We start from the raw sequence: 1,153,433 nt of genomic DNA on the forward strand, positions 1-1,153,433 counted from the left end.
AATCTCCCCGTGCCTAACAAAAATGAATGTGTCCCTCTGTAACGAAACTGGTGCTCATGTAAAGCGCTCCGATACCTGATATCTTTGGGTCTTCTTTGTGCTATGTAAAACTATAAAACTCTTTTTTTTTTAAAAAACTAATGGTCTATGTCTTTAGGATGTTTCCTATGTCTTTCTTTTTCTCAGTTTTGGTGAGAATTAACCCAGAAAGTTGAGCTCTTCACACAGCTTCACTCTCCTCTTTTATAGTTTGAAGTCTATATTTAGTTTGGTTTTTAGCAGAAACCGTCCTTAAGATGACATTTGACTGCTCAGTGCAGACAGTTTTAATCTGTCCGATGCTTTTCCTGTGCTGCCATTAAATCTAAACATGGTATTAATAAAATAGTTTCCTAAATCATGGCTATCCATTACTTGCTGGCTTCTCCATGCCAGAGAGATATTTCCGCTTTACTCTAGGTCTGATACGTAACCTGTCTCATTATTGTGACCTGGTAGTATTGGTGTAATTCTGAATGACGCAAACCCAAACACATGGAATTCACCTATTTTATCCATTCGGAAGAAACTATGGGAACATTAAGGATTTGAGGACTGTGGCGGGTGTAGGATTGTTTTCCTGAAGATGAATGTGGAAATCCTAGATCTTGTGGTGACTACAAAGTTAGAGTTGCGTCCATATTAAGACGTCACATGTTTCCTTTACAGGACCCAATAAGTTGCGACTGTGCACTGAGATATAGTGATCTGTCTGCAGAGATTCACACTTTTGTTGAATATGCATGGTGTTCTTCTACCTGTGCCCATACAGGTCATAAGCTATGCTGAACCCAGTAAATTGTGTTTAGTGATTCAAGAAGTGGGTGTGCCTACATCTTTCTTTGTGATTGGCTTGGGTGTGAATTCATAAGGAGCTCAGTATACTAGAGACTTAAAGAGCAAGGGCCATAGTTAGAGTTGAGTGGTAACAGAGAATCTTTTGGAGTTGAGGAGGAAGAGTCGAATCATATTTCTGTACTCGGACACCAAGAGGATTGGGCTCCCATTTTGATACTGTAATGAAGCTCAGTCAAGCCAGATGACTACTGTATGTGTAACTGATACCTGGTCATGGAAAGCGCAAGGCAGGAGAGAGACACATGTGATTCCTGACAGCATGAGTGGATCACAGGGTCTGCAGGGCTCTGGCAGTTTAATAAGAGTACTTAAGTGAAATGGTGTCAATGAAGTGATAGTGAATAGTGGTACAAAACGTGGTACAGCAGGATGCTTGTCTGGGTTAGGCGGCTGTTGTTTGAAAATATGAAGATGTGAAGAAAACCATGCCATAAAGGATACAATGATTAGGGGGTGATGTTGATGACTACAAATTTAAGAATCTGAATGAGATAAACAGAAAACTGCAGAGACAACTGTGCAACTTTGAAGATGATGTGACATCTGAATGAGACGCATTTGCTTTGCTGTCTCTCCTATCGCCTTTATTCCTGACTTGATGTTTCTCCTAAGATATGTTCGATACATTCATGTTCATAAAGGGCAGATACCAAGTTATTGGGTTGAGAACGCCTTTGGCTTGGTGGAGTTAGCTCTTTCTGTACGCGGAGTGCATGAAAAGACACATTTCCATGCTCAGACAGGACATCCTGCCTATCTAAAGCTGAAATAAGAGTAAAAACAAAGTCTGGTCTCATCAGTTCATGGAGCCAGTACAGTAATGTAATATGTCAGTCGTACCCGAAGTAATACAAAATATCAAACCACATTTTGAATCTGATTCATCCAAAATGAATCCTGTTACTTAACAAAAAAAAAACCCAGCATGAAATTGAAGAACTAAACAAGATGGCCCTCCATCATGAATTCAAGAGACAGAAAAGTCAATATTTTCCTTCATCACTTTATTTATAGCTAAGGTAATGTTTATTTAGTTGTAGTGCATATGCAGGTCTAGTCACTGATAAATTCCGAGCTAGTGTAGACACAGATTTAGATTATAAGAGCTTGAATACTTGGAACAATACTTATACGATATCTAGATGTGCTTCGTATGTGCCTCCTCCAGGCTTGACGCTGTGTTTCAGATTTAGATTTCAATAGCATTGCCTTTGCGCATGGCCATTGAATATTTTCGCTCACCATATATGAACTTTTCATTGGTTGTTGTTAATGTTGGCCTTGTGAAACTTTCTGATAATTTTTGACTCCTTGCTTGAGACAAAGAGGGTAAACCAGCTTCTGCAAGATCTGAGTGGAGCATTGTGTTGAGCTATCTAGTCCTTACAATACAGATCATGGATGTTCCTGGATAATAAGTGACACTATTCTTATGCCCCAGGGTGTACAGGATCGTGTGTGTACTAGCATATTAAAGAACACTAGCCTCCGGCAATAGGGCTTATGAGGTCTTGTGTGTACCTGCCTATTAAATAACACTGTCATCAAGCCACAGGTGTTTTAGATCACTTGTGTTATCTGATATTTAGTGACCTTGTTGTCTTCATGTCACAGAGTGTATAAGATCATGCTGGGGACTTAAATCTAACCATACTGACTGGATCACAGGATTCGCACACTTGTCCTGCCCTAACATAGGAAGAGCTGTTTACTGAATGGAATGTGTTGGAATTGTGTGAGTGTATATTAGCGTGGTGACAAAAGTCAAGCCTTTGGCCTACGCTGTACATAGCTGCAGCACAGGGAGCAGGACACTCTATAACCAGCATCTCCCTGTGCTGCAACGAGACTAGCTTCAACTTCTAACATATTCAAGGTAACCTCTTATGTAATCCATGGTCTTCACAATCATATGCGCAACAAAGTCCCGACTTAACAGAAAAGGCTGGGGTAATAAGAGAATAAACTTTTTTTTACTAAGAAAATTCTCAAACTAAGACTGATGAATATCCAAGATTAGTAAAAATCATCTAACTTTAGAATTCCAATCACACTGAACATAATGTTAAAACTAGTTAGCTGTATCACCCTACATAGTCTCTCCCTGCATGGATAGTGTCTAGCTGAAATATCAAAACTGGCACAAGGAATCGTTGGCCCCGTAATCCATGACCTTATTAATATATTTGCCTCAAAACAGGGTTGTTAGCATTGCCATTAAAAACCCAGTGTCCTGTACATCTTGAAGAAAATTCTCACTGGACGTATTGAGCAAACTGGTATCAAACGCACCCCTTGTAGCAACATGCTTGTAAATAAAGGACAACCAAGAAATTTTCTTGAAATCCAGTCATACTACATGATATGTAGTCCATCTTAGCATATACCGTATGGAATTAGTTCAAGCCTGCAACAGAGAATACAAGGCATCCAAGGAATAAGGCGAGAGACAAACACTAAACCTCTTCAATCTTTCAGCAGTCTTCCGATCAGTGGCTGCAGCACAATTTTAAGATGCATTAAAAAGTGGTGGAGTTAGAAGTGACTCCCCCCAACGCCAATGTTTTCTTTATTTCTTCTCCAAATAATCACTTAAGCTACGTACCATGATCGCACTTTACTCGGTAACCACTTAATTTCCTGCTATGTTCAAGCTCTGTCTCAGACCTGTAGCCTCGTTCAACGATAAATTTACAACTATCACAGAAAATGTGCAAATCTGTTATGCAGTAAAACAGCAAATTTCCCAAAAGCATGCAGGATGTTTGCAAGAATCATCAGATCGGATCTACATTAAATGTTTGTTCAGTAATATGAAGTAAACCAGACTGTCAGTGAATAGGTACTATAACTTTACCAGCATTGACCACATTTGCTGTCAAGAAATCAACCCAAATCCAAACCTAGTCAACAAAGTTCTGAATTTCGGCATCATCCTTGATCATCTATGAACAGGTGTAAGCTGTGGGAAGCTGTGTCAGACTGTTTTGGTTGGTACTCTGGCAGAGACAGATGGAGCCGGGGTGGACACATACGTGGTGGCAGTATGGGGAGTAACTGCAGTGTGTGGTGGGACAGGACCTTTGCTTCGTGGATCTGCACCACTGTGCACATGCATGTGGAGGGCACAAGGAGAGTTGCAAACTGGTTCTGGTTACCTGAAGTCAAATTAAAACCACTCATTTTCAGATTGTGTCAAGGCCTTTGGGTGGAAAAAACATAAATCTAATGACCGGTAGTAAACAGAAGCATGCAATTGCGGCTAATATAGTTGATCAGAAGCACAGTAGCGTTCTTGATTTTCTGATCTCCAACTATTTGCAAAGTGTCGTGTTACTGAATCTGCTAAGAATGCCACTCAGAGGGAAAACCTTCAATGCCTGTAACTAGTAATTTCTCACAAACTTGTGTTACATGTTTTTCTGAGGTTGCTAACTTTAACATTTAACACCTTAGTGCTTTTATAACCGTATTTGTAATTATTGATTGGAAATAGTGTCGTTCTTTCGTTGTTGAGGTCTGTAATATGAGCTGCAGTGATTTTTTAAATTTTTTTTTATCGGTTTGCACTCACTCGTTTTGCAGTTTTACAAGGGGTAAGGGTGTGAAGAAAAGAACTCCCTACGCAAGCTCTAAAATATTAACTGACAGATTACAAATTAAATTGAAGTAAGGCAGTGTCTAACAGGACTGTTAATGTAAATGTATAATTGCCTTCACCTTCATTGTTCCCTTTGGTTAAACTCACATGCAAGATTTTATTTAGATATCAGACTCGGTGACCACGAGAGCTTTCATTGCCAAAATACGAACGTTGCAGCAGTAAGACTGTTTCAAACAGGCTCTGGCTCCCAATATTATGATTTCAACACTGGACGTGCCTAAACATATTCGGAATCAAAGCTGCGTTTCCGTGATCAAAAACCACCGCCTCCGTGGCCTGCCGGTGAAGGCCTGCTGGTGCCGAATGCTGAGCAGCGGCTGCCTGTGTCTGCACGCAGCGCGAGCCCCTGAGACCCGGGCATGCCGGCGCGCGTGGATCCCGTTGCCATGGAGCTCCGACACGAACTGGCAGAAGCCACGGACACCGAGGCAAAGGCCCACGCACCCGCGCGCCCGCTGGAAGCCAAGCGCCGAGACCGGTTTCTGCCAGGATGTATGTCTCAATTATCAAGCATTGGCCGTGCGCGGCCGCGAGACGCAATATGTGGTGGGGGAGGGGGAGAACCGGGAGTTGTGTCACGAAAGTCATCGCGATCACGATCGCTGTGAAAGCGAAAGTGATCGCGATGACGCGCTAAAGGCGTTCCTATGTGCTGCTGGCTGGCCTAGCGCATGGTGGCTGCGCGCATGCATGCTCATGTGCACGCAAGCGCTAGGCCAGCCAGCAGCACTTTGAAAATTCACATACAAAATGTCTCTCCGAGCAGCGCATGCGCGCTGACTCAGCGAGACCTAAAAAGAGGTTTAGGAATGTCGACTTGCAAGGGGACAAGGCCTAGGGCCTGTAGAATCGCTGGGGCTTCACTAATTCACCCAAGGTTGGTAAGTAAAAGACCCACGGGAGACGCGTGCAGTGTGAGAACACAGCCGCTGGTTCCCTATTGATTTCAATGGAGCAAGTCGCGGTTGGATTTTTAACGTTTAAGGGTACTTCTAGGAAGTCTACAAGCAAGTCACTTACAAGGTAAGTAGTTCGAGGATCCAACACCCACAGGAGCACCGGAGTGCACAAGTTACCTCACCCAGGGAAGCCGGGTGCCTAGGTGTCTTTTGGTGTCGGGTCGCGTTGTTGTTTTCTATGGAAGCCGAAGAAGTTTTGCTGCTTGTGAAGACTGAAGAAGTGTCCGGTGGAATCCAAGGCTGGATTCAAGATGAAGAAGACCTGAAAGCAGAAGGGACAGTGTTCACAGTCACTTGCCAGTGACCCGCGGCCAGGAAGATGGCTGCCCACGGATGTCGGGTGATTTCAGGTGATCAAGGGTGTTTTGACTCTTCAGCCACGAGGTCCAGGAGGTGTCGAGGACAACCAGGAGCTGGATTTGGAGTGTCCCATGAAGTCTGCAGCTTATTGAGGTGTCGGCAACTGGATTGGAGCCAACAAGCCTTGGCAACAGCAAGTCTGTTGAAATTGAAGAAAGTCAGCGATGCAGACCAGCAAGGTCTGAGGGATTCTCCCAGCAATGGTAAGTGAGGGCAGGCCTGGAGTAGCCCTTTGGTTTGATGAGAAAGTCTTCAGGGGACCCACAAGCCAACGGGCAAGGGATCGCGCAGACGCCTCGTGAGGATTCACTTCACAGGAGCCCACAGTCACTCGAGATGAGGTAGGCCTCTGATTTTCGAGGGAAATCCTGCTGGAGGCTTGGACCACACGTGGTCTAATGCACAAGTTCATAGAACATCGTGAAGGGGTTGCACTTGACAATAGTGCACGGTACCTGGGTATTGCTGTTCCTCGTCACTCGTGGGGTCCACTCACCTCAGCTCTGCTGGGGACTCACAATGGCTGTCGAGAAGTCAGGAAATCTACTTCCTGGGCTGCAGGGACTTCGAACTCCAGCGGTAGCGGGAAAGTTTGCGACCGTTGATTCAAGTTTTTGGTGCCTGCCAAGCAGGGCAGTCAGTCCTTGACTCCAAGGGAGATTCTTCTGTCTTCCAAAGGTAGTGGAACGTCGAAGGGCTAGGATTCTTCTTGTAAAGCATCGTCCAGGGATATCTAACTTGCAATGGCAAGGGTTCCCTATCTTATTCTAAAAGAAAGGGAGGGACTAGCTCTATGACCACTCCTCTGGGAGGGTCAGGGTAGGGGGTGGTTACACCCACTTCCCTTTGTCCAGTTTCGCGCCAGAGCAGGGACAGGTATCCCCTGAACCGGTTTGAGCTGGCATATGCACAGAGGAGCCTACTGCTCCCCCAGTGCAGGACTTCAAAGCACTCTAGGAGTGCACCCACCCAGCCCTAATACACTAAATCCTGTCTGGAAGGTGGTGACACCTCCCGGTGACAGGATGCCTATTGTTGGGCCTCCTCCACTGCGAGTTTCAGTCAGCAGCAGGAGGGCAGCCCAGTGTCTGTGCTGGTGGCATCTATTTTGTGATGCCAGGGCTCTTTCAGATTTCTACTGTGTTTCCACAGTGGGTACATGTCGTCCCCTCTAGAAGGGTGGGATCATACTCCCACACCAGTTACTGGTGTGGGGGTATGATTCCAAGATGTTAGACACCAAACATGACATGTTTTGATGCAGTCATTCCAAAGTTAGCATTTACCAGTAGGTTATAATGCACTTAAGAGTATATGGTTTAACCGCATTCACAAACAGCCACAGAGAATAGACTCTGCCAGCTGCAGAGGGGCCCTGCTCATGCAGAGGCACTCCCTCACATTGTAAACCAAGCACCCTGCCCTCAGGATTGATAGGGCCTGCCTTAGGGGGGACTGATAGGTTTATATGTGTGTGTATGGTGAGATATAGGAACCTTTAACTCAGTGAGGAGTGCTAACACTACCTCACCCAGGCTGCAGTAGCAGGCCTGTGGTGTCAGATTTAGTCTGCTTCCCAGGGGTGGCATAATACTTGCTTCAGCCCCTGGTAGGCCTGTGAAGTACCTATGCCCTTGGTACCTAAGGTACCACATACAAGGGGCTCATAAGGTACCACAGTATCCAATCACTAGTGCATCTAATATGCACTCCAAGTTGCTTAGAGAGAACAGAGAGACGGGGGCCCTGATTAGCAGGGACCCAGCCAGACTATAGCCAGAAACCAGTATTAACATCAGAAAAAAAGTGGGGGCAACATAAGTGCAAATCCTACTCTCCCACACAACCCCCCCGAAACGCAGGGACACTAAACTAACCTTGACCAGTTGAGTCTTCGTGTTCTAAGTGGAAATACCTTGAGAGTCCATCTGCATTGGCATGTTGGGTCCCAGGACTATGTTCCACTGTATAGTCCATCCCCTGTAGGGAAATGGACCACCTTAGCAGTTTAGGATTTTCACCTTTCATCTGTTTGAGCCATAGGAGGGGCTTGTGGTCAGTCTGAACTATGAAGTGAGGTTCAAGCAAGTATGGCCTCAGCTTCTTCAGGGCCCACACCACAGCAAAGGCCTCCCTCTCTATAGCTGACCAACGTTCCTCTCTAGGGGTCAGCCTTCTGCTTATAAAAGCTACTGGCTGATCTTGACCTTCATCATTCAGTTGAGACAGTACAGCTCCCACACCCTGCTCAGAAGCATCTGTTTGGACAGTGAACTTTTTTTGTAGTCTGGACTCTGTAAGATGGGGGCAGTGCACATGGCCTGCTTTAGGTCATCAAATGCCTTTTGACAGCTAGCTGTCCACTGAACCTTCTTTGGCATTTCTGTGATGGTAAGATCATTTAAGGGGGTCACTATAGATCCATATCCCTTACCAAACCTCCTATAGAACCCAGTCAGGCCTAAAAAGGCTCTCACCTGTGTCTGGGTGGTTGGAGCTACCCATTCCATTATGGTCTGGATTTTGCTCTGCAATGGTTGAACCTGGCCTCCACCTACAAGGTGGCCCAGGTTCACAACCTGACTCTGCCCTATCTGGCACTTAGTGGCCTTGATAGTGAGGCCTGCTTTTTGCAGGGCCTCCAAAACATTTCTGAGGTGGACCAAGTGATCCTGCCAGGTGGAACTAAAGACAACAATATCATCTAGATAAGCTGAGCAATAAGTTTCCATACCTGTCAGAACTTTATTCACCAACCTCTGAAAAGTGGCAGGTGCATTTTTCAAACCAAAGGGCATTACCACAAAGTAGTAGTGCCCACCAGGGGTTGAGCATGCTGTTTTGGCCTTGGCATCCTCAACTAACTTGATTTGCCAGTAGCCAGCTGTTAGGTCAAATGTACTCAGATATTTGGCTGAGGCCAAAGTATCAATGAGCTCATCTGCCCTGGGAATTGGATAGGCATCAGTCCTGGTGACTGCATTAATGCCTCTGTCGTCTACACAAAACCTCATTTCTTTCTTACCACCCTGGGTATGAGGTTTTGGCATAAGGACTACTGGACTAGCCCAAGGGCTATCTGGAGGCTCAATCACACCTAGTTCCAACATTTTCTGGACTTCAGTCCTGATACAGTCCCTGACATGGCCAGGCTGCCTGTAGATGTTACTCTTGACAGGCAGACTGTCTCCAGTGTCCACCTCATGTGTGCACCAGGAAGTCTGACTAGGGGTCAGGCTAAACATATGTCTGAACTGCTGCAGAACTTGTCTACACTCAGTTTGCTGATGGTCAGTGAGGCTGCTTGCCAAAGCAACACCATCGACTGACCCATCATCAGGGTTCTGTGAGAGCAGGTCAGGGAGAGGGTCACTCTCCTCCTCCTGTTCCTCATCAGTTGCCATGAGCAAGCCCATGTCAGCCCTGTCAACATATGGATTTAATCTGTTGACATGGAGCACCCTAAGGGGGCTCATGGGAGTTCCAAGATCCACCAAGTAGGTGACTTATCCCTTTTTCTCAACAATTGTATGGGGGCCACTCCACTTGTCTTGGAAAGCTGCTGGGTCCACAGGCTCCAACACCCACACTTTCTGTCCTGGCTGATAGACAGTCCGTACAGCCTTTTGGTCATGCCAAGCTTTTTGTAGTTCTTGGCTTGCCTCCGGGTTTTTGGTTGCCTTCTTCATGTGTTCAGCCATCCGGGAGCGGAGACCAAGTACATAGTCCATCACATCCTGTTTGGGAGGTTTGAGAGGTAACTCCCAGCCCTCCTTCACCAAACATAATGGACCTCTTACAGGGTGCCCAAACAGAAGTTCAAAAGGGCTGTAGCCAACCCCCTTCTGTGGAACCTCCCTGTATGCAAACAAAAAGGCAGGGAAGTAAAAGGTCCCATTTTCGCCCAAGGTTTTCTGGGAGGCCTCTAATCATTCCCTTTAGGGTTTTGTTGAACCTTTCAACTAACCCATTGCATTGTGGGTGATAGGGAGTAATGAACTTGTAGTTTACACCACACTCCTTCCACATTGCTTTTAGATACCCTGACATAAGGTTGGTACCTCTGTCAGATATAACCTCCTTAGGGAAACCCACTCTGGAGAAAACTCCAATGAGGGCTCTTGCCACCACAGGTGCTGTGGTGGTCCTGAGGGGAATTGCTTCTGGGTACCTGGTGGCATGATCCACTACCACCAGGATAAACCTGTGCCCAGATGCTGTTGGAGGGTCAAGGGGACCAACAATGTCAATCCCTACCCTTTCAAAGTGTACCCCCACCACATGTAGTGGTATCAGGGGGGCCTTTGTTGTGCCACCTGACTTGCCACTGGCTTGGCAAGTGACACAGGAGCGACAAAACTCCTTGGTGTCCTCTGACATGTGTGGCCAATGAAAATGTGGAACAAGCCTATCCCAGGTCTTGTTTTGGCCCAAGTGTCCTGCCAATGGGATATCATGTGCTAGGGTCAAGAGGAACCCCCTAAACTTCTGAGGTATTACCAACCTTCTGGTGGCTCCAGGGGTAGGATCTCTAGCCTCAGAATATAGGAGTCCCTCATCCCAATAAACTTTATGGGACCCACTTGCACTCCCAGCAGCCTCAGCAGCAGCCTGCTGTCTGAGGGGTTCAAGAGAGGGGCAGCACTGTTGCTCCTTACTCAGATCTTCCCCGGAAGGTCCCCCTGCCCCCGAGAACTCAACCTGTTCAGGCTCAAGTCCCTCTGGGGCAGTTCCTTCTTCAGGATCTGCTTCTCCTCCCTCAGGAGGGGAATCTGGGATCTGAGACAGAGGGGAAGGCACTGCCTTAACCCTACTGCTCCTCTTGGGTAGCATCTGGTCCATAGTTTCAGGATCCAGAGCTGGTTCACCTTTATGCATTTTGGCCTGTGACCTGGTCACAGCAAATACCTCTGCAGGTATGCCCAACATCTCAGCATGAGTCCATAACTCTACTTCAGACCAGGCTGAAGTCTCTAGATCATTGCCCAATAGACATTAGACAGGGAGGTCTGCACTGACTGCTACCTTCTTGAGGCCAGTTACCCTTCCCCAGGAGAAATTCACAACTGCAAGACTATGGTTGGTCCTGACATTGCTTGCATTGGTAACCTGGTACATTTCACCCAGGATGATCTGCTCAGGGTCCACTAGATCCTCTGCCACCATGGTGACACTAGCACCTGTGTCCCTGAATGCCAAAGCCTGTTTGCCATTTATTACAGGCTGATGTTTGTATTTGCCCAGATTACTGGGGCTTACTAGGAAGGACATATCAATGTCTCCCTCACAAACCAGCAAAGCCTGAGTGGGTACTCTGACTAGGCCAGAGTCCACTTCAGAACCCAGGGTCAACCCTACTACACCCTTATTTTGATTACCACATCCACCAGTAGCTGCACTAGGGGGAACAGTTGCCTTAGGGGCCGGAGTGGTGGTGGTTTGGTCTTTGGACTTGGTACAATCAAAAGTCCAGTGCCCTTTCTGTTTACAGAATTTGCACCAGGGCTTCTTTTGGTCTTTTCCCTTTGTAGACTGTGAATCCCCAACAGATGCAGATTTTTGGGGCCCATGTGAAGACTGCTGGTCTTTTGACTTATCCCCACCTTTCTCAGAGCCTTTAGGATCCTGCTTCTTAGTGTCACCCCCTTGGTTCTGGGTTTTCTGCCTCACCCTGGTTCTGACCCATTTGTCTGCCTTCTTTACCAATTCTTGGGGAGAGGTCAGATCAGAGTCTACCAAGTATTGATGCAACAACTGTTTTTGGCAATTATTAAGGATCTGTTCTCTCATCATAAATCAGTAACTCTACTACCAACCAGCCAACCCTCCAGAGCCTTGGTTGCACAATCAACAAAGTCAGTCCAGTCCCGATTCTGTGCTTTTTGGGTGTCTCTGAACTTCAACCTGTACTGTTCAGTGGTTAAGCCAAACCCATCTATTAATACACTTTTCAGGACATCATAATCATCAGCATTCTCTTCTCTAACAGTGAGGAGCTTGTCTCTACCTTTATCTGAAAAGGAGAGCCACCCACAAGATTGCTGCCCACTGTTTCTGGGGGACCTGTTGTACTTTACAGGCCCTCTCCATAGCAGTAATCCACGTGTGGATATCATCCCCACTCTGGTAGGGAGGAACAACCTTGGACAGGTTCCTATGGTCTGGGATATAATCTCTGATTCTAGGGACACTGTTGCTGCCACCAGGGGGTTATAACCCCTCTTTCCTAGAAGCTCTCTGGAGCTCCAAGGCTTCTTTATCTAATGCCAACTGCTTGGCCTTAAGGGCAAATCTTGCTTCCTCATACTGTAGCAGTTTGTACGTTCTTTCAGTGGAGGTCTCTCTTCTATTAAAAGTATGAGCTCCTCTGATGAACAGATTATCTTCCAGAGTGATATGAGTGGTCAGATTCCCTTGAACGGGACCTAACCCTCTCTTCTACTCTGTCAGTTCTCTTAGGGAGAATTCCTCTGTTCTGTTCAGACCCTTCTGGATCTGGCCCTTCAATCACAGAGTCCTGGTCATCATGATTTTCATCATCTGACCCAAACACTGTAATTGACCCACACCCTGATTCAGATCTGTTAGCTCCTAGAGCCAACCTCAGATCATCTGTTGTTAGCAGATCTATCAGGCCTAGTGTGGAGGGACTCTGTCCTAGCTTCAGGGGTCTTGCAACACACATGGCCTTCAGGTCAAAGAAGGTCATGTCCTTATACTGAGGCTGAGTGGACCCACTGGCTCCACCCTTTGAGGACATGCTAGTGTTGTGCAGTGTTGTACTACCCACACTAGTTTGTGGCCTACTGATCCTAGCTTGAGCTGTAGCAAGGGTGTGCTATCCCTACACAAACAGCTCTAAGTTCAGTAGAACTTATTGATACTAAGCTTGACTTTTATATGTACCTTGAGTACCTTTAGTGGTTTTCAGTTAGTAATTCAAATAGAGATTTTCTGGTAAAACAATGGCAAGCTGGAATCCCACACGCTGCCCACCAATGTGAGAAGTTAGCCTAGCATATGCTGGTCACTAGTTATAGTGGCCACCTTGCACCTGTCCAATTCGACTCTTATGGTAGATAGGGTTAAGACAACCTTTTAAAGAAAGCTATCCTAGTGGTAGCTGTGGAGAGCAGCCTTCAGGCTAAGTCTCAGAGGAATGTAAAGCAGCTTGTTTTACCTTATTATCTCTTGAATTACCAAATGAAAGGACCCCACACAGGTATATATATCAAATATATATGTATTTATTACTAGACACACTCTACTAATCTCTTTATGAGATTAGAAGTCAGGAACATATGCAAATATCAACGTTTCACAATAAGTTAAGCACACATATGGCTGGGGCCCTAGGGGCGTACCAGACCATATACTAAACAGGCATTTACAATGCAATGGTCTAAACAATTAAAGAAACGGCATTGTCACTTACAATGTCCCGTTACCTGTGTGTTCTTCATTGCTGGACAGGTGCTGTTCATGCTCCTTTATGTGTGTGTCTGTTGGGCTGTGGAGATTGTCTGTTTTTCAGGGGGTGTCTACGCGTATGCCAGAGAGAGGGAATTTTTCTTCTTTTTTGGTTGCAATTTTATACAGTGCAAACTCAACCTGAAGGGTATCCGAGCGCTTTACGTGAGCGTCAGTTTCATTACACACGGACACAGTCATTTTTTAGGCACGGGGAGATTAAGTGCTTTGCCCAGAATCACAGGATGTTTGAGCCTCCCACTAGCCTCGATCCTGGTTCCCCAGCTTCAATGTCGGCCGCTCTAGCCGTCAATCCACATCCTCAGTGTGTAGAGAAGAAGAGACTGGTTTTCTGTGAAGTCACATTCGCGATTAGACTTAGAAAGTCTTTCTGTAACAAGTCAAAAGGTTTGTGTTCAGGAAAACTCTGAGGTTTGTATTCAGGAAAACTCAGAGACAGGATATGGGAGTGAAGTGCCTACGCTCTGCCAAATGAAGAGCCAGCTGATGAACCAACAAGAAAGCAAGAAAGAAAGAAAGGACTCTAAATGCGTGAATTTTGCCGTCACTTAATCCAGTGTCAAGTTATGGGAACAAGCGCAAGCAGTTGCAAAGCAAGGATTTACAGGAGGAAGTTTTTACACTGGCTACCGCTGCAATGGAACTGCCACTGAGGAGCTTCTATATGGTTTGCTTTAAAACTGGCATCCGAAAGCGGCCACAAGTTCTTCTCAAGTTGCTGTCCCGTATATTGACTCCGGTGATCACAGGCACCTTCCACCTCCAACAGCCTCCAGCGCGGCCTACCGGGGCCCTTACCTTCCAGTAGAAGACACCTAGCCGCTCCAGTTCAGCGATGCTCACAGACCGGTTGGGCTGCAACTTATGTGGCTGCCTCTGGTCCTCCGAGGACTCGTCCATGTACCACGCTTCCACCATGTTTGCAGCTCTGTGTATGCAAATAAAACCTTGAGTCACAAGGCAAAGGAGGAGTAGAGCTGCTTTCAGCCCGCCCCAAATGAGGACGAGCCTCGCTCTCCGTATGCAAATAAAAGCCGGAGTCACAAGGCAAAAGAGGAGTAGATCTGCTTTCAGCCCGCCCCGAATGGGAGGAGCCTCGCTCTGTGTATGCAGGTAAAAGCTAGCGTCACAAGGCAAAGGAGGAGTAGAACTTCTTTCAGCCCGCCCCAAATGGGGAGGAGCCTTCAACACACCACCCCCTCCCAGCTGGTGTCGTCATTCCAAGTGTGACAAAGTTGAGCAAACACCAAATTTGCCGGGAGAGGTGGATTTGTCATTAAAATAATTATCAAGTAAATCACGCATTAGAAATGTAAAACAAGAATGACATGGACCCCGAGCCTCAGGAGTAGAACTTCTTTCAGCCCGCCCCAAATGGGGAGGAGCCTTCAACACACCACCCCCTCCCAGCTGGTGTCGTCATTCCAAGGGTGACAAAGTTGAGCAAACACCAAATTTGCCGGGAGAGGTGGATTTGTCATTAAAATAATTATCAAGTAAATCACGCATTAGAAATGTAAAACAAGAATGACATGGACCCCGAGCGCCATGGGGAGGAGAGCGAACAGCGCCAGCCGGACGCAGGAGCACCGAGGGAGCTGAGAGCAGGGGGAGGGGACAAGCACCAGCCGGGCCGCTTCTGCTCGGTATTGCTCGGCCTGACACCCACGCCGAGTAGCTTTCTTTTTTAACCCTAACCAGCAAGAATGACATATGGACCCCGAGCGCCAGGGGGAGGAGAGCGATCAGCGCCAGCCGGACGCAGGAGCACCGAGGGAGCCGAGAGCAGGTGGAGGGGACGAATACCAGCCGGGCCATGTGGACTGGGAAGACGCCACGAACACCACCGTCTTTCTCCGAGTTCAAGCAGAAATGCCTCGGAGAAACGCAGCGTCATTTTCGGATTCGGGGACGTGTTTTTCTTTCTGTCCTCTTCCCATTGGCTGGAATGTTTACATTCCAGAGGAGAGAAAGAAAGTAAAAAACACGCCCCTGAATCCGAAAAAGACGGGGCTTAAATGGGCAGACGCCCCTCTCCTCCAATGGCTGGCCTCCGTTTAGGAAGCCAGCCAATGGAGAAGAGGGGCGGGTTCAAGCCCCATACTAGAAAACATTAAATCTCGCCAAGCGAGACTGCGCAAGCGCAGCCTTCGCTAGCCTAGACCTAAAAAGAGGTTTAGGAATGTCGACTTGCAAGGGAAGAAGGCCTAGGGCCTGTAGAATCGCTGGGGCTTCACTAATCCACACAAGGTAGGTAAGTAAAAGACCCACAGGAGACGCGTGCAGTGTGAGAACACAGCCGCGGGTTCCCTATTGATTTCAATGGAGCAAGTCACGGGTGGATTTTTAACGTTTAAGGTTACTTCTAGGAAGTCTACAAGCAACTCACTTACAAGCTAAGTAGTTCGAGGGCCAACATCCACAGGAGCACCGGAGTGCACTAGTTACCTCACCCAGGGAAGCCGGAAGCATAGGTGTCTTTTGGTGTCGGGTCGCGTCGTCGTTTTCTATGGAAGCCGAAGAAGTCTTGCTGCTTGTGAAGACTGAAGAAGTGTCCGGTGGAATCCAAGGCTGGATTCAAGATGAAGAAGACCTGAAAGCAGAAGGGACAGTGTTCACAGTCACTTGATAGTGACCCGGGGCCAGGAAGATGGATGCTGAGGTGTCGGCAACCAGATTGGAGCCAACAAGCCTTGGCAACAGCAAGTCTCTTGGAAATTGAAGAAAGTCAGCGGTGCAGACCAGCAAGGTCTGAGGGACTCACCCAGAAAGGGTAAGTGAGGGCAGGCCTGGAGCAACCAGGGGAGCTCTTTGGTTTGATGAGAAAGTCTTCAGGGGACCCACAAGCCAACGGGCAAGGGATTGCAAAGATGCCTCGTGAGGATTCACTTCACAGGAGCCCACGGTCACTCGGGATGAGGTAGACCTCTGATTTTTGAAGGAAATCCTGCCGGAGGCTTGGACCACACGTGTTCCAATGCACAAGTTCGTAGAACATCGTGAAGGGGTTGCACTCGACAATAGTGCAAGGTACCTGGGTATTGCTGTTCCTTGTCACTCGTGGGGTCCACTCACCTCAGCTCTGCTGGGGACTCACAATGGCCATCGAGAAGTTGGGAAATCCACTTCTGGGGCTGCAGGGACTTCGGACTCCAGCGGGAGCGGGAACGTTTGCGACCGTTGATTCAAGTTTTTGGTGCCTGCCAAGCAGGGGAGTCACTCCTTGACTCCAAGGGAGATTCTTCTGTCTTCCAAAGGTAGTGGAATGTCGAAGGGCCAGGGTTCTTCCTGTAAAGCGTCGTCCAGGGATATCTAACTTGCAATAGCAAGGGTTCCCTATCTTATTCTGAAAGAAAGGGAGGGACTAGCTCTATGACCACTCCTCTGGGAGGGTCAGGGTATGGGGTGGTTACACCCACTTCCCTTTGTCCAGTTTTGCGCCAGAGCAGGGACAGGTAGCCCCTCAACCAGTTTGAGCTGGCATATGCACAGAGGAGCCTTCTGCTCCCCCAGTGCAGAACTTCAAAGCACTCTAGGAGTGCACCCACCCAGCCCCAATACACAAAATCCTGTCTGGAAGGTGGTGACACCTCCCTGTGACAGGATGCCTATTGTTGGGCCTCCTCCACTGCGAGTTTCAGTCAGCAGCAGGAGGACAGCCCAGTGTCAGTGCTGGTGGCATCCATTTTGTGATGCCAGGGCTCTTTCAGATTTCTACCGTGTTTCCACAGTGGGTACATGTTGTCCCCTCTAGAAGGGTGGGATCATATTTCCACACCAGTTACTGGTGTGGGGGTATGATTCCAAGATGTTTGACACCAAACATGACATGTTTTGATGCAGTCATTCCAAAGTTAGCATTTACCGGTAGGTTATAATACACTTAAGAGTATATGGTTTAACCGCATCCACAAACAGCCACAGAGAATAGACTCTGCCAGCTGCAGAGGGGCCCTGCTCATGCAGAGGCACTCCCTCACATTGTAAACCAAGCACCCTGCCCTCAGGATTGATAGGGCCTGCCTTAGGGGGGACTGATAGGTTTATATGTGTGTGTATGGTGAGATATAGGAACCTATAACTCAGTGAGGAGTGCTAACACTACCTCACCCAGGCTGCAGTAGCAGGCCTGTGGTGTCAGATTTAGTCTACTTCCCAGGGGTGGCATAATAAATGCTTCAGCCCCTGGTAGGTGTGAAGTACCTATGCCCTTGGTACCTAAGGTACCACATACTAGGGGCTCATAAGGGACCACAGAATCCAATCACTAGTGCATCTAATATGCACTCCAAGTTGCTTAGAGAGAACAGAGATACTGGGGCCCTGATTAGCAGGGACCCAGCCAGACTATAGCCAGAAACCATTGTTAACATCAGAAAAAAAGTGGGGGCAACATAAGTGCAGATCCTACTCTCCTACATTGTAAATAATGATCTTGGAGTAGGGTGATGTGCTGCAGAGAGGATGTGGATAGGAGGAGATAATTTGTTTAAAGGCTCCATAGGCGGCAAAACTGATGACCCATTCCATTGACTGTTCCTGTCACGTGACCACTGATGTCACAATGCAACATGTGGTAGCCACATTTTGGATTGGGCCCCATCTGAATAGAAAGGTATTTTAAATAATTTTCTTCAAGGAATTTAACAACGTTTTGACAAATGTAAAAATCCCAGGGAGCCATTTACTCAGTTCCCCTTAACAGCACACATTCCCTGGACATCAACTCAGTTCTGTGAGTGGCATGTCCTATTATTTTACTTTGTACTGCATTTGATTTATTCTTTGGATTGGGATTTTAAACAATGGCAAAATACATAACAGTTAGTATATTTAATGCCATTCTACGTACTTCCTGGAATACCTTAATTACCATGGAAGTATGGTTTCTTCATTCGAAAACGTTCTTATTGCAGTTGATGCAGAGAAATGTGCACCCAAAAGAAAGGTTGCTCTACTTTTCAGTTATCTTGGCAATGAGGGGCAGGAGCATTTTGACAATTTCCACTATTGAATCCTCTCTCTGGTGATGCTGAAGACTGGGATGTTTATACTGAAGCTGTCCAACAATTGAATAAAGAATTTATGGAGCAGTCTCGTATTTTATTGGAACGCTATCATTTCTTCAAGAGGAAACAGAACTTAGACGAGAGTGTCGAGGAGAACATTTCAGCTATTAGGAAATTAGCATCTAATTGCAATTTTGGAACATAATTGGATACGTATAGAAGGGATCACTTTGTTTATAGTTGTTCATCTAAGAAAATCCAGGAGAGCCTCCTAAGCTGTAAATACCCATGCTCACTTAAGAGATAGATATGGCCAAAGGCATTGGAAATGCTATTGTTTCAAGCAAATGTATTACTAATGATTTACCCAGTTGTGCAACAGTTAATTTGGCACATGGTACTGAATCTGTTAATGTAATTTCTGTTAAAGGCAGGTCAGACAAATCATTAAAAAGAAATCTAGGCACTGCATGTTTCAGGTGTGGCTCATGTTCACATTTAGGCAATAGCCTCACATGCCCAGCGCTGGGGAAGAACGTCTGAAGTGTTGCAAAATGGGACATTTATAGGCTGTAAGCAGGGGAAAGAATGCAGTGCAAGTGAGTAATATACAACGAAACGAAGAGTGTGTGCCAGATTGCACGTATGACGTTCACAAAATGGTATTAACTGTTGATGTAGATTCCCAAATAAGTCAAGGGGTTAAGGGCCCATTTGGTGAGGTTATGATTGGTGATTTATCACTGCACATGATGGCAGATTCTGGTGCTCATGTTACCATTAACTCAGATGTCCTTTATACACAACATTGGTCTACCAAGGTTCCCCTGCTACCAACAGATATTTTGCCAAAAGCGTATGGGGATAAAGACAGTGACATGTTGGGCTCTTTCTTTGATAATGTGTCATGTTTGGTTAGACATGTCTAGACTAAGGTATATACATATCTGTAAAGGGCAAAAATATAGTTGGTAGGCAGGATTTAGCACAGATGTTTCTAAGACTTGTTACCAGGGCCAGACTGGCTACCGGGCCTTTCTAAGTAAAGAATGGGAAACTAAATGATTTTAAAGTATAATTTAAAACCATTTGTTTTGCTTTCTTTGCAAATGCAGATCCCCATCAACAGAAATCAGCCCCCACGGCAGTAAAAACGGGCCCCAGCTTGTCAGCCGACCAAAATGCCCGGTAGCCAGTCCGTCCCTGCTTGTTACTGGGTTAGAGAATCCTGTACAGCTAAATGGCACACATTGTGCTGTCATAAATGATGTGCATGATGATGATCATGACGTAGACAAGCTTTTAGGAAGTTATCCGTGGGTATTTGATTCACAAGGTTTAAGCATTTAATTAAGCTTAAACAGACTGCTCTTCCTGTAGTATATGAAGTCAGATCAATCTCTCTCAGCATAAGAGATGATCTCAAGCAATTATTGGACAAATTAGTGTAAGAAGGTGTAATAACATCCACAGATTCTTCGAAGTGGGTCAGTCCCAATGTGGTAGTCCACAAAAAGACTTGAGATATTTGTTTACGCACTGACTTTCACACCCTTAACAATAGTATTGTGGTGGACTGCCACCCACTCCCCAAAATTCAAGAGCTCCTTGCCAATATTGGGATGCCAAAGTTTTCCATGTCCTGGATTTGTCAGCATCCATCAGACCCCATTAGCTCCAGAGTCACGTGATTTTACCACCTTTGTGACTCCATTTGGGGCATGCGCGTTTATGAGATTACCCTTTAGCTTGGCCTCGGCGGCAAGCATATTTCAGAAACTTATGGATCAAATCTTCGCTGGGATTGTTGGTGTCCAGGCGCATCTAGACAAAATCTTTTGTCATGGTTGATGCCAGTCAGTACGGCCTAGGTACTGTCTTGTCCCAATGGGTATCTGTTAAAGAACACACCATTGGCTTTGCATCAAGGAGTCCGAAACAACCTGAGGTTTATTATAGCACAAAAGAAGCCTTGCCTGTTCATGGGCCATGGAAAAATGTAAAACATTTTTACGGGTAACTGTTAGAAATTGGGTTTCTGGTTGGCTAAGCTATGCACCCCAGCCAGGCAGAACCCACCACTCTAGTCAAGGTAAGCTGGATACACAACGAAGATAACCTGTGCTCACCCTTTGGTAGCTTGGTGCAGAGCAGGTAGGCTTATCATCAGTGGAAATGTGTGATTTATTTGTGCAGCACACAGTAACACAATGAATACACCACAATGAGACTTCAAACAGGGTTATATAAAATAGTTTGTTATATTATAAGCAATTCTAGACCAAAGTGATGATTATACAATATATACTTTTCCAGATATGTATATATGAGGATAACCCTCGTTATTCTGAACAAACCACAGTTAAAATGATAAACGTTGCATACGTACTTTTCAAGCAAAGCAGTTGGGAAACTTTAGAATAAACACACTACTTAACCAGTGCTCGAGCAATTGCCAGACAGAAATAGCTGAGTGACTTCTTGGGGCTTTACAGTCATCTCTTACACTGACAACGACCGCCATCAGGACTTGACAACTGGCATGACTGTGATCGAAGCAGGAGCGCAGGGCTCCACCAGTCCTGGGGGGTAAGTTCACTGGGCAGCAAAGGGGGCCAAACTGAGGGTACTAGAATTGCAGGTGCAAGCACCCTCCTGTGGACCTTGGTGATTACACACTGGCATCTGCAGCCTCTTGAAGGTGTTCAGTGTAGCTATGGGGACCACGCAGGCCCACGCTGCCTTTCTACCTTGGGTGGCAAAGGCAGAGCGTAGCTGACAGCGCTTGTGTTGCGGTCTCCTTTTGGGAGGCCACAGCGGGTCGTATCCTTACAACGTCGGAGTTTGACAAGTCGCGTGTGGCAACCTCCTGAAGTTGTCGTTGGAGGTGGGAGCCGATGTTCCCTCAGCAACCCTTGACCCTGGAAGGACGGTGATTAGGTTTTCATGATGCCACGAACCTGGGGTCCTCCTGCAGATCGGCAAGAGTGTCGGATTCTTTAGGGGTGCACGGAGCGCTTCAGTGCTGACAATAGAAGTGTGCTCCTCACCACACGGATTGCCATTTTTTGGGTCGAGCGGAGCGCTGGTGGCACATTGGTCCCCATGGGACAGTTCTGACAATAGTAGAATCTCCATAAACGGGACAATGAAGTCTGTGATGGCCCTGAGACTTCGGGGGAACAGGCGGCAAGCCAACAAGCCCTTGGAGAACACTTGAACACAGCAGTAGGTAGCAGGCAGCAGGCCAGCAACACAAGGTAGGTAGCTAAGTGTCAATCTCTCCTGCAGCCCAGAAATCAATAGTCCACCACAGCAGAGCATTTAGTAAAAGAGGTAGTCCCTCCTCCCTCCTGGCAGCACAAACGATCCTTCCATCAATGTGCAAATGTAGAGCCAGAGATGTCTGGTTACAGGTCCAAAAAGTGTCTAAAGACATGGGGTCAGAGCCCCAATACTTATCCTCAAAAATACCTTTGATGTAGGGAATGACTTTAAAAGAACCCACAGAAGTGCACAAAGGTCCCTTTTAGCACAGCCTTTACCCCAACTAATCATTAGGGGGTAAATCAGCCCTTTGTGTGCGGGCAGGACACAACCTAAGTGTGAACCACCTCTCCCTCTTCCTGCCCAGGAAGACTATCAATATGCAGATTAATATAAATGTATCAGCTGTCACACCCAACCCTTCCTGTGTTGTGGATGTCTGGAGAGCTTGTACAAAGTGTCATTGTCACCCAACCCAGACATGTATTGGAGACAGACTGTGAGCCACAAAGAGCTATAAACACAGAGAAATGTCCACTTTCTAAAAGTGGTATTTCTAAAATTGTAATGTGAAATACAACTTCACAGGTGAGGAAGATTTATCATTCCCCTTCTAAACATTCTAAACAGACGACAAAGCTACTCCTCATTAGGAATTACCACTTAAAAGTATATAAGAAAATTCTCAATGCTAGCTTATGAGAGGAGTAGGCCTAACAGTAGTGAAAAACAAAATAGGTTGTTTGTCACTACCAGGACATGCAAAACATACAGGTACATGTCCTACTTTTTACTTACATAGCACCATGCTCTTAGGGCATACTTTAGGGGTGGCTTATATGTACTAGAAGGGTGAGTTTATGGCTTGGCAAGTAGTTTTAAATGCAAGTGGAAACAGAGTGCACACACAGGCCCTGCAGTGGCAGGCCTGAGACAGGTTTCAAAGGCTACTTTTGTGGTTGGCACAATCAGTGCTGCAGGCTCACTAGTACAATATAATTTACAGGCCTTGGGTGAATGGCATAACACTTTACAAGTGACGTATTAGTAAATCAAATATGCCAAATAGGTGCAAACCAATTATACCATGTTTAGAGGAGAGAGCACATGCACTTTAGCACTGGTCAGTAGCTGTAAACTGCCCACATAAAGGTCAGAAAAATAGGAGAAGGAAGGCCAAAAGATTGAGGTAACCCTGAAAAAGGGCCATTTCCAACAGGAACTAACTTTGAGATCTTCAAAGATCACAAACCACTTTTATATCTACTCAATGGCAATGGAACTGGCAAGGTTTCTGCAAGGTTGGTGAGGCTGTTGTCTCATTTACAAGAATTTGACTACTGTCTTTCAAAACTGCCATTACAAATTAGCGCACAAGATGAGATTCAAGATGATGTATACTGCGTAGTAGCCACCATAGAAGACATGTTGCAGTCTGTGAGTGTTGTGCAATATAAAAATTGGTTGGATGTCACACAGAAGGATTACGTTTTTCTCACAACTATGGATTTCGTAAGAAAAGGATGGTCCAATGAGCGATCGCTACCTTCAGCACTTAAACCTTTCTTTCAGGTGGCCACAGAATTTTCTAAAGTAAAGGGTATTCTTATGCATACTGATGTTAGTATTACACCAATATCTCTTCGTGTTATGCACATTGAAGCTGCACATGAAGGACATTTTGGGGTAGGCAGCACCTGCAGAAATTGAAAACAATATTTTTGGTGGCCTTCAATAGATAGCCAGGTTTCGAGATGGATAGACAAATGTCATACATACCTGACAAACTCTGGAAAACTAGTTACACACCTTTGCATGTTGTACCTGTACCAAATGAAGCTTGGTGTAAAGAGTCCCTAGATTTTGCAGGCCCGTTGATCTTTTCCATGCAGTCAAAAATATATTTGACTGCATGGAAGACTACTCGTGTGGATACCCCTGAGGCGGAAAGCCGGGGGCTGTGTGAGTGCAACGCTGTGTCTCTGATTGTATTTTAAACATTTGTGTGTTACTGTTCGCTATTGGGATCTTGTACACGCTCGCTCTGATCCTTCAATCCTCGCTCTTTCACTCCCCACACAGACTACTTGTGTGAATACCCCTGAGGCGGAAAGCCGGGGGCGGTGTGAGTGCAACGCTGTGTATTGTATTTTTAAATTACTCGTGTGTTGTGCACTGTCTGACGTGTCACTGTTCGCCTCCGGTGACCTTGCACACGCTCGTTTTTCTGTTTGCTTTAATCCTTACCTTGCGCACGGTGCTCCTGGCACTATCGACTTCCCTGCCATTCCGCTTCACTCCCATTTCAGCTTCCCGCCTGGCCGGACTCCATCTTGGCTTGGGACACCTGCTCAGGGTGGCCGCCATCTTGGGAGAAGGCAGGGGTAGCGCTCTAGTTGCGGCTGCCTCCTACCCTCCTCTCTCCCTATAAAATGACTATGTTCCCTAGACGGAGCAGCGGGCAGGCGCAGCGGGCACACCTTCAGCACGCCGAAGACACGCCAAAGACTAGCCCGTCTGTGCCCGTCCGGGCCCAGACGGGCTTAGGGCATACCACTCTGCCTAACTCTTCTAGCCCTCGGACCCCCTTTCACAGGTACTCGCGGGACACACTGCTTGCTCTACGCACGGCCAGACACCCCAGCTGTTGCTATTATTGGATTGAGGGTTCCGCATTTAAACATTGTCTTGCCTGTCGCCCGCATAACATTTGCAAGGACCCTGACTCACTGACTATGGCTCTGCTTAATTGCAGATCACTGCCTTGTCATGCCACGGAGGTTCACTCCATCCTTTTGGACCATAGTCTGGATGTCTTATTCCTGACGGAAACGTGGCTGACTACAGGTTCCGACCCCGACATTGTCAACGCTCTCCCCCCGGGATACCTCATGTTCCATCTTGATAGGCCGGATGGGAGAGGGGGTGGAGTGGCCATTGTCTACAGAGACACATTCTTATGCAAAGCAGTAGACTGCGGCATCAACAACGCCGAAAGTTGTCAGTTTACCCTCCGCGTCTCATCTACTGTCTCTATTGCTGGCCTCCTTGTGTATCGGCCTCCCGCTACGCTAGGGAACTTTGTGGATTCTTTCATGGAGGCTGTTATCCCACTGGCTGCTGCCTCGTCCAACTTTGTCATTCTTGGGGACTTCAACTTTCATTTTGACGACCCCAATGACGTAGTAGCAAGGGATTTTCTCAGTTCGCTCGGGGCACTGGACCTACATCTCGTTAATATGGGAGCTACTCATATTAGAGGTCATCAGCTTGATGCGGTTTTTGCTAATTCTGTGAACCTACAGGCTCTCCAGATGTTGGCCCTCCCCTGGACCGATCACCATCTCATTCCGTTTAGCTGGTTGCTGGGGAACCGGAGAGACCCCGCACCAAGACAACATATTGTGGAACGACTCTGGTCGAAGCTCCCGGTGGACAGTTGGGCGGAAGAACTAGCTAGAACCTGTCCTCACCCCGTAGATGACCCCAACACCGCTGATCAGCTCTTGGGCGAATGGCTGACTAACTCACTGGACTTACTAATCCCGAATAAAAGGAGGCTTGTCAGGGAGAGAAGAATTGGCTCTGCCCCCTGGTATACCCCCGAACTTAGGTGCATCAGAACCTCTTGTAAAAGGCTTGAACGTGCTTGGAGGAGAGAGCAGACGGAAGAAAGCCGGGCCAATTACAAAAGGGAGTTGAGGAAATATAAAAGCGCACTGAAGGACGCAAAAAAGATTTTCTTTAGTGACAGGATTGAGAGAGCAAGCAATTCTTCTGGAGAATCGTTTAAAATCTTCAAGGAACTTCTGAAAGCCCCGGTTCCTCCAGTGTTGCATGATAATCCCAAAGAAAAATGTGAGGAACTGGCCAGCTTCTTCCATTCAAAAATAGAGAAAATCTTATCCTCCTTACCCATTATTCCTCAAAGACATGAACCGGTTACTAGCCTCACAAGTCGCTCGATTGAGCTAGCATCTTTAGGCCCCTTCTCGGAAGAGGAGGTGATAAAAGTCCTGTTGGAGATGAAGAGTGGCTCCCCGAGTGACCCAGTTCCCATAAAACATCTTAAGCTCGTGGCTAACACCTTGTCAACTCCTCTGACTGATCTCTTGAACCTTTCACTCACTCAGGGCACAGTGCCCCGGAGATGGAAAAAGGCTGTGGTGAAAGCCCTATTGAAAAAACCAGGATTGGATTCATCCAATTTGACCAACTTCAGGCCAATTTCACTTCTGCCTGGTTTTTCTAAAATTGCAGAGAAGTTGGTCAACCGCCAGCTCTCTCACCATCTTGAGTCTAACCACCTGCTAGGAGATTCCCAGACTGGTTTCCGCCCCGGCCATGGAACAGACACTGCCTTGCTGGCAGTAGTGGAGGAGGCAAGGAGCACTCTAGATACAGGAGGGTCAGTGGCAGTGATCCTCCTGGACTTGAGTGCTGCCTTTGACACCGTGAGTCATCAGGTGCTCCTCCAACGTCTGTCAGAGGTAGGTGTCTCAGGGACGGCCCTGAAATGGTTGGGATCTTTTCTTTCTGACCGTTTCTACCAAGTCTGGGAAGGGTCAGAGCAATCTGCCCTAATCCCTCTTCAATGTGGAGTCCCGCAGGGCTCATCGCTGAGCCCTACCCTATTTAATATATATATGACTCCACTTGAAAGAGTGGTCGCCCCTTCAGGGGTGAAGATCGTCAGTTACGCTGATGATACTCAGCTGGTGGTGGGCCTCACTCAGCGGGCGGAACAACCTGAGGTGTTACACGACTGCCTTGCCAATGTTTATCGTTGGATGTCTATCTCCGCCCTAAAGCTAAATGGAGGTAAAACCGAGCTGATGCTCCTGGGCAATTCCAGCCCCTCCATTATTGCGAGCTGTTGGCCCCGGTCTCTTGGTGACCCACCATCCCCCAAGAAGGAGATCAAGTCCTTGGGAGTATGGTTGGAAGAAGACCTGTCCTTCAGGACTCATGCCAGGAAGACCGCGGGGGTTTGCTTTGGTTTACTGAGATCAGCCCGAAAGGTGCTACCTCTGCTTCCTGATCCAGCAAGGAAGCTGTTGATACGTGGCCTGATTCTATCGAGGCTCGATTATGGGAATGCGTTGTTTCTCGGTGCTCCTGAAGCGACCTTCAAAACCCTCCAACAGGTGCAAAACGCAGCTGCGAGAGTCCTTATGGATGTTCCCAGAAGGCAGTCTGCTGCTCCGGCCCTCAAAGCGCTTCACTGGCTCCCCGTGAAGGAGCGGGTGAAATTTAAAGCGCTATGTACAGCCCACAAAATTTTACATGGCAAAGGCCCCCCCATCCTTGCTAACATGGCCCGTTCTTACAAACCCCCACGTCTGCTGCGCTCGGACCAAAAACACCTTTTGCAGTTAGCGAGAGTAAGAAGAGCTCGTTCTGGGGGCAGGCGTTTCTCTGTGCAAGTGGCCTCTCTTTGGAACTCTCTGCCCCTCAAGATTCGCTCAGAGCCCAAGATCCTACCATTCAGGAAACTTCTTAAGACCCACCTGTTTCCATAGTAGTGATTAGCTGAGTCTCCACTTCTGGTCGGTTGCGCCGGGATGCCCCCGGGTAAGCTGAGCGCATTATAAATTTCATATTATTATTATTATTATTATTATTACTCCAAATGGGTTTACTTTGAAATCACTTCAGCACCAAATACCATGGCAGTCATAATGTTTTTGAGCAGGGTCTTTAATATTGAAGGCACACCCATTGTACACACTTCACATCAGCACAAATGAACAACATTATGTTGTCTCATTTGCCATTGCTCCATTCTTTTTTTTTTTTTTAATTCTTTTTATTGAACATAAAAACAAGCTTCAGATCGTCATCAATTACATGTTAGCAGTACAGGATAAACATTGCTACAGGCCTCCCCGAACATGGCGAATATCTTTTACACTTACTAGCTGGTATTATCCGTACAATCTATGGATATAGGAACATCTCACCCCTTGGCAATAGCTAGTGCACCCCCTGGGGCATTGCCCACTGGCTTCTATATTGCACCCATGCCCCCCACATCTTTTCACCTTTACGTGGGCAGCCCCGACTCTGGTATATCACCCATTCCGCACCCTGACACCAATCCAAATCTTTTTTCCAGGCTTCCAGTGTGGGGATCGTCGCTGCCCTCATGCATGAGTGATGTTTCTCTTGGCCACCCCCCCTGCCAAGGCCAACCAGGTTTTAGCCCAATGCTGTCAGGTCGTATCTCCCGTGACTCCCAGGATATGCCACCTCGGCTCTAGTGGGACACTCTCTACCACCACCTCTGCCATCACACGGTTGATACCCTCCCAGTATCTTTGGATTTTGGGGCAGGACCACAAGATGTGAAAGAAGGACCCGACTCGCCACATCCCCGAACACACTCATCCATCGTACTTTTACCCATGCGTATGTGAACCATGCGCAAGGCATATTATCTGTGGAGAATGCGGAGCTGGACAAGCCTAAAGCTTGCCCAAATGGCTATTTCTCTAGGGCTCTGTGAAGCTTCAGCCCAGTCATCGTTGCTTTGTGTCATCTTCATAACGCAGTAGAGACGTCATGAGTTAAGCCTGGTACTCCTATGCGGCATAAAGCTGGATTGGTCTGGGTGAATGAGGGATTGGATAACCAAGATCAATTGAGTTGCAATAACCTTGCCCAGTACTTTGGCTTCAAAGTTTAAAAGGGAGATAGGTCTGTAGAAGCTACAGAGGGCATAAGGTTTACCTTTTTTCAGGATGATTACAATGGTTGTCATCCTCAGATCCTCTCGGAGTAGTCCTTCGTCCCTTGCACCAAGAAACATATTAAGCATATGCGGAGCTAATTTACTTGCCACGCACTTGTACATTTCAGTGGGGAGTCCATTTGGGCCTGCCGCTTTCCCAGACTGCAAGTCACGTATGGCATTTTCTACTTCCTCTACAGTAAAGTCCGAGTCCAGCTCCACTCTGTCCTGGTTCTCGAGCGTCTGCAAAGCCATATCTTTGAGTAACTCATAGGACTCTGCCTCCCCCGCGTGGTCTGTGATTGATATATGTTCTCATAATAGTCAGCAAAGACATCCGCTAATTCTGTACCCGTACCACCCTTTGAGCCGTGCTCAGTTCTGACTGCGGAGACCCACTTACGACTCCTGTCCTTCTTTTCGAGCCAGGCGATTAGTTTGTTAGCCTTGTCTCCCAGGTCATTGATCTTTCTCTGTGTGGCTAGCGCATGTGTACGAGCAGCGTTTTCCTCTAGATCTTTAAGCTCTTTTTGTTTGACCTTGAGTAAGTGTTTGCACCCGGTCTCCCCTCCTAGTTTGGAGCCCATTGCCAGCTCAGGAGCCAATATCTCACACTCCAAAGCTTCACACTGAGCGTGTTTTTCTTTAGGCTTGGTGCCACTCGTCTCCTGCACAAAGTCCCTGGCCACCACCTCATACGCCTCCCAGAGGATACAATCGGAACGTACCAAGCCCACATTCTCGGCAAAGTACTGATCGGTACGCTCCTCAAACATGACCCTAAATTCCTAGTCTGTAAACAGGAAGGGGTCTAGCCTCGGTGGAAGAGACCAATCTCACCTAGATCCACACAGCTGAACCTCTACTGGTGAATGATCCGATATTCCCAGTGCCTTATGGCACCCCCCCAATATAAAGTCCCCCCGATACTGTGTGTGTGAAAATATAGTCAAGACGGGATCCGCTGCAATGGACTGTGGAGATGTGCGTGAAGTGTCCCAGGGTGGGGTTGTGGCACCTCCAAAGATCCATCAATACCATAGCTCCTGCGAATGCATGCAGATGCCGGGGTTCTCAGGTTCCTGGAGAACCTGCATCTCTATCCACGTCAGGGTACATGGTATCGTTCATGTCCCCCCAACATCAGGGTCCCCTGCGGTAGATCGAGTAAGAGCTTACTAAGGTCAGGGAGTGTAATTCCATGTAGGCGTGGGGGGATGTAGACCGAGCAGATATTCACCACTTGACGCTCCCATTTCCCAGACAGGGTCATGAATCGACCCAAGTGATCACACCAGGTATGGTGCACAACAAAAGGTACCAAGATTTTTAATGAGTATGGCTGTACCCCTAGAGGATGTGGTAAAGCCGGCGTGTGCCCGAAGTTTGTAACCAAAACGATTAACTGCCAAGTAATTTGTGCCTGGAGATGCGTCTCTTGCAGGAGTACTATGTCTGGGGAGTGCCTACGGAGATATTGTAAAACCATAGTGCGTTTTATCCTGTCCCTCAGACCGTTCACATTCCAAGAGAGGATTGTCAATTTACCAGTTAGATGTGCCACCATTTGTGAACCGTATGCGTTTCCTTCCTCCTCCCGCCCCGATAACGTGGGTTACTGCCCTCTAATGTCGGAGCAATGTGTCTGTAGCATAAACAATCAAACACACATTGAAAACCCCCCTAACAGAGCCCCCCCTCCCTGCCACCCTGCTTTGTAGGCTTGAAACTACCCACATCACCAATAGCAGAGCGCCTGTCGCACTAAAGAACAAGGAAGTGTCAAAAGGCTGCCTGGCACCATCACCCTAGAGCGTCCACTCCAGAACAGTTAGGACAGCTGGGATATATACAGCCCTGGCCCTACCAGCCGTGTCCCGGACATCAATGCAGTTGAATATAAACAGTAGCATTCCCCCGTGACTGTAAAGGAGCAGTCTATACCTGGAGTCCAGTTCTACCCATATAACAAACCATTGAGATGAGTTCAGTCTTTCATTTTCCTGGGTATCTCGCTTCGCTCATGGGACTCCCGGACCGGGAACTCCTGGATATAGAGTTTGACCTCGTCTCTTCTTTGCGGCGGTCTGGGGATTCAAAACTGTGGTAGCGGCTCCCACACCAGTTCGTCTCCTCCCTCCATCGGTAGGTCAGAGGAGGACCCCCGTCCAGCCACTGTTGGACCTCTGCAGGCGATGTGAAAAGCCAGGATTTGTCGCCCTCTATGACCTTGAGCTTTGCTGGGAAGAACATCATATATTTGATCCCCTTCTCCCTGAGGGCCCGTTTGACCCCATCGGATGTGCGCTTCTCCTGTTGCACTTTTAGAGTGAAGTCCGGAAAGAACCGCACTGGTGTGTTTTCGTATGGGAGATCGCCTCGCACTCTGCGTCCTGATCACGGAAGTTCAGTATACGAACAATGATTTGTACATGGGGGGCCCCCGGTTTCGCCTTTGGGATCAGAGCTCTGTGATCCCTTTCAACGGAAAACAGAGGGGACAAACTCTTTGGCTTGAGATGGTTTACAATAAAATCTTCAATGAAGAGGTCCATGCTGGGCCCCTCCGCTCCCTCGGACACTCCCACCACATGGATGTTGTTGCGGCAGGCCCTCCCTTCCTGATCACCCAGCTGCAAAGCCATCAATTTATGTTGGTGTGTCAGTTTCTGCACGCATTCCTCCAGCTTGAGCGCTGCAGAATGCAGCTCTCCTATACTCTCATTGGTCGCAGTTTTCCGCATGTCCGCCCTCATGAGGTTCATTTCTATTGTGACCTTATCGATTTTAGTTTCCAGGTTTGTGCCCACAGATTGGATCGCCGCAATAATTGAGCTAAGGGAGGGTTCATCTCCAGCTGGCTTGTCGTCATGTGCCCCCTCCTTGGAGTGTTGGTGTCGCGGGACAGTGTAGTTGTCCAGTTTGTTTGCTTGTGATGCGACCGGGGCCCCTTTCAATTGTGTCATTGCGTCATCCGGTCCAGATGGGGACACAGACCTTGGCGCTATTTTCCAGGGACCCCAGGCCCTAAGACTGAGGATGTGGTCCTTCTCCCGTTGTAAGTCACCCCGCAATTTATCTGCAGCGCTCCTAATCTGGATGGTACAGCGGGCGCACCAACAGAGTCCAGCCCCTCTGGACTATCGCTCTGGTGGGCAGTCGCAACTGTCCGACCCCAACAGGATCTAAAGCACACCAACCAGAGTGTACCCCGGCTAGGCTCCGTCAGGGCCGCAGCTGGTTAGGGGAACCACAGGGATGCCGGTATCTCTCAACTGGCCAGTCATGGAGGGATTGCTCCGGCTACTGCGCGATGGCCCACCTTGGAGACAATGTGTTGTGAGGATCACGGTACACACACTGTGCATCGCCAGACAGCAGGGTTGCAGGCACGGGGCCCTCCGCTAATTCCAGGCCACACTCAACAGCTCATGGGCCCCCGCAGGTCCGGGTCAGAATCGCATGCACGGGCCAGGAGGAATGGGCCTAGAACCCCTGACCCATCAGCAATGTTAAGAATAGAGGGGTGTCTACAGTCTGCACTCCCCGGTACCTTATTGAACTGGCACCATCCATCCGGCGGCGCCGACACTGGTCCACCGGCACTGCCCAACAATAATGTGCAGGAAGGAAATCAGCTGCTTTCGGGACGCGGAGACGTGTCGATGTCGGGGTTCGGGCAGCGCCACACCCGGGGTCCCACAGCTCCGGCGTCTTAATGGATTTGCAGGCATAGGCCGCAGATGCCAGAGCTTGAGTTACGAGGCTCCCGGGCACCGCGTCTTGCGTGCTGGCTGGCAAGTGACGCAATTCCTCCCCATTTCCTGCTGGGGCACGTCACAGGGCTCGCGAAAGACCCGTCTTCCCCACGGTCAGGACGCATCACCAACACCGGTCCAAGACACCTCCCCGGATTCAGGATTACACCGGGAAGGCAGCGCTGGTCGAATCCATTCCACAACTGCAGGAGATTTGCCGGATATCGTGGGCTTTATCGCAGGCCCAGGCGGAGCAGCAAAGTTATACCGCCATCATGGCCGATGCCAAGCCATGCCCAGCCTTTGCTCCATTCTTGATCCCCTTAAGATTACTCACGCTCTGAAGTGTCTAGGCAGTAATATCACCTGAACCAATCTTACAATTGGCACAGACAATTTGTTAAAACCATTAAATGCCAACATACCTGTATCTCAACGAATAATATGCTGCACTTTAATTAATGCCAGATTCTTCGTGAAAAACGAACTCGAGTATTTTCAGTTTCTTCAGTCCCAAAAACTAGGCTTAGCATTCATCACAGAAACCAGGATGGATGCCACCTTGGGTCCTAACTGGCTTTGCAATTCCGATGGGTATACCAACTTTAGGCTCGACTGAACAGCGAATTGATGTGGTGGACTCACTATAATTTATCACAACCATTTAATAGCCACTTTCTCAGCTGTTCCACCTTCATTTGAGTGCGAGGCACTTTAATTTAAATTCAAACTTAGAAATAACAATATCACCTTCAATGGTCTGTTGATCTTTCGTCCACCTGGCCCTAGATCATCATTCACTCAAGCTTTTAGCCACCTACTACATTATAAAATCAACTTCACTGACTGTACAGGCCTCTTAAACATTACGTTTGATTTAGAGAATTCTAAGGACATGGAATTACTGATTAACATGATGAGCTGTTTAGGCCTAGTTCAACTGGCCAATGCCTGTGCTCATGTGGCTGGCCATTGGTTAGATGGAATCTTTTCAGATAACTTCTCTCTTTCTCACACTGACCTACTGCCTCTTGCCAGGTCCAACCACATGGCAGTAATGCTTGTGTTAAAAATTCCTGCCAAAACCATGACGGCCATTACCTCTCTTTCAGCCAGGAAAAGCCCTCCTTGGCACAATATGTACTCCACCCTACTAGGCGCAGCTCTAGCCTCTTGCATGCCTACAGTCTCCAAATATCATGAAACAGCTACAGCTGAATACCACTTTTGGGCTAGATTCAGCACCTTAAAAAGTTATCACCAATCTGAGAACCCCTCCATCACAACCCTGGTTCTCGAAGAATCTTAGATGCCTTAAACAACTCAGTTGCAGACAGAGGCTACAATCCAATTGAAAAAAATATTTACAAACAAAAATTAATGAGTACAAATTCATGATTCACTAAGAAAAATCCTCCTACTTTATCCAGAAGATAGAAACTTCAACAAATTCCACCAAAGAGTTGTTTACGACAGTAAAAAAAACTTGCCAATATTCCAGAAAAAAACAACACCAATAGCAATCAGTCCTTGTGTAACACTCTAGTCTCTTTTTTCAGGCAAAGGTAGAGGATGTCTATAATATCTTTATCACAAATGGTCATCAGGCCACATCCTTTCAACAGAAGTTATCTCCTGAGCTAGATGCCGTGGCTACAACTCAGGACTATTGTGGAAACTCTTCCTCTCCCACGGACACATCAATACTTTCTTCATTTTGATTGTTCACGGCCAATCAGGTGCTGAGCTTATTTAAATCCACAAAATCTGGATCCCTCTAAAACCCTGTCACTTTAAGATAATTCAACTAGCCCCTGAGACAACATCAAGACATCTGATTAACAGTTTCAACAAAATGCTTAGCCTTGGATACTACACTAAATCTTGGAAAAAAGCCTCCATTGTGCCTTTACTGGAGAAATGGAATCTCAGCCCATTGGATTCCAGCATTTACCGGCCATATCACGCCTCCCCTTTCCAGTCCAAACTGTAGAAAAGACTATAAATAAAGAACTGTCTTTGTGTATCAGTTCTAATAATCTCCTTGACTCGCCTCAATTTGGGTTTAGAAGTAAATTCAGCACCGATACAGCCCTGATTGTTGCATCCGAAGATTTAAGAGCTATTTTGAACAAAGAAGGTAATGCAGCACTAATCTTGCTAGATCTCTCAGCTGCATGTGAGACCGCCAATCTTAATTTGTTGATTTACCATCTCCACTCCATTGGAATCAGGGGGGCAGCAGGGGATTTCTGACAGAAATTCTTTCTGTCATAGAGAGAACAATTTGTTGCTGTGGGTGTTTTCAAATCCAATCCCTTTTCTCTACCATGCGGGGTGCCTCAGGGCTCATCCCTGAGTCCCACCCTTTTGAATCTTTATGGCACTCCCCTGGCTAGGCTCATTGAAATCTTTGGCTTCTCTGTAGTGTCCTATGCAGACGATACCCAGATTGTGGTCTCATTGTCTGGTAACCAGGAGGAAACTACAGTCAGATGAATTAAACATAAAGGCAAATGGATATTCAGCAACTGCCTTAAACTGAACTCTGGAAAAAACGAGGTTCTTCTATTGGGTAACAACACCTCCTTTTGGTCCCCAAGTAGGTGGCCAGAGGAACTGGGTACCCTGCTAATCCCTGTCACAAAACTGAGAGACTTAGGGATTCTATTCGATGACGAATTGTCGTTTGAAAAGCAAATTAATGCTGTAATTTCATCCTCCTTTTTCACCTTGAAAATTCTAAGAAAAGTGCTTCTTTTTATGCCGCAGGATTTGCAGAAGACAGCTGTTTCATCTCTTGTGCTTTATAACTGGAGTATTGTAATGCCCTCTATACCAACATGCAGCAAATCCTTTTAAACAAACTGCAAGTTTTGTTTTTGCAGAATGCGGCAGCTCACCTGCTGCTCGGGATTCCTAAGCATCAATCTGCGTCTCAGGTCCTTGTCCAGCTACACTGGCTAACAGTTAGGAAACGCACACACTTGAAGGCTCTGTGTATTGACTTTAAGGCTCTCCATAATATAGGCCCAAACGTCTGAAACAGAATTTCTCATGGTACACCCAATCCAGGTCTCTGCGCTCTTCATCAGCCAATTAATGGGTCATTCCCAAATTCAGAAGGTCACATTGGGGCGGTAGAAGTTTTATAGTCTGCGCCACTAAATTGTGGAACTCTCTTCTGCTTCACTTAAAGAAAAGCACAGGCCTTCTTTCCGTTAGGAAATTGTTAAAAACCTGGCTTTTAAATCAATAGGTTTGTGTCTTGATTTTCTAGATTCCAATGCTTCTGTAAAATCTAGCTCTATTACTTCTTAGGTCTCGCCTGGCGAACGAAGCGCATGCGCTGCTTTCGCCTTGGTAAGCCTCTATTGCTGTCGGTTTTGTTCGGAAGGGAGACAAACTATGTGTGCGCACGGACAGTCGATGTGCACACGCATGGCGTCTCCTCTCTAGGGATGTTAGCTTTCACACACTCCCACCGCGCGCTTCATTTAGCTTCTTTGCTGTGCCAATAACGTGGACTCGTTTCTTGTTTGTCAGTTGAGGTAACTTCTTCGCACTTCATAAACTTGGCGCAATTACGTTTATTTACGTTTTCAAGGAAGCTGGTATATTTGAATTATTTCGACTAAAGTAATGGACAAACAGTAGTTGCTGCTTTAGTTTGTTTTCGAAGTGCAGGGACTTATACTACATGTCCCATAATACCTTGGCCACCTACGAGTTTTAATTTGTGCCGTGACCCCTCCTTCAAAGGTCATTCACCATTTTCTAGTTCCATGGGCGTCTTATGGCGTTCCACGGGATTATGAGGCGGGAAAACAAGATTTACAGCCAGTTCTGTATGTTTATTTTGCCGTTCAAAGTTAATTCAATTTTGACGTTCTATTTTATTTCAAAGTGTTTTCGTGGCATATATTTAAAATTGGTTTAGTTGTCGAGGCCACCCTGTGCCCTTTTTTAAATGTCACGGACAAATGTTGTTTGCAGTCTGGCTAAAATTGAGCCTTTATTTTTATATGACCCCCGGGTCACCGTTATGCATGGTTTTCACTTGTAGATTGGCATTGCTCTAACAATGACGGCCTCGCTTGCGACATGATTTCAGTTGCTAATACACGTGAGTTCTTCATAGCTGCCAAGTTTCAGATTGCTTATTAGTGACATTTAAGAAATTATGTGTACTCATTAGAAACATTCAGGGACAAAATGTGTGAGGAGTGAAACCAAGCAATGATATGCATGGAAACGGATAAATATCAGAAATTATATCCGTTTGAGCAATGAGAAGCTATACAAAGAGCTCAAAACAGCTGCAAGACCATGAAATGGAAGGTCGCTAACCTATTAGTCTCAAAAGCAGGCCCGGCTCGAATGTGACAGATTTTGTCAGAGGAACGCTGCAGCAGCTCAGCACTACAAGCCGAAAATGCACTGGGGACTTTTGTAAATTGTAGCCAGGCTGCCTTTAGCACCTCGTGGTCAGAGAGGGGGCCTTAAATGTGTGAATAGTGGATTTAAGACCAGTTATGCCGACATCAGTACTAAAATGAATTCGTCTAACCCATGATGCGTGGTACTTTGCAGGCCTGTGGGGACATGCGCTGTGGAATAAAAGGCATGTATTTTTACCTTTTCATTATCGTCCTCTGCGAATAGTCCTTAACACAGACAGTTTTTGAACATTATAAAAATACAAAACGGTCTCTCACGCAAAAAAAGGTAATCAATTAAAATACTGGTGAAACTAAAAGGGCAACACAGCTATATAACAGTGTAAATGGTAGCAGTTGTGCTCAATATTAAATAAGTGTCTCTTTCGCCTACTTTCTAATAACAGGACATACTGACAGACATGACCCCCTCCATTTTCTAGATTTGACCCCAAATTATGATATAAGATAGGAATGACAGAAGCAGGGCTGCAGATTACTGTGTCTGCCTGCCGTCACTTCTCGAAATATACTATGGTGTTAGAATAATTTCAATCATTTTGAGAAATTAAATGTTTCATTTAATAATGTATTTTCACATTGGTTTACAATAGAGTGCCCCTAGCACACTGGCGCTTCATTAGGTCTTGTCTACGCAGCGCATGTGAGATCTATTGTTGTGGGTTTTGCACACAGCCTTATTTGGAGGTAGTACGGGGTTGTGCATCCAATCTAAGTATAGGCCCTAAACTTTGTTAATTAGAAATTTGATTCTGTAGTGGATGCTTCAACCACAATGTTTTCTGATTAATGGAGTAACAAAGTCCAACTTATTGATTTTCTTGAGTAAATTTCATCAGTATTAAATATTGACTTCAAGGAATACTTTAACTGGTTTGTGAGTCATTAAGTGGCACTCATTGCAGATCCTTAAGTTAGTGGGCGTGTCTCGACATTAACACCATAGGTAAGATGTGGTGCTCAAAGTCTTTTAAGAGCTTGTGTGTCAGAGGTGGCCTCATCATGACCTTGTCTGTGGCAATAAGAGCCTTGCTGTAAAGATAGGGTGGTAATGGTCACTAATGGACCTCTCCCAGGGCACAAGACCAGTGTATCTCTGCAGTCATGAACTGCCCAATCAGAGGTCATCACTCCCACAGAGAAGGGTAAGGGGTGCATGGACTAAGGTCTGCAGATAACAACTTTCCAATTCAGTTTTTCCTTCTACAAAACATTGTTATGTGGGACTTTAGACCAATGAGTTCTATTATGGTGACACGGTCCATACCACTCGGAATGCATGGGGTTCCTTACACTTATGCAAAAGTCCAGAACTGGAGTATTGAGTCCCCGATGACTTGTAATATTTAGTAGGGGGGTGGGCTGTTAAGTGGACTTATCTCCTGACTCCAAAGGCACCGCTTCACACATATCCTCTTCACAAATATCCCTTAGTCACCTTCATCTCGGTGTCTTCTATTCCCCCTTCCCCTCCTCTGTTAGAGAGCACCACAGACTCCGGAAGCATAGAAGGGGAGGTCTAGCATTGCCAAAGGTGGTTCTGTATTCCTATTCCCGCAGCGCTGGAGGCTGGGTACCAAGGCTACAACACTGATACCAGGACCCCATACCTCCCTTGCCTCACACAACACAGCTCACAACCTCACCATCTCCCTCTCTAAGATCATATGTCAGCTCCCAGGAGGCAAGTCCTCCAGTCCTCCCTGTAAGAGCACAGCCCAGCTCACAGGGCACGAGTCCTCCATCTCCCCCTGAAATAACATTCCACACAACTCACAGGAGACAAGAGCGCCATCTCTGTATCGAAAACTACTCCCAGCTCACAGGAGAGGAGCGCCTGATACCGGATTGAACAAGCGTTTGCAATGCAATAAGTCTCGCCTTTACGCGACTTTAAGCTATTGGCATTGTAAATGACAATGCCTTTCTATTTATTTTTAACAAACAAATCATAAATAAAAGGCATTGTCATTTACAATGCCAATAACTCAAACTCAAGTAAATGCGAGACCTATTGCATTGCAAATGTTGGTTCCCTTCTGTTTCTGGCCTCAGGGCAAACGTGCGCTTTATAAAATACTTTTGCATTTCACCATATAAAACATCTGAGAGTAGCTCTTTATTCGCCATCATCCACTGGTCTTGTGGAACGGATGAACACGTATTTGAGGAGGGGATACACACAGCCCTGGGTACCAACATTCCTGTAGAAGAGTTTTTGAAAAGAAAACTATGGTCTTATTTAATCACCCTGTGCACGACTACAGGAGTGTCTCCTTTTCGTTTATTGCGTTAAAGAAATCTTAGATCCAAAGTGTGTCCTGATTGGCTTAAAGATTTGAATGCCAGGTCCGATTGTTGCTAGTGTGCAGACGAACAGAAAATGGAATATACCACGTCGCAACAACAGTATTTATAAAAACGTTATTTTGATACTAAACACAGAGTGAAAGATCAGGAGTTTAAAATAGGAGCATAGGTTTTGATTAAAAGCCCAGTCAGTGTTAAAATATTAGCCTATATATTCTCCCACCTGCTCCAGTCTCAAAAGGTTCTTTGATTTTGGATAAAAAAGGGTGGTGGAGAAGAAAATGTTAAGCCAAACTCTCATATGAACAGGCAAAGGGGATTGATTATGCAATGCAAAAACTCGCAGTGTGAATTTACAACCTGCTGTCCAGATGAATCACAAGAACGTCTTTTAATTCCATGTCAAAATACTGGAGGAACATTGCAAGACACAATGAAAGCTGTAATCAGATTGTCACACAATGTTGCAATGCCAGTAAAATATAAAGATTTTTTTCTTCTTTGGGTATACTATATAAAGTATTTTGGGCCACATGTATGACCTTTTTTTGCGTCCGCAAACGAGATAACCTCCAGTTTGCAGCCGCAAAAAAGGGTACTAGCATGCACAAATGCTATTTTGCAAGTCACTGACTCACAAAATAGCATTTGCGACTCTCGCTATTAGGAAGGGACGTCCCTTCCTATTAGTGAGTCAACATGCTATATACTAGTGTTTTGCAACCACATTTGCGGCCGAAAAACACTTGCAGTTTACCACCTACTTCAAGTAGGTGGAAACCACTCACAAAGGGGCAGTGGACCCCAGGGGACCCCTTCCCCTTTGTGAGTATGTTGGAAAGTATTTTTTAAGAGCAGGCAGTGGTCCCAGAGACCACTGCCTGCCCTTAAAAAAATGAAACTGAAAAGTTTAATTTTTCTTTTTTAAATGCATCCCGTTTTCCTTTAAGGAAAACGGGCTTCATTTAAAAAAAAATAGAAAAGCTGCTTTATTAAAAAGCCGTCCCAGACATGGTGGTCTGCTGAGCCCAGCAGGCCACCATCCCTGGGAGGGCTGGCATTCCCAATGGGCTCGCAAATTGCGAGAAGGTCATTAATATTAATGAGCCTCGCAATTTGTGACCCCAGTGGGAATCGCAAAACAGTGTAATAACACTGTTGTACATTTCATTTATCTCCTCGCAATTTGCGACTCGCAATGAATTGCAAATTGCAAGGCGCTAAACAAAAGGGTCGCACATCTGGCCCCAAGTTCTTTCATTAGGGGAAAGAAGATGTAGTGATGTGTACTTAATATTAGTCCTTCCTTTATTCCACTTCACCCTTACTGTAGTAAACCTTATGGAATTGTTATGTTTAAACTTCCTCATGATGCATGCTATGAAATTGTTCTGTTTTAAATTACTTGCCCATGGTTGCTCGCCCACTTTGTGAATTCTATATGCTACTGCTGGGCAGTTGCAGATGGAAATCAAAGGACGTAGATGCACCTCTGTGAACTTCTGCTTTTGAACATTAAACTTCAAGGAAAGGAACTTTCTGGTGTAGTTGACCTCTATATTTCCTCATCACAGTCATATATTTCATACTCATCTTGATTAAAACAGGCTTTAGCAGAGAGACATGAAAGGCGCGATGCACTTGGTAATGCCAATAATATAACAACATGGTTATCTATCTTTTCAATGAGGTATTGTCTATCAAAGCGCGGTTGCAATTTTAAACACCCATTCAAATAGAGGTATTTGGTGGAAAGCCTAGCTCTGTCCGCTATTTTTACCCTGGAGTGGGAGTTCTTTTTATATCAATACAAAAAGATAATGGGCAGAATGCTGAACATTGTCAAACATTCGCCCCAGTATAGAGATCTGGGCCTAAATCCATCTTTTTTTTTGCTCACCATGCCATTCTACTTTGGATCCAGCCATATGAAAATGAGTCTTGACCCTGCTCTCCTTCGAACAACCCAGCCTGAACTGATTGATTACGGGGCCAGACAGAGAGCACCATGTCATGGGGATATCTTTTACAAATTCTTCGATCTAATTTCTTGGCACGCCATAGGTCTATAAAATTGTTTGTAGCACTGAAATCTATTAAGAGAGTCGGAGGCCCAAATGGGTGTGAAAGTAGTACTCTGTGTGTCTGTATAGTAGTCCCTAAAGTGTTTGGATGTTTCTTGGCTGTCTGGCTTGATTGACAGTCCTCATTGTCTACTGAGTATGATCATTTCCCTTAGGTGTTTTATTTTCGTCATATTTTGGTGGTCCGAATACAGCTCGGTAGTCATTGGATATTTTTCAGCATCTCTTATGCTTCTTTTATTTAGTTAATGAGTGACACACTCCCAATTTGCAATGGTTCTGCTGAGGATTTTGGTGGATATAAGAGAATGGTGCCTTTATTCCGTCTGTTCAAAGGAGGCCTTGTTGTCACATCTTTTCTTTTCCCCTCTTTACTAAGTTATATGTAATTTAGTTGTGCGACTAAATCAATTAATTCAGTACAGGACATCGGCTGTGCTTTAACCTGTGACAGTTATTTAAGAAAAAACCCTACTCACATGGAACGAGGTTATATAATGTATCAAAAAAACAATGGTTCTTGTGGACAATGTATGAATAAATGATAATAAACGACACAATAGCAAATTTTGACCAGAGATTAGGATGTCAAAAGGAGAAAATGTTATACACAAGCAAAAAGGAGTACATTGTTTTGTTTTATACAAGTAATATTTTGTTTTATACAGATATTATTTGTTTAGAAAAATAGGTAGTGCTGGGTGTCCCATGTGAAAAAAAAACAAAGAAAAGAAATTGTGACACATTACAATTTCCAGTGGGGTTTCTTAATAAATAAAGACAACCATTCACGAATAAGCAATATCCTAAAAGGGCCACTTTTGGATATCAAAGACGCCGGAAATGGTTCGTTATGACATTACTCAATGACGTTTCGAACTCGTGACACATTACGAATCCCTGGCTCTGATTACATCGGGCACTTATGAAGGCAAAGGCCGAGCAGTGAATTCAAGGGACCATGGCAATAACTGACAGTGTTTGTTTTATGAAGTTAAAAGCTCAAGCAGTTCAAAAATGGAAGAAACTAAGTAGGTGAGTGCTGTTGTGTAACACTGTAAATTGTGAAAGTTAAAGAATGTTTTCATCACTGCTTTATTAAAAAAATGAAGTGTGTGACAACGAGTATTTACCTGTATTTACCTGTATGTTGATAATAATGAAAGGCTGACAGCACCTTATTGTAGTTATGTGAAGAGAGCAGCGAGGTTACTGATGGTTTCACACGGAAAGCACAGCGCACACGTTGCCGGCAATTAAATTGGAAAACATGACATTTATGTTTTAGAAATGTTATATTGCAAGAACTGTTGCGTAAAATGTGGATGGTTTTAATTATGCTTTACTATGGGTGACTGCTAAAAAATAAGTTTCTGATATTTAACATTTGGAAGGATCATGAAAACGGGAGTAGTAACTTTTCTATGTTAACGAAACAAGCAACACCTGTGGGGAGTATTTGAATGTGGGAAGAAAAGTGCACTTCAAGGTTGACAAAGGCTGTGGGTACAGCCGAAACGTGTCCCTGCTAACGAGTGAAGCAAGTAAACAAAATGGAAATTCCCAAAGAATCTGAGTGCAGGTCTTCTCTAGATGAGGGGAAACGTGTTTATATAAATATATATATATTCACTGAAAAAAACCATAGGTTTCAGGGACGTTATAGTTAGGCTGACATTTCACTCGTACAAAACCAGAGAAATTCATCTGTTATAGTTAGATGAGCTAACTATAACTCGCGCACCCGCAATGCACTCCTGATGAGGTCACATACTACTTCACTCATGACATGGTCATTGACATCACTGAAGACATCTCAAATGACATCACTAATGACATCATCCAGTGAGTGAGTGTTTCTAAAACGTTTAAGAATTTCATATATATATATATATATATGTATGTATATATATATATATATATACACACACACACACACACACATATACACGCCATGTATGGATGATTTGTTGGGTGCGTGACTGACTGTGTAAGTGAGTGATTAAACGTGTCTTAGTGAATGCATGGGTGAATGACTAATCTGTGTGAATGTCTGTATCAGTCTGTCAGTTGGTGTGTGAGTGGCTGCATGGGTTGGTGAGTACCTACATGAGTGTCTATATGGGTTACTGATTGGTTGTCTGAGTACCTGTATGGGTGCCTGAGTGTCTGTGTGGGTGGGTGGGGGTGTGTGTGACTCCCTGCATGGATGTGTGAGTGGGTGATTCACTGGGTGTATGGGTTCATGAGTGCATCTGCGAGGGGTGAGTGCATGTGCGTATGGCTGTGTTGGTGAGTGAATGGATGCCTCAGTGGTATATGTGTGAGTAACTACATATGTAATAGGCAGTATATGTGAGTGTTGGAGTATATAAGTGACTATATGTGAGAGTGAGTGATTGTGAGAGTGGCTGTATGGATGAGTGTGTGCTTGTGTCAGTAATTGTAGAACAGAGTAAGTATGTGTTAGTATCTGTATGAATAAGTGAGGTGGCATGTGTATAACTGTATAGGTGAGTAAATGGCAGTGTGATTGAGTCTTTGGGTGGCTGACTAGGTGTGTGAGTAACTCTATGGGTGAGTGGTGGTGTGTGAGTGTCTGTATGGGTGTATGAGTGCATATATCAGTGGCTGTATTGAAGAGTGACTGCGTGTATGAATGACCGTATAGGTGAGTGAGTGGATGTGTGAGTAGACCGAAGAATCAGTGAGTGGGTATGTACTAACTGGTATTGGTGTATCTATGGTTTCGAGAATGGTAGTCTGTATTTTAGAGTGGGTGTATGAAAGGTTATATCAGGGTGTGAGGAGGTGCATCAGATATTAAGTGGATGATGTCATCAGTGATGTCATTTGAGATGTCATCAGTGATGTCATGAGTGATGTCACTGACCATGTCATGAGTGATGTATTATGTGACGTCATCAGCAGTGCATACAGGGGTGGGGGTGGGAGTAATAGTTATCTAAGCTAACTATAACGGCTATATTTTTCTGGTTTTGTATGATGTAAGCCTAACTATAACGTCCCTGAAACCTGTGTTTTTTTCAGTGAATATCTAAGGTTTTTAAATGCTAATTCCTAACTGTGACGTCCCTGAAACCTGTGTTTTTTTCAGTGAATTTATAAGGTTTTTTGAATGGTAATTTCCACCTATGCTTACAAAGCTAGAACATGTACAGAAAGAGGAAGAAAGGCGCAGAAAGAAGCAAGAGAAGTGCAGAAAGAGGGACGAGAGGTGCAGAAAGAGGAAGAAAGAAGCAAGCAAAATGCAGAAAGAGGCAACAGAAGTCAAGAAAGAGGACGAAAGGTGGAGAAAGAAGCAAGAGAAGTGCAGAAAGAAGCAACAAAAGTGCAGCAAGAGGCCTACTTTGGCAGTACTTTTCCACATATTCAAACAAAGTAGCCTAATCACTAATCCTTCTCCCAAGATGTCTTAACGCTCACTTTTCTCTTGCAGGTTCACTATTCATCGACTGCTCATAATGTTAGGGGTACCAAATGTAAAACAGCAATCCTAACCATATCACTGTTGTAAGTCTCACCAAGTTTGTGAATGTATGAATGCATGTGTGTGCTTTTACCTAGTGACATGTTACAAAAAACATAAACATACAAATACTTGAATACCTGTGTTTGAAACAGCATACTCTGTAAATGTATGTACAAAAAGGTGTATGTATTTCTTTCTGCTCATAATACAGGACACATGGGTATTCAATAGTATATTGGAGGGGCTCTATAACACCTATGTACATAAGACATATCTGCCTGTGCAACTGAACAACACAGCAGAACTGAGAACATTTGACCACCTATATGAGAAGCTACCTGCTTTTTAAGCTACCATCTTCAGATGCATAACACATGTGAGATTACATGTACAAGTAGACATATACCTCAGTCACGAGAGCACACACACCTTTAAACTTGACACAGTGCACTTTAAATTTGAATGCAGAAAGAGGCGAGAGAAGTACAAAAAGAATCAAGAGAAGTACAGAAAAAAACAAGAGAAGTACAGAAAAAAACAAGAGAGGTGCAGAAAGAAGCAGGAGTAGTGCAGAAAGAAGCAAGCGAAGCGTAGAAAGAAGCAAAAGAGGTAGAGAAAAAGGCAAGAGGGTTGCAGAAAGAAGCAAGAGAGCTGCAGCAAAAAGCAAGTGAAGTGCAGAAAGAAGCAACAGATGCGCAGAAAGATGCAAGAGAACTGCAGAAAGAGGCAAGTGAGGTGCATCAAGACGGCAGAGGGTTGCAGAAAGAGGCAAGAGAGGTGCAGAAAGAGGCAAGAGGTGCAGAAAGAGGCAAGAGAGGTGCAGAAAGGCAAAAGGCATGCAAAAAGAAGCAAAAAAGGTGCAGAAAGAAGCAAGATAAGTACAGAAAGAAGCAACAGAGGTGCAGAAAGAGGCAAGAGGAATGCAGAAAGAAGCAAGAGAGGTACAGAAAGAGGCAAGAGAAGTGCTGAAAGAGGCAAGAGAATTGCAGAAAGAGGCGAAAGAGGTGCGGAAAGAAAGAAGAGGGCTGCAGAAAGAGCCAAGCGGGTGCAGAAAGAAGCAAGAAAGGTGCAGAAAGAAGCAAGTGAACTGCAGAATGAATGCACAGAGGTGCAGAAAGAGGCAAGAGAGGTGCAGAAAGAGGGAAGAGGTGTGCAGTAAGAGGCAAGAGTGATACAGAAAGAAGCAAGAGAGATGCAGAAAGAAGCAAGATAAGTACAGAAAGAACCAACAGAGGTGCAGAAAGAGGCAAGAGGAATGCAGAAAGAAGCAAGTGGAGTGCAGAAAGAAGATAGAGATGTGCAGAAAGAGGCAAGAGAGTTGCAGAAAAAGGGGAGAATGGTGCAGAAAGAAGCAAGAGAGGTGCAGAAAGAAGCAAGAGAAGTAAAGAGAAGCAAGAGAGGTGACAGAAAGAGGCAAGAGAGGTACAGAAAGAGGGAAAACGAGTGCAGAAAGTGGCGAGAGGGGTGCAGAATACAGCAAGAGGGGTGCAGAAAGAAGCAAGAGAAGTGCAGAAAGAAGCAATAGGTTCAGAACGAGGCAAGAGAAGTGCAGAAAGAGGCAAGAGAAGTGCAGAAAGAGGCAAGAGAGGTGCACAAAGAGGCAGGAGAGGTGCAGAAAGAAGGTAGAGGGGAGCAGGAAGAGGCAAGAGGGGTACAAAAAGAAGCAAGAGAGGTAAAAGGTAAAAAAAGAAGCAAGAGAAGTGCAGAAAAGCAACAGAGGTGCTGAAAGGCAAGAGAAGTGTAGAAAGAAGCAACAGATATGCAGAAGGAGATGAGAGAACTGCAGAAAGAGGCAAAGGAGGTGCAGAAAGAGGGAACAGGAGTGCAGACAGAGGCAAGAGAGGTACAGAAAGAGGAAAGAGGGGTGTAGAAACAGGCAAGAGGGGTGCAGGCATTTGCACGAGAGCTGCAGAAAGAAGCAAGAGCAATGCAGAAAGAGGTAAGAGGGGTACAAAAAGAGGTAAAGGGGGTGCAGAAAGAGGGAACAGGAGTGCACACCGAGGCAAGAGAGATGCAGAAAGAGGAAAGAGGGGCGTAGAAACAGGCAAAAGGGGTGCAGACATTTACAAGAGAGGTGCAGAAAGAAGCAAGAGCAATGCAGAGAGAGGTAAGAGGGGTGCAGAAAGATGCAACAGAAGTGCAGAAAGAGGCAGGAGAACTGCAGAAAAAAGCAGGAGAGGTGCACCAAGAGGGAAGATGGATGCAGAAAGAGGGAAGAGGGGTGAAGAAAGAAGCAAGAGAAGTGCAGAAAGGAGCAACACAGGTGCAGAAAGAGGCAGGAGAGGTGCATAAACAGGCAGAAGAGATGCAGAATGAAGAAGAGGGGTGCAGAAAGAGGGAAGAGGGGTGCAGAAAGAAGAAAGAGAGGTACAGACAGAAGCAAGAGAAGTGTAGAAAGAAGCAACAAGGGTGCAGAAAGAGGCAAAAGGGGTGCAGAAAGAGGGAACAGGAGTGCAGACAGAGGCAAGAGAGGTGAAGTAAGAGGAAAGAGGGGTGTAGAAACAGGCAAAATGGGTGCAGACATTTGCAAGAGAGGTGCAGAAAGAAGCAACATGGGTGCTGAAAGAGGCTAGAGAAGTGCAGAAAGAAGCAAAAGATGTGCAGAAAGATGCAAGAGAACTGCAAAAAGGCAAGAGAGGTGCAGAAAGATGGCAGAGAGTTGTAGAAAGAGGCAAGAGAGGTGCAGAAAGAGGCAAGAGAGGTGCAGAAAGAGGGAAGGGGTGCAGGAAGAGGTAAGATAGGTGCAAAAAGAAGCAAGAGAGGTACGGAAAGAAACAAGAGAAGTGCAGAAAGAAGGAACATGGGTGCTGAAAGAGGCTATAGAAGTGCAGAAAGAAGCAACAGATGTGCAGAAGGAGACGAGAGAACTGCAAAAAGAGGCAAGAGAATTGCAGAAAAGGAAAAAGGGGTGCAGAAAGAGGGAACAGGAGTGCAGACAGAGGCAAGAGAGGTGCAGTAAGAGGAAAGAAGGGTGTAGAAACAGGCAGGATGGGTGCCGACATTTGCAAGAGAGGTGCAGAAAGAAGCAAGAGCAATGCAGAAAGAGGTAAGAGAGGTACAGAAAGAGGCAAGAGGGTTGCAGAAAGAAGCAAGAGAGGTGCAGCAAAATGCATGTGAAGTGGAGAAAGAAGCAACAGCTGTGCAGAAAGATGCAAGAGAACTGCAGAAAGAGGCAAGAGAGGTACAGAAAGACGGCAGAGGGTTGCAGAAAGAGGCAAAAGAGGTGCAGAAAGAGGCAAGAGAGGTACAGAAAGATGGCAGAGGGTAGCAGAAAGAAGCAAGAGAGGTGCAGAAAGAGGCAAAAGGGGTGCAGAAAGAAGCGAGAAAGGTACAGAAAGAAGCAAGAGAAGTTCAGAAAGAAGCAACAGAGGTGCAGACTAAGGCAAGAGAATTGCAGAAAGAGGCAAGAGAAGTGCAGAAAGACGCAAGAGAGGTGCAGAAAGAAGCAAGAGAAGTAAATAAAGAAGCACGAGAGGTGCAGAAAGAGGCAAGAGAGGTGCAGAAAGAAGGAAGACAAATGCAGAGAGAGGCAACAGAAGTGCAGAATACATCAAGAGGGGTGCAGAAAGAATCAAGAGAAGTGCAGAAAGAAGCAACAGGTGCAGAAGGAGGCAAGAGAAGTGCAGAAAGAGGCAGGAGAGGTGCAAAAAGAGGGAAGAGGGGTGCAGGAAGAGGTAATAGGGGTGCAGAAAGAAGCAAGAGAGGTACAAAAAGAAGCAAAAAAAGTGCAGAAAGAAGCAACATGGGTGCTGAAAGAGGCTAGACGAGTGCAGAAAGAAGCAACAGATGTGCAGAAGGAGACAAGAGAACTGTAGAAATGCAGAAAAAGGCAAGAGAGGTGCAGAAAGAAGGAACAGGAGTGCAGACAGAGGCAAGAGAAGTGCAGAAAGAGGAAAGGGGTATAGAAACAGGCAGGATGGGTGCAGACATTTGCAAGAGAGGTGCAGAAAGAAGTAAGAGCAATGCAGAAAGAGGTAAGAGAGGTACAAAAAGAGGAAAGAGGGGTGCAGAAAGAAGGAGCAGGAGTGCAGACAGAGGCAAGAGAGATGCAGAAAGAGGAAAGAGGGGTGTAGAAACAGGCAAAAGAGGTGCATATATTTGCAAGAGAGGTGCAGAAAGAAGCAAGAGCAATGTAGAAAGAGGTAAGAGGGGTGCAGAAAGGTGCTAGAGAAGTGCAGAAAGAAGCAAAATAGGTGCAGAAAGAGGCAGGAGAACTGCAGTAAAAGCAGGAGAGGTGCACAAAGAGGCAGGAAGGGTGCAGAAAGAGGCAAGAGGGATGAAGAAAGAAGCAAGAGAAGTGCAGAAAAAAGCAAAAGAGGTGCATAAAGAGGCAAGGGGGTTGTGGAAAGAAGCGAGAGGTGCAGCAAAAAGCAAATGTAGTGCAGAAAGAAGCAACAGATGTGCGGTAAGAAGCAAGAGAACTGAAGAAAGAGGCACGAGAGGTGCAGAAGGACGGCAGAGGCTTGCAGAAAGAGGCAAGAGAGGTGCAGAAAGAGGGAAGAGGGCTGCAGAAAGAGGCAAAAGGGGTGCGGAAAGAAGCAAGAAAGGTGCAGAAAGAAGCAAGAGAAGTACAGAAAGAAGCCACAGAGGTACAGAAAGAGGCAAGAGAAGAGCAGAAAGTGGCAAGAGAATTGCAGAAAGAGGCAAGAGAGGTGCAGAAAGAAACAAGAGGGCTGCAGAAAGAGGGAAGCGGGCGCAGAAAGAAGCAAGAGAGGTACAAAAAGAAGCAAGAGAAGTGCAGAAAAGCAACAGAGGTGCTGAAAGGCAAGAGAAGTGCAGAAAGAAGCAACAGATATGCAGAAGCAGATGAGAGAACTGCAGAAAGAGGCAAAGGAGGTGCAGAAAGAGGGAACAGGAGTGTAGACAGAGGCAAGAGAGGTACAGAAAGAGGAAAGAGGGGTGTAGAAACAGGCAAGAGGGGTGCAGGCATTTGCATGAGAGCTGCAGAAAGAAGCAAGAGCAATGCAGAAAGAGGTAAGAGGGGTACAAAAAGAGGTAAAGGGGGTGCGGAAAGAGGGAACAGGAGTGCAGACCGAGGCAAGAGAGATGCAGAAAGAGGAAAGAGGGGCGTAGAAACAGGTAAAAGGGGTGCAGACATTTACAAGAGAGGTGCAGAAAGAAGCAAGAGCAATGCAGAAAGAGGTAAGAGGGGTGCAGAAAGATGCAACAGAAGTGCAGAAAGAGGCAAGAGAACTGCAGAAAAAAGCAGGAGAGGTGCACCAAGAGGGAAGATGGATGCAGAAAGAGGGAAGAGGGGTGAAGAAAGAAGCAAGAGAAGTGCAGAAAGGAGCAACACAGGTGCAGAAAGAGGCAGGAGAGGTGCAGAAACAGGCAGAAGAGATGCAGAATGAAGAAGAGGGGTGCAGAAAGAGGGAAGAGGGGTGCAGAAAGAAGAAAGAGAGGTACAGACAGAAGCAAGAGAAGTGTAGAAAGAAGCAACAAGGGTGCAGAAAGAGGCAAAAGGGGTGCAGAAAGAGGGAACAGGAGTGCAGACATAGGCAAGAGAGGTGAAGTAAGAGGAAAGAGGGGTGTACAAACAGGCAGAATGGGTGCAGACATTTGCAAGAGAGGTGCAGAAAGAAGCAACATGGGTGCTGAAAGAGGCTAGAGAAGTGCAGAAAGAAGCAAAAGATGTGCAGAAAGATGCAAGAGAACTGCAAAAAGGCAAGAGAGGTGCAGAAAGACGGCAGAGAGTTGTAGAAAGAGGCAAGAGAGGTGCAGAAAGAGGCAAGAGAGGTGCAGAAAGAGGGAAGGCGGTGCAGGAAGAGGTAAGATGGGTGCAAAAAGAAGCAAGAGAGGTACAGAAAGAAACAAGAGAAGTGCAGAAAGAAGGAACATGGGTGCTGAAAGAGGCTATAGAAGTGCAGAAAGAAGCAACAGATGTGCAGAAGGAGACGAGAGAACTGCAAAAAGAGGCAAGAGAATTGCAGAAAAGGAAAAAGGGGTGCAGAAGGAGGGAACAGGAGTGCAGACAGAGGCAAGAGAGGTGCAGTAAGAGGAAAGAAGGGTATAGAAACAGGCAGGATGGGTGCCGACATTTGCAAGAGAGGTGCAGAAAGAAGCAAGAGCAATGCAGAAAGAGGTAAGAGAGGTACAGAAAGAGGCAAGAGGGTTGCAGAAAGAAGCAAGAGAGGTGCAGCAAAAAGCATGTGAAGTGGAGAAAGAAGCAACAGCTGTGCAGAAAGATGCAAGAGAACTGCAGAAAGAGGCAAGAGAGGTACAGAAAGACGGCAGAGGGTTGCAGAAAGAGGCAAAAGAGGTGAGGAAAGAGGCAAGAGAGGTACAGAAAGATGGCAGAGGGTAGCAGAAAGAAGCAAGAGAGGTGCAGAAAGAGGCAAAAGGGGTGCAGAAAGAAGCGAGAAAGGTACAGAAAGAAGCAAGAGAAGTTCAGAAAGAAGCAACAGAGGTGCAGAATAAGGCAAGAGAATTGCAGAAAGAGGCAAGAGAAGTGCAGAAAGACGCAAGAGAGGTGCAGAAAGAAGCAAGAGAAATAAATAAAGAAGCACGAGAGGTGCAGAAAGAGGCAAGAGAGGTGCAGAAAGAAGGAAGACAAATGCAGAAAGAGGCAAGAGAAGTGCAGAATACATCAAGAGGGGTGCAGAAAGAATCAAGAGAAGTGCAGAAAGAAGCAACAGGTGCAGAAAGAGGCAAGAGAAGTGCAGAAAGAGGCAGGAGAGGTGCAAAAAGAGGGAAGAGGGGTGCAGGAAGAGGTAATAGGGGTGCAGAAAGAAGCAAGAGAGGTACAAAAAGAAGCAAAAGAAGTGCAGAAAGAAGCAACATGGGTGCTGAAAGAGGCTAGAGAAGTGCAGAAAGAAGCAACAGATGTGCAGAAGGAGACAAGAGAACTGTAGAAATGCAGAAAAAAGCAAGAGAGGTGCAGAAAGAGGGAACAGGAGTGCAGACAGAGGCAAGAGAAGTGCAGAAAGAGGAAAGGGGTATAGAAACAGGCAGGATGGGTGCAGACATTTGCAAGAGAGGTGCAGAAAGAAGTAAGAGCAATGCAGAAAGAGGTAAGAGAGGTACAAAAAGAGGAAAGAGGGGTGCAGAAAGAAGGAGCAGGAGTGCAGACAGAGGCAAGAGAGATGCAGAAAGAGGAAAGAGGGGTATAGAAACAGGCAAAAGAGGTGCATACATTTGCAAGAGCGGTGCAGAAAGAAGCAAGAGCAATGTAGAAAGAGGTAAGAGGGGTGCAGAAAGGTGCTAGAGAAGTGCAGAAAGAAGCAAAAGAGGTGCAGAAAGAGGCAGGAGAACTGCAGTAAAAGCAGGAGAGGTGCACAAAGAGGGAGGAAGGGTGCAGAAAGAGGCAAGAGGGATGAAGAAAGAAGCAAGAAAAGTGCAGAAAGAAGCAAAAGAGGTGCATAAAGAGGCAAGGGGATTGTGGAAAGAAGCGAGAGGTGCAGCAAAAAGTAAATGTAGTGCAGAAAGAAGCAACAGATGTGCGGTAAGAAGCAAGAGAACTGAAGAAAGAGGCACGAGAGGTGCAGAAGGACGGCAGAGGCTTGCAGAAAGAGGCAAGAGAGGTGCAGAAAGAGGGAAGAGGGCTGCAGAAAGAGGCAAAAGGGGTGAGGAAAGAAGCAAGAAAGGTGCAGAAAGAAGCAAGAGAAGTACAGAAAGAAGCCACAGAGGTGCAGAAAGAGGCAAGAGAAGTGAAGAAAGTGGCAAGAGAATTGCAGAAAGAGGCAAGAGAGGTGCAGAAAGAAACAAGAGGGCTGCAGAAAGAGGGAAGCGGGCACAGAAAGAAGCAAGAAAGGTGAAGAAAGAAGCAAGAGAAGTGCAGAATGAAGGCACAGAGGTGCAGAGAGGCAAGAAGGTGCAGAAAGAGGTAAGAGTCATGCAGTAACAGCCAAGAGGGATACAGAAAGAAGCAAGAAAGTTGCAAAAAGAAGCAAGAGAAGTGCAGAAAGAACCAACAGAGGTGCAGATAGAGGCAAGAGGGATGCAGAAAGAGGCAAGAGAGGTGCAGAAAGAGGCAACAGGGGTGCAGAATAAAGCAAGAGGGGTGCAGAAAGAATCAAGAGAAGTGCAGAAACAAGCAACAGGTGCAGAAAGAGGCAAGAGGAGTGCCGAAAGAAGCAAGAGAGGTACAAAAAGATGCAAGAGAAGTGCAGAAAGAAGCAACAGGGGATCTGAAAGAGGCTATAGGGGTGCAGAAAGAGGCAAGACAAGTGCAGAAAAAAAGCAACAGATATGCAGAAGGAGACGAGAGAACTGCAGAAAGAGGCAAAAGAGGTGCAGAAAGAGGAAAGAGGGGTGTAGAAACAGGCAAAAGGGGTGCAGACATTTGCAAGAGAGGTGCAGAAAGAAGCAAGAGCAGTGCAGAAAGAGGTAAGAGGGGTGCAGAAAGAGATAAGAGGGGTACAGAAAGATGTGAGAGAAGTGCAGAAAGAAGCAAAAGAGGTACAGAAAAAGGCAGGAGAACTGCAGAAAAAGCTGGAGAGGTGCACAAAGAGGGAAGAAGGGTGCACAAAGAGGCAAGAAGTGTGCAGAAAGAAGCAAGAGGAGAGCGGAAAGGAGCAACACAGGTGCAGAAAGAGGCAGGAGAGGTGCAGAAACAGTCAACTGAGATGCAGAAAGAGGGAAGGGGTGCAGAAAGAAGCAAGAGAGGTACAGAAAGAAGCAAGAGAAGTGCAGAAAGAAGCCACAGGGGTGCAGAAAGAAGCAAAAGGGGTGCAGAAAGAAGCAAGAGAGGTGCAGAAAGAAGCAAGGGAAGTGTAGAGAGAAGCAAGCAAGGTGCAGAAAGAGGCAAAAGAAGTGCAAAAAGAGGCAAGAGAAGTGCAAAAAGAGGCACGAGAGGTGCAGAAAGAGGCAAGAGAAGTGCAGAAAGATGCAACACTGGTGCAGAAAGAGGCAAGAGAGGTGCAGAAAGAAACAAGAGGGCTGCAGAAAGAGGGAAGCGGGCACAGAAAGAAGCAAGAGAGGTACAAAAAGAAGCAAGAGAAGTGCAGAAAAGCAACAGAGGTGCTGAAAGGCAAGAGAAGTGCAGAAAGAAGCAACAGATATGCAGAAGCAGATGAGAGAACTGCAGAAAGAGGCAAAGGAGGTGCAGAAAGAGGGAACAGGAGTGCAGACAGAGGCAAGAGAGGTACAGAAAGAGGAAAGAGGGGTGTAGAAACAGGCAAGAGGGGTGCAGGCATTTGCACGAGAGCTACAGAAAGAAGCAAGAGCAATGCAGAAAGAGGTAAGAGGGGTACAAAAAGAGGTAAAGGGGGTGCGGAAAGAGGGAACAGGAGTGCAGACCGAGGCAAGAGAGATGCAGAAAGAGGAAAGAGGGGCGTAGAAACAGGCAAAAGGGGTGCAGACATTTACAAGAGAGGTGCAGAAAGAAGCAAGAGCAATGCAGAAAGAGGTAAGAGGGGTGCAGAAAGATGCAACAGAAGTGCAGAAAGAGGCAGTAGAACTGCAGAAAAAAGCAGGAGAGGTGCACCAAGAGGGAAGATGGATGCAGAAAGAGGGAAGAGGGGTGAAGAAAGAAGCAAGAGAAGTGCAGAAAGGAGCAACACAGGTGCAGAAAGAGGCAGGAGAGGTGCAGAAACAGGCAGAAGAGATGCAGAATGAAGAAGAGGGGTGCAGAAAGAGGGAAGAGGGGTGCAGAAAGAAGAAAGAGAGGTACAGACAGAAGCAAGAGAAGTGTAGAAAGAAGCAACAAGGGTGCAGAAAGAGGCAAAAGGGGTGCAGAAAGAGGGAACAGGAGTGCAGACAGAGGCAAGAGAGGTGAAGTAAGAGGAAAGAGGGGTGTAGAAACAGGCAGAATGGGTGCAGACAATTGCAAGAGAGGTGCAGAAAGAAGCAACATGGGTGCTGAAAGAGGCTAGAGAAGTGCAGAAAGAAGCAAAAGATGTGCAGAAAGATGCAAGAGAACTGCAAAAAGGCAAGAGAGGTGCAGAAAGACGGCAGAGAGTTGTAGAAAGAGGCAAGAGAGGTGCAGAAAGAGGCAAGAGAGGTGCAGAAAGAGGGAAGGCGGTGCAGGAAGAGGTAAGATGGGTGCAAAAAGAAGCAAGAGAGGTACAGAAAGAAACAAGAGAAGTGCAGAAAGAAGGAACATGGGTGCTGAAAGAGGTTATAGAAGTGCAGAAAGAAGCAACAGATGTGCAGAAGGAGACGAGAGAACTGCAAAAAGAGGCAAGAGAATTGCAGAAAAGGAAAAAGGGGTGCAGAAAGAGGGAACAGGAGTGCAGACAGAGGCAAGAGAGGTGCAGTAAGAGGAAAAAAGGGTGTAGAAACAGGCAGGATGGGTGCCGACATTTGCAAGAGAGGTGCAGAAAGAAGCAAGAGCAATGCAGAAAGAGGTAAGAGAGGTACAGAAAGAGTCAAGAGGGTTGCAGAAAGAAGCAAGAGAGGTGCAGCAAAAAGCATGTGAAGTGGAGAAAGAAGCAACAGCTGTGCAGAAAGATGCAAGAGAACTGCAGAAAGAGGCAAGAGAGGTACAGAAAGACGGCAGAGGGTTGCAGAAAGAGGCAAAAGAGGTGAGGAAAGAGGCAAGAGAGGTACAGAAAGATGGCAGAGGGTAGCAGAAAGAAGCAAGAGAGGTGCAGAAAGAGGCAAAAGGGGTGCAGAAAGAAGCGAGAAAGGTACAGAAAGAAGCAAGAGAAGTTCAGAAAGAAGCAACAGAGGTGCAGAATAAGGCAAGAGAATTGCAGAAAGAGGCAAGAGAAGTGCAGAAAGACGCAAGAGAGGTGCAGAAAGAAGCAAGAGAAGTAAATAAAGAAGCACGAGAGGTGCAGAAAGAGGCACGAGAGGTGCAGAAAGAGGCAAGAGAAGTGCAGAAAGATGCAACACTGGTGCAGAAAGAGGCAAGAGAGGTGCAGAAGAAAGAAGCAAGAGAGGTGCAGAAAAAAGCAAGAGGGGTACAGAAAGGAGGAAGGTGCAGAAAACGGAAGAAAGGTGCAGAGAGAAGCAAGAGAAAGGCAGAGGTGTTTACCATCAGAGAGGAACACCGTTTAGTATGTGTTTGATGCTCTACCATTAAAATTTATATTCACTGTCAAAAACATGAAACTATTTTTAGGAATGGAGGCAATTGTTGGTAGATGATTCTAGTTTATAAATATCCTTTTTATGTTCTCCATTCATACTGTCTGCTACTTTCATTGGTGAAGGTATGCATGGAGCTGCCATATCATATTACAATTGCTGAGCAGGCTGAAGTCATGTTTACTGTCATGGTGGATGTTCAGAGTAAGGATCACCATCTGCTGAGAATGGCAGTTGGCAGTAGTTTGAGATCCGAAAGGAGTAAGCAACGCTTTGCTGATCTGAATGGTTTTCCTGGAGTATCCACCACCTGTGTCACATCTGCCTATACCCAGGAGCCTCCTTCTGCTAGTCTTGAGGCTACCAGTAGGTGATGGGGATCATGGATCTAAGTGAGTTACCCAGTCCATTCTCACAGCGGAAAGACCGACTGAGAGACAAACTTGTGATTAAATAATCTCTGGTGACCAGTCAGACATCACTTAAGTAAAGCTGATGTGATTTACATTAATAAGACGACATACAGGTAAGATGCTCAGAATGCACACAGAGAATAAGTCATGGGTCTGATCTCAGAGGGAGGAGGAATTCAGCTGAGGACCTAAAAGGCAGTGTAATGTCTAAATAGGCCTTTGAGGGACATCATTTATTTGGGAACTTGAAGTGCTACTCTCATTCAGAGAGCTTTTTCATGAATAGAAGTCAGGGGCAGCAACAGAATCATATCACAGCATTCATGAAGAAAAGGCTTGCTGTGTTTATTCTTTTTTTGTAAACATTTCTTTATTGACATATTCATGGCACATAAGGAGATCTACATCTTTTGTGTTTATTCTGAAGACACAAGTCAAAATCTATCTAACAAATGCAGAGGTAGATGATCTAAAGGAATTAAATGAAGTAATGGTCACAATAATTATTCTCCAAGGCATGTCTACAAATCCCTAAAGCAGTGTGTACATTTTCTCTATTCTTCATGTGCTCATTGTAGGAGAGTAGGATCTGCTTCACATGTTTACCCCCACTTTTTGCTGGTGTTTCACTGTTTTTCGACTTTAGTCTGGCTGGGACCCTGCTATTCAGGGCCCCAGCCTAGCTGCTTCCTCTCTAAAATGATTCCATGTACTTTAGGTACATTACAGATTGGGTCTGAGGTGCCCTTATAAGTCCCTAGTATATGGTATACTATGTACCCAGGGCATAGGTACCCCAGAGGCCAACCAGGGGCTGAAGCATGTATTATGCCACCCCTGGAAAGCCACCCAAAATAACACCACAGCCTGCATGCACCCCTTACTGAGATATAGGTTTACTGTATCTCACCATATACTGCACACACAAACCTATCAGTCACCCCTATGGCAGGCCTTATCAATCCTGAAGGCAGGGTGCTTGGTTATATGTGAGGGGGTGCCCAGGAATGAGCTAAGCCCCTCTGCAGCCTTCGGAATCTCTTCTCCGGGGTTGTCAGTAGTGCAGCCTGACCATATACTCTTAAGTGCATTATAACCAAACGGTAAATGCTAACTTTGAACTGGCTGCAAGGAAACATGTTGTGTTTGGTGTCAGACACCTTGGAATCACACCCCCACACCAGGAACTGATGTGGGAGTATGATCCCACCCTTCTAGAGGGAGAGACATGACAGCACTGGTATACCCGGTAGAAACTTATTAGAGCCCTGGCATCACAAAATGAATGCTGCAGCCACAGACACGGGTCTGGCCTCCTGCTGCTGAACAAAACTCTGGCAGGGGAGGCCTGGACAATAGGTTACCTGTCACAGGGAGGTGTAACCACCTCCCAGACAGGCTTATGTGTATTGGGGCTGGGTGGGAGAATTTCTCTGAGTGCTTTGAAGTCCTGCACTTGGGGCACATTTGGTATCCCTGTGCATAGTCCAGCTCAAACCGGTTCAGGGGCTTCCAGCCCCTGCTCTGGTGTGAAACTGGACAAAGGAAATGGGTGTAGCTACCCCTCTTTCCAAACCCTCCCATAGGTGGGTCCCCAGAGTATGTCCAACCCCCTACCTTAGTATAAGTATAAAGTCCTTAGGACTTTAGATTACCCTGGACGAAACTCTGAAGCTGAATCCTGGACCTTCGATGCTCTGCTCAAGACCAGAGGACTGAAGAAATCTCCCTTGGGGTCAAGGAGTGACTCCCCTGCTTGGCAGGCACCAACGAAGCAATTTGGACTTAACACTACGCGCTAAGGAGTAGGCGGCCTCGGAGGCTTCTGCTGGTCCGCTGGGCTCTGTAATTTGCTGAAAACTATTGCAAACAACTGTCGCTCTTCAATAATTACTGCTGCTATATTTTGTTGCTAATTTTGCTGCTGCTACTATTATCGACCGGATCGCGGTCTTTTAATGTTGGTTATTTTTTAAAAACTGTTGCTTTCATTCCGCATACCCTCACTATAAAACAAAGCTCACCAACCTGCTGGTTAGAGCGGGGCCTCATCCTTCACCACATCGTTCGGCGCCATCTTGGATTGGGCTGGATCCAGTCGATGTGGGCGCCATTTTGGGGTGCGCGCGCTGATGCTCGCTGAGGGGGGGCATAAAAACAGGCCAATGCAAGCGCGCATTTGACTTAACACTACGCGCTAAGGAGTAGGCGGCCTCGGAGGCTTCTGCTGGTCCGCTGGGCTCTGTAATTTGCTGAAAACTATTGCAAACAACTGTCGCTCTTCAATAATTACTGCTGCTATATTTTGTTGCTAATTTTGCTGCTGCTACTATTATCGACCGGATCGCGGTCTTTTAATGTTGGTTATTTTTTAAAAACTGTTGCTTTCATTCCGCATACCCTCACTATAAAACAAAGCTCACCAACCTGCTGCTTAGAGCGGGGCCTCATCCTTCACCACATCGTTCGGCGCCATCTTGGATTGGGCTGGATCCAGTCGATGTGGGCGCCATTTTGGGGTGCGCGCGCTGATGCTCGCTGAGGGGGGGCATAAAAACAGGCCAATGCAAGCGCGCATTTGACTTAACACTACGCGCTAAGGAGTAGGCGGCCTCGGAGGCTTCTGCTGGTCCGCTGGGCTCTGTAATTTGCTGAAAACTATTGCAAACAACTGTCGCTCTTCAATAATTACTGCTGCTATATTTTGTTGCTAATTTTGCTGCTGCTACTATTATCGACCGGATCGCGGTCTTTTAATGTTGGTTATTTTTTAAAAACTGTTGCTTTCATTCCGCATACCCTCACTATAAAACAAAGCTCACCAACCTGCTGCTTAGAGCGGGGCCTCATCCTTCACCACATCGTTCGGCGCCATCTTGGATTGGGCTGGATCCAGTCGATGTGGGCGCCATTTTGGGGTGCGCGCGCTGATGCTCGCTGAGGGGGGGCATAAAAACAGGCCAATGCAAGCGCGCAGCGCGCGCGCGCAGCGGGCGCGCCGATGGCGCGCCGGAGGCGCGCCAGAGGCAAGCCCGTCTGCGCCCGTCCGCGCCCCGGACGAGTACCGGACAACGGATGTATACTATGCCCCCAATAAGGTACGCCAGGTCTACTCTAGGAAACAGCTTCTACAGATCGGTGGGAAAGCATACAGCGGGACTGAGGCTGACACCATCCGGGACTATGCTATTGCCCCGGGATGTAAAGCAACGAGTCCGCGCCCTAATATGTGTGGATACCTGAATTGTGGGTTAATAAATAGTAGGTCGTTAGTAAAACACCACTTTGAAATAGCGCTCCTAATCGAAGATATGAAGCTGGATGCATTATTTCTCACAGAGACCTGGATCAGAGCAGATTCAGTCGTGGAGATAGGTCTCGCCTGCCCAGACGGTTTTAAAATCATACATTTACCTAGGGAGGAGGGCATAGGGGGTGGGGTGGGGCTGATTTTTAGGGAAAACCTCCACTTTACTCAGTTACATGTAGACAAAATAGAGGGAATTGAAATGATGGGATTCGCGCTTCAGGAAGCTAAAGGTCATCTCCTTTCAGGCTTGCTGTGTTATCGCCCTCCGGGGAGTAACACTGCACTACAGCCCCTTTTAAATACCATCACTAACCTATCCCTATCTCACTCCAATATGGTCATCTTGGGAGATTTTAATTGGTGGGAGAATGCGAGCTCAAAAAATCAACTCAGAGATTTGACAGACACCTGCCAATCTCTCGGTCTACAACAACTAGTTACCTCCCCGACTCACCAGGGAGGACATATCCTCGACCTTTTATTCGCAAATGATTCAAGGGTGGAACTCCTAAATATTTCTCCCCAAATGTGGACGGACCACTATCTAATATTCTTTACAGTACGGTCAGCTATTCCCACCGCTCAATCCAACACCGTGGTGCAGTATCGGAAAGGGAGAAAATGGTCCAATTTAACAAGGACAGGCGCTCTCCTGCCGACGCCCTCGGTGAGCCTTTTTCAGAGCTTAGGTACAGTGGAGGACAATTACAACATCTACCGGCAGTACGTTACAGCTGCATTAGACGAAGTGCTCCCTATAAAAAGACTCCAAATTAGAAACAAAATTTCAGCGCCTTGGTACACAGAAGATCTGAGGCAGCTCAGACTTCAATGCAAGAAGGCAGAAAGAACATGGAGAAAGAGCTATCTCGATAAGGATAGGGCAACTTTTAAGTTAACCTTGAGGAGGTACAAGTTGCGCATCTTGGAAAGCAAGGCCAATTTCTATGCTCAATCCATCTTGCAAGCCCCAAATAGAATTATGGAGCTCTTCAGAATTGCTAGAACCATCTCTGCCCCATCCTGTCTGGAGAACAGAGTCGAAGCCTCACAAAATCTGTGCGACGAGATTGCCACTTATTTTAAAGACAAAGTGGCCAAGATTGTCGTCCGCTTTAAGGACAACGAGGCGACAACCCAGAACCCGGGTAACAAGACATCTGAGGGGACCATGGACCACCAACACTCCTTGGCTTCCTTTCCTGCTATGTCGGCCTCCATTTTCGACTCCCTGGTCAGTGGCATCTCCTCCGGTTCACCCCTCGACCCTCTTCCCCAGAAAGTGTGGAAAACATATGGTCATCTCACATTTCCCTGGTTGCGCCAGATCTGCAACCAATCATTGGAAACAGGATTGGTTCCAGAAAGCTGGAAGCAGGCTGTGGTGGCCCCTCTTATTAAGAAGCCCTCTTTAGACCCAACTAACCCGGCTAACTTTCGGCCCATCTCCCTCCTTCCCTTCCCAATTAAGATCTTGGAAAGGGTCGTGAGTAGATCTCTTTCGGAATTTCTGGAAGAGTATCAGCTACTGGATAGGGACCAGTTTGGTTTTCGCCCTGGTCATGGGACGGAGTCGGCCCTGGTCACAATGCTGGACAACATACGAATGCGGGCTGACGCCGGGAGCACTGCGGTTTTAGTGCTCCTGGATATGTCAGCCGCATTCGACACAGTGAGTCACACTATCCTGCTGGCAAGACTGAGGGATCTGGGTGTAAAGGGCCGAGCACTGCAGTGGCTCCGCTCTTATTTGACAGGGAGGCAGCAGGTGGTGACACTGGGGTCGTTTACCTCTGAAAAATCCCACGTGGCCTATGGAGTACCACAGGGTTCCAGCATCAGCCCCATTCTCTTTAATATTTACCTGCAACCACTGTTTGCAATTATCAAAGCGTTTGGGGTTGAGCTGGTAAACTACGCAGACGACACACAATTGGTATTTTCGATGGAGGGAAAACAGGAGGTATCTCTGGAGCAATTTCAAAACTGCATGAGCCTGACAACAGACTGGCTGCGAAGTAACTCCCTGCAGTTTAACGGTGATAAGACCGAGGTGTTGTTCTACTCACCACGAAACCAGATCCATCATCTGCAGTCGGAGTTTAGGCTTGCTCCAGATGAGGCTCCACTGGTTCCATCAAATACCATTCGTAATCTAGGCGTCTTGTTTGATAACGATCTGCAATTGAACTCGCAGGCGAACAAGACTGCCAGTGTGTGCTTCGGACTAATACGGGTACTTCGTAGGATTCTTCCATTCTTGCCAGGGGATATGCGCGCACTGATTGTAAGGAGCACAGTACTCAGCAGAATGGATTACTGTAACTCTCTGTATCTGGGCGCCCCCCAGTATATTCTGCTGGGATTGCAGAGAGTACAGTCGGCTGCAGCAAAGTTGGCGCTAAATCGTAGACGCGACGCCTCTTCCACTCAGGCGCTGCGCGAGCTCCACTGGCTGCCAGTCAAAGAAAGGATCCTTTTTAAATCTCTCTGTCTGATTTATAAAGCAGCACATGGGATGGGTCCAATTCCCCTGCAGGAGAGATTCTCACGCTATCTCCCCCCGAGACAGCTGCGTTCCTCCAACGCTAACCTGCTGTCACAACCCAGATTTAAACGTGTCAGGCTGGGGGGGAGGGCATTTAGCGTGGCTGGTGCTCGGATATGGAACGAGCTTCCTTCGAGGATCAGGCAGCTAGACTCCTTAATGGAATTCAGAAAGAGTCTTAAGACCTGGCTCTTTCCAGTTGCCTGATTGCCTACGTCGCTGCCTATTCCTCTCAGCTTAATTTCATCAACTGTTCTGTCAAGCGCCGGGATACCCGTAGGGTGATTGTGCGCTATATAAGAGCATATACAATACAATACAATACATCATCGAAGCTCCCGCCGGACTCCAAAGAATTTGCAGCCCAGGAAGAGGATTTCCAGACATCTCAGAGGCCGACCCGAGTCCCCAGCAAAGCTGAGACCCGCTGCCCTCGTGAGTAGCGTGGAACCGGAACTCCTGGTCACAGTGCATTTCTGCAAGTACATTGACTTCCTGACGTCTCTTGAAGTCATGCTTGGGCTAACTTGTAGCCCCCACCTCGAGAACTGAATCCACCGAAGATTGTCGGCCTGGTCATTCCGAGTGACCCGTGGGCCACCATTTTGTTTTTCGTCTCGAGGTCCCTTCGCGATCCCTGGTCTGTTGACTGGTGGGTCCGTGAGGGGGTAACTTTGTATTTCCTTGGGCTTTCCTGGTTGCTCCAGACGTGTCCCGACTCCCTACCAAGTGGTGAGTCCCACAGACCTTGCTGGTCTGCACCGAAGCATCTTTCTCGTTTCTGCATGGGTTACTATTGCCAAGGCTTGTTGTGTCCAATCCGGGCATCAACACTGCAGCGCTCTACATCCTTCGTGGGACAGCTCAAATCCAGCTCCTGGTCATCCTCGACACCGCCTGGTCCTCGTGGCTGAAGAGTCAAGCTTCACCTCTTTCACCAGAAATCACCCGACATCGGTGGGCATCTGCTCATCGCCTTCCTGGTCACTGGCTAGTGACCCAGACTCTGTCCCCTCTGCTTTCAGGTTCTTCTCCTCTTCGATCCAGCCTTGGATCTCTTCGGACACTTCGCATCTTCACGGCAGCAGCACTTCTTCGCCAGCTCCCATTGAAATCGACGACGCGACCCGACACCAAAAGACACCTATGCACCCGGCTTCCCTGGGTGAGGTAACACAAGTACTCCAGTGCTCCCGTGGGTGCTAGTCTTAGAACTTGCTAAGTCCAGTAGGGTTTGGTCCTGACTCATTTCTAAGTGTCCCTCATCTTTAAAAATCTAACCGCGACTTTCCCCATAGTATCTAACGGGAGCTCGCGGCTATCTTCACACACTGCACACGGCCCCCGAGGGTCTCCTGTGTCACTACCTTGGGTGGTTCCTTGGTGTCCCAACGATTCTACAGGTTCTAGGCCTTGTGTCTAGTTACGTCGTGGTTCTTATACCACTATTTTAGTATATGGTTTGGATTGCCCCTAGGGCCTGACGTGTATTTGTGCTATTTTACTGTGATTATTGAAGTATAACTTATGTGTTTTGACCTCTAGTCTGATAAAGAGACTAGGAGGGTGTGTTTAGTAATAAATACATATATTTTGTATATATACCTGGTGTGGATATCTTTCATTTAGTGACTCAAGAGATTATAGACTGGTAAAACAAGCTGCTTTACATTCCTTCAAGACTTAGCCTGAAGGCTGCTCTCCATAGCTACCACTAGGATAGCTTTCAATAAAGGTTGTCTTTAACCTATAGCCAATAAGGGGTTGTTTGGACTGATACAAGGTGCCCACTATAACTAGTGGACAGCATATATCAGGCCAACTTCTCACACTCATCTAAAAACCTATTTAATCAAGAAGCCAAAATGGATCTGTATAGTGCATGTTTAGTAAAAAGTATATTGTGCTTTAGGTGAAAAGAACAGAATGTTTGAGTTGTCAGCTATAAAGTGCCTTAGAAAAGAATGGATGGTTAAACTGGTTCTTAATGTTATTGTAATTCTACGGAATATTGGGAGCCCACATTAAGAGTAGGAGCGCTCAATTTCTGTATTTTCCCATTGTGTTAGAAATGTTTAACTGTGGCTAAGCATGTAGCAGGTATGTACAAGGTTGAAACGAGTAAGAACTATGGTTTTAAATGTTGCTCACTCTGGTAGCAAATGTTCACTTTTGGGAATCCAGACAAGAGAGCTATACCCACTCTGCTGTTATAGTACCTTTCTACTCATAGTATCAACCAACTGGTCATGTAGCAACAGAAGGAGGTATAACGAGCAAAGGAGCCCTCAAGGGCTGGGCCTCGCCAGATTCCGCCGTGATGCCGCCTCTGGGAGTCGGGGTCCCTCAGGGCTCTATTTTGAGCCCGACCCTCTTTAATATCTTCATGACCCCTTTGGCGGCGTTGGCGGAGTCGTTTGGGGCCCGGATCGTATCTTATGCAGACGACACCCAGCTCCTCTTCTCGTGTAAGAGAGGAGGAGACTTTGATGGGGAGAGTATCCGGGATTGCTTTGGGGCTGTGTTTCAATGGTTTCAACTGAACAGCCTCAAGTGCAATTCCGATAAGTCCGAGGTACTTTTCTTTGGGTGTGACACGGAGCCAGACTGGCAGGCTTGGTGGCCTACCAATATGTTCCCCCCAACTTGTTCATCCCAAATGGCTAAGAACTTGGGGGTCAAGATGGACAAGGGGTTGACTATGAAGTCCCAGATCCTGGGGGTGTCGGGCACTTGCTTCGGCCTCCTTAGGATGTTACGGAGGTTTCTTCCCCTCTTATCGGAGGAGCACAGGAAGCTGACTGTGCAGGCCCTGATAGGCTCTAGGCTAGATTATTCAAACGTTCTGTACCTGGGCCTGCCAGAGTACCTGCTACAGCGGCTCCAATTTGTGCAGAATGCTGCGGCGAGAGCGATTTTTGGATTGAATAGACGCGTTAGTGCTGCGGGCTTGCTCCAGACCCAGCACTGGCTCCCAATCCGCAAGCGGATCGCCTTTAAGGCTTTGACCCTGACATACAAGGCCCTCCATGCGACGGGAGCTAAGTACCTCCAAAGGAGACTTGCCTTCTACCGACCGGCTCGCTCTCTGAGATCAGAATCCCTGTTTTTGGCGATCGTCCCGCGAGTGAAGAGAGTGCGCTTGGGAGGTCGCTCCTTTGGACTACTGGCGCCACAGCTGTGGAACTCTCTGCCTCTTACACTTCGTGGAGCCACCAGCTTACTAGCTTTTAGAAAGGACCTCAAAACCTGGTTGTTCACCCAGTAGGTCTTTTTTTGCTCGTTGTTTTCTTTCTGTCTGTGACACTTTCTCTTTTAATGTGTTGTGTTAGTATACTGCAGCCTACCCTAAATAAAAGCGCCGGGACACTCTTTTTGAGTAGCCGTGCGCTCTATAAAAGCCATTTTAACATAACATAACATAACATAACAAGGTGTTGCAGGGGAGTTGGATGTGTTTGCATTGGACTAGGGGTGTGAAAGGAAAGCAGAGGAATAATTAGTGCCATCAGCATACAGATAACAAAAATAATGCAGTAAAATATAATATCGATTCATATAAATGGAGAACAGTAATTGTCCCAGCTCAGCCATTGAGGACATTGGCTGGAGAAGTGGTGGGGTTAGTAGAGCTCAGATGACAACAGAGCAGAGATGTTGAAAGAGCGATAAGAAAGGTTGTATCAGAACCTTTCATATATTTTATCTGCGATATCCAGAAAGGTGAGGGCAAAAGCAGAGTAGAATGGTGATGAAAGCAACAGAAAGATTAAGGAGATTGAGTAGAGGTTTTTACTGGGAACAAAGGTAAGAAACTGGAGGTGTGTAAGAGGGCTTAAACCGAGCAATTAAATTTACGGATGTGGACTGGAGTGGAGTTAATAGAGTGGGTGAGCCTGTTGAACACAACTCATTCTAAAATGTTAGCAAAGCAGGAGGGTTGAAATCAGGCGCGCAATGCCCACAGGCCTGAAAGGGCTTCAGCCACTGCTGTTGTGTGTCTTAGCCCGGGCTGCAGCAGCTCGAGCTGCTGTGAGCTTGGCTGGGCAGTGTCTGGAGTCTTATCTCCGGCACGCCCGATTTTTTCACAAGTCTTTAAAGACCATTTGCATATTTACATATCTTTGTAAACTGGTTACTGAGGCTTAGTTTTTTTTCTTCTTCCAGTACCCCCGGGGCCCCCACTCTGTCTATTCCTTACATTTGTATTTTACATTTACAGACGTATGTGTGAGAAAGCATTTTGTGAAAAGGAATATAAAGTAGGGTTACCAAAATAAAAATGCCATCCATGTGTTGTTTAAAGAGAATATGACTCATTACATCGCATACCAATACCACGTGTGCCATTACAATGCGGGTATTACTACGCGATGTCAATAACAACGACATACCATTACATCGCAAACTTTTACCACAACTATACTGTTACGACGGATGCCATTACAACGCAAAGGCATCTGTGGTAAAGGTATACTCATAGTAAAAGTTTCAAAGGTAAGTGACTCATCTCTGCCCTACCCTAAACCCTAATTTAGTAACCCTGCATGATGCCGAGTCCTCTTCCTACATTTACACAACCCTGCACGACCCCACCAACACTACCCTAACCCTAAAACACTACCCTACACTTTAGAAACACCACAACACTACCCTAAACCACTACCCCCAGCATGCCCCTCCCCCGACCCCCAGTCCGGACCCTACACTCAAATACTACCCCGCACGACCCCCCAACACTACCCTAAAACACTACCCTACAGTACACAAACACCACAACACTACCCTAAGCCCTAAAACACTACCCCCAGCATGACCCTCCCCCGTCCCCCAGTCCGGTCCCTACACTGAAACACTACCCTTAACCCTAAAACACTACCCTACACTACATAAACACCACAATACTGCCCTAAACCTTAAAACACTACCCCCAGCACGTCCCTCCCTGACCCCCAGTTTGGTCCCTACACTCAAACACTACCCTGCACGACCCCCGACACTACCCTAAACCCTAAACCACTATCCTACACTACACGAACACCACAACACTACCCTAAACCCTAAAACACTACCCACAGCATGACCATTCCCCGCCCCCCAAGTCCAGTCCCTACACTGAAACACTACCCTGCACTACCCCCACTACCCTAAACCCTGAAACACTACCCTACACTACACAAACACCACAACACTACCCTAAACCCAAAAACACTACCCCCAGCACGTCTCTCCCCCAACCCCCAGTCTAGTCCCTAGACTGAAACACTACCCCCAGCACAACCCTTCCCCTACCACCAACCCCCTTACCTCTCTTTTTCCTATGGAGTTTTTTTTTAAATTGTGTAAATTGTGTAATTGTTTTAGTAACTTTTTATATTGTCTATCTTATCATTGCCGTACATTCTGGTCAATGTTGTGCTGTATACTTTTCAGTATCCTTGAGATCGTAATAAAGTTACTGACTGACTGACTTACCTCTCTTTCCTCGTGGTTCCTCTATCCTGGTTTCAGCATCGTCTGAGGGGCGGTGCCCCTCGTTGTGAGGAAACGGGAGAGCCTCAGTTTCCTCACAACGACGTGGATAGCCATTACATTGCATGCGTTGTAAATGCGCATGCGATGTAATGGTATGCGTAGTAATGGTTTGCGTTGTTACATCGCATGTGTTGTAACGCATGCGATGTAATGACTTGTGGTGAAACAGCTGTGTTGTAATGGCTGTTCACCGTTTAAAAAGCCTGCAAAAACCTCATTTTGACACTAAGGGACCGATTCCAATCCTGGAAAAAGGCTGTACAAATCGTTGTATGGAGCGTTTTTCCCGTACAACTCGTATCCGGTAAACTTTTCTTACAACCTAGGAAGTACGATTCGTACAGAAAGCCTCTTTCCATATAAATCGTACAAAAGACCATACAGCTAAAATAAACCAATGATTCTGATCCAGAACAGCTTGCACGCGACGTCTGTATGTATTTAAGCAGCGGTTTCCAGCCCAGAAAGTACGATTGATCCCTACGGCACTCCGTACGGCTCTTTTCTTACGAGAGCCAAAACCAGCTGTAACAGCAGAGTCCCCAGGGGTACGAGTCGTACAGGCATACACCCCGTGAGTTGTGTATGTACGGTGCGTACCCCCAACATCACGTATGTACTGTGCGTACCCCTAACATCACGTACCCCAACATCGCGTACCCCAACACTGCATACCCCAACATCGCATACCCCAACATCGCGTATGTACTGTGCGTACCCCAACATCGCGTATGTACTGTGCGTACCCCCAACATCGCATACCCCAACATCGCGTATGTACGCACCGTACATACACGATGTTGGGGTACGCGATGTTGGGGTATGCGATGTTGGGGTACGCGATGTTGGGGTATGCGATGTTGGGGGTACGCACAGTACATATGCGATGTTGGGGGTACACACAGTACATACGCGATGTTGGGGTACGCACCGTACATACACAACGCACGGGGGTGTATGCCTGTACGACTCGTACCCCTGTACGACTCGCACCCCGGGAACAACTTTTCCCGGGATACGAGTCGTACAAAGTTCGCTTCTAGCGGGTAATGGAAAACGTCCCGTGTACGGGACGTTTTCCGTACAAATCGTAATTCGGAGAGCCGGTCCGGATCGTACTAGTACGGTTGGAATGCATTTTTACAGTTTGTACGGAAAAGTGTCCGGGTCCATCTGGTACAACTTTTCTCGATCCGATTTGTAAGGATCGGGCCGATCCGTACAAATCGGATCGGGAAAAGTTTTATTTTTCCCGTACGAATCGTACTTCACGGGTCAGACAGGACTTGTACGATTTGTATGGAAAAATTTACCGATACGAGTCGGACAGGAAAAAAAAATACAGGATCGGAATCGGCCCCTAAATAGGGTTATAAATAAATAAAAGAATGTATTCATTTGTAATGTGACTTTTCTGTCTTTGTTCAATTTAATTATCAGTCATGGATCATTAAGACAGCCCTAGAACACAATTAAAAGTGCTTTGTATTTATATTTGCTGTTTGAAGTATGCACAGATAAGTGCTGAAAATATGGCTTTAGATGACTGCTTATTTTTGTATCGTCTTAGACATCAAAATAATAAGCTGGCAACCCTAATCATAAGACTGGAAATTTGTTGCAGAATCAGCACATTATTTATTTCCTCACCCTTGATCTCTGATTATTGCCATAAAAGCAGGGCTTTAAGTAGGCGGGTCCTGCCTGTGCTCAGCAATGACAGTTAGTAAAACAGGCGCTGAAATGGGTCCCTATCGGGCTCTCCATTTTCACCCTCACACTCAGACTGGAAAAAAATTCTTAACTCTACAGCAATTCACCGTTTTAATGTAACTTTAATTTTTTTGCAGTTCTGTATTGCTAAACTTAAAGTGCTTTACATGCGCACCAACAAGGACATCTTCATTTATTTTTTGGTAGGCACAGAAGATTAAGCGATTTGCCCAGAAACACAGGATGTTGAGCCGACGCTGTCTCAAACCTGCTTCTTCAGCGCCAAAGTTGGCAGCTCTAGGCATTACGCACCTCTTGCACAAGAACTAAAGCATTTTCAATATTATATACAATGAAGCCATAGTTGTATGTATGCATGCAGTATATTTATCTTATGCAACTAACAACCTTTGACAAAGCCAATAGTCCCGGCTTGTTGTAAGTGTAATGTTACTTATGTGGAGGCAATAACAGAAGGAGCGAAATACCAGTTGGGCGGCACCTTATGCGGAGCACAGATTTTTTGCATAAATGTTTGAAGCATGCCCTTAATTATATTGCCCCTTTGAGAGACTCCCCCCAATTTTTTCTTCCCACTTAAAGATCTGCATAATAGCAATAGTTTAACTTATATCTGAAACCCTATGCTGCCGTCAATGGCATGCTGAGTTACTTCAAGTGTTTGGGAATGCACCATGCCTTCAGACAACTCACTCCTCATTCTCGCCCATGCACTCACAGCAATCACAATGCACTCACACTGATCACCATGCGCTCACACCATTCACCCGCTCACCCTTCACTCACAGCGACCACTCAGCACTCACAATGCGCTTGTGCTGTTCACCCTGTATCTCACCCTGCAATCACACGTACACACTACTCACCCGAACTCATGTGACACTTCACCCACCTGTCCCCCTCACTGCTAAATCTGCAATCTCCACTTGCATCCTCACCATATGGTCACCTAACTCACCCTGCAGTCACTTCTCCTACCCTGTTCTCACACTGTTGCATCACTCACCGTGCACTCACATGGGCACTCCTGCCACCCACACAGTGCAGAGGATTAATGTACCTGCTCCAAAGAATGTGCACCATGCAGATCACAGAACTGAGTGTAGTGAACTATGAGTAGCGCTATAAAAAAAATGAAATGCTTGTCAGAAAGGTGCTATAGAGAGATGAGGTGCAAAAATTGATGGACAGAATGCAGAACAACGTCATATATTCACCCCAGTACAGAGATCTGGGCCTTCATTCTAGGACCAGTTTCGGGCGTTCAGCCCTCATCAGCCAGGATAGCTTGACTCCAGTGGCATGGAGAGCACGGGACCCACGTCTGGGCATACCCGTCCCGCTCGGGGGTGACAAATGCAAAAAGAACAATTGATGGACAGAATGCAGAACAATGTCATACATTCACCCCAGTACAGAGATCTGGGCCTAAATCCATCGTTTTTTTGCTCACCATGCCATTCCAGTTTGGACCCAGCCATATGCAAATTAGTCTTGACTCTGCGCCCAATGGGAACAGTACAGCTCGAACTGCCAGGCCAGGTCCTCCTTGGACCGGAAACAAGCATCCGAGGACAGGTTTCGGTCTTTCAGCCCTCATCAGCCAGGATAGCTTGACTCCAGTGGCATGGAGAGCACAGGACCCACGTCTAGAGAGATGAGGTGCATTGTTTTTTTTTAAACATCTTTTTCTTAGTTTTATACAAACAGTATCATCAACAATTGTGTCGCATATTATTCAGACAATATCAATAGTATAGTTATGCATACAGTATAGGCAGTAAAACACCAAAGCATCACATTGCATCTAGTCCTTGTCGTAACTCAGTGGTAAACATCGAAGATCAGGTAGGGTCTTTTCTGCTTCTAGCCTCCCCCCCCCCCATGTATTCACCTTCCGCTAGCATAGTCTAGTACCGGCTTCCAATAGTCCCTTGATTAAACCCCTGCCATATCTGACAACTTGTGGCGTACTAGCAAGTCACTACTTAGTTATATTCTTTCCAGCTTTATTGCGACTAATTTAGTCATAAAAGCACAAACATGAGTAAAAACAATACAGTTATCATAAAAGGAAAAAAGCAGATATGAGACAATCATTCCAAAAGTCCAACCTGTGCAATACTAGCAGTAATATTAAAATTTAAGTTAAATTAGATTATACGGCAGACAATCATCAATTTTGGGACAAAAAGCAAGTTGACAAAATCAAACTAGGACAGTTGTAATCTTCTTGTCCTCCACATTGCTGCAAGGAATGAAGAAATTGCAAATACTATTTGCCTAGAGGAGTCTGATTTAAAAACTCTATAGGCTTCCATGCAATGTGCAAACCCTAAATTCCTACAAATAGGTAAAATCCAATATTTCCTACTCTTTCTGTAGGCGGGGCAAAAGAATAACATATTTAAATCTGACTCTAATTCTGCATCGCAACTTGGACAGTTTTGCATCGTGGGATGCGACCATTTGGCTGTGAATGCTCTTAGTGGCAGTGTGCCGTATCTCCACTGTAAGAACAATTTCCTAGTAAAGTAAGGTCTAATCTCACTTAAAGCCAACTCTAAATGTTAATTGTCTTTAACATTTTTTAAAAAGATTGGGTTAAAATAAAAGGTTGGGATTTAGAAATAGTCTCTGCTAATTTGTACTCGTGATATATTTTAATAAGTTTTTTCCGAGAAATAGTAGTACAAGACAACTCTGGGTCTGACCAAAGATCCGATAGTCTAAGAGCAGTCAATTGTTTCTTTACATATGATAGCCAAGGAAATTTGGCTGCACTTGGAAGACTCAGTATTTCCGCTAACTCATTTTTATAGACCTCCAGCTCAGGTGTTGACCATAACCTCCTCCAAAAAATCAATGGCTTTAAGCCAATGACTTCTTCTATTGGTCGTAAACCCAAATCCAATCTTACGGGATACAAAGGGGTACTTTGGGGTAAAGCTGTTAGATGTCTTATAAACTTGGATTCCACAAGTGGGATCTCATTACAGCATTTAGAACCCCAGAGTTCTGCACCATATAGAATCCGTCCTCGGGCCTGAAGCTTATAAATTTCGAGAGGTGGAGCTAAGGGCTTTTCAGATGAAGAATTGTAAAACTTTAAAATTGCACCAGTCGACTGGGCTAGTTTTAGGTGGGCTTTTGTTTGATGGGAGGACCAAGATAATCCTTCGTTTAGGGTAAGGCCTAAATAATCGAAGGTGTGAACTCTTTCCAGGATAATGCCGCCTATAGAGGGGTTTGGGCGTGTTCTAAGTGGAGGGTTGAAAATCATGAATTTAGTTTTCAACGTGTTGATTTCCAATCCCTGTTCATAACAAAAAAGCTCAAACCCATCTAACACCCTCTGCAAACCCAGGGGAGATTTGGAGAGCAGCAGGGTATCGTCGGCGAACATTATCGCCGGAATCCTGTTACGGTCCAACTTAGGAGCATCACTATTTACAACCCTGTTCAAGTACGTGAAGGCTTCGTTTACATAAAGACAGAAAAGGGTGGGTGCAAGGACGCAGCCTTGCCTAACTCCCTTCTCTACAGCAAATCTTGGGGTGAGTGTACCAGACTTCCCATACCTTACTTGAGCGAAGTTCCCCTTGTGTAAACGGATTATAATATTCAACAGGGGGGCAGGCACTCCAAGGTTTGCTAAGACGGTCCAGGGTTTGACCCTGGGAACCAGGTCAAAGGCCGCGCGAAGATCGACAAACACAGTATAAAGGGATCCCGCCTCAACATGGACAGTCTTCCAATATATAAGCATGAGCCGAAAGATTTGATCTACCGTGGATACCTTTTTCCTAAAACCAGCCTGGTAGGGGCTAAGTATAGCGGTATCCTCCATCCAATCTAGCAATCGATTTAAAATTAATCGAGCAAAGATCTTCTGGGAGACGTCTATAAGGCTAATTGGCCTATAGTTAGCGGGAAGTAAAGGAGAGCCTTTTTTATAAATTGGAACTATCTCAGCTCCGAGCCAGGTAGTGGGGATTGCCATCCCCTTTAAAATTGCATTATATAATGTGGTTAGATAAGGGGCCCATATTGACGGCTCACTTTTAAAAAGATCGCCGGGGAGCTTATCTAAGCCCAGGGCTTTCGCAGTAGGAAGACTAATCAAAATGTCTGCTACTTCAGAAATCTGAAACTCATCCACGAATTGATAAAAACCAGAGTCCTCCGGGTTAACATCCCGGTTATCCTCCTCAATCAAGGTATCATGGGATGGGGGATTATTACAAGCATAAAGAGCTGAAAAATAAGACTCCCAGACACTAGCAGCTACATTGGGAATTACTGCCGGGAGAGGGGCCGTCGATCCTGTATTGACAATTTGCCAAAATAGTCGAGGATCATTATTTTTTAATGCCTGAGTTAGATTATCCCAATTGCTTGCATCCCACTCCGCTTTTGCATAAGCAATTAATGTTTTATATTCTCTACGTTTCTGTTTTATTAATATTTTATTTGTAGATTTAAGTGCGGCAAAAAGCTGGGTTTTCGCTTTCCTGCAAGATGCATTGTACCATTTAGGTATTGCAGGAGATTTTCTTCGATTGGAAGTTATGGGATTGAGGACACTAGCCAGTACAATGGTGAGCTCAAGGTTTAATTCTTCAAATCTTTTATAAATGGCCTTAGTAGGAGCTCGGAGAGGTAAATGTCGGACTGCTTCCAATGATGGAATAACCTTGGCATAAAGATCATCGATTGCTCCAGGCTTCATAACCAGATTTTCCCACCTCACCCTTCTTCTATTGGTGGAGAGTACAAGTCCAGTTTCAGTACTCAACGTGTCAATGTCATTAACCGAAGTTGTACAAACCCCCTGTAGAGAGAACCATAGCTGTAGTGGGTTATAGTCACTTTCAAGCCTTGAGTGGACCATAAAATCATGAACCTTGTCCCACGCTCTTGTCTCCACAAATATATAATCGAGCAGGGACTCATGGCCAAGTTTGTTAAATGTACTTTTGGCAGGAACATCAGATTTTGTACGACCATTACAGGCCCTGAAAGAATACTGCAAGGTCAAGGCCGTGATCTGGACTAACAATGGACCAGGCCTTAGGGGGATTTCCAACCGATGGTGGGATTTTCGAGTAATCGTCCTCCACCTGTATATCACCGTCTATCAAACCAGGGAGGGGCTCAAAATGACAATTAAAGTCACCACCTATTATCACTCTTAGAAAGGCTACTCAAAAACTGCGAAAGCTGAGCAATAGTTACTGACTCCGCAGTCGGATTAACTGGCCTAGAATATACATTGACCAGAGTGAGGTGAACATCATTCGGCCAAGTCAGAGTCACACACTGAATATCTGGGGAATCTGAACTCACCTCGGTCGCAGTGCAACCTAAGTGTGTACGGACCCAGATAGTTAAACCACCTGATGGTCTGCCGCGGCCCTGCCACCGAGCTGGAATTGAAAAGCAAGCAAAGGCATTGCGGAACTGTGGGGACCTTGCCCAAGTTTCTTGGAAAAGGCAGATGTCCATAGTATCTATAAATTGACCCCAGTCAGGACACCCTAGTTTATTAGTCAAACCAGCTACATTCCACGATAAAAATTTTAAATGGGGGAATAAAGATGGTTTATCTACAGTTACAAATAAATTATCTACTTCAGTTGTAAAATTTCCAAGGGATGAACCGATCTGGTTAACCCCACTGTAAGGGAATGACGGTGGTGAATCTGCATTTACAGTTAAGCTATCTACTTCGGTTATACGATTCACGGGACATAAGCCAGTCTTATTTACCCCACTATGAAGGAGTAAAGATGGTGAATCTACGATTACAATTGGAATTTCTACTTCAGTTGTGCAGTTTCTACAAGAAGGGCCGATCTTATTAGGCCCCCTATAAGAAACTGTGGGGGAGTTCACGTGGGAAAGGTTCTTTAATGATGTATTTGGAGCCCGGGCTTCTCGTATGTCAACAACTTCCAATCCTATAGCACCCAAGGTAAGTGGACTAGTAGAATTTGAATTTATAACTGTAATTCCATCACGGAGCCCTGAGAGATATAACTGAGGTTCCAGGGTAGAATGATTGGCTAGTCAATCAATCTCACTTAGGCACCTAAATCGATTGTAATCTCTGAAATACAGTGTAGGGGCCTGAGGATCCTGTCCGATTCTATGCCCAGCAGAAAAACCTCTCCGACCCACCCGTGTCCACCCTGATTCAGGATCTTGCCTCTGGTTACTACTCAATGGGGGATAAAAAAAGGCTAATGGGAGAGTCTTGATAGAAGACTGTATCCCTAGGTGGGAAGAACTCAGGATAAAAGAGACTGCACCCTTATCCCTCATATTAATAATCACACAATCCCCATCGAGATCCTTCTTAGTGGGGCCCACCCATTGAACCCTTCGAACCATTAGGATTTCACCTGAGAATTTTAGCGGGAGTGGTCTATGTTTTGAAAGCCAGCTCATCACTTTGTTCTTAAGTGATGCGAAGGATTCGATAGTTCCCTCAGTAAGCTTAGGGACTCCCGCTAAAACAACAACAAGCGGTGCTGCTTCCGGGGGGAGATTTAGATTTTGATAATCTCCCGTGGTGGACAGATTTATAGCAGTAACCTCCTGCCGCATGTTTCCCACTATCCCAGGTGCAGAAGTAAGGTTATCTCGAGGGGGAAAGGAAGGGACAGAGCTATTAGGAGCGGTGGCATCCTTCGGGTGCAAATGGGGGTTTTCCACTGATTGTAAGGTTTGCTGAAGTATGGGTGCACTTTGACTCTCCTTAGCTACAGTGTTAACCCGCCCCCTAGCTACAGATTGGAGAGTAAGACCAGGGTCAAGATGCAACCCGAGCGCTCTTTCCATGTTTACTAACCTATCCTCAATTTGAACCAGTTTAGTACACAAAGGGTCGAGTATGGTTTTTAATAGGACCTCCAGATCTTGGGTTTGAGGTTCAGTCATTGTGGCTCTATTAACAGTATTAGCCACAGAAGGAGAATGTGGGGCAGGGGTTATCTGAGGAGTAAGAGTGGACAGGGGGAATGTAGACTTTTGTACTATGGCAGAATTCATGCTCAGATTTGTAATGTTCCCAAGTACGGGAAGCAGGCGTGAAGAAGTCGGAGCCTTACGAAGCTTGTTTCTCTTTGAAGGCGGACCCATTTTCCTCTTAGGAATAGCCCCCTGCCTGGCAGCTCTGGGACGCTTTCGAAGTTGTGGTAGGGCAGGGATGAAATTAGGCCCTTTGGTAAGAGGTAGTGAAGCACTCGAATTACCAGGGAGACAATCAATAACTACAGACAAAGAAGACTCAGAAGTAGGGGTAGGAGAGAGGTGCATTGGGAGGGTAAGTTCTTTATCGGGCGTTATCGCATTTGCAATATGGCCGAGGGAGGATCTTTTAGCATTTTCAATGCCTATCGACAGGCGCTTCTCCAAAACAGTTATCTCATTACTGAGTACTGAATTGGCTCTAAGTAGAAAGGAATCAAGGGTACCTACGATGGAAGTGCTCGTCGGGAGGCATTTGCTGCGGGTTCCCCTAGCAGCCATTCTAGTACATTAGATGTTAATTGAGTACAATTACCAACACAACCCCAAGAACATAAGACAAATGAAAGAGATGTAGCTCGGTCCGGTCTTACTCGGTCTGTAACGGGCTAGAACGGGCCCGCCCTTGGCCCGGGCTTCGCCCGGGACGACGCCCCGAACGCGTCCCGCGTACGCGTAAATGGGGACACAATTATAAGAATGAAAGGGGGAGGAGCCACCAGCTGCGTCCAGTTTTCACAGAGGCAGAAGGGCCGCTGGTACTCGCAGTCCCGGGTGCTTTCCGAGGAAAGGAACAGTCAACACTCCCACACTGTGTCTGCCAGCAAAGTCCTCCGGTGAGTTAAAAATCCAAGGTTCAGCCCAACAAGCAAATTCAGCCTCCGAGCGGCTCCCGCGAAGCGGGGGCCGCGAGGCGCTTTGTAGTGTAGGGGGGAGGGACCGGGAAGAGCCACCAGCTGCATCCAGTTTTCACAGCGGCAGAAGGGCCGCTGGTACTCGCAGTCCCGGGTGCTTTCCGAGGAAAGGAACAGTCAACACTCCCACACTGTGTCCGCCAGCAGAGTCCTCCGGTGAGTTAAAAATCCAAGGTTCGGCCCAACAATCAAATTCAGCCTCCGAGCGGCAATATCGTTGAGAGTATTGTCAATGCTCCACACCCTATTGATAAAGACCAGTTGCGCTCTTTCCTTGGTCTGTGTGAATTCTATTCCAAGTTCATTAAGAATTTTTCAAGTCTTACTGAGTGTTTTAGGAATCTGTTAAAAAAAGGTTCAGACTTCATTTGGACAGCCACATGTCAGGAACGTTTTGTTCTAATCAAAGAATGTGTTTTGTCTGCTCCAGCTCTCCAAGCTTACGTGTAGGGCCGTGACACGTTTATCACTGTTGTCTCTAATGCCTATGGTATGGGTGCGGTGTTATCCCAGATGAATGATGGAAGGGAGGTCACTGCAGGGTTTGCATCCAGAAGAATGAGAGATGTTGAGTTGAGGTATTCCAGGTATTCCTGGTTCTGTCGAGAAGAAAGAGCATCACCTTTTTACCCCTAAATGCACTCTGTTTTCTCTTCACCGGAGCATCTGCTTTCTGGCTGGAGTTTTCTTTCAGGATTTCCGAAGCCTTTACGCTGACCGCATTATTCCATAAGCCACCGGGAGACTGGAACAGACGCGGCAAATGGAGCAATATTCTAATTGTACAATATGAGCAACCTGCTGTCCCAACTTTCATATTTCCTTCCCCCTAATGCGCATTTCTTTCGTGCTCCGGATTGATATCTTCTAGTGGATGTTCAAGCAGAGAGCACGTCAATGGGGCCCATATATTCCGTGGTCTGGAGGCCCTAGGCAAGAGTTCCGAATACAGCGCAAGTTGCTCCTGGCATGTCACAAGATCAGCAATCCACTCCTTGAATTTTAGGGCTCTACCTCTACCCCACCGACAGGCCACCCTCCTCTTTGCCATTAAGAGCACCAGTGCAACATACTTCCGATGCACCATCTGTATCGGTTTGACATACCCAAGTAGTGCCGTCAGTGGCGTGGGGTCGATGGGTGTATGTGTCATATGGGTCAATGCTTCAAAGACTTGGAACCAGTATTCATTCACCCCAGGGCACTCCCACGCTAGATGTAAAAAATCTGCTTCAGGCGCTCTACATCTGGCACAACGGTCTGTCTCTCGTAGGTGGAATCGATACATCTTAGCCGGCGTATAGTATAGTCTATGTAAGTATTTATAATGTATCATACGGAGTCTACTGCTGGCTGCCACTCTTTCAGTTTGTAGGCAACAATAGTCCCACTGTTCATCCGATAGCGTCATGCCCAGTTCTTGATCCCAACGTGCCCTTGAGATTGGATCAGCCTGTTCCCTCTGTGTGTGCACTGTTCTATAGATTAAGGAGACAAGTCGAGTGGCTGTTTTGCATTTAAGCATTACTTGCAGTGGGGCTAGTGTCTGTGGTTCCTCTGGGAAATTCGGAGTGAGTTTACGTATTCCTTGTCGCAGTCTGACATATAAAAACCTATCCATTGGGGTCTGCTGTAGGCCTTGTAACATCTGTTCTGCTGAGCGGAACTTCCCCTCATGATATAAATCCCCCCATGTCGCTATATGTACTCGGTCTTTGAACTGATGAAACAGCTTCTCTTGTAACAGAGGCATATTTGGATGGTACGTAAGAGGCAAAGAGGTCGCATATTGCATGGGAGCTCCCATGAGGCGCTCAATCCCACGCCAAGCGCTGGGATTGAGCCACCCTCCCCGCGAGTATGGTCTTGTGAGTACGTTCCAGTGTAGCCGAGGTTGTCGGCCCCCCCCAAGTCAGTCGTGTCAACTCTGCCCTGAGCGTTGTAAAGAAGTGTTTCCCCGGATAAAAAGGAATGTTAAGGAATAGGTAATGTAGTTGAGGCAGTATCACCATTTTAGTCAGAGACACCCGTCCCGCCATCGACAGTGGCAGGGCGATCCATCGGGTTACGCAGTCCGCTATTCGCATTATTGCGGTGCCATATTTAGTCGCATTAGTTCGTCTCTGTCTCTTGTCACTCGAACCCCCAGATAGCGCAGGTCCTCATCACAATACTCCAGGGGATAATCGAGTGAAAATCTGTGAGTTGCCAGCGTCAATGGAAATATACACGATTTACCCCACTTGATGCTAATTCCGGACATTTTCCCAAACACTATAAATTCTCTCAGAATTGGGTTCAAGTTCTCCTGCGGATTCCGGATATACAGTGTAATATCATCCGCGTACAGTGAGATCAGGATCTGCAGCAGATTGCACAGCAGCGCCCTATCTTTGTGATGTTGCCTCAACTTCGCCGCTAGCGGTTCCATAGCTATGGCAAAGAGCAGCGGAGAGAGTGGGCATCTCTGCCGAGTTCCCCTCGTAATGGACAACGGTGTTGATGTATGCCCATTTATTAATATCTTGGCCACAGGCAGGTTATATAACAACCGGATCCATGATAAGAATAGGGGCGGGAATCCCATTCGCCTCATTACGCCGAAGATGTAATCCCACTCTACCGAGTCGAACGCCTTGGTGGCGTCCCAAAAAACTGCTGCCAGCTGTAAATCAGGCGAGACATTGTTAAGGACCGCGAATAGCGTCCGTAAGTTATGGGATGTGGCTCTGCCAGGCATCAAGCCCGATTGGTCCGGGAGTATCAACTTGTCGAGCAACAGACTTAGGCGATTAGCGATCAACTTGGCTAGTATTTTAGCATCACAATTCAGAAGGGAGAGTGGCCTATAGGAGTCGCATGATCGCGGTGGTTTTCCTGGCTTCAACAATGAGATCATAAGCGCCTCCCTCATTGACGCAGGGAGGCAGCCAACCTCTAGCGATTCCTCGAATACTTCTCGTAGAACAGGGGCCATAATGTCTATATATGTTTTATAGAATTCTATTGGGATGCCGTCCATCCCCATGGCTTTACATGATTGCATACTCATAATTGCTTCTCTCACTTCATCTAATTCAAAGGGAGCGCACAAAAACTCTTGCTGCGCATCACTGAGCCATCCTAGCGTTACATCTCCCAAAAAGCCCTCTAGGTCCAGCTCATCTTTTCTATGGGTGGTGTACAACTGCCCATAGTGTTTTGTGAACACTCTGAGTATATTAGCCGTGTCCTGATAAACTTCTCCCTCCAGGTCCTCCACTTCCAAAGGATAGTTTGTATATCAAGACTTTCTAATTAAATTCGCCAGCATCCTCTCAGGTATCTCTCCCTCGCCATAACAACGGGCTTTCCAGTATTTACCCCGGAAGTGTGTTTCCCGTTCCGCTGTGGCCATATACTCCGTAAGCATATCCCGAAACCGCACCTGCGCTTCAGCGGACGGAGTTAGCGCCATCTCCGCTTCTATCAATTTCAGCTCCCCTTCCAGTTTATGCAGTGACTTGACTATGTCTCTAAGCACCCCAAACCCCTTGGATATGCAGAACCCACGAATTGTTACTTTAAAGGCCTCCCAAATGGTTTCCACACTGTCTACAGAGCCTTTATTGCCGGATGAAGAAGTCTCGCACCTCCTCACTCAGTTCCTCTTGGAACACCGTATCTAGCAACATGGTAGCCTGCATCCGCCAGCCACTACACGGCACTTTAAGGTCCGGTGACGACAACGCAAGCTTCACCGGGGCATGATCCGAATACGTTCTTGCCAGATGCTGTACTTGGGCTATCGCAGGCCCCAGACCTCTTGACACTAGCCAATAATCGAGTCTCGCCAGGAAACTTGCCCGCGCCGTGTAGTGCGTACCTTCTTGTGAGGATGAGTGCATGTGTCTCCAGGCATCTATAAAATGATATGTCTCAAGGGTGTCCCTGATTATTCCAGCTGCCTTAGTGTAGTGATGCGGGCAGGGTGAGATCTATCACGGCACGGATTATATGTAACATTAAAGTCTCCCCCCCAAATTATGTGCTGGGAGCCCACTTCAAAAATCTTGGCCCATAATGAGGAGAAAAAATCGGGATCATCAACATTAGGCCCATAACAACATGCCAGTGTAATCGATATCGAACCCAGCCGTCCCCACATTAGACAAAAACGACCTTGTAAGTCCTCCATCTTCCCTCAAAGTTGAAAAGGCACCTGTTTCTTTATAAGTATTGCCGTACCACGCGCATAGGAGGAATAGGAGGAGAATACCCTGTGGTCTGACCAATTGCCCGCAAACCTGCTATTCCCCTGGGGAGAAAAGTGCGTTTCCTGTAGCATTGCGATGTGTGTGTGGTGCCTGTCCAAATAAGCTAATACTTGGCGCCTTTTCCGCGCGTCCCCTAGTCCTCTAACATTCCACGTAAGTATATTCAAGTTGCTAGCTTCCCCCTCAGCCATACCCCTGAGTGCTACGTATGACCTGGTGCATCACTCAAACCCTGTAGACTAGTTTATACGTTACTATACAGCCTAGTACAATAGATAATTTAAACTGCTTCATGTCTGATTGGTCTCTTCGTACTTCCACTCCACTCCCCTTCCTAGCTAGTTGGGAGTAAAACAGATATAAATCAACAACCACCCCAAAAGCCCCCACCCCCTCCCACTGAAGCATCCCTAACTTGCCAGCGATGTAATCCCTCCCCATCCCACCCAATTCCAACAAATTAACTAAAGGGACCACAACACCCCTTCTAGGCGCGCGGTTGCTTGCTCTGGGGTAATACCCGCTGGAGGCTTTGTTTAGGTGGCTACACCAACACCTCTCACCCCACTAGGTTCTCCCGTCAAGTAGTCAAAGCCTAGTGGGGCCAGAGGGCACCCGGTGGGTCATATTATTTGTTCAACATTTTGCTTTCAACCCATAACAATACTGAACCTCAGCCGCATGACATGTCGTGGCCGGGAGTAGTATAGTCTCGAATCCAAGTAAACCCTGCTGGGCCTTTTGGGGGCAGTTCACGGTGTTTCTTCGCCGATTCCTTCTGTCTCTGCATGTTGTGTCGGCGATCGTCCTCCACCATTACGCGCTGCTTTTTTCACTTGTTTAAGGAAGTCTTCCACCTGATTCAGGCGGTGAAGAAATGTTGTTTAGCTTGGTGTGTTACTCTTAGCCGAGCCGGGTATAGTAGTGCATATTCTATTTGCGCCTTACACAGTTTAGCCTTGACGTCCATAAACTTACGCCTCTCCTCTTGTACTATGGGCGTAAAGTCAGGATATATCGTAAAGGTATTACCTTCATATGCCATGGACTGTTTCCCTCTGGCGGCCCGTAGAGCCACATCGCGGTCCCTGTAGTTCAGCAGTCTCGCAATGATTGGACGCGGACTAGCTCCCGGCTTCGGCCTGGGCCCCAATGATCGGTGGGCACGCTCCACTATGAACTGGCTAGAGAACGCCTCCTCACCTACGGTGGACAACAATAGCTTCTCTACATATATCTCCATCTTCCCAACATTGGTGGATTCCGGAATACCCAGTATGCGGACATTATTGAGCCGACTGCGCTTTTCCAAATCCTCATTCTTTGCAGCAATAACCCGCAATAGATTATCTATTCAAGCAAGTTGCGTGTTGCGTCTGGTGGCGGCATCCTCCGTTTCAGATATGCGCTTTTCGGATTCCTGGATCCGTTCCTCATGCCCCTCGAGTTTGTGTACTATAGCGTCCATTCTGGTCGACATGTGATCCACCTTCTCGACCACGGTGGCAAAACCTTGCCGGATCTCCTGAAGAATGTTCTGAGTGTCCGCAGCCGGCATTATGGCACCCTCACTTCCCTCCTTCTGCCCCAATTGAGGTTGACTTGCCTGTAGAGCCTGACCTCCACGTCTCCTTGTTTCGAAATTTAATTTCGGCTGCTTAGTGTCAGGTTTGCCCATAGTGCCGCTGTAGTGGTCTGGCAGGCCGAATGTGAGATATAGTCCTCCTCGCCACTTGCTTGTGTGTCCTGTCTTCTCACAAAGCTCAGCCGCTCTATGCTGCACGCGATTTTCCTCCCTTCCGGCCTCTTGTTACCTCCTCCGTTGCCACCACTCAGCGCCCGCACCACTCCGTGAGGCACACCCTCTTACTGTGCCAATCTCAGGATGTCTTCACTCGTACATCCGGTTAGTTACGTTCACTGCAGCCTGGGAGCAGGGCAGGCCAGCAGCCTCTGCAATGTCGATTCTGCCTGGCGGTCTAGCCGGGCCACCCGTTCGATGTCCTCGCCAGAGATGTTGGGGGGGAGCGCTGAACTTATAGTGCCCGCCCAGCCTGGCGCTCCACCCGTGGAACTATCAGCCACCTCCTCCGTTTATAATAGCCTGTCGGCCTTATGGCGCAGCAGTCTATTCTCCTTTGATGCCAGAATTTCCGGTACCCTACAGTTCGTTAGGCGCTTTGGGTTATAGGCCAGGCCTCTGAGGGCTTTCAGTTCAGTCTCCGCAGTTGTCCGAGGCGATCTGCTTATTATGTGATTTCGCTAGGGGGGGGCAAACGCATCCACTATTCCTTCCCTCTGCCCTCAGCTATCACTGTCCGCCAGTAGCTATTCAGTTGGAGCCTCTAGCTGAGCCCTCCGCTAGCCGGCACTTACTGACAGGCCTCCACTATCTCCAACGCCACACTCGCTCCCAGTTAGCGGTTGCCTTTGCCTTGTCGGGGTATGCGCTGGTAGTTCCCGACCTTCCCGCTTTGTTATTCGAAACTCTCCGCCGCCTGAGTCACAGCCGTGTCTCCCGGCCTACCTCCATGTGTGAAGCCGCGGGCTAAAGTACTTCCAGCAGTCGCCTCAGCCCGACTCCGAATTCCACCATCGCGTCTCGGTCAAACTTTCCTTCTGCATAACTTCGGATCCCTCCGCGCGATTTCGTCCAAAGTTGCAGCGAGTCTGTGCTAAGGCCATGCGAGCATTTTACCGCTGGGGCAGTCTTAGTATGCAATGTTGAGAAGGATAATTATAGGAGAATATCTCCGGGATGCGGGAGCCTCACTACAGTGCGGCCATTCTGTGTGCGCGCCACCTAGCGCCCCGATGAGGTGCATTGTTGGTAAGTGGTCTGAGGGAATTCATGGAGAAGGAGTAAATGGGGGAGGGGGTGCCAAAATAAATGTTGCACCATGCGCGACCAGTGCTAGGGCCAGTCCTGGCCGGGAGTGTTAGCGCCGCCACCTCTCCCCCCCACCGAAGTTCAGGTCTAGTTGCCCCCTTGGTTGAAATACTTGGCGAGTTAGATGGGGATGGCGTCAGTTTTTTAGCTATAATAACACACATCCAGACGTGAAGGAGTTAGGGTATTTTGCAGACAGGAAGGAGAAGGTGGAGAGTAAGGTAAAATAAGAAAGAACACCAGCTATAGACCACATTGTTCCACTAAAAGGGAAAGAATGGGTTAGAGAGTGTGCATGACAAGGCTGTTAGGCCAGTATGGAAATACGTTTGAATAAAGTAGTTAAGAAAAGCGTTGTGAGCAAGTAAGTCATTGCCCAGGATGTGAAAAAAAGGGGCTCTGAATAAGGGGCCCAAGTCTTTTTCTGGTAATTAGATCTTGGTGGTGAAATAGAAAGCAAATCTTTCCTAAATTAGGTTAGAAAAAAACAGTGATGGTGGGAAGAGGTGTAAAGGAGTGTATAACTTGGAACAGATTTTGATGGTGGGATCTGGGTGATGAGATGTGTGCGGTACAGTGATTTGGCGCCATCAAGGGCTTGTGCTTTTTATGGCTCTTTGTCAAAGAGGAGATTCTCTTGGTTGCACAAGTCATATAAACCATCATAATTGCAGAGAAAAGTATGCATAGACTTGGTCTCTCTTAACATAAAGACAGCACACCTAGGAGTCTAATAGCGCTGGCTACATTCAGTATAAATGGACCGGAGTGGCTTGGTTGGTGATTTTTAAGCCCTCCACAGCCGAGTCCAGTCAGCAAAAAGCTAATCGGAGCTGCTATTAAAATCAACGAGTTCCGGTGCGTTCCTGCATGTTGCTGCTAATTCTGTGTTATTTATTGGCTGCCAGTCACTGTCACCCCGCCTCGTTGGCCCTAGACATCTCTTCTTTCTTTTAAATGCACTTACAGGCTTTCTCTGTTCGTGCACAGAAATATCTGTAACTTACAAAAAGCAGAAAATCTTCGAAATACTTGAGCGAAAACAAAAATCTACAAAAATTTTAAAAAACTGTTTTTTCGAATCAAGGAATACAGTTGGACTGTCCTTGGCTGTCAACAAAACTCAACAATGTATGCATTTAATGCAGTTTGATATAGCGCAGACTTTACCCAAAGGTGTCAGAGCGCTTTACACTAGAACCATAGTACGTTACATAAGGAGATTTAAACAATGGTTCAAAAACAATGGTATTTGTAGTCGGAGTGTCAATAGACCCTGGGGGTCAATGAGTTGAATGCCCCCAGCCTCACGGGGAGAAAATAAGGTTTAGTAATCAGTGCAAACAGCCGCTCCACGTGCATTTCGAAGCGTTTCAAACACGCAGCCATGCTTTCCAAGACAAGCATTTTTGTTCCTGAATCCCTGTTTTAGCAGACCGCACGTGATCGTCCGTTTACACCTGGTGTCCTGTTTGGAGAAAAACACACAAGGGGGCGACTTCGCAGGTCTCCTGCCTACAGCAGGCACTTCAGCTGAGCTCCCGTTTCCCCTCCCCCCAAATTGAGCGCAGTCTGCGCAGAGCGCCCCTCCCCTGCCTGCTGCCGTTGTAAGAGGCGGAGTGCGGGGCCAGTGAGTCTGGGCCGCCTGGGAAAGCGCACGCATAGCTCGGTCCGGCCGCCATTCCTCTGTCCCCGGCGACACCTGTTACTGCAGCACCGGAGCGGACGGAAGGTAAGAGTCCGGAGCCCGCGCGCCCACCCGCCCGCTGCACCGAGGAGCACTGCGGAAAGGGAAAGTGCTGGGAGCCGAGGCATGCGGGAGACCCATGTCCGTTTAAAGGTACAGGCAAGCGGCTGAGCTCGCCCTCCCCCGCGCTGAAATGTGAAACTGGGCTGACCCGGTGGAAAGGGGACTTGTGTACATTCGGGGTGCTGCACGCTTCCCTGTTCCCGTTAAGTGTCCGAGTAGAGTCCAGTGCAGGTTGCTCCGCGGTGATGCCGTTCGTGCCTTCTGCCTTGGTAGCTGGTTGTTGTCCCTGCTTTGCGCTTTTGAAATCCTCCCGCGTGCAGTTTTGCTTTTGCTTCCGCGGCTGGGATGCCTCCGTGCATTCCTGCCTGCTTGGGAAGCCTCTGTGTTGTGGTCTGTGATATCCATGCGTTGCTGCTTGTTTACCCCCGGAGTCTGATCCCTACATGTGATTCTTGTGTGCTCTCCCCGCAGGGTGTGTGCACTAATGCCCGTGGCTCTGTGCTACGTTCTCAGGGCTGTCTGTACACCGTTGCTCCTGCTTTTGATGTCAGTGTATGGGGGCAGCCTCTTTGATGCTTCTTTGCAACTGCCTGAAATATCTTGAATGTTTTGTTTCAGTACTAGTGATGGTTGTGTTCGTGCTTGTGTCGCACTGCCTTTTCACTGCAATTCCTGAATTTGGATGCCCCTGTCTGTATGCAGCTCCTGCACGTATCTACGGCATTTTTCATGACGGAAGTCCATATCTAGGCAACCAATTGCCCTGTACTGACGAGAGAAACACACGGTGTGCACAGGGCGCAGGTTCTACTTTTTGCCTCACCTGCCATGGACCCAGCCCCACACACCCTTTACTGTCAGACTATGCTTCTTTGCACAGTGGTATATCCATTCCCAGCAGCAGGCGTCCAAATGAATCTGGTGGGTCAGTTAAGCGCTGCTCTCGAATTTAATTGTGGCTTTGTAAATGGAAACCCAAACATTCCACAGTTTTGTTTGTGCTGTGCTTTTTTTCATGCATAACAATCCTTATCACTGGTGTTCTACCATACATCTAGAACAAGTCTGCTCGACAAGCCGTGTAAACCTGACAATTTACACCCGCGTGATGTCACTAAGAGGACGTTTATTTGCTACTTGTTGATTCAAAAATCACAATTTGATACAGTTATGTTAATCAGTAATTTTGTCAAATTCGCTCATTTTTTTGCACTTTTTTTAAACGACTTTGCAACACTGGAGCTGTTAAACAAATCGAGTGATGGCAAGAATTACAGATTACAAATCTGCCCACTACTGCTGTTCACCTAGGCCTAATTTTAGGGAAGAAACGCCATCTTTGGTGTGGGGAATGTAAGGTGAAAGTCTTGTCTAGTCATTACAAGCAAGCCCCTTTCCGACTCTCAGGCGCCTCTTGAACAAATGGGTTATTACCCGTGGTTATGTTACACTTATCGAACATAGTGTAGGCTTTACTTTAAGCTGTTTCTTAATTATTCCGTGCGTTATCGTGTTAGTGATGCACTTTTTTACGAAAGGATGAAAGTTCATGTGGGAATACGAACCTTAAACCTGCTGGCTGCTCTTAGATTTCTTAAGCAAGCTCGCAGCCCATTGGCCAGCCTTGGCTCCTGTAAGGAGAAGGGTGGTGTTGGTGACAGTGCTATTTTTGTCGCTTCCAGCCGGAGCATCTTCCGTAACCTTGTTCAGAGGAATGGCCAGTCTTAATAAAGCAGTGACTTGGCGATTCATTGAGTTTTGATTTCGTTTTAAAGGGACGGGCTGCCAGCTAAGGGCGGCACCTGTTGGAGGCCAAGTTGCCTTGTCGCCTCTGGTCTTTAGCCAGTGTATACACGGACGAGAGAGTTTGTTCTCTCCACAGGCGCTGTTATTAGTCAACCAGGAGTTTACGTCAGATACAGCGCTATAAAATATATATCGTACAGTTTTTGTGGCGCTTCCTTGTTCGGGTTAATGGCCCACACATGTCGAGGAGTGGAACTGTACACAAGCGCTTCAGCATGGCTTGCCTCTCTCTTGAGGGTTGACATCAACTGTATTTCATACAGAAGTGCTTCTGGCTTTGCAGAAAAGCCTGTCAGTTCGGATATCCCCCTAAGCTGATGACAAATGGAAAGTCTGCTTTTGCTCCCTTCTTTCGAGTAAGTGGCATACGCTCCGTGATGAGTGTTTAGCAAGCCAGTCACGGTGGGAAACCATATGGGGGGTGGGGAGAGTGGGTTTTGGCTTTGGTATTCCCCCCCCCCCCCCCGCCCCGCCATTCCTGTACCACTGCCGCAGAAGTAGTTGCAGTTCATGTAGATATGTTATACGATTCATACTTGAACAGCAAGATCTCAAGATTCTTTTAAAGAGATTTTCATGAGTCTCCATGTTTTGAAGCACTTCCAATCTATGCGGACATTGTCAGTGACTGGGAGAAAAAGTGATTTGCCTAGGCGCACACAATTCAATCAAATGGAATTGCTGGGATCTGATCCAGGAAGCATGTGGTTTAACAGTTGAAAACGTCAGCACACTCCCTGGGGCTGGATCCTTATTTATTTTATTGTTCAGGGCCCGAGTTTGCATAAGACAGGTTACATGTTCCCCTTTCTTTGCCATTTTAAAGTCCCAGCAGGCATGTTCAGTCTCATGCCACGATGTACCCACATGGGCAAAGCACCGCTGTTGTCTTACATCAGTTACCAGAAGGATTTTTGTTCAGATTTCTTTTTGATAGCAAAGACCTTTAATTAGCTTGGAACTGCTGTTGTGACACTTTTTTAACACCTCCAAAGATTTGCACTTCTATTAATTTCCGATATTCGACGTTCATACATCACCGTTTTTCCAGTTGCAAACAAATTCACCTCTCGCTGCTGTTTTATAAGACGTATATGGGCCATCCATCCATCCAAGGGTGCTGGCAAGAGGGGGCGAAGAGAAGTCTGTTCATGTTGTGGATTCCCATACCTTGTGGCATCGTTTCGTACAAATGGTACTGTAGGTGTGATTTTGTGTGTGTGATTTTGTGTGTGTATGTTGAACTTTTTAAGGCAGTAGCTTATCCGACCATTTGGTGATAGTGCTGGAGGGTGTGTTAAATCGAATGGGGCAAATGTGACTTTCTTTTGTGTGTTTTTGTGTCATGCTTTATTTTCACTGCGAAAGTTCTAGGTCATGCTTCTTATTATTTCTTGATTGTTATAGAACCCCCAAATTAAAGAGTCTGCAGTGGTTTACTTTGTCTCCCAGAGTGAATTGCTGTTACTGCCAGTGAGCCAGTAACTGTCCAGGGTTGCAGTGAGGCCTAATACCACGTCTACCTTATCACAGAGGGTCATTCAGCACCAACCTGGTGCCAAGTGACCTAAATCTCCACCTGTGAGATCATTCTTCGATTGTCAGATGTTCTGGGGTGGGGATTCTGTCCTCCACTTGATGGTCTTGACAGCCCCTTTGTTTTGCTGAACTGAACTCTATAATTGTCTTTGTGTGAATGACAGATGTATAGCGTGCTGCAGATCAAGCTAATGCTAGGCTTTTTGATCCGTCTGATTTTGTTGTTCACTGCTGGCAGAGCCTAGGATTTAATTCATGGATGAATGACTGAAATACATAGCCCGGCCTCGCAAACGGAATCGCCTTGGGTTGTATGACTGAATGTGTGATTTAAAGAAATGAGGTTTTCAATAATGGATTCTCGGGCACATGAGTAAGTCTGCATTCCATCACCTGGGAATTTCATGCCTGGACCCAGCAATTCTACAAAGGCCAAGTTACAAACATGCACACTTTAGTTCATAGACACAGCGGCAATATACTGTCCAGTCATCTTTGTATATTTTGTTGACTCGTTTATAGACCAAAGGGTGAAAGGTTTGTGAACGCCCAACATTGACGTGTGTTCCGACAAATAATACGGAGACCAGTCCTTTTTAGTGGGTTCACTGGCTCTGTTAGTGGCCTGTGGCAGTGGTGCTTGTGTGGTTGAATGGTAATCCGAACTATTGTCTGCTACCTGAGATCCAAGGTCTATACCCCAGGACCTCAAGGCAGTCAATGGCGAAGAAACATTTGCTTTGGAGTATCCTCTACTTGGACTTGTATTGTATTTGTTTGGCTGATTGCTACATGCCATCTTGACCTTGCGGTTCCAGTTCTGAGGTGCAGACAAGCTTACCAGAGTAAGAATTCTGTGCATGGTGCTGACCCTCTTTAATTCAGTAGTTCAGGGTGGAGTATCGTCTCCACTCTTGAACAGTAGCATACAATATTTTGTTCCAAGCAGCTTTGCCTTTGGTTTTGCTTGGCTGAAATTTGGTTTTTTTGGGAAGCCTTGCTTAATGCCTGTCCAGTAGTCTAGGCAGGCCTGGGAGAGGTATTGCTTTAGGTCCACAGTCTGAGAGGGTGGTGGTGTATCCCTCACCGTAGCATTTACACTTCGTTATGTGCTCCCTTGCTTAAAGGACCTAACTATAAGCTACATATTGCTCATTTTCAATACATTTTCATGTGCTACCTAGTGATGTTGACCAGCAAATTATGTAGTCATTTGCGTAGAGATGCCTTCTGTATATAACTGGATTCAGAGAAGCAGTAGTGTGAATCAAATAAGAGATAAGTTGGGAGTGCAAGAGATGATGGGCATCAATGACATGCCTCGATCACTATCCAGGATGCTATAACAGCGGGTCTAAAAAAAAAAAAATATTGGCAGTTTTGTATATTGCGAAACTGGCCGAAGAACATTGGTGTATTTTCCAACGGGCCCAGACTACGTTCCACATATTCATTTTTTCCTCCTTTTTAGGCACAGGGAGATTAAGTGATCCAGAATCACATGATAAGCTGAAGTTGGGATTCAAACCCCTTTCTTCCCCACCCAAAAAAAGATGTCCGCTCTATACACTTTGCCACTTACTTCACCCCATCTAGAAGTCAAGAATTCTATGAAAATCAGTGACTGGGCTATCTAATCAAAGAAAACAGAACAAACAGTTCAAGCTGAGAAATACTCAACACAATACTTTAATAGCTCCTAAAAAGAAATGAAACTGAAAAGGAGGGTTTTATGAATTACCTTATTATTTGACGGAAATGATTTGAATTTATTTCATATTTCAAAAATGATTTTGCGCAGAGACATTTCTTTTTTTGCGCTAAGGTCTTAAATACAAAATTTAACAAGACATATATTACAATGACACATAACTGATGATCCCCTGAAAACAAATAGAAAATATATGCAAACATTCATCAAACACTCATGGCCATTATACTCATGCATACACGGCAAACATACAAAAACTGTCAAAAACTGGGTCCTTGTGGCGACCTTTCTTCCCTTGTACAATTAATTACATCTCAATTAAATGTCCAAACACATTTCATTATTGCATTGCCCAAATGAATATAACAAATTGTTTTAAACTTCACATGGAAATAGAATTTTTTGAAAGCGGTGCGACACAAGGAAATGAGAACTGGTCGACGCGTTTCGAACCCCAGAATTATGGGTTCTCCTCAGGACCAACCAATTTCTTAGAACGTGGAAATCTATCTGCCTGAAATGGATGCGAGTAGTTTCCAATGCAGAGGGACTGGAACAAGAGAACGTGTCCTCTTTTCCGGCTGCCAATGATTGAAAATGTACTCCCGGATTCCGGCGCGGGATGAGCATCTTGTTGTTGACTGAGAAACTTATCTAAATACAGAAGTATTCAATCATTGGCAGCCGGAAAAGAGGACACGTTCTCTTGTTCCAGTCCCTCTGCATTGGAAACTACTCGCATCCATTTCAGGCAGATAGATTTCCACGTTCTAAGAAATTGGTTGGTCCTGAGGAGAACCCATAATTCTGGGGTTCGAAACGCGTCGACCAGTTCTCATTTCCTTGTGTCGCACCGCTTTCAAAAAATTCTATTTCCATGTGAAGTTTAAAACAATTTGTTATATTCATTTGGGCAATGCAATAATGAAATGTGTTTGGACATTTAATTGAGATGTAATTAATTGTACAAGGGAAGAAAGGTCGCCACAAGGACCCAGTTTTTGACAGTTTTTGTATGTTTGCCGTGTATGCATGAGTATAATGGCCATGAGTGTTTGATGAATGTTTGCATATATTTTCTATTTGTTTTCAGGGGATCATCAGTTATGTGTCATTGTAATATATGTCTTGTTAAATTTTGTATTTAAGACCTTAGCGCAACAAAAGAAATGTCTCTGCGCAAAATCATTTTTGAAATATGAAATAAATTCAAATCATTTCCGTCAAATAATAAGGTAATTCATAAAACCCTCCTTTTCAGTTTCATTTCTTTTTAGGAGCTATTAAAGTATTGTGTTGAGTATTTCTCAGCTTGAACTGTTTGTTCTGTTTTCTTGTATTTTCGGCTCAGTTCAGCTGAGTTTTTTGAGCCATAACCCGGTGTTGTTTTCTGGGCTATCTAATCAAGCATGGACCTGGGAACCTTGACAGCTATGTATTGAGGTATTTCCTAGAGCCGCAAATTCAGAAATCACTAGATGGGTTACCTCACAGGTGCGGTTTTTACCAATTTCTGAGTTTTTCCACTTAAAAAGGCAAAGTAAATACAGAATTGATGCATGCAGCACCAATTTTCACTTGCTTTAGTATTTATTGACCATTATTTTCTATGGTAAACTTTGGCAGGCTTGGACCACTGAAACTTACCTGGGGTAAGACTGTAGGACGACGGGGGATGCAATGTTTGCTGCATAATTTATCATTCCAGACTGTGACTGTGCGCTAACAGGTATTTGCCCATAGTTTGAAATGTGTAGGCCTGCTTGTAACTGGGACTCAGAGTAATTTTGTACTGTAGAATATTTACCACACCTTTAACCCTTTCGCCGCGGCAGGAATTCCGCCGGGGGGTGCGGGGGGGCAGCGCGGTGGCCCGGTGCTCATGACGGAGCCGCTCCGTCATGAGCCACAGTTGAGCTGTGCTCATGACGGAACGGTTCCGTCATGACTCCGCCCAGTTGCGTTGTCCCCCCGCACAGGCGGGGAAACAGCGCCGCGTGGGCGGAGCGGCCGCCAACGGTCGTGTCATGACGGAACCGTTCCGTCATGAGCACACGGCAACCGTGGCTCATGACGGAGCGGTTCCGTCATGAGCGGGGAAGGGGTTAAAAAGTTAAAAAACCCTCCCTCTTTAACCACAAGGCAGATGACTGTTGCGTGTGCATTAATCACAATGCTGCATCATATTCCACACTCGAGCCCTGCGTGATCACCTTCCAAATGTTTTGTACGCCATGTTCACTAACAAAGTTAATCATTGCACAGTATAGAGAAGGTTGGGGACTTATTAACTTGCATAAGCCACGCGAAGCGGCCGTAATGTGTTGATACAGCTCCAGCTGATGCTGCTTTTCTGTCTCCGAGAGCTTGCGGGGTGGGTGGGATTAAGGGGTTGCAAGGTTTCATTGCCACATGTCTTCATGTACATGCTGACGAATTGGGCGTCGAGCTTTGACTTTATGAGAGATTGTTACATTTTCCAAATTCCTTTAGTGTTTTGAGAATTGTGACAGACCCCTAGATTGAGGCTTCTGGGTCCCAGGCCTTCACACTAACTGAATAAAGGGCAGGGTGCATTGGATAGTTGTTTTACCACCTTCAGTACCCCCAGGTTGTCTTTCCCGGCATATGTTGTACCTCAAGATTTTGTTTTAGTGAACACCTCGGCCGTCTCTGCATGTAGGCTGCACTATTGTTGTTTGCACTATGCACCCTTAAATGGGTGCACAATGTGCAGGCTTGGACTTTGGCCATATTACAGTTAATGCAGTAAGCCACAGCAAATCTGTGAATTTACATCTGCCAAAGGAGCAGCACATTAGTTAAGATGGGATGGTGGTTTCATGCCAACGATCTGTCTTTTGCTGTGCAGGTTGCAATGTGACTTTCGTTTGAAAGGGATGCAGAAATCATGCTGCATGTGCATGCAGTGAATGACTGCACCTGCCTTCAGAGGATGTTCTGGGAGGTCCGTGTGCCCCTTTCCCTTCTTTCAAGGGGCGTCCTCTAACAGTTGATGAGCCCCTTAACAGCTCCTATGGTTCTTGCAACTGCATATGTCACGCACACCTCCATGCAAATCGGGGAAACAACCTCTTGAGGCAGCTCCAGCACACGTGTAGTGCCAGCACAAGCATCTGTAATAGAGTGCCCCGGGTGCCCTGAAAGGTGTCAATTATGCTTGTTGTGCCTCCGGGGGACTTAGTGTTTTGGAACAACATGGAGCTGTCGTGACCACAGACGTGTCTGTAGTGTATAAAAGACCATTTTAATGATGGTTCTTGACAGGCACAATACTTTAGTGGAAAAACAAGGAGAGAACGAGGGAAAGAAGAGGGGGTACGTCATGCTCCCCAATGTAATGCTAGACTTAAACAATGTGGATAAACCCACTATACGTATGTGTTACAATCACTGTGTGGTAAGTACATGGACCCATTAGGTGTACTTGAAAGACCCCTCACACACCAACCTAGTTGGTGTCATGCTTCATCATTGGGGTCCCAACCGGGTGGCCGAGTGGCCCCGGTTGTGCTACGCCTGGTTACAGCAGAGATGGTGTGGTGCAGATATGTGATGTGACGTGAATTGATTATGTTAAAAATATATCTGAGAATCCTTGCCTTTAGACTTTAATATTGGCGGCTCAGGATATGGTTAAAAGAAATATATGTGATGCAACTATCAGGAGATTATTACCGTTAGTTGACTGTGTTGAGGTCTACATGTTTCAGACCATTAAAAACGTGTGATACGGCTTTCTTCAGGACCAGGTGAGTGAGAATAGTGAGTGGCAAAGGTGAAAAATGCCACGTGAAACCAGTGAGGTACCGACACACGCACTAAGGTGTGTGGTGTAAGTGTCGGCCTACTTACTGACACTTGTTAAAAAAAACTGTTGGGGGAGAAAGAGGACAAGACTCATAGATTATAGCAACATAAAATGCAATCTTAAAAGGTGCTGTAGTCATTGTCTTGGTGACTACCTCAGTGATTTTTATGCTAAAATGTGGCGCATGCTGTCAGCGGTCAATGACTCGTGGCATGCTGCACCTGCAAAAGAGTGGTTGATGGCTTCCTGTGCAGCCTTGGTGAGTTTAAGCGCACATACGCCTAGGCAGATTAGGCCACATTGAAGTTTGCGGTCAAGTGGCTTTATGCTTAAACGTGCTAGGTTATTGGGGCCTGGGCCATTTGGCCTTTATAGGTAAAGGTGGCGCCCTGTGCAGCCAGTGATGGCTACACCTATAGTTATGACTGGGACGCAGAGCGGTGGCCACATGAGTATAACGTGGTCCGGGGCGCGCTATGCAATCAGGACATGGCCACACGTAAAGTTCATACATGCAGTCACGTGACATAGTGCGCTGTTAAAAACAATATATGTAGATTGATAAATGCGTGATGTTAGAGGTCATAATTACACTATACTTGGATATTTGGCAGCTAATTGGGGGGGGGGGGTGCTTTTCAGATGTCCCGCTCTGAAAATAAAGGATGTGAATTGCGGCATTATGAGCATGGAAATCCGTGTGTGCTCGTATGTCTATATGGGCAGGGGTGCGTGCGCTACCTTACTTGGTCTCGGTGAGTGTCCCGATTCAAACCTGCATGAATCCCCCATAGTCCCAGCTGGTACGGGATGCTGCGGGGGATTGAGCTTTTAAATGAAATGACCTGGTCTGGTAGGTGCCGTGTAGCAGGATTGCTGGGTCTGTCAGAGTGGCAGGGACTCCACGCCTGTTAAGCACGCATGCCCGAGCATTACGTGCCGATTAAGTTCTATGTGAGCCCAACTGTGGGCTTGAGCTCGGTGGCCATATTGGACTGGTGTAGTTGACATAAGCTGTGGTTACAGCGGGGATACGAAAATGCCCATTGGCCCAGCTTGGGCTTTGTGGAATACAGGCAAGATTCCAAACTAATAAAGATTACTGTTTACAGCTGATTGCGATGTATGGTACGTGTCAGACACTGCGCCTGTTCAGAGCGCGAATGCGCTCTACGTGCCGATGAAGTTCTCTGTGAGCCCTACTGTGGGCTTCAGCTTGGCGGCCATATTGGAGTGGTATGGTTGAAGTAAGCTGGGGTTACAGCGGGGATACGAAAAACGCCCATTGGCCCAGGTGACCTCTGTGGTCAGATGTAACCTGGGGTAGTGCCTGTGTCAACGTGTGTTGGCATTATGGCCTTCTGAGACTGTTCCATGGTATATTGTCATTGAGGCCTGTCTTATGGCTGGATGAGCGATAACTCATCTTTGTTCTTTTTTTTTTTTCTAGTAGATGGTGTTGTATGTTCGTCGGATTCCGGTCCAGTGCCTCAATGACGACCCTGCACATGTCATTTGACGTGTGGCCTGCTTCCAGGAAGTGGTTGGTCATTTTTTGTGGTGGTCTTTTTGCATCTTGTGTTGCTGCGGTGTTCGCAGATTCCGGTCTTGACCTTTCTGTTTGTCAATGTAGGTGAGGTTGCAGGGGCACAGGATGCGATACACAACATGTGCTGTGTTGCAGTTGGTGTGTTGTCGTAGTTGCCTGGTTCCAGATTGAGATTCTTGGTGGTTTCAGTGATGTGGCACACACTGCAATTGCCACAGGAGAAGTGGCCGACTACTTTGGGAAGCCCCCACGCATTTAGGACTGTAGTCACAGGCTTCAGCTGTGGTGCCGGTCGTGTAGATACTAAGGCATCTTTGATGGACCTTGCTGCTTTTGCTTGTAGTTTCTAACCCGGTCTCCTCACCTTGAGTACCGGTCCTGTTGGCCTTAACCCCCTACCTCTTAAATATAATTTATTGGTCTTAGTCCCTCCCGCTAGAAATACGGTTTACCTACCAAAGAAATGCACCTCCTTGCCCCTCTTGCTTGAAATGACCTGTGCTTCCACCCCTTAGTCCTACCAGTCCATGTTCCTGTAAAGAGACTTATCAGTGCTCCTTTCATTTTGTGGACTAACGGTCCTCCCACGACCTCTGTGACCTCCGGTTAGGACCTAGTTTGCATAGGAAAAGCATTTTTTGACTCGTCGATAACTTTGGTGTAATTTGACCAATCTTCTTGAAATTTTCCCCAAAAGTATCATGGTAGGTTCTGTGTGTCTTGGAAAATTTGGGGGTGATCCGTGCCATGGGGACTGAGAAATAAGGGCCCAAAATAAGGGTGCATTTGTAATGTTCCCATAGGAACGCGTTTTTGAACCTACAGCCCAAACTGCTTGACGGATTTACACCAAAGGTAGATGTTGTTACTTAGATTGTGCTTTGTTGTGTTTGATGCAAATCCGAGTAGTTCTTGAGAAATGCAAAATAATACAGGTATCTCTGGCTGTGGATATTTCATGCCGATTTTCTGAGTAATCGCGAATGCCTACGTCAACGGAAATGCTGTCATAGGCTGGGTTCAACCTGAACAGAAAGTTGCGTCTGCCGTTTTATTGATCGGGAACGGTTCCTGGGCTGAGAATTTCTGTGAAAGCTAACCTAAGGGGTCAGGGTGGAGGTAATCTAACCCCATGTTTGAGAGTGGGGTGGTGTTCGAGACACAAGTGTGTCCAAAATTGTTTTTTTTTTTTTTTCCCCATCATTCGCGATATTCGCGCCGCCAGCACCTCGCCGTGTACTGTAGCGGGGACGTCGTGAATATCGCGGCAACGTCGCGTGAGCATATTGGAAATATAAAATGAAAAGTATCTATATACACCCTCGCTGGTCAAGTCAGACTCCTGTACTTATTCACATATCCACTCAGTTATACACCCACTCGCAGACTAACTCAGAGGCCTATATGTGTGTGTCCTCTCAAAAGCATTTAGAGGCTCATGCACCCACTTAAAGATGCACTGAGAGACTTATACACACACACTCAGAAATGCATGCACTCAGTCACAGACTCACTCAGACACTCGCACACTCTCACTCACAGACCCACTGAGAGGCTTATACTGCCACTCAAACACTCACTGATGGACATACCCACTCGGACAGTTATGCATCCACTCATAGAGGCTGGCTGGCTGGATATGTTTTACACTTTCTCAAAGACATGCGGTATTCGTGGTGTGTGCTCAGCGATCGCAACATTGCGAAAACCAATAATATCTTGAAATAAAATGATGTGCTTTTTAAATCAATAGATGACCAATACAACCATAGTGGTGCACCATGCAGATGTAATGTTCAATATCTAATTCTAGAAATAAAATACAGAGACGTTATAGCTAAGAAATGGAGTTTAAAAAACTTAGAATAAAAAAAAACCTTAGAAATTCACTGAAAAAAAAACAAGGTTTCAGGGAAGTTGTAGGTAGTCTGACATTTCACTGGTGCAAAACCAGAGAAATTCAGCTGTTCTAGTTTCCTGAGCTAACTATAACTCACGCCCCTGCAATGCACTGCTTATGACCTCACATGTTGCATCACTCATGACATGGTCAGTGACATCACTGATGACATCTGAAAGGACATCCAGAAAAACACTGACGCACCCACTTACAACCCCATAAAACGTCATAAACCTACTCCCTACTCCCATACTATCACTAACAAACTCATTCATAGAACCCTTAAACACTCATCTCGCCACTCATCCATACAGCCAGTAACACATCAACACACCCATAGAGCCACTAACGGAACCACTCATGCACCTACTCACTTGCCAGTACAGCCAGCCACAGATTCAGTTCTAGAGACATAGGCATACTTCCACACCCACTCATACACCCATAGAGCTACTGACACAGTAAATTAGTTAACCATACATTTACTCATTCATTCAGTTACTCACACAGCCACTAACTCACCCATACAATTACTCATACAGCCCCTTAGTTTCTTATTCCTATACTAATACACCTATACAGGGACTGAGGGAACCTTTTTATTCAAACTATAACATTCATTTAACCTTTGCTTTTTTCAGTGGGGGGAAAAAATAAAATGTCTATCTCCAGGTAACGAGCATTTTCTGGTAATTCTATTGTCACAGTAGCTTTTGTTGCATCTGCTTGTGGCAGATAATAGCCAACTGGAGAAAAAATTGCCCCTGAAATGAGAAACCTAGTTGAGAGAAAGATCAGTGCAGGCGTTGTGTGGCTTCACCACCTTGCTAATGCAATGACTTTCAGAAAAACCAAGGGGGTGACCATTTGGTGACATGGACTATCTGGGGACTGATTCTATTTGTGCGCTTCTGTAATGTAGACTGGAATGGACAGGGGCTTAGACTAATTTTTGGAAGCGTGTAAGATAGTGAGGGAGGAGTGGTGTCTTTACTTTCTGAAATGCCAAATAGATAATGGACATATATGGTTCAATCAGGGAAATTTAAAGCGCACTACTCACCCGTGAGGGTCTCAATGCACTGTGGGGGGGGGGGGGGAGGAGGGTGTTGGCAGATCCTTTTCATGCGAAAAGCCGAGCCTTCAGAGCCTTCTAGAAGGTGTTCAGGGAGGGGGCACGCCTGATGATGGGTATGCTGATGATGTTGCAGTGGAGACAGGTTCGTAATAGTACATGCTGTGAGATTAGGTGATTTAAAAGATTTAGTTCCGGAATGGGAATTTATTTGGGAGCAAATCAAAATTAACTTTCTTTGAAGTGATTAAGCCTAATGAAGCGTTAGGAGTTAACTTGATGTTTGTTGGCATTTGGAAACCTTGACACTGAGTAGGGCTTCTCCTTTTAATTTCTTTATTGTGCCTTTTAGTAATTTTAGTCTGTAGTAAATAGTCACGTGTGGCCAGTAGTCTAATGTAAGTATCAGGAGTCTTGGTTACTGCAAAGTATTTTAAGGACATTGCCTACTACTTGTAGAATTTATATTCATGTGCTAAACCTTGTTTATGCTGTGAAAGGATTTTTAATAGGGGTATGCCCTTACTCCCTATTTGTTACTCTTTGACCTAACCGACAGTTGTAGGTATTTGATGCTTGTGAATTATTTAATTTTAGTTGTTATGCTCATAACCTTTATTTTAGGCACCAGGCAAAAGTTCTGTATCTCCCAGAGACACTTATCTTGATGGTACAGCTAGGGCAATAACACAAACAAGAACATCAACAGCTGGGATCGACCCATGAATGTCATTGGTGGGTTTCATGAAACTAACTGTGCATTTGGTGAGTGTTGGGTTGGGCATGGGTATGGGGTAGGAGGGTGCCATGCCATTGACATTACTGCAAAACTACCCGAACTGTCTGTTTTAAAAATTCAACTCCAATGTAATTTCAAGTTGATTTAGGGTTGCTTGCATTCCGAACACTGTCGCTTGTGTTTGGATTTGTAGTTTTACCATCCCAAATTACCAGAACTTTCCACTTGGATAAAAACATTTTACCTTAAATGTTTTTTGAAAGCCCAACTGTCACTCGCATTCAAAACCCTTGACATTCGCTTTCAGATTTGTAGTTTTGTGTTAAAAAATTACTTGAATGGTCTGCTTGGGTAAAAAAAATGTTTTTCGTAAAATGCCACTTGTGTTCAGAAATTGCCCAAAGGGTATATCTTGTGTTAAAATCTCCTCAAAATTGTGCAATATCGCTCAGTGATGTAATCTCTGTAATTTTGCATGAAGTTTATTGCTCAAAATTATGCTGGTGTAATTAAGTTTTTGGCCAGGCCCACTGTGGGGTAATGCAATATTTTGAAATTTACATTCAAGATTACGGTGTGTGGTGAGGTTTGGAATATTTGTAGTTGCCAATTGTTAGTAATCATTAAACGGGAAAGATTGATTTAAATCATATTAAAGAGCTTCCTCTACCGTGTACCCACCCACCTCTGCACCGCTAAAGTCGTCAATGACTTTGTATTTTTGTTTCCTTATAAAACCGCAAGTTCAAAATTGTGACATGAAGCGGTTTGCTATAGCATTTGAAGGCAAATACATCCTCTACAGTACATAAACGTCTTTTAATTAGAAGCGGGTCCTGGTTTTGGGGGGTATTTTTTTGGGACTTGAGTGTGAGCCATCTTATGTTTTTAGTCAAGGCTGTTTGGGGTGAGACTAGTGTATGCCTTTTTCAGATGTTAAGCCTTTGACTGACGGTCACGTTAATTTGATGCTACCTTCATATCAGCCAAAATGTCTACCTTTTTTTTATTTATTTTTTATTTAAAAGAATATCCTGAAATAAGTGTCTTCCTAGTGAAAGCTCAACCACCATCTGCATACCTGTGTCGTGCAATGTGGTGATTTTTGTTAGTTGAGTTTTCTCTTTATCTGATTACTAAGGTGTATGGCTTCCATCAAGTAGAGCAACCAACATCTGCTCAGTATTTCAGAAGCATGATTTTTCCTCCATTTCGGATAACGAGGAAAACTAACACTGTAACATTTATCTTCAGTAAAAACAACTCATGAATGTTGGCAGAAGCTGCTAATGTCCATCACCACTGCCTCGCTCGGCAATAATGTTAAACACCCATCAGTTAACCAGTCCTGGATGAATTGTTCATGTTTACTGCTATTCAGTGTGACGCTGAAGGGTCCTTGGTTTGTTAGTCCAGCTTAGAAGGCCATATATTTCAGTGTGCTTCACTTAAAGTTCAGTGGTCTAAATTAATTTTTAAGGACCTGTTTGGATTGCCTGTTTAGAAAGAAAAAAAAATACAGATGGGCGGTAATGCAAACATTATAATTAAGGCTCCCTGTTTTCCGTTTTTATGGATTTTTACAGATAAATACAGACCGAAAACAATGTGTGTTCTGGCTACATTTTTTTTTTTTTAAATGGATAAATACAGATAATGTGCTTTTCAGCGACACTTTGTGCTGTCTTACATGAATTTAGCCCAGCAGATGGACAGCAAGGGAAGTTTAAAAACAGGATGAAATTTCTTTGAATAACTGCATTTGTCAACATACATTTGTGGTGTAATGCTAATATTTGCCAGTGGATGTACTGTTATGTAATATTTGGCAACTTAAATAGCTAAACACGACAAACGTCAAAGTTTGAGTGCGCGTTTATCATTTAAATAAGTATGGAAATGTACAGTTTTACATACATTTCTACACAGAACACAAAATAAATATGGATAAATACAGACGGAAATGTTAAAAAAAAAATACATACCATAAAACTGGGAGCCCTAATTATAATGCATATTAAAATGCGTTAAATGTATCTGCCTTTCTTTTGGCTTGCAGTCGTATGACGCCGACTTTCCTGTCTTCTGTCAGCGGCTGTGCCTTCACTTGTCACATCTACGCCTCTGCTGTTCAGAGGCCGTGTCCCTCCTTCCACGAAAACATAATTTCTATCCAAAGCCATCAAAGGAGCAGCGGAACCCTCCAGACTAGCAGAGCACCCAGGTGCCGCATTCATACTTCAAAGCAATAGCTTTAAGAGGGGTAAAAGCCGACTGCAGACAGCACATCTGCAGGACAGCTGCCAGCCTTGTTTTTACACTATTGTTTTTGTAAGAGGCTTTTCTTTCCCCCCCCCCCCCCCCTTTTTTTTTTTTTTTTTTTTTTTGTTACTTTGTAATCTAGAATTATAGCTGCTGGATTGGTCTCTTCCAGCATTGCCTAGCAGATGAGTCAAGCAACTGGAGTAATGTTGGGAATAAAAAAACATACGACGATGCTGCAGGGCAGTTGAGGCGTGCATCTCTGAAGACAAAACCGCTGCAGGCGAAGTTCAGGCAGACACCGGAAATAGCTGTTCTGTTGTAGTGGTAAAAAAACACAGCAGAGGACGGGCACCTCCCAGGTACTCTCTTTGAAGTTATGCAATTAATAGTGTGCTGCTGTACCTTTTTTTTGTTCAGAAGACAGGAGAAATATTGGTAATAATAAAAAATAAGTCCTGGAAGCCCTACGATTTCCTGCACACATTCCCTATCCGTTACCGTCGTTCACTGGTATTTAAATCGCTGCGCTTGTGATTTCACATAATCTCCCCGTGCCTGAATGTGTAATGTAAACACGGTGCTCATGTAAAGCGCTACAATACCTTCAGGTCGAGTTCACGCTATATAAATATGCGCAAAAAAAAAATTCGAGGGAGTTGCTGCAAGTGTATCGAGTCGGAGTTCGAGACGGCTATCAGACACCTTATTTTTCAAAACTGCCTAGTGTGAACGTTTCCCGAGGCGCCAGTGATGAAAAACGTAGTTATTTTTCTGCAGAAACGTTTAAAGATGACCACGTATTATGTTCCGTTGAGGACTGCGAACAATGATCCCTGCGCTCCGCGTGCCACTTCCTAATATTTGAATGTTTGCCCATTGCACGTGACTTCCACATACTTCCGGGTCAGGAAGCACGGCACGCACAGGTGTGCGACATTCCGATGCACGTGAGGAAGACGTGCCGGGAGCGAGAAAGGGGCAGAGGTCGAACTTTCCTTCCTTTCTAGTTAAGAAACCTGGAGAGCACAGGTACTTGCAAACCACCTGGGCTTCTCAGACTCGGATTGAAATTGAAACCGTTGACGAGACTAAACTGGAACAGTGAACCAGTTGGCGCACTGGCCAGGTTAGTTTTCTCCCCTCTCCTGTGTGTTCCCGCTGTGCGTTCTCAAAGGGCAACTACCACCACGGAGATCCCATGTGTTTCTTTTTGTTGTGTCGTGCTTGACCTTTCCCCTTCCAATTCTAAATCGTAATTCTCCGAGAATTTCGTCGAGATGATGACTTCGAGATACGACTTGTTGTGAAAGCCTCTGGTGTCTCTAGGAGATGTTGTTTTTAATATTTTCAATATATAAAATTATATCTAAAATTGGTATGGCCCACCTACAATGGGCAATCGTGGAGATGCTCCTGTGTGGGGGTGTGTGTGTGTGTGTATATATATATATATATATATATATATATTTATTTTATAATTCATGCATACCCAGAAAACCATATATAAAAATGTAAACTTTGAAAGCAAGCATTTCTGTGTGGATTCATTCCCTTGCTGACACAGGGTCCCTCCGGTGCACCCCGCTGACTACCTCTACGCGACTTAAATTAAAGAACCGCGCACGTTAGTCCAAAGCGTCCTCGCCCGATCTACTATGGGTCCAAAGGTCCTCGATGGCCCCTTGCGGCTCCCACAACTGCCGGCTGCAATATAGGTACTCTGCCTAAACCAGACGTCCTATTCAAGCGCTGTCCAAATCACTACGGGGCCCTCCTCTTCCCTGACGACCCATCTGCACGATGGGCCCGCTTGCCATTTACAGACTAACCCGCCTATGGGCTCAAGTTACACCCATTGCCTGGGCCTCCGGTGCGTGCCTAGCTCTACCTACCAAATTCTATCCGCTCACACTTTCTCGTCCTGATGAAGATCTCACACTTATGAGATCGAAACGCCGTCGATCTCCCCAACAAACTCCATTATTGCGTTCGATTTATTGAGGAGTTTTGATGACACTGTTTTTCAATGCAATGTAAATTTTTAAATATCAGCACTCCCCCCCCCCCCCCCCCCCCTAACTTCACGCACTTTCACTTTCTGTGTGAACACTAGAACGATTACCTAAGTATATGATATTCCATTTATGCATATAATATGTTGTCATTCCAAAAAACTTGTGTCCCAACATATATTGAGTATCCAAGTCCCACCTGGACTTCTTTGTATTACTCGATCTGACTAAGTACTGCTCTTGAATCATTAGTAGCCCAGGCTACCGGAGGACATTGTGGCCTCCACTAGACCTTTTGTTCTACACACCGCCTATGTTTTGCATCAAACATCGATGGGCACAATGCACTGAGATATATTGTAATGTGTGGTGTCTTTTATTTGTTGTCACCCCACACAGGCTACAGGTCACAGCTGTGGTTTTGGGGTGCAAGGGGGTGGTTGAGGGCAGGAAAAGTGGAGCTAGCCCCCCCCGCTCCCTCCTAGAGGCCACTCCAGAGCTGTAAGCTCACAAATAGCCAAGGGCATCCTTTTTTCAGGCATTGACTTTCAGTGAGCAACAGTGGTGAGTGAACTCTGGAAGGGTGTGTAATATGTTGGGTAAAGTACCCCTGCTGTATATTATAAGGATATTGAAAGTCACCAAGGAGTTCTATATAGAGGAATGAGGCTGAAGGCCAGGTTTCTTTATAAGGTTATTAAACTCGGAGATACAGAAAAGCTAGATATTTTCTGCATGTTTTTGAACGTTCGGAACTACTGCAGCTTTTTTCTATAAGTGGAGTGCAAAACATTCTTTCTGCTTGACATTGTATGCTATTGAAATAGCAGAAGAACGAAAAGCAACGTTCCGTTTATTGCTTTAAACCGCTCCATGACCTGACCTGCCTTTCACCTCGGCTGCTGGCAGCAGATGCAAAAACACAGTGCGCCAGGTATACTTAGATGTGGGTCCTGAGCCCACTATGCCACTGGAACCAGGCTATATCAGGCTGAAGAGCACGTAACTAGGGCGAAACCGGTCCTGGGTTGCTTGTGTTCCGGGAGGACCTGGCCTGACAGTTGGGGGATGGACTGTTCCATGAGGAAATAGGGTCAAGACTGATTTGCATATGGCTGGGTCCAAACAGAGGTGGCATGGTGGGTGAAAAACAATGGATTGGGATGTGGCCCGACTGATTTGACTAACTGAAATTAATTCAAGCATTCCATCCATCACCTTGTTGTTTTGGCTCTGGCAGAAGGCATTGTGACAGAACGTGACTGTAATACCCTTATAATAGTCAAGTTCTGAACTAGTTTCTTTATAATTGGTGTTTTGGTGCGTCACAAATTGCCGATTTATAAAGAAATTAGTGACTGTCATTTATACAGGGATTACAGAATTCTATGTATTAATGCACCCTATGGGAGGGGGGTTTACTAGCACCTGATCTATGCAGTGGAACTGGAAGGGGTGACTGCAAATCAAGAGCTATTAAATAACTACAGTCCATCTACTTGAGTAGGCATCTTCTTCCAAATGGAGTTTAGTTAGATAAGCTTCTACCCCCACACCCCCAAGCTTCATCACCAGCTACCACTAACAAACTTGTTGTCATTCCTCGGCTTGGGCACTGTGGTTACCCATGCTAAATGAGGCCAATTTTGCATGGGTCCTATCGCCAGCACAGTTGAGTACATTACTGGTAATGTCTCATGTGCTGAATCATCTATATATGTACAATTTCTAAAGTGCAATCCTATTGAAAGGTAGGGGAGCGCTGTCATCTCTCAAAAGCTGAGATAAAGTCAACAAGTTAAACAAAAGTGAAATACATTTCCATCACCAAGACGTTTGAAAATGTGGAAATATGTTATAAATAACCAATGTGTAAGATAATCATACGAAGTGTAATACGAACCATAAGCAATTAGTTGAATGATTATGTCAAATGATGCCTTCACATGTATGCATTCCTAAATGTCAAAATCAGTAAAATGTGTTGGTAAAAGATAGTCAACTAATGATTGAGGAGTCAGGTGGGTTTTGGGAGTTTCCCCTCAAGATTTTAATGTCCAGAAAAGAGGCGAGTTTGTAGAATCGTGTAGACACCTACCATTGGAATCTATATCCAAGTCTTCTGTGATGGAATTCTGGTTCATCAGAAAATAAAATGACATGCAGAGCAAGAACTCTGCCATTTACTTTCAACCATAAATAATACAGCCAACTGATACCACAATCTTAAAAGGCATAGGATCGAGATTATAATGCAATGTCTCTTTCTCTCTTCGTGATGTAGCCAAACACCCATGCATATCCTGTTTGCATATTTTTCCCTCACTATGTGCACTGCAGATGCTACTTTTTAATATCTTCTGTTGATCTTTGTGTGTTGCGCCCAAGGTGGTGGTTTATGCTTCTGTGGTGCAAGTCTAGAGGGTACTTTTTAGGTCTCGCCTGAGCCAGCGCTTTAGTGCTGCTCTGGCGAGAGCTTTAGTAAGTGGGGGATTTGGAAGTGCAAACTAGTGCTTTTCAGGCCTCCAAATACAGTGCATGTGCGCTGGGCGCATGCACCATTTGTCAGCCTGCCGATTCACTTTCGCGGCCGCATTGATGTTCTCAGTGAGCCGCGCGGCCACTGAACATCAAAGCGGCCGCAAAAGTGCTCACCATTTGCCACCCCCTCCCTTGGCCTTTTAGTAACAAACCAAACTCTCCTGGCCAGCTTCCTCAGAGCGTGACAGGCAAAAATCTTCATACTAGAAGTTAGAGACAGTAATGGGATAAAGCGCTCACGAGAGGTAGCAAAAACTGTTGCTTTCAGGATTTCTATATGGACCTCTACAAGAGAAATCCTAGAAGCCCAACTCATCGCAAACAATATTTATTCAATTTTATTTTCGGATAGACAATCCCAAGGAGAGGCAGACCGGCTTAACACATGGAACTAAAGAACCACACAGCTATGCCCTTAAACCTGCTTGCAGGACCCACTCCAGGCACGTGCCCTCCCCACTGAAGGCTGACTATAAACTTCCAACATCTTGACTTTTCTTTCCTACGCAGGTTCTTTAACTCTGACTTTCAAAGCTCTTTGCTGTTTTTCACATTATGCATTTCTGCTCGTAGCCGGGTTCACCTTCTATCACATTGTTCAGCTTTAACGTCCGCTGTCACGTCATAACCCCGGGGGGTCACCACACTGGTGGCCCTTCAGCAGTGAACTACAAATCTGGTTTCACGTTCCTAACGCGCTGTGTGATCTTGAGTCCTCTCACCAGCTGTGCAAGATTCGGGAAGAATTGCGTTCACCACGGGGGACAAACCTATCATATGACTGACGCACAGTGTGCTCTTGTCACGTTCTGTGCAATCTGAAGCAAGCCACTATTCCGGGACACAGGTGTTGAACCACAGCCTCACATCCACCGTGTCTGAAATACACCTACTATATTTGAAAGAAATCGTAATAAATAATGGTTGAAGATTGATTTTGCACTTTACTTTTCAGTAACACCTGCATTGGACAGTACTTGCATCAGGTGGGCGGTGTCTCACAATTACCAGAAGGTTTTTTCACAAGTAGCTGAACGGCTGGTACATATGTACAGCTGAAGTTACACTGTACAGCGGTGTGATCCGTGCAACAGGTGTGCGATCACAAGTCCCTGCGTGACACTGCACCACACCCACCCCGAACACCACAGCAAAGAGCAGGACACAGGAACACAAAATTAAGCCTCGTCTTATTAATGAGAACGCATCCGTGTATCACTGAAGCAAGTGAGAGGCTTCGAGGTACATTCAAGGCAGAGGATTAGGGTTCGTGTCTCACATGAGGATCCTCGAACGGATTGTGTACCCCACACCTCCATCACTAATCTCCAAAATTAGAAGATGCCACAGGAGCACCCCGCAGACCCCAATGGACGGGGGTACTAACATCAATAATGTGCATGAGGGAATGAATATAGAAAAACGGAATATTTATAAAATACCTTCAGTACATTATAAACGCCACAAATGTAAACCGAGGAAAACACAAAGTATGACCATTTATTCAAGAATTGGGTTCGTATAAACAAATATTCGAAACCACCGTGTAAACATTTCATCAGTAATAAATAATGGGAAAAGATATGCGCTCGGTGTGGGCACACAGTGAGGATAGTGAAGGTGGCCATACAAAAACAAGCATTGGCATAGCCAATAGGTCTCGCTTTTGGGACCTTATAAGTATTTAGTTATTCTGCACAATATCCTTGGTGCAATAACATCAACTATTGCATAGCTAAGAACTTATAAGGTCCCAAATGGGAGACCTATTGGCTATGCCAATGCTGGTTTGTGGGGGCATTTGAGCAGTTGCTGTTTTATCAGTGCTGCAGATTGATTGTAGCCTAGATGTCAGTGGGGTTTGGCAGGGTGAGTGGGGAAGGTACCGGTGTTGCCCTTATTATTGAGTAGTTGGATCAAATCCTTGGGATTCCTCACCATATTTTGCAGTGGAGGAATGATTTCTTGTGTTAGTCTGCACATTACACTTGAATTTTCTTAGCCCTTCTTCCTCTTTGTGAGTGGTCTGTGATTCCCCATATGCTTCTTCTGACATAACATTTATCTTTGTGTATTACAGCCGCATCCAGAAATCAAGATTACCCACCTTAATTGATGTCTTTGTCTTTAGCCTCGTAATGAGTTGTATGGAGTTAAGCGGGGGAGATACCTGGGATGAAATTGCATACCTGGGATGTTTCAGCAGATATCTACACCCTTGAGTTCTGGTATTCTAAGTTTTAGTTCTTGGAATGGGCAGTAGTCCCACAGCTCCCCCCGATCCCAAGCTGGGGACATTTTCGGTCACATGTATTGCCTTTAGCAGATGGTCTGTGAGTGTGGTTACAGCAGGTTGCAGTTTAGGGGCGAGGGTGTTGCGGGCAGGGCAGGCTCTGCCGTTGCTTGGGAAGAGGAGGCCTTGTATGCTCCCACATGCCTTGGGAGGCTATTGAGTGTTGGCTGGACTGCCAACCCCCTCCCCAAGCCCAGAGCGCCCATTGTGCTTTTACGAAGCAGGTTTCAGCATCTGGTAATCCCGTGTGTGGGCACAACTTAGTACTCCAAATTAACTGGAGTGATATACCACCTTGGTGTACCACTATGGGCATCTCGTAAAGGGCCATAACGGGCCTCTTTGGAGCGGTGCAGCAGCCTAAATATTTTAGCCTTCCAGAAGCTGTATTTGGCCTGTAAGCATAACCTACATTACAAGTGCAAGAACCAAAAATACAACACTGGCGTAATTGCAATACATATCCATCCTGTGTTTTGTATTGGACCCCTGCGTTTAAAGGTTATTAGTTTGCGCACTTTTGCTCTCAGGTTTGCTTTCGCTCTCGGGTTTGCTTTCGCTCAACTTTTTTTTCTTGATGAAGGTTGGGCTGACAAAGGTACACAGGGTGATCAGGTTACTATAGAGAGATTGTTGACATCATTGCCCTTTGTGTTTTGTGCAGTTCAGTGTGGTTAGGGGTTTAACCTAGGACGGGCAGGATCAGTCTTGTTATGTTCGGGATTCAACCTATCAAGCTCTTAGTTTATCACAATTTCAAGTGCAGGGTGACAGTCTTTCTAAGCTTTGAATCGTGGCCATCTTACATTGCCTGCTTTTGGGGAGCAAGGGGGGAACTTTGAGACCAACCCTCTGCTAATAATTTGGTCTCTTTCAGCCTAGGTGTCAGTGAAATTTGGGCCATAAAATATTGTTGGCTCTTCTCAAGTTTCCAACTATATTTGCTCTTCCAGCTGTTTTAATTGTACCCACTTGGCAATATTTCTGCGTTAAAGTTGCTTAGCATGTGCCATTCAGGTTACCTTCTTTTCAGCGTAAACGCAGCTGAAGACAGTCCAGTGAAGAGGTTGTTTGTCACAAAAACACTTCAAAGATATTGAGACGGATCAAACTCCCTTTACTTTCCCATTAATCAACATTAACCATTACTAAACTAGACACAAATATCTGTCCCTCTACAGCCATACTCGTTGATGCATAAAAATCCCAGAGCCATTCAAAAAAGGTACCCAGTTTAAGAAAGCACTTCAGTGTCACAGTAATGGGCGAAGTTTCTCTGTAAATGTTCTTAACATAATTATTTATAACCGTTGTTTCTCCTTGCAGTTAATATGTGGTTTGTTTTGGACGTCTCATTTTCTGACATTTATCTGTTAAAATATGGTAAAGATAGTGAGAAAGAACTTGTTAAAGATTTTAGTCCTGCCTTAATCGAGGGTCATCTGTAGAAGGTGTTGGCATTTTTTTGGAATGCAATAAAGTGCCCAGCCCAATCAACTCTCTCCATCCCCAGTTCCACATGGAATTACATTAGGAAAAGTTAGTAACTTTTCCTATATGCTGCCCAAGTATGTTGGCATATTTATTTTTTGACTCCACATGTTTGCAAGATTGTTCTCGTACTGGACTCAATTAACCTGAAGGGTTTTGCTTATGAACCCACCTTGGACAGACAAATTGGTTTTGTTTTTAATTTCACACTGTTATTTACTGTTTTTATTCTCCTAGTAAGACATGCTGTAAGGGAAGCCTTGTAGCCAAAGCAGGAGCGGCTGGGCTTCAGTTAGTGTTTAGGTTTCGCCTGCACAGCACTTGTGCTGTGCTTGTGACATCTATTGTAGTCAATGCATATCTTAAAAGGGGCTGACATCCTGCCTGTCGCTTTTCTGCCTTTTTCATTTGATTCCTGTGCTTGCCGCTTATATTTTTAGGTCTCGCCTGACCCAGCGCATGCACTGGTCTGGCGCGACTTATTGAGAGGGCTCCAAAAAGTGCTACCAGACCAGCCTAGAGGTACAGTGCGCGGGTGCGCGCGCCGCGCTTTACCGCGATTACTTTCACTTTCGCGGCCGTTTTGATGTTTGATCACGGTTGCGATCACTTTCACGGCTGCTTGTTTCCTCTGGTCACCGAGCTTTGTCTTCATACCTAAGAGGTTTTGCTCCCCTGCGCCTGGAGTCTGCACCATTACAATACCTTCCTGCTCCAGCCCTTGTTTTTAGACTCTGACATGGTAACACCCCACACTGCAGCCGCGAACTTGCCTTCCTAGTTGCTATTGCCCACCACTTTCTGTATTTTTCTTCTTCCTATATTTTTCTTCTGTCAGTAATCCAAGAGATTCCACCTCTGGATATTGCAGGCTCGAACTCCTGCCGCAGGAGTTATTTAGACACCTTCACGGCTCCCCGTTCTAATACTTTTTTACTTAAACCTCGGACCCCTTGTTCAGAGTTTAATCCTCACCAAACTGATTTCCTGTATTCTCTTTTATCAGCCTTACCGTTAGATCAATTGGTGTTTTCGCTAACTGCAGACTGCAGCCTCGAACCTCATTATTGGGATTTGTAATTTGTCACTTTTACGACTTTCCGTTGTCATTTTCCCCCTACCTTACGGCATTTGCTTTACAACATATGGAACCAGCACCCACCGCGCTTTTTAGCATCTGGACCGCAGTTGAAACCCAGCGATTACCACAGACTTGTGTGCACCGTTCTCTCGTGAGTATTTCAAACACCTCCCCAGTGCCTCCCACCATGCCCCTCCTGGGGATCCCTCATACCGTCCTCTCGCTTTCTTACTGATGTGCCTCCTGCTATATCATTTTCAAAACCCTCCCTGATCACTGGCATCTTTTCAGCACCGCTCTCTCGCACTTTAGCCTACGCGCCACCTTGCTATCTCGTTTTCAAACCCTCCCTTGTCACTTGCGTATTATCAGAACACCGGCGCTGGGCACCCTGATGCCGCGGGTGATTCTACCATGGCATCGCCACCTCCAACACAGCGATGCAATACCGATCTCGTTTCTCCCCACCACCTGTTTTCAATCTACACTCTCCGCTCAGACTTTCTCTATAAACTTTACAGATACTTCACAACAACCGCATAAGAATTCCTGGTAAATTGAACGTGACAGTGATTACACAAGTAATCCCAGATTCTCATTAGTCTACGTACATGCACATGCACCATGCCAACCCATTCCCAGTTGTTCGACTGAACAAAGGTTCAAAATGATTTCACTCTCGTGTTTCACTATACACAAGCCACAGAGGCCTTTTAAAACTGCGTGCATTTCCTCCTCTTCGGCGCATGAACCAAATCTGATACATGTATGCAACCGGATCCACAGAATGGGTCTAGCCTCCATTACGGCTCTGTCCCCCCTTTTAGATATTAGCATGATATTTTTGTTGCCTATTAGTTTCTTTAAACCCTGCCTTTGGTGCAGGGCACCCTGTAAGATATTAGCATGACTCTTTTGTTACCTATTTATTTGTTGCTTATTTGTTTCTTTAAACCTTGTACGCCTATGCATAATGTTGAAATATTTTACTATATGAGCTGCATGTTAGCCTAACGTACCGGTATAGACTTGGTTAAGACCAATATGTTGGCCCATTGCCTCTGTATAGCAAATAGCATGACATATATTGTTTGCCCATTCCCCCCTCTAAATCTTTCATGGGAGGGACTCTGACCCGGGGACCATCAGAGTGCTTTAAAGACATAACAAGCATTGGCATAGCCGATAGGTCTCGCCTTTGGGACCTTATAAGTGTTTTGCCATGCAACAGTTATTGTTGCACCAAGGATATTGTGCTGCATAACTAAATACTTATAAGGTCCCAAAAGCGAGACCTATTGGCTATGCCAATGCTTGTTTTCTATTGGCGGTAGCGCATTTTCCTGCCTTTATCAACGCTTGTTCCTCGTCTGCTACTATTATCCGTTTCCCATGGCCGAAATACTGTTAATAACCGCTTTGGTGGAACCATCTTTTTCATGAAGTTTTAACTCTTTCTGCTTTTTCAGCTTGCGTGATACTTTAAATGAGCAGATTTATATAGCCCAATTTATCACCCGAAGAGATTGTGATTTGCCCAGGATCCTAGGATGTTGCGTCACCGCAGCTCCAACTGGGATCCTCAGCTGTCGCATCAGCCGCTGTGGCACCTCCTTCCCATCCGTGTTGGTGGTTAGAGCTCTTTTCCTATTGGTTAAACTGCTGCATGCCATTTACTTTCCCTGTCTGCATGCATTTAGAGCACATTTCTGTTCGGGGTATTAATTACACAAAGTGCTAAATTATGATTTCCTCACAGTATGAGTGCTTACATCACTATAATTGGTTTTAGCTTATAAACCTGTTATCTTATTTAATAGTAAAACAAAGAAAAGAATTTCTTTAGTAAGAACAATTTGTATATTTTTGTTGAAGTGACCTTTTAATAAAATCATTTCTGGTTTTAATAGTTAAGAATCTTTATGTGTTGCTATATTGCCATCTGTTGCTTTGAAAATGGCTGCTCTGTTTCCATCAATAGCCTGTTCATTTGCGACTCTGCCCGCACTCCCAGGAGCAATAGTGAGGGGGCGGGGTAGCTGAGTGTTTTGGAAGTTGTGAACTGGTTGCCGGGCAGTGTTTCCAGCCCTGTGGTGCACTCTTACGATCGGGGAAAATGACGTCTCACAGAAATGCATTCTGTGGCACTGTGATAAGTGCACAACAACCGGCACCGCCCGTCAGCCAACTCTTCCCATTACCTACACCCCCTTGAACTGCCAGCATGGCTGCAGCTCCGCAGACTGATTTGGTGGATGACAGGCAAATGCACAAGTCTCAGCGAGACTACTTGGATTTTCTGGATGATGAGGGGAGTCCAGGCTTGAGCCAGGAATGAGAACAAAGAGATCTGGCCTAGGATGTATGTTACTCTTGACAGGGATGATGGATTACAAAATCCTTGTTGCAGTCCCGCCAAGTCCCCAGCCCAGTTACTTAGTATTTCAACTCTATGCACCCATCACAGCCCCTACCATCTCAGCACACCCGTTACGACCCCTACCGTCTCAGCACCCTATCTAGACTTACCAAAGGCTTCACACCCTTCCGTGATACCCTCTTGCCCAGAGCAGCCCTCCCCATCCAAGCCAGCCTCTTTACCAGCGGTTCCCCCTCTTGCCCATTTAATCACACAAGTCCTAGCCTCTCCACTAAAGTACCAACCCACCTAAAAAAAAAAAAAGGTTCGGTAGATCTCACGGGTTCAACCCTACCAGACTTCCAGGCTCAACACGCTTTATATTGCACAACGGCTTACTAAGCTAAAGCTTTAAAAAAAAGTATATAAATTTTATTTTAGGCGAAACCTATTGCATTAACCAATGCTTGCCTACATTGCCACTCTTGTTGTATGCTTTTTGTGTTTTTTAACACTGCAGACGCAGTTCTCACTATGTAGCCATGCACCCCTGGTATATCCAACGATACCACTGGCTGCTAGCCTGTCCGCACCGTAGGTGTGCTGTTAGCATGCAGAAGGCAAACGCATCTGCAGCTGTCCACACCTGGACCTCACCTAGTGTCATAAACCCTGGCCCTGAGAGGAACCAAATGTTAGGAAAACAGCTGTTGTTCGAGCAAGCAGGTCTGCTTCCTACAATACAAAGGTATGCCCAAACCTGACTGCTACAAAGTTGACTGTTATCGTGAAAACTTGACAGAATGTGCATCCTGTGGGTTCAAATGTTCTCTTCTTACTAGTTTCTGTCCTTCCAGACCTAAAGTTACAACACCATCCATCAATGACTTATCTGGTTTTCTTATTCATGGCCAATCGTTAGCTAAAATAAGTTACGAAATCTTTCATTCTATACAATTCTAAAGGCCTGATATTCTGTTTATAACTGAAATCGTCGGGCCAGATGCTGCTGCTATTCCACCTAATTACTCCATTTGGAGAAGAGATCCTCTAATAAACATTGGTGGCAGTATCGGTCATTTAAATATGACTATTTATTTTGCTCCATATTTGTGATGAGCTGTGGGCATCACCCCCCCCCCCCCATCCAATTAATAGCAAGCTTTTTACTTACTCTTTGGGATCCTTAGTATCGACAGCCCAAGTCCCACGTTAATTTCATTAACACGATCTGCTCGATTCTAGAACCTTGTACTATCCAGTATGCAAAGTTCATGATACTTGATGAATTTAACCTCCACATTGCGAACCCTCAAGACCCAGATACCACTAGGTTTTTAGACTGGCCGCTCTAAGTTTTCAGCAATTTGTTTTGCTGCTTCTCATTGAGTCAGACATGCTTCGGACTCCATTTTTTCTCATCATGATTCTATGAGAGTAGGAAACCCTTTACCTCTGACTTGCTTTGTTCATGCAGCGGTTTCAATTTCCTTAGCAGTCTTGCTGCTCAAAAAAAGTGATAAATCGTGCTCCATCCTCAACTACACACACTTGGGCCAAGAAAAAAGGCAGATAATCTTAAATTAATTTTGATCTCTGTGTCAATCAGCCTGGCAGGGCGGAGGAATTCAGCAGCTGAATAACCAATGCCTTCGACACCACTGCACCAAAACATTATGCACAGCCCAGAAGACTATTGCCTATAACCTCTTGGTATACAGACAGATGTCTGGGAGTTTCAATTGCCTGTTAGAAGCTAGAACATAAATGGAGATATTAGGACATTATTCCTATACTGAGACTAGTCGCATGGAAATTACACCACTCACGGAACAGCTAGTTATTTTCAATCTGCAGGTAGAAAAGTGTCTCCCCTGAGGTCCTGTGTGCGTCTTGCGGCTTTTGGCTAACTAAGCAGGACCTACTCTTACAGCCCTCTTCAGTCTTCCTGGAATCTCTCTCTCTCTCGTCCCCCCCCCCCCCCCACCACAATCTGGAAAAAAATCATGTAGTTTTTTTATTTTTAAAGAAAACCGCTCACCCTGCCCTTCTTTTCAGCTATAGACCTATTTCTTAATAACCCCTCCTGCTAAAACCCTCAAAGGCCATCAATATATAACTTTCTTCTCAAGCAAACCACCGTGCACTCTTAGATACTATGCTGTCAGGCTTCAACCCACTCCACAGCACGGAATCTGCCCATCTTGGCACAACTGATGATCTGAGAGCCATCCTAGAGCAGCGTGGTTCGGTGCACTGGTCATCTTGCACCTCTCAGCAGCCTTTGACATGGTCTCACACCCAGTCTTTCCCTCTAGGCTTACTGATTTTGGCATACGTAAAAAGGTTCAGACTTGGTTTGAATCCTTTTCAGCTGAAAGATTTCAAGTTGTAACCTGCTCTCCTTTATCCTTCAGTTGCGGCGTTCCACAGGGCTCCTCCCTCAGCCCAATGCTATTCAAAATATACATGTCTCTTTTGGCTGTCATGCTAAGATCTTTTGGCCTTACCATGGTCTGCTACTCTGATACACAAATAATGGCGCCCATCTCGGAACATAAAGATATTGCTAGCACCATCTTTCAACAGTACTTGTTGGCAATAGTTGACCAGATGTACATGAACTATATGAATCTAAATGGCGAAAAAAATGTAAGTTCTTTTCTTCGGGATGCATTTCCCTCCTCTGCCCCCTCCTGGTGGCATACTTCCTCTTTTGTTATGCTCAACCAAGAATCTGGGAGTTTTCTTTGATTGCCAACTTGAGTTTGCCAAATCTATTACCTAGAAGAAGCAATCTGCTTCCTTCTACTTTGGAACTATTTACAATTAGTTTTTTTGTTTTTTTCTTCTGCTACCGGAAGAAGAAAAATCGTAGAATAGATTATTGTAGTGTGCTGTATTTTGGGGCTTCTCAAAATCGTACCCACCGTTTATAGTTGGTGCAAAACGTCACAGCTCGCCTGATCCTCAATCTTCCTAAGCATTCATCAGTCAGAGCACATCCCATGTATATGCATTGATTGCTGGAGCATATGTGCATTCTGTTAAGCCTTGTGCTCTGCGCACAGAACGTTTCACAACTTTGGTCCCATTTACATATGGAACCAGCTGGTACCCCATAAACTGGCCTTGAAAATCATAAAAAACTAAATAGAACTGCAGGTGTCGAACAGAATAATCTATTCAACCTAACTGTGATGTACTTGACCTGTAATCTGGTCTCCAACTGTGTGAACCTAGCAAATATTTTATGTTTTACAGAGCAGCCTTTTTCTCCATTATCACATATAAGAGCACCTTCAAATAAGCAAGTTCAGCTTTTCGGCTATACAAACAAGCATTTGCAATGCACTAGGTCTCGCATTTATAAGAGTTTGAGCTATTGGCATTGTAAAATTACAATGCCTTTTTATTTATGTTTTGGTTTTAAAACAAAAGGCATTGTCATTTACAATGTCAGTAGCATAAACTTGCATAAAAGCGGCGCCCATCAGTGTGCGGTGTGCATCAGTGTGCGGCGTGGTTTGTAAACAGCAAGAAAAGCGGACATCAAAGGAAGGGTGGGAGGGAACAAGCATATGGGGTGTGAGTTATAACGAAAGTTAATTGTTGTAAGAGGGGATGCAGGAAGTGAGGCAGAGCGCGCGCTGGCGAAAGTAGTCTGCTGCTTTCAAGTCCGATGCCAGCTTCGCGCTTGAATGCCTCACATGCACTGGCCATAAACCGCATTCCTAAGGTCTTGTGCCCCTTACTAAATCTCTCAATGCGTGAGGCGGCGTGCGCGCAGGAAGTAGCTGGTGGCAAATGGAATGCGCGTGGTTGTGCGTGTAACTGCCACCCGATCAGGCTGGGGAGCCTTTGGGAGCATTTTCTGAAGCCCCTACAGAAGTCTCGCTGTGCGATCGCTTACGCGATAGCCAGGCGAGACCTAAAAAACTATTTGGTTTGATTTAATTGACTACATTTTTGCTTCATGTAGAATAAGAATCTAGCCTACATATAGGATGCACATAATCCCTAACCTGCCTCTTCACCAATAGCATTGTCATCGAGGGTGGGGGCAGGAATGTTTCTTCAAGATTAACAACTCACTTTTAATACTAGAGCTTTATTTAGTAGCACACTGGCATTTACAAACACCATATTTTCAATTGAAATGGCCACAAACATTCCCACTAAAATGCAGTTTTACTGATAAAACTATATAGAGTATAAACAATGATTTGTTGGTGCCATGTTGATGTATATTTACAACTTCGTTAAAGGTTGTATCCGGAAAGCCCTTATTACTTGTTCATATGGGGTTGAATGCACCTGGGGCCGTATTACCTAAAGTGACCTGGGGTACAACGGCACGTGCTCCTGTTTTCTGTTCCACTTGGGCCATTTTGTATTACAGAAAGGGACCCAGGCTCTTGTGCAGCCCCTTCTGTAATAGAGGTGGCACCAGTGTGATCCTAATGGAGCGTTCCCTCATTTGAATGGAGTGTCCTCTGCTCCACTGTTTTATGGGTACAGAAGCAAAGAGGCCATCAGACTGAATTGAATGTACACCACAAATAAGTGACCCATGAACCCTGCCCATTTCCTTCCAGACATCCCTAGCGGGCGGGTGCCTTCACTCACTGCACCCACCTGTAGGGGGATCGCTGTCCCCCATGTAAAGCAGGCAGATCGCCACCTGCACTATGATCGAGCGGCTGCTTCAGACTGCTGTTCTCCCTTTCATTAATATGCAGCCACAAATTTGCTTATTCTCTGGAGACAACACATTTGTAATGGGCTGTTTTTCTCTCTCCCCTCCCCACCCCCCCTGTTTAAACCTGGTATGCTTAAAGGTGTAATCGCATGGCAAGTGTATACATTCACTTGGTACCTGACCTCACAGCTTAAGTGTGCCACAGTGCGAACAGATACTGTGCACCCTTTTACATAATGCGTCACCTGGTGACTTCCGCTCCCTCGCTCTCCAATTGGAGGACCAACTCCTTTCTCTTGTTGGGAATGGGTTTGCTATTTGAAAACTCTTATTGGGAACAGGGAAACTCCAGAGTGAGGGAGTTTGATACTTTGTTCTAATCTCAGCCTGGTGCTAGCTAATCCCAGTTAAAAAAAAAAAAAAAAAAAAAAAAAAAAAAAACTGGCCCGGGCAGTCTGAACTAGTCCTACTTTTCCTCTCAATCGTCGAACTTACTATCTGTGAATCCTAAGCTTTTAAAGACCATCTTGGGCTGTGATGTCACTAGAGGGGGCCCAAGATTGAGCCTGTTCCACAACACTGTCCTAAAGCCAACACAGACCTACTACCTCAGTTCTTCAGACCGCACACCTTGTTGCACACTTTAATGTGTTTTCTTAAAATGCTTATATCTGACTTTATATATGCAGGGTATATATTTAAATATAGGTGTCCCACCCTGCTTCAAATATCTTAAGCAAATAGGTACGCAAATGTACTTAAAACTATTGTACCTGACCCCACCAGTTTTATCTGTGGCCAATGTGTGCTCTCCCTAAAATTCACTTCTAGAGACACCACTGGTCTGGGCTACTAAATATAATGCCCAAGGCTTCAATTGTTCCATTTTTACAGATAAAGACAAACATTTTTCTGCCTGTATTTATTATTAAAAGTAGAAAAATACAGTGTTATTTCTTGTGAGTGACTTCTTCTAGTTTCCCTTCATGAATTCCATACCAACTGCTAAGCAGATGGGCATCGGGGGGATTTTAAAAACAAGAGGAGATTCCCTTAAATACAGGTTTATGGTAACATATGTTTGTATAGAATGCTAATATTTACTTTCCGGTGTAGTCTTTTGTTTATATTTAGCTGCTTATTTAGCTAAAATGTGACAGGCATCAAAGTATGAGGGCATGTTTATCAGTTAAATGTGGGAATATACCATTTAGGACCCTATTTATTCTCGAAGCATAAAATGAATATTGATAAATACCAATAATATGGCCCAAAAATAAATATGGATAAATACAGACGGAAATGTTAATAAAATAAATGCCATAAAACCCGGATCCCTAGTCGTGCCCCATCATTTGCATAGTTAAAAGCCTTCTTTCTTCAAGGTGCAGCTAAATCTGGGAGAAAATTGAAGGAGTAGTTTTTTACATGGTAAGAGGAGTGATCTTCTACAATTGCCTTCTTGTAATGGAAACCTGCCCCCATCTAGAATTTGATTATAGACTACGCTTTTTTCCATTAAACAAACAAAACCGTAAATTGTTTTGTTATATGGTGAGTCTCTTATCACAAGATATAAATTGATATCTTTAATTTATATGGCTTGAGTGTAATTTGAGGTCTAAATTGCTTTTATGGAGGTGGTTGTGTATTTCAATATTCTTTTTATAACCTGTTATAAACATTACAATAATAAAACAAGAAAGTCTTCTCTCTCCTCCCCCCACCCCCCCCACCCCCAAAAGAATAGATAAAGAACCATAGCATAATGATACAGTACTTAGTCTTCGCTCTGTGGGAGGAACAGAAGAGGAAAAAGGAGGGACAAAGGCAGGATTGACCAATGGCAAACAAAGATTTTTAAAGGACACTGACCTAGATAAAGGAAAAGCAATGGATGGAATTGAACTCCACAATGCCTGTGCGACAGCGCAAGTGCTGTCTAGGCTCGACCTAAAAGCAACGTTTAAATGGGCAGTGTTTCCCCTTTATACCCTTTAGCTTAACACTTGGTTTTCTGTGAAATTGTGCACTGAGTGAAACCTAAATTGTGAGGAAACACTGAAATGTATTTTCAAAGGTGTGTGGATGAATAATCTGCTCCCGAACAAGTTCATTTCAAATGGCATCCCTTGGTTGAAATCTCAAAATATTGGTCTGTCATACTAACTCTTCATCCTGAGACAGCTCGTCACTCCATCGACCAGCTCTGTTTATCAGCCAGAGTGTGTTGACCAACATCTTTATTTAATGCATTTCTCCAGGAAAGGTATTTCATTTATGGCTGCACCCTGTGGTGAAATGCTTTACGCATTATGAACCACGGTATCCATTTCTGCTGATTGGAGGAGTCCATACAAATACATGCTTCTTTAACCTGCCCTGTAAGAGCACTAATCCAGAGTACTGTGCTTGTTGTCCTTCCGTAACGCCAGTGTTTTACAAGCCTGCTGCAGTGTTTAATATTTGCCATTTTGCAAGGATCACTGCCGGTGACATTTTGGACTCATTGAACAACCTTATGTCTAGTGTATGTTTTATTATTTTATTTTTAATGTTTGCAACCCAGTTGTGAGCCATCGGACTTGAGTGTATTGGATATGTATAACTATAAGTGGGCGAACTGCTGCGCTAAGTTTGAGGCTAATTTGAATGAATCTGTCCATTAATAATTTTTGTTCACCGTGTTTTTAATAGTATGCTATAGTCAAGTATGTGAAGATGATGATTTTATGAGCGTAAAGCAGGAAATACATGAAACCGTTTTTTTTGGTTCTCTCAAGCTTGTGTTGTCTAAAGTTCAAGGACTTTGCTGCTTTCCTACCACAGCGAAGTTAGTGTTTTTTTTAGTTATACTATTTTGGTAGCCTGGCAGCTGCCATTTGCTGCTCAACTGATCCCACAATGCATAGTGACCACTTTTGTGTGCCTTCCTTGCTCCTCTATGTACTTCCCATTGCTTCCTCCTTAACACCGCTATTATTTGCGTATCTACTTTCACAATGCAAAAAGCACTTTCGTGAAAATAGAATTTTCATTTAAAAAATATTTTTTTTCCAAATCTACTGATGTCCACCATTTGAGAGAATAAAGAAAATGGAACTCACATTGTTCTATTGGCGTGCGCATACATGGTGCCTACAGAATGATGTGGCCAGCAGCAGTGGTCACCTCTTTGTGCCTTTTTTTTATGTTAGCAGATGTGGCACAGCATTGGCAAAAAGAGGCCCTCGTTTCCTCCAGACTTGATTATGAGGACACTTTTTTTTAGCATCACCTAGAAGCTTGGTTGGTCACCTGTAGGTATGCAAAACATAGCTGGACACCCAGTCACAGGTGCCTTAGCACTCCCCTCAAGGTGGGAGGGTATGGACTCCCTGTTCTTGCAAGCCCTTTAAAATGATCTGTGTGATATCAGGCTTCCCCATTTTGTGGGCTTGCATACCAGACAACGAAAGGTATCCGGGGGGGGGGGGGGTGCTAAGTCCTAGTGCTTGCTTACTGTGGGCTTGGAGCCAACCCAATCTTATTATTGATTGGCTGTATTGTCACTCATATGCTTGCATTTTTATCCATAGACTTGTGTGGGCTTTACTTCCTGAGTTTGTCCTACCCATGGAGCATGAATTCATTGCTCGTGTCTTCCATTGCTCACTTTTGCAGTACTATTTTAATTTTCTTTAAGCACTGTATGTTTTCCAGCTATATCCCTCAGTGTTGTACCCCCCCCCATGTGCTTTACTCCTGCCACGTTGCTTTCCTGCCTCTGTGCTTCCCCCCCCCCAACTGCGCCATCTACCATCTAGTCTGTGTGCTTTTCTGTGATTTTTTTTTTTTTTTTCTTCTTCTTCCCATTCAGTCTGTTCCTCTCCCTAGTGTTGCTTCTCCACCCTTCGTGGGGCATATCCTTCCACCATGTTGCATGGTTCCCCCCCTTCCCACTCCCTCCCTCGCAGACTCTGTGCTGCTTACCCCCCCCCCCCCCCCCCCCCGGGAAAAAATAGCATTTGCACTACTTTTTATACTTTATTTACGTATCCAAGTCGGACTGGTAAGTAAAAAGAAACAAAGCGCCCGCATCATTTTGAAGGTGAGAAAGCACATTAGTTGCTAAGTTCCAAAAAGCAAGACTTCTAGGATTTGGAAATGCTGATTGAAAAAGGCACCTTGTTGTACTCCTGGTCCTTGCGTTCTCTGAGCCAGGCTCTTCTAAAGATCCCACAGTCCTTGACAGCATGCAAGGGCAGCAGACCTTTCTGTTTTAGCTAGCTCTATGCCGGACAATCGCACATCACTTAACATTTCACTTCCACTTCAGGACACTGTTGAAGCCTTTTTAGGCCTCGCCTAGGCAGCACTTGCGCGGTCTCTTCGAGACGAGCTGTCTTCAGGATATGGACATAGAGCTCCGCCCTTCTTTTTAATTGGCTCCTGTCCTTTCTAAATGGTGGCTTTTCATTGGTCAATAGGCTTAGTAGTCCCTCCTTAGTACAGCCTGGTCTCTTCTTGTAACCTCCCATGAGGACAGCCCCTGTTACATGTGTTACTCCCTAGGTTTTAATTACAGCCTCAAGGCACTATTTTCTTAAAAGGCTTCAGGCAAGACACACACTTGGTCCTAAGCTGGGTTGGCAGTGGTTACTTTGCTCACTAGAACATCTCACATTTATGAGAGTCTATACATTTCTCCTCATCAGCTCCACACACAGTACAACCTAATCCGAGATTTATGTAATAATTATTTTGTCACATTTCAAAGCTACTAATTGTATATATGGACATAGCTATTTGAATGTACTCGTAGTACTGTCTTGCATGTAATGCATTATGGGTAGGGTGGATTTACCATAGCTTCTGCAGGGTGCAGTACCATATGTGACCAAAAGAGGTCAACGGCGTTGGTGCCTTGCTCACTAGGGACCTGTAGGAGCCGCTTGTCGTACTGCACCAAGACCTGCAGTGCTGGTGCCTTGGTCACTAGGGACCTCTAGGAGTAGCTTGTGGTACTGCACAGACATGTACAATGCTGGTGCCTTGCTCACTAGGGACCTCTAAGAGCAGCTTGCGGTACGGCACCGAGACACACAATGCTGGTTCCTGGCTCACTATGCAAGCATTTGCAATGCAGTAGGTCTTGAATTACTGAAAGTATGAGCTATTGGTGTTGCATTATTATTTGCAACGCCAATAACTCAAACTAGCAGTGATGCGAGACCTATTGCATTGCAAATGCTTGTTGCTACGGTTACTGGTTACTGTCTGATGCTTTTGTTGCCGACTACATCCATGAATCCCCTCTGGTGTGCGAGAGCTTTCTAAATCACAGTATATTACATACAATAAATAGGTTTAAATTATCTCCTTTCGGGAGTAAGATTGAAGAATAAAAAGCGTATGTTTAATCCGTGGTTCGCCTAGGGCTAAATTCAGTAGACTCAAACAAAAGTCCTCTACCCACTGACAGCCAAGTGATGTCAATGAATGGCACCACGTGTAGATGGCCTCGTATTGACCCAAGTCTGATTGTAGGTTTGGCATCCTAAATAAATTAAAATAGCATATGGTAATTCTGCTGCAAAAATACCACGAGGCAGAACCCTCCGGATTCGATCTTAGCAAAACAAAGGCACTCTGTGCTCTGGCCTTTCTTGGTATCACTCCCAGAGTGCGCCACAAACTGAACAAAGCTGCTGTTTAGCTGGTCTTAAAAATCCATCCAAACCACAAATAAACTTTTCTTTAATGGGACAGGCAAGAATGTTTTTTGTAATTTCGTGTTTTATAGGGGTAACAATATGCATCTATGTTCAAAACTAACAAAGCATATATGACCTCTGTAATTTTGTGAGAGGGCATCAATTCTAACATCTGGCATCAGGAACTGTAGGGCGATTGTACAACTAGCAAAATAACATGATTGCATTCTTCTTGGCAGTTGCCTTGCTGTTGCTGGTGCACTGGGAATACTGTGGCACTGCAGTACAGATCCAGACCAGAGTGATGTGTTGTAAAGCCACGGATAAGTGCTGCGCATGCTCAGTTACTGTGGGCAAACTGACACCCAACATATGAAGGGTAGCTACATCACACCACATTCACTACATAAATGGATCCAAACTTTAGCTGTGAGATCAACTTAATTATTGGACGGCGCCAATTCAGATAGTTCCTTCAACCAATCTTTTTCCGAACTACTGACCAAGTTTAAGTTGTCCAGTGGCAGCCAACAACAAGAGGACCTCAATGTTTCCTCCTCTGGACCCAACAGAGTAGGACAAAGCCAGGTCGCAGTAACAGATAAGTGCTCCCGTGGGAGAAAGTGGGGAGGTCTCGGAAGAACTACATGGGGTAAACCAGAACACTTGACAGCAAGCCAGGTAGAGTGCCAATTCACAGTGCCTGAAAGAGCTCTTCCCGGCATCGGTCCATTGCTTCTGAAGCCATTCAGCGAGCTGGATTAAACCCGCGGAGGCCGCTAGGCAGTCGACATTTCAGAGCCCCCCCTTGCAAATTATCTCCCAATACGTTTTTAAATTTACCAACCAACAATTTTAATAAACAAATTTTATTACACCAAACTAAAACAATTATTAATGTTATTAAACAATAACACTTTGTAAAATTTTAATAAGCCAACAAAACTTTAAATATTCCCTTTCTTCAATTTGTTTGTGGTGAAATCTTTCAGGATATCTTGAAATTCTACCTTTTTGGAAGGAGTCCTATTCAGTGGAGTCTTTAATGTAAAGTTATAATTTTTGGAGTCGATTCTTTTTTTTCTTTTTTTTTTTTTCTCTTTTGGAAACCATTTAAGAAAGCTTGATTTTTATTTTCTTTCAAGATCAGATAAATATTATTTGTATCCGTTGTCGCATACCCCTAAAAGTAGGGGGACTATGGGCCGGTGACTAATTTGCTTATTTGGTAATCCGGAACTGTCCGTGAGTACCTGGAAGTGTGGCGGAAGAAACCGCACCATACGCCAGAGAGCACAGCCCCTCTGATAAGGGCCTGCTTCCACTCTCCTGCAGACCTCCCTCCAGTTCTCCTGTGCCTTTTCCCAGGTCCTGTCATCTGGGAATACTTGAGTGAACACATGCATGCGTTAATGGATATGCTTGTTTTCAGCGTGCCACCACAGACTGCACCGCCACTGTGCTTCTTTGCTGATGAGGCAGTGGTGGTTGTGTACGAAGAGCTATGTAAAATTCTACAATACTATACACTACAGTGGCTACAGGAAGTATGGTTTTGTGACTTTGACCAAGACTTCACAACTTTGACTATCATGCTTTGGTCTTTGAGTAATTGTCCTGTTGATGGCACATTGTCGGTTGCTCGATTGCGCAACCTGCCAGGTTTGATTTGGTATTGCAAGAAGAGCAGGAGACTGTATCTTTTCGAGTTTCTGAAAGTCTGCACATATTGTGTCACTTTATAGTTCAGGCCCAGCCAACTCAGCCTTTCATCCTTGTGAGGTCGATGAAAGGAAGGCTATTTATGAATGTGCAAGATTGGAACATCAAAGTATAAGGTGTTATGACCGCATAGTTTTTGAGCACTAGTTTAGGAGTGGGGAGGGGATTGTGTGTCTCTCGATCTTTGTAAGAGCTTCAAGCTGCAATTTCCAATCCAAGCTGAGCATCCCCGTCTTGGATCCTTTCAGTTTGGTAAAATAAGTACCGCTATTAATCTTAGCCTCTATTAATGGTGATGGTAGGCCTCGAGGTAGAGCAGGTCATGGAACATACTAGTTCGAAGGAGGGTTAGATTAAAGACTGGAAGAAAATGGCGCTCGGGCAGGTACGCAATTGATATTACACATGTGACAAATGCATACGATGCTGACAGGTCAGGGGAAAACAAACCCAAAACAACCCCTGCAAGTGTGTGGGTGAGGACCCACACTGTAACGATAAGAACAAAGTCCTGCGCACACGTTTCAGGGTTATGTGGTTCCAGTGTAGGAACAGTTACTTGCGTTTTCTTTGTGTAACAAGAATCTTGGAGCAAGTGTCGCAGTCCCGGTGAAAGTAACTCAACCAGGTGCGGTCAAGGGTACATCTGAGAGTAAGGATCAGAAAGGAAGGGAAGGGTCGTCCTCCCTACGTGTTCCAGAGGTAGTCTGGAAACACCAAAACCGGACGTGCAAGTCCGTGTGAGCAGGAGACCTCGGCTCCTGCACCAACGCGAATGGTCGTTGCGTTAGAATTCCAAAGTATCGGGAAGCTGATACTTTGGAATTCTAATGCAACGTTACACTCAGATGTACCCTTGTCCGCACCTGGTTGAGTTACTTTCACCGGGACTGCGACACTTGCTCCAAGATTCCCTTTTACAGCCCTGAAGAGTCACAATTGTATCACGTAACTAAACACGTGTCGGCTGGTTTTCATTTTCTGTATTGGATTTGGTTTGATACATAAATATCTTCAGAAAGATTCGCTTGATGTCAACGCTCATATTTCTTGTTACACAAAGAACACGCAAGTAACGGTTCCTACACTGGAAACACATAACCCTGAAACGTGTGCACAGGACTTTGTTCTTTAGGTCATTGAACATAATGGGGTAGAACTGCCCCTGCAACAGGAAGTGTTTGCCTGTGGATGATCACAAGCTTAACGGTCCGTGCTGACCGAAAGAAAGCTAGTCTATCTTGGAAATGTGAAAGTGGTTCAGGAAAGTACACCATTGTTTGTTGTAGCATGGCTTAATCCATTCTCCTAAAACTCGGCCACAGACTTTCCTTCTAGATGACGTGTAAATGCAGCATTTGCCTACATTCCTTTGGCTTAAAGGTGGACACCAGTACTACGGTGGGAAGGAATGGGTACAGGTCTCCCCTAGGAAATTCAATGAGGCCTTCATTAGGGAAGGGCTACTAATTACTTGTTCCCCTGAGCACTTAGTTTGGCAAATGGGAAGTGTGAAGAGCGGCACTACAATTTCTGTTGCACAGGTGAGGAAGTTTCTAGGCTGGGCCTTTCTTTTTGTGTCTGATTACCGCTACATGAACGCTGAATGACAACTAGATTCAGGATCTCACACTTCATTTGGCCTACGTTGCAGGTGCTCCATGTTCGACACAGCCCCAGTGATACCTGCCCTAAGAAGCATTACTTTACACTAATTCACTAAAAAGACTGTCCGAGGGAAAGGGACCCACATCTCTAGCACAGACATTGAAAGAACAACTTTCCTGTTTTGTGTTTTCCCCACCACCTTACTTTATGGGGACAATAAAACCATATTTATTTTAATACTATTTACGCATGGGTGATGGTGGTGCGTGTCTGCACAGTGGTGTTCTTGTGGCTTACAATGATATTGCAACACATGCAAATGTTGTTTTTTATCTTCCGGTTTGCATGCAGTCTCAAAAACCCTCCATAAGAATTCTAAAAATCCCCTATATGAAAACTGACTTCCAACTCTTGATTCTCCTTTTTTCTTTCAAATGACTTTCCTTTCCATCCTCTGCATACCTTCACTACCTATTCTAAACCACTTGCGTGTTTGCCTTAATCCTTAGTATGTATCTATGCCACATCCTTCTCTCGAAGGTAACAACCTCTTTATTTAAAAGTAGTACCCTGCACCCTAACAAAACAATCTTCTGTTGCTCATTTATTAATTTTGCTAACCAAAGCATGAATTCACAGATCACCCCTTTCACACTGGAGATCACACGTAATTCCTACTAATGTAATGTGTCACATAGAAACTGGAGTAAAAGGCCTGGAATGGTTCCTGTAGAGAACGCTAATCCCAATGACTACCCCAAAAAACAACCCACTAACCCTGGGACGAGGAGCATCGTGCTGCCGGGTGTAAAATCACAACACTGTCTCGTCAGGAATAGCAAGTACTATGCAACCCAATTAAAATGGATAACCAATTGTACTTCATACAGGCTGTGTAATAATGGACTTTTACTGCTTGATAATCTTACACACACAAGACGAAACTGCTAGAGGTCATATCCGTTACCCAGTACTATACCAGTGCAGGTTAAAAGGTATACTGCACCACCTGCTTTCTCACTCTCTCACTCAACTCCCCTGCCAACAGGGCCCTTAACCCCCTATCAACTATACACGTGTATGTACTATTTCTCTCCTTCCACCTTACAGCAAACCCCTTCTTCCACTGCAATGTGCTGCGTCCTATCTACTCATCTTTCTGTCGTATCTCATCACTAATATCGCAAGAATATTCTGAATTACCGCCCACTTTTCAGCCCATCCTTATCGAAGTCCGTCAAATTCCGTAGGTTTTCTCCTTGCTCCCTCACCTGGTTGCTTGTAAGCTCCTGTCTGTGTAATTCCACATTAGCCTACAATAAAATCTTTATTTAAAACTTTCACTACCGTCCCGCCGCTCCCCACAAGCTCGCACCACTCCATATCCACTGTCACTCCCCTCCTAATATTTGAGCACTTAAACAGTAGCAATCGCCAATAGAAATTTCACTACCATTTACTCTGACCATGTCCTTATTTTACCCCACTCCAGGCAATGCCACCTCCAGAGAGAACTCTAGATCACGTCCAAATCATGAACTCCTCCTCTCACTCCGTATTGACCCTTGCCCCGCTTTCCCCGACTACACCCACACTGAAAGTTTAGACTTGTGCATCAAACAGCATCCTATATTAAGGAAATACTACTGCAACCAGGCAAGACTTTACTGTACTTTTTGTGGCTATCTGTTTTGTGATCTTAAACATTGTTGATGTCCACCTTGACTGTAATTGCAAATGGTCATTTGTATGTCCTTTTGGTGATCTTTGTGTTCTGAAATAAGTAATAACTTCTATCATCTTGTGACGCTAACTTTTTTAATGATTCTAGGTGTAGACATAAACATTTACAAGGACTTCTGAAATCTGTTCTATGTTGATTTCAACTGTATCCTTATTTTACTATATGTGGAATAGATTTTAAGCGTTATTGTTTGCATTTGCAAACTCTATACAGCCAGTAATGCTTTATTCTATGGCGGTGTGGGGGATGCTTCACTACACTCCTCACTTGGCTCACTGAGTTTATTTTATAAAAGTGAGCAGCGTTTCTCAAGTCTTTGTCCTGGTAAAGACAGTTCAGGATGTAATTGCTCCAGAGTGCCTCAATTGTTTTTCCAGCGTACGAACAAGTCATTTGGATAGGATATCTTATGCTTTTTAAGCTGGCAGTCTTTCATTATTAATCCAGAAATTGATATTTTGTAGGTCCTGGTGACTGGCACGTGCCATTTAAAGTCATCAGTTATCATGTATTACGAATTCTACAAAAAACTATTAAACACGTTGGTGTGAATTATTGTCAAAGATATCATCAATAGGACGTGTTTCTTACACCCCCTTGCTTAATCTTTGTACAGCGTAATACCAGGCTTTATCCTTTACAGCAGTGTATACACCGCAAATTTAAACTCCTGTGAATAATTACATTTTTGCTGTTTGAAACCTTTAATCGGTCTTTCAGGAATCATTATCTAGGGTGGAGGTACACTGCTGTCCTTGCTTCTTGCCAAGGTCTGAATTTACACCATACCTGGCTATATTGTACTTCCTGCAGTCAGTTTAATAAAAGACTGAGGAGTTTTTGTAATGTTTCTCTAGTCGGCAGGGAGCTTTGAACTATAGGTGGGTCTCTTTGGAAGCAAATGTATTTAAGAAACTCCTGCCTGCGTTTAACTGCAATGAATCTCAAAATGTCCGGCAGAAAGAATTGGTTTTCTAGAGGCTGTACTACTTTGTGGGTGAAAACTACAGTGCTTCTTGAGCTAGAAGAATGTAACAAATCAAAGACCTAAAAATGCATTCCCTGTTATGTTTCAGTGTAATTTTAAAACTTGCTTACATACATCGTGCGTGTAATTTTCCAGCAGAATGTGTGTTGTATTTTGAGACCTGCTTGTTTATACTTTGAATATATTTTAAAATCAATTTTACAGCCCTCTTACTGTAGGGTTGCGTTTTCACGAAATAAAACCATATTAAGAAAAAATAGTGGCCGCAGCCATTGTTTGGCTTGCACTTGCAGTCCTGAATAAAACATTTAAAAAGCCTGATGCATTGGAAAAAATGAAATTGTTAGCTTACGTATACAGTGCTTAAAAATTAAATGATTCATTGTACTTTTGATACAAAAAAAGAATCCCTCTTTTAATGCAGTGCAACATTTCACAGGAATGGGAACGATTCACCAAACAGCCAGAATAGAATGAGGTGACCGATAAATGCAAACAATAGCCTGAGAATTTCTAACAATAGTCGTTGCAGGCAGCTGTGCTGTCAAGCCAAACCTAAGGTGGCTCAAACTAATGTCTTTTTCTTGAGGTCACTGCAGAGCAATGTTTTTTACTTTTCTGCTATCTGTCCCACTTGCCCCTTTTGCCATTCATTCACTTCTGTATTCCTAGTACCCACATCTGTAGACTATTTTGTGATTGGGGGGGGGGGGAAGGACTACTCAAGGATATTTGATTAGGCAATTCTTTTGCAGGTCACTCAACTAGCCCATGATGTTCTTGGGACTCAAGTCCATTTTATTGAGATGCACATTAATCTGAAAGAACTGTTGAGTACAGCAAGCAGAGTTTAGCTTTTTCTTGTTTTGACACCATACCGTTTGTCACAATGAATGTTAACTTCATCAGCAGAGAGTGGTCAAAGTATTTGTTTTGCCGAAGTTCTGAAAAGGCAGTATACATAAAATATTCTAGTGATTGCGATGAACCATAAGATTGGTCTTTCCCTTGAGAAAAAGAAAAACATTAGTGTGCTCTGTGCCTAGTAGTTGTAACAATTCCTTACTTTGGTGGTGAGTCACTAGTTATAGTCCTCTGAGGGGCTGTCTCTGCCTTCTATACTTAGCCTGGGCACCACAGAGGGCATCTAAAGGCCACAATGTGAGGATATCTCCAACTTTGTCTGTTGCAGTTTCTTGTTCTTGCCTATCCATGCTGTTTAGGTCGAGCCTAGCGCAGCTCTGCTCTAGGAGATGACCTTTAGAAATCGGTCTGCCCTTTTCAAGTGCTTGTGGTGGCATCCACCTTGCGGGATCAAGTAGCGGCTCACAGGGGCCATCTGTTTTCAATTAGCATGGCCGCGTGTGCTTGTTGACATTGCTCTACTCTTGCTACCCTGCCTGTCTCACCCTTGCCCTCCCTTGTTTGAGCTATGCAAATTGAACATCTTTCCAACTGTGGATGATTTTAGGATGGCCATTTGGCGCCAGTGGAAGGGCCTCATTTAGATCACTGATAGCTGGAATTCTTTTTGCCACTGTGTTTCCCACGCTGCCCGCCAGTAGGACACACATAATGTTTGAATGGCGAAAGTGTGCAGAAACAATTCTCATAAAATCCTGTACCTTTTCTGCGCTCTGCCAAAGTTGTGTCGTTTTGCAAAGGAAGTTATGTGGGAAATGGAGTGCGTAGCCAATAAAAGATAATGTTGTATGTAAAAAGAAAATTCCTGCTACAGTGGAGGTTTTGGTGGTGAGCGAGCAATTTGCCAGTGAGGAAGGAATTCCATTATGCTGACTGCACTGTACCAGACACTGATGAGCACAGTGCAATTGCCACTTCGAAAACCGTTTAGAAGAAAGTTTTGAGTCCAGTTGGTTTTTTATGTGACCTGTTTGCAATATCATTTGAAATACAAAAAAATTTAAGAAAGTTAGACACAATGGTGAATGTTTTTTCAGAAGGGAGATAAGGCAGAGACTGCATCCACAAAATGAGGACAGGTGCCATTCTTTGGGCATGATGTCTGAATAGTTCTTACGGGGTGGTACTGTTAAAAATCGCCATTAAATTTGTTTTATTCAAGTTAAATAGTGCATTTGTGAACAAGCCCCGTTCCAAACAGCAATACTAAAGAAATGCCGTCTGTGTTCCCATCTGGCTGTGGAATCTCTGGCACTTACTGAACAGAGGCCTGCACCCTTGGGATTATGCCCACTGTGCCCCTGTACCTGTTGAGTGTGGAAGCCGATGCGTTGATGGTGAGAAGTGCCTACATCCCTTTCAAGCTGTGCACAGTGTCCTACACTCGTCTGATAGTGGAAAGTCGTACGTTTTAGTGAACTGTGCCCTGCGCCAAGGTGAATTTAGGCACTATGCCCTTGCACCCTTTCTACTGTGAACCCCCCCAGTGAACAGTTACCTGCAACAATCTTAAACTGTGCAGTGTGCCCCCACTTGCTTATTGATGTTTGCCCTCCTGAATTTTAGTGAATTGTGATCCTCTCAATATCTGCACAGCTTCCTCACACCCTTCTGTCTGTGGAACTCATAAGTGCCAGGGCATGGTGCCCTGCGCCCTTACAATGCAAACAAGCATTGGCATAACCAATAGGTCTCTCCTTTGGGACCTTATAAGTGTTTAGCCATGCAACAGTTGATGTTGTTGCACCAAGGATATTGTGCTGCATAACTAAATACTTGTAAGGTCCCAAAGGTGAGACCTATTTGATATGCCAAGGCTTGTTTTGTTTCTGAAAGTCATACTAGTAAGATGTCATTGATGGATGTGTGACCGGTGCTCACCCAAGGTTCAGATGAACAACTTGTAAGGAACACATTTGCAGTCCACAAATGACATTGGATAGTATTTAAAATAAAGGAGATCCATTGTGGCCATAACACTCATGGGACTGAACGCAGTATTACTGTTTAGTGTTCATATCCTAACAGAATATTGATTGATACATGGGTGTCCTGAATCTGCATCTCAATGCGGGGTCCCTTGAGGGACTGAGCTAAGTAAACTCTCGAAGTCCTATGGTCCCTTCCAGCTCCAGCCTGAAGTGTAATAAAGTATACAAAGACTTTGACCATAAATGTGGGGGGGTGGTGGGGCAGATAGTGGGAAGTAGAGCAGTTAGTCAAAAAAGACACACTGATGCTGGGCCGGGATAGACTTCTTCCTGCTCCACCTCAGAGGCGCTGGCTCCTAAGAAAACCAACCTGGAAATAAAGAGCGATTTGGCAGTGAGAGGTGTTGTGCAGTCAGTTGGATAGCGCAGTATTACTGAAGGTGGAGATTGTTATGATACAACACTCCTTCATCCAGATAGACTCTACCTGAATGGTGAAATCACGGTGGGGGTTATGTTAGTACCTGTTCTGTTTGGGGGGGGGGGGGGGGGGGAGTGTTTTTTTTATTTTTATTTTTTAGCCTCCTCATGTTTTCCTTTGAGGCTTAGTTGTGCCAATTGAGTTAAGCCTTTCCTTTTAGCTGTGTATTGCTTAACATATGCTTATGACAGAGTGGCTAAGGTTGCTTTATCTATTGTGGCCATTATGATTTATTAACATTCATTGGCAAAGCCAAGCTGCATTGGCTTTACCAATGTTTTAGCAATGTTGTACACTACACCAGAGTGGCAGCTGTTCAGCATGGCTAAACTTTTGTGGGGTAAAGGAGAGTGTGGTGGAGTACTCTGCACCACTCTACTCTATGACAGTGCAGATTAGAGAGGCGTGGAGTACAGTGTCACAGTTGATTAGTGTCGTGGAATGACAAGGTGTGCAGTTGTGTAGTGCAGAAAGTGTTGCGTAGAGTGGAGTAGATTCTCATGGAGTGGAGTAGTGTTGTGGAATGGCATAAAGTGTCAGAGTGGTGTGGTATAGAGTGAAGTAGTGTGTATTAGAGTGGAGTGGCTCAGAGGGAGTTGCATGGAGTAGTGCCCTACAATGGCATAGGGTGGAGTAGAGGGCTGTGGAGTGATATAGGGTGGAGCAGGGTATAATAGAGTAGAGCATCATACAGTGGAGTATTATGGAGTGTAGTGTCATAGAATGGATTATAGTCAATTTGTGGCCTAGAGTGCATTGGTTTTAAGTGAAGTGGTGTACAGTACACTGGCATGGAGTGAAGTTGCATAGAGTGGAGTGGTGCAGGCTAGAGTAGTGCAGCATAGAGTAGTGGTGGAGGGCCGTAGATTGCAGGGGCATAGTGGTGTGGAGAGCAGTGACGTAGAGTACAGTGGTGTAGAGTAGAATAGAGTGCAGTCACGCAGAGTTCAATTGTGTTGCGTGCAGTGGCAGAGTAGAATGCTGTAGTGTGGTGATGCAAAGTACAGTGGTTCAAAGTTTGTTAGCATAGGTGCAGTGGCATAAGGTGCATTGGTTTTCAGTAAAGTGGTATAGAGTGCTTTGGCGCAGAGTACAGTTGCATAGCATAGACTGCAGATGAGTCGAGTTCCGAAGAATATAGTGTAGTGACAGAGTAGATTGGTTCAGAGTGAAGTGGTGCAGAGTAGAATGCCATGGCATAGAATAGTGGAGTAGAGTAGAGTGGCGCAGCATTGATTGCAACAGCATAGAGTATATTATTTCGGAGTAGACCAGTGGTGCAGGGTAGAGTGCAGTGGTACAGAGTGCAGTGTTGCAGAGTGGCATAAGGTGCAGTGCCTTAGAGTATATTGTTTCAGTGTAGAGCGAAGTAGCGTGGAGTGGTAGAGTTATCGCGTAGAGTGCAGTGACGCAAAGTGGACTGGCCTAGATTTGCAATGGTGTAGAATTTAGTGGTGTAAAGTAGAGTGGGGTAGAGTGCACTGGCTTAAAGTGGTGCAGAGTAGATTGGAGAGGCGTAGAGTGAAGTGGCTTAGAGTACAGTGTCAGTGCTTTGGTGCACACTAGACTACAGTGGCGTAGAGTGGAGTGCATTGGTACAGAGTACATTGCAGTGACAAAGTGGAGTGGGATAATGTGGAGTATGTGTGGCATGGCATCGTATTGCCATTAGACCACATCTTCATTTGAAATGACTATTATATATGCACTCGCATACAGTTTTACTGAAAAATTATACAACGCACAAATGAAAATGTGTGGAAATGTCATCACCCAATGTATTCATTTGATCATCAGCACAGTTCGTTTACAGACCTTTACATTTTGCTGTGTGCGTTTCAGAGCGAGTGCTGCTCGTTTGGTGAGTCCAGTAAACTGAGGAGTGTGCCAGATTTTTGCCTGCACATACTCCGGTGCCTCTGATTTGAGTCCGGGGCTCTCGCATCGCCTCGTGTTCACAGCAAACAGCAGTGCATATACAGCATGATTGTCCTATTAATGGCCATTGGATATGTATTCTATGTAAATTGATCACCAATAGCTCTATAATCGAAAGTTAAGATATCCTCATGGTCCGGGTCTGCCCTGAGGCGGTACTGCTCTTCTCATGGGTAAGCGCTGGAGATGGTTCAGCTTCCACAAAATCATGACACAAGCGTTTGATCAGTAATGAAGCCAACGTGGATTCATTTGTTAAAGACTGTTCAGTTCCTAAATGTATCCATAAACTGCCTATTATGGGTGGCGGGCCATATTCGGTGACCGGAGGACCAGGGTAGGTTGGATCAGAGTTGGGACCATTTGTCCTGTGTGCTGCTGCGGACCCCGCTGAGAGGTGTATTACTGCTGCTGGATTTGCGCACGGTGGCCAGTGTTGGGCACGACTGGCCAGGAGGGCTCACGCTAAGATTCTGTATGCGCCCGAAATCCCACTGAAGATGTGCATGGCATTGCCCCTCGGGGGAGATTGGAGCCAATTGCTGGTCTGGGAAGAGGCAGGAGTTATGGTAATAGGTGACCTTTATGAGGATGGTAACCTTCTCCCTTTTAATGACCTCCGGAGCGGCATTATCTCCCGCGGGGGGACTTTCTCTTGACTGCGGCCTTGACAGCAGCTATTAGAAAGCCCTGGCGAAAGGGGACTGCTGGAGCCAGAAACGCTTGTCAATATGTAGTGATGGCGTCGGGCACTTTTTAATGCGGTGACCTGCCTCTACCGAAGGATCCCCCGGGATCTGTGTCGGCGCTGCGCCTCAAGTGTGAGACGGATCTGGGGGAGCCCATTGCAGAAAAACCTTGGGAGGCGATTGTAGAGCGGCCGTGGAAATGCTCATGGAATGCTTGTTTCCAACTCATTCAATTTTGTCTTTCATAGGGCTTACCTCACGCCTGGTAAAATTACTGAATACTTTGGGGTGTCAGCCACTTGTCCTCGTTGTGACCAGGGTGGGGCGAGTTTTCTCCACATTCTTGGATTGTCCGAAGGTGGGAGACTTCTGGAGGGAGGTGACTATTGCTCTGAGGTCTATGACGGAGAGGGAGATGGCTGTGACACCGGGGATCTGCTTGTTACATTGGTTTCCACACAGCGCCAGGACCAAGGTTACCAGGAAGTTTATTGACCTAGGGTTTTTTTTCGTTAAGAGAGCTTACTTCCCACTGGAAAGCGAGGCAGCAGCCTAGTTTGGTGCATTGGAATAAGGAGCTGGTGAAATGGGCAGAAAGTTAAGTGAACTATAGGTTCTGTATGGCTCAACATAGTGGGAGTGAGAAATTGCTGGAAATGGCCCGGGTGTGGGTGGCACTCCTAGAACTGGTCAAGCATCCGGCCATAGAAGATGAGGATGTACTGGGTGAGGGGGATGTGGGGCAGACCCTTTGAGCGACCTTTCCCACATGCGGGGGCGCAACGTGAGATGAGATCACTGCGGTCATAAGAGGCTTCCCCCTGTGTCCTTGCTTTAATAACTACCTAGGCTTGTGTGGCAGGGAGACGGATAGGTGGTATGAGATGTGTCCCTGCTTTAATAACTGCCTAGGCTTGTGGGGCAGGGAGACGGATAGGTGGTATGGGAGTCTTGTCTGTACTCCTGAATGTCTTCATAATTAGCGACATGGGTGGGTGGGTGCCTTGTTGGGTGGGGTGTCGGGGGGGGGGGGGGGGGGGGGGTTTGGAAATGGGAGGGTTGGGGGTTCGTTTTGGTGCTTCACACCATTGGTCTGGACATGCGGGTGGACTGATATGTATCACGGATGCTTCACAGGGAGGTGGATGATACTTCATGTGCAGTCTGTTATGATATCTATAGTACTGCATGTTGTTTTGCTCCCTGGAGCATTCCGAGGACCGCATGATTGAATGTATGTTTTCTGAAACTCAATAAAACTGTTCAAAAAAATTTGCCTATTCTTTAACATGCTATGCCTTTTATGCAGTTTAAAGACGGTCGGTGTGTGTGTATAGTTAGATCGTCTCTTATTGGCATGTGCACCTGAGTGCTCCTCCCGCGTGGTCACAGAAAGCTGTCCCAGCTATTCATTTCACAAATTCTCTCCCCTAATGGCTCCTATTTGATTTTGGTAACAATGGCCATGAAATTAGCACATTTACAGTGTGAATTATTGCAAAATCGGCTCCTCGGGTTAGCCCCATAACACGGATGTTAATATTGCATGCTAATGGCCCTAGAACTTTCACCATTGGCGATGCAGGATTGGAGAACGGCACAGATTAAAAAACATAGGCTGCATAGTAAGGGCGGGTTTATTTCCAGTACGTAAAGTTATATTTACGTGACTCAAGCACTTTGAAAGGCCAGAATTGCTATAGTGGCGAACACTCGTGCTCGGCCATGCTTATTGGATAAAGCGGCAGACAAAATGTATTATCTTTTGCTAAAGTAGGCCCGGCCTGTCAAATGGCTACAGCCATCTTAACATCAGGCCGATTGGGAACACAAGCTGCCATTTGGCTGTACTGTTTTTGAGCATTCAAACTTCTAACAAAACAATGTACGAGGGTTTAGCGAATGCAACATGGCTTGTGTTCACCACATCTACCTCTCTTATTCATGATAACCCAAACTAGGATATAAAGGCACGCACATCCACAGGCGACGTAGGTCAGACAAGCTAGCCTTTGCCAGGAGAGATTTTAGTAATACTGCGTATATCCGGATTATGAATCTTTCCCTAGTTCGTCTTTTAGGTTTCTAGTTGTTAAGCTGGCCTGTTGACGGAGTGATGTGAAAGGGCTTCCGCTCATTGATCTGCCTAGCGGTTTCTTTGCTGTTACAAAGCTTGCATGGCTGATTGGAAATCGATTTTAGGTTTTGTGTTTTTAAGACGTAAGCTATTTCCAGAGGTAATTAAAAAAAAAAAAAAGGTGCAATGCAGGTAAAAGGGTATGGGCCTTAAAGCACTCGGAGGGTTGCCAAGAAATTCACCCACTTTAGAGAATCGAATATTCTGGAGCACGATTTTCGTTGATGACAGGTAAGCATAGTAAATAAAACTCTGCAGCTTGTTATGAGTTGCCATTGAAAATCAAACGCTGCCTGTCTTTTGCGTTGCGTGATCTTTGTTAGTAGCTTTTTTTCATCATACAGGAAAGGCACTGTGAAACCTAATCCAATTATTTAGCTTGGCAGTTGAGACAGCCTAAAGTCCAGACTACTCTTGACTGTTGCTCTACTTCGAACTTCGGTTTCCACCACGTGACTCATGAGTGCTTCCCCCCCCCCCCCCCCACCCCCCAAAAATTCCCCAATATGTTTTCGATACCGGCAATATCCTTTCCCAATCCAGCTGGACACCTCCTGTATGACGTAGTTGTAGGTGATGCCTTAGACATCGCTCAAGTATACACACATGCAGTAATTTGTTGGAAGAATGCTTGAGCCTGAATCCTCCTGTGTAACATTTGCAGGTGGCCTGGCCTACAGGCACTGATTACGTATGGGCGCTTGAAGGTCTCTCAGTTGCCATGAGGATTCTCTGTTTTTGGAAGTTTGTCTATCTCCCTAGTGTGAATATTCATACTGTACACCTAAATTCATGGGTAGGGAAAGTTCGTGTAATAAGCAAGATACCCATTCCTGGAATCTTCAGGATGGGTATTTTTCAGAAATGCGCAGTATTAGTGTTTCCTTGGAAACGGGGCTCCCCGACTAGGAGTTAAGATTTTTTTTGTTTTTTGATTGCATCGCATTTTATTTTTCTTAGAACACTCTTTAGTGTAGGTACAGTGATGTTCTTCACCTAATCAGTTACCCTCTGCCACTGGTGTAACAAAACCCCCTGTGGTGCGTAGGGGGTGGGGGCGAAGAGGCGATCTCCAGGGTACCCCCTCTGGCAATGTGCTGGGCGTGAGAGCTCCCGACAGGATCCGAAGTGTGGGAGGGGGCCTCTTATGTACTTTACAGGGGGTGGTCTAGACTAGATCTAATAATACTCAACACATGCTTGACTCCTCATGTTCGGATTCGGACTTCCCATAAATGAGAATGTCCTCTTGGAAAAACACGACTCCAGCAATGCCCTTGAACAAATTGTTCATTAATCTCTGAAACACTGCTGAAGCCGACGCAAGACCAAAAGGCATGCAAATATAGCGATAAGCACCCTCAGGAGTGACAAAAGTTGTTAAGTGTCTAGATTCTTTACACAGTTCAATTTGGTGATAGCTGAAGAAATATCAAGCGAGGAGAAAAACTTGGCGCCCTGAAGAGTGGTCAGCATTTCGTTGATTTTTTTGGTAGAGGTTGACTATCAACCCAGATGTTGGCGTTGAGATGTCTCGAGTCAACTCTCATCCGGAGAGATTTGTCAGATTTCCGCTCTAAAAAAAATGGGGACCAACCATTCGGAACCTTCGATAGGTTCAATAACCCCTGCGCCACATAATCGTTCTAATTCACATTTGAGGTAATTGCGTAAACTCCAAGGTACCTTGCGAACCTTATGAGCTATGGCTTTTGCAGCTTCTTTGAGTACGATGTGATGCTGAAACCCCTTGAGTTTACCAAGTTCACCTTTAAATACTTCAGGAAAAAATTTAGCCCACTTGTCATTGGATATTTGAGTAACAATGTGAGTAGGGGAAGGGTCGGGAGGTGTGAGATTGTAACAATAACTAGGGGTATTACGGGACCCCACCATATCAGGATGATTCGGGTCTAGGATGATAAGAGCGCCCTGCTCGTCCCACCCCAGCAAGTTCGCACCAACCGTGACAAAGATTTTGATGTTGGACTGTTCCAATTGAACGCCAACTACTTTGCCAAAATCTTTGGCGTTGAGAGTGAAAGGCGAACCTGAATCAGCAACAAAGCGAAGACAAATACCATTGACATTAACGTTGCACGAAGGAGATTTACTTTTGGGAGACCCCCTCCCCCCGAGAAGATAGTTCAACAACGCCTTCAGCATGAGACGATTGAGACCACATCAACAGTTCATAACTCTCCTCATCGGAATCCATTACATTTTCTACAATGGCCTTTTACTACTTGAGTTGAATTCTTTTTAACCATAACCGCTTTGCACATTCTGGAGTAATTACTTTTTTTCCACATTTGTAACGGGTTTGATTAAGAGCGAAACAAAACCTGCCATTCCCCAAATGTTACTTGCTCCAAATGCGCTTCAAAAGTATCTTTCCATTGTTCCCACTGAACAAGCGGGGAACCTGCAGACAAAGAGTGGAGGCGCCAAAACTCGATCCATGACTTGGCGTGGGTGAGTTGCTGCCCAACGTCGACACAACCGTACTGAAATAAGACAAGGCAAAACAAAAAACTCAGACAAAAATGTGAACTGACATGAGAATTATAAAAAGGTTTTAAACTGAACAAGTGGTGTGTGCATCACCGAGAGCGTAAACAGTAGAATAATGATGCTTGAGCATGACACAATAGAATGACTTGGTGTATGGCTTAACTGTAAGACCAATATGTGGCTTTTGCACATAATTAAACCTGTGCCTATCAGCGAAGGCACGACTGAAAACTCCAGGCAGTGACCTGCGTAAAGGTTTAACTAAAACTGTGCCCATCAGCGAAAGCACATAAACAGATGAAACCTGTGGTTAACAAGGAAGTGAGACCCACAGCTGTGCCTATTCACGAAGGCACAACAGGAGACTTCATGCTGACGATCTCACGGAAGGCACACACGCGTTGCGAAGACAACGTACTGTGACGAGAAGCAGAAATCCCAAAATGGCCTCACACAACGCGAAGACGTTGCGTGGCCAAGCAAGTCAGGCAGGGAACTCCACTGAATGCACGTCACGCGCAATACATCACGAGCATAGACTACGTCACAGGGGAGGCGCGAGGAGCAACGGAAAGCTCTTCAATCGCGCGCTCCCAGCGTTCAGGCAAGTCGCTCTCCACGCCGCACAGCTAGCACCACCTGTTCGTGCCAGTGTCCTTCCTGCCACGAGTTTGAGACTTCTGTGCCCGCTCTCGCTTCTTTTTTCATTTTTCAGCACTTATTTTTCACTGCTTGACTCATCTCAGTGCCCCCCTCCCACCGAAGATCCCTGGTTCCTTTTACCCCCTGTTGCCCGCTGAGTGTTGCCCGCTGAGTGTTGCCCCTGCTGCTGCGTCCCTGCCCCCCTCACTCGCCCTCACTGCTGATCACCTGCAGGGACCGCACCAACAGACCGGGAGGAGGAGTTGCCATTGTCCACAGAAATACCCTCAATCTCAACCAACACCGAAGACACCCTCAGCACTGTCGAACACTTGCACTTCCAGATCCACTTCGATCCCAACACCACCCTCATAGGAACCCTCGTCTACAGACCCCCTGGATCCCGGCCACAGTTCAGCGACTCAATCACAGACGTAGTCGGCTCGCACGCCTTGGCCTCCACAGACTACATCCTCCTCGGAGACCTGAACTTCCACTCGAACGCCAACGACAGCAACTCAACCATGCTGATCGACAACCTCGCCAACCTTGGTCTCAAACAGCTCGTCACGACACCCACCCACTCTGCCGGACACACGCTCGACCCCCATCTTCTCTGCCAGCAGCCACATCACCTTTAGCCACACCACCGAACTCCACTGGACTGACCACCGCTGCATCCACTACTCCAAGAAAAACACCACACACAACCACCCGCAACGAATACCCCACCGCAGCTGGAACAAGGTAACAGATGACCAGCTAATCACCACCCTCGCCCGAGACCCGACGACACAGACACAGCAGCCCACAACCTCTGGCAGTGGATCAACGACTGCGCCAACACTCTCGCCCCGATCAAGAAACCCTCAAACAGACGCACCGACAGAAGGGCCATCTGGTTCACCGCCGACCTCCAGACATCCAAGCGGACCTGCCGAAGACTCGCAGAAATGGCGCCTCGAGCAAACACCAGACAACCACGGGGCCCTCGAACACCAGCCGCAGACACCACCGACTCATTTGAACCGCCAAAAGGACCTACTTCAAGGAACGCATTGACGACAACGCGCACAACAGCAAAGAGCTCTTCAACATCGTGAAGGAACTCGCCAACTACGGCAACGCCCTCTACGCGGGAACCACGGCCAAACTCCAGAAGAGACTCCAACACATACAGAACGCCTCCACATGCCTCATCCTCGACATCCACAGCCACATCACTGACCATCTTGGGGACCTGCACTGGCTGCCCATCAACAAGAGTATCCCCTTCAAGCTCCTCACCCACGCCGGTCCAGCATACCTCAAATCTACTCACCTTCTACACTCCCAGCTGCCTGCTTCGCTCGCCACACCGTTCCACGCATCCACCGAACGACCTCCGGCGGCAGATCCATGTCATGGCGGCGAGGTGGGAGAAGGAACACCCTCCCCATCCACCTGCGACAGACCCAGGATCCCCCCCCCGCAACTTGAGACCCTCACGGGTGAGTAGTGCACTCTACAAATGTTTGATTTCCAAATCAACAAAAAGTACCTTGAAATTGGCAAGATTTGTCATCCTAAGGAGAATCAAAGCTGGATTTCCACAGGAATCTCCAACGATGACAGATAACCAGGGGCATGACAGCCAGGCATGGGACGCAACAGTGGAAAAGGAGCCACGCAGGATCGGCTATCAGGCAGCAGGTTCACGGCAGGATCGGGATGCCCTAGACGGGACAACTCGTCGCCAGTGAAAAGAAGTACAAGGCAACCGCAAGTAGGTACTTAATTTATTGCGTCTTGTCAAGGCAAATCCCAGGCAGCAACTGCCACTAGTGGAACACACCATTCCAGAGTGGAATCCCACATAGCACGAGCTCACACATGAGCTCCCAGCACATTCCACAGATCCCAACACACTGACGGACAGACAACCAGAATCCGCATCACCAACTGCATGACCACTGTAGCTGACTGGATGCCAACCAATTCGCTGATGCTCAACTCATACAAGACTGGAGTATGTTCCTTGGCAACAAGACCTCCCCTGGGTTTTAACCTGGTGGCCATCGGAGCTAGGACCAACACCGACAGACCAGGCAAGAAATCTAGGTATCATCCTAGATGACCAGCTCAACATGACGAGTTAAGTCAATGCAGTGTGAGCCTCCTGCTGCCACACCCTACCGAAAGATCTTCAAACGGTTGTCTCAGACAACCAGACAGCTCGAGCAACAATCACCAGAAGGCTGAACAACTTGCAAAACTCTCTACATTGGAATCTCAAAGCAACTCCTACACAGATGCCAGACCATCCAGGATGCAGCTGCAAGACTTGTACTCTACCTCCCATGCTACTCCCACATCACACCGCACCTCAGGAACCTTCACTGTCTCTCCATTCACAAGCGCAGCCAATTCAAACTTCTCGTGCACACTTACAAAGCCTATACAACACAGGACCAGAATATCTAAACAGCCACATACTTTCATCAACCCACCAGACCCCTACACTGCATCACTCTCACTTGTACACACCACCCTTTCCGCAACCCAAGACATGGAGTGGCCTCCCTCAACATATTAGAGCCTCCTCGTCCCTTTTTGACTTCCGCAAGAAGCTGAAGGCCTGGCTCTTCATATAAGCATGTTGGGGTCACACACATTGCGCAAGTACCTGGATACTGGCTCAGGCGATTAGTGTGCTATACAAATCATCATAACATAACGTGCAGTTCAGGTCAGACCTATCACATGACCTGCATGATCTTGAACATTGGTAACTGCAAGAGCGCAGAATGTTAATTTCAAGACTTTCTTAGAAGTACTGTTGTACTTTCTTGTGGACAGATTTTTTCTTTACCCAGAAATCCTGGTACCTCAGAGTTGCCAGTTGTTCGGTGGATTCATAGTTCTGCCTTTTTTCAGGAATAGAGTTTGCTCCTTAGCTATCTGAAATATTTTCACATTCCTAACAAGCATGGTAATACTAATTTTGGAGTGAAACATTTAGCTGTGTGGTCGGCACGAAGTGCCAGGTGCATCTCCTTCATGCAATTCATGTATTTTGCTAATCACCATTAAGTCTCAGTAATCGATGTATCTTGCATAACTCATCATCCATGGGATAAAGGTGCAGTCGTCAAGATTTTAAGCAGTGCTCCTTGTGAAATATATTTTACGTTTACTATATGTGAATGATGGGTATAAGTTTTTGCAAGAAATGGCAACGTTTCTTAATTCGGACTTGTGTTAAGGTGTTAGTTTTAAATTTCTGTCTCATTTCCTTTTGTTCCATTTACTTTTAAAGCAATTAAGTGCAGGCACATCCTAACCTCAAAACATAAAGTTACGCCTCTTAAGGAAGTGTTAAACAGTTGTCAATGTGTTTTGCACCTGTACTTGTGTGATTACAACTCGTGAAATGCCAGTTTTAGAAAGGTGTAACATTTTGTTCTTTCTTTTCTCTCGGCGTATATTGGAGAACACACCATTGCCTATTTTTGCGAAGTGGGAAATTAAACCCCAGGCACCACTATAATTGCCATCGTGCGGCGTAGAAGTGGTTTGTTATTTGCACCTGTGGAAAGTCTGAAGAAAGGGCTTAGTGGCGCAGAGTGATGCCCTTTGCTGTGTGCCTTTCGGCTGTTCCTCCTGCAGGCCTCTTTCAAAGCCCACTAATTAGCCTCCCCTCAACAATCGCACTTTTTTTTTTTTTTTTTTGTTTTTTTTTCCCTGCCAAATACGTTACAGCGAAGGGGCACATTGAAGAGCTTCAAGGCAAGCCTCGGCCCACTTGGCTGCAGCTTTCCTGTTGTCAAGTGGGTGCTGTAGATTTTTTGGGGGAAAGGCGGTGTTTTATGCCGAACTCCTCCTTAGTGCTTGTGATGGGGCCTTGCAGTTAGTTGTCTGCAGTGCTTTAAATAGAAAAAAATAAGTGCAGGTACTCATTAAATTGAGTTAGGGGCGTGGCTAGTGGGCGGGTTTAGAGGCGGGTAGGACATGATGATAGAAAATACTTGTATTGAGTATTCATTTTGCCCTTGCATTGCCCTTGACAGTTGTCTCAAAGTTTCCATATGTGCAGATAAACGGGTGCATAGGCTAATTATGGGTGGTGTGAAGTACTTCTGGGAGCAATGCAAGGAGCTTCTAAAGCATTAATGCAGCCGAGCCATCAACAGCATTATTAGCACTTTCAGGCAAAGAATCAATGTGCACCAGGATGAGAGACTGGCATAGTATGATTAAGAACAAGCATTAGGTGCATTTCTTTTCAAATACCTCCCGGCTTTCCTGATCCTCTTCCTCTGTTTTAGTTTCTCTCACACACAACCCGGCGAAACGCACACATACAAATACTGTCAAGCTTCACATCTCTAATTTCTCGATCCCTCCCCCACTCACTTCTCTCCCAATTGTATCCATTTCTCTTGCTGCCCCCCTTTCTTTACCCCAAAGGTATCCTATAATCCTCTACTATCACTCTTTCTATTTCTAATCTGCCATCTCCGTGCCTCTTACTCTTTTCATAGCTGTCTGAATGTCTTCCCCCATCTCGGTCTGTGCTTATCCCTTCTGTCTCTATCCCCCCCCCCCCCCCCCCTTTAAACTCTCCTCTGCTCATTCTATCTCTGCCCCTCACTTTTCACCTTCTTTCACCCCGCTCTCCTTCCTCTTCCCTTGGCAGAAGGCCACACGGCTGCAGAGCTTGCAGTGGCAGACAGTGAGCAATGCAGGGTCGTGAGCATGCGCACAGTGCGGCAGGGTAGAGGTCAGGGGAAGAACAATACTGGCCTCTGATGGGCAGGTCAGTAGACCTCCTCCCACCTCACCTGGGCACCAGGCAGGCTGCGTAGACCATCCCCACCACCTTGTCCCAGCAGGTGGAGTGGGGGTGGGTGGATTTGCAGGAGCAAATGAGTCCGGCGTCAGTGGGAGGCCAAGCGGTTAAATGGCACGGTCACTTATGCAGTCTCTCTTCCCTCCCACCCATTCAGGCTGCACCCATCACTGTGCCCCTGGCAGCCGATGTGCAATACACTAACAAGACCCAGCATGGAGGCCCGGCAGGGGGCGGGTGAGGACAATGAGCGCTTTGGCAGCAGAGGCCCACTTGCCCCTGTGACAGGACTCCAGCAGGCCGTTCAGCTGAATGAGACAGACAGATGCCAAAACGACAAACATGCTGCCAAATAAACAGGCCACAGCTGGCCCTCCGGCATTGGCCCAGTGCCCACCTAATCAGAGTACCGGTACTCTCCTTGGCACTGGAAAGGGTCGGTACTCAGCTTGGTAAAAACAAGAAGTGCCGGTACTCAGTACCCGTGAGTCCCGGCCCATTTAAAGCACTGGGTGTCTGGGATTATCTGTGAAGTGACGGTGTGTTTTTTTTCTTCTCGTACACGGGAGGCCCGAATAGCAGCCTGTCAGTTTAGTGATCACCTGATGGTGGCTGGACACACTGAGGATCTGTAGGTAGTCGCTGGAAAAATGGGGCAGGAAAGGACCAAATTATGTGGCAGGGTTGATTACATTATATGGCAAAAGTCAAATAATGCCGCATATGCCTATCACAGGCCAGTATGCGTGCCAGCATGAACTAGCACGAGGTGCTTCTAGTCAAGAAGATATCACTTGTGAGCCCTTGTCAAACAGTAAGCTGAATTGCATATTGCTGCACACACGATCAGCAGTCAAAGATAGAATGACCTTTTTGAGTATTTGGATTGCATACTCCTGATATCTTTTTATTTAACGGAAATCTGGACGGATACGTTTTCTGGCTCTGATCTAGCCACTGCACTTACGGCTGGGTATGTCCTCAACATACTAGACCCAGAGGGAAAACTAGGAGGTGGTCTAGCGATTATTTTATTTATATCTAAAAAAAACCATAGGTTTCACACATGTTATAGTTTGGTGGACATTTCACTCGTAAAAAACCAACGAAATTCCCCCGTTATAGTTAGTTCAGATAACTAACTCACGCGCCCGCAATCCACTGCTGATGACTTCACATATTACATCACTCATAACATGGTCAGTGGCATCACTCATGACATCACTGATGACATCATCCTTGTTATAGAGTGGCGGTTGCGCGAGTTAGTTATCTGAGCTAACTATAACAGGGGAATTTCATTGGTTTTTTACGAGTGAAATGTCCACCCAACTAGAACATGTGTGAAACCTATGGTTTTTTAAGTGAATTTGCAAGGTTTTTTTTTTTAAAACCTTTATTCGTGCGTATTGAAAGAACAAATACGGGCCTACAACCTTCAGGCCGGCCACGATACGATTAAGCACTGATACAAACATTACGGCCCCTGTGCTTCAACGGTCAAGATTAGCAACGATTTATGAATTATACACTGGAGAGATCCTTGACCCCAGGGAAAGGAGAAGTGAAGGTTAATTTTAAAGTTTTTCAAAATAATTTTATCAGGGAAAGAGTCAGTGAAGAATAAGAACCAAGGAGATTCGAGTCCGCACGATATCTTCACCACACGGGAGAGCAGCAGCATCATTAAAACAGCAATGGAAGTAAAATCTCAGGCAGTGAGGCAATGCAGTTATATAGCAGGATGGTCACATGAGCAATTACGCACCCCTCCAGTGCCGCCCCCACTCAGTCAACCCCACACCCAGACCCAGAATCGAAACAAGTATAGCGCAGAAACATAAGAAAAAAAGGCCCATAGAACTAATTAGAAACAGTAAATTACCCCCCCACCCTACACCAATGCGGAGGCTACGGCCTGCCCCCCCCCCCCCCAGCATAGTGCCTGTCGCCCAATAAACCCGAAATATAGACAAGAAAGAGAGTAAGAATAGAGATAAGAAAACAGTACACCTATGATAAAGGGGGCGAGAAAAGAATAGGACTATTCTAATCTAAACTCCCAAAAAGAAGAAAGTGGGGAGGAGCCTGCGTATCATCAGAGCGCCCTAAACCATCGGCCATCTATTGCTTCCACACCCTGAGAACCCACTACACCAAAAGCGGTCATATGAAAATGAATTGTCACAACAATTTAAATGAAGGAAGACAGAGCGCGACGAGTGCGCACAAAGTATACATACAGTTCCAGTCCCAGTCCAGCCCATCCGTGAAACCATGGCGATATAAATCAGTCTAGCCCTGGCCCGATCGCGGGCTTGAGATTAAGCCAGCCCCTACATGAAGGCCCCGCACCCCGTGCAGACAAAGACAATATGGCCGCTTAGGAGAAGATGGTGAAGTAGAATCACAAAATGGCCGCCGACCATCTGTAGAGGTCCCTTTGTGCACCACATAGTCCAGACATGGCATGTAGAGTACAGGAGTTCCACAGAAAAGAAGCAGTAGGCCACCGTGAACGATTCCTCGAGGATGTTAGGTGTTGCTCAGCTGGATACTCTTGCAGACGCGGTGAGGCAGGCAACAATGAAGCAGGCAGCAATGAACGGGGAAACAAAGTATACGCCGTTGAGCTGGAGAGCAATTGATCCTGGGTGCCGGGAAAGCCAGATGCAGGCACCAGTGTAGCACGATCACACACAGCCGTTGCGTCCCCGCAAGAGGACAAAAGCACTGGCAGACCCACGCCGTGTTGATGACAAACGGAACGCTCACGGCCCGCAGCCGACAGCATGGAGTCAAACTGCTCACTCAGCGCCTGAAAGCGAGCACACATTTGTAGACGAAGGTCCTGCAGGACGGCCAGAACGGAGCCGCATGTCAGCGGAAGCTGCACCCCCACATCGGCAGCAATCTGGGACGGCACTGTGGAGCTGGTGTCTGGTGGAGGGAGGGCGAAGCGGGCAGCGGGCAAGACCGGAGTATCACCCCCCAGCCGCGAGCAGGCAAACAACGCCATGTTTTACCGCCGGACGGTACAATGGCCAGGGGGGGGGGGGTCGTAGCAAGGAGTCAGTTCCCCTCAGGTCTGCGCCGCAACCGGGAAAGCCAACAGTCGCCTCCCTTCCCTCGGGTTCTCTTTGCAGCCGACTAGGCAATAGAAGAAGGGGGTCGGCAGCCTCCCACAGCGCGGTCCACAGATCGGGGCAGGAGACCCGCCGCACCGGGGCTTACCTTACAGCCCCAGCCCTTCAGGTGCAGGGTGCAGGAGGTGTCTGGTCGTCCCTCCCCAGGCTCATCTGGCGACAGTCCGTGGTGTTAGGTGAGGTCGGGACCGCGGGGCTCGGGTTTGCGCTAGCAGGTCCGTTGACTGCGGGGCTTCCAGGGGGCCGGCAAAGGCCACAATGGAGCAGGGGTCCAGGGCGGAGAACAAAAGCACCAAGAACTCCGGCATCCGGGCGGGCTGAGACTTCGGGGAAGCGGCGGCTTGGACAGCGCGTCGTCGCACACGTTTCACCTCGAGAATCGGCAAGGATAGGAATCAGGATGATAGTCCGGGGCCAAGGGCCGACGGAGCCGGGCGCTCAAGCGTCTGCTCCGGTCGCCATCTTGGCTCCTCCCCCTGCAAGGTTTTTTAAATGCTAATTCCTAACTATAACTTGTGTGAGACCTATTGTTTTTTAAGTGAATTTGTAGGTTTTTTTAAATGCTAAGTTATGTATGTATTATATATTTTTTTTTTAAAGGTTTTTTTTTCACCGTGCGCGCACCCCGCGATAAAAAAAAAAAAAAAATGTTTTCACCCTTCGGGGTCCTTCAGGGACCCCCTGACAAAGGCTAGGGGGGTCAGGAACTCTCTACCCTGCCCCCTTTTCATGTTCGCCACCTCTCTTTTTCAGTGTCGCACCCAAAACAAACAAAATGGCGGCCGACACTTCCTGATTTCGACCGATTCGAACGTTGACTGACATGTAACCACCAATCAGAATTACGCTCGCGCACGTAAGGGTGCGCGCACGGTGCGCGGCTATAGATAAAACTGCAATTTTCTCAGGAACTACTGAACAGATTGCTCCATATATGCAAAAGGCACATGCCTGACCTGAGGACTACCTCTTTGCCAAATTTCAAGTAATTCTGTTCAGCCGTTCGGGCTGTACCTTCGACTAAAGGTCCTATGGGAAAATGCATGGAGAAAATGCGTTTTGGGACCCCCTTTTTTCTCGGCCCCCGCTTGACGAATCGCCCCGAGACTTTTAGGGTAGGAGCTGAGCGGAGCGCCCCATTAGTTTTGAAAATTTCGCGAGGATTCATCAACCGGCGCCAAAGTTATTCAAAATAGAATTTTGGCCTCCGTCCACCACGCAAGACGGCTCAGGAGATATGTAAGATTCCTAACGCCCTTGTGGTTCCAGGTGCTTTAGAGTGGCGCACTATAGTTGCATCACCGGCACATAGGTGGACTTACTGTGCACAACGTGGTGACCTTGTTTAGCTAGTTTGGAGGGGGGGGGGGGAGGCTGTTCGATTGAGGTTCACTTGCGCTATTCTTGAAACATGTTCTTGTTTATGGCTGTAATAAGAGAAAAATGAGTCCTTCATTATCCTCCTTAAAACTGTGAGACACTTGCACCTTATAACGCCGCCGTACCCCCGGGTTGACTGCACCGGGCTGTGTACTATACAAAGCAATGCCTGTGTTGCATGTTGAGCGGCCGGCCCGAGGGGTTGTAGGCGAGAAGCTGTGTATCGTGGAATACTACAATAAAGGTCTTTCCAAAAAAAAATCTAATTTTGAGATTTCCTATGGATGCGCGCACGGTGAAGAACCGGGAAAAAAAAAATATTAATAAATACATATCTTGGCATTTAAAAAACCGTACAAATTCACTTAAAAAAACCATAGGTTTCACACATGTTATAGTTAGGAATTAGCATTTAAAAAAACCTTGCAAATTCACTTAAACCATAGGTTTCACACATGTTATAGTTAGCTGGACATTTCCCTCGTAAAAAACCAATGAAATTCCCCCGTTAGTTAGTGCAGGCAACTATAACTCACGCGACCGCAATCCTCTGCTGATGACGTCAGATATTACATCACTGATTAAATATGTGTCTTTCAGAAAAATAAATATTTGTAATATATGTATAGCTAAAGATTAATGGAAGAAGACCTGGGTAAATAGGTGTCTAAATACAGTGATGTAATATCTGACGTCATCAGCAGAGGAATGCGGTCGCGTGAGTTATAGTTGCCTGCACTAACTATAACGGGGGAATTTCATTGGTTTTTTACAAGAGAAATGTCCATTTAACTATAACATGTGTGAAACCTATGGTTTTTTTAAGTGAATGTGTGTGTGTGTATATGTGTGTATATATATATATATATATATATATGTATATATGTGTATATATATATATATATATAATATATATATATATATATTCGAAAATGTTGATTCCAGTCAAAGAATCCACACGAGCCCACTCGATCAGTATAGCAGTTTTATTCTTCAACAGACGATAGATATATATATATATATATATATATATATATATATATATATATATATATATATATATATATATACACACACACTGTTTATGAGGTTATCTGTGAACCAGTTAAAATAAGACTGAAGCTTTTATTTGATCAAGATAGATTTTTGGCTGGTATACACACCTCACCCCCCCCCCCCCCCCCCCCTCCCCTCCCAAAGTACAATTTTGGGAATCCCTCAGTAACTTCCTTTATGCACGCATGCATACATTATCCTAATTCTACAATATTAGTGGACTTTTTGGGGGAAGACTTCTCTAACCAGGACTATAAATCGCTTCTTGGTAATCTGAATGAATTTGATTTGAAATTGTTAAGAAATACACCTACCGCAGATCACACTCAAGACAGAGTTTACAAATCACACTGACCTTCCTTGGGAGGAGACTCTACCTGTTATCTGGTCTGATCACAGGATGGTGTGATTTAGTATCAATCTTACACTTGTGATGAATAAAAACGCTTGACAGGTAAAAGCCATCAGGGTCTGGAGAAAGAATTAGCTGAGGTCTTAGAGGCCTACACCATCCTTATGTGGTGACCCTAATAAAGCCGCAGATGGCTGTTTTAACTGGATTAATGAAGCAGTACACCAGTTGTCCCCTATTAAGATGGTGAAAAATCCTAGAACTCTCCCAACGACTCCCTGGTACTCTCACTCACGGAGCTGAAAGACTTGCCGGTGATAAGAAAAAGTCCAGAGGAGCAATTACTCCTTAGAAGAGAGAGAGAGAGAGAAATACAAACTGATCATTTAGGATTTTAAGTCAGTGATGAAGGTGGAAAAGGCCAAGTTTTTCATGGGAAAGATAAAACTACCCACCAGTTTCTCCTAGGGAGTTATTCCAATGGTACAGCTACTCTCTCGTTCCCCCATTGCTACTACTACCGGCTTGTGGAGGATTTCCCCCCCCCCCAGCTACTAATAGTTCCGGCTTTTGTAATTTTCCAATCCTAACAATAGTGAGTAGTGGACCTAATGGGGACTACTATATCTGGTGCCCCATCAGACCCGTGTCCCCCTAAATTGCTGCAAGAGATTTCGGGATGGATTGCCAGACTTCTTACCACGCTACTGAATAACACCATTTTGGCAAGACTTTTTCCCAAAAAGTGGAAAGAGGTTTCTATTCTCACTCTACTTATAAAACAACTTTAAATCCAAATGAAGAGAAGAGCTACTGTCCGATTTCCCTACTCCCTAATACAGCAAAAATCTTAGACATTTAAACATCTCGATCTCTGAATTTATGGACCAAAATCACTCTAGATGAGGCTCAGTTCGGGTTTAGGAAAGCTCATAGCACGGATATGGCTCTGATAGTACCCATCGAGGAAATTCGGGATGTCCTGGATAAAGGTGGGAAGGCTGCTGTGGCCCTTTTGGAGGTAGCCTTTGACACTGTTAGCCACCCAGTCATGAAACATCGCATGGCAGAAGTTGGTATCATGATGCTGCTTTTAACCTCCTTTGCTCCTTTCTTGATGACCAGGAACAATAAGTGCCCCAGGAGATTTCATCTCAAAACCATTGATTCTGCCATGTGGCATACCGCAGAGGGTCATCAAGTCCCACATTATTTAGTCTATACGTGACTGCATTAGTGAACTGATAAAGAACATTTGGCTTATCAACCATCTCCTATGCTGACGATACTCTAATAGTAGTATCCATTACTAATAACATTGAGGAGGTGGCTGATCGATTTAAAAACTGCATTCGAGCCATAGTGAATTGGATGAGCAGCCACTGCCTAAAGCTAAACTCTGAGAAGACAGAGGCGCTTTTTTTTATTTTTTTTATATCCATCTTTTTGGGATAACCCTTGGTGACCACAGACTCTGGGCCCTCTGCCCTCTCCTGTATCGAAGGTGAGAAACTTGGGAATCATGTTTGATTCCAAACTCATGTTCTCAGATCCGAAGCTTGCCGCCACCTATTATTTTTGTTCGCCTGCTAAACGCCAAAGAAACTTTTGCCCTTCATTCCTTATGATCTCGGCAAAACAGCCATAATTCCCCAGGTTTTTTTAGACTGGATAATTGCAATGCTCTCTATTTGGGGTTGCAGCAGGGGATGTTAAAGTTGCAGAGGATACAGAATGCAGCAGCGCTTCTGCTTAAAAATATTAAAAAGTTTGACTCTTGTCTTGAAAGCTTTGCAGGAACTACTTTGGTTCCCCGTTAAAGAGGGTTGCTTTTAAAACGTTGTGTACAGTTCACAAAGATGTTCCTGGTATTTACCAGATGTGTATCTACGATCTGCAGTCTCAAATAGCGGTGCTGCCTAGAACTCAGACCCTCTAGAGGTTTTGTTTACCACACTTCCAAGCTCTGAAATTATGTTCCAGAACCTTTTGGAGACCAATCCAACTTGCAGATGTTTTGGAAACCGGGGACAACCTGGTTTTTTGCTCTTCCACTTAAGGTCTGATCACAGTGTAGTGGACTTGTCTGTAGACTCCTAACACCAGGACCCCTAAGAACATACGTTGTGCTTTTCAAAATGAAACAAAATCAAATAATGCAGCATATTTTATGATCTTATTACTTCAATATTTTATCATTTTTAAACTTAACATTGTCTGAATTAGTGCCAGTTTAACACCAAATATAGGAATGAGCAGCAGAAAGGTGACTAGTCTACTTTTGAAAATGGGCATACCACTGCACAGGTGTTACTACATTTTTAGTAACTTTGAACCATTTGAGCTAGGAACAATTTTTCTTTTGCTAAAATCTGCATGTTATAGTCGAGCTTAGACCAGATAATTTGTTAGTATCCTGGACATGTAACGGAGACAATTCCTCAATGTTTTGTCATGCCGCAGTTTTTTTTATTATATAGAATTCCGTTTTGCTTTTTCTTTTATAGTTTTTTCCTTTTATACAACATACATGATGTAGCTCATGATGGTCAATATCATTTCATATATTGTATATTTACATCATTGTCGGTGATTATCATGTGGACAAAGAAAATATCAGTAGTTCTAAAAAAAAAAAAAAAAAAAGAAATGTATCTGCATGTTATTTGACAGATGATGGATTATGTGGCAAGTCTATAAATATGCGAAAATCGCAGCGGCCACACATTCGCATAATTGCAGTGGCCCGGTCTATAGGGAACAGAGCGAGCACGAGTGGTCGCCATGCATCAAGGAAGAGGTTGATCGTAGACTACTCGAAGTTGCTCTGCTGCTGCTGTGGGTCTTACCAGATGGCTGGTAAGATCTTGGTGGTAATGTGTTCATTTCTGGGGCACTGTGTCCTGAAGGATGGAGGCTATTGGCAGACTCCTGAAATAGAATATCTTAAACCGCAAGCCCTGTGAAGAGACCCAAGAATTTAAAATGTGTATTCACTGGAGGCTAGAGTGATTTGATACTGATGTTTACATTTCTGCGCCACAAGTTCTTTGAGCTTTGACAATATATAAGCCATATGTGATAGAAGTTGGCACCTGACTCACCGCCCCGTCACATAATTGTGTCCTCCCCTGGATTTTGATGGCTGGATACAAACCGGAAGGCAGTCTTATGCCAGTTTGTTATTATTGGCGCCGCATCGTGGAAAGTGGTAATATAGGCTTACCACCTTCACTGGGCCTTTCTCGATTGTTTGGGCATCTGCTGGACTCATTTGTAAACAGTGGATGAAATCTTTCAGATCTTCAATGTTGAAATTCTGCGTTATTTGATATTGCAGTTCCAGGAGTTAAGTAGTTGTACAGACTGCAAACATTGATGTACTGCCAAATTGCAATGCAATCTGAGAAACGTTGATGTCTGGTCGAGTCCATGAACCACCCACACAGCCCCTGCGAGGGTACTCTGAAAGTTGATCATCTTCTGTAAAATGTATTTATTCGTGTTGCTTGCTGGTTTTTGTTTGAGCTCCATATTGTAGTTATTGAAAGAGCCTATTTAAGTCTGTCCTTTCCACACCCCCACTTTACACCTTTGTTTAATTATAGGATGTCCCTTCTTCCTCTTCCTTTCCGTCATTCAAGTAACTTAAACTTCATGGGTAAATTACTGGTCTGTGTCTTGCAATCAACACTCTACTTTGCATCTTTCTAATGTAAGTAGCAGCAGGAACTGCCGCTTGTACCTGGAGTGTGATATTCTCCATACTTTATGCCTGAACATCGTTTTGTTGCTTTGTAGCTCTTGGGTGCATTTACGTGCCAGGGTTGTCATTTATTGCTGCTTTTCCTCCAAGTCTGCTATTGATAGTACATAGCAAATTTCCCCAATACATTGGTGGCTGCATTGGCGGATCGGCTTCTGATGGATTATGAATGTGTTTTTGCTGCTGTAATCCTGATCATTAGTGAAGATTTTTTCTGCACACGACTTTGACGAACACTCTCTCTTCTTGTTTGAGCCAATAGCGGACCCAGACTGTGACGCCTGTGGGTCGTAAAGTTGGTCTAATATGTGCCAGAGATTCTTTTTGCTGATTAGTAGCAGAAATGAAAATGCAGGTTCCTATAACGTTTGTACCCATTTGTACTGCGGTTTCAATGTTTTTGCATTCAATTTGGCAAAAGGTCACCTTTGACGTTTGGTGGTGGATAATAGTGTATGCTTTTCCTGCCTTTAAAACTCGAAGTCCTTCTTGAAGTGTGAATTTGTATTAGAACATTATGGAAGAGTCAGGTGAGTTTTTGCTATTTCATATTTGTGCTAATTTGAGCAATTCCCCTGCTACTAAAGTGTAAGGTTTTTCCTGATTTTACGAGAGATCAGTAGTTAAGGATCCTTTTTAAATTGTTACTTAATCATGAGCACCAGGTTTTAATGCTTTGGCCGAGGAGCAGTACATAAAGTAATCCCTGGACCGGCAGGAAATGTGTCCGGGCAGAGAGGGGTAGTGTGGTATCTTGCTACTGCATCCCCAGACATTGCCTCTGTGGCTCTTCCTGTAGGTGAAGGGTGTCACCTGGAAATTCCCTACTATACATACTTGAGTGTCTTCAGAGAAACTACACTCTTGCTAAAACTCCCTAAATGTAGACCAGTTGATCCAGGTCATACATTTTGATGTTTCCACTCTGCATCCACCAACACTATAATCATTATTAACAGTTAAGCAAGCAGACTTAGGGGACAAGATTGCATTAGCATGTTAAAGACACCTGTAGTAATGTAGAACTGCCTTTCGGCCAGTTGTAACCGACAAAAGCTCTCCCTTTAAAGACATTTCTATCTGATAGGAAACTTTGCGTGTCATAACCATCTGTTGAGCAATGTGGGTTTGGTGGTGTATATCGGGAGAGTGGGATACCGGTGTGTGTGTGGTGTAGACTATTCTCTAAGCTATCTGCAGTTGAAGACCTCCAACTCTGTGCTGGGCCCCTTTTTTGATGGGGTTTAATATGTGGATATAGGACCAGGGTTTTCTCTTTGACCGGTAGTTGAATAGAATAGCGCCTCAGGCGCTCGTAGATCTGTGCTCAGTTGAAGAATCCTGATATTTAGCACATGAAGTTAAGCATGTACTTTGCACATCAATTGTAGACCTGTTCCCTCTTACGGTTAGAGCAGATCACTGAAGATTGCACCCATCAAGGACATAAGGGACTTCACAGGAGTTAGTGTGGGAACACGCAGTTCTTAAGTTGGTTTTCCATTTTATTTGGGTCAAGAAAGTCTGCCCTTGAGTGAGGATTAAACACTGTCCACAATCAACTTCCAGCTTCACTAGCAAATTTCAGACTGTCTACCATCGCATTCTATTCTCTGAATTCCAGTAGTTGAATCTGTCAGATTGCTCTCCATTTAGGCTACTTTGCCATAGAGACAATTAACCTTAATTACTGCCTTCCTCACAACAGTTTCCACATTGGATTTCATCTGTCAGCTCATTCTGCATGGAGATGTTCTCCCCTGCTTCGCTTTGACTTGCCAGAGGAATCTTGAGTTGACTCTAGGCTAAAGTTGAAAGAATTCCCCCCTTTTGTTTTTTTTCTTTTCATCAATTGTATGAAGGATCATTTGATAAACAGACTTAGTTTATACAGGCACCACAACGTGTCAACGAATATAATAAGGAACTGTAAAGAGAAAAATTAAAAGGTAAGACTTATCAGAACACTGAATTATGAATACATGAGTGTGATTGTTCCTCTACAGCCTATGATTTTGACGCCTGTTCTAAGACACAAGTATATTATAGTATTCCCACCATCCCCCCCCCCCCATATCCTACTGTGCTCGTGGGGGGGCATCCCCGTGCTGTGTATATGGGTTCCTCCAATTTGACGCACCAGTCCATCGCAGCTCTCCATTCGGCTTACGAGGGAGAATGGGCCTATTTCTACTGACGTGCAATCTCCCTTTTGGCAATGGTACCACACACACTCACACTCACACTCCTAGAGCCACCCATATCCTCAAGGATCCCTCATGGGTTGACTCTGGGTGAGGAGTCACCGGGACGTTCTATGATACGGGAGAGTGTAGAGAGCACCATAGACCCGTACCAGGCAATAACTGGGCACCCCCAAATCATGTGGCGGAACCTGCAGTCATTAATGGTGCACTTGGGGCATACAGCGCTGGAATGTGTTCTCATGCGTTTCAGTCGCTTAGGGATGAGAGAGGCCAGGTGAAGGTACTTTAAAGCAACGAGACAGAGCCTGGACAATATGGCCTGCTCTCTCGTGCCATTTTTACATCTCTCCAGTGGCTCTCAACCAGGCCATCCTCCCCTTCCATCCCATCACCTCCCCCATCATTCCCTCAAGATCGTATGGTGGGGGTTGGCAACTAGTAATTTTTATCGCGTCAAGACTGTGCTATTTCCCAGGGGGCCCATGGTGACCTTGGGCTTCAAGGTATTGTAGCTCAGACAGCATGTGGTTGTAAGTCGCCAGAGCATGGCGCAACTGCAAATATTTGTAGAATTGTGACTTATGCAGGGTGAAATCAGTTTCTAACTCCCCAAAGGAGAGCATGTGAGAGCCATGCCAGATGTTGCCCATTATCAAGATGCTAATGGTGTTCCAGTGCTCTCAACTTCAGGCATGCCGTCTGGAGAAGCAATGTCGTGCCGAGGGGGTGGTGTCTCTTCCTGTGATGGTCTTCGGTCCCAGTGCATCCAGAAGAGGGACACACCAGCCGAGAATAGGTATGCATGTCAGGTCAGGCAGTGATTTCGATCTGGTGTCGCTGTATATTAGGCTTTCAATCCAGTGCCTACCTATAAGGGACACCTTGAGTCTGAATTCAGGGTCCTCATACCCCTTGAAGAGCCACATTGAGTATCCAAATCTGAAATGCCCATTAATACAATGTTGGACTGGCCATTGCCATTCCCCCTTCATATGTAGATCGAATGCATTCTTGGAAAGTAACCTTAGGAGTTTTGGTTTGCCATTGAAGGATCAAATGTGTTTTAAGTTTCTTAAACCAGGTCGGGGGTCTGAACTGTGGGTAATTCTGTAAGACCTACAACATCCAAGACAGAATCATCATTTTGAAGATGGCCACGGTCCCCAGAATGTTGAGGGTACATCGGCCAATTTATCTTTATCTTGTTGGGTGCACAGCTCTAGGAGGCGGAGGTTGACTCTTCAGGTCAGGCCTGGATTGAGGGCAACGTGGATCCCTAAATGTTTGAAGCTGAGACTGCTAATTGACGGTAAAGGCATCCCCTTTTAGAGGGACCAGGTGTGATTTGGTCCAGTTGACCTGGAGGTCAGAGGCCTCGCCATATATGTGTATGATTTGAAGGATATGGGCCTCAGATGTTTGCGGCTGGCCTAGAAAAAGGAGGTTGTCATCTGCTTCGAGGGCCTTGCGATCTTCAAATCCATTCGACCAGCGAAAGCCCTATAGTTTAGCATCATAACGTTTCCATGTTGCCAAGGACTCCATCTAATTAGAAAAGGCGCCCCCTGAATACAAAACTGTGTAGGTCTGGGAGTAAGGGGGAGATAAACCATAATTATTGAAAGGCCTCCCACATGACCTATATTTCTTTAATACTCGCTAACATATAGCATAGAAACTTGTCATTTGCTATTACTCAACATTTCTCCACACATAGGTCAATATTTTATTTCATTTATTCTATTTTTCAGATCATTAAACAAGTTATTCAAGACCATGATTCTCATGACATTTCCTCTGCATTGCTTCTCATCAACAATTATGTATACAAATCTGGTTTTTTTTGGGTTTTTTTTTTTGTAATCATGATCAGTGATATATATATTTTCACTGAAAAAAACCATAGGTTTCACGGGCGTTCTAGTTAGCTGGACTTTTCACTCTTACAAAACCATTGAAATACCCCCGTTATAGTTAGTTCAGCTAACTATAACTTGTGCGCCCGCAATGCACTGCTGATGACGTCACATATTACATGGTCAGTGACATCTCTGATGACATCCAGTGAATGTGTGTTTTTCTGAAAATTACATATGTTTATTGTATGTATATCTCAAGGTCGATGGAAGAATAAATGGGTATGTGTCTAAATGGATCTGTTTTTGAAAAATTTATTGTATAACTGACTAAGTGTATCTTAGTGAATACATGGCTTAGTGAGTAATGTTTAAATATGTAAATATCTATCAGTCTCTCACTTTGTGTAGAAGTGGCTGCATGTGTTGGTTGGGTTGGTGAGTAGCTACATGAGTGTCTATATAGGTTATTAGTTGGTTTTTGAGTATCGGTATGAGTGACTGAGTGTCTGTGGTTCGGTGGGGGTATTGCGTAGTGCATAGGTGCATGAATGAGTGACTCACTGTATGTGTTGAAGACAGCATGTGTGCAGGACTGTATGGGTGGATGAATGTGTTCATGGGTGTGTTAGTAAGTGAATGACTGTCTCAATAGTGTATTTATGAGTAACTCCATAGGTTTTAAACTAGTATATGTGACTATTGGTGTATATAAGTGAGTATATGTGAGAGTGAGAGATTGGAAGAGTTCCTGTATGAATAAGTATGTGTTTCTATAAGTGATTGTTTAAAAGACTAAGTATGTGTAAGTTTCTGTAGAAGTAAGTGCGGTGGTGTGTAGAACTGTATATGCAAGTAAATGGATGTTTGATTCTTTTAGCATGAGTGACTGTGTGAGTTACTCTATGGATGAGTGGCTTTGTGTAACAGGATGTATAGGTGTACGAGTACATAGAGTGAGTACATGTATGAGTGACTGTATAGGACTGTTGGTGAATGAGTGGATGTGTATGTGGATCTTAGAATTACTGAGTAGGTTGTTGTAACTGGTATTGGTATGTCCATTGTTTTGAAAATGTTAGTTTCTATTTTTGAGTGTGTATCAAAGGTTATATTAGGGGGAGAGGAGGTCTGCCACTCTATCACAAGGATGATGTCATCAGTTATGCACACGTCACCTCAGGCCCCGTCCCCTCCCCACTGTGTAAACACGCCCTGTGGCCATTTTAAGTTGGGAGATTAAGTCCCCTTGAATCCTGAGGCATCCCTAGGGTCCAACTAGACCACTAGGTACCTCCAGTAAGCACCATTGCAGAGAGGTGTAAAAAGGGGCACGGCCTGCACCACCTCTGCAACACAGAGCAGTGGCGCTTACTGGAAGCACCAGGTGGGCTAGTTGGCCCCCAGGGTCCCTCCGGATTGAAAGGGAATTATTTCCCCAACTTAAAACACGCCACAGGGCGTGTTTACACACGTCACCTCAGGCCCCGTCCCCTCCCTTCACCTCTGTGTAAACACGCCCTGTGGCCATTCTAAATTGAGAGATTAGGTCCCCTTGAATCCAAAGGGTCCCTAGGGTCAAACTAGCCCACTAGGTACCTCCAGTAAGCGCCACAGAGCTGCGTTGCATAGAGGTGTAAAAAGGGGTGTGGCCTCAGAACACCTGTCTACAACGCAGCTCCCTGGCGCATACTGGAAATACCTGTTGGGCTAGTTGGCCCTCGGGACCCTCAGTATTGAAGGGGAATTAATTCCCCAACTTACAACTGGCCAGAGGGCGCGTTTGCAGAGTGCTGCAAGGAGGGGGTGTGGCCTCCGGCGCAAGGCCGGTGTTTTATTGCTTTTATTTTTTTGAAGGAGGGCTGTGTGGCCCCCCCTTTTTCTAATTTATTGGCCCTGGGGACCCCATCCCCCAGGGCCTGCACCCTAATTTTTTTTGTTAAAAAAAATTAATTTGGAAGCGGGCCGCGTGGCCCCCCTCCCAAGGCCTTAATTGGCCCCTGAGATCCAAACCCCCGGGTCATTATTTTTTTTTAATTTCTTTTTTTAAATTCTTTAGGAGGGGGGCTTTGTTGCCCCCCCCCCCCCCCCCCCCCCCCCCTCAGGCCACTTATGGCCCCGGGGACCCCATCCCCCGGGGCCAGCCTTTGTTTTTTATTATTTTAAAAAAATATATATTTATAGAAACACCTAGGACATGCTGGACAAACCGTATGTACCTATCACCATGACTCTTTGCGTGATATTCATTAAAAAGCGATTATGCATACAATGAATCCACGTGGAATGTATTTACACCGCTAGTGAAGCTCTGACGTGTCTGACTTCCTACCGTGCCTAATCCGGGCGCCCCCTCTCCCCTCTGGTGGGTACTCTCCAAGTAGACACCCTTGTCGTTTATTTATACAAACATGGGTAGCTATTGACGGGGACATTTAATACACACGCACACCAAGCCATTCAAAGGGGATTCGACAAATTCGACCAACTATGCAAGAAACCCCCCTCACGGTTAATAAAACACACATCCACCGCCGGATGTGTAATCCTTTTTTATTTGTCTCTCTTGAAAGGAGACAAACCTCACTTGAGAGTCACAGCGTGCTCCTGGCTGAGCCCGATGCTGTGTTCCTCCCTCCTGCCATGCATGGTCTGATGTGCTGCCACTGCCCTCCCTTTAACATTATGTACCAGTCCACTCCTCCTGCCCTCCATTGCCCAATTCTATGGCCCATCATTGACCTTCTGCTTAGCTTGCTGCCCCTATTCTCCTTCCCCCCTGCCCTCCGATGTCTTTGTGCATGCCCCTACTCCATCCTTTTTGCCCACCATGTTCCATGGACCTGCCACTTCTATCTACTCTGAGTGTTCTGTTGAGCTGCCACTCCCCTCCCACCTGCCTAGCATTGTCAGATGACTGTAACCTGTCCCTGCCACCTCCACCCTGCCTGTCCACATGCCATGCCCCTATCCCCTTCCTTCTGTCCTCCATGGTCCATTTTACTGCCACACCCTTCTACCCTCCCTGGTCTGTTATGCAACTGCTCCTCCTACCTGCCCCGCGAGGTCTGTTGTGAGGCCCCTTCCCCTGAACTCTCTTGTCTGTGCCCAGGTCCTGACCCTCCCTTCTATCCTCCATAGTCCTTTGTGCATGCCCCTGCACCCTCCTCCTTGCCCATCATAGCCATTGTGCTGCCACTAACCCTCCTGCTTGCCATGCATGGTCTTCTGTGCTGCCATTGCCCCTCCCACCTTCCCTGTGTGGTCGGGTAGCTGCCCCTGACCCCCTCCTACCTTCCCTCCATGGTCTGTGTGTATGCCATCCAAGTCTCCCTGTTGCTCTCCATGGTGTCTTGTTTCTAGTGCCCATCCTGCCTGACCTCCATGGTCATCTTGCTGCTCCTGCCCTGCCGCCTTGCCCCCTGTTTCTATGTGCAGACCCCTATTCCCTCCCTACTGGCTTGTCTGTTCCATTGTAATGCCCCTGATCCGTCCCTCCTGCCCTTTATGGTCTGTTATGCTGCAGCTTTCTCTAATGTCTGTCCATTATGGTCAGCTAGCTACCATTGCCTCTTCCCCTCTGTTCTCTGTCCATGTGCATAGTCCTGTCCCCTCCCTATTGCTTTCTATGGATTGTTGTGCTGCACTCCTGTCCCGCATGCCCTGTGTGGTGTATTGAGCTGCTGCAAACCCTGATGCCTGCCCTCTAGGGTCAGTGTGGTGCACCTCTCCATGTCCCTCCTGCCCTCTGTTATCGGAGTCCATGTCCCTACCCCAATTCCTCCTGCCTACCATAATCCAATGTACCATACTTGCGAACATTTTGAACTTGGTATGCGGGAGATTTTGAAAAAAACTGGGGTATTGATTTTCCCCTTTGAGTTACATTGAAAAAGAGGAGATTGTAGACGGACAGATCAAGTAAAGCCCATTTGAGCTTAAAAACATTGGACATTTCCTGGCTGAAACGGGTCTGTTGGCATGTATGGTTGTAATACCACTGCCTCTTCCTTCTGCCCACAATGGTCTATTATATTGCCACAGCCTCTCTTGCCAGTCCTGTATTGTTGGTTCGTTGCCCCTGCCCCCCTTTCCACTGCCCTCCATAGTCCGTTGTGCTGCCACTGCCCTTCCTGCCTGCCCAGTGTGGTCAAATTGTTTCCTCTGCAGTCTCCTACTTGCCTTCAATTTTCAGAGTCCGTTCCCTTGGCCTCTGCCTCTCAACAGTATCCTAATGAACAACTAGATTGCTAACATTCTATATTTATTACAAAAGTGTGGAACGCCTGACGTCATCTTGATGTAATCAAAACTAATACCTAGAGCATTTCCTTTAGAAATTACATATATGAGAGGGTCTTATTTGCATCAAAATTATGGTTAGTGCTCTAAACTAAAATAAGGACATATTTTCTGAGTTTTCAAATAGCGACAAAGAACTTTTAAATTATTTGTAATCTTTGTTTTTTTATCCAGTTGACCACTTGATTAAATGTTGCACCTAGGGGAGAGGATGTGGAGTTACTTCCAGAGCTGCAGACTTTGCAACTGGGGAACCAGGTTGGAGTTTCTACTTCAGCTCAACATTCTGTGATTCTGGTCAAATCACTTAGTCTCCCCATGTCTACAACCCAAATGAATTTGTTCTTGTGTGATGTAACCAATGCTCATGTAAAGCTCTCCAATACCTGACTAGTCTGCACTATATAAAACTGCAAATACACAAATAAGTGTTTTGCACACTTTTGTCATTGGGCTGCGTGTGGGCTACATCTGGGTGATATTTGGGCTGCATTTGGGCTCTTTTGTCTCTGGTGGCCATCTTTGGAGATTTATTTGTTATGAAGTTTCCTAATTTCCTCATTTACTGCAGTCTCCTCAGTAGGAAATGTTTTCAGTTTTTTACTTTGGTTCCATCAAGAAGGCATTCAGATGTGTCTCACATTTGCCATGAATTCTGGATGTTAGCACTCTAGTTGCTCATTAGATCACTGTAGTAAAGCTACTGCTCACCGGGGAAGTCTGCTGCTGGTATTCAAAGTGCATGTTTCAGTCTGCATGTCGAATTTTTTTTATGAAATAGGGCACATTTTGACTTCTCAAATACTCTTCTAAGTTTTCTTTCTGCAGCACTAATCATACTTTCTATGGAAAATGAACCCCCTCATTTTGTTCCTTTTTAAATTAAATGTTTTAAGAGTTACCACTTTATTCCAATCAAGATGGCTTCAGGTGTGCAATAAGTTTGTCATAAGTAGGACTGTTGGCGCTCTAGTTGTTCTTTAGAACACTCTGGCAAGCTGCAGTAGAACACAAAGGAATCAACTGACAGTCTCTGCCCTTGTTGGATGTACATGTTTTACTGAGAATGTCAGACTTCATTCTCACATGACTGAGGAAGATAATGTGAATTTACAGAAAATATGCCCTCAGTTTAACTTATAGATCACCTTCCAAACCTCTGTGGGAAAAGCATGAGAAAATAGTTTTCTCTCAAACATGATTCATGATACCACAGCAGAAGGCTTTTTCACATGGTAAAATCACCTTAGAGCACACCAATTCCTAAAATGAGTATGGTACCATCAACAAATGATTTATAATGTAACTAAAGTCTTAAAACCTTCTATTAACTGCAATGCTTTTTAATGAGGTGCTTGTATATTGGTCCCAAGATGGCTGCCAACACTTCTTGGATGAAGTACTGACAGCCAATCAGATCTCACGATGATGTGTGGTTAGGCTCCGCCCAGATATATCTATCTTTTTAACTCTAATTTTCTCAGGAACTACTGAACGGATTTACACCATTTAAGCAAAAGGCACGAGCCTGAACTGAGGACTACCTCTTTGCCAAATTTGGTGTAATTCCTTTCAGCAGTTAGGGCTGTAGCTGCGCCAACAGGTCCTATGGGAAAATGCATGGGGAAAACGTGTTTTGGGACCCCCCTTTTTTCTTGGCCCCCGCTTGACGAATCACCGTGAAATTTTCAGGATAGGAGCGGAGCTGGCCAAAAGTTTGAAAAATTTCGTGAAGATTCGTCAATCGGCGCCAACGTTATTCCAAATAGCCGGTTGTGGATTTCCTATGGAAATAGGTCCTAACTATAACGACCCACTGGTGACTGCCAGTAGAGTGTGTGTGTGTGTGTATATATATATATATATATTCACTGAAAAAACCATAGGTTTCACACATGTTATAGTTAGCTGGACATTTTACTGATAAAAAACCAATGAAATTCCCCCGTTATAGTTACTGTAGGCAACTATAACTCACGCGACCGCAATCCTCTGCTGATGCTAATACTGTATTTAGACACTTATTTGCCCATGTCTTCTTCCATTAAATTTTAGCTATACATATATTACAAATATTTTTTTTTCATAAAGACACATATGTCATCAGCAGAGGATTACGGTCGCGTGAGTTATAGTTGCCTACAGTAACTATAACGGGGGAATTTCATTGGTTTTTTATCAGTAAAATGTCCAGCTAACTATAACATGTGTGAAACCTATGTTTTTTTCAGTGAATTTGTACGGTTTTTTAAATGCTAAGTTACTTTACGCCATTTGTGGCGTGCGCGCCCACTTAACGCAGTTCGTTCCATGCGCGCGCGCACAGTGAGCACGCGGTGCGCTTCGCGCACCGCGTGCCCACATTACGCTAGATGGGCCATGAACGCACGATGCGCTTCGCGCACCGTGCGCACATGGAGGACATATGATGAGCATCGTTGTGACAGGTAAAATATATGTTTTGATTAGCTTTGATAAGCTATGCACAAAAGGTACCCTGCGGGCACCTTTTGCACACGGGGTGGGGAGAATGTGGATTTTTTTTTTTTTTTTTTAATTTCTTACGGTACGCGTACGGTAAGCGTAATCGGCGAAATATTCGAAAAAAATTAAAATTGCCTTTTTTCACTTGGGGGGTCGTTGGGGACTCCCTCGACATGGCAAGGTGCTTGGGAGCTGTGTAAACAGCCCCCTTACGTGTTTTTGCACTTGGTTGATCAAACCCCCTGTCAGAGTGCGAGAGAGAAAATGGCGGCCGCCGCTTCCTGGTTTAGACCGATTCGAATGTTTACTAAGATCTAAGGGCCAATCAGAATCGCGCTCGCGCACGCCACCGTACGCGTACGGTAAGCGTACGGTAAGCGCACCGTAAGCTGGCTCAGATATATATATATTGATTTAAAGGCTATTTTCTCAGAATGTACTGAACAGATTTACACCAAACCTACAAAAGGCACTTCCTTGACCTGAGGACTACCTCTCTGCCAAATTTCAAGTAATTCTGTTCAGCCGTTCGGGCTGTAGCTGTGTCTAAAGGTCCTATGGAAAAATGCATGGGAAAAACGCGTTTTGGGACCCCCCTTTTATCTCCGCCCCCGCTTGACGAATCCCCCCGAGACTTTCAGGGTAGGAGCGGAGCGTAGCGCCCCACCTATTTTGAAAAATTCGCGAGGATTCGTCAACCGGCGTCAAAGTTATTCAAAATAGAATGTTGCGGATTTCCTATGGAAACGTGGTCCTAACTATAACTACCTACTGGCAACCGCCAGTAGGTAATTTAAAAAAAAAAAAAATATATATATAATATATATATATATATATATATATATATATATATATATATATATATATATATATATATATATATATATATATATATATATATATATAAAAAATTTTTTCTTTTCTCTATCCTCTTCAAGGACTAAAACCACTTTCCACAAAGAGACAATTTCCCCAAATTCACATAGCCCACAATCATATCACTGACGCATACTACACACATTCATACCCACCCCAGTACAACACTGCATGCACATGATTGAAAATACACGGTGTAAAAACATCAACCCGCAATTGCTGTGCTGGTAGCTGGGGTGTCGCTCTATCTGGTCGACGTACGTGTCAATGGACATAACTAGTTATCTCCATCTTCATCAGGACCTTTATAGTTCTTAATTTTCCTATGGCTGGAAAGTAGGGGGATCTAAAAACACAATATTTGTGGAGGAAGAAAAAGGAAAATATTCAATAATTTAATTGACCCAGGAGCGCTTGCATTGCTCCATGTATAAACTCTTAAAACATGAATACTTTTCACCCATTTGTGTCAGCGAGGCCATCACCAGTGTTTTTAGAAACTTATGAACGTGCCCACATGTGAAATGGTCCTCCCTGGACTGGAAACGAGCATCCTAGGACTGGCGTGGGGCTTTTAGCCCTCATCAGCCAGGATAGCTTGACTCCAGTGGCATGAAGAGCACGGGACCCACGTCTGGATAGAATGCAAAATGTCATACAGTCACCCCAGTACAGAGATCTGGGCCTAAATCCATCATGTTTTTGCTCAGCAGGCCATTCCAGTTTGGACCCAGCCATATGCAAATAAGTCTTGACCCTGCGCCCAATGGGTACAGTCCAGCCCAAACTGCTAGGCCAGGTCCTCCCTGGACTGGAAACAAACATCATAGGACCGGTTCGGGCTTTCAGCCCTCATCGGCTAGGATAGCTTGACTCCAGTGCATGGAGAGCACGGGACCCACGTCTGGGCATACCCGTTCCACTTGGGGTGACAAATGCTCACTTTGCCACTGGATTCAAGCTAGCTTGGCTGATGAAGGGTGTTACCCAGAAACTGGTCCCATGAGGCTTGTTTCCGGTTCAGGGAAGACCTGGCTTGGCAGTTCGGGCTGGACTGTTACCATGAGGCACAGGGTGAAGACTGATCTGCATATAGCTGGGTCTGAACTGAGGTGGCGAAGTGAGCTAAAGAATGATGATGGATTCAACCCAGATCTATGACTGGGGGTGAGTGTCTGAAAAGTTTCAGTGCCCTGTCCATCTCCTTGTGTTTGCTTTAAAGAAATTTAAACCAAAACTAAAATTTCAGACATAACTTTAGTTCAGCCAACTTCTTTGACGTATTCCAACTTGCTGCATAGCTTACCTATAAGACTTTTTCAAGAGTCTTAAGGGCCCACCTTCTCAATGTTTACTTATAGGCATCAATTTATTTTTCTCTACGGCCTTCCGCTCTACCTCTTAAATGCCCAGACTCCTCCCCCTCTGCAGACATTATGCTCTCTAATACTAATGTTTCTTCTCATCTCCATTGTATCTTCCCTGATTAATTCTGAAGCGCTCTATGGTCCATGTAGCAAAATTCTTGGTATATAAATACCTTTAGTAAAAATACATTTTGACAATCTTTTATCCTACTCTGCTTAGGATTGTACGGTCTTTTTGTGTTTACGTCATAGTTGATCTATTTCAGAGAGGAATCTTTATCTCCTAGCAGCATCTAGATCCTACTCTCTTCAGCCTGAATAAACCATTGTACCATTCATTAATCCTTCTGTTGGTTTGAAAGACTGAGCGGTCAAAGGATTTTGAAAAATTTACCCACGCTGCCTCTTAGGTAGCCATAGTACTTCAGGACCCGGCCAAAGACCCTGCAGCCTCACCGATATGCTATGCAGCTTTTCTGTTTTAAAGGTTGAAAGAACGGAGCACAGTTTGACCACTCTGCAGATAGGAGGTTACTTTCTGGGTAGGTCTCTGTATTTTGTCATCTCCTACTTAGAGCATTTTATTCACCTTAAAATGCCTGTGCCACAAGCGAGCAGCTGTGCTGATCAGAGGCTGTGGAAGTACTTCTAGACATTGCCTATAGTCTGCTATATCTTTGACGGAGCCATCACTGGATTCTCATTGCTTTGTATCTTACTCTGGCCTCTCAATACACGGTCTCCCATCTGGATCATTTTCCATCCTCGCATGGGCGCACACTAGTCCTTATGTGAGGGGCTAGCTTCAGACCTTGCCTATGACCAACGCCAGATTAAGTGAGCCCATCTCTTGATATTCTTCAGAGTCAGCATTTTACCACTGGAGTGAATGTTCCTATGTAGACAAGCCAAGTCCTCTAGAGCCTAGCATACTCCTTATTTTCATTACTCCTTTTAAGACCTACAGATATGCTTGAAAGATTTGCTGACCACTTCTTTCCGGATTCTTTAATTGCTGCTGTTTAGAAGTCCATTGGCAGGACACGTGTACTGATCTAAAAAATAAAGTAGAGCTTTTTCTGTTGCTCGACAAACCTAAAAGGCTGCATTATAATTAACTTGGGTTTTTAGGTCTCGGCTGCGAAAGGCTGCGCTTGCGCAGTCTCGCTCCGAGATTTAATGAGTTGGAGTGACTTTGAGAAGAGGGGCTTGCACCCGCCCCTCTTCTATCCTGTTCTCCATTGGCTGGCCTCTTAAATGCTGGCCAGCCACTGGAGAAGAGGTCCAGTCACTCCGTTGAAGCCCCGTCTTTTTCGGATCGGGGGGCGTGTTTTTTCGTTGCTTTTCGCAGGGCGTGTTTTTCTCTCCTCCAGCCAATGGCAAGAGGAGAGAAAAAGAAACACGCCCCCGAATCCAAAACCGAGGCTGCGTTTCTCCGAGGCATTTCTGCTTGGCCTCGGAGAAAGGCGGTGGTGTCCCGGCGTCCGTCTAGAACCCTCCCTCGGCCCCCACCTTCCGTCTTTCTCGCCTTGCCTTCCATGTCTGCATCTTCTCACCCTCCCACCACCTCCGGGTGCCTCTCCACTCGGGTTCACTCTGCAGCCTCTCTCCCGGAAGAGCCCTTCCTTTCCTTCAGCGGCGCTGTGCAAGATGGCGGTCCAAATTTCCAAGAAGAGGAAGGTGAGCCGTGTTTAATGTTGAAACGGTAACTTCTGGTTGAAGAATGCCCTCTAATAACACTGGGACAGTGTTCCCCTGATTTGGCAGATCGCTGTGGCCCTGCAGTTGTTCTTTTATCATGTTTTGATAGCTAAGGATGGCGTCGGATTGCGGCTGGTGGCGGTGTTTTGCTCCCCGCCTTAGACTTCGCCTGTGTCAGTACAACCTGCTGAGCGTGGTTTGCATGACTGTCTGCGGGAGGGTGTGGATGCCTCGCTACTATAATTCACGGTAACCACATGGCGTTGACTAGACGCTGCCCTACAACGTATTCCTTTTTTCGTGGAAAGTGCAATGGTGTCTTAAGTTGGAAAGTTTGTACTAATAGCGTATTAGACCGTCATTTTATGTTTTTTCTGATTACCGTTTTCACTATAAACTACACCCTTTCAGAGTTGGTTGCCTGTTATTACTATATTCAGGTAAAGTTGCCGTATTAAGCGCGGTTTCGTAAAATAACTTTGTTCTCGCAAAGCAGCCTTATTGTATAGTACAATCATAACTACCCCCAACTCACTTGCTATTACGTGCAAGAACAGGAGATCAAAAATGCTGTGCTAATTTTGAAATAGCAAACTCCCCGATTTCCTTTCAGCTACAGATTTCGGGCAGTTGCACAGGTATGAGTTGCCATATGTAGTAACTGTTCCTTAACCACAAGCAACATCTTTTCAGTAGGCCAATATGTTCACTGTTATGCTGTAGCTGTATGAATCTTGTGATGAGCTCACTCCACTGCAAAGTAACTTGCCTGGAGCCTAAAGTAGCTGAGAAGAAACGCATTTATAGGGGCCTCCAAAGAGTCCGTCTGAAGGCCATTGTAAGTTACCTATGCACGTTTTAAACGCTTCCTGTCTTCTACCGGTTCTTTCCGAACGTTAAAAATGGAAAATCACTTCTATTCCGATAAGTGTAGTAGATGCTTGTTTGATGTCCCTTGATTGAGGCTCCCTGTGTAAAACACAATAGTGGGCACTTGTGTAAGTGCGGGTTTTTTTTTTTCGCAGTACTTTCATGATCCCTGTATAGTTTGATCTGGTGCTTAGCCAACACAGAAATTGCAGTGGGGGGAAAAAAGGTTGTTGCGGGGAGATTAGTGATTTGCGTATGTTTAGTGCTACGGGTCTCAGTCTTTAACAGAAAGTACTGTGACTAAGGTATTTGAAACTTGCATTGCATACAGTATATTAGGCTGGTACAAAATGCGGAAAATTTTAGATAACACGTGCTTACAAAATGTAGATTTTAGTGATACTCATTCTGTAAGGAGTGCCATTATTTTTAAACAGATTAGGAAGCTTCAAGCGATTCCCTCAACTAATTCTAATACCTGCTTCCAAGCACCCTTTTCGAGATTGACCAGTTGCGCGCACTTTTTTTTTCTCACGCATGTCGGCTCAATGGCATGAAGGCATGTTGTCACTTCAACTTCTGGTCCCTTGCAGCATGTTTGACTCGTCCCTGTAGTGGGGATTGCAGAGGTTTGGCTCCGTCAGTTATTTTTTTGCCATCAATGGGGCTATCCATAGTTGGTCCAATGTATCTAATTTTGTTGCAGAAAATCAGAAGTTTGAAGGATGTTTAGAGAAGCTATATTGTGGTGGATCCCTTTTATTCTATTTTGACTGGATTGTTTTGAAATCTGTGTGTAGGAAATGTTAGAATTGTGTGATTCAAGCTAGTGCAGAATGCAAACGGTCTCGGCATTGTTAAAGTTAGAGCTATTGGCATTGCTCATGACAATGCCGTTTCTTTAAATGTTTTAAAAACAAAAACATAAACAAAAATAATGTCATGAGCAATGCCAATAGCTCTAACTTTACCAATGCCGAGACCATTGCATTGTAAATGCTTGTTGATTGCAGGGATCCATTAGCATGTTGATTTACAATGAAGTTCTGTTGTGAACAGGCAGCAAGGACTTATTCATCTCCTTAATATCCTAAGTACCTCTGTGCATTAGCTGAAGCTTTCCTTTGTCAGTTATTCGCTAGGTGGGGCTGTGTTTTTGTTTGCAAGTTTAAGCCAGTCTTATTGTTTGCTTATGATTGATACAGGAGGATATGGGTGGCCTGCCTCGGTGACAAAAGGAAGCGGATTAAGTTTGGATGCTGTATAGTTAGCTCTTACTTTGTAAATAGTTTTTTTAAATGCCTCGGTCTTCTCCGATCACTTGTCCTGCATATAGTAACACCCCAGCCGAAATCTGAAAGCTGCTGGTGGCTAAGAATTGCTCTTTGGAGGGAGCACACTCCCTATTCCTGGCCCTGCAGCACCCTGATAGATTTCAGTCTGCCTCTATATTTACCTTTCCTTGCTCACCATGCCAAGTTCCTCTAGTACACTGCACCTTACCCCCTCCTAGCAGACGAGTCGGGTAGATGCAGAGCCACAAGCCGACCCCACCCGGCTTCACACCTCCCGTCTGACAAACGCGCCGTTCCCTCGGATCCTTCCATGGCAACATGTGTGCATGGTGTTGAGGAAGAGTGAGCCTGAGAAACCATTTGCAGGGCGCCCGTCCGCCCCACACTCCTTGTAGCTGTTCGTCCTGTGCCTGTAGTTAGTCTATATAAATGGTGTCTTGACTGCGCCCTGCCGAGACCAGAGTTTTTTAATTGCGGCCTTCTTACTGGGGTTGGCACATTATCACTTGCTCGTGTGCTAAAAGATTATGACGAAGTGAAACGTGCCAGCGGCCATGTGGGGACTTTGAAATTCTGTTTGGTTTTACACTATCTTCACACACTCTTTCCCTTTGTTTGACAATTAACTACTGTAAAACGTGCTCCAGTGAAGACACTCCGCAATTTCTGCAGTTGGTGTAGTACATCGAATTACAATTGGCATGGTTATCTTCCTGGAATATATTTGACGTCCTGCCCACCTGGGTCTGCTGTGTGTTGCAGTGTGGGAATGCATCATAGGCAGGTCCACTGGAATTGTGTTGCAGCAAAGGGCCAAATTATGCGGAAGGTTTGAGTAAATTATGTGGCATGAATATGCAAATTATGCAGCATTTTGTGGAAGATTTTGTGATTGTATTAATTATTTTGTCATTTTTAGGTCGAGCCTAGAGTCGGTGCACTTGCGCTGTTCTGCGAAGCACGCTGTAATACCTCTCGGCGATTTTGAATATGCCTACCACTTTTTCATTGGTTGCTTGGTCTGCCTTTACAAATTCCATCCCTTTCCTTGGTGAATAGGGTACATTTGTCCTGCCTTGTGGCTATTTTGTTACCGCCCTAGCGACAGCCCCTGCTATATGGCCACTTTCAGTGGTGGCCTTATGTTTTTTTTCAGTGTACAACTTTCTGCCCTCTCCCCGCAGCTCACTTGTATTTGTTTCCTGCTGTCGGCGCTTGTAAAGCTTCGGTGCCCATCGCTGCTCATTTTCATTCCAGCTATCTTATTGATGGTGCTAGTTGATAACCGTCAGTGCTGGAGGCTATGTGCATTTATTTTTTAATCGCACACCTTGGCTCAGGGACCAGTCCTCTAATTCAACCAACGTGGGCTCTAGAGCTTCGCTCTAGTGTTCAGCAGTACTTCTGAAATAGTCTTCTGTTGATTTCATTAGGGTGGCTTCGCAACAGGTGCACTGTCAAGCTGGACATAATAAGAACAGCATTTTTCTCAAGTAATTTAGTTTCATACATATCGGGGTACCTTTTTGGAAACGAGTTTAAGCTGTCTAGTTTTAGGATGTCTGTACTATTTTACCCGTTTACATCTTTATGTGGGAATAGGGTTGTTTCGAATTTTATTTGTACAGGATGTTCCCTTGTTTTCCAGCATGACCAGCTAAGATGGCAGAGGTCATGCAGTGGAGCAGGACCACGAGCCAATTGATCAATTTGTGGTTCTTCCTCACCGGTCTTGCGACCTCTGTCACACAAACCAATCCATGACAGGCAAGTCATTCTCTCCAAAGCCTTTAGGGTTCAATCCAACACCGCCATTAAAGGCTCATACTGGTGAGTTCAGGAGTGCGCTCTGGGGATTGATTAGTGATTTTTTTTTTTTTTTTTTTTTCTTCAGTATACACAGCTTGTAAGGAGAGTGATTGGAGCTCAATACTTCATCCAAAAAACGAATGTTCTGATCGTTAATGTCAAAGATATCCTGATAACGTATGCTTAGTATCAAAATGTGAACATCTGATTCTTCAAATTTGCATCAGCGTAACATTTTTTTAGTGGCGTTTCTAAGAAGTTTAAAGTATTTGTTTTCAGGGAGTTATGCAGTTGTTTATTCATGGAATACTAGCGTCTTTTCTACCTGTTACTGGAATATAGTGGCCTATCATGATATTTTTTTAGGTCTGGTAGCCAAGATCTTTTGACTTTTTTCAAAAAATATGTGTGATATACTTATTTAAAGGGGCTTTCAGCCATCTGTCTTCATCCAGTGGTCTGTTCGTGTGTCATTCACATTTTGCTTCCGTCCAATACTGCTCATTTCAGCCACTAGATAACATCACTTTCAGTGACTGCATTTTGTACTTTAAAGAGCACATCCGCACACAATCTACTTCTCTTCGCTGGCAGTGTTTATTTTCACTTTATTACTTTAGTGCCTTCTTTGTATCTAGAGTCTGAGATAGCAGGGTGCTTGCTACAAGCTCTCCATGATAAGCAGAGGGCACACTCCAGCTTTACCATATCGGCAGGAACTGAAATTCTTGTTGGAGTAACCCTTTTGTATTAATTATCTTACTCCTGCTATTTCACAATATACCAAAACAATGTCCATTTGAAACTATTCTTCAAAAGTTGTACTTATTTTTTGTTTTTTTAAGTATGCCCCTAATGCGATCTCCAATGGTTTATAGGCAGGTTAACCAGTCAGGAAAGCCCCTTACTAAACTGCTTCGCTTTCAAATTCTAGGGGTTGTCACAGTTTGCTGATATAGCACAGTAACAAACGGGCCTAACATGTCCTACCCTGTACCTACATTCAACAATGAGATCCACATCTCAATAGGTGTATTCTGGCCTGGTCAAAACTAGTTTCTTGCCCACACTAGTATTTTAGGAACATAGGTACACGTGATGAGATTAACAGACTGTACATCAAGTCAAACTGAACTGTGGGTAAACATATCGGCCATCTTGGAATGGAGTACCAGCTCTCCATGCAAAGTTAGCGACGAAAACTTGGGCTCTTATTGCTGTGTTTTTCATTACTCAGTAGGAATAGTTCTAGTGCTTAACAGATGATTTAAAATTATTTCTGTCTTAAAGTACTATTCATTACTTTGTTAAGAATATGCATTTGTATCATTTGACTACGTTTTATTTAAAAATTGTATACTCTTAGTGAATTTGTTCACAGTTTTCGTTGACCAGTGGAGAGTACCAGAATTGTATGGTTGCTTAAGGAAAAGCATGGGCTTTCTAGTCGGTTTTCTACCACCATGGCAGGACGTAACTGGGGTTCCTCGAGCGAGCTGAGCAGTGAGCGTGTAATTGTACAATGCAGTGCATTTAGAACTGCCTGCTGTATTTTCGCTGCTCCCCGTGCCTTATCTTTGCTCCAAACATAGCCCTGGGCTGCCGCTGCTCCTAGCCTTTGTGGCCCAGGAGATCACGGTGCAGCAGGACGGCAATATACCATTACTTCGTGGGTACTTCTTCGAACTACCGTTTACTATGCATTTTTTACATTGCATAAACTATTACTTGGCATGCTTTTAGTACGCATGCTAGTACTACGCAAATACGTTTATTTCGCATGTTTCTACTTAGCAAACGACGGAAACTCACCAAGTAGTGTCAAGAGCCACGCGACATGTTAACACGTAGAACGTGGTTGGCAAAGTAACGTGGTTGGCAGGAAATTTAAAAGGACTAAAAAAATGCGGCACGTAATACCTGTAAATAAAAATATGAAATTAATAAATTCCATTATTCTATTATATATTGTTTAATGAATTAAAGTGCAGAATTTGGCGCATGTTGAAATTGGATCAAAATATTTTAAGGAGATATCAACTAGTGTAAAGAGTACGCAGACATACACCATGTTCACGCATAGAACGTGGTTGGCAAAGTAACGTGATTGGAAAAATAAACACGATATGTAAATGGAATATAAAATGGCGGCAAGTAAAACTGGTAAACAGCATTAAAATTAATTTAACTACAATAAGTATTATGAATAAAAGAGCAGAATATTGCCCATGTTTGAAATGGGGGAAAATATTTTTTGAAAATATAAATAAAATTATAGATAATAGGATTTTTTTTTGTCAGATTATTTAATAAAGGGTGCTAAAAAAAAAAAATACTAGGGCATTAAAAATAATACCGGACTAATTTTGAAAAAATAAGTGTGTTTTAAAATAAAATGTTTTAGCAGTGCTTTGAATTGAATGAAGTTGTCCTTTTTTTAAAAAAAATTGTAAGAATTTTGAAGAAAGTAGAAGTATTAATGTAAAAACGTCATTTTAAGGAACGCACATTGGAAGCGAAGTATGATTAAACGCTGTACAGGTAAGACCAATCAAAAGCCTTAATTTGCTAAATAAAGTACTTATAAATAGAAGGAAAGTATAGCGTGTATAGTTAGATTTTTGTAGATTAGATACTTCCCCACCCAAAACCTTGTTTTCCTGGTATCCCGCTCCAGGGGTTAGGTTACTATATGGAAAGAAGTTATATTAAAAACTTAAATCGCGATGTAGTGGTATGCACAGTAATTTCCTACGAAGCAAAAGCATTTTTAATCAATTTCAAAGCAGTTGCAAAGTAAAACCATGCGAAGTAAAAACATGCGTAGAAATGCCAAATGCGAAGTAAAAGCAGCGCACTAATGGTATGCAAAGTAACAACACACATTCAACAGGACGCTCTGATATGCATTGTGCACTGGGAGTTGGTGTCGCTGGGCTATGGATGTTTGGGCACAGGGTGAGTGACCCATTCACCCCCAGCAGTGTTAGTGTTTTCACTTTTGGGAGTTTGCAACCCCTTATGAATTATGTGACCCTTGCCTTGGTGTAAAATATAATTGATAGACTCCCCATAGGTTAATGTCCCCTCGCAAACCTTGGGAGTGAGTCCAGCGTACATTTATGCCTTTTTCACAAGCATAACTGCCAAGCTTTCATATTGTGTGTTCTATGGTGTAGTACCTGACCTTGCAGCAAGTTCTTAAAGGCGAGACCTATTCGTTTTGCCCATGCTTGTTTGCACTTGTTAACACTGGTTCTGATTTTTTTTTATTTTTTATTTTTTTTTAAATGACAATTGTCTTGTTATATTGATAAGATTATTTATTGGTTACATCCTTGTTTTTCCAAAGTTATATTATTTTGTGCTGTGAGGGTGCAACTGCCGACACATGTTTCGCCCAGGTGGTCAATGAAACCAGGACTTTCTCAAGGCTAATAAATTATTCGGTCCTCACGCAGAATATAATAAAATCTGAAATTTGGCATTTAAAGCAGAGCAGCTTTCCCGGGTCAGTCCCTCGTGCCAAACGCCGTGGTGAGATCTGCTTGAGAACCGATGCATTGTATGAAAAGGAAACTGTCGTTTGATTCCCTGGTTAATTAATAAGCCTTGAGAAAGCCCTGGTCTCATTGACCACCCAGGGCAAAACATGTGTCCGCTGTTGCACCCTCACAGTACGAAATAATGTAACTTTGGAAAAACAAGGCTGGGGGTGCCAGCTGACAGTTCTGTGCTGGTTCTGCTGTGGTAATATTATACTTGAGAAAACAATTCCTTAGGTATCTGCGACTTATTAGTTGCAACGTCGGGCAAGCAAATAGAACATGATTTAAGTCTTGTATACAGGAGCTACATAGGTGACAAGGTCTTTCCTGTCTAGCAATGCGCTCCCAGGCTCCTGTTACGGTTCTTAAAGGGAGAAAATTCAGTCTAAGCAACAGGATAATTCTACGAACTCCATGTTTTTTATTCCATAAAACATATGATTGGGGTTTTTTGTAAGTACTGCTCCCCTTTCTGTTCTCTGGGCACAATTTAGTATTTCTTTCGCGAGAAACCCCATAGATTGTTTTTTTTAACTCTGATTTTCAAAGCACGTTTACAGAGTACCGCCGCACTATCCCCATCTAAGCCGAACATTGTGATGGCTTTTAAATGATTCCTAAAAAGAGCACTCTTTATCTTTCATGCTGACAAAGATTTCCTCGCATAGAGCAACCCGTAACCTATTTTCAAAGCTGTTTACTAGTGCGTTGCCCCATCTTAAGCACGCAGCCATAGTTGACACATAAGTGGAGAGTAGCCCGAATTCAAGCCTAATCGCTGCAATAGGCGCAGCGCAATTCAGATGACATATTTGGCGCCAGATCCATCCCTCTACTTTCTCAAATTTACCCCACTATTGTGCATCTATTGTTTCACAGGCATAGCTCAATGCTGGTGGTATCTTTATTTTATAGACTGATGTGTGAAGTCTTTTCCCACAGTGTGTATACAGTCGATTGATTGTAAAGGCTTGTGAGATTGCCTTGCCTTTACAATGATCCATATGATTGCTACCGGAACACCTGTTAGTAAAGATTTTTCCTAAATACGGATAAGACTTTACTACTTCCAGTTTCTCCTTTTCTCAAAGACCAATGCAAGTTTTTTTGAATTTACAACCCCGATAACTAAAAATCATAACTTTACTATTCTTCATATACCCAATCAACTCAGCCAGGCGTCTTTGAAGTCCACTTGGGGTCCATTATTATGGCATCATCTGCATATAGCAGACAGCTCAGAATTTAATTTAGGGAAATCCGCTTTGCTGTGCCCCACTCTTCTTGGTAAATCATTAATATAAATTGAAAAAAGAGGGGCCAAAAGGCACCCTTGCTTGAGCCCATTATTAGTTTCTATTTTCCTCGAAAGACCCTGTGTTCCCCCTAGTAAAACCGGTGTCCAAGTAGAGGAATGAAGTGCAATAACCAATCGTAATAAATTCCCTGGTATCCCCATTGCGACGAGTTTTCTCCACCGTCCCCCGATTTACCAGGTCGAACTCCGTAGAGAAATCTATTCAAAGCGCATACAATGGCATGATTCGGCTCACTAGATATTTTTCAGTTAAAGTTTTCAGGACGGTTAGATTATCCAAGGTACCACTGTTTTTGCAAAATCCTGTTTGTTCTACGGAAATTCAATCATTTCCAAATGCCCAATCTTGCAGATGGGTGAGGCTGCTCTTTGCAAATAATTTGACAGTCTCATCCAGGAGAGAGATCTGTGTAAAACTGGCAGAATTGTTTGGACCATTTTTATATAGTGGAACAATTGTACTTCCCTTCCAGGATTGTGAGATGACACCATGGGTATAACAATGGACAAACAGTGGATGTAAAAATTTCGCCCACACTTCGCCATCCTGCTTTATTATGGCTATTGGAACATCATCTGTGCCCATCGCACTAGAGTATCTTGCCCCTTTAATATAACCATCTATTTCAAGGCATGTAGGTGCTCCATATTCGCTCCCCAAGAACAGTGCAGAGCCAACATCTTGATTCCATCTAACTGTAGAATTTAAAGCATACAGCTGTGAAATATACGCCGACCATTCTGCTTCTGGAATCAAAATGGGCTTTGACTTCTCTCCCATTGCAAAATGTTGCTATCGGCGCCCAATATTTCCTAGTGTCACTAGACTGAGCAAACTCTCTAAGTTTGACCCAATTATAATTGAGGCGACATATACAGGGATAAAAAAAAGAATGGATGATTGTAAAGTTTGTGTTGAATACCTGGGGTGACTGATTGCCTGACAGTTTTATGTGAAAGGAGCATAATTAATACCACTGTCCTGTAAAACCTTGTTTATGTATGAATACCTAATTTAAACCTTATGCGACCTTTTGATCAAAATATAAATAATTCCTGGCCTAAAAAAAAGTTTAGGGCAGCTATGAATATTGTACAGTAAGAGTAAACCGCAAAATACTTGCCACATTTTGCAAATACTGGTCACATTTTAAAGGCAAATAACCTAGAAACTGAGAGCAGCAAAACGAACTGCCAGAGGGCTTTAGTGTACTTTTCGCAGTGTCTGAGAATTGAATGAACCGTTGTGGTTACCTTTTTGTAAGCAATTTGAGAGAAGACGCTTTGAACTAAAATGACTTGGATTGTGCTGGGAAACGATGTAACGTTTTAATGTAAATCTGCAGATTTTCTGCCAGCGGTAATTAAAACGCCAAGTTCGTGTTAACATTATGATTTTTGTTTTATTCTGCTTGTGGGCAGGTGTTTGAAAAGATTAAAGGTTCATAGTCTACGGGTTCCGTGCAGTGCTCCAGACTTTTTAGGCTAATGCACTGAAAGAGGGTGATATTTTGTAGCTCCTGGAAAAGGTACGTTTATTGACTGGAGTTGTCTGTCCTTCACTGCACCCTGTGACTGGCTGAGCAGCTGAAGTGGAACCGTCTGTGATTGACTAGGCAATTTGCCGATCCCTGTTTTGTTTGTGTATATTCTCTTGGTGAGATAAATGAAATGAGACGAGTCTGGATTTGCTTTTGATTTGATTTTCCTGATGGCAGTTTATTTGTCAGTTTGTTTGTTCTTTTAAATGCCTGTGTCGATTGGCATTTGCAGGAACCGTAAAAGGCCTGTTCAGCCAGCACTCGAGGATGTTGAGGTTCTTCTGGACTTTGTTTTTAGGTTTTACCCTTAGACTGCTTTATTTCCTCGGCAGCTTCATGTTATAAAGAACATTCATAAATGATGAAAAGAGAAACCTGGGTCATTGCAGCTGTCAGTCCTATTTCACTTCTGTCTACCACAGTATGGAGCAATGGCTCAGCCCTCCACCGCCATTTTCGCCCTTCCCATGTGACTGACACCATTTGTCCTGATGGCTTTTGCAGTTCGGGCAAACAATGTGTTCTTGGGGCCAAGCAGTTGGGCCAATACTATATTTGTCCAGTCCTTTATTTCCATGTCTTTCCCTCATTTCATTGTTTCTATTTGTTAGTCTTTGTTTGGCTGTAAACTGACAACAGTTTAAACACTTCAAAGCAAATTGTACATTTTTTTTTTTTTTGCTCTGATAAGAATGCTATTGTCTTGTGATGTATTTTAAAAATGGTGACCAAACCAGTTCTGAATACACCTGCCTGCTGGGAAGCACCCATACTGGTACAGTAAAATTACACGCAGGTGTTTTTTGTTTTGTTACAACCCATGGCCGGCTCAATTAGTAGGCGTCATTTTTTTCCCCATACTTTACCACTCCACTAGCTCGCCAAGGCCAGACCTTGACGCTTTGCCAGTGGTGGTTGTATGCATTTCCAGAGAATCTTGTCTGTTTCTCCTCTGTAACCTGAAATGAGGTTCCCCTACGTCTGGAGGAAATGGGCAGCCTGGTTAATTCTGCGAATAGATGTACAGTTTATTTTCTCCTTTTCACACTCCATTCCCATCTTTGCTTGTTGCAGCCCAAGTAAGGTATGGCGCCATCTCCTTTCCACAGGTTGTAGGGAGATCCCTAATTTCTTCCCCTGTTTACCGGTATCCAAGTCCTGCACAGTGGGCAAGGGGGACCAACATTGTTATTCTCAAGATAAAAAGACTTAATAATAAAATTGTGATCCATGTGAACCAACCAGTGGTGTTTCCTTGTGTGTGCGGTGTATTAAAGGCTCTTGTTCAAGTAGGCTACAAAACAGGCAGCTAATTGCTTTAGTTTAGGTTTTATTAAGCTTGCAAATACCCAAAGGTTTCCTGGCCGTGACACTGAGATCTGGATACTTCTGAGCCGGAACGGTCAATATGAAAACGTGTTGGAAACTTTTCAGAAAGGCATTAGGTGGGATTCCGTCCTGAATGAGAAGGGTGAAGCGTTGTATGCTTTCACTGTCACAACTACAAACGCTACCTTCATCATAGCCTTCCTGAATTTAAGCACTTTCACTAGCAAAGCAGAGGACGGAGTGTATTGCTCTAATTGGACATATCTCTGAAAGCCAGTCAGTGTAATGCTTGGCCTGCTTCTCCGAGTACACAGCTTTGTGAGCTTTGAAAGTGCATCTTTTCTCAATTGAGACCAATAAAGTGATCTCGGATGTTGAGATGAGCTTTCTTTTTCTGATTTGGAGGATTTGCCTAGCTGCTGCATTCTGAATAATCTGCGTCTTTCTTTGAGCATATTTTGGAAGCTCCTGGTGCGTTGGACTAGTCGAGCCGGTTATTAACCAGGGTTTGAACGAGTTGTTTATGCTCCTCTGGAGTGCGGGGCAGAGTCTTTCTCCACATTTTCATGGGGTAAAAGCAGGTGGCAAAGAGTTTGGATACTCGCGACTTGATTATATTAATTTTGCTTTCAAAGATAAAACCCAGATTGTATGTCTTTATGACTGGTGTTCCTAGAGATTGTGGCCACCATGAGTCTGCTCAAGCTGAGGGGTTGCCAAAAACTACCACCTCTGTTTTATCAGAGTTCACTTACAAAGAGTTGGCGTTCATCCAGGAGGCCACACTCGTGAGCCGTGACTTAAAACTTCCTTTTGAGTTCCCTGTCTCATCCAGTCTTATTAGTTCAGTGTTGTCTACATAGGTGTAAAAATTCAGTACAAACAACGCAATTTCTCAAGAGGTGCCACCTAGAGGCTGAAACAAGTAGGGTTTAAGGCTGGTCCTTGGGGAACTCCATGTGGTTGGGGCACTGCTTCCAACTGGAATTGACATGGGGCAACTACTTTTTTCACAATATTGCAATGCGCTAAATAGGTCTTGTTCATTAAGCACAAAGCTTTGTTGCAAATACCAGAAAGGGGGACCATTGTGTAGAGTAAACTTGAAAAATGGCGTGCTTGTTGGCGTATAAAAAGATTAAATGTTTGTATTTCTGTTAGTGTTCCCAGACTTCGCAATGTTTTAAAAAAATTTTTATATATATATATATATATATATTTTTTTTTTTTGAAAAACCTTTATTACAGTTTCAGAGACATACAAGTATGGGCCTACAACCAACAGGCCGGCCGCTAATGCACACTATAAGCATAGACACATCTTAACAGCCACATCGGTGAAGCAACAAGAGAGCTACTGGAATGCTAATCAACTCAGCCAGCCGCAGTCCATAGACAAGCAAAGAAAGGTTTCATATTTTTAAAGAAAACGAAAAACATCTCACACACAAGGCAGAGGAGGTCAATAGTAGTAACGTGCTCCCTGTATCGAAGGGGTAAACAAACCCAGGGAGAAAGAGGGGGGGGGGGCAGGCAGAAGAAACCAAATGCACATGTCGCAGGAGCATAGAGGAATGCGCGGGCTAGGTAGACAGAGCAGCATCCATCTCTCGCGTCTGGGGCGGGGCGCAAATACCTCCACGATAGGAGTTCCAGGGACCCCACACCTTAATCCACTTCCCAGGCTTGCCTCTCGCCACATACACCGTTTTCTCTCTGAACATACACCAGTCCATGTGTTCCTTCCACGCTGAGACCGTTGGTGGCCTCTGGGAGCCCCACAGTTGTGCAATGTCACGCTTCGCTACCATATAGCCCAGAGTCACCCACTGCGTCTGCATCACATTGTAATCAGTCGGCTCCCAGACATTCTGTAATCAGTCGGCTCCCAGACATTCAGCAAACATCTCCGTGCCTCCGGCAACAAGGCAACATGTGTGACTTCTTCTAACACCGCATGCACTCTACACCAAAACCGAGTCACCTCCGGACACTCCCACAGGATATGGAGGAAAGTCCCCAAAAGCGTGGCAGCGACATCATTTTGAACAACGCCGCCCGGCCAAGCGGCGAGAGCAGCAGCCGCCGCCAACCCGCCACATCCGCCCTTAGGCGCTGAAGGGGGGGAGAGAAGATTCCGCTCATACCGGGTCTAGGGTTATAAAGATTCCCAAATACTTAAACCCCGACTGCGCAACCTGGATAGGGCACCCCCGCGGAAGGGGGGGGCCTCCCCGGAGAGAACGTACACACAAGACTTAGCCCAGTTAATGACCAATCCGGAGTTGCGACCAAAGGAGCTCAACACATCCACCAATACAATGAGCGATTTGCGCGGAGATGCAAGATACAAGAGGATATCGTCCGCATATAGGGAGACACGATCCTCGTACTCCGGCGTCCATCTAAGGCCACGCATCGAAGGGTGCCACCGCAGCCACTCCGCAAGGGGCTCCAAACAAAGCGCAAAGAGAAGAGGCGACAACGGACATCCCTGTCGCGTGCCCCTACCCAGAGCAAAAGGAGCCGACACCTGCCCGTTGACCACCACCTGTGCCAGTGGGTTATCATAAAGCAATTTCACCCAACCGATGAACCCCGGGCCGAACCCAAACTTCGCCAATGCTGCCCAAATATACGGCCATTCCAAGGTGTCAAACGCCATGGTAGCGTCCAGGGACGCCAAAATGGCCGGCTCACGCATGAATGGCGCTCTAGCGAGGACGCCATGCAGTCGCTGCAGGTTCAAAGCGGTATTGCGGTGGGGTATAAAACCGGATTGATCCTGATGGATCAGGTCGCCCACGACCCGGATCAGGCGATTGGCCAGTACCTTGGCAAGGATTTTGGGCTCCGCGTTCAACAAAGAGGCCTGTAAGAAGTACACTGATCCCGCGGCTTCCCTTCCTTATGGATAACAACAATAGTAGCAAGACGTTGGTCAGGGGGGAGGGAGCCCGCCGCCTGTGCCTCGAGGAACATGTCCCGGAGATACGGCGCAATCCTATCTGGGCGCAACTTATATAATTCGATGGGAAGGCCATTAGGACCCATGGCCTTGCCAGAAGCAATAGAGCGAATGGCCAAAGCAATCTCATCCGGCGACTGGGCCGCGTCCATCAATAATTTATCCTCATCAGATAGAGATGGCAAAGCAATGTCTTTAAGCAGCAGGCGAGAGTCTTCCTCCGATCGCTCAGAGACCGGAGAGTAAACCCCGTGAAAATATTCCGCAAAGCAATCAACAATATCACCAGGGTCCGTCACACACACACCATCCACCGTCTCAACAACCGGCACCACTCGACTCGCTCTCTCCTTCTTATCCAACCAGGCAATCAACTTCCCCGCCTTATCACCCATATCGTACAAACGCCCCTGTTGCTCCCTGCTCATACTCTTAGCAGATTCAGTAACCAGCGCCTTGTAGTCGGCCTGTTTAAGCCCCAGCACATGCAGGCTGTCATCCGTAACACCTAGCTCCAAATCGATCTCTAACTCGGTTATCTCATTTTCTAGTCGAACCACCTTTCGCCTCGCATTTTTTGGTATGGGAGATGAGACCGGGCCTGGCCCCGGAGCACCGTCTTAAAGGCCTCCCAAAGGGAGACGGCGGAAGACACCGACCCCACGTTGTCGTTAAAATAGTTTTCCAGGGACCTAACCAGGTCTGCACGGATCGTGGGGTTTCGTAGGTACCAGGGGTTGATCGGCGCCACCCTCCCCACCGCCCCATGGCGATATCTAAGTGTAGCAAAAGAGGGGAGTGATCAGAAATACCGCGGGCCAAGTGTCGCACCTCCCCAATCATCCCAGCTTGGGCCGCAGGCACTAGCATATAGTCAAGACTCAAAGACTACCGTGGGCCCCGGAGTGGAAGGTATATTGTGCTTGTCCAGGGTGTTTCAACCGCCAACAATCTATCAGTCCCAGGGTATCCAGAAAGCCCCCCAGCCAGTTCTGGGCCCGAGGGAGGTCCCTAGTGGGGTGTCTATCTTCAACTCCGGAAACCACTGCGTTAAAATCCCCCCCCCCCCCCTTCCCCCGGAAGCCCAAGTAGCAGGCGCCCCAAATCAGCAAAGGTGGCCGTCTGCAGGCCCGGCGGCACGTAGACAGTAACCAGCGAAATAAACTTACCCTCCCATCGCCCCACCAGCGCAGTGTAGCGCAGTGTAGCGCCCTCTGTCGTCGTGGAGCACCTCATCCACCTCCAACGGGAGAGAGGTCCTAACTAAAATGCCCACTCCCCTCGAGCCAGAGGTGAAACCAGAATGGGCCAGAAGGCGATATCCTCGCCTGTTCATGGCCTGGAAAGAGTTCCCTATGAGGTGCGTCTCCTGCAGAAACACAATGTCGGGCGAAATAAGTTTCAAGAACTGCAGGACCACCCCCCCCGCTTTATCCTGTCCCCCAGCCCATTCACATTCCATGAAAGAAGTCTCAACCCCTTACCCCCCCCCCCCCCATCCCCCCCAGCACAAAATATCCCCCTCCCGGAGAGCACAATCCTAATAACACAACAGAAAACAATACCCCGCCTTGTGATGCAAACAAACCCCAACCCCACCCCACCAACCCCAACAAAACTCCCCCCTCCCTGCACCCCTGCGTGAGCCCAAACAGCCCCCCCAACGTGCAGTGTGCCTGTCGCCCCCAATATGAAACTCACTAAAAGGAAGACAAAAAAAAACCCCAGAAGGAGGAAAGGGCCCCAGCAAGCCCCCCGCAACCTCCAAATACCAAAGGGCAAAGTGTTACAAACTGGAGTCCAGTGCAGCCACAGGTGCAAAACGTTACCAGTCCGGTCCATAGCCAGGATCCCAGTTCTATTCCTACTCCGTCGAGCACTCTCCGTTTTCCGCCATCTGACCTTCCCGACCTCAACCCCTAGGTAGGGCATCCAGCCATTCTCCAACCGTCGCCGGCCGGTCAAAGAAATGCGAGCGACCCTCTAACTCAACCCGCAGCCTAGCCAGGAATAGCATCGCATATTTCAGCTCCATGTCCCTCAAGCGCCGTTTGATGGCCAAAAATCCCAACCGTTGCTTTTGAACCGCTTGCGTGAAGTCTGGGTAAAAGCTAACATTAGAGTTCTCAAACTTTAATGGCCCAGCCACCCTCTATGCCTGAAGGATAGCATCTCTATCCCGAAAATTAAAAAGTCGGGCAATGATAGGCCGCGGGGGAGCACCCACCTTGGGCGCACCACCCGGAATCCTGTGGGCCCGTTCCACAGCGAAGAACTTGCACAGTCCCTTGGGTGCTAGATGAGTCACCACTAGATCCTCCACAAAAAGATCCGCAGCAGACTCCTCCGATCGTTCGGGCACCCCAATAATACGGACATTATTCCGCCTGGCCCTGCTTTCGGAATCCTCAAGGCGACGATCAGTCAGGTCACTGGCGAGCCGCAACCTTCGCACCTCCGTCTGCAAAGCGGCCACATCCACAGTTAGGCTCTACGCCGCTTGAGTCAATGAGTCGACCCGGTCATTTGTTTTGGACAGGTCCTCTCTGACCAAATTCACATCAATCAACACCGAGTCCAATTTATTAGCCAGGGTATCAAATTGCTGGTTCACAGTCGCCTTCATCTCCTCAATGGCCCCCATGACATCCAGCAGAGTCAATTCGGACGATGTGCCCGAGGCCTCCTTGGGCCGCTCAGGCGATTTATGTGATCCACTAGGGGATCCCTTTGGCTGCGCATAGCGGTCCATGTTGTTGGCCTGGGTATAAGCTCCCCTCCGGGTAGACTTGGGTTTCAGCTTGTCGCCGTCCACTCTCGCCGCCATCATCAGCGACCACCAAGGTCAGCCCCCTCCAGCACCCGGAGGAAGGCCAGGCGACCAATGCAGGAGATCCGGGCCACCAACTGAAATAGGCCCGTTTACAGTTCGAGAATCAGGCCATGCACTCCGTCCTCGGCGCTGCTTACCCGAAGTCCCGACGTCAGTTTCCACAGATCAACTCGAAAGTGAAAGCACGGGGTCCGGGGCAGGCGCAGACTGGCATGCCGCTGTTGTTCACTTCGCACCAGGGCACCTCACCAACTCTAGTACGGGACCAAGGCCGGAGAAGGCCGCAAACTTCAGATCGCCACCAGTCCGGTTCCCGGAGTCCGATTTAGATTTGGAAAACGAGTGGCACCCTAGTGCAAGATCATAGACAAAAGCCTGTCTAGAAAACCAGGATTATGACAGGATAGACGTGGGAGGTTGCGGAGGCCCCCGGGAGCCACAAGCCTACGCGGCCATCTTGGTTGCACGCTAGGCTCATATATATATATATATATATATATATATATATATATATATATATATATATATATATATATATATATATATATATATATATATATATATATATATATATATATATATATATATATTGGATACTTAACATTTGTGACTTCATATAGTGTACGACTTTATGCTATGTATGGTTGTTGCCTGCAGAATGGTGTTTAGGGAACTTATAAACGGTTATGCTGTTTTGTAAGCAGTGCAGTTGAACCGTTCATTACTGCATACTTCTCAGATGCTCTTCTATGTGCTGGTGCTTTCTCAGCTTCATGGCACACCTTGTTGTTTGGTCTCCCCCCTGCAGTATTTCCTTTCAGAATTACTGCGTTACCAGCGTTTGTTGTTGTGAACTTTAATTGTTCCTTTGCTAATGCTCGTAGACTAAGTGTTCTGACTAACCATCTATTCACCCACACGTTTCCGCAGCTTGGCACTCTAGTACACTTCTTAACAAATGTTTATGAATCGAAATGGACAGCTGGTCGTGCAGACTACTAGTGTATCGGCATGCACCATAACAAATGTGTGAATCTGCGTTTGTTAGTAAAGTTGCTCTAAATACCTTGTTGTATGGTGTCCCGTGGATCTCAATTATTTTCACTGCTATTGCATATGTAAATGTTATATATTCCCTAACCTCATGTAAAAAGGTCTTCAAGGGGTGGGGCTGGAAAAGTGCAAGAATACACCTTTAATCTGCTGTTGGGTGCTTTTGTGGAAGAGGTGTGGCACAGCTGCCAGGGTGCCTGACTCCGGTCTACGGGGTTCACGGTTTGATCACCGGCAGCATGTTAGCCCAGCACCATGTGACTCTGGGCAATAGCTCGCTTAATCTTCCCGGTGGTCCCCAGTGCCGGGACACCACTTCGGAGGTAGCTGTGCGCTTTACAGATACTGGCATTTCATTTTGTTAGCATGAGAGCGGAGTTGGTGATGTTGCCAATGTTTCAGAGTAAGAGCGGCTCCTCCATTTGGGCAGAGGGGCATCACCCCATTAATAAAAACTCCCCCAGAGTTGAAAAATAAAATGATAATAAAGTTAATTTAGTGCCATTTAAATTTTTGCTGTCCCAAGCAGAGTGTCGGAGCTGGGCAGGGCCATTACTGCGGAGTGGCAGCAGGATGGAGGAGTGGTGGGCTGGGAACTTCACTTTAAAGTACTCGTGTCACTTTGGCCAGCTGTCTTGCGACAGTCAGACATGCACACTTTAATCCTCTTAGACAGCTGGGTCGAGAGTAAGCACAGGCCCCTTGTGCCTTCAAGAGTGCTGAGATCCCGCTCCATCCAGTCCTAGTACTTCTCCCATGCTGGTTAAAAGAATGGGAGCAGTACCATTGGCTAGGGGAGTTGGATGGGGCCTGCGCTGGATGTGAGAAGAACACCAGGACCGGTGCAAGAACATGCAGCCAGGTTAGTAAAAAAAAAGTAAATAAAACATTTGATATATTTAATGTACTACTGTGCAATAAATCGCCAGCATGCATTAAATTAAGGTTTTAAAGTTAAAATGTTAATGTAATGCATGTCGACAATGTAATGGTTTTGCGTGCATGCTGTTAACCATTTGCCCGCTCACCACTCTCCGTAGTTGGCAGCCGCCTCTGTTTCAGGGACTCTAAAGGAGGCCCACAAGTGCACGCCAGGTTTGGGAGACTAAGCCATGGTAGTAGGGAGTCACTTGTGTAACCAAAATGGGAAAGCGCAAGAGTTTTCCCCTACGGAATTGTACTCCTTCTCTGAAAAAATAGAAAGCTCTCAAACCTCTCACTTACAAAATTGCGTGCATCACTGCTGATCGGACTGTCACATAATCATGCATTTTAGGTGCCTTTGAAATACTTGCATCTGTAAAAGGGATTCGAATTTTGACGTGAGTACCCAAACCTAAAATAGGAATGTGGGTGGCAATTTTGCAGACCTTTGTGGGGCCCACCATGGAGCCTAACAGGACCATGAATTGAACAATATCCGCTTGTTGTTCCATAGCCCATTGACCTGAAAGACTTCCCCAGTCAGAGGTTACAAATGGCAGTATTCTTTCGGAATTGGATTCCGTCATAATTACTTCCTTCTTCTGAGAAACGCATCCTCGCACCCGGGTCATTCTGCCACTGAGAATTTTCTGACATGCCATACCATACCCACCGCATAGTAAGAGGTTAGCTGTTTGCACAACACCGCTGCAGCATACGGGATGCAACGAAAAACCTGAACACCTAGGTCCTCTCTAGTCTGAACTATGTAAATGGTTTCAAATCTCCGCACCAACAACTAAAGGGCCTTGTACATGAAGTAACCTCAGCAAGTCTCGCCGCCCCCACTTCCTGCGAGTCTGCGGCAGTGGCACACCGTTCTGCATGACGCAGTGCACCGCTTTCTCATTGATTTAGTGGAGGGAGGTAGGAGGGGGCTAGGCGAGCCGAGCCTCCCTGCATCTGTAGCCTGGTGCTTCTGGCCTTTTTTGCTTTTCACGATTAAAATGTTTAAACTTTTGGTAAATGTTTCCGTGTAATATTTACAACTTGTGGTCCGTTTTTGAACCCCTGGCACAGGAGTGGGCCATTATAGGGCTAGTGAGTCGAAGAAAACAGAAGGGGCAAGGCGTGAAGGTGTCCGAAGGTTGCTGCTATAGAGGGTCTGTGTTTTTCTGATAATGCTGGTGTGGGCCTCGAAGAATACTAAGGGGGGAAGAGTAAAGGAGGTTACTGGAGATGTGCGAGTGCCCACAACACCGCTTTAGGGTTGGTAAACCAGAAGCTTGGAGCAGAGTAGGTCTGCGAGAGACGGGTCCGGAATTATAATTGGGATTAAAACCTTCCAATAAATTATAAAAGTGGCTTAAAGTGAGCGGGGAGTTAAGGGGTTACAAATGTGACAGTCAGAAGAGGTGAAATGGCACTGGCCTTTCTAGGGGGCTCACGGGATTTGAACTGAAGTCGAATCCGGATTCTGCTACATACGGGTATCTAAATCAGAGCAAGTGGGGCAAGGCGTGGGGTCGTCGTCATGAAATGCCCGTATCAGTAGATGTAGGGTGGATATCGTGCGTCTTAGAGGGTTTAACCCCAGAGCCTTTGCGTGAGCGAAGGCCACTGTGGTTCCATAGCTCAGTTGGGGAAGGCGCAGAGCGTTTCTCCTCACCCCCTCACATATACATGCAATGTGTCATTATTAGTACTGGTGCACTTTCTTATTCGTACTGGAGAACTTCGCCTGTCACCAACCCTGTTTTAAGTATGGTAGCACGCCCAAGGCATTCCAAATATTTATGTAACCCCACAACATTGAGGGGGTTTGCCTCATATACATTGCATTTCCTAGTTTCCTTTACCCCTCCCAGTACGCCCACAGCTGCTATTCAAGATGACTATTGAGAATACTACACAATCGGGAGATTTTTTTACATCCGGAATAGTGGCTTCTACGTGCAGAAGCAGCTCGGTGAATCACCCGCCAGGATGGCCACGCACTGCGGTTTTTCCCCCCTCCATATATAAGCCTTACTTTCAAGTGGGGGATGTTAGTGTCTCCAATCGAGTCCCAAGCTACTTTTTAAGGAATGGTGTATAACCATAGTGTACAAGCAAAAACAGTGACTACCTTCAGGGGAGCGATTAGAATGATTTAACAGTTTGGAACAAAGAAAAGGTACTGCCCTTGTGGTGTAGGGCACCGGGGCATTAGATTATCTTGTCATTTACCACTGCCTTTTAAAAGACGCATTGTTTACATCTGTCAGGATAAGAGGGAACGGGGGCATTAGTGATTCGTCACATTTGTTATAATGCACGGCGTGGAAGCAGCGAGAAGTAAATATTCATGACTTGTGGCCATTTAAAGCAGTTACATCAGCATAATGGTTCGGCTGTTTTGCTTCGGTCCTAGTAATGTGCTCAGCGGCTGCTCTTCAACCTGTCAAGTGTGAGGCTGTCGGTCCTCCCCACACCGCTCACCCTGCCTGGTGTCCGGGGGTGTGCAGAGCTGGTGTGGGTTTGCGCGGTGTGTAATTATGCCCCCTCTGCTGATGCGAGCGAAGAATGCTATGATTCATGCAGATTATACCCACCGATTACACATTGCTCCCTTTGTCTAGACACCTGCAGCACGGGGCGCAACAATACACCCGTGTGCGGGTGAGGGGAGTACGCTGGGGGGGGGGGGGGTGGTTGGTTGGTTGGTTGCTTGGTTGGGTGGGCGGGGGCTGTCAGTTACAGTTGTTGCTGATGTCATGGGCCCCCACCATCCAGTGTGTGGCAGGAATCTTCACTGTCCTCCTGAAACCTCCTCTGCTGTGGAGGCATGGGCGGCGGGATGGAATGCCAGGCCAGATGCGCACAGCAAACCGGGTACACCTTCCAGATCATGCCACATTCTTAATCAGGAAAACAGATGCACAATTTACATCTATTGTAAGTATGTCCCCCCCTCCCTGAAATCGCCATGAAACGGACTCAATAACTGCCTTTGACTTCCATCCTTTATCTATCTGCTAACCCCAGTCCTAGGGCCGTGAGGTGGTAGATGGCAGCGTTTCTGGGTGGCGGTGGTGCTCTGAAGCCGTTGAGTCCTTTTAACAGCCACGAAACCAAAGGGGAAGAGACTGCAATATACTCTGTGTTCTATCGTAATATACTCCTCACAGCCAGTGTGCATCCCCTGCCCTTCACCAGCGTTGATAATCCACTTTTCCTTCATGCATGGCTGTGCATGAACCACTGCTATGCGTTTCCCCCTCCCCCAAACCTTGATTGAAAACCAGCAATGGTGTATGTCGCTAATGAAGAATCTTGATGTCTAAAATTAAAAATGGATTCTGTAAACAAACACACTTAAAGATCATTATAGTTTGATATTTCCAGAAAAAATAATTCCCCCAGAAACAAATCTTACCCAGTATCCTCCTTCGAACCTGTGTACATATCTACATCTCGTTACCCCAAAATTATTCTAAAGACGCTGAAATGAATAACTTGCCAACTTTCACATCTCGCCCCTTTGCTGCTTTCACAAGCACCAAAATTAGACCCAGACTATGTCAACTGTGCCCTCAGTCCCAGAATTTTCGACTGATCCCTTGCACCCTATAGTCATTGTGATCGATGTGTTCAGCAGCCCTCCCCATACTTCTTCAAACTGAGGGAGTCTATCGTTCAATTTGTATATGGAGCTTTTGTAAGTGGCCGGGGCAGCTCGCCCAGCCCCCTTTCATACGTGGTATAAGATGTATATTTCCACATATGAAGGATGCCTTTCTTGGCCACCCCTAGGCCTATTTTCAGCCACCTACTACTGTAAACCAGCATGATCGGCAAGTCTGATGTATGCAGAAACGCTTTATGGTGATGTAATGGTGTATGTGCTTCCGCTATAGTCTTCACTGCCAACCACACCTTATCCCAACAATGTGTGTTCCTTGGGCAGTCCCATAGTACATGCACGGTCACTGTCCTGATTTCCAGAGCCCCAGTGTTCCGCGTTTGCACACACTTTCTATTTAATTGGCATCCAGGGCCACTCATGTAGAATTGTATAGTATGATAATTTCAGTTTCGCAGAGATTTGCCATGATTTTCCATTCGCTTGACCCAATCTTTGTCACTAAACTGAGTGCTTGCCTCTACTCCCACCAGGATTTAAGGGGTATTGAAACTGGTAGAGAGAAGAGGCTACTGATTATTGTGAATTGCAGGCCTTGCACTGTTTCGGGTATCCTTTCCATGTATTTAGAAATTTGATCAGGGATGTTGGGAGCGGCCTCGCACTGTACTTTAATAACGGTCTCAACCAGTGGGTGAGTTGTAAATATTGCCAATATTGCGATCTCGGCAATGAGAACTCTGGGCTGAGCTCTTAAAGATTTTAAGAATCCTTCTGTGAGTATGGTGTCCAAGACCCTAATCTTCATGTCAACCCACAATAACCAGAAGATATCCGTGTGACCTATGCATATAGCACTATTACACCAGATGGGTGCTGTAGCATGGAGATACGCTGGTACTTTGAGTAACGGAGACCCTCTTTTCTACACGTGTGGACAATGGGGATTTCCTCCTGGTCAGGTTGGCAGTGGCTCATGTAGTAACCACCCACCGCCCTATGTTTGTGTCTGTGAGGTATTGTTCCAATTTGACCCAACAGGGATTTCCCTTTGTGTTGATAGGAAATGGGTAGCGGGGCCAGTTGGTGTGCGAACCAGTATGATTTCATGAGAGGTTATTTCAGTCTTCCACTTTGGTAAAGGCATATAATTTTGCTCCCTTAAGCCTAGGTCTCTGGCCATTCCTGACCAAGGATATCACAGTAGAATCAAGTGCGTAACAAGGCCTTCGGTATGGTTAGAGGAAGCATATTGAAAATGTAATTAAAATGAGGTGCTACATACATTTCCATAACCTGGTATCGTCCCCAGAGAAAAAGATGCAAGAAGGACCAGCATTTAGGGTCTAACGTTACTTTGTCTATCAATGAGTTGACCTTGTCGTGCACCATGTTTACCAGCCCTGTGTTGAGATAAATAGGCAGGTATTTTATCTTTGAGGATTTCCACTAGAAAAATTTGCCTTCCACCACTTGGGTTGTATTGTTATTATTCATGGGTATTACCTTGCATTTGGTCCAATTTTCTTTATATTCAGAGAACTATAAAAGAATCCAAGGGCCGTGAGTGCTGGAATGGAGATGTCACGGTGGGGCATGGTCACCAGGATTTTGTCTGCACTGTAGATTGCCTTGTTTTTTGCTACTTCTGAATGTATGTCTTTGATCTGAATGTCCCCTCGGATGACTGCCACTAACTGTTCCAATGCTATTAGGAACAGTATCTGCGAAAGTGGGCAATCCTGTTGAATGTTGACCTAAGCAGAGAGAGATCCATAGTGGTTGATTACTGCAGAGGGGTTCATGTAAATCCATTGCACCTTTCGGATATAGGTCTCACCAGTCCATTTTCCCCATAAAATGGAATAAGTATGGCTGTTCAACGCAGTGACATTTTTTTTTCAGCATTCAACAGTATCACTAACTCTTTGTCAGTGTAATTTCTGGTCTGCCAAACTAAGTGCATAAGCGTCCTAAGATGGTTAGATATTCCTGGGACAAAACCCACTTGCTCAGGATGTATGAGCTGTGGTATGAGGACTTCAACCTTTTCGCAAGTATCTTTGCATATATTGTCTTATCGCATTTCAACGAAAAATATCGGCTATAGTTGGCACATCATTAGAGAGAATCCTTACTCCCATTGGATATAAGGGAGATTTTGGCCATATTGAAATTGACCAATGGGACACAGACTATTCCATGTCTTTATACAGATCACACAGTAGCTGAGTCTCCTAGTCTTTTTTGAGCTTTTAGAATTCTAAGGGTAGACCTTCCTCACTAGGTGCTTTACTAGTCGCCTATTCATCAATGGCCTGAGTGATTTCATCTTCTGTTATCTCGGCTCCTTAATATTCCCTATAGGTGTCCTCCAGTCTAGGTAGGGAATCTGTCTAAGGAATTCATCGGTATGGCTTGTCTGTGAGACAGGGTGGAATTATAAAGAGATTTATAGAATGATGCAAGTTCACTGGTAATGTCTGTGGGATTAGTTAAGTACTTGGCCTTTTCCATTAGGAAGGACTGGAATCATAGTATTGGCATAGTTGAATAGGCAGCAAGCGTATAGCTTTTTCCCCTCGTTTATAATGAACCTGTTTTATTAGGGAAAGCTGGGATTCTGCTTGAGAGTTATATGGCCTTTTAAACTTGAGTTTAGTTTGAAGAACACTGGCAAGGGTCACTGGCTTTGGCTAGATTTTATATAGTGCCATCAGTCTCTGTACTACCTTCTCAGTCTGTCCCCCCTCTGTTTGAGCCATTCGTCAATGTGTGCTGCCTTCCTCATCGTTTCACCACAGATGTAGGATTCACCCGATGCCTAAGGGATTTGGGGAGGCAACCGAACCCTCATTCAGAGAAATATAATTTCATAAGAAGGTGCACCGTATTTCTTTCTCCTCTGTATTTTTGCATCTGGTGATATTGGTCCACCACGTGGTTGGTGGTGGGACGAACATGCGCAGTTTAGGGATCAGCCCTGTTAGTTGTGATCAGACACTGTTTGGAGTTTTGTACGTTTTTACTAGTTGCCTTGTGAGTGAGGAGGATTGTGGGAATTTATCAATTCTAGAGATGATCAGGCATTATGTCTTGCAGTAATTTCCTAGCCCGAGAATGGCGCAAGTCAGTATGGCCTGAGCTATCTAAGAGGGAATCATGAACAGTATTAAACATCACAGCACACTTTGTTTTGCTACAGGATACCAAGAGCTTTGAAGATCGGTTAAAAAAAAAAAGTTTTGGGTCCCATTGAGACCTAAATGGAACCCACTATCTGTGTCTTTAGGTTTCAGTTTTAGATGAATATATCTGTCCATATCATTCCAAGTTTAGATTAACAATAGTGGCGTTTACGAATCAAGATGGCAGCTCCACCCTTCCTGGGTGTCAGTGGGGAAGGTGGTGTCTGTGACAAATTTTGTTAACTTGAAGGCATAGAGCACCTTACCCACACAATCTCTTTTCAGTTTGTTGGTTTCTACTGGACTTAAGTGAATCCTGGACCAGAACCAGGTCCAGGTTTTCCGATTACAAAAAGGTTAGTACTTTTTTTATTCTCTTGATGTACTGTGTAAGGCCCTACTGTGATGGGTGTACTGGTGCTAGGCACTCGTGTGGAATTCACACCGAATTATCAGTTTTCCTTCACAATTCTTTTAGCGGTGCTCTCGAAGTGGGGCGATACACCCTGCTTCCCCAAGTATCAGTCAAAGATTGAAACAAAACAATTTACACAGTTCGAAGCATGCTTTTACAATCAAAAAATTTAATTTATACAATTTTAAACATGAAAAAGCACTCCAAGGACAAATGTATTCTTTCTCCTTTGTGTTCTTTTATTCACTCTTTTTCTCTTTAGCCATACACCAACGTGTTTCGTCACAGTAGGGAAATACCCTTACGACTTCAACAGGGCTAAAACGTAAGACACCAGTGTTGTAATGTAAAAATAGAACAATATTGTACATAATTGTAAAATGTAAGGATCCTACAAAAAAGTGTAACATAATGTCCCATGACATTAAGAGCCAACCAAAACCATTTGTTGAGAAGAATCCAACAATATTGATAAGTGCTAGTTTGGTCTAATGAAGGCATTTATAGTAAAAAGGTTTACATGGAATGGCTGTATATGAGTCACTGGTTGGAGGGGCTCCTTATTTTTAAACCTCAACTACTTTACTTAAAGTTGGGTGTTTTATGTCATATCACTTGGTTTGTTATTTTTAGTAATCACATTTTGCAGCAGTCACTTGCAGAGCATGATGAAATGCATTAATTTTATGGCTGGCACTTCTCAATATTATTTGATTCTTCTCAACAAATGGTTTTGGTTGGCTCTTAATGTCATGGGACATTGTTACACTTTTTTTGTAGGATCCTTTGCACAGGACCATACTTCTTATAATTCTGTAGAATATTGTACTAGGTTTACGCTACATCATTGGTGTCTGTTACTTTTTAGCCCTGTTGAAGTTGTAAGAGTTTTTCCCTACTGTGACGAAACTCGTTGGTGTATGGCTAAAGAGGAAAAGAGTGAATCAAACACAAAGGAGAAAGAATAAATTTGTCCTTGGAGTGCTTTTTCATGTTTAAAATTGTATGAATTAATTTTTTTGATTGTAAAAGTGTGTGCTTAGAACCATGTAATTTATTAATGTGTAAGGCCATTTGCATTGAGGAATACAATGGAGAGGGGACAATTAAGCATCCTTAAAGACTGTACAAATTGGAGGGGTTTCAAGAACTAGTGTAGTCTATGTATTCTGGAAGACGTGACACATTGTGCAAGTGGACCTATGTTCCCCCCCCCCCCCCCCCCCCTCCTCCTAGGGCCTCTGAGAGGGAGGTTGGCTAGGCCTAGGGTCTGTCTGGCGGTGATGTGTTGCCGTTTTTACCTGTAGCTAGACGTTTACTTTGGCTAACCAGGTAGATCACACATCTTTCTTGAATAAGGCAGTGTGTCACAGCTGGGATCCGAACACAGTGATTCCACGATATATTGCGATAAAGGGAATTGCACAGTGTGGCACATACCAAGAGCGTCTGTCAAGCACTGGACACGGAGGTGGCACTTAGCGTGTTAAGACAAAAACAACAAACATCACTCACCCCCTCTCGACAACACTACTTCCACATTGTGTACTCCCTCAATGGAGTAAATCATGCCTAAAACACACCCAAGATTACCCCAGTATTGGAACTTTCATAGATTCTCATGCTTTGTATCATTCCCCGTCGTCGGAATGGGAGCCTCGGTAACAAATATATATATATATATATATATATATATATATATATATATATATATATATATATATATATATATATATATATATATATATATGTATATATATATGTATATATATATATATATATGTATAACCATAGAAACAAAAGAGAAAAAATAGGCCTAGGCCTCATCTCATTTTGTAGTATATCACCCTCTTTGTGTAAAAGAGCCCAAACTTTTGCCAGGGCCAATCAGCACAGCCTCACCCTCTGGAACCTTCCTGAGAGAGCTCAGAGCCTCAGATTTTTCTACCGCACGTTGTGCTAGGGAGTCTCCACTGAGCTCTGCTCAGTTTTTTTTCACAGAGTTAGTTTTGGATATCTTTATTACCATCTTTTGAGACAGAATGTCAGAGAAGGAGAAGAAAGCTTTATTTAGGGCTTGTGCCTCTTGTGGGAAGAAGAGACTGTTTGTGGGAGACAGGCATGAGAACTGCATATACTGCCTGTACCCGGAACACAAGGCCACCGACTGTAAAATCTGTCGGACCTTCTCGACCAAGACCTTGAGAGACAGAGAGGGGCGCTTGCTGACGTGGCTGCAGAAGATAAAGACCAGGGAGGTCATTTCTTCGGATGAGGAAGGATCTATCTCTGGCACCTCCTCCAGGAGATCGAAGAAGAGGGGTAGGTCATCGCCCTCCACTTCTGCGGAACCCCCTCTCAAGGTTCCTCTCAAAGCCCCTCACGGGATCTCTGACAGGTCTGAGGAGGCTGGTCCCAAAAAATCTCCTCACGACAGTGTAAAGGAGAGGCAGGGACGGGCTACTGTGGACATAGCCCCTAAGGACAATAAGGGGGTTGCTACATCTACCCCTCCGTCCCAGAAGGAGAAACCTGTAAAGAAACAGTCTGCAGAAACTCCTCGGTTGGTGCCACTGAAGAAACCGCGTCTGTCGACGCAGGCGGCAGCAGGTACGTCGACGACGATCTCCTCGATTAAGCCTATTTCCATGGGTTCGTTCACGAGACCGTCGACAATATCTACTTCGTCGACGGCGGTGTCGACGACTAGGACCACGTCGACGATGACGACGAAGACGACGACGAGTTCGTCGATGTTGATGACTACAAGTTCGTTGACGAGACTGTCGACGGGTGCTCCGCCGACGATGAAACATACGTTGACGAAAAAGAAAGCTCCGTCGACGACTGCTCCGTCGACGACTGCTCCGTCGACGGCTGCTCCGTCGACGGCTGCTCCGTCGACGGCTGCCCCGTCGACGGCTGCCCCGTCGACGGCTGCCCCGTCGACGGCTGCCCCGTCGACGGCTGCCCCGTCGACGGCTGCCCCGTCGTCGGCTGCCCCGTCGACGAGGATTACAGGACTGTCGGCGGCCTCATCGTCGACGACTATTTCAGCTCCGTCGACGACAGTTGCCTTTCAGTCGTCGTCGAGTGCGTCGACATTGGAAATCCCGTTGCCATCGACTCCGTCGACGAGACCGCCGACGGGACCGTCGACGACGAAAAATTTGGATTTTTCAACCCAAAGATTAGTGATTACACCGGACATGACTTCCCCTAGGCGGGTCACGCCTTTGCCACCATCCATGCTTCTCGAGGACTCTGAGGAGGATGAGGAGGATGGGCAGTTTGGGGACGCATACAGCCTTTCAGACCTGAATGTCAAACAGCAGGACACAGATACGGAGGAGTTTTATGGCCCAGAGGGGCAGGAGGGGCACCAACAGGGATTACGCCCCCGCCCTCTAAGGCAGGACCTAATTGCCTTGCCAGTGGCTTTGGTGTCGGATTTGCGACAGATGCTGCAAGACTACAGATCTCGTTTTCCGACGTTGCCGGATCGCACTCCAGTGCGTCCTTCTCCTTTGGAAGTGCCACGTGACATACCAATGGACTTGCCACCTATACCAAGAGAGGTACCTCGGTCCATTTCACCAGTGCTGCCCTTAGTGGTTCCCCAACCTTCAGGTACGGAACCTGCTGATGATGACGCGGACGATGGAGATACGGACGAAGACGACTAGGGACAGGTGATCCCTCTTACAGATCCAGGGGATCCAGATGGGGACCCTGATGATACACAGGATCCAGATGCTGTAGGCCGAGAGACAAATATATCGCCTCCGGTGGACATTGGTGGGTTCCATAATTTGATGGAACGGGCATCCAAGAGGTTTGGTTTGCCTTTTACGGTGGAGCAGTCCGACTGCTTCCTATATGACTTTAAAGCCCAATATAAGAAGTCTGTAAGATCAATTCCCATTATAGAACATGTCTGGGATGAGGGACTGAAAACAATGCAGAATCCAGCAACCGTCATTCCGGTTCTTCCCCGGCTGGAGAAGAAATACAAGGCACCAGAGGGCAGTCCTGCGTGTCTTCTAGGACAACCTAAGCCGGATTCTGTTATTTCACAGGCTGCTCAAAGTAAATCTAAGAATCCGTCCACCCCTTTAACCACGCCTCCAGATAAAGAAGGCAGAAGACTGGACAATGTGGGTAAAACATTCTCCACCATGGCCAGCTTGTTGGTGCGGGCAGCTAATTCTCTGGCTATTCTGGGCAGATACGACCGCCAGATGTGGTGTGATATGGAACCATTCCTGGACCAGCTACCAGAAACTAGTCAAGACGAAGCCAGACAGGTGCTGATGGAGGGAGAACGATGCTCTTCGGAAGTCATCGACTGTGCGATGGACATTGCCTCAACTGCTTTCAGGGCTTTGGCGGGCTCAGCCGTCTTGCGCCGCCAAGGCTGGTTGAAGGCGACTTGGTTTCGCCAGGAGGTCCAGAATAAGATCTTGGATCTCCCCTTTGACGGAGAGATGCTTTTTGGAAAGCATGTGGATGACTCCCTCCAAGGCATTAAAAAGGACACCGATACAGCTAAGTCCTTAGGCTCTTTGACCTACCGCAAGGTGCCATTTAAGGGGGCACGTGGTCGGGGGTTTTCTAACTACAGAGGAAACCAACGACAGTATTCCTCTCAATCTGGACAGTCCTATAAAGGACAATATTCCAGCCAGCGCCAAGGACAGTCGGCGTCTTTCTCTCGGCAGTCCCAGAGAGGACGTCAGAATCGTCAGGGACGAGACAACGCCAAGAGGCAATAGCGGCCTCCTGGCTCTGGCTACTGTTCCTCCCCTGCCACAAACACCGGTCGGGGGCAGGATATCTTTTTGTCTGGACAGCTGGGTGCGTTTAACATCAGACCGGTGGGTCTTGAACATAGTTCAGAGTGGCCATACGTTGGAGTTCCAAGATCTTCCTCCAACAAGAGCTCCAGACACCCGTGCAGCGAAACATCTCCGACTATTACATCTCGAAGCCCACCAGCTTTTCATCAAGGGGGCGATAGAGCCCGTGCCACTTTCACAAAGGGGCAAGGGGTTTTATTCCAGGTTCTTCCTGGTTCGGAAGACGGAGGAGGCATGGCGTCCTATACTAGACCTCAGGGAGCTCAACACCTATCTCATCAAGCTCTTTCAGGATGGTCACACTCCAGGATATTCTAAGGCTGCTCAATCCGGGAGATTTTTTGGCATCCCTGGATTTAGAGGATGCTTACTTTCATGTTCCGATCCACCCAGCTCACAGGCAATATCTATGCTTCACAGTAGGCAAGTGCCATTTCCAGTTCAAGGTGCTCCCGTTTGGCCTTCGGTCGGCACCCCGCATTTTCACGAAGATGCTGGCACCAGTCGCTGCTTTCCTGAGGAAGCAGTCCTTGGAAGTGTTCCCGTACTTGGACGACTGGCTCATCAAGGCTCCGTCGTTCAGGGCAACGTCTCAGGCTGTGTCAACTTGCATAAGATTGTTCGCCCATTTGGGTCTTCAGCTCAATGTGTCCAAGTCGGAACTGATACCTTCCAGGTCACGGAAGTTCCTTGGGGCAATTCTGGACACGAGACGATGCACGGCTCGTCCGTCAGAGGAGCGTCAGGGCAAACTGGCCGCTTCCGCTCGTCTACTACTGCACAAGAGACATGTATCGGTTCGTCAGTACAAGTCCTTGCTCGGATCAATCTCATCCTGCATACCTTTGATACCGCATTGCAGGCTACATATGCGTCCTCTACAGGAGGAGCTGGACAAACAGTGGCGTCGGGCAGAAGGATCGTTCAGCGACAAAGTATGGATAACATCTGCCATGCGCACGGCTTGCGAATGGTGGCTGGTGAAGGAAAACATCGCAGGAGGATTAACGTTCCGAGTCCCTCCTTCTCCTATGGTGGTGACCACGGATGCTTCCCTAGAAGGGTGGGGAGCTGTCCTCCAGGAGCTTCAGGTCAGCGGTCACTGGAGTCCAGCAGACAGACTGCGCCACATCAATCTTTTGGAGCTGAGGGCCATTCACTTAGCCTTGCTGGCGTTCCTCCCCAGACTTCAGAACCGTGCAGTGCTGGTCCGGACAGACAACACTACGGCCATGCACTATATAAACAAGCAAGGGGGAACGAGATCACGGACGCTGTCCAAAGAAGCTCAGGTGATCTGGGAATTTGCCATCTCTCACAGGATCACTCTGCGAGCCGAGCACCTGGCGGGGTGTCTCAACATCACAGCGGATGCTCTAAGTCGGCAGACGAAGGTGACACACGAGTGGGAGCTGGATCAGGCCACTCTGGAGGCAGTGTTCAAGAAATGGGGTACTCCGACCATAGACCTCTTTGCGACCCCGGAGAACGCCAAGTGCCGGTTTTACGCAAGCAAGGTTCCCCAGCGAGGGTCTCTGGGGAATGCCCTTTCGATTGCTTGGTTCGGCGCATTTTGCTACGCCTTTCCTCCGATTCCCCTCATTCCTCGAGTTCTCAGGAAGGTCAGGGCAGAACCATGCAAAATGATCCTCATTGCTCCAGCATGGGCGCGGCAGTTCTGGTACTCGGAACTCCTACTTCTCTCCCAAGATCGCCAGATTCGCTTGCCACCGATTCCATCTCTGTTATCGAGGAATCAGGGGCAAGTCCTCCATCCGGATCCGGAGTCACTTCACTTGTCAGCGTGGCTCCTGAGCACAGAGAATTCCGCCATCTGAATCTGTCTAAGGAATGCAGGGATGTTCTATCTCAGGCGCGGGCACCAAGCACTAATAAGACCTACAGGGCAAAGTGGAAGAGATTTTGCCTTTGGTGCCAGAGGAATAAACTCCATCCTTACAAATCCCGGCCACATCAGATTCTGCCCTACATCCTGTCTCTGGCGAAATCAGGTCTGGCGCACTCTTCGATCAAGGTGCATCTGGCTGCCTTATCCCGCTTTCGACGGCAGACATCGCGACCATCTCTATGGTCTGCAAGAATTGTTAAGCAGTTCCTTAAGGGGTTATTTCGGATGTATCCTCCGGTCCGGCCACCTCCGCCTATCTGGCAGCTTAACCTGGTACTGGCTCAACTGATGAAAGCGCCCTTTGAGCCGATTCACAAAGCGGACTTGAAGTTCCTATCTTGGAAACTGGCCCTTCTCCTAGCATTGACTTCGGCTAGGAGAGTTAGTGAACTCCAGGCTCTCTCTATAGTGGAGCCTTTTCTACAGTTCAAGAGGGATGTCATGATTTTGAGAACCAACCCAAAATTCATCCCGAAGGTGCCTTCGGAGTTTCATTTGAATGAACCCTTAATTTTGAACTCCTTTTTTCCGCGTCCTTCCACTCAAGCGGAACGAACATTGCATTCTTTGGATGTCCAAAGATGCCTGAAATTCTATCTGGAGCGCACACGCTCTTTCAGAAAGTCTACTCAACTATTTATCGCCTACAGTGCACCACGGAAGGGGTTACCGCTCGCCAAGAGTGGCATTTCCCGCTGGATCTCCAGTGCAATTCAGTACTGCCATCAGGCTGCGGGCAAACCTTTGGATAGAAGGGCCCGGGTGCATTCTACGAGAGCGATGGCATCTTCAGTGGCTCTCTTTGCTGGAGTGGCGATTAAGGACATCTGCAGGGCAGCAACGTGGAGCAGTGTACACACCTTCACGAAGCACTACTGCCTGGAATCGGTGGGACGAGCTGACGCTGCGGTTGGTCAAGCAGTCCTCCGGAATCTTTTTCAATGAGAGGTGAGCTTTCCCTACAATCCCTCCATCCTGGTAAGCACATTTGGTTTCAGTAATGGTTGTTTTATCATGTGCACTGAGATGATTTTGTAAAGCCATGTAATTACCGAAATGTGCTTGTCGTGATCTACTGCTTGCTATTCTGATACAAAGCATGAGAATCTATGAAAGTTCCAATACTGGGGTAAGAAAACAAGTTACTTACCTGTAACTTTGGTTCCCCAGTATTGGTAACTTTCATAGATTCTCATGCGCCCACCCACCTCCCCTGGGAAAGCTCTGCCGGTTTACTAAGGTAGTGGCTGTTGGCACAACGGCTACGAAAATCTGAGGCTCTGAGCTCTCTCAGGAAGGTTCCAGAGGGTGAGGCTGTGCTGATTGGCCCTGGCAAAAGTTTGGGCTCTTTTACACAAAGAGGGTGATATACTACAAAATGAGATGAGGCCTAGGCCTATTTTTTCTCTTTTGTTTCTATGGTTATACATATGTGTGTATATATATATATATATATATATATATATTTTTTGTTACCGAGGCTCCCATTCCGACGACGGGGAATGATACAAAGCATGAGAATCTATGAAAGTTACCAATACTGGGGAACCAAAGTTACAGGTAAGTAACTTGTTTTCTTACCTGTCCTCTTTGTAGGGGGTGGGGGCAGAGGGGAGATGTGACTGTTTTATGATATGCACACCTTCTTTCCAAACGGCACCAGAGACTTCCAAAGAACTTGGTACACTAAGTGTGGGGGAGGAGTTTATCCTATATCTTCCCCTTCCCCCCCCCCCCCCCCCCCCCCTTCCTGCCTAGACCTCCTAATCCACACCGTGTCGCATACCAGGAGAAGGTTTCAGACTCATCGGTGGCGGAACACTTCTGGGTGGTGGTTATCAATAACATCTTGGCAGTGCTTTAATGAAGAATGGGATTTATCTGTGTCAAATGCCTCGCAGACCCGTGCTTGCTATTTTCTGCCCAATGCAGGGATAATCCGTCCAGCTGTTCTTGCTCATCCTGCTCTGACTTATTTTGATGAACCTTTTCAGCTGTGTTAACTTGGGGATCAGATGAGGGTCCAGGTTCCGTATCCATACCTGTCTGGAATTTTCAAAAAATGATCCTTTTCTTCTGGTTCCTAGTATGCCATAGTGATTACTTCCATAGTAATCGGCATTGTGACCGGCGCCAAGAGGCCATTTCTAATTTCCCATTTCCTCAGTTGTGGTCTGATTCCCAAGAACCTCTTACACTTACGGTTGGTTTCTTGTGAAAAGTTTACTGAAAAGTATACCTGTTATTTTGATGTAGGTAGGGTCTATGCTTTTTGGCAGCAATAATCACCTGACGAGCTTTTTGGTATCGCAAGCAGAATACCAAGATAGTTCTTGGGGCGATTACATTCTCTGGTGGACGTCTGCTTCGATCTCTGTATTCCCTTTGAAATTCAAAAAGTGGTTTGAACTTTGACTCCTAATTTGGGTAGAAAATGTGCCAGGAAGCCGCCATATCCTCTGTTTTTTTTTTTTTTTTTTTTCTCCTTGATGTTCTGGTCCTCCCGAGATGCATACATTATCTCTCCTTCTGCGGTTTCCCAGATCTGTCACTTTATTGTGCAGTTTCAATATGCCTAGGTCCCACTCGGAGTGTCCAGGCGCAATTCCACGTCTGTAATTTTTTCCGTTATCAGTGAGTATTGAAGCCTGCGATATCCGTTCGTAAGTATTCTACTTCCATCGCAGTTATTGTAATTGCTGTATCAACTGAACCTTTAGAAAGTTTAATCTCGGTTAGCTTCTTGAACAACATATCCAATGTTTGTGCAGGCCCCTGTGATACCGACATTGTTTGGGTCTGAATGGGCAGTTTGAGAGCCGCTGCCTTTGAGAACTGCAATTACTTTTGCTTTGACATGGATGGCTACGATTAGTGAGAAGAACGAGGGGTAGTAGGTTAGAGGTATGACTGCTTAATATTACATATGTCGTATAACTGTGACCCTCAACCTGGTTGTCTGAGTTTTTCCCCAAATTAGCATACATCTATCGCCAGCTGTGGTTGGGATCAGGCGTTGGAAAAGACCTATATCAGACAGGTCCCTCCATGTCTATCTGCAAGTATGTCAACCTGTAAAGCAAAAAGACATCAACAAAAGTCATGCCTTAATGGTGGTAGGGTAAGCATTAGAAAGGCCACACCATTTCTTATCTTTAAGATCGTAGTCTGAGGCCCACAGTCAAGATGGCCACTGCTGCCGCCGCCCACAGTGAAGCCTTTGTTGATTTCTCGCCATCATCAAACTCCAGTGTCCCAGCCGGTTTATAGCAGTCGCGCTACCCTGTTATCACCCTTACCTGATGGTCCACGCAGTAGGTGTTACCAACTTATCAGCATTCTCATGTGGTTGGGTTTGGGAGAGCACGGGAGTAGCACAAGCAGACCATGGTGATAACTGCATGGGCGTTCAGTTCGTCACACCTCCATCGTTGTTGAAGGCTATCAAGTTAGGGGTGGTAAAGTGAGAGCTGCTCACTGAAATTGTGTGGAAGGGGAAGCGGGCAAAGCCTGGGGACGTGTCTCCAGTGCCTCTAGCACAGCCCAGCAGTATTAGGCCTCACTCCTGGCTAACCAGTCTGTGTTGCTCCAGTAGTTGGACGGTGGTGCGGAAAGGCAGTGTGCCCTCTGACATGTGCTACTAGGTATGCCACAGCACCCCTCAGTGGTAGTTCGCAGAGGAGACAGGGACCCCAGTTTCACTGCATCAGGAAGATGCTGACCCAGTGCTTAAGCAAAGCGCAGCTATCTCGTTTTAGTCCGCTGCTATTACATGGTGGCTCCAAGTAACGTATCACTGAAGCCCAGTGGCTCTGAGGGGGAAGGAAATTAACAATTCTTCAACTCAGCACAATTTGTTGTCTACATTTTTTTTTATCCTTTTAAATTCTGGATCTGCCTTGTAACCTACATCTATTTTATTTACATTTTTCATTGCCACCTGCAAGAATTGTAAACTTCAAAACAGTTTTTAACATAAAATCATTTCATCTCATTTGTTGCTTTGTGTAGATGTCCAGAGCCCCACTTGCAATATCGCTCCCTTGATCTGTACAATCCAGTAGGTTTACCAGATGAGGATACACAGAACCCCTCACTAAATGGCTTGAATATTTAACAGCATTCATAGTGATTTGCTATTTACTGCTTTAAATTACTTCGAGCAACAGCATATTTCCAATGGATCTTCTTACTGTTACAGCCAACTAATACTCTTTAGCTGGTTGGACGTGTGTTAGGAGTTACTTCCTTTACCGGTTTAAAAGTTGACACCCCAATTCCGTCAACCTGCCCCGATGGCAGCGCCACTGCAGAATGAATGCATTCCTAATTAGATAGCCTAGCCTCATCCCAATTTCTTTAAGCACTAGACTTGAAATGCAAAACATAAGTATCCTTTTCCTCTGTGGTCCATTTTAAATCTAGTTGTGGTGAACGTCCGCCACTTTAGCCTTACTTGATAGCTGGAAACCCACTCTAACCCCTCCAGCACTATTCTGTTGGTTGCTGACCGTATTCCTTTGTCTATTCTTCAGAAACCTAAAAGTGGGAAAAGTAGGTTTTAGTTGCTGCCTAACACCCATGTCATGTCACAGCATGGAAATGGTCATGTTTCACAACCTAGTTTAAATGTTTCCTGAGACCATTTAGTGCGTGGGCCATGTAGTTAATCTATTACGATGAGCTGCTAACCAGTAGTAAAGGACTCTCTGCCACTCCTGCATAGTATTGATTCTAGGGGGCAATTGGCTTTGCACTGTCATTCAATGAATTGTGCCAAGTGTTGTCTGGACTGCACAGAATAGTTGTCCTCCTCTTTTGATGATGTTCACCTCCCAAAGCAAACAACTCTATACTTGAGGACCATATTACCAGTTATGTTGTGTTATAAAATTGGTAGAGCGCATGGCTGCCCCAGCAACAAGGTGTCCCAGTGCTAGTATCAGAAAGAACATGCTGCACAGAACGACATGACAAAAAAGTGCAGCAAGGAACATTTAAGGGGAAAACTTCCAGGTTTTCAACATTTTTCTAAAGGACCAATGGTTCGTAATACTCCTAATTGATAAAGGGAATGCATTCCAAAGGGAAGGAGCTTTAGCGCAATAAGTGCGACCTCGAGACCAAGTTTAGATCAGCAGAGCGCAATGGCTGAGGAGGAAGATATTGAAATAGCAGATTGTACAAAATGCAAGTGGAGGGGGGAGGGGCTGGGAGAAGATCTTATGAGCTGTGCTCAAGGTCTTAAATTTCCACAAAGAGCCAATGTAATCTGGGAATAAGGCCAGAGACCGGGCAATAATTCGGGAGAGAAGACAGCATAGCCGCAGCATTTATGGCCAGCAGGAGTCTTCTAATCACAGCCTTGTTAGTTCACAGGTATAAGATGTTAAAATAATCCAAGCTGAAAAGGATTGCTGCGTGAATGAAGACTTGTCGAATGTGGGATCAAAAAAAACGAGAATGGGTTTGAGCCCATTTAAAAGTCTGAAACACATGCCTACCATAGATTTCACCTGTGCTTCAAAAGTTAATGCTCTGTCCACCCAGTCACCTAGGTTTTTAACCGACTTGGGATGAGGAGGGAGCCCATGGGAAGGATGTCGCCAGTGGTTGCCCCACAAGTGGGTGTCTTTGCCTAGAAGAATTTAAGTTTTACTTGTGTTCAGTTGCAGGCAGTTGGCAGTCTCCTTTGTATCATCAGAGATAAGAAAGCTTAAAAGGTGTGTTGTTGTTAGTATACCTTTTCAGCTATTAGTCTTCTTATTTCACAAGTGATCTGGTAGGCAACTGGGTGACTTCCAGCATGACTCAAAGCTTTAAGAATGGAGCAGAATAGCCTGGTTGGTTGTCTCTTGCTTCCAGTAACAGCATAATAAGCACAAGTGACTGAACACCTGCCAGCCTAAGTATGGCTATCTTGAAGAGTAAATATCTGAGGGGTTGCCCAAAACGTGCACCCCAATGCCCCAATCACCCCTCCACCATTACAGCCTTTCTGCCCCGCCCCCAATCTGCCCCCCCCCGGGGGGGGGGGGGGGGGCAGTAAGACCACTAAACGCCAGGGATTTTTTTTTTTGGCGCATTTGTTTCTAGGGTGGGGGCTTCCCGAAACAGGCATGCAAATGCCCCCACTCCCGCCACCAGCCTTTCTGGGGGACAGTAGCCCCCAATCCCCAGAAAGCCCACAACACCAGGATTTGTTTTTTAAATTCATGTAGGGTTGGAGCTGCCAAGATGGGCATGACAATACCACCACATCCCCAGAGAAATTCCAGTATTTCTGCCTCCCTATGGGGGCAGTGACCCCTGATCTGCCCCCCCCCCCCCCCCTCCCCCCCCCCCCCGGAGGGGCAGAAAGCCCACTAGGCGCCAGCGATTACGCTGGCTTTTTTTATGCGTGAGGTGGGGCCTGCCCAGACTGGGCATACCAATGACCCCATCCCCGCAAGAAATAGCCACAGTCTTTCTGCCCCCCTGGGGGCATATTGGGGCAATACCCCCCATTCCACCCCAGGGTGGCAGAAAGACCACTAGGCACAGACATTTTTTTAGCAATGTGCCTACTAGTGGATTTTTGGGCCCTAGCACAGCTGGCACATAGGGAAATCTAGCAAACCTGTACATTTTTAAAAACTAGACACCAAGGGGAATCCAGGATGGGGTGACTTGGCTGGCTCTCACCATGTTCTGTTACACAGAATCCCTTGCAACCCTTAAACGTTGTCCAAAAAACCCCCATATCTTCCTCACATTTCTGTGTGAGAAAGTTGGATCACCGGGCTGAGACAAATTTCCTACCACTCGCCGTTCCCCCCCCCCCCCCCGGTCTCCCAATAAAAATGGTACCTCACTTGTGTGGGGTAGGTGTAGTGGCTGCAACAGGAAATGGCCCAAATGGTACCGTGGAGACTTCAAAATTACCTAGAACAACTACCTGGTTGGGGAGGGGGGGGGGGGCTGTTTTTTTTTTTTTTTTTTGGGCCCCGGGCTTGGCTGCAATCTAGGGAAACCTACCAAAGCCACACATTTCTGAAAACTAAACACCCTGTGGAGTCCAATGAGGTATGGCTTGCGTGGATCCCCCAACGTTTCCCTACCCAGAATCACCTGCGAACCTCAAATTTAGCTGAAAACATTTTCCACATATTTGCGTGGAATCACCGTGCCGTCACAAATGTCGTACCCCACAGCGTTCGCCTTAGTGTCCCGAGTAAAATGATACCTCACTTGTGTGGGTGTCCAATGCAGAATTGGCTAGAAACTTATTTCTAAAAAAATGTAGCGCTTAGAATTCTCTGTGCTATCCCTTATTCCCTAAATTTGAGGTTTGCAGGGCATTCTGGGTAGGAAAACGTTGGGGGATCCACGCAAGCCATACCTTGCTGAACTCCCCCTGGTGTCTAGTTTTCAGAAATGTGTGGGTTTGATAGTTTCCCAGGGTGGCCGCGGAGCCCGGGGCCAAAAACCCAGGTTACCCCCCTTGCAAATCCAGGTTGTTTTGTGATGGGTAAATTTGATGTCTCCTCAATACGTTTTGGGCCCTTGCTTGTCGCGAGTACTTGACCCACCCACGCAAGTGAGATCCTTTTTATCGGGAGACCTGAGGGGAACGCTGGGCGGTAGGAAGTTTGTGGATCCACATAGATTTCAGAACTTTCCCAGATAGAAATTTGATAAGTGTATTTTTTCAGGTAAATTTGAGGTTTGCAGGGCATTCTGGGTAGGAAAACGTTGGGGGATCCACGTAAGCCATACTTCGCTGGACTCCCCCGGTTGTCTAGTGTTCAGAAATGTATGTGTTTGGTAGGTTATCCTAGATGGTTGCGACCCCGGGACCAAAAACGCAGATGCCCCCTATGTGTCCGAAAATGACCTGGTTTTGCAAGTGGGAGGGGAAGGGGGTTCACGTGAGTTTTTGGTCCCTGGCTTGGCTGCCATCTAGGGAAACCTACCAAACCTACACATTTCTAAAAACTAGAGACCCGGGGGAGTCCAATGAGGTATGGCTTGGGTGGGGTCCCCCAACGTTTTCCTACCCAGAATCCCCTGCAAACCTCAATTAGCTCAAATCACTTTTTTCTTAAATTTTTGTCTGGGGAAGTTCTGGAATCTACGTGGATCCACAAATTTGATACCACCCAGTGTTCCCCCAGGTCTCCCGATTAAAATTATACTGCACTTGCATGGGTGGGTCAAGTACCCGTGACAGGAAAGCGCCCAAAGCGTATTGAGGAGACCTCAGTGGGGTCAAGTATCCGTGACGGGCAGAGACATCAAAAGGACAAATCAAGTCTCCCAAGTAAAATACCTCATTTGTGTGGGTGGGGCAAGGGCCTGTGACTGGGAAGAGCCCAAAACATAGGGATAAGGGTATAGCACCGAGGATTCTAAGCGCTACATTTTTTTAAAAATACGTTTTTAGCCAATTTTGCATTGGACACCCACACAAGTGAGGTATCCTTTTACTCTGTACAACATAAAGAACAGCATTCTCCTTAGTGTCCAGAGTATAATCTTATGTAAAAAGGTAGGGATGTGGTGAAGTAGGGTACAGGCCCACTAGGGGAGGAGTACAGAGCTGACCACCGGGACTGCGCTATGGAGGCTTACTAAAATGCCTTAGTCCACCAGTGTTAGGATTCAATCAACACTGCTTTCCTGAAAACTGTACATTGTATTTCAATACTTATTCTAATTCACCGCTACAATTATGCGGACCGCCGCCTGAGGGGCCACTCTGTTTTGCTCAGCTGCACTCAATGCCTTTGCACTCTACTCTGCACCGCTCCACACAGTCCACTGTACGCCACTCTAATCTACGCTGCACTACTGCACTCTATGCCACTTTACGCCATTGCACCACTCTACGCCACTTTACTATACACCTTTATACTCTGCACCACTCCATGCCACTTCATTCTACCCTGCACTGTTCCACAGCTCTCCACTCTACTTTGAATCAATGCACTCTAATGCATATGCACTCTAGGCCTTGGAAAATCCAACCAATTTTACTAGACCTGCAGGTCTATTGACGTGAATAATCAACGTAACTTCACTGTAATGTACTTGACCCATAATGTGGTCTCAAACTGTGATTCTAGCAAATATTTTATTTTACAGTCTCCTTTTTCTTCATTATCATATGAGCACCTTCAAATATGCAAAAAAAAGGCATGATTTGATAGCTCACTGTCATTTACAAACCGCATATTTTCCATTGAAGTTGCCAAAAACGTTCCTGTTAGCATGCAGTTTTATTGGTAAAACTATATATCCTATATAAAACAATATGTGGAAATTGGGTTTCAGCAAAAATCTTTCACTGCCCATTGTGAAGTAAGGTGTTCGGATATGTTTTCATCCTATCAAACTTTTTTTATCACACAAACTTAAAAAAAAAAAAAAGTTTTTTCATAAACTACTAAAATATTTTTTGAAGGGTTTGAACAGTTCATTCACAAGGTATAAAAATGTGTGTTGGAAAAAACCTGACATCCTACACCCTTTCATTTTAACATTGTCAGACAGTTCACTTTACAAAACCCTGTAACTTTGTAAGACAGAAGCGGACTTTGACCTCTGTGCCTGAACCAGAGTGAATGTGACAAGATAAAACAAGATTTAAAGACCTTTACTGCTCATTCACTGTCTGAGAGAACATAACACCTGTTCTTTATCAGCTTGCCTGAACAGTGGGCTCTAAAAATAGATGACCCTGATAAAATCTGGTGAGTGGGCAAGTTGACCTGCACTCTACTCTGAACGACTGCCACTGTACTCTACCCTAATGCACTCTACGGCACTCTACTCTCTGCGCCACTGCACTCTATGCCACTCTACAACACTGCACTCTGCAGCTCTCCACTCTTTGCCACTGCAGCACTCCACTGTACGGCACTCCATGCCACTGCACTCTACCAACATTATACTCTACTCTGCACCACTGCCACTCTACTCTGCACCACTGCCACTCTACTCTGCACCACTGCCACTCTACTCTGCACCACTGCCACTCTACTCTGCACCACTGCCACTCTGCACAATTGCATTCTACACCACTTCATTGTACATCACTGAATTCTATGCCACTGCACTCTACAACGCTCTGCTAATGCACTCTAGACTAAACTAGACCAGTTCACTCTACTCGATTGTATGCAACTCCACTCTATGCCACTCCAATACACGACACTCCATGCCAATTCACTCAACAACACTCCACATAAACGCATCCCTCTCCTTTACGACACTTTTAGCCATGCTGCTGTACAACATGGCTAAAACACATTTGCAAAGCCAATAGCTCTTGCATAGGCAAGACCTATTGTATTTGACAGTCTGTTTTTTTTTTTTAAGCATCCTTGGAAGATTTACTATAGAGCTGAGTGCAGTATTATGGTTGTGTCCAAAGCTACCCATGACTAAAAAGCCAACAGGAACATTGAATTAGAAACCACTTTTTTAAAATGTTGATGAGGGGGAGGGGGGGAGGGGGTGGTGTGGGTTTGTTTTGTGTTTTTTGAGGGAGGTTTGAAATTAACAATGAAAAGGAAATACAGCTAATAAATGTCTTCCACTTGGCCAGTTTATTAATAAACGGGTAATTCTAGGAAACCACGGAACATGGCATAATATAACTTCAGCGTACATAGGTTATATTTAAAAAAAAAAAAAAAAAAGGGGGATTAAAATCCAGAGGTTGGATTTTCTCAACATGAGGCCGAAGTAGAATGAATGTCGTACTTTGAGGTGCAGGAGCCAGGATTTCCTAATGACAAAATATCGAGCCAGTAGTCTGGGTTGTATTCATGCAGCTCTGTCAAGGAAATTGTTGGCAGAGGCCCTCCACCCCAGGCTATCACCTGGGATGTCTTGCCACTAGCTACGGAGATTCTTTTCGACACATGCCCAGGTTGGGAAATGGCCAAAAGTTTTTGTATGCATAGCTTGCACTGCAAGATTTAATTTCCTCTTAGACAGGACAACAGGTTCTATTTGTGTAAGGAATGGATTGTGGTTAATGTAATATTCCTTGGCATGCAACAAAAAGTTAGATCAAGATTAGCAGATGTCTTGACCACTTGATGTACCTCAGGATGTTCCCCCAGTAAATGTAAAACTGCGAACAGACCATGCCCCCTTTGAGTTCCTGCTACAGATTTCTGTGTTGTTGACAAATTACTTTTTGACTGTTTTGTTTACACACTCACCCCCACTAGTCAAAAGGCAGTGGTGGAAGAAGTCAGATCAGACATTGTGGAATCGGGACAGGACTATATACCCAAGCTGCATGCGACAAGGGCTCGCCTGACCAGCTGGTGTGAGGGTTGGCTGCCTTACATTATCTCACTAAATACCTACCTTGAATATAGTCCCTTGCCATAGGATTATAACGATGGACTGCCTCAAGCTTGCCGTCTGCCAAGAAGTGATCCCACATTTGGAGATGATCATCAAATAGTAGGAGTCTGAATTACTTCCACTTACCTGCAGTAAAAACGCACTCCAGCATGCTTTGGTGCAGTCGTCGAGGACTGTCTGCTGTCGGTGACGTCACCTGCCATGAACTATATCTACTCAAAGGTTACTACAGGAGTGGTTGAGCTACTAGCAGGCGACTTCTGAGGGTTACTCAAGCTCTCCCTTGTCTGTTGACTGAGATGTTTCATATTTGCAAAAGAATGGGAGTAAAACAGTGGATACACACACAGCAACTGCTCTATTCTGGATATCCACTACATTGCGAGTGGCAGAGGGGTCAGTGGCAGGACCAGGGAGAGAAACCTGAATGCAGAATAATTCATTACTGACCCCCCCCCCCCCCTCCCCCCCGACGCCGAAGAATATTACCATACAAGCTGCAGGTGGGGATAGTGCTTCCTTACACCAGAACTGTCTGTCCACCCAATCAGGATCATCCGTTTTAGTGCCTTGTATAACTCTGCCCGCCCCCCGTGGGAAACCAGACTACAGGGGCTACTTATAGAGGAGTCTTGGGCTCATCCTCAACCCACCCTCATTGGACATACTTACCGATGACATTCCTAATAGACTATAAACTGGTTAGTTCTGTCTTCACCGAACCCCAAGTACACATAGAATTGTGTGGGTTCTGCTTCTATTCTCTGCAGAGACGGAAACCTGTAGTGCGAGAAACAGCGAGTGAGATGCACACTAGACAGCACTAAAGGTGGCTGAGAATTATTCCCTTGTGAAAGTTGCAATGTTTTGTAAGCTTCATAAACCTGGTGGCGATATTTCTGGCAAAACATTTTTGGGATAAAATGTTGCAAGCAGCGTGAAGTTCAAAGTATTAGGAAAGTTTGCAGAGGAACAACTTTGCATCTTCTAAATGCTTGGGAGATAAAGTGTAAGTTTCGTATCCTGCACGGGAATGCTGAACATCTGGTGACATGCCGAATCTTAGTCGAAAATATGGAGCCTCGTAAAGGAATGACTATTGCCATTTCCCATGAATTCTTTTATAGGGCATGTATGCAGTCCGGATTATTTCGTTCTTTGCCAGTAAAAATACGCGTGCTCAAAAATGAACGAAGCGATAGATTCAATGCTCAGTTTCTCTTTTTCTTTTAAGTAACATTGTCTTCAAATCTTCTGTGACCAGTTGATATTGTAGTACTGCACATTTTGCAGCTCTTATTCATGCTGTCGTTGTTTTGAATCTGTGGAAAATGTCTTCAGTGCAGAAAAATGTGCGTTATTTATTGAAGGCTCTGAAACATTAGTGGCCTGGAAAATGCTGATTCGGTGCACGGGAAAGCTTATGGGCTCCAACAACAATGGCTATCAGTTCGGCTGTGCAGCCCGCAGCCCAGCATAGGCTTGAAGCGCGCTTTGTTTACTCCGTTTGTCGTGGTTGCATTTTCCACTGACTTTGCTTTAAGGAAGAAAAACAACTCCATGTAACCGTTACTTACCTTCAATACGTGACGGGCAAGCACGGTCTGTGCGGGGTGCTATGCGAGGTGTCTATCACAGTTCACCGCCCCTGGTAAGAGTACACTGAGAACAATTACTGTCATCCGCTGTCACCCGCCTCCAGGCCGCTTAGAGAAGCTCATTATACGGCGGCATAGCCCCCGCCCCCATCCGGCCTTTTATACCACAGTCTGGCCTTTCTGCGTGTTTGTGTGTGTGTATATGCGTTGCGTATCATAGATTCACTGGGATACTCGCAATTTGTATTTTTTAAAGTTAATGGTTATTGAGCAGAGGTGTAATATGGTGTTCGTCGACATTGCGTGTACAAGGACTGTTTCTTGGGACATTTTTCTGCATCCCTCCAAATACTATGGTTTGGTCCAGTGCCAGCAACAGGCAAGTTCTGGCTGAACCATTGTTGCTGTTTCGCTACACTCAGCTTCAGCTGTCTGGGCAGACTGCATTAGGAACAATTTTAGACAGTGTGGGCTTTGGGACAGCCCCTTGCTTATGATTGGATGGCCTCCTTGTCCAATCTAGCACCTGCTTCTTTTGATTTGATGCCTTTTCCTCCCTATTCTTGTCGTTTCCGTACATGGAACATTTCTACGTGCTCTGGTTTTATATGGAATGAAATGTATTCTTCTATTGCTGACTCCAGGAAAGAACTTTTACTTTGTTTTATTCTATTTGTGATTTAACCCATCATGGACGTGGATGCCCTGCTCCTTTCTTTCGCTCCTATTTTGGAGCTTGCATGCTCTTCCTCACGGACACCTCGCCCTTCGCCCCCACCCTTTAGTAGTCGCCTATGGTCTCGCCACTAATCCCCAAAACACAAAGCTCTATCTACTGTGGCTCTTTGTATCTCAATACATGGTGATCGGTTAAGAGCGACTAAGGTGTTGAATGTCTGATGGCTTTCGTCGCATTAATAATTAGGGTGAAGTGGAGTAGTACCTGGAAGATTGAAAATTACTGGTTAGTAACTCGGTCATAACAAACACTGACAAAGCAAATATGTATTTTATTTTGTGTATGGTATTCTTTGTGTGACAGCTGAAGTAAAATGCTGTAATTACACAGGACATTACCGAGAATGTCTGATTGTACCTTTGTAAAGGCTGCTATGTAGTCTTGTGTTGTGTGAATCCTTTGGTCTGCTCTCTATTGTGTCCATGGATACTTCCTCGTTAAAACATTGCTGTGGAAGCATTTCCAAGGTAGTATTAGCTTGCCTGAATTTAATATACCACTGCATGCCCATGAGGAGGAAATATGTCATAGGATGAAGGAAAGTTTAAACAAAAAAAAGTGGTCTCCTCAGTAAGTGAATGTTAACCAATGACTAAATAAAGCTTATCCTGCTGTGCATCAGTTGTATGTGTTTTGAGACCAGTAAAGATGCCTAAGGCACCATCTAAATAGCAAAGGCATTGAGCTAGTGATTTAGACACTGTCAGTTACCTAGGGAATTGAATACCCTTGTTTCAGTGCAACAACTGTGTTCATAGACTGTGATCCTATACAGTGCATACCACAATGGGCCGAGTAACTGCACAGACATCGGTGGGATTAGTTATGATCTTTGGTGGCCCCATACAATGCATGAATTAGTGGGTCTAGTGAGGAGCATGAATGGCCATACGCAGTGCATATATCTGTGGGCTTTGTAACAAGTGTCAGTGGGCCCACATAGTATATGTGAGTGTCCTGGCAGCAAGCGTCTGAGGCCTCACACAGTAGCTGCAACACTGGCCCTAGTAATGAGTATCAGTGACCCTACACAGTACTGCCATCAGTGGCCTCGTAAACAGTGCCAGTAGCCACACTCAGTACAGCCTTGACTGAGCCTGGAAACAAGCTTCGATGACCTTGTATCTCTCTGGGCCTAGTGGTGAGTATCAGTTCTCCATCACAGTATATCAGCCGGCCTACTAAAGAGTTTGTTACGCCACCTCCCAGTACATCAAATGGGGCTAGTAATTGGCGTCAGTGGCCCTACACAGTATCTACATCGATGAGTTGAGAAACAAGTGTCTTTGACCCCCCACAAAATATAGAAGAATGGAAAAAAAATGCACCCCACCAGTGTCTTCCGAATCAGATGGCCTTCAAAGATAAATTGGTCACCTCCACAGAGGATGAGTGGGACTGCTAGAGGAATACCGCACATCCAGAGAGTGAGCCTCCTGGCCCACATGTCGCCACACCTATAGGATTAGTGATTGAAACAAGAAAACTATGCTTCTTTATGGTGGACGGAAATGCCTAGTAGGCAAGAGTGATTGTGGTATTTGCAGGTGCTCGTAATTACTTGAGGTTGCAGCCCAATTATGTGAAAACCTTTTTCTTTTCATAATCTCGTTTAGAAGGTGAAGGAGGTGTCTCTATGAAAATCTTAACTGAAGAGCGGTCTGGGAATGATATTCTGGGACAATCTGAAAATTTAGGAGTGGCAGTGCTGAAGGAGTAATATCTGTGAAGGATAAAAGCTGTAGAATTCAGAGCGGGAGTCTACAGCATTGTTACATTTATGTATCTAGTCCTATGGGTAACAAGCCAAGTTTCCGTGCAGGGTTGAGGGAAAGTACGTGCCAAAATTCGTTTAAGTTCTTTTTGGAAGTGAACAGTCTATTTTGATATACTACGTGCTGTGGATCAGTCAGTTCATCCGGCGGATGCAGGGAGTTTATAAATGGGCCATCCAGTGTAAAGACAACACATTTCTTTTTACCCAGTCCTCCACTGCTAACCATCACCAACAATAAATATTCCATAATGTTCCTGTGTTTGATATCCGATTGGATTTTGTTATATTTTGACATAATTTGATGGATGGCCCCTTTAAAGGATGCTTGCTGGGTCAAGGCCCACCAGCGTACAGTGAACATTTGTGTGCTGTAGTGTGTGCATAGCAGCGGTGATGTTCCCTAGTCTGGAGAGAAGAATGACTCGCATCGAAGGTGAGTGTCTGGCTGTTTTATGGTGATTTCTTTTATTTTTTATTTTTTATTAGTAGTATGCATGTCTCTTGGATAAACCATTTGACCATTTTCTGGGCAGCGTCTGTCATGGGGGCTCAGCAAATCTTCCCTGATGGACGAGTGAGTCTGAAAGGTTTTATCTGTATCCCAAGTGCAGAGAATACAAACCTGTGGAGGGCAGATATGGGTTCACAATTGACTCTTCTGGGTGCTCGCTGCACGGAACGGTCTCTACACCCAATTTCAATAACACTAGAGAGCAAAACAATAGGCTAGAAGGACCGCAAGAGCTCGGGAACCTCAGACGGGCTTTTGTCTGGTTAAAATCATACCTGGAGAATAGAACACAGGCGGTCCACCTCCTTCCTTTTTATTTGCTGCCAAACCTCTCTGCCATGGGGTCCCATAGGCCGCTGCCTTTAGCCCAACATTACTCAACATCATCTCGAACCATGGCTAAACTGGTTAAGGGCTGGGGTCTAAAGGTTATTTACTATGCGGATGACATCCAACTGCCTCTGTAATCTCAGGAAGATAGTTGTGATGCTCTGTCAATTCTTTTAAACAGTGCCTGAGAGGGGTATCTGATTGTCCTAAAAAAATGAATCCGTATTTTCTGATTTTAATGTAAAAAAATTTTTGTCCATCCAAAGGGCTCCCAAGAGGCTATTATAGGGTGGGCTGAAGAATTGGGGTCTGCACATACACCTTACTACCCAACAAGAAATCTGGGCATCAAATGGGACACCAGTTTATCAGTTGCACCTCCAATCCAAAATATCTCACCTGTCTGTTACATAAAACTCAATTCCGTTAAAAAAAAAATGCTTCACCTGGTTCCGGATAATACCCAGGAGGCCCTTGTCCATTCAGTAGTCACATCGAAGCTGGACTATACTAACATCCTGTACCTGGGACTTCTGGCATACTTGATTTACAGACTCCAAATTATTCAGAATGCAGCAGCTAGACTGATTCTTATAATTCCTTTGTCAGTCACTTCAGATGTTAAACATTTGCACTGGCTACCAGTGCCCAAACACTTCAGATTTCAGGCATAGTCCTTGCCTGCAGACATTTCTATCAGAAAGGCCCGGTTTCTATTAGGAACAGATTTAATCCTTACGATCAATTTGGGTCTCTCAGATCCAACAATCTGCTGCTATAGATCCTAAAATACGCAAAGCCGAAGAGGGTAGCAGATCCTTTGCCTACCTTGCCTCCAAACATTGGAATTAATAAGGGTCATACAATATCTGGTTATAGAAATAAATTAAAGACCTTTTCTTTTCCTCCAGCTTCCCAATCAGTTCTTAGTTTCTAAGGTTACAAACTCTGCTTAGCACCATGCTGCTTCTTTGAGACCGCTGTGTGCTATACAAATGCTGGTTATGATTATTATGATTATTACAATTGCTGCTACTACTACACCCCTGATTTGGTTTCCCTGGTAGAGCATGTTTTATGGTCATGCTCTCGGACACTGTCCATAGCCAAAAAGTCAGTGCATTCTGCATTATAAAAACGGTTAAGTAGTAAGCTCAACAAGGTGGATGACCAGAGTCCTGAAGAACGGGTGGGTTGTGGTGTACACAACTCTTCAACAATTTGAGCCCGCTAAAGTAATATTTCCTGCCACTTCATTCATTCAAAGACTGGTAATGTGGTGTCATGAGTTAAAACGGAGCAGCCAGGGTTTTTGGTGATCCTGTGGTGCTTTTCCTTTGACTCTCTAGTTTGTCATTCTCAAAAGGTTTGAAGCACCAATGCCCATAAAAAGCAATGTAAAGTTTCCTAGCTTTCGGGAAGGAGTATTACAGTTCTGTTAAGGATACAGTGGTACAATGTTTGCCAAAACTGCTGCCAATGCACTGACCAGCACCTGTCCCTTTAACCCGGCGACCACTTTTTCTCGGGTGCTGTTGGAGCACGAAATCCTGTGTCACTGGTCTTCCCGCGGACTGGAGGTCCCTGACACGAGTCATGCATTGGGTAAGAATTAACTGGGATCAACCCAAAGTCTCTTGCTCTAGGATGCACTAAATTGATGAGCGATGCACGTTACAGCCTGAGGCACGGGCGCAAATATCTTAGAAAAAGCTAACACGCTCCATATGTGCATTGACTGGCAGGAGCAGATGCTCTTGTGAACTGCTAGTGTGAAACACAATCAGTGACCCATCCGATATAACGGGAAAAGCTGTTAATACTTATTCACCACAAAAAAAGGAAAGCACAACGAACTTTGCTCAGTACCTGAGTGGGGAAAACGCGGTACTGAACTGGTTGCCGAGCAACAAAGAGAGACCAAAGTAGATATGGACTTTGGAGAGTTTGATGGCTCTTGATTGGGGATCCGTTCACAAGTTCTGCCTTTCCCCCTTGGGTACGAAGGAAAAAGTGAGTTTTATTTACAACATTATTTGTTATGGGCTAATGTCAAGAAGTAAAGAAAATGGAAGTGTAATTCGTCCCTCGGGTCCTGAAATGTGATAGGAGGGTGGCTTCTGATGTATCTGTTGACCTCCGTGCAGCCAAGCATTGTAAATGCAGTATATGAAATAGGATGTTGGAGAGCATAGAAAACCAAGTCCAACAGGACATGTGCTGCAGGCGTATCAAGCTTAGTATGTCTCTTTACTCTGTAATGCATACCTTGCTCATCATGGTTTGCGATTCACTCAATCATTCTTTCATCATTCATTTAATTCCTCTGACTGCATAGGTTTACCTGGGGCTTTGTTTAATTATGTCGTATTATAAGTTGTATGATGTTTATTGCTATTTTTGAAACCACTGCTCCGTGGAGCGAGCGTTGCCTGGCGTTTGTTTTTTTGGTGGATTAGCAGGTCATTTATTCAACTTCAGGGCCTCAGGGCCTGTGTTCAAGTAGTTTTTGCTTTTCTAAAAGGCATTATTTTCCTTTACTGTGCAAATTCTGAAATAACTTAACATTTTGGTGCGACTCTAGTTTACATTTATATGAATGCGTAACTGGCCAACATTTTTTTGTTTAGATGAGGACCTCGCTCATTGGTTGACATTTTCTTTTGTGGCAGTTGAAGAAAAGTAAAGGTCCCCGGAACTTTGTAATTTTTCGTTCTTGTTTTGTTTCAATAATATATTGAGTTTGGTTTTACACATCTCCTTTCAGGCTACCTCAGTTATGGTGTGCTAATGAAATGTGATGTATGATGTGTGTACCTTTCCTCAAGCTCTCCTACTGCGTTTACAATGAGACGTTAAAACAAGCCAGAAACACTTATGAAAAAATAAGTAGATGACTGAAACCGTATCACTGCAACCTCATTGCAAAATGTGCAGTAAAGGGAGGAGAACTTATTGCCGGGAGAACCGTACTTTCAGTTTGAAACAGTGGGATTCTTGAGGTTAAATACATCCCAAACCCACAACAAAACATTGACCGTGATGTGTTATTATTTAAAAGGTCTTTAAAATGATATCCTCTCGCCTCAGTCTTCCAACACAATTCACAAGTTGTCCACTCATATAAGAAATGGTGATCTTCTTGAACATAAAGGTAGAATCCAAGACTTATGTAACCACTGTTGGTTATAATGCTGCCGCATTACCATTGGTGAGAGTCTTTAGACTCTACCAACAACTCCCTCTTTTGCTTGCGCCCACTGGTCATGTTAGAAAAAGACCTAGGCACAATTTGAACGCCTTGGGAGTGCAGATCGGATGCACTAACCAAGTGCAAAGTCAAAAAATTGACCTGATGACTTTAGTCCTTTAAGTCCCAATCCACCACAGGAGTACACTTCTAAAGCCCACAGGACTTCAGGGGAGGTCTCTTGTTGGGCTCTGTCTGGTAACAGACAGAGGCCAACAGGAGAGTCCTTTCCAGGTTCAGGTGCCACTGGTCAGCTGTTAAGTTGCAGGAAAAGGCCACTTTCAGCTACTTGTGTCCCTTTAGCTTTAACTGGTCCGCTTTATGACCCTTGGAGTCCACTTTTTCGTCCTGGGTACAAGAGAGGGTATAGGGGGCAGGTCCAGGGCTCATCTAAGGTTGCAGATGGCAGGTTCAGTCCTCTTCTGATCTTCCTCAGGTCCAGGAGTGCTCTGAAGTGAGTGCCTGAAGGTGCCACATTTATGCCTGGCATGAGCTAGTGGGTGGCAGTGACCCGTTGGGATGCCCTAACCAATGGAGTAAAAGGTTCCCGGGGGGGAACCCTACTCACTTTGAGCATTTTCCAAATGGCTGAAGTATTTGGCTACACTAAACTTGGGCTTTAAAGGTTGTTTGTGTGGGGGTAGTGTACTATGGTAATGCTGGTGTCCTCCTACATCTAACATCAAAATCCAGTTTTAGCCAGTTCCCGTACCCCAACAATCTCAGACAAACGAGTATGGTTAAATCAAAGCAGAGCTTTCAGCAACCAAACTGTGGATACAGTGTTTCAGCATTGTTTTCCTCCTTTGGATGTGCGTCCCAAATGTTATGTAAACCCAGCAAACTTGTCACAGGCTGTGGCACTGTAATGTCGGAGTCCCACTGTGATTGGGGGCTGACTGGCTGGCAGGACAAAAGAATGGCCCATCCCAAGTGTTGGGTAACATTTGCATGCGACAGGAGAGGTCTTTGGTGTGCAAGCCAAGTGTCACAAGAAAAACCATAGGTGACCAATCAAGCAGGATGTGACATTCAAGCAGGCCTTGACAACTTAATGTTAAAGATAATCCTCCCAGCTTCCTCTTTATATTGTCAGATCATTTCTGCCCCTTCAGGTCAGCTGTTTACTCCGTTTACTCCTGGGAGCAGTTCACACCTCCCCACAACCTGTTAGGTGAACTTTGGAAGGCACAGAAAGGCCTTAGAAGCCTTAGGCAGGCAAAACGTAACTTTCCTAAAGTACTTTTTGTTTAATTGACAAAATCCGGTTTTACAGTTAAATTGGATTTTGTTTAACCATTAAAAAGAGCCATTGAAATATTTCTCTTGTCATAGCGCAGAAAGGGGGCGAAAGATTCAAACTACAACAAGTGAAGAGAGGCCTACCAATCATGGCTGGAAACTAAGGCAAAATCACGCAGCAGTCAAAGAACAGGACCGACACTAATCAATGTTGACTGCAAAGTATATGCCAAAATCCTGGCAACAAGACTTAACTGTTCTACCACAGCTGATCAGCAATGCACAGGTAGGATTCCTAAAGACACGCATGTCACATGATAACTCCAGACTCCTGTGCCATATACTCGAAAGGGCTGCCAAGATTGGCGAACCAGCGGTGACCATTACACTAGACGCCGAGAAAGTGTTTGATAGGGTATCATGGCACTTCCTGGAGCAGTGCATGCGGACATACAACTTGGGGGAATCGTATACATGGAAAGTTATGGCATTATACGAAAAACCTAGAGCTCGAATTGTAGTCAATGGGGCGGTCTCAGAACCGTTCACCCTACAGCGAGGGACAAGGCAGGGCTGCCCCTTGTCCCTGCTGGCCCTGGAACCGCTGATCAGATATCAGGGCCAATGAGGAGATGAAAGGGGTCACCATCAATGAGGTCACAGTCAAACTAGCCACGTACGCGGATGACATTCTCATTGTCACAGAGTCCAAAATCCTCCATCACGGTCCTCATGGAGACCATAGAGAAGTATTCAACCCTCTCTGGATACAAGCTAAATAAAGACAAGTCAGAATGTAAGCTACTTAACATCTACACCGCTAGAGAGATACAGGGGGAATCTGGCCTAGCCTGGCAAACCGGTTTCATTAAATACCTAGGTATACACTTCGTCAATGACCCCAAAAGCACGCTCGAACAAAATGAAAAACTAATGCTAGACAAGACAGACGCTGTTGGAGGACTGGTCGCCCAAATTCATAACATGGTGGGGGAGGATAGAGACAGTTAAGATGATCACCCTAATGGTCAACTACCTGCCGAATATGCTCCCTTTCATTCTCGCTGACGACTTCCATCGCAAAATAGACAAGATGATAAACAAATTCCTTTGGCGAGACAATAAAGCAAGAACAAGCCTTAAAAAAATTAAGGCTAGACAAAAAACTGGGGGGACTAAATGTGGCTGACTTCAAAACATTCCAAACCACCTTTTTAGCAACGGGGGGCCTACTGGGTCCTGCCCAGCCAGGACTACACGCCGGTCTGGCTTATAATTGAGAGATCATGTGAAACAAACTTTAACCAATAGCTCTCCTAGCAGCTAATAAACTGACACTGGCCGCAAATCCAATACTCCAACACGAGAAATGCCCTACTAAAAGTAGATCAAAAGATGGAACACAGCGTAAAAAAACTCAAGGTGGGAGTCACTGTGGGCAAACTCAAGGATAAAATAGAGGTAAACCGCTATCTATAGACTCATGGAAAATACTAGGTATCTCCTGCTCAGCTATAAGAGGGGGGGGAAGCCCCTCCACCTTCGGCATGCAAAAAAACGAGCACAATTTACCAGACCTAGAACTGTACAACTTCCTTAAAATCAAAATCGCCCTGGCCAAAGCGAAACTCTCTAAACACAAGCCCTCAATCATTCAATACATGGCTAATCTTAACAGAATAGGCCACCAGGTATCGCACCTTTTACAGACTACTACGACCCAGCTCAACCAAACTTAATGAAAAGACACTCACTCACTGGGAGTCTCAACTCTGTTCTACACTCAGCGAGAAAGATCCATATGCTATGGACCTCCCCCACGCAAAACAAAATATCCCCAGTTTTAGCTCAGACCAAATTCCGGCTTTTACACAACTTACGGGATCCCGGCTCGCCTGGTGACCCTGGGCCTGAGGGACAATGATCAGTGCTGGAATTGCGACAAGGAAAAGGGGGACCTGGCACACCTTATTTATCACTGTCCCAGAGTCAAAAACTTCTGGGAGAAGATTTTCACATTCTTAAACAAAATGTTGGGTTGAACACTAAAAACAGAATTTGCTACCCTGGCCACTGAATTTATTACAACAGAGGTAGACTCACAACAAGACAGACCTACTGGATCGCCTTCTAACAGCGGGACTCAAAATGATACTCACCAAATGGAAAGACATTTCCAAGGCAACTTTCAAGGGATGGCTCAATTGGGTGACGTATCTTGGAGGCGCTGACACATCTGCCCTACGAGACTCACCATAGAGACAGCCCTGCAAGGGAATGTGGGCTTCCCTGGACAAGTACCTAGACCCATATGAGCCTCCCTGAGTAGGACTAGAATGGCTTGAAAAGCACACCCCCACAGGATGAAGACACTAGCGAGGAAAATAGAAAACTTCTGGCATGCTAGCTCTTTCTTTCTCTACCCGAATTCCTATCTTTGCCTTTTTCAACCTCTTTCCCATACGGTGACAGTGGATGGGGGCAGTCAAGCATAAAACTACCGAAAAATGGACTACATCTAACACAGCCAGATTTGGCTGCCATGTAACAGCAAAGCGTTGACAATAACATGCTATATGTTATACGTTGTAAAAAAACCCAATAATAAATGTATTGAAATAAAGAAATTTCTCTTGCGGTTTCCTAAGCGGGTATCAAATTTATTAAGCTTAATATTGTATCCCAATTCTTTCCTCTGAAACGGCGAACCCTGCTACATTGAAGATAGCATTTTGTGCCTTTTCACTGAAAGGACATGTTTAACATACTTTTACATGTCCAACCCTTAAATACCGCGCACCCTGCCTTAATGTGCAGTAAGATCTACTTAGGGATTGATTTATTCATATTTAAAAAGGGTTATTTTGACAGGTCAAATCTGCAGTTCAGTACTGCACAGCCAGGCTACTACAGTCATGATTGCACAGCGACTTCAGGGGGTGGCTGACTTCTGAAGCCCAGTGTTGCCATTTAACTTAATCCCCTGGGTACTGTGTTGTCACCATATGTTAGGGACTTAAAGGTACTTTAAATATACCAATAAGGGGTATGCCCATTTAATCATGTTGAAAGCAGAAGCACAAGCACTTTACTACTGGTTAGCATGGAGAAAATGCAGTGTTCAATAGTCTTCAAAAATCCAGTTCAGCAAAAAAGGCGAAACATCCAGGGTAACCCTGCAGAAAGGGCAATCTTCCAACACCCCCTCTTAGGCTGTGAGGGTTCTTTGACTGCTATCATCCCCAGGCATATGCCTGGAGCGCTTAATGGGAAGATCAGAATTTATAATGCTATATAACATAGCGACTTGACAGCCCATTCTGTCAATCTCTTGTACTTCATTTATAATTTAGGTCATATACGCCCTATACATTTGAGATGCTTTGTCTCTAAGGATGTTTGAGCAAGATAACTGGAAGCTTCTGCAGTTGTCACAAATTAAGGCAATTTGAAAAGTATGGTCTAGTTCAAGATGGACAGTATTTGTCTCACTATGCACAGACTCCAGTTGATTCACTTAACATGAAACGCCCATTGGTGTTTTTAAATTTTGCAGAAATGAACAGTCCTGAATCAGTCAAGAGGAAGGAGAATTAATTTTCCTTACGCATCACTGTAGAAGATAATCACTGTGGAAAATGGCTTCTAACAAACAGAACTGGTTAATGCTGCCCTATTACATTTGTCAGGTGTGCATATTACCCTCTTTATTCCTCCAAATTGGTTGATAAATGTCAATGCTGCTCCTGATTTGCTGATCAAAGTGCTCAAAAGTATAGATCTTCTGATCTTTTAGCATGTCTATTACAATGGCAGCATTTCTGCTAAAAAGTGTTCATGATTACAATGGGAATCCCCACATTTTGAGAAGAACTCCGAATTGATTGAATCAAAATGCACCAAATATGGAAGGCACACTGGACATGTCACATTCCGTGCAATTTCCAAGTTTAATAAGTGTTGGTCCAGTAATTTGTGAGAGAATTACACATATGTGACTGCCGGTAAGCATTTATGTCAGACTAGGTTAATATGAATTTATAAAGCATGCTTCCACAGATTAAGTCTCTTGGTGCTGCAGAGATTGAGATCGCTACCTAACCCAACAACATTGGTTAAAAGGATTGAGCAAGTAAAAGTTCCAGTTCCTTTCTAAATGTGAATATATTACCTTCCTTGGCTCTTTCTCAACAGAGAGAATATATTGCAAAATGAGGGCATCAAACGCCGGCGCAGTTGACGCACCTCACCTTGTGAGTACTAAGAAATATAAAGCCACATTTGGTAGGTAGACTGAAGAGTTCTAGCAAGGATGTAAGGAGGAAAGTGATGACTGGATAATAACTTGGGTGAGGTTCTAGATAGGGAGTGGTGAACTATGCATTGTGTTTTTTAATTAAATTCTTGCTTGGATGGGTAACAATTGAGTCATCTCAAGATGCGGGATGCCCCACAGCAGAGGAGTAGCAGTGGTAAATTGAGTAGCCTGATTTAGAATAGATGAAAAACTTATTTTCCAAGCTGCTCTCTATTGAGTTTTTAAAGTATTTCAATACAAACCATTTTGGAATAAGGCACTAATTGGGAGTGTTGTTTGACAGGATATTCACAGTAAAAATCCTAATAAACTCAATCCACATCTTTTAATGATACAGATCACGGACTGTACTTCAATATTAACAAATTATCATTTGAACCCCACCCACAGTCTCTGCATTCACTGCACATTACAGCATCTTACAGATCCACAAGTACTAGTCTAAATACTCCTAAAGTTAGACAAAAGAAATACTTAGTTACCAGGTGCCACTAAAATATTTATCATCCCAAATGCTTTTAAAATAAGCAGTCCTAGTACCCTTTTACCCGCTCCCCACCCACCAGTGCACTACTTCCAATCCCTCCAACCCCTCTACATAGATCCAATGTGGTCGGGAGTCTTTTAAGGTGCCGGTTATCCTTGTTGCAAAATCAGATGCTAGACTTCTATGTCCCACTCTGTAGTGGTTCCAGATTTTCCTAGTCTGCATTGTTAGGTTTTCAAACCTGCAGTCTCCACTTTGCTTCATTTTTTCTCATCTCTTAGCAGATTTTTAATATGTGGTGCTCCTTTAGCCATTCACCCTATGGCAATATTCTGCTTGGCCAACACCCAGGCCGATCTTAGAATCTACACATTTGTTCCGACCCTTGGTCTTGCGTAGGCATTCCAGCAGACGCATTTCAGGCACAAACCCCAACCTCCTTTTTGGTCACCTATCTTAGCAGTGTTATTATATTCTCCCTGACACTGTGAATCACTTTGCATCTCAATACCATGTGGAAAATTCTGCTAGTGGGGATCCACATCGAGGGCACAAATGACACGCGCTTGATACATGTGCGCTATTCTAGCAGGGGACAGATACGTCTGATGCAGATAATTAAATTGGGTACATTAAAACCTGGGACTTGCTGGAATACACTATTTCCATTTATGATCCGTGAATTCCCTACCACTTTTACCTTCACCGCTCTTCTTCAAAATCAGCACGTTGAGTTTGCCCCTTTGGCCTATACAGAGTATAGCACTGTTGTAGTGAGATGAACCTGCTCGACAGTCCGTAACTTGATTAGTTGCTTGGACTGAGATGGCTCAGTGGCTTCTTCTCCCCATGTCGCTTGCATTAGAGCAGTGGCTCTTAACCTGGGGGGAGGGGCGGGGGAGGGGCGCGCCTTTGAAAATTAAATAACATTACCAGATAAAGTGTATATAGCTAAAGACGCAAAATGTTATCTTGCATTTTTTTAACGTTATATTAATGTGATAATTTGAATTTGGGGGTTAAAAATTAAGTTGGTGTCCTCAGATTCATTTGTGGGAGCAATGCAAATCGGTCTAGCCAAATACAGTATGGACCATGGGTCATGGGTGCCCTCAGTTGAATTTAGAAAAGCCCCAACTTTCCTGGTTAAAATGAAAATTTGCATTTTTATATTTGTGAATTTTATTTATTTTATTTTTTATCTACTGGCGGTCGCCAGTAGATAGTTCGAGTTAGGACCGAGTTCTCACAGGAAATCTGAAAATTCTATTTTGAATAACTTTGGCGCCGGTTGACGAATCCTCGCAAATTTTTCAAAACTAATGGGGCGCTCCGCTCCTACCCTGAAAGTCTCGGGTGATTCGTCAAACGGGGGCTGAGAAAAAAGGGGGTCCCAAAACGCGTTTTCCCCATGCATTTTCCCATAGGACCTTTAGTTGAAGGTACAGCCCGAACGGCTGAACAGAATTACTTGAAATTTGGCAAAGAGGTAGTCCTCAGGTCAGGCATATGCCTTTTGCAGATATGGAGTCCATCTGTTCAGTAGTTCCTGAGAAAATTGCAGTTAAAAGTACATAAATATCTATATGCGCGCACCGTGCTGTGCGCGAGCATAATTCTGATTGGTGGTTAGATGTCAGTCAACATTCGAATCGGTCGAAATCAGGAAGTGTCGGACGCCATTTTGGGTGTGGCAGTGAAAAAGAAAGGTGGAGAACGTGAAAAGGAGGCAGGGTAGAGTTACTGACCCCCTAGCCTTTGTCAGGGGGTCCCTGAAGGACCCCGAAGGGTGAAACATTTTATTTTTTTTCAAAAAATCGCGGGGTGCGCGCACTGTGAAACCATTTAGAAAAAAACCCATTTTAAACTGTTTATCAGTTTATAGACGATATTAACTATGCTGGTCAACTTTATCCAAATTCAAAATAAAAGAGCTGAGCCATTCCATATTAAAGGATACAGTCAATCTATAACTATATACATAGGTAGTTTATTGTAAAATAAATATATAAAAAATATAATACATACATAAATTAGTATTTAAAAACCTTACAAATTCACTACAAAAACCATAGGTTTCACACACGTTCTAGTTAGCTGGACATTTCACTCGTAAAAAACCATTGAAATTCCCCCGTTATAGTTAGCTGAACTAACTATAACTCGCGCGACCGCAATCCACTGCTGATGACGTCGCATATTACATCACTCATGACATGGTCAGTGACATCACTCATGACATCACTGACCTCATCCAGTGAATGTCTTTCTGAAAAAAATATTTTTTATATATTTATATCTAAAGGTTAATGGAAGAATAAATGGGTAAATAAGTGTCTAAATGGATGTTTTTTTTTGTAAAATTAATTGTAGAACTGACTTCACAGTATCTTAGTGAATACAGTGATGTAATATGCGACGTCATCAGCAGTGGATTGCGGTCGCGCGAGTTAGTTAGCTGAACTAACTATAACGGGGGAATTTCAATGGTTTTTTACGAGTGAAATGTCCAGCTAACTATAACATGTGTGAAACCTATGGTTTTTTCAGTGAATTTGCAAGGTTTTTTAAATGCTAATTCCTAACTATAGCGTGTGTGAAACCTATTTTTTTTTTAGTGTGTGTGTATGTATATATATATGTATATATGTGTGTGTGTGTGTGTGTATATATATCTTGGACTTGTACTGGGTGCTCCCTTGTGTCTGGACAAAGCTATACCTCTCTGAAGAGCTCTAATTAGAGCGAAACACTGTGTCAGAGGTTGCTTTTGCTCATTTCAGTTTGGCTTGATTGGTATTTTACCAATTCAAAGCTGTAATCCTGTGCCTGGAGTGGTAATTGGCTTTTGTCATTTTACAGCTCGGCAAGGACAGCACTGTGCTGGTCCTATGCTTAAAGACTTTGCTGTACAAATGGCAAAGACTTTGTCCTTTTCTATCTCGGCGTGGATGGCACTGTGCTAATCCTATGCTTAAAGATTTTGATAGAAAAACAGACATTTGAGGTGAGCAGATCTAGTGTCGCTGGTGTTGAGAGTGCTCCATACAGGAGCTGCTTTCCACCTAAACTCGAACTACCCAGAGTTCTCTGCTTCTTTTTTGCATATGTATGTATGTATATGTATGTGTATGTGTATATATATATATATATATATATATATATATATATATATATATATATATACACATTTCTTTGATGCATGTTTTGTTTTTTGTGTATTATTTTGAGGTTCAAATCATTGAAATTGCTTTAGCTGAGGTCCCCAGCTTTCTGCAATGACTCGGTGAATATCTCCGGATTACAATAATAATTCCGTGGGGTCCTTGGATCCCAGTGGAAATAATGGAAGCTGGCACTAAAAGGTGTCATCTATTTCAACACGGGGGAGACCCTCTCTACATTACCTGCAGTGTGCCAGTCATTTTTGTGACATATCTGGACCTCTAAATATTTAAAGGTGTCTAACTGCCACTGTAGAGGTAATGTAAGGAACAGGTGGAGACACACTACCTGAAACAATGAGAAAAGATAGGTTTTTCCCTATGTTTTGCGACCAGAGATTTCCGTGAATCTTTCAAGTTCCTAAATCATATCCGACATCGTTCGCATATAAAGATTGTTTATATTTTGTAAGAGATGTATCTATCAATGTGTATATTTTGTGGGGGGTGTATCCCTCACATTTGTGCTTTGCAGCATATCAAAAACAGTTGATGGACAGAATGCAGAACAATGTCGTACATTCACCCCAGTACAGAGATCTGGGCCTAAATCCATCGGTTTTTTTTTGCTCGCCAATCCAGTTTGGACACCGCCATATGCAAATCAGTCTTGACCCTGTGCCTCATGGGAACAGTCCAGCCTGAACTGCCAAGCCAGGTCCTCCCTGGACTGGACGGGTATGCTCGGACGTGAGTCCCGTGCGCTCCATGCCACTGGAATCAAGCTATCCTGGCTGAAGAGGGGTGAAACCCCGAAACCGGTCCTAGGATGCTTGTTTCCAGTCCAGGGAGGACCTGGCCTGGCAGTTCGGGGCTGGACTGTTCCCATTGGACACAGGGTCTAGACTGATTTGCATATGGCTGGGTCCAAACTGGAATGGCATGGTGAGCAAAAAAACGATGGATTTAGGCCCAGATCTCTGTACTGGGGTGAATGTATCACATTGTTCTACATTCTGTCCATCAATAGTTCTTTAGGTCTCGCCTGACCCAGCGCATGCGCTAGTCCGGCGAGACTTATTGAGAGGGCTCCAAAAAGTGCTACCAGGCCAGCCTAGAGCTACAGTGCATGTGCGCGCGCGCGCCTCGCTTGACCGCGATTACTTTCACTTTTGCGGCCGCACGGCTGCTTGGCATAGCCAATAGATCTCGCTTTTGTGACCTTATAAGTATTTAGTTATGCAACTGTTGCATGGCTAAACACTTATAAGGTCCGAAAGGCGAGACCTATTGGCTATGTCAATGCTTGTTTTGCATTTGTCACCCCGAGTGGAACGGGTAGCCTCTGAAGTGAGTCCTGTGCTCTCCATGCCACTGGAATCGAGCTATTCTGGCTGAAGAGGGGTGAAACCCCGAAACCGGTCCTAGGATGCTTGTTTCCAGTCCAGGGAGGTCCTGGCCTGGCAGTTCGGGCTGGTCTGTTCCCATTGGGGACAGGGTCTAGACTGATTTGCATATGGCTGGGTCCAAAGTGGAATGGCGAGCAAAAAAACGATGGATTTAGGCCCAGATCTCTAACTGGGGTGAATGTATGATATTATTCTGCGTTCTGTCCATCAATAGTTCTTTCTGCAGCATATCCAAGAGTCCATTGGCTCCATAGCCAGTGCCATGGGAAGGAGCAGCATCCCTGTCTGGTATACTCCATTCCATCTCCCATTGCCTTAAATAAATCTTACAAGTACGGACCCTCAGTACGGACCCTCTGTCTGACATTGATGGCTCAGGCGGATCCATTTAAGGATGCCCGACCCATGCCCATTTTCCTCAAAACCGCAAATAGATGGCCCCAAATCAAGGTGTCAAATACTTTCTCTATATCTAAATGGAGGCTGCTGCCTATTGTCACTGAGGTGGGTGAGGGACCCGCTCCATAAGAAGATACCAACATTAGAGGTTAGCATCAGTGTTCTTTCAGGGGATAAACCCAGTCTGCTCAGGGTGCATTAAGTCATGTATCAGAGGGAGCAGTAATTAAAGACTTGGTGTTAAAGAAGATTTAATAACCCCGCCCCTACTGATCTCAGTCATTGGCTCGCTACATTGCTAACATTTACTCAGGAGGAAGCCAATATCCTCAAGTTGCTTCACATAAAAGGGGATTCAAGAATTGGCGGGGAATGTTGGGAAACCTTTTTGCTTAAAGTTGAAGCTAAAAACTGTGTATGTCCACCTTGAAATACACCATTGAACTATGCACATAGCTTCACAATTAAACGACTGCTCAAGGGCTCACTGCCCCCACAGCCCCCCCCCCCCCCCCCAATGAGCCACGTTGGCACATGCCACACCCTGTCAGTGTCCTCACCGCTTCGCATCTCTACCACTGACCCCTGCACATGCCGGCCCCCCCCACCCCACCCCCCTTACACTGACTATGCCTTCTTAATGAGCCACTCTTCAACTGGATGGGCCATACTTGAGATTGTTCTCCCGTAGCCACCCATCACTGCACGGCACGATACACTCCTATAATAAATGTGTTATACAAGATATTGTTAGCAACACAAAGTGCCAACGGATGCAGCGACATACCCTGCTGATATTCTGTACAAGATATGTTGTAATGTTTTCATATGCTTGAATATACAGGTGTTGATATGGTTTTTTAAATAGCTAAAAACTAAAAGAAATAAACACATTAAAGAAAAGAGGATTTAATAACTAATTTGGCTTTGTCACTCTACCCAAGTACCCAATCAAGCCTGTAGCTGTAACACTAGAACCTTCTTCAGAAGGAAAGAATTTTGCAAATTATCCTCCTCTCAAACGTGTAAGACGACACAACTGCTTATGGCTGTTTGAAGGAAGGAGTAAATCTGGTCTTCAATGCTTGACCACTGAATATGGTGCCGGACTAGTGCCGAATTAATTAAGCAAAAAAGATCTCGGGTTTGCACTCTCTCCGGCTACTAGTATTTGCTTTCGCTTTTTAGCCAGTGCTGTCCCTTTCACTCACTGACTTCCAGCAAACCATTCCTAAGGGAGTGGTTGTCCAGAGAGAGGCCACTTGACCTAACCAGAAGTTGTGAATCATCCGCGCAAGAATAAAGCTGGAAGCCAAGGGAGTGGATAAGTGCAGCAAGTGGCCCACCAGTGATATGAAAGCTGTAGCGAGCGAGTGCAGGGCTCTGGGGATCACCAGAAGTAGCAATGATTGACAGACTGTCCAAAAGTAGCATTTTAGACTCTTTCAGATAGGAAAGAGCTTAACCATTTATGTACTGTTCCATGAATACCTAAAATAATGGTTAATGGTGCCAAATGCTGCTGATGGAACTAATAAAACTATGATATGAACATCTTCAGCCAAACGTCGGTCATACATAAGTGCAATTGTTTCTTTGCCTCTATTTTGTAAAACTGCTTGAGCCTCCTCAAGAGCTCCATTGGAATTCTACAATATTCTAGGTCGGATAGAAACTTAGGACTCCAGGATTTTGGCTACTACAGGATGAAGTGTGATTGGCAGATAGTCGGTTGACTGGAAGGATTCATACTGGTTTTTTTTTTCCAGTAACAGAATTACAATGCCTTATTTGACCAGGAATTCAGAATATCACTGTTACATCAAAATATTACTTGAATGTTCGTTCATCTGTCACTACTGGTCTAACCTTTATCACAGCTATTCAGAATGATCGATCACATGAGGCCCGTTTCTAGGTGTCAGATTTGTTATCGTAAGAGGGTGAACCTACCAGACTAACAGAAAAGTAAAGCTGTTCCTACAAACAAGTGCAAAACCGAAACTCCATTTTGATTTGTAGTGTGGTTTGTTGTACGTTTGATCAAATGATTGTGCGACATTTGCTTGAATGAGTCAATCTGTCATCCTACTTATACTGACCTAGCCCATATAGAAACAGAGCACCTAAGGGGATTCATCCTCTGCAAGATTGCCTTCGGAGAGCATGTACTTTGACCATACAGTGCCCATTCCCATGGGTAAGTCCTCTGTGCCTGTAGGCTGACACCTAGCGGATACAATTCAGATGGGATGCAGACCAAATATGGTAGGTTTGGGCATGCTTGCATAACTACAACAGTTCTCACAACTTTCCTGAAACCGTTGCCTATGTACAGCCTCACGATGCGACCTAAACATTTTGTACCGTAAACATAACATCAAAATTCTTGCCACACAGGCCACAATAGTCATTTTTAGGTCTTGCCTGACCCAGCGCATGCGCTGGTCTAGCGAGACTTATTGAGAGGGCTCCAAGAAGTGCTACCAGGCCAGCCTAGAGCTACAGTGCATGTGCGGGGGCGCGCGCGCCGGCGCCGCGCTTTACCGCAATTACTTTCACTTTCGCGGCCGCTTTGATGTTTGATCGTGATCCCACACGGCCGCTTTGCATAGCCAATAGGTCTCGCTTTTGGGACCTTTTAAGTATTTAGTTATGCAACTGTTGCATGGCTAAACGCTTATAAGGTCCCAAAGGAGAGACCTATTGGATATGCCAATGCTTGTTTTCCTTTCCATTCGCTGGCTTAAACAGTAAGCATTTTAACCTCACTCCTAAGTGCAGCATCAAATTACAATAATGACTGAACTCTAGTCCTCAAACACTATAAGGCACTACCCATATAGGCCACACCGCACATGCCTTTTCCAACCATAGCAATCCCATGGAATAGCTTGCTACCTGTCTAAATTGCGCTTAGGTGTACCTCGTCAGGGTTATCAATCGAGATACAATATAGTGGAGGATTTAAGCCCCTCGCCCCAGCACACACAACCCCAGCTACTCTCTCCCCTGCATGTATGCACTCCACTCGCTATAGTATGTTTAGTCTACATTGGGGTTCTCCAAAGTCTGTCCTGAAGGGCCTGATCCATGACCGATTTTTAACATAACTGCATTTATGTAAATGGGGATATGCTAACAAATCTGGCATGAATCCGGCCATCCTGTGCTGACATTGAAGAACCCTGGTCTACATGGCAGCGGCACACTAGTGCAACCCTTAACCGTTTACCTCAGCAAGTCCCAGCTGGGGGTACTGTGAAAATAATTCTGCCTCTTTAAGTCCATATCTAATAATGATGTATGATAGTGTGACAGTTAGACAAGTCCGAACAGAGAGCAAAAAGCAATATAAGAAGCATTTTGGCAACATTCAGCACAAATTAGAGTGATTTATGTCTTTAAATAATGGCAGCCGTCTAAGTATCAGCTGGGCAAGTGATGGCTAGGAAAAAAAAAATTTGCAGCCACCATTAGTTGACAAATCTGTAACTTTAACTTTGTTTCACCCTGTGCCAGAGAAGCTGCCTGGTTGTTGCGGCAGTGGGTAGTTTCAGTGCCTCCCTCCTCTGTCCTGGGCCTCCTCTCTGCTCTTGGAAGTATGGTATTAACTGTCGAGCCTTTGTTTTCTAGGGCTGTATAAAGCTCAGAACACTCAGTCTACGTGTACTGTGCAGGGCCAGTAAGATAGTGTTAACAAAGGGATCAAATGTGAGATCTGTTCAGTCAACCCTTCAAGTCTGGCCCACTCAGCCGCACAGCATTCCTGGGAGGGGTCAAGGAGGAGCCACCATGCACTATCAGGACGCCCGACGCGTGCACCCTGTGCTTTGATCTGCCTTGTGTGCGATTACATTTATTAATGGTTTTTATTTCCTCGTTCTCTCGTAATGGCCGCCAACCCACTGCTCAGACTATTAGTTGAGTCTATATTTTTAGGCCTGGTGTAGCCAAGACGTTTTGATTTTAATAATGTATGTATATGTATCCATACAAACATGCCACCACCGCTCCTTTCAATCATTGCTTTGCCTCATTTTGATTGATGTGCAAGAGCAGAATGACAATGTGCAAATCCGCACAAAATTTAGTCTCTCTCAATGCCAGAAACTGTGCATTTTCATAAAAACAACTCTCCATTTAGTAAATGCTTGTTTTACTTTGGCAATGGCCTGTTAATGCCAACACTGCAAACATACGCTCTTCTCTCTTCCTATGTGTGCATAAGTCAACAATTTGAAAAAAAATTCTAATAAAATGGCCACCCATCCGTGCACATGCATCTGCATGGGCTGCCATCTTCGAACGTGTTTTACATTTTTATAAATTATCATCTTTGTGATACTGATGTCCTGAAGAAAGGCGTGGTCCTCTAGAAAGGGTTAACAGTGAGAATGATGGTGTTTGGAGTTCTGGTGGCAGAAGAATTAAATGACAAAAATGCTTAACATGTCTGCAAGGATGGTTCTAGTTGTTTGTAAATATAGAACCTCAAGGTGGCACGTGTGCTTGTAGCAAGATGATCCTGAGATGAATTGAAAATACAATGATAGATTGCCCAAAAATCTGACAACCATCCCTTTCGCCATAGAACATCCTTCATTTTGTTATGTAGGTCACAGGAGGTTGAGCCTCATTGAATACTTCTACAGCAATTGGGAGTTGCCTGAGTTACAAACTTTGATAATGCAGTAGCTCAGTGATGTAAGTAATGTTTTTTTTTTGGGGGGGGGGGGGGGGGTTTATGCTAAGGAGCATAAGGAACAAGCAAAATGTTGAGGTATCTGTACACTTTCAGATAATTCTATTGATAAACAAAGGAATGCTAGTTGAGAAGAGGTGGGAGTTTCCTTACCAGCAGATGATCCCGGTTTTTACTAGTGCAACATATGCATAATTTTCATTTGCGTAAATACGCATTCTGCAAAATGCGAATCTGTCGTATCGTGGTGCATTTCAGCGCAAAGTTCATCCTCGCTTCAATTTGTGTCCTTTTGCGCTGAAAACAGTAGTGCAAAAAATAAAGCACAGCAAACAGCTGCTTGCGTTCTGTGTTCACAGTAACTTTTTACTAAGCATCTCGCATAACAAGTTTAACATGACATTCCTGAAATTAAACTACGTAATTTAAATTTCAGTCCTTGCTTTAAGTACATGCTTAAACAGAGAAGGCAGTGATCAAACAGCTCAGCTTGCACCAATTCAGGGTAAGCATGTAAACAAGAACAAAGTAATGTGTGCTTAAAGGACAAACCACCTTGTGTTGACAGATAAATTAAAGAAATATTAAAATATTCACAAATAGATGTGTCCAAAGCACCACACAATTGAAGCCTCTTGGTCTGTCGATCCGACAGGTCAAATGCTTGTTTGTAGAGAACCGAAATTTAGTAACCGAGTTCAAATATGAAGACACCGAGTAGGTCTGTAGTTCCAAATACTTTTCTTTTCCAAATATTCAAATCGATTGTAATAAGAGGAAAATAAATTGTGTGGTGCTTTGGACACATTATCTAGAAGTACATACTTGGCGAGGTGTCTAGTTTTTTAGTGATGCTATGGATGTCAATATAACACATGTAAATGTATTCGAGAATTACGTTTTATTCTAGTGATCTTAAAAACCTTGGAGCAGAAAGTATTTTTTGCTTTGCTTCCACATGGAACCAAATGTCGATCTTGATTTTGGGAGCAATTTGCCTGGGATTTTTTTTCCAACTTGTGAAACGAAGTATGAGGAAGGCACGCGTAGATTTAATAGCATGTCTATGTTTTTTAAACACACTTGAAGTAGTAGTATTATCGAATGACCTGGGTTTGACTTTGCTGAAGTTTGGCAGACCGTTGTGCAGTTAGCCCTGTGCTAGGTGATGGTGAGATGTGCCTTGATTATGAAAGCAACACTTAGGCAAAGCAAGACTATACAAACGTATTCAGTATCGCCTCTTTCCAATTCAGTTTTCTGCGATGTGTTAAAAATTGATGCACTAACAGAGGAAATAGTTTGATGGAATAATTTGTAGAACAACTTGAAAGTATTTTACTTCTGAGTGATGAATCGGCATGGTTGAGGTTTGTAAGGTTTGCAAATAGTAAGAATGCTGATTCTTTCAGATGACAATTTAGAATGGTATGAACTAGAGACTGATGAATAAAGTTAAAGTAGAATTCATCAAAGCACGGTTTTCACGAAAGCTGCTCATGGAGTTATCTAGGAGTTAGTTTTGATTGATTCATGTTAAAGGCAGCAGGGGATATCTCTAGTTGGTGAGGTTTCATTTCAGATTGGCAATCTGACTGTATGGCCATGGAACCATTTGGCTTAAGAGGAGATTTAAATGACCAATGTGACAAGGTTTTTGGCTAGCGAGGAGGGTTTCAAGTGATCATTTTGAAGAGTAATATGAAGTTGAAAATACTTATAAAGCGCACTGTGACCAAGCGGTTTCCTGGCACTAATAGATTACACAGGGCAGAGGGGAGGGCAAGGAAGGTCAGTGAGAAAAAAACGCTAGGGTAAATGGGTGAGTCTTGAGTGCCTTCCTAAAATGTGAGTAGGAGGTAGTAGATCTAATAGAAAATGGAAGATCAGGGGGAGGAGCCAAGATGGCGACCGGGACGGCAGCGTAGGCTCCCGGCTCCGTGAACCTCCACATCCTGCACAGATATCCTGCATGTGATCCTCAGCCTGCGCTACATGCCCGTGTTGGTGATCGAGAGCGGCAACCGATCGTGTGATCCTGACGCTTCCAGCGGCGGTACCGCCCGAGAAATGCTTATTTGAAGTTGGCGGCCTGTGCAGCCCTGGGGCCGGGACCTCGGGTGGACAACATGGCCGGGTGGCAGTTCAACAGCGGCCATTGGTGACCGGGTGGAGTCGGACTGCCGAAGCGGCGCGAATATTGGCCTGAATCTCGCAGAGGTCGCTCCTATCACCGAGAGTAGCGTGACGGGTGCATACCCGGGGTGACGATTCCAGGGGGTTATCGGCGATCGCCTGGGCCCTCGCCAGTGAACTGATCGGACGCGGCCTGTGGCTCGTCCCGATTTGCGCGGGCTGCTCCCGGTTTTCGCGGACACTGGCCCAGGGGGAGAACGACTGTTGCCTGTGGCCGCACACTGTATACACATTTTGCCTGCCTCCGGACCTTTGTTTGCAGGGATATGGAACTTGCTGCGCCCGTGCCTGAGACCCGGTCCCCATCTGGGATGGCCCTGCCCTGCGGCCATCTTGATGGGATGGACTCTGTCATCCTGTACACTGGGTCACAGCAAGATTGGGAGTGTGTGGCGCAAAGGAGCGTGGCGGAGCGAGCGCGGGGGACCGTGCTGGGGTACGGTGACCTTCTAGATGCTCTCGGAGCCCTTCATTCCACCCTGGTCCACGGCGCCCTGGTATTGGGGAGGAAGCTGGATGGTATTGCGTCAGCGTCGAAAGTTGCGGTCTGCCTGTCCCCAGGTACATAAGGCTCTGTCTCACCTTCCACAGGAGGAAAGTACCGTGACCGCCTCTGTGGATAAGGGACGGCTGGAAACTTTGGACACTGTGGCAGCGTGTGGTCGGCTGGCTGTGAGGTCGGTCTGTTTCGGAGGTTTTGGACTTGAGCAGACGGTGGTGACTTTGTCCCATGCGCGGCCTCCGGCGACCCAGGCAATCTTCACGCAACGATCGCCTGCTCTGGCCGATTTCTCCTTCCTGGACCTTGTGTGCGGCGCGGGCCCTGGGGCAGTACTGGGAAAGGTGATCTTCCATGACGATGACTGTGCTGATGTTTCGACACGTCCTCCCCACATGTGTGTGTCCCTTCCTAGTCTTCTCTGGACGCTCCTCTTCCTTGTAACTTTGGACATGATGGTGGGTCGATGGGTATGCACTGGTGGATTCGCGAAGAGTGGCCAAGGATAAGGTTGATCCTTCCGAGGTGGTCAATTAATAGGCGGGCGGGCTGGGGGGTTGTGTGCTTTCACGACGTAACTAATAGTGTAGCCAGTGCATAATGCTCCCCATTTCTCTTAGATGTGGCCGAATTTTTGCTGTTTACTGTTTGCGCTGGGGAGGAATATATTGTGCGGGAGGGAGAAGCCGGGGGCATGGTTGAAGGCCCTCCTCCAGTTTTTTATTTCTCTCTCCCCTTTTCTGTTAGGGGGGGGTTTCCTCTCTTTCCCCTTTTTCTGTTTCTTCTATATTTCGGGTCTGGTTCTGGGGCGACAGGCACGCTGCGGGGGGGGGGGGCGTAGTCATCTGCAGAGGTGCAGGGTGGGGGGGTGGGGGAGGGGCTTCTTTAGTCCTTTACTTTGTTTCTATGGCCTCCTTTTTCTTTTCTTACTCTTCTTTGTCTTTTTCTGGGGTCAGTGCGGTAGGTGTCCTTCGTGGCCAATCATTGTTTTTTCATTTGTGCCTCATTTCAGTGGGGTTTTCTGGGTCCTAGGGCAGGAGACTGCAGGCGCACACTGCTCGTGATATTCCTCCACATCCTGAACCTTCTGTTTCTGCGCCAGTGACTTGATAGCTTGCCATTTATTGTTGACGTTCATTATTCTGCCTGCCTTTTTCGCTGCTGAGAACTTGATTGGCACCTGATCCTTCTATCCCTTATTGTAAAATGAAAACCTTTTATATCCTGGTTCCCCTCTTGGGCTATTCGGTGGACAAGAGAATACTAGCATGGAAAATCTGCCTCCCGAGGTGCTACATGTGATTAAAATCTGTTTGCTGTTATTTTCATTGCTTAGCGGCCGGCCCCGAGGGTTGTAGGCCCATACTTGTCTTTATTTGCAATGTCAATAAAGGTTTTCCAAAAAAAAAAAAAAAAAAAAGAAAATGGAAGATCATGCCAGAAGTGGGGGGCAAGGACAGAGAACCTGGTGCCACCTGCTCTCGACTTGCGAAAACGGGGGATGATGAGAAGAGCCTGGCTGGAGGAGCGAAGTGTGCGACTGGGGATGTAAGGAGTGACCAACTAGTTGATAAAGAAAGGGGCAGTGCAGGCACGGGCCATAAACTATGCATCCTATTTTGAAAAGGGTGCGATCCTTAATGGGAAGCCAGTGAAGGGATTTAAGGAGGGGGAGGGAGTGATGAAATTTGGGGAACTGGTGGATAAGGCGAGCCGCCTGATTCTGGATGGTCTGAAGGCGTCGCAGCTCGTAGGCGGGGACACCCACATAAAGGCAGTTGCCATAGTCTAAACGAGAGAGAACCATGGCTAAGATAATGATTTTGAGGGCATCCAGAGAAAAGAAACGAGAAATCTTATGGATAATCCGTAAGGATAGAAAACAAGGAGACAACGGAGCTGATCTGAGGGTGCATGGAAAGGTTCTGGCTGTTTTTGATGCCAAGGGTTCTGACTGAAGCAGAAGGGGCCGGGGGGAGCCAGGGCTGGGGGGCCAGAAGGCAGAGGACCAAGGGCTAGAGGTCCCACCAGTCAGGATCAGCTCTGTTTTATCCGGATTGAGTTTAAGATGGTTTAAACTCATCCAGTCAGAAATAAAAACAAGTGTACTTTGAAATTTGGGAAGGGGATTGGGAGAGGAAGAAAGATCAAATATTAACTGGAGGTCATCCGCGTAGTTATATACGGAGACCTCCAATTTGAGCAAAGAAGCAATGAGGGGGTTAATGTAAAGGTTGAAAAGAGGGGAAAGGGAGGAACCCTGGGGGACTCCGCAAGACACCGTGCGCGGCGGGGCAGAGAAACCAGAGATCTGGACAGCCTGCGACCGGCCTTGGAGGAATGACGCGAGCCAAGAGAGGGCGGTGCCCTGGATGCCCGCCGCCCTGACACGATCGAGAAGGATGGAATGGTCGACCGTGTCAAAGGCGGCGGAAAGATCAAGAAGCACCAAGGCTTGAGGGCAGTTAGTCTGCCTTATTCTTGAGCTCGTCCAGGACAGAGAGAACCACTGTTTCGGTCTAATGAACCGGGCGGAAACCAGCTTGGTGGGAAGCCAAGAGATGGTTATCCTCAATATATGTAGACAGGCAAGAGGTAATGTAGCTCTCGAGGATCTTGCCTAAATACGGGAGCAGGGAGATAGGCCTCAGATTAGAGGGGAGGGTCGGATCCAGGTTTTTTTAAGATAGGGATGACCGTGGCTGATTTGAATTGAGACAGCACTATTCCCTGAGAAATAGATGAATTTAAGAGGACCAAAGGGGGGTCAGGGCATGAAAGGTGCTGAAAGGCCGTTTACCTCAAGATGGTGATAAGAAGGTGGTGCTAATAATTTCTTGTAATACACTGCCTGACAACTTAGTTTTAAAGGAGACTGGCCTGGAATAGAGCTCCAAGTTGCGAAATGAGCTGAACATTGCAGTAATTCACTTTAAACAATACTTGGTTGTCAGTGGTCCATTGGTTCATTTTGTCCAAAGAGGCCATGTGCGTTTCTACTTCATTGCCCTCAGAATGACAATTTGGAGCAATGGGTGATCACATTTTTTTCCTTTGAGCATTTAGGCAAAGGCACGTTTTGGGAGAAGGAATGAGATGACTCGCCATTTGTGGCAGAAAATGTACGCAAAGAAGAGTCTTTATTTTGTGTTTTTAACACAAAGACCTATTGAGGTATGATTTACTCAGCAAGGACAGACTGGAGGCAATTTGTGGGTTTCTTGTTAAGTGACAGCATGCCATTAAAATGATTTTTTTCCAGAGGGCCTCTATGGCTCATGTAGGACCTGAATAAATATGGCCGTGTCACAACACCCTTTTGAAACGGACATGGCTTCCCTTCCTGGCTCACACAACCAGCTTCATTATCCGCAAAGCAGTTCCTGCCACCAGCTGTGCCTACCTGGCTGAAGAGAGGTCCTCTCAGGTGTCTGTTGGTGCATCTGCAGCCAGGGCACCATCACACTAGAGAGAAAAAGTAAAAACACCAAGACAACCGGTCTTATCCGTTTATTCACTCAGGATCAGGAACCACATATTTGTATCCATCATAACTATCTCAAACCTGCTCAAGTTTAGAGAAGAGCCGAAGACCTAGGTCTTTAAAAAGCGCTGCATCGTGACGAAGGAACAGCCCAGTACTGCTCTCAGAATCCTGCTACCCCACGTGTTGCTTATTGACTGAATCATTGCCTTCAGACCTGTACAGAATTTTGCTGTGCAATAACCACATATATTTTGATATACCAAGGGTCTAAAGTATGATTAAACTATCATTATCAAAGCCTGTTTGTATAGCAAATGGTTATCTTCAGGTTTTCATAGTACATCCAAAATAGGGACCGTTGATGGCAACAGTTCAATCTTCCATCAGGTACAATTGGTACTCGTTGGATAGCAGCCCTTTTCTCTTGTTTGCCCTTGTGCTCACATGCAGCTGTTTTATCTCGCTATCATGTTCGCAGATAGCTCCTTTCTCTTGTTTGCTCTCATGCACACGAGCAGCTAGTGGACAGCAGTTTTCCCTTGTGTGCTCTTTTGCTGTCATGCTCAACCTCCCAACAGCAGTGCAGCCTTCCTTTACATACAAACAATACCACTCATTAATCATGAAAACGAGAGGCACCTACTACACGGAGAAAATTAACGGAGCTAAGAATGCTCCCAAAGAACTATTCACTATATTGAAGTCGCTAAGAACTCAGAAGGAGCCGGATGAAACTCCTACCTCCAAAGAGAATTGTGACAAAGTTGCGGAGTTCTTTGCCTCTAAGGTTAAGAACATTTATGACACTTTTCCTACAGAGGCAAGACTTGGTACTAATACTTTTCAGGCCAACAACAAATACCGTGAAGTAGGCATATTGGACGAATTCACCGTACACAGCCTAGATGTACTTAAGGACACAGCCAAAGGAATAAAATCCGGCTCCCCCCTTGATGCCGCCAGACCGAATATAATTATGGAAGGCGCCAATACTATCATGCCCCACATTATGGACATCATATCCCGCTCCTTCCAAGATGGCATAGTTCCTGACAAATGGAAACAGGCTATTGTCAAACCTCTGAAAAAGAATTCCCGCATTGACCGCACGGTATTAGAAAACCTACGTCCTATCTCTCTACTACCTTTTACAGCTAAGATAGCGGAGAAAATATCTAATAAGCAACTTACTGACCATATAAATAAACATGATCTATTACACCTTTCACAATCAGGCTTTAGAAGTGCACATTCAACAGAGTCAGCCCTACTCTATGCCACTGAAGCACTGAGGAAACATGCTGATGAAGGAGATACCGCTGCACTGATCCTTCTCGATCTCAGTGCAGCTTTTGATACTGTATCCCATCAACTGCTCCTACAAAGACTGGAAGCATGCGGTATCATGGGTAAAGCTCTCCGCTGGTTAAAGTCTTTCCTCTCTGATCGTAGTTTTAGAGTGGCTCACGAGTCTTGTATATCAAAGAGCATGCCTCTCGAGCAGGGAGTACCGCAAGGCTCCATATTAAGCCCGACCCTCTTCAACCTATATGTAAGCCCGCTGGCCGAACAGGTCGAACAACATAATGTGTCTATCGTCTCATATGCGGACGACACACAACTAATTGTCCTACTGTCTCAAACAGATGAACTAGCAGCCACCCGTTTCTCTAACTGCCTATCAGAGGTTGCGAAATGGATGTCAAACCACTGTCTTAAATTAAATGGGAATAAAACGGAGGTAATGATTGTGGGGAAATCACCTACCATTTGGTCATCTGCCTGGTGGCCAGCTTCTTTAGGCCCACTACCCAACCCTAAAATGGAAGTCAAAAATCTAGGTATCTTTTTTGACGCAGAGCTGAATTTCATCAACCAAATACATAGGGTTGTGGGTAAATGTTATGGAGCGATCAAGGTTCTGAGGAAAATTCTGAACCTCATGCCCTCCAATGCTAGGAAAACCATTGTCCATGCAACAATAACTTCCCAGTTGGACTATGGCAATGTTCTATATCTTGGAACTACCAAGGGAGGACTTGCCAAATTACAGAGGGCACAGAACGCTGCTGCTCGTTTGGTACTAGGCTTACCCAGAAGAGCTAACGCAGAGAAGGCACTGAAGAAACTCCACTGGTTGCCAGTAGGTAAGAGGGTCATTTTCAAGGCGTTATGCTATGGGCACCGCATCCTCATGAAATCCGGCCCTAAGTATCTGCACTCACTCCTTGAGGAATACAAACCTGACAGAACTTTACGTTCATCGGACAAGGCATTGGCTAAAATACCCAGGATACACAGAGCCAGGCAGGGAGCACGGTCCTTCAGATATCTAGCAGCAAAGACCTGGAACACTCTTCCAATAACCTTAAGAACAGAGACGTCTGAAATACGTTTCCGCAAACAACTCAAAACATGGCTCTATGGAAAAAAGAACTATTAGAGTTCTGATTATCTTCTCCTCACTGCTATTTTCTTTCTCCTGTGTCATAGCGCGGGGACACACCGTTTGTGGTGTAACCAGGCGCTCTATAAATGTGTTATAAATAAATATAAATAAATAAACAGGGTGGGCATGAACCATTTCTTTAAGGGGGTGCGTAATCTGGAGCCTTGTACACGTTTTGATGATGGATGATACTTTAATACTGAAACAGGAGATTATGCTCTGGTTTTCTCCCCTTTGTTAGTGTAGGCGGTATGAGCCTGGATCATTCACCTCTTAAGAGCAGCTTCATCCCTTATTGAAATCTGTGTTTTGGAGAGAAAGGTGCTATCGGAAATGGAAAATATGAACACACAGTAAAAATATGAAAACGTATTGCAACAACAAACCCGTGCCGAAAGCGCACAACTGTATGTAGTAAAAGTCCAACGTAGGTCCAAATTGTGCTGAGAGGAAGGTTAGGAGTTCACTTGATTGAACAATGCAAAAGGTAACTCTAAAGGATTGAAGTTAAAGGCCAGCTGGTATTTAACAAGCTTGAAAACATTTATGGTTTTAGCACAAGTTCATTGGCAATCACTTTGTGTTTCCAAATCGATTTCAACCTGATTAGACAATGGGTGCAGGGAATTCATTTAGCTTAGAGCGGCTGGAGGTCTTAGGTGCATAATGCTAAAAGCACATACGCCACTAAAATTGTGTTTACTGCGAATACACATGCACTCGTGTATTAAGCATTGTTAGAAACTGCAATGAAGGATATGTATTTAATTAGGCTAAAGTCAAGGGTCACAGGCAATTTAATGTTTCTTACAATCAGCATGTATTAATTTGTAATTGTAATAATCCACTGCTGAATTTTTGTAACTCGCATTATCCAGTTTTGTATAAAAGAACCTGTTTGTGATGTATCAAATGGAGACTGGCTGTCTGTCTATGGGTCTGTCTCCCTGTCACAATAATAAAGAGCGGTCTTTGCATTGCAGTGGAGTTGGTCTTTTTGGTTTCTTAAAGGTTTTATCCACTCTGCATCCTTTTTCCACTTTTTACGCAAGGAGTAAAAAATGGAGCCGTTATTTACCTTCCATTGTTAGTAATGTTGTAAATTGTGGGTCATTTCATTTGCCACCTTAACGGTTTAGTGCAAAAAGAACAGATGATGTACAGAATGCTGTCACCGATCTGGGTTAAATTCATTGTTCTTTTGCACGCCATTCCAGTTTAGAACCAGCGATATGCAAATCAGGCTTGACCCTGCTCCCCATGGGAACAGTCAAGCCTGAACTGCCAGGCCAGGTCCTCCCTGGACCAGAAACCATAATCCTTGGACCGGTTTCAGGGTGATTCTCTTCCCCCCCCCCCCCCCCCCCCCCCCCCCCCCATCAGCCAGGCTAGTTTGAATTTGGTGGCGTAGTAAGCATGGGAACAAGTCTTGTGACTTGCTTTCTCGCCGTAAGTGTGCCGGGTATGCCCAGATGTGGGTCCTGGGCACTGGATTCAAGCTAGCCTGGCTGATGAGGGGTGAAACCCTTTACTGGTCCCAGGATGCTTGTTTCTGATCCAGTGATTAGCTGGCTTGGCAGTTTGGGCTGGACTGTTTACACGAGGAGCAGGTTTAATATATAGCTGAGTCAAAACTGGGGTGGCATGGTGAGCAAAAGAACAATGGTTTTAATCCAGATCTCTTGACTTTCGGTGAATGTTTGGATTTGTTCCTCATTCCATCCATAATTTGTATCTTTTACCATAAGAGTTTAGTGCATTGCTTTCATGGCTCGATTTTATCTGTGTGTAAGTCGTTCTCTGTGGACGAGGATTCCTTCCTGGCAGACACCACCGACCTGTAGTGATCTAGCCATTCCTTTTTGATTGGTAATAGGCAGTTATTGTCAGAGACGGCCTTTATCAGGTTCCCGCTATGTGGATACTTTTCTTTGCTTCCAGAATTGCTGTACTCTGTGGTTTTTTTTTTTTTTTTTTTTTTTTAGGTGAGTATCGCTGCATGCTGAGACTGCCTCTGCCACTCTTTCTGAAGAGGAACTTCGGACAGGCATCTGGGTTACCTTCCTCCTCTACAATCATTAGTCCTTGGGTAACCTAGTGGAATATCCAGAGCTGAGCTTGTTGTTTCACAGCCACCTGTTCTACAATACTAAAGTCCATTAGACTGCCCTTTCCTGCTCACCCCGAGGCATCTGTTGTGTATCTGTGGGGTGTAGCCACTCTCTATCTCTGCCTTACCCTTCTTGACCTGTTGATTGTTTCTGAATGTGACTGTTTTTGATGTTGCTAGTATTGATGGCTGTGGTATTGGTGCTTTTGTGGTGTGGTCCTCTTGATGGTGCGATAGTGGTGCTGTGGTCGTAGTGGTGGTGGTGGTGATGGCAGTGCGATATTTGTAGCATGGTAAAAGTATTGGGGGTTTTCGTGATTACGGTGGCATTGGTGGCAACGTACTGTAAAGACTTGTAGGCGGCAGAAGATAGGTTCAAAGTCTTGAAGTAATGCCACTGACACCAGAGAGCACGTCTTCACAAGGGCTACAGGTAACGGCAACTGCCTCACCAACCGTCACCCATGCCATGATTCTACCCTGGAACAGTAGGTCTCTCTTGGGTGTGAGCCAACCCACATTCTTTGGTTACGGGGGTTCTGCCTCTTAGCAGTACAAGGGACTGGTACCTGTAGACTCACATGGGGGGACTGTGGATGAGTTCCTTCCTCCATGAAAACTCGTTTTGGTTGGCTAGCTGCACTAGGCCTTTTATGACAGAATTAAACCTTTCGACTGCCCCATTACCAGCTGGGTGGTACAACAAAATAGTTTTGAGATACCATTCTCCTTTACAAACGTTTTGAAAATAGCAGAAATTGTGGACCATTGTCTAACACAATACATTTAGGTAGACCTTCTCTAAGAAATAACCTCTGCAAGAAACTAACAATGGTTCTCGCATTGGCATTCTGTACCACTTCCGGCCGTTTAGAAAAATGGCCACAAGCACAATGAGGAACAACTGTTCGCTATGTTCCCAAATGGGACCACAAATATCAATGCCTAGTCTAAACAAGGCATGCAGGGGTGGGAGGGGTGTGTTGTTATTGTCAGAATTCTCACAGGCTGAGCAGTTTCTGACTTTTCTCTTGATTTCAAGATCAAACCCCGGCCACCAATATGAGTTTCTCACCCTGCTTTTTGTCTTCCCTATGCCAAGGTGTCGTTCATGGCAAATATCTAGGAGTTTTGCACGTAAAGTGGTGGGAGGTATGACTTTACCGTTCCTAAGTATTAAGCCTTCTTCCCTAGACCATTCGTCTGAGTTCCCAGAAGGTGTGCAATTTTTTTGCAGGAACCATCTTTTATGTACTTTTTTTAGGTCTCGCCTGACCCAGCGCATGCGCTGGTCTGGCTAGACTTATTGAGAGGGCTCCAAAAAGTGCTACCAGGCCAGCCTAGAGCTACAGTGCACGTGCGCGGGCGCCGATTTTACCGCAATTACTTTCACTTTCGAGGATGTTTGATCGCTATTAGCATAGCCAATAGGTCTCGCTTTTGGGACCTTATAAGTATTTAGTTATGCAACTGTTGCATGGCTAAACACATATAAGGTCCCAAAGGCGAGACCTATTGGCTATGCCAATGCTTGTTACTTCAAGAAGTGTGGTATCTCCCTCCAGGGCTGATAACCATTCGGAATATGATATGCAGGGTACCTCCTCCAGGACGTTAGCAACGCTGAACGTTTCAATATCCTGGTCTGACTCCCTGTGTCTGGCAAAGGCAACCGACTTAAATAGTCTGCCACACGATATTTTTATTCCAGGAACGTACTCCACATTGTAATTAAAATACATCCTCCTCCTGTAAATGCGTGCAGACGGGCAGAGGCACTTTGTAGGCCTTTGGTGGAGAGTACCTTGACAAGTGGCATATGGTCCCTTCTAAGGGTGACCAAGTACCCCCATATGTACTGCCTAAGTGCTCTAAACCCCATTTGCATGCTAGGGCTTCGCGCTCGATCAGGGTACCTTTCTTCAGTCTGTGTGATCGAGCGCGAGGCAAACGCCACCGTTACTTCATTACCCGCTTCAGTGATTTGTTTGAGGACTGCTGCTAAACCTCTACCACTCACATCAGTGGTGACCACGCTGTGAAGGGAAGGATTAAATCCTTGAAGAGGTGGAGCGTAGCCAATGTCCTCTTTAATTCTATTGAAAGCCCCCTCAAGTGCTGTTCCATTCAAATTTGTTTTTAAGTTTTACAAGTTCCCTCAAGGCGAATGTTTTGGAGGAGAAGTTTTGGACAAATTTAGCATAGAATTCAGAGAGGCCTAGGAAGGCTCTTACTTCCTGTTTTTAGGAGAGGGGGCTGCTCTAATGGCAGAGAGTAGTTCGTTTTTTTTTTGGTTTTATGCCACTCCCATTAATCTCGTGCTCCAGGTATGTGACCTCACTAGTAGCAAATTTGCATTTGCAGACATCAGCAGTAACACCATGATGGTCTAGGATACTTAATACCCTGTTTAATTTGTCATCATGTGCCTTTCTATTGGTGCCAGTCACCATAATGTCGTCCTGAAAAATGAGATCTTTTTAGTTCCTGAAGAGCGTACGCATCAATCTCTGGAACATGGCCGCAGCAGAGGCCAATCCAAAGAGTACTCTTCTAAATCTAAAACATCCCAATGGGGTAACAAAAGTGGTGAGGCTTCTACAATTGGGGTGTAAGGCCACTTCGTGGTAGGCTGAACTTAGATCGATTGTGGAAAACCACTTGGCTCCATTTATATAAGACAGCAACTCACTGATTTTTGGCAAAGGAAATTGGTCGATAAGGATGTTTGTTAACCGCTTCAGTGCTCATGACGAGCCCAGCTCGTCATGAGGCACAGTGGAGCTGTGTTCATGACAAGCTGGGCTCGTCCTAACCGGCGCGGCCCGCCCACGCGCGGTTGATTCTCTGCCTTTGCGGGAGAATTAATCAGTGGGCGGGGTCGTGATGAGCTCAGCTCGTCGTGAGCACAGCTCCACTGTGCCTCATGACAAACTGGGCTCGTCACGAGCACAGCGCCGCCACTGCCTCCCCCCCCCCCCCCCCTCCCCCCACACCGCAAGAGAATTACCCCCGCGTGGAGGGGGCTAAGATCACGTAGATCCACACATAAGCAGAGCTTACCATTGGACTTCTTTGTGACGACCAAGGGCGAAACCCACTCTGCCGACTCCACTGGTTCAATGATACCAGACTTCTGCAGCCTAAGAAGTTCAGTTTCCACTTCGCCTATGATGGAGAAAGGAATGTTCCTAGATTTATCTATACAAGGGATTGCATTTTCTTTCAGTTTAATCTCGTGGATGAACCCTTTAAGTTTTCCAATGTCCTCGGAGAATATACAAGGATACCTTTTGGCAATCTGGTTCTTGCAATCGTCTTCTGTTTGTAATGAAAGCACGGGATCAGGGCTGTTTGGGTCAAGAATTATCCCCAAATTTCCTTGATCGATCCATCGCCAAACCAAAGGACCGACCGCAGAGACTTGTAGCTTCCCCAGCATTTGTCGTGTTTTAAATTGGAACTGCAGTTCCCTAAAACCTAGGATTTCAATGGGTTCCCCAGTGAATGTTTGAGGAGATGCGTCCGGTTTGAGTAAATGGTTACCAATAACAGGAACACATTTTTCTAACAACACATTCTTATCTACAATTGTATAAGGAGATCCCGAATCCGCAACAATGGAGATCTCCACCCCTCCAATGTTTAAATGACACAAGGGTTTTCTACCTTTGCCTGACAAATTATCGTCAACTTGTAACCCAAATAAATTCATGTTATTATCAGACTAATATGCATATTGTTGTTCTTCAGGTACAACTAGTTTTACTTTTCTACCACCCCTTTGTTTTATCTGACACATTGCAAGGAAATGACCAACACTCCCACATCTTGAACGTTTCTGCTTTAGTGCAGGACGCATTGTATCATTTGCCAAGTGGTGTCTACTGCCGCATCTAAAACACTTTCTATCAGACAATTTTGTCTTCATGTTGGTGTCCTTTCCCTGCAGGGAGTTCGAACGCTGTTTATTATGAGTATTTTTCAAACTTGTGACTTTAGCAATGGTAGACTTGTCCTCGGTAATTGCCTTTTCTTCGGACAAAACTGCCTTTGCGCATTTGCCTGTTAACTCTGTGCATTTGACAATTTTGATGACTTCCTCAAGTGGCAATACCTCCTTTGCCCACAGTTTCTCCTGGATATTCTTACTGGCAGCTCGCATGACGATTTGGTTGCGAATAAATTTGCCGTGCAATGCACCAAACCGGCAAGTGAGTGCTATATTCTTTAAAGCAGCCACAAAGTCTTCCACCGATTCTTCAGGTCTCTGTTTACGTTGGAAAAACTTGTATCTGTGTACAGAAATGGAAATCGTGGGTTTGAAGTACAGAGACCAATCTTCCAGTGCAATCATGTAGACGTCCCCCTCCCTAGGTTTTTTGTTGATGCGATTGTAGATTTCATCGCTTTTGCGCCTAAACAGTGGATCAAGACTTTTCTCTTCCTCTCAGGAGTAAGTTCCTCTTCATCCTCGAATGTGGATATAGTTTTCAAAATATTCTCTCCATTCCTCCCATTTGAGGGAGTCGTCCCCCGTCGATGGAATAAAAGGCTGTTGAGGAGAAAGGGTTCCATATGTTACCTGATGCCATAGTGAGGAACAAAAATGCTGGGAGAAATAAATGAGAGATGTCGCAATAAAAAAAAAACAAAGTGCACAAGTTGTGTGTGCGTCACAAATGAAGTGAAATTACAACCAAACGGTGTGCGCATCACCGGTACGGAGAACCACGTAGAAGGTACACTGATGTGCAGGAAGTAAAATGTTGCATGGCAGGATGAAAAATTGAGGTGTGCGGGTCACCGATACAGGAAACGCACATTCGTAATGCACGTAGTAACTTGCCTAGGCAAATAATGAATTGAGGCGTGCGTGTCACCAGTACAGAGAACGCACGTAGAAGGTGTACTGTAGTGCAGGAAGTAACAATGCCTCAATCCAAGCTGAAAAATAGGTGTGCGTATCGCCGGTGCAGGGAACGCACGTTGACAATGTGCTTTGTAACTTGCCTATGTAAATAAACTGTGGTGTGCGTGTTACCGATTTGGAGAACGCACGTAGAAGACGTGTTACGCAGAAATGAACAACACGGTATGGCAAGATGGAGCAATAAGGTGTGTGTGTGTCACCGATAAAGCAAACGCAGGTTACCAGAGTAATGTTTAAATTGGCAGATTCCCAAATTAAAATGGCCGCCAACGCGTGCGTTTCAATGACGTCATGCCGAAATGTGAGGCACTCTGTGGAGAATTTTTGTCAATCCGCCGCTTTGCGGGAATGGTGTAGATGACTGAAGTGATAGCGTTGCGCCTCCCTAAACAACCGGAGACCAACGCCAGGAAGTGAGGAAACAGTCGCAAAAGCACAGATCTCACCCTGATGTGCTTGAAATAGTGGAACTAGCATGCAGCTGGGCTCGTTGGCGTGTTGATTCCAGGAGTAGTGCAGGAGCCGGAAAGATGCAGAACACGTACGCCAAAGTTGAAGCACCAGTAGACTCTGCCAGAGCTGGACTGAAGGAGGCAGCATAAATGGTAACCCCTCACATTTGGACCACAGGAGACATGAAGACCTCCCTCGCAGGAGTGAATGAGGAGGCAGAATGCTGGAATGCGCATGTGGGTTCGTTGTGGTATCAGGGCTCCTCGTCGCCAAAATTGTTGAAACTCGTAGGCGGCAGAAGGTAGGATCAAAGTCTTTATTAAAGTAATGCCACTGACACCAGAGAGCATGTCTTCACAAGGGCTACAGGTAACTGCAACTGCCTCTCCAACCGTTACCCATGCCCAAGATTCTACCCTGGAACAGTAGGACGTCATAGAACACATGGGCACGCGGCAGGAGAAGCAGCACGAGGCCAGAATAGGACAAAAAGGTATAGCGGAGCAGAATAATTATAACATAAAGATGTACAACAACACATATAGTGTATGTATCTGAAAGAACAGAATGTGATGTTGAGCTTAGTTTTAGATGTAAAGCCAGCACTCCATCGTATCCGAATGGTGCACCAAACGGCCACTCGCATAAGGTGAAAGATAAATGCTGCTCTGGGTGGCGCTAAATCCCACTCTAGGTATACTTTTGCTAATTGGTGGCAAGGTCAGTAGAGTACTAAATTCGTCTGTGATAGACTCCAAATTGGGTGAGTTTTCTCCCTCGTGTAGTTATGGTTGTAGTGTTCCCCTTCACCTTGAGTAAAGGCGTGTAAGCGGAGCCACGCTTGATCTTCCCAAGTATACTCGTTGTAAACCTGTCGTAAACAGTTGTCCCAGTGTGCACGCGCTGGTAATGTCTCTGCTTCCATCGGATAAGTGCAAATTATAGTCAAGCAATTTGGTTAGAAACGTGTTCTTAGTACAAAACACTGTACCGCCTCTTTTCCTAATTTCCTTTTTATTCCACCGTGCCACGCAGTTTACAAATGCTATGTATACTTCTCAATTATTATGTCAATAGCAGCAGTCTCTTACCTACACAAGTTAGTCTCATTGTCTCGTTATGCTCTATAATTACGGTGGTAATATGTGCTAATTAATTACCCTTTAATTCTATTTGCATTCGTTGCCAGTGCATATGAATTGTCCAGAGGGCTCTTTAAATTGCTCCCCCAGCGCCTGTATTAAAGTGTCTGTAAATTAAACTCAATGTCTCAAAACAGCACTCTTTTTGTCAGTTCTGTAAACGCCATGATATAGAAAATATTTTTCACTTTGTGCCCATGTGACCTGCTACCAAAATACAAATTTTCGCAGCATGTTAACTTACAAAAGCTGTGCCATAAAGTTAAACTGCATGGAACAGAGTTGACTGCAGATTTGTGTGCGTGTCCGTGTAAACAGTTAAGATTGTAACTGAACTTCATGTTCTGGTCGCCCCTCGGTTTCATGGTGCAGAATTTGTTCTTGCTTCTCCTTTTCTGTATTCCCCTCCCCATTTCATCAGCTTCCCTCCTCCCGCTTTTTTTCCCCGTCTTCCTTTGTCTGCCTTTCAGCACACATTTTAATCGCTTTCCCTTTTGTGTTGAAGATGTTTTTTAATGTGTCAGTGTGGTCTCCCATGTTGGGGCTGTCCTGGCTTGCTTGCCGTAGATCGGGAAGGGATCCGCCCTGTTTTCTAGTTCAACTTGGGAACAAGCTCGCTTTTCTACGACTCTGAGGCATCGTTTTACATCAGGCGAGGTGTGCTTACGCCCATTACCACTAACGTGGTTCTAGGGAATTGATTTGTATGGAAATGTGAAATTATGGTTTAAAGAAACCTGACTGACATACTTTTTTTTCTTTTTTTTAAAGGGATGTGCGGCTTTCTTTAAACCTGGAACTCTACTCCGCAAGAGCTGGGGTAAGTCTTGGCATCAACACGCTTCTTTAATCTAGTACGGCGTCATTCTCTCCTTTGGCAAGATTAAATCATAATGCTGTGCCATGTTTTTTTTTAATGGTATTTTTATTTAGCTTTTCAACTCAGTTGGCCTTCATACAATGATCGACTCTCAGATCCACCAGTTTCCTAAACTTAAACATTACATGGTCATTCAATGGCAATCATTGCGTGCTGCACTGGCAAGTGCTATTGGGCAACTTTACGCAGGTTGAGGAGAAAAAAAACAGTTCTTCTACATAATCAGACCAATGTAGCCTCTATCAGCACCACTAGTGGAGCGAATGCAGACACTGCCAAGGTGAAGGCTGTGAACCCAGTAGGTAGAGTCCAGGCGGTTTCCAGATATCTGTGTGTTGGGATGGCTGCAGTGGTGTGCGACTATCCATATCGGAAGGGGCGAATCAAGTGGTCAAGCCCTACAGCCAGTGAACGAATCTAGGGAAGTGATGTTGGTGGGAGGTAAGAGTTCCTCATCCAATTGATAGGGACTCTGCATTTCCCCACCAGCAGCGCAATTGCAATGAACTGTATGGAAATTGGGGATCTGTTTGCCCAGCAGGGCGATCAGTGATGTGAGCGTTAGCTCAAAAAGTATCATCTTGTTAATTTATTTGTTCGGTTTAAGCCATTATGCTTGTGTTGGTGGCATCCCCACGCCATGTGCAAAAAGTCTACAGCCAGGTTCTGCACCTCCAACAGCTAGACTCTCTATTCACTTTGGTGAATAATACACCATATGGATGAACTTAAGAGGGAGGAAGAGGACTCTGCCATGTGGTGAAACCTTCTTGATCTGCTCACAGCTGAAAATCCAGTTTGTGTCTGAGATGACCTGTCCTAACTCAGTGTTCAAGCCCTGTTTGGACTTCGAGTTCATAGATAAGGTCGTGGTATTGGAGCCTGTTGTGATAAACATGCGGGGTCCAGGATTTGGTAAAATCATTGACCGAAGGAGCCTTTCGGAGAAGTGGGGGAGGTTCAGCCAGGAGGGATTGCTGGACTGCTTTGAAGGAACTACGGAGTCCGTTATACAATAGTACATGCATAATACTAGGCTGATCAGGCTCTAGGCACTCACAAACAATAGTAAGGAGAGCCCTGCTCTGTAGTTGTCGAAACGTCCCTGGTTCGGAGGTCCGTGCTAATTCTGGGCTTGTTAGTGAAATGTGTGGATAATACGGTGTCATTCTGAAAGCTATTTTTACCAATTGTTTGTAGATGGACCCTAATGCAAAGAAGGAAAATGGGACCCTGATGTTTTGGTGGAAAAATACAGCAATAATCAGTGTTCAGGGAGTCCTTCGGGCATCTGGGCTCTAATGCTACTGCACCTGTCTCACCATTGATGACTACCCCCCTGTATCAATGCTATGTTAAAAAGCTAATGCATATCTGCGGTTAGCCCAAGCTCTGTCTTAATTCCAGAGTTAGTTGCAGCGTCAAGTGGGAGATGATTTTAGGAGAAGACTTTAGGAAAGCATGTAAAAATGTATGTGTGGCAAAAAATTGAAGACATAACCTTTACATTAGCGATGTCTGCACACACCTAGTCTATGTAAATGAATCTAAATATACACCGTAGACTGCTGTCGCCAAAAAGGAAGAACAAAAAAGAGGAACGAGGACAGCACACTTGTAAGTTCAGTCCCTGTACTCACTCACCTAAGTACCCAGCTACAGAGAGTAGCACTGCAAGAATTTTTGCCAAGAAATCCAGATTCACATAAGGGAAGAACACCCTCTTTTGTTTAGTTGACAAAAGAAAGTGCCAATCCAATCTCCGTATTCTTTCTTTTTATTTAGCACCGTAGCAAACAGCCAATGCATGGCTGCTGCGTCACATACATGTTTGTTTGGCAGCCATCATAGCTATGCTCTGAGGCTAAGGCACGGTCAGGTGCGCAGTCACTCCTCACACTATTTCCCAGGCTTTGCCTGCTCTCTTGACAGTGGGAGGAGGAGTTTTATCACGTTTTAATTGTTTGTTATAGTACACAGCAAGCAATCATATCGCTTTATAGGGGAAAAAACAATTGCAGTAGGATGATCATACCACGAGGTGCTGAACTGACTAGGCTGGAGGAGTCCTGATTTGGTTGCCGGACTGGCCCCGATTTGGTTGCCAAACTATTCCAAAAAAGAGGCCGCAGAATGTTGGAAGATCAGAAGCTTGAGAAAGCTCACCGGGACAGAAGTATGCTTAATTACTATGTGACTGCATACAAAAAGTAAGAGGATGGGATTTTTTTTTTTACATTTTTTATTTTTTAAATCTGTCATTTAGAACATAACAAAAAATCAGAGCTATGAAAAAGAGGCAGTGAAATTACAAATATAGAGAGAAAAGAAAAAAAAACCATGACATCGTAAACCCGCTCAGCATCTCTTATGTAGTACAGGGCCCTCTCAAATGTAAAGAAAGGAGACAGTGGGGCGAAAATGACAATGAGTGGCAGGACATTCAGGGGAAATGCAAGGTAAGTACATCATCCCAGGAAATTACAAAGATACATTGTAGAAATGCATGCTATTCACACGCCACACATGAGCCCTGAGGAGCAGGAGAGGCTGCCAAATCCTCGCCAACATCAGAGGTTGAGGATGATTAATAGTCTGAGCGGTTGCCATACATCTTTTGGTCGTGACCTGGGGGTTGGAGAGAGGCATACGCTCCACTCGTAACATGACAAAGTTAAGTCGCTTATCCATGCCACCTCAGTAGGGCAATAAACATCGCACCAATGCAAAGCGACTTGCCTCTTGGCCAACAACAATGCAACAGCAGTCAAACTGCTTAACATGCCCCCATAAGGACAATACTGGGGTTGGAGTGAGCGTCTGCCTCATCATACGGGATAATGTGTAAAGAACAGTGTCTGAGACTTGAAATATTGGACAGCAGTTCCAAGCCAAGTGGGCAAAATCTGCATATTCTGCCGAAAACAGAGGGCAGTGATGTGATCTGAGATTGTCAAGTTTAGCCAGAAACCTGGAAGTGGCATACGCCCGATGCAGGTATTTAAAGTGCAATAATTTATGGCGATGATTATTGGAGATCAACCCAGTTTGTTCACAAAAGTAGTAGTCGGGTAGAGGAAACCCCAAATCTCTCCCATGCAGCCCTCGCGCTCTCCTCTCAATAGGCTTCAACCGCATAGAAGCATGATGTAGGCAGTACACTTGATGGGCATTATAGGGGGGCTGCTATAATCGTAGTGAGAGTGGGGGGGGAAGTCACTAAGCTCCTCAGGGTACGACAGAAGGGTACTATGTAAAGTACAAAGGAGCCGGCATAAAACCTATCCATGTAGGGCGCATCACAGCCCTCAATAAGCAAGGATATAGACCTCAAGGTAGAGATACTGAATACATCTCCCACGATATGCTGACGTGTGCGTTTAAGGTGCGCTGCGTCCTTTCTTTGTTTCTTTTTTTTTTTCTTGGTTTCTTTTTTCTCTTTTCTGCTTTCCCATCGTTGATGGACCATGTCGTGAAACACCACTTTCTTGCCCTGAAGGAGTGCGTATAAATATTGTATTGAAACATATGGGCTATTTGTTATCGTACTGAATAAAAATAAAGGAAGAAAGATTACGGAGAGGGGATTGCCACATTTTTTTTTTTGTCAATTGAACATACAAAAGAGGGTGCGCTTCCATATTGTGAATATGTAGATGTCATGATTTGGCTACTTGCCTGCACATTACGTTTTCTGGTATTACATGACTGCAGTACCTTTTTTCAATGTAACTTTTCATCTCTGCAAATGACCTTAAATCTAAGGTGTGGTAATTGATTAAATAAGAGCAATTAAATGTGTCTTGGACATTGCTTCAGTGACCGAATTTGGCCGTGGGGTGTCCGTTTTAATTGAATTACGGCCATTTTTTTTATTGCGGCTACCTACATAGAACTTTCCTTTTCTTGTTTTTATTAACTGCCATTAAAGATGGACTTTGTCATTTGTGTTCCTTTCTCTCAGGAGTCTGACAGGTGTCCTTAAGGGAATTAAACATGCTTTCAAAAATAAACTATTTCGGTGAAAGGCTTTTTTTTTTTTAGCCTAGTTGATGTGGAAGTCACGTTTAGATCATGCTTGTTTGTGGGAGCTGAACTCTTATTTCATTAAATGTTGCTATGGGATATTCCCTTTGACTTGCACTGGAGAGAATAAACACATTGGACTTCCACTGATGTGTGGGAAAGGATGGCAGTAGAAATAGAGAAACTAACATCTACTGACTCATAGAAGCTAGATACTGACAAAGAGAAGCATTGACGTAAATTCAAGGGTTAACGTCTAACCTCGTTACCACAATGTTTTGTGTATATCCTCTTGTGAATTTCAGAAGCTTGTGCAGTGCTGATGTTCCACACTTCTGCTTTGCATAAGGTTCCTAAAGACCCCTGCTGCGTTTTGAGTGCATAGTTTTTAATCTTTCAGCAGTTACACAATTTTATTTCACGTGCACAAATTACATTGCTCAAGTAGATATTCTTAGCTCTTTACTATAGTAACTGTATTCGCTTAATTTGTCTGATGTTCCCCAAATGTGGGTTGCAGTGTTGCCAGTGAGAACACGTGAAACCTGGTGTGCCTTCCATTTGTGACGAGTTTAGAAGTGTATTAACTTACAAATATGACTGCCAGTTAAAGATGGAGCAACAAAAATAGACTACAGTTTTTCCAACACTAAGAAGCTACATTTAGCAGGAGCGGTCACCTCATTTGCAAATGGATTCTGTACCCAAATAGCACACCAGATGAGGGAAACTATACATCCGATTGCTCATATAAAGGACTGGGAGCACAGTAGTGTGCCTGCACGCACGGGTGTCCTTGCTGATACTCGTGGTTGGGGCGTTTAAAATCGAAGTTAAAATAGGTTTCAAATACAGTTTTAAGAACAAAGCCATCATTTCCGATCCATATAGCACCAGTTATGTTATTCTAAGTGTAAAATGAAAAGCAAGAATGACAGTTAATTAAATTTGTACTAAAATAGTTACTTAAAAGGTTTGCGTTTTTATTTAATATTTACATTTTTAATTTGAATAGAAATGCTTGCAGTTGTTATAGTTCTGCAATAGATTTATGGTGATGGTTTTAATATTCCTTTAGAATAAATTATGGGATTTGTGGTCTTTCTAAGACTGGTTGAACAGGTATGCAGGCTGATATGGATTTTTAACAGTCTCTCAGGGTAACCCCACTACGTTAAACACCCAGAGGCATGTACTTACCCCAGAGCAGTTGTTGACTCTTATGCCATGTGCCCAGCAGTCAATAACTACAATGTGCCCAGCAGTCCATAACTGCTACAGGCACTGGGTGCAGCTGGCCTCGTGGCTCTCCCTGATATAATGGTGCCAGGTCTAGACTCGGTATGCATTCCTAACACCAGTATTGGTGCCTCCTAGCATTATAGTGGCCCTATCTTGTTGTAATGGGCATTACAGGTAACCTTCTGTCAGAATAGTGGCTCCTGTGACACACATTGTGGGTGTGCCTAACATAACCGCAGCTATCTATTGCATAGTGGTGCATCTCTCAATGGTTCAAACTCTGCGTGGAATGTTTGTTTTATGAAATTTTTTTCCTTTGCACATTTGGTGTTGAAATCAACCTGTAAAATGTTTGATATTCAGATCTGAATTGTGCCACAGTGTGTATGTAAAGACTTGTACCAGGCGTTGCCTAGGCTTGTCGGTTTGCTTGCAGGTTGGTGACTGTCTCTTGGCTCCTTTGGTCTCCTTGGAAGTTGTACCACTTGGCTTCCCTTGCTCATTAGTGCTTTCCAACTCAATTCATTCCCATGTCTGACCTGCTCAGGCCATTGTCACGTGACTAGGACTTTTTTTTTTTAAAAACCCTCCTATTTAATTAAATCTGGCCCTCTGTCTTGAGCTCTTCTATACCCCCTTGCCCCCGCCCCACCCAGACCTGGAGTACAAGTGAAGGGCTTGGAGGTGAAGGGTGACTTCCTATGGCTAAATTCCTGATTTGTATTGTTAGGGCCACCAAGGGCTATAGACGCTCCTCTTGACCCTTCACCTCTACCTTATCTTCATGACTCCACCTGCTTTACATCTAACTTCCACTTGCTTTGATAGTACTGTCATGTTTGTATCTTCGTATGGTCTGTGCCTCATTGATTAATTCTTAGACCCTCTTACTGTGGTGCCTCTTGATATCTTTGGGTAGCGCCATCTATGCTTTTGGGTTTGGCTCCATGAATCAATTACTATGATATTTATGGTGATTGGGTTGCTGCAGCTGTACTACTGAGTGGACCGCCTAGACCTACTACTGTGACATCTCTGGTTATCCTTTAAGTGCCTTGCCTCTGATCCTGGATGGAAGCATCCCTAATCCTCCTATTGATGTAACCAATTGCCAGAAGCTGTAACTTGATAAGATAACTATGGTGAGTGTGTCCGTAGGAGACACTCGCACGTTTTTCTATTCAGCAGTATGCTTTATAGCGGCTACAGATTTATTACTGCAGGTTGAAAGCACGCGTCCGAGACACCTAACCAACACCAAAAACAATTCCCATGTAAGACCACTCTGTAAACATCCCATGCATAACTATTGAACTACCTACTTGACTTTCAGGAAAGCACTGTAGGCCTTTTAAGTGCTACACAAATGCCAGTAAAATACAATGATTGCTTTGTACAACTCTTACCACATTCACAAATAGTCAATAATTTCTATCTTCATGGTATGCCAGTCGTCCAGCCCTAGACTAATCAATTCTAGATCAGCAAAATTAAGGATCATCTTCGACTTCACCCCAGCTGTGAGCTCACTCTTTTGCCTCATCACTATGTGTGAAAATGCTCCCCTTACTCCACGCATTACTTTTTAATGCGTGCCTGCTCTAATCAAAGTAAGATTTTTAATATTTTCAGAACTACCCAAAATCGTAACAATGGCTAAAATTGGTACATTTAAAATAAAAGAAATTAAATACCTATGATTACCTGTTCATTCAGCCATTCATTCTTTTGCAAAGATATCAGTAACAGATTCAGCATTTGTAGTCGGGTGTTAGAATAATAATGAATCTTGCAACTATCAAGGCAATAAAGTCTTGATTTGACTTATCCTTCATTAAAGGAAGAAAAATAAAGGAATTTGATGAAAAACCTTTACCTTAAAGTACCAGCCACACTGGGGTCCAAGACCAGTTCTTTGGGAGATAGGCTTTTGCAGTAGGGTAGTCCAATACACATTAAACTGATTGTCTGATTTTAAAGCAAGGTAAGTTTAGCTTATCCCTTTGCCAGTTTTCACTTGATTTAAATCTAACCTACTCCTGTTCAGATCTCGTATGACCAACCCACATTTACTCTGGTGCTGCCTATTACAGATGAACAGATTGGATAGACACGTGTATGTTGCAAGTTATTTGACCAAATGCATGCCTGGACTAATACTTGTGTTAAAATGGTTTCCCTAGTAATATTTTGCTGGTCAAGGAGTATTTATTGCAGAACTCAGAGGCCATCAGCTCTGTGGATGGATGAGTAATCAAACCTTTGTGCTAGAAGGCGTCCTCTGCACAAATAAGCGATATGCGCTAGAGAATTAGATTGGCATCCTGACCATTGAAGGACTTGTTGGCCCTAATCTATTTTTTTTTTAAATGTGTATTGGTGAAAATCACTGTCATGGATACAGAAAAGGACGACTATTTTAGCTGGCATATGTATAGTAAATAAACCATTAGACAAAATGTACATTACATCACAGTTGCACCTTCTGTACGTCTATGCATGTCCAACTCCACCACCGGAGACACCTCAGGATCTCCCCGATATTTGTTCCACAGTGACCACTTAGGTCATCTCAAATTAGGATGACCCATCGGTTTCCTCCTCCTCCATGAGACTGCTGCCCTTGCCAACAAGCCTGTAAACCTCTAATGAAGGTGGATCGGCTCATAGTGTGAGAGTCTGTTCTTTGTACTTTGATATACTGCCCTGCAGTTCCTGGACTAACGTAAACACTAGATTGAGGTATTTCACTTAATTTATAGAAGTACTTTTATAGAATGTGGTGTTAAATACATAAGACAAAAAACACAGTAATGAGGCCATGGTGTAGCTCTGATAACCTGCAGATAATTGCTCTTTTAGCAGAGCCATAAAAGCAATAACGTTGGGGTAGATATTATAGAAAAATAGAAGCTAGTTCCGGAACTGATGGAGCCGAGAGTGTGGAAGTGTGACATAGAAATGAAGCACACAGAGGGCAAGATACTAATAGCAGACATAAAGATGTCGAATTGCAGTGTGTGAGCAGATACGAAGTGGTAAAGCAAAGAAACTATTCATTGTTATTGTGCTCTGCATGGCACCCACTATAATTTTTGGTGCAGATAGCCTTCTCTTGATCGGCCTCACAGGTTGGGCCCATCTGGGTCCTATAATGGTGTGGTAGTTGGAACTGTGTTTTATTTATTTTTTATTTGGGGTTGGAGGAGCACTCCACTTTTATCTGATTTGTTACGGAAAAAAGGTGCTACAGCACTACACTTGCTGTCAGCCCAAGTGTGAATAAATAAGAAACTGTTACAAGTTTGACAACTGACTTTACAACCAGCAGACAAGGGAGGAGCCATTGTTATGGATACTTCATTTTATCTCCGGAAGGTGAATGCACATGTCTGATGAGAACACATATCTTCAACTCCCTTATGATCCCACAACTGAATTACAAATCATCTTGGGTCAGTTATTCAATCAGGCAATTGACAACGATTGGATCAGCGAACAGACCAAAGCATTTCTTATGTCTTCTAACCCTCGATGACCTAAATTGTACATAATTCCGAAAGTCCTCAAGGACATCAATAATCTGCCATTTCGTCCAATTGTTTCAGGCTGTGGGTCAATCTTTGACCCCATAGGAACATTTTTGGATTACTACCTACAGCAGGTAGGATAGAGGTCCTATGTTAAAGATACCACCCATTTTTTACGCAAATTGGATTCCATCGCACTGGATGAGTGATGTACCACGTCTTTGTACTATTGTTGTAGCTGCGCTCTACACAGCTATACCCCATGAAGCTGGGTTAGAAGCAGTGGAATGGGTTTTGTTACAAATGGATGACATCAATGTGGAAAAATTGTTCATTTTACAATTGTTGAAGTTTTGCTTGCATCATAGCTACTTTGAGTGGCGAGGTCAGTACTTTACCCAACTGACTGGAACTTCAGTGGGCTTTTCGGGAGCCCCGGTGTACGCCAATACATTTATGGCACAATTTGAGCAAGATAATGTCAAACTACAATTGGTGGTGCAAAATCAAGATTTGTTACATTGACATTTTCATAATTTGGACGGACACCAAAGAAGAATTAGAATCCGTGATTGCCATCACTAATAAAGTCAATCCTCGTATTCAATTCACATATAACATTGCTACGGACAATATTCATTTTTTGGACGTATTAGTGAGTCAAACTGGGCCAAATATTCACTTTGATACCCAGGTTTACAGCAAACCCACTGACAGGAATAATGCATTGGCATACACAAGTTTCCACCCAAAGAGCCTTATCAGGAACCTGCCGTACTCACCGTTCATTAGGGTAAGGAGAATATGTTCTGACACCAATCTGAGCACCCAAAAACTTTTGGAATACAAAGATCGATACCGTGATCGAGGGTACCCTGAGGAAGTATTACAAGATTGCCTCAGTCGGGCACTGACTCTAAAACTAGAAGAGTTGCTAAGACCAGCAAAACCAAACTGAGCAGAATGGTTTTTGTGTCTAAATATTCAACCTCCTCACAAGCGGTTAAAAGGATTATTAATCACAGCTGGGAATTACTGGAGAATTAGACTTTAATGATATCTTTAAACAAAAAACAATGTTTGCATATATGAGGGGCAAGAACCATATTGGCATCTACCAAGCAGCCAGTCATCCAAACCAACATGCGGGCACTATGAAGTGCAACAATTGCATCCATTGCAGCAATGTAATAACGGGAAACATACTAACCCATCCATCTACAGGCAAGAAAATACGATTATATCACACGAGTGACTGCAATACCAATAATGTTGTCTATTGTATCAAATGCCGATGTGGAAAAGCCTACATTGGAAAGACGGAGCGGAAATTAATAGTGCGAATCAAGGAGCAGAAGAGCAAAATACGGACAAAAAGCACAACATCGAGTTTAGCTCTTCATTGGGAGGCAACTAAGCATAACATATCGCAGATTAGATTCCAGATAGTGGAAAGATTAATACCACGACCTGGAATGAATATCGCTAAAATGCTGCTTCGCAGAGAAGTATTCTGGATAAAGTCTTGGAACGATGATACCATCCGGTCTAAATGATCGCCTGGACATGAGCTGTTTTCTATAAATCACTCAACACAGACACCAAAACTAATGAGCTAGTGGAGATGTCGGTTGAGTACATATAATATGACCCAGAGTTATTCTCTTATAATTGAGCTTGGGGGTTATCCCAATTCTACAATGGTGACTGGATAGACACAACACATTTTCTTTTCTTTTTCCTTTACTCAGTTTTGTTACATGGGGATATCTTGAATGCCCAGTTCTATATGGACTTGGCATCATAGGTTTTCTTCGCCGACATTGTTTTATTACTAGGGTATACAGATCCCAATTTGCAGTTTTCTGCATATCTTTCTAAGAAGGCCCGGGCACTACTGCAGCCTTGTTGGCATGCTTTATCTTGTATCAGTTTATCATTCTCTATCTGCTGGATATTGATTTTGGCAAAGCGATAGTGCATGAACTGCAAACATAATACTGTGCAGTTGTTGAATCCTTGCAGGCTAATTTCTCGGTGTATATGATCAGGGTTCTGATCGTTTTTTTTCGTATTCTCACTTTCTGCTAACTCCTCTATCAGGATTATCCACTGTGTTTATATTTCACCTAATAGGAACCAGTTTTGTTGCGCAAGTACTTGGGTCTCAATTAAACATCACTAGGTTTTAAAGTTCCCTGTACTTATGGGACACTGAACATGTTACGATATCAGGACATCACACAGGGCTGAGGCAGCCAGTTCATTGCAGGTAGGGTCGACGGTGTTAAGATGGCACCCGTTTTAGTATGAAGACAGTCCCATTTCTATGTCGCTGGTCGGTCGCATTTATTAACGAACGCCGCGTTCTGCATCATGAGCATTGTCCGAATCCTTTCGGGAGAAGAGGTGTACAGTATTTTGTTGAGTGCGGGACCGAGATTTATTGTAGCATTTGGCAAACATTTAGATTTAAAGAGCTCCTTTTAATTAGAGCATTAAGTTGTTTCCAGGTCTGTTTGTAGTTTGAAGCGTCGGCGGGAGGACAGCGGTGTGAATTTTAAAGTAAGTGCGGTTTGTGGTTGCATTTCTTAAACTAACGCTTAGTAGTTCACAAGTGAATGGTAACGGAGTACATATTTGTTTGTCATAGGACCGGGTGTTCTCGGCAACACACTGGAAGTATTCACGTCGTTTTGATCAACAGGGTATGCGTAGCATGTGAACCTAATCACTAAGTGCCCATAGTTTGGTAACTTTAGCCATTTGATTAGGTTTATGCTTTGTTGGTTTCTTCTTTTCTTTTTTACAGTTCTAATCATCGAAACTGTTTTAAACTGGCATTTCTTGCGTACAGGTGAGCGTGGTTATCACATAGCCATGCACTGGTTTTTCTGGCATTTTAGGAAGTATGATTCCTAAAAGGTTCATCTTTTTCACATAGGACCATCTGTCTAAATCGCATCGCACGTTCACACCCCTCACAAGCAAGTCATTGGCATTGGCACATATTATGTGTGTCACTATTGGTCTTATCACTATTTTTCCTTTCTACTTCTGGCTAAGCACTCATAAGGGTGAAGACCCGCTCTTACTAATTTAAACCTAGAGTGAAGCTCATTGGGATGAGTCCGCTTAGGAATACTACTATACCAATGGATTTCGTTTGTATTTGTATAAAACAATTGCATGATTGCTCTTGAGGAACACCAGTCCCTGAAGTTTAATGCACTGTTAGTGTGGTGTATTGGGTAATGTCGTCCTAGTGTATAAAATAAATTTAAGTTGCGTGTTAAGAATGATAACAGTATGCTTTCTTTATTGGTTGGCCCCTGAGTAAGGGACTCCTAAGTCCCGAAATGCATTGGAAACCTACAAGAATGTTTTTTCACTGTTTATGTACCTAAACATGTGTAGTCACACCGCTGATTAAAGTGTGCAACGATCTATTAAAACAAACTGTAAATGTCAAAATATTGATTGATACATTAATTTGAACATTAATATGGTTTAATTTGATTTATGTTTTAAGAGTTTGTATGTTTCAAGAGATATTTGGGTCTTAGTACCTACTGAACAGTGCCATATCCTGTAGCCCTCATTTTACACCCGGGGTATCAGAAGATACCAGGGACTACATACTGATTTGGCAAGCCTATTGATCGGAGTGATTTGAGTAGTTCCTCTTTAGAACGTGGGTGTAGGGCTCCCTCCCTACAGTGTGACCGTAGCAGAATGCAGTGACGAGGTCACTGGACAGCTTCATTATTAGTACTGCAATTGTATACTGAATGTGTACTCCGATTTATATGTGGCGGTGCTTTGTGTAGCCTTTGGACTTGAATGTTGTCTCTGAGAACCAGGCCAGCCTGCATGTGTCTTTAATGTGACAAATTGATTGACCAGATGGATGGAAGATATGAAGCCTTCCTCAGCCTCTGTTCTGTGCCTACCGTGAATTCATAAAGACAACTGACATTATAGAATGGTTCTAGCAAGTCCGCCACTCGTCAAGACCCACTGTCCATGAATGGACCTGAAGATCATACCAGGACACATAACACTAGGTGAATGAGCGATCCCTTAAGGTCACCCGATTAAGTTTCCCCGATGAGGCAAAATGGCCCCAAACCCAGACGTTGCGAAGACCCATAGGACCACAGTCTTGGGTTGATAGTGAGTGAATGATACTATGGATTGGGGGAAGATGTACTGCGCACACATCTGCATGTTGCATTGTTAGACCACTCCTGATCTGCTACTGCAGGTTGTTCCTTGCTGGGTCTCATTGAGCAAAATTAGACTTTTTTTTAATGAAAAGCAATCACAAAATAGGTTATAAGCACAGCAATCACATGACCATTTAAATACCTGAAAAGGGACTGAATACAGTGAATTTGAAAAATACAATTTTTATTAACTATTTTCGTAGAAGTTCCAGGAATAAAATAACGATGTGTTAGTCGTGGAAACAGTTTCCTCCTAGTAGCCTGTGTTCTTCAGACATTGAGCAGTAGTGCTTTAGGAAGCCTCGTCCCTCGTTGATCTTGGCTGCACCAAGGTCTCCCTGCCAATTCCTATTCCTGCACCATTGAAACTCAGCCAATGTATTTTGATGTAACCATACAATGAACACTTGAACAGTAAATAGAGTAAATAGAGCGCTGTCTCACATTTTGTCATGTATTGCGGGGATGAGACATACTTTTGTCCGAGGTTTTCCATTTACAAGTTGCTAGGGGTAAAACCCCAAGCACCGCGCCAAGCCTACTTGTGGAGGTGAGGGAGGGGTTCCATCCTTTATCCAGGATGTATTTACCATGTTGCTGCGCATGTGGCCAATAATGCCGTTTCCCTCGTATTTTTGCCGCTCTCCTAGTTCGATTTCTGTATTTCTCTTGCCCCCTTTTGTGACGCGGAGTCAACTGTTTCTGCTAGTGTCACCCCGTGCTTTCCCTTTCTCTGTATGGTCTGTCCCTGTTCACGTCTGTTCGTTCCGTCCCACTGCCTTACCCTACTCGTCTTTGCCTTATGCCCCTGGACTGCTTTCTTTCACTCCCATCTCATTTGTATTCCGTGTTTTGTTTGCTATTTCTCGTTGACTTGATAGCTGCTTGAATCCGTTTCTGTGGGGTTTCACTGAACAGATGTATGTAGGTGGGGACGAGAGGTGTGCGTTGCAGTGAACACAAAGCAAATAGTCATTCACGTCCATTGATTGAGACGCATCCCTACTAGGAAATGTCTTTTTTTTAGGATCTGTATTTATTTTTACTGTTGAATTTGTCGGGTGGTTCTTGCATCCGTTTCTATCTTTCCGTTTCATTTGCTCAGCCATTTACCCGATATTATGTCAGCTGTTGATGGTTGTGGGGGCGGGGGGCGTGGGGGTAAGTGAAGGGGGGGGGGGTGGTTCTGAGAAGGAAGTTCATTGGCATACCTTTTCTCAAACTGTCTGAAAATAGATGTCGAGTTGAATTGCTTAATCTCCCTCCCCCAGCCAATTTATTTCTCCCTTTCACCAAATATGTTAATCTCGGCTCGCACATAAGAGACTGACATGTTTCCTTTCTCTGCTTTAACCCGCCTTCTGGGAAATGTATGTTGAAATGAAAGTGCTTTGTCCTGGCTCATCTCATTGTGGCATTCATGGACGGGGAGCCTTTTAAATGAGGCTGTTATAGTAGTAACTTGACCCAACATTCCCTTGAGTTGCTGTCTAACTATGACCAAGAAGCAGTAAAGGCGGATGTGGCCTTTCTATTTTTTAGTACGATTATATTTCATACCTTCGTGAGAAGTAACGTTGGAGGATGTTAATCTTATTTCCATCTCCTTGTTAAAAATATATGGGATAAAGCGCATTGTAACATTCCAACAACTGCTTAGTTGAGATTGTCTCCAGATGTTCAATTGCAACACAGCAGTGTTTTGATGACTTGTTTTCACGTAGGAAATATTTTAAGTGGCGTGCTAGTTGCAGATGTGCAGTTCTTATAATAACAGGTTTGCTCAAACCTTGTGGGTTTCCGTAGTGTTCTGTTCTGCATGTAGGGTGCCATTAGGAAAGCTGCTGTTGGGGGACTAGTCTTAAACATCCGGTTCTAAGCCAAAGGGGAAGTCCTTTCAGTAGAGCTATGACTTTACGTGCAAGGCCTTTTGAGCACACCAGCCAAACCGAATGCTCTCCGCTCTGGGCTTTTTAAGGTCATGTCACGGACTTGACTGCTTAGTAAACATCAGTTGTCTCAAGCCTTTTCTGCTACTAGCTAATAATGTTCAATGAAAATTATCCCTAGCTACTGATAATGGTTATGTAGTAGTGGCCACCTCCAACAAAAGCCAGTTCACATTGATCACAGCAGTGCATTGTGCAGGTTTACCAGTAGTACACATGGGTAATACAAACCAGCCAGAAGTGCACCCCCTCGGCCCCAAAGCAATAATAGGAGTAATACATCTCTCCAGTTCAAATAATAACTTTAAATATTGAAAATTCAAAAATATTTCTCCAAACAACTAAGCAGTTCTGAAAATACACACCTTTTCATCCCGAATGTGTGCTTTTATTTAATTTTTTCATACAAACAATTCAACCAAGCAACAGTTTCTATTGTAGGAGGCTGGACTGCACACAGGGGAGCTACTCACAAGTAGCTGGAGAGCTACTGGTAGCTCAGGATCTACTCGTTGGAGACGCCATACATGATAAACCCAGGCCGGAGTCATTTCTGTCAATAGCATTCTAGAATTCACTCAGTGTGATCAACTCCGCGCACCTTTGATGCACGACGACCCTCGATGCTGTTTCAGATAAAAAAAAAGAAAAAAAAAAGTTCTAATGTCCATCCAGAATCCGTTCCCTGGCTCGTGTATTCTTCAGATGAAGGTGCTTGCCTCTTGCACGGTTCCTTTGCCGGCATCCTCCCCGTTCTTAATTTCTTCAATTTCTCGCTCTTTTTATCTCTGAACTGACTTGTCCGCAGTCCGGAACAATCAACAGTCTAGATCTTATCACACGTTTCCAGACAAGTGCCTTTTTGGTGCAAAAAATTGCGAGAAGCAAAGTAATGTGATACACGGAAACATGCACAATATTCTATGAATGTAATTGCTGTTACTGTTTCTTATCTAAGATGGTAGTTTTTTCTTTTCGTCAAGTAGCCTTGGGTGTTTATACATGTTTTAATATTCTTCTTCCTTTTTTGTTTTTTGTTTGCTTCAGTCCTAGCTCAGAGGACCGCTTTTGTGTAACCAACTAAACTGTTTAAAAAGGTCTTCGGAACTTAACCTTGATTCATTTGCCGATTCTTTGCTTCATTGTATTCTATCAACCTAATGACTCCTATTTTAAAAAGATGAGGTTAAAGCGAGAAATTCTAAACCGCCGGGTTTCTTGAGGAGTCTTTTGATCATAAGCAGATTGAAAGCATCTCTTTCGGTGGCCATCGTTTGAGCCACAGCATTTTTTAGAGGATAAGGGGCGAAGCCGGTGCACGAATCGATGCCTGGTCCACGGCATCCCACCACCCCCCCGCCTGCCTCCCTCCCTCCTCCCCAGCAACGCCCCCACCCTTCGATAGAGAGTCGCTAGGACTTCTTTCTTCACATACCCAGAATGCGGCGCCTGGTTGCTATAGTTTCTGCTGGTTGGTTTTGGAGCCTGCAGCCCTGTCTTACTGAAGCCACCCTTGTGCATATGAATAAAACAGTGGTGCACGGTTTATTGTACGGCTGTTTAGAAATGGCATGGGTTGGCCTCCGGGCTTGGAAAGGGTGCGATTCGAATTTTAGCAGCACAGAACAGCCGCGGCTGGTGACATTTCAAAGTGATGGGGGGGGGGGGGGGGGGGGGGGAATACGTCGGGGTGAGCTATCACGATCTGTACTTCTGCTAGGCGAATTCCTTAGCAGATTCTCGACTGGACAGCAGCGCTTCCTACTGCTCTTCAAGTTCCCCTTCATAGGCTTTTTACCGCTTAATCTTTCCACTATAACATTTCTAATTGTTAATCACCATGTCTGCCTGGCGAGCTTTCTTCACCCGCCACCGCTACACTAGACCATTGCAAGGACTACAATCATCCAAGATGGCTGATCGCTTCACTTGCCCTCACCACTCTCCGGGGCCACGGCCTAAAGAAATAAACACTGCTATAGGAGATCGGTTATCGTCACCCTACTGTCGCGCCCATTGCCCATTATGTACGTTTGCCAAAGCGCGTGCCTATAACTTGTAACACTTCAGCGACCGTGCAGGTGTTCTCCTAAAACGGTCTGAAAGGGAGCACAAGAGGGCATTTCCCTTAGTGCACAACCTTTGGCTCCTTCTGTTTTTCCAAGCATGCCAGCTATCCTGACCACATGCTACGCTCCCGAATCAATAAGTCTCCCCTAGTACACGCAGTATGCGGTTAGCACTCTGCTTAAGTCTCTCCTCAACCTGTTCACAGTGCGAGTTCTGCGGCCATTATCTCGGTGGCCTAATATCACGGCCAACCGGCTTCTATTTTTTAGAGCCTCAATTGTTCTTAGGCCTCGGATTCAATGGTCGTGGTAGTAGTCCTCTTGAGACCTGGAAGAGGTCACTTTTGTCCTTCGTGGGTGCACAACACCAGTCGCGGCTCGCATGCATCGCAATACTCGCAGGCGGGGGGTTGTCGCGCACGGGGGGATTAATAATTTACCTCAGTCAGTCCGCGCCACCTCTGCTCCCCTTGGCGCCTTCAAGAACGGCACTGGAGTGGACTGGCAACCCCTCTGAGCCAATACTGGCGCTGCTCCAGCAGCACCAGGATTGGCTTAGGGCACGGTTACTACTCGCCCGCCTGCCCATTAGGAGACCGAGGTTTGAGCCTGTGCTCAACCCTTGCTCTCATAATGGGCATGCGCCAGCCAGAGCAGACACTGGGCACGGCACATGACTGGGCACGGCGGAATAATTTGCTGACCTTCCCCACTCATGCGCACTTGTGCTGCTGCCTGTTGCCCCTGGTCTGACAGTCATGTCAGTCAACATGACGCCGGATCGCCCACCCCCTTCAGACTCTGAAGGGGGTGGGCGGTCCGACGTCATGCTGACTGACATGATTGTCAGTTCTCACTCTGCGTCTTTCAGTTTACTTAAGTTCAGAGACGCCGGGGAGCTGCGGGCGGGGGGGGGTGCAAAGCGCCAATGGACGCACAGCCCCTGGCACAGAATACAGCACCTAGGCAGGTTATGAATACTTTCACTGAATGGCGTACTTACAAAATGTACTTAATTCGTTAAATAATTACAGAAATGTACACAGGATATTTTTTTCAAAGGCACAATGCCCCACGTCCTATTGGTAGTGTCTAGCGATTGGGGGAGGGGGAATAGGACTGCAGTTTGGGGGTTCCCCGGGCTTCAGGACCGCTATTCATTTTTTTTTTTACACACCTTCCACTTATGTATTCCATTTTATAGTTTAAGCCATAAAAATTAAGAATTCTCGATCTCTGATACCAAGTGATGATTGTAGATGTATGGTTTCCAACTTAACCACTTGCCTGTTCATACCCCCTTGACACACTACTATCATCTGCGGCCTTTTTTTTGGGGGGGTGGGTTAATGATGAATACTAAGATCTCGCTGCACTTGCAACCCCTAAAAAGCAAACCCCTTGTTGTTCACCAATGTTGCTGTTGAATGAATTATGGCTTATTGTTCAAGTACGCGACATGGCTGTTGGTCTTCGTGAAACTTGCAAAAATGGATACTCTAATGCTGAAATTTGGCAAAGAAGCTTATCCATGGTGGTATTTGACCTCTATTTGGAAGGACCAAGTGATGACACATTCTATCAAACCTGAAGATGGCTCCAGAGCTTAAACTCAGTTTTGGTGTGCTAATACAGCATCTTTTCAATAAGTCCTTTTTTTCTGGTTGCTTTTGTGTAGCTCTGCATCGCCTGGTTGGCCCACTGTATGTTGTTGGTGTAAAAATCTATTGATTAAAGTTAATGGGAAGTATGCATTCGTTTTTGGTTGCTCGAGTTTACCCACCGTTCCTCTGGACGTGTACCTTCATTGCCCTCTGTGCGTTAGTACAACTAGCGGTAACCAATGGCATCTGGTGCCTGCATATTTAATATGGATTCCTTGGGCATGTGTGGTGGTTCTATTAGTGTCTCCTGCTGCAGAAATGTTGCTGTTGGGATATTTGGCCCTGCTCCGAAACTTCCTGACTGCACACAGGTATATTAAATATTGTTCTAAATGCGATTCACAAAGTTAGAATGCTTAATGCAGAATCGCAAAATGGATTCTAACCATCTCAAGTGTTGCTAAATGAAGTGGGCTGCTCTAGGTTGGGGTGACTGGACGTCTTGGTACTTAAGAGTTCAGGCTACATGCATAGTTTCTAGTCGTCTTTTTAGGTCCAAGCCTACCCGACAGCTCAGCTGGCAGTTTTGCGAAGACTTCTTGGGAGCATTCTGAAAGCTTCCCTGGGAATGCATTCTGCCCACTGCTTACCATTTGACTTTGTGGTTTGTGTAACTCACATTTGCTTATTTTCTATTTGCTGGCTTTGTTGTATGCTGTTCAGGCTGTCTGTCCACTACATGGAGCATAGCCTGTTCACTACCTTTCTGACTCGCACCTTGTGTTCTTCCACACGTTCGCTTTCTGGAAACTGGCCTTAAAATGTTGTTGTCTTGTCACATTTGCTGTGCGTTTAAAGACAGAGGTCATATGTCAAGCTTGTTTTCTAGGGAGCTTGGTGTTTACTTTTCTTTCTCTGAGTGAGAGGATTTATGTGACAATCATGCTGGGTACCCATGTGAGAGGAAAGGCTGTAAGATTCTTTTTTTTTTTTTTCTAGCTCACAACAAAATTTAAAAGTCTGTAAATGAGCTGTGCACATTTTTCAGAATTACGAAAGCACAAATAAAGCACTTTTTTGTAATTCTGAAGTGTAATGGAAACAAATTTTAATACGAACATAACAAACCATCACAAGGTGATGCCATTTCCACATATCGTTTGTACGCTGTATAGTTTTATCTGTAAAACAGTATGTCTGTACATATCTAATGGTAATTTCCATTGAAAATGTGGAAAATGATCTGTAATGGCGGTCATCTACCAATCTGTGCACACTCCACTGTGTGCAACTCAACAACACTCTATGCCCCAAGCATTTAGCCATGCTGGTGTACAACATGGCTAAAACATATTGGCAAAGCCAGTCGCTTTTGAATAGGCGGGACCTATTGGCTTAGCCAGTTCTTGTTTTTCTTGGGCAAGAACTTGAACATTGGTAACGTGAAGCAACTTTCAGGGCAAAAATACGGACGATGATTGTCGCAGTGGAGCTTTCTAGGGCCGAACTGGCTGTAGAGGGCATTGGGCGTTTACCCAGTGGGTCACCAGGGTGGGGGCTGGTTTTGGACCCCGGGGGAGGAGGGTGGGGGGAGCGTCGTTGCCGCATAGCTGCAATATTGGCCCCTGTACCAAAAAGCAGCTGCATGTTTTATGCACACCCCTTTCCCTTCCGCCGGTCCAACTCAATTGCCAGTGCTGGTTTGCGTTCCCAGTCCTATCTTGGTGCTTTTGAATCCTCGTCACATAATTTATCAGGTGATGTCAGCCTGCTCTGACTTGATAATCAAGCAGAACCGAACGAGATGTTCCTCCAGATGTAGTGACAGACTGTTGCACATAGCGCCTACTGAGGACAAAGCACACATCGTGTACTGAAATAAAGTTAAGCCTGCAAGAAATAGTGCTGACAAATGCCAAGTAATAGCCAGTGCACTTTACCCTAAGTAAGTGCGTGTATGCATCAGGCTGATTTGCTGATACAAACATTTAGCTTTTACATTGATGTTAAATTATTTATTTAGAGCATTTACAGAGATGAGTTTATGGCCTGAATTCTAGGTCCTCTGTGTCCGATGTACCTGTTTCTTGGACCTGCAATTATCTTCCACGGTTAATTCATGATTTATTATGTTTAATATAGTGTGACAACTTTGTGCTTGATTTTAAGGGCAGTTGCAGGTGTACTGTAGCACGGTGCATTTTTAATTCTTATGGTATGTAGGTATTGGATTTTAAGGAATGCTTTATCAGCATTTTACCTAAATTAACTGCCCTTTTTGTTGGTTTCACACTTATCCCATCTTAAATGTTATATCCATCTTCTCTGTATTTTTGTAGTGATTGTACTAAATTCTCTGCTTCTTAGATATAGTTGTTGAATTTTAACTTGTGTAGCAAGTAGTGTTTCTGCCGTATGCACTCCAGGCGTTTGCAGTCATTCTTCAACATAATTACTGCTTTGGTGAACCAAGGGGTGAGCGAATGTGAAGTCCCTTTCCGACACCAGTGTATCTGAAGTGTAGCATCGATGTTCGAGCAAATCAAGGAGTCTACCATCCTGTCAAGTTCTTTCATCATACCCACCAGCTTGGGAACAGTGTTGTGAGATCTACACTAAAGTCGACTGAATTAAACTTAGCCCAGTTCCTCAAAAAGGTTACCTGAGTGGGTAGAGTACCTTCTTGTTCACGGCCCAAAATTTGGAAAACAAATTAGAGGTTAATCTGACCAGCTGTGGGGGAGTGGACAGTCCACATGAATACCCACTAAATTAGTAAAAACTGGGTCCAGGAGGTGCCCTGAAGTGATTGGGGGATCCTTTACCTACTGTAATTAATTTTCTGTCTGCAGAAGGTGCAAATTAAAAGACCTCAGATTTAAACAGCATAGTACAAGTATGTGTGGATATTCACTGAAAAAACCAAAGGTTACATGGACGTTAAAGTTATGCTCAGATTTCACTCTTACGAAATCTGTGAAATTCAGCAGTTCTAGTTAGCTGAGCTAACTAACTTGCGCACCTGCAATGAACTGATTATGACCTCACATATTGTATCACTCATGACCTGGTCAGTGACGTCTGATGATGACTTCTAGTGATAGTGAGTTTTATTAAAGTATGAGTGTTAAAAATCTACGCCAAAGTACCGCAAACGTTAAATTAGTATAATTTGTGTGCTACTACTAAGTGATACTGTTTCAAACATATTTTATGTGAGTGGCTGCATCCATGTGTGTGGCTTTATTGGTGGGTGAGTGAGTGTATGACTGGCTGTATGGGTGAGTGGCTGTTTAAGTGGGTATTTTGCTAAGTGAGTTGCTGTGAGTGTCTATACTAGAGTGATGTTTGTGAGTGTCTGCACTAGAGTGAGGTTTATGATGTCTGCATGGGTAAGTGTATGGCTGTGTTCAGAGGTTGTATGATTGAGTGGCTCTATGGTCGAGTGAGTGGGTGTGAGTGGTTGTATGGGTACTTGAATGGAAATGTGAGTGACTGTGTTGGGGTGTGAGTGGTTCTGTGGATGATGTAATCAATGATGATATGAGGGATGTCACTGACCTGGTCATGAGTGATGTTGTGTGAGGACATCGGCAGTGGATTATGGGGATTTAAGTTATAGTTCGCTCAGGTAAATAGAACTGCTGAATTTCACTGGTTTTGTACGAATGAAATCTGAGCTGAACTGTAACGTCCCCGTAACGTTTTGTTTTTCAGTGAATTTCTAAGTTTTTTTAAAATCCTGTTTTCCAACTATAAATTCTCTGTAACCTTTGTTTTTTTTTTCCTGTGGATTTCTACGCTTTCTAAAATGTTATTTCCGAACTATAAGAACCCTCTAACCTTTGGATTTTGTTACTGAAATTATACGTTTTTTTTTTTTTAGTTTAATTTCATACCTTTAACCTTTGACAGTGGGTGTCTGTATAGGTTGGTGAGTGAGTCTGTATGGGTGTATAAGTAGCAGTTTGAGTGACTGCACCAGAACGGAGCCTTATCTACCCCCTTTATCCAACAAGAGTCCACAGCCTTGCACAAAATGTCTACCCAACTGGTGTACTTTCTGCTGGTTAATTAGAAAGTGCTACCTTGTTGGGTAAATTTCTACTGCATGTTCTACACGGCAGCTCCGTAATAGACCATGCAGTAATGTCTCCAGTGACCTTGTGTGCATTTTGGCATTGTGATTGTTTTTCAGGAGTCTTCATCCAGAAATCTGTTGTAACATCAATCATTCTATAGAGAAGCCTACAAAGCGGTAAATCTCCACTAAAGAATGGTCCTTACTCTTAACTATATGAAATAAGTGCTTCTTTGTTTGGTGGAGCTGTCCTTTTATTCCTCTGCGTCAAGAACACGTCCAAAATCAGCGGGGTGCCTTTTGGTAAGGTGCCCATTGTCCTGGCAAAAGGTGGGAAGACAATTGCATACTAATGAGGTGGGCGGGGCCACACTGTTAAAGCTTCCAGTGATTTTGCACATTTTTATACTTGTAGTCCTTTAAAGGAAGCACCATGGACTCTGCTCTCACCAGATGAGGACAAAAAAGAACCCACTCTTCAGTTACTACAGATTGTGCTTTAATCGATCAACAATGCATTCACCTCCACAAAGCATTTCAGATTGTCTTTTAATGTGCAATTGCAGAGAAAAGACACTTGCTTTGCCTTAGTCAAGCCCAGGTGGTCTGGACCATTTGTTCTGTACAGAAGTGGTGCTTCTGCTATGTTTATATCTGTAAGTGCTTTCTGTTGGTTTAATTTCTGTGAAATGAGCATCGGGCCAGAACGGCCTGCAAAAACGTAATAGGTGAGGCGCACGGCCCCCCTCTCCATGATATTTGCCCCAGGTACCCCATTCTGAAGGGCTCATCCAAAATCCAACGAAGTAGTGTGGCTGCGCTGTCCCCTTCCCCGTGCTGATTTTGGCCCTGGATACCCAATCCCCTGGGGCCCTGCCTGAGCCAGGGCACCCAGTGTGCTTTGATGGTGGCTGCCCAAGGGGGGCTCAATGCCCCCGGGGTCACAGGAAAACGGATAACTCTGCTCCCAGCAAGCAGAAGCAGTAAAACCGATCACGCTTTCTGGGAGCAGAATTAGCTGTTTGCTTTTGCTTGGCGGGAACTGCGACAAAACCCACCAAGCGAGAGCAAACACTATCTCCCGAGGGTGGGTACCTTGAGAGATGGCAGGAGACTGCCCTGAGGGAGGAGAGTTGGTGGTCCCCAAGGCCATTAAGTGCTCCAAGAGGCCTACTTCAGTATGCATGGGCCAGAGCCGTGGCCCTATAGGGCCTGGAAGGCGGGGTGGGGGGCGTACAGCACCCCTCCCCGTTTGTATTTGCCCTCCTCCGGTGAGGTGGTGGTCCCCGGGGCCAAATGTGGCCTGGGAGGGGGCCTGTCGGCCCATCTCTCTTTTCAGTACTTTGTTGCCCCGGGGAGGTGAAGGTTCCCGAGGCAGTAAGAACGTAGGAGGTGTGGTCCGCATGGCTCCCCTCTTTTGTAACTTATGTCCACGGGAGGTGGTGGTCCACGGGGCCTTTGAAGGCCAGAGGTGATTGGGGCCATGCGGTGCCCCTCCCAATTAATAAACAAAGCCTCGGAGAGGTGGCAGTCCCCGGGCTCAAACTGGCATGTACCCCCTCCCCATTTTGCCCGGTGCCAGAGATATAGGCAATTCAAACTATTACTATGGAAACTAGTTCCTAACTAGAACTGCCTGCTGGCGACTGCCAGTAGGTAAAATGTTTTTTTTTTTTTTTCAAGTTGGCTTGAGGTACAGAGCATACGTGGAGGACCCTTTTCAGTAGACTGGAACATAGCAGAGGTCAAAACGGAGGTTGTCCAGAGCAAAAGAAACAGAGCAATGGGCCAAAACGGTGGACTTCCTCACACGCCTATAGTATGAAAATCTGTAATCAGTATGTTTTTTAAATTAATTTGCACAGTTAAGTTGGTTGAACATTATCGATTTGAAGCAGGGATGAGTTGTACGGTTAGTTATATTTTTAGGCTGCACATATTACTGTAGTGTGGATTTTCGTCTTTACTGTGCTGCAGTCTGACATTCGTTAATGTAGCATGAGGTCACACTGCTTTAGATACTGTATCCTGAGGACAGTTTTAGGAAATGTGCTGGTTCCAGTCACAATTCTGTGTCATTTGTTTTGACCACTTTGCGCACCAGTGAGTTGGAAGGAATTCTGCCTCCTGGATTAGGGTGACCAGGCGTCCTGTATTTGCCAGGACGGTCTCGGTTTTCCACCAGCTGTCCCTGCAGATTTCAGGAAATTTAGCTCTTGTCCTGGTTTTTAGAGAGGATCGACTGAAAACGGTGGAAGGTACTTTTTAAGATTTACAAAGCAAGGGAAGTTATCAGCTGTTAAAAGACAGCAATTTAATTAACAGGCAAGCTACTTGGTTTAAAAATAGCACGTTATGTATGTTCTTACCGCCTGTTCTGTAATTTCTCTGCTGAGGAGCCCTGTCCTTCTGATCGCTGGCTTGAAGTAAAACTGTAGTGCTTCTATTTTTGTCAAATGTACCGGTTTTTGGCTTTAAAATTCTGGTCACCCTACCCTGGATAGGAGTTGGAGCAGCCTGCTGCTCGGCTTGTGGTGGTGGCCTGCAATAATTTACTTTAAACCGGATGAACCCCCACCATTATGGCCAAATTTTAACATGTGATTGCACTTTTTTGAGGTATTTTTCTTCTTGGTCGATCTGTGGGACACTCCCCCCCCCCCCCAACTGAGTAATAATTACGTTTTGCCATTTCGCCAGTCGGACATCGTATGTGAGACGCACATTCTAGTCTTCTGGAGAGCCTAGTCATTCATCTATATCGGTTTTATTCATACGATTGTTCATATATTTGAACGTATTCCGTATCTTTTTTTCAAAAGACATTTGTTCTCACCAGGCCTTATTTGTGCTGTTTTCTTGTATAGTGCTATAGGGGGTTACTGGTTGAAGCATGCTGCACTCTTGTATTGTGTCAGATTTGAGCACTGGGCAGTGCGTTGTATCATTGATGGTAGTTTATCATTCCATATAGTCGGGTGCCATTTCATACCTGCCCAACAGCATTTTTCATTTGCCAACATATGATATTGGAATGTTGGATATGGCATTTCTATGCTTCCCTGTAGTTTAAAACATCTGCCCGCACCTCCCCCGCACAACTACAGAGCTGTCAAGAGGTCTAATGTGATTTTCGTGCATTCCTTTTGTTCCTGCCTTGACAACATAAGCCAGTTTTGGCTTTTTCCCCAAGCTGCCTCACCTGCCGGGATGCGTAGGCAGGCCTATGTGTGCAACTGGTAACATAGCAGTAGGAGTTGCAGAATCCTTTAATGCCTTTTGGATGAAAATCCAGGATTAGCCAAAGTGGTTGCACATGATGGGACTACATGACTTTACTGCACCTGCTAGTTCAACCCACAGGCTTGTGGAGCGTGTTGCTGTTGGGCAAACAGAACTAGCTTCATACACTCTAGGGTGTTTGAAATTTTATGCAGTAATTTGAGGCCTTTTATCAGTTAAACACAAAACCATGAGTTAATTTGGCCCTTGTGGGCAGTCTGTTCAGAGAGTCCCTTGACTGACCATGCATCATGTCAACACCACGTTCTCATGCTTACAAGCTGGTTTGTTGCCCATTAATGCGGCAGCGTACGAAGATGGCATTATAGCGGAGCACAAGAGGCACCAGACTCTGCTTGGCTACATTTATATTGCTACATCTAAAATGGAATGTAGGGTGTGCCATTACTAGAATGACCAGTTTATTTTGATTGGTCTCTTTTTTATTTCTTTTACTTGTGTATCGTTTGCGATCCCGGTGTGTTTGGATTTTGGCTTGCAAGCAGAAATTTTGTTCAAGGTTGAAATATCCTGACGAGCATCTCCATCGCAGAACATATGGGGATCTGTCACATTAATGTGCACATCTATGTAATGGCTCTCTTCAGTTATACAGCACTCTTGCTTCAACATGAGTCGGTCAAAATATAGCTTGTTATGCACCCGCTGAGTTTTTCTTATTTTATAGAGTAATACGTCACAGGTAGCGCTATAAAGTAATGGATGGTGAGCATATAAGCAAGCATTGTAATCCAATTCTCTGTGGGTCACTCAGTCCTTATGTGGGTGAACCAGTGGCTTTTGATGAGTGGCTTGTGGAAGTTAGTTTGGGGGGGGGGGTTATTGAATACAGGTGATAAGGGTCAGTTCAAATGTTGATTTGGTGCCTCATGTAAGGCTATAAATCTGATTTATAAAAAAAAAAATACACTTCCAACGACATTGTTACGCAGAGAACTTCTAAATTTGTCTTCTGTATATAGGATCTGTTCAGTACTTTTGGTGCAGGAAGTTAGGTGGCCTTGTCTTGGAAGATTTTCTTGTGATGTCCTCCATCTTGAAATGGGCTCAGTAGCCTTTTGAAGACTGACCCATGAAGTAAGGAGAGCAGTATTGTGGCTTGTCTGTCTGAATCCCTATTCCCTGTAGCTCAAGGTAATCCTCTGCAATTTGGCACCACAGCACGGGACCCATCAGGAGGGGAAACCTGCCAAAAGGCCTCTTCCCTCTACGTGGTATACAGTGTCAAAGAATTTTCGTCCAGCAAGCCGGCCCCCCAACCTCCCCCCTCTCAGTGTAAGCTCCAGAAGCTCCAGGCCAGACGCTGAACTCAAAGTGCAACTTCTCTATGGATGCACAAGCTGGGAGCAGCTTTCCTGCTAATGTACGATTGAGGAACAGCTTCCCCACCAGTGAGTGGAACCGAACAGTTGGATGGGTGCTTGGTTGTAACATCTTTTGAGAACCAGGCTAATGCTTAAACTCACGCTAGAAGATTTTAAGGCTTATGTGAAACCATCACAATTTTCTAAATTGGGGTTAGGGATAGTCTTAACAAATACACATTTAAAAAAGGCTTCACTTGTATGTTTTAAAGTCTATATTTTTCAGAAAAGCATTTGTGTACCCCTCCTCCCCGCCAGTCCTTGAAGGCTGTAGCAGGCCGCCTTGCAGGCAGGAGCGTTGACATTTGTCTCTGCCCTTCCAAAGGAGTCGTTTACCATCTGGTTTTGGGTGTCTGGCGTCATCCGTGCCCTGGTCAGTTATCCGAGTTAATAGGTGGGTGTCCGCTGTGCACACTTTATGCACCCATTCAAAAGTTCAAAGAGCTTTTTAGTATCTGCTCCCTGTCAAGTGCTGCTTCGTCTGCAGCCCTGATCGAGTGTGCTGATCCTAAAGTAGCAATCTCCCTTTAAGCTATATTTATGGATTTGTTAATGTGCTTTGCCGCAGCAGCTTTTAAGCCTCCGGATGAACCTTACTACTTTTAATTAAAAGCTGTGGGGCGTGCAGGCTTTTTGCTCTAAATCACCGACGGCAGCTGTAGCAGTGTTAATTTTATCACTCGCACCAACTTACTTTTAAACACAGAAGCAGCACTGAAAAAACATAAGTACTGCATTAAACGTAATCCATGTCTCTTCCATAAGCATGCGTAAAGCACGTGGCTTTAGGAAAATGCAGTAATAGTATATAAGGATCTAGGGTCCCAATACAACTGGACTTTTGCCATTCCAGCATTCATTCATCCCTCTGGATTCTAACTTTTTAGGTCCCTGCTACAGACCGGAAGACCTATAGTTTCCAGTATACCTAGAGTGGGGTTTGAGTGAGGCCTTTGCCCCTGATTGGATGGCTTTGTTGTCTGTATCAGTTGTGCGCTCCTGATTTAATTGCTTTTCTCTCTATTCAAAGAGCACTTCAGTCTGTGTTTGCTCTGCTGGGATAATTTGTATCCTTCAACGGCATACTTGAGGGCACTCTGTTTTTAGGTCTAGCCTAGCGACGCAGCGCATGTGCTGCTCGCTCCTGGCGATCTATTGTCGTCGCTTTTCTTGCGAAGAGAGGGTGGAAGCTCCACCCACGCTACTTACTGGCGGCGCCTGCTGAATCTGTGCTTTCGATTGGGAGGGAAGCATGTTTGGTTCCCTCCCTGTCTTCGTTCGGCGTGCCTTCCCAGACAGGGCATGTGCACGCGCCTGGACAGGCGATGGGCACGGCACGGTCATGGCTCTGGCTGGCTTGGGCACACTGCTTTCCTCCCCGCACGCGCTGTGCACGCGCCTGGACAGGCGATGTGCACTTTCACGGCTCCAGCCGGCTCGGGCGCACTGCTCTCCTAAATTTCTATACTATTCCAATAGAACCACCACTTCGTAAATAACCAGGTCGCCACCTTTTCATGCGTTTGCGAATTGGGATACTCGAAGTACAAATGGGTAGAGAAATAATTAACATTAGAAGACACAAATACTAAAATTATGCCGAAAGGTATGCATTTTTTACATTGAAGGCAATTTAATGTATCACTTTTATTATCTGCTCTTGTAGTACCTTGTTACAGTTTTGCAATATGTACCGAGCTAACCATATCTGAAAGATATTTGCATTATCACACTATTTCCGTAGTCATTCGTTACTAAAGACCTATTTCAAGATGGCCGCCTTGTCGCCATAGACAGAGGTGTCGTTTATGCTGGAACCTGCTGACAGAGGTAGTACGTCAGTCGCGCACTGCCCAGAATGGTTTATTTCGGTCTATGGTTTTAGCGCATGTATTTTAACTGTGGTGACAGCGAAAATGTCTGAAGTTCATGAAGCGGCGCTGCTGGAAGCGCTACAGGCTTGGAGTTTGCAGGGACTAACCCAAGGTGAGCAACTGTTACTTTCCTTAACATATGTGAAGGGTTGTTCATACTGGTTGTCTTTAAGAAAAGATGCTCACTGTTTTTGCATCCTTTGAAGGGACTTATGTTTCTGGCATCCTCTTGTGGAACACTGTCAGCCAACTTCTAGTGGGGTCACTGTCTCCCATGTTGTCTGCCAGTCTCTCGTGGCATAAGGTGGTTGTCCGGGTTTAAATGGCACAGTGATCTTCCTACTTGTAGTTGCATGGGCGGAGAGCGTTTGAGAGGATATGGATGGAGGATATCCGCTTCTGGTGGAAGACAAAGTTTGACAAAGTCGGGGCCCTGGTCTTCTAGCCACTGCTATAGCACAGAAGGTCTGCAACATCTTGTCGCACAAGGGGATATGGCAGCTTTCCTGGGATTCAGTTGTGTTCAGGCTTCTTATGATGCTCGGCTGTCTAGCTCTCTCTCCGTTGAGAGCAGGGGTCGATTGGTGTAATCAAACTGCTGGGGTGTTGCGGGGGAATGGATGTGGTGGGGAGTGTGTCCATTATGGCTAAGCTTATACAGAGTTCTGTTCGCCTTCCTGCTCTCTCTTCCGTGCCAAGTTATCATTGTGATGTCATCCGTGTTCTGTGGGCTTGTTCTGAGTCGGCTCGAGACTCCCTCGGTGGACGATTGCTCTTCGCACATCATTGTGCTGGGGCATGGTTGCGGTGCAAACAAGGACCCTAAACACCAGAAGTTATTGCAGGTATTTGCGCTCAACCCTCCCCCTTTTATGTCACTATATAGTAGAATAACATACCGTTACTGGTTTATGGTGAATTCATAGGATAATGATTATTTCGCAATTTAGCAGTCAAGCTCCAACAGTCAACTGCCGTGAAGCCGAATGCTTAAGTTAGAACGCATGGATTCAATCCGATGCTGGAACGCTCTCAACATAACATTCTTATAACAATACAAGGATACCTGGTTGTCACAGTTTTCCAATTATAACATTCTTTTGAAATTCAAATAGCGGAACTATATTGTTTTTGACCACCAACGTCCATCAGACAACTGTACAGATGTACAAGCAGCTTTCATCACTTTAAATGGACCATTGAAATGAAACTCCACTTTGGCTTTTCTAGATCTCACATCTTTAAGCATTACCAAATTTCCAATCACAATCTTTGTTACTTAATGATCAAGTCTAATCATGGTATATTTTCATTTTGTTCTGTGACTTTTACTTTCAATCCGCCTTTTTTTTTTTTTTTGGTCCATACCTCATTGCTCCTGTACACTTACTTCTAGAGGACACGTTTCCGTCCAATCAAGTATCAGGTTTATTTTTATTACGCATAGTTATTAAAAACCATTGCACAGTTGTATGCTGTCAAGATGAAGACATTATGGTTCAGCAGTAAAAACATGGATACACTTGATAAAAGTCCTGTGCGGTGCTTACATAGATATACTACAAGACAGATAAAACCGTTTAATGGGTGCAAAAAAAGTGACAGTAAAAACAATAAAAACAAGCATTTGCAATGCAATAGGTCTCGCATTTACGCAAGTTTAAGCTATTGGCATTGTAAATGACACCCTTTTATTTATGTTTTAAAAACAAAAATAAAAGGCATTGTTATTTGCAATGTTAATAGCTCAAAATCTCGTAAATGCGAGACCTATTGCATTGCAAATGCTTGCTTTCTAGGCGTTCATGTTTCCTTATTTTGTTTTTTATTTCCTGTCTTCCCGCCACTCTTTTAATTCACTCTTTACCCACTTGGCCAAGGTAAAATCTAATGGCTTTGGCAATTCTCAGTTTATGCTTTGGCACAGTAGCATTCACAGGTGCCAGTAATCTATCATATTTGTATGCATCGTCCTACGGACTGAATGACAAGAACTAGAAAGCAATCTTGACAGATGACATTCTTACTTTGGCAAAGGGTGCTTTACGTTCCCTCACAAAGTAGGGAACCAATCAATGTAAATGGAAATCTTGCCCTTACGAGACTTAGCGTAACTGCCATGTTGGTGAAGGAGATAAAGCCCAAAAGTCCTCTGCAAGGCACAGGGGTGATCATGTTTTCAAAATTCCTGATAGAGCCTTTATATTCAAAACTTAAATCGGTTGATCCTCATTACTCCTTATATATCCTTTTTTAATTTATTGTTTTAGATGTTGTGTCTCATAATTATGGCCGGGTTGGGGGGGGGGGGGGGCAGAGCTTGTACCACCTAGGTGCTCATACTTGGGAGCACTTTTTTGTATTGTTTTCAAACTGAGGTGACCTTGGATGGGTCTGAGGAATGCTCGTCACTGGTTTGACTGCAGAAGCTCCCCCCAGCTATTGGTTTTTGGGTTATGGAGAGTACAGTACATTTGTGACACATGTTCATTTAATCAGTCCGTGGGTGCAATACAGCACAGTGAGCAAGCACAAAGATGCTGACTTTATTGGATGAGAGCCTGTGTTATTCTCAGTCTGTTTGATGCTGAGGCTTTAGGCTACCTGAAGACCCTGGCGAACCACATGAACATGGTGAGTGTTGGACATTAAACTCTGTGATGAAGAAGGATCAGTCTGACAGGACTCCACCACACAGCAGCATTTGAGGGGCATTTCTCTGCCAAGGGTCATCCATATCATACCTTCACCAGACGTCTGTTACTTTCTGCCTTTCTCCTTCGTGCTGATCCTAAAATCTGTTCGCGACATGAGCCTGTCGCTTATTCTTTTCTACTGCTACAGAGCTGAGGTGTGCTCAGGTCAGGCAGGCCTTCCTGCTTCCTACTTGAACGTTCGTCTCCTGCAGTCTCCACCTCTGCTCTGCTGCAAGTCTGTCTAGGTCCCAACTGCTGAGTGCAGTTACCAACTCCTGTTGCCTTTTCTAGAACACATTTGTGATGTTCAGGATACTTGCGCTGATACTGCTATGTTTGAGGGACGCTTTTATTATTTGTTCTTAAACTACAACTGGGATGGTAACAACTCAAACTACCGCTGCCTGTATTATACTTTGTGTTTGTGGCTTGCATGTTGCTGCATCTCTGTGATTGTCACCATATTTGTTCCGTTACATTTCTGTGCATGCAAGGGAAGCATGCATGTTGAATGCCACGTGGTAAATGTTCAAAAGCTTGAAAATATTTTAACTGCACAAAAGAAAAAGCCAATGACTGTGTCCATGCTTGTTTTATTTTTACTGTAGTCTGAAAACGCACAGCTTAATGGTCCCCTTTCATTTGTGACTTTCATAGCAACCATTGGTGTTGAAAATGCATATTTTCAGACCTAGCCATTGGCAATAGAGAGGATTGTTCTGTAGCGCACAACTTGCCTTAAGGATTATAGTTGTTGAGCAGTGGCTGCTCCTTCACTAAGGTGGAGGAGCGTTGCCCCAATCCTTTTCAGCAGTGGAACAATGAAAAAAAAATGTTATTTTATTTTTCTTTACTGAGGCAGTTTTTCGGTGCGGACTGTGCTGTCTGACAGCCAGGAGGGGGAGGAGTGGTTCATGCCCTTAAGTGCACATGACTGGTTGACCGGCTGTCTTGGGCAGGCAGAACAGTTATGCACACTTGGCATGTTCTTATCAGGGCTGTATTGCACAGGGGGGAGAACATGCACAGACTCAGAGTCCCCGTCTGAGCGCCAAACCACGGTGCTGAGACCAATGGCAAAGCTGCTGTCATGCTGGTGATGGTAGCGTCGTGATTGACTTAGGGGTTGGGGGAGCCTGTGTGCTTTCTGCTTCTGCATGAGAGAACGCGCTGGAGGAGAGACTGAGGCCCCGCTGAAGAGCTAAGTGGGATTGTAATTTTTTTCTCAACCCCCCCCCCCCCACACAAACTCCACCCCAACTTCCCCCACCCCTCCCGCCACCCCCGTTTGTTACCAGCCACCACTGCTATTGAGGTGGGCTTGACGGGCTGTACTGAAGCAGCCTTTAGAAGGAGCTGCAAATTATCCAAATCTTTCTGGTTCTCCATTGTCCGTCTAATGTGAGCTACGAGAAGCTTACAGGTCAGAAGCGAGCGCAAAAGGCTGCTGGCAGGCATGCAGGGCTGCGCGTTGTACTACTGAGTGCTGGGCCTCTCCTGAAAAGCTTGGTCGATCACATTAGTTTGCAGTATTCTGGACAGAGCTTCTGCCTCTCTGCCACACCAGCAAGGCACCAGACTTCAAAGAGCAGAAACTCCATCTTGAAAGAGCAGAAACTAACTTCGGGGGGGGGGGGGGTGTAAGGGGGGAGCAGTAAGTACAGCCTAACACCTTGCATTGATTACATAGCCTACATCATGCAAACTCTGTGTGCTGAGCCTTGTGCCTGAGCCGGGGATGGGGGCTCTCATGTTACACTTCATCAGTCTGATAGAGACTTCTAGCTCCTGATTCCTTACCTTAGAACATTACGTAGGCTTCAAACTGGATCCAGAAAATCATGAGCAGTAAATCTGTACGCCGATGTGGGAGCTAAACTCCAATAATCACCTGAACCCCAAAATGTAGCCAATTCGGCTCCAGGATCTTGATAGATCTTGAAGTTGGAGACTGCACTCATTTAAACAACAACAAAAAAAAAAATGCAGTTCAGCAGATTAAAATAGCATAAATGAGAATGCTAATAACGGAGTTCTAGAACACAAATAAGGTAAATTGATTTATTACAGAAATTTTGTAAATGTGGTACAGAGAAATACGCATGAAATGCTATCAAAGCCCAATTACAGAAATACAGAATCTTAAAACGTAGCCCTAACTAAATAAGATTAAGCAAAATCCAAGTCGATCTTTATAAAAAGTATGGACAACATCCCCATAAGAAAATCTAAGTCAAATGGACATATAAATAAAGGAAACAAATCTCTTAGCAACAGCAGCCCTGGAGACGACATTAAAAAATGAAGAATGAAGTCCATGGTTCTAAAACCCAAGAGTTGTTTTTATACACATCACACATTCTTATGATTCTGCAATTTCAGCATAGTATGATCATGGTAAGGGTTGCATTGGCCAGAGGATGTGGCTTAATGGATAGAGCAGCCGACTATGAAGCTGGGAAACCAGGTTCAAGTCTGGCCGGAGGCTCAAGCATCCTGGGCAGATCACTTAATCTCCCCATGCCTAAAAATGGAGGTGTCCATCTATAATGCAACTGGTGCTCATGTAAAGTGCTCCGATACCTTCGGGTCCAGTTCGCGCTTTATAAAACTGCAAAGAAGAAAAATCGGAAACCGCAACGTAATTTAAAAATCTTGAACATTAACATATGTAAGAGGAATCTTCCACCTACTCTCTTAGCAACTTCACTCTGGAGATGATCAGCACAAAATTCCATTTCTGAAACAAAGTGTCATAGATTTAACGTACCTTCAGCTGAACTTTCAGTGGAAGTCCTTGATTATAAGTTGGTTAAACGATGGAAGCTTCATTCACAATACACACTTGCTAGCAAAATAATTCATTTTAAAATCCCTGAGTCGGACAATGACTCCAAGGCCTGCACCGACTGACATACAATGAGCCCCAGAGCAATCGAGGAGCAGGCGAATGAGCTTGTGGCTACTCGACACAGGGCGACTCCTCACTGCTCCAGGTCCTGGACATGTGGAAGGTCAATTGCCATCCATCAGAGTTGTGCCTGCTGGCCTTTTTAAAGGTAAAAGTCTTGTCTGGTAAGTCCCACGAGAAGATGGCCAAAAAGTCGAAGTGCTCTTTTACTTTACCTGCTGATCGAAGTCATCGGACAAGGCGCAGGAATAATGCCACAAGTCTAGGCCCTGCTCCCACATGTCCCCGCGGTGCCTCAGCCTGGATCCACTCTGTGCCTTCTTCAGTTTCCGGGAACCAGTGCAATCCCTGCACACCTCAAGGAGGTCTAGGAGGCCATTCACATCCTCTTTGGGCAGCTGGCCCCTCCTGGAGTGCCTTCTGGCCCCAAGAGTTTAGGTGGTATCCTGACTGGGTTACCGCCAGGGGCTTAGCCTTTTTGTGGCCACGGATGTCTCTCTCAAAAGTCCTGTGTGACTCTAAGCCAGAGGTCTGACACCCCCTCCCCCACCCCCCCACCAGCTGCCACTTCCTCTGAGCCTACTGACTATGCCCTCACACCAACACGTGTACCCAGCTGGTGGCATGATCAGGCACCACCTGCCGCAATGGCACTCAATAACCTCTGAGAGGTCTGTGTTTCAAATGGTTCGTCAGGGTTGCATCCTTCCATTTACAGAAAACCAGCTGTCCCTTCCATCATCCTCAGATAGGCTGACAGAAGACCAATTCCTTATTATGTCAGGAAGGGCAGTCTTTTGTCCAAAGGAACCATCAAGAGGGTGCCACCATCAGAAGTAGCTCATGGTGCTTCTTTCCGCCATTTCCTGATGCCCAAGAAGGATGGTGGCCTCTGTACCTATCCTAGACCTGTGCCCTCTCATTGACTTCTTGAGGTAGGAGAAATTTAAGATGGTTACACTTGCTTGGGTTCCGACTGCCCTCGACCCTGGAGACTGGGTGGTAGCACTGGACCTGCAGGAGTTCTATTTTCACATCTCCGTCCTGCAGGCACATCAGCGTTACTTGAGATTAACAGTTGGCCAGAAGCATTTCCAGGTTGCTGTGCAGTCTTCTCCTACCTCGACGACTACCTGCTGAAGATTAGCCGGCCTCAGGCTCTCACCTCCAGATTATTGCAGACCTCTTGCATTAGCAAGGGTTCACTATCATTGTGCAAAGTCACACCTGACTCTTTCCCAGATGCTCCCTTTCATCTTAGTCATTTTGGACTTGGTGCCACTCCATGCCTACCCTCCAGAGCAGAGAGCTTTGGACCTTTGGACTATATAAATTCCAATGCTTCAACCTCTGCTCTTTATTTTGGTGAGACTGATTTTGATACTGCGGTGTCTAATGGCACCCTGCATCCTACTGTTGAAGTGCGCTTGATAGCATATGCAGGCTCTGCAGTAGAATTTGAAGTCCTAGTCAGCACAACACCAGGGGAAACTCTCTGGCCTGGTCCAGATGTCAAAGGTGACTGCAGAAGGTCTGCAGTGGTGGTTATTGAACCGAGATATGGTGTCCACAGCAGACCCCATTTTTCGTCCCCACCCAGAACTGACAGTGGGGACCGATGCATCGCTTCTAGGCTGGAGCGGCAATCTGGGATAGGTGAAGATCAGAGGCTCGTGGTCTCTGGTGGATGTTCAGCTCCACATCAATCTTCAAAAGCGAGGGTGATTTGCTTGCCATTGAAAGCTTTCCTGCCCTCCATCAAAGGGAAGCTGATCCAGGTCTTCATGGAAAATACTACAGCTATATGGTACTGCAACAAGCAGGGTTGAGTGCGATCATGGACCCTGTGACCAGAGGCTCTGGGCCTCTTAATATGGCTGGAACATCAGGACGCTTCCCTGGTTGTGCAGCAGCTGGTAGGAACTCTAAAGACCAGGGCGAATAAACTCAGATGTCTATTCCTCATGGACCATGAATGGTGCCTGCATCCTGAGGTTGATCGGTCTCATTCAGGACTGGGGAAATCCCTGGCTAGATCTATTCGCCACTTCCAAAAGTGCACAATGTCAGCACTTCGCATGCTGGAGTTTACAAAGCAGCTCTCGTTCTGAGCCTCATCCTGACTAGACTGAAATACAGGACTCCGATATGGCTCTCAAACCATACCTCTCCTCCCATGAGTTCTCCATAAGGTCATAACCACCCTGGCCCAAGTCACCCTTGTGGATCCGGATTGGGGAAAAAAGAGTATGGTATCCTGATTATAAGCATATGTCCTTCAATCAGGCTGCCCTTCTGGAGGATCTCGTGTTACATCAACAGGGTTCTGCACCCAAAGCTGTACACTTTCCACCTTCATGCATGGAATAAGAGTGGTGACTGTTGAGGGTATTTGACCTCTCTCCTGAGGTCTGTGATATCATCTTGGCAGCCAGGTGTCCATCGACAGAGACATATATGCCTGCTGTTGGAACAAGTTTGAGGCTTGGTACGCTGATAAACTTATTAATCCACTATCTGTACCCTTGTCTGATGTTCTGTTTACCTTTAGCCCGGCAAGGTGCCTTTGTCATGGGAACAGTTAAAGGGTATTTTTTTTGCCATAATGGCTTTCTTGCGGTTGCTGGAACAACCCTCCCTGTTCATGTCACTTGTTGTGACATGTTTCCTGAAAGGTTTTCAACACTTGTTCCCTTACGAGCCTCTTGTAGTGCCCCAAAGGGTCCTTAATTTTGTTTTACCCTAGCTCATGTGTTTCCCCTTTGAACCCATGCATAGTTGCTCTCTCTGACTCCTGACACTAGACAGTTTCTTTAGTGGCAATCACATTGGCTAGAAAGGTCAATGAGTTAGACTTTGTCTTTTCAACCTACATGCACCATCTTCTTTCTGGATAAACTGGTTCTCTGCACCCTTGCCTCTTTCATACCCAAGGCTGTCATACCTTTCCATGTCAGCCAAAGCATTACTCTGTTGACATTTGTTACTCCACCATACTCCTGTAAGGAGTAGGAGAGACTCTGCCATATGGACCCAAAGAGAGTGTTATCCCTCTATCTCCATCGCACTAAAGAACATCTGATAGAGTATCAGCTCTTTGTGGAGTTCACAGTACAAAGAAAGGCCAAACTGTGTGGAAGCGGATCATCTCCGATTAATTATATTCTGCATTGAGATCTGGTACCCACTGGCCAAGACGCAACTTCATGAGGGCTTGTGGACTCATTTTACCAGAGCCAAAGCTGCAACCACCTGCGTCTGGTCCTTCATATCTGATAGAGACATCTAGCCGCCGATTTCTGAACTTAGAAAATCTCCCCAGGCGTCAGACTGGATCCAGAAAATCTTTTTCCCCCCAGCAATACCTCTGTACGCCGGGAGGTGGCGTCGCCTGGCTCAGTCCTGACGTCGTCCACGGAAGTGACGTCAATGAAGCCATATAAGCTACTCCCGGCGTGCTGACGTCCATATTCTTCTTTTCTGCGTCCTAGCGCGGATCCGGGAAAGTAATACCTCGGGCCTGTTATTGTTTATTACAGGCCTTTTCGATGCCTTTCGCGTCCAGGAACAGTGTGTTCGATACCCTTGTGGCCTTCAACCGTGCCGGTCCTGATCACGGTGGATGTCCTCAACGGACCCTCACAATCTGTATATGGTGCTTAGTAGAGCACCAGGACTCTGTGGAGTGCGACGTTTGCCTCCAGCTGTGGCCACAATCACTGCGGGAATGCCACATGAAGCTGCTGTCTGCCGGATGTCGCTAACTGACCCCTCGAACGCAGGTCTCCAGCAGAGTTGTCCACTCGGCCGCCATTCGCCTACCTCAGGTAAGCATTGCCCCCCCACCCTCCCTGGCGCGCCTCCGGGCCCCACAGGGGCGGTAGGGACTCAGGTTTGGACACTGCTGGCGGGTTTACCCTCTGCTCTAACTGAGTGCCCTGACTCTGACACCAGAGTCGCTGGAACGTCGGGACACAGCCCGGAGGGGCATCCCACGACATCTAGCCCTTCCGTAGCGCCATTGCACAGCCTTCTGAGGCTCCCTGCAGCGTCGATGGAGGTGGCTACGGCGCGGTGAATGACACCACTTTGGCGTTTTCTCTCCCCGCAGGTTTCTACCTCTGGGAATGGTGGAGTCTAGGCCTTTTCGGAGGTCGCAGACGCCAGCTCGACTCGGCGAGTCGGGCCTCTTCGTAGGTCGCTGGCGCCGGCTACACTCCAGGGGTCGAAAGCTTGAGGTTGCCGGCTCGTCTCGGGAGGTCGATGCCTTTTCGGAGGTTGCAGACACATGCTCTGCTCCGCTGGTCGGGGCCTTTTCGGAGGTCTCAGACGCCGGCTCGACTTCTCCTCAACGCAGTCTCCGGCTTTATTGGTCGGTGGATTCACCACCCCTGAGTCATTTCACTGCTCTCCAGTGCAGGCGCCAGTGGAGCATTGGCCTACTCATCCTGCTGCTGAGCCTCTAAGTGGCCGGTTTAGCTTGCATCCATCACTGAGGCTAGTGGGACATTTATCAGGGCTGTTTGCACAGCTGTAGACATTTTAAGGATTGAGCCGCCCTCGCCTCTAGTCCCTAGGAGCCTTTGCTGGATATTCTCCACCAGTGCGCGGATAACATGGAACCATTGTTACCTTTTGCGGAGTCATTGTGTGATATCCTTCTCGGAACGTGGGCAAGGCCCTCCACGGGGGATCCCGTGGATCGTATCGTGGTACATCGCCATTGGCCGGCTCCCAATGACCCCGACTGTTTGACCCTCCATCCTGGAGGACTTGTGCTTCAGGCAGCTCTGTCACTCCCGTTCCGTTGCATCCTCCCGCTCTGGAGTCATTTGGCCGCGATGTGTTTGCATCTGCCAGCTCGGGACTCCGGTCCCTTAACACGTGTGTATTTGCTCGGGCTACGGTTGCCCTTTGGGACGCTGTTGAACTGCCCCCTCCACTCCTGCTGGAGAACTCTTGTGCCAATCTGGTCTGCCTAATCAGTGATGGCCATGATGTGGCACACTTTTCAATTTGGTCTACCATGAACACCACGAACTCTGTGGGTCGTGCTATGGCCAGGTCGGTTGCCATACGCCGCAATCCGTAGTTGCACAATGGCGTTTTCCGAGATCATTTTCAGGAGCGGCTTAGAGATCTACTGTTCGTGGGGTCACTCTTTTTGACGCCTGCGCTGAGTCGGTGGTCAGGCACCTCCTGTATATAGTTCTTCCTCTGTTTTATCTTCGTGGAGGATGTTTGGTTTCGTGACGGTGCAGTCGCTTTCTTTTCTGTTACCCATTGTGGGCTGCAGATGTTCTGGGTTGTGTGGCTGCTCAGTCGTCTTCCTTACTTATTCTGATACAGCTGGTTAAGCTGTATTTGCCTTTCTTTTGAGCCTCTGCCTACGTGCATGTCTCAAGAGGGACCCTTCTTATGTAGGGTTGTGCCATACCCTATGTGGGGTATTTATTGGCAATCCTATTGCTTCTCTTTCTTGCCCAGGAACTTTGATGCACACTGACTCTTCCTATTGTTGTAGGATGTCTCTTCTGGTTGGATCCATGGGATTAGTTTCTCTCCAAGGGTTACAATTGGTTGTCTACGGTTGGTCCGTAATACATCCCCGCCTCCGTAAGGGGTTTTGTCAACCTGGCGTGTTTCTGCAACCTCGCTATGCTTGCCTGTCTGTCGGTGGACATGTGCCACTGTGGGGGGCAGGGCTTCACTGGCATGGTCTCCGGTTCCTTGTTTCTGGCAGGACACTGGGTCCGGTTTGTCCCTTCCTGTCCTGTGCATATTCTTAGTTCTCAAGGAGTGGCTCTTGCCTTTCTGCCACTGAATCTGTGCCATGCCCCTGATGTTTTTCTGGGTGTGAGTTCTTACTCCCATTCTGGCACAGGTACTTCTTTAGGTGGCATTCCTGTCTGTGTATTCTTCTCGACGTTCTCCATTTTGGTAGATGGTGTCGGTCTTTGGCGGTGTAGACGTTTGGTGCCCGGCTTCTGTCTGTGCCTTCTCTCAATCCTTTATGGGTAGTCTCAATCCTTTATGGGTAGTCTTGTGGTCTGTTTTCGCCTGTCTCACAGGAGACCAGGATTCTTCCCCCTCGGGGACCTCTTGTTTTTGCTGCATTCTTGCCAGTTATGCAGCACACCGGTGCCGTGGTACCGCTTGCATGACTTCCCTAATTAGGATTTCGTCACTCCACATACCTATGGTGACATTCCTGCCTCTGTGTATATCATGGATTCTACACGCCGCTGGGGCTCGCTTACTAAGTCTTTTTGCCTTAGTGTCTTTTATTCTTGCTTCGGGATAGTGCCCGGTGTTCATAGGTTTGCAGGTTCTCCACTCACTGTGGTGCCTTTAACTTAGTTTGGCTGCATGCCTACCTCCTGAGCTTCTGCTCAATGGTGGCTCCTCGGTCTCTGTTAGCACTAGGCTCTTGGTTCGGCCCTGCCACTGTTGTCACATGTCCTAGTGGGTACACATTACGGTGTGTTTTCTTACACCCACGGGCCTCCTGCTGCGGCTCCTGTTCTTGGGCGGACAGTCTCCGACTGTCCCCTGTTTCTCGTGGATTTCACTGTGGTATGTGTTCAGGCGGTATGATCTACCATTGTCATGTTGTTTTGACCCTTGGAACTCCGTTCCTCTTGGATTATAGGGGCCGGTGCTGGGATCCTTCATTGAAGGTCTCGCTGCATTGTTCATTACATTAGCACAGAACTTCTAATTCTGATTTCCATTCGTTTGTCTGGGCGACAGAGGTCTCACACCGTCCCTTGTCGGATTTGGTGTCTTTACCATCCCTTGTTCATGCTCCTTAAGGTGGGTCATGGGTCTGATGTCCATTGTCCTCGCATTGCGGTTTCCACCGTATTTCATCAGCAGTTGATGAATATGCTCTCCTGGAACTTGGTGGTGGTTTCGGAGACCCTCCTCCTATGGGGTATGGCTTTGGTATCTATTCTAAGTTGAGGAATCTGCGGCTAGATATCTCTATCGGATGGAAGACTTACTTCCCTTCGGTAACGATACATCTGGTAGAGACACAGTCCAGCCGCAGATTCCTTAATGCCCGCCCATCGTCCCTGCACTGCGAAGACCTTTTCATATGGTGATTTTCCACCAGCCCCCACCTTCTGGTGGCCTTGGTCTTCCGGAGATGTGCTCTCGCACCTCACTCTGGGGAGGGTGTGTTCTCCTACGTGGGGCCCTTTGGCTCTCCACTCCGTCCACGTTTTACGTGGTTAAAGTCTTACTTTTCACTGCCTTCTCATGTTGTGCCACCTGTGTTCATGTGTGCAGTTATTCTGTTCTTTATTCTCTCCCACCACTTGTCTCCTTCTTTCTATTTAGTCGGTTCAGTTGGGTTCTCTTTGGTGCTACAGTCTTTCAATCTCTGGAGGGTGTGTAGTGAACTTTCCTGTGGTCGTTCACTCCTGGTCACCTGTCTTGCATCATGTTGTTTCGATATTGTGGTTCTTTTCATTTCCCTCCTGTGGTGACGAGCTGTGCCTGGCTTGTCATGTCTTTTGTGCCGCAGCCGTTCCCGCCCCGCCCCCCCCCCCCAGGGGTGGGGCATGACTTGGAAATTTGTTGGGCCCTTGCTTGCAGCAAGTGCTCTGTGAGCTCCCTTCAGTCCCTCCGGGTACTGGGTGCTTTTCTACTTCCTATTTCTCATCCAAATTATTATTTTCTAATTTTCATGTTGCTTATCGTTGTTTTTTCAACGATGTTGCTCTTTAAAACACACTGTTCCTATGCTATCGCATTTTTTTGCATGGCTCCGCGTTGTGGCGTGGAAAGGTTTCCTGTAGAAAACTGACGTCAGCACGCCGGGAGTGGCTTATATGGCTCCATTGACGTCACTTCTGTGGAAGACGTCAGAACGGAGTCAGGCGACACCACCTCCCAGCGTGCAGAGGTATTGCTGGGGAAAAAAGGAATTTCCGGATCCATTCTGACGCCTGGGGAGATATTCTGAGTTAAGGAATCTGCAGCTAGACTGTGTCTCTACCTGATATATCGTTACCGAATGTAAGTAAACTCTTCCGACAGGCACTTTGCACGTTCTGTCCTCCAGGACTTTAGTCTTGGTCAGTTTGCAGACTTACTTCGGGGGAGGGATATCTTTTGTATCTAAGGTAAGGGATCTGCAGCTAGAAGACTATCAGATGAAAAAGTTACTTACCTTCAGTAACACCTTATCTGGTAGAGACTTTATCTAGCCGCAAATTCCTTACTGACCATCGCATCCTTCCCGTTCTGCGAACTGAACTTCTCTGCCTACAAAGGTCCTTAGCGGTCTCTAGTTCTGGCACACTTGTCTCAACACCTTGGCGTGGCTCAGTGCTTCTTGCATGGAAACAGTCACATAGAAACTGAGGTCATCCTGCTGGGGTGGTGCCTGTAAAGGCATGACACATGTCACATCCAGCACTAACCCTACCAATGCAAAACTGTTTTATGCCACCTACCTGAGCTCCGAGGTACTGCTCAAGATTTTTCAGATTCAGACACCTGGGAAATATTATAACTTAATCTATGGCTAAGTAGAGTCTCTACCAGGTAAGGCGTTACGGAAAATAAGTAACTTGTTCCTCGGTGACCCACTATGGAAAGGCGAAAGGGCAGCATTAATGAACATCAGTAAGAATATTAAGCATTTTTGTTTTTAAAGCAGTGTAGGGTAGACCTGTGCAGGGTTCTAGTTTATAAAAGCTCAGTTTTATACTGCGCAGTGAACTTGAAGTTTTAAGGGTAAAGCATTTACACCGCTACAAGCGAGTTAAAAATGGATAATGCAGAAAACGTAGGTGCATGGATTACAACTAGGGCTCCCGGTTTTATGATTTTTTTTTTTTTTTTTTTTTTTTTACATTTCCGTCTATCCATACTTATTTTTTGGGCCACCTTATTAGTTTTTATCCATATTTATTTTGTGTTTTGAAAATAAATTGAGTTGTCAAATTTATTTAACTGATGAACATGCACTACTTTAATACCTGTCGTGTTTTAGCAAATAAGCAGCCAAATATAGCAAATAATTACACCCACAGGTAAATATTAGCATTGTACTTCATATTTGTTAATGTATTTAAGGAAATCTAAATTTTCTCTTTTTTTTTTTTTTTAACTCCCCATGCGATCTGCTGTGTTAGCTTAAAATAAATTAATGAAAGACCGCATGGAACGTCAATCACAGGAAGCACAATTTTCAGTATTTTTCCAGTTTTACAAATACAGACCTGAAACATGTCGTTTTGGTAGATGTTTATCTGAAATGTAATTAAAGCTTCCAGTTTTCCAATGGTGAAGAAATGTTTTTGGGCACTTTGCCGGGTTAAGGTTTTGTTCAACTGTTTACAATGGCTGCAGTGGGAAGCTTTTTCTTACCAACAGCTCAGTTTTTGCCCATTTACTGTAACCATAGATACCTCACATACACGCAAGCAGCAACACCAGAATGAAAGAGTTCGCTTGAGTTGATGTGCTACTTGAAGCTACCGAACCCCAGGCCTACGGAACACAGGGCAACCGACCCGGCCAACGGACTTGCCCGGATTTTCTTAATGACAATGAGGTCTTCAGAGAATAGCACTGTTCGGGGGTTTCTAGTTTTCAACAAGACGGACCGATGCTCTGGCAAGCGTAAATTTCTCTGTGCTCTGCTGCACGTGAGTCAAAGCGTGGAACGTCACTAACCTTGCACCTGGGCTTGGCTACGGAGGGTTTTGGCAATGATTGCTGAACTCCATCAGGATTGGAATCCTCTACCCTTGGTTTCGGAGTAAATGGCCTTTACAGAGCCTTCAATGTTTTATGAGCGGCAGTTTAAGGAAAGAAAGAGGAGCTAGGTTTAATATTTCTGAAAGCTGACAATTAACTTGGTTTTTAGTGAGTTGCTTTTGGTGAAAATTTTAAATGGTGTCTTCAGCAGGTGGTGAGGTTCTCTTCCTCTTTTGTTTTATTTACAAGCAATGCACTGAATGTTGTTGGCAGTGGAGGGATTTTTTTTTTTTCCAATCCCTTAGGACTACAATGCTGACTTGCTGATAGTCTTGGCAGGCTTTTCAACCACCATTGAAAAGCACAGTTGTTATGCGAGACCTGTTAATAATATTGTTGCTGTTAAACATGCTTTCTAGTGTCCTTGGAGTGCTAATGGATTTCGGTATCCCCTTGTCCTGTCCTGGTTTTGAGGTTTCTTTGCAGTTCATTTTCTGGTTATATCCAAACTCAAGCCATTGGGCGTACTGCTAGAGATGTTGCTAGCGTTTTATCCACCACTGGCTCTTTTTGAACATGTAAAACTTATTTTGACCTCTTTGCGGTGAATTTCCTGCTGGGTCCCGTTACCAATGATAATAATACACATAGAATCTTGTAACTAGCCGGGTCTTGTTGTCTAGGACTGTTGCTGTACCATGTGGTCTGTGGTAAGCACACTGCTGCACCTCTTCACAAATGTTCTCTGTTGGGCAATTATAAAGTAAACTGGGGATTTGAGGGATTGAGGAGATGCATAAGGAAACGAAGGGAAGTAGCGCATCGGATTGTTCGCCTTCAGGGAGAGAGGATGTTCTGTTCTTTGCGGTCTTGAACTGTTATAACGTCGTGCATTGTATACTCATGCTCTATTGTTGATAAAGAAGGGGGTGGTGAGATCTAATTCGTGGCCCGCCCATTTAGAATGTAAGGTTCCCAATTTGCCCGTCATTAAAGGTGGATACTGTGTTTTGTTTGGTACCATTCAGAAGACGTGTGTAGGTTGCACGCACTGGTTCACACTTCACTTGCAGCTCCTACTCTCACCATCTCCCTTTTCAGCTTGTCAGCTCCACAGGTAAATGTGTCAATCGGGAATAGGCAGCTAGATGCCACAGTTTGGGGAGGAGTGTGGGAGTCACTCTTTCATGGGCCTACTAGCCCTCTCATAAACTAGCTTTCCTTCTAATAAGCGAGCTTGGCCCAGTTCTCTAACTACACAGATGCTCACTCATGCACTCAAATACCCCGATTCCATCTCTTGCTCTTTTTTTTCAATCACCCGCATGCCAACTATACAAAAGACGGCTAGATTGGGAAAGTACCAGTGCCATACTACAGGTTGAAAAGCTAACCGAATGTAGTTAACGTAACCTTGTTATACTGTTAACATAACCTTATTGTTTGTTCCTGTATGTCCGATTTTCTTTCTCTGTATTTGATCATACCATGGTCAGAAGTACAGCAACAGGTTCCTTGACATTCACTTGTTTAGTGTTAATGCTTTGAGTTTCACCATCAGATTACTGTAGGATATATAAATCTGTAACGGTGAAGATTGCATGCCCGTCCTTGTGTTTTGCTTTTACTGTGCTATCCTATAAAAGGAGTCACAGGGTTTGCGCTGCTCCCCTCTGGAATCTCCAGACTAATGATTGAAAGTGACTCTGGTTTTTGAGAATTGCTTTTTTTGCCCCTGTTTAAAAGAAAGATATATTTCTATTAAATTTGATCAAAACAGTACAATCCTATAACGCGTTCACAAACCACCACTGCCCGACCTGGCTCATCAGTACCCCCAAATCCATGCTTGTGAGTGATTGAATAAGCATGTCAAGAGATTCCTCCTGGAGTCTCCTCCTCTCATGAACACTTTTCCTCCCATGTTCACGGCCCCACAGCTTGCTGGCAAGACTTGGGACTAAGTCTTGCCCCCCCCCCCCCCTCCCCTCCTTTTCAGAGCCCTTTGCAGTATCTCAAGCTAGCTAGCTAGCTATCCCCTCTCTCCCTCCCCACGTGTCACCCTCCTGATTGAGCCGGGTAGGCTGTAGCGTTCCCTCCATTGACCCCAGATTTTGTTGTTCTTATGGGGCAGCCTCTGGGTCGATATATTGCTTCCTCTTCTAGGGAGCAATAATGCATCCCCTGTAGCTACTTTGAGACCGGAGGGGCTTTGCTAGATTTCCAATGGCCAGTGATGTCTCGTTTGGTCAATATGCGACCAGTCCGAACCAATACCTTCTGTTTCTTCACGTCCCACCCTGGGAACTCTCCCAGTATTGCCATTTTGGGATCTCGGTCAATCAGGATTCATATTGTGTCCTCAAAGTTCCGAAGAATCAAATCCCAGTATGTCTATCACCTAGCATTCCCACACCACATATCAGGGAGCCCCTGGTCTAACCACAGGGGAGACAGTTTAAGCCCACGCCTGTCCCATCCTCCACAATCTGTGTGGTATAGTACAGTTGACGAACGTACTTAAATTGTATTGGTCTCAGACGGGCGGGGGTCACCAGTTCTTGAGCCACCATTTTTGCCACCATCCAGTCTTCGTTGTGCACTGACCCCAGGTTAGATTCCCACTGCTCCCTCAGTCTGGCCAGCGGGTCCGGGATGTTTGTGTTTAGTGTGTTGTATATACAGGCTATGCCCTTTACTTCAATGGCTGCCATTGTGAGTCTAACCTCTAGTGGACTGTACTACGAGAGCACCACTGCTTGGGCCTGATATCTAACAAACGCATTGCAAAGTTGCAAATAGAGGAAGATTTGTGGTTTGTGCAGAATATAATCTGCCACCATTTGCTCGTATAACTTTATGTGGTTTGTCTACCAGATGTCTCCTAATTTGAATGTCCCCAGCCTGTCCCAGTTTCGAAAGCCTTGGAGCTTCGCTATTTCAGACAGCCAAGCTTCCATCCACAGTGACATTTCCTTGGTGAGCACCCCCTTACACCACCTCAACCACTTTAGTGCCTCCCTCCAACTAATAAGAGGAAGAGCTGGGAGATCGGATGGGAGGGCTCCCTCATGTAGCCAGGCCTATGGTGCTTGCTCGACTAGGGAGGTTTGCTCCAGCCTCTTTGTCGTATCATCTTAGTCAACAAAAAGTTCAGTTGTTAATCAGGAGCAGCTGTGCCTGCCAATAGTACATTCGGAGCTCCACCACCTCCAGCTCCACCACCTCCAGCTCCACCACCTCCAGCTCCCCTTTGTACTGAGATTGTATGAACTTCTTGTGGGAGACAATAGGTGCCAATCCTGCCGAACGCAAGTATTGATGCTCACTTGCAAGATCGCAAACCATCATGTAGGTCTCTTAAAGGGGTAGTGTTGCAGTTTATACATCTGTGGTAATACCACAGTTTTAAGCAGGGCAGTGTGCCCATCCTATTCAGGGGAAGAGAAACCTTAACGAGTCAAGTGTCATTGGAGTTTGTGTAGCTTTGAAGTTATATAGCTTTCCCAGCATTGATATGGGTATCTGGATATGTTCATACCCAAATGAGGGACCTAATGACCAACCTAATTTTCGGGTACCTGGATGGAAGAACCGATGGGTCGCCAACTACCGGTATCGTAGAGGACTTTTCCAAATTTACACACAATCCAGCTGCTTTGTCATAGATCTCAAGCGTGGGAATTAGTCGCAGGATGGGCTTTTCCGGGCACTGGCAATAGGAGAACATCATCTACATTTAGAGAGATTTGGTCCTCATAATCCACCTTCCACTTCAGACCTTATGTTTGTGCTTCCCTCCGTATCCATTTGGCCAAAGGTTCTTTCACAAGAACGACTAGAAGGGGGGTAGAGGGACATCCCTTTCGGGTCCCCCTGCCAATGGAGAAGAGATGGGGGAGGACATCATTAGCCTTGTCCTTGGCCCATGGTGTGCACATGATCACATAACATGATTGCAGAATCTGGGAAAAGTTAATTTTTTCCAGAATGGTGTGTTGGAAGGCCCATTCAACTGAATTGAATGCCTTCTCAAAGTCCACCTGTAATAATGTCTGCTCAGACACGGAACCCAAGTGTGCCAGTATTATGTTTAGCCGTCTGTGGCAGGGCCTGGGGCCCTGGTCGGCATAAAGCCGTTTTGGTCCATATGCACCCACGATCTCACCTGAGAATTACTTTTAAATGTCAATGCGCTTACTGTCCCAATCCAAAATGCAATAAATCTTGGGCCGCCATAATCACACATAGCCAGCACGCCAACAAAAACACAAATTTGGGCTGTCATCTGACATTCGGCAGTATTTTCAAACAACGGAGTTAGTGTTGGCTTCACTCTCACCTACAAATGGTTATTCTAAAAGAGTACAGATTAGTCTGGTGCCCCTCACCATCATGTGCACTGCACTAGAGCCCTACAGCTAGTTACTCTGCTGCTAAATCAATGGCACTGTAACAAACACAAATGTAACATGCCAACAATAAACATGCATAGAATGTTAGCTTAAGCATGACCAAGGGCGGCGACTCCGCCTTAGCGGAGGAGCTTCGCCCCTAACTAAAACGATAATAAACGTTTTTGTTTTCCTTCCTGCTCTGGTGTGGGGCAGGGCGGGTGGGCCGTGCTGGCCAGTGCAGGGAGCAGGGGAGGAGTGTAAAGCACACTTGTGAGCATGGCGATTTGACTGGCCCAAGAGGGCCATTCAACCCGTAATGCGCACTTTGCATCTTCCCCGCTAGCCTGCGTTACACAGCCTGTTGGGGAACAAGCAAAGCCTCTAAGCCCCTGTATGAGCGCCGATATACTGCTTTCAGACAAATCACGACTGCTGTGATTGCACAGGGGATTCTGGGAGGCTGGGAGCTTCCTGTGGTGGCGCAGAGGAGACGGAGCAGTTCTGGGTTGAAGTGCCATTATAAGTCTTAAGTGATGTTTGGGCCCGCTTAATCTGCATTTTTTAACTTTCTGTGCTCATGACGGAACCACGCCGTCATGAGCCACGGTTGCCGTGTGCTCATGACGGAGTGGTTCCGTCATGCTGCGGCCGTTGGCGGCCGCGGCGCTAATTCCCTGCCTGTGCGGGTGATTAGCGCCGTGGGCGGAGTCATGACGGAACCACTCCGTCATGAGCACAGCCCAACCGTGGCTCATGACGGAGTGGCTCCGTCATGAGCACCGCGCCACCGCGCTGCCCCCCCGCACCCCCCAGCGCTGCGAAGGGGTTAAAGAATGTTTTATTTTTTTATACTGAGCACTATTATGGTAAATTGATAATGACCATAAAAGCACAGTGCTGCTTCTTGGAAAGATCGACATTAGTTACATGGGATTAACTGTGTTTTCACTTTGGAGGTTTGTGATTCAGCATTGAAACCATTGCAATGTTTGGCCATGGAATGTTTTCAAATTACTTGTCAGAGGTGGAAAGGGACGAGGATGCACACCCAACTTTAGCTTTGTCATGGCCCACTGTACAGTAACTTTGCGAAACCTATAAAAGTATGTTATACTCCTAAATGAAATAGATTTTTATGCTGAACAAAATAATGTTTTGCTACTCCAAAATGCGGCTTTGTAATCAGCCAATTGACCATTGTGTTTATTGTTGTTGTCTAGTATTGGTCATCCCCTTATGATTTTACTAGGATAATAAGTATAATATAATTACTTACAGTGGATTTCAGCCAGCCCTCTTTTTCCATTGGTCTGTTTTCCTTTCGCAGTGTACAGTAAATAAAGCTTGAGGCCATGGACTAGCCCACTTGAGCCATTGGCTAACTTCACTGTGAGTGATGGCATACTGCCCTTTTTCAAGGTGCACATCCGCACACAATAGTTCCCTTAAGCACCAGAGACTACAATGGCAATGTGGGCTTTTTTTAAAGTCGCTAAAATCTTTTTGTTTTTAGCCATTTAAAAAAAATGTAAGATGGAGGTGGGGAAACCATTACAACCTAAAACAAGTGCTAACATCCAAAAGATTGCTGACCAACTGTAGACCAATTTACTTGGCCAATGTTTCCTTGCATTGCTCCTCCACATCTGTAAGGTTTGGGCGTTTATCTCCATTAGTGTTTCTGCTCTGCTGCCCTACGTGCCCTCCTACCCCTTCTCGTTTGTATTGGTGACTGTGTTTACCCAATGTCTTTCTATACCCTTGTAGACGAGGACGTTTTTTCTCCTACTTACCATGACCTGTTGAATGTTTTTATCTTGTATTCTACTTTGTGAAGCTTTTTGCCAGTTTGAATGCGCTTGCCTGTGGCTTCCGTTTTTCTGGTTACTGCCTGTAATCTGCATAGGTCGTTATCTTTCAGCATGTTTGTCTTTAGCACACCATAACCTTTTATCTATCTTTATTTAAGATAGTTTATCATTTTCCATTGCTATGTCTGCCCTAATCTTGGTGGTTTCCTACTGTCTACTTTTGCACATCAAAAATAGATGTGTGCGCTTTCCACGTTGACCTTTCTTTTACTAATGAGGGTGTTGGTTTCGCCCTCACAGGCAGCTCTTTAAGTTGTGGCTATTTCAAACCAAGGCAGCGACTTTTCAAAGAGATGTGTGAGAGGAAGTTACAGCCCCTTAAATATTTCTACCCTCCGCAAGTGTGGTCTACCACTGTGCATGCTGGTCTGGTGCATGTTGCAAGCATGGCATGCTAGAATAGTTCTAGCAACATCGAGACTGACTTTGTGCGATTGGTAGAAAACGACTTCATCTATATGCTTTAGACTGGTTCTAGTGCCATATACTCACACCAGCACCTGTACCAGATTACACCGACATCGTCCAGACCCTAGACCATTGCTAACCCCTAACCTCACCACCACCACCACCCATTGTTGGACCCTGAACCCTCAATCCCCACTTATATATCTACTACCAGATACACCATCACCTGGCATTACCTCAAGCTTACAGAGCCTATATCCCCAACTTTATAAACCCACCTACTCGGAGGCACAGACACCCTACAGCGTGTGCCTCTAAACTCACCCTACCTCGCCACCTTCTTAACACTGTGCTTTTGGGTAGAGCTGCCATTGGGATCAATCACATGGCTTCCCCTGCTGTGCGCTGTGGTAGAACTGTGGGGTTTTAAATGGGCCGGGCCCTGCCGGTGCTAATTATCGGCAGTTCTTAAAAGCAGGTGGTGAGATGGGTCCCTATCGGGCTCTCCATTTTTTCCCTCCCCTCAGGGTAAAAAACAAATATCAACTCAACACTGCTCAAAGCCTTTGATGTAACTTTGAGACTCGTTTTAGGTCTTTCAGTCTCCTTCCTCATTTCAGAACTGAAGCATTTTCAATATACTATACAACAAAGCCATAGTTGCTTATCTATCTTATGCAACTAACAACCATTGACAAAGCCAATAGTCTTGTCTTGTTTTAGGCATATTGTTACTTGTTGTATCCTCTATCTTAATGCAATGACAGCAGTAATTTACCAGTCGGGCGGCACACTATGTTGAGCACAGATTTTTAGCTTGCATGTTTTTAAGCCACCCCCTTAATTACATCGGCCACACCGCTTTGAGACCCCCTTCCCCTCCACCCCCCCCCCTCCAAGTTTTTTCATCCCCCTTAAATCCCTGAGGCATGGGTCCAGTGCATCTGTTATTTTGTAATGCTTCTCAGTCATCACTGGTTAGGAAAAACAAATGTTAAAGTAAACCTTCCCGCTCCTTGTACCCTGATGGCGGAGAAGGCATTCATGAGCGGTACGGCCTTCCATTGTACTACTGCTGCAATATGAGCTCATTGCGTCCTGCTGGTCATTGAGTAAAGGGCCTTACTTATTACAGTTTGGCCCCTCAAAGTGTATGTTTACCATTGTGTTCACCATAAGCTTGAAAGAGGGCGCTGTGACCTAGTAGCTTTTGCTGACATCTGCTGCTATGAGCAGGTCGCAAGTTAGAATTCCCAGAAGAATAACTTAGTCTCACTGAATACCATTAAAAACGGGAAATTGTAAAAACTCGTCTTTTAAATGGCGCCTCATACCACTCTTATGCAATTTCCCAGTGCTGTACATAACAGCTGTTATTACTACTCAGTTTACCCACCTCAAAAGGATGCAGATTTGAGTCGACATTGCTGTTATTCATAGTTGTGATCATCTATGCAATAAAACCACAGTCGCAAATTTACGAGGCCAATACCAGACTGCGTCTTGCAGTCATTTTAGGAGTCAGTGAAAGGACATGTTAAAGAGACCAATGGTCAATAGAAAGCTGAATTTATGTTAAATTAGAAGTGCTAAAAACATTTAGTCACTTACATTTTAAAGTGCAAAATAATCCCACGCTGAATTAGATCTACTTAAAGACATTCTGCCAAAACAATAGTGCAGGCAATCGAAAGGGGCGACCCAAACTGTAGGGTAAGGTTGAATAGTGAATGCTCAAAATTTACGCTTCACCTGTAAATTAAGATCGGACTCTATGGCCCTCTACCTTTCTCGGTCTTTTTTGTTTGCTCAGATTTTCTTTTTTTTTTTTTAAATTTGATTGAGCCCAAAACGGCTGGCCATTGTTCTGACGGATTTGATTATATGGACTGCATAACATGCCTCCCTTGCGTAATTATATGCACCATTGTCCAAGGGGAAATTGCTAATAGTTACAGCCCATAGTATGGTTTGCAATTCACCCACTGTCTTTAGGTTTTCCCCCCCTATCAGTATCGATCCGTTTAGAGCCCTTGGAAACAACCCCTTCGTTCCTGGCATCCCTCTCTCAACCCACAGGGATAAAATTGAAGGCAACCCGTCCTTATTACTGTAAAGGACACGCACTGCTTAATTGTCCAAACAAACCACATGCTCTGACAGAATAGAGTAACTTCCCCCTTAACCTGGTGTTAACATTAGTACTGACAGTGTTCCATAATGGGACCACCTAGAAGCGTTGCTTACGTAATGCTGAATGTGCAAGCCTAACCAAAAGAAATTACTATTTATGCCAATGATTGGCTTTGTCAATCTGCTTTGCTTGTTACTCAGTTGCCAGTCTTCCTCTTCTTGCATTTATTCCTTCCCAAGAGCATAACCTCTTTGCCACCCTTTTGCCAGGCTTTTTACCATCCTTGTGTTTTTCCACTGCTCACATTTAGGAAACTTTTTTTTCTTTTGAATTAAGCACTTCATGAGAGGGCAGGTGTTCTTGCTGTCTCTTGTGCTGCTTCTCCTCACATGAAATACACCCCGCAATCATGCCCCTTTACCTGCCAATTACACCTCTACCTTCAGGTCCTTTTCTGACAGTCCGGCTGCATTGCCAAATGTACTTGAGCAGAAATACAATTGCATATGTTTTTTTCAGATCCAAGTAGCGTCTGCCATCTTTGATTGTAAACAAAAAATTTCAGAGGAGTTCGCATGCTTGACGCAGACTTTTATATGGCATCACACATGCGAATCCTTACAGAAAGATGTGGGTGTCAGCAGCAACTGCTTCAATTTCCCTCCTTTATTCCATTTTTTTTTAAAATTTTTTAGTAGCTGCTAAAAAGCATTATCAAAGCCAATAGGTCAACAAGGCTTTGCCAAAGCTGGTTTATTGTACCATTGCATTGAAGCAAAAACAAACAAGGTGATGGATGGAATGCTTGAATTCATCTCAGCCACTGGGAATCACTCTGGTCGCATCCTAGTCCATCTTTTTTCACCCACATGCCACCTCAGTTTGGAACAAGTCTTCTGCAAATCAGTCTGGACTGTTCCTCATGGAAACATTCCAGCCCAAACTGCTAGGCCTGGTCCTCCCTGAAAATGCATTTTGAAACCTAATTTTATTGAGTTTTTTTATACTTGACAGAACACATATGCCTCATATGATACTGTTAACAATAAAAATAAAAGGGGTAACAATCGGGAGTACCAGCGATTTTTGCCCATGATTTAACAGTAAAATGAATATGCAAACACTGAGGATGCGGATGTTAGAAAACCCTGTGATTATCTATATATTACAATACTAACACAAAAAAAAGAAAAAACAAACCATTAAGTGGGAGCATCCACCGAGCCAGTGAACCCATCTGTTGAGACCATTAGCACTGACCCGCCCTGGATCCACTGCGACAGCCCGTGGACAGCGGGGAGAGACCAGGTCTTGCTGTGTCTGCAAACCCCGGTGCATTGCTCAGTGGAGGCCTGAAATTGTGCCGGGGAGTGGCTGGCGACGTGAGCCACCATTGTGGGGCTGTAACACAGCATCAGCCGCAATGTGCAGCAGGGCCTGGCCAAGAGCAGCAATGAGCCCGCACCTACCTTCCTCCTTCGGCGGCTCCCGAGAGTAGGTGAGAGTGGGAGTAGCGGTGCCTGACCATTTGCGCCCGCCCCACTACCTCAGTTCCCGGCCAGAGAAGACGACCTGCCCTGGCGGTCACTCGGCAACCTTGTGGTCCTGCAGAAACTCCCGACTGCCTCTAGTCTGAGAAACAACACTGGGCCTTCTCTATGGAGCCCCCGGTGAGTCAGGAGGGCCATGGGCTCTGCGGCAGTGATAGGTGGATGGGGGTGTGTGGCCTCTGCCCCGTGGATCCTGACTTGTGGCAGGCACACTCTGTGGCCGGTGATTGGAACAGCTTGTGAATCCGGGTTGTGGGGGGGTGGGTGTCCAGGGGGAAGCTGGTGGGAGGAAGGGGATCCCAGCGTTCCTCGCCCCGGAGGTGCGAGGCTAGTGCACCCATATCAGCGAACTGTGTTAATTGCCGCCCGGCCTCAACAGCAGTGAGTGGCACACAGCCACCATGTATTCCAGTGCTCTACACCATCTCTGGCAGGAACAGGCCCTACATAAGCAACTTCTACAGTCAGGATACCACTCCCCGATCGCTGCTGGTTTTTACTGTTGCGCACGGGGCCCTCTGTGGCTTCAAGTCTTCCAGGAGACTGCCTTAGACGATTGGCACCACATTAACGGAGTGTCCTATGTCCTGTAGGCTGTAGGGTCCTGATAGTTTGGTTGGATGTTATGGCGAGAGACGGGCCCCACACTCACACTCAAATAATACAATCACTCCATACACCACACTAGGCAACAAACCCACAGGCTCGAGACGGGGGGGACAGGAGTCAGAGGAACAGCCCCCCAATGGGATCCCAGAGCCATCCCGGGCCGAGCTCTTTGCTGCAAAACATGGCACCCACACAGCATTTGAGAATAAAATTGGGGTAGTCTCTATTGATGTAAATCTTCTACATGCGGATTTGCAGAAAGTAGCAGAGAAGGTACAGACTGCACAGACAGCAGGAGGGAATATCTCTGAACTCCAGGGGGAAGTTTCTGCATTGAAACAACTGTTTGCCCGAATGACCACCTCTACAGCTAACCTGGAGGGCAGAGCGGAGGACGCCAAGAGCCGCTCACGTCGGAGCAATATCCGCTTACTGGGGTTTCCTGAGAAAGTTGCAGGCACGACACCTGAATTTTTCTTGGAAACATGGGTGTGCACGGACCTACAGCCACATGGTCTCTCGCAGTTCTTTGTGGTGGAAAGAGCCCATAGGACCCTGGCCCCTCCTCTGCCTGAGGGTGCTCCCCCTAGGGCCCTCATTGCCAAGATCCTTAATTATAGGGACAGACTGTATGCTGTGAGCTGCCTGGGAAAAGTCTGCCATTCCGTTTGGTAACAGCCGCATTCCCTTTTATCCAGACTATACGAAACAAGTGCAGGAGCAGAACAAGTCCTTCAACGCGGCTATACAGAAACTCCGCTCCTTAAACCGCCAATATATGCTGGTGTGCACGGCTCAAGGTTCTGTTCCAGTGTAAGTCTCACTTTTTCAACCGTCTGGAGGTTTGGGACTAGTTGGACATGAGATGTGGTGCCCGCCCCAGCTCGGGGCGGCCCGCAGGAGATCCGGGGCCCCCGTGCGGAAGGGGGGGGGGGGGGGCAGAGGAGCGACAATGATATTCTGCCTGGCAACTCAACAAGGAACCCCTTGGCCCAAAGAGGGTCACGATCAGTGACGATGGCACTATGTTTATACAGACCTCTACAGAAACTGAACTGGGGTTGTAGAGGACTCCCTTCTGATGGATCTCACCTCAGCAGAGGACGTAGTGGACACAGACGGATTTTGTATCTGACACTGTTGCAGAGGCAGCTCCACCACTGAAAGAATCGTAAAACCATAGCAACTGTGTCCTTATTGATTGGGGGGGGGGGGGGGGGGGGGGAGTTGGAATCGGGTATGGGGCTGCGCAGGCACTCAAACGTGGGGGGCATGCCATCCTTGTACTGGGCTCTGCGGGGTTTCTGACTTTACAACTGCTGGGTTTCATTGGTCAGGGCTACAACCCAAGGATAGGCTGGGGGCAATAGTTTTTTTTGTTGCTTTCCCGTCCCTGTTGGGCAACTAGGGGTAATGTGAGGGTTCTGGCACATGCAGTGGGTGGATGCAGATAGGAGGCTACTTATTCTGTCAGTGGGTGGGTGGGGGTACAGTTGTTACGGTTGCTTCGTTGGGAACTTTATTGGAAGGCAGTCAAGATGAGTACAGAATCACATGGTATGGTGGAAGGGGGGGGAAGAGTTGACACAATAGGTCTCAAAAGCGAAAGGAAATTACTTACAGATTCTGAACCTGGAATGTCAGGGGCCTGGGCTCATACAAGCTCTATAGGGTGCTTTCGTTCCTTAGGAGGCATAGGAGAAGTATTGCACTCTTACAGGAAACCAACCTGGATGATGCAGGGGCAGCATGGCTAAAAAAGAAGTGGCGAGGCCAAATATATCATTCCTTGTATTCTACTTATGCTTGTGGACACTAATATGGGTGGCAATGGGTGTTCCCCTTTCGTTGACCTATTTGGAAGTGGATATAAGAGGCAGATGCGTACTTCTGCAGGGTTCCCTAAACAGTAAAGCAATCGCACTCCTTAATACATAGGCCCCCAACAAGAATGACCTGACCATTCTTTCAGACTATGTAGGACTTGGTGGTGCAGGAGGCAAACTCCTGTTCTATGGATGGGGGATTTTAATTGTGACCTGGACGGAGACTTAGACGGGTCTCTCACCAGAGTAAACACCAAGCCGTGCTCATGACAGCCACACTAATTTGGGACTTATTGATATATGGAGGCCTAACCGCACATCGCAAAGAGTGTATAGATGTCATTCCGCGACACACAATACCTTTAGTAGGCTAGATAGAGTATTGTACTCCACCCAGGTCATGCTGGACAATGTGACAGTAACACACCTGGGGAGTTCCCTTTCTGACTAGTCCCCTGTTAGCTGTGAATGGAGTTGGGGCGGCCAGCAACAGGGATATAGACATTGGAGAATGCAGGCGGAGGTAATCACTGACCCAGTAGGGCGGGATACACTAGCCCAGGCCATGACGATGTATCTTACTATAAACTGGTGGTCTACGACGCACAAGGCTATGGAATGGGAGGCCCTAAAAGTGGTACTGAAGGGAATATGTGTTGGGCTATCGTGCAGAGTAGGCTGCCAACTACAACTAGACTTGCACAACGAGGAAATACAGCTGGCCTATGTTCTAGCTGGGGATTTAACATCTCTGACTGCACAGCGAGCAGAGCAAGACGTACGTGAATGTATTGCGGATCTTTGGGTTAGACTTGACGATTATATTCTAAAACGGTGCAGGCAGCGGCTACATAGGGAGGGGGGACAAAACGGGCAACCTATTAGCATGGACATCACTCAGTGAGCATCCCCCCCCCATACCACATTTGCTTACCCCAGAGGTTTCCGGCCAAATTCTACCAGGCAGAGGCAACACCACGCCTGCTTGAAGTTTTTAACCAGGCGAAAGAGATAGGCTCTCTTCCACCGACCATGCGGGAGGGGGAAATCTGTGTGCTCCTAAAGCCAGGGGGAGATGGGTCAAATCCAGCAGCATATCAACCAATCACAATAATAAACTCTGACATCAAAATTTTAATCAAAGCATTAGCAAATCGTCTGGCCCCTCGTATGTCCAGCCTGATCTATGAGGATCAATGTGGCTTCATTCCAGGCAGACCTCATTAACCTCAGACAGCTTGCGCACATACTACATGAGACCCAGGGTGGAGAGGCTGAAATGGCTTTTGTTTCTATTGATTTAGCTAAGGCATTCAACACAGTAGACTGGGGATATCTATTGCAGTGGTGGGCTTTGGCCCATATTACTGGGAATGGATCAAACTCCTTTACACGAATCCTGTCACCAGGGTACATGTGGGACAGATTTGATTGGAACATTGGATAGGGTTGCCCACTGTCACCGCTACTATTTGACCTGGCGATTAAACTGTTGAACATTAGGGCCATGCAGCAACTACGGCCGCATAGTATCCACCTAGGCAATGTTCACCATGTTATATCGTGTGTGAACGATGCATTATTTTATACTCCTTGCCTTGCACCACACTGCCTGAGCTCCTGAGTCTCTTAGAGGAATTTGGTGACGTATCTGGCCTTTGAATAAATCGCTTCTATCTTTTTTTCACAGTCACCGCTCTGATTGGGACTCCGCCCCCCCCCCCCCCCCCTCCCTCCCGCCCTCCTTTGTTTACGCTGGAAATTAACCTAGTTTATGTACCTGGGTATACAGGTAGCCCATAATGAGATGCAACAACTGAGACTCAATATGGGCAGAGTTGTGGACTCTCAAATCAGTTACTTTTTTAAACCCATTTCCCCTAAGATGGTTTAACTTGCTCCATACATCGCTCCATTGGGCAGGTAATCGCAGTTGTGTAGCATTGACTACACTGTCCAGGCCCTACGTGTTTGATGGATAAGTGGCCCCTCACCTGGACCTCTAATACTATGCTGCCCAGCTTAAACATGCAGCTAGATGGCTTGTTACAAGCCACAACTGGGAAACATGATGACTAGGGGGAAGGTTGGAGGTGGGACTTCTCCCTGAGCTGCTAATGGAGGAAAAGAACACACCAGAAGATAAGCCATATGTAGTTACACAGGTGCAGTCTGGCAATGGTTTGTGGTGGCAGTTCTGGGCTGCATGCTGTTTCATTGAGCGCTTCCCATAAGGATTCTCAAGCCTGTTCGACAGATGATACTTTTAATATCCTTTCAGGCTTGGAACGAGGGGGCTGTGATCAATGGGGAGGGCTTTATCCCAATGAGCACTTCATCTCCTTTGAGTATGCGCGAGAAGAGCTTGCATTGGGCCAGGGTCAATTTCTGCAACATGCAGGTTTGGCAGAGATGGCTAGGCATGCGTGGCCAAGCTATCCTCCCACACTCTTGAGATCCTTCTCACGTGCAGCATGAGCAGACACTTAATCACACTTTTGTACAGAGCTATGCGCTCAAACACATTAGATACTCCTCAACGATGGCAGCTCTCGATGTGGATAATCTGATAGCCGAGGCAGACTTGCAGCAAGCATGTGAATTAATGCATACTGTCTCTAGTAATGCCCACTTTGGCTAATACATAATAATTTCCTGCAGAGAACCTAGTCGATGCCAGTACATCTCCATAGAATGGACCCGACACGCACAGATACATGTCCAGGGTGTGATGCCAGTTGTGTGTATTTTATGCACCTGGCATGGTCTTGTGATGCCATATATTACTTCTGGCAGCTGGTAGTCGATGAATTGGAGCGTGCTATGCCGCTACACATTGAAATGACCCCCATCCCTCCAATGCTGCCTGCTGGGACTGTTTAGATTACCACTGGGCTGGAAAATGACTTATAAATGCGGCCAGTTGGCTATGGTATTTGCTCGTCGTGGAGTTGACATTACAGGGCTATCTATCTCGGCGTGCGTGCTCGGACGTTAGAACTATGGCACAAAGATGTGGCGGAGTGGGCCCTAGCAGAGGAAATGCATATTCACTTAAGTAGAAGGGACGATAAACCCAAAGAAGCAATAAACGCATGGCGGGAGTTGACAGTCTCTTAGCCCCTCCCTCTGACAATACAATGAACACTCAGACCCCGAGACTGACGAGATTATCCATAATGGCAATGGGGAGATACAAGCTAGGCTCCCCCAATTATTCAAAAGGGTGCGGTTTTGTTTTGGCTGGGGATTAGAAGTGACTCCAGGGAGTCTGGGGGTGGAGGGGGCGTTCGGATCCCATGTCAGTTCCTGCAGAGTATGAATCATATTCACCCTATCAACACGTCTGCATATATTTCTGTGATATGACCATGTGCTTTTTTAGACTGCCAGTTGTATATGTTAAAATTGGAAATAAAGTTTAAAAAAAAATGTGTGCCACATGGTGCCAGTGTAAAGCATGGTGCACCGCTGAGTTGTGAAGTCAGTTCCTAAGACAAATGTGCACGTGTTTTATGCCGTTTTCAAAAATGCTTCTGTTTTTACATTTCATGACTTTTAGCAATGCAGGTCATAATCACTTAATCCAGTGAACATTTGAAGCAATGCAATACATCCTATTACATGCCTTAAAGACTCCTAGTCCAGAATCACTGTTCAGCAAGACGGGTTTTGTGCTCTTTGTAATCTCTGGAGCAGTGGTAGTGGAAGACTGCAATAGAGGGCATTACAGTAATCCAAACGCACGTAAATGTGAGACCCTATCATTAGCTTTTTGGGGGAAAGACAGGGAGAATGGGCTTAAACCGAGGAATCAGCAGTTAGAGGAAACCGCAGGGCCTCAACTTCATCAGCCAGCTGGAAGTTTAGGCCTAAAATTTGAGATGGTTTATTGGTTGTCTGTGCAGATCTGCTCTCGGGTCGCCAGAAAAAATTATCTCCGTTTTGGAGTAGTTAAGGTGTAAAATATTCTTTCATCCAATTGAACGCTCAGCATCACCTGATAAAGATCCCTGATGGCAGTCGGAACAGGAAAACTGGACACATGTTGACCTTGTATGATTGAACCAAGACTTGGAAACCTGGAAGAAAGGTAAAGCCCGAATGAGGATATATATTGGACATGGCTGGTGAGAGCGAAGTTCCCTGGGTGCATTTCACAGTTAGTTACTGACCTCGAATTGGAAGAAATCATCTTGGTCTATCGGGAAACGTGTAAAACTGTAAAGCATCTGCTGATGGGCTCAGCTGCTATTATTTGTATGCTGTTTTCTGAGAAATGTACACTCCTAGTTTTTACAAATATTCGTTTTAAAGTAATGTTGATTTGGAACTGCTTGAACTTGTTATGCTAAACAGCAGAAGTGTATGGCCACAGCGGGCACATATGGTCTCGTTTTATGTGCCTTCACCTGCATGTTGAATGATGACTAGCATGCTTGCTGCTGCCACCATACGCTTCTCCACCTCTACATTCCACCGGCCTCTCTATGCCTTGTCCCTGTTAGATCTGAATGTCCTGCTTGCTCAACCTGCCCCCACATTTTCCCTTCTACATCTCCGTTGCTTTTTAGTTTCTATTTTGAGTTTACCCGCAACAGTTTTGACACACAAGTTAGTGTGGTTGACACTTTCCTGTACCACACCGCCCACTGTTTCCATCAACCCCCTTAGCGCTTTTAGGTAACTGAGACTGATAAAGCATGAATATTTAGGAATGATTTTGCTCGTTGAAATCCTGCTCATTGTGTGTGAATTTCTAAAACCTACTTAAAATACATGACTGACCTTGTGTTTTGTTGAATACAGAGCGTTTTTAAAACTGCATCGTAAAAGCATGCAAAAGTGTCGCAAACTGGTGAAACAAATTTATGACAGAAAAAAACTACTAATGTGTTATGATATTAATATGAAAAGTAAAAATAGTTGGTGGATTTCTAAAAAAAATGTTTTGAAATGTTTGCAGTTTGATTTAGGTTATGAAAAACCATAGCTAATCACATTTCAACAGAGCAAAGACAAACTCAGTTTATTAATGAAATTTGATTAGATTATGAATATGGAAAATAGTGAAATGCTTGATATATTAGATTCTTATGCGTTTACGTTTTCTTCAAGTATTTTAAAGTTAATGTGTTTAGGTTTTCCATGTAGGCCTCAAAACGTATTATATCCTTCCATTGTAGGCTGTTTTTTGTCTTTCATGATTTCCTTTGAAATTAATAAACTGCTGACTTGATTGCTCTGGTTACAAGTATCATTGAAGTTTATTTCTTGCAGTCTGAATATTCTCTATACGAATAAATGTGACAACTTTGTTAGATGCTAACACGGAAGCGAGCGCGTGAACATGTTGAATTGCTAATATGCTTCCTATTTCCGAGGTGAAATTAAATATTGTACTTTTGTAGATAACTATGGACAGAGAGCAAAGGTATTACGTGTAGGCTCTGGATGATTTGGGCTAAAGAGTGATCATTCCACGATCATACCATGGATCCCCAACCAATGGAATCATGTAAAACTGTGCGAGAAGCTACATTTGTGGCTGGAACTGTGAACATTTCGATGTATAAAAACTTTGTAGGAAAAGTACGTGTGCGGCTGTTTTTCCTTGCAAATCTTGTGTGACATGCTGTCGGTCTAAATTTTGACTATCTTCAATTAAACTCTTGATTTCCCCTGCACTTCCTTGGTTTGTGAAGTTGAGCAGGCTAAACCTTTCGGCTGAAAGGTTAATTATTCCAGACTATTGCACGCTGTGCATAGTTTACCTTTGCGCCTCGGTCCTGATAATCTACGACCTAATTGTGGTTCGTACTAGCTCTAAAATTGCATACTGAAATTGCAATTCATGATATTTTCTCTTTCACGCCAGTTATTTGATTTGATGTATTTTGCTTTAAACTGTGATTTTACCTGTATTAAATTGAGAAACCATGTAGTAAAATTCTAATGTTTTTGTGTATTGACCATTCATTTTTGATTGGATAAAAGTGCTCTGATAACTATACTGAGTTTGATTACTTATTGATGAACATTATTGACAATTTATGGTTGATTATTGTGGTTAGTTATTTCTTCAATACAGGTCCACATGAAGGAATGCTTCATCTCAATTATCCCTAATAGCTCTTACAAAGATCTATTGATGGACCTATTGATTTGTAAGTGGATGTAGAGTATTTTTGGGCCCAAACTCTGTTGTGAAATATATGGTTCGAGGCATATGAGCTGCTGCAGTCACATTATTGCATTAGATCGCCGCCTAGTGTTGGGTCCGGATGTTGCACGTTGTTGTCTTGGAAGAGTCTTCGAGATCTCACGAGATAGGTGACTCCTCCCCTGGACTACAGTACGCATGGACAGCTCCTCCATCGTCAGATTGTTTTTTTCCGCCATCTGGTTTGGATGTACTTCTGCGACGCCAACTTCGACTCCGAAGTTTTCAACTTTCTTCACGGCAAATCCAAGTATCTCGACGGGATTGCTCTCCGGTCGATACCCTAGAGCTTTACGAGACTTTATTCTCATATTTACATCGACGCAGGCCTCCGGGCCTATCGACGCCACTCGGGCCTCGGGTCCATGGAAAGGACCCCCTTCAAAAAATGTCCCCAGTGTGGTGCTAAATACCCACACACGGATCATCACCCGGTGTGTAACAGATGCCTATCTCCGGAGCATAGAGAAGAAGACTGCTCAGCCTGCGCACTCTTCCGTTCCAAAAAGACAATCCGGAACCGAAGGGCCCATCGACAAGCGATGCACCGGAACCGGACGATATCTTCGACCCCTCGGATGCCGAGGACTCGGACGATCTACAGCTCGTCACAGTCGAAGAATCTGACTCGGATGACCCAATCCCATCGGGGCAGCACGTGAGTACCGATGCCCCTGTCCCAATCACCCCACATAAGGCTCCGGTCAAGACATCGCCACAAGGCCTTCGTCACGATCGAAATATCCCTTCGGAAGCCCCACCCTCGGGCCCGGCTCCGAAGATAACCGAAAAGCCTTCCGGTAGCTCGGGACCGAGCAAACCGTATCTCCCTACACCCAAAATGCCTTCGGCGCCGAGAAAAACACATCCGGCTCCGGTGCCGAAAGACTCGACCGTTCCCAAAAACGTCGAGCCGAAGCTTCTCGAGTCGAAAAAGGTCGATCCCAAGAAAAATATCGACCCGAAAAAGTTAATCGACCCGAAAAAGACTAACGACTCCAAAATAGGTCACCGAGCCTAAAAAACAGATCGAACTCAAGAAAACGGTAGATCCGAAAAAGGACGTCTAAGTCAAGAAGGCTCCCGAACTGACCAAATAGAAGGTTCCTGAGCCAGATAGGTCGAAGCCGAAGCCTACAAACCCTTCGACTCCCAGCAAAAAACACCACAAATCTTTGGTGCCGAAACCACCAAATACGGAGGAGGAGCTGTTTTTTCCGGATCCTGTCGATCCAAAACAGAAAAGAATCATCATAGACCCTAACACAGGTCATGTGGTGCTCCACAAGAGGAAAATTCATCCTGAATTACCCTCTCCTATTCCTCTAAAAAGGAAGGACATTGCTACCTCTCCTATTAGGCCTGTCACCCCTCCTCGCTCTCCTATTCTACCTTATGTGCCATACACACCCCCCATGCCTCCACAGCCTTTTGGGGACCCAGATGACGACACAGATAATGATCCACAGGACCCTTATGATGATCCTGATGACACAGACCCCAACCTGGACACATGGGGAAACCCATATTCACCAGATAACACACCTCTTCTGGACCCCACCCCACACCATACAAAACCATCCCCTCCTGATGACACCATTGCTTTTCATCAGTTAGTGGACAGGGCTGCTAGTTTTCCACGGGGTAGATATGCATGCTGACCCTCTGGAAGAGGATTTCTTGCTGGACACCTTCCCAACCACAGAAAGAAGTGCCTGCACTTTACCCATGCTCAATGGGAGTTTTAAAACATGCACCAGAAATATTCAAAGACCCCATTAGGGCTAGGATACTCAACCCTAGACTGGAAAAAAAATATAGAGCACCAGCCTCCGACCCTACATACATCAAGGGTCAACTACAGCTAGACTCTTTAGTGGTTGCCAATGCACGAAAGAGGGCAAACTCACAAACCACTGGCGATGCTGCACCACCAGAAAAAGAGTCGAAACTACTGGAGGCCTCAGGGAAAAGGGTGGCTTCACAAGCAGCTAACACACAAGCATTGTTAGCTAGATATGACAGAGCACACTATGACAAACTAGAGGAGCTCCTACAACATCTCCCTGACCCATATAAACAGGCAACTGATCTTATCCAAGAAGGAAAGTTCATCACTAATGCCTCGATAAAGTGTGCTCTAGATGCAGCTGACACAGCCTCTAGAACAGTCAATACCAGCGTGATGTTAAGAAGACACGCCTGGCTTCGCATATCTGGTTTCAAACCTGAGGTGCAAACCACTATTCTCAATCAACCCCTTAACCACGATTTCCTGTTTGGGCCTGAAATAGATGTCTTACTAGACCAAATGAAAAAGGACACTTGACACCGCTAAATCTATGGGTGCACTACAGTCTTACCAATCCAAACGTTCCTTTCGTAGATCCTCCTATAGAGGTACAGGGAGAGGGAATAACACACAAACCTCTCAAACTTTCAAAACACATTTCAAAAAGGCAGAGGAGGATATAGAGGAAACCATACTAAAGGCAGAGGTAGAGGTAACCACAACAACTGTACCTCCTCCACGCCCAAACAGTGACCTCCTACACCTGCCTCCAGATCACTTAACACCAGTTGGAGGCAGATTATCACAGTTCCTACCTGTCTGGGAATCCATCACAACAGACAGGTGGGTGAAGCAAATTATCCATTCTAGTTACTGTCTGGAACTTACATCTACCCCACCCAACATACCACCCAAACACAGACCAATGTCAGAGGAACATACCATACTATTGCAACAAGAGGTCTTAGCAATGCTACAAAAGCATGCTATAGAACCAGTTCCCCTGCAGCAACAAGGAAAAGGAGTTTACTCCCTCTTTCCTAATCCCCAAAAAAGACTGCTCCCTCAGGCCCATTCTCGACCTTCGTCCCCTCAATCACTACATACACTCAGATCATTTCCACATGATCACACTTCAACAAGTACTACCACTACTACAGCAAGGCGATTTTTCTCGCCACGCTAGATCTCAAAGACGCATACTTTCATATACCCATTCATCCCGCGCATAGGAAATACCTCATTCGTAGTGCAGGGACAGCACTACCAATTCAAAGTCCTACCCTTCGGGGTAACAGCGCCAAGGGTGTTCACAAAATGCTTAGCAGTAGTGGCAGCACATCTACGGAGACAACATATTCATGTGTTTCCATATCTAGACGATTGGCTGATAAAGGCCAAATCACATCACCAATGTCTGCAGCACACTGTGACCACAATCCATCTATTACACAATCTGGGATTTTCCCTCAACTACCCCAAATCCCATTTACAACTCTCCCATATACAGCAGTATCTGGGAGCAACAATCGACTCCACAGTAGCAAAGGCTTACCCAGCTCCAGCCAGGATACAGAACATTCAAGCACTGATCCAAAAATTCCAACCTCAGACTCTCTTGCCAGCAAGAGTGTTTATGCAACTCATAGGCATGATGGCATCTTGCATATTCATAGTCCCACATGCTCTGCTACAAATGCGTCCCATACAAGAATGCCTAGCAACACAATGGAACCAGGCTCAAGGGAAACTAAAGGACCTAGTGTTGGTAGACAGTCGTACCCATCGCTCTCTGCAGTGGTGGAACACACAAAACCTTTCAAAAGGGCGACTGTTCCAAGAGCCAGTTCCACAGGTAGTGTTGACAAGACGCATCACTCACAGGGTGGGGAGCCCATATACTTCAACATACAGTGCAAGGTCTATGGACACCGCACCAAAAGATACACCACATAAACTACCTAGAATTACTAGCAATATTTCAGGCAATGAAGGCCTTTCAGAAACACATAGCCAACACGACTGTCCTAGTCCGGACGGACAATATGACAGCAATGTTCTACATACAGAAACAGGGGGGGGGACACTCTCTGCAGCTTTCACGCCTAGCGCAAAGCATATGGAGATGGGCCATTCCACAAAACATCCATCTTCTAGCAGAACATCTCCCAGGAGTGAACAACCAGATTGCAGACCTATTGAGCAGACAGTCAACAAATCCACGAATGGGAACTTCACCCGGAAGTCCTACTCCCATTCTTCCAAGCATGGGGACACCCAGACCTAGATCTGTTCGCCACAAAACGCAAAATGCCCATCCTTCGCCGCCAGGTTCCCACACCCGCAGTCGAAGGGCAATGCGATATGGATGAACTGGTCAGGCAGATTTGCATACGCTTTTCCGCCAACCCCACTCATTCCATTAGTGGTACGCAAACTAAAGCAACAAGCACTTCCGATGATCCTGGTTGCTCCCACATGGGCACGACAACCATGGTACACAACACTCCTAGAACTCTGTCGTTCCTCATCAACGACTACACCTCTCTCCAAAACAACTCGCACAGAACCATGGAGAGATACAACACCCAGACCCCAATCAAATGAACCTAGCAATCTGGCTCCTGAAGTCTTAGAGTTCGGATACCTTAACCTGCCTCCTGATTGTATGAATATCATCAAAGAGGCAAGACGTCCCACTACCAGAGCCTGTTATGCAAACAAATGGAAAAGATTTGTTATTTACTGCCAAAATAATCAAATCAATCCTCTGGACGCTTCTGTCCAGAACATAATTTATCTGCTACACTTGCAAAGATGTAATCTAGCATATTCATCTAGAAGATTACACCTAGCTGCTATTGCAGCCTACCTTCAAAACAGACAACAAGTGTCTCTTCCGCATACCACCCATTAAGGCGTTTATGGAAGGACTCAAAAGAGTAATCCCTCCAAGAGCTCCACCTTCCCCCGTCTGGAATCTTAACATTGTACTTACTAGACTTATGGGTCCACCCTTTGAGCCTCTACATTCTTGCTAATTACAGTTCCTAACATGGAAGGTGGCCTTCCTAATAGCAATTACTTCACTCAGAAGAGGAAGTGAATTGCAGGCCCTGACGATTCAAGAACCTTTCATGCAAATACACCAAAATAAGGTAGTTCTCAGGACAAACCCTAAATTCCTACCTAAGGTCATAACTAGTTTTCACATTAACCAATCAATTGAGTTACCTGTCTTTTTTTTTTCAAAAACCACAGTCAGCGGAAAGGGCACTCCACACACTGGATGTCAGAAGGGCCCTACTCTACTACATAGACAACTAAACCATTTCGAAAGACAAAACAGTTGTTTGTGTCTTTCTGTCAACCTCACAAGGGGAACCCTATCTCAAAGGCAGGGATAGCCAGATGGATAGTTAAGTGCATACAAATATGTTATCAAAAAGCTAAACTCACATTAACTATTCCCCCAAGAGCACATTCCACGCGCAAAATGGGGGCATCCATGGCTTTTCTAGAGAATATCCCCTTAGAACACATTTGTAAGGCAGCTACATGGTCTACCATACATACCTTCACTAAACACTATTGTGTTGATGTGCAAGCCAAACAACAAGCTTCTGTAGGTCAGGCTGTCCTTAAAACACTTTTCCAAACTACTGCAACTGCCACCAGTAACCACCACTAGAGGAGGAACTGCTATACAGTCTATGCAATAATGTGACTGCAGCAGCTCATATGCCTCGAACGGTAAATGCTACTTACCAGTATGCATCTGTTCTTGGCATGTAGAGCTGCTGCAGTCACATACCCACCCTCCTCCCTGGTGCCGGGCACAGTTGCAGTACTATCTTATTTAGATACATTTACATGGACACCTTTTCTTTCTATTACTATCCTCCATCTTTGCCACAATGGCGAAAAAACAATCTGACGATGGAGGAGCTGTCCATGCGCACTGTAGTCCAGGGGAGGAGTCACCTATCTCGTGAGATCTCAGACTCTTCCAAGACAACAACGTGCAACATCCGGGCCCAACACTAGGCGGCGATCTAATGCAATAATGTGACTGCAGCAGCTCTACATGCCAAGAACAGATGCATACTGGTAAGTAGCATTTACCTTTGAGGCATATGAGTTGTAGATCGTATACTTGTGCATAGATCGCCATCTGGCTCGGATGTTTGCACTTTTTTTTGTCTTAGTAGCAGTCTTTGTAGTCACGGGGTAGGTGACTCCTCCTTAGGACGATAGTGCGCATGGGCATCAACTCCATCTCCAGATTGTTTTTTTCTGCCATTGGGTTTGGATGTGTATTGCGACGCTCGGGATAGTCTTTGAACCAATCTTTACCACTCGACTGTATTGTTCTCGATCGCGTTTTCCATTTCGACGCGGATCGTAAAAATCCCAGTACTTCGATTGACGCTTGGACACAGGCCATGAGGCCTAGACGCGCCGACCACGCAAGCAGTCCATGGAACGGACTCCATTTAAAAAATGCCCCGGGTGTGGTGCGAAGTTCCCACACACGGACTTGCACGAGGGCTGTAACCTCTGCCACTCCCCGGAGCACGAAAAAACCAGCTGCGAGGCCTGTTGATCATTTCGATCGAAGAAAACAATTTGTAACTTTCTGGCTTGACGGCACGAGATGAGACGCGGCAGTAGTCCGGTGCTGGATATCTTCGGAGCAGAATCTGAATTCCAACCAAGTGCCGAAGAAGGGCACATTTCCATGTCTGGAGCTGACAACTGACATGGAAGAGGACTCCAACATCACTCCGGCTCAACGAACCGTGAGTAACGAGCCCTAACTGCCCACAAAGACACCAAAGACTCTGGTTACACCTTTGCCCTCGGGCTCAGGCTGACACCGTTTCAGATGCCCCGCCTTCGAGCCCGGCTGTGAAACCTAAAGACAAACCTTCCGGCTCTGGATCGAACCAACCCTGTCAAGGTGTCGAACCCATATCTTCGGCACCGAAACACAAGGCCAAGTCTGACGCTCTGCTGTCGGCACAGAAAACATCTTTGGCACCGAAAGACTCACAAAAACCAAAGACTTAGGAACCGATACCACAGTGACCGTAAGCTTTGGAACCGGCACCGGTTAAACCGAAAGCATCGGAGCCGAAACCAATTAAGGAAAACATTTAGGAACTGAAACCAAAAGAAAAACATCCGAAACAGGAGAAAAACTAAGCCTTCGGTAATGAAACAGACTGCACTGAAAGGCACCAACCCTAGAAACACGGAGCCCTCGCAAACCGACTCCATCTAAAGAGCTTCCTCCACAAGAGTCTTTGGACCCGAAGCAAAAACAATTGCATATTGACCCAGACACTGGGAAACTTCGAGCAACGCTTTCCAAAAAACGGAAGTTGGACCTCCCTGAAGAATACCACATAACGTTAAAGAAAAGACATGGGTACTTACCCCTCTCCCCCTTACATACCTCCCTCTCCTCCACCATTTAACACACATCTAATAATTTCACCAGCAAACTCACCACCACCACATTTTTCACCTGGGCATCAGGATGATAATGAGGATGGAGATGATCAGGACAACATTCCATAGGACCCAGACTCGTGGGATGATTATAATCAAGACCTGGATCATACTAATGGCCCCGATCTATATCCATCCAGACCATCACCCCCCAATGATATCTGTTTTGCACAACTCATTAATAGAGCTGCTCAATACCATGGGGTGGAACTACACACTGACCCCTTGGAAGAGGATTTTTTAGTGGAAACTTTCGCTCCATCACAAAAAAACACACACTACCCATGCTTAAGGGGATGATAAAACACGCCAATTAGGTATTCAAAGACCCTGTTAGGAATAGAATACTTATGCCATGGGTAGACAAAAAATATAAAGCAGCTCCTACAGACCCAATTTACATCCGGGGTCAGGTACCTTTAGATTCACTTGTTTCAAATGCACGGAAAAGGGCAAATTCTCAGACAACAGGTGACGCCCCTCCACCTGACAAAGAATCAAAACTTATAGATGAATCGGGCAAAAGAATTGCATCTCAAGCGGCCAACCATTGGCGCATTGCCAATGCACAAGCTCTCATGGCGCTGTATGATAGAGGTCACTATGACGAGTTAGAAAACCTGATGCAACACTTAACAGACCAATAGAAAGCTAAAGCGCACTACCTCATTCAAGAGGGTTAACTTATAACAAACACTTCCATCAAATGTGACCTGGATGCAGCGATACAGCCTAGTGTACCATTAACACCAGCATTTTGATAGGACGACCTGCTTGTCTCTGCATCTCAGGCTTCAAACGAGGTACAGTCAGCACTTCTTAATCAGCCATTTCATCAAGAACACCTTTTTAGCCTGACAATTAATTTGTCATTGTAAAATGCACAGAGACTGCTAAAGCCATGGGGGCATTACATCTACCCTCTAACAGAGGTTTTTTCGTTGCTCCTTTTATAGGGGTGACTCAAAGATGGCTGCATCAGAAAACGCCGCCTTGTCTTATAAAACCCCCTATCAATCTTCCTCATCCGGAGGATATTTTTGTGGCGGATACAGAGGCAATAGCAGAGGAAGAGGCAGAGGAAACTCCACCCGAACTTCCCCTACCACCAAACAGTGACTTCCCTCCACTAGCCCCCGATCCTTCCACTCCTGTCGGGGGACGGCTAACACAGTGAATTCCAGGCAGGTAGGAAATCACAACAGACAAGTGGGTAAGTGTTAGACCTGTCAGCCCTAGGGTGGTCTTACCCCACATTTTTTCCCTTTTTGCCTCGATCTTGACTGCCATTTTTATTGGACATAGGACTCCGGGTGCCTTACTGCTGCTGAACAGTGATGAGGTGCAGGTGCTCTCTCCTAACATGGTCGCCACAGGCCCCTGCTACTGCGGAGTGGCCATTTTCCTATCTGCGTGCAAGTAGTTGGGATAAGGCTGGGACATAATGCTACTGTAACCCTGAGCGTCCCGCCCCTTGTCACCATAGACAGCCACCACAGAGTCCCCAGAGCCTTCTAGAACCTTCCAACCCCACCCCCCACTTATGCCCCCCCCCCCCCCCCCCCCCTCCCCCTGGTTGGTGCCAGAACTTGCCGCCTTTTTGGCAGGGTGAAATGACCTAGGGGTATAAAAGTAGAGGAGGGAAACCTGACAGTCAGTTGGTGCATTACTGGACCTGGGGACCCTCCGCCGTAGTAAAGGCTGCTGAGCTATGGGGAGGCTACACTACTGAGGCTGACTGATCTTAGGCACTGCTGCCCCAAGATAGATGAGTGATCCTTCCAGCCTGCTGACCTTGACCTGTGTGAGGGGAACCAGGGATACCAACTCCAGTGTGCCTGACCGAGACTACCTTCTTTCCTCCCACTGCAAGTAACTTATGCAAACAATACCTGCCATCTACTGCCAGCGCTGAGACTGGGAAGCGCTGTGGACCTGAAACCCCCAACTAGCGCTGTGATCTAAGTAACAAGTGACAAGTGACTCTAAGCGCTGTGGTAGTGCATTGTTTCGTGCCCAGTACCTGAAATTGCTGTTGGGCACTGCTGGAAAGAAGGCACTGTGCCTTTAATCACGAGCACTAACCCAGAGCGTGCCCTGTGCCCCCAGATCGCCGCAGCGGCCCCTGCACTGTGAGTAAAAGGAGCACTGGTGTGGGGGAACTCACCGCCGGTGGCCGGGGATCTGCATACAAGCACTTTGCCCCCGAGAAGCGCTGTGGCTGGAATCACCGCCGTGGCCCCGGTGCTGCTCGAAGATTGCGTGGTCCTGAATACCGCTGCGGCCCCCGAAGCAAGGGGAGGGCCGCCGCGGTTGCTGCCAAGGCCGCGCTAGGTCTGAAGCGTGAAGGGGGGGCATTGCCTGGCAACCGGGACGCTGGCTGCGCCCCCAAGAAGCCGCGCCCAGATTTGCTCCAAGGCCCGGAGGCAATCAGGAAGCCCGTAGCCTCCTCAGGCATCGGGGAAGGGGCTCCAAAGAGAGCGGGAGCCCCTGACCTCCCCGGGCTGGGTCTGAAGACGTGGAGCGACCGGTGGAGTATCGTCTGCCTTCCAAAGCGGACGTAGTGTGCCCCAGACTGTCACCTGCCAGAGGCTCAGTCCAAAACACTGCGGAGACGGCCCCAGGGGCTCCTGGGGACCCGAGCACCTAGTCACCTGAATTGAGCATATTGCTGCAATAGGATTGTGGCCTGAATTGGATGTATATCTGCCAAGAATTGTTGACTGAGTGTTGCCCCTGAAGGAGCATTGTTGCCTGTAGAGAACATTAACCTAAGTACAGTCAGTGGTCCCTGGGACTGCGGTTCTAACAGTAAGACAAATTGTCCAGTATGGTATCTGCCTGGAAATCACCTCTACCCCCCCAAACATTCCTCCCAGACAGCGTCCAATGTCCAAGGAACATCAAACAAGAAGTTCTCTCTCTATTACAAAAACATATCACTTAACCTCTACATTCAGTCAGGCCACTTCTACATGGTCACTCTTCAACAGGTGCTTCCACTACTTCAGCCGGGCAACTTTCTATCCACCCTAGATTTAAAGCACTCCTACTTTCATATTCCCATTCACCCCGCTCACAGGAAATATCTCCGGTTTGTGGTAGATGGTCAACACTACCAGTTCAAGGTCCTCTCATTCGGAGTGACTACAGCACCCATAGTCTTCACCAAGTGTCTCGCAGTAGTTGCAGCCCACGTAAGACAGCAAATTCATGTTTTCCCTTATGTAGACGACTGGCTTATAAAAGCCAAGTCACACAGCAGTTGTGTGCACCACACACAACAATCCAACTGCTTCACCACTTGAGATTCACAGGAAACCTCACCAAATCCCACCTCCAACCCTCCAACATACAATAATATATAGGGGCTACAGTAGACACTTCAAAAGCTCTAGCATGCCTCAATCCAGTCAGGATAAGTGCCATGCAAACTCTAATAGAAAAAAATTTCAACCTCAACACTCCTACCAGCGCGAGTGTTCATGCAGTTAATTAGGATGATGGCCTCGTGCATTTTCATCATCCCTTACGCAAGTCTCCAAATGCTTCCATTCCACATCATCTGTTAACTTTTGCATCTACAACAATGTAACCTAGCGTATACATCTATTAAGCTGCTATTGCTGCAAGATGTAGTGTATCTCAAAAACAGAAATTTGTCTTTGTTTAGGGTACCAGCTGTCAAGGCATTTATGGAAGGACTTAAAGATAATTCCACCTAGAGTTCCACCCTCTCCAGTATGGAACCTAAATGTGGTACTTAACAGACTCATGGGTCCCCCATTTGAGCCTATGCATAAAAGCGAATTGCAATTTCGATCATGGAAAGCAGCTTTCCTAGTTGCGATCACCTCTCTCGGAAGAGTCCGTGAACTCCAGGCATTAACCATACAAGAACCCTTTCTCCAAATACATCATCACAAAGTGGTTCTTGGGACTAACCCAAAATTTCAACCTAAAGTAGTCTCTGCTTTCCACCTTAACCAGTCTGTATGTGTTTTTCCCTCTACCAGACTCAGTAGCAGAACGAGCTCTTCACACCCTAGATGTAAAAAGAGCAATACTTTACTACATTGAAAGGACAAAATCCTTTAGAAAGACTATACTTTTTTGTAGCTTTCTCCCCACCTCATAAAGGCAATCCTATCTCAAAAACAGGAATTGCAAGGTGGATTGTTAAATGCATCCAAATATGCTATCCTGAAGCCAAACAAACCTGAACCATTCCCCCTAGGGCTCACTCCACACTTAAACTAGGGTCATCTATGGCATTCTTAGGGAACATTCCCCTAGATGACATCTGCAAAGCAGCAACTTGGTCTACACCACACACGTTCACAAAACACTATTGTGTAGACGTGCAAGCAAAACAAGCTAGTGGGGGCCAGGCTGTATTAAGAACACCTTTTCAAACCACTGCAACAGATACAGGTAGCCACTGCTAAGGAGGTAACTGCTGTATAGTCTATGCACAAGTATAGGATCTACAGCTGAAATACCTCCAACGGAAAATGCTAGTTACCAGTATGCATCTGTTCTTAACATGTACAGCTGTAGATTCGTATACGCCCACCTGCCTCCCCGGATACCTTTATCTGTTCCAATACTATCTTGCATAGATAAATTACACATGGACATCCTTTTCTATTTCTTACTAACTCCACCATAACCCTCCATCGCAAAATAATCTGGAGATGGGAGTCGATGCCCATGCGCATCGTCCTAAGGAGGAGTCACCTACCTTGTGACTACAAAGACTCCTACCAATACAAAAACAGTGCAAACACCAGAGTCCAACACCTGATGTCGATCTATGCACAAGTTTACGAATCTACAGCTATTCGTGCCAAGAACAAATGCATACTGGTAAGTAGCATTTTCCTTCTGAGATTAGAGTTTATGGAATTTACACTGCTTCCGCTGGATCAAGACCTTTCCTGAACATGGGGTGCTCAGGTCTCGTTGCTTTGACACCTCAATTATTGTCTGTGGTGTTATAATCCTATTTTAATCTGCATGGTAAACTGTCTAATGAATTCATCTGCCATTCCCCCCCCCACCCCACCCTGAATACATCGCCATTTCCATCTCCTGCTAGCCTGTTGGTCACTGGTGAGTGCTTACCTGCAGTTTTGTGCCGGTATTGGTGTATTACAAATCACTCACAGGCTCACTAACTGAACCCTTTTGTTGTGCTTTTTGAGACTGGGGTGCAGCACTTGCTGCAAAAAACTTGGTTGGCTGGACGCCAATGCGGGGGATGTGTGCTACGAAAGGTTACAGCGACTAATTGTGGTAACTTCTTGTTTAACGACCTTGAACCTGGAGAAGGTGTGGCGCCGTGGCCAGGGTGACAGCCTCCGGAATCTGGGGATCACGGTTCAATCCCCGGCGGCAGATTAGCCCAGCACCATGTGACTCTGGACAATAGCTTGCTTAATCTTCCCGACGGCCCCCAGACGGTGCCTAGAGACCCTTACGTGTAATTGTTTGCACTTTACAAATGTGGATTATTATTATTGATCAGGCAGTCTTAGTTCTGTTTATCTTATGGCAGGCAAACATCAAAGGTTTAGCCACCTGAAGCTAAGCAAAGGAAAATAATTATTTAGGTGCCTGACCAGGGAGGATGTACCGTGCTTGTAACATAAGGCGGGATGCTCAAAGAAATTCTCCTGAGCGTACTCGCCTCAGAGTGCCTGTGACGAGGCTAGTTCACCCAGGGTTACGTGGTCATTTGAAGACGCTCACACCCCTTAACTCTCCAGTAACTTGTAGGCCAGCTGCAGGTTGGAGACGAGGCTAGCTGCATCTATGGTGGTCAGGGCTATAACTGGGCCCAGTCCTGTCGGTTCTCAGTACCAGCAGTTCTGAAAAGCAAGTGCCGAGACGGGTCTCTATTGGGCTCTCCATTTTTGCTCTTGCCATCAGTGTGAAAAAAGAATCAGAAGTCTGCAGCAGGTCCACCCTTCACTGCCTGTGATGTAACTTCAAAGATACTTGTTACTTGTTGTTTTATATATCTGGAAACAATGACAGAAGAGGCAAAATACTAGTCAGGCAGCACACTATGCTAAGCACAGATTTTTTGGCTTAAATGTTTTAAGCCACACCCATAATTACATCAACCACGCCCCTTTGAGAGACCATCCCACCCCATAACCAGGTAATAGCAGTCTGGAGGGCACAGAGCGGAAGATTTCATATGGTGATTTACGAGGCTTCGAAGAAGTGGACAGGTCAACACGTGCGGATGACGAATAAATGGTATTAGTCACTAGTTTTCTAGAAAAGTGATGTTCTTAGATGATGATTATGTGCTTAGTGGATAATGGTCATGAGAACAATTATGAATGATGCAAACCCACCCTTAAAGTCCATAGATGAGAAAGGAACCAACAGCAGGAGGGAACAAGTGGTGCATAAGTGGACTGGTCTATGTACACTGATTCCAACACAGACGCTATGAAAAGCATGGCCAATTTACCACAATAGAAGGAAGAATTTTGAAACTCCTTACATATATATTAAAATGTAATTCACACTGGTTGATAAGCCGTGCATGAGTTTGAGCCTGTATACTGCTCAATCGGCTTATTCAAAGAATACCACAAATAGTCTTGAGACACCTCTGGTGTCTGCTGGGCTGCAGCTAGCGGGGTTTGTGAACAGTCTCCGCACCAGGGCATTTTGCCTGAGGCTTTAGCTGTAGACTCAAAGCTAGGCTAGTTTAGTTCTACTTGTGTGCTATTTGCTTGTTTCCCTAAGAGACTCTGTAGTAAGACTAATGGTGGATCTCCCAACATCTTGAGGTTTTCACACAGATATGGGCTGCATGCTAGGATTACTGACTCTGCGTTTTCCTGCGTGAGGAAGAGGATCAAATGTCTTGCCTCTATGCAGTACTGCAGAAGCTTGTGTCCATGGGTGACTTATCACACATGCTCAAATATTTTTGTGTCCACGCTTACATGACCAAAGTTACTACTAAGGAATTGCATTAAATGGGGGAGTGAAATCCACAGCTTTTGCTAATTTGTGTTCATATGTATGGAGACCAAAGACGCTTGCTTCAGTTTGGAAGATAGTGTATTTTCAATCAGACATAGCTAACAAAATCCTCCTATAAATCAGTTGTTGTCAGTATTCAGTTGAATGACCGAGGACCAGGGAACCGCTTGTGGCTTTTTGATTGCCCCGAAACCAATCCCTGGATGTTTGTTTCCAGTCCAGGGAGGACATGGCCTGGCAGTACGGGCTGGAGTTTTCCCATTGGGCGCAGGGTCAAGACTGATTTGCATATGGCTGAATTTAAACTGGAATGGCATGGGGAGCAGAGAAACTATGTATTTAGTCCCAGATCGCTGTACTGTGGTGAATGTTTGACATTTAATCGGCATTCTGTCCAATTGTTTTTTACATTTTTTGATGCAGGGTCACGGTGCCTACACAATTCATTATCCGTATATAGTTGAACAGAGGCGCGAAGGGAGGGGTGTACATCATGGAAATCATTGGTTTCCAGGGCTACATCAGGGGCCTTCACCGGACCTTGAAGAGTGGGCATCAGCTTGGCAAAGAGTTCGATGTTTATGTTGGGTGATTTCATGAAGGTCATGGAAGTGGGCTGCCTTCTTCTCTGGCTGTGGCCTCCTCGAGCAGTCGACCCTGTGGAGTGATGTAGAGCAGGCCACAACTGTATTCAGGAAATGATCAATTACATTCTTCTTTGATAACTGATACAGTGCCGTTGATCACGCCGATTTTTAACATTGTTGGGCATGCTGCAAGTTTAGTATGGCCTCTAAGCAGGCAACAGTAACTGGATGGCATATTTTGATTAAAAAGATCCAGGGCTCCAGTTTGTTGCAGAATCCTTTCAGCCACTTCTAGGATGAGTGGATGCAGTTGGAACCTCGGAAATGGTTGGCGTCTGACATGCCTACCATAGCTGGAAGAGCAGATGGGAATTAGGGAAGTCATTACTTTTAACCAATATCCTACCATGGTTGCCTTTTCATAGATCAAAACCACACCCCTTCTAGAGGAGGATGAGGGCCTTAGTAGTGTTTTCTGAGGCCACCTCCCGAAGAGACTTAATTTTGGGTGCATGCAAAGGACAACTGATTGTTACAAGACTTGTCAGTTAAAGTTCCTTTATTGCATAAATAATAAAAAATCGTTACAATATATGTGCAAAAACCCTAAAATATATATCCAGTTTATCGAGTAAAATTTCAGATTCAGGAACAAGGTCTGTGGCTGAAAATCGTAAACTTGGTATGCAAATTAGCATAACTGTGCAAACCGTGCATATTATGCATATAGTCTTAAAATACAACCTCTAGGTAAAATCTATTTTAAATGAATACCATAAGTTTTAGAATCATAATTAATACCTAAAACAGAATAGTGATTCTCTTCCAAGCACACTTATTTAAGTGTGCGAAACAGCGCAGGTGTGCGTGTGGGCTTGTAGAGCAGATAGTTATCGGGTCGTGTGCAAAGAGGGCTGCTTGTAAAAAAACAATTACCATTCTGACCGGACGAGAGTTAAGAACTGCCCTACAAAGCTATAAGATTCCAATCCTTATGGGTCAGTTATTTTTGGTTATCAGTCTTGGTAATTGCCTAAAATAATATTTGTAGAAGTCTGATATTTACCAAGTTTTGCCAGATCCCACTATTCCACTATATTGAAGACCAAGTTAGTTGCCCTGAAACCAGTCCCAGGATGCTCTTTTCTGGTGCAAGGAGGACCTGGCCTGGCAGTAATGGCTGGATAGTTCCCATGGGAAGCAGGGTCAAGACTGATTTGTATATGGCTGGATCTAAACTGGAATGGCGTGGCGTGCAAAAAAAAAACCACAATGGATTTAACCCAGATCTGTGACTGTTTGATTTGTTCAGTATTCCGTCCACCTTCTGTTCTTTTTGCATCTCTAATTTCCTTTCTGCACGCCTCACTGTGGTGTGGACATTTTTCAGCAAGTGATGTAGGTACACTGGTTGGTGCCTAATATACCCTGGTGTCGTATCTGGAGACAATGCCTAAGGTGAGGACTCTCTGGGAAATTTATGTCCACCAGAAATATACCGAATTTTTGGAACATTTTCAACCGAAACACCCAAAAGTGCTGGTGTAAAAGAGAAGACATTGGTTGATTTGCACCGAAGTGTAACTGACTATTAGAACGAACGTTTTGGCAAATTTCTCTAAAAACCTGACAAATCCTTTAAAGGTGGTCAAAGACCATACTCTGGCATCCTTGTAAACCTATAAATAAGTATAGTCGGGGTGTTGAAACTCACTGGGTTGTAGAAATGGCCTTGGAATCCTGCCCACACAGGTGCAAGCTTTGAAAGGATTTTCTGGTTTCTTTATTCGGAGTATATAATTCGACGTCGGGAACAGAGATGCAATGCATGATCAAATTACAATAATTCCATCCAATAAAACATTTTACCCCAAGGAGTGTCAGAGTATTGGTTTTTGTCTAATCTTTCTAAAAACCTACATGCTTCCGCCTCATTCTTGAAGTCAAATGCAAGAATGAAGCTTGGCGGGCTTTAGGGGATCTGGGCAGGAGTTTGCTTTGCGTTCTTGGCCTGCTTTATGCATGTGCATCAAATTCGCTTTTACAGAATCTTTTAACGTTCGCCAAGTGTTCACCGCCATGAATAAACACTGGCATAACAAGCAGTCTTTGGAGGCATCGTTTGATTGACGTCCTTTTTGCTATTTTTTTTTTTTTAATGATAACTAAACGAACTAGTGTAGCAGCAGTTAAAGTAAAATATTGCAATGTACAATAGTTTTCCTTCAGATTAGGTAAACTTTTTATTCGTATTGCTCATGAGTGACTCGGGAGTGTATTCTGGAGCTGAAAGCCAGAGCGGCGCGGCATGGCCAGTGCCTGGGTTAGGTGAAGAGCCAGGTCTTCAGTTCCTTGTGGAATTTAAGAACTGAGGTTTTCCCAGGCTTTAGGAGCACGGTAGGTGAAGGCACAACCGCCGGATCTGGTTCTGCGCATGCTGGTGGGGGGTACGTGCAAATAGAAGTCTGGCTGAAGGGAGGTGTCTGGTAGGTTTGTTGAAGTTTATTCGGTTGTTTTATGTGGTACCAATACTTAAGGCTTTGTGTGTGTGAAGTGTTTGTGAATTGGGAGCCAGTGGAGATCTTTGAGTTGTGGGGTGATGAGTACAGGGTGGGGGGGTGAGGTTGAGGGACACCATTGCCATGAGATTTGAATGGTCAGAAGTCTTCTGGTCAGTTGCGCATTGATTCATAGTCAAGCTTGCTGGTGATTTTAGGGCTTGGGTGGCATTTTTGAGTGCGTTTGTGGTGAGCCAGTTTAAAAGCTCCAGTCTTAAGTGTGTGAAAGCAGGAGTTGAAAGTGTCTTATTTGCCTCTCCCCTCGTGGGTTAACTCGATGGTTACGGCTAATAACTAGTAAGCCATTGATTTTTGCAGATTACCCCCCTGTTCCTGTCCTGCCTCACAATGTACCTCCTGGATAGTGGCTTGCGGAGAAGTATGTGAATTTCCACTCCACTTTCTAACTCTTGATGTCCTGATAACTCTCCTCTCTCTGCTCCTACTTTCCATTATCCTGGATTTAGTTCTCTACCCTCCCCTATTCTTTTAGTTATCAGATTCCTATCCCACTTGTTCCTCCCTTTCATGATCAACCATGCACTCTGCCTACACAGTCAACAGTGACCAGTAATCGTTGCAGTCTCCTTCCCAACCTTTGTTTCCAAAGTGCATAGATGTATGTGAAGCCTTAAAGAGGCTCTCCTACAAAAGTTATGAACAGGAGACCGATTCATCTTGAATCAGTTTCATAGAAATTTGCAGAGGTAGCCTGTGGAATTGGCTGGCAATGGCATTCATCCACATATAGTGCTGTATTCAAAATGTTTTAGCTTGTTCTTGGCTTTGATCTTTATATCCAGGAAGTAGAGATTTTCGAATGATTGTCTGACCTTTAGTGCTTTTCGTGTTTTGATTTCAGTAAATCTTTTGTTGTGGTAACTAAAAATAAAAAAGAAAAGTCTTACATTTGATATGTCATAGGTGGTTGGCTCACCATGAATTAATGAGACTCCATTTTTTGGCCACTACACCCATTGTAAACGTTTCAGGTATCTGGTGTATATGGTCACTTACCCAAAGCAACTTGCTAGTCTTTAGTTCAGACGGTTTTTAGACGGTGAAAGATTTTCTTTGTCTCGTGAAGTTGCTGTTGGCCGCTGCAGGCTTCAGGTGTCTTGAAACACCTTAGTTGTGAACGTTTTTTTTAAATACTAATTCATGAATGTTAATTATTTCTGCTATTTTGCATACGATCTGTTTTATGGCTTTTAGTTTATTTTGCTCTATTAGAACTATTTTTGTAGTTAATTTTTAAGTGTTCTGGTGCTTTTGAACCATTTTGCGATCATATATATAAACCGATATTAAACCAGCAAATTACGTGTCTTAATTAGATTTTTATAGTCACATTTTTTTGCTTAGCACAGTTTGTTCAGTGATGGCAAGATGCAAATGCACACTAACTTGGGATAAATGTTTACTCTAGGAAGGATTATGCAAATGCACACTAGCAGTTCTAGACTTGTCAAAATGTAGCAATTTACTGCTTTTCTCAAATATTGACTAGTTCCTGTTGTCCTTCAAATCTGGTTTCTGTGGTTATGACTAGTGAATGGGTACATTTCGCAGCTATCACCAACTGTGATTTTTAATTGGTTTGGCCGAGAACAGCAAGATTCTAGAAAAGATGGGAAAGTAAAATGGATTGGCAGTGAGATCCTCGTCATGACCGTTGTCTTAGATGTGGCGATGTTCACCACAAGTACTTGAGATAAGTGCCATCATGATTTGCACTACAGTTACATTACATTCTCCATAGTGCATTTCTTTGTTAGCAATGTTGATAACCTATTGTGTACAAAGTCAGGCAATGGTATCTGCCCAAAAAATTCTATTCCATAAGGCCCGAGCCTTATGGGAATGGATGCTGTTCACTAGCGAATGCACCACTCGTAGACCAGCGCTGGGCTTTTCTGGCACTAGTGTGCAGTCCTACTGTCCTAGCACTCCCTTTTTGTGGTGTTGCTGCATTCTCTCCAATGAGAACCTGGCAGGGGGCTCAAAGAAAACTTTGATCATCAGTCTGTCTGGGATTTAGGAACTAGTGTTCACTAAATAAACTTATGATAGTAGCAAAGACGCACATGTGCATCCTTCGTGAGTAACGCCTCTCTCTGTTTGCCATTCCGAGAGCCTATATCTTTATCAGAGACGCTGATTCTCCAAAATACAAGGGGTAGCGAAAGCGACATCACATGCCTGTGACATCATGGAATGAGACTTAATAAAATCTTTAGCCCTGATGACATCACAGAAATTGGCATCATGTGGCATTTGACCCTGATTTAGCCACAGGGAGGGACATTTAGGAAGTGGATGTAAACGTATAGAAAATAACCGAGGACAGACTTTTGACATGAGCCCTTGTGATTCCTTCCTTTAATGCTGTTAGTGCTGCCACGGTGCAAGTATTTTCTCAACATGGCTGGCATTCTATTGTCAAGACTGGTGAAAATTTGGAAACATTACCTGGTACTGTTTCCAGTTTGAAAGCTTACCACAGCCGATACAAATGGAATTCACTTCAAATTATTTTAGAGCTTTCTAAACTAACCCTATTTGTTTATAAAGCAGGCAGAAGTAGAAATATCTCGTTATAAAAAAATGCATTAAGTTTTTTTTCACCATTTTTTTTTTTTTTTTCCCCCCACAACTTCTTATTGAAGTACCGGCAGCTTTTGGCACATCCAGGGCCTCATGTAGGTAAATAAATTTTACCGGTTCGTAAATACCGAGCCGTACCGAATCGGTAAATTAGAATCGGTAAGTTATATGTAGGTAAAAATTCGGTAACAGTTACCGAGTCGGTAACATTCGGTAATTACGAATCGGAATCCACCGATTCGGTAAATACCGAGGTGGAATCCACCGATTCGGTAAATACCGAGGTGGTATTTAGCGATTCGGAAAATACCGAGGATACTACCACCTACCCTTAACCAAGTAGCCAATATCACAATCATGCCATCATAGAAGGTCTCTCAGGCTTGAATAGTGGACCCCATACCTCAAAGATCAGCTCAGTGAAATCACATCACAGGAGCATCAGGAGTCTCCTCGCAGGAAGGCTCGCCTTCGGTCTGAATAATAAACATGATGTCTGTGATATTAAAAGCACCAACTTTCAGGTATGTGCAGCTGCGCGTGTGCCATGGCTAAATCGTGGGTCGAACAACCCAGAGTGGAAAACATGCATTGTGTAAAATTCCAGACTGTGTGTCACAGCATGTACAGACCAAGGTCGCTGCGCAGTGCTTGGGATGGGAACAACATAATGCACTCGTCTGAAGGAATTTTCGAGTCATCAGTTTATTCAAGAAAGAACATGTAAACGCAGTGTCGTGTGCAAAGACACAAATATGGCTACATAACATTCAACGCGGTCATGCCAACTGAACAATGCATGTTCGTATGCAGGGAGAACTCACTACACGCCCCCTTGAGCGAAGCAATATGTAACAGGCAAGAAAAGAGAGAAAGCAGAGTTCAGTTTGGTCAGAGCAGGACAGGGCATAACCAATGCAGCGCCAAAGTCCTACAGTCCAATTAATTGCAGCATACAATTGTAAAAAACACAATGCATATATAGTAAACCACTCAAGCAGACCATCAGGAAGAGAAAAACGAGAAATAAAAGAAATGAATGTCGCGCCAGGGTGCTGTCCAGTAGCACAGGCGCAATGGACGACTATCCAGTCAATCCATGAATGTATAGGCAGCATATGTGGCCACGGCTTCCAACAGCCAATCGTTTTCAGGGCCACTAAAAGTCTCAGCCATCCAATTGAGTAAAGAAAAGGAACATACGTGTGCTCCAACCAACGGAGCCTCTAGCACAATCTGAGGGCACCCGGAATGTTCCTCCAAATAGCTCATGGACAAGAAGTCGTAGGCTGCCGCTGAGATGTCCCAATTACCCAGGATACCAAGCGCCGCTCCACACTCCATGATCCGGACACCATAACAGGACAACTCGTGAGACACTAAGGGCCGCATCAGTCGATCGAAATCCGGCACCGGAGACAGCATGTTGGTCAAGCACAAATCCAGAGGCCATTCAAAGGGACAATCCAGGCAGTGCAATACAGGTTGTACGCAGGTGAAGTAGGAATACCTGAAGGATAATCCATAAGCCAGGCTCAAAGTCGCCAATGGCAAAGTACCATAGAAGTCAAGCATCCTATCACGAAGAAGATGCAGACGGGACAGGCGCTCGTGTGGCACAGAAGGAGCAGCCATTTCGTAGTATGAAAAGTAAAAGCAGCACACCTTCCACCAGCGCCAGATGCAGCGGAACACCTCCAAAGATGCTCGGGAACAGTGAATGTAAAATGCCGAAATTACACAAATAATAGTGTGGAAGGAGGTCACGAGACCCGAGCCCCACATGTTCACACAAATTGAGCCAGGCCGGTCGTGGACGAGGCATTGATAATACATTGGATCAAAGAGCCGAAATGCAGGGGGAGGTCAGTATTCAGAAGCGCCTGTTCCTCAGTGCGCGTAGTAGCAACGTGAAGGACAAATATTTCACGAGGGAAGTCAAAGGCACCTGTTTGTGGGACAATGGCGCTCTATTCTGCTCAACTAGTTGGACTCTGCTTTCAAGGTTGGAATCGAAGGTCAGATGGAAACATCCCGCCGCCCATGCGGGGGTGGAATAAGAACAGTATTGCAGCAGACAACTTCATGCGAGACAGTTATGTACGGGATTACCACTCACATCCCGCAGCAAACATCATTTATCATATTTAAATGAATACCGTTTGCAAGCACAGTGAAAGAAGGTGTAATCACAGGCACTGGGATACCTCGTAGGACGCACGCCGAAATCGGGGCTTGTACATTGCATGCGCCGTGTACTTGCATGTGCCCATTGTCTCATGCATGAATCCTAGGAGTGAGAGTGCTAGTGCTAATATCTATAACGGCTTAGGCCTTCTCCATGTTCGCTTGGTCAATGGCTCTCAGTCTGGAGGCCGCCTCACTGTGCGACAACTTGCAGACCTCGTTGTAAATAGCATACGCGCACCTTTTGGTTCTGCCACCCACGGGACCTTTCACAATAACATTCCATTCGGTATGCACATTGATGGAGTGGGTGGACTTCCTGATCCTGTAGATGTGCTCTGTGTCAGCTGGTGGACAGAGTGGGATGTGTGTCCCATCAATGCAGCCAATGTAATGGGGGAAAGAATTCCTGAAGGAACGGGACAGGCAACTCTGGGATACACCACCCACCGTTGCTGTCACCACCTGCGAAATGCCGGATGCCAGCAGATGTGGGCTGCAGAGCACCTGCACATGTGGGGGTATGGCGTGCGCCCTTCTTATTGGCTGGTCCAGGAGTGGGTGTAGGTCCCTGCTTAAGTCCATGATGGTTTCGGGGTGTAGCCTGTACCTCTCATGTATCTCTGCATCAGTCAGCTGGAATAGTGTGATGCGCTGTCTGTGGATGCGTTCCTTCCGTCGCCAAACCCTCAGTCCTGCTGCCTGTAGACGTAGGCGCATTGCAATGACGTGCATGGCTGCCAGGCTGTCCACGCTGTTGCATTTTGGGATTGCTGAGCTGCACTGCTGTTGGTTACCACCTGCTTTCCTTCCGTGTTAATTACCGACTCTTATTTACCGATTTTCCTGGATTTCTTATTTACCGAGTGCTCCTACATGTCATTTTAATTATTTCCACTTCATATTTACCACTTCATGTTTACCGATTCGTTAATTATGTATTCGGTAACTATGAATCGGTATTTACCGCCTCATGTTTACCGAAAAGTGGTTTTTGGACTCCTACATCTCACTTGTCTGTATACCGGTCGGTAACGGCATATTTACCGAAATTCGGCCGTTACCGACCGGTATTTCGCTACCTACATGAGGCCCCAAATCTTTAAAAAACATGACAAATAGTGTGTATTATTCTGTTAGGTGCCACCCTAGATGCAGTCCAATGCACTGAAACCTACCAGAAATCCAGAGCCACCAAGACAATGAAAGTTATGGTTGGTGGAGCTTGTGGCATAGCAGGCCTTAAAGGTAGTGTTAGTAAGCAACACCTTAAACGATGGCACAAACAAACAATATACTGTTTCAACAGTGTAACGTTCTGAGCAGCCTGGAACAGCTGCTGTTTTACAGACCGAAAAATCCCAAAGTTGTTCAATAGTGCTTCCTTTGCAACCTGATGCCAGGGGTTGGAAGGGCAGTGTCGGGGGTAGCAAGGGACTAGCCAGGGATGACTGCTGAGTCCGGGCGACCCCCAAAATGACGTCCGTGGTATTTATGAAATTCAGGAATGCATGCATATCTTTCACGGATTGTTCGTTTACATAAACACTGATACAATATCTAAATAGGGGACGTGCACATAGTAAAGATTTAACACACTCCACAGTCTTCCACATAGACTAACGTCGCTAACAATGCAGGGAACTTGCCCACCCCGATCTCATCCAAGACCCTAAACAAATACATATGCCTACAGCATTCAAACAGTATCAGTATTCTCTTCTGTTCTGCAGTTAACTTTTATGTAAAACTGACTAACTTCTGAGTGTCCCCTCAGTGGCCCATGTTCAATAATATCCGGTCTAATTTTCTACTAATTGTGGTCAAGACTGTAACTCCAAATTAACCTGCCTTAGCGGACCCCAAAACGCCCTCTTCACTCTAAATCCTCAGCACTGGAGGGGATCCCCCAAGTTTCGTATATTGTTAGACTTTAGAATTCTGCTGCATGCTCTGTAGCTTATTTCACTATTTTTGTAAGAAGTTCAGCAAACACTCATCACCTATATTAATAACCTTGTTTTGTTCCTTTCTTAGTGAGAGGGTATCTTTCAGCGTAAACTAGCAATGACAACCATATAACAAAGTTTTTTTTATGCTGCTTTTGAAGGAACCACAATTTCGCCCATATCTTGAGCTTTGTTTGCTCTCAAAATAGGCCGTTTTCTTCACCCTGGTGTGACACAAACCGGGTGATAACAAGCAGTCTTTTTCTCAATAAGTATTCTCAAACCATCGTCACCTGCTTTTTTTCTTGATCCTGGAAAAAGGGTGTGTGTGTGTTTTTTCATGGTATTCTGCCCTGTGTGCATGGAAATTAAGCTTTCCATTCTTAAATGGAGCAATAATGCTGTATAGCATGCTAGTTTGTCTCCCTCCAGCAAGACTCCCTTTTTAGGTCTCACTTGCGTAAGGCTGCGCGCATGCGCAGTCTCGCTAGCGAGATTTAGTGTTAACAGGGTATTTTCAGTAAGGGGCATTAAGCCCCGCCCCTCTTTCCCATTGGCCGGCGTCACCGTTTATGGTAAACGGCGGCCAGCCATTGGGAAAGAGGTGCTGGTGACGTTTTCGCTTGGCTTTTTGAGCCGTCCCATTTGGACGGCCTCGCCTGCCTTTTCCTTCTGCTGCAAAAGGTTTCTTACCTTTATGGGGCCAAACAAATGGCCCCATAAAGAAAAGAAACCTTTTAGCAGGCGAGGCCACGGCAGAAAAAGCCAAACGGAATCGTCATGGCGAGCGCTTGAGCTCAGGGGTGTGTTTACAGTCTACCGTCGTGTAGGTTGTGGGGCAGCGCTGGTGCTGTGTTAAAGACCAATAAAACGCTTTCCGAGGTTGTAGTAGTTAGTTTCTGAGGCTGTGAGTATGAACTGCAATATTTAGCTGAAGATATTCTAATTTCTGTGTAATTGAATCAGGACCAGACTTTTCAGCGGTTACAAGTTCAGATCCCGCCTCCGGCAGCCGTCTCATCTCTGGTGGTAGTAGCTCGCTCTACGCTCTGTGTCTGCGGGGAGAGGTGCGCGTGCCACCCGTGCTCACGGCTCAGACTCCACTCGAAGATGGCTGCCGCTGAGCTTCTGGTCCGGGTCTGTGGGGTGTGCACGTGGGGACAGCCAGGGGCAGAGGGGCTGGGACTCGGAGCAGAAAGAGTACAGAGCCGTCAGGTCAGAGGCCAAGCCCCGGGCGGGGATGGAGGGGCTGGGGCTGGGGCAGGGACAGGGACAGGCACGGCTCTGTCAGGTGAGAGGCCAAGCACCGGGTGGGAACAGGCACGGCGCTGTCGGGTTGGAGGCCAAGCTCTGGGCAGGGGGTTGGTGAGAGGCCGTGCATGGGGCTGCAGGGTGTGCTGGCAGGTCCCCTACAAGGGGCTTGCACCTGTGACAACATAACCAGTCTGTCTTTGCCCGCCTCGCAGGAGGCCCCAGGCTGCGGAGGCCGGGCCTGCCTCTGTCCCTGGGGGCGAGGCACGGGGGCCACCAGTGTAGGTGCAGTCTGTGCCGTGGAAGGGGGGGGGGGGGTGTAGTGTGGTTTTAACGATGGAATCCAAAAACGAGGTTCTAAAAATGTTTATTAGAAGAACAGAACCCACGACCTCCTTCTAACAGCTTCAATGCAGGTTCTACAATGAGCCAACTACCAACATTCGAATAATAAGAATTCTACAACCAACATTCCTTAAAGTAAAACACCTAAATACATTACCACATATTACAGGGGGCTGGACTGCCAGGTTCAAGGCTGGGGCACTGAGCTCGCCTTGATGTGGATTCCAGAGTGAGGTACAGAGGTAGGGTGGGAGGGGGAATGAGGTAGGGTGGGATGGGGAGTGAGTTACTGGTAGGGTGGGATGGGGAATGAGGGGGTGGGATGGGGAGTGAGTTACGGGTGGGGTGGGGAATGAGGAACAGAGGTGGGATGGGTGTGAGGTACAGAGGTAGGGTCGGATGGGGACTGAGGTAGAGGTAGGGTGGGATGGGGAGTGAGGTGGGATGGGGGACTAAGTTACAGAGATGGGATGGGGAGTGAGGTACAGAGTGTGGTTTAGACTGGGGTGCCGTGCAGCTTGTACACGTGGCATGGGGAGTCGGGCACAGATAATGGATACTGAATGGGGGCTGGCTGGATGCTATTTGAAGGCTTAGAACTGGGTCTTACATGTGACACACTGTGAGGTATCGGCTGGCCTGTAGTGTGAGTTGTAAAGGTGAAAGGTAACCTGTAAGGTGTAGGCTGGCTGCACTGTAGGGTGGAAACAGGATGAAATGTAAAGGTGGGCTGCGGACTCCCAGCTATAGGGTGAGTGTACTGTGAGGTATAAGGGTGGCATACTGATGCTGAGCCACGTATAAACCAGTCTGGAGTCTACTGTAGAGCTGTATGTAGGGCGAGGTATAATGTCTGGACTGGTAAGTGTGGTATATAGACGGGGTGCAGGTTGACATGTTGAGTTACTTAAGCTATGGAAATTGGGTTCAGAGTGTGAGGTATAGATGTGGGGTGCAGATATTGTAATGTGGGGTGCATAATGTGGAAGTTTGTGGGTTGAATGTCTAGGGTGGAAGGCGCAGAAAGCCATGAAAGCAAGGCACAACACGGTCCACACACAAACATGCATTTGCAATGCAATAGGTCTTGCTTTTGCGAGAGTTTGAGCTATTGCCATTGTAAATGACAATGCCTTTTATTTGTGTTTTGAAAACCTGCAAGCGGTGTGTAACCACGCTTTGTACTTATAGTCCTTGCTTATGAGAAGCAAGGCTGGAAGTAAAAGGGGCGCAGTTACTGCCAGCCTTGCTTCTTGTAAGTAACGACTAGAAGTACAAAGAGTGTGATAACACTCTGCTTGCAGGTTTTCAAAACGCATAAATAAAAGGCATTAACATTTACAATGCCAATAGCTCAAACGCTCGCAAATGCAAGACCTATTGCATTGCAAATGCTTGTTTAAAGTGTCTGGTCAGGTTTGAGCACATTGCTCTTTCAAACCTGCCCTTATGTATTTACACCAGCTTGAGAAGTGCGCATGCTCTCTTGCATAGGCATTCTGGAGATTACTTAAAGGTGCGAGGGCCCTGCAGTGACCAGAGGATGATTTTAGCTATCTAAATAGCTTAGTGTTGATCTACCTTAATGTGGTAGTTACCAGAACGTGGAGTGCTCAAACAAAGAGACTGGGTATGTGGCATAGTTTCCTTGAAGGCATTTAGCTCTTAAGAGCATAGGTTCTTTCAGTGTCTTGTTTGACTTCCTGTTTGGGTGAGGGAGAAATGTGTGTTGGTACAGTTGCGGAGGAAGCTGATGGCGCAGTGATCTCTAAAAGCGTACAGATGCGTACATAAAAATATTCCCTGAAAAAGTTACATTTGGGTGTTGAAATGAGAAGACCTTATGTTTGAAGAAAAGTGCCCTCACCATGCACTAATTACCTCACATATTACATTACTCATGACCTGATCTACAGCATCTTTGAGAACATCACTGCAACATCTGAAGTGACATAATTGATGACAACACTGTGCATTGCAAGAGCGCGCGTTAGTTACTTTAGGGTATGAGTAATAGGTACTTGAGATAACTATAACTGGTGAATTGCACTGATTTTGTTGAATGAAATTGTATTTTTCAACTGACATTTTCACCTAATTATAACGTTCCTTTAACCTTTTTTTTTTCTTTCAGTAAATTTATATATATATATATATTACAATTTCTAACTAGAACGTCACTTTAACCTTGTTTTTATTTCCAGTCCTTTTCTATGTTTTATTTAATGTAATGTAAGATGTCCATCGCCGTGCATGGTATCTCTCTCCCTCTCACTATATATATGTGTGTGTATGTATATAAATATTGACAATGCTAATAGGTTTTTCATATGCGAGATCTCCAGGCTTTGTCCATTTTTTCCTCATGTTGTGCTGGCCACATCATAGCACTTTTTTCTTTACTTTGTGCTATATTGCACAGCAGCTTGTGCTGCTGCCCAACATTTGAAAAAAACAAAGCTTGCATAAGTGAAATCTATTGGCTTTCCCAATGCTGTTGTGAATGAAAGTGCAGGTTTACTCACCTATAGTGCTTTTGTCAAGGTGTTCGGAGTGGGAAGTCTGCTTCTATGCTGGCCATGGGTAGAATAGTCCAGCAGGGCACAAAATTAGTCTGTCGGCTCAGGATCCTGTGATTCTGGGCAAATCACATAATCTCCCCAGTGCCTTAAAAAAAACCTTAAAATCCCCCACCCCACTGTCTTTGTATAATGTGACTGGTGCTCATACAAAGCACTTAAATACTGTAAAGTAGAGCGGGTGAGGGAGGTTTGGGTGAAACCACAGGAGCAGCGGGTGAGAAGAAGAGGACTGTGGATGCATGGAGTGGACTACGGACACATGCACTGGTACATTGTGACTATAAAGCACGCTCCATGACTCTTAAGGTGTGGTGTAATGGAAAGAGCTGCTGACTTGGGGAACCGGGCATGAGTGTCTGCTCAACATCCGAAATCCTGGGAAATCACGTAATCTCCCTAGTACCTTAAACGAAAAAAACCCAAAACTAATTTGTCTTTCTGTAATGTAACTGGCACTCGTATAAAGCGATCCAGCACTTTTGGGTCGAGTAGAGTGGGAGGACGGTTCAGGTGAAATCACAGGAGTGAGAGGACTGTGAATGCATGGAAAAAACTGCAGAGTCATGCACTCTTAAGAGTGCATGTGCGCATTTTTTTTTTTTTTTTTTTTTTTGGGAGTACTTGCCGCCAGTGAAACACCGGCCACAGGAATCAGTACTTGGTCCATGCTCCACAGCAATGACTAAGACTCAGGAGGTCAGGAGGAGCTGCTGACCAATAAGAAGACTGGGAAACGATATGTGGAAACCAACCAATTTTAAGTAAGGGTAAGTAATGTCCATGCTCTGAGACCCTTTAAAATATATTTATTTTTTCATTACAAGAGATTTCACAAGTGCTGTGCAGGTGTAATCTAAAAAAGCAGGCATTCTAGACCAAGGTGTTACTTTCTACCAAATTCGGTGTAATTCCGTTCAGGCTTTTTTGCTGCACCACTGTTTAATTTTTCTGTTTGAAATTGCGTTGGGAAAACTTGTTTTGGGACCCCCTTTTTTCAGTTCTCCTCGACTGATCACCCCGAAACTTTCCAGGAAAGCGCTGAGGTGGATGAGACCGTTTTGGGGGGAAATGTTCTGAAGATTCATCAAATTGGAACCAAAGTTAAAAGTGAATCCAAAAAAGTCTTCCCTATGGGAAGGTTGTCCTAACTAGAACTACCTAATGGTGACTGCCAGTGGGATTGAGATGTATGCAGTGCTTTAAATGGGTCGGTACTGTCCGGTACGGAGTACTGGCACTTTAGGAGAGTACCGGCACTTCTCAAGAAAAACGTAATACTTTAAATTGAAGAGTACCGGGACTTCTCAGAAACAAGCAGGCCCTCTGGTACAGAGGGCCTGCACTTCTATTTCTCCATTTCAAGCTCTGGATGTATGTATATATGTATGTGTTTAATATATGTATCGGTCCTTTTCCATAGGTACAGAGAAGAGATCAAGAGTGTGTGTATGACAGCATTTGGGATGCATGTTTTTTGCAAGCTAGGTGCCCATTAGTTTTACTTTTGGGACTGTTCTGGCTTGTTAGATCCGGTGTTGAATATCCAACTGTGCTGATTTTGTGGTGTTCCAAGAAAACTGTTGGTCGTGAGATGAGTAATGTTTCTGCGTATGCTGGGCTGGGCGGAGAAAGTCTGTGATTCACAGAAGCTGAATACCACCATGCTGGATAATGTGTAGCTTGCCACTAGCAACTCATGTCCCACAATCAAAAACTGACAAATATATTGGGGTACTGAGTGTACTTGTAAAGTTTGCCCACATGTCCCCCAATTTTCTTTGATGCGTGTTGCATATGGATCTTATGTCCTGGCGGCATGGTCTCTTTTAGGAGTGCCATGGCATAGTCTAATCGAATTCTGTAATGAAAGTAAGGTTACTGCTTGAGTTGGAGATGCCGTCAAATATGTGGTAACAGTTCTATCTCCTTAATTGTGCATAGATGAGGATGCAAGAGTGCATGTTTTGAGGGTAAGTGAGCAGGTCCCTTTGTAAGTCCAGTGCAAAGGGCTTTGGAATGGTAGTGTTGAGCAGAGCAGTTGGAAAGAATAGATGGTTGGGCGGATAGGTCTGTAACCTATCCTAGTAGTGTTCAGAGATTTTGCTGGATTAAATTTCAGAGCTCTAGAAATGAAGAAGGGAAGGTCCTGGGGTGGACGAGGTTTGTTTTCAGTAAGGTGCATAGTATTACTTAGATAAGCATCCCTGATGACCTGTATTTAAAGTCTTATTCCATGTATTTTAGTTGCCAAGACTCTCCTAATCTCACTTTTCTATTTTGTTTGTCTGGGAACTAACATACCTTTACTTGGCTGGAGTGATTCATACATGCTTTTCAGTCTGGAGATTGTTTTGGCACCATGATTCTGTACTTTTTGAGGGCTTTCCAGATCTAAAACTTGAGGGCAGTGTATACCAGTTTCGACATTATCCAAGTGTGGCATTCTCGTTTAAAGCTTTGTGCTGCAGTCACATAACTTTTGCTAACAAAGGGCTGGGATACCATCAGTCGCTAGTAAAACCGTATGTTCTCTCAAGGAATCGAAGATCTGCAGGGGAGTTGCTAGCAACTGTTCCAAAAGTGGAACAAGCATTTACAATGCAATGGTCTCGGCATTGTTCAAGTTAGAGCTGTTGGCATTGCTCATGACATTCTTGTATGTTTTTGTTTTTAAAACTTTTAAAGAAACGGCATTGTTATTTACAATGTCAATAGCTTAATCACTCTCCAATGCGAGACCTATTGCATTTGCACCCACACATACAGAGTTCACGTCAATGAAACATTGCGAAGCAACTAAGATAAAAGTATCATGGATAAATCAACATTTTATTTATTTCCAAAGCATAGGCCACCACCTCAAAGGACAACAGTATAATGAAAAACATTCGCTATAACTCACGCGACCGCAATCCTCTGCTGATGACATGTCTTTATGAAAAAAAAATATTTGTAATATATGTATAGCTAAAATTTAATGGAAGAAGACATGGGCAAATAAGTGTCTAAATACAGTATTAGCATCAGCAGAGGATTGCGGTCGCGTGAGTTATAGTTGCCTGCACTAACTATAACGGGGGAATTTCATTGGTTTTTTATCAGTAAAATGTCCAGCTAACTATAACATGTGTGAAACCTATGGTTTTTTCAGTGAATTTGCAAGGTTTTTTAAATGCTAATTCCTAACTATAACGTGTGTGAAACCTATGGTTTTTTCAGTGAATTTGTACGGTTTTTTAAATGCTAAGTTACTTTACGCCATTCGTGGCGTGCGCGCCCACTTAACGCAGTTCGTTCCGTGCGCGGTGCGCCCACTTTACGCAGTTAGTGCCACGTTACGCTGGATGGGCCATGTACGCACGATGCGCTGTGCGCACATGGAGGACATATTATGCGCTTCGTTGTGAAAGGTAATGTTTGATTTTTTTATGTGTTATATGCCATGCACAAATGGAGCGCTTCGGGCTCCATTTGCACACGGGGTGGGGAGAGTATGGATAATTTTATTTTTTGTGAAGTTTTTTTACCGTACGCGTACGGTAAGCGTAATCTGCGATTTTTCCCAAAAAATTAAAATTGATTTTTTGCTCTGCTGTAGACGGAAACAGGATTTTCATGATAATGTCATCCAAGGAATAACAAAACGATCCGTAATTATGCAAGGAATGTGAGTGCTGTAAAGGCTGAAGGACGTAAAATTCAAGGGACTCTACTTAAACGCGAACCCTGCCTTTAGGAAGCAATAAAAAGGTGCGATGTTGATACTGTAAGCACAGAAAGGAAACTGCGTTTCATCATTCAATAGAAACGAAAAGAAAATACACACTCATATGGGAGGATGAAAAATGGCCTCGCTTCACTAATGTATGTGTGCAACGAACCTGGGCTTTTTGTACGGTTCCTATTTTGGAAAGGTGTAGTGTAGTGATGTTGGAAATAGGTGAGGATCTGTACAATTAAGGTGCCCGTGCGACCCCCCTCCTTCCCTTAGTACTGTTACTATTATCCCTAAGCCAACACCTCCTCCCCACCCTTTCGCAAAAGGGCGTCTGTCCTGAAGCGGTGAATGCGTTGTGAGAATGAAACCCGGATAGGGATACCCCGCCCCTCCCACCCATTTCCCGGAATGCCCTCTGCACTGGCGAAGGAGCCATGCGAGAGAAGGCATGTGCACCTCCTGGTGACAAGGCAGAAAATGTTAAGACATTACGCTCAACGACTAACATTGCCGGGAGGGGCATCGTCCTCGTACAACACAGGAAAGTGGGTCCACGCGCTCATGGAATGCTGGCACCGCCTCAAACCCTGGCTGCCTGATGCCGGTTGGTGTCAGCGTTCCAGGGCACGTGCAGCCCGCGCAGGTTTCCCCTGTGTCCGTTCGTCCGCAGGGAAAGACCAGCGCCTACTACACTCTCCCTCTACACACAGGGTCTTTACCACGACCGAAGAAGCACTTCTATTAGGTACTGGCTGTGTCTTCCACATACCCCAAGAGTGACTCGCATCTTACCTGCTGGCGTGGCTGCCGGTGCACTGCAAACGCGCTCGCCGCTTTTATTTTTCTACTTTGTATCGTCGTAAAAAACGCACACGTTGAAGGCAATGGCAAATAACAGGGCTTCTAAGCAAAATCCTTTGTCTGATGGGGCAGCCTCAGTCACCGGTCTGCTCCTGGTCTTAGTGCAGAAGGCGGCTTCCTCTCCTTTCCTGCCCCACTGAAAGCTGCACTCTCAGCGCTGCCATCTTAGCTTCATTTTCTTTCCCTGCTCGCCCTGTCTATCTCCTTTCGCACACACATACACGTCAGAGCTGGGCATGCTGGGAAAAAGCTTCAGCACTGCTCGGTGGTTGGCCCTGGAGAATAGCTCACCGAGCTTCCTGCACTGCAACAGGAAATGCAGCTACGGCCAATTGCGGCTTTCAATCAACGTGTACAGTTCACGTCTGTTTCGAGACGTCAACGCTGTTAGTGAACCTCGCTCTCAATGTATTGTTACCAGCGCCTTTGGCAAAACAAGTATTGGAAATTAACAAATGCGTCCGGACGCCGGGACACCACGACACCACCGCCTTTCTCCGAGGCGAAGCAGAAATGCCTCGGAGAAAGGCAGCGGCGATTTCGGATTCGGCGGCGTGTTCTCCTCTTGCCATTGGCTGGAGGAGATGATTAGAAAAGTTGCAAAAAACACGCCCCCGAATCCGAAAAGGACGGGGCCTGTTCGGAGTGACGAATGCTGGCCAGCCATTGGAGAAGAGGGGCGGGTTCAAGCCCCTCTTCTCCAAGTCATTATCTCTCGCAAGCGAGACTGCGCAAGCGCAGCCTTCACTAGCCGAGACCTAAAGTGCGCTTGGGTGGAAGCTCTTTCAGTTACCTGATGCCAACTTTGTGGATTGCCTTGCCCTTATCGGTTCGTCAGGAGATCAGAAGATCTCTTTAGGAAGAAACTTAAAACTTGTTTTTTTAGATCAGGATGCTTGAATTTGAAAGCTAGTCAGGGTGCGGTGATTCTGTTTCTAGCGCTGGGATATCTCACTTTGAGGTAGCCATGCGCTTTATAAATCTTATGATTATTACTGTAGACTGGATTGCTACACTTGCAAACACCCCTCTGATAGATTGTCACCCGAAAAACCTGTATTTAATCAATTTGGTTTGATATTCAAACACTTTACCTTTTCCGTGGTTTTCTTTTTTGTGCATAGGGCGTGTTCTTTCGCTTTTGAGTTTAGTTTGGAGAATTTTTTGTGACTTCTCATAATAGCGATACATTTATAATGTATTATTTTGGTATAAATGTAGGAGCTGGGCTACAAAGTCATTCCAGGCATGCCTCTGTTTGACATATATGGTGTGAAAGTTTGAGGAAAAGTTATTTCTCATTGGTCACAGTTTATGGTGTGTACTGTCTGAAGTTAAGCTATAGCATGTATTTAATAATAAACGATGCTACAAAAGTTTTCCACTTGCGACATATACAAGTGCGCGTTGCTGCTATGAGTACTGCTGCATGGAGAACTGAGTGTGAGCTATTGATGATGCAAGAGCCCGGGAGCCTTAGCTCAGATAGTATAGGTCCAAGGCTGTTGGAAGGTGCAGGATGCCAAGACGTTATAATGCACTCGATGTGAAATGGGCTTGTCTCCTGCTTATGTACCTGTTGGAACTGCCCCACACCTTCGAATTGCCTTTTTCAATTGAGAGAGACTTCGGAATCTCAGAATAGTCATTGTCCTTTTATAAAGTTAAAAAGAAAGAGGAAAGAAGGATGCTTCTTTCCAGTCCAGGGAGAACCTGGCTTGGCAGTTCGGGCTGGACTGTTCCCATGAGGCACAGGGTCAAGACTGATTTGCATATGGCTGGGTTCAAACTGGAATGGCATGGTCAGCAAAAAAACAAAGGATTTAGGCCCAGATCTCTGTACTGGGGTGAATGTATGACATTGTTCTGCATTCTGTCCATCAACTGTGTTTGCTTTTATAAAGGTGGCATTAACTCTCAAAGCGCCCAAGAAGGACTTTTGGAGTAGAAAAGTGGCATTTCTAGCTCGGCGGTTTATAAATTGCAGTAGGTTCAAGGGCTTTGCGAAGGACTGATGAAGAGCTTCAGTGCCCAAAGATCCCTTTGCATCTAATAATGAACGATGGTCTGTGTATATAAAACAAGCGGATGAGAGGTGCAGATGTGCACATGAGACAAAGCTGGTCCGTTAATAAGCACCTGCACCTTCTCTGGTTGTGCGATGGAAGGCGGCGCAGGGTCAGCAGCTGACTTAGAGGCACTTCCGTAGAGGAAACGAAACCTGTTACAGAGGTTTAAGTAATTGCTGCTCTTAGCTCAGTAATTACGTTGTGTTTTACTGCCACAGGTTTGTAGTTTTGGGCTTTAAACATTCCAAGTCTAACCACACTCGGCTCCTATTTTATGGACTTAAGGGGTTAAAGGACAATTCGACTCTTTAGAATGCAAACATGGAACTTCTAAGTTGAACATGATGCGTGTTAGCCCGGTCACTCATCTCGTTGGCGTTTCCCTGCGATGTGGCAAAAAGACCTTGACTAGGCGCTTTACAGCATAAGCACGGTACAGCCAGGTAGTCCTTCATTCTGTGATGCCCACGGATAGCCCTGCTGGTTTACTGGACAGGCCATGGAATTCTGCCGCTTCTAAGGGCACACATTTCACGACTTTCTGAATGCTTTGCATTCGCCTTGGCATCTCTGGGAAGCTAAATGTCCTGTTTATTTCAACAGTGTAAATAGTGTGAATGTTGGACATGTGTACCCGAGTGGTGGTGTTGCACTTATGTAATAAAGTTTACATTCAAAATCGACCCCCCTAGGGAATTCTCCTATATCCTTCTTGGATTTCTAGACCCAATGCTACCGGACTAGAAGGACCGCTATCCGTTAGACCTAATGCTTACACTTGCCTGCAAAATAGTACTTAATAAATGGAAGAACTCCAAAGAAGTCTTTCAGAATGTGGCAAGAACGGTTGTCCTTTCTCAGAGGGGCTAATATCTCTCTACACTCTTCGACCTGGCGTCCCCCATATAGGAAGTTATGGAGGTCCTTTGATGCCTTTTCCTTTAAATATGACCCCCCGTGAAACTCATAACATCGAATATACTAATACTTACACACTACTGAACCTCTCGAATGAATACCATTGCACAAACATTGTATAATATAACTGCACAACACCCTCCCTTATGATCTCTACCACAAACATGAGCCCTCTCGCCTGTCCCTCCACATAAGGATCGTTCCATATAGGACTTGCTTCACGCCACCCCATTATGTCTTTACATTATACTGTTGTATTTGATGTGGGCGGATATGTGAGTTTCTTGTTAATTGATGATTTGACATTAGGCTTGTACTTAGGATATGTGACTGTGATTATTATATTACTGTAATTGATGTTCTAACATATCCTTAGAGTACATCGTATACAAACTTTTATGTCCTCAATTGTACGCCTGCAGTATAACTTTATCATAGACTGACAGAAGAAAAGACCACTTGTATCTCTAACCGTAATTCCAACTGCCACTTAAATTGTAACCTCTTGGCATTTCCTCTTTTGTAGTTCTTTCTTGCTTTTTATTTCATTATATTTGTCCCAATAAAACCCAATAAAAATAATTAGAAAAAAGTGTACTCGCTTGACTTTTGTAGGAAAACCAATTTCGCCCTTACATCCTCCCCTTTTTGCATCCTATCTCCCATCCTTTCATCCACCCTCCATTCTTGCATGCTCTCCCCCTTTCCATCCGTTTACGCTTTCATCTTTTTACCATTCAATCCATTTGCTGACTATTCCATCAATCCATACTTTACCCAGTCAGTCATACTTCCACCGTTTCATTCATCCAATGGTTGTTTTAGCCATCCTTCCATATATCATTTCATTCTTCCCCACAGCCACCCATCCATCCATCCATACATGTCTCTGGTCCCCCATATCTCCTTCCTGGCTTTTCTTTTGACCTCTCCTGCCTTCTTTTCACCGTTTGTTCTGTCATTCCTGTCTTTTACATCTTCCTATTTTCAACCTTTCTCTTCCTTTTTTCCCTGTATCCTTTCCAGTTTTGACTTCCAATCTTCCTTATCTTTTTTTTTTTTCTCTTCCGTTTATCTCCTATCACTCCACTTGCAGCGGTCTCAATTTGTCATAGTTTCTTTTTCAGTCTCCTGAAATGAACTCGGTTCACTTAGCACCTCTTGACCCTCTTGTCTCATTCCTGACCTGGTATTCAAACATTCTTAGGAGCGTTTGCCTGAAGAACCCAAATATTAAATGAATGAACGACCAGTCATTGGGTCCAGTTGCCATCCCTACGTTATCTGCTAAAGCTTGGGGTAAGGGGGGCAGCGCTGTAGTATTAAAATTAGGAGACTGGTGGTGAAGCCGGCCAGGCTCCCAAGATAGCTGCTGCGCTTTAGAGAACGAGCTCTGCTCTATTTTCCAAAGCAGTGCCTGAATGTGAGTGGGCATGGAGAGGCCTCCTGTGGGAGGGGGCAGAGTATACAGCGCTCATTTGGGGTGGCTCTGCTACGTCTGGGTGAATCAGAAAACTGCAAAATAAACTACAGCTAGATGTCCATGGTCAGCCTGGAGGGATATTCCTGAACACCATGCAACTCTTGCACAGGACCCAGCACCCTAAAGAGATGCCCCAACTGAGGTGAGGGCTGTTTGATTCTGCTAGGAACTTCTCCTTTTTATCATCTGTGGCCTTAATGGATAGGGACTGAGCCATGGGGAGGCACTGTGGATCATCGGTGATTCCTGGCCCAATACTCCTGCTTGGCGAGGACTTGTACAGTAGATGATACTGAGTGAGCACTTTCCCCGTCTCTGCCGTGCTGCAGGAAGAACAAATTCAAGGTTCCACAAGATCGCCTCCCTTAATCGCCTCCCACCGAGATGAGGGATGGGAAAATTCATCATGAGGTCCTTGAGGGAAATACCAAGTGCAACATTGTGATTGAGGACAGTATGTCCTCAATGAAGGGTACACGGTTAGCAGTCATTGGTCACATCTCACAGGGCCTGGCACCTCACGTGGGCATGATGGAAAACAAGCTACAGGAATGCAAGTCAGTTTCCCAACTGAACAAGCAATTTGAGGACTGTGCAGTGAACACCCTTTCTCTCCTAGGGTCCAATGTAGAGCGCTGGAAAATTAGATGTGTTGCAAAGATCAGAGTTATAAGCATGCTTTTATCAACCAACAATGAGTACTTTCAGTAAGAGGTTCAACAATTCTTCGAGAAAGTGGCCCTAGAGGAATCTGTAATTGACACAAAGTGGTCAATGCAGTGCATCTACCAGCCAATGGATGAACGGGATGGGGTCCCCAGATGGTACTTCAATTGGGGTATTTGGGCAATGAGCAACAAATGGAGAGGGTTGGCAGGTGAAAAGATATAATGATCCACATCTATCTAATATTCTTGCTGGAATTTACACACGCAAGACCGCGTTTTAGAATGTAATATCTTCCACTACTCCCAACTCAAGTCACTCCATAGCGTACTTTCAGTGTGAAGCAAGACAAAATATTGGGTAGCTTCCACTCTACTAGCCCCTATAACCCGACCACTGAAATTATGCAGTTTCAGTTGTGCATGATTATGGATTAACCACACTTGCAACATATTACTTTACCGGCTGCATAATTTGTGGATTTAATAAAAATAAATTGTATCTAGCGCAAAAGTATTACAAGTTTTTTAAAAAAAACATTTTGCATGTACTGCTGCACAGTGGCACCTCTTAGTTGCTCATTGCCGTGTTCAGATGCTAAACCTGGTACTAATGAGAGGAAATGTTTGCAGACAAAATTGTATGATAAAATAGTTAAATACTTCTTCCACAGATTGTGCTGCACTGCACCTAATTTGTATTTTCTTTCCACGTAATTTTATTTACCCTGCCACATAACTTGATCTTCCATTGCTGCATAATTTCAGTAACCTTGCATATAAAGAGAAAGAGAGGGTCATCTCAAGAGATAAAAGTTGCATTTCTGTGATGACTAATTAGCATGTCATGCATTAAAGTGTGGTGATGCCTTGGGTGACATTATGGGCTAAAGCAGGCTAATGCATTTCTGCAACCATTGCACCCCCGGGCAACAGTTCTCCGCCACTCTCCAAGGGACCACCTGAGCTGGAACATCGACATTATATTGCTGTAAACGAGTCCATGGCTGTGGAATGGTACTCTATTAGGCGCATCACCCACTGTTCATATTGTGCACTTCATAAGCTCGCTTGTTCAAATTGCTGCTCTGTGGGTGAAGGTGCCTAGAAACCGCACAGCCGTTGGTGACTCGCTGTGCTAAAGGCTCCTCTTGGCTCTCTAGTGCTTTCCGTTTATTCTGACCGGTATCTTTCGCGTCCTTTTTAGGTCTCGCCTGACCCAGCGCATGCGCTGGTCTGGCGAGACTTTTTGAGAGGGCTCCAAAAAGTGCTACCAGGCCAGCTTAGAGCTACAGTGCATGTGCCCGGGCACGCGCGCCGCGCTTGACGCGATTACTTTCACGGCCACTTGGCATAGCCAATAGGTCTCGCCTTTGGGACCTTATAAGTATTTAGTTATGCAACTGTTGCATGGCTAAACACTTATAAGGTCCCAAAGGCGAGACCTATTGGCTATGCCAGTGCTTGTTCAGGTTGGTTGAATGTCAAGAACCCCGCAGATAAAAAGACAAGTTTGTCTCGTCTGTTATGAACTTGTGACTTGTAGTTTCAGGTAGGTTACATCAGCTCGATAAATGTTTCAAACGCTTCCAGTTTCGAATACAATTTCAGTTGTTACATAGTCCCGAATTCAAAATTCTCTCGCAGTAAAGTTTTCTAGGATTTCAATTTAATTCTGGACAACGTCCGTTTTGCATGCATGTGTTTAAATCACAAAGGCGACATGCAAGGGAAGTGTACAATTGATGTCTTTATTAAATGAGTGCGGTTGGAGGCATGAAAGGGCTCTTGGCAACAGGCGGTGAATGCTGGGAGGCGTGATGTGGCCTCTTTGTTTCCGTAGTGCTGGTTGGTGACGGCGCGCTATTCTGCTGCGGTTGATGGATGACGTGCTCGGAGGAGGGCAGATGTGAGGGAATGACCTACCGGCAACGAAACGTCATCTGTGTGATTGGAAGGTTTTTAAATACTGAAGTTGTGGGCCACCAATGAGACTGTGGCTACAACTTACCTCTTCTAGTTCAGGAACTTGTCTTAAACAAAAACGTCACCGCTGAATAAATTATCTACTTTAAGAGCGCTAGCACGCGTTTTAGAAGCAGTTTGCACCCCTTAAAAGTCTGTGGAAAGTTCTCAACACACTCCACCCCTTGAAGGTGACCTTGACTTCTTATACTTAGTTTTTGTGCAATCTTTATTTTTATTTCGGTTAATGGGGAAATATGATCTAGGAACCTACCAATAAAGGCGATTGTCAGAAAAAGGCGGCACCATGAGCAGAAGTGTTCAGGGTAGCCAGGATACGTATTGCAGTAATGCCCTCCCCGCAGTAAATAAATAAATGAATAAAAAATAAAGCTCGCATCAGACAAAATGTAAAGTTGTCTGGGGCTTACGGTAATGGTTACAGACTACATAGAATGTTCTTTGGGGGTAAACCAGCTGCTGTAAACAACTGTCTGACCTGCAAGTCTTTGGGTATAATAGTGGTAAGATACTTCAGGACGTTATTACGCTCGAGAGATGTGTGTAACCTCTGACCGTAGGTTTGAATCTTAAAATAGTTGAAATGATTAATATGCCTACTTCGGAATATAGCGTATATTTGTAGATCACATATTTAAGTGTAACATAGACTAGTGGGATACCGAGTTTGTTTCTGAGAGCCTTGTATAACCCGCATATTTTAGACTATAATCCAGGTGAAATAGCTCAGGGAACTATGTGCTAGCTGCAAACTGCTGTGTAAAAACAAGAATAACTGTGGAGATAAATAAATACACCTCTTTTTTCAAGTGGATATCCGCTTCAAAGTCAGGACATTATGTATGTTGATTACCTGGATCTTCGTCAACCACATCTTTAATAATATGGTGAATTTACCTTGCTAGACGTGCACCTGCAGCACACCAAGAAACCCGGGCTTTTCACACCTTGCTTCTGCCAGTTGCACGCACTCACTAGGAGAGGACACAGTCTCCCTGCTCGTTCAAGTTACCATCTGTTGTTCATTACCCAAGCAAACAAGTGGCGAAACCCGCAGCTACTTAGGGTAGGATGAGGAAGACCCAATTGGGATAATTGGATTACCAGTTGGAAATAGGAGAATTAACTCGTCGTGTAGTGGATTAACACACAGGATCCCCATCTAAGATTTTCTAGTGCAGTACCTAAACAATAAATGTTGTTTCACCATCTGCACATTATTCCATCCGTGCGCAGACTGAAGTTTACAACAAAACAACTTATTATGACCCTCGCCTTCACTTTGATACTTTATCTGAGAGTTTTGTGGGAGAATCTTCCCTATGGGCAAAGCCTCGGGCTATGATATAACTGCACAACCATTTGCAGATTCGAGGAACAAGCCACCAACCGTGCAAACATATTGCTAGAGAATAAGTATCCCAACAATCTGTTTAAATAAGCCAAAAAGCAGACATGCAACAATAATTAGGCACTGTTTTGGAAACATCCCTAATAATCCCTTAGAGATTGACCTGTGTAACAACCTTTTCAAAACAGCCTGTGGAAGACTGCATAACAACTACCACATTCTGATTACAGACTCTGCACAGTATGTCAAGCAGATGCCTACAAGGCCAAGTCCAAATCTGCCTGTGTCAACGCAATCTATTTTGTGGGATTTATCAGGCCACTATCCCTGTGGCAACTGTAGTGTATGCAGATTATCAGGAACTGCCTGAGGAACGGGTCCAGGGGTGAATACACCTGGAAATTTAGCAATCCACTGCAGCCACAAGAATGCTGTAATCCAATATATCTTAATCTACATAGCTGTACAATAACCTGTAATCACCAAAAGGTGGAAATGTGCATCATATCATAAGAAGCAAATGTCTTACCACAAGAATGACAGCCTATCTCTTTTTAGAAAACCACACAGAAGGCAAGTGCTTGACAAATCTGAAAGACACGTTAGTGATGGATTCCTTACCTTAGAATTCCCCCAGGCATCATACTGGATCCGGAAAGTTTTCGTCAGCAGTTCCCCTGCGCTTCAGAAGATGGCATTGTGCAGCAGGTTACGGAGGGCGGAGAGGACTGGGAGGGGTCCGAAGACCCTCTCGCAGCCCAATGCGAGTTGGACCCAGACTGGGCAGAGGATTTGGAGGACGCAGGTGGACTGGATTTTTCTCCAGAACCTGGCGCAGTCTCCTTCTACCGTGGCTACGGAGGAGGGTGGTACTTATTCATTGGTGTTGCGTAGGGCAGCAGAGGCTCTCCACCTCGCGCTCCCTACAGTGGGTGTCGGGACTAACCTGACAGAAGTGTTTCGGTTGGCGGCTTTCTCTGTGGAGCCGCTGCTGCCCTTCAATGACGCACTTTCAGACCTTCTTTTGGGCACCTGGTCCAGGTCCAACACAGGGGCTCCTGTGTATAGGAACTTGGCCCAACGTCATCGCCTGGCCCCAGGCGACCCAATTTTCCTCTCCCAACACCCTACATCTGAGAGCTTGGTTGCCCAAGCCTCTGCATCCCCGAGCGCATTCCCTTCCGCACCTCCATACAGGGAATCCAAGAAACTGGAGCAGTTTGGGAAGAAGATTTTCTCTTCTGCCAGTTCAGGGTTGCTGTCTGTGCACCGCATGCCTCCTGGGCCGTTATTCCCACTGTGTGGGATATGGTGGCGCAGGTGCTGCCTCGGTGTCGGGAGGAGGCCCGGACGGTGCTCTCCCAAGCTGTTGCTGAAGGGAGAGATGCAGCCAAGTTCACAATTCGTTGTGGTCTTGACACCGCCGACTTGCTGGGCAGAGCAATTTCCACGACAGTGGCGCTATGCCGTCACGCCTGGCTGAGGGCAACTGGCTTTTCAGGGGATGTCCAGAACTCTGATGGACATGCCTTTTGATGGCACTTTACTTTTTGGGGGACAAGGCAGATAGTGCGTTGGAGCGTTTCAAGGACTCGCGGGCTACGGCTAAGTCCCTGGGCCTTTCAGCCAAGCGCACTCCTTCGGCTTCTGCTTTTCGCTTCTTTCGTGGCCAAGGAGGGGGCCCCAAACACGTTTGTTTCAGAGCCACAGGCCTGCACACCAACAGTCTCAGCGCAGCCACAGACGTGGGACCCACTGAGATGGGTCACGGGGCCAGTGGGTGGGTCAGTCCACCACCACTGCCGCCAAACCTTCCTAGTCCGGTGTTTCAGGCCCATCAAATGCCAGTGGGCGGCAGGATTCGCCATCACCTCCCCCACTGGCGCACCATCACTTCAGACAGGTGGGTTTTACAGTAGTCCGAAGGGGCTGCTCCCTCCCCTTCGAGTCTACCCCTCCAGCCATGCCACCTCAATTCCACCGTATGTCGGGAGATCACATGACACTTCTCCAGCAGGAAGTTGCGGCCCTCTTGGCCAAGGGAGCCATCAAGCGTGTTCCGACGCCAGAAGTGGGTCGTGGTGGTTGTTCCCACTACTTCCTGGTTCCAAAGAAGGACAAGGGTCTGCGTCATATCTTAGACCTTCAGAACATCAATCGCTTCCTCCGGAAGGAGAAGTTCAAGATGCTCACACTTGCTGAGGTCTTGTCTGCCCTAGACCTGCAAGACTGCATGGTAGCGTTGGACTTGCAGGACGCTTACTTTCATATCCCCGTCTTGCCGGCCCACCGGCGTTACCTGCAGTTCACGGTAGTCCTTGAGCACTTTCAGTTCACCGTGCTCCCTTTTGGCCTTACCAGCGCCCCTCGGGTGTTTACAAAAGTGATGGCGGTGATCGCAGCTCATCTGCGCAGATCAGGGGTTTGTCTTCCCCTATCTCGATGACTGGTTGTTGAAGGCGGGCTCGCCCCAGGCAGTCGTCTCCCACCTTCAGACTACGGCCGACCTCCTGCATTTGCTGGGGTTCTCCAACGTGCCAAAGTCGCACCTGATTCCCTCTCAGAAGCGCCTCTTCATCTGAGCCATTCTGGACACGGCATGGATCAGGGTTTATCCTCCCTAACAGCGAGTCTGGGACATTCGGGCTATGATTCTGATCTTTCGGCCCTTGTCCTGGGTTTCGGTCAGGATGACCTTCAGGCTGCTGGGCCTCATGGCCTCCTGCATCCTGCTGACCAATCATGCCAGATGGCATATGTGGGCTTTGCAGTGGGACCTAAAGTTCCAGTGGGCGCAGCATCAGGGGAACATGTCTGAGTACGTCCAGATCTCGGAGGGCACTGCACGACAATTGCAGTGGTGGCTCACGAACCAGCATTGGTTCAGCAGCAGATCACTCTCCCTTCCCCAACCAGAGCACACAGTGGTGACAGATGCGTCCCTCCTGGGATGGGTGGCCACATGGGAGAGGCTGAGTTCAGAGGCCTCTGGTCTCCGGCGGAGTCCAGGCTCCATAGCAACCTTCCGGAGCTCTGGGCGATCCTACTTGCACTAAAGGTATTCCTTCCCTCTGTCAAGGGGAGAGTAGTGCAGGTGTTCAGACAACACCACCGCCATGTGGTACGGCAACAAGCAAGGCTGGGTGGGGTCAGGGACCCTATGTCAGGAGGCTCTGCGTCTCTGGACATGGCTGGAACATCAAGGCATTTCCTTGGTGGGTCAATACTTGGCAGGTTCTTTGAACGCCAGGGTGGACTAACTCAGCCGCAAGTGCATGATGGCTCAAGAATGGCATCTTCACTCGGAGGTGGCGCAAGGTCTCTTTCAACAGTGGGGAGAGCCTTGGTTAGATCCATTCGCCACCGAAGAGAACTCTCAATGTCAGCAATTCAGCGTGCTGGAATTTCCAAGGTGGCACTCGCTCGGCGACGCTTTTTATCACGAGTGGAGTTGCGGCCTATTGTACGCCTTTCCGCCTATACCACTTCTACCCAGAGTGCTGAAGATCAGGCGCGACTGGGCCCAAGTCATTCTTGTGGCTCCGGACTGGTCTCGAAGAATTTGGTATCCTGAGCTACTCAGTATGAGCGTGGATCCCCCGAACCAACTGCCTCTTCGGGAGGATCTTCTGTCGCAGCAGCAGGGGACAGTCATCCGAACCTGTCCAGCCTCCACCTCCTTGCGTGGAGATTGAGCGGCGACAGTTAATTCCATTTGACTTGCCTCTTGAAGTCTGCAATATCATTCTGGCAGCCAGGCCTGGACAATAGGTTTTCTGTCACAGGAAGGTGTCACCACCTCCTAGACAGGCTTTAGTGTATTGGGGCTGGGTGGGTTCACTCCAAGAGTGCTTTGAAGTCTGCACTGGGGGCACATTTGGTGTCCCTGTGCATAGTCCAGCTCAAACCGGTTGCAGGGTTACCAGCCCCTGCTCTGGTGCAAAACTGGACAAAGGAAATGGGTGTAGCCACCCCTCTTTCCTGACCCTCCCATAGGTGGGTCCCTAGAGTTTGTTCCACCCCTTCCTTGGGTATAAGATAGGAACCCCTTCCTCTATCGTGCCTCTGGTCACTGGCAAGTGACCCAGACTCTGTCCCCTCTGCTTTCTTGTTCTTCTGATCTTTGATCCAGGCTTGGATCACACCGGACACTTTTCTCCTTCCCGGTAGCAGCACTTTGCAGCAGATCACCATTGAAATCAACAACGATTCCGGACACCATTTGACACCTATGCACCCGGCTAACCTGGGTGAGGTAACTCGTACTCTGGTGCTCCCATGGGTGTTGGCCCTAGAACCCCCTAAGTCTAAAGGGGTTTGCTCAAAGTCCACTTGTAAGTGTCCTTAACTTCTAAAATTACAACCGCGACTTTCCCATAGAATAGTATGGGGCTCGCGTCTGTGTTCCCACACTGCACGTGTCCCCCGTGGGTCTCCTGTGTCACTACCTTGGGTGGTTCCTTGGGGTCCCAGCGATTCAACGTGCTCTAGGCACTGTCTAGTCAAGTCGTGGTTCTTATACCACTTTCCTAATACATGGTTTGGTCCGCCCCTAGGGCCCATTGTATAGTGTGCTATTTACTGTAGTTTTAGAACTGTATTATTGAGTGTTTAGAAATAAATACATATATTTTATATGTACCTTGTGTGGTTCTCCTTTCATTTAGTGATTCAAGATGTTATAATCTGGTAAACCAAGCTGCTTTACACTCCTTCAAGACTTAGCCTGAAGGCTGCTCTCCATAGCTACCACTAGGATAGCTTTCAAGTAAAGGTTGTCTTTAAATCTATCATCAATAAGGGTTCTTTGGACTGGTACAAGGTGCCCACTATAACTAGTTGACAGCATAAACCAGGCCAACTTCTCACGTTGGTGTGCAGCGGTTGGATTCAAGCTTGCTATTGCTTTATCAGATAATCTTTGAGTGACTAACTGTAAACCACTATAGGTACATAGGTACATATAAATCAAGTCTAGACTAAAGTAAGTTCTACTGAACTTGGAGTTGGGTTAGCAAAGGGACCAGCACACCCCTTTCCCCCAACTCAAGAGAGTCTAGTAGCTCCCACTAGGTTAGGTAGGTGCAACACCTCACTACACTAGTATGTCTTCAAGACCTGAAGCCAGTGGCTCCTTGTCATCCAAGTATGACATCTCACATTCATGGAATTGAGAAACATGTGTACAGCTAGGAAGTTGAAGACAGGGAGGAGGGCAAACACTCAACGCCTCATGGGAGGCTCTGCTGTTAGATGATCTCAAAGACCCCAGGGTCTGATGAGGGTAGGCAGGTTGGGTGGGGCAGCAGAAGAGTAAAGGCCAAGAGGTGACAACACCTGTGACCAGGACTGAAGCTGACCAGGAGGATCAAGAGGATTCTAATCTGGAAAATCCAATCCATCCTGAAGGTGAGGGAGAAGGCCTCAGTGGCCCTCTCTCTACCCCACCTGGAAGGGTTGGTGGTGTGCCAAGAAGATAAAGATCTCCTTCTCTGGCTAATCATTCTGGTGCATCTGGAGGGACCTCTGTCTCTCATAGGACCTTTTTTCCTTACCAGAGGGAGTCCTCCTATGAGAGAAAATGCAGACTACTTGAGTTTGAGAAAGCTAAGCTTAGGATCAAGAGAGCAGTTGGCATTAAATAGGGAATCCCTGGAACTCCAGAGAGCTTCACAAAGATGGGGGCTAGGGCACCATGGCAGCCAGAGTGTCCCTAGAGGCAGAGAACATACTCATGGCCATAGGAACCTGAGCAAGATTGTCCCTCCCTACCAGAGTGGGGATGACATCCACAAATGTATAACTGCACTGGAAAGGGCCTGTAAAGTACAGAGGGTCCCTCAGGAGCAATGGGCAGCAATCTTGTGGCTCTCCTTTGCAGACCAAGGAAGAGGCAAGCTCTTCACTGTTAGAGAAGAGGATGCTGACTATTACAAAGTCTTGAAGAGTGTACTGATAGATGTGTTTGGCCTAACATGCAGTACAGGTTGAAGTTCAGAGATACCAAAAAGGCACAGACTCGAGACTGGGCTGACTTTTAGATTATGCTACTAAGGCTCTGGAGGGCTTAATTATGAGGGAGCAGATCCTTAAGTTTCAAGATCAGCTGTTGCATCAGTACCTGGTGGACTCTGATCTGACTTCTCTCTAAGAATTTGGTCAGAAGGCAGACAAATGGATCAGAACCAGGGTGAGGCAGAAGGTTCAGAACTAAGGTGGTGACTCCAAGAAGCTGGATCCCAAAAACACTAAGGGTGGGGACAAGGGTAAAGACCAGAAGTCTTAAGGGCCGCAAAAATCTGCATCTGGTGGGGAGTCCCAATCTACCAAAGGAAAAGGCCAAAAGAAACCATGGTGTAACATCTAAGCAGAAAACCTCATTGGAAGTGATTGTACCAAGTCCAAAGACTCCACTCCAGCCGCTATTGCCCCGAAGGCAACTGTTCCCCCTTAGTTCCGCTCCAAGTGGTCGTACTCAGAAAAAGGGGGTAGTAGGGTTAACCCTGGGTTCTGAGGTGGACTCTGGCCTAGTTAGCGTTCCAACTCGGGCTGTACTGATCTGTGATGGAGGCTTGGATATGTCCTCCTTCGTGAGTCCCAGTAATCTGTGCAAATAGACAGCAGCCTTTAATCAATGGAAAAGAGGCTTTGGCATTCAGGGACACAGGAACAAGTGTCACAATGGTGACAAAAGATCTTGTGGCTCGTGAGCAGATCATACATGGTGAAATGTACCAAGTGACCAATGCTAGCCATGTCAGGACAGACCATTCCTTGGCAGTTGTTAATTTCTCCTGGGGATTGGTAACTGGCCGTAAGAACGTTGTGGTAAGTGCAGACCTCCTTGTTGAATGCTTACTTGGCAATGATGTGGAAACTTATGCTTGGGCTGAAGTGGAGCTCAGGACTCGTGCAGAAATGTTGGGAATCCCTGCACATGTTTGCTCTGACCAGGTCACTGTCAAAAGCTGAACAGGCCCTGGATTCTGGAAGAATGGACCAGGCGCCTTCCAAGAAAAGGAGCAGTAGGGGTAAGGCAGTGTCTTCCCCACTGGCTCAGGAAGCAGATGAGTCTCTTGAGGGAGATGATCTCTGGCATGAAGAAGGAACTGTCCCAGATGAGCTTGAACCTGACCAGGTTGAGTTATTTGGGACAGGGGGCCCTTCCAGGGCAGATCTGAGCCAGGAGCAGCTGAACTGCCTTTCTCTTGAACCCCTCAGAAAGCAAGCTGCTGATGAGGCTGCTGGGAATGCTAGTGCGAGCCATAAGATATATTGGGATGATGGACTCCTGTACTCAGAGTAGGGACCCCAAGCCTGGTGCCTCCAGGAGGTTGGTTATACCTCTGAAGTTCAGGGGCTTCCTATTGACACTATCCCATGATATTCCCTTACCAGGACACCTGGGCTAAAACAAGACTTGAGACCGAATTGTCCCTCACGTTCATTGGCCCCACATGTCTGAAGACACCAAGGAGTTTTATTGCGCCTGTGTCACCTGTCAAGCCAGTGGTAAGGCAGGTGGTACAACAAAGGCCCCCCTGATACCACTACCTGTGGTGGGGTTTCCCTTTGAGACGGTTGGGATTGACATAGTTGGTCCTATGGATCTTCAGACAGCATCTGGGCACAGATTAATACTGGTGGTGGTGGATCATGCCACTAGGTGCCCGGAAGCCATTCCCCTTAGGACCACTACAGCTCCTGTGGTGGGAAGGGCCCTACTTGGAATCCTTTCCAGAGTGGGTTTTCCTAAGAAGGTAGTATCAGACAGGGGTGCAAACTTCATGTCTAGTTACTTAACAAATGTGGAAGGAGTGTGGAGTAAATTACAAATTTACCACCCCTTATCAAAAGGGCATGATTAGCTTGGGCGTAGATGGGACATGCTTTTGCCCTGCCTTCTATTTGCCTACAGGGAAGTTCCACAGAAGGAGGTTGGTTACAGCCATTTTAGGCTTCTGTTTGGACATCCAGTTAGGGGTCCATTGTGTCTGGTGAAAGAGGGATGGGAGTTACCTCTCAAACCCCCTAAACAGGATATTGTGGACTATACTTGGTCTTCGCTCCAGGATGGCTGAGTACATGAAGAAGGCGACTAAAAACCTTGAGGCTAGCCAGGAATTACAAAAGGCCTGGCATGACAAATGCTGTCCTGACAGTTCACCAGCCAGGGCAGACGGTATGGGCGTTGGAGCCTGTGGCCCCAGCTGCCCCCCAAGACAAGTGGAGTGGCCCCCTTAAAATATTTGAGCAGAAGGGAGAGGTTACCTACCTGGTGGACCTAGGAACTCCCAGGAGCCCCCATAGGGTGCTCCATGTCAACCGGCTCAAGCCATATGTCGACAGGGCTGACATAGGCTTGCTCATGGCAACTGATTAGGTACAGGAGGAAGAGTGACCCACTCCCTGACCTGCTATCTCAGAACCCTGATGATGGATCAGTAGATGGTGTAACCTTGGCAAGCAGCCTCACTGTCCAGCAACAAACCGACTGCAGAAAAGTTCTCAGCCAGTTTAGAAATATGTTTTCACTAACTCCAAGTCAGACTACCTGGTGCACTCATGAAGTGGACACCGGGGACAGTCTGCCTGTTAAAAATAAGATTTACAGGCAACTTGATCATGTCGGGGACTGTATCAGGGCTGAAGTCCAGAAGATGTTGCAATTGGGAGTCATTGAACCATCAGATAGCCCTTGGGCTAGTCCAGTAGTCTTCGTGCCCAAACCTCACACCAAAGATGGCAGAGAGAGATGAGGTTTTGTGTAGACTACAGGGGTCTCTGTGCAGTCACTAGGACTGATGCCCATCCGAACACTAGGGCAGATGAGCTTATAGATACTTTGGCCTCAGTCAAGTTTCTGAGCACATTTGACCGAACAGCTGGCTACTGGCAGATCAGACTAGCTGATTGCCAAAGACAGCATTTTCTACCCCTAGTGGGCCCTACCAATTTGTGGTGATGTCCTTTGGTATGAAAAATGCACCTGCCACTTTTCAAAGGTTGGTGAATAAAGTCCTTACAGGCCTGGAAGCCTATAGTGCAGCATATCTAGATGATATTGCTGTCTTTAGCTCCACCCGGGAGGATCACCTGGTCCCCCTGAAATGTTTTGGAGGCCCTGCAAAAAGCAGGTCTATCAAGTCCACCAAGTGCCAGTTAGGGCAGAGTCAGGTTGTGTACCTGGGCCACCTTGTGGGTGGAGGCCAGGTTCAACCATTACAGAGTAAAATCCAGACTATAATGGACTGGGTTCCTCCAACCACCTAGACTCAGGTCAGAGCTTTCTTGGGCCTGACTGGGTACTATAGAAGATATGTCAAAGGTTATGGAACCATAGTGACCCTCTTGAATGACCTAACTTCTAAGAAAATGCCTAAAAGTTCAGTGGACAGTCGGCTGTCAAAAGGCATTTGATGACCTAAAGCAGGCCATGTGTACTGCTCCCATTCTGCAAAGTCCTAACTACTCCAAAGAATTAATTGTTCAAACAGATGCATCCGAGTTGGGGGTGGGGGTTGGGGCTGTTTTATCACAATTGAATGATGGTCGGGATCAGCCAGTAGCTTTTATTAGCAGAAGGCTGACCACAGAGAAAAGTTGGCCAGCCATTAAGAGGGAGGCCTTTGCTGCGGTTTGGGCTCTGAAGAAGTTGAGGCCATACTTGTTTGGCACTCCCTTGTTCAGACGGACCACAAGCCCCTGTTATGGCTAAAACAGATGAAGGGTGAAAACCCCAAACTTTTGAGGTGGTCCATTTCCTACAGGGGATGCACTATACAGTGGAACATAGACCTGGGAGTAACCATGCCAATGCAGATGGACTCTCCAGATATTTCCACTTAGAACATGAAGACTCAACTGGTCAAGGTTAATTTAATGTCCTTGCGTTTGGGGGGGGGGGTTGTGTAGGAGAGTAGGATCTGCTTCTTATAGTTACCCCCACTTTTTTCTGATGTTTCACGTTTGTTTTACTTTAGTCTGGCTGGGGCCCTGCTAACCAGGACCCCAGCCTAGCTGCTTCCTCTCTAAATTGATTACCAGTATTTTAGGTACACTCCAGATTGGATTCAGGGGTACCCTTAAGTCCCTAGTATATGGTATACTATGTACCCGGGGCATAGGTACCCCAGATGCTTAGCAGGGGCCGCAGCATGTATTGTGCCACCCCTGGAAGCCTTCCAAAATGACACCACAGGTCTGCTACTGCAGCCTGGTTGAGGTGGTGCATGCACCCGTTACTGAGAAATAGGTTCACTATATCTCTCCATATCACTGCACATGTAAACCTATCAGTCACCCCTATGGCAGGACTTAACAATCCTGAAGGCAGGGTGCTGGGTTTCATGTGAGAGGGTGCCCATGTATGAGCAGAGTCCTTCTGCAGCTTTCAGAACCTTTATTCCGGGGATGTTTGTGATGCAGCCAGACAATATACTCTTAAGTGCATTATAACCAAACGGTAAATGCTAACTTTGGAATGGCTGCATGGAAACATCTTGTGTTTGGTGTCAAACACCTTGGAATCATACCCCCACACCAGTAACTGGTGTGGGAGTATGATCCCACCCTTCTAGAGGGAGAGACATGACAGCTCCGTTATACCTGGTACCAGCTATCAGAGCCCTGGCATCACAAAATGGATGCTGCCAGACACGAGTCTGCCCTCCTGGTGTTGGATGAAACTCCGGCAGGGGAGGCCTGGACAATAGGTTTCCTGTCGCAGGGAGGGGTCACCACCTCCCAGACAGGCTGTAGGGTATTGGGGCTGGGTGGGTTCACTCCAAGAGTGCTTTGAAGTCTGCACAGGGACACCCAATGTGCCCCCAGTGCATTGTCCAGCTCAAACTGGTTGCAGGGGCTACCAGCCCCTGCTCTGGCGCGAAACTGGACAAAGGAAATGGGTGTAGCCACCCCTCTTTAGTGACCTTCCCATAGGTGGGTCCCTAGAGTTTGTCCCACCCCTTCCTTGGTTATAAAATGGGAACCTCTGGCTACAGGACTTTAGATTACACAGCGACGTAACTCTGATACTAAATCCTGGAACTTCGACGATCTACATTGAACTAGATGATTGAAGAATCTCCCTTGGAGTAAAGGAGTTACTCCCCTGCAAGGCAGGCACCAAAGACGCATCTGACCGGTTTGCATCCCTGAAGCTCCCACCGGACTCCGATGAATTTTGTAACACAGGAGGTGGGTTTCCGTGGTCTTAGAGGTCAATCAGCGCCCGCAGCAAGTCTGAGGCCCATATCCCTCATGGCGACCGTGCAACCCAAACCCCTGGACACCGCGTCACTTTGCAGAAGCATCAGCTTTCCAATGACTCCTGCAGCTGAGCTTTGTGTTACTTGTAGCCCTGACTCCGAGCAGCATTTGCACCGAAGATTGCCCGCCTACACTCAATGAGTGTTCCGTGAGCTGGCCCTTTGTGTTTTCTCTCGAGGTCCCTTCGCGATCCCTGGTCCGTCGACTAGTGGGTCCCTGTGAAGGCACCTTTAATTCTAATTGGGCTTACTTGGTTGCTCCAGACGTGCCCTGACTCTCCGTCGCTCGGGGAGTCCCCAGGACCTTGCTGGTCTGCACCGAAGCATCTTTTCTCTGCCTGCGTGGTTTGCTGTTGCCAAGGGTCTTTTCACATGTTTGATAATTGCACCATGTCTGCATTTGTTCCCTCTCCTCAAAAACAAACAAAACCAGTACACATATCCCCCCAAACTTCCAACATTGCTACCAGCAGCGCCTGTGAGTGTCTGACCCCACCTCTCCTAGTCCCCTTGCGTATCGAGGACCAAAGTTTAGGCCTGGCCCCCAAACCGGAGTCCAGCAGTCTATCACAACCGTCCCTGTGACTGCTGGGCTTGGGCTGTTTCTCGGGCCGGTGCCAGGTGTCCTGGTGTAAGAAAGAAGTGAACCTTGTCCTAAAATAACATCAATTTGGCAGGGAATTGCAACATGTATTGCAGCTTGAGGGACCTCAATTTGGCCTTCACTGTGTTGAACGACTTCCTCTGCTTTTACAACTATCTGGAGTAGTCAGGAACAACATGATAGTGGGTTAGTCGTATTTGATCTCGACGTCTGCCTTGCCTCTTTAAGGATCACATCCCAATCCCGTAGGGGAAAAAAAATGCAATTGACGGTCACTGGGGGCTCCAAGCGGGGCCGACCAGCGAGCGCTCTGTGCACCCATTCGATTACAAAGCAGGTGGAGAAGTTGTCAGCCATGAAGGAGGAGCAAAGCTACTGCCCCAAGATGTCAATCATATTAGATCTCTCAACTCCCTCTGGTAAACCCACCAGTCTCAAATTGTTGCGTCGTGCCTGATTCTCTGCATCATCGACCTTCCATACTAGGACGTTATTGATCGCCTTCACCTCTGCCAGGTCTTTTCCAAGGCAGTGCTTGGTACCTTCGAGCTCAGACACTCTATCCTCTGCGGCGGTCATGCGGTCTGCGACATTTTGGAGACCTTGCCTCAGAAGCGACACCTTGGATCGGAGTTCACCAGTCCTGGATTCCAGGATCATTCTAGATGTTTGAATCGGCGCTAGTAGGGCTGCGTCATCCGGCATTAAAGGAGCCGCAGAGTCGTCTGGGGAGCAACCGCCTTAATGGATCAGTCAGTTTTGCCCTGACGAAGTGGCTTGGGGTATCTCCTCAGTCGTGAGTTTCATTGGCTCCAACAAAGAGGGCGCAATGGATAGGGGATGAAATTATACACACATAGCCTGCACTGCAGTCAGTTGTATCCCCCGGTGGATCTCCGATCCCAGAATGGCGGGGCAGGGGAGTCAGGTAGGTCTCCCCACCATCATCCAGCCATCTCCCGTTATATGATCCACCGGGGACCCACTCCAAATAGTCATCTTGTAGAGGGAGGAAGAGAAAGCTATGTTGGGGGGCCGCCCAGGTCAAGCAAAAGTTTGACCCCCTAAAGGCCACTGGGTGACAGCGACAGAGGAGAGACAGCAAGCAGGAGGGGGGATGGCCATCCTCACCTTCCCAGTGGTAGCAGCTTCAGCGTGACTCGCCACTCCAGCAGGACAGCCCTCACATCCCTCCAGGATAGTCCCCCGCACCAGGTTGTGTCGTAAGTACACCCCAGGGTGAGTCCGTGCCCTCCAAATGCCAGGTACGACATTCGCAGCACAGCCACCCTTGCTCACCTTCCACAGGATCAATGCTCCGTGGGCCTCCTCACTGCCATATGTGTGCTCTGCACCACAGCTCTCACCCAGGAGTGGATCTGGCTCTGGAAGAATTGAGTCTCAGGAGACCTGGTCTTAGAGTCCTGTTTAGAGTTTGCCTATGGAGCTGCATTTATTTCAGGCTCCAGCCACCTTACGGCTCAGATATTTCACTGCTACCCCGTGGGCCAGGCGACGCTACTGACTCTAGGTACATGCCAGATGTAGCCCACTGATCACGGGTGCCGGCAGCACTCGTGGCCCAAGGGTGGCAGGCCTCAGGTTAAGAATTGGGCCCCAAGGCCACTGGGGTGGCTCCAATCTGCTTCTAGTACTTTGGCGGTGCCGGCATTGAGGCACGTCTCTCCCTCGAGGCACTGCCCTGCGCCACCTTTGCAAGGGGTGCCTCACCTGGTCTGGCTCACTCTGCCCGCAGCCTGGTCGTCAGTTGTCTGCACGGCCGGGACACAGCCCCAACACTCGTGTCTCAATCAGCAGCTGGGAGAGGAGGGAGACGTGGTGTGGGGTTGCAGGTCCGGTACCACGGTCAGCAGGCTCCTTGGGGCAGGTGGCAGGAGAATGGAAAGTCCCCAATGCCCATCAGAGCCGAATCATTGCACGGAAAGGAGCCATCTTGATGTGGTTCGGCTTCGCACCAGTCGTCACACAACAGGCACTCACAGCGATAGTCATAGGGTGCAAAAGGTTAACACAAATCCCACCCCTGACATTACTGGGCACAATACACTGTTTGCCGGATCGAATTATTCAGGCCCAGTCAGAGCTCAGTGCTCCTATGTCTAGCCCGCCATCTTGCCGTCCATGCCCCTGTATCGTTCCACTATTAATTAGTTCAGCGCTTCGTGAGACTAAGGCGCCAAATTAGGATCGACTAAATGACCTGACCTCAGAGGTAGGTAAGTAATAAGGGTGCGTGGTCTGACAGAAATTCACTCAGGTGTTCTACTGACAACACATTGATACCCAATAAGCATGATGCCAAGATCATCTCCAGTCTACCGTACAAGCCGTTTGTGTGGGTGAGTTGATGGTAAAAACCTGTATTCGTGTTAAGCTTCAGGGGCAATCTATCTAGGTCCATTTCAAAGATACAATTAAAATCCACTGCCAAAGTGGTCCCCACACGCAGTACTAGTATGTCGAACAGTCAAAAAGAAAGATTTATTGTCCATATTAGATGCATACACATTTCAGAGAGATCTCCCTTCCATTTAGGAAGGCCAGGAAACAGAAGGCATCTGCCCTCAATGTGTGCATGCTCCTTTTGAAACTATAATGGTATTTTAGGAGCCACCCAGATGGCCACCCCTATGCGTATGTAGAGTAGGTTGAGGGATAGAACTGTCCCCTACATATTTTTTTCCTTCAACTGGTCAGCTTGTGTATGTACTTGGTGAGATTACTGTAAGAAAGCTATTCCTACTTTATAGCGCCTGAGATGGGTAATAAACTCATTAATGCTTGGTATAAACATGCAAGTCCCTGACGTTCCACGATAAAATCCTTATATTTCCAACCATTGCTGGCTGTTTTCTCTTGCTACCACCAGCAGTTTGTCTGGGGAGGTTGGGGAGTAGCACACTGTTCGGGACTCCTTCATGAGCCCTTCCAACTGTGCCTGATTTAGAGTCCCGGTCCAACATCAAGCGTCTTGGTGTGCTGTGAATAGTTTGCATGTCTCCCACATGCCAAATGCATAACCTAAAACCTTAAAGTGTAGAAAAAACTGCCACACCTCCCCCCTTCACGTAAACACCCTGGGCCCTATTATGTAAACGGCGCACTTCCCCTGTGTGCACCCGGCGCACCTTAAAACGGGTGCTCCAGGTGGAAACAGGGAAAGTGCGCTTTGTGGAATGCGATGCCCACAGGGCAGCTACGACATCTCACTGCCCCCCGGGTGGCGCCTTCCTGTGAAACTGAGCAGCTGCTTTGAAGCCACTCCGTGTTTTCACTGTGCAACCTGCCTGCACTTTCAAAGGGGATTAGAGATCCCCTTGCAAGCGGGTGCAGTGAGTGCACCTGCCTGCAAGGGAATGTCTGGGGGATCTATGGGACCCCATTTCCCCCCTCCAGAGGGCTGCTCTCAGGAGGCGCACTGACAGTGTGCCACCTATCTGATGGACTACTAGCTGCAGATTCCTTAACGTAGAATTATCCTCGGGCATGAGACTACACCCGGAAAACTTTCTTGCCCAGCACCTCTGCGCACCGGGGGGCGGCACCACGCGTCTCCGCCTGACGTCCTCTGCTGGCGTGATGTCAGCGCGGTCACATAAGCCCCACCCCGGCGCACTGACATCAGTTTTCTTCTTTTCCACGTGCAACGCGTACCCGACTTGTGTCCGGGCTTCGCCGGAAGGGCCTCAGGTTCCCCATTCCTCAGCCACTCCGCCTCCTCCTTTCCGGACTTGGCCTTTCCTTCCTCCCATTGGCCTGGGGGACAGCCGGCAGCCGTCGCCCACCGAGGAACTGCTTTCCCCTCCACGGGGCCCTACGAAGGCCGGTGCTGCTTTTGCTCGGGCTGTTACATGGCGGCGGGGATTTTGCGCATGGGCGATCCAGCTGCCCATTTCCCCTCAGATCATCTTCTGGAAGTCCTAAATCAGCGTTATGGAGGTAGGGAGCGGCTTCTCCCCTTTGAGGCCTTGCTTCATACGTCTCTGTTCGGGGCTTGGGGGCGGCCCGCCACGGGGGATCCGGTGCCCCAGCCGCTTCTGTACCGCCACCGTCCTGCACCGCATGACCCGGTCTGTCTTTCCCTCCACCCCTCTACCAGGGGCTCTCTTTTGCAGACTGCCTTTCCTTCCCTGCCATCGGTATTGTCCCCTCCGTCACGTGAGGCCCGCTGGTTAGATTTCTGGGCTGCAATATCTTCACTTCCACCAGTGCAGCTTTGCGGGCCCTTAACACTGTTTTGGCAAGGGCCACTTCTTGCTTGTGAGACTCGGTGGAGTCCCTTATGTCTGCTACTTCTCAGGAGGGTGCCTGTGTTGATCTACGGCACCATGTGTTGGATGGCCGGGAGCTGGCGTCCTTTATTCTTCGCTCTGCTCTGGACGTTTCGGAGGTGCTAGGTCGTACCATGGCTACTTCTGTGGCCCTTTGTCGCCATGCCTGGCTCCGGGATAGTGTGCTCCCGGACAATGTGAGGGAACGGTTGGTGGACCTTCCCTTGGATGGCATTCTTGTTCCACGCCCCTGCGGATTCTGCCATTCAGAGGTTTCTTGCGGGGCTTCGTCCTCCTCCTCAGTGACCTGTGAGTCTGTCTGTGTTTTGGGAGGTGTTCTTCCATGGTTTTCCTGGGGCCTTGTATAGCGTTCCCCCGGTTGTTTGTTCTGTGGTTAATGTGCTTCAGACCCTTTTGTTAGGGCCTTGGTGCTGTTGGCTGCTGGTCCGGCCCTGTTTCGACTTGTGGTTTTGGCTGTTGGTAAGCTGTGTAGGCCCTGAGATTAGGCCTTCTGTGTATTCCTTATTGGCTGATTGACAAGCAGTCTGCGGTTTTTTCCGCAGGTCTTTAATTGTCCTCTGCTGCGGAAACTTTTTCCTAAGAGGGTTCCCAGGTTCTGGGACGTTACTTGCCCTATGTGGGGTACTGGTAGCGATTTTATAGCTTTTTCATGTGCTGCGGAGGTGTGGTCGTCCTTTGGCCTTCTGCTCTCCGTGGCGTCCAGGTATGTCGCTGGTGCTATCTTTTTGCTGATGGTTTTGGAGTGGCTTGTGTTGTGCCCCGGGCCGTCCTTCTCTTGGATCGCTGTCACTGGCCTAGTCCGGACTGCTGTCTGCGGCATTGCGCTGTGGCGGTTTTGTTCTTCTGTCTGCCTTGGTCCTCAGTCTGGTGTTCGGGGGGGAGGGGGGAGGGGTGTGACTGGCTTCCCTGGTTTTTGAGTTCGGGTGGGTGGCTTGGTCCGCCCCCATCTGTCTTTCTTTTTCTCATTTTCTTTCTTTATTTCTTTGTTACTCTTCCTTCGTGGGTCAGTGTGCCAGGCCCTCCCTTTGGGCGTGTCCAGACCGTTATTGGCCCTTCCTGGTTCCTCTTCCTTCGGCCGGCGTCTGGCTATCCTGGGTGCACCGTTTCGTGGTGTTGCCTGCTGCTGGCTGTGCATGCCTGTGCGGGCTAGTTTGTTTTGCTACGCCGTTGTGGCCTTTGATGTATTCTCTTGGGCCTTTCTTCTTCCGTCTGCACTTTTGGCGGTGCAGCCGTCCCTGCCTTGTCCGCTGTTTGCGGTGGGGGGGTGTGCAGCTCTTCTGTCACTGTATGTTTTTCTTCAGGTGGGTCCTGCCTCCAGTTCTACCTCTTCTCCCTGGAGTTGAGGCGGTCCTTGTGTTACTTGGTGCTTTTACGGCACTGTCTGCCTCTACGGAGGGTTGGGCAGCTCTCCTTTGGTTGGGCTTCAGTTTTTCCTGGCCTTTCCCTTCATGTCTCTGTGACATGTCCCCTGCTGGGCCCTGTGTCTCTCCTGGTGGGGAGGCTCTCTCTCAGCCCTCCTCCCTTCTGGGTATGGCTAGGGTATCTATTCTACGTTAAGGAATCTGCGGCTAGTACATCAGATGTACAGGTTACTTACATATGGTAACGATGCATCTGGTAGAGACGATTCTAGCCGCAGATTCCTTCATGACCCACCCTTCCCTGTTCTGCGAGGACCCTCGGCTTGGGTTTGTGCCGTCACCTCCCTCTGGGTGACTTGTCTTCTGTGGGTGTCCTCTTCATTTCTTCTGGTCAAGCATCCCTCCAGCTGATTTCTCTCCAGCGTGAGGGCCTACTTTTGCTCCTTCCCTTTGTCGTTGGAGTTTCTGCTCCCCAACTGGTCTTGCTCGTTAGGGGTTCTTTTTCCTGTCCTTTGAATTCCTGCTCTTCTCAGAGGTTGTGGCCCTAATTGGCACTATAGCCTGCGGAGGGCTACCCTGTCCCTTGACCTCCTACTCCCTTCAGGGCGTCTGGCCATACTTGGCGGCGTAGTCTGTGATGGGTTGCTGTTGCTCCTCTGTTCCGGGCTTGTGGCCCTTCCCCTGTGGTTGCAGAGTCTTTCTTTCTCTTTCTCTCTCTCTCTCTTTCTCTTTCTCTCTTTCCATCTCGCTCTCTCTCTTTCCCGCTCTTTCCCGCTCTTTCCCGCTCTTTCCCGCTCTTTCCCGCGCTCTCTTTCTCGCTCTTTCTCGCGCGCGCGCTCTCTTTCTCGCGCGCGCGCTCTCTTTCTCGCTCTTTCTCGCGCGCGCGCTCTCTTTCTCGCTCTTTCTCTCGCGCTCTATTTCTCGCTCTTTCTCTCGCGCGCTCTTTTGTCTCTCTCAGTAAGGGGGCTTCAGAAAGCTCACCACACGCTCATGCGTGTGGTTTTGATTTCCTCACTTTTCTCACAGGCTATTGGGCTTTGCTTTCTTTCTAAGAAAGACCGCACGCACTGCCTATTGCTTGCGGTTACCCGCAGCAGCTACATCTGTTTTGAATTATCGTGCCCAGACGCTGGCGTGATTGAAAACAGATCGCTCGTTGTGAACTTTCATCGTTCAACAGGCACCGGGAACTTTATTGTACGGCCATTGCGGTTTTAGTACTGAGCACTTCAGAACTGCCTCCTATCCAGGCTGATGCACACTTGCCTCCAAAGGTTGCACCCTAACGATTGGCAGGTGTACATGCAGTTTTAGGGAAGAGTTGGCGGTCGTCGAAGTACAGGTTCTACGAGCTAATCTCTGCTTCCGCACTCCTGGGTGATCGTGGTTAGATCTCTGTACATATTTGTGCATCGGTCCCATTATCTGACAAGTGTCAGTGTTAGTGCTTAATAACAATGAAAGCCTTTGCCAGTAGTAAGCGCTACAGATCTCAATACCGCCTTGAGAATGTGGGTAACTGGACCGCTGTCCACATAGTGTCCCAGTAAGTCTTATTAAAGGTGTCAGGCAGCGCAGTGGCGCTCTCACCCCGTGACTCCTCACCCGGACAGAGCAGTATCTACCGCACCCCGAGCCTCTCCATCCCTCGCGGAGCCCGGGCCAAGTCACCAGTAGGCGGCTCGTGGCTCAGGCCCCGGTTGCCAGAGCCAAATCTCTCGCCTTGGGGGCTCACCTTGCCTCCACTTTCATTTCAAGCGCCAATCAATCGGCTGTTGTCATCCTCGGTGACGCAGGGTGACACTTGAAAGCATCTCTGATCAGCGGAGCGGGGTGACCCTTGAATGCCCGAGTTTGCTTGCTCTAAACTTTTTTTTAGGTCGAGCCTAGAGCAGTGCGTCTGCTGCAAGCCACTCCCCTCCTCCCTCCTACTCCCTTTGCCTGTCCTGCAGCATCTTCATGCCCCTGAAGCTCCAGCCCCATTGCAGGTCACTATTCTGGGCCATTTTCCTTTCGCTGTCCCATAACTTCGTGCCTGCCTTTGTCCAGCACTCTGCCAGCTCCCTCCCTGCCCCCAATGCTGATAGTTTGCTTCCTGCATGTAGCATTACAGGCCTCTTGTTGACACAACCCCCTTGTCTTCTGCAGTGGATGCTCCAATCAGCCACCCTACCTTTTGCGTCCGCATGCCAAGTGCCTGTCCCCTCTTGCTGCCCAGTACCACCCTACTTCTTACCTCCCTTGAACCCGTTTCTTACAGCTCCAGCCAAGTCCACCCCCCCCCGACTTTCTCTTAATATTACATGTTAATTCTTTACTACTGGATGCTGTAGGTTGTCCATTTTTTGTAGCTTGTATGCTTTGGCTGGTGTGCAGTGATGGCTGTTTCAGACTGTGGTGTGCACATTTCCTAGTATCAAAAGGATTGGCTGTCAGACTTGTTGAGATGGTGCTGTACTCTTTCAGCAAACCTACACTGCCCCAACTCCAGTTATAGCCCCATGTACGCTGAATCTTTGAGTCTTCCAATGCAACACGTTTGGAAATCTATACATTTGGAGCGTTATGTGGGCCATTTTCAGTTCACAGTAGGAATCTGGCATAGCATACAAATTCTTAGATGTTTAGCTGTTCTTTTTATAGCAAAGCAAGGGCTTGGAGGTACCAGCTTGCAAAGACCTGTTGCCTAAAAAGCTAGGGATGGGTGAAGACGTCACACATGACGTTTCAAACACTTGACGGGTAGAGAGCAGATGTGTGCATAGAAAAATAAATGGTATTCTGCTGTCATGGTCCAACTTTCTGCTTATTAGCTCAGCAGGCTTAATGTTTCAAAAAGCACCCTGGATTTCTTCATGGTAGTTGAAATTGCTTGAGTAACATACATGTAAGGTGAACGGTTTGCCGTGTTGTGTGGTAATTTGGGGGCTAGTTACTCACACTAAAGAAACTGCGTCAAGGGCAGGGTGTTTCTTATGAAGCACATAGGATGAAACATGTTGAGTCTGAAATGTTTGGGGGAAATCTGGATGAAACTAATGAACCCATGTGGGTTGGCAGGCAGGAACGAGGAACCGTGCTGCCATCTATATGTCGCCTTCACTTGGAATGCATGGAGGCCAGTGTTATGGAGAGTCATGACAAGTGTTTCTAAAAGCTTCTTTTATCTTTAAGTATGAAACAAGTAGGCCCACATACAATCATAGTAAAGCCACCAGCTCCAAAGCAATCCGTCTCCAACGCTGACATGAACATTTTGTGACCTCATATAAATTCTGTAATGACATTCTACGTGTCATCCATAGTCAACGCTCATTGAACAATTCATGTGTGCAGGTGAATGATTGAGCGTTGTGAATGTGTGCATGAATGCTTGTATGTATGTGATCATGTAATACATGTATAACCATATACATCAGCCATGTTCCATCCTTCTGCTATCCTCTAAACACAAAATTCGTCATTTTCAGTGCACTTCCGCACTGAGATAAAGGCTGATTTGCACATGGTTGATCTGTGTATGGAATGGCACCGATGAGCTAAAAACAATGGACTGGATTGTGACCAGCATAATTGCCATTGTTTCAGATTAATTTACTTTTTTCTGCTTTTTCTGCTCTAATCCCTCCTTCACCCACACACTGTAAACGTGTGGTTGTTTTTGGAGAAGCAGCAGGTCTGACGAATTAGTTTTTAATCCTTAAAAATATATATAAATCTTAGGAAAGCTTCAGGCCTGGGATGGTAGGCTTGCGGCCTGTGCCTGGCTAGCCATTTGTTATCTCTTTTGGGAGAATGTCTAATCGTGGTAAACATCTTTTTAGGTCTCACCTACGCAGCGCACATGCAGTCGTGGCATCACAACACCTAATCTCACAGGAAGTGACATCAGATCTTAAGACCCCACACGTTTAGTAGGTCTATCATGAATACATTTGAGCGGATTATAATATTTAAAACATTCAATATTGCTTTTGAGTTGTGCCAAATAAGTGACAACTCCGGGGCAAAATCTTGGCCTCCACTTATACACCATAGCTAACGAAGAATGGAAAAAGCGTATAATGGAGCACCCTGCATCATTTTGTATGTGTGCGCACCATGCAAGTGCCCTCTTTCTAAATGACATGGGTGCTTTTTTTCTTTCTATTTGTCTGGGATTTATAGAGGAGGTAAGGCTGAGTTTAGGGGGTTAGGAGAAGTAATTGGTGTAAAGGCCAATTTTATGGTTATGGAGTGCATAGAGGTTAAAGGAGGCAAGGGTAATTTTAGACTTCAGGTGATGGAAGCGGTAAAGGGAGACTAGGATTAAAACCAGCATTGGCATAGCAAATAGGTCTCGCCTTTGGGACTTCATAAGTATTTAGCTATGCAGCATAATATCCTCGGTGCAACAACATTAACTGTTGCATTGCTAAACACTTACAAGGTCCCAAAGGCGAGACCTATTGGCTATGCCAATGCTTGTTAACAAGTGGGATTCTGCGTATACTTGGAGAGCATTTAAGCCTTGATGGAGACCTATTGAAATTAGATCCATAATTTTTACCACATTTATACAATGTATTTTTATTTTCTGATAACCTAGAACTGACAAATTACGAAATTTATGGAAAGATCCTAAATGTATCGGGAAAATGAAATGGGGACCAACAGGCATATTTGCTGAAGTTCATTGACAGTGTTTTCTTACTAATTAAACTTTGCTCAGAGCCATCAGTACCTCGGCACAGGTGCAACTATGAAGAGCTATTAACATTCTCAAACCTTAAGGGACCTTTAGGGCAGCCAATTTATATCAAAGAATTGTCCCATTTATCAAATTGAAGGTGATTGTGAAGTTGATATAAGCCACATAGATAAGCTGTCCTCTACCAGTTTCTGTATTTTTCTGACTCAGTGGAAGGAATTCACGTTCACATGTGATTGTGTTCCATGGACATAATATTTCTGTTATGTTTCCACCCATGTAATTGTTTGGGGACAGAGTAAACCAACAACTCGCCTACTGCATTCAAGAATGAAATTGGTCTAGAATTGTACACACTTACTTTGACATTTGCTAAAATATCGGGTGGAGAGTCCCCTCCCCCTTTCGAGTTTGATTTCCCATTTTATAACTAGCAATTAACAGGGGCATTAAACAACTTCCCCCATAATTTGGCCTCTGTTTCAAAACTGAAATGGGATGATTTCCTAGACTGAGTCATAGAAATTCTCATTTGAAGGATATGCTTCTCCATCATCATAGATGTTGGGGGTAGACCAACTTTAGGAAGCTTTTCAAGATTTATTGCGGTCCGCGGTCAACCCAATTTGATAGATTACTGTTAAAACAAAAAAAAGTGCCCATACCTCTGACTGAATATAAAAGCCACCTGTGCTCTTGGACTGTAAAATAGCACAACTAATCTTCCAAATTCCAGGACATTTTGCAAATTCCCAATCTAATACAGAGCATCCATTATACTCCTTGTAAAGGAATTTAAGAGCTAATGTCTACTTTAAAACTAAAATTTAAAATTTGGCAGGCAGCTCAGTAACAGTAGACGTCAGTGCTTGCCATGTTTATCAGGTGGTTAAGTGGGTAAGAGGGATGTCCCATGCTATATTCAGTTCTGAGTCTTAGTAGGTAACCTTAATGCAAAAATATCAGCTCCACTAACAGCTATCGGTAACTTCTTCTCTCAAGGAAATCTCCCATAATTTATTCACTAATGCTGTTAGGAACCAATTGTTTGTTTCTGTGAGGACTGTATGTGTAACACATCTGTCTTTTAATGTCCTCTCCTTTAATAGTCACACAGTGTTTAACTCAAACATGTCTTGAGGAGGCTGTGAGTCTATATTTCCATTCGCTTTTTGTATTGAGTAAGATGGAAAGTCCACCCTTAGGAGAACCACAAGGGGATTTGTCTTTGGAGGTAAACATCTTGGAGTTCACGTTCTCCTATTCTGTCGTCCCCTGGAGGAATAGCATATGTATTGTGTTGCAGCATTTATACAGTACTTACTACCCATAAGTGGGGGGCTGAAGCACATGCCTACATGGGTAGCATGCTACACAGTATATGGTGTGTGGTTGGAAGGATATTTTGTATTAATCCTGTTTGCAGAGTGATTGCATGTCTTGCATGAGGATAACAGAGGTGTGCTTATGTTATGGGACAGCAAGCTTAGTGTAATGGATGAGGCGGTGTGAGAGGCAGTTTACGGTTTTCAGTAAGCTAGCAGCTTTGCAGGTACATTTGTTATTTCTCAATTACATAGTCCACTTAGCTGGTTACTGAGATGTCCTTTCTAAGACATTTTGTTTAAAGTTTATGGTTCTGAGCAGAGAGGTTGGGCGAAAAATAGGATCATAGACCGTTAAAAAAAACTTTAACACTTATTTGCATTTTGGTAACAGTAATTCTCATGGCATTTCTTCACATACATTCTTGGTTAGCATTTCAGGTTGACATTCAGTGTCTAGTCAGCTGTTCACTCCATGCATCCTATTTCATGACATGCTTCACCTAACTATGCTGTTCCAGTTGTTAGGCACATAAATTCCAGTGAGGTGGTCTAACGTTTCCTCCCCAACTTTCCCCCCGTCCCTCCCTCCACCCCTCGCTGCGGTCTACTAATCGGTCACTTTGGCTCCTGCCTTGTGTGTGGTCTGGGTCACTCTCCGTATTTCTCTACCGAGGCAGGTCTCACCCAAATCCTCAGGGCTGTAGGTGCTGTGCGGCTGTGTTAGTATTTTTTAATGGACATTACTCCCTCCCCTGTTCCTGGTTGTTAGCGCTATCTGGTCGGGACCTGGCCTGTGGGGTGCTGGGAGTGGACTCCCAGTCTGCATTTTTCAGGTTCTCTACTAGGGCTCCCCAAGCCTACGCTCTCCTCGGTCTTCCTATGCCGCGCTGTGCATTCCTGAGCAGTATTCTATTTTCGCAGCCTGCCCATTTCTCCAATTCCCGCTTCCAGTTTAGTACACTAGGGCCCGCTGGGGCCTTCCACTTGCTCGTTAATTCGCGCTTTGCTAATATATATGCTAGGTCCTAGAACCTCGCAGTGACTTTGGTCTTGGTGGAGTGGGGGAACAGGTTAAGCAGCACATGGTTTGGGGTGCATGGCATCTTTCCCTGTGACGCGCGCGGTTTCCCTAATCACTTCTTGCCAGTACCCTTCAAGCTGTGGACAGCTCCACATCATGTGGATGTAGCTAGCTCCTACCTCCTGACAACGTGGGAAGCTCGCATCATCTTGGTGGAAATATCGATTGATTCTGTCTGGTGTGATGTATGCTCTATGCAAAGTGTAAAAGCTAATTAACTGGAATCGTGCATTGCTGGATACCCTAGTGGCCCTCAGGAGTGTATTTTCCCATTCCTTATCCACTATGGGAGTACCAAGGTCCTCCTTCCACTTGGCCCGTAGCCCCTCCAGTGGCTGCGTGGAATCTCGTTGAATGTCTCGGTAGAGGCACCATACAGCTTTGACGCCCCCTGCTAAACTTACATATTCGCATGTGATGTGTGTAGGCGGCTCTGTTGTCCCCTGTCCCTAGTGTCTCCACATGATGGATCATAGACCTGTTGGGATGGACTTTGTTACAATCATCTCATATCTTATTACCATTGTGAGATTTCAAAAGGCAGTAATAGCATTTAGCTAATTAAGAGCCGCAGTTGTGAACTAAATTAAAGTCCTCCATTGGCTAGCGCCAGGTGACGGATCTTTTCAGATATTCAATGTCATTTCAGTTTGTGATGGATGTAGTCCCTCCCAAACCTTTCTTGTTTAGATTTTTTTATAAGGCTACACTCCAGTTCTCTATTTGCCTGGGAGCTTGGTTAAAAATTGTGATGATTAATCTAGAAATTTTGAGTTGTATACCCTTAGGAGGCAGACCCAGGTTTGGGGAGGAATTGTATCTATTCTAATAGTGGGATAATCTTTGAAGGAGTAAACCCCATTCTTCTACACAAGGTAACTTGGCCCTCAAGATTGGTAGCTTCCGTTCTATGAAGATTAAGAGCGATATTTAGTCATAGGTCGCATCATGAAACTATTATTTTCCTTTACCCCACCATCACAAAAATTCCAGCTAGCAGTTGGAGGAGATTTGCATAATAATATATAGGTACCCTTTTTTAGATGTAAAATTTCTGATGAGCCAAATTAGATTAATTATGACGGTACTTGAAAACCGAACATGGGTTGCTAATTTATCAGACACATTGGGAATTAGAAAATAAAAACATGAAACATATCTTTACTATTTAAGTAGGCACATACTCTGGATGAAATAAAATGATTTGAGTAATATTGACATGATCTCATTTTGGGCCTTATCCTGGGAATACATAAATAAAAAATCTAATAAAATGTCACTACAGGTAGATATGAAATCAGCACAAACATTTTGATTATTTATTGAGCTAGCTTGTGCTATAAACGGCATTAGAAATAACACATGGCAGTGGAGTAAAGAAGTTCAAAATAGTCTTTTTTTTTTTTTAACTCTAGCAGGTGGATTGCTTTAATGTATCCATCTTAGGTGGAGAGCCTCCTGCTTTCTTCACTTTGTACCTTTGAAGCGTTTTCTGAGATTAGTCTAATTTGTGAACTACATTTTTACTGCCATGAGCTGGTGTTGCCATCTTTAACTTGTTTGCTATATGAACTGACTATAGTCTTTAAAACTGATGTTTTCGTTAACTTCAAATCAGTGTTAATCCTGGATTTATTCATGAGATTCTGCAGACAAGTCAGAACTCTATTTAAGGCCAACTTAGCCTCTCATAAAGTATGGTACTCACCTGGTGAGTTGAAGGGTATAGGAGTCCTTTCAAAATTTGAAAGTAGAAAATATGTAAACCAACTTAATCCTTGACTAATGGCAGACCAGGAATATTCTATAAGTAGATAACTTGTAGAGCCATTTGTGAAAGTTTTTTTGTGTGCAAAATCTTTATTTAAAAAAAGATGTTTAATCTCAATTTTGCTAGTGTGCAAACAGTCAATAAAATATTACCGTTATCTGAGATGGTAATTACTTTATCCTAGTTTGGCAGTTTATGTACAAAAGGAAAGATGTGCTTCTAAAACTGGTATATCCATACCTACTAACTGTCCATGTGCTGTTTGTAAAGAGGTACGAGATGACTCGCAATGTGGTGATGGTGAAATCATTGATGGCCAAAAGCATGATTAAATTTGGGCCGTTACTAAAGTGTTTTTGCACTTGTAGACCACTACAGATAACTTTCCAGATATGTGGACGCAACTTTGCTACACCTGAAGGTAGTCACGTCAATGTTGTGTTGAGTGTAATTGAATTGAGATATTACATTGTATAAACTGTTCCAAGACCACGGCTGTCAATGTTGGCATGACTCTAGATGCTCCATTTCCATTCACCTGAGCATAGTGCTTTGGGACCCTCAATAGCCTCAGACGGTAAAGAATCTGGTAATGCTATTTGTTGAGAGAGCTTCTTTTATTCCTATAAGTCAGTCTTGTGGCAGTGTTGAATTCCGCTCCAGCGACACCACGAAAACACAGGTGTAATTTTCAAGATAGGTTTATTCTTCATATGTAAAAGGTGACTATCCACAAAGAACGCCTGGGCCAACTGCCTTTGTATGGAATCTGAATCTCCAGCTGACCACCAGATTCCATACAACCCCATTGGCCAGGATACCTCCGAGGTAATCCACCATCAGCAAGAACTAGTCAAGAAGACACTCCTACTACTGTAAATGGACCATTGCCTCAAGCCGGTCAATGCCTTATCCTAACTCGACTCCACTGGTACACCATCTGTTCAGGTCTTTCCAAGAAAGTTACAAAATGACATAAAAGGGCTGTTTTAACTTAAGGAAACTGGGTGAGGCAGCCTCCCTCAAAACTCTTTCTGACTTTTGGTAGAGCACCGACTAACTTCAAGGTGCTCATAATACATTATCCCTTTTTGTGTGATAGGTGCCTTATTACGGACTACTTATGACACATCTAGTTGCCTGTAATAAAGAAATGGTGGAAGCACTCAACTGGAATAAGTTATCATAGTTGAGTTTTGATTTCCCAATGTCAGCAGCCAGAGTGAGTGGCAGGCCGCAGAGCACATTACAGCTATGGTTTAAAAAAGGAAGACTTTCTTCAGGACCGGGTGAAAGATAAAGCTACTGCTGTGGTGTGCTCAAATTGAACAAAATAATAATAATCATACTACACCGATGATCCAGGTGTTCAGTATTTATTGGGTCCATCTGAGGGAGATAAAAAAACACAACACCTCCCCTGGTCAGAAAGGGTCACTACATATATACTAGTTCTAGTAATGCAGGTAATATATTCATAAAACATAAAAAATGCTAACCCCAAAAGTATGGGTCCTGCACTTACTCAAATAGTTTGGATGACACCCTCACCTCAACCTGGATACAACTCGGGGAAGGGGGCCCGCTCTATAATAAACAAAATGTGTGAGGTCAGAGTGGACGGACAGATCTCTGATCATATGGTTTACTATGAACACAACCACCCACCTAGTCACAACTACAGTATGGCATAAAAAACTCCGGACAAGATTCAGCCATTTAAAATTTTTTTTTTTTTTTTTTAATAAATAATAATTATTTTGGTAAACAAATAGAGAAACTGTTAGCTCTGTTAATGTAAGGAGAGAGTATCTAAATTCCAAGCGTAAAGCTTACCTGTCCGTCGGTACCCCAGGTCAGTCAATGAGTTGAGACCGGAGGTACCGAACGGCTGGCCAGCTCTGCGCTTATATAGTGAGTGAAAGATGATGAATTGTTCCCATCTGTGTCAGTCAGGACCCTGAGGTGGCCAAGTATATCGCCTGGCTTAAAGAATGAGGCCCTGTCATGACTGAACGTGCTCAGCAAAGGAGACACTTATTCATAGCGCGGTGAGTGGACATGCTCAATAAAGGTGACACTTATTCATAGCGCAATGAGTGAGCATGCTTAGTGAAGGACATACTTATTCAAAGCCTGAAAAAAATACTCAAAATTTAAATAAATGAAATTAAATGGCAATGATGGAGTAAGGCATTGCTTAAAGAGAGGGGGATAGTTCCACAGTGTGAACGATCAAAGAAAGGGGTTCTGCTGTAGTGTTGCGCATGTGCCGTGTCAAAGACACTAATCATAGCACAAGAAGCAGATTAACAATAGAATCCTCTCCAAAAGATGTTGTGTTAAGCACAACCTTGTGCAAGTTTGAGGAATGATTGAATGGTGCGCCTCAGAGTAAGGTGCGGATACAAAGCATTGGTAGAGGAGAATCAACCACTGGAAATCATGTGTGCTGTATCTTATGTTGTGATGTAACATCTACAATAGAAGCCAGGGTATGTCATCATTCAGTCCATTGGCATCAGTACGTAGTTTGTGTACCCATCGTTGTTCTCTGATCAGTAAGAATTGATGAATGTCACAGATATGAGGGGGAATAGTTGGTTTCTCTAGTACCACCCAACTAATGTCATTCTCTGTGTGTCCTTGTGTAATGAAGTGATTGGTCATCTTAGTTGAACTTTTCTTGCATCTCACATTGCTTTTATGTTCCAGAATTCTTGTCTTCACCTTTCTCGTTGTCATGCCTATGTACCGCATCAGGCAAGGGCATGTGATCATGTAGATCAGTTTGTCACTATTGCAATTAGTGTGTTTCATGAGAGACCATAGTCTGTTGGTGCCTATGTCAATTTCTGTAGTCTGTTTTGTTTGTGGGCACGCGGCACAAGAACCACATGGGAAATGCCCTTTAACTATAGGCAGGCCCCATAAGGACAACTGGTTCTGTGCCTGTTTGGGCTGGGGTCTGGTGTGCACCAGCATGTCTTTTATGTTCCCCATACGTTTGAAAGCAAATAGTGGCGGTGGCAGTGATGTGGGTCCGATGTTCAAAATGCGCCAGTGTTTGAGGATGGTTTTCTTTATTTGGTTGGAGAAACCACAGAATGTGTTTACACATGTCAAGCGCTGTTGTGTTTCTCTAGGTGGTGCTACCTCAATAAGGGCTTCTCTGTGATTGAGTGCTCTCTTCCTGCATTTGCGTATGATGCTGTGGGGATAAATAAATCCTTTTTTTTCAAATTTAAAAATGACTGAATCCTGTCCTGAGTTCTTTTTATGCCATACTGTAGTTGTGACTAGGTGGGTGGTTGTGTTCATAGTAAACCATATGATCAGAGATCTGTCTGTACACTCTGACATCACACATTTTGTTTATTATAGAGCGGGCCCCCTTCCCTGAGTTGTATCCAGGTTGACGTGAGGGTGTCATCCAAACTATTTGGGTAAGTGCAGGACCCATACTTTTTGGGTTAGCGTTTTTTTATGTTTTATAAATATATTACCTGCATTACTATAACTGTATATATGTAGTGACCCTTTCTGACCAGGGGAGTTGTGTTTTTTTTATCTCCCTCAGATGGACCCAATAAATACTGAACACCTGGATCATCGGTGTAGTATTATTTTGCTCAATTTGAGCACACCATAGCAGTAGCTTTATCTTTCACCCGGTCCGGAAGAAAGCCCAGATCCTTGTATAGATCCCAAGGGCTGAAACATGTCAACCTATTGTGAAGAGTAGTAACGAATCTCCACTACTCTACCTTATGCACTTTTTTAATCCTGACAGTGAAACCTACACAGTAAAGCCTTTTTTGGTATTCACTAGACCGTTTTAACTTCACCACTAGTTTTCTCACCACTGATTCCCTAGCACTGCTCTTTTACCTCACTCACAGTATAAGGAACACTACTCCTTGTACATACAGCCTCATCCTCGCTGAACAAAATCCCTGGACTCCTCCCTCTTAGTGAGGGGGTTGTAGCCCCCTTTGGAACTAGGTTTTTCCATTGGAGGAACGAACCCGATGAAGCATGTCACCTCTTGGTGAGTGAGGGCTCCAGTCCTCTTTCGGGATCATCCCTGTGGGGATTCAATTCACCTGACTTGGTCTTTTATGGTCACTACCTTCTTAGACCCAAGATGACCTTTGTGTTTACTTAGTATATGGGGAAACTTAATCTTGCTGGTCTATAAACTTTTTCCCTTTGACCCCCCCCTAATTCCTGTTGTTTATACATGCTTCTATCATACCTGTGTACCAGTGATATTCAGGAACATATTTAGATATTGGACTCACTGTTGGAAAACCTGATGTGAGGAGTCAGCTGTAGTTTCTGCACTTCTACCCTATTTCAGCTAACTCTTACTGGAAGGGACGCGAAGAGCCTCGCTCTGAGAGCTACTACATATCCGCTCCACTATAATGGGTGGTAGATGTTTTGTGACCTCAAGCGGAAGAACCCTATTATGTACGGCTACCCCCGCACACTGACGTTATTTGATTCGATTTTTAACACAAGCAGCGTGCAACAAATGCGCACACAGCTGCTCAACATGGCCAACTATTGATGAAAAATATACCAAGACTTGCATGGCACATTCGCCGGACTTAACACTGGGGCTTTACTCCAAGTTTACTTAATGGACTAAAGCTATTAAAACTATAGAGGGGCACAGGGCTGACATTCTCAACATTTAACACCTGTTTGGCATCAAAACTTGGTGCACATTCAGTAGTTTCCCAAACTGTGGTCCTCGGACCCCCAGGGGTCCCTGACACATTCCTAGGGGGTCCACAGGCAGCAGTTTTAAAAGCACTGCAAAGTATCTTGTTTAATTAGCAGTTTTCAAAGAACAATAAAAGTGTCAAGATAACACCAGTGATTCATGTCCCTGCTGGAGAGAGATGAGTTTTGTCCAGTGGCAGCTTTGACTTATCTAATGTAGAGCAGAGGGTTAAAATGCCTACTGCAAAGAACGTATACCATGCATTTTAAAAAACAGTATTTTATATGCATAGGTCAGTGGGTTACTGCTTTTGTCAGATTCTTTTGTTACTGTGCAGTTAATAAGTGACAATCGTAATCTAGCACAGACTTATAAACTGCCATCAAACAGCTGCTTGCAAACTGCAAGGTACAAGTTAGTGACTTATGCTTTTTCCCAGTCTTTCGTTATCCTGATGCTGCTAAAAAGGTTTATTTGGGTGGAAATACATTTTTATTGTTAAAGTCAATGCTAACCACTGTGTTAAGTTCTGAATCCTGAGTTTGTGCTTCTCCAGACCAAGCACTCTTTAAAAATACCTACCAGAATGAATGACATGTGAATTCTACACCTTGTAGTCCCCTTTGCCTTCTGTAACATTTTCTATACACAGATTTACACGTATGATTGATTCACTGTCTCTATGTGTGTGATGTAAAGTGCTCTGACATCCTACAATGGTATGAGATGCTATAAAAAATGAAATACAGGTGACAGACGGGCTAAGGGGAGATGAGAAGCACTGTTGGAGGGTGATAGTGGGGAATCATTAAAGCCCCCCCCCCCCCCCCCCCTAAAGATTGTCGAATTCTGGTGCATAGTCAGGTCTTCATTTACTATTCTTTAAAAGCTAATACAATTCAATATATAATCATAAATGTGTTGTAGACTGCACCATTGTTTCCTAAATGTTTTGGGGAGAGAGCCTCCCCCAAAGCCCCCTTTGTAGTGGTCAGGCTCACTCACTGCACTTGGTGTGCACCGTATGGGGACTGGTCTGAAATAATTTGCCAGGGCTGCTTTGGATTTCCAGTCTGGCCCTGGCAGGAGCAGGAGCCTCGTACTGCGAAATGAAACCAACCATTGAAAAGTTAGTCACGGAGATGCTGCACCAACCTTCCCATTAACTTTTTTTTTGGTTTTCTTGCAAATGCTTTCAATATAAAATACAACAGAAGTGGCGGAGAGTGTCGTTAGCCTCCTTGGCTTAACAACGCACTTCGCCACTTCAGAAACGCAGGTCTGCACCATATTCACAAGAATATGGTGCAGCCCAGCGTTTCCCCTGCGCTGGCGCTACACTTAACAGGGGAAGATTGTATATGTACAGAAAGGTCTCCCTTCCTGCACATAAAAAAATCTTGAAATGTAGTTTTGTCACTTCTATGTGTGCTACTTAATGCAGCACATATGGAAGTTACAAAATGTAATTTTTATTTTTTAAAAGATTGTTGATGTGCAGGAAGGGTCATCTTCCTGAACATAAATCAAGGCGTTTTGCAAAAACTAGGAGAAATGAAGCATTTCTCCTTGTTTCGCCAAGTTAAGACCAGGTTTTCCCTGGTCTTAATTTTGGCGCTGCCTCCCATTTACGCTGCCCTTGTAACTAGGGGGCGCGTCAAAATCAATGGGTGTTGCAGAGGAAATGCCCACCACAACGCCCACCCCTTTCATGCTAAGCATTGGGTGAAAGGGGTCTTATTTACAAGGCAGCGTTAAGCTACGTTAAGTTGCTTAACGCTGCCTTGTAAATAAGGCAAAGACCCTATCGCCGCGGGAACGTCTCAAAGTGATGTTCCCATTGTGATAGGGGCTTGTAAACATGCGCCTAAAATCATTAGTAATTTGAGTACTTGTTTTGTGTGCACACGTGTTAATTTCTTCCGAATTAATGTTTGAAATTTAAATCCTACAAATTGGGGGTCCCCGGCTTCCAGTGGAAACTCAATGGGGGTCCTCAGGAGTCAAAAGTTTGGGAACCACTGGCCTATGGCAAAACTGGCCCTTACTAGTAGCACAGTTCTCGACTCACGGCTCTTTGTGTGACAGACCAGACATGGGGCACGAGGACTCTGATCCTCCAACTCACGCGACAACACACACACACGCACGCACGCACACTAACTCTTCACTCATGATAGTACCCAAAAGGCGATCACCATAATACACTGAAGCATTCAAAACATGTCAAAATTGTGACTTTGCCAACTCCGGAACAGAAGGGCCGTAATACTAAACAGACAAATGGCACACACAGACTGAGCCTCTCCAATCACTTTCCCTACAGAAGTACTGAGAAATATAAGATTCAGACTAATGCATTATTTGGTTTTCACACAACTTTCATAATGAACCCACAAATATGCTTTCTCACATTGTAAGAGGGAACATGTAGATATCTTGCATGTGCTCTGGTCATGCCCAGACCAAGCAAGTTCACGGGCTGCAATTAGATACCTTTGCAGAGCTTTCAGGTAGTCCCAACGTGTAAAAACCTGAAATATGCTTACTCGGGCTGATGACTAGACATTAAAAAAATGAAATTGACGTGTAGGTTTGTAACCCTAGTACCAGCTTAAAGACAATCAGCCAGTTCTTGGAAATAGGGGAATATGCAAGCTGAGGGAACTGTAAAAACGGGCTGAAACAGAGAACACGACAAACACTGGAATCACAATATTGTGAACACTGGTGGAACACCCCCCCCACCTCCCCCAAATAAAGAAATACCAGGCAAGTCATTGGAGAGTGCACTTAAAGTATCAGTCCAATAAGCTTCGAAAACAACAATCGTTATTTCTGCCTCGTATATCCAATGGTCACAGAGAAACCACTAGACACTGAAGTTATGCCCCTCAATGTTAAGTACCTTAGATCCTGTTCCCATGAACTGTTAAAAACGGAAGGAACGCTATATAATTAAAAGGACAGGAAAGCGATAACAGCTGGGTACGCATAAACACAGGGAGTGATACAGATGTTGAAGTGCATTAGGGTTATCAGTAGACTATTTGACAAGTTTTGATTTGTTAAATGGATGTGTGGAATCCGATTATGTAAGTATAAACACCTGGAGTGAACAGTTTTCATTCATACTGGTAAATTCGGAGATTTACAAAATAATTGGAAACGTGGAATAGAAAAAATACAAATGCAGATTTTTCCAAAGCAAACTATATACTATGAGAAAAATGACAGCTCACGTGTCAGCGCGACTGTCCAGTAACATAACATTTCTGGGATGTGACCAATTTACAAGCAGCAATGACAAAGCCTGTAGGGTCTGGGATTTGTTTTGTCATTTTTTTTAATATAAAACTGTGTTGGGAGCGCGCCTGAGCCCTTGACGATAGATTAAAAAAAAAAATGCCACAATGAAGTTTTTTTGGGGTCTCAAAAAGCGCACTTTATCATAATAATCCCTGATACCGAAGGAACTGCTTTGTGCGCAGTTGTGCTCCTTGCGAAAGTGAAACTAACCAGTGGCTGAAGCAGGCTGATCATGCAATCTGTAGTGGGTGGAAATGAAAGGTGAATGACGCAACAGGCCAGTGGATGCATAGGACTGGCTGCGTGCCCACGTAATTAAGTATTTTAGGCATATAATTTAAGTGAAATAAAAAGGTCTTCATGCCAGACCTAAAAATGGGAAGTTTGCCAGTCAGGGAGTTAGCACATCTGATGGGCTTAACCTCAGACGCCTTGTGAAACAGAGAAACTCTAGCTGTTTCATCAAAAGAGCATTTTTTTCATGCAGCTACGAGTTCCAAGGAATGAGGTGAAATTTACAGACAAAACCAGCTGTGCTTGAGCAGGCTTCTCTGAGTGGCTTGTGAGCTTCAGGTAGCTCTCTAGCTCCCTTTAATTAGCTCTGTGTGCAACGCAATCTACTAGATGACAATCGTTTGCTTAATTGAATTCATAGATGTTGAATTTAAAATCGTGTATTTGAGACAAAAATGTGTATATTCATTGGCTGTTTTGAGAACAGTTGAATTTCCAATTCAACAATCCCAGTCATTGACTTTAACAAACATTTTAATTTCAGCTCAAATACCCGGATAGTATCCAATGTATCTAGTCTTTATTACCAACTCGATCAATCCTTGTGTTGACCATCTCTCTAGGGTTGTCCTCTCACTGTACAGTCATGTGATTCCGTAGCGAAACTTTGAAATTACGCTCACCATATTCAACATGTGTTTGCTGTCATATAGTGGTGTTTTTGAGTGAGGGTGGCAGTAGGATATATAAACTAAAAACATTGTGTCAAGTCGCTTATGCCATGCGTTCCAAAGTAGTTTCTTATCCTAAGGTGAGCGTTGCCTGTCAAATTGCACGTTATGGAACTGATTGAAGCTTTTGAGACTTCAAGGCGTGTTCCTTGTAACTGTCTCAATATATGGCACTCCGTTTTTGTTCTGACAAAATGGCTGCTTGGCATTAATTTTATTTATCGAGTTTTGTTTAGCACAAACTTGACCCGAAGGTATTAGAGCACTTTCAGAGTTAGCACAGTAGTAATTGCACAAGGTAAATAAACTTTTTTTTAGTTTGTAATTGATTATCCTGCCTCTTTTTGCTACTCTTCAGTTTTAATTATTGACGGTGCCCTGTGTTCATTCAATGCTCGTGATAATGTTATGATCCGTCTCTGGAGTTATGACTATTGGACCTCCTTGCTTCTTTATGCTGAGCCTGTTTCACAGTCCCTCCTATAATTTTTTTTTTTTTTTTAGCTCTCAGCTAGACAGAGCATGTGCTGTCTCGAAGAGCCTTGTGTTCTATCCGTGGGCTAACCGGCCTCCCATTTCCTGCCGTTGGCAAACTTCAGCATCACTTTAAATTTCTTAGATGCCATTCGACATGGCATGCGGCTGTCATGCTCTTATTGTGTTTGGCCCTTCCATAGTGCATGGACCAAGTATAGATCTCCTTACACTGATCCCGGTTTGAGGAGCTATTTTGTTTTCCTTGTTTTCAAGCACTCCATATGAGTACTTGTGTGTTCAGGCTGTCTCTCTCGTACACATACCACTAAAATGCATGTGTCTGTACATAAATTAATCCTTTCTTAGTTGTTCAAACACGGACAACACTTGTGTTTTTTTTTTTGTTGCATGATCTGATGGTATTGGAGTGCTGGCTCCATCCTCTTTCTTGCCATAGCGCGAACATGAGCAGACTGTATTGGAGCACTTTGTGCCCACCAGTTACATTACACAATGACACATCTTTGTTGTAGGCAGGGTGAACCGCAAGTGATCTGTCCAGAATCACAAATTGTTCAGCCGACCTTGAGATTAGAACCTAGTTCCCCAGTTACCCTGTCGGCAACTCTGGCTGTTACGCTGCATCCTCACTAAACTTCAGATCTCTTCAGCTGTTTCTCACTCTCTTCCACATTTGTCCCGCAAGACTGTCCACACCGAGCATTGCAAAGCCAATAGATCTCAGCAATGCCCGAGCTATTGGCATTGTGAATGTCTTTTAGCCATGTTGACTAGCAGCACATCTGCTGTTCAGCTTTGCTGAAAGTCACTGAAAAAAGTGATATGATGTGGCCAGCACAGCTCAGGAGAGGAAGGAGGCAGCAGTTATCTCTAGTCACTTTTTTTCACAGCGCAAACTCGACCCGAAGGCATTGGAGCGCTTTGCATTACTCAAGGACATATTTATTTCTTTTTTGGTAGGCCTGGAGAGATTTTGTGATTTGTCCAAAAATCCCAAGATGTTGAGCTGAAGCAGAGACTTGAACCTGGTTCCCCAGCACCAAAGTCAGCAGCTCTGGCCGTTAGGCCACATTTTTCACTGAGAACCCATATAAACCCAGGCTCCAGTGTGCGAGGAGTCGGAGACATTCATTGCGGTACGACACTTTGTTTTAGAGGTTGCAGGGGATGGGCGGTTCACTCCGAGGTCAGCCAGTCTGTGGCACACAGCCCTTATGTACGTAGAAGCACATTAACCTTTTTTGATGTATGCCTTGCAAGCCTGATCCCCAGGGGTCCCTCTGCCATTCCCACCAATTGCATCTAAAAAGAAGCCTAATGTATGAGGGGGAGAGAGTCCCAGACGAAACAGAGGATTCACCATGTCTGAAGGACCTCTCAGACTGGGGCGAAACTCGTGAAGTCCACAGCCATACCCCTGACATGGATTTTGCTCTCAACTGGTGACTTTCAAGCTGCTGGTTAACCACTGCACAATGCTAAGAGAACCAAAACCAGCATTAGAAAAGCCAATTGGTCTCGTCCATGCAAGAGTGATTGGCTTTGCCAATGTCTTTTAGCCATGTTGTAGACCAGCACAGATGCTGTGCAGCACGGTTAAAAGTTGTTATTAAAAAAAGTGCTATGACCTGGCCAGTGATGGCCACATCATAGCGCTGTGTTTTTTAAGGCTGGTCGGGTGGGGAAACCTACGTATTGTATGTAAAGTATTTCTTGTTTAATCTGAGTGTGTATTTTTGTGGACCTCTGTAGGAGTTCAATTAATTTATTTTGTTATGGATTTGAATTGGGTGGGTAAAACAGACGGAGGGAGGGAGGGAAAAAGTGCTATGATGGATGCAGGCAGCACTGGCTACATCATAGCGCTTTTTAAGGTCGAGCCTGGGCAGTGCAAGTACTGCTCTGCGAGGCATGCTGTATTTTGTTAGGGACTTGAAGCTCCGCCCACTCAGCTTTTGGCTTTTGGCTTATTGGCTTGTCATATTTATACTTTATTTCGGCCATTCGATGTTAAAATGTGAGACCGATAATCATAACAAAAAAAATCATTAAAGAAAAAAAGCCTCTAGATAAAAAAGCAATTCAACTTGTCGTTGTCCACTGTAAACTCAATGGCCAATAGGCTTAGTAGCGCTTTGTCTCATTTTGTAACCTACCATGGCGACATCCGCTGTTACGTGTGTTACTTGATAGGCTTTAATTACAACCTCTGAGCATTATTTTCTCAAATAGCTTAGTCCTACCTGTTGCAGGCAGGACACGCTCTCCCCTACAGCAGTGTCGCCGAACGATTTTGCAATGCAATAGATCTCGCATTTGCAAGGGTTTAAGCCATTGGCATTGTAAATGACAATGCCTTTTATTTATCTGTTTTAAAAACAACACTCAAGTAAAAGGCGTTGTCATTTACAATGCCAATAGCTCAAACTCTCGTAAATGCGAGACCTATTGCATTGCAAATGCTTGTTTTGTGTGAGGAGGGGCAGGACAAACTCAACCTGGGGCGGAGAGACTCAGCGTTGGCACAACATCCTGTGATTCTGGGCTTTCGGTAGCATTCCGCATGCTGAGCAGCTGATATGCTGCTATAAAACATGGCTAAAAGACATTCACATTGACAAGGACATTATGTCGTGAATTGCTGATGCCTATTGGCTTTACCAATGCTTGTTTTCGTAATACTGCATTTATCTGTGGTCCAGCAGAATCTGCATTTCAGCAAGTCCTGGTATAGCTTGTATAGTCCTCACCACTCTTGAAGAAATAATGGATAGATTTTGTTTCTGTGAAGGCTGAGTTCTGCATATCTGTTACCTTTATTGCAAACTTGGGGCCTTTTACTGGTAGAGTTACTTTGCAGTCGAGAGAAAAGGAGAAGCCTTGTTGTTTCCTCATTTCGATACACTAAGAGGAACTAGAAACTTTAAAGAGAAGTAGGCGGAAATCTTTTTTGGAGCTGACCCAAGCTTTACAGAAGTGCAAGTGATTGCAAGAGAAGTTCTTACTGACCATTTGGACTGACTACTCTGACCAATAAAGCATTCAGTCTCCTTGGTTTTGGTCGAAACTTTCAAAATTACAATTTTTATATATATGTGTATTTTTTGCATGTATGTGCGTAGCATATTCATATATGGCACCTAAATATGAAAATAACGTTATTTAGGGGAAACTGTACAATTATACACCGAATGATTACTACACTGTAAAGGTCAAATTCCAGTTTATTACCACATTAGAAGGAAACTAACATGAGTAAAGCACCCTCTGCTGCCTCAGATTTCATGTTCCAAATACTTTTCATGTGGAAACACTCCTAATAGTCATACCTCTTCGGTTCGATTTTAACTTACTGCATCTTGGTTTGCTTTACATACCTTTTTTAAACATAAGTAACTTTAAAAAAAGCATAAACGGAATATGAAGATCTGCAGCGTGTATTGTGCTGTATCAGCTATGTTGAGGTAAAGGAGGAGCACCATGATTCACTCAAGGCTTTGCCTCTTGCCAATCATGACCCCTCCCCATGCTTAACATAATGGAAATAAATAGCGTGTGTGTTCCCAACAAAGAACGCCGCACTCTGGAACCTTGGAAATTATAATTTATTGCAGAGCCAGTCTGTCACACCGACTCGTTTCGGCCAGCACGGCCTTTCTCACGGTAGGGGGAACTACTGTTACAGAAAATGACAAAACAGATGTAAGTATACATTCCCATTGAATCCTGGGATTTGTAGTTTGATTCTAAAATATATACAGATTACCTCGTGACAGAATCATACTTTTCAGATAATCAACACATTGTTTTTCTAGACACCTACCAGTGATTAAACAGTATGTTGTGAACATTTTGCATAGGTTGGGCATAAATTAGGCAGCAATGGCATTTTATCAGTTTTATCACATTGCAAACACTTTTTGTCGTAAAAAGTGTAACGATTACAATGATTTGTGTGGTGCATTCAAAGAAATGCTAATCCATGCGTACTGATTTTAATTTAGCATATTATTCGTAGTTTAATGGGTATGACTGGCTCTGTAAAAAATTACAATTTGCAAGGTTCCAGAGTGCGGCGTCCTTTGTTGAAAAATTGATTTTGGCCATTGGTTAGGCCCAACACCTGCACCCGCTGTTATGCGCTCCGGCAGGAACCACATTGCAGTAATTTCAAAAAAATATATATATTACCTACTGGTGGTCGCCAGTTTATTTAAATATATATATATCTATATATCTATCTGGACCACCAGTAGGTAATGTATATATATTTTTTTTATATTACTGCAATGTGGTTCCTGCCGGAGCGCATAACAGCGGGTGCAGGCGTATATATATCCTACTGGCGGTCGTCAGTAAGTAGTTAGTTAGGACCAAGTTTCCATAGGAAGAGCATTTTTTGTTTTGCTTATAACTTTGGCCTTGTTTGATGAAGCTTCATGAAATTTTCCAAACTAATTCTTTGTTCATATCCGCTCCTATGTTGAAAGTTTGGGGGTGATTTGTCGAGGGTGCCAAGAAAAAAGAAAATGTTAATTTCCATAGGAAACTTTAGACAAGGCTACAGTTCGAACGAGTTAACGGAATTACCCCAAATTTGGCAGTGAGAAGGGTCTTGGTCTAGAAAGCACGCTTTTGTTTATTTGGTGTAAATCCGTGTAGTACTTTTGGAGAAATATCGAAATTTGCAGATATCGATATTTGGGAAATTTTGCCATCTGATTGGCTGAGGTGTTCCGCGCACGAGCTTGCTGCTTATTTGCTGCAAGCTGTTGCAACTAGGAAGTGTTGGCAGCCATTTTGTGATTCAGTTGAAACGAGTAAGGGGGGGAAAAAAGGGCAAAAAGAGTAGGAAACGGGAGGATAGGAACACTAACCTTTGTGTGGGGGAGTGCAAAGCGAAGTAGTCGCTCCTACCGGTCTGAAAGTGCGGTGTTGCTCAGAGTGACATGGTGCTGAGATGATGCTACACTCTGGTATGAAACAGAGTGCCTAAGCTGTGAGCTCATTGCTGTAAAGTGATGTGCTCTGGTCTTTGTAGCATACCTGTGCAAGTAGTGTTAGTAGGCGTTTATACCATACAGGGTGGGAAACTAACTACTGACCTCTACCGTGCATTTATACTATACTGGAAGTGGGAAGCGAAGTACTTGGGTCTACCGGTTTGAAGACTCCGGGATCAAACTGAGCTGATTGCTGTAAAGTGATGGGCTCTGGGCGCTGTAGCATACTGGCCGCTGGAGTATGACTGTGTAAGTAGTGTTAGTATGCGTTTATACTATACAGGGAGTGTGAAGCGAACTACTCCACCCTACTGGTCTGAAGACTGGGATTAAACCGTGAGCTCATTGCTGTAAAGTGATGTGCTCTGGGTGCTGTAGCATACCTGTGGAAGTAGTGTTAGTTTGCGTTTATACAATACAGTGAGTGGGAAGCGAACTACTCACCCCTACCGGTCTCCAGACTCTTGGATGAAACCATGAGCTCATTGCTGTAAAGTAATGTGCTCTGTGTAGTATTCCAATGTAAGTCATAGTAGAATGTTAGTATGTAATCTTACTAGAATGTAAGTATGTAATGTTAGAATGGAGAGCTGTCATGAGGGGAATCTTGGGGAGTTTGTACACGGTGCTGGAGAAGACTGTTGCCTTGCTGTCTACTCCTGTTGGTGACTGTTTAAGCTGTCTTCTTTTCCTGCAATTAATCTACTTATCGGATCCACTGCTGTCTGCCTCTTCACTACATAAATTTGGCGACGAGCGGGAGAAGGTAAAAAGAAGGCAGCACTCACCAATATTTTGAGCTTCCTTGCGTTCTGCTGAAGACCCGTTTTCTTAGTCAAGCTGTTTCTACTCATCCCAGGGTCGTCGGCTCATCAAATTGTCATCCGACCTCTGGTATGATATATATTTTTTGATTTTGGGCCTCCTCTGCCTCTTCACTACACTCTGGTCGCTGTACTACACATGTGCAAGTAGTGTTAGTATGCGTTTATACTAATTCTGTAGTTATGCAGTAACCAATGCATCATGGCCTTGTAGAGCGCCACCTCCCAGGCGCAGCTCATACAATGTCCCGGGGTGTTCATCTGCCAATCCTTGTTTGCCTTGTTGAAGCGAGAGGAGGAAAACCTTGTATCGCTTCAATAAAGCGGATCCGGATGGTAAAAATGGAGAAAAATAAATGAAGCGGGGTCCCACCCGTTCATTTAAATAAGCCCCCTGGTGGGTAATGTTCCGGGGCCAATCCTATTATTATATTGCGGGGTCTCTGCAGCACTGGGAACCTAATCTCACATGTAAATTAGGCGCGGTAGGGCACAGACGTTATGCAGCCTAGGGGATCGCCACCTCCCCGGGTATTGTTTACTAATTGTTCGGGGAGTTTTGAGGCCAACTCAAGTCCGGGGATCGCCACCCTCCGGGCCTTTACTTAACTATGCAGGGTGGGCCTCGCCAGTCCCTGAAGCCTCGATGGCCCTAGACAGTGCCTTATTGGTTCTGTAATCACATGGGCAGTACTCATGGTGTTATAAAGTGATCCACTCATAGAACCCTTGCAGTTGTAGAATTGCCCAGGCTTCATTTATGTAATAGTCTGTTGGTTTATATTTGGTAGGTACACTGCAAAATTACAAATGTTTTCCCTCAATTACCTCCTATCAACCGCCGATTTTCACAATAAACTACAGACAAGTGTTGTCAGAAAAAGAAGATCCATACACTTATTTATTGGTAAAAAAAAATAACCTTTAAAACACCACAAATAAATGGAAATGCCATTTATTAGAACAAACAGTATAACGTTAAATACGTGTGTGGGACTCCTCCGGAAGCAGGGTACAAAACCTGCAAGACAAAAAAAACATAAGTATGTGTGCCATGTCCAAGAGAAAAAGAAAGGTGTCAGAATGAAAGGAAGAAAGTGAGAATGGGACAGAGCGAGTGGGTGGAAGGGAAAGGGGAGGGAGAGTCAAAAGAACAGAGGGAGAAGACAGAGCGTCGGCCTACTGCACCAAGCCTTCACTGTTCTCCTCCCGTCACCCGTGTGTGTGGGACACTGGGACCACGAGAGAGTGCGGTCCAGCAAGTCCTTAAAATGAAACTGATATGAATGAGGCCAGAGATTACATTATCATCTGCGGCAACATCGCTTGCCTGCACCTGTGCACCCAGGCTGCTACACCCCAGCTCCTTCCCCCGCACTGTGCTCAATTGCAGCTCCTGCGCACCGAGGCTTCACTGCTCACCTGCCACCACCGGTGCGTCAAACGACGTGCTGGTGTGAGCTCCGACGCCGGGGTGCCTCTCTCAGGGTGGCACAGCAGGTCTCCGGTCAGGGACAGTGTCTTGATAGCACGATGGAAGGCGTCAGAATGCCCAGGGCATCATCACGGGCTGAGCACCCGCTCTGCCCCTTTTGGTGCAACTAACTCAGTGTCTAAAAAGGGACAAATAATATAATACTGGAAACGTCTTTGGTAAATGAACGTTTTATTTCAAGCTTAATAGAGAACACCAGTTGAGTACATCCTTCCTTCTTGAAGTACGATCTACCAACTGTTAGTGGTAATCGTGGTTCAAAGAGGAGTTGGAGTGCACAAGAATACACGAGGTTAAATGGTATGCCAACGTTCACATACAAAGGAACAGAGCGCATGCTAGAAGCATAATGTGCACGTGTAATGCAGTGGCGCAAGCCTGCTGCACGCAGGCTTGCGCCACTGCATACTGTACACTTAGTAATCAGCTCACGCCAACGCCACGTGGCTGTAGGGCAGCGCTGCCCGCCGGCTCCGACCTACAGTACGGTCCAGCAGGTCCTTAAAATGAGACAGATGTGACTGAATGAGGTCTGAGATCACATCATTACGCACGGCAACATCGCTTGTTCGCACCTGCGCACCCAGGCTGATGCACCCCACCCCTCCCACCGGACCGCGCTCAATTACAGCGCCTGTGCACCCAGGCCCCACTGCTCACTTGCTGTCATTGTTGTGTGTCCAAACACGACGGCCAGCAGGGTTCACAATTCAAATAGAGTTTTGATTGCCAGGATGGTGTACACCTCATGGATCCCCTTTTTTTTATTGCGCATTGTGATATGCGAGGTGGATGCGGCCATATCACCTGAGGCGGTGTGGAAGAACTGGGACATGTGGGGTCGTCGTTATCCTATTTATACATACGCAAAGTGGGCTGGGCTTGCGTACGCCAGGCCAGCGTAGGGGTGTGAATAATTATTCCGGGGACCTGGGCGTTCAGTTTCTGCCTGGCCAGGAAGTGTACGTGTGTCCCTGTTGCAGTTTTGACGTCGCACAATCCGCAATTTACATTAATGTAGCATGTACCGGGAGGGCGGCCACTATCGCTAATGAGATGCTGTCCGAAATCATTGAATGGTCAACATCACATGTCAAGCTTGTGGATATGCGCAGACACGCATTTCAATGGTATGCGGTATTATTGAAAGTGTTGCTATCGCGAAGCGCACACATGTGAATGTGCCCGGATGGAGGGAGTATCAGCAGTGAGGCTACGTCATACACAGTGATCACGCTCATTAGTCAAGCAATGCATGTCCAACGTGAATCTGAAAGTCTCACATATGACAACTACTATACTGGTAAAGGCTGACAGAGCATACTGCAACACAAATCTACACATTACTCTTTACTGTGTCACATGTGATCTAGGATGTGCACTCTGCCCGCGGCGGATAATACCCCTCCGAGCCACCAATACCCAGGTCGAAAGGGAGCACAATAATGCGCACACACGGGACATCGTGTAACATACAGTTGTTTTTTGATGTAACGTTTCAGATGCATGGCCATCACACGTGAAGGCTACTGTACAGACCATGAATATTGATCAAGATGATCGTTGCATGTTGTGTGTAGTATAAGATGTGTACAAAGCAAAACTTTTCAAAAAAGCTCTCTAAGCAGAAGGTGTTTCATCAAACGCTGTAGAAAGAATGACTAAAATGGGTGGGGTCCTCCAACTGTTACAATGGGAAATGTTATGAACCAATCAAATGCTTTTTTTAAGGTCACATGGCAATCGCGCACCGAGCGCGCAAGGAGGCCGCACCCGACGTGATTTAGAAAATAATATTTACCATAATATAAGTTTATTACAGTTAGAAATATAGAAATATTTAAAATATTTTAGATGATCGCTTCCTCTCATATACACTTTAAACTTATTTAGATATAGTTTTGAGACCTAAAAAAAGAGGGAATGGTGTACCCGGTGCAACACCACACGTCTGTGATGTAACACAGGGCCTGGCAGCGTGCACTCGCTGCATACGCAATGGGCGCGACCCCATACGTACATGGCCTAATGCGCGGCTTGGTACTGCGTACCCGTCGCATACCAAAGTAGCAGCTGGCTCGACCTCATACGTATATCATGTTACGCGGGCCGCGGTGCCACAAACTCATCTGATACGAAATGCGCATCATTTACGAGTTTAGCAATATGGCGGATAGGATTCGCGTGCTGATACGGGACTCCAGTTTACTCCCCCCAAAAAATAATATATATATAAAACATTACATAATTTTTAAAGTAAAAAAAAAAGGATAATAGAGTTCCAAAATATCACAGAGAAATATAGGTTTTATAAATATTAAAATATGAAATTAACATTTAAAAAACTTTTGAAATTCACTAAAAAAAAACCATAGGTTTCAGGGACTTTATAGTTAGTTGGACATTTGACTCATATAAAACCAGAGAAATTCGCCCGTTGTAGTTAGTTGAGCCAACTATAACTCGTGTGCCCGCAATGCACTGCTGATGTCACATTACATCACTCATGACATGGTCAGTGACATCACTGATATCTCAAATGACATCACTCATGACATCTGGCATTGGTCTCACCAGGGTATCCCTCATTGAGGGTGCCCTTCTAAAAGTAATGGCAGGTAAGCTCGGTAAAATGGGACCAAGAATATTGTCAGTAAGTACGATTGGCCATTCTGAGTAAATTATCTTGCGTATTTTATCCTCTTGCTCACTGAAAGTGGTAATCAAACGAACTGAGTGTACCTCGTTAGAAAATCCATCATTAATGTTAGCAGCACTGGTAGATTTGGGCAGTGTCTCTCTTGAAAGACTATTGGCTTTATTTAAGGCTAGGGTCAGAAGATATTTCTTATAACCCCGAGCAAGGAATCTGCAATACGCATACTTTTGACATTCAATAGAGACTGTACTGGAACTACAGATTCTACGAGTCTGAATGAATTCACCATACGGTATGCTATTAATCAAATGGCGTGGATGTGCACTCCCCGAATGTAAAATAGTTACCGGCGGTGGTTTTCCTATGTAACTTGGTGTGTAATGTACCTTCATTAACTTACAGCAGCACATCAAGAAATTCAACTCTGGAGCTTTCTGTGGAGGCTATAAACTCAAGTTCAAATCATTAGTTGTTGTATCCTACAAACTCAACAGCCTCCTGCTTAGAACCACACCAGATCAAACTGATGTCGTCAATATAACGCCAATCATGAACTATGTGACTACACCAATGTAGGCGTTTGGCCCTGAGGACATGCTTCTCCCACCAGCCAACATGCAAACATGAATAACTGAAGGAGAAACATGCCCCCATCGCCACACCACGAATCTGTTGATATACTTCATTCATGTATATAAAATATACACATATATAACATGTACACGTACACATTGAAAAAAGATGCAGGGAACACTAGGTAGTTCCCAAGTTTAGGTGGAGAGCAGCTCCTTTATATGGAGCACCCTACAACACCACCGACCTTCTGAATCTGCTCAGTGTGTCGGTGGTGTTGTAGGGTGCTCCATATAAAGGAGCTGCTCTCCACCTAAACTTGGGAAATACCCAGAGTTTCCTGCTTTCTTGTGTGTGTGTGTATATATATGTGTGTGTGTGTATGTATATATATGTGTGTGTGTATGTATATATATGTGTGTGTATATGTATATGTATATGTATATGTATATATATATATATATCTATCCTACTGGCGGTCGCCAGTAGGTAGTTATAGTTAGGACCACGTTTCCATAGGAAATCCTCAACATTCTATTTTGAATAACTTTGGCGCCGGTTGACGAATCCTCGCAAATTTTTCAAAATAGGTGGGGCGCTACGCTCCGCTCCTACCCTGAAAGTCTCGGGGGGGATTCGTCAAGCGGGGGCTGAGATAAAAGGGGGGTCCCAAAACGCGTTTTTCCCATGCATTTTTCCATAGGACCTTTAGACAGGGCTACAGCCCGAACGGCTGAACAGAATTACTTGAAATTTGGCAGAGAGGTAGTCCTCAGGTCAAGGAAGTGCCTTTTGTTGGTTTGGTGTAAATCTGTTCAGTAGATTCTGAGAAAATAGCCTTTAAATCAATATATATATCTGAGCCAGCTTACGGCACGCTTACCGTACGGTGGCGTGCGCGAGCGCGATTCTGATTGGCTGTTACATCTAAGTAAACATTCGAATCGGTCGAAACCAGGAAGCGGCGGCCGCCATTTTCTCTCTCGCACTGTGAGGGAGGGGCTGTAAACAAAGGCAAAAAACATATAAAGGGGCTGTTTAGACAGCGCCCATGCACATAGCCATGTTAGTTGAGTCCTCAAAGATCCCCCAAGGCCAAAAACGGTAAATTTTTATTTTTTGAAAATTTCGCCGATTACGCTTACCGTACGCGTACCGTGCGCTTACGCTAAAAAATATTTAAAAAAAAAAAAAACACACTCTGTGCATGGCATATTATTGTCATCACTTACAAATTAAATTTAACAGATTACCTATCACAAGGAAGCGCATAATATGTCCTCCATGTGCGCACGGTGCGTAACGTGCCCACCTTGCGTGTACGGCACTAACTGCGTAAAGTGGGCGCGCGGTGCGCGAAGCGCACCGTGCGCGCACGGAACGAACTGCGTTAAGTGGGTGCGCACGCCACGAATGGCATAAAGTAACTTAGCATTTAAAAAACCGTACAAATTCACTTAAAAAACCATAGGTTTCACACACGTTATAGTTAGGAATTAGCATTTAAAAAACCTTGCTAATTCACTGAAAAAACCATAGGTTTCACACATGTTATAGTTAGCTGGAAATTTTACTGATAAAAAACCAATGAAATTCCCCCGTTATAGTTACTGTAGGCAACTATAACTCACGCGACCGTAATCCTCTGCTGATGACATATGTGTCTTTATGAAAAAAAAAATTTAATATATGTATAGCTAAAATTTAATGGAGGAAGACATGGGCAAATAAGTGTCTAAATACAGTATTAGCATCAGCAGAGGATTGCGGTCGCGTGAGTTTTAGTTGCCTACAGTAACTATAACGGGGGAATTTCATTGGTTTTTTATCAGTAAAATTTCCAGCTAACTATAACATGTGTGAAACCTATGGTTTTTTCAGTGAATATATATATATATATATATATATATATATATATATATATATATGTGTGTGTGTATATTTAATAACGAAAAATAAAATTAGATTTGCCTACTGGATGCAGGGCAGTTCAGCTTTCCATTTATACACTGATGTTTCAAGTGGGAGATTACAATTTTACCTATCCGGTTTTGGGAATAGCTATCCTGAAGTTGCATTGTGTGCTCTACATATATGTTGGACAACTCACGCCCACAGGAGCACTCCATTTTTTTAAATATAATTTTTATTATAATTCTTTTAATGTATACATGCCAACATTGGGGTGCAGGAAAGAGGGAGAGTTTTAAAATCTGGGAATGTATTTTCCTCTTTGATTTGCGCTGAGGTGGAGCAAGTTTTGGCTTTCAAGATTGATGTCTCCTGACGAAATCAGATGTGTTGGCGTGGATGTCTATGTTCCATAGCCTTACCCACAACTGTTGTACCAATGTTCAGTGTATCAAATTCTGCGCTCAACAATGCCTTTTCTTTCTTTTACACTTAATCTGAAAAAAAATTTGTTTTTAAATTAGATGTAGCTAACTGGAAATCTGAAAAGCAAAGATATTTCCATGCAATACTGATCTTCTTGGTCTTACAAAATTCTGCATTCTCCTAGAGTTATAGTGAAAGGCAGGCAACACAGCAGTTGAGTTCTCTCTTGCCCCATTAGATGGCATGCGAGTATAGCTGTTTTTTAGTGTATTTTCCAAAAATGTCTTGTTCGCTCTGTAATTGGACAGACTTTTCTTCATTGTCTGGTGAGGATTATAATCCGGCATGGGTGAAAAGGACCCCCAGGCTTTAATGCTTAGTTCCCATTTGAAGAACTGGCCAGGTAGCAGTTGTGTTTGCAACACATCGTGGATAGTTGAAAATACTGGAAGTAAAAAATGTATTGTTTTTGATAAAACATTTTGGTTAATTTAGCTTTTCGATCAGTACTCTATTAAAAATTTTATATATTAAAACATGCGCGAGTAATTCGAAAATGCAAAGTGTCCATGATTCATTTAGCTCAGAGCCTCTGGAGTCTATTCACAGATTAGTTTGTTGGGATGTAGGGTTCTTTGTTAAGTCTGTGCTCCCGCAGGGTACCGCTGGTCCTTGCTTAGATGGTACTAGAAGCAGGAACTTAACAAGCATCCAATTTAGCTGTGGATCCCTTGGGTTAAAGCATGCGAGTACTGCTTGTCTCCGGGTACGTGTCCCTCGTTCATTAAAATTAGTTTTTAGGAGGCCTACTCTTTCCTCTTTTAGCTTAATGCAGGAGCATATTATACGTTCAATGTCCTCATTTCCAATTACGCATAGCCGGCATAAGTTCCCACAGTTCTTTCTTAGCCATGGTTGAAGATGAGGTATGGCTGGTAGGATTCCTAACCTGTATTTTAGAAAAGCTTCTTTTGACTTCCTGGGGTACCCCAGTTCAAAGTATGCCTGCGACCCAAATGATTTATAGCTGCATAGTCATCCATGCATGGCTCCTGTGTGCAAAGGCGGCTTTATCTTCTGTGAGAGTTTCTTAATAACCTTATTTATGATGTGCTTAAAGTGCAAGTGCGTTGTCAAGATTTCTCATAGGTCGGCTAGTCCAGTGATTGCCAGTGATTCCTCCAGGTATGCTTTAGCCAGTGAGGTGGATGTGCTGTACAGTTCCTGCCAGAGTTGTTTCAGTGTATTCCTGGCTGAGTTCTTGATTTTGTGCCAGTACTTGATGTACGAGCCTCGCGAGGAGTTGCTTCGTTAGACCAAACTCAAGCCGAATCTTTGCTGGCGAGGTGTATGGCGGGAGGTTTAGCATTACTCTGTATGCTTTTGCTAAGGTGGTATCCAGCAGTGTGGCGTCCCTGCCTCTCAGTGCCTCTCTGCCATATGTAACTGACAATGGAATTTTTACTTGCGCAACACGGAGAAGTGGTGCAAATTTTGGTCCTGTCAGTCTTGTTTTGAGTTGCCTTAGCGTTGTCGCAGTCACCATTCCTTTCCTCTTGATGGTCTTAAGCTGGTTTGAGAATTGGCCCCCTTTATCAATCATGACACCCAAGTATTTATACACATTACAGTTTGCAATTGCAGTTTTCCCAAGGAACCAGAAATGAGACCTTTTTTTCCATTAATTGTCCGTTTTAGTTTTGTCAATGTTAACTTCCAGATAGGTCTCGGCAGCGTACCCATGCAGTGTTAAGTAGCCGTTGTAGACCTACTTGGGTGTGGCTGGTTAAAACAACATTGTCCGCATAAGACATGCTAGAAATGGTTTTTCCTCCTATTCGAGGGGCATGCGCATTGCAAGCAGTGAGGGCTGTTGTCAGGTCAGCTGTATAAAGGTTAAAAAGAATTGGTGCTGGGACGGACCCCTGCTTGAGGCCTTTAGTTGGTATGCGCCTCCAAAGGTGGGAGCCGTTACCAAACTTAACCTGTATTCACGTGTTGGAGTGTAATTCTATCAGAAGATTCAAAAGAGACGGAGGAACCCCCCAGAGAGCCGGTTAGCTCGGTTAGCATTGTCGAACGCCGCCTTAAAATCCACAAAGCAAAAATGGAGAGTTTGTTTAGTTAGATTTGCTTTGTCGATGAGTAATGACATTGCTAAAAGGTTGGTGGTTGTTCCAGTCTCTCTGCTGAACCCTGTTTGAGCTACATGAATGGGCAACAGAGCAAAATACAATTCCTCCTAGCCAGTCAATAGATTCCCTGCAAAGTATTTTGCCTCCACATTTAATAGTGTGATCAAACTGTAGTTTTTTGGTAGGGTTTTGTCCCCCGTTTTATAAATTGGTGCGATAATGGATCCCTTCCATGATGCGGGCAAACACCCAGTCTGCCTGATAGAACTGAAGAGGAGCTAGGGTTTCTGACCAGTATACTGGATCTTGTTTAAAAAGAGCTGGTGGAATCCCATTTGGCCCAGGTGCTCCTTCTTTCCTCCCTTGGGATATTTGTTCCCTGATCATGACTGCATCAATTTCAATTGCCTCAACTTCGTCAGTCATCACAGTTTGAGCTAGAGGTGCAGGCTGTTCATCCTTGTTGGTGTTTTGTCCAGATACCTGGTGATTGAAATAAAGTTCTAAAAAAGATGTCCAAGTGTTTTCTGTTATATGTGATGTTAGACCACCATATGCCGGTTGTAAGAATGTATTTATCGTTGCCCAAAATCGGGCACTGTTGCTTCCTTTAGAATCATGATGGAGTTTGGCCCAGAGGTCGTTTTCATGTGACCTTCTTATGTCCCATTTGAGTATCCTAAGTAAGGTCTTGCTCTTGCGGAGCTGTTGGTGTAGGTCCTTGTCCCCTGGGCATATTCTCCATGACCTTTAGTGATTTTGTTTAGAGCTTTTTTTTTTTTTTTTTTTAACCTCTATTCTTTCAAGTCAGGGACACAGCTATTCAGCCGACAACCCGGAGGTACGGCAGCTTTAGAAACACAACACAAGCGAGCGTCCACATTCCACTGATGGAAGAATCAAAAAGGTTCCGTTTTAAATAAACACAAACCCAAACCTAAACACAAGCAAGGCGATAAGTACTTAAAGCACAAAAAGGGTTCCCATCAGGGGGAGCGAGCCCCATTTCATCCATCAGACACAGGTCTATAGTAAGGGAAAGGAGGGGAAGGCAGAGACTCAAGAAGGCAAACACATACCAGCAAAGAATACATAGCCGGAAAAAATGTTAAGGGGAGAGCTGCTCCTCAGGCGGGTCCGGGTCTGGGGGCAGGCATATGCCCCCTCTGTACTGGTTCCATCGCCCCCATACGGTGTGCCATTTCCGGGGGCGCCCTCGAGCACAATACACTGTCTTTTCCCTAAACATGCTCCAATCCATGTTTTCCATCCACGCTGTCAATGTAGGAGGCCTAGTAGAGCCCCACAGGCGAGCGATGTCGCGCTTAGCTACCATGTTCCCTAGGGTCACCCACTGAGTCTGTGCCGCGTCGTGGTCAGTAGGACCCCAAACATTCAGGAGACAACACCGCGCCTCAGGCTGCATGACGATGCCCGTCACCTCCCCCATCACATCGTGGATTCGCTTCCAGAACTCCATGATCGCACCGCATTCCCAAATATGTAGGAAGGTGCCCACCATACCACAGCCTCTCTTAAATAAGCCCTCCTCAGAGAAACCCATATGGACCAGCCTAGGCCCTGTCACGTAAACTCTATGGAGTATTTTAAGCTGCACCAGCCGCAGGCGCGCAGGGATCGCGACCTCTTTGGGAGAAGAAACTGCATACTGCCAATCCTCATCTAATTCGAGGCCATCCCTAGTCCATTGATCGCGCAACCCTAGAAGATCTGCCCGAACGTTAATTAGTTTCTTATAGATGAGAGAGATGGTACTCTCTGGCATGTGGCCATCCAGGATCCGGTCTTCTAACGGAGAGGACTCCGGCACCGTCTCCCCCTCTACAAGGACTGACCGCAAGGCGTGACACACTTGAGCGTATCGGAAGAACTCCGTGCTCCCTAGCTCATATTCCTTCTGCAGCTCCTCGTATGACTTCACCCTACCCTTAACCAAAAGGTCTCCAACCCTGGATATACCGATGAGGTCCCATTTCTCAAACCCTTTTGTATGCCAAATCTTACCCAGAATATCGGAGTCAAACAACGGGGTGGCAAGGGTAAGCTTACCCTTCCAGCCCAGTGAAGCTGTCGCCACCTTCCACATGTGCACGGCCACCCTGGTGGGCCCCGTAAGGGTTAAGTCCAACGACTTCGAGTACAACGCTCTGTGGTAATTACCCCCGCGCAGCAACCACCGGTCCATGGCGTAGCCGGGGCTCAGCGCCGGACCATAGACACCATGGTTAATCGCGCTCAACTGAGTGGCCCAATAATAACGTCGAATGTCTGGAAGCGCGATACCCCTGTCGTACCACGGAAGCGTCAACTTAGCAATCGCTATGCGCGGTCGCCCTTCCCACAATAGCGCGCGCTGGAGGCTTTCGACCTCACGGAAATAACTGGCCGGGACCAATTCCAGAGTATTCTGCAAGGCATAAAGGAAACGGGGAAGAGACATCATTTTAAACAGGGCGGCGCGGCCAAGGAGGGAAAGCGGCAACCGCCGCCAGCCCGCCACAAACGTGCCAAGGGAGGGAGCAAGTTTTTATCGTAAAGTGGGGTCAGTGGAAATATAGATCCCTAAATACGTAAAGCCCTGCCGGGCGATCTGGATCGAGCAGTTTCGCGGGACATCCCCACACAGGACATACAAGTATGACTTTCCCCAATTAATAATGAGACCAGAGTTCCTACCGAAAGAAGTCAAGACGTCACAAACCACTATGAGATTTCTTAGGCGAGGTGAGGTATAACAGAATATCGTCGGCGTAAAGCGAAATACGGTCCTCGTGGTCAGGCGACCAACGAATCCCACGTATATCCGGGTGCCATCGTATCCACGCCGCCAGCGGTTCAAGAGCAAGGGCGAACAACAACGGCGACAGGGGACAGCCCTGCCGGGTGCCCCTCCCGAGCTCGAACGGTGTCGACGCCCGCCCGTTCACCACGACGCTAGCCAGGGGTCCCTCATAAAGCAACCTCACCCAGCCTACAAAGCCAGGCCCGAAGCCGAACTTGGCTAGCACAGCCCACAGGTATGCCCACTCCACCGTGTCGAAAGCCATCGTGGCATCGAGAGCCGCCACAGTGGCCGGCTCTCGCATCGTGCCCGTCCTAGCAATCACTCCATGAAGGCGTCTAAGATTCAGTGCAGTGTTACGGTGCGGGATAAAGCCCGACTGGTCCGGGTGGATCAAATCTCCAAGCACCCGGACCAGGCGGTTAGCAAGGATCTTGGCAAGGATTTTCGGCTCGGCGTTGAGAAGTGATATCGGCCGATAGGAACCACACTTATCCCGGGGCTTACCGTCTTTGTGTATTACTACTATCGTCGCCAGTCGTTGATCGAGCGGAAGAAACCCATTCACCCGCGCCTCCACGAACATGGCGCGCAGGTGAGGAGCCAACTTATCCGGACGAAGCTTATACAACTCAATCGGCAAACCATTTGGGCCCGAGGCCTTACCCGAGCGCAACGCACGGATAGCACCCGCCACTTCGTCAACAGTTATATCTCCATCGAGGTCATCCCTATCTATGGCAGAAAGGCAGGGCAGAGCAATATCACGCAGAAGGTCGCACGAGTCCTCAGTCGGCCTATCCGAAACCGAGGTGTATACCGTACGAAAATAGTCCGAGAAACACTGGACTATACCATCGGGGTCAGTGACAACCTCTCCCCCATCCATCGACCACTCCTGCACCACTCGATTAACACGCTCTTTTTTTTATCCAACCACGCCAACAGTTTCCCGGCCTTATCACCGACATCGTACAATCGACCCTGCTGCTCCCTATTGAGGGTCTTGGCGGCGTTCGTCACCAGATCCCTGTATTCCAATTGCTTCAAGTTATGCAGTGTGGCCGCTGCAACCTCCTCCTCCAAGGCCACGTCTAAAGCCGCAATCTCGTCCTCTACTTGTGTCTCCTCGGCGTCTCTCCGCCGCTTGGCGGCCACTACCAAGGAAAGGGCCTCCCCTCTCAATACGGTCTTAAACGCTTCCCACAAGGACACCGCAGATTCAACTGAACCCTGATTATCCTGAAAATAGTGATCAACTGCCTTCAGCAACGCACTGCGCAGCTTGGGGTCACGAAAGTACCAGGGGTTAATGGGAGCCACCCTGCCCCCCACTACCCGGCCAATATCCAGACGGGCCCACACCGGCGAGTGATCGGATATACCCCGTGCCATGTGCCTAGCCTCAGATACCAATGAGGCGTGCGCAGCCAGAGTGAGCAAGTAATCAATCCGAGAGAGACTACTGTGGGCCCCGGAGTGAAAGGTATATTGTCTGAGTGGGGTGCCGTAGCCTCAAACAGTCTACCAGGCCAAAAGTATCTATAAAGTCTGGAAGCCACTTCTGAGCCCCCTCGGTGTCCCTGGGCAGGTACCTATCGAGCAATCCAGATCCAACCGCATTGAAGTCTCCTCCCACCACCAGCATCCCTTCAGGGAGTTCCAACAAGGCCTTGCCCAGATCAGCAAACGTGGAGGCCTGCAGGGCAGGAGGGACATAAACCGAAACAAATACCAACGTTCTGCCCTCCCACCTCCCAGCCACAGCCACAAAGCGCCCCTATCATCAGCAATGGTGGAGTCAACCTCAAATGGTAGGGAAGCTCTAACAAGTATGCCCGCACCCCTGGAGCCCGAGGAGAACCCCGAGTGAGCAATGAATTTATAACCCTTTCTATTAAGTGCATAACACTTATTTCCTATAAGGTGGGTCTCCTGCAAGAGGACCACATCTGGCGAGGTCCGTTTCAAGAATTGTAGGACTATCCCCCGTTTAATACGATCCCCTAAGCCATTAACATTCCAGCTAATTATGTTTAAGCCCCTATCCCCCATCCCCAAACACAGACCTCCACCCCCCCCGGAGAACCACAATCGGACAATACTGACAACAATTACTACGCCTTGCAAGAAAAAAAACCCAACATCCCAAATCCCCCCCCTCCCTGCACCCCTGCGTTAGCTTACAAAGCCCCCCCAACTTGCAGTGTGCCTGTCGCCCTATCAAAAACAAATCTACAAAAAGTACCCCAAGGGAGGAAAGAGCTCCTATCTTCCCCCCGCCACCCTCCCATTACTGCAGTAGGGTGCGAGTCACTGTCTGGGGCTGAGTCCAAACAGACCGATACCGGAGGTATCACTCCTGTCCATCCCGGTCGCCTTCCGCTCCAACCACGCGGTCCCCGCCGGGTTGTCGCCGAGGGAGCGCATCCAACCAGTCCCCCGCCATGTCCGGCGATTCGAAGAAGAAAGTCCGATCCTCATACACCACACGTAGCCTAGCGGGGAAAAGCATGGCATATTTCAGGTCCATCTCCCTAAGCCGCCTCTTCACCCCCAGGAAACTCTGCCGTTTCTTCTGCACCATCTGGGTGAAGTCAGGATAAAAGCTCAGAGGCATTCTGAAAAGGCACCGGGCCTGTCACCCTCGATGCTTGCAGGATAGCGTCTCGGTCTCAAATTAAAGATCCGGGCGACAATCGGCCGCGGGGGGGCTCCCACCTTAGGCCTTCCGCCAGGCACTCGGTGAGCCCGCTCAACCGCGAAAAACTTTCCGAGGCCCTTAGGCGCAAGATGGTTCACCACCAAGTCCTCGACGAGTAAATCCACGGAGAGCTCCTCCGAAGTTTCCGGGACCCCAATAAGGCGCACATTGTTGCGCCGGGCCCGACCTTCAAAGTCTTCGAGCCGGCGGGCGGAGAGGTCATTCGCGGTCCGTAACTTGCGAACCTCAACCTGGAGTTCCGAGACATCATCCGCGAGGCCAGTGGTCTTGAGATCCAGGGACTTGACCCGCTCATTGGTTTTGCCCAGGTCCGCGCGAATCAAGTTGACATCGACCAAAATCATGTCCACCTTGTGTGCCAGGGCCTCGAACTGTCGCCCAATCGATGATTGCATCCCCTCAATCGCCCCCTTGATATCCTGCAATGATAACTCCGAGGCTGGGGATGGATCGGCCTTCTGTGCTTCCAGCGACTGTCCCGATCCACCAGGCAACCCCTTCTGCTGGGCATAGCGATCCATATTGTTGGATTGGGTATAGCCTCCCCGCCTGGTAGCCTTAGACTTCGGCTTGTCTACCTCCGGTTTGGCCGACATCTCGAACAGCAGGGCGGTCAGTTACAAAAAGACGTCCCTCGCTCAGCCAGAGGAAACGGGGTCAACCAGGACTTCAACAGCCAGCCAGGGTCGAGTGCAGGTCTTCCAGATATCAGGGGATCGGCAGGAAGCACTCCCGGGCCAGAGCACTCAAAGGGCGAGAAAGCGAAAGTGAAAGTGCAGCGGCACCCGTCCGCCAGTTCACACCTCCCAGGGCCGCTGTTGTTCAATTCGTGGCCGGGCATCCTGCCAACGCGAGCCCCTGGCATCCTTCGGAGGTAGGCCGCAATCTTCCGCCATGCACAACTTCGGTTCCCGGTGGGCGATCTTAGCCCGGACAACGTCAATCGCCCCAGCTGTGACTCATCTGCAGGATTCCGTGCATGAAAATCAGGATTTAGGACAGGTTAATTGCAGGAGGGCGCGAGGGTCGCGGGAGCTCAAGGCTCACGCGGCCATCTTGGTCAAGCGCTAGGCTCCTCCCTGTTTAGAGCTTTTTTAAGGCATTTTAAGGTAGACCTCTGTGCACTCGTGGCCTTCCCTGTAACCGTTGGGTCGTTAGGCGGGAAGTGTCGAACTACGGATGAATAAGAGTTTGAAAACAGGGCCGTGAAGGTTTCACGTATGTATGTGTTATTTCCCTTGGGGTGGTTGAGCTCATTTAGTTGTTGTTTTGCTGCCAAGAGCACCTTCCTAGAGTTTGCAATACATGACTTAATTCTTTTAAGGTTTATTGTATGGCATGCTTGCATTCAAACGGGATTTGGAATAGATTTGTCTGGTAATGCATACATTGAGACTTCCTGTGGCTGATGATCGCTATCCCCTTTGTCTCCCAGGCAATAGCCTTTTATGAGTTGGAAAAAGTGAGACACACACTAGGGTATAGTCAATTTGTGGAGGTCACGGCCAGTGGGGGGAGTCATCGACAAATCTGCCATTCAGCACCCTTAGGCCAATGTGCTCCAGATCTTCTAGCAGCTCTGAGCCGCCCTTGGATGCTCTTCCTTGGACGCTGTGAGATTGAGTTGGGATGTTCCAATGAAAGGACTGGGCTTGAATGTCTTCATTTGGGGTGGTGCCTAATAATTGTTGATTAAAGTCGCCTGACAAGATGAGGTTTGGAGTAGTGTGCGTACTCATCAGTTGATGAAGGTGTTCAATTAATATTTTTGAATCCTGTTTTTTCTGTTTCAGATTTAGGTATGTATTAATTGGCAACACCTCCTCCTTTATACCACTAAGATTTAGTTGAACCCTTGTGGTGTTCGCACCTGGGAGTAGAGGCACTAATTCCTGCGCGCTGTGGATTTTTGTTATTTTGATATAAGTAGCTAGGCCCCCTGATAGACGGCCATAATTACTTTTCCTTAGGGCGGGAGTGTGGAAACAAGTATATTCCTCTACTTGCAGGGGCTCCTTTTGCCATGTTGTCTGCAATAAGATGATATCGAAAGTTAAATCCAGAAATTCAACATCTGCAGCCTCGTTATTTTGCCTGTTAATATTCCATGAGCATATCTTCAGTGGTATATTGGAGTTACCACAATGCCTCATTGAGTTTCTCAGTCACTGCGGGTAACCGGATGTGTTAATGGTTCTAGTGATCCGAAGATGAACAGGGGTAGTTGAGTTGTTAACTGCTGTGCTAGTTTGTGTATTCGGTGCCTGTTCTTTTTGTAGTGACCATCCTCTGGCTCCCCCAAGTACAGATGTTTTGTTGCTTTTGCGGGTTGTTCCTTCTCTTGCCGTATCTAGCATGGGGAATGGGTATCTTGTATTCTAAAAAACCGTAGATTGTATCCCTCAAGCTTTAAAGGGTTTCCTGTTCTTCCAGGACTCTATTTGCAATTTGGATGGGACTCCAAGTGGCTTTGGTGGAGTCCATTCCTTTTGCTTTGTCCAACTTTACGAATTCTATTAAGAGAAGGTCAGTTGAACATATACCTTTTAATGTTGGTATTGTACCTAGGAGTTGGAGAATATTCCCTCTATTCAAGATGTCGAAGGGTCCTTCCGATTTCGTATTCTGGGGTGAAGATAGTAATTGCAGAGTTCCCGGTTTGGTTAGTTAGAGGATTTTTTGCAGTTTGACCCCAAGTGATTTTCTCTGATACAATTTGTGGATTGCTGAATCGTTCCAATGGAAATGTCAGGAATTAGGGGCTCTTGATACGTAGAGCCTGTGGGTGCTTCTAAGCCACAGTCTGGATTGAAGTTTCGTGTTTCAGAGAGGCCCAAATGCACAATTGTGGTAGTCCTCGGCTCATGAAGGGCTCCCTTCACTTCATTACAGGCTCTACTTGTGTTGTCATTTATTTGATTTACTTCCACTGGTGCCTTGGTTGAGTCCGGAGTAATCTTGTGAACTGGCAGCTCGATTTGCAAGGTTGATGTTTTAGGATTGATGCCCAGTGGAAATGGCAAAAGTAAGGTTGAGGCCAGCTTCTTGTTTAGACCGTAGATAAGAGAGGGCTCCCTTACCTCAATTAGTTGTGATGATACGCTATTGGTGCCGTCATCCTGTTTCAGTCTGGTTTTAGTTTTTCTATTGCCTTGGGTGTCGGTGACTCATTGGGCACTGCTCTATTTGGATTTGCCCTAGATTCTTTGTTTAGGCCCTTTGGCAGGCCTTCAATAAGAGTAGAAACAATTGAGGGGAGTGACGATAATTTGTCAATGATAGGACCACAGCTGCAGATCAATTTTGCTTCCTGCTGGGCTCTGCTGATTAGAAGGTTTAGTTGACCCAGTTTCCCATCTATCCCCCCCCCCCCACCCCCACATAGAGGGCCAGAGTATCTAATAATGTCAACTGCAGGTCCATTTTATCTGACTGGTAGTGTAGCACATCAACAGTTTGTTGCATTGTATTTAATAAGATGTCCCATGTGTTCGAAGCCTGTTTCCAAGTTTGAATTGGTGAGCCTGAGGTCAGAGTAGAAATTGGAGGACTTTGACGTAGAATTGAGTTGTTAGTCGCTGCTTCTTGAACAGTTCCTTGATTCGCACCTCGATTTATGCCAATTCTACCTGTAGGCTGAAGCTGTTTTTCAGGAGTATCCAATGCGTAGGAAGCTATTTGTTATGCCCACTCCTGTGATCCCAGGTAGGAGTGGGGATCTTGCCCACCTCCCCTGAATACCAGGGAATCCGATGAGGTTTCAGAGGTCTCTTTAAGAATTTCGTTGCCACCCCTTGTTTCCACTCCTAGGGACAGTTGGGCCGACTTGATTGCCTCTCTATGTAATGGCATGTTGTGGGGAGATTTGTGGGGGTCTTTTTGAGACAAGACTTTGTACTGGCGTTCGGATTCTGGAGAGTAATCTAGTTTGTCTGCTTGAATCCTCCTGCCCTAAGATTTTGGCCTTGCCTTTCTTTGTTGTAGACTCTTGTAAATCTTGTGCTTTCTTCCACTTATTAAAATTGGTGGAGTCTGATGTGGTGTTACAGGTTGGGGTGAGGATGGGCTAGGATCAACAGGTGGCGTGCTCCTCAGCACGCATTTCCACCTCCCCCTCTTGAAAGTCAGACGAGCTACTAGTTTTGTGTTTACAGATTTTTTTCTGGTGCCAACAGGGGGACCACAGGATGGGCTGCTAGAGTTCCCACTGTAGCTCGTGCCGTGACTGATGTGGTTGGTGGTTGTGGGGGGATTAGTGGATCTTGAAGGCCCAAAATGTTGCCACTGGAGTAGAATATGGACGATGCTGGGTCCTTTAGAAATTGGAATTTTGAGGAGATATTTGGTTGGTATAGGTGAAGTTTGTGACTTCCGGGGAGCTGTGCTAGGCCGCTGGGGGCCTCTACTTCCTCTACTTCCTCTACTTCCTCCGTGGCCGTTACCAAAATTGTTGTGCTTGATTTTGTTTTTCCATTTTGTCTGGCTTTGCGCAAGGCGATCACGGGCTGCCCCCTTTTCCTACCAGACCTCATGGTTGGAAATGCTCCGGGACCTCTGCAGCTGTCTTTCTTTCTGCCCTACTTTCTCACGCTTGCCAGTTGCGTTGCATGGGGGCCCCTTCCAGAAACTAGTCTGTCAGCTGCCAGTAGGAGGGCAGTTAATCATTTCAATTCAGCTTATGTTTGATTTCTTCGAGATTAGTTTATAATTTACTTTCCAACAGTTGACGATTTGTGTGCTGTTCAAAAGTTGTTTGAAAGCTGTTTGTCCTGACTCCACAGCTCATGCTGCTGCTGCACAACTTGCAAGCACTGACTCAGGCAGTTAGGCAGTTTGGCAGATGGGCGATGACAAGTCTGCTCCTAGTTCTGTTATTTCGAGTTTAATGGGTTAGGTCTGGCGCCCAACTGCAGGTTTCTCCAATCCGAGCAGGACCTGGCAGATAAGGTAGGCAAACAAGGATGAGGGTCGGAGTGGTCGGAGGGTCCAGCTCGCTCACTCCCCACCCCCAGCACCCGGCTGCTTGCTGTGAGGTGCGGGGAAAAGTAGCAGGGCAGCAAGGGTAGTAAGGCAGCTGGGTAGTTCCAGAGGCTGCGGTGGACGCAGGGTGGTCAGGCAAGGCTATGAAAACCACTCCTCGTCGTCCCCCCCCATCAACCGCCTTACCTCAGTCTCGCCTCCTCGCTCCACCGCTAGCTCGAGTGACTCAACTGCTGGTCATCGCTTCCACAGCCTCAGGACCAAGGATCGAATCGACACAGGCTCAGGCTTGCTGGGCCTGCGGATTGGCTGATGATCAGCTGGGGTTCCACCTTACCCTGGCCCTATGCACCTCATCGACGCCCATCCAGTACGATCTGCGGCAGATCTCAAGAAGCTGCAGGGGCTTGCGGCAAGGATTTAGCGGCGAGGATCTGCGGAGATCTGAAGGGGGTCTGGGGCAGCTTCCAGCCTCCAAAGTAAAACCAGCGGAGTTCCAATTCCAATCTGCTGCACGCAGCTCCCCAAAGGCTACCCAAAAGCAGCGCCTCTGCTTGCAGCACAGCACCGGAAACACACCTCTGGGAGAAAATTCAGGGAGAAACGCACCGTAGCAAGTCTGCCGGGCCGGGACCAGAGTGCTTCGGAAGTCACGGGTGCTGCAGGGGGGGGCCGCAGCTCAACATCTCAGGACAATGTAGGAAGGCAATGCGACAATGCGGCAGGATCAGTGTAATAACTAAACTTCTAAATGTTGCCGTGTATAAACTCCATCTTGCTCACAAAACCCTTTCTTGACCTCTCTCAAAATCGTCTTCTACATGACCCCGTATCTGTGCCCTGGGCCGGTTTCTACTGCACCCACGCATTTCTCAGAACCTGTATGGGCAGCAGAACTGGTCTCCCATTTTTGATATTGCACAGTACAAGATCGGTGCGGCGTCCCCTCACCCCCCCCCCCCCCCCCCCCTCTCGCTCCGCTACCGGAGACTGACTGGTGGGAAGCGGTAGGCACAAAAGCACTGACTGGATTCCAGTAGTAGCTCAAAGACTGGGATAACTTGGTGTGGGTTAAACCCAGGGCTTTAAGCGGGCCGGGTCTGAGCACCGGCAGTGTTTTTTAAGGGGGCCTCGAAACTGGTCTCTATCGGGCTCCGCTTTGTGATCTGGCACAGGCGGTCCTGAAGTGATAGCAGGCACATCATGTGCGTGTGGTGAGCGTTATAGGGGAAGGGAAATCCTTAGTCATTTTCTCTCTGGATTTCCCTTCTCTTTTTGAAAGTCAGGAGCAGCAACATTGTCGTGGTGTCACCAGGGCTTTAACCCCTTCAGTGCCCGCCCCTTTCCCCGCCCTGTGCCGGCCGTTGCATTAGCGGGCGGGGTTTATGACGAGCTGGTCTCGTCATGGGCACAGCGCAACCGCGGCCCATGACGAGACCAGCTCATCATGGGCATTGAAGAGGTTAAGTGGACGCTTTTTCAATATTATATACAAGCCATAGTTGCTGCTTATTTATCTTATTCAACTAGCAACCATTGACAAAGCCAATAGTCCTGCCTTGTTGTAGGTATGATGTTACTTGTTGTAGGTATGATGTTACTTGTTGTAGGTATGATGTTACTTGTTGTAGGTATGATGTTACTTGTTGTAGGTATGATGTTACTTGTTGTAGGTATGATGTTACTTGTTGTAGGTATGATGTTACTTGTTGTAGGTATGATGTTACTTGTTGTTTCCTATAATCTGTAGGCAATGACTGAAACAGCAAAATACAAGTCGGGCAGCACACTGTGCTAAACACTGTTTTTTAGCTTGCATGTCTTTAAGCCACGCCCTTAATTACATTGACCACGCCCCTTTGAGAGCCCATGCCCCCAGTTTTTTCATCCCTCATAAAGCTCTGGTTAAACCATCCTGAGGAACACTCGTGGACAATCATTGTAGATACTGTTAATTCATAACTAATGCTAGATTTATTTGCCCCTTTCGAAGTGGCAGCTTGTTACCACCCCCTGCCCCTCAGCAAAGGAATATCTTTTCCTGGTTGTAGTGACAGTGGGTAATCCTCTACTTGTCACCCTAGACGGCTGGCTTGTCTTGCCTTGTCCTAGCACCAACTCTTCATAAAGTCTCGAACTGCGGGTTGCTTACCACTAGTCGCTTTTTCCGCACCTCCCTTGTTTGCACGGAGAGGTGAGATAGAAAAAAAATTCAAGGCCAGACATTTAAGTTGCTCCATAGACAAGATCGATTTTAATTCGTTTCCTTGTGCTGACGCACATGGTTTAGTATTTTGAGAGCCCGGGTATGTCAGGCTGCGTTCTCCAGCTGCGCGGCAATTAGCCTTTGGAGATGATCAGGTCAGGCTGGAGTGGAGGTCGGCAGCGTCATAAGCTTCAGCGGGAGGTTTGCATAAAGTCAAGTGTTTGTCTACCGCCATTAGCCGAACCTTGGCAGTTCGTCTGTTTTTGTCTTGCCTTTTATCGTGTATACTTTCAACTTGTAAACCTGGTCATAATGAAGTTACTGGCTAGCCTTGTACGGTCTTAAGCCCATCAAACCTTGCGTTGTCATGTTTCTCGCCCAGTGTATCGCGGCCTTTCCTACTTTGAGTGATTAAGGTACAGGCTTGAGGGGTTGCGTTTAATGCCTGTGCCCCATGACCTGGCCCCTTCGAATAATTTTTCTTGACACGATTAGTAGTGCATGAAGCGTCATTTTTTTCCAAACTTTACACCCAGTGCCTCGAGAGACTTATAGTCCGGATGCATGGGGAGGGAGGGGGGGGGGGGGGGTTGGTGTTCGGGTTGTGCCGACCCCTAAAATGCTTTCTCGAGTTGGCTTTTGGGCCAAGCGGGTTGCGCCACAGTATAGCAACACTCGGGACAAAGAAGCAGGTCTCCCTGCATCTTCGCTGAGCATAATTGAATTACAACACAGGCCTTGTATTTTTGTTTTTATATGGGTTGTGAATGTTCTTGAAGCCCTTCATATATCTATTCACTCTATCCTGCTGATTGTCTTTAGCCAAGACCATTCTAACTATCAGAGCTCTATTTGCCAAACTGTATATGCTGTTTTGCCCTTTCTCTCTTTAAAAATCCGTTGTCTAATGTTGAACGTTTCCTTTAGTTATTGGGAAGTGGAATGTAGGGGGAAGAGGTCGCCTGACCCTGTACCACAGACTTCCGGGTCATAGTTCCCAGTTCGAGATATGTCATAAGAACATTGCTGTCATGCACTTCCTCACTTTTTGTAATTTAGTTTTGACCAGTCCCCTGAGACAACCCCCTGTTGTGTACAGCACCAAGCATTACAGGATCCTTCTGATATTAAAAGGTTTTTTGTCAAATCTTCTGCATTTGGAGATACATTCTCACTATCGGGTAATTAACGTGAAATGCGTTATTTTTAGCACTTTTCCTCCACTGCTATGATTTACTTTATTACCACTATTATTATTCTTAAGATAGCTAATAATGCTCGAATTAACCTGTAACCCTCTCTCCCCTCCTTTGCAAAATGCTCTGAAGTGACCTCTGTCTTGTTCATACGCTGTACACATTAATATATGAAGCATGTTTTTTCAACTGTACTTTAAAATGCGAGATTTAGATCTTATTTTTTTAGGTTTTTTGAAAGTGAGAGATAGCAACCCTCCTCTCGACCCCATTCCTACATCCACTTTACCAACAATCCCAATAGAGGGTTGGCATGCTTGCTGCATATGCAAGTCTTTGCAACTGTTCATTTGTGTAACAAAGTTAACGAAGCACACAAATATATGCCTTGCCAAACCGTTGTCTGCTTCTCTTGAATCCTCTCCAAAGCTTGTCCATCTCCTGAGTAGTGATGTCGTTTGTCTTGTTTGTAGAAGGATCTGGTGCAAGTTACACTTGCTCAAAAATACCAAGTTTCCAATACTAACCAAATGCCAAAGTCTTTAGAAAGGATGAACCCATGCAAGGACATAAAATATGTGACCTTCACAAAAAAGTTAGCTTCTCGTTCTAAAAGGCTGGTCCCCTCAAGCAAGGATGGGTGAAAGTGAGCCCCTCTGTAATGGATATCAACAGTACTGACCGCTGACCACATCATTGAATTTAGGAAAAGCCTTTGCAAATCCAGAACTGGAAGGTGCACAGGTGAGCTATTGAAGCTCGGATATTCTTGAGCAGTTTAGAGATTTATCCTTGGGCAGAAGTGAATCGAACGCAGGTATTTGGAGACCAAACTTGAGCCTGGCTTCTCATGATTGCTTTCAGATGATGGCAGTGGTTGACCAAGATATCACTAGATTCTCTGACTCCACGCTAACAAAACCTAAGTCACATACAAGATGCTATACTGCCTCTTAGACTACAACCATATACTCACAAAAGTACGATGCCTGTGTGGTTGTCATTCTGAAACAGTTCTACAAAGATCCTGCGTTTAATTTTGTCTTCATGCATCTCTAATCAGGTCACTGTGCATTCTTTCTCACTGTTCTATCCCAGTATTTCGAAATGCACTCTGTAGGGCCATCCCGGAATTGCTGATGTATCGCTTAGGTCATGTTCTGATGCAAAGAGCCACTATGGAGAAATATATGGGCATTCTCCTTCTCTGAAATAAGTACTAGAGGCTGTACCAGCGACTGCACAAATACCAGGATCTGGAAAAAAGCTTCCTATGTCATGTTTCAAGCAGCTACACTCTGAAGATGTAGACTATGCATTCAGAGAATGATAGTTGAAGCTTGTCCAATACCAGAATCGTTAACCTGGAGCGCTGTAGACCTTAAACCGTAAAGAACCTTAGCAATTTGTTCTGGGCTTCTCCACTTTCTACCATTCAGAAGGCTCCTCGTACTTGCTAAAGGAGTACAGAAGGATTAAATAATTTGTCCCTGAAAACATGGACTAACCAAACTATTCCCTGAGGCAGATGCACACATTTACCACGTTTTGAGTGATCTAAGCCTAGATTGTGGGCGTCTTCCATCCTTGGATAGTAATGTGTGGTATGGGGATTGGAAGTACAGTAAATCAGCTGGTTGCACATAATCTAATCTGCCATTTCTGTTTGGTTTGATGAACTGGGTAAAGGGGGTGTGTGCAGAAGTTGATATAGACCCGCTGTCACTGCTTTGATGTCCTGTAACTTTAATATGATTTACGGCAAATATACCAATTTTTGCACTATCAAGCATACCTCTGCGTGTAATCTTTTTTAAATAACTTGACTGGAATTATGTCTGTAGAGGTTTGAATACTTAATTGTGCTTCTGATTTAATGATGTTTGTAATGGTATACACTGATGGTTTGCCTATGGTGAGCACCATGGAATCTAATAATGCCTGTTGTGCACCAAGGCACTAAATTCCAGAGATTTGACTGTACCAGAATAGGCTGATAAATGCTGCTTAGTGATGCAGATTTTGGCATGGAGGCCACTGCTGCCCTTCCATTTTTCCTCCAACCATGGCCAGTCGGGAGAAGCTAGTAGGCACTAGATTTTCGGTCATGAGAAAAGTCCTTTGCAGTTGATGCTTCTCCTAAGGTAGGTGAGGTTGCTGGAACTCGAAGGTTGTGCAACAGCGAGAGCCCATCTTGGGGGCAAAGGCTGCTGCCATGCTAGTTCTTTTGCTGGACATTTGGAGTACACCCCTCAATTGCTGGGCACAAACTTGGTGGGCTGACCTTTAAAATTGTTAGTGCAATCCACAATGGCTAGCATTACTGGGGGTATTTGAACATTTCAAGGCAGGCAGTGCTCGTATGCTGAACAAGTAAGCTGCTGTGATGAAACTAAGCAGGCAACGACAGCCAGGTGGTCTTCACATGCACTTGGTGTCTGCTGAGTAAAGTAACATCAGGCACAGCAGTGGTAGGAGTTGTCTCTTCTTCCAAGAGTGGTGGGGAACTAAGGAGTAGAGGAAGATGCTCAAATAAGCACTCCCTAGTTGGCCAAGAAGGCAGCAGCATTAGGTCTGTGCCTGCCTAGATATTCCTCTAGCAATATGAAGCCGAGCAGCTAGTCCGTTGACTGAGTGCTCCAGCGTGTAAGGGTTCTTTGAGAGAGCAGAGAGGGTGGTCAACATGCTGAATAGTCCCCTTTTGATTACCTTCAAGCATGACAGTCAAAATTAGCTAAAAGCTCTTTACCTTTCCGTTCTGGTATGTGCATTGGAGCTGAGGGAGAGAATGTAAAGATTTTCTGTTTAGAGGAAAGTCCTAGATATGAAAGTAAAGGAAACGGAGGTTGCATAATTAGAATTACAAAGTAAAGGTTGCATTCCCACATGAGCAAAAACCGGAAACATTGTGGAAACCCCACTATGTGGTTCACAGATATCTGGTTGTGTGTTATTCCAACTGCCTAGCATCACAAGCCTTTTAACAGTTCCCGTTTACACATTGCTTTAACAAGAACGTTAAAATTGATAAGGTTGTATGATCGTAGGATCATGTCACAAAACTCACCAAGCCTTTACTAACATTCCCTGCCTATTTATGTCCTCAATAATATTGTTGCTAGAAGCACTGGAGATTATGTCCCATCCAAGCCAGACCCTTAAGGTGATTCCCGTATTTAATGACCATACCTTTCAACCTTAGTAAACAAGCATTTACAATGCAATGGTCTCGGCATTGGTAAAGTTAGAGCTATTGGCATTGCTCATGACATTATTTTTGTTTGTTTTTAAAACATTTAAAGAAACGGCATTGTCATGAGCAATGCCAATAGCTCTAACTTTAACAATGCCGAGACCGATTGCATTTGCACCCACACAAAGCCACCCACCCACACAGAGCCACCCACACAGAGCCACCCACACAGAGCCACCTACACAGAGCTATTCACATAGAGTAACCCACACACAAATAGAGCCACCCACATAGAGCCACCTACACACACACTGTTACCCACACACAGACAGAGCCACCCACGCATAGAGCCACCTACAAAAAAAGCCACCCACACAGAGCCACACACAGAGGCACACACACATATACACACACACATAGAGCCTCCCACACACACACAGCCACCCACACTTACAGAGCCACCCACACTTACAGAGCCACCCACACTTACAGAGCCACCCACACTTACAGAGCCACCCACACTTACAGAGCCACCCACACTTACAGAGCCACCCACACTTACAGAGCCACCCACACTTACAGAGCCACCCACACTTACAGAGCCACCCACACTTACAGAGCCACCCACACTTACAGAGCCACCCACACTTACAGAGCCACCCACACTTACAGAGCCACCCACACAGAGCCACCCACACAGAGCCACACACACAGAGCCACACACACAGAGCCACACACACAGAGCCACACACACAGAGCCACACACACAGAGCCACACACACAGAGCCACACACGCCTACAGAACCGCACACGCCTACAGAACCGCACACGCCTACAGAACCGCACACGCCTACAGAACCGCACACGCCTACAGAACCGCACACGCCTACAGAACCGCACACGCCTACAGAACCGCACACGCCTACAGAACCGCACACGCCTACAGAACCGCACACACCTACAGAACCGCACACACACATACATCTAGACACATACACATTGATCTTGGGAGCCAAAGCAGAAGTGGCACCGTTGTTTCTAGATCTTTGCATTTATCACTAAAAATTAAGCATTTAAAAGTCTTTGTTCAGTAGGTGATGAAGCTATGTAGTCATAATGATTATAGACTTTTTAAAAGTTCACCCTCCAGAAAATTCGTGCACCGGTCTCTGCGGGCATTCGTCGGGGAACGCACCATGGTTGTTGTTTGTACTGGCCCTGCTCCTGCATGGTTATTTCAGAGGAGACAATCGCATACGTCTTGAAGAGCTCTCGCTGCAACATCACTTCATTCCAAAGGCATGGCATAGTCACACGATCTCGTGTACTCCCAAACGCAGTGAAGTGGTCACCATATGCACACACCGTGGTAACCATGGCGACCGCGTCCATTTGCGCAGGGTAACCAAGTTTTTATTGCGGACGAGGCCATTTTAAACTCAGGCACAATAGAACCAGTTCACTGACTAACTCTGGTGTGGCGTGGCAAAAGCCATGTCTCCGTGTATTAAAACTTCTGTGTTATTGTTACATTTGATTCGATGACATGCACTCTTTTATCATTGGGCGTTATCAGTCCCACTCCCGTGTAGTACGTGGGTTGCTGCACGTAAACAGACGGACTGTTGAACCAACTAAGAATGAAGAGGAAAGACTATCCCCTATTTACACTCTAGGCCGATGCTTAACTCGCCCGGACGCCATTCTAAAATGAAAGTGGACACATTAAACCCAAGAAATAGAACGTTCGATTAACATAAAGCTATTCACCCCAAAATGACGTAGTAATGTATTCTTCAGAATTTCGAAAAACAGGCAAAATATATAACGGAATGTGTCAAACTGTATTGCTTTCTACAATTATACATAATTTAAATGTTCTGGGGAAAAAGCAGTATAAGGGAGAGGGTCCCAGGATATACAAACTATTTGTTATAAAAAAGAACTAACACAAGATCAATCGCAAAAAAATGCAAGAAGAATGCAAAGAAAACTTACCAAAGTGTTATTTAATCACACTTTGGGAAGGTACACATTTACTAATAAATACAGTAGACTTAGATCAAATAGTGCGGGGTGCCAAGGAAGGGAAAGAGGTGGATGGTGATTTGAGTGAGGAATGGGGGGGTAAGTGACATATAAATTATAAACACGTCACAATTTAATTGCAAGGCAAAACAATTTCAAGCCAAAACATCCAGATCAAATTCATTGGAATGAATAGCAAAATTATTTACAAAAACCATGTACAAGCAAAAGCACAGTGTACATTACACTGTTGGCAGTACTGGCAATGAAGTACTGGGGAAAAAGCAAGCACATGTCGGTGTAAACGTATCTATTTTCACCTATTTCTTAAAAGTGCGAGGTTGCTATCACTATTTATGAAAGTTAGCCTATACACTTATGTATGATTATTCCCTTTTAAAATGCCGATTAAAAATATCGAAACCATGCCCTGCAAACTTCCTCTTGAACGCATTGTCTTCTTACCCTCTTTGTACTACGTGTGGTAGGTGTCACGTCTTGTACGGAAGTGGCCCTTGAATTTCTGGCGTCTGTAGAGTGCAGAGGATTAATATCTTAAGGTTTTGGGGATGGACGCCGGCGAAGCTGATAAAAGACGATATTACGCCGGTAAGGTCGCATTTTGCTGGACAAGAAAGCACTTTAACAACGATGCGGCCAACTTCTGGGGGGTTTGAGGAGGAAACCAAGACAAGAGCGAACAAGCGCACCACTGCCTTTCTCCGAGGTCAGCCAGAAATGCCTCGGAGAAAGGCAGCGTCGTTTTCGGATTCGGGGGCGTGTTTTGCTTTTCTCTCCTCTAGCCATTGGCTGGAGGAGATAATTAGATTTGTTGCAAAAAACACGCCCCCGAATCCGAAAAGGACGGGGCCTGTTCGGAGTGACTGACCTCTTCTCCAATGGCTGGCCAGCATTCAAGAGGCCAGCCAATGGAGAACAGGGGAGAAGAGGGGCGGGTTCAAGCCCCTCTTCTCCAAGTCATTAAATCTCGGATCGAGACTGCGCAAGCGCAGCCTTCGAGCCGAGACCTAAAAACCTCTTGAGCTATATACTTTTATGGATTTGGTAAACTGGATCTTCCTTGAGCCTTTGGTGCAGTTGTCATTAAGTGGTATGTGTGGGAAGCATGGTCTCATGAGCTGCCGGTGAGATCTCTCCCCCTGCTCTTTCTACCCCGACTTGCCTTCCTGATGGGTGTGTAAATTGTGAGGGAAGTTTTCCTGCTTCTTGAGCTTTTCCTGACCTAAAAACGGGGCCTGCTTTTGCAGCTTGGAGCAGAATCCATAATGTGGTTATCAGATTGGAGAGATCTGGGGATGTGGGATGTGGCTGCACTAATCCGGTGGTGTGGGTATCCAAGATGGTGACTCTTATCTGATGGGAGCACGACTTAACTTGGAGGGTTAGAGGCAGCTGTAACAGCAGCATTTCTTCATATGTGCCTACAGATGCAATCTTCATGACTCTGGGCTGTATTGTGTGGATGGAGAAAGTCCACAAGTAGGTGATCCCATCATTATTACCCCATTCCGCTGGAGAGTCTCGGAATCAGATCATCCTGCTCTTTGAACTGGCATGAGACAGGACCTCGGAGACTTTAAGGTGGAAATAGTCACCCAGATACTGAGCGAAAGCTACATGAGAAGAGCACCTATTGTCAGCGTGATCCTGGGGAAGATACTAAAAATTTGTCCTGCTCAAGAGGTTATATCGACAAACAGATCAGTGGGCCCCCGAGGGCAGACTATTTTTGTCCCAAATCACACTGGCATGGTGAAGCTCCATTTGAAAAGGGAGCCACAGGAACTATCCTATTCAGTCTATCTATGGCAGCGCAGACTCTAAAGACATCACTCAAAAAAAGCCTTTTTTTTAAAAAAATGTAAAGTTTTATATAGCGCTAGCTTGACCCGTAGGTATCAGAGCGCTTTACATACATACTGTAAAGAAAAGCAGACGGAAATTGCATTACATAGTAGGCAGGCAGTAGGGAAGCAAAACCAGGGATACAAAAATGCAGCATGGAAGATAAAGTTGTTAACACAGTCCGGTCACCAACTATCCTTGAATGTCAAGAGAGAGGAGTAAACTCTGGTATTGAAGTCTAGGTTAGTTGACGTTGGTCAGGAAAGTATTTAAGGAGATGGATTGTCAGGTCCCTTTTGAAACAGGAGAAGGAGGGGTTGCATCTGAGGACTCTAGGGAGAGCATTCCACATCCTGGGAGCGTTGCCAGAGAACGTTCGGTATTGTGTGGTTTTCTTTTTCAGTATCGGAGGAATAAGGAGTGAGTTGGAGCTTCTCAGTGATCTGGATTGACCTGCTCTTACCAGTTTGTTGTTCAGGTAGTTAGGGGCCAGAGAGTGAAGGGTTTTGTGTGTGATGCAGGCCAGTTTGTAAATACACCTCCCTTCCATGGGAAGCCAGTTGAGAGCTGGAGTGATGAGATCAAATCTTTTTACTCCAGATACGAGTGTTCAACACTGCCCTTAGAGGGGCTAGGTGAGCTTTTGGAGTCCCTGTTAGGATGGCGTTCCCGTAGTAGATTTTAGAGAGAACTAGGGATTGGACTACTGTCTTGAGGTCATCATGGGGAAGAAAAGGTTTCAATTTCTTGAGGTGTTTTAGAGAGAAAAGAGCACTTTTTGCAGAGTTTTTGATGTGGGCCTCCATAGAGAAGTTCTTGTCAAGGGTGATGCCTAGAGACAACTGAGTCGGATAGGACGATGGGGCAGTTTAGGGCAACCAGATTCTTGAGCCACTCTTGGATTGGACGATTATTGCTTTTTGGAGAAAATGGGATTAGTTCTGTATTATCTGGATTGAGCGTTAAGTGGTTAGCGTTGAACCAAGTTTGAATCTCGGTTAGAGTGGCATTGAGGTGTTGGATGTCGCTGGGAGACTTGATTTTGAAATAGATTTGGGTGTCATCAGCGTAAAGGTGGTAATTCACTCCAGCTTTTTTCAAGATTGTGAGGGGCTCCATGAAAAGATTGAAGAGGGCCAGGGAGAGGATTGAGCCTTGCAGGACCCCAAGTGTGACTTTTGTTGGCTTCGAGAGACAGGAGTTGATTTTAATTTGTTGCGAGCGGTGTTGAAGGAAGGAGGTGAACCATTTTAGTACTATGCCATTGATGGCGAAGCGCTTCGACAAGGTCTCCAGAAGTGCTGGATGATTTACTGTGTCGAATGCCGCAGATAGGTCAATAAGGATGAGTAGGCAGGCATCACCTTCATCTAAAGCCTTGTGAATATCATCAGACGTTGAGCATAGCTGTTTCCGTGCTACAGCCTTTCCTGAATCCTGATTGAAAGGTGTCGGAGGTTTAACTCATCAATGTGTTTGTTGAGTTGGTGGAGAACGCATTTCTCCGATGATTTTGCAAGGAATGGGAGGTTGGAGATACGTCTGAGGTTGTTGATCATTAGGGTCGGCCCCTGGTTTTTTGAGAAAGGGTGTGATTTGTCCACGTTGAAGGGAGTCTAGGACACAGCCTGAGGTGAGAGAGGCGTTGATTTTTGTCCAGAAAGGGGAAATGGTGTGGTTAAGTAGTTTTGATTGTGGCTGGGATGGGGTCCATAGTGTGGGAGGAAGGTTTTAGGTTAGAAATTATACTGAAAACCTCATTTTCCGACATTAGCTCAAAGTCGGACCAATGCGCATTGTTTTTTAGCTGGAGGCAGTCCTGATTGTCCTTGGTAAGAACTCTTTCTGAATGATCGGGGTGGTTAGAGTGGGGCAGGTTAAGAGGGAAGGAGGGTTAGAGGTCTGGATGAAGGATTGATCAATTTTCGAGACTTTATTAGTGAAGGTGGCAATTTCTTCACAACGCTCATTGGTGGCTTTGATTTCTTGAGAGGGAGTGCAGTTAGTTTGGCTTTTGACAATGTTGAAGAGTTCTCTCGGTCTGTTTTTTGCCAGATCTAGTTGGCTGCGGAAGAAAGACGCCTTTTCACTGAAAATGTGGTTTTTGTATGCTTGCCGAGCAGATGTAAGTTGCGCTAGGTGTAAGGTCGAGGGGTTTAGTCTCCAAGACCTTTCCGTTTGTCTGAGTTGACACCTTTCCTCATTCAGGTCCACGTTAAACCAGGGTTTAGATTTGGTTTGCCTCAATTGTTTGAGTTTGAGAGGAGCTACCTGGTCTAGAACCTGTCATTTTTGAATTATTGTGTAGTGAGGTCATCGGCCGTCTATGATGAGGGTTGGAGTTGAAGATGGGCATGAATCCTGGATTCGAGTTCGGATAAAGGGATTGCTTTGATATTTCTGGTCCAGTGTTTAGGTTTGTCATCACAAATAGGTTGGTGAAAGACAAGTGTATCAATCTTTAACAGAATGAGGTGGTGGTCGGACCAGTCAATGGGAGAAATCGCTCTCGGAGAGACCAGATCATTGTTGATCGCATCCAGTGTTGCACCTTTGAGAGTTGGTTTATTGCAGAGTTGTTTGAGGTTATATATTTCAAGTAGGTTGGATAGGTTCTGGGCAGTGGAGTCTTCTGGGTCGTTCCAGTGGATATTGAGGTCACCCAGGAACAAGTCTTTAATGTCTGTCATGGAGAACCGTGATATTAGGTCTGTTCTTCGGGGAAAAGGGTACGCTCTCCAGGAGGATGGTAGATGGTGTGGAATTTGATGGGTGAGGTGCCCTTGGCATTGAGTTCGATACCCAGGTATTCAAACGATGGTTATTCTGCAGGTTTAAGTTTGGTAATCTGTATTCCTGCCTTGTGGATGATGAATGTGGGTGGAATCAAGGTCTGTGTGCATACATTTTAAGGGAAGATTGGAATGATTTGACTGTTGATTGACTCTCAGCAAATACTCTGGCCCATTTTAGTCTGGGGCTTGTTGCTTCCTGTTAATATTCATATTGATGAAACTTTGAATTAAGCGCTGTGAAATTGCCTATTGCGCTGAGTATTTTTGCAGCCATAAGACCTACCACAAGGGGTCTCTGGATTCCCAAGCTGAAGAGCAAACTCTCCAGCTTCAATCATCTGTACCTGGGGTCATGTTATATGGACCCCTGAAAACAGTTGCTTTTTAGGTCTCGCCTGCTTGGCGAGATCTATTGTCTGAATTTTCTTCCGAAGGGAGACGGGAGATGTGCACGTGTACAGGCGTTTCAGCACAACATGCACATGGCACGCTTTCACTTTCCCACCCTAGCGTGAGACCGGAAGTGATGTTCCTCAGGTACTGTTGACAGTCTGGCCGAGCCTGGCTGCTAAGGTTTACGTGATGGCTGCGGCGGTGAGTCTTGCGGACCGGGGGTCGAGGCAGCCTCTGGAGGGGTGAGAAGACCGAAGCGGGAGGAGGGAGGTATTTACGAGCCACTATTACACCCACTCTTGTCCCACTCCTGCTGTGGGCGAGCCACTGGGGCTGCTCGAGTTAGATGCCGGGCTCAGCTTGAGGTGCTCTTGTAACCTCCAGCCAAGGTTTCACTGGAGGCGTTGTGACCCAGTGGCTACAGCTCCGGCCATATAACACGGAGAGCCAGGTTCCAATTCGGCTTCCGCTCACCACCCTGTCAGATCGGGCTACTCTCGCTTTGCTCAAGAAAAAAGTGTAAATTTGTCTGTTACAAAGCCCCGTTAAATTCTTGGGGCAAGATAATGTGTTCTATTTAAACCGTCCGATTTAAATGATCCCGTCTTCAATGCCAAATTATATTCTAACTACCAGCCCACCCCTCAGTTACAACCCCCCTGCCCCTTACCCCAACCAATCTATCCGGTATGGTGTCCTGCAGTGGTTTAAGAGATAGGGAGCCAGAGCCGTACTGTCAGCAGAGAGCAGTAGGTCTCGCAAATGTGTGCTTGTGTGGCGCTAGGGGGCGACAGAAGCCCAGACGTGTGTCCAGGAGGCCCTCCATAGTTGTTAACCCTGTGCTTCCATGCTGCCACTTACTGGTACTATCCCAGTGTCTCAGCTCCCTGGCCTCTCAGGGAATCTTCTCTCAGTTCATCTAACAGACCCTCCCACGCTCTCGCAACATCTATGGATCCCATGCCTCTATTTGCTTCCCTGAGGAACATGACGTTTTCAAATACTTGACATTTAAGCATTTTCTACCTCCGCCCACCAACCGTGGGGCCTATCGCTGATTTCCATTTGATAGTGATCTGTCGCTTAGCCAGGATAAAATCTAGATCTATAAATGTAGCCATGGGTTTGTGTTTACCAGGCCGGAGCCTTGTGAATACATGTTTTCAGCTTTTTTGTGTTAAATAAATATATATATATATATATATATATTGCAACTTTACGAATTTTCATGTTTCAATCCTTGTGAAGATGCCTTTCGTATCAGTAGTGAAATATGCAGAAACCAGTTATTTCCAGTGAATTGTCTGAATTATTTTAATCCATGTGAAACAACTTTTATTCCAATAATTTTCTCCCTTTCTCTTTTAACGTAACTCAAGGTTTTGTTAAAGTAGATTCAGTGCGATTTCAGTTGGTTTAGTAAGCTGTCTCCGCCAGTGAAATTGGGCTGTGAAGTTCGCGTTATCCCTAGGCTACACTACATTTACGTCATTTTGAGGCACGTTTTTGATTGGTGGATTGACATCGGCATTCGAGTAATGCTGACAAAAGTGGTTGTGTTATACGAATGAATTTTCTGAATTCTTAGCCCCTATGCACTAGGTATTTTTTAAGAGTAGTTTCCTTAGAGGCCTGGTCTGTCACGTACTCCTGACCCAGCACTCACCCAGCCTCGACCTAAGGTGCCCCTTGGAGAGGGCCGCAGAGGGATGAAAGGATGAGAATGTCTTGTAATCTGAACCTTTGACTTGCGGATTACATGGCCCTTGTCGTGTAACTGCGTAGAATGGAACGCATTTTTGTTAATTAGGCCCCATTTAATAACCCGTTATTTTGAAGTCTTAGCTTTCTGGTGATTTGTTTCCCGGAGACTTTACCGTTCTTTGTTGCATGCCGACAGCTTCGCGTATTTGCATAGATGTACAGCATGCTTTGATATGTTTTCGAAACCAGAGATAACTCTAGGTTTTTAAACGTCATAAGATACACGGCGGCTTGCATAATAGTTTCTCTAGACATTGACCGTCCTCCTATGTAAATACTTTATGCCTATTCACGTTTGCTGCTGCACACTTTGCCTTTTGACAATTGTTGCAGGGCTGGAAGATATATTGACTTTCGTTTTAAGGACCAGATTGGGAGTGAGTCTTTCCCAGTGTAAGGAGCTTTTGATTATAGCATCATGTTGGGCATTAGCTTAAATCTAGAAAATTGGAAGTGTTTCTTGAAAATGCACTCCCTTAGAGGTTCGTTCTGCCTTTATTTTGGGGTGAAAAACCTTGGCAGAAACTTGCATGGGGTTCAGATGAGCAGTCTTCTCTTACTACCCAACACTGTATTTTCTCTCATGTTACTGCCCAAACATTGACATTCTGTAGTAGAAAGCATAAATGAAAAGATGGCGTTACCCCTGCCTCTGCCGGGAAGCTGCCAGTGTTCCTGTATATTGGTTTACCACGCCTGTTTATTTTGCCCCCCGTTTCCTTTGTCACCTTTCTCGTCCATGAATGCCGGTCTGCTGTCTTTGGCTCGAGTCCTTGGCTTTGTTTGTTGTGAGTCAGGGATTGTTAATGATATGCTTTCCCTTAAAGTAGTTTAAATGCCCCTCTGCACCCCAGGTATTATCCAACATGTGAATGAAGCCAGTGAAGTGGACAAAAGTCCTTCTCCGCCCCGGGTAAACAAAACCAAACAAGGGTGTTTTTTTCTTAAGTCACCGTGCAGTTTTGGTAGTTCTGCTGGACTGCTGATCAAATAACAGAATACTTTAAAACTCTTTAATGTTTTCTCTGGCAAAGTATTTTATTAATTCAAAGATTTCAGTCGTACAGATTCTGTATTCCATTGAAAACGGTGATCGAGAAACAAATGCGGTACATAAAATGGATTTTACTTATGGCCTACTCCCACACATTGGCTTGTAGTGGTGTTAAGGGCAGTCACAGTGGGACACAACCACACCAAGGACAGTGTTGTTACAGGGAAGCCTTCCCCAGAGTTGGTCTTGTAAACATCAGGCTTTCAGATTCCCTGTTCACTTTTCTTTATACTCTTCTGTCGAGATCTCAAATGTGTTTTTACTCCACTGATGGGGACACTGACTTTTAAGTGTAATATTGGTAGAAAACGTTGAGGGGCAGCTTAGGAGTGCAGGCAGAGGACCCCACAGCAAGGGGACATGGACATGGCAGCAAGTGAATTGGTGCACAGAGTGCATGATTCCAGCCTAGATGAATCAACGAGCAAACGAGTGAGGAAGAGACACCCTCTACTTCACTGCAAGTGACTGATTAGCCAAAAGAAGACGACAGAGGAGAGGAGGCACAGCGGGGCAAGACAGCAAGGCTTGGGACACAAAGGCCTGAGAGTAGGAGCCAGCTAAGTAAGAGTCAGTAGAGGATGAAGGAACCACAGACAGGAAATAGCCACTGGAGGAACCAAGAGGTCAAGACCCGTTGGCTTGGCTAGTGCTTGTCAACGTTGATAAGCATATACATGAAGCATAGTCTTCTGTGCTCTGTCAACAAAATGGTTCCCTTCGCTGTATTTCCATACGTGACGCGGCTCCGCTTTTAGTCCGTCTGCGATGGAGGATTATTGAAAACGCCCAGGCCGGTCTATCTTCATACTTCACACACCACCATCCAGTGTACACCCACCGCTGAATGTTGCATCTCCGACATATCTGCCTCTCCCCCCCCCCCCCCCCCCCCCCGTCGCTCTGTGCCCTTCACCAGCTCCTAAAAGGATGAGCTTTCTGTCTGATAGCGGACATAAACGAGGAGAGACCCAAACATCTGACGCCGCTGCCTTTCATGCACGCTTTAAAACCAATCGTGCTATCAAAACAGCGTTCAGGGTCGGAGGGCTAGGGCCTGACCTCGGATGTGCGCAGGGAAAAGCGCCGCGATGTGATTTATAGCACCCGGAGGGTCGATCAAAGCTATCCACAATGTGTGCGCTGATGCGAATGCCAGTTTAATGGCCGGCTCTTAGCGCGTTGACATTGGTGGTTCGCTTGCTGGCCCTGCTGCGGCTTCCGTGCCGTGAGGGGGGAAGGGGAGGGCAGCAGGAATCCCCTCCGTTTGCCTACGCCCACGGCTGTCGCAGAAAGGCCGTAATCGGTTACAACAGTTGAATCCCATGATGGAGAGGTTCATTTAATGCGAATCAATGCTACCTTTGAAAACCTGTGTCTTATTAGATACCTTTGCGTTGTATAGTTAGCACCGTTTATTCACAAATAAACCAACCAGAAGAAAGGCGCTTAACTGCCTCCAACATGCCAAATGGATGGCTGCTGACTTTGCTTAAGCAGCACTACAGTTTGCATGCTACTCAAAGGGGGACTAGGGCCCATCTCCGGGAGCCCTTTGCGGCACTTCTAATCCAGTCAGAACCGATGGTGTTATCTTGGACTATTCATTCTTCCCCATTCAGGTTAGCTCTTTAACCAACAATAGGGTTTTCCACCAGTCTCTTCAGAGGAGAGGATGTGGGGTAGGGGCCAGAGCTGCCGACTTTGCAACTCGGGAACCAGGTTCTAGTCTCAGCGTCGGCTCAACATCCTGTGATGTAACTGGTGCTCATGTAAAGCGCTCCAATACCTCTGGGTCGAGTTATCGCTATATAAAAACTCAAAAACAAAACAAATAATCAGTGAGTACAGACTTGCTTTGGTCACTGCTGTGGCCCTTCCACCTATCGACTACTGTAATTGAGGGTCCCCTAACAAAAAATTGAGCAAACGTCTATGCGCCCAAACTTTGCTGCCAGGCTCATTTTCGGCTTGAAAGGTTCCCATCATATCACCCCCCTCCCCTCTCTTCCCCCCCCCCCCCCCCCCCACCCCCCCCCGCCACAGTAAATTCGCGCTGCTCACTGTCCATCAAACATAGGATCACATTTATATTCCTCTGCTTGGTGCCTAAAACCTTGTGAGACTTAGCTGCGGGCTACCGCCAATCAATGTATTTATTTTTGCCCAAGCAGATTGGCTAGGTTAGCTTGCCAGCGCCCTCTTTCACTGCTCCTGTCAATCAAATAATTAGTAAAGCGCACTACTTACCCGCAAGGGTTTCAAGGCGCTGAGAGTGGGGGGGTGCTGTTGCTACTGGTCGAACAGCCAGGTCTTGAGTCGTCTCCTGAAGGTTAGAAGGTCTTCGGTTTGTCGTAGGTTGAGGGGGAGGGTGTTCCAGGTCTTGGCGGCACGGTGGGAGAAGGATCTGCCGCCGGCTGTTATTCTATGGATGCGTGGGACGGTAGCCAGGGCGAGGTCTGCGGAGTTTCCTGTTTGGTACGTAGGAGTGTCGACTGTTGAGATAGGCTGGGCCGGTCTTGTGGAGTGCCTTGTGTGCATGGATCAGGAGCTTGTAGGAGATTCTTTTGTCGACGGGGAGCCAGTGCAGGTTCCTCAGGTGGGGGGGGGATGTGGTCGCGGCGCGGGACGTCGAGCGTCAGGCGTGCAGAGGCATTCTGAATTCTTTGCAGTCTGTTGATGAGCTTGGTCGGGGCTCCGGCGTAGAGGGCGTTTCCGTAGTCGAGTCTACTGCTGACTAGGGCCTGGGTGACTGTTTTCCTTGTCTGTCGGGATCCATCTGTAGATCTTGCGGAGAATACGGAGGGTGTTGAAGCAGGTGGAGGAGACAGCATTGACTTGTTTGGTCAGGGGGAGTTTCGAGTCGAGGATGACTCCCAGGTTGCGTGCATGGTTGGTTGGTGCAGGGGGGGGTCCCCAGCGATGCGGGCCACCAGGAGTTGTCCCATGTTGAGGGGTTGGGCCAGAGAACGAGGATCTCCGTCTTGTCTGTGTTCAGCTTAAGGCGGCTATCCTCCATCCAGTCGGCGACAGCCTTCATTCCCTGGTGGAGGTTGGATTTGGCGGCGAGGGGTTCCTTGGTGAGGGAGAGGATCAGTTGCGTGTCGTCGGCGTAGGAGATTATGTTGAGGTCGGGTTGTCGGGCGATGCGTGCGAGAGGCGCCAAGTAGACGTTGAACAGCGTCGGGCTGAGGGAGGACCCCTGCGAGACACCGCAGATCTTGGAGGCTTCGGATCGGAACGGGGGGAGGCGGACTCTCTGGGTTCTGCCGGCTTTGTTGAAGATGTGGTGAGGAAAAGGGTCAGACGGCGAGCCGGAGTGGATTGTGCCCTTGGTCTTGATTTTGTCTTCGATGCTTACGTTGGCCTAGGTTGTCAGGGGGTCGTGGTCTGTGGGGTGTGGTGGGTCCGGCGTGTTGGGGCCTGTTGGGGTCGTCCGGGGGTTGAAGCTGTCGTGGATGTCTCTTGCGGTGGAAGAAGGTGGCGAGGGAGTCGCACAGGGCTTGCGACGGTGGATGTCGTTGGCGTTGGAGAGTTCCTTTATGACGTTGAAGAGCTCCTTGCTGTTGTGTGCGTTGTCGAGGCGGTCTTTGAAGGAGGTCCTCTTGGTGGTCCTGATGAGGTGGTGGTGGTTGCGGATGACGTCTTTGTGGGCTGCACGGCTGCCTGGCGATTTCTCGCTGTGCCATATGTTCTCCAACTTCCGGCAGGTGTGCTTTGACGCTAGGAATTCTGGGGTGAACCAGTTGGCTCTCTTGCTGGTGTCTTTGACGGTTTGTTTTCTCAGCGGGGCTAAGGTGTTGGCGCAGTCGTCCATCCATCATCTGAGGGTGCGCGCACCATCGTCTAGGTTGGAGGGTTTGGTCGGTGGGTTGAGTGCGAGGTTTGTCTGTAGTTGTACTTCGGTGATTTTGCCCCAGCAGCGATGGGGGATCTGTAGGGTGCGGTGATGTGCGACTGGTTTCGGACGGTGAAGTGGATGCAGTGGTGGTCGGTCCAGGTGGGTTCGGAGACGTGGGGGTTTGAGGAGAAGATGGCGTCGAGCGTGTGTCCGGCGATGTGGGTCGGCGTCGTGACGAGCTGTTTCAGTCCGAGGTTGTCCATCAGGGTGGAGGAGTTGCTGTGGTTGTTGTTCTCCAGATGGAAGTTCAGGTCTCCCAGGAGGATGTAGTCGGTGGAGGTGCGTGCGTGCTGATGGAGTCGGCAATGGCGTCGCAGAATTGTGGTCGGGGTCCGGGTGGTCTGTAGACGGGGGTGCCTCTTAGGGTGGTCTTGGGGTCCGTGTGGATCTGGAAGTGCATGTGTTCGGCGGTGCCGAGTGTCGTCTGTGTTTGTTGAGACCCTGATGGTCTTCTTGTGGCCGATGGCGATTCCTCCTCCGACTCAGTTGGTGCGGTCTCTGTGCCGATCTTGTATCCGTCGGGGATGGCTATGGCGATGTCTGGAGAGGAGGCTTTGTTCATCCAGGTCTCGGTCAGGAAGGCGACGTCTGGTGATGCGGTGTCGAGTAGGTCCCAGAGCTCGACGGCGTGTTTGCGTGCGGAGCGGGTGTTAATCAGGATGCATCGGAGCTGGTTGTGTTCTGTTGTGGCGGGTGTCTCAGTGTCTTTGATGCAGGAGAAGCTGCAGTTCCGGCAGGCGAAGGGACCGTGGGTGCGCTTTGGGGCGGCCCTGCAGCAGTTGAGGGTCTGTCCTGAGTTGAGAGCATTGAGGGTGCTGGCATCGTATCGGAGGTGGTGTTCATGGCGGAAACAATTTTACCAGCGTGGTTACTAATTGTGCTGCTGGAGTTCATAAAAGGTGGATTGGATCTCTATACATGTTATCCCCTACTTTAAACTCCAGTAGCTTTTGAATGTGACCAATTGAACAACTTAAAATATATTTTACAAATAAATTCCAGCTACATATTGTAGTTTTCACAGCTCAATACTATATCCACATTTTTTGCCAGGGAACAAAAAAAGATCATGGCTCTCATAGGGGTTTTGGTTAAAGATGATGGTGGTGGTGTTGTAAGCAGGTTCTATCAAAAGAGAACAGCGAGGCTTGGCAATCTGGGAACAGTTTAATTTTAATTGAACAATAAAGGCCGGGAATAGCAGCACCATCTCCTATCATTGTGTGCTGAAATTCAACTTGCATTAGGTGCATGGCCTACTTCATACTGTACAGCGGGTGCAATAAAGAGAAGCTCACCCGCCTTTGGGTAGAGAATACTGGTACAGTGGACCATAAATTACATGTTAGATGCTTGATCTCACCATGATGGAAGGGGCCATAAATATCAATTGGAGGTCACATTCTGCACATCAAAGCATTTAGGGAAAAAGCAAATGCATAGATGTATGTTTTCAGTTGCAGTATTGTAATTGCATTTATATAGCGCTTACTACCCCTGATGAGGCGTCGACTCGCTTTTTCGGCGAGTAGCATGCTACTCTGGAACCAATAAAGGATTAGTGTTAATTTAGTGTAGGGAAATATTAAAGTAATTTGAGTGGTGGCTAGATTAGTCCGGTATTTGGATTGAGGATAGTGGATGGATAGAAGAGGGAAAAGGTTTGCATTTATATAGCGCTTATGAAGGAGTCCATGTTAAGTCTGAGGGTCCCGATGGGCGCTCATATCCACAAAATGTTTGTGAAGTCCGGGGAAAGCCGTACCGGTGCTTCTGTCCCCAAAGTGTTCATAGTTCATCTTTAAAAAGTCTGTAATGGTGACTGATGGTGGTAGGGATGGGCCCAGGTGCCGGGTGTGTCGTGTGCATGTGTGTAATCTGGGATGACGCTTACTATGAGGTATTGTTTAGGTTTTATCTGATAAATGCAACTGGACGGTTGCTCTGGTATCTTGTCCTTTGGCCGAATGCAGGCCCTCTGCTGAGCATTTGTTTGTGTTGGAGTGTGTGCATCTGACTCTTAAGCATCACATCTTTGGCCATATGTGATTTACTGCTGCAATCTTACAGGTGTGTTTGAGGCTGTTCCATAGCTGGTGTTTCCATCACAGGAAGCGCTAGTGGTGAACAGAGGGCAGCTGTGTACAGTTGATCTGATAAAGGGTGTCTCTGAAACTGTAACAAGCGATTTACTGTGAATTTGGGTAGGGCAGGCAGCAGTTGCTCTGTGGTGTGATAAACTCATTAAAGTGGAACCTTCTTATAAATCAACCACGGTGCTAACAGCGTCACCATGTATTTTAAGGAATAAAATGCATCCTTAAAAGGATTTTGAAAGATTCCAAGGAGATCCATTGCTTCATAAAGTAACTCTGCCTTTTTTCTTGTTCATCTATGGTCAGACTCCTTGTGGCTTGTAATATTCTTATAATATTTAGTAGGGCATACTTTATCCCAAAGTGAATCGATTTGTTATTTATACACCTTTTCAATGAGTGCTCTGTAACCAAAGCATTTCAAAAGGAGCGTGCGCACTAAAAGAAGCTACTTCAGTGCAAACAAATTGACATGAAATACATTTGACTGCTAGCTTTTAAAAAAAAAATCCTAATATCTAACGGCGTGAAGTTGGTTTATTGCAGCTGTACACATTGTTTCTCTGTGTTTTACAAACTTTCCTTAAAGCTCACATTTTTATGATCTGGCAAATTCAGACTAGACCTGCAAATATTCATTGGTTTCACTGAGAATATTCAGATATTCATAACTCCTATATCTCGTATTTAGTTAATTGGATAATCCTGCTACAAATGTGTATCATAGAGCAATGCTTAAATTGGGTATGTGTATGCTGTGCGAGGAGGGGTAGACCTTTTCAGGACATTGTTCCTCCTTCATGCCCTGCCTGTGCTAATGCATAGTCAATACTTAATCTAGGCCTACCTGCATGAGGTAGCAGGCAGTCCGTTTCAATGTATATAGTACTATGAACATAGCAGACTATGGTCTGCTGCTATATCTAAACAGATGGCAACCTCAGACTTGGACTAACGGGCTTTTCACTCAATCTACTGTAAGTACAGCTTTTCAAATAAAGGAAAAAAGCATTGCTCTGTGAGAAATTGTCATCTCCAAGTGGTATCATTTGTTTTTTATAGAAGTACATCGACCTGTAAGTGTTGGTTTCTTCCCCCTGATTCCCCGCCTTAAGGTTTAGAAATACTACTACCCAGACTGCCCCAACTTAAAACTTGTAAAATGTCCTCTGCCCTCCTCTCCATTCATATCTCGAACTCATACAAATAACTTGTCAAAAGCAGACAGAATTCCAGATCATATGAAAATTTGGGTGATCCAGACTTCGGTTGATGCTGAAGACACATTTGTTGTAGAGAAAATGCAGGTCATTTTTTTATGTATTATATGAATGTGGCTTATTTCAGGAACGCACAGTTGGATCAAGTCCTCGAAGTTACAAAGTTTACCCACTGAAGTTCTTAAGTTCAGTTGCTGCTTTTAACTTGGAGGTGCCAGAGGCCCGTTATTGTAATCATGGTAACACTCCTCGGCTCACGAGCCTTTGGTAGGCGATACCCGCCCTTGAGGTCTTGCACTCCTCACCCTTCATTCAGCCTCTGCTTCTTCAACCATCTTTCTGTTGGGTGCCTTTGGCTCCAATAACTTGTCATTCATACAGCGTTTCATGCGCTGTTACTTTAGACATGATACTATTTCCCAGTTTTGGTACTCGGTGTACGAACTTGAGGATGGACGGGGCTGAGTGAGCTTTAAAGGGATTGGAACTTGTAAGCTGCTGATCCATGCTTTCTTCAAGGAATTAACGTTCAACTTATTAAACTATTTTTTTGACCATGCTCGTTAAAGATTCAGGTTGGAATCAAAGTGAAGCCTGACAGTGTATGTATATAATTAACACTACTTTGTTAAGTAGGACATGCCCTTGCATCAATATTTATCCAGTGTATTCTAAATATGTGGATTAAAATGTCTGACAGGTAAAATAATATACTTTGTTAACGACCACTTCACTATGGTCAAAGTATATTCTTTATTTTTGCACAGCTTCCTATTTCAGTGATCCATGGTATGTGGAGTGGGGCTGCAAGGAAGGAACAGATTTTTTGTAAAGCAAAAGGTGTTAATAAATGACCACATGTTCTTTGATTAGTGTAGTTTGTTGCGTTCAAAGCTATAAACAGTTGTTTCTAAAGATTTATGGCTGGAAAATATAATCGCTGCCTTTAATTCAAATACTGATCTATTACTAAAAGGTCGCAGAAATAACATTTTTATAGCTCTCAACCCTCGGCTGGAAGCATCATATCTCAAACTGCTATACATTGTTTTAATTTGTCACCCATTTTCTTCTGTTTGATTGTAATGAACCTTAGTTGCTAAAGAAACAAACCAAGTGAATGTATCAATAGTGTGAATATAATAGTCATTATTTTAAGTATAGGTTGTATTCAATGTAAATAATATATAGTTTAATGACAACATGTAGTTGTACTATTTACTTGTACAGCCAGAAACCAGATTGCCAAATATTTTTTTAACTTTTGTTGAAGCTTTACATAGATTTGTTGGACATACTTAGTCATTGTGTTTTTTTAATTTTTATTTTAGAAAGGCTAGCCTGCCTAAACCACTGTCAGAATGAAGTACAACTGATTAACAGCAGAGAGGTAATGTGTGCAATTTTATCTAATGTTTTAATATTTCAAGTGCTGGTCTCCTGTACATATGCGCCGTCTACAGAATATGACTTGGTGAATAAAAAAAACTCTTAACCCCTTCGCCGCGGCAGGAATTCCGCCGCGGCGCTGGGGGGAGTTTGGGGGCAGCGCGGTGGCGCTGTGCTTGTGACCGAACCGCTCCGTCATGAGCCACGGTTGAGCTGTGCTCATGACGGAGTGGTTCCGTCACGTCTCCGCCCACTGCGCTAATCGCCCGCACAGGCGGGGAAATAGCGCCGCGTGGGCGGAGCGGCGGCCAACGGCCGCAGCATGACGGAACCACTCCGTCATGAGCACAGCGCAACTGTGGCTCATGACGGAGTGGTTCCGTCATGAGCAGGGAAGGGGTTAACTCGCGACCATTCCTTACTGGTTGCATTGTACTCTTGCTGTGTGTGTATATTTGTTTGGCAATTACCAACCTCCATTGGTGCTCTATTCCAAGCTCTCACATATCTAAGCCATATGTGCGAATTCAGCTGCTGCTTCTGTTCTCGGAAGTACACAGTACAAGTGGTAAAGGTGGCCTCCTGAATGTTGCACACTTGAGATTGATTCCTCCACCAGTTGGTACACCGCTGTTTGACACAGTCAGGATTTACTCATGTGCTTGAAAGGTATAGTCAGATTAGTTTACCACATTTCTGGACGGCCTGCAAATAGTTGCCCAAATGTGAGTCCCCAAACTCTTCACGGTTAATTGTGGGGGTGCCTCATGGTTTCATCCAGTTTCACACCAATGTGCCAACCAAGGGTCTTAATTTGCCAGTATCCTGATGCAACCCCACTCCATCTTAAAATGTAATCTGTGGAGGACGTCATAACTTAGTAGTCAAGCCATCACAGAATGTGGCCTCGTCTATTCAACTAAGAAAACATTTTCTTAACTTTTATCTCCCGTGAAGGAGGGCAAGAGATCCTACGCCATACTAGATGAACAGTATCTTGCTGGAGCAAGACTAACTCGGGTATATTTTTAAAAGGACAGTCTTCAGCACCCGAGGTTAAAGTTCAGGCGACTATTGAACTTTCCAAGCAGTCTATAAATTACTGTTAGTGTTTAGTGTTAGCTCTACCGAGCTTTGCTAGAGGATAACATCTGGTTATTTTGTTTTTGTGGTTGTTTTGCTAAATTTTTCTTTCTCATATATGCGTCATTCACTCTCCTGCTGTATTTTCCCATTTTGATAAAGTACATGCTTGTCAAAACAACCTCTCTCCTGCTGAGTCTAACTTGACCTGATTGTATTGTATATAACCTGAGTAGGTCAGTCCTTCTATGCACCTAGAATGATATTGGGCAATCCCTTCATTGCCGCATAAAGCCGATAAAGGTTTTTACAAGGCAGTTATGAATGTCACACTCTACTCTGAAACAAACTCATGTGCAAGACAAATGCTAAGGTCAGGAGAGGCCAACTGTATCCGTGAAAATGATATCTATTCTATTAGTTCAATAGTAAGAACAGTATGAGTTTAATTGTGCATGGGGACCGGATTAGCATTCTAGTCAACATGTGTCGGCCTAAAAAATAGGCTTTGATTCACGCTGGCATTATTTGCATCTGTCCACACTTGGAGTCTCCCATTACCAATATGTAAATATATTTCAACAAGAAAAAATAGGAGTAGTAGAAAATAAAGGGAGTAAGCTTTGCCATGTGCGACAGTAACCACAGAATGTGAGGGCAACTTTATAGTTTGGTTTATTTTTTCTGAAATTAAGCATGCATCTTTAAGTACTATTGAATAGTTTATAGGGATGTTTAACAGCTTTTAGTTGCATGTGATTGACATGTCATCCCAAGAAGGATATTTTATGTGAAAATCATCATCTTCCTCTGCACAGGATTCCAAGTAGTCCTCATACCAGTTTGGGTGTGCCCTTCAGTCCAGGGCTGAGAGTTGGCTTGGTTCTCTTTGATTGTGCCCAGTTGGCTACTGATGGAGATTCTGCACTCGTCCAGTTACTAGAAAATGTTGGTCATAACCTTTAGTTGTTGCAAGAGTTCCGAGTGAAAGCCACTGTGGATGGACAGAACAATTTTGTTTTACGTACTAGGCCTAACCTTCAACAAGGCCTTGAGCGCCTCGCCCCTTCTGCATGAGCACATTGACCTCGTCCATTGGCTGCGGCCATCAGCCTCTGGTAACAAAGCCTGGACTTTGACTGGGATATAGTCTCCCTGACCCATCCTTTCCTCATGGTTTAGTAATGTCAGTGGTGAAGTGATGTGATATCAGTGATGACTGTGATTCGAGTCACTCGTGACATGAGGTCAAAAGCAGTAGGGGGTGTTTGCTATATAGCTCAATATAACTTTGTGATTTTCTGGGTGCTTTTTAACATATCCATAATGTCCCTTCAGCTAAAGTTCTTTATAAGGAGGAACACTCGCAAACACACCCCATGTCAATAATGGCACTCCTGGAGATATTAAATACCACATCGCCATTCACATAATTGCTGTCCTCACAGAAGCCACACACAAATCCTGTCCACGTCATGTTGCTGTCTGTAGGCCGTGGAAACACAACCTTGTTTCTAGAAGTATCCATTTTGGAGTTCTCTATGTGGTGTGGCGGCCTTTCTTCTATTAATGCCGGGAGATATTTATTGCTAGTAGTGAATATAATTGCTGCATATTTTCTAAGTTATTTAATTCTTTTTGAAAGCGCATGTAGTTGATTAGATTAATACATCATCTATGAAGCTGCATTTGGAGGCCAGCCCTATGCTTGTAGCTTATTGAGCATGGAAAAAGGCTGTGTTCACTTGGCCATTGTACTTAGCACAGAGTCTTTTAATACCAGACCCTGTGTCCAGAGTGTGGTGGACATGGCAAGAGATGCCAAGTGGATTCTAGGTTTTAGGTGCCATGAGAAGCATCATTGTTAATTTGATATGTGCAGAGTGGTGTCATCTGTCCTCTCTTGGTAGCTACAGTTGAGTACTTCATCATAACTTATAAATGTCAATAGTCTTTCAGGTTTCTCTCATTATAATTCCATACATGAAACCTTAAAATATCTGTATTTTAATTTCCCTGTTGACAATGTATGGAATGGAATGGAAGTTAAATTGTAATTGTCGACTTATTTTAAGTCAGCTGTCGGGGGGGGGGGGGGGGGTGATGGATAAATGGAGTTTGTATTTGGGGTTTGTTATTCAGTTGGCATGTTTTACTGCTTAGAGGTGTTTTGTTGCCTTAGTGTGATGACCTGTGTGCAGAATGACTAGGTCTGTCATGAAGAGTAGCACTAGAACCAAAAGGCCAGTTCCTTTAATTTCAGTGGTGAGCATAAACATGTATTGTAGTTGCTGGTCTTGGCCAATATATAGGAGTGAGGTTACCAATACATGGGAATTCTATAATCAGACTGCCAACATTGAAACTCATATTCCTAACTATTCACCGTGTATCTACACTTTCTGTAGTCCACATTTCTCAGTAAACTAGCTGAGATCCTCTCTGATTTATTCCCGGGCACCATAGATGATTGGTTCTTTCAACTCGACTCAACTTATCTACAGCAATGAGGGTTGCTAACATCAAGAATATATGCTTTCCAGCCCAAAAGATGATTTTTAGTAGTGACTGAACTGTTAGACTGGTGGTGCCTTATGTAAGTAGATGTTCCCAGTGAAGGCCTTTGAATCACTAATGGAGCATAAACTTCAGAGTTGAACTCAAATTTGGGCTCTCTGGAGATGAATAACCTCCTGTCGCCAAGCAAGGTTATTTTGATTATATGAACAGCATATTGAAGTGCTGGCCTTGCTGCAATGTTTGGGAAATAACGTTTAAAGCTTTATCTTGCCTCCAGTTCTATAGCCACACATGTAGTGCAGTTTGTCATCTGGTGGATATACCATTGATTTCTACTGCAACAAAGTGCTTCCCCTTACACTTCAGTATTTGATGAAGTATGGGCAGTGAACACCAAACAAAGCTGATATTCCTCTGCACTTTGTATTTTCCGTGCCAGCCAGTGGACCTAATCCAAATAAAAAGCTGCGAGGGGGGGAGGGGGGGGCATTCAAACCCTAACTCATGAGATACAAATGGATTCGATCCACAATATATACACAAATATCTTAGTTGGCCTAGTTATGTAAGATAGCTGCCAGAGGAGGAGGAGAAGGAGCTTCCGAGGCTGGAGATTGCTCTAACGAGTTAAAATCCCCGTTTAGCCTGAATCCCAAACTCTCCCTCGGAGTCACTCGCAAACTGCTTAGCCCCACCACTTGTACATTTCTTGGAAGACTCACCTCTGGATTTCGTCATCTCAACTGAGGTGTTCCTGCCTCCAGCACGCCGTTCCTGCCTCCAGCACGTCGATCGTTTCTCACTTGCACCAGTAAATGTAAATCCAGTATTTGTAAAGCGTGAACAGTTACCCGGAGGCATCCCAGCGCTGGGGGCCATCGGAACGATAAAGCAAGCTATTGCCCAGAGTCGCAGGGTGCTGGGCTGACCTGCCGCCAGTGCCTGGGATCGAACCGTGGGCCCCAGATTCCAGCGTCAGTCGCCCTGGCCACAGCGCCTCACCTCTTTCCTTGTGGTAGTCTCTGCTTCGGCTGGACACGGTGGGATTGGATGGCCCTGCCGATCGACTGCTGTATCTCTGGGCAATCTGGAAGGACACGTATGGTGTAGCTGTGGAGCCCGATCGGCCCTTTCATCCCCCGCAGCCCAGATGCGCGACTCGACGCCACCTGCCCCTGCCGACATCCTCCCAAGTTAAGAACACAACTGCTGATCCATCCACGCAGGAGCCATGAACCAGTCTCGCCTCGAACTGGTCTCCCGTTTCCAGGACTGTCGAAGTGATTGGGCAGCCGCGCCTGCAACAGGGAAGCGATGGGGAAACCAGACACGAATGTACGGTGTAAAAAGCAAGAGGACTATTCACCCATGAATAGAAAGGCCAACAAGATCCACTCTGCTGCGGTCTACAAAGTGGCAGCCATCTTGTAACGACACCCAACCCACTGTTATACGTGGCCCGTTTTACTATTTAGCGAAGCATTCTTTAAATTCCCTCTGAAATACATATCTCTTGGCCTAAGCCCAGACCTGTCCCTATATTTCTCTTTGAAATACATATCCCTAGCATTTCCTCCGTAGGATTGCAAACTGGTCTTTCCACCCACAACATGGAAAACTACATCATGGCGGGAGTAACTATGAAACCTACAGGAAGTAATTCCTACTCTATACCATACCCCTCCAATCTATCTAGGAATGCTAGCAAAACTTTCTTAGAGAAAAAAAAAATGTGTTCCTTGACACCTACTTCAACTTAAAAGTATAATAATCAATGACCCTATATTTTTCACCAGAAAAATAGGTAAATGGAAAACTACCTTTTCTAAGCTACTAATCGTCCAGGATAAGAAAAATATTCCTTATGTAACCAGGATTATAACGGCACCCTCACAAAACCTTAGAGCTAATCTGAACATAACCTCCTACAAAACCGGCACTGTTCTTATCCAAGCAGCTAATAAGGACTTCGAACAATTAGACAAATACTTTACCACACTAAAAGTTCATACCTACACTCAACCCAGAGACCACTTGGATCTGTCTAGAGTCACAGCAACTGACATCCTTATCTAGAACCCCTGAAAGAATCAACAGCAACTCACCACCCTTAGAACTCAACCCATGACCCTTGTCAATTCCATACCTTGTTCCTAGTCTCATCTCCAAAACCAGCTTCCCTCCCCCCGCCTCAACCCTTTTCTGGCCTCACATGAAGCTCACAGCAATGAGGCTGCTGTAGTAAATCGTAAAAAAGCCTCTCACCTGTGTCGATCCCACTCATCTACGACTACCACTATCCCTTCCACACACACCTACCATATCGCGAACACGGGTATCGAACCTCCCTGCAATCCTAACCCCAACCTTCCTTGCACACTGCTCCTTCCTTCTCCCTCATACAAATTTGAACTGGATACACCCAGAACCCATACAGACCTTGCATATCGGAACCTACAAAACGTTATCTCGGAAATTAAAAATATTTTACAACTCTCAGAAAATTCTCTCTAAAATCGACCATTTTTAAAAATCCTTAGCCAACCGCAAGTTAAATACTATTCCGCTGCCTCTGTCAAATGGGCAATTCCGTACATACAAACACCATAACTACTTAACTGACTCCTTACTACTATCCTACGAGTCAACTCCATGTTCCCTCACTAATAAGGATGAATTTACAATTCACCCAGTCCCCTTCCATGCAAATAGAACCTCACAACCGAATCACAAAGATAAATCCTAATACTCTACAAAGAATAACCCTAACCCCTGAAAATCATGACATTACTCTGGGAAATGCGTCAAATCGGATCTCCTGCCTCCAACTCAACTGCTGCTCGGCAATGAAACACGCCTCTGACATCGCCGACCACATCCTGAACCGGTAAGTGGACATGACCATCTTAACGGAAGCATGGCTCACTGAATCTTCCTCCCCATGCCTAGACCTTCTTCTCCCCCCCCCCCCCCCCCTAACTAGAACATTATAAGACTAGACAGATCACACAACGGGCGGAGGCATCGCCTGCATACATCGATCCAACATCCCTATCTCGAAGTTTCACTCCGAAGCCCTTGATTCTTGCGAATACCTCGGGCTCTCCATAAAATACTCAGATAATCATCGCTACAAATTACTCCTACTTTACCATACCCCAGGTAAAAACGCCATATTCATAGACCAACTAATGGAAATCATTACGACAAACTCGACCCCTCGCTCTAGTAACCTATTCCTAGGGGACTTCAATCCTCACTGGGAAGACCCCTTAGATAAGCAGATCAATGCTGTAAAAATCTTCCTAGCAGACCATTCCCTGATCCAAGCCTGTTCACTACCAACTCATTCCAAAGGTGCTACCCGACTGGATCATCTCCAAAGAAGTGGTTGAATCGATCTCGATCATTCCATGCGATTGGTCGGACCATCATATTACTTTCCAAATACCCTCCACAAAAAGGAAATCTTCCTCACAGCAAATCGAGCCCAGACATTGGGTTAGACACGAAAAACCTTAACTGGAACAGTCTAGCTTCCTACTGCGAGAAAGCACTCCTTCCTCCTAATAACTTGTCTGACATCAATGAACTCACTAATCATTACAACTCCACGATGACCAAACTAATTGACCACTTAGCCCCACCAAAACTCAAAAGAATACCAGACAAAGACAAAAACCCGTGGTTCAGTGGAGCCCTGAATGAAGAAAGACGTTAACGGGGACTATCTGAAAGGAAATGTAGATGACTTCCCTCTTCCCATCCACTCAAACTGCTAAGTCTAGAAACTCCTATGACAAAAGTATTCTAAAATCTAAGAAAGACCATGCCAAAAATAGACCGAAGAAACTCTTCGAAGTGTTAAAACAACAATCAAACTGGCCAAAACCGCACTCCTGACTTGAAAATCCCAGCTAAGTAGTGAAGAATTTTCTTCCTTCACCACTAAAGCCATCTCTCTACAGAACGAGCTTAGGATGGCAACAACTCAGCTACCCTAAACAACTTTCATGCGGAGGGTCCAATCCAACCTGCTCTGCCTATGCCCAAAATTAACACTCAATGGTCAACCTTCAAACTTTACGATTTCCGAGATATTACAAAAACCTTAGCGACTATCAAACCCAACAACCACTTCAATGACCCTCTCCCTTCAAAATGCTTATCTCCCATCTACCATATCTCCCCTCTCTGGACCAAAATCATCCATGCATCGCTCTCACAAGGTTCCATCCTGGATTGCCTAAAAATTGGTCACGTCATCCCCATCCTAAAAAAAAAACCTACAGAAAACCCCTCGGACCCCAATAACTTCTGACCAATAACCAACATTCCCATGCTAGCCAAGGTGTTGGAAAAATGTGTTCAACATTTCCGATTTCAATCTACTGGATGACTGCGAATCAGGATTTAGACCCGGGCTTAGCACCGAAACAGCAATTCTACATACAGTTGACGACGCCATACTCTCTCTCGACCGTAATGAAACCTGTCTGCTAGTGCTGCTTGACCTCTCGTCCACTTTCAACTCTGTTAATCACAGCAAAATCCTGGAGAGGCTAGAAAACAGGACGGGACTATCAGGCACAGCCCTTCAATGGTTCAAATCCTAAGAAAACCGAACACAAAGGGTTATGGTGAACAAAAATCTTTCTTCTCCAGCCCCTAATCTATCAGGAGTACCACAAGGATCGACTTTATCCCCTGCGCTACTCAACCTCCATGTTGAACCCCTAACTGAACTATTACAGCAGGCGAATATTTGCTTCCACTTGTACACGGATGACGCACAGTTGTACATAAAGATCACTTCCATTGAAGAGATCGGGATGAAGAATCAAGCTCTAGTAACGACCGTCCACTGGCTAGCAATCCACTTCCATAAGCTAAACTCCCCAAAAACTGAATTCCTTCTAATTTCCCCTCCAAAAATCTCTTCTGTGATAAAGGAGTGGACCAGGATGATCACTGCTCTAAATTGTACGCCGATCCTAGTGGACTCCACCAAATCGCTTGGAATCACGCTGGATAAGAACCTAAATATGCAAACACACATCAACATGCTGGCTAAAAATGCCCTCTTTCACCTCTGGTATCTCAGAAAAATTAAACCATTCATTGAGAATCCGGTTCTCGAAACTACAGTTCAGGCGTTAGTCATCTCTAGGTTGGAATACGGGTGTTCAACTCTATCGGGTCTTCCCAAGATCTTAACAGCCCCTTTAAAATTGGCTCAACGCAGCTGCAAGACTTTACAGGATCTAGAAAAATTGATCATATCTTGCCGCACCTGAAGGCGCTCAATTGGCTGCTCTACGAAGCGTGAATACACCTAAAGAGCCTGCATCACACACAAAGCATTACACCACAAAACCCCCCAATATCTAGCCCAGAAACTTACTATATCTGGAAGAAACAGACACTCTAGGAGCTCCGACAATCTTCTCCTGAAACCTTCATGCTTCAGCAAAAAGTAAACATATGATAGAGCATTTTCCAGAGCTGCATCAAGAATCTGGAACTCACTCCCTCCGAGCATCAGAAAAACCTCTTCATTGAAATTATTTAAAAAGGAAGCTAAAACCTTCCTGATGAGCAAATTCTTCCTGTAATTTCTTAGCAAACTTCACTCACCGGGGCTCTATAAACTTCAACAGATAACTTTTTGACTTGCCCCTCTCTTGGAGTGACTCTCCTCACTTTGGCGATTACAAGATCCGACTCCTGAGGAAGCTCTACCTTCGATGTCACTCCTGCTGGCAATAAACCATTCCGCTATTCTAAACTCGTATCTATGATACCCGTGGTGGTGAATATGATTTGTTTGTACTTGAACTTGTTACCTACTGCACCGAACTGAACAGCCTATTTCTACTTAGTATGTCATTATAGATTTGTACTTTTATGAACTTCATATATGCCAGATATCTGTCTGTAGGACCCTACTAAACTGTCTTGAATTTGTTGCTCTGTACTGTGAAGCGCTCTGATACCCTATTCAGGGTCTTGTTCACACTATAGAAAACACTAAAAATAAATAAAAATACAATAGTTCTGTATATCAAATTGAGAAAGAAAATAATTCAACACTAACGAGCATACAAGAAAACAAACATTTTTTACTTAAAGGGTCAAACACAAGATACAAACGGGAATAAGGGGTTACACAAATTCCAACATCTAACAGACTAATGAGACAAAATTGTCCCATAAAGTCCATAGATTGATCCACGCTTACAAGAAGATAATTCGGCAGGGACCAAATTTGTTGAAAACAAATTTGTGTTGACAAAAGCCTAACTGGTTACAAAGAAACAAGCAGTGAAAGAAAATACCCCGTAGAGGGTTCTGGCCATTTATATCCATACTCTGGAACAGAGCCACTGGACCACGCATTGTGTTCATCAGAACCCCTCTTCAAAGTTACATTTTTACTTTTCATACTGCAATAACTGACGTTGTAGTGCTGTCATGAGTGGGGTATTGTATTTCTAAACATTGTCCTGAGGAAGGTCTTGCATGTTAATTATACAAGAGACCCAAACATCGTCTGTCCACTACTTGTTTCTTTGGAACCTCTTTGGCTTTGCTCAGCACTAAAATATCTCAAGTATTCCTGATATCTATTTATATTTCATGAATTAGGGTTTGAATGATGCCTTTGTCAGCCTTTTGTTATTTGGTTTGTTTACCCAAGCTTTCGAGTTACTGGGTTGCCCTTGTTAACTACAAACCAATGGACCTACTCAGTGCTCAGATTTGAATAATGATTGCAGTAAGAAAGAAGGGCACACTGAGGCCTATACCGGTTTAACGCCCTTTTTTCAGACCTGTGACTCTAAAAAGATTGTCCCTTATTAGTTTCTTAAGAGATGGTTCGCTCCCATGATGCCATGCCCCAACCTGTAGTATTGCTGACCTGAGGGTCAAGTCAAAACTTTAATAAGTTTGATATTTATGCACAGTAATAAATCTTGATAACATAAGTCTCTAAAAAAAAAAAAAAGTATGCTCATGAATCTACCTCTGCTCACAGCTGGAGTCGTATTGAAACACACAAAGTAAAATCTGCTTCTTCCTTCAAGACTTGTATCATCTGTAGTTGGAGTGAATAGGCACTGCGCACGAGGTTCAAATGAGCAGGAAGACAGCCTGGCTTTCTGCCCTATGGCCAGTACCTTCTCCTTAAGCCCAGGTCTAATCTCTGAAAAGCCTATTACTAGATTGACAACCACCAAGGAGGAGGGTTGCATTAAAGGATGCATCTCTAAATAGATGGAAATGAGAATGGAACGGGTAACTGACTTGTTTTGTGGTGTCTTGGGGATAGAGTTAATAAACTTGGAGAGAGCATGCGATTTATCTTTTACCTTGGCAGACCAGAAAACACACCATAATTTGCCTTTCAATACGTTTGCTTGTCTTTGAGAATCTCCATACCGGCCTGTAGAATACAATATTGAATCTTGTAAAGTCAATCATAAATTTCCTATTGAAATTAAATTCAGATCATGACTTGGGGGCCAACTTACAAGTCTGCCGGTCCACGGACTGGCACTCGTGGGGGCATGGAAATGGCGGCCCTCCGACTGCCCTATTACCATTAGGGTGGTCCGACCGCCATCGTCCCGCCACAGCTGCCAGGAAAACGCCTTTCCCTGGTGGTGTTGCAGTGGTCCGGATGTAGCAGTACGCTTGACGGACCACTGCAGTCCTGCCAAGCAGATTACAAGTTTCCTCTCTGCCATGGTTTTCATGGCGGTTCCTCTTCGATAAAACCGTGGTAGAGAGGAAACAAAAGGGGCCCTTAAGGGCCCCCATGTGCCTCTGCGTCTTGAGGTGCATGCAAGGGAGCATTACATGTGCCCCACTGTGTGCATTCACCCCAGTTCCTGCATGGCATGGATTTTTTGGTCCATGCCGTGCAGAAACTGCTTTTGGCGTTCCATTGAAAGCCCACCAGACATGAGCATTGCTCGTAATCTGACAGGTGACCTGACAATGGGTTTGGCAGTGCAGCGGTGAGGCGGACCCGGTGCCGCACCTTAAACTCTTAATTAGGCCCTTAGGGGACGCGGGAGACAGGAACTTGTAAATTTTAGCATTGCGAATCTATTTTCTTAAACATAGTTGTCTTTAGGAGACAGTATTATACATATATGGATGTCGTTAATTGAAAATATGCTACAGAAAGTTTCTCGAAGAATGCAGTATGGTGTAGAATATGCACTTCCCGTAATTCACTTCATGTGAACCTTTTAGATGTGACTGGTCCTTTGAAGCCCCTTTAATACTCATTGTGATCTGCTGTGAATCAAATTGCGGGATGTATGGTTCCTTTGAGTTGCACTAGATCAACCACCCTCTACTGCAGTTTAGGATTCTTTGTTTCTAGCCCTATATCTTTAATTCTGAAATGAGGCTGAGACAATATTTGATAACGTGTACACTGATTTGTTTTACCGGGAGTATGGCGTCTTTGTTCTGGCTTAGGCAGTTGTCAGCTGCAAATCACTCCACCGTAATACTTAGTCTGCCACGCCTATAGTATGGAAGCGGAGTTGGTAGTGTATAGAAAATGCGTTGTCATAGGCCCTGCTGGATGAAGTGGGAAGATATTTGAGATGGCATGTGCAGCATTTTAATAACAGCAGATTTTAGGCAAGGAGATTATAAAGAATGCACAGGTAAATAAACTATCTCCTCCTCTGAAGAGGCTGTGAAAACTGTCAAAGGAAGCACATGCTGTTACACAACAAGGGCATCCTGCCACTGTGAATGTCACCAGAAAGAACAGCACATGACGAGGATTGAACAATACGAAGTTTTGAGTGGAAAGTGATTCCAATGTTTTGCAACACCGTAAAGACTGTCCACCGAGTCTGTCTCTGTCTGTCTCTGTCTCTGTCTCTACAGTTGGAGAGCCCAAGATAGTGAATTGCTGTAATCAATCCTTCAAAGAATAATGGAAAGTAGAATAGTTTTTTGACAGTCTTAAGCGAAGTAGTGGGATGACTTGCAAAGCTTCAGAGTGTATAATAAATAAAGAAAATTGACTGGTTCTCTGCTGACCTGGTATATGTGTTGGCATTTGTAGACTGCAATCTTGACTACAAAGCAGCAGAATACTGGACATGGGCCATGACGGGTAGCAGTTGGTGGATTCTCAATTTCGGAAGGCCCCTTCCAGAGGGCCAGGGAGAGGGAGAACCTCCCGAAATCCAGAACCTCTATTTCTCTATTGAACTTCTGGCTGTTGGAGTGGCCCTTGCTTAGAGTAAGTTCCTCACTGGGGTGCACAATAGTAGCTGCTTGAGGTCCAGGCCTGATATGCAGTTAAAGACTTTCTAGGGCCTTTGTATGAGTTAAGGCCCTACACTCAAGCAGGAGCAAGAACACCTTTAGCCAGGCGAAGCCTAAATTTAATCCCGGGACATCTTTGATTCAGTGCTTTCCAGCACTCCTAAATAACCAAGATGACAAAGGGTAAACTTTTGCACAGCCCCTTCGTTTCAACCCCCAAATAATGTTGCTGAAGAGGTTACTTGTTAGTTGATGATACTTGTCCCATAGCTGTTGGAGAGTGCCCTTAAATTCCTTTTCAAGAAGTTGTAATTGAATGATACTTGATATTTATAAACCTAAGAATTCCTCTCAGGAAGCCGATTTTGAAATGTATCGTTTTTAAAACTCCTATTATTGCAATCTTGTTTTGCAGAAAGTTGATGCGGCCATCTGGTTAGGTGAGAGAAATGTAAGTGCACCATGATGTATAAGTAAATGCTAAAGTTAGCCAAATCTCAACAGGCTTATGGAACTCTATATTGGAGTTACCATTGTTGCAAGGTTAGCCTTCATTGGGTATATGGGTACAACCATGTTGGGACAGGAATGTCCTCTGCATGACCGATTGGTGTGTGTCCCTACTCGGAGTGCCAAATTACATGTGGAAATAGTATACTGACCTTTTGTTGACTCCAGTGTTGGGCAAATCTAGCGCATTAGCAGAGACCATGGCCTTTCCCTGATGATGCAAGCTGTGACCTGGATGAGCACACCATCATGCTCTTACAGTGGGCATAGGACTACTGTCCATGTTTGGTGTAAGACATGTAAAGCGGTAGTAGCGGCATACAGTTTTGTAAATCTTTTGTGACCAGATTTTTTTCTGTAAGAATGAGTGCGCGCTTCTGACTTTTTCTTGTTTAAAGATACCCTGTTATGGGAAATTTTACGCGGGCATCCTGTGTGCATGTCAAGTGCGTGTTTGTGTGCAGGTGTAGCACATGTATCGACATACAACTCTGTGTTGTACGAGTCTTGTACTAGGGGTTGGGATCCATTTTGGATGCTCCTGGTTTAGAATTCCTCAAGATGAAGGTGGACGAACTCTCCGATGTGTTTGCTGCATGGATGGCAGAATCTTTGCCAAATAAATGTAATGCATAAAAGGTTTTAGAACTAACTTATGCTTTGGATCAGTGGGGAATTGGAAGTAATCTGCACCTGTGCCTAATCAATGTCTACAGTCCCAAGTGTACAGTGGCCCTAATCAGATTTCTCCTATAGCGGGGAAATGGCATACTGAAAAGTGGGCGTGGCACCTTACTGAAGATCATAACTGAGTTAACCCTGTACTTACATTCCCATTGAATTGTGTAGTATTTCGTTTTGTTGTGAGATTGAAGTGCTTTCTTTTTTTTTTTCCCTTACAATAATTAGGAAAGTCTCCCGCTTCTTTTCTCCCTCTGCTTCAAAAATTATTGTGCTGGCCATGGTATTATCGCGTATCGATTATGGCAACATAATCTATAATGGGGCTCCTGCCTATGCGATCCACCGCTTGCAGTTGGTACAGAACCAGGCTGCTCGCCTGATCCATGGCCTACCTAAATACCATCGGGCCACTCCACTGCTCAAAGCACTACACTGGCTTCCGGTGAGAGAGCGCGCCCTTTTCAAACTTGGCTGCCTCACTTTTCAGGCTAGGTCTGGTACTGCCCCCGAGTTCATATGCTCAGCTATTAAGCCCTACCTTCCAGGCAGAGAACTTCGCTCCACTCATATGGCTCTTTTAGCTACCCCCCGTTTTAAGAAACAGAAGTCTGGTGGAGCGAAGTTCGCTGTTCTTGCTCCAGTCTTCTGGAATTCCCTTCCTGCTGCCCTTCGCACATCGCCTTCCTATTTACAGTTTCGGAAGGATCTCAAAACCTTCCTATTTGTGCGAGCTTACACTGCCTAGCCCTTCCAGCTGCTGCCGTCCACTGCATCACACATAGCGCCATGAAACCGCTTGGTAAAAGAGCGCTCAATAAATGTTTTTAAATTAAAAATTCAAATTTTTTAAATTCAAATTCTTTTAACTGAATGACAAGCACTGCCCTATATTATATTCTGTACATGTTGGTTCACTGTTCTGAGCTCTTGCTCCCCATATATACCTCCCTGAGACTCCTATGACTGCTTCCCTTTCCCACCCTGAGAGTAGTGTGGAAAGGGTTATACCTTGCCTAATTTGCAAAGCCATAGAAGGAAGGACCCCATGACACCAGTGGCAAACAACCTCCATGAACACACTTGGGACCTAGTAGACCCTGTCTGCCCTGTACTCATTCCCCCCCCCCCCCCCAATTTTCCCCCTCTCCCCAAAACTTAGCCTGCCAAACAAACTCTATAATCTGCAGCATTTTATGTGTTTTATATTTTGATTACCTTATTGAAATGGTCACTCCTTTAGCTTGCACACACAAATGGCAACTGTCTTATTGCCACCTAGCAACTAGAAAAATCCTAAACAGTAATGCGTATCAATAGCTAATAATATAGAAGATTGGTGAAATTTAGGGTGTGTAAGGAATAAAATAACTTGACATTTTTCAGCCTTTCCCTCCATATTCATCAGGACACTTCTCAATCGTTTTGCTTTGCCGGGCTCTTGTATTGGGTAGAACAATAACTGCTACTTTGACTTCTTTTTTATATATCTTTATTACATTTTATCCGTTGCATTTGCAAGTATCAACCAGTAGTTGAGATATCAGGACAGTGCTTATGTACACATTTTGAATAAGCAGCAAATAAAACAAAGGAGCCACAACCTTGGGCGAGCTGTAAAAGGGATCAGCAAGCGGGCTGGATGCCGGAAAAAGACAAACCGTAGCAGACAACAGATCTAGAACCACTTAATATTCTTTACTACACAGATGGAGTTGGCCTAGCTATTGCCTACTCAGTGCTGATGTGTTTGTTTACTCTGTGGAACAAATTATCTCACCTTTCAAATTTTCGCTTCAGTGACAGGTTAAAGGCAAGCTAAGCATGTCAAACTGAACTTTGCTACTGTAGAATCTACTTTGCCTCAACATTGCATTTGCAAATCTCCAAAAAGAGGCCAGGTCCCCAATTTAGCCTCCCCATCCTGTCGCGCGTATTATTGTTAAAGGCATTTCTGTCATGATTGAGTGTTGGCTCTGTTATTTTTGCACACACCATTGTTCAGTACTCGAATGAAAACGTGTTCTAAATTGTAACCTCTATTTCTGTGGATGTTTAACATGGTGTACTTGTTTCGTTTAATTTCAATGAAATTGCTGCCCCTTATGTAATCATCAGGTGTTAGAATGTGCAAATGGCTTTATAAGGACTCCTAGGATGGGGACAGATTGGGTGCTGAAGGAGGATGTGCGCCGAGTTGCACATCGAACTAAACCCTGTAATTATGAATTATTCTATTGTCTCACGTCCAGGTGAGTTTACTAATGCGTCATCTGAGATGTCTGTGCCCTCCACCCCCCACTTTCAACCACCTCGGTTCAATTTCTGCCTAGATACATTTGGAGTTTAAATGATATGATGGTAATTTGTGCGTAAATGGTTAAAGGGACGACTGGCCATGCAGCTAGCTTGGCCAGAATTTGTGAATGTTGTAGATGCAAAGGGGGTGTTGGCTCAGAGCAAGTGATGGCAGGTGCCTTAACACACTCTGGAGCTTTCTTCCGAACGCCCTAAAAAATCTTAGTGCTGCACTCCATTTAATTAATAAACTAACAAAGCACATTTTTGATTGATAAAGCCGAAAGCAAGCACTTTAAAGGATGTGGTGGGCTGACTTTTGTGGATTTGGTTGACGGATAGCTGCAGGACCTCTCACGCTGGAGAGGCACTGAAAAGTAAAGGGCCTATGGAGATTTGAGAGGTATCCATATAAGTGAAAAGTTTGTTCATTACATTGTTAGATCTCAGTGTGATTCCATATGGTGTTGCTACAGAGATTTGATGATGGGAAAAGTTGGTTTTGTAAGACCTTTTCTTAAATGAACCTTTTGGAAGGCGGATGTGCCAAGACCTGTTTAAGGGAACAAGTAACAAACAATGTAGGAAAGCTCATATTTACGGGTGCCCTACCAAACTGCCCCTGGAGAATCCCCAATATGCTGGAGAGGCTGTGGGCTCCTTGAAGATGTTTGTCACATATGGTGCGATGCCTGCATAGAATACCCTGCTGGGGACAAGTCCTCGCAGCTTTCAAAGATATTTAGGCATCCCATGCCTTTTAACGTAGGCTCAGTTTTGGCAAACGCTCCCTAACTCGCCAATCAAAAGCTGATGACACCGGAACTGGCATTCAGTTGGACATGCAAAAACCTGCCCTCCGTATCCCAATGGCACCTGCTGCAGTGGAACATCATGGCCATTGAGGGACTGAACGAAGTAGTGTCGGGCAGAGGTCAAAGTGGGTGGGATCTGAGGGGCACAACATGCTCATACTTTAATTTGACAAAAACAGTTCCACAACTTTGTTAAAAGGCAACCGTCTCGGGACCATTAACTCCAATATTTGAGTTGTCTCAGCTGAAGTGTATAAGGGGAGAGTCTCCTGTGCTGTGAAGCTGAGGGAGAGACAAACAGCTGAACAAGAAACCAGCCTTCTTGCCTAAGGTGTCTGCTGCTTGAAAGAAATGTAAATGAGCACATTTGTTTAATCTGCAAGTGTACGGGCTGCTTGGGAGCAAGATTTAGCTTTAATTGATGGAGTCACTTAGAGAATTCTTTTGGAGCGGTATTGTAAGATGAGCTCTGTGTAGTGCGTACTTTTAAGGAACAGTTGGGCAAAAAATGTTTGCACTAGGTCTTGTCTACATACTCGGATCTATATTTTGAAGCACTTTTTTATTATCTTAGTTAAATCCTTTTGTGCACTTTGTCGCAGCCCATCTTATACTGTGTGTAATGCCATACATATTCATAGTGCCTTCTGGCACAGACTAGTATGAGCTCCTAACACTAAACTCACAGGTCACTAGACCCCACTCCACGAACCAGAATTCAATAATGTGGCTCTCTGGTTACACACGCAGTTATCTAAAGTGATCGAATAAACCACTAAAGGTTTTACAACATTACGTGCATCTCTCGCTGATTAGTTTAAATTGCTTTTATTTTTCAGTTAAGGTGTTCTTTTATATGCAATTACTTGAAAGTGAAAGACCGTCAAAATAGATACAGAAACTTTTGTTCTGGTGAGCCACGCCCTTGACCCTGCCCCAACGCCCACGGACCCCAGCCCCATTGTACTCGGGAGCACAATTCCCATACTGTTTTTTTTAATGCACTCCGACTACTGGTGTCGGACCGATTTAGAGCTCGACCAATATGGGGGCGATTATTGGCCTACTTGTTGATGGAACATGGCTTGCCACCTGGTTTGAGAGTGCTGGACTTGTTCTTTTATTAATAGCTGTGGAGAGATGTTCAGTTCGTAAGGGGCATGTAGTACACTACCCTCATGTTGGCCGCTCTGTTAAGTGGGCGCCTCTATGTTCAGAGCATGTTAAAGATGGAACTCGAATGCGTTTCCATTTTTTGGGAGGGGGGTGTTTTCTATAGCCTATATTTAGGGGTGCATCGCCAGGTGATCCCAATATCACAGGAGCAACTAACTGTTCAGTCCTAATTGCTTGATAATGTGAAGTTTTGCTGATCAAGTGATGTAGCTTTAAAAACTGAAATGACAATGACATGAGGACACACATTTTCTGTTCAATAATCAGCAGCCTAGGCAGACCAATTCACTGCAGCCTGCGCAGTTCTGCTTTCAGGGTTTTACTGTTGCTGTGTTCACCACCCCCATTTGCTATTTACAGCGTTATGCTGCAGTTCCCAACTGAGCCCGTTATCTCTTCCCTTTTTAACGCGACTTCTCCTTTCAGTGTGACCCCATCCGCAACCCCCAGGCCCCCACGAATGCGCCAGAGGGTGCTCCTGTCCTCCTGCGCCATTCATAGCATTGTGGCACCTATTCACCCCTCAGTGTTTGTGATGTAACACACGTTAGCGCTATTCTATCTATACTCACGAAAAAAATAATTAAAAAACCCACTTCCTTTCAGCTTCCTCTTCTGGCGTGAAGACACGGACGGATGTTGAAGACGGACTAGCTGACCTGTTCCGAGAGGCGACAGTCGCACGTTCTGTGGTTGATGTGAATGAGAGGGCCGCCAGCGGAAATGGCCACGCCGCCTGGACTATAACCAGAAGCCCATCACTGGCTGCATCCTCTTCTCAGACGGCTTCGTAGTGCTGCTCCGCACCGGCTATGCCTGCTCAGTAAATCGCTCTTTTCCCCCCCTGCCAAATGAGGAGACGTTGCCGGGGTGTCTCGAGTGCGTCCAGCTTTTAATATGGCTCTGACTGTCCTCTGTGCAGCTTGGGGCTTCTTACTTGGGACTACGGTAGCCGTGGGGCCAGTGCCCAGGACTACGTGGGGTCAGCAAGGTAAGAGGGGCCGCCAGGGTTGTTTCCTTTTGTATGCACTTTCAAAATGCTGTGGATTAGCTGAGAGATTTCTTTAACATTAGATTTTTTTGAGTTTCTTCACTGCAGGGTTTCTGGGATGTTGCTGAAACAGAGCAAAGTTTACATTTTAATTTTTGCATGTTCCTGCTATTTCTCTTGTGCAATCTATATGGCACCTTCCCAGTCGGGTTCACGTTAACTACATTTATACTGGACTACTTAATATGGTCAACTAGGTCACAAGACTGCTGAAATGTCATGACTATTTTGTAACTTCTTTGGGAAAGTACTGTGACCATGATTTTGGAGTGTTTGAGTTTTTTTTTTAACATAGTACATTAACAAAAAGTATATATTTTTTTAGTTTTTCTCGATTGTGTATGAAGGTATCCTACCCCTTACATTTGTCTTGGGCGTTAATACACTTTGTAACTATTTTTGGTAGCGTGCACAGTTATAGTAATTTCTATTAATGTAGAACTTGCTGCCTCACTTATTCCACTGCTTAGCACTGCAGATAACAGATGTTACTATTACCCAGTTTGTAGTACTCTCGTTAACCACCTTGGGAAGTATGAAAGGCTGAGTATGCCTTGCCGGGACTCCGTTTTACACGTTTTTACTATATCCGATCCCTCAAAGCGGAGCTAATTGTGCAATGCATCCATAATTTACAAAAAGTCCAAAACGCTACTTGTCTCAATTGTAACATGAAGTTAAAAGGGAGCCCCATTGTTCCACCTCTCGGTTCCATCGCCAGCTCTTTTGCACAACTTGGGAACCCTGCATCTTGTTTTCATGTAGTAACCAGCTTTGAAAGACCGTCACTCTGTGTTGTGTTTTTTATAAAGGCTACCTAGACTCCTTCTCAATGAACTCACATTAAACTCGTATTTCTGTAGCTTTGACTAAAAATAGTCTATGCACTAGTGCCTGGTAAAGGTGTGTAGGGACACCCATGTATCGGCCTCGCAGATGTCCAGCGCGGAAAACTTGTTGCATGACGAGCATTGTGCAGTCTCTTAACATGGGGTTGAATTCATCTGAACCCTTACATTTCGAGTAGATAACTTGAGTATCATCTATAAGTTCAAGGACATAGCATCAAGAGTGCAGTAGTTACTGTGGCACCGGGGCCCAAAGTTCTCCTGGGTCGACTACATCCAAATTTGATCTGCTTTACTAGCCAACTAGCAAATGAGGGGTGCATTTTCTTTGCTTGCTCCAGGGCCTGTGACACCTTCTATGCCAATGCATGAACGCCTGCATCCATTGTGCAAAAGATTGCCAAACATTTCTCATTTGAGGACTTTGCCGAAGGCTGTTTAGTAGTGTACCAGACTGTGGTGTTTTTTCCTCCGTAAAGGTTTCATCCCTGGGGGTTACTTCAATATATAAGTAGTGGAAATTCATGAAGATACTATAATCAGATTTAAAATGGCATAGTAATAAAAACATTGAACGCAACTGTCTTTTGTTATGCAAATCTGCAAAATTGTGGTGAGTTGGGTGAGAATGTTCAGAAAGATGTCAGACAGCGTGCTCTTTGCTGCAAATTCAGATGTGAAACATTGAATCTGATAGAGATTTCCAGCTGCAGATTCTCTACCTTAGAATTCTCCCCAGGCGTCAGACTGGACCTGGAAATTTTTTGTGAGCAGTAGCCCTGCCCCATGGTAGGTGGCCTTGTGGTCATATATGCCGGAAGTAACATCCACGGTGCCTATATAGGGGCCACCAAAGCGCACTAACAGCAGTTCTTTTCGCGTCACAGCAGATCCGGGAAGAGCACCCTTTAGTCTCTTTTTGACAAAGCTTTTTTTCTACGTTTTATCAGTCTTCTTTGAGGTCTTACCTCCTGGTGTGGCAGGGTATAGTATCTTCAGAAGGACAACAGACCAATATTGTGAATTAAGTATTATCCTTTATTACCAGCCCCGCTACTTACCACAAAAGCACTATACTACACAATCCCTCCCCTTAAAAGAAAACAACCCCCTCCCCCCCCCCCAAAAAAAAAATACTGACAATCGAACATTTCCAGGGATTTAGGTTTCTTAACAATTCTACCACTGAAAGTTTTAATAACATTGTCGTTACTGGCAGGTACAACAGTTTCGGGGATACATTCTGGAACCTTGTCCAATAAAGCAGGTTTAAGAGTAGGAGAAGGAACTTGCACCGTAGACTCGGGATGGATAAGACCAGGATCACTCACTTCAAGAACGACATTTACAGTCTATAACCAACAAAAGTTTTTGCCTTCATTCTCAATATTCTCCATTTTGCCACCAAGGTCAGATGAGACTGGTGCAAGGCGACTGAAATGCCAAACTTCATCATTCTGCAGTAAGGCAGTGTTTAAAACTTTCACAACACGTTTGTGTTCACTGAACTTGCTTTCTCCTTTGGAGACATGCTTAGAGCGTTTCACACGAACCTATTGACCTTAATAGAAACAAGCTAGCTTAGCACCATGTTTCTGATTATAGTCCATTTTGTTAATCATCTGGAATACTCTGGGTATATCGCACTGAACCATACCATTTTTGTTCAACCAGCTAGGATTAATCTTGGAATGAAGAATCCTACCCCTCATGAGGGAGAAAGGACTCTAGCCGACAGAGGAGTGAATGGTGCTTCTATAAGCCCAAAGTAATTTTTTTAACTCCTCATCCCACGACAGGTTTCCTTTATTTGCTAGCTGGAGAATACCTTTGATACTGCGGTTGTCCCTTTCAACAATGCCATTGCCACTGGGATGATAAAGTGCAGTGAACCTTGGTTGGATGCCAGAGGGAGCCAAGTAGTTTTTAATTTCCGTTGATTTGAATTGCACTCCATTGTCAGATAGGATCATTTTGGGACACCCTTCCCTCAAGAAGATGTTGTCCAGAAATGTGATAGCCGTTTTAGTGTTAACTGTACTTATTACACTTCCAACCACCTGGAAAAAGTGTCTACAAGAACTAAAATGTACTTCTGTGAACCATCTTGCCATACAACAGGACCAAATGTCCTCCAATATGGCTGGCTTCCAGCACTGCAGTACGTGTCCCCAACAGATGTTGGTGATGGACCCACATCTTTTTTGCCTGTGGTGCCTCATGCGGGACCTTTACCCAAAGGCCTGCCCGACTACTGCGCCATGTATCCGAAAGCCTCTCAAGCTCCTGGTTCAATCTGGCCCTGACATTCCTGATGTGCGCTCATTTTGATCCCTTACATTACAGACTTTTCATGCTTCTTACCATCAAGAAGGCCTTCCTGGTAGCCAGAACATCTGCCCAGAAGGTCGGTGAGCTTCAGGCCTCATCATCCAAGCCTCCTTATCTTAACAGCTAGTTAAACAAACTGGTGCTTCGCACGCGCGCATCCTTACTTCTGAAGTCCAAACATCAGTCTGCCTACTTTTTAAGCTCTTCCTTATCCCTCAAAGGAAGAGGAGCGACTTTACTGTCTGGACCCAACACGAATGTTGTTGTTTTACCTTGACCAAACATGAGCTCGCGTGGACGAACAACTCTTCATGGGGTATGTCTAAGTGAAGAAAGGACAGGCTGTTCAGAAGAGGACCATCTCATGATGGATAATTTTCTGCATCAAAATCGGCTATGCATTGGCTAAGAAGTAACTCCTAGAGGATTTGTGTGCTCATTCCACCAGAGCTTAAGCTTCAAACACTGCATTAGTACTCTGTTCCAGTCCTGGACATCTGCCAGGTGGCGTGGGCTTCCCTGCACACGTTTATCAAGCACTAAGGCCTGGACAGTCAAGTCTGTAGGGATGGGCATTTTGCCCATTCCGACCTGCAGGACTTCCTCATATGAAATTGGTCCACAGATTCACCTCTGGTTAGGTATTGCCTGGGTATCTATTATAAGGTAAGTAATCTGCAACTAGAAGTCTCTATCAGATGAACAAGTTACTTACCTTCGCCTTATCCTGTAGAGACACTAACTAGCCACAGATTCCTTACCACCCAGCTCATCCTCCCCGCTCTGCAAGCGGATTTCTATGGAGAGGGCTTTCCACTTCCAGGGCTCTAGAATTCCACATCAATGGTCAGTGTACTTTGTGACTGCGCTTTTGGCGCGGAACGTCACAAAAAGTAACTGACGTCACTTCTGGCATGAAGGACGCCAGGCGGAGCTGAATATCTGCACCTACTGGCATGCCGGGGTACTACGCACAAAAAATATCCAGATCCAGTCTGATGCCTGGGGATAATTCAAAGGTAAGGAATCTGCGGCTAGACACAGTCCCTACCAGATAAGGCATTACCAAAGGTAAGTAACTTGTTTTTTAAGAGCAAGCCAATTTAAAGAATCTTAGGTGGCTAATTCTTTGTTCCTTAATAGAGTAATGATGCCCTGGTGTGTGCTTCCCCATATTCTGTCCAAATGGCACTTAGCCAGATACTGGTGTTCCTTCTCATCATACTGTGACTTGAGTACTGAGCTACGTACTTATCACAAAAAATTTGACTTCTCCCTAATTTGTTTTGTTTTGCCTCGGTGGGGCGAGAATTGTAATTGTACACAGAGATGTGGGCCCTGTACTCTGTGTGCCATGCGCTGTAGAAAAGTCGTGATTAGGGCGAAACCAGTCTTGGGTTGCATGTGTTCTGGTTCAGGGAGGGCCTGCAGTTCAGGCTGGCCTGTTAGTATTGGAGCAGGATCAAGACTGATTTGCATTTGGCGGTCTCCAACCTGAGGAGGCATGGTGAGCAAAAGAACGATGGTTTGGAATGCTACCCGAGTGTCTGCCAGTGGTTAGTCCTATTCCAAGCATTCCTCCCAAAACCTTGTGTATAAGAATTTTACACCTAGAACCCTTGGAACTTATTTAGGGTGCAAATTGCTCAACCCTACCAACCTGTTCATGTCGCCATTCATTTTTTAGCAGTTTAAATTCTGTGAAAGAAACACCACCTATCTGAAACGTAGGCTCGGGGGCTGCATTTTCTTTGGTTAGTCCTCTGTTTTCAGGGTCTATCACTGGGACCGAGAATGCATTTATCCTTTAGCCTAATATACCTGTTTTCAAAGGCCGATTATTTACCTGTAATCTCCGTTATTCCAAGATTGGTAGTCTTCACACAGCTCTTTCTTTGAGGCTCCACCACAACCATCTTGTAACCTGACAGCGACCAGGTAGTAATGCTGAACAAAGTTTTGGGGAAGACTGATCTGCCCTTCAGAGGCCAAACTATATGTTGTCCGTGATGACAAACCATTTTTGTGCACCATGCTACTTATGTGGGAGGAAGGGGATGAGGCGAAGCTAACACCCAGCCTGGCTCTGTGCAGTTGAGATGACTGGCTTCTTAAGTGTGAAGATTGGTGGAAGAAATTGCCTTCTGTCGAAGCTCCAGAACCACGCACCACTGCAAGGCTAGATATGATGACCTAAGACGTGCTTACCTTCTTTGTAATCTGCACTTTTGGGGCACCAGTGTCCCACAATGTGGATGACTAGCAACCAGTCCCTGACTCGTGAGCCATTACCACAATCTGGCATTTTTCTTCTAAAGTTATTTTGATAAGTTGCCTTGCACCTGTGAAAAGGTTCCTAGAAACATATGCAAGGCCATTCTTGTACCATTTCACACTGTGTAAAGTTTTTGGTTGTTTTTTTACATTAAAGCTTCATTTTCGACGTTTTAGATGCATCTAACCAGCCCAACTCAAGGGGCACCACGTTGCATTTTAGTAAAAGACCAACAAACATGCATTTGCATCAACAATTGAAAAACTGGATTTTCAAACCCAATGAAAGAAAAATTAAGTCGAGTCTTGATGATGCAAGAGAAAGCTGCATCAAAGGCACGTTAGAAGTGCTAGTCAAGGGCTATTTCAATCTAGTATTTTCAGTCATGGCTTTGATCCAAGATATTACTACTTTGATAAGAACAGCAACATTTTGCATTAACATAATTGCTCTAAACTACATAGGATAGCTCTAATTTAATGACCTTTTTATTGTTAAACCTATCCCTCTTCAGATCTCCGTCATACTCCACAAACCTGATGCATCTTTGAAGTTCTGAATTGTCCGCTGTTTCATAAGAGACCGATTGTTTCATAAGGTTTAATAAAGTATTGTTTGAAGTCACTAGGGTAGTTATTTCATGCAAAGTTTCAGAGCCTGAGGCTTAAATCCTGCCAGCTCATTAAGAACTCAGTTTGGTAGAAGACCTAAAGCTTGTTGAAGGAATTTTGCAGCGTAAACTTACAATAACCATCAACAGTCTTGTTCATTTTCAGACATGGGCTTGCGGCTGCCTTTTTGCAATTATGTTCGATGGGCTCCTCCTAACAATTTTACAATAACATTTTTTAACAGAATGACAAAAGAACACTCTGGTCCAAGATCTCCATCTGAGACCATCTTCAGCTCATGCTTTCATACAGGGTTACTCTCTGCCGTACAACGTTATATATTTTCTCCCTGTTTCAGTTCATATAAATAGACTGGGTCATCAATATTTTGTTATTGCAGATTCTGGTTGGGTTTCGTAGTCCCCCCAACTATGCTGTCCAACCCATCACCTCAAAGCTGACCAACACCGTCCTCAAATTAGGAGACCTACTGAAACCCACTCCTGAAGAATCCCAATGTTATCCCAAGCCCATAAGCATTTTTTGACTAATCTTGGTCCTCTCCTGAACTGCAAATATACCAGCGATAATGGTGACCGGCCTATGCATTTCAGGAACATATTCTCCATGATTTTCAGTTTGGTTTGGTCCTTCTCAGGGGATAGAGACCACCATGAATAACATTTGGAGTGAAGCTCCTGCCTCCTTCACTGGTCTTGAGCCAACCTAATGTGCCCTTCCTCCTTGACCTCTTGATGGCCTGATACAACATTTAACTATGTACTACTACTTATTCTATTTGTTTGAATTGGAGGCACTGCCCTTTAATGATTTACTTCTTGCCAGAATAGGAATCACCAGGTGAATCATTCCTATCTAAACCCACCACCATCACCAGTGGGTCTCATAAGAGTGTGTACTGTCACCATTCTTCAGAGTCTAACTGGCTTTCCTCCCTTATTCATCCACTCCAACTACAGACTTGACTTTCTGATGTGTGTTTAGCTTACATAAATCTACCTCAATGTATCCAAAGCACCAGAGGTTGCAGGCAAGTCATGGCGGCCTTGTGCAGATCTAAAAGTATATGTATCCGAACAACATAGAGGACTGAGGTCCTGATACCTGCAATATACATTCCTCTCTTCCATTTGACTGATTGTAAGGCTTTTTTCTCCCAAATGCCAACTTAAAAGGTTACAATCCTGAAGATCAATTGGTCTGTCAACATGTTGATAGTATCTCAAATGTCTCCTACCTCTTCTTTCCTGATCCTATCTTATTTGTAAGACTCGCATGGGATACTTCCTATATTTAAAATTAAAAGGATGAGCTGGTAATTGAGCATCAATCAGCTTAAACCCACCAAGTGGGCCTTTCTCTTGGCCTTAATAGCACGCACCACTTTTAGTTGACTGGAATGACACTGGCCTGATTTCTAGTTAGAGTGCAATTCAAAACACTGGCAGATTCACAAGGCCCTGCTAGTATGGCCTGCCTACTAGCTCAACAAAATATTGCTATCCTACCAACTTACCAGAGGCCTGTTACCCGCCCAAAACAGAATATCTCCTTCCTGATGAGATACAAGAATTTTGGGGTAAAAGCACTGTATGTACAATGCTGCTTCCTATGGTACTCTCTCCCACTGCTGCTCTCTCTGGAACCAGACTAATTTTCCTTTACCTGCCGGCGTATGGTTTAAGTATCCATGTTCTCGTGTATGCTTTATAAAGTGCAAGTAACTAACGGTCAGTGTCAGTGGTCAACTACACCCACTTCTCTGTAACCCTACTGTGCTAAAGGCTGCCATCTGGTGACGTAAGTGCCAGTTAAAAACAAAATAATTAACGGTAAGTAGGTTGGTGTGCTTAGGGGATGCAAGCACACAGGAAGTGTACGTTGTCTATTATAGTTTTCTTCTCCAGTCAAGCTTTTTAGGTCACAGGTTTGCCTGTGTCCTGGGGTGCTCTGCAAATGTATTGGTTTATTAGCTCTCGTAGAGTTGTCCTAACAATTGAACATGAATCGTCCGTCAAACTTGAAGCAAACATCTGCAAAAAGTATTGTAAATTAAATTGAAAAGTGTGAATACCTTATTTGTGCAGTACGACTCTTAAAGAAATAAAAACTACAAAAGTTTTGTATGATAGACTGTTGGCTACAGTTTGGTGCTGAGAGATTGCCTTCTGTTGCTGCTGGCACTACGAAAATGGAAAAGGGAAGAAAAAGCAGTAGGGCCATCCCAAGGCCAAGTGGGCGGGTTGGTGGTTGGTCAGTGCAGCACCTGTGGGACATTGTGCAAAGTAAAGTGGTGAAGAGCATGAAAAATGCTGGAAATTAGACCGGAAAAATCTTTAAATCTACTCTATTGAAGGAATTGATTTGAAAAAAGGCTACTTAGTAGTAACTTGAAAATAGACTAAATGTTACAGAGATTCCCTTCTATGTACTATTAGTATTGTGAAAGTTTTATTGCAACCCCTCTGGTCAGCCCACTGTGACCTTTTGTTAATCTGGTAAGCTATTCACTGTTTCTAGGGAAAATGCATGTCATGGACCTCAGTCCTCGTTTACCAAACTTTGAATTGTTTACTGCTTTTATCTGGATACACCTCTATTCTTTCTTACATTTGCTGCACCTGTTTTTGGTTCACAGAAATCCATTTAAAACAGTTTCAGGAGTTGGGCGTCTTCAACTACTCAACGTTATTGCTCAGCGAAGACACTGATGTTTTATACATAGGAGCGCGAGAAGCCATCTTCGCCGTAAATTCTTTGGATGTATCTGACAAACAGAGTGAGGTGTGCATTATCTTAATAAATATCTGAATTTCTGTTTGCAAGAGAGTGCTCTGGTTATATGGTTGCGCTTTTTATCCTAATCTTGCATATCCTTTGCATGCCATTCTTTCTGCCTTCTCCTCCACTTACCAGCGTGATCGTAACAAGAAATAAGCAAGCACGTTATTTTATTAATGTTATAAACTATCTCCTCCTGTCAATGTTCAAACAACATGGTGCTGCAAGAGCACATAACTAGTTTAAGCGAAGCTATAAATTGACGAAAAAATAATTGACTAACTTTTAATGGGAAGGTTTTCATATATCTTGCTCTCATGGCTGAAAGTCTTAATTACATTTGTTGGAATTACACCGGGGTCTCCAACTGTCTCCTTAATGAAAATTATACTGAGCCACTAACACTGTTTATTAATGTTACAACAGTAAACACTTGATACAAGCTTACAGGGCTGACCACCTCATGCATGATTACTAGCAGGAATCACCCTAACACAGCAGTAATGCTTGGAAAATATTTATCAGTATGAAGTGCCTCCAATAGCGATTTAAATAATAGCCACTGCAGCACAGACCCCTGATTCAAAGGAAGTATCAAGAGCAGTACCCCCCCCACCCCCCAAAAAAAACCTCAAATTGCTTTAACTACGTTTTGGGACTGCAATAATTTTATTTTCAAACCTCAGCATATGAGTTTCTGGAAGAACATTTTCCAGTCAAATACACTATTTCCATTTTGATAAAACCAATGTATTTTTGTAGGAAAAACACATTTTGCCTCGGAGTACCCATTTGTTTTGTTCTATATAAATGTGTGGTTGCCAAACATTAGGGTGTCCTTTCCATCAAGGGCTCATACAAACAGCTGCATCACATAAACCGATTCGGCCTCACATTCCCATGTATATTACCATCACATGCCAGGTATTCCTATCACAATGCCTAAAATATGTCAAGAATGTCAACCATCATTTCAGGGCCAGATGTTCCTGGCCACAGTACTGCTTATGATGCCCACAGTGTGTCAGTAAAGGACATAATTATGCCACCGTTTATCACCTTTATTCCAGGGGTGCCCACTATTGTGTGAGATGAATACAATTAGGTAAAATATGTTTACAACTTGCAAAGGATGACCTTCATTATGCCACAGTTGGACTGAGGATGCCTAGTATATATACGGAACTTAGATTATTATGCAGGGCCACCATTATGTCATTAATTAACATAAATGTAAACAATATTGGGCCCTTTATAATAGGCAGTACTAGATACTTCTGTCATTCTTTGATACCAGGGATGATTTACAGGCTGGGACCGAACTCTATACACTCCACACACACACACACACACCACCGCACATCCACCTCCCCCACACACCCCTAAACAAATACCCTCACACAAACCAATGGACAACAACCTTCCCCTTGGAAAAAATTAAGGTTGTTACCGTCCATTATTTTTTTCTGGAGCCTTCTCTGCTTGCCTGCTCACACACCTTCACTCTAGCGACTGCAGTCGCACATTAGCGTCTTTCCTTGCTTTCCTGTCAGTGTTTTCCTGGCTAAAAACTTCACCTTTTGATTTGAATAGTTTGAAACATTGTTTCCTAAAAAAAAACCTCAAACTTGTGCAGTTTTGAAGAGATGCCTATAGTAGACTGTCCTCTAGTTTCAGAAGCTAGCTTTCAAGCCCTCCTACGTTCCTCCCTTCTATATATTACTGTTCCCTCGTTTTGAAAGGACTTCCTTGTTTCCTTTTCTGAACGATTGCTGTAATCGGGTGCTAGTGGTTCTTGTTCTGTTGAACAGGAATTGATTCCCACGTACAAAGGTGCCTTTGAAGTATCTCCCACATCTAGCCAGAGGCTAAGGCAAGAGCATCGGGGGCTTGCCTTGTGAATGCATTGCCTGTTCTCCCAAAGTTACCTAGGTGTCTAAACTGAGGAATGAGGACAGACCTATCCACATCCTTGTTCAACACTCGTAAAGACCATAGGCTCAACTCTGCTCATATTGTTCCCTCATTTTTTTAGGTCTTGCGCCTAGCGTTGCAGTGCGTAGCTCTGCTCGCGCAGCGCGAGACCTCACTTAGGGGCTTCAGAAAGCTGACCACACGCTCGTGTGTGTGCTTGTTTTTGATGGCTGCAATTGGCTTTTGCGTGCTTTTAAAAAAAAAATTATATATACAGCACGCAATTGGGCAAAGGAGGGCGCCTGTCCCTCCTTTGCTCCGCCCACTTCTCACTGGTGTCTGTTGCGCGTAGCAGCAGCATCATCTGCTTTTAATTATGCGCGTTCGCTTTGCTGCCGCGCTCGCTTGCCCCCGCTCCTCTGTGGTGCGCGGTCACTACTAGTTTCGATTTGCACCTCACAAGCCTCCTGCACAGCGGTGAACATGTCGCTGTGATTTAAAGTTCCAACCAACGCCGTTAGCCTAGACTTTCATTCCCTCCATCAGACGCTCTGATTTCCACAAGGCCTTGCGCAATAATATGTTCAAGCGCGTGTTTTGTTGCAAAGACATTGCCTCGCTGTGTAAACAGAGCCACCTTCAAGTGTGTGTATTATGTGTCAGCAGAGTAGCGTACTGGAGACACCGAGCAGTTAATGGCACGGAACCTCAGGTGTCGATTTTGTGAAGTTCATTGGAGTTTCCAGCAAGAACAGAAACTAGCCTGCGTTTCCCCGGTCTCACCTTTCGCAGGCGTAGAGATGCCCTCCCGGAATCTGCTAAATAATTCTTATTGCACCACCACCCCACCACTTTCATTATGTTTGGCTGCACGTGCTGTTCACTTTCCTAAAGCTTGTTGACTTTGTCATCGCTTTTGTTTTGGTTAGACCTGGCACCCCGTCACCCTGAGGTTAAAGAACTCCATTGGTTGGCATTGGAGTCTCGAGCTTGTTGCTTTCTATTGAGAGTTTTTTGTGTTGATCGTTATTTTTGTGTAGCTGTCTGTTGGCAATAGGCCTCGCATTACTAAAAATTGGAGCTATTGGTGTTGCATTATTTGCAATGCCAAAAGCTCAAACTTTTACTAATGCGAGACCTATTGCATTGCAAATCCTTGTCTTAGGTTTGTAGAATATTCTTCCTTTTTTTAGCTAATATAGTTTTTCTTTTCCCGTGTATACCCACGGAACTTGGCTTTCGAGGGAATCTGACACCTGCCCCGTTATGTGTTCATTCTTTAGTTGTGCACAGTTGAAATGTAATTCTCCTTGAACCATCGTACTCCTTACTCTAAGTCCAACCTCGCAGACCATTCAATACCACCAAAGTACTGTCCATACTAAACACCGACACATACATACTATGGACCAGCATTAGTCGTGTTTTGCCTAGAACTTCTGAGTATTAAATTTGTTACCTTTGTTAAGATTGCACATCAGTGTTTAAAGCTTTCAGTTTGATGTTCCTCAGCTTTTAAATGTATTATTCGTACCTAAATAAAATACAGATTTCCATTAAAGCTACAGATTTTCTTCTATGTCGTGTAAATATCATCTCCACTTGGTATTCATCAGACCCTCCAGTCTGCACATGGAGCAGTGGTCAGTGATAGCCCCCCTCATTGATAGCCTGCTGTCTCCACCTGTAGCTGTTTTGATCTGACTGTTGCCATTTTCCGCTTTTTTAACTATACTATTCATATATTGTCTTGATGTATTTGTTCTGCTGCAGGTCCAATGGGGTGTCAGTGAGGAAAAGCAGAGAGAATGTTCAAGAAAAGGAAAATCCATACAGGTAATGTGTTATAAATGTATGTAGATTTCACCCAGTCATAAGAGTAAGAATGCTGGCAGGTTGTTGCTTGGAAGGTCCGTGTGGAATATTAACTTAGAGATTCAGCGGCGCAGTAAAATGTTTTACATTCACATTTATTGGGATTTCTTGATTTAAGTTGTGTATAAAGAATATCCCAGGATGGAGAAAACTTTACGTGTTGGTTTGATAAACCCATTCGCATAGCATAAACGTAGCAGGAGACTGACGTAGCCCTGAATAATATTGGAGGTCCAGAAAAATAATTAAGTATCATTTGCCAAGGTGTTTCCTAATGTGCAGGGAAGACTAGACTCCAATTTCCTAATTCATCCTGCTCTCCCGAAGAATGTTGAAAATTCCTTTATGGCTAAAGAAACTGCTTTGGGTCACAATCCTGAACTGGATCAATCCCCAAAGGAGGCTGAATATATGCCCATAAAGTACAGGACTATCTAGATACCTTGACTTATTTAGGCTGATCACCTAGATACACCTTGCCACTTCAGATAAGCTGCAGTCTTCAGCAGGTCTGCAAAATAATTTGTATCCAAAAGTACCACTTGTGCTCCATCAAATAGCAATTTTTGAGAGGAAACCACTGCACAAGCTAGGAATAACCAAAATTAAATGAGGTTCTTCCTTCTGATTTTTGGCACAACACGTAGAAAGAGGGAAAAGAGAAGGCAGGCTTAGAGTAAACACGTTGGCTTACTCCCCACAGCATCTCCCTGCTAGTGGTTTCCGAGTCGGTAAAGCAGACATTTTACCTCTCTAAATGGGTCCCAACTTAAAATCCTGGCCCATTTAGGAATTGAATTTCAGTTACGAACTTGGGTACAGTTCCCTTTCGTATGAGCCCCACCCCCTCATGTGCAGATAAACGCTTTACTATTATCTGTGTGGATAGCTTAGGCATGGAAGTAAGAAAAAGCAGGGATATTGTCGTTTTTTGGTTTTTGATCCCTCTCTTGGGATCTGGGTGTGGTCTTTATTTTTCCACCTCAAACATATTATCTTCTGCGGCCGTAGCGGGCACCGGGCAATCCCCCGGTGCGCCGCACGGGTGGGGGCCGGTTTTGTGCCCCTGGGGGCCGTTTTTGTTACAGGGCCGTTTTTGCAGCATAGCTGCAAAATCGGCCCTGTAACAAAATCGGCAGAAAACCGGCCCTGGCAAAGAGCTCGGCGGCACCCCCTCCCACCCCCCCTGGGAGGGGGCCGGCCGAGCACTTTGCCAGGGCCGGTTGTGGTTCCCAGTCCGGCCCTGGTCGACCACGAGTAGGGCCCACAACTGGGCAATGTGGTAGATTGAACACCTTTGTTTTCTCTTTTGCAGAGATTTCTCTTTCTTCACCAGCTCAGCCATTGTTTAGATCCTTCCATAATCATAATTTCATTTAACAGCAATGTGAGGAACTGTGCTTACTTACATTTGAGAAACCAATAGCAAACAAAATCTTTTATTTTGTATTTGTTGCACAGAGGATTGTGTCCTCCAGCTTTTATACTTCCTCCTATCACACACTGCTAGATCTTAAACCATAATCTATGGCACAGACTTGTCAGCAGTGGCTCCCTTCTGCCTAGCCTCCTTTTAAGACGCGAGGCAGTGTACTCTACGTTTATAGGCTAGGCCTCCATGCGCATTCCACCATGTTGTGATTAGCCCGCCCCACCAGTGTCTGTACTCGCCCTAACTGTGTACGAGACAGGTGGCTCACTTGCTGTTGTACAGTCTTTCCTTCTTGGTACCTGGTATAGTGCCATTCTTTGCCGCCATTAATATACCCCAGGTAAGCCTGTAAATTAGCTCCTTTGGCTTATACTCTACTTAACCCAGAGGCTTCTGTATATAACCTTCAAGCCTTGTATGGCGTCAAGGTTCCCATGCACGCCTTCCTCCACAGCATCTCATTGACCTCTTATGTGCCTGGAAACATGTGCCTATCGCTAAATAAAAGCAAAACAATGACTTGGGCACTCCTAGGAGATGAGAGTGAAAAAATACAAGAGGAGGGTGGGAATTTATAGCACAAGCCCAGTAGGAGCTTGCAAGACACTGTACTAATTGACAATGGTGTCCCCGCAACAGATCGTAATATACCTCACAAATGTAAGGTCTGTGATCAGTGAGGTTCCTTAATGTGCTGCTGATGTTTGCACCCATCACCGTTGGTGAAACAAAAAGGCAACTGGCAGTGCTACTTACTTTGTAGTTGTGAGAAATGCAGATGTGAATACTTTAAACTGCTGGCGAGGTGTAGTCAGATGCCACTCATGTACTAGGTACAAAGATGTTTTTTGTACTACAGAGACCCACAGGCTCAAAACCTGATCCTCCAGTTGGTGTCAACCTGTTAAATGGGCTTGTTACTTTTTGTTTACACTGTCTCCTTTTATTGCAGACTGAATGCCTTAATTACGTCCGTGTGTTGCAGCCAGTAAACAGCAGTGTCCTGTATGTATGCGGGACCAATGCCTTCCAGCCTATCTGTAACTATCTGGTAAGCACCACTCTTTGATGCATTTGTGACTAATATAAAAGATTTTCCCTGGTGACTACCAGTTAAACAATGGCCCAAGAGAGGTTAGGCAGTTCCCTTCCTATTAGATAATACGAGTTAACCATCGTTGTTCTCTTGAGAGGGGAGGAGATGTTTTATTGTCCAAACCAACTCCCTAGAGTAAAGCATTGCTGTAGTTGGACATACCCTTGAATACACCCCACACATTTGCTGCAGAGCTACTCATGCTCCTAGGTACACTTTCACAACCGCTCCTGTGCACCTCTTTAGGAATTACTATGCTCAAAAGTAATCTCTGGATGTTGATTGCGTGATCCTGATTACAGAATCAGGATCTGCAGAGATTTACACCTGCAGATGTAATTTGGTGCTTTCATAAATTCAATACCACCAGACTTTCCATTGAGTTTATGGTACGGGCTGGGAGGAACAGTGGAAAATGGATGGGACACCTACAAAAGCATACAGTGTTGGGAATCTGCATACCTACCGTGTTGCTGCAGAAGGCAGGAGCAAGTGTTTGCAGAGTGGTGGTGCGTTGAAAGGAACTCCTACTATGTTTCATGGAGGTGCTTGGAATAGTGTTGAGACCGAATGAATCTGCTGTACTTGCTCTTGTTCAGACCACCTTTCAGTGGGAACAATGTGTTCCTGATCAGTGTCTGTCTACCATTAGTATGGGAAATATGTTAAAGCTATAGAGGGAAACCTTTGCTTTCTTTTATTTACCAAACAGAAGGTTTTGATTAAAATTCTTAAAAGGTTTCTGTGGCATGAAATATTTTTCCTGGGGGTTCTTGTCACCATGGTAACAGTTGCTACCTTTTTGTATTGCTTCATTCTAATTACTTAAAATAAGAGATGCTGTAAGATTTCAGAACCTCTTTAAACAAGGGTTTAAATCTTCGCACCTTCCTAATGTTTTTGTGTGATACTTTCCATCAAGTCTGCCCATTGGTGCTTTTTCTTCCAAAGTGGCTGAGGCTTTTGCTTCGTCTTTAAAGTATGCTGAAGGTACTGTGATTGTGTTAGTACCTCTCTAGTGAACAGCAGAATCGTTCTGCAGAGGACATTATTTTCGTTGCAAGTGTATCTAACACGAGGCGGTTGTGGGGTTGGATTGTAAATGGCATACAGAAACAACAATTTTATGGAGAGGAGAAGGTTTTACATTTGATTTGTACAGTACTAGACGGCACACACTTAGACATTTTCACATTCGAGAACTGCACCCATTAACTTTACAGGACGAGAATCCAGGTCAGTTTCCACGTTTAACAGCGTAGCCGCTGGACCCGATGTCGTTTGTGTTGCTATCTAAGACCCTAAAGCAGCTTTAACCTCAGTTGGAATCCTTGCAGGAAGGGCTATGTGGTTGCAAAAAGGTTAATTATTAATAATACTTCTATTAAGTCCAAGGTTGTGATCTTGAAGGGTACAGTGCTCTTATTTGTATGAATTAAACATCTAGCTAAACGATTGAAAACCTGGCCAACAGAAACATGCCCTGTGGTTATTCATACGCCATGGTAACTTCGGACTGCCTTTATCAGGGGGTTTCTGACAACATAGCAGCGGTGTACATCTGATGTAACAGAGGATTGTGGGGTCGTAAGTCAGAATATCAAGCACAAAAATATAGCGGTCGGAATAGCCACTCCCAAAATATTGTCAAGGTAACTATACACCGGCTTTCAAAGATTTTCCATTCTAAACTCCACTTCAACCTATCCTGAATATATATATCCAAGGTACATAAATGTGGAGTTAAACGTAATAAACCCATACTTACACACACACACGTGTGTGTATATATAAAATTTCGCAAAGATTCGTCAACCTGCGCCAGACTTATTGGGAATAGAATGTTGCGGATTTCCTATGGAAAAGAAGTCCTGACTATAACTACCTACTGGCGACCGCCAGTAGGTAATATATATATTATATATATGTGTGTGTGTGTGTGTGTGTGTGTGTATGTTTTTGTAGCTTGATATTTAAAACTTGAAATTGTCAAAGTGTTCAGGTGTTTATGGGTTAATTGATGTTACGTGAAATACGACTGCTACTTCAAAAATAACACTGTTTCAAGTATTTACTTGGATTAATTGGGGTCAAAATGTAGGCTTACTCGGGAGGAATTTTCATATGCCTAGCCTCTTGTTTTCCTTTGATTCAGGAGTCAAGAGTTATTAAAGGCTGCCAGATGCACATAGATTGAGGTAGAAGAGTCCTTTTACTGTTGACACGCATTCTTATTTATACATTTGGTTCTAGTTGTACATTTTTGTGTTGAAACTAATTAAAATGTCTTTATAGAGTGTTTCCCCATTTCAAATGGTGGGTAAGAGTGAAGATGGCAAAGGACGATGCCCCTTTGACCCGGCACATAGTTACACTTCGGTCATGGTTGGTAAGTGCAGATTTTAAAATATCCCCCAATGGCGATATCACACTAGATTGTTACTTATTACCTGTTAAATTGCTGGTCATAGCTTTTTTCTGTTTTTGGGTATGCATGTGGTGTTTTTATTTCAGGAGCATGGTGTGAGACGTGGGAAAACCAAGTGTCAGGGCACCGTGGGATGCTCTCTTTTTGAATGGGGGAAGGGTTGGGGCGAGAAGCTATTGAACCTATGTATAATGTGGACTTATGCTGGGGATCATCTGCTTGATGCCAGTCCTGCAGCAACTTAATGTTTAGCATGTTCAGGGTAGAACCAGCTGCTATGGCCTAGCAAAGCCTCAAAGGCCCCAACCTAGTCGCAGTGTCATGCTCTGTGGCACTGGTTTGAACAATTTTACCAGGGTTGTTTTTGATTTGTAGTCCACCACTGCTAATGTTGTAAAGCTAATGGCTCCAAAGCCATAGATTCTTCCGTTTTTTTTTATCATCTTCCATGGAAATGTAAAACACTGTATAATGTAAGCCACACCGCAATGTGTGTCCTTTGTCACTTTCCCTATTTTTGAGTTTTACATCCTGTAGATGTACGACGGTAAATCTTCTTTGGAAATGCTAAATTTGTAGGTCAAAGCCTATCGGGTCTGTGCAGCTGTCTGATTGCAATGATATATTGGGGCAATGCTGAAAGCTTGCCCAGCAATGCAGTCCACCCTTTGCTTACCATTGGTTTTGTAACTTACATTTGCTTGCGTTCTATTCACCAGCTTTGTTTTAGACTGTCCATATTTCTGTCCTTCCCATGGAGCATAGCTTATTTACCACCTCTGACTGTCGGCTTTTATTCTTCAACAAGTGCTTGCTCTCTGCTAGCTTTATTCCTCCCCCCCCCCCCCCCCCCCCAACATGGCACTCCTTGAGTGCTAGTGTTTTCATCGGTCTCCCTTGTATACAAGTTTGCTGAGCAGCGGCTGCATCTCTGTGGGTTTAATAAGCATACCGTCTTTCTTTTGAAAGGTTTCCTACATCCTATATTACAATTTTGGAAACCAGGATGATTTGATATCCATTTCACCACTCTTGGCAGGCCACTTCACGTTTTTGTCCACATCTTTCTGCATGACTGATTCTAATTCTCTCTGGCACTAAGAGTTCATGAAGAGTAGAGCCCAAAGGGTAGCCCCAAAAATATTCTTTTGGCTCAGGAAAGGAATAAATAAGACTGTAAACAATGACCAGATTTCACGCTCCACCTGTATTGCTTCAATTGTGGACTAAATCACATAGTAGTTACTGACCCACAAAGCTTTGTATTACAATTTATACATTTTCTTAATTCATTCTTTTTTTTAACAATTCTCAATATAAAGTGCTTCAATTGTATTTTTCTGTAACCCATTTTATTTACATACACTCCATACGTTCATTATACTAATACAAATGCAATACAATTAAACACAAATCAAATTAAAACCTCCTATACTCTTGCACACTCATAACATCTATGCACATGTCTCCAAATGTTTCATACGTGCACAAGAAGATTAAAAAAAAAAACCTCTTACATAATTGTCGCATCGTAGCTTGGGCACTCAGCAGACGGTTAGCACATGTCTTGGTGATTATATTAATTTCCTGCCACGTTCTTCAGGACCCAGAATGGTAAAAGCAAATCTTCCCAATGTTGATATGGGGTTTGCTCTCACTTCACTGATGGTCACCTGTTGCCATCCAAAGGAATTCATTTGAACTGCGTACTCGTGTTCAATGGAGAAACGTTCTAAAATGCCTCTTTTCTTATGCTGAACCAGGTAGACCTTTCTTTTCTTTTGCCATATACAGTCCCTATTGATTACTATCAACTCGCCTATCGTACATGCTCCATGTCGGTCTTGATTTGTTCACCGAAAGTACAAGCTAATGAAGAATGTGATTAATAGGACCCACTGAAAACAGTTTGACACTTTCAGAGGACTTTTGACAAGAATGCAAAATAAACCGTGATCTAATCGAAAGCAGTAAAGGAAGAGTGTGTACAGACATTACAAATAACAATTGGAACCACCCAAAACACCCCTTTACCATGCTATAGTTTTTAGCGAAGTCTTGACAACGCAGAGGCCTTTAGAGTTTTTATAGCACATGCTACGTTTATTATGCCGGTTTTTAAGCATTTTTAATGTTTGCAGATAAGAGAGTGAAAGAATAAGGAGAATGTGATGCCTATTTTCTGTTTTAGCCCAATTTAATAATCCAGTTACTTCCTTTGTGCTCTTGACTCGCTAAAGGTAGTGATCACAAGCAGAAAAGGCTTGCACCCACAGACCCTACTTTTTGGCCCATGGGAAATGTTTGTGAGTATCCATGATGTACAGCAACACTAAAAACTATTGGCAAAGCCATTAGGTTCCAAAAGCTAGACTGTATTGGCTTTGCCAGTGCTCGCTTTTAAAGAAGAGGTAGTTTATGAGCAGTCGTTTTCTAGTTCGGTACTTCCTAGAAATTCACAGTTGTTTGTCGCAGGGGAGCAGTGGCAGCTGCTCCGCTAAGGCAGAGGAGCGTTGCCCCACTGCTTCTTAGCAGTGAAATAAAGGAAAAATAAAATTATAATTGCTCACGTTATTTTATTTTGTCCTTCTGTGGCAGCTTTGGAGGGCGGGTGGGGCTGCTCTGACTACAGGAGCTGGGGGAATTGTGAGCACACTGTGTAAGTGCGCATGAATGTTTGGTCAGCCTTCTCCGGCCGTCCAAACATTCATGCGCAACTTTGCATGTTCTCCACGCAGGCTGCATTACAGCCTGCGTGGAGAACATGCCCAGTCAGCGTCTGAGCACCAAACTACGCCCCTCAGACCAATCCCAACACTGCATTGCTACGTCTGCTATGGGGAGCCTGGGTTCCTGTCGCAGCTAGAGCGAGGGACTACAGAGGAGAGACGCAGCGAGAAGGTATGTTTTTTTTTCTTTCTTTTTTTTTAACACCCATTTCCCACCCCTCATTTAAAAGACAAAAAAACTTTACAACTTTATATGTGGAGGAAGTCTGCATCAAAAAGCAGTCTAGCCGGTCCAAAGATCTTCATTCTGTCAGTGTCCTACATTAAACCTTCATGCAAGGAAAATATGGAAATACTTTTAATTGGAGTATATGGCTGCGGAAAGTTTAAGAGAAAATCGCTGGATTCGCCTAGGGTGGATTCTAAGAAGAAAAAAACGTGAATAGCTCCTATGCAGACAGAATATTAATGTAATTAACTAGCTGGTTGACTCCTTTTTTTCCAATGAACTCAACTATTTTGTGAAAGATCTTTGCATACTAGTGTTTTCACAGTCTTGCTACTGAAAGTCCAAAAATAAAAACCAAGTATGGCATTTTTTTTTTCTTCAAATGGTATAGTGTTTGTATCGATGTTTAATCGCCATGTGTTTAAGGGCGTGGAAATTAGTGATCGCCTGTCCAGCACGGGTTCTCATTTAGCAATTTTAGAATTTCAGTCTTCAGTCGTCAGTCGATTGTCGAAAGTACCTTTAAAATTGTCATTTAAGGTGTTTCCTACTACCACAGGCTCCTTACAACCCCCCCCCCCCCCAAACCAGGGGGCCTGGGGGCATAGATGCTGCATGCAACTAAAATCAGTCAGACTTGATTCAGACCTGAAAATATATGAATTTGAGGGTGCTGTCAGCAACGCGTCTGTCATAGCACTGCTGGTCACTCATTCTCCTGGCATACTTTTAATGTCAGACTAGACACCACCTTGCTTTTCTGCGGGCTCCAGAAAACAATCTGGGTTTAGACACCAAACGCGTGCAACTGCCAGAAAGGGATCTGTGACCAGATTTGAGTATCTTTTTTTAAGATTTGCAAAGAGATTTTAGTATGAGCTCTATGTGCAATTAACGTTTTCTAGAAGTAGTGTTGGGGACTCGTGGCTTGTAAAACACTCAAATGCGTCATGGGTATAACTTTGTAGTAAGTGTCTTTTTAGTTCAGCTTGGGTAGTATGTGTCATACACCATCCATGGATTGTTTTGTTCATATTCACCAAGTCCCTTGAGATTAAGTCTTGCTGTTAATGAGACTTCTTCCGGTAGAAACCGCATGACTTGTCACTGTCTGACTATTACTGGAAAATGTTCGTTTGTAAAAGTGGAGATGCAAAAAAGCTAAGAATCCCCTACCTAGCCTGAATTCTTTCACTATGAAAACCCGAGGTTTATTTTTATCAGCTTCTTGTATCTGAAAGACAAGATCATAATCACAGGATATAAGTAAAACGTGGATTTTTCACTCATACAGGCTTAAACTAATAGCAAACACATTGATACTGCTAGTAAAAATAATTTGCGTTCTTGTTAAAAAGATGCACCGTTACTGTTGCTCTTTTAACTGAAAACTAAAGGTGGGCGAGCCACTGAAAGCTCGAGCCTGAAGCCTGGCTTTCTCAGCTCGAGCTTTTGTTAGAAGCGTGAGGCCATAACGAGCCGAGCCTTCTGCCCGCCTCCCTCTACCCGGAAGTGGTGTGAAAGCCAAAGGTACTGACTACGGAAGTTGAGAACCAGGTTCGAGACTCCGCATCAGCTCAACATCATGTGATTTTGGGAAACGCACCGAATCTCCCCATGTCTATAAACAATGCATGTGACCTTGTGTAATGTAACTGGTGCTCATGAAAAGCGCTAAAAATACTTTTAGGTCGAATTTCCCCTGTTTTTTCAAAAGTGCAAAAGAATGCACCACATGGTAAAAACAAAGCTTTAACATAAGGAAAAACAAATAGATCTCTATTTACTGGCTGATTTGTACATAATGAAACGGGAAAACCTGGATAAATCGCAGCTTACCTGATTAGATTGTGTGATCTTAGGCAAATACTTTATTTCACCAAAACTTTTTTTCTTCATTATCGCGTTTGAAAGCTCTTTTGAATATGTGAGTACCAGTTGTACAAAACAGGACTTCTCAGTGTATTGTAATAATGTGCCCTGGATGTATGATGTTACAACGCATGCTTTTACAACGAAATTTTTACAACGCAAATGCAGTGACAACGCAAGTCTTTACAACGCAAGTCTTTACATCGACTTGCACTAGATGGCGTGCTAACATTAAAGTGTAATTTACTATTCTAACTCCAGTCCACGTAACAGTAGGGAAGGTGTTTGGATAGCAAACTACACTATTTTTAATGTTGGCATCTAGTGCAAGTCGATGTAAAGACTTGCGTTGTAATGGCATGCGTTGTCAATGCATTTGCGTTGTAACAGTTTCGTTGTAATGATAGTGCGTTGTAAAAGTTGCGTTGTAAAGGTTGTTCCCCATGTGCCCTATTGTTCAAAGCTTTCAAAGGTTAAAGAAATGCACTTCTTTGAAGTTGAAGAGACTTTATCATATTTTACGTGGTTTGTTTTTAGGGCTCGGCTCGTCCCCATGCTTTAACAGCCAAACTAGACACTTGGCTTGGTTTTGTCTCAGTTAATTAGCTTGCCCACCTCTACTGAAAATGTGTGCAACTAACAATTGATGTTTATTCCTGGGCTTGGTATGTCAGATATTCAGATTACCTCATAGCAACTTCAGAGTGATGGGTGGTGGTGTTATGCACAGTGGTCTTGGTACTTGCGTGATTTCATGGCACTCTTGATGATTTTCATCAACACAGCTATTGTTTCTTATCCATGCAGTCTTTGGTTCAGGTATTAAAGGATGTAGAGTTGATTTTGTTTTTTTTTATAGTTGGAGAATTTTGGTTTCAAGCATTGTGTGTGCTGGAGACCGATCCCTTAGGCATTGGAATGTGCCTCTATTCTGGCTTTAAAGAGCAAAACGTATTCCTAAAGTTGCTGGTTTCCAGGTCTGCCTTGGGTTTGCTCTGCTTTGGTTGGCATTTGAAGAATGAGACCTGCTTATTCTGTGGCCTGGATTCCAGAACCTTAATTCTAACCCCCCCACCCCCGTCTCCTGGGTTGGTGTTGCACGTTCCTGCTGCATACTAAGATCTCTGGTTTCTCTGGAGCTTTTACTAAGAATCCAGCTTTTGCAGGAAAATTTCGGTACTTTTTTAGAAAACATACACTGGGTACAGTTCAGTGAGATAAATCCAGAGCACTGTGAGCTCACGTCTCTTTGCAAGGAAGCCAAATCATGCTTATGCTTTTTCAGACTATGGCACACCCTGGCTTCCAGAATCTGGGTTCTGTGTGGTTTTGGATCCATTCCTTGTGTAAATTATGGTACAGTACTCCAAATTAAATAAGACTGGAAATCTTGTTTGTTCGATCCAGTGGTTGGATCATTGAAGAGGGAGCACTCTTTAGTTAAAGCAATGATTTCTGCTCCACAGGAGAACTCATTGCTGAGCAAGACTCCAATTTATTTAATAGAATTGGAGCTTGGCTTAGTGTGGGTGGTCCTGCAAATGGCAGGTCATTGCTTTTAGCAGTCACCTACGTGTTGCTTCGCTCCAGAAAGATCAGTGCCCTAATTTTGTTGGACCGGTCAGAGGCCTTTTATACGGTTCATCATACTATTCTAATAGATTGTCTTGACGGAGCAGGTATCAAGGGCGCAGAGTTAAAAGGGTTCTGTTAACTTCTGGCAAATCAGACCCAGACTGGAAAGTCAGACCCATTTATGAGACCGCAGCTTCCTACCACTTGTGTTTTTGCTACCCTTTCACCTGATTTATTAAACATCTGCTAGAGACATCTAGCCGCAGATTCCTTAAGTTAGAATATCTCCAGGCGTCAGACTGGATCTGGAAAAAACTTTGCAGCAGCACCTCTGCGCGCCGGGGGATGGCGTCACATGACCTCGTCCACGTATGTGACGTTAGCAAGGTCATATAAGTCCCTCCCGGCGCGTTGACATCAGTTTTCCTTCCTTTCCGCATGCAACGTGGATCCGGAGTGAGCGGTTCCTCTGGCCTGTTTTCAGGCCTTGTCTACGCTTCACGCCGGGAACAGTGTGCAATGCCTTCGGGCTTTAAAACTTGTAATTCCTGTTCGCGACAGATGTCCGCGACGGACCTGCATCTTATTTGTATGTGGTGTCTGGGCAAGCACCATGACTCCACGGACTGCAAAGCGTGCCAACACCGTAAGCCGAAGTCTCTGCGCAAGCGCCATATGAAGCTTCTCTCGGCGCGGCTGTCCAGGTCTGAGTCGTCTCGCCCCCTGGCTTCTTCAACGGCAGGTCCCTCTACTGTCCGGTCCCGCTGTCGTTTGGCGGTCCGGGGCTGCAGTTCAACACTTGGTAAGTCGAGTTGCTTGTCGCCGAGGTCTTAGACCTCCCCTTCTGTTGTCAGGGGCACTGGTTCCCGGAACATTCCTGATGTGCACTCCCAACAGTTGCCCTAGCTGCCCTTTCCGGGTGTGGGGGCGACTCTGGCCCAAATGGAGGCATATGCCGTAGCTCTGCAGGTCTCCCTTGGACCCTCTCCCGTTCCTGGGGTGTCCTCGGGGCCTACGCTTCTTGTGGGATCTCCGACAGACTCGCCGGCAGATTCGCCCCCAGCACAGATTGAGCCTCTGCCCCCCCAGGGATGTCAGGGATGTGGTGCCGTTAGGGTGCGACCCGATGGGTCCCCCTCTATGGTCCACGTGGAGTCGTTGGGGCGCGGCCCACCTGGGTCCCCCCTCTACGTCCCACGCCACCTGTGCCGCATAGCCCCCCTGGGCTCCCTGTGGCGTCACAAGTGGTTGCCGGTGCTCATAGCCCTGCTTTGAGCACACCCCGGGCTCCCAGGCAGGCGGTCACCTGTCCGGGGTCGGCGCCAGAGCTCGCCTCCTCTGCTCCACCTCCGTTCATTCTCCGGAATCGGAACCTGTTGACACACCCTGGGCTGTCGGGCAGGCGGTTGCCTGTCCAAGCAGGGGTCGGCGCTGGAGGCTCGCCTCCTCACCTCCGGCTCGCCTCCTCACCTCCGGCTCGCCTCCTCACCTCCGGCTCGCCTCCTCACCTCCGGCTCGCCTCCTCACCTCCGGCTCGCCTCCTCACCTCCGGCTCGCCTCCTCACCTCCGGCTCGCCTCCTCACCTCCGGCTCGCCTCCTCACCTCCGGCTCGCCTCCTCACCTCCGGCTCGCCTCCTCACCTCCGGCTCGCCTCCTCACCTCCGGCTCGCCTCCTCACCTCCGGCTCGCCTCCTCACCTCCGGCTCGCCTCCTCACCTCCGGCTCCGCTCCTTTCTCCAAAGTCTGAGCCTGTCACTGATAAGGTGGAGGTGGCGCCAAGAGCTTTCCTCACCGGCGCCTGCTCCTTCCTCGGAACTGAGTCGTTAACTGAAGACGCAGGGTTGGGCAGATGCGCGTCGCTTTGGCGCCGTGTCTGCGCAGACTAATGGACTCTTCTCCAGAGGCCTGTGGAGAGAGTTCGACGCCGTCCTCTCGCCCGGTGTCACCGGACGTACTGTAGCCAGTGCCCCCCTTTGAATTTGTGTGTGAAAAAACCAAGCGCACCCAAAGGGATTGGTCAGGGACCTTGGGAACTTATATGTTACAGGAAACAGTGGTCCCTGAAAGCAAAAAGGATTTAATACAATGAATATAGCCTCAATCGGTACTATATTTAAGCCAATGTCCAGCCAGACAAAGGCACCTTTTAATATACAATGTTTTGGAACAGTAGTACAGAAGATGTAAGTTAAATCTCAGTGGGATACAAGCCTGTATCCTAAAACTTACATATTGCATAGAAAACAAGGTGCGAAAATGGCTCAGGCAATTTCAAGGATGTTTCTGTCAGTAGATACTTTAGATGGTGAAACATCAAATATACAGTAGGTCACCTTCACAATCTATATACAATAAATAGTGTGTAAGGCTGACAACTATGTCGACGGCGTTTCGATCCTTATCAGGAGGATATCGGATCATCAGGACTAATTAAATAAAATTGCCCGTACACAACATATGCCTGAATTATTACATAAGTGACAACATAGCAACAATTGAGGAAAAATGGGAGAAAAGGAGGAGACAAAGATGCAAGAATTAAATCACACGTTTGGAAGGCAAGACGGTGAGAGTAGATGAGGCATAGATATGTGTCAGATAAGTATCTCTCTGGACGAAATAAAGTGAGGGTCACATGGATACCAAGGTAGTGAGGGTGTGGATCACAATTACTCTGGAATAGCGTGGCATAGAACATTGTAAGTTAACACTAAACAACGTTTGTGAAGAAGCGAGTAGCAGGGATACCATGATATAAGAGTATTCGTGAGTACCGTGACGTGGAACAATGCGAGTTACAAAAAACAGCGTTCATGGTGGAGGAGCAAGTAACGAATGCCGTGATAGAAGAGAGGGACAGTGGTGCGAGCAACATATAGCTACATTAAAGCATAGCAACAACCATTGTTAACAAGCATGCTTAGCAGGAGTATCTGATTGTATAAATGGCGTAATGTGTAGTGATTAGTTTAGTAGAAACAACATTGCACTGTACAATAACCTTTGTGGGAAAATAGTAAACGGTAATCTGACGCATACTCAGGAGAGAATAGCGTAGCAACTAAGGTTGCACACTCGGTTTAAATTAGCAAGGTGTACAGATATTGAATAAATCGGTAACATTGTTCGCAAAAATGAGTGGTGGTGAAAAAGGAAAAAACCAAGGATGGTTAGGAACACGGAAATCTGTGAAAAATGGTGAAGAAATTAAACATGGAATTGTTGGAGGAATATGCATTTGATGAATGATTACCTCGAGCGATGTAGTATTAAGAGTAATCGACGTCTGGGACTGGGACCGGTTAGCCCGGGTGTATGCCAGGAAACACGAATAGCGTTCGAGGGGAAGTAATCCAAGGCCTGTAAGGGATTAAAGGCCCGTGAGGAAGAGGGGAAGACAGTTGGGGAAAGGGATATGGGCGGAGGAGGCTTACCTACGAGAATTAGTAAGCCAAGGGTTATCGCGGCCCGCAGTAGGAAGTCCGTCTGAAAAGGGAAGTATAAGGAACAGTGAGGCCTGGATACGTTGAATAAGCTGAGAGAGAAGAAGGGGGCGAAAGCGCAACGCGAGTGCTTACCTCATGCGATGGAGAGGAAATGTTCCGTGGCCGCATACGATCTTGGTGAATAGGAAATGTTGGGGTTGTGAGGCGGTAGTCATATGATGTGAGTTGAAGGTCATGTGATCGGCACGTGAGAGCGTGTGGCCAATAGGAGAGGTGGGCCTGGTGGGATGGGAGCGTGTGGCTATGGAAGTGAGCGGGTAAGTGCAGGCGCCATCTTGGAGTGGTGTAATACATATAGCAGTTCCAAGGAGGAGAAAGCAGAACCGATCACGTGGACTTGTCATGATGATGAACGGTATATAGTAATGATAGGAATGACAAATAAAAGCGCAACTAGAACAAATTAATTGAAAAAATAATAATTAAACAGAAAAATAATAAAATAGTTACAATTCAACAAATTATCCAGTTGCGGTCTTGGGAAATGGAAAACCTGGAAGAAGTAGCCAAAGGCTAAGGGAGAACCAACCATTGTCAGAATGTTTGCGATTATATTAGTGTGGTCCAGTCCTCAAGACGGTTTAGCCCTGTGTGAATACTTCCGGTCTTCAGGATCCATTTTAATTCCTCTTTGTTGAGCAATTGGGAGAGGTCAGCTCCTCTTGGTGGCATTTTGACAACGGTAATCACTGTCCAGCGTAGGTCATCCTCAGTGTGGCCAAGAGCTTCAAAATGTTCTACCAGTGGTGCGTTCGGTGTTTTGCATCGAAGTCTGCTCCTGTGCTGGCAAATTCTGATTCGATTTTTTTTTTTTTGCGTTGTCTGGCCTATGTAGATTTTCTCACAGGGACAAAGATTAGCATAGATAACATTGCTAGTGTTACAGTTGCTGAAATCTCGGTGTGCATGTTTAACAGTGCCAAATATAAATTCCTTACAATCTGAAGTGAATCTACATGCCGTACAATTACCACATTTGGTGTGTCCTGTAAGGGGTGGAAGACCCCAATGGTCATGAAGAGTGCCAGTATTTGGCAAACAGGGAAGTGCAGCTCTGACTAGGTGAAACTGTGATGTTTTTGCTCTTTTTGAATGCAAAGAGAGGTCTGTCAAGATTGAGTACACCAGCATTGATCACACTCCAATGCTTGAGTACACTTTTTCGAAATTTATTCGAAGAGGGGGAGAAAGTAGTGATGCATACAATGCAGTTTTGCGTTTTCTTCGGTTTGGGTACTAGAAGGCAATCTCTAGGGCAGTACCAGGCTCTTTTTAGGGCAGTACGTATCAATCTCTTGGGGTATCCCCTGGTAGCTAATTTGTTGCTTAACGTTTTGGCTTCTGTGAAATAATCTTCTTTAAGGGTACAGTTACGTCGTAAACTGAGAATAAGGTAAAGAATCTCTCAATGCTCTAGGGTGGTTGCTGTTATATTTAAGCAGAGTATTGCGTTCCGTGGGCTTCCTGAGCAAACTAGTGATTAGCTGACCATCTTTGTGTACTATATTCAGGTCTAAAAATGCGATAGATGTTTTGTTGTGTGAGAGTAAATTTAAGCCCACCGCAGTTGTTAAGCCAATGTAAGAAATGTTCAAGCATAGTTTGAGTATCATGCCAAATCATAAAAATATCATCTATGTAGCGTTTCCATAGAAAAATTGCAGAGAAAAAGGGGTTCTGCTGTACCAATATATGGTTAGTTTCAAGGGCGTTCATGTACAGAATGGCCAAATTTGGGGAAAAAACAGCTCCCATTGATGTACCTTTCGTTTGCTGGTAAAAACGGCCATCAAATAAGAGTTTTTAATGAGACAGATCTCAAGTAATTGTAAAATGAAGATGGTAGGGACAGTGTGTGGTCTGGCGCGTGTGTCCAAGATACCCTCTGACACGTAACAAGTCTATTTGGGGAATGTTGGTGTATAGCGATTCCACATCGAGAGTGCAAATAGTGTCAGTACAGGGGTCAAAGGTGTGGTTTTCAACTAGCGTGAAATTTGCATACTATCTCTTACATAGCATGGGGTGGAATGTATGAATTCTTTTATGAAGAAATCCACGTAAAGACCAAGGGGCTCAAGAATAGAACCACACCCTGAGACGATGGGGCGTCTGGGTGGATTAAGTTGATCTTTATGGATCTTGGGGAATGTGTAGATGACAGGCGTACACGTGGTGCCTTGGCGTTTAGAAACTGATATTCTAGTTTGGACAGAAAACCTTGGTCTAGACCGGATGTGGTCACTTGTAGGGCAAGTTTCAGTAGTTAAGCAGTGGGGTTGGTGGGAAGTTTACAATAGTGGTCTGTGTTCTCTAGTTGTCTTAATATTTTTTGGAATTTGTAGCGCTTCCTCAGGAGCTCCGAGATCCGGCAGGCTCTTCACCTCCCCAGGAGCCACGTCAGGCTCCTCCTTCAATGGGACTCCCTTCCGTGGAACATTGGTCGCACCCTCCGTGTCTTGGGAGGGTCAGCTTACAAGCCTCCCCCACAGACGAGTTGTTGTCTTCTCCGCGGAGGGCTACCGAGGCCGGTGCGGTTTTTTTGAGGGTGGTCTCAATGGCCACCCGCATTTTAAACATGCAAACCTCTTCTGCACCCTTGTCTGTGGACCCTTTGCTTGAGGTCCTTCATCGAGGGTCCGGGAATGTGGAGCCGCTTCTTCCCTTTGAGGCTTCCCTTTATGATACCCTTTTAGGTACCTGGGTCCGGCCTGCTTCAGGTGACCCGGTGGCTCATTTAGTTTTGCACCGCCACCGTCCAGCTCCGCATGATCCTGTTTGTCTTTTTGTGCACCATGATGTGCAAGGGTTTGTGTTGCAGACTGATTTTCCCTCCCTGCCCCCTCTAACACTTCCTCCCTCTCGGGAGTCCAGATGGCTAGAGTCATGGGGCAGGAACGTCTTTGCTTCCACTAGTGCGGCCCTATGGTCCTTAAATACAATGTGTGTTTAGGCACGGCCTACCTCTGCCCTGTGGGACTCTGCAGAGTCTTAGCTTTCAGCCACATCTGAAGGTGCTCGGGTTGATCTCCTTCGCTTCCTCCGGGGTGGCCCTGACCTTGCCAAATTCACAATCTGCTCCGCCTTAGATACTGCGGATTCTTTACGTCGTGCTATCGCAGGCTCTGTTGCCTTAAGGCATCCCGCTTGGTTGCATGATAGTGTCTTCCCTGAAAATATCCGGGAGCGACTGGTTGACTTACCCTTTGATGGGGTTTTGCGGTTTGATGCTCATGCCGAGTCGGCAGTTCACCGGCTCCTCCCTCTTAGGTCTTCTTAGGCCTATCTCCCGTGGTGGTACTTTTTCATTTCGCATCATTTAGATGCGCTCTGTGTTTAACATGGGCGGTGAGCCTAACGTCTTTTCTGTGGTCAAGGGTGATTACCCTTTTATTGGCATCCCTTGGATGCGTTTTGCTTTGGGCTGCCTGTTGGCCTGCTGTGTCCGGTCCTCTGACTGTTGTATTGAGCCGGTGGCTCAGCTCAGTAATGTCATACGGCTCGGAACTCACGTTCACGGGTTCAGTTCGTTACTGCGCTCTTTTAGCTTGGCTTATTGCCCTAAGAGGTGTTCCCCATTGTTTGGGGTATGCATACTCTATGTGGGGTACTTGTATGCTATTATATAGCTTTGCTTATCTCACCTGAGCCTGGAGATCCTGTGGGCTCCATGCGTCTTGGTGGTCTGTTGTACGGTGCTCTGTTTTTCCCTGGTGCCATCTTGCGCCATGGTCATCCTGCTTGTTCCACCTCCTTAGGAGGTTGCTTGAGCTCCTCTTCAAAAGCGGCTACTACCTGCCTTTACTGTACTAGGTGTGCTCTGGTAGGGACATGTTCATGCTCCTGGCTTGTTCTGTCTCTACATATTTATATGTTTATACATTTATGTATGCGTGCCGGTTGCCTTGGTATTCCTTTTCCTACGTCACCACCTCTTTTCGAGGTTGCGAGGTAAACGCTGATATCTCCATGTGTGAGGGAGCTTTTCGGAGTTGTTACAAGCTGCCCATAGGTTCTTCCTTGCTTCCGCTTCCTGGGGTGATTTCCCAATTTGACAAATGCTCCCTTTTTGGTATCCGACCCTGTACGTGTCTTTTCTAGAGTGTTTGGTTGTGGAATCTGAGGCTCTTTCCACGATTCGTTACCTTGGTGTTTTTGGCCACATCCTTCGAATGTGCTACTGCCTGCAAGTCTATATTGTGGGTTCTTTCTCACTTTGGCTTCATACTGCCCGGTCGGGCACCTTTATGCTTCTTGTGTAAGCCACTTTAAGGGCTCTGTGGCCGTTTTGTCTGCTGCGTGTTTCTACCTGCTTCGGAGGGTTTACACTTCATACTATTCGCCCCTATTTTTTTCCCTTTTTGCGATTGCCAGTGCTCTTGGCGTGTTTCTTGTCCCGCCAACTGTTCCAAACGCATTGCTCAGATTCTAGCTCTTGCCTTTTGGGGCTCTTCAGCCTTCCTTCTATAGGCTAGTCTGTTAGGCTCTAATTGCATCTCTTCAGGTTCTTTTCGAGCTTGGGTCGGTGTCCTCATCGTGTGCCTTTACGCAGAGAGTTGTCCTGCTACATCCCTCCTCCCTCTCCCTCTCCTCCTCTCCTCCTCTCCTCCTCTCCTCCTCTCCTCCTCCTCTCCTCCTCCTCTCCTCCTCCTCTTCTCCTCCTCCTCTCCTCCTCCTCTCCTCCTCCTCTCCTCCTCCTCTCCTCCTCTCCTCCTCCTCTCCTCCTCCTCCTCCTCTCCTCCTCCTCCTCCTCTCCTCCTCCTCTCCTCCTCTCCTCCTCCTCCCCTCCTCCTCCTCCTCCTCCTCCTCCTCCTCTCCTCCTCCTCTCCTCCTCCTCTCCTCCTCCTCTCCTCCTCCTCTCCCGTAGCGCCATTCTGGCATTTTTAGGATGTCTGCCATCTGGTTATTTCTTCTCTTCCGAGCTGCTTGAGTTGCTCTATGGCTGTTCCGCCACAGCTTCCCCCCTTTATCCATCACTCTGTTGCCGGATCAGATGCTTGGCATTTTCTGTTCTGTCGCAGACCCTCCTCCCCTTTGGGGTAAGGCTGTGGTATCTATTCTAAGTTAAGGGATCTGCGGATAGATGTCTCGATCAGATGTACGAGTTACTTACTTTTGGTAAAGATGTATCTGGTAGAGACGTTGTCTAGCCGCAGATTCCTTAACGCCCACCCAGCCTCCCTGTTCTGTGAGGACTTTGCCAAGTGGGGTTCTCAGCTGGCCCTCTGGTTACAGTTGACATTGGCTTTTTCTCATGGGTGCTCACATTGTTGCGTCCCTTTGAGATTTGCCATAATACCACTGACTCCCCCTCAGGGGTTTCTGTCACAATAATACTGTTGGCTCCCTCTCAAGGGTCTCTTATCTGTAAAATGAGGCCTTTTCCATTCTCCTTCACCAGGAGATTTCTCTTCATTTTCGTCTTCTCCTGCTGTCTTTCCGCCTTCTCTGTTGGCTAAGGGCTACTTTACGTTAGTCTTCTTGGGGGCTCGGTTCGCCTCTGTTTCAGACCTCCGCTCCTGTAGGGGCGGTGCCTGACTTTTCATTCCTACGGTGGACTGTCATCTCTCTGTGCTCCGTTCTTGCTGGACAGCACAGTTCTACATGGTTCTGACAGTCTATTTTTATCTGTTAAGATGTCTCCTCTTGTACTAGGGAAGGGGCTTATGTAGGCAGTGTCTGATTCTGTCTTTTACGATGGTGTCTTGCACCATCCTCCTTACTTATTCATGGATTTTCATCCATCGCACACTGTTCCTATAGTTTCACAGTTTTTTGTTGTTGGTGTCTCTGCGTAGTGCAGTGGAAAAGTTTCTCCGAAGAAAACAGGCATCAGCGCGCCGGGAGGGACTTGTATGACCTAGCTGACGTCATGTATGTGGGCTACGTCAGGGCGAGGTCGTGTGGCGCCGTCCCCTGGCACGCAAAGGTGCTGCTGCAAAGTTTTTTCCGGATCCAGTCTGATGCCTGGGGATATTCTAAGTTAAGGAGTCTACGGCTCGACAACGTCTCTACCAGATACATAGTTACTGAAGGTAAGTAACTCGTACGTTTATGCATTTCCTCTAGTTGTTGGAAAAGAGAGGGATAAAAGCTTGTATGTACACTAATCAAGCCCCTTATTGTATCTTGAAAACATTCTTCCCTCTCAACTAGAGTTCAACAGACTATCAGATTATTTTGGGAATTGGAAGGATAGCAACAAATTGAAAGTCTGCACTGAGACAAAGGTTTTGGTTATGAAAGGTTGCAGCGATTTATGGCTAGATGATTACTGGCCGTCAGAAATGGTTAAAAACTCCCACCCACTCAGCAACAGTCAGGAGTCATGATTGATTGATTGATTCTCAACTGACTGTATCAGCCCAATTTGCATCAGTATTCTCCTGCTCATATCTTTTGAAAATTCTACATATGGTTTTTCATTTATCAATAGACTGCAAATAAACAGCAGCTCGAGCCCTGATAGGATCTCTAAATTTATCCTGCACCTTCATTGTATTTGAGGTTATCAGCATGCCTTTTGTAAAACCTTCACATTGTCCAGGATACAGCAGCATGGCTTAGTTTGTTTTGGTTGTCCCTATAGTGCCCATGTCAAACCTACTTCAACAAGCATTGGCATAGCCAATAGGTCTCGCTTTTGGGACCTTACAAGTATTAAGTTATGCAGCGCAATATCCTTAGTGCAATAACATCAACTATTGCATAGCTAAAAATGTATAAGGTCCCAAATGCGAGACCTATTGGCTATGCCAATGCTGGTTTATTTACAGCAGCATGTGTTCGTTCCAGCGAGAGGTATTGACGGCTCACACTAAAGTTCTGATGTGAAAGTGAAACTTGGAGGTAATGATGCACCCACTGACGCCTTGGGAATGAGCGATCCCAGCTCCAGCCTATCCGTGCAGATATTAAAAAGACCATCAGCCATCTTGTGTCCTATGAGAAGCCAAGTAATTACTTCAACGGAGATTGGAGTAATCCCTTATGAAGCCATTCAGTAACAGTCGGCACGGGACTGTAATTATATTTTGAAGAAGCTGACAGGCATTTACATTCAAACACAGTGCCATTCTCACGCAAGCGGCGTCGCGGGAGGTGTCCGTCATTAGTAAGCCGTGCCACATTTGCGCGCCAAAACAGCTTACCCGGCATCAAAGCCCACAGCCCCATTGAGGGGAAGAACCTGCAATGAAGGTTAATTTCTCAATTTGTGAAATGTTATACACGAAGAATTGAAACAGAGAGGGTACAAGGCTAGAAGAAGGACTCCTGGTTAAGGAATTAAACGACGCATTGTAAAAATGTAATTTCTTTATCGCCTTGCGGCACAGAAGGGAATTCATTATGAATTCAAAGAGGGGGAGGGAAAAAGGATAAAACACGATTGAATGGTGGGTAGAAGGAACGAGCGCAGGTTAAAAAAAACGTTGCTACAACCAAAAGGCATTCGCTCATCTCATCTGCAATAGGACGCAGCGCTGTTGGAAGGAGATGTTTCAGGTCATGAGATAGGTCCGAAGCAATGACCAACAAGTTACAAAGTGGGGTATCAAATAGAGAAGCTGACTTGTCAAGGAGCAGCTGGGACACACGTAGGCGGTTGCCATGGCAGCAGGCAGAAACCTACCATACAAGGAAAAGGTTTCTATTGACCAGTGCAGAATTAAACAGGCAACTACAGTGAAAAACAAGATTTAAATCTAAAAGAAAGACAAGACATCAAGTCGATGTCAAACTTTGGGTGACACTACTGCCGAAAGATACATTATGTGGTAACAAAAAGCTATTCAAACCGACTAAGCGCTCCCCTCTTGTTAGCGTGTAGCAGTGGATAATACCCACGTCTCCTCTCGGCTGCTCACAAGCGTACTAGCTTGATGACTTATGCGATTTTAAAAGGACATGTGATTGAAAGAATAACTTTATTGGTAACTCCTTGCTCATGCAAAACTACGTCTGCTACTGAAAACCACAATGCGGCGCTCTGCGGGCGGGGGAGCGCATTCCAGGCGGGTGAGCGGACCCTTTGAAGTAGGTACACGCGCCAGTGGGCTGAAGCGCTTCCCAAAAGTGGATTGCATGGTGGCACGATGCACGTAATTGTGTGCATGCTCGCCATGCAATCCGCTTTTGGGAACACTTTTGGGAGCCCCTTACTAGAGTCTCGCATAGTGATTGCTATCGCAATAGCTAGGCGAGACCTAAAAACGACACTGGCTTCCGATAAGAAGGCATATGATATACAGTTTAAGGTATGCTGCATTGTTCTGAAAAAATTTAATCTCAATTCCCTGGTTTTATCCACACTCATTTGACAAGATATATCCCCTCTAGTTCGTTGAGGTCCTCTTGCTGAACTCTTTTTATTAGCAGATTTAAAAGTCAATAGCTAAGAGGTCAATCCTTTCAGTAGCAGCAGCTAAACTATGGAGCTCTTACCTTTATCCTAAAGCTGCTGGCATCTGTAGGAAATCTGGCTTTTTTTTATGGTCAGTTTTTTTTTTGGGGGGCTTTTTGTTCGTTCTTCTTTTTTGGACCCTATTTTTGCTGGACTTGTGAATTTTCCCCTTGCTAAACAGGAATAAAGTGCCCATGCTCCCCACTTTAAACATGATTATGACTGTTTATTCCCTGACTGACATATTTAACTTGTGTTGACAAACCCTTACAAATACTCTAAAAATTAATTATTATGGTTCATAAAGCAGTTTTTATTAGCACATCTGAAGGCTGTGATATCCACTGGTGTAAATTTCGCCTGGTATCAAGTAGTCTTCTGATTTGTTTCTCTACCAAGTACATCAATGTATTGTCTGCTTTAGTGGCCAACTTGCAATTTCTCCACGGAAGAGGCATGATCACATTGAACATTTCCCTTTTGAAGTGAATTGAATGTGACATGAAACTAGGTGATGGCTGTTATGTTAACAAATATGTGAATTTGCTCTATTCTGGGCACTCAAGTGGAGACAAGTGCTTAGGGAGATCCTAAGAATGGTATATTTTCCATTGACAAAGTGTTTCTGCTAAGAGAAGGGCTAATCCTATGTGTACCTCACCGTTCTTGAGTGCCTCATGAATTAGCTGATTGATAAATAGGTGCGCAAGTGTTTCTGAAAGCTTGCTTGTTCTCTTATCAGTTACATAGGGCATCTTGTTGAGTAGTGCAGTTAGGTAGCCATCCTTGAGTAGGGTGGATCTCTTGTCTGATTTTCAATAGATCACTGCCATGGCAAAATTATTGGAGTTGATTGAACATTGTATGTATATGAACACAAAGGCTTTTCTAAAAATGAAAAAGCAGATGCGTGCAGCATGAGCTAGCAGTCTTTGGACACGTTGTGGCTGCACATTTGTTACTGGATTACATTTAGACTCCAACGCGTTACAGCCATCTCAATATTAGCAGCTATTTGAAGCATTTTTGGAGGAAGCTTTGGCGACCATTTGTGCCTATTATCTGCCTTGAATACTCTCATGGGACTAGGGTGTCTCCTTACACTTCCCTGAGAAAGACCACGTTTAATGACACACTGAACATTTGTGGTAAAGTCAACGCTTTTAGTCGGTACCACCCTAAGGGGGCTAGATAAAATATTAGCCTCATGAAATCTATCCAGACCTAATGAGAGTACGCTTTTGAGCGGGTTGGACTAGAAAATGCAAATGGATCATCATGTTACCTTTTCACCCACACATTATTTGCACACGGAGCCCCTTGTTTTGATGAAGTTTTGTCTATGTAGTAAATTGAACCCCTGCCAAATAAAAATAACTGTAAAAAGAAACCTGTTCATATTTGTGTGCTTCAAGTATACTTGCATCAATGAATGTGTTCAGATGGGAACTGTTTTGAAGAAGACTACCTGAAAGCATACAAGTTATGTTTTGACTAATTCGGACAAAACCATACTTTTGGCTATATACTAAAAATGTCAGTCTTGGAACATGTAAAGTGCTTGTTGCATATCACCAACTGCTGCCAGTCTACTCTTTGAGCTTTGTTCTTCCTTCTTGCATGTTATGTGGAAATGATAGGAACTCTTCTAGTTTCACTGCATAGTTTGCAGAAATCAATATTTTTGTTGATTCAAGAAGCTTACAGCTTTGGGATTCCAGTTGGTCCTGTAAGTACTAGATTTAAAAAAATCGTATAATGTTGACCTCTTGGAAAAGCGTAACAATTTTTTAAAATCTTTAATATATAAAATATTGCATTTTCTTTTTAAATAGTGTTATTTTTCAGGTGGTGATTACTTTAATCTTGTGGTGAGTAGCTGTGCTCTCAGGTTAGTCACGCAGGCAATGCTGCTTGGAGACATCTGTGTTTACTGCTCACCATACTGTTAGAAATGAGTAGTCGAATGAGCAGTCATAAAGGCTTCACCTACAATTAAAGAGCATGTTGTGGTGTGGGTGGCTGCTCTGTGGCATAGTGAATGGACAGTCTTGCATGATCCAAATCGTAATCGGGATACAAGTTCTTAGAATTGCTGCACACAGAGAAACTAAAGAAAGTGAAAAAAGGCTAAAAGAAAGCAGGTTACTGGGATCCCCAATCTAAATAGTCATTTTTACTAAAAATGTGTTAATCATTTTAAACACAAAACGTCTAGAATAGTTCAGCATTTGAAATGATTTACCGATCATTTGCAAGTATTCAAAAGTATTTGTTTTTGCATCAAACCACCTACAGCAAAGGGGGGGTGGGGGATCATTAGCTGCTAACTTGGTAGTGTGCATCCCAATTTTGTTGTCCAGTGGGAAGGGAGACTCAAAGTTTACAAATCTTGCCAAAGATGGCTTTCAGTTTTGGCATCGGTTAGCTGATGGCTACCTAAGTGACGTGTTAGAGTGGATAACACGTTGACATAGATTGTCGGACCTTTCAGACCTGTATATTTTAGGGCCGTGCTGCTCTTGGCTCAGAGTTTTCTTCTCTGACAGTGGGTAATGTGGTGCTGTAGAGGTCAGTTCTACTCCTGGGTGGGGTACAAATTGTTCCTCTTTCATAGGTAATTTGGTCAAATTAACAAATGAGCTTCCTGAATGCATTCTGAACGCATTCTGGTGGGAGGAGAGCCGACTGGTGTCAAAACTCTGAGTGCCCTCTGTGCCCTGCATTCCCCCTGATGTAAGGGCTTTGGCCTACAATAAAGCTTTTGGTTGATCCAACATGACTGGATCTCTTGATAGTCTGGCTGACTTCACTTTCCAACTATTAGAAATTATTTGGTCACAATGTGATGGAGAGGCAATCTGCCTTAACTGCAGTGGACCTATCCTATGAGTGCATAGTAAATCTCCTTTATTTTTACACATTTGTGCAGATTGATTTTAATCTTTGAAATGGTGTAGGTTTTGGTTAGTGTTTAGTCTGTGATAGTAGTTAGTAGTTGTCATTTTAGTCAACAATTTGCATGCCAGATTTGAATATGCTTGACCTTCGATGTTGCTGTATACGAATTGTCACCGGGCATATTTTGATATCCACATCTTATTCCTCGCTGGACAAACACCTTTATTCGTTTTTTAAAAGGTGGTGTAATCCTTGGTTGTTATGACAGTACGAGCAATTCTCAACTTTACTTGTTGACATGACCCTTGCTACAGTGTTCCAAATTGGATAAGGTGATTACTTGCATTAACCAGCTTTGAAATGTTGAAGTCTTGCAACTGTCTTCTCAACATACAGATTCAGCATCTGGTATAGTGGATTGGAAACTACATACAAAGCCGTACCTGCATGTGCCACTTGTCTGTATCATCTTAAAGTTAAGCCTTCCATGTAACTGTTGCAGCTGCATTTTTCCTTTTATTTGAAATTCACGTTTCATTATGTAAATGGCTTAATGTCTTCTTTAAAATAGTAAAGTATTCAGCTTTTGGTAGACCTCATGCAAATTTGGTAAACACAACGATTTTCAAATGTCTGCAGCCCTGTGTTGGTAATTAGTACTGTATAGCACACAGTCTGCCACTTGTATGGAATCGCAGCTCCTTCCAGTACTCCAGGGTGTAACTTTGCCAATATCCATCTTCTCATTAGACTATGTTATCAGGTGTTAACGTGTTGGTTCAAAATTGACCAAATTAAATGAATCTAATAGGTATTTTAAGCAGCTTGATAAGAGGATGACATTGTATCCAAATAAATATTTGTCAACCTGGGTTTCGAAAGATCCTTACACACCAATACGCCCATGTCTGCCGTCACTTCAACCTCTATTGCTTTTTTGCTCAGTGGCTCATTTTTGCTTTCTCACAGATGGTGATCTCTATTCTGGGACGTCCTTCACATTTTTAGGAAGTGAGCCTATCATTCTGAGACATTCCCACCAGGGTCAACTGAGAACGGAATATGCAGTACCGTGGCTTAATGGTAAGTACCTGGGCTGGTCCTAGAATAATTTAAAAAAATGCATGTGATTTAACATCAAATTGTTGGGTTTGTTTCCTTTGAGATACACATAACATCTGCATATCACATGCGTGACAGGGTATGTATCCCTTTCACTGAGTAAATGTGTCCCCTGTGGCAAGGGAAAGGGAACATATTTTAGAGTTTCTAGTTTAATGATCACGATAACAGGCATACACCCACTTGCGTGACATTGTTCCCTCTATTCTTTTATCCCTCCTACATCTTCTGGGACATGCTTTTTCCATTATTTTGTTAGTTTCTAACCTATTGAGGACTCTCTTGTACAAAGGCACTAGTTCTCCTTTCTATATTTGATGTAATCTATTTTCATTTTGAAAATGGCCTCCTTATAATATTGACTTAAAATTAAGAGGTGAGCTTTTACGTCTAGGCATGCTCTCTTTGAACCACTTTATAACCCTTAAAAAGAGTTACTGATAGTACAACTTTTTGGAGAAGAAAAGGATTTTTTGCTAAAGGCTGTGTTCCCAAAAATACATCTAACTTTGAAAGCAGGCGTCCGTGATCACCCCACACAGTGCTGCTGCATCTGCTTCTTTATCTCAGTCCCTTTGATGGATAACGCACAGTGGTTAACATTTTTGCTTTTTGTTTGTTTGTACCCATTGAGTAGATTCTTCCAGTATCATATTTTTGTGGAGTAAGACAAGCTAGAGTGTGCAGTGTTGCTTCTGGTATGTCTGGTTGCCATCAGTACCCATAGCTCTCATGAACGACACTACTAAGGGTCCTATTTCATTTAAGTAACACTGTCATGGTTCAACAGAAATTCGAGGGGGTGTGCGCATCCTCTATAGAAAGGAGTGTACAACTTGGTCACAGGTTCAAATTTCAACAAGGCAGCTCCAACCTAGCATGCTTCCAATCTCGATAAAATGACTACTGTTAATTCTGGCAATGGTGACGTGCTATTTGCAGCAACATAAAATGAAAACGTTTGGGGAACCTAGTGGTAGATAGAAACAAACTTGCTAGCAAGGCATGAAACTGCCCAATGGGGATATGAGAGTTGTCTGTACAGTGAGACCTAATTCATCTGAGTGGTGTCCAATAAAAGTTTGTAATGAAAATACTATTCAATATCTTCACATGACAAGCAAAACTACAACAAGATACCATGACCTGTTAAGAAATCCTTTTCAACACAACCAACAACAATTCTTCTGAAAGTTCTCTGGTGGACACGCGAGGTCTATCCGCTTACTTTCTAGAGGAACACAAGGCCAAGTTTCCGTCCCAACCCCTGATACTCCCTTAAAGCAACCAAGTCAGCCGTAAAGGAGACCCACTATCCGTATTTTGCATATCCCCCACTATCCCTCCTATATCCCCTATCCCTCCCTCCCACCAGGGCTGGAACAGAGCGTTACCTACCCCTCTATCCCTCTATCCCTCCTATCCCCCCTACCCCCTATCCCTCCCTCTCACTCAGGTACCAAAGTTGGCAGCAGTCCTCCACACACCCATAGGAGGTATGCTACCTATGCCCAGCATGGTGAAATGACTAAGACACTGCTTGCTAAAGGCATACGCTCTGTACTCAGGGAAATTGAGTGTAATTAACTCACCCTCTCCTCTGGAATGAAAGGGTGATTTCTGAAGAGTTTCCAAAACGCAGACCTTCAGTACTGGCCTCTTTAAACATAAAGTAAATGTAAAAAGTGAAGAAAAAAAGGAGAAAGCACCCATGTAGGACCTTTTTACAGTTTGCTCCTGGTTTGGCTTTGACCAAGAGAAATGATTTCATGTTTTTCATTTTTTCTTCTGGTGACAAGTCTTGCTGCAATGACAAGGGCTTTAAGGTACCAATGAGGTCATGCTTGGGGGGGGAAAAAGGCTCACTTGAACCTAAACAACTAAATGAAACCCAAATTTCCACAAATACGACAATTTCGGAAAAGTATGAAATTCAAGAGACTGTCCATCCCATTATATTGGTGAATCACTAGACATGCTAAACACTCTTTGGAAGAAAGTATCGCCTATCATTGTAGGAGTTTTACTATAACTATATAGCATAGGCCATAAAGAGGCAAGAAGAGGTTTCCCACTCGTAGAGCAGTTCTTGCATTAGGAATGGACAGTTTCCCAAAGCATGGTTTCTTCATCTCCACACCACCAGCTACGGCAGACTGATGTGTTAGGAAAAAGAGTATATCAGAATGCAATGCTTCAGCTTCTTTTTGAGTTGAACCACATTTTTCCCACATGGACTAGGCAAATTTGGTTGACATCCAAGAGCAGGATTTTCTGTCTATTTCAGGAGAGCCCTTGCTTCCGCAACAGAATGACGAGTTTTACACCTACCCTAGATATCTGATCTTGAAGGTGCGGTAGCCAGACCGCTATGTATGGCCACTTGAATATGTATGAAAATAATCATTCAGGTGTCTAGGAACCACGCAACCAGGTTCTAATACAGGAGAGAATCAATGTGGTTATCTTCAGTTACATAAGAGGGATGTAATCCTCCTCCAGTACACATTAACCTGAAAAAACCGATCTCATGGTTGATTTGTGTACAAGTTATTTTACGATGACTGAGGCTTACAGTGGCACTTTGTGTTTATCACATTGAAGATGAGGTGTGCAATTTTACTTTTGCTTAAACAGAAAGGCAACTTATTATGGTAACAATCCGTCATCCTTAAGCTTTTAGGTAAGCACTAAAAATAATCCTAACTACATATCCGCTTTTCAGGGGCACAGTTTGACCAAATGGCCCATAATTGGAGGAGAAACGAAGGAATATCATTGCAGAACTAAGATAATACCATGTTTGCAATACCAGGTGGCAAAATTAGGTGTCTCACATTGGATCACTTAATCTATTGCCTTCTCAATGGCTATTGTAACCGTTTTCGAAAATCCCACGCCAGCTGTTCTATCTTTTGACTTCTATGGACCCCCCACTGAATCATTACTGGAATCTGGCGACCCCCTCTCCCAAAGAGTCATTATTGGAAGTCAGAGCCCCAGCCTAATCAGTTTCTATGATTTGAACCTCCAAACACTACACAAAAATAGAAAAACGAGTTTACACGAAACAAATGCTTAAATATTGAAATATTTTGTTTAATTCAAAATTATACAGAAAAGGTTTTCACATTTTCAATTGTGCTTCCCTGTTTGTATAGTCTCTTGTATAGTTTTAATTTTTTTAATTTTAATATTTAATTTTGAAAAATAGTAGCAGACCCTCAGGGTTCCTCTAACCACATATTGAGAACCACTGCCCAATTTACTTTCATTTTTATTCCCTCATAATATACACTATCCCTGTTGGGAAATGCCAAGGAAAGGCCCTAGAATGGAGTCTCAAAGGATAAAAAACCTTAAGACGCACAGGCTATTTCCAGTGTCCGTTGTGAAGATCAATATTTATAACATGGCTGCTAAGCAGCCACAATACTAGAATATCTTCCATTCTGGAGAAAAAAAAAAGCCAACACTACACTTTAATTTAGGTGGGGAGAGAAGGGTGAAGTGTTTTTATAGAGGTCAAGCCATAGCTGACACAGTAAGGAAACCAGTTCTCGTTTCCGTTGTGTGTGGTTAGCAGAAACGGATGCTGCCAGTCTTCATAGAATTCAGAGCATTTCTGCTGCTGGTTTATGTAGAAAATAAGCACGAGTGTGCACTAAATAGTTTCTCCTTTTTGCAACAATGGTTTACTGTAAATCTTAAGGAATTAAGTTTTAAACTCCAAGTTGTAATTAGAAACCCAGCTTTTAGTTTGGTTTATTTCAATGGTTTCGATTTCACTGTTATGTTTAGACCATGAAAACGAAGATGTATGATAGTCCTACTATTCAAATGTATGCATTCTGTGCATACCAAGGTGTCGTCTTTATCCAGATCTGTTTGTATAGCAGTTGCTGCAGGTGTTTTTCCATCCACGTCTGTAGCAATGTAACCACTTCCAGGAGCTGTTGGTGTGTGCCAGCCATCGGTTCCACTGACTGGATTGCCCGCTACTACCGTTTCCAGTGCAATGTTACATCTCGCAAAATGCGTGGTTTTTTGCATTCTCGACATTGTAGCAAAGATTTGCAATATTTTCATAAAGTCCTTACAGCCTTTGTACTATTAATTCGTCCTTGGGATCACTTAAACGCCGCCGAAGACTAACATTAATTGGTGTTAATATTGCCATTCACGTTTGAACTCATGCTAGAATGCAATGTGCTTTAGAGGAGTAGCTACGCGCTTTATAAAACGTGTATTCATAAAAATGCTCTGCTGCAGTCTGTATTGATATGCCCAGGATGTGAAATGGGCAAACATGTTCCTTTTGGCAGCATACTCCTGAAAATGTTAACTGGGCTAAAAAAAACAAATTACGTTGCTCTTTTCACCCTTCAACCATGTGGTCTTAGGTGTTCTACTTGGGTTTTCAGTCAACTGCCTATAAATCTCCAAGAGCGACATGCCAGCTTGGCAGTCAACAGCCTTCTAATCTAATTGTAACCATGATGAGCAAGATGTTTTTGTAGGTTTCTTGTTATATACCACACCAAAATCCCCCCAGCTCCTGACAATTACAGCTTTGGGCATCCTGCCTCTTATCCCTTTCCCAACTTCACTGAGACTGTATTGAATGTAGAATTCAAATGATCTGCTTTTCAGGGATCAGGGCACTTGACACGATTTTAGTGTGTAGCTAGGACTTGGAGGGTGAATTATAGAGGGGGTATAAGTACCAAGTGAGTTTCTGTTCTCTCTTTGACCCTTGTGGTGGCCCTCAAATCACAGAAATTTTTGTTCATGCCTTCCCTACTTCTGACTGTGATCCATTTTAAAACGGACCACATTGTATTGTATTGGAATTTCTACAGCTATTTCCTACTCTCCTCTCTGAAGGCCCAAATTACTTTCTGGGTTGTGAAGTACATTTGGTTCCTAGACTACCTCAGACTGCATTATAGTTGGTTGTAGTTAGACCTATAGGAGAACAGTTGGGTGAAGTGCGTAATGTTTGAAGGCATAATAGAAGCATTATGCTTCGAAACGTCACTGCACCAAAACATGCTAAATTGAGGTGAGATTTAAAACCGACATTGTGCATTGAAAATACTTAATGTCCATGGGGCGGCATCTGTCGGATACAAACCGTTTTTGAGAAGTGTCAATGGGTCCACAAGGCTTATACAGTTTGAATCTTTCCAGTAAGTGGAATCCATTTGGTATCGATAAAGGGACTTACCCTTTACATGGACTATACAAACCACCTACAAAGAACCATGTTAAGAGCTGGGAGCCACTATACCCATCCTATTGGAGGCACTACCAAGCTTCCGTAGATGCCCTGTCAAGAGTCCACTAAGGAGTAAATGGGCTAACCTCTATAGAGATCAATTGCAGTATGCTCTATTCCAACTTCTTTGTATTGAACATGATCTAGTGCTCCATATTTTTAGGGAAGAGCCTAGTCTTTATTGCTTGTCTTAAAGGTGATTGCTGAGTTTCCATATTTGATTGAGTAGGGCATTTCATATCTTGCAAGTCTGTACAGAGAAGGAACTCTGTCCTGTACATGTTCCTTTGAAGTGGGAGTGATTAGCATCGGTGCCATTCCTAACATGCGATTCATCTTTCTGAGTAAGGACTATGTTTGGTTTGTAGGCCGCTGCTATGAATTTTCCCAGTGGGTGAAGCGGAGAGCTTTGAAAGATTCTTCTAATAACTGACAGCAAACAGCAGGCGTGACTTTGCCGCATCTGCCAGCAGAATTCTGGATTAGTTTAAGTTTGTAGATTAGGCATTTCATGATCCCTGTGCAGAGCCCATTGTTGTATTGACCTGGTCACTAGCGTGGAAAACCAAAGTAAGGACAAATATTTTATTGTATTTCTATAGTGTTGAAGGCATTTGGTTACATTGTCAACCTGATTTTTGAGTGAAATTGTTGAGTCCGTCGTCACTCCCAAAACCTTTATTTCCACCAAGGTGGGTGAGCAGAATCAGGAGGTGTGAACAGAAGCTACATGGTGATTATTGAACCTAGGGGCACATCTACCCATTGCTAGCATGGTACAGAGCAGAAACGACAGATTCACTGTGTGTTCTGCCTATGAGGTATGGCTTGTTCTGGGATTACACCATGCCCAAAACTCATACTACTTCTGATGGATACCTCTAGCCACAGATTCCTCGCCTTCAGAATGTCCCCAGGAGGCAAACTTGACCAGGAAGATTTTAACAGCATTGCTCTGGCATGCATGTGGGTGGCATCTTGCAGCTCCGCACCAACTTGATTCCATCACAGAAGTGATGAATGGAGCCACATATAATCGTTCTCACTGTCGTACGTCCCCTTTCTGTGCCTCCCTACATGGCTCCAGAGCACGCTCCCAAATATTTCCTTTTCTCAGAGGTTTTTTTTTTGGTTCAAAATACATTTTTTCCAGTGTCTAAAAGCTATGTAACCCTCCTAAAACTACAGGGTTTAAGCACTGTAAGGACTATCGCTAGCAGATGTCTGACAGATCTCCACATGGTCTGCCTATAGCGTTTGGGTTCGACGCAAGACTCCATGTCATACAAGGAGTGTGCCCTTATGAACCCTTAGGTGATTCAGGAATGCAAAGCTGTATATCGTGGAACACTAGAAGAAGCCTCTAATCTCACTCAAACACAAGGGCACAGGCGCTTTCCCGCTCACAAGGATGACCCAGTGACAGGTTGTTGTCGAGGTGCAAGTCTTCCAGTAAGTGGGAGCCTAAGCAGAAATGCAAAAAGACCAAGTGGGCTTTATCCCAGATCAGCCACTCTCAACCTGAGAAGTCATGAGGACAGCAGAGTGTCTTGTGGTCCCATTCTCGGTTTCCTACTGAAGAGCCAATTTTGCAACTCATCCCGATGCACCCCCGTTTGAGACGTTGCAACAGATTGAAGCCTTCAGAGAGGTCATGTTAAGAATTTTCTGCACTCTTCTGGCTCAATCTCTGGCCATGCTGATGCCCCAGTTCATTCTGATTCAAACAGAACTATTCCTCTACCTTTGACTCACACTTCTGCACTCCACTTTCTTTTCAGTTCAGACTCTGACCAGAGCCAACCAGCTTTTGGAGGTGACAATGGTGAGGAGGGGAGAATTTCCCCCAACATTGAGGCTGACCATGTATATCTGCCTTTACAAGACACTAGTAGGCTGGACACGTCCCCAGTTACTGGGTTGTGTTCTCCCACTGATCCACAGACAGAAGTTAGTGCCTCTTTTGCCATGGTGATGAGACATGCCGCATTGTTCTTACAACCTGGACAAACTTTAGTGGAACATTTACTCCCATTTAATGTGGCCCTGACTGATCACCTTATTGGCACCTGGTGTAAGCCCTGTTTCTGCCCTTAGGTTAACGGGCGGTTTCCAAATGCCACAGGTCGGCGTTGTGACAACCCTACACCAGAGTTTAGTGGTTAAAATTTCCACCAGCCGAGTGAACAATTCTATTTCCACTAGGACTCCTGACAAAGTTGAAACGCCTTGAGACCATTTGGAAGCAGATTTTTTTTCTTCAGTCTACCTCGCCCCTCCGGTCAGCTGCTTGCTTGAAAGTTACACCCATGCTTTATGGGATATGGTAGGTGAGATCTTTCCAGCAGTCCTTGAGGAATTGTAGGCCAATTTGGCTTAAACCATTCAGAATGGGCTGGACCCCCCAAAGTATATTACCCTCAATGCGGTGGACACTAACTGCTTGTGGGTGTAGCTGGCACTAGTGTGGTGCTTCGGTAGCACACTTGGATGCAAACTACAGACTTCTCTGGAGACTTGCAAACATCTTCTGTGAGCATACCATTTGGGGCCTTGCTGTTTGGCGAGCGAGCCGATTCAGCTTTGAAGCGCTTTAAAGAAAGCCAGGTCACAGCGTTTTGCATAGGCCTTTCTACTGCTACCAGACAGTATCCTCACTAGTTTCACATCTTTTGAGGCTGCTCAGAGGATTGGCATATGGCCCACACCAAAGCCTGCCATTCTAGCAACAAGTATCACTGCACTTTTGGGAGTGGGGATTAAGCCGGTCATCAAGGTCCGCAGTCCTCTGTCTCTGCCCTTACTGTATTCACCTCCAGGCTGCTTTAATTTGCCTGTAGCAGCATGCTATCCTCCTGTGAGAGGGAGAATCAGATACCTCTTCCAGGAGTGGCAAAATATAACCTCTGCCGCATCCCCTCCCACATCTGAGTATCTCTGAGTTGCACTTGGCCATGTTCAAAGAAGTGCAGGCTGTTTTGGCGGAAGAGTTCAGGGCAGGTAAAAGGGGCTGGCTGTTATGCTTGCTATTTCCTTGTGTTGCCGAAGATGGATATAGACTTTCATCCCGTTTTTGATCTCTGGACTATGAATGCCTTGCAGAAAGAATTCTAGATGCTCACGTTGGTCCAGGTTCTGTCTGCCCTAGATTCTGGTGACTAGATAGTGGCCTTAGACTTGCAGGATGCGTACTGCAGATACCAGTCCTGCTGTTCCACAGACACTACTTTTGGTTCAAGGTGATCAAGAACCATTTTCAGTTTGCTGTACTCCAAATCAATCTCAACAGTGCAATAAAAGTGTTCACAAAAGTAATGGCATTGGTCGCAGCACACTTTTGGGCATCCGGGATATCAGTTTTCCTTAGCTCAATGTCTGGGTGTTCAAGGCAGTCTGTCCTCAATCTGTTGTAAACCAGATAACAGTGAACCTCCTAGCATATTTGGGGTTCAGTATTTACATGCCGAACCGGACTACTTCGCTGAGGTTCCCCTTACTTGAAACCATCCTGGATACAGATACAGTGCAGTTTCGGGTCTACCCTCCACCACAAATCTAGGGCATTTGGACTATTATCCAGATGTTTGAGCATTGGTACTGGGTATGAGTGAGAATGGCTATCTTGGCATCCTGTCTCCTGCTCGTCAAATATGCCAGTCTGCCTATGTGGGCTCTGCAGTGAAATGGGAAGTTTCAGTGTGCCCAGCACCAGAGGAATCTATCGGATTCTATCTAGGGTTTGAAGGACACTGCAAATGGTTCTTCATTTGCAATTGGACCAGCGGCAGTTCCCTTTCCTTGCCCCATTCAGATCTGGCTGGTGACAGATGCGTCACTGCTAGGGTAAGAAGGTTATCTGGGAAAGGTGGCAATCTGAGAACTGTGGTTTCTAGCTGAGACACGTCTCCATCAACTTGCTGGAGTTGCAAGCCATTCACCTTTAGTTGAAGGTTTTTCTACCTTCCATTATAGGGAGGCTAGTTCAGGTACTCACGGACAATACCACTATCTTTTACTGTAACAAGTGGGGTGGGGTCCTGAATCTTTTGCCAAGAAATGCTGAGCCTCTGGAGCTGTGTGAAGCAATAGGGTGTTCCCTGGTTGTGAACCAACTGGTCAGATCTTTGAACACTAGTGCAGATGCGCTCGACCGGTGGCACCTGGCAGATCATGAATGGACGTTACACTCTTAGATGGCAGAGAACCCTGGTTAGTTCTTTTGGCCACAGCAGAGAATGTGCAGTGTTTAAAACTTTTGTGCACTGAATTTCCGCGAAGGCTGTCTCTCGGAGAGACATTCTGGCTAGAGTGCAACATAGGACTGATCCTGCGAAAGCGGGCCAGGGCGAATATTTCACAATCAACAAATCTTCAAAAATGGGCTCATGTGTATACACCTATTTTACCTGGCCAACTTGTCCTGCTGGGTGGTCAAGTTTTATATTCACTTTGATCTTGATTAGTCACTGCCTAACTAATTCTTCACAGATCAATAATCTTCCTTTGGTCAATGGACCATTAGTCGAGTAGTTGATGGTGATATTAACGATTGAACAAATTTAATTATAACTCTTAATAAAATAATCAGACTCCGGGTAAGATTCAATTAATTTTATCTAATAACTCAATCAAAATGAACGCTCATTTGTACAGATTCACAGTGCAAACTCCAAGTTTCATGGGAGAGAAACTCCTTTATTAAATACATTCAATTCACACTCATTCAACGATTCAATGCAATAGGAGTGGATAGATTAAGAGACCAAAGACGTAATAAATCATACATTTGCAAAAGATATGCAAATTTAAGACCGAAATATATTTTTACAATGGTGAAACGGGAAACCCAACCCTCTGGCCTAAGGACTGGAGGAGGAGGTCACCTGATTAAGAGTCAGGAGACAAAGACTATAGGACAGACTCAGGACAGGGAAATACTTACTACACTTCTTTAGAACCAGACGCTCCGTAACGCATCCCTCTTTCACTCTCTCCCTCCTCGATATTCTTCCGCAATCTTCAATCTAATCAGGTTGTGTTTTAGAAATGCATCTCCCAGTCTGTTATCTTCTTTCCTGCAGCACCTCTCTCCTCTCTCTCTCTGCATTGATCGATCGCTCTCATGATGCACACAGTACTTAAACTTTTGTCCCACTAGTTGTACTCTTTAATTCTGCATGTCCCACCCTCAAGTTGCAAATATCCGTGGATCATGGACTGTGATTGGGCAGGGGAGTTATCACCTTATGCTGTTAAATTCGATTTTCTAATGAACCCCTTTGTTTAATAAACCCTTCCCATTTAACTTATTTCTTTATCCCACATCCTTTCCCACCCATTCAAAGTAACAAATTGAGCACAAATTTTGTATAATTCCACAGTTGAAAGGAGTTCCCATAGCCTCTGTCCTTGGCTCTTGGCAGCCTGTCAACGGTCCGGTCAGCGTGCCACACCATCACTCAAGTGTGCAGACTCCGCTTGTTTACATTTTCCGCCACCATCTTTTTCTTTGGCTTAGCACATTAGGCCCAAACATACACTATTATAAAGGAGACCTAAACCGAGATGTTAATTTCTCAAAATATGTGATTTTCACTGTTCACCACACACTTCTACTCTATCCCATGTTAAATTATTTTTCTTTAAGCAAAAGCATTAGCAGCAACGTCTTTTAAATTTCAGGCAAGCATATGCCAGGCACGCACTGCCTCAAGACCTAAGGTTAGTAATTCTTTTGCATGCGTGAGTTTCCCCTCTCAAACGAGTTAATCACATGGTTATTTACATAGGTTCTGGTTTGCACGTGCGCAGAAGCATTATTCTGTTGAAAGCGAGATTTTATCGCGCTGCAAATTATTCTTTAAGTGTGCATAAAGTTCTCTTTCCCATATGTGAATGTTGTGCGCATGTTATTTTTCAATTCTTTTCTATATCTAGAGATTAGTACTGGTTAATGAGAAATTGATCTGAGCAAGTTCCGTTTTCTTGAATCCTTGCGCCATCAGGACTAATGTTCTAAAGAAGATCAAAGATTACTGGGCCCAAGACATCCTAGTGACTCCAGATTAAGTAAGAGTGTGTTACTTGGTACTTCTGGACTTGAGCGTCTGTTGTCCAATCACGCTACTGCTTTGTGAGGACCTCCTGTCTGAGCAAAAGGGCAGAACCCTGAGCTTAAACCATGTGCAGTGATTGTGCCGCCGCAGTTAATTGCATTCTATCTTCCTCCAGAAGTTGTGGATTTTATCCGGGCTGCCGGGTATCCTTTTACCAAGTTTGTAAACACCTGGTGCAGGGATACGTTTATAGCCTGGTGTGGCACCTGCAATACTGATGCATTGCGGGTCAAACTGTTAGATGTTCTATTTGTTCTACCTCTGGCTCAGCAAAGACTTGTATTGGGCACCGTAAAAATTCTCCTGTTAGCCCTTTTAGCCTTTTAACCTTTACCAAACATACCGTCACTGCTGAAATAGTCTGTTGTGATGAGATATTTGGAAGGTTTGACTCATTTATTTCTTCCAAAACCTATTGTGACACCACAGTGGAATCTAGTTTGATTCTCACTTTCCTCATGGCTATGCCATTCAACCCATACACAGCTATCCATTTGATCTCCTGACTTTAGGACTTTGGGCCAGATTACGAGTTGGGCAGACAGGGTTACTCCACCACAAATGTGAAAAAAATCCCATCTGTCAAATTACTATTCCATTATAGCCTGTGGAACTTGTAATACAGAAGAAGGGATACGTTTGTGATGGAGCATCCCATCGGCCAAACTCTTAATCGGGCCCTTTGTTTCTCTATGTTGACCTTCGCTCGGCGCACAACCAAACTCCAAGTGCTCTCAGTGCAGTCCCCTTATACTACTTTATTTCTGGTACTGCAGACCAAGGCGACCTTTTAACTAAAGTTGTTACAGCTTTTTACGTTAGGCAATCCATCACTCTTCAAACTTTCTTTGCCCTGCCTCACCCCTCGAGCAATTAGACCGCATCAGCTGGATCACAAGTGCTTTGAGTTTCTACATTGTTCACACCAAAGATGGATGATCAGTTCTTTGTAGGGTTCTCGGAGGCAAAGAAAGTCAAGGCAGAAAAGGACTTTGTCAAGGTGGATAGTCCTCTGCAAGATCTACTATGCACTGACCAAGAAACAGCCCCCAAAGGGTCAAGGCTGCTACCACTGCGCTGGCACGCGGACTAGCTGCACTTGACATCTGACAGGCTGCGGTGTGTCGGTAGACCAGTTCAGAAGTTACTACTGCCTTGGCAGCTTAGTTCGTTGGGAAGGGCATTTCAGTTTTTTACCTGCAGGACTTTTTGAGCTGAGCCATTGTACAGACCTGCTCACCTTGTGAGGTACTGCTTTGGTATGTAGTCTAAAGGTGAGGAATTTTATGCTCAACGTATCTATCAGAATAACAAGTTATTTACCTTTTGATAATCTTTCTGGGTGATACTCAAACTAACAGATTTCTCACTGCCCAACCACCTCTCCGTTCTGTGGACAGGTCTCCTTTCTATTCTCAAAAGGACACAATTTAGAAATCTGCACACTAGTATCAATAGATTGTTGATGGGCTCCACATCCGAGGGTGCAGAGAGTCAAGAAAGTAACTGACACCAGCATGCAGTGGTGGCGTTTACATGTGGCTCTGTTCATCACTTCCGGGGCAGAAGAAAGTTAGTGCAGAGCCATATGACTCCACTACTGGAACACCAGAGCAGTATGGTTAAAATCTTCTGGGTTCAGTCTGGCACCCAGGGGTTTTCTAGAGGTAAAATCTGTGGTTGGGTAAAATATCCACCAGAAAGAGGGTTGTCAAACATAAGTAGCTTGTTCATTTAGTCTTTACAGTAGTAGATGGCCCAGTGTGCCAAAGGCTGCTGTGGTCCAGTGGGAGTGCAGCATCTCTTTAGTAGTAAACACTGTTACTTTGTTTATCCCAGATTGCAGTTAACACTGATTCCAGACAGGAATTCCTCTTTGCTAGACAGAAGTATGCTTTGCATGAGCAAATCTGAGGTCTGAGTGAATAGTTCTGTTCCAGTTAGCATACCCAGAAATAGTCCATTTAATGAAGGGCTGTAGTATCCTGGGTCCACATAGTTGGGTCCTTGCTTTTCGATGTTTGCCTTCATGGTAGGATGTCTTTAATTCACTTGGGAATTCTACTGTTCAAAGGAATTCTATAATGACCTTTATTGCTAATATGGCCACAGAGGACTAGGGAGGCTGGTTTGGAGCATTTTTTAGATGGGGGAAATGGATAAATGGTTGATCTAGCCATAATTGTTTTGAAGTCTTTTGTTTGCATGTAAGGCATTTGAGATGTGATCCATGTAGTGAGTTTGTTTTATTGCTTTTTTTAATGCACATGTAGTGGAGTCTGTTTTTTGGTGATAACCAAAGCAATCAGTTGTACATTCGCTGCCATGCCAGAAGGCTGGTTGGCTCGATTTGGATGAACAAAAGTAAGTCTTCAAAGTGTGGTAAATGCAGAACCAGGTACAGGAAATCCAGATAATCAAAACAAAATACATGTGTGGTGAGCTAGAAATGAATATTGCACAACAGCTTAGGCACTTTTCACTGTCTCTGATCCTGGTCAGAAGCGAGAGGCTGTTTTTAAACTGTTACTTTGTTGCTGTGAATGCTTTCATACTACTTTAAAAAAATAATAATAATTCATTGACTGCACTGTATTGATCGCTGGGGGCATTTTGAGCTGTGTAAAATGCTCAGGGGGAACCTCCACTTCTGCCTACCTTAGGTCAGCGCTCTAGTTCTTTTTTGGAAGCTGACGCGCACTTTCGCGTTTTCGACCTCAAATTGAGCCAATGACGCGGCCGCGCAGCGGGCGCGCCAAAGGCTAACCCGTCTGCGCCCGGACTGTCCAATCCCTCTCAGACGACCATTGTTATAACAGGGAGCAGCTCCTCAGGTTTAAAGGGGAGATGAGGAATACGTGTGCGCATACTATGTCTTTGGAAGAGGGGAATATTTCCTGCCCTTTTTGTAATTTTAAATTTAGGCTTTCTCATACTACTCTCCCCTTGGCAACTGAAGATGGCAAAGATAAATCTATATCAATGTTACTTCTTAATTGTCGGTCCCTTCCTAAACACTCCAGTGAAATTCATTTACTTTTTAGAAGAGAGGAGCCCAGACGACCTCTTTTTGATAGAAACCTGGACCAGCAAGGATTCTGACGCTGATGTGGTCAGGCTCTTCCCTCTAACTACACCATTCTTAGACAAGATCGAGCCAGTGGCCGTGGTGGGGGGATTGCAGTTATATATAAAAATATTTTTAGATGTAGATCTACCATGAGTCCTTTATCTGACTGCGAGAGCCTTTCCTTTGGTATAAGCTTTTCATCTACTTGCACTTTCTCAGGAATTCTTATATACCGTCCTCCAGGAGAATTTGGCAATTTTTGCAACGATTTCCCAGATATAGCCACCAATGGGGTGAGCATTTCATCCAATTTTTCGATCCTGGGTGATTTGAACATACATTTTGATGATCCCGATTCCTCTCCTTCGCAGGACCTTATTGAAGCCTTGGAAACGTTTCAATTCAAACAAATTGTGACCGGCCCGACCCACAAATTAGGCCATCTGCTTGACCCTTTATTTACAAACCTCACAAATATTATTGTTGCTGAGGCCATTGCGGTACCTTGATCTGACCACTTTTTATTATCATTTATCTGGACTCCAAGATTTGTTACAACCATTTGTTAGGACTAAAAAGTTCGGCCGCACATGGTCTAAACTTTCTGTTGAAAGCTGGGCAACCAATCTTATAAACTCTACCCCTTTACCTCACGCAAATCCTACGACGGTTAATGCCAGTTTTAACAGCTGGAGTCCTCTTTGGACTCTGCTCTCCCCAAGAAAGAATTATGCCAGAGTCGGGCTCAATAAGAAAGCGTGGTACTCCCACAAACCTGGACAGCTTAAACAATCTTGCAAACAATTTGAAAGGAAATGGAGGAAGGATTTTACAGAGATCAGCAAGAGCAATTATAGAGAAGCACTTAAGCTTTATAAAAATTAAATAAAAGCCGCTCAAGCTTGCTACTACCATGGAAAAATTGCTTCTGCATCAAATTCCCCTAGGGAAATTTTTAAAATTATGAAGTCCCTGCTCTCCCCTCCTAGTCCTCCTACTGAATCTGATGATGCTCAAAAGCGTTATGAAATAGCACATTTTTTCTCCACAAAAGTCTACAACATCTATTCTACGTTCCAGCAAACTAACCTGGATACAAATATTCCATCGCCTACACAACAATGCTGGAGGACTTTGCTCCGCTGACCCTACTGGCCCTGCAGAAACTTTTGAGGGAGCTTAAATCAGGATCTCCGGCAGACCCTGCCCCTCTGTCCATTCTTAATCTGGTCTCAGAGATAGTCTCTCCAGTTATTCTGGACGTAATAAATTCCTCCCTTGTAACGGGGCAGGTTCCGCTTCTCTGGAAACAAGCAAGAGTCAAAGCTCTTCTGAAATAGTCCAATTTAGATCCTGAGGATTGGGCCAATTACCGCGCCATCTCCTTGCTGCCGGGAATTAGTAAACTTGTGGAAAAATATGCTAATTCCATACTGGCAGCTTTTTTGGAAGAAAATAACTGCCTCCATCCCACCCAGACAGGCTTCAGGCACCACCAGGACACGTAGACCGCCCTTCTCGCCATGGTCGAAGAGTCTAGAAAAATCTTGGACAATGGAGGCTGCTCTGAGATCATTTATTAGATCACTGCGCAGCCTTTGATACGGTAAATCATCAAATTATGATCCAAATACTCGGGGTGGGAGTAGCAGGGACTGCCCTTAAATGGTTGCAGTCCTTCCTTTCAGACAGATCATTTGCAGTCTTTGAAGAGGATATTCTTTCGAAGCAGATTCCTCTGCAGTTTGGGGTCCCCCAGGGGTCCTCTGAGTCCCACCATGTTTAACATCTACATGAGGTCCCTTGCGGAGGTGGTACTCCTCTGGGGGATCCATACTGCGCGTACGCTGGCGACACCCAGTTGGTGGTGTCCCTTTGTCAGCAAGACAAAGCGGAACCGGGTTTAACTTCCTGCCTTGAGAAGGTCTCGGAGTGGATGGATCTGTCCATTCTTAAATTGAGCGGTGCCAAGACAGAAATTATGATACTGGGCCATGTGTCCCCCATGAATTTAGATCCTATGTGGACCAGCTGTCTTGGCCCCCCTCCTGTACCAAAGAAACAAATTAAGAGTTTGGGCGTATGGTTTGACTGCAACCTCAACTTTACAGTACAAGCACGTAAAGTTGCTGCTAACTGTTATGGTCTTCTTAGATTGATAAGGAAGATTCTTCCTACTCTTCTGTTTGAAGCCAGGCGTATGCTGGTCCAAGCTCTTATCTTATCGCGGCTGGACTACGCGAACGCAGTTTACCTGGGTGCGCCACAAGGAACTACTTGGATCTTACAGACTGTCCAGAACTGTGCGGCCTGACTCTTAATGAATGTCCCGAAACGTAGTTCTGCTAAGTTATCTTAGTCGATTGCATTGGCTTCCTGTTCAGGAAAGAATCGGGTTTAAGGCAATGTGTATTATCCATAAGTCTAATGCTGGTAATGGCCGTCCTATGATTCAGTCCATGGTGCAATTATATCGCACCAATAGAACTCTCAGGTCTAACAATAAACAACTTCTTGCAGTCCCTAGGATTAAACGGTTACGGACGGGAGGTCGACGGTTCCCATACAACGCTGCCAAGTTCTGGAACCAGCTTCCAGACTATATTCGTCTTGAACAGGACTATCTTAGGTTCAGGAAGCAGTTGAAGACCTTTCTCTTTCCGTGAGCAGTGGTGAATGATAAGGTGTCACAGAAAGCGCTGGGATGCCCTTGGGTAGCCATGCGCTATACAAGTGTGTATTCATTCATTAAGACATTTGGGCCTCTTTCAGAGAATATTTGGGAGAAGCACTGATGCAAGCTATGGTACGGCTTATACTTTCTGAAATAAAACTGGGCATTTGTTGAACATAATAAACATTGGACTGGTGCAAGACTGATTCTGAGCACCCCTCAGGATATGCTGGCTTATTGTACTGCTAGTTTAGTGCACCATCTGTACCCCTACCCCTACGGGGTAACAAATGGATGTGCAACTTCAGAACATATTAACCCAGACTCCACAAGGAAATCATGGTAACCGAGCTAGAACCCTATGCTTAATTACTTATGCAAACCCAAAGAGATGAAGAAGAAAAGCATTTTAATATTTATTGAAGCAGCAATTGAGTAAAATGGTTGTGCTGTAATAACTAGAGGAAACAGAATTATGTGATTAACTTTACAAGAATCGTGAACAAGATAAACATGTCAACCATTTTGCTGAATACAGAAAACTATATATTTGCATACAAATGCTGTAATATAGTATACTCCTACCTAGCGCATTCTACCCTGTCATGTCTAAGATGGGTGGATCTGCCAAATCCTATTGGGTGGGGTATCTCCCATTACCTGTGGGTAAGGGGCAAAAAGCTGCCCATCTTAGTGTAGAGTTGGACAGCATCCCTCGCGTGAGCTAACCGGAATCAGCTGAGCTGGAATTCCGAAAATGACAAACCTCTCAGTGCCAGCGAAATGCTCCTCTGAATAAACAAAGGCTTGATGATGGATATAGATATATATCTTTCTCTCTTTCTTGCATTCTTTTTTGTGTATATATGTGTGTATATATATGTGTGTATATATATGTGTGTGTGTATATATAAATACACACACACACAAAGAGAAAAGAAGTGCCACAGCCCGGATCCGGAGATAACACACAACCACATTTAATATACACTGGTACAGGTTGCAGCAAATTGTTGTTCACGCTGACGCGTTGCGGCGGAATGCCTTGTTCACAAGTAAGTACCAACAATGCAAGCCCCAGGTGTTTAAATAGTAATTATGTCACGTGCCTGTGTATTTCCACACTACACTTCCCATAATGCCATTCGTATTGCAGTATAATGCATGTCCTGCCACATTGGCGTCTTGCCATACTGCAATACAATTTTGAAAACTTATATACACCGGCATTAATATTGTCTCAAACAGGGAGCTTGCGCACTCAGTTTATTTCTCGCTGCTGCCAAAATATCCATGTGTCAAATCCAGATCCTACCACGCCGAGGTGTATAACTCGCGTGTTGCCCCTTCTCACCTCCAGGATAACAATTGCCGGTAATCAGTAGGCTTACAAGGAGGTAAGCGGGTCATGCCTCCCTCATTAAACACTCCAAAAACTCCTCTGTTGTCGAGGCCCCCCAACCCTGCAGGGCGGCCATGGCAGCGGGAGACAGCTTCCCGTACTTGTATCCACAGAGAAAAGAGGTGCCACTGCCCTGATCCGGAGATAACCACATTTAATATAGACACCACAGTGGGAAAGGTTTACGCACAGAACTGGATGTTCAACCCCCTTCAACTTCCAGCAGAGGAAACTCCAAAACATGAACAAATGTTGATGGTGCAGCACCCTTTTTCTTCAAAACATATTTCTTAATATTCTTGAAAGTTCAGCACACTTCTTGTGACATTTCATATACACAGTGCATATAATTCAAAATCTTCAATAAATATTTAGACAATAGTCCTTCATCTTTTTAAAAATTTCCTTAAAAGCAGTAGCCAACCCATTTCATCCTCATGGACTTCTTCATGGATTCAAAATACATATAAATACAATAACCATATTTAAAAATATATACAGATAAATCTAATTGTGCAAATAACAGGAGATACAAAAAAGAGTAAAGACATTCCAGTTTTAAGAGAATCTTTCATGTGAAATAAATGGCTGCTCCAGTCTGACTGCATAGGACGAAAATCCTCACCATAATCTGCCTCATTGGTTTCTTATGAAGTCTACTTGTACAGAATTCTGTTCAGTATATAGAAGTCACCATTTTATTGTGTCTAGAGCTCAATTAAATGGTTCCAAGTTTTCGGCAGTTAAGCATCATTCTAAACCGGAACTTGGCTCTGCATCCCATGTGCTTGGCTAAGTGCATTTGAAGTTATTGCCTTCATTCTCCCTAATCATTGACTCTCCTTTTGCTTAATATTTCACACACAGGCAGTCAAAATAAATCTCACCATTCTTGTTGCCTTCTCACTGCAATATTGTAGCTCATTCTCCAATACTGTCACAGTTGGAATTATTACAAATCAAGAACACTGTTCCTGAAGTGCCAGAAATTTAAAATGGCGCTCGCACAGCACCAATCCTTACACATTCCACTCTCTTCTGGAATTTGCTGCCGTTGGACATAGGGACAAAACCCTTGCAGCTTCCCTTCCAGCAATGTCTCACTGATTTCTACATCTCAATTTTTCTGTCTCATTGGCTGTTTTATCCACCATTTGTGCTTTCCGTGTTTTCCTGTGGTGCTCTGTCTCTTCTCTGCGTGTTCCTCCTGGTCTTCTGCATTTCTTTCTGTTTTCCTCTGCCTCTCAACCATGTCTCCATGTGGCACTCTCCTCCCGTCACTCAAAGGTTATTCAGCTCTGCATTTGATTGATAAACAGTTCTGTGCCATGTTACTCATTTCAGAAGTTCAGCTACCAATTTTCCCTCTCAAAATGATTGACTCTAATCAGCAGCAAAGTTCACTCACTTCTCCCAATTAATAACGGTTTCTGGATGCAGTGTTAGACAGTAATTCAGCCTGAGTAAATGTCAGACATTTGTTTTATTTAATTTCCAACCAATTTTCCGATTCCCTTTCAAAAAAGAGAATGAAACGTTGTTGAAATTGAACACTTGCCCTTTGTGATTCATTTTCTTCTATAGCAAAGGTCATGTTTGTCCCTAGTAGAGAGAATAGCTCTACAGTGGGAGATTAATGCCAAACGTTGGAGTGTGCTTGGTTGTAGTAGTCGCATCGTTGTAATTCACGCCTTGCTCCTGTGCTCAAGCTTCTTCATTAAGTTACTTTAGCATACCGCTTTGGAGTGTTGACCCCATTCAACTTAATGGCAAAACAACTCAACCAATCTAGCCCAGTTACATTTGTCTTTGTATTAATGCTTTCGTCTGGATAGAGATTATTTTCTGCAGATGTTCCTTTCAAGAGCCTTTGATTTTAAAATCTTCTCATCCACTCACCGATTGTTAAAAAAGAGATAAAAGGGTTTCCAAAATACAATTTTGCAACTGCCATTTCTTTCTTGAAATTAATCTCTTAAGCTCTTGTATGGGTTTCTCAAAAGAGCCATTAGCGCAAATAATTAATTCTAATACTGAATTGTTCATTTTAATGTTAGAAAAATTAAACTAGTTTTTCACTTCTCTTGCAAGTCTGAAAATCTCATACTTATGTCTCCAACATCAAAGAAAATGAGGAGTAGGCCAATGTTAATTCTCTGCTTCTCTGAATCTCTAAGAAATTAAGTGAAATGTCAGGAGAGGCCCTGGCAACTGCTTTCTCGCCAAACCCTTACCTCAAGCATGTCTGTGCAGATCCATAGAAGCACGGACTTTGTCATGTTCAATAATTGGTTGTGACAGGTGTAGTTTTGCTGTAAAACACGGTTCCTGCTACTCTATTTAAGAAAGCTGGACCCCCTCACTCAAGAAGACAAGTGGTTAAAAGTGCCAGGATGCAAATAAACTGGAGGTTTGGGAAAATCCAAGCCTACGTGATGCACAACAAAGGACCCCAGGGTCTCAAACGAGTTCACAAAGTTATTAAAAGTAAATCAACCACAATACTGTTATAAACGAAAAATTGACTTGTATTTCAATTAAAAGCCAGTCACTTGGTTCGCAACTTAAGCAATCCATCATAATATTCTTGTTTATCATAAATTACAGATTTGACAGGGTAAACAAAAACCCGTCTTGCAATTTCAAGTGCAATGAAAACAAAGTCCCAAACTTAAACAAAATCCCAATGCATTTCGGGTTGAAAAACCCTTCTTCAGGGGATGGCTATCCTCAAGGAAAGTTGACTTTGTAGGAATCCACCAAAAGGAACTACAACAAAAAAGGTCAAGAATCCATGTTAAAAGTGCCAGGATTCCATGTAGTATTTTCCAACATGTGGGAAGAGTGGCAGGGTAATAAGGCAAAAGGGAATCTAGGAAGAGTGAATGTACTGCAGGTATATTTGTAAATATATTGGAAGATGGGTGAGAAACCCCGAAGGACGGTGCTAGGATTCCTGATTTGTGTGTGGAAGTGTGTTGGCGAGCAGTAAGTGGTAGAAAGGATAATAAACCCAACATTTTTTGTTTGTGAAAACTTTTTATTGTAAATATAAGCTAAGCACAAGTAAAGCACACAGTATATGTAAACATTACATCAAGAAATCTGTTTTTTTTTTTTTGGCAATTGGCATAGTGATATCGAATCTACCGTAACAGTGGACTATTTCCCATCCATTAAGTTCCCACCTCCCCGTCATTTTCATCTTCAGACTCCCCCTCCGCCCGTATCTCAGGAGACTCGCAGATCTATCCCCTGAATCTATTCGAGGCCCCCCAGACTCTACTTCACTTCTTAGGACATCCTCGAATGATGAAAACTGCTTTTTCTGCCACCATAGCGGTATCTAGGTCCTCGCACCATGCAGTGAGTGTTGGCGATTCTCCCGCACCCCACTTTTGTGCGATGTTGCGCTTCGCTATCATTATCCCCAGTGTGGCCCACTCCTGTGCTGGGCGCGTAAGATCGTTTGGCTCCCACACGTTTAATAGGCATCTCCACCGCCGCCTGTGATATGGTCCTCATTACCTTTACCCAGTATTCCCTGATCCTTGGACACTCCCACACCGTATGGAAGAATGTACCCTTCTCCCCACATCGTCTCAGGCCGTACGGGTGCTGTGCTGACCCTATTTTGTGAAGAGTGTACCTCGTGTAATAGGTTCTATGTAGAATTTTAAGCTGTATTAATTTAAGTCTAGAGGGTATTCCCACCTCTTGCGGGGAGGCTAGTGCCTCCCGCCAAAACCTAACATTTTTAAAGGCAAGATATACCTTTGCATGGGTACTCAATGACTCCTTTTGCTCCACAGCTAGTACATGGGATCTTAATCCTCCTTATTGGGTGAGCGCATAACAGTAAATATGTGCATTTGACTTTCCTATCTGTTGTCACTTGAAAGCCTTCTGCGGAAAACAAGCCACCCTCCTAAAACCTACCGAAATACAGTGCTGTGTGTTCATTTTGATTTTGATGTGTAGGTAAATTAATGTAGCAGCCAGGAAATATGGAAGCAATAGAAACCTTTTTGCACTGTGGAACTAGACTGAGCTGCTGTTTGGTACACCTCGAAAATGGATCATTTGGCAAGTAAAAATTCCTAGTTTTTTTTTTTAGTTTTTTTTTTTTTTTTACAAGCAACAGTTTTTATTATATAACCAGTCAGGTAGCACACGAGAGCATCCGATTTAGATTAGAAGCATAAGCTGACATGAACAATGATTGGCAGCAGAGGGTTCATACTATTCAGTATTTGCCATGGTGTTTAGTTAGAGCAGTCTGATGAAGACGAATTGTAGCCTTAAGACATAAAGGGTTATGGGAGGACTGCTTACAATCAGCCTGTCTACTGGCAGACACTCAGGGTAGCATTCTAGCCCTTCGTTCTTTTGTCCATCATGCCACCTTAGATTAGACTCAGCCAGTGGCGTAACGAAACTTGAGGGGGCCCCCCCCCATTCTCCATGCCAGTCAAGAGCTCGCAGGCCAGGCCAGCGACCTGCCATACTGCCCATGAAACACATAAAAGTGCCTCCCTGTGTCTTTAATCGACCCTCTCTGAAAACCAGGACATGTGTTAAAATTGTTGAAATCTAATGGGACAGCTGGTGAAAAATCTGGACTGTTCTGGCGAATCCAGGACACCTAGTCATCCTAGGCCCTCCAGAGGTTGGTGGTTTGTGCTCTTCTCTAGTAGTCGGTGCTAGCTGCGAAGCAGGGGCTCCTAGTGAGGCACTGCAGCAGCGGCAGGAGCCAATGAAAAGTACCAAGAGGAAGGATGCAGCCATGGACTATCATTTAGAAGTCGCCAGGGATTACACCTACGACACCTTGCAACCCATGGCACTCCCCTTGCAACCCATGGCAGGTAGATCAAAATGAAGAGCAGAAGGGAAACAGGATGCCGATAAGAACTGTTTACTTTCAGAAACTTCTTGTCAGCCGCTTTCTGTTTTGCAAAATAAAAATCTTCATCCTGGCAATGTACGCTCTGATACTTTCCTAGGTTGTCTTGATTGCAAAGATTAATACAATATACGATCCTTCAAATGTAAAGGCTTATTTCTCTATTCTGGCCAGATAGATTACAAATTACAATGCTTTGGTAACGGAATAAATGGCCCTGATTAGGGTGTCCCTGGTGACATGGCCTATCTGGTAAACTTACTATACATTAATACCAGCCTAAGGGCCCGATGAAGAGGAGATTGTATATCTGATAGATATTGAGGAGAGACCAGCTTTGCAATCATAAAAACTTTTTAAAAATAAATTGTGACGCCCCCGCCAAGTCAGCTATGCCAGGTTTGACAAACTCCAGACAGTCCTCACCTTTGAGCCAATAGCATGTTGCATTTTTGAAGATGTTATTCATCTCTCTCATGTATGAGGTTGGAAATCCCACCATTCAGTGTGCTTAGCTGAAGAGCTGGAAATGGCAGAGGGTATCGCACTTACTATATATCAATCTCACATAGATGCACACATTCACTCCCTGCCTCTCTCTAGTACGCACAAGCACAGCCTGGCCATTTGGAACTTCATGATTCTGATTGTGCGGAGTCAAATAATGCCTTCCCGGGCTTGAGACTAGTCTATTATGCTTCACAGATAGGAAAAGACAATGAGGAGGCAGTGAGGCAAGGAAGAGGGAAAACACATACAGCAAATAAAGAGCGTAAGGGAGAAGCTGAGTGAGACAGACAGGACAAAGAATGGAATAGACCGGCAAAGAGAAAAAAATAGACTTGTAGAGGGATATTGAGGAGAAAGTGAGTCAGACAACTAAACCGAGCCAGAGAAATTATGAGAGAGATAGAGGAATATATATGGAAAGACCGAGGGCAAAGCAGAGCACGAAAGTGAGCCTGGGCTAAAGAACAAAGTGGAAAAGATAGGAAAAGAACACAAGCATGAGAGAGAGGGGGGTACACGCCACGCATACAGTTTCTAAGAGCTGTTAAGGTTCCAACTCAATGCCAGTATTACTGATTCAGTTTTTTAAACTCTTGTTACAGTGCTGGCATTTCTAGGTGAAATAAGTGCATAACCTTTAGATGAGCAACAAGAACAAGCACACTGATACACATCAGTGGATGTGTGTTCATTCAGGGCAATGAGGACCTACGTGTTTTGTACATGACTGCAATCCCTTCCTTATTTTATGTTCATTGAGACCCTCGGCTGTCTCCGGCCGTGCACCTGATAACACTTAACTTAAGTGCCCACGTGCTGCTTTCAAGCTGAACAAGTTGAATCAAAAGAACTGGACACTCTGACAAGTCTGAATCGGAGCTTTGAGTACCAAGACCTTAGTAAAGGAAAAGCCAATAGAGCACATTGTATGTGGGAGCTATTCTGTCGCTGAAATCTGCCATGTATCTGCAGAAGCGGTCAATAAAACCTTATTGATGATAATGTCCAAACTTGGACCCCGTGGACTCCTCAAGTCAAACAGACTCGCGCATCCAGAACGTCACCAGCAGGTGTTTAGCCAAAGCGGAAGTGCACAAAGATCTTAGGATCATCTGGTGACACTGAGCTCATCCAATCTTGTTGGACGAGTCCCTCGGGCGTGTGCTGAGTTAGACGTCACAGGGGATTGACTCACGAGTGGCACGAGGTCTTGTTAGTGAAACTGCTCTTCAACTCTTGCTTACATGCTTTCATTGCTGACCACAGGGCAATGACTTCTAAAAGAGTTCCTGTTTTTATAATTTGTTTTGTAAATCGTTTATAGGTGTGGGTTTTTAACGTGATGTGAAATAAGCTTTTAGTTCTATTTACAATCCTATATTGAAAACTGAATTTAAAAAAAACTACCTGGTCGAACATCTAATTTGGCTGGTAGGAGCCAGAACCCTGCCTGCTCGATGCTATGTCCCCCTCTTTTCCTTCTATTTCTCTACACAGTCCTTCCGTCCCCACTCTTCAGTTTCCCCCCTCTGCCTGACCCCTTCCCTTCCATCAGGCCTCTTGGTCCACTAGTGAGAGGGAGTCACCGGCCCTGGCACAGAGATGTGCCCTTTGGTCCATGAGCCCTGTAGGAGAGACCTTACTGAGACACCCCTCGCTAAAGCCGTTTAATGAAAAGTTCCAATTTGACTAGAATTGCATTATCAGGCAGCATGACAATACAGCTCTTCCTGCCTCAGTTCGGGTGTTTCTAAATGCTGTAAATGAGTGATGGCATTATCCAATGTCATGATTCTCAATTTGCCGGCCTCGGAAGGATGTAGAGACAAGTGGGTCTTCCAAGGATTCAGGCTATGAACTGCAGGTCACTGAAGTACCGTTGAGAAAGTTCTTTTAAAAGTAGATATAATAAAACTTTGTCATAAAAATTGATACTTTTTAATTATTTTTGAACTTGTAAATCTTGAATATTTCTTTTTCTATTTGGAATACATATTCAATAATCATACTGTAGTCGGCTGTATGATCTTTTAATAAAAAAAATAAAGCTAAAAAAACATGGACAATGCCTCGGAAATATGACAAACAAGCGTTTTCACTCTGGGTTTGTACGTGTCGTTTCCGAACTTTCCACATTTAGGCCTTGAATACGAATGTGTCATTATTTTGTGATCCCTGCGCAAACACCTGTTTGCAAACATTGAAGATACAAGAAATTTGCCTCCGTTATGTTTCAGCAAATAAGACTCGTGGAAATGCAGCGGGTGGAAACACCGTGAATAACCAAATGCGCAGATTTTGTGCAGAAAGCTTCAAAATCCAGTTATTTCCTTTTGTTGGAGGAGAACTTGTAATCGGTGCTGTTTGTCACAGCTGCTAAAATCAATCTAGAGGACCCAGTGGCTGTACTCGCAGGTTGCCGCTAGCACTGTCCCATGGTCATTGGGGTACTCACAGGCTGCAGACAGCACCCCTTCCCTCCCCTCCCTGTCCCCTAGCGGCAGCTGCACCCACAGGACACCTTCCTTTATTCCCTGTCTGGGCCGTACTCGCATGTCTCCTGCCTCCAGCCCCCCAGCCCGGGCAAAGCTTGTCTGTAACCGCATTGGAGCCAAAGTAGGGTTGTTGTGGGTACTCACAGGCAGGCAGTGTGCGTCCTCCTGGGCCCATGCCCCTCTGTCTTGCTATGGAGCGGAGTACAGGACTGAGCGCACAGGTGCTCTCCCACAGGGAAAGAGGGCAGAGTAATGCCTGGCATCGTGCAGAATAACTTGACGCAGAACGGAGTGAAACCTTCTGCATAATCAGTCTTCCACTGCAACATAATCCTGGTAACCCCCAAATCCCCCCCCCCCCTCCCCACCCCACACAAAGATCACTGGGTTACACGCCTACTTACAGAGATCCCTTAGAGCAAACCTCACAGCTCTCTGCAGATGAGCTGAGGAGGCTCCCTTCATGTACTGAAGACTGGGGACAAGCCTCACCGCCGGGGCTGCGGGGGTGTTTGTTACACCCCTGCCTCTCTCACATGCATTTCAATTGTTTAATATCGGTACTCATACCAGTGTAGGGTATCGGAGCACTTTACATCACATATATGTACAGAGACAATGAACCATACGTGTGTAAATCAGTCTATAGGAAATGTTAAATAAAACAATGAGGATTAAAAAGTGTAGGCCTCACGTCATCTATACTAGAAAGCAGTATATTTTAAGATTGTTTGGTCTGGAGAAGCACAAACTCAGGATTTATAATCTACCACTTTGGTTTGGCTTTACTAATAATAATTTATTTCTGCCCTAACGAACCATTTTTAGCTACATTAGGATAATTAAAGACTGGATGGCATGGGTTAAAATGTTATGTTTTTCCCAGTTTGCAGACCGCTCTGTTATGACCGTTAATAGGTCACTGTGCTATATTTGTACTGCAACTTATGAACTGCAAATAACAAAAGGATCTCTGTGATAAAAGCAGTAACCCACTGAGCTATCCACATCAAATACAGCTCTGTGATCTGCATAGTACGAGTAAAAATCCGGATCTCTCTAATCACCAGTTATTTTGACATTTGCCTGAAAACTGCTCCACACACCTTGAACTCTGCAGCACGTGCTTTTAAACCCATGTTATTTCTTAACACAGGCCCCCATCCACAGCTCAGTGCCAGGTGCAGCTGCACCAGTCGCTCTGCCTTAAAGTTGGCCCTGGTGCCAGCGCATGCCACTCAGTAGCCACTGTATTTGGGCTCACCGCTTTGACTGGCGCGAAGTCCTAGTAACCGAAGTGAGTAGCCCTGAGTGCAGCAAGTGTGGGTCCTGATGTCGCTGTGCTGTAGGGCTGGGACTTTTCTTCACCGAAGAGGCTCACCCGGGCAGCGCTGGATGTGAGCTTCACCACTGAGTGACGTCCTGCTGGTTTAAACATCCCTAGGCCTTCGGGCTCAGCCTGCCCCCGCCAATGATGCCCCTGTACAGTTCTTGACATTATACCCCATGTAACGACCCCCCCCCCTCTCTTGTTAGCCCGTCTTCATCACACCCCGGGAGCATCCGAACAACGGCGGGTATGAGTGCGTCACCCAGCAGTATTTAGGACTCATGATAGTTCGTCGGTAGGGCTGTGGTTCTCGTTTCTGCTCCACGACAAACACCTTCGTGAAGAACAAAACTACAGCCCTACAGAGTCTGCATTTCTGTGCGCCCCAGACCTAGTCTGCGTCATCCTGCCCGCACCCCCCCCCCCCCTCTAAAGCAGCACCCCACTAGGACAGACACTGAGAACATTCCGCAGCCGAACTTTGCAGATACCTCGCTGGGCTCAGGCACCAGCTGGACTAAACCTCTAAACCTTGCTAACTTGTCCGGTTTTCTAACACTTTCTGCAGACCTGACCTACTCCTGGAGAACTGCAATAGTGGACATCATATCTTGTTGAAGAATCGGTCTTCGAACTCACAGGTTTCTTGGCAGCTTGCTGTCTGGCAGATGGTATGGGAAAATAGTTTTGTGTTTAGCTTTTGGCTGTTTTTTGTTTAATCAAACATCAGCCTACGGGTGAAAGGTAAGTGCTACTGCACGGAGTATCGTGTTTCAACACACCAGTGACGTAAATGATAACAAAAATATATAATGCTACTGCATTACTACAATAACGCTTCTATATCATGTCAGAAGATCAAGGTGGCTTTTCGCTTACCTGGGGGGGTCTGAAACCAGCAGCCCTGTGTCCTCATGGGCTGCAGCGATTCCGGGGATGTTCCTCGCCAGCACGGGCACCCCCTAGATCCATGGCATACACATGGGGTGGAGCAGACACAGATGAGAAATGTGTGCAAGCAGCGTGTCTCACGTGTCACTTCTCTACATAGAGGAACCCCGCAGACATGCTTTCTGCGGCGAAGTCCTCCTGTGGTGTAGGTAGTCAGAAAGACCCATCTCCGTCTCGCGCATATTTCCTCTCAAACCAACGGACAAAACTTGGGCTGCACATTGGCACCAGGGCCCCCACCCCCTCCCTTTTCTGGCCGGGCTCTGACTGAAGAGAAACAATGTAACTTGTTACTTTGTTTCTCTTCAGTCCTGGGGCCCGCAAGGAGCTCAGGGCAGGCTGCAGACTGCTGCAGCTGCTTTAGAGAGTGAGACACTGCTCTTGACCGAAGAGCTGAGGGGGCCCCCCTTCACCTACTGAAGACTGGGGGGCCCCCTGCACTGCGGCGGTGTTTGTCATATGCTAATCAACCTTGATCCTTCTCCAATAGAAACACTGCAGACCAAACTACCAAGAGAAATCCTCTCTGAACAGGAACACAAGTAACCCAAGACAGGTTTCCAACTGATTAGGTCTTTTCAGTTAGTATAGCTTGATTCCTCTGTGCCAGTGGAACCAAGCTACACCTGACTGAACAGGCACAATCAGCCAGAAACCAGCTTTTGGATTGCTTGTGTTACATAGAGGTGCACAGCACTTTTAATCCATTGATCTTTTAAACTTTCACAAATTTGCCCCGTGAGAGAAGGCATTTTGCCTAGTCACTTGTGCTCATTCACTGAGAAAGAAGTGCAGTTTAATGCCAGAACTGGTGGTCCAGTACTAGGTTTTCAGATTCCAGTAATTTAAAGCAAATAGTAGCTTTTCTTTGACCCAATAAGAATCCTATTTTACTATGATGCACATTTGAACTAAAAAGGGTGTTTTTTGCCTGTTCAAACTATGCCTGCATGCTAACAAACACACTTATTGTTCTGTTAAATTGCTGTGGTTCATTTTTTGTTAAAAATGTAATTCCAATTATACCGCTAGCACGTTGGGGGGTGGCATGTGTCTTTATTATTCTTTTACTTTTGTGGCATATGCTTGCATTAAAAAATGCTCATTGCCCCAGCTTTCAAAGGAGAGACTTATTGGTTTTGTTAATGCCAGTCTTTTTTTTGTTTAAAAACTTCTAAACCATTTCCTCATCTTTTCTACTTCTGTGGGTGCTTAAACAGATTTCCTCCGTCCTGTGCTCTTTACTTCCTACTCCTTTATTGATTTCAGTAAGGTTTAAGACCTTATTTTGTAACGATGAGTATCTTTTTTTCGCCCTGCAGATGTTGAGGAAAAGCACAATTACATTTTCATTGTTCTGCAATCATGAGGGATGGACTTTTAGGGTTTTGGTTTGAACACATTGCTGGAAAGGACAGTGTGTACATAGAATAAACTAAATTGTATTTAACTTTTTAAAATTTAATGATGAAAGACTTTGTGGATCTATACCCTGCGGATACAATTTGTGGAAGTGTCTGGGAGTTGGGGGAAATTGTACCTTGTGCATGGTTTGATGAACACTCAAGATGTTCAACTTGTTGCCATCAGAGGAAATTTGGCATATAATATTTGTAGTGATTACTGATGATGGACCAAACACATTAGTTGTTTTCTTTCTTTCTGGCTTGCAGAACCCAGATTTGTTCATTCTGATGTCATCAGGGAAAGTCCAAGTAAAAATGGCGATGATGATAAAGTGTACTTTTTCTTCACGGAAGTCTCAGTCGAGTATGAATTTATTAACAAGCTTCTGATCCCCAGGATAGCCAGAGTGTGCAAGGTAGGAATTATTTTCTTCGTTTTTTCCAGTAGCTACTTTTGAGCTTTGATGTATTTATTTTTGGGGGTGGGGGTGCTGCTTTGCCATGTTTTAGCATGATTGAAGTGGTCTCGGATTATGAAATATGTTCGTCATTATGTTCCTAACTGGTTAAAGTGAACAACCATGTATACACAAACAGTAGAGAGAAAGTACTGACTCGAGCTATGAAATATACAGAGTTGAATGAGATTCAAAATAATAATAATGATGATGTAATAATGGTCGTTCAAGTAATTTTATTCCGCTGGCTGTCTCTGGCCACATCGATGTAGACTCACTATTTGTGAAACATATTGACGACGCTCTTTTAGCTATAAAGAATGACACAGACACTGCAAAGTCTCTGGGCTGCAATATAGGCGTGTACCTTTCAGGGTAGCCAGAGGACGAGGTTTCACAACATACCGGGGCGGCTATCACTCGAATCAACAGTATCGTCAATACTGTCCATAGACAGCTGGTTTCTCTCGCCAGGGTGGCTGTAAGCGAACACAGCAACTGGGCCGTGACTCTGCCAGAAAGCAATGAGCTTCGCAGGGTGCCAGGGTGCACCCCTGGGTGCGAACATTTCTGCTTATGCACAGCAGTGGCATGAGATCACTTCAGACCACCGGATGCTGGACCTAGTCACCAGGGGTCACACACTGGAATTTGTCCAGAAACCACATACTACTCTGCCCAGGGGTCCCCCTCGTCTTCACTTGTTGCTCAAAGAAGTCTTGAGCATGCTCCTCAAGGAAGCGATAGAAGTACCATCCACACACAAAGGAACAGGTTTCTATTCTTGTTTCTTCCTAATCGGAAAGAAGTCAGGAGAATGGCAACCGATTCAGGACCTCAAAACTCAAGTTTCTCAAACGAACATTCCGGATGGTAACGCTTTCCGATATTCTGGGATGCTTAAACAAACGGGATTTCATGACTTCTATGTACATGGAAGACGCATACTTTCATATCCCTATCCATCCAAAACATCGAAAATATCTACGATTTACAGTGGCTGGCACCCCCTATCAATTCAAAGTGCTCCCGTTTGGCCTAAAATCAGCACCACGGATTTTCACCAAGTGCTTAGCACCAGTAACAGCGATCTTACTATGCCGGGGATCCAAGTTTTCCCATACCTCGGCGATTGGCTGCACAAAGCTCCGTCGGAGCAGGAAGCCAATCTTGCCACAACAACTTGTCTCCATCTGTTCAATACGCTGGGACTCACTTTGAACAAGGGCAAATCTAATTTGCTTCCAACTTAGGTCATTTAGTTCCTAGGAGCGTCCCTTGGACACTGTCCAGTGCAAAGCATTCTTGTCTCAAGACCGTCAAGTGTGCCTTCACAAATTAGCGACAACCATTTAAAAAAGAAAGTGTTTCTGTTGGAACATTCAAATCGCTCCTAGAATGGGCTCCTCAGCAATCAACCTAGTCCCTTTGGCACGGCTCAAGATGAGAACTCTTCAAGAGGAATTACAAAAACAATGGCAACAAGCATTGGGTTCTTGCAAGGATGTTATCAGAATAACTGCACGAATGGTGGACGCACTCCGTTGGTGGTCCCAAACAGCAAATCTAACCCAAGGTCTCACCTTTTTGAAAAACATCCCAGACTTCATCTTGACAACAAATGCCTCCATGGAAGGATTGAGAGGTCCATCTGCAGGATTTGCAGATCCAGGGAAAGTGGTCTCAGATACAGAAACACCACATCAACAGTTGGAACTCCGAGCCATATTTTTGTCTCTTCAGGCTTTCCTTCCAAGGATAGCAGGTTCCTCAGTGCTGGTCCTCACCGACAATGCGACCAGCATGTACTACATAAACAAACAAGGAGGAACAAAGTCTGTAACGCTTTCCCAAGAAGCGCAGGAATTGTGGGAATGGACAACATTCCACGGCATATCCTTGAAGGCCGAGCATGTCCGAGGTCTTCACAATACCCTGACACATACACTAAGCAGGTCTCAATCCAGCTGCCACGAGTGGGAGTTAGAAAAAACTTTGAACAAAATCTTTCCAGCATGTGGCAACCCTGTTCTGGATCTGTTCGCATCGCAGGAGAACAAGAAATGCCAATATTATGCCAGCAGGTTTCCTCAACCGGGGTCAAGGGGGAATGCCCTTTCAATGAGATGGTCCGGGATCTATGCCTAAGGTTTTCCCCCCATTCCATTAATCCCCAGGGCGCTCAGCAAGATGAAACTGGAGGGCTTCCGCCTAAGTCTGATTGCACCCCGTTGGCCCAGACAGTATTGGTTCCAGGAGCTTCTTCTGTTGTCACAAGACAGACCCATTTGCCTTCATCCAACAATGACGGTTATCACGGAACAAGGGTCAGGTAGTCCATCCGGATCCACAGTCCCTGCACTTGCACGCATGGCTCCTGAATTCCTAGAGTTCAAAGACCTCACTATTTCACAGGACTGTCGAGACCTACTGTCTAAATCCCGTGCTGAAAGCACTGTCAAAATATATCGTTTAAAATGGAAAATATTCTGTTGGTGTGAAACCAATAAAGTTCATCCAATTCAAGCCCTGCTGAACAGATTCTACCTTACTTGCTCTCACTGGCCTAGTCTGGCCTCACTTTTTCGTCAGTCGAGGATCACCTGGCTGCTCTTTCCAGGTACAGGATATCTCCGCAGCTTGCTTCTTTATGTTCATCTTCGCTTATAAAACAATTCATGAGAGGACTTTTTCGCACTTTTCCTCCTGTGCATGCATGGGAACTCAATGTGGTTTTAGCACAACTGAGACGACCATTTGAACTGGTCCATAAAGCAGAACTCCAATTCCTCACATGGAAAGTAGCCCTCTTGCTGGCTCTTAGTTCCGCAAGAAGGGTTAGTGAGATTCAGGCTTTTACGATCAAAGAGCCCTTCTTACGCTTTACACACGACTATGTAATCCTTCGAACAAATCCTAAATTCATTCCAAAAGTACCCACGCAATTTCACTTGAATGAACCAGTAATGCTGCAAACTTTCTTTCCGAATCCATCCAGTCCAGCTGAAAGGGCTTTACATTCATTGGATGTAAAAAGGTGTTTGAAATGTTATCTCAAAAAATATCAGGAAAACGGATCAACTGTTAGTGGCCTACGGTCAGGGAAAACAGGGAACTGCAGTAACAAAAGCCACAATAGCCAAATGGGTCAATTCTGCCATTCAATTCTGCCACGAAAAAGCCAATAAACCGCTCACGGTTGAGGCTAAAACACACTCCACCAGAACTATTGTTGCATCTACAGCTTTGTTTGCTGGGGTTATGCTGGACAAAATATACCATGCTGCGACATGGAAGAATATCCACACGTTCACAAGACACTACTGCCTCCAATCTGCACAAAGAGAGGATGAAGCGGTTGGACAAGTTGTGTTACGCCATCTTTCACTAAGGTCAGATTCTTTACATTTCTTTAAGGCTTGTCTATTAGTTTTCTTTACTGTTATGTTGCTTACAGTGTTCATGCTCCTAGGTTTTCTATTTGTACGTTTATCATGCTGATATCTGCTATCTATTTTATGATTATTGCGTTTTATGCTTTGTCGTTGCAATATTTCAAGGTTATTAATGTCCATTGGGAGTTTTAGAATACATGTCTCCCACCATCCGCAAACGACTGTACAATTTGGTTACTGCATGCTATTCTGATTCGAGCATTTGAATCTATGAAAGATACCCCAATACTGGATAAGAAAACAAGTTACTTACCTGTAACTACAGTTATCCAGTATTGGTATCTTTCACATGCATCCACCCTCCTCCCCGTGGAATCAGTTCTCTGTGATTATGAGGATATTTACTTCCCACTTGTGCTGGAAAATCTGAGGAGAACTGCTTCTGTTGGGAGTGTTCCAGAGGGTGCTGATTGGTTGGAGCTGACTTTTGGTGCTTTTCCTATAAGGACGTAGATAGGCTACTAAGATGTAGCCTTTGGCCTCTTTTGGCCTATTTATTACTTAAGGCACTACTTTTGTATTTTACCGTGGGACTCCCATCTCGGCGACTGGGAATGATTCAGGCATGTGAATCTATGAAAGATAATACTGGATAACTGTAGTCACAGGTAAGTAACTTGTTTTCTTCTCAATTGTTGCAGGCTCCTGACATGGTAAGCTGCTACCCATGCACAGTAATGGCTGGCTCTTCCCTTTGACTGTCCAAAGATCAGTGCCTCCCTTCCCACTGTAAACCATGTTCACATACACATTACATTGCTCATAGGTAAAAGTGATAGCAATCAGTAATACTTGTGCCGAGATAAAATTGTCTCAAAAATTGCAGCAATGCAAAGTGTAGGTGTGTTAAGAACACGGACTAGTGGGAGGCTCTTCAGGTGGTAGTAGACCTACATCTATCGTGTTTCAGCTGCCTCCACAAATCTGAGAATATTTGGTGGATCTTTGGTCAATATGTTATGGGTTAATAAAGCATTGGATTACCTCCTTGCCTCATAATGCTATGGCAAGTGCCATTCTAGGATTGATGCAACATCAGTCTTTCTGATGAACTAAGCAAATCCTAACCAGTTTTTGGTTCACTGATATTTTTGTGGTGAAGAAAATGAAGGCAGTTTAGTCTATAGCATGGAGTCTTCAGTGGTTTACCTTGTATCTGAATAAACGTACCAAGCTAATCAAACTGAACAAATCCACCGCCCCCACAATACCAGTCCCACAAAGAGTCCCTGAAGGATAAATTCTATCCCCTGCCTTGTTCAATGTCTATATTAAACCACTCGCAGTTATCCTGAAGCAATCCAATATTGCCTGCCTTCTCTATACAGATGACACCCAACTATACATCAAATTCTAGTCTCCCAAACACATTCAGCACCTAAACTACACTCTCCCATAGTACAAACCTGGTTAACCAACAACCATCTCAAGCTAAACCCCCTAAAAACTGAACTCCTACTCATCCAACCAAATAGAAAGACCCATCCCATACACAACTGGCTTGACAACTTAACTGCACTAAACTGCAAACTTTCCAACTCTGTCAAATCTCTAGAGATTTCACTCAACAAAAATCTGAGCACAAAAAGACCACATTAATGCTTAAGCAAAAAGTGCCTTCCACTGGTTGAAATGCCTAAAAAACACACACAAAAAATCAAACCCTTTACCCCCCTTGAAGAACTAAAGACTGTTGTACAATCTTTCGTTTTCTCTAATCTGGACTATGGTAACGCAACGCTCACTGGTAACCCAAAAAACCGCCATATTCCAATGAAATCAACACTCAACGGAGCAGCCAGACTTCTTTCAGGACAATGCTGCTATGGTCACATCACTCCCACACTCAAACTCAACTGGCTACGAATCGAAGCGAAAAATATATTAAGAACGGCCTGCATAACCCACAAAGCTCTTTACACTGAAAATCCAACCTACCTCGCAAACAAACTATCAAAACCTGGACTAAAGAGACCTGTGCGAAGCTCAAACACTCTAATTTTGCCCAAATTCCAAAAAGAACACTCACCTGTTCCTTCTCTGTGAATGCGTCTAAAATTTGAATGTCCTACCACAGGAGCTACATGACAATGGCTCATTCCTACACTTCAGCAAAAACCTTAAATTACTTGTGCTCTCAAAATAATTGAACCCACCCTCCTAAAACAACCAACTTCTCCATCTGTCTTCCCCCTCCAACCAGCGAAGAGTCTGAACAACTCTACCTCTGACCTTAATGATCTTTTGAATTAACCTACCAACGTCTACTCTATTGTATATTGTCTTCAAACACTGCTGTTAACCTGTCTACTCCGTCATCAATTACGAATTGTCATGTTTGCCCATTCTTTATAATTTTTCTTCTATATTGTCTGTAAACATTGCTCTGCATAACATGTAAAGTTCTCTGATACCCTCGGATCAAGCTTGGGTTATATATAACTCGAAAAAAAAATATTAGTAAAATGAGGTTTGATGTGAGCAGAGGAGGTTAGAGGCTAGAAAAGGTTATTTTGGAGATCATAGTACAATTAGCTTTTTTTTTTTTTGTGTTGAAATTTTTTATTGAGTTTTATAAGGCGAATACATTAGAGCATATACAATAATAAATAAAATGAAATAAATTCATGTTAAAAGGAATCATGGAATAAGATATTGATAGATAAATACGATATAAATATGCGTTTAAATAGATAAATACTAGTTAATGCAACAATGAGATCAAAACACAGAATGAAATGTAATAAAAGTGAGCTATAGGGAAAAAAGAGGAGAAAGACCTAGAAGAATAAAGAGTGCTGAAAATATAAAGAAATAAAACAAAGAAAAGGTAATTGAATAAAAGCAGAAGAATACCACAACGGAGGAAGCAAAGGATTGGGGGGGGAACGAAGAGAAAAAACAAAGGACAGAAAAAGTGAAAGCTGATTAATGTGTTTGGGTAGAAGTGGAGGCCGGAGAATCAGCAGCATTTGATTTAAGAAATGGAGACCAGATTCGAAGAAAAGTGTCCGCTTGATCCTGAAGGTTATAGATTGTACGTTCATGGGAGGCAGTTTGCATCATTGCCACCAACCAATCCTCCTGTGAGGCAGTATACATATTTTGGCAGTAGCAATTGAAGTATGAAAAAGGCGGAGTTGTGGCTTCGTGAGCTTTGGGGAATGACGTAAATCATGCAGGAGAATGTTAGTAGATGTAAGTGGCAATTTTAGGGGCATAGTGGAATTAAAGGTAACACCAATAAAAGTCCAATAGGATTGGATACTAGGACATTCACAAATGATATGAGTAATATCACAACCTGAATTGGAGCATCTCCAACAATTAGAATGAGAGAGAAGGCCAGCTTGGTGTAGTTTGACAGGAGACCAGTGCCAATCATGCAGAATTTTGAAAAGACAAAATTTGAGCCTTGATTCACGGGCTCCCTTGTTTAAATTCTCTAGAATCAAATCCCATTCAGTATCGGAAAAGGAAATTGAGAGGCGAGATTGCCATTTACGCTGGAGATCATGTGAAAGATTTAGAAAAAAGATGAGATGAAAAAATGTTGTATATACCAGAAGTAACACCCTTAAGTTTCCCCCAAATGTGCAAATAGGATAATATAGGGGAATCTTGCAGGAGCCATGGTGATGTTCCCATATGGGTCTTCAAACATTGTTGAAGTTGAAGATATTTGGAAGAATGATGAAGGGGAAGATCAAATTCTACCCTAAGCTGAGAGAATGACTTAAAATCCCCATCATGCAGAAGTTGATCCGGATAGAGAATACCTGCAGCTCGCCATTCAGGCCAGGATAACGTACGACCATTAATACGGATCCCCGAGTTATTCCATAGGGGAGCCTTAGCATGGATTCTTGAGTTTGAGCCTAATAATCTATGACTTCTCTGCCAGGATTTATGCATGGCAGATAATATCGGGTTTTTTGGGTCAAAACGACTAGAGCCACTACCATACAGAGGAGAGAGGTTCGATTCTGAGGATAGGAGATGTCTTTCTATTTGAACCCATTGTGGTAAATCTTTGATGCCAGGTAAAAAATATGAGATTTGGGAAACATGTAACGCCAAAGAGTAGTGTTCAATAGATGGAAGGCCAATTCCGCCAGATAACTGGTGAGCCTTTAACTTAGTGATAGCAAGGCGAGGCTTCACAGTACCCCAAATGAAAGTTTTAATCTGGGCATCTACTGATCGAAGTAAAGATAAAGGGATCTGCAGAGGAAGCATACCTAGAATGTATATAAATCTCGGAAGGGTAACCATTTTAACCGCCTGAGTTCTGCCCCAAAGAGAGAGACCCAAAGCCTTCCATTTATCAAAATCCCGTTGCATTTGGGATATAAGAGGAGATAAATTATCTGCAACCATGTCTTGCAATCCTTTATTAACGAGGACACCCAAGTATTTAAGGCGTGAAGACTGCCAATGAAAAGGAAATCCAAAAATGGCTGCTTTTGTGGTACCGTTAGAGATGGGTAAAGCCTCACTCTTGTCCCAATTAATCTTATAACCTGAAAAAGAGGAGAAATCATTAATAATGTGAAGTAGAGAAGGAATCGACCGGGGAAGACGAGTAAGGGTGAGTAGAATATCAGCATACAGGTATATTTTAGAATGTCCAATTGGAAGGGGGACACCAGAGACCTCATCAGATTGACGAATGGTAGCAGCCAGAGGCTCCATAGCCAGAAGAAACAGAAGGGGGGATAGTGGACATCCTTGGCGTGTCCCTCTCTTAATCGTAAAGGTGTCTGATAGAAACCCACCACAATTTACCTGAGCAGAAGGGTGATCGTATAATAAGCGTACCTTATCAATAAATTTCGTACCTAAACCGAATCTATCCATGACCTTGAAGAGATAGTTCCATTCAATGCGGTCGAACGCTTTTTCTGCGTCAAGTGAAAGGGCTAACGCATCGTCCGTAAGATGTTGAGCCGACCATAGTGCATGGGCCAGAGAACGCAGATGGTTCCGGGAGGAACGGCCCGGTACAAAGCCTACTTGAGAATGGTGTATCAAAGAAGGCAAGACTTTACGCAAACGCGAAGCAAGAATGCTGGCCAAGATTTTAATATCAGAGTTCAATAGAGAAATGGGGCGATAACTACTGCAGAGCTGGGGGTCTTTACCTGGCTTTGGAAGCACAACAATAATAGCCTTGTTAGAAAGGGGTCCTAGTGAAGATGTACTGTCCGCCTCCTGGAATGCGGCATGCAGGGTATCAATAATATTGTGACCTGCCCAGCGATAAAATTCAGGGGGAAATCCATCCTCTCCAGGGGCCTTGTGGTAAGGCAGGGCAGTAATCGCACTAGAAACCTCATCTCTGGTTATTTCACCCTTGAGGATGGCTCTGCCCTCCGCCGAAAGAGAAGGAAGATGCACTTTTGCAAGAAATGCTGTCATTTTATGTACAATTAGCTTTTGAATGAGTCAGAGTTGGTAGAGGACATATTGAGAGAGGTATAGGGTGAGAGTAGTGCATTGAAGTCAATTTCTTTTTTTCTACAGTAAGAGTAAAGTAATGTATAGAAACATAGCTACATATAAAGTGTAGACATGTATAAGGAAGATAATATATTGAGATTTAAAGTTGTATTGTATAAAGTCAGACTTTCAAGTGTTGCTGTACTTTGAAGCTAATTTGTGCATATATATGTGTGTGTATATATATATATATATATATATATATATATATATATATATATATATATATATATATACACATTTTATTTTTAGATTTTCTTTGATTTAAATAGTGAAGCTCTTGTGTATATAAAATAATGAAGATAATATTTACATATTCTGTTACATAAATAAAACCGAGACCCATAAGCATCTAATAAAATAGCTTGTGTGAAAACTATGCAGTGACCTATATACTTAAGCAGAGAGAAAAAAAATATACATATTTAGTAGAATATCCAAAATAAGCACGCACACTCAAAAGTCCATCAATCAAGAGCTGATGATTTATTCCTCTACAACGTTGCGCGTTTCGCCAAACTAATGGCTTGTTAACACGCCGAAGTATCCAAGTTTACGTGCATAAATAAACCATGGAAATCAACATAGGACTTGATGTTACATACACATCGATGGCCTTCGGAAACATTCGGCCATATTAGACTGGATAATATTACATCCGAGGCAACTGCATACATATAAGTGTCATCACTGAATCCACAATATGGGGGCATGCATACAGTTTAAACAGAACCGTATTAGGAGTACATTAATACCATGGGCATAGCTAATGTACATTGTCTGTTACTTGTATATTGATATGGTGAGGACAAATACGTCCCATAACACGTAAATCCAACTGTCAAAGATGAGGAATAAATAATCGGCTCTTGATTGATGGACTTTTGAGTGTGCGTGCTTATTTTGGATATTTTACGAAATTACGAAGCCCAGCGGTGGTTCCACCGGCATCGCACACCACCAGTGGGCTCGACCCCAGGAGGGACCTCTTTTTTAAAGTATGCGTGTGTGTGTGTGTGTGTGTGTGTATATATGTGTGTGTGTATATATATATATATATATATATATATATATATATATATATATATATATATATATATATATTCACTGAAAAAACCATAGGTTTCACACGTTATAGTTGCGAATTAGCATTTAAAAAAACCTTGCAAATTCACTTAAAAAACCATAGGTTTCACACATGTTATAGTTAGCTGGACATTTCAGATATTACATCACTGTATTTAGACACTTATTTACCCATGTCTTCTTCCACTAATCTTTAGCTATACATATATAACAAATATTTATTTTTCATAAAGACACATATGTCATCAGTGATGTAATATCTGATGTCATCAGCAGAGGATTGCAGTCGCGTGAGTTATAGTTGCCTGCACGAACTATAACGGGGAAATTTCATTGGTTTTTTACGAGTGAAATGTCCAGCTAACTAGAACATGTGTGAAACCTATGGTTTTTTAAGTGAATTTGCAAGGTTTTTTAAATGCTAATTCGTAACTAGAACATGTGTGAAACCTATGGTTTTTTAAGTGAATTTGCAAGGTTTTTTAAATGCTAATTCGTAACTATAACGTGTGTGAAACCTATGGTTTTTTAAGTGAATTTGTACGGTTTTTTAAATGCTAAGTTATGTATTTATTTTTTTTCAGGTTTTTCACTGTGCGCGCGCTGTGGGCACTTGGTGCGCTTCGCGCACTGAGCACCCACGGTTCGCAGTGCGTGCCGTGCGCGCACCTTACGTGTTTTTTTTGTTTGTTTTTTTTCTCCTTTGGGGGTCCTTCTGTGACCCCCTGACCAAGGCTAGGGGGTCAGGAACTGTCCACTCTGCCCCCTTTTCACGTTCTCCACCTTTTTTTTTTCACCCCCTCAGACTGCGAGAGACAAAATGGCGGCCGACACTTCCTGGTTTCGACCGATTCGAATGTTTACCGACATCTAACAACCAATCAGAATTGCGCACGGCAGGGTGCGCGCACAGTGCACGCACGGTGCGCGCGTATAGATATTGATATGCTTTTAAATGCTATTTTCTCAGGAAATACTGAACAGATTTACACCAGACCTGCAAAAGGCACTTCCTTGACCTTATGGCTACCTCTCTGCCAAATTTCAAGTAATTCTGTTCAGCCGTTCGGGCTGTAGCTGCGACTAAAGGTCCTATGGAAAAATGCATGGGGAAAACGCGTTTTGGGACCCCCCCCCCCCCCCCTTTTTCTCGGCCCCCGCTTGATGAATCACCCAGAGACTTTCAGGGTAGGAGCTGAACGGAGCGCCCCATTTGTTTTGAAAATTTCGCAAGGATTTGTCAACCGGCGCCAAAGTTATTCAAAATAGAATTTTGAGATTTCCTATGGAAACTAGGTTGTAACTATAACTATCTACTGGCGACCGCCAGTAGATTTTTTATATATATATATATATATATGTATGTATGTATGTATGCACAGGGATATGCTGGACATGTCTGTTTGAATATGGTGGTTCTGTATGAAAGAGCGAACTCGTGAGTTAGTCTACTGATAAAATAGTTATCCTTGGATCTTATGTTTGAGGATTATGATTTCCATAGTTTGGCTGCTTGAACAGAGAAAGATGTAACACCTATAATTTTTTTTCTCGTATCGTGGGGTTTTGAGGCAAGCTGCCTATATGGAACAGAGGTTCCTTTGTTGAATGTATTTGGTGATATTATTACATATAGTTATAAGCAACAGAAATTTGACCCGAGAACTTTTGCAAAGGGCTTTCCACTGCTCAGCAACACATCTTGCTACTTTTCTAGTAACTTTTGAACTGTTTGAGCTAGAAAGAATTTTTTTGTTTAAATCAATAGATTATGAAGCTGATGAATTATGTGGCAAATACAGCAAATCTTTAATTATATGAAAAAATGCCACGGCTGCACAATCGCATACTTCCAGTGGCCCTGGTTATGACCAAACAAAATTTCAATGGCAGTTAAAAATTGGGAAATTGGGACATACTTGGATCTGGAGCTCTTGCCCTTGACCTGCCACAGTTTTCTTTCAATCCAGCAAAATTAAACTACTTTGTGCGTGCCTTTTGGCCCCCAAAAACACCTCCTCCATTGCTAGCTCTTGGAGTCTTCCTCATCAGTGAACACATCAAACGTAGAAACTGCTTGCAATTTTATGTTTCCCACAGTCTTTTTACAGAAGTATCAATTTTTTTAGTTTGCGAATTTTAGTTATTAACCAGAAGTAAAAAAGATGATTCTGCAATTGCTAGTTGGACAGTGTGTCTGGACGAGATAAGTGCGTACTACACAATCTAGACTGTAATAAAACCGGAAAAAAGTAACATGTTCGAGTTATTAGTTGTCCTGACGAAGGATTGATCTAGTGGTGTAGAAGGCCAAAACGCATTTGGCTCTAACTTAAATTGGCTTAGGTTGGGAACAGTTTCTACACAACGCGAAGTCACTTTTTAAAATTCCCCAAATGGCTGCCTGAACCTTTCACCCTTTTGAGGTCCAGAAAATGATTGGAAGTTGGATAATTAAGCCTGTTCTTGAAGTGCAAATGCAGAAATAGTTGAGATGAGCTATGTAACTCGATTAGTATTCGCCTTACTGTCCACAGCAGTGCGTCTTCTGTGGTAGATATTCTAGTTTAACAATCCTCAAGTTTAGAAATCAGTTTTAACCTTTAAAAATCCCAGATTTTGTTCAACATATTTTGAAGCACCACTTTTTATTTTTTGCATTCAAATGATTCACAAATCAAGAAGGTGGTATATACAAACTAATGAAGTAATACTATCGGAAAATGTGCTGCATTATGCAGCATATTTTACCTTTTCTTCCACATAATTTAGTCAACCCTGACGCATAATTTGGTGCTTCACTGACGCACTATTCCAATGCCTTGACTATAAATTTACAATGTATTGAAAGTTAGTTGTAAACCTTAATTGTGATTAGGACTCCAAGACACAATTTGAAACTTTTGAGCCAGCTTACTTGCACATTAACTGCCTTGAGCATAAGAAGCAGGAAAGGGATGCTCCCCACCCCAGTTGCGTAGGAAATGTTGATTTTTTTTTTTTGTGAGCAAGAACTACTACTACCACCCACTGAAGGCACCCACAAATTCTAGTCAAAAAGCAGCTAACGACTCCACTCTCCCTGGTTAAGGGTGGACTACACTTTGAATGGGCAGTCGATTGTGTTAATCAAACAATTCTCTTGTATTCCACTGTTAAGAATAGTTGGCACACAAAATTCTAAGCACCCTGTCGCACCCTGAGAAATTTCCAGGATCTCCGTGATCAAACGAAATTAGCTCATGCGTAGGATATGTTGGCCCTGATTGGGTCCTTCTCATGAAGACTTGTGAAATATTCCCTTAGACTTTTGAATCTTACATAATGCATCAGTCCCTTTTTTATGTAGACGTCAAGAGTGTGTCCTAGGCTCTATGCCTGCAGTAACTTTATTAGCAGATGTCTTGAAGGCCTTGCTTGTCCCAAGAGATTGACTGGCCAAATAGAACATTTGAACTTTATATGCAGTATTGTATTTAAACAGGATCGGTCTTTAAACATTTCTGAAAAAAAAAAATAGCAATTTAGGGTTGAATCTTACGTTGCCTTGAAGAGGGTTCCTTAGTCTCAAATATTAACAAGAGAAGGACTGAACCCATTGTTTTGGATTTTTGCTCGATTCAAGTTGTTCACGTGCATAAACCTTAACTCTGAGATTTCTCACAGTGCAGCTTTTTAGTTAGAAATATTGCACCAAACATTTAAAATGAACTTCTCTCCAAAGTAATGCATATTTGGCTGTGTTCATAAACTGGAGCGTCAGTTTTTTAGTGGAAACTCGTTCAGCAGTGTGTAGTATAAACGGAACATGGTTTGAGTAGTGATCATATATGGGGTTCAAATATTTATATTCTCAATGTACACTTGTGTTGAGCCTTTCTGTTTTAGTATCTTTGTTTCAATAACTTGTTCATACCGAGGAGACACCTGCATGGACAATGAAGCAGAGAACGGGGTCCATGAGCTGCTAGAACTTTACACATACAGTTAGTTGTAAGTGGTTTCACATACGTTGCTAAATGTGTATGACCTCAGTGCATGGCAGGGCACCGATGTTGATGTGATCTACTACTGTCAATGCTCAGACAAATAGCCCCATAGTTATTTTTACTGCTCATATCGAAGGTAGCCTTATTTTTAAATAAATGCAGACTTGCATCTGTTGTTCTAGCATAGAAGTAATAATTAAATGTTTTTCTTTTACTTTAAGAACGACCATGGAGGGCTAAGGACATTGCAGAAAAAATGGACTTCTTTTCTAAAAGCAAAATTAATTTGCAGTATGCCAGAGAAGAACCTGGTATTTAACATAGTCAACGATGTGTTCATCTTGAAGCATCCACACTCGGGCGAGCCGGTCATCTATGGCGTCTTCACTTTGCAGCTGTAGGTGCCTTTGCCCTCTTCAATACGTTTTTCTTGCTTAGATTGTGTTTGCCAGGAGCGCATTCACATATTGCCTCTTGTTTTTCCTATCCTAGGAGCAATGTGGGTCTGTCTGCCGTCTGTGCATACAACATTTCAATGGTGGAGGATATTTTTGCCAAGGGAAAATACATGCACAGTACTGCTGTTGAGCAGTCGCATACCAAGTGGGTGCAATACAATGGCGACGTTCCATCACCTCGACCTGGAGCGGTAAGTTGAGCAGACAAAAAAAGCACAATTTCATTTCTGCTGTGCGGATTATCTATTTTGTCAAGTCTAATTTAAGAAAAACTAGAAAGATAGACGTGCAGAGTAGTTGATTTGTATGTGTGTATGTAATTAGTTGTATATCCTAGGCTTAAAACGCATAATTAGCTTGGTAGATCATGGATGTGTAATTCACAACACAAGGCAAGAAGGCAAGCTGAATTTCCAAAGGTGATAAACAGAAATATCAGCAGTGCTTTCTTTTCTTTTAGATGCCTGGATACACGTCCTTGATGCCACCTTAAGTGTAATTTTAGTTATCCACTCTCGTGCACTGCTGAAATGAAAGGGGAGGCAGTAAGCGCTTTGTTGAATTACTATTTGATTGTTTGGTGGTTGCCCAGTGCTGGAAGATGGATCTTCAGTTCCACTGTCAGTCATCCAGCTGGGCGTCCGCATTGAGCAGCTCTTGCAAGTTTGTAAATGCGCCCATGTTTGTAATATGACATGGGAAGAACAATGACTGAAGATTGTCAACCTGTTGTGCATAGCTCCACTGGACTTCTGTGTCATTCTAGAAAGCTTGTGTTCGAGGCATGTGTGCTGTAGATACACGTGCTTTGCATACTCCTGCCATTTAGTGTTGGGTCCGGATGTTTGCAAGTTATTTTTCTAGGAAGGCTTTCCTAGTCACGAGTAAGGTGGTGACTCCTTTCGGTGATAGTGCGCATGGTCATCGACTCCATTGTTCGTTTTTGTTTCCCCCATCGGGTTCGGACGGGTTTCTGTTCTCCAGTTCGAAACCGTTCTTTGGGTTCCTCTCTACGCGCAATCCTCTCTACCCTCGTCGGTATTGTTTCCGTGCATGTTTCCTACTTGTCCACGAATCGTTTTGACATCGGAATCTACTTTTGATCGGAAAGCTGCGTGGACGGCCTTTAAGGCCTAATCGTGCCGATTCAGATCTCCATCGATGGATCGGGCTCAGTTTAAATTCTGTTCTCTGTGCCACACGAAGTATCGGCGCACTGACTCACATGAAGTGTGCCAGTTGTGCTCTGAAGGTTGCTTGGTTTTCGGCACAGGGAATTCCTCTATGCCGAAAACCAAGCAACCTTCGGAGCCGAAACTTTCTGCACCGAAAGAATAGCTTCCGCCAGCACAGAAGACACCGGCACCGAAAACTATGGCGCCGAAACACAGAGGCCCCTTCAGATCCAAAAGTGGACATTATTCCATTAACACCAGATCCAAAGCAAAAGAAGCCATATTCATACAAAGCCGCCTCAAACGCAAGCTTCAAGAGGAGGACACTTCTTACAAGCAGTACTTAAAATACAGTTTCAGACAACTGCAACATCTACAGGTTAGCCACCGCTTTGGGAGTATACTGCTTTGTAGTCTATGCAGAGCATGTGTATCTACAGCACACTTGCCTCGAACGGATAATGTTACTTACCCAGTAAGCATCTGTTTTTGGCTTGTAGAGCTGTAGATTTATGTGCGGCCACCCGCCTCCCCGGTTACCTGTGGTTGTTGCAGTTCATTATATACTTATACACATGGCCATCTTTATACTACACTTACTTACTCCATTCTCACCCTCTTGCGGGAAAACAATCGAACAATGGAGTCTATAACCATGCGCACGGTCACCAAAAGGAGGAGTCCCCTTACCTTGTGACTAGGAAAGACGACTTCGAAGAAAAACAACTTGCAAACATCCGAACCCAACACTAGACGGCAGGAGTATGCAAAGCATGTGAATCTACAGCTCTACATGCCAAGAACCGATGCTTACTGGGTAAGTAACATTATCCTTTCTCCTTCCTGTTCTGATTGATGGCACATTAACTACCTTTGATAATAACATATTGGGAATGCAAAAGATCTTCTACTGTGTATTAGGTGTATATTAACGACCTTGTTTATGGTTTGACTTACAACCACAACCCTTGTGCTGGACGTAAAAATGGGTTGGCTAGTAATTACCTTTGCGATGCTACATGTTGGGTGATTAATTGTTCAGACTATGATAAAAATATTTTTAAATTGTTTATTTTGAGTTTTGTCGCCTTAGTGTCATTTCACTTTGTTTTATCCTGTGAGAAGAAAAGCATATTTTTATTTCCCTGTTGATTTCTAGTGTTTTCTACCCTTTAGTACTGTAATCATAGCGCTTCTTTCTTCCACTATGATACTTGCACTGTATCTGAATAACTCCAGGCATTGGCTCACAGTGGGAGACCATGTGCTTATTCACTGACGTGTAAATCACTGAGCGGGGTTTAAGGAGGGTGCCTGAATTTAGCCGGATTAGTGACCTCTCACATTTTAGCCATCCAGAGTACAGACCCACTGTTCGAGAAAAATGCGCTCTTTTTCCCCAATGGTCCTATTGTAACAATTAAGAGAAGCAGCTGTTGCTTGGCAGCATGTCAGCATTTTAAATGGAAGGTCTGTAAAAATATTTTCTGCTGGCCCAGCATGAGAACCATGCAGGCTACTAGAACTAGCAGCAACTGCTTCAGTGAGAGAAGGTGACCCTCTTGGTTGCCTTATTCACACCAATTTTATCTTCATTATTTTGCAAGCTGTAGGAAAGACCAATGCTACACAGCAGAGTTGTCCTTTGACCTCTCAAAGAGAAGGCAGATGTATTTTGTTAGATGTAATGAAAATATAATAGTTTGTAGAGTTCGTTAGTAAATGCACCATGCAACGAAACAGATTTGTTTTCCATTCAAAACTATGTAGTAGCCCTCATTACTCCCAGCATCTCCTAAAGCAGTAGAATCCTGGACGGTGTTGGGACCTGTAAGAGGTTGAATATCTGCAGAGGTTTTGTTCCATGAAATTAGCGCTTTCCTTCCACATTTAAAAGCCCAGTCTTGAAATGAGCCTGTCGGATGGTGACTGTTGGCAGCATGTTGCCTTCACCTTGGCAACAAACACATAACGATGTGCCATGATTAAGGCAAGCAGTCTGTAAAATTCTTTTTTTTTTTTAAATGTCAAGTGCCAACGCTGATCCTACAAAACACTTCAGGACACAAACGAGACTGGAATAGAAGGTTGCTATAGTAATCGCCTGAAAAGCCTCTTAAACAAGCATTAGCAAAGCTAGCGGGTCTCGCCTTAGGGACCTGTTGGCTTTGGTAATGCCTTTTAGTCCTGCTACACAGGATCAGCAGGATGCTGTGTGGAATGGCAACTTTTTTTTTTTTTTTTGTAAGAGTAGGCCGAGAGCATGATAATTCTATTCTTTTATAGAAGATCCAGGATGGATCAGTAAATTAAGAGTTAAAAAAAATAATTAAGGCACACTTGCCAGCAGCAGTTTGCTGCCGAGTCCACAGTGAAGAATAAATACATTAAAGAAAATGACCTCAAATGGGGAGAGGTTGCAGCAACAGCGGGAGGGTGGGAGGAGGAGCACAGAGGCAGAATGGTGGAAGGGAGAACCCGCGACAGACGAGGGAGTGGAAAAGCAGTACTCTAGGTTGAAGAACACGATCAAGAAAGCAACGTTTGGAGAAGCACAAGAGGGAAAGCACAACACTGAGCAGGCAAAGGAGAAGCGCACAGAGCATCGCTGGCAAGGGGGGTAAGAAGTACATGAGCAAAATAGCTGTAAAACGCATGAACACTCATAGTGTTAATCCCAAGAGTAACAATGGAGTTGTCAAAGTACATAGTGGAATTGCAGTCATAAAAAGGCTGTACCCTAGGGGAGGGGAAAAAAGGAAGGCAGGCCCACCCAAGGCAACAAATGAGGTAATTTAATGAGGGTGATTGGCCCACCCATTGGTAAGCAATGGGTGGGCTGTATGCCCTCTGCAAGTGCATAATAGATCTGAAAGAAACACGTTAGTTAGATTCCTCACCTTAGAATATCCCCAGGCGTCAGACTGGATCCGGAAGATTTTTCGTCAGCAATACCCCTTGCGCGTCGCTAGGCGTCGTCTGCGGCTCCGCGTCCGTCGTCGGCGTCGTGCGCCGGGATGACGTCGTCGGAGTACTTAGACGCCGCCCTCGCGCGCTGACGTCAGTTCTTCTTTTTTCCGCGCCAGTAAGCGCAGATCCGGGAGAGCTACCCCTTTTAGTCTTTTTTGACTAAATCTTTTTTGATCATTTTTGATCCTTGTCTGTCGACATCTGGTGCCGGTAGGATGCCTGGGTTCAAGGCTTGTGAGGATTGTCATCGACTGATGTCGGTGACCGATCACCACCGCCGGTGCCTCTACTGCTTAGGCCCCGACCACGACGCGGAGTCGTGCAACGACTGTCAGGCCCTGACTTCGAAGGCTAGGCGGGAGCGGTCCCGCAAGCTTCTCGAGCTTCGCCACTCGGCTCCGCGTCGTGCGCGATCCCGGTCCAGGAGGAGGTCCAAGGATCGCTCGCGGAGCCCTAGCCGACGCCATCGCTCGTCCGGCTCCAAGTCGTCGGGTAAGTCCAAACGCTCAAAGAAGTCCAAGAGGCGACATCGCTCTTCGGACTCCCCTCGCCGGTCGCGCGACTCGGCCGAGGGTCAGGGTGGTTCCACCCCCGCGGCTCCGGCGGAGCCGCAGGTGCCGCGCCCGCCCCCATACCTTCCGGTCCCTGGGGCTGACGCGGCGCCGGCGGAGATCAGTGCCTTCCTCTCGGCCATGAGGAGCCTGGCCCCGCCGTCGACGCCCGCTGGCGCGCCTTCGGGCCCCGCGGACTCGACTGGGCGACCTCGCGTGCCGGCGGCTCCGGCGCCGTCGACGACTCCGGTCTCGACGCCGCAGGTCCCCGCGGGGCCCTTGCCTGGGCCCCAGTCGACGCCGGTTGACCTAGTCACTCCTCCACCGGCGCCGACGCCTGAACCACCGACGCCGTCACCGGCGCCGCCGACGCCTGTGACGCCGACACCCCGGTTTAGCCCTCATCCGGACCCGACGCCGGCACGGCGTCCGCCGACGCCGCATACGACGCCGCTTGAGTCCTACCATCTCTACAGTCCGGTTCCGATCATTCCTCCTGTTTATCAGGAATCGGAAGAAGGGGGCGACTGGGAGGGGTTCGAGGACCCTCTAGCTGTTCAGTCACAGCTTTCTCAGGACTGGGCAGATGAACTGGGGGAGGCCAGTGGCCTGGACACCTCGCCAGACACTGGATTCACTTCTCCTCCGACCGTGGCTTCGGAGGAGGGTGCAGCATTTTCTGTGGTGCTGCGCAAGGCGGCCGAGGCCCTTGGGCTCGAGTTGCCTGCCGTGGCTGTGAGGACTAACATCCTCACTGAGGTGCTTCAAACCTCAGCAAGCTCCACTGAGCCTCTGCTGCCGTTCAACGAGGCCCTCACTGACGTTCTGCAGGGCACCTGGTCCAAGCCCTCCACAGTTCCTCCTGTGGATAGGAACGTTGCCAGGCGCCACCGCCCTGCTCCGGGTGACCCCAGTTTCCTGTCCCAACACCCCACCCCCGAGAGTCTGGTTATCCAGGCCTCTACTTCCCAATCCTCCTTCCCGACCGCTCCGCCGGATCGGGATTCCAAGAGACTCGAGCAGTTCGGCAAGAAACTGTTTTCGTCCCTTAGTTTGGGCCTGCGGTCCTTAAATACCGCCTGTCTCTTGGACCGTTATTCCCATTCCCTGTGGGATACGGTGGAGGACGTGCTGCCCCTGTGTCCGGAGGAGGTCCGGACGCGTCTTACCCAGGCTTTGGCCGATGGGAGGGATGCAGCACGGCACGCCATACGATGTGGGCTTGACACCACGGACTCGCTGGGTCGGGCGATTTCAACCACGGTGGATGCGGTCCACGTCATTTTCCGGGGATGTCCAGACAACCCTCATGGACATGCCCTTTGATGGCACTCGCCTGTTTGGCAAGAAGGCGGACAGTGCGCTGAACCGCTTTAAGGACTCCCGGGCTACGGCCAAGTCCTTGGGCCTCGCGGCTCCGCGGGCGCACACCTCCGCTTTTCGCCCCTTTCGTGGCCAAGGAAGGGGCGCCTCCTCACGTCCGCAAAGCCACCAGCCGCAGCACCAACCTGCGCGCGGTCGCGGACGTGGCTTCCGCCGTGGCGGAAATGGAGGCCGGCGTGGTCAGCCCACATCCACCCCGGCAGCATCCGCCTCAAAGCCTTCCTAGTCCGAGCTTTCAGGCCCATACCACGCCAGTGGGCGGCAGAGTTCGCCATCACCTGCTCCACTGGCGGTCCATAACATCGGACAGGTGGGTGCTGCAAATCGTCCGAAGGGGCTACTCCCTCCCCTTCGAGACGACCCCTCCAGCCATGCCACCGCAGCACCACCGTATCTCGGGGGATCATTTGGATCTTCTCCGCGAGGAAGTTTCGGCTCTCTTGGCCAAGGGGGCCGTCGAGCGCGTTCCGAGTCCAGAAGTAGGTCGTGGTTGTTATTCCCACTACTTTCTGAATCCCAAGAAGGGCAAGGGGGGCCTACGCCCTATCTTGGACCTCCGGAACGTCAATGCCTTCCTCCGAAACGAAAGGTTCAAGATGCTAACGTTGGCTCAGGTTTTAGCTGCCCTAGACCCTGGAGACTGGATGGTAGCGTTGGACTTGCAGGACGCTTATTTCCACATCCCCGTCCTGCCGGCCCACCGGCGTTACCTGCGGTTCACGGTGGGCCAAGAGCACTTTCAGTTTACCGTGCTCCCCTTCGGCCTCACCAGTGCCCCTCGGGTGTTCACGAAAGTGATGGCGGTGGTCGCAGCTCATCTGCGCAGATCAGGGGTTCCAGTCTTCCCCTATCTCGACGACTGGTTGTTGAAGGCGGGCTCGCCCCAGGCAGTCGTCTCCCACCTCCAGACTACGGCGGATCTCCTGCATTTGCTGGGGTTTTCCATCAACGTGCCGAAGTCACACCTGAGTCCCTCTCAGAAGCTCCTCTTCATCGGAGCGGTTCTCGATTCGGCGCAGTTCCGGGTCTATCCACCGGAACAGCGGGTCCGGGATATACAGGCCCTGATTCCCATCTTTCGGCCTCTATCCTGGGTTTCGGTCAGGCTAGTGTTGCGGCTTCTGGGGCTGATGGCCTCCTGCATCCTACTAGTGCATCACGCCAGGCGGCGCATGCGGGCTCTGCAGTGGGACCTGAAGTTTCAGTGGGCCCAGCATCACGGCAACCTGTCCGACCATGTCTTGATCTCGGAGGGCACTGCACGACAGTTGCAGTGGTGGCTCACGGACCGCGAGTGGGTCAAGGGCAAGAGCCTCTCCCTTCCCCAACCAGAGCATGTCGTAGTGACGGATGCGTCCCTCCTGGGATGGGGTGGCCATATGGGAGAGGCGGAGATCAGAGGCCTCTGGTCTCCGGCGGAGTCTCGTCTCCACATCAACCTGTTGGAGTTGAGAGCGATCCGGCTTGCACTGAAAGCCTTCCTTCCCTCTGTCAGGGGAAGTGTCGTGCAGGTGTTCACGGACAACACCACCGCCATGTGGTATTGCAACAAACAGGGCGGGGTGGGGTCGTGGACCCTTTGTCAGGAGGCTCTGCGCCTCTGGACATGGCTGGAACACCAGGGCGTCACCCTGGTGGTTCAACATCTGGCGGGCTCTCTGAACGCCAGAGCAGACGAACTCAGCCGCCGGTGCATGATGGATCACGAATGGCGTCTGAACTCCGAAGTGGCGCAAGGCCTCTTTCAGCAGTGGGGAGAGCCTTGGTTAGATCTATTCGCCACCGAAGAGAACACGCAATGTCAGCAGTTCTGCGCGTTGGAATTTCCAAGGCGGCACTCGCTCGGCGACTCTTTTCGTCACGGGTGGAGTTGCGGTCTGTTGTACGCCTTTCCGCCTATACCACTTCTGCCCAGAGTGCTGAAGAAGATCAGGCACGACCGGGCCCAAGTCATCTTGGTGGCTCCGGATTGGGCACGAAGATATTGGTATCCCGAGCTACTCAGTCTGTTGACCGATCCCCCGATACGTCTGCCCCTTCGGGAGGATCTTCTGTCGCAGCAGCAGGGGACGGTCCTCCACCCGAACCTGTCCAGCCTCCACCTCCATGCGTGGAGATTGAGCGGCGGCAGTTGATGCCATTTGACTTGCCTCCTGAAGTCTGTGATATCATTCTGGCAGCCAGGCGTCCCTCCACAAAGTCGGTATACGCCTGCCGGTGGAACAAATTTGTGGCATGGTGCACAGCAAAGGCTGTGGATCCCCTTTCCGCCCCTCTTTCTGAGGTTCTCCTCTTCCTTCTTTCTCTGGCCCGGCAGGGCTCTGCCCTGGGCACCCTGAAAGGTTATCTTGCTGCCATCTCCGCCTTCTTGCGGCTTCCTGATCAGCCTTCTCTTTTCAAGTCCCCTGTGGTTACACGCTTTCTCAAAGGCATTACACACACGTTCCCTCCTGTCCCTTTTGTAATGCCTCAGTGGGACTTGAATCTGGTTTTGACATTCCTGATGTGCGCTCCCTTCGAGCCTCTTCACAATTGCCCTCTTCGTCTTCTAACTCTAAAGACTGCTTTTCTGGTAGCCATCACCTCGGCTAGACGGGTGAGTGAGCTCCAGGCTTTATCTTCAAAGCCTCCTTTTCTATCTGTTCATCCGGACAAGGTTGTCCTTCGGCCTCGTCCCGCCTTTCTTCCTAAAGTGGTGACTCCATTTCACCTTGGGCAGTCTGTCACCTTGCCCACCTTCTTTCCGCCTCCGCATCCTTCCAAAGAGGAAGAGAGGCTCCACCGTCTGGACCCGAAACGTGCGCTCTCCTTTTATCTGGACCGCACAAAACAGTTCCGGGTGGACGACCAGCTTTTTGTTGGGTACGTGGGCGCTAAGAAGGGGAAAGCTGTGCACAAACGAACCATCTCTCGGTGGGTCGTTTTGTGTATCAAAATCTGCTATTCCTTGGCTAAAAAGGACCCTCCTGTTGGGCTGCGCGCCCATTCTACTCGGGCCACGGCGGCTACTACTGCCTTGGGACGGGGAGTCCCTTTGCAGGACATCTGTCAGGCGGCGACGTGGGCTTCGCTACACACGTTTGCCAGGCATTATTGCCTTGACAGCCAAGTCCGGAGGGATGGCTTCTTTGGCCGTTCTGTCCTCCAGGACTTTCTGGTGTGATCTTGGTTCGCAGACCCACCACCGGGGATGGTATTGCTTGGGTATCTATTCTAAGGTGAGGAATCTAACTAACTTGTTTCTTTCAGATGAACAAGTTACTTACCTTCGGTAACGATGTATCTGTAAGAAACATTAGTTAGTTAGATTCCTCACCGACCCTCCCATCCTCCCCGTTCTGCGAACTGACATCTAGGGTTAAGGCTATCCCTTTCAGGGCCCTAGATTTTATTTTTGGCACCAGTGTCGGTCTTTGCATGGCTCTGCGTTCCTGGCGCGGAAGGCTATGTACAAGAACTGACGTCAGCGCGCGAGGGCGGCGTCTAAGTACTCCGACGTCATCCCGGCGCACGACGCCGACGACGGACGCGGAGCCGCAGACGACGCCTAGCGACGCGCAAGGGGTATTGCTGACGAAAAATCTTCCGGATCCAGTCTGACGCCTGGGGATATTCTAAGGTGAGGAATCTAACTAACTAATGTTTCTTACAGATACATCGTTACCGAAGGTAAGTAACTTGTTCATCTGTCGCAGTCTAGTGGGCTCGACCTAAAAATAAAGGAACATGTCAGACAATATTTTTATTTGTTGGCTACTTACAAAAAATTGTATAACTCTTTGGTCCATGTTTAAAGCTGCTATAACACTAAGCTGAGGGCCCTGACCTTACTCAAACAGATTTAAAGCTTTGATACCGGACTTTCCCTCCTTCTCCGAGGTAGACATTACACATCTCCTGCCCTTCCAGCACTAGTTTGGCTGCTAGTGGCCAAGTCTAATTCTTCCACAATACTTTGCGTAGCACTCAGAGCTATTCATGTTGGCGGCCCAGCTTGTCAACAACAAAAACTTGTCTATTTCCCCAGAATAACCTCTGATGAAGAGGCAATTCACCCTTATCCATTGTTCGTCTCGGAAAACACTCCCCAATGGAGTTGCGACCTCAATACAGATCACCAAAGGTTTAGAACTCTCACTATACCCTGATGAGAACACTTGCAAATCACATAGAATTCAGCATTGCTTTAAAGTCTTGCTTGGTCACTCCCTCCAAGATGGAGTTGCTCTCCTCTTTGGAATCCAGCATCCTTTCCTGACTTTCATTCCTCCAGAAACCCAGCATCTGCCACCACAGAAGATGCCGGTCTTTTGCTTTCAGTATATGACTAATCGGAGCCACAAAGGTGGCACACCCCACCAGCCCTTGTGAACATCAAACACGATTTACCTAGTACTATAACATTCATGGTTCACCAACCATGCATAGCCATGCCTGGTTCATGATCCACACTGATTGGCGGCCACAGAATTTGAATGTGCTATGCAAATGCTTTTTACAACACAGTAACAGATGATTATTACAAGTGTACATGTTGGCAGGCTTCAAACCTTCTCAGGCCTTCCACCGCCAAATTTGCTAGTATGCTTACCAAAGTGTGGCATGTGCACACCAGTCCCTCTGGGATTGTGGGTTGAAGGGCTCGTACAACAGTGACCAAAGGAATGCCTATGAAAAGTGAGTTAGAATGGCCCAATATTGGGTGTTTAATCTTGGCTTGGGTAAGGAAACAGTTGTAATTAAATAGATAATGCCTATGTTATGTTCTGGGACTTTGTTTTTACTCACAGCACGTGACGTAGTATAAATATCACTCATCGGTCTTTGAGCATGGTTGCTTCCCAGTCTCCTATTGCCCTAACAAACGTAATTTCTTCAGTTCTGAAGAAAGGATAATAGGACCACTTTGTGATCCTTTTCCATTTATTTCTTGCATTTGATGGTTAACAATGTGTCTGATCAGAAAGTGATGCTGACAAGCCTCGTCTGAGTTGTTAAAGTTTACTGTTGTGCTTCTGAAATTGACTGATGTATTTAAGATGTTGATACAAAACATATCCCAGCTCTAGTCTGGATTATCCTTTAGTCAGTCTATTGTGAGCGAGGCTTGAGGAGGAGAACATAACATTTGACCTTACACAGTATTCACCATAATATTTTGGCTTTAATGTCATGTTCTTACCTGGGTCCGAAGTGAGCTCCTTTTCACCAATTTACCACCTCCTGCCACGATGCTTTCTCTGAAGAGAGTATAGTTTGCCCTAAACTTTCCCAACTTTGCAAAAGCATAGTTCGGCCTAGCTTGTTTCAATTTGCCCCTGTATCATCTGCCAAAGGTTGGCTCCCGGAGGTATTTAAATCTATGTTAATGGATCTCCTCTGCCCACTTGCATGTTAATTAATCCAGAGTGGTAAATACAGCGGTAGCACGCCTTCTGAATTTCATGACCGACACTAATTAAACAGAGAAAAGCCCCTTCTCTTGTCTTCTGTACAGCTCAAACTGCAAAGTGTAGTTTATCTGGTTTCCTAGGCAACATGCTCAAGACCCTGTAGGCAAGAACCTCTATTTTAGTTGATTTATCACAAAGGATGTTGATAATTTGCATAATCTATTCAGTTTCTTTAAATCTCGCGTACTGCTGTATTAAGCGGGCCATTACCTTGGCAGTGCTCACTCGTAAATCCACATTTCGGTGACTCTCTGATGCCAACATGATAACCTGGTTTATTTGGGTGTGCTGGGGCATCTCCCATTGCCAGTTGAATCTCTTTAAGCACTTTCTGCCCCACACCGCTGATTAACCTTTGACTTAAGGCGAGGCAATGGGAGAGCGCAATACAAGGTGCTTGTGTGAAAGAAGCACTCTGTGTCGAATAATTTCCAGTTGCAGTGCTCATTTTCCCACGTAGCTAATGTGGCAAAGAGATTGCGGAATTTAGAAGGTTTTCTCTGAGAAGTACCAGCCCATAAACACAGCTGTAGCCAAGACCTCTTTGCCCATAACGCTCATTGACCTGCTCCTTGTTTTAAGGTTGTTGTAAAGGTGAATATTACTAACGCGTCCTCTTAGCTGGAACTTCAATTCTCCTGCACCTGCTTACTCTGCGACCCTTGCTTCTGCTGTGATCCTAGGATGGGGATTTTGAGGGGGTAGATTAGTGTGAAATGGTTTGTTCGTACTGATAAATGCATTTTAAAATAATTAGAACATGGGTCTGCTTTTCACTGCATGCATTAAAGTGGGGGTTCCTTCAGACGTGAGCTGATGCTGCCAACAGGCTTGCTACTGATTGCATAGTGAGACACTGCTTGTGGTGGAGGGGTATTTAATGTTTTCCGTTTCTCAGAAAGCTCGACCTTAGTGAACCAGCTCAAGATCGAAGATACCTTGAACCTAGGTGAATCTCAAGAACAGGCACAGAACATAAGGGGGTTTGGAGGGATAAAAGAAGGCCTGCAAAGACAAGTCAGATGCAGTTGAGTAAATTATGCTGCTGAAAAAGAGTAATTGTTTTTGTGATAATTTTTTTGCAGTGTATAAATACCCAAGCCAGGGCAATGAACTACAGTACCTCCTTGGATTTACCGGACAAAACCCTTCAGTTTGTGAAAGACCACCCACTAATGAATGACTTGGTTACGCCAGTGGGAAATAAGCCCAGATTAGTCCAGCATAACGTGAAATACACACAGATTGTGGTGGATAGGGTGAAGGCCCTCGACAACAACTTGTATGACGTAATGTTCATAAGTACAGGTAAGGATTGAGCTGCTACTGGTTTTCACACCTTTACAGATTGCCATTTGTGTCGCATGTAGTCCCACGCTTTGTTGAATGACTAGTACACTAGAGAGGACATTTCTTCCCACCGACCACATCTTTAACACTCAGGCTAATACTTGTGGATTTAATTTTATTGTTTGTATTGTTAATCAACACAAAGCTTGGTGTACGGTTTCAACACAATGTAGAATTAAAACTGATGTATGCTTGTGACGGAGCCACAACTCATTTTCTAATACCACCGGAAAGAAGTGTTTTATTAAACCCACAGAGCACCAACATATTTCTTCTCTTATGCTCTTCACCACAGACTCAGTCGCTACCTTCTTGAGTCCATCGTCTGTCCTTTAGGGAAATTACCTTCCGGGTTTTCCTATGAAAACCTTAGTGACCTTTGTGTGGTCTACGCACTAAGGCCTACAATCCTTTAATCAGCAACCCAGGTACATCCACACTGTGGACTGCCAGTAGCTGCCCTATTAAAGAGTGTCAAATACACCAAGTGTTTCCACACTTCTACAGAGCAGACTGCTAGCACCATGCATACTGCACAACTCTCTTTACAAAAATAAAAAACATTAGAGAAGTCATTGAAGTCCTTTGGAACAGTCATTTTCCTTCTGCTTATCCCATTGGATAACAGTGTACGACTGCCTTCTAGTTCCTTACCAGTATCCTTCTTTTTATCAATTTTCTCTGTGCCTTCGATCTGCCCGCCCTTTTTCAGCAGCACCACCTTATTCCTTCACAGTTCAGAAATATTCCATTACTTTACCTGAATAATCACAGCAGCAATTCCAGGCTTCGCTGCCTGGATCCACTCTACTCAAATGCCATGCACTGCCATCTTGCAACTTTAAACTGTTACAGCCAACTTCAGTTATTGTTCATGAATAACCGGTCTAGACAGATCCTTCTGGTTGGACGTGGACAATCTCTCCCATTATGTACTTCCATGTAAATGCCACACATTTCCTCTCTGGAGCATGTCATCTGTTGTGATGTTTTCAGTCAGGCAGTCTTCAGTTTAGATGCAGTTCTCCCTCTCTGTACCAACGGGGGAAATCAAAGGCCTGGGTGAAATTTCAGTTACACCGGAGTAATTGGTAATTTTGCATTACTCTTGTGACGTGAAATTTAGGAAGATTACACTCATTTGTGTAATTTGAAGTAATTTGGTGTAAAAAATACCTATCCATTTGTATAGAAACAGAGCGCGAGCGGCTGCTGCTGTTCCGGTTCTGTAGCATCTAGTGCTATGTTTTTTTAGTGCTAAATGTATCCTCAGGCTCTTTTTGGACGTGAGGGTGCATTTGGCACTAATAAAATAGCGCTAATTGTAGGGTCATGGTCCTCCCGTAATCTTGCTGTGATTTCATGTAATTATACTAGAACACATTATGCAAGTTACGCCTACCCCTGAACTCGAGTAGTTCAACACTTAGTGCTGTGATTTGCACATACCGTTGTAACACTTTCTATAGACGTTTTCCAGGCCTACAAATTAGTCGCTTGAATTCTCTGTTGAGACTTTGTGTGAGTTCATTACCGCGTGGGTGGTACACATCTATGTTAATTTTGGTTCAGTTTTATGTCTCTCCATGAAAAGCCTTTAGTTTCTCAGTAAAAAGTTCTACTCTTACGCCAGACTACACATTCCCTCTCTTCTAAACAATTTGGACATGAACCACGTTAGACATTCATAGTTCACCTTCTGCATTGCTCCTATCTCCAGCCACAACATAAAATAAACCGTCGTTACAAGTGTTTACTTTCTGTTTAAGGTATTCACTTAAATTGGTCCCATAGTATCAAAAGCTACCCTTTCCAGTGGCAATTTTAACAGTGATTTCCCAGTCTTTTATGATGTAGCAGGCACTTCACAAGCTAAGAATTCCATTTACGAATCTACACTTGGCCTTTCAGCAATCTCTGTACATTTGTTATTGTTGCTTGCTAATGATACCATAATGCACCTTTTAGTCTTGCAATCCATCATGTTAGTTCATGTCTCAAATATATTTTACTCCCCGGTAACACCTTGTCTCTCTAAACACTTCATACTCTAAATCATGTTTCTTTTCATTTGCTACCATCACCAAACATCATGCAGGGAAATATTTAACACATTCATGATCAATAATAAAAACACGTGCAATAGCTGAAGAATCATTACCTCAAAGGCTTGTTTTTTAATGTAAACACTCAAAGGGAATAACCAAGAACGGTAAATGCCTTCGCATGTGGTGTACCCACATTGGTAATGGGCAGAACGGAAGTCTTGGTACTAAGCACCCTAGTCCCTTTTATTACCACAAACATTTCTCCTGTTTTAGAAAATGGAAATTAGTCTCCTAATCTTTTTAACGAGATGTCAAAGTTTGACAAATATTTCTGTTAGCCTGCTGAGCAACTGTCAAGGCTTTCAACTTTAATAAGTATGTGGCTCGAGTACGTTTGGACTTTGGGCTCTCATTTTATGTTTTTTTTTAATCTTGCTTTGTTTTTCACAACATATTCAACGGCATGCACATGCAGGTGTCAAGTATTTTTATATTGTGGCATGTGCCATTTAGGTATGACTGGTTATAGATCCACAGTAAAACATGCTCATCTTCATAGCGGACAGCTATATTGTAAACAGTTGTACATGAGACATCTGAGTAATCAGCTGCACAGAACATAATGTATGGTCTACTGGGGCTGCACTCAGGGAGCCAGGACCGGGAGGGAGATCGCACTCGGGCACAGACCATCACGTCACAGCGTACCCTAGCACAATCCTCACTATTCCCATAAAAGCTCAGTGACCGGCCATCAAGACCATCACAACCCTTGATTTATAGTGCAGTTCAACTGTCTATCATATGCTCCCATTACCCATGACACTACCAGAGGTACCTCGCCAGCATTACTTCAGCCACTGACAACCGGCCAGCACACTAGCATGACATCCCAAATTTAACGATCCCCTCCCCAAGTAAATTCAGCCAGTGTTTCCTGGTGATCTTTTGTCCATTTTCTGTCATTTGTTTCAAAAGCTACGAGTCCTTTGTGACTGCTGAGCCGTAAACGCATCCATAAGTGAGGTTTTAATATCTGGATAGGGTAGATTTCCATGACATCGCAATCTAGCATTTAAACAGAACAAGCTCCTAGTCGGTAAATGGGAAGGCATACCTATCTTTCTTTGCCCTGGACTTTAACCCAGCAGACAGACCTCCTGGGTCTAGAGTCAGTGTTCAATCCATGAAATAGGACAATACCTCCAGAACTGTCACCCATATCTGCAAAAAAATGCAGTTTGCATCTGGGGCGTTCCAAAGATGCCAGAGGAAACATCCGGTGGATGTGGGAAAGAGCAAGATGAGCCTGAGATAGTCTGGAGTTCCGCTACACCTGTTTAACATGTGTTGATGAGTGCATCCACTCTATCAGACAGTTTGTCCCAGACAACTCTCCCACCTATTTCTTGCATCGAAGTTCATCAGCAGGTGCTGCACCAACAATGCTGAATACAGAGCTGTGATAGTCCCTCACCCAAGTGACCGTATACATCTTGTGTATTAAGTAGAATATCACCTCTAAATCAAATGTTATCAACAAACTTCTTTAATTTTCAAATTTCTTCACAAAATCTTTCAAGTAAGTTCAACAGTTATCCCCAAAACACATACCTCTCCCTCTTTCTACTATTCCTATAAGTAGTTATATGCTTCTTTGGTCAAACTTGAATCAAACCCTAATTTTCTTGGATACCTTCTTCCTATAGCAATCTGTCCTTCTTCCCCAAAGTACAACTTGGTGCATGGCTCTCTTCTTGTAAAGGCAAATGTGAACATGAAGTACACAGACCTGGTAATGGCTTGACCAGTATTTGCATATGTCCTAATGTTTTGCAGTTGTAGCACTCGACCCAGTAGTAGGCTACCTTGTTGTTACCTGCATGGTTACATCTTCCTCATTGTAGTACTCCTCACCCTTGGTATGGTCATCTTTTTGTCTGTGGCCCAATTTAGAATACTTGCTCAGTCTAATCCCATTCACTATTTGAATGACTACAGACTTTTGTCTCGGCATTCCCTCCTCTCACTAATTTCATATGGCCCTTCACTCAGCAATTGGTATTTGAAATTAGGACTTTTTTTTAACTGACCATGTTCCTTGGACTGAGAATCATTGGTTTGAGAAATTTGAGGGTGGGGGGGTTAAGGGGGTTAGTGTGTGTCCCTACCCAAGCACCAACCACAGTCTGTCGAGGTGAACAACAACGTCACTAAATTAATCTGGAAGCTTGGCACACAAGCAGTCAGGCTTAACTCTGATGCAAGGTATAAAGTATTTAGGTAGCACTCAAACAGTAATGAAGTGAAAGCACAAAACTCACACCAATCTAGAAAAATAGAGTAACTTTTAATAAATTATTTGACTTATAAATAGCAAAACCCCCATCAGTAGAGCTGGAGATTTCAATATTTAGGTCAGTATAGCACCTAAAACCACAAAGCGATGATAGTGGTTATCTGGTCGTACTAGTCCAGGAGAAAGTCATAAGTTGAGGCTGACTGCGATGGGAGTGCAGGCTGGATACAGAGACCTGGTAAATTTGTCTGAAAAAGTTACCCTTCTCAAAGTCCAACATGAAGAGTCCAGTTCGTAGTGTAGGAGGCCATAAGGTACAGGAAGAGCTTTGCAGATGGCAGTCACTTACGCGAAGAGCAGGCCCAGTGGCTCAGTCCTCGCTGTAGTGCAAAGATCCTGTTTGGTGTCGCGGATGGTCATTGCTGGAGCTTCGCATTGCAGGTCACGACGGGCAGTCTATGCTGTAGACCGAAGTGCAGATCTTGCATTGCTGGTGGTTGCTGGCGATCACTGTAGCATGAAGTCGGGTTGGGGGGGGGGGGGGGTGGAGGTCAGGGACTCACTACTGTAGAGACAAGCTGGGCTGAGGCAGGTCCAGTTTAAGGTCCAGTTGCAGCAGTTAGCTCAGACAGCAGGTAAGCCTTCCTTCAAAGGCAATAGGGCAGTCCTTTAGCATCCACAGGTCCAGGAATATTCTGAATAGTGAGTCTCTGGGTCCAATAATTATACTTGGTGCCAGCTTTGAAGTGGAAGAAACCTCTAGAGGTTTTTCCCAAGATGGTTCTGGAATTTCCTTCGTCCCTGCCCTGGTCCCAGGATGTCGAAGGTGACAAAAGGTTTACGGTTAGTGTGAACTCCTTTGTGAGTATGCTGAGAGGCAGCTCTTTTAAAATGCAAGTGTGGTAAGTGACAGTTCCACCCCCACCCATTTTATGGGGATAGCTCATCCTGTCAACAACCAATCCCACTATTGACACTGTTTGGAAGGAATTTAAGGCACCAAATTATTAGAGGGTAAAAATGCCAACTTTGTAAACGTAGAAAAAATTAAATTAAAACAGCTGGCGTGCACTCAACTTAACTAGTGTGTCCTACTAAACAAATAATGATGCACATATTCTAACTTGGTGTGCAATACCTGTGGTGGTTCCACCCTACCACCAATTCAAAATGAAGTGAAGACTAGAGCAATATGTTCTAGACAGGACCTGCACTTCCTGAAACACTCAAATCTGAGTGTACATTGACTGTTTCACCGTGTCTCGCTTGTTTTAAACATCCCATAAAACAATTGGGATCAAATATAATACATAGTTTACAATGTATACAAACAGTCCGAGTATTGTGACAAAAACGTCTGAAACACAAATTCTTCTTGCTGGTGTGTTTAATCACACATCTCTTGAGAATCCAAAATAGTTCCAAGAAGTCCAAACAATACGTTAAAGCAGTACGACGCTACTCAAATGTCATTCCCAATGCATTTCGGGTGAGTACAACACCCTTCTTCAGAGGCATCTACAAACAAAATGAATCTCATTTATTATATTGAATGTACTATAAAGTCTGAAATTTACCCAAATGAAAGTGAGATGGAAGTAGAATTGATAGGCCTCTATGTCCCAGGAGGGTTAGAAATACTGCGAAATGAGACAAATAGATAAAGTGTGTAGACATTTTAGCCAAAGATATAAAAAAAATGCAGGAGAGGGAAAGAGAAGAGAGAGAGGACTGTTGGCTTACGTAGGAAACTCAAGAAATCCAAAGCACCGCGTGTGTGAAGTGCTCAAATCACCTTTCATGCTAGGTATGATACACAAACCTACTCTACCTCAGAGAAAAATCCTCATACTGCAATGGATTCCAAACTCAAATGTGTATCTCGGCTGGTCAAAAAAAACCTGTGAAATGAGCGTCAGGATAAATTGCAGATAACCGCCTGATAATATCAACAGAAAACACACAAACTAGTGTATCACAGTGAAAAAACTGTAGCAACCTCACCAGGCGTTTTGAACGCAGAGAATGTCCAACTTGCTAGATTATCGCATGCGGTGTTCGCAATGCCTTCGTGGATGTGGTGTCTGTAATGTGAAGAAGGATGCGATGGTTATAACCACTGAATAGTTGAAAGACGCCACTAATGTTTGTGTAGATGTTTCTAAGAGAAAGCGTGAAATCAGTTTGCAGAAGCACATTACGAATGTATAGATACTCATGAATGCCTGATATTCAAAATGCTACCTACTGTTATCTTCTGGTTAAAGCTCCGCGATGATCCAAATGACAAATAGTGTTCGCCCCGTGCGAGATAGTGCTTAAGATTGAAACCGACCGGAACTAGCGTGTGCAAGCTGCTGTGATGTCGTAAACACAAACGAAGGACTATAGCTAGTTCTGACATGGAGGGCGGCTATGATTGAGAGACTTAATGTCCCACATACCATCCCAAGTACACGAAGGTGTCCTCTACTGTTAATAACGTTAGTATTGAAACCGAGTGAATAAGAAAGAAAAAGAGAAAAAAAGGGAAAAATGAGTGAGAGGTAATGGCTGTATATTGATTAAAACACATCGTGATGCTGAAGAGTAATATTCAATAGCCTTGTACTGTTATCTACATGGATAAAAGCTGTTGGTCTCCGGAATAATATGGAGAATAGTCTCAACTACATTTATGCATGAAAATGAATGATGTATTAACAACCAAACTGCGTCTCCAAGCAGTGTCACTTCGATGAAGAGTATACAATGATTCATCAACATATGACTGACATCTCTTACTGATAGCAAAATAACATAATGTGTGAATAAACCTAGTACATCAACAGTTTAATATCAGCAGTATTTATACATTTTCTTACAAAGCCAGTATTTATGCAATGTTACATGCTGCCTCTAGATCCTAAACATATTATGAAGCATGTTGCTGAAAAGATACTGTGGTGGTGAAAACACCTTTAATAACTCACACAAGTATAACTACTAGTATTGTGGGGACCACATCATGAATCACAATGACTTCTGATACATATATATTTAGTATAGTACTAAAATATTATTGCCTCTTAAATCATTGTGTTGGAAATGTTGCAACAATAAATCTATTGTGCATAAAAGCCTGGCGCTGTCTAGCTTGTGCACTTCCATTGGTCAAAGAGCAATATTAGTTCCGAAACTGTGATGAAAATTAAGTTGCTAAAAATTCTATCTTAATCAATGTAAAGGGAGCTATTGTTGGAATAAACTGTATTTGAAGAAACATGTGTTCTCAATAAAATCCTTAGTACTATTACCTATTAATGTGTATAGAACATGTATATCCCTAGTATGTGTGAGCATGCCTTAACTAAAAAACTACAGTGTGCCGTCCATAACCTACGAATTGCCGACAATACTTTGCCCTCTGGCTAAATTTAAAATGATGCATTATCTGTCAAAACAGATGCTATAAAAAGCATGCTAGCTCAATTTTGTCATTTAAGCCCTTGGGGCTCATGGTATCCAAATGCCGAGTCCAAAATGTTTCTCTCTGCGTGATATTCCTTGACATGTCTCGGTCATTGTGTGATTGTACAACTTCTATCGCACTAAATCTTAATTGAGCTATTGTGTGATGTGCGTCACTCCAATGGCTTGCTAGTGGGGAGCTCAGTGTTCTGGTTCGAATCCTACTTTTGTGTTCTGTGATAAGAGTCCGTAGAGACCTTTCGGTCTTCCCGACATAATACAGGCCACAAAGGCATCGTATTATGTATATAACAGTTTGCGTGTTGCAATTGGCTGTAAAGTGAAACTTAATCTGTTTGCCCGACCAGGGATGAGCTATAGACGTGCCAATTATGGCATTATTGCAGTGAGAACAATTGTAACATTTTGTCATGCCCTTCGGTGCCCGAGTGTCTTGAGAATCTCGTTTCTTTAGAAGTTCCTTATGGTTGTTGGAGCGTTTATAAGCAAAGATCGGTGGATCTTTAAAAAGATTCCCAAAATCAGGTTCTGTTTGTAAACGTGGCATTTTCAGAATGGACTGAAAACCAAATTTTACCGTTAAAGATTTTAAATTACAATTCCTAAAACACCAAATGTGATACTTCTACCTGTTCCCAAACAAAAGTTATTACATATTAAATGTAATAAGGTAACCCAATGTATCCTATGGCAGAGGTAGTCTTCTCAATAGTGAAAAACAAATGAGTTTTTCACTACTAGGACATTTTGAAACTTGAAAGTACCTGTTAAACTTCTTAAATATAGTGCATCCTGCCTTATGGGTTCTTGAGGGACTTAACACTGGGTGACATATATGTATTAAAAAGGTAGTTTTCGGTATGGTAAAAAGTTGATTTTGCAAAGTGGAATTGGCAGTTTTAAACGGCACACAGGCTGCAATGGCAGGCCTGAGATGTTTAAACTGTCTACTTAAGTGGGTGACCCAATAAGTGCTGCAGGCCCAGTAGGAGCATTTAATGTACTGGTCCATTGGTACATGTAGTGCCACCTTACTTGGGTCTTGCAAGTAAATTAAATGTGCCAATTGGTTGTAATTGGTTAATAGGTTTAACGTGGAGAGCACCAACACCTTAGCACTGGTTAGCAGTGCACAGAGTCCTAAAACACAACAAAACCGGTTCTGAAAACAGGAGGGGTGATAAAGTCTAGTACTAACCCTGCTGAGATATGCAAGTTTAACATTTGGCAAGTTAGTCTGGTCTCTTTAAATTCTTACAAACAACCAAATTACAATTGGTTTAAAATGCCTTCATATTGGGGACTCATTTATTAACACTTTCCTCCCTTACTTGTTTTTTTTTTAATGTAAACTGTGCTTATCAATTTCCAATGCACATTGTAGGGCTATAATTCACACCAGTGAGGACAACACTTCTCCGTTACATCCAAGTACACTTTCGTCTTTAGGTAACTGCCTACATAGACTTTGCCCATTTCTGACCTCAAACCATGAGACAATAACAAATAATTTCCAGACTCAAAGTAACATTTATTAATTGTTATGCTGATTCTCAAAGATTAACTTCAGTGACAAGATGCTGCAATACTTGTCGTCCGGTGCGAGCATATTGATATATAATATTTAATGATGTAGTGTAATAACCATCCTGGATTGCCTGTAATGCACTTAGGAGACCACGGACTATATGCTATGCAGTTTAATTATTCTTAGTCCAGGTTATGACTTGCAGACATTTAATGCCATTTAGAGCCAAAACACTGACTGTTAGTGGATGAAAGTGTTTCCAATCAGAAAGGGAATTGGGTTATTAGAACTTTGTATTTGATCATTCACACAAGCGCTGCATCCCTACATCTTTTCCAGAAAATTGGGTGCATCTATTGTATGTACTCTTCGAATACATTATATTAAACATTCTATTCCGTATTGAACATATATTGATTTACTGCATCACATACATCTGGAAAGGGTGAATGAAGTACAACTTTCTTTCCCAGAGGAACCTCTGGTTTTAATTGTACGTTATCCATGTTCAGTCTGGCATTATTTTGTACCAAGAGATTAGTCTAGGTAATAAGGGTTCTATTTTATTAAGGTGTGCACTGTGTGATTACTTTTTTTAAACTTTATATTATTCTCCTTGACAATAATTCAGAGTATATTCATGCAAGTTAAATGTGAAATATGTCCTGCTTTTGAGATTTCAGATAGAGACAAAGTATGTTAAATTAAAATTGCTTTATAATATGTACCGTAATTAAAAAAAATAGGCTTCTATAATATAGTTTTATTTACATCACCACAGCCAGTTGCAAGCTTTATAATAAACCTCTGATAACGCTATTTGTAACGGACATTTTCAGATAAAGGAACCCTTCACAAAGCTGTTAATTACGCCAATGAAATGTTCATCATTGAAGAAATCGAGCTGTTTGCAAATTCTGAACCAGTCCAGACATTGATTCTTTCGTCTAAAAAGGTAAGAATTGCATTTGTGGTCCTCCTTGTCCTGGAAACTGCCAATCGCTGCAAACAATCAAGGTAGCCTTTTGACTAGATAAACATATGGCCATCATGCCATGCGTAAAAGCCCAACGGTGTGGTGCACCTGGTGAAGATGTATCCTGTTAATTAGAGCAGCTAGATTGCACCATCTTATCGGGAATTTAGAACTGTTTTGTTAAACCTGTAGAAAAGGTTATATGTTGTGCACATTTTATAATTTTGTTCAAACCCACGTGATTTTCTATAAAGACATTACAGTAAACTTCAGAATTATACTTTAAATTGGTTTACATGCCGGAGTGTGTTTTTAACAGCATACTAATGAATAAGGAATGATCTACAAGATGGAATTGTTAGGATAAAAAAATCATTTGATAGTGAAAAGCTGTAGTATGGAGGTGTTTAGCTGTTGATAAGCATTTGAATAATGTAATGGGCTTGACATTTTAAGTGACTAGGTTTATCGAAACATACCGTTCATATCGCTCCTGAGCATAGCACAGATGTTGATTTTAAGGATATGTAAGACAACAGTCAAATATTTTCATACTACTATCGCAATTATGTGACCTGTAACAGCATGGCTAATAATTAAAGCAAATCTATTTAATACTAGTGAGTAATTACACTGGGAAAATCTTTTACATTTGTTACTATATTTTGTATGTAAAAAAATAATGTATGTGTTTTTATTCAGTAGCCCACATAGTTTTTACTAAGCGAATACTACTGTTTAGCTTGCAAAGCAATTAACATGTATGCTATATCATGCCCTTTTAGATATACTCACTTCCCCCCTCTATTGCACATATTTCAGTAATGGTTTGACAAAATATATTTGGTGTTTCAAGCCTGCTATACTCAATTGCACTCTATATTTACTCCACGCCCGAGTGAATTGATCCCCTAATGTCTCTTCCCAAATTAACACTTCAGTGTGACTGTCTTTCAGTTTGTTTTCAGCACATAAGTGCCTCCATATTTATGATTTACCTCAATTTGAGGAAGAGGGACTCCACACCTCCCCCGTTTGTTCTTCTTTGCTGCAATATTTAACTTGCATTATCTTAGGTTCTTAACTATAAGTTTTTATTTGGCAGGCTTTCCTTCAAATATGATGCTCCTGTAGTTTAGGATATGGCCTTTAATGGAAAGTGTTGCATTAATTTAATAAAGCCTCTGCTTTTCCTATTTTAATGATTGTTGAATGCCTGACCCAATATGGATACCTGTTTTATTTTTCATCTAGCAGAGTAGAATAGTCGTTCCATGAATATGCTAGCCCATTAACCATTTCATATCATGCCGTTAAACTTATGGTGACTTCATAGATTTAGCTCTTCATACCTCCTGCGAATCCTATTATCTGTCTTTTTTTCCCCTCTCCTCTCACACCCTCTGATATCGCCCGTTCTATTGCTGAGTCTACAAGTCTCACTTTTTCCCTTTCCCTCTGCCCCCTCACTTCTACTGCGTCTCTCTCGCTCTTTGCCTCTCTAACGTCTTCTCTCTTAAACTATCCACCTCGCTCTAATTAATTGCATATTTCCCTTTACTAATCCACACTAATCCTGTTTGGGTTCCGGAATAGCATGCTACTCACCGAAAGGCGCTTCAACACCTCACCAGGGGTAGCAAGCGCTATATAAATGCAAACCGTTGCCCTATTCTATCCCTCAACTATCCTTCTCAATTCAAATAACAGACTAACATATCCACCGCTCAAATTACTTTCATATTTCACTGTACTAATTTGCCACTAACCCTTTATGGGTTCCGGAGTAGTGCGCTACTCGCAGAAAAAGCACTTCAACACCTAATCAGGGGTAGCAAGCCCTATACAAATGCAAACCTTTTCCCTCTTATATCCCTCCACTATCCTTCTAATCCAAATAACTGACAAATATATCCCTCACTCGAAATTACTTTCATATTCGTCCGAGGTAGTAAGCGCTATATAAATGCAATTGCAATACATATTTAAATTACTTTGACACCATTTGCTTGGTGCTGCCAGCCTGTGTGTTGAACAAGCTTTAAAGCCTTTGAACATTGTTGTTCAGCTGGTCCATCCCGCAGCCGGCGCTAATAAATGTCTTTGTAGTCTTCAATCTCCTTGATGCCTCTTTAATCCAGTACCAGACAATCCATGCCAATTTATTTCACTCTTGCACGTTCCGTCTTTCTCCCTTTGTAAGGTTTTTTCAGTTTTTCTCTTCCTCCATATTTCCACTTTGCGTGTTTTTCTCTCTTGCTCTCAGTAAAAATATTTTACTCCAAACCAAGTAAAAGCGATTACGTTGACTCCAGCCCTACCTTCAAACCAAGTATGGCATTCTGTCCGTCAGTTTATGCTTTAGCAGCGAGCACATTTTCCTATAGGAAATGTAACTTTTAGGATCTCTTGCTGCCTCCCAAGCCCCAGATGATCTTTATACTACTTTAAAGTATCAACATTGAATGCATATGTACTTTTAAATGGTCAGTTTTTATCAATCCCAAAAAAGTAGTCTTTCAAAGTGAAATGTACTTCACCCACAGCTAGTTTTTTAATTTTTTTTATTGTTTACTTTATAATGACAACACGTGTGTAGAGATGAAATTTTTGTTTACTCCAGTTTTGGAAATTTCACATGCTTGAATTATTGCCTGTCGTCGAGATGGGAGTCCCCAGTACATTTATAAAGTAATGTCATAATAGACATAGAAGTCAAAAGGCTATAGGTCTCATTATTTAGTAACATACCCAAGTCCTTATTTAAAAAAGGACCAAACTTAAGAAAACAACCGATTAGCTGTCACTGCCCTCTAGAACCTTCCTGAAAGGAGCTCCAGTCCCTCAGATTTTCTACCACACGTGCTAGGGAGTCTCCACTGAGCTCTGCTTAGTTATTTCCTCATAACTTTTGGAATATCCTTGTCTTCAGTTTTTCTCTATTGATTCAAGGTATTTTACAGCCCTAACTTTTTCCTGGGTTGATTTCACTGAATTCTTCATGTCAGATGCACCTTTTCAGGCCCTGTGGTACCTGCAGGAAGAAAAGGCTGTATATCGATGACCCCCATAAAGACTGCCTTTATCCTGATCACAAACCTGAGGACTGTAAGGTACGTCACACTTTTTCGTCAGACTTTAAAGGACCATGAGTGGAGGCTTTTATTATGGCTGAGGCTTAGACTGGGAGGACCCTGTATCTTCTGAGGAGAGTGAAGGTTCCTCAAGATCCTCCTCCAAGATGCATCAAAAAAGACCATTGGACGTCTCTCCAGGTCATTCCTCGCAGCAACCTCCAAAGACACAAAGTATTCAGAGGTTACTAAAAAGCAAGTTTTGTTTCCACCACGTCAACGTTAGATTTCTGCCTAGAGATCTCTCCAGAAATTAGCCTCAGACCCTCCTACACCTAGGTAAAGGTAAAACGCGCTTTTAAAAATCTTTCCTCAGCCCCGTCGATGGACAGCTCCTCTTCGGCAGTGCAGATGGCATCAAGATCTCCATTGACAGTCATTGGGGTAACATAGTCGATGACTTCTGTCATCACGATTACTGTCTCATTAGCATCAATTTCATCGACGAGTCAAATTTCTTTGTCGATGATAAAGATATCCAAGAAGTCTTAGACTAAGATCCCGACTAGTGCTTCGTTGACTGTGTTGCCTGCGTCGACGACTGTCTCGTCGATTATTTCACCCATTACGTAGTCTACGAACTTGTCGACAAGAGATGCATCAACGACGACTGTTATCTACGCCAATTCTGACTGGAGTAACACTATCAATGCCCGTCAATGACTCTTCGAAGATATGTGTACCGACGACAGTTACGTCAACCAACTCGTCGACTACACCAAAATCGGGATCAGGCCCAATCAAAATTTCAACAAGAGAGACTAGCACCTTCCTTAACTTTTCCAGGTAGGGTCCAAGCTTTATTACCAACTCATCTTAGATGATGATGACGATTCAGACGAAGACAGCCTGTTTGGGGCTGCACAAAGTCCCTCTGAGTTGAATGTGAATTACCAGGAGGACTCCTATGATGAAGAATTTGATGACCAACAACCGTACTATTCTGACCAGAGACGTCAGCAAAATTGCCACCAGAGATGGTTAGTATTCCCTCCACTCTTGTAACTGGTTTGCAATTCATGTTGGCAGATTATAAAGAGATTTCCTTTGTCGACAGTTCCCTGCACCAGCACTTCCGCCACCTCCTGTGGTTCAAAGTCAACCTCGACCCCTTCATATGCCTATAAGTGCCTGTACAACAACTTCCACCCACAGATTAAGAGGAACAGCAGGAAGAAGGGGAAATACAAGATGTACAATATCCAAAGGATATTGTGGGCTTTCATAACCTCTTGGTGAGAGCAGCCAGACGTTTTGAACTTCCAATGGCTACTCCTCAACAAGACAGTTTGCTTAATGATTTCAAGGAACCCTTCCAAAAAATCGGTCATGGCTATGCCCATTATCGACTACATCTGGGAACAGGGAGTAAAGATACTGAGAAATCCAGCTACAGTTTCACTAGTCTTACCGAGGCTCAACAAGAAATATAAAGCTCCCGACGACGCACCTGCCTGTCTCACAGGTCATCCCAGGCTTGATTCAGTGATTGCCCAGGCGGCACAACGCAGGTCAAAGAATCCATTAGCTCCGCTTTCAGCACCTCCGGACAAGGAGGGTAGGAGGCTGGACAACATCGGCAGATGCTTTTCGACTATGTCTGCGTTAACAGTCAGGGCATCCAATTCTTTAGCGTTGCTGGGACGCTAGAACATGCAAGTGTGGTCAGATACCACTCCTTATATCGACTATCTTCCACAAGACACCAAGGAAGGTGGAGGAAAAAGGTTTTGCTGGAGGGCAAATGCTCCATCAGAAATAATCGATTGCGCAATGTACATCGCTTCCACTGGGTTCCGTCAGTTAGCTGGGGCCGCAGTCTTGAGGTGCCAAGGATGGTTGAAGGTCACAACATTCAGGCCTGAAGTTCAGACAAAAATATTAGATAATGCCTTACGATGGACAAGAACTATTTGGTAAGCAGATCGACAAAACCCTTCAGGGAATCAAAAAACAGACACGGCTAAAGCCTTGGGTTCCCCCCCAGTATAAAAGGATGCCTTTTCGTGGTACACGGGGTAAAAGCCAGTCATCCTACTGGGGAGGTTACCAGCAATACCGGTATCCTTCCTATACTTCCTCCAACCAGCAGTACAGGACGCAGTTTGTTCAGACAACAGCCTGCGACTGCTTACAATAAATCTTCCTTTTGAGGGAAGGCAGGACGACAAAGTCTGCCAGACGCCAATGACCTCCCACTTCTGCTGGTTACAATTTCTTCACCTCCTCCCAAGATAGGAGGTAAAATCTCCCATTATCTCCAATTGGAAACCAATCACAACGTATCATTGGGTCTTAGACCTGGTACAATTCGGTCATTCCCTGGAATTCATACAGCCACCCCCTCCAACACCTCCTCAGTCACTGGCTCACCAGCATTTGCGCCTATTACAGCTGGAAATCATCTCCATGATCCAAAAAGGAGCGATAGAATGTTCCTTTTCATCAGAGAGGGAAAGGTTTTTAATCCTGTTTAAAGTGTGAAAAAAGGCAAAAAAGTGGAGGCCAATTTTAGATTAGCAAAATCTAAACAAATTCCTCAAGAAACAATTATTCTGCATGGTCACCATTCAGGAAGTCGTACAGCTTCTCAATGGGAATGATTACATGGCACTTCTGGACCTTCAGGATGCATGTTTCCACATACCCATACCAAAGAAACACGAAGTTCCTCAGATTCGCTGTAGCAGGCAGGCATTATCAATTCTGAGTGTTATCCTTCGGACTCAAATCTGCCCCTCTCGGTTTTACGAAGTGCCTAGCACCAGTAAGCGGCATATCTCAGCAGCATCACCACCAAGTTTTCCTGTGATCAAGGTCCGAGTGACAGACCGAAACACATTGGGCATGGCAATGCCCCTTTGCACTGAAGACGCCACTAGCCAGGGAGTGTTAACACCTTTAATAGCAGACTCCTGTGCTCTTGTTCAGGGGCGAAATGGAGAAGAGTGATGGCAGTCTTTCAATAGGGAACACCGGATAACCCCAGTGGGCGTATGCATGCAAAGCATGCTGGTACTTGGAGTTCCTCGTGAGTACCGCCACATCTCTCCCAGTAATCCAAATAAAAGCCCCAGTGGGTTTGGAGGGAGCTGAAAAACACTGCCGTGCTGACTTGTAAATGTCCAACACGGCTATCCCTGGTTCCCGCGTGTTTGATTTTGCAAACGCAGGATCTGCACCTCGCAGCAGGGCGTCTTCGCGACCGAGCCAGCCGCAACAAATTCCAACAAAACAGGTTGCCCCATATGAAGACGCCACTAGCCAGGGAGTATTAACACCTTTAATTGCAGACTTCAGCTTCACAGTCAGTCTCCAGGGATAGCCGTGTTGTTGGACATTTACAAGTCAGCACGGCAGTGTTTTTCAGCTCCCTCCAAACTCACTGGGGCTTTTATTTGGATTCCGTACCTTATGCTCAGGAAATAGGTATGGACTATTCATATATGTGCAATTGCTGGCTAGATAGCTAGATAGATATATATAGATATATATCGCAAAATGTGCTTGTTACTGCTTTTTATTCTAATTCAAGCATGTGAATATATGAAAGTTCCATAGATTCACATGCGACCCACCCACTACTCCTGCAGGACTCACTTGATCCTCTCAGTTGGCTCTTTGTACGCACAGTGCTTATGAAAATCTGAGGAACTGGAGCTCCTTTCAGGAATGTTCTAGAGGGTGGTGACAGCTGATTGGTTGTGTTCTTAAGTTTGGTCCTTTTGTAACTAAGGACTTGGATATGTTTAAATATAATAAGGCCCATGGCCTATGTCTATTATGACATTACTTTATAAATGTACCGGGGACTCCCATCTCGGCGAAAGGGAATGATTCAAGCATGTGAATATATAAAAGATTCCAATACTGGAGAACTACAGTTACAGGCAAGTTATGTCTTGTATGCTAAGAAGCACTATTTCTTCACTGTTGTGTAAGTTATTTATCATTTGGCCCTCAACATTTTGGAGTGGAAATGTCAAATGTAATAATACATTGTTTTTATGATATTCCTATTTAGATAGATGTTACTTTCTTTAGTTTCACACAACGCCGTCCGCGCACCCAGTCGCTGCCACCCCCACCCAGCCTGCCCCCCCCCCCCCGTGGCGCCTCAGGCTCCCCACTTGTCGGTCAACCTTCCCACCCCCTGCCCCCACGATCCCCCTCCCCTGCCCCCCCCACTCCGAACTTGGCCTTTTCTTCCAGTTGGGCTGGGGGACGGCCGGCTTAGGTTACAGCTGTTGCCCACTGCGGAATTGTTCTCCCCAACGCGTTGTCCTACGGAGGCGAGTGCTGCCTTCACCCGGACTGTCAACGGCCGCGGGGATCTTGCGCATGGGCGACCCGGCAGCCCATTTCCCCGCGGATCATTTGCTTGAGGTTCTCCATCAGGGCTCTGGTGGACGGGAGCTGCTTCGCTCCATAATTCTCTCTTGGGGGCCTGGGGGCATCCTGCCACGGGGTACTAGGTGCCCCAGCCGCTCCTGCACCGTCCTGCCCCAGCCGTTCCTGCACCGTCCTGCTGCGCATGATCCTGTCTGCCTTTCCTTCCTCCCTTCTACCAGGGGCCCTCTTCTGCAGACTGCCTTTCCCTCCTTGCCCTCGGTGTTGTCTCCTCCGTCACGTGAGGCCCGTGGTTAGATTCATGGGGGCGCAACCTCTTCGCCTCCTCCAGTGCTGCCTTGCGGGCGCTCAACACGCTTTGTGTTGGCCAGAGCCACTTCTTGCTTGTGGGATTCCGCGGAGTCCCCTCTGTCTTGCGCTTCTCAGGAGGGTACCTGCGCTGATCTGCGGCACCATGTGTTGGATGGCCGGGAGCTGGTGGCGTTTATTCATCGCTTGGCTCTGGATGTCTGAGGCACTTGGTTGCACCATGGCTTCCTCGGTGACCCTCCGTCGCCATGCTTGGCTGAGGGATAGTGTTTTCCCTGAGAATGTTAGGAAGCGTCTGGTTGACCTCCCTTTCGATGGTGCATTTTTGTTTCACGCCCCTGCGGATTCTGCCATTCAGCGGTTTCTTGCGGGGCTTCGTCCTCCTCCTCAGTAAACCTGGATATCGGTCCTCTGTGTTCTGGGATGTGTTCTCCCATTGTTTTCTGGGGTTTAGTGTTTGGTACCTACGGTTATGTGGTTAGTGTGCCTTCTGGGTCCTTTGGTTGGCCTTTCGGTGCTGTTGGTTCAGCCCCCCTTTTTTGCCTTGTGGTTTTGGCTGTTGGTAAGCCTGTGTCGGTCCTGGTATTGGGCCTTTTGTCTTCTTTATTGGCTGCTTGTCCTCTGCTGTGGAATTTTTTCCTAAGAGGTGTTCCCATGTTGGGGTGCATGGGAGGATGATGCGGGCCGAGCGTTCCATGACACAGTGGCGCAAAGCTCTGGCATTTCCAAAAAAGGTGTCCAGGAACGCGCGATTCAAAAATATTCAATTTAACATCCTGCACCGGGCGTATCTTATTCCGGACAAGCTCCGCCGGTTCTACCCCGATACGCAATTCCGATGCCCCCGCTGTCAACTGTTGGAAGCCGACTTCAAACATATGTTCTGGACCTGTCCATCCATCCAAAGATATTGGGATAGGGTGCACCAAACCACGGTAGCTTCTCCTTGCCTGCCCTACACCTTCTCCCCCCCCCCCCCCCCCTCATGATCCTCTCATTAATTTCCCTTTTCCCCGTTTGTTTCACCCCCCTCTCTACGGTCTTTCCCTTTAGTTGATTCCATCGGCAGTTCTAACACCGATGCACTAGTTACACGAAACAGACAACTATATTGGTTATGAGGGAAGAGCTGCATGGACAGTATAGGGGAGACCGAGTTGACCCTGGATAACACGGGACAAGTCGGCACAGCTACGACGACATACATGACGGTCTATCGGAACGCATTTGTAGTTTGTGTGGTTTGTGGTTGCAGTCTCTCTCTCCCTCTCCTCACTCTCTCTCTCCACTCTCTCCCCTCCTCTCCCCCCCCCCATCCCCCCTTTCATATACTTGTGCCTCCAGGATGGCTGTCGCCTCGGCTTGCTCGGTGTTCCTGGGGGGGGGGGGGGGGTGCTCTGCTCTTTCCCTGCCATGGCTTCGCTGTTATAGCTTTCTGGTACCTTGGTGCCAACTAGTGCTGTTGCTCACCCTTTGTTTCTCTCAGTTTTGTTTCTCCGCTTTTTTGCACACTGTTCCCATGCTCTCCTCAGTTTTGTTGTGACGGCTCCGCGTTGTGGCGCGGTAAAGTTCTCCGAAGCAAACTCGCGTCAGCGCGCCGGGGTGGGGCTTATGTGACCTCGCTGATGCCCGCGCAAGACTGGGCGGAGTCGCGTGGTGCCGCCCCCTGGCGTGCAGGGATGCTGGGACAAGAAAATGTTCCGGGTCCAGTCTCGCGCCTGGGGATAATTCTACGTTAAGGAATCTGCGGCTAGAATCGTCTCTACCATTACCAGAGGTAAGTAACTTGTACGTTAGCATTTATTCATTACCGAATGGATTTGCTTAGGCAAAATCTATTTTTAGCTCAGTGGACTTGAACAGATACATTGACCACAATAAATGAATGAAACAATCAGCAGAATAATTCTCAGTTGGCATCTTTATCGCATTTAAAGTAATTTGCATGCCAATCTAATTTACAATAAGCATTAAAGATGTGAGAATCAAGGTTGAGGGGAATTCTCTTCCTCAACCAAGGGAGATTGTAGCATGAGAAATTAGTCCTTTAAAGCAAATAACCCTCATACAAACCCTATAGATGAAAGTTCAGTAATCACCAAATGTCTAGTTCATGGGTAGGATTTGCCTGCCCTGTCCGCACTGCAGCGTCAATGCCACAACTGTTGTCGGAAATCTTCCAGCCGGAAAAATTCCACTACACAAGCATGACAGCCGGCAGCAAACGCAGTAATTCATCACAGTTCGCATTAGTTTCTGGAAGTCCACATCATCAGTCTCTGTACTGCAAGGTGGGTTGAGAAGGTGGACAAGATAGGAACCGCCCCTGTCTACATTTTAGGCAATTATACTACATTGATTTCTGGTTTACACCCCTTGACATAATCAATTTGGTCGGACCACTCTGTCCAATTGGTCAATTTCAGTAGAATGAGATTATGTAGTGAGCAAACATTATACAAATCCGGAAGAATTGGGTAATCCATTACTTTGCATTTCCTTAAGACCACTGTCCTTAGTCATACGATTGGTTTTGTCATCTAGGAAATAGGAGAGTCCATGCTCTCATCCTTTGTCAGTTCTTTCCAAAGCATGTGCTCTAGGAAGTAACAATTTTGTTGCAAGTCCAATTGAGTGAGCTACATGCGTGAAAGGAATCATTGATAGAGCGCAAGCAGAAACTTTACGAAAGGTTCCCATAGGCTTCAGAATATTCAGTTCATACTATTAAAGGAAAGCAAGTTTTGAGGCCTTCATGAACACAGCTTGTGCACCATGAATTTATGCTAAAATGATTTTCACGTTATTGGTAACCATGGATTAGTTCTTGAGTTAGGCAAATTAATGATTTGCAGCTACATCATGCAAGTATAAAGTACCCCTAAAACTTTTACCACTTTATTTAGCAGTTTATTATTTCACGTTATAGGTTAATACATCATCGAAGATTCAAAAGGCAAATTTAGACTATTCTTTTCATAATGCACATCATTATATCGTCTATTTAGCTTCATTGTCAGTGTTCATTATTACATGTTTTAAGGTTAACGACCATAGAGTTTTCTATGTTATCGTTTATTACATTCATTTACGTATAGAGAGAAACATCTTAATATATTTGTTAAACTTTTCATTAATTTATGGTTAAATGTCATTACAATCCTTCATCTTAACATTCAGCATGCTTTTACGATGCGGTACCTAAATCAAGTTTCATGTGTGGTTTTGTTACACCTAGTAACCTAACACGCGTATGTCCTATTTGGAAATAAATGTCACAAATCCTTTTTATTGGGGGAATTCATAGAGATAGACGAAAGATAACATCCATGCTCTATCAGCAGGTAAAACCTTGTTGTAAGCAAAGGTCCCAATTTCCACTGTCCATGCTCTGACGAGTTCTAACCATGTTCATGTAAACCACTCAAGTTAGCTAACTGATGTGGGTGATGCTGCAGTGTTAATTCTTGATATGGTCAAAGCACAAATAAATCCAAAATTCTTCAGAGGAGTCCTAAAGTTGTGAAGTATACACCTAAAAAGGTTTGATTTATCAATTCCACTTAGGAGACTACCCTCTGGCTCCCAGTTCATCCACTGATCTAGATACAAGTTCAGTGCCTCACGCTCAAAAGAAATCTATAATAGATTTCATCTCTGGATTCAGAATCTGATCTATTACAAGCCAGTCAGGAACAGCACATCTGTTCAAGCATACAAGTCCCACTGCAAGTTAAAAAGGGAGAAGAAACATTTAGGTAGAACTCACAATTTTGAGATGCATGCTATGAAAAGATGAAACTACTCCACTTTGAGACCTAAAACGACCCTCCTTAGTGAGCATTTCGGGATGAGCAATTCTAAATACGATTGCTGGTCCTTCTTAAAAGAGCAGGCCCCAATAGTGTTCCCACCATGGAGGAATCGTAAATATAGAAAGCATGCGCAGGGGTTGAATCCTGTGTTCCAATCAGTTCATCTGTCATGCTTATAATACAACTACTCCTGAAAGTGTAATTGAAAAGCGCTGGCGAAAATCCTCTTATTATTGCAAGGCAAAGCCTTCCAAGATTGAATGCCTTTTTTCGTCTTGAAATTCTTCAGCTTCAGTCCAGTCCTGGTTTCCTTTGCTGAAGATAGATCACATACATGCCTCATTGACAATCTTTGAGCTCCGTTCTGGTTGAGCTCCGTTCTGGTTTTGTTCACACATTTCATATCCTGTCTAGACAGTCTACTTGTATGTGACTTGGATCGAAAGTTACTTTTGATTCTGTCTAATGCGTTTAGGAAAATTGTCCAATCTTTAGTACCATTTTCATTCAGTTGACTGTCTTCAACGTTTTAGATCTAGCTTGACAACACAGCTGTCTGCATTGTGTATTGTTACCAAATCCTTAAAATATACATAGGGTGGGTGTTGACTTGCCACAGAGGAGTATTACCCTATATCATGTTGGTTATTTAGAGTATCATTCCGTCTTTCAGGAAATGTGTACATAGGAATGAATGAGGGACGCTTCTACATCACCCTGTTACACTCAATTCCTATTTTTCTATATGCATTCTATAGAGAAAGCAATTACTTTTTCTACTTCTTCCCAGTATTGACACAGGCAGTAGGGAAGGCTTTATTGTGATAAACTGCATTTGTACATGTAAATGGGCATTTCTGAACGCCAATGCTTGTTTTCAAATTTGCTTACCTTGCTCATTAGAAATACTATCACTAAGATATTACCTGTTGCTCGATTGTGTAATTTTGGGGCAAAAGGGTGTACCTTAGTAAGCAAGTCAGGTTCCCAGGGCTTGAGATTTACTTTTTTTTTTTAAAGTAGTTGATTGGGGACGAAATTATTACTGCTGGAGGATCATGGGTTGTTCTTCTGTACATAGTATATAGATATTCACCAAGCTACCAGTCTGGCTCTATGAAACAAACTCAAATCATAACAATTCACAGCATAGCTCTTATAAATGTGAGTTCTACATTTCCCTGCTCCATGTTTTTGTTGATTGCAAATCCTGCTTGTAGACCCTGATTGTTTCAACACTTGCCTGCTTAAGTGTGCAGGTTTGCACTATGGAACCTTTTTTTTTTTTTTTTTACAAATTCAGTAGAAATCATAATTTGTGTGCAATTGTCTGGTAGAATAAAAGCTTAGTCCAAGCCAGATCAATTTTAAGACTTATTTTAGCCATTTTTATTGCGCTCATATAGTGTTATCTGTGTGGTAAATTGCATGTCTTTCACTAGATATGAAAACTGAAAATTTGTTGGTTAATTAACTTTGCTCTGACATTCATCCCGAAATGTCGCATCAGAATGATTTTACAAAGTGCATTTATTTCCAACAGAATTTTAGTTTAATTTCATGCTGCGCTTTTAGGATTGCCTGTAACATTATTTATAAACCTCCAATGACGTCGTAAAAAGTGCCATGTGTGGAGTATTGGAATGGTGATAGTGATGGATTCTTCATTGGTAAAATGGCTGTTCCTTTGTTTCTTTGCTGTTAGACGTTGTGGTGTTTTGTCGGTTGATAGCCAATACTCCGGAAAGTGACAGATGTGGTTTGTTGCGTTTACTGTTACAAAAGGAAATAGTTCCAGAGATGCAAGTTCCTCTGACTCCTCTTAGTCTTTGAAAGGCGGTATTGTTGTGCTCCTCTCTGCTCACCACCCTGCTCTTTGGAAACCCCAGAGGACGGCAGAATACATCAAGTTTAGTTGGTTACCTTCAAACTGCATTCCTCTTAGGCATTACATCTGCTAGACGGGTAGGTGAGCTAAAGGCTCTTTGTTCAAGTGAAACTTAAACTGCATTCCGAGACTGTTAAAGCGATGCTCCAAAATGTGCCTTTTAGTGTCAGAAGGAGTGTCACGTTCATTTGATCCACTTACGTTACCTGTTGTGTTATGTTACAGCCCTGCTGAAAGAACTGTATATGATTTATGTAGAACACTTTAACCCTTTATCTGAAAACTAAGAATATTCCAACTAAGATCTTTAGGTATTGATAAAGTATTTACTACCACACCCACTTAATCTGCTTATTCGCTCTACTGTTGCAGTACCATGCCTGTAGTCTGCGACTTTTAACACCATGATGAATTCTTGTGTGCCTGTCAATGGCGCCAGGAAACCCTTCGGGGTAGCTGTGTGCCCTATAAAGTCTAAATAAATTCCTTCAAATTGTTTGTGTTTTTCAATTGCCACTGTAGTCCAATGCATTTAACACCCTTTGTAGGGTGTAGATGAGTGTGTTGTACGGTTCCGGAGTATACAAAAAAGTGATGGAAAGAATGCTTGAATTAATCTCAACCCCTAGTAATTACTTGGGGCCACATCCCAATCCATCTTTATTTTACACTCCTTGTTGCTTCAGTTTGGACAAATACGCAAACCAATCTTGACCCTTTTCCCATCGGAACAGTCCAGCTTAACTGGCAAGCTAGGTCTTCCTTGAACCGAAACACAAGCAACCTAGTTGTAGGTATGGTCTCTTCAGCAGAGTATAGCTTTGTTCTGCTGACAGTGTGCACTGTACCCACGTCTGGGCATACGCGTCCCACTTAGGGCGACAAACTAAAGTATGCAAAAAAGGGATGAAAGGAATGCTTGAATTAATCTCAGCCACTGGTAATTCCTCTGGGCCGCATCCCAATCCATCGTTATTTTCTACGCCATGTCACCTCAGTTTGGACCCAGCTATATGCAAATCAGTCTTGACCCTGTTCCAATCGGAACAGTCCGTTCTGGGGCACAAGATGCCAGAGACTACTGTCGTAAGCACACACGACTTTTCAGCTCGCTGTGACTATATTAGGGCTCCATCATGACCAATTTGTTAACACAATCGGTGGCATTACTGCTTTTACTTGTACTTGAATATTTACACTCATTTGAGGCACAGGATCTCACAAGGTTTTTTATCAAGTGAATGTTATTTAAGGATGTTGTTAATATTGATGGCCTGCACTACAGTTCTTAACACCGCTATGATCACTGATGTAATTTGAACGGTTACAATGTGTAGCAATAGCTGATGGAAATATGAATAAATAAGACTTAAAAATGTAAGTTCACAGTGAGGGTTATTGTTTTCGGAATGTGTTTTTTTCACAAGCCTGTCGCCACATGAGAAGCTGGGCATTTTCTGTAGGTCAAGATATTAAACATCAATGAAGCTGAAATATGCAGTGAGAGAATCTTTTCTGTTTAAGCGAATTTGATAACTGTACATACCTGGTGAGAATTCATGAGAGTGGATTGCCTTCGGGTAAGACTAGAAGCGAAGGGCTGAAGTGCCTTGTTCCAGGAGAGTTCCACTCTCGGCTATAGATAACTCTCTACCAGGATAAGAAAAAGATTGCATAAGGCGTTTGATTTTTTTAGTCTGGCAAATCTTCATATTTAGCCTGGTGTTGCTGATATTTAAAATCTGGCTGTAAGGATAAGCTTGATGTTTCAGACTAAGGTTGAGCCAGGTGTAGATCCTTGTTTCCAATGCTGTAATTTTCATGCATAGTCAAAGCCTTTAATGGAAACCAGTGGAGGCTGATCAGCAAGTGATTAGACTTCTGAGACCCACTGGATTACTGGACAGCTCAGAGTAGTACTAAAATGTTACTTGCACAGCAAACCGATCGAATGGTTAATGTCTAAAACACCTAATTGCGCATGAATTTTCATTAGACAAACATTAGAAATTCAACTTAATACAATGGACTGTTTCAGCACATTCAGAACATTGATCATAGAAACGGAGAACTAACACATCATCCTTCAAACCCTTTCAAAAGCATCTCCTCGGCTAAGGAAGCTAAAAATTATACTTTTACCCAAACAGAGACTTGTTCCAATTGAATTTCAATAATTTTCTGAAAAGCTAAGGAAAAATGCTTCAGCACAACATTTAAACATGCACTTTAAGTAATATGGCCTAATGCGGCCTCGTTGTGCTAACTGAACCAAACCTATACTAAGTATTTTTCTAACGGAAAAATTATTTTTCACTCTGCTATGATAACTACTGTTTTAGGCACACGCCCAGAAGGAATTGCCACTGCTGTTGTACGATAGGACCATCTAATGGACATCAATCGGAAGAATTGTTCAGCAGTGATGGTTTTCAATTTTGCAGAATATATTTGTGTTAAAAGATCACGTTGGGTGTTTTATCAATACAGGCTGCTGCAATAAGCATTCTCCTTGAACATTGCAAGGACTTTGTGAGGGGCAAGTATTTCAGAGATCGTAGAAGGTTTTCAAACCATTACAGGAGAAGTGTGGTGGGTTATCCTGGGCAAAAAAGCAGAAAGAGACAAGGCTGTATTCACTGCATGTGAGAGGCATCCATCCAGTTTGAAGAAACTCTAAAACCGATGTTGGATGGATCAGTAAACCTATGGACACTTCCCTCATGATAGAGCATGCAATTATTATCCAGCTACTTAAAAGGCCAATTGCGGATCTGCACATTCTTTCAAGCATTTGATCTATAGCCTTGGCATCCTATGCCTATAACATCCCCTTACAGCTTAGTTCAGCAGCTCATTTCCCACCTTGTACTTCACCTTTGCTGTGATTAACTGACTGACTTCTTTCCCGTCTGACGGAGAGCCACCCTTTTCGATAGCTGTAAGCACGTTTTCACCTTTATTCTTCCAAGTCCTTGGATACATTTCATCTCCGGACTCCTTTCTCTAACGTGACAAGCGTGTCAATTTCTAACATTCCTCACCAGGTGAAATTAGCATCTTTCCTACTGTCTTCTATTCAAATGCGTTGTGTCCCAAGGATCAACCTTATTGACAGGCGTCGGTGCCTTGAGCTTGGATGCTTGGAGTAAGATATCACATGAACACTGACAAAATCCATCTATACCTCTAACTATATGTGAATGGCGTTGGTCAGGCAATAATTTACTGACTTCATCCTGCAAAAGTAGAAGTGAAATAACAGCAATCCTCTCTACTTAGATGCACTCTAGACGGAGGTGCTGAATTGCTGCTTTTGGCCAAAGGTCCTCTGTCATTCCTACGGCCTTCCATACTGGTTTTGCCTCCATCCTCATTAAAGTGGTTAGCAAGGGAGTCCTTTATCACCCCTCCCGATTCCCCACAATCGCGTCAATTCCCCATGTCATTCCTCTCTCTTACTGCATTGGTATTCATGAAATAAAACCCTACTCAAACTGTAGTCAGTGCAGAGCCATGCTACTGTCCATTTTTGGCCCGAAAAGGTCCTAACATAGCTCTGTCCACGAGATATCTGAATTGGCTGCCAACCGTAGGGTAGCCAAGGAGATCCCTATGGTTGACTTTACAAAAACCTACGGCCATTCAGCAGTGGTGTTACTTTTGTTTAATTGATTCCATCATTATCAATAATTCTTCTTTTAAAAGTTCCTTTAACTGCACCTATCTTCAATCCGATATCTTCAAATCACAGGCTTATGAATTCTGTTATCTCCTGCCTCCAGTCCATCACCCACCCCTGCTCCGCCAAAAGATTTACTCTACTTGGGTGCAGCTATTCAAAAGAATAAACACACAATAAAAGAAAATGGTAATCTAATTGGAACGATCACAGTGAAAAAATCAAAGGTCATTCAAACCTTGTACCCCTTCATAAATGCTACACTGGTCAACTAATCTTACATGCTCTTGCAGTGAAGCATAGCAGTCATAATATTTATTGATAACAAAGTTGGCTTCATGATGAATATGATGAAATGTCTTCACTTTAGTCTTGAAATTACCTACGCCTTCTGACTGCAGTATGGGTTATGCCTCAAATATTTGCTTTACTATACTTCTAAAATGTAGTTACTTTGCTAAAACATAAAATTGTCACTTTACTTACTTGACGCAAACAGAAGCTTGTCCCTTTCATAAAGTATTTTGCTCAAACATTAAATTTTTATTTTATATTAAATACGCATATGCCCCCAAGAATCAGTTTGTCATTTACATCACGTCATCACTTGCGCTACCATCCTAGATTAATGCATTCTGCCTTCAATACCCATTTATCATGATCAACTATCAAGGATGTCCACAATATGGAAGAGGTTGTCAACCGCAATGCACTGAGGTAGCCTGGATTATGTCAGGAATGGTCAGAATAAGACAAGGGACCAGTGGGAGCATTGTGCAGCGGATAGCACAGTTATGTCAAAGATGCTCTCAATATGTCAAGGAGGAGCCACTGCTGTGCCAGGGAAAGCCAGAATGTTATATCAAAAAGAAGGGGGAAAGAGAGGTTTTTAACGGTTAGGTTCACCCTCCCATTGTATGTATAATTAAATAAATAATCTGAGTCGTCAGATTATGAGAACCTAACCAAAGGGTGTGAGGAAAGCACTTGTTTCCTGAAAAACCCAGGCAAAAGAAAGAAAGGGCAATTCCTTTCTTTAGTCCCCTCACTCACCAGGGTTTCCCCACGGTGACATGCTTCATCATTGGGGTCCTCTCAGTCCTCTACGGGCTGAGGCGTGCTGCGACTTGCGGATTTACGTAGGAGCACTGAACAAGACTATGTGTGGTGCAAGTGTTGTGGTGTGGAGTGGTTTAAAGTGAGTTAAAATAATTAACTAGTGGGCCAATCTAATTTTATTGTTGCTCCTAGCTAATTATTTAAAAAAGTGGGTAATGTGCTAGAGATAACTACTATAATGGGTAAGTGTACCTAGCATCCGTTGTCAACTAGTTTCAAGCTTCCCAAGCTCTTCATCAGGACTACACTGGGACCAGCCCAGTGTGAATACCACTCCTAGAAGACCTAAATTGGTGCATGAAATAAGTGAAAAAAACGAAAAACGCTGTGCAAATTTAGCATGCGTTACTCAAAATACATACGTAATGTACGTCTCATGGAATTCTGTAGGATGGAAAACAGACATTAAGGGAGAAAAGGCAGATTATGCATTATTGTCTTAGGATAAAAAAGTGAAAAACACTATGCACCAGTGTCGCAATGCTCATTATTCACAAATTATAATTGTGCCACTGTATAGTACTCCCGACAGTACATCTTTCATGCTGGCGTCTAGCTATATTGTGAATAAAGGTGATCGTGAATGCACGAAGTGCACATTTAATAACACACACAGAGTCAAGAAAAACATGCGTCTGACAACATAAATTACACACAAGACAGACAAAATTACGAAAATACATACATTTTAAAAGGCAAAACTGTGCCTCATGGTCGACTGAGGGGGGGTTTGGACACTCGTACACCTAGGATAAAGGTATAAGCCATAAAGAAACAAAGTACTTCGAGCGCTGTCCTGTTAGGAATTCCAGCGCAGAATGAAGAGAGTAAGAATGAAGAACCATTTAGATTACGAAGGGGCAAAGGCAACCCCCTGCTGCGTGGTTACTCACTTGTACTCGTCAGGCCACCCGTCGGAAACACCTACTAGTGCACTGCCTCGCCGACCACATACTGACTGGATGCGAGCCGGGTGCCTAGATATCTACCTGGTGGGGGGTGTGTGTGAAGAGGAAGAAAGGACTCGCCGGTTGCGGTCGTGTTCCATAGCCGCCATCTTGGAACTGGCAAAAATATCGTAAACATAAGGATTAAGAATAATTCAAAAAAGAAGTTAATTGTTAACAGGAACGCAAGGGATTAGCCATCCGCTGTGTGTTTCTAAGAAAACGGATGAGGAAACCTTCGCTGGTTGTGGTTCCCCTCGAACGCCGCCATCTTAGAGCAGGCACCAGTTGTCAAAGTTACTAAGACATAAAAAATTAATTTTAGGCATTATCATAAGGGTTAAGTTCATCTGCTCCGTTCAGTGCATAAAAAACGGAGAAGGCTAAAGAGCCTTAGGGTGTCAGATCTCGTAACTTAAATTGGTTCGGCCATCTTAGGTAGGGGAGAACGAGTAAAACAAGGGTTACCAAACAGTGCCACACTAATTCTTTGGAAGTCAATGAGTTCAAAGCCCATAGAATGGGAAAGTAGTTGTCCCATTAGTTCCTCCATGATAGGTTTAGAACAAACCTCCATGCTAGGTTCTACACAAACCCATTAACACCTCTCATGGGTGAAATGAAAAAATAGTTAAGTTGTAATCGTGATTGTAAGGACCACTTGTAAGATACCTCAGATTCTAGAGGATAGTTATATATCTCGTGTTATTAGACCCAATAAAACGCAATGGCGAGCTCGAATTGCCAAATATAATTTTTTAGGCTGATATATTTAGGGTGCTAAAATCAAAGTGGTTGGATAGCAAGAGGTTGCTGACAGATAACTCAGTTTGTAGTGAAATGGCCCCATGGTATATCATCATTAAGGCCGTGGTCGTCTGAACGCAGTTTAAACACCCAACGTTGTTCTTTTTCGTGTAGATTCTTCTCACTGTTGGGATAGTTACTGACATGTTCAAGAATGACCCAGCTGAAGTCATTTGGTGTATGTTGTTTTTCCAAGAAATGCGTCGTCATTTTGGTGTTATTATGTTTGCATCTGAAGTTACTGCGGTGTTCGACCATTCTCGTGCTCACTTTCCTTGTGGTCATTCCCACGTAGTGAAGATTACATACGCATGTAATGAGGTATACTACCCCGGTAGTGTTGCAATTCGTAAAGGATCGCAGATTCCACGTCATGCCATTGTTGCAGGTGACAGTCTTAGTTGCTGTGGTTAGGTGACATACACTGCAGTTGGCACAGGGGTAATGTCCCTCTGGGAGTGGGTGTAGTAGGCGTACTGGACCAACCGTCCTTGTTGAATTAGGTCTGGTGTGTACCAAGTAGTTCTTGATGTTTTTTGCTTTTTTATGGCTGAACATTGGTAGTTGCAGATTAAGACCCCCACTGTTGAGGATTCGCCAATGTCTTTTAATGATCTTGGTCACCTGATCTGATGCGGTGTTGAAAGTTGTGATGCAGATTTGTCGTTTCACATTCTTATCCGATGTTTTTTCAGGTTTAGGTTCCAGAAGCGCATCACGGTTGTTGTTGGATGCTCGTTTTTAGGTCTCGGGACCATCCGGTCGGCAGACCGGAAGTCCGGAGATTTAATGTCATTGAGAAGAGGGGCTTGCACCCGCCCCTCTTCGCTCCTGTTCTCCATTGGCTGGCCTCTTAAATGCTGGCCAGCCACTGGAGAAGAGGTCCAGTCACTCCGTTGAAGCCCCGTCTTTTTCGGATCGGGGGGCGTGTTTTTTGCGAGAAGTCTCAGGGAGGAGACAACAGCAAAACACGCCCCCAGATCCGAAAATGAGGCTCCCTTTCTCCGAGGCATTTTCGCTGTGCCTCGGAGAAAGGCGGTGGTGTGCCTTTTGCTCTGCCTTGTTTTCTTTTGCTATAACATATTGCCGTGTTTGTTTTTGATTTGCCTCCTGGCAGCTCCGAGCTCTGCTTGATATACGCTCGTCTCTTAAACTCTGGCATGTGGCCGTTTGATATGCTTTAACTTTACACAGTCCATTTAGTAGGAAAGGCTTCGTCACGCCCGGGGTCAGCTGAGATTGACCGCAGAAGGTCTCTGGGGGATAGAAGGGATGACAAGACCAGGAAGGGTTGCTGCGTGGGCCCCACTGTGGTTCTTAACAGGGTCTGTGTCAGGGGCGCTTTCTCCTATATGCTGGGCGTCGGCCCTTAACAAGGGCATCAGATGCATAGACCGGAAATCTTTTATTTTTATTTGTCGAACCTTGCATTGCTGATTCATTGGCCCAGCATTCACGGCTTTCGAGCATTGCTACTACTTCAGGCATTCTTTCGGTAGAAAGTTTTAAAATATGAACTTAATTGCTCTACTCTAACATTCCAAGTTGCAAGGACAATCGGCTGAGTCTGTAAGCTGCGCATGCTCCCTGCTAACGTGGGTACTTGACTCCCAGCTGCAACAGAAAGTGAATGTATCCAGTTTCCTAGACTCTCATGGCAACTATTGACTAACAGTTCAAGCTTAGCTCAAAAAGGGCGTCTGTGTGATTCAGGATATAGTACAGCACAGTTTTCACAAGTCCGGTAAAGATATGAATTTCCGTTCAGAATTTTGTGTTTTCTTGCGTTTTTTTTACCGGCAGGCTTCAGCTCTGCCTCTTCTCTCGCCCTTTCACTGTCTCCCCCGCCGCCCCCTCCTCAGCCTCTTCCTCTGCAGTCTCAGCTGGACCCGATCTCCCTCAGCATTGGTATGCACAGCGCCCTCTCTCCCCCAGTCCCTCCGCCTCTGCCTCTCTGCCTCCCTCCCTCCTCCTCGCCTCTCTCCCATGACGTCTGATCACATCTCGATGCCTTGAGATGGATGCCCGTGCTATCACCAGCAACAAACAGCCTCAACGCTGCATCAGCCCTATAGTCACCCGGAGCTAAATTTAGAATTAAACAAATAAACGTCGAGGATCACATGTTGCCGCTGGTCGCCAGAGGTTTCTGGGATTCAAACACAACACCCTGCAATACAGTATGAAGCCACTTAAGCAGCATTTTGTTGCCATATACAGCCTGACATGGAGTAAATTGACGCATTGCATTAAACCTCACAACATATTCCACTTATCACTTCTCGTCTGGCTCTACCTTGTCTGCCCCGCCCCCCCCCCTCCCTACATTCCTAAGTTATGTGCATGTGAATAGCGCTTACTACAGCTTGGAAGTTCCGTGGCGCTTTCGGAATCTAGGCGCCCGGACCCCTACTGTCCCTGGCTAGTGGGTGACAGGAAGAGGTCTGCTGATATATGTTTGTTTACGTCTCAGGCTGTTTAGAGATGAGTCACTGTGGGTGGTGGTCAGTGAGGTGAGCATGGGCCGGAGTCTGGACAGTGGTTGGACGCGTGCACTGAAAGGCTAATGCTCTTGTTAGGAGGCAGACATTAGCTCCAAGGACAGTTATATTGTAGTGGCTTGAAAATAAACACACGCAGTGCCAGCGGGTCTACTAGGCGCTGAAACAGGAGTGCAGAGTCTCGGACCTGATGGAATTCCCCTCCCCCACATCTCCTGCTCGCTGTCTGTAAGGGTCACCCTACAACTGGAAATGCCTGTGCAACCCTCTACTTAACAATGGAAACAGAACACAATTACCAACAAATGCAGCACAGACTGACCTTTGTGCTCAAGAAGCTCGTTTCCAGCACCCCTTCCCCTCGGATGCTTTAAAACTGCTTAAATCAAGCCATATGGCTCAGTGAGTTATTCAATACTCTACTACACAATAAACCGCGCCTGAGCACTTCACAGGTCTTTAAAAAGACCATTTGCATGTTAATGAGGCCTCGCTGTTGGTTCACCCCTTGTAAGAACCCCCGCAGCTCCACTCTGCCTAGATTCAGCCCCCCCACCCCCGAAATCAGCGCCACTCTGCCTACTGTTTAAAGATTCAGCCCCCCCCCCCCGAAATTTTTGCTTAGCCCCCCCCCCCCCCCCCCAACATTAACTAGCAAGTGATTTCGCTGGTCGCTTTTTCACAAACTCTGAACTTTGGCAGTGATGTTTCCCCTTGATAGAGAAGTTTCAGTTTCTGTATTTGGATTCCATGCCCATTCCTTCTTTGTCCTCTCTGCTGAAACTGCTCTCTGAAGTGTCAAATTTTATTAATACTAAACAAAAAACGCACTACCGTGCCAGGGCCAGACTTGGCGTTGATAATGATTGTTTGAAAAGGGAACTTTGAAAGGATACGAACTTGAACAATTCTGGTTTCAAAATATAAGAGAACACTGTAGAGGCATGCGTCTACCGACTGTTATATATAATTTGGGATATATTTCTTAATCTTTCAGTTCAGCCACTGCATGATTATATTGTTGTCTCTTTTTGAAACTCAGGAGCAGTAACATTGTCGTGGTGTCACTAGGGCTTCAAGTGGATGCTTTTTCAATATTCTATACAAGCCACAGTTACTGCTAATTTATCTTATGCAACTAACAACGATTGACAAAGCCAATAGTCGGTACTTGTTGTAGGTATCATGTTACTTGCTGTATCATTATGCCTGGATGCAATGACAAAAGAGACAGCAAAATACAAGTCGTATAGACCCCGCGCAACACCGCCCCCCACCCCCACCCATTTTTTTTTATCCCACTTAAAGCCGTGGGTCGGATACTCAACAACAGGACCGAACTGGAACCCCAAAGTAGGCCTGGCAATTATGTCGGAACAGCTGGAGGGTCATGGGGGAGGTTAACTGGGAAGCACTTTTGCTTCAGGAAACGCCCGATGCCCGGGCAAGCCAGCCCGGCCCTGCTCAACAACCCCGTTCTCTCCCGCATTTACCTGTGATCGGGCGCGCATCACCAATTGGGAGTTTTGGTGCTTTGGCGTCGGGCTGTATATTTCCGTTTGTGTCCGCAAAAAATCACTGTAGAAGATTAAAACTGATAGAAAGAAGAGTTGATATAGCAAGAAAACCAAAGTCCATGGTGGAGCAACGGACAAACGGGAAAACATCGCCCTTTCACTCTTTTCCCTGGAGGGGGCGCGTGTTCCGGTGTTAATTTCGAACATTTTCTAAATGAGTGTAGAACACGTATAACAAATGGCTGAGACAACCGCTGAGGGGTTAGATAAGGCAGAGCAAAAGGCACACCACTGCCTTTCTCCGAGGCAGAGCAGAAATGCCTCGGAGAAACGCAGCGTCCAGGACGGGGTCTGATCGGAGTGACGGCACCTCTTCTCCAATGGCTGGCCAGCATTCAAGAGGCCAGCCAATGGAGAACAGGGGAGAAGAGGGGCGGATAGCCATGGATTTCCAAGCTATTGGCATTGCTCGTGACAATGCGGTTTCTTTAAATGTTTTAAAAACGAAAACATAAACAAAAATAATGTCATGAGCAATGCCAATAGCTCTAACTTTACCAATGCCGAGACCATTGCATTGTAAATGCTTGTTGTGCTTTGGAAACAAGATGTGGTGGGTAATGTCGTTGCATCAATTTTTTGGATAGATCTTGAGCTTGCCTTTTGTAGTCCTCTCTCCTGGTGCAGTTGCGTCTTAGACGTAAGAATTGCCCGAAGGGTAAATTATCTTTGAGACTTCTCGGGTGGAAACTCTCATATACCAAAAGGCAGTTTCTTGCCGTGGGTTTAAAATGTGTGGTCGTGATCAGGCGGCCATCGCGCGCCGATATGTTGAGGTCAAGAAAGACCAAATCTGATCTGCTCATGGTGAAGGTGAACTTAAGAAATGGATCTTGTTGGTTAAGCCAGAAAAAAAAGGATTCAAAATCCGTCTCGTTACCCTCCCAGATGAGGAACACATCGTCGATGTATCTCTTCCATAACTTGATATTGTTGATGTGTGGGTTGTTGTTATGGAGGATCTTGTGTCGTTCCAAATGGTGTACGTAGAGCCCAGCCAGGCTCGACCAGTCATCCCCTACTTTTACACTATCCCTAAGATACACAAGTCTATGGTGAAACCACCTGGCAGGCCTATAGTTTCAGGAATTGGTTCTATTCTGGAACCCCTGTCAAAATTCGCCGACGCTTTTCTGAGACCACTAGTCCAAGCGACCGACACGTATCTACAAGACACTAAAGCTGTTCTGTGTCTAATTCAAAATCTAGACTTCAATCCTACAACCAGCATCTTAATCAGCCTCGATGTGGAAAGCTTGTACACCAGTTTACCACACAAGGATACACTGGACATCCTTGAGGAAGTACTCTTCGAAAATGATTGGGCTTACCACACACCCAGGCATGTGGTGTTGGAATGCTGTCGACTAGCTCTCACAGAAAATTTCTTTCAATTTAATGATTCTTTGTTCAAACAGACCCACGGTACGAGCATGGGAAGCACCTTTGCGCCGAGCCTGGCTGGGCTCTACGTACACCATTTGGAACGACACAAGATCCTCCATAACAACAACCCACACATCAACAATATCAAGTTATGGAAGAGATACATCGACGATGTGTTCCTCATCTGGGAGGGTAACGAGACGGATTTTGAATCCTTTTTTTTCTGGCTTAACCAACAAGATCCATTTCTTAAGTTCACCTTCACCATGAGCAGATCAGATTTGGTCTTTCTTGACCTCAACATATCGGCGCGCGATGGCCGCCTGATCACGACCACACATTTTAAACCCACGGCAAGAAACTGCCTTTTGGTATATGAGAGTTTCCACCCGAGAAGTCTCAAAGATAATTTACCCTTCGGGCAATTCTTACGTCTAAGACGCAACTGCACCAGGAGAGAGGACTACAAAAGGCAAGCTCAAGATCTATCCAAAAAATTGATGCAACGACATTACCCACCACATCTTGTTTCCAAAGCACAAAAACGAGCATCCAACAACAACCGTGATGCGCTTCTGGAACCTAAACCTGAAAAAACATCGGATAAGAATGTGAAACGACAAATCTGCATCACAACTTTCAACACCGCATCAGATCGGGTGACCAAGATCATTAAAAGACATTGGCGAATCCTCAACAGTGGGGGTCTTAATCTGCAACTACCAATGTTCAGCCATAAAAAAGCAAAAAACATCAAGAACTACTTGGTACACACCAGACCTAATTCAACAAGGACGGTTGGTCCAGTACGCCTACTACACCCACTCCCAGAGGGACATTACCCCTGTGCCAACTGCAGTGTATGTCACCTAACCACAGCAACTAAGACTGTCACCTGCAACAATGGCATGACGTGGAATCTGCGATCCTTTACGAATTGCAACACTACCGGGGTAGTATACCTCATTACATGCGTATGTAATCTTCACTACGTGGGAATGACCACAAGGAAAGTGAGCACGAGAATGGTCGAACACCGCAGTAACTTCAGATGCAAACATAATAACACCAAAATGACGACGCATTTCTTGGAAAAACAACATACACCAAATGACTTCAGCTGGGTCATTCTTGAACATGTCAGTAACTATCCCAACAGTGAGAAGAATCTACACGAAAAAGAACAACGTTGGGTGTTTAAACTGCGTTCAGACGACCACGGCCTTAATGATGATATACCATGGGGCCATTTCACTACAAACTGAGTTATCTGTCAGCAACCTCTTGCTATCCAACCACTTTGATTTTAGCACCCTAAATATATCAGCCTAAAAAATTATATTTGGCAATTCGAGCTCGCCATTGCGTTTTATTGGGTCTAATAACACGAGATATATAACTATCCTCTAGAATCTGAGGTATCTTACAAGTGGTCCTTACAATCACGATTACAACTTAACTATTTTTTCATTTCACCCATGAGAGGTGTTAATGGGTTTGTGTAGAACCTAGCATGGAGGATTGTTCTAAACCTATCATGGAGGAACTAATGGGACAACTACTTTCCCATTCTATGGGCTTTGAACTCATTGACTTCCAAAGAATTAGTGTGGCACTGTTTGGTAACCCTTGTTTTACTCGTTCTCCCCTACCTAAGATGGCCGAACCAATTTAAGTTACGAGATCTGACACCCTAAGGCTCTTTAGCCTTCTCCGTTTTTTATGCACTGAACGGAGCAGATGAACTTAACCCTTATGATAATGCCTAAAATTAATTTTTTATGTCTTAGTAACTTTGACAACTGGTGCCTGCTCTAAGATGGCGGCGTTCGAGGGGAACCACAACCAGCGAAGGTTTCCTCATCCGTTTTCTTAGAAACACACAGCGGATGGCTAATCCCTTGCGTTCCTGTTAACAATTAACTTCTTTTTTGAATTATTCTTAATCCTTATGTTTACGATATTTTTGCCAGTTCCAAGATGGCGGCTATGGAACACGACCGCAACCGGCGAGTCCTTTCTTCCTCTTCACACACACCCCCCACCAGGTAGATATCTAGGCACCCGGCTCGCATCCAGTCAGTATGCGGTCGGCGAGGCAGTGCACTAGTAGGTGTTTCCGACGGGTGGCCTGACGAGTACAAGTGAGTAACCACGCAGCAGGGGGTTGCCTTTGCCCCTTCGTAATCTAAATGGTTCTTCATTCTTACTCTCTTCATTCTGCGCTGGAATTCCTAACAGGACAGCGCTCGAAGTACTTTGTTTCTTTATGGCTTATACCTTTATCCTAGGTGTACGAGTGTCCAAACCCCCCCTCAGTCGACCATGAGGCACAGTTTTGCCTTTTAAAATGTATGTATTTTCGTAATTTTGTCTGTCTTGTGTGATTTATGTTGTCAGACGCATGTTTTTCTTGACTCTGTGTGTTATTAAATGTGCACTTCGTGCATTCACGATCACCTTTATTCACAATATAGCTAGACGCCAGCATGAAAGATGTACTGTCGGGAGTACTATACAGTGGCACAATTATAATTTGTGAATAATGAGCATTGCGACACTGGTGCATAGTGTTTTTCACTTTTTTATCCTAAGACAATAATGCATAATCTGCCTTTTCTCCCTTAATGTCTGTTTTCCATCCTACAGAATTCCATGAGACGTACATTACGTATGTATTTTGAGTAACGCATGCTAAATTTGCACAGCGTTTTTCGTTTTTTTCACTTATTTCATGCACCAATTTAGGTCTTCTAGGAGTTGTGTTCACACTGGGCTGGTCCCAGTGTAGTCCTGATGAAGAGCTTGGGAAGCTTGAAACTAGTCGACAACGGATGCTAGGTACACTTACCCATTATAGTAGTTATCTCTAGCACATTACCCACTTTTTTAATTAATTAGCTAGGAGCAACAATAAAATTAGATTGGCCCACTAGTTAATTATTTTAACTCACTTTAAACCACTCCACACCACAACACTTGCACCACACATAGTCTTGTTCAGTGCTCCTACGTAAATCCGCAAGTCGCAGCACGCCTCAGCCCGTAGAGGACTGAGAGGACCCCAATGATGAAGCATGTCACCGTGGGGAAACCCTGGTGAGTGAGGGGACTAAAGAAAGGAATTGCCCTTTCTTTCTTTTGCCTGGGTTTTTCAGGAAACAAGTGCTTTCCTCACACCCTTTGGTTAGGTTCTCATAATCTGACGACTCAGATTATTTATTTAATTATAAAGCCAGAATGTTGCAAGGAATGTTCACTATTTGTCTAGAATGAACCTCCGTTGTGTATAGCAAGAATATCGCTACAAATGGCCACTGTTCTGTCACGAATAGCCAAAACAATGGACAGTAATGTTATAGTAAATGTTCCATTCTATACTGCATTTACAAATGTGTCTTTTGTCTTGGACATAGCCATAATGTCACCAATAATGCCCACTATATGTCTAGGATAGACCTCTATTGCGTCTGTAATAGCAAGACTAGGTCTAGGTTGACCACCCTTAACCCGCAAACCTAATCCCTTCTCTCAAAACAAATAAACGCACTCACATCCATTCATACACTCAAACATAATGCATATGTTCTTCTTTATCCCCTTCCCCTGCACCCCAACTTAACTGGAGGTGCTCACTGATACTCTGATCTTCATCTGTCCCTGCACACCTCAGTAATAGTTGCAGGGATAAGCAGAAGCTGTCCGCATTGGCAACTTATGCTTGTCCCACCCAAGGACCTGTCTCCTCTGCAAATCAGCCCCTCTAGAATGGAGTATATCCTATCCAACATGACCTTTTTACTATTCTTGGCAGAAACACTGAAAACGTTTCACCATACTGGCTTGTGCAGTGAGGGGGAAATGGACAGGTGGGGCATGTGCATGTGGAGAAATGTTGATGCATGTTCTTGGCTGAATGCCTAGTTGAGGCATGTGATGTAACCTATTTCAGCATTTTGTCTAGATTTGAGGACCAGTCACTGCGGAGTAACTTTCCTAATACTAAGCAGTCATGGAAAGTTCTACTTACTGAAATGATAACTTGTTTGCCATTGCGACTGCGTCTGACAAAGGCTTTTTTTTGTTTTAGTTTTTGCCAGTGGCAGGGTTATTAGGTTACATTGACTTAAAGGAATGTAAAACGCATGAGAAAGTAGAGCACCGCTACCAGTTAGTTCTTCATCTGTCAGTGTCTGAAGGAGAGAGCACTTCTCATGAGATGTAATGCGCTTGCCGTTGGGGACATGCTGCTATTTATAACCATTCATTCCTTCAGAAAATGTAACTTAAAAGAAAATGCTGACAACCTATAGGTTGGATATAATCTCTCCCAATAAAAAATATATTTAAAAATGTATGGTTTACTAAAACCCAACTGCCCACTGTTTTTCTCCCAAACGTGCATTTTTCCCAGCCTCAGACATGGATTGAATGCCTCGTGAGGCAATAAGATTTCAATCTTTTCCCCACATTTGAGTACGCAAGAGGGTCATAATACACCAGGTATATTTTTCCGTCATATGGTCTTGTACATTAGGTTCACTGTAGTATTGCCCTGCCCACCCGTCTCTTTCCTGGTTTTGAATGGAAGAGTGAGTTGAAGAGAACGTAGAGTGAAAACCTAAACCAGTGTTCTGTCACATGAACCAGACTCTCCTTAATCTCAGAAAGATGCCTTTGATGGAAATGGGTAAAGTGAATTAATTCCATGGACATGCGTGTTAATTTAAGTGTTCCGTCCGCAAAACTATTGTCCTGCAGCATGTGTGTAAGCATGTTTGCAGTGAATCACCTTAGGGGTACTGTTAGACAGCTGGAGACCATCTGGTTGTAAAGATAGGAAGGCAAATGGCCATGGAGGGTCTTCAGCACAACACAAGTGCTTGAAAATAATCCTATGATTGATCGTGAACTTGGCTTTATTGTACGAGCGAGACAATCTGTTTGTTCTTCAGGTCTGCAATGTGTTGTGTTGCTTGTTTTTGGAAATGTAGGAGCTTGGCCATTCTCATTACAGTTAGATCCATGTAGTAATCTACTTTCCCATCCCAGCAGTTGAAACCGCTAGCACAAGAGCAGTCCTTTGTGGCGAGAGAAGCAGAGACAGGAATCCACATAGGATGTAAAGATTGTAGAATGTTACAGTACATAACTCAAGTTACTGAATGGACTTTCAATATCCTTTTTAATCTACAACATGAAGGTACCTTATTCCATTCAATATTTGGGTATTTCCGCCCTGCCATGAAGCTCAGATGTTGTCCCACATCTGGTGTAATTAGCTCATTCAGTCCCAGTTTTTCTTTGCAGTGTAGTTTTTGTTTTTCTCCTTTCTAAAGCGGGTCTCTAGATCCAAAAGGCAAGGAAAACCCGAGGACTATATCCACTGCTCAATAATGACTAAGAACTAATGAAAGCAGTGCTCCCAGCTTGATTTTTTTTTTAAGTCTTAGGTCTTCATTTTGTGTGCGCCTTAGACCTTTCATTTAAGTGGCAATGTAGGCATTGATTTTGTAATGTTGTTCAGAGACAGGCTGCAGTGACAGGCTGTCGTGAGCCTCGAAAGAAGCAGGGGTGCGTTCGACCTGCCCCGTAGGAGAAAGGGGGCACCTGGCTGGGGGATCTGCTGCCGTTTGCGGTTATTTGGCAGAAGTCTCAGATAGATAAGTTTGGCTGGCTGCACTATATGCTGGAAGTTGTCAGAAGCCTGGTGGGTTATTTGACTGCTTGCTGCAGGATCTACACTGTACAATTTATTTTCAGCCAGAGGGGCTCAATTATCTCCCCAAAAATCTGCAGTATTTAATATTTAATGTTCTGACATTAGTGTGCACCTGTAATAGGAACATTACTTTGTTACTCCCTTGTCATAAATTGTTCGATGCGAGTAATGACATCACAACTCCTCCCACTTTTGTGCTGCGAGCTAAAGATTCCCCTTCATCCTCCTCCATCTCAGAAGGATGACTGTACCTTTTGCAGATGCGACAGAAAACTGGTGCAAAATGGATGCAGGAGCCTACCTGCATTGTATGCCTGACAGCCTGCTCATTCCCATTACCCGTTCAGCTTGCCGTATCAAATAATCTGTCATAGAGGTAGTTGTCTCAAACTTGCATGTACGCCAAACCTGCCTTAGGCAAGTTAGGCACAGCAACTTGGCCTTTAATATAATTTGGGCAAAATCTTTTTCACGTCCTAAACGGATTCTGTTTTTGTGCGCCTATAGCAAAACTCTTAATTTTACACACATCTCAAAGTAAAAAAAGCTTAAAAGGCTATCCAATAACAAAGGGATATGTTGCCATTCCAGCCAGCCACAATGGTGCAGAGCAGCAAACTAGTTTGCAGAGGTATCATACAATGTAATGTTTTCTTTACTGTGGTTCCAAAGAAACCGTTTTCTAAACCACTTGTAGATGAAAAGTTGCTTCCTTAGCACTACTACAAAAAATCTGTCTATCTTTCCTTAAACATCTCTTTGTATTAAGAAGTGTTAAGTGCCTTAAACTAGATTCTACTGCTGAAGGATTATAATCAATGTTTATGCTTTTTTCTTTGCTGCAGGATAAAAGCTATATCTATGCAGGCTCAAACACGGGAGTGGCGCAGTCACCCGTTGCATTCTGTGAGAAGTATGGCTCCTGTGTGGACTGTGTTCTGGCCAGAGATCCCTACTGTGCTTGGAAGCAAGATATAAACTCTTGTGTTCACATTCCTGAGTCAGGTGCTAATGACAGGTATGGAACTGTGCATCGCTTATTATAGAGCCACAAATAAAGCGGACAAATGAAACCAGAACATAAAATAATAATATACCTTGTATTCTTTTTAGAACTTTGGTTCAGAAATTAAATGGAGATGCTTCCTCTTGCTCAAGTAAGTTTGTTCATTTACAAATATATTGATTTTTAGTTTTTTGCCTGTATTTTTTAAAATGCCTTTGTACTGGTTGAAATGCTTGAAAAGCAGTGTTGTATGGAAGTCTAGCGAGACACATTCTGTTTGAAAATAGCAATCTTATATGTTGAACCAAGCTTTTGAAGTCTTGCAGTCATACATACATTAAACCCATCTTAATAATATGCTCCCCATCCCTTTTGTGTGTTATGCAGGCCTGTCATCTTATATTTTGGTACACTATATTTTAGGTCATGTCTCCACGATGTTCTATTTCTTGTTTGGCAATAAGAAAAAGGCAAGTAATCACGTGTTCCCCACAGGCACATACCTGGTTTTTCTAAGTAAGCCGTTCAATGAGTTGGGAAGAAACGGAGTGTGAGCTGCTTGTGAAGCTATTCACATACTTTGGCCACCCTCGACAACAAGTATCACACCCTTGCAAACACCATTTCCCTCTAGTCCTAGGTAAGCCAGCACCCGTGTGAACCTTGTATGTTCGGACAGCCAATACCTTTCCACAAGGCTCTGTGACAGTTCTGCACCTCAATGCTGCCCGATCTTAAGTGCAAGATCCCACCAATAATTTTGGAAAAATTAGCACATAATGTACTTGTTTGTGGCATTTCAGAAACCTGCCGTCTCACTCTAGGAACTATGGACAGGGCGACGAGTGCCACAAAGGCCACCGGGAGTGCATCCTACCAGGGGTGTTTTTCTACATGATCATGGTGGCTTTTCCAGATAAAATATCTTCTATATCAGATGAGTCCACAAGGCACTTTGAGTTGATGTACACATAAATCCCTGTTCCCCAAGTGTTGGATCAGCCCTGATCACCTTTCAGGTGCTTAAAATTTGTCAGTTAGCACACACCTCTGGTAGCAGTCCTGTTGTCTATCCAGGATTTCTGGATCTTCAGAGGGCAAGATTACCATCTTGTTTAGACCCCTGTGGCATAATAATAGGAACTCATCCAACTGTACATCCTCTTCTCTTCTGAATCTACTATGGAGAAGCACGATTCTTTGTTTTCCTGGTCTAAATTCTTTCTTAGGTGGGGTAATTTGGACCCTAAATCCGATCGCTTTAGGCAAGGGGATGATGGTACTTTTGTTCCATCCTGCACTTTGGACCCATCACTGGTGGAATACTTCTCGAACACATAGTTCACCTCAGTCCCAAAATTCGATTTATTTATTTATTTATTTTTAGCATTTCATAAAGCGCGAACAAATGCCCGCAGGCGTCTCGGCACTGTACTATGTGAACTCTCCTATGCTTGGCTTCTCGCTCTTAGAGGTTAAACAACCATGTTTTCAGTATCTTTCTGAATGACAGGAGATTTGGGCTAGATCTGATGGATTGAGGCAGTGTGTTCCATAGTTTCGGGGCGGCTACCAGGAAACGTCTGTCTCCCCAATTGACTAATCTGGTCCGAGGTACCACCATATCGTTCAGTTTGGCTGAGCGAAGTGGTCGAGGAGGACAATAAGGAATAAGGTGGTCTTTCAGGAATTGAGGGGCTTGCGAGTGTAGCGATTTTATAAACTATACACAATGTTTTAAATTTGATTCTATTCCTGATAGGGAGCCAGTGAAAGCTTCTCAAGGTATCAGTTATAGGTTCAAATTTAGGGATGTCCGAGAGGAGTCTGGCCGCTGCGTTCTGCACTGTCTGCATTTTCTTGATGACCCTAGTTTGAGCATTGATAAACAGGCCATTACAGTAATCCAATGCAGACAGGACTAGGGCACTAACTAAAGTCTTGCCTACACTTTTGGGAAGAAATGGAAGGATCTTTTTTACCAGGCGTAATTTGTAAAACACTGTGGAGGCCGTCTGGTTGGCATGAGCCATAAAGTTCAATTTGTCGTCAAAAATGACGCCTAAATTTCTCACCTTCGTGGTTGGTTTAGGCAAGGCTCCAAAAGATAACGGCCACCATACCGAGGACCAATTAGGATTAAGATGACCAAAGGTTACCACCTCAGTTTTGTCGGAGTTCAGTTTCAAACAGTTTGCTGACATCCACTGTCCGATTGCCTGCATGCCTGTTTTATAACTCTCCGCTACTGTTTCCCCATCATCTCTGATGGACAGGATCAACTGGGTGTCATCCGCATATGAGGTAAGGTTCATCCCATGTGCTATGAACTACATACTATGAACAAAGTGTGCACATGGTGGTTTGACAGAGCTTCAGGTCTGATAACCTCCTTGTTCAAATAGTTTCAGCGGCAAGGCTCTACCTAAGTGATCTGGCTACATCTGTCACAAATGAAACACAGATTTGATTGTGTAGTCGTATTTTGCTCTCATCTCCTCTGTCAACCTCCCCCTAGTCCTGCAAATCCTTTGCTACTGTTCACTCGTCCTTTTCAATCATCCAGGCCAAGAGTTGTCCCTGACATTAATTCATACCTTCGGACACTATCTGGTGCAAGACCAAAGGACCATGAACTCCACTTCTTATATCTCAGTACGAGTTCAGTTTATGAATACTTTCCTCCACTGCTTTGAGTGAAACGGTTTGATATTAATTTTGGTCAACCTGGCCTGGCTTGATCCAAGTACCTTTTCTAATAGACCATGGGCCTATGGTAATTTACCTTCAACCCAGACACTTTTGTCTGTAAAAACATAGCAGGGTTGCAAAGCACACACGTGGATACGTTCAGCAGACTATCGGATCGGATTTGCTAGAGGGTCATTCATATGGGTTTGTTAAAGCAGATCTTTCTGCAGTGAGGCTGCCAATTGGTTGGTCTATTTGCCTTCAAAGAGGAGTAGGAAACTATTTTATTTCACATTATGGAGGGGCAGGTGGAACTAATTATCGGCGAGGCATTCCTTTTACTTTGAGTAGAGTTACTTTCTTTAAACGTTTTGTTGACACCTTTGGTCCTAAAAGAAATTTACAAGTAACACAATAGCTTCCCATTCAGAATCATAATTTCCCCAGTATGAGCGATACATTTATTAAATTTTAAACAATTTTTAAGGTATTTGGCTCCATCTTATCTCTACAAAGATAAAATAGTCAGGCACACCTGCTCTAGATTCCTTCCTAAGTTCTTGTCAGACTTCCTTATCATTAAGAGATGTTCCTTGTGATGTTTTTTTGTGATGGATAGGTGTAAGCGCAAGTTACACCAGGTAAATCAACTGCCTCCTAAGAGATCTGGCTTCCCCGGTTCTTTCCAGTTCATTTGTGCCTACCTTTTGAAAGGAAACCAAAAAAGTTGAAATTGAAGTGAGATGGTTGAGTGTTGACATAACTGAGTTGAGTCCAACTTTCAGTTTTATTGCATAAACTCCGAATTGGACAAATGCCTCATAGGGAATAAAATGGATCACTAACAATTACACAGTTATATGGTACAGTGATGCCATCAACCATAGGAATAACATGAATTTGTCATTACTGTGTTAAAGCTTTCAAGTAATTTTCTCACACGCTTTAAGCTCTGCTCACAAAGTGAAAGACTACAAATGTTTTCTGTTTAAGTGTAACTAGTATGAAAAATCAACAGATCGCAAGTGAGCTTAGCAAATCCGTCACCAAACTTATTGTGCTCATAGGCCATTTTAGGATAAAGAACAATTGGTCCTTGGACTCTTTTTATTATCAATTTAAAAAACAAAAAAAAAACTTTTTAGTTCGCATGCAGAAACATATTCGGCATATATTAGTCAATGTACAATGCACCTTATGAAAAGAGAAGTATATATATCTCCACTGTTAAACAAAGTTATCTATTTTATTCATAGTATCAAACATAAGTTAGAACATATTTTTACGATTAGATGTAGGGAGGTTGCTCCAGGGGAGAGGGGGCATAAGTTTGCTCTTGTGTGAGATAAAATTTGGAAAGGACAAGGAATGAAAGTAATTTAAGAAAAAAGGGTTTTGTTCCCCTATGATTTAACATACAGAGCTGGTTAGTACATTAGCATCAGTTGGTTAAGGCCTGTCCGTGCAAAACATCATTCTTTTGTGTGGCATTGCAGAGACATGTATCATCTGTTCCAGGTACAGGGTGGTGGTATCCTATGGTACAGGCCTTGTAGGGGGTAAAAAGTCGACGTTCCAACCAGTCTATGGCGTGAGGGTATTTTAGAACCTCTGCATGCGGGACTTTCTCAGGACAGGGAAGGAGTAGGGCAACCTGAATCAGGTGCCCGACGTTGGAAGGCCCTGTAGTCCGCTCCGCTCCCACAAGTGCATGATCCGCATCACACTCACAGAAGGGATAGGCCAGAAACACTGTTGTGGGCCGGTGTGTACTATTCTTTCAGGAAAAATGAAGGCTCGTTCCGGATGATTAATTGCAGCACCTGGTGAAAAATCACTGTGTGCCATTGATTTAAATGCTAGAGAGGTTCCTCCGGTGACAGTCCTTCACATAATGTGACTGTTTTCAGAACAGGAACATCCTGATGTCCTTTTCTTCAGCCAGGGGCAACCGGTACAACCCCTTGGGGTGTGCAACTAGGGGGGGCTGTTTCAGAAAGATATCTTTGTGGCTAGGAATAGCACACCCCAGCACACTGGAGACTCAAAAGCCTTTCCATAGCAAATAACTGACATTCCTCTGCAGAGTTACCAGACCACAGCTGTAAAACCTTCCATTCAGTGGTTGGGGCTGGGTATTGTTCAGGCATATGTCTTTGTAGTAGGTATATGCTGGCAGGTAGATAGCTTAGTTTTTCTTCAAAGACTGTTCAAGTGATGGGGTGGAGTGACTCCTCCCCTGGTCCAGCATGCTCATGGGCTTCAGTTCCACCTTTTTAGATTTCTTTTTCTGCCATCAGGTTCTGACGTGAGAATCAATGGCTCTGATACCATTGCATTCTAAGAGGTGTGGGGTCCTGTATAGTTTAGTGAGCCTAGAGAAAAAGCAATAACACATTGAGACCATATTTCGACGTCTTCAATAGAATAACTTAAGGTATAAAAGAGAGACAGCTGGGCACATTAGAGACTGTAGCATCAGTAAACTGAAACAGATTTTTTCAGAGAAGCAAACTCTCGACATTGAGGAAGAAGTCCCAGATCCTTCCCTGCCACTGTACATCAAAAGATCACCACGTCCAGAGATCCTCATCAGAGGCCTCTGATGAAGCACATGAACATTTTGAAATGAAAAGGTTATCACTACCTTCTCAGAATGCCCCTTGGTTCATATGTAATTATCCCGTATTTGGGGATAAAATACACTTGAATATAGCAATAAGTTAGTGAGGAGCACCAGTCCTGGTGTCAAGCGCCCAGCCCTGATAAAGCCAAGAGAAGGCTTGTAGACCCACTGCCGCTTCCGGACCCCGGTTGGACCCAAGAGAGCACATAAATCCTGTGGTACATAAGAGTTTGACATCGAGCTTGAAAGTCTGGTCAACCCAGTTCCAAGCCGAGAGCAAAGGAGATTTCGACTCCTGCTTTGGAGGCTTCACAGTCCCCAATGTAAAGACTAGATGAAGAGCTCACCAACGGCGTCTTTTTATTCACCCTGATAGGTAAAAATTCTTACAAAACTTTCACAAAGACCACCAGTGTCCACGCATACTTGAAGACGAAAGGAACATTTTTGGAAGAACTGGAGTATAATGCATCTCCTCGATCTGGACACAAAACCCAGAGCGAGCTTTCAGCATCTAGTCAACATGCTCAAGCACCCACTGTACTAGAGCCTGTCCCATCAGTTGCCACATTGCCATCACCATCACTGAGGGAAATGTTACTGCTACCTCCATTTCACTTGTCACAATCACCAGAGGGGATCAGTTCACTCCTTTTCAGAGCCAGGTAGTCCATAGGGGGAAGTAAATCCTTATTGCCATCCACTTGGTGAAGACCATGTCCCGTGGGAGGATTGATGTAGATCCTCCAGAGTATCAAGATATTGAGCCTTATCCTGTGAAACCATCTCCGGACGATACAGCAGCATACCATGATGTAATTTGGAGGGCTGTTCATCACCACAATGCCTGTGTGCACGTTAGGAAGATTATTTCCTTGTAGAGACCCTTCGAAAAAACTGAGGGTAGTAGTGTTCAGTTTTTACCTATGCTAAAAGGGATGATAAAATCCCCTCCTGATGATTTCAAAGATCCTATCACTCCACAAATATGAAAAAGTATAAGGCATTCCCTGAGGATCCATTTACATAGTCTCAACTTCCATCAGACTAGCTGGTACTTCATACAGCTAGGAAGAGGGAATCTGCACAAACGTGAGGATGCCCCACCCCCAGATAAAGTAAACCTGTAGATGCAGTGGGGATAAAAATTAAGGTGGGTGCGTGAACTCCATGAGCTATCACTATTAGTGTTGATTTATTAAGATATGACCGTTTTCATTGGGAAGAGAGAGAATCACTCATAACATTTTTTCAGTAACTTATAGAAAATGGGGTGAAGAGCTAGTAGCATAGGGAAAATTATTCTCGATTGAAAACATTTGCTACTGACACTTATTTCAGGCTTGCATTGATAAGGTTAGCGGGATTTAAACAGAGTATGCAGCAACCTTTTACACATTCCTCTTGATGGGAATATCTTTAACAGTCCCTAGGTGGCGAAATGTTAGAGAAAATTAAAAAGGACTCCAATACCGAAGTCAATGGGGCACTACAAACACATACCTCAAGGAATTGTTTTTTCGTATGCCTTATCCAAGAGATTCATCTGAATCAGGGAAAACATGATAAACTCACATTTCAAAGACTGCAACAAACCTTTCAGAACCCCCACAACAGGGGCTATTCTGTGAGGGTGCAGAGGTAAAGGTGCCTCCGCAAAGGAATCACAACTATCAAACACTTACTCGCTTAGGCCACCACTTGAGCATATAACACCAGTGGAGGGTAGATTAGAAGATTTTCATCTGTACTTTGTGGAAATCACATCAGATCAGTAGGTACTCCAAAAAGTTCAAAGAAGATATTGCCTTGAATACCATACCAACCCACCCGATATATCTCCAAGACACAAGTGTTATAGCAGGCAACATCTCACTGTACTGCAAGAGGAAGTTCAAGCTCTCCTTCAAAAAGGTGCTATAGAAATAGTACCTCCTCAAGAAAGGGAACCGGATGTATACTCCATGTACTTCTTCATTCTCTAAAAAGGATGGAACGCTTCGACCTATACTGGATCTATGAACATTAAATCCATTTATTGTGTTGGTGCATTTCCAAATGACCACACTAAGGGATGCAAAATCTGTGCTTCGCATGGGAAACTTTGACTGTTAGACCTTAAAGGCACGTATTTTAATATCCCAATTCATCCTACACATCCCCGCTTTTTAAGATTCATGGTAAGTGGTCAACACTACCAATTCAGTCTCCACTTTAAGATAACAGCCCCAAGGAGCTTTTCAAAATATTTGTTGGTGGTTTCAGCTCACCTCAAGAGAGAGGACTTCCAAATCTCAGAGTGGCTGATCAAAAGCCGCAGCAAACAAAAATGCCTAGCACACTCAAATGGCTCTAAATCTGTTATACAGATTATGGGTCACTATTAATGTGAGAAAAATCTCACCTTGTCCGTCAGCAGATCCATCTATTTCTAGGATCAATGCTGAATGCAGTCTAGGGATCCGCAAACACCCAACGATCAGTGGGTTATGACATTTCAACAGCTATTGTCTCTTTTTCAGTCTACTCTGCCAATATCAGTAAGGACTGCAGTGAGACTGCTTGGAACGATGCCATCATGTATAGCAATTGTGCCACAAGACAGATTACACATGCTTCCGTTGCTAAAGTGCCCCACTAGGCAATGGTCACAGTGGAAAGTCATCTCGACAATCTAGTTTTGATAAAGGCCAGTCACCGAGCACTCTGCGTTAGTGGAATTAATGGAGGTGAGTTAATTGGCAGGCCTTTTTACATATGTGACCATTCCCACTTACGCATTGCTCACCTGATGGGGTGTACATCTTGGAAACAAAACTATTCAAGAGACTTTTTTTTACTTATTGACGAAATTGCCATTCTTGTGCATTTTAGATTAGGGAATTCCTTTATCGAGCACGCTTGGTGGTTCATGTTTTATGTCGCTAATATTGTATTTTACCTTGTATTGAAATATTGGCTAATTTGAACTTGCATCGATGACCAAAGAACACTAATGATTACTGAATAAATTAATCAATATGAATTATTTTGTTAATCAAATCATTAGCTCACTTAAAATTCTCTTTATTGATTACTGTGGAGCCCCAAATGGCCATCAGTGTTCATGGTGTTAGATGTAAATGATTTCTTCTTCTCAAGTTGACGAACAAAAGTCCATACAACCAATGGCATGGATTAATGAATACGACCAATGGCATGGATTAATTAATGATTACATCTGAAGATACAAGAATCCCCGCGCTGTCTGTTCATATCCATGACTATAAATCGTCCCCTTTGAGATTTGGTGGGGTAAATGGCAGCGGTGTCCCTTGTCACACTTAAAGTTAGCTATAGAGCAAGTGGCTTCCCTGATATATGAGAAACCTAGATAAAGGCATCACATTCCCTGTGTGACCGTTCCTGGTGTCATTATATGCTGATGACTTTCTCCTATTCGTCAAACAATCCGATGTGAACATGAAACAATATGTGGGGTGGGAATTGCAGATTATTTGGAGCAAGTCAGAGGTTTCCACTCACTGTTAATTCTACTAGACCACTGCTTAAATGTCCCCTGACTTGGAAGGAAGACTCAGTAAAATATCTGGTTATCTTTGTCAATGGTGACAATGAAACAGGACAATTATGGTCATGCGATTTAAAAACTTGCCACATAAAAAATGGATCCGACTACCCCCTCTTTGGCTGGCAAAATCACCCTTGCCAAAATGGGAATGGTTCCCAATTTTATTTTATTTTTTTACTTGTTCACAAATAGACCCATGTGTTTGTTAGACTTGGAGCATTGCTGACTAAATTAGCATAGGGAAGGGGGCGGGGCAAGAACCCACGACTCAGATGGAAATAGACTAATTGAGTCATATGAGGCGGGTGGCTTTGCTATGCCTGGTCTTGAATGATAGTTCCTTGCTGCACAATCTCACTTGGCTGTACGCTGAAATTGCCCTGAAAACACGAATACGCGCAACAAATGTCCCCCTGACTGTCCGCTAATGCATGGTGGGAAGCTTCCCTGGCTGAGATCACATCTAACACCTTGGAGTGACCTAAATAAGCTGGTGTCCATTAATTATAGGCACAAGCCTATTCATTTTCATTTTTTAAATGGACTGTACTATACCTCTGAGTTGCTACGTAATATCGACCCCTCCTTGCCATCTCCAATGCCCCAGAAGCTCTGTTGATTTCCTGCATTGTGCTGAATATCGCCCCAGTTCATTGATTCTTTATAGAAGTGGCACAAACTCTTTAAGGGACATAACCTCTTTGTTAGATGGTATGCCACTGGCTATGTTGATGATGGGCCTAACTCAGCCAGAAGGCTAACTGCTTTGGTATTGGGCTAAGCCAAACGTAGGGTAGCAAAGGCTTCGACTAGTGGTCCTACACCAGACCGTAAGATAACTTGGGGCTTTTAGGGACTACCTACTTTGCACTGTCGCCTCCGTGGATGAGTCTGTGGTTTGAAGAGGAGCAGAATGATCTGCCAATACCACTTTGCACTGCACCTAAACACGCAAGAAGGGATGGGCAAACCAATTGTTCTGACACACTATTGCAGTTCATTGAGTTGGACTGCAATACTATTACACTTGTAGTTTTACCCCTTTATCACAGTTAAATAAATGTGAATGAACAGTCCGAATGTTATGATGTGTACTAATGACAGTTTGTATTCTGCGTTGCTACTCACTGTATGTGGGATTGCCGTAAGACTGGCTCGTGTTTTGGGAGCTGCTCTGTTATCTTACACTTTTGAAAACTTAGTAAGCGGATATTAAAATAAAGTTATTGCGTATTTTTCAAGAAATTATTTGTTTAGACTTTATTATACTTTAGATTGCCAGCATGTTTTAAATCCTATTTTGCTTTTGTACTGTTAATGCAATATTTGTTATGAATAGTCAAATCAAGTAATTCGAATTTTTTAGAAACTATAACTTTTCAAAAATAGAATTGTTGATTTTAATTTCTGTTTGTTCCAGGTGAAAGCAAAGGAATTGACCTGTATCATAAGTTGACACTCGGAAGCTCAGTAAAACTGACGTGCTCTCAAAAGTCAAATTTGGCAAAGGTGTTTTGGAAGTTCCAGAGCAAAAGACTAAAAACTGAAGGGCCGAAGTATTATCTTCTCGGAGAAGCATTGTTCATCTTCAACGCAACAGAGCTTGACATGGGAGTTTACCTGTGTTTGTCTGAGGAAGACGTGATGAACGTGAAGTACTCTCAAGTACTTGCTAAGCATGTTTTGGAATTAAGAAAGCTGCCACAGACAACGACGACAGTGGTGCCTACCCAAGCTGCGACACAGACAGAAGGTAATAGTGATACACCCAAAATGCCAACTATAGGAGCTGAAAGGCCCACCACTCAAACTTCAGAATCCCCAACTCTAAGGCCATCCACCACCACAGTCATTACAAATCCAACCTTTCATGACTTAACAAGCACAGTCTCCATAACACAGATCATCAGTGCGCCACCCGAAGTTCGCTTGGAAAAGACTTTGTACTTAACAAATGCAAATGACAATCCCCTTTTCACATGTCTGTTTGTTTTCTTTTTCGTACTGTTTACGTGCCTGCTTACCTACAATTGTTACAAAGGGTTTCTCCCAGAACATTGTTTAAAATACCGCTCTGCCATGTTGCCTGGAAAGGCAAAAGCTGTGTCAGACTTTGTGGATTGTGAGCCAGGTTTGAAGGAGACTTTAGTGGAGCAGAAGAACAATCCGAACCAAAATGGAGAGCAGCCTAAAGCATCGCGCGACACTGGCTATGAGACTGAGACAGAATGTGGTAACGGCAAAATCCCACATAAGCCTGAAACGGAAACCATAGAGGAGGATGACAGTGAAAAACCTTTCGATGTAAACTGCGAGCTTAAATTTGCAGATTCCGATGTTGAGGGTGACTAAGGGAATCTCAGCCTTTATTTGGATTTATTGTTTAGGTGCAGATTTTTCAGTAATTACTGTTTCTGAGCCACATATACACAGACTGTGTTGTGCCTAACTAAAGACAATATTTAAACACTTTTCGCTCCCCTAAGAAAGGTTGCATTGGATTCCCTCATTATGAAGAGACGTACTTTTTTTTCTTTTTTTTTGTAAATCAAAATTTTGTAAATTTTTTAGAACTTTTTTTTTTTTTCTGAATGTGACTTCGTCTCGTCCCCCTCATTCCGTAGATCAGGCTTTCTTGTGGCAGTTTATTTTGAAGCGGTACTCTCTTGTCAATTCTCATTACGTCAGTCAAAACGAGAAATTGAATTTCAGTTTAATTCCAAATTGGAAATTAAATTTAGTTTATCAGATTGGTAAGTGATTAGTCTATTGTCCAAATTGGGACAGCTTTGCCTTTAGTGTTAGCTACTCAGAGATTGTTTTTCTACAAGCTTTCTTTCTTCTGCTATGATTTTACACTGGAACAAATGTAGCTGTTTTCATATTATTCTCAGGGATATGCTTTTTTTTCTCTATCTGCCAAACTACGCAACTTTTTTGTACTCTTGAGGTGTGTGGGGACTCAAACGAGTGGATACCACTTGAGATAAATGAACATGATTGTAACACACAAGGAAGAAATTGTCCTGTTTGACAAAATATAGGACAAAAATTATTTGAACAACGTTTGTAAATCTAAGTGGCTCATCCTGAGCCTTTCCACCCAGATAGGCTTTTGGCGTGTGCATCAGACTCCTGGTGTGAAGAACTACTACAAAAATGTAATAATTAAACTGGAAAGGACTGTTAAGGTAACGGCAATGACTGATATGTAGTATATGATGCGAAGACCCAAAGCCGAATCTTGAAAACCTTTACTGCATTCGGAATCCTCCTTTCTGGTCTCTTAAGCAACTGGAGAGCAATACTAACGGTCAGGCAGTGACGTGGTCAGCTGGGCTGCCATGCGATTCCTCCATCATTGCCACTATGGCAGTGCGACTGCTAGCATGCATAACAAGGTTCTTGTATTTACTTTGTTGTCGTTGGCATGGTTTCAAAGTGGTTTTTATTGCACAGTTCCATAGGATAAATGATTTATTGTTAATACCTAGTTAAAACGAAATGGATAGCATGAGAAGATTTGCAGTCCATCGCAATAAGGCCTGGACTCTTTTAATGTTTAACATGTATTAAAGTGTAAAATATGATTCTGATCATTTCCTTGTAAAATTTTATATATATTTTTTGAAATGCAACTTGGGTTTATTTTTTTATTCCTAATGATGTACATAGAACAGAAAAGGGACAACATTAAAAACTGTACTATAATATGTAACTTTCTTGGATGTCATTGGATGAACAGTCAAACTATGTGCCATGGTACAATACCCAAGTATGTGTTCTCGTGTGTGTGTGTGTCTCATCCCGGATACCTTTGTTGTTTCCTGTCTGTCCCTCCTCTTTGTGGCATGCTGTTGTTTCTTAAAGCCTATTTCCTTAGTATCCCTCTTTTTCTTTTCTGTCCTCTTCTGTCACACAGCTTCATCTATTAAACCTTTCCCTTCTACTGGTACCTCCCTTTTGTCCTCTGTGGAATCTGATTCTCATCCTTCATTCACCAACATGCAACCTGAGGTTTTATCCAGTGCAGGGAAAGCGCTGGTCATGATGTTGCCACCTTTCCTAAGTGACCAGGCACAAATCGTTGTTATCCATGGAACTTTTCACCTCTTCTGTCAAGCTATTGGTGAGTTATAATAAACAATAGTGGGAAACTTACCACGGTGATACACTGATGCGACTAACCTCTTTGAAACCAACTGTGCTTTCTAACAGCCTCAGTTCACAAATAGAAAACGTGCTGTCCTCTAAAATGCCTTTTGATTCTGAAGTTTAAAAAATGTAGTTTAATATCTAAAATGATGTTAAAAATCCCAGGACACACGTGATGTATCTTTAAACCAAATGGTCAGTGTGATCAGGTACTGTTTTATGCAATCATTTCTCAGGGACCCAGTTCGGGTTTGTGTTTTTCAGTGCTGAGTAAAGAGGAATCACTTTTAGTACTAAAAGAGTCATGCCTGGTTCCTATATCGGGTAGACATCTGTAGGTTGTATCAGTTTAACTATAATTTTGTACTGCCTTGTGTTGGTCATTTCTTTGGTGACCAGTATATTTTGTCCCAAACACTGTGGTTGCTGCTTTTTCTCTTCTAGATTTTATTAATAAATTTTGTTTTGGTAGCCCATCTTTTAACACCCAAACAATTTCCATTATTTCTATCAACAAGCCTGTAATGTTGATGTAATTAAGTTGATTGAAACTAGACCAGTTGATGTTAGATCCACAAAATAACCAAAGTGATGGCGATCAGGGACATCTGAGTGTCTCGTGGTTGTTTTCAGCTGGTCAACACTGTCCAGTCAAATATTTTTAAACTAAGTTGCTAGAGAGAATGTAGGAAGCGGACTTTCTATATAGTGGATCAAACTAGGTACAACATGTAAAGAGTCCAAGCAAACCCCAATTATTTTACTGAGGCACAAATGATATCCGAAATGCCCTTTTGTGGTAGTGTGGGTGAGCAGTTCGGCGTATCAGAGGGTAGTGGTAGGCATTTGTTGACACACACAGGCAAAAAATGACACACTAAAGAATAAATCCAAGACCAATTTGGAAAAAGTCATTTTTATATAAATTTTGATACCAAGAACTTGGATAGCAAGTAAGTACTTTTTTAAAAGATTGAATTTTGTAGGTACGTAAAACAGTTACTTAAATTTGCTTTTACGTACAATGCTTTTCTACGGGAGAAAAGGCATAGATATCATAAAGGTATTTCCGCTTTTGGGGGTTTCCTTTTGGTTTTTTTTTTTCAAATTTGTTTATTCAGGTCAGCAAATTCAGAACATTACAGTTAAAGATATGCAGAGCCATGGCAAAAGCAGGCAATTTCTGATCCAATCTACCACTGTAACGTAGCATGTATATAACAATCAGTTTTCATTTACACCCAAATTCACCGTTACATAAACCATAACCAAAACAAACAATGGTACAGATGGAAGGCATTAGTAACCACACAGTTCGCACTATCGATTGAGGAGCGACTCCTGCAGAGGGAGCAGCACATTCGGAGAAGCACACAGCAATAGTAATCAAGTTTGGACACTCAACCCAGCTCAACGGGACCCAAGTGGGCCTCCTACCTGCCTCTTACAGACCCAGGGACACATCCACCCTGGCGCTCCACCCCACAAACGGCGAGGCTCAGCCTCCCCTCCCCTTCACCCGGCCGGCCGCCACCACTTACAATGTCGTCCAGAGCCCAGCTGCGCATGTGAACTCCTCCACACCCCCGATCAGTCTTAACCCATATCATCAGATATCTCACCAGACAGTGAACCTGTGGATCGTGGGGAGTCCGCCCTCTCTCGGGCCCGCTGCAAAAAGGGCTCCCAGATGTCCCTGGGACGGGAAGTGACCGGCATTGTTCCCCAATAGCATTCAAGTTGTGTGTTGCCATACGTCACGTCTTTCACCCAGTCCACAAATTTAGGCAAGGATCTGCGTCCCCAACGTACCGCCACCTGCCGCTTTGCATAAAGGAGCAACAGCGCATGTAGTTTCCTAGACTTTGGTGGGGTATTTTTGACATAACCTAGTAGCCCCAGGTGTGGAGTCGGCGTTTCGGTTCTACGGAGGATTTGATTAATAGCAACAAAAATGCTCGACCAGTATTCCTCCAGGCGTGGACAGCTCCACGCCACATGCAGAAAAGTAGCATTTTCGGCCCCACACTTCCAACAAGTATCGTCTTCCCTGAGGCCCATACGGTGCAGCAACCGAGGTGTACGATAGTATCTGTGTAGGAACTTAAAATGCACGAGGTGCAACCTATAGTTAGGCGACAGTTCCTTCAATTGCCCACAACAAAAGATCCACTGTTCTTCCGAAAGAGGGGACTCTAATTCCGCATTCCACGCATGCATCGAGGGCGGCACCATAATGGGAGCTTGCTCCTGCATACAGTTGTATAACCGGGACACAAGTTTTTTGGGGGAAGCCCTCGACAGTAAGTTTTGCAGCGCCTGGAAATGCGGGGGCTCATCCGGGAATGAAGGCCATAACGCCTTACAGGATTCTTTAAGCTTATGGAGCGCGAACATATCAGCAAAAGTCTCCGGTGTTTCAGTTTCCCCCTCTACAGGAACCCCAAAGGTGCCATCAGGGTAAATGTCTGCGAAAGTGCGTAGAACTTTCCCTCTAATCACAACATCTCCCCCCCTGTCCTGCAGGCAGGGAATCAGTGGATTGCCCCTCAGGGGCACAGCCGGCGCATACAGGAGAGGGAGACGTGCCCTCCTCTGCAGCTCTCGCCACGACCAGCGGAGCAAGGTCACCGTGTCAACGTCTCCAGACGGGCGGGGCGCCCTCTCGTATAATGCCACACTGAGGGGCAAGGGAGCCGCCACTGCCCTCTCCACCGCCACATGCGGCTGGTAGGGGGTGGGGAAAACCCAGAAGTGCAGAAATTGTGCTTGCGCACATAGCGCGTACAGCGCCATGTCTGGGGCCCCCAGTCCACCCTGTCTCAGCGGGAGGGTGATCAGCGCCCAGGACGATCTCGCCTGGCCTCCGGCCCAGACCAGCGTCAACAGCAGTGACCGCACCCGAGCATGGAACTGCGCAGTCAAGGGCACCGGTAGATTTACAAAGAGGTATAGGAACTTCGGGAGGACCACCATCTTCGCTAGGGCTATCCTCGCAACTAAAGACAGGGGGAGCTTGTTCCAGATCTCGATTTTCCCCTCCAGCCAGTCCACCGCCCTCCCATAGTTCAGTGTCCACAGATCACTCAGGTTGCGACTAATCCAGACCCCCAGTTATTTGACCGAGTCCGTTTCCCAGCGCAAGGGATAATCCGAAGTCACCTCCGGGGTGGCATCCGTCAAAGGGAACGCAACAGACTTGGACCAATTTATAGCTATTCCTGCCAGTCCCTCGAATCTGACGAACTCCCTCAGCAGTGGGTCCAGGTTTTCGGCGGGGTCAGCAACATATAATGTTACATCATCCGCGTACAAGGATATCAGCAGGCTGCGAGAGCTGAAGCCAATACCCCGGGCAGTGTGGTGCTGGCGGACCCGAGCCGCTAGGGGCTCCATGGCAATGGCAATTCCTTTTGGTTCTTAATAGGGTGGCCAAGGTCCAAAGTACTACCAGTAGTTGCTCGTTACCTACCCAGGGGCGTCAGGGTGCAGAGTTGCTGGTCGCTTTTGTGGCTGTGCCTGCTACGCCGATAAAGAAAAGGGGGGCCACCTAGAAATAGTCTGCAGAGGGAGACTTGGGGACAAGTCCAGAAGCTCCCAACTAGAGGTTCAGGCCACAAGGATCCTAGGGGACATGGGGGCACAGTTGGTTCGTAGTTACCCGTGCTGGAGCACTCAGTTGCAAAGTGGAAATGTTGGCTGGGCCCTGTGCACCTTGAAACCTTCAAGTCGTCGGTCTCACTGGTTAAGGGTGCAAAATCAGGTCAGCTGGGCCACTCATGGTGGATCTCTGCGGTGCGGACGCCCCTCAGTGGCTGCTTGGTCTTGGTGCTGTTGGAGTCCCGACTGGACTCGTAGGGTCTTTGTGTGCTGCAAGGGGTCTAGTACCCCAGTTATTGGTCCTGTGCGGCTCCGGTTGGTCCCAGTGTCCTCTCACTCAGTGGGAGGGGGGTCAGATCTGTCTTTAAGGAGCATAGGATCCTCTTCCTAGGGGGCTGCTGCGGCAACACAGTATATCAGACTTTGATTTTCGGTGACTGCAGGGTAGTAGTACCTCTACTCCAAGGGAGATTGATTGGCACTTTTCGAAGGCTGGCAGACTCCCGGGGTTCTTGGAAGCTGGTCAGCTGCAGGAAGAGTCGCGGTTGTCTAGACTTCGTGCGGCAGGGTTTGGTGCCAAAGGTCCACAGCAATCTTCAGTTCTTGCTTTTTCCTACACCTCTTGGTTTCCTTCTCTTCTTGATCCATTGAATTGGAGTTCCTGGTGTCAGGGGTACCACCTAAATACTCAATTTAGGGGTGTTAAGTGGAGTGACAGCTAATAGCCAGTGAGCTACTTACCTTTAGTGTGTCTACAGCCTAATTCTGCCAAAACAAAGATATTGGTATTCTAAAAGGCGTGTCTACATCAGGTAGCCCACCTTAGGGGTGGTAACCGCCCGAGAAGAGGACACCCCTCCTGACTAGTTAATTTTCCTTCCAGTCCTGGTGCCAAATGGGTCCTGGCGGGGGGGGGGCCATTTCCCATTTCTGGGGAAACCTTGGGTCACATATCCAAGGCGGCAGAGCCTTGATGTGCTGATCACTTGTCACTTCCTCCAAGCAGGATGGTTAACACCTCCAGCCAGAGCAGGCATTGTTTCTGCCCTCAGAGCATGGGCGCTCACCTGCAGGGGTCAGAAACTGGTCTTTGGTGGCAGGCTGGTCTACACCAGTCAGCCAGCAATTTAGTAGTCGGTAGGTTTTCAGGCGGCACCTCTAAGGTGCCCATTTTAATAAATCTATCACTGGGATCAGTGTGGGCTTATTAGTATGAGATGTCTGATACCCGGCACCAAGTTTCAGTGAAGCTATTATGTAGCTGGTTAACTCATAAGCACCAGTTCCAGCACATGTTCTTAAAATTGCTTCCCTGTTCACATGTAATACCCAAGAATCGACTTAGATATCACAGGCATATCTTCTCATGCTGATATGTCCACACATGTAGTATAGGGCACCCTGCCTTAGGGCTGTAAGGCCTGCTGTAGGGGTGACTTACCTTTACTGATTGGAGTGTCTGTAGGCATGGCACACAGGAGGTGCCATGTGTCTTCACTTATCTCTGCACCATGGCACTTAGCCTGCAATGACAGTTTGCATGTTGATGCGGAGGGTCCCCTAGGGTGGCACAATGCATGCTGCAACCCTTATGGATCCTCTTTAGCCTCCTTGCCTAGGTACCAGGGGTACCATTAATTAGGAACTTACCAAGGGTGCTAAAGGTATTGTGAACTGGGGAAACTACTGTGCAGTTTTAGAGGAAAGAGTTCTGGCACTGGAGACCTGGATAGCAGGAACCCAGTGCACATCTGTCAAACTTTCATCCGATACCAGACAAAAAGTGGGTATGACCATGTCAAAAAGGGGCACTTTCCTACTGAGAAGAAAATAAGTTTTCAAATTAAACATTTTATAGCAAGGTCTCCAATTTAACTGTGAACTCACCCCCCCCCCCCTTCCCTTGTTTAGCAGTCTTTTACAACTTAATTCTACAACAAGGTTGAACTAATCAAGATACCGTTTTTCAGGAGTGTCCCACAAAGCATTTACCCACTGTCCCCATTTGTTAGGATGATCTATGGACAGAGTTAAGAAAAGTCCCAACTCCTGAATAAATGGGTGTTCCTTTCGACAACGCACTTGTTCGCACAATTACGTAACGAATATGGGTCTCTCTCTGTGACACTTTATCCCCTTCTTGACTTTCCTTTAACAATTTCTTTCAGGTGTGCTAGTCCAGTTGGTGCATAGGAGACAAAGCAGACTATATCACTGACAATAACACAAAGCTCGAGACTAGAAAAATAGCGTCCCATTGACTTAGCCATCTGGTAACTGTATCTACCATAAAAGGGCAAAATTGGTGACCATTTATTACCATGTGTTGGGTCAAGAGGAATCTCCCTCTGACCTCTGTTTAACTGTGGATAGAAAGACAAACTTCCACTTGATTTAATGCAGCCTATTGGATGCGACATAAAACTGAACACCAGGCCAAAGCGAAGGTGCTTGTAAAGGCAAATATGCCTGGTGCCCTGTTTATGCACCAGTGGCGTAACATTAGTCCAGCAGCACCCGTCGTGCGGGGTGGGGGGGAAATTCAAGGGGTCCACCCCTGGCACGGGCAGGAGGCCCTTGGCCTGAGATCCTGACTTGGTCTGGGGGGTCCCTCCATGTACTTTGCAGGAGTATCAAGTATCTCTGTTATGCACCCCTGCGTCCCTGGCCATTCCGGTCAATTTTTTCTGCTAAGTGAGAGGGACTTGAACTGTGATGTGGGTCTGCTTTATAAATACGAACTCAGTGTTGTGTGCTTTTTCAGAATGCAGAGGTTCTGTGTTTATTATTTTACTTTAGTACCTCAACTCTTTTTTTTAATTTATAATTCTGGTAGGCCAGGCCTCAAGTGTTTCAAAGTACAAATAAGTAATAATGGAAATACTCTGGAAACGTTGATAACCGTGAAGTAGACTTTTCCAAGTTCATGGAACTAAAAATAATAACCCAAAGCAGAGACTTAAATCACAACCTAACAAAAACAGAAAATCAACACTGGACCCGAAATATCTTCCAAGCTGGAGAAGGGTTTAATGCTGTAATTTGTACAAACTTGTTTTTGTACATTTGGTGGCCCTTCAACTAGACTCATTACATTTTCGGACTATACTGTCATTATGAAAAATAAGAAATGTGGCATATCTCCTATTTCTGATAGATAGTTCTAACTGCAGATTCCTCACCGTGTAACTATACCCCAGGAGTCAGACTGGATCCACAAACTTTAAAGCAGTATTCCTGAACGTCTGTCGGTGGCATCATGCGAGTCAGTGCCAAAGTTGTTCTGCACCAGAAGTTACAAACGGACGCCATATAAAAGCATCCATGCACCCTGACATCCGCTCCTTTCTTTAGATCCATAGCTTCTCCTTGGTCTTTCAGACCGCATATCTTAACTAGATTTTCGAGTGTGCTAGGGAGAATGTCACCCCCTAAAACAGGGTTCAAACCATGTAGTAGTGTCGCAAACATGTCTGATGAACACTCTCAGAGTATGCATATGGTGTCTGGTGGTCGGACCACTACTCAATGAACTGCAACAACTGCACTCAGATGAACCTGTATGGGACTATGAGGCTGAATGTTACGTCGCCAAACACAAGACCTTTCGACGTGACTGGTTAAAGACAAAAGGAAGATCTCATTCCTGCTACTAAAGTCATTCTGTCAGCAGATCATAGTCATGGTTACAGTTTTCGTGTAAGACCAAGAGGAAGCATAAGACCTTGACGTGGAAATAGGCCCCTTCCTGCCCCTATCAGACTCTGAAAATAGTGCAAGGGCCTCCCAGTTGCTCTCTCAATCTCCATCAAAGATTGAGAATCTGGTCCTAGCACACCCTGAATTATCTGGTCCATCTGCGACATCGCAGCAAGTAGATGCCTTCAGAGAGCCAATGCTGTGCATTCGTCATTTTACCAGGTCCCGCTAGCACACTTTCAGGTCCAAGTTGCCACTGGGGCCTCTAGTCAGACATCCGCTGGTGGGTCAGCCCTCAGTAACTCCTGTGCCCCTTGAGCCTTTATCTAGTTCAACACAGACTTTGATAGCAACTTCGCCACTCCTTGTACAGGTTCTCTTCACGTATGAACTGCTGTCTACACCGGAGGAGGATGTATATCCCATCGTTCTAACCGATTCTGAGCAGAATCCACCTCAACAGAGATTGCACCTGGCTCCGACTGGCATGCATCCAAGTGGCAATTTTTCAGATTCTGATACTTTGCCCTTATCTTATGGTACGGCCCAAACGTTACTGTTCTGCACTAAATTGGCCAGCGACAATTCCGATGAAGGGTATGATTATCTTTTCCAATATGATGAGAAAAACGGGTATGAAGATCTTTAGGATGCCAGTGGTCTGGATACTGGCCTTATGCCTTCCCCTGGTCCTGCCATGGAGTAAATCCTGCAATATCGGCACTTTTATTCATTGGAGACTCCATCCATTTAGAGTGGAACTCTATTCCTCCCCCCCCCCCCCCCCCCCCTCACTGCTTCTCCTGCCCAGAGTTCTGAAGTTTACGAATGACCAGGCCCAAGTGCCAGATTGGGTTAGAAGAGTATCTTGGCCAGAACGCCTCAGCATTAGCATCTGTCCTCCGATCAAGCTGTGACGTCTGAGAATCTTCTGTCACAGCAGGAGGCAAGCGCACATTACATCTTTTGCTTGGCGATTGTGGGGTGAATGAGCAGTTGACATCCTTCAACAATTCTCCAGAGGTCATGGATGCCAGATTGACAGCAAGACATCAGTCCGTAAAATCAGTGCAAGCAGTCATTGGGACAGATTTGACGATTGGTGCAGTACCCAACAACTTCCATTACAAGTGAAGTTTTATGTTTTGTTTGTTCTGTCGCTAGCCAGCAAGGACTTGCATAAAGCACTGTTACGTGTTACTTATCGACTATTTAGGCCTTTTTGCGTTTGCCAGATTTGCTCTCTTTATATAAATCTCTGAGATTTTTTAAAGTTCAGCAGGAATTTTTTCAACCAAAACACTTTATGCCACAGTGAGACTTAGTCCTCATTTGTTTATGTGCACCCCTCTAGAGCCGCTGGACAGCTGTTTTCACACCGCCGTAACATTGAGTAGACATGTGAGTGAGCTGTAGGCTCTTTCTGTCAGCCCACCATATACAACTTTTGTTGGATACATTGGTGTTGAGGACCCAAGCTTCTTTTCTACCAAATGTGGTCAATCCTTCTCCTATCCGGCAGGTGATCAGTGCTCCACTTCATCCCTCTAAGTAGGAAGAGACCATTGTTTGGACCCTAAGAGGACACTAATCTTTTAGATCAATCACACCAAACAACATAGTGGATGATCATCTCTTTTATGCTTTTCTGGAGCAAAGAAAGCAAGGCAGTGCAATAACGGACCATTTTTCAATGGATTGTTCGCTGCATGAAGATCTGCTATGCACTGGCAAAGAAGCAGCCACCAATAGGCTTGTATGCTCATTCAACCAGGGCAAAAGCTGCTACCACTGTTTTGGTAGGTAGAGTGCCTGTCCTAGACATTTGTCATGTGGCTACATGGACGATGGTACACATGATCATGAGGCATTACTACCTAGACAGCCTGGTTCGTCTAGAGGGGCATTTTGCTTGCTTGGTCCTGTAGGTCTTTTTGGTCTGAGCCAGTTCAGACCCACCACCTTGAGAGGTACTGCTATGCTATCTATCCTTACAGTGAGAAATCTGGTGTCAGACGTTTCTATCAGAAGAACAAGTTACTTCCCTTCAGTAACGATGTTTCTGGTGGATATTCTATCTAACCACAGATTCGGCCCTTCCACCTCCCGGTTTAATGAACTGTACTCGGTTTCCATCTAAAAGGTCCCAATCTAGAGACTTGTGCACAGGTCATGCTGTTCGGCCACTGGGCTCTGCATCTGAGGGTGTGGACATCTTAGAAATCCACTGACCTCCAGGTGCATGGCTGGCGCTTATATGGGGCTCCACCCGTTACCTCTAGAGTGGAACAACATTGGCGCAGAATCCACACATCACCGGCCGCAATGCAGAAGTGCTGCTTTAAAGTTTCTGGATCTAGTCTGATGCCTAGGTAATATTCACGAGATGAGCAATCTGCAGTTAAAGAGTATCTACTAGAAAGATTGTTACTAAAGATCAATAACTTGTTCGTTTTCTTTAAAGGTATTAAAGAACGGATCCTGCACTTGGTTTAAGAGACTTGCGAACCTGGTTATTCTTTTCGAAATGTTGCCGAACTTAGTCTCCTATTAAGTGGATCCCATTAAGTGGATCATGTTGATGGACACATTTAAAGAGCTCTACAAACATTGGCCTGCAAAAGCTCTCTGCATTCAGTTATCCTAGTCGAGATCTGCCCCAATTGGGCCACCATCTCATTAGCAAACATTGTTCAGCAAAATAGCGATTACCGTGGGTTTTTTAATGGGATTGCTATATTTAAATGAAACTCCTTGGTGATCTTCAAAAACATAACTAAGAACTTGAGAAAATAGTGGTAGTTCAATCATCTTGGATTAGTCCGAAAAGGGTATTCTCCATATATGGCCACTAACAAGGCTGTATTTATGACGGTGCCCAACCACTTTCTGAAATATCTCATCTTAACTGTCTTCAGCCTTTGTGAGTAATATTATTGGCTGCCTGAATGTGGTTAAAACCTTATGGACTTTAAGGAGAAACAAGCTATCCATATTTGGACAATTCGGACCTGGTTAATTTGAAGAATCTGTGAGTTAGATCGAGCATGCAATTTCTTTCAGTTTATTAACTAACTTTCACAAAATATAATAATTTAAATTTGATTTTTTTTTTACATATCTTTGTTATTAACTTCCAGATATTCTTTGGTCTAGCATAGCAAGAGGGAAAGGGTTGGTGGGCCATTACTTTAAAAAATCTGGCTCTTCCTAACATTTTATTTGTACCCCATGAGTCCTACTGAAATGACCACAAATTCGAGCCTGCATTCGAGTTTGTAAATATCGGAACAGTTTGCAAAGGATCAATATCTGCTTTTGACAGCAAACTAGGGAAACAATTCAATTTTCCGGTATAAACAAATCTGTCACTGGCTCCATTGACTAAGTGAATAGTAGAGGAGGCAATGAGCAGCTTTCTTTTTTTCCTTTCACTTTTACTAAGTACTAACAGGATAGATTTGTATGCAGACACGGTCATAAGTTTGTCCTTCATTTAATTCAACTCATAACTTTTGTTTTACATCTGTATCTGTGAAGAAGCAGCTAAACGTACCTCCAGGTTGACTCTTCTGAATGCTTTATGTACATCCGGCAACATCAGTTCAGATGTTTACTCTGAAAACTGTGAGATCCAGCATAGAGAATGCGGAGTCATGGCTCACCCAGAAATGAACCCTGTTGGTTAATCTCATCAGTAAGCCAATGTGTTTTTTAGAGTAAATTAGCCATGTTTCCCTTAAGTCAAGATGGGTAACTTTGCCATTGGGTAACTGCATGATCGCTGAGGCATGGCTTATCCGGAAAAGAAACTTGTTGGTCAGTCTCATCTTTCAGTCCATGTGCTTTTTTATGAAAACAGTGATGCTTCCGATCAGTCAAGAAGGAGATTTGCCATTAGGTATTGTATATTGAATTGTATGTTTTTCATTTTGACAGAATTGTCCATGAAAGCCTTGCCATAAGGTGTCATTTTGATAGCCACCTAGCAATTTAAAGGATTTCTGGGAATTGTGTTTAGATTTAAAGTTTCAGAGTGGAATTAGTTCAAAAGGTAGTGAAAGTAAAGAAATCCACTGTTTTCCCTACAAAATATTTTTGTCCAATCTGCTTGGCATGAGTGCACTGCAGCATCCGTTTTTGCCAGACATCGGTCTGCCTGTGAGCACCAAATGTTGATACTCGGCCCCTGCATGACCGCTTTCATATATCCCACCTCATCAAATAGAATCATGAGACATGTACTCCCTCATTGCTTGCTCAAGCATTTTCACAAATGTTTTGGTCTTTAAATTATTTGCAGTCTAAGGATAGCTGGTAGATTCTGATTTTGGGGTGAACGTTTTGCTGTTGCATCCACTGGTCCATACTGAGATAAAGCCTTAAAGTAATTTTGCCATGGCATGCCTGGTACATTGGGCAAATATGAGATTTGGTGTGAGGTGGCTAGTAGGTGTGCTTGTATTTTACAGTAGAATTGGCAGACGTGTAGATTATTGGATCAGTGCAGGAATGACGGGTCCTCAAAGATGTTAACTCAATCTCAAAAGAAGATGCTAAAGAAGAAATTCATAGATTGCTTTTAAATCTGAGAGGACAAAATATCTCAAACACAACCAAAAAATGGGCAGTAGGAGAGGGTCTGCATAGGGATTCTCCCACTCAATTTTTCCAGACACACATCCTCTTTAGGGGTTATTGTCAAGCCATATGGTGGCTTTGTCCACTTGTCAGATGGCTTTGTCTGCGGCCTTTATATTCTTGCACCTGCACTTAGGATTGCTGCCATTTATTTATACCAGGGAAAACAGCCATCAGTTATGCTAGATAGAGGTTATTCCCACCTAGGTACAGTAAGTAACATTTCACCTGACCTAGGCCAGCTCACCTCCTGGAGAAACTAGAATACCCCACAGCTTCGAGTCTTCCCTCAATTGCTGCTTGATAGTACTCACCCACATATTGCAACACCTGCTGGCATCCTAGATCACCTAGAATCAAGACTTACCAGTTTTTGATGCCCTAGGCCCATCTCAACCCACAAATTTGAAGAGCAATAAAATATATACAGATCCCTTTTGTCAATTAAAACGAATAGTTAGAGTTCGACAGACGCACGGATCAATCAATCAATCAGTGACATTTATAGAGCGCACTACTCACCCGTAGGGTCTCAAGGCGCTTGGGGGGGGGGGGGGGGGGGCGGCTACTGCTCGAACAGCCAGGTCTTGAGCTTCTTCCTGAAGGAGAGATGGTCTTGGGTCAAGCGCAGGTCAGTCGGGAAAGAGTTCCAGGTCTTGGCGGCCAGGTAGGAGAAGGACCTTCCTCCTGTAGTCGCTCTTCGGATGCAGGGGGCGAGGGCGTGGCTGGCTGATCGGAGGTGGCGTTTGGGAGCGTAGAAGTTGATTCGGTTGTTGAGGAAGCTCGGGCCTTGATCGTGTAGGGCTTTGTGTGCGTGGGTGAGGAGCCGGAAGGTGATTCTTTTGTTGACGGGGAGCCAGTGCAGGTTCCTCAGGTGTCCAGAGATGTGGCTGTTTCGTGGGATGTCGAGGATGAGTCTGGCTGAGGCGTTCTGGATCCGCTGGAGTCTCTTCTGGAGCTTGGCGGTGGTTCCGGCGTAGAGGGCGTTGCCGTAGTCCAGTCGGCTGGTGACGAGGGCCTGGGTGACTGTCTTCCTGGTCTCCGTGGGGATCCACCAGAAGATCTTCCGTAGCATGCGCAGGATGTTGAAGCATGACGAGGAGACGGCGTTGACTTGTCTGGTCATGGAGAGGGAGGAGTCCAGGATGAAGCCCAGGTTGCGTGCATGGTTCGTCGGTTTGGGTGCGGTGCCCAGGGCGGGGGGCCACCAAGAGTATTCCCAGGCAGAGGGCGAGGGGCCCAAGATGAGGACCTCTGTCTTGTCTGAGTTCAGTTTCAGGCGGCTGGTCGTCATCCACTCGGCTACATCTCTCATCCCTTCGTGCAGGTTGGCTCTGGCGGCGGCGGGGTCGTTGGTCAGGGAGAGGATCAGCTGGGTGTCGTCAGCGTAGGAGATGATGTTGAGGTTGTGCTGGCGTGCGATGGCCGCGAGGGGGCTCATGTAGACGTTGAAGAGGGTGGGGCTCAGCGAGGATCCTTGAGGGACGCCGCAGATGATTTCGGTGGCCTCTGACTTGTACGGTGGTAGGCGGACTCTCTGTGTTCTTCCGTCGAGGAAGGAGACGATCCATTCCAGTGCCTTCTCCTACATACATTAATATTAGTGTGACTAAAGTCAACTAAGCTGACTTCAGAGGCTTGATTGAGGAATGTGCCAGAGGAGAGACGAAATAGCACAGACCTATTTTGCTAAATCCAAGATCTGACAGAATTGTTCAGAATTTAAATAGAGTTGGTTATCTAACCTGGTCATCTAGCAGCGTCGGTAGACTCCAGTGACTATCCTTTCTTCAACAACCTAGTGGATGCTTTAAAGAGGACCCATTGCCCACCATCGCTCAACAGGCCAGGGAGCAAAGCCTACAGGCATCTGCTTGCTCATCCCCTCTTCAAATTCTTTGTGTCCTCAAAAATCCTTACTTTTGGGGTCTCTGTAATGCTAAAGATATAATCCTTATGCCTCAGCCTTTACACCAGTCATTATTATCCTAATTACCTTCTCCAACTCTAGTGGAGTCATCCTTCAGGACCTCATACATGTAATCATAACACCTACACCATTTAACCCCTCTGCCGAACTGAATACAATATCTAATTGCAGACCTATTGCAGGATAACTGTTATTGCAAATAATTTCCCTCAATTTATCCTCCCAACTAGAGTCGAACAGACTACTTAAGTGACTTTTAGTCCTGTTTCAAATCTCACCTTGGCACGGAGATGTGACTGTTAAAGATCATGGAAGAGTTACTCACCTCCAGGATTAGCCCTGTGCCTGGATCCTTTTAGACCTTCTATTCGTCTTTTATACCATCGGCTGCTAAGTGCTCCTTGAAAGAATGTTTATTTGCATCAGTGAAACAGTTGTCTTGGTTAGCATGGTTTTGCAAGAACAGAGCAAAACAAGTCAAACTCCCTTTACATCTCTTTAATAAGTTTAAGTTTCAAGTTAACTTTGACAGAGTTTTAAGTTTATTTATGATCTTGGAACTCAGAGATCCACTTAAACCAACAACGCAAAAAGCAGAACATATACAACAAAGTTTCTACAAAATAGGCAGAAATCGATAATAAGAAATCACAAGCTACGAAACATTAAAAAAAATTGTTTCCAATAAAGAAGATAAAAAGATCCTTATACCCATACTATATAGGAATCCAGTAAAATCAGAATAAATAATTTACAATCATCATAAGTACAATTAATATAAATGGAAAAAAACACTTAAGAAAATTAAAAATCCTGTGACAAAACATTTCATTAGGAGGCTCGTAGATAGAGGCAGTTAGTGCGGAGGCCGAAAGAATAGATAATTGTAAACAGATTGGTCTCACCCATTGGCACCGGCATAATAGAGCGGGACAAATAACACATGATTAATGTCCTGGATAGAGTTATTACACAAGTTACAAGTCTCAGAGTTACCGTACCATTTAGACAGTTTTATTTAAAGGGAGTATATCTTGTCTAAGAAGAAGCCAAAACCAGCGCACCCCATGAGGCAGGTTCCACAAAATATAAGCCTGTGCCTTATGTATCATACAAGAGTCTATGGCCGGGTGGATGCCCTTCTTTAAAATACGAGCTTCCCTATCCCTAGTGAAGCTTAATTCCCAAGTGGCCTGTTTCAAAGTGGCCTTTAATTGTTGTGGCGATAGGGAGAAAAACAGATTCATCTAATCGTAGCAGGTCGGCCGCAATTCTAAAAATTTTTACAAATTATAGACTGCTCCTTTAAATGTTCTAATACTTCTCTCTTATTTAAGGATCTTAGTGAGCCGGGGTCACTCTATCAAGCTTACAACCCATCGCACTATCCCCGCCAGACCCTGTACCCAGCTACTTCTTAGGCCAAATTCTAGCCTTAGAGCTGCCACAGGACAAGCAGAGTTGACCGCAGCTAGACACCTTAGAATTTTTCCTTCTGTTGTATCTAAAAAAAACTATTTCTCTGTCAAGCAGCTCAATACCATACAACAGAGGCGGGGATTTTTGCGCGGAAAACCTCTAATAAAAGTGCAGAGTGTCTTTTCCCAGTTGATCTATAAAGGGCGCCCAAGCTTTTCCCTTGAGAGATAGCTTTACGAATGTTACTTTCTATATAAGCTTTATTACTTAGATTACCACACACTGTTTTTCCCAAGAAAACATACGATTTTACGAGTTCTAGTTTTTGGCCACCCACAGACCATACATAATTCTCATACTGCAATTTTTTTTCTTCCATGCAGGCACACGATTTTACTTTTAGATATATTAATCTTTAAGTAATGTGCCTCTGCAAAATTATGCAATGTCTGTAGACGATTATTTAAACCTCTTGGCGTTAGGTTGAATATTATGTCATCTGCATATAATAAACTATCGGTTTTCCCCCCAGTAAGGGGGCTATGCCCTCACTTAGCGCCAAATCCTGAGGAAGATCAGAAATATATAATGAGAAAAGTAGGGGAGCCAATAGACATCCTTGTTTTAGACCATTTGCAGTAGGGATAGTTTGGGAGAGGCCCCTTTCTCCTCCCATTAGGACTTTAAACCAAGTGTCCAAATGAAGAGCACTGACTAACTCCAAAAGAATTACAGGCATACCCAGATCCGCCAATTTTCTCCACAATACCAAACGATCAACTTTATCGAATGATGTAGAGAAGTCTATATAGGCTGTATACACTTTCCCTCCTCTAACTTTAACATATTTATCAGAAATTACCTGTAGAGCGGTTAAGTTGTCGATTGTTCCATGTTTTGACCTATACCCAGTTTGTTCCAATGGTAAGATCTCAGTCGTGAGCAGCCAATCATTAATTTGTGTCAAAAGGCATTTAGCAAAGACTTTACCCACTCCATCGAGAAGTGCAATTTGACGATAGGAGACCAAGGTGTCCCGCATAACTTTCTTAAACAGAGGGACTAATATGCTCCCCTTCCAAGATGAAGGAACCATCTTGTTTGCATAACAATACTTAAATACTGGGTAGAGAATTTTACTCCATAATAAGCTATTCTGTTTTAACACTGTGATGGGTAGTTCATCCGGGCCCATCGCCCCGGAGGAACACATCCCTCTGATTACCCTTCCAATTTCTTTTTCCGATTTGGGGGGGGGGGGGAGGCCATACCGCAGGGAATCCTCCTGTAATACTATATAGTTGATCACATTTGTATTTTCTGCATATAAGTCCTGGATATAGCTGACCCATTTTTGCACTTCAATAGCCACCGGCAGTGGACGAGATCTAACACCACATCCCTCCCCAATGAGATACCAAAATGTTCTTACTTGGCCTTTAAAGGCTGCTTCTCTCAATTTAAACCACATATTGTCTTGACTCTCTTTTCTAAACTAAACCTTTACCCGTGTCGTCCTCCTTTTTAGTATTAGTAATCTATATCTTTCTGAAGAATAGTTCAAGTATTGTTCCCTAACTAATTTATTTATTTCGAGATTGAGCGACAGAATGGATCTAGGGACTACCTTAGTACTTTTCGATTCGACATTTTTGCGATTTCTATTGCTTTATTCATTAATGCATTGAAACTGGTGATCTCTATTCCATTCCAACTGGGCAAATTTTCTACTGCGACCTCCAATATGCTGTCAAGGCCCAGGATCGCTTTGCTATCCCAATGACATCTCCCTGTTTTCTTAGAAAAAGCAACAGATTAACCATTTAATACCCACGTGTCCTGCGAAAGCAAACTTGGGTTTATAGAAAGAGTTAATACTTTATGATCACTATAGGGGGAATTAGAAACCTCTAGATCTTTTAATAGAAAGGAGGAGATTCCCACTATTATGTTATCTAAGATAGATTCTCCGTTATAAGATTTGCAAGTTAGAGTAGTTGGACTATCCGAAGGGAGTCTTTCATTTACTATAATACCATCAATCTTCATTAATTCATCCATAAGAATTTCCCTCTTTGTTCTAATATTTTGAGGAAATAATGCTTGTGGGATCTGCAGGGGTTCTTCCTTTTCCTGATTTCAGAATATATCCAGGGTAACGTTAGGAATTTTACAATTCAAATCCCCTACCAGAATTATTTTTGGGGGAGATTCAACTTCATTGACTTTTTTTAATGTAGGAAAAAACTGCCTTTAAGAGGACATCAAAAGGAGCATCCAGAGAAATATAGGCGGTTATCAGCATTAACAGAGGACGTTTTACGTTATTATCGATATTATACAGCGTTATTGCCAAGAAGAAATTACTGGGATCTTTATAATATTCATAATTCCATTTTATCTTACTTGACAATAGGCAGACCACCCCATCCTTTGCGTGTCCCCTCCTGGACGGGGTTGCCTTGCAGTCTAAAACGAAATAATCCTTACATAACAAATCCTCTGTACACAATGTTTCCTGAAGCCAAATCACATTTGCGTCGAACGTATAAAGGTATTGTAACTTCTCCCTACTATTCTTGCACTCCTGCAGCATTCCAAGGTATTATTTTTAATTCATTGCTAGAAAGATGGCTGTTGAGTCTGATTACTGTTAGATAAGCCAGATAATACACCAGGTAGCCAATTCCATTTTGATTTCTCTTCTTTAGAGTTCCATTTAAAGGATGGTGGAGGGCCATCCTTAAGTTTTACTTGTCGACCGTTTTTTGTAATACAGATTGTTAATTCCTCTGATGCATTCATACCAAATCTATTATCGAAGAGTGGGACAATTAACGGAGGGCTATTACTCCGAGATCTATTTCGGGGTAACTCAAAGTAAGGGATGATGTCGATTCCTCTGCTTTGCAGGCCTTCTGACCATTGTAATATACGATTTACGATGATTTAGAACTAAACCTCACCTTCGATTTATAACCAACTTCTGTTTTTAAAATAGAAACTAAACTTATATCATTACTTTGGATAAGTTTCAAACTGTTAATCTCCAAAAGACATTTAAGAAGTGAAGTCCTATTTAAGATTAAATCTATATCAAACATAGGAATAAAAACTAACTGGTGTGTGTCCATACTTTCCCTAGGGGGTTCAGAGCCTACTAGCTCCACGTTACCTCATTTTTTCACTATCCAAAAACGGGGTAGCCAGGGGATTAAGTACCGATGAGAAGGGGATTGTTGGCATCGGCTGCTCCGGTATTGTAGGAAGGAGGGGGCCCCCTATTTTGGTATTTGCACCATCTCTCATAGTGAGCACTATTCGCGGAGGAAGCCTCACACATCCCCATTGAAACAGTAATGAGTTGTTCACGAGGTGCACAGAGACGATGTCATCTACCAACTATATATTTTGTGATGTATTTTGCAAGGACTGTGAAGAGGTCTCCATACTAACTGGAACCTCAAAGTTTTTTTTAAAACAAATTCTTCTTTGCTTCTTTCTTGAATCTTCGTCTTGTGTTCGCCTTTTTCCCTTTAATCGTTACCTTTTTCCCCTTTCTCTTGCTTTCCAAGTATGAAGCATCTAAGGTGTTGGTTTTATCTTCACTTAGCTGGATTTTAAAGATAGGAAATACTTCCTGATCTATTTTTCTGACTGCGCCCACCAAACCTTTAGCTTTTGGAACTGAGTCAGAAATAGCCGGTATGGGTTCCGGAGAGAGTTCAGGGCTCTTCTCTTGCAACGCATCTTTATTCTCTATATTATCAAAAGAGGAATTGCCAACTGTACCAGACCCTGAAGGTTGACTACAAGCACTCACAGGAATATTCTCTGCCTTTTCTCAATTTCCTTCCGTTTCTTTATGTACAGCTTCTATTTGTACAGTGTCTACACTTGAGTTAGCCACCTTCTTATTATTTTTTTTAACAGTACTTTCAATATTTGAGTTAGTTTCCAACACACAATCTGACCCTCTTACAAATTTTTCAAGCAGCTTCAAGATAGAGGATAATAAATGTTCCAAGGATGCTAGCGATTCTGAAACAAAAATATCCCTTCCATACACATTGACTGGGTTGGGTATCACAAATATTTAGGTCAGGGGAAAAGGCGGGTTGGGATTGTAAGAGGGAGTATAATTAGATTTATTTGATTTATTAGATGGTGTGCTTCTAAATAGTTTTAATCCTATAGGGACTGCTATTGTTGGAGTATTTGCTGGTCCCTTTACCTTGCTAGTAACAGGAGAAATGTACCTTCTACAGAGCTCTAAATCTAGATCTGGAAGGGTAAAGTCTATATTTTGAACATCCTCTACTCAATAATGACCAAGGGGCTCCCAGGGCACTGTTATGGATGCCTCTGGGATTCCATGTGGTCTCTTCCTCCACTTGCACCACATATACTAGTAGTATACAATTCCTTATCAGCTGTTTTCGTAATTATGGTATTATTGATAGTTTATACTATCCCATTGTTACTCCGTCATATTATCTCCCTCTTTATAAAAATTTGGAATAGAAGACTCTGCTTTAAGACTTTTTTCCTTTCCCATAGACTGAATAGTTGACTTTTTCCTTTTAACTGCATAGCTGCAATGTCCTTATTACATAGGGGATTTGATTTAGTTTTAGCACAGGACTTACCCACCAGTAGGCGCCCTGATCTTCGTTTTTTGTTGTCATTATTTAAGACTTGCAAAAGTGCGCACTTCGTAGGGAGCAAGTTTTCAAATTGCAATTTCTAAATATTCAAACTGTGTTGTCAGGACTATATGCCTATATGCCCATTAAATACCCTTATGTAACCGTATACGGTTGTTGTGGACTAGTTTATTTATTTATCAGTGATTACAATCTCTTTATTTTTAATAGTTTTGGTCCAAAACTAAGTACTCTCTCCACAGCAGCTTGGACCGGAGCAATCCTTTCCTTGTACTTCTTTGTAGAAACCGAGATAGCCCAGATCCAGATAACCTAGGCCCAGACCCAAGCCTGGGCTGAGGCCTGTACAACCCTTCACTACTTCAGCCTAAATCCTCGGATATAGTAATGCACTGTAGTAGATGTGGGAACCGTGCTTGCAGTCAAGATAGTCAAGAATAGACAAGATGGGCAAATAGTGCTGGGCACACGTAACAAACGGAACAAAATGACAAAGATTAAAAATAGCCGGTTACTGAGTTTTTATCCTGCCCCCCAGTAGTGGAGATTTATCCAAGGGTGCTTCACAGTCACAAGCACAGAGCACCTTACAGTTCCTTGGAGTAATCACAGCCACCAGCACCGCTGCGGGGGTAGGGACCGCTGACGAACAGCTACTTATCCTCAGCCAGCCAGCTAAGCCAACGGACCGCGGAGACCTCCTCAGAGCACGAAACACAGTCCAACTCCGTGGCTTCAGGTCCGTTACACTGCTGCACTGCAGCCTACCACTGCCTTACCGAACAAGTACGGGAGGTGTTTTATCAGCACCAGCCGCCTCTGCGAGTCACTGTGAAAGGAGGAAGAAAAAGAACAATGTTCAGTAGCTCCAATCACCGCTAGAAACTCTTACGGCTTCTGTTTTGACGAGAAAATGCTTTCGCCGCGGTTTCGGAACCCACGCGGCTTTTGTTGCGCGAGAGGAAAACGCTTTAGCGGCTGGAAAGCACACGCTGCTTCAATCGTAATGGAGAGACTCCCCAGCGGCTTCAGCCGCGCTGGAAAGCACATGCGGCTACCGCTGCGAAGGAGAGGCGCTTCAGCCGCGCTGGGGGCACATGTGAAGAGACTTCAGAGAAAGAGCGCCCGCAGTTCCAGCAGCTCCAGCCGCTGCAGTGGCGAGAACTCCCTCCTGTCAGGCACCCTCCGTGCGGACCACAGTGCTGCGATGGGAGCTCCACCTCCTCGTTCCGTCTGTCCTCCTTCCGTTCCGTCACCTTGCACCAGTCTGACAGAGGTTCTATAGTCGAGTGAAAACGAAGGAGCCGTTTCCTGTTTAACCCCTTCGGTGCTCATGACGGAACGGTTCCGTCATGAGCCACGGTTGAGCTGTGCTCATGACGGAACCGTTCCGTCATGACCACACCCGCGCAAGATTCCGTCAGCACAGCGGCGGAATCTGCGCAGCATGGAAGGGGTTAAAAAAAAAAAAAAACAATCTTTAATAGATAACATCACGTTGAGTGCCTCAGAGCGCTGTCTTTTCACAAACTCTTGCATGAATGATAAGACAGGTTCATCACTAGATGCGGGTAAATTGACTGCTTAAATGGTGAAATCATCAGAGTACACCATGGCTGTTTCCATATGCCCATTTTTAGGTCCAGCCTAGAGTCAGCGCGCATGTGCTGCTCTGCAAGACATGGTGTCTCTACTGTATGGGGTTTGGGCATGCCTCTTGCACATCCCTCGCTATTCACTGGCGCCTTTCAGTGCCTTTTTAATTCTGTTACTTTTGTATGGCAAATGGCGCGCGTCAGTCCCTCCTTTCATGGTTTGGTTCTTGCCCATAGCGACTGGCCCTCTTTCGTTTCTTATCTCGCCAAGGGCCATTTATGTTAATTTGTTTGAACTATTTTCTTTCTTTGCTTTTCGATATTGGTTTGTTGATTTTTAGACTGAGGGGGACAACCGTGCGTAAGCTGACTGGATTTTCCCCATGCAGGTCCCCTCTGCCGTCACGCAGCCTCACTACTCAGTGCAGCGGCCGCTTCCTGCTCCCATTCATTATCCCCTGACACATCTACGTGCATCTCGGATTTTCGGGTGCTGTCAGCACCATCTACTCACTTTGTATCGGGCAAGCGTTTGTGTATATGAAAGGCACATGCTATAGTCTGCTCTTTTAACTTCAAAGTGACAATAGTCTTCCTGTAAAGTGAAGGCCACCGACATTCTTAATGCAGCTGATCTCAGAGGGTGTGGCTTATTGGCTTTGGCGGACGACTTTAGAGGTGTGGATCCAGGTTCGCGTCTGGCAGGAGGCTCAAACATACTGTGATTCTGGGCAAAACACTTTTTTTTTTTATAGCGTGAACTCCACCCGAAGATATGGGAGAGCTTTAAATGAGCACCAGTTATGTTAGACACACATTCATTTTTAGGCACGGGTAGATTAAGTGATTTGTTCAGAGTCACAGGATGTTTGAACATTCGGCCAGACCTGGATCCCCAGCTCCAAAGTCGGCCGCCCTAGCCTTTAAGCCACACCCTCTCCACGCGCCTAAAAAAATTGTGTCCATCTGTAACACAACTGGTGCTTGTGTAAAGCGCTCTGATACCTTTGGAGCAAGTTCGCACAATATAAAACTACAAGAGAAAAAAAATTCCCCAATAAACATACTGGGAAAGACACCTCAAAACCCAGATAAGTGAAGGGACTTTAAAAATAAACTTAATACAGCCACGTATGCCCTTCTGTCTGCCCTCCTGCCTCCTTTCACTCTGGCCCAAGCTTAAATCTGAGGGTCTATGGTTCTGTTCAAAAGAGTAAAGATGATAGGTGTTTCATCTGCGTAGGAAAAAAGTGTCAGACCACACCTCTCCACTCCTTCCAACAAAAGGCGGACGTAGATGTTAAACAATAGAGGGCTCAACACCAAATCCTGGGGAACTCCTGACCTCAGAGTAGGAGTCTTAGATCAGTTAGAAATGATCCAAGCCAGGGCTGGCCTACGAGGCCTAGGGCAGCCAGTGTCTCCTTCAAAATGGAGTGAGACACAGTATCAAAGGCTGCGCTAAGATCTAACCAAATGAGCAAGCACTCTGTAACACCCAAAAGGATGGAGTCAGTACGGTGCTCAACCCTAAATCCAGACTGAGAATAATGAAGGAAATTCAGAGCCTCCCCAAACGAGGTAAGCTGGCCATTAATATGTTTTTCTAAATCTTCGGACAAGGTCCGAAGAAGGGAATTGCGAAGAAAGTGGGACATGTTGGCCGTGTCACATTTAGCTTTTTTTCTGGAGGGGAATTCAGTGTTTCCATTTCTGGGGAACCACTGCAGTGGCGTATTATCCATAGGGGCTTTGGAGCGGCGCCCCCCTCACTCCCCCCACACACATTTTGTGAGCTGCATTTGGTGCACTGGAAGCTCAATAGAAGCCTGACTGCAAAAGTGATGCATGATAATATGCTCTTTGTATAGTCTTTTAAAAATCAAACTCACTGTGCGCCAGTAAGTGATGAGCCTGTTCTTCCGATGTTGAACGGCAGGGAGAGCTGTCTCTTTAAATGCGATCACGTTACAGAGTAAACAGACGTCCCTCTGTAGATCTTCACTGGATTGTGCATGTGAGGGTGTAATTTAGAAACGTCCCTCCACATAGGCACAATCCATGTTCAACAGCAGACTGCACTGCGCATGACTGCAACAGCACATATGGCCTGGTACTACCTATACCCCCTCCTCCTTTGTTCAGACCCACAGAATATCAGGAACAAGGGTTTAGTTGGAAAAGGAGGTCGTAGATAACCCCCGGCCGTATATATTAACAAAATTAATCAAACATTAAATATAAATTTTTTACAAAACAAATCTTTACGCAGACAATCGTAATACGGAAATTTCAAGGCAAGGTCAATAACCGGTGTCAGATCCTTAAACCCCGCCCTCCCGCCTGAGTGCGCATGCGCAGAGGGTCCGTTCACCGTGAGGGTACTCCCCCCCCCCCCCCCCCCCCCCTCTCCCCCCCTCGTTACCCCCGTACGCCCTGTATACTCTCTCCATCGGGGGCCCTTGCAGTTCTGTGCCCTTTACTGGTGCCACTGTGCACATGCGGGATGGCCAACATCCTAGGATAAGCGTAACTCCCCCCTCCCCTGCACCCATACAGCCGCGATGCTGTAACTGCCCCTGGAGAGTTCTAGGAGGGGACTCCCTTGGGCAACCCCATTCCAGAAATGGCGCCGCCCCGTAAGGACCTTAAATTTACTGCTCACCAATCATGAACTTACCGCCACAGGCCAGCATAGTTGCCAGACTATCTGCCCCCCCCACCCGCCCCCCCTAACACTAGGAAGTCATGTCTCCCCTTCTCAAGCCCAACAACCATGCCAGCAGATTCTCTGATAGGATTGCATTCCCCACAGTTGATAAATGGACACCGTCTTTTGAAGCACAGGTCCCCCTAATACACCCGTGGACGATGGTCTGCAACTGGGGAGACCTAAACAACCTCTCGATCTTGTTGTTGATACGTCTTACTGAGTGATTCAGTGCCCACAGACTCCTCCCCCATTAACATCTAGGTACCATTTGTGACCATGCGATGATGCATCCTTGGCATGTTCTTGCTAACCAGCCAATTTCTGTGATTAAGGATTCTACCAAACCCCTTCTCCCTATCTTCACCAGATCATTCTCTCCCAGATGTAGGATAATGATATCAGGACGGGGACCCTTTTTCTTCAGCAAATCACTTATAAAAACCCTGGACTGACTCAAACACAGGCCCCCCCTTCTCATGAAATGCAACTTCTAGACCAGCCTGCTCTGCCCTGTGCCTGTAATTCCCTGAACAGAAAAATGCCTTTAAACGTGTCACATAGGAATGGCCAATAATCCAAACCACCCGAGTTCCTGATGCCGGCATCGTCTCATGTCTTTGTTCTTGGATGATCCGACGCGGGTTTCCCCCCTGCGTAACAGGTTCGAGAAACTGTAGAAATTCAAACAAAAAAGACCTGCATCAGAAAACAGACGGGCTACCTACAACATGTGCAGCCGCACATAACGTTTGTAACTATTGGAGGACCACCTCTCAATTCTCTTGACACTGCTGCTGTGTAGCCCTCTTGATGTAGCCTCGGTCGGCCCCTATCCTAAACGAATGCGTTCCAAAGTGCGTAGGATCCAAACCTATCTGCAGAATTGCCATGTCCATGACCCACTTAAACTGGAACCGGGTGAGAGGTGTACCATCTGCATGTGTTAATAGATTCCCACCTCCCATAGCAGATCTCTGACTCAAAAATGCTTCCACTTGTGTTACTGGGCAGCATGGGTTGCCCTGTGCTCTGTGTAGAACCAACCCTTCACCCTGGGCCTCCTGATCCGTCTTGGACTTTTTTATGCAGATCAATATGGCATCGCCCTGAATTTTTACATGGTCCACCTGTAAACCCCCATGAGCATCCCGCTTATTCTGCGCGACCAATTCACTTACGCGAAATGCGCCATAAAATGCTAAGGAAAAGGCCGTCCTGAATAATAAAGCTTCCCCTCTTGTCGTGCAGATGGCGTCCAATGCCCCTAGGGCGGCTAGTTAGTACCTCCATCCCAATCGGACGCCTTGAATCTGGTGTAGTCCCCTGAATGCGCTGCCAACCTTTCAAGGCCTTTCTGACTGTGAAACTATCAGTGGGGTCCCCTCTGTCCTTGGCTTGGGCAAAGAAAGATATCGCCGCCACATGTCGCCTGGCTGCCGCCACTGTGCGTCCCTCATCGTGCAATGTGCCTGAATAGCGCTGCAATGCCCTAGTGGTGTGCCACTCCTCAGCCCAATCCTTCCCCAAAAAGGTGCAATATACCCAAAACGCCCCCTTATAGGCTTTCTTGGTCCTGGGGGCTAGGCTAGCTGCCACAAGGTTTGGTAGTTGGAGGCACCAATCAGCCAAAGTACTTCTGGGAAGGGTGTTGGGTTCGCGTCTGCAGAAGGGAGGTGTCCTGAAAACCTGCATCTTGGAGCGAGAGAGTGCATCAGCAGCATTATTCAACACACCTGGGACATGTTTAGCCCTAAACGGTATATTCTCATTCATACACAAAAGAGGACAATCTCTTTTAACAGGCGGAGGATCATCTTGCATCTTGCAGCCTGCTGGTTGATGCATTCTACCACAGTCATGTTGTCAGACCAAAATATTACCGAATAGTTACGCAACCTGTCCGGCCATACCATTAAGGCGACCCAAATAGGGAACAATTCTAAGAAACCAATGTTAGACGTTAAACCAGTCTGTACCCATGCGTCTGGCCACCTGTGCGCCACCCACTCATTGCCAAGTATGGCGCCAAACCCCACACTTCCCGCGGAGTCAGTCCATAAACCCAGCTCTGCAGAGGTAGTGGGTGGACTGGGCCAGACCACCCTACCATTGAAATCTTGCAGGAATGCCATCCAAATCCGCATGTCCTGCTTGACCTCAGATGAGTCTGGTATGATGATGTTTATCCTGAAGTCCAGTCATGGCTTGGGCGATAGAGCGAGAGAATGGGCGTGCCATTGGGATCACCCTGAGGGAAAAGTTTAACTGCCCTACAGTTTGGTGCAATGTCACCTTCTCCTTAGCCAAGCACTGTTGTAAGGTTTCTTTGAATTTCTTAATCTTATCTGCCGGCAAGCGGAAACACCCCTGAACAGAATCCTGCTCGATCCCCAAGAATTATATCCTAGTTCCCGGAGCCAGTGGGACCCCAAAAACCCGCATGAGTGTACAGAATTCCTGCAATACCCACGCGCACTTCCTGGAGCCCGCTGACCCTAGGAGAAGAAAGTCGTCTAGATGGTGCATGATAAACTGGTGCCCTGTCACGTCTAAGAACCCGTTCCAAGAATGAACTGAACTTCTCAAAAATGGCACAGGAGATTGAGCAACCCATGGGCATACACTTATCCATGTAGAATTTGTCTTGGAACTTGAAACCAAGCAAGTGAGAATCCTCTGGGTGCACTGGTAAAAGGCGGAATGCCGATTTAATGTCAGACTTTGCCATCAAGGCGCCCGGGCCCAGCTCTCTGGGCATTTGAACATCCTGATCAAAAGACGCGTATTTCACACTACAATACTCCTCACTGATGGCATCATTCAGTGAATTACCTCTGGGTGCAGACAGGTTACGGATCAACCGGAACTCTCCCTTTTCTTTTTTGGGAACAACCCCCAGTGGTGAACAAAGTTATGTACCGGAATGCGATCAAAAGGGCCCATTATTCTGCCCAAGCGTGGCTCTTTATCAAATTTTATTTGCCGCCACTCCAGGGTTAGCCCTCAACGACAACTGGTTTTTGCAGTCGGGCGTCCCCACAAAACCCTGGGCAGGAATCCGAAACCCATATGTGAAACCTTCTTGCAGTGCCCTGGCAGTAGCATGACAGGGGTATTTGTTCAGCCGGTTTATGGCCAGGACGTCCATGAGGGAATGTGTTACTCGTTGGCCCATGCTCTCAATCCTGCTTTCTCTTACCTTTTGTCTCTTGATTTTTTGAGACACTTAGATTCTGGGTGGGAAGGGTTTGCGCATATAGAGCAGGCATGTACCTGGTGCCCTCGTACATGTTCTTCGGTTAAAATCCTAACATGTGCCCTTTCTCCCCCCTCCGCCACCTGAACTATGTGACGGGCCTGAGTTATGTGCCGCCCGAAAGGGCTGATAAGGTTGGTGAGGGTGAAACGCTTGCCCAACTTGTCCTCTGCTCGCTTGCGCTGTGCTAAACTGAAAGCCGGTCTGAGGTGCACCAAACTGATCCAACCAAGATATCGTGTCCACCATGTTCCAAGACAGAGCAGGGTCTGATGCTTTTGCCCTCCTGAAGTTAATGTCCGAGTTTCCAACCCCATCCCCCGTATTTATCATGTGCCATGGTAATGCGGTTCTGGTAACATGCCATTTCAGCCTGAATGTTGGGGAAACGTTCCGACATAAATACTGAGAAACCCCTGATCCAATTTGTCAGGTTCTCCTCAACTCTGAATCGTAACAACTCGCTGGCCCATTCCCTGGGGAGCATCCAGTCTTTCCGTTTCTTAGCTTCTTCCCTCTCCCTCATCTACTAGTAAAGAAAACATGCTCACATAGCATCCTGACCAAATAAGCTCCTTCAAATCGCGTGACACATGCCTAGCCACATTCTCCCTCCCGGTACGAGATTCCCCCACCCCCAGCATAGGCAGTGTTTCCTGTTTACCTGCTGCGGTCACGCCTGCGGGCTCGGCCAGCTTCTATTTCACTTGGCTCACCACCGGTACTTCCTTGTTGGCGCCCCCTGTAGAAACCCCATCAAGCGGGGTGGGGAGAGAAAGAGGCACCTGCCCTGTTCCTAATGGCCCTACAAACTGTGCAATCAACTGCCTAGCCTCTGCCTCGGGGTCACCCTGCAGGTCCTCCCCCCCTCCCCCCCCCCCCCTACAGCTGGTGACAATATCCCTGCCTTCCCCAACCAAGGCAGAACCGCCGCTAAATGCGCTACCAAATCTGTTAGAACCGGATTTATGGTACTATCTGTAAGGACCCCAGGATTTGGCACCCCTGCCCCATAAGGTGTGATGGCTACTGGAACTGCCCCTGCCGGGGCTTCCGGCAATGGCTCTGGTATTGGTTCGCCTCCAGGAACTCCTCCCAGCAGCAATGACTGGACCGGTGGACTCACGGGGAGCCCCCCGATGGTCCAGGTACCCCGCCCTCCTTAGGCTGCGAATTAGGCGCTGACGCTTTAGGCTTACTCCCCGCTTTCTTTGGCCTGACCCTCCTTGGAAGCGGATCCAATTCTCCTCTGGGTTTGGGCGGTACTATGGTGCGCCTAGGTCTTTCGCCGGTCCCTTCCTGACCTTCAACCCTCTCCTTGAAATCCGCCAAATTCTTCCCTAATCTATCCACCTTCTTCCATTTTTTTTTTTTGGCCATGCTAACCATTTTTCGCATCAATACCATGCGCGAGCGCTTGTCGCCCCGCCTCATTTTTCCTGCCATTGCCACTTAGGAGCGAAAGGCTATGACCCTAGACTAACACCGCGTGTACAATGCTAGCTTAGTGCCCACCCCAGTGATGATCCCACCTGTCTTAAAGTACAACATAAGAACGCTCACTTTGTCACTTAATGGTCCACACTGTGCCCCTCCAACATATAATGAAAAAACACTCTTTAATGACCCCACATGCTGTTCCTTGACTGAATGCTACATAAACAGTATACTTAATTTGCGCAGCACGTATCTAATGCACTGTCAACCGTCCAATTGCTTAAAAATTCCAAATCCGTTATATTCCTACGTATACAAGCATGCACATGCGCGTTAAAATATATGCTGGTATATTTTTTTTACTCCCACTCTTAACACTCACATGAAAAAACCCTGGTCACTTGGTACCTTCAAACTCCTTTGCGTTTCAAATTAGCAGCATATAGAAAACACCCCCTACAAAAAACACCTTTCTAATTTGGCACTTAGCAGCATGCAGAACTCTTTGAAATCAATGGACCAGCATCAATGGGGCTTGAACCTGTACCCTTGAGAGTACGAGTCACAGATGCCTGTGCCTGTTGCTTGGGGCTTTCATGAGCGCTAACCACGATGCCAGCGCGTTTCAGTGACTCTGTATATAATACCTTCAAAACAGATATGACTTGCAAACCGAAAACTCAACATATATAATGAGGGGAGTGAGCAAGGCAAGTGAAAGCTGTGGCAGTGAAGAGAGGCTGGGGGAGACGACACGCTGCTGCGATGCAGCGCCCTCACACAGGTCTCAGACCTTAACTATTAGGCCACAGTGATTCCCCTTGCGCGACGCCTACCTCTGTAATAAGACCACCCAGGCTTCTTAATCCAGAAAAAATACTTTCAGGTGCACTTCAAAACACCAACCAGCACGGGGATCGACCCGTGAAAGCGCGCGCTTACCCGACCTTTTCCCGTGACAACGGACCACCAGCACTGCGACTATGTTCTCACGCAATCATCCCTTTGAAGCCGCTTTCCCGCTGGATACGCTCCTCGCCGTCCGATTCGCACGCGTGGATGCTGCTCCCCGAAGTCATGCTACCGCCTCGTTGTCGATCGCTTCGCCACGAAAACCGACTGCAGCACCTGTAAAAAGAAAAGGACAAATATTATCCAACGACCTCCTAATGAGGTCGCACAATAAGGCTGGGGAGCGCAGAAGGCAACAGAGGAAGATTCCTCTGCTCCCCAGCCTTTTATTAGTGGCGAGTGCTCGCCCCTCAAGAGGGGCGGGCACTGGCGACTTCCATGACCCGGAAGTGAAACTTTCACTTCCGGGCCATGTCTAATTGTTGACTCATTGGAGGGCGAGCCTGTCGCGTCACAAGGTGCGCGACAGGCCCACCTCCGGTGTCGTCGGGGCCGGCAGGACCGCCATATCATCGGCAGGTCCAATGCTGGCCCCGCCTTACTACAACATGCGCTATATAGGAATGTCAACGGGCGGGTGTCAAAAAAGCCCCGATTACCAATTAGAATCAATGTAGAACAGTAGGGGGCGGGATGATAAGATCACTTCCAACTCGTTATAGGAGTTAAACTTCCACCCTTTCCTTGTCAAAGGCTAAAATGATGTCTGAGGCAGGCATGCCTCTTCCGCTCTATTGGGTTTCCCCTTTCACTACTTGTGGCAGAAGAGATTAGGGAGATAACACATTACCGAATTATCACCTGAGGTCAGCAGAATTTAAGGAAAGTACACAAAGAGTTTCTAATCTTTCCATAGGAAAATTCATCCAGAAACAGGTATGAAAGGCTACGGTTAAAAAGCCAGGCAAGATCAAACTTTCTGCAATTAATTAACAAAGTCCTGCTGAGTTTGAGTTAGTTATTAATCAGTCACGGTAGAAGCGAGTGCAGCATTTGGCCCATTCAAGACCTCTTATTGTGTGGCATGGTCATGCATTCTACTGAATACGTAGCATTAATGCTTTGATACAGCATGGACGAAACGAAAGGGAGAACCGAAGAACAGGTGAGCGAGGGAGTCTGAGGCAGGGTGAGGGAGAGAGAAAGAAAGACAATGTGAGATAAATAGGGTGAAAGAGAGCATAATAGGTTTAGAAAGAGACATGGCGAGAAAGTGCATTAACGAGATGGAAGTAGTGGATTATTGTCAGGGGAATACATTTGTTACCGACACCTGACTGACAGTCTCCAAAACTGCTTTTAAAAAAAAGGTGCTTTTTAGGTCAAGCCTGAGCCAGCGCTTTAGCGCTGCTCTGGCGAGAGCTTTAGTAAATGGGGGATTTGGAAGTGCAAACTAGTGCTTTTCAGGCCTCCAAATACAGTGCATGTGCGCCGGATGTGCGCACCATTTGGCAGCCTGCCTGATCACTTTCGCGGCCGCTTTGATGTTCAGTGAGCCGCGTGGCCACTGAGAACATCAAAGCGGCCGCGAAAGTGATAACCATTTGCCACCCCCTCCCTTATCCCACTTCCTGCTTGTCTGTTTTTTGGAGTGCTTGTTAGCTTCAATTTGTTATGGCACCTCATTTTATTTTAATCCACTTTTGCACGTGTTATTTAAATGTATTGCTTGCTTCAAAATAGGCATTCGCCATCTTGCTTATGCATGGTAAATAAAGTTTAGACACATATATGCCATCATGCTGCGGTGGCTTATTTTTTTTTTTTTTGCCAGTGCTGCTCTACATTCAAATATGTATTTTTTTCTTTCTTTTTGCTGATGCAGAACAGAGTGCAAACGTTTGTCAAAGACAAAAAGCAGGGTAACACCAGTGAAAGGAGACACCTACTGACTTTGCCAAGGCTTGTTTTATTTGCTAACTTCAGACTACTCAAATTTTTTCATGCACCTTGCCCAAGTATTTTGAAGTGAATTTCTCCAACTTTGCACATCCCAACTGAGAATGATTTTATGTTGAACATCCTCCATACTGAGATATTAAACCAAAAATAGAAGTTTCCTGTTTTAAGGTTTGACGTTAATGAACAGCGGCTACCTCTTTGCAGAAGCAGTTTCTGATACACGTGCATGGTTGATCGTAGTGCAACAATCATGAATGTCATATTGCTCAACCTGCCTCCCAAATCAAATGCATATCTTACAATTTAATGTTTGCCAGTTTACTCCTGCGTGGATTTTGACATACTCGGCAATATTGCAATAGGTATTTTGACAAATTTGTGTTAGTTCAACGTTCATTTTCAGCACAATACATCTGCTTAATCCAAACTAGACGTTTACCTGCCCTGACTGTTACTTTTTGAGTTTCGCAATTATTATATAATTCATCCAAACAGTCAAGAGATGTGTTTTAATATTTTGATTTTCCCGTAACTGGAGCGCTTGCATAGTCATTCTCTTAGTTTGATAGTATTTCAGACTACTATTGTCAAAAATATCCTCTGGCATAAATATAATGCCCTACATAATTTCTGCAAAAACAGCGTCTGACTGTGTGTAGATTTAGTATTATTAACTCCACAGGGTCTGTATTTTTGCAAGTGACATTTAGAGCACATTATTTATGTCAGATGATTTTTTGATAATAGTATTTCGGTAATATACCCTTAGTTTACATGAATCCATTGAAACAGTGTTGAAAAACAGCCTATCCAGGAAGTCAAACTGCTCACTGTTTTACCACAAAATATGTAAAGTTGAGTTGTTAGTTTGACGGGGAGTGCGCAGCATACCCCATCGTGGCATGAGCTGAGCTGCATTCCTACTAAAATCCTTTGCCCGCATTTAGCAGTTTTTTTGGTTTCAAGGAATGGTGTAGTTAGAGAGCCTTTGATAAAACTATGCCAAGCTTTCTAGACACCGCAATTGAAGACTCATTTCTAAGCGAATGAGCTTTCAGGAAGGAAGGAAGCACCTGCAGTTTCTTACACATGGGCATGAAATTATCCTTTCTTTCAAGTTAACTTGATCCTTGACAGTAGAGCTAGTACTAAAGAGGCCTATAGTTTCTCATGTGTTCCTCCCAGTGCTTGGTCACTCGAAAGTTTTCTACTGGAAGTCGCAGTAAACTCTGTCACGAGGCAAACAAGCATTGGCATAGCCAATAGTTCTCGCCCTTGGGATCTTGTGTTTAGTTGTCCAGCACAATATCATTGGTGCAACAACATCAATTGTTGCATGGCTAAACACTTACAAGGTCCCAAAGGCGAGACCTATTGGCTATGCCAATGCTTGTTTAAAACGTATTCATTTGTGACTACAATTGGACTCTTCCTTGAGTGCATGCTGTGTTTACAGATATGTGAAGCAAAAATGAGTCATAACACAGTAGGTATTCAAGCATACAGTTTGTTGTTTCATGAGCTGTCCCCTGAAAAAAGTTTGTGTTCATTCAGTTTTGCAGTTTAAAAAGATTAGATACAGTGGCCATTGTTTTGCATTTTGCACCACTACATGAATGCCTTTTTTTATGGTTTACGTGAAGAATCGAGTGAGAATATGATGTGACCAGGCTTTGGATGGAAAATATTGTAATTTATGGTGATGTTAAAAATAAGCAGTATTTCTTTTTTGAGCTTATAGTCACAAAAAGTTAGCACTCATTGGTCATTTTTTCATACTTATGATTTTCTTTGTGATGTAACTGACCATTTAACCTTTCACTGAGGCATATGGGTAACTAAAAACCTTTGATATACAGGTACTCGACAGTTCCCACAAAAAAAATACAGATGGAATGCAAAGTTGGGTAGCTAAGTGGTACACTACCTTAGTATAGGTATTGCACCTGTGAGTTATTAATGCTGAGCAGACCTAGCAGATGATGGATGCAGTGACAGACAGGCTATTTAAGAAAGACAGTGACAGGCACACAAACTCTATAGAGGGAAAACCTGTTAATGGTTAAAGAGAAAAACTAGTATTTTCAGAGAAGGCATGTGTTTGTGAGCGTGCAAAAAACTATCTACTGACAGAAACTGGACATATTGGGGCCTTTCCTGGCACAGAACTGGGCATACAGAGTATATATGGTCTGCCACAGTCAATCAGTATGACCTGAACAGTGATAGGACTGCAACATAAATTTGCAGGCTTAAAGTTAAAATCACTAATATTTAAAGAAAACATTGTGACCAATAATGTGACCCCTCTATGGTCATAACTACACATAACTGCCACCTATTAAGTTGAGGAACTTTTTCCATCTTTGAAACATGCACTAAGGACTTCTACTAAAGACAATATCCCTCATTCTGGTTTAACATTAATATATGCTGGCTCCTAGTTCATGTGCTGTTGTAGAACCTATTGCGCCTTTTAGCTTTTTCTAGAACTGTACAGGAATTTTGCCAGTCATTTTTTAAAGAAGAAAAATTACTGAGGGATAACTGCAGTCACACCACTCTGGAGTATGTCTTAAGAAATTCGGGCCAGGTATTACGCCTCACCTTTCTCAAAGATCACCAGCCGCCACTGGAAACCAGCCACTCGCTTAGAGGTATTAAGAAGGTATCTTAGGATAGATAAGTTGGAATCAAGTTGACCCATCATGGTATTAAAAGTCAGTGTCCAACAAGGACCAGGTTCTTTGTTTAGGTGTTACATCAGCATTAGTCATAGCGCCGTGACAGCCTGCATGCGTAGGTTTCTGAAACTTGGAATTAGTCGTGGTGTCATCTAGCTGGACTCCAATGAGCGTTTAGTTTTTATTGTAGGCTAAAGGGAACCAAAGAGTAGAGCGGGAACCCCACATAATTTGCCTTCACTATGTATAATGCATTTTGTGCATGTATTTGTACAGATTTGATCAATTGTAGTCATTTGAAAATGATATTTTCATTAACAAAAGCGAGTTGGCCTTTGCCAGGATAGCACCTGGTGCAGAAAGAAATGTGGTGCCCTCGCTGCTGCTTGTGAATAAAATGAGCATCAGTGTGCCCCTTTGTCTTCAAAGGCGAGTGCCTAGATGTCTACATCAGAATTGTGACTTGACTCTGAATTCAAACATCTCTGCACCTCAACCAGCTCACATGAATCTCTTTCAGATTGACTTCACGCTGGTGCCAAGTTGTTTATTGGTGAGGGTGGAGATAATAGTGTGTGGCAGCGGGGGGAAAGGGGCAGATGCGAGGATAACCAAGCAGGCTGGTGGGGTATAAAAATAGTGCTTACAGCCCTGGAGCCAGGCAATGGGGACTATACTGCCTGCATGACCGTAAATGCAGACCGCTCCTAACGCCCCATCTGAAGATTGCCTGCCTGGGCCCAGCTCCCCCATGCCAAAAGCCAGCCCTGCCGAAAAGTATGAGTAACTCTATAAACATAAGTAAACTATATTTCTCATAGAATAAGTAAGAAATTGCTGCTCGCAGAAGAGAGAAACAGATTACATGTTTTATTATGAAGTTGCTTTTTTTATAGGAATTACCACGAATGTTAGAGCTTTGCTTGAAAATCTACAAAATCGTATTATTTTGTATTTCTAACAGTAAACGGACACTTTTTTTCTCCATTTGAAAAGCTTTTTAAGATACCCGTAGTATATTTTCACACAAGTATTGCTCTATCGAATATGGGTACATTTGGGTGTTTTAACATCCATTTTGCATACATTGATCAGCCTTTTGTTAGGTCAAAGGGAATACATCCGCCAAATAGGTGTGGCAATGTACTAGATGCACTCTACATTACACGTTGCTTCCCAAACTTCTCCATGGCAACCCTCCTCTTGGAGCTTTCTTTTCAGAAACCTTAATCCTAAATTGCCAATTGCAAAAGTCGAACATACTAGCACATTGTTTTTCTACATGGAAATAGAATTTGCGGTGGTAAAAATCCACCAATCTTGTGGCTTTGAATTTGCATTTACTCGTTTTGCTAGAAAATCTTTATTTTTTCTCTGAACTTTATTGCACAAACTGTTCAGAGAAGAATGAATTTGTTTCTACAACTACTCCACTGGGTTCCTTTTCTTCCATAATATAGTAGGCAAGATGGGAAGACTGGGGTTTTATACCCAATACCATACGGAATGGCGAGCATACTTCAAGAAGATGCACTTCCCTGGAGCATAGTGCAGGTGTGAGGGAGGTGTGCTACCCATTACCTCCTTGTCAGTCTTGCTCTAGCAGGCCTCACGGGGAAGTTTACTCAGTTCATGCAGAATCGAACCACCAAACTTAACTTCTCTTCCCATTCCAAGATGGCCCCTGTGCCCCAGAGTACAAGTACCTCACTTCCTGGGAAGGACTTCCTGTTTACTTTATTCTGCAGCCGATTGCCATCGTGGCTACAGGTATGTTTTGTTTTTCCTTTTCTTTTTGTTTTTCTAGGCCTGCTTTAGCAGATCTGAGAGACATGTTAGTGATAGATTCCTTACCTTAGAATATCCCCAGGCGTCAGACTGGATCCGGAAAGTGTTCATCTGTAGTACCCCTGCGCCTCGGTAGACATCTTCATGCACTTTGCGTGCGTCGCTGGCGTCGTGGCCGCCAAGATGTCGTCGGAGCTACTTAGACACGCCCACGCGCACTGACGTCAGTTCTTCTTTTTCCGCACCAGCAAGCGCAGATCCGAGAGAGTAGTACTCCTAGTTATTACTTTAACTTGGTTTTTGAGAACTTGTTTCTCTTGTTTTGTCGAGTACTAGACTCCTGGTGCAGTAGGGATGCCTGGGTTTGTCCTGTAGGGCCTGCCGTCGGAACATGACGGTGGCGGACCCACACGACGTGTCTCTTCTGCTTGGGGCACGTCCATGACCCCGAGGCCTGCCCTGATTGTCGGGCCATGGCACTGAAAACTTTGCGGGAGCTTTCTCAAGTTGTTGGAGGCCCGGCAATCGGTTCCACGTCGATTGAGGTCCCGCTCCCGTGGGAGGTCGAGGGACTGGTCGCGGAGCAGACACCATCGCTCATCGGACTCTGGCACAGGTAAGTCAAGGCGCCATATAAAGTCGAAGAAGTGATGTCGCTCTTAGTCTACCCCTCACCGGTCGCGGGACGCGGTGGAGGGGGCGGGTAGTCACTCCCCCCGCAGTCCGGTGGAGCCTCCGTCGTTGCCTGTGGCCTAGCCACCTTTCCCGGGTCCGCACAAGACTCAGGAAGAAATGCAGGTATTCCTGTCGGCCATGCGCAGTTTATTTCCTACGTCGGATCCCTCCCGAGCGCCTTTGTGCCTCGTCGACCTGTGGGGAGGTTCTGCCCCTGTGCCGCCTTTGGCCCCGATATCCTGCGGTGCCGGACTGCGTCGGACCTGAATTGGTCTAGTACCCCCCCGATTCCCATTCCAGGTGGGGAGTTTATCCCATTTCCCCAGGCACCTCATCCTTACCGGCCTCTTCAACAGCCGATGGACAAAGGGGAGTACTGGGAGGGGTCTGAGGACCCTTTCACAGCTCAGTGCGAGGATGAGCCGAAGTGGGAGGGTGATATGGAAGGTCCAGGCGATCTGGATTTCTCTCCACACCCTGATACTGTCCCCTTCTTCCGTGACTACGGAGGAGATTGGGACTTTTTCAGTGGTGTTGTGAAGGGCGGCTGAGGCTCTTAACTTCGAGCTCCCTTCTGTGCCTATCAGGACCGCCTGTCCAAGGTGCTACAGCCAGCGTCGTCCTCCGTGGAGCCGCTGCTGCCCTTCAACGACGCACTTACTGACATCCCGTTGAGCACCTGGAACAAACCTAACACAGGGATTCCTGTAGATAAGGGTTTGGCATGCGCCATCGCCCGGCGACCCCAGCTTTCTCACACAACACCGGACGCCTCAGAGTCTGGTTGTCAAGGGTTCTGCCTTGCCGAGTGCATTCCCTTCTGCTCCTCCGGACAAAGAATCTAAGAAACTGGAGCAGTTTGGGAAAAAGATTTTCACTTATGCCAGTTCAGGGTTGCGGGCAGTGAATACTGCGGGCCTGTTGGGCTGCTATTCACATTCTGTGTGGGACACCGTGGCACAGGTGTCCCTCAGTGCCCTGTGGAAGCTCGGGCGGTGCTCTCCCAGGCCATTACCGAAGGGAGAGATGCTGCTAAAGTCACTATCCGTTGTGGACTTGACACTGCCGATTCCCTCGACAGGGCACTTTCAACAACAGTGGCGCTCTGCCGTTACGCTTGGCTCAGAACTCCGGGGATGTCCAGAACACTTTGTTGGACATGCCCTTTGATGGCACACGCCTCTTTGGTGACAAGGCGGATAGCACCCTGGATTGCTTTAAGGACTCCGGGCTACGGCCCAGTCCTTAGGTCTCGCCACCACACGCACCCCCTCGGGTCTGCTTTTCGATCCTTTCGAGGTCGGGGTCGAGGCGCCCAAGCGCGTTCCTTTCAGAACCACCGGGCAGCGCAGCCGCGGTCTCAGTGCGGTCGTGGGGCCTGCCGTGGTGGGTCCCGAGGCCAGCGGGTGGGTCAATCCACCACTGCCCCTGCCACCACCGCCTCAAAACCTTCCTAGTCCGGTGTTTCACCAGAAGCCAGTGGGCGGCAGGATTCGCCATCACCTCCCCCACTGGCACACCATCACTTCGGACAGGTGGGTTCTGCAGATAGTCCGAAGGGGCTACTCCCTCCCCTTCGAGTCTACCCCTCCAGCCATGCCACCTCAGTACTGCTGCATGTCAGGGGATCACTTGGCACTTCTCCAGCAGGAGTTTGTGGCCCTCTTGGCTAAGGGGGCCATCGAGCGCGTTCTGACGCCAGAAGTAGGCCGCGGTTGTTACTCCCACTACTTCTTGGTTCCAAAGAATGACAAAGGTCTGCACCCTATCTTAGACCTCCAGAACATCAATCACTTCCTACGGAAGGAGAAGTTCAAGATTCTCACGCTTGCTCAGGTCTTGTCTGCCCTAGACCCGCAAGACTGACTGGTTGCGTTGGACTTGCAGGATGCTTATTTTCATATACCCGTCCTGCCAGCCCACTGGCGTTACCTATGGTTCACGGTGGGCCACGAGCACTTTCAGTTCCCCGTGCTCCTTTTCAGCCTTACCAGTGCCCCTCTGGTGTTCACAAAAGTGATGGCGGTGGTCGCAGCTAATCTGCGCAGATCAGTGGATTCAGTCTTCCCCCCCCTATCTCGACGACTGGCTGTTGATGGCGGCCTCGCCCCAGACAGTCGTCTTCCACCTCCAGATTGCGTCCGACATCCTGCATTTGCTGGGCTTTTCCATCAACGTGCTGAAGTCACACCCTAGTCCCTCTCAGAAGCTCCTCTTAATTGGAGTGGTTCTGGATACGGCGCAGTTTCGGGTTTATCCTCCCGAACAGCGAGTCCAGGACATTCGGGCTATGATTCCTATCTTTCGGCCCTGGTCCTGGGTTTTGGTCAGGAAGACCCTGAGGATGCTGGGCCTCATGGCATCCTGCTGATCTATCATGCCAGATGGCATATTCGGGCTCTGCAGTGGGACCTGAAGTTCCAGTGGACGCAGCATCGGGTAAACCTGATGTTTCGTCCAAATCTCGGAGGGCACTGCACAGGAATTGCAGTGGTGGCTCACTGGCCAGCGTTGGGTCAGCGGCAGATCCCTCTCCCTTACCCAACTGGAGCACACAGTAGTGACGGACACGTCACTCCTGGGATGGGGCGGGCACATGGGAGAGGTGGAGATCAGAGGCCTCTGGTCCCCGGCGGAGTCCAAGCTCCATATCAACCTTTTGGAGCTCAGGGTGATACTACTTGCACTGAAAGCATTCCTCACATCTATCAAGGGCAGAGTAGTGCAGGTGTTCACAGACAACACCACCGTCATATGGTACTGCAACAAGCAGGGCGGGGTGGGATTTTGGACCCTATGTCAGGAGGCTCTACGTCTCTGGACATGGCTGGAACGTCCAGGCATTTCCTTGGTGGTTAAACACCTAGCAGGTACCCTGAACACCAGGGCAGACTAACTCAACCGCAGGTGCATGTTGGATCACGATTGGTATCTGCACTCCAAAGTGGCACAAGGTCTCTTTCAGCACTGGGGAGAACCTTGGTTAGATCTATTCGCCACCGAAGAGAACGTGCAATGTCAGCAGTTCTGCGCGTTGGAGTTTCTAAGGCGGCACTCGTTCGGAGATGCTTTTCGTTGCGAGTGGAGTTGCAGTCTATTGTACGCCTTTCTGCCTATACCACTTCTTCCCAGAGTTCTGAAGAAGATCAGACTCGACCGGGGCCAAGTCATTCTTGTGGCACTGGACTAGGCTCGAAGAGTTTGGTATCCTGAGCTACTCTGTATGAGTGTGGATCCCCAATCCAACAGCCTCTTCGGGAGGATCTTCTGTTGCAGCAACAGGGAACGGTTCTCCACCCGAACCTGTCCAGCCTCCACCTCCTTGCGTGGAGATTGAGCGGCGACAGCTGATTCCATTTGACTTGCCTCCTGAAGTCTGTAATGTGATTCTGGCAGCCAGGCGTCCCTCCACTAAAACGGTATACGCCTGTCATTGGAAAAAATTTGTGGCATGGTGCCCAGCGAAAGCTGTAGCTCCTGTCTGACCCTCTTTCTGAGGTCCTATTGTTCCTTCTCTCTTTGGCCCAGCAGGGCTCTGCTCTGGTCACTATCAAGGGCTACCTTTCTGCTCTTTCAGCCTTTCTTAGGCTGCCTGATCATCCCTCTCTTTTCAAGTCCCCAGTTGTCAATAGATTTCTCAAAGGCATTATTCACCTTTTCCCTCCTATTCCTTTTGTGATGCCTCAATGGGACTTGAACCTGGTTCTCACATACTTGATATGCGCTCCCTTTGAGCCTCTTCATAACTGTCCTTTGCGGTTATTAACTTTGTAAACTGTCTTCCTGGTGGCCATCACCTCCGCTCGGCTGGTGAGTGAGCTCCAGGCTTTTTCTTGTAAACCTTCTTTCCTGGCAGTTCATCCGGACAAGGTTGTGCTTCGATTGCGTCCCTCTTTTCTACAAAAAGTAGTCTCTGCCTTTCATCTCTGGCAAACTGTCACTCTGCCCACTTTCTTTCCGCCTCCGCACCCTTCAAGAGAAGAGGAGAGGCTCCACCTTCTGGACCCAAAACGTGTGCTTTCGTTCTATCTCAACTGCACACAACCGTTCCGGGTGGATGACCAGCTCTTTGTTGGCTACGTGGGTGCCAAGAAAGGCCGGGCTGTGCACAAGCGAACTATCTCCCAATGGGTTGTCTTGTGCATTAAAGCCTGTTACTCTTTGGCTAAAAAGGAACCTCTGGTTGGGCTGCGCACCCATTCGACCAGGGCGACAGCAGCTACTACAGCATTGGGATGCGGTGTTCCCCTGCAAGACATCTGTCAGGCAGCCACTTGGGCCTCGTTGCGTACGTTCACTAAGCACTATTACCATGACAGTCTGGTCCGGAGAGACTGCTTCTTTGGCCGTTCAGTTCTCCGTGACTTTTTGGTGTAATCTCACTTCTCAGACCCACCACCAGGGTTGGTATTGCTGGGGTATCTATTCTAAGGTAAGGAATCTATCGCGAACGTGTCTCTTTCAGATGCACAAGTTACTTAGTTGTGTAACAATGTATCTGTAAGAGATATTAGTTAGTGAACGATTCCTTACCCCCACCCATCCTCCCTGTTCTGCGAACTGTTCTCTGGGGTTCAGGTCATCCCTTTTAGGGCCCTAGTTCTATTGCACCAGAAGTCGGTCTCTGGCATGGCTCTGCACTCCTGGCGCGGAACAGTTGTGTGCAGAACAGACGTCAGCGCGCGTGGGCACGTCTAAGTAGCTCCGTCGACGTCATCTTGGCGGCTACGACGCCAGCGGCGTACGCCGAGCCGCACGACGATGCCTACCGACGCGCAGGGGTACTGCTGACGCAAACTATCCGGATCCAGGCTGATGCCTGGGGATATTCTAAGGTAAGGAATCTATCACTAACTAATGTCTCTTACAGATATATCGTTACACAAGTAAGTAACTTATGCTTTCTGTCATTTTGGTGGTCGCGCTCGTATGCTGGGCATATGAGATCACAAAAGGTAACTGTGGTGTGTTGAACACCCTGTGGTGGCCTCAGAGGAAATCGTGAGCGCTCTGTTTTTCATTTGTAATTTTGTCACTGTTTTCCTTGTTTTTCTTTGAAACTACCATGTTCATGAGTGCGGGGGAATCGTGCGGCATCTCTGTAGGAGTTTTGCATATTTCTGCCTTGGAATCGGAGGGTGCACGGCGCCTGCTTGATTCCAAAATGGCGCTTCCAGTCTGTTGTGCAGGACATACCAGCGCTTCCGCTTGATCCTCGTTACGGCCGGGAGCAGTGTGCCCAGTGTTCCCAGCCGGTTTTATTTTAGCTTCCAGGGCCGATTTGCCTTAAGGCGGTTACCTCGTTTGTCTCCTTGTGGGCTTGAGCTATTGGTGAGGGCTTTTCAGGCTTCGCTCATCTGGGGTCATGGTTTGCTGTTGATAGCCCAGTCATGAGTGATTTAAAAGACATCCTGGTGGTGTCTGGGCCCTCTTCAGGGGTTCTGGTGTCGCCCGACCTACAGGCCATTATTGCGACAACGGTGGAAGTTGCTTTTTGGGCTAATGAGGGGGTGCCTCCTGCCAAGGTGCCTAGGATAGACCTTCCCCTCGAAGGGGAGGAGCATGATATAAAAGGCTGTTTCGTGCAGGGCACGGACCTGGCTTAAGTTCTGGAGCATATGTGGGAAAATATGGGCTTTGCAGTGGCCGTGCCAGTTCTGACTGAGGAAGACTAACCCTCCCCCAAATATCAGCGTTCTGAGACGGACTCGATCTTTGCCCTTAACTGCTTCCATTCGTAAGGTGCTGGCGAATTAATGGAAAAATGTGGAGAAGCAGGCTTTTCCCTGCTTTTTGCTGAAACGTTACCCCTTGGATAACTTTAGGGAGGAGTTTCTATCTTCGGTAAAAATTGATAATATTATGGCTAGGTTGTCTTCTCGGGGGGCGTGGTGTCTGAGGATGCTTTGCCTTCATACTCAGTAGACCAGAAAGTGAATGGCGTTGTGAAGTGGGCCTATGCTTCTTCGAACTTTGCTGTTTGGGACAATGCCGACTCCAGACTTTCTCTGAATGAAAAGGTGCAGGAGGGTATGGATTTTTCACCATTGTTGGCTTTGATGGCGCGGCAGGTGCGCTTCCTTTCCAATGTCATCTTTGATAATCTTTGCACTTCTGCAGCTGTTTCCAGAGCAGCAATTTCTGCCCCGGTGCAACACTCGGATGCATCATGGACGGTCTATGCTGCTCAGAAAACAGTCCTCCTTAAATTGCCTTTTATGGGTTCTAACTTGATTGTCTGTCACCTGAAGGACATGATAAAAAAAAAATCTGCGGAGAATTGAAAGCTGGTTACTCCAGAGGCAGACGCTTTAGGTACCGGAGGGTAAAACCCTGCAACACCAGTCCTTGCAAGGTAGGTGTTTTGGCCGGGGTGCCTCTCATGCTGACAAGTCACGGTACTCTGCTGCCACTTTCTCTCCCGCCCCTCCCAAAGCATGACGGTTCCAAGTTTTGTCGGTCTGGGTGGGGGGGGAGTTGGCAGGGGGGGGCACCTTCACTTCTTTCAGGACATTTGGACATTTCTTACGCCTGTGCCGTCGAAGTGGTCTCCGACGGTCGCAGGATAAATTTCAGGAAGGCTCCATCTCATCATTTTTTTCGAGACTTTCGCTCTTCATTCATGGCGCCATTGTCTGCACTCCTCCAGGGGGTTTAGTTACTGCTTCAGAAGGTGGCCATTGTTCACGGTCCACCAGGGAAGAGGTTCCAGGGGCAATATTCCTTGCTTTTCCTTGTCCAGAAGTCTTCTGCCCTGTGCTGGATCTCAAGGGAGTAAATCATTACATTCCCCATGTTGCCTTCAAAATGGTGTCCCTGCAGCAGGTTCTGTCGAGCCTTTCCAGGTTCTCCTCTTTATCGGAGCATGCTTCCGGATGGGGTTTGTGGTGTCCAAGGAATGTTGTGCTTGTCTCTGCTCTGTGTTCTCTCTCCTCCTTTGCCCCTCGACCTCTGACTAGACTTTGCTTTGCAGTTGGGGGGAGATGTGTTCTCTAATTTGGCTCTGGTTCATGGGGGAGGTTGCACCTGCATTCCCTTGTTCACCATCTCCTGGGGCATTAGTACCTGTTGTCCTGATTGTTACTAGGCTTTGAATCCAGTGACTGCTCAGATCACCAGGATCTCCAGTGGTGGCTGAACCCCGCTCATCTGGGCGGGGGGTTTCTTTGATTCCTCTGGCTGTCCTGGTTCTTGTGACCAATGCCAGTAGGCAGGGTTCCGTTGCCACTCCAAGGGATGCCTCGGCTCAAGGGCAATGGGATCCGCTGGAGGAGCGTCAGTCTTTTAATTGGAAGGAGCTGGCGGCTGTCCTTAAAGCTTTTCTGGTTGTTCGTACCCTGCTGGTGGGTACCTCTCTATGCAAATGGACAAGCAGGTCGTCCGCTGTTATCTGAACCACCAAAGGGGCATGTGCCCTTCGCTCTTTCTCCTTGTTCAGATTTCATAACTCTGAGTCCATGTCTTCCTCGTCACAGTCCTTGAGTGAACAGGTTTTATCTTCTAGTCCACTGTTTACAAACCATAGTTATTTTGGAAAGGGCGATACCTGCATGTTTCTAAGATTGTGAAAGGCGAATGGCGTTCCAAGAGGCACCTGTGCAACCTGAAGCGGGAAGGGGTAGTGCACCGTGCCTGCTTGTGATGAGATGCAAATGCCATGTGTGCCAATGCAGTAGGGTGAAGTGCACAGAACAGGCACTCTTGGAAGCATCTGATGGGTAGGGGTTGGCCGAGTGAAGTGTGTAACTTTCTCTGCAGCGTAACAAATAGAACTGCTGACTTTGGGCCTGGGGAACCGGGTTCTAGTCTGGGCATGGACTGTACAAAAAACAGATCTGTGGTTTAAAAAAAACATTTAAACTTAAATATTATTAAACAACGTTTGAATATAAACAATTAAATGATGTTTACAAAACAAGCGGGAGGGGGAAGTGCACTGCGCCCTCTTAACGCGTCTGCTGAGATGCAAATGCTGAGATGAGTCCGGGTTGGGGGAAGTGCCAGCAGGCAGGCAAGACATGTAAGAAATTAGTGCTGACAGACTAAATAAAGCATACTGAGTATCAACACGTGAAAGGGCCAGTCCGCATGGAAGATAACAGAAGAGAGGGTGGTACTAAGGGGGGACTAATAAGCCTTTTAACAAATCAAAAGGTAACATTTACAAAGGACTGTGACAGTAGCCAATTAAAAAGATGGGTGGAGCTTCAAGTCTACATCTGAAAACAGCATGTCTCGAAGAGACCGCGCAAGTGCTGCCTAGGCGACACCAAAAAAACAAACCGCTCTTGCGGTCTGCACATGAAATAATTTTGGGGGGTTAAACACAGATGAGGTCTGTGGTTATCGTCCTTCATCTCTTGCTCCATTATGATAATTAGAAAAGTAGAAAGAAAGCTGACTGGAAAGTCTTTCACTTTAAAGGAAAAAAGTTCAGACAGGACAATCCGTGTAAAAGATGGAAAACCGCCAAAGTAGCAAAGTACCAATGGCTGGAATCTTTTGAAGCAAGCAATTGGGATAGCAAAGGTGTAACTCAAGAAAGAGAACTCTCAAATTTATTAGTTAGCACTGACATATAACCTGGAATGAAACTGATGGCAATTCTACCATCCAGTTTTGGGTGGTGGTAATAAAACTTGGGGAGAGCAGTAGGAGGATTTCCAAACAAAGGTATATCCGAGCCAGGCAAGGAGTATATGAACAAAACCTCGGACTCTGCTCATTATCACCAGTTAGAGAAGGCTAAGATTCCTTCATTAGATCTGGCAATGCACCTGTTGACTGAAAACACTAGGTGGGAGGGGCAGGAAAGCAGGGTTGCCTGTCTTCAGGCTATACTACTGCATCAACTAGCACACTTCAGTTTGAGCAACTGAGTGAGTTAGGTTTTGCTGAGCTGAAAGGAATCTGTTTTATATCCACGTGTCATCCCCAGGGCTGCCTTGCAGGCACACACTATTGTGCAGCCTAAGCAAAGCGAGAGCGTCCAACCTGACCCACTATGCAGCATAGTGTACAGCAAAACCTGGGGAAACTAGGAGTCCAGCACATGGTACCGAAAAAGCACAATAGCACCTCCTATCCAATACACTCTGCCCCTCCAGGAAAGCGTGGTTTGTTCTGATATTTTAAATAATTTTTTTTCCCATTAGTGTATAGACATTGTACTAAGAGGCAGGTTTACAGGATCTTTCATACGGCCAATACCCTTCCCACAACAAGAAACTGTAAAACATTCATATATGAGTGTCACAGATAGCTATACTCTTCTTGTCCATCTACCATTATGGGTGATAAACATTTCTACTGTCGACTGGTAAAGGAATCCTCCTTTACAGATTTCAAAATTACAACAAAGAAAGTAGGATGAATCTTCGAACAGGTAGCAAGTCGGAGGTGTACAGTCACAGGGTTGCTTGTTTTAGAGATGGTAAAGGGCAGTAATGTGTTGGCTTTGAGGACTGATGAATAGCACCAGGATATTAGTTGGGAATAGCCATACCTTATCCCAATTGCTACATATCCCGGAGGATTTCCTGTGCCTGTTATCCTGTCTATTCTGTTCAGTTCACCTAGAACTCAGATTAATAATCACCTGGCATCTGTTTCCATCTAGCAAGTCTCGTACTGCAAGAACATGAACGTCCAAGGCATTGGTCTTGAGACAATGTTGTGACTGGTAGTGTTAAGAATCAAAAAAGGGCTGAATCCAGTAGTAGAATGTTTACCATAGACTCTGTACTAGTAACCACATCTTACAAATACAGTTTGTGGCATGGACAAAGCAGTATAGATATTCTTTTAGGTTCTTTTTTCTTCTTCAGCCCTTTTAGTTTGGCTATTGATTGTGGATGCCACCTCAAGTATCATGCACTATGTATTCCTGGATTTTAAAGAAACTGCCCCCCCCCCCTCCCTCAGAACGTCCGTGAAGTATCAATATGTCCAAGAGAAATATTTTATCAATGTGTGCAGTCACAAGCAACTTGGGACAGAGGAAAATATGTACAGCTTGTGAAGAAATCTTCGGTAACCAAAATAACCTCGCAATTTACAGATTACGGTAAATCAATGAAGAAAAGAGTGGGCATCTATTCCTATGGTATGGAAAATAGCACTAAGTTATAAGGGTCCAAAGCTTTCTAGTTTCCTGTGGCTTTGACACAGATTATGCTGGTCTCAGTAAATACCTTGATATCACTATGAACAGAAGTTCAGCAGGATTGTCTAGAAATAGGTTCTATAGTTTCTAGCCTCAATACCAGTGGATAAAGAATCATGGCAAAAGGGCATCAGAATGAAGAGTCATTCGCCTCCAAACAGTAATTGACCCATGTACTGTTTTTGATATTGTTTACTACGTGCATAAGAATTTGGACCTACATTATTTCTTGCTTGGTCCAAATGGTGTATGTAGCTGAAAGTGGAAATATTTTTTTCTGGCAAGATCTTCTGTTTGGATGTGACATTTCTTTAAGGATACTGCCAGGTAGGCTGTCACACTCACTACATTCTTCGTTCAGATCATGTAGTAGTTTGAAAATCCTGATTCTAGGTGTTGGGGGCGGGGGATTCCCATTCAGCTTGACAATTTTTCCAACATTCAGCCTGTTGGAAGAAGTGGCAATTTTGATGATTTTTACAAACCATTACCTTGCGTTGAACTCCTTTTGGTATGTCCTGAACTGCTAGCAGCTGTTCCTCAAGGACAGAATGGATTCATTCCTGATCTTTGAAAATCTAGGGAAAGAGAGCCAAAGGTAGTTCTTCACCCCTAGAGTTGGATTGTTACAATACAGTACTCATACCACTTTCCAAAGTGTTCCTTTTTAGGCTAACTGCTCTGGAGATAAAAGCTCGTTGCAGAATTGGGCTTTTAATCAATTCCATTTTTAACCTTGCAAAACGTTTGGAGGCTGTATCAGTCTCTTGAAATACCTTCCTTTTCTTTATCGGACAGGTAAGCGAGGTTATAAGATCAGAAAAGTGTCTGATAAATTTGTGAGTAGTTAATTCAGATATACTGTGCTTCTCATATGGTGCTTGGAGTTTTCGCATTAACTATCACTTGTACCTTGTAGTACATGTCCAATATATTCAATAGTGTTTGTTAGATGCATGTTTTTCTGGTTTGGTATGAATTTGCAGGTGCCTTAACATTTCTTTAATATATTCACGTGATCCTTAAAGAATACCAAAATATAATCTGGATAAACAATGGTAGTATGCGGGAGAAGGTCAGAAAAATAGCATCCATAAATCCTTGAACTTCTGCAGATGCTTGATATAGCCAAAAGATGATCACATTGTATTCAGAATGACTGAAGACCGTTCTGAAGATGGTTTTTCATTCATCCTCTGATTTTATAAGAAAATCAACGTTTTTTTGTTTAGATTTGTTAATTTTGACCATTGGCAAGCTAACTACATGTTAAAATCGATTATCAACACATTTAAAATCCACCTTTCTTGCTCGATTAAAGCCAGGCATACTCCAAACTATGAGACAACTGGAGCGTGAGGAGACCTTGTTTAAACATGAAATATCAAGCATATATGTTCTTTTTCGGCAAAGCGAGCAAAATGATTTTAATGTGTGGCAAGAGTATTTAGGATAAAATGCGCGTCATTTGCTATCACTACTCTGTAATTCTCCTTCCCTAGCACAGAAGCATTTAAAATCTGGGTTAAAACCAAAAAATTGTATAGCAGCAAGATAATATCAAGACATTGAGGCATACCTATTAAGAAACACCCTATTAAGATTGCCACAATTCTATACCTCTTCTCCACCAACAAAGACTTGGCTGGTTCCTGGGTCAATTTACTATAGTTGATAAAAATAGGTTTTAAAAAGTAACAACAAATCGATGACTATAACAGCCTAATAAAATATAAGATGTGCATGTTACATTTAAGAAACTCCAGCATTTCCCATCCTTTTGTTTTAATTTAATAGCAATGGGTGCCACCAAAAATAATACAGTAATGCCCAATCTAAATGCAAGTATTTCTAACTCCAGTATATTGTTTAATAATGGAGAAACATATGAGGAAGTATCCTCCTCACCCAACAAGAATACGATTAAAGATATTTACTTGATTATTTTCCAGATAACTTTTATCTCTATAATTTGTGACTTGTAAGAAAAGCTATTTAATTTCTGATTTTGTTTTGCTGTAGGCCACCTGCAAACTTTGGTTATCTTGTGTATATGGAGCCCTTTCACCATTATCAGTTTTAGGGTAGAAATGTCCCATCTCCATTTACTATGAATTGACTCATTTCAACACAATACAGATAATTTATTTATGTGAGATAGAGTGCAAGTATCATAACGTTCTTGAAGATTAGATACTTAAATCATAACAGTAAGGGTTAGACTCTGTAACCATTCCCAAATGCAACTCTAGCTCATCCCAAGAAATCTTTGAATCTAAGGCATAAAGTTCCTCGTACAAAACTTAGCAAGGAACTTTGCTTTTAAAAGCTAAAACTCAAGACAAAGCTGTATAAGACAACAATTTCCAATTTTAAGATTTGAGATAAAAAAAACTAATATCTATAATGACAGAAGTGGAGCCATAGCAAAAACGTATATGATAAAGTGGCAGTGCATCAGTAATCCCATTGGAGGCTGGCCCAGATCCTATTAAATTTAAGCCAAGAGCAAGGCCCTCTGGCATTAGCCAGAGCAAGTTCCAGCTCAAACACCTGTCTAAGCAGAACCCAAACTTCGTTAACGTTTGGACCGACATTGTTTATCCAGACTCTAGTGATACATAGTCGGGCACATACTATAATAATAGTAGCTAACAGACTCGCATAACTAGCATCTTCGCATTTGATCCCCAAAAATATTTCCTTTTCAGTCAGCTGGAAATCTTGGCTGATAACTGAGATGAGAATATTGGAGACCTCACTCCAGAATTTATTAAGCCTAGGGCAATCAATAAACATGTGCCTTAGGTCTGCAGCAAAGAGTTGACATTTCGGACAGAATAACTTAGCTGAAGATCGAGATACAGCCCACTTGGAAATAATCCCCGGCATGTAATACAACATGTAGACTGTCTGATGCTGTTGTAATTTCAGATTGACAGAAGTTACCACTCGGTCCAATACGTCCATTGACTCCTGTATTCCCTCAGCCGTTATTTTAACCCTAAGAATCCAACTTAATTTGGTAGCTATTTGTATGTTATCAGCTGCTGCAAGAAATTTCTGATAAGCTGCACCGATTGCATCTCGGCCCTGAGCTCAAATATATTCCAGACATTATTTCCGACGGGTTCGGCATTACTAATAGCTTTTGACCTCTTAAAAAAAAGTCCCTCATTTGTAAGTACTTGAAAAAGGTACTCTGCAAGAGTCCAAACTCGTCTTTTAGTGAGACGAAAGAGCGGAACCCCTGTGCATCGTACAATTGTCCAATCTGGTTGATGCCATTACGTTGCCAGCCTTTGCCAATAGAATCTTGAAATATATCGGGAAGCACAGGGTTGCCCCATAGCACTGTGTAATGGTGGAGCGCGGGTAGAGAGTATTGCTTACAAATATCCTGCCAAACCCTGGTGATATCCTTAACTACATTAAACTTAACTCGCTTAAAGAAAATTGGATCTGAGGTCTTGTATAGCATGAACCCAACCGACGGACCGCAAGGTAACTGATAAGACAACAGAGCCGGACCAACATCCAACCCGCTGAGCAGGCCCCGGATCCGGTCAACAAAAGCAGCCCAGTAGTAGAGCCTGAAGTCTGAGAGCTTAAAACCCTCTTGTGTATAGTAATTTCACAAGCCGGAGAGCCCTTCTGGCACATCTGTACCCCCAAATAAAACTGCATATAACACTGTCGAATCACTTAAAGGACGACCAAGGAACCAGCATAGGTATTGAGCGATATAAGTATAGGAATTTAGGTAGGATATTCATTCTAATTATATACTGAGAGGAAGCCAATTCCAACTGCGCAATTTAGCCGAGACTGTCTTGAGTAGCGTTTCGTAGTTCAAAGACACAATGTCTTTGACCTGACTGCTGAGACAAACACCAAGATAAGTAGTTGTTTGTGTAATCCCTAGTGCGAGAGGCAGGGTTTCAGATTGAAAGTTGACGATTGTCTGGGTCTTAGCTAAATTCATCTTGTAGCCGGAAAAAGAGCCGAATAGCTTAGCCTCTCGCGTAATGTCGACTATGGCATCTCCAGGATTAGCAGAAAAGACTGCAATATCGTCTGCGTATGCAGTGACCTTGAGTTCCTCACCATTGAGACACACTGGGGAAATCCCTCCATTCTGTTGCAGATGCCTTATAAACGGCTCGATGTAGAGAGCGAACAATAAGGGGGATAGTTTCCAGCTCAAGATACTCCATAGGGTCTATGTTACGGGGCCGAGGCTGATGCGTATGGGCTATACTGTGGACGGGTTGTGTAAGCGTGGGTGTGGCTCTTTGGGGACCTTTCTCCATATTTTGTGGGAATGCCCGGATGTGGCGCGATTCTGGAGTGGAGTGCATGAGGTTTTGCGGGTAGTTACGCGTGTGCCGCTGCTGCCCGAGGCGAGGAGATGTCTTCTTAATGTGTGGGAGCCAACCGACTACTTGGTGCCGCAGACGTGGTGGGTGACTCTGGGATATATGGTGGCCAAACGGGACATTGCTCAACTGTGGGGTTCCCAGAGGTCGCCGACTGTCTCGGCGTGGAAGGATAACATGGATTGGTGCATGTTCCGGGAAAAGGTGGTGTATGTTGCGAGAGGTAAGCCTGGGAAATGGGTGAAAGTGTGGGGCCCCTGGAACGCCTACCGTGGGGGAATTTGTACCCCGCCGTTATTGCCCGATCCGTCACCGGCCCCGTCTCCTTAGCCAGTTTGTCTTTCCGGTTCTGGGTAATGAGTTTACTTAGTCCCCGTCCCGACCTTTTCCCCCCCTCGATACTCCCATGGACTAGTGGGGTCCCCCTCCTCGGGGAGCACATGCTGCTGTTTACGATTGTGGGTTGCCTTGTGGATTTGTTTTTTGTTGTTATTTATATTAAAAGAAACCGTTATGTGGGGTCCGGATGGTGTGGCTGCCACCGCTTTCCAACTCCTGTGACTTTCCCTCTGCCGCAGCATGCGTGCTATTGTCTGTATCACATGCTCCTTCTGCTTGCTAGCGGCCGGCCTGAAGGTTGTAGGCCCATCTTTGTATATTTTTTGGATTCTGTAATAAACGGTTTTAAAAAAAAATAAATAAGGGGGATAGTGGGCAACCCTGCTGTGTCCCCTGTTGAACGGCAAAGAGGGCAGATGTCATGTCATTCAATTTAATTTCTGCAACCTGCTTTTTATAGAGCTTCTGCACAGCCGAAATAAACCGAGCCGAGGCCAAATGTTAACATATTAAGCCAGAGAGCTTCCCAGGCAAGTCTATCAAATGCCTTTTCCGCGTCCAGCATGACAATCCCTATCTGTTTAAGTTTGCTGGAGACATCGAAGGTGGATACAGCAGTGTTAATGTGAGCCGTCGTGTCTCTGCCAGGGACAAAGCCAAACTGCTGCTCCGAGACTAGCTTGTGGATGAGAGGAGCCAAGCGTGAAGCCAGTATCTTGGAGAAAATGTTGGCATCAGCATTAATTAAGGATATTGGACGATAAGAGCCTCTGTTGTCAATTGGGTTCCCCTTCTTAGGGAATACCACAATGTTCGTAATACTCCATGAAGCAGGAGCATCGCCCCCACTAGAAATGGCCATACTTAACTGCGCAAAAACAGGTATTAGTATATCTCTGAAAGTTTTATAAAATTCTAGCAGGATGGTATCCTCACCACCCGCTTTTCCTGAGGACAGAGACTTTACAGCATCTTCAACTGGTTTTATATCTTTTTGTAACTCCAAAGGGTCGAGTTGAGGCTAGTGACTCTCCTGCAAATACTCGAAGTGTATTTATTAAATGACGCGGACTCTGAATATAAGTTGGCGTAAAATAATCTAAACTGCTCCGCTATGTCCTGTGGCCGAGTAAAAGACAGACCACCGTCTCATTTGATGTTAGACCTAGCCTTCTGATTGGCGGTCTGAATTGCCAACACGCGCCCCACCCTTTCTCTGTATTCGTACTGTAGAGTTTTATGCTTATGGTAATTGGTGGCAGGTTTATCCATTAGCCCTCTGTTGATTTTGGACCAAATTTTTAAAAGATGAGGGTATATTAGCTGCACCATTGGATCCCTTGCACCGATTGCCCTAGCATGTTGGTGTTCCAGGCCTAAATAGTCAAGACAATCCTGTTCTGCCGCCTCGTTTGCATGCCTGTTTTTTGCCAGAACAAACTGAAGAGTTTCTCCCCTGACAAAGGCTATCATACAGTCCCATACTATTGAGATATTGGCAGTACCCAGCTTATTACTTAGATACTCCTTCAATGCTCTTCTAATATGTATCTGATACTCAGAATTACAAAGTAAGTATCTTAATAAAGATCATGTCGATAAGGGAATAATGTTTGTGCGGGTGAGAGTAGTACATATACCCAGGCAGCATTGGAAAAAGTATCCTCCAGGCATCATCAAGCTGATGTATGTGCAGTAATGCCGACAAAGCTGCCCTGGTCTTAACCATTCTGACCCGTGCTTTGCTATTGGTAGTATCTATTTTGTTGTCCATAATGCAGTTGAAGTCGCCCATAATGATCCAATCCCCGGCCCACCCCACCCCAATAATTCAGAACTTAAATAATCAAAGACATCGGGGCAATCCGAGTTAGGACCATACACTACACATCTTATGCCCGATAGCAGCTGAACTATCCGCTAATGTGCGTAAAACAGTGACTGCTAAATTCTTAGATTTCAGTATAGCGACCCCACAAATAGATTGCTTGTGAGGTGCATATTGGTATGCCTTACCCTAGTTGTCTTATCAGTGATCTGTCCTTATATGCAAGATGAGTCTAGGTTAAACCGAGTAGATGTGGTTTGAATGCACTGAGTTCCTCCCCAATTACTCACCGTTTTAGAGCTTAATTCAGCCCCGCGATGTTCCAACACATACATTTAAAATCAGACATTACATAATTTTAATTCGGCTGCCTCCAACCTGGTTCCATCTTCTAGCGCCCTGTGTTCTGCACCTACATTTCCAACTATTGATTTGCTATTTAACCCCCTACAACACTCGCCCCTCCCCAACCCTCAAATAGCATGGTGGAAAGCCACTATCCGAGAACACAGCCTCCCACCCAACCCCAGCTACGCCCTCCCCCAGCACCTACAGAAAGGAATCATCCCCTTATCCCGCTGTCGTTGACTGACAGCCAAAGGAGAACAACCACCCCCCTGCGACCCGCAACCCCCATTCTTCCCCCCCGCACACCCCTTGTCAATGTGTAAGAAAGAGTGTGTACCTCAAGCAAAATAAAAGGTTACAAGATATTTGAGAGAGAGCGAGAGCATTGAGAAGGAAGAGATAAGAGAGCAGCACCGTGCTCACTTTACATGTCTGCCCTTCTATGTACTTTTAGCCAGCAGATTTCGTCTGCCATGTTGAGAGTGCTTGTTGAGCATCATGCGCAGTATAAAAAAAAAATGTTAATGTTTTTTCTAATGATCTTCAGGCGGGCGGGTTCCTGGAGAAAGACTTGTGAGCAAACTGACTTAATGGGATTAATTAACTGACATAGCTTCCACCAATTGTCCATTGTGGACTTACACAAACATAGTAATCTAATTTAACTGGAGTAGAAGGACGTGCTTTCACATAAATTGCTTGACGTAACAGCATGTTGCCCAGGAATACCAGAATTGGATGTGGACGGGGTGGCTTAAATTGATTCCCTTGTGGGATAGTAAGAGGTAGTCGATGCGCCCGCTGGACTTGCGAATCCATGTACCAGTTCGCCAGATCTGTAAAAGCCTGCTGAGATGGATTGACTATGTATGCCCGTGGGTGAGAGCCTTCTCTCCCTGCCGGTATGCCGAAGACTTGTAAATTATGCCGCTGTTGGCAATTTTCAAGATGCTCAACTTTAGAATGTAGAATGGCCATCTGGTTCTCTCAAGTTTTAGCAAATCTTGAAGTGAAGGTGTTGACTTCTGGTCTTTTTCCTATACCTGGTTTATTTCTTCAGCTATAACAAAGTTAGGTACGGAATGTTAAAACAGAAAAAAGGGAAAGATAAAACTAGTTGATTTAACGAGGTGTCCAAAGTCCTCACCTGAATTTGCACAACTACCTATTCAAAATGATAAGATCACCTCCTTGATTTGTGGAATGTCAATTCAAAGTATTTGTAAGCCTAACCTCCTGCACTTGAGTTGCGGCCAGAAACCTGAAGTATTTCCTACCCTTTTATTTTTTATTGAATGGTAACATTTTGGTTGTCTAAACTAATAGCAACAACGTTTAAATAATAATCATAAAGTGCCATCAGTTTCAAGTGGAGGCCGATTTGAATTCAATCCGTGATAACTAAATCATCCATGTACTATAAATATGGAACATGCAATCTCCGCAGCATTCGTGAAAAAGGAAGTAAAAATTGTCCTACGTAAATCAGTAAAGTAAAGTGCTATCAAAGTTGGCATTAAAACACAGCCCTGCTTTAAGCAATTTTTCAATGGAAATTTTGCATGTTAGACGACCCTTAAAATAAAATTCAAAGGCACAATTTGATGAATCAAGCTCTCTAAAAACTTAAAGGAGACTTGCAGAAATGCTCATTCTTTTTTAAATTTCTGCTGAAAGGTCTCAATGTCAACCTAATCAAATACTGCCCAAAAATCTATGAGCAGCAACAGAAATTTCCCACTTGCTCTATACCAGGGGTCTCCAACCTTTTCTGTAGTGAGAGCTACTTCTGCTCAAGGAAAGCCTTCCAGAGCTGCTAGAAAATGTTATATCTGTAAAATAGTGACTACACTATGACCACACAAAGCAAGATTTTCAGTAGTTACCACCCAAGTATACCAAGTGCGGTTACCAGCAGAAATGCTGGGGAAAGGTTCTTCAATATTAAATGTCTCCCCTTGACTTATGAAGTAACATTCAAATCTTGACATGCCCAGTGGCACAAAGGACATAAGCACAGCAGTACGTCTCCCCAGCTCAGCTTGAATTATCATTCACCTGTTTCGGAAAATGCTAATTTTTCTATCTAATACTACTTTCCACTATGGGGAAACAAACTCAATTTTCCAGAAGAAACCCCATTTTTGAAAACTAAAACTGCCTTTAAAATATCCGTTTTCAGTTTTTGAGAAATGCACAGTCTCGAAACATCAGCTTGTCATTATCATCCTGTACTCCCATGTACAAATTCCTCATATGGACAGACTACTTTGAATTCCCAGGTATTACCAGTCATGTGCTATGGATGCTCACCATTGGTATAGGAAACAATCGTCCTAGACTTCTTTAAAGCTACAATTCAGTTATGAAAAACATTCATTAGTCAAAGGGCATCCGGTACATATAGAATCAGCATTGTATCATTAAGGTACCACCATTTTCTTTACAATGCAAACAAGTATATATTCAAAAGACAGAAAGGCACAAAATATCGCTCCAATAGTGACTGTTTATTCTTTAGTTACTTTTATAACAGATCACCATATTCAATGCTCCAAATAGAGAAAGAGGTTGCTCCAAGGGGAGTGTGAAAAAGGAAAGTCCTTTATATCTGTCCTACCCCACAAGCAGAGGAATCCAAAAGGCAAATTCAATAACCAATCAATTACACATTCTGGTATCCTTAGTAAAACTGGTTGTGGTTCATAGTGCCACCAGTTTTACAGATAGGCCTGTCCCTTGTGGATTTACAAATATTAATTTCATGATTTTCTGATGACGCACAGAGAACATTCATCTGTGAAAAGGCAGGGCTGGGATGATATCAGGTACAGGCCCACTGGAGGAGTGTCGACGTTTCGACCCTGGTGCAATGAGGGTCATTTATATCCTCTGCAGGCGGGTCTTCCTCAGGGCGGGGGGGAGGGGAGGCAACCTAGGGTGGGGTACAGTCAGGATACAGCCCCTGAGGAAGACCCGCCTGCCGAGGATATAAATTACCCTCATTGCACCAGGGTTGAAACGTCGACACTCTCCCCCAGTGGGCCTGTACCTGATATCATCCCAGCCTGCCTTTTTACAGATGAATGTTCTCTGTGCATCATCAGAAAATCATGAAATTAATATTTGTAAATCCATAAGGGACTGGACTATCTGTAAAACTGGTGCCACTATGAACCATGACCAGTTTTACTAAGGATACCTGAATGTGTAATTGATTGGTTATCGAATTTGCCTTTTGGATTCCACTCCTTTATATCTGTCCTAATTCACGAGCACTTTCCTTTTTCACACTCCCCTTTGAGCAACCTCTTTCTCTATTTGTAGCATTGAATATGGTGATCTGTTATAAAAGTAACTAAAGAATAAACAGTCACTATTGGAGCGATATTTTGTGCCTTTGTGTCTTTTGAGGATATACTTGTTTGCATTGTAAAGAAAATGGTGGTACATTAATGATACAATGCTAATTCTATATGTACCGGATGCCCTTTGACTAATGCATGTTTTTCATAACTGAATTGTAGCTTTAAAGAAGTCTAGGACCGTTGTTTCCTATACCAATTGTTACCCAGGTCCGTGGACAATTGCGGGTTACCCCATTATATCATAATGGATGCTCACTATAGCACTACGGATGCCTGGATTATGCCAGTAATGCCCACCATTATACTAGGGTCACAGTTTTGCCAAGTCTGGAAACCAGAAGGATAGGGATAAGACCACATATCAGTCATGACCATTAATATGCCAGGAATAGGTACATATAGGCCAGTCATGCTCAGAGTAGGTCTATGATGGCTGCCAGCATACCACAACTAGACCAAAATACTAAAATAGTCAAGGATGACCATAATTATGCCATTGGCACTATTATGTCAGGAATGGACCCAATTATGCCAAATAACACTCTTATGATGGGGCTAGCATATATATTTGGTGATTCTTGGCACCAGGCATAGTTTCAGGACGCAATAGTGTTTATTATGGACGCACACATAAATGTTGATGAATCTCTTAATTTTCTCTGGTCTGGATCATACCCTGCTCTCCTCAGGTCTTGAGCTGATCATGCATCTAACTGACACATTTTCACTCTGACTCCTGCAGTCCCGCACTTTGGTGGGTCAGCACTGATTACAGCTCAGGCTACTGCTGCCATACTTTTTTGATGGTGCACTGTTCACACACATGTTGTGACTGATAAAAGAGGGACTGCAACATGGTCAATCTCCTTGTGGCTTAATTATATTGAGATTGGATACAGACTGTCATTTAGCAGGTCCTATAAGCTGGCACAGTGTGCGTTTGAGTGTTAGTATGAGTTACTGTGATAAATTTGGCTGGCTGAGATGGCTTGAGGTGATCAGTGCTGCCTACTTTAATAGACACCTACTCTGAAATTGATACAGGGATTGATTTCACCTCAGAGAGCTACTTTGAAGGTACTGGCAAGCTACCAGTAGCTCCCGAGCTACTCGTTGGAGACCCCTGCTCTATACTCTCTCACAATAGTCCAACAGGTGATGCAGTGGTCTGACATGGAGTTGTCGTGTCCAAGTCCATCCTGTTCATTTGGAATCCAGTTGTTCTCTTCTTATGTGTTTTTTTTGTATATACTTTTATTCCAGATGTCAATTAAATCAATTAATCTATAATTCATGGGGCGGAAGGGATCATCATTTTAATAGTTTTTTATCACTGCACCCTTCTAGGACTCTGGAGAAATTCCTTTGTTGGTAACATAGTGGAAAAATGGACAAAAGTGAAGCCAACCAATCTATATTTGGTTTTATTATTACGGCAGTTTAGTTTCTTAGCCAGTGGCTCTACTTAAATTTAATAGTAGAACAGTGTTCTTTATTGAATTCATAGCAAAGGAATCTGTTGTTGTGTCATCCCTAATGTAGTCAACAACATGTGTTAACAGGATAGCAGTCCAGAGATGCAAATTCTCTAAATAAATTACCCAAGCTACTTCGGAGATTAGAGTGGATGGTGACGGCTAAGAATTTGGAGAACCTTGCCTCATAAGATGCACAAATGTCTTTGGAGGTGGTACCTGCAAACTATGCCAACAATATTTGTTAACATATGGATGTTACTTTTCAGTAATAAAGTTTGTATATTCAATTTGAAGAACTTTGTATTCACGTATGAGGTACTGAAATCTGTTTTGTCTTTTTTCTTCAATTTTTTTGGAATCTCCTTTTCCCTATTTACTTTAGGCACACGGACATGACATGTTATTTAATTATAATCTTTTTTGAATTAATATTATTATTTAGTTATTTAATTGTTTAATGGTTTTTTTTGTGCGGATTATTTACTAAAGCAGGATTGTTTTCACTGCAAGTAACCACTCCCATTATTAGATTATACCACCTGATGGTTCTGGAGAATAGAGTTGGATCAACTACATGGACAAGATAGCTTTAAATGAGAAGTAACTGCCCCAAGTGATTATTTATTTTTTAACCTTGTCATGAGATAGCGAGGATTTTCAATTACACTAGGAAAACCTTCATTATCTACCCATGTCGGATTCAGCCGTAGGTAACAATCCCCAACTATTCCTAGGATGGAGTTTGGATAAGGTGTATTAAAAGCTGATAAATCATTTTCATTAATTGTTTTAGATGCCCTGTAACTAAATCGGAGTTCATAATGGAAACGGACACATTTATCAAAATGAATACTGAAACATTTGCTACACCAGAGTTCAAATTGATTTTGCAGGATAGAATTCTACAAATCTCGTGTACCTACTCTCTCCAAATTATGGGGTACTTTTGTTTAAATCAAGGTTAAAAGACCTTGAGGCACGACAAACATTATTAAATGAAGCTTCTCAAGATACTGAAACAAACCTTCAACTGAGGGGGCTCAAGCTCATAAAGACAAATTAATTCACTTATTTAAAAAACCTGCCTATCTGAAAGAGACACGTTAGTGATAGATTCCTTACTTTAGAATATTCCCAGGCGTCCGACTGGATCCGGAAAGTTTTGCTAGCAGTACCCCTGAGCGTCAGTAGGTAGCATCATGCGGCTCTGCGCCAGTCGCTGGCGTCGTAAGCGCCGAGATGATGTCACGGAGACTACTTGGGCGCCACCCATGCACGCTGACCTCAGTTCTTTCTTTTTCCACGCCAGCAAGCGCAGATCCGGATAGAGCACGTACCTTAGTCACTATTTGACTACTTTTGTCTCCCCTGTTTTCTCCTGGTGCATGTAGGGATGCCTGGCTTTGTCTTGTGGGGCCTGCCACCGCAACATGTTGGTGGCGGACACCCCGCCGGTGTGCCTTTTGGGTCCCATGTCCAGATCCAGTTGGCCCGTCGGTGCCTCCGGCAGATCCAGCTTCGGCGCCACAGGATCCTACGCCATTGGCTCCGGGGCCACGAGGTCCGGCGCTGCCGGCTCTGGCCCCAGCGCCGCTTCCGGCGCTGCAGTGGGTGTCGTTCGTTCCACCCTTGCCCCGGTTCCAGGACCATTTTGTTCCTACCTAGGATCTGCATTGGGAGATGGCGCCGTTCACGGCGCCGTGTGTCCCTTCTCCGGCTCCGCCGCCGCGACCGGTTCCTTCTGAAACGGAGGTGGAGGGTGACTTGGAGAGGTCCGAGGAACATCTTGCCCATCAATTTGACTCCGAGCAGGACTGGATGGACGATCTGGAGGACGCCGGCAACCTCTGTCTCTTCTGACCCGGGGTTTGCCTCTCCCCCACCTACGATGGAGGTGGGCGCTTCCTACACAATGGTGCTCCGTCGGGCTGCTGAGGTCCTCAACCTTGATCGTCCCACGGTGGCCCTCAAAACTAACCTCCTTACTGAGGTGCTCCTCACGGCGTCAACTTCTTCAGAGCCACTGCTTCCATTCAACTACAGCCTCACGGAAGTCCTGTTGGGCACTTGGTCGTGGCCGGCCACAGGGGCCTCTGTGGATAAGAATGTTGCCAGGCGTCACCGCTCAGCGCCTGGTGACCCCACGTTTCTGACCACTCTTCCCACGCCTGAGAGTCTGGTCATCCAGGCCTCGATGTCAGAGTGCCTTTCCCACTGCTCCACCGGATAAGGACTCTAAGAAGCTGGAGCAGTTTGGTAAGCGGTTGTTCTCGTCAGCCAGCTTGGGGCTGCGGTTGGTGAACACCACCTGCTTGTTGGGCCGCTATTCCCAACGCAGTGTGGGACACGGTTGCTCAGGTGTTACCTCAGTGTCCTGAGGAGGTCCATGCTGTGCTTTCCCAGGCGGTTGCTGAGGGTAAGTATGTGGCTAAGTTCGCCATTCGGTGTGGTTTGGACACCGCTGACTCGTTGGGCAGGGCGATTTTTACAACTGTGGCGCTGCGTCGCCACACCTGGTTGCGCTCCACTGGGTGCTCGCCTGATGCCCAGAGCTCGCTCATGGACATGCCCTTTGATGGCACTCGCCTGTTTGGCAATAAGGCCGACAGTGCGCCGGAGTGCTTTAAGGACTCGCGGGCCACGGCCAAGTCCTTGGGTCTTTCCACTAAGAGCCCAGCCACTCCTGGGTTTCGTTCCTTTCATGGCCAAGGCAGGGGCACCCAGGCACGTTCCTTCAACAAGCCTGTGCAGAACCAGCAGGGGCGGCTCTGGGAATCAGTGTGGGGGCAGTCCACCTCTGCCCCTGCTGCTTCTACCTCTAAACCTTCCTAATCCGAGCTTTGTGGAGCACCCCACGCCGGTGGGTGACAGGATCTGCCACCACCTCCACCACTGGCGCGATATCACATCGGACAAGTGGGTGTTGCAGATCATCCACGGGGGTTATTCTCTTTCCTTTCAGTCCTCCCCTCCCACAATGCCACCTCGGTGCCACCGCATGTCGGGGGATCACTTGCTGCTTTTCCAGCAGGAAGTTACGGCCCTTTTGGCGAAGGGGGCCATTGAGCGCGTTCCTGGGCCAGAAGTAGGATGAGGTTGTTATTCCCACTACTTTCTGGTCCAAAAGAAGGACAAAGGGGGCATGCGCCCCATCTTGGACCTCAGGAATGTCAATCGCTTCCTCCGTGAGGAGAAGTTCAAGATGTTGACTCTGGCTCAGGTCTTGGCTGCCCTTGACCCTGGAGAATGGATGCTAGCGTTGGACTTGCAGGACGCATATTTTCACATCCCCGGCCTGCCCGCCCACTGGCGTTGCCTGCAGTTCACGGTAGGCCAGGAGCGTTTTCAGTTTGCCATGCTCCCCTTCGGCCTTACCAGCGCCCCTCGGGTGTGCACGAAAGTGATGGCGGTGATCGCAGCTCATCTGCACAGGCCAGAGGTCTCAGTCTTCCCTTACCTCGATGACTGGTTGTTGAAGGCGAGCTCGCCACAGGCAGTTGTCCACCACCTTCAGACTACGGCCGCCCACCTGCATTTGCTGAGGTTCTCCATCAACGTGCCGAAGTTGCACCTGAGTCCCTCTCAGAAGCTCCCCTTCATCAGAGAGGTTCTGGATTTGAAGCTGTTTTGGGTTTATCCTCCTGAGCAGCGAGTCCGGGATATTCAGGCAATGATTCCGATCTTTCAGCCTCTGTCCCGGGTTTGTCAGGATGACCCTCCGGCTCCTGAGTCTGATGGCCTCCTGCATCCTGCTAGTGCAACATGCCAGATGGCATATGCGGGCTCTGCAGTGGGATCTGAAGTTCCAGTGGGTGCAGCATCAGGGCAACCTGTCCGATCATGTCCAGATCTCGGAGGGCACTGCACGGCAATTGCGGTGGTGGCTCACGAATCGCGATTGGTTCAATGGCAGATCCCTCTGCCTTCCCCAACCGGAGCACACCATGGTGACGGATGCGTCCCTCCTGGGATGGGGAGGCCACTTGGCAGAGGCGGAGATCAGAGGCCTCTGGTCTCCGGCAGAGTCCAGGCTCCATATCAAACTTTTGGAGCTTCGGGCGATCCGGCTTGCACTGAAAGCATTCCTTCCCGCTGTCCGGTGAAGTGTGGTGCAGGTGTTCACGGACAACATCACCGCCATGTGCTATTGCAACAAACAGGGCAGGGTGGGGTCCTAGACCCTATGTCAGGAGGCTCTGCACCTCTGGACATGGCCGGAACATCAAGGCATTACCTTGGTGGTTCAACACCTGGCAGGTTCTCTGAACGCCAGGGCGGACGCAATCAGCAGCCGGTGCTCGATGGATCACGAATGGCGTCTGCACTCGGACGTGGCGCAAGGTCTATTTCTGCAGTGGGGAGAGCCTTGGTTAGATCTATTCACCACCGAACAGAACGCGCAGTGTCATCAGTTCTACGTGTTGGAATTTCCAAGGCGGCACTCGCTCAGCGACGCTTTTCGTCGCGAGTGGAGTTGCGGTCTGTTGTACGCCTTTCCGCCTATACCTCTTCTGCCCAGAGTGCTGAAGATTCGGCACAACCGGGCCCAAGTCATCCTTGTGGCTCCGGATTGGGCACGAAGATACTGGTATCCCGAGCTACTCAGCACGGCGATCAATCCCCCGATCTGACTGCCTCTTCGGGAGGATCTTCTGTCACAGCAGCAGGCGATGGTCCTCCACCCGAACCTGTCCAGCCTCCACCTCCATGCGTGGAGATTGAGCGGCGGCAGTTGACAGCTTTTGATCTTCCTCCTGAAGTCTGTGATGTCATTCTGGCAGCCAGGACCACTAAGACAGTATACGTCTGCAGATGGAACAAGTTTGTGGCATGGTGCACAGCTAAGACTGTGGATCCCCTTTCTGCTCCTCTTTCCGAAGTCCTTCTGTTCCTTCTTTCCTTGGGCCAGCAGGGCACTGCTCTGGGCACAATCAAAGGTTATCTTTTGGCCATCTCCGCCTTTTTACGGCTTCCAGATCAGCCTATTTTTAAGTCCCCGGTTGTTAACCTTTTCCTAAAAGGCATTACGCACACGTTTCCTCCAGTGCCGTTCATAATGCCTCAGTGGGACTTAAACCTTGTTTTGACATATCTGATGTGTGCTCCCTTTGAGCCCCTTCATACCTGTCCTTTGCATCTTCTTACTCTCAAGACGGCTTTCCTGGTAGCTATCACCTCTGCCAGACAAGTGCGTGAGCTCCAGGCTCTTTCTTCTAAACCTCCTTTCCTTTCTGTTTATCCGGACAAGGTGGTGTTACAGACCCGTCCTTCTTTTTTGCCAAAGGTGGTCACCCCCTTCCACATCGGGCAGACTATCACTTTGCCCACCTTCTTTCCGCCTCTGCATCCTTCAAGGGAAGAGGAGAGGCTCCACAGTCTGGACCCAAAACGTGCGCTCGCATTCTATCTGAAGCATACGCAGCAGTTCCGGGTGGATGACCAGCTCTTTGTTGGCTACGTGGGTGCCAAAAAAGGTCAGGCTGTGCACAAACAGACCATCTCGCGGTGGGTCGTTCTGTGCATCAAAGCATATTACTCATTGGCTAAGAAGAAGCATCCTGTGGGTCTGCGTGCCCATTCTACCAGGGCGACGGCAGCCACTACTGGCTTCTGACTCTGCGTCCCCTTGCAGTACATTTGTCAGGCAGCTATGTGGGCCTTGTTGCACATGTTTACCAAGCATTAATGCCTTGGCAGTCAATTACGGAGAGACTGCTTCTTTGGCCGTTCTGTCCTCCGTGACTTTCTGGTGTAATCATCTTCGCAGACCCTCCACTGGGGTTGGTATTGCTGGGGTATCTATTCTAAGGTAAGGAATCCATCACTAACGTGTCTCTTTCAGATGCACAAGTTACTACTTGTGTAACGATATATCTGTAAGACATTAGTTAGTGATAGATTCCTTACCGACCCACCCATCCTCCCCGTTCTGCGAATTGATTCTAGGGTTAAGGTCCTATCCCCTTTCAGGGCCCTAGTTTCATGGCGCCAGTGGTCAGTTTCTTGCATGGCTCTGCGTTCCTGGCTCAAAGTCGTGTACAGAACTGACGTCAGCGCGCATGGGTGGCGCCTAAGTAGTCTCCGTGATGTCATCTCGGCGCTTACAACGCCAGCGACGGACGCGGAGCCTCATGACGCCACCTACTGACGTGCAGGGGTACTGCTAGCAAAACTTTCTGGATCCAGTCTGACGCCTGGGGATAGTCTAAGGTAAGGAATCTATCACTAACTAATGTCTCTTACAGATGTATTGTTACACAAGTAGTAACTTGTGCTTTTTGCCCAATTAAAGCCACGCATATCCCAAACTATGAGCATGACGATATATTGCTTAAATATGAAATATCAAGCAAATCATGTTCTTTTTCTGCAAGGAGAGCAAAGTAATTTGTATGCGTGGCAAGTATATTTAGGGTATAATGTGCGTCATTTGGTATCACTGCTCAAAATTCTCCTTCCCTAGCACCAAAGCATTAATTTGAACTAATTATGATCTTTGCGGACTGAGCCTGGAGTACAACTAAAACATTTTTTCTGAAAGAATGCTTTTGTGGCCTTTAGGCCTGAATGGTACTTTGACACTGCATGTGGATCACCCACATGTCTTGCAGTCTCGTCTCCCAGTCTCTGGTTTTTCCAAATGTGGCTGGATTGCCTTGTGTTTTCAGAATCAATCTTTTTAATAGATTAGAAAAAATGTTATTTTATAATGACTCTTTCTTTTGTGTGTTCAGAAAGCCTCCACTTTTTAAATCAGCCGAAGACATTTGAATATTTTCCACTTTATTGATATCCAAGTAACTTTATCTCTACCTTTTTGTTTTGCTGAGAAGGTATTTTCCTTGTTTATAGTAGAAACCCTTGATGAACCTACCTTCCTCAAATATGTATAATGAGGAATGGATATGGTGGGCTTTCTATTATTTAATAATGTCTGTTCTTGTACCTTTTGATGTTTAAATTTGCTCCATATTTTTCATCCTCTCTATTTTAGCACCTGATTTCACTGAATGTCTCATTCATTTGACATGCTGGAAGGCAGTGTAGCATCTTTTCGTTTTTGCAATCCTTGTTCTGTATAAGCTATAATCGGAGGTTGATGACCCCTGACCAGACTCTGAGCAGGCTGTATTGCTCGTGCAGTCTCCTTCAGTTTGTACACTCACATTTGGCTGAGTGATTGGTTTTACTAGGTTCAACATACATGGAATTAACTGTTATAAGTTCAGTCACTATTTCTTTAATAAGGTGGTTTGAGCTTTAGATGATTTGTACCATATTAGAAGAGCGTCCAACATCCCACATCTGTCTCAAAAGAATGCAATTCCCCCCTCCCTCCTTTTTGGGGTCCCTGAAGGCAGGGACATCATAAGAATTTGGGGGGGGGGGGGGGGGCCTGTGCCAAATGTATTTTTTGGGCCCCTGTGCAGAACAACTTTGAATTTATGATTCAATTTTAGGTCTTTCATATCCTCTTCGGCCAGGTCACTGACAGTGTACAGATGCACGAGTTCAAATTCTAAATGTATTTACAGCGAATATTGGGGGTAGTGACGTGCTTAAAATATTGTAACACAGCAGCAAGTCGCTAATGTTACTGCAAATAATCTGTGACACCCTCCCATTTCTAAAATGTGGAGTCCTATTGTCATCTGAAAAACTATTTTTATGGATGTTGCATGAAACAAACACATTTCTCTGCAAAATGTCCAATAGACTCTCACATATCATCTACATTAAAATACATTAAAGAAAAACGGTATTTAAAACAATCTGTTTAAGAATTATTCATGGTCAACAGACTCTCAGTAGAACAGAGCTTGCTCTATGAAGGGGTCCCCCTGAAAGGCTGGGGCCCTGGGCCGGAGCCCACTTTGCCCATGCCTTAAAACTTCTCTGGAAGGGAAGCTTGGATATTTCCTATCCCTGAGATGACATGCAAGGGTAACATTAAGGAAGAGGAGAGTTCTCGATATGAGCCATTTTGGTTGAGACATTTTCACCAATGACTGACTAAATTTGAGCGGGGAGAAGATGAAAGACTAGGCTTCACAGTTTTTGAAGAAGGCCCAGATGGCATTTGACATCTTTTACAATTTGGTGAGATAGCTGCCACCAGTGGATTGTCTTCCAAACAACCCAGGTATTCTCGCTGGGAATGGATCTCAATGGATTTAAAGGGATTGACTACCTTCTTCATCCTGTTTCTGCCTTTAAAATATTTTGAGACAAAATTATATATGGAGGATAATACAGGGTAAGAAATTAGCTGAATTCTCTGCTTTTTGAAGGTATAGTAATCAAACTCTTCAATATTTGTTCATAATGTCATCTAATTTACATTTAGTTCTGTTAATCCTTCATATTTCATTATCCAAAGCAAAACTATTTAGTAATGCTTCCTCACGAGTCATCACTTTTACATTTCTAGTTCGTATTAAAAGAACACCATAGAATCTTAAAGTAAATACACACCTATGTTATTCAAACAAGCAATTTTACATCTAATATAGCGTTTTCTGCATGCTTTTACGATGAAGTAACTAAGTTTCTTTATAATCTATTTCTCAAAACACTTCAAAGTAAATGAGCATCAAATGTGCATGTTTGTCGTTTTCTTTCAAAAGGTGTCAACATTTAGTTTTAATAGGCAAGTAAGCATTAAGCAGTTTATCTGCTTCATCACTTTCGAACAAAACAGAATGAAGCAGAACCTAAATGGCGCAGTCAAAAGCTCTCTGAGGAGGTAATTTCTTAAAAGGTTGTGAAAATATATCGAGATAGATGGGAGAATGTTCAGGAACTGCAGTTAAATGTGCTAGTAAAATTGTTGTTGGAGTATTAGGCTTAATGCCTTATTACAAATTTGGTGTCCCACAGCGGACGGTGCAATGCATCGTCCGCTGTGGGACTGCCAAACCCGCGGTTGGACCACCCACCAGATCAGGAGTTTTCTCCTGGTCTGGCAGGCGATCCAGTGGCGGTCTGAGAGTGGCGGTCTGTCAGTCTCATTAAAGAGCATCACAGGCAGACTGCTGCTCTGAGCGTCATCTGCACTTTCCTGCATGGTGTTTCATACCAGGAACTGGGGGTGACTATTTACAGGAGGGGCACTACCTGTTCCCTCCCCCCTGCATGCAACCCCAAGCCACAGAGGCACGAAGGGGCCCTGTAGGGCCCCTTTTGTTGCCTCACCACCACACTGCCATGAAAAGGATGGGGTTGAAGCAACCCAGCATATTTTGGCCTCAAACCGCTGCCAGACCATCACGGAATCTTTAGTCCACGTCAGTAGCAGTGATTCAGTGGCGATCCGGCAGCCACACTCCTAGTACTGTGGGCGGTCCTGCAGTGTGGCGGTGGTTGGACCGCCGTAGTCATAATAAGACACTTGGGGGGGGGGGAGATTTACTACGATTTTGCACCATGTTTGTATCACATAATCGGCGCAAAATCTTTTTTTCCCAATTTACTTTCATTTCTCCTTTCTTTTCCGACTTTGCATGTGTGCTGCACTTTACAGCACACATACAAAGTGGGAAAATGGTTAAAGCGAGTCTGTGCATGATATCTTGTACTGGAAGGGTTCCTTCCTGTACAAAACCTATGCTAGACTCAAGGAGACACCCTTGCACCATGGCGCAAAGGTGTGTCCGTGGCGTACGGCAGCTGATTTCAGCGCCGGCGCTAGTGAGAGGGGAGGAGAGTACATTATTTAAGTAAATAGGGTGCTCTCCTCCTTTTCACACAGCGCAGCATTTGTGGCTACTGCAGTGTGCTCTGTGAAAAAATAGTAAATCTGCCCCCAAGACACCAGAAGATGACAAGGATTCTTAAGAAAGGTCTTATTTAACCAATTCTGATTCAAGAAACTCAGTGTTCCCTGACTAGTTGATGTATGGATTTTGTACGAGCAACCAGCTCATTTCCAAAATAAAGTAATACAACTATACGAGCACAGCCAATTAAGTCATTATATTTAAAAATGACCAAATGTAGAGACTGTTTGTTTCTCTGACATTGCTGAAGTTACAGGTGTTCCATCATATACATTGATGATGTGGGGTGCACCTTCCTTATAGTTGGTATATGGTTGGCATGAGCCCATTCAGTGCCTGTATAGATGTTGGAGGATCCACAATCAACCAAAATAGGCAAGGATAGCTCGCGATCCTGGAATTGTTTTCAAGGTACGCTGAAGAGCAACAAATCAGAGGAGGAAAATACATATGTGACTCGCTGTATAGGAGCTTAGTTCAAACTCCTCTCTTCCCTCTGCATCAAGGAAGAGTTTTGCCATTTCGTGGATTTCTTCTAGATTGGATAGGACCATCAAAATGGTGAACTTTTTATCCATGATGAAGACCAGGCCCCAGTTTCCAGCATATTTCCTTTTCTTTATTTCAGAGTTCCCAGTTGCATATGCTTTTCTTCCAACTCGGAGGGGCTTCGTTGGTAAGGCTTAATTGGATGTACATAAATCACGTTTATTTACCGTAGACGTTTCTTTCTAATCCTCTTTTGAATTATTCTGCCAATTTATAGAACCAATGAGACCAGATCATGGGAAGTGGAAGGCTTGGCTACTCTGACTAGATCAATTTTAAATTATTTTCTTAAGTCTTTTCTAAATACTGTATAAAGTGCCAAATCAGTCCATGTCAGGTAGTGGGCTAAAGCCGTAAACCTACTGATGCAAGACAGCTCCTCTTCAAAGAGACTTTTTGCCACTTAAAATAGCTACGTGTAGGGCATCTCCTCTTCTCGCGTCCAGGGCCTGATCTATAGTTGTTAGTCATTGGTTCAAAGCGCCTAGAGACCTGCAGGTGAGTTGGCGCTATATAAGCCTAATATAACATAACCTAACAGTAGGTCCGAAGGGCTTTGAGGCAAATCCAGTAATTCTTCTTGTGTAGAAAGGATATGGTCCTCCGTATCAGAGGTCTCTCTAATTGTGTCCTACTCACAACAGGTACCTAATTGAAAAATCACTAAAAATCTAAATCCCAATGTGTGTAAATTCTCAAACTGAGCATGTACTTTTATGTCACTAATTGTGTGTAATGAAACGGGATCATTATCCAGTAAGAAACTTTAAGACACTAGGACAGAAGCTCATGCTAGAGTGTTTTCTGTGGTATTGCTTACTACAAATCTCACCATACCCTGGTCCAAAAGGTAGATTTTAGGTTTAAATGTGAAGTGAATGGTAGAGGCATCCAGTAATTCTTTCAGCTTCACATTTCTGTTCAGTGAGGCTAGCCAGTGGTTGATCCACCATCCCTTATTGCAAAATAGGTTAGACTCGATATAAGGTTGCATTGTCTGCGGTGTGATTTTTGCACCTGTGTAGTGAGATTGTTCACAGCAGTGAGGAAATCCTGGGCTTTATCAATTTGTAATATTGAACTTGAACCCTTCGGCAATGTGGGTTGTGTAGTTCCCCTAAAACATATTTGTTTTCATATGAAAATGCAACCTTTGTGAAAAAAAGTGTTTAACTGCTTTCTCTTTAATCTCATAAAATGTGCAAACAATGGGATAGTACAAAATAAAGTTCCCAGTGCACATGCCATCATATGCCCTCCCATGCAACCAACAACACAACCACTATCAAATGTTCACACAGTACCATCTTGGATATGCAGGTTTTACAACCTGTCCAGGGCAGGTCTTCTGGATGACAAAGGGGGAATAGATTTTATTAAAGTGCAGATATGGTTTGGTGTTACCTTCTTCTGACCCTTGCTCTAATCGGAGACATGGAAGAAATTGGAAAGGAACAGACTGGGAGCTTCCCGCACTTTAGAGGTAAAGGAAGTCCTGCAAGATTTGGACAGGCCAGTCAGAGAAGTAGATAGAAAAACTGATGAAGTAACAAAGAGCATTTGACTGGAATACTTTGACGTGAGCTATAGGAGCAGCAAGCAAAGTTGTGACTCAAGGAATTCCCAGATTCCTTGTATACGAGGTTGTGACCTACCTGCAAGGAAAGAGATTTATTTAATATCAAGGTTTGGGAGGAAATAATAAAAATATGGGAACAGTGGGAGTATCTCCCAAAGACAAACATAACCTGGATTCCACTAGCTATATCAGAGCATAGAACGAAGTCTGATGTGACCATAAAATGGGCCTCTGCCCTTTACCACATGTAAGAGATGGCTAAGGTTCCTTCACAGTGCCAGCAATGTGGATAGTGTTTTTTTCCCTGCCGCCTGTATACACCGTAGTTTCATGAGGAGGGATTATGATGTCACCAGAGCCCAAGGCTAGACTGCTGCATCCATTGGGTGACATCAACTGGAGAAAACATAAGTACCTCACTGACACGTGCTGGTGTGTAGTCTAAGCGGAGAAAACTCCCAGCTTCTACACCTTGAGGATCCAGCATGGTGTATGCAAGAGCTCTGCACCTTGTGTGTCTAGCATGGAAGTATGAAAGAGTACAGTGGTGCCTTTAAACCTTACAACTCTGAATGTTTGCAAACATTAGAGGCAGTTACAAAAAATCCACCTGCCCTTGGGAAATATGGGAGTGTTGTATTTCCCTTGACAATTACTTGTTTTCAAATCAGAAAAGAGCAATCTTTGTAAAATGGGTACTTTCTTGCAGAGTTTTTTTATGTAACAAAACTTCCAGATTGAGAGATTAAGAAATAAAGCCCCCAATCGCAAAGCATTGTATGGCTACACCTGACATCCACACAACCAACATCAAATGCCCACACACTGCCACCATATGCCTCAAAACGAACATCAAAACTTACCACCACATGGCCACCACCACATGTCTGAACAACCACCATTCTACATCCACACAGCCCTCATGTGGTTTGGGAGTTGGTAGTTTTAATCTAACCGATTATGTGCCTTTGAGGAGAACTTTGTTGATCTTAAAAAAAGCCTTCTGTCCCGTCAATCGGAATTGATGGTTCGTCCAAGAACGTTATAGAATTAAAAGCGAATTCTGAGATAACCATGTTTTCCATTGAAAAGGGTAGTCAGACAGGGTTGCGTTGTGTGCTCTACGCTATTTAACCTATTCATTAATAATGTAATCTAACATCTTTAAGATGTTGGCAGTAATGCCTCAGTGATGGGGTCTCAATGGCTCCCGCCTCCTATTATTTGCATATGACCGTGTTCTACTTACAAGGTTGAGACTGGCCATAACACCATCCAGTAGATTGTGTTGCCTATTGCCATTGCCAGAAGTTTGATAACAATATAACACCGTGGTGATTATTTATGGGGAACATTCTTCCCTTAAACTGAAAATTATGGTTAACAAAGGAAAACTAGAAAGTATAATTTTTTGATCAGCTTTGGATTTGTGCTTGGCTAAAAATTTGAAATAAAAGCATCTTCTAAAGGGACTGTTGTCCTGATACAGGCCGTGTGCGCTACATGTTGAAATCAAAACGACAACGCATCTTTTTTTATCTTGACCAGACAGCGCATGCGCTGTCTCTTCGAGACCTTGTTTCCTGGCAAAGGGCTTGGAGATCCCCTATTACTTACCATTGGTTGGCTTCATTGTTACACTCGTTTTATTGCTTCTTAGTGGTCAGCTTCCTCCCTCTTTGTGTTTGCCCCACCCCAGGAGCTTGGTGCATTACTTGTGTCCTTCCAATTTTTTTAGCCGATACTTTCCTTTTTGTGTTTAAGCACTCTTTCAGAGCGCATCTTTTTGTGCCGTCTCCCTCGTGTATTTCCCCCCCATCTCCGTGTTCCTCCACCTGTCAACCCTTTGCTGTCCGTCCGCTTGCCCGCAACCCCCTACTACCACCTTTGTATGTTTGCTCTGGTGTGCAGAAGCAAAATGTGAATGACGATTTAGCATCCGAATAGATGAAGCCTGTTGACAAAAAGCCCCTCTTTGTATTTATATGTCACATATTAGTTTTTGGAAAAAACATTGTCTAGTGAGACAGCTAAAGCTGTCTTAAAACCAGATCTTAAAAGCAAGCATTGGCAATAGGTCTCGCCTTTGGTATCTACTGGCTTTTTCGTGATGGTCAACAGCATCGGTAAAAAGCAATGCCTTTTGTAAGTGCTGCTTAGAATCAGTAAATAATTAAATAAAAGCTTGATGAAGCAGCCTCTGTTATGAGTTGCATTATTATGCAGGTGTATGCAAGCGCCAACAGGATGTGCAAAAGTGATGCAGGTGCTATTTTTCTTTGTTTTATTGACAAATCTAAGAAGGTGGGTGCCACTTAGATCCATCAATAAAAAAAAATTGTAGAAGCCCCCAAGTGCTTTTGTGGAGGTCTGTTAGCAATTTCAATGCATAAAAATCTATTTAAAAAATGACAGAGTTGGGGAGGGGGGGGGGGGGGGTGACACGGGGGAGAGAGTAACACCACGAAGCACAAGAGGGAGTCTACAACACGGAGTGGCTGGGAGAAGTGCACAGGAGAGAGAGCAAATACAGAGCACAGGAGAGAAATTATTTTGGGGTGCTGGAGAGAAACACAAGAGGGATTTAGAAAACACATGCGCTCTAATTGAGTGCTTAACCAAAATTATAAAGTAGTTACCCAAACGTGAGCAGTGGAAGGAGACCAATCAGCCAGTCAAGAGGATGGTAACAAGGCTGTGATCTAGGAAAAGGACAAACACCAGATGGAAAAGGAAACCCATCAAATAAGTAGCAGGTAAATGAGTGAAATTAAAGCTAGGCAGTGGACAGGCTGTGAGCCCCAATAAGTTCTTGGTAAACTCACAATAGTTCTTTTGCAACCAGACAGCTTGTGCGGGCTGGTAGGCTTGACCTGGAAATGAGGCTGCTTGAATGCACCCTGCACTTCATAGAATTACGGTGCTGTGTCCAGGCAGCAGGGGTGGAAGTCGCCAATTATTCTCAAGTGTGCGAATTACTTAAACTTCATCAAAGAAATGACCCTAAAAAAATGAGACTGTTTCATTTTTTACTTTCATCGTTATCTATTTGATAACTAGAAAACCCTGAGTGATTTTGGGATTTTTTTTCTGCTTGTGATTATACTGTAATATTCAGAAATTTTTGTAAGGGACTGATTTGAATTTCCTAAAAACAGTCTCTCCCTTTCACAACTATAGAAAGAATTATGTCCTTCAGAAATGCCCAGTGCTAGTGGGTTCGTTTTTAAACAGAAATAACGACGGCAGTGGAGAGCCATCTCATATTAATGTATAACAAAGATTTGAGCAGGGCTGGATAGGGAATTTAAAGCAGCTCTGGTAAAAATGCACAAACCGTCCCCACTCCCTTTGTCTCCTTGCCCAAGCTCTCTCTTTCCATTGATCCATTCTTTCTTTCTCTTATCGCTTTCTTTCTACCTTCCTCCTCCCTCTCTCTCTTTTTTAGGGTCGAGCCTGTGAGTGCATGCGCTAGTGCATGCGTCTCACTTGTAAGACTCTGTTGTAATCTAAAAGGGGCTTGGAGGCCGCCCGTGGCTTACCAGTTGTTGGTTTGCATGGTACTCTCCTTTACAGCCTTGTAATGTGCAAGGCAGGCCTGGCATCATTTACTTCCTTTCTGCGATGCAGGGACCAGGCACTGATTGATTCAACTTAATCAGTGCCCGTCTGCTGCTCCTGACATGATAGAGGTACTATTTTCTTCTTTTGAACTTCAGTGACCTGCAAACAGAATGCTTGGGACTTGCAAAAATGTGTCCAGCAGGACAGACAAAATTGAAAAGTTTTATTTTCTATAGTCAACTAATTTATTTTATTTAGCCAAGTGCATCACATGAAAAGCTCATCCTGTGCATAATGATTCCCCTTGTGCACATTCACCATAAATTAGAGGCTTACTTCAGCATCATTGTACATTCCCTTTCAACATCCTATAATGTTGAGTCTCTTAGGACCTCCCACGGCAGCAACACATGACAACCTTCACCTATGGGGCATCTTCTTCCCACACCCTCTGATGCTGCTCCCCTTCAGTGCCCCACACCACAGTCTTTAATATTACAGCACTCACCCTCTGCATTGGTCCCTGTTTATAGGAGCCTCATATGTTCAACTCACGTTCACTCATATCATCCCTTTGTGTGCAAGGACACATGCACAGTGCATTATAACTTCTCTTTTTAATTACTTTCTCTTCATCCTTTGAGCATCGACCCACAGGGCAGTACAACAGCCCTTGCTCGGTGTACATTCCTTGCTATCGAATCCTATAATACGGCCTCCAATCATCAGGGGCGGTGTAGAGGTTCCCTGGCCAGCAGGCTATGCCGGAGCGGCTCCTCCGTTTGAGCGAGAAGCGTCACCCCACAAAGAGAAGCTCCAGGCCACAGCTGAAGAATTAAATAATATTAAAGTTTATTTATGACCATTTTATTTTTCAGCAACCAACCCGTCCTGAAATGAGTAACAGGACGGGGCAAGGCCAGTGCTGGTGAATGGCATCAGAAACCATCACTTTTGGGTGGGGATACCAGGGGTTAGGAATCTTAACTCAGATAAGAGAGAACGATTGATACAACTTAGGAAAAAGAACACTAGGACCCAATTGCATGCCCAAGTATTATTGGAATATCTTAAATAGAACACTATACCTGTAGGCTTGCAGGTTAAAAATATTCCTGTGATCTTTATAAATGACAAGGCATATTTGGTAGACTTCAGTGGGGTAGGGACTAAGTGTTCCAGTGACTGGATTGTGTTGTCAATCCAGAATGCTTTAAGAATAAGTGAAGAGGAACTTAAAGAAATCAAGAGATTGGAAGAAGAAATTGGAGAGGATACCACCATAGCAGATGCTAAATCGTTGTTAGAAACTATTGAGAAAACACTGATTGATTTTAAAACTCATACAGTGAATTTGAAGACCTCCAAAGTAGTGAAAGACATCAAGAACTATAAGTTAGGATGGGTATATCCCTATTTGAAAGAGGATTTCTTCAAAAATAATAATCCAAGTAGTCTTAACTTACAATACGGAGGGAGAGCACGGACTATATTTGTGACCTTCTCGGATTCTTCGTTGGATTCCGATCAAGGAGAAGGATCATTCTTTCAACCGTACCCGCCATACCAGCCGTACTACCAATACCCGAGGTCCAATCCTCCCCCCCCCCCCCCCTTTTTTAGACAGAGGTGGGAACAGGGGGCGAGGGTTCAGAGGAGGATGTCGAGCACCTGTACAACAGAATCAGGAACAGGGGTTTTTCAGGACACGACACAAAGTGTACAGACGTTAGAGCAGAATGAGGGGTGCAATAGTAATACCGGCATGGACTTAATGCCGGTTTACAACTTATCTAAACATCCCTTGACTGATGTGGAAACTAAAGTACTCCAAAAGGGGTTATATTTTGTTCCGACAGTGGTGCAAGACCCTGTAGACACTAAAATTGAAGTTTTACAATTTCTTAGGAAAATTAGATTGAAGATCTTTTTTTCAGAGTACAATTAAAGCAATGAAAGAAACTTTAGTGGCCTTAAGAGAAAGTCATCCTTTTGCCCTCAACGCATGGCTATGCCTGATGAGGTTTTGGTTTTTGAAGACCAAATATTACGTGAAATAGATCTGTTGAACTCTAAACAAATTACATTTAGATCTAATTTCTCCAAACAAGAACAATTGGCGTTAAAAGAACTTGCCAATAATCCCCTTACGGTTATTAAACCAGCCGATAAGGGTGGGGGAATAGTCTTATGGGACAATGAAAAATATGATGAGGAGATCATACGTCAATTAAGTAATGAGCATTATCGTCCTATCATGGATAACCCCATGGCCAGATTGAGAGCACAGATATTACACCTTACTACCGATGCTATGGAGTCGGGATATAAAAAGAGTACGAATACTTGAACTTCACAGAACAGAAGATACCGAACATCTATGTTTTGCCGAAAGTGCATAAAGATGTATGTCAGCCTCCTGGGAGGCCGATCATTGTCTCTTGTGGCTCAATTTTGGAGCCACTGGCTAAATATATTGATGTATTCCTGAAGCCATTTGTAGCACAAACGAAAGCGTATGTTGGAGATACGATGGATCTCATTTCCAAAATAGAACTCTCGGCGTTCGGAGGCCAACAGTTGTTGGTCTTCTTCGACATCGAGAGTCTATATACCAACATACCTCAGGATGAGGCACTGATGGTCATGAGAATAGTGTTGGATAAAAGACCGAGACCCCATTTAGTTCCCACTGAGTTCCTGCTTGATCTGGCGCATATTTGTTTGAAAAACAATTTTTTGGCCTTTAAAACAGAGTTATTTTTGCAGATCAAAGGTGTAGGGATGGGCTGTTGTTTCGCTCCTGAAATAGCGAATTTGGTGATGGACCATTTTGAAATGAGGTACATCTTCCATGAAGCGACCCCATTCAGGGATCATATTCTTGAGTGGGTCCGCTTCACTGATGATGTATTCATGATATGGAAAGGTACACAAGAAGAACTGGAGCAATTTCAATATATGGTTGAATACCCGGACAATAGATCTTAAATTCACTAAAACTGCCAGTAATAAACGTATCAATTTTTTTGATGTATGGATCATTGATAAAGATGGTAGGTTGGAGGTAGATTTGTATACCAACTCGACTGACCGGAACACTTTGCTTGATTACACGTCTGGGCACCCGCGCAACCTCTGGGACAACCTGCCCTATGGGCAGTTCCTAAGGGTGCGCAGCAATTGTACTGATAAAAATGATTATTTTAAAAATGCTAAGATTCTACAAGAGAAATTAATCATGAGAGGGTACCCTAAACGATTAGTGAGAGGGGCACTTAAAAGAGCTTGGTACACCCCTCGGGAAAATGTACTTACCCAAAAAAGCAAACAAGAATCTGAACAATTGGTATGCGTTCTTACGTTTAACCCCAAAGCGTACAAAGTTAAACAGATCATCCTAAGGAACTTGAGGTTAATAGATCACTTGAACATTCCCAAGCCCCTATTTGCCTTTCGACGAGGTAGAAATTTGAGGGACCATCTGGTTAAAGCAATTCGCCAAAAACCCACTCCAACAGACGTGAGAGGTCTGTTGGGGTTACCAAGAGTTATAGGGCATCATAGGTGCAATAACTGTGCCGCTTGCCCTTATACTAAAGGTTCTAAACTGGTGGTGATCCATAAGAAACAGCATAAACAATTGTGTTTTTCAAATTGTAACACTGAAAATGTAGTGTATTGTGTGACTTGCCCGTGTGAAAAAACTTATATCGGGCAAACGACACAAGCTGCTAAAATGCGGATATTACAGCATAAATCCTGTATTCGATGCAGGACTGTAGGGGCCCCTATGGTTCAGCACCATATTGAAAAGGGACATGGAGAGAATGATTTGGAATGATCTATTCTGGCGGTGGTAAAGGCACCTAATAAAACAGCCCTGCAAAGTAAATTAAACCACCTAGAAGCGCGTTTGATAGAAAGACATCAGACGTCAAGCGTGTGATTGAATGATCGAGATGAGGTTTGGGTTTTAATTTAAAATTAGTCTGAGGGTACTATGAGATATGTGAAGAGGGAAGAGATAAGCTCCTTGATCCCAACACTGTTGTAGGAGTAAGACGTTGCAACTACCTCTATCTGGTTAAGATGTATATAATCATTTTCCTGTAAAACTGTATATATTGTTTTCATGTATATAGATTCTACCATTATAGGGTTCTTTTCATTTTTGTATATATTGTAGATACTTGGTTGTGTTAAGGAGTGAGATGGTTGCCCTCACCCTTCAGTCTGAGGTCCTTCGGTGTGATTGGATGACTGCCCAAGTAGTAAGATATATTTAGTTTCCCCTCTTTATTTATTAGTGGGTAGGTGAAGTAATAAGCTTTTTAGATATATTTTTTCTTTTCTAATTTTAGAGTGATGATTTTTGTTCCTGGTTTGGATGATGTTTTGTTTGATATCCACCTTAGTACTTGTGCCACTAGATGATTTGTTGTAGAATGAGCCGTTTATTCAGTCCTCTTTCTATGTCCCTGCTTCTGGAGGGCGGGACTGTTTCATGCTGGGATTTATACTTCCGCGTTTGACGCGCGGCGCTTTGTGGTACACACACACACACACGAGCGACCGTGGAGTTTTGTTGTGCAGCGAGGGATAGCTAGCGGACCGGGCCGATGTTTATCTTGCAAGTGCACTTCTATCTGCACCTCTGTGTGCCTTGTAACTCCGTAATGTGGGGAGTTGCGGTTGAGGGACCTTCCCGTGTATTGGGCATAATTATGAAGTAGTTTGTTTGTCCCCGTAGGTTTAAATCAGGAACCCGGTGGATGGATCAATCAGAAGGTATATGTCATACAGGGTTGGGGATCAAAGCATAGATGCCTGCACCAGTCTACACGTCCCTACTTTAATAAACAAAAAAAGGTGCAAGAGGGCTTGAGACACAATCCCCTAGGTCCCAATGTGAAGAGACCAAAGACTACCCACTTGGTCTCCCCAATACCATACAAAAAACAGACAGCCCTGCACACTTAAAGAAGTCAAACATGTAAAGTACACAAAGTAATTTTTAACACAACTGTTTTCCCAAAGAAAAGTCGATGTCTTCTTGTGCTTTTTGATTTCATCCTTTATTCATTTTTCTTAATTTTTAAAAGCGTTTTTGCAACCGCCAACGCGTTTCGTCCACAATCGGACTTCTTCAGGGCTACAAAAGTACATAAAAAAACACACTATTTACAACAAGGAATGTAAAATTTATGCAGTCCAAAATTCAAAATCTCAAATCTATAATCATAGAAACAATTTTAAATACTATTAAATATGGGAAAAACAGTAATCAAAAGTAAATAAGTACAATCCATATATTCAATTTCATGAATGTAGAGAAAGATCAATCAGAAGGATAGCTTTGAAGCTGGTGGGCTCTCATATTGTTGGGGAGGTAAGCCCGCCGCTCGCTTTTTCGATATAATTAATTGAGGTGCCATGGGTAGGATTGTGAGGTTTATTTCTTGATTTCTTCATTTTATTTATTCATTTGCTGTAGGCATTGCATCGGGAGCACTGTCATTCTTGCAGCGCGTGAGAGTTAGCGCCCTCCAGTTTTGTGATCATGTAAGCAGAATTTGTAGGGATATGTCTGGTTTGATTATTTGGTGGGACGGACTATGGCAGTTCACCCCAGATTTAAGGATGATTTATTCATTATTATTTTTTATTCAGTTAAGGAAAGAGGGGTTACTTGTAAATAACGGGTCCCTAGTTAGTTGAGTTGTTCCCATTTTTGACAGACTGTCACTTTGGGTGTTCAACGGTAATTGGGTTGTCTGCCATTGTTTGGTTCACTTTGGTGTGTTCCTTTGGTTTTCTTTGTGGCACGCAGTGATATTCGGTGTTTTGGGCAGTCACCATTCATATCAGTTGTTCTTCACTCTGAACCTTAGGATGAGAGTAATATTGTGGTTTTGATTTTATTGTAGTTTTGTATAACCCCTGTCCTGAAGAGTCCAAAAAGGTAAAAATGCTGAAACGTGGTCATGTCGACAGACATTTTGAAGGAGGAGTCACTAGACTGATAGTGATTCTTAAATTGACGCTGTGTTACACTAGAACTGGGCCATTTAGCCTTTTAGTGTTGCTTTTTTTGACTACCTCCAAGTGGTTCGCCTGGAATTACAAGGGGGACACAGGCGTGAATAATTTTCTTAGGGTTATTGTCATTTGTGTTATGTTTGTTTTTATTGATATGTATAAGATTTTGTGATATGTCTTTTGTTTCTCTTTGAATAAGCGCCATTATCTGTGTGTGTTCGAAATTGATTTTGATATACTCATAATGAATATAAAATATTTCCGAGAGGGTAATTAAATGTGCTCTACTCACTGAATTATTTAGCATTGTTTCCTTGATACCTTCTTTTTTGTATACTATTACTTCCCATACCCAGGTATCAGAGGGTTAATTGGGTATACCCCTGTTGTTAATGCTGGTGAATGGCATCAGGTCGCTGTGCGTATTAAAATGTGCACATCTCTTTGGCCGGCCGTCTTGCGACGCCCAGCCAAACATGCACATTTTAAACTTCTGTAACCTAGCTGTCTTAGACAGCAGGGTTAGAGAAAGCACAGGCCTCCAGTGCTCTTGAGCGCTGAGTGAAGCCGCTCCCTCCAATCCTGGCGCTGCTCTCATGCTGGTGAGAGCAGCGCCTTATTGGTTAGGGGAGCTGGCTGGGACCCGCATTGGAGCCTGCCTTCAGAGAAGACCAAAGGAGGAGGTTGTTGTGTTGCACAGGAAGGTAAGTGTATTTTCAGTTTTTGTTTTTGTATCTCCCTGCTTCACCATTCTCAGTAAATGCCAGCCACCACTGAGGCTATGATCTGTTTACCTAGAACAGAGCACACAGAAAATAGTGAACATCTTGTTACGGGTTAAAACAGTTAATTCTGTAAGATAACCACTGCTGTTTGTTTATGAAATCATGCACACGATCATGCAGTTGTTTTGAGAAGAGACTGAACTGAAAACAGTTGTTTTTGGTCACCAGTCTACAGTTTGGACAGCAAGGAAGCATGGCTGGTGAAGGAACTATTACATGCTTCACTTTTGGAAAATACATTATTACAGATTTATTCTACTTGGTGAAGGAGTGGGGCTTTAATTGCTCTGCACTGACTAGAACCATTGCTGTTTTATACCATAAATGCTCCCTAGTGAAAGTGATTGGTGGGGCATCCCTCTCCTGCTCCCTAGATAGCCTCGTATTCCAACCTTTTTAGTATACCGTTTACTAGTGACATTGTGGATGAACTGCTGTGAACTGACCCCTCGTACTTCCCAAGATATGTATTACACGTAATGCCTAGATATGGGTCTCCACTTAGAGGGGACCGATGTTAGGGCTTGCTTGTTAGTTTAATTATTGAGTTTTATTGTTTTTTACCTTCCAATCTTTTCTATAGTTTTCTTTTTTTTGACTATTTGGCTGACAATTTCATATTTAGGCAATCCTACTTGCACAAGCTCTCTGTTGTTCGAAGGCATAGTATGCTCTTGTTAATATTGATGTCAATTTACGTAACGATAAATGGATCTTCAAAAATGAAATTGTCTGTTGTTGAAATCTCCCAAGAGGACCTTTCCATCAACACCGAGTAAGAAATACGTGGTCGAGCAGGCCCTGCAACATAGGTCTGAGACTACTGATTGACAGATGAAAATGTGGGGTGGCATGTAACCAGCCGGACAAACACACAAACAGGAAAAACCAAGATTGGTCCCATAGATAGACAGCAACACCACAGTGGTCCAAGGAGATTGGCCCCAATAAAGGACATATGGCTGGAGGGGTGCTCGCGTTCCCAAAACACCATAAAGTTAGATGTCACATGCATTTAGGAACACTCAGAGCACAGTACACGCAGTGGTCACGCTCTCCCCATTAGCAACATTTCAAGGTAAATTCATATTCCAGCAATATGCTTTATGACGAACTGCAGTTGCATAAGAGCATTCAGCATACCATGGTGTCAGTGAGGTTGCAGGTTACCCCTGAGACTTGTATCTCAGTCTTCAGTTGATGGTGGGCTTGAAGAGCACTAGGATACTGGGATCTGTAAGATTCAGTAATGTTAAAGTATTGTTTGAAGGTCTACTTGAGGAAGAGTTTTCTCTGCCTTTTCTGAAAGCTAGAATGTATGGCAGGGTAGAGATGGAGGGTGCTCCACAACTGGAGCCCTGCAACTTGATGGTGGTGTCTTGGCGTGCTTCATATGTATGAATGTGAATGTGCTGACACTTAGAGTGCAAACCCTGCTCACAAGCAACAAAGCGCTGCACATTAGTGAGATCCCACTGAATGATACAGTTGTATACAGGGCAAGCAACAGGTAATTTGTAATCTTTTGAGGTGTAATGCTTCTTGAAGTGAAAGGCCTTCAGTTTCCTCCTGAGTTGCACCAGGGTAGGAGCTTTTTTGATGTCAATGGAGACACTGCTCTAGACTGTCGGTATGAAGAAGGCCTGTCTTACTTTTTTGGGTGGAGCCTGTGCGTACATGCACTAGCGAGAAACTGTTGTTAAGAAAAAGGGCTTGGAGCCCACCTGTTGCTTACAATTTTTTGGCTTGCATTCTTCTTTACAGCCTTGTAATTGGTCACTGCAGGCCAAGCATCATTTCTGTTCCTTTCTGTGGAGCAGGGACAAAGCACTGATTGATTCATCTTAATCAGTGCCCGTCTGCAGCTCCAGACGTGAAAGAGGTACTATTTTGTTCTTTTTATTAACTTCTAGTGCCCTTTAAACAGAAGACGTGTAACTGGCAAAAACATGCCCAGAAAAATTGCTACGTTTTATTTTCTATAGTTAACTTTGTCTTATTTTACCAAGTTTTCCTTTCTCACTTTGCCTTTGTGCTTTGTTTTTGCTTGTGGGTGCTAGCTGTTCTCAAAAGATGACTATTATCTCGTTCTAAATATTGCAAAGCAACATTGTTTCTTTCTTATTTGTATTTTCCTTAATTATTCTTTAACACAGAATTGTGCAGTACACCTAAATCCTCCCTACTCCAATTCACTCCACACCAATCTACGCCAATCCAATCCAGCCCACACCAATCCAATCAACCCCACTCACACCACACCACTACAATCCACCCCACCCCACACCAATCCAATCTACCTCACTCCAACCCACCCCCATTAATCCAGCCCCACTCCAATTCACTCCACCCCACTTCAATCCAAACCACTCACATCCATCCAGTCCACCCAATCCAACCAACCTCACCCCACACCAATCTACCCCTCCAATCAGATCCATTACTATGCAACCCACTCCAATCCAGTCCAGCCCATGCCAAGCCAATCCACCCCACATCAGTCCACTCCTCTCCAATCCACCACAATCCAGCCCACACCAATCCAATCCACCACAATCCAGCCCACACCAATCCAGTCCACCTCACCCCATTCCAATCCAGTCCACCCCACCCCACTCCAATCCAGTCCACCCCACACCAATCCAGTCCACTCGAATCCATCTCACAGCAATCTAATCCACCCTACCCCACTCCAATCCACCCACTGTTCAAATTCAACCCAACCACCTCTACCCCACACCACCCCACACCAATCCACTCCACTCCAATCCACTCCACTCCACTCCATTCCAATCCAACTCACCCCTTTTTCATCCACCTCACCGCATTTCAAAACATCCCACTCCAATCCAACCCACCCAGTCCACCCACTCCAATCCACCCCAGCCCACTCATTCCACCTCACTCTACCCCAATGCACCCCACTACCTCAATCCACTTGACCCTATTACACCCCACTACTCCACTCTACGATATTGTACTCTGCGACACTCTGTCACTGAACTCTACTCCCCCAGTCTACTCTATGACACTACTTGCCACTAACATTTAGCTATGCCGAATAGTACCACATTAGTGTACAACATGGCTAAAACACATTGCCAAAGCCAAAAGCTGTTGTATAGGCGAGACCGATTGGCTTTGCCAATATTTGTATTCTCTCTTGAAGCCTCCCTGTGCCTGCTGCAATTGACCTTGGGGAGAAGGGGGAAGTGACAGGCACCAGGAGCGGCCCTGCACTTTCAAAACTGGCCTCCAAGGGCACAAGCCCACCGAGGAAATGTCCCGTGGAATAAAAAAACAGTCCAGCCTGATACTTGTGACCTGCGGGTCTCTAGATTGTAACTCTACCCTCTCAGCTGTTTTACCCTTTACTGAACTATCTAAAATGCTCGTTAGGCTAGTTTCCCGTTCATAAAATTGTTTGCCTATACTACCAGCACAGCTGTAGAACTGCATATTTTGTTCCATGGCTTTGTGTAGTTAGTAACCTCCATGTTTTCTCTCCTATTCTCCTAAGCATTCCAACTGGATGGATTACGGAGTGCAGTAAGTACATCTTTCTGGTGCCAAACTATTTCAGTACAACCTTTCACTTTCGATGTGCAAATAACGTCTGTTCTGCCTTTTAGGTTTCATGAGAGCTCTTCAGTAGGAGAATATACTCTCGCTCTCCTGGTAAAGAAAACTCTGAGATATTACGATAGCATGACACTAGATGCCAGGTGTTTATAAGCGCCGTGAATGGAAGGAAGGGATAGGTTCTCCTTCTCGGAGTTGCGTGACTCACTAAGATGGTTCAGTCTTAATATACACTCACTTACAAATCTCACCATAGAAAATCCTTGTGGCTCTGGAGACGTTGACGGACCTTATTAACCGTAAGCAAATTAGAGCTTTCTCAAATAATTCAAAACATTAATGACTTTTAGAATTTGCAATCATCCAATGATGAGAGGTAAGTAAAAGTTTAAAAACCTTTATCATAAAGTTAGAATCTCTAAATCTCTTTATACAGATTAGTAGGTTTACAGAAATCTAAAATAGCTTTGTTCAGAAGTCGGCATTAGAAAAAAACTGTGTTCCATAAAGAAACCCTATAGGCTAACTAAAGAACTTATTCAAAATAGAACGCATGAAGAGTTCATCTGGAGAAGAGCGAGTAAGAAATGAACTTTTCGTAAAGAGTAGTTCTGGAAACTCAGCCAAGTTCTCTACAGCTGCAGTAACAACTGTAAATAAAAGTGAGATCCTTGCAATAGCATTGATCACTAAAATCCAAAAGCCATCACCTCACGGAATTAAAGAAAGAAATTGACTCTCCATATGAAGAGTCTCAGGACAAAAAGAGGTACAGCGGCAGGGCCACTGGAATGGAATAATGGGTCAGAGAATGAGGTAAAGGAAGTGGGTCTAACGACCTAAGAACACTCATTAATATAGATTCATACTTTTGTAGCAATTCAGTAGGTGTCCCCTGTCGATACCCAATGAAAATAGTTGATGAGGTGGTGTTGTCGGCTATACAATGCTTCTTCCGATTCCCACAGTCTGTACCCTCGTTGCTATTGAGCGATACAGTTGTTTCAGTATTTGTTAGGCGAGGGAAAGTTCTCATGAGAACTCTTTTACCTAAGATATAGGATGCACTATGAGATCGATGTATGAATAATGGCTAGTCAGTAATTTGAAAGCATCTATCAATGTAATTTGGCAACATCATTCATAAAAGTCTCTAAGTCATCATTTAATATATGTATTCTAACACATGATCTAACATGGGGTGAGGAGCTGCATGAACACGATGTTATAGTCATCAACATTTTTAAAGATGTCACTAATGCTAAGCAGTTTTGCTAAATATCTCATTCATATTACTGTGAGCAAGAATAGAGTGAAAAGGCTTTTGGGCCTTGTTATTATACAAGTTAAGAAATGGTTGCCTGATGCAAAACAAAATTGAAACACCCATTAAATTACATGTGTTTAATGCATTTTACAATTTATTTACTAAGATTCTATACATTATGCATTTACTCTTTTTTACTACAAGTAATTTCCTAACATAAAAGTTTCTACAACATTTAAAACATTTCTAAAGAGCAATTCTAAAACGGGGATTAATTTGGTTTTCCAAATTCGTGCTCATTTCTCCCAGAGTGCTTGAAACGCTGACACGTTCTAAAGTCAGCAAGAGTATAAAGCGAGGTCACTTAGCCGAGACTGTTAAAATTGGTCTGTTTCTGTCTCTGTAGGTGGGGATGCCTTTATTACCACAGGCTGATAATTACCGAGGCAGGGCCAGACTGGCTACCAAGGGTCTGGTAAGTAGTCCGGGCCTGCAGGAGGGTTACTTAAGATCAATTGAGACCTTCTGCACAGAGCATTAAACAGAGCTGGTAACAATCAAAGTAGTCGGCGAAAGCAAAGTCAGCAGCTTTTTAGCTCTGTGCGTGATTTTCCACTAAGGCCCGATTTTTGTGTAAGGGGGAGCCAAATTACTGCATGGAATTTCGCCCTGCCTGATTCAGAGTGGGTAGGTGTTGGACTTGGCCCTTTTTGCAGGGTCATCCCTGAACATTTTGCCTTCCTCCTATACTTTTTCTGACCTGTTGTTGGCTATTTTATGACTCTGGGCACTTTACCACTGCTGATCAGTGCTAAAGTGCATATGCTCTCCCTATTATAAATTGATGTATGGATTAGTGATTCCATGATTGGCTGGTTTGGTTTACCTGTCAGACCCTAGTACAGTGCACCAGGAGTGCCCAGGGCTTGTAAATCCAAATGCTGCTGGTGGGCTTGCAGCACCGGTTATGCCACCCACAGAAGCAGCCTTGGAAAATGTGTCTAAGGCTTACCATTGCAGAGCCTGTGTGCAGTCTCGCACTGCCATGTCGACTGGGTAAGGGCACCCACTTACCAGTCCCTAAACCTTCCCTTTGCTTCATATCAGTCACCCCTATGGTAGGCCCAAGGGCAGGGTGCATTGTAAGTATAAGGTAGGACATGCCCTGATGTGTTTGGCATGTCCTAATACTGAATTACAGCCATTTTCGTTTTTCACTATTGCAAGTCTAGCTGTTCTCCATAGGCCAGAATGGGCAGTTTGATTATTACATTTTATAATCCTAAACTGACTCAGGGAACATGGTAGAAATTCGGGTTTAGTATGCCTGAACTCAGAATGATAAAATACATCTTTTAGTAAAGTTGGTTTTAACATTCTGTGTTTGAAAATACCACTTTTAGAAAGTAGGTATTTTCTTGTCTAACCATCCAAACCTGCCTTTGCTAGGCTGTGTATTCCTTGTCTGGAGTTTGAGTGACAGGGGCTGGGGAATTTCAGGGGGCTGGGGAATTCCTGGAGACAGGGTGAGTCAGCACAGGGCTGAATAGAGAGATCTGCATCTAGATGGGAGGGAGGAGTTGCACCTGGGACCTGAATAGGACAGTGCCTGCCCCCCACAGTGCTGGCTCTACCCCCTGTGGTGTGTCTGATGTCTCAGCCCTGCACTGTGAAAGGAGAGAAGGAATCATGTATAAAGTGCTCCAGGGCTGTGCTTTCCCTCCACAATGCTGGCTCCACCTCCTGTGGGGCGTCTGATGTTTCTGCCCTGCACTGTGAAAGGAAAGAAGGAGTCCTGTAAACAAAGTGCTCAAGAACTGGTTTGGACTAGGCAGAGGCCTCTCTGCCTTCAGAGAATAAAGGATTTTGGGGTATAAATATTGGGACTCAGACCCAAGAACTTTAGATCACTTCTGGGAACAAGACAAACCTTTTGCCAAGGAGAAGAACGAAGGAAGCTGCAGGAGTTTGGACTGCCCTCTGCCAGTGGGCTGTTTGCTGGGTTGGCCTGCAGTGGTGTCTTCATTGCCAAGAAAAGGAGAAGGAACTTTTCAAAGGACTTTCATCATCTTACAGAATATTTCTCCAAGGGCTTGAACTTGTGCTTGCCTCCTGCTGAAGTCTCAGGGACAAAAGACTTCACCACCAGCTCCCCTCTGAATTTCCTTGCTGGTAATTCTATCTGCAGAAGCCTGCGTGTCACTGGGAGCTGGAAGCGCGACGCAACGAGAAGAAGCATGTCGCCGCTGCAGCTGTAGTTGTCACATCGCCAAAGAAGCGTGCCGGCATCGAAGCTGTCTGCTGTTACATCACCGGAGAAGCGTGAAGCCATCGAGAGGGTCGCCATCGCATCACCGGAGAAGCGTGTCGCAGGGCCTGTCACGGCTCCAAAGTATAGAGTTGTGGCAAGGCTGCCAGGGTGTGAACGCATTGCCGTCGCATTGTTGCATCAAGGGCGCTATCTTCTCGCATCGCACCAGGATTGTTGCATCGCATCGATGCGCCATCTTGCACATCGCAACCGGGCCGCAGGCCATGAACCTACGCATCAACCCTGCACCGGTAAGGATCACGACGCATCCCCTACTCTGCGCAAGCATTGAGGCGTGACGCATCATCTGCCCCGGAGCACGGAACCGACGCATCTCCCTCTGCGAGCCTTTTGTTTATTTTGCGTTACGCATCCAGGTACTTTTGTGAGAACTGTGTCGCATTTATCATCAACTTGAACTAAATAACTTTCACCATCTTTAAGTCAATCTTAAGTACAGTATTGTGGATTTTTGTCTTTTTTGGTCTTGTGTTAAGTCTGTATATAGCATACTTATTTTTATAAAACCTGTGTGGTGTCCATCTGTAGTGTTTTCACTGTATTACTGTATGTGTTCACAAATGCTTAACACACTGCCTCTGAGATAAGCCTGTCTGCTCGTGTCAAGCTACCAAGGGGGTGAGCTGGGGTTATCTAGGAGTGTAATCCCCTTATCCTGACTTAGAAGCAACGGTCCCTATTTGGACAAAGGTGTGTACCATTGCCAACTAGAGACCCCCAGTTCTAACAGTAGGTTTCTTCGCAAATAGTGAACCATACTCTATTTTTACAGCTAGTAATTCCAGCTGAAAAATCATAAGACTTTGGCTGCAGACTAAACCTCATTACCTCCTCGCCAGTCTTCCTCACCACAGTAATTACACCATGAACTATACTGTAGAGAGGAAGACCCTGAGTTGGAGTAATGAAGATTACTAGTAAGTAACCAGGGCAGTACCACCTCGTCCTCGCCACAGTATAGTTCCTGGTGTAAATACTGTGGCGAGGAACACCTGGACTCGGAGTAATGAAGATTACCGGTAAGTAACCAGGGCATTTTTCTATCCCTCCACAGGTGTCCATATACATTTACCTCCTGATCAGAGCAGGTGGTAAATGTATGCGATAGAACCCCATGGAATTTGGATTTGTGTGGTTTTATGACCAGAAGAATCAGTCACAAATGGTAACTCTCCCTTGCATTGGATTTTACTCCTAAATGCATGGTACTGGTGTGGATTCAGCACAAGCTAATGGCTAATTCACATACAAACTTATCGTTACCCCAGTGTCATGCAACTTCTAATCAAGAGTCTTTCTTCCACTACTGTCAACTGCGTAGTTAGCCAATATCTCCTGAACCCGTGCTTAGCACTGCATGGTCAAAAGAACACGTGGCTCAGAATGGTATGCTTGCCCTTTATAAATATAACCATGGTATGAATGTTTTGCAGAAAATCTGTGGCTTCAATATATTTCCAATATCTTGCTCATAATATAAACTGTCTGTTGTTCATATGAGTAGTGGTATTACAAATAGAACACCGAGCAAAACGTAATCTAGGCTTTGGAGCATATTTTTTAGGAATAGGAAGTAAAACTACTGAATCGAGAAATTTAGTGGATGTAAACATGCTGAAGAGCACGCGCTGAGGCTTGACCTGAGCTACAGCGGAAATGAGCCATGGTGCCCCATAACAGTGGCTTTCTTGTGCAACTGTACAGGGTTATTCTGCCTTCTGCAAGCTCGCTGATGATTCCCATGAGATATGCTTGGCAAGGGGAATGAGAGAAGCTAATTGTGACCTCAGATGATAATCTAAGTACCACTCTGGGTGTACAATTGTACTCGTCCTGCAGCCCTCTCTCAGTCCTTTTCGTCACCCCCAGGGGTGTAGCTACCATTGGTGCAGTGCATCAGAACCCTGAGGGGCCCATTGAGCCCTGATAATTGTTGTATTTTACTGCTCCACGAATAGTAAAATGGGCCATTTCCCTTGCTTGCACCAGGGCCCATGGCATCCTTGCTAGGATACTGGTCATTCCTCGATTGAAACAACCTCTCTTTCACATTCTTGTCACTATTCCTGTGTCCTGATTCCTAACCCTGCTTGCTGCACCCTCAGTCATTCTTTGGCGATTCCTATGTGTAAGTTACTTGAACGTGTGTCAGCCCAGCCTGGCCTTCCCTCAGCTACGGCCTACTTGCTAGTATTCATGCCATTGGTTCCTTGTAATCTGATTCCCTCCTCCCATCTTCTAAGGGTCATTATCGCAGTTTTCAGCTGACACGGCTCTGTTGGGGTCAATACCCAAAATCTCTTGTCTGTACCAACCACTCAGCTACACCTCTGTCTATTTTGAAGCTTCTTCCACTAGCAGCACCTAGATAACTAGTAGACCATGACTTTTACCCCGGGCAGACATGTCTTTCTTCAGCAGTCCTTTCTTAAAAAGCTTTGTTCATCTCCAGCTACAACTTGTTATTCTGCCCACTTCAGCCATACCTTCGCTCTCTTTTACTCCACTGCAACCGCTCCTCTTTTTGTCCACAACCTTTATTATGACTTCACACAAAATACATACTTTGTTGTACTCAGTGGGTCAGTCAATGCTTCTGGGTACTTCCTACAGATCTGTGATTCCTACCTTTCATGGTGCTCATATCCTGCCCTTTTGCGTTCCAATACTCTGGCTGTATTTTTGCATCAGTTGGAATTTTGTAATGCTCTGCTCTTGGCCCCATCCTCACCTCTCTCCCTGCAAACATCATCTCTGTGTGCACTTATGTTTTTCAACAACTTCTACTGCCATCTCTTCACAGGTTTTTATCTTTTGATGCCTTGTTAGAAATGGGGGGGGGGGGGTCTCTAGTTGGCAGGTAGTTAACCCTTCTTCCTAGTCAGGATAAGGGAGTTGCATTTCTAATATAACCCCTGCTCACCCTCCTTGGTAGCATGGCACAAGCAGTCAGGCTTATCTCAGAGGCAATGGGTAAAGCATTTGCACATAACCCACAGTAATACAGTGAAAACACTACAAAAGGACACCACACCAATTTTAGAAAAATTGCCAATATTCGGGATAAGAGTAATATAAAAAAAGACTTTAAATACAGTTCTTGGAAGTTGATTGCTACATCCGGGGCTATCACTGCGCCGTGAACAAACAAATCCAAAGGTTCAGGCCTGCCACAGCATTGCGGATCAGCTACGGTGTCAGGAAGACCTGCAAACAGTTCCTTTAGAGATACATGGCGTGGGGTACCTCGCGATGAACTCTGGAGAGCCAGCGTTGATTCCGGACGTCGATGCAGGAGTCGTCAGGTCTTGAAGTCATGCACGTTGCACGTCGAACTTTGTGAGGTTGAAGTCAGGAGTGCCGGCAGGCATCGAGGCTGCAGTGTGAAGTGGAGCGATGCGGCGTGCAGTGTCCTCAGGTTGTGGTGCAGGCAGCGGCTCAGTGATGGCAGTCCAGTGGCGTCTGTGAGATCAGGGCTGCGGTGCGAAGTGAGGTGGTGCTGGCAGGTCACGGTGCAAGCAGCGGCATTCTCGTTGCTAAAGTGCTGTCCGTAGACCCAAGGCTGCGGTGCGAGATGGGGCAATGCAATGTGGGGGGCCTGCAGGTCACGGTGCAAGCAGTGTCGTCGGTTGACGAGCTGGAGTTGATGGTGCTGGCGTCGGTGGGCCAAGACTGCGGTGTGGGATGGGGTGGTTTGTTGTCTAACTTGTGAGCTGTGCCCTCAAACCACGGCAGCAGCATCATCGATGTCAGCTTGCGTAGTCGTCATGAGACAAGGGTGGTAGTATGAAGCAAGGCAGTGCAGAGTGCGGTGCCCACAGGTCGCAGTGCATGCAGTGGCTCCATGGTGGCGTTGGATATCCTCAGTAAGACCAGGGTTGCTGTGCAAAGTGCGGCGGTGCCCTCCACGGTGCCTTCAGGTCTTAGAGCTGTCAACAGCATTGTTGACGGTGTCAGGTTGCTTTTCTTTCCATGGCAGCTGAAACGCATAGTTCCAGATGCAGGCACCCAGGGAAAGGCGAAGTCTTTGCTGTTCCTGAGACTTCTTGAACAGAGGGCAAGCTCTACCTCAAGCCCTTGGAGATACTCAGAAAGAAAAAGTGTTAGAAAGTCCAGTCCAGTGATTTCACTGCCTAAGACTGAAGCAGCCACTGCAGGCCAACACAGCAAGGCATACACCAAAGTGGTAGTCTCTCCTCGCAGCTTTTCCAGCTCTTCTTGGCAGGTTCCTTAATCCCAAAGAGTTCTAAAGTCCTGGGGTCAGGGCCCCAATATTTATACCACATTTCTCTTTGAAGTGGGTACAAACAAAGTTCCTCAGGCAAACATAAACAAGTTCTCCTGGCTCAGGCTGGGTTCACTCCAGGAGGGGGGAGGCAGCTTTGTGAAAGGCAGCCACAGTCCATTTAGGTGCAAGCGACAACTCCTCCCACTACTCTATATGCAGCCAGGTCGATTCAGCTTGGCTATGGGTCACCGAGGAAAGGCAGGACACAACTCAACCTCCCCCTTGTGTCTGTCTAGTGTGACTGCACTTCCCCAGCTCCTGTCACTCTCAACCCAGACGGTGTATACACAGACAGACAGAGGCACACAGGGTGGTTAAGCAACGAAATGTCCACTTTCTAAATATGGCATTTGAAACTCACAATATCAAAATCATCTTCACTAAAAGATTTATTTTTAAATTCTGAGTTCAAGAAGCCTAAACTCCATTTCTCAATCTTGTCCCAATTGAAAATTACACTTGTAAGATGTTACAAGGCAACCTGTGGGACAGACAGCCTTTTAATAGTGAAAACTGAAATGCACAGTATTTTACTATTAGGACATGTAAAAAAACACTACTACTTGTCCCACCTTTCACATACACTGCACCCTGCCCTAGGGGACACCTTTTGTCCTACCTGAGGGGTGATTTACATGTAAGAAAAGGAAAGGTTAGGTCCTGGCTCGCAAGTGGGTGCATTTGCCAAGTCAACATGGCAGTTGGAAACTGTGCGCAGGCCCTGCAGTGGCAGGTCTGAGACACCTGTGAAAGGATACGTGTGTGGGTGGCACAACCGATGCTGCAGGCCCACTAGTAGCATTTGATTTTTGCATTGAGGAAGAAATCAGAAAATCATGCACTGTTGTTAGAATTCAGATTGACCACCTTTATGTAGAGCCTACTAAAGAGAAGGGTCTCTTAGCATTTTATTCTCCAAATAGACAATCCAGTTCATCACATTCTGTACCTGTATGTCTTTTTTTTTCTTTCTTTAAAAGATCCGCCGAATTAGAAAACAATATTACATTACATGTAGAGTTCCCCTCTCAGAAAAAAACATCCAATATTTGTGACAGCATGAAACACTTTGTGTCCAGGAGCAAAATCAGAACCCACATCAGCAACATCAAATTGACAATAATACTCCTTTCCGTCGCCCACTGCTCCACCCCCAAGTGTGCGACCTTTAACCTCCTCTTACACACTGAACTCATTGACATCCTCAGCTCCCTCAAGGCCACTACCTATGAAGATGACATTCTACAATCAACCATCATGAAAGCCTTGTTAGATATGCCATTTCACTCCTCCTCAATACTATCATCCTCCTCAATCAAGAAACTGTCCCAGACACACTCAAATAAAGCCTATCCTGGACCCATTTTATCAAGCCAACTACCTCCCATCACTCATCTAAGTGCAACTGGTAAAATTATTGAGAAACAATCAGTATCTACTTACCAGATCAGCAAGAATAAACTGGGTAACAGCTAATTTGGCTTCACCTGTTGGTACACAGACTGCGACTATTCAGATAGTTGATGATGCCCTTGTGATCAAAACCAAAATTACCCCTTACATTTTCATCCTGCATGAACTCTCTGCAGCGTTTGACACCGGTGATCACCACACAATAATGTACATTTTGCTAGCATGCATGGGGATATCTTCATGTTGCTGCAAGGATTCATTTCCTACTGTGACAACTGCTACCATTTCATCCAGGCAAGTATCTCAAGATACTGGAAACGACCCATTCCCTGTGGAGTGTGAAAGGGCTTCATCCTGTCCCTCATCTTCAACCCAAGACGGAACCCCTTGGAATTCTCCCTGTTCTAAATGCCAGTAATCACACATTCAAGGGGCGGAGCTTGGCTCGCGGCGAAGATGGCTGCTTGAGTCTCGGGCTCCAGAGCACAGAACAATTATCCTGAAGATATCCTGCCACACACCGCACGAAGTCTGACTGGTGGCGGTGACCCGAGCATCGGAACTTGTTGGCAACCCGGGATTGAAAATCTGGACCTTGGGGACACTTTTGGGCCGAGAAACCAGCAGCGGACGGCCGCGGAACGTGAGGCCTCTGATCCCGTGCAGCAGTAAGGAGCGGGGCGGAGCGACGCCGCCGTGCGTGCGGCACAGTGAACCCGGATGGGACGGTCCTTTCCATTATCGAGGCCCGGACCGGAGCAGATCGGTGAGCACAGCGCTAGCACCGGTTGAGGCACTGCTGCGGACAGGCAGCGGTCGGGGGAGTCTGCTTACGAGGGTGCGGGGAACACGCATCTGAATCCCCCAGCTAAAGCGGAGAGCTCACATGCCCTCTTACCCCCTCTTCACCCACCCAGCGTTAGTATGGCGGCCAGAGACGCGTTCAGCACAGAAGAGCGCTGACTCATATAATAACGGGCTCAGTGGAGGAGCGCGACAGGCAGACGAGAGGAGCTACAGCGTCCCGACAGCGCTCTGCAGGCCGGGGCTCGGCTTAGCAGCCAAAGGGAGCCGCCATTTTGCCTGTTGCAGGGAGGAACACCACAGTCAGCCACCACGTGTGTGCCCAAGGCCGGCGTGGCAATCTTGTACGTTATTCCGTGGATGAAGGCGCTAGCAGTGATATGTGGTTGGGGCGGAGCATAAGTGTGCAGGAGCTTGGTAGTCCTAAACTGTTTGCTCTATCTGCTGAAAGTGTGGTGCCGAGAGGGATATTGTAGAAGAGGCCCCAGCTGAGTGGTGTGCTGGGAGTCCAGTGCGGCACAGGGCTTCTTGTGGGACAACTTTACTTGCCTAGCCACGAAAACGCAGGTGGAGTATCAGACCCTGGTGGAGCCTGGGATGAGGCGGTGCGGGGTCTGGAGGAGAGGCGGGCACTAACAGGTGGAGCACCTTGCAGCGGGATCATTCTGCGGTGCCGCAATCACATATCACGCAACGGCTTAGGACAGGCGGACCCGGAAGATTGTCACCTGTGGTGAGTCTCCCCGTAAACCTGTATCATCTAGCTCCTGAGGGAGTAGTCGATGCTGTTGTGTGTATCGGCAAGCTGCAGCAGTAGGTACGATGGGCAAATCAGACAGGACCCAGTCGAAATTGACATTTGAGCAGAAGTGCACTAAATCCCATGACTCTGATTTGGGGGAAGAAAATAGACCTACTCCCCCGATGGAAGACGAACAGGATATCCGGAGTCTGTTACTATCAATGGAGAAAGGATTGCAGAGTGGCATTTCTTCTCTGGGCACAAAGATAGATGCCCTCTCATATAGGATGGACAGGATGGGGGAATGGCTAGAATGCATGCTGAGAAGTCGAGGAAGCGCAGACTACGCTGGATACGGATCATAAAAAGCTTGGAAGGATCATGCAGGTGCTGCCGGATAAAACTGAGGACCTTGAGGCCCGTTCACGACGCTGCAACTTAAGGATCACGGGCCTGCCGGAGACGACGCAAACTGGGAATATGGAGCGCTTTGTGGAGAAACTGCTGGTTGAACTACTTGGCGCGGAGGTGTTTTCAAATATGTTTGTGGTGGAGAGGGCGCACAGATCCTTGGGACCCCGGCCCCAGCCGGGTGTCCCCCGCCGCGTCCAATCATAGCAAAATTATTGAACTATCGGGACAGGGATGCGGCTCTACGTGCGGCGAGAGACAAACCGACGCTGCCTTATGAAGGGTCGAACATTTCACTCTATCCGGATTTCACTGCCCGAGTGCAGGAAGCTCGCCGGCAATTTATCCCACTAAAGAAGCAGTTGCGGGAGTTGGGTTTGGACTAAGCGATGTTGTATCCGGCCAAGCTGTGGGTGAACAGGCAAAGGAGGTCCCACATCTTCATAGAACCAAAGGCTCTGCAGAAGGCGCTAAAAGACAGGAACAAAGAGCAGAAGCGGAGCCCCCAGAGACAGTTACGGGAAGAGGCCACTGGGGGATCGCTGGAGGAACAAGAATGAGTCTGGTTGGACGGCAAGCATTTGTTAAAGTTTTTTTTTCTGGTGTGGGGAGGGGGAGGAGTTTGATGGTATGGTATATAATGCTGTTCCGAAGCGGACAATTACTGATGTATCGCTGTGCAGATTTCCAGTTAGAAGGCCACTACCATGGGGGAAGCGGTCAAATGATAGTAAGCAGGAGGTTCGGTTTCGGCTTTAGTGGAGGTCACAGGACTTAATCAGCAGTGCGTGCAATTTTCAGAAGGTACACGACACTGAGATGCGGGTCACACACTGATAAGTGTAGTATTCTATTATGGTTTAGCGGTGGGGTTAGACTTGAATTCTGCGCTCGGAGGTTGAGACTGTGTACAAATTGACATCTATTTACCCGCAAGTGTAAACCACCACTTTTTGTTTAACTTGTTAGGGGTGGGTGGGGGGAGGTGAGGGAAGTCCCTATACGGAATGCAGCGCGGCCATGTTGTGGGTGGTCAGCCGTGGGTGGGGTGGGGAAGGGGTGGGTTACAGTTCTTTATTCAGAGGTTAGTCAGGTCGGACAAATTGTCATATATCTCACAGTACACATGTCACTCGCAGGATTCAGGACGATACGTAATGTACAACAGACAGGATGGTAATGAATAGCGAAGCCACTTCCCAGAGACCGGTGGACTCCCTTAGAGCGGTGACTTGGAACGTAAGAGGCCTTAATGACCATCGAAAACTACGTAAAGTGTTGAACTACCTCACTAGGCATAACACTGACATTGCTTTCCTACAGGAGACGCACCTCCCAATCCAGAGCCCCATGATGTGATCTAGGGGCTTGGTGGGAAATGTTAACGCTGCAGGCTTCACAACACATGCTGGGGGGGGGGGGGTAATGATTTGGGCTAATCCCAGGTCAGACTAGAAGCTGCAATTGTTGTCGGCCGATGTTGGCGGTAGGTTTGTAATTTCGCGCTGTCAGGGCAGGGGACTAGACTTGCTATTGGTTAATGTCTACGGCCCCAACTATGACTGCCCGTGCTGGCCAACATAGTGAGTGAAAGCGGGATGTCTCAAATTCTCTGGGGAGGTGATTTCAATATGGTTAGGAACCCGAGCCTAGACAGATCAGGGGGGCCGGTCAGAAGGCTGGCGGCGGTGGTTAAAACAATAGATAGGGCAATGATCAGTATGGCACTCACGGATGTGTGGAGGGCACTCAACCCTACGGAGGGTGGTTTTAAGCACTACTCCGCTTACTATAACCTACACACACACGTATCGATTACTGGCTCGTTTCAATGTCACTCATGTCCCAGGTCCGTTCGTGTCCGGTCCAGCGTGTACCCTATCGGATCATTCTTCTATACTACTAGTCTTGTCCACTCCTAAGAAGTCCATACCTCCATTCACATGGTGTTTTCCCCATACTCTCTACTGGATCCCCTCTTTAAAGAAGAGATGGCGGAAGCGATAGAGACGTTTTTGCCACCAATATTAGTTCGGTAGACAGTTTCCAAATGGTTTGGGTGTATATTAGAGGGGTGGCCATAACCAAGCACTCAGGGGTGCTTCGAGATATCCGACCGAGATTGTCGAATCTGGAGCACAAATTGGGGGATTTGGTGGCCAGACAGCAGTCAGGGATAGAAGAGGGAACTGCTGAAGACGTTGTTAGAAGAATATCATGAGGCAGCGGACAGCGAAGTGCAACATTTGGGGAAATATGCCACAGCACGAGTGTATGGAGAGGGCGACCGGCCTGGATCAGTACTAGCGAATATCTTAAAAGCTAGGTGGGGAAAGACCTCCATAACCAAGGTCAGATCGGAAGGGGGGGCGCTACTTACGGAGGAGGCAGACATTGCTGTATTATTCGAACCTGTACGCTTCATGCCAGATTGATATGGATGGGGAAATACTGAATTATTTGGAGCACATTAAGTTACCCTTCCTGACTAATCCGCATAGGGAATTCCTGGCTCTCCCCATAGAAAAGGACGAGATCTTGGAGGCATTAGCCGTAATGAAGGCGAATAGTGCCCCAGGTGTGGATGGCCTTACAGTGACTTTTTACAAAACCTTCATAGATCTCTTGCTCCCACATATATCGGAGTTGTTTGATGACGTGTGTAACGGGACAAATACCACAGTCCATGCGTGAGGCTATTCTGGTGGCTATCCCCAAACCCGGTAAGCCCCCGGAGGAATGTAGCTCTTACCATCCGCTCTCCTTGCTAAACATGGACACTAAGTTGTTTGCGAAAGTCTTAGCCACGCGCCTGGCCCTGCTAACGCCGGAGCTAGTCGCTCCAGAGCAGGCAGGGTTTGTACTAGAATGGGACTGGGTCCGGTCTTTTTGCAGATGAATGGGGTGCTATACAATGGGCCTACTGCGCGGATACGGCTGGGGGACTTGGTCACAGACGCTATCCCTATATCTAGGGGAACGCGTCAGGGCTGCCCTTTATCACCGATACTATATGCCTTGATTGCCGAGCCCTTAGCATGTGCACTCCGGGAATACCATAGCCTTAGGAGAGTGAGTTTTCCTACCTACAAGATAGTGGTCTCCACGTACGCAGATGACACCCTGCTATACGTCGGAGACCCTGAAAACAATCTATCTCCGGTATTGCGAGAGGTGGTACACTTTGGGGCTCTTTCTGGATTGAAGGTCAATTGGTCTAAGTCCATTGCTTTTCCGCTCGCCCAGTCCACTTCCCCATTTGAGATGGAATACCCGCTGCAGTGGTCAGATGATTCTGTCAGATACTTTGGGATAAGGTTACATATGGACTCTGAAATAGTTCTCAGAGAGAATTATGGGAGGGCGGTTGACAAACTAGAGGATGAGGTAGAAACTTGGATCGGGCTCCCTCTGTCACTGATCGGTAGGATATCAATTATGAAGATGGTAGTGCTACCTAGATTTCTATTTTTTTTACTAATGTCCCAATAGTGTTGCCACGCTCCTTTTTTGCCAGGCTCAATAAATCCCTAGTGCGACTGGCATGGGCGGGCCAACAGGCTTGTGTAAGAAGGCGAGTACTGACTTTGCCTTACCATATGGGGGGCCTTGGCGCGCCTGATTTGGAGCTGTATTACAGGGTGGCGCAGGGAACACAGGCGCATAGCTGGATTAATGGTGTGGAATCAGTTCCATATCTCAAGCTAGAGAGATTGTTTGCCGATCCACTCCCGGCAGTCTTCTTTGAGCCGGTCGACCGCAGAACTGGGTTTTTGGACTCCTTAAAATCAACTAGGCATGCCTGGAATAGCATATTGCGGCAAACGGCGGGGGCTCTATTGTACTCTCCGGAGATGCCCCTGGACTGGGAGGTTTGGCTGTCCCCCTGCAGAGATAGGAGGGTGGTACGAGCGCTGGACATCCACAAGGTAGGGGAACTGTTTGCAGACGGAGTTGCCAAAACATGGGATGAAGTTGCGGCCACGGCAGAGGCTCCCACTTTGCTACTGCGTTTTCAATTCCACAGGGTGAGTAGGGCATTGCGGCATCATCTAGGGGACGACATGGTTGAACCCCCTGAAGTTATTGAATTATCTCATCAAAACTAAATCTCCCCGTAAATTAATTTCCAAATTATATAACATAGCAATGTCCCAGAGAGTTCACCAGTACACCAAAGCCAGACTGACCTGGCAGAGGGATCTGGACATTGTAATCGACGACGCCATGTGGGCATATTGCTGCGCCAACACGTGTCGAATATCACTGCATGGCAAACACGGACTGATACATTTTAAATACATCAATAGAGTCTACTATACACCAGAGAGATTGCACAGGTATGGCCTACGTGAGGGAGCGACTTGTGATCGATGTCGCTACCCGACGGCGGACTTTATTCACTTAGCGTGGGATTGCCCTGGTGTTTACAAATTCTGGGAAGACATATTTTGGAAGATAGGAGCGGTGGTGGAGCTGGAGATTCCCCCGGACCTGGTAGTGGCACTGCTGGGCTACTCTAGAAAACTGCCGAAGGCTGCACGCAAACAGGTAGACTTGGGATTACTGATGGCAAAGCGTAGGGTAGCAATGTGCTGGATGCAGGGGCCCTTGCCGACAGTGGCACAATGGACACGGGACGTGCTCTACTGATGCACGCAATCTGAGAATTTTAGTGAACTTCTCCCACCACGGAGCAGACCAAAGAACTTTTGGGGACTATACACTGCATATCTTAGAGGGGGCGATGAGGGCATAGCGACAGGGACGGGGACGAGAGACGGGGCTGACACTGGCACTGCTGTGCCCTGAGGTGTTTAGGGGAAAGTTTTTAAGGGCAGAACGGGTTCCACAGGCAAGGGATTTGGATGGATACAGGTTGAGAGTGGGGCTGGAAGGGGGAGATATCAATCGACCGTCACAAGAATTACAGCGGTAAGATGGAATTTAGTATCTTCTGAATCAGAACCTAACAACTGCGTAGTGTGTAAGTTTATTGCTCTATTGGCAAACGACTGGCCAGACACCTCAATGTTCGTGGGTGGGGGGGGGGCATTGGTTCATTTTTTTTGTTCTAACAAGAAAACTTTGCATTCCCTTACAGGAATCATATAAGGGTTCTGACATACAACAAAATAATATTCTCAGAATGTATGGCATTATAATTGTTGTACACAGCGCTACCTGGCCTCCGGGATGTGGGATACGCTGTGATGAGACGTGCCTTCAGAGTGAGCGCAGCCGGCCTCAGGGTTGTAGGCGTAAAAAAAATCACACATTCAAGCCTAACTACCTGGAATGAACTTTGAAGGGTTCAACACCTGCTTACACAGAAAGCATAATTATTTGGTTTCACATTTGACCGCTGAACTCTCCTTCAAAGAACGAATTGTGAAGAAAACCAAGGCAGCATGATACCTTATCCTCCTGCTGAAGAAAGTGAAGGCCTATCTCATGGAAACCAATTTTGGAGCAGCAGCGGAACCGTATCCTTCTCACAATTCGTTGAAGGCCATACCCTGCTCAGTGGAATCCCTGATGCCAAACTGGCTCCCCAGAAGGGCATTCTACATGCGGCTGCATGCCTCTTCAAATCTTAAAATATGATTGAACAACACTGATTCACCCTCGAATTCTGCACCATCTTCAAGATAAACTGCTTCAGATACAAGGCCACCAGAATTCTCACTTCTCCATCCCTGGGGCTGAATTACAGAAAGTGCCCTGGGGTGCAACAGGCTTGTGTGCCTGCTTTGTGCACCCCCGGGCACTTTTGTATTACAGAAGGGGCCGCAGACGGTGTGCGGCCCCTTCTGTAATACTGATAGCATGGCTTCAATCCTTTCTATCAGATAGATACTTTTCCGTCTTTGAGGATGAGGTGTCATCAAGCCAGCTGCAACTGAGTCACGGCGTTCCCCAGGGTTCATCCCTCAGCCCTACTCTGTTTAATATCTATATGAGACCTTTGGCTGAGGTGGTGCTTCCTTGGGGAATTCAGCTTGTCACCTACGCCGATGACACGCAGCTGGTTGTTTCCCTGGTGAGAGACGATACCTTACTTCAGGGGATTAACAATCTTACCCCTTGTCTCTCCAATGTTCTTGATTGGATGACCTCGTCCTGTTTGAAGCTAAATGGAGCCAAGACAGACATCATGCTGCTGGGCTACAAAGCCCCAATCAATTTGGACCCTTGGTGGCCGCAGTGTCTTGGACCCCCTCCGAAGCCCAAGACCAAAATAAAAAGTTTAGGGGTTTGGTTGGACTCTGCCCTGAACTTCCAGCATCAGGCTAACAAAGTAGCCTCGACTTGCTATGGGCTTATGAGAGTTCTTAAAAAAATCCTAGACTTGCTTCCTTTTGAAGCCAGACGTATATTAGTACAGTCGCTGGTTCTCTTGCGACTGGACTATGCTAATGCTATCTATCTGGGGGCCTCTGCAACTACAACAAAAACCTTGCAAGCTGTACAGAATTGTGCAGCTCGCTTACTCATGAAAGTCCCTAAACGGTCATCAGCTAAACCCTCAATTAGACTGCTCCATTGGCTTCCAGTCCATGAAAGGATTGTGTTTAAGACTTTGTGTTTGGCACATAAGTCTATTCACAACCTTGGCCCTTCCATTCTGGATCCTTTCTTTCGTCGCTATCATTCGGTCAGATCTCTTAGATCTAACCAACGCAATCTGCTGGTTGTGTCAAAGGTCAGGCTGGCCCGCATGGGTGGCCGTCGACTTTCGGTCCTAGCAGCTAAAGAATGGAACAAACTCCCTGACAACATCAGGCATGAACTAAATCATACTGCCTTTAGGAAGCAACTAAAGACATTTTTGTTTGATAACATCCTCTAATGCTTGACAGTGTCCTTGGTCTTTAACAGCGCTGGGATGCTCTAGGGTAGCCATGCGCTATCTAAGAAGGTATTCATTCATTCATTCATTCATAGCACTGGCACCCAAGTAGCGCCAGCGATATATCTAGAGAGCATTCCCTGATGTGCATGTGGGCTTGGTTCCATGCTAACAAGCGAATCTCTTTGCCTTTACGCCCATGCCATATTATGGATGGGGGTGCAAACACAAAGAAGTGGTCAGGAGGCACACTAAAAGTATATTTATAATAAAGTGGCTGAGCGCAGGTTGGCTCCAAAATAGCTAACGCCATGCTCCGTCACTTTAGAAACGCAGGGATGCACCGTATTTACTAAAATACGGTGCACCCCTGTGTTTCTCCCTGCGCTGGCGCTAAACTAAGCTGCCTAGCGCCAACTCAGGCAACCTTGCACCATAATGCAAGGGTGCTTGCGTTGAGGGAATGATTGTATATGTGCAAGAAGGTGTCCCTTACTGCACATAAACAATCCAGAATGGCGATTTGTATCTTCTATGTGTACTTCATTGTGCAGCACTCACAGAAGTTGCAACTCGGCATTTTAATGATTGTGTGTAGGAAGGGACACCTTCCTGCACATAAACAATCATTCAAGCGTTTTGCTCTTTCTATGTGTGCTGCACAATGCAGCACACATAAAAACAGCAAAAACTAGGCGAAATAATGCATTTCTCCTAGTTTAGACCAAGTTTTCCCTAGTCTTAAATGTGGCACTGCCTTCTATTTACACCACCCTTGTAAATAAGGGTCAGCATCAAAATCATGTTCTGCTCATAGTGGCTGGTTGTGTTTTGGTGGGGGGGGGGGGGGCGTTGTAAGACATGCCTTTAGTGCGATTTTGATTTCTGAGTAGTGAGGATCAAAGTGTGGTTCGATGTTGCTGGTGTCTCTATGCTCTTGCTCATTTTGGCTGCTCGATTTCAGTCGCTGCTTGTCTTTTAGTAGTCATGCTAATTATTTCTACAATACTTAATCACGAACTGAATTTGGCAAAGGCTGCGTGCATTTGGCATTCATTGCCCTGTGTGCTTGATCTGAAATTTGCTTGGTGACTACTGTTTATTTCCAATCTGTCTGGAAGGATTCCATATTTGTGCATTTCTGCAAAAATCAGGCTTGCTCTATTGGACTCCGGTTCTACTTCTGGCTCCTGCACTTCAGCAAAACACTAAATAACGTTGGATTGTAGGCAAATAAAAGTATTTCCCAAGGCCTCAAATTGCAAACGTTTATAACATAACCTATATACTGTAATGTAAACATACGTGTAATGTCCCACTTCTTCCTACATCCTGGTGTCTCTAATGCAGTCTCAGCTCCACCGCGCACACCGTACTCGTCCAAGTAAAACTCATGCCCGAAACAGTCCTGCACGTCAACAACTTTCTATGTGTAGTTCAGCACTAAACGAAATGTCTCAAATAAGAATACAATTAATCAAACACATTAATAATCAGTGGGTGTTGAGGTGGAAAGCCCACTGCAACACCCCTTGCCACCCCATTTGCGCTATGCCTTTGAAGCTAAGCATAGTGTGACAGGGTGCTTATTTACAAGGCGCCAATTAAGCCACTCCGTCTGCGCCAACATACATTCACAAACAATATCACTGTTTACAGATACTCCCTCCGTTGTTTTCCCCCAACTCCCATTTTACAGACAGAGATAATATTTAAGCCTTGATTGTCTACTAAATATTTAGTATTTTTATACTTTACATATGACTGACTGTTCCTCCATGTGTGCATATTTTTAGCTTCCTTTAAGCTATGAATTTTTTTACGTGAATAATCATTGCATTTATTTTCATATTAATAGGCTCCGATTCATTGTATGCATGTGTTCAGTGTGTAATATCTAATTTGCTTGCCATTGCTAGGAGAATTACATTTTTTCACAGCCACACACGACTGAGCAACCAGGGCCATAAACAACGTATTACTACACATTCAAAAGTTAATCATAAAAATACTTCTAAAATTGATGTAAACACCTTATCACTACAGCCCATTAATAATAATATTAGGTACATTTTTAGTTGTTGGTTCGCCCCCTCTGTTTGGGTTTAATGTTAATCGCAATTACGTCCAATTTAAGGAATACTGTGATATTCCTTCTGTACTCTGAGATAACTAGTGAATTCCCTGTGGGCTGTTCAGGAGTGAAGATTGATTTGGGTTTAACTTTTCTGGTGAGAGTATGAAGTGTCTGGTCCCAGGTCCATGGCAGTATTGAGAGACTCACCCTCAGTTTCAGTAGTGTGCTTAGCTCCTGGGTGTGTGGCCGCTAGTGTAAATATCTTCCGTATGCCCTCCAGATTCCCCAGCTGTGAATTTGTTCGTAATAGGCTGGTAAGGTGTAGTTATTTATTTTCATTTTTGTCATAAAAGAATACCTGACGCTTCAGTCTATGTAGGACTAAAAGACAGACCCTTGGTCCTTGTAATGCGGCATTTGGGATATCCGTCATGTTTGAGATGGATTAACCCATCCGCCAAACCCTAAATCAGGCCCTTATTCTTAGGCACCCCATACTTTGCAGGCAATCTAACACCCTGTTTCCATGGTCTTCTGACAGCTGTAGACAAGTGCTTGTATTCCTCTTGGCTATCTAACATGATGTTGCCACAGAGTCTCCCAAGCACTTATTTTATTCCCTGTTTGTATCTCTTTTCCCTCCATTGAACCAGAATATCCTTACACTTTATCAGCCTACTCTTGAACTAAACCTTTTCTTTTTTTGCAATTTATGATGCGTTTCATGTACTGTGCCCCTGTTCCTCCAAGGCTATCTGTATATTTCATTGTTGAACGACCCGCAGTCTATGTTATGCATTCATAACCATATTCTAAGCACTACCTCCTGTGGCCCAGTATTCCAAAATGTTTTTCAAACTCTATAATGGTTGATCCTTATGCATATCAAACCAACCCTTGCATTATTTGGTTTTGGATCAATACATGGCATGATTCTGTAACTTATGGCGCCTTCTAAGTAGGGTGGGTCCATCTTTCCACCACCATCGATCACAATACAAAATGAACTTAATGTATACATTATTCTCAAATACACCACAGACTACAACTTTGTTTGCCTAGTCTATGATATGCCTTTGAACTTTCTGTCCTTCCCCCTGTTATTTCTGGTTATACTCTACTACTTTTCAATGACAGCCACTACACTTAATATGGCAGCCTAATTGCCCCAAGGGGTTTCCTTCCACGAAAGTTGTTCACTTCTTCCACTTTACTCCACCCCCCAAACCTGTCACTCCTCTACAAACAACGTCAGAGGGTAGTTTGAGTAATTATCCCTCATCTACTTTGCCTACTTTCTACAAATTACACCATCATATGCCTAGACATGACACAATTGAAATGGCGGGCTCTTCTGCCCTAGGCCATGGCTGCCAGGTGAGGACCTCGGTGAGGACATTGTCCGTAGACATCTTGGATCGGGGTACATGACTCTCTATTTGAGCACCCACTGAGTCACTCAGTGGTGCATCTTGTTTTATGTCCTCTTTTCCCAGATTGCTGAATTGTGGTAAGATGTCATCACCATGCCTTTAAGGCACAGCTACCCTGGCCCACTGGGGCAGTTTAGGAACCATGAATGATTGGAGTAGCAGGGAAAGATGAATGTGTGCCAGTCAAATCTATTAGGGCAAACTTACAATATAGCGGTGTTTGTATTTGTGCAGAGACTTTATTTGTGGCCATGATAGTGGCATTATGCCTGGAATCTTGGAAGCACTTTGACTACACAGTGAAGCATAGTTGTACATTGCAGCAGTTATTGTTTGAGTCAAGTGTGTATCTGTGGCAGTTGCAGTAGTGAAAGAGGCATCTGGGTGGCTTTTGGTGGTATGGTGTGTGAAATTAATGTCCATTTTGTTGAGGGGAAGCCGCAGATGTTGCATGAGTCTACTGCACTTGGCACATCTGCTGAAGTGTCTGGGAGAAGGTAACATGGTACAGACCATGAGATTTGAATTATTTTGTGACTTGTCCCATTGCAATGTTGACGGGTCGTTGCAATATTCCAATGTTATGCTGCATGCTTCTGGAATTACCCAGTTGTATAGCACCCAGTGTGCATAGTAGCTTTCTCTGGACTGTCATGGCAGGCTGTGTGTTTTTATGGAGTTAATGTGGTGGGTACGAGGTGTAGCAGGTTGTTGTTGATGATCATCGTGCGTCTTAAACTCTGTTGACTTTCCTACTAGGTGTAGTGGTTGAGTGTTGCACTTTGCATAAACCTTCTTTGTCAACAAACCATACTCCTTCACATGAAGTCTCGAAAGAATATGTGTCCTAGCTAAGCTTGCATGGTGATGGGAGAGAACTCTCCTTGCAAGATTCTATCTCCTGCAGAGCCCATGACCTTTTTCGTTTGTGGGACTAATTGGGGGAGAAGGGAAGTGTTTTTAATTCATTTTTTGCAATAAAGATTACACACATCAGCATATATTGACAAGGATAGTTCTTGTGTATTTATCAACATAGTCAATAAACTGTTACGGCTTCATATGCTTGTTAAGAAATACACACAGATTCCTTCAGGTTTACATTTTGATATTTTGAAGTGTGATCGGTCATAAGTTTGAAGAGCACGGATACCATCACTCATTTCAAGGCGTACTCCGGTGTCGTCCATACTTCCTTGGAGATGAGATTTGGGAGTGGGAGGTGGGAATTGGGGCGAGCCTTATCTGCTGTGAGTAAATCTTGGCATTAAAATAGTAAGCCCACAGTGCCTGGGTCGGGTGTGTATGATCCTAGAATGTGGAGTACTTCATGGGAATCTCTCTATCTTTAGTAGTTAGTTTGATCAAGTCCCATCTAGTTGCCATCCCTGGTGGGGTACCTCTGCTTCGGAGGCAGTGAGCGACTGGGCACTCAGCTTTGGCCCATGTATCCAGTTTCCGGTGCCATGCAGGGCAAGGGATCTCAATTCATGTACCTGTAGTTTATTGGGGCCTGCAAGTATGTGGAGGTTGGGTGGGGTGGGTTGTTCATACCTGTGGCTTAATTCTAAATGGCTGTGATGTGGTGGTGTATATATGTTTGGACATGCTGCTCCCTTGACTTGTGTGTTCCCTTGTTTACAATCTTAGTCCTACATTGAATACTATTTGTGTTCTGCTCATAGTGGCTGGTTGTGTTTTGGTGGAGGAGGGGGGCGTTGTAAGACATGCCTTTAGTGTGATTTTGATTTCTGAGTAGTGAGGATCAAAGTGTGGTTCGATGTTGCTGGTGTCTCTATGCTCTTGCTCATTTTGGCTGCTCGATTTCAGTCGCTGCTGGTCTGTTAGGGCTTAGTCATGCTAATTATTTCTACAATACTTAATCACGAACTGAATTTGGCGAAGGCTGCGTGCATTTGGCATTCATTGCCCTGTGTGCTTGATTTGATGTTTGCTTGGTGACTACTGTTTATTTCCAATCTGTCGGGAAGAATTCCATATTTGTGCATTTCTGCAAAAATCAGGCTTGCTCTATTGGACTCCGGTTCTACTTCTGGCTCCTGCACTTCAGCAAAACACTAAATAACGTTTGATTGTAGGCAAATAAAAGTATTTCCCAAGGCCTCAAATTGCAAACGTTTATAACATAACCTATATACTGCAATGTAAACATACGTGTAATGTCCCACTTCTTCCTACTTTCCTACTTCCTGGTGTCTCCAATGCATTCTCAGCTCCACCGTGCACACGATACTGATCCAAGTAAAACTCATGCCTGAAACAGTCCTGCACGTCCACAACTTTCTCTGTGTAGTTCAGCACTAAACGAAATGTCTCAAATAAGAATAAAATTAATCAAACACATTAAAGGTTTGGATGATGCAATCCCCTTTGAGAAGTTGCTTGAGGAGGACAACAGCCCTATATTCACCAGCAGTGCTCTAGTTAGCAGTGGCGGCTGGTGACATTTGAAAGTGGTGAGGCGTAAAGTTATCATGGTACTGCACTGAGGCGAGCGAGTGAGCCCTAACAACTCCTCCGAGAAAATTTTGAAAAAAGAGTGGATAAATGGAGCATTTTCAAGCAAATTTGAGCAAGCAGGAAGGTTCTCACGCTCTTCCTCTCCATCCGTGTCACTCTCACCTTGCTGTCACTCTTTCCACTCCCTTTTGCCCTTCCCTCCTTTCTGTGAACCTCTCTCTCTGACTTCCATCTCTGTCACTCTCCTCTCATTGCCATTGTTTCCACTCTCATTTGGCCCTTATGAACCTCATCACACGCTCTTTATCTCCATCTGTGTGACTCTCCTTGCTGTACCTCTTTCCACTTCCCTTAGTCCTGTCCCTCCCTGCAAATCTTCCTCATCTGCATCTCTGTCACCCCCTCTTTGAACTTTGAACTCGATTAGATACAATCGATTGCTATTCCTAATTTGAAAAAGGCAGTGTACCATCAAAAGTTCCCATGCCCGTTATCCCAACCAAGACAATCAGATTGGCCAAAACTAAGACCCCAAACAGCCTCAATAAGTCGGACACAGTGAAACAACCTACTACATATACGTCTATCTCACTTCTTAACACATTACCAGCAACATCTGATACACAATAATATAGGACAGCGGTTCCTCCCTTCCCCACTCTGCCTACAGTGGTGGCTACAGGAAAGCATGGTAGCAAACGGTAAGTCTCTCCTCTCTGGCCTCGGTCGCTGGTCTTTTTGCTGGGTTATGTACCTGCTGTGAGTTTATGAACTCTGTCCCTATACCCATAGCACATTAGATGGCATCACGATGCGTCGTTGCGGACATTCCCACTTGTCCTACAGAGGTTCATTTGTTCTCAAGTACGGACGCTCAGTCATGTCTGACCTTCAAGCACCACTGACTCAAACAAGGAGTCTGCCTTTTAAGTAAATCTTTTCATTCCACTGCCATCCTCTGCTGAGCTCTCTACTGGGTATATGGCGGCGTCAATTAAAAAAAGAAAGCTTACCAGACTAGGTCCGCGCGGCGCCTCTCTGCTTCTCGGCCGGGTCCCGTTGGCGCCTCTTCTAAGGAACAGGCAGCACTGGTTGGCAACCCCTCTAAGCCAATACTGACGCTGCTCCAGCAGGCAGCAACGCCAGCATTGGCTTAGAGCAGGATGACTCACCGCCCGCCTGCCCATTAGGAGACCGAGGTTTGAGCCTTTGCTCAACCCTCGCTCTCCTAATGGGCATGCGCCAGCCACAGCAGACAGTAGTGCGCATGACTGGGCACAGAGCGAAAATTCGCCTCCTTCACCCAGCATGCGCACTGCTGCCTGCTGTGCACTCTGTCTCTGCGCCACCCCTGGTCGGTCTGCTGCATGTCAGTCACTCAGCAGCATGACGTCGGACTGCCCTCCCCCTTCAGACTCTGAAGGGGGTGGGCAGTCCGAGTTCATGCTGACGTGACTGACATGATTGTCAGATTCAGAAAATTCTTCCTCGACGCCGAGGAAGCTGCCGGTGCGGGCGGCTTGTGGGGCAACGCCCCAGCGCCCTTAATGGACGCACCGCCACTGCTAGTTAGGCATGCATAATTGCTCTAAATATACAGATTTGTATATCCATATTTCCACATAATGTCCTGCTTTGGCTACTGCAATATCAACTTCGTGCCATAGTCACTGACAACTAAACACTTCACTGTTCGAGTGATCAGCGGAGTAAAGGCATCTCTGCACCGGACACCAATTAAAGGACGGTCATTGATCAGACCCTTGCATCGGAAGCACAGAGGACTCTACGTCTAGGGAGCTGATCATTTCTACCCTGTGTTCCTCTGATGCTAGATGCATAAGGTCAGTTACCCTAAACTTCCAATCCGTCTGTAAATATGGTGTAAAGCATTACCACGATAGATCCCTGCTCACCCAAGGCTACACGATCTAGAGCTGCATTGCAACGCCCTACTCCCTGGTTATAGACTCCCTGGAAATCTGATGCTCAGTCTACAGTTGTCCCTGACCCAAGAACAGCTGATGACTTCACATGTGGTCTAGAAACTGGAATAACTGATATGTCCCGCTGGAACTGCAAAGGACCCTTTCCTTTACCACTCTGCGACAGCCTCACAGCAGTGGGGTGCTTTGCAAAAAACTATTAAGAAACGAGTAAACCATGGAATTCTGTGTGTGAATCAACACAATCAAAGCATTTTATCCAGAAGGTGTCCTACAAAAATAGAATATAATTCTAAAAACGGTGAAATCATAATGTGCTGAAGACGTGTAGACTGTTGCCGTTGCAGGAGGAGTAGCTCTCACGTGGCCACATGATATTTAGGGGCTGATTTAAATATTGGCGAGCAGTCCATTTCACTGCCATGGTGATGGAGTAAATTACTCTGTTGCCCTGCCGGAGGTGGTGCACACCAAATTCAGAAATAACTGTGAAGCTGGTGATTCCTATCAATGCTTTTCACAGTTTGGTGCAACCTATGGTCCGCCCGCATTTAAATCTGGCAGGCGGACCACTGTATTGCCAGGGAGGGAATACTTTGGCGAGTGGACCACCGTATTGGCAGCGAGGGAATGCGGTGTCCATTGTGAAGGAGTTCCCTCTCCGCCAACATCTGAATAGCCTTTTACTTTAGAGCTGGTTTATGTACCTTCCTCCAATGGATTGAGATGTCTGGACAATGGTCAGAAGTTCTTATCTTTCTCCTATTTCAGAGGGTTCTCCATCTGACCTGAGTCCTCCCTCCTTTACCCCAACACAAGAACACTCAAAGTCCTCAAACAAAGAGTGACCTTTATTGCAACACTCCACTTCATTAACTACTTGTTAGTTTGTTTCTTTATCAATTGAAGCAACTTCCCACTGTTTCTTTTTGGTTCATTTTTATTTGTCATCTTTTATTTGTGCATAATCAGAAAAAGGAAAACCCTTGAAGTCGCTGAAGAAGTCAGACAATACTCCTCATTGGTCTCCCTATTGTTTATTTATACGTGGTTACTTATGCAAGAGTCTGATTAAAGATATTCTTTTAATTAGGTCCTAAAGATGCATACTTTATATGGGAAAAGAATGGTGAAAAAATGGAGAGCTGCATAACGGATCAATCCTTCACCCTGGTTGGTGGAAAGAAGCATATTTTCAGCTGGATGAAAGGCATTGCGACTGCAAACATGGAATATCGTTGTTCACTCATTTCAAAATCTGGGAACGAAACCGCCAATGTTCAGATCACCGTGGCAGGTAAGCGACACAAAATGGCGCACCTATGTTGCATGTTTTTTGTCCAGTGGGACTTCGGTGGCTTGAACCTGAAATTTTTAAATAAATGCGCATTCCTCTCTCTGGATTAGTTTAGGTTATGGTTTGCTGGTGTTCAGTGCCGGGAATAAACATACATGTCTGAAAGCATACTATGATAATGTTCTGTGTAGCAAGTAAAATAATACTAGTTCAAATCAATCTGGAATTGTGCAATACTGATCCCAGACCTGTGTAATGTCTTCAGATATTGGTCTGGTTTCTGTGGTGGGACCGTGAACCAGCTCTATAAGTGGTTAACAACACATCACAAATTTTGGATTTTTAAAAAAGCTATTTTTAGTGGTATATTTATAAACAAGTAAAACATCATACATGGCAAGTCATTTACAGATCACAGTTTGATAACAAACGCAGTGTAGGTATGGACGGTGGCGATGGGTGTGGGTGAGTAAAAAGTGCTTACTAAAGTCCCAGTTCTAAATCGCGACACGCGCACCAAAAGAAAAAGCGCAGCCTGATCTTGTCAAGATATCCAGGTGGGTTAGGAAGCAAACAATAAATGAACAGGGCTATGTGCCGGATAAGATTTCAAATCGTATTGTGTCCTACTTGGGGGGAGCCAATGGACAATGTTGGGAGTGTCTGTCAAGCGATCTAGTCTGGCGTAGTTCAAGTTGGCGGGGGTTTTGTTAACTATGTAGGAGAGGGTCTATGTTGGAAGAAGTGAAGGAGAGAGAACACATGAACTGGCCATCCATCATGGAGTAGGGTCCCTGTGCATGTGCAAGAACGAAATAGGGATGCTTCACAACTGCGCAGGGCCTCCCAGTGCAAAGTACATGGAGTGGGCCCCCCTCACAGTCAGGAGCTCTCAGGTCTGGGGCCGCCACCCTCATGCACACTGTCGGAGTGGGCCTCCTAGAGCTTGGGGGGCAGCGAGAGCTAATGTTACGCCACTGCACCCAAGTTAGGACAGCAACCCGGCCGGACTGCTGATCAGGCTAAAACATCTTCAGCAGGTTATCATCTTTTGATGCCCCTGCTAATCTGACCGATATCGCATCATATTCCCTGGCAATTGTGCATTTCCACAGGCCTGTGGCTTCTTTCCCCTACAGAGCTCTACTCAGTGCTGAATTTGTAAAAAAAAAAAACTCACACAAAAACAGAAGTGCCAGGGCCCTTGTCAAGATGCCACTGCAGCTTGAGCCACCCACTGCCAATAACTGTACCACCGGAACTACTAAATATGACACTTCCATAAGTAGGGCAATTCAGACTATTCTAGGCCAACCAAAGCTAAAAGAATGGTTTGGATGGCAGGTGTTAGTCATTTTTAATGTATATAAACTTTTTAAACAACTGTTTGTGCTCATTCCAAAATTAGGCAGACAACATCACTATGTGGCGAACAGTCATAAGTCTGTTCTGGTGCCAACAATTAAGTGCCAGTGCCTTGCATCGGAACCCACCGGCTCAAATTAAGCACTGGCTCTACTCTCCGCATGTACCCACTTTATAGTGGGTTTGAGCCAGGCTATAATTGAGAGCGAAGTGTTTCCTTTTATCTTAAGGTGATCACCCACTTTGTTATCAAGAGGGCCAGGTCTAAAATCCGGGTTGTTAGTTTATTTTTCTTGGACCTTATATAAATCTAGAGTGCAAGCCTCCCAAGAGCCAAGGGCAGGTAACCCAGTGGTGTCAGCCAATTGTTCAGCTGCTTCTGGCCAATATGTCACCTGGGCTGGACAATCCTATATCATATGATAGAAATCTGACAGGACTGCGCAGGAAGGTCACAAGGCATTAGCGGAGGGAAAGAGTTTATTAATATTCATGGGGTAGATGTATGTCCCGTGTAAAATGTAGACGTGTATTAATATAATTTAGTGTTATGTGAGATTACATGCAGATACTCTAGTGCTCTGCCCATTCCTTCTCATGATCCCCTAAGTTGTTCTGCACATTTATCTCGTAAGACTTGTAATGGAGCATGCATGTGGCTTTGAAATTTGTGTATCCATCTAATGCCTTTCCATACACTGCCCATTACATATAGCACTTGGATTAGAGAGTGGATGTCGGGTTAATTATCCCCTAAGGGCTATTTGGACCATAGGATGTGGAATAGAAAGCTGTGTGTGAGGATTTGCCCCTCGTCTAGTGTAAACTTGTCCCTGAGCAGGTGGAAGGGTAACAATTGGTTAGTCTTGAAATAGCTCACCCAGGGTCGCAATGCCAACTTTCACCCAGTGGTTCAGGTCCCTTGCATTAAAGCACCCATTATATTTAGAGAGGCCGGGTAATGGTATAGCAAGGGCATAGTCAGTCACGAGTTTAGTGAGCAGTAAACTTTGGACAAGACATCACTGCACCATATATGCAAGGTGAGGGTATTTGTACCTAGTTTTAACGCTATGAATCACCAACTCGCATACTTCTGCAAGGCTCATAGGGTGATCAGTTGTACTAGTCTCTTCCAGTGAGAGGCCATAGCCAATAGGATTTCCAATGGAGCTGTACTGCCAAGTACTAGTGCTCAAAGTTAGAAGCCCCCAACCCTCCCTGGTCAATTGGGAGGCACCACTCTGTGGCAGCCATTGCACCAAATGCAATCCACCAGAATTGCCTCCCAACTCTTGCAAGTACTTCCAGGTGACTAAAAATGCGATGTTGGCAAAGAAATGCTAAAGGCAAGGTAGCATCACCGTCTTGGGCAGCGGCGTTCGGTCCATGGTTGAGAGCAGGAGTGTCCAAATGGCCACTTGAACCCTGAGGGTGCTTACAGACTTAGTAAGGTTGCTGTCCAAAAGATCTTGCTTGGAGTGGTATATGCGATACCGAAGTAGTGAAAAGAGGAATGTTCTCAACTAAAGGGGCCCCTCCCCTTCCCCCCCCAGGATCATGCTGAAGAGGAGGGCATCTAGGCAGAGCAGGAATAGACAGAACTTCTTTTGATTGACAAAGATGAAGGAAGCTACTCTGGACTCATCAAGGCTTCGGGTAATGTTAGAATGGTCCTCTTTAAGGTCTCTAAGATGGAGCAGGACATCATTAGCGTAGAGCAATTCCTACCTCTGTCCTCCTCGCGCCTCAACCAAATGGCCAGTGCAAAAAAGAGAGGTGAAAGAGGACACCCCTATTTGGTTACCTTGCCCACCCTGAGAGCGCAGAAATGAGCTTTCCCAGTTGGACCCTGGCTTTGGGGGTCTGTGCAGAGCAGCTTGGTTAATCACAGGGTGCTGTTTCTAAAACCGAATTTGATTAGTACCTTAAAGAGATTGTCCCACACCAGGATATCAAAAGCCTTTCTCTCCCCTGTATGAAAATTATTTTGGTCTAGAATGAATGTTGAATCTATACCGGAAGCGTGCAATGAATACGGTTAACTCAGAATTTGCTAAGGCTCTTGTAGTCAGAGGTCAGTGTAACAACTGACCTCATAAGAAGCCAATCCATGTGAGTGCATCCTGGTTTCAGTAGACCAAAGCCAAAGAGGCTTCCCACAGAGTTGAGGGTAGCTTTCCCCTCGCAAATGCTGCCTCATATAAGAGGGCCAGTTTGGATGCTAGAATTTCCGCATATACCTTATAAAATTCTATTGGAAGACCATTATTGCCTAGAGTTTTACAGGTTGCCAGCTCTTTTATGGCTTCCTTAATGTCTTGAGTTGGTAAAGAACCATGTATCTCATCTCTCAGGGACCTTCTATGGAGGACTAGATTATCAAGGTAGTCTTCCCCCCCCCCCCCCCCCCGCATCACTCCAGACCGATCGAACTCAGCCATTTGGGATCAACAGTAGAATCTGAAAAAGGTAACATGACTAGTTTGTTGAAAATGTACTAGATCCCCCTCATTCTCCCAAAGTGATATCATAGATGTATGTTTATGTTCATTATTCATTAGCAAATGAATGGCTTTCTTCCCTGCTAAAGGAATGCAGTCATTGTTAGTGGCATGTTCCATACATCTCAACTTTTCTAGTAGGGCCGCTTCTTTTTCATGATGTACTCTGCTTAAGGACTCCCGTATGGTTCAATCAGTTACCAAGTGTCGCTCAATCCTAATAAGAGTCCTCTACCTTGGTGAAGTCTTCCTGTATGTTTTTAGGTCCATCCCCTACTTTATGTATACAGTGACCTTGGACCACTGCTTTGAATGCCTCTCATTCAGCTGTTGAAAAGGAGGCTGTGCCATCACTATTCATGAAGTACTCCTGTATCTGACCTGCAAGGGTGTCACAAAAGGCTAGCTTCCAAGATGGAGGCCTGGAGGTGTCATGTAGGGATGGGCAGACTGGTTCTTCACCAGTCCAGGCAGAGTATTAAGGGATTGTGATCTAATATCTCCCTACCTAGATAGGAGAGAATATCAGTGGACTAAGTGACATAGAGACAACTACCCTATCGTGCCATATGTAGAGGTCATGTGCTGGAAAGTAAAATGAGTTAGGTTTAATGTTGGGATTATGGAGATGCCAAACCTCTACTAAAGACCATTGCTGTAGCCACTGTGATAATGATGTCACATTGTGATTCATTTGGGCTTGTGGGAATGGTGGGTGTGATCTGTCTAGGGTGATGTCCAAGACACTATTAAAGTAATCCCCACAACATTCATGGGAAGTGCATCCATTTTGCCAAGTGACTGGACAGCTGGTGGAGAAAGTTTTGCTAACTCAGTGTTTGGGGCATAGATACTACCAATCAATAGAAGTTCACCATCCAATTTACCCTCGACTAAGACAAATCTGCCTTCTCAGTCTGCTATCACTATGTTTGCTGCAAATGGAGCTTTGGCTTTGAGTCAGATTAAGCCTCACCAATGCTTCTGAAGCTTCACCCCATTCAATGAGTCATTTGAGACTTCTGGAGCAAGACTAGCTCGATCCCTTTGCACTTAAGGAAGGAGTTATCCCTGTAAAGCTTGCTTGGAGTATGCAACTCCTCAATGTTCTACATTATTACAGTGAAACCCTTTAGGTGTGCCATGAGGTCACAGGTAACCAATACAGTGCCCTGTATGATTCCTGGTTTTTAGCCCAGTCACAGGCTGCCTAAAATTAGGTGTTCTGTCCTTATATAAGTTTGTTTGACTGGGAACAGTAGTGAGTATTTTAGGCCCACCTCTTTAAGTTTCTTCTTCCACCCAGGAAGAATGCCCTTTGATGCTGGACTGCTATTGAGTTGTCGGGGAGGACAAGCACGGAACTGGTGATGGACACGATGGGCTCTCTCAATAGAGAAAAGTACAAGTGGGTGTAGAGCACCACAAAGCTTTTGATCCAGGTCTCTAAGAATTCCACAATGTCATGGCCTTCCACCATGTCATGAATTTCAGTGGCTATGGGTATGCCGACATTGCTGCAACCCCTCTGCGTAATGCGCTCTATCCTTGAGAAAGTGCACTCATTCTATCAGGTCTCACACCTGTTGCTATAGATCTGAGGTTGAAACTCATGCAGCGCCTTCTCTGACTGTGGCATTCTTTCTGTTAGCTTCTTGTGATCATCACACAGCAAGCTAGTGTCAGTAGTGATAGTCCACTTTTGATTTGTGGGAGGCCATAGATGTCTCTTTGGGTGTCAGGATTCTGTCCAACTTGCCTAGTTACTGCAAAGGATTCTGACCATTGCAAGATGGGCATTCTTCTTTAACAGTGGGGTTGCCACCTTAGTTGGCTTTGCTCTGCCCATTATGCACAGGTTTGCTGCTGTCTCTTCATGCCGTAAAGTATTTGTGATGACATAGGTGAGGGCAACAAAATGTTCAGCAGCTCCTGGGAGCAATGGTGAAACTGCTCCGTTGGGGTCGCAGAATAGACTTCTCGTGCATTAGGTGGTACCAGATGCCCCCAGTCATTTGCCATTAGCCGATAAGGATTTATTGCCGGAATAACCTCTGGTGAGGCACAGCCCATGCCCACTTGCACTCCCCAAGCAGTAGTGCAACACGAGCATTATAGACCTAACAACTAGAGTCCTGTAAGCTCCTTTATGTGTGTTGCAAATACCTAATGGACGCAGGCCAAGAGCTGTGCAATGGGTCAGGAGCGTACTGGGGTGAAAAGAGAGAAAGAGAGAGAGTTGGCTCAGCACAGGATATTGTGTTATAGAAAGGTCGGTGAAGCTGGTAAATCCTCAAGGGTTTCAAAGATATACATTTGACTGTCGGACGGGGGGCAAGCCTGCAATTAGAGCTGTCCCCTGTCTTCTCCTAAACTGGTCTGACTGCCAACAATTGCAGCACCCAAGTGGCTCCTTAAGGGTGAATCAAGTCGCCAGTTTGTTTCTTCATGGCCCAGGGCTGCCAGGGTCACCACATTTAAAATAATAACATAATCTCAGAATCCACTGTCCCCACTACTATGGGGCTCTAACACTCACCAGAAGGGGCCAGTGCTCCCCAGACCACTTCATAGGATCCTATTCTGGTGCTTACCACAGCATGGGGGCACAAAGAGGAAACTCAGCTGTCAGGGACTCGCTTCAGGATAAAGAAGGGGGGCCCGCAGCCCCAGGCATGCAATCTGCTGTGGCCCAAGCCGGCCCCACAATCAGCACTGCCGCCCCAGCTGTGGGGATCAGGCACCAGGAAAATCAGGCTTGCGTGTGGCGCCTGCTTAGGGCGGCCTCCACCATGAGGCCCTCCAGGCACTTCCCTTGCTGTGCCGGTCCCACCAGTTAGTTACTGTTTTTTCTACACAGGTGTCCACTGTTGTGCAGGATTTCCCCGCCGTGCTTCTTCTGTCCTGTAGCACAGATTCAAGTGGATGCAGAGGGGCCAGCCTGGTTACTAAAGCTCCAAGCTGGGAGCTTTTTCTTAGTGCAAATGCCATGTTGGCTTCCTTGGCCACACCCACACCAAAAATGTTATCCTTTTCTTGTTTCAACCAAGAAATATTGTGCCAATGTGTGTATCAATCTAACAAGGAAGAGCTTCAAGGAAGGGATGAAAGGGTACCTCCATATCGTTGTTGTGATGTGTCCTGGACAGTGTCCTGGACAGTGTGTGGTAACGGGTGGTGGACTGGGTCAGTTCTTTAGTGGGAGGGCTAGGAGGGGACACCAGGTGCTTACTTAGCTGGGAGAGGGTAGGGGGTGAAGTAGCAGTCCTCGCACACATCAACACTTTCTGCCAAAGAGGAATCAGCCTCCTCTGACTCTTCGAGCCACAGTTTAGCCTTCCATGCCAGGTCCTACATGTAGCGGTGTCAAAACTTATCTCACTAAAAGAGACAATTAATACATATAGCTTATTAATTTATTTAGCATTATTTATATAGTGCAGACATCACCCAAAAGTGCTAGGGTGCTTTACAGGAGAAATATTTTGTTACATGGAAGTTTAGAGGGTTTAAGATAGACAATACAGCTATAAGTAATTACAAAGGTTGAAAGTGCAAAGTAGATCATTACATAGAATAGAATGTACAAATCCATTAAAATGTTGAGGCAGGGGGGAGGAGCTTCGCGCGCGTCCAAGATGGTCGCGTGAGCACAGGGCTCCCCGGACCCTTGCCGCTCCTCGCAACTTATCCTGACATAATCCTGGATTGGTGGACGGATTCTGGAAGATGAACCTTGGCTGAACTCATAACTCTTCTCAGAACGAAAATCGGACCGGGGAGACCTGAAATACTGCGTCCTGCATTTTGGAGGCCCACCTGGGAGCTGTGCCCGGTGCTTTGGTGAACCGTGGGGCCGGGGAATAGTTGAACAACAACGGCATCAGAGCCTTGCCAATGACCGCGCCCCCACTTTCAGTTTCGCTTTTGCACTTCTGCATGTCCTGATCGAGGAGCTACTTTGCACGGCTAGGGCGTCCTCCGGCCTTGGTACCGGACTGATTTGTGCCTTTTCCTCAACTCTCCCGAGCGGGCTCTCGGACAGTCGGTGTCTGACCTGCTGGTGCCCCTCTGCTATCGGTCCGGGCGGACCCCACTGGTGAGCATCGCCCAACATGGGGGGCAAGGGGGATCCCTAGAAACGGAAGACCAAGACATCCCTGCGTGGAGGACCGGTCCAGAGTAACATCATGGATCGCTATACCCAGGGTAAAGGGACCCCCGGGCCGGCGGGTGCCGTCATGGAGGACTCCGGTGGGGGTCCGTCCGTCCCCACGGAATTGTCGCTGCAGGACGTTATGGGCGCCGTCAACGGCATAAGGGAGACCATCGCCCAGCAGTACGAGGCTCTGGCCCATAAAATTGACACGGTTGCTATTGATGTTACGTTAATCCGGGCGGATCTCTCCAAGACTAACGAGAGGGTTCAATCGCTGGACTTGAGGACATCCACTCTTGTCACGGATGTATCAGACCTCCAGGCAACTCTTGGCGATCTAAAGTCTGCAAACGACGCGATGTCCTGGCGGCTGGAGGATTTCGAAGGTCGGGCACGACGCAATAATATCCGTGTCATAGGTGTACCGGAGATTTCCAACAATCGTCCGGTGGACCTTATGGTCGAGGATCTCATCCTCAATCATCTTGCTCCTTCAGGCCTGAGCAAGTTCTTCGCCGTGGAGCGTGCCCATCGTGTCCCGGGCGGTAGGCCTCGACCAGGCGCTCCCCCGAGGCCTATCATTGCAAAACTTTTTCATTACAGAGACCGGGATGCGATCTTGCAGGCCTCAAGGGTGCACGGCCCAGTTAAATATGAGAATTCCTCCGTCAACCTCTTTCCGGACTTCACCCAACTCGTTCAGAAACAGAGAATGAACTTTCAGGGGGTGAAGCGCCGTCTTCGAGATCTGGACATTAAATACTCTATGCTTTTTCCTGCCAGGCTTCGTGTGGAATATGAAGATCGGACTCTCTTCTTTGAACGCCCCGACACAGTGAGTGACTGGTTGGATTCCCTGCCGGAACCGGGAGACCGAACTGGGCGTACTGGCGGTGCCGAGGGCGGTGGGCCTCTGCAGGAATAATTCTTGGTCCTCCACTTTGACATTTCCTTCTGTGCTCAGCCAGGTTCTACTTCAATTGTATATTTTGTCTATTAATGTTTCGTCTGGGTGCGGGCGGGTCCCTTTCCTCCTCTATGGTCTTTTTGTAGCATGGGATTGTTAGGGCGACAGGCAAGTTGGGGGGGCTGTATAGTCCGCAGGGGTGCAGGGTGGGGGGGGCAATGGTGTGGGGGTGGGAGGGTGGCAGTGGTGGATGGGTTGTGTGTTTTTTCTTCTCAAGGCGGTGTTATTGTTTTCTTTCAGTTCCAGGTGTCTGGCTGCGTGCCCGGGGACTCCAGCTTCTTGTGTTGGGATGGGGGGGGACGGGTTGAAACTGATGTCTTGGAACGTCAACGGATTGGGGGACCGTATCAAACGTGGGGTTGTGTTGCAATATTTGCGTCGATTGGCCCCTGATGTGGTATTTCTTCAAGAGACGCACTTGGTGGGAAATGTATGTCATGCTATGAACAGGGGGGGCTACCGACTGGTCGCACACTCTGGTTTCACCACTGGCTCCAGAGGGGTGGGCATCTTACTGCGCTCTTCCCTCCCTCTTGAGATTGACAAAGTTACTCTTGATGATAGAGGGCGCTATGCGTCTTTGACTGGGCGGTGGGAGGGGCAAACTCTTTCCTTGGTTTCGGTCTATGTTCCGCCGGGCCTCCAGACCTCCACTTTCTCTGATGTGGGTCGTATGTTACTTGAACTTCCTGACAGTCTCCTGATTGTGGGGGGGGATTTTAATTCCGTGATTTCTGGCGAGTTAGATCGTTACCCTCCCAGGGCCCTCTCTGCCGCCCAGGTGTGGCTCAGCGGATTCTTGGACACTTTCGGTCTGGTGGACTGCTGGAGGTTGATACATCCGACACAGCGTCAGTACACATTCCACTCCGGGGCCCACGGGAGTCTTTCCAGACTAGATTATTTTCTAATGCCCGCGGCCCAGACCACCCGGGTCCGGGAGGTTAAGCACCTGGCCCGGGGCATTTCTGATCATTCCCCATTGTGGCTCCTCTTTGACACCGGGATGCGATCCGCCGGGCGGATCGCCCCCATTAACCCCTGGTACTTGCGCGACCCCAAGATTCGCAAGGGTCTGATTAAGTCGCTTGATCAGTATTTTCTGGAGAATGAGGGGTCCGTCTTGTCCTCGGTGTCCCTGTGGGAGGCCTTCAAAACGGTCCTCCGAGGACACGCCCTATCCCTGATCGTGGAGGCCAAGAAAGCTAGGAACGGGGAGGTGGTTGCATTGGAGGCTGAGATATCGGGGTTGGAGGCTGCCTTGGAGATGAGTGTCACTCAGGACGGGCTCCATGCCCTCAGCCTGAAGCAGTTCGAATACAAGTCCCTTGTTACGGATGCTGCTCGGACGATGTATAGGGAACAGCAGGGTAGACTGTATGATGCTGGGGATAAGGCGGGCAAATTGATTGCTTGGCTTGATAAGAAGGAGAGAGTGAATCGAGTGGTCCCCGTGCTTCAGACGTCGGAGGGAGTGAGTGTGACTGACCCTGGTGAGATTGTGGAGTGTTTTGCGGACTACTTCTGTGCTGTGTACTCCCCGGTGTCCACTAGAGATGAGGCTGACTCTCGTCACTTGTTGAAGGATATTGCTTTGCCCTGCTTGTCGGTGGAGGAGCGTGAGCAGATGGATGCCCCACTTTCGGTTGACGAAATTGCAACCGTGATTCGTTCCCTTCGCTCGGGCAAGGCTATGGGCCCCAAAGGACTCCCGATTGAACTCTATAAACTGCAACCGGACAAACTTGCGCCATTTTTCCGTCGTATGTTCTCGGAGTCGCTTGAGCTCGGCTCTCTCCCTGATGACCAACGCCTGGCCACTATAGTCGTGATTCCCAAGGACGGTAAGCCTCGGGACCGTTGCGCCTCGTATAGGCCTATTTCTCTGCTGAACGCGGAGCCGAAAATCCTTGCCAAGGTTCTTGCTAACCGCCTGCTTACTGTTATTTGCAATCTGGTGCACCCGGACCAATCCGGCTTTATCCCGCACCGGAATACGGCCCTTAACTTGCGGCGCCTGCATGGTGTACTTGCAAGGGCGGAATATCTTTCAGAGCCGACCATCTTGGTTTCCTTGGACGCCACGATGGCCTTTGATACGATAGAATGGCCGTATCTTTGGGCCGCCCTGGCAAAGTTTGGCCTCGGGGCGGGATTTATTAATTGGGTTAAACTTTTATACGCTGCCCCGCTGGCACAGGTGGTCGTTAATGGGAGGGTTTCCCGGCCCTTCGTCCTTGGGAGGGGCACTAGGCAGGGGTGTCCGTTGTCTCCCCTGCTCTTCGCGTTAGCTTTGGAACCGCTCGCTGCTTGGCTCCGTTGGGAACCATCGATAAGAGGGATTCAGTGGGCCCCTGGCTTCGAGGATCGTGTTTCATTGTACGCGGACGACATTCTCTTGTACCTTACCTCACCACGTAAGTCACTCAATGTGCTCTTTGACGTCCTCACTTCCTTCGGCAAGAACTCTGGTTTGATCATTAACTGGTCCAAATCTTGTGTCTATGCTATATCCGGTGGCTTCCCTCTCTTGCCTTCTCGCTTTCCCATTAAGACGTCCAGCTCCGGCTTTACGTACCTGGGGGTGTACGTCTCATTGGATCCTGCTGTCCGCTACGAGCATAATCTCCTCTCTCCACTCCGGAGATTGAGGTTAGACGTGGCCCGTTGGCATAAGCCTCCCTTGTCTCCCCTCGGTCGCGCGGCACTTTTTAAAATGATGTCTCTTCCCCGATTTCTTTACGCACTTCAGAACTCCTTTGATATTATTCCGGCGGCCTACTTCCGGGAAGTAGAGAGCTTACAAAGGAGACTTGTTTGGGGCGGTCGTGCGCGTATTGCTCTTGCAAAACTGACTCTCCCCTGGTACGACGGGGGCATCGCGCTCCCGGACATCAGGAGGTACTATTGGGCTTCCCAGCTATCTGCTATTAACCATGCCACATACTCCCCTGGTCCGAATCCGGCTTTCGAAATGGATAGATTTTTGTTGCCTGGCGGCAACTTTAACAGAGCGCTTTACTCTCGATCGGCTGGGAGGACCTTAACCGGTCCCACTAAGATTGCAGTACGCTTGTGGAAGGCTGCGAATGTGGCCATGGGCTGGAATGATCGCTTGACGGGCGCGACCCCCTTGTTTGCGTCTGAAAGATTGGGAAGCCTCTGGACGACGAAGGGATTCGAGCGTTGGGACACGATTGGCATCAGCAGAGTAGGTGACCTTTGGGTGAAGGGTGCGGTTAAATCCTTCGCTGCGCTGCAGAGTGAGTACGAATTGAGTGAGAGGGAGTTCTTTAGGTACGTTCAGGTTCGCCACGCTTTGCTCTCGGCCATCGGGGCGGGGACTGCAGTCCCTGTGTCTTCGCCACTCGAGGACCGCATACTCGACGGTCACTTGCCCGACAGTACTATTTCCCTTATCTATAAAAAACTAATAAACATTCGGGCGGATCTCCTCGTGCGTCTGCGGGAGGCGTGGATCGGGGATGGGGTGGAACTGGACGACGAGGACTGGCAGTCTGCGCTGTCCTCCCCTAAGGAGGTGGCTATACCCGCGCGTCTCCGTCTTGTCCAACTTAAAATTCTCCACCGTGTCTACGTGACGGGCCCTCGTTTAGTTCTGATGGGTTTCTCTGAAGACGGGCTCTGTAGACGCGGCTGTGGGCTCAGCGCCACTTTTCTCCATGTTCTCTGGGAGTGCCGTAAGGTTGCGGAGTATTGGCGCCGGGTGCATGCTGTCATGGAATGTGTCACTGGGGTCGCCCTGTTGCCTGAGGTTCGCCGATGTGTGCTGAACGTGTGGGAGCCTAACGATTATAATGCAGCTCTGACTCGGTGGGCGGCCCTTGGGAACATGGTTGCTAAGAGGGACATCGCACAGCTTTGGGGTTCCCGGCGGCCTCCCACTGTGTCAGTATGGAAGGAAAATATGGACTGGTGCATGTGCAGAGAGAAGACTGTGTATGTGGCCCGGGGTAAGCCTGGGGCGAGGGGTAGAATTTGGGGCCAGTGGAATGCGTACCGTGGGAACATCTGCACACCCCCCCTCGTGGATTCATCTGACGCTGCCTTGTCCCCCTGATCCTGAGGTTCCCGGACTATTGCATTTCACCTGTAGATGGTTGTGGCTCTCCCGTCGCCCCCACCTCCCCCTTGATCATCCTCATTGACCACCCGTGGGTGGAGTTGGTACTGTGTGGTCCCCCAGCCGTGGTTCGACACCTCTTTTTCGATGGTTTCCGCCTTGTTTTCTGGTGTTCTTTTATTTTTCCTTTTCGTTTGTATTTCTAAAATCTATGTATCCGGATAACTTCTGAGGTGCACTCAGTACTTTGTCTATTCGGCTGAGCCCCAGGGGGCCCATTACTTCCTTGATGTTGTCGAACATGTATATATTAGCGGCCGGCCCTGGTGGTTGTAGGCCCATGTTTGTATTGATTTTTATGTGCAATAAAAGTTTTTCAAAAAAAAAAAAAAAAAAAAAGGTTGAGGCAGTATAGTGTACAAAGGGTATATATGGCCGTAAAAAGGTTGAGGCAGTATAGAGGTCTGTGGCAAGAGATGATTACAATGTTTTAGCCAAAATACCATTGGAAGAGAAGGGATTTCAGTTCCGTTTTGAAAATCGTCAGGGAGGTAGTTGTGTGCAGATTTGGAGGCACTTCCTAAGAAGGATTGAGCCAGTACTTGTTTCCTTTTAAAGGATAAGGGTTCAAGGAGCATTTCTTTGGCATTTCATGAAGGTCTGGAGCCTTCTTATAGCCTAGGTTTGTCATCTACATAATGGGGAGTGGATGAATGATGGTCATTTTTTTCATTGCTGCGACCTGCCCATGAGGAATGTAGCAAACCATTTCAGGACCATGCCCGTTATTACCCATTAGATTTTTGAGTGCGTCTAGGAGCATGTGGTGAATGACCTTGTTGAAGTCTGATGATAGATCGACAAGAATCAGGAGGCAAGGGTTGTCTGTCTAGAATTCGAAGAGCATATTCGACCACCTGTAATAGAGTGGTTTCTGTACTGAAGGCCTGATTTAAACCAGATTGGAATTCGACTCTAGGAGGTCATTGTTTTTGATGTGTTGGGTGATTAGCTCCACTACTCTTCTTTTAATGATTTTTTAGAGGAAAGGCAGGTTGGAGATCAAGCGATAGTTGATGAGGTCGTTGATGTCTGCAGAGGGATTTTTTAATAGAGGGGTGACTTGTCCAGTTTCGAGGCAGTCAGGAAATATTCCTTGGCTGAGAGAGATTCAACAGTTTTGTCTAGTGGGGAAGCATGTGAGTATAAAGGTCTTTTGCAATGTCACCAGGGATTGGGTCTAGAAGTAGTTTGAGGGTTTTGTTTTTATGATAATCTTGGGTAAGTCTTCCTCTGTAATGGAATTAAATAGTTGCTGACTCTCTTTGGATTTGCATGCTGGAAGAGAGGTAGGGTAGACGTCCATGATGTAGTAGCCGTTGAATATTGGAGTTGAAGAACTGGAGAAACTCCTCTGGTTTTGAAAATGGGTCTTCAAATTTGCTGAGTGTGGGCATGGAGGGAGTTTTAACCAGACAGAAGAGTTGCTTCAGTCTGTTCTTGGATGTGACCAGCAGGGACCTGGTTGTTTTTCTCCCAGAAGATGTGTTTCTTGTATTGGGACCTAGCCTTTCTGAGGCAAGTGAGGTTGGTGGGAGAGGGCAACTGTCTTAATTTCTTTTCTTTCTTAAGGCTTCCCGTTCCTCATAAAGGGCCTTGTTGAACCATGGTGCTGATGGTTTACGTTGTGTCATTTTGCTTTGGAGTGATGCTGCAACGTCAGAGAGGCATGCAAAGCTGTAGGAGGTAGGGTCCTTCCCATTTGTGGTGGAGCCAAAGGGTGTAAGTATCTTCTGAACAGTGTTACTTAGAGTAGTGAGGACTAGCTTACTTGGGTATAACACCAAACTGCCTTCATTTGGAAAACCCCTATTAGATCAATCTTACACTTAACACAATGTTTAGCAGACTTTAATGTATCACTCGTTTTCTCCTAGCCTACCCGCTGTCTTTTCATCTTGGAGTGCTGTGTCATTTGAAAAACCTATACCTTTGACATGGATTAATCACTTCAATATTTATTTGTATGTTAGATTCCCCAGCGCTTAAAAAAAATAAACCACTCCTAAAATCACTACCATACAATATCCACCTGAACTCTGATTGCTAAAAACTGGGATCTCGATTCCAGACCTTGAAATACTTCTCACACACTTTAGTAACTGCCTGAGACTGCATGTTGCAATCGATTTAAAAATAGTCCTCCCAAGAGTGTGTCAAACTTAAATCTAGACATATGAAAACTGGAAAAGAAATGGAGATCTTATTCCCAAGATCTGACAATCTTGCTTAAAATAATTAAAAGCAAACAGCTAAGGGTCGTATAAACAACCTTTCATGGCACATAGATAAAGACCCCATACTGACTAAAGCATTTTTGAGGGTTATTGAAGAATTACACAGTCCTCTAGCAATTAAGACTACAATTGTTCCTTCAGCTAAAACATGTGATCTATATTTTTAGAAGAAATTCTTAAAATACGAGATGGTATGTCCATAGAGAAATACCAAAACCTACTCTATGGCATAATGCAAACTGATGCCCCCTCCCCCCACTCCACCTGCAACCAAAGAATATGATTAGCAGCCCCTGAGTGTCCTATATCTCACAAATACTCATTCACCTTGACCAGAATGGGGTCCTGTGCGCTGCAGGGTCCTGAGTTACTCCCCTCTAACAGTGACACTTTTAACACCTCCATTACGCCCATAACTACTTTTGATCAATTTTCCCTTGTCTCAGAACTACCGTACACCACCCACAAAAGTTATCTCACCATTCCCCACCTTTATGTCTAGCCACAAAATCTAAGGAGCTTGTACTTATTTCTAACAGCTCTCTTGGCTGAGGCACTGTTCTCAACTTGTGGAAGAATGAAATCATCAAACCTTTTGAAAAATACCTTCTCTGAACGCCTCAAATTTAAATCATTCTCGCTTTATCTTACTCCTTCCTTAATGGTCGGATAAATTAGTATTCATTCAACTTCAAAGTTTTGTGGAGCAAAATGGCCTGTTATACTTCCATTAAGCTGGCTTCCACCCTGCCTGAAGGACTGTGCTGGCACTGGTGTCTGTGCCAGATGGCCCACACAGAATGCAGGAAGAATATAGGCAGAGCCAGGTAGTGCCATGTCCTTCACCCCGACACCTTTAATTTGCCATTCTTACAACAAGGGTCTTAGTTAAGGCATAAAAGGAACTAATTTATTTTCTGAACTATTAGTCAAGTGGCCTTCACTCTGTTCAGTTCCAACCCTTGTGGTCTCATTGTTGGTGTCTCTTAGAGGTCGATCATTTCCACCTTACTGTTTAATTCTATATGCATCCTCTTGCCCACCTTCTCTAGAGTATTGGGGCTAGAGTTTATGTGACTGCTGACAAAACCCAATTGATGTTTGGGCTATCTTGTTCTTATAAGACCCTACTACTTGGAAGTAAGTCTCTCCCTGACACACTGGTGGATGCTTCTAATTGTATGGAGCTTTATACTTCTAAATCTGAGCTGCTTCTGGCCACACATGGCCTGTTACTTTAAAGACCTCCACTGGCTTCTATCAATGGGCCCACCCCCAATCCAACAGCTTCTGTCAATAATCTAGGCACTTACCCTGCATTCAATCTGGGACTTAACATTCAAGTTCTCTAAGGTATCTGGCACGTGACGTTTACAGCTGAAGACCTCACAATTTGTTCACCGGCAAACACTTTTGTGGCCCAGTGTTTAATGCCCTAGTCCAGTTTAGACTGAAATATAAAAATACTATCTAGCCTGTAGCCCCTGGGAAATGTCTGAGCTGTTTGCAGCACATTCAAAATGCAGTGTGCTGTTTGATTAGTGGTCTCACTCAGACACCCTTCTACCCATCTGCAGACAGCTCCGCTGGCTTCCTATTGACATTAGGGTGACTCTTAAGGCCATGGCCAATGTTTAAAGAGCAGTTTATCAGAGTACACCAGATACCATGGCCTCTAAATTCACAACTTGTTATAAGCCTGCCAGGCAGCTTGGACCGTCAAAGAACATTCTTGTCACCAGTCCAAAAAAAAAAACCTGTTAAATAAAAAATTAGATCCTTCTCCGTAGCTGGAACACACTTCCTTTGAATCTTTGCAGTGAGTCTTTATTGCTCCACTTTAAAAGACATTAAAAGCCTTCATATTCAACCAGTAATGAGGCCTTGGTCTGGTATCAAGAAGGGTTTTCCTTTTAGCGGCATGGAGCATATTGCATGTGTGTGCTCCACAAGTATCATACAACGTAATGGGAATATTGTATGGTGTTTGCGGAGCACAAGTGCATTCAGCAGGGTGCTTCCGTGTGATTGGATGGAATCGCTCACTGGTCTCTGACAAGCAAAGCTGGCATTGGAAAAAGCAAGGTAGCCAAAGTGGGAGGACTCCTGCGGCCTTCAGCTAAGATAGCTGCCGCCGCCGAGCGCGGCACTGGTAACTCTACTGCACTGTATTACCGTGTTCTTACTGGGTATGGTTTGGGCTATTGAACCCCTGGCTGTAGTTGGCAGCAGTGGGTTTATAGTGCCACTCAGTAGTGGAAATTTCTTAACCTATTGTGTTAATCTGTCACCCTTTGCTCTCCCCCTCCCAGTACCAGGGTACTGAGGGAGACTTACTTGAATTCCCAAACTGGTCCATGCCGTTCTTGAGCTCCGCAAAACAAGAAAACAGACCAATTAAAAGAGAGGAAGGGTACAGACAAGGAAGAGCAAAAATGATAGACACAAAGGAAGGCCTTTTTTTACAGAAAGAGGAAGAGACTACAAAAACAGAGTAAGGACCAGGAGAAGAGAGAGGGAAGGGAATGGAGTAGCAACAAGAGGGAGAAAGAGAGAGCTGGAAATGGTGTGTAACGCGTAGTGGAGGGCAGAGATACCAAATGCCTGCAGGGAGGTAAAGTATGCAACAAAACAACAATGTCTCAACCGGTAATCATTAGCGAGGACAATTACAAGTGTTTTATAAATCACTGAAAGGAGGAGAAGAAAGGGAGACCACAAGAACATTTCATAGTGTAAATTATTATTTTCACATAGTTGTATCAGCACTACAGTACAATTTTACAAAGGTAACCATGACACACAATCGTGCGCTGAACGTGCTAGTGACGGTGAATGGGGCAGTGACTCTAGGGTGAAAAAACAGCGTGAACGGCGAAAAATAACTAATACAAATGATTGAGTGGTCAATAATACAAAGCAGATATACACATGTTAGGTATTTCGATTTGGACTGAGTTGGTTGACCACATTAGCATCACAGTTTGCGCTGAATAGTCAACGGAGTTTCGACCTTTTCAATTCCAGGTCATCATCAGGACAATGGTTACTGATTTCGAAATAGTGCTGGGGTGGTAGTGGGATATCAATCCAGAAGCTTCCAGGTCCAGGTACCCCGTTACCTTCACCCTCCGAACACAGATACTCTGTCGGAATTCTTTTCAATTACCCAGTGGTCCTTCCTTGACCCCCATCTTCGCCTGCGCCATTCGGCCACCGGCTCATATCGTCTGGATTGGTGTCCCACTACCACCACAGCACTATTTCGAAATCAGTAACCATTGTCCTGAGGATGACCTGGAATTGAACAGGTCGAAACACCGTCGTCTATTCAGCGCAAACTGTACCAAAGCAAGATTCTCTCTCAGAATTTGGCCACACGTGGGGGTTTCAGGGAGAGAGTTTTGGTTTAATTGTTCACCTATTAGTTCTGCTTATATACTTGAGCACGGCCTAACGACTGAACGAGCAGTGAATCTGAGGTTTTTTTTCTCGAGAACCCCAGGTCGTCAAATATTGCCGTCTTCCTGCTCCATTTAGCGGGGATGTCTCGTTTGCATCCAGGTTAGCCTTAAAGACCTGACAACTGCATGTCAGCCCGGATACTCACAGGCACATTGTCGCTGCATTTGTCTGAAGCCGGCTTCATCGTCGTTGATCAACCTTCTCTTTTGTACTTATGTAATTGCTGTGGTTTCTGCTGATGAGGAACGACAATACAGATAAGGAAGGGGAGCTATGCACTAAGCACTATGCACTAAGTTATTCTGCGGCAGCTACACATTCTGGTTTGCAAACACTGCATATACGCAGCACTTTATTAACAGGTGCTTGATGTATTATTTTGAACATTTGACTCGCACGAGCACTTATATGTTTATTTTTCAGCTTTTGGGTCTGAGAACGAAGAGAAAACATTGCAGGCTTTGTTGAATTATTATTTCATAGCCCTTTAAGTGCCAGTGAGCAGACAGGTTTTTCTCGTTCTGAAGCAAAGCTATTTCTCAATTTACAATTAATTATCAGTATCCTGGACCAACCCTTTAACACAGTATTGTATTGCAAAGGAGCTTTCACTAAAAAATAAAAAAAGCTACGGTGGCATGCACCAGGCATCTTGGATGAGAATTTGCATTTGTTTGGTTTTTACTCTGCGTTCAGGGCCTTATTCTTCCCGAGACTTTGAGGCCTAAGGGATCGCAAAAGGAAACAAGAGGAAATAAAAATCAAAGTAGAAAAATAACAAATGCGTTTTGGGAAATCAGATTTTTAGGCTTACTTTCTGCGGCGTATTAAAGCCTTCAGATGTAATCCTTCCGTAGTAATTTGACTGTAATGCGTGGAAACAAGGCAGCCCACAAGTTGTAAGCAAAACACGCTTGGATTCCGACCTCACTCTCAAAATACCCAATCGGGCCTACTTTAGACCATTAAATTGTGAATGGGTTTGGTATGCCAGTGACTGCTGTATGTTCTGTTGCGTGTGTGGAATCCTTGAGTGAGCAACTAATGCATAGGTAGTGTTATGCATAATGTACTGCTCTCACGTAGGTGTTTTAAGCTCTTAAACGATCCCAAACCACCCCTGCCTCCCACCATGGTTTTGCTGCTCCATCCCGGGGCCACCTCGTTGTAAGGCTTAGGAGCAGTAGGGCGCCCTTTGCAAAATATTTTAAACTGTGCACTTTAATTGATACACTTCCCAGTCTGTGTTTCAAGCAAACATGTATTCCTGAATCAGACTGCATAGTAATTGTATAGCTGTTCAATCCCTGGTGGCACAGCATCTCGGATAGTGTGCTGCATGGCTAAACACTTACAAGGTCCCAAAGGCAAGACCTATTGGCTATGCCAATGCTTGTTACTTGTAGAATATGATTCTTTTGGCTCAAAAAAGGTACAACTAGCCTTGAAATATGATAAATTGAGGACCATTAGTTGCTGTCGCATGAGGACACAAAATACAAAAGTATAAAGAATGAAAGGAAAGAAGTATTGGTAGAGTATAGTGGCCCTCCGACCCTGGCACAATAGTGCTGAGGTGCGCTTCTTTTGAGGCAGGGGTGATGAGGCGGGATGCCATCCCTCGCAGTTCAAGAGAGCCAGCGGCTGAACTAGGCTGACTCAGTGCCCCTTGCAATATGATGTGGTGAGCGGAGGAAAAAAGTGACTAACAGTTGAACAAACCAAAGGGCGGAGAAGGCTGACCCCAAGCACCTCCACGTATGCATATATGTGTGCATTTTTATTTAATGCTTTAAATACACGAGGCTAGAAGAGAGAGCTAAAGCTTTCTCAAGGCCAGATCTAAAACGCAGTATACATTCGGGATATCCCGTATACAATATACTAAATGTGATATATATCCCCAATAAACAGTACACCACCCTTCTTGATCACCGCGAATATCCTGGTCGTTCAGTAACATCACAGTTGTTAATTTGCTAAGAGCCTTCGCTAAATCAATCTTCACATTGCTACCTTAAGGCTTCTGCTAGGACCGTTGGACCAAAGGAACCGGGGCCGCCATCTCATTTACTGAATGTGTGCCATGTTCATCATTCTGCGGGCTCCCTGTGAGGATAGGCGCCTATGGCTCACGAGAGCACAGTAAGAACATTTTTCAACAAAAACCAAGTTGACTTAGGCGTTTGTGGTTGCTCAAAGCCTCAGGTTCGCCTGTCTGTGAACGCATTTTAGCGCCGCTCCCTTGACGCCTGCTTTAATACAAGCTCGGTCTTGTTGTGAATGTTGTTTTTAGACTACGTGGTGCCTGCACCCACAACAGACCAGATACTTCAATGAAATGTGTTTTCCTGCCCTTGTGTTTGAGCAATGCTGAAGTTATGCTTGGAATTATTACGCATTTTTCTGTCTAGGAATCTCTGCGGGCTCGCTGATGTCTGAACACATGCATAGGGTACCAAGCATACACTCCTTCACTGCGGTGTTGATTCAATACATATGTTCACAGCTGCACCCCTTCTGATGAGATTTAATGAATCCAGAAAGAGTTAATTATGCCTCGTCTTAGGGGCAAGAAAAACCCACCCATGCCCCACAGCTCGGATATTAGTATTCCCCGAAGCAGCAAGGCAACCCCAGACAGTGGGGTACATTAGTCACGCCTGCCTGTACAGTCTTTTAGCACTTGCAGAAGCTGTGTATGCACGTGAAAAAGGTACAGTGGAATGTACTGAAAAAACAGAAAGAACAGGCTAGTCACTAAGTTCGCGAGTGGGACGGGTATGCTCAGACGTGAGTCCCGTGCTCTCTATGCCACTGGAATCAAGCTATCCTGGCTGAAGAGGGGTGAAACCCCAAAACTGGTCCTAGGATGCTTGTTTCCAGTCCAGGGAGGACCTGGCCTGGCAGTTTGGGCTGGACTGTTCCCATTGGGCACAGGGTCAAGACTGATTTGCAAATGACTGGGTCCAAACTGGAATGGCATGGTGAGCAAAAAAACGATGGATTTAGGCCCAGATCTCTGTATGGGGTGAATGTATGACATTGATCTGCATTCTGTCCATCAATAGTTATTTTTGCATTTCTCCATAGATATCCAGCATACAAATGAACTGTGGGACCGACTGGTTTGGGCACTGCATGTGTAAAAGGACATCATCAGTATACAATGAAATGTGGTCTTCCATGTCCCCGTCCCACCTCAGACCGCACACTTGTGCATCCTGCCGTATTAATTGAGCTAGGGGTTTGATCATGAGGGTGAATAGGAGGGGGTTAGGGACAGCCCTGCCAGATAGCTCGTCCTACAGAGAAGTGCCATGAAAGGATTCCATTTACTCTGACCCTAGCCCACGGTTACATGTACACCAATTTCACAGAATTACAGAATATGTGGCCAAAGTTAATCTTTTCCAGGATGGCATGTAGGAAGTACCATTCGACTGAGTCGAAGGCCTTCCTTAAAGCCTAGCTGTATAATAGCAATTTGTTCAGAGATAAGGCCCAGGTGGGCTAATACCATGTCGGGTGCCCATAGCCTAGATGAAGCCATTTTTGTCATGGTGAACTAGGAGTCTCACCTGCTTGGTTAGTCTATTTGGTAGGGTGTTTGCCACCACTTTGGCTTCTATTTTTATTAGGGAGATAGGTCGATAGGACGTGCAATCCGTAAGCGGGCTGTCTGGCTTAGGGAGGCACCTTGACGTCGAAGAGGAGGATAGCTTCAGTCACAGCTGCTTTAACCATTGCGAGGAGGCGCGGGATCAGTGTGGATGCAAACCTTTTCAGGAATTCCACTGGGAATCCTTAGGGCCTGGTGCATTTCCTGACTGCATTTCATGTAATGCCGTAGCAGTTCCTTCTCTGACAAGGGGCCATCCAGTTCCACCCTGCTGGATGGAGAGCTGCGGCACCACCAGGTAGGCTGCCTTGGGGTTTTTTTGCTCCTCCCTACCTGTAGGATTGAATTGATAGTTGCCCTTAGTACTGTGCGAATGTGTTGGCTATTCCAGTAGCATACTTCCAGCTTTTGCTAGGCTATATAGATCATGAGACATTTTCACGTTATGTAGGTAGTTCTCAGAGTTACAGGGATTTCTCACTCGTGAGATCTGCCGCCTGTTCACCAACACAGGCTCCCACTCCCCCCTTACAGAGTCCCGCAGCAATTTGATGGGGATTTTATTAGGGGAGACTCATTTACTGAATCGTCTGGCTACAGCTGCCCAGATGCATGAAAAATGGCGGCCGCATCTAATTTTCTGCTACATTAATTAAGGGTCTGCGCCCAGTCTGTTGTTTTAGGCAAGAAGAGACATTGTTATGCCCCGGAAGCAGACCACAGTGGAAGTGGAGAAGGACAAAGCATACACACCATTTACAGAAACTGAAATAGGACTTACCCTATTGGCCCAGCAAATCGAAAGAGACATAGGACTTCCTTATATGGCTCTAACATCAACTACGAATGGGGCGGCCATCTTGGACTGTCTCCCTCACACTGGACTAGCTCTAAAAGTCACTATCTAACACCTTTCCATTTTTCCTCTCCTCATGCACACAGGTGAGAATTTCTATTTTGACCCAGCCCCTCATCTTTTACACACCTTCAGCGGGGCAGTCGCCTCCTAAATCTGACTCATCTGTTATTCCTCACTTCCTCTCTACCCCTAATCGACACAAACACCCCGTTGTCTTAACTTCTCCTCTCCATCTCACGCCTACCCGCTACCTTCACAAGCACATCCCCCCTCACAGCATAGGTCCCCCGCATTTGTCCCAATCCCACACCTACGCATAATGCCCCATACCACTCTATCCACGCCAGCAAGCGCCAACCCCACTATGGAACGCACAGGCTTACATACCTACACCATTATCTACCCCCCAACCTCTCGAAAAAAGCAGCCAAACGCTTTAAACACCATCTGTTAAAATCACACCCCGAAACCCCTATCTAAGACCCCTACTTCTTAACTAACAAAGGGCGCATAACCACAGACATTATTTTCTACACCAAAAGAAAAGCACAATGGAGGAAGGCCTTCCTCGCCCTGTTCCCGATCTCCTCTACCAGGAAAACTGCGCATGGCCTCACAATTTCTATCTCCCCTTCCCACAAAGCCACAGCAACAATCACCATCTATCACAATGGGATCATCCTCATGCAATCAGCGGACCGTAGCTTAAACCTGCTGGACAGCATCTTCCCCATGATCAAGGACAAAGTGGTAAAATACTACCCCACCTCTCATGCGGCCCCTACCACTAGCACGCACCCTAACACCCCCCATAATTTTCAGTCTACTCACTCCCCTCTCTTGACACCCTCTACATCTACACCCAATCCCAGGGCTACCCCCTCTTCCCCGCCTGATTCCCTTACACATCACCACCTTCTTACTACTCGACCTACTTTTACACCCTTTCCAGATTCAGCAGCCTCCCCTGGAAATGACATACGCCCCCCCATCTCCAACCCTTCCACTGGCATAACCAACACTCCCACGACCCCATCCACACCTCACACCCCTACGAAACCTACAGTGATACCCCTCACCAACCCTCCCCCCCATTACGCTCCAGATAAGCAACCAGGCAAGAGGCAGCACAATGACCCAGACTACGTGCTACCCTCATAACACCTACAGGATGCAAGCACATGTCCCTTACACTCACTCCAAACATCAAGCATGCTACCACTCTCTCCAGACCCTAGACTTGACGAGATTCTACTCTCTTTACGGCAAGTCAAAGAGGACCTACAAGTCCTATGTGAATTGCTTCTTCACCATCCCTCAATCAATAGATCTGTACAAGAAACCAGGACAAACTTCCACACTCATCATTCCAAAGTCACCCCGAAATTACCGCCCCCCCTAGGTGGAGATCAGTTACTCACAATAATACCTCAACCCGCCCAATCCGAAGGACCAACCCTCTATTGGATAATGAATTACTCTCCCTACTACACACCAATCATCCACCACAATCCAACCTCAACACAACACGATTTCCATAAATAGTCTCTAATCCAAACTATTCCTTCTAATACTCACAGACTCACAAAACATAATCCCAGAGGTATTGTTGAAAACAACCTGAGACAAGTCCCCCTTATACAGGTGCCCAACTCAACCCTAATTAAGCCCAATCTGAAATGTTTACTGCTAAATTGCAGATCTGCATCAAGACATGCAGCTGACCTAGCTGATCTCATATTTACAAAAGAACCGGATCTACTAATCCTGACCGAAACATGGTTAAATGAATCTTCATAGCCCATCCTCGACATCCTGGTACCCCCGAACTACGATATCATCAGTCTAGAAAGAATTGATAAGACGGGAGGAGGTATTGCATGCATACACTGGAACAATCTCTCAGTGAGACGATCCCAATCTCCAGTATTCCCCTCCTGCGAATACCTATGCTTAGACATCACTAGCAATAACAAACCAGTCTGCTCTCTGCACACACTCTATCATCCACCAGGTGATAACCTCACCTTCATCGAACATCTTATGGACATTGTTTCTACTAATGTCGGGCAACAAAACACCCAAATATTTCTCGGAGACTTCAATCTACACTGGAATGACCCTAATGATTTAGCGGTCAATAGTTTCAAAACCTTCCTCTCGGACCTTGACCTCACCCAAATCTGTAACAGCCCCACACATGAGAAAGGGTCAATCCTTGACTTAGTCATCTCTAAGGCCAATGCCATTCAGCTTGATACTATCCACCCATGTGACTGGTCCGACTATCACATCAACAAAACAGTGAAACTGAAGTCTGCTCAACCTACAAGAATGAAAATATGGAAGAGGGATCTGAAAAACATCAACGCGGGCCTCACCACAACCTCCAGCCCCAACATCCTTCTTCCCCCTTTAGGGTTATAGGAGGTTCAAGATCTCACCAACCACTACTTCAATTCCATGTACATGGTATTAGACGAGGTTGCCCCCCTACAACTAAAGAGTCTCCATAAAAGACTCAAAACCCTGGTACGACGGAAGACTTAATGAGGACAGACGATCCTTAAGACTAATGGAGCGAAGATGGAGATCTGCACCATGAAGAGAAACGCTTTCTATAGAAAGATCAGACAATCTAAAGCAGACTTCTTCAGTCAACTAGACCAGGCCAAGAATCACCCCCAAAAAGTTTTAGAGCTAATCAAATCACAATCTAAGGATGCACCTCATCCCTCCCATACCGACATAGGCACACTACCTAACAGCGAAGCGTTTGCCTCCTTCTTCACTCTAAAGACTGAAAATATAAAGAAGGACCTACTTAACGATTTAATTATACATACTGACTCATATACGGACTCTTCATCATCCCTTCCAGGAGTCCCACACCGGAACTCACCAAAGTTCGACCTTAAAAATAATGCATCTTGGTCCCCCTTCAACACTTACAGTGATGAAGATATTCTCAAATTGCTCATGGCCGTGAATCCCGCCAATCACTTCACTGACCCTCTTCCCGCTAACTGCTTAAAAGACTTCATCCCATTGCTACTGCCTCTTTGGACTAAGATTATAAATACTTCTCTACTTCAAGGATCCATCCCGGAAATCCTCAAATCTGGTAAGGTAACCCCCATCCTAAAGAAACCAACGAATGACCCTGCAGAATTTAATAATTACCGCCCAATATCCTACATCCCCACCCTGGCCAAACTCCTAGAAAAATGTGTACACCTCCAGCTTGGAAACCATATTGACCACTTCAATCTGCTCAACCATTTCCAATCCGGCTTCCGTGCAGGACACAGTACCAAATCAGCCATGACCCACATAATTGACTATGCTCTACAGATCCTAGACCAAAATTAAGCCTGCCTACTGATCTTGCTCGACCTCTTTTCGGCCTTCGATACCGTCAAACACGACAACCTACTTGACCTTCTGAAACACAGAATGGGATTGTCTGGATCTGTTCTAAACTGGTTCACCTCGTTTCTCCAAAACAGATCGCAATGATTCAAGGTCAATCAGGCCCTGTCCAAACCCGTCCCAGTCACCTTAGGAGTCCCACAAGGATCATCCCTCTCTCCGACACTTTTCAATTTATTCATGGAACCACTCACCAAAATTCTCAACTCCTCTAACATGCAGTATCATATGTACGCAGACGCTACACAACTATACCTAAAGATCCATTCTCTGGAAGACATCAAATCTCTCAACACAACTCTAGAAAAAACTCAAACCTGGCTGTCCGAAAACCATCTAAAACGGAATACCCTCAAAACAGAATTCCTCCTAATCGCTCCACCTTCCCAAGTAAGCATAATGCAAGATTGGATCAAACACCAAACAGCACTCAACTGCCAACCTCTTATCGTCGATTCAGCGAAATCATTGGGCGTGACTCTGGACAGAAACCTAAATATGCAGAAACACATCAGCACCGCAACAACAGGAACAAACTTTCAGATGAACACATTGAGAAAACTAAAGGCTTTCCTGCCCGAAAAGGACTTCAACTTGGCAGTACAGGCTCTAGTCGTCCCAAGAGTGGAATATGGGAGTGTCTCTCTCTGCGGCCTCCCCAGATCCTCAACGGCCCCACTAGGAGCTACCATCAACGCAGCAGCTAGACTTATTATTGGCTCCAAAAGAAACTCCCACATATCCCGAACCTAAGATCCCTTAATTGGCTACCTTTCGAAGCCATAATTCAACTAAAAATTGCATGCATGACCCATAAAGCCATTCATCATAACACTCTCAACTATCTGGCACAGACATTTGTGCCGTGTTTTGGTAACAGAGCGTCCAGAAGTGCCAGTAACCTGTTACTGAAACCACAAAGATTCATCAAAAAGAAAACATACAACCAAACCTTCCCGGGGATGGCCCCAGGATCTGGAACGCTCTGCCCCCTGAAACTAGATTGAATCCCTCTACTGCATCCTTCAAAAAAGAAGTGAAAGCTCTTCTCATGGCTAAATTCACCTGAGCTAGGGTGATTGCATCTACGTTACTCTTGATTTGTATGGAACTCTATGGTTTTTACTTGATGCCTATGTGTCCTCGATACTTACCTTGCTAGGGTTATTGTGATTATGTGATTCTTGACCTGTATAGAACTTTGTTTTTTACTCTATGCCTATGTTTCCTCTATATTTACCTTGTAAAGCGCTCTGATGCATGCAAGGGTATTGTTCGCGCTATATAAAACCCTCAAAATAAAATAAAAAAATTAATTGTAGATCACCGTACTGTCTTGCTCACACACCTGTGGGACAGACCTGTCTTACATTGATTTAGTCACTAGCCTATGTATCAATTTCCTGTGCTGTGCTTGGATGCCAACACTACTTCTCTGGCTCTCCCCAACAGTTTCTGTTTAAGGGCTTCCCCGGCAACCTCTAAATGTCAATATATTTCATTGCCCCCTGCTGGGGCCGGATGATTTCTCTATCCACCTTTCCAAGGTCATAATTTATTTCTCATGTTCATTTTTACTCCCAACTATATATGCAATTATGTCCCTCCTGAGGACTGCTTTCATCACCTCCTATAGTGTATTTGGGAAAATCTCTGGGGTGGAATTTACTTTAATGTAGAATGTTATCTTTTCTTTCAGGTGTTCCTGAAACCCAGCATCCTGTAACCATCTTCGCATATAGGCCCCATTGCATATTAGACCTTCGTGTCCCTCGCCAAATTGTGAGCTCAATAGGCAAATGGTTGAACTGCCCCCTTGGGTGAATTTTATCACCCAATACCTTTATGACTGCTGCAGAGGGAAGGAAGAAATAGTCTAGACTTGAATGTGATCTGTGGAAGTAAAATATGAACTCTAGTGTCGTTTGTTTTTACTCTCCAAAGGTTGTTAAGCCCAAAGGGCTTCACCCATAGCGTGAGAGTAGTGTGTTGCCTCACACCGTCAACACCCTTTGCTTCAATTTGCAGGTGCATAATGTTATTGATATCCCCCCCCCCTAATATGTGATCCCCATCCGGGACCATGGCTAAGACTTTTGTCAGATCTGTCATTGTGGTCGCCCGCGCAGTTGCTGGAACATACACCGCCTCCCATATCTGGCAGCATGTACTGTGAACCAGTGACCACTACGTATCGTTCCATAGTACCTGGGATGAACTCTGCAACTACCATGGGAATGTTTGTGTAACAAGTTGGCCGCCTTTCTGGAAGATGAAGCTGTATGTTAGCTCATTGTCTGTGATCCATGAGTTAAACCAGTCCGTAGGGAATTTTTCTGGGCACTGACCCTCCACACCCTCCGACAGGCCCACCAGCTGCAGGTTATTTCTGCATGATTGGCCTTCCATGTCTTCCAGCGGTGTTCAGGGATTCTCACTAGTTCTCTCATCTGCTTAATCTCTCTGCCTGTGGTGCCCGCCACATCCTCAAGGGATGATAATTGCCCCTCTGTCGTGCGAGCGGCTAAGTCATGTAAGTCTTGTCTTGTTTGAGGATGAATACCTCTACCCCACCCCTCCAATTTTATCATTTAAGTCTCTGTGAGAGTCCTTTATGACTTTAAATATTGTGGAGGGTGAAACTGTTTCCTCCCGTTTCTTGGGGGGGATTCCTGAGCCCGCTCATCTACTGTCCTGACCTGGTCCGCCAGTCTTGTGTTTTTGTCTATTCGTCCCTGGAAAATGACCGCTTTCTCTTTGACCATCTCAACAAGCTGGCTATACACCACTGCGGCCTGGTGCATTGGTCATTCATGCTCAGTCCAGTGGACATCCTTTTTTAAACTGTGGGGAGTTGAAAAGGAGGAGAGGCCTCACTCCATCAGGTGCCAAAGCCATCAGCCCACACCACTCACGGTAAATCACTAAACACCTACTCACTGCTAAAGGACAATCCACTTTTCCCTAGTATATTCAGTGATAGGATTGATGGAGTAGTCCTAAAGTAGGCCTTATCACAGTGGGACAGCTATTTAGCAATGTAATTCTTATTCATTTACTGAATTGCAGAATATTTTTTATATCTCTAAAACAGAAGTGTGTGGCTTTTCTTTTTTAATGAACTTGTCTAATCCAAATCCAAATGAACTGCTAACTATATTGTATTCTGACCAGAATGATGTTAAGAGTTGAATTTTTTGTTTTACGCCTGTTGTATGTACTCTAGAGCCCCCACCTCTCTATCCGAACCACTGGTTCATAACCATCACTTCCAAAGCATGCAAACTTATATGGGTCAACAAACCCACCATAATTTCATTGAATAAATGTACCCGCTCCAAATTCGAAAGAGGCCTGCCCATGGCTGACATCCATCATTATTAATGGGCCGCTTACACCCTAGTGGTGCATGGTGGATGAGTGGACCCAGTCTTCAGGGTGGAGGTCTCAATGATCAGCCTGGACAACATCATGGGTATGCTATACTGGGCACCTGTCTCCCAGGCGCTTCCGGAGATTTCTAAGATGGTATTCCACGCCCAGAGGTCAGCACTATGCTGATCAGGATGGGACCACCCAGTGACGCTAGAATCCCACCTTTGGACTGTCAGGTGGCTGAACCGGATGGCACAACTTGAAGGATTCAGGTTGTGGGACAGGATGGACGTGCCGAGACTGAGAGGCCATCATATGAAATCCTTTCTTACTCTTCAAACATGATTCTCCCTACATAAATCATAATTTTATCGCTATCTTCAGTTCAGACACACCTTATCAGGGTATCATGAGATACTCATCACAGCACTGAATTACAACCCTTTGGAAGCATGACTACTCATGGGCCCACTGTAGAGGAGGGGCATTTCTCAGGTCTACAGAGCCCTGGTCATTCACTCCCCTGGACAATATTGAGCCTGAAGGCACAATAGGAGGAATAGATGGGCCCGCTGGAGGAGGTAAAATGGAGGGAGGCATGCATGGCACCATGCACTATTGCCATATCGTCTTGTTTACGCCTTATCCAACTAAACTGCTAGCACTGCACATACTTAACACCTAGACAATTGTGGAAATCTCAAAGTATTTAAAACCCACCTACACTAAATGCAAGGAAGCAATGGGAGATTTTTACCATATGGTGTGGGGATGCTCCATCATCCACTGAAACTGACTTAACATATTTGAGATACTATCCGGGGTATTGGGCCAGACGATTGAAGCCTCTACTAAAATTGCTTTAATCTTTATTTTTCAATAATCTTGGAGAACCAAGTGGTGAGCAAACTTTGGTGGGACTGGGAATGCAATTGGCAAAAAGATATTTCAAAATACTGGCAAGCACCAGAGCGGCTCCCCCCCACCCCATTGAGGGCTGGAGGACAGGCATGGTCCGATGTGTGTAATTAAAAGAACCCATTTATGTAGCACTTGGATGCCCCAAAAACACTCCAAAATATGGGAGATATGATGGGCATATTACAGGTTGGGCTGTGGGAGTACCTGAAGTGGGGAGGAGGGGAACAAATGGACAAAGGGAATTCCACAAGTGTTTTATGGGAATTCCCTAAGAGGGACTGCACTGTGCGTACATTATTTGTGCCTTGTGCCTATATTAACTCAATAAAATGTTATTAAACAAACAGTTTTTTTGATAAAGTAATTTGCAACAACTGTGGTGATGGCTTAGAAAAAATATCTTCTAAGTGGACCACAATCTTGGACAAGGAGATCATTTGCTCAGACATCATAAGAGCGCTTAAACTAGGATTCGACTGTTTAAATTATCTATTATTATTATTATTAATGCCATTTGTAGAGCGTGCGGCTGCCTCCAACGGAGGTGTCCCGGCGCTAGCAGCAGGAGCAACGATGTGACCAGGAAACTAAGAGTGCTAAAGTCAAGTTGAACAACCACGTTTTCAGTGCTTTCCTGAATATGCGTTCCGATTTGGCCTTCCGTAGATGTTCCGGCATAGAATTCCATAACAAGATTGTTCTTACCGAAAAGGCCCGGCCACCAATCCCAGCTTTCCTAAAGTGCGGAGTTACCAATAACTCCTTATGATTTGACCGCAGAGCCCTAGTTTGATGGTATTTCCAGAGTCTTTGCTTGAGGTATTGTGGACCAGAACCTCTAGTTGCTCTGTAGGCCAGGGTCAACGCCTTGAACTCTATACGTCTCTTAACCGGCAACCAATGTAGGTTCCGGAGGTGGGGGGAGATGTGGTGCCGGAATGGCACGTTCCTAATAAGCCTTGCTGCCGCATTTTATATAGTCTGCAGTTTCCTGATTAGGTAGTCTGGCATGCCCAGATATAGACTGTTTGCATAGTCCAGCTGTGAAATGACTAATGCATGGACCACTGACTTTCTGCAGTCCATCGGCAGTAGATTCAAGAACCTTCTCAAGGCTTTCAACTTCCAGAAACATGTGGAAGAAACCTGGCAGATCTGAGATTTGCCTGATAGATTAGAATCAAACTTAAATCCCAGGTTCCTAGCCGAGGTTGCAGGAAGGGGTGGGGGATTCAATTCTGAGGGCCACCAGAGTTCTGACCTGGGGGGAGAAGATTGATTAAAAAATAGTACCTCAATTTTTTCTGCGTTTCACTTCATGCAGCTATCAGTCATCCAAGTCGCCACTTTCAGCAGACACCGCTTGAAGTTGGTGAATGCCGCCTCTGAGTGATCCCTGATAGAGAACACAAGCGGAGTGTCATCAGCGTACGAGATGACCTTTACCCCCAGTTGTTCAACTATTGGAGCTAAGGGGGCCAGGTAAACATTAAAAAGAGAAGGGCTCAAGGCTGAGACCTGCGGAACTCCACATACTAAGGGGCTGGAAGAGGACACATGCGGGCGAAGGAAACCTTTTTGAGACCGTCCCTTCAAAAAGGAGCGGAACCAGCTTAAGGTAGTTCACATCACTCCCAAAGACGCTAGTCTTTCTAGCAGGATCTGGTGCGACACCGTATCGAATGCTGCGGATAAATCCAGCAGCACTAGCATCGCACAGTTACCGTGGTCTATAGTTTCCGCCACTTCCAGCAGAGCCATCTCGGTGCTGTAGCCCGACCTGAAATCCGACAGAGTCATGAAGAACTTTGTGAGACTCTAAGAATATGGCCAGTTGTATTTGGACTTCCTTCTCAAGTACCTTAGCCGGTACAGAGAGAAGCGAGATCGGCCTAAAATTCATTAGGTCTGCCTCTTCTTTCTTCAGAATTGGTTGGACAAAAGCTGTTTTCCACTTAGTTGGGCAAGTGCCTGTTTTCAAAGAGGAGTTCCAAATGAAGTTAAGTAGAGGGTTCAGCCAAGAGGCTAAGAGTTTATAGAACCTAGGTGGGTAGGGGTTGGCTGGAGAGCCGGACTTAACTTTGCACAGCTCCAGCATAGAGATACCGGGGCTAAAAGGGTGAAAATCAGACCAGCTTTCCACATGCTGGGTCGTAGGCAAGGTCTTAACTGATAGCCTCGATGGGATTATTTTAGGGAAAGAAGTGTAGATAGTTTGAAATTTTTTTCTGAAAAAAAACTAGCTAGATCTTCACATAAACTAGCTGAAGGGGCAATCGTGCTCTTTAAGGCTTGTGGCTTAAAGAAACCCCTCACAATCTTAAAAACTTCTCTTGAAGAGTTATCGGAAGCTTTTATTTGATCCGCGAAATATTCCTTCAGGGTATTGCGTTTTAGCCTGTGGAATCTTTTTAATGCTGTTCTATATGTGCTCTTGGCCTCTGCGTCATACTTTTTTCGCCATAGTTGCTCAAGTCGTTTACATAAGCTTTTCTCCTTGTGGAGTTCCGGCGAAAACCAAGGGGCTGATGGTTTATTTCTGGCCGGTTTCAAGGTTTTAATAGGGGCTACTTTATCAAGAGCTAGAATAATCCAGTTATCGAAGGGTGATGCATCATGATTGGGATCTCCTGTAAGTAGGGGGAGCGTTTCCTGTAGTTCTGAACCCGTACGCTCGGGTAGAACCTTCCTCCAATTTCTTCTATGTTCAAACAGGCCAATTAGAGTAAAGGGAACCAGCCGATGATCCGTCCAGGTCAGTGGTAGAGGATCCATCACCTTAAGGGTATGATCATTGGTAAAAATCAAGTCCAGCGTATGGCCGGCTGTGTGGGTAGGTGCAGACACCATTTGTGTCAGGTTTAACCCTGTAAGTGTATTGACCAGTTGTAGTGCCGAGGGGCAGTTATCGTTGTCCATGTGGACATTAAAGTCACCAAGAACTAGAAAGTTAGAATATTTTAAGGCTAAGTCTGCAATGTTATCAAACAACTCCTGCCAATGAGAGGACAGGGAGTCTGGCGGTCTATACACCAACAGTCCTGCATGAGAAGAGGTAGGAGACACTCTAACGCAAAAGTACATCGCCTCTATAGATCCTGCTAACTCAATTTTTCTTGACGAGATCTCCCAATCTTTTCTAAGAATCACTGCCAGTCCACCCCCGTCTATTAACAGCCCGGTTAGCTGCTACCATCCTGTAGCCATCCGGGATGGCCAGATCTATATCGGGATTAGAGCTCTCTTTTAGCCAGGTTTCAGTTAAAAACCTAATATCCCAAGAGTTAGCTTCAAGATTGAGCCAAATGTCATCTGCATGTTTTGGCAGGGATCTGCAGTTGATTAAGCAGGCCTGCATCTGCAAACACGGTATCCGTGGATATGCTGTAGATGGCAGTAACGAAGCACCAACCATACTCCTGCCAACCTTTCCTGGTCGCCTCTCCAAGCCACAAGAACAAAAATTACATTGTGGTCCCAAGTAGTCTATCCTACCCTCCAGTGTAGACAAGTCTATACATGATGGTCTACTTTGCGATTACAACAAATTAAAGTAGTTAATATAGTCTGTTACACACAATTGGAATTGTATAAATCAAACTGTCGGGAAGATTCTAAATACCCTGGATGTCAAAGAGAGGCAGCAGATGATGTACACATTTGGACAGTGTTGGAGAGCAATTTCGGATCTAACAAAATAGAATGTGACCTTGACTGTCATGACTATAATTTTGGGCTCAGGTGATGAGCTACCTCATCATTATATATTTTGGGAGTAGCCCAAGATCTTTCTTAGCTCCTGATCACCACTCTCCCCCCACTGCTGCAGCTGAGAGGAACAGCTTCTGGTCCTCCAGCCATGCAGTGCACCCATTTGTGCCCCCACTGCCCTTAGTTCCTTATGATTGTCTGCGCTGCTGTAATTTCTTGGGTGGTTAATTCTTGTGCCTATTGTGGGTTGGTTAATCTCTGTTTTGGGGCTTTTATTGTGTTAATTTAGTGTGTGTTGCACTATTCCATTCTCTGTTTATTCCAGGGTTTCTTAATAGAGCACTACTGCTCCCCTTGCCGCTGCCCGCTCTTTCCATTGCTGAACCTCTACCTGTTCTCACCACATAACCACCCTACCCTCCCACCACCCGTCTGACGCGCCCCCCCTCCCTGGGCAACTTAATGGAGTCCGCAGTGCGGCCACGCTGCTGGCATGCCAAAGGCAAGCCCGTCTGTGCCCAGACGATGCCCAGCACCAGGACCTCTGTCTCTACAGTCCGCTACCAGTACTCCGACGAGATCCTCAACCTCCAACCCAAGACCCCTGACACCAACTGCAATGCCGCCTCTCCACACACCATGGAAGTAACCTTCACCTGCCACCATTGCCTCTTCTCCTGCGACATGACCATCACCCAGAAAACACCCAGCCTCAAGCCCTAGCTCCACTGCGCCCTCCTCAACATGAGATCCCTCTGCAAGCACGCCACTGAAATCTGGGACACCATAACCCCTCTTGACCCCGACGTGATCTTCATTACTAAAAGTTGGCTGAACACCACATTGACACCCGACATCGCCACCACAACACCTCCAGGATACAAGTTGATCCACCGCGACCGCCCCATCAGACATGGCTAAGGCATCGCCATCATCCACAAGGACTCCCTCAACTGCACCACCTCCTCCGACGACACTGCACCTATCATGGAACACCTCAACTTCAAGCTGAAGCTTGACACCATTACCACCATTAGGGGTACCCTTGCCTACAGACTACTGGCCCCGGAACCTGCCCCAGCTTCTGCAGCTCCAACTTTTCCTCCACCTGGCCAATCAATTCCAACCACTTCATCTCCTGGGTACCTGAACTTCCACCTAGAAGACCCTGACAACACCAACTCCATTAATCTTCTCGAACATGAGCAACATCGGCCTCTCACAACTGATTTCCACCCCTACGCACAGAGCAGGACACACTCTGGACCTCATTTTCTCCACCTTCTTCAGAGTCCAATTCTCCCGAACAACTGAGCTGACCGGCCGCCCAAGAGGCCCCATTGAGACCCCAACCCACCCTTGCCACAACTGGGAAAAAGTCACTGAACCCTTCTGGACCACGCCCTCAAAGTAACTAGACCCATCCACTTGAACACCCTCGAACTAGATATTCAAAATGTCTCCTGCTGGATCTCCGCAGCCACTGACACCATCACTTCCCTGAAGAAGTCCACCAACAACAGACCCGTCAAGCACCCGTCAAGCGTGATTCACCCCAGAACTACTGATCCTCAAGCAACACTGAAAGAAACTATAGAGACACTGGCGTTGCAACAAAACCACCACCAACCTCGACTCCTGCAGATCCGCCCTCAACAGTTGCCACAATAGTCTCAGAGAAACTAAGAAAGAAGCCCTCAACACCTGCATCGAGACAAGCGCCAACCGCACAAAGGAACTCTTCAGCATCCCCAGAGAACTCTCCTGCTCCTCCACTGCAGAGAATAGGATTCGACCCTCTCAAGCTCTCTGAGACACCCTTGCTGGCAACTTTCACCACAAAATCTCCGACATTTACAGCAACTTCGACACCCAACCCACCGAAACCAAACCTCCTCCACTCCCAAACCAATGCATCCCACGGACCACCGTCTGGAAGCAGCATTTTACCAAAGACACCATCTCCATCATGAACTCCATACACCCCGGATCCCCCACGGACTCTGGCCCGAACCACATCTACAAGTTAGGAAGAGAATTAATTGTGCACCCCTTCACGGAACTCCTCAACACCTCCATCACATCAGCCACCATACCAGACACCTGGAAACACACCAAGGTCAAGCCCCTCCTGAAGAAACACTCGGCCAACCCCAACCAACTCAAACACTACCGACCAATCTCGCTTCTACCCTTCCCCGCCAAAGTTTTGGAAAAGGCCAACTGCCAGATCACGGACTACCTCGAAGGAAACAATCTGGTTGACCCCTCCCAATCCGGTTTCTGACCCAATCACAGTACTGAGACCACCCTGATTGCAGCAACCGATGACATCGGGCGCCTTCTTGACCGAGGAGGAACAACGGCCCTCATCGTCCTTGAACTATCAGCTCCTTTTGACACAGTCTCCCACCACACTCTAGACTCCACCACTCCGGCATCCAAGGCAACACACTCAACTGGATTCCTGGGGGATCATACCTTGCAGAGGAAACATCGCGCCACGCCAAATCTCTTTTTTGGCTCCAGGGCTCCAGGACAGAGAGTCGCCAGTAGTCTCCCTCGCCGCCTCCCACCACATCGAGGCCGCAGTGGAGGAGGACTACAGTCCCCAGCAGCCCTCCAGTACCCGCCCACATCCGCCGGAAAGCGCGCCGGAGGCGCTACTTCAGTAGAGGTTCCCCCGGTGGAGCGGGGGGATCATACCTTGCAGAGGAAACATCGCGCCACGCCAAATCTCTTTTTTGGCTCCAGGGCTCCAGGACAGAGAGTCGCCAGTAGTCTCCCTCGCCGCCTCCCACCACATCGAGGCCGCAGTGGAGGAGGACTACAGTCCCCAGCAGCCCTCCAGTACCCGCCCACATCCGCCGGAAAGCGCGCCGGAGGCGCTACTTCAGTAGAGGTTCCCCCGGTGGAGCGGGGGGATCATACCTTGCAGAGGAAACATCGCGCCACGCCAAATCTCTTTTTTGGCTCCAGGGCTCCAGGACAGAGAGTCGCCAGTAGTCTCCCTCGCCGCCTCCCACCACATCGAGGCCGCAGTGGAGGAGGACTACAGTCCCCAGCAGCCCTTCAGTACCCGCCCACATCCGCCGGAAAGCGCGCCGGAGGCGCTACTTCGGTAGAGGTTCCCCCCGCGTCGCGGGACGCGCGCGGGCGTCGCCGGGCTGAGCCCGGGCAGAGGGCGGGCCGTCTGTGGCCGTCCGGGGCAGGACGAGGCTGGGCTGGGCCCCCCCCTTTGCATCGCCAAGCCGTACAGGTATTCACATAAACTATGGGGAAACGCACGATGAAGCCTATAGCTGTTAATACTGCTACCCCTATCGAGCTGCCATCATCGATTGATGTATTACTGGCTAATGCCCTTACCATGGTTACCAACGAGATTGCGGACACCGAACGCAGGATGTCCTTCGGACTTCCCACTACTACTACCTTGTCATGCTCCCAGCCCCTTAATGAAATACCTACTTTGGGTCTCCCCCTCTCCCCTACAGTAACAGTTATTAAACCATCAGCCCAATCTGACATTGTAACTTCTATTATTGATACAACCAGCTTGGTGACTGTACCTGTAACTGTCCAATTAGCGGAATCCGCACCAGACAAAACAACACGTCCCACCACAATAACAAGGGAGAAACGTAAGAGAGGCCCAGTGAAATGTTCCATAAACAAAAGGAAGCAACCAAATCACTGTAGAAACCAACCAACTCCACAAAGTTTATGGAACAAAAATAAAGGAGATGACTGTGAAATAGTGTTATCAGGCTCCATTGTGGACTTATCATCGCAACTGTCACCATCGGATGAAGGAGCGGGAAGACCCACCGTCTCTGTTTGTAGACTAGAGTCTCCTGCCCGGGATAAGGGTATATGTGAGGCCTCTAGACTATGCGATGAGATCTTTGACAATTCGGTCAGTACCCAGACCGAGCATACTGACGGTAATAACCAATTCAAAGTCAATGGCAATCTGATTGAGACTATCGTTGATACCATTTTTAAGCAAGTTGAAATTCAAATAGCTAAGCAATTTAATCTTGTTTTTAAAAGATTGGACAAAATCGAAACCCTTGTAAAAAAGGAGGAAATTAAAAGGAAAGGCACTATGAGTGTGGATGTCGCCCGGGGTGAAAAAATTATGAACAAATTAGAATCATTATGTAATGATCTGAGGGAGGGAGGTTTGGCCACTATTGATGACTTTGGCCACAGTTACACTAAAAGCTTAACAGCGGTTAAAGCCGTTCCATCTAGCAGTACCTTAACCAATATCCAACCCGCACTGACTAAGGGCCCAAATCATGACTCTTTTGGAGCAGCAGGAAGAGCTACTACTAATATTGTGAGCTCGGACGCTAATCCTACTATCACTCCATCAGTAACCCGAAAAGATAGGACAGGCAATAAATCGGAGAGTGTAAGTGTAAGCAGAGGTGCGACAGTAAGAAATAGCACCACTAACAATCTAGGACCATCACTCCACTTACCCCCAGAAGCCTGCCCATATGTTCTTGTGCTAGCTGGTGTACCAGCCCTTAATGAAAACCAAAGCGAGTCATGGCAACAATTGCACAATAAATGCATTGATTGGCTGACTAAACATAAAGGGGCAAGATGGAACATATCTAATGAGATTATATCAACCCGTCTGGTAAGCTGGGTGGGCCCACAACAGAAAAATATCAGTGGGGACTGCATAGTGATTAACTTCCGACACCCGAGCTCAGTAAGATTCTTTTTAGACACACACAATACCTATGCCAGTACATCGACTGTCATAACTCTTCACCCACTGGGCCATTTTTATAGGCCCCCACACAGAATATTTCAAACGGCCCCTAACACAATTCCTTTATTCAACAGATTCTCCGCTCTATCTGAATTAGGTAGCTTAGATTGACCACTATTAACTTCCTCCACTACACCGGATAAAGTTACTAGTACAATGTCTTTGGAAAGGGCAAAATTTATAAACACCCCTGAGCCCTGTCCAGATGGATTAACCTCACCCCTTGTAGTATGCCCCGACCTTCCCATTGCCCACTCTTCTCGCACCACTATTCCACCAATCGACACTCTTAGTATCATTAGTTGGAACATTGCTGGGCTCTCAAGCAAGATGAAAATTAAAGAGTGGGTTACATGGATAAGTCACTTTGATGTGGTAATGCTGCAGGAAACATGGTGCACATGTCCTCAATTACTGGAGGGTTTTTTCGCCCATAATCTTACTGCTTTGCCCTCCGTTTCGGGGCGACCAAGTGGTGGTTTATCCATCTGGGCAAAAGTTTCTAAAGACGTGAAAATTGAACCTTTACATGTGGTCAGTAAACATCTGATAGCTGTGAAATATGTTGCAAGGTTAAGAATTTGTCTTATAAACTTTTATAATAATGATTTTATTAACCATCCAAATCCTACTTTCTTGGAATTGTTTAATTTTATTGATGAAGTTGCAAATGGGGAAAAGTTTGGCCAATTTGATGGCATTTGTGTTGGTGGAGATTTTAATGCCCACATCCACCATACATCCCCGCCCTGTAGACGAGGTGTTGAATTATTGGATTTATTACATAGCAGGGATCTAGATGATGTAATGAGCCTATGTGGATCCCCTGAGGGAATTGAGCCGGCCCCTACTTACATTGGCCGTGGTAGTTCAACTACGATTGACTATATGTTTACCTCTTCCCTCCTTAGTGAAGTGTTATTTAGCTCTGAGGTTGTTAGTAGCCCATATAGCGATCATCTGCCCATAGTAATCCAACTTAAATCTATTAATAAACCTATAGGCCCTTATGAGACAGGAGCCCAAAATATTACTGTTTCTACAGATGGACTCAGGATTGTCTGGAGAGGGATCGATAATCAAGAGATCCTATCTACTGTGATCAGGAATAATCCTCTGTTGATCTCCAAATGTTTAGCATTCGGTGGCCCCGACATAATTAAGTCTTTTTGTGATTTATGCACAGTTATAAAAAGGGCAATATCTAGACCGTCAAAAGAACACAATGTAACCGATCAAAGATGGTTTGATACTAATTGCTCGAGGGCCAATAGAGAACTCAGAAAGGCCTTGGCAGTAAAACCTCGAGATGTGTCCCTTGTCAGTTCACTACGCTTTAAATATAAACACGCACTAAAAGTTAGAACTGAAGAGCTTTTAATAAGCCACTGGGATAATTTAACTAAATCTGCTGCCCTAAAAGATTCAACTGGGTTTTGGAGAAACGTAAAGAACTTGAGAGCCCTGGGAAGTAACATCACCCCGATTAACTGCAATATCACAGGAGACTCTTGGGTCACCCACTTTTCGAAATTATATGCGGAAGTTGGAGACCATACCGAGGATAGTTTCCCAGATAGCACCATAGCTATAACACTAGAGGAGGTAGAGGAAGCTATTGGAAATAGTGCCGGTAACAAGGCACCAGGCCCGGATGGTCTGTCTATCGACCAGATTAAATCCAACATAAGCTTCTGGGCCCCCTTACTCTGTAATCTTTTTAACAACTTGAGTAAGAAATCTATCCCCTCGACTTGGTCCAGTAGTACTATCGTACCTATTTTCAAAAAGGGAAATAGGTTGGACCCGGGGTGTTATCGACCAATATCATTGATCGATAATACCCTGAAGGTCCTTGGCAGGGTCTTATTTGATAGAATTAGCACATGGGCAGATGACAATTCTATCATCCACCGCTGCCAGTTAGGCTTTAGGAGCAAACTTGGCACGGTGGAACAATGTCTGAACCTCAACCTTATAATGGCTAAATACACAAGAGCTAAACAATCCCCTCTGTATTTTGGGTTCATGGACCTAAGCTCGGCATTTGATTTTGTAAATCGTTCCCGCTTATGGTCCATTCTTTTAAATTACGGCTTAGATGAACCATTAGTGCACTTTTTGGCCAACCTCCATTGCAACCTGAAGGCCCGCGTCCGAATAAATAATGAAGGCGAGGTCTCAAATGAAATTTTAATAGGCAAGGGGGTTAGACAGGGCTGCGTTCTGGCCCCCTTGCTTTTTATATTATACATCAATGAATTAACCCATTCCTTATGTAACCTGACAAAAGACGTCCCTATGATTAACAAGAAACCAATCCCGGCGTTACTCTACGCGGATGATGCGGTACTTATAGGCCGCACCCCGAACGCTCTACGTATTTTAATCTCGGGATTTGTTGACTACATGTCTGACTTAGGTTTGTGCACTAATTACAGTAAATCTTTTATAATGACCTGTGGTCCTAAAAATTACAAAATCCCAAAGATTGTGATAGGCCAAAACTCCCTAAAAAGCACTTGCACTTTCCCATATTTGGGCCTGCTATTTTCTAATAGCGGCTCGTGGCAACCCCACGTTGCAGTGGGGAGAAATAAACTCTCAAAATCGATTAACTCTGTTATCTCTCTCCGTCAACCGCGCCAGGCGGACGTGGTTTCCAGCTTATTACAAATTTATCGGAGCCAATGTCTCCCAACTGGCACATACGGGGCTGAAGTCTGGGGGTTTTCGAACTGTTCCGAACTACAGAGAGAAGAGAACAGATTTTGCCGGAAAATTTTGGGGGGAGTCATTAGTGCACCAACTACTGTATGCCATAATGAATTAAAACTACATTATGTTGAGGATTTTATAAGAGCAAGACCCGCACTGTTCTGGTTAAGGGTCTGGAAAAACCCGGCAGCTTCCTTGTCCCGCGAGATTATTCTGGACTGTCTGAATTGCGAGAATGTCGATTTAATTCCCTGGATTAATGCGGTAGAAAAGAGCCTTATGAGTGTTAATTATGGTCATCTTTTTACATACCCCGACCAGATTGATGGCTCCCACAAAAATGTAGTGAGAAGGGCACTCTATCAGCATTACCACAAAGAGAGGGAAAGAGTAGATTTTGTGAAACCATCTATTATCAATTATTTACAAATCCAGGAATCATCTCTTGAATTCTCGAGGTTACCTCAGCCCTATTTACGTAAAAAATTGGGCAGATGGAAGAGGACCTTACTCCTCAGATTCAGAGACCGGAGTATTATTAATCTTATCTATTTTCCATTGGGTTACATCAAAAATCTGGAAAAATTAAATTGCCCATGTGACCATGGTGGAACCCAGAGTATGTTACACTTTATCTTTGGCTGTGGTTTTTACATGAAGTTTACAAGGCACTATTTAATCCCCTATTGTAGAAAACATGATTTGACCGACCTCAATCATGCTTATAGACATTTTTTAATGTTGGGATCTGATGAATTAATTTTTAGAGTTAGCAATTTTCTTAATGCTATTGTATGCTCACGCAGGTCCTTGAGAATTGATTAATTTTATACCATGATATGCATTTTGCACTTTAAAACATGATTTGCACTAACCTAATGTGTTATAACGTATTTGTCTTGTTTTCATAATACCTATGTTTATCCTTTGCTATACACTGCTATATATTGTATCTAAGGTGGTTTTATGCATTGTACAGTATAAAGGTCATTTGAGTTTTCATTGCTGTTTTTATAAATTATATTTGTAAATGATAAGTTGCGGCCCAAAATTGCAGTATTGTATGTGTGTATTTTAAAATTTATTTTGTGCTTTTATGGATGGTTTTTGAAATCCGAATAAAGTCTATTTGAATTGAATTTGAATTGAACTGGATTCCTTCATTCCTCTCCAGCCAAACCCAGAGGATCTACCTTCCACCCTTCTCCTTCGCACCCAAGGAAATCATAGGTGGCATTCCCCAGGGATCCTCCCTCAGCCCCACCCTCTTCAACACCTACATGACTCCACTGGTAGACGTTGCCCGCACCCACAGACTCAACATCATCTCCTACACCAGACACCCAGCTCATCCTATCCCTCACAGAAGACAGCACCACTCAAACCCACTTCCAAAACATCATGACCGCCATTGCACCTTGATGAAGACCAACTGCCTCAAACTCAACTCGGACAAGACAGCAGTCATCATCTTCGGGAAGAAGCCCTCCTCGTGGGACAGCACATGGTGGCTCTCATTCCCTCTCCCTCCCCCACCGACTAGCATGCAACCTCGGAATCATCCTTGACACCCATCTGACCATGAAGCAAAAGATCAATGCCGTCTCCTCTGCCTTCTTCCTCACCCTCCGCATGCTCAGAAAGATCTTCCGATGGATCCCTGTCTCATCGAGTAAGACAGTCACCCAGGCCCTCATCACCAGTCAACTCGACTACGGCAACGCTCTCTACGCCGGAACCACCAAACAACTCCTGAGCCATCTCCAGACCATCCAGAACTCGGCAGCAAGAATAATCCTCGACCTCCCCAGAAGAACAAGCATCACCCCTCACCTCAGAGCTCTCCACTGGCTACCTGTCCAGGATAGATGCCGCTTCAAGCTCTTCATCCATGCCTACAAAGCCCTCCACAAGTCTGGACCCGCCTACATCAACAACCACCTTACATTCCACCACCCGACTAGAGAGCTCCAATCCTCCACACCTGCCTTGGCTCACATTTCCCGCATCTGCTGTGGAGGCCATTCCTTCTCCTACCTCAAAGCCAAGATCTGGAACGACCTCAACCTTCACACCTCTCCATCTCTGAAGGTTTTCAGTAAGAAGCTCATGACCTGGCTCTTCGACCACCATCGCCCTAAGACCGAGGTTCCCAACACACACCAGTACCTGGAGACCCCCCGGGGTGACAAGACCAATGATTGATTGATTTATATTTAATGCCATAGTAGTTGCAAGATTGTGTATTGCTCTGGAATGGATCAGTTCTCGCCCCTTTTTTATCGAGAAATGGTGGAACTTGCATCACACACATGAAATTGAATCAGCTATACTAGGAGACGAAGAATGTCAATGTAAAAACCATTTTAAAAGCAAACGGCGACCTATTATTTTTCTATACACATAAAAGAGAGCAAGTAAGTAATTGTTGAACTTTGACATCTAGGTTTTTATTACAGACTGTTTATCTCTGCATTACCACCTTAACAGATCTATGGTCATATTTATAATAATGTTTATCCCCCCCCAAAAAATGTTTTGTATAGTCTATTAAAACCATTACAATCAATAACATGAAACCAATTAAGAGCAATGAATAATAGAAACTAGCAAAGCTTACTGGAAATGCATTAGGCACTAAAAATCAATGTCTATAAAAGGTACAAAGCAAATCAATGAATCTATATTACTTTGTTCCCAAGCATTGAAGGGATGTAACAAATGTTAAAGTATTCAGTGACATTGAAACTTTGTAATAGGTCTACGTTAAACAGATAGAAAAATGTGGAAGCTCATTGTATTGGATTAAAAACACTGTGACCACTGAAGTCAACATCCATCAATAGATTTACATAATTTGGGTCCCAGATAAGGGAAATACATTGCATTGTCAGAATATTCAATCGAAATAGGGTGATAAAAATAATCAAATAGCTTTAGGTACTGGCTAGAGACCCTAAACAGTGTCCTTAGCAAGTCCATTGCAAAAGAGTTCACAATATGTAGTTCTCAGGCATAGGAAAAATATTAACATTTGGCAAGATATTTTGGAAGATGTTAAATACTGAGCAAATACACTGACTTATTCAGCTACAATTTTACACATTTTAGGGGCATATTTATGGCAAAGTAATGCAACGCAACGGAACAAGTCACCTTGTTATGTTATATTATATTATTATGACTTCTAAAGCGCACGAATACCCTGAGGTGTCTTGGCGCTGAACCAGACCGTAAACCCAGGAGCGGAGTGGAAAAAGAGGTGGATTAATTTAAAAATAACCAAGTTTTCAGTTCTTTTCTGAAAGAGATGAGGGAGTTGGCCTCTCTCATTTGTGCCGGGAGTGTGTTCCAAAGCTTGGCCGCACAAAAGCCAATACTTCAGCCTCCCCAACTTGAGTTTAGAATCCTTGGTACCAGCATTAATCTGGCATTGGTAGACCTTAGCTGTCTGCCTGGGTGGTACCAGAAGAGGTTTTTCAAAGGTGCAGGTCATATAATATTCAGTGCTTTGTAGGCTAGGCAAAGTGCCTTAAACTTAATGCATTGTGCCACAGGCAGCCAATGAAGTTTCCGGATCTCCTCTTTAACTGATTGATACTTCGGTATGTCCAGTAAAAGCCTGGCCGCAGCATTCTGCACCATCTGAAGTTTTTTCAGATATTGTTTCTGTAACCCAAGGTAAAGGCCATTACAATAATCTAATTTTGATAGCACCAACGTTGTTACAACCGTTTTCCTGAGATCTGTGGGAATAAAGGCATTACCTTCTTAAGTTTCTTTATCAAATAAAATGAGGCTGAGACTGTGGCGTTAGTTTGTTGGGAGTAGGTGAGTTTGCTATCCGTCAGCACCCCAAGGTTTTTAGCCTTCTCTACTGGATTCGGGAGCTGTCCAATTTCAGCCAGCCACCATAAACCATCCCATTTAGGTTGAAGGTTACCAAAGACCACCGCTTAGGTTTTATCCAAGTTCCGCTTTAAACAGTGTCTTCCCATCCAGTGGCTAAGTTCCCTCATGCATTTTTGAAACTGCATTGCAGGGGATATTGTGCTTTTATATGCCGCGACCACAATCTGAGTGTCATCAGCGTAAAATGTCAGATTAAACCCAAACTGTTGTATTAACGGGGATAGTTCTGATACGTAGACATTAAATAAGGACGGGCTTAGCGAAGAGCCCTGAGGTACTCCTCATGGAAGTACGTAAGGAGTAGCCTGAAACTGATCTAGGGTCACCGTCTGTTTTCTATTCTTCAGGAATGATGATATTAAGGAAAGTGCTTGGTCCTTGACCCCTATGCGTTCCAGACGCTGTAGCAATGTATTATGGTGCACGGTATCAAAGGCTGCTGACAAATCGAGGAGAATCAGAACAGCGGCACCTCCCTTGTCCATTACTGCTCTGATCTCCTCGTGGCCTTGATGAGTGCTATGCCCTGGATGGAAGCCAAACTGGGAGGGATCGAGCAATCCATTTTCTTGAATGAAATGTGTAAGTTGAATGTTCAATTTTATTCCCCCATTTTTGCGAGAACGGCATACTGGCAATCGGGCAATAATTGCTAGTTATAGCTGTGTCCAGATTTGTTGTTTTTTTTATTATAGGGAGAATGGCTGCATCTTTCCAGACCACTGGGAATGTACCTGATAAAAACATACTATTAAATATGTTTGTTAATATAGGGCTTACGTACCCTCCAATATTTTTCAGAACTGCAGGGGGGCAAGGATCCAACAGGGATCCTGATTTAGTTTCCTGAATACGGTTTCCCACCAGCTCATTAGATACCGGTGAGAAAGACAGAAGCCTGTTCTCTTTAGTTTCAGTAATAGGGGGCTATTTCACTGACTTGTTGGAAGTGGCAGTGAAAATCTTATATATATCGTTGACTTTATTCCTAAATGCCCTGGCAATGTCTTCACATTGGAATTGACTGCTCCCTGATGTTGATCTATTGGGTGTGGTCGTGAGCTTCTTTACCACCCCAAATAGCTCTTTTGCTGAGTTTTTGGAATGTTCTATCTGTTAGGTGAAGAAGATCCTTTTTTCAGTAGCTAGTAGGGATTTGTAATCGGCTAGTGCACATTTGTAACTGTTTTTTTCTTCTGCCTCATAATTCATTCTCCGGTGCCTTTCCAGTCTGTGACATCTTTGTTTCTCTTGTCGTAGAGCTTCCATAAACCAAGATGCTCAGGGTTGAGTACGGTTCCCAGAGTTTTCACAGATCGGCACTGTAGCCATAGAGGTGCCATTGAGCCAATCTGTATATTCCTCAGCAGCCTGGTCCACCTGCGTACTCAAGTTCGGTCGTGTCTGTTCCAGTTGGTGTTCAAGCATGTTTATATCTATCTTGTTCCATGCTTTGTAGGTTTTTTCAGTGATCGGGTTCGTGCTACAGGGTAAGCCTCCCGTGAATGTGCAAAAGAGCATATGTGGTGTGAGCAACTACAAATTTTCAGTGGTATGCCCCCGGATTGTGCAAAACGTGCTAGCAGTTAAAAGAAGTCAGCATCAGTATTCTAAAAGAAATTATTAAAGTATTGTGAAAGAAACGCGAAGCAGCTTAATTAAAAATAACTAACCCTGGGCGTAGTTCGCGAAGTAGCACTTCGCGAAGCTACGCAAAGTGAAGTTCGCACTACGCGAGCTACGCGAGCTACGCGTAGCACTTCGCGAACTGCGTAGTAACATGTTCGCACTGTGCAAGATGTTGTTTTTAATGATTGCACAGTGCGGACAAGCAAGCGGCACTGTGCAATCATTGAAAATGGCATCTTGCACAGTGCGAACTGGTAGTTTCTCATCGCGAGCGGTCGCGAGCATACGCGACCCCTCGCAATGAGAAACCTGACGTCCTCGCGTTGGGAATCTCGCCGGGAGGTTTATTTTCCATGCTCGCGATCGCCAACTTGATGTTGCTGATCGCGAACAAGGAAAAAGTCTCGCCGGGATGTCATTTTGCTTGCTCGCGGTCGCCAACTTGACGTTGAGGACCGCGAGCAAGCAAAAAATGACCGCAGCACTACGCAACACTACGCTACGCGTGTTCGCACTGTGCTACGTGCAGTTCGCGTAGTGCGAAGTAGCGCGAACTTCGCAAACTACGCGAGCGTAGCGTAGTGCTTCGCCCAGGCTTAAAAATAACACAGTTTTAAAAGCGTTACAAGGACAGTCAGCAGCGCTTACTTGTTCCGCTGCGCGTCCGCTCCATGCGGTTTAAATAGCGTGGTGGCAGAGTAACTAGACCACTCACCACTGGAAGTAAGTGTTCCTTCTGGCCCACCGGAACTGCCTAATGATCACCCTGCCCTCCGCGCAAACAGCACTCAGCTGCGGCGGACCGGGGCGTGATCGGTTTCGTGCTACAGGGTAAGCCTCCCGTGAATGTGCAAAAGAGCAAATGCGGTGTGAGCAACTATAACATTTCAGTGGTATGCCCCCCGAATTGTGAAAAATGTGCTAGCAGTTAAAAGAAGTCCGCATCAGTATTATAAAAGAAATTATTAAAGTATTGTAAAAGAAATACGAAGCAGCTTAATTAAAAAACACAGTTTTAAAAGGGTTACAAGGACACTCAGCAGGGCTTACTTGGTCCCTAAGCGGAGCTGCATTACTGGGAAAGGGCAGGAATGCACTGTATTTAAAAGAATACAACGCATTTCTGTACTTGTTCCTGCGCTCGTGCCATTATGGCTGCCTAGCGCCAATGCAGTCACCCTTGCACCATGCCTGCCTTGCAGACAGGATTGTTTTTGTGCAGGAAGGGAAAACACTCCTGAGAGGCAAAAAATGTAATGGAGAGAAATAAAGATATTTCTCCTTGTTACGAGTTACCTGGGGAGGCATATCTTTTTGGCTCATTCCGAGGTTTACCAGTCTTGGAAAATCTGGGAATGCGTCACAAACCATGGGAGTTGTTGGGAACACCCACGCAATGCCCAGGGAATGCCTCCCTGGCACAGATTAAGACAACGCTGCAAATTGCGCTGCTTTGTTTTACTCAAGATTTATGAAGCCAGTCAGGGCCATGCAAGGTGGCCTTGTGTGGCTTCATAAATCTGCTTGATAGTTGCGTGGCTCCTGCACCAGTGGCAGCCACCACATTCAAAAAGCGGTGGGCGGAACCATGGGTGGCACGTGGGAGGGGGCGCAGGGAGTAAAGGAATATAATAATAATAAAACATTTTATTTAAAAGGTAAACTTACCTGCTGCCAGCCGCCTCCCACGTCGTGCCTCGGTGCTGGGTCTTCCTTGTCCCAGCAGACACTGTGACCACATCACAGACTCCCTGTCCAATCCACGTGCTGCAGAGCAGCGCAGGGATTGGCCTGAGTAGACTGGAAGGACGCTCCACTCAAGTCTGGGAGTCTGTGGGGTTTCTCTAACAGCTGAGTTAGAGAAACCTAAGTGCGCATGTGTGTTTTGGTCAGCCTGAGACGGCCAGCCAAACACATATGAGCACTTAGGGAGTGCACATAGCATTCCTCCTTCACCCAGCCCTCCCCGCCCTGCACACATTGACTGAGGCAGCTGCTTAAAAATAAAACGATAATGAAAGATTGTTTAATTTTTTGCTGCTGGCTCCGAGCCAGTGGGGCGACGCTCCTCCACCATTGCGGAGGAGCTGCCCCTGTCCTGCACCACGTTGGATGGTGCAAGAGCGACGCAACGGGGCTCGTAAATATGCCCCTTAGTCAGGCCGTAAGCCATTTGCAAATGCATATCAACGGTGTTTGAGCATTCTTTTACTGCAGCAAAGCATGTTCTTATTCACAATCGTCAAAATGTTGAAAATAATAAACATTTCTTTCTTTCACCCAGTAAGGTTTGACAGTAGTAAAGGGTGTGTGCCAAACTTTTTTTTTTTACACTGTTTACAGAATCTACAGACACCTGTCTTGGGGTCTTCCAGTGTTGGTGTACATCCCCAATATCAAATAGACCAAAACAGAGCCTGGCATAAGCTTTTTTCAATTACATCGAAAAGCTCTCTACCAAGTAGAGCTACAATTTCTCTTTGGCATATGGAGTTAGTAACAGTCCATAATGAATACCAGTTTGACACGATTTCAAAATGGAAGCAAATGAAAGGGTGTGCATCTAGTGCTTTAAGATTTGTATCAGAAAGCAGCCATGAAGAATTACTTTCCCAGCCGCTTGTTTACTGAGGACATTTTTAGTGCTCGGTGAAACTTGGATCAATAATCTGGTTTACATATTCGTCCATCTTTCTCGAGTTGAACCCACAGCAATGGTCTTAGTGAACCTTGATTTGCAGATTTGCATCTATACCAACAGATGATAATGCTCTATTCTTGCACAAGCTGCTGTTTAATCGAGCAAAATTCCAGACATAACTGCGCCTATGTCGTAGAAACTGGTAGGGAAAGATACCTCTGGACAAGTTGCATTGAATTACATCAAGCCAGGCCTTTCGAGGAACTTTAAATGTTTTGCAGCAATAGTTTAAAGAGGGCATGCCTTTCAAATGAATATCCAACAATGGCTAGATCAATAGACCAGACAAGTTGCTGGGCACTCTTATTATGGCAAACATTAATACCTTAGATTTTAAACTTTTCTTTTGCTTGGTAATGCGCTAAACTCCCAGCAACCTTGTAACCAAATTCCTAGACTCCTATAGAGCTGGTCCCTCATGATGTGCTCTAAATTTAGGTTCAAATGGTTTAACGATTTCCCTTTCTCAAAGACTAGGACATTTGATTTCTTATATTATATACTCAGACTATTATCTCTGCAATAATTTGTGAGGTAATCTAGGGTATGCGGCAGCCCACAATAGGTTTATCCAAGGTGACATTGTCATCTGCATACATCTGCACACCACCTAATTTTGTAGTGCAAGCTCTAGCATCGGAGAGAGATGACATACTGTTTGAGATATATACATTAAATCAAAAGAGGCAAGAACATAGTCTTTTTTAAGGCCCCTATTCATATATTTGTTTGTAGACAAAGACTTATTGTCACCTAACTTTACTTGGATCAAAGAATCAGCGTAAAGATCTTGCATTGCTTTCAACAATTTTGGGTCCATGCCCCAGGCATTCAACTTACGCCAAAGCTGGTTTCGGTCTATACAATGAAATTTGACGTATGCACAATAATTTATCGATGTTGAAAGTGCCGTAATGTTGTAAATAGTACCACTATTTCCCTTGAATCCGGTTTGATACTAGGGAATCAGATGTTTTTGTCAAACCATTCCAAGTCATTTAGCAGCACAGACGCATAAACTGACTTCCACATCTAGAAGGTATATCATTCTGTACATAGGTGGAACTGCCATTGAACCCTTCTTATACGGTGGGGAAAGGATAGAGTTGTGCCAGGAGGATGGAATAGTGACAGTACAAAAGTATCCGTTAAATAGCGGGGTTAGCCAAGGTGCCCAATAGTTCCTGTCTATTTTAAATATTTTAGTAGGGATGCCTTTTGGCCCATTAGCCCCATCAGATCTTGCTTTCCTCGTAATGTCTTTGCATATTTTCCCATGCATCAGTAAGTAGCTCAACTTTTCTCTTCAATATCTGTGATAGGTGATCCTTGGCACTTTTCCATGAATACTTCAAATGTGGGAGTTGGGCTCAGATTCTGGGAGACTTCCATTGTATAGTAGGGATACGTAATTTTCCAAGGCACATGCCAATGTGGAATTCTCAACTTTTCATTTATTATCAGACTCTTGTGTATTTATAATATTGCCAGACTTTCTTGTGATCTCTACACTTGTGCATCGTAAATAACATTGCCCAACCATCCTCCTCTTTCTTAGGTTTATCTTCCAATAAATGTGTTTTCCATGTACTTTATATACAGTTATTTGATTTTATTTGAAAAATCCATGTTCTATTTAAACGATGTAAAATGTAGTGAAAGGTTGTTGAGCACTCTTGTTTCAAGTTTTTGATCTTTTAGGTACCAAGTATTGTTCCTTATCGTACTAAAATGTTTAGGGGTTGATTAAGGATATCTTTATATATGTGACTAATTAATGAGCAGATAGAGGATGACTATATGTCTGCATGAAGTTCTAATAATGGCAACTGAATCTGGGACTTCCGGAGCACATGTGAGTGGAGCAGCTGTCAAGCCACATTTGTTCATTCATTTTAAACTCCATTTGAGTCTTTTAAATTTCCATTCACCTTCTAGATGGCCAATTCTTGAGAAGTATACTCACTTTTAAGTTGATGGTGACAGCTTGTAGAAAATGGTCACTTTCATGTCTCTCTAGGTTTTTGAAGTTCTTAACTGAGTGAAAAAGGGAGAGTGTTACAAATGGATAATCCAGAGTTGACGCTGTATATTTGGTAATTCTTGTCCGCCTGCCTGGCTGATCCCCTTAAGGGTGCCCATTTAAACCTCGAGGCCCCAAACTGTGAAATTAATGCTGAAAATGATACCCTAAATTACTTTGCTTGGAGGCCAGTGATACCAATTCTGGAATTCCCCATGTTGAACCAAAAATATAATCAGACTTTTCAGGGGCATAAAAGAATTAAGGTAAAGTCACTTGTAATTATTAATTCCACAGTATATTTACATCTGAGGCCTTCTTGCATATATATAATATTGTCAGTGATAACTTTGTTTCTTGTATAAAAAAGGGTGTACCTAAGCATTCATTATTATTAATTGTTTATACTGGTAAGTTACTTTTCTTGCACTTATGCTAATTGTTTAATAAACAGTGATTCTGTGCTCATTCGATGCGCTATGACATCATGTTTTGCAGAAATATACAATGTTAGAACCCCTGATGGTCTCCCCCCCCTCCCCCCCGAGTACTGCTAGTGTGGGAAATAACTGAGGGCCATATGTATCAAACCCCCCTTTAGCGATTCTCAATTTGCGATTTATAGCGAATCGCAAGTTGAGAATCGCAAAACGGGATGTAAATAAAAAATCGCAATGAAATAGCGATTCCGTAAAAAAAAACTATTTTATTGCGACATTTCAAATAGCGATTCCTTAACCGAAAAAATCGCAATTTAGCGAAATTCGCAAATTAGAGAATCGGAAACTCAGGTGCAGCATGATGACATCACAACCAGGAAGTGTGACTACCCATGCTGCACCTGAGTTTCTGAAGCACAGTGAGAGAGAAGGAGTGGAGGTGAGGGAACTCTGCAGTGCAAGAACCAATGGCAGACACTGGAGACATGGCCAGCCAGGACAAACAGCAGCAGGGGGAAACACCCAGGAAGAGAAAACATAAGTTTTCAGAAATTGAACTGGAGGTCCTGATACAAGAAATGGTGATAAGCCACGAACTGCAGGAGACACACAAGTGTAGGATCTGGTCGGACATCCAGGGCAAAGTCAATGCAGTTGGCGTCACCCACAGGAGCGTGGAAGATCTAAGAAAGCGCTGGTATGACATGCGCCAGCACTCCAAGGAGAAGGTGGCTGCCAGGTTGGAGCAATCAAAGAAGACTGGTGCTGGGACCTCCACCGCCACTGACTCCACACCACTTGAGGAATTGGTTGAGGGGACCCTGCTACCAGAGAGTGTTATGGGCGTGTCTGACCTGGACAGCTCCGACCCCCCGGCACCAAGACAAGGTAAGAAGCATGCCATCACCCCCCTGATACCCTCCCAACTACCCCCACACACCCAGTAGTGACCCATGGGCAGAACAAAAACTCCAGTGCAGGTACCCAAGCACACACAGCAATGCATTATGGGAGATGTAGTCACATGCACATTACATTGGTCATTTACACCCAGCCAGTCCCTAACAGCATATGCACATCAGGAAAGTCAAAATACGGACAGACAGGACCCATGTAATGCCAAACAGTGAAATTTAATGCATGACAAGTGCAAGTCTGGACAGAAAATTAATGTGTGCCTTTACGTCCACAGCACCATCAGAAACACAGGAAATAGTCAGAGGAGGAGAGACGAATCACCTAACCCAGAGGCACCAGGGCAAGAGGATGAACTGGAGGAGGAGGACAGCCCAGTAATCCCTCCAAAACACCGCAGGTGTATTGTAGTGCCACCACTGCCCCCATTGGAGGATGAAGGCCAGGACACCGATGGCGATGTCCAACCAGTCCCAGCACAGCCAGAGCCACAACACCGTGCTGATCCGATCCCGTCAGTTCCATCAAGGTGCAGGGCACGTACATCCACCAGTGGAGCAGCCCCAAGAGAGGACACAGTCTTTGGCGGGCTGGAGGTTGGAAATGTTGGAGGTACAGCGCCTGCAGGCGAAAAACATACGGTCATTACAGAGGGAGATCAGGTCTGGCTTCATGGGCATGACGGGTGCCCTGGAGGCACTCTGTGCGGAACGGAGGGCAGATCAGGCTGCTAGACACAGGGAGATGCAGCGCCTAGATCTTTACACACAGGCAGTTAACCGGCTGTCCTCAGCAACAAATGTGCTGTCAAGGCGAAGCATATGTATGCAGCGTGAGGTGGCACACAACAGCCAGGATGTGGCAAGGGCCCTGGTACAGATCACATCTGCTGTAGATGAGCTGCGGGCAGCTCGCACTACTGGACCAGGAGTCCTCACCCCAACAGATGATGACGCACAATCAGGCAGGAGCAGCATCACCCCTCCGCACCCCCCCGGATAGGCGCTGTAGTGGGCATCACAGCAGGGCTACTGGGACATGTGAGGAGGGCACTGTGCACCCCCTGCCAGGGGCTCCGGCAGGACAACGCCGCACTTGAGGTGCACTAAGTTGGACCAGGAGATGGGTGCCTCAACCCAGTTTACATGGACACTTGCTCCTGATTGTGCAATCGCACTGTGTTAATAACATGTGCTGTGCATTTGACTATACATTGTGTGGTACACAGGCTGTGTGCCGTCATTTATCTTGAAGTTAAGTAAATAAAACACAGCCTCACAACTGATATTTAGCATTGTGTCATATATTCTTACCTAGAAATAGTTGCGTGTAATCTCATCTCGCCTCTGGTGCCCAGCAGCTGCACCAACTACACCGGCTGGCATGCGTCCTGGCGCTGGCCCCTCATCATCGGATTAATCCGATTCACTTAGCTCCACTGGGGTGCCTTTCCTGGTGGCGATGTTGTGCAGCATGGCACATGCTACCACTATCTTGCAACAGGTCTGGGGGCTGTATTGTAGTGCCCCTCCACTCTTATGTAGCCATCTGAATCTGCTCTTGAGTATCCCGAAGGTCCGCTCAATGGTACATCTGGTTGCTATGTGGGCACTGTTGTACCTCCGCTCCCCTGCATTGGCAGGATTCAGGTAGGGAGTCAAAATGAAATCACCTGTGGGGTGGGAGGAATATGGTTAAACACTGTCCTGCCAATGCTATCCTTTACTAGTGTGTCCTTTGTACAAATGCATTTACCTAGTAGGTATCCCTCACCAAACTGTATCTCACTGTAGCGGAAGATGAAGGCGTATTGCGTGCTGCGTGGGTATTTTGCGACAATGCCAGTGATGATGTGCTTGGCATTACACTCCACCTGTATGTTCAGGGAATGGTAGGATTTGCGATTCCTGAACACATACTCGTTCTGTGAAGGGGGGGATATGGCGACATGTGTCCCATCTATGCATCCAATGACGTGGGGAAATTGGGCTATTTGATAGAACTCCTACTTGGTCTGGTCTAGTGCCTGTGGTGTGCTGGGGAAGTTGATGTGGTGATGCAGCCTCTGGAGCATGGCATCAAGGAACGTGTGGAAAAAGCGCGACAATGCACTCTGTGAGACCCCTCCTGCTGAGGCTATCACCCCCTGGAAGCAACCTTATGCCAAGAGGTGCAGGGAGCACAGGACCTGGATGTGGGTGGGGATGGTGTGTGTCCTGTGTGTGCGGTGTTCAAGGATAGGTTTGAGCTCCTCAATTAAATCAAGGATGCTCTCTTCATCCAGCCTGTAGTTTGTATGGGTCTCCTCCTCAGTCCGCTGGAACAGGGTTATGCGCGCATGAAAGATCCTCTCCTGGCGTCTCCTCCTCTGTGCAGCAGCTCTGATTCGCAGCCTCCTGGCTATCACATACAGCCCAGCCATTGTGGAAAAATCTGTTGCATTGTGGGCCTCCTTAAATAGTTTGCCCCTGGTTACCACCTGCTCAGACTTGGTGGTAATTGCGATTCTCAAATTTGCGAATATGATGAAATCGCAATTTGCGACTTTTTTTTCATACATTTCATTGCGATTTCCAAAAATTAGATTTTTCAAATTGCGAATTTCGCAAGGTGCAAATCGCAATTTTGGAATTCACACTAATATTCGCAGACTTATTGGTTCGCAGTATGAGTAATCGCTATTTTAGTGATTACTTATAGTTGCGATGTGAGAATGTCTCATACATCACGTTTAGCAACATTCTAGTCGCTAACGCTGTTTTTTGTGATTCGCAGCGTTTGCGAGTTAAATTTTGTTTCATACATATGGCCTTATAATCCTAAAATGGGCTGAGTTTCCATACACCATGTTAACTGTCATTTTGAATGCTTATGTCACCACCCCTTCTTGACAAACCTGCAACATTTCAGTATTTAATGCAAATGAAGTCTGAGTAGAGCAGGGGCACAGTTTTTCCTATTTTGCTTATGCCGGCACTAGGAAAAGCATTTTTCACTTGGATCATGAACAGAGCTTCTATTTGACTGTAATAAAGGTGAAGTCAGCTCTATTTCCCTTTATTTCTTTCTTCCAACTCTTTTCTCATCAAGTATGATCTACGGCTTTCTGGATGCATAGTTACGAAGAGGCATTTGTTACATGTATGGAGTTCGCCCCCGTGTAGTTTTCAAGCATAGCCCTGTTACAATCCATGCATCCCCTTTTCTTAGTGATGTTTGGCAGTAGAGGCACAGGGTAAGATTTCTGAGTTGGTATTATAATACCAGTGCTCCAATCCTCAAAGATCCTCCTAGGCTTTCAAACAAATTCTGCACTCCTTTGACTAGACTAAGTGGCAACAGTGATTTCATTGTTTCCATCAGAGTACAGCGGAGTAAAGCTGACCCTACCTATACAGTCAAAGCTCAAGTGCGCTAAATTTGAGTGACGAGAAAAAAGGCAAAGCAGGCTTCCACTTTTCAGAACATCGCTATTCCCTTTGGAATCATAGTTGGTAAGAGCATGCAATATGCTAGTGAGGTCATTTCCATGTTTCCTTCCTTTATGTTGAGCCCTGTTCTTCAAAATATATCTTACAATATTGTTCTGGGTTGCCCCTGTCTTGGAACTAGTTTCAAAGCGGCTTAAATTTGATTCGACTGGGGGAATGTTAACTGTATGTTTGCTGTCTGTCAATAAGTGCCTTAGTTCTGCTCTTTTCTGAGACAGTGATATATAATTTAAGCCTGAACTACCGGATCTTTGGCCATCATTGATAATGCATTCCAGTGGTTCTAGATGTTGTGATGTACACAATGTTCGAAACACTGGGATTTAATGACCCGGATGCACCTGATAAACTACTCTGGGGGAGAAAAAGGGGACTAATAGGTTTAGAGGTTGACCACGTCTTTTTTAGGTGATTTTAGCGTAACATTTGTATTACAGACTTCAGCATAGGATCTGTCAATATTTTTTAAGTAGAGATGGGATACTTTTTTGCACTTTTGTCCATATGGAGTGGGTCAGCTTACTATCATTTTGGTGGTATGGGTTTGATTCAGTTGTCTATATTTCACAAGACAGGAAAATCGTCATCGATCTTCAGCATTATCCGTGGTGGTTCTTCAGAAGGTGTCATTATTGGACTTTGTTTCCTTGTGACGCTGATGCAATTTGTGATTGCTTTGTGAGTTTTAGCTTTTTGCTTGTTTTTCTTACACAAGATTGTCTCAAGTTTAGAATTACTTCTAGAATTCACAACATCCTGCTTAATATCACAGGATGCCGAGTTCTGTTAAAGCTGATTGAACAGCTGATGAATCCTCTTTTAATTGATGAGCTTTTGTAGATACTGAAGTTTTCCCTTCCTGATTAACGCCGTTTCTGTTTGAAAATGGTTCCACAGACGAGTGAGACGATTTTACTTAAGGTAGCGTTGATTCATTGGTACATTCATTAATTTCACCGTTTTGAACGGTAGTGCAATTGTTGAGCTTTAGACCCTATTTGCCCACTGTAGAAGTCTTAAATGCTGCCGTTTTAGAATGAAAGCGGTTGGATCCCCCATGTACTAAAGCCTTCATCTTTAAGTGATCGATTTCTAATTGTGGTTCCATTGTTCGAAGTAGATCGACTTGCACATCCATTTTATGTGCTTGATGTGACAAAGCTGCTATAATGATTTCTAATGACTTATTGAGATTTCTTTCTGTTCTTTTATTGGACCATGTTCGTCTATGTAGTGCAGCTCTGGTTGCCAGTTTAAGTTGTGAAGTAATTCTTCACTGCATTTTAATAGTTCCCAGCCATCCACGTAATGGCCATTTCAAGATTTACGCTTTTGGTCAGAAGTGGGTAATGAAGGTGTGGGATGAAATAAATATTGAACATGTGTATCTGTAAACTTGTTTTCACGGTTTGAGGAGTGTAAACTTGATACAAAAGGGCAGTTGGCCTTGATTGGCCTGCAACTTTCCAGGGCTATACTACTCTCAAACTCCTCCTTACTTCTGGCAGTCCAAAAGAGGCAGGTACATGCAACATATTTTGGTGAGGTTCATGATTCACTCTGGAATTGAGCAGATGTTTCCTCTTATAAACAGCACTGCGTTTCGCTTTGATTGATGTAAGATTCCTCTCTTTCAATTTTACCCCGATGGACTATCAGGATTTGAGGGAATCTACCTTCTTTCCCACCATAATCCTTCTTCTCTATTTACCTACTTGGTTGCTTAGAGTCCCAGTTATTTACTTCAGATCTTCATGGTTTTAACTCCAGACGACTTTAGAAAAAACATATTTTTGCTGCAAATGTTTTCTCTGTGCCTTTCATTGAAGGTAGTGCTTCAGAAGTAACATTTCAATTCTGCCCTGACATAAAATCATTTCTCGTACTTCAGTTCTTTGACCATGTCCCAAAGGTCTTTATCAAGACCAGCAAACTAGCTCTCTAAAAAAACGCTCAAGGATTCAAAGGGATTGACACCAATGAAGATTAAACAAACTATGAAAAGAGTGGAAAACAAAAAGTAGGAATCGCCATCTCCTGTCCATCAGTGCGATCCACCAGAGGATGTTGTCTCGGTCCATGTAGTTTATAACTTTGACTATGATAGCTCTTGCAGCACCCAGGGGGCAGGCAGGCCACCAGCACTCAATGGGCCTTCTCGGTAAAGAAGCATGACACAACCTCCCATCCAATAGTGTCCCCCAGCCACTTCTCAAGGTGTCTGCAGTCCTGCCATTCTTGAAACCCACCAAATCGCAAATGGCATCCCTGGGATCTACCCTCTGCATCTTCAAGGCGGTCATCAAAGTGCTTTGCCTAGTCGGACAAAATCCGGACTGTGGTACGTAGCTCCTGTACCTCTGTAGTCAGATGCATCAATTTTTCCTCTGTCTCCCAGGATAATTCATTGACTTTTCAAAAGTCCGCTCGCAGTAAGTTCCAGTGTGTGCCTAGACTGCTCTATGGCAGCCAGTATCAGCGTCCCCGTGGGTTCAGGTAGCTCCATAGGTGGACTGCCTGTGCTCTCCACCCCTCGCACAGCCAGCTTGCTGCTCCCAATAAACTGATCAATCTTGAATTGCTGAAAACGTTTGCCACTTTTATCCCGGCCCTTGCAGTGTAGTGCAGTTCCTCTCCTCCTCTGTAGGGCCTTCGTACACCCCAAATTTTAAGTTGTTCCCAGACTAGCCACAAAGAAATATCACCCTTGCTCAGTGCGCAGGGGTGTTGTGCTCCTCCGTGGGGATCCCACCTACATTACAGTCTCTCTAGGATTATCTAGGTGCCCTGGGGCGGAGTGCAGTGCCTCTTGGAGTCAGTACACCCCACAGCAGTGACAGGGGGGAGGCTTTCAGTCATTTATGAGGATGCATACCCTGCAAAACCTCTCACCATACTTGGAGTGGGGGGGTCCCCTCTTCCAATTCACTTCTTCCAAGGTGATGCAACTGACTAGTCATGCAGGGCTGCATGCACACCAGTGCTCTTCCTCCGCACTTGTACCTCTTCATTTTGGCTCACCTTCTCCGTGGCAAGCACAAGGAGGGCAGCCGTCTCCTGCCCACCTCATTGATGCCCGTCACCACCTCCTTTCAGTGAGTCAGGCCTATCCAAGGTCAAGGGGAGTGACTCCATGACCAACACTTTCGCTTGCTTCAGCCAGACCCAGTCTCCAGAGCCACGGCAGACTCCCCCAACCCTCCACCACTCCTCACCTCACTTTTCATGGCCACCGACTGGTGGTGTCCATTCCCAGTGTCTTCCTGCTGGCCCACCTCCTCTATCGCCTCACCACAGGGCCTATAGGATTGATTCTACCGCTGCGGCATCCACTCTGCAATTGCTCCGGCTCCTCACCCGTTCAGCTGCAGGAGCCGTGGCCTGCCACCATCCTGTCACGCGTCTCAGCCGTGACCACTCCCCACTCTTTTGGGCAAGAACTCTCTCTTGTGCGGGGCACTAAACAGAAACACCAAATCGATGACAGACTTTTTGCTGCTTTGCTCATTCACAGTACCACGGTGGGGGACGCAGGATGGCACAGGGTATTGCAGGGGTGCTGTGGAGCCTGGGCTAGTGCGTGCTGTGGGCCATCTTGCTTCATGGCTTATAAAATGTGACATATTTCTGACGTGAGCAGAGGATTCACTGGTTGGAAGTGGAAATAAGAGTTCATGTTTTCCCCCAATTCTCTTTATGTATTTTGAACAGATATAAAGTGTCCCCAAGTTGCATTCGAATCGTGTAATGATCGACCCAGCATGCTCCCCTTGCCCAATTTCACCACCATTACAGGATTTATGTTGATTTTCAGACAGTCGCAAACTTTATTAAGTAGTGAGAGTGGAGTAAGTAGTCCATACACCTTAGGCCTTGGTGTGCTCTCTGGGCAGCCCCAAGATTTTTATATATGTTATTCAGCCGTGGCTCAGTGACCCATTCCATAAGACCACTCCATCGCATAGGGCACTGCCTCCGCCCTCCAGTTCGAACAAGATTACTTTTGGCGAGGAGAAGGCCAAAGGCTAGAAAAAATCTTCTACATCTACTACCTCCTCATTCATCCATCAGTCCTAGTAACATCATTTTGGGCTGAAGTAACACCAGCCTCCCTACTCCTTCCCACTACCAAGGCCAAGATATCACATATGTTGTGCCAATACCCACCAGGGACAGTATATTACATATGTTGCACCAATACCCTTGTATGATTGCACATTCTCATATCGTATGGTAGAATGTTTCAATGTTCACTATACATCTTAGGTAGTGTGGGTCGAGGCCATGCTTAATTTTGCTCTCTGCCTCGTGGGACGGAAGAGTTTACTTTTAATCACTCTGCCATATGCATAAAGCCTCTGCTTTATAAGCTCAGTCAGTCTGTCTCATCTTGTGCAGCATTCTAGAACTGCAGGTAGGCAGGACATTGAATAAGGCAGATGCATAGTCCAATCTGGAGATAAGTAAGGGCCCGATTGCGCGTCTGGCGGTCCACAGACTGGCAGACTCATGGGGGCACAGCGTTGGCTGTCTCCTGACCGCCCTATTATGAGACGGGCAGTCGGACCGACACAGCCCCGCAGCAGCTGCCAGGGAACCACCATTACCTGGCTGTGTTTTGCAGCGGTCAGGAGGCTGCAATATGCCTGGCAGGCCTGCTGCGGTCTGGCCAAGCATATTACGAGTTTCCTTTCCGCCGGCGGTGTCATGGAGGTTTCTTCTCCATGAACACTGTGGCGGAGAGGAAGCTAAGGGGGCCCTGCTGTTGCCCCTGTGCCTCCTCCGCATGGGGATGCACACAGGGGGGTGCTAAATGTGCCCCCTGTGTGCATGCGCTCCAGTTTCTGGATGGCATGGACTTTTCAGTCCATGCCGTGCAGGAACTTTTGGTGTTCCCATTGCGGTGCCTACTTTCTGAGGCACCGGCATGGTAATGCCAAAAACCAGCCCGCCAGACAGGAGGAACATCATAATCTGGTGGGTGGTCTGACCACGGCTTCGGTGCTGCAGCAACAGGGCCGGACACGGTGCCACACCGCCCGCGTTGTAATCAGGCCCTAAGTGTTGGATGTAAAAGAATAACACAACTGTCTGAATGGTCTATAAAGTCTGACATGTGTTTAATCCAAAAATAGCCAGCAAAGCAATCAAAAACAATGCAAGACGATTGCCATTTCAATGAACCAGAGGTTCACCCGTAATCAGTTGCCGCATATAATGCTACAAACCATACAATGTTCACACATTTCACACATTTTATACATTTTCTCTCAATGCAATTGATGAGGAGAAAGACCAAGTTGTAAAACAAGAGTTCGAGGATAACGACCAATGTGAAGGTGCCAGGATATTCTCGTGGAAGGAATGTGAGAAGTCCTTGACAAGATGAAACAAGTACATTTAACAGGAGCTGAAGCCTTTACTTGCTAAATTCCTCTCGTTGTTGTGCCAACCTCAAAACGAGGCTAAATGTGCATTGTGCAACATGAAGTTTACCTTGCTACAGTGCATTTAAATGTGCAGTAAAGCTAAGATTTTAGTCGTCTTCCAGCTGCTATAAAAACAACAAAACAAATGCATAATACAATGTAACAGTACACATTGAGGCACAGAGTAGCATTAACATTTTCATAGTAAACATATATGTATTGTGATACGTATATGGGAAATTTACTTTCTCCTACACTAGCATTCACAGATCGTGTTAAAATACCAGATAGTTCATGTTATAAGATTGTTTTTTTTATTGTGAGAGCGAAGTTAAATTATACAATATCGACAGTAAGTATACTAACAAAACATATTAGAGAGAACATCTTACTTCACTATATCAGAACCTTGTTGTTTTCTGGACAGAGAATTGTTCAAGAAATGAGAAGTTTGTGTCATAGGTCAACAGTTTGAACCTGCAATTGAACTTCACAGCTTTCAGTAACAGCAAATAAATGCACTTCTTATATTTGTATATATTCTTTTTTTGCCCAGTGTTCTTAGCTCACTTTTGGTAGCTAGGCCAGAGCAAAATGGCAATCTAGTGAAAACATTTGTGAGGTATTATGAATGACAGCCCCACCAAGCAATATGACCGGTACGAAATAAAGAATTTAAAGGGCTACAGCAATTTTAGTTAAACGGATAACATTTAAGAAGGCAAACATAGTGATAAAATATATTGTTCTGCAATTCAAAAAAAGGGAGGTGAGAATGGCTATAAAAATAAACAGGGCTAAAAAGTCAACGTTAAATCAAGGGATATGCCAGGAAGCCCATCCTGAGTAAAGTTGGGTTGCACCTTCTACCATGCAAGGATCCTGTTTAAATCATACCTCAGTGCAGCAAGCTAGTAACTAAAGTCTGGAAAAGTTTTATTGAAGTTCAAGGGTCCAAGGTGTGCAGGCTGTTACAATTCCAACACAAAACTGTCAAATGTATGGCTTGAAGAAGTCAAAGCATTTAACAAAAATGAATCAAAGTGAACCAACAATTATTTTGGTGGCCTAGCCACAGGGTGTTGCACCTACAGTTCTAACTTGTTGAGGCATCTTGATGCTGGCTCTACGGGGGGGGGTGGGGGGGGGGGGGTTTGACTACGTTATAGCTCGACATGGCTGGTGGTGTAAATTGAATGATTCCAATGGGTGCGGACAGTTTTACCAAAACCGTACAAGTGGTTCTAATAAACTCAGTACCTTTTGTGAAGGTTTTCTTTGGTCAAAACACTCTATGGTTCAGAGATCCTTGCAGCTTCAAAACCCACAGCTTTTTCAAATTGACTACTCCAGCAAGTCTCTTCTGTAGAAGCTGGTCCAAATAACTTCTGGAGTATGTAAAATAACCTGGCTCTGCACCTCATACTGTAATATTATCTTCAGCACAGAGGTCTAAGTCAGGAGGAAGAACAAAGTGTTCCTTTGTTCCACTGTCAGGCAGTAGAGAGTGTACTGCAACTGCAAGGGTTGTCCTTGTGGCACAGCTTTTCTAACTGAACGCTTGGCAGTGGGGCATGTACCCTGCCCAACAACCACTCTAGTAATGCACAGACTGGATGGTTTTGACATCAGTGAGCGGCGTAGGCAGTAGCGTATCTGAATGTAAGACCGACAAGAACATTAATCTTGGATGTAATTGTAACTAAGTAAAAGTAGGGGCAATGGATCAACGCATTGGTTTGTATCTGCTTCAGTTGTCAATGAACAGACACCACACTGTACACTCTGTGAGCTCTCAGGAATTTAATATAAATGGTCCTATGATGTAAATTAGATGTTCGACTGGCAAACAGCATCTTGATAGCACAGCTCTGTTAAATTAAAACAGAAAATGAGATCAGTGTCAAGATCTATTTTTATCTCACAGTTTGCATCAGTATGTTTTCCACACCCCACTCACTCTCACTCCCGCTGTTTCAATAGTGCCTGGCTTCTCCCTCTGTGCATACTTAAACCTTGGCAGTGGATTTCATACAGAGTAAAGCAGCTTGTAGTTTACACCACTACTCTACCAAGGTTTAGTGGGAAAATTGACAGCAGCTCATCACATTATCCATCGTTTTGTAGTTTAACAGACACTAGGTTGTCTATAGTTTGAAGTGAATGGGCGGGAAGTAAGTCACCAAACTTGCAATTGATGGTCATATTTAAAAGGGGATTGCACCACCAGAACGTCACTTTTACCGGCTTTCTGGTGGCGCAATGCCCCGCTCCATATTTACAAAGTAGCGCTAAGCCACTTTGCCTGGCTTAAAGCCACTTTGTAAATTTGGTACCCTTTCATGGAGATATCTGCGTGAAAGGGGTGTGCAATGGGTGTTGCTGTGGGCTTTCCACCTCAACACCCATTGTTTTTTTACACTGCCGAGATTTACAAGGTTGTGTAAATCGAGGTAGCGCCCAAAACTAACGCCATTCAAAAGCAGGCGTACTTTGGTGCAAAGAGGAGAAATACTTTATTTCTGCAGCACTCATAAAAAGAGCAAAATTCCTTAAGATTGTTTATGTGCAAGAAGGTGTCCCTTTCTCCAAATAAACAATTATTCCCTGCAACACAGAGACCCTTGCACCATGGTGCAAAGGGTGCCTGCGTTGCAGGGATAATTCCCTGCAATGCAGGCACCCTTGCACTGTGGTGCCTGTGTTGCAGGGCATCATACCTGCAGTGCATGAACCTTTGCACTATGACTAAAGGGTGTCTGTGCCGGGGCTAGGCAGCTTTTTAGCGCCAGTGCAAGGGATAACACAGGAGAGCACCATATTCTTCTAAACACCGTGCACCCCTGTGTTTTTTAAATGGCGCAATGCTGTAAAATTGCTCGCAGCGCCACACCATTTCCTTTCAAATATAGCCCTGAATGTCTATCAACTGGGTTGTGTGGTGTACTGATTCATATCATATTTCCAAAAAAGTGATCTCTGCACAATAATGTGTGGAGAGCACTGGTGTTTACCCTTATGGTGACTGATGATACAAAGTTTAACGTGAAAAAGAGTATGGCTAGCTCTTGGAACATTTAAATACATCCATGGGTGCTAAAAATACTAATCTCTTTAAAAAGTAATGCAGTGTAAACGTGTCCTTCATATTTAGCCTACTATTACACAATCGCTATATGGCCATCTGGCCAACTGCACTAGCAACACAATGCTTCAAATTAAACTGCTGACAAGAAACCCTGGCCTTGGTGAGGCACGTGGCATTGCTCTGGGAGTAAAAAAGCACATACTCTATTAAAACAATGAATGCAAGTGCTACAGTTACTTAGCCAACCAGGAATGCTATCAAGAGTGGGAGATGTGTTCAGAGAAGCTAAAGACATCACTGGCAACTGGGTATGAATGAATGCAATGTTAGGGATTTCTATGATTGCTGCGGTATTAATAATGAATTGTCATGTTCTCACAAGACAGAACTTCCAAATGTGTTTGTTGGGATAGGGACACAAACAAGCATTAAAAATGCAATAGGTCTCGCCCTTCATTAAGTTAAAGCCATTTGCTTTTCTATACAATACCATTAGCAAAGCAAATGGCATTAACTTAATCAAAGGCGAGACCTATCGCATTTTCAATGCTTGTTTATTTTGAGGAGGAGAGTACCTGCACTTCTCAAGAGAAATGCAATACCTTTAATAGTAGAGTACCGGCACTTCTCAGACACAAGCAGGTACTCTGCTACAGAGTTCCTGCACTTTTATTTTTCCATTTCAAGCACTGGATAAACCCTCATATAATTCATATCTGCCAACCCACTCGGCGCCACCTTGTGACACACGATATCGGATCCCATCACATGGTCTCCCAGTGAGGAACTGATATCACACAGTGGCAGGGAAAACGAACTGAAAACCACTGTACAGAGTGGTTTTCGGCTCGTTTGAGGCTTTGAACTGCAGAAGTCCATTTAGGGATGTGAAAACACCCCAGGACATCAGCACCAGCCTCAGCAAGTTTTTTTTGGGGGGTGAGGAGCTTGAGGTCGGGGTGGGGTTCAAAAGTGCCTTCTAGGTACTTCTCAGCACAAAGCCCTGACTTCTTACACGGTGAGGTTTTTCTTGAAGTGGGCACGTAAGGAATCCGTCAAGGGAATCCCAACCAGAACCCTTGCCAGTTTCACCATCAGCACGAGTCTGCTTTCAAGACTGGTTTATCCATCACCGAGACAGTCATTCGAAGGAGGCACTTGAAAAGGGGTTGATCTGAGAACGAGTGAAGCAATATGCCATCAAAAGCTTCTCGCCGCTTCCTTCAGGTAGGGTGGCCAGACATCCCGGGTCTGCTCGGACACTCCTGGCACACCAACACTTTTTTCTACAACAAAGAAATATCTCTGTTTTTGAGAGGGTCTGGTAAGCACTCACATGATCACAGGGTGGCACAGGCTCACGTTTCCACCGACCCACTGTTTACACAGGAACAGAAGCAGAGCTATTTAAAAAGCCCACTTGCTGGGTTGCCTCGTCCTTTCCAAGCAGCACCCCACATACCGAGGCACCCTGCTTCACCCCACATACTGAGGCGCCCTGCTTCACCCCACAAACTGAGGTGCCTGGCTTCACCCTATATACTGAGGCACCTGTATACTGAGGCACCTGGCTTCACCCCACATACTGAGGTGCCTCACTTCACCCAACATACTGAGGTGCCTGGCTTCACCCCACATACTGAGGCACCTCATTTCACCCCACATACTGAGGCACCTCATTTCACATTTCTCATTTCCAGCATCCGGGACTTCGGGAGACCACAGTAGGTGCACGGCGATGGCAGCTTCACAATCAATTCGTTTGTAAGAAGCGCCCCCCTCCCGCATCCTGTACAGCGCAGTCACTCAGCCATAGTGTTTGCGCCAAGTGTCCGCTAACGTGTTGACACCGCGTTCCACACACCTTAGCGAGTGTGTAGGTAACCCTATTTTTAATTTTATTCACCACGTGGCACTACACCTTTTTTGCCACTCACTCTTCACTGGTCCTGACGAAAGCTCCCCATTATTATTTTTTACTAGAGAGCTGAAACATGTAGACCCACCACTTAGTCAACTAATAGATAATTACTTCTTTATTTAGTTGCACCACATAGCCTTTTAACCAATACCCTGAGCCGCCAAAATAAATTTTTCTATGGTAAGGATTCTCAGCGGTATTTTTTAACCTTCACCACATCACACTTCTGCACCACACCAGCTCCGCTGTAGTCAGGCGTCGCAGCACAACCGGGAGGCACTCGGCCACCCGGTTGGGGCCCCGATGATGAAGCATGACACCAACCAGGTTGGTGTGTGAGGGGTCTTCTAACCCACTTGGTGGGTTCCCAAACTTTTGCTTCATTTGACCGTACCATACCACACTGGGCGTGTCCTCCTTTGAATAAACTTATCTAACTCCAGGGGATACGGACACAACCCCTCCTTGTTGTCCCTAGCTCTCCCTTTGTTCATTATACCTCATTTCACCCCACATACAGAGGCGCCTGGCTTCACCCCACATACAGAGCCACCTGGCTTCATCTCACAAACTGAGGCACCTCACTTCACCCCACATGCCGAGGCACCTCGCTTCACCACACATGCAGAGGCGCCTCGCTTCACCCCACATACTGAGGCGACTGGCTTCACCCCACATACGGAGGTGCGTCACTTCACCCCACATACTGAGGTGCCTCGTTTCACCCCACATACTGAGGCGCCTCGCTTCACCCCACATACTGATGTGCCTCGCTTCACCCCACATACTGAGGCACCTCTCTTCACCCTACATACTAAGGCATCTTGTTTCACCCCACAGTTTTCCAAGAATGGTCTCCTGTCCATCGATAAATGCTGGGCTGTGCCATCGGTGACTGGTTCTTTCTCTACAAAATCCCCTCAGAAGAACTCAATTATGCTAGTTGTTCTTTCGGCTGGAAGGGTCCACAGGTCGTACTGGGGTCACCCTGACAGCACTAGTGTTGGGTAAAGCACTAGACAAAAAGAAAATGGCGCCTCAATAATAGAATATGCCCTGCCTCCTTTCCATCCCTTCCTCCTGTCCCTTTACCACTCTTTGAAGCACCAGTAGGGTGTCAAAGCATGGAGAGAAACCAAATAGAAAACATCACGTTCCCTCTCTTTCACTGTCACCTGTGAACGGTTTAATGTCCCCTGTTTTCCTCTAGTACTCCTGTCCCCCCTCCTCCTCTATTCCATTACCCCCAAAAGACTACCAGGTCGTCATAAGGCACTATACAAAAAAAGCGGATGCCACGTTCTCTACTTTATTCGGCTCAATTCCTTCTCTAAGCTTTACTCGATCCCGCCCATTACCCCCACAGCGCTTTGAAGGCAGGCCATTATGGATTATGGAGCTGTAACAAAAAACAAGGCCATAACATGAAATGCAAGTGGTGGAGGGGGCTGGGGAGAGGGTAGAACGTTGGCGGGCGCATTATCGAACTCCACCACCGGTGCCTGTCTGACTTAGATACATGTGCAGTGGTGTGGGGGTGACACGGACCCTCCGAGGACCATTGCCAGCGGCCAGCATCCTATCGCACCAGCCCGTGCCCGCTCCCGCAGTGAGGTGCGCACGGCCAGTTGGGGCTAATTATAGCGAGCTCATTAGGCGGCAGAAACTGTGCCCGTGTCTTCAGCTGCGATGGCTCCAGGCAGTAGTTTTCTACTTCTGAGGATGGTGAGGCAGGTGGCACCGAGATAAAGCTATTTCTCCCCGGGTAGAGGAGTGGCACAAGGAAACAGGGCTCTCTGCAGACCCGGGCGTAGTCAGGGTACTGCCACACTGAGGCATCCTTTCACAACTAGGATTGGCACCGGGACTTAAGTGCGGCCGAGGCGGACCGCGATGTGAAAATGACAAAGAGCGCGGTGTCCCTGAAGCGGGCACCGCGCTCCAAAACAAACCTATAAAAAAAAGTAAATAAACGGAGCGCGGTGTCCCGCTCCAAATCAAAGTAATAAAGTGCGGCAAGGTAATAATAAACCTACTGTGTCAACCCACGGGTAAAAGATCCAATCCCACTAGGCGTGGCTAAAAGGAGACAGTGTGGCAACAAGCAGCGATTGGCATGCCTTAGATGCAATCATTGCACAGCCTTTGGCATAATTTGTGACGCCAAACGACGCGCACGAATGAGAACTGAAGGCAGAGCTGGGACACGGCTTTTGGAATCGTATCGATTCCAAGAAACCTCGTATGACGAGGCAGCGCATGCGCTGCTTACGTCATGCCGAGACCTAAAAAGCACTTGAAACTGGAAGTATCATTTAAAAGTTGCTGATCCAATGAGAGTGGGAGGCTGGAGGTTGCAACGAAAGGAACAATCCCTACTGTGATATAAGCATCCATGAGGGGAACTTACCATAGCAAGTGGGCCAAGGTCCCTACCAACTTTATGGTTAGCATTGGTGAGGCTTGAAAAGACAATTGTTGAGACTGAGCATCAATAAATAAATTATTCCAAAGATAACTTTTTCCACCAGCGAAATTTCATCCTCATAATAAATTCATTCAACTGAGTTCTGTCTGGCTCAGTTACAAAGATCAATAGTCACACATAGATGTTTTTCTTACATTTTTTACTGTTTCAATATACTTAGATTGATTAGTGTTGATTTCTCTGATATACCTTTTGGCTTCTTTTAATTGAACTTTGTAAAAACCTTTGATTGTTTGGTTTTATTATATTTATCAATTTGTATGCAATTCTAGTTAATAAATTGTTAACTTTGTTTCCCCCTTGCAACCTGCAATTACATTGCTGACCGTTACCAACCTCTGTTTTCTTGTTTTCCCTAAAAGTAAGTCTTCAGCTATGAAAACGTAGACACAAGGAAACTTAAGGTGGCTTCTTCACATTTCACTTCTGTAACCCTCCCCGCTCCCGCCTCCCAGCTGCTCCGCCCACCCGCGCACTTCGCCTTAAATGGCGACCGTGCGAACGCGCAGCGGTCACGCGCAGCGGGCGTGCCGATTGTGCGCCGAAGGCGCGCCAAAGGCAAGCCCGTCTGCGACCGGATCGCGACCAGCGCCAGGACCCCTGGTCATCGAAGACCCCGTCCGACCCGCAGGACGTACTCAGCCGCCACCCTCAACGCACTCAACACCGGCCGACGTCCAGAGTGCCACCAAGCCACACCACGTCACACCCACGGACCCTTCAGCTGCCACGCCTGCAAGTTCTCCTGCATCCGGACCTGCCTCGCACCAACACCCGCCAAGGCAAACACCAGCAGCACCCACCTCAAGTGCATCCTGCTCAACACCCGCTCCGTCCACAGACATGCCATCGAACTCTGGAACCTCCTAGACGCCACAGCCCCAGACGTTGCCTTCCTCACAGAGACCTGGACGAACGCCTCTTCAGCTCCCGACATCGCCATCGCTATCCCAGAGGGCTACAAGATCGTCCGGAGGGACAGAAACGCCAACCAGATGGGAGGAGGCATCGCCATCGTCCACAGGAGCACCATCCGTCTCACGACCAGCACCGACAACACCCTGACCAGCGCCGAACACCTGCATTTCCAGATCCACACCAACCCGAAGACCACCCTCAGAGGCACCCTGATCTACCGACCCCCTGGACCACGCACACAATTCAGCGAGGACATCGCCGACTTCGTCAGCCCGCATGCCCTCCCCTCCGCTGACTACATCCTCCTGGGGGACCTCAACTTCCACCTGGAGAACAACAACGACTGCAACACCAGCACCATGCTCGACAACCTCGCCAACCTGGGACTCAAGCAACTGGTGTCCACCCCCACCCACCTCGCCGGACACACACTCGACGCAGTCTTCTCTTCCAGCACAGACATCGACTTCAGCCACGCCACAGAGCTTCAATGGACGGACCACAGCTGCGTCCACTTCACCTTCAAGAGAACGACGACCCACCACCACCAGCAACAGGCCGCCCGCAGAAGCTGGAACAAGATCTCAGCAGACCAGCTCGCCACCTCCCTGAGCCAGCACCCTCCTGCCAGCTCAGCGAACCCCAGCCAAGCCGCCGACAACCTCACGAAGTGGATCAGCAACTGCGCGGACGAACTCGCCCCACTGAGGACCCCGCCTAGCAGACCCGGCAGCAAGAAGGCCCCATGGTTCACCGACGAACTCAAGAGCTCCAAGAAGAACTGCCGAGCCCTCGAGAAAGTCTGGAGAAGGGAACCGACACCGGACAACAGGACCTCCTTCAAACTCGCCACCCGGAAACACCACCAGCTGATCCGCGCCGCCAAGAAAACAGCATTCAAGGACCGGCTGGACAACAACGCACACAACTGCAAGGAACTCTTCAACATCGTGAAAGAGCTTTCCAACCCCAGCGCAGGAAACAACGACATCACCCCATCGCAAGACCTCTGCAACTCCCTCGCTTCATACTTCCACAACAAGATCGCGGACATACACAGCAGCTTCAACAACCAACCAACGCACACCATGACCGAACAACCGCCCCCCACCACCACCCTCCACGCCTGGACCCCGATCAGCACCGAAGACACCATCCGCACGATGAACTCCATCCACTCCGGATCACCGACCGACCCCTGCCCTCACCACGTCTTCAACAAGGCCGACGCTGTCATCGCACCCCACCTGCGAGACATCATCAACACATCCTTCGACACCGCCACCTTCCCTGAGAGCTGGAAGCACGCCGAACTCAGCGCTCTACTCAAGAAACCCACAGCGGACCCCACCGAACTCAAGAACTACCGCCCCATCTCGCTCCTCCCGTTTCCAGCCAAAGTCATCGAGAAGACCGTCAACAAGCAGATGGCCATCTTCCTCGAGACGAACAGATCCCTCGACCCCTCACAGTCCGGCTTCCGAGCCAACCACAGCACCGAGACCGCCCTCATCGCCGCCACCGATGACATCCGAGCCCTGATGGACAAGGGAGAAACAGCGGCCCTCATCCTCCTAGACCTCTCCGCGGCATTCGACACGGTCTGCCACCGCACCCTAGTACGGCGCCTCAGCAACATCGGCATCCAGGACAAGGCGCTGGAATGGATCATCTCCTTCCTCGACGGAAGAACACAGAGAGTCCGCCTTCCACCGTACAAGTCAGAGGCCTCCGAAGTCATATGCGGCGTCCCCCAAGGATCATCTCTGAGCCCCACCCTCTTCAACGTCTACATGAGCCCCCTCGCGGCCATCGTATGCAAACACAACCTCAGCATAATCTCCTACGCCGACGACACCCAGCTGATCCTCTCTCTGACCAACGACCCCGCCGCCGCCAGAGCCAACCTGCACGAAGGGATGAAAGAGGTAGCCGAGTGGATGACAACCAGCCGCCTGAAACTAAACTCGGACAAGACGGAGGTCCTCATCCTGGGCTCCTCACCCTCCGCCTGGGACGACTCCTGGTGGCCTCCCGCCCTGGGCACCGCACCCAAACCGACAGACCATGCACGAAACCTGGGCTTCATCCTGGACTCCTCCCTCTCCATGACCAGGCAAGTCAACAACGTCTCCTCGGCGTGCTTCAACATCCTACGCATGCTACGGAAGATCTTCTGGTGGATCCCCACCGAGACCAGGAAGACCGTCACCCAGGCCCTCGTCACCAGCCGACTGGACTACGGCAACGCCCTCTACGCCGGTACCACCGCCAAGCTCCAGAAGAGACTCCAGCGGATCCAGAACGCCTCAGCCAGACTCATCCTCGACATCCCACGAACCAGCCACATCTCCGGACATCTGAGAGACCTTCACTGGCTCCCCGTCAACAAAAGAATCACCTTCCGCCTCCTCACCCACGCACACAAGGCCCTACACGACCAAGGCCCGAGCTACCTCAACAGCCGAGTCAACTTCTACGCTCCCAAACGCCACCTCCGATCAGCCAACCACGCCCTCGCCGCCGTCCCCCACATCCGAAGAGCGACTACAGGAGGAAGGTCCTTCTCCTACCTGGCCGCCAAGACCTGGAACTCCCTCCCGACCGACCTGCGCCTGACCCAAGACCACCTCTCCTTCAGGAAGAAGCTGAAGACCTGGCTGTTCGAGCAGTAGCGGCACCCCCCCCCCCCCAGCGCCTTGAGACCCTACGGGTATGTAGCGCGCTTTACAAGTATCATTGATTGATTGATTGATTGATTTAACTTCCTAGAACTTTTCAATTGTTGTGTGGAATCGCAGCTATAATGTAGTACAATAATGTGACTTAACTTCACATTACCAAATGGGTGTGGTACTCTTGTCAAACCTGTAATCCAGATTCCTTTTGCAAAATACTGAAATACATATTTTACAAAATTAGTTTTACCTTATACCTTTTCTAAATGAAATAGAGTTATGCAATGTCATCTAATATTTCTGATTGGTTTTGCTTCTTGGATTAACTGTAATTTAGGGCCAGATGTAGGTAATCCACAAATACATAATTCTTAATACCGAATTTTACCGATTCTGTATTAAGAAATCGGTATTTCTTATGTAGGTAATGAATCGGTAAAAAATACAGATTCCTTAATAGTCCTTATTACCGATTCGGAAATAAGGAATACCTACCCATTCATTCCTATGGGCTTGGAGGCCCATAGGAATGAATCTAAAGCCATTCTGTATTACCGAATCGGTAATACCGGGAGGTATTTCAAGGGTGCCAGGGTGTCCAAAGGACACCCTGTTGCACCCCTGAAATGTGCCTGTATGCACATGTGGCGCACATACATGCCCTAAGGGCATGGATGTGTGCCACATGCCACTTAAAAAAAAAAAAATCAAAAGTGAATTTTTAAAGGAATTCGTTAATTACCACCATCTTAAAGCACATAAGCACTCTTTTATGTGCTTTCTACATTGCATTTACCGAATTGGTAAATACCGATTCGGTAAATACAGATTCGGTAAATACCGAATCATCAGCTACATTAGGAATGGTTAAATACCGGTCGGTAACCCTGAAATATACTGAATTTCGGGGTTACCGACCGGAATTTAGCCACCTACATCTGGCCCCTAATGTTTCCTGGTATGTGTGATATAAAACAAATTTCTACTTTTTATGACCTTAATCTCTATTCATTTAACATATTTCTACTTTTTATGATTGTAATTTCTATAGTGCATTGTTTATTTTTTTATTTTTTTACAATTAAAGTTATTTTTGCTAGCCCTTCCTCTCTAACAACCCTTAAGAATTGGCCCTGCGCTCTGCCAATGATATGAAAGTCTGAGAAAAAGGAACTTCAAGAAGATCTTTGATGAGCCTTCTTTGTAATGACATTGTGTTATCTCATCTGGACTGTAAATATATTGTAATGTAGTATGAAAATGTGAAATAAAATTAGATATAGTGCAGATTTTATCAGATTTTCCAGGGGGTGCTGGTTGATATAAAGTTGATGAAGGCTATACTTTGGATTTTGCTTCAGTGCACGATTTGACAAGACCATAACTAGTGGTTGAATGTTAACACTCATATTTGAAACAAATGTTTCCTTTGGAGGTTTTGCTATGTTTTACCTTCACATTCTTTAACTTACTTTGATGTTAACATTTTCATGTATTCCTTTTTTACTTGTTTTCCCTCTGCTTTTACGTGTTGGATAACTGTTGTTGGATTTGACTTTTGTTTTTCTGTTCATTTACATCTCCCTACTGTTTGTGGTAAGGAACGAGCTTCTTAAATTGTAGAAATAAATAAACAATAGAGTGTACATAAACGTCTGCAGACACTCCCACATGTTACACTTTTAGGGTAGTCTCTTATAATTCTTTAGTAGCTTTTTCTTAATAGTTAGATTCAATAGGATACATAGATTATTCATAAAGTTATTTTCATCTCTCTACTCCGCATAACAAGATTAAAGAATCCGTATTGACAAGTCAATCACAGTACGTGGATACCTATGTATTCTGATGCAATAAAAGCATTGCAATAACTGATAGTGTACTCCCTAGTGCCCCATCGTCATCCACCTCAGATCTATCCATGAGGTCCTGCGCACCCGATAATGAAACATTAGAGGTAGATGAGCAATCCGGACCTCACTTTTTCTACTGGCTCCTACAGTTGATGTGGAGTCGCATTTCTGTGGAGGGTGACCTGGTCTACTGGAAACCTCCGGAGTCTGCTGTACTGCAGTGAGGATGCCCCCTGGAGCCCAGGAAGCGTATCATCAGAGTGGTAACATTGGGAGCATCAGGGTCTCTCAGCTCAGGATTCGAGGACATTGGTTGGGGATGGGGTAGGTGTGGGATTGTGCAACCAGGCAACTCAAAGTGGGCTGAGCGGGTGGTTTTATAACTACGATTGACTCAGCCCCCTCACCTACTCCTGTTCCTTGCTGATGCACATGACTCATGTCAGTATGTCCATGGAGGCGGCTATATGCTGGTTACGGAAACATAATCGCTGAGCTGCTAACTTACTTTGCAGCGGTCAGGTTTGTGTTTTTCTTTCATCACGAAAGATCTGAAGGCAAGCTGAATTCCCTATCCTGCACAATACCTCCCCTGCAGCCTTGCGAGACCTTGGGTAAGGAAGGCTACCCTTGAATTAGAAAAAAAGAACTATTGATGTAAAGCTCAACACAGCTCTTTTTCAAACAGCTCTGCCATTAGAAAACTTCTTGGTACTCCACTTGTTACTGCAAATATGCCATCTAATTTTGTGTTTTTATGCTTTTGTTTTAAAACAATTATTCTCATGTAAATTGCTCTTCATACAAAATCTTCTCTTAGGAATTTCTCAGTTAAATACACCAGTCATGTTTAGTGATCAGTTGAAACTTCTTGCACCCGAATCCCCTTCGGACAAAGCAATGAACCCCAGTGAATGTTTGACTGAAGAAACAACGCTTGTCTCAGTATTAGGAGTTGAAGCAGTCAGTGAGGATGTCAATAAATACAGTTTCAGTTTATTTGCAGAGTGTGTTCAGAGAGGTCAAGCAGAGTTTATAGAAATGTAGAAAGTAATCCAAGACAATGACCAAGAAATAACCTCAAGCATTGATGGAGCCAAAATCCTTAGGAAGGGTTTGTTTCAATAAAATCTGAGCCAGTGGTTATGTCAGGGAACTAGTTCATGTGTAAACAAATTCATTTCAATTGAGCTCAGGTTCTGCATCTCTGGAATTCTCTGGGATCGTAGGACACATTTCTTTCATTTTGCAACAATTTAACTTGTTTTTTATAGGGTTTTTTTATTTTCTATTCAAGATATAATGTATAAGCTGAGATCAGTTTTTACTTGATATGCCTGCACTATGCTGCAAATTGGAGATTATTTCCTGCTGATGTATGCATACTCTGATAATCTTCATTCTTTTAAACTTCAGAAACTGTTCCCAAAGACTGGCCAATGAATTTAGCAAGCTGGAAAGAAGCGGTAAATGACCATGACCACATGATGAGCAGCTGGAAGAGAACAATGGTGAGTATTCCTTTTGGAGGGGTGGAGAAGTTCAAGTTAGAACCAGTACATACACATTTTACTGAGTGACTTTACAAAAATGTGAAATATCTTTGTGTTACAAACGCAAATGAAAATCACAATTAAATTTGGGAAGACAGTGTTCCATTTACCTATGATATTCAAAACAGTTTGTCCCACCTTCCGTCTACTGCTTTCCTGTAATCTTAATGCTTTCCTCCATATTCCTTACATTTCACCCTTTCTGTCCCTGCACACTTCCGCCTTCTATAAAACAAACATCCTCCAGGTTTGAGTGCCAGTAGTAGTATCTCCCCTGTGGTGGTCCCTTCTCAAGGGCTGTAGTTTAATGCTAGACGTCAACACCTGCAAACCTCTCAGACAAGAATCCCTCTGTGTTCACTCTAACCCATTTGTAATGTGGTGAATTTATTCCACATTACTACTCTTTACCTTGCAAGGTCCCCCCGGGGGTCCTGGCTTAGCCCATAACATTCCAAAGTCAATGTTACTCCATTGGCAACACACACATTGTCTTCTCTTTAGCCACTGAGACACAGGGATTTGGGCAAGATTCTGTGACTGCATGCAGGCAGTCAGTTTATGGATGTCCAGACACTGCCAGAAACTTAATTCAGGAAAGACTGAGGTCTTGCTCTTTGGTGCCCAGTCTTCCTTTTGGTCCCCGGTGTGGTGGCCTCCAGATTTAGGCATACTTCCCACACCAGTCAGATCAACCAGAATTTGGGAATTCTTATCGATGATAAACTGATCTATTTTGAACAGGTAAATGCCGTTACCTATGCCTCCTTCATTGCTCTCAAGTTGATTAAGAGGGTTTTACCTTTCATCCCAGTTAATATTCAGAAAATGGTTGTCACATCTTTGGTGTTGTCCAAGATTGATTCTGCAATGGTCTTTATCTCAATGCCCATCAGCATGTACTCAACAAGCTGCAAACCATGCAAAACGCGGCAAGTCCCTAAATATCAGTTTGTCTATGAGGAAACTTTATTGACTCCCCATCAGACAGAGGGTCACTTTTAAGACTCTCTGTATTGTAATCAAAGCACTGCATGATCAAGGTCTCTATTTTTGAGGAAGATTATTACTTGGTACACTCCAGCTGGGTCTTTACGGTCTGCCGCTGCCAAATTGGTAGTAGTGCCCAAGTTCAAACGTGCAGCCTGGGGTGCCAGAAGCTTTGTGTTAGGAGCGACAAAAGCTTAGAATGCTCGTCCCCTATATATTAAAGCCATGCCCAACCTCTTGGCTTTCAGAGAAGCCTTCATGGCTGTTTACCTCTGAATAGGCTTTTCATCTTCTGGTTCTCTTCTCTGTTACCTCACCAGCGCCAAGACACCTTTTCTGGCAATTAAGCGCTTTAGAAAAGTCATTAACATAACATGGCACCTGTACTGCTAACACCCTCCAGCTGCTATACGTGATGGCACTAATTGGGAGCCAGACATGCCCTGGCTTAGCTAGACTGTCTTGCTTGGATGTACTTCATGCAACCTGGGAGTGCCTCGGTGTTCACCAAGTCATTCGGACCTGCAGCACTGCCAATATCCAATTTTCATGTGCCTACAAGTGCTATTCCTCGTCCACAATAACGGGCTGTGCCCCTAGTCCCTTACACAAACTGCTGAGCAGACATGGTTAACTTCTCTTACCAAAATGAAACCAGCTACGCCACTAGCATCCACTCCTCTCCTGAGTATTTTTTTAATTATATATCATCATAATGACGATCTGGGAGCACTCGCACAATGCCATGACAAATGCCAATCAATTAAAAAACCATGTATATCTATGACTATACATCCCAGAGTGCCCTGTGCACTCCCTTGCTGTATGTCACGGTCTTTTCAATTAATATTTGTGTATTCAGAAGACGTGCATAGAATAAAACAGATATCGACAAGAAGACAAAAAATATCTTTATTGACAAATTTCAAACCATTCATAATTTTTATTTATTTATAATGAATAATAGTATTCAGAACTTTTTATATTCAACGTCTTATGATCATGAACTCATCTTGAACATCAGTGAGATATTGCACAGTCCCACAGCATTTCATGCATTTAAAGTGCTTCTTCAGGGAAACTACTAAATCTTTCAACAATTATGAGGCTACTTTTAACTGATGAAGCAACACAATGTTATAATACAATGTGAAATTACCTTAAAGCCCAATCAGTAGTCATGTACTTATAGGTGGAGATTATAAGGTGTTCAAGAATGAGACTCTTAACCAAAGAGTTAGAAACCACCATGATCACAAGACCATGCTCCCTCTTATTGTCTGTTGTATTTGGATTTATGTTTACACATGCCCGAGGGTTTACCCACTATTTCAAGTTCAAGTTCAAATGATCTTTATTCGGAATGAATACATCCATAAAAGTACATACAGGTTAAAACACATAAAAACATATATAAAAATTTTTAAAAACAAAATTTTCAATTGGGTTTGAGCAGCATATATAACATAAGGTGCAGAGTACATAGTAAGGATATACATAGTCTATTCAAAAACAAGATTTCCAATTGGGTTTAGCAGCATATATAGCGTAAAGTGCAAGGTGCATAATAAGGATATACATGGTCTATTAATATATATAGTTGTAGATTCCACCTTATCCACTTCCATAATAATCATACAGATCCAAACACACATATAATTGATTCTATATACAATTTATATAAAAAATGATAAGGTGCAATGTACATTCAGTAACCGTTATGTGTGTTCCATACTTGCCCTAGATCTTACACAGATTTTTATAAAGCAATTTACCACATGTATAACCTCGTCTGTTGGCAACATTTGTAAGAATCTCAATGCCAGATTAAAGTCCCTTAAGTTATGTTTACGAAAAATCGGCATTAGATATTGACGGGTATACAGCTTATAATGGCCACAGAAGAAAAAGAAGTGCAACAAACTTTGTTTTCCCCCCTCTGGACAGGGGCAATCCAGCTCTTCTAAACTTTTATTATAGCCAAGGGGGAAGCTTAGTAAATTGACAATACTTCCTTCCCGGTACCTAAATAAAAGGCTCCGGTTCCATCTTCCAATTGGAATCGACAGATATCTACAGGGCTTGTTTAGGTTATCATTGTCTGGATCAGTTAGTGGCAGATATTTAATAACAACAGGTTTTACCAATTCGGATCTCCTTCGTTCTTCCTTATATAAATCAAACAGTGCCCGTTTTACACCGTTCTTGTGAGAAGGGGCAATGATATTAGGGGCGCTGAACAGAAGACCATGTCCCACACTCGACAGGCTGTTGTTAACTGCATTTAACCAGGGTATAAGGTGGGAGCTTTCATGTAGTAAACAATCAGATATTATGCTGCGTGTTAAAGATGCAGCTGGGTTGGACCATATTTTTATCCAGAAAAGCGCAGGCCTTGACCTAATAAAATCAGCAATATATGGCAGCCTAAGTTCATTATGACAAATAAATGTGGGCGCACAGGGAACTCCCCCCAGTACCTTTCTACAAAATCTATTTTCCTCCAATTGGAGAGAAGTGCTGTTACAATAACCCCACACTTCTGCTCCATATGTACCAGTTGGGTGGCATTGGGTACGATAAATATTAAGCAGGGGGGAAATAACATCGGCCATTTTGGGTTGTTGGAGAGATAAAATTGAATTAATCGATTTACCAATTTTATTTCTCGCATAGGCAGCATGTGGCTGCCATGAGCCTGTGTTAGAGAATAATAACCCTAAATAAGGGAAGGTGCTGGTGCATTTTAATATATTGTCCCCTGATTTTATCGAAGTGATGTTATACTTTTTAGGTCCACAGTTCATAATGAAAGATTTTTTAAAATTAGTACTTAGGCCCAAATCAGACATAAAAGCAACAAACCCAGTGATTAAAATGCGTAGAGCATTCGGAGTACGCCCCATTAATACTGCGTCATCCGCATAAAGTAAGGTAGAAATGGGGGAACCATTTATAATTGGTACATCCTTAGTGTTCATGCTCAGAGAGCGGCTCAACCCGTTAATGTACAGAATAAAAAGCAGAGGGGCGAGTACGCAGCCCTGTCTAACTCCTCTGCTAATAAAAATATCATCAGATAATTCGCCATCATTATTAATACGTACTCTCGCCTTTAGATCCCTATGTAAATAGGAAAGAAAATATACCAGTGAACTATCCAAACCATAATCAAGCAAAAGTGACCACAACCTAGAACGATTGACAAAATCAAATGCGGAACTCAGATCCATAAAACCTAAATAAAGCGGGGACTTTTTAACAATAGTATATTTAGCCATAATCAAGTTCAGATTAAGGCATTGTTCAATTGTACCCACATGGCTTCTGAATCCCAGTTGACTGCAATGTAAAACATTATTATCCTCAGCCCAATTTCGTATTCTTTTAAAAATTATCCTTCCGAGAACTTTTAACGTATTATCGATCAGTGAAATCGGACGATAACAGGCAGGATCCGACCTGTCACCTTTTTTGAATATCGGTACGATTACACTGTTCGACCAGGAGTCGGGAATTGAGCTGTCAGCCAAATTATTGAATAGGTTACATAATAAGGGGGCCCAAAAATTTATTTCGGATTTAATCTGGTCGATAGAAAGACCATCCGGGCCTGGGGCTTTATTACTGGTGCTCTCAAGTATAGCGTCCTCCACCTCGGATACTAAAAAATTCAATCGGTCAACAGTGTTAAATGAGGGGGCAATATCTTGGGAAGAGGGTAATATAGCATAGATTTTAGAAAAATGCTCTGCCCACGCTTCACCAGTTATATTGCAATTGATTGGTTTGATGTTCGAACCAAAAGATCTAAGGGACTTGACTTCTTTCCAGAAGCCTGTCGTGTCCTTTAGTGAGGCAAAGCGCGTGAGAGATTCCCAGTGATTAATCACTAGGGCCTCAGATCTAATACGTAACACGAGTTTATATTTTGATCTTAATTCTCTCACTAGTTGATCGTCCCTAGGATTGATTTTTAAGGCAGCCCTCAGGTCCCTATTGGCCTTAGAGCAGGAGGAGTCAAACCAGCGGGAGCCACGATCTATATTAGGCCTAGCTGGTTTAGAGGATTCTCTTTTAATAGCCCCACAGAGATTACCAAAAGCAATAACCACATCATCGCCTGGGCTAATATGCGACAGACAGGTCTCTACTATCATAGGGTGCTTTTTGATTACTCTAGCTAGGATATCTTTATTATCCACCCCTTTCCATATTAATCTTAATCTATCAGTGGATAAGTCCAAATTTTGTTCCCCCAACTCTGCTCTCAGTGTAACCTTCGTGGTCTGTGGGTTATCTAAGTATATTCTAAGCGGATAGTGATCACTATATGCGGAACAGATTACTTCTGCTTTTAAAATTATATCACACAGTGTGGGACAGATAAATATATAATCTATCGTAGACGCACAACCCTGGCCTATATATGTAGGTGTTAATATATTGTTTACACTAGAACCAGCAGTTTCCATTGCATTTACTAAATCACGGGAGGCTAGATGATTTTTCAACTCTTCACCGTTTCTACATGGAGGACTATTACGATACAGGTGAGCATTAAAATCCCCTCCGATGCAGATGCCATCAAAGAACCCATACTTCTGTCCCTCCATGATTTCGTCAATAAAGTTAAACAATGATAAGAAATTGTCATTGGGACGAGTAACAAAATCATTATTATAAAAATTTAAAAATTGATTAAACATAATTTCATCCTGTTAATGTACTTCATAGCCATAAAACATTTACCCGGGGTAGGGATCAATTTTGTTTGTACCCCGGATTTAATTTTAGTCCAAATAGATAAACCCCCACTGGGGCGACCCATAGTTGAAACAGAAGCCTTTAGATTATAACAACAAAAACCCTCCATTGTAGGTGTAATTGTACACCAAGTCTCTTGTAGCATCAGTATGTCACAGTTATTTTTAACCCATTCTAGCCATTCTTTAATTTTCATTTTAGTATTAAGTCCCGCTATATTCCAACTTACAAAAGATAGTTCGGATACCTGGGACAATAGACTTTGGTTTGTGGGTTTTTCTCTCTCTACAGTCCAAGACAGAGGTTGTGGGACTTCCAAAGTTTCGGTGGTTGTTGCCATTGATGAAGAATCGGCTGAATTAATCAATAAGGGTCAGTCTAACGTGTCCAAATCTGACAAAGGGGCAAATCTGTTAAACATATTAAGTGGAGGTAAAGTTGGCTGGAATTGCGTAAAGGGTGGCTGGAAATGCATTGATGGTAATTGAAATTGCATTAAGGGTGGCCGTGATTGCATTGTGGGTTGTCTGTAAAAGTAACTCAAAGGTAACATAGTTACAACTGTAGGAATGGCGAAGCCGTTACCATTCCTGTTGAGTAAAAATCTTACGGTACCAGGGTTTTTAAAATTGAGAACAATACAGTCACCTTCCTTATCTTTAATTAAAGGGCCAACCCAGGACACCCTACGAGCCGATAGAATCTCTCTGGAAATATCGAATCCAACACCTTTATGCTTAGTTAGCCAGTCTCTGCATTTATTTTGCAGTTGCACCCATGATTCCCCCTGTTCCTCCCTCAACGGTGGTACTCCTGCAAGAACTAGAACATAGGGACAAGCATCCGGTGGCAAGTGTAAGGCGGGCCCTTGGTGTTTAAAAGGCTTGCTTGTCCCTGCATGCCCGATACCTTTATTGTTATCAGCAGTTGGTCTTGTTGCTGTTATAGGATAGGTAGAACCATTTTTGAGGTTACTGGCCTTTTTATTAGTACTAACAGAAGGGGCAGTTTGTCTAGGTGCAGGCGTTGGGGTAGATTTGGGAGGTAAGTTGGATTTTGTCAGGTTCTGCCCTCCATTAGCAGATCGGGGTAATGCAGGTGAAGGGGCTGATGTTCCAGGAATACTCGTGCCACCACCCAGTAAAATGGGAACTTCCTGTTTCTTTAGTGACAGAGTGTTGCTTACGGATTCAAGTTGTTTTACAAGACGGTCAGCTCTGATTTGATCCAGGATGACCGACCCCTTTCTTTTTGCTTCTTCGTTTCTGACCAGGTTGTCTAATCTATCAAGTCTTTTAAAAACGTTATTAAACTGGTTGATCATTTGCTTCTCTAGTCGATTAAAAATAGTATCCACTATAGTATCTATAAGGTTCCCATTCTGTTTCGTGAGATGATAATTATCTCCCATTAGTGTTGTTTGGGTCCATATAGTGTTAGAGGTCCCACTTGAGTCAGTGGTGGTTGCGGTAGGAGTATCATCATCCGCAACCACAATATCTTTGTCCACAACATGAGCAATTTGTGCCTCAGTGAATTTTTGTTTATTCCACAGACTCTGAGGCGTAGGCTGATTCTTGCTCGTTGGGAGTTTTTTCCTTTTATTGGCACTAGATTTGGTAGTACCCCTTTTGCGTTTTTCCCCTCCCTGTTTATTGCTAGTGTCAGTAGGTCCCAGGGTAATAACATCATCCTGGGAAGCAATTGTAATAGTTGGAGCAGTCTCAGACAACAGGGATACGTGGGATGGTGGTACCAATACCGGTTTTGTAATTATAACAGCTGGTGATAGAGGAATCCCAGGGCTATTTGACAATGATGTCGACTGGATAATGTTGTTAGAACAGCTCATGGACATTCTTCTTTCAGTGTCAGCTATTTCACTTGATACCAAGTTCAGTGCATTTTCAAGTAGGGACTCAAATGTGGCAGGGGGGAACGGGAAATCGTCCTGTGTAATACCAGCATTTACAGACTCCATATTTAGAAGGTTGTTTAAACTCACCAAAGACGAGAAGGAGATGGTAGAGGGGTGGCCCAGCCCGGCCTCCTTCGGCCCCGGACGGCCACAGACGGCCCGGGCTCAGCCCGCGCGCGTCCCGCGACGCGGAGGAAGGCGCGTGTTTTTAAAGCGCCTCCGGGCGCGTTGGCGGCGTCAGCGGCCGCAGGGGTGCTTGGGGGCTGTAGTCTCCCCCCGCTCTCGACCGCAAGTATGGTGATGGCGGCGGCGGGGGAGACGAACAGCAAGGAGTGCCCAGAACAGCAGCGCCAGCAGCGCTGGCGTAGAGATGGCGTGAGCGGTTCCCTCAGCAGGTAACAGGGTCCGTCAATTCCCCCGCTCCTCCGTGGAAGGCGCGTGTTTTTAAAGCGCCTCCGGGCGCGTCGGCGGCGTCAGCGGCCGCAGGGGTGCTTGGGGGCTGTAGTCTCACCCCGCTCTCGACCGCAAGTATGGTGATGGCGGCGGCGGGGGAGACGAACAGCAAGGAGTGCCCAGAACAGCAGCGCCAGCAGCGCTGGCGTAGAGATGGCGTGAGCGGTTCCCTCAGCAGGTAACAGGGTCCGTCAAGAATGAGACTCTTAACCAAAGAGTTAGAAACCACCATGATCACAAGACCATGCTCCCTCTTATTGTCTGTTGTATTTGGATTTATGTTTACACATGCCCGAGGGTTTACCCACTATTTATCAAATTGAATATTGCTATAGAGCTCAAACAATAGTCTTCATGCCACCTCATGATCACACCGTGCCTACGTTGCCCCAAAATAAGAAAAGTGTTCTAAGTGTGCAACAATTATGTGGCAACATTATTATCGAGTAAGCATGCTTGGTGCCTGAATAGAGGTTGTGCCTACTATCCTCTTAACTTACAGCAGTGACTCCATGGAGACTAAGGGCCAGATTTACCAGTTTGTCACGCAGCGTAGTGCAGCAGCCGCAAATGCAGCACTGCACTGAGTGAGGAGGAGAAAGCAGGAGAGCGCCACATTTACAAAAATATGGAAGGATACCCTTCCAGTACAAAATGCTATGCTTAGACTAACTTAAAACATTTTCCCGTATTGTATGTATGCTGTACAGTGCAGCATGCATGCAAAGTCAGAAAATAAAGGAGAAAAGAAAAGGGTGTGTGGCCAGGCCAGCAACCAAGATGGAGGCACGGCACTGAAGCTCTGCGTCCAAGCTCCCGACATCACGGGATATCAGATGACTATTGCTCAGTTCGGTTCTGGAGGAGTATCCATTGCTCCAGATACATAAAACGCTGATGCCCCTGCAGTGCTAGATGGCATGGCGGACCTAGCTTGCCTCGGAAGCCCCGAAGTCCGAAGGGACCGCAGGTGGGCTTGAGGCCAGGGCTACTGGGCCGTGCTGCGTCCAGGCTGCTCGGATCCGTCTACAGAGCAATGCTATGAGTTGGCGCTCTCTACGAACCTCCCCCTCGTATCGATCAATTGATGGGCAGCGGAGGCCTGAATCGGACCAGTCGAAGAGGCCCGAGGGCTGGGGTGTGGAGCGGAGCAAACCATGTGGTCTTGAGGAGACCACGCCACCTGCACGCCAGTTAATCGGGGATCGGCGTTGCTGGGGAGTCTGCTTCCACCATGTGAGCTGCTGGTACAGTGACAGGGGGTGCAGGGCGGCGGTGCTACTTGTGATTGTGCCACGGTGTGAGTGGAGTTGGGCCTGCGGCCCCGATGCACTGTCCCACCCTGGCCCCAGCCCCATTCGATTGGAAGATGGCAGCAGCCGCATAGGAAATAGAGGCCTGCCCCATGCTTTCCCTGGATGCCGCATGCTATTTGTCTGTGAGGGCCTGGACAGACCTACGTGGCAGTGCAATTCGTGCAGTTCTCTATACTCCTGCTGGGCTGTGGGGAGGCCTCTTTGGACAGTTCTGCTAGGTGTGGAGACGTGCTTTGTGGCTGTGTGACTGGCTGGCATCGTCATGGGCCAATCAGACCCCGAGCAGCATAAGCTGCAGTTTGAGCGCCCCGGGAAGCGAGAGGAGATGCACGCAGCCGGTGAGATGTTTGAAGCAGCGGCAAGCTCCCAGGCACCACTGCAGCCCGCCACGGTGGAGGCCCTAATGTCGGAGACATGGAAAGGATTCGGGCCATAGACTCCAGGTTTGACACGCTGTCTGGTAGATTTGACAGTATGGCAGAGCACCTGGACTGCCACCAAGTCAGGATTGAAGGTGCTGTGGAACGGGTCTCAACATTGGAGGATGGGGCGACCACCATCGCAAAGCGCCTTGAGAAGGTGGAATGTTAGCTAAAAATAGCGGCCTTAAAGAATGAAGGCCTGCAAACTAGGTTACGCCGCAATAACCTTCGTATCACAAGTGTGTTGGAATCCATCACCAATGGAAAAATGGATCCGTTCATCGAGAACCTATTGGGGAAGTTGTTTGGTCGTGAGGCTTTTTCCTTCACCTTCCTTGTTGAACATGCGCACTGCTCTTTGTGACTGAAGCCTCCCCCAGGGTCGGCTCCACAACCCATCATCACACGAATACTTAACTTCAGGAACAGGGACACCGTTCTCCGCCTGGGGCGTGACCGTGGCCAGATCCACTTTCAAGGAATGATGCTCTCATTCTACCCTGACTTCACCCTGATAGTGAAGGAGGCACGCCACAAGTTCGTTGTGGTGAAGGCAACACTCAGGGGCTTTGGCATGAAATATGGCAAGCTCTACCTGGTACTGCTGCAGGTGGACATACAGGAGGGAAAAATAAGTGTGTTTGACATGCCAGCGGAGGTCGAGGACTTCTGCAAGAAACACGCCAGAGATGACCAAAATATCCCGGAGGGATCCCCGTCTGGGTCCCCCCTGATCTGCAGGCCACGAACAGCTCCGACCACTTTCTAGCGGACTGATGACCACCGCCCACCGGGTTTTGATCGCTACTGGAAATGCTGTTACCCCGATTGGTGCATGGACTATCAGACTGCGCTCCCTGGCGGCCCGCCGTAGGCGATGGGGCTGTGATAGAGACGGCCCTCATGCACTGGGCTCCAGATTATGGGGCTAGTGGCATTGGGGTTGTGATTACCTAATGTATCCCGGATAACCCACACCCACTTCCCTCTGCTTGGGTCATTATCCTGCCTCCATTAGACACTAATATTCTACAAAGGGAGTTGGATGTTGGTGCATTACCTCCCCCCATGGTGTACACCACTTCATTAACAATATTCCTTGGTGGTTTTTCTTTGTACTGTTTATTGATGGGTTGTTCCCCGGTGTTGTTTTACTCGGGATGGGTGGAGGTTGGTTTTTTTTTAGGGCACGATCACACTGTTATGTATGTACTCTTTCTCCAAGCGGGTTCCCTCATTGCACCTGCGCCCATGCCTGCCTTTAACTCTTCTGCCGCCCGGATACTCGATATACACCTCATGTCATGGAACATTAGAGATATTAACAATCCCCTCAAGGGTAAATTGGTACTGCACTGCTTGGCCAGACACCGGGTTAAAATCGCATTTTTGCAAGAAACCCATATGAGCCCCGGCATCCCTCCTTCTTTTGCCTCGGCATGAGGCCCACATCGGTACTATTCAAATTGCAGCTCATATTCCTGCTGGTCTGTATATTAATACACAGAATGATTCCCTTCACCCTCCTCGCCACAGACGGGAGATATGTGGCTGTGGTGGGCCGTATTGTAGGCCAGCTGATACTCTTGTTGAACATCTACGCACCAAATGTTGACTCCCTTGAGTTTTTCCACACTTTGTCGACACTACTCGACAGGACAGATGCAGAACACATTGTCATTGGAGGGATTTCAATTTATGCTTTGACATGGGCTCCTTGGCAGAGGCCCTAAGTTGCAAACTGCGAGCCATGCGAATTCTGTACGATATTTGCGCTTCGCATTCCCTCAGGGACATATGGTGGCATAGACATGCACAGTCCCCGGGCTACCCCTTTTACTCTGCCCCTTATGGTACCTGGTCCTGCCTGGCATATTGGTTCCTCTCCCCCTTGCACCTTCCCTGGCTAGTTGAGGTAGCAGGTTTACCCTGTACATTGTCATACCACACTCCGGTTTGTGTGGTTCCTGCTGTGCCACTCCCGGGTGCCGCGTAGAGGGCATGGCACTTCCCTGGTCAATCTCGTATAGACCCAGTTTTCCAGGACGAACCCCGGGTAGCCATAATTGATAATTTCAACATCAAAGTGGGTACAGTATCCATGCAGGCTAACTTGTGGGAGGCATTCAAGGCATATACCCGCCGTATAGTGATTGCCAAACATGACTATCCTGCTGGACATTCAACGCTCTTTAGCAGGGAAGTGAGCTCGTCCTCAAGGATGACACACACACCTCGATGGAGAGCAAATACTCCCAGAACCACTACAGTACTACACGAAACTATACACATCCCGTTGTACCTGGTAAGATGGTGGTCTGGCGGAATATCTCAATGAGGTCACTTTGGTCTGGCTATCCACCCCACAATAGCAGTTTCTTTGTGAACCAATAGTGGTGAAGGAGATTGTCTCGGCAATCTACTCCATGGATCGCTGAAAGACTCCAGGATCAGACGGGTTCACAGGTGTGTTTTATAAAGCATGTAAACACCTGCTTGCCCCTCGCCCTCTCGAGCTCTTTGCTGAGTCGCTAGAGGCGGATGTCCTCCTCCCCACACTCTGCAAGGCCATTGTAGTCTTGCTGTTGAAGCCAGGCAAGGACTCGCAACATAGCCAGTCATACAGACCTTTATCCCTCCTGAATTTCAACAATAACATTCTTGCAAAGATCCTGGCCACTAGTCGCTTCTTCTTGGGACCATCATCTCCCACTCCATTTGGGCTTTGTTCCTCACCATTCTACCTCTATAAATTAGCGCACGCTGTTCTCTGTGTTCCACAGGGTCTCGCCAGAGATCCCAGCAGCAGTGACCCTGTTGGATGAAGATAAAGCTTTTGACTCACCGGAGTGGCCCTTTCTGTGGGCCCCCCTGCGGAAGCTCGGGCTGTCGCATGGATTCATGTGCCTAATTCAGCTTCTCTATGCTAGCCTGATGGCGCGTATCCGAGCCAACAGTTCCCTGACTGCTCCGTTTGCACCGTATGGGGCACAAGGCAGGGCTGTACCCTCTCTCCATGGCTGTTTAAAATAGCAATAACCCCCCTGGTCCGACACCTGCTGGAACAACACCTATGGTGCTGGCTGCAGTTTGAAAAGGGACCGCTGTTCCGGCCCCTATACGCAGATGACATTTTACTTTTTCTCCGGCATCCCGTTGACAATGTGGGCCCAGTGTTGCCTGAGGTACAATGATTTGGGCAGTTCTCGAGGCTCCAAATAAATTGGAGCTAGTCTGAGCTATTCCCACTGACGGAATCTACCAAGTAATTTCTCAGTAACTTCCCATAGCACTGGTGAATGGGCACCAAATACCTGGGTATCCAAGTCCACCGGGATAAGGAGCGGGTTCTTTGCCTAAACTATGGCCCGGCGGTGGATAAACGGATCTGCCAGATCGAAAGATGGATTAAGCTGCTGTTATCAATGGCGGGGCGAATAGTGATAATTTAAATAATCGTCCTACCCCAGTTCCTCTTAACATTCCCATCCCCCTTTCGAATGCCTTCTTTGCTACTCTGAGGGGCTCTTGTTGTGATTAGTCTGGGCGGGTCTTGGCTGCGGATTGAATGGCAGGTGCTTGCTCTGCCGTATTGGTGGGAGGGTTTCGGGGTACCCAACTTGTACCTCTACTATCTAATAGCGCAGTACATATATCATTGGTACCACAGCGATGCCAGACTTCCATACAGTAGAATAGACAGGGAAATCGCTAGATCTACTCCTCTTAATGCCGTGCTCTCCCTCTGGGTACCTTTGCACCCCAGAGACATCCAGCAACTCTCCACCACCTGCTGGACGTTGCGCCGTTAGCAGCGCTATTTGGGTACAGAGAGTTTGTACTCACCTGCGCTGCCACTTGTGGGCAATCAGTGACCCCCACCGATGGCAGACCCCACCATCAAATGCACACTCAATATACTTACGTTGTGCATCGCAATTGACCTGTTTCCCTGAGAGCATTTAGTATCTTGGTCAGAGGATGCCCGCTTTGCTGACGCCACCCCCTTGTATAGATTTGTTTGGCATCGGGTACAAAGCACCCTGAGGGCACGGGTCCCCAGTTACCCCATAGCTCCTGCAGATTTCACTGCCCTTACCGCCCTCATCGAGGATGACACTGCCTGCTGTGGATGGTCGACTGTGAGAAGCATGGGAGGAGGACCTGCAGGATCCTGTGCCAGACAACGTCTGGTACTACTGTTGCATGCAGACCAAGTTAGTCTCCCCCAACCACTGGCATAAATTATTGCATTACAAATTCTTGCCCCAGCTTTACATGGCACCCAAACTCCAGGCCCAGATTGACCCTACTCGTTTATCGTGTTGCCCCAGGTGCCATGCCGAAGAGGCGGACTTCCTGCATCTAGTGTGTCTGTGCCCCCAGGCGGGTACTTATTGGACTGAGGTCTTTGTACGCATTTTGCAGATGGTGGGTGTGACACTGACCTCTAGCCCCCTTCTCTTCTGGCCTTGCTGGGGTATGTGTGAGACGCCTCAAAAGACACCCGCAGATTTTTTGCCATTGCCCTCCTCTTTGCAAAATGGGAGTTCGCCTTACACTAGGGGGCACACTATGCCCCCCTGCAGCCAGCTGGCTTTAGAAACTTATCGTCTGTGACACAACTAGTGAGCTATATGGTCAGGTGTAGCCCTCCACTTCGCGCCCGAGACATCTGGCCGCTTCTACGTACATATCTACTTCAATCTAACACCACTGACTAAGAACGAAGGTGGGTTGGTGAGGGATGGGGCGCTGCTGGACGGTGGCTGGGACTGCCGCAGTACACCCGCGGGCAGGATTCCCTCCCCTCTGTTCCACCCACCCCATGGGACCCGTAGGGACTGATGCATGCGTGGCACCCAACCCCCAGGGTGCACTTTACCCGGCTGCCTCCCCACGTTCCCACCCCCCTGCACAAACTTATATTGAGTCTGGGCAGCTCTTTATGCTCCACATGATGCGTTAAAATGACAGACAATTTCACTGTTCAGTTTTGTCTTCCAATGGCGATAAGTACAAACTGTCATTTTACTTATTGAGCACAATTATTGTTAAAATCCTAAATAAAGCATTTAAAATAAAGGAGAAAAAAAGCATTTCCCCTTCAAAGCGCCTATAAGAAATGAGCGTTATTTTCTAAAGCTGATCCTTGTCTATTTTTTTAAGTAAATAGGGCTTAGCGACAGAAACCATAGGTAGTTGCACAGGAATGCCCATGCATCATCCATGGTATGTCCCCTTGGCGGCAAGTGATGCAAAGCGGTGCTATACGCCGCTTTGCGTTACTTGCCAGCATAAAATAAGCTTTATGCTGGAAAGTAAATAGGTGGAAAAGATTTGGCGTTGTGTACTGTTGTGAGGCAAACACAGTGTTAAGTCTTAGTAAATAGACCCCTCAATATCCAAAAAATTAAACACTGTAAAAAAAAATCTGTTACCACAACATAGTTGTTTAACCACTGGCTTGTTCAAGGATTGCACCACTACTATTTTCTGACCTTTGGTGCGTTCCAACTAAAGTAACAGAACTCCAACTGGATCCTGGGCTGGCTGGGTGTGGACGAGTAAATACCAGTGGCTGACATTAATTCAAGCATTCCATCCATCACTTTTTTATGTACTTCAGTGTGACTTAGACTAGGTTGAGGACATAGAGAGGTGCCATGCGAAGGATGGAAAGTAAGAAGAGGTTTATTTGAAAGAAAAGAAGAGGCAACAATAATTTTTCAGTCAAGGCTCATTTTAATTGGAATGCAGGGAGTCTTTTCTGAGATTGCATGCAAACCTATAAAAAGAAACAACATTGGGGCATATTATCAAGCACGGCGTTAAAATTATCGTCGCTTTAGCGGCAGAAAACTGCTGCTAAAGCGGTGATAATGGGCTTGATAATATGCCGCAGAGAATTCCAATAGAAGCCCATGTTGACACCAGAACATGGGCTTCTGTGGGAATTCTCAAGGGCATATTATCAAGCCCATTATCGCCGCTTTAGCGGCAGTTTTCTGCCGCTAAAGCGACAATAATTTTAACACCGTTTCTTGATAATATGCCCCATTATTTCCGTGAGATAGTGCTATATTAGTTACTTCAGATATGCTCTAGAATCAGGTGTACAGCCTATCTCCTGGAAGGCTACTGCTAGGCCACTGCTTTTGCAAGAACGGTTGATCAACTTAAGGGCTGGAAGTGTAAAGTAATGGCTGGATGCATATATAGGGAAATATCGAGAAGTTTAGCTTGTGCTCAAAGACAACAGGAGCCTCATGATCATAGTAAAGTGAGAGAGCATATGGGTCAAAATGGCAGACATTGAAGAGGAGATTCTGCAAATGTATTTATTTATTTATTTATAAGGCGCGACATTCATCCATAAGGATATCACGGCGCTAAGGAGAACACATCCAAAATGAAGGGGTTCCAGGGAGGGGTTCCTAGGTGAAGAGTCAGTCTTTGGGAAAAAGATAAGTTTTTAGATTCTTCCTAAACGCCGTGTAGTTGTCTGTAAGTCGAAGGTCAAGAGGAAGTTCGTTCCAAAGTGTTTCAGCAAGATGAGAGAAGGAACGACCCCCCACTCTGGACTTCCTGATACTTTGGTTACTGCCCGAGCCTGATGTCCTGACCTCAGGTTTCGAGTGGGTGCATAGAATTCAACTCTGTCTTGGAGAATTCTGGGTCCAAGATGATGTAAGACCTTATATCCATGACTCAGCATCTTACATTTGGCCCTTTGTTTGAGTGGGGGCCATTGGAGTGTCCTCAAACACTCAGATACTGAGCTGTACTTACTCTTGTTGCATACCAATTTTGCAGTCGCATTCTGGACCAGCTGTAGTGGGGAGAAAAGATAGTCCGCCATGACAATAAAAAGAGTGTTCCCATAGTCCATCCTACTTATAAGCTAGGCTTGGACAAGGGTTCTCCTACACTCTATAGGGATCCATTGGAAGAGTCTTTTCAACAACTTTAGTGTCACAAAGCTCTTCCTTTAGAGTTGACGTACATGATCCTGCATGGTAAGTGCACTGTCAACAAGGATGCCCAGATTTTTTGCAATTTGTTTGGGGGCGGGGGCATTGCCGAATAAAGATGGCCACCAGGTTGCATTCCAAACTGATTGTGCTCCTCCGAAAAGAAGAATCTCCGACTTGTCTGCATTTAGCTTCAGACAGTGGTCAGACATCCAGGATGCCATTTCTGAAAGACAGCTAGCAAGTCTGATCCTTGTGTCATCGTGTCCATCAAGAGCGTTCATCAGTTGGGTATCATCTGCATAAGAGCAAATACTGATGCCCCATTTTTCACTGATTTTAGCTAGAGAGGACACGTAAACGTGAAAGAGGGTAGGGCTCATGGAAGCTCCCTGTGGTACGCCATATTTGATTGGTACTGGGGTTGAGGAAAAGTGGCCCATCTGTATGGTTTATGTTCAGTTATTTAGAAAGGAACAAAGCCACTGAAGGGCTTTAGAATGTACACCTTTGTCATACAAGGTTTTCAGCAGGCGGTTGTGTGGGACGGTATCGAAAGCCGCTGACAAGTCCAGAAGGATCAGGGCGGCAGCTCTGCCCTGGTCGACCTCACACCTGATGTTGTCTAATACTGCCAGAAGAGTTGTCTCAGTGCTATTATTAACTCGAAAGCTGGTTTGGGTGATGTTCAGGAGTTCATTAGACTCGAGCTAATTGATTAGTTGCCTATTTACCAGCTTCTCCATCACTTTGGATAGGTATGGGAGCTGAGATATGGGTCGATAGTTTGCTGGGTTTTGAACATCGGGGCCCACTTTTTTTAGTAGGGGAACTACCGTGGCTTTTTTCCAGATCCCTGGAAATACTGCAGTATGTAGAGATTGGTTGAGTATTAGTGTGACATAGGGGCATATGGTTGGGGCAATCTGGGAAAAGACAAAGTGGGGGCAGGGGTCTAATGGGACCCTGATTTGACTTCAGCCATTGCTTTTGCCACCTCCTTCTCTGGGAATGGACTTGAGCATCAGGATGTGGGTTTAAAGTTCCCCAGTCTAAGTCATTCGATGAATGCTGTTCCTTAAATCAAGAATAAATCTCATCAATTTTATCGGCATAGAATTTGGTGATGGCCTTGCAACCCTCAAGGGAGGGTGTCAGGGCTTGGGACAGGCTGGCAGGGTTACATAGCTCTTTAACTATTTTGTAGAGTTCTTTCGGTGAACTACTGTTGTCATTCACTCGTTTTGCAAAATAGATCTTTTTGGCGTTTTTAATGGCAGTGTTATAGTGTCTCATCTCCGCCTGATATAACTGTCTAAGCATGTCTAGTTTGGATAGTCGCCACTTGTGCTCGAGAGTTTTACACTTTCTTTTCAGATTTTTAAGATTGATTGAATACCATTTTTCCGATTTAGTTCTGCCTTTGGATTTATTCCCTGATTTGGGGGCACAGAGATCGAAGGTGTTGGAAATTTCTGCAAGGAATTTTTCTATGCTAATGTGCAAAGGTAATGACTTTACAGCATCATGATCTTTCAAAGAAAAATGGTGTTTAAACGGTTACAAGCCTCCAGGCTCTTTTTGCCACTGCTGATGACATTTGGGGGCGAATTAATTTCGCCGGGAGGCTGAGTGAATGAACTCAAGAAATGGTCTGTCCATGATAGGGGTCTTATTTCCGAAAAGTTGGTAGGTTCGATATTAAAAAACACCAGGTCCAGGGTGTGTAGGTTCCCCAATCCACTGTTTTAGTTGCAAGATCTTCATGTCACTATCAAGATGTTTAGCCGCGTGGTCATTAACATCCTTAAAGTGAACATTAAAATCTCCTATCAATACATAAATCTTGTGTTTCAGACATAAGGGAAATAACTGAGTGAGGAGCTGTGCGCTAAAGTCTGGTTTGTATCTGGGTGGGTTATAGCTAATTGTGCCCCCAAGTATGTTGTAAGTCCCCTTTAGTATTTGAAAGGCAAATTTTAGAGCAGATGTCTTATGATACTCACCCTTAAAGTTAGGCTCATTTAATTAATTGAGAAGGCAAAGTGGTAACGACTCAGATGGGGATGAGGACAGTAGAAGTGTCATGCCTACAATCCTGCGGCTGGACACCCAGCTAATGAAGGGGGGCGATGTAGACAGGGCTACTTTTCAATCCTATGAACTTTGTTGGCATGCTGCTGCTTAGTTCATCTTCAGCACCGCCATTTGGTAGATGGTAGGGGCACAGTAGTTTCTGTTGTTCAAGGTGAGGCAGTTTCTAAGCCAGGCCTGCCCTTTGTCTATCACCAATTGCTGCTTCAGAAAGGTTAATGACTGCCAGGTGCAGAGGACTCACACTTCATTGCGCCCATATTTTGGGTACTCAGGTTGGCGCCAGACTCAGTGGTATCTGCTGTGAGAGGCATCACTCTATGTAAAGGCAGGTAACCTGTGAAGGGCACTTGAAAAGAACCAACCTTTTCTGCAGCATGAAACCATACGTTTTGCAGCATATAACCAGGAAATGCTTATATTGCCAATGTCAAAATGAACCCAGAAATCCTAGCAATATTTAGATACAGGCTAGCTGATTAACTTCTCCATCTTTGGTGTGCCATTTCGTTTCCTGCAGTATTTTGATATCCTTGACATTACTATGCATTTGAAAAGATGTACAAATCAATTCTACGTTATAAAGAAAGTCAGTATCTGGAAGTGTATATATGAAAGCCTTTGCGATTAATGTCACTCCGGTGCATTGTTTGTAAATGTTGTAGATTTCATAAAGTAACTCGGTGGCCTCTTCTAATGAGATACATGCATAGCTTTCGTAAGGATGCCAATCTTCTTTGCCACCTCTGAAAAATCTGTCAAGACCATATTACCCACCACTAATTAATAAGTCATTATGACTGGACCATTATCAACGCCTAGGATTTATACTCAGTAAAATTAATAAAATCAAGCTGGAATTAAAACGAGTTTACCCTGGTCTAAAACTTACCAAATGGCTCACAAGGAGGATCAGAAGAGGCGATCAAAAAAGAGTTTCAATAGCAAAATAAAAACTATATTACCATGTGCACCTTCGAATCCCTGATTCAAACAAATGACATGTTTATTACTTTCCTGGAAAATGACCAATTCAGCAGCAATAATGAGTAATACTTGCTATAACGAAGAGCACTATATGGTTTTAAATGAAGATTTGTGATGCACTCTCAACCCCCAACCATTAATGTCTCCACTCTGCTACTCTTCAGTTATCCCTCACCAATCTCAAGCATGTATCAGAAGAACAAATAATCAGGCTGGCATCACAGAATCAAGCATCCAGTGGCACAGTGTCTAGCTTCATGCATTGAACAATTCTTTCCATCCATGGTAACTGACATGACCCACATGATGAACTCTTTCTTAAGATCGGCATATCCCTTGGCCAATTACATCATACCTCCACTCACGTACCATAGCGGTGTTCATCAGGGGCTTTATTGACCTTAAGAGAAATCAGGGTGTCTCGGTAGCTCTAACAAAGTCTGACGCACATGGCCTGGTGCATTGACACCAGGGGGCAGATTTACAAGCCCCTTGCGCCACTTTTGCGTCACTTTTAACATGGAAAAAGTGACGCAAAAGTGGTGCAAGGGGCTTGTAAATCTGCCCTCAGGTGACTTCTAATCTTCAGGAGCTCCATCCACTTCCATGGGTGCTCAGCTCAGACTTTCTTGGTAACAATGTGTAAAGCGTAATGACTCCCTTAAGCCTGGCAACATCCCAGACATGATCAGAGAATTTTGATGCACTCAGTAAATGTATCCATGTCTCAGAAAAATTGAACTTCATCGATTCGCATATGGAGGGCAGGCACAAGGATCGATTTTCATTTGATGATTCACACACTGAGTTACTACAGATATTTCTATTCACTGCCGAAATCCAGGGAACGGGGAACGGGGAAGGCTGTCACCCCATAGAGAATCCATCCATCCTTTTTTTTTTTTTTTTTTAAAACCTTTAGTTTTTGTATTTTCATCTCAAGCAATGAACATTTCATTGTTATGGAAACAAAAACAAAATTATGAAGACGTACCTCAAGGACCATGAACATTACATTTTGTAACAGATAGTGCATTCCCAGCCAATATCATGTGGGGACATTTTCCAACATAGCAATCAGATGAATCTTTACATGCATATCCCAATGTCAGGTGACCATTGAACATGAGATGTGCAGGGCAGGTAGAATCATGAGATATTATATATACATATCCGCAGACAGGGGAAGGAGACAACTTTATACATAAAGCGTCAAGGCACAGCGTGGGTATGGTCTATCAAGGTTGTCAAGGCAGGGAGGATCCACACACAAAGACACTGGGTCGGGGGGACAACACCCATCCGCACCAGCGAAGGAGAGCAGTGCCTGCAAGAAATGCCCATACAACACAGTTAAGCAGAAACTTCCAGAACAGTAGTGTCTGATCCCTCTGCACCTCCTAAAAGAAGGTAGCTTTGCAGTGGGCCCCAACTATCTCTAGGCCTAGAGGCGAGCGGCAAAGTCTCAGCGTAAATGTTGGATTGTTCCTGACAGTAAAGCAAGTTGCCTAGCCAAGTCTGGAATTTCGGGGCCCTCCCCCTGCCCCATCGACATGCGACCCTACGCTTTGCCAGTAGGAAGGACAGTGCCAGGAACTTACGTTGTGGCTTGGGTGTCTGTGCAGTGTAACTTAAAAGCGCCACCTGTGGATCCCTCACTAGTGTGTTGCCCATCATTTTTTTCCAACGCTACATGTACTTGTTCCCAATAGTCCTGTACCCTGGGGCACTCCCACGCCAGATGAAGAAAGTCGGCCTCTGGCCTCCCAAACCTTTCACAGCAATCATTGTCAGATAGTTTAAACCTGAATTTCTTGGCCGGGGTATAATATAGATGATGTAGGAATTTGTAGTGTATGACTCGGTGTCTACAACTAGAGGAGATCTGTGAAGTCTGAAAGCAGCACTATTCCCATTGTTCATCTGAAACTTCCTCACCCAGTTCTGCGGACCATCGCAGGCGCGCCGAGCTTGAAAGAACCGCCCGCTGCATACGTATACTGGTATACAACTTTGATACCAAATGTTTACCATCTTTAGAGACAAGCAATAAGTGCAGGGGCGCTAGAGTTGCTGGCCCCTGCGGGAAATCAGGAAGAACTGACCGCATACCTTGTCGTAGACGAACATATAAAAAATATTCCAGAGGAGAGGACCGTTCGTCATAAAAGAAATGATCGGCAGAGCGGAACGTGCCCTCGTGAAATAAATCACCCCATGTTGCAATATTAACCCGCCCATAGCTTATGAAAAATCTTTTCTTGCAGCAGCGGTATACTAGGATGATAGGTTAATGGTAACAACGGAGAGTATAGCAAGGGAGTATCTGATATATCTGTAATGCGATGCCAGGCATCCACCGTGCAAGTGACTTTAGTAGGTGGCGTCACTCGTGTCCTAGCGGGGGCATATATAAGACCAGACAGTGGAATAGGGTCCGCGAGCCAATCTTCCGTGGCAACTTGCGGCATATACCTAGGAGGGTGTACCCAATAGTACGCATAGTGCGCCTTTGCACTAAGAAAATAAATCTCAAAGTCTGGTATGTCGAAACCCCCCTGAGCATAGGGCCTTGTCAACGTAGACCATTGGAGCCGTGGTTGCTTCCCTCCCCACAAAAGACGCAACAGTTCAGTACGCAGAGTTTAAAAAAAATAAGAGCCAGGGTGATAGGGAATATTCATGAATAAATATAGAAACTGCGGGAGGACAACCATTTTAATAAGAGAGGCCCGACCTGCAAGCGAGAGGGGGAGACAAATCCAGCGAGTGACATTGTCCGCCAGTTTCGTAATAGCTGTACCATAGTTGAGCCGTATGGTGGCTTCTCTATCTCCCATCAGCTGAATACCTAGATAGCGCAGGTCAGCGCCGCACCACTCCAGGGGGAAATCCAGCGCAAATAGATCAACCGCAGGTGTTAGGGGAACGAACTGGGATCTACTCCAATTAATATTAATCCATGATAACCTGCCGAACACGAGGAATTCTCGCAAGATAGGGTTCACATTTTGTTGGGGGTCTCTGATGTATAGGTAATGTCATCCGCATAAAGGGATATCAACATTTGATGCATACAGCAGCAAAACGCCCGGTCGCGATGATGCTGGCGAAATTTAGACGCCAATGGTTCAACCGCTATGGCAAATAAAAGTGGGGATAACGGGCACCCCTGCCGCGTGCCCCTCGTTATGGGAAAAGCCGGGGAGAGGTGGCAATTAATTAACACCTTAGCAGTGGGCTGCTGATATAACAACTTAATCCAAGAGAGGAACAGTTTAGAAAAACCCATGCGTTGTAGAATTCCAATTAAATAATCCCACTCCACCGAGTCAAACGCCTTAGTGGCGTCTAAAAAAACTAAAAAACTGCGGCCAGCGGGAAATCAGGCGCGACGTTCTGTACTAGAGAAAAAAGAGTGCGGAGTTTATGAGTTGTGGCCCTACCGGGGATAAAACCCGATTGATCAGGTAAAATGAGCTTATCCAACAGGAGAGTTAGCCTATTAGCCCAAAGTTTGGCCAGTATTTTTGTATCACAATTGATAAGGGAGATTGGCCTATAGGAGTCGCAAATCTCTGGGGCCTTTCCTGGTTTCAACAAAAAAGTGATCAGCGCTTCACGCATCGAGGGGGGGGGGGGGGGGGAGTATTCCCCTTTCACGGGATTCTTCATAGAGTTCCCTGGCGCCATGATGTCTATGTACTGCTTATAGAATTCAGCCGGAATGCCATCCATCCCGGGCGCCTTCCCATTTTTAAGCTGCATAATCGCCTACCTAACTTCATCCAATTCGAAGGGAAGGCATAAAAACTCCCTTTGCGTATCGCTTAACCACCCAAGTGCGTTGCGTGGTGTACAGCGTTGTATAGTGTGAAGTAAAGGTATGAATTATGTCCGGTGTGTCTCGGTAAACAGTATCCCCTGGTCCCTTAACTTCGAGGATATGAGTAGAGAAGTGCGGGCGTCTAATCACTTCAGCCAGAACCCTCCCTGGCCTCTCGCCCTCTCCATACCTTCGGGCCACCCAATACCGCCCCCTAAATTTAGCCTCACGTGCTGCGGTCTCCTCGTAACCTGATAACGTTGCCCGAAAATCAGTCTGTGCTTAGCCCATCTCCCCAGACCCCATCCGTACCTCCAGCCCTCTCAGGTCCCGTTCCAACTTTCGAAGCCTTGTTTGGATATCCCTGAATACGCCAAAACTCTTTGCCATACAGTATCCCCGTATTGTGACCTTAAAGGCCTCCCAGATAATTTCAACATCATCTACAGAGCCCTTATTTCTTAAGAAAAAATCTTGTATCTCTTCCCCCAGCTCAGTACGAAAGACCGCGTCCAATAGAGCGGTAGGCTGTAACCGCCAACTAGGCCCAGGGGTGTCATAGCCTGGAAGTGTAAGTACGAGCTTAACAGGACAGTGATTGGAAAAGGTCCTAGCCAAGTGAAGTACCCTCTGAATGGCCTGGCCCAAACCCCTAGACAACAAACAATAGTCTAGTCGTGCCCACGTCCCAGCATGCACCGTGAAGTGCGTGCCCTCCCTGACCTGTGGGTGGTTGTAACACCAGCTATCTATTAATCCCCCCTCTGCCATTATGCCCTGTAAGGCCGCCTGAGAGTTAGTGTAGTGATGTGGCGAGGCATTAGAGCGATCCAGGGCTGGATTGAGTGCAACGTTGAAATCACCACACCAAATTACATGTGTGGATCCTATACCCACGACTCTGCCCCAGATGACATTAAAGAGGTCAGGCGTGTCAACATTGGGGCTGTAGCAATTAACTATAGTTACGGAATCTCTACCCAAGCGGCCCCATATTAACACATAACTTCCCTGTGGGTCGGTCAAGACACCTGCCAATGCAAAGGGAGTTTGCTTCTTTATCAGGATAACTGTGCCCCTAGCGTATGATGAGTACGAAGAGAAGAACCTGCCATCCGCCCACTTGGAGCAAATGTACCCAGGTAGCGTGGATCTATATGAGTTTCCTGGAGCAACGCCACACTTATCTGTTGCCGATCTAAATACGCTAATATCTGCCTACGCTTCCTCGGATCTCCAAGGCCCCCAACATTCCAGGACATTATGTTCACTGAGTGTCTATCCACTCCATCCCCCATGTATCGCCATGATATAATAACTGTTAGTGCACCACATTACGTAGTACCACAACAGGACAACATGAGAAGCACCATAAAAGGCAATGAGCCCCAAAGTTCGTCTAGCATGAAGTACGTTAATCCAACCCCATACCACCCCCCACTGAAGCATCCCAATCATGCCAGTACTAAACAGCCCGCCCCTCTCCCGTATACCCAGTAAACAACTAGTGTTACAAACTGTGACGGTCAGCGACCGGGTCTCGTATGAGACAAAAAGGGGGATCACCCGCTGGGGGGTAGAAACAACTAGGTGGCCCACAGGTAACCCTTCGCCGTTCCAGGAACACCTGTGATGTCAAAGACGTCCCCTAGTAGGCTTCAGGGGTGCCTGGTCAGTTCAATCTTCACGCCCCCATATGCAGAGTTTCTTGACCAATCCAGGAAATGCCCTGTCGTGTCATGGATCATATGGTAGAAGCACAGTCCATTCAATCGTAGGACCACATCCAGGCCACCGAGCAAGTGACCTGCTGAATATCCAACAGTTGACATAATTATCAGTCCGAGGAAGGTGACTGTGATCTTGGCGAGCCCGCCTGTGTGGAAGATGCAGCTGCCCGTTGCTTAATCTGTTTAAGGAAGTCCTCGACCTGCTGGGGGTTAACGTAGATCATTTGTTTACCCTGATATGTGATCCGGAGTCATGCTGGATAAAGAAGGGCATAATCAATTTAAGCCTGCCGCAGTTTTTGTTTCACTTGGAGGAATTTGCGTTGTTCTTCCTGGACATGTGTAGTGAGTTCCGGGTACATTGTGAAGGAGATCCCTTCAAAATGCAGCTGCTTCCGCTCCCTTGCCACCTGCAGGGTCACATCACGATCCCTATAATTTAACAATTGCGCTGTGATGGGACGGGGGGTACTGCCATGGGGCGGTCTCGGTCCAAGGGAGCGATGGGCCCTTTCGACTATGAAGTGGGAAGATAACTGCTCCACCCCACCACCTCCAGCAACAAATTTTCGATGTATTGTTCCAGCCTGCCCATGTTGGTACTTTCCGGAATACCAATCATGCGAATGTTATTTCTCCGACTGCGCACTTCGATATCCTCATTTTTCGTGACTATTATTTTGAGCAGCTTGTCCATCTGTGTGACCGTGTTGCTGAGGTGGCTCGTGGTATCTTCAGTCTCCGATATGCGATGCTCAGCTTCTTTTATGCGCGTCTCCTGGCCCTCAAGCTTGTGGACCATCGCAGCCATTCGCGTGACTAGAGTATCCATCTTATCAGCCATATTTGTAAATCCCTGTCGCACTTCCTGTAGGATGGCCTGCATGCCATCACCCTGCGTGGGATTAGAGTCCAGTGTGGAGCACTCTGAGCCATTATCCACCTATGTGTTCTGCTGCCGCGGGCCTTTTATCGCGTCAAATGTGAGGCGTGGCTGGCGCGTGTCAGGCTTGCCCATAGTGCCTTGTTAAGTCTATTCCCAATGTATGCTGTAGGAGGGCCGTTGATGTCAATGGCAGGGGCGGCGGTAACAGTCGGCGCGCACCCAGCTCAGTCTTCAGAGTGCCACCCAGGAGGTGTAGTTGGGGTAGCCTGGTCCCTCCCATCCTCAATTCTCTTGTGCCCCAGTGATAGAGCCCCCAGTCGTCAGGGGACACATAGGAGCCAATACAGCAGCAGTGTGATCCCTCCTACTCGGGAAGCCACCCCGTCCTATCTCCGAAGTGCCACCGCCTCAAATCCTCAGGATAAATACTCTGCGCTGTGAATTGTCACTGCGCTTCCTCCGCTCTCAATGCCTGCCACAGCGGGGAGCTTCCCGCATGTTGCTCTGTTGTTTTTCTGTGCTCGTCACAGGCAGACAGCAATGGCACTCAGAAGCTATGGCCGCCACCTATGGCCGATCCGCCACCCGTGTGGGACCCCAGGCCCAATACCTGCTGAGCTGCACCCACGTAGTCTCCCTCCTCGCAGCGCAAGTACTGGGACCCCTCGTGTCGCAGGCAGTCTAGGTTCGCAAGCCGAGCTGCAGAGGCACTCCCTGCAGCTCCGTCTCTGCCTGGGCAGTGCCGTGGCCCCGTCACCACGTGGGCGCCGCGGCACTTGCGTACCAGCTGTGCCCGCCAGGCAGCTCTACACACCGCAGGGTCTTTGCTCTGGGCGCGCACTCCGAAGGCTGCAGAGAAGACGTCCCGCGACGATCCGTCCCCAAACTTATCACACGGGTGCCATGGACGTTGGGCTCCACTTGTCGCCGTATTTCAGGGCAAACACTACATTGAAGGCGAGGATAATTGCAGGATGTCTGTGCCAGGCTGCGGGAGCCTCACACCACAGCAGCCATTCCGCTCGTGCGCTACCCAGCGCCCCCGAGAATCCATCCTTCACACCAGCAGATGACATCACTCTCTCTTACATTAGTCAAGCTCATAGTCTGTATAGGTACTTTGAGACAACATGGTGGCGCTCAGGTGCCATATGCAGCGAACACAGGCCTTACTGCTTATCGCACTCACTTGGAGGACATGACCTTGAGCAGCCTTTCATAGCATAGAAGCCCATAGAGCTCCAGAGTGTTTCGGTCATTCCTCAACACTTCACAATATCCAAGTTGCCATCAAATTGACGCTATGCTTCACTACAGCACGGTTTACCTTAGGGCTTGATTATACCTGCTCAAAGTAGGCAAGATGTTCAGCTGAAAAACACCAACGAGGAAACGGCTGCAGGAATTTATGCAGAAATGCAAATACCCACGTGTTGTACCCTATGTCTCTACGGCAATCTGCTAATGGCCTGTTATTCCTGCATAAAGGTCGATACAGTAATCCAGCGCCTCTTGCAGTGGCAGTCTTAACAGAGCATCAGACAACTGAGCTGAAGGAACTAAAGTCCATTAGGCCCCCTTAGGACCACCGTACCTGTAAAAGCGATGCACCATAATTCCCTCAGTGGGCTGTGGTTTTTTCTTTAGCATCTTCTCCTCTTGACCACTCCCACTACTTCCACTTTCTGAAAGCCTATTTCTTTAGAATTGTGTCGCTTATCCAACAGGCGTTATGCTAGCACTAAGCTCTGATCTTTGGTAGATATATATGATTTGTTTCCTGCCTCTCAACCGCTGCCATTTCAGCGACCTGTCCAACATGTAGTGGGCCGCAGGTGGGTTTAATTGACTGTTACTGTATTTATGTGAGAAATGAGTACGTTTACGTCTTGTAATCTCAAGGAGGTTTGTGTGTCTCTGAGAAGTGGTTGTCTGGAACTGTTCTCTGGATGAAGTATGAAAAAACATAGTGAATAATGTGAATTCGCGGCTCTATCATGTTCCTTTTCCAGGAAGTACAATGGTCCTAAAACCAAATGGCCATAAATGTAATAAATGGTGGGTCTGCCGCTGGGTAGCCTCCAAGGCCCTTGTTTTAAATGTGGTGCAAGCAGTCCCCTTGCAGCCTGGCTCCTCAAGCGCAGGAACATCGCAATGATTCACTTGCGGCCTGAATGGGCGACGCTCCAGCAGGCCACATGAGGCCTTTGAGTTGGAGTGAGGGTACACACCCTATTGATGGACCCAATTTGGATCTTAAGCTGCGAATTGTAGAGGTGGACACGCATTTGCCAGCTTTATATTAGTGTGAAGCTTCTGCTAGCTCCAGCTGTGAACAAACAAATGTCAAAAACTACAAGGTGTTGGATGGAGTGCTTTAACTAACCTCAGCTGCTGGTGGCCGCTTGGGGCTACATTCCAGTCTGTCATTTTTTGCCCACCATGCCACTCTAGACAGAGCGGGTATATCCAGATGTGTGACCTTTGCTCACTGTGCTATAGGACTCAAGGTGCACTGTACTGATGAGACTCAAATAGGCTGCAACCGGTCTGGGGTGGCTTAAGTTCCCTTCTAGAGGAGGCTGCGTCCGCGTTTCAGAAGGGGCTTGTTCCCAGGATTTGAACTGATTACATAAGATGGGCCTCTGCCTCGAGTGGTATGGAGGGTGAAAAAATGGTGGATTGGAATGCAGCTATTAGCAATCACCGGTGGTTGAGATTAATTCAAGGATTCCTCCGATTACATGGTGGTTTGTTGCAGTTGACCACCACTCATTGAGGCAGACTGCCGCCACTGGCATAGGCATTGGGAGGCAGCTATTGCCTCCATTTTGCCAAATTAAAATGGAGCGCCTGTGTGCCTGGACTTGACTTGAGTTTCTGTGCTCTTAGGAGTAGTGCCTGAGCTGATGTCCTTCAATTGATGACGTCCCACTGTTATAACATTTAAATTATCTAGCATTTTCAGGTCAAATGTTTATAATAGAAGCAAAAACTAAGATTCGCTCTTTTTGTTTAGGAGAGCTGCAAGAACAGGAACCTCCTGTCAGAGGAACCAGATGAAGGGAAGAGGTGAACGCCGCAGAAGTCGTGCCTTCTGGTGTGATGTCACGTGGAACCAGAGAGTCTGTCTCCCTGCCGGAGGGACCTGGCTGGCCCGGTACCGCTGCGGTACATGGAGTGGGGGAGGCGTTCAGCGGAACCCGATACCTTGAAGGAAGTTCCAGGGAGCTCAGGTCTCGGGAAATTATTTTCTGTACATACCTGAAGGAAACACAAGAGCCGCCACGCCCTTCCTAAGGGGATGTATGTCTCTGCTTCTGGAATTTACTGGATGCACTGGTTCGTCGTGAGGGCCGTGGGCGCCATGTGACGCATCGTGCACGGGACTCGCCTTAATCTGCAATGTTTTTCATTAATACCCGGGACATTAAATCAAAGATCTCTGAATCCAGTCAGTGCCTAATTTATTCCTACTGTGTACAGCTCGAGAAGGTTTTATAAATTCACTAGCTGTGGGAGTTTCGTAGGAACAGAGTGTAAGATATTTAGGGGTATATTCTTCATAAGGAAATCAAGCAGCGCAGCGCGCCACCTTGCTGCGCTGCATGATCGGGAAAGGGCAGGAATCCACCATATTTAACATTATACGGTACAATCATGTCTTTTCCTTGCGCTGGCGCACAATATGCTGCCTAGCGCCAACGCAGGCACCCTTACACCATAATGCAAGGGTGCCTGCGTTGTAGGTGGGACTGTTTTTCTGCTGGAAGGGAGACCTTCCTGCAACAACAAAAATCCCCTGAGGCATTTTCCTTTTCGAGGTGTGAATACAGCACACATAGAGGAAAAAACGAGGAGAAATAAAGATATTTCTCCTGGTTACGCCTCACCTGGAAAGTGTAGCATTTTGACGCATTCCCAGGTCTACCAGTAATGGTAAATCTGGGAATGCGCCAAAATCCATGGGTGAATGTGTGGGAACACCAACGCTCCCCCCATGAAACGCCTCCCTGGGGCAGATTAACGCAAGGCAGTGATTTGCACTGCATTACTCCAGATTTATTAAGCCACTAAGAGCCACGTAAGGTGCCTTCCGTGGCTTCATAAATCTAACTTGGTAGTTGCGTCCCTCATGCTCACCATTGCAGGGCGCAAGGGTGACGCAACTCTTTGATAAATTTGCCCCTTAATATCTCAGTGGTAATAATCTTTTGCTGCACAAGGTAGATATGTCAGGTAATTCCTGTTGTTGGATGGCAAGCACATTATTTCTTCTAATTAATGACTGTCACGGAAACTTGAAGAGGTAGCAAGGAAACGTCAAGCGTGGAAAGATCTTGGTTTCAGAGGGACTGGTGTTTTTGTTAAATCATCTGTAGTCACACCCACTATCTTTATGGAATTCTCAACCAAAAGATCTCTGCTGCAACTCCTCCCATTAATCAATGAGGGAAATGTAGAACAGTTTGTGCACAAGTTGAGGTAGAGATTTAAGGTCTTGTTTGAAGGAAGGAAAGGAGGAGTTGCAGCAGAGATCTTTCCATTCTGCAAGTGGACGTAATTTTTCATCATCCATCTGTACAGAAGTGACATAATCTTCCATCAGCTGTTCAAGGCATCCTTTCAGAGGGTGTACACAAACACGTGCACTGCCTGTTTGATCCAGAAAGGGCTTTGGGCCAGAACCTTTGTTCCAGTGAAACCTACAAGATAAGTCTATTATCATGTACCGCACTCAGCACCCCATACTACTAATCCCCATAATCACACCCAGTTATAACCAACCCAGACGCAATCACATAGCATTCACACAACAAATAGACCCAACTTTGTACACACTCTAATAACTACCACACACCCTCAAACTATAGAACACACATTCCAACTCATACTCGTACTCATTAATGCTCGCTCTCCAGTATTCCATCACTGACCTCATCACCTTTCACACACTTGATGCTTCATCACAGAAACATAGTTCACGCCACATCTTTGCACATTCTAGACATTCTTCTTCCCACACGCCACAGCATTCATCATGTGGGACATGCCCATAAGAAGGGAGGAGGCCTTGTCATCCATAAGCCATCATGACCATGCACACTAGGCAAGCAGGTTAATACTGGACTCCCTGAAGATGCTGACATACCATTTCCGTATCTCCCTGGCAGAACAAGGACTTCATTGATGAATTCTCAGATATACTCATCATCTCATCCATCCGGCATGCGCACAACACCTTCTTGAGTGACTTCAAACTCCCAGACAATGCAAGCTCAGAATAAGAAACCCTCTTCAACCTCATTATTACACCCAATGTGGTACAGTATGTCACACACCCAATACACTCCAAAGGACACATACTCCATCTTGTTTTCTCAACATCACCACAAAACCTATGCAAACCACCTATGTCCTTGGACTGGAGTGAGCACTCTGCCATCCCAATCTCCCCGTTCAGCATACTACCAGCAAACCAAGGTCATTACAAAAGAGAAGACAATACCTTCAGGTCCTTCAAAGATTTCTCCATTGACAACTTAATGCTTGAACTCATCTCTCACCCCGTCAACTTCACGTCCGATGCCGATACTCTTCTAAACAAGATCAACTATTTTTCTGGAATACTATGTCAATGTCCATGTCACTATTACAACACGTAAGTCAAAGCCTCCATCACACTGGTATTCTAAGGATCTTGCTGACAATAAACGATCCATCAGCAGACAGGAAGAAAATAGAAGAAAAACTGAACTCCCAAGGACCGCTTGATACTGATGGCCGTCCGTGCAGCATGCCGACAGCCATAACAAAGTACTTTACTATCACCATTATGACACCACCAACAGAAACAAGTGCAATGCCATCAACGTCTTCAATGAAAAAAGAAGTTCAACAGCACATCGGCAATGCCAAGCCTGCTTCATCTTTCAATCCCACCTATCTTCACATAGAAGTCCCATTTCTTATGAAGCTGATGCTTTACTATTGTCTTTTGTCAAAGCTTTCTCTGAGGATGCTCTCTTACCCAAACTTACTACTGTAAGCGCCTCCCTCCCTTAAGGTATCCTCCCAGAAGCTTTCAAGAGTGGCCAGATCCTCCCACTCCTAAAGAAACTTACACTAGATCCTGATGACCTCACCAACAACCCGCCCATCATTCACCTACCATTCATCTGGAAGATCATTGAAAAAGCAGTCTATGTTCAACTCCAAGATCACATAATGCTAGCCATCTCCTGCATGACTACCAGTCTGGCTTCAGATCATCCTGCAGCAAGGATAACACCACCTCACACATTGTAGACAATACCCTTTTGACCACAAAAAAAGCTGATCGCCTGTCTCCTGATTTTGCTGGACCTCTCAGCTGCCTTAGATTCTGTCGACCATCCCACCTTCATACATCCTCGAGTCATGAATGGAATTCACTGACAATGTCTTTCACTTATTCTCTGTCACCTTTCCAACCAACACCAATTTGTTCACATTGGAACGTCCAGGCCACAAAAGATTCTCATCACATGTGGCTTCCCCAGGGGGTTCCAAACTTTAACCGTGATATGAAACTGCATGGTGCTCTACTCACAGATAGCAGCATCAAGATTGCTCAATATGCTGATGATACACAACTCTACTTTAAAGTATCCTCTGCTTCACATAACCAGTGCCTCAAACACTGCTTGCACATCAGTCTGACCTGGATGTTCAGCGCCTACCTGAAGATAACCACAACAAAGAACATTCCTATTATTTGCCAAGAACAACAAACAAGATACATTACAAACCTGTGCAACCTCGATGGCTTCGAACCCCAACTCGCACCGAATGCCAAATCATTTGGATTAACCTTGTACACCAACCCCTCTCTCAAGGAATACATTGCCACAAAAAGCAAAGGTGGCATGGTAACCAGTTCTCTTTTTCAAATAAAGCCAAACTGTTTCTTATAGAAAGCAAATTCAAAACTGCTGTTCAAGCCCTTGCACTCTTGCATCTGGACAGTGGTAGTGCCCAACTCCACAGTCTCCCAGGCTCCACAGTGGCAGCACATCTCATCCAGTTCTTTATAAAGTATAATTACATCACCCCCACTCTGATGCATCTCCATTGACTCACCTTGCCAGCCTGCACCAGCTTCAGAACCAGCTGCTTCATTTATAAAGCCATCACAACCAGCACCCCTGCTTATCTCAGACAAGCTCACTAACTCTGGTGGTCCTCTGCACACCAGCACTCTGGACACCATCAGATTGCAGACTAAAAAGTGTAAAAAAGAAAAAAAAACAGACAACATGCCTTTTCCATCTATGCACCCAGGATCTGGAACAACATTCACGTATCCATCAGACCCACCCCAATGCTGCTCCAATTCAGGAAAGAGTTAAAGACTCACCTATTTAAGGAACACTATGATAAAATGCATGCACTATCCACAATTAGGCTATGCCTGCTTTTAGTTGCCTTTGACCATGTAAAATTCTCCACTGCCTTCTGGCTAGGTTCACCCCATAGAAATACCATATACATCAAGCATCTTTATACGGAGAATCAACTGAAAACATTTAACATTTAAAAATTGATTTAATTGGGTTTAAGGAAAGAAGCATCTTTCAGAAACAAACGTGGATCCTGGCTATAGTGCAGGTAGGCTGTATGCCATAACAGAGCGACTAGGTGCTGAATAGTCTCTTTTTGTTGTTGTTGCAATTTTATATAGAGTGAACTTGGTCCAAGGACATTAGAGCGATTTAAATGAGCACCGGAATACGTTACACAAGGTGAGATTATTTTTTAGACATGGGGCAAGTAAATGATTTGCACAGAATCACAGGATCTGAGCTCACACTGGGACTCGGATCAGGTTCCCCAGATTCAAAGCTGCCAACTCTTGAAATAGGCTAAACCTTATCCCCTTTGAAGAAGTGACTTATTTATTTTTAATTTAGGGATAGACATAACAGCCATTAATAGAAGTAAGATAAAACAGGAGAAATTAAGAAAAGCAAAGAGTGAAAAACAAAGATAAGAGAAAACTACACAATTGTAATGCCATTTAATACATCAAGCGGATATACATTTGTATAGTAGCATGGGTACGGGGAACCATTTGTCCTGTGCAGTAGCGTTGATGTTTGAAGGAATTTAAAATTATGGAAAGCAAGTAATCCCCTAAATTGTTCCACATAGGATTAGGGCATCTTGTGTTTGTATACGGAGACTGTAGAGGGTTGTCAGATCTTCGTAGGTAGATAAGCCAGGCCCACCACGTGTAAAATGAGATATGTTTAGATGATCTTTGCTCAGTGATGATTAACCCCTTAACTGCTGTTGCCCCTCCCACCGAGTGCTGAGCACTTTTTTGGCTATTTGGCGTTGTTTGCTCTTAGGGCTTCATAACCTTTTTCCAGATAAGTGATCCACGCCTAATTGCGGCCTTTTTTTCAACATCCTGGTGATTCTAAAGGTACCCAGGGTTTGAGTATTTCCCCGGAGGGGACCAGCCAAAAATGAGCTACATTTTGACTTTTTTGGGGAGGGAAAGTGATCCGGAAAAAAAGTGTTTTTTCCCCTAAAAATTGCATAAATTAACAGTTTGCAGTGCTAAAGTCACCATCTTCTCAGTTTTCAGGAACACGCAGGGCTAAATAAAAAAAAAAGCCTAATTTTTTACCACAGTTTTGGCATTTTTCAAAGAGGTAGGCCATTTTTCCTATTTTATTTGCTCTTAACCTATTTCCAGTTAGTGATGGCAACCAGTGTAAAACACGTGGGTGATCGAGAAAAGCTATTGATTTCTGAAAAGTAAACGCAATTCCAAATTCAGAAAGGGGGTCATGTGTGTAGACCGGGCCGGCTCTAGGGCGGGGCGATCGGTGCCATCGCACCGGGCACTGACTCGAGGTGGGGGCATCATTTTTGCACGTATATTAACATTTGAAAAGCACCTGTTGCTGCATTCCTGGCCTCCAGTAATTCTCAGGCATCAATTAAAATGTCAAGATAACACCAGTGATTAATCGGGAGACCGGTGGTTTGTCTAGTGGAAATTTTACTCATCCTCAGAAAGCACAGAGGGTTAAAATGCCTGCTGCTAAGAACGTGCACCATGTATATCACAGGATGCATATAATGTAAATAGTGCAGTGGGTTACTGCTTCTGTAAGAGCTCCTTTTGTTACTTGTCTTTTGTAAGTCAAAATCCTAATATAAAACATTGAGCTATTAACTGTCATCAAACAGCTGCGTGTAAACTGCAAGGTAAATGTTAGAACTATGTTTTTGTGCCCAGTCTTTCATTATCCTACCTTGCCAAAAGGGTTCATTTGGATAGAAAACAATCATTATTACTAAGGAGAACCCTTAACAATGGTGTTATATTTTAAATTCTGAATTTGTGCTTTTCCAGAATAAGGACTCAAACTATATTGCCTACCAGTATCGATGATATATTACTCCTACACTACACTTTGTAGTCCTGTCTGATGTAACATTTCCATACACTGATTAAAACACATATGATTGTCTCTGTGCAATGTGTGTGTGATGTAAAGTGCTCTGACCCCTCACAATGGTCGGAGTGGTGCTATAAAACTAAATGAATCCGAGAGACAGTGGTTATGGAGACTTGAGGGGCACTGTTAAAGGGTGGTAGGGAGGGAATCCATGGCAGAGGTGGTCATTGGGGGCGCCAACAAACATTGTCGCACAGGGTGCCACCAGTGTTAAAGCCGGCCCTGTGTAGATCCCTCAAGGTTTTTCCAAATAAACTAACTGTTGAAATAAAGAAATATTGAAAATGAGTAGAAGAAAATGGCCTTTTGCAACAGTTTTCATCTGTAACTTTTTTCCACCATGGCAAATTTACCAAAAGCAATATTTCATTATGTCCGCTAGACAGTTCTAGTTACAGGGATATATAGGATTTATAGGTTCTCCAATAACCCAAGGTACCCAGAGCAAACAACTGAGCTGCACCATACAATGTTTTTTTATTTTGAACCGAGTATAGACCAATTCATATGGTGAAATATGTAGAGTAAAAATAGGCACAAGATATGCAGTTAGGAGCAGTGGTTATTTGAACATCTCTGAATTTGTGTGTACTCGTACTAGCATATGATTTAGAAGCTATTTTTCAAAATGACTTCTTTCTTACACACTGGCTTACATTTGGAAGGCACAAATGTTTTTTTTTTTGTTTGAATTTTTTTATTAGGGTTTTGTATACAACATTCAGTAATGTACATCAGATATATCATTGACGAACCACTTTTTACATCATTGTGAAGTATCATTTCTGTTTACAAAGGGTGATTGTATTAGGTGCCTAGTCCCTGAAACCTCTTGACACTGCTACAATCGTACGTCTACTACTGGTTTGTTCCACTAGGCTGTAGTGTGCCCTATTGCGACTGTACCGGTGTGTCACGTATTAGCTGGGGTTAGCTCGTTCTCCCCGTTTCTATCTGTGTGGCTCTTCCCTTATGACATATGTAATCCTCTATTCCGTTTAACCAGTGCATCAGTTTTTGAACTGCCGATGGAATTAACTATGAACTGTGGGGAGGAGAGGAAAAGCGGTGAAAAAGGAAGGAAAAACTAAAAAGGGGGGAGAGAAATTAATAAGAGGAACATGAGGGGGGGAGAAGATGTAGGCTGGGCAAGGTTAAGCTGTCCTGTTGGGCGGTGTATCGACTGAGTGCAGGTACGTTGAAGGTGTCCTGAGGTGATCTGGGGAGAGGGCGGGCCGCTGGACGGGCAAGCGATAAAGTCGGGGGGTTTCGCCCAACTCTTCTGGTTGATTCTTCTACTTGTCTATTGTACCGCTATCGTTATCATTGGGTCCTGAGTGGCGGGGGAAGCGGAGGGAGTGTGAGGTGCGGGCTGTGTCATTTCCTGTGGTTCCTCTTCTGCTCGCTCCTGTTTGAAGTGGATTAGGAGCTGTGCCCATTCCATGGATATTGGATGTTTACGGGTGCCCCTCACCTCTTCATCCCGTAGTGTCTCCTCCTCTGCTGCACCCCACTTGAGTAATGCTCCCGCCCAAGCTGCCTCCGAGGGCCCTGCAGGAGCTCGCCAATGCATAGCTATATTCCTTTTCGCTAAGAAAATGGCCAGGGATGCGAACCTCCGTTGTACTTTTGCGTTTTTCTTTTTCTGGAATATCCCCAGAGGGCACGCTTCCCACGTGGAAATGTCCGGGAGATTGGTCGTCGATCGGAGTGCACGATGTACCCCGTCCCAATACTGTTGTATGGATGGGCAGGTCCAAAACATATGCTTGAAGTCTGCTTCTGATGCTTGACAGCGGGGGCACCGAAATTGCGTATCGGGGTAGAACCGGTGAAGCTTATCCGGTGTAAGATACGCTCGATGCAGGATATTAAATTGTATGTTTTTGAATCGCGCGTTCCTGGATACCTTTTTGGGAAATTCCAGAGCTTGGCGCCATTCTGAGTCATGGAACGCTCGGCCCGCATCGTCCTCCCACATCCCCCGGAGCCCATCCAGGGAAACATCCGTCAATTCCCGGATCGCTTTGTAAAGCCATGTGATTAGGTGCCCACCTGCTCCCATGCGCAGCAGCGTGTGTAACACTGGATGTGTCGGGGGCTCCCCGTCCCGCAGATTCCAGTATTGGCCACCACTATCCAATATTTGTCTGTGCCGTAAAAACTGTCCATGCGGGAGGTCATACCATTCGACCAACTGAGCATAGGTCTTCAGTTGTCCTTCGTGAAACATCGCCTCCATCTCTGTAATGTCGTGATCGGTCCATACTCGAAGGGCTCCCGCAGTGTAGTTCCCGCTTTTCCGGGGGAATCCCACCAGAGGGAGCAAGGGGGAGTATAGTGGTCGGCCTCTAGACATACGGTGTATCCGCATCATACATCTGCGGGCCACAATAACCTGTAATGGGTGTGTGCGTGCCGGCCTAGTACCGTGCAATAGCATTCGTCTGATCGCGGGGAGGGGCATCCTGCCACTCTCGGTTATTGTCTCTCCCACGTGTCTCTTTGCCGTCCAGTGGGACAGCCATTGGAGCTGCTCCGCGAGGAAATATGATTCGAAGGATGGGGCTCCTAGGCCTCCGCCCGTCGTAGGTAGGTATAGCGTGCGTAGCGCCACTCTATGGCGACCGCCGCCCCAAATCAGGGCTGTCAACAGCGTATCTAACTCCCGGAAGAAGGAGCGCGGTGGGATTATTGGGAGATTCGCGAAATAATAAAGCATTCTCGGCACCATGATCATTTTTGCTATGGCTACACGTCCAATGGGAGCCAGTGGCAACGTCTTCCAGAAGCCCACCGCCGACCGCAAACTTGCTAACGCCCTGCGATTGTTATCCTCGAAGTGGTCCTTGGGGGAGTGGTATAGTCGCACTCCCAAATATCTGGGGGCTGTCGCGTCCCATGACAATGTCTGGGTGCCCAGTGTTATCTGCAAGGGCGCTATTTGGGCCCCCAGAGGGAAGACCGATGATTTCCCCCAATTTACTTTGAGCCCCGAGGCCTCCCCGAACTCCTGCAACGTGGTCCATATTGGAGTGAGGTCATCCGAGATGTCACGAACATATATCATGAGGTCGTCCGCGTATAGTGACACGCAATGGGTTGTATCCGCTATGGGAATCCCCCATGTCTCCCCCTTCCGTCTCAATCTTATGGCCAGGGGTTCCATTGCTAGAGCGAAAAGGAGAGGGGAGAGGGGGCATCCCTGCCTGGTCCCTCGTGTCACCGGGAATGGGGCCGATATGAGTTTACCGACTCGCATCCTGGAGGTGAGACCTCTGTACAGGAGCTGGGTATATGCCATGAGCGTGGAACCGATGTTTATGCACTGCAGGACCGCGAATAGGTAGGGCCACAACAGGGTGTCGAACGCCTTTTCCAGATCCAGAATCAGGCATGCTGCTCGGGGGAATCGCTCTTTTGCCTGATCCTGGATATGAAACAATCGGCGCAAATTATGTGAGGTATTGCGTCGGGGAATGAACCCGCACTGGTCAGGGTGTACCAATGCCGGAAGTATTTGACTGTATCGATCTGCTAATATTTTCCCCAGGATTTTGCAGTCTGCATTTAGGAGCGTAATTGGCCGGTAGGAAGCCGGGAGTGTGGGGTCTCTATGTGGCTTCAGGAAGGTCACTAGGATCGACGTCCGCAGTGATTCCGGGAGTATCTTTCTGGTTAATGCCTCCTCGTATATAGAAGCCAGCCGGGGTGCCAGCTGCGCTGCGAATGTGCTATAGTACTCAAGTGGGAATCCGTCCATGCCCGGCACTTTCTTGCGAGCCAAAGATTTAATCGCTTGCTTTACATCGGCGGGTGTGACCTTCTTATCTAGTTCCTTCCTGTCTGCGGGGGGGATCTTGGGCATGGGCGACGGGCCCAGGAATCGGGCAAGGTCTCCCGGCAGCTCACTCTGTGGGGCCCGGTATATTCCCGCGTAGTATTCGTGGAAAGTGTGCAATATGTCAATTTGAGAGTGTTTGGGCTGTCCGTCTGAGGCCATTAGTTCTGTAATGAGGTGTGTTGTTGTATCTTGTTTGACTAACCAGGCCAAAAGTGACCCCGTTCTATTACCCTCCCGGTGTGTTTTAGCCACATATGCGCGAAAGTTGTATACCGTACGATTTGCGAGCTAAGCCTGCCAAAGTGTGCCACGACACGAACTGAGGCGTGTCGATTCATTTATCCTCCCTACATCGCGAGTGAAAAACGACTTTAGCCAGAGAGAGAAAAATTTAAAAAACAGTGAGTGGCCATTTGAGCGTTGAAAGATGATATGCAAAGATGGTATGATATGAGTATATGTTGAATGGAGTTTAGTTATTCCCTTCTGTTGATGTCATTCAGGTGGTTCCGCGCCGCGGTCCTACTGCAAAGGGTAATTCAGTTACCATAAAGAAAGAGTAGATGGTCCTGGTGAGAACTCCATGATTGTTAGGAGTTTGAAACGCGTAGACCCTATATTTTGTGCCAGAAGAGAGAAAAATTAAAATTGCAAATTTATGAAAGATCTACTTATGTGTATATAACAAGACCTATGGCACTGTGAAAAATTTGTTTTGACAAAATATTGTTGTATTTGTTGATAAAATAAGCTCAGTGTGTATGATGGTATGTATGAGAATGATTGATGGAGAATAGTAGTGATAGTGTGTATGAGTAGTATGAGGGGGATGTTTTAATGTACAAAATGTGTTTATTTGTATTGTATATGATTTTTGTGAAACGTCAAAATTTGGTAAATAAATGACTAAAGAAATTTATGATAATTGAATACAAAAATAAAATGAAAGATTGAATCTAACAACGTGAGTCCAACCCACTTATAGTTTTGCTCATAGGTGAGGAGCCTAAATAATTAGCTTTATTAAGCTTAGCAGCATTGGCAATTTTGTGGTATATAGTCTCTTAATATATGCATAGATAGAGTACCTCTTACGGGCTGTGTGCATCCCCCTAACATTCAGCGTGATGAATTTTATGTCTGTGTTAGGGAACCTGCAAGACATGTTATGAGAGGTTGGGTTTGCGTGTTCGTGATGTACTGCAGCTCCCATGTCCGTTGTGCCCGCCCTACCACCCGCCACTCACCGTCCATCTGTAAGCTGTATTGTCCATGACCGCTGTCTTGCCCTTTCAAGGATACTTGGGGGATAAACGATAGGGGAGGAGGGGTAAACTGCAACAGTGGGGAACAGTCCCAATTCAAAGGGCTTATTACACGAGGCGATATGCCCAAACTGGTTTTCATGCTGAAATTTTAGTTCGTATCTGAGGGGGTGGTGGCGTTGTTAATTCCCAGCTCTCGCCTTTGCGGCTGCCCGTATATTGCTGATATCAAGGATGTGCCTGCCCGCACTACAGCTGCGTTCAGCGATCCAAGCTCGGTTGAAATATTGTTCCCTGCTTTTACGGTTACAGTTCACCCAGATGGGCTCGATCTCGCATCATCGAGCTCAGATACCATTCTGTTTGTACTCATCCTGGGTAGAGGTCGTATCAGTCCCCTCGTGTGCTCTGGATTTTGACGACCCTTTATATGAGCGTGTCTGCAGTCTGGGGGGTCGCACCGGGGGTGTCACCGAGCCCTCTCGAGACACGGGCGCAGCACTTTCCTCGTCGTCCGAACTGAACAGGTGCGGGCCTCTCTCTATGTCTGATCCCCTCTCTTGGGGACTCAATGTGGCCACCGCTTGTAGTGCTTTCCTGCGCTCTGCGATGATCTGCGCTAGGTCCGGTGAGCTGGCAGTGGTGGCGCCGGATCGCGCACTGAGTTGCGTGAGGGAGACCCTCCGGGGTCGGTGTCCTGAGCGTCATGGTGGCTTATCCGTTTGTTGATTGGTACCGTCTCCAGGGCGCCGCGTGCATTGTTCCACCCAGGTTTCCGCGTCCTTGGGATCCGTGAAGAAGTGTGTCGCACCATCATATATGATTTTGAGTCGGGCCGGAAAGAGGAGGGCGTATTGTATGTTCTTTAGGCGCATGGAGCGCTTTACCGCGAGAAAGGTGGCTCTTTGTTGCTGGACCGCACGCGAGTAGTCCGGGAACAACATGACCTGTTTGTCTTCTATTTGTAGTCTCCTGTGTTGTCTGGCTGCCCGGAGGATAGTGTCTCTATCTTGATAATGGAGAAGCTTCATCAAGAATGGGCGAGGGGGCATGCCCGGCCGTGGTCTGCGTGCTGGAACCCTGTGAGCTCTCTCCACCGAGAAGTAGGCGGTGAGATCTTTTGCAGGCGGAAACGTTGTTATCCAGGCGGTAATATATTTGACCAGATTTGACCCTTCTATTCCCTCCGGTAGATTCATAACGCGGATATTGCTCCTTCGGGAGCGTCCTTCTAAATCGTCCGTCTTGTTTTCCAGTGCTTTTATCCGCGATTGGAGGTCTTTCAGTATATTGTGTTGTTGTTGCATCTGCGGCTCCATTGTTTGTATCGTTTGTTCACTTTTCGTGACTTTACCCGCCAATTTTCTATGGTCGTCACGTAGGAGGCTGAGGTCTGATGCCAGTTCACCGAACCTGCCCTCCAACGTCACTCTGGAGTGTTCAATAGCCGCTAGGACCTGGTCTAGCTTCCTTGACATGGGATCTTCGGTGGTGGGCTCTGCTCTTGGTTGAGGTTCTGCCTGGGTCGGGGGGGTCGCTTTCTGTTGGTTCGGGGCCTGTGGCGCCCCCGCCACGTGTTGACGACCCATGGTGGGGGGGGGGGGGGGTTTCCTTCCCCGCTCCGATATTTAACTACGTTCAGTGGTTCTCACCTCTGGCTTGGCTGAGGTCACTCCTCTTCTCCCTTTGGGGACCCCCACGGGATTCTTCCCCACCGGTCAAGTAACTCCTCCTCCGGGGCAAGCGTGCCGTGAGCGCCCTCCAGATCGCCGTTCCACCGGTGTTCTATCCCTGAGAGGCGATCTTGGGTCCCAACGTGGCCTTCCCCGTTCAGGTGGGGCTTATTTCCGTCGGGGTTGGCAAGGGCAACCTGGTCCCCGGTAAGGGGGCGTCTCGCCCGTAGTTGCGGGTGCCAATGGGGTCAGATCAGTCCCAGGTAGCGAAACAGGTGCTCGGCTGGGGTGTGGAGGGTGGTCTCGGGGTCCCCAGCGGTGATCGTGTCCCCTGCGGCTTGCCATTTCCAGCGCTGTATGCTGTGTGGAGCCCCCACCCTCCGAGTTCTCCTGGGGCCTGCTACCCCCGATGTATTCTGGGTGTAGGGGAGATCCGACCGCGATCTCCCCGTATTGCCTGCTCTTGACGTCCGCTCAGGGCGCGTGGCGATTCGGGCACCGGAGCGCACTTTTCTTCCCCACAAGGCTCCGGTCCGTGAGCGCCGTACTTTCACCGCAAGATCCCCGTTTTCACCCGCCTCTTACGATATCATGGGCCGGGCGCCGGTCCACCCCCAGGGGCCTCGCTCGTCCGCTCGGGTAGCAGCTTGGAGGCCCACTATTCATTCCCTCACGTCGGCCATGCACTCTGGGGGACTTTTGCCGCAACTCCGACTCAGCAGGATGTGTAGTGGCTAACCTGCCGAATCGCCGGTCATACGTGCGGGTGTCGCCTGGGGGGCGGGGAGGAATTCCCCGGTCGATGCTTCCACTTGGCTCCGGCCGAGTTTCCTGGGCAGTCATGCAGGCGAGGGGGGGGGGGGTCTACCTCCAGCTCCCCAGCGCGCGGTGATTTTCGGACCCTCCGGATGTCAGCTGGGGCGCCTCTTCAGTCGCTTCGCCTGCAAGACCCTGGTGACGGTGATTCCGCCCTCCGGTGGAGTCAGTCGCGCCCTGGAGTACAGCAGTCGCCCCCGTCTCTTCGGGTCGCTCCAGATATGACTCGCGGGGCCGCCATTTTGTCCGACGATGTCGGGCGAGCTCCCGCTCGGAGCCTCAGCAACCCCAGTGGCTCTAGATTCGGGGATTCCGGGCTTACCGGAGCCGTCGCCACTATCTCTCGGCCCGGTGCTGTGATTTCTAGGGCTGGCAGGTGCTTGGGGCAGGCATTAGCGGCGCGTGCACGGGCCGCCGGGCAGGAGCCTCAGGAAGGAGAGTCCGCCATCTTGACTGGCTCGGCCACGCCCCCATTTGGAAGGCACAAATGCAGCGAAATCCAATTTGTAATAACAAATATTCTACTATTCTATGCGTATTCTGATAAAAATTGTTCCACACTTGTGTGAGTAGGCCTAGTGCCTGTGGCCCTGTGGCAGGAAATAGCCCAAAACACAACAGGGATAGATCACATTCTTCTACTCAAAACTGACTCTTTTTTGCAAAGTGGGTAGCTGTGGATTTCGGCTCTAGCTCAGCTGGCACCTAGGGAAACCGAGCAAACCTACCAATTTTTGAAAACTAGACACCTGGGGGAATCCAGGGTGGGTTGACCTGTGTGGATCTCACCAGTTTTTTTTTACCCAGAATCCCTTGCAAACCTTAAACTTTGACTACAAAACACATTTTCTTCACATTTCTGTGATGGAAAGGTCTGCGGAGAGCCAAAAACATCCTTTCGACCAGCATAATCCCAAGTCTTATGATAAAATGGTACCTCACTTGTGTGGATAGGTCTAGTGCCTACGACAGGAAACGGCCAAAAATGCAACATGGATAAATCAAATTTCTCGATTCAACACTGAACATTTTTTTGAAAAGTGGGTAGGTGTGGATTTTGGACCCTAGCTCAAGGAGCACCTAGGGAGACCTGCACGTGTTTGAAAACTAAACACCTAGAGGAGTTCAGGGGTGTGTGACTTGTGTGATTTTCACTAGGCTCCCACAGCTGTGGCCAATTAATTATACTGAGTAAGGTACTATGTTTAAATTCATAGTATTTGCACCATCACTGAAAATTACTAGGATTCAAAAGCCATATTTCGACTAGAAGCCCATATTGTATCCAACGTTCAAGTGTTAAAAACAAAATAGCACCTTCCTTAGTATAAGTGATTGGCCATGACTGGGAAATAATAGTACTATCTTATTAAATGAGTGTGATAAAATATTCTCATGTGGCAGCTCCAGAGGACATATGACTAGTACTCATTATACCTTGAGACACGTGTTGGCTTGTGGGAGGGACAGGCGGAAAAATAATCTTGGAGGCTTGATGTGCGGCTTAATTTTGGCATGATTTTATTGAGGAGCACAAAAACAAGAATTGATAATGGCAAGGTCACGGATTTTCGCTTCATCTCGGTGGGTGTTCTTTTCCTGGGGCCGCCTTCTTTCTAAGACAGAGCTTCCAGACAGGGGACGGCCCCAGGAGTCGCAGGGGGGGAAAAGGAGAAAGCGGTAAGTACTATTGTTGAGCAATTCAGAGTTTTATATGATAAAGTCCTTTACCATTTCCCAAGAGTGTTGGGGTATTACGCGACAGGATGTGCAACAAGTCAAGGTAAACAAGAGAAAATAGGGTCCCACCCTTTAACAGCAGATATCCCGTCCCTTTTCTTCAAGGAACAGGCACCTGCACAAGATAAGCGGCGTCTGTCCATGGGAGTGGGCGCATGCAACTTAACACAAGGGATTCTCCCTTAGTATTGGCGTATTAGTCCCAATATTACCAATGTTAATGGAAAAGAAAAAAACCCATAAAGGTCAACCATGGAGGTGAGATATAGGCATGCTCAGTACGGGCGGTTCAAGTGCCAAGGAAAGTGTGCTCGAGGGGATCAGTGGGCATATGCACACAAAACTCCCTGTGTTGCCCTTTGTGCCCCCCCCCCCCTTTTCCTGGTAACTCCCTCCTCAGCCCCTTACTCCCCTTCCCAGTTCACGTACCGCAGGGGCCGCAACTCTCCTGAGTTGCGGTGGAGGGAGAGCGTCCTCCGGGGCATCAACCAGTCTTCGGACCGGCTCTCAGGGGCGGTGTCGACTTCCTCGTCCCCTCTCACGGCACAAGTGGAGCTCCCTTCCACTCCGGATTGGAGGTCTTCTCTTTGGGTTGTGGTTGGGTACCTCTTCTCGTCCGCAGCGGCTTCCACGTCTTTTGCTATAGCTGGGCTCCATCTTGCCTCAAGGATCTCGGCATCTTCCAGTTTTCCTGGGTCCTCTTTACAAGGGGGTTGCTTCACCTCCCTTCTCGCCTTCTGCTGCGCCCATTGGTTTCCGCTCGCCAGGTGTCAGGGAGCGTTAACTCTTGCTTTCCTGATCCCTTCGAGATGTCGGTCCTGATATTTGGCGGAAAACACGGCCAGTGAGGCAAGCAGGAGGTCAAGGTCGGGTCCCCCTCCTCACATGGCTCTATTCACGATTTATATTTTCTGTAAGAGGAAGAGATGTTTTTATAAATTGGAATATTGGCTCTAACATGATCTGTCATTTTAAAATCAAAACAAATAAACATTTCCCATCAGAAAATACTGCCTTGATGTGGACTATACTTTTGAACTCGCCCCCTGAATAACTCCTTATTGAATTATGTCGTAAACTAAGTTACTGGATATATTTAGGTTGCCGTTGCAGGGTTGATAACTTTCATCATATCAGGATGGCACAGCCAGTTTGATGGAAATACTTCTGTTTTATCCTGTTTAAATAGTAGCTGGGGCTTCTAAATAGTTTCCAATTAGATCCACTAAGGTTAGAACAGTGTTTATAGGGTTTGAAGTAAAAACCAATACATCATCTGCTTATACTGTAGTTTTAAAGGTTCAAAGGTTCAGGAGTTGAATTTAATGCCCATCATATCTGTATTATTAGTTTGTTTCACTGGCCATTCTGCCTTTTAGAAAGCCTGTCTATGATGGGTGTATTAGACTGACAATAACTGTTTCTAATCATTTTGCTAAAATCTTGGCGTAAATGTTACGTTCTGCCTTTATCAGGGTGATGGGTGTTGGAAACCGGGCAACCGGGTTAGCAGTCACCAGGTTCCCAGCACAGTGGTAGCTTGGCTCGAGCGGTTGGGGGTCAGGCACCGTGTTAAGCGTACGTCACACCCTCACAATAACCATGCGTTCATCCTTTCCAAAAACGACACTACACCGTAAAAATTATGCAAGTCAAGTTGAAAATATACATGTCTTTATCTTATTTTCTCTTAGTTGCAGGTTTCATAACATAAATACAATACAATAGGATTTTCCTTTAAAGGAGCAGGTCAAAGAAACAATGCTACTTTGGAATTTCAATAACTAGGTTCAGATCCTCATTAAGCAAAGAATAAATAGTTGTGCAATAAATACAGATGGCAAATAAATACAGTCAGACAATAAATACAGTGCAGGAATAAATTAGTGGAAGACAATAAATAAAGCACCTTCAATAAATAAGGAAAAGCAATCAATGACAGTATAGATCAGATCACTTTCATGAGGTAACTTGGTCTTACTTTGCCCATACACAGCTTGTGGTCATTTGGATGGCATGGGGGTGTCCCACCTAGATTGGACAAGGCTGGGGCCTAAGCTGAGGCAGAACCAGGGTAACCTAAAGATCTGACCCTCTAAACTACACAGCCCCTCACAGATGTCACTGCACCAGTCTTAGTTCACCCCTGGCACTCCCAGGCTGGTTCTAACACCCCTCTAGCCCCTAGAATGGTCTTTTAGGGCTCCACGGGGCCTCAGACGCCCCCTCTACCACTTACTGCCCTTTTCACGATGATCGGCTCCGCTCGGCGCCGTGTCGATGTCGTGAGGCGGCTCCGGCTCGATGTCGCTAGGCGGCCTCGTCTCGATGTCGCTGGACGGTCTCGACTCGATGTCGCTGGGCGATCTCGACTCGATGTCGCTGGGCGGCCTCGTCTCGATGTCGCCTTCCGGCGTCGCAGGGACACGACCTCCCCGCTTCCGGGTGTCTCCGGAGTGCGATCTCCACTCCCGACCTCCGGCGCGCTTCACCTCAGTTTCCGGCGTCTCCGGTGGGCGGACTTCACTCCCCCGTCGACGCCTCACCTCGACCTCGGATGAATCTCCACTCGATCTCCGGCGCCTCTCCACGACCTCCGTCGGCGCCCTCACCTCGACCTCGGGTGAATCTCCACTCGACCTCCGGCGCCTCTCCACGACCTCCGTCGGCGCCCTCACTCGACCTCTGGCGGCTCCGGGTACGACGTCTGCTTTCTGTCAGCGCCGCTTCTCTACCTCAGGCCCCAGGTCTCCAGGCTTCTCGACGTCAGGACTCCAGGAGGACACCACTGAACAGGTCAGGAACTTGCTGTTCTTCCTCTTTAAGGCCTGTTTCAAATGTTCAGTTCCTTAAGATGGTTCTTCTGGTCTTGGTCCCACACAGGGCTTTAGGCTGGGCTTGGTCAGTAGGGACTAGCATCAAGGGTGGGTTTCTGGACCCCACTCCAAGCACTGGTTTCCACCCCTGCTGCCTTACTCCGACCTCCTTCTATCTCAGTCCTCTCTCCTCTCCAGTCAGTTGCCAACTGCCCCTCTGAGATGGCCTCCCAACATTCTAAACTGCCTCCCACTGTCACAGGGTTCTAGAATGTTACAGGTGACAATGGGTGGCCACCATTTTGTGTCTCAGGCCCTCAGACAGAAGTTCCAGGGGTAGGGAAAATGGCTCCCTGACCCTGCATCAACACTAAAAAGTCTGGTGGTTCCCAAAAAGGAAAAATTATAACAGGGTTTGAGGCAGAAGTGGGACAAAATAAATAATAATGAGGAGGGACCACCCAAAGGGCTGACAGGTCTAACAATGGGTATGTAGTTTTTTGGAAGACTGGGATTTTTACTAGGCATGGATGTCTTATTCTTGGATATTGTTTAGCTTTTCTGTTATTGCTTTATTTTTTGGTATTACAAGATGGACTACCTCCTGTCCGATTTGTATTTGAATGGACAGGCATTATTCCACTAAATGATGTGTGCCACCCATTTGTCCAAGGTGATGGCCTGCCAACCTGGCAAAAAGTGCCCCATCTTCCTGTCGACATGGTGGCTGTGTGCCACTTGGGACACGTCAAAGAGGCACAGATACACGTGTTATGCGGAGGAGCTGCCCGCTAAGTCCAAGCCGCGGGATATTTGGACTCCACTCACAACATAACTGTTGCGAGTTGCTGATATCTGAGGCCTCTCAAGTTGATTGTCTGCTTACCTGCCTGTGTTCACTCCACATTGTCCCACAGGTTCTGTCTGTAGCCCCGCCTGCACTGGTTGATGTACCCCAGCACACTATGAGTTGTATCACATGTTCGAATGTCATGCGTATACTATGCCAATGCCAAATTTTGAAAGACTGTATAATGTTGTTGCTGTTTTTTTTTCCTTTTTTTGTATGGAAAATGACAAAAGCATAAATAAAATTTAAAAAAAAAACTTCAAAAAAAAAACTTTACAAAAAAACCAACAAAAAAAAGAGGCACAGATACTGCAGCAGTCAGAGGGGCCTAAACGTGGGCTGCATGCTGCCCTTGCTGTCCGCAGGATCTATGTGATTCCCAGCCATGAAAAGGGCCAGGACGGTTGCTCAACTTGTAGCTTCTGCTGGCAATGCTGAACCGCCCTACCGTGAAATTGGGAAGGCGGCAGACGTGGAATAGTAGGTAACCCAAAGGAGCGGGCTGTGGACCTGCTATCCTTTCTGTGCTCCAGCGCAAACTCTGCCTTATACTCCAAAAGTCAGACATGCCAAAGGACAAATCCATGAGGCTTGATTGCACGTCACTAGAAAAACCAGTAGCCCGCATCCATGAGTGTCTCCGGGTGACAACACTTGTACTAATGCACAAGTTACTACTTGTGTAATGATATATCTGTAAGAGACGTTAGTTAGTGATAGATTCCTTACCTTAGAATATCCCCAGGGGTCAGACTGGATCCGGAAAGTTTTTCGTCAGCAGTACCCCTGCGCGTCGGAAGGTGGCGTCGTGCGGCTCCACGTCCATCGCATGCATCGTATGCATCGAGATGACGTCACGGAGACTACTTAGGTGCCACCCATGCGCGCTGATGTCAGTTCTGTACACGACTTTCCGCGCCAGGAATGCAGAGCCATGCCAGAAACTGACCACTGGTGCCATGAAACTAGGGCCCTGAAAGGGATGACCTTAACCCTAGAAATCAGTTCACAGAACGGGGAGGATGGGTGGGGCGGTAAGGACTATCAATAACTAATGTCTCTTACAGATATATCGTTACACAAGTAGTAACTTGTGCATCTGAAAGAGACACGCTAGTGATCGATTCCTTATCTTAGAATAGATACCCCAGCAATATCAACCCCGTTGGTGGGTCTGCGAACAGGATTACACCACAAAGTCACGGAGAACATAACAGCCAAAGAAGCCGTCTCTCCGGACTTGACTGTCAAGGCAGTAATGTTTGGTAAACGTGTGCAGCGAGGCCCACGTAGCTGCCTAACAAATGTCCTGCAAGGGAACGCTGCGTCCCAAGGCAGTAGTGGCTGCCGATGCCCTAGTAGAATGGGCACGCAGCCCCACAGGAGGCTCCTTCTTAGCAAACAAGTAACATGCTTTGATGCACAGAACGACCCACTGAGAGATGGTTCATATGTGCACGGCCCAACCTTTTTTGGCGCCCACGTAGCCAACAAAAAGTTGGTCATCCACCCGGAACTGTTGTGTGCGCTTTAGATAGAACGAGAGCGCACGTTTTGGGTCCAGACGGTGAAACCTCTCTTCCTCTTTTGAAGGATGCGAAGGCAGAAAGAAGGTGGGTAAAGTGATGGTCTGCCCGATGTGGAAGGGTGTGACAACCTTTGGCAAGAACGAAGGACGAGTCCTTAAAACCACCTTGTCCGGATGAACAGAAAGAAAAGGAGGTTTAGTTGAAAGAGCCTGGAGCTCACTCACTCTTCTGGCAGAGGTGATAGCTACCAGGAAAGCCGTCTTTAAAGTGAGAAGACGTAAGGGACATTTATGAAGGGTCTCAAAGGGAGCGCACATCAGATATGTCAAGACAAGATTTAAGTCCCATTGAGGCATTACGAAAAGGCACGGGAGAAAACGTGTGGGTAATGCCTTTGAGGAAGCGATGAACAACCGGGTACTTAAAAAGAGAAGGCTGATCTGGAAGCCGTAGAAAGGCGGAGATGGCCGAAAGATAACCTTTGATAGTGCCCAGAGCATAGCCCTGCTGGGCCAAAGAGAGAAATAACAGAAAGAACTCGGAAAGAGGGGTAGAAAGCAGATCCACAGCCTTTGCTGTGCACCATGCCACAAATTTGTTCCACCAGCAGGCGTATACCGTTTTAGTGGAGGGACGCCTGGCTGCCAGAATGACATCACAGACTTCGGGAGGAAGGTCAAAGGCTGTCAACTGTCGCCGCTCAAACTCCACGCATGGAGGTGGAGGCTGGACAGGTTTGGGTGGAGGACCATCCCCTGCTGCTACGACAGAAGATCCTCCTGAAGAGGCAGTCGGATCGGGGGATCGATCGCCATGATGAGTAGCTCGGGATACCATTATTTTCGTGCCCAATCCGGAGCCACAAGGATGACTTGGGCCCGGTCACGCCGAATCTTCTTCAGCACTCTGGGCAGAAGTGGTAATGGCGGAAAGGCATACAACGGACCGCAGCTCCACTCGCGATGAAAAGCATAGCTGAGTGAGCGCCGCCTTGGAAATTCCAATGCGCAGAACTGATACCATTGCGCGTTCTCTTCTGTGGCGAATAGTTCTAACCAAGGCTCTCCCCACTGCAGAAAGAGACCTTGCGCCACGTCTGAGTTCAGACGCCTTTCGTGATCCATCATGCACCGGCAGCTGAGTTTGTCTGCCCTGGCGTTCAGAGAACCTGCCAGATGTTGAATCACCAAGGTAGTGCCTTGATGTTCCAGCCATGTCCAGAGGCGCAGAGCCTCCTGACATAGGGTCCACGACGCACCCCGCCCTGTTTGTTGCAATACCACATGGTGGTGGTGTTGTCCGTGAACACCTGCACCACACTTCCCCGGACAGAGGGAAGGAATGCCTTCAGTGCAAGTCGGATTGCCCGAAGCTCCAAAAGATTGATATGGAGTCGGGACTCTGCCGGAGACCAGAGGCCTCTGATATCCACCTCTCCCAAGTGGCCGCCTCATCCCAGAAGGGACACATCCGTCACCACTGTGTTCTCTGGTTGGGGAAGGGAGAGGGATCTGCCATTGACCCAATCGCGATTCGTGAGCCACCACTGCAATTGTCGTGCAGTGCCCTCCGAGATCTGGACATGATCGGACAGGTTGCCCTGATGCTGTGGCCACTGGAACTTCAGGTCCCACTGCAGAGCCCGCATATGCCATCTGGCATGTTGCACTAACAGGATGCAGGAGGCCATGAGGCCCAGGAGCCGGAGGGGCATCCTGACTGAAACCCGGGACAGAGGCTGAAAGATCGGAATCATAGCGTGAATATCCCGGATTCGCTGCTCGGGAGGATAAACCCGAAACTGCGTCAAATCCAGAACCGCTCCGATGAAGGGGAGCTTCTGAGAGGGACTCAGGTGCGACTACGGCACGTTGATGGAAAACCCCAGCAAATGCAGGAGGTCGGCCTTAGTCTGGAGGTGGGAGACTGCCTGGGGCGAGCCCGCCTTCAACATTCAGTCGTCGAGATAGGGGAATACTGGAACCTCTGATCCACGCAGATGAGCTGCGACCACCGCCAACACTTTCTGAACACCCGAGGGGCACTGGTAAGGCCGAAGGGGAGCACGGCAAACTGAAAGTACTCTAGGCCTACCGTGAACCATAGGTAACGCCGGTGGGCCGGCAGGACGGGGATATGAAAATATGCGTCCTGCAAGTCCAACACTACCATCCAGTCTCCAGGGTCGAGGGCAGCCAAGACCTGAGCCAAAGTCAGCATCTTGAACTTCTCCTTCTGGAGGAAGCGGTCGACGTTCCTGATGTCCAAGATGGGGAGCAGGTACCCTTTCTCCTTCTTGGGGACCAGAAAGTAGTGGGAATAATAACCATGTCCTACTTCTGGCCCAGGAACGTGCTCGATGGCCCCCTTGGCCAAGAGGGCCCTGACTTCCTATTGGAGAAGCGCAAAGTGATCCCCCGACATGCATTGGAACTGAGGTGGCATGTCTGGGGGGACAGACTTGAAGGGGAGGGAGTAGCCCCTTCGGACAATTTGCAGCACCCATCTGTCCGAAGTGACAGAACGCCAGTGGAGGAGGTGGTGGCGAATCCTGCCACCCACCGGCATGGGGCACACCAAAAAGCTCGGACTAGGAAGGTTTTGAGGCGGATGCTGCGGGAGCGGAAGTGGACTGTCCCACACGCTGGCTCCCTGTCCCGCCACGGTGGAAACCACGTCCGCACTGAGGTTGGTTCTGCACAGGCTTTTGGCTGAAAGAACGTGTCAGGGCGACCCTTCCATGGCCACGAAAGGAACGAAAAGCAGACGTGACCGGGCGCGTGGTGGAGAGACTCAAGGACTTGGCCGTAGCCCAGGAGTCCTTAAAACGCTCCGGCGCACGATCTGCCTTATCGCCAAATAGGCGGGTCCCATCAAAGGGCATGTCCATAAGGGAACTCTGAACATCCCCTGAAAACCCAGTGGACCGTAACCAGGCGTGACAACGGAGGGCAACAGTGGTGGAAATCGCCCTACCCAAAGAGTCCGTGGTGTCTAGTCCACACCGGATGGTGAACTTTGCCGCATCTTTCCCCTCAGCCACAGCTTGGGAAAGCACTGCCCGAACTTCCTCCGGACACTGAGGCAGCGTTTGCGCAACTGTGTCCCACACAGCGTGAGAGTAGCGGCCCAAGAGGCATGCGGTGTTCACCGATCGCAGCCCTAAGCTGGCAGAGGAAAACAGTTTCTTGCCAAACTGTTCCAGCTTCTTAGATTCCTTATCCGGCGGGGTGGTAGGGAATGCGCTTTGGGAGGTGGAGACTTGGATAACCAGGCTCTCCGGAGTTGGGTGAGTCGTTAAAAAGGCAGGGTCACCGGGGTCGGGCGATGACGCCTGGCCACGTTCTTATCCACAGGGACCTCCGTGGCTGGCCTGGCCCATTAACACATCCGTTAACGCCTCATTGAACGGTAGCAGAGGCTCCATAGAGCTTGCCGCCGGCTGAAGGACTTCAGTGAGGAGGTTAGTTTTTAGAGTTACCGTAGGCAGGTGAAGGGCCTCAGCTCCTCTACGGAGCACCACAGTGTATGTGGTGCCCTCCTCCAAGGCCACAACAGGAGGAGAAAGGAAACCAGGCTCAGAGGAGAGGTCAAGGCCACCTGCAACCTCCGACTCTTCTGCCCACTCATGCTCCGACTCGTACTGCCGTTCAAGAGGGTCCTCAGACCCCTCCCTGTCGTCCCCTTCCTCCACTGCCCAAGGCACAGGCTGCAGCGGCGGGGGAGGGACAGGGGAATATAAATGGTCCAACGACGCCGTGAACGGCACCGGGAATGGCGCCAATCCGGCTCCACATCCCAGTTAGGGCCCCAACCCGAAGCAAAATTGTCCGGAAACCCAGGCAAGGGCAGAGGTGGTAAAAACGGAAACCATTGCAGCGCCGGGAACGGAGCCACGGGGGTGCCAGGCCGGAGCCGCCGGCGACGGACCATGCGGCGCCGGGGCCAAAGCCGCTGGCGAAAAAACCTTGCGGCGCCGGGGCCTAAGCCGCCGGCGGTGCCGGTAGCAGAGCCAGCGGCAAGGGAGGCCCCCGAGGTGGGACCGCGGGGCCCGAAGGCGCACCAGGGGAGCCCTAGGCCTGAAAAGGCGGTCCATGGCAGCAAGAAAATCTTGCACCCGGGCCGGAGTCACCTGTTGTGTTTCGATTTAGATACCCGTATATAGGTTTCCCTGAATCATGTCCTTATGTAGGCACAATTCGTATTGCCCTTATTTGGGCCTAGAATTGCAGTCCTTATTTAGGCATTAGCCATGCAAACCAAATACAGGCATGGTCACCTACATCCGTCTATCCCACGTCACAACGAGTCCTTAGAAACCAGACCCTTAAGCCTAACGGGACTTTCCCTAGCTAGGATTATTGATTTCTCCAAGAACTCATCTATTATGCATGAACTACTATTCCTTAGGGGTTCATTCATGACATCTTCCTCTGCCCGACTTTACGTCAATGCTAGCATTCCTAAGCACCTTCCAGGTATAAATATACCTTCCCTTACCTTGGCAAACCATGGCACGACTCAGCACGACTTGACTGCACGGTTCACCACGGCAAGTTCGGAAGAGACCATATCCCGGTCTGACGCACTGACCAGACGCTGTCATCCCTGCTCGCAGAGAATCCAGCTTCCAGTGTTCTGACTCCCTTCGCGGGGTGTTAGAGTTTGAGACCCAGAAAGAGATTCCCACCTCTCTCATTCTAAGGTATGGAGCTGACTGGAACCTAGAGGGACTCTTGGCATACTAAAACTTAGTATATACTATGCTATAAAAAACAGCACCTACTTCTTACTTTGTACTACACTTAAGTTAGGTACATTGGGGTAGAACTATTTAGAAGCATCAGACGAGTATCCATGTTTTAGCCTGTGTTATTTATGTATGTATATATGAATATACGTCATAGCTAAAAGACAATGCTATTGCAGTATTATTTCTTCTTACTGCTTACGCTGTGCGTATTATATCTTGCTTACTGTCTAATGATTGTAACAGCTCATATCTCTTACATGAGAAACAAGACTGTTCAATAAACCCTTTTATTGAAACGCCCGTCTATCTATTTCTGTGTAACTCTGGAGAAACTAAGCATGCACGATTGAGTGAGTGAAACTCTTATCTGTTGTTTCCATGATTCTGAGACGCGGTCCGATTCTAAGGGAAACAAAGTTGCCATGTTTATGCGGTTGTCAGAAATGAATCCCTTCTTGTTTATTCGAGAAGTTTCTAGTGACCTCTGAGTTAGCTGGCGCACACAAGTAATTAAGTTTAATGTACTCGATAAGAGCATACTGACCTTAGTCCTATGCAAAAACTATAGTGTATATTATTCCAATGCGCAGAACCTATAAGGGAAATAGGAACTACACTACACACCGACGGACCCGGATAAGGTGGGTAGGCCGCGGGACTCACAGGCTCCAACGGAGCCGCAGGGGAGGTAACCCCGGCCCCCGCTTCTGCGTCCGTAGACCTACGGGGGGACGTTGGAGAGCGCAAACGCTTCTTCAACTTCTTCTTATGATGTCTCTTACCCAATTCCGAGTGTGAAGACTTCGATCCCGAGGAGCGAAGATGATGGCTCCGCGGTCGGTCCCTTGATCGACCCCTGGATCTCGAACGACGGGGAGACGACTGCCGGGCCTCCAGCAGCTTATGGGACTGCTCCCGTAGGGCCTTCGGAGCCATGACCAGACAGTCGGAACATGACCGGGAGTCATGGTCGCGCTCCAAATAGTAAAGACAGACGCCATGGGGGTCGGCCACCGACATGGTACAGGGACAGGCTCCACAGGATTTAAACCCAGACATCTCTACATGGCACCAGGAGTCAAAGACACAAAATAGTGGAGAGAAAAAGTCTCAAAAAAGTTAGTCAAAAAGTGACTAGGGTGCGAGCTCTAACCGGATCTGCGCTTGCTGGCACGGAAAAAGAAAGAACTGATGTCAGTGCGCATGGGTGTTACCTATGTAGTATCCGTGACGTCATCTCGGCGCATACGACGCCAGCGACGGACACGGAGCCTCACGACGCCACCTTCCGACGCGCAGGGGTACTGCTGACGAAAAACTTTCCGGATCCAGTCTAATGCCTGGGGATATTCTAAGGTAAGGAATCTATGACTAACGTGTCTCTTTCAGATAGCACTGCCAAGTGGGCCAGTAGTGTCAAGGCCACAGCAAATTGTAAATCTAGCCATGTCACAGCCATTCTTCATGGCTTGAGAGAGACTAGCCCAGGCTTCTTCAGGTACGATTGGTAAAACCTGGGCCACCGAGTCCAATAAGGCAGGGGAGCAGTTGAGGCCAGCATGACTCGCCGGTGGGGGGGGGGGGGGTCGCTCAGGGAAAAGGGGGGTCACGCGGGGTGTAATTTAATTTAAATATGTATAATGAATACACATTTTTGTAAAGCGCGAACAATCACCCGTAAGGGTCTCTAGGTGCTGGGGGCCGTCGGGAGGATTAAGCAAGCTATTGCCCAGAGTCACATGGTGCTGGGCTAATCTGCCGCCGGCGCCGGGGATCGAACCGTGATCCCCAGATTCCGGAGTCAGTCGCCCTGGCCGCGGCGCCACACCTCTTCCCTAATTAAACTTACCTATTCACCGGCCGGGTCCACGTCTTCTCTGCTCTCCTGCCCTCCAGGAACGGGAAGCAGAAGCAGGCAGCCAGGTTCCCTCCCTTGCCTAAGCCAATCACAATGCTGCCAATCGGGATGCCGCCAAGCCAGCCACTTATGGGGAGGCCATTTTCTCCATGTAGGCTGCATTACAGCCTGCATTGAAAAGGTCAGAGTGCGCATGACTGGATTGGGTGGCCCCAAGGGGCCGACCAAACAGTCTTTGCGCACTGGGGAATTGGCAGGCACACCACTCCTCCCTTGCCCTGCTCTCGGAGAAGCCCTGCCCGCCCACAACCAAACACAAAATGGTAATAATGGAAAGTTATTACCATTTTATGTGTCTGTTTCTGGCACTGCAAGAAGCAGTGGGGCAACGCTCCTCTGCCCTAGTGGAGGAGCCGTCCCTGCATGGGAGTAGCAGCCCAGGAGATGTGACATTCACACAATGCAGGGCTAGACTGGTAGATGAGTAAAATCTATAACCAAAAGTATTGATATTTTTTGATACCCCATCAGGAAGGACTGAAGGAAATGCATTTGGGTTAACTTTATTGGCTGAAGCCTGCACCACCATACTCTCAGAGGAATGATGTTGGGTAAGAAAGTCCTGGTCCCCAGGTCCAGGGCGGTGATTGCAGGCAATCTGGTGGTTGACCAGGGCCCCAGAGCGGGGCTTGTCCAAGATTCCTAAAAGTGCATCAGCCAAATCCTTCTTGAAAGGTAGGATAGGTTCTGAAGAGGTTTGTCCAGGCTGTAGGACCTCAGTCAGCACATTCATCTTGACTTCTCGTATAGGGACCTAGAAGGCAAGGATTTCCTCAGCACTGCTCACCACCATGGCGAATGACGCTCTCTCCCCAGTAGCCAGCCTTAGAAGGGAGAACAATACAGTGTCCGGACAAGTATTCAGGCCACTGGCTGCTTGAAGTTCATCATACCAATTGTCGTCCTGGTATGGCTGAGCAATGTCATCCCTTGTATCATGGGTATTATTGTCAGAGTCAGAACCAAACATGTCAAGAATTAACTGCTTCCTGCCTTTGGGTAGGGGGGGTACAGTGTCCGTGTCAGATGGATTGCCTGTGTTGGATGCAATAAGCGGCGTCAAGTGTGGCCTGGGAGCCAGACAGCACTATGGGTTTGCTGCCAACATCAGTGAAGTCTGAAAAGGTGTTGATGGATTGTGCTCCAGCGCAGGGCATGGTGCCAGAAACTGGTTCAGTACCAGACCCAGTATGAATCTGGGAGTGGAACCAGAGGGCCCAAATGGCCAGAGGGAGGACTGACAGGTGGGAGTCCAGTTAGGAGGCTTCTCAGCTTCATGGGGCCTAAAGGCGCACCAGAGGGAGTTGGTTGAGCAAATAAGCACATCTTCGCCTCGTGAAATTCCTTAATTTATAACAGAATTGCCTAGGGAACTTGGGCTGTCATGAAGGCGGGGTCAGGAACAGGCTCTGCTGAACTCCTTCGGCAGCGGGTCCTGGACGCAAATTGACGTCCCTGCGCCCTCTCTGGTGACTTAAAGGAATGCATCAGGGTCGAGTCCTGCTTGCACTTTATATTCTTCTTCGTTATAGTCTTCGAAGACTGTAACCTTGATTACAACTTCTTGCGGGAGCGGATTCGAGATTGGAACCGTCTTGCCCCTGACTTCGATCAATTCATAGTCTTTCGTTGTCAGGTGATGAACAACTTTGCTTCTCCCTCCTGGGTGGCATTCAGGTGCATTTGGGTGCAGTTGTTGCAGGCCACTGAGTCGTGGGATGACCACAGGCAGACCAAATGGGGATCAGTTACATACATATATCTGTGACATTCCCAATAATGCTTAAACTCTGGGGATTTGTACAGTGTTTATCTTGAAAGAGTAATATCAATTTTATTGCCCTCAGATGCGTCCTAAAGCCAATTTTTGTCTGTATCTTGAAAGGTGCTGCTGCCGCCGAGCGGTGCAGGATGAAAACACAGGAGCAGGGATTGAAATTCAACATTCATGATTACATATCGTTTCCATTCCATCATTACATGAAAGGCTACACTAGTGTACAGGGCTTACTATCAATAGCAGGCCTGATCTAAGGATGAAAGGAATATAAGAACATCATCCACATCCTGACGGAAATCCATTGGCTCCCCTTTCTGGCCCTCACCATTTTCAAGTCCAGCTGTATCATTTACCAAGCCATCATGACCCACGCTTATCTTTTGGAAACGTTCGCCATTTCTGGTGGCTCTTGGCACAACCGCAGCCAGGCTGCCATCAGACGGGATACTAAGAAGTATAACAAAGAAAAAGCAAGTCAACAGGTCTTGTCCGTCTGGAAAAATGTCATCTAATCTCATAGGTACCACCCCAATGCTGCTCCAATTTAGGAAAGAGTTGAAGACACATCACAATGTAGTAACATTCCAATAACTAACTACTTCTCATATCACCCATTGGCAGTATATTTGCCTTTGACTCTGTACCACACTCCACCTTTTCAACTAGGTTCATACTATACAAATACTACACACATACATAGGTCTTAGCTAAAGACAGCTTCTGTCTGTTGAAGACCTCACGTTAACAATGCTTTGGTATACAAAATAAATACACTACAGCAAGTGGACTTTTGGTCAGCACCCTCCCGCCTTTGACTGTTTTTTTATTTGTTGTAGTTGGCTGCTGGGTGAGCAGTCCCTAAAGGCAAGTAGTAGCAAGTTGACCTTTTCTTCAAGGTCAGCCTGTAGTTTTTTGCCTTTTTTCTAGACCCAGTTTGTGCTGGTACTAGGACTCTCTACACTGTGACCAATAGACCAATCTACCTGCAAGATCTTGAAGAACAGCATCAACAGATGCCTCACTAAATACCTTAATGACCACCAACTACCCCACACTACTCAGTCTAGTTTCAGGCCCAACACAGCATGGAAAATGTCATCCTCATGATTCTGGATGGAGCAGACATGGCAGCCCTCATTCGCCTGGACATCTCCGCAGCGTTTGACAAGGTCTCTCACCCCATCTTCATCCAACGCCTACATAACATCGGAATACACACTGATGGATCTGCTCCTTCCTGACTGGAAGAACCAAGTCAGTCAGCTTGGCACTATACACCTTGGATACATGCTACCTCATCTGAGGAGTTTCGCAAGATTCCTCCCTGAGCCTGACCCTCTTCAATGTATACATGATACCTCTAGCAAGCATCATCTGCTCTCACACCATAAACGCCCCCTCCTATGTTGATGACACCCAATTGATTCGCCCCCTTACAGACAAGATGCCCAATATGCGGATGAAGTTCAATGCCTGCATTATTGAAATCGCCCACTGAAGCTGAACACTGACAAGACCAAAATCACGATCTTCATGATGAGCACTTCACTATTGGACTCCACCTGATGGCCAACAGAGCTAGGACTGACATCCACCCTCACCAACCCATGCCAAGAATCTCTGGATCAACAGCAAACCTGACATGACTAACCAAATTAATGCTGTCATTGCCTCATGCTTCCATACCCTGAAGATGCTGAGGAAGATTTTCAAATGGCTCCAACCAGCACCCGGAAAGCCATCACACATGCCCTTGTCACAAGCAAGCTGAACTACAGGAACACCTTTAATACTGGGATCAACAAAAAACTAATCAGAAGGCTTCAGGTCTTTCAGAACTCGGTGGCTAGAATCAATTGCAACCTCCCACGCCTCATTCACAACACACCACACCACACAGGAAGTTGCTCCACTGGCTCCCCGTACACAAACAAGCCCAATTCAAAATACTCACCACACTTTCAAAGCACTACATACCTCTATCCCAGCACACCTCAACATCTGCATCAGTGTTCACAAACCTTCAAGAAACCTTCGCTCATCCGGACTCCTACTTGCACACATCCTACACATATGGAAAACCAGATCTGGAGGTCAACCCTTCCACATCGCTCCTAAAGTGTGTAATGACCTGCCACTATACATAAGAGACCCCTCCTCTCTTTTTGAATTCAGCAAGGAACTGAAGATCAAGCTTTTTGAGTTGTCCCACCAGGTCAAGCCAGTAGAACCATGTAAAAAAAGCAGCTTGCTCTTGTTGCCACTCAGTCTTACCGGCCCCATATATAGTTAAAGTGAGGCTTATCTTAATGTTTATCCCTAAAATGATTGTGGCAATCTTACCCACATTTTCCCAAAATTACTGGTCATAGGGCATTCCATGAACATGTTGATATCATTCACCTTCTCTAGCCCAGAATAAAGGTTGGAAACTAGCAGAAAGAGGCAGAATAAAGGTCAGCAACAAGCAGAAAGAGGCAAAATAAAGGTGAGAAACTAGCAGAAAGAGGCAAAATAAAGGTCGGAAGGGAGCAGACAGAGGCAAAAGAAAGGCCAGGAATGAGTTGAAAGAGGCAGAAGGAAGGTCAGAAACAAGCAGTAAGAGGCAAAATAAAGGTGAAAAAAAGAGCAGAAAGAGGCAAACTAAAGGTGAGAAATGACCACAAAAAGGCAAATTAGAGGTCAGAAACCAGCACCAAGAGGCAGCCCCAAGAAGCAAAATAAAGTTGATAAACGAGCAGAAGGAAGCAGAATAAAGGTCAGAAATGAGCAGAAAGAGGCTAAATAAAAGTGAGAATTGAGCAGGAAGAAGAAGACTGGTCAGAGGGAGCAGAACAAGGCAGAATAAAGGTCAGAAATGAGCAGCATGAAGCAAAATAAGGGTGAGAAACAAGCAGAAAGAAGCAACATAAAGGTCAGAAACAAGCAGCAAGAGGCAGAATAAAGGACAGAAACGAGCAGCAAAATGGAAAATAAAGGTCAGAAACAAGCAGAAAGAGGCAAAATAAAGGTCAGGAATGAGTAGAAAGAGGTAAAATAAAGGTGAGAAACTAGCAGAAAGAGGCAGAATAAAGGTCAGAAACAAGCAGAAAGATGCAGAATAAAGGTCAGAAACGAGCAATAAGAGGCAAAATAAAGATGAGAAACAAGCAGAAAGAGAAAAATAAAGGTCAGAAACCAGCACCAAGAGGCAAAATGAAGGTGAGACACGAGCAGAAAGAAGCAGACTAAAGGTCAGAATGGAGCAGAAAGAGGCAGAATAAAGGTCAGAAATTAGCAGAAAGAAGCAAAACAAAGGAGAGAAACGAGCAGAAAGACGAATATAGGTCAGAGGGAGCAGAACAAGGCAGAAAAAAAGGTCAGAAATGAGCAGAAAGAAGCAAAATAAAGGTGAGAAACGAGAAGAAAGCAAAATAAAGGTTAGCAACGAGTAGAAAGAGGCAAAATTAAGGTGAGAAACAAGCAGCAAGAGGCAAAATAAAGGTCAGAAATGAGCAGGAAGGCAAAACAAAGGTCGGAAACTTGCGGAATGCGGCAGAATAAAGGTCAGAAACAAGCATAAAAAGGCAGAGCAAAGGTCAGACGGGAGCACAAAGAGGTAAAATAAAGGTCAGTAATCTGCAGAAAGAGGCAAAATAACAGACACAATGAGCAGAAAGAGGCAAAATGGAGGTCAGGAACGAGCAGCAAGAGCCAGAATAAACGTAAGGCGCAAGCAGAAAGATGCAAAATAATGGGCAAAACGAGCAGAAAGAGGCATAATAAAGGGCAGGAGAGATGAGGGAAGAGGCAAAAAAATGAGCGGAGAAGGCACAAAACCGAAGACAGCAGAAGGTAGCGGGGTGCAGGCAAGCTGGCAAGGAGGACCGTCACAGGGGGAGCTGGCATGAGGACCTGCTCTGGTGTGCCCCCTACTTTCTTTATTGTGCACCCACTGACAGACCCACTCACATCCACATGTACCTGCTCACTGATCCACTCACAGACTCACGTACCCTCTGAAAAACACACTCAGACACCCACCCACGCACCCACTCACAGATCTATTCAAGAACTCATTCACCCACTCACTGACCCACTGAGGCAGACACCCACTCAAGGAGCCACTCAGAGACTCTCTCATGCTCTCACAGACCCACTTAGACACTCATCCACCAACTAATAGACCCACTCATGTTCCCATTCACAGACCCACTCAGAGACTCATGCACCCACTCACAGTTCCACTCATCAGTCACGCACCCACTGACTGACCCACTCAGACACTGACTCACCCACTCATCCATCTACTCACAGACCTTCAAAGACACTCATGCACCCACTCCCAGTCACAGACTCATGCAATGACTCACAGACCCACTCAGACACTCAAGCATCCAGTGACAGACCCACTCAGAGACTCATGCACTCACAGACCCACTCAGAGACTCATGCACTCACTTGTGAACCCACTCAGAGACTCATGTGCTCACTCACAGACCCACTCACACCCACTCAAAGACCATTTTAGACATTCACACACCCACTCACAGACCTACTTAGACATTCACACACCCACTCACAGAACTACTCAGACACTCATGCATACAGTCACAGACCCACTCAGAGATTGATGTACTCACTCACAGACCCACTCAGAGACTCATGTAGTCACTTGCAGACCCACCCAGTCTCATGTACTCACAGACCTACTCAAAGACCTACTTAAACATTCACACACTCACTGACAGTTCCACTCAGACACTCTAACACCCACTCACAGACTTACTGAGACACTCATGCACTCACTCACACACTCACTGTCAAAGGTTAGTGGTTACATTTAAGAACTAAAATGTAAAAAAAACTTACAAATTCACTTAAAAAACCAAAGGTTACAGGGACGTTATGGTAAGGAAACAATGTTAAAAAAGATCTTAGAAATTCACTGGGAAAAAAAATCAAGGTTGCAGAACTGTTATAGTTAGGAAATAGAATTTTTGTAAACATAGAAATTCACTGAACAAAACAAGGGTTACAGGGACATTATAGTTAGGCTCAGATTTCACTCATACAAAACCCGTTAAATTCAGCAGTTTTTGTTAGCTGAGCTAACTATAACTTATTCCCCACAATGCACTGTTTATGACCTCACATATTACACCACTCATGACATGGTCGGTGACATTATTGATGACATCTCAAATGACATCACTCATGACATCATCAACAGAAGAACTCACACACGCACTCACACCCCGATACAACCTCTCATACACCCACTCACACAGCCACACAAGAACTCACAGACCCATTCACAGAACCATACAAGTACTTACAGAGCCACTCATTCCTCCATAGAATCCCTCACACACCGACTTACTCATACAGCCACTCACATGGCCATACACTAACTTATACAGCTACTCACACACCCTCTGATTCACTCATACAGCCCCTCATACACCCACCCAGTCTCCCAACACAGCCACTCACTTACCCATACAAGCACTCACACACACCCACACAACCACTTTCATACCCATTCATACATCCATACAAGCACTCTCACATCTGCTAACTCTCCCATACAGTCAGCCCCACAGACACTCACTCACCCATACAGCCACTTCTACACCCATGCACACACTCATACAGCCAGACACCCACTCACTCATACAGTCACTCACACATCCACTCACCCACCCATACAGCCACTCATTCACCCATAGAGCCACTCACACAACCACCCACTCACTCATCAATACAGTACTCTCTCACCCACACAACTACTCACACAACCATGTATACACCCATACAGCCACTCACACACCCATAGAGCCACTCACACACCCATTCACACATGGATACACACAGTCACACAGCAACTCACATAATATATGTAGAAGTAGTCTCACTCATTAGTAGTGCACCTAGTATACTAATCTAACTTTTGTAGTACATTAGTATATATCTTTAACACCCATAAACTCTTAGAAAACCCTTACACTCACTGGATGATGTCATCAGTGATGTAATGTGAGATGTCATGAGTAATGTCATCAGTAATGTCACTGACCATGAGTGATGTAATATGTGAGGTCATAAGCTGTGCATTGTGGCGTACGCAATACCTGCTGAATTTCACTGGTTTTGTATGTGTGAAATCTGAGCCCAACTACAATGTCCCTGTAACCTTTGCTTTTTTCAGTGTATTTTTATGTTTTTTTTCATTCTATTTCCTAACTATACTGTTCCTGTAACATTTTTTTGTAGTGGATATATATATATATATATATATATATATATATATATATATATATTTATATTTAGTTTACTGAAAAAACCAAAGGTTTCAGGCACGCTATAGTTAGAAATTAGCATTTAAAAAACCTTAGAAATTCACTGAAAAAAAACATAAGTTTCAGGGATGTTCTAGCTAGTTGGACATTTACCTCGTACAAAACCAGAGAAATTCCTCCGTTATAGTTAGTTCAGCTAACTATAATTTGCGCCCCCGCAATGCACTGCTGATGACGTCACATATTACATCATTCATGACATGGTCAGTGACATCACTGATGACATCTAAAATGACATTACAGATGACATCACTGATGACATCATCCAGTGACTGTGTTTCTTTAAAGTTTAAATATGTTTTATATATATGCCATGGTGTAGTGAAGAATGAGTGGGTGTATAAGTGTCTGGATGGAGGATTTAGTAGGTGCGTGGCTGACTGTATAAGTGAGTGATTAAATGTGTCTTACTGAATGCATGGGTTAGTGACTAAACTGTGTGAATGTCTGTATCAGTATGTCTGTTGTTGTGTAAGCTGCTGCATGGGTTGGTCAGTAGCTACATGAGTGTCTATATGGGTTATTGATTGGTTGCCTGAGTATTTGTATGGGAGTGTGTGTGTGTGGGTGGGTGGGAGGTGTGTGACTGTGCATAGATGTGTGAGTGGTTGATTCACTGGGTGTATGGGTTCAAGAGTGCATGTGCAAACAGCTGTATGGGTGGATGAGTGTGTGTATGGGTGTGTTGGTGCGTGAATAGATGTCCCAGTGGTACATGTCCAAGTAACTACTTGTGTAAAAGGCAGTGTATGTGAGAGTTGGAGTATATAAATGACTATACGTGAGAGTCAGTGATTGTGAGAGTGGCTGTATGGATGAGTGTGTACTTGTATCAGTGATTATATAAGAGAGTAAGTATGCATTAGTATCTGTATGAATAAGTGAGGTGGTGGGTGTATAACTGTATAGGTGAGTAAATGGGAGTGTGATTGATTCTTTGCATGACTGACTAGGTGTGTGAGTAACTTCATGGATGAGTTGCTGTGTGTGAGTGTCTGTATAGGTGTATGAGTGCATATGATAGTGTTGTATTGATGAGTGACTGCATATATGAGTGATTGTATGGGTGAATGAGTGGATGTGTGTGTAGACCTAGGAATCAGTGAGTGCGTATGTAGTAACTGGAATTGGTGTGTCGATGGTTTCAAAAATGGTAGTCTGTATTTTACAGTGGGTGTATTAAAGGTTATATTACAGTGTGAGGAGGTGCATCAGAGGTCATTTGAGATGTCATCAGTGATGTCACTGACCATGCCATGAATGATGTAATATCCGACGTCATCACCAGTGCATTGCGGGGGCGCGAGTTATAGTTAGCTGACCCAACTATAACGGCGGAATTTCTCTGGTTTTGTACGAGTGAAATGTCCAACTAACTATAAAGTCCCTGAAACTTATGTTTTTTCAGTGAATTTCTAAGGTTTTTTAAATGCTAATTTCTAACTATAACGTGCCTGAAACCTATGGTTTTTCAGTGAATTTCAATGGTTTTTTAAATGCTAATTTCTAACCATAACGTCCCTGAAACCTATGGTTTTTTCAGTGAATTTCAAAGGTTTTCTAAATGCTAATTTCTAACCATTACGTCCCTGAAACCTATGGTTTTTTCAGTGAATTTCAACAGTTTTCTAAATGCTAATTTCTAACTATAACATAGCAGTCGCGTTTGCAGAGTGGTGGAGAAAGGTGAGCGTGGCCTTCAAACACCTCTTAGCAATCCCACTATGTGGGATTTACTGGAGATAACAAGAGGATTGATTAGCCCCCAATGTCAACCTTGGGGGCCAACTACCTCTTTTATTACCACCAGTAAGTCCCACAAAGCAGGATTGCTAACTTCTTAGATCAGGCCCGCCCCCTCCCTGCACCAATGTGCAAACGCATCTCCTAGCATGTTGTAAGTTGGGGGATTAAGTCCCCTTGAATCCTGAGGGTCCCTGTGGGCCAACTAGCCCACCAGGTACCTCCAATAAGCACCACAGAACTGCGTTGCAGAGAGGTGGTCCGAGGCCACACCCCTTTTTACACCTCTCTGCAACGCAACTCTGTTGCTTTTTTAAAACTAAGCGCGGGAGCCCGCGCTTCATTTTATTTTTTATAATTTTGGCGGGGTTCACGACCCCAACGCGATTTCCGACAAAATTATTATTTTTTTTAAATGCTTTTTTTGGTCCTGGGTGTCCTTGTGGGACCCACTGAGCAGGCCTAGGGGGTCAGGGTGTTTCTACCCTGCCCCCTTTTCTTGTTTTTTAACCTTTTTTCTTTTTTTACTGTTTTCTTGTGACTCGGTTCTACCGAGTCACAAGATGGCTGCCAACACTTCCTGGTTTGGAGTGTTGGCAGCCAATCAGAGTGAAGCTCATGCTCGGGAGGTTCGCAAATCCACCGCGTCCCTAGATATCAAAACTTTTTCTTTTTCCAATCTCTCAGGAACTACTGAACGGATTTACACCATTTAACCAAGACCTACCTTTTTGCCAAATTTGGTGTAATTCCGTTCAGCAGTTCGGGCTGTCACTTTGGAAAATAACATGGGGAAAACGCGTTTTGTGACCCTCCTTTTTTCACGGCCCCTGCTTGAGGAATCACCCCAGAACTTTCAAGACAGGAGCTGACCAGAGCAGGCCAATAGTTTTGAAAATTTTGTGAAGATTCGTCATACGACGCCAAAGGTATTGGGAAAACAAAAAACGCTTTTCCTATGGAAACTAGGTCCTAACTATAACTATCTACTGGCGACCGCCAGTAGGATATATATATAATGCTCACCGAAAAAAACAAATATTTATATAGATATTTATATATTTGGGCTTTAACTATTGTGGTATTAAATGCTATATACAACGCACGGTAAGTAAAATATAAGTCCTTTGCTAAACAGCTGCCTATCACAGCAGTAATAAGCATTTTTGTGGCCGAGTGAGAAACCTCACCATTGTGTAAGAGCGTCTGGAGATCAGCGACAGCAATACACGTGGGTAACCCTTTACCCATTGCATGCGAACACAATAAGCCTATGGTTTTGACTCTCACGAGGAAACACCAGCTTGTGTCCTATGACCAAGAAGGATTGCTGAATCTGCATCAAAGCAGCGTGACTGAGCGAACACAAATATTTTTGCTTGGTACAAAAGTGCAAGTTCATACTGGCCTATATAGCTCACAAAACCTCTGAGCAACTGTCACATTTTCATTCGGATGGACCCCTCCCTGTCTTTTTCCCCAAAAGAAATATATACCAGAAGCATTCACTCTTTCATACTGGCATTAAAACACTTGATTTTAGTTTTTGTAGAAGCATGCTGCAATTAGATTTACCCTCTTACTAGTTTGTCAGTTGAAAATGCTTTTTGTATAGATTGCTTTTGTAGAAGGATGACAAAGACGGATGAAACACTGACACCTGGTGGTCATGTACAGAATTGGTGAACACCCCCGAAAGGGGTAGATTTTTATATATAAAGAACTACTGGCCATATGTATGAGCCCCTTTGCGTCTCTCTTTGTAAACTAAAAATGGGATTTACAAAGCCACGGAAGGCCACCTTGGGTGGCTTCATAAAACTCGAGTGATGTGACACAGCGCAATGGAGGCGTTTCCATGGGTGTCGCGTAGGTGTTCCCAATTCCCATCCCATTGTGCGCAAACCCACGGGAAAGAACAGGAATGTGCTGCATTGCCTTAAATAGGCGGCATTCCTGCCCTTTCCCAATGACACAGCCAGCGAGCCGACTTGCTGTGCTGCGTCACTTCCTCATTAATATGGACCTGCTGTGCTGCGTCACTTCCTCATTAATATTGACCTAGGTACATATAGAGTCCGCCTCGACAATCTGAACACATTGTGGACTCTTAAATTACCTGATGCCTTACTTTAAATCCCACAGGTCAGCCTCAGTTGAAGGTGGATTAGAATATGGCCTTGCTTTAACCCTGTTATCTTTTTTTTTTAATTATTTCCAATTTTTTTATTTGCATTTCAAAACAAACAATAGACCAAAAGAAAGACAGAGATAGATGTATCCAGTTGGATGAATGCATAACAGTAGGTCTGGCGTAAACAGACGGTGATAGCGGAAACGTCCTGCATTGGTAAATCCTTGCTGAGTATGGGAAATAGTTGTAAAATGTTAAAACGTTGTTGAATGTTTTCAGAAGTCTATAGTTGACGAGATATGCGGCAGGTAAGTGTTTTGTGAAAGCAGCAGGAGAAACCTGAAGAATTTGTTCTCATAAGAAGGTCATGTGATACACTTGTAATAGATAACGACTTCCGGTAAGGAAAGAGAGGGAAGGACTAGTTGCCAAGGACGGGAGGGGAGGAGAGATTAGGCATTCTAGGGTAGTGGAGTGGTTAAGTGAACTCCTAGTTTGCGAGTTAGCGTTTTACAAATAACGTGTCCGTAGAAGATCCTCCATGGTCAGTCAGGGTAGAAAAAAGATGAGGCCTTCTAAGGTGGTTTGTGAGTTTGGAGAGAGACATTTAAGGCAGCCCGGATATGTTTGTGGGGAGGGTGGCTTTCCACATGTGTTGCAAGTCATTATCGGCAGTTCTCATGAAGAAAAACCAAGCCACCCAAGTTTGGTCAGATATGGTTGGGGCGCTTTTCCACTCTGATAGAATCTTTCGAGCTGCTCCCTGGATGCCCAGAGGATGTCTCTTTCCTCCGGTCTTTGTCACTGATACTCCCGCCTGGACGCACAGGGTGAGCGCTGCTCTGAGCTTTCGGTGAACAGGGAGTCCCAGATGACTGACTCACCATAGACCTCCTGGTTTCAAACTCATGTACGAGGTCGGCTGCCTCTAGGCGCTCTTTGGGTGTTCTTTCTGACTTACCTGGTCAGAATGAATGAATGGGCGGGTTTCTAAGCATCCCAGAGGCCAGTGAGCGATGCGAGAGCGAGCACACCTATGAGAGAGGAGAAGGAGGAGACTGCTGCACCTCCCCCCCCTCGAGGTTGATGATGGTGGAGCTTGGTTGGCGTTCTGCGGCTCCCATTGCAGCTTTTACCTTGCGGATTTCTTGGATTTCTATCTGCCGAATCTAAAAACGGCTGATAGCGGAGGCGAGAGAGGGACAAAGAGCGTGAATTCCCCCCCTGGGATGCTGTTTGTTTGTATCTGGAGGCACCTCTGAGGCCAAATATATTGTTGCTACACTTGAAATTGAGGCGAGGCGAGGAGAGCCTGAGGAGTGTTTACACTGCAGCTGCTGGAACTTATTCCAGGACTTACCTTGAGCTGGAGGCGCCCGACTGGTCCCTGGTGCGTTTGTTTTACGAAGCGTGAGTTGAGACGCAGGGGAGACGACGGCTGTGACAGGGAGAGAGATACTTTACCCATAGAGTGAGTCGGTGCATGTCTTATTTTTGCAAAAAGCCGAGCAGTGCTTTACCTGCTGTGACTCCTCTCTTCAGATACGAACTTGTTTAAGCCTGTAGTATCCTGCGAGACACGCTCTAGTGTCCCGCAGGAAGTTAGCCTTGCTAAAACTTTGGGGGCATAGCGCTGTAAAGTACAACTGACCTGCTGGTGTGCGGTGTCCCTTGAAGCTTGCCTGGGTCCCCCTCGCCGCCGCCGCAGCATCCTCGAGTGCGGCCGCAGTGGAGGGGTAGAAACTACACTACCCAGGATCCTCGGTTTGAGGAAAGCCGCCCAGGGGCACGTCCACAACGGGATTGGTGGCGCTCATAAGGCCGCGAACATCCCGGTGGAGCGGGGAGCCTTGCTAAAACTTTGGGGGCATAGCGCTGTTGGTGCCTGGTGTCCTTTGAAGCTTACCTGGGTTCCCCTCGCCGCCGCAGCATCCTCGAGTGCGGCCGCAGTGGAGGGGCAGAAACTACACTACCCAGGATCCTCGGCTTGAGGGAGTACGCGGGAGCACCGGGAGAAGCCTGGGATAAGGGCGGGTCCATCCGTGCCCATCAGTGACTGAAGAGGCTGGGCTGGATCCCCCCCCTTGTGTCTACGATAAAGGTATTCGAGAAAAGAGACACAAACTGTGAACTGTATGGACTGTATGGACATTCTTCCCCCAGGGAGTGGATTGCTCCTTCCAAAACACCAATAATAGCCTGTTGGTAAGGACTACTGAATACACTGAGTTGGGGGGAAGCCACCCGTTCACACACACGGTAGGGATAAAAAGTAGGCCATCTGACCAATTGCTGGAACAACCAGGGCAGTAAGTAGCTCATGGTGCTACAGTTCCTTTTAAACTGACTTTGTTGAAACTTTGGGTATGTCTAACAAAACTAAAACACGATCTGCCACAAGTAAAACCCAGTCATCTCGGTCTGATAATCCCACAGGTGCGGCACTAAATGGGGTGTTACAACCCACTGCAATTGATTTGATGCTGCAAAAAGTAAACAGGGAGATGGAACGAACCGAGAGAAGCTTGTCAATCCCAAACACACCGATACAACCCATTGCACCAGAAATTCTAGAAATTTCGGGAAATGAGTCATTGGAAAATTCTACAGACATAATCCCTTGCGCCCAAGTGGTAAACGAAATAGTGATGGAAAATAACAGGAAACCCAAACCAGGGGCTAGTAGGAAGGGCAGAGCTAACAGAAAGAAGCAAAGCAGGGGAATAGGGGGGACAAAAAGCAGGGGGGAGACAGTGATTGAAGAGTTTAGAGGTACAATAGCAGGGCAGCAACTCCCACCAGGTTGGTTGGAAGAAGTGATGGGCGATTTCCAAAAACGTATGGAAACATTTATAGTGAACCAACTAAAACCAATTATAAGCAGGCTAGACAAAGCAATAAACGAAATAGCAAAGCAGGGGAAAAGTAAGGGAAGATCTGACACCAATCAAATAGTAATTTACCCCGCAGTAGGAATCAGGACAGGGGAACATGCCCGAGGTAGAAACAACTGTGTGAGTAACGAGGACTGTGGCATAGTGGTATTACATGACACATCCTCGGCAATGGCTCAAGGAGACAGGGGTAACCCTAATCTAGGGGGGGTAACCGTACGCGAAAATACCCCACAGAGCACAATTCCTACACTCCCACAAGAAGGGACTGTAAAAAGTCAGTGCTGCGTAGAGAAACCTCAAACTGGGTGTAGTCCCCCAGATATCCCCACTGACTATGTACCAACATGTATCAATTTACCACCTGAAGCTGCCGCTTATGTGGTGGTTTTTACGGGAGTACCTGGTCTTAGGGCAGGGGAGAGAGAGTCACATGCAGAGTTAAAAATGAAAATAATTAAGTGGTTAAATATACACAGGCCCCTGAGAGGAGGAGAATGTGGGGAGATCCTGTTAGTAAGAAGAACAAACTGGGTAGGCAGCAGGAGGAAAGATGCTGCAGGAGACTGCATCGTGGCAAACTTTAGGGACACGGAGTTAGTAAAATATATACTAGGAGGCTACAATAGAAATCACACCAGCACAATATGCCCCCTCCCACTAAGACACTTTTACCCCAGGAGATGTGCCCCAAATCCCCTACACCATGTCCAGGATAGACCAAGAAACATAGCGGCTAGAAATTGGCTAAGAGAGGAGGGACAGAGAGGGCAGGATTACACACAGTGGGCAAACAGATTCAGTCCTTTGCAATCCTTAGAAGAACTAGACTGACTATCCCAATCACCCCAGGAAAGGGCCTCTAAATGGGTGGTAAAGGAGTATGGGGAAGGGAGGGATCTAGATAGCATCCCAGAGAAGGGGACAGTTATCACCCAAACACATACAGGCAAAGGGGGTCAGGGAGGGACCAAGAGTAGGGCAGCAGATCCCATAACATCAACACAGGGTGAAGAAGGGGAGAGTGAACTACCAAGGGAAGGCCTAAAAATACTGTCCTGGAATATTGCTGGTTTAGCGGGGAAATTTGACAATGCGGACTGGATAAGTAATCTCCAGGGGTACCATGTCATAGCCTTGCAGGAGACATGGGCACTAGATCCATCCGCCTACCAACTAGAAGGCTTTAAATGTTTTTCTGTCCCTGCAAGGGGCGGAAGATCGGGCAGAGCGAAGGGTGGGCTAGCCCTGTATGTTAATCTAGAGCTGGAAGGCACATGGTCAGAACCCTTATCGTCGTCACACCTAATCCAGGCAGTCTAATTTCAGGGGCAGGGACTAAGGTTACTGATATTTAACATCTACAACTCCGTCTCAGGGGAAGGAAATTAATCAGTAACTCAGGAACTAGAAAATAGGTTAAAGCATGAGACCAAACAACAGAGAAGGGGCGGGGAACCAGCAGTTTTGATCATGGGTGACTTTAACTGCCAACTTTGCCCCAAACTGATTCCCGCAAATGCAGATTGGTCATCCTGTCCGGTAGAAAGTGGGCCTCACTTCGAGCATAACAGGGAGGGAAACAGCCTCATGAAAACTCTGGACACCTTTGCCATGACCCACACTATAGATCTGATAACCCCAGGGAGGGATGGCTTCCTCACTCCAACATTTAAGGGCAGAGGTTGTTATTCAATTATAGATTTTATGATGATATCCCCTGCCATAAAGGACAGGGTGAATGAAGTGAGAATAGACTGGAACCCCTTTAGCGACCATAACCTGCTGATAATGGTCCTAGAATACAGCGACTGACGCAGTAGAACTCAACAGGCCGCCTCTACATTGATCCCAACAGACCAGGGGAGGCGACTAAGATGGGCTAAGATCAATGCAGAGGAGTTCTATAAATCCCTGGTGATAAAGGGCAAACATCAAATTGAAGACTGTCTTGATCCCCTAGTAGAAGGTGGGTGTTTGGTTTCTGCCTTTGAGGTACTAACCACCATGATAGGGGAACTCCTGAAAGCAAAAGGCCCAGTAAAAATTGTAACACAGCCACGCTGGTTTAATCCCGAATGCGCGAGAGCACTTAGGGAATTGAAACTATGTCTCAAAATCTACCCTAGGGACAAACAGGCAGTAGCCCTATGTAGAAAGGCATATAAGACAAAGGTCAAGCAGAGGAAGATTACGCTCCAAGCAGAAGTGTGGGCGGACCTGAGGGAAGCGGGGGAACATAGAGACTTCAGCGAATTTTGGAGGATTATCAATAGGCCCTGCTTCAAAGAGAAAAACTCCCCGGGGATCAGTAACAACATTCTTCCTGACCTGTGGGTGGCACATTTTAAGAGTCTGTATAATCATGAAAGTGATACTGTGACTACAGCGGGATGGGAGAAATGCCGATCGGGCAAGGTGGAATTCTCACTCCAAGAAATTACCCAAGCAATCAGAGGGCTAACTCGCAACAAAGCACCTGGGCCTGATGGGACGCCACCTGACCTTTACCTGAGTAACCCTGATCTCTGGGCTCCATTATGACGAGGGTCCTCAATGCAGCAATTGCCACGGGTCTGCCACGGTCTTGGTCTACGGCACTGATTGTCCCTATTTTTAAGAAGGGGTGTAGGGACAATCCACAGTGCTACAGACCAATATCGTTGATAGACGTATCGGCCAAACTACTGGGCAGGGCAATTTTGAGTCGCTTGATGTCATGGACAGAAGAACACAACATCATAGCAGATACTCAATACAGCTTTAGGCCAGGCAAGTCTACCAGTGACCAATGCTTGAATTTGTACCTATTAATAACTAAATACACAAAGGCTGGTAAAGGCACACTATTCATGGGCTTCATGGACCTGGCGGCAGCCTTCGATAATGTCAACAGGAGCAAACTTTGGGATTTGATGACCAACCTGGGAATTGAGCCTGGACTCATTGACATCTTAAAAGAATTGCACTGGAACACCACTGCCAGGGTCCGCTGCACAACGGGGGGGGGGGGGGGTGCACGGATCCCTTCCCCTGCACGAGCGGAGTGAGGCAGGGGTGTATCCTTGCCCCATTTTTGTTCTCTCTCTCTCTCTACATTAACGATTTGGAGAGAAGGTTGGTTGCCTTAAACGTGGATTGTCCCAAAGCTGGAAATCGTCACATACCGGTTCTATTGTATGCTGACGATGCCGTCCTGCTTGCCAGGACGGCCGTGAGCCTACAACAATTGGTCAATGGATTTGTGGAGTTTATGGACGAATTAGATTTGTCCGTGAATTTGAGCAAATCGTATGTCATGATAGCTGGCAAGAAACCAAGCAGGAAATTTGCCTTTAAAATAGGGTTGCATAAATTGGAAACAGTGAGCTCCTTTTCTTATTTGGGTCTACTGTTTGACGGGGATACAAAGTTTGATCTGTTAATGGAGGATAGATGCAGAAAGCTGGTATCGGCAAATGGGGCTATTCATAACTTTGCTCGTAGACTGGGGAGGTGGTCGCCGGAACAGGTGATGAATCTGTATGTGGCGGTCAGCACTGCAAAAGCCATTTACGGAGCGGAGGTCTGGGGATTTAGAGATGTAAGGCTCCTGCAACTGAAGGAAGATACATTTTTTAGGAGGATATTGAAGCTACCACAGGGTACCCCAGCAGGAATAACACACACAGAACTGGGGTTACCTTATATCACCGACTTGGTAAAGGTAAGACCCATTATGTTATGGCTCAGGTTATGGGTGAATCCCGCAGCGGAACTAAGCAGGCAAATAGCCCGGGACTGCTTGCAAATGGACAACCATCTACGTATCCCATGGCTGAGGTACATAAAAGAGACATTGGATTCAATCGACCACCTATCTTTTTTCAGTGATCCTACCTCCATTACCCCCACATGTAGGCACCAGATTAAAAGAGAGCTACTGGATAAATTTGAAGCACAAAGAGCAAGTACTGACTCCTTAAAGAAATTAGTTATAGCACACCACCGAGTGAGTAATGGAGCAGGAATGGAGCCCTATTTATATCTAATGCATAATCACCAGGACAGATTTTTAATGTGCCGTTTTAGGCTCAACCTGTTACACCATATTTTAGCTTATCCTCCAGGTTTCACAGCAACGGTTGAGCAGAAGGGTGCCTGCGGCTGCGACAATAGGTCTCCGCAGGACACCCTTCACTTTGTACTTCTGTGTTCTTTTTATCAAATCCCCCGTCACAAATTTCTTGTTCATATCCTAAAGGAGGCTAAAATACGTGAAGCCAAGAGTGCCCTGAATTTCTTACAAATGGCCGTGGACACCCGCACTCTGTGCTAGATTGTAAATTTCTTGAGAGTGTCGGTAAGATTGAGAAATACCCGTGATTGAATAATGATGAATTAATAATGCAATGTGCCCTTTGTAAAGTGCCTTTTTAAAGTTTCGTTTTTTAACCTGTTTTTTAATGTCCGTCGGTTCAGATCTAATGTAAATATATTGTACACTGTATATTGTATTTGTATTTTGTACTTTTTATGTTGATTTTTAATCAGCGAAATAAAGATTTACTGAACTGAACTCTGATAGGACCAAGACTAACGCAAGGTTGATTAGCAAGAGATCTGATAGTTGGAGGGGAGGTATAGTCGAGGCACCAAATATTCCGGGTGATATTGTCGCACAGTCTATGGTCAAGTTGATATTAAATAACTTCTGTATTAATTGGATCTGGTTCTAGAGGAGGAGAGTACATTTGCAATGTCGAAGCATTTCAGGAAGGTCCCCTGCCTCTGAATTGCAGTTCCTGCATTGTGGGTAATCGATCAGTCCTAGTTTGTGAAGTGACCTGGGTGGTCCCAAACGTATTGTGTATTATCCATATATGTTCATGGTGAAGTGAGAATGGAAATTTCCTTAAAGGGGAAGTGCCAGATCTTCTGCCATGTCACTAGTGGGATGGAAGTGCCAGTTGAATCCTTAAGGATTTCGTTCCACTTTGTAACAATGGGGTATATTTACAAAAAAGTGGCGGAGCGTGTCGTTAGCCTGCTTGGCTTATGACACGCTCCGCCACTTCTGAAACGCAGGGCTGCACCATATTTACAAGAATATGGTGCAGCCCTGCGTTTCTTCCTGTGCTGGCGCTAAGTTTAGCAGTCTAGCACCAACGCAGGCACCTTTGCACCATAGTGTAAGGGTGTCTGCGTTCAGGGAAAGATTGTTTATGTGCAGGAAGGGGGACTTTCTTGCACATAAACAATCATTGGCCTTTAGCTGTTTTCATGTGTGCTGCACAACACTGCAGACATGAAAACATCAAAAACGAGGAGAAATGAAACATTTCTCCTCATTGTACCAGGGTACGACCAGGTTTTTCCTCGTCTTAAATCTGGCACTGCCTCCTATTTACGCCTTCCTTGTAAATAGGAGGCAGTGCCTCCTATTTGGCCTGGGCATCCAATAAAAAGTGGCCCACAATTGCAGTTCACAGCCATTCATGCCGAAAAAGGTGATTTCTTCTTATCCATTTCTAGGCTGATTTTCTTTTAATTGCAAAGGTATTTAAGACTTTTATGTTTCTTGTTTTTTCTCTCATTCCATCGCACAGTATTTGATTGAAACCCCTAACCTCAATCCAAGAAAACTGTCAGCAGGCACCTGAGGCTTATCTGTCTGGTCTTTGTGACCTGCTGTGGGGGACAAAAGCCTCCTCCCCACACCGACGACTTGTTAATTGCACTGCTCAAAAGACACCTCTCACTCTCAAAGTCTCACTGACACCTTCTGGGGCCCGGGATGGAAGGTGGTGCACCATATGATGCGCGTCCTCTGGACGCTCTATTGTCATTCTGCAAAGAACAATTAATGGGCCTAATATATGGCCTGCTCAGACTACCTCTCACCTGAAGCTGCAGCTCTATGGGGAAAATCAGCCCAGGTATATGGAGTCGCTTGATCCACAGCCTCTGCGTTAGGCCTCTTGGGCACAGGCTGATTGCTGGCCCTGCCAATCCGACCCTGGTGGGGGAATGCCCACAGCAACACCCATTGCCCTCCTTGTTCATCCTAAGAATAGCGTCAAAGGGGGCCTTATTTTCAAGGCAGAGTGAAGCCATGTTAAGTGGGTTACGGCTGCCTTGTAAATAAGGTGAGGACCATATCGCCATCACAACGTCACTGATGGCTATAGGGGCTTGTAAATATGCCCCAATTTGTCTTGGTAGTCGGGTGTTAGTTGTAGTTAATAATCCATATGTCTTAGAACCGATGTGTCCCTGTTTCCTACGTTTTCGTAATAATGATGGTAGGCTAGGAGAATAAAGGTTGCCTAATTTGTGGAGTACTAATTATAGAAATCCATGTTGGGTATGTTATGAGTGGTTTGAGTGTTGCAAATGTTATGGAGTTGTCTGTGGTGTTTAAGTCATGTATTGTGTTGGGGCATGGCCAAGATGGCAGCGAGAGCGGTCGTGCTGCTTTGAGCTCCGCTCCGAGCCTGACGGCAAAATCCTTTCCTTACCTTGCCCTGGCCGAATATCCCCTGAAATTTCAGCAGCGGATGTCTTCCCGCACCATCTTCCCTGCTTGCCGGTGCTGTCGATTGACTTGCAGGGCTGCTGTGAGCCCGAATCCTGAGTGCTCCAGCGCTGTGCCCCCGAGGCCCAAAAGCTCCGGACGGAGACGCAGCGACTCGGCGCAGGTCGTGCTACCTGGCCTGTGTCTGCACTGCAGCTATCGTTGGTGATTGGGGGCTACTGCAGCTCCCGACCCTGCTCCTGGACTGTCAAGGACCCGGGCTGCCCCACACACGATCCTGCCTCGGAGGCGCGCCGCAATATTGGTGAAACTGCCCCGGAGCACAGGTACATTCATCCGCACGGCCTGCGACCGCAATAGACTATCTTGAGGTGAGGGAGCCTCTGGAGCGGCGCAAGATCAGAGGGACACCAAGACCCCCCTCTAGTGGAAGCTGGGGCAATGTACAGGCCTCAGCTTAGTTTCCACGGACCTTCCTCCCCTAACACTGTGCAGGGCGACCTGGGCCTAGGCCTCCACACTACGCACGGTGATCCGCCTAGTCACCACGCCTGCCAGTACCGGACTTTCCACCCACACCTCTTTGGGGGCTACAGGGGTGTTGGTCCGGCGGAACTCAGGAGCACACTTGGGACCCCCGCGTGGTGGGGATTGAGGAACCAGTGGGCCTCTGGGCCCGTTATCCTGCCAATACTTGGACCTCATGGCTCTAGACCTGCTGCCGGCGCCAACTGGGAGAGAGGCCCCCTCAACAACCTCCAATACCATGGACACTGGGATGGCCCAAAGCACGGGGCACCTCCTGAAAAGTCTGCTGAACAGACTTGGAGCATACCCACAACCAGGCTGATTGCAACACTTTGCCTTCACGCCCCTACATCTTCACATGAGTCGGCTGGGGCGTGCTGCTCACACGTGGGCCTGTACTGAGGCCCGGCTACTCCAGACGCACCGTTCAGGGCCTACGCACTTGTTGCACAAACTCTTGCCCTGGTACCATCCACCCCTGTCGGTTCTCTATACCTGGACCCCTGCCGCCTGATAATGGCACGATGGGTAAGCCCAGAGCTGAGAGACCCCAGGCACAGCCCCTGGAGGTGGAGCCTGCACCCTTGAGCATGGAGAGTGAAGAGCGCCCGGAGCCCTCCACCCTAGGGGACCGCAATGACCACTTGCACAGATTTGATGAGTTACTGGCGGCGATACTCAACATTAAAACCACCCTAGGCACGAAGATCGACTCACTGAGAATAGATATGGGATACCTCCGGGAGGACCACAAGAATCTGAAGGGCAGGGTGGAGGAGTCCGAATCTACATTGGTATCACAATGTCCCACGGTGACCGCGATGGCTACCCAGCTGCAGTCCCTCCAGCAGGAGGAGGAATTTCTGCTGAGAGCACGCATGGAGGACCACGAGGGGTGCTCACGCCTGAACAACGTGCACATCATGGGTCTCCCTGAGCGAACAGAGGGTCCCAAAATGGAACTCTATCTGGAGGAATGGTTCTCCCAAGACATCCTGCAAGGCAAGATCTCGAAGTTCTTTTCGAAAGAACGTGCGCACAGGGTGCCGAGGGTGCCCCCACGTCCAGAAGCTTTCCCCAGACCGGTGGTGGCGAGGCTGTTCAATTATCACAACAGGGACCACATATTGCAAGTCACTCGGGCTCGAGGCCCATGGCACGTTGACAACTCCACGGTCCATATGCACCCGGACTACATTTTATCAGTACAGCGCCATTGCTCCTCCTACCTGGAGGTTCAAAAATGCCTGAGGGACCACAACATCACTGCAATACCCGGCACGCCTCCGCATTCGCCATAAGGAGGGTACAGCATTCTGCAACACACCTGAGGAGGCGTGGAACTGGATTGACCAGCAAGGCCTTGCACACGGACCACCCACGATATTGACGGACTCTTCCCAGGCCTGGAAACTAGTGTAGCCCCGTAGGGGGCCGCGGCAGAGGTCGTATGCACCGTCCAATGAAAGCCCAGTTGGTCCAGGAACGTGCACAGGCCATCAAAACGCATAGGTAGCCCCACACCCTCCCAAAGACTGGACTCACACACAGCAATGGATCAAACACTGCTTATCATGGCCTCCCAGCTCGTGGCACTGTCGGGGGCGGCCTGGCCCTCAGACCGCAGAAGCACTGGGCTGAACATTCCAGAAACCTATCAGGGCTCCCACTGCAAAGACTGGATGTTAAGAGCACACAAGCTTGGCACCAGGCCGAGTCATGAGAGGAGGCACCCCGGCAATGTCAACTGGTTCTACTGCTCCCTAGTCAGTCAGTGATAAGTAGCTGATATAGCACTGATATTGTTTATAATTGTTTTATGTTATTTTTCTGCTTATTTAAACTGCATTTTAGTGTGAATGGACAATTGCCCGATGGCAAATCGGCCTGGGGTGGGACAATGGGGAATCTTCTTTATTATATTGTTCTCTCTATTTGTCCACGTAATGCGGGAGTGTGGGCTGTTTGTACACTCTTAGTACTATGCACGGGGTGGGCTGCAGGGGGGGCGTGGGCGGGGCATGGGGACTGGGCATGGGGACTGGATGCTTGAGGCCTGTCCTGTATCGGGCATCCTCCTCACAACTGGATAAATGGAGGCTGGAGATTGTCTTGTTGAGATGGAAAGTGATTAGCTTGGCAGGCAGCGCTAAACGACACAAAGTGTATCAATATTTATGGAGTCATGGGATCACGTTTGCATTATTGCAGGAGACTCACCTCTCCACACAAACACTTGCATCACTCCATAAGCGCTCTAGGGGTACGATTCTGGGCACTACCTACTCGGGATGAGCCAGGGGCGCGCTCATTTGGTAGTGCCGGGGACCCCGCTACAGGTCACACACTCTAGAGTAGATGCACAAGGCCGTTTTGTAACCATGGAGGGCATCCTGAATGGGTCCCCACTGGCATTGGTGTCCCTATACGCTCCGAACTCAGGCCAATCCTCATTCCTGCAATCGCTCACGCCATCCTTACTAGGGGACCTCACGGTCCCCATGTACTTGGGCGGTTATTTTAACGGGGTGCATGACCTAGACTTAGATTGCTTCTGCCCCCCCCCCCCCCACCCCCAGGAGCGCAGTCCATCAAGCTGGCACAACACATGACAGAGTGGGTATCTAACATGCAGATACATGATGCATGGTACAGCAAGCATCCTCTGGCACGCACTTATTCGCACTATTTGGCATTACATGACTTATACACTCGGATAGACATTATCTAGTGCTCGGACACTGCTTTACACAGCATACTGCAGGCAGACTATTTGACACATGCGCTCTCAGATCATAGCCCGCTACAATTGAGTTTATCCTAGGGTGCGAGCCGTCCTGAGATCTAGACTTGGCGATTGCCGTGCGCTGCGTTTGCTGACTCATCCTACCACGCCACCATTTCGCTCTCCATCGACTCGTACTTTTCGGCAAATGCTGCCACTGCTTCCTCAGTGGGGTTGTAATGGGATGCCTTTAAGGCTGTCTTTCGTGGACATGCCATCAAAACCACGTACGGCGCCCAAAGGTCACTGACTGATGCGCTCCAGACTCATGAGTCGGAAATACGGAGATGTGAGCAGCTCATTCCTAATGACCCTCGGGTTGGTCCCTCTCTGGCCCAGGCCCACCTAGCATACAATGGCGCAATGGACCACCACTGTGCGTTAGATTACAAGACATACTTAGCACTCAGACACAAAGAGGGAGACAAAGCAGGCAAGCTGCTAGCGTGGCTACTGAAGTCTGATGCTTCTCAACCCCCCAACACTGCCATACACACCTCCCCCGGGACTCTTGTGAACACGCAGGAAGCCATTATTCAGTCCTTCTATGAATACTACACATTGCTGTATGCGCACCCCATCGTGCATAACCCTGCCTCAATACAGGGCTTCCTTGTGGGGATTCAACTCCCACACATCACACCAGCACATTACGACTCCCTAGAAGACCCCATCAGGGTAGATGAGATCACGGAGGCAATCGGTCAGCTGGCAACTGGTAAGACGCCGGGAACAGACGGCTGGCCGTCGGAGTTTTACTCTACCTACTCTGAACAACTAACACCTCGGTTGGCCAGTATGTACGCCAAAGCCTTTGAGAAAGGTGAACTCCCGCTCACTCTGAGAGAGGCGACGTTAGTGATCCTACCAAAACCAGGCTGTGGCCCTCTCCAAATGGCCTCATATGGCCCTTTGTCGATGTTGAACTTCGACTACAAGATCCTCTGGAAATTACTGGTGAATAGGTTGGTCGAGGCTGCCACTCTATTGGTCCATGAAGAGCTGAATGGCTTTATACCTGGGAGATAAATAAGGAGAAACCTCTTATCCGACCTGTCTAATTCCTTTAGAAATTAATCTCTAATATATTACACAAACCCCCACTTGTGCACAGCTACTCAAAAAACAATTTTCATTTCTTTATATGTCATTTATATGTCATTTATTTACTTTTTTTTATATATAAAAATAGAGACAAAGTAATACATAGCATTATATTCACAAATGTCACATAGGTATCTAATTCACATGTACAACATACATTTAGTTTGCTCACAGATTAAACACCGTATTTATACTGAAACATGGAAAACAAATGTTTAAATCTCATGGACAGAGACTAATTCTGCCGACAGTATCACTGAAGTAGGATCCTTAGAGAAGGGTTGTTGGTTTTTAATGAAAAATGATTTGTGGAGAATGTCTGTTAGTATGCAGGAGTGAATGAGAAGCGAGAATGTGTATGTGATGGTTTTTCCTTAAATTCTTTTTCCTATTGGGGTCTCTAAAAAAATTGTTTTCCATGTTTCAGTATAAATACGGTGTTTAATCTGTGAGCAAACTAAATGTATGTTGTACATGTGAATTAGATACCTATGTGACATTTGTGAATATAATGCTATGTATTACTTTGTCTCTATTTTTATATATAAAAAAAAGTAAATAAAATGACATATAAAGAAATGAAAATTGTTTTTTGAGTAGCTGTGCACAAGTGGGGGTTTGTGTAATATATTAGAGATTAATTTCTAAAGGAATTAGACAGGTCGGATAAGAGGTTTCTCCTTATTTATTTGCCGTTTTCCCCTCCTCTTAGACCTACAAGTACCTAGGGGCAACCTTCCTCTCATTTGTTTATACCTGGGAGAAACACTGACCTGAAACTGCGTCAACTGTTTCCATTGTTGGAGTGGGCTAAGGAGGAGGCGGAGATGTCCTGGATTGCATCCCTAGACATCGAAAAGGCGTTCGACACTCTGAGCAGGGGTTACCTGCTGGTGGTGTTAACAGGGTTCGGCATCGACCCCAACTTTGGACGGTGGATACGATTGCTATATTACAAACCACAGGCCAGGGAGAAGACTGGTCGCACTTTCTCCTCACCTTTCCCGATAGCGCGTGGCACACGCCAAGGTTGCCCCCTGTTGCCAATTCTCTATGTTGTGGCACATAGTGTCGTTGTATGCGGATGACGCATTAATCTATCTGCGCGGCCGGACTGAGGTACTGCAGTTGATAATGGACCTCTTAAATGAGCATGCACGGGTCTCCGGACTCTGAGTCAATTGGTCTAAATCAGTACTGTTTCCGATGGCACCTCGGTCACCAGCCCAAAGACAAGCTGCACCGAACACGCCGCTGGAATGGGTGTTTGACACTTTTAAATACTTGGGGGTCCAGGTCTAACATTCAGGGGCGGATACTATAGACGGCAACCTGGGACGGACCATTACCAGGGCCCAATCGAATCTCCCATTCTGGCTGGGCCTCACCTTGTCTCCCATGGGACGGGTGCCATCTCCAAGATGCTGGTCCTCCCGCGTCTTATGTACTTTTTTTTTATACACTCCCCCACTACCTGCTTCAGAAATTCTTTAAGGAGCTGGAATTCCTTTTAATCTCCCTGATATGGGGGAATTCTAGGGCCAGGGTGGCTCTCCATAAATTATATCTGCCATTATCGGATGGCGGGCTAGGTGCCCCGATTTATGAGAGATACTATGCTGCAGCCCAACTACAATAGCCAATGAGATGGCTGGCTAAGAGTAACCTCACAGAGTTGGTCACGGCTGCCCTATCCTGGGACCACCCGGTATTACTGGAGTGGTTGTCAGGCACAACTACTTTGACCCAGAAACATCAAGGCAACATCCTAATGGCAGCGGCTAGATGGAGCTGGTCCAGATACCTGCTGCCCAAGGGTCAGACCACTCCATATGCCCCTGGCCTGCCTCTAGAGGTACTCCTGGGTACGTTCGCTTGTCACGGATGCCTGGAACGTGGGACCTGGAAGGAGAGGGGATTGAACACATGGGAAGACATGTATGTAGACTCACAGTCTACGCCTATGAAGTACCGCAGGGCTCATTCGTGTTGCACGCACTGCTTACACGCCACTCCCTACGAACATGGGAAAACGACCACGCCGAACCTCCCACATCGCACCTTCTGCAAACGCTGTTAACACATGGACAGGGTAGGCATGCCATAACGGCCATTTGCACCTCTCTTAGACTGGACGATACACCCGCACTGACAACATTACATGCATACTGCGATACCGAGCTGACCACCACCATCTCTGATAAACAATGGGTGCAATATCTCAGCCACCCAAAAACTATTTCGACCAACGCCAGGTTGAAGTACACCCAATTCAATTACTTGCATTATACGTACCTCACAGCCCATAGGCTGGCACGCATGTACCCCAATACTGCTAATATATGCTTCAGGTGCCGAGATCCGGGGCCATATTTACATACATGGTGTGGGCCTGTACAAGTATTCAACCGTACTGGACTGATGTAGCCACTATACTCACAGAGGCAGCGGATACCAAGGTAGAGGCGAAGCCTACTCATTTCCTATTGGGTGTCACAAAACGTAGCGCTTCTCGTAAGGTCCTGAATACATTTCTAGACCTATCCCTGGGCCTCGCCAAATGTAAAATACCCATGGCATGGAAGGCGCCAATGGGTCCCAACATATATTCGTGGTTGTTTGACCTTCGCAGGGCACTGGTGTCGGAACATACGAATCAGCTAGCGAATGCAGCAGGAGCATCAGTGCCCCCGTGACCGAATCCCACTTAATGGCAAGACTACCGGACACTAATCGAGGGCAAGCTGGCCGCGGCCCGCTCTCCCTCTTAGCTAAAGTCAGCACGGGGCCTTTGGCTCCCTCAGCTTAACTGGACTGGCATCTGTATACATACACATCCCTGGCTGTCGGGCACACTGGGCCCCTGCCTCCTTCTCCTCTCTCCAACCCTCTGGCTCTCCCCTTCGCCCGCCCCCCTCCCACCTAGGCACATTCTCCACCGGGCAGACCACAGCACCCAATTAGCTACATATGTGATGCCCATTGATATGCTCCACCGACAAGTACTCTTTGGCCTGTGCCTACATACAGAGATCGACGACCTTTAGTTCTTTTTCTTGTTATTTCACTTTGTAACTCATGTATGATTCAATGATGGAATTGATCTGTGTAATAATGACGGGTTTTCCTTTTGTTCCCATGACTCTTGTAACTGTCAGCAGATATACTATGTCATGGAAATGTGAGCCTCACTACCAACTACAAAGCAAGCAGACACACTGAATGAACACTGGGGGTTGGAATCCTTGATTGGACATGCCAAATGTGGAAACTGTAGTGTCTGCAAATTCACTATTGAGGGCTGGGAGTTCACTTTCAATAACACCACGGTTTAATCCAAGCAATTTTCTAACTGTAATACATGTAATGTAATCTATGCTATTGTTTGCCCATGCAACAAAATTTACATCAGACAGACTACGCAAAAAGTGAAAATGCGGATATGCGAGCACCGCAGTCAAATACGCTGTAAAACACCTAATGCACCATTGGTGGAACATTACTCTAGCAATGCCCACAGCGAGGATGACTTAAGATGGACTGTAATCAGTGTGATCAAACCACCACCAAAAGAAGCAGATCTAGGACAACTGCTGAATAAAGAAGAACTCAAGTTGATCCGGCGCGCTGGAAGCATCAAAACTGGACTCAACAGACTTGAAGATTGGACGACTTTACTCTAAGATCCAACCTGAACCTGAACTTTTTACAACTTTGATCCTTTTGCCTTTTGCTTCCCGCAGGTCATTCTCCGATTTCAAATGTACCACTTACAAATATTACTGTGTCAGTAGGAATGAATTCTTTAGAGTGAGCCAGAGTACTTCCTTTCCACCACTCATGTTTGACTTAAAAATGTCATGTCTTTACACCTGGTTACCACGATACACCTAGTATAATGTCATATATAACCATTAATTGACCTATCTCTATTTTTGAGCTCTTCCATAACTCTAAGATTGCCGCGCTGTTTCTTTGTTATTGGGTCTTCTAACTACCAAATAGCTAATGTATTTTCTACCACTCTAAGATGGCCGCCATTAACATGTAATGTTTCTGCCTATTGGGTATCTCATTGTCTTTACAGCTCTATCTGTCAGCTTAACGGATCTGTTTATTATATAAAATGATGCACACAATCTTTTTACTATTTTTTCATTGCCTATAACCATCTTTCGTTCAATATTAATTTCGCTCGGCTAATTCTACCGTTTCAATATGGCCGCTACTACCAAGTCACCGGGCACCTTCCGATCACGTGATCTGTTACATGACCCTCCCTGCACTTCCTAATGTACCCTTCTCCCGGATCGCCCATTACACGAGCACACCGGAATACCGAAGGATACATAGGTAAGCCCCGTCACCGGCAAGACCCTTCTTGCATAGATATCCTTTCTCACTCCCTTGACACGCTGTTATCTCCCTGCACAGGTCACTGAACCAGCTCAGGAGTACTCGCATCATTGTTGCGTGACTCACAGCACCGTTCATATATTTCCAAATTGAAATGGTTGCCTCTACTCGTGTAATTAGGTAAGCCCTTCAGCAGCTAGCGTTTTTATCCTTCACATGCCTATCCCCGCAGCACTCTCACTGTTTGTGCGCCTTCTCTCTTCTTACTAGGTTACCGCTCCTCTCCATAGCAGTACCCTCAATTGGGAATTACTCCAATCCCACCATACCTCTTTTGCTATGGTAAGAGTTAACACATGCCCGTATCGGTTTTAGACCATACAATTGGTGGCTATTCCTGAAATTAATTTCTTTTTACCAGCGCCAAGGCGTGCAGTATTCCCTTCCTGGCATTTTCACTATTGCCTCATTGCTCGCCCCCTGCTATTATGCTTGGTAAGCTACGCTAGAAACAACTTAGCCCATCACAACTCATGCCATTATAGCACTTGTATGCAAGGCTGCCATTTCACCCGGAGCACCCACACCGTAACACTTTAAGGTCTTGATCTATTGCTGCACTTTGAGATCGTTGTTTCTTACCAATTTTCACCCAGCATGTGTATTGTATCAACACCTAGTACACGACGTCTGAATGGAAGAGTTGTACCACCTTTGTCTCTCACTAGCACTATGTTACAGACCATTTTTTCTAAAGTCTTTTTGATCTACTTATTTTTCTTTTGTCCCCTCTATCTTTCACTATTGTCTTTCAGGCTAAAATTTCCTTAGGCATGTAATTTTTACGTCCTGATGATGATCCCAATATTGTTTCTACGGGATCGAAACGTCGATCTTATAAGACACCGTAAACACAATTGAATTAATTACTGATGTGTAACGGTGTCTCTGCATATTGTTTGCTTGTTGCATTTCTTTATACAAGTTACAACCATTTTTTGTCCTGCCTGAGCCTTTTTTTGAATTTGTGAATTTCTGTTCATTTAGGTCTTTGTTATATATGTAATATGTTGCGTTGGACGCAGGATTGTGTCCCACTTTATTCTTGTGTTTTATGTGATTTGGTACATTATAACATTTTCTGTCCGGCTGGACAGCTTTAATATAGCACTGATTTCAGGCCTATATTCATTGTTTTCTGTGTGAATCTCCCCTGTTGGGGACTATTTTGTAATTGTAACGTACTACTATCCAAGGTCCCGGCCCATTACAATTGGGTCCCCTTGTTAATTAAACACGGAAATGTGAGGCGGCACGACTAACAAGGTGAACTTCATTTCTTACTGAACGGGATTCCCCTGGCATCCCACCTACGCCATTCAAATTATTGTCATTGTAATGTCAATGTTGGATTATGTTGTCAAAAACAAGAAAAATCATTTAAAAAAAAAAAAAAAGTCATGTGTTGTGCTGATGCTGTTGCTTGCCTAGTTTTCCCAGTAAATTGTTTTGCCATCAAGTTTATTGTGCCTTAAAGAGACTGGGGTAGATTTTGGAAGACTGTGGGTACTTTTTTTCTCAAGTTTTCGGAGAGCAGTGACCGTATTGGTGATTATGTTGGTGGAATGAGCAATAGTGAGAATGCTATGGTCAGGTATTGTTAACAAGGGCAAGAGGGGGAGTGGTTTCATAAGGACCATTTCGATAGGGAGACAAATCAGAGAATTGCTATGTTTCCACAAGAGCCACCATGCGCCATGTTGGATCGAAAAAGCTGTTTGATAGGCTGCAAAGTACTGAAATTGTGTTCCTCCTTTATCTTTATTTAGCCTGTTTTTTAATGGATATACAGGCTTTCTTGTTCTTCCAAAGAAAGGCTACTATAAGTCTGTCTAGGGTGTGAAAGAAGGTTTGAGAGAATCAAAAAGGAAGCATGTTAGTTATAAAGTTAATTTGGGGTGTTATCATCTTGACCGTCTCGACTCTGCCCCACCACGGATTGAACCTTAGAGACCATTGTCACAAATGATCTTTGATTTTATTGATTGTTTTTATTTAGGGCAATCGTTTCTGAGAAATCCTTACCAAAGCAAACACCCAAATATTTTATTTTTTATTTTGCCATTTTAAGTTTACGTCATATATGAGAGCTGCTGAGCAATGGACATTTAGAGGTCAGACCTCCGTCTTATCTCTACTTAGTGAGTAATCAGAGACTGCAGAGTAGCGTCAAATTTCATCCAAACTGTGTGGTAACATAGTCTGCATATGTTGCTGCTTTTGCTGAGCCAGAGAGAAAAGGGATTTATAGGATATTGTTGTTTAGACTTATGTAGTCTGCAAATTCTGTAGCGATTCGTTTTCGTAAGTCAGCAGAGTCTGCTGGTAAGTCATTCATTCTCTATTCTTTTTATGTTTGAGGGATTTCCACTCATAGAATATCCATGAAGATGCAGGCATGTTAGGACACGACTATTGGTTTGATTCAAGGATTCGATGTTAGTTGGAGATGTTGACTTTCAATTAGTAGGCAACCTTTTCCGGAAAAAGTCTCATCAGGGTATGAATATAATGTGAAGTCAGTGCCTGTAGGATTGTGTGGTCTCCAGGCATTGATAATGTTATTAGATCTGCATAGATTCAATAATTGTATATTAAGGAAAACAATCGTTCACTGGGGCATCAATACCAATAGAAAAGCAATATGTCTTCAGTAGTTGAATACAAAACATTATCAATTCGGCAAGGAAAAACAGGAAGGTAATCAATGCTATATTGCATACTTTCATTAATCTAATTTTTTTGAGTGTTGTAACAAAGATCCTGTGCTCACATTCAATTAAAGAGGGTTACAGTGACAGGCAACAGAAGAATGCCAGTAGGATAATATATATATATATATATATATTCACTTAAAAAACCATAGGTTTCACACATTTTATAGTTAGCTGGACATTTCACTCATAAAAAACCAATGAAATTCCCCCGTTATAGTTACTGCAGGCAACTATAACTCACGCGACCGCAATCCTCTGCTGATGACGTCAGATATTACATCACTGTATTTAGACACTTATTTACCCATGTCTTCTTCCATTAATCTTTAGCTATACATATATTACAAATATTTATTTTTCAGAAAGACACATATGTAATCAGTGATGTAATATCTGACGTCATCAGCAGAGGATTGCGGTCGCGTGAGTTATAGTTGCCTGCAGTCACTATAACGGGGGAATTTCATTGGTTTTTTACGAGTGAAATGTCCAGCTAACTATAACATGTGTGAAACCTATGGTTTTTTAAGTGAATTTGCAAGGTTTTTTAAATGCTAATTTGTAACTATAACGTGTGTGAAACCTATGGTTTTTTCAATGAATTTGTACGGTTTTTTAAATGCTAAGTTATGTTTTTATTTCATTTTATTTTTTTCAGGTTTTACACCATGCGCGCACGGTGCGCGCACGGTGTAAAACCTGAAAAAAACGCCAGTGGCGACCGCCAGTAGATAATATATAATATATATATATATATATATATATATATATATATATAATAAAGATGAAATTGACAACGTCGAATGCAACTCACTTGAGCAAGATCAAGGGCACTACAGATACCATGAGGCTCTGCGAGAGTCAACGCCCACCAGGGCAGGTGTCAGGACTTTAAATATGGCCTGAAATGCTTTGCGCTGTGAATCATTAATGCCTTTGAAAAAAGTGCAAGACAGCATGAAACGCGTCAAGCTTTTAAACTTTTTGCAAGATATCCTATCATCTACGCTGCAGTTTCCTTATTAAACGGTGATGCAAAACCTACCTGTGTGTGGCTCTTCCAAGGGGGCAACTTTTCTTGTTGGATATATATATATATATATATATATATCCCAACACCTCGCTGTAACTCCAATATAGGACAAACGAGCGTGGACCCAAGTAAGTGCGAATATAATTTATTTGCCAAAGTCTGCCATAAAGCGTTACAGCCTAACAAGCGGCTTTGATCACATGACATAGCTTAGACATTAACACCGCTTTTAAAAGTGCCAGAGCATCTACTTAACCATGGAAATAAAAGACAGACTTTATAGCATAAATGCCTTGAAAGGAAAATGACATTATAAACATTGTGCAAAGAAGATTTCTAACTGTAAAATACATTGGTATTAAGCAGAATATCATTGACATAAATGCCAATAATGTCAAACATAGTTCATTACAAATCACTGCATGAATGCTTAGATAGAGTGAACCTCTGTCTGGTCCCAGGTTAAAAAATTATTGTAATAAAGTGACATAATAAAAGTGCCTCCTCCTAAAGGTGTGGAAATGAAAGAAATAAGGCTAATCAAATGTACTGATGTGAGACGTCACTGTTGAAATACAAATATGGGAATTACAAATATCATCTAACATAGGAAGTTTCAGGAAGTAAATACTAGTCCTATCACTAACATCCTATCTTAATCTGTTGGCCACATATTTCTGAACCTACAGAGATGTTGCCCCTTACGTATTTCAATAAAAAAGTGACAATGTGCTACAGTACCTTATTGTAAAGTGCCAGTATATATAATATAATACAGTACTAACTCTTTGGGAGCATGAGGGTATAGATCTAAGGTTGACAATCTGTTATCTTGAATCAAAATAACATGAGTGTGCAAATAGGCAGAGCTAAAGTGCGAGACAGATGTTTTTACACGGCAGCAAAATACGATGTTTCATATCATAATTCAGTAAATCCATAAATAAACATTAAGATGTAAAATTGTTAATAAATTGATTCATGGTAAGACATAGAAAATACCTAATGACCATATATCATAGACCAAAATCAAAAATAGATGTATATAAATATGAATATAAATACTGATAAAACACCATAGAAAAAAAAGCACTAAAAAACTGTAAGTGACTCTTAAATCAGTGACTTTCATTGACTCATCCATTACTAGAAGCAGACATATCACGACAATCCTGAACCAGATGTGAAAAGATGACTTCTTAAAATATATACTTCTAAAAAATAATATTCATAAAAAATATTATTTATAAGAGATATTATTTATAAAAATGTGTGCAGGTCCTGAGTGGTATTGAGTCCTCCTGGACACATGGAGTCAAATTCAAGTATACAACTTCTTTCCAGCTGCCTTAATTTGGCTTTCCTATCACCCCCTCTTTTTTGATATAGGGATAGCTTCAATAGCGTAATATGTTAGATGTCTAGGATTGCTGTTGTGAGTAGTGTGGAAACGTCTGGCCACTGGGTAGCTTGGATCATTGTTAGTGATCGCCCGGATATGTTGTAATATTCTTTTATGGACGGCCAGTTTGGTACTTCCAATGTATTTTAACTTGCAGCTACATTCTAAAACAAACAGAAAATTCAGTTTTACAGGTGAGATGTTGTTTGATCTCACGAGCCTTTGTTGAAAAGGCCGTAGTGTATGTTTTCATATTAGTGCCAAAATTGCCGGCTTTTCATGATGAACATTTAAAAAAGCCTTTTCTCGCCGTTAACCACTTACTCATCTTTGGAAAATTCTTCCTGGCTATTACTCACCAGCATATTGCCCATACGCATGTTTTTCCTGAATTTTATGGAGGGATTCGAGGGTTCTAACCTTCCAATTACAGGATCATCTTGAATAAAATGCCAATTGCATCTCACTATGGCTCTTATTTGTCTTTCTTGTTTAGAATATGAAAAAATGAGTCTAGTGGGCTGTGAGGTCTCTGGTTCCACATCTGTCCTTTTAGCTCTAGAAGTTAAAAGGTCATCCCGTGCCTGTGCCCTGGACCTTCTTATGGCTGCATCTACAATCTCTGTTCTGTAGCCTCTAGCCACAAATCTAGCACAGCTTTCTGCTTGTTTATTAAAAGCCTCTTCATTGTTGCTGCAAATGCGTCGAATGCGCAACATCTCCCCATAGGAAATACTTTTGATACGATGGGGAGGATGGGCACTCGACGCATGCAACACCGTGTTGCCGGTTGTAGGTTTTCTAAAAAGGGTGGTGGTTAAAAGATTGTTGGCAACTAGGACCTGCACATCTAAAAATGTCACTGTATGTCTGCTAATGGGGCAAAGTAAAATGTAAATTAACATCATTGTCATTGTTCTGGTCAATGAATTCAATGGTGCTTTCCTCACTTCCATTCCATACAATAAATAGATCATCAATATAACGTAGCCAGGAAATAATCTTTGTTTCACAGATGTCTCGATATTGCCGCATGAGAACCAGCTCCTCCCACCATCCCATAAATAAACAGGCATAACTGGGGGAGAAGCTGGCTCCCATGGCTACTCCCTGGATTTGCTGGAACATTTGACCATTGAAAAGGAAAAGATTGTTTTCTAAACAGAAGAGACGCATATCCAATAGCATTTTTGTATGCTGAGCATATATATTGGACCTGGTATTCAAGAAATATTCCACAGCTCGTAATTCATCCATGTTCTTGATACATGTATATAGGGAGGAAACGTCTAAGGCTATAAGTAGATATTCAGGCCTCCAACTGATGTCCTTAATCTTTCTTAAAAAGTCACACGTATCCTGCTTGTAAGACTTCACATTTTTAACAAACCCTTGTAGGAAAAAGTCTATATATCCTGATAGGTTCTCTAATGGTCCATCGCATGCGGCAATGATGGGCCTTCCCGGTGGTTTGTTGATATTTTTGTGAATTTTTGGAATGAAGTAAATCACCGGGACCATGGGATGCTCTTTTTTGATATACGTGTATTCCTCCCAACTGAGGAGTCCCAGGCTTTTCCATGCTAACAGGTGTTTGAACAAGGAATCCTGTGCACTTTTAAACTTTAGCGGAGAACTGTTCTTGTAGCAGTGCTGGTCCTGTAATTGACTATATGCCTCCTTCATATACTCCTCCACTGGCCATAGGACAATATTACTGCCCTTGTCCGCATTTCTAATCACCACATTTTTGTCCTCTCGTAGCTTGGTGACTAGTTGATTATATTTTCTTTCCTCATTGGTATATTTGTGGTTAGATCCATTTATAGTACAGTTTAGTCTCTTAATGTGAGTCACAACCTGCTCACTGAACATTTCCAAGGCGTCCCGTGCCATAATAGGGACAAATTTAGATTTAGACTTGAAGGGAGTTTGTGGCCGTGAATTTACTTCTGAGGGTGAGAATATATATATATTTTTTCTTTCGAACTTGAACTCTGGAGGTATAAAATGCTATATGCAAGGAAGGCTAACTAAAATAGAAGTTCTTTGGTAAACCACTGCCTATCACAGCTGTGATAAGCATTTTTGTGGCCGAGTGAGAAACCTCATCATTGTGTAAGATCAGCCACAGCAATACACCTGGGTAACCCTTTACCCATTGCATGCGAACACAATAAGCCTATGGCTTTGACACTCACGAGGAGACACCAGCATGTGTCCTATGACCAAGAAGGATTGCTGAATCTGGATTAAAGCAGCGTGACTGAGCGGGCAAACATATTTGTGCCTGGTACATAAGTGCAACTTCATACTGACAAGCCTTATCAACGTCTTGGTGGCAGACGTGCAGATGGCATTTGGCCTTTATAGCTTACAAAACGTCTGAGCAACTGACAAATTGTAATTGTGATGGACAAGTGTTTAAAACAACTACCAGAACCATTCATACCTGTGTTAAAACACTTGATATTAGTTTTTGTAGCAGCATGCTGGGCTGAGATGTATGTACGCTCTTAGGGGCATATTATCAAGGACGGCGTTAAATTATCGCCGGTTTAGCGGCCGAAAACTGCAGCTACAGCGGCAATAATGGGCTTGATAATATGCCCTGGAGAATTCCAATAGAAGCCCATGTTCACACCATTACATGGGCTTCTATTGGAATTCTCCAGGGCATATTATCAAGTCCATTATCGCTGCCTTAGCGGCAGTTTTCTGCGATAATTTTTAACGCCATCCTTAATAATATGCCCCTTGGTAGGTTGTCAGTTGAAAAAGCTTTTTGTATAGCTTGCTTTTGTAGAATGATGACAAAGACTGATGGGACACTGACACCTCGTGGTCATGTACAGAATTGGTGAAACGATGAATTTATATAAACAACTATGTGAAGTGTTCGAGTCCGCCTTGATATTCTGAACTCATTCTGGATTCTTAAATTACATGCTATCTTACTTTAAATCCCACAGGACAGTCTCAATTGAAGATGGATTAATATACATGTTTGCCTAAACCATGTTACTAATTAACCCGTACACATACTCAGTGGGACAGAGGCGTCAGATTTTGAGGGGTGGGGGACATATTGGGTCATAGATAAAACTGGGACACCTAAAAAAGGTGAATGTTCGCATTGTCCAGCATTCCGTCCATCAATTGTTTCTTTTGCATGTGTCACCCTAAGTGGGAAGAGAATGCCCAGACGTGGGTCCCGTGCTCACTACACCACTGGATTCAAGCTAGCCTGGCTGATGCCCTGAAACCAGTCCCAGGGTGCTTGTTTCCGGTCCAGGGAGGACCTGGCTTGGTAGTTCTGGCTGGACTGTTCCCATAAGGAACAGGGTCAAGACTGATTTGCATATGGCTGGGTCCAAACTGGGGTGGTGTGGTGAGCAAAAGAATGATGGATTAAACCCAGATCCTTGTGACTGGAGGTGAATTTTTGCATTGTCCAGCATTCCGTCCAACAATTGTTTCTTTTGCATTTCACAACTAAGGCCCCACCTGTGTGAACAGTCGCTTCTCCTTCTACCAACCTAGTCAGCTCTGCAGGGTTCCTGCTGGAACACATTCCAGCATAAGCAAACCCAGTTGAGGAGGACAGGCGTTTTCTTACATCGCTCCTAAAGCGTGGAACAGCCTCCCCTTCCACATCAGAGCCTTCTCCTCTCTTCTTGAAGTCCAAAAATCCCGGCTTTTCAATCAGCCAACCTACCCTAGGCAGCGTTAGGCACACACATCTGCTCAGCGCCAGGATCCCCTCACGGGTGATAGTCTGCTTTACAAATACACATGACAAAATTGCTGTCGGAGCAAACAGAAATCCTTTGGAATACAGATGAGGGAGACATCAGGCAGAAAAACCTGCTAAATTTTTTAACAGTCCATTTGTTCTTAATACAATGCTAAGGATAAATGAGTTTGAGGCTGCTCACATTTTTGAGAAATAAGGCAACCCCGACACAGGTAAAAAAAGTAATGTGCCCAAGATCATACATTGTGGGAAAGCAGGGTAGCTGAGAATCATAAAAATAGATGGACATTCAAGCAGATTGTGGAGGCGCCTTGCTCACTTGGTCCTCGTTCTTTTTTTTTTAAGTTTGAAAAAGCTTTATTAGCATTTAATAATACATAAACATATCAGCAGTATATGGACAAAAGATACAAAGGCGAAAATGTAACATGTGAAATAGCTGATACTTAAAAGAAAAGAGTAAAAGCATTTTTGGGAATTTTAACCAAGGTAAAGGGGGCAGGGGAGACAGGAAGAGGGGGAGGAAGGGGAATGACCATATCTAATAGAGGAGAAATAGGAATAATCATATAAAACGAGAAAGGCATACCAAGGTACGTATCATGAATAGATAAATAAATAAATAAAGGAGGATTCTGAATGAGTAAATAATTCAAGGAGGTTTAAATTTATCAGGAGGTAAGGTGCGAGTTATTTTGCAAAACCATACGATCTAAAAACGAGGTAAGGGGTAACCAGAATAGATCTCTATTAATGAGTGAGGCAAAAGCAACGTCCAGTCTATGGAAATGACAGAGGGTATTCCACCAATGTTGTACGGAAAGCTTTGTGAGAGTTTTCCAGTTGAAAGAAATGTGTTGAAAGGCTAGAGCAAGCATAAGATCATAAAGACCATGGATGTGTGAGGGAAGAACTAAAGAGTCAGAAAGGCTTCCAGCAAAGAGAAGAGGTATAGAATAAGGAATGGAAATTGAAAACAGACGAGATACGTATGACCAGACCTTCTCCCAAAAAACGGAAACAGGAGGACAGAGAAAGAGGAGATGAATGAGATCGGCATTAGAAGAGCCGCAAGTCCATCAATTAGAGTCAGCGATGGAGGAAGAGAACCTTGCCAAAGAAACAGGGGAAAGATAAAGTCTGTGGTAAAGGAAGAACATAGATTGGGTAAGAGAGGCAGAACGAGAGATTTTTAAAGATCTAGACCAAAGTTTATCCCAAAAAGTGATAGACCACTCGCATCCCAAATCCGATTCCCAAGAAAGTTCTAATTTAGATTTAGCACGGTCTGGATTGGGAGCTAAAAAATATTTATATATAAAAGAAGCTTTAGGGAAAGTAAGAAGTATTTTGAGAAGCGGATTTTGAGTGATAGATGAAGATGAAGGTGGAAGAGTAAAATATATGTCAAGAATAATTGTCATGATAGTAATAAACTTCTGCAAAAAGGAGCGAGGGCAATGGAATAAGGATTGAAAGTGAGGAAAGGAACAAGGAGAGGTTCCATCGAACAGGTGTTTCACCCATATAATACCCTTTAATCTCCACTCCTTCCAAAAAATGGGTCTATTCTTGAGAAGAATAAGCGAGTTATGCCAGATAGGGGAGTCTAAAAAAGATTTGCGAGAAAGAGAGTTGGGGAAAAACAAAGATTTCAGGAGAGAGCATGTGTGTTTAAATAGGGGAGAAGAGGTGTGAGAAGTCTTGGTAGAAAAACGTATAACTTCTTTGAAAGAAAAGGGTAACAATAAAATCTGTTCAATGGAAAACCAAAGAGGAGTAAAGGGGGAGGAATCTGATATGAGCCATTTTGAAGCTTGGCGAAGGGAGAAGGACTTATGATAAAGACGAAAGTCCGGAAAGTTCACTCCACCGTTGGATTTTGGTTTCCGAAGCGATGCCAAGGCGATTCTGGATTTTTTATTTTTCCAAAGAAAACTAGAGAGACATGAATCAATACGTTTAAAATATATAGCTGGAATATGAACGGGGAGCATGGAGAGTACATAAATTAAAATTGGGGCAATCATCATTTTAATCGAATCCAACCGACCCCACCAAGAAAGAAAAAGAGGGTTCCAAGAAGAAAGTATTTTCTCAATCTGAGATAAGACCGTGGACATATTTAATTTAATTGAAGAGGTGATGGAATTGGAAAACCATATGCCTAGGTATTTGATCTTTGAGCTATTCCACGCAAAACCAGTAGTAGAAAAAGAATGGGGGAGACAGAATTTTGTGAGAGGGAGAATTTCAGTCTTGTCAGAGTTAATTTTGTAACCAGAGACTAGCGAGAAGGATTCGAATTCAAGCAATAATGGAGGAATAGAGGTTTCAGGAGCAGAAATAAATAAGAGAATATCATCTGCGTATGCAGAGAGTTTTAATTGATGGTCACCATAAGGAAATCCAGAAATGGAATCATTGGAATGGATGGAAGTCAAAAAGGGTTCGAGGGCTAGAACGAAAAGAAGCGGTGATAAAGGACATCCTTGACGAACGCCACGCTGAAGAGAGAAGTAAGAGGAAACCTGGCCATTAACTAAAACCGACGCCTTAGGAGCAGACTACAATAAAGAAATAAGCGATATAAAGTTAGGACCAAAACCATGCCAACGTAAAGATGCAAACAAAAAAGACCAGTCTACTCTATCAAAAGCCTTCTCTGCATCGACAGATATAGCGGCCAGCGAAATAGAAAGAGAGGGGACTTTATTCAAGACATTGAGAAGAAGACGTGAATTATCAGAAGTGAGCCTACCCTTAACAAAACCACATTGTTCTTTACCAATAAGATGAGTCATGAGGGGATCTAACCGTAACGCAAGTAACTTGGCAAATAGTTTATAATCAACATTAACTAGTGAGATCGGTCTGTAGTTCTTACAAAATTGGGGGTGCCGACCTTCTTTGGGAATAAGGCAGATAGTAGCTTCCTGAAAAGTACCCTCTGTCTTACCATTTGAATAAATTGATTGAAAAAGTTTTAAGAGCTTAGGGAGTAACAGATCAGAGAAGTGCAAATAAAATTCCACAGAAAACCCATCCGGGCCAGGTGTCTTCCCTTTAGTAAGGGTATGAAGTGCATTGGAGAGTTCAGCAAGGGAAAGACCATTTTCAAGATTGAGGAAATTGATATGGGAAGTAGAAGGAGAAGGAATTTTATCAAAATAAGCTTGGATGAGATCAGAGGAGGGAGGAGATTCTGGTGTATAAAGATTTTGATAAAAAAGTTTGAATTCATTAAGTATATCCTGATTTTTATGTAGAAGGGAGTTATTGGAAGAATAAATAGAGTCTATGAGAGTGCGTTCTCTGCGAGTTTTTAGATAATTCGCCAAGAGTTTCCCCGCCTTATTACGGCCACCATAGAAACAAGCGCTACTACGAAGAAGTACAGATGAAGCATTATCGGTTGTAGATTTATTAAACTCTAGCTTAGCTGGTAGCAATTCTGGCGAAATAGAGTTCTTTGAGGATATATAGAATTCATGCTCCAAAGACTTGATATGCGCAAGGATGGTTTTCCGCTTCTGAAGATAGCGTTTCTTTTTCTTGGAGACAAAGTCGATAATATAACCCCGCGCAGTGGCCTTAAAGGAGTCCCAAAGAATATGGGGGGGGAAGAGGTGGAATCACAATTAAGTTCAAAGAATTCATTAACAAAAGAGCGAAAAGAAGAAGAAAAAAGATGATCATTGAGGAGAGAGTTATTAAAACGCCATCGAGAAGATTTTGGATGTGGAGAGAGTAAATCAAGGTCGGTAACAATTGGGACATGGTCAGAAATAACAATGGGTTCAATAGAAGAGGACAAAAGATTTTGAGACAGAGATTGAGAGAGAAAGATATAGTCTAAACGAGAAAGAGATGCATGAGGAGGAGAGAAAAAAGAATAGTCAAGAGCATCAGGATGAGAGAGTCTCCAAGAATCAATGAGATGTGTTTGAGAAATAGTGTTAAGGAATTGTTTGTGAGACTTGTGTGGAATAAAACGGACAGTAGATTTGCGATCAAGAAATGGGTCAACAATTTGGTTGCAATCGCCACCTAAAACAAATAAATCATTTTGAAATTGAATACATGTTTGAGTAATCAAAGGCCAAAAAGAACAATCAGGTTGTGTAGGACCGTAAACGTTAAAAACAGTTAAGGGGATAGAGTTAATTAACAGCTTAGCTAGTATCCATCTACCTTCTGTGTCATGTTCTTGCAGTAAAATTGTACATTTAAATTTTTTGTGACATAGAATGACAACACCATTTTTTTTATTAACAGAAGGAGAGAACAAAACCGTACCCACCCAGCCTCGTTTCAACTTAAGTGATTCAATTTCCGTAAGATGGGTCTCTTGTAAAAGAACTATATCAGGATTATAAGAGGCTAGGTGGGAAAGGATTCTCTGTCTTTTAATAGGATTGATAAAACCCTTTACATTCCAGGAGATAACTCTGAATGGGAAAACAGAAAAAATGTAAAAGGAATGGGGACTAGGAAATCTAAATCTAGATTATAAGCGATAGGGAAAGAAAAAATACACTGTCCTTTGATAGGGCAAACGGAGCCTTTCATATTCCAAAAACTAACACTGAATGAAAAAACATTAACAAACCAAAGAGAATGAAACAGTTCATGACAAATTGATACAAGATAGAACAGGAAGAAAAAGGGGAAGAGAAAATAAGGGAAGGGGAAAAGAAGGTCAGAGGGAAAGGAGGAAAGACAAGGAGAGACAGCACATGTCCAATTAGGACGACTGAAAAAACATACCTGAGGGGAAAAACAACGGGAGCACAGTGGGGCAATGACGGCGAACGAAAAGACGGAACACTCTAATCCGGGAAGCTCACAACACACCGGAGGAAATAAATGTGATGAGACGGAATGTACAAATTATAAGAATATACAACACCTGTGAGAGATAAGAAAAAGTAATTAGACAAACATCTCCAAACGAAACAAATGAGAAAATTACCTAGGAAACTGACAGACCTGAAAAGAGAAGAAAAAGAAGAAACATTTGGAAAGAACAACAGAAAAGAAAAAACTTTTTAAATTACAGATGACTGAAAAATGGATATACATAGAAGGCGAAAACAGGTGACAGTACGCATATGAATCATGCATTAACCAAATGAAAACATCAGCATAAATGTACCATCATAAAATGCATCAGAATGTAAAATAAATATCAACTAACAGAAGGGCCAGCCGTGTCCATACTACTTGTAGTGTGCGAATGAATGAATTTCTTGAGTTCCACAGGGTCCTCAAAGGACAAGGTACGGTTCTGGTAGGTCACCTGGAAGGTGCAAGGATGAAAGAGGCCATAGCGGGCTCCAAGAGAGCGAAGTGGTGGACGAAGATTAAGAAATTCTTTTCGCCTGGCAGCCATGACGCTGGAGACATCTTGAGATAAAAAAACTTTTTGACCAAGCCACAAAACCTGACGTTTAGCTCTCGCTGCAGAGAGAACAGAAAGTAGATCCGTAAACTTTAAAAAGAGGATAATGACTCCTCTGGGTCTGGCAGAAGTTGTAGAAACGGAAGGACGAGGACCAAGTCTATGTGCTCTCTGAATATTAAGGACCGTAGAAGGGGGCATATCCAACAGCTTTGGTATGAAAGAGGAGAAAAAGCAAACAGGGTCGTCTCCTTCTAGGGTTTCAGGAAGACCATAAATTCGTAGATTATTCCTTCTATTCCTATTTTCCAAATCCTCAGTGTGTTGTTGCAATCTGCGCACCTCCTTTTCCAAGGAAGAAAGTCTTTGAGGGACATCTTGGAGAGTAGAGAATTGATGCTCCATTGTAGACACTCTATCCTCCATTGAAGACCACTTTTCCTCCAAAAATTGCATCTTACTATTTGTTTCCTCCACAAAGGGACGTAAAGCGCGTATTTCCTCCAGCAAAAGCTCCATGGAAATGGAGGAGGGCGCCTTGTCAGGAGAGGGAGGGTCTTGCTTCAGACGCTTGGAGGTCGTGATAGGCGGAGAAGATTTATGAGGCGCAGTCTGCAATGAAGGAGTGCGAGTAGAAGATGTACCAGCCATAACTTGAACGAGAGATGAGGTTGTTGCTTGCAGAGCAGAGGAAAATGTACTTGTACGGTTATGTCCTTTCTGAACAAATATAAATTGAGGCTTCCGTATTCTACCCATATAATGGGTTAATGAGACAAGGAAAAAATGTTCGCAGTAGTGATGGTCCCAAAGACAGGTCAATCTCCAGCGGCAGCAGAGCCAATTAAATCGCAAGAAAAAGTCAGGTGCATGGCAGGCATTACCTTGTGGTGATGTGAAGAGTCCCCTATACAGTGCATTACAGTTGAGGAAACATTCAGGAAAAAAGCCAAAAGCAGTTATGAAGGCAAGAGTTTAGGTGATGTTTAAAGAACTAAGTCATAATGATGCCAGACCTTCAGTTTGAGGAGACACTCTGAACTGCATCACGAACAAAGCTCCATTCGCCAGGCATACGAGAGAGCTAAAATGGCGGCCGATCTGAGGAGAACGCATTTGCGCTAATAACAAAAGAAGCGCGACGTGTTACCTCATAAAAAACCTTCCATCCGGTTCCAGCAACGTTCCGATCACAGGAATGATCGCTTCCGTGGCTTTAAAGATGCGGGAAACGCATCGCTAGCGAGAAAAACAATCCCGGCGTTACGGAGCTCCTCCGTCAGGCGGCCATCTTATTTGGCGCCGAAACCACGCCCCCCGGTCCTCGTTATTTTTTTTAATACCTTTAGAAACCTAATGGTAAAGCTGCATACAAATAATTCTATACTGTGGAAGTGGAAATAGTCATAAATATATATATATATCGGATGAGCAAGGCGTGTTGATGCCGAAACACGTTGGGTTTTTTCCGGCTTGTTACCGAAAATAAAAAACCATGCCCAAGCACTTTGGAATTTGTGCTTTATTTTACGGAAGGAGTGCACGTGTACATTTTTTGTACGTGGTGATTTGCTAATCAAGACAGAGCTGCCTCGGACCCTGGCGTGCACCGCTGCATCAGTGTACCGGCTAACCCGAGGGGCTGGAAAGGAGATATATACATATAGAAATCAAGATTAACTCCTTCATGCCTCCCCGGATATATAGCTTTAACTTACCAAGTGCATCAATGCACTACAAGGACCCTCAGTGCTGCTGCCCACCAGCTGTTCCTTTTGCTGTAACTTTTGCATTCTCTTTATGGATGAATCTTTATCACTTTTGGAACATGCACGGCACCACAGAATATCTTTAACTAGTCTTTACAGTGTATGTACATAGTGCATTTAGAAGCTGACATGTCCCATACACCAAATCCACCCATCAACACACTTCTGTTTAGATTAATTGTCAAACATACAATTGCCATCACATACATCCACTACAATCCAAAACACATAAGCACATTTTCATTACAATACCAATAGCTTTAACTCTAAAAACATGTGAGACCTATTGCATTGCAAATGCTTGTTGTATCAGTTTGAAGGTCTTTTGTACACTATCGCATGACTTCAGTTTCTGAACCTGTCTATCGTCTTCGATTCAGTTTAGTCATGTGCTCTCCACTGAAACCCTATGTAAGAAAACATCATTTGTGTCTTGTCTCAGCTCAGCTAGTTATTATGCTCACAGGGTACTATAGCATCTCCTTGTTGCCAGACTCTTTGATTCACAGACAATTTTTTCTTTGCTTATTAAACACTTGCAGACTAGTGTGTGCACAGATCGTCTTTCACACAACCACACTTCACTACTTTTATTATACTCTCTCATATTTTGAATATATTTAAAGAATCAGTAAGTGGCCGATTCCGATGTCAGTCAGTCGGAAAGCCTTTGACCGCTAGTTGGAGGCTTTCCAACCGATTTGGTCAGTTTGCGGTCTGACCAACTGATTATGATGTTGGCGGTCGGAGCGCAATCCGGCTGTCATTCCACCTCGGTTTCGTCCGGCTCTCAGAGTATTCCTGTCAGTCGGAACCGCACTACAATCCATTATGGACGGCATTGATGCCATCTGGATTACGATGTAGGTTTCGAACAGCCTTTCTGTGCCGGCCTTTCCGACACGGAAAGGCTGTCGGAAAGCATGTTTGGGCGCCCCTAGCAGGGCCCTCTTGCCTCCCTGGTCTACGGTCGGTGGTTGAGAGGGTACCTACGGTACACCCCTGTAAAGCCCTGCACTGCGTGGCCAGCACCATGGGGTGCTTGCCACAGGGTGCAGGGTTTTACACACACTCCCATTTCTCTATAGGAGTCTGCCTGTATTATGGCTGTATTACGGCCGTAACACAAGCTCCCAATGAGAACAGTGGGAATCCAACCGAACAGTGTTCGGTCACATCATAATCAGGCGGTCAGAACTACAGACCTCAGGTCGTCGTTCCTGAGTCTGAGATGGTGTCGGTCGGAGGCAACACCGACTGACATTGTAATAAGCCCCCAAGAGTTTTATGAACCTTACATGTAAAACACTAGTGTGACATAAAAACATTCAATAAATCTTAATAAAAGAACCTATATTTAGAAATATCTGACGAATAAAGAAGTTTACTATTGCAGTTCACACAACACTATGCAGAGCAATGACAGAAATGATAATTTAATGGGAAAAGCGGCATAAGGGTGCCTATAGCCAGTGTCCTTGAGGATATTAAATCTAGGAGTGAAAGAGTAAAGGAGTTGACAAGGAGCTAATTGGGACGTTTCATGCAGTTTGTGCGTCCAGGGCCCAGGGTTCCGGATAACAACATGTAAAAATCAGCAGCACTGTGTTTACAAATGCTACAGAAAATGCACAGCACCACATTTAGCAAGACCTGTGTGCTGATGGTCAGCCACCTGCTGTGCTCGCACTATCAAAAGCACTTTCAGCCAACACTATGGTTCAAAAGTGACTTAGCGGTGCCTTGCATGGAATTAATTCTCTAGGTAAACCTACCAGTACAAATTAAAACGTGAGTAATTACGCATCTTATACGTAGGAATATCACACAAGATTCTCCTTGACCCTTGCTTGCACCCAGTTTTCTTTCATGTAGCGATTTCACACGAAGCCAGTGCAGACTTCTGTGGGAGACATGGCTATCGGTGACAGTGTGCGGTGTTTGCACTTTTCTGCTCTGCTTACATTAATAAAAACCTCTGAGCGAGTGTTCAGCCTATTTTTTGATCTACTCATCTCGATGTCTCAGCACGGGGACACACCGATCGGTATAACCATGCGCTTTACAAATGAATAAATAAATAAATAAATAAATAAATTGGTACTGTCATTTGTGTCACCAAGAGTCGCTATTATTTGCCTCATAGCCAGTGAAAACAGGTATTACATCTGGGCCTCGTGATTGGTGTAGTAACAAAACAAGGGCCAAACTGGTATTCGTGGGCACCTGGGCAATGAACAATGGTTCCCTTAGATTTAAATTAAGAAAGCCACTGTACCTGATGGGGACAAGAGAGTGGGGCGGGGTATTTCTCACATTACACTCCTTGGTACATATGAATTAATATCCTGTCCAACAAAGTAGTGTGCTTTATTTTGTTCGAATATACAGTGCAAGAAAATGCAGGTGATCCGTATGGCAGTGCTGTGCTGGTGCCATAAGGGAATTAGGGGCATATCAACAAGGCGGCGATAAAAAATTATCGCCGCTTTTGTGGCAGTTTTCGTCTAAAAAGCGGCGATAATTTTATCGCAATATCTGCAAGGTCACGCTATCGCGTGAATCCTTGCCTTAGCGCCCTTTCCCATAACGCCCACCTTTGCATCTCTAATCAGATGCAAAGTGGGCGTTCCAGCTCAAGATAACTGGAGAAATGTTGCTAACCGACATTTCACCAATTATCAATGGGCACGCTAACAAGCATAGCGATAAGAAAAGTAGCGCTAACCTTGGTTATCGCTACTTTCCTTACGCCTGCTTTTAGTTTGACTTAGCCATGATATCCAATGGAAGGTGGATATCATGGCTGAGTCTGCCCTGCCCTATCAGCAAGCTATCGCCAAACGCTGTGCGATTATCGCTGTATTTCCAGCGATAATTGCACAATTGGCAGCTTGCGCCTGGAATTTTATCGCTTTTAAGATAAGCGCTGCTAATAGCACGCTATCTCAGCGAGGAAATTCTTGGTTGCATCATTAGAAGATAATCATGAGGTCAGAGAAGTGTTAAGTACATATCCATACCTCTGCAGATGAAATGCACCAGCGCTGATTGTAACATCTGTAGGATTGGCATGTGCCACAGGCAGGGGAAGGGAGCAGATGCCAGTAGACGCCTAAAGGGACGATTCACAGAGTGGAACACTGTTGGCCTCAGCCCACTTAGGAACAATAGTTTCACAAGGCTACCATGTCAAAACCGGGTGCTCATCTTTTTGCTTTACATCCAGGCATGCTATGGTTTTGTTGGTTTCTTGCATTTACTTCCAAAGAACAAAACACACTTTAAATACAAAACGTCTAGCAAGTTGAAGCTTGGGAAAAAGTGCTGGATTTTTTTTTGCTTCTTAGCAGAATTTGCGCTTTTTAAGCACTGTTCCATGCCCCACTCGCAGCCAAGTTGGAGGCAGCAAATGGGAATATGAAATGCTCGTCTAGGTTTGAAGACCCAAAATAAATTATAGCCTTTCTCCTAGATTGCCTGCGGTTTTACCTCAGCCCTCTTACAGTTAATAAGTGCATGTATATAGTAAGAAACAAATCATACGAAGTGCAGTGGAAAACCAACATTGTCTATAAAAACCCACCCACTCCTGCTGGCGTGCATGTGAACTCTCACCCTCTGATGCTGCAGAGGCATGCTCATTTTCTTTTACACGTGCTTCCAGCTGGAAGGCCTTTCTATGCCCAGGTCCTTACACTGTGCTGAGAGGAGGCTGTTATTCATCCTCTTAATGGCTCACTTCCAGCACTGCCGCTTGCGAACGGTTCACACATTAAACTGGTCAGTTTTGGAAACTAGAATCTCCAATGAGTGCAAGAAGTGACGCTCTGGTTAATCTGGGAAAGTCATATATTAAAAATGCAGTTCTGTGCTGCATTCGACTGAAAACATACAACCCAACTTGTGTTTCTACATTATGGTGATGAAATACCCTCGGGCGTTCAAATTTGCATCAGATTGACTAATTCTGGGAGAGGGGGATAGAATTAAAAACAGACAGGCACACATTTTTCCAATGTGGGCATTTATATTTATGTGCAGTGCACATCAAACAGAAATGTTGCAAAGGTTACTGAGAGTCTACAGAATTTAGAAGCATTTTTAAGCATGTGAGTGTAAGAAAAAAAATAGGTAGAAGAAATTATCTAAAAATGAAAGCAATTTTATCTATTGTCTCAAATTCTAAAATTCGGGAGAGCAGCACGAGAGAGCATAGAAAAAAATTCAATCTCACGGTGTGCTTAAATAAAAAGAAAAAAGTAGTTCCTAAAAGCAGCGGAAGGACTCAAGTCAGGCATTCAAGAGGATGGTACAGATCTATGCTCCAGGGGATGGACAAACACAAGATGGATATGCAAAGGCATCACATGAGAAGGAAGCAAATAACAGTGGCAATACGGCAAACCAACGATAAGATGTAAGCCCCTGTAAGTTCTTTCAGCCAGGCATCTTGCAATGCCTCGTAGGCTCATCCAAAAATTGGAATGCAGAACTTTTAATGAAAATCATAAATCCAATTAGAACTATTAAATAACTATCTCTAAAAGCAATAGTGCCAATATCGGCAACAGTTATCACAAAGCACATAAGACATAAGTGCATAAATAAAAACACACAACACTGTAATGTAAGTGGAGAAATATTGCTGCAGGTTTATTAGCATAACCAATATGCAAACAAGGTGGGTTATCTTACGGGCGATCCCAGGGCAGGCCAGCCCTATGCCGCCTGCCCGTCTGATAAGCCTAGAGTCACCATGGCAACGCCAACTGGTGTATACCAAATATTGGGAGGGTCCACCCCTCCCATCCGTGGACCACCAGTCCACATGCTTCACACGCCCCCCCGTGATGGGTGGGCGGAGCATAAATGGCAGCCCCCGGTTGCTCAGACCCACAACCGCCTTTCGGTTAACGGGGCGCCGTCGTTCTTCCAGGGGACCCGCTAAACATCCCTGGGTATCCTGGCTTAGCACCCCATGGTGCTGCTGCATGCTGTACCCCTTGGTAAGTGCAGACCCTGGATCGCCCTGTAACTCCTCCCGCAACACAAAGTAACATTGTTAGAAAAAACCTGCCCCCCCCCTTTTGTCCCTCCGGACGCCGGGTAAGCGGAGGGGCGGGCAAGGCGAACGAGCGGACAAGAGGACGAGGAGGGGGCGGAGACAGTATAAGTACCCCTGTCTCCTGCCCGCCCTCGCCGGAAACAGCTATCTGTTGGGGTCTCCCCCGGACTAGCCCAGGGACTCGACCTCCCACCCCTGTGCCTTCCTGTGGCACTAAGGCGGCCGCCCTCCAAGGGGCGGGCCGCTGCGCGACCCCCCCCCGGGCAGCCTTACATAGTGCCAATATCGGCAACAGTTATCACAAAGCACATAAGACATAAGTGCATAAATAAAAACACACGACACTGTAATGTAAGTGGAGAAATATTGCTGCAGGTTTATTAGCATAACCAATATGCAAACAAGGTGGGTTATCTTACGGGCGATCCCAGGGCAGGCCAGCCCTATGCCGCCTGCCCGTCTGATAAGCCTAGAGTCACCATGGCAACGCCAACTGGTGTATACCAAATATTGGGAGGGTCCACCCCTCCCATCCGTGGACCACCAGTCCACATGCTTCACACGCCCCCCCGTGATGGGTGGGCGGAGCATAAATGGCAGCCCCCGGTTGCTCAGACCCACAACCGCCTTTCGGTTAACGGGGCGCCGTCGTTCTTCCAGGGGACCCGCTAAACATCCCTGGGTATCCTGGCTTAGCACCCCATGGTGCTGCTGCATGCTGTACCCCTTGGTAAGTGCAGACCCTGGATCGCCCTGTAACTCCTCCACAGCCTTGGGAGTGGCCACCGTCACTACCAGGGCCCCCCACCAAGGTAGACCTATTTCCCTACAACCAGCTGCAGCCAACGCTTCCCCTAGGTCCAGTAGGAAAAGATCCATGCCTAAACTAGGACTTCTCCCAGGTCCAGCCAAAACAAGTCTCCGCCCAACTGGGCCGACGGCCAGCATGTACCATCAGGACAGGTTTCCCCAACCATTCTAAAATCCCCCGTGGAATTGACTGAAATGACCTTAAACCTTGAATAGGCGATGGTCCAAAGTTGCCTTTGCCTGGCTAACGAACAATCCCTTTGACAAGACACTCCTGCCTGGCAGTGCCAATGCGGGAGGAGGTAAGCGTTGCACGCGCCCTTACTTCCTCTTCCACTCAGCTGGAGTACGCCCATCATATTCCATCAGTCACCACCAACTGTAAACCCTTGCCCTCCCAAGATTCTGCTAGTATACCAGGGAGAGACAGGACAGGGTGCCCACAGAGGAGAACCAACGTGTAAAATTCTTCTCTATTTTGGATACTGGGAAAGCCAATTAGTCTCCTGCTAAATTGTGGCTATCAGAGTGTTACCCCGGTGATTCCCTTAATCATATGGACCATAAGCCCCTGTTGGAAGGCCAATCCACAACCTGCATAGCTGCCAGCCAGTGCTGGAGGGCGGGAGAAGTTACCCGGTACCGATGCTCGCATCAAAGGTACCTGTTTCGTCGAACTCACGGGCGGGCTACTAAGTGAGCGACCAGGCTCCGCCCTAGTATCCCGAGGTCAAACCCAAGCCCCTCCAAGTTCTGCTGCTTCACCTGCCTGTTAACACGAATCCCAGGGCAGACCACCGGCCTATAACCCATGCTTGGCCATGGCTGAGCTAAAATACCTCTGAACAGCCAACAGGCTAACCACCAGCATTGCGTCCTGTATGTTTCTGACACTGCCAAGAAACCTGCGCATAACTAAAGCAACTGGTACCATGCCATAAGTAACAATATGGCCTTCTATGAAACAAAACGTGCCCTTGTGGCGATCCGAGTAGTGCTCCCTCCAAGCCAGCAGCCCTACCCAGGCAACCCGCACCCTCTTGGCACTGGCACACCCCCGCCCCAGCTGCCCTCGAGTGCCTGGCGTGTGTCGCCACAACCTATGTTTCATCACTGCGTCATAGCGGGGTATGATGACACATCTAACTCTACTCTGAGGGCCCGTTGCACCACCGCAAGTGTGCCTTTGCCTGCTCAGAGTCTGGCTGCAAAGTTGGATGACATTGACACCCCAGCCCAGGGCGAAAATGGCAGCATTACAGTATCTGGTGCTATAGACGGTCCCCGTACCCTGATGGAACAGAATGCAATACCCTTGCTCCTGTTGAGCACGAACCCAAAACCAATTGCTCACCATGCTTCAATACCTTCCTGCTGCTAATCATTTCCTTGCTGAATGTTGACAAATCCATGTTCTGTAATGGCACTACTTCGCAGCCTGCACCATTTTGCCCGTGCCGAAAAGACCTTTGTCATGCTGCCTGGCCTGATCAATCTTGCCCTGTTCTAGAAGCGCCCGCTTCAGCCGTAGAGCAAACAACTCGCCAGTAGCCCCAAACTGGCCCTGATGCGAGACAAACCGAGCCAAGGCACAGTGAGTGTACTAACTAATAGCAGGTCTAACCGCGTCAACAGGCATCATCAGCTTGCGATAGGCGTGATGGAGTGAGGGTATCCAGTGAGAATCAAGATGACAGCTTCCCATCTGACCGACCGTGGTGGGACCACTCCTGTATATACTAGTACACATGGTCCCCGTTCACCTGTCACTGCCTGATGTACGTGACCTAGGTACATGGTCCCCTTGCATGGCGGCATGCCATTGAGACCAACATCCAGTCCCCGATAAGTACCACTATCTGCCTACGCTACAATCTTTCCTGGCGTTCCTTCATGGCCAGATATACCATGCGATTATTGCTCTCCGTCATTTGACGCGACCACATCTAGAAGAACAAACACAGCGAGAGGAAGCGGCCTGTGACCTGCCCCAAGACTCTATGAAATCCTCCTACCGAATGATGTGGGAGCTCGCCACCAACCTCTGTCCAAACCTGCCAGCCCCACAGTATTTGGACCCCTATTGCTCAAGAATTGGGGGGTGGGGGGGGAGGGGCAGTCCTGACTGGAGATGTGTTTAAAGGAGGACATGCGTCCTATAGTACCCACTGTTTGTGTGCAAATAACAGTACTACACGTACCTGATGTGTTTAAACTAATACAGTAGTAACAACTCAATCAGCACAGGGCTAGTTGCCCCCCGTCTTATAACCATGTGCGACCAGCAGGGAGATTAAACGAAGGCTAACCTCAGTCTGACACAGAAAGAACCACCACGTGGCTGTGCCCAAAAACCACCATCCTGCATCAACCAACCCGATGAAAGACAACAAGAGCCGAACGCTCTACACCCGCGGATGACCCAGAAAATAACCAACCGTTTAACAATCCAGTAAAAAACAACGGACATCCTAAAGCATCTGAAGGCCTAACCATTTCAGAAGTAACCTGGGAACCCAATGCCAGGCATCAGAACCGGCCTCGGCACCTGTGATGTGTGATCTTTGCCCACTGCCGTGTGAGCCAGGGCCCGCGATGCAACTTTCTCCCGATTGCTGGAGCACACGTGAACCACCCTAGCTGTTCCTTGCCGCTAGGTCCTCCTACCCTAAGGAGCCCCAATGAACGACCAGGTTAACTTAACACTCACTCAACACTAGGCGTAACTCTTAGCTTAGCCTAGGTGCTGGGTGCAAAGTGACAGCTCCCCCTGCTCCCGACCATATTGGTGAAGCGTCCCAGGAGAGCCCGGCTAATATAAAAGACCCCGACATAACGAGGGAGCCATGCGCAGCTACAAGTGTTTTCCACAGTGAAACTGGTCTGCAGGGCTACCCCGCATGCTCAGGCGCTGGCTATGGCATACCAACCAGCCACCAACACACCGCGCATTTACTAGGTGTTCCAAGTCCACTAGGTCCCATTTGCCAAGAAACAAGGAATTGCAACCAAGCCCCCCCAAAACCAGGCCAGGTCCCCCGCTGCCGCAGGAATTCTATCAATCAACCTCCCATCTCCCATCATCAGTACTGGCTTGACTGTGCCTCTTCATTGCATGGGATAAATGAGTCATCATTATGGCTAACAGGCATATCCTCTTGAAAATGCCGCCGCTCATGCCTGGTAAGGCCGGGACACCAACACTACTAGCCAAACTTACTAAAGTTTTACACTCCCAGGCCCTTTCCAATGTAAATATTATTTGCATCAAACTGCACATGGGATACATACGGGCCCCGTGCCCATCCCGATGAGGATGTGAGAGCCGTAGTCATTACTGGTGAGCCCAGGCAAAGTAACACATTTACCCTCCAGTGCTGACATACCCACTTCTAACATTTTATTTACTGGACAGGCTTCCCTTTCATCAAACCTACTGATGGCATCTAAACTAGCAACCTCACGATCCATGGCTGTAATTTGAATGACGCTATCATGCAGGTAACCCAATAACATACCAAAATTCCATCTGCACGCTCATCCCTGCTCTATAATTCTACTCTACATTGAATTAACTTATACCGTCACGGAAATTGGACCATATGTCCCACACTCTTTTGAAGGGAAGGAAACAACCGACCAACCTTTCCCAATAACAGTGATGTGTCCCGCCTATCAACTGCACAACGCCTACTAATAGTGCTCTAATGAAGGCGCTGTAACTCAGATACCCGTGTAGCAACAGTACCCAAGGTAGAATGTATACCCGTAACAAGAAGTTGATGCAATAAGGCTCAAAACCATATCCAGGGTTCATTTCCCGAACCTGGCCTCCCTCACCATGTCTAACACATTCGCAGACATTGCCAGCAGACCGCTGCTCAGAGGACAACCCACAGCTGTCTGACCAGTATGCGAAAATTAGGCCCTCTGGGCTGACCACACGCACGTGACCGAGCCCCAAATCCCGACGCGCTGCATGATACCCTGACTTTTAATACACCCATCGATGATCTAGTTCGAATATGGATGGCACCAGAGAGGGGTCAAAACATTGAACAATACTGCCGAAGGTGAATTTTGGTATGTGTGACTTTATTTGCCAAGAGTGATAGTTACCCAAGTGTTAGTGACACTTATCGCCAGTATATTAAAGCCAATGAGACATACATGTCAGAAATTGCACCATGGCAGTTTGGGAGCCCCGCCCACGCTTAACTGAGCTGAAAAGACGCAGCGTTCAACGACGACGCCATACTGCGTTCCTAGGCATATTCCTATGCGTACGTCCCAGCATGTGAGGCAACTGTTGCAATGCAAAAAGCGCTAATATCCCCGAATCGGGTGAAGCGCGCGCTATGCAATCTCCCGCCCCCAGCCTGCCCCTGGCATTGCGTGCGTGAAGTGGTCACCGAGAGACCAAAGGAATAACAGGCGCACAGCACATAGAAGTGGGTTTTTTTTTTTTGTTTTTTTTTTTTTGTTTTGTTGTACACCGGAGCTAGGGTCAAATCCTACGGACTGCGGCCTAGTTCCTGGTAGAGGCCCATTTAACCTTTTGGGCTGATGCTCTGGGGGGGGCACGTGAAGCACGTTCCGGTAGGGGGGGTGGTCAGGAGGACGCCTATTAGTATACTGCTAGCTGCGCGAGCGAGCCGCTAACAAAGTGAGATAGACCCATGTCATGGGATTAGACAAGGCAGACGTCTGACAGCTTAAGCGGGTCCTCCACCCAGATGAAGGAATATCTCTTCCTTCATCGTGGTGCCAGCCTAGCTCTCTGTTTCAAGTCCAAGATAAGCATGGCAAAGGCTGGAGATGCCAGGGATAGATCTAGATACTTCGGCCGCCCCGTGGCGCTTCTTCCCCTTCTATCCCCACCACCCTTCCCCTGCAACAGCCATTGTGGCCCCCCATTGTCTCCTTAACATAGCGCCCCCCCTAGCGGGGCGTTTCCCTACCCCTTCCTGCATGCCAACGTATTATAGGGCCGTATGAGTGCGCCGTACCAAATAGACTCGAGGTGGACAATGCCTACATGTGGGTCAGGTTTCAAGCCATGGGTCCACGTGACTCACCCGACTTGCAGAAATTGGCGGCAGTTTCTTGTGCCCATCGCTTTCATGCCTCGCGCATAGCCCCGATAGGCAGCCAGCCAACCTGTTACCTAATATAACGCGCCAATTAGCGGAGGTGTTAGAGCGCCGAACGCATTCAACGGACATTGCGAGCCTTGCACCGCGTCCGTAATCAAGAAGGGTTTTGAGTGAACCAACGTATGTCACTCTGTCAGCGTTTGCGGTACTCAGGCCCAAGACTTGCCATTGAGCATAGCTCTTGGTCCCAACCCTGTTGTGCAGCCAACCAACCGGTACGCGATCATCGGACATTGCGAGCATTGCATCGCGTCCGTAAACAAGAAGAGTTCTGTCGAGCATAGCTCTTGGTCTCAGACCTCTAGTGCAGCCAACCGACCTGTCGCTACTATGTCGCGCCAGTGCCGTAATACCGATCGGACACAAAATTGTCCCACGGTATGGGAGCACATTACCTGGGCATCGTATTCACCGTACAAAGGGGCGCAGTGCGAGCGCCTCCATTAGCATCGCATTTTCATTACCCAAGCCCCTAGAAGCCCCCGGGGCAGGTTGTTCGATTATTTGTGCCTATTCATATAACATGTACTCGCCCCGAAGGTTATTGGGACTCTTCTGACCCTGTGTTTAAACCCATACAGGCACGGGAAGATTAAGTGATTTGCCCAGGACACAAGATGTGGCACGACCTCAAAGCTCGATTAAATACACGCGAACCGGGTATGAACCAGCGACCCGATATATATATATATATATATATATATATATATATATATATATATATATATATATATATATATATATATATATATATATATATATATATATATATATATATATATATATATATATATATATATATATATATATATATATTTTTTTTTTAAATGAGCGAGCGCGAACTCGGAGCGTTGTACTTTTGACACCCGTTGCGCATTTACTGCCATTCATTAAGTGAGGCACCAGGTCCGACACCCAGGTTGAGGGCGCGGGGCTCAACCCCCCCGCCCCCCCCGGCTGGTCGCAGCCGCGTGGCCGACGGACCCCGTTCGCACTGTGCCTCGAAGGGCTGCCGTCCCTCACTCACACTTGGCGGTGGCGCAGCCGACGGGTCAATACCAAGGAAGGCACACTTCGGAGCCCGCGGGGGGGGGGGGGGTTTGGAGGGTGAGTGAACAGCTTGTGGCCCCGCCCGCACGTTCGAATCGTCCAGTGTCAAACCGCATGCCGTGGCAGTGCCAACCCTTCCGGAGCCTAGCTCGATACGCGGGCTGGTGGAGGAGGGTATACTAATTACCCGGGATCGCCGGCAAAGAAATCTAGATGAAAATCCCCGACATTACACCTGTGACCTTGAGAGTAAGAGAAACGAGGATATTACTGCTCCCGCTCCCCCAACACGCGCCCGCAGTCGCTCGACTACACTGTAGTTAAGTGGGTCATGCTCTACCAAATGACACAGCATGCCGCGCAATGCAAACCTTACGGAGCCTAGCCCGATGCGCGGGCGGGCCCGGGGGTGAGGGGAGTGGGGTTTACTGCTTAAAACGGGATTGCAGGCGAAAGAAAGATAATCGAGCAGAATCAAGGGACATGGAACCTGTAACCTGACGAGTAAGAGTACCAGGCCTTACCCATTACCACAGTGACTCTCGGCACCAACGTGCCCTACACGCTGGACCTTCCGACGGAGAACCGAGGAGAATAATGCTCCCGCTCCCCCCAGGCGCTTAACTACACTGCTCGTCGCCGACCCAATCAGCGCCGCACTATATACAAATTAGGCCCCCGCTCTGATCTTGTGTCTCCTTCTGCCCGTGGTCATCCAAGCCACAGGGCCCCGTCGCCTGGTACTGCCCAGGGACGGGGCCGGGGCGGAGTGGAGGCAACAAGACTCACCGTTAAGGGGACAGCAACGATGACCGATGCGGCGTGAATCCCGGGACACAGCGACGAGCAGCCAGCGACCGTTGCTGTGTAAAAGGCGAACGAGCGGACAAGAGGACGAGGAGGGGGCGGAGACAGTATAAGTACCCCTGTCTCCTGCCCGCCCTCGCCGGAAACAGCTATCTGTTGGGGTCTCCCCCGGACTAGCCCAGGGACTCGACCTCCCACCCCTGTGCCTTCCTGTGGCACTAAGGCGGCCGCCCTCCAAGGGGCGGGCCGCTGCGCGACCCCCCCCCGGGCATCCTTACAGTATATTGGTTTTAGGGGGGCGCTAGGTGGCGCACACGCGGAATCGCCGCCCGATGATACGATCCTGCATTTATCCTGCTCACGGCAACAAGCGAAAGTTTTGACAGCATCGTTGGTGAGAGAAACCCGGCTGGGACACTCGCTGCAAGTTTTAGGCAGATTGCACGGGGACTCCGGAGTTACAACAGGTGAAAGGCGGGCCGAGCCGTGCATGTGGAGCGCTGCCCGACGGACGGACGGATTGCGGAGGCAATCGAGACCGCGGCTTGCCACGAGGGTGAGGGCCGTAGGACGCGCTGCTGCGGAGAGGCGGAAGCGCACCGGAATACCGGGGAGGCAGAGACTGATGCCCTAGTGGACAAAGGGCTGTGGTGTGCTGGAGGCTCTGAGGACAACGTAATATCGGCGGTGAGTGCCGGTCTGAGGGCAAAGAGAGCAGCCGGGGACGGCCTGCATGAGGAGCGCTCCTGGAGGCGGGTGCTGAGAGGACCTTTCACGGCGAGAGTGCCGCAATCAGTAGAGACTGTGTGCTGGGGCCTGATAACGCCGCGACTGGCACTACCGCTGGGAATGACGAGCCTGGTGCGGGGACTGCGCTGCTCACCTGTGAGGCTTACTGGGGGAGGACAGTGACCAAGCGAGTGTGCAGGCGCCATAAGGGGAGCGCGGAGGCGGTGCTGCGACCCTGTGACTGCGCTGGGGAGGATTGGTGTCACTCGTAATCCCCTGCGGGAGCTGGGGAGCGGCGTTGGTGCCCACAGGAGTGCGATGTTGGGGATCCTACAATAGGAGCGAAAAGGCGAGTAATTCCCCTCGTCCTTGCTGACGGAGCAGGTGGGCCAAGCTTGGGAGGACGCGAGCGGCCGGCCGCGGAAGCGAAGGAAGGAGACGGCGGTAGGAGGCAGGAGAGTAAGACGCCTGAGCCGGGCGCCCTGACTGAGGTGGCGTCATGGGCAAACCAGAGGCAAAGCAGACAAAGCTGCATTTTGAGGGGGCGCGGCGTGGCACTCAGTCCCAGCAGAGCGGTCACCATCAGGAGAGTCAGACTGCAACCCAGGATGGGGCTGCGGGTGCGACCGCGGACACGCAGAACATACTTCAAGAAATCCGCCAGGGGTTTGCCACTGTGGTCGAGAAGGTGGATCACATGGCGACCAGAATGGATGCGTTGGTCCATAAAATGGAAGGGCATGAGGAGCGGATTCAGGAGGCAGAACGGCTTATATCGGAAACGGAGGATGTGACCGCCGGCCACACCACGCAACTGGCTAGGATGGACAATCTGCTCCGAGTGACAGCCGCTAAGAATGAGGACTTGGAAGCGCGCAGTCGGCGCAATAATATTCGCGTTATGGGAATCCCGGAGTCCACCAACGTTGGGAGACTAGAGATATATGTAGAAAAGATGCTGCTGTCCACTATTGGCGCAGAGGAGCTGTCCAGCCAGTTTATAGTGGAGCGGGCCCACAGGTCCTTGGGCCCCCGGCCTCAGCCAGGGGCTAACCCGCGCCCAATCATTGCGAGATTGCTAAACTACAGGGACCGCGATGTGGTGCTGCGGGCAGTCAGAAAGAAACAATCTATGGTGTATGAGGGGAATACCTTCTCGATCTACCCCGACTTCACCCCTATGGTGCTAGAGGAGAGGCGTAAGTTCCTGGATGTGAAAGCGAAACTGAGGAAGGCGCAAATAGATTACGCGCTGCTTTATCCAGCGCGTCTGAGGGTGACGCACCAAGGCAAGCAACATTTCTTCACCAAGCCGAATCAAATGGAGGACTTCCTGAAGCAAGTGAGAGCGGCGTCTCGTGGTGGGGGTATGGGGTCGACGTCGCGATCAGCAGCAGCGACAGGTAATGAAGAGGGTGAGGAATGACCAGGCAGTTGGGGGCCCGAATGGACTATCTGAGACTCTGGGGCTACACATGATCTGCCACGCATGCGAGGGTTGACCAGCTGGCGGAGTGATGGGAGTATGACACACTGCGATGAGCAACATATTATCTCCATCGGGCAACCTCTAGCCCTCTAGTCCTTGCCTGAGGGGACTGGGTCAGGCTAGTGGGGCAGGAGGATGCTGTGGGACCACCTAGTAGAAGCCCTCAGCGGGTATTACCCAAGGGCAAGGCGCTGTACACCCTGGTTGAGGGAGTCGGTGCTGACTGTGACTTTGTTGGGGAGGGGGGGTACTGGGAGGGGCGACGTTACTGGCATGTTGGGGTTGCTTCAGTGGGAGGGGGTGGGGGCTCCTGGGTTGATGGTTGGTTTACAAATGTTGATTTTCTGGGAGGAGGCTATTGGTAACACGCCAAGTGAGCGATCGGAGACTTTAGGCATGATGTTCTTGGAATTGGTTACTGTAATGGGATATTTGGCACAACTTGAGTTGATTGGCCCTGCTGGGGTGGTGCACCAGGTCAGGACCGAGAGGATAGATCATGGTTGAAGGGGACGTAAACAAACTGAATATCCTCACGTGGAATGTGCGAGGGATGGGAGATGCGAGGAAAAAAGAGACAATTGATAGCCTACCTGGATAGACACAACACACACATTGCTATGTTACAGGAAACGCACTTCTCCCCCCAGGGAGGCAATCGCTTTGCGTGTCGGTGGGCTGCCCACAGGGTGTTCTCTTCATACTCCTCCTATGCGCGTGGGACAGCGATACTCATAAAGCAACGGGTCCCTTTCCACTTCGGGGGAGCATCCGAAGACGCGCAAGGTCGATATTGCCTTATGTGGGGACGATTGGGCTCGGTGTCTGTTACACTGGCCTGTTGCTATGGGCCTAATGTGGATGACCCGCTTTTTTTTTCCACGCTGTGGGCTAAGATATTTGAGGTGGGCTCACAACATATTATCTGGGGTGGAGATTTTAATGCTACGCATAACCCTAGTTGCGACAGATCACATCCGGCCCCGCATCACTACACAAAAGCTGCTGGAGTGCTTAGAGACACCATCGCGGAATACCAGCTTGTGGATGCCTGGAGGCACCTCCACCCAGGCACCAGGGAGGGGACCCATTACACGGCACGAGCGGCTTCCTGGGCGAGACTAGACTATTGGTTGGTATCTAGGGGGCTGGGGCCTGCGATAGTTCAAGTGCAGCACTTAGCCCGCACTTACTCGGACCACGCTCCTGTAAGGCTCACGCTGTCTTCATCGGACCTAGAGGTGCCGCGAGGTGGCTGGCGGATGAATGCGGCCATGCTGCTCGATGCAGTATTCCAGGAGGAGTTGCGGGAGGAGGTCTATGACTTCTTTGCCCGAAATAAGGGATCGGTGAAAAGTGTGGAAATTATATGGGAAGCCTTCAAGGTAACAATTCGGGGGTTTTGTATAGCTAAGGGGTTCGGGGTGCTAAAGGACATAGTCCGCTCATTGCGCACGTTAGAAGGGGAGCTGAAAAAGATTGAGATGGAGTTGGCGCTAGGGCCGTCTGCTGAAGCCCAGATAAGGTTTAGGGATACCCTCACGGAATATATGAGCACGGTGAAGAGGGAGGTGCGCTTTCGGGGCAAATACTGGAAGGCTAGAAGCTACGGAGAGGGAGACAGGCCGGGGAAGATGTTGGCGGCCCTGGTTCAAAAACCCCGCTATGCCAATTATATCCTAGAGATTGAGGAACAAGAGGGAATGGTATACCAGGATACGGATGGTATACTTAATGCATTCAGGAGACATTATGAACACCTATATACCACCACGAGAAGGGATGAGTTGAAGCTGGAAGACTTTCTGGAAGATGTAGCGTTGGGATGGCTCAGCGATCGGCAGCGTGAGTTCTTATGCGCTCCCTTTGAGCTAGATGAGGTGCGGGAGGCTATCATGAGCATGCAGTCCGGGAAAGCTGCTGGGACGGATGGTATCCCAATTGAATTCTATAAAACATATATAGATATAATGGCCCCGGTGCTGCGCGAAGTATACGAGGAATCGCTGGAGGTTGGTTGCCTACCGGCCTCTATTAGGGAAGCATTGATGGTTTCGCTGTTGAAGCCAGGAAAGTCACCTAGGGTATGTGACTCTTATCGACCGCTGTCCCTCCTGAACTGCGACGCTAAAATACTGGCGAAATTGATTGCTGCCCGCCTGAACCTTTTGCTCGAAAATCTGATACTCCCGGATCAATCGGGATTTGTCCCGGGAAGGGCCACTTCCCACAACCTGCGGACGCTGTTTACGGTGCTAAATAATGTTGCGCCGGAGCTGCCCTGGCCGCGATTTTTTTAGATGCCACTAAGGCGTTTGATTCGGTAGAGTGGAACTATGTCTTTGGCGTGATGCTGAGAATGGGCTTCCCCCCCCTCCTATTCTTGTCCTGGATTAGACTGTTATATACAGCACCAGTGGCTAAGATATTGATAAATGGGCGAATGGCTGGGCCACTGTCCATCACGAGAGGAACCCGGCAGGGGTGTCCACTCTCTCCGTTGCTTTTTGCAATAGCGATGGAGCCGCTGGCGGCAAAATTGAGGCAACGCCATAATGATAGAGCACTGAGGTGTAATCTGCGGCAAATCCTCATATCCATGTATGCGGATGACATCACATTGTACATCCGAGATCCACAAGAAAATCTGAATGTCATCCTGAGGGAATTTATTGTTTTTGGTAAGATGTCAGGGATCCACATAAACTGGGGCAAATCCTGCATTTTCCCGCTGACGCAGGCGACCAAGAGGTTTGAGCCTGACTATCCACTAGAATGGTGTGATGAGGAGGTGCGATATCTGGGTATAAAAGTAACAAAGGACAGGGACGAGCTTATGCGCCTAAACTATGGCACTGTGATAATGCGCATTGGGGAGAATGTGACTCGTTGGAATGCATTGCCCCTGTCGATGGCAGGGCGAGTGTCCTTGATCAAAATGGTGATTCTTCCCCAGCTGCTATACCTATTCCTTAACATCCCATTTTACCCGGGGCGCCACTTCGCGACGCTACGGTCGGAACTAACGCGACTGGTCTGGGGGGGCCGACAGCCGAGGCTCCAATGGGACATACTCACCAGACCATATTCGAAGGGAGGCTTTGGAGTCCCTGATTTCGAGTTATACTACTTTAGTGCGCAGGCCCATTATGCCTGGTACTGGATAGTGCAGCCTCGATATATGCCACAAGTGGCGGCGGAGCATTGGCTGGCTCAGCCGATACCAATAGAAGGAGCAATATTTGGGCAAGTAACGCCGAGAGATAAGAGTCCGACTACAGTAACATGTACAATACACGCCTGGAATCGGATTGGACGCATACTGGGTGCCCCCATGATGTATGCGGCCTCACTGCCACTGGCTTATCACCCTAATATGCCGTTGTTACAGGAGACTGTGTTTCATCAGTTCAAAAAACGGGCGAAGATCGAGACATGGGGGAACCTGTACAGAGAGGGGCGGTTTTGCACGGTAGAGCAGCTCCTTCAGGGGCAGCGGCAGACGTCGTAGGACGTATTCCTGTATCTCAGACTCCGACAGGGGATGCGTAAACCACCCCGAATTTTCCGGAGGAACCGGGGGCGCTGGCCCCGCTGCAGGCACTGCTCAAATGCACGACAGCTACAAGATTAGTATCACTCATTTATAGAATGGTGCACACACAGAGAGAACTGGCTGACCCAGCCTCCTGAGTGCGCTGGAATGAGGAGCTTGGACTGACGCTCTCGGATGAGCAGTGGGAATCTTGCTGTCTTCAGACTGAGGGGGTGGCGGCCAGTAGTAGACTCCGCATGATACACTATAAATACCTGCATAGGTTGTACTATACGCCAGTGAAGATGCTTAGATTTAAATTGAGGGACTCGGATAGATGCGACCGGTGTGGAGTGGCTGGGGCGGATTTTTTGCACCTGGCGTGGGAGTGTGCGGGGATGTATGACTACTGACGGCGGGTGTTTGAGGCTCTTTCTGATATGACGCACACACACATTGAGCCCACGCCTGTGATGGCACTATTGGGATATGTTAAAGCGGTACAGGCGGCGCATCGCAAATATGTGGCAATGGCGCTCCTCATGGCAAAGCGAAGGGTGGCCTGTAGGTGGGGTAGGGGGTGGGCCCCGAAGTTTAAGGACTGGATAGCTAATTTAGTGATGTGTCAGGAGCAGTCGGCCCTATATTCGGAGCTGCTGCCTAGTGCTTCTAGGCCACGGAATATTTGTGCTCCTTTGACCTGCTATTTTCTGGAACATCCGACAGAGGGTTCGAGACCAGAGGGCGAGCGGGCCGATGCAGGGGGGGTGGGGGGGGGTGGGGGGGGGGGGGGGGGGAACCCTGACACGAGGGGTTAGCAATCACTTGAAGCTGGAATTTGGATGCGGGGTGGCGGTGAACTGCTACCTGATACTGGCACGGGATAATACAGCTTAGGACATGCGATGATGGGAAGCGTAGACTGTCTGTTTCTCTGCACAGATTGGGTCCCGGAGAGGGAGATGCAGATATACCTGTCCTGGTGGGTGGCGGGAGTTGGTTGGTAGGTTCCTCTTCCTGAAGAAATGTACGGGGATGGGCCGGGGTGTGCTGCCTCAAGTGTGCATATATTTGTGAATATCAGTACAGGTTGTATGAACCATTAACATGCCGGTCTCTGTAAATTGTGTTTATTTTACCCAAAAAACTAATAAACAGAGTTTAAAAAAAAAAAAGTATATTGGTTAAAATGTTGCCAGATTAGCAGTATTTCAGTATTTAATGTTAATTGGGCTTGCCTGGTAAAGCATTATATGATGTTGTTCCATTAGATTGGAATTTCCAAAGAGGAAAGATTTTGACTTCTTGGAGGATTAATGTTCCCCAATCCTTTGTGTGGTCAACTCTATCGTTTAAGCTCACAGCAATTCCCTGGCACTCAGGCATCCATTTATTTCATCGAGCTGTCTGCAGGATACATGCAGGAAACAGCACTGCCTGCAGAAAGCATTGTTTTAGTTGTAGGAAAGTGCCCCTTTTTGACATGGCAATCCCCACTTTTTGCTCACTGGTAGAGATGTTCTTGACAGGATGTGCACTGGGTCTCTGCTAAACAGGCCCCAGTGGAGGTGCTCTTTACCTAAAATGTGTACATGTGTTCAATTGTAACAAAATTGGCAAGGACTTTAGCACCCTTGTAAGTGCCCGGTAAATAGTGCCTATGGTACCCAGGGCTTGGGTACTAAAGGGTGCCCATATAGGCTGCAGCATGCAATATGCCACCTAAAGGGAATCCCCACAAAAACTGCATGCAGACTGCTACTGAGGGACACGTGAAAGGGCGCAAGCCCTTCTGAAAACACAACATTGCACACTCCCTGAGTGCAATGCCCAAGTCAGTGCATGTCTTTTATGTAAGTCATCCCTACAGAAGATCCTAGAGCCCTAAGGTAGGGTGCATTATAATACATGTAAGGGCATATCTGTGTGAGCAAGTATGCCCCTTTGATGCCTACTACCATTACTAGCAAAAGACACACAATTGATGGACAGAATGGAGAACAAATCAAAACATTCACCTCCAGTCAAGAGATCTGGGTTAAATCCATCATTTCTTTGCTCACCAAGTCACCCCAATTTAGACCTGGCCATATGCAAATCAGTATTGACCCTGTGCCTCATGCGAACAGTCCAGCCCGCACTGCCAAGCCAGGTCCTCCATGGACTGGAAACAAGCATCCTAGGACCGATTTCGGGGTATCACCCCTCATCAGTCAGGATAGCTAGGGAATCCAGTGGCACAGTGAGCCCGGGACCCACATCTGGGCATACCCGGCGCATTGAGGGATTAGAACGCAAAAAACACACAATTACCATTACTAGGGCATTGCAAGTTATCAGGTAGCCATGTTAAAGCTGGTCACTGGTCATTACGAGTTACCCAGTTACATAATGGCTTCACTGAAAATAATGGTGCTTGGTATCAAACACCTTGTCTCAATAAATATATACTGTGACAGTATCTTATTTATTGTGACATGCACCCAGAGGGCCCCTTAGAGGTGCCCCCTGAAAACCTATTCGTCCTCTAGTGTGCTGCTGACTGGCATCGTCCAGTCAGCAACCACAGACACGTTTCTGACCCCTTGTAGGTGAGAACCCACACTCTCAAAGGCTGGAAACAATGCCTGCTGCAGAGGAAGGGGTTCACACCTCCTCAAGCAGGATGGCAAGTGTTTCAGCATATGAAGGCCAGAGGCTTCAAAGCCTCTGCCACCTTGGATATGCAACCCTGACTCCACTCCCCCCATACCTAGGGAACACCACCCTCTGCCCTGGGGCCCATTTGGCACCAGAGCAGCAGGAAAGTAGATAGTCAGTAGGCTTGTTGCACTTTCAGACTGGGCACACCCTAAAGGTGGCCACCTGAGGTGGACAACCGAGAAAGGGTTGCACTATTTTGAATTTGGTGAAACTAGGAACTCTGGATCAGGATTATGCCACCTCTTCATAGCAGGCTGGTCATATAGGGGGGTAGTCACCTCAGGGGATAAGTATCCCATTGACTACTACCCTACACTCCCCTAAATGCTCCTAAATTCAGTATATAGCAGGGCCCCCTGACATCAGGAATTAAGATTCCTCTATATGGGAACTGAAGAAGTACTAAGAAGAGCCAACATCTCAAGAACTGTGGACCAGCTCCAAAATTGGCGCCAAACCCTGCCTGGCTGCTGCTGTGCCAACAATTGCAAATACATGTTATGTTATGTTATGTTATAATTTGGTAAAGCGCAAACAGCTGCCCCAGCAAAGAGGCGTCCCGGCGCTAAAGAACCACGGAAACTCAGCGGAGGACAAAAGAGAAAGCAACTAGGAGACCTAATGGGAGGGGAATAGGTGAGTTTTGACAGCTTTCCGGAAGGCAGACAAATTTTCCAATGAGCGGATGTGGACTGGCAGGGAGTTCCAAAGTTTGGCTCCCAGCACTCTGAAGGAACGTCCACCAGTGCGGGCGAGCTTAGTGCGGGGGACCATCAACAGATGTTGGCCTAGGGAGCGTAGGTTACGCTGAGGCACATAAGGTGAGAGGAGTGATCGGAGAAGATCAGGGCGTCCAGTTTTAAAGATTTTAAAAATCATGATAAGGGTTTTAAACTGGATACGAAATTCAATGGGAAGCCAGTGCAGCTTACGGATTGTGGCTTTGACTGAACATCTGCGTGGAAGACCGACCAAGGTTCTGGCCGCAGTGTTCTGTACACGTTGCAATCGTGCTATCTCTGCTTTGTTGGCGCCCAGAAGTAAGACATTGGCATAGTCCAAGCGGGAGAGAATAGTGGCTTGGACAATCACTTGGCGAACCTTGGGGTCGAAGAAACAGAGTATAGGTTTGAGGCTCCTCAACAGTCCCACACAGGTGGCCGCTACTTTTTTTGTGTGGGTCTGAAAATTGAGTGAGGAGTCCATCCATACGCCAAGGTTTTTGACCAAGGATTTAGGGGGTGGAACGGCGCCCAACGACGAAGGCCACCAGTGTAGATTCCAGTGGCTGGGGTTCTTTCCAAGGAGCAGCACCTCCGTTTTGCCTGCATTAAGCTGCAGGCAGTTGTCTGTCATCCACTGGGCCACCGCAGCCAGACCATCTCTGAACCTAGCGGCTGAGGTGGATGGGCCTTCGCTGAGAGTGATGGCTAGCTGTGTGTCATCAGCGTATGACACCAGCGTAAGGTCCCATTCTCTAGCCACTGCCGCAAGTGGTTGCACATATATGTTAAAAAGGGATGGGCTGAGTGCAGAGCCCTGAGGGACTCCCTGTCCGATGGGGTGGGGCTGGGAGAGGAATGGAGGAGCTGATACCCGGAAAGTTCTGTCTGTCAAGAAGGAGCGGAACCATTCTAGTGCAAGACCTGAAATTCCCGCCATAGCCAGACGATGTAAGAGAATGTTATGAGATACCGTGTCAAAGGCGGCGCTGAGGTCCAGGAGGATCAGCGCAGCACTTTGACCGGCATCAAGTATCGTCCGGAGATGTTCCGAAGTGGCTAGGAGGGCAGATTCCGTGCTGTGGCCCGGTCTAAACCCGTTTTGAGAGGGATCTAAGATGTTATTTTGATCCATTTGTTTAGACAGGATGATGTTTACGTGGGCCTCTGCAAGTTTGGACAGCCATGGGAGCAGTGAGATGGGTCTAAAATTCTCCAGTTTGGAGGGGTCAAGGGTCGGTTTTTTAATTATAGGAGAGACCCATGCTTGTTTCCAGGCAGTCGGGACACTGGCGGAGGAGAAAGAAAGGTTCAGTATGAACGCCAGGGTAGGCAGGAAAAAGTCTAGAGATTCGACATAGTGAGTCGGTCTCATAGGGTCTGCCGGGGAACCTGTTTTGACCTTTCTACATAATTTAGTAAGGTCCTCATGAGAGACTTCATGTATGTGCCTCAACATGGTGCTGTTGCTGATGGATGTAGAGAGGCTGGACGCAGTAGCGGAGTGCAGTGGGAAGGAACTATAGATTTTTTGCACTTTTTCAATAAAGAATGTGGCAAGGTCCTCACATTGCTGCACAGAGGTAATGCTGGAGGGAGGAGATCTGTTACTCTGTAGCTCTTCTACTAGTTTGAAAACAACCTTGGCGGGGTTAGGGCTGGTGTTAATTTCTTCAGCATAGAAGGCAGCGCGTGCAGAGCAGATAGCTTTGTGGTATCGTTTTTGTTTGGCTAGATAGAGCGCTTTGTCATTGTATTCTCGCCTCCAGACTCTCTCAGCTTTCTTACATTCCTTCCGCATGGATTTCAAGGTGTTGTTATACCATGGGTTGGAAGGGGAGCTGCGTCCCTTAGTCCATTTGAGAGGGATGAGGGCATCTAGTCCCTTAGTGATCCAGTCATGGAAGGCAGCATATGTTGTATTAGTGTTTATATGTGCCCTTTGATGGAATTCTCCTAGGGTGGACTGCAGGTCTTTGGGAGCAAGTTTGTGCCATGGTCTTTTTAGGCGGCGAGTAGGCTCAGCCTTATAGAGCATTTCCTTAATCGAGATGGTAAATTTAATTAAGTAATGGTCTGTCCATCCCATGGGTTTGGGCGTTTCAGTTATAGTCTCTGGGATGTTAGTGAAAACAGGGTCTAATATATGTCCAGCAGAGTGGGTAGCGTCCAGGATCAGAGGGTAGAGTTGTAGGGCTGACAGGTCAGCCAGAAGGTTTTTGATGGTGGAATCTTGGTTCCGGTCGAAATGGAGATTGAGGTCTCCTAATATAGTGAAGTTTGCTGAGCCCACCACAAGGGTGTTCGCCACTTCAAGGAGAGCATCAATGAATGTGGACGTAGGTCCGGGGGATCGATAGATGTACAAGCCAGAAAGGGAGAAGTGAGGGCCCGTCGTAATCTTAAAACGAGCACTTTCGCAGCTCGAAATGTTTTCTTTAGTAAAGGTGCAGAGAAATTGCTTTTTATAGATGACAGCAATGCCGCCGCCTCTGGTGTCTCTGTTTATCGATTTCATATGGTAGTTATCTGGGAGCGTGAGGTTAGAGACACTGGTTATATCGTCATGGAGCCAGGTTTCACAGATGAAAAGAATGTCGTGCTTTTCTTCGAGTAGGAGACTATTAACCTCAGGGTGGTGTTTATAGAGAGACCTAACATTTAGATGTAAGATGGTAAGAGGGGTTTGTTTATGCACAGCTTGGAGATGCCTAAGTAGGCAAGGGCTAGGAGTGGAAAAATGACAGGACTTACATTGAAGGCATGTCTGTCCAAGATGTCCGGATATCGTCTCGCAGCTCTTTCCAGGGTTCAGGGCAACAAGGCGTTCTCTATCATAGTGGTAGGCTTCCCGTGTAGTTTGGCCAGGGGGACAGGCGAGAGGCGATGTCTTGGCGATGACGGGCGCAGACGGGCTTGCCTTAGGCGCGCCCGCTGCGCCCGTCCGCTGCGCGTACGGTAATGGCACATGTTTATCGAGGAGGTGAAAAAGGGCGGGGGCGTGGCCTAAAGTGGGCGTGGCCTCGCCGTCAATGGCGGCAGGGAATGTTTTGTCCTCGAGTCTGCACCAGCACTGAATCCGCTAAGAGGTTAGCTTCAGTGACAGGCGGCAGAGTCTTGAAGAGCCAGGAAGTGCAGTGAGTGAGTTTAAAATACAACAAACAAGCACACAGGTAATTTTTAAAATAAGCACCGTAGCGCTCCCGGCTTCCGCCTCAGGAGGGTATGTGGGTCTGAAGACGGCGCTCGTATTCAGCGCTTTTATTCAGATTGGGGCGGGGGCGTGGCCTAAAGTGGGCGTGGCCTCGCCGTCAATGGCGGCAGGGAATGTTTTGTCCTCGAGTCTGCACCAGCACTGAATCCGCTAAGAGGTTAGCTTCAGTGACAGGCGGCAGAGTCTTGAAGAGCCAGGAAGTGCAGTGAGTGAGTTTAAAATACAACAAACAAGCACACAGGTAATTTTTAAAATAAGCACCGTAGCGCTCCCGGCTTCCGCCTCAGGAGGGTATGTGGGTCTAGTCCAGAAGCTGGTCATGCTCCTAAAGTCTGGGAGGACTATCCAGCACTTCAACAACCTTGCAGCATCTGCCTTGGGGTGGGGAAGCCACTCTCCTGGACTACAGAAACTAGCCGCACTTATCTGGTACTTCAAGGGAGAATCTTGCCAGGAGGTCACAGTGGTTCTACGAGGCCAGTACCATCTCTATAGCGAGTTTCAAAATGCTAGACCCTCCAGGACTCTCCCAGCACCAATACCCTGGGTAACAGACCAATTGCCGCAACCGAGGCTTGCTGAGTGTTCAGCCCGAACACCACCAATGCCAAAACCGACCTGCCGGTGAGGTACTTCAGGATCAACAAGACCTGCACCAAGAGTGGCCCTGCTGTCCTATTTTCTTCCCTTCTCAAGGTCACTCAAGTTGAGTGAGAGCCTCCAACACAAGCGACCCACTGGAAAAAAACACCTCTGCACCTGAGCCCCACAACCCGAATTCACATAAACAGACGGTGTCCCCTTGCTCCAGAGACCCTCAGGAGCTGAGCCCCACTTTGGGTTCTACCAGACTTGTCCCCAAGTCCGGACTTGCAGCCTTTCTTTGACAGGAACCCTTCTATTGACTTTAGCGCATAGTGCTAGAGGCTACCAACTCGACCAGCACCTCTGCACCCGGACTCCCAGGGCAGGTAAAACCGAACTGCTGGTGGTTTCTTTGACCTTGGCCCATAAGCATCTTAAGTCCCAAAAGGCACCCTCAAGAAATGCTGGCAAGTATACGTATGCAGTGTATGTTTCTCCCATTGGATGACATCACCGCGTTCGAGGCTCATACCTCAAAAAACATTATTTGAGCATTTTTCTGTTTTACTGTAAAAATCCTATCTCCGAAAGTACTTACCTGATCCCGATGATCTTGGTGTCTAAAATTACATAAAAATCAAATCTGTGTTATTTTTCTAAATTGGTCTCGGATTTTGTTCTTGAGTGTGTCTCATTTCTTGACTCTGTGTGTACAACAAATGCTGAACACTACCCTCTGATAAGTCCAGACTGCTCAAACACACTACCAGAAAGAGCACTTGGGTTTATTAATCTAAGCCCTGGAAACCGATAAGGGTCGGCTGTACTTTTGACATGGTGTGCCCCTACATTGTCACTAGCTCATAAAAAGGCAGCTTCCTACATTACTATTGAAAAACAGAGTGTGCGCACTCAATTTTATCGATGTAAATTCAATTTAAAAATCGTTGTTGGTGCAGACGAGTAGATCCCCCTGAGTGGGGATGTCAATATCAAAATTGTAAGCACGTTCCTGAGTAGGATAGTGTCACTCGTGTTGCACTCGGAATAAAGATCAGTTCATCTTTTTTAGTAAAGTAATCCAAACAAAGGTGGTTCTGAGGTCGATTAAATTTATTAAACCTTTTTCTTCAGTAGTCTCATAGAATTTGCATGCATTCTGTTGGTTCTATATAACATTATGTCTGAATGCCCAATGCATTTCGGGCTGTCAGAGCCCTTCTACTCGTCTGCACCAACAACGATTTTTAAATTGAATTTATATCGATAAAATTGAGTGCGCACACTCTGTTTTTCAATAGTTATCATTTCCCTTTCTGAGTAACACAGAACGCGCACCACTTACCAATGGATGAAGTTGAAAACACTTCTGAACGGAGAGCTGAGACTTTTATGTATACCAATGAAGAAACACAATGAATATATGCACTCTTTGAGGATACTACAGGAACCAGCAGCAGTACTACATCAATTCAATCAAACATCAGACAACTATTATACACTTCTAAAAGAGCTATCAATCAAAAACTTCACGCTAGTACTTTAATCCGGTATCATGAAGTACAACGGATTCCAAGAGGGTTAAGAATTGCTCTAAAGTCCACCTTATGTAAAAATAACCCACGATTCACCGAAAAATGGGAAGCTATTCTCAACAAATGCTCACTAGATTTGATATTGCTAATTGTGGAGGAATTATCCAAACTTCTTGAAGATTTGAATAAAGAAATCGATGAACTTTCACAAGAAATTTCAACCAAAACCACAGACACAGATTGGAATGCCATTTTAGCAGATCTCAATAAACAGCTTGAGGAATACACCAAGGCGATCAACGAGAGAAAAATTACAAAAATTTAAACGGGATAATGTGGATGACAAATTAGGTGAAGTGTATACATGGGCTGAAGCATATGCATACAAAAGACAACAACGTAAACAAACTGGACAAAGATCAGACACGGACGCTACATCATCCGATGACTCTTCTACAAGGGACAGAATACCCAGAATTCCTCAAATTTCACAGTTAAACATAATACCATCAGACACAGGTGACTCACTACAACCAGCTAGCGAAGGTCCTTCAACTAGCGATTCAAGACAACATTTTTTAGGGGTAAGCACAAGGCCACTCGGAGATCCAGGAGGAAAAACATCTACAAAATCAGTGGCGAAGAGCACACGCAGTCAGAAAATCTCGTGATTAATATTTCAAGTTACCATCTCACGAATTTTGAAACTCAAACATTACAGAAAGGAACTTCTTTTGTTCCCACATACCACTCTAATCAACTTGAAACAGAAATCAGTTTCTTTAAATTTATGCGCCTACTTAGACTGAAACATTACTTCCGAAACATCATGGAAATACCAGAGATTCCACGGAACAACACTTTATTGGGACTTCGCAACAAAAGCACTTACACAGCTCCAATGAGCCACAAAGTATTGGACGCTTTTGAGACAATCGTCAGTAAAGATCTGAAAAAGATTGAATACCACAAGAAAAGTAAAAATACCAACATCACTCAAAAAGAACAACAAACTTTAAAAGAACTAGCCACCAAGCAAGAACTTACCATACGTCAAGCTGATAAAGGAGGAGCATTGGTGATTATGGATTCAACCTTTTATGAGGAGAATGTGAATGAACATGTTAAAGATTCACAAACCTACATGCCAATACCATCTGATCCCACAAAAGAATTTCTCGATGTTCTCAAGACAATTATCAACACCGCAATTGAACAGGGAACCATCAACGAGGAAGACAAAAAATACTTAATAAAAGAGAATCCATCAATACCTTATATCTACATGCTACCCAAAATTCATAAACATGCCACAAAACCTCCGTTCAGACCTATCGTATCTACCATTAACTCAATACATGAGGATGACCCCAAGGTTGTTAGTGAAGAGCAAAGGTTCCTACTGTAGTTAAAATGAGAAATACAGCTTTTTTCACCATGCCATTATGTACCACTCCCTCTGCCTGCCCATGATGGATATGCATAAAAATATATAGGCAATGCTGAACATTGTTAAGGGTCTATCAAGTGGTTACAGATCCATAAAACTGTGCCAAAGTTTTATGCAAGTACATTATGTTTTTTACCCTCATTTGACTTTGGGTCCCACGTTTTGGATTAGCATAAAACCTGAGAAACCTCGTAGAATTATGTTAGAGCAGTTATTTACACATAAACATATTTTCATCCCGCGTTGAACTTTTGCCTCTCCTTGGTGAGTCTGCATGAAACCTGACATACAGCCAGAAGACTAAACATGCCTAATGTATGCCAAAATGTCACTTGATTTGTCAAATCATGCTGTTGTAACTACAAAATGAATACTTTTAAACCACAATTTTCATTGTGTCCATGACAAATGTAAAAATACTAAAAGTAAGCTGTAAGGAAATGCCTCTCTTTTTATGGTCACCCCCTAAGATTCTGGACTGATGCTGCTGGTTTCTCGACTCAGAGTGCACTGAGGCCTGCGAACCAGCCCTCAGTGCCAGTGCCAGACCCTAAAGTGTACGTCAAATTGGCTGTACCCATTTGGAAATAGCTATCTTGCCAGTAAGTCTCAAGTATATGATGCCCTGGTACCCAAGGAATGCAAGTTAGAGGGGTACTCCAAGGCTGCAGCACTGATATTGCCACCCTGGAGGTCCCCCATGTAAAACAAGTCTCCACGTCCACCACTGCAGACTAGTAGAGCAGTCGTACACTGCTAGCCCAACTTTGCCATTAAAAGCAATAGCAAACTCACTATTTCCCCTGTACATCTGTGTAAGTCACCCCTCTGGCAGGCCTATTGAGTCCTAAGGCAGGGTGCAACATATGACACAGGCACAACATGCATTTTTCATGTCTTGACAGTAAACACGCAAAATCGCCATTGTTACTATGGAGAAACTTGGCCACCCAATTGGCGAGTTTAGGATTACATGCCAACACCTCGATTTAAGTGGGCACTCCAAGGTTTCAAACAACTCATCATATTAAATCTGACTTGTATAGCAAGTTGAAATTAAAGTACAAGTTACTTACCTTCGGTAACGATATATATCTGTAAGAAACATTAGTTAGTTATAGATTCCTTACCTTAGAATTAAACCCAGGCGTCAGACTGGATCTGGAAAGATTTTTCGGCAGCAGTATCACTGCGTGTCGGAAGGTGGCGTCGGTCGGCTCCGTGTTCGTCGTCGGCATCATGGTCGCCGGGATGACGTTGCAGCAGCTACTTAGACACTGCCCTTCGCGCGCTGACATCAGTTCTGTACACGACTTTCTGCGCCAGAAACGCAGAGCCTTGCAAGACACTGACCATTGGTGCACAAAACTAGGGCCCTGAAAGGATGTCCTAGAAATCAGTTCGTAGAACGGGGAGGATGGGTGGGGCGGTAAGGAATCTATAACTAACTAATGTTTCTTACAGATATTTTGTGACCGAAGGTAAGTAAGTTGTGCATCTGAAAGAAACACGTTAGTTATAGATTCCTTACCTTAGAATAGATACCCCAGCAATACCAACCCCTGGTGGTGGGTCTGTGAACCAAGATCACACCAGAAAGTCCTGGAGAACAGAACGGCCAAAGAAGCCATCTCTCCAGACTTGGCTGTCCAGGCAGTAGTGTTTTGTGAACGTGTGCAGCGATGTCCACGTAGCCGGCTGACAGATGTCATTTAGAGACACTCCTCTTCCCAAGGCAGTAGTGGCTGCTGTCGCACTGGTGGAGCGAGTGCGTAGCCCGACTGGAGGCTCCTTTTTAGCCAGAGAGTAACAAGCCTTAATACACAACATGACCCATCGAGAAATGGTGTGTTTGTGAATGGCCCGAACCTTCTTTGCACCCACGTAGCCATCAAAAGCTGATCATCCACCCAGAACTGTTTTGTGCGATCCAGATAGAAGGAGGGCGCACACTTTGGGTCCAGGCGGTGGAGCCTCTCTTCCTCCTTTGAAGGATGCGGAGGCGTAAAGAAGGTGAGCAAAGTAATGGTCTGCCCAATGTGGAAGGCAGTGACCAACTTAGGAAGAAAGGATGGACGGGTCCTGAAAACCACCTTGTCCGGATGAACAGACAAAAAGGGGGTTTGGAAGAAAGAGCCTGGAGCTCACTCAATCATCTAGCGGAAGTGATGGCTACCAGGAAAGCAGTTTTAAGAGTTAAGAGACGTAAAGGACAGTTATGAAGCGGCTCAAAGGGAGCGCACATTAAATATTTTAGCAAAAGATTCAAGTCCCACTGAGGCAAAACGAATGGAATTGGTGGAAAAAGATGCGTCAAGCCTTTCAAGAAACGGTTAACTACCGGGGACTTGAAAAGAGAAGGCTGATCTGGCAGCCGAAGGAAGGCAGAGAGCGCATAAAGGTAGCCCTTGATAGTGCCCAGAGCAGAGCCCTGCTGGGCTAAAGAGTGAAAGGAACAAGTGTACTTCAGAACGAGGGGCTGAAAGGGGATCCACAGCCCTTGCTGTGCACCATGCCACAAATTTGTTCCACCTGCAGGCTTTTACCGTCTTTGTGGAGGGATGCCTGGTTGCCAAGATTATGTCACAAACTTCAGGAGGCAGGTCGAAAGATGTCAACTGCCGCCGCTCAATCTCCACGCAAGGAGGTGGAGACTGGACAGGTTAATGTGCAGGACAGTCCCCTGCTGCTGCGAGAGAAGATCCTCCCGAAGGGGCAGTCGGATCGGAGGATTGATGGCCATGTTGAGCAGCTCGGGATACCAGACTCTTCGTGCCCAATCCGGAGCCACAAGAATGACTTGGGCCCAGTCGCGCCTGATCTTCTTCAGCTCTCTGGGCAGAAGTGGTATAGGCGGAAAGGCGTACAGCAGACCGCAACTCCACTCGTGCGAAAAGCGGCGCCGAGCGAGTACCGCCTTGGAAATTCCAACGCGCAGAATTGCTGACATTGCACGTTCTCTTGGCGAATAGATCCAACCAGGGCTCTCCCCACTGTTGAAAGAGACCTTGCACCACTTTCGAGTGAAGACGCCATTCGTGATCCATCATGCACCTGTGGCTGAGTTAGTTTGCCCTGGCGTTCAGAGAACCTGCCAGGTGTTGAACCACCAAGGAAATGCCCTGATGTTCCAGCCATGTCCAGAGACAAAGGGCCTCCTGATATAGGGTCCACGATCCCACCCTGCCCTGTTTGTTGCAATACCACATGGCGGTGGTGTTGTTCGTGAACACCTGCACTACTCTTCCCCGGACAGAGGGAAGAATGCCTTTAGTGTAAGACTAATCACCCGGAGCTCCGGAAGGTTGATGTGAAGCCCGGACTCCGCCGGAGACCAGAGGCCTCTGACCCTCTGACTCTCCAATGTGGCCGCCTCATCCCAGAAGGGAGGCATCTGTCACCATAGTGTGGTCTGGTTGGGGAAGGGAAGAGGGATCTGCCATTGACCCAATCCTAGTTCGTAAGCCACCTCTGCAGATGTTGAGCAGTGCCCTCCGAGATCTGGACGCAATCGGACAGATTCCCCTGATGCTGCGCCCACTGGAACTTTAGGTCCCAGTGCAGAGCCTGCATATGCCACCTGGAATGATCAATCAGCAGGATGCAGGAGGACATGAGGCCCAGCAGCCTCAGGGTCATTCTGACCGAAACCCGGGACAGAGGCTGAAAGATCGGAATCATAGCCCAAATATCCCGGATTCGCTGTTCGGGAGGATAGACCCAAAACTGCATCACGTCCAGAACCGCTCCGATGAAGAGGAGCTTCTGAGAGGGAATCAGGTGCGACTTTGGCACATTGATGGAGAACCCCAGCATATGCATGAGGTCGGCAGTCGTCTGGAGGTGGGAGACGACCGCCTGGGGTGAGCCCGCCTTCAACAACCAGTCATCGGGATAGGGGAAGACTGAAACCCCTGATCTGCGCAGATAAGCTGCGACTACCGCCATGACTTTCGTGAACAGCCGAGGGGTGCTGGTAAGGCCATAGGGGAGTACGGTGAACTGAAAATCCTCGTGGCCCACCGTGAACCGCAGGTAACGCCAGTGGGCCGGCAGGACGGGGATATGAAAATAAGCGTCCTGCAAGTCCAACGCTACCATCCAGTCTTGTGGGTCAAGGGCAGACAAGACCTGAGCAAGCGTCAACATCTTCAGCTTCTCCTTCCGGAGGAGGCGATTGACGTCCCTGAGGTCCAAGATAGGACGCAGGCCCTTGTACTTCTTGGGAACCAGAAAGTAGTGGGAGTAACAACCACAACCTACTTCTGGGACAGGAATGCACTCGGTGGCTCCCTTGGCCAAGAGAGCTGTAACTTCCTGCTGGAGAAGGGCTAAATGATCCTCCGACATGTGGTGTTATCGTGGTAGCATGGCTGGAGGTGTAGTCTCAAAGGGGAGGGAGTAGCCCCTTCAGAGTATTGGAGTGATGGTGCGCAAGTGGGGGAGGTGATGTTGAATCCTGCACCCACTGGCGTTTGACAGGCCTGAAAGGTTGGACTAGGAGGGTTTGGAGTCTGCTGCAGAGGGTGGGGGTTGGTGGACTGGCCCGCCCGCTGGCCCCCTGAACCACAACATTGGTTCCCACGTCCCCAGCCGCGTGAAGGTTGGGTAACTTGCTGTGGCCTGTGGCCCTGGGTGGGATGTAGCGAGACACCCCTTCCGTAGCCCCAAAGGGGCGAAAAACAGACTGCGCCAGATGGGAGGAGAGGCCCAAGGACTTGGCCGTAGCCCGTGAGTCCTTGAAGCACTCTAGGCCGTTGTCTGCTTTGTCGCCAAAAAGGCGACGGCCATCAAAGGGCATGTCCATCAAGGTGTTCTGGACATCCCCTGAAACGCCAGTGGACCTCATCCAGGCATAGCGGTGAAGTGCTGCCGACATTGAAATAGTCCTGCCCAGAGAGTTGGCGGTGTCCAGCCTACAACGGATCGTAAACTAGGCTGCATCTCTTCCGGCGGTGACAGCCTGGGAGAGCACTTGCGCCACCGTATCCCACACGGAGTGCGAATAACAGCCCAAGAGACATGCAGTGTTTACGGACCACAGTCCTAAGCTGGCGGAAGAGACAATTTTCTTCCCAAGATGGTCCAGCTTCTTGGATTTCCTTTCCGGTGGAGCGGTAGGGAAGGCGCTTTTGAAGGTGGAGGCTTGGACCAACAAGCTCTCCGAGGGGGGGGGGGGGGGGGGGGGGGTGTTGGGAGAGGAAAGTGGGGTCACCCGAAGCTGGGCGGCGGCATCAGGCGATCATCCTGTCCATGGGAGCCACCGTGTTGGGCCTGGACCAAGTGCCCAAAAGGACGTCAGTGAGGGCCTTATTAAATGGAAGCAGGGGCTCCGAAGAGCTTGCCGCTGGTTGAAGCACCTCAGTCAGGCGGTTAGTCCTGACCGCCACCGTAGGAACCTTGAGGTTGAGAGCCTCAGCCGCCCTACGCAACACCACAGTGTATGACGTCCCTCCTCTGTAGCCACGGTAGGAGACAACATGCCAAGGTCGGGTGAAGTGTCAAGACCACTGGCATCCCCCAGTTGCTCTCTCCAGTCCTGCTCAGTATCTAGCTGGTCAGTTAAAGGGTCACCTGACCCCACCCAGTCCTCCTCATCTTCCTCTGGGTGCCACTGTTGTTGGAAAGGGACCCCAGGAGGAGAGAACAGGGGCATAAAAACCCCACCCGGCGCCGGATCCGGTGTCGGGCAATGCCGGTCCGGCTCCGTGTCCATGTCAGGAAGGAGGCTGGGGTCGATGCTGGCCGGGGGGCCGACCAGCATCGGGCACAGTAATAGTGCCATTGGAAGCGGCGCTGGTGGAGGTGTAATGAGGTCAACCAGCACCGATCCGGATCCAGGCCTGGATCCAAGGGGGGCCTGCGGCGCTGGGGCCAGAGCCGCCGGCAGCAAAGACCTAGGCCCCCCAACCGATTACACGGGGCCCGAAGGCGCGCTGGTGGGGTCAGTCCAGCCAAAGATGGCATGCATCACATTGTAGAACGTACGAAGCTGGGCGGGGGTCACTCCGAGTCCCAGAAAGGGAGGAAAGCTCGGAGTCGACCCTTCAGGCTCTGCGTTTAGAGCCGCGGGAGTGGCACCACCCGCGCACTTCGTCGGGTCAGCCGACCATTGAAGAGAAGAAAAAGAGCGACAAGGCTTCTTCAACTTCTTCTTATGCTTCGACTTACCCGACCCCGAGTGAGAAGACTTTGATGACTTCGAGTCGGAATGATGGTGGCTCCGCGACCGGTCCTTGGACCTCCCTCTCGACCGGGACCTCAAACGGCACAGAGCAGACTGCCGTCGTTCAAGCAGCTTTCGGGACCGCTCCCACAAAGCCTTCAGCGTCAACAACTGACAGTCGGAGCACGACTTGGGGTCGTGGTTGCGCTCCAGGCAAAAGAGGCACACGCGGTGCGGATCCATCACTGACATCAATCGGGTACAGGAACCGCAGGCCTTAAAACCGGGCATCCCTCGTGCACCTGTTCGGAGTTGGAAACTCGAAACAAGACGTCGACAAAAGTCAAGAAAAACCTGGTAAAAAAAATCACTGAGGTACCGCTCTTCCCGGATCTGCACTGGGTGGCGAGGAAAAAGAAAGAACTGACGTCAGCGCACGAGGGTGGCGTCTAAGTAGCTGCCGCAACATCATCCCGGCAACCATGACGCCAAAGGCGGAGCCGACCGACGCCACCTTCCGACGCGCAGAGGTACTGCTAACGAAAAATCTTTCCAGGTCCAGTCTGATGCCTGGGGGTAATTCTAAGGTAAGGAATCTATAACTAATGTGTTTCTTTCAGATGTAACTTGTTGCAATGTAAAGTTGTTAGAAAGCTGCCACCATGTTGCCTTTAAAACTCCTGTGCCTTACTGAACACACATGGAGCCTGTTCCATGAGACCGCTTTCTATCCTCCTGGAGAGACATGCCAATGACTCAAGAAAAACAATGGGGGATTGCAGGCAAGGGAAGTGTTACCTTCCTCCTGCAGTAAGCCACGTTGGTGTTAGCCCCAAAAGACAGGCTTTAAAGGAGAAGCTGCCTTTGAAGGGCAGATGTGTCACACTAGGAAGGATGGCTGCCCCATTGTTTAGGCAGGCAGGCTTGCACGGGGAGCAGAGGGGAAATCAGTTGCTAAACAGATTTCCCCAGTGTTGTGTAGGAAGTCACTCCCCAGGGGTGGGCTAGGGAGGACTGAACACCAAGATAACCAGATGTTACACTCCATAGGAAGTGGTCTGTGGGTGGGAGGGAACCTGATAGCCCACTGGCTACCAAATGTATCCTACTCTGAGGGCATTTTCTGAGCATAACTGGGGCATCCCTGTCATCCAGACATCAGTTCTCAACCGACCTGGAAGAAGGACCGAAGGAGGACTGCCCTGCTGCACCAAGGGACCAGCAAAGAGAGGCTGCACCGTCAAAGACTGCACCTGCTTACACCTGGTGGCTAGCGGAAAGAGGGACTGTGCCTGTCACGTCCTACTCAAGGAGAAGCTGTCTCATGAGCCCAGTCAAGCCAAGAGACTACAAAACAGCTGAAGAAGCCTGCTGGGGCAAGTTGGTAGCCCAAAGTCTTCAAGCCGCGACCACCGCCGCTTTGCAGCACCTGGGACCAAGACATGACACACAGAGTTGAACCCGAGTTTGCTGAGCCACGGAGTGTTGTCAGAGAGTTGCTAGGACCCTCAGAAGGTGAGTTATCGACCCAGGAAGGATTGGCCTTTGACCACGACGCCAGGTGGCTGGTACTCCAGTGGAAACTGGAATTCGGCTAGAATGGAGAGGGCCTCGTGGGACGTCAAACCTGCAATCAGGACTACGCCACCATCTTCGTGGACAGAGCCGTGCCAGCAGGAAGACCCCCCATCGACCATTTTGCATCTAAAGCATCCTTCATCCCTTGCGTCAAGACCTCTCCATAGGAGTCCATTGCAACGCCGACAAAGTGCCTGGAACTGCTTGAAGAGGGCTTCTTTTGTGGAGGTAACTGTTCTTGAGGACTCTGCTGGTCCCCTGGACTAGCTCTCTGCTGGATTTGGGTGCCCCCAAGTACTTCTAACCGATAACATTGATACTTACCCAAGTTTTCCATGAAAAAGTGTCAAATTCAATTAATTTGCCAAGGCTTGTTCACGGTTGAATGAAAATGCTTTGATTTATTAGTGCTTGTAAAATCCATATCTCTAGAACCCTTCTGTGGATCTTTTTTCCTATGGTATCTAAATGCTTATGAAAATAGTCTTATTTTATAAATTCGTGTCAGATTTCTTGTGTTGTGTCAATTTCTTCTTCAATTGTTGTGGTGCTGTTTAAACGCTGTTTGCTGGTTTCTCCATGTAAGTCTTCCTAATTAGTGCCACAGCTGCCCATAAATAAAACCTAAGGGGTTGGTAAGTATATTACAAGGCGAGGTTGCACAACCACACAATATAATACACCCCATTTCCACACACATGCTAAATACCTGCCAAAATGTGTGCAAACAAAAGACACACAATTTGTTGGCAGGATATACCCAGACGTGGGTCCCTTGCTCACTTTGCCACTGGATTCAAGCTAGCCTGGCTGATGACGGCTGATTAGCCAGAAATCCGGTCCCAGGATGCTTGTTTCCTGTCCAGGGAAGACATGACTTGGCAGTTCGGGCTGGACTGTTCCCATGAGGCACAGGGTCAGACTGATTTGCATATGGCCATGTCTGAACTGGGGTGGTGGAAGGAGCTAAAGAATGATGATGGATTAAACCCAGATCAATTGACTGAGGGTGAGTGTTTGATTTGCTCAAACGCTCTGTCCATCACCCCCTTTGGTATTGTTTTGTTCGCCCTAAGTTGGCAGGGTATGCCCAGACGTGGGTCCTTTGCTCACTTTGCCACTGGATTCAAGATAGCCTGGCTGATGAGGGTTATGAACTCGAAACCAGTCCCAGGATGCTTGTTTCCAGTCCAGGGAAGACATGGCTTGGCAGTTCGGGCTGGACTGTTCCCATGAGGCACAGGGTCAGACTGATTTGCATATGGCCATGTCTGAACTGGGGTGGTGGAGTGAGCTAAAGAATGATGATGGATTAAACCCAGATCAATTGACTAAGGGTGAGTGTTTGATTTGCTCAAACGCTCTGTCCATCATCCCCTTTGGTATCAAAATGTGTGCAAAATCATCAATGAGCACTAAAGTTACAGACAAATCAAAAATATACCTTTCCAACTGTCAAGATATTGCTATATTTTAACTTCTTCATGCCCAGACAAACAATTTTAAACATTGATTTCTCAACTTCTGAACAGATTTACAACTTTACAAAATGGAAGGGTCTGAAGAGAATGGTGAGTGTATTACACAGTGAGGTTGCACAAACACACCATGTAACACACCTTATTTCCTCACATATGTCTAGCGGTGGGATCCAGAACTTGTTTTTAGTGGTATCATACAGTTGTTGAAGTCAAAGACCTCTGAGAATCCACATACGCAGACACCTAGAAAAGAAGTCCTTTCTCCCAAAAAGTATTTTTTTGTTGACATTGTTAGAACTCCAGAGCTCTCTCCAAAGAGTTGCAAAAACTTTCCCAAGGAGTGGAGGGGAGTTTGAAAAAGCTTGCCAGAGTTCAACAAAGTAGAAATAACTGGGGGGAAAAGTTCTCTACAATTTTTTGAACAGATTCTAGGAGCCACTTTTTCAACAAGGGGCTCCATTTGACAAATTTGTCATCTTACAAGATGATGACCTGAGGGCATGTTGTGCTGAGAGGAAAATTATCATGGGAGCGAAGGCCAAGAAACCTGCCTTGATTAAGGCCCTAAGTGCTTGGGAGGAGGTTCCTAGGGCACCTGCATGTCTGGAAAAGGACATACCCCGAGGTAGTGGGGATGAAAAGGAGGTGGAAGACAATCATAGCCTGTTTAGTGGAGCCAGAGAGCCAGGCAGAGGTCTATCCCAAACCCCTTGGGAAGCCAAGGAGGGTCCTGAGGGCCCACAGTCTGACTGGCTCTGAACACAATCAGAGGTCCAAACAGGAGAGCATGGCATCCCTGGAACTAGATAAAAGGGCAAGAGCTCTAGCTGAGAGGAGGTTGGCCCTACAGGAAAGGAGGGCCTAGTTGGGCTTGGAGCTCAAAAAAGATGGTGACAGCAGTATTGGAGATGCTGATGGGGGTGCATTTAGTGTAAGGTTGCCCCCAAGGGTTTGTCTCTGGTCATGTTCCAGAGGATGACACTGACAAGTGGCTAGCCTCATATGAGAGCGCTCTCAAGATGAGCAAAGTGGGTACATAACACTGGGTAATACGTCTGTGGGAGTTAGTACCAGGGGTTGGGAGATAGGCTATTCACACTAGAGGATAGGTAGCCGTCTCTTACCCCCACCTGACGGCAGCCCTTGTTGTGCCTTTTTGGTTCTCTCCTGAAGAGTATAAGCAGAAGCTTAGATCCCTTCAGAAAGGCACCAAACAAACTTGGGTAGACTTTGTTGACACCTCAGTTAAGGCACTGGATGATTGATTAAAGGCAACAAGTGGACGTATTTGAAGGGCTCTACAATCTGTTGGTTAAGGAGCACATTTGAACACATTGTCGCTCAGAGAAGTTGCACCAGCATCTGGTGGACTCCAAGCTGTCTACCCACAGAAAACTGGTTAAGACAGCTGATTAGTGGGTATAAATAGGGTCCCTAAAACGTCCCTGGGTGGTGACCAGAAGAAGAGTGGCCAGGCCCCCTCGCAGGGGAAAGGAAAAAAGAAAGATAGCCCCAAAGTGTCCTCAGAAGTAGCCCGGGGTGGAGGGCTGAGGGGTGAGGAGGGCTGGAAGTAGGAGCCACATCCCATTCAAAGGGAAATGGGTACCAGGAAAAGAAGTGTGACACCTTGAAGGCAGTGGTGTGCTTTGATTGTAACCAGCCAGGGTACAGTGCGTACCAAAAAGGCACCCACCGTTGACAAGTCGAAGGGGTAGTCTAGTGTAGGGATTGGTTGTGAAGTTGCCCCTAAAGATCAAAAAGGGTACACAGAGGCCGAATTAGTATCCTTGGGGAGAACATGAACCTTTGGCCCACTGGAATCCTAGCATGGAGAAGTACATGCAGTGGCCAAAAATCGATGGGGTGGAGGTGAAGGCTCTGGGGGATACAGGTGATAGTATAACCATGGTTATGGCTAAATTGGTTTCCCCAGACCAGACCCTGACTGAGGTGCACTAGGTTGTCAACGCTGACAATATCACAAAGTCATACCCTATATGCCTGTGGTTCACTGAGTGGGGATGAGTTACTGCCCCAAAGAAGGTAGCTGTGTCTCCTTCTATCCCAGTGGAGTGTTTGCAGGGCAATGACTTAGAAAAGTCTGCATGGGCAGAAGCAGAGGGAGGACTGTAGTGAAGGTTGAATGATGAAGTTCCGAGTAGTTGATTGAAGAAGTAATTTATTAGAAGTAAGATGGTACAAGGTACATTCAGGTATAAGTAATAGTACAGATGTTAGGTAGAAATTGAGCCCCACCAGGAGCAGGATCATCTTAGCTCAGCCCCACGTCTCAACAAACTCCCGCTGAGCCAGCATTCTATTCCATCACAACCTTGTTAACATTCTAATAAGCAAAGAAATGAGAGATTGCAATAAGGAAAGATGCAGAAGACACTACACATCTTCTCTCTTTACAAAATGAACAAAAAAGCAAAGGCTTAGAGAATGTAGTAAGAAGGGAAAGAGTAAGGGACAATAAGCAATACTAACAAAGATAAGGAGAACAGTTTAATAGAAAAAAAGAAACACAGCTAGAACAAGATAGAAGACATGAAGCTTGAATATAAAAAGCCCACATCTTCTCCTTTAATGACAAAAGAACGAGCAAAACGAAAACAAAGAATTAAGAAAATGAGAAAATCCAGACAAGAGGATAAGAAAAAGTGGAAGGTTAGTGAAATGTTCACGGATACGTTGAGACACACCAGTAGGCCGGACCGGAGTGGAGAAGTAAGCAACAAACAAAAACAAAAAGAAAAGCAAGAGAAGTACTCCAAACAGGAGAGTTCAAAAGAACACTCCAACACAAAAGTGAGAAGAAAGGTGGGAAAAAACTACACCCAAAGGGAGTACAACCAAGCAATTATAAATACAAGAATTAAAATTTGCCATTAATAAATAATAAGAATTCATGCGCATATCAGAATTAAAATCTGGCAATCACTTTAAATACAGGGTTCCGTGCACTGAACGACTGTGAATAAAAACTCGAGTTTAAATAAATAATCATTAATGAAAATGCAGGTGTCAAACATCGATGCATAGAAATTTCACAAACTTAAGTTAACAGTGAAACCTGCGAAGTAAATTCAATGAATCATCATAACATGTATGGAACAGCTTACTGAAAGTAATTTAAAAATCAAAAGTATGGACCTCTCTACACGGGGGAGACTCTGGGTCACACTTGGGCAAATGGTGGTGAAACGACACATAGCCCATCTCTGGGGTGCAGCGACATCGCCGAAATTGAAAGACTGGCAAAAGGACATGGATTGGTGCATGTTGCAGAAGAAGACTGTGTATGTGGCCCGAGGGTGCCCCCGTAAGTGGGGGGAGGTGTGGTCACGTTGGAACGAATGCAGGGGTGACATCTGTGAGCCTCCGCAGACCTGCCAGTCCGACTTGGAGATTATGAACTGTACCTAGCCTGCTTCAGTCCTATTGTAAATGTATGTTGACTCGCACTGCCTCTGTGTGTCGTTGCTGTCGCAGCAGCTCGGATGTTTTTGAGTGCTCTTGTGTGACCTTGTTCTTTTGCAAATAATAAAAAGAATAAAAAAAAAAAATCAAAAGTATGCATTAAAACACAACATTTTCATGAACAGCTTCCTAAAAGTTAAATAAGAATCAAAAGTAAGCATATAAAACCTAAGATTTTCAACGAGTTGTGTCAAATATAATTAACAACATATGTACAACCATATTCACAACATTAAATAAATAAATTATTCAGAATCAGAATTCGGTGAGTGAACGCTAAAGTACTGTAGGAGGAAACATGCAAGAACATGAATGCCAAGTATAATAATGTACATGACCCATAAAATAATAAAACAAAATAATTAAGGTTGTCACCGTTGTCATGAATGTAGAAATATATAAAGAAATTACATGTCACATAAAATAAAATAATTAAGGTAGTCACCGCTGTTGCAAAAAAGTAAAGACTGGAACTGCAGAAAAGAAAAACCATTACCTTATAAGCAATCTTGCCGAAGTACACATCATGAAGAACTGAAGTGCAGCATACGATACGGTGAAAACATGATGAAAATAATAAAATAAAATAAATAAGGTCGTCACTGTTGTCTTCAGTGTGAAATGTAGAAAGAAATAAAGTACTCACCAACTTGATGCCATTTAGTGAAACTCGATGACTTGTTACAGTGCTCCCATGACTTTTAACAAAATAGAATTAAAATGCGTTAATGCTGGAAACCACTAGATGTCACAGTTGTACCAATTGTGCTTTTGAAGTAAAACGATGCGTGACGAAAATATTGATGGAGAATGAAAGAAATCTTAAATAAAACTACACCTGAAATTCGAATGAAGTGTTTTTGGGAGAAACGGAAGTTGAACACGGCTTTATTAAGGCGTGAAAGAACAAACAAAACAAAAAAATGGCTCGCAGGGGTGCACTTGCAAGCACTAAGATCATAGATATTAAAATGCTTAGGTGGTGCAAAACATAAAATGGAGGTATGTTGTATGACGTTGAAGCAGGGTGGTTGTAGGCGCGAATGTGCACCAAACGCAGTGCACCAAACGCAGCAACGCAAGAAGCATAACAGCATGAAGGAACACCAATGACGAAGACTACATAGACGCAGTGAAACCACGAGGCGTGAGGAACGAACTGAAGGTAAGGTGCTCGAGCGTCAATTGACTCGCTCGTGGACGGTTTTTAAAAAATGTATCAGTTGAACTGCCATGACGGTTGTGGTGTATGTATGTGTGAAAATATTCACCATGGACACCAAACAAAATAAAAAGACATAAATAGAGTGAACATTTCCATATGAGGACTTTGGCAACTTCCGCAACACACATGGTGTAAATTAAAAGTTGAAAATTGCTTTTCCCACGCAGTGAAGGAAACTCCATAGTAAAAAACTCTACACCATACAAAGCATCATGGATGTTGATTCCACTCGTTGAGAGGAGAAGTAAAAGGCAGCAGTGTTGACAAACCAGATACAAATTCATATTGAAGGATAGTATTTCTAGGGTCACAACAGCACGAATAGGAAACACAAACTGGCAGTCAGTGAGACAAGCAGATAACCATGAAAAAGCAACTCGCTTCAGCGCAGTATTAAAGTCAGGCAGAAAGGTAAACATGAAGAAAACAATATGAAGGTGAACGCTGCTGTAGAAAACTGCGCTTTGAAGAAAACAAATTCTAAGGTCACAGAAAGAATCAGGAGTTCTTCTTTAAATAGGCATTCAGGAACTGATAAGCATAAAGTTGTAGCAGGGACTGGCCTTTTTAGATGAAGGGCGACCGGTAGTTGGTCACTGGTTGGGCTTGCCAGTATGCTTGAAAGTCAGTTGAATGAAAACTTAAAAGTTTGTTACCTTGTTGAAGCTTGATTTTTGAAGCTCCGTTTCAGAAGTTCATTACCTTGTAGAAGCTTGAATTTAGAAAGTCCATCTCAGTAGTAGGCTGAAGTTCGCCCAAATCGGCGCCATAAATTATGTAGTGAAGGTTGAATGATGAAGGTCCGAGTAGTTGATTGAAGAAGTAATTTATTAGAAGTAATATGGTACAAGGTACATTCATGTATAAGTAATAGTACAGATGTTAGGTAGAAATTCAGCCCCACCAGGAGCAGGATCATCTTAGCTCAGCCCCAAGTCTCAACTGAAACTCCCGCTGAGCCAGCATTCTATTACATCACAACCTTGTTAACATTCTAATAAGCACAGAAATGAGAGATTGCAATAAGGAAAGATGCAGAAGTCACTACAAAAATCGATTGGGTGGAGGTGAAGGCTCTGGGAGATACAGGTGACAGTATAACCATGGTTATGGCTACATTGGTTTCCCCAGACCAGACCCTGACTGAGGTGCACTAGATTGTCAACGCTGACAATATCACAAAGTCATACCCTATGCCTGTGGTTCACTGAGTGGGGTAGAGTTACTGCCCCAAAGAAGGTAGCTGTGTCTCCTTCTATCCCAGTGGAGTGTTTGCAGGACAATGAGGGAGGACCCATGCAGCCATGCTGGATATCCCTGAATGGGTGTGTGTTACTACCAGAGCACAGAAGGCCCTGAGAGAAACTCAAGGGATCCTGGAGCCTGAAACTATGGACCAGATCCCTAAAGCCTAGAGAAGGAGCAGGAATGCTGATCATCCAGCCTCCAAAGGTACACAGGCCCAGAAGGAGGTTAGTCCTCAAGGGGAAGGCCTACTGCCTGAAGATTAACTGACTCCTGAAAACCTGCCAGACCTGGCAGAACTCCAAGGAGCAGGGGGTCCCTTTAAAGAGGACCTAAACAATGAAAAAAGGACCTGTCCCACACTAGAAGACCATCAACAGCTAGCTGTCTACCAGGCACAAGGAGACAGCAGTGGTCCCGATAAGATATACTGGGAGGAGGGGCTCCTGTACAGTGAGCCAAGGGACCCCAAACCAGGGGCATCCAGAAGACAGGTGGTCCCTCAACAGTACAGGGTGGTACCCCTTAACCTAGCACACAATATTCACTTGGCTGGGCACCTGGGCAAGCCAAGACCTGGGAAAGGCTGGTCAACCACTTCTACTGGCCGCAGATATCTGAGAAGGTCAAGGAATTTGTCATTTCTGTGCGACCGGTCAGGCCAGTGGCAAGGCAGAAGGCAAACCAAAGGCTCCCATGATACCACTTCCAGTGGTGGGGATCCTTTGAGAGGGGGAGGATAGACATTGTTGGTCTTCTAGACCCACTCACAGCTTCAGGGAATAGGTTAATCTTTATGGAATTAGACCATGCCACTAGGTATCCCGAGGCAATTCCATTTAGGACTGCCCCTGCAGTGGCTAGAACCCTCCTTGGAACCTTCACCAGTGTTGAGTTCTCTAAGGAGGTCATCTCAGATAGGGGCACACATTTCATGCCCACCTATCTGAAGGCCATTTGGGAGGAATGTGGTGTGCCTTACAAGTTCGCCACCCTATACCATCTCCAAGGAAATGGTTTGCTTGAGAGGTTCAACAAAAACATAGAAGGCATGATTATGGGTTTGCATGAAATTCTCAGGAGGAGATTGGACATCCTCCTCCCATGCCTGTTGTTCAGCTACAGTGAGGACCCTAAAAAAGGAGTAGGCTTCAGTACCCGTGAGCTACTATGTGGACAATCTGTGAGAGGTCCACTCAGATTGGTTAAAGAAGGGTGGGAAAGACCCCACAAGGAATCCAAACAGGAAATAGTGGACTATGTGCTTGGCTTTCGAGCCAGGGTGTACATGAAGAAGGCAAACAAGAATTTGGTGGCCAGCCAGGATCTTGTCAAGCACTGATATGACCAAACGCCCTCCATGGGGGAACACCAGCCAGGGCAGTTGGTGTGATTCTTAGAGCCTGTCGCACCCACGGCTTTGGAGGAGAAGTGGGCTGAGCCCTACTCCATCTAAGAGAAGGGAGAAGTCACATAACTGGTGGGCTTGGGTACTCCCAAGAACCCTCACCGGGTGATCCATGTAAATAGGCTCATGCTACACCATGAGAGGGCAGACATCAGCATGTTGATGGTAACTGATGGGGACGAGTTGGAAGAGAGTGACCATCTCCCAGACCTATCTATGAATGCTAAGATGGAACTGTGGAAGCTGTAGTTCTCTACCCTACACCGACAGACCAGCAACAAAGAGACTGCAATTACCTGCTACAGCAGTTTGCTGGACTGTTTTCTATGACCACAAGTATGACAACATAGTGTGTACCCACCATGTCGACACCAGTGACAGCTTCCCTGTCAAAAGTTAAATGTACAGGTTGTCTGAACAGATATAGGTCAGCATCAAAGTTGAGGAAACCAAGATGTTGGAGCTGGGGGTAATTGAGTCCTCCTGTAGTCCATGGGACAGCACAGTGGTATTGGTGCCCAAACCCAATCCCAAAGGGGGGGGGAAACCTGAGATGAGCTTTTGTGTGGACTTCAGGGGCATCAATGCAGTCACTACGACTGATGCCCACCTCATACCAAGAACTGATGAGCTCACTGACAAGTTGGGGACAGCTAAGTATTTGAGTGTCTTTGACCTAGCATCAGGTTATTGGCAGATCACCCTAACTCCAGGAGCCAAGGAGAGGCCCGCTTTCTCCACATTGAAGAGCCTTTTTAACATTTAAAGTGTTACTCTTCGGTTTGAAGAATGTCCGTCACCTTCCAGAGGTTGGTGAACCATGTACTGTCAGGATTGGAGAGTTTCAGTGCAGCTTATTGTAGTGAGGTGACTTTTCCTCTTCTTTCTGTGCTCCCTTTTTCCCCTTGTTGTTCAGCCTGAGTATGTGTGGAATGTTGATTAGGTCATGGAATGTTGGGTGCCTGATGCGAGTCAGTTGGTGTCAGCAGGCTGAGCAGCTAGGAGGCTGCTCCTGGTGGGGTGTACATACATGCCTACTTACCATTTTGGCTATACCTAAAGGTTCTGTACCTACAACCTGAATAAAGTTATTTCCTGGAACCACAACTTGGCCTCCTTTGTAATTTCTATCTTCAACATTTTGGCGACGATCTGGTCTTCAAACCCTGCGTGAATATGAATTAAATGGACTTACATTACAAGTAACCTTCCTACAGTAACTAAGGTACTACTTCAGAAATCCAAGCTTGAACCATCTTCGTATTACCACCTGGCAGCCCCAGCCCTACCAGTGACCATTTGACACCGGTCAGCCTCAACTCGGGCGTGCCAGTTTTCACCTCTCTCAAGCCCAGTGAGTTGTGTATTGTTTGCGCTATTTGCCATCTCTACAGCTTAATTTTCGGGATTGACTTACAACCTTATGAAAGGACATCCTGTGGCTTCTTAACCTAGCGGTTTACACACGCTGTCATTTGGTACTAGGAACTGTCTGCATTTTCAATTTGTGCCTGCCAGTGACACTTTTGTGCGAGCTCCGTTTGTATAGGGGAAGCGCTTTTGTCTGCATCCTGCAAGCAAGTTGAGCAAGCGTCATTCATACAATTTGCCTGTGTACCTTGGCTTTACATCAGAGGTGTATCTCTTCTTGACTTTGTCAGCACATCCCGGACTGTTTTCTGACATCCTTTTGTGGAGCCGGTGCCGAAACTCGGCTGTGCTAATTACTGTGCTTACATGCTTGTACTTTATATGAACCCTGTGTGGTGGCAAATCTTGTGGACATTTGGGAATAAGTCTAGTTTTATTTTAAGTATGGGCCTTGATATCCCCTCCACTTTTGGCAGTTCAACTGTCCTCTCAAGATTTGAGAAATAGCGTGCACCATGCTCAGCGCGCGCTCTTACCTGTTCGTGGAGCCTCCGATTTTCAGTGACGCTTTGGAATCCTGAAATCACTGTGCAGCAATGTCTGGCGCACACATTTGCCGATCGCCACCCGGCTTAGTATCAGTAATGTGCCTCCATCTTTAGTTTGGCACCACCGGAGCTCAATATAGTCATTCTGCTTCCTCCTTTCAGTTTATCGCTCTGCCAACCACGTTTCTTTTTCTTGTTGGGGCTTCAATAAAGTTTATTACGATGTCGTCCAACTTCCGCTTTGATGTGTGTTGGACCTTTGGCGTGTCTCATTCCTTTGATTTGGACGCTCTGCAGCCAAGACACGCGTTAATCCGAAGGTATTTTTTATTTTTTTTCGATACGTGTCAACGTCAGCCGTCACTTCTTGTTTGCAACCGGTTCGACACACATAAAGTTCATTCTGCTTATAGAGTGTCTAATTTAGACTTTGCTTGGTGTCTGTTTCTAGTAATTAATTTTTGCCTCTTGTTTAACATTTACTGCAATTGTGTTTCTGCTACTCTGTGCTTCTACGTGCTGTTCTTCAGTGGTTCATCTTCAACAAAGGTACTGTCTTTTCTTCTAATTTGCATTCCACACGTTTCCAAGCATGACCACGGTGACTACTTTATTTATTTTAGTTTTTTATTTTCTTGGAACAGTACTGCTTTCCTAATGTGTATAGCACTTTAATGCTTTAATGTTCAGTTTTCATTTCTTTAGGGTCAATGTTCACATTCTTTACATGCAATAATTTGTATCCTGCAGGTTTGATTATTCATTACTATGGATATTTCCTTCTATCCTATTCGTTATTGTTTATTGATGTATACCATGAATTCCTCCACTTCCGTGGAAAGTGTGGCTTGCAGCGATATTCATTTAATTTTATGTGAAAATTATTTATTATTACATTGCAGTCCTCTATCCTTTTGCATTGGAATGTGTGGCATGCCTTATCTCTGTGCTCTGGGTATGTTTACCCCTATACAATTCTTAGTGGGAGGTTACGTTAATTTAGTTTTACTCTGTGATTCTTAATACTTTTACCTCCTTTTCTTATACGTTTACCCAGCTTGTATACATTAATTACTGCTTACATTGGGTTTACTTGCATGAATGCGTACGTACTGCCTTGGTGTAGAATGTTTTACACTTTACAGTTTTAGGCCTAGTTTCTACTTTCTTAGTGGTTATTGAGTTTACGTTACTCATTGCAGTCTGTATAGACTACTGCGCAGCTTCTACTTTATCTGCAGTTTACTTGTGTTTTTTGAGTTACGTTACTCATTGCGGTCTTCAAAGACTTACTGCGCAGTTTTTACATTTTACTTATTACCCCTTCATTGCGGGGTGTGTGTGTAGGTGTACAATTTTGCTTTTACGTTGTTCTTGAGGGTTGCCTAATTTCTTACTTTACACACACGTACATTTTTCTTTTCTATGTTCTGTGCTCTGGTCTTCCTCTGTTTGCAGCGCAGGTTCGTTGTTTGCTCCTTCTCACAGAACGTAGGGGTGCCTTGACGTCAGGCGTACTAGTCTGTTACTTGTTTGCATTGAGATCCTGTGTGCTTGTCGTTTCTTGTGATTTGCAGGATTTGCGTTGTATGCTCTTTCTGGGGTATACGCTTTATTTTTTTTTGCCCTCTCCTTGTGAGAATAGGGGATGGGTGTGGTTCTCTTCATTTTATTGTTCTATTCTGTTCTTATTTAGCACCTGCTTCCTTCATATCATATTACCATTGGGTGTGTGTGTATATTTTTACAATTGTTCTTATCTGTCTATTTTATGAGCTTGTTCCATTGTTATATTGTATTCTGTATTAACATTCAATTTATCCCTTATTGTATTTATTTGCTCAAGTGATGTATTTACTTTGTTGCATTTCTTCTTACTTTGATTTGTTTTTTAGTGTAAAGAAAGAGGATATGTACTAAGGTGACTTTTCCTCTTCTTTCTGTGCTCCCTTTTTCCCCTTGTTGTTCAGCCTGAGTATGTGTGGAATGTTGATTCTATGTCAGGACTGGAGGCGAGGATTATGCCTTCTATTCCTCACTTTATTACACAGCAGCCAATAGTGAAACAAAAGACTACATTTCCCATCAAACACTGGGGAAACTGTAGTCAAACAAAGTAACCAATAGGCATTGTCCATAGTCCACCAATGGGGGTCCTCCAGCACCCAGATAGTCTGCCCTCACTGTTCCTTCCTCCTCTTTCTTCGCTGCTCAGCAGCCGAGCTAAGTGTTTTTCTTCTTTGCTTATGTGTTTCTGTTCATGCTGTGGTAACGATGTGCTTGTACTTGCTTTGCCACATTACGAGTTCTGGTATTTGATTTGTTCAACGACGTTGTGAAACTTGTTGATGTTTGCCACTGTTGAAGTGATTTTTACTGTTGACGTGATTTTGCTTCGGAAACAAGTAGAACCTGTTTCCGTCATTGCGCGCTGTGCGGGTCGTCCCCGCGCCGGTTTCCGCCCTTGTCATACTCGCGGGCGTGTGCCCGCCCGGTTGTTGGGACCGCAGGAGCAGTCCTCCTACGCGGCTTGTCTGGTGTCCCTTGCTCCTCCGCCCGTCAGGGGGCGCGGTGGGTGTTACTGCGGCACGCGCATTTTAAACCCCAAAGTGTCTGTGCGACGCGCAGTAGCGGGACTCTGGCCTGAGGCGTTACGCGAGCAGGTAGTCTCTATCAACATATTCAGAGACTTCCGCTCGTTGTACAGCGCTTACGCTCCACTCGGCAGAACATCGTGTGGAGTATGTATTCTGTCAAACTAAATGCACACCCGGTTGGGTCTGTACTGCACTGCGTATTACACGCTTTAGGGCACCTGCCCAGGCCAGTATTGTCCACAGGACTTTCTCTATATCTTACCTTTACCAGACTTTGGTGCCAGGGGCCTCCACCCCCACTGTTTTGATAATTGCGAGTTACCTCGCCCATCTGCTGGCTGTCTCCCAGCCTTGTATATTCTGTGGAGAAATTCATTAGTGTCGGAGACCCAGACCTTTTGTATACTTACCTTCTAGTCGGTGGATCCTAGTCATCATCATGGAATACGAGTACAATGATGATTCCCATGGAGGGGATGATGCCCTGACCAACCTCCAGTGAGATGAGGAGTTTTATGAGGTGGTGGACACCTCTATATACCGCGCTGTGGGGGAAGCTATGGCACCCTTAGAGGACCGCCTTACCCAGCGCATTGATCAGGCGCTAGCGCGCTTTGCGAATCTTCCGGTGGTTTCCCCACCTCCTGCAAACCCCCCCCCCCCCTGTGCCCTTGGGGCTTACTCCCCCACCAGCTAAGCGTTTACGCGAAGCAGGGATGGATTCTTCCGCCTTCGATAGGCTTTCCTGGCATCGCTACGACTTCTGCCTCAGGGACAATCCCCGCCGGTTCCTCAGACCTCGGGTTCGACCGATCCCGGATTAGATCCATCCAACCCTCATGACCCCTCTGGTCTCCCGGCCATCTCGGATATGTTCGATCCTGATGACATTGTGCACCCTCGTTCCTCTGACTGGGCCCCAGTGGACAAGGTGGCTGAGTACGTGGCAATGCGCATTCGGAGACCCCTTGAGAAGGAGGCCCATAATTGTTTACGGGCTGAGTGCCCTCGCCGCTCCTTGGAGGGCAAAGTCGCATTGACACCTGAAATTGATTCCCGCATGGCGACTTTCTTACAAAAATTAATGCGCGATCCTAAGAAGGGGATCGATAGGTCCTGGCGGTCCTGCCAGGACAAACTCCTGGATGTCCTGGGCCCATTAACTAAGTTCCTCGACATGGCGGAGGAGGCGAAAACATCTGGTTCCCTCATTTCCCCGGAGTCCTTGTCGGGCTGGGCCCAGAGAGCCATTGTATTCCTAGGCAACGCGAACTGCGCGATTTCTACTGAACGACGGTGCTCTCTTTTGATTAAGGTGGACCCCAAACTGGGGGACCTCATGGATACTGAAGCTGGTATGGTGGCCCAAGGGGGCCTGTTTGGGGATCCCTTTGTGAAGGAATTGGGGAAGTTTGTCAACACGTTTACTTCCCTGGATAGGGCCCAGTCGACCATTCGAAAGGTCTTCCCTCGGGTTTTCCGAGGGGGCCGGTCGAGGCAGGGGCCGCTCGACCGGCTGTGGTTCCAACAACCAGCCTCGTGGGCAAGGCCCCGCTAAAGGACAGTACCAGGATCAAAGCCGTTTCGGCAACTTCTACCCCACGAGAGGCAAACGAGGCAAGGGCCGAGGCTACCGAGGAGCTGCTACCTCTTCTAACGGTGAGTTTACTCCCTTCTAAAAATAAGGGGGCGGCTGGGGAGTTTTTTCCAGGCCTGGACTTCTGTCACGGGGGATCCATGGGTTCTTCAAACCATTTAGGGTTTTCACATAGAGTATCAGGGGACTCCTGTCCAACGCACCAAGCCGCGTCCCCTTCAGTTCTCCCACCACGACTCCGCTCTGGTAGATGAGGAAGTTTCCTCTCTTCTATCCAAAGGGGCGATCGTTCCCGCAGATCTTCACCCGCAGGGTTTCTTAAGCAATATTTTTCTTGTCGACAAAACAGATGGCGGCAAGCGCCCGGTAATCAATCTGAGCAGTTTCAATGAGTGGCTAGTATACCGCCACTTCAAGATGGAGGGTATCCATCTTCTTCACGATATGCTGCTCCCAAACGATTGGATGGTCCGCCTCGACTTGAAGGACGCCTATCTGGTGATCCCGATCTTTCCCCCCCATCGCCGTTTCCTGCAGTTCCTTTGGCGCGATCAGGTTTTCGAGTTCGCCTCCCTACCGTTCGGCCTCTCATCGGCCCCTTGGTGCTTTACCAAGGTCCTCCACCCTGTGGTGGAGTGGTTAAGAGCTCGGGGTATTCGAATGATTGTCTACCTCGACGACATCCTGATCATGGACGCCTGCCCACGTCGCCTTCTTCGACATCTTCAGGTAGCGGTAAATCTCTTGCAATGATTGGGGTTTGTAATCAACGAGACAAAGTCCATGCTTTCTCCTTCACAGTCTCTGACGTTTCTCGGGTTCGTGATCGACTCAAAGTCTTCTTCTCTCAGCCTTCCCACTCGGAAAATTGCGAAGATCCATCACGAGCTGTGTCGTACCCTTGCCAGAGCTCAGGTGTCCCTTCGGGACCTAGTCCGAGTGGTGGGCTTGCTTTCCGCCTCTATACAGGCGATCTTCCCGGGGCCCCTGCATTACCGCGCGCTCCAACGCCTCAAGGCGTCTTACCTCCGCAGAGGGATCCCTTACTCACACAAAGCTGTCTTGTCAGGGGAAACCAGGGACGAGATTCATTGGTGGTTGCAACACATGGAGGCTTGGAACGGACGCGCCATTTTTGGTTCCGCTCCAGACTTAGTTATCGAATCAGACGCGAGCAAGCAGGGCTGGGGTGCCAGGTGCGGCGACATTTCTACAGGAGGTTTGTAGTCTCAAGAAGAACGCAGTTTACACATCAACTGCTTGGAGCTCCTAGCGGGCTCCTTCGCCGTTCGTTGTTGGACCAGGGATCGCATTCAGTCTTCTGTCCTTCTCAAAATGGACAATATCTCAGCAGTCCCCTATATCAATCATCTGGGAGGTACCAGATCCAAGGCCCTCTCCGACTTGGCAGCCAGCTTTTGGCAGTACTGCCTGGAGCATCATGTCTCGGTGACAGCGGAGTATCTTCCAGGTCGGGAGAATTTGGTGGCGGACTTTCAGTCCCGGAATTTCAAGGATTCCAGCCTTTGGAAGCTAGACTCCGGAGTGTTTCGCCGATTGAACGAACTTTGGGGTCCGCTCTCGATCAACCTTTTTGCCTCGAGGCTCGACCATCAGTTGCCTCGTTACTTCAGTTGGAGGCCAGACCCTCTAGCGGTGTCGACGGACGCCTTTCTCCAGGATTGGAGCCTGGAAACCGGGTACGCGTTTCCCCCTTTGCGATGCTGGCTCGGGGTAACGGCTCAGGTCCGGCGCCATGGAGCAGAGCTGGTAGTCTTCTCTCCTTTGTGGAGATCTCAAGTTTGGTTTCCAGTTCTTCTGGAACTTTCCTGGGATTCTCCAATCCTACTCCCCCTGTTCCTTCATCTTCTCCTCAGTCCCGACGGGGTCCCCCATCCTCTGGTTCTGCTGAACTCATTACGACTTGTTGTGTGGAGGATTACCGGAGACGATGGGAAGTCCCGGGACTTTCGGCAGCAGCTGGGGACCTCATGGCTAAAGCATGGGCAAACAGTACTCTCAAGAGTTATAAATCCGCTTCGGGCAGATGGTCCCGTTGGTGTCTGTGAAGGGGTTGCAATCCCGTGGACACGGATTTAGTTCAAATCCTGAATTTTTTGGCCCATTTAGCATCTGAGGGTCTTGCTTACCGATCAGTTAACACCTTTCGTTCTGCTATCTCGGCTGGTCATGTGCCTGTGAACAATTCTCCGGTTGGCGAGCACCCCCTAGTCTGTAGACTCCTCAGGGGCATTCGGCTTTCGTTACCTCCGGAACCCCGTTACTCGGCCTTATGGGACGTCAATCAGGTCCTCAATTTGTTCCTTTCCTGGCAGCCCAACAGGTTTCTGTCCAGGAAGGAGCTCTCAGCCAAGTTGGCTATGTTACTCTGTCTGGTGTCTTGGTGTCTTGCAGACGGGTTTCCGATGTGAGAGCATTGGATATTTCTTCTAGGATGTTCACTCCTTCGGGGGTGACCTTCACTCTCTCGAGAAGGACAAAGTGTCACACAAGGGTGATTTCTTACCCGGAATTCCCGGATTGCCCCAAGCTGTGCGTGGTCCGTTGCTTGAAAGCTTACGAGGAGATGACAGAGGAGTTTCGTCCTCCGGGGGAGCGTCAGCTCCTCATTTCTCTCCGCAGGCCTTTTCAGGCGGTTTCTTCCCCCACCATTGCGATGGGTTTGGTGGGTTATGCAGGAAGCAGGAATCAACCTTAGGGAGTTTGGCGCCCACTCGGTTAGAGGGGCTATGGCTTCCAAAGCTTTCGGTCTGGGTGCCCGTTTGGAGGATATCCTCAACGCAGCGGACTGGTCTTCAGACTCAATCTTTAAGAGGTTTTACTTCAACCCTGTGCTAGATATGGCTCACCTCGTGGTGAGCAGGCTTTGAACTAGCATAATCCTCGCCTCCAGTCCTGACATAGAATGAAAAATTTCCTCGCTAACGGAACGGAAAGTTTCAATTCTATTAAGGACTCGGAGGCGAGGATTATCCCGCCCTAGGGATCATGTCAGGATTCCCGCCCCGTATTTCAGTAAGTAACACATTTTGGGGTTTGCTTAATTGTCTGCTTTGTTCTCTGCAGTATCACACGTTGCATTCTGCTGACATCTGTTTCTCTTCTTGGATTGATGGTTCCTTTTACCTCCATAGGGTCTGACTCCAACAAACAGGATGGCTGAGGAGTTCGGCTGGATGACTTTGCGCTCAGAAAGAGGAGGAAGGACCAGTGAGGGCAGACTATCTGGGTGCTGGAGGACCCCTATTGGTGGACTATGGACAATGCCTATTGGTTACTTTGTTTGACTACAGTTTCCCCAGGGTTTGATGGGAAATGTAGTCTTTTGTTTCACTATTGGCTGCTGTGTAATAAAGTGAGGAATAGAAGGCATAATCCTCGCCTCTGAGTCCTTAATAGAATTGAAACTTTCCGTTACGTTAGCTAGGAAATTTTTCATTAAGTCATGGAATGTTGGGTGCCTGATGTGAGTCAGTTGGTCTCAGCAGGCTTAGCAGCTAGGAGGCTGCTCCTGGTGGGTGGGGCGTACATACAGGCCTACTTACCATCTTGGCTATACCTAAAGCTTCTGTAGCTACAACCTGAATAAAGTTACTTCCTGGAACCACAACTTGGCCTCCTGTGAAATTTCTATCTTCAACACTTATCTTGATGATATACCAGTATTTAGCTCCACTTGAGAAGATCACCCAGCCCACCTCAGGGAAGTGCTTCAGACCTTGCAGCAGGCAGGCCTGACTATCATGGCACGTAAGTGCTAGATAGGGCAAGGCTCTGTTATGTACCTGGGCCACCAAGTCGGTGGAGGCCGTGTACAGCTACGCCAACCCAAAATCCAGGTCATTCTGGCTTGGGAGCCTCCTTAAGACCCAGACACATGCCAGAGCCTTCTTAGGAATAGCTGGATACTACAGGAGATTTGTAAAGAGTTATGGTGCCATAGTGGCAATACTGACTAACTTGACCTCCAGAAAGCAGCCCAGAAAAGTTATCTGGACCATGCACTTGTAGGAAGCTGGCTTTTTATGTAGTGTACCAAAATGAGGTACACTATGTAGAAAGTCCAGATGACAATTATTGGCTTACTGGGCTTACATTATTAATCCCAAATGCTCTCTTTGGTGGTTGTGTGGGCAAGCAGTTTAGGTTTATTAGAGGGTAGTGTTAGGCATTTGTTGTACAGAATCAAAGAAGACACACACTCAAGAAGAAACTCAAGACCAATTTAGAAAAATAACAGGTATTGTTATAAAAATTTTAACACCAAGAACTTCATAATAGGTGTAAGTTATTTAGAAGTTATCAAATTTTACATATGACTAAAACAGTAGAAAATGACAGCTGTCAGATTTGTGGCATGAGCCTCGAACACAGTAATGTTATCCTCTGGGAGCAACATTCACTGCATAGCATCACTTGTAAACGACTTACAGGACTGATCTTCTGGATTTGCGGTGAATAAGGACCAAGGTCCAGGAAAGCACCAAGAGTTCAGTTTTACCTGTCGTGGGGTATCGAGGTGCAGAGTTGTTTTCAGTGGTGGTAGCCTCAGATGCTACAAGCTCGCTGTAGTTAATAGGAAAAGTACCTGTAGGAAAGAGACTGCAATGGGGAAATGGGAGACCAGTTCTGCAGAGCCCAAAGGGGGTTCTGCTCTTGAGGGTCTCAGGGACAGAGGGTCACGGTCTGTCGGCTCAGACTCGGGCTGTGGGGCTCAGGTGAAGAGGTGTTTTGTCTGGCAGATTGTCTAGTTTGAGGGTTTTACTGTTCTTCATGCACCTGCAGAAGTGGGAGAAGAAACACAGCAAGGCGACTTCTGGCAGGGAAGCTGGCCTCAGAGGAAGCCCCTCGATGTGCAGGTCAGTTTTGTTGGCGGTGGTGCTCGACTTAACGCAAATAAGCCTTTGAGCTTGCAACAGGCTCCAGTACCTCAGGTATTGGTGCAGGGTGGCTCATGGTGGTCCTGGCAGTACTTGTGTCCTTTGGCTCTTCTTTGTCCTTCTTCTTGAGTCAGATGAATCTGACTTCTTGGTGTGAGGGACACACATAAATACTGAATTTTGGGGTTGTACGGGGGAGTGAAGGGTAGTGGCCAATGGGCTACTTATCCTTGGGGTCACTACAGCCAGTTTATGACCACTTCCTGTGGGGCATGGGCATAAGCCTGTCCCAGAGTTCCTACTTCCACCAAAATCAAGATGGTGGGACCCTACTTTCGCGGAGCACATCAGGCAGTCCACTTTAGGGGTGTGACTAGCCTGGTAGTGCAACATGCCTACTTGCATAGCTAATTTCCAACCTGTCCTGGCGCTAAATGGGTCTCAGGGCATGGCATCTACCTGGTCTGGGGGAAGCCGGGGTTGCATATCAGAGGTGGCAGGGGCTTTGAAGCCCCTGGCTTTGATATGCTAATTCACTAGCCATCCTGGAGGAGGTGGGAACACCATCCCCCAGAGCAAGCATTGTTTCTTGCCTCAGAGAGCATGGGCTCTCACCTACAAGGGTCAGAAACATGTCGGTGGTGGCAGGTTGAACAATACCAGTCAGCACACTAAGAGGTGTGACGCAGAATGTGCTAACTTAGAAGCTGAACAATTGTTCTTCCATTTTGTATGTGTAACTACCATTTTATTTTTTCTTGAAGATATGCTCGTTTCCAATTCTGCTTTCCTTGCATGCATTAAGTTCAGGAGTTCTGTACACAGATGTTTGATCCTTGAGGTGAGGAAAAACGGATCACAAGATAGGAACATTTACGGCAGATGTCTTGATAACAGGCACAAAGGTTACTGAAAGTGTACGCTTATCTTATCTTGCCTATTTGCATAAACGTCAACCGTCAGTTTATTTTTAGTTTTATTGCGGTTTTACTACTTGCATGTGCTTGCCCAGTATTCTGTAATGAGAACCGCTTCCTATAAATGTGTGTGTGTTGGATACACCCAGTAGATTGTGCTATGAAGCAGCTGGCTTCGCATATTCTCAGTTCCAATGACTGTGCCTGATTATTGGACTCCTGATTGACAGTGCCAGAATTTATGCTTTCACAAACTGGGAGCTCGTCCGGGATCCACCAGGCCATTCCAGATGGGCGGAGTACTGCGGTCCTGGGACCAGGTTGAAGACCTGTCTTACTTCAAAGTACATAACCACAGAGGGTATTGGGTTTCCCATGGTCGCAGTCTGAAGAGATCACTGGTGCCCTGAGGCACGTTGTTGACCTGGCTGGATTCTTAGAACCTGAGACGCAGTCGTAGAGATCTGGTAAGATGTGTGATGGTCAATGCTGATGATGAATGATCGTCATAAATACTGTCTTTAGAATGAAACGAAATAGATAGTTGTATCTCACTGGCTCGAAAATTCATTAGTAGTACCATTGATGTAACAGGACATTTTCTATTGCAGTGATATTTTGAAAGTGTGTCATAATAGGTAACTGTGCATCTAAATGCATAAATGAGGTGCAAACTTGCCTGAGGGACGGTATGCCTGCATGGGAGATGATGACTAAATGTGATATGGAGGTATTATTGTTTTTATATCAATGAAATGAATATACAAAAATTGACCCGACCACACAGGTTCCTGTGGATGGGACTTTTGATTCAAAGAAAATTTGATTATTGCAATGTAATGTTTGGAATAAATGGGGAAAATATGCAAGGCAGAGAGAAATTAGGGAGAGAGTAAAGACAGAAAAAACAAAAGGGCTTATAATGAAAATAAAAGAAAACAACTACTTGAATGTATGTCAAGAGTTAATTTGAAACAAGAAGGGATGTTTCCTTTACAAACCATGATCCCATCTGCCCCTATGATGGATAAAGATAAGGTAATAGACTAGAAAAGGGTAGTATAGATAAATGAGCACCCCATATACAGCCACGAAATATACCGAGCCACCAGATAAGATTTTCAATGTAATAGGCGACATGGGGACAATGAGTAGAACATTGACGCCTGCAGAAAATGATAAAATACAATTATTTAGTATGACACATTTGGACCACACGATTGATAGAATTCAACCACTGACATATTTCCTTTGTCTACCTTCCGATAATAAAGACATACATACCTACCATAAGGGAACAGAGATAATACCATAGTCATAAAATTATGGTTTTATGTACCTTAAAGGGCTGGTTTCTTAAACCTCGATTTTGTTCTCGCAAAATTAACAATAAACAAAACAAAGTCTGACACAAGACAAACATTTGGGGAAAACTCTCAATCTATACCTGCCAATGAGCCAACATATACTGCACCACAATGGGAGAAGCCTGGATTTGGTGTGGACAAACCCCTCTATCCATATCCCATGGACAAAAGCAGAGTTAATATCCTTTTCTAAAGACTATACTGATATTAGGCAATATGCCGAAGAATGGTATACTAAAACGGAGAAGGTATTACGAATAGGTCAATTGACACTAGAGGGGATGAACAGAGGTTTCCCTGTATATTGCCACCTGACATATGGAGGAAATTCAGACATGACACTGAGGACCCAGGAATAACCTGGACAGAATTAGAAGTGGTGTGAAATTTTAGGATAAAAGACAAAGGAAAGGTGACAGATGAAATAGCAGAATTACCTGAAAGATTAGTACAGCATCTCTAACAAATAATACCAAGGCAGAGAATAAAACGGCAGAAACTAAACAGTTTCAAACAAAATAAAGACAAGCAGTTTCAGCATATTTTTACAGGTTGCAACCTATCTTTGCTGCCTTTAGTGTTATAGATACTTTGCAACTAGGAACAGACCACGCACTAGTAAACATCTTTGTGAATGGATTACGGGAAAACATACAAAAACATATCCATATATATGAACATACGTTGTCAGTTAAACCATTGATGGAAGTTTTGGCCATAGCACAGTACTCTGAAGAAAAACACTTCCAGGAAGAGGTACATAAGGATAAGAAAATGAAAGATCTGAAAAGTAAGGTATTGTTACAACAATTACAAAGGGGCAGAGGTATGAGGGGCGCACAGAGAAACTTTAGAGGATGTGGTAGGGCTTATTCAGCCCCTCCTGGTCACCACAAGGAGGCCAAATAGCTAATGGATGACACAACGGTAAGGAGCAAGACCACTGGGTTAGTGAATGTCCATATCTACAGTCCAATAACAGAGGGCGATCAGTCCCTAGAGTACGATCCCAGAATAGGGCTCAAAAAGCAGTCAACAACACTAACAGTCTCGCCCTTACCAGCAGTATCAAAAGGCTGATTTTTCCAATGACTGTTCTGATTCTACTAACTACTTTGATCAAATACAGACGGTTACTGTTCCCCTTCCTATGATTTTGTAGAATAGGGAGGCCCAAGAGAAGATGGCGAAATGGTGGCTATTCCTACGAACTCTAAAGGCCCCTATGTCAAGCCAGAAGAACTGAGAGAGGTCTCATTTTTGTTGAAACCTGGGGCCACCAATTGCTCCATTTCGAAACGATTAGTCCCACAAACACCCCATCAGGTAAATAAAACACATCTGTGGGATTTACTAATGTACCAGTTAAAAGACCCATTTATGCCCCATTAACATACCCCATTGGACCAATTAGAAATAAAAATGTATTTGTATTAACAGATAAGTGTACTCTAAATTTGTTAGGGATCAAAAGTTACATGCTACCATTAGATGTACTCCTGATGGTGTATTTTTTAAATGTTCTGATGATACCCCATTTCTGACTAGATCATTTGTCAGTAGTTCCACTGCTATCTCCAATTGGCTCACTAATGCAGTAAATGAAAATGTATGGGCGAAGGATACTGATGATGTGGGTTACATGGATATCCCTCTTGTCATCATCACTGTCAAACAAGGTGATGTTTTACCCAGAATACCACAGTATAGGCTATCAAAGGAAGGTGAAGAAGGATTACAACAGATTATTACATATTTACTTAAAATGGGAGTGATAAAAGCGACATCGGGGTCCCCATGTAATAGACCTATACTTCATCTGTTAAAAAATGGGGAGGAATCTTCTAAAGATAAATGGCACTTTGTGGTTGACCTTCGCGAGATCAATAAGAGAGTACAACTTCAATTCCCAGTAGTTCCAAATATTTCTTGTGTTCCTATCTAGTGTTCCCATCCTGCACTACCCATTTTTTTTATTATAGATTTAAAGAATGCCTTCTTCTCCATTCCCCTGCATGAACACACTCAATATTTGTTTAGTTTCCATTTCTGCAAGAGACACTATTCCTTTAAAGAATTCCACAAGGGTTTACTAGGAGCCCTTCTATTTACATTCAAGCATTAAAAAATAATTTCCAACTGTCCCCACAGTCGGTATTAATACAATACATTGATGATATTTTAATTGCAAGTTCAGATGAAACAGTTTACCAAAAGGATATCGTTGCATTACTGAATTTTTTGGCAGGCAATGGTCATAAGGTATCACGCTTCAAACTACAATTTGCTCAACAGGAGCTTGCCTATTTAGAAGGAGAAAAGGAGACTGGATCCTAAACGTATCAAACTAATACTAGATCTGGTACCACCCACTACACAACAAGAAGTAAAATCTTTCTTGGGAATGGCAGGCTATTGTAGACAATGGATACCCAACTTTCCCAACCTCTATTAAAACGGACAACTTAAGAAATTCTCCAAATCCATTCCCATGGACTGTTGACTGTCACAATAGTTTTGTATACATTAAACAAGCTCTTTGAAGAGCACCAGGCTTGGATGTTCCGGATTGTCCTAAAGATTTTCACTTGTTTGTACATAAACGTAACGGCTGTGCACTAGGAGTATTTACTCAATATCAAGGTGATAGGAAATTTTTGTGCACCTATTTTTCATTAGCTTTCGATACAGTGGCCAGGGGGCTCTCAAACTATCTGAGTTAAGTGGCAGCTTCTGTAGCTATCCTGCAACAAGCTGAACCTCCAATTCTTGACCAAGCAACACACCTGTATATTCCAACCTTTGTAGATGCCTTGTTAAACAAAACACAGACAGCACATTTGAAAAATGTACGATTACCACACTGAGTTATGCCTTTTTAGTCCACACGTCATTATACATAGATGCACCACCCTCAATTCAGCCACACTCTTGCCCACCGAACAAAAAGAGAATACCACACCCATACATTATTGCATATTGACAACAGAAGAACAGACCAAGTTCCATATAGATATGCAGGACACCCACATGACAAAAAGTGATGGGGCTCTGTGGGCGGATGGATTGTGTTTCAAATAAAAAATGGTTCCTAAAAAGCTGCCTATGCGGTCACGACTCTACAGACTGTAGTGGAGACATGTAAATTGACACAAATGTCTGCCTAAGTGGCAGATTTGATAATCATGGCCAATTCTTGCATATTCAGTACTGGTTTGACGGTAAACATCTACAAAGATAGCCAATACACATTTGGAGTAGCCCACAATTTTGGTGGACGGTGGGCTGAGAGAGGTTTCCTCACATCTCACGGAACAAAGATACAACATGAGAAACAAATAATGCATTCGTTAAATGAGCTTTCATTACCAAAGAAGTTGGCAATAATAAAATGCTGTGCTCATAAGAAAATATCTGATAATGTGGGAGAGGGGAATGCATTTGCTAATATGACTGCTAAAGAGACTGCCCAAGAGCAATTTGCCTTGACTTAAGTACTAAAGGGCCTGGAAACTAAGGTACTAGAAATTACTGAAAAAGGCATTGAGGAACCAACAACTGGCGGCAGAGGAGTTGGCTAAATGGTACAAGAGTGGTACTCTAGTGAATGGCTGTTGGAAAAATGGTCATGGCACACGATTCATGCTCCCGGATGCGGAACTGTACTCCATGGTTTTGATGACACTTAGCTGAGCTCATGTGGTCTGTGATGAGATAGTAGACACTTTGAGCAAGCATTGGGAGCACAGTAAAATAAGCAAGATGGTTGAACAGGTACGCAAGAACTGTATGACTTGTGCACATTCGAACATCTCCAGATTGACTCTGTGGAGATCCCCACCGTCCAACAAATATTGATCCCCCGGTCCAACAGATATTGGTACATCCTCACCGTAGTCTGCTTATTTAGCAAATGGATTGACGGGTACCCCACCAAAAAAAAACCATTTAGCGGAACAACTGTTTACAACAGCGCTGGAAAGGCTAAAGTCCAAATTATGTTGGCGATAACTACAGGGGTAAAGTGAATTGGTTACAAAAATTGGATCCAACCAACACATGTGAAAAGAGTACCACCTCACGTGACACAGCCATGCTCCAGTGACAACGGTAGTAGACAAGTGGAATTCCACAGCCCATTCAGAACATTCAATCCTGCTACAAACTCAGGCCAAGCCTGGCACGAGATGACAGAGGCCGAGATTGAAAGAATAACAGTCTTCCTCCAACAGGATACCATCTGGCATGGTCACACTGGTGTACAGTTCCACTGTCTGCGTCCAGGTGACCACAAACTAAATAAAATTGTGTATTTACTATCAGAGGAGGAAGAACAACTAAAAGATGTTATTGGTATTAAGTGCAAGTGTGAAGATTGTCTAGGAGTTAATTATTCGTGGTAAGTTCATCTTCTGAACCCAACAGACGGTAACATTTTACTAGGTTTAGAGCCACGTAGTGCTTGAACCTCTCACGGCCTGCCGATTGTGACGATCACAATGATACCTACCAATATTGCATAAATAGTCCTGCTTGCCATGATGTTCTTGCATATTTTGCCATATACTGATTCAATTAATTTCACGGCCTGCCGATTGTGACGATCACAATGATACCTACCAATATTGCATAAATAGTCCTGCTTGCCATGATGTTCTTGCATATTTGCCATATACTGATTCAATTAATTTCCGCACTAGGACAAGCGGATCCCGTAATTGCCGTGACTCTGCGGACATTATCTGACTGCTCCATTGCCTCGCAATTTTCAGATGCCGGCTCTCCATTCCTGAGGACGCTGCTCTTCCCTGGTTCCGGCTGGGACCTTTCCATTACCCGACCTGAGGCGCCGTCTACGCCAACACCGGACCCATCCCCTTTCTCTCCCCCGCTCCGTGGTTATGGACCATGCATCGTCTCCGCCGTACTAGTGTACCAATGACCCCCCACCGTCTCAGGATTTAGGACTGCATCGCTGCCTCCCATGCCGCTGGCTGCTCCTCCTTGAACCTGCGCCTAGCAAACTTCCCAGACATTCGCTTCATCGTTTAGTCCTGAAGAGATCCCAACCACTTTCATGGGGATCGAAATGTCGTCGACTCACGTCTCTAAACTCTAAATTATACTCTGTATTCTATAATAGAGTATGAGATGTTAAACTGATTGTGACTTTCTATATTTTCAATTTTGCACACACTGAAAAGTCACTTTTTAAGTCTCTTGCCTGTGGTATGGAAATCGCCTGATTTCCTTTATACCTACTCACGCTTTGCTCACTTCTCTATTGTTATTAAATTGCATTTATTTATCTAGTACATGGATAATTCCAGTTTTTTGATTGTAAAAATTGTGATACTATACCTATCCTAATTGAATGGGACCTTTGTTGCTTTAAAAATATACAGAAACAAACACTTTCCAACTGGCACATGAACGATTCTTCTGGAAAGGAACAGCCTGCTACCAAATACATTCAACTAATTCCTCGTGGACTGCCTATTAAACGTCCATAGTTAATTACACAAAAACAAAGCCGCCAAACTTGTCTATAGAAAGACATACATCAGGGACGAGGATACCCTGCTTGTGATAGTAATATGTATTGTGATTCCATACACTTTGATGAAGAGAATGTGACTTTGACAGGGTTGTATACAGAACAAATAAGAGTTACCAAAAAAGCTGGTTATTCAGTTACTTGCTGTGATATTGTAATAATGAATGCAATTCGCCTAATCTACAAATGTTCAGGGAAAATACATAAACAGTCCAACTTAACAGTAAATTATACAAAGCAGAATATAATAGTAAATACCAGGTACAACGCAGTGAACTATTTATGTGGGCTATTGTATGCTGATCCAGGGTTTTTCTTCCTGTCCAATAGGAGTTACTCAAACGTCTACAATGCCACGGAAGACGTGGCGTTGGGAATGGTTCTGCCCTAGGAGTACCATGCACTGAGATCCACCCCCATGTGAGACGGTACAAGAGAACACAATGCAGAATTTTGTGATGGGGTAACAGACTAAGAGGTAAATAATTACAGTAATGGAAAGACATTTGGATACATCATGGCAGCAATATTTACCCTGGTGGGATGGCAGGTGACCAGGGTGAGAAGACTAGAGAGTATTTTGAGTGTAAGCTACAAATACTATCCAATTCTATTATAACCACCCTTAAAAGCATAACTTCAGCACTAGAAAGTATAGGCACATACTCAAAATAGATATGCAATTGATTTCCAAAAGTGGACCCTCCAAAGTATCAAACAACTCATTGCATTAAGCCTGACTTGCATCTCAAGTCGAAATTAATGTAACTTGTTGCAGAGTTCAGTTTTTACAAAGCTGCCATCTTGTTGTCCTTAAATCTCCTGTGCCATCCCAGGTACACATGGAGCCTTTTCCACAAGACAGCTTTCTGCCCTCCTGGAGAGACATGCCACCAACTGAGAAAATACTTGTGTTTTAGTGGCAAATGGAGGAAGATAAAAAAACTTAAAATGTACAAAGAGGAATATAAAAGAGTTGGTTAGCATGATAATTATAGGATTTGCTTCTTTCTTTTCTTTTCCCTTTTTTTAGAAATATGATTCCTCTTGGAAATTTCCAGAGTTTGTGACAATTGGACATTGTCTAACGCACTAAATAAAAAGGTAAAAACACCCGAATAGGGGTGAAGACCATAAACTAGGGACCAACACCCTGATGAAAGCCAGAGCGACCCGGTTGGGCACAAAAAAAAGCTGTCAGAAACATGTTGGTATTTGCAGTGGGGATAGAGGGGTCGTTACATTCCCTGAATACCCCAGATCTTAAGTTTTAATTCTACCAGGGGTTAACAAAAATAAAAAATTGAGTGTTGACCACTAGGTAGTTTTAACTATATGTATCTGCACTCTTTTGGTCCCGTCTCTAAGGGGAATATATGTTTTTCCTTTTAGTTGTGTTACGCCTTTGCGTTTTGTTTTGTGTCTCTTCACATTTACTTTACCCTCACCACTATTCTTCATTAAAAAAAACTTGCGCTTCATCCAGTGTGTTGGTCTGCACCTGGATGTATGATGCGGCCCTATGATGAAGCATGACACTGTAAAGTGCATGAGGGCAGTATTAAGACATTTTTTGTCTTCCCTTATTTTGTTTTTGGTAGGGTTGTACGTGAGACATACTATCCCACTGTGGGTAGGTGGAGAATTTTTAGCATCTCCCTGTCCCTCAATCTGGGGAACAGAACAATCCCTTTTTTTTTTTAGCTCTTTGCACTTCCAACTGTGCCTGGCTTCCAAGCGATATCTGCCACAAATCGCCTAGTTTGTGGTTTCTGTGAGCACATCTGTGAAATGCTTGTCAGTGTGATGCTAAGTCATAAAATCAGCTCAGCTGTGCCAAAAAAGATCTGTTTATTTGTCTATCAAGAGCAAAGGTTGTCTAACAAAAATGAATGTGTCCTCATGTAACGCAACTGGTGCTATATAAAGCGCTCTGATACCCGATACCTTTGGGTCAAGTTTGCGCTATATAAAACTTTGTTTAAAAAAAAAAAAGGGTTAAACAAAGTTTGCTATTCGGATGAGGGCCAAAAGTCTGGGTGGAAACAGCGGCTCAAAGGTGCAGGGGTGCTCTACCTGTGGAAGTGATTAAGGGGAGCAAAATATGTCAGAGCAACTTAAAGATGTGTGATTCAAACTTGTCGTGCACAAAAGAGTCTCAATAGCATCCTGTGTGATATCTATTTCATATCTGTGTCAGTAGTAGGTGGTATAAACAGTACAGTACTAAGAAAATATTTGTTACCAAGATTCATAAATAGCAAGGAAACAATCTGCTGATTCAGGCAAGGTAGTTTACTCTTCAGAATGGAAGGTAACCAGTAGTAATGTGAAAACAGCTTTTGCACTGGCATTTCTATTTTTATTTTGGCCTCTGTGAGATGCTCCTCAGCACAGGAATCAGACATTCTGTCTACTGCAGATGACCACTGCAAAGCTAGAACTCAAGAATACATTTTAGGTTCCTTACTACCCATGGTGAACTTGAGGATTACCTTCAAAGACCAACTGGGCTGCATTGTTGCACTGGATTAGAGTACTGAAATGTGTCCATGGCTCAGTTTTATAGGCCAAATGCTCTTCAACATTAAAATACATCTCAATGAAATGTTCACAGTTAACAAGTAATTTGATCCAATCTGACTTTAAGCAGCATCTACACTCGCCACGTACATTAAGGCCTAGCTTTCTAGGGATAACTGGTACATTACCACACATTATGCACCAACTTGGGGCCCACCAATTTCTCCATACGAAGGTAGCAAATTAGTAGTGGTCAAAGAGATACCTCATACCCTAGATTAAATGCTGAAAGAACTTACTGCAGATATATGAACAGACAGCCTAGGTACAAATAGCCTGCAGCAATCTAAAACAATGACACAAACCCTATTCTTGTCAGACATGTGCAGAATGGCATTTCTTAAATGTACATTTCTAAGGTATAACATTGCTGAAGAGATAAGACACCAGAGAAAGATATGCAAGCTACATAAATACACCACCCACACAAAGTGGTTTCTAAAACAGCCCCAATATGTAACCACTGCATCACAGATTCAGTCTTGGTTAATGTAGAAACTGAATAGGAGGCTTACAATTTAAGGTTTCTAGAGGACTGACTGCATGGGCAACTGAATAGACTACTTTGCATTCACAAAGCCAGTACAGCTGAATCTGCAAACGCACAATCTGAAATCACAATGCAAAAATATGATTTGAGATGCACAATTACCTTTAAAAAGCCACTGTAAACATTGCAACCAATTGCGAAGCACACAGACAAGGAGCATCTACCCTCATGATTCGCTATGGTATGCACAATATCTTCTACAATTGTTTTTGCGCCTGTAAAGTATCGACTGACAAAAGTAAGATGCCAAAATTTGCCAGCTTATGCTGCAGATATCAGGAGGTGCAAGCCCCACCATACGAACTCCGTGATGTTGCACTAACATTTTAACACAGCTTGCAATGTGACCCCTGTGTTTCTTTCAGGATCAAGTATCGCACAGATGCACATTGAGAATGCAGGATGTAGGCATGTTGTCCCATGAAGGTCGCCATCAAAGCATTTGCTACTTTTCGCAAGGTATTATGATCCAGTTCTCATAAGGCAGGTGGATGGGAATTTGAAGTGCGAAGGTCCACTGCAGAGTGAAGGTTTTCTGCATCCCTTCCACTACTAAGGAAGAGGCTTGTCGCAGGGCAATGCAAATGTTGGGCCGCACCATGCCCCATCTCAAAATGGAAGCAGTGCTCCAGCACTGTAGTTTTCCTTTCACAAACCATCACAATATGGTTGTTTAGTTCAATTGGATTTGTTGATGAGAATGAAAACTGCTAGCATCTTAAGTTATTAAAGAAGAGCCCAAGACTAATTAATTGTATCCTTAGTTACATGGAGTCATTCTGTAAGGTTAGGGGACACGGCCTAGAGCACCTATGAAAATCACAAAAGGCATCACTGGTATTACTAACCTGGTACATTCATTGGTCAGTCTTTGGCACAACTCCAGTATGGTATGTTGTGGAAGGAATGCTTGTTGTAAGAGTACCCATTTACCAACTACTGTTTAATTATACACTTTTAATGACACAAACTACCACCATTACATTCCCAATTCAAAGGGTATTTTATTAACCTAGAACAGAGCAAGGTTACTCATTAGTTATCATTCTTAACCGACAATCTTGTTCACACAAAATTATAAAATATACACTAGTTCACAAGAAATAATATCAAACTGGACAGGACATTTAAAAATACAAAAGTGATTTTGACAAAAGAGGTGTTCAGGAATCGAGATCTTGCAGGCTGAAATAAAGAAAACAGGTCACTTAAAGGGTTATCAAATATACATTCAGTGTTAAGAGTGTACACTTGTAACGAATATTTTTAAGATTGTCTCACAGTGTTTTTCACAAAGACTCATACAATGGAGCGAGTCCAGATAAAAACAAAACTACAGAAACTCGACATTCTTCACTTATGTTCAAGTTCAACAAATTCAGACCCTCGCAGCATTGTTTTCTAAAGGATTGAAGTTAAATTCTTGCATTCCAATAAAAATCGCTCATTATTAAAGTGAAATAACACCATCGAGAAAGCGCATGTTGTTTTTTTCTTGATTAGTTTAAAGAGGACAAAACAGGGAACTTTTTTTTCTCTCTAAAGTAGATCAAGAACGCAGTAAATATGAAAAACTAAGAGCACAACAAAGTAGACTGCCACTTGTTAAACATTTTTTATTAGTCTCAAGGGACAGAATGAAGAGAAAGATTGAGAATTAAATAATTGATCTCAAATGGTGAAGTAATGATAATTTTGATGGTCGAGGTAGAAGTATATGTTGCATGATCCCTAGCTAACAATAGTATTGTCTACAGTAAAATGTTGGGAAAGGGGTAGCTTTTTATTGTTTCTGTACTTTGAAATAAAGGCCCTATAAGCTATGCCCTAATTGACATTGGGTATTTTATTTTACTGTACGTTATTTTTTACTTTCGAGTTTCTACAGCGATCAAATTATACATCACATGGGATAAAATGACATAGGTCAAAAAAGTAATATCAAACAGGTTATTTACCTTCAGTAACGCTCTTTGTGGTGGATAATGAATGCCCTGTAAGAAATGCCTTAAATTAAAAATGGGAATTTAAATTTTACAGTACATTATTTCTTATTTTCAAGTCTATACCACCATTGGTTAATGTTTTGTAAAACCTGCTACAGAGATTACATTATATTCTCCAACACGTCGAATAAGATTTCATTTGCCAACAAAGTAGTAATAAATATATTATTTACCTTTAGTAGCGCTCTTTCTGCTGGATACTTCATCTAACTGCAGATCCCTCACTTTAATAATATTCCTCAGATGACATACTGGATCTGGAAGTTATCATAGCAGTGCTTAAACACGCTGTTTGCTGGTGCCGTGCAGCTCTGCGTTGACTTCGTTCTGCCTCAAAAGAGACAGAGAAGAGCCCATATATGCGCCATCCCTGCACGTCGACATAAGTTTCTTTTTTTGACTCTCACTGTGCCCTAGGAGAACAAAATAATTGGAGCTACCAGTGTGTAGATCTATAATTTGCGACATTTGTAAACGGGGAAAGAGACTCCTCCATAGAATGGGGAGGACAGTGAGGAACCTTCAGTTAGAGGGTGTATCCACCAGAAATAGAACTACTGAAGGCAAGTGACTTGTTATTCTGATGGATACTTCTAACTTCAAATTGCTCACCTTTAGTACAGATACCAAAGCACTCCCTTCCCAAGTAGAAGGCGTGTGAAGTGGTTTCAGACCAAATAAATCATGCAGACTGAACTAGCGACCATCAGACCTTGCTGTCAAGGCCATAGTGCTCAGTGAACGTATGCACTGATGCCCACGTTGCTGCATGACAGATGTATAGGACAGCTACTCCATGTGTCAAAGCAGTGGTGGCAAAATTAGCCCAGGTGGAACTGGCTGTTTTTTGCCCAATGCTCGGCAGATATTAACGCAGAGGACTATTCACCTTGACCAAGTTATTTTCTATACAACCTTTCCTTTCTTTGCCCCAAAACCCCCACAAAAAGCTGACTGCTCATGCAATAGTCATTGGTAGGATCGATGTAAAACCTTAAGGCTTTTTTGTGGTTCAGTCAATAGGGTCTCTCCTCCTCTTTCGAGAGGTGAGGAGGAGCAAAGAACAGTGGCACGGTGATAGCTTGCCCACGAGTCACTGCTTTTAGCAAAAAAAAAAAAAAAGGCTGCCCTCGTCCTCAACACTAGTTTCTGCAAAAACGGCAGTGTAGGACAGATTCAACAAGAGAGCCTGGAATTCACACATGCGATCACAATGTGGAAGACCGTTTTGAGAGTCAGGAGAAGCAGCGAGCAGCTATGTATTGGTTTGAACGGGTTACATATGAGGAACATCAGGACCAAAACTGAGGTCCCACTGTGGTATTACAAATGGTTTGGGAGGGAAATTGCATTTCAATCCTTTAATAAATATTCACAACAGGTGTCTTAAATAAGGACTGTTGATCTGATAAATGCACAAAGGACAAAAGGGCAGACAAATAACCTTTAATAGTACGCACTGCAAGACCTTGCTGGGCCAAAGGCCAAACAGAAAATTCAACATCCTACAGTTTGGCTTGCAAAGGGTCTGTATTCTCCACACTAGGCGACAAACTTGTTCCAGTGCAAAGTATGAAGGCACTTTCCCTGATGGACGGCAGGAAGGCCTTCAATGTCAGGTGGAAGGCCTGCAGCTCAAACAGTTTTATGTGGAGCTAGGTATCCACCAGAGACCAGAGCCTTCTGATCTCGACCTCTCCTTGATGGCCTCCCCAACCCAACAGTGACACATCCCTCATCACTGTCTGGTCTAGGTGGAAAAGGGAGAGGGATTTGCCACTGATCAGGTTGTAGTCGAGCAGTCACCACTGCATATCTTCTGCAGTCTCCTCAGAAACTTCGATGACCTCTGCCAGGTTCCCTTGGTGCTGGGCCCATTGAGACTTCACATCTGACTGCAGAGCCTGCATATACCACCTGGTAAAGTGGAGAAGCAGGCAGCATTAGGGCCAACAATCAAAGAATCTTCAGAGCTACTATCACAAGATCCAGGATTGAGGCTGAAATATCTGGATAATAGCTGAATGTCCTGAACTCGGTGCAACAGAGGAAAGTTCCTGAACTTCACAGTGTCTAGAACAGCTCATATAATAAGAAATCTCTGTGACTGAGTCAGGTGACACCTTGAATAGATATCAGGAGGTTTGCTGTTTTTCTGAGGTGGTGTACAACTGACTGTGGTAAGCCTGCCTTTAAAGCCAGTCATCAAGGTAGGGGAAAACTAGTAACCCCAACCTCCACAGATGAGCGGCAACCACCGCCATCAATTTTGCAAACACAGAGAAAAGCTGGAAATTCCGAAAGGGGAGCATAGCAAACTGAAAATGTTTGTGGCCAACCTTGGACCTAAGGTAACGTCTGTGGAATTCCATGACTGACACATTAAAGCCTGGATAATGCAGATCCAAAGCTACCATCCAGTTGCCCAGATCAGGGCCGGCAGAACTTTTGAATTTGTACTTCCATAGGAAGACATTCGGAGGACGAAGATCTTAAATAAGACGAAGGTCTTCATCCTTCTTCGACACAAAGAAATAGCGTAAGCAGCATCCTGTCCCTATTTCCAAGGCCAGCACCTTCTCAATGGTACCTTTGGACAGGAATTTGCATCTTTTGCAGTAAACAAATTAGGTGCTCCTCTAAGAGGCGCTCTGATGAGGCAGAAGCTGTGATGGGTCCGAAAGAAACAGCAGGGCATAGCCTTGCTGGACAATCTGGAGGACCTATCTGTTGGATGTGATGGACTGCCACCATGGGAGAAAATGGCAAATCCTTCATCCCACAGAATGGTTGTGTGCCGCTAAAGGCAAACTAAGGTGGCTTGGAGGCTAATGCCGCAGGGGAGGGGGGCTGGGAAGGTTGGTGCCCCTGGAGAACCAAATGTTGTCTACTGGATCCTCAGCCACGAAAGGACCGAGGTGACTGCAGAAGGTAGGAGTGCAAACCTCTGTAGTAGCCCAAGAAGGACCGAAACTGATGAGGAAATTGTCTGGAAAGTTTTGAAAGGCCTAAAGAGCATGCCGTGGCCTGGCTTTCTTAGATGCAATCCAAGGTGGAATCAGCTTTTTTGTCAAAAGGCGGGATCTATCACAAAAGCATATCTATAAGGGATGCCTGCACATACATCTCCAGAAAAACCTGTGGAACTCATCCACGCCTGGCACCAGAGTACCCCACAAGTACCAAATGCTTGCCCCAAATCGTCAGTAGTGTCCAGGCCAGACCAAAAAAAACATATAGTTGCCAGCAAAGAACTCGTTAGCCATGTCTCAGAGGGCATGAGTAAAACAGCCTAATAGGTAACTGGCACTGACTGATCCCAAGGCTAGGCTGGCTGAAGAGAACATGCATAACCCAAACACCTCAATCCTTATCAACTCCCTGTCTGGGGGCGGGGGGTTCTGAGGAACGAATTAGGATTCACCTTTCTGAAGCAACTTTTAGGCGTGGGATGCTGCGTTAGAAAATAAGGATGGCCAGGTGCTTCTCTGCGGAGTCTGGTCACTTGTCGATTTACTGGTGGGCAAGAGCAAGGTTATCAGTTAAAGCTCCATTGAACACTAGTAAGGTCTCAAAAACTGCAGTAAACACATCTGTTTTAACCTCAGAATGAAGTTGTAAATCCAGGACCTCAGCAGCACATCTGATAACTACGGCAAAGGAAGCTCTCTCTTCTGTTGGTGGTCCAATGGCGGAAATCCGCCCTGTATCAGGCAGTATCAAGGCAAGCCCATTGCCTCATGTAAATCCATATATAGATTGTGGGGGTAAATTATCTCTAAGCGGTGGAAAAATATGGTTGGAGGGAAAAGGTGGTGGAGCAAATGAGGGCGGCTCCATGGTAGCGTAAGCGTTTTGTATGAATCAGATTGTACGGAAACTGGGTGGCCTAGACTGGAGTAAAAGTGCATCTTCAGTTTGTGTTTATATAGATTTAGCTAGGCGTCAGACACTTCTGGCGATGTTAGATCTTGCGTCGATAGAGAAGTGACCGGCGTGTATCGTGGAGACGGAAAGGAAGTTGGCACCCAAGTTGGTGTGGAACCTGAGAGGGGGACTTGCGGCTCAAATGACAGATCTGGTGGCAATACCCTGACTGGAGGCCCCAGAGGAGCTTCAGGGGCCTAAAGCATAATCAGAGGGAGCCAAAAGAGTGCCATAAATATGCAACATGGCCTCCCTAAGGTCTCAGCTTGCTGCAGAGTTGCTGATGACACAGGAAACTGGGAGCATATCAGGATCATCTGTGGGATGGGCTCCTAACCTGCAGGAGGGTGCAGTGAGCAAATCCAAATTTCTATTGGTTTATGATGCTATTCATGACAGTTTTTGATTTGCCAAAAGCCTGCTATCAATGTAATACTGTATATGGAAATGTTTAAAATCTCAATAAAAACTTTTTTTTAAAAAAAGAATAAGTGGGATGGGCTCCTCAATCGGGAGAGAGATTCACTGGAACTTTGACACCCCTGCAACTTCTCTTTACACAGAGAGTGGTGGGATGAGTCCCGCTTTTCTGCCTTCTATTTTACCGGATGACCACGACCACAAACAGGTCTAGTCGAGGGGTCAGCCCTGAGATCCGGAATGAGTCTGCACTATTGACACAGAGGAGGAGCACGACTTGCCCGGCTTCTTTCAATGTTCAACGATGTACAGCTTTGCGTCACAGTCTCGAATCGCCTTCCTGTGCATGAGAGCACATTCCACACAAAACTTGTATTCTTGCCCTGAGCCCAAATACCAGAGGGCACACGTTGTGCAGTTCTATCACCAACATTTGTTTACAAAAATCACAGAATAGGTTCAACCTTGTAGTTTCAGGACGGAAACAACTTCTCTTCCACACTGGAATTCAGATTGAAAGACTTGTCAACTGATGATAAAGAAAGTAGAGCCCAGGATCTGCATTCAAAGGTGGGGAAAGAAAGGAACTGACGTCAGCGCACAAGGGTGGCGCTTATATGCGACTCTTCTTCGTCACTCTGGGACAGAACAAATGTGTGTGTCAATCAATCAATCAGGGGTTGGCAAAGCGCGCTACTCACCCGTGAGGGTCTCAAGGGCAGCTCCGGTCAGTTGAAGAGCCAGGTCTTCAGAGCCCATCTGAAGGAGTGCTGGTGAGTGTCTTATTTCTACTGGGAGAGTGTTCCATGCTGTGGCTGCGGTGTAGGAGAATGCTCTCCCTCCAGATCTGCTTCGGCGGACGCGGGAGATCTCTGCCAGGGTGAGGTCGGCTGAACGGAGGTTCCTATTGGGTGCGTGGAAGCTCATTCTGCTGTTGAGGTACTTGGGTCCGATGTTATTGAGAGATTTGTAGGCGTGCGTGAGTAGCTTGTAGGTGACTCTCTTCTCGACGGGGAGCCAGTGGAGTTCTCGCAAGTTAGGGGTCATATGTTTGCGGCGAGGTATCCCTAAGATGAGCCTGGCGGACGCGTTTTGGATGGTTTGGAGTTTGCGAAGTAGGGATTTGTTGATTCCTGCGTAGAGGGTGTTCGCGTAGTCGAGCCTGCTGGTGATGAGTGCGTGTGTGAGGGTCTTTCTGCAGTCAGGGGGAATCCACTTGAACGTCTTACGCAGGATACGGAGGCAGTTGAAACAGGTGGATGAGATAGCTTTGATTTGGCGGTTCATGGAGAGAGAGGAGTCCAAGATTATGCCGAGGTTCCGGGCGTGGTCCGTAGGGGTGGGTGGTGGGCCGAGGGCGAGAGGCCACCATGAGTTGCTCCATGCGGAGGGGAGGGGTCCGAAAATGAGAACCTCGGTCTTTTTGAAGTTGAGTTTGAGGCAGCTGTCCTTCATCCAGCTGGCCACTTTTCTCATTTCTTCCTGAAAGCTGAGTCGGGTGTCTTCTGGGTTACTGGTGAGGGAGAGGATGAGTTGGGTGTCGTCAGCGTAGGACACGATGCTGAATCCGTGCTGTCTGACTATTGTGGCGATGGGGGCCATGTAGATGTTGAACAGGGTAGGGCTCAGAGAGGAACCTTGTGGAACTCCGCAGATGATGTTGGTGGGTTCGGAGAGAAACGGGGGGTTCTGTGGGAGAGGAAGGAGCAGATCCAGTTGAGGGCGTGTGAGCGCTACTATGAAAGCTTCCAGGTTCAATATGGCGCTTGACTGATATTCTAAATGTGAGGAATTTGTACTGAGATGTATTGTTCAGCAATACCAGTTCCAGAGACATTAACCATTAACTTAATTTCTCTTTGATATAGTCAAGTTTGCGATAGGGCACTGGGCACTAATTGTTCCAATGCGAACCCACACCCCAACTATTTTCCAGTCTTTAATTTAAAATTTAATTATCCTTTTCCATGATATCTGGTTTATAATATGCCATGATCGTGGAAATATTGTCACTCATAACCAATGTATTTAATTTGCATAGTACAGACACTACATCGAATGTTCAGTTATTTCAGTATCTCCACTTCCTCTCAATAATTGTTCAATACATTCATCAGGTATTGAATGTGGTATCACCAATCCTTTCTCCATCTCCTTCATGCCAATCGACCACATACTAGAACTGAGCCACCTAACATTAATTCTATAATTACTTGCGACAAAATATGTGTGTGTGTATATATATATTTTTTTAATTACATTTTTATATACATTATACAATCACAGGTACTGTTGCAGGGTAAACCACGAATGGCGGAAATCGTTCTTACATTGATGCTTATTTAGTTACCCCTTACTGCTTATATTTTTTTCAAGAGTAAAAGAGATGCAAGTAGGAAAGGACAGAAAAGTTAGCGATGCAATAAAAGGGGGATAGGACATAAGTGTAGAGAGGTACAATCGCTTGGTCTTACATTGGGTACAGCTATACAGCCTGCCTTCCGTCTTTCAGTCATTTAGGGTTCATGATTCAGCCTGCGAGCCCATCCTCTGTTATGTTCTGTGACTTTTGCTCGGGTTCGGTATATTAATATGAGGGCTCTTTGTTTATGGGGGAACATAAGAGTCCAGATACTTGTCCAGAGCTTCCCATAGCCCCCTCGAGGACGCTTTCCAGGGTGAGTACTGTAGCGCAATGCTGTCGGCTCCTCTCAGGTGTGATACCCAATTGATCCATCCTTTGTAGCTAGCTTTGCTTGTGTCTTTCCAGTTGGTTAGTACCAATTTAACCGCAGCTGTCATCAAAAGGTCTATTAGATCCTTATCCCATTCAGACGACACATTCGCGCGTATAAACGCCGTGGTGAGGGTGGAGAATTCCTTCTCAAGCTTGCAATTAACCCCTTCGCTGCCAGGCCTTTTCCCCCTCCTGTGCCACGCCTTTTTTTTGGCTATTTGGGGTAGTGCGCGCTGAGGCCCCTGTAACTTTTTGACCACATAAGGTATCCACGCCAAATTTGCTTCCTTTTCTTCCAACATCATGGGGATTTTAAAGGTACTCCGGGTTTGTGGATTCCCCTGGAGGGGTCACAGAAATGAGCCAAAAAACAGCGAAAGTTTGGTTTTTGGGGGAAAAATGGGGAAAACGGGCTGCAAATGAAAGCATCTGGGGTTTTCCCTGCAAATGTTATCAAAAAAGGGTTTGTGGGGCTGAAATCACCAGTTTCCCAGCTTTTAGGGGATACCAGACTTTTGTCAGAAACCCAACATTTTTTACACAGTTTTGGCATTATTCTTGGACATAGCCTATTTTTTGTGCTTTTGACCTCCTTACAGTTAATGGTAGAAATGGGTACAAAAGCAATAATGGATCCTGGGAAGCTATACATTTTAGAGAAGTAGACAAAATTCTGAATTCAGCAAGGGGTCATTTGTGTAGATCCATCAAGGTTTCTTTATAGAAACTAACAGTTAAATGTAGGATAAATTGAAAATTAGTTGAAAAAAACAGCCTTTTGTGTCAACGTTTTCACCTGTAACTTCTTCTAATTATGACAGCTCTTTGAAAGCAATATACCGTTACATCCGCTGGACATTACTGGTTGTGAGGATATATAGGACTTGCAGGTTTACCAAGAACCCGACCAACACAGAGCCAAAAACTGAGCAGCAACTTGCAATGGTATTATTATTATGTACCGGGTATATAATAATTATTCTGTAAAAATGTGCACATGGATAAATCGGTATGAAAGACACCTATGTATTTCTGAAATGGGAACAAAATATAGAGTTTAGAAACAGTAGATATTTGCACATTTCCGAAATTGTGAATACTCATACTAGCATGAGAATTATCAGTCATTTTTTTAAATTACTTCTTTTTTACACAATGTCTTTCATTTGGAAGGCAGAAATGCATCGAAAGTCAATAGGTAATAACAGTTCCTTTACAAATCTGAATTACCCTAAGTCTCCCGATACAAATGGTACCTCACTTGTATGGGTAGGCATAGTGCCCACGACAGGAAATGGCTCAAAACCCAACGTGAACACACCACATTTTCACAATGCAAAATTACCCTTTTTTAGCAAAGTGCCTAGCTGTAGTTTTTTCACCCTAGCTCTGCCGGCACCTAGGGAAACCTAGCAAACCTATACATTTTTGAAAACTAGACACCCAGGGGAATCCAGGATGCGGTGACTTGACTGTCTCTCACCCGGTTCTATTACCCAGAATCCCTTGCAAACCTACACTTTTGTAAAAAAAAAAAAAAACACATTTTCCCCACATTTCTGTGGTGGAAAGTTCTGGAATCTGTGTGGATCCACAAATTTCCACCTACCCCGCGTTCCCCAAAGTCTTCTGATTCCAGGGAGGTATGGCATGCGTGGATCCCCCAACGTTTCCTTACCCAGAATGTCCTGCAAACCTCAAAGTTAGCTGAAAAAATCACCTTTTTCACACATTTTTGTGTGGGAAAGTTGTGGCATCACCGGGCTGACACAAATTTCCTACCACCCAGCGTTCCCCCGGGTCTCCCGATAAAACCGGTGCCTCAGTCGTGTGGGAGGCCCAAGTACCCGCGACAGGCAAGGGCCCACAACGTACTGAGGCGACATGAAAAATTGCCTATCTCAAAACGACCTGGTTTTGCAAGAGGGGTCACTCGGTTTTTTGGCCCGGTGCTCGGCAGCCACCGAGGGAAACCTACCAAACCCACACATTTCTAAAAACTAGACACCCGGGGGATTCCAGGGAGGTATGGCTTGCGTGGATCCCCCAACGTTTCCTTACCCAGAATGCCCTGCAAACCTCAAATTTAGCTGAAAACAATCACCTTTTTCATACATTTTTGTGTGGGAAAGTTGTGGCATCACTGGGCTGACACAAATTTCCTACCACCCAGCGTTCCCCCGGGTCTCCCGATAAAAACGGTGCCTCACTCGTGTGGGAGGCCCAAGTACCCGTGACAGGCCAGGACCCAAAACGTATTGAGGCGACATCAAAATTGCCTACCTCAAAAGACCTGGTTTTGCAAGGGGGGTCATCTGGGTTTTTAGCCTGGTGCTCGGCGGCTACCTAGGGAAACCTACCAAACACACACATTTCTGAAAACTAGACAGCCGGGGGATTCCAGTGAGGTATGGCTTGCATGGATCCCCCAACGTTTCCTTACCCAGAATGCCCTGCAAACCTCAAATTTAGCTGAAAAAAATCACCTTTTTCATACATTTTTGTGTGGGAAAGTTGTGGCATCACCGGGCTGACACAAATTTCCTACCACCCAGCGTTCCCCCGGGTCTCCCGATAAAAACGGTGCATCAATCGTTTGGGAGGCCTAAGGACCCTGTGATTTTTTTCAGCTAAATTTGAGGTTTGCAGGGCATTCTGGGTCGGTGCGACGTACGCGCCGATCGTCATTACAGGGAAAGCAGAGGGGGGGGGGGGGGGGCACGGGAGCTGGGGAAGCTCTTCCCCAGCTCCCGAGGCTATTTTGGTTTAAAGGGAATTTCCCAGGGGATGCCTCATGACGAGCTGGACTCGTCATGGGCACACGAGAACTGTGTGCCATGACGAGTCCAGCTCGTCATGGGCATTCAAGGGGTTAAACACTTTATTAATAAAGTCAAATATCCTACCCCAGAAGACTTTGAGTGTTGGGCATTGGAAAATCAGGTGTGCTAGGTCCCCCTTCTCATTGTTAAAATTCCAGCAGAGGGAGTCTTCCCTGAGTCCTAGTGTGTGTAGACGGGCTGGGGTCCAGAATGCTTTGTGGAGCAGCCAGAATTTAGTTTGTGCTAGAGCTGGGGTGATCTTATTTCGCGAGACCGAGGCCCTTAGAGTTGCCCATTCGTGTTCATTGAGTTGGGTGTTGGACTGGTTATCCCAGTATGCTATTGTTTTCTCATTAAGTTTGTTGGCTTTGGGGCGTAATAGCTTGTAAAATTGTGAGACTTGGTGTCCTAGTTTGTTAATGTTGGATACATATCGGTAGTTTGAGGGTTGGGCGCTAGTTAGTTTCCTCTTTGATATGGCTGTTTTTATTTTCAGGAATCTGTAAAGGTCTTTTAGTTGGTGGCTTGATTTTAGTTCGGAGAAGGTAATGGGGCATTCCCCATTCTCTAGTTGGTGCGGGAAGCATATATTTTTTCTATCCATGTATCGAAGGTGAGGCTTTTCCCCTTGTACTTAAGTTTGCTATTCGCCCACAGTGATTCTGACTTAGAGCCTTTGATGCTAACTTCCAACTTCTTGTCAACTGTTAGGAGTGCTATTTTTGTGTTTTTAAAGATAGGTTTGGATGTATGGGAGTACGAGTTTGCCATTAGCAGGGCCAGTTGGCTCAGGTTGTTCAGGATGGCTTTCTCTACCTGCAGCCATACTGGTGTGTAGTCGGACGCCGGGGCAATCCAGTAAGCTCCCTGTTTTGCCAGAAAGGCTAGTTGGAACACTCTGAAGTCAGCTAAGTTTACCCCTCCTTGTGTTTTCTCTAATCTCAGCTTCCTGATGCTAATCCTTGCTTTTTTACCACGCCAGAGGAATTTAGTGATCATGATATCGATTTTTTGGTGGAAATCATCTGTGAGTAGAAGTGGGAGCATGCTAATCATGTAGTTAATCATTGTGGTGGTCATCATTTTTATCGCTTCAATTCTTCCCCAGCAAGTTATGAATTTAGGGCTTCAGGAGTCCAGAAGTTTCCTAATTTTTCCTAGTAGCGTGTTCTCATTGTGGTGTAGAGTGTTGATTAGGTCGGTACCAAAATATATTCCTAAGTATTTGATGTGTCCTGTCTGCCAGGTCAAACCTGAGTCTCCTAGTGTGTCTCTTGTGCAATGGATGTTTAGTGGTTTACATTCCGATTTATCATTGTTTAGTTTATATCCTGATAGCCTGGAGTATTCTGCTATTGTAGTCATTAGTGCACGTATTGAGGGCTTTGGTTGTTCTGTTACTATCAGTATGTCGTCTGCGTATGCAGCTAGTTTAACTATGGTTCCATTGATATCTACCCCTTTTATGCTAGTATTCAGCTTTATGCCCTGGAGGAGGGGTTCAAGGGCCAGCAAATAAAGTGCCAGTGACAGTGGGCATCCTTGCCTGGTTCCTTGCTGCAGTGTGAAGGGGTCGGATAGTGTGCCATTAACTGTGATGCGAGCTGTCGGGGTCCGATAAAGGGCCATAGTCATCCGTATATATATCTCCCCCAGGTTGAAGGTCTGCATACATCTCTCTAGGAAGGCCCAGGAAACCTTATCAAAGGCCTTTTCTGCATCTAGTGTTATCGCTACAGCCGGCACTGGTTTGGTGGACACTTGTTCTAGTATATGACAAAGAAGCCGGGTATTGTCGCTAGATATACGGTTGCGCATGAAACCGACGTGGGAATTGCTTATTAATTTGGGGAGGACTGTGTTTAGTCTGACCGCCAGGATATTGGCGTAGATTTTGCAGCCCCCATTGATGAGAGATATGGGTCTGTAATTTGTTGGTAAATGGTGGTCTTTACCTTCTTTTGGGATGACTATTATATTAGCCTCTGTCATGGATTGAGGTACTTTCCCTATAGTAGCGGCATGGTTAAAGACCCTTTTCATGGTTGGGTTTAGTTGAGTTAAAAAGGTCTTGTAGAAATCTGCTGTGTATACGTCTAGCCCGGGGGCCTTATTTTTTTTCAGTGACTTGACTGCCATTTCAATTTCCGTGCAATTGATTTCCTGGCCTAGCCTTAGTGTGTCTGCAGTGTTTAGCTTCGGGAGCCCTATTCTGTGAAGGTATTTTGTGCATTCCTCTTGGTTGAGAGTTTGGTCATTCCTATATAGGTTGAAGTAGAACTTTGGAATGTCTTGAGAATATCCTTGTGTCTCGTGTGTGTTTTATTGTTTGAGTCTGTGATAGATGAGACTGCAAATTGGTTGCGTTTGTGTTTCAGATAGGAGGCAAGGAGCTTTCCCGCTCTATTTGCCTCGCACAGGTTAAGGGCTTTGCATTTGTTGAACCACAGCCCTGCTCTCTCTCAGGATTTTGTTATGTTCATATTTGTTCTGTGTTAGTCTCGCTAGCAGTTTGTTGTCTTTTTTGGCGTTTGCGTGGTCAAGTTCTGATCTTTTTATCTCTTGCTCTAGTTGGGTTAGTCTCACGTTCGCATTTTTGTTCACTTTTGCCTTAATCCCAATTATTTTACCCCTGATCGTTGCTTTTAGGGCCTCCCATAGTGTGTTAACACTAGTCTCTGGGGTATCACTGTGGGTTAGGTAATCTATTATGGCGCCCTCGATTTCTTTTTTGTTCGTTTGGTCTGATAGGATTTCACTGTTAAGGCGCCATCTCCTGGGGACAGCTTCGTTGTGGCTCCCGCTCATTTTTAGGCTGATGCATGAGTGGTCTGACACTAGTCTTGGTGCTATTTCGGAGTGTTCGATTAGATGTGTGTGCGTGCCTGAAATTAGTATGCAGTCTATCCTGGTGTAGGAGTTGTGTGGGTTGGAGTAGAAAGTGTAGTCCCTAGTGTCTGGGTGTTGTAGTCGCCATGCATCTTTGAGATTGAATTTGGAGCAAATGTTATGGAGTGAGGCGTGCGAGTTGGTGGTGTGGTAGTGACATGATGATTGCCTGTCTGTAATGTGGTTTAGTAGGATGTTAAAGTCCCCTGCCACAACCATGAGTTCGTCTTGAGGGAAGTTGTCTAGCGTGTTGGATACCACCGCCCAGAAGGCGGGGTCGTCTCTATTGGGGCCGTATATATTTGCTACGTGGAACTGCTCCTCCTCCCTCCTTAGGTGTGTTATTAGGAGTCTGCCCTCCTTGTCGTGGGATGCAAGTCTATTGTTATTTTTGATCTTTTGGATATTAGGGTCAGGACCCCTCTCTTCTTTTTGTCGGCTGGTGAGCAAGCCGTTTGCGCAATCCAGTTAGCTCTGACTAGTTTGGCATCCTCCTTGGACAGCTTGGTTTCCTGTAGTAGAATTATATCGCCTTTGGTCTTTGCTAGGTAGTCTACTATCTTCCTGCGTTTAATGAGGTGATTTAGACCCTTGACATTGAGGGATACTATATTGAGGTCAGTTGTCAGGGTGAGTGTTTTGTTATGAGCCATCAGCTATACTGTGGTGTGGTGGTTCGGTGTGCCCAAAACTCAAGTGTCTCTTGCCCCCTCCACATTTCTCTCTCACTATGTGGTTCCCCTCTATTGTGTATTGTTTTGCAGACTTTGTCAGATATCATGTGCAGTGAAAACAAAGGTGTGAAAAGAAGAAAAGACTGGAAAATACAGAGGACAGAAAAAAGATATCCTAGGCTGGATTCCCCCCCCCCCCTCCTTTCTCCCGCCTCCCCTCCACCCGTCCCCCACCCCGAGTTACTCGTATGTCGGAGATGCGACGGCAGGATCACCGCTCTGCCTCCCAGAGAAAAGTTGTCGGGTGAGTGACTTGCATGCTCCATTGTCCGCTTTGTTCGTTAAGGTTGGTAAGTACATCTTTGATTTGTGGTCAAAAAGGATACGCTGCTGTGCCTTGAGTGTTCTCATTTGATGGTTTATTCTACCTTACTGCGAGCTTGTCAAGTCCAGCTAGTTGGTGCTTGCTGTCGACTGGTGGCTTGAGGTAGTTGTTTTGTTGTTATGAGGTAGATAATGTTTGAGGTAGTTCCTGGTGTCTATGAGGTAGATATGTTCGCTGATTCTTTATTGAGGTAGTTCTTTTCTGGTTACGGTTCACCCGGTATTCGGTTCCGGCAAAGGTCCTCTCTTTGCGAAGCCGGGTTGTGAGTTGTCCTTGTTCAGAGCTGCTGGGCCGTCTAGGAAGCTCACCAGGTATCTTAGATCAGTGAAGAAGTGATTTTTGCCTTTATTTATTAGCTTGAATTTTGTGGGTGCCACAAACGAGAATTGAATGTTCTTACTCCCAAGTCTTTGGCGTAGGGCTAGAAAGCCTTTCCTGGTGTCGACCGCAGGTTTAGAATAATCTTGCGTGAGGATGATCTTGTGGCCTTTCCAGTTGATCTGGTGATTTTTGTGGGCATAGTTAAAAATGTATTCCGTATGTTGCGATCTCAAGGGTTTACATATGATAGGCCGAGCGGTTTGGGATGTTGAGGATTTGAAAGCGGGAATTCTGTATGCCTTAGATAGCTCAAATTGGCAAGTGAATTTTAGGTTGGTGAGCTTGGGAATCAGGCCTTTGAGGAATGCTGAGCAGGACCCCGCCATGTCCTCTGCCCCTTCCGGGATCCCAAGTATGCGGATGTTCCCTCTGCGGTTCCTGTCCTCCATCTCTGCTGTCTGCTTTTGGAGTGTTTGTGCTATCTCTGATATTGATTTAACCTCCTTGCTTGTGTTGTGGGTAGAGTCCTCTACATCGCTGATCCGTTACTCTGCAGCTGTGAGTCTAATGTTGACTGAGTTCAGGTCTGCTCTGACTGCCGCTATCTCTAATTGGATTGTGTCTGTGGTGAGTTTTGTAGTTTTTTCGCCAGGTCGTGCTAATTTTTTAGGATCATTTCCAGAGTGCTGTTTATGTCCGGTTACTGTTTGAACGGTGAGTCCGATGTTGCTGGTTCACCTTTGCTGTTCTTTAGTTGTTGTTGGTGTAGTCTCATTTCTCTGTCTGCCATGTTGTTTTTCCTGCTTATTTGCCCACTTTATCTTTCTTGCTCTCTTGGCGTTTCTCTTTATGCTCCCTTTTCTTTGGTTCACTTCTGTCCTTGTTCCTCTCTCTATGTAGCCGTTCTCAATGTGAGCTTTGTCTCTCTCTTTTGTTGTCTGCTGGCTTACTTCCGCTATTAGCGGGGATATTCTCTCTGGGGACCTGCCTGTATGATATGTTTTGGGGGTCACCCACTAGTCCTTGTGCTTGTGCCCCTTTGCCCCCGTGGTAACCTCTGATCGTGCTCAAAGGGCTGTGGGCGTTTAGGCTTATCGGGCGCTGTGGGCTCTTTGTTGCCCGCAAAGTTCCCCCCCCCTAAAGCTTCCCCAAAGTTCCAGCCCCACTTGCGTACTTCTAGCGCCGTCGAAACCTTTCTGTCCTCCCTGACCTCCCAATCGGAGGTGCTTGGGTAAATCTCGTTGGGCTCTCCCTTTGTGTTACCTTCGCTCTGGGGCGTTTGTGTGTATGCCGGTGCCTAGGGGCGCGCAGTCGTGGGTCTGAGCTTCTCTAAAAGGCTTCCATTAGTTCGGTCGCCATTTTGGGCTGGGAGATCCTTGTAGTTTTGTTGGGCACTTCTTTCCTTGTGTCGTGCCTACTGTCTTGTTGCTGTAGCGCTACCTGCTCTCTCCGTCTCATGCACTTAGCGTGTAAGAGTTTACTGCTTCTTCCGCGCTTTATTTGAATGATTTACTCCTGGTTCGCTCGCCGTTGCTGGTGTGTTTTCAGGGGGTGGGGAGGGGTGGGTGGGGAGGGGTGGGGGGGGGGGCGGGGAGGGGGTGCTACGGTTTCAGTTTTGTTTCCGGGCGCGGGTGCGGAGTAATCTCGCAGTTCGGTCTTGGGCGGTTTCTTTCTTCGGTCCTAGTAGCCGGACTGTCCGCTACCTCACCCGCCACTGTTGTGCTTTTTGCGGCGCTGGGGAATCTGTGCACTAGCTATCGATGTGCGCTGCATGCGGTTAGGCGTTGGCCCGTGCTCCCCTCCTGAGTTTCGGTTTTGCGTAGTTTCCCTTCAGGATGTGGGCACGAGGTGAATTTGCAGTTCGGTTTTGGGCGGTTCTCAATCCAGAGGAACTGGACCACCAGCTCCCCCACTGGCACCTGCTGCACAATCTTGTGGCGCTGGGGAATCTGTGAGCTAGTTATCGTTTCGCACCGCACTGCAATGCTAGCCGCTGGCTCGTGCTCCCCTCCTGATTTTAGCTCCCCTCCTGATTTTAACTTTCCCGCTTACCGACTATTATTGTTGGGTCGGTGAGCGACTGTTGTCCTTGTGTGCATAGGAGCCTTTTCCCCCTCTAGCGAGACCTCTTTGATCCCCTGCTCGGTTTCGTTTTCGCCGTCACCATCTTTCGTCCCATTGTACTCGCTCTGCTTCGTCCCTTAAAGTGCTTTTTCCTTCTTCCTGGGGCGTCTAGCTTCTTGAAGAGAACAGCATCTCAAGGTGCTATGTTTCCGAAGTCTGGATCTTGTTTTTGTAGGGTTATATCCTCGCTCGTTACCGGAGCAATTAGTTTAGTTATCTCCATTTCGGCGCCGCGGCAGAATCAGGCAGCCATCAGCTCTGGCGTCCAAGCCAAGTTTTTTTTATATGTAGATTTTAACAATTGGGCACATCAGCCACTTGGCTTTATGTAAACCATATTGAGGCAGCAGTACCTCATGTGTCTTCTCTATGATGTGATGCACATTCAGTGATACATTACAACAATATAATTACAGGTAGCGCAGTACTAAAAATTGTTTCAGGACAAGAGGTGTCCAGCAGTACACCAGTAACTGTTATCATGTTTGCAGATACACTTAGTGTCTTCTATTTATTTAATTATTAATTTTATTAATTTTATATAGCGCTGGCTAGACCCGGAGGTATCAGAGTGCTTTACAATGTTACAAAATTACATCAGTTACAATTTACATCAGTTACTAGTAAAACATTTAAGGGCATAGAAGACAAGATAAATGGAGCCTAGAAGCGTAGGGGGGTAGGGTAAGGGGCTGGGTGGAGGGACGACAGAGATGAAGGAAAGTCCGTCCAAAGTCCGGCTGGGTAGGTGACGGCCGAGGGGGAAGACCACAGCCCATCTCCTCTATAGCTATCAGGTAGCTCCACCGGGCATTGGTCAGATAGCTAGGTCTCAACTGAAAAACATTCAAAGCGTATAGAAGACGTGATAGATGGAGCCTAGAAGGGTAGGGGGGTAGGGTAAGGGGTTGGGTGAAGGGACGACGGAGAGATGAAGGAAAGTAAGTCCAAAGTCCGGCTGGGTAGGTGATGGCCGAGGGGGAAGTCCACAACCCATTTCCTCTTTAGCTAACAAGTAGCTCCACCGGGCAACGGCCAAATAGCTAGTTCTCTACGGTCGGAGGTAATTTCACATATTCACTGTCCTGAGGGGTACGCTGAGTGGGGGAAAAGTTTGAGTTCTGGTCGATGTCTGGTTTTTGTCCCAGAGTTGTAGCACAACGTGGTTGCGACCACTGTGGCAGCCATCTTAGTGTTATAAGGCCATAACTTTGAATTGAGAGTACTAAGAACAGAGTCACAGGTGCAATTTTGCGGACAGGCACTGCTCTCATAAAGAGCACTGTGGAGAAGAAATCAGACACTCAAACAGCAGTGTCTTGTAGTTGAGTGAGCCAAGCACTGGGATCCACATATGATGTGGGTTGTGTGTCTTCCGCAGGTGAGTGCCATGTTATGTGTCAGCTGTGCGGGGCCTCGGGACGCAGTTGTTCCCTTTCCTTTTGGTTGTCCCTCTTGGCTCATAGGTGTGCTTCTACATCAGATCGCGCAGGTGTAAGTGGAGTACCCGGGTAGACAAGGCTCTCATCGTGCACTGTATTGGAGAACATCCGGCGCCATCTTAAAGTCAGGTACAGGGTTAGGCAGCTCCCTTCTGGCCCTCCAAAACCTCTGTCGTGCCCCTGTTTCCAGCAGGTACCCGTCTAGCAGTCAGGCTCCTTGTTGTGGCCACTAAAGAGGTAACTCTTCTAGCCTGCTGCGGTAGGGGGATATCGTAGTGCAATGAGAGGGGGAAAGGGGAGCAGCCTCTTTCTCCCGGGCTCGAGGCGGTCAAATTACTCACGCAAGTTTTTCTGCGATGCTCGCTGTCATCGGGGCTCAGTTGCTTGTTCCGCTGGTATGTTCAGGCGATTTGTGCACTCCACTCCACCGGGGGGCACCATCAACTCCGGTCCCGCATCCCAGAGGAGGCCGCCATTTTGCTGCAGGCGAGGAGCAGTCCGTGATATCCGTGTGGGCTCCTGCAACGGCACATGTACCTCGGCCTCGTCTTGCAGCTACTTTGCCATATGGGGGCTCCCTTGCCCTCAGGGCTCCCTTTTGGGATTTCAGTGTCTTCTGGGGCCTTGTCTATGTTAGGGTCGAGGGGCAGGCACCGCCATTTTGAGATCAGGCAGGCCGTCTCTCCCCCAGAGTCTCACTCAGCTGTTTCTTCGCCGGTGTAGTCATGCAGTCTCCCGCTTCTCGATCCTGCTATGTAGGGGGTCTTCCGACACTGTTTTCTCCCGGGTAATGTCCGTTCCGCCAGTATTGTGAGGGAAATTATATCGTCTGGGGCAGGAGCTCCAACACAACGTGTCCCGCTGGCCGTACGCCCCGCCCCCACCCTTTTAAGTAAATAATTATTGTAAGAAATTGGATAATTGGTTGAGAACCCACTTCAAATAATCACAATCCTTGCCAGGGTGCATCACAAAATTCACTAAATAAGCCTGCACATAATCCTCTGATAGCTTGGCACAAAAGCAGTCAGGCTCAATTTAAAGGCAATCTGTAAAGTATTTATACACCATTTACAAAGTAATAAAGTAAAAACACTACACAAGACAAGACAAAACACAAGAAAAATCTAAACACTGAGATAAAATGACAAGTTTCTCCTGACCGCGATGCATCGTGGGCCGGCACAGGAAGTACAAGTACACCCTTCTGTCCTTAGTGTAGGGGCTGTGCTGCTTGAATGCAAGGCTCGACGTTGAACCAGTTCAGCCACCAGACTGCCGCTTCACAGTGCTGCAAGGCTCTGCGTTGGATCCAGTGAAGGTGCCGATCAGGCGCTGCGCTGCAAGGCTCTACGTCACTCAGCGACGGGACCTGGTGAAACCTTCAGTTAAGCAAGGAGAAGTATACTCTGACTCTAGTCAAGGGCCAGGACTTTAAGGGCAGAACCTGGGTGTCAGGACTCTCTTCCACAGAGAAGCCCAGTCAGGTATAGTTGGGTCTAGTCAGATGAAAAGCAGGAAAGGCTTCTGGAACCTGGTTGTGTCCCTGTCGCTGATACAGATGGTCAGCCATCTGACCTCTAGAGTCACTTTTGGATGACGTGGCTCAAGGCAAGCAGGTCCAATTTTCCTTCTTTAGACAGCAAGGCAGTCCTTCTAACTCGTTTCATGTCCAGGAGTATTCTGATTTCAGGCTCTGCAGGTGCCACTTTTTGTTTACCCAGTGCCAGCCTATGGGTGGGGAACTCCCCTAAATCTGGTTCACATTATTTCCTCTCTTCCCCCTGGATTTGGCTCCAGTTTGTCTAGTTAAACAACGTGCAGGCAGGCCCAGGTGTGAGCTATATATTCAGTGGCAGAGTATGCTTTTTCTGAAGTCAGGAAAGGATGGGTACAGCCCCTAGGCTATCCTTTGAAGTGCAATCCAATCAGGGCAAAGCCAAAGCTGTTTACTAGCCAACGTCATAAAGACTCATTCTCATCTGCATACAAGCCCCTTTGCCCAATGTTTGACCCTTATACACATTTCCCAGTGGGGGAGCCATCACCAGCACCACAGCAACTGGCCACTCACAGAAAGGACCTAGAAAATTTAGACAGGTAAATGCCAACTTTCTAAAGATTTCAATTCCAAAATAATACTATAGTAAACAATAGTAAAATCTGACTTTACCATTAAAAAGGATTTTTAAATTATGATAAAATGAGTGGGGGGAAGTATCTCTCTGGCTGTTCCCAAAATGAATTAAGCACCTGTTAAATGTAATAAGGTAAGCCAGTGTCAGTCTATGGTAGGCCAGACTTGCCACAGTGAAAAACTACTTTGGGGGTATTCCCTGCCAAGACATGCAAAACATAAAATATACATATCTTACTTTCTAAATACAATGCATCCTGCCCTATCTGCTGTTAGTGCATGCATAGGGGGTGACGTCTAAGTATTAAAAAGGAAGTTTACACCTGGCAAAAGGTTTATTTTGCAGGCTAGCAATTGCAGCTTAAAGACGTACACAGGCTGCAAGGGCAGACCTAGATTTCCCGGGCTGTTGTAGTGGGTGACACAATGAGTGTTGCAGCTCAATTGCAGTATTAAATGGAGGGGTCCTAGGCCCACATTCTACCATATACTAGGGACTTATAAGTAAAATAAATGTGCCAATTAGGTGTATGCAAATTTTACCATGTTTGGGGGCAAGAGAAACTCCACTCCACCACAGTTCAGCTAGAGTGCCCAGAGTCCTAAAGCCAAAAAGAACAGGTTCAGCGAAAACACAGTAGTGAAGGCAAATATTTGAGGGAATACCTCACATAAGATGGCTATTTCCCACAGCCCCCCCCCCACCCCCAAAGCAGAAAGCAGGGTTAACAATCCACCTCATCGGAGTTCTGACTGCTTAGGCAGAAAAACCTTGAAACACCATCGGCATTGGTGTGATCTGTCCCAGGGCGATGTTAAACCATAAAGTCCATTCCCTGTAAGGAGAGGGACCACCTCAATAGTTTTGGATTTTCCCACCACGTTTGCATTAGCCATCTGAAGGGTCTGTAGTCGGTCTCAACAAGGAAGTAAGTCCCAAACACGTATGGTATTTACTTCTACAGTGCTCAGACCACTGCAACTGCTTAGCTCTCCACTTTTGTCATCTGAGAAGCCTACTGCTGACAAAGCTTACAGGTTAGTCCAAGCCCTCATCCTTTAGCTGTGACAGGACAGCTTTAATGCCATGCTCTGAGGAATTGTATACATACTAGCTCAAGTAATCTGCATATAACAAGGATACTACTGGATGCCCTCCCACAAAATATATCAGTATTGAAATTCCTCAATGACAGCACAAACAGAAACAATGATATCAAACATACATTCTTCGTTCCCTCTGTGCAGACCAGTCTTCTGAATAAAATGCACCCATCTTAGGTCTGGGTAATGACAGATTTAGCTGTTTCACAGAATTCAATTCATTCTACACACAAATACATAGTGGGATTTGGGTCAGACCCCTTCAGCCTTTGCTTGTTTGACGTGTCTTTCACATATTGCATCAGTCCACAAGAGGTTGTGCAGTTATACAATTTATATTTGTAAATGGGGGCTATTTATGGCTCACCTACTGTGTGGGGAATCCACTCATCTATAATGGCTGCAGTGCCAACTGCGCAGAGAACACCCTTATCTAAGTTGCCCATCAAATCCATGTGCCCATGAGGGAATTCAACTGGTTAAAAGATTTTAGCAGTGTTCAATACACTTTGATCGAGCAGCAGCAGCCCAATAAAAAACCTCGAAATAAGTAGTTATTGTTTCATTGCTGAGAAAAGAGCACCTCTAAGGTAGCTTTAGTTCTGGTAATACTTTCTTAAAATCTAAATGCCCGGTAATATACTGGAAAATGAAACGAAATTGAAAGTCATGTAACATTTTTTTCAAGTTACTGTTGTACAGCATGCTATGATGCTTTGAACAACCTAGTTGTGGTGATTTACATACTAAGCGATACGCCGAATGATTTAAAAAAAAAAAAAAAAAAATTGTCCTCATACGCCATTATATGTATCCAGAATCAGCTTTCCTTCTTACTGCGGCCTCCCTTTCGTTATATTAGCGCCAGCAGTTTACAGTACTATCTGGTCTTGATGGAAGCACTTTGCACAGGGCCTCTCCTGATTAGTCAGTTCAGTTTTTCTAGCTGGGTGACCCTTGAAACTGATCCGGGAGGTTGATGCTTCTGTGCAAAGGCAGAATCATTGGACAAATGGATGTCTGTAATCACAGTTTATCAAGCCAGCCCATGCATAGCAACCAGAAATCTTTCTTCCTTTTCCCGATGTCTCTATCTAATTTTATTGTATATTTGATCGCGTTTATCCAATCTAAGAAGGTTGGGGAGATATTCTTGAGCCAGCATTTGCAGATTTCTCTGCGAGCCAGCAGAACCAGATAGAAAAACAGTTTGCTTACATCCCAGGGTAGCGACTCATAGTTCGCGAAAATGCCAAAAAATACCAGAGTTATGCTCACCTGGATATCACAACTGAACATAGCTTTCATACCTTCCATGACCGCTCCCCATAATGTTTGTAGCATTGGGCACCTCAAGAACATATGCATATCGTCTGCTTTTTCCTGCTGACACTTCGGGCAACAAGGAATGGGTCCCCTTGAGAATTTAGACAACCTAAGAGGGGACCAGTAAACTCTATGAAGACAAAAAAGATGGTTCCTCTTTAAGTTGGCAGGTGACACAGTAGAGTGTAGTAAATCATAGGATACTTGCCAAATATCTTGTGGGCTGTGATCCGACAAGTAATTTCCCCAGAGCTGGAATGGTAAAGTGAAATCTCCGTCCGCCATGTCAATCAATAACCAGTAAAGATGTGCTATTTCTTTCTTGTTTCGAGTTTTCATGAGTAGTGCTTTCTCCAAATCATTAGAGATGCCTGCCGTTGTGCCGATTGCCTGACTCCAACTCCTTATTTGTAGATACTTAAATTTCGATACTTTACAGTCCGACACGATGTTAAACTCATCCCAAGATATTAAGGAACCCTCTGGCATTAGTTTCGCCCATCGATCCAACCCCACCTCTTTCAAAGGAATTGCCAATGCGTCTTTAGTTCACTCCGGTGAGCCTGGAGATTCCCATATAGGGGTCAGGGTACAATAGTAGCTGATTTTCGAAATCTTTCTGACTTTATACCAAGTAGTCGCCATATCTCTTAGAGTCTTTAAGCGGACCTTCTTGAAGAAGCGTGGGTCTGCAAACTTATACAGAAAAGCTTGGTCAGCTCCTTTTGTCTCCCATAGCATTACTTTAAACATTTTGCCTATGTCTGAATCATCTGGCTGGCTCAAGAGCATTTTCCCTGCCCTTGTTAAGAAAACCCATGCATAAAGAATTAACTCTGGTGCACATAATCCTCTTTATTTTTCTTCCAATTCTTTTGCCCTTACAGGCCCAAATAAAAGAATTCATTTTAGCTTGTGTTTTCCTTAAAGCCTCGTCCTTAAATGCTAATGGGATATTCTGGAATAAGAATGTAAGTTTAGGTAGCAGCATCATTTTGACTAAGTTGACTCTGCCTATTAATGACAAAGGAAGAAATGCCAAGTTTTTTAACGAGTCTGCAATTTCTTTATCTACTTTACGTAGATTTTTTTCAGGGAAATAGTTGATGTTTTGCGTGATTCTGATGCCCAGATACCTAATCTCATTTTTCAAAATAGGAAGATGAACATTCATGTTCCATAACATGCACTCCGTCTTTGACTGGTTAATCTCATATCCTGAAATATGTCCAAAGTGTGAGGCTATATTGTATATTATGGGGATAGCTGCTGCGGCATCTGACGTATATATCATCATATCGTCGCGTAGAGAGAGACTTTCTTTTCCCAATTTCTAAACTTGAAAGGAATTATACTGGTTTGCTTTCTAATCCTCTCCGCTAATGGCTCTATATAAAGATTGAAAATCAGCGGTGACAGAGGACACCCCTGCCTTGTCCCTATTTTAATGGTTACAGCCGCCGACAACGTACCATTTACCAGAATTCTGGCTATGGGCTTTTGGTAAATTGACAAGATTGTTCTACAAATTTTTTTCCCCTAGATTACATCTATCTATGACCTGGGCTAAGTACAACCAATTTACACGATCAAATGCCTTTGTGGCATCTAGAGTGACAATAGCCAAAGGCAATTTATGCAGTGTCACTATATCTATGGCCCCCACCAGATTGTAAATCAAGTCCTGAATGCTCCTGCCTTTAACAAAACCTTTTTGGTCATTGTGTAGTACATCTCCTATGACCCCATTTAATCTATCTGCTAAGATCTTGGCAAAAATCGTGTAGTCAAGATTAAGCAGAGAGATAGGCCTATATGAGTCACATTGATTTGATGGCTTAGATGTTTTTAAAATCAGGACCACCGTTGCTTCATTCCATGACGGAGGCACCTTTCTCAAGAATTCTGGTAAATGGTAAGTTGTCGGAGGCTGTAACCATTAAAAGAGGGACAAGTGTTGTAATATGCTAATTTGTGTTATGTCACTTTTGACATCTCTGTGAGGTGTTGGGGTTCTAGTGTGTCAACTCATCATGAGCTGGCCGTAGGAATGTTGATGTGAGATCTTGGGATGAACCTGCTGGCAGTTGGATGGCTGAGCTGTATACCTGCATCTTCAATTAAACAACTCTATTCATCTACAAATTGATTCTGGATCTTCATTCAACCCTCAAAGGTGTACTTTTTAACACTGGCGACGACTGGGAAACAAGTCAGACATGTCAGAGAGTGAAGCTTATCTTCCAGTTTTTCACAGACAGACATAATTTCACCTCAATTTTTTTCCGAAACCTGAAATCTAATCTTCATTTTCTCACTTAGAGAATTTAAAAGCTGCAAGACAGGTTGTTGCAGGGATGGGTCTCCCAAATTCTTATTAGATGAAGAGGTGATCTCTACTTCCTTCTCCATGTTTTGTTTCGCCTTTAGCACGTTCTCGTTTATGGAATCGGAACCTGCATTAAGTGCCTTATCCCCTACTTTATCTCTTTTCTCAGACATCATGAAACCATCTATTTCAGATCCTTCCAGCTGCCCCTCCAATAATTGGAATCTGTTCGGGCTTAAAATTCTTTCTGGGTAGCTATGAGGCTGTTCTAAGTAGCTACCTGGTTTATCTGGAGGGCAGACCACTGGCTTCAGTATGAGGGTACTAGGTACTACTCTGAATTTTTTTTTTAACGAAGGTAAAAGTTTTACCTTAGATTGAAATGGTAAAAATGAATGAGTTTCTCCACAGGTAAGATTGAAGCGTTTACAGCATGAATTAGCTGATCGACATTACGCTATCCGTCCCGTTCCCTCTGGAGCCTCTGCAACCCGCTAGCCGCTGCCCGCCATGTTCTCCCCCAACAAACAAACAACCGCCGATACGCCGAATGATTGACCAGAGTGCAATAAGTATAGTTTCAAACGTTGACATTTTCGGAAAATGTTATTTATTTAAAATTTTGTCCAATAAGGTGATTGTGAACTATCTCGTTATGAAATCATTAGCAGTGCTGTCCTCACCTCATGTTAATCGAGCAAAATGACTCCAAAAACAGAATGATTAAAAGAAGAAGCTTTAGTACCACTGCAGAGCAATAAAGCAGCACATATGTATATCAAGAGTCTTCTTGCTCTAATAACATTTTCTTCAGATAAAAGTTTTGGGGCACTTCATTATACTGAAAAATGATATAATTAAACGTCATGTTACGTTTTGCTTAAAAGCCCAGCTTGGAAATATGGATGTTCAATAACACATATGAAGATTGTCTTCAGTGCGAGAAGGACTTCGTTTTAAGCACTGGCATTACAATGACATTTAAGTGTACTGAAGACAATTTAAAATAGATTTTAGCAAGTGTATTTTCATCCTATGCATACATGAGTTTTGTTACCATAATGAACAATCACGCTGTCTTCAAATGTCCTTTTTTATGCACAATGTTGGGATGTATGAAAAGGCACGGTGTTCACCGACTGCAAATTATTTAAAATTACTGACATGCAGAAAGTTCACAAGACCGTACTCCGCAGTGGGTGTCATCTTTTATTAAACATCCTTAGAGAGACAGTGGGCACAGAATGCAGACCACACAGCTTACTTATTTGTGTTTAGTTTCTTGATGCAGGGCAGCCTTCAACATATTAGTGAGTAGGAAACAAAGGCAAGCACATTATGTTTCTTGCTTTTCGATGGCACTACACCATTCGAGTGACATCAGAAGAACCTCAAGTAACAACATGAACTACTGTACTTTACTGCTCACTTTGGAAGGCCATCTATTAATTGATGGGGTTAACTGCACACTTTGTGTTATCTTCAGAGGGGCATTTAGCATTGACCTGGGGCACTGCACTGCTAGAACTGTCAGCCTTTGTTGTGGTCTTCCCCCTCTTCTATGCTGAAACTCATTTTTGTTGGCCTTAAGACTGTGGACTTTATCGCTGCTAAACAGAGCTAAAGTGCTTGGGCTCTCTCCCCCAACGATGGCAAAACTGGCTCACACCCAATTGGCACATTTAATTTACTTAAAAGTAGGCCTAGGCGGGGGTTCTGCTATGTGGAACTCTACGAAGTGCCGAAAAACCTTTGCTGTGCGCCGCAGAGTTCTGCATCCGGCAGAGCAAGGTAAGTCACACTGATTTTTGGTGCCAGGAGTTTGTCCTGCACTGTAAAACCAGCGTGAACGGCATCACATGCAGCGCAAGAAGGCGCTGTTTCTTTCTGCCACTCGAGCAGGTGTACTACAGGAGCGGCAGCTTCCTCAACGCGAGCGGCAGGTTTCTCAACGTGAGCGGTAGAGACCTGCTGCGACCGTCTGCGTTGAAAAATCTCACAGAAAGGTGGTCTAGCGTATGATTTTCCTCGTTGGCAAGCCACGAGAGAAAAAACTTTAAGCCGCTTCGTGGAGTTTTTCAGAACTCTGCTCTATGTGGAGCGGGCAAAACTCTGCGAATTCCGCCAGCGGAACAGAGTTCACCGTCCACCCCTACTTAAAAGTCTCTAGTAAAGTGGTACTGTATGTACCCAGGGCCTGTAAATTAAATGCTACTAGTGGGCCTATGCACTTATTGTGCCATCCATTTAGATAGCCCAAAAACATGTCTCAGGCCTGCCATAACAGCCTGTGGAAAGTTTCAAATGTCAATTCGACTTGAGAAAATAACCCTTTTGCCAAGCCTAGAGCTAGGCTTTTAATGCATACAATTCACCCCTAAGGTAGGCCCTAAATAGTCCTTAGGGCAGGGTGCTGTATATATAAAATGTTGGACAGTTACTCTTAAGTTTACATGTCCTGGTAATGTAACACTCCTACATTTGCTTTTCACTACTGCAAGGCCAACTCTCATGTAGGATAACATTGTGTTACCTTATTACATTTAATAAGAGATAACTTTTGATAACGAGTAGGTAGAAAAGACGTTTGATCTCAAATGAATTGTAATTTAAAATCCTTTTTTACCTCTTCAGTGCCCATGACGAGATAGTCTCGTCATGGAGCACGGTTGCGCTGTGCCCATGACGAGACTATCTCGTCATGAACCCCACCCACTAGTGCAACGCCCGGCACAGGAGGGGGAAAGGGCGTGGCACTGAAGGGGTTAATGGTAAAGTCGGATTCTAGGTCACAATTCTGAAAATGCCACTTTTAGAAATTTAGCATTTTCTTGTACTAACCACTGTAGTGCTAGCAGCTTTGGCTCCGATGGAATGAGCATGCAAACCCTCAAGGGGGTTTTTCTTAGCCAATGCATCGCAGATTTTGATAGAGAAAATGATCCATCATGAGATGGTATGCTTCTGTACAGCCCAACCTTTTGTCGCTCAAGGTATAATGACAATGCTCTTTTTGGGTCCAAACGGTAAAGTCGCTCCTCTTCCATGGAGGGATGAGGCAGACAGCAAAAAGTAGGCAGAGTGATTGTTTGGCCTATGTGAAACAAAGCGATAATTTTCAGAAGGAAGGAAGCTCTCGTACGAAGTACCAGTCTGTCTAGGTAGATGTTAATATAAGGAGGCTTGGATGACAAGGCTTTAAGCTCACTGACCCTTCGGTCAGACGCTACAGCCACAAGAAAGGCCGTCTTGATGGCACAGAGCATGAGTGGACAATTGTGCAGAGGCTCAAAGAGAGCGTATATAATGAGAGTGAGGACGAGATTGAGTTCCCACTGAGGCATATACGAAAGGAGTGTGAAGAAACATATTTTGACAACCTTTCAAAAAACTGCGTACAATAGGAAATTGGAAAAGGGAAGGTTGGTCAGGCAACCAAAGAAAAGCAGCGATTCCAGAAAGATATCCCTTAATAGTGTCCATAGCAGAGCTCTGCTGGGCAAGGAAAAGAACAAACAGGAGAACCTGAGAAAAGGGGGAAAGGAAGGGGATCAATGTGTCTTTCAGAACACCATGCCGCAAATTTCGACCAATGGCAGGTGCAAACCGTCTTGGTAGAAGGATGCTGGGCTGCCAAGATGTTATAGACTTTGGGCAGAAGGTTGAAAGCTGTCACCAGTTGCTGCTCAATATTCACGCAAGAGGGCAGAGCATTGATTGCTTCGAGTTGAGAACCCTCCACAGCTGCTGTGACAGAAGATTCTCCAGAAGGGGCAGCCTGATCGGAGAACCGATGGCCACGCTCAACAGTTTAGGATATCAGACTCGCTGTGCCCAATCGGGCAGCACAAGGATAACTTATGCTTGGCCGTTGCTGATCTACTTGAGAACTCTGGGCAGAAGTGGTATGGGCAGAAAGATGTACAGGAGGCCTGAGCTTCATTCGAGACGAAAAGAGTATCCGTGTGAGAGCTGCTTGTTCTCGTCGGTGGCAAACAGAACTAACAAAGACTCTCCCCAGTGCTGAAAGAGACCTTGACAAAGAGTCCACAACCCCACTCGCCCTGCTTGTTGCAGTACCACATGGTGGTTGTGTTGTCCATGAACACCTGAACTTCGCTTCCCTGGATGGAGGATAGAAAGGCTTCAAATGTCAACTGGATCGCTCGGTGCTCCAACTGGTTCATATGAAGTCCCAATTCCACCAGAGTCCTCTGATCTCCACCCCCCCTATCCCAGGAAAGACGCATCTGTCACAACTGTTCGATATGGTTGGGCAAATGAAAGGGGTATGCCTCTGACCCAATTGGGGTACGTAAGCCACCAATGCAGGTCCTTCGCGGTTCCCTCTGAGATCTGGACCATTTCCAAGAGGTTCCACTGAAACTTCAGAGCCCGCATATGCTGACAGGTATGTGCCACAAGCAGGATGCAGGAGGTCATGTGGCCCAGCAGCTTCAGAGTCAGTCTCACTAAAATCCAGGATAGAGGTTAAAACAATATCCTGGACTTTCTGTTCATAAGGATAAGCCCGAAACTGCACAGTGTCCAAAACAGCTACGATGAAAGGGAGCGTCTGAGAGGGAGTCAGGTGTGATTTCGACAAATTGATAGTGCATCCCAGCGAATGCAAGAGGTCTGCCGTAGTCTGAAGGGGGAGACAACAGTCTGGGGAGGGCCAGTCTTAAACAGCCAGTCCTCAAGATAGTGGTGCCCCTTTGTACTTTGACCGGAGCAGATATATTTGGGCCTGTCTACACCTTCACAACTGAATCTTCATATAGGAGCCGGACCATCCTAATGAACATCTCCCCGAGCCCATATAGTGGCAGCACCGCAAAGAGGAAGTCCCACTCTAGGGTGTTGAATGCCTTCTCTAGGTCTAAAATCAAGCATCCCGCACAGGGCCATTGGTCCGGTGCGTAGTAAGCGACCCTTAAGAACCATGAGAGGTTCAAAGAGGTGCTTCTTGTTGGGATGAATCCTTTCTGGTCCTCCTGCACTAGTCATTGAACAAGCGGCACCAGCCGGTCCGCCAACAGTTTCGCCGGAATTTTATAATCGGTGTTTAGCAGAGCTAAAGGTCTATATGAGCGCAACTCTATAGAGTTTCTATCTAGCTTGGGTAGCGAGACCAGTCTCGCTTTGTTCAGTGTTTGTGGGAGGGTGGCTTCTTTTATTGCAGAGGCATAGATTGCCTTGAGGTGCGGTACCAGAGTTGTTGTGTACGCCTAGTAGAACACAGACAGGAGCCCATCTGGGCCAGGAGTTTTTCCTGTTGCTAGTGCTGCTATGACCTCTCTGATCTCCTCCTGTTCAATCGGTGCACATAGCGTCTCACTTTATTCTGGCGTGATAGTGGGTAGGTGTATTGCGGATAAAAATGCTCTTGCTCGGTCTCGGTCTAATGGTGTGGCGGCCTTGTAAAGGGGTGTGTAGTGCATGGTCATCTCTGTATGTATGAATTTTGTGTTGGGTGTACACTGTGGGGCTGTCTTCAGGGCGTACAGCATGTATGGGGTGTCTAGGCTGATCCTGGCGCAAAAGCCAAGCCACCAGCCTACCAGGCCTGTCTGTTAGCGCATGTGTGGCTGCCGAATGTGCTCTGTAATTGAGGCATCGCAGCAGTTCTAATAGGCCAATGTGCTCGCTTTGTTTCTTGCGCGGTTGCTGCGAGTCTTTCGCGCCTAATGCCATTTGGAATTCGCAGGGTAAAAGTTCCTCTTCTATTATCCCTATTTCCGAGGTGAGCTGCTTGCACCTATTCTAGCCCAGCCCCATGTTGTGCCCCCTGATGACCACTTTAAATGCTTCTCACTCTAAAGAAATGCTGTGTGTAGAGCCAGTGTTGCCCTCAAAGTATTGTGTTGCAGCTGTTTCTAGTGAGGCGCGAAATGTGGGGACCTCCAGCACTGTCGGTTGGAGACGTCAAGTAGGGACTACAGGCAGGCCGGCCTCCCAGCTTAGCTGCAACAGTTGGGGATTGTGGTCGGAATGTGTTCGACCTAGGTAGTCAATATACTTAATAAGTGGCAGTAGCGAGGGGGAACCTACAATCTGGTCCAGTCGCACATGTAGGCCGTGTACATGGGAGTTGAAAGAATATACGCGGGCGTCTGGGTTTTGAGCGTGCCGATTATCTGCCAGAGACCAATGTGCAAGTCGCGCAGGGCCAGCACACTTGAGGAGGCCGACGTGTGTGTCAATGGGGGAAAGGAGAGGTCCTAAAAAGTGTCAAGCACTGGGTTGAAGTTCCCTCCCAGCAGTCACGGGTTATCAGCCCAGGGCGCAAGTGTCCATGTGAGATGACATAGGAAGGCAGGCTGCTCTACATTTGGGGCATATATGGATCCTATAAGGATAGACTGTCCATTTAGTCAGCCTTTCACGAGGACTAATCTGCCGTTCGGGTCTGTCTTTGCCTCCTCTGCTACTAAAGGGTTTCCGGCCCTAACCTATATTAGCGATCCTCTTCCTTGAGTGGAGACATTGGTGCTGAACACTGGCCCTTGCCAGCGTCTACGGAGTCTAGAGGCCTCAAGTTGTGTAATGTGTCTCTCTTGTAGTAGCGCTATGTTAGTGGCCCTTCACTGCAAATACGAATATATAGAGTAACGCCTGGTTGGAGTGTGGATGCCTCTCACATTCCATGTAATAACATTAGTTTGCATCATGTGTAGTTGTAATATGTCTGAGAGCGGTGTCCCGCCTGGAGATGACCTGTTAACCTATGAGTGATATGATTGCCTAAATGTGCCAGCTCCAGGAGGTGCGTGCTTTGGTGTGATGTGCGTGAGAAGACTTGAAAGGGAGTACACAGTAAAACCTGAAGAACATTATCAGAATAAAACCCCAACAAGGGTCCTCCCCAACATTGTCGTAGACGCATTCTGGTTCAAACAACGTCAGTTCAAAAGTGGGGTTGGTACGTGCAGTGTTGGCGGTCTTTCTGTGCCCTTGTGATTTGGCCCTAGTACAGTCCCTTGCAGAGGACAGCAGGCCTCAGTAGGTTCTTTATGTGTCTGTGATGATGTAGCGTGGCGGTGTAGAGTAGTAGTCCCAAGGTGATGCATGGCGCCTCCTTGCTATTTCGCAACCTCATGGAGGGAAGTTTTGAATGTGATTCTCTCTCTGTCTTGCGGTTCCTGTGAAAGGCAGAATGGTAGAAGGGTGCGGTCTAGATCTGTATGTACTAAATAAGGTCATCGGAAGTCTACGGCGTCACCTCGGGGAGGCGCGGTGAGTCTAGCTGCTCTGGACACGAGTAGGACTGCTCTTATTCATTCATGGATTAAAAGGATTCAGTATCTGGGTCTGAACTGCGGGGCAGGTCACCTATGGCCGCTGCGATCTGTAGGGCCCTCCGGCGCTCTGTGATTATTTGTTCCAGATTGAGGAGCATCATCTGTGCGGCCGACTGTATTGTAGCTTTATGTTTGTTTAATTTCTGATGGCTTCTATCTCGTCGTGTCCATGATTTGGCCCCAGGTTCCGGATGCTCTGATGGCAGCCCCAATTTCTCCAGCCATCTCCAAACCTCCACAGGAGATTCGAAGAAGTGTGTGGATCCCTGAGCCACCACAAGAAGTCGGGTTGGGAACAGGAGGGAATAGCGCAAACTCAGCTTCTGGAGACGTTTCTTCACCGACTGGAAGGAGCTTCTGCGTCTTTGGACTTGAACGGTGTAATCTGGAAATAACATGACGCGGGCGTTGCACACTGTTATGTCCGGACATTTCTGAGTCCCCTTGAGGATAGCATCCCTGTCTCTAAAATTTAACAGCCAGATCAGAAACAGCCTGGGCCTTGTTCCAGGGGGAGGCCTACGAGACGGTACTCAGTGTGCACACCACGACGAACTGAGAGGGCGCATCTTCGGATAAAAGGCCCCATATCCACCTTTCCGCATAAGTCAACATCTTCCGGCAGTCCAACCACCCGCACGTTTTTGCGCCATGGCCGGCCTTCATCATCCTCCAGCCTCTCGTCCAAGGCCTGGATCTTGGTGTTGAGATTGAGCATTGCAGTTGTGAGCTAGTGGCAGGACGAAGTTCCGTGATCACCGTCTCGTGGGCCTGCACCTTGTCTGCTAACTTCCTGTGATCTGCATGCAGCAACGTGCATTCTGTGGCCACTTTATCTATCTTCGCTTCTGAGGAGGAGCGAGTATGTTCTATCATTGCGCCAAGCTTCTCTACTGCACCCAGGACCGTATCCATCTTTGCTGACAGCGACTGATGCTGAAGCTCTATATCTCGTGCTGCCTGCCCTCCGAGTCTGAGCGAGTGGGTGCCTGTGGAGCAGTGAACCACAGTCGACCCATTGCTAGCTGTTGGGCAGAAGGCATATGTCTGCCTAGTCTGGAGTCCTTGTCCTGGAGGGGCGCACCTCAGGTGTACGAGCGACATGGAGTCTCGACTTGCGCCCCTGCATCACTGGTCATGGGAGGGCAAAACAGTGTTTGTGTGTTCAGGTACCACAGACACCAATAGAGAGAGGTGGCCTCTTGCAATGTTTGTGCTCAGGCCTCCTAGTGCTGGCCCCTGCGAAGAATTTAGGGGAAACGCATTAGGCAAGGTAGGTCAGTGTACTTCATGAGTTTTGATCTAGGACCGCTATAGATCTGCTGCTCCCTGTGGAGAGGAAAGGGGGAGAGCGGGCCTAGTGTGGAGCCGAGTCCAGGCTATAGCCTTCACTATCGCCAGTGGGTCGGTTCCCCCAGTCTCTTCCTCCACCGTGCGTTCTCCCCCGCTTTCAGCCTTCCCCCTCATGAACGTTCCTGGCTTAATGAAGGAAGGCGCTATTCACAGTGTCTTTTCTACTTGCGTGTCCGGTGGGTGTTACTGTCATGATGGTTCAGGTCCCTGACAGCATTATAAGAGTGAATCCAGTCTCTGCGGGGGGGGGGGTGAGTGCGTCTTGTGCAGCCCAAGCGATACTCGCTGTGCGACCCTGCGGGGCGTGTGGACACAGCAATTTAGGCTTGTAGGCTCTCTTGGCGCCTATGTTGACCAACCGGGGGTGGAGGGAGAACTGAGCGGTTCTCCCACAGGCACTCGCGCTCCTGTAGACATGGGCCTGACACAATCCCCCCCCCCCCCCCCCCCCCGAGTCCTTCCTAGTGCTCTTCCTCCCCACCCTCCTCATCTCCATGCTTCTACTGTGCCTGGCAGGGTCCCCTCAGAGCCGCGAGAAGCCGTCTGTTCCGCAGTCCCGGACCGACACTCAGGGACTTCTCAGCTGGGCAAGTGCAGGTCACCACGTCCTCTGATGAGAGGCATGTTATTCTCCTGGGACACTGCTTCACTGGGCCCCGCGCTGACTCACCGCGGCGCCCTGGATCCTCTCCGCCTTGCTCTGCACACTCCCCCACCACAGCTGATCAAGACCAAAAGAGCCTATGGCCCGCAAAGGGAAGTCACTTGACTCCTGCGCGTGGATGCTGCCTCTGCTTGAGAGAATTAGCAGGATAATAAAGGCAGACAGCGGAGCGAAGTTAAAGTGCGTCTGCCATCTTAGACACTTGGCCACTCCCTCCCATTAGAAACCCTAATTAGCATACTATTGGGCCCTGGTGCTTATCTGGTTAGCATTCATTTGCAATCTGGATAGCTTCTCTGCTGTACGATCCTCAATCAGCTCTCAATCTGCAATAACATCCATTTTTCCCCCTGTATCAGTCTGTCACCCTAGAACTCCCCTTTGCCATACCTGTGTCTATCCGGAACAATTCCTTCATCTCTAAATTCTCCTCTCCCAGATTGGGACCTTTCTGTGGGCGTAACTTCTTCCTCCATGCCCCTCTGCCATGTCTCTTGATGACTCACTCCCCATCCGCTACTCTTCCTGGACCACATGATCACTCCTGCTGCCCAATCCAATGACCATAAGGTCAGACTTTCTAACTCTCCAGCCATTCCCATGCATGGTCTAGTGTAAAAGAGCCGGGCCTTTAATTTTTGCAAGGATTCCCACCATGACTGGAAAAAGCTTCATGTATTTAATGTCTCATTTACGCAACTCTGTTTTTACCGCAATCACATCTCCTTTCTTTTATTGACAGCATAAAGTCCGGAAACAATAATACTCATGCACTTTCTATCGCTAGAGGGCCTTAGTTTCTTCAATTCATAGAATTGCACCCATTTCATGGTAAATGAACCCCTAACATGGTAGTTGAAAAATGTAGTGATCATTCTTGTTTGGGGCCTCTGGACCTCTGTGTGCAGTTTCAAATGTGAAGAAAGACATGCATATGGCGTAGAAGATCTTTGCAATCAGGTAATCCATTAACAGTTCTACACTTTGTTCTTCTGCCCATAACCGTGCGGTTTGGGTAGATGCCATCCACTGGCAAAAAATGCAGAGTTAATGGGTTTGATTGGAAGTATATGTTTTTCAAGGCTTAAACTTAAATCAGCTTATCATTAAGAGGTTTGTGGACAGAACTCATATCTTCATACGGTGCTAGCTACCCCCGATGGCATTTTACAATTCAAAAGAATGCATTTTGGACTGACATCAGCTGCTGCAGTTTTTCAGCATCTGATGTAGAATATATTTAAGGGGTTTGAAGGAATTTTGGCCTTTCAGGATATCTGCTGAACTTAGGGGAAACTGGGAATACTACCACAAGCAATTGAAGAATATACTGAGCACTGTGGAAGACAGAGGGCTAAGACTGTGCAAGGATAAGTGTGAGGTTTGTAAAGAACATGTTCAATATTTTTAACATATCATGACTGTAAATAGGATAATATCCAGGCCTGGGTGGCTGGAAGCTATAGCAGAGACTCCAGCTCCTGAAAACAGAGGACAATTGACAGCATTTTTATGAAAATACCAATTTTAGACAAAGTTTGTTCCAGCTTTTTCCATAAGGGAAGCGCCACTTACTGGACTTCTTAAGATATATAAGAAGTGCATCTGGGAAGACATTCAGAAACATGCTTTCAATCAACTGAGGAGTTTGTTGTTGAATGCACCACTACCAACATGTTTCAATCCAAATTTACTTCTGCATCACAGTTGATGTCAGTGGATATGGTAAAGAGACAGTGTTAACACAGAAGGAAGGGCATGAAGAGAGGAATCTGGCAAGTATGTCACGTACTTAGTGGCTACAGTAAAAAAGTATATTCTGTAACAGAAAATGTGCACGAATTCAAGACTTACGGGATTCAAGATTCACACAGCTCCACAAATCTGTGTTTGACTCCATAGTCATTGGTTCAAAATCATGCAAGTCCACTCAGCTTTTTATCCTTCCAAAGTTGATCAAATGAGTACCAATGAGGTGATTAACAAACATTCCAATGCGTAGATTCCCCAAAGGGTGAACGCGTGCTTTGCCAATAAAAATAAATGTTATGCTATGTTACATAGAGGACACACCACAAGCCTTTGATCTATATTTTAGGTGTTAAGAATGTGCATATGGCTAAGTCCACAAACTAGTTGGATCACCCAGAGACACAAGTATTGCAACATGATTTTCGTCTCGAACATGTCATAGGCACAAAAAACAAGAAAGCCAACTAGTTGTCCAAGTTGCCTCTACAGGGGAGTCAGGAGGAACAGGTAGAAGAGATGGAAGACGTAGGGTGGTGGTTGTGAGTATTGGGGATTCTTTTTTGTGTTAAAGAAGAAGAATGGAGGGTGAGCTTGGAAGAAGACAGGACAACACAGTGATAAATTGTGTCAAATCAAAGTGACCCAAGAAAGTAGCCCAAGAAAAAAAGCTTACTGGTCAAGGCAGAAGGTGCGAGGAAGATGGGAGGAGGGCAAAGGGTTGATGGGGTACTAACAAATATGCTGAGGCATGTTATGGCTGATTGCAAAGTTCTTATCAGGACCCGATTGAGACCAAATGGGATGGATGAGCTGCTATTTGAATAACATTAAGTCAGGAAGTTCCCTGCAGCATCCCCCAGAAAATTTGCCGGCCCTGATGTTGGCGCAAAAGAAAAACGTAAGTATAAAGCCACCTCAAAGCTCCTGCTATACAAATCGTCTACACTCTTTTTTTTAAGCTGCTGCATTATTCCATGCTTCAGTCTCATAGGTCCACTGGACCGGGGTCACCAATCTTTTATATAATAAGAACTACTTTTGATCAATGAGAAGCATTCAGAGCTACACATATTAATGTTGTAATAGCAACCACATCAGTCAAGATTACATTAGTGGCCACCACATGCAAAATTACTAACCATGAGCACCTCATTACAATAGGAAGGGTTGCCAGCATTAACGTAATGCCAATAGGAATACCTCTACATGAGTAATACTTAACAGCCATAGCTGTAATGCCCATGGCTCCAAGGTGACATCAGTAATAAGCCCCCCTAACACCACATGGTATTATGACTCAAATATCAGTTTTAAATCTATTTTGGAAATTCTGTCATTTTTCTCCAAACATTAGCTTAAGAGATTTGAAAATACATACATTTTCATCTCAAATGCTTGCCCTCAATTCTGAAATGCATATATTAATTCATCCAAGCAAAAAATTTTAATTTAAGTATGATGGGCTTCACAAAGGAGAGCTACTTGCAGGTATCTAGAGAGCTACCTGTAGCTCATGAGTATCCAGCTCTGGACTAAGCAGTCCTGCCTGTAAGCATATAAGCATTGCAGTCTAAAGGTTGACTCCACAAAAAGAGGGCATCTTGCACAGTCGGCTCTATTGTTTCCTTTCAATCTTATAACATCATTCATTATTTTTGATCCTAGATAAAGGACAAATCTACAAACCTGAATTTTCAATATAATACACATAACAATAACTGAGTTTTATGTCCTGATCTGTCAGGCATTCAGAAAAAGATTAACGATCAACACACCTTATTTAGGCAATCCTCCTTTGAACATCTGCATCATTTTCTGACGGAAAGCAAATAAGGTGTGTTCCTGGCTTGTCATGCCAGACGCACCCATTCTCTGAACTACAGATCGCTGATCCCTGTGGAAAATAAATAAGAGTCATACTATGCTACTTGCTCAAGTTATAAGCTTTAACTTTTGCGAACTGCTCAATTGTGACATCAGCTTAGGTTTGGTTGTCCATGACATTAATAGTAATTCCAAGCAATAGTAAAACAGTTCCACATCACATAGCTTGATGGCATTAGTAATTTCCAATTCACCATCCCTCCACCCCTCTCTAATGTTTACATCTGAACAGAATCTCAGAGAACGTTTCAAAGTTGTATCCCCACACTTACCCCAGTAACAAGGAGCAACAGCTATGTTCTAATTCTCCTTGACAGTCTATAGGGGTGGTTCTCTTTTTAGCACAGAAGAACTTTCCAGATACCAAATCTTTCACATACAAGTACATGTCATTTCAAAGAGTCTGAAAGGCAACACGTTAGCGCTTAAGCACAAAGTACAACAAGTTAAGGATACTGCGCTGGAGAACAATTTTTACATAAAATGACGTTTTTTATGACAATGACAAAATAGATCACAAAGCGGCAACCAATTGTTCGGAGGAAGACGAATGAGCCAAATTAAAAGATAGATATAGCTTAAAGAATATGACTTAAGGGTTCCGTTTGGACATTATTTGTCCCGGTAAGTGTTTCACAAATTGTGGACAGATTTCAACATAACTTTTCTTTCAAAGTTTCAAAAAGATGCTTTTTGCAGCAAAAACAAATGTACTATGAAATCCAAATCAAAGGGGCTCTTTTTGAGACAGCTTTAGCTTTCAGATTAAAAATTAAAACAATACCAAAATTGCTTTGTTGAAATTAAATAGCACCCAAGGTACTTTCAGCGGGAGGTTAAATGCAGTAAAAAGATGAAGAAACTTTAGTTGTTAAAGACGCACACTAAGTCAGGTTTATAAGAACCACCACCTCAGAATGTGAAGATCTAGAGGAGAACCTCTGAAAAATTAATCTTATGGCAAGACTGTAGGCTTTTGTTAAGCTTCATAAACTTGCTGAATTTTAATAGCAAAAAGAACTATTGATGGACGGAATGCAGAACAAATCAAAACATTCACCCCCCCAGTCAAGAGATCTGGGTTAAATCCATCATTCTTTTGCTCACCATGCCACCCCAGTTTAGACCTGGCCATATGCAAATCAGTCTTGACCCTGTGCCTCATGGGAACAGTCCAGCCCGAACTGCCAAGCCAGGTCCTCCCTGGACCGGAAACCAGCACCCTAGGACCGGTTTCGGGGTTTCACCCCTCTTCAGCCAGGATAGCTTGATTCCAGTGGCACGGAGAGCACGGGACTCACGTCTGAGCATACCCGTCCCACTCGGGGTGACAAATGCAAAAAGAACTATTGATGGACGGAATGCAGAACAAATCAAAATATTCACCCCCAGTCAAGAGATCTGGGTTAAATCCATCATTCTTTTGCTCACCATGCCACCCCAGTTTAGACCTAGCCATATGCAAATCAGTCTTGACCCTGTGCCTCATGGGAACAGTCCTCCCTGGACCGGAAACAAGCATCCTAGGACCGGTTTCGGGGTTTCACCCCTCTTCAGCCAGGATAGCTTGATTCCAGTGGCATGGAGAGCACGGGACTCACGTCTGAGCATACCCGTCCCACTCAGGGTGACAAATGCAAAAAGAACTGGTGAGCAAAATAACGATGGATTAAACCCAGATCTGTGACTGGGGGTGAATGTTTGGATTTGTTCTGCATTCCGTCCATCAATAGTGGGAAGGGTATACCCAGACGTGGGTCCCGTGCTCACTACGCCACTGGAGTCAAGCTATCCTGGCTGAAGAGGGGTGAAACCCCGAAACCGGTCTAGGATGCTTGATTCCGGTCCAGGGAAGACATGGCTTGGCAGTTCGGGCTGGACTGTTCCCATGAGGCACAGGGTCAAGACTGATTTGCATATGGCCATGTCTGAACTGGGGTGGTGTGGTGAGGAAAATAACGATGGATTTAACCCAGATCTGGGACTGGGGGTGAATGTTTTGCCAACGTGCAACATTCCGTCCATCATCTTGTGTGTTTTGAATTTTAATAGCAGCCATGGCAATATAAACCAACATTTCCCGGAAACTGCAGAAAGTACTAATAATAAATAAAAATTCCAGTCCGTAGACAGCATAATTTATAAAATGGCCGACTCGTTCCAGGAAGTCTTTTTTCTTGCTGCTCACAATAAAGTGTCACTTCTAATATTATACTGTCTCTTATGTCTGTGCTCCCTTAACTGGTTACCTACATTTCATCTTAAATTTACTGTGCTCAATCATTTATACATTACAGTTTCTCCGACCTGGTAATGCAATCCATGTTTCAACTGTCCACTTCATGGGTGGTGTCTCATGATAACCTTAGGCACACAGCCCTATCTTAATCCCATTGACAAGCATTGACAATGGGTGTCAGCTATCAAGGATGAAAGAGGGTCGCCAGATCCTGCGCTACTCAATATTCAGATGGGGTTTATTCCTATGAGGTGCCATATTCTGATCGCAGTTGCCAATTGGAGGAATGAACCATTCCCTCATTTCTCCTCAATGCTTTGTGGCTCATTTTCAGCAAGCCTTAACTGTAGTTCTTACGTTGCTTCCAAACAAGGGACAGTAAAAACATAAAACTATATTTCACATACAAAACTGTTAATGGGCAATAGTAAAGAGGAACATTTTCCAAGACAAGGACGAACAAGACTAATTTAAACACAACCTCCATCCATTCATAGATAATTCAATGGACAAGTCTACATAAAAAGTTGTGTCTACCTCAATGTATGTAATAGCCAAAGAACTGCATATGTAGTCATTTGGTACCGTGTGTTGACTGCCTAAATCTGTGAGTGGCAAACCAGGGCACACAGAATACTTCAATTTTGTTTTCTGGAGTAATTAGGCCATCGAGTAGCAGAAATGTTAGTGGCTTACATCCTAAATTAGCCCTCTCAGCAGAGGATGATTTAGATTTGCACAGTGATACAGATTTAGACTTATTACTGAGTACACCTGGCATGATCATCTAATATGGCAAAGACAAACCACTATATGATCCTTTGAACTTAATCTTATTCAACACCTCCATGCTAGAAAATGGACAACTATGGGCCTCAATACCGAATGATGAGGAAGATGCAATTATAGAAGTCTTAATAAGGTTTTCAAAAACAAATTGAACTCTGAACACCCTTGGCCATCTATCCCAGATAATACGGACACTAGATAATCAATTAAGCTAAAGTTATCCATCTTCTTCTTTATATCTGATAAAGACCTGAAAAGGCTACATATACAGAACGTGGCCGGCTTGCAATGGTAAGCTTCATCATGCTAAAAGTCCCATAACAAATCATTTTGAAAGGCAGAGAAAGCCAAAGTGGTATCTCACTTGGATCCTGTTCGAATCCAGCATATTGTGTGCTGAACCCAGTTTGACAGTTCCAACATACCCAATGTTAGACCCCATGCATGGGATGGGAGCAGGGGGATGGGGTGCACTAGGCAACAGGGCCCCAACGTGCTGAAGCAAATGACTAATGGTGTCCTGGGTTCCATCTTGCTATGGCTTTACAAACTGAACCAAGTACAACCCTTTCTGAATTTGAGTCTTAAGGTATCAGGAGTGAGCAGACACAGGTTGACTTTTCAGGGAGACAGTGTGGGGGAAAGAGCTCAAAACTGAGCAATCAACCACCAGATACAATAACATACTTCTCAGCCAAGAGCAATTATTTTATGAAGAAAAAACAAATACTTTCATCTAACAGCAAAATAACACAGATCAAGAGGAAGGCAATATAGGGCTGTAACCTAAGTTGCATATAGCAGTGAGGCATTACACCTTACTTTGACTCGCTTTCCCTGCCAGGGTAGAGATCCTATGTTTACAGTCACCAACACACAATGGGCATAGGCATCAATCAGGTACAGGTGCACATAGTGACAATACCCTCACTGGTCAATTGGACAACTTAATTCAATGTCTTTTACTCCTTGTGTTTACTTGCTAAAAGTCTCAAATCAACAGTCATGTCTGTGCAGGTTAGTCTCTGGTCTCAGAAGCAGGGTAAGCCTCATGTTAACCAGTTGACTTTAACTGCTGTCCTCGAGATATGGTGGGTGCAGTTTGGGCCCCACTTCTGCAGGGGCCAGGCGACAGCATAGCACTGCAACACAGACTGCAGGATGAAGTTGGCAGGGCAAGCCTGCATGGCAGCACTCCTCTTCGGCAGCAGCAGCCTTCACAGCCGGTTGCAGAAGCAGCAACAGCACCTATCACTTGAGCCAGGTGAGAAGATATACTTGTTCTGGAAATCTCTTAATGTAGCTCATTCCCATAAGAACTGCTTACAGAGAACGTGGAACCTCTTTACAGCAAGGGTCACTCCTGGCTTCTCTCTTGGTGATAGTTTTCGTTCTCTGGATGCGTCTCATGCTGGCAACACACTGGGCTTATTCTATTGCACATTCTCACCTCCAGTGGTGCCAAGCACGCTTCTTCTTTCTCTCTGCAGACTGGTTTCTAGGCACTTCAAGCAGACCTTCAGCTTCTCCAGCAAAAGAACACGTTACTTACCTTCGCTAACAATCTTTCTGGTAGATACATTATCTAACTGCATATTTAGCACCTTGTGAATATTACCCCAAGCATCAGAGACAGGATCCGTAAACTTTAGAACAGTCCTCATGCATGCAGGTAGGCATTGTTGTATGGCTGTGTGCTGGCATTGTTCCACTTCCGGAATGACACGCGGAGCCGCATATAAGCGCCATCTAAGCACGGACACTGACAACAATTGCTTTCTTAGACAGAGCCCTTCAGCAGACTGGCATGACCAGTGTGTAGCTCTCTAAATTGGGACCTTTTTAGATGGACTGAGTCCAGTTCCATAGGACGGGTCGGCAGACGTGTCAGTGAGTAATCTGCGGTTAAATAGAGTATCCACCAGAAAAACTGTTACCAAAGATAAGTAACTTGTTCTCCTGATGGATATTTCTAAGCGCAGATTCCTCACTTTGTGAACACATACCATAGCAGCATCTTCTCAGATGGTGGGTATGTAAACTGGCTAAGACCAAAAAGTCCTGCAGGACTGAGCGGGCAAAATACCCGTCCCAACAGACCTAACTGTTGAGGCAGTAGTGCCTCGTCAACATGTGTACCGCTGCAAATGTCCAGGACAGATATTATGCGTGCTAGCGCAGTAGTAGTAGCTGTAGTTCTGGTGGAATGGGCCTGTAAGCCTTATGGAGGTTGCTTATTCACCAGTGCGTAGCACATCTTGATGCAGAGAATAATCCATCGGAGATGGTCTGTTTTTGCACTGCTTTGCCCTTCTTTGCTCCAGGGAACCGTACAAAGAGTCATCTGTATAAAAGCTGGGTGCCCTCTAGGGGCCGAAAGATGGAGTCTCTTCCTCCTTAGAGGGATGACGTGGAACAAGGACTGCCATAAAGGGGATAGCCTACCGAACATGAAATGGAGTGGCCACTTTTGGGGGAAAATGAAGTTTGGTTCCTCAACACCAAAGTATCTGGGAAGAATGTTGTATAAGGTGGGTTGCCGGAAAGAGAAATCCAGTTTGCTCTCATACCTAGCCGATGTTATGGTGATGAGAAAGATTGTCTTAAACATCAGAAGTCTTAATGAACAACTGTGCAGCGGCTCAAATGGGGTACACATCAAGAAAGTGAAAACTTACTTCAGGTCCTTCTGTTGCATCACAAAGGGTTTTGGCACAAATAAAGGTCACAAAAATGTTATCACAACAGGTGATTTAAAAAGAAAAGGCCGATCCAGCAACCACAAAAAAAACTTTTTAAAAAGCAGAGAAATAGCCCTTTTCTATCAGTATTCTTAAACAACAAAAAGAAGACATAACATTAGGTCATCTCACTCACAGTAGACATCACTACAGCAAGTACATGGTTGATAATTAACGGTCCATGCATAAAGTCCAGTCTTTAGGATCAGCAAGTATCACTGAAAGAACTGCAAAATATGCAACATCATCTCAATCGACTGCAATATTTGCGGGTAGATGACCCCCCTTGGGTTTGCATTTCTGAGACTGCATTTTCTCCAGGGACAGAGCTATGACTTAGTAGTGTATTAGAGTCACTTGCCCTCAAGTATATCCCATAGGGTTCCCAAAAACCCTTAGGTCTTGTATTAGGGCACCTTGAATTGTATTGTATTGTAATTGCATCTGTATAGTGCTTACTAACCCAGTCGAGGCGTCAAAGCGCTTTTTAGGCGAGTAGCACGCTACTCCAGAACCCATAAAGGTTTTGTGGTGAATTAGTATAGTGAAAATATTAAAGTAATTTGAGTGGTGGATATGTTAGTCAGTTATTTGGATTGAGAAGGATAGTGGAGGGATAGAAGCGGGAAAAAAGGTTTGCATTTATATAGCGCTTGCTACCTTTAATGAGGTGTTAAGTGCTTTTTTGGCATGTAGCACGCTACTTAAGAACCCAGAAAGGATTCCTGGTGAATAAGTATAGTCAAAATATGAAAGTAATTTGATTGGTGGATATGTTAATCGGTTATTTGGAATGAGAAGGATAGTGGAGGGATAGAGAAGGGGAAAAAGGTTTGAATTTATATAGCCCCTGCTATCCCTGATGGGTGTTGAAGTGCTTTTTTTGGTGAGTAGCACACTACTCTGGAACCCATATGAGACTGAAAACATATTTTTGCTTTTCACCATTTTAAAATAAAGCTATATATAGGCAAGGGCATGGAAGCCACCTCCACAATAAAGTGATACAAAATACAACCACCATTGAGAAAGTCAAAAGACTGGCCACCAACGCCAAACAATTTCTTTCCCAATGGTTGCTCCAGGTGCGATTGGGGTGGACGCCAAATCTCCCTAAGTTTCTTTCCTTTCTATTGTTGGGCTCGTTAGCATCACTTGTTTACACTCTGGGTTTTGGGCTCATACGCAGTTTTTTCTAGCCTACATACGATCGCTGTATTCCTCTATGGCCACACAACTGTAGGCCATAACCTTTAGTCATGCTACCGCCGTGGGCATCACGGGAAACATTCAGTGCACCGCTAATTGCTGCTTAGCTAGCAGCAATGTCATTGATGCAAAGCGTTATGTTGATTTGGGAAGGTCTTTTGTCAGCACCAGAAAAGCAAGTTCAGGTGTGGGGTCCAGAGGGATCTCCACCATGTACGCCTTTCCCAAGTAGAGGGTTAATGCAGGACAGTCCCGGACTATGTGCAAAAAAGGCAGTGTTGACTGCTTTACATTTTGCACATTTGCTTTTCCCCTCCCAGGTGTAAACAAGGCGATACATTCAGGCGTATAATATAGACAGTGTAGGAATTTGAAGTGAAATAATTTGAACCGTTATGTGAAGGGAACTTTCTTCACTTGAGAATGACAATATTGCCAGGTCTGATCAGGAACCGGTCTCCCTAAATCATTTTCCCATTCTCTTTTAGCCATGTAGGTCATTGGTGCAGTGGCACCTGCCACCTCCTGATGAATATACGAAATTGCTTTAGTCATGAAAGCCCTTTGTATTGGTTTAGTAAGCACTTTCAGCTCTGTAGGGGCCTCTGGAAATGAGGAAAATGCGGCCCTAGAAGCGTTTCGCAATTTATGGTACAGTAGGGCAGCCAGAGGATTGGTCTGCCCCCAGTCTAAGGAATGCTTGAAGTGTTAGAAACTCCCCATCCGGGAAAAGATCACCCAGTACTCATACAGCCAGTTGTTTTAACAGGCCAGAAGATTGCTCAGGTAGTGGCACCAAAAGTGGGTTGCTGTAACCAGGCAAGAGCGGAGAGTACACTTTATCCAAGCACAGATGGCTTGCGATGATCAACCATGCATGGACCGTGGGTGGCAATAATGTCCACCCCATCCTCCCCGCTGATGTGTATGTGTGTCCACCTCATCTGTCTACAATGGGGTTTACGAGCCCACTAACATGGCTAACATATTTGGTCTATCCGGTTATTTTTTTTACTTTTCCATGCGTGAGCCTTGCGGCATTGTGATACCAATGTTGTGGGTAGTGAGCCTGTGCCACCAGATAACAAAGGTAGGGTTCAGGGAGAGCCAGCCCGCCCCTTTACAAGGGTTGTGTCATAACCGCCCAGCAAATACGTGGCTGTTTGCCAACCCAGATCAGTATAGTAAGTACTTGCTGTAGTTGGTGAAAGAATACTTTAGGTAGGACCACTGGGGCATTGACGAACAAATATAAAATCTTTGACAAAACAAACATTTGGATTATGAAGATTTGCCCTAGCAACGATATGGGCAATTGTATCCATCTCTCCACCCAGGCTTTGAGCAAGTCAAGTGCCACCCTGAAATTTCACCTAACCAGCTCCGTCATATCTTTTGGGACATGAACTCCCAGGTATTTTACTCCATCTGTCATCCAGCGCAGAGGGAAAGCCCAGCACCAAGGAGATGTGCATTCTGTCAATAGGAGTACTTCGGATTGGCCCTAATTATTTTGGAGGCCAGAGTATCCCCCAAATCGTATATCTCTAATAACCAGTCTATATTTTATTGCGGGTGTTGTAAAAACAGGATGACATCAACAAATGAATAAAGGTTGAAGGGGGGGGGGGGGGGAGGGGGGGGGGAGATGGCCAACTGCCACCGCTCAACCTCCACGCATGGAGATGTAAATTGTACAGGGCCAGGTGTAGTGTGCTACCCTGCTGCTGCGACAGAAAATCATCCTTTAGTGGCACCTTGATTAGAGAACAGATGCTCATGCCCAGAAGTTCTGAATGACACAATCTCCTGGCCCAATCCAGTGCCACTACGGTGACTTGGGCCTGGCCACTCATGATCTTTTCAGAACTCTGAGACTTTAGATCCCTCTGCAAAGCCTGAGTATCCCATCGAGCATGCTGCACTAGCAGAATGTAAGAGGGCATTAGACCCAGTAGTCTCACAATTAGTCTCACCGAAATCCAGGACTGAAGCTGAAACATCTGGAACATTGCCCAAATGTGCTGGACTCTCCACTCCAGAGGTTAGGCGCAGAATTGCACTGTGTCCAGAATAGCTCTGATAAAAGGCAGAGTCTGGCGTGACTGACATGTTGATTGTGAACCCCAATGAGTGCAGAAAATTCGTCGCAGTCTGAAGGTGGGTGACTAGTGCCTGGAGCACCTTTATCAGCCAGTCGTCAGGGTAGGGGAAGACTGTGATCCCTGAGCTTCGCAGATGCACTGCAACCCCCACCATCCGTTTTTTGAACACCCGAGAGGCACTGGATAAGCCATAGGTGAGCACAGGGAACTGGAAATGCTCATGTCCTACCGTGAATCGTAAGTAATGGCTGTGGGCCTGCAGGACTGGAATGTAGAAATACACGTCCTGCAAGCCCAGCACATACCATACAGTCTCTCAGGCAGACAGCACCTGAACCAAGATGAACAGTATGAATTTCTCTTTTTTCAGAAAGGCATTGAGAAGGCGCAGATCCAATATGGGGCGAAGGCCTCTGTCATTTTTCAACACTAGAATGTAGTGGAAGGAACAACCATGTCCTGCCTCTGGGGCTAGCACCCTCTCAATTGCTCCTTTGGCCAACCGAGCCTGCACGTCTTGCTGGAGCAAGGAGATATGGTCATCCATCAGTCATTCTGGGGATGGTGGCCAGGGTGGAGGGGTTTCCACAAATGGAAGGGCGCAACCCCTCTGCACAATTCGGAGCACCCACTGGTCGAAAGTGAGGCAGTTAGTGCATATAGTGCCTCGTCCTGCCGCCAAAGGGATGGCTGTCCTGAGTGGAGGGCTAACTAAAGTGGTTTGGAGGCTACGGCAGTCGGAGGTGGGTTGGACTGGGCAGCGTGCTGTATCAGGGAACACAGCCACGAAATGGCTGGGAAGCCTGCTGGGCAGTAAGGCTGGTATGTGGACGCCCATAGGAGTCCCTGCTTCAACCTTGGAAGTGACAAAGGTACAGCTGCTGTAGTTGGGAAGCCAGAGAGAGACAGACGGATCTAGTAGTGACGCTGCTTGAGCACCATTTCAGGTTTGTTGTCACATTGATGGGAGCCATCAAGGGTAATCCCCTGAAAACCCAGTGGACCACAATCAGGTGTGGCAATGAAGTGCCACTGTAAAGGACATGGCCCTGCCCAGGGAATCTGTGGTGTCTAGTCTACACCTAATGGCAAATCTAGCTGTGCCCGGCCAGTGCTTGGTTCAGAATGGCACGGCCTTCTTCAGGAAGCATGTGCAGCAGCTGTGCAAGTGAGTGCCACAGAGCATGAGAATATCGTCCCAAGAGACATGCAGTGTTCGCTGACCACAAGCTGGTGGAAGTGAACATTTTCTTACCAAAGTGGCAGGACTATGGAGACAGGCAATCGTCAATGCACAGGAGCCCCTGTGCAAAGTTAAGCCCAGACCCCACGAAGAACGTAGGTGAAGGCCTCATTAAAGGAAAACAAAGGCTCAGCAAAGCTCACTCACAGGTGAAGCAGCTCCGTCAAGACATTGGTGTTGACAGCTAGCACTTGAAGGTCAAGGACCTCCACTGCCCTATGCATCACAGTGGCAAAGGATGTGTCAACCTCTGAAGGAATGCTTGCCAGTCTGTGGAGGAATGAAGGTTACTGGCGTCATCCAGCTCCTCATACCAGTTCTCATACTGAGCAGGGTCCTCTGCAAATGGCCCATACCCCTCCTCTTCATCCCCCCTTTCAGGAATGAAGGGCTTGTCCACGTGAGACAATGTCAACACATGGCCTGGACCTCGCCCAAGTTGAATGGTATGAGGGGTGACACCATCTCAGCATCAGAAAAACGGATAGGTTCGTCGTCCAGCAGCGCCTGCGGCATCGGGGACAGTGTTGGGAGAACTGGGGTCAGGCTGGTTGAAGGTACCTGGGTCTGGCTGGCTTCAGGGCGAACCCACTGGCGGTAACCCAGGAGGGTGCCTATCCACTGTGTGGGACCAGAGGGCGCGCCAGTCAGCGTCCCAAAGATAGCATGCATGGCAGGGGTCACTCTGGCTATGGGGAACTCGGGGTAGCATGGAGTGAGGCCTAAAAGCACGTTTGGAAAGACTTGGAGAGTGAAAAACGATCATCAACTATAATGGTACCAAGACGGGTCTCGAGACCAACCTCAGAAACAGGACTGGGAATGAAGCTGAGCATTCTTCTGCTGCGCCGTTAGGAGCTTCATCACCCACTCGCGGATCACCTTGGGGAGCTTTACCTTGCACATGGTGAAGGCCTTACGGTCGTGGCCTGACCCAGGCATCAGAGACGGGCCAAGTGAGGATCAGACAGACACAGACAACTGTCTGTGTCATTAACAGCAAAGCATAAGTCTGGTCGGCTTGGTAGGGAACATGACCCTAGCACACTGTTCAGAAAAAGGGTTGACAAAAAGTGGTCAAGAATGCCTTCGGTAGCTCTCCAGATCCACATTGTTGGTGGAGAAAGAAAGGAACGAATGTCTGCAAGTCAGGGTGGTGCTTCAGTGGGCATCACAACGTCACTTCTGATGCACACAACTCTGACACAGAGCTAACCGACATCACCTACTGACACGCAGAGGTACTGCGCAATATTTTTCATATCCAGTTTGAAGCCTGGGGAATATTCTATGGTGCGGAATCTGCGATTAGAAGTCTCTTTCAGACAGCAGAATTTTACAAATTCTACACCGATTCTATACACATTTAAAACTAGCCAGGAGACAACTGTGCTCAATCAATACTTATCATATTGTTAGCATGGCTGGAAACAGAGCACATCCAATACCTAGACAGGCCCACCACAGCGGAAGAAAGTACAAAAACAGCCAATCCAATGATAAGAACCTTGGCCTGGATGGGTTACCAATGCAATTCTACAAAAAACAGACAGATCTACTAGCACTCAGGTTATTAGAAGTGTATGAGAAGGTATACCACAGCAGTAGCCTGTCTTAATATCTTCATGAAGCCACAATGATTACACACCTCAAACCTGGTAAACCCCCAGATATAACAGACTCATACAGGCCACTCTCCTCAATAAACACGCACAATAACAGACTTGTGGCCAATAGAATTCTAGCTCCCCCCCCAGCTTAATCCCGCCGGATCAATTGGGTTTGACCCAGTAGGTTCACATCGCACACTTAATAAGGGGATTTGTGCACTGGGTGTGACTGCTCTACAGGCAGTCAGAGGCTAGGTTCAGCCAAAACTGAATGCTATCAATACCACTGCACTTTACCAGAGGCAGGAGACAGGGCTGCTCATCCCTCTATTCCTTTTCGTCCTGGCGATGGATCCAATGGCTGCCATTTTGATAGCACAACGTGAAAAAACGAATCAACTTCACATCCAGCAGATTAATAATCTCACTGTATGCAGATAACTTCACACTATATATAAAAAATCTGACTATCAATTTAGGCCACTAAATTGGGAATTCCTAAAAGTTGCCAGTATATCTGGAATTAGCATCAGCTGGGCTAAATCTACTGGAATGCCAGTCACAGATAATACCTGTCAAGGCAAGATGGGATACTTGCTGCAGTAGAAGGGCACAACACTCATCTGTGCATTGGTGTTAGTAGATGCACAACAGATGATCGTCGCAAGAACTACGGCACAGCCCTATCCAAAGCTGAACAAAAAACTGACAAGTGGTTAAAACTACCACTGTCGCTTGCCGGGTGAATAGTGCTGGCGCAGATGGTGACTCTGCCAAAGTACTTAGACTTACTCATTAATATACCTATTCCACTAACTGTGGCTTTTCTCTACACTACGCTCCAGTCTCTCTCCCTTGGCTGAGAAACAACCCAGACTGAGCTGGGAGACAGTAACCCTCTTCTATAAACAGGATGGACCAGGAGCACCCGATCTCAATTTGCATTATTTAAGTGCCCATGCGCAATATGTACATTTCTGACAATTACCTACAATGTGCCTGCCTCACGTAGCAGTAAAATAAAAAGTGCCCCACAACAAATGTCCAATGAATGAGACAGACTGCACATAATGGCCAGAATGGCCATGGCACAGGTTTAAGTCCTGAACTGGGCTGAAGTTAATGCATGCTCCGAGCATGCATGTGGCATTCTTCCCATGTTTTCCCCCGATATATGAGCAAGCAGCTCACTTCACCTTCACTGCACGGGAGATCTATGCCAGGACGGATCATTTATATCAGCGGAGATCATTCTAAACCATAACTACAATACATTAGACATTTTTTTTTAAAACAAAATCAGGGAGGACTAAAAATGTCACAACGCAGATTTCCTTGCTCCATCGCCCACCTTCAAACCGCTGGAACATGTCTTTTAGTGAATCCCTCTTTTAAAAAAATGAGTGTCTCACATACACAAGGCAATTTAAAGTAAGGCCTGATATGTCTGCTGAAATCAAGGTTGAAATGGAAAGAGGAGTTACAAAGTACACTCACAGTTGCACAACGGGAGTACTGCTGCGCTGAGAGAGGCAAGATGTCTTCCAACTATAAACTTCGACTCATACCCTTTAAATTCCTGCACAGGATATACGGTATACCAAAAAAACTTCACGGAACAGGCCTACAGGAAACATTGCACTGTGATAGATGAAGGGTGACGAAGGCAGGCATCCTGACCTAAGAATGGCAGTTCCCGGTGTTACAGGAGTACTAAAAGGAGGTGGGCAAGATTATACTGCACAGAACTGACACTGTGCTATCAATCAACCCAATCATGGCGGGGTTGGGATAAGTAACGGAATTTTTCCATCCGTGAACAAGACTGTCTTCACTGCTTATCATGTTAGCTAAATGGAGGACAGCCATTAGATTAGGACGAGAAATGGTACCTACAACATACTACAATGAACAAGTAATTGAGTACAACAAACTAATGCCTTTTAATTCCAGTCCCGAGGACATATAAGCCCTGTTGAGGTACTACTTTCTAAGTCATACACAGCCAATGTACGGCGGTAGGAGCATGGATCCCACAGCATAATCCAGTGGGCAAGTAGCTTTATTTTGTGACATCTCTGGGTGCTGACAGTCATGGGACTCAGGCACGACTTGCATAATTTGCTGTGCTTGAGTAGAAATTACTGATGTGTCACAGCTGTGCTAATGAAATATATACTCTTACACTTGCACTATTTTTGGGGTAAAGTTTATAACATGTTACCCGCCCCCCCCCCCTCCGTCCAAACTGCTACTGAAGGGGGATACAAGCGATGGTCAAATAGTCTGCAACCAGGGGCCGGGCTATGCTACCTCAAACAGCGTCCTTCAGCGCTTAGAGGAGGGAGTCTCGGGAATCAGTCGTAAGATGCAGAGATAGGATGGGATGGGCAGGGCAATTACCTAAATTCCCAAGAAACAATAGAATTAAAAAGAGCCCACAATTCCGAGTAGGAGGAACCCCCAGGAGTGACCGCCAAGGATAACTTCTCTATTGCCAAAAGGAACCACAGTTGATGCAATCAAGCAGTATGGTCCAGTGTTTTGTCAGTGCCCCAGAGTGAGAGTATTACCCGGAGAGCTGCGCTCAGTGCCAGGGCCATCTGCCTCCCCCGTAGAGAACGCAGGAGAAACATTAATGTGATCGGGAGCCCCAGGATAGAGTATTCTGGGAAGTTTTGAAAGCAAGGTCAATGTCATCCAGGATTCGCTCCCAGTATCTAGTGAGTGTTGGACAGTGCCATAGGAGGTGAAGTAAGGTTCGGGCACTCCAGCAACCTCTCCAGCAGTCTCCTGAATGGTCCATATTCCACTTCTGGATGTGACTTAGAGTGTAATACCAATAGAATGCTATTTTATATGCTGTTACAGTGTTTTACATTTGTGTGCTGTATGATGGACTCTATAAAATATGTCCTCCCACTCTTTGTCCGAGAAGAACCTACCCATCTCGGCCTCCCACCGCCTCTGACCAGAGTCTGCACTCGGGGCCCTGTCCTGCCTTAATGGGAATAAATCTCAAGAGACCAGCCGCTTATCATCTGCTTAAGAAACAACAATTCTTTAAATGAAGTCATAGGGCGACCAGCCCCCGGGCGAGTGTCGGGACCTGATACCCAGTGGCGGGAATTGTAAAAACGAGAACCGGTCCGCCTCCACCAGGGAGTAGCCAAGTTTGAGCCGGTCAAACGAAATGAGACCATCCAGATGAACTAAGCAGCCGAAGCATTTACAACCCCCTTCGACCCAACTGCGAAAACTGCCCTGCTCTATTCCTGGAGGAAAGTTTGGATTAGCAAAGAGAGGTGTCATGGGTGAAGGAAAATTGGTTAGGCCAGCTTTGACTGCCACTATGTCCCATACTTTCACGGGTGACGAGTAGAGTCCCCAAACCCTGTGCTGGCGAGGAAGGCACCTCTCCTTCCATATTTGAGTGCCAGCCACCACCTGGTCCATAAAGACCCAGAGAGGGGTCTATTCCACTCGAAGAGGTAGCGAGCTGGGCGGCTTGGTAATAGGGTGACAGAAAGGGCACCTCCAGCCCTCTATCCTGTTTTGCCCAATACAATAGGTGTTTCAGAGTTTCTGAAGCCTAGTTTTCTTGCCACTCCATATGTGAATATTGATTTTGAGAAATGCAGTGACAGGAGGGGTCAGCTGCAGTGTTTGAAAAATATAAAGGATGCGAAGGAGGATGGGCATCTTAATCATTGCAATCCGACCAAGCTATGACAAAGGTAACCGGTGCTATGCCGATAGATTTTTGCAAATCTGTGCGACTAGAGATGCGTAATTTGCAGCCACAGTCTTAGGTAGCGTTAGTGTAGGAAGAGGCCCAGATAGGGAGGGTCCTCGGTCACCTATTTGAAAGCGAACTGCGCTTTCAGAACGTGTTCAATCTCCTGGGTAGCCGTACGTTTCAAGATCTGGGACTTCTGCATATTGACGCGAAAGCCCGAAATTGTAGCCAAATATCTGGAGCTCCGCTGTGATAGCCAGGAGCGAAGTCAAGGGCTCTGTGACAAGAGAATAACATTGTCAGCATATAACCTGACCAAATGGTGTCCGGGGTCGTACGGGATCCCAGTGGCAGTCGGGTTATCTCGCAGCCTCTGTGCCAATGGCTCCATGTAGAGGGCAAAAAGGAGCGGGGAGAGCGGGTGTCCTGGCAGGTGCCACAATGGATAGGAAAGTATCGGGACCGGACTCTGTTGACACTACCCACAGCTCGGGGAGCGCTGCAAATACACCAAACCCACTTCCCTAACCGCTCGCAAATGCCAAACAGCTTCAAGGTCTCGAAAAGATAGGGCCAGTGAACCCGGTCGAATGCTTTTTCTGAATCAACAGAGCAATTGCACCTCTTTACGTGACCGGTGTGCTTTATCTACAAGATGGCAGATGCGTTTGGTATTGTCTCCACATTGGCGAGAGTGAATGAAGCCAGATTGATCTGGATCAATAAGACCAAGCATAAGGGGATTAAGAGAGTGTGCCAAAGAGCTTGTGAAGAGTTTCGCGTCAATGTTCAGCAGCGAAATGGGTCTGTACGGCCCGCACTAGGTTGGGTCCTTACCGGGCTTGGGCATTACCGAGATGGAGGTCTCTAGCATGGACTTCGTCAGGGTGCCCAATTCAGGGAATACAGTAAAAAGGCACGTGAGCAATGGCGCCAGATCGGAGCAAAAAGGTTTGTAAAACAAAGCGCTGAAGCCGTTCAGGCTAGGAGATTTCAAGGGCTTCAGTCTGGCAATAACTGCAATCATCTGCTCCACGTGAATGGGCTTATCTAATGTGTCAGCCTCGGTAGGGAGAAGGGACGTGAAGGTGGCTCTATTAAGGTAATCCAGGCAGTCAGCGGTCAGACCATCCGCCGTAGAATACAGTGAGGCATAAACTGCCTGGAAGGCCTCTGCAATACTCTCGGGATCCCTGACCTCGCCATCACAGTCCGCAACGATTGCCTGTACCGAGCCAGCATATTGCTTACCACGAATTCAGTGCGCTAACATGATGGCCCCCGACTGTTGCCCAAATAGAATCTATATTTAAGGCGCAGCACAGCATATTCAGCCTGGTAAAGGTCTAAACGCCGTAGCTGCAAGCCCTCCCTCTCCAGCTCCCTCCACATCCTGCATCCACTGCAGCGGGGGGGACTGAAGCAAAGCGTCCCAAAGTCGCCAGCTCTGAGACCGAGAAGCAGGAGAAGGTATCCGGAGCCTCAGAGTTATAAGCGCATGGCCAGAAAGGGAACGGGGTTCAATAGTAACATCGACCACCCGGTCTGGCAAGGCTGGAGAAGCCAAAATGTGATCAATTCAGGCATAAGTCTTGTGTGCCGCGGGAAATACACCACCCTAGGATGATACCAGTGCAACAGGTCATGCAAACCACAGTCAGCAAGCCAGTGAAGGCCCTCGGGTGAAAAAGCTCAGGTCTGTCCGCATCGCTAACCAGAGCGGTCCAGTCCAGGATCCATCTCCAAGTTTAGATCTCCCCCACCCCCACAGACGCGTCTCGAGACTGGAGGACCTTACCCAGAGCATCAATTGGAGCATCCTGGTGCATGCTAGGTGCGTAAACAGTGGCAAGTGTGAAGTGATAGGTGCCCACCCGCAGGGCCAAGAGGCGTCCCTTTATCTCTACAACCATTCTCAATACCATCCAAGTGAAGTGTTTAGAAAAGAGAATGGCTACCCCGCCCTTCTTAGTAGGACTTGAGGATCAATATTGCAGCGGGAATCACTGGGTTTACAGCCTGTACACATTTTTAGACAGGAAGTGAGTCTCCTGCAGGTGGCAAATGTCCCCCCCCTGCATTCTCTATGAGTGAAAGATGGCTGATTGCTTTGTGGTGTTGTTTAAGCCTCGAACTTTGAGGCTTAGCAATTTAAGCTCTATGAGGAGTGAGTGGAAAATATTCGCCATGATCAGGCAACCCCCCTAGCCAGGTCAGGGGCCAGGAATCCATGTGCAGGCTTTTAATGAAGGTCAGGACCACCAAACCAGGTATCTCCTGATGGTGTGTACATGTGCAAAGGTAGGGAGAGACCCAAATAAACTCCAAATCCCCAACAATAAAAAATAAACAAAGAATATAGATAGGCAGTCCACCGAGCATGGAAACATTGAAATGGGGGTGGCACTATTAGGAGCATCCATCGGCGAAACCCAAATGGGCCCTTTCGCCCGCCCCTGCTGCCCACCCAACGCATCCAGGCCATCCTATTCCTCCTAGAGGTAAGACCCAGCATTATCCACCCAGACTCCAGACCGGGAGTAAAGAACAGCCCACGCTCCTGTTCAATGGTATCGGAATCAGGACGAAGACCCTCTGGGGTAGACTTATAGCGTGCCCTGCACTGGCCAGACGCAGCTGGACGATCCAGAGTAGGACTGTGCCCCCTGCTGTGAGCGATCAATGCTAAGCACCTTGCAAGCCTCCAACAGAGATCGAAGTTGGTAAGTTGGTATTCTCCAGACAGAAAATTAGGCGGTAGGGGTGGCCCCAGGAGTAGGGAATGCCAGTGTTCCTCAAGTGAGCTGTGACTTGGCAAAAGTCCCTTCTTTTTTGCAGAGTATTCGCTGCCAAGTGTTGATATAACTGGGGTGTGTGACAACGAAACTGCAATGGGTAGACATCACATGATTTACGAAAGATAGCCTTTTTCATTTTGAAATAATGGACACAAACCAGGATGTCAGCTGGAGGTTGCTTAGTCGCTCTTGGTGGCCCTTCCCGGCGACACTCATCGAATTTGATTGCTTTCTCCGCTGGGGAGCCAAAAACCAAGTGAAACAGCGCCTGGACAAACTCCTCCAGATAAGAGCCTTCTGAGGCAGTCGCCACCCACCGCATACGAATATTGTTCCTCCTGGATCCGTTTTCATGGTCCTCTGCATGCGCTTGCAGGTCGATCTGCTGCTCTTCAAGGTGTATTACTTCCTGCTGAAAACTCTCGATCTTTTTGACTCTTGCTGTGCCACCCTACTCCAAGGGTGCCACCCGCTCTCCCACTTCATCCATGTCTATGCACACCTCTCTCAGATCCGAGGAGAGGTTCTTCTTCAGCGCCTGGCGGTCCTTGCGTAGAGAGACGAAAATGGACTCCAAGAACTCGTGGGTAACGGGACTTTCAGAGGCTTCACCACCGCCCCCCGGTCCCGGCTCCACCAACCCTTATTTCTCACTGGAGATCTCCCCAGGAGCCTTAAGAAGCATGCCCGTTTCCCGGAGGGAGAGTCACTGCCACACCAGCCTCGTGGGGCTAGCAGGCTCAAGCCACCCCGATCAGGCCCCACAGGAGGGCCAGGTTTGCCGCAGTCTCACATGAGGCCCGTCTAGCGTCCCGTCCCTAGGTACAGTCCGCCACCTCCTTTCAGCACCCAGGCGAAGGGGTGGGAGGCTAGGCACCAGTCACAGGCACCTCAAGAAGGCTCAGCCCTTTCGGCCCTCACGAACAAGAAGGGCCCAAGAGCCACAACCCGAGAGTGGGGTCTTGGCATCATGAGGCCCGCAGGCCACAGACCCAGCCCTCCAGTCGGATGAGCCAGGCGCTGCAGGTCCGTGAAGCTTTGCCTGCTTCCACAACTCACTGACCACCGTGCGGGCACCCAGGTCTCCAGTCGGCCACCCCCGCAGCGGTCCACAGGCCTCCAGAACCGTCGGGCAGAATGTCCCTGGGATCTGGCTGCTCTTCAGTTAAGTGCCCAGGCGGCACAATCTCCCAATGAAGGCCGCATCATGTGCTGCGTAGGTCGCAGTCCGCCGGCCTCGGTATCTGCGCGGGTACCCAGCCCGTCTATTCGGCCCCAGCCAAAGCTCATGAGCCTCCTTAGTTTCCGGGACAGTATGCCTGCAGTACCGGTCCGCTCCAGGGCGTACAGTTGCGGTGGATGGGACTAAAACAGAGCTACAGACAGGCACGTCTGCTCAAGGTGCCATTTAGGCCACACCCCACCAGTACCAATTTGAGTTAAAATAGACACCCCACACTAAAACACATCATGCTCTGGTACAATCTCCCCAGTGCATAATCCAAAATCAGCTTCACTCATTTGAGTTCCACTTCAAATTATAATGCTTCTGTCCTAAAAATAAATCAGATGTTGGAATACCGATTCACTAGCCAAACATTTTCCAAATAAACTAGTTACTTACCTTCGGAAATGCTCTTTCTGGTAGAGATTCAATTTAGCCGCCGATTCCTCACCTTTTCGAAATTCCCCAGGCATTAGACTGGATCCGGAAACTTTTCAGCAGTACCTCTCTGTAATGGTAGGTGGTGACACTGGTTCACTCTGGAAAGGAGGTGCGTTGCCTACATAAGGGCCAATTCCACACGCTGCTTCAAGACTGTCTGTGCTCCCCAACACAGAGCCCCAAAACAAATTGTTGTCACTAGTGTGCAGAGTCCTAGACTTGGTATCTTAATAATGGATAAAGTCCAACCCCAGTACAGGAAGGATTTGATGCGGAACATGTCTCTGAGCGAGAGACACCTTGGAAACTTCAATGCACAGAAGTGCTGACATTGCGCATTCTAGGCAGTGGCAAACCGACTGAGCCAAGGTACTCCCCATTCACTGAAGAGATGGAGTTCCATCTCTGGGTGTAGCTGCAACAAGTAATCCGCTAGGCCCCGACGTAGGAGCTCAGCTGTCCTGGTATTCAATGATCCTGCCAGGTGGTTCACCATCAAGCGGATTCCTTAGTCGTCCAGCTATTTCCGCAGGTGCAAGGCTTCCTGTCACAGGGTCAGTGACCATCACCCCACCCAGTTTGCTGCAGTATCACACTGTGGTCGTATTGTCCGTGAAAACCTGTACCAGCCTCCACTTGATGAAGAGAGGGAAGGCTTTCAACATCAACAGGATGGCACTCCCCTCCAGTAGGTTGATATGGAGTCGGGACTCAGCTGAAAACCAGATAATTCTGATCCCCATCTCTCCCTGTGGGCTATCCCAAACCAGCAACAATGCATCTTTAACCACTGTCAGCTCCAGCTGGAAACCAGAAAGGGGTCTGTCGCTGACCCAATCGGGATCTAGTCACTACAACTGAAGGTCTTTTTCAGTTGCCTCCGAAATCTGAACATGATCAGAGAGGTACCCTTGATGTTGAGCCCACTGAGATATCAGATCCCACTCTATAGCCCCTTGGTCAAAAGGACTTACATTTCTTGTCGCAAAACGGAAAGATGGTCCTCCATCAGCCGCTGGGGAGATGGTGGGGGACACGGAAGTGCAGAAAGAAGTGGTAAGGCACAGCCCTTCTGAACAACTTGCAGGACCCACATGTCTGATGTTATGGCCTGCTAAACCGGCAAGAATCGTCAGATCCTGACACCTACTGGGTGGCTGTGCTCCACTAAAGGCATAACGTGTTTAGCATGTGGGGCTCTAGAGAGGTAGAGGACAGAGTGGATTGCGCTCTAGAGGGGTAGAGGGCTGGGCGGCCTGTTGAACGGGACCACTGGGTGGTGGGCACCATCATGTGGGAACAAAATAGCTGGGCACTGTGCTGGGGTTGGATTGACTGACGATATGAGGCCTGAAGCCGCGAAAAGAACTGTAGGGTTGATGTAGATAGGGTGGTGGGGCAGAAAAGCCCAGGGAGTGTGCCATGGCCCTACTCTCCTTGAACCACTTGTAAGGTGAGTCTGCCCTATGCCCAAACAGAGTCCCTTCGAACAGCATTGTCCATGAGGGATGACTAGACATAACCTGAAAAACCAGTGGAGAGTGGCCAACTGTGGCAGCAAATGGCGACACAGCTTCCAACGGCATGCCTGATGGAATCTGTGGTGTCCAGGCCACAATGTATTGTGGATGGGGAAGTAGGAAGTGCACACTGCGTTGACTTCAGCCATCATGTTGAGCTTGTTGTCTAAGATGATCCCTAGATTTCTTGCATGGCCTCTGGGTGTGTTTGTTGGTCCTAACTCCGACGGTCACCACTTGGAGTTCTATGTGGATATCTTGTTGCCAAAAATCAGTACTTCTGTCTCGTCGAAGCTGAGCTGCAGGCAGTTGGTTCACATTCAGTCTGCTACCATTGTCATGCAGTTCATGAAGTTGGTTCTGGCCGTGGTTGTTTTGTTTGTCAGGGAGAGGATGAGTTGGGTCTCATCTGCATAGGAAACAACGGTGATGTCTTGTGATCAGATGATGTTGGAGAGAGCGTGTAATGTATAAGCTGAAAAGAGTGGATCTGAGGGCCGATCCCTGTGGGGTTCTGGAGATCAATTTCTTAGCAGCTGATGTAAAGGGGGACAGCCTGACTCTTTGGATTCTTCCCGTAAGGAAGAAAAGATATATTAGAGAGCGGATCCTTGTATGCCAATCTCGTGGAGACTTCTGATAAGGGTGTTATGGCTTAGAATTGTGAGTGAGTGTTGTCAAGAAGATGGTGAATTTCGAGGTGGATTGAGAGTTGCTTGTTGATGGCCTTCTCAATCACTCTGGCTGGATAAGCAAGCAGGAAGATGGGTCGAAGGTTGCTCAGTTGATTCAGGTCAGCTGATGGGTTCTTGAGGAGAGCGTGGATTGCTGCAAATTTCCATTAATCTGAGAAAGTGTTGGACATGTTAGAGGTGTTGATGATGCGGGTCGACTTTGGAGTTGTGGCTCCACCACAGGCAAATTTGCTGAGGATCTGTCACAGACATTTGTTTGCAAAAGTCATTAAAACATAGCATTTTGGGAGGTGACATGTCCTTTGCACACTGTAAAACACTTTTTTGATCAAGGTAAGGGTCTCAAAGAGATGACAGGTAGATTTGTGTCAGCTTCTGGTGGCGCAAAAAGAAATTAACTGATGTCAGTGTGCATGAGTGGAGCCTATATAGGCTCAACATGTAATTTCTGTAGCAGAACTGTGTCAGGTTGAAGCCGCACAATGTCACCTACCAGAGCGCAGAAGTACTGCTGAAAAGTTTCTGGATCCAGACTGGCACAGGGGAAATATTCAAAAGGTGAGGAACCTGCAGCTAGACGTCTCAATCAGAAACCCGTCTTTGATAATAGAAAACATAGCAAGTGCTCTGGCTTCAAGGCATCAGTGAATGCCTGCAACCCAGGAAACTGAATGATAAACTCTCTTAATAAGGAACCATTCATAAAGCACCATAACACTGGCTTAATATTTTGAGGTCAGGGAAGGATAGAACAGCTTCACATTTGGGTACATGGTGGCAGGAGCTGGTTAATGATGTAATTGCAGAACAAATAACCTACATTTTGAATAATCAACTCAGAAAAGCAAACTGAATTTGGTGAGGGTCTGTTAGTAATGGAAACTTTAATAGAAAATATTATGAAAATGGAAGATTTAGAGGAGTAGTAGTAATAGTAGTAATAGCTTTCTCCCCCATTGCTGATTAACTGAAGTGAAACAGATTTAAATATTGGATGGCTACTAAGGGTGTCCATGGCCTTCAATTTACCTAGTAGCAGGCTAACTGCATAATTAAGTTTTAATACCATTTGCAGAGTTACTAACATGAACTAATCTTCTTTCACAAGTCTCATACTCATGAATTATTGCACAGACTCCTTTTGAACTGAAATCACTCCATACAATTTGCAGAGTGTCTGCACCTGACAGACGTCCTCAATGTTACTTCAATGGCTACCAGTGCAGTTTGATACCCAAATTTGCAGCTGTGGTTTGTAATCAAATAACACAGGTTATTCCTGCACCCAAGATGTCTGAATACCCAGAGAAGGTGGAAGTGTCAGAAGTATTTCCTCTTGGGATACTTACTGGCTTTTAAAAGTTGTTTTTATTAAAAATGAATTCTTCAATGGCATGATACATTTACTACACAAGATTCAGGCTATCGTTGGATGAAACAAAACTTCAGCAAACAAAAGTCACTTACAGGGATAAAATGTAAGCATAGTACATTTTGTCCAAGTCATTATTAGGATTAGCTTCAAGCTCAGACTGACCTAGACCACTATTTTACTCCCCCTTTGAGAGATTTTTTTATCCAAAGGCCTCAACATCAAGCAATCTGTATGTTGATGCCTACAAAGAAAGGGGTCAAAGCTTTAAAGGTCCAGCACCAAACGTCACTACTTGTAAAGGCCTATTAAATCTCCACTGTACCTCGGTGCATCGAGTCTAGGATGTGACCCGCATACATCCCAAAAAAATGGTTGAAAACCACCACTTTTATTCTTTTAAAAAGCACCACACAGTTGCTTGCCAAGGCGTTTCATCCCTCATGGGACTTCTTCAGGGTGATAATTAAAATTCAAGTTGTCGGTGTTTTATCTGTATGTGCCAGTAAACATCAAAAAGAGTTCGTATAAGCCGGTGATATGGGATAGACCGGTGTTTCAAAGTAGTTATTGTGATATTAAGTTCTGCGTTATCGGTATTTTGTCTGCGTGTACTATGACCGGCCACAAGAAATCGTGTCAGACGGTGAATCGTTATGTATTGGTATTTCCAGGTAGTTATTGGGCAAAAGGTGAAACCCTCTGTGCAAATGCGGACTTCTGGTTCCCTCAAAATTGTAAAGAGATAAAGAATAAAGTGTTTTTCAATAAAAAGATTATACTGACTACAATCAAGAAACACGACCATCTATTATTTTTTATCTGGGAAGTTATTTATCAATATACTGTTCTATTGTCTAAATATGATGTACTAGGATTTCCATATATAAGAGTACTTAAGAATTAAGGTCGCTAACCGAGAGTAGAGCTGGAGTGGCACTCTAGCAGTGAAATGACACGCTTGCAGAAGCGGTGACGGAGAGCGAGGCCAGCGGGCCGATTGGAAGAGGCTGTGCCGGTGTGCAGCCCGCGGCTATGTAACAGTAATCCATGGACCCTCTCCCGTCAGGGAGGAAAAAAGGTATCCTGGGCGGCCCTCTATGCTGACACTGCGGAACGCGGAGGAACCAGCAACACAAGGCCACAGAGGTGAGGGGCGGCGGAGGCGGGGGGCTGAGACAAGGTACAGCCAGAGGGCCTGAAATTTAGCGGCGAAGGCCCCTCCCCTTGAGTAAATCCCCTCCATCCCTCCACAAGCACGTGCAGAGAAACACGCTAATCCTGCAGCCAACAGGAGGTGGTGAAGGGCCCCGAAGGCATGGACTACCCAAAAGAAAACTGCGGGGCCTTGGAGTCCCCGACTTGATCTCAGAGGACCACGGGGAGATCCGCGAAGCTGTCTCGTACAGCAAGTGAGGAATGAGCAGCGCTGGGCCACAAAGGAAAGCAGCGGCAGCAGGGGGAGGCAGAGTTGGGGCCTGTACCCTAAAGTACGGCCTGAGGTCTGTTCTCTCTCCTCTCCCGAGGACCAGCCCTCTAGCCTTCGGAGAGCAAAGGAAGGCCTGGAAGGCGGGAAAACAGTAGTAGCAGAAAGAAGAAACATCGCACATCACCAGAGTGTCCAGAAAAGGCTTTAGGGGGAGCTATAGAATGGCAGAGGGGCACCCAAGGATACTGCTCTCTGAGTAAGGCTGTCAATTCAATGTCTCCATGACTTAGCCCGAGACGGCCACAAAGACCTTCCCCGATCCACGGAGACAAACATCCTGGAAATGGCCTCTGGCAAAGAGAGGAAAGCTAGATCCGTAAAAGATATGCTCTTCAAGCTGCCCAATTCGCAGGCCGACGGCCCGCCTCCTAAGAAGACTACAGAGGAGATGGAGAGGCGGAGGCCCCCGTTAGTTGCACCTTCCTATAGTCACTTGTCTCCTCCCTCCAGGAGGATCCTTCAACTATGAAACGCAACTTATCTTCGAGAGGTCCGCCGGGACTTTAGTCCCTGGGCGAAAGGATCAATACAATAGAGGACCACGAAGCCAGCAGTGATGAAGAGATAGTCATTTGACCACGTGAGCAAAACTTCGACTCCCAGGCCCACACGGACGACTTGGAAAACAGGTCCCGGCGCTATAACATTCGCATTAGAGGTATTGCGACCAGGACGGAAGACACAAACATTGAGGTCCTAGTAAATGATCTCTTCCACTCAATCCTAGGGGAAGCGCCGGAGTTCAACATCAAGCTTGATCTCACACACAGAGTGTGACCACGGAGGTCCGCTCCAGCCCCAGCCCCACCAGCAGACATATTGACTCGTGTACATGATTTTCAGCTCAAAGAGCGCATACTCAGCCCTGCCAGAGATTACCCCGGTTTCCAATTCAAAGGCCAGAAACCCACACTGTACCAAGACCTAGCTGCAGCCACGTTACTGAAACGTAAAGCATTTCAGCCTATCACCATGCATCTACAAGCGGCTGGCATTTCGCACTCATGGGGAAACCCCTTTCGATTGATCTATCCCTTCAACAGGGAACTCCGGCAAATTCGCTCTGACTGAGGCCTGCAATCTACTATATATCGAAGCACCCGCGGCGACAGAACCGCTGCAAGGCAAGCCGAACAGGAACTGTCGAAGAGGCCAAGGGTGGACAACCATCAAGTCTTTGACCCATACATTGAGCCCTAACCCGGACACCATGGCAAAAGAACGACCACCAGTCCTGGCGACCCTGACCGGGGACTCTCCTGGAACGCCCGCACCATGAGACCTGGGGAAAGATAGCAGACATGCTGCTGGTCCCTTTTCTCGCTACTTGATCTGCTTTCATGAACGCATGAGGCTGGGTTTGGGCGGGAGGGTGGAGACAATGGCCACTGGTACCCCTTTATTGACTCTCTAGGAGCGGGATGCTTCGGACATTCGTCAGTCGCATGAAGACCATCCTTAGATTTACAGTTCATTCTGTTGGAGTTTTCCTTTTTTAAGTTGTTGTTCACCCTCCTGGGCCCCCTGCACACTTGGCTGCATGCGCAGGTAAACACTCTCCACCAGATACATCATCTTGGTATGCCAGAGACTATGAGTGGGGGGCACCTCGTACACACTGGCTCCTCAATTAGCTCCTAATCTTGTTTCCGACCCACATGGTAGCGAACACTTAAATTCTCACATAAACATGAAAGGGTTCAATAACCAAATTAAGAGAAGAGCTATTTTATTTTACCTTGAGCAATCAGGCGCATACATATGCTTGCTACACAAAAGGCATCTACTCTCCAGAGACACACATAGGCTTCGATCAAGGGCTTTCCCACACCAATACGTCTCTTCATACACAACCAAAATGACCGGAGTTGCCATCCTTATATCTCACACCTTTAGAGGGAAAGTGGGCGCGAAACTAGCCTGGTTTAAAAGGCTGGCCATTTCAGTGACCATTAATGCATGCATCACCCTTGGTTCTGTATACGCGCCCAATGAGAGGCAGGAGGCATTCCTCCGCAGAGCAGTGATGGACCTGACAACCTCTTCAGATTGGCATATCCTGATAGGGGTGGGGGGTGGGGGAGGGGGGGGGGGGGGTGGAGATATAAATATGGTGTTTAACAACCAACTAGACCGCTCAGCCCAACGGCAGGGACAAACGGAGCCCTTTCAAGAAGCAGGAGGGAGTGCCTGTATGACCTAGGGCTGATGGACATCTGGCGCTCTCTACATCCACACACTACATATTCTATTCACATGTGCATACAACATACACTAGAATTGACGACTTCATTGGGTCCCAATCGATGCTACCTTTGGCGTTCAACTCAGATATCGACCCCCCATCACTTTCAGACCATGCTGCACTGACACTCACACTAGCAATTCCTTCCGCAGGCAGGCCATCCTACTCTTGCCGGCTACGTGACACACTCCTACACCACCCGGCAGTGGTACAACGCCTAACCAAGACACTAGAAGAGAACCTGGTCTTCAATGACACTCCTGATACTTCAATTATTACCCTTTGGGAAACGCTAGTCACTAGAGGGGAACATATTGCCACTTCCTCGGCAGGTAACAAGCTCCGCAGGGACAAGAGAGAGGGCTTCACTAAACAAATGCTAGAATTAGAGCATATCCACAAGCGAACAGGGGCACACCGGGAGTGGCGGCAACTAGAGGTAGTGCACTTGCAACTCACCAGCCTAGATTTAGATAGGGCAGAGTACGGCACCCTAAGACTGAGACACTCATTTTACATGGGAGGGGACAGTTGTGGGCGTCTTTTGGCACATAAGCTATGCGCGCAGCGTCAAGCAGCTGCTGTCCATACAGTCCAAGATGCACCAGCTCCGAATGCGCAAACTACGCAGACTTAACCTGTGCGTTTCGCGACTTCTACGCCAAACTGCATACAGCACAACGTCTTCCAGAACAGGCTTCCCTAAATTACCTGCAAGGGATAACTCACTCCAAATTGACTCCGGAACAGGCTTCCAGCCTGGACAGCCCAATCCATACTGAAGAAGTGATTTTGGCTATTGCACGACTCAAGTATCTTAAATAAACTGGTCCCGACGGATTCTCCGCTACTTTTTTACAAGACCTTTTGCACTGTACTAGCACTCATCTTAACCAGACTCTTCAGTGCAAAATGCGACACCTCTGACATCCCCCCCTACGATGCTCCTGGCATTGGTTGGCGTTCTCCCAAAACCAGGCAAGGCCAGCCGATTCTGCGCTTCTTATTGACCGATATCCCTCCAGAGTACTTACAGTCACCCCACAGCCACGGTGCAGGTGAGCAGGCACACTTCGGAACCATTCCGATCGCCTGCGGCACGAGCAAAAGGGTGCCCGCTCTCACCGCTGTTATTTGCTCTTTATATGGAGCCCATGGCCCAGAGAGAGCAGGGGGGCCCACTGTTCTGGGGTTTGGTTCAGGGAGGGGGGTGTCACACTATAAGCTTGTAAGCGTACAACATCATCGCCACGGTGGAAGACACTCGGACCTCCATCCCGGCGTTCTTTGCCAAGCTTGAGAGATTTGCAGAAGCTTCAGGCTTTCAGGTCAACGTTTCCAAGTCACAAGCCCTTGGCATTTCCCTTCAGCCTTCCACCAAGGAGGCCTTCAGACAACTATGCCCGATTCAATGGGAGACGGAACCGCTCCCATACCTAGGCATTAAACTAGCAAAATCCACCCAAGCCACTAAATTATACTCACCTCCTTTCCCAAACACGATAAGACTTGCACCGCTGGAGACTGTTTGGCTTCTCGTGGCTGGGCTGTGTGTCTGCACTTAAAATTAACATACTTCCGAAAATACTGTACCTCTTCCAGACACTCCCTGGGGAGCCGTCCCCACCCCTGGTGTCCTGAAGACGCTCCAACAGGAATTCCTCGCCTTTGTTTCGGCAGACAAGAAATCTAGGATGAATAGGGAACTAAGTCACAGGCCTCCGGGGGAGGGTGGTTTAGGAATCCATAATGTAAGATGCTACTATCAGGCTGCCCAGCTTTGAGTCTTGCTGAAATGGCCCCGTAGTGAATCGGAAAAGCATTGGCTTTTCATTGAGAGCGCCATTGCTGGCCAGTCCCTGTGGAAGATCCCTTTTCTCCACAAAACTCAATGCTCTGAAGGACTCTACAGATCGCCGGTCACACGTGCAATGCTAAAGAACTGGGACTCAACGGCTGTACGATACGGCCTTACTTCCATTTCATCGCCCCTTACACCTATAGTCAATAACTCAGATTTCACACCAGGTCTCGATCCGGTGGACTTCAAACATTGGGCCAAGGAGGAGTGTAGATTGATTGGTCATCTTTTCGACAAGGAAGGCCCTCTGACTTGTGAAGACTTTCGCTCTGACCTCGCGTTGCCGGAGACCGAGCATTATCACTTACAACAGGTATGTCAGTGGGTCATGCACCCCTCAATTCGCCCAGCTCGCTCAAAGACCCCTTGCCCCGTAAGAAAAGTGGTTACACACCAAATCATCAAGCAGACGCCTTATAACAGAGCTCTATCACCTCCTGCGTTCACCAGAACAGGTGGTCAAATCCGCAGGACAGAGGCGCTGGGAGGCAGAAATGGGGCACACACTATCACAGAAGGAATGGGGCAACATCTTTTACACCACACAGCATGAAAAGTTTCTTATATATAAACAGCAACCAAAATCACTACATACTGGTATTTGACACCTCCCAGACTACATAGAAGTAACCCCACCCGGAAATCAGATTGCTGGAGAAATTGCGGGTCAGAAGGCACGCTGACATATTTGCTAGGGGACTGCCCCATGCTTGCCTCATACTGGGAACAGATCCTAGATGACATAGACAAACACTTTTACAAACATACTGAGCTTTCCGGCATATGTTGTCCTAGGTCTATCCAACGCGCTTACATCTCCCAAATGGGGTTAGCTCTAGGCGCATCCCTGCAAAATATACTATCTCACTGGGGCACACACCGGACCCCCACACTTCAGGAGTGGCTACATAGACTATGGCATGTGCTGGGTATGGAGGATCTATACCTCTCGCTCCAAGGGGATTGTACCTCCTTCGCAGACTTGTGGCATCCATTCCTTGCCCTGCTGAGCTCAGAAATGCGGGAGCTTACCTGTACCAAATATTTAAGCCTTTTGCGTCCCAACGCCCCCACAAGATACGGCCTAATCTGCACTATTAGGCAACACACCTTGGGAGCCCTGATTCTATCTTATTGACTTCACACCAAGCGGGCCCAGGAAGGGATCGAGAGGGAGGCTGGGTGGGAGGGTCCAGGGGGAGACACGTTAGGGAGGGGGAGCCCTGATTCTATCTTATTGACTTCACACCATGCTGGCCCAGGAAGGCAGGAAGGGATCGAGAGGAAGGCTGGGTGGGAGGGTCCAGGGGGAGACACGTTAGGGAGGGGGGGGGGGGGGAGTTGAAGTTTTGTTTTCACTATGTGCCCTACTACACATGAATGACCTACTTGGCTTATGTCTGATGGCACTGTTCTGTTGCATAAACTTAACATATCAATAAAATGATTTTAACCTAAGATAGGGCAGCAAAAATGCGGAGCTGAAATCAAGGACAGTGAAAAGAAAATAATTATGATTTAAAAAAAATATAACACAGCAGCACGAGATAAGAGGAAAGCAGGAATTAAAAACGACGTATTTTTAATAAGATGGTAGGAAGAAGGTGCAGTGAAAGAAAAAATAAGATTGAGCTAAGAGTTAGAAATTCAAAAAACATTACGATGTTCTGAAAAGTAATTACATAAAAAACACTTTGCAAATAAAAGGGAATCTGAAGATGGTGCTTCACTCACTGAAATCAGAGTTTTTTCTCACCCAGAGTGCTGCTTATCAGCTGCAAAATGTCAGAGCCCACACAAAAAAAGGTTGCACCACACACATTCTGAAATAGACTGATAAATCAACAATGTATTAATAAAAGCCAAAAATACATCAACAGAAAATGGCAAAAAGTGTTAACGTCAGAAAGGAAAATGTTACTTACCCAGTAAGCATCTGTTTCTGGCATGTAGAGCTGTAGATTCATATGCTTTGCATACTCCTGCCATCTACTGTTGGGTCCGAATGTTTGCAAGTTGTTTTTCTTTAAAGAAGTCTTTCCAGTCACGAGGTAGGCAACTCCTCCTTTCGGTGATATTGTGCCTGGGCATCAACTCCATTGTTAGATTGTTTTCCCGCAGAGGGTGAGAACAGAGCTAGTTAATGCAGAATAGAGATGTCCATGCGTATGTATGTAAAATAAGCAAGAACTGCAACAGGTACAGGTACCCGGGAAGGCGGGTGGGCGCATGTGAATCTACAGCTCTACATGCCAATAATAGATGCTTACTGGGTAAGTAACATTTTCCGTTCTAGGCATGTGAGCAGCAGATCACATTTTTTGCATAGACTATACAGCAGTATTTTCCCAAAGCGGTGGCTAACCTGTAGCTGTTGCAGTTGTTTGAAAAAGTTTGAAAAAGTGCTTTAAATACTGCCTGGCCTACATTAGCTTGATGCTTCGCTAACACATCTACACAATAGTGTTTGGTGAATGTGTGCGGTGTAGACCATGTTGCTGCCTTAAGATGTCAGCTAAGGGAATATTCCCTAAGAAGGCCATAGTAGCCCCTATTTTGCGAGTGGAATGCGCTCTAGGGGATATTGGCAATTTTGTTTTTTGCTTTTGTAGAACATAAAAAAAAAAATTAAAATGGTTTGAATACATTTTGCAATACCGGTTTTAGAAATGGGATTGCCTTTGTGTGGTGGAGAAAAAGCAGCAAAGAGCAGCTATATCTTGCCAAACTCTTTTGTTCTTACTACATAATATAGTAACGCTCTTTTAACATCAAGTGTGTGTAGAGCTCGTTCTGCTATAGAATCAGGTTCAGGATTGATTGATGTGAAACGCAGAAACCACTTTTGGAAGAAATTTGGAATTGGTTTGAAGAACCACCTTGTCTTTGTGAAGTTGAAAGAAAGGCTCTTGTACAATTAGTGCCTGGAGTTACCCAACTCTCCTTAAGGAAGTGATTGCAATAAGAAAGGTAACCTTCCATGAGAGAAATTGTAGTTGACACTTGTGCATTGGTTCAAAAGGTGGATCCATTAGCCTTGTAAGGACTATGTTCAAGTTCCACACTGGTGCAGGTGATGCTCTTGAAGGTATTACTCTTTTTAGTCCTTCCATAAAGGCTTTAATCACTGGTATTCTGAATGGAGAGAAGTGTTGTCTGTTTTGTAAGTATGCAGCCACTGCTAAATGAAGCATCAAGGGGATTGATATTGTTATTATTACACTATATAACAAAATGTTTCCACCTTGCTGCATAACATGCCCTAGCAGTAGGTCTCCTAGCCTTCTTTAGGATATTCATACAGTCTGGTGGTAATTGTAAATAACTAAACTCTATGACTTCAGGAGCCAACTCGCCAGGTTGAGTTCCTTGGGATTTGGATGCCTGATTTCTCCATAGCTCTGAGTGAGGAGACTGGAGTTGAGCAGCAGCTTTTGGTGTGGAACTACTGACAGCTCCAGAAGGGTGGTGAACCAGGGTTGACGTGCCCATGTGGCAGCTAAGAGAAATAGTGTAAGGGATGTTTGCCTGAGCTTCCGAGCTACCAGTGGAATGCGTGGGAGAGGCGGAAAAGCATAGGCAAATATCCCTGACCAGTTCATCCATATGGCATTGCCTTTAGAGAGCGGGTGTGGGAACCTAGAGGCGATGCTTGGGCATTTTGCATTTTGAGCTGTAGCGAACAGGTCTATGTGAGGATATCCCAATTCCTGAAAGTAGGGACGAAGAATTTGGGGAAGAAGTTTCCACCCGTGGATTTGCGGTCTCTGTCTGCTGAGGAGGTCTGCAATTTGATTGTTTACTCCTGGAAGGTGTTCTACTAGGAGATGCATTTTGTGATGTATGACCCATTTCCAAATTGCGTGGGGAACAATTAATATGCAATATGCTATCATGCCTAGCAGTTTCATGAAGACTCTTGCTGGCAATGATTGGTTGGGTTGAAATTGAGTGAGAACGGACAGAATACTGGGAGTCCTGGCTGTTTTGGGAGAGGCTAGAGCTTTGTGAGCGTCTATCATGGCTCACAGATACGTTGCTGTGTTGGAAGGCTGTAGATGAGACTTCCATGCATTCACTGTAAACCCTAGTAAGTGAATAGTGGTTTGAGTGTGTTGGAGACACGTTTGGTAAGTAGTGGCTTTGATGAGCCAATCGTACAGGTATGGGAAGACATGGATCTGTTGTCTCCTCAGATGTGCTGCGACTACTGCCAGACATTTGGTAAAAACCCTGGGAGTGCTGACTCCAAAACGTAGTACTTGGTAATGATGACCCGCTATAATGAATCTGAGGTATTTGCGATGAGCGGAATGAATTGCAATATGGAAATATGCATCTTTTAATTCTAGAGTAGACATAAAATCGCCCTGTTGTGAAAGCAGGAGCACTTGTTGAAGTGTTACCACGTGGAAATGCTCTGACAGTATGTAGAGGTTTAGTTCACGGAGATCTAGAATAGGTCTCAAGGAGCCGTCCTTTTTGGGGATGAGAAAGTACAGGGAGTACACGCCTGTCCCCTGATGTTGTAAAGGCACAGGTTCAATTGCTCCTTTGGAGAGGAGAGACTGGACTTCTTGCTGAAGTAGATGGAAATGTTTTGGTGACATTTTGTGAGAACGTGGTGGTATGTCTGGAGGGTTGTTGATAAGCTCCAGGCAATACCCATGTTGGATAATTCCTAACACCCATTTGTCTGTGGTGATAGATTGCCAAATGGGGAGGAACTATAGATGACGTCCCCCGACAGGTGGTAAATTAGCGGTGGGAAATGTAGGCAAGTCACTGTTTGTTGGGGAGGGGGAATTACGCAGTGCGGAACTCTTGCCTCGACCTTTGTTGTTGTCACCTCTTTATCCTCTGCTAAAGAAACCCCTCGTAGAGGAAGATTGACTGTTGCCTTTGTAAGAGGTGGCAGTATTGTCTGAGGACATGGGTTTCGACCCTCTACGGAAGAAGGAGCAACGAAAGGAGCCACGATTAGAGGGAGACTGCAGAGATCCCATAGACTTGGCTGCCTCTGTGGCATTTTCATTTTTTCTAATGACTTATCTACTTCGGGCCCGAAGAGATGTTCCTTGTCAAAAGGAGTATTTAAAATAGACGGTTGTTCTTCTGGTTGGAAACCAGAAATTCTCAACCATGCATGTCTTCTTAGTAGCACACTAGTGTTGATCTCTCTAGCTGCGGTGTCTGCAGCATCTAAAGCGTCTAAAGCGCATCTTATTGAGGAATTGGATAAGAGCTTCCCTTCCTGGATTAATACCTGGGCTTTTGCTTTGTGTTCATCTGGGAGGTGTTGTAGCAACTGCTCCATTTCGTCCCAGTGTGTACCATCATGTCTGGCTAGCAGGGCCTGGGTGTTGGCAATGAGCCAATGATTTACTGCTTGGGCAGCTACTCGTTTACCAGAGTCGTCTATTAGTTTTGACACTGGATCCTTAACGATGTTGTCGGCATGTCTCATCATGTCTTTAAGCATACGTAGAGTGTGCCATTTGTGTGGTACTGAGCGTTTCAAATAGGACATATTCCTCTACAGTAGGGGTCTCCAACGAGTAGCTCGGGAGCTACTGGTAGCTCACCAGTACCTTCAAAGTAGCTCTCTGTGGTGAAGTCAAACCCAGTATCAATTACAGAGTAGGTGCTTATTAAATAAGGCAGCACTGATCATCTCAAGACCCTAAGAGTGACAGCCAGCCAAACTTGTCACAGTAACTCATACTAACACTCGAACACACACTGTGTCAACTTATAGGACCAGCTACATGACAGTCTGTATCCAATCTCAATATAATTAAGCCACAAGGAGATTGACCATGTTGCAGTCCCTCCTTTAACAGTCATAACATGTGTGTGAACAGTGCACCATCAAAAAAGTATGGCAGCAATAGCCCGAGCTGTAATCGGTGCTGACCCACCAAGTCAGGAGTCAGAGTGAAAATGTGTCAGTTAGATGCATGATCAGCTCAAGACCTGAGGAGAACAGGGTATGATCCAAACCAGAGAAAATGAAGAGATTTGTCAACATTTATGTGTGTGCCCATAATAAACACTATTGCATCCTGAAACTATGCCTGGTGCCAAGAACCGCCAAATATATATGCTAACCCTATGATAAAAGTGTTATATTTGGCATAATTGTGTCCATTCCTGACATAATAGTGCCAATGGCATAATTATGGTCATCCTTGACTATTTTAGTATTTTTGGTCTAGTGGTGTTATGCTGGCAGCCATCTTAGACCTACTCTGAGCATGACTGGCCTATATGTACCTATTCCTGTAATCTAACTGGTCATGACTGATATGTGGTCTTATCCCTGATCCTTCTGGTTTCCAGCCTTGGCACAACTGTGGCCCTAGTATAATGGTGGGCATTACTGGCATAATCCAGGCATCCGTGGTGCTATGGTGAGCATCCATTGGGGTAACCCACAATTGTCCACGGACCTGGATATAGATTGGTATAGGAAACAACGGGCCTAGACTTCTTTAAAGCTACAATTCAGTTATGAAAAACATTCATTAGTCAAAGGGCATCCAGTACATATAGAATTAGCATTGTATCATTAATATACCACCATTTTCTTTACAATGCAAACAAGTATATCCTTAAAAGGCACAAAATATAGCTCCAATAGTGACAGATATAAAGGAGGGGAATCCAAAAGGCAAATTCAAATAACCAATCAATTACACATTCTGGTATCCTTAGTAAAACTGGACGTGGTTCATACTGGCACCAGTTTTACAGATAGGCCAGTCCCTTATGGATTTACAAGTATTCATTTCATGATTTTCTCATGATGCATAGAGAACATTCATCTGTGAAAAGGCAGGCTGGGATGGTATCCGGTTCAGGCCCACTGGGGGAGAGTGTCGACGTTTCGACCATGGTGCAATGAGGGTAATTTATATCCTCTGCAGGTGGGTCTTCCCCTGGGGCTGTATCCTGACTGTACCTCACCCTAGGTTGCCTCCCCTCTAACCGTCCTGAAGAACTTTATCCCAGCATTTCTGCTGGTAACCGCACTTGGTATACTTGGGTGGTAACTACTGAAAATCTTGCTTTGCGTGGTCATAATGTAGTTGTAGTCACTATTTTACAGGTATAAAATTTGCTAGTAGCTCAGGAAGACTTTCCTTGAGCAGAAGTAGCTCTCACTACAGAAAAGGTTGGAGACCCCTGCTCTACAGATTCCTTGTGTAACTGAACCCCATGATATTCTGCAGCTCTAGCAAGTAATTCTAGATATACTAAATTGACGTCAGGAGGGGAAGGCTTTGCAGGGTAAAGATCTGGGTCGTTATCTATCTGTGTAATAATCCTTCCAGGGGTCTATTGGTAAAATATTGCCTCCCCCCCCCCATCTCCATCATCATCAGGTGGTGGTGGAGAGTGAGTTGGTGTGATCAATAAATGATGCAAAAGTGGAGAGGTTGATGTAGGGGAACGTTGTTAAAGAGGAGGAGGGGAAGGGTTAGTACCCACATTCTTCCTCTTGAAAGGAATAAAGAAAGTTGCATCCTCTGACTCAGGTTTGTGTTTCTGAGGGGACTTAGTAAGAACACGTCCTGTATCTGGATTTATATAAAGTTCTTTTTGTTTTGGGTCCGATTTGGATGGTGGGGCGTCGAAAATCAGATTCTGCAGCTTCAGAGGAACAGTTTTAGGTTCCGGCGCAGAGGATTTCGGTGCCGGGGTAGAATCACTTTTCTGCGCTGAAGTTTTTGGTGCTTTAGGTTTTGGTGCCGTATGAGGCTTTGTTTTCGGTGTCAAAGATTTCGGCTCCAAACCGGTTTTGGGCTTCGAGCCTGAAGCTTTCAGGTCGGTGCCAGACTTCAGCCAACTCAATCCCAAGCCGGAAGGCTCAGAGACGTGTTTCGGTGCTGAGCCGGAGGGCGGGGCGTCGGAAACATCTTGTCGGTGCCAACCATGGCTGGAAGGCAGGCGTGAGACTGAATCCTTTTGTTTTGGCTGAGTTAGAGTTTGGGTTAAGTGGTGTTCGGTACTCATGGTATGTTGACCTTGTGGCAAGTCTTCTTCCAACTCAGAGTCCGATTCTGGAATGGAGACAGGTTCGTCTTGTTCTTCCTCGGCCCCTTGTGCATCGAATCCGTGCTCGGATCCTTCACTGAAGATGTCCGGCGTGTAATCAATGTTTTGACTCTGCATCTCGCAACGTCGAGCCAAGCAATCACAGAGGGTTTTCTTTGATCAGAACGAGTTGCACGCATCGCAGTCCTGTCCATTGTGCTCGGGAGACAAGCACAATTTGCACACTTCGTGCAAGCCGGTGCGCGTATACTTGGCGCAGCACTGAGGGCAGAATTTGAATGGAGTCCGTTCCATCGACTGAGAAGTGGACCAACGCGGTTAGGCCGGACGGGCTTACCAAGATCTTCAATCAAAATAGAGGTTTTCCTCTACGGATACGATATGTGGAGAAGTTGGACACGCGTTCAAAACAATACTAACGTGGGTAGAGTGGATTGCGCACCGAGGGGAACCCGAAGAACGGCTTCGAACTGGAGAGCAGCAATACACGTCCGAACCTGATGGCAGAAAAAAACAATCTAACAATGGAGTCGATGCCCATGCGCACTATCACCGAAAGGAGGAGTCACATGCCTCATAACTTGAAAGACTTCTTTGAAGAAAAACAACTTGCAAAAATCCGTACCCAACACTAGATGGCAGAAGTATGCAAAGCATGTGATCTACAGCTCACATGCCAGTACTTACAGACAACATCTTTCTCTACTGAAAACAGGATTTAGTCATGGCATCTCAAGCCTCGGAGGCCAAAAAGTCTTCCCAAAATTATATGCTGTAGTCACATAACATGTGACTTTCTGTTAGGTTTGGTCTGTAGTCAGCGTTCAGAGTAGAAATGCATACTATTGTCATGTGAAACTTCTCAAATTCGAGTTTAATCCTGAAAGGTACAACTGATTAACATAGGTTGTTCCAAACTCAAAACGTCTAACATACAGAAACGTCTTTGATAAGACTCCAACTGACGTGTTTCAAACCTGCAGATCACGCCATGGAGCTGTCGCAACCTTGTTGTTTAGAAAGAACAAATACAGATACTTGTACAATAAGAATCTATGTATGGTACTGGTGAAATTTATTATACAAATAAAAAAATCCTGCAAATATTCAAACGAAGCGCAGCCTTATGGGTATGTAGACTATTGTTGAATGCAATAGATCACTTTAGAGCAGGGGTCTCCAACCTTTTCTGTAGTGAGAGCTACTTCTGCTCAAGGAAAGTCTTCCTGAGCTACTAGCAAATTTTATACCTGTAAAATAGTGACTACAACTACATTATGACCACGCAAAGCAAGATTTTCAATAGTTACCACCCAAGTATACCAAGTGCGGTTACCAGCAGAAATGCTGGGATAAAGTTCTTCAGGACGGTTAGAGGGGAGGCAACCTAGGGTGAGGTACAGTCAGGATACAGCCCCAGGGGAAGACCCACCTGCAGAGGATATAAATTACCCTCATTGCACCATGGTCGAAACGTCGACACTCTCCCCCAGTGGGCCTGAACCGGATACCATCCCAGCCTGCCTTTTCACAGATGAATGTTCTCTATGCATCATGAGAAAATCATGAAATGAATACTTGTAAATCCATAAGGGACTGGCCTATCTGTAAAACTGGTGCCAGTATGAACCACGTCCAGTTTTACTAAGGATACCAGAATGTGTAATTGATTGGTTATTTGAATTTGCCTTTTGGATTCCCCTCCTTTATATCTGTCACTATTGGAGCTATATTTTGTGCCTTTTGAGGATATACTTGTTTGCATTGTAAAGAAAATGGTGGTATATTAATGATACAATGCTAATTCTATATGTACTGGATGCCCTTTGACTAATGAATGTTTTTCATAACTGAATTGTAGCTTTAAAGAAGTCTAGGCCCGTTGTTTCCTATACCAATCTATATCCAGGTCCGTGGACAATTGTGGGTTACCCCAATGGATGCTCACCATAGCACCACGGATGCCTGGATTATGCCAGTAATGCCCACCATTATACTAGGGCCACAGTTGTGCCAAGGCTGGAAACCAGAAGGATCAGGGATAAGACCACATATCAGTCATGACCAGTTAGATTACAGGAATAGGTACATATAGGCCAGTCATGCTCAGAGTAGGTCTAAGATGGCTGCCAGCATAACACCACTAGACCAAAAATACTAAAATAGTCAAGGATGACCATAATTATGCCATTGGCACTATTATGTCAGGAATGGACACAATTATGCCAAATATAACACTTTTATCATAGGGTTAGCATATATATTTGGCGGTTCTTGGCACCAGGCATAGTTTCAGGATGCAATAGTGTTTATTATGGGCACACACATAAATGTTGACAAATCTCTTCATTTTCTCTGGTTTGGATCATACCCTGTTCTCCTCAGGTCTTGAGCTGATCATGCATCTAACTGACACATTTTCACTCTGACTCCTGACTTGGTGGGTCAGCACCGATTACAGCTCGGGCTATTGCTGCCATACTTTTTTGATGGTGCACTGTTCACACACATGTTATGACTGTTAAAGGAGGGACTGCAACATGGTCAATCTCCTTGTGGCTTAATTATATTGAGATTGGATACAGACTGTCATGTAGCTGGTCCTATAAGTTGACACAGTGTGTGTTCGAGTGTTAGTATGAGTTACTGTGACAAGTTTGGCTGGCTGTCACTCTTAGGGTCTTGAGATGATCAGTGCTGCCTTATTTAATAAGCACCTACTCTGTAATTGATACTGGGTTTGACTTCACCACAGAGAGCTACTTTGAAGGTACTGGTGAGCTACCAGTAGCTCCCGAGCTACTCGTTGGAGACCCCTACTTTAGAGTGTTGTATTAATTAGGTGGAAAGTTGCTTACTGTGATGTATGTTAGAAGTATGCAGTAACCAAATATGGTTAAATTTTTATTGATTAAAATCAAAAGGAGGTGATAGATTAGAGCAGAATTTCTTGAGTAATCACAGGTCAAAGACTACTGCGACTATGGTGTGGTTGTGCAACCTCACCTTGTAATACATTTACCAACCCCCATTAGGACCAATAGATTACATCTGTCAACCCCTCAGCTCAATCCGGGGTAGCTGTTGCACTGAGCAGCAAGGTTTACACAGAGGAACTAGTGTAAAGCATTTAAACAGCACCAAAACAGGCGAATAAGAAATTGACCGGACAGTAATCCAACATCAAATTATAAAACTAGACTGTATTCTTAATTGAATTTAGATGCTAGGACGAGAAAGACATATCGGAGGGTTCCGGAGGATTAACAAATCAAAAGATTTTCACTCAATTGTGAATAAGCCTTGGCAATTTCGATGAATCTGCCATTTAGCAACTTTTTAAAGGGAAACCTCAGTAAGTGTCAATGCGGTCGAATAGTAGTATTTGGGGCAACTAGCTACAGCAAGGAGCTAGTCAGGGGTACCAACAAGATACTTAACTCCACAGAAGAAGCAGTCTTCAAGCCGTTCCAGCTATTTTATGCGTGTTATAATGGATTCCTATGCTGTGGGCCCGATGAAAGGTATGAAGGATGCTGAAGATGCTCCCAGGATGCTGTGGATGTGACTCGGTCGACAGGGGCCTTCCTGCAGGAGCTCCTCCGTCCACAAAGATGGTTCTAGGCTCCTGATTGCAGGGTTGACGTACCATGTGGTCCTCTTTGGTCTGGCCGAAGCCACTAGACTAGCAGTCGCCCAATGTCCCGGTCACAGGCCAATCGTTCCTGGGTTGACAACTCAGCTTCTGAGGGTCCCAGCAGCTCTCAGACAGCACCCTAGGCTCAGCGAACTCAGGAGCAACTCTGTGTGTCAGGTCTTGGTCCACGGGGCTGCACGGCAGTGGCAGTAGCGACTTGAAGACTTCGGACTACCAACTTTCCCCAGCAGGCTTCTTCAGCTTTGTGACGTTATGCTGTGAACAGGAGGCCAGCCAGCTGGTCCTTGGAGTCTATTGTCTTTGTTGGGCTCTGGAGAGTGGCCCCTCCCTCGGTCCTCAGACATGGCTAGCCCACCCTTGGGGTGTGGCTACCTCATGGCTACACGCCCCTAAGGAAACAGTTTTGGTAACTGGTTTTCCCTTTCTGCTCCCCATTCCAGCCTGTCTGCCTATAAAATGGAGCAGCATTCCTCCCTAGTGAAACACATCTTACTTCCAAAATCAGTTTCCCCTTTTGGAGCTAACACCCAAACGGCTTCCTGGAGGAGGGAGTTAACAACTTCCGGGCCTGTAACTCCTCATTGTTATCCTGCCTGAAAGTCACTATTTCCAGGATCGCAGAACGCGGTCTCGTGGAACAGGTTCCATGTGTGCCCAGGTAGACACAAGTGTTTTGAAGGCAACAAGGTGGCAGCTTTAGTAAAAGCTGCACACTGCAACAAGTTAAATAAATTTTGACTTGAGATACCAGCCCGGCTTAATGTAACAAGATATTTGATACCTTGGAGAGCCCACTTAGTTGCACCATTCAGGAGTTAGCACAGCTGAGGGGTCTGCGTGAAATCCTGCACTCGCAAACTGGGCAACCAAGTTTTTCCATACTAAAAAACGAAAGTTTGCGTATTTACTGTCAGGGCATGTGAAACACACATCCTACCAGTCTCATTTTATTTATTTGTGTTTTATAGAGCGTGGACTTGACCCGTTAGGGTATCGGAGCGCTTTACAGGGTTAACAGGTTGTATACCAAAAAGACTTGGGTGGGGTGGGGGGGGGGGACATTTGGCATAAAAACAAGTACAAACATTTTACGAGAACGAAGGTCCAAGAATGTAAGGGTGGTGTACCCAGAGGTGGTATTATGCCATATTTTGCACCCAGCCTCAGGACTCCGTAGGAGTGCCAAAGGTCTGACTTACACAGATATACTGGGAGGTATTGGCTTTGCCACTCCTTTCTATGGCAAAATCAGGCTAGAATTGAACGACTACTCTGCCAGTCTGCAGTGGAGGACTGGGGGACATGGTTTACTTGGGGGAACTACAGGGTGGCACATCAAGTGCTGCAAGCCCTGGGGTACCCCTCTAACTTACATGCTCTGGATGCCATACACTAGGTACTTACAGGTAAGTTAGTAATTTCCAAATGGGTACAGCCAATTTGACATACACTTTAGGGTCAGGGCACTGGCAATGAGGTCTGGTTAGTAGGCCTCTGTGCACTCAGAGTCTAAAAACCAGCAGCATCAGTCAAAGTCTTGGGTTTAATCATACAAAAAGAGGCATTTCCTGACAATTATAAAATCACAACAGGGTTATTTCAGATTTTATATTAGCCTAAAAATTGATTGCAATACAGATGTAGCACATGCTGTCCTCAATTGAGATGAGGTTATTAAGATGTCTCCAAGTCAAGAAATTTGAATAATTATTAAATATTTAGAAACGCATAACAAGCCCATTCAAATGAATAACATTAAGAGGCCTCCGTTGGGAAGAAAGAGGAGAAAAATGTCCATACATGCAAGAACCATTGAGTATCATAAATGTGCAAGTAAAGAGTGACAATTGGGCATCTCCAATAATTTACCAGGTCTGTGGTTAAGTTTGGCCATATTTCTAGCAGTGTCTCATCAGTGGTGACTGTATGTATATGGCATCCCTCATATTAGAAGGGGGAAATCAACATAGAAGCATGCAGCGGCCATGTATGAAGAAACGCATATGTGTGCAATCTTGTGCAAACGCAAGCTGGAGCTGAAATTCAATTGTACCAGCACCTAGACTACACTCTGCATAAAACTCATATGGATTACATAAAAAATGTTACCTTCTTGTCCTCCTTCTCAAAGTTTAATGTGACTTTCTTCAACTGTGGTACTTCAATTTCCAATTGTGGTACTTCGATGTTATCAGCAACACAAAAAGATGATGAATGGAATGCTGAACATTGTCAAACGGCCGTGACATGACGGAACCGTTCCGTCATGAGCACACGGCAACCGTGGCTCATGACGGAGCGGCTCCGTCATGAGCGGGGAAGGGGTTAATGCTGCACTCATTTCCACTTTCTTGAAGCCACAAAACAACCTGAAGGACCTAGCACTATCCATCTTAAACACGGATTACAAAATCCTCACTAAAATCCTGGCCCTTACTCCTGGTATTACCGAATATAACTCATGAAGATGAGGCGTGCTTCATTCCGGGCTGTAACAACCCTCTTAACCTCTGCCGTCATTGGGATGACAAGGACGAATCTGAAGTTCAATTCCACAATGTATTCTTCATTGCACTTGACTTACAGAAATCTTTTAATTCCTTGCATTGGGATTAAATACACTGACTATTGCAACTTTTTGACATAGGCACCTGCTGGAGGAAGTGGATTCAAATACTGCATTCCACTCCCACGTCCCTTGTGAAATCCTGGTGGCCCGCGTGCAGGGGCACCAGACAGAGCTGCCTCTTTAACAGATAATATTCGCAATGGAGCCTTTAGTGTCTCGCCTCAGTCTTCACGGAGCCGAATGGGAGATACCAATGGGACGACAGACCTATGCGATATCATTATATGCTGAAATCCTGTTCTATGCCTGGGATGCGAATACTGACTTATAAATCATTGCACAGACGTTTTCGGATTTTGCGCCTCTTTCATGTCTTCAGGTGAACTGAGCTAAATCTTGTATTTTTTCTCGTCAACAAACCTGGACCCGAGGCTGTCGGTTGAAATGGTCACATACAGATATCTAGGAATCAACATTTAACACTCCCATGCAAATGTGCACAATGGTAACTTGGGTAAAGTGATGGAAGCTTTCCATTCCAAATAACGTTATGGGCCTCTTTACCTCTTACAGTAATTGGGAGGGTGACTTTAGTGAAAATGGTGGTCCTCCCTGGTCTTTTTTATTTTACTAACCTTCTCCTCATCATCCCTCGCTCCTTTTTTAAACAACTTGATTCTTTCCTGATAGCCTTTCTTTGGGGCTTTGGGCGATGCCGAGTAGCCATCGCTACAATGAACCTCCCTGCTGGGGTAGAAGGACTTGCCATCCCAAACTTTTGAAAGCTACTATCTGGCAACACAGCTGCAGTGGTTGGCCCGTTGGCTTTCTGGATGCTCTCTTTAGAGGCTGAGCTGTCTAGGGCTTACTTTCAAGACGATTGCTACTTTACCTTCTGTTGCCCTCCACTCATTTAAACTTCCAGGCTACAGACTTACTCTGCACTGCAATGTCCAATGAATGAAGAGGTTGACCAACATGCAGACCCCCTTTACCCCCCTCCCCACCCCGATCCTTCTGGTAGGTCTACAGACCAAAACAGGCCGTTTGAGACAGGGACACTTATGATCTTGGCATACCGTTGGACTTTCCACAGTTGGCGATTTATTCCTTAATGGCTTAATGAACGACCTTCCCACGTTGGTAGTAAGGAGTATTATCTTCCGCCCAGGCAATTTCTTACCTATGAACACAATAAGCAATTCCTCTACTATCTATTTCGGACCCGCTATGAACTACACCCGACAGGAGGTTTACCAAACTATTAATGTGGCAGGTACACAGGAGTAAGCTTATCAGGTGGTTCTATAGGAGACATTTGCAACAGATCATTAACTCCTGAGCTCCTCTGCAAACGTCCTGAAAACAGACTTAGTAAATACTTTTCATGACTCGGACTGATTTAAAGTATTGGAATATCCCCATTAAGAATCCAGAGGCTCCGCTTCAAATATATTAAATTTAATATTCTTAACAGGGCCTATCTTACACCAGCCTGGATCAATGAAATGTTTTCAGGTTCTGCTGCGGTATGTCACCTACGTTCTCTCCTTGATGCAGACCTTCTTTACATGCTGTGGACCTGTCCCCTGCTACAGATTTACTGGTTCACGGTACTACAAACACTATCCACCACAACTGGCTTCTCCATGACAAACACGCCTGACGGGGTGCTCCTGGGTCTTCTCCCTCACCCTAGAGAGACCTGCAGTTAACTTCCTGGACCTTGCCCTGATCCTGGTTAAGCGACCAATCACAAAGTACTACACACAAGCCTGTGCCCCCCATATTATAGCTGCTTAAGTTCTTTCGCTGGTCACTTGGGTCCATGCTGAGAGCACACCGTTACATACCATTTCATATCCCAAACCTGGGACATGCTCCTCGAGCATTTTAAGGAAACCATCAAAGACGATATTCATCCGCTGTGAATTGCCCTTGGCACACATGTACACCTACATTACTCATTCTATTATATAGCAATTGTTAGTGGTCACCAAACCTATAAACATAGAAATGGGATACTGAGGAGAGCTCCTTTGGTCACCGACTTAATAGCTTTAGGAAGAGATGCTTAACACCAGCATCAATTTGCTTATGACATATCAGGCATCATGGGTGAAGGTGGATTGGTTGTTTGTTGGGATTTTAAGTTTACAAAATAAAATAGTACATGTAACTTATGAGAACATTTCGACACCTTGTTCTCAGGGATTTAACTAGATTGAACCAGAATAATTCCTCAGTATAAAACAGCTAAACATATATATGTGATTCAGGCTCATGTATATCAATAAGAACTATTCTAGAGAGAAAGAAGAAAGAAAAAAAAAAAATCGCACACGCTACTCACGTTTTGACAGGCATTTTAATTTTTGCTCCAGTATAACCAAGACCTGGCCTCCCATGAAAAGCAACCATCATTTCTTTTTTCAATTTCTATTAAGGAAAAATCAAGAAAATGTTTAAACAAATATTTCCATATAAAAAGCATACCACATAACATAAAATACCACGGATTTCTCATCCAAACACTGGTTTCCTATTTTGGAAAACAAATTCAAGTGATATCCTCGGTATGCAGTGCCATTTTTCAGAGAAGTACTGACTAAAAAGTTCTAACAGGTGGATATGAAAATAAATGCACAGCATATCATTCCATAAACTAGGTAAAACTTTCTTTCCGTTTTGAAAACCTGTGCTATCAGTCGCGATAACAAGCAGCCTGAGGATTTAAATGAAAGAATTCATGATGTTAAGCCCACAGGAAAAAAAGCTAATGTGATATATGGAAATACTTGGATTTATGTTAGCCTTTGGTAATTTTTCTGGGCTATCATTTTCTTTTTGTTAAGCTGCGCTGCTACAACAGCCTGAGACCACAGATATGCAATAAAGTCTTCCCCCTGCTCCTCACCCTCACCTTAAAAGGTAAGGAGTTCCAAAAATGCTAGGCCACATATCCTCGGAACGGAAACAATCTCAATCTCTGGCATATTTTGCGTGTAACTTGTGCCACAGGAAGTCAAGCTGTATGGCAATGATGAGCCCAAGCTAGGCCAATCTATATGAGGAGTGGATCTTACCTTTCAGGGAAGAGGCAAAAATGACTTTTATATTTGTCAGACCCTGTCTGAAATAATAGACTTTGTCAATTTAATTCAAGCATTTCATCATTGCATTGTGTTCCAGAAATCACATATCTAAAAATATGTCTCTGTAGTACTTAATGCCACATGCTTTTAAAAAACTGAACAGTGGTTCTGCCAGGAGAGAAACAATTACTTTGAAACCAAGTGTGTCATGATTCATTGGGACAACCAGTCAATGACCCACAAAAATTTAGTACTTAAAACAAAGGTCAAGATAGAGGAGACTGACACTGAGTGCAAAATGTGAATGATATATCGTAAAGTCGTATATTGTGTAGGATGATACATATATCAATATTTAAAAACACAAGACCGATTAAAGACAGAGAAATACATACATATATATGTGCCAGATACATTACGTAACAACTAACATAATCCAAAGTCTGTAGGACCACTGACAGTAGTAACACACGTAAAAGATGGAAACTTGATAGGGCGTCCTTATAACCTAATTGTACATATTCAAAAATATGCCCTTATTTTTTGGCATGGATAGGTCTGATTTGGAATGAAGCACCTATTCTTTTCGGCAACATTTCAACCCCCAAATGTCAGGTGCTATTGCAAAACATCCCATTGGGGTCTTCCTCAGGGCTATGATCATAGTGTTGAACAGCCTGTTTAAGAATGCTTCTTAGTAAATGTCGGGCAGAGAGGATCACACTTTCATCTCATTTCCATCAATGCCTTTAAAAACAAAAGTGACCTTTCTGTCTGAATCCGAATATACTGAGGAGCCAATAGGTGCTTCCTAAGTGGCAAATAAATTCTTAGTAATATATGTATCTCGTATCAAAAGAGAAGGCCGCCATCCTGCTCATTCAATCATCAGTGACGGCGTCAACTACCAGGAGCCTTTGGTCCTTCCTGGGCTGCTCTATGCAATAAAATTCTTCGGCGTGCTGCAAAGTCAGTCTCGCTCAGTGGCGTGTTCCTACAGTGAGACTGACTTTGCAGCACACATGGCATTCTTAAACAGGCTGTTCAACACTATGTGCATAGTCCTGAGGAAGACCCCACGGTGATGCTTTGCAGTAACACTCGACATTTGGGGGTCGAAACAGTGATGCAAATAGGCACTCCATTCCAAACCAGACATATCCACGCCAAAGAATAAGAGAATATGTTTGAATATGTAAAATTAGGTTATACGGATGCCCTATCAAGTTTCCATCTTTTATGTGTGTTACTACTGTCAATTGTCCTACAGTCTTTGGATTATGTTAGTTGCTATGTAATGTATCTGACACATATAAATGCATGCATTTCTCTATGTTGTTAATCAGTCTTGTGTTTTTAAATATTGATATATGTATCATCCTACACAATATATGACTTTACAATATATCATTCACATTTTGGCACCCAAAGTGTAAGTCTCATCTGTCTTGTCATTTCTGGTCAGTACTAAATTATTGTGGATCATTGACTGGTCATTCTAATTAACCAGGACAAGCTTAGTTTCAAAGTAATTGTTTCACTCTTGGCAGAACCACTGTTTTGTATACTGTCATAATTTCCCAGGTTCTGCAAGATACTGAGATACCCCATTGATATTAATGGTTTAATAAACTGAAGGCAACATTTTTTTTACCTTACCTTTTTCAAGGCTGGCTGTCCATAAGACTTATCATTCCCTGACACAAAGGATTCATGAACTAGAAGGTAAACGATAAAGACTCATAGTTACAAAACAATTACAGGCAGTTGTAAAATTTCTAATCTATGAGCCATCATACAATTATCTGTGTGAATTGATGTTACATTCTAATGGTATATTACTTTACATCCATTGGTCCACATACACTAGAAAATACATAAATATGAAGGCAACAAACATTACAATCACACAATGACTTAAAACTATGGGCTGGAGAGGTAATCTAGTCACAGGCTGGGAAGACTGACCTGTTATCAGATCTCATATGTGTTCCTTTAGCAATCTGAAGCCTGGGATAATGGTTTTATTTTTCCACTCACAAGGTTTTTGTAGTAGCTCAAATGGCAATTATAAGCTGATTTTAAGTCTTATGGCCTGTTTCAACCTATTGAAAAATGTCTGCTGTTTAATTTGTAACAGAATACGTCCTGGGCCAAAAAAACTCACCTGAAGCCTACCGCCGGTGAGTCTAATGTCAGGGTTTCGCATAACAAGGCTGCCTAGTCTTGATTCCACATCATGCTTCTTTTACCCATCACCAACTTGCCCCCTTTGCTCAATTTGTTTTTTATCCCTGCTTTCTGCCTTCCTGACTGTTTTCCCATCTTTTGCTTCTTCCTGCTTTCCCATTTTTCTGCTTTTCTCTCGCTTGTTATTGTTTAGGTCTGATAATGACAAATAAGTCCCGGTCCCCAAAAATGTGTGTTGGTGGGCCCCACCTTGAACCGCCGGCTCAAATTAAGCACTGGCCATACCACCTTGAGCAAGACATGTTTTAATGTATAATACATGTTTTAAAGGGATAAGTGATCTGTCTGTAAGTGCAGCACACAGGACCAAAGGCATTGTGGAGCTTGAAACAGAATGAACAGAAGCAAAAGAATACTTTGAACAAAGAGAAGCAAACTAGTGAAGATTTTAGTGCCCTTTTGAAACGGACTTAATTGGGTCATCTGCTAAAGAGTCAAAAAGGAGATTGGTCCAAAGCTCAGGGACAAAAATGGAAAAGGCTTGACCCGACAAAGAGCACACTTTTAAAAGAATAAATAGAGAACAAAAGTAGAGTCTCAATGCAGGGGGTGAGAAGGAGAATGCTATTGAAGTGCTGAGTGGATACACATCGACCTGCCCCATAAAAAGCAACAAAAGAACACCCTCCCTGACCTGAATTAGCAGCACTAACAGAAGACACTGAACCCTTTAAACCAGTTGGACTGCTGTCCTCAACGGTAGCCCCAGGTAACAGATGTTTCCATAGTCTAAGCAAGGAAGGAACCCCTGCTCCGACCAGTGGGACTTGGAGATGCAGAAAATAAAAGGTAAGATCAACAGTCTCACCAAATAGAAGCGCAAGGAAACAGAGTTCACCTGTACCACAACAGACCAATTGTCATACCGCATATGTATTTTTTCACCTTGGAAACCTGGGATAGAGGGAAAGCCATCTTGCTAAGCTAAAAGAAGGGTTTTTTGTTTTTTTAAATGAAATGTATAGTTGTTGTGAATGCTTTTGTTGGGACATGGTAAAGGGTGGGTACCCCTGCCCTGAGTGTCCAACTATACTGATGTCGGGATCCCTAAATGCTGAATTTTGTTGTAATTGGCAAACATGGGTCATGCGAGTGAGCTATGACATGTCGCCCGGATTGTTACTTGTTGGACTGGGAGGGGTGCCCAAAGCTCTAGCAAGGAGTGCCCAAAGCTCTACCCTCATAGTGGTGGAAGGATACTGCCTTCACCAGGAGTTACGCAGCAAAAGAGCGGTGGTGGCAGTATACTGTGTAGTGACCAGTAAGAGTGAACAGGTCCGTCTTAACGTGTGTCACTGGATAGAGGACTACCGGCTAACTCATTTTTAAAGTTCCACTGAAGTGTGCTTAACTAACCCTTGGCCTACATCGGTTTGGTGAAAAGGGCTGCGCAGCGCAGGATTGGTATCTGCGCTCGGTGTATGTATTACTGGGAAGGATACAATAAAGGGATAAGGCAGCACTGCACAGTGAACTGGATGTATGTTTGCCTATCAGTGTCAGAATACTTGAAGGATGTAGTGATGTACAGTGTCCGCAGGATAAATGCATGTGCTAGGTGTATGTCTACCTGTGAGTGGTACAATGCATATGCTGGATCAATGTGAGCCTATGAGTGATACAGTACATGGAGGATACAGTACTGGGCAGTGTGTGTGTGTATACATGGTCTGGGTGTATGTGTGTCTGTAGATAGTACAAATACATGGGAAACCCAGGGCAGGGTGGTGAAAAAATGGAGAGGAGGTAGAGATATCCCCCCCCAAGAAAGATTTGTGAATTGCTGTAAATCTGTAAGCTGAGTGGGACACACACAGGAGAGTGGAGAGCCAGGCTTCTCCTGTATACTTCAAAGGGTGCTCTTTGATTCAGTGAAACGTCACAAGGAAGGGGCTTGGGCACATCTCAGTAAGGAGATGGGAGTGATAAGAGAATCATAAAGAGTAGGACTGGGAGCTCTGGTCCAACATTTTCATTCACATATTATTGTGGCTGACATCCTGGTGTGAACTTTAGTCACTCCCATGGTCTGTGTTGTGGGATTATCAGCTTTTGAGACACTCCTGACTGCTTTTCAAGAGAAAGAGAGAGCAGAAGAGTGGCCACTTCAAAAGAGGCATAACCCAAACATAAACCCTCAAAGAAACAGACTCAAAATCACAAGTTTGAGACCCCAACAATTGTCATCCGCCAAACAGCCAGACGGGCTGCGTGAGGAGGGGAAGGTCTGCAAGTCTTCTACCTGCGACCAGGAGTGGGGGCCAATGTCTACTAGTCTCCCAGATGGGTGAGGGGACATCACCCAGGGAATTCAATGCCCCGGAGTTTGGAGCATCAGTGCCTGCCTGCTTGCCAAGACCAGTGTGCCCTGTGAGGAAGAAGAGTCTCTTAGATGGAGCATGATATAGTGGACTCCCTGTGCGAGGTGTGAAGAAATGGCTGCTGCACGGACCGGGTCATTGCCTCTGTGCAGGACAGAGTCAGCGAATATTGTATGCTAGAAAAGGGCACCATGAATTATGCTGTGTTGTGCCGATTGGGCTGGAGCCCATGATTAGCACCGAATCAGCGACCTCATTTGCCAGGAGGGGCAACCGTGAAGAATTTCACCATGCCGGTTTTGGTCGTAGGCAGTGGAGGGGGCTAATACCATGCCTACATAAGGAGCAGTATGGCGTGTCTGGCATCGGCGTGACACAGGCAAGCCTGTCTGCGCCTGTCCGCGTTCGGATGGGGCAAGGGGCCAGTTACTATGCCCCTGCCATTACATATTCTAGGAACAAACTGCTAAGCTACAAGCATTGGGGGTATGATATCTCCCTCTCAATCACAAAGGTATTAAAGGAATCAGAGATCCTGGTATCCCCACAACAAGGGGACCAGGTGGCTAGGAGGCATTTTAACCTGCTACAGACTTTGTCAGCGCCGAGCACTACCCGTAGGGCCCTTCAGCCTAACCTTCTTGACCTCAGGGTAGCTTACTTGAATACCCACTCCTTAGAGAAGCACCAGGATGAGGTATTTTATTTCCCAGTCCCAGTCTCCGGATATTTTGTTATTAACGGTGACTTGGCTCATGGAGGACCCCGGATATTTTGTTATTAACGGTGACTTGGCTCATGGAGGAGTCCTCTCCAGACATACTTGCGGCCCTTCCCAACAATAACTATATCCTACAAACCAATAAGAATATGGGGAAGAAGGAAGGGGAGTGGCGGCTATTATTAAGAAAGAGCACCGCTTTGTTAAAATGACTTCTCTAGAGCTTCCCTCGGTGGAGAATTTAGTTATCCACTGGGAATCTTCGTACTCGTCTTTTACTTGTGTGCTGTTGTATAGACCCCCCCAAATATATGCCAGTCTTCTCTTAGGAATTATAGATCATGCCAACGTTCTTATTGTTGGAGACTTCCACTATTGGGCTAATGAGGCAGAGGGGGCAGCAATCCAAGGACCCCACTAACCTAAACCTGGAACAATTAGTACATGGTCCAACTCATTTAAAGGACACACTTTGGATCAGATATGGACCACCAAATTCCCGGTGAGGAATTTGAGTATAGCCCCATGTGGCTGGTACGATCATCATGTGATGTCCTTTGTGGTGTATCTGTCTAAGTGGAACAATCCCTCTATTGGCCCCATTATTTGTTCGAGGAACTGGTCACGGGCTAACCTTACAGCCTTTTGTGAGGATCTGAGAAATTCACCTCCCACTCCAAAGGAAGATATAGAAGCTTATGAGCATGACATTATGAGCTGGCTGGAAGTAGCCAGTAATGATCATGCTCCATTCCATAGAACGAAAGCACCTAGGTGCCATGAGGCCAACAAATTGTTCTCGGATGACCTGAAAATTGCCAAACCTAATCTCCGGCAAGCAGAAAGGAAATGGTGTTCTAGGTACTCGCCAGATCTGAAAATAGGGTACGTCAAACAACTTAAGAATTACAAAAATCTTTTGCGGCATACAAAAGTAAACTTTTTCACAGGCAGAATCATGAATGCCTCTAATAAATCTAAACAGATATTCAAGATAGTCTCTGATCTCTCTAACCCAGACCGAGTTACGCTGCCGGTTTTACCTACTCAAGATCTGTGCGATTCTCTTAACGCCGTCTTTGTGGACAAGATCAAGGAAATTAAAAACAGTATTCCTCCATGCCCACCACTTAATAATCCATCTGTGGACATGGTGAATAGTCAAATGCTCACTTGCTTTCCCAATTTAATGCAAGAGGACCTAGTCCACCTATTGACAAAAGTAACGTCCGGTTCACCAATTGATATCTGCCCCACAATGGTTCTAAAAGCAGTATGTACTTGGTTCCCTGACCGTATACTGTCTTTTCTTAATCAATCTATTAATTTGGGGGTGGTCCCTAGGTCCTTAAAAAAAGCGATTATCACACCAATCAAAGAAAGCTGGTGTCGATTCTACGGATAAGAAAACTTTTCGGCCTATCTCACTTTTACCCTATTTTTCAAAACTACTCAAGTCCCACATTGCCCGCCATCTATGCTTGTTCATTAAACAGTCAGGCTTCCTGGACTTAGCCCAAGCAGGATTTTGACCGGCACACTCTACAGAAGCAGTGATTGTGTCAGTAGTCGTTGTCATGAGTAAAGACGTAGACAATGGCAACACCCAAGTGTTGACATTGTTGGACTGGTCTGCGGCTTTTGACATAGTCGACCATATTATTTTGGCCGACAGTGTTAGGGCTGCAGGTTTTCGAGACATAGCACTGGACTGGCTTATCTCCTTTTTGAGAGATAGATCACAATCAGTCAGGCTTCACTCTTTCTCTTCTACAGAGGTGCAACTGAATTGTGGGGTTCCTCAAAGCTCTTCGCTGTCCGCGCACCTTTTTAACATCTATAGGATTGATTAATGCTCTAAAAAATAAAGAAATCAACATTTTTAATTATGCGGATGACATGCAACTGCTATTCACGATTAATGACAGACCCTCGTCTCGACAGCTATTCCAGGATACTATGCTGTTCATCTGAGATTGGATGAACAGCAATCATCTGAAGTTGAATCCTGACAAAACAGAGATAATTATCACAACAAGCATTTGCAATGCAATAGGTCTCGCATTTACGCGAGTTTGAGCTATTGCCATTGCAAATAACAATGACTTTTATTTTTGTTTTTAAAACATAAATAAAAGGTATTGTCATTTACAATGCCAATAGCTTAAACTCGCATAAATGCGAGACCTATTGCATTGCAAATGCTTGTTTGTACTACTTCCCAGGGTTGGCATACAAACAAACGCATCCTAGAAGGACCTGAAACGTACGTTCGTTGCTCTGAATAAAGACCATTTCCATAATCCAGCTTTGCTCCCACTAAAATAGTCGCAACGATCCCGCCGGATTTTGAAGGGGAGAAGAATTACTTTTCAAAGCTGTAGTTGACAGAGAAGCAACAGCATGACAAAATCCGAAGGGTCAAAATCAACTCCAAAAAATGTGAACCTCTTGTTACACAAGTCCTCTAAGGCTAGAGGGCTATTTCCTCATGATCGCAAACTTTATTAAAGTCTTAAAATTATTAGAAATAGAGGTTGGAACCCTATGGAACATTATTAACTGTCCAGTAACCTAAGGTAACCCGTCATTGTGGGTACAGGCTAAAACATTCGACAAGGAAAAGAGCCATATCACAAAAGATCACCAAGGACGATAACTAGGCTGTTAAGGAGTAGCATGCGCTCCGTAGCCTGAGGCGATGCAGGTGTTGCCATGTGGTACACCCCTCAGTCACTGGAGCAGCAGCTGTATGAAGTAAGACACTATGCCTTTCCTGGCTGCGCCCAAGAACTGTGAACACTAGTATCGATGCATCCGCCACTCTTCCCGCTTCGCCTCATCCCACACAGCATTCACTCCTCAACCAACTTGTTGCTTACTGCTCCCGGACTCAATTAAGCTCTTCATCATTATTTAAAGAGACCGCAGTTGTCTCATCCGATCTTCAGGCCGCAACAATAAAGTGCCCGCAACATGATGAAAGTGCCAAATCAAAGCCAAAGAACAATCAGCAAGTTTGTAAAAGGCAGAGGCTGAACAAGTGGATTATGTTTTTAAGCAGTCATGTCAACATACGAGACTACGGTCATTAACGATGGGAAAACAGATGTAACATCTAACTGAAGATATGCCTGCTTGGTATGCGGTTTCATAAACTAATGAAATATATGGAAATCCTTTTGTGAACCCTGGAGTGGAAGGCCATTTAGATGCAACGACCATCCGTAACAAAATCAGTATAAATCTGCATTGATTTAAGTCGCATCATTGAAGCAAGACAGACCCTTTGTCCTGTGTCAAACTATCACTTCTGCTGCTCATAACCATCTAGCATAGCAGGGGCTGCTTATCATTAACAGTCAATGACTGGGAGTCACCTAATACAACTTTTTCTCACCAGGCACCAGCACCGCTCTAAATTGGGTACCTCTCACCTCAACTTTACTGTCTACTGGTGCTAATTACATTGTTAAATTTCCCACAAAGTGTTCGTTTATCCCAGTCCTGGGACAAATATCCTGGCATACGCACTTCGTGACTGAGGAACTTGTGAACACTCATAACAAATAAACAAAAAATAGTGGAGGAGTTTATATGGACATGCTAGCATGCGGACACCTGTTTATCAGAAATAATGCCCCTTTTGAAAAAAAATTCTCAACCGCATTTTCTGTTGCGCTTCAGGTGACTGTGTTCCAGACACACTACAGAAACGGCCTAAGATTATTCTGCAAACATCTCGTTCGAGCGCACCCTTCAAATCGCGAGGGTGTGGAAATCTCTCACTAATCACACTATCCCAGAGATCCCCGCCACAACATGGGGACCCCGGGGGAGGAGGAAGATCGCATTCCTTGCGCGTACCTCTCGCTGGATTTTAGAATTCAGTGAGGTGGGTGATTAAATGTGTCACAGATGGGCCCACCGCCGAAAACCGCAATATATTGTAGTAACGTAACAAGGCCACGAATGCACGCGACATGCTCACAAAGAATAGAGTGGTTAGTACCATGGGGGCGCAGCACTTGTGTTGAGGCCTTGGGTAGCCTGTCACAATATACATGGGCAGGTTTTATTATTTAGAAATAAAAAAGACAACTCTAATTAATGGTCAGATTTATATCACGCTTTCCTTTGTAATGACTCAACGAGTTCTAGGAGGCATTCACGCTTAGTGGAACAGAATAAAACGTGGAAAAGAGAAAATCACCAGCAATAACTTCGGCTCTAACGGGGAGAAGCGGCATTCTTTGCATTAGGATTACGTCAAGAACCGCTCGTGTTCTTCTGGCAACCACCAGTCATCGCATAAATAAATACTTCCCGTGAGATATCACCGTGTTAGTTGTTTGAAACCGAGGGCGCATAAGGTGCTCATTGCAAATGCACACTTGTGCGTCTTGAAGCACGTGCGAGTGGGTGGGCAGTCTTTTCTCACACAGGGTGGAGTGTGCACTGTTCGTGTTTAAAGGCCGGTGCGTGGTACCCATGTGGTTCCGAGTGTAACAGCTTCTTGTCGTGAACCTGCATCGGAGAGTGCAGACAGAGACGCTATATTTTAGCAACACTTGGACACCACAGATTGTAGGGACCACATTGTTTGTACTGCCTTAGTTAAACCCTGCCTGCTGGCTGATGCGCGCACACTTAGCAAGCTTTCTCTGGAATCCTGAGAGGGCTGCCTTCCACTCTGTTTGCTACGTAAAGTGCCTCTAAGTGACTCACCCACTTAATGTTCCCAGGCAGCTCTAACCCAGATCCGCGAGCAGCGCGCCTTAAAAAAAACACAGAGGTCATTGTTTGGGGTTATTCCTCAACTTTGCTGTCGGCCTCTGGTGCTGCCACTGTATTTACCAAGCGGTGCTAACTGTCTCACAGGTGTTAGACGATGTCAGCAGCAATGAGCGTGAGATGCACACCCGTCGCCGACCCTTAATCCCCGCACTGACGCGCATATGTTCACATAAGTGTTTAAAGTGGGTGTGAGCCCAGCTTATGTGGCACCCCTTGTGTACACACGCCATGCTTCAGGCACCACTCGAGCACACTGGAGACGAGGCCCCGTGTTCCAGGGTTTCCCTTTCAGAGAAACAATAGCTGTCAAAACATACACATGGTGCACTGGAGGCGATCCAATTAGGAGCCAGTGAAAAAGAAACAGAACAGCCGAGGCACCACCCGCCGCTTTTTTTCTTTGGTTTCTTCTCTTGTCCTGGCAGCGGGGATGGGAAAGGGCAGCAGGGATACAAGGCTGGAGCTAAACCCGCACTCATGCCACCCACCCTCGGCAGCCCCATCCGATGAAAATAGCCTTTGTGTAAAGGAGGGGCATGAGGAAACTTTACTCCAAGCAGCTCCGAACAGCTGAGGTATATTTAGAGCCATTGAGTAGTTTCCCAGCACGTCGCGCTCCTGACTAAACAAGCGCTCGCCATCTGTTTTCACTCAGCCGCTTGTTTATATTTGCATCGAGCTTTCACTTTCACTGAAAGCGTGATGCAAAAATAAACACGGGGCTGAGTGAAAACAGAGGGCCCGACAAAGATAAGAAAATGCTTTGCAACAGCTGCAAAACCGACAAGATTGTCCGCATGGGCCGGACAAAAAGGCAAAAGGTCGGAAACAAAAATACCTCATTTCCAATAGCAGGCCACCGTTTAGCATAAACGGTGACGCCAGCCAATGGAAATGAGGGGCGGGGCTTCAAGTCCCCTGCTGAAATCTGCTCTCTTACAATATCTCTCGCCCAGCAAGCAGTGCTTTGCGCTGCAACGCCAGGCGAGACCTAAAAAGTAAGATGAATCACTGGTCTCCATCGTTCTGGCCTAGCGAGATGGGCTCTCCTCTAGCACCCAAAAAAGTTGTAAAAAGCTTGAGTGTTATAACAGATGCTGAACTATCTTTTAACCAGCAGGTAGGAGCTGTGACCAGCTAGCTTTTGCCAGCTACCTCACATAAAAAAGTTTTTAAAAAATCCTTAGCAGGGAGGCTTTGATTCAAGTAATTATAGCTCTAGTTATGTCTAGAATACACTACGCCAATTCGATTTACCTGGGTCTTCCCAAAATCCTCTTGCGCAGGATCCAGCTAATTCAAAACCAGGCTGCTAGACTGATATATACCTTGCCCAAACATTGCCACATCTCTCAGGCGATGATGGACCTTCATTGGCTGCCTGTTGCACAGAGACTAATGTTTAAAGCTGGCTGTATGGTTTTAAGTCCCTTCACTTGAATTACAACGCATTTGTGAAGTCCGGGATCACAAAATACTGCCCTACTAGAGCACTAAGATACAGCCACCTGCACTTTTTGGCAAACCCCCTCCTTGTAAAAAACAAAGGATCGGAGGGCGTAGGTTTGCCAATATTGCCCCTCGAGTATGGAATTGCCTGCCTTGGACCTTAGGTCCACTCTGGATCTCGTAACATTAGGAAACTCCTACAAACACTGCTTTTCAGACAGGCTTACCATTAAGTGGGGTTGAAGTTTGATCAGATACCTAGCGCTAAGAGACCATTTGGTGTACGTGCGCTTTATAAATGGACATTAACATAACATAGTTCTGTGTTTGCGCAAAATCCCTGAAACAAATGTAGTACTGCCATAATACATGCAGAATATGAGTAGAACATGGATTACTGCATGAAATTCAACAGGGAGCAAGAAGGGTTCTTTTCTTAATCGAGCATAATGTAGCAAACAGTCATTCTGAGGTGACAATAATAGTTAAGTGATCAGCCCTTAAGCAGAGGGACTTTTGCTCAAATGATAGATTACGGGTGAAACAATAATTTAAGTTTATGTAAGCATTTCATATCGAATTTATCTTCATACTGTCTCCTGAGGAGTAAGACATCAGCCTGAAGAGGAATGGTGATAAAGCCAATGGCTGCCCCCGGCACTCAGCGAAATAATGAAAGCCATAGCAAGGACATTCCTTGTAGGCCAACCACTGCCAAATTAAACAAGATGGAGTGATTCATCATATCAAAGGCAGCGGAGGAGCCCAAGAGAATGAGTCCAGAAGCCTGGTCAGCATCACGCCTCAGTCTTAAATCATGTAATTCTGTCACCAGTGATGTTTCTGTTCCCTTGTCTGCACAGCAGTCCATTTGCAAGATGTCCAAAGTGTTCAATGTTTCTATATGGTTTGAAAACCAGTATCCCAGATATTTTTCACCTATTACAGTAGCTGCTGGCGGAAGAGTAATATTTTTATATTTGATTGTCGGGCTTATTATTAGCATCAAGAGAGGGCTTCCTATACAACAATCTATTTATTTGGTGGAGGATACAATAATGAAACCTGTTACACACATTGTCAAAACTAAGGTATATTGTCTGCATAGCCGGCAAATGCTTAGAGTTGTACAACTCAGAGCTCAGATATTAGCCCAACTATATAATTTATTTTATTGCCTGAGGGGCGTGGCTTGGCCGGCTGCAAGATTGCCGCACTCTAAGTGGGCTCTGCTGGCCAAGCTAAGAATCCGTCATCATCCTGCAGACAACTATACTGTACCTGCTCTTGGACAGCATTTCCTGACTTGGCGTCACCGGAGGCGCTGACTGATCCCGCTTCTGCTTCTTGGCGACGACTTGGGGCCGAGTTACACCGCCCGACTTCAGCGCTGGGCCCGCGCATCGAGGCCGGCCAGGATCTGCCCTGCTCCCTCTGCTGCCGAGCTGGGCTCTTGGTGCCCCACATCGCCTGCGGGACGTCGGAGGACTCCTCGCTGCTTGGACTGGTGAGTGGCATTGCCGCTGCGGCTTGCTCTGGCGGGTTTGGGGGTCCGCGAGCTGCACCGCCCAGCCCGGGCCCTTGCGACTTGGGCGCCATCTTTCCTACCTTCCTATCACATTCTTCGGTGGCTACAGGCGTCCAGGTCCGGTGACGGGAGCGGCGTACCCCTAGCGTCTCCCAGTTGGTGAAGCTCCAGACTGGCGTGTGCTCCCGGCCTCCCCCCCCCGCTGTGCGAGGTGTCCTGACTACTTCTACACCCTGGCTCCCGTCCTCTACGGCCCGACGTGCCTGGACCCCACCGCCCCTGGTGCTCCGCCTTGCCACTCAGATGCCGGGCCCTGGGCCCTACCTTAAAAACTGCCTTCTCAATTAAACTGGTGGCCCCTGACTGCGGATCGGCAGTGCTTCGGCCCTGCGGGCCTGTTCTTGGCTTAGAGGTGTACGGGAGGCCTGTAATCTGCACGCACCTCCTGCTGTCTTGCCCCGCCAACCACCTCGCCTCCGCCTCTTTGCCCCTGCTGCTGGTGCCTAGTGCTGCTTCTGTTTTTGGGCCGCGCTGGCCCTGGTCCTCATTTGCTTCTGTTCTCTGCGCTTGGGTCTGCTCCCCTTCATCGGCCGGACCTGCTACAGCCCGAGGGCCTGTGCTGCGCCAGCAGGACTTCACCGCGTCGGGGCCCCTTGACGGCTATCGTGCACCCTGTGAGTTTGAAGCAGCAGCTCCTTCTTTGGGCACCCGCCTCTCCCCCATTCCCCATTTGCTTCGACGGAAGAGGCTTCCTAGTCACCACCTGGACCTCGCGTTGCGAGCTGCGGGATACCGTGTACTCATTTTTCTCCTCGGCCTCCAGCTCGGCCTCGTCATCATTGGCCTATCGGATGGGCCATACGCTTGGTGGTTGCCTAGCCTCAGTGTGGAGTCTGGTGTGCTCTCTTGCTTCCCTTTTTCGCCCTCGGATCCAGTGGCGCGCTGCTCCGGCACTTACTGGCTGTGCTGCCGCCCTATTGCTCATGCTGTCGACCACGTTTCTTCGCCGCCGCCCCAGCGCTCACTGTTCTTGGAGGCCGGCTGCGGCTGCCCCCCAGTACCGGTGCTTTGGCTATCCCTCCTGGTTTGTCTACTCTTGCTGTGGGGGAGTGGCCCGCCTGCCAACGTTTCTCTTGGTCGCTTCACCTCCCCCCTGCTCCTTGGTGGTGTTGACTGTCTGGGATTGACCACCATGGGGAGGACTGATCCTAAGCAGCCCAAAATCTCTTTTGACCAGCGCAGATCGACTCGCCAGGACGGCGCTGGTTCGGACAGTGGTGACCCTGCGATCACCATGGACGCACCTGCTGCTCATGATGATGACCTGAAGGCAATTTTGCTCGATGTAAAATCAACGGTCAGTGGAATCGCGGCCCAACTGGACCAACTCTCCACCCGTCTGGACTAGTTAAAGGCCCATGTTGATTCCTACGACAATCGCCTCCTCCACGTCGAATGCAGGGTCTCGAACATTGAGGATACCGCCACTCAGGACCATCAGAAACTGCTGCAAATGGACAAAATCCTAGATATCATCCGAAATAAAAATGAGGACTTCGAGGCACGTTCCCGTCGGAGCAATCTCCGCTTAACTGGTGTACCAGAATCCACCAATATATCCCGTATGGAGGACTTTGCGGAGCAACTGGTCAAGGAACTCTTCAGTGACGTTCTTTCCTCAGTTTTTATTGTTGAACGCGTACATCGCTTCCTTGGTCCACGCCCTGGTCCCGGATTACCCCCTCGCCCCATCATTGCAAAAATCCTAAATTTCAGAGATCGGGATGCTATTCTCCGTGCAGCAAGCGACATGGGCAAAATCAATCACCAAGGAAACTCACTTTCATTCTACCCAGACTACACTCTCACTGTCCAGGCTGCCCGTCGTGAATTTCTTCCAGCAAAGCGGATCCGACAAAAACACAATATCTCTTATTCACTGGCCGACCCAGCAAAGCTGAGAGTTCGGCAGGGCGCAAAAACGCTTGTATTTCCTGATTCCAGAGACGCCCTCGCCTTTGCTAAGAAACTCGATAAATCATCACGCTCATCACCATCCGGCTCTCAGCTTGCTACAACCGATCGCCTCAGTGACAATGATTGAAATGCTGTGACTTGTTCGCTAATTTCTCTCTGAAAGTTGTCTGCTGTTATTTCAGCTTGGCCACCCTGCTTCACTGCGGGGGAGTACGCTGAGCTCTGCCATGCCCTCACGGGATATTTCCCTCTCCTAATGTTGTCTCCCTTCTTCCTAGTTGTGGGTTCCTGGGGTGGGTAGGGGTGGTATCTCAGCCTGATTGGGGGGTAGGAGTGGGTGCAGGGATGGTGGTCCTTCTGGTAATGTTTTTTGGGTTGCAAGGGTGGGGCGGTAGGGTTTGGGGGTGGTCTATGGGGAATGTTCCCGACTACATTTGGTCTGTTATTGCTTCACCAGAAACAGGGTTTCATATCGCATTGTGTGTGGGGGGTGTGGGTTGGGGTGGGGGGTGGTTTATTTTACTGTGTTTTTTATGCTAGTGTTTTCGCATCTTTCAATTCTCATCTGTACGCATCACCTCATCATTAGGCCTGTTCAGGGCTGCATGTTAGTACACGGCATCCTCTCCTTCCTGACAGCTACTAGTTCCTCCCTCAGAGCTTTCCGCTCCCTAAAGTTTGTCCCAATGGTCTGGCTGTACACTACTGCAGATCACCGGCTGTTCCAGGATGCACTTCACGCGTCCGTCCGGCTTCTCCTTTTATCAGGCTAAGCTTGCCCCAGCACACATAGTGGCATTTCCCGCGCTCTGGCCTCTTGCACTGCATCATATTTTTCATCTAGGTACACAACACCATGACTGACACCATATGTTGGACCTGGAACATCCGAGGTCTTAACGATCACACCTACACCGGCATAAGGTCAACATTTGCCTTCTGCAGGAAACTCACCTGTTGCCGGCAACCTCCACCAGACTTCAGTCGCGCTACTGGGGTGAAACACACTCCTCTTTTTATTCCTCCTATTCTAGGGGAGTGTCCATTTTGATAAGGAGGGGGTTCCCTTGGCACACTACCCAGGTACTCACTGACCCGGACGGACGGTATGTTATCTTGCACGGCACCCTTTTGTCCCAACCCACGACGGTCGCTGCTGTGTACGGACCAAATTCGGATGATCCTGATTTTTTCACTCATATATGGCACCTTATTTCTTCCCTGGGACTGGCTGCCCTTCTCTGGTGATTTTAATGTTACACTTTCTGCAGTCTTGAACCGCTCCGGACCCCACTCTTCCCACCCTCGCTCTACTGTTTTACTTCAGTCCATACTCACTGACAACTCGTTATAAGTTGCCTGGCGGCACTTTCGGCCCGAGGCCCGTGAGGTTACTTGCGTCACTGGTGCTTGTGGCTGCTGGTCTCGTATTGAGCTATGGGTTACCTCGCCTGATGTCACATGGCTTACCTCCGCAAATCATATGGCATGCACCTTCTCCGATCACGCGCCAATCCAGCTTTGCCTTCGCCTCCCTGACTCTCCACGGCGACCTTCACATGGCGGCTCCCCCCCGAACGCCCTCCGAGATTCAGTTTTCTGTGACTAGATCCAAACAGCGATCACCAACTACTTTGACTTAAATGTCGGCTCTGTGGACTCAGCGTCTCCCCTTTGGGTGGGCTTCAAGACAGTGATACGTGGCGAATGTACCTCTTTGGACAAGTTAGAATCGGAGATTAAGGCTCTCGACGCAGAACATGCGGCCCATCCCAGGTCAGAGACCCTCGCGAACTTGCGTGTAAAGCATACTGAATTCGCTGAGGAGGCGGAAAGGGAACTTTCTTGGCAGGGAGGCCCGAGCTCCCGCTTTGGCGAAGGCGATCTGCCTGGTAAGACCCTGGTGAACCTTTTACACCCCCCCCCCCGCGCTGCGTCGTATGGCACAGCTCTTCGGGATGGTTGCCCCACTAGAACTACCTCCCCAGAAGAAATCAAGGCTCGTTTTATGGGCTACTATTCGCAACTCTACACCGCCGGTCCCTTCCCCCCTTCATGCGAGGCTTTTGAACAATATTTCGATACACTTGCGTTGGTTTGGTTGGAGGACTACCATCGTAAATTCTTGGACGAGCCCTTCTCCAAGGAGGAGATACTTGCTGCCATAAATAGTCTGTCCAGTGCTAAGGCCCCTGGTCTTAACGGCCTCACTGCCTCGTTCTATAAGGCGTTTGCTCCGCTTCTCGTGCCACACTTGGCCGCCATGTATAATGATTCCTTTGACAATGGCCTTTTCCCGCAGTCCCTCCGAGAAGCAATGATTATGTTACTACTCAAGCCAGACAAACCGGCTGACTGCCACGAATCTTATCGCCCCATTTCTTTAATTAATATCGATAATAAGATATTTTCTAAATTATTGGCCTCCCGTCTGCTCCTCCTTATGACCCTCATCGCCCAGTCCGGTTTCATCCCTGGCCACGCCACTTCTCATAACCTCAGGACCTTTTTTTCGGTTCTTCATCAAATCAACCCTGGCCTCCCTGCTGTGGCAGCTCTACTCGATGTCACAAAGGCATTCGATACACTTGAGTGGCCATTTCTATTTTTTCTTCTGCCGCGCCCTGGTTTTAGTAACATTTTTGTTCGCAAGATATCACTCCTCTACACCCGTCCCTCCGCACGTCTTCGGATTAATGGTCAGGTGTCAGATCCTATTTCGATTGAGCGCGGCACTCGGCAGGGATGTCCGCTTTCTCCTATGCTCTTCGCTATTGCGATGGAGCCCCTTGCTGCTAGACTCCGGCAACACCATACTCAGAAGGGCATTGGCTTTTCGGCCCTTTCTCTCCTGGTCTCCATGTATGCGGATAACATCACGTTGTATGTCCGCCACCCCCAAGATAACCTCAGCCCCCTTGTGCGTGAGATAATAAGATTTGGTGGATTGTCTGGCATACAGGTGAACTGAAGCAAGTCAATATTATTCCCTCTCACAGATGCCACCAAGCCATTCACGCCTGATTTCCCCTTTGTATGGGCTTCCGGACCCACCCGTTACCTAGGAATTTGGCTGAGCAGGGACCTAGATGACCTTTGGAGGGCCAATTTCGGACGCGCGGTGGACTGGCTCGAATCCAAAATACCCCACTGGAACCGGCTCCCCCTGTCCCTGGCGGGTCGCATAGCCATTGCCAAGATGGTGGTTCTCCCGAAATTCCTCTATCTTTTTTTTAACATTCCCATACCTTTAACTGCCCATTTCTTTCGTAAAATTCTCTCTTTGATCATTTCACTTGTTTGGGCTGGCAAGCAGCCCAGGATTGCATATGATGTCCTCACTCTCCCCATGTCGGTTGGCAGTATGGGTGCTCCCAATTTTAAACTTTATGCCTTAAGCGCCCGGTTGGCAGTATGGGTGCTCCCAGTTTTAAACTTTATGCCTTAAGCGCCCAGGCCAGTTTTTTTACACTTCTGGGTTCACCATGCGCCTTATCAGCCACACGTTGCTGTCGAAGCCGACCTTGGGACCCCTTGGCCGCTAAATACTGTCTTGTTTGCGCCGGCTAGCCACCCACAGGCGGAGGTGGACACAGTCGAGACCCTGCGCTGGGCTTGGTTGGGACTGTGCCATTTCTCCACCGCTTCTACACTATCGGCTAATAACATGCCGATTGTACGTCATCCTGCCTTCCCTCCTCTGCAACCAACTGGTATGTCTAAACATGCCATCTCTCTGGGACTGACGACATTGGCGGACCTTTACCCCGGGAATACGTCTGGTCCGATGGACACTCTGCTCTTTTATCAGCTTTGGGCTATTTGCAGGGAGCTTCACCCAACATTTCCCCAACCTCCAACCTCGATGCTTGCTCTTGACTTTATATATACATGCCCCACTCCCCGCAAGCTGGTAACGAAATTATATGCCCTTACACTGTCGACCACCTTCATCTCTACTGAGCGCGCACGTGCGGCATGGGGCGTGGAATTAGGTGTGGACATTTCCCAAGCGGATTGGCTCTATTGCTGTAACCAGACTAAGAAATTGTCTCCCAACTATCGACTTCGTCTCATACATTTTAAATACCTGCACAGGCTAAATCGCACCCCTGTTCAGCTACACAAATTGGGACTCATACCGAACGATAACTGTAATCGCGGCTCTGCCGCTGCTGCGGACTTCACTCATCTTGCTTGGTTATGCCCCAAGGTGTCGGACTTCTGGCTGGAGGTCTGAGATTACCTCAACCGGGACCTTACCGACCCACGCTGTGCCTGTTGGGCTTTGTCAAGTTTTGTACGGATGCCTCTCGCCGACTGACTGCAATGCTGCTCGTCCTCGCGAGGGGGTAGGGTGGCCATGTGTTGGGGTCGCCGACCGTCGCCCAGGTTCGCCCATTGGCTTGAAGATACTTCGCGATGCCAGACCCTTTTATCTGAGTTCTGGGACCTAATGCCTGCGAGGTCACGCCCACCTGACATATGGGACCCCCTAGTGACATATCTCCATTCATGACCACATTTGAGCAGAACTGCCTCTCCCGTGCTCCCCGCCGGCCCTCCGTCCGCGGCAGCCGCCGGTGTTGGACAGTGATTGCCTCACTCCTGGTCCATATTCCCCCCCTAGCCGGGCCTGTCCCTTCCCCACAGGGTTATCACCATCTCCTCTGTCTTTCTGTTATTTACGTTACTTCTGCCGTGCAGGACAATGCTATTGTTGGATTGGAATTTCCATATGTCTATTGTATTTTGAGGATTGTCTGATGTGAAAGATGCTCTGATTTGATGCAACAGTGTATTGTGACCATGTTGAAGTAGTCAATAAAGGTTTTGAAATTTTTTAAAAATATAATAAACAAAAAAATATTGTATTGCCTTATTCTTTACTGCAAAACATGTTGTGATTATATTAGATCTGCACATTAATTCTGTAACAGAAGCAATAATTGCAAATTTCATTTTCTGGAATCTGTGAATAATGGATAGAACCAAGAGTCCAAACTCATTCCAGCCTTACATTTCAGCCACAATCTCGGTAATTCGCCTAATGTTCTCAAATCTATTGTCCTTCTTTTCACTCTTTTCATGCTATTACAGAAGGTTAATGTTGTATTAAAAAAACTGTATTAGCCTTGGTATTTCCCAGGCTCTATAATTCAAGTGTTTCTCCATTGGGCACTAAACCCAACCATCATACATCTTTGCCTCCCCAGTATTTTATCTCCAAGGACATGAAATATTCAGTTCCCTAACCAGCACATGGACAATATGCTTTTTAAACCTTGCTGAAGCCTGAAAAATAAGAAACCCTGAGTTCCCTTTTAGTTTTAATGCAAACTTGAGTGATTTCTGCATACCTTCTATTGAGCTCCAAAGTTACTCTATATCGACTGGTTAAATTACACGTCAGTTAAACACAGAGCAAAAAAAAATACATTCTTTCTCATATGGAAGCCATTGGCTAGCAATACATTTGAAGGTGGCTAGCGTTCAGCAACTATTGTTGCATTGACAACGGTTACCTCGAGTGCAACTTTAGAAACGAAACATATCCAGTCCAGTCACTGTTTTAGGAAGCCATTGTGCAGTTTTGAGCAAAGGCCAGTTCTTCTGGCTCTGTATGTGGGGGGGGGGGTGGGGGTGGGGGGGGGTTATACCCACCCCCAGCTAAAATGAGTTGCCAATGGAGCTCTTAAAAGTTTAGCACCAAAATGCAATCAAGATAATTAGACCTACTTCAATTGCAAATCATCTGAAAGTTTCACAGCATGTAAGAATAGCATGTTTGAAAGACACACAAGAAATACAGTGTTACAAGGCTGGATCTAGGCAAGAGGAGGCTGGGCACATGCTCTTCCTTAGGAAATGGCTACCACTCCTTTGTCAGACAAACTGCATGTTGTTCTAATCTATACCAACTAGACTCAAAACAGATCACACCCAATCAAGAAGAGTATGCACGAAGAATAATATTCAGCTCCTGTCACTCTATGACACGAATAGCTCTCATCAGTGCATGGCCTTCAAGCTAGCCTAATTAGAACACCAAATCGACCTATTCTGAATTACATCTTCCAGGGAGGAGCTTCCAACCACTCACCAACTACTTCATTGGTCCCATAGAAAAACCAACTTAAATTCAAAAGTGCAGGTTTAAGAGGAATTAGAACATTGGGATGTTGGGAGCTCCATTTAAAACAATGGAGTGCTCCAGGCTTTTAATGGCTGGGAGAAGCCCGGAGAATCAACATTCCAATGTCTTCTTTTCACAGTTGTTGATGTGAATAAAGCCTTACGGAGCCCATGAAGATTTCAACTCCCCTCGGGCTCCGTAAGGCCTTGATTTACAAATTAGAACATTCTGCTCTCTATGGGCGTTTTTTTTTAATAGCCTTAGAGCCCTCCGTAGCGGGCTCTATCGGCCATTAAAGGACTGCTCCCTTGTTAAAGGCCCGCGCCTTTAATGCTTGAGCAGCCTTTAATGGCCAATAGAACCTGCTACGTAGGGTTCTAAGGTTATAGTAGGCTGCCTATCTTCTAATGAACATAGCAAAGGTAAACAGTGAATTTAAGGGTGAGCATCTGGCAAAACGCTTGTACATTCTGGGTTGCAGATTATAATCCTCTGTTTGAGAGCTACTGAGATTATGGAAACATATTTCCAGCTCAAACACTACACCTCACACTATATAATGGTGCTCCAGACATCCTGTAGGTACGCTTTGCATAATAATTAGCACATACAAACCTGAAAGAGCTTAGACCCTTTGCTACAGCATTCTGAACTAGCCACATCAGCGATGTGTAGTAGTTTCTTGAGAACCGAACATGGTGTAAATAGCCCAGGTGAAGGGTAGAGGGAAAAGTTTTTTTCTTGCAGTAGTACTTGCACAACAGCAAACAAAATGATGTATTATGTGATGAAAAGTGTACTAGGCAAACATTTCAGTATGGTAAAAAAAAGTACAACATAAATACAGAAAAGGAGAGCTGTATACCCATGTCCATGCTCAAGTGAATACACAGATTAGCGGACAAAGGATGCCGGTCACTATTTGCTTTTAATGATCATTTTCTTGCTTATTTAAAAGTTGCCTCTTTGCTGAAGCAAATTTGTATTTCACCATGATGATATCAAAACAACATTGTTTGTAACATTATAGTTAGGATGTTGAAGAAAACTAAATATTTCCCATTTTTGTATTTTATTTGATGAACATTAAGGCCCCAATCAGAAACGGGGTGGCTAGGGAGGAGGTATTTACCACACCAAGCAAATATAGATGTTGTGGGGTTAAGTATTTACCAGTTGGGTAAATACTTCCTACTTTGTATTTTCAAGCAGCGAATGGAGTAGAACAGTTAGGTAGTTGGTTGGAATTTGCCCCCGTTAAATATCAGCATGTCTGTCGTGACACAATTTACCTGGTTAAAACTGTAAGGGGTGTAGGGATGAAAATACCTAACCACAGGGAATAACACTATATATAATAACAGGAATTATCACATATATTGGAATTTAATCACCTTAATAGAGACTGGGGCTTAACGTGCCTACGAATGAAATAACCACACTAGATGCTTCTTCCCCGGAAATGCAACAGTGGTACGACCATAGATCTTACACTATGATCATATATAAATCTGCACACTTACCTCAAGTGGAAGGCTTTAAAAGAGAATGAGTATATATATTTATGCCCCAGTGTTAAAATCCAAATATTGATTATTGAATAATAATTTGGACTGCATCAACTACATGTATACTGTTGGTATCTTAAATGTGATACCTATTTTCGAGAGCACAGGATAGTTTTATCATTATGATAATAAGTAATCCGCAATGTTATAGAAAGGCTACTTAAACTGCCTTTTATAATATTATGTAAAATAAGACATTTCCATGCCACATAACTCAGCAGAATCAGTCAAACGTTTAGTCCTGACTTGTCCTAAAATGTCTATAGTCCTAGGTATATTGTCTCAACTGCCTGCCCATTTAGTTCCAATTGTTTATAAGAATTTCAATGCAACTACAAAAGTAATGATGAAAAGGCAAACTATTTGTTTGCAACACATTATCAACATTTCTATGCTGTTTGGGGAACAATAGTCAAAAACATATCTCCTGTACCAAAATAAAGAAGGCAATATTTATAAAATAAACTTCAAAAAAGAAAATCACAATATCAAATAAGAAACAGTGCAATGGGCAGGAGGTTGAGTTGGAAAGAGGACTCCCAAGGAAAACACAAAGAAACTTAATCAGACTCTTGTGTACATAAAGACAAGTGGTTCTCTTTAACAGCTGTTTTGCAATGTTACCATACCTCAAAATTAGAAGTTCAATAGACCATGACAGATACTTTTAGTTCTTAACTGTCTCCTCAAGATGTTTTGTTCTCCAAGCTTAGATGCTGTCCATTGCTTCCCACTGGTGGGCTTCATTCTCACTCTCATTTCCCTGCTTTTAGTGATCAGCTGATGTAGGTTTCCTTCCTCTTCCTGTGTATGTCCCTCCCCTGGAGCAAGGACACATTTACTTGTGTCCTTCCATTGATAACTTTTTTAGGCGGTACTTTTTTCTTGGTCTTTAAGCACTCTACAAGAGTGCTTCTTTTTGAGCTGTCTCCCTTGTGTACTTGCCCATCTAGATTACTCATGCCGGTCGACCCTCCAATGTTTTCTGCTTGCCCCCTAGCTCCCTCCAACAATCATTGTCTTTTGCTGCCCACCAGCCTATCCCATCCACTCACCGTTGTGTGTGCTAGCTCCCAGCCCTTCCTTCCCGCCGTTCGTTATCTGTGTTGTCCTGACCTGCCCTCCCTCCTTCTTCGCCTTTTTTATTTTTTTTATTTAATACTTTCAGCCACGCTGCAGTACCCAATGGCTATAAAAACAGTGGCAAAGCCAACAGCTCTCTCATAGGGGAGACTGAGTGGCTTCATAAATGATTTTTCTTCTCTGTGTTATATCCGGTAGACTGCAATGTCAAAGCAATAAACATACAACACTATTTAGTAAGGAAGAAAATGAGGCCCTAAAAGGAAAAAAAACAATCAGTAACTGCCAAGGACAACTACCATACCAAAAACACTTGCCTTCAGTCTCTGTTCTGGCTCTTTTGGGTGGACAAGAGGAGGGTGCAGGATCTGAAGATATAGCTTGTGTAGTAGCATGTAAACTTTTTTGTGCTTCTGCCCTGCGTTCAGTTTCCTCAATACTTTGATAAAACCTCAGAAGTTCAATTTCCTGTGGATCAGGGATTTGAGCTGTATTAACACATGCTGTTCTGGGAAGTTCAGGGGCTTTGAGCACGGGGTCCGGTAGGCCACCCTTTGGAGATGAGGAAGCAGATACTCCAGAGTCTTGACACTTATGGTGTATTAGTTCAGGGCCTCTAACAACTGGAGGATTGCAATTTGAAGGCAAAGGATTTTGATGTTTAGGTTGGTCAAGTTCTGTACTACAGACTGCAGTGGCTTGTTTTGCACTGCTGTCCACAGAATCACAGTTATCTGCAGCACAATGGGTTTTAGCTAGAGAGAAGTTAGTAATCTCAGGTTTATGTTCTGATTGCTTCAGTCCAGGGGAGGGAAATTCAGAAGCTGGGACTTCGCAGTCAGAATCGCTGCACTGAGAGGTCAAATTATCTGCATTAATGGATAAGAAATCTTCAGCCTGCTCAGTATCTGACTGATCAGTATCAGAATCACAGGACTCGGACACAAATGGCTGATCTTCAAGTTCAGTATTTTGAGAGTCTGCATCATGCTTAGAACTGGCAGCTTCAGACATTTTGATGTCTCCGGGTGCAGTCGTATTCATATGAGAGACTGGAGTTGTGGTATCACTGGGCACGTGACCTCGGGTCCTACTATTCTTTTCATCTGAATTGCATAGTTCGGAAAGCTCAGAACTTTGGTGCAGTACATCTTGAGGCTCTGCACCATGGTCAGTTAAACTCTGAGGGTCTGAGTTCAGAGACAAAGGACTTTCCACTGGGTTAGCTGTAGATCGAATATTATCTAGCAGCTTGGAGAGCAGGAGAGGAAAATTCTTTGGGTGCACAGGCTGGAGTTGCTTGGACTGACGAAACTCTGCTAACTTCATTTCATAAAACTGGTACTCTGGACATTCCATATGATTTAAAAACCTGTGGAAGAAACAGATAAGAAAATCACTACAACAGATTTTTAAACACAACGGTACTTGAACTACATAAAACGACTTGACAGAATACAATACCATCATCATTTACTGCAGACTACAAGCAGGAATTTGGTTTCTTGAGAGTACAAAACATTTTAAAATACCAGAATAAATTACATTCTGGGACTTCTTTGTACATGGCAAATAATTATAAGTAGAATTCTGAGATCACAATGACAACATGATATATATTCCCCAGTCTCTGAAGCCTCAATGCTTTGTATATTAAAATATTTCTCCAGTGACATAATACTATGCTATGCATTTGTAAATCGCTTGGCCACCCAATGGCTTTTCCTGCGCGGAACTCATGTCCTTTTCTCTAGCTGGCACCGAGGGGGATTCATTCAAAAGAGGTAGATTTTGAGGAGTTTCCTGAATCTGGTTTCTTCATTGGTCAATCTCAAGAATAGAGGAAGGGAGGTAGAAAGTTTAGCTGCCAGATAGGCAAAAGAAAGTCCCCCACTTCTGGCTTTCTTAATTCTTTGTCCTGAGAAAAGCCTCTGATCTACACAGCAGTGATCTTTTGGAGATGTACGGGGTTAGCAACTTCTGAATTAAGGGAGGGCTTTTGTTGTACATCATTTTATGCGCAAATAAACGGGTACTTGAATTTGATTCTTTTGCATACAGGCACCCAATGCAGTGTTGCAAAGGAGGAAGAAATCGAGTGATGCTTTGGGATTTTTAACAAGGTGCACACTGTAGCATTCTGGACAATCTGTAGACGCTTGAGCATGTACTGAGGATTCTCTAAATAGACTGAATTGCTGTAGTCAAGGCGGGTAAGATAAGAACTTGGACCCAGGTTCTTCGAGTTGCAGGGAAAGCCAACTAAAAATTTTATTTAGGGCAAGGAGAAGGCCAAAACATGAGGTGGCGAGTTTCCTTACTTGGACCTCCATGGTAAGCAGACTGTCTATCCAATAACCCAAATGTTTAATTCCATTTTTAGGAGGAGGACATTGTCCTAAATATCTGGGCCACTGAAGTTCCGACCAAAGGATAGGGGTGTTCCCATCTGCCAGAAGCTCTGTTTTTCTCCATTGAGTTTCATATTGCTGCTTGACATCCAGTCAGTGACATCTCATAGACAGGCATTACGTTTGGGGGAAAAGTAAGCCTGCATCTGATGTTCGAGAAATGACAATTTGAGTATCATCATCATATTATACTGTGAAAAACCAAGCCCCATTATAAATGTCTGCCAGGGGATGCACATAGACATCAATCAGAGAGGGTCTTGACAAGGATCCCTGAGGTACCCAATGTTCTAGTGATTAAGTGTCAGAGCTGAAAGTTTCCTCACTCACTTGGAAGCTTCTGTTCATTAAAAATGAGGTTAGCCATTTAAAGGCTATGCCATTGATTCCTACTTCCTCCAGCCTTTTAAAAAGAATTGGGTAGGACATCGTATCAAATGCAGCGCTTAGGTCTATAAAGATGACTGCCGCAGTACCATTGGACTCTAGGACTTGTTTGAGCTCTTCAGTCATGAAGAATAAGGCAGTTTCCGTGCTGTTTCCTGCTCGAAAACCTTTTTGCATGGGATGTAGGAGTCCCTGATCTTCCCAAAAAGTAGAGCTTTTTATTGACACATTTTTCGACAATTTGACTGATAAATTGAAGGAGAGAAATTGTCAATGAGGGATCCAATGTTAGTTTTTTAAAAGTGGCTTCAGCATGGCATGTTTCAATGGCGGGGGTAACCCACCCATCTCCAGAGAGTGAATACGTATTCTGGCCATAGCGGGGCAAATAGAAATTTTGCCTTTAAAAAGAATTTTGGGAGGTACAGCGTCAACTGATTTGATTATAGTAAGGAGACTTATGATGTCCTCGGTTGCAATTTTAGTGAAGGATGAGAGATTTACCTTGATCTGTGTTTGGGAGGTTGGAGTGGTATTGGTAATTAATGGCTTTAACTTTGGTATGGAAGCACAGATGTTGAATTTCTTGGAAATAGCTTGTGAACAAATTACATGTGGCTTCAAAGACTAATCGCCCTACTCAAGGTGAAGTGACTTCATCAATGTTTTCACCAAGGTAAAAAGTTGTTTTATCTACATTTTCAATCTTCGCACTTATACAGGAGCTCCTGGCCTTCCTTATGGCACAGTGATATGTATTTTTTTACCATGCGCTCATAGGCTTTTTTGTCATAATTGTTCCTTAAGCTTCTACTTTTTTTGACTTCCTCTTGACAGGCACTGGTAGGCTATGTACACAAATCCTGAACTTATGCATGAAAAAAAACATTTGATATAATCACAAGTTGGATCCAGTACAATAAATGGCAAAGAGATTAGGTCATAATTTTAGACATATTCCCCCTTTTGTAAAGTGCTTTATGGACTGTTTAATGGACAGTGCCTAACACCAGAAACAGAGAATGTATTTCATTTGAAAACCAGAGTGGCAAGGCTGGAGTAGCAAACCACATTTTGCAAAGGCAAGTAGACAGGAGAGTAGCATGTGAGAGTTCACTAATGGTCAGAGCACAAAGTGGTAATATGTGCAATGGGGGCAGCTCTGAGAAGCACCCAGTCACTAACAAGTAAAACAGCAGAGTCCGCTCACAGCTGGGGTGACAGAAACCGCTTCCTTAACGCCAGTAAGATGTCAGACTTGACATTTGATCTTACGAAATTCTTAGAACACACAAACCAACCGTATCCTTAGTGATCAGGCTAGAATCCCCCAAAATATGGACTCCACTTCAAAAGGTTAGGCTTATTTAGAGTTTGGAGTATTGGCTACCCCATCATAATAATCTAGCAGCAGATTCTTTACCTTAGAATATTCCCCAGGAGCCAGAAAGGATCCGGAAGTTTTCAAGCAGCACCCATGTGCATGGTAAGTGACGTCGTTTGGCTTTGCATTGGCGCTGTATGTGCTGGAAATTATATGTGCAGTGCCTATATAGGGGCCACCTCGGCACCCTGATGGCAGTTCCTTTTGTGACTTTCCATGCCAGGATCCACGATAAAGTCTGACAACTGGTGTGAAATTCTAAGGAGCCTAGAAGGCTCAACCACCCCACCCACAAGACCCCACCCTACCCCCAATACTGTAATCAGTTTGCAGAACAGGGAGGATGGAAGGGTTGGAAAGGAATCTGCAGCTAGTTAGAATCTCTATCAAATAAGGCACTACCGAAAGTAAGTTTAACTTGTTCATCTGATTGAGATAATTCTAGCCACTGATTCCTTACCTTAGAATAAATTCCCAAGCAATGCACCTCCCCGGAGGTGGGTCTGCAAAGCAGATTTAAACCAAAAGGTCCTGCAGGACCGAAAGGGTGAAGTGCTCGTCATGATGGACCAGACTGCTGAGGAAGTAGTGTCTGGTAAACGTGAGCAAAGATGCCCACGTAGCTGCCTGACTGATTTCCAGGACAGGGATTATGCAGTGGTTGCAGCTTTGAGTCTGGTGGAATAAGCACTCCGGAAGTTGCTTCTTCGCCAATGTATAGCAGATCTTTATGCAGAGAATTTCCATCCTGAGATGGTCCATTGTGCACAGCCTTCCCTTTTTTAGTCCCTACGTATCCCACTTGATTGTACACCAGAACTCTTTTGTGCGATCAAGGTAGTGACAATGCTCTTTTTCATTCCAAGTGGTGGTGTCTCTCCTTCTCTTGTGAAGGCTGAAGTGGAGCAAAGAAGGTAGGCAGTGTGATGTTCTGGCCTACATGAAAAGGAGTCACAATCTTTGGGAGGAAGGAGGCATGTGTCCGGAGTACTAGCTTGAAGGTGGTGTAGAGAGGTAATGCAGAGAGTGCCTCCATTCCGCTGATCCTATTGGACGATGTAATGGCCACTAGAACAGCATTCTTGATGGTTAATAACCAGAGAGGGAAGATGTGTAGAGGCTCAAAAGGCGCACAAATTCAAAAGTCAGGAAAAGGTTTAAGTCCCATTGGGACATAGTGAATGGCCTGGGAGGAAACATATGTTGCACACCTTTGAGGAACCTAGCCACAACAGGTGTGGTGAACAAAGAAGGTTGGTCCAGCAACCGCAAAAATGCTGAAATAGCAGATAAGTAGCCGTTAACTGAGCCCAGAGCAGAGCCCTGCTGGGCCAAGGGTAAGCTAACAGAAGGGACTGAGAAAGGGGTGCAGAAAGGACTGATGATCTGAGATGCACACTATAACACAAATTAATCCCAGCAGCAGGCATATACCAATCGCCTGGTCGCAAAATAACATCAGAGACTTTGGGAGAAAGGTCGAAAGCTGTCAGCTGTCGCAGCTCAATCTCTTCAGATGAAGGGTGTGCAGGTCCTGCGTGCACGACCCTCCCCTGTTGCTGCGACAGAAGATCCTCTCGAAGCAGCAGTCTGATAGAGGCACCAAGACTCATGCTCAACAGACTCTCCGTGCCCAATGTGGACCCATAAGAATAATTTGGGCCACGTCATTCCTGATCTTCTTGAGAACCCAGCACAAGAGTGGTATAGGCGGAAAGGCATACAAAAGACCAAAGCTCTACTCAAGACGAAAAGCAATAGCTGCCTTGGAAACTCACCACGCAAAATTGCAGATATTGCATGTTCTCTGCGGTGGCAAACAGATCTAGCTTAGGCCTTGGAAACAGACCTTGTACCATGTTGTGATCATTAAAGCTGCACTGCATTCGCTTGCTATTCCATCTCCATGGGAACTGACCGGTGGGACAGTTTATGACAGGAGTGGAAGCAAGCTAGCAGCAGAAGTTGTCTTTGTACTTTTGAGCAATAAACCTCTTCAACCTACCCGACATTGTCCTCATAATACTGGCGACGATAGAGAACTCGTTGGGGACAAGTCATCACCGGCTCCTTCTATTTTTTGGCAAACCCACGGATGTCTTCTCTTCCTAGTAGGAAACCAGAGAGGCAGTGTTGTTCAGCCGCTTCCGTGGACCTCCATCCTGTGACTACGGTTCCGGTACGACATTCCCTTCAAATTTCGGATATTTTTATGTGTTTTCCGCTATTTGGCACCAGCTAACTCCATACGGAGCTCGAGACTTCTCTTCGACTGCCGGTCACCACACACGTCATCACGCACGTCGCGCGCATTAATCTACGTGTGCGTGCGTGCGTGCAGCCATTTCAATTTGTTTACTCCGTAACCCAGCAACCCACACGGAGCCTCACGGAGCCAATTTCTTCCGCATTCTCACCACGATCGTGCACAAACCGAGTACAAGCTCAGGTATGGCCCTGCCACATGTTGAATAAAGCTGCTTTTGAGTGCTATTGGATTTTACAAACGATTTGGAAAAACGAAACAAAACCAAAATATTATTCGTCTATAGACTCTTCCATTATTTTCTTAACGTTCTGCCAGCATTTGCATTTCTTCTGTTTTCCTGGAATCACCACTCCCAGATTTTCTTCACAAGGCTGCCATCTACTGACGTCTTCTGGTATTTCTTCAAACAAATATTTTATTGACTGTTTCTCATTTCCAACAAATTGCAAAACGTATTATTCTCTTGATAACAACTTAACTTCCAACTGTTTATCATCTCTCGTTTTTTAACATAATTATTTATTTAATTAATTATTTATTTTTTTCTTCACCATGTCTGCAACTAGTATGAGTCAACCTCCACTTTTTCTCTGCGAAAAGGGAGAACCGCTCTTACCCTGGAAAAGATGGAAACTATTATTTGATTCCTACCTAGTTGCAATCGGTGGCGAAAAATTCTCAGCCTACAGAAAACAAGCTATTCTTCTCCATAATCTAGGAATTGAAGGACGTAATATTTACGAGAGCATTGACGCAATTCCCATTGGTGAAGGTAGCGGTGATGCCTCAGATGTTTTTATATGTCCATGAAAATGTTGGAAAAATATTTTGGACCTCGCATTAATGTTGTCTTAGAAAGACATAAATTCTTCATGAGAGTTCAAGAACACAGCGAGAAAGTGGGCAACTATGTAGCATCACTCAAAACTCTTGCACGCACTTGTGAATTTGGTGACTTAACTGATTCACTAATTCGGGACCAACTTGTTAGATGCACCAATAGTTCCAGAGTGCAAGAGAAACTTCTTTCAAAGAATCCTTCCCTCAAGGAAGCTGTAGCTATTGTTGAAGGAATGGAAAACACGTCTGGTTGGGTCAAGGAAATGAAACCCAAAAATCTTCTTCTGATGACACCCCGACACCAAGTAGTATTCACGAAATTACTCAAAAAGAACCATGTCCTTCTACTAGTCAGCCTCAAGAAATTGTTGATAACGTGTCCAGAGTGACCCGAAGTTCTAAACCGAAAACGTTTTCAGACACCTCGAGAATGAAATGTTACAGATGTGGTAGTAACAATCATTCTTCCAATTATCCCCAATGTTATGCTAGGAACACCATGTGTCTTAAATGTGGTATCAAAGGTCATTATGCAAGAGTATGTAAATCTGGAGGAAGAGTACGCACCATAGATGTTACCCATGAGAATGTTAATTCAAGTGTCTCAACCAAAACCACAAATGCTGAGTGTAAGAAATGATGGTGCAGTAGATGTTGAACATATCCACATGCCAGAGTGTGATGTGATGATTGGAGAAAAATTGTTTGTTGTTTTAGCTGACTCAGGTTCTCCATTCACTATGAGATTTGGGACAAGACTTTTCCTGACCTTGAATTACTGTCCCCTGATATAAATCCTGTGAGTTATGGAGGTTCTCACATAGATGTAACTGGTTATGTTATTTTAAAAATCCGTTTTAAAGGTAGAGAACAAATTGGGAAAATTTATGTGGCCAAACGAGGTGACAATCTCCTTGGATGGAGGCACCAAAGAGATTTGGGTATAATTTTAAATCCTAATGCCAGATGTGCTTCGGAACAAGTTATGTTAGTAGACCACAATTCATCATCGTGTAAGTTTTTTGATGAATTTCCCCAGGTTTTCTCCGACAAATTAGGTCTACTCAAAAATTTTGAACACCGAATCATACTCAAGGAGAGAGCTTTACCAGTTGTACATAAAGTCAGGAAGGTTCCCAATATGATGTTGACACCTCTCGAGTCCGAACTCATCAGACTAGTTTCCCACAATATTATTGAGAAAATTGAATCCTCGGAATGGTTGGCTCCAGTGGTTTTGGCCCCTAAGGATGGTGGGAACAGCATTCAAATGTGTGTTGACTTGAGAGGCCTAAACAAATGGATATGGGTAGACCGTCAACCACTGCCCAACATCTTGGAATCCATTACCTTACTTAATGGGGCTAACGTTTTTAGCGTCTTAGACTTATCCTTTGCGTACCATCAGGTTCTCCTCCACCCAGATTCAAGACATCTCACATCGTTTGTCACACCACTTGGAGCCTTCCGATTCATTAGAATGCCTTTTGGCTTAGCCTCCGCGGCTGCCTGTTTTCAACGTATAATGAAATTGGTTCTAAAAGGTGTTCCCAATGTCATGTTCTTTCAGGATGACATTTTAATTTACGGGAAGGATGAGCTTGAACACGACACAATCCTGAGAAACACCCTTCACAGACTGGATGAAAGTGGGTTAACAGTTAATCGCATGAAATGTAAAATTGGTGTGTCTTCTGTAACTTACTTGGGCCATGTAATCTCGGGGGAAGGCATCCAACCTAAATTAGATCTAGCTAAAAGTATTGTTGATGCTCCTACTCCAACGGACAAGGAGCAAGTTAGGTCCTTTTTAGGGCTTGCTGAATTTTATTCCAAGTTCATCCAAGGTTTTGCCTCTATTGTGGAGCCCATCAGAGTCTTACTTAAAAAGGGTGTACATTTCTCTTGGTTTCCTGAGTGTGCTTCCGCTTTCACTTTGTTCAAACAGGCTATTGGTAAAATGCCAACTTTGGGTCAGTTCGACTCTAAGAAGAAAACTATCCTCACTACAGACGCAAGTCTGAGTGGTCTGGGGGCTGTACTTTCACAAGTGGAGTATGGTGTGGAAAGAGTTGTGGCATTTGCATCCAGGGCATTAAAGAAACCGGAACAACAATACTCTTGCATAGAAAGAGAAGCTCTCGCTATAGTCTGGGGAATCAAACACTTTAAATTTTATTTATGGGGCATTCCTTTCGTGGTCAGATCTGACCACCGGCCTCTAGTTCAAGTGTTCTCCTCTACAGAAAGTGAGAGACTCACTCCAAGACTAAAACGTTAGAGTGAAGGTCTTGAAGAATACAATTTCTCTGTGGAATATATTCCAGGTAAAGCCAACAAGGTGGCCGATTGTTTATCAAGGTTACCTGTTGATCACACGGAAATCTCCCCTGATTGTGACATTTTTAGTGTCGCTTGGGTTAAAGAGTCCACTATTCCTGAGAGTGAATGGGAGAGGTTCTAGATTAGAAGACCCCTTGTTTCCAATTTTAACACGTTTTGTTGTAGAGGGTTGGCCTAACAACAAAAACATGGATTCTGATTTACTTCCCTTTTGGGCAGTCAGGTGTGAACTCACCCTCTCTCATGGACAACTCATGCGAGGCGAAAGGGTGATTCCTCCTGTGGGACTTAGACCTAAACTGATTAATTTAGCCCATGAAGGACACTTGGGTAGAGGTCTTACTAAGTCTCGGCTGCGTGAGAGGTATTGGTGGCCGAGAATGGATGGTCAAGCTGAGAAGGTAGTTAAGGAATGTAAGGAGTGTAGCTCTTGTGATAAGTCCCGGATTGTTAACAATACTCGGCTTTCTCCTGTGGATGTTCCCAAGGAACCGTGGGTAAAACTGGGTTTAGATCTAATGGGTCCTTTTGAAATATTGAGCCCTCGAGACAGGTATGTGATTCTTTTAGTAGACTATTCCTCCAAATGGGTCTCCACTAGGTGTGTGAGTTCAGTGAGTACAAGAACTGTGATTGACTTTCTTAAAGATGAGTTTGCCACTGAAGGGATTCCAAAGTATATTGTCACTGACAATGGGCTCCAGTTTGTTTCCCAAGAAATGCATGAATTTTTGAATGACTATGGCATAGTGCATCAGAGAACTGCCTTGTATTCGCCTCAAGCCAATGGATTGGCAGAACGTATGAACAGGGTTGTCAAAGCGTGTGTGCAAAGAGCTGTAGTATCGAGACTTCCTCTCAAAGGAATCTTAAGAGACACATGGTGGGCTCACCGCACTGCTGTTAACTGTCTCTTACAGAGATCTCCTTTTCACATTTTACGTGGTAGATTTCCTTCCTCTAAGCTCAATCCAAAATGGTTACCTCCTATTGAAGGTTCTATTTTAAGTGAGGAAGAAGTGAGTGATAAAATCAAAATGTATCAGAATTCTTATAAACAAAGATTTGATGAGAAAAATTCTACCAAGATTGTTAAATGGGTTGTTGGTGATTGGGTTTGGGTCAAGAGGCCCCCCTTGGCACAAAAAGGGGGGAACTGATTATATGGGACCTTTTGTTATTAATGCTGTGTACAAAAATGTGGTTACTGTACATAATGGTGGTAAGTGGAGTATGTCTCGGTTGGCAAAGTTCCATGGTGATAAATCTATGTTTCCATCATGTCCAGATGTTTCACCTACCCCACAAGCACTTTCCAATAGTGATTCTCCACATCATCCTTCTAGGAGTCATCGTCTTCCATCAAGGTATGACGATTATGATATGTCTTAGTCTCTCCTCTTTACTTATTTTGTTGAAAGTTGATTCTGAATTGCTATTGCTGTTGATATTGTTAAGTTTTACTTAGACTTCTGTTTTTGTTAATATTTCTTCGCCTTGTTTTCCCTGTAAGGGGGATGTGTTGTGATCATTTAAGCTGCACTGCATGCACTTGCTATTCCATCTCCATGGGAACTGACCGGTGGGACAGTTTATGAAGGGAGTGGAAGCAAGCTAGCAGCAGAAGTTGGCTCTGTACTTTTGAGCAATAAACCCCTTCAACCTACCTGACATTGTCCTCATAATATACCACCTCCGGATGGAGACGCCATTCGTGATCCATTAGGCATTGTGCTATGAGTTCAGAGAGCACGTCAGATGTTGAACCACCGTGGAAATAACCTGACGCCAGCAATGTCCAGACACAAATAGTCTCTTGAGCACCCTTACCCCGCCCTGTTGTTGCAGTACAACATGGCAGTGGCATTACCTGAAAGAATCCACCAGTCTTACCTTGACTGAAAAAGAAAGGCTTTCAATGTCAAGTGGATCACCCACAGCTCCATTGGGTTAATATGAAGCCCGGACTCCGCTGGAGACCAGGGTCCTCTGATCTCCACCTCTTCCAGATATCTGCCCTATCCCATGAGTGACACATCTGACAATACAGTCAGTTCTAGTTGGGGAAGAGGGAGGGGTCTGCCACTGACCCAGTTGTGGTTTGTCTACCACCACTGCAGATCTTTTGCAGGTCCCTCCGAGATCTGGATCATGTCAGAGAGACTCCCATGATGCTGTGCCTACTGGAACTTTAGATTCCACTGCTGAGCTCACAATTACCAATGGGCATGTGTTACAAGCAGGATGCAGGAGGTTATGAGGCCCAGCAGGGTAATTCTCACCAAAATCTAGGCTAGAGGCTGAAACATCAGGTTCATAGCCTGAATATCCTGGACTCGATGCTTAGGAGGATCGGCCCGAATCGGCACTGTATTCAGAACAGCTACGATGATAGGGAGCGTCTGAGAGGGAGTCAGGTGTGACTTCGGCACACTGATGGTGAACCCCCAGCAAGTGCAGACGGTTCACCTTAGTCTGGAGGTGGGAGACGACAGCCTGGAAGTTTTCGTCCTGCAAGTCCAACACTACCATAGATTCTTCTTGGTCCAGTGTAGACAAGAATTGGGCGAGCAAGAGTATTTTGAACATCACCTTTATGAGGAAGAAATTGAGAGGGTACAGTTCTAGGATAGAGCAAAGGCCTCTGTCCTTCTTGGGCACCAGAAATTGCGGGAATAGCAACCATAACCTACTTCTGGCGTTGGCACCTTCTCTATGGCTTTCTTTGCAAAGAGAGAGGTCACTTCCTGGAGAAGCAAGCAAAGACTTTCCTTTATCAACATGTTGCAAGCAGGTGGCAGCCTCTTGGATTACCTATCCGGTGGGGAGGTAAGGAATGCACCGGGATTTACATGGGAGGTAGAGGCTTGGACCACCAAGCTCTCTGGGGTAGGGTTTTGTGTGGGGAAATTGGGGTCCCCAGGGGCAGGGCAGTAGCAATTGTCTCTGTGGACCAGGTCCCAAGCAGGATGTCAGTAAGGGCTTCATTGAAAGGGAGAAGCCATTCTGAGGGGGTCACTCCCAGCTGAAGCACCTCCGTCTAGATGTTTGTCTTGATTGCCACTGCGGGCATGCTAAGGTCCAGGGCCTCTGCCGCTCTCACCACTACCATTGCAAAGGACGCTTCCTCCTCCATAGCCACGGTAGGGGGAGAAAGCATGCCAGTATCTGAAGAAGTGTCCAGTCCACTGGTCTCCGCCAAGTCCTCACATCAGCCCTCTGTGGATCTAAGTCTGGTATTCTCAGGGTGCAGTGACCATTTCCAATCCTTCCTGAGTCCTAGCCCATAGATATAGGGCTCAGGCTCTGGCCTGGAAGGCACGGCACCGGAGTCAGCGTCAGGCAATGCCCCTCCACCTCTGTGTCGGAGTGGGGGGATCAGAATGGGGACAGCAGCACTGGGATCAGGGCGAGGGGAAGGTTGAGGTGGTATTACTGGCACCGGTCCCGATCCATCTGTGTATCCAAGGGGCCCGTCTGGTGCCAGGACTGAAGCTGTCAGTCTGGAAGCCGTAGGGGCCCCTCCTAAACCCGCGGGGCTCAAAGCACGCTGGCAGGAGCGGGCCACTCAAATATGAGGCTCACAGCCTCAAACATTTCATGGTGTTTAGTGGGGATCGCTCCATGTCCCAGAAACTCAGGGAAACGTTGAGTCGACCCATTCGTTGGCTCAACTGTAGTGCCAGGCCTCGAATGTCGACACTACCACGTCTCGTCAGCCGCCGGACAAGGTGAAGTCGAAGACCTCTTCAACTTCTTATTCTTTCTTTTTGTGGGACTTACTAAAGTGGCCCGACAACTCGGAGTGCGATAAGGATTGTGGACTCCGCAACCGATCCCAAGACCTTCCAATAGAGAGAGCGTTGTGGCGTCGCTCATTAAGGAGCTTGACGGACCGATCCCTTAAAGCCTTGTGGTGCATGGTAAAGCAATTGGTGCAGATCTTCACGTCGTGGTTGCGTTTGAAGCACCAGAGGCATACAAGGGGCGGGTCCATCACTGACATCTTTTGATGACAGGTGGCGCAGAGCTTGAAGCCGGTCTGCCTAGTGGACATCCCTGCCACACCAGGAGATGAACTCTCAAAAAAGCTTCTACAAAACATTGAGAAAGAACAGTCAAAAAGTGACTGAAGGGATAGCTCTCTCCGGATCAGGGCTCAGTGGCGTGGAAGGAAAGGAGCGGACATTAGCGTGCTGGGGTGGCGCCTATATAGGCAGGCGTATGTCACATCTGGCGTGGGCAATAACGGCAAGCGGAGCCGATCTACGCTACTTTCTGGTGCACAGGAGTAATGCTCAAGAAAAAAAGTCTGGATCTAGTCTGACGCCTGGGGATAATTCTAAGATACGGAATCTGCAGCTAGAAGTCTCTATCAGATACTGAGGTACAATCTGGGAAAGGGGAGAGCTTGAACTCTTTGAAGTAGCAGTGCTCAAATTTTCCAGTGTGCCCAATAATGCCCAGGTGCACAACTTTCTGCTTTGTTTGCTCTTTTCTTGAAATATTTGAGTGGGCTATTTATCATTTCATAATGCTATAAACGGAACTTTAATGAATAAGTTACTTATCTTTGTTAATACTCTTTCTGATGGATACACTTAACTGCAGATTCCACACCTTTAGAATAATCCCAAGACACCATACTAGATCCAGAAGCTTTCACAACAGTGTTTCTGCGTGCCAGCAGGGGGCATCCTGCGGCTCTGCACTGATGCAAATGAGCAGAGCCACATATAGGCACCACCCCTGCAAGCTAATGTCAGTTGATTTCTAGCGCTCAGAAGTGGAGCACATCAGCAGATTGGTATGAGCAGAGTGCAGATCTCTAGAGTAGGACCTCTTTAGATGGTAGAGTCCTGTTCACAGTAAGAGGAGGTAGGAGAGGATTCTACGCTTAGACAGAGTATCCACCAGAAAAACCATTACAGTTGTTCTGATCACAAATATGTTTAACAGCAGATTTGTCACCTTGTGAATTAATACCATACTACTACCTCTTAAATTGGTGGGTCTGTGAACTGCCTCAGACTAAAAAGTCCTGCAGGGCCAAGCGGGCAAAATGCCAATCTCAACAGAACTGACTGTGAAAGTGTGTACTAACACCGAAGTAGCCGTCCGACAGATGTCCATGATAAACACTCAACGTGATAAAGCAGTGATAATAGCTTTGGCTCTGGTGGAATGAGCCAGCAAGTATACTCAGGGCTACTTTTCTGCTAGTGCATAGCAGATCTTTATGCAGAGAACAATCCCTCTGGAGATGGTCCATTTTTGCACTACAGAAAACCCTACAAAAAGCTGATCGTTCATTCAATGAGTCTTGGTACAATCGATACAGAAACGCAATGTTCTTTTAGGGTCCAAAAGGTGACTGCATGTCCAACATGAAAAGGAGTAACTAACTTCAGTTGTATTGAAGTTCGGGTTCTCAAAATCAACTGATCAGAAAAGAGGATGGTATAAGGTGGATTTACAGGGAAAAACTGAAGTTCACTCACACGTATGCCAGACTGTCTTTTGGCGATGAAGACAGTCTTTAAGGTCAGAAATCTCAAAGGTCCACTACGCAGTGGCTCAAAAGGGGTGTACATCAAAAAGGTGAGGACTAACCTCAAGTCCCACCATCTCATGCCACAGCATTTTGGTGGGAAACAATGTTGCACACCTTTCAACAATCTTAGCACATAAAGTGACTTGAGTAACAGATGTGCCCGTGAACTGCAAGAAAGCCGAAAGATTGTATAAATAGCCCTTAACCATGCACAAAGCAAGTTCTTGCTGGCCTTGGGACAGAAGAAAAAAAGCTTCAGACAATTTTGCCTGCAATGGTCAATTTTTCAGGTGCCGTACCAATTCACAAATGTGTCACCTGTGATGACTGGCATACACAGATTTTTTGGAGGGACGCCTTACTGCCAAGAATGCATCAATGATCTCAGTGTGCACGTCAAAGGAGGTCAACTATAGCTGCTTGTAGGTGCAAGCACCTCGCGGCTGGGGGAGCGAGGGCAGGAGAGCAGATGAGTGAACACGTAGACTAGGGACGACTGACACCGCAGTGCATAGAGGCCAGAAGCCCAACCCACGAGAACCCAACAGTACACAGAGGTAGTAACATGTCCACTTAAGCGTAACTCAAGGGGGGACTGTTTTGTTAGAAGGGGATGTTAAGATAAGTACGCCAGAGAATAATGACTAAGTACATTATGTACAATATGTGGTAGATATGATGTGAAGAATGTTTAAGGATATTGATGTTGTCTTGAAAGACCAATAAAATCTGGTTGGAAAAAAAACTATCGCTGTTTGTAGGACAGTGCCCCTTTTTGCATGGTTGCCCCCCACCTTTTGCCAGATGTTTGATACTCCTTGACTAAGTGTGGCCTGGGTTCCTGCTAATCAGGTACCCAGGGCCTTGTCCTTTCCCCAAAACTGTACCTTTGCTCCCACACTGGCACTCCTCTGGCCTATATATAAGTCCCATGTAAAAGGTACCAGGGGGATCAAGGGTCTTGTAGCCAGAAAGTCTTTGAGGGCTGAAGCATATATTTTGACACCCTCAGAGATTCCTTCCCTGACGCACACACACTGCCAAGGCAGCCTGTGAGTCAGGGTGACACCCTAAAACTATAAATCGACATGGCACACATCCCTGTGAGCCATGTCCACCAAAAACTGCCTGTCGCATAGGTCAGTCACCCCTCTAGCAGACCTCACTGTCCTAAGGCAGGGTGCACAATACCACAGGTGAGGACAAAGTAGCATGAGCCCTGGGCCCCTAGAGTACTTGTGCCTTCACAGGTATTGTAAGTGCAGTAAAGCCATTTTTAAACCATGGGCTGGGAGTTAGGCACCCCGAACTCCACAGTTCCATGATGGCTTTAGTGAAGACTGACGTTTGGTATCAAACTTCTCAGTCCATTAAACCCACACTGATGTCAGTGTTGGGTTTAATGCCAACTGCACTCAGAGGGCAACTTAGAGAGGCCCCCTGAAAAACGAGCTACCTCTACTGTCCTGGCTGAGTGGATGCTCGCCAGCTGCCACCCCCAGAAATGTTTTTGGACCCCTGGGTCGAGAGCCTCCCGTTCTCGGGGTCCTGAAACTAAGCACATCCTGGGCAGAGTTGCCAAGCCTCCTCCCCCAGGATGGGCAGGGTCCAAGAAGGGGAAGCTTCAAAGGCTTGCCGTCTTTGTTATTCTAACCCTGCCTTTTGCTGCTCCCAGCAACTGGCCCAAACCGGTTCTGGCCCCCACTTAGGGAAGGAGAATTGGCGGGAGAACCAAGATAGGAGGAGAGGAGTGCCCACCTCTGCCAACTCCACCCCTAAGGTGGGGGTGGCGAGGCGAAGCACACCTCTCAGTCCCTGCCATCTTGAAGATGGGGACCCAGCCAACCAAAGAGAGGCTTACACCCCCCCTCCCACTGGAGGGTGGCCTAATAGGGGGTGAAACCACGCCAAGGAAGGGACCCATTGGTCCCGACCTCTAGCTACCTGAAAAGCACCTAAATTTATCATTTAGGGGTGACCCCGAACCTTACCTCCTCAGATAAGCAAGAAAAAGACAGACCGAAGAGCTCTGCTGAAGGAAGAAGAGGACACCAACTGCCTTGGCCTCAGCCCTATCGATCTCGACCTGTTTCCAGCAGCTAGCAGCCCTGCAGAACACAGAGGACCTGCCCTGCCTTCTCTGCAAAGACTCTGGCCCCCGTGAGCACCGGACTTGCTCAAGAACCACACCCTGGCTCTGAGTCTGCACCACTCTGCACCCGACGCCCACCGCCCGAGTTTGAGTGGCCCAAAACCAGGAGGTATGGTGATCCCTGACCAACTTCAAGCCTCCCCATGACGCCAGCAGCCGATGCCTAAAGACACCCCTGCATCCGTAGGTCTTGGGTGGCCCAACCAACGGTGTCCAGGCACCCCCTTGCATCCCAATGCACCTCTCTAGCCGGAGGTCACCTCCAGAAAGCCTCCCTGCCCGAGCCTGCAATCTTTGTTCTGACCAGAGATCTCCCATGGAAAAAAGGGCACCCAATGCCAACTCAGCACCCTGCGCCTGGCCGCCCTTGTGCCACTGTGGGTGCACCTTGTGTGCTAACTCGGATCCCCCTTTGCCCCGAGCTTAACCCTAGGAGCTTTGCTCCCACAACCCAGTGGCTTGCCCGAGAGCAGCCGATAACCTACGGCCCCTTAGCCCCATAAGATAACGTTGGGACTCAGCACTCTGCACCCAGCAGCCATAGTGCCGCTGAGTGTACTCTGAGTGCATCCTTGACCCTGGGGGGACCCTTGTTCTAACCCCAGAAACTCGACTCTCAAAACGTATTGCTTACCTGCACACCATTACCACATTTTCTCCCATAGGATTGCATTGACTTTTTTGACCCTGAAAAAGTTGTGTTGAGTTGTGTTTGTATGGAACCCAAGCAACTGTGTTTTAATGTTAAAGTGGTTTACTTACCTTTGTCCAGGAAATGTCTGAGTGTGATATCTAGGCATACCACACGGAGTAGAAAAAGTAATCTCCAAAGTAATCAAAAAGTAATCACAAAGTAATTACAATGTAATGACAAATGTCTTCAAATGCTTTACAAGCCTGTAACAAAGTCAATGTCATCCAGCTTGCATATTATCATCAACCTGTTTTGAAAAGTACAACTTTACTCACCTGTACCAGGTCCTTCTTGGTTCTAAAAAAATAAAATACAACTAAAGAAATATTTTTTATACATACAATTGGTCCGAGTTCAGTCTTCGAGTGTGTGGCATCATTTCTTGCCTGAGTGTGTAGTATAAATGCTTAACACTACCCTCTGATAAAGCCTTACTGCTCGCCCACACTATCACAAATAGAGAGCAAGGTGTGATCTACTTTTACCTCTGTAAGCCTTTGGGGATCCATTGGACTCCGTGCACACTAACTTACTTTGGTATAGAATATACAGAGCCAGCTTCCTAAACTGCTCAATCTCAATACATGGAGATGCAAAGTGTGCAGGCTTGAGTGAAACACCCTGCCTTGCTGTTGCAGTAGAAGATTCTCCTGAAGTGGCAGCTTGATCTGGGGACAGATGCTCTTGACAAGGAGTTCCAGGTACCACTCTCTAATGGCGAAATCTGGTGCCATTAGGATGACTTTTGCCCAGTCGTTCCAGATCTACTTCAGAACTCAGGACAGAAGAGGCAACGTTTGGGAGTCATGTGAAAGCCCTGAGCTTCAGTCTTGATGAAGTGTCTCTGAGCGATATCTGCCTTGGAAACTCAAGTGTGCAGAAATGCTGACATTGAGCGTTTTCATCGGTGGCGAAAAGATCCAGCCACAGTTCTACCCATTGCTGGAAGATGGCCAGTGCAACTGCAATTCTTGATCTGATAGACGCAGGCGTCTGAGTTTGTCCACCCAGGTGTTTAAAGACCCTCGCCAGCCAATTCCAGCGGCACAGAGCCTCCTTGACACAGGACCCAAGACTATCACGCCTTGCTTGTCGCAGTACCACATGGCTGTAGTGTTCTCCATGAGCACCTGCACAATCCTTTCCTTTGATGGTGCATAGGAAGGCCTTCAATGCCAAGAGAACGGCCCTCAATTCCAAAAGACTTATTTGGAGTCAAGTCTTTGCCGGAGAACAAAAACCTCTCATCTCCACCTCTTCGAGATGGCCTCACCAACCCAGCAGTGATCATCTGTAACCACTGTCAGCTCTGTGTGGGGTTAGAAGAGTGACCTGCTACTGACCCAATCGCAGTCTGGAAGCCACCACTGCAGATCTTTCGCAGTCTCCTCTGAAATCTAGATACAATCCAACAGACTTCCCTGATAATGTGCCCACTGGGACATGTGGTCCCACTACAGAGCAGACATTTGCCATCTGGAATGTTTCACCAGCAGGATGCAGGAGTCCAACAATCCCAGCAAACTCAGACTCAACCGCACTGAGATCTAGGGCAGAGGATGAAACATTGGCATCATAGACCGAATGTACTGGACTCTCTGTTTGGCTGGAAAGACACAAAGGAAAATGGAGCGTCTGCGAAGAATTCATCGTCTGGAGGTGGTTGATGACTGCCTGGGTCAAGCCTACCCTCCGCAGTGATTCGTTGAGATGGGAGAAGACTCTTTCATCTATAAGTGACCACCGCCATTACTTTTGTGAACACCCAAGGGTCACTGGTGAGGCTAAAGGGCAGCACAGTGAACTCAAAATGTTCCTGGCCGTGAACCACAGGTAGCGCCTGTGGTCCTGCAAGACGGACATATGAAATTAAGTGTCCTGCAGGTCTAATGCCACCATCCAGTTTCCAGGGTCTAGGGCAAACAGGACCTTGATCAACATGAGCATCTTTAACTTGTCCTTCGGCAGGAAGGCGTTGAGAGGGAGAAGAGCTAAAATAGAACAAAGGTCTCTGTCCTTCTGTACACTGAAGTAGCGGGAGTAACACCTACTTCCGAGGCCACAACCCTCTCTACGGCCCTTTTGGGCAAAAGGGCTTGCACTTTTTGCTGTAAAAAGGACAGATGGTCCATTGTCAGCTGCTCTGAAGGTGGTGGAAGGTGCAGTGGGGAATGGGAGTGCATAACCCTGATTTAAAATTTGGATGACGACTTGTCTGTTGTGATGGCCTATTACTCTTGGAAGAAATATCTGATTCTCCCTCCGACAGGGCATCTGTGTGCTGGCAAGGACACAGTAAACCAGTTTTGCGGCTGCCAGAGGGATGAGGGTCTGATCTGTGCATTGTCCCTGTTGGCCTGGTGGTCTCCGAGACCTGTAGCCTCCAACATGAAAAGGCGGCAGAAGGAGTTTTGCATTGGAAAATTTGGAAGCCTCTACCATAACCGTGGAGAGGGGAAAACTCCTTATCAAATTGCCTTGTGGAACCAGAAAGGCCAAAGAATGTGCTATGGCTCTGCTTTCCTTGAAACATTCCAAGACTGTCCCAGACCCGATCAGATTACAAATTTTGCTGCATTGTGGCTGTCCTGAATAGCCTGGGTAATGGATGCTTGAATGTCGACCACAACAGCCAGTAAAGTTTGTCTACTATGTCCTAAAGGGCATGGGAGTAGCGGCGAAAGAGACAGGGGGCATTTACTGAACTTAGAGAAGGTTTGTGGTAGAGAAAATTCACTTGCCAAATTTCTCTATACTTTTTGACTCACAAACAGGCAGAGTGGTAGTGAAGGCATTGGGATTGACCTTGCTGGTGGAAGCTTGCACCACCACTTTCCGGTGTTGGATGGTACAATAGCCAGGTGCAGGGCAATGGCGACATGTAAACTGTCTATTAATAGATGTCCTGAACAGGACTTGAACCAGATGGCTAAGAGAGTAAAAGAGTGTAAGTCCTGATTGAATAGCAACAGTGGCTCTGTGGGAGCCTTAACAGGTTGCAAGAATTTGTCAGAACGTACATTTTTACAGTCAATAGATGGCAACCACAAATCCAACACTTAAGCTGCCCTTCACTATGAGAGCTAAAGAAGCACTATGGCAGGATCCAGGGGAACACATGTAGGCAGCTGGCTTTTTATGTAGTGTACCAAAATGAGATACACTATGTAGAAATCCAGACAACTATTATTGGCTTACAGGGATTAAATTAATAATCCCAAAAACTCTCTTTAATAGAGTGGGCAAGCACTTTAGGCTTATCAGATGGTAGTGTTAAGCAACAGAGTCAATAGATGAGACACACATTCAAGAAGAAACTTGAGACCAATTTTGAAAAATAAAATTTTTATAGAATTTTAGACACCACGATTTTTGTAATCTTGTAAGTAGACGTTATCAAATTTTACAGCAGAAACAGTAGAAAATGACAACTGCCAGATTTGAGGCATGAGCCTTGAAAGTGATGTTATCCTATTGGAGAAACATTCGCTGCATAGGGTCACTTGCAAATGACTTACAGGACTGTTCTTCTGGACTTAAGGTGAATAGGGGCCAAGGTCCAGAAAAAGGACCAAGAGTTCACTTTTACTGCTGGGGTGTACGGGTGCAGAGGTGCTTACAGCGGTGGTAGCCTCAAACGCTACACGCTGTAGTCAATTGGATAATTACTGAAAGAAAGAGGCTGCAAGGGGGAGCTGGGGAACTAGTATGGCAGAACCCAAAGGAGGTTTGTACCCTTGGAGGTCTTAGGGCCACATAGACACCGTCTGTTTCAAAAGATTCGGGGTGGGGGGGTCGGGTGCATAGGTGTTTGTCTGACGGGTCATCGAGATGAAGGCTCCCACAGTTCTCCGTGTACCTGCCGAAGAGGGAGAAGAAACACAGCAAGACAACATCTGGTGTAGAGCTGACCTCTGTTGAAGTTCTTTGATGTACAGGTCGGTTTTCGTGGAGGTGGTGTTCGGACTGAAGACACACAAGCCTTGGTGCTTGCAACAGGCTCCAGTACCTCGGTTGTTGATGTAGGGTGGCTCCTGGGGGTCTTGGTGTCCCCACACCTGGTAAGGAGACAGATCTGACCTCCAGGAGTACGGTGATTTTTTCTTGGATGGCTACTTCCTTGCAGGACCCGGTGGTCCGCAGACTGGTGCACCGAACATCGCGGTCGGTGCATGCAGGCTGCAGAGAAGTGGCTCCTCCACTTCAAGGGAGATGCTGACGGTTTGGCGAAGTGCTGGCAGCCCTCCGAGGCTTTTGGAGGATGCATAGCTGCAGGACGAGTTGGGTCTTTGCAATTGTCGAGACAGGAGTAGGCAGGCAGGGTTTGGCACCAGGTCCACAACTAGTCCACAGGTCTTGCTTTCTTCAGCTTTTCTTTGTCCATCTTCTTGGGTCAGGAGAATCTGAGATACTGGTGTCAGGGGGCCACCTAAATACTCAATTTAGGGGCATTAAGGGGAGTGAAGGCTAGAAGATAATGAGCTACTTATCCTTGGGATCACTACACCCCCTATATGACCACTTACTGTGGGGAGTGGGCATAACCCTGTCCCAGAGTTCCTAATTCCAAATAGACAAGATGGTGAAATCCTTCTTTCTTGGAGAACTTCAACTTCCTGCAACGTCGCCAACGTCCTGGTAACTTGGTCAGGACCTACCACAGAATAGGCGCAAATGGAGATTGGGAGCGAGATCGGGAGGTACACGGATGCCCTGTCTGGAGTTCAAGAGGGGGTAGGAAGGGAAGTTTCTAGCTTGGTTTTCTCTTGTTTTTTTCTTTGAATCACCCAAAGGCTTCAACCGCAACAACTATCTGTGTAGAAACTTCAGGGGCAGGAACAGGACCTTCCTTTTGACTTTGACTGGTCTCTGCGTGGAGTCTTGTGGTTGACGACGTAGACCTTGGCCTTCCGGTCCTGTATCACCTTAGGGTTCATCTGGGCGCAGTTGCCTTAGGGATTGGAGTCATCCTCTTACTCCAGGCACCACAAACAGATGTCCTGATGGTCCATCACAGACATCTGCTTGCAACAGTCCCTGCACAATTTAAACCCAGTAGTCTTAGGGGGTGATATTTCCCTTGCACACTGGGGAAATTGATTTTTAAAAAGATCTGACTCAAGGCCAGGTAGAAGCTTCAGAACCATGGCTGAAGGCGTGGTAAAAAAGGAACGGACGTCAGAGTGCATGGGTGGTGCTTATATGCGGCTCAGATCCTCACTTCCAAAGTGGAACAACGTTAGTGCGGAACCGCACAATGCCACCTATGGGTGCACAGCAGACCTGCTCTAAAAGTTTCCAGATCCAGTCTGATGCCTGGGGAATAAACACTAGGTGAGGAATATGCGGTTAGAAGTATCCATCAGATTCCATGGTATGAAGTATCCATCAAAATACTATTTTTAAGAAAAAGACAGTATTGTCTTTGATAGACAATTTTCTTTCTCAAAATCATGTTTTCTTTATGATTTGTTTTAAAACTTATATTTTTAATAATTATGAACATCAAAAAAGATTTCATAACGAAGGATGACTTTTTTTTTTTTTTTTTTTTACAAAAATGGCTCTTGGCTAATAAACCAGCGGCACATGGTGAAAAAGAGATTCACAAGCAACTAAAGAATTATACAGAACTGAACAAGATACATCTGTCACTTGGGATGAGATGTCTTGGGAGAAAGATGATTGCTATTGCCTACAATATTAAAATTGTTCATAGACTGACCCAAGATAGGCTCCAAAATGAACTAGAAGAGTTAAAGACATACCACTTTATTGAACACTATATTATGATGTAATAACAGTTTACTTTAGCTCTTAAAAAACAGTTACCCCCTCAAATCAATAACAAACTGCCTGTGTTTTTGTCTTCGACTCTTTACAGTTCTGTACTGTCTTTAAACTACACTCACACTCTATAAATATCACATGCAAAAGAGGGGGAAACAAGTGTTCAGGTTCAATGAGGATCATGAGTAAAAAATTATTGCGGTTTAACGTGAGTTGATACACGCTGAAATACACGTGTATAAATGAAACAAAAACTTGAGAAAAGCATTCAGTGTTCTATCGTGGCATACTGCAGTCACTGAGTCTCTCACATAACCGCGTTTTGAGTTATTTGTAACTTCTTAATCCGAATGATTAGCAAACCAAAGTGCAGGGCATTTCCATAGTCAATTCAGGACAGAATCACAAAACTAACCACCTGAGCATGTCTGACAGAGGCAGAAACAGTAGGACCTTCTTCAGAGTATGTAGCATCAAAAAGGAGGATGACCAATGCTTCTGATTGCAATGTTCAAATCATAGTCTGTCATCGAACCAAACTACAAGGTTCTTGACTTTATCAACAGGGCACGGAAGACTGTCTATCAATAAAGGCTATGCACTGTTGGACCAGCAGGAGAGGTACCCATTAAAATAAGGATGTCCACTTTGATACCATTAATTTTGAGGAAGTTGGAAGTCATCTAGCCATGCACAATGGTAAAGCAGTCTCTCATTGCTCAGCTGATGAAGTTGGAGGACTTGTCAAGCCTTCAAAGAAATAGGGCATTGTTAGCATAGGACACAACCTACATTTACTAAAGAGCTCCAGAAGGGGCTGCACAAAAATATTTTAGAAAGATGGGAGTAGTGCAGACCCCTAGGAAACTCCACAGCTAGCCTGTCTTTCCTTGGACCAGAATGGAGGAAGTGACACTCCCTGTGAATGCACAGAAAAAGGCCCTGAAAAAAACGAATGCATGCTCACCAAGCCTAATATTGGTTATGTGGTCTAGGAGAACTGAATGGTTCACTGAAGCAAATGCTACTAAGAGGTGCAACAGCAGAAGACCTACTGGCCATATTGAGCAATCTGTCCTTAAAGAGGTGGGAGTGCAACAACCAGCACTGCTTCAGTACTATTCAGGAAATAAATCCTGCATGAGTCCAGTCCAGAGTACCAATTACCAGATAATTGGTTCAACCATTCAGATAAATGTTGCTCTATCAGTTAGGAAAAGGAGCAGCAATGTGATGGGCCAGTAGACTTTCAGAGCAATTCATATAAGGCCTGTCTTCTTCAGAAAGGGAGTGATCACCCCTTTCTTACAAGAGTTACCGACCATGCCAATTTTGAAAGTGTCATTAATAGCATTCCATAGGCGCAGAGCCGAGGCAGGAGCCAATGATTTCAGAATGGCAATAGGAACCTGGTAGGTCGGTGAGCCTATGCGAAGCGTTCTCATGGCACCAAACACGTCTGCTTGTGAGATCATAAGTATAGAAAGGGCTTCTCAACAGGCCAATCTGAGAACATAATAGGTGGTGGCACATCAATGGAAAGGGTGCGCCTAGTTTTGTAATATAGGTCGCTCTTTTTCCTGACTTCAGATTTGGCAGTCTGCAAGCGTGCCTTGTAGTATATGTGTTGGGCCTTATACTGGAAGTATGACTCTTGAGAATATTAGTGTCGGATTGGCTTGATGGCCAGTGCAGTAACATGCAACACAGCCATTAGTGCTCCTCCGAAGCACTGCTGTACACATAAATGTTTACTAGAAATGTATGATGCAGAAACAGTGAGTTCTCTTCTGACTTAAGTGCAGGAAATTGAAGATCTTCCCAAGAGTCAGGTGGACCATGTCTCTAGCGCAGTACAAACAGGGAACTACAGTCCATCTGCTTCACCATGGTTGGTGGGAGGAGGGTACACAGCATATCGTGAACTTTTTTTAAAGGTCGGTGCATGGCAACGGGCTCTTTTGCTTGCGGGCGGTGACCAGAAACACTTGGTAGACAGGCCTGCATTATAGGAGGCATCAGAAACACCAATTGGGGAGAGATGACTCCATGAATCTGCAGATGCCTACCATATTTGGTGGGGAAAAGAGGGAGGATTTGGGGCCAGATATACGACCTGCAAAATAGCGCCTTGCAAATTGCGACTCATTTGCGACTCACAATTTACGAGGAGCTATTTGGCATGTACAACAGTGTGTTTAATACGGTTTGCAATTTCCAATGGGGTCGCAAATTGCACGGCTCATAAATATTAATGAGCTTCTTGCAATTTGCGAGCCAATTGGGAATGACAGGCCCTCCCAGGGATGGTAGCCTGCTGGGCTCAGCAGACCACCATGTCTGACACTGCTTTTAAATAAAGCATTTTTTTTTTTAAATGCAGGCCGTTTTCCTTAAAGGAAAACGGGATGCATTTAAAAAAAAAAAAAACGTTTTTGTTTCATTTTTTAAGGGCAGGCAGTGGTCCCTGGGACCACTGCCGGCCCTTAAAAGATATTTTTAGAGCCAGTCACAAAGTGAAAGTCCAAATTGCGACTGCATTACCACCCTCTTGAAGAGGGTGGTAATTTGAGAGTGTTTTGCAACCGCATTTGCGGTCACATAACATTCATACATTGCTTTGCGGACGCAATTAGGAAGGGAACACCCCTTCCTAATAGCAACTCGCAATTCCTAAATAGTGAGTCACAAATAAATTGCGACTCGCTATTTAGGAATTGTACATGGCCCTGGGCCATTTTCCATGCGCAAACGGGTCGCAAACCCGTTTGCGCATGCAATTTAGGGTCGTACATCTGGTCCTTGATTCCAGGTGGTGGGGTCACCAAAATATAAGGGGGGAGGCAATAACAATCCATCAAATTTGAAAACGCGCTGGGGAAGTGGCGTAGAGAACTAGACAAGTGTATGGGCGCAGAAATGGCGGTATTTCAGGTGAGGTGTTCTCCACAAAAACATAGGAAAATCTGGTCCAGTTGGGCAGCTTATCGGGGCATAGATCTTCCCCCTTTACCATCAGAATCCCTGTAGAAGTAGGTTCATGGGAGGGTTGCAGCTTATAAGATATGTCGTACAGTCCTGTATCTTTGGGTGTGCGGGGAAATTATTTGCCTCTCAATATGGGTGGGGTGGGAGTGTTTGTGCGCAGAGTTCAATGTACTGTTATTGCAATTTTATGTCATGTATACAAATTGTACCCTTTGATATCCGCACATTTGGCGAATTCTTAATCATGTATCCATATGTGGATTCAGTTGGGCCTTCGCCCTCATGGTACTATCAAAATCTAATAAAATATGTTTAAAAAAAAAAAACAATAGGAAGACTATTTTCACATTTGGTAGGAATCGAAAATATAAGCAAGGCCAATCAGATATAGAAAGGAGGGGCTTAGCCTCACCCTCTCCGCCCATTTTCCTAAATAACATATGCGCGTTCAGAGAAATGCAGAGATTTCCAGATTCTTCTACCAGGCTGAAGGCTACTATTTTTTTCAGGCAAGTAGAGGGACATAAAAGGGAAAGTATAAGGGGATGAGAAAAATATAAACTAGAAAGCTAGATGATGGTTAAGGGGGTGGGAAGTTGGGGATTTCTAGGCTTTCCATCAATCTTACTACTACTACCTTTTCAGGCACGGAGAGGAATATAAAAGGCAAAACTTAACTGGGTGAGTATAATATAAACAATGAAGATAGATGATGAAAAGGGGGTGGAAACTACGAGATTTCCAGGCTTTTCCTCAAGGCTGGCTCCTGTGCCTTTTTCCAAGGATTGCAGGAAGACTCTTTCTATGCAAGGTAAAATACACCTCAGAACTAACTTTGAATGAAGATATGCCCTGACGATGAGAAAAGAGATATTTTTATGTAACCGAAGGAGGTGAGATATACATTTGAAGAACCGAAGTAATGGCTAGGATAAAGGATACTGTGGTATAACCAATGGAGAGGATGTATCATTTAATTGCAGAATAACCCTCATGCATAGGAGGGGGAAAACATTCTGTGTAACCCAAGGAGGAGAAGTATAACAGTGACTATAGTTATGCCTTTAGATAAGGAGAGATATAAGGGATGACATGGTGAAAACCAAAGGAGGCAGATTTACTCAAACCAAAAAAGATCTCTGGGCCTAAAAAGACAGTTGGTGAAGAGGCCCTACAAGGTAAAAAGAACCCTGAATAAAGGAACAGTGATGTAGGGGTTGGAGAAACCAAAAACTAAAAAAGCTAAGACAGGCCTATATCAAGCATCAAAGTCTTATGCTGAGACACAAATTAATGTGATCACTAGTTCAACTAATAAAATAGATCCTCACCGCAATGATGGGTTGTAAGCATGTTTGACAATAGGCCACACTGATGACCTCTAGACCGTTAAGCAAATGATTAACCAATTTCTGGAATGTGACTGAGACATTCTGTAACCCAAAGGGTATTATTGTAAGCAGGTAGAGGACTTAGGGTGCTCTGACTTTAAACATCAAGGACATTTTAATGTGGCCACCAATTTTATCAAAAGTACTAAAAGATTTGCTATGCCTAACTTCTCTACAAGCGCATCATCTCAAGAAATGGATGGATATCTGTTTTGGACACAATATTATAACCCTGACAGTCCACACAGAAGTGCAGGTCTGTTGATACTTGCATGGACACCACTATCAATTGTCTGGACCATTTACTAAACAAGCATGCAATCTTTCCAAACCAAGCAGCTTGGCTCAATCTGACTTGATGAACTGCTGGATACATTATTGACCTCCTGTAAATTATGGTCTTAGCTGTCACAAAAGACGCACAGACTGATGTTAACCCAATGTCCATAAAAATAGAAATGCAAAGAGGTCCAGCACTGCCATCGACCTGCTGCCTTTTTGCTAAGTGTCAGGTCAGAAGTAGGTCTCTCTTCTACAGAGCCATCTTGCTCTACTGTTTTTAATAGGTCAAGAGGGCGCTCACAGTCCTCCTTAATTGGTTAAGCGGCCATAAGCAATTCTGACAAGCTGGATAACATGAAACACTGTTTTGGCTTTCCAGGTGGCAGTAAAGTCAGCAGAATAATTACCATTTTTTATCTTCTTCACAACAGTGTAGGGACTCTAGGACAAACTGGCTTGAGCAGAAGGACATCCTAACCCTCACCCCCTATGGTAACCAGTAAGGACAGTCATCTCTACAAACCACTCCATCAGTTCTTGACAGACATGGAAGTTGTCCTTTGTCTTGTGCACATGCTGTACCATCTTTGTTTGGAGGTAATTTATTTTGAGTGTGTGACCTCTTGTACATCATTTCCTCCCAAACCTCTATCATCAGTGATGGGGACAAATAACTGGTGAAGATAAATGGACTGAACCAAATATATCCCGCTGTACTTCCTGGTTGACAATGAGGAGAAATATCAGGAACAAGTGCCACTTCCTACTTACGGAGTTTCTCTAGAGCACTGATTCAGCTTGTTAGGATTTTTTTAAACTTTCCATCAATACACTGGTCTGTGGGTGGTAAGATGAGGAGTAGTGGAAGTGTTCATTACACTCACACACAGCTCTTTCATGTATGTAGACGTGAACTTATTCCCTCTATCGTACATTACAATCCTCAGAAATCGCTCAAGAAAAGAGCTCAAATAGAGACATAATCTCTACTGCGGCTTTTCAGCTCCGGAGGTGTACAGCCTCAGAGTACCTGGTGGCATGATGTACACAGGGATGTATGTGCTACCTAAGATTGTAGGGGATTTAAGGGGACCAACAGTGTTATCCCACCAACTATCAAATACAACCCCAAACATTGGTAAGGGGGTGGTAGACGGGTGACAATATAAGCAAAACCTTACTACTAATTTGCCAAGTCCTAAAAAGCCTTCAAATCCTTTCAGCATCCTATACCATACTGGGTCAACCTTCCCTTAATCTTCTTTATGCCCAGACACCAACTAACGTTTCCTCATGGCTAACTACTTCAAGAAATAACTTTGGGATTTCTCAGTGTTTGCTAGGCCCATGTATGGGTCAGAGGCATAACTATAAATTAGTTAATCTGTTCATGCAACACTGAAGCTTTCAAACCTCTCCATTAAGCTTCATTCAGTCTGCCTACCAGAGCGAGCAGCCTATAAACGAGATTGGAACTGCTTCCATCAGTTCCAAGGCTATGGAATTGTTGCCAAACAATCAATGCATAACTATATTGTTTCTAACTCTAAACAGGTTGACTACCTTGCATTCCAACTAGATCTGAACCTGCACCAGGTGCTAAGAAAGGAAAATTCGGGGGGCGTGGCTTGCAGCCGAAAGTAATGGCCGCAACCTAGCTGAGCTCCGGCTAGCGGGACCGCATCTCCCCCTAATCCGCGCATTTATCCTGTACCAATAATTCCCCCCAGGACTGATATGGGCATCGGACTGCAGCGGCAGTCCCCAGGTCGAGTCTGCGGCGGGGGAAGACATCGGTGGCCCCCTGCGCAGCAGGGCCTGCGGGGTCTCGGCGGCCCGATCCACGGACCGGCAGGGCATTGCTGGCGCGGGGTCCCCCTGTCCCCCGGAGCAGATATCAAGTAAGGAGGCAGGGGGGTGAGGAACGACAGCAGCCCTAGAGGGTCTGGCCCTCTTCCTATCCCCTGAGTGTGACGGCTGCTCGTGAAGGCTGGGGAAGAAAGTGGAACATTGGGAAACCCAGCTGAGGAACCGGGGGTCTAGTGGTGCAGAGCAGTGTGCCCTTTTCAACACTAAAGAACCCCTCCCTACCTGAATGCACTGAGGGGGCACGAATTGCGGCGCATGAACACTCGGCGCCCTGGTGGTGCTCCCGGTTGAGGAGGTGCCCACATACTGCACGGGTGTCAACACAAGACAACACAACACAAGACGACTGACTCCCCTTGGGTACCTCTGGACAGTAGGAAGGACCGCATCCAAATCGTACATCCAAATCGTACAGCCGTCAAGAAGGAAGCCCTAGGGTTCATACACAGCACACCAAACGACGGCATTCAACAAGGCACTATAGGCCACAGACTTTAATTCACCGGGCTGGAGGGGACCGGCGCCAGTCCTGGCCAGTAGCGTCCCACACTTGGGCAGGAAACCCGACAGGCCGCAGGGTGACGCATAGTTTGTGGCAGGCGGCGGTGAGTACTGTGCAAGAACCGCGACCGGGGCCTAATGGGGGGCCGGGGCCCTCGGGCGACCCAGCAAGCAAAGCTTGACAAATATGCCTTCTCAAAGGACGCGATGGAAGCGACAACTCAGCGGACGCCTGCGGATGCGAGCGTCAATCCGGAAGGCCAGCCAGAAGTCACATTACTGGACATCATGTCCGCGCTAACGAACGTCCAGACTACGGTGGGGTCCATTCCCTCAGATGTTTCATTCCTCAGGGCAGACTTCCAAAAGATGACCTCCAGAATAACGGAAGTCGAAACCAGGACGGCGTCCCACACCAAGGATATGGCCAGCCTTCAGCGACAGGTCCATCACCTGGAAGAACAGAACCGCATGATGGCAGCCAAACTAGACGACCAAGAAGGCAGGTCACGACGCAACAACGTCCGTATCACGGGAGTTCCGGAGTCACAGGGGATGCCGGCCATGGACCTCTACGTGAAAGACCTCATCAAGAACCAACTCCAGCCTAGGGGTCTCTCCGGCTTCTTTTCAGTGGAACGAGCACACATAATACCAGGGGGTAAACCGAAACCCGGGACTCCCCCTCGACCGACCTTGGCCAGGATCTTCAACTTTAGGGACCGCAATGCCATTCTCCAGACGGCTAGAGTGGCTCCACCTCTGCGCATAGAGAACTCTGTTATCTCTTTCTTTCCAGACTAAACGGCGGCAGTCACCAAGCAAAGAAGGAGTTTCCTAGAGGTCAAAAAGGAACTTCGGAGTAGAGAACTGGCATACTCCATTCTCTACCCAGCAAAACTCCGAGTGGTGGCGGATGGTAAAACTCTCTTCTTCGATAGGCCGGAGGACGCCCACAACTGGCTGGAAGGCTGGCGACAAGTTAACAGGCCAGCGAACGGCAAGGGCCGACAACAACGTCCAATAACGGAAGCAACGACTCATGGGCAGAGACGTATGGACAAGGAACATGACAGCCACCACACGGATGCAGAGGGCTGACACCCACTGGATGCCTGTCTCTAATTTAGTAAAGTTCGGACTACCAAACTGACACCCCTGCTCGCCGCCTACTGAAAGACCTGGCTAGGTGCGGATCGCCCGGTGGTGGTCAAGCAGTGAACCAATAATGGCATAAGTTAATCTGCTGCACCTGAATCTGAGATGCCTCGATTAATGCAATAACCAAAAACCTTTACAAAGTCCTGGGGGACGGGGATGTCTGGCGTGCCCCGGATACTCTCTCCCCCTACACGCAAGTACTGTTTATGGGATCAAAGCGCTCTGCACAGTTGGGGTGGCGGGTAGTTGGAAATCCATCCGGCAGGGAGGCAGGGTGGGGAGTGGTAAGGGGAGAATTTGAGTTTTGTATGGTTGGAATTTGTATTTTAATTTTCTTAGAATTGATTAGTTGTTATAGGCTGGTACCAGGTACATTGGGGATACAAGCAGGAAACACATCACCTCACATACACAGGTCCAATGTCGCGGAATGGCCTTAGGATCCGGGGCGCCGAGTCGCCCGGCCCTACGCAATTAAGTCGGGAAGAAAATCGTACACCCTGCCCCCCCCCCCTCACTCTCATCTCCTGGAACGTCAACGGCCTAGGTGATAAAATCAAGCGAGGGCTAGTGCTGCACCACCTTAAGAGACACACCCCATCTGTTGTCCTCCTGCAGGAGACCCACTTAGTAGGGAACTCCACCAAAGCGCTCGACCGCTGGGGTTTTTTAAAATGGTCGTACACTCCGAGTTCACCACGGGAGTGGGAATATTAATACGTAAAAGCTGCCTACTGATAATACTAGACACCCAGAGGGATGATCAGGGACGCTTTGCGGCGCTGTCCTGTCAATGGGAGGAACGAACCTACAACTTAGTCGCAGTATACATACCACCTGCACTTCATGCCGCGGCCTTCTCCGCTCTGGGTGAGTTCCTGCTCACCCTGCCTCCAGGGGAACTTATTATAGGGGGGGACTTCAATGCAGTCCTTGATGCCTCTCAGGATAGGTCACCAGCGCGAGATCAAGGGAAGCCCCCTTCCCATTTGCGAGACTTTGTGGAAGCGATGGGCCTTATAGATGTCTGGCGTACACGGCATCCGGAAGTGCGTCAATACACTTACCATTCAAGTGTCCATAACAGTCTGTCCACAATAGACTACGTCCTCTCATCCCCAACAACCCTAGCGGCTGTTTCAGAGATCACGCATCTTCCCAGAGGGATATCCGATCATTCCCCCCTGTTAGTGACATATGCATCACAGCACGTGGGACGTAAACGCATATATCCGATTCACTCAGGGTACCTCAAAGTCCCCACCATTAAGAAACAGCTGCGGAAAACCACAGAACAATACTTCCATGAAAATACACACTCCGTTGACTCCCCTAGTATTCTATGGGAGGCGTATAAGACGGTCCTACAAGGGAAAGCAATATCTATGATAACATCGCACAAACATGACAGGGCCCACCAAGTGCTGGAACTGGAGAGAGCGGTTGGCTTGGCTGAAGAACAACATACCAAAACTCAGACTATTGAGACTACACATAGGCTAGATCTGGCCAAACAAGCATTTAGGGACTACACATGTGAGGAAGCTAAGGAGAGAGTCCGGAAAACACAACACACAATCTACGAGACCGGGGACAAGGCTAGTAAGCTGCTGGCCTGGCTGGACAAGAAAGAGCGTGCCAGTCGGTGGGTGGCCCAGCTGCACTTGACCTCTGGGGAGGAAGATATAGTGACCGCCTTCGCAAGCCACTACGAGGCAGTATACACACCTTCCACTAACGCCACAGTGGCGGAGAATTTAGAATTTCTCAGAGACATTCGGTTGCCTACTCTGACACCCAGAGACGCCGAACCATTAGAAGAGCCATTTACGGCGGATGATATCACCGCAGCAATTAGGGGTCTTCAATCAGGCAAAGCCCCCGGTCCCAACGGCATTCCCGTAGAAATGTATAAAATAGACGCAGAAAGACTGGGACCCCACTTATTGAAAATGTACGAAGATAGCCTAGATAGGGGAATACTGCCCAAAGACCAAAGGATAGCAACCCTAGTGACAATCCCAAAATCCGGCAAGCCCTCTCAGGAGTGTGCCTCGTACGGTCCCATCTCACTCCTCAATGTAGAGGCAAAAATCTTAGCGAAAGTGCTGGCCACTAGGCTTCAGCCACACCTCGCGTCACTTATTCACCCGGATCAGTCCGGGTTTATGCCCGGCCGCAACACGGCAATGAACTTACGTAGGCTCCACGGGGTGTTAGCTCGAATGTCTACTATCCGAGAGGATGCGGTTCTTCTCTCGCTAGATGCCAGCATGGCTTTTGATCGGGTGGAATGGCCCTTTATGTTTGCGGTACTCCAGCGCTTTGGCTTTGGGCCCAATTTTCGTGCTTGGATCCAACTGTTATACACACAACCCCTGGCGCATGTTGTGGTCAATGGGCGCATCTCAAAGGACTTCCCTCTGGGGCGCGGGACCAGACAGTGATGTCCCCTGTCCCCGTTCCTATTCGCCCTGGTACTCGAGCCCCTGGCGGCCTGGATACGGAACGACCTAGTGATACGAGGGCTTCGATGGGCGGAGGGGTGGGAGGACCGCATATCGCTTTACGCGGATGATATACTACTATATATGTCCTCCCCCAGCCGCTCCATCAACTGTCTACTAGACATATGTGCTGCCTATGGCAGGTGCTCGGGTTACGCGATTAACTGGGCTAACTCTGTTCTGTTTATTCTTCAGGGTTCCCCTCCACGTCTACCACGGGGAGTGTCGATACAGCTGGGGAGGGACGGCTTTAAATACCTGGGTATCCACATTACTCCAGACCCCACCCACTTCTATGAGTGAAATCTCAGGCCCCCCTCTGGAGATTAAAAGACGATGTAAAGCACTGGCATACACTATCCCTTACCCTCCTGGGCCGTGCAGCCCTATTCAAAATCATGGCTCTCCCGAGCTTCCTAAACGCCCTGCAAAATACACCCACCCCGGTCCCTGATTCCTACTTTAAGGCAGTCGAGGCGGAGGTGGGACTGCTCCTTTGGGGTGGAAAACCCCCCCGCATAGCTCAGTCCAAACTTATCAGGAGCTGGTACGACGGAGGAATAGCCTTGCCTAGTATACGACAGTACTACTGGGCCTCACAACTTAACATAGTTAACCAATGGCTTCATGCCCCTCGGGACGAGCCAGCTCTCCGGCTCGACCGGCATGCTCTTGGGTCTGGGGGACCTCTCGGGGCGCTTTATCACAAGAACAACAAAGACGCAAGGGTGGGTCTCACCGCACACACGATACGCATATGGTTCATAGCGCAACGAACGCTCGGATGGGAGGGAGTCATGACACAACTTACACCATTGTGGGATACACCAAAACTTGGTACACTCCGCAACAGCAAGGGATTTGCGCAATGGGACTTGATTGGCATCTCCAGAGTTGGGGACCTGTGGAAAAAAGGGGAGGTGGTGGATTTTGCTCAACTACAGACGACATATCAAATGGCAGACACAGAATTATTCCGTTACACACAAATTAAGCATGCACTTACAAGGGCAATACCTAGAGGCACAGTTCTTCCAGAATCATCCCCCCTTGAGGACCGTCTTCTTACAGACCAACTCACTAAGAGGGCCATCTCCCTCACCTATCGTAAACTTATTAATAATCAAAAAGACCCCACACTAGCCCTGCGGGACAAATGGCGGGCAGGCCTTGGAGATATAGATGAACAGGACTGGCAGGAAGCACTAGCATCCCCGAGGGAGGTGGCGATCCCGTCCCGGCTACGGTTGGTGCAACTGAAGGTCTTACACAGGGCATACTACACTAGGGACATGCTCCACAGGATCGGCGGAGCTGTGACACCTCTCTGTCTGTGGGGCTGTGGGGCGAGGGGCACATTCGACCATACATTCTGGGAGTGCCCACACATAACACTCTACTGGGAGGAGGTGATGGACACAATTACGCAGGTGTGTGGTATTCCGGTCCCACCCGAGCCAATGCGATGCCTCCTCAATATATGGGAACCAACTAACCTAAACCACGCAGCACAAGACTGGGCGACTCTGGGTATCATGTTGGCAAAACGCAATATTGCACAGCACTGGGGCGTACCGGCAGCCCCCCAGCGGAGACGATGGTGTCACGACATGGATAGTTCAATGGTGGCCGAAAAAGCAGTTTTTATACACAGAGGATGCCCTAAAAAATGAGAACGGGTGCATCAGACTCGGATCCTGATCTGAGCGATTAACCCGACAGGTCCAGTGAGGGGGCATAATAGTGGCCGGGATCGACGCTCCAGAAGTTTTCTCTTGCTACATTCTAATATGTAAATTATGATACTTTTTGGCATTGCTTTACCTGTGTACTAGACCTGCAGAGGAATAATATGACAAATGCACTACCGAATGTACCAAGCTCTTTTTTTTTGTTTTGTATTACTTTATTAAGTATAATAAAATGTTTCTAAAAAAAAAAGAAAGGAAAATCCCATAGTTTGCTTTTCGTGCTTCATTATGACCAGGAATAATGCTCTTGTGATTAACTACCTCTCCAAAATGGTCCTGCTTGTTCCAGTGTGCCAAGAAGCACTGATCCTTTGCCTATTTACGCAGAATGTTTGGAGAAAACTATGGGTGTAGGGATTAACCTGTATGGCCATGTGAAGGTCAGCCTCCTAAACAGCCAATTATACCAGTACATTCTCCACTGGGTTACTGATATGGTCCTCACTGTTCAAGATTAGATTGGCTACCTGGAAGATCAAAAGATTTTCACTGGGCAAGTCGTCTTAACATCTTAGTTTGGAGCAAATGAAGCAGTTACCATCCTCGGTAAGAAAGAGCGGTGAGTAACCTTACCTACATTCCTCTTATCGCTGTGACTTGAGGGCCTATTCGCCTGGGGCGTCTGTGCCAGTTGGGATCCCAGAGAAATGCCAACTTTGTTTCTCTTAGGCTTATGGCTATGCTTTTGGTAACCTTGTTAGCAGTTCACTTGTCACCAGCTAGAATACATTGCTTGCGATCACAGAATCCTTGAGGTATCCAAATACTGACTAAGCTCAGGTGATCTCTCATTCTAGTGTCGCTCAGCAAATAAAAAAGTATTCAGGGGCTCAAAATTCTTTGCATTATTTATTTCACTCGGCCATGCCAGTTTTGCTTGCTATAAAAGATCTTGAAAGAGCCTCCTTCTTTGCTTGAACCTTAAAAGTATTTTTGATATTAGTCTCAAGTCAGTCAAAACATCAAGCTCACAACAATTTTCCTGGTGCATAGTGCAGTCACTCATTCTCATATAATTCTAGGACAGCATCACTTACACTAAAGGAACGATGGCTCAATAATGCTGGCACCTCCTCAGCAGAGCTAAACATACCAGCTCAATAGTTTTTATCCATGCAAACAGATATGGTGTAGGAAAGTGTAATACCTTAGAAACATGGTAAGTGGAGGGACTATCTACTTCCTATAGTGGCAGCTGCAGAAGAAACCTGGAGCTTACATAACAAACTCTAACTTTAACCACTTGTACGTTCATTGCATTTCACAGGAAATTATCCATTAGAATTCTGTTTTGCCTTTTTTGTCTAGCTTCATGTGTACCTTGATTAACAGCTCATTCACCTTCACATGCTGAATCTGAAGCTTCCAGCCTTCTCTGTCCTAATCATCAGAACAGCAATATCTATTCTGCTAAACTCAAGATCAAACGATGTGAGGCCACCAAGAATAGGGCCTTGGAGAAATGTTAGCTGCGTAGTGTTGAAGCAGGGAAAAGAGAAATACACTGTGGATCCTGAGGATCCATTCCTAATAGACGGAGAAGCCATAATGGCAGTCACCAGTTGATATTTGTTAGCGCCATAAGGATGAACCCTTTGGCCTGATGAATCTCTTTCAGCTCGGTTGCCATCAGGCTCTTCAATCCAGATTTTGCTCACACCTTCACCATCGTTTTAAATAGACCTTCTTATTACTATTGGACCAACCTTATCAAAATATAATTATTGTCTAGTGAGTTCTAGATATACAGAAAAAAACAAGCGTTAGCACATCGCAGGGTCAAAATGAAATCTCAAACATTTTAATAGGAAGGAGCTACATTTCTGATAAGAAATTGGAAGTTGGTTAATATTATTGAATGGAGCTTAGTTTGATAAAGCTCAGTGCTCTTCAAAAAAAAAAAAAACTTGTCATAGGCCCTTCAGAAATGCTTGAGGGAGAGTTTTAATCTATACTCTTGCGAAGGTCTTTGTAAGATGGGTAACGGGTAGCGATGCGAGGGAATCTGGATCCAATTATGGTCCTGGACCACCCAAGCTTAAGCACCACGATGGTACCAGGATTGGATAAAACGGTGTCACAACTAAAAATCAGACAGAGACGGAATTAAAAGTAATGGCTCTGCTGGTCTCCATTAGCTTTGGGAGTCTTGGTGACTGGCATCAAGTTAGGGACACAGTCCACAGAAGTCTCCGATCACTGGTGTCAAGCTACCATTTACTGCTCCAAGTACTTTTGTTGGGACCAGCTGGAGTAGTGAGAGACTCATCAGGCTGGTTGTCGATTGCATTTTTCGTTTAGTGGCTAGTGTCTCAGAAATGACTTGCATTGTTGAGGTTTTCTGGCAGGTGCACCCAAGAGATAGTGATACCCAGGGGAAGCACTAACCCAACCAGGACCAACTGAGTCTTCAAGGACTTGACTCTGATTGCAGCGATCTTTTGAAACACAAGGGCAAGAAAAAGGGTTCAAATGGTTCTGGAAGCAGGGAGAATTTCACCATTCAGTGAAGCTGGACCTCACACGGAGGGTGACCTGAGGGAGTGAAGGATGACGCCTCCTCCTGGTCTCGCTGGGCTTAAGAAGAGGTAGGCAGATAAGGGATGAGATATGATCACCCATGCATCAACAGTAAATGAAGCAGTTCAGTGATCCAGATGCTCCCCCATATCTTCCTGTTCTGTGGCAACCTCAGGAACTTCCCCTCCTTTGATTTGTCCCGAAGCAGATTTTCCAGTTAGATGAGCCTTGAACAGGTCTTCTTTTGGATCAACTACACAACCGCAGACAGAATCTCCTTCTCTTCACAGGTAGGTCACTTCAGTAAGGCAACGCTGCAGGCTTCCCAGATATGGGCCCAGTCTAAAGGGACAATGACTATCACCCAGAGACTTCAGTCACGGTCTGTGTCTTTTCTGTTCCTGCACTTGGGAACACGCCTCCTCTGTATCCCAATAATGATGAAAGAACAAAGTAGTAGCAGGCCCCTTCGGTGATTACAATAAGATGCAACTGTGAACAAGAGCGCCTTCTTTAATTAAAAGTTTGTAGCCCCTCCAATTCTGGAGGTGCATCTTGCCCTTGCTGCTGCCCAGATTTTGCAGACCCCCCAGCCAAGAGTACTTAAGACTTTTTCAAATTTATCCAGGTGTTATGTTTTTTGGCCTTAGAATGAGGCCTGCATCTATGGCAGTTGCCAAGGGAAATGCGAGAAAAAACAAGAAATAGGTAATGAGTGCCTTTCACCAAAGACAGGAAAACATACTATGAACTAATGGGATGGACGGCAGACTTTGCTCAGCAAAAACACTTTTCATGGTGGGGAACAGTAGGTTGGGCTGTCAAAGATGGACAACACCAGGTCAACACAAAGGAAATATGTTATGCAGCATAGAGCATCCAAATGGAGCTCAACTATCACCAGTCAAGACATGAACCACACATCTAACAAACACTTAGACTTAACAAACATCCCTGCACCATGTCAAAAACACAATAAAGCAAGGAAGCATAGCTATGGGCACTTCATCTTTTTGTGGACAGCCTAGGAACAGCGTCTCAGTGATACAGGTTAAACCACTTGTGACCTTGAACTATAAACAAGCTGCCACCACGATCAGTCACTGTGGAGAAAGAGGTTACATTTTGACTGTCCCCTCTGATATCAGAGTAAATTGTGGAGTACCTCCGGTGGACTTCCATTACTGTCAAGGTTCAAAGTAGGAAAACACGGGGTAAGACAGAAAAGATTTGCGTGCAGGGCAGCACAGCTTTTGGAAATCATGCAGAGAGACTTAGGGTCAGTAGAAGAACAAGTGAAGAATCAAGCATCCCTACGTATTTTTTAAATGACAGTCACTAAAAGTCTAGCTGATGAGGCCAGAAGAATTAGAAATTCAAAAAACACAAGAGTCCCCCTGAAACGTTTCTATCAGTATTGTTGTTCAGCAAACTACTCCAAGCTGTCGGCTCTTGCAATCTCCAAGATAGGGAAGAAGTTCAACCATGTGTGCTGCTGATTTACCAATTGTAATAGCAAGGAAAATGTTTCTTACCCTATAATTAACTGTTCTAGTGTTAGGCATGGACATTTGAAACTTGCATTTCTTTAAAAAAAAATTGAGTCACAAGACCTGTTGAGACTCCTAGTCCTCAATGCACCAGAACAAAGACTACACTTCAGACTTTGTTCTGCTCAGCAGGTGGGTAGTATAAGTGGAGTGTAGTGGTGAAGACATGTACTGTGCACTGTGAAAAGCAGGCTGAAAAGAAATAGACAACATCTGGAATCATCACAAGTTTCCTTGGAGATGGGTGGGTGCACGTGAATCCACAGCACTAAAAACGCTACAAACTGATCGTTACAGGGTAACATTTTTCATTTGTAGCATGTGTGGCAGTAGAAACGCATGCCACCTTAGAAGGTAAAGCAGTTGCTTCCTGATGCAGCGGCTACAAGCAGATGATGCAGATATTTGGAACAAAGTTCTTAATGCAATTTGGTCCACTAAAGCTTGTTGATGGGCTTGAATGTCCACACACAAGTATTTTGTGAACGTGTGTGGAGTTGACCAAGTGGCAGCTTTACAGATGCCTGCAAAGAATGTAAGCATGAATGAAATTGTGGCTCTATTTTTGTGTCAGGGATGTCTTGAGGAGGCACAAATAGCATGCACTTGGCCTTCCAAATGTGTATGCATTTAATGATCCCTCTCGGAAAATCTGAAAAGGAGATGAAGTGTCCCATGTAAGGTATGGAAAAGGCTCTGAAAAGCTGTTTAGTTTTACAGACTTGGTTTCATCAATGGGACAGATAAGTGCCATTTTAAAAACAAGCATTTACAATGCAATGGTCTCGGCATTGTTAAAGTTAGAGCTATTGGCATTGCTCATGACATTATTTTTGTTTACGTTTTTGTTTTTAAAACATTTAAAGAAACGCCATTGTTATTTACAATGTCAATAGCTTAATCTCTCTCAAATGCGAGACCTATTGCATTTGCACCCACACACAGAGCCACACACACAAAGCCACCCACACACACAGAGCCACCCACACAGAGCCACCTACACAGAGCTATTCACATAGAGCAACCCACACACAAATAGAGCCACCCACACAGAGCCACCTACACACACACACACAGAGTTACCCACACACAGACAGAGCCACCCACGCATAGAGCCACCTACAAAAAAAGCCATCACATGATGTGGTAAAAGAATGAAAAAGGTAAATCTCTGCTTGGTGGGTTGTGCAGTGGTGCATCAACAACTACAGCCCCCGCATCCTTTAAAGTCATAATCCAATGCAAGGGCCACTGGAATTACGCAACTGTGAGGCATTTTTTGCATAACTACAGATTTATCATATAACCCATCATTTGCTGCACAATCTGTAGATTTTAACAAATAAAGTTTTTATCTAACTCAAACAGTTCAAAAGTTACTAAAAACGCAGCGACACGTGTTGCCGCATTGTGGAAGGCCCTTTGCAAAGGTTGACCGGTCACCTTTCTGTTCCTTATTGCTATATTTGGGAGTTAAACTGGTTCTAATGAGATGTAACCAAAGCCCGGACAGTGTTAACAAGTGTAAAAATAACGAAATAATGAAGTAATAGTATCACAAAATGAGCTGCATTAAGCCACATAATTAGCTTTTTCAGGACAGATAATTCGGCCGTCCCCTGCTTGGTAATTCTAGTGTCCTGGTCCAGTACATTCTCATAAGGAGGGCATTTTTTAGGTTGAGCCTACCAGACAAAGTATGCTGTCCAGTTGTGAAAGACACATTGTGCTCTCAGAACGACTCACCTCGGATGAAGATTCTAAACCCCCATTTTCAGTGTTCCACTGAAATCTAGAAGCTTCCGGGTTCACAGACGGCTGATGATCACGCGCAAGGTTTAGCTGGACAGGACGCTTACAAGGGTGGAGGTTTACCGCAATAAGGAATCGTAAGCTGCGTATCAGAGGAGCAGGGACCCTTCCCATTTTTGCGGGTTGCTGGGCAACTGCTACGTGGGCGAGATGTGTGTCGACTTCCCGGTCTGTGGAAAGCCGATGCGTGCAGGCCGGTGCACAGTGGACGAGTTTAGCTAAAAGTAGCTACTTAGGAGGTAGATTCAGAACCCATCTAACCCCCACTGCGCGTTTAAGCCTCGCCTTACCCTTAGTAGATGCAGGATCCTGGGCGGACACACACACTACCGTGACCAGAAACCGGAACAAAGTCCACAGTGGGCTTTGGCTCGATCAACTGTGCGCCCGTCCAGTGACCGAGGGAGCCGCCGTGAGAACAGAACCAAAGCACTCCGCGCCAACAGAAGGACACGAATAGCGTTCTCCAAAGCCACCTATTTTTTTGTGTGCATATTTATATAGCGTGAACTCGACCCGAAGGATCAACAAGCGCAGCCTTCGGTAGCCGAGACCTAATGAACGTCCCTGTCAAGAAAAGAAAAAAAAAAAAACACGCCCACCAGTGTAATAGGGACGGGACAAAGTATGCTGTCCAGTTGTGAAAGACACATTGTGGGTTTACCAAGAATATACAGGGGCTTGCAGCCCCTCAATTGATTGCCATTGGGTGGCTTTACTCTCACTATTATATTTTTTCATTCTATAGGGTGGTTTTCCTTGCTTAGCCTGCCCATCTTGTGTTTGTCCTTTTCATGGAACACAGACTATTTACCACTTCTTTGATTGGCTGGCTTCTATGCTTCCCCTGCTTGTTTTGGGGAACTCGTACATGTGTTTTACAGTTGTCTCCCTAGTGTGCTTTTCTTCACCCTTCCAAATTGCTCCTCTTGCTCAGGTGCTTCTTCCCCCACCAAGACTCGTACTGCTCTCTTTTACCTGTGCGCTTGCCTCATCTATCCATAATGCTCTCTTTTGCCCTACCATCCATCTTGGCTGATAAAAAGAAAAAAAAGCCTCAGTTTATTTGTAGACAAGTGCATGCGTTTTGAATACATGCACACTAATTGACGCAATTGTCGAGTCATCGCGTCTTTTTAAAAATGTTTTAATCATGCTAAAAACATTGGCAATGCCAATATGTCTCATACACTCGGCTTATTGGCTTTGCCTAACCTTGTTCTACTAGCATTTTGCATTTTTTGTTTTGCCCAACGGCTAGTGCGGTCGACCTCGAATCTGGGGAACTGGGTTTGAGTCTTGGCAATGACGCTGAACATCCTGTGATTCTGGGCAAACCACTTAATCTCCCCATGCCTTACAAAAATGAATGTGTGTCCTCATGTAACGTAACCGGTGCTATGTAAAGTGCTCTGATACCCGATTCGGGTCAAGTTCGCGCTATATAAAACTGTTAGAAAAAAAAAAAAAAGTTACTAAGCTATTTGCCTGTTCATAGCAGAAGTCCACATACCGAACTGAAAGAAAGGAGAGCATACTACAAGAGCTGTGCTCAACCACAACTCCTGCAGAATGCAGGGGTTGGAGGAAGAGGAATTCTGCCATAATGGAAAGAGATCGGCTGGGAGTGGAACCTGCTCTCGAAAAAAACAAAAGTGAGCTGGGATTCATTGTGCTCATCAAAACACCTTGCAGATGTGGTCTCAATTTACAAATACTCACTGTTATACCTGGGTATGAAAAGGCACCCCACGGTGAGTGAAATAATGTGAGGCATCCAATGGTAACAATGAACAAAGATGCTTGCTGGCCGTAGCTCAGCGAGCCCAATCACCTTCATGTGCTTTGAGGCTGAATTACGGGGTGCACTGAGTATTGTGAAGCAGTGAGTGGTGCATTTGTATTGTGAATTTCCTCAGGACTGTAGCACTCACCTCTTTCTCAGCTGCAGCATGTTCTAGGGTGGAGGACAGAAGGTGGCTGGGTGGGCACTGGAAACATCCATAGATCAGGAGTTTAACCGGTAGAAAAGGTGAAAATGCCCCCAGTAATCAGGGAGATACCAACCAACTTTGTTAGCATGAGCAGTGGCATCGGGACCCACTGAAGCCCTATAATTGTTATATTCTACTGCCCAACCAACAGTCTGAGGGCCCAGCTTCATGGATTGTGAGGCCACTGCAAATAATAGAAAGCCGAGGATACATTCTCAAGACTCAAGAACAAGTAGCCAATAGGCCGACTGGTGCTCGTGTAAAGCGCTCGGATACTGTTAAGTCGGAAACCTTTGGGTCAAGTTAGCGCTATATAGAAACTGCCCAAAAAAGTGACGCATCAGCAGCTGCTGCTCTCAGAACGACTCACCTCGGATGAAGATTCTAAACCCCCATTTTCAGTGTTCCACTGAAATCTAGAAGCTTCCGGGTTCACAGACGGCTGATGATCACGCGCAAGGTTTAGCTGGACAGGACGCTTACAAGGGTGGAGGTTCACCGCAATAAGGAATCGTAAGCTGCGTATAAGAGGAGCAGGGACCCTTCCCATTTTTGCGGGTTGCTGGGCAACTGCTACGTGGGCCGGTCTGTGGAAAGCCGATGCGTGCAGGCCGGTGCACAGTGGACGAGTTTAGCTAAAAGTAGCTACTTAGGAGGTAGATTCAGAACCCATCTAACCCCCACTGCGCGTTTAAGCCTCGCCTTACCCTTAGTAGATGCAGGATCCTGGGCGGACACACACACTACCGTGACCAGAAACCGGAACAAAGTCCACAGTGGGCTTTGGCTCGATCAACTGTGCGCCCGTCCAGTGACCGAGGGAGCCGCCGTGAGAACAGAACCAAAGCACTCCCCGCCAACAGAAGGACACGAATAGCGTTCTCCAAAGCCACCTATTTTTTTGTGTGCATATTTATATAGCGCGAACTCGACCCGAAGGATCAACAAGCACAGCCTTCGGTAGCCGAGACCTAATGAACGTCCCTGTCAAGAAAAGAAAAAAAAAAAACACGCCCACCAGTGTAAAAGGGACGGGACTTAAAAAAGAGAAAAAAGCGAAAAAACACACCCCCGAATCCGAAAAAGACGGGGCTTGAATTGACAGACAAAGCTCTTCTCCAATGGCTGACCAGCATTTAAGAGGCCAGCCAATGGAGAAGAGGGGCGGGTTCAAGCCCCACTACTGAAAAACATTAAATCTCGCTAGCCGAGACCTAACAAGCAAGATTGCGCAAGCGCAGCCTTCGCTAGCCGAGACCTAACTAGTAGGTGTAGTCCCTTTCCACTACGGAGTCTGAATGTGGAACGGAGATGTGAAGCTCAACAGTTTGATTATTGTGGAAAGGAGAGACAACCTTTTGCACGAATGTGGGACTGGTTCTAAAGACTACCCTTGTTCCTGTGGATCTGAATAAATGTTCCAACTATGTTTAAAGCCTGCAACTCACTCATGCATCTGAGGGAGGTGACTGATAAAAAGAAGGCTATCTTCCATGACAAAACTGTGGCTCGAAGAGTGGACCCATGAGCTGTGTGAGAACTACATTTACTTCCAGACGTGGGCTAGAGGAGTATTAGGAGGAATAACCCCCGAGGGCCTCCATGAAGACTATGATGATGGGAATTTTGAAAAGGAACATATTTTTCCTGTTCCGCACGTTTGTTGAACCAAATGTAAAGGGGTGGAGGTGCATGCTAACTCTTCCTTTTGAAGATGTAACAGGGAGCAGATGATGCCTTGCAAAGAAACTTTGAGGGAGTCCATGTGATTACTTATGCAGTAGTGGACAAGAATGTTCCACTTTGCCACATAGCAGGCATGTGTAGTGGGCGTGCACACTTTGCTCAGAATGAGCAAGCACTCCTGTTGGAACTTGAGGTACCGGAATTCTAGGACCTCAGTTTGCCAAATTGCGAAGTTGAGCTGATTGGGGTCTGGGTGTCTGAGCCAACCCTGATACTGTTTGAGAACATCTGGCTTTAGCTACAGTTTGCTCATGTGGACTGAGGAGCATGGAGTACCTGATCTGCGTGGGCCTGGTTGGTGTCACCTGAATAAGGGTCATGGATATCTACTTCATCATCTTCACCAAGTATGGAATCGGTGAGAAAGGAGGATAAGCATAAGCAAATATTCAGTACCTGTTCATCAATAGTGCATTGCCCACACTATGGGTGTGTGGGGTGTAAAACAGGTCGAGATTTTGATGCCCCACTGACAAAATTATTTGTGGAGGACCTGTGGGTTCAGCTCCCATTTGTGCACTTGTTGATGCATCATTCCACCAAATTGTCTAACATCAGTAAATGCTCTGCTAACAGATGAATGTTGATGTCAAAAGCCCAATGCCAAATCTTCTTTATGGCACAGATAGCAAGGGGGAGTGGCTGACTCAATTTCTGGATGTAGTACATGGTCATTACCTTGACCATCTGTACGAGGACTGGTTTGCCCAGGGTGAGCTTGAGGAAAGTTATTGCCAAGAGCTCCAGGTAGTTGATGCAACAACCCTGGTATTGTGGGGTCTAGGTGCCCTGAACTGTCATGTGGTGGAAGTGAGCTCCGCACCCTGAGATTGAGTCTTTCATGGTAATGCTCACCTGCGGAGTGAATTCATGAACGATCTACCAAGCAACAGGTTGTTGCAGATAAACCGTAGTACAGCAAGACGAGCATCAGCCTGTGATCATTGCCTAGAGAGGCACTCTATGTAGGAACAAGTGCAGCCTAACGCCTGGCACTATGCCGAAAAATAAGCCATCAAGCCCAACAATATAATTTCCATCCTTACAGAAAGAGTATGTCCCATCTGAAAAAGAGGCACCAGCTTTTGGAATGTCATCATCCTCTCTTGAGTTGGAGTATGCTTTCCCAGTGTCAGTGTTTACAGTGCACCCTAGGAAGGGCAAGATCTACTAGGGCTGGAAGTGGTATTATTTTGGCCATGATGCTGAATTCTAACTCGTGAGAAAAGACACTATATGAGTGCTTGTGATCAGTCTATTATCTAGATATGGAACGATATGAATGACGTTTCTGTGCAGACACCAAAAAGTAGACACTTTGTGAATACCCTTGGAGTAGTAATGAACCTGAAGGGAAAGACAGTGAACTGGTAGTGCTGTCCACGTATCACAAAGCAGAGATTCAACTTGTGGGCAGGATGACTGGGGATGTTGAAGGAGGTGTCTCAAGTCTATTGTCGTCCATGAGGTCCCCTTGTCGGAGCAGCGAGATGACATCCTGCAGGGTGATCAAGTGGAAATGGTCTGACATGATGTATTGATTCAGGTGCCAAAGGTCCACGAATGGCCAGAACAACTGCCCTTCTTGGGAATTAGGTAGAGGAGGGACGGTTGTTCATTGCCCAGATTCGTCATTGCGTTATGAACCCTGAGTTTCGGCAGAAGGTTATTTATGATAAGCCCGCATTTGAGACTTTGCTGCGTTTGTGTAGGGGCACCAGCTTGATGACCCCTTTAGCTAAGAACGCTTTGGGCTCCTGAATACAGTCTGGGCTGAGGACGTGGTTTAGAGGTGAAATGTTTGGTGGTGTACAACTCTAGGCAGTACTCTCGACTAACTACAAGGAGGCCTCATCTGACTGAGGTAATCGATTCCCACTCAGAGAAGAAGAACGTCAGCCTTCCCCCGACTGGTGTTGTACGATGGTGTGGATAGAAGGAGAGTAAAAGTTTAGAGTTTGTCGCATCCTGATTGGCAAAGCCTCACCATAACTTTGGCGCTTACCTCTATAAGTGCTACTAACCCTGCCTTTGGGTAGATCCTTGGATCCTCCTCTGGGTTGTTATTTGTGAAAGGTGGCCCTTGAGGTGGCAAACTTAGCAGCCCCCATGGACTTAGTTAGGTCTGTGGCGTTTTTGATTTTCTGTAGCACCTCATCGCTTTCAGGGCCAAAGTAATGGTCTCCATCAAAAGTCACATTCAGAAGATGCTGTTGCACCTCAGGCCGGAAACCAAAAAGTCTGAGCCAAGCATGTCACAATAGGAGGATTCTGGCATTAATGCCTCTAAATTTCATACCTACAAAATCCAGGGCATTCCTTATTTTTTGCAATAGATATAATTTTGCCTTCTGCCACCAGCACCTCTCCTCTCTTCTATGTGGCTAAGCGTTCGAAGAGGTCTTCCCTGTCCTCTCAGTGGTGTCTGTCATAGCAGGAGAGCTGGTCTAAAGAATTTGTGATGCACCAATGTGTAGCAGCCCACAATGCCACATGCTTGCCAGCAGCATCTATTAATTTACTTTCCTTGTTAGGCGGGGAGCATACCCGTTGCTTGCACTGCGGCACATCTACGTGCTGTATGTACAGCCGGTGAGATGGGTGGAACTTGACCATGAAAGTACACTCAGTCAGCCAGAGCAAGTCTGAACTTCTTCTCCACCTTTGGCTTTCACTGACTCCTGTAAGTTATCAGCTGATTTTAACACGACCTTAAGCATGAGCAGTATTGTACTGATCGCTTGGTCTTTGATAGAGTCTCTATGAGGAACTCATCTTCACCTTATAATGGTGAACGGCCTTCTGAATTACTGCATGATAAGCAGTAGTGTCATCAGGTAGGGAGGGCTTAGTGGAGTAAGGCTCTTGGGCCAGATTATCGGTGGGCTCTACACTGTATAGTCCTCCATGGGTCCTCACCTTCCCTGAGTGATAAAGGCTCAACGTACAGGTCCTGAAGGTGAGAAGGTCTAACTGGGGTCTGAATCTGCATGAGAAGACTAAGGAGGAGACTGTAGAGAGTGAGGGGCAAAAATGCTCCAAGGTTCTAGTGGTGTCCACTGGCAGAGTCATAACCAAAGATAGGTGCGCTTTACGGCTGCATTCTAAGTTTGATACTAGACTCCCTCTGGAGCAGTGCTCTGCCTCAGTCTGGGGGCACTTTTCAACGTTAAGTCCCTAATCTCTGACTTTATTCCTAACAGGTCCTTAGATCCATCTCGGATCTCACTTCCTTCAAGCTTGGCCATATCTCTATTAAACAATATTACCACGCATGCCGTCTGGCCTTATCGTTGTTCGACCTAAGGAAGGGATAGAAAGTGTCAAGCAGTTCCGATAAGGACCCAGATAGAACACCTGATTAGACAAGTATTCTGGAACAGTGTTCCTTTATCAATATGCCAAGGCCACCAAGAATCCACCTCAGATAATTTATCAAAGTGTTGTAGTTCAAATTGACGTCCACTTGCCTCCCATTTTCTTAGATATACGTTTAGGACTCCCTTTTCTGGCGCTTGTAATCTGTATGCCACATTCCTAAAACTATGTAAAAAAATCTTCACCCATGATAACATTTAGTTTTTCAGGACCACCACTCATCCCCTTATGTAGAGGGGTCCTTTATCCCAGATTATCCTGCAAGATACTGCCCGAAGACGATCTTGGTAACTGTCGGCATTTAGAGAAGCTGATGCATCCTGTCTGAAGCTGATAACAGTCGAGTACCCAAGGAGAGTTGCTACTGCAGCATGTGTTTGCACTTTTCAGGCAACATTTCTTCCACGGCCCCTCAAATAATGATAGCCTTAGCTGTCAATAAGGTATGGAGTGCGTCGCTTCTTCCCAAGAAACTCTAGTTCGCATGTTGCTCTACTACATGTTTCCTACGGCAGCACATAGAAGTAGATTTAGGGTGTTAGGCTTTTAGAAATGTTCACTTTATACTCGTTGTGTACAACGTGTCTCCTTGCTGTTTTTATGATACCATGTGTGATTACTTTAGATATACTGAAAAACAGGTTTACCCTGTTGTAATAAACACTTTTAGTTAAAAGTTTCTTTCCTTCTTAGTACTGTGTCTATGATACTGTGAAGAGCGAAATAAGACTATTGTTCCCACGATGCCCCGGATCCCTTTCTAGGGATTGTTAGTAACCCAAAAGTAGGGATTTCACTTCCACTATGTATTGAGTGGAGTTTTGGAGGTCTACAATAACCTGTCTCTCACATTCAGCGCTGGTGCAAAGTTCACTCAGATCACCCGTGGGTGAGAAAGCAAACCTTGTAGAGCTAAGCCAGAGTCGTACCTTACGCAAGGTTGAGATGACTGACCTTACTAATAGTGAAAATAGGGTCCTTAGGCCTTGACCTGGCCTTCGGTCCAGAGTACTTTAAGAGCTGGGTGCTTGGCCCCCTCCTAGTTGACTGAGTTTTTCTGAGGATTGGCACTCAAACTTTTAGAACTAGTCACAGAAGAAAACAATCTGAGGTGGAGTCTTTACCTAATGTAATGTGGAATAAGGAATGATCCACATCATGTCTTGTGACTCAAGATTTCTTCAAAGAAAAACTAGCTGCAAACATCTGGGCCCAACCCAAGATGGCCGGTGTATGCAGAGCATGTATGGGCACACAAGCTATTAACTTATCAATTCTAAAACATTCAGGAACATCTGGGCAAATAGAATAGAACATCCAATCCCAGGTCTGGTAGACTTGGTTCCATACAACTTTGTTAGGTAGTGCCTGACCTTTCATGAAATTTGAAGCATTGCTCACTTGCTGAAAAAGGCCCACAAAACAGTTTAACAGCTACTTATTTTCATCGTATTGAGAAAATGTTTGATAGGGTGGGAAGCAAGTTCTTAGAATTGATGCTGCTCGTGTTTGATTTGTGGTAAAATTGATACTGGCCACTTAAAAATGGCCTAAGTTCACAATAGTTCTGGATAGCGATGCCTTTAAAATCAAGAGGAAAACTATGACAATCTTCCATTGGTTTTGTTCTCTGCCTGGAGCCCTAAACTGTCTTGGTGGAGGCACTCAATCATTACTGTATCGTGTAAAGCATTAAGATGCATATGAACAGGATTTCTTGTTTTCAGTTTAAACCTATAAACAGTGGTTAAAAACAACCCAAAGGAGAATCACCTTAATCAGTGTCAAACGATTCTCCCCATTAAACACAGATTTCCAGGGTCTCCCACAAATTAAAAAGTCTTTGGAAGAAAATAAAGTCACACAGAATGTGCTTTTTAAAAAACTTTTAACTGAAAAGGAAAAGCACAAAGTGCCTTGATTATAGAAGGAAGAAGTACCAGTTTACTCTGCCTGCATTTCTAGTTGACCACTTCAATTGGTCAAAGGCCAAATAAAGAGGAATTGAAATTAAAGTAACAGAGCAGCTTATTGGGGAGGGGAGAGCCTCTTGGAAGCATGTTAAAGTTGTACATGTTCAATAGCTATGATTTATGAAAAATAACTAAATGTCATGATAGCTAAATAAGAATGCAATATAAGGCGATTCATACGTTCTTTCATCACGTAATATGATACATAATTCTAGAAGCCAATTGTGGCTTTATAAGAAGGAGGAACTTATTTGTGTTGACAGCTAAGCAGAGGGATTCCTACTGTTGCAGGTAAATCATAGCACGAGTACATTTACAAAGCCTGACATCTGTAATGATCTTTAATTTTACAAATAGACAGAGCAAATAATCTTCCCACCTTCTGGTTTTAATAAAGCAAAGTTATACAGTTTATTATGAAACAAAATAAGACTTATAAAGTCTTCTGTGCGATTAAGTCGGTTTCATCTGCAACCAGGTCATATTGAATACCTACCAAAATTCCTCATAAGAAGCCAGATTAGCCTTGGTCACGCTTTCCAAGTGTGGTCCAATCTGAATAATCAACTCAGCCAATTTTTCTGCTGTCTCCTTGGTTTTGGCATCAACTGTTGCTAAAATAAAAACATTTATTACATTTGGAGAATTTACTATGTATAACTGCTCCAAAGTTAGAACTTGTGAGTCCAATACTATATGATGAATGTGCTATTTATCTGGTGATTGAAGGTCCCAGAGTGAGATAGGTCAGTAGCCTACTACTCTTTAAAACATTTCATCACCTAAATAAGCTAACCAATACATTTATTCTGTCTTAACCACACAACTGTATGTCCCTAAATTCCACATTACGTCTTACCCAGAATTCTAAAGTTCATTCCAAGTTCCAAAATGACTCACTCATTTCGCCACAATATTAGTCTGAAAGTATAAGTGGAAGTGGTCCACATAAAACAAAACAATTTTCAGAGAACACATATTTTGAGATTTTTGAAGTAAAAAAAGATCATAATGAACAAAGTGGAATGCTCTATGAAAAGTGCCATAATGAGAGGCCAGAGTGGTAACCTGCTTGCACATTAAGGCGGATGAAATTTCAGTTAGAACTACATCATTTACAAATCTACTTTGCCATAATCCACAAATTCGTAGAAAAACATAAAACGGAAGAGAGTCACTGACCATCCTTGTTGGATACTTCTAAGAATGCGAGCAACTACGAAAACTTCAGTGGGAAGACCACTGAATCACGCATGGCTCAATATGAATCAATTGTAAGGAAACTGCAAAAAGGTTAAACAGCGTTTTCATATCTTTTCAAAATTCTTACGTAGAGAAAAGGAGGCTTAAGGAAAATTGTCAATTTACAATCTGTGAGCAAAGATCATACAGAAATGAATTAACTATTAGAATACTGGTATGCTGTACCATAGACTTTTCGGGCATCATTCAATGCTAATTCCTCCCAGTGATAAAGAAGGACCTGGAGATGTGGAATAATCTGTTTATTTTCCTAATGGGCAGGATTAACACCATCAAAATAAACATTCTTCTACAACTCCAATATTTACTGAAGCCCTCCCAGTGTGAATGGACGCTCAGTACGTAAACCAGATTCAGCAACATTTAATGTACATCATTTGGAGGAGTAAGGCAGCCAGAACCCCCCGCGACTGCTGGTTCAGTCCAGAGAAATGGGCAATGGAGTGTTAGCTATTTTATTTATTTTAAAGTTTTATAGAGCGTGAACCAGACCCATGAGGGTATCGGAGCGCTTTACAGGATTAAAGGGTGGTATACAAAAGAATTGGGAGGGTGCCAATTGGGAAAATAGATAGATACATTATACAATGAAAAACAAGCAGTCTAAAGTCCTGGATACATTTGGGATAAAAACAAACAAACAGGTAGCTACATTATACAAGAAGGCACGCAGTCTCAACTCTTGGGTGGGATGCCCAGGAGTGCAGGGTAGGCATCATCCGTAAAAGCCATGGATAATGCCGAAGTGGTGGGTGGAACAGGTCGCTGAGGTGATTGTAGTGTGATCGTTATGAAAGGAATTTGCCCATTAGGAACGTTTTAGTCTCCTTTTTAAAGCGTGCCAAAGACGGAAGTCTTCTGATTGCGGGTGGGAGAGAGTTTCAAATTCTTGGAGCGGCCCCCGAGAAGGCCTGATTGTAGTTTTTTTTTCCCGAAGCGTGCTGGTTGGTGCAAAAGGTCTCTGGCAGATCGGGAGTTTCTGGCTCCTCCGGATACCATGAGTTTCTGGGCGAGAAATGCAGGGGAATTGGAGTAAAGAGCCTTGTGAATAATGCAGGCCAGTTTAAGTTGGATTCTGGCCTCAAGGGGAAGCCAGTTCAGAACTTTACGGGGGGAGAGATGTGTTCGAATTTCTTTGGGCCAGTTAGGAGTCTGGTGGCGGCGTTGAGGCAGGCGTTTTCAATGGGGCCAGGGTTCTTGGGTAGCCCTCAGAGAGTACAGCATCCATATTCTAGTCTGGAAATGACTAGTGCCTGGATTGCCGTTTTTAGGTCGGAAGCATCGAGGAAGGGTTTCAGATTTCTTAGGTAACTCAGATGAAATCTGGCAGTTTTGGCCATCGAGTTGATATGGCCCGCATGTTCAAGCTGCCGTCAAGGGTTATTCCAAGGAATTTCACAGAGTCCACAATGGTAGGAGGGCAGTTTAGCGCTGTGATAGCCTTGATTCATTCCTGGATGTCTGGATTGGTTTTGGGTGGGGAGATTAGAAGAAACTCAGTTTTATTTGCGTTAAGTTTAAGCTGGTTGGCGGTGAGCCAGTGAACAGTCAGCTTCAAGGCCTCATTCAGGGAGAGAATGTCCTCAGGGGAAGAGATTTTAATGTAGCTCTGTGTGTCTTCAGCGTACATGAGGTAGGAGATATTGGCGGTGTGTAGCACCTCTGTGAGCGGTTCAAGGTAAAGATTGAAGAGGGTAGGGGAAAGGGTTGATCCTTGGGGGACTCCAACCGTGATCGGAGAGGGAGCAGATAGGTTACCGTTGATGAGGACTCTCTGTGAGCAATCTTGGAGGAAGGAACCATTCAAGGACGGTGCCGTCCAAACCCATCCTGAGTTTAGGGAGTTCCAGGAGTATTTCATGGTTAACCATACTGAATGCCGAGGATAGGTCTAGGAGGATTAGGAGACAGGTTTTGCTTTGGTCGACGGCTTGGAGGGCGTCATCCATGATGTGGAGGAGGGTGGTTTCAGTGCTGTGTCCAGGTCTGAACCCGGACTGGAAGTCATCTAGAAGGTGGAAGTTGGTGATGTGTAGGCTCAGCTGCTGTTGCACATATTTCTCCAGAAGTTTGACTAGGAGTGGAATGTTTGATATGGGTCTATAGTTATCGGCAGAATCAGGATCCAGCGTAAGTTTTTTGTAAGATGGGGACGACTTGGCCGGCTTTAAGAGAATCAGGTAACGAACCCTGTAGGAGGGAAGGATTGATTATTGCAGTCCAGGAAGGGATGATAGCCTCAGAGGCGGCAGCTAGGCAGTTAGAGGGGAGAGGATCATTGAAGTGATTGTTCGGGTTTAAGGAGGCTAGAATTCTCGAGATAGAGTGTTCGTCATAGACTTTAAAGTTGGACCAGTGCGCTTGGTTTTTGGGTGAAGTTTGGGAGGGCAGCGCGGAGAGAAGAGGTAGAGCTGACAGATTTTGGTGGTGAAATGCGGACATAAGTATGTTTCCTAGGGCAGAGATTTTGTCGCAGAAGAAGGATGAAAATTCCTCACATGATATTAGGGGTTTAGGCGTTTCTTTGGAGGCTTTTGCTAGTTTGTTGGATTGGTGTTTGACTAAATCAAATAGCTTGTAAGGTCTATTCTTGGCGTTCTCAAGTTCTGTTCTGAAGAATTCTTTTTTTTAAGAGTTGAGGATTTTTCTATTGTAGGCATTTCTGGCCTCGGGGAGAAGTTTTAGATGGGCTGCTGACGGGTGCGGTTTCCGGTTTCGTTCAGTCTGCCGAAGGGATCTCCTCTCCTTGTTGAGGGATCTATTGAACCAGGGATTCCTGTCTTTGAACTGGGTTCTTTTTAGTTTTAGCGGCGCAAGGTCATCGAGAACGACGGATATAGTTGAGGAACAATGATCCGCGAGGTTGTTGACCGAAGTGCACTGAGGGGGAAGGGTGGAGGTCGGTCTCACAGCACACAGCCAGTTTCCCGTAATCAAGGTTCTTGGTGTCTCTAACCCATCGTTTGGGAATCACGGGTTGTGGTGCCCATGTCTTGTGGGTGCTAGGCAGGAGGAAGGTGATAGCGTGGTGGTCAGACCAATCACATGGGTCAATAGAGATAAGTTTAACCGCTGATTCCTTAGAGATGATCCAGTCTAGAGTGGCGCCTTTCGCGTGAGTAGGGAGAGAGCAGGATTGGGTGAGGGCTTGGTCGGCCACGAAGTCTCCGATGGCATAGGACCTTAGGATCGTTCCAATGCAAGTTGAATTCGCCAAGAGAAAATGTCATTAGAGTTAGGGGAAACCTTGGCTGTGATGATTTCCATGAGGTGGTCAGTGAAGGTGTCATTCTTGCATGGGGGGTGGTAAAAGATGTGTAGTCTGCACAGTTGGGAGGTGTTGTGGCAAATGGAGAGTGCGAGGTATTCGCAGGAGTCTGTAGAGTCCGCCGGAAGTTCAGTAACAAGGAGGTTAGAGCAGTAGATGCAGGCAATGCGACCCCTTTTTTCTTTGAATGCCTGTTCAGCCTTACGATGTAGTAATTGTACGGGACTAAGAGGTCTAGGTAGGGCGATAATGATTCCTTGAGCCAAGATTCAGTCAAGAACGCTAAGTCCGATTTTTGGCTCAGGATGAGATCGGCGACATCAGAGGCATGCTTTACTGCTGAGCGGCAGTTAATTAGGAGGCCAGCTAGAGAGGGGTCAGAGTGAGTGTCATGGGTAGGTGCAGAGATGGGTACTCTCGCTAGGTTGCTATTGACCACCCCTCTGACGCGGAAGGTAGAGGGGGGGTTGGTTGCAACCATGCAGATAGGGTGTTCGTCCCTCAGGTCTGAGGTGCATGGGGTTGTCTAGGCAGATTCGTAGCTAATGAGGAGGTCTCCCCTTCTTCCACCGTGAGGTGTAAAGGGTTAGACGTGCTTTAGACGTGCAGGGGTAAGTTTGTAGGTATGGAGGAGGGCAAGAACTTCCACCTCCGAGAGGTGGCAAGGTTGCTTGTGGGGGCGCAAGTGTCTCAGGGATAGCGGTAGTGGATGAAGGAGGGGCTTCGAGAAGGGGGGTAGCGTTCTGCGAGAGCCAGAGATTCGTGAAGGAGAGTTCGTGAGGTGCAGGAAGTTCTTTAGATCCAGAATGGACTAGTCGATGCTCAGGGTTGGTTCGGTAGCTCTGCGGTGGAGAGTATCAATATCTCTATAACAGGGAATTTCTTGCGAGCAGGGGGCCGGTTGCATGCGAGCGATTCTGATGGAGTGTGCTTGTAGCCTGGTGGTGAGGCTAAGTCAATCAATATCCCTATAAGAGGGAAGTTCTTGCGGGCAGGGGGCCGATGGGAGCGATTCTATCGGACTGCGCTGTTAGCCTAGTGGGGAAGAATCTGCGTAGCCCCTGTGCATTCCTCGGAGGAAGAACCACTGTCCCCTTGATGCAACTCAGACGTTTAATTGTCACCACTGGAGACATGTATATTGTTTGACTGTTACCTCCATTGTGTTGTCCCATGATGAATGTGCTAATGCCGACTGTTTCTGCATCTGTTTTTTTTTTTGTCGAATAAAACAAAAAGTTGTTTAAAAAAAAGAATGCAAATGCAAAATAAAAACAAATCGGATAAAATTAGTCTATCCAATGATCGGTGGGGATTACCAGGTCGCTTTCAGTAGAATAAGTTGAGAGGGCTGTTAATCACATGCCCATGCCAAGCTGGCCGCTGCAGAAGTCCTCTTTCTATTGTTATGATGAGCTTCGAGCTCAGTCATCTTTCTATTGTTGTGATAAGCTTCGAGCAGTCCTCTTTCACTTTCTATGAGGAGGGGCATGTGAGGACAGCTTCCACATTACGGGTATTTACAATGCAAGTGGCTTTAAAATGGCTGAGCCAGCACAAACAGTAAACATAACAGATTCACAGTAAACTTTGGCCTTACGATCGGATGTCAATGCAAGTGGCTTTAAGATGGCTGAGCCAGCACACCTAGTTTTTCCAGTAACCACAATAGATTCACAGTATGCACAGTAAATTTTGGCCTTAAGATCAGAAGTCAGAAAGTCTCGGGAGAGAGGCCCTGCAGGCACTCTCCGTTTGTTAGGTCAAGTGGGTCTGGGTAGTCAATAACACCATTAGATTGACTCAGTCCCCAGGACACGTCGGAAGCAGGTGAGCCAGGACCCGAGTCAGAAAAGTCTCGGGCAAGTCGCCCTGCGGGCGGCCTCCGTTTATTGGATCAATCGGGTCAGGACAGTTAACACAATTAGACAGTCCCCAGGACACATTTGGTGCGGGCGAGCCGGGACCCAGCGGGAATCAAGTGCGTGTCAGCTACCTAGATCCTGCCGGAACATCCAGGCATCTGGCTGGGCAGTGGGGGGCAGGGGGGGAGTAGGACTAACTGGGACTGGTCTCCGTCGCCTGCATCCAGTGGCATCTGAAAGCCACAAACATCTGGCAGCGGCAGCACGGGATGAGCAGGCCGACCGCAGGCAACAGCGGCAGCAGGAGTACAGGCAGATCCAGGCACTGTTGAGCATACCCCAATACTATGCTGCCCCCCAGCCGAGGATTGTAGTGGAATAGTCCATGCTGGAGTCTGAGACGAACTTAAGTAAATGGAACATTCCATCTTTCAAAGATACCTGTGGCACTTAATCTGGCTATATTTAAAAAAACATATCACCCAACTCATATTTGAGCACCCCCGTGGGCATAACATTGACTGTGTGGGATACATTTGTAAAGGTCAGGCACCCCCTCGCCCATACATTAAAAAATGTTGGAGGGAAGGGGGATGTGGGATGATTTCCAATATGGTTAGCGCTTCCGCCATACCAAAACATTTTACCATGCAAGGCTGAGTTCTGTCCCCCTATGAGAGAACGGTTGTTCTTTGCCAGATTAGTCATTGGGTTGTGGTATTACTTACAACTTTATTACGATCACACAGATCCTAAAAAGTATACAGCAAAAAGTCCTAAGAAAGCATACACCGAAATAGGTAGATAAAAGAGTATAGAATAAAAATCAATTGAAACATTTTTGCAAATTCAAAAAAGACTGGGCCCCCAAAACAATTTAAAAATGCATATGTGCAAAGCAGCAAAATGTATGACACAAGATAAGATGCTTGAAGTTCCCACAAGTACAAAATAGCAAAATGTTTTTCAAAAATTAGATAGCATTCTGATCTGGCAGAGCTTTCCAAAATGCAGTGACTCAGCTACATACTTTTGTTATGCCTAATCCAAAAAGCATGCCAGAATCTAGCAAGACCAAATACAATAGGCTGTCTGGTATCAGTACGCAAGAGTCTTAAAACCTCTACAAAATGCCCTCGGCCCACCAAGAAGCATAGCGGGATAATCAATTTTTTTCTCAGTGACCGGTAAGTCGGACAAAAAAAGAGTAAATGGACTATGGATTCAGAGCTAACTTGGCAAGCGGGACACAAGTCAACCAAATCGTTATTGCTGGACCATTTTGAGCAAAACAGTTTGGTGGGAAGTGATTTATAGCGAAACTGCAGAAAAGGTTTCCGTGCAATCAGTGGCGCAATTTCATCAATGGTTGGCTCAAAGGACGGAGAGCATTTCGATTTGAGAAAGACTTCGGTCAGGCTGGATACTGGAGCTGAAAGAACTTCATTTGAAACCGAATCCCAAAACACTTTTTTCATTTTTTCTCTGGAAATTTGCCTCAGTTTCTGGATTTTACCAATAGGCATCCAAGTCCAATTTTGCCAGAGATTTCCATAGAGTGGAAAACCAGTTTATTGAAGAGGCCTTAGGAAATCTCAAGAGGTCTAATAGAGTCTCTCGATAGGTCTCCAGCTCTTCTACAGTCTATAGCCTAAACCAAAACATTATCAATCGGTACATTGCCTTGTGTCTCAGCTGTTTATGTGCCAGATCCATATATAAAGGTGTAAGAGGGGTACTAGCAGGGAGATCAACCATAGATCTCAGGAACCGATTTTCCACAGCTATTAAAGACGATATATTTCCTGTCCCCCACAACTCTATACCATACATTAAGACCCCCAATACTTTAGTATTATAAATTTCAAGTGCAGGAGCAATCTGCCGTGACGTAGTTTTCCTGTGTATTTTGCTGATATGATTACATTGGAGTATTTGATGAAACTTAGCCTTCTCCTTTTGTGCATCCCAGTTTACAGATGAGGATACACGTATTACTACGTAATCAAAAACGTCAAGTTGTTCAAGTAGGGTGCTACCTGCCCGAATAGATCTACTAGAGAGTTTTGACCCACTTTTGTTAAAAATCATGTATTTGGTTTTTCCCTCATTTAAGAACAACCCCCTGTCATTACAAAACTGTATAAAATCATTTAAAAGTTGTTGGAGGCCCTGGGGAGATTTAGAAATTAATAGGGTATCATCCGCAAATAACAAAGCGGGCACTCTTCTATCGTTTATTTTTGGTGCATCACAACCATCCCTGTCCAAAAAATCAATAACCCCATTTATAAAGAGGGTAATAAGGGTGGGCGCCAGCACGCATCCCTGCCTCACTCCACAATTTACAGGAAAGTTTTCTGTGACTTTACTTCTTGGGCCCCACCTGACCTGGGCTGTGTTTGAGGCATGTAATCTGATTAAAATATCTAAAAGGCTTGCCGGGATGCCCAATTCTCTCAATACTCTCCACATCTTCGACCGGGGCACAGAGTCAAAAGCTGTGCGCAAGTCGACAAATGCCACATATAATTACCCCCTTTAAGGTCCACTTCCTTCCAGTACATGCAGATAAAACAGAAGACCTGGTCTAGGGTGCTAACATTTGAGCGAAAGCCCGCCTGAAGGTCACTTAAAATGTGAAATTCCATCATCCATTCATGGAGCTTCCCTAAGACTTGTTTACAAAAGATCTTTTGGAGAGAATCTATGAGGCTTATCGGCCTATAGATAGATGGCTTGGTTTTATCTCCTTTCTTATAATTGGGCACAATTTCCACAACCTGCCACGATTTCGGAATAGGTGCTCCTTGCAGAATCAAGTTAGATAAAATATTTATGTACGGACCCCAAAAGCATTTATCTTATTTA

The 1,153,433-nt window shown here is 45.5% G+C and overlaps 2 protein-coding genes and 1 long non-coding RNA gene across 15 annotated transcripts in view; 2 read left to right on the plus strand and 1 right to left on the minus strand.

Annotated features, from left to right (window-relative positions):
- Positions 1 to 85,660: 85,660 nt before the first annotated feature.
- Positions 85,661 to 841,765, plus strand: SEMA4D (semaphorin 4D). Of its 12 annotated transcripts, XM_085632752.1 has the most exons (22): positions 85,686 to 85,823; positions 257,895 to 257,943; positions 392,862 to 392,923; positions 449,562 to 449,620; positions 468,615 to 468,999; positions 477,784 to 477,929; positions 481,614 to 481,676; positions 484,100 to 484,198; positions 486,539 to 486,632; positions 508,858 to 508,971; positions 539,419 to 539,567; positions 553,863 to 554,038; positions 554,134 to 554,290; positions 566,717 to 566,939; positions 577,167 to 577,282; positions 609,386 to 609,558; positions 609,654 to 609,697; positions 619,855 to 620,187; positions 622,357 to 622,563; positions 734,433 to 734,636; positions 811,813 to 811,907; positions 841,332 to 841,765. In XM_085632752.1, the coding sequence occupies exons 5-22, from the start codon at positions 468,906 to 468,908 to the stop codon at positions 841,386 to 841,388; spliced, it is 2,544 nt and encodes an 847-aa protein (XP_085488878.1). In that variant the 5' UTR covers positions 85,686 to 85,823; positions 257,895 to 257,943; positions 392,862 to 392,923; positions 449,562 to 449,620; positions 468,615 to 468,905; the 3' UTR covers positions 841,389 to 841,765. The 12 variants fall into 12 exon arrangements, with proteins under 12 accessions (XP_085488864.1, XP_085488878.1, XP_085488870.1 ...); XM_085632744.1 differs by lacking the exon at positions 392,862 to 392,923 and having other exon boundaries at positions 85,691 to 85,823; XM_085632758.1 differs by lacking the exon at positions 392,862 to 392,923 and having other exon boundaries at positions 85,724 to 85,931.
- A 131,097-nt stretch (positions 841,766 to 972,862) lies between these two features.
- On the plus strand, positions 972,863 to 984,262 carry LOC146865884 (uncharacterized). The gene is made up of 2 exons (XR_014970351.1): positions 972,863 to 973,195; positions 978,796 to 984,262. It is a non-coding gene; the product is annotated as an uncharacterized LOC146865884 (long non-coding RNA).
- The window catches only part of LOC146865885 (uncharacterized), a 455,435-nt gene continuing 285,771 nt past the window's right edge, over positions 983,770 to 1,153,433 (minus strand). The window contains exons 6-12 of one of the 2 annotated variants that reach the window (XM_085632795.1): positions 1,144,663 to 1,144,780; positions 1,093,237 to 1,094,291; positions 1,070,749 to 1,070,807; positions 1,068,348 to 1,068,433; positions 1,022,277 to 1,022,395; positions 984,744 to 984,779; positions 983,770 to 983,970 (exon numbers count right to left, since the gene is read on the minus strand). In XM_085632795.1, the coding sequence (XP_085488921.1) occupies positions 1,022,278 to 1,022,395; positions 1,068,348 to 1,068,433; positions 1,070,749 to 1,070,807; positions 1,093,237 to 1,094,291; positions 1,144,663 to 1,144,780 (1,436 nt within the window). In that variant the 3' untranslated portion in view covers positions 983,770 to 983,970; positions 984,744 to 984,779; position 1,022,277. The remainder of the gene's footprint in view (positions 983,971 to 984,743; positions 984,780 to 1,022,276; positions 1,022,396 to 1,068,347; positions 1,068,434 to 1,070,748; positions 1,070,808 to 1,093,236; positions 1,094,292 to 1,144,662; positions 1,144,781 to 1,153,433) is intronic. The other variant, XM_085632802.1, reaches the window with a different exon arrangement.

Source organism: Triturus cristatus, chromosome 2_1 (genome assembly GCF_964204655.1).
Source record: "Triturus cristatus chromosome 2_1, aTriCri1.1, whole genome shotgun sequence".
Taxonomy (NCBI): Eukaryota; Metazoa; Chordata; class Amphibia; order Caudata; family Salamandridae; genus Triturus; species Triturus cristatus.

What these genes read in the sequence shown, in the direction of transcription:
- SEMA4D (XM_085632738.1), top strand. Translation starts at nt 468,906, where the DNA reads ATGGCTCTGACTGTCCTCTGTGCAGCTTGGGGCTTCTTACTTGGGACT. An exon ending in TATCTGACAAACAGAGTGAG is followed by an intron (nt 477,930 to 481,613) that starts GTGTGCATTATC and finishes GTTCTGCTGCAG; the next exon opens with GTCCAATGGGGTGTCAGTGA. An exon ending in GAAAAGGAAAATCCATACAG is followed by an intron (nt 481,677 to 484,099) that starts GTAATGTGTTAT and finishes CTTTTATTGCAG; the next exon opens with ACTGAATGCCTTAATTACGT.